The sequence below is a fragment of the Callithrix jacchus genome, chromosome 10 (assembly GCF_049354715.1).
Source record: "Callithrix jacchus isolate 240 chromosome 10, calJac240_pri, whole genome shotgun sequence".
Classification (NCBI taxonomy): Eukaryota; Metazoa; Chordata; class Mammalia; order Primates; family Cebidae; genus Callithrix; species Callithrix jacchus.
Genome location: NC_133511.1, coordinates 85,099,860 through 86,149,727, shown reverse-complemented (window position 1 = coordinate 86,149,727; position 1,049,868 = coordinate 85,099,860). Strand labels below are relative to the sequence as shown.

At 43.3% G+C, this 1,049,868-nt stretch overlaps 3 protein-coding genes, 2 long non-coding RNA genes, 2 other non-coding genes and 4 pseudogenes across 23 annotated transcripts; 7 read left to right on the top strand and 4 right to left on the bottom strand.

The window, feature by feature from the left end:
* Window positions 1–11,394: 11,394 nt before the first annotated feature.
* On the bottom strand, window positions 11,395–77,366 carry LOC144577945 (uncharacterized). Its single transcript, XR_013522780.1, has 5 exons — window positions 77,185–77,366; window positions 70,328–70,450; window positions 51,248–51,382; window positions 27,119–27,207; window positions 11,395–11,555 (listed from the first exon to the last, which is right to left on the bottom strand). It is a non-coding gene; the product is annotated as an uncharacterized LOC144577945 (long non-coding RNA).
* A 21,601-nt stretch (window positions 77,367–98,967) lies between these two features.
* LOC118146067 (U1 spliceosomal RNA) lies at window positions 98,968–99,081 on the bottom strand (annotated as a pseudogene).
* An 86,795-nt stretch (window positions 99,082–185,876) lies between these two features.
* LOC100411329 (MAPK regulated corepressor interacting protein 2 pseudogene) lies at window positions 185,877–186,723 on the top strand (annotated as a pseudogene). The gene has a single exon (XR_623960.5). The product of XR_623960.5 is annotated as an MAPK regulated corepressor interacting protein 2 pseudogene (transcript).
* A 10,052-nt stretch (window positions 186,724–196,775) lies between these two features.
* On the top strand, window positions 196,776–197,867 carry LOC100393814 (RAB1B, member RAS oncogene family). The gene has a single exon (XM_017977961.4). It carries the CDS (start codon window positions 196,811–196,813, stop codon window positions 197,414–197,416), a length of 606 nt encoding a protein of 201 aa, XP_017833450.3. The 5' UTR covers window positions 196,776–196,810; the 3' UTR covers window positions 197,417–197,867.
* Window positions 197,868–208,979: 11,112 nt separating this feature from the next.
* DBX1 (developing brain homeobox 1) lies at window positions 208,980–214,422 on the top strand. Its single transcript, XM_002807323.6, has 4 exons — window positions 208,980–209,498; window positions 210,153–210,254; window positions 212,196–212,398; window positions 212,870–214,422. The coding sequence occupies exons 1-4, from the start codon at window positions 209,132–209,134 to the stop codon at window positions 213,233–213,235; spliced, it is 1,038 nt and encodes a 345-aa protein (XP_002807369.2). The 5' UTR covers window positions 208,980–209,131; the 3' UTR covers window positions 213,236–214,422.
* A 32,789-nt stretch (window positions 214,423–247,211) lies between these two features.
* NAV2 (neuron navigator 2) lies at window positions 247,212–1,015,971 on the bottom strand. 15 transcript variants are annotated; one of them, XM_035264232.3, is made up of 39 exons: window positions 1,015,862–1,015,971; window positions 1,010,167–1,010,817; window positions 533,940–534,057; window positions 523,907–523,959; window positions 500,041–500,113; window positions 489,876–490,134; window positions 477,325–477,485; window positions 435,863–436,964; window positions 430,795–430,907; window positions 426,057–426,165; window positions 423,832–424,221; window positions 389,419–389,541; window positions 326,547–326,685; window positions 318,164–318,455; window positions 316,765–317,467; window positions 313,283–313,750; window positions 312,577–312,642; window positions 311,152–311,196; window positions 308,281–308,441; window positions 306,570–306,758; window positions 300,485–300,537; window positions 294,981–295,004; window positions 294,792–294,866; window positions 289,462–289,545; window positions 288,972–289,083; window positions 286,856–287,001; window positions 283,940–284,112; window positions 276,594–276,747; window positions 275,711–275,873; window positions 274,886–274,986; window positions 272,646–272,741; window positions 270,283–270,451; window positions 266,541–266,776; window positions 264,204–264,358; window positions 263,917–263,988; window positions 261,948–262,144; window positions 260,504–260,622; window positions 253,303–253,506; window positions 247,212–250,648 (listed from the first exon to the last, which is right to left on the bottom strand). In XM_035264232.3, the coding sequence occupies exons 2-39, from the start codon at window positions 1,010,239–1,010,241 to the stop codon at window positions 250,523–250,525; spliced, it is 7,098 nt and encodes a 2,365-aa protein (XP_035120123.1). In that variant the 5' UTR covers window positions 1,010,242–1,010,817; window positions 1,015,862–1,015,971; the 3' UTR covers window positions 247,212–250,522. The 15 variants fall into 15 exon arrangements, 14 of the variants coding, with proteins under 14 accessions (XP_035120123.1, XP_078196883.1, XP_054098137.1 ...); XM_078340757.1 differs by lacking the exon at window positions 1,015,862–1,015,971 and adding an exon at window positions 485,635–485,703 and having other exon boundaries at window positions 1,010,167–1,010,384; XM_054242162.2 differs by lacking the exons at window positions 1,010,167–1,010,817; window positions 1,015,862–1,015,971 and adding exons at window positions 485,635–485,703; window positions 656,861–656,991.
* LOC144578140 (uncharacterized) lies at window positions 313,304–318,831 on the top strand. Its single transcript, XR_013523356.1, has 2 exons — window positions 313,304–313,504; window positions 316,484–318,831. It is a non-coding gene; the product is annotated as an uncharacterized LOC144578140 (long non-coding RNA).
* Window positions 420,180–420,849, bottom strand: LOC144578139 (10 kDa heat shock protein, mitochondrial pseudogene; annotated as a pseudogene).
* On the top strand, window positions 464,386–464,918 carry LOC108593825 (large ribosomal subunit protein uL24 pseudogene; annotated as a pseudogene). The gene has a single exon (XR_013523355.1). The product of XR_013523355.1 is annotated as a large ribosomal subunit protein uL24 pseudogene (transcript).
* On the top strand, window positions 770,904–771,038 carry LOC118146007 (small nucleolar RNA SNORA1). Its single transcript, XR_004731477.1, has one exon. It is a non-coding gene; the product is annotated as a small nucleolar RNA SNORA1 (small nucleolar RNA).
* On the top strand, window positions 782,449–782,555 carry LOC118145897 (U6 spliceosomal RNA). The gene has a single exon (XR_004731384.1). It is a non-coding gene; the product is annotated as a U6 spliceosomal RNA (small nuclear RNA).
* Window positions 1,015,972–1,049,868: the final 33,897 nt, after the last annotated feature.

The following is a 1,049,868-nucleotide window of genomic DNA, read 5'->3' as shown; positions in this document are numbered from 1 at the left end:
TATAATATATATAAATTATATATTATATATATTATTTATACATATAATATATATAAATTATATATTATATATATATATATTTGAGACAGAGTTTGCTCCTTCACCAGGTGCCAGGCTAGAGTGCAATGGCATGATGTCAGCTCACTGCAACCTCTGCCTCCTGGATTCAAGCAATTCTTCTGCCTCAGCCTCCTGAGTAGCTGGGACTACAGGTGCACACCACCATGCCCAGCTAATTTTTGTATTTTTAGTAGAGATGGGGTTTCACCATGTTGGCCAGGATGGTCTTGATCTCTTGACCTCGTGCCTCAGCCTCTCAAAGTGCTGGGATTACAGGCGTGAGCCACTGTGCCCAACTAGAGTCATATTTTTAGTGATATCTTCATTAAGACTCCCCAACTTAAAATGTCGTGAAAAAAAAAACAAAAAAGGAAATGTCCTAGCTGATGTAACTAAAGAATCAGTTTATACAGTAGTTTTGGGCATGACCAGAATCAGGCAGTCAGCCAGTGGGGCCAGGACCCAGTCCCTCTCCTAACCTCGGCTCTGCTTTCCTTCATGTCAGTCTGTCTCTCAGACCCTGAAGATGACCCAAAGCCTGTACTCTTCTTCATACTCTTCATTGTCTAAATTCAACCAGAAGCTAGAGGGAACTTACACTGTGCAGACCAATTTTCTTCAGGGCATACAGTAAGGTGAAGAAATAGAGGAAAATGGATGATTGAAGCTATCAAGTGCATCCTCCTAGATTGCAACTAACAAGTGCATCCTCCTAGATTCAAGAGCATAATTGCAAGCAGAAGTCTCCAGCTGTATCTCCTTAGTTCTGATTAAACCTCCCAACTATCACCGTGGCTCTGGGAATGAAGCCGAGTGGGCTCTGTCTCCCCACACATCTGAGAGTAGGGGAGGAGGTACTGTCCCCAAGGAAAGTAGAGGTCACTATTATAGAAAAAAAAGAGAACAGATGTTAAATGGCATCTAAAGTGGCCATACATGTTCCCCATGTATCCCATTTATTCATACATATGAATGCTAGATAATTTTTTTAAAGAGTTTTAAATAACAGTAGCATGACTAAGATATCTGGTTGGGCACATGAAATGTTGGATTTGGTAAAGGTAGGTGTCTGAAAGAAAATATTGTAGTTTTCTACTCTCACATAACAAATACAACCTTGAATTGCATTCAACCAGTTAGGCAGCTGTTTTAGTCTATCTATCATGTTCTCAACAGTGATTTTTCTTCTTCTGAAAGCTGTGGGGGCAGAGAGTCATTTGCACATGTGCCCACATTTCTTGCCCCATGCTAATTGTTTTTATTTTATAGATGGAGAAACTGAGTCACACATTTATTAAATATATTATTTAAGATTTTGGGATTAAACTTTGGTGCCTCAATGAGAACATGGATATCCAGATCAATGACAAAATCATGAGTAATAACTGTGTAATTCCAGAATCTTTTTCAGGAAAGCATAATTCTTCTTGTTTTTAGCGGATAGCACTGTATTTCCTGAATTCTTCAGGTTCCCTAGCACTCCTGGATATGTCCTCTCACTGATGTATACAGAACGAATAACCTATGTAAACTTTGGTAGATAGAAGTATGGCTGGTTTTGAAGGGCCAAAAACCAATATGCTTAAAATGGAGGAATGGAAGCATGGGGCAGTACAGGGGCTGGGGAGGGGAGACTAGAGAGGCAGGTAGGGACCAGCCTGTGAAGGACATCATAAGATACATCATCATTTACAATTATTGTTAAATTTTAGGTTTTTAAAATTTAGCAAACTTGCTTTTATTAGATTTATTTTTATGGCTTTCTTCTATTTAAGGCAGTGAAATATTACTTTAATCACCATTAATACATTTATTAGTACCTGTGACTAGTAGTACATTTAATAAAGTTTACAAAAGAGAGGAGGCTGGCATGGTGGCTCACACCTGTAAACCCAGCACTTTGTGAGGCCAAGGCGGGCGAATCACCTGAGGTCATGAGTTCAACACCAGCCTGACCAACATGGAGAAACCCTCTCTCTACTAAAAATACAAAAAATTAGCCAGGCGTAGGGGCACATGCTTGTAATCCCAGCTACTCAGGAGACTGAGGCAGGAGAATTGCCTGAACCTGGGAGGTGGAGGTTGCAATGAGCCAAGATTCTACCATTACACTCCAGCCTGGGCAACAAGAGGAAAACTCTATCTCAAAAAAAAAAGGAAATTTTCATAAAATATGATGTACAGTTGACTGTATAGTAAACATGGAATATGGCAAATTTATGAAAATAGTATCTGAAGGAGTAAAGTTTGGGATACACTAGTATGTTGGGAATTTTCCTTTTTTCTTTCTTTTGTGAGACCTGCCAAAGACAGGTCTCTGATCTTGCTCTGTCACCCAGGCTGGAGAGCAGTGGCACAATCTTGGCTCATTGCAACCTCCACCTCCCAGGTTTAAGCTCTCACCTCAGCCACCCAATGGCTGGAACTACAGACGCTTACCATCATGCCTGGCTATTTTGTTTCATTTTGTTTTGTAGAAACAGGGTTTTGTCATGTTGCCCAAGCTGGTCTCGAACTCCTGCGCTCAAGCGATCACCTGGGTCAACCTCCCAAGTGCTGGGATTACAGGCACATTTTTAATTTGCCCCTCCAGATCCACTTTCCACTCTCTGTATCCTTTTTTGTGACTCCACAGCTGACCTCTAAGGCCTGCATCACCCAGTCTACCTTGTCTTCCTTGATCTATCACCTACCTTGATGATAAGGGTCACCAGCAGGAAATTGAAGCAGGGAGGAGTATGAGGTTAGGGTCTTGATTCCCCTGAACCCCTGCTGTGAGATTGCTATTCTTTGACCCAAGGGCACCACCTCCTCCCTCCACCCTTTAGACCTTGGAGTAGAAATGGTTCCTCGCTGTTGCTAGCATTGGGACACAGTACCATTCCTTGCTGTGAGGAATCCTCCCTGCTTCCTTGTAAATCATCTTTCACTAAATTCTCCCTCAGTTACTCAGTTGGAACATGTTCTCTGTTTCTTTTCAGGACCCAAATTGATACACATGATGTGGTGGAAAGCAACTTTGCAGTGAGACAGAAGTAGATTTGAATCCTGGCCATCCACTTAGTAACTGTGTGACCTTAGTTGAGTCCAACTAGATAAGCACAGTATTTATCAAAACAGAAAGACTCTACTCTGTGAAGTCAGCCACCACATCTATCTCACTGCTATGGCCCCAGCTTTAGTGTTTGGCACTTAGTAAGTGCTCAAGAAGAATGTTTGCATGGGTAGATTTTACCATACCTTCTACACAAGACCTAGGAAAGTAAGAGATCAACTAGTCAAACATATTTTATGGATGACACCCAAGAATGTAGCAAGACTTGTGCAAGTAGTAGGTCTTAGACATGCTCTTTAATGCAGGCAACAAAAGGAAGAATTGAGGCCGGTTAAAAAAATTAGAAAACCTGTCAAGGAACTCACTTGCAAGGAGTGCCCTGCCCACCCCACCACCATGTCCAGATCTCATCTCCTCCCTCGGTATCACTCCACCTCAAAGCCAGTTCCCTTCTGAAGGGGAGCTGTGTTTAGGGGGCATGTCTTCTGTTTGATAAGGAAGCAACACAAGCGAAAGCACACAAGGAGACCTAGGGTCCCAGGGAGGAGATGGTGAAGGAACAACCAGATGGGCAGAGGGTTGCAAGACCAGGACTGGATTAGCAGGGAAGCCACAGATGTCATGGTCCCTGAAAGTCAAAAAGAGGTAATGAGCTGGTGTATTAGTTTCCTAAGGCTGCTGTAACAAACGACCACACACTGGGTGGCTTACAACAACAGAAACGTATTCTCTCAGAAGTCTGAAGTTGAAGTGTCAGCAGGACCATGTTCCCTCTGCAGGTTAGAAGGGAGAATGCTCCCTTGTCTTCCTGCTTCTGGTTGCTTCAGGCTTTCCTTGGGTTGTGGCTGTAAAACTCCCATCTTTGCCTCTGTCTGTGTGTGGTCTTTTCTTCTAGTGTCTGTGTCTTCTGTCTTTTACAAGGACACTTGTCATTGGATTTAGGGCCTGCCCAGATAATCCAGGATGACCTCATGTGAAGATCCTTAACTTAATTACATCTACAAAGACCCTTTTTCCAAATAAGTTCACGCTCACCAGTTCCAGAGGTTAGGATGAGGACATGTCTTTCTAGGGACCACCATTCAACCCACTATAGATGGTGATATGGCTTGGCTGTGTCCCCACCCAAGTCTCATCTGAACTGTAGATCCCATATCCCCACATGTTGTTGGAGGGACCCTGTGGAAGGTAATTGAATCAGGGGGTCAGTTTCCCCTATGCTATTCTTGTGATAGTAAATTCTCATGAGGGCTCATGGTTTTATAAGGGGTTTCCCCCTTTGCTCAGCTCTCATTCTTCTCTCTCCTGCCATTGTGTGAAGGAGGATGTGTTTGCTTCCCCTTCCACTGTGATTGTAAGTTTCCTCAGGCCTCCCCAGCCACGCTGAACTGTGAGTCAATTAAACCTCTTTTCTTTATAAATTATCCAGTCTCAGGTATGTCTATTAGCAGCTTGAGACTGGACTAATACAGTTGGCAAACAGGACAAATATTGGTCAGTTTTAATGAACTCTGCACATAATGGTTAAAGATTAAGCTGAAGGTAGTGCTCAGGGAAGAGATAAAGACAGGAGAGGGCTTCTAGTGAAAGCTCCTGGCAAAGTAACCTATGGGGTGAAAATACAGACCAAAGGAGCCACTGCAGGAAAAAGGAGGAACTAATGCATGTGAAGACCTTATTATTATTATTATTTTAAAGTCAGTCTTGTTCTCTACAACAACATGGAAAGAGCACAAGTTTTTGAGTTATATGACCCAGGTATAAGCCCCAGTTTGTACACTGATTAGCATGTACATTGGGTGGATCCCTTAGTTTTAGTCTCCTTATCTACAATTTGAAGGTAATGGCAAAACCTGCTTATTGCATAAGTTTATAGCAAAGTTTAAATTAGATGCCACACAGCAGTGGTAGTGTGCTGTGGCAATATATCACATGGCAGTGATTTGCAATTCTGACTACACATGGACATTCCTTGAAGCTTTAGAAAAATAAAGATGCCTGAGTTTTCCCTAGACCTACTGAATCAGAAACAGCAGTTTTAAAAGGTCCTCAAGTCATACTGCTGCCCAGTTAAAGAAGAAATTCACTGTGGAAGGACATGGTATTAGAATATAATATCCATAAAGAGAATGAACATAGAGTTCACCTTAAAAAGACCATATAGTGGCCTGAAGCAAACTGGGCTTCAACTTTTCTCCTTAAAAAAACAACTGATGAACATCCTCATAAATCAGGAATTATGGTGATCATGGGTAAGGGAGCGGAGGCACCAACAGGCGAAGTGGCTCATCCCAAGTCACCAAGTGAGAAAGTAGGAGAGCCAGCATTTGAATTGCAGTGCTCTGGCTTAAACAACTGCACCAAACAGATTCTCTCAAAGCTATAGTGCCTCTCAAAGAAAGTAACCTCTCTAGACCTCAGTTTCCTTATCTGTAACATGAGGATTATAACATTACTTCCTTAGTAGGGAACTTGTGAACGTTAAATCAGACATGGGATGTGACTCACTCAGTGTATCTAGTACATATTAAGCACTAAAAGGAAGTCAGCCATTACTATTTATAATTTTCATATTATCACTAGTGATTCATGTAAATATAGTGCAAATTTCAGTTTAAGTCTAACTAAGAATTTGAAATATCTGAGCCTGTTTATCTAGCCACTGGGTCAGGACAGTCAAAGTCGACCTGGTGGGGTCTGAGGACCTTCTTGGGAGATAATGCCTCCAAAGAAAAGAAAGATCCAGGCACAACAAGTTTCACCCCATAAGAAACATGTAGTCATCAAAAAGGAGGGTGATTCCAAAACAAGAAGGATCTGTTACTTAATTACATTTGCTTCCTGAGCCTCCTAGTTTCCCATAGCCTCATGTGACAGTCCTATGGTGTACACACACAGTGAACCTGAAAAGCCACAAGGCTTGTTTTACTAAGTAATGAACAGAGAGGTCTGCAAGACATTGAAGAACAAGCAGCACTGCTTGGAGGCTGCCTTTAAATAAGGAAAAGTGGAAGGAGAATGGCTATATTTTATTCTTCCCAAGGGAATTTCCTGCAGTTTTAACTCCTCAAGGGATTCAGAGCCTTGGCCTCAGAAAGAAGGAAGAGAATAGATGGAGAAGGGGAGGGAGAGAGAACGAGAGGGAAAATGCAATGAGAACTGTCTTATCAAATATCACAGATAGGGAGAAATACTTTCAAAAACCACATAAATGCATTTCATAGATTGTGTCAGTCTTCAGGAGCGGGAGCTGAAGGGACTGTGGATAAGGAAAATTTCAGCCTAGGAAGATTAGGGAAACCCAGGTTAAAGGACATTTTACAATTCCTGACATAAGCACTTATTAGAGTAACATGAAAGAAGAAAAACAAGTTAATCTATAAAGGTTCGTGTGTGCAACACGAAATATAAATCCAGATCCAGTTTCATGGTCCTGCACTCCTTTGGAAGCATCAGCAATCTTGACAGTTGCAGCTAGGAATCACAAGAGGGCGCCAGAGAAGATGGAAATGTTTCATTTTCCTGGGTACCATTCAGTGTTGGAAAATCCTCTTGGATCTATTTTTTTCCTTTTTTACCATTAATTCCAGTTAACTCCTTTGATCTTTATTTATAAGGATGCCTACTATTAGTTCTCTTGACTTTTTTTTTAAAAAAAACTGAATGACTATGAGTGTAAGTTTATTGGCTAATATTTTATTATGAACATAAGTTTATTGGCTAATAAAATATTGCCAAGTTGGGGGATGGGATAATTCACAAGTGAAAAAGCTAAAATAAGTAAGCAGTTTTGGAGAATGCAGTAGGGAAAGAAGTTGCTAGTGATGGATTAATTAGATAAATTAACACTTACTGGTTGTGTGCCCAGTCATGTGTTAAATGCTATGGGTAGAAAGATAAATGCACCCACAAATTTTCATTGACATATCAGATGTTAAAATTTCACAATACTTTATTTTTCCCTATTTGAAACTCTCCTTTTCCTCTTCACCTCTTCATCCATTAATCTCTTCAGAGGAAGTGTCTGTAATAGTTAAGCACAAAGGCTTTGGAGTAAGACAGCTGAGTTCGGTTCCCAGTTCTTTCACTTTCTGGTGATTAACTTCCTTGCGCTCTACTTTCCTCATCTGTAAAATGGGATGATGACAGTACCAACCATATTGGGTGGTATGAAGATTAAATGAGATAAGCCAGCTTAAAGTGTTTGGAATTGTGTGATATTTAAGAGTGCAGTCTCTATTAATTTTTTTTTTTTTTTTAGACCATCTCACTCTACGGCCCAGGTTGGAGTGCAGTGGCTCCATCTCAGCTCACTGCAACCTCTCCTCCTGGGTTCAAGTGATTCTCCTGCCTCAGCCTCCAGGTAACTGGGAGTACAGGCATGTGTCACCACCCATGGCTAATATTTGTATTTTTAGTACAGACAGGATTTCACCATGTTGGCCAGCCTGGTCAAACTCCTTACCTCAAGTGATCCACCCACCTCAGCCTCCCAAAGTGCTGGGATTACAGGTGTGAGCCACCGTGCCCGGCCTTTTTTTTTTCTTTTCTTTTCTTTCTCTCAAGATGCAGTATTGCTCTATTGCTCAGGCTGGAGTGCAGTTTGATCATGGCTCACTACAGCCTCAACTTCCCAGGTTCAAGGGACCCTCCCACCTTAGCCTCTGGTATAGCTGGGACTATAGGCAGCACAGCCATGCCCAGCTAATTTTTTTTTTTTAATAGAGACAGGTGCTCACTATGTTGCCCTGGCTGGTTTGAAACTCCTGGATTCAAGCAATTCTCCCACCTCGGCCCTTCCAAACTGCTGGAATTACAGGCGTGAGCCACTGCGCCTGGACCACTGTTAGTTCTTGTTCAGGTACCACCCATTCTTAGGATTGCAACTGCAATCATAAATTCAAGCAATCACAGAGTTGGAATGGAAATAATATCTAATCTAACTCTCTCATCTTATAAATGAGAAAATGAAAGTTTGCCACTTCCACCTGTGCAAGATGGAGAAGTTCTTAACCTTTCCAACCCTGTAAAAAGGAATAATGAGCCTCAACAGCCTCTTGAAGCTGTTGAGAGAATTAAATGAGGGAATGTACATAAAGCTATCAATATCACACAAAGTCAGTGCTCAGCTTTTCCATACTAGGGTATGGTAAACAAAACAAACAAACAAAAAACCACAATACACTCTAGCCAACTACAAACCCTAGGCTTTCAAGAAAAGATGGCCAAGTAGTCTCAGATTTTACAATCATCTTTCTCACTAAACCAAATGAATGACACCCAGAAAGACTATACCAGCAGTACTCACACAAAGGAAGGGCACCCCCATACCCCAAACTTCCAAGTGGCAGCTGGAGACCACAGAGCCTGGAAATCAAAACACAACCTAGACTCCTCCCTTCTAGAGAGGAAGAAGGGTCTAAAGACTGTAAGGTAGACAGCCAGGAGGAAAAGACATGGAACGTCACTTGAGGCTAAAAGTTCCTCTCAGCAATGACATAAGAAGAAGAGCTGAGCTAAGAAACACATTTTTCCCCCAGTTTGAAAGAAAGTTGAGGGGAAGGGTTGAGGAATTAATGCCCTATTCAGTCATCTCAGGTTGTGAGCAGAAGCTTGGGCGGGTGTGGGCAAACATCCCACTAGAAAGCAAACTATGAAGACAGGAGTTGTATCTGTTTGGTTCACTGCCATGTTCCTGCCACTAGATTAGTGTCTGGCACTTAGTGGATGCTCAATATTGAGTAAATATACTGAAACACTCCTTATAGAAGGGAAAAGTGCAAACATATTTTTGGAACTTGGGGAATGCAAAAATAAATTTTTATGAAATTATATGTATTTTCTTAAAAATTTGTGCCCTGTCATCTATTAGTGTTTATTTTTTACATAAATTAGTGATGACACTTACAGTGGTCGGCTGCACTTTTTTACCCAGCATCAATTAATATTTCCTTTGTGACCCATCCCTTCCCATTCCCCGTCCCACAGGGGCCTCTAGCAGCAATTCTACCTTCAACTCTAAGGCTGGGCCTATGATTCACTTTTAGCCAATCTGAATATTTCCTTCCCCAACAAAAGTGATTGTTTTAGAGTTAGGCACATTACTCAATCAGACCTCATGTGTCATAATTGCTGAATCTGGCTGTGACTATTAAAAGAGATGCACTGTCTTCCCTACTAGACCTGGAGCTGTGAGGATATTTATCTACACAGGGGAGATAATCTTTTATCATCTACCATCTTTTCCTTCTATCCTTCTAAGTTTAGCTGAAGTCCCTATAACCAATGACAGATTAAGAAGAGAACATCATATGAATGTATTTAATATGTTTTATGTGACATGGAAGGCTTCATTAGGAAATAAAGACCCCAAAAGGTGGTTAAACATAAGCGTTTTTATGCTACATCTGATAAAGAATGGAAAGTCATAACAGAATGTGATAGAACAAAGGGTATGAGCTAAGGGCAATACACTGAGGGAAACTTAGCAAGCCCTAGTTGTTCAGATTCCTCTCAGTGTCCCTCTTCAGAGATAAGAATGTTCCCTTCCTCCAGACATAAGGAGGGCACCTCTTACCTGAGGGTCTTATGAGCTACTTTAGGGGTGGGAAGATCAGAGTTCTTCCTACCGGCTGGCAAATTACTTCAACTTAAAATATTAAATATGCCAAAGGTGCCATATTTTGGAGTAGCATGTTCTCAACCCCATCTTTTTACCATCTGAAACTTCCCCAAGAAGTTTTACAGTCCAGAAACCGAGCTTGTAAATTGTACCATAACACATTCAATCAGTCTCTCAGTCCTGGCAGCAGGTCAGTCCAGTTAAACAGTTCTTTCTCAACTCAGGAGCAGGTGGTTTAGATGGGAGTAGATGCCCATCTAAGTTAGGCCGCTATATGGTACAAGCAATTAGGTATTTGAGAAGAGGTATTTCTATGGAAACAAAAGAAAAGCAAAGATCAATAGTTGGACCAAGTTATAAACTTAGTTGTTTTTTTTTTTTGAGATGGAGTTTCGCTCTTGTTACCCAGGCTGGAGTGCAATGGTGCGATCTCAGCTCACCGCAACCTCCGCCTCCTGGGTTCAGGCAATTCTCCTGCCTCAGCCTCCTGAGTAGCTGGGATTGCAGGCACATGCCACCATGCCCAGCTAATTTTTGTATTTTTAGTAGAGACGGGGTTTCACCACATTGGCCAGGATGGTCTCGATCTCTTGACCTCGTGATCCACCCGCCTCGGCCTCCCAAAGAGCTGGGATTACAGGCTTGAGCCACCGCGCCCGGCCATAAACTTAGTTTTTGAGTCCAGTGGTCAACTGGCCAAAAAGATTTCTAGATTTGACCTTGAAGCATCTTTAAATGGTAGAATGAGGACAGGTAGTGGGAATCTGGTGGATTTTCCTGCTTTGCAGTTTGAATGGCTCTGGTGATGTCACTGGGTGTTCCAGTGAACTTTCTGAGTGGCCCACACAGCAACAGACCCAAAAGTTGTCTATATATGAACTGTTGTGGCAATTTCTCTGAAGCTTATATCTACTTGTCCAGCTTCGGCTTGTAGGACTTTTTTTAGATAGGTCCAATAAGAATATTAGCAGTCAGGTTAGGTGTAGTGGCTCACACCTGTAATTCCAGCACTTTGGGAGGCCGAGGCAGCAGATAACCTGAGGTTGGGAGTTTGAGACCAACCTGACCAACATGGAGAAACTCCATCTCTACTAAAAATACAAAATTAGCCGGGCTTGGTGGCGGGCACCTGTAATCCCACCTACTTGGAGGCTGAGGAAGGATAATTGCTTGAACCCAGGAGGCGGAGGTTGCCGAGAGGCTAGATTGCACCCTTAAACTTCAGCCTGGGCAACAAGAGCAAAACTCCATCTCTCAAAAAAAGAAGAAAAAAAAAGGAATATGAACAGTCAAGTTTTAGCTATTGGTGGTGCCATGTCAGGAGGCTGACAGAAAAATGGGAAACATTAATTTGAAGAGTTGTAGACAGACATTGGAGGAAATGAGAAGATTTAGGACTCAGTTTATGGGCGGATAACAAACCTTAAAGACAGTGAACAAGACTAAAATGGAATACCCTCAAAGCTGTGCTACAGCTTTTCATTGAAACATAATTTTTCTCTCTACAGTCACCTCTACTTCTATAAAAGATAATCAAAGTAAAACTAATTTGTTTGCAAAAGAAGCCAAGTCTCATGAAACTTGGTCTGATTGTCGATATTACTACAGCAAGAACAGTGATTGACCACATAGGTCCCTTTCTTTCAGATCGCTTTGCTAAAATTTTCATTAAAAATTCTCAGATCAGACTTTTAAAAAGCCTCTCGAGGCTAGGAAGCCATGCCAGAAACTTCCCATCAGACCTTGCCTGCAATCTCTGTAGATTTAGGCGAATTCCTATTTTCTTAAGGTTCTCCCAAGATCATGAAGTTCCTGGGCCTGCAAGAAATGAAAAGACAACATGAAGCATAGGAAATTATTTTGATAAGACAACGATCTTTGTTTTCTAGGCAGGTTATTTAAAAGGTAAAGAAATGCCATTTTATAATTTGTTTTTAAAAGCAGACCAATAATCCAAAAAACTGTCATTTTAATGTTTTATAAATTTATGACACTAAAATTTCTTTTTTTCCCTTCCTCCCTCCCTCCGTTCCTCCCTTTCTTCCTTCCTCTCTCTCTCTCTCTCCCTCCCTCTCTCTCTTTCTCTTTCTTTCTTTTCTCTCTCTCTTCTTTTTTTTTGAGACAGGGTCTTGCTCTGTTGCCCAGCCTGGAGTGCCATGGCCCAATCACTGCTAACTGCAACCTCAACCTTCAGGGCTCACGTGAACCTCCCACCTCAGCCTCCTGAATAGCTGGGATTATAGTAACGCACCACCATACTTGGCTAATTTTTTTTACTTTTTATTTTGTAGAGACAGGGTCCTGCTATGTTGACCAGGCTGGTCTCAAATGCCTCACCTCAAGTGATCCTCCCACCTCAGCCTCCTAGAATGCTGGGATTGCAGAAGTCAGCCACCATGCCAGCCTCATCTCACATTTCTTATAGGTATATGCTGTTTCCTCATAGTACAATTTCTCATATTTATTAGCAGACTCAAATATATTTAGATTCTCTATACTGTATAAAAACAAGATGCCAGAAGTATACAAACTTAAACTTATATTTAGCAATTAGTGTTTCGATGTTTTATCTTATTTGGAAATGATTTAGATATTCAGTGAATATTTATAACTTAACTTACTAAAGCTTTAAGGTTCCAAATTACCAAAAAGAGTGGAAACTATTTTTAAGTAGACATATTATAAACCATAATTATTGTTGAAAAGTTCATTTACAAACTTTTATCCCACTTACATTAACTCACTTATTTTTAATAATTATGCTTGAATTGCTTGTGAAAATTTCATGAGATATTAAACAAAACTAGCCATCATCTCAAGTTATTTTTTGGTTTTGCTGACAAATCAGGCAAATATAAAAAATATCACACAAGCAAAGAAACTACAAAGTTAAATATATGGCCTTTTTTTTTTTTAACTGCTGTACTTAACATATATCAAGCAATTCATTTTTATTGTACCTTTTATTCTGAGGTTGGATTTATAGTCTTATAATCTTAACTACTCTAGTAAAGATAACTAAAGCCTGTTTGACTTGTAAAGCTATGTAGAAAATATGTCTGTGTTATATTTAGTGCTGACAACTCTCAAGGCATATTTATTTATTTTCTTTAAGTAAACCAACAATATTCTTATTTACCAAAGATTACTCAAAGCATATAAACTTGAAAATGATTTGGGTTAGTTCTTATAGTTCTGAGAGAATACATAATTTATATGAGTGTTTTTAAAGCTGATTAAATAGAGTTCTTCTATAAATTAATTTTGGAAATAACATTCAGAGCTAGAAAAATATCACATGTACGTAAAATTATACACTAGCCATATACATACACATGTAAACATATGTACAGATACAAAAAGATCTTACCATTTTCATTCTAAATCTTAACCATGAACTTGATATAAACACAGAAACACAAAATTCACTAATTTACCAAAGAGCTGATTCTCATTTTTGTCTTATTTTTGTAATGTAAATTGTGTTTTTGGCAGATGGAACAAGTTAAGGTTACCTACACAATGATGGCTAAAGGAATTTATTTATTTTATTTTATTTTACGTTAACTTCCAGGATACATGCGCAGAACGTGCAGGTTTGTTACATAGGTATACGTGCGCCATGGTTGTTTGCAGCACCTGTTGACCTGTCCTCTAGGTTCCCTTCTCTTGCCCCCCACCGCCCAACAGGCTCCGGTTTGTGTTGTTTCCCTTCCTGTGTCCATGTGTTCTCATCGTTAAACTCCCACTTACAAGTGAGAATATGCAGTGTTTGGTTTTTTGTTTCTGTGTTAGTTTGCTGAAGATGATGACTTCCAGCTTCATCCATGTCCCTGCAAAGCACATGATCTCATTCCTTTTTATGACTGCATAGTATTTCATGGTGTATATATACCACATTTTCTTTATCAAGTCTATCATTGATGGGCATTTGGGTTGGTTCCATGCTCTTGCTATTGTAAATAGAGCTGCAATAAACATACATGTGGATGTGTCTTTACAGTAGAGTGATTTATATTCCTTTGGGTATACCCAGTAATGGGATTGCTGGGTCAAATGGTATTTCTTGTTCTAGATCCTGGAGGAATCGCCACACTGTCTCCCACAATGGTTGAACTAATTTACATTCCCTCCAACAGTGTAAAAGAGTTCCTATTTCTCCACAGCCTTGCCAGCATCCATAATTTCTTGACTTTTTAATAATCATCATTCTCATTGGCATGATATGGTATCCCATTGTTGCTTTGATTTGTATTTCTCTAATGATCAGTGATGTCGGGCTTTTTTTCATATGTTTCTTGGCCTCATGTATGTTTTCTTTTGAGAAGTGTTTGTTCATATCATTTACCCACTTTTTCATGGGGTTATTTATTTCTTGTAAATTTAAGTTTCTTGTAGATTCTGGATATTACCCTTTGTCAGATGGGTAAATTGCAAAAGTTTTCTCCAATTCTGTAAGTTGCCTGTTCACTCTGATGATAGTTTCTTTTGCTGTGCAGAAGCTCTTTAGTTTAATGAGATTTCATTTGTCGATTTTGGCTTTTGTTGCAATTACTTTTGGCATTTTCATCATGAAGTCTTTGCCCATGCCTATGTCCTGAATGGTATTGCCTAGGTTTTTTCTAGGGTTTTTATGGTTTTGGGTTTTACATTTAAGTCTTTAATCCATCTCAAGTTAATTTTTGTATAAAGTATAAGGAAGGGGTCCAGTTTCAGTTTTCTGCATATGGCTAGCCAGTTTTCCCAGGACCATTTATTGAATATGAAATCCTTTCTCCATTGCTGGTTTTTGTCAGGTTTGTTGAAGATCAGATGGTTGTAGATGTGTGGTGTTATTTCTGAGGTCTCTGTTCTGTTCCATTAGCCTATATGCCTGTTCTGGTATGAGTACCATGCTGTTTTGGTTATTGTAGCCATGTAGTATAGCTTGAAGTCAGGTAGTGTGATGCTTCCAGCTTCATTCTTTTGGCTTAGGATTGTCTTGGCTATATGGGTTCTTCTTTAGTTCCATATGAACTTTAAAGTAGTTTTCTGTAATTCTGTGAAGAATGTCAATCATAGTTTGGTGGGAATAGCATTGAATCTATAAATTACTTTGGGCGGTATGACCATTTTCATGATATTAATTCTTCCTTTCCATAAGGATGGAATATTTTTCCATTTGTTTGAGTCTTATTTCCTTGAGCAGTAGTTTGTAGTTCTCCTTGTAGAGGCCCTTCTCATCCCTTGTTAGCTGTATTCCTAGATATTTTATTCTATTTGTAGCAATTGTGAATGGTAGTTCATTCATGATTTGGCTCTCTGAGTGTATATATACTCTTGTATATATGTAGGCTCTCTGCCTATATACTGCTGGTATATAGGAATGCTTGTGATTTTAGGATATTGGATTTTAAATATTGTGATTTTAAATATTGGATTTTAGGTTTTGGGGTACATGAGCAGAGCATGCAAGACAGTTGCGTAGGTACACACATGGCAGTGTGCTTTGCTTTCCTTCTCCCCTTCACCCACATTTGGCATTTCTCCCCAGGCTATCCCTCCCCACCTCCCCCTCCCACTGGCCCTCCCCTTTTCCCCCCAATAGACCCCAGTGTTTAGTACTCCCCTTTCTGTGTCCATGTGTTCTCATTTTTCATCACCCGCCTATGAGTAAGAATATGCAGTGTTTCATTTTCTGTTCTTGTGTCAGTTTGCTGAGGATGATGTTCTCCAGATTCATCCATGTCCCTACAAACGACACAAACTCATCATTTCTGATTGCTGCATAATATTCCATGGTGTATATGTGCCACATTTTCCCAATCAAGTCTATCATCAATGGGCATTTGGGTTGATTCCAGGTCTTTGCTATTGTAAACAGTGCTGCAATGAACATTCGTGTACGTGTGCCCTTATAGTAGAACGATTTATAGTCTTTTGGATATATACCCAGTAATGGGATTGCTGGGTCAAATGGAATTTCTATTTCTAAGGCCTTGAGGAATCACCACACCGTCTTCCACAATGGTTGAACTAATTTACACTCCCACCAACAGTGTAAAAGTGTTCCTTTTTCTCCACATCTTCTCCAGCATCTGTTGTCTCCAGATTTTTTAATGATCGCCATTCTAACTGGAGTGAGATGGTATCTCAATGTGGTTTTGATTTGCATCTCTCTGATGACCAGTGACGATGAGCATTTTTTCATATGATTGTTGGCCTCATATATGTCTTCTTTCATAAAGTGTCTGTCCATATCCTTTGCCCACTTTTGAATGGGCTTGTTTGTTTTTTTACTGTAAATCTGTTTGAGTTCTTTGTAAATTCTGGATATCAGCCCTTTGTCTGATGGGTAAACTGCAAAATTTTTTTCCCATTCTGTTGGTTGCCGATTCACTCTAGTGACTGTTTCTTTTGCCGTGCAGAAGCTGTGGAGTTTCATTAGGTCCCATTTGTCTATTTTGGCTTTTGTTGCCAATGCTTTTGGTGTTTTGTTCATGAAGTCCTTGCCTACTCCTATGTCCTGGATGGTTTTGCCTAGATTTCCTTCTAGGGTTTTTATCATGCCAGGTCTTATGTTTAAGTCTTTAATCCATCTGGAGTTAATTTTAGTGTAAGGTGTCAGGAAGGGGTCCAGTTTCTGCTTTCTGCACGTGGCTAGCCAGTTTTCCCAACACCATTTGTTAAACAGGGAATCCTTTCCCCATTGCTTGTTTTTGTCAGGTTTATCAAAGATTGTATAGTTGTAGATATGTTGTGTTGCCTCCGGTGCCTCTGTTTTGTTGCATTGGTCTATATCTCTGTTTTGGTACCAGTACCATGCTGTTTTGATTACTGTAGCCTTGTAGTATAGTTTGAAATCCAGTAGTGTGATGCCCCCCGCTGTGTTCTTTTTGCTTAGAATTGACTTGGCTATGTGGGCTCTCTTTTGGTTCCATATGAAGTTCAAGGTGGTTTTTTCCAGTTCTGTGAAGAAAGTCAATGGTAGCTTGATGGGGATAGCATTGATTCTGTAAATTACTTTGGGTAGTATAGCCATTTTCACGATATTAATTCTTCCTACCCATGAACATGGAATGTTTCTCCATCTGTTTATGTCCTCCCTGATTTTGTTGAGCAGTGGTTTGTAGTTCTCCTTGAAGAGGTCCCTTACGTTCCTTGTGAGTTGTATTCCTAGGTATTTTATTCTTTTTGTAGCAATTGTGAATGGCAGTTCGTTCTTGATTTGGCTTTCTTTAAGTCTGTTATTGGTGTAGACGAATGCTTGTGATTTTTGCACATTGATTTTATATCCTGAGACTTTGCTGAAGTTGCTTATCAGTTTCAGGAGTTTTTGGGCTGAGGCGATGGGGTCTTCTAGGTATACTATCATGTCGTCTGCAAATAGAGACAATATGGCTTCCACCTTTCCTATTTGAATACCCTTTATTTCTTTTTCTTGCCTGATTGCTCTGGCTAGAACTTCCAGTACTATATTGAATAGGAGTGGTGAAAGAGGGCATCCTTGTCTAGTGCCAGATTTCAAAGGGAATGCTTCCAGTTTTTGCCCATTCAGTATGATATTGGCTGTTGGTTTGTCATAAATAGCTTTTATTACTTTGAGATACATTCCATCGATACCGAGTTTATTGAGGGTTTTTAGCATAAAGGGCTGTTGAATTTTGTCAAATGCCTTCTCTGCGTCAATTGAGATAATCATGTGGTTTTGTTTTTGGTTCTGTTTATGTGGTGAATTACGTTGATAGACTTGCGTATGTTGAACCAGCCTTGCATCCCCGGGATGAATCCTACTTGATCATAATGAATAAGTTTTTTGATTTGCTGTTGCAATTGGCTTGCCAATATTTTATTGAAGATTTTTGCATCTATGTTCATCATGGATATTGGCCGGAAGTTTTCTTTTCTTGTTGAGTCTCTGCCGGGTTTTGGTATCAGAATGATGTTGGTCTCGTAAAATGATTTGGGAAGGCTTCCCTCTTTTTGGATTGTTTGAAATAGTTTTAGAAGGAATGGTACCAGCTCCTCTTTGTGTGTCTGGTAGAATTCAGCTGTGAATCCATCTGGACCTGGGCTTTTTTTGAGTGGTAGGCTCTTAATTGCTGCCTCGACTTCTGACCTTGTTATTGGTCTATTCATAGTTTCAGCTTCCTCCTGGTTTAGGCTTGGGAGGACACAGGAGTCCAGGAATTTGTCCATTTCTTCCAGGTTTACTAGTTTATGTGCATAGAGTTGTTTGTAATATTCTCTGATGATGGTTTGAATTTCTGTGGAATCTGTGGTGATTTCCCCTTTATCATTTTTTATTGCATCTATTTGGTTGTTCTCTCTTTTCTTTTTAATCAATCTGGCTAGTGGTCTGTCTATTTTGTTGATCTTTTCAAAAAACCAGCTCTTGGATTTATTGATTTTTTGAAGGGTTTTTCGTGTCTCAATCTCCTTCAGTTCAGCTCTGATCTTAGTTATTTCTTGTCTTCTGCTGGGTTTTGAGTTTTTTTGATCTTGCTCCTCTAGCTCTTTCAATTTTGACGATAGGGTCAATTTTGGATCTCTTCATTCTCCTCATATGGGCACTTATTGCCATATACTTTCCTCTAGAGACTGCTTTAAATGTGTCCCAGAGGTTCTGGCATGTTGTGTCTTTGTTCTCATTGGTTTCGAAGAACTTCTTTATTTCTGTCTTCATTTCATTGTTTACCCAGTCAACATTCAAGAGCCAGTTGTTCAGTTTCCATGAAGCTGTGTGGTTCTGGATTGGTTTCTGTATTCTGAGTTCTAACTTGATTGCACTATGGTCTGAGAGGCTGTTTGTTATGATTTCAGTTGTTTTGCATTTGTTGAGCAGTGCTTAACTTCCAATTATGTGGTCAATTTTAGAGTAGGTGTGATGTGGTGCTGAGAAGAATGTGTATTCTGTGGATTTGGGGTGGAGAGTTCTGTAAATGTCTATCAGGTTTGCTTGCTCCATGTCTGAGTTCAAGCCCTGGATATCCTTGTTGATTTTCTGTCTGGTTGATCTGTCTAATATTGACAGTGGAGTGTTAAAGTCTCCCACTATTATTGTGTGGGAGTCTAAGTCTCTTTGTAAGTCATTAAGAACTTGCCTTATGTATCTGGGTGCTCCTGCATTGGGTCCATATATGTTCAGGATCGTTAGCTCTTGTTGTATCGATCCTTTTACCATTATGTAATGGCCTTCTTTGTCTCTTTTGATCTTTGTTGCTTTAAAGTCTATTTTATCAGAGATGGGAATTGCAACTCCTGCTTTCTTTTGCTCTCCATTTGCTTGGTAAATCTTCCTCCATCCCTTTATTTTGAGCCTTTGTGTATCCTTGCATGTGAGATGGGTTTCCTGGATACAGCACACTGATGGGTTTTGGATTTTTATCCAATTTGCCAGTCTGTGTCTTTTGATTGGTGCATTTAGTCCATTTACATTTAGGGTTAATATTGTTATGTGTGAATTTGATACTGCCATTTTGATGCTAAGTGTCTGTTTTGCCCGTTAGTTGTTGTAGATTCTTCATTATGTTGATGTTCTTTAGCATTTAGTGTGATTTTGGAATGGCTGGTACTGGTTGTTCCTTTCTATGTGTAGTGCCTCTTTTAGGAGCTCTTGTAAAGCAGGCCTGGTGGTGACAAAATCTCTGAGTACTTGCTTGTTCGCAAAGGATTTTATTTTTCCTTCACTTCTGAAGCTCAGTTTGGCTGGATATGAAATTCTGGGTTGAAAGTTCTTTTCTTTAAGAATGTTGAATATTGGCCCCCACTCTCTTCTGGCTTGTAGAGTTTCTGCCGAGAGATCTGCTGTGAGTCTGATGGGCTTCCCTTTGTGGGTGACCTGACCTTTCTCTCTGGCTGCCCTTAGTATTTTCTCCTTTATTTGAACCTTGTTGAATCTGACGATTATGTGCCTTGGGGTTGCTCTTCTTGTGGAATATCTTTGTGGTGTTCTCTGTATTTCCTGCATTTGAGTGTTGGCCTGTCTTGCTAGGTGGGGGAAATTTTCCTGGATGATGTCCTGAAGAGTATTTTCCAGCTTGGATTCATTCTCTTCATCCCCTTCTTGTACACCTATCAAACATAGGTTAGGTCTTTTCACATAGTCCCACATTTCTTGGAGACTTTGTTCATTCCTTTTTGCGCTTTTTTCTCTAATCTTGGTTTCTCGTTTTATTTCATTGAGTTGGTCTTCGACTTCAGATATTCTTTCTTCTGCTTGGTCAATTCGGCTATTGAAACTTGTGCATGCTTCGCGAAGTTCTCGTATTGTGTTTTTCAGCTCCTTTAATTCATTCATATTCCTCTCTAATTTATCCATTCTTGTTATCATTTCCACATATCTTTTTTCAAGTTCCTTAGTTTCTTTGCATTGATTTAATACATGTTCTTTTAGCTCACAAAAGTTTCTCATTATCCACCTTCTGAAGTCTAATTTCATCATTTCATCACAGTCATTCTCCGTCCAGCTTTGTTCCCTTGCTGGTGAGGAGTTTTGGTCCTTTCTAGGAGGTGAGGTGTTCTGGTTTCTGGCGTTTTCCTCCTTTTTCTCGCTGGTTTCTTCCCATCTTTGTGGATTTATCCGCTTGTCATCTGCTTAGTTGCTGACTTTTCAGCTGGGTCTCTGAGTGGACACCCAGATTGTTGATGATGAAGTATTTCTGTTACTTGGTTTTCCTTCTACCAGTCTAGCCCCTTCGCTGTATGACTGCTGAGGTCCACTCCAGGCCCTGCTTGTCTGGGGTGCACCTCTAGCAGCTGTGACACAGTGAGGGATGCTACCAGTTTCTTTTTCTGCTATCTTTGTCCCAGGATGATGCCTGCCAAATGTCAGTCTTTTGGATATAGAGGGGTCAGGGAGCTGCTTGAGGAGACAGTCTGTACTATATAGGAGCTCAATTGCTGAGCTTTGAGCTCTGTTGTTCATTCAGGGCTGTTAGGCTGCTATGTTTGATTCTGCTGCAACAGAGCTCATTATAAAAACCATTTTTTTCTCAAATGCCCTGTGGTGTGGGGTTTGGGCTTTATTTTTGGATGTGGGTTGAGGTGTCCTGCCCAGCTAGGAGGCAGACTAGCCACTGTTTGCCTGCCGAGGCTCCGCCCTGCTGTTGTGTGGTTCGCCCTGTTGCTGCAGGCTCTGCTGTTCTGCTGTGGTCTCCGCCACCCCCTACAGTGGAGTCTCTCTGTTGTAGCGGGTTGCCTCAGCAACGGCAGGCTGCGTCAGCAGTGGGCGTGTATCTCAGTAGGGACGGGTTGCCTCGGCAACTGCTGGCTGCGTCAGAAGTGGGCTTGTATCTCAGTTGGGGCGGGTTGCCTCGGTAATGGTGGACGCCCCTCCCCCACAGAGCGTCTCAGACCATCTGCACGAGGATCGTTTGAAATCGCAGTTTTGTTCGTCCCACTGGGCTACCCCAGATGCTCTGTCCCTGCAATACCCTGGGCTGGCCCACTGTCCAAGTCTCGTTCAGTCTCATGTCCAGCCCTCTCAAGTCTCAGGTTGCCGGTTCAACAGGGCACCCGGACAAGCGCGCCCTGTGGGAAGCGCTGGGTAGGGCTGGCCGCCACCACCCCAGCTGCCGGCTTCGCCAGGCAGAGGTACTGCCTGGCATCCCGCGTCTCCTTTATACTTGTGAATTTCCCCGTTCTGTGGGCAACAAAGATCAGTCTGGAAATGCAGCTCCTCCTCACCTCTCCGCGGATTCAAGGAGAACTCCAATCCTGGGTTGTTCTCACAGCGCCATCTTGAGTCCTCTGCTTGTGATTTTTGCACATGGATTTTGAGATTGAGACTTTGCTAAAGTTGCTTATCAGCTTAAATTATTTTGGGGCTGAGACAATGGGGATTTCTAAATATAGAATCAGTCATCTGCAAACAGAGACAATTTAACTTCCACTATTCCTATTTGAATACCCTCTATATCTTTCTCTTGCCTTATTGCTCTGGCCAGAACTTCCAACACTTTTTTGAATAGGAGTGGTGAGAGAGGCCATCCTTGTCTTGTATTGGTTTTTAAAGGAATGCTTCCAGCTTTTACCCATTCAATATGATATTGGCTGTGGTTTTGTCACAAATAGCTCTTATTATTTTGAGATATGTTCCATCAATACCTAGTTTATTGAGAGTTTTTAAAATGAAGGGATGTTGAATTTTGTCAAAGGCCTTTTCTGCATCTATTGAGATAATCATGTGGTTTTTGTCATTGGCTCTGTTTATGTGATAGATTACATTTATTGATTTATGTATGTTGAACCAGCCTTACATCCCAGGGATGAAGCTGACTTGATCATGATGGAAAAGGTTTTTGATGTGCTGCTGGATTTGGTTTTCCAGTATTATATTGAGGATGTACGCATTGATGTCATCAGGGATATTGGCCTGAAGTTTTCTTTTTTTGTTGTGTCTCTGCCAGGATGATCAGGCTTGATGCTGGCTTTATGAAATAAGTTATGGAGGGGTCCCTCCTTTTCAATTGTTTAGAATAGTTTCAGAAGGAATGGTACTAGCTCCTTTTTGTACCTCTTGTAGAATTCAGCTGTAAATCTGTCTGGTCCTGTGCTTTTTTTTTTTTTTTTGCTTAGTAGGCTATTAATTACTGCCTCAATTTCAGAACTTGTTATTAGTCTGTTCAGGGATTCGACTTCTTCCTGGTTCAGTCTTGGAAGGGTGTATGTTTCCAGGAATTTATCCATTTCTTGTAGATTTTCTAGTTTATTCACATAGAGGTATTAATAGTAATCTCTGATCGTAGTCTCTATTTGTGTGGGGTCAGTGGTGATATCACCTTTATAATTTTTTATTGTTTCTATTTGATTCTTCTCTCATTTTTTCTTTACTAGTCTAGCTAGCAGTCTATCCCATTTGTTAATTTTTACAAAAAAACAGCTGCTTGGATTCATTGGTTTTGTGGAGGGTTTTCATGTCTCTATCTTCTTCAGTTCTGCTCCGATCTTAGTTATTGCTTGTCTTCTGCTAGCTTTTGGATTTATTTGCCCTTGCTTCTCCAGCTCTTTTAATTTTCATGTTAAGGTGTCAATTTGAGATCCTTCTAGCTTTCTGATGTGGGTATTTAAAGCTAGAAATTTCACTCTTAATACTGCTTTAGCTGTGTCCCAAAGATTCTGGTACGTTGTCTCTTTGTTCTCATTGGTTTCAAATAACTTCTCCATTTCTGCCTTACTTTCATTATTTACTCAGGAGTCATATTGTTCAATTTCCATGTAATTGTGTGGTTTTGAGTGAGTTTCTTAATCCTGAGTTTGATTTGATTGCATTATAGTCTGAGACTGTTATGATTTCAGTTATTTTGCATTTGCTGCAGGGTGTTTTATTTCCAATTATGTGGTTGATTTTAGAGTAAACGCCATGTGGCACTGAGAAGAATGTATATTCTGTTGATTTGGGGTACAGAGTTCTGTAGATGTCTATTAGGTCCATTTGTTCCAGAGCTGAGTTAAAGTCCTGAATATCCTTTTTCTGTCTCATTGATCTGTCTAATATTGACAGTGGGGTGTTAAAGTCTCCCATTACTATTATGTAGGAGTCTAAGTCTCTTTGTAGGTCTCTAAGAACTTGTCTTATGAATCTGGGTGCTCCTGTATTGGGTGAATATATATTCAGGATAATTAGCTCTTCTTGTTGAATTGATCCCTTTGCCATTATGTAATACCCTTCTTTGTCTTTTTTGATCTTTGTTAGTTTAAAGTCTGTTTTGCCGGACACTAGGATTGCAACCCCGGCTTTTTTTTTTTTTTTTTTTCCTTTTCATTTGCTTGGTAAATTTCCCTCCATCCCTTTATTTTTAGCCAGTGTGTGTCTTTGTACATGAGATGGGTCTCCTGAATTCAGCACACCAGTGGGTCTTGACTCATTATCCAATTTGCCAGCCTGTGTCTTTTAATTGGGGCATTTAGCCCATTTACATTTAAGGGTTAGTACCGTTATGTGTGAATTTGATCTTGTCATCATGATGCTATCTGGCTATTTTGCACACTAGTTGATGCAGGTTCTTCATAGTATCATTGGTCTTGATATTTTGTTGTGTTTTGCAGTGGTTGGTACTGGTTTTTCTTTTCCATATTTAGTGCTTCCTTCAAGAGCTCCTGCAAGGCAGGCCTGGTGGTAATGAAATCCCTCTGCATTTGCTTGTCTGGAAAGGATTTTATTTCTCCTTTGCTTATGAAGCTTTGTTTTGCTGGCTATGAAATTCTGGATTGAAAATTTGTTTCTTTAAGAATGTTGAATATTGGTCCCTACTCTTTCTGACTTGTAGGGCTTCTGTTGAAAGGTCTGCTGGTAGTATGATGGGCTTCTTGTAGGTGATTTGGCCTTTCTCTCTGGCTGCCCTTAACATTTTTTTCTTCATTTTGACCTTGGAGAATCTGCTGATTATGTGTCTTGGGGTTGATCTTCTCATGGAGTATCTGAATGGTATTCTCTGTATTTCCTGAATTTGAAGACTGGCCTGTCTTGCTAGATTGAGGAAGTTCTCCTGGTTAATATCTTGAAGTGTGTTTTCCAGCTTGTTTTCATTCTCCTGTTTCTTTCAGGTACTTCAATCAATTGCAGGTTCTGTCTTTTTACATAGTCCCATTTTCTTGGAGGCTTTGTTTGTTCCTTTTCATTTTTTCTTTAATCTTGCCTGCATGCCTTATTTCAGCAAGGTGGTCTTCAAACTCTGACATCCTTTTTTCTACTTGGTTGATTTGGCTATTGATACTTGTGTATGCTTCATGAAGTTCTCATGCTGTGTTTTTCATCTCCTTCAGGTCATTTGTGTTTCTTTCTAAACTGGCTATTCTAGTTAGAAGCTCCTCTAACCTTTTATCAAAGTTCTTAGCTTCTTTGCATTGGGTTAACACATGCTCCTTTAGCTCAGCAGGGTTTTTTTATTACCCACCTTCTGAAGCCTACTTCTGTCAATTCATCCATCTCATCCTCTACCCAGTTCTGCACCCTTGCCAGAGAGGCATTGCAACCATTTGGAGAAGAAGAGGCACTCTGGGCTTTTGGGTTTTCAGTGTTTTTTCATTGATTCTTCCTCACCTTCATGAGTTTGTCTAGTTTTGATCTTTGAGGCTGCTGACCCCTAGATGGGGTTTTTGTGGGGACTTTTTTGTTGATGATGATGCTGTTGTTATTGCTTTCTGCTTGTTTGTTTTCCCTTCTGTGGTCAGTTCCCTCTTCTGTAGGGCTGCTGCAGTTTGCTGGGGGTTCACTTCAGGTCTTATTCATCTGGTTTGCTCCCATGCCTGGAGATGTCACTCAAGGAGGCTGGAGAACAGCAAAGACTGGTGTCTGCTCCTTCCTCTGGGATGGCTGATCTCAAGAGGCACCAAACTAATGCCAATTGGATCACTCCTATGTAGGGTGTCTGACAACCCCTGTTGGAGTATCTTATCCAGTTGGGTGGCATGGGGAACAGGACCCTTTTAATGAAGTACTTTGGCTGTCCCTTGGTGGAGGGAGTGTGCTTCCCTAGGGGGAAACCCACTTGTCTGGGCAGCCTGGATTCCTCAGAACTAGCAGGAAGAAAGGTTAAGTCTGCTGGTCTACAGAGACTGTGGCCACCCCTCCCCATAGAGGCTCAGGCCCAGGGAGATCAGAGCTCTGTCCCTGAGCCCCTGGCTGAAGTTGCTGGAATTCCTGTAGGGAGGCCCCACCCAGTGAGGAGGAATGGGTCAGGTTGCTGGTACAGGATTCACATGCTATTATGGTTTCTTTCAATGGTGACCTCTTATCACTACTGCTGCTAGTTGACCGTCTTGGCCTGTCCCCAGGAATTGTTTTAACTAATATTTGTGGAAAAATATTTTTAAATTCTCATTTTCCCTGACATGTAATCTTATGCAGGCTGTGAACTACACTTCAGGCAAGTGACTAGGAGACATCTAGCAGTTCTCTCTCTCTCTTTCTCTCTCTCTCTCTCTCTCTCTCTCTCTCTCTCTGTGTGTGTGTGTGTGTGTGTGTGTGTATGTGTTTCAAGAAACAGAATCTACTGTGTTGCCCAAGCTAGTCTTGAACTCCTACCCTCAAGCCATTCTCCCGCCTCAGCCTCCTAAGTAGCTGGGATTTCAGGCACATGTCACCACACCTGGCTCTATCTAGATGTTTTCAAAGCACATCTGAAAGGATAAAATATTCAGACTACTTCCAATTAGCCTTTTTCTTTTCAGCCTCAGGTACTTGCTTTTGGGAGCCCTGGAGTCTCTTGAGAGAAGTGGAGATGAAGGTTCAAGTGACTGAGGGGCTGGAGTGGAAAAAGGTCTGACAGGGATGGACAGAAGAGTGGATGAGGTTAGAGCTTGAAGGGGGACATACTAAAGGATTCAGGAAACTAAATGGAAGATTGAAGGTGGTGAAAGGATGAAGGAAGAGCAGAAGCAAAGGGAAGGAAGAACTCTGAGAGGTCAGTTTTGGGAGATCTTAAGTTTCCCCAAGAAGCCAATGGGGTTCCCAACTATCCTCAGCAAAACTGTGCCCACAAGAAGAAGATGGAAATATAGTTAGCAGGGGCTTGAGAAGAGGATTTCAGCCAACTGAGAAGTTCCCATGGGAGGAGCAGGATTAAATAGAAAAAACAGAGAAGACTTAAACAAAATTGATTCCATTAGGCCCTGAATATCAGCTTCCAATTAGGCCAATTTCTGATCATTCATCTTTAAAAAAAATTCTTTCAAATATCTTTTTTTCCCCCAAATCTCAGTGTATAAAAAGCAAATCAATCAAATATGTTATTATCAGGTTTTAGCTGGGACAAACAGTAAATATCTCTGACAATACTGAATGTCTTTTTAAAATAAGTTTTTTTTAAACTAAAGGTATCTATTTCAAGTGACTCAAAGCAAAAGCCAATAAACTTTTTATGACTTGCAACCAATAAGACTTTTATAGCTTACTGTTGGATGCAAGACACATCATCAGAGTGCAAAAAAGGCAGCCTGTCAAGAGTCAGACCACTCCCAAAGGTAGCCACGAGAAAGAAAGACTTAGATGGCTCTTGTTGGGAGCTGGCAACAGTCAGTAGGACATTAACAGAGGATGGGGTGCAACCTACATTTCCATCAGGCCATATTCTCAGGGCCAACAACCTGATGGTTGGCCATCTGCACACACATGCCCTGGTAGGCAGAGAGCCAAGCCAAGCTCTCAGGATGCAAAATGAGATAAATAGGAAAGCAATAGCTGTCCCTGGCAGGGAAAGAATCAATAAACAAGACATACCCCAAAACCAAATTAACCAAATTTGCAGAGTCATAATCCAAAGAACTAATGTTTGCAAGTTTTTCTTCTGCAAATATAAATATGGAAAAGAAAAAGCGACAAGGAGAAATTTTTACCTCGCTGTCTTAACTGGGCGCTACACATAGAGATCTGAGAAAGCCAGCTTTTGGAGAATGCTTACCTTTTTCTCTTTAGTCAGTTTCCCAGGATCCCATCAGGAGGATCTGAAGTGAGTGAGGTGTCCACCCGTCCCTTTGTGGTCACCAGAAACTGTAGGGGAGGAAAAATATCTTTTCTTATTACCCTTCTAAGTTCTCAGCTGGGGCTTCTGTAACAAAAGGCAAATTAAAAAGAGAACATTTTAAGACAGAGTCTCGCTCTCTTGCTTAGGCTGGAGTGCAGTGGCACGGTCTCTGCTCACTGCAACCTCCGCCTCCCATGTTCAGGTGATTCTCCTACCTCAGCCTCCTGAGCACTTGGGATTACAGGCACCTGTCACCATGCCCAGCCAATTTTTTGTGTGTAATTTTGGTAAAGACGGGATTTCACCATGTTGACCCAGTCTAGCCTCAAACTCCTAAACTCAATTGATCCACCCACCTTGGCATCCCAAAGTGCTGGGATAACAGGAGTGAGCCGCTGCACCTGGCCAAACCTGAGAATTTTTATGCTAGGTTTGAAAAGTAATGGAAAGTTAGGAAAGTTGTGGAAAAATGTGATAGGGCAAAGGGTATGAGCCAAGAGTAACAAACTGGGAGAAACTTAGCAAGACCTGCTCATTTATATTACTTTTGGGGTCCCTTCATCTTTAGGAATACAGATACAAGCAAGTACTCAGAGATTTTATTACCACCAGGCCAGCTTTACAAGAGCTTCTGAAAGAAGCATTATACATAGAAAGGAACAACCAGTATTAGCCTTTCTAAAAATATACCAAAAAGTAAAGAGCATCAACATCAACAAGCATCAACATGAAGAATTTACATCAACGAATGGATAAAATAGCCAGTTAATATCAAATGGCAGTAACCCTAAATTTAAGTCGACTAAATCCCCCAATCAAAAGATACAGCCAAAACCCATGTTACATCCAGACCCATTTCACATCCAAAGATACACCAAGTCTTAAAACAAAGGGATGGAGAAAGATTTACCAACCAAACTGAGAGCAAAAATAAATAAATAAATAAATAAAAAGCAGGAGTTGCAATTCTCGCATCTGATAAAATAGATTTCAAAGCAACAAAGATATAGTGGTAAAAGGATCAATGCAACAATAAGAGCTTACGATCCTAACACCCAGATACATAAGACTCACAAAGAGATTTAGACTCAACGAGACAGAAAATTAATAAAGATATCCAGGACTTGAACTCAGATTCGTAACGAGTAAACTCAATAAATATTTATAGAGCTCTCCATTTTAAATACACAAAATATACACTCTCCGCCTTAAATACACAAAATATTGATCGGCCATTATTAATACCCATTTTTAGAATAAAGCTATATTCCTGTTCTCTCTCCCTCTTTTTTTTCTCTTTCTTCCTCTCCTTCAATCCTTTTTTTTTTGTTTCTTAAAAAAGAAAGAAAGAAAGAAAAAATCCTTAGCCATCATCTCTTCAAACATTGTTTCCCCATTAAAAAAAAAAAAAAAAAGGAATACAGATACTTCTTTCCTCCAGGTATAGAGGAAGGGACCTCTCACAGGAGGGTCTATAACCTGTTTCACAATAGAAGGGCAAGGGAAAGTCAAACAGTTTTTCCTACTTTTTCTCAAATTCCTTCAGCTTAAAAATATTTGGCCAGGCGTGATGGCTCACGCCTGTAATCCTAGCACTTTGGGAGGCCGAGGTGGGAGGATCATGAGTTCAAGAGATCGAGACCATCCTGGTCAACCTGGTGAAACCCCGTCTCTACTAAAGATACAAAAAAAATTAGCCAGGCGTGGTGGCGCATGCCTGTGGTCCCAGCTACTCTGGAGGCTGAGGCGGAAGAATCGCTTGAACCCAGGAGGCGGAGGTTGCAGTGAGCTGAGACTGTGCCACCGCACTCCAGCCTGGCCACAGAACAAGACTCCGTCTCAAAAAAGAAAAAATATTCAATATGCCAAGGTCCTATATTTTGGAGTAATATGTCTTTGGGGTAGGCATCCTGAACTCCATTATTTCATTTAAGTCATCATGTCACCTTGGGAAGATCTATCAAGGAGTGAGGGCAGAGCAGAAGTAAAGCAAGGTCGACCAACAGAGAGAGAAATTGGGTCCTAAGGCCATGTTTGCTATGATTATGCAGGCCAATACCTTCTTTTCTCATTGAGATCACTTGCAACAGAAGTAATCTAACCTGACATGGCAGCTATATTTATTAATTTCTTGCTTTGTGTCTATTCCTGTGCTAAGTGCTTTCCATGTCATAGCTGTTTTTATCTTTTAACTCTCATAATGGCCCTATTAAGTAGAGATGAGATAGGCACTACTATTTTGGGGAAAACTGTGTGAAAACCATGAAATAACTCATCTGTGATCACACAATTTGTAAATGGAACAATCAAAATTTGAATCCAGTTTCAGGCTTTTATTATAAAAAGAGTATTCCCAGAAGTGAAACAACTACTTCCTAATGTAATACATGCTTTAAAAAATGTGACCTTGGTTGGTTGTCACTCTATGTAAGAGTTGCACATTTCTATCCACTCAGACTTTCACTGGTGTCTCCTTCCTCTGGGTCTTGATCAGAGTCACCATAGTCGAAGCCACCAAATTTATCCCTTAGTTACATATTGTGCTATATTCCTTGCCAGCTGTCTTACTAGAAGAACATTCTATGAAGGCAGGAACTTCGTTTTGTTCACTGTTGCATACCTAACACCTAGAACAGTGCCTAGCTAGGACAGGCATTAAATAATATTTGTTGCACAAGTGAATGGCTTTCCTTGACTATATTGGACAACTTGGAGAGAAAGGGAATACTTGGGAATGTCACATGCTTGATAATATTGGTCAAAATAATTTTAGTATCTTCCATAGCTTCATGTTGTAGAGGCTAAATGCACTTGCTCACACAGACACACATGCAGGCAGGTATGCACACATGTTGACAAATACGTCATCTGCACTCTTTTGTTTTGTTCATTTTTTTTTTGAGATGGAGTCTCACCCTGTTGCCCAGGTTGGAGTGCAACAGCACGATCTTGGCTCACTGCAACCTCTGCCTCCCAGATTCAAGTGATTCTCCTGCCTCAGCCTCCTAGGTAGCTGGGACTACAGGTGCTCGCCACCAGACCTGGCTAATTTTTGTAATTTTAGTAGAGATGGGGTTTCACCATGTTGGCCAGGCTAGTCTCAAACTCCTGGCCTCAAGTGACCTACCCACCTTGGCCTCCCAAAGTGCTAGGGATATAGGCGTGAGTCCCCACACCCTACCCAACTGCACTCTTAAGACAAGCTTGTTTCTCTCAGCTTCCACAGCAGCATCTAGGAGCAACTGGTTAGTGCCTTGAAACCAAATATGAATGTTCCCAAACCCTGTTCCAGGCTCTGTTCCTAAGGCAGGGTCTATATTCTTGGCACTGTTGTGGGGGAACTGGCCCCAGCAGAGGAGACTGAGAGATCTGGGGTCTCAGCTCAGCTCTGCCACTTACTAGCTTTGTGGCTTTAGGCAAAGCCTTTTACATCATTGTGCCTCCAAGTCCTCAGGCATAACAGGACTAATAAATAAAAATTTATAACAGTAGTAATAAATCAGACCAGTTTATCTCCCAGCTTTTTGAGAGAATCAAATTATATGGCTATGAAAAGACTGAAAACCAAACAGGATATTTAAGAGAAAGTATAAACTGGATTCACACCATTTCTGGGTAGAAGAGGTTTAAAAATCTCATTTTGATGTCTAAATCCCTTATATTGATTGACTGTGTGGATAGCATAGAATTTGGCTGAATGCAAATTGAAAGCAATTTAGCCAAATATGATTTGGAAGAAAGAAATCTGGTTGAAATTAGTTGGCTCCTAGAACAGATTGGTCAAAATAACAATTTGATAAAGAAAGCTTGATTTTCTCCAGTATTGGTTTTACAATAGTTGGTTATTTGGTTTTACTTTGATGGGGAAGTCTTTTCCCATCTTTTGATATTATTTCTTAAAGAATTTCTTAGAGTTTTAAAAAAGTTTACCTGTTCAAGTCATTTTAAGGATATTTTTGAGTTGGGCCTTTCATTAGTTTGACCATGTATCAAATGTTCATCTCAGGAGATCTTATTAACATCCATTATTTATAACTGGGAATTTATAATTGAATAATTATAAAAATAGATTGCCAGAACACAATCAACTTCTCAGCTTGAAAAATGTTGCAGTTTCCCTTTCAAACATTTGAACTCTTGGCAACTGGTTGCTTTTGGGTCTTTTTTTTTTTTTTTACCACTTTTATGCAATTTACTGTTAAGAAAGAGCAATGAAGGGGAGAAAATCTTGAGTGCAAGGTAGGAAGCATTCAGGATTCCAGTGTGGACAAAGACACTATTATCTGCTAAGAGCCTTCTAAAACCTCCATTTAAATTTAAAACTATCAGGCAAACTCAACTGTTGAAGTGAAAGAGGTAGGACTGGGGTGGGAGGAAGGCAGTGAGGGGATTTGTATCAAGCCATGATGCTGTAATCTCCGTGGAAAGCACAAGGGGGCAGTGGAACACCAAATATTTCAACACTGACTGAAATCATAACACTTGGACCTAAACATTACATTAAAATTCAAAGCCTTGAGATAAGAAGTATAGCATCTATTTATGAAGCCATCAACAAAATACTTGCAAGTAGGTTTTTTTTCAGTGCTTTCACTAGGAAAGGTGGAAATATATACAAAAGTAGCAAGAGTTGCAGATTGAATTCTCACACCCATCACCCAGACAAGAGTTCACCACCTGTGTTTCACCTTGCTTTTCTTCTTTTCTCTCACTTCTTTTCAGGAGAGTTTTAAAGCAGATCCCAGACATCGTGTTATTTTGCCCCTACCTAGTTCAGTTTGCATTCCTGAAAGGCATGGAGATTTTTCTTTTTTACATAAATATAGGACATTCTCACCCTCAATAAAATTTATTTTAAAATATCCAAATTCATATTCCAATAATCCCAGTTGTCTCCAAAATATCACTTTCCAGTTTTCTTTGAATCAGTAACCAAACAAGGTCCATAATTGTATTTGATTGTTCTATTTCTTGTCTCTTTTAATCTAGATAGAACAGTCATCCTTTCCCTCACTCTCATACTTTTTCTGATGCCACTGTACATTGAAGAAATATCCAAATTCTGGATTTGCCTGTTTAATTCTTCATGATGATTACAAGTAATGTTTTGTATTTTTTAAGCAAGAGTAAGTAAGTGTACTCTTAATAGGCCATTTACAATTATTATAGTATTTAGATAGCATATCTTGGTTTTATGCTGTGTTACTCTTAAACTCAAGAGCACAAACTGTGAAGGCAGATAGATCCATGTTAAATCCCAGCGTGGCTACTTACTAGCTGAATATTCATCAATCTGAGCCTCATTTTTTTTTTATTTGTAAAGCAGATGTCTTGGAAATAGGATTCTTGGGAAGATTAAATGGGACAATTTATGGTAAACTCTTGGGACATCATAGCTATAACATAGTTGATAACTATTATTGATAATTGTTAGCTATTTCATGGTTAATAATCAATAACTATTTGATAATTGATTACTATTATCACCAAAATGTGTTTTCATAATGCTGACCATTTCTGAACAAGACAGGCAATACACAATCTGATGACAACAGCAGACAGTTCATTTTCATCTTCATCGGTGAAAAGTGTAATTAGTTTAGTTCTGCCACATTTATTATCCTCCTGCTGAAAATCATTTAATGACTATGGAAATAAGTATAACCCATTCAAATATAGAAATTAGTGTTCTTGTGGAGACAGAGCAAATAAAAATGTCCTGTTAAATGTTAAAATGTTAATGAAAGATTTGTGAGTAGAGACCAGCAAGCTAAGAATTTCTAAACTCATTTTTCTTGTCAAATCCCAGTACGTGATCCAATAACAACAGTTAACTATAATAATAACAACCCTTATTTTTCCAGTTGAAAAAACTGCCAAGCCTTAATTGATGAAAAGAATTTACCTGGTGATCCAGCAGTCACTCTGCCATAATGTCAATCATAATACATTGCAGGGCAGCAGATGAAGCACTCAGAAAATAAATATTGGTTGTTGAGGGTTTAAAGGAAAGAACACTGAGGACTGGAGGGAGTCACTGGAGCTTCTGATGCCACTAGAGATTATGTGTGAGAATATAACATTTAATACAAGTAGCAGTATTCTGCGTGTTGAGAAAAATTTCGATCACCACTATTGGTATGGACTAATTCAGTCTAAAAAATCCATCAGGGAATTGAAAGTAGAAGAACTTTAGTCTATTTTCAAATTGTATATAAACAGAAAGAGGAGAGTGAAGTTAGGTGCTAATATTTTAAGTTTCTTTTGTTGACCTGGAATAGTCTATTTACATACATTTTTTAAATCTCTCTTTTAAATTAAAATACAGCATTCTGCCTCCTCTTCTTTTTGGCACAAATCCAGCTATATGTAAATAAATAAAATGAAAATATACTAATTGCATTTTAAAATAACATGTGATTGTTATGTTAAATAATTGTGTATGCTTATTAAGAAAAAAATCCAATACACAAGCATTTATTTGAAAGTAATATAAGTTAGCAACAGTTTTATTATTATGCTAATGCAATAAAAAATCACCCCCGTAAATTCATGTTATGTTGGAGATGATGATTCACTCTTCCACAGTAACTTTGAAAGTATCTGCTTCAATTAGCTCTGCTTATAACAAAAGCATCATTGCTTTCTAATGTGCTATAAAAATGGATATCAAAATTATTCTCCTAAATGTATTGTACTTTTGTAGTGAAATTCATGCTGCAAGTATCTGAGATGCAAGGACTATAAAACAAAAAGCAAAAATGTGTTCTTTGTAGGAAAGCTTGATTCGTTTCTACTTTTCTAACTAGTGATTTCCATCAAACCTACTGCACACCAAAGAGACAAATGGTCATCAATTGGACAACTGTGGTCAGTGGCCACATGAATGACCTCATCTGCAAACCAAATTCCTCAATTTAAAATTGGATGGTTCTTTCCCTTGAAATTATATGGAAGGGGTCATACCCTTCCAACAAGCCAACATGAATTCATTTGGTTGGTATTACTCTCTTTCTCAGGGCAACATAAACTGCCAGAGAACATGTGGCAGTTGGACTACTTCAGTAGTCATGTTTCAAAAGCAGACCTAATGGTTGATAAAACATGCTGATTGTCAGAAACAGATGCTTGAAGATGAGTGAGTCATTTTTAACAACTGTAATCAAAGATCTTGGAATAATTATCTGCCCTTGAATTATGAATTCCAGAATCCTGGAATTTGAGTTTTGGAGGGGACTTTAAGTCTTTTTTAGCTCTTCGTCTAGCATCTGCCCGGATTAAGCTGGAGACTCTTCTTATTTTGTAAAACTCCCTACAGATGAATGAAGACACTATTTTTTTTTTTTTTTTTTTTTTTTTTAGACAGTCTTGCTCTGTTGCCCAGGGTGGAGTGCAGTGACATGATCTTGGCTCACCGCAACCTCCACCTCCCACGTTCAAGTGATTCGCCTGCCTTGGCCTCCCGAATAGCTGGGACTACAGGCATGTGCCACCACGCCTGGCTAATTTTTGTAGTTTTAGTAGTGGTGGGATTTCACCATGTTGGCCAGGCTGGTCTCGAACTCCTGACCTCAAGTGATCCACCCGCCTTGGCCTTCCAAAGTGCTGGATTACAGGTGTGAGCCACCACACCCAGCCAAAGACTCTATTCTTATATTACTAATTGATTTTAAGAGTTTACTAACACAGATGTTTTAGTTATTTCCCAGATCCCAAAGTGAATCTGATATTTTTGTAGCATTTGCCGCAAACTTCCAAATGTGTACACCATACTGTTGTAGAAAGAGCACTGAACTTGGAAGCGAAAGACCTGGATTTGACATCTCCTATTTGACCTTTGGCAACTCCTTAATCCTTTCTTGGATTCAGTTTCCTTATTGGTGCAGTGAAGCTAGTAATTCTTCACTAATATATCTCAAAGGAAGTCGTGAGAATCAAATGAACAAAGATATGTAAAAACATATAATGATTGTAAAATTGGAGACTTTCATCTTAAATCTGATGATATTTAGGAAGCATAGAAAGAAGTAAAACTTCAGGTCTTAAATATTTATTTTGCTACAGATTTTGATTATGATTGTTTTCAGTCTACATTAGACATACCACTCACTCAGGGGTCTGATCCCCAGGCCTAACATCTACAAAATCTCAACATCCCTCCATTGCTTAGATTTTTGTTTTTTTGTTTGTTTGTTTTGAGATGGAGTCTTACTCTGTCACCCAGGCTGGAGTGTAATGGTGCTATCTCGGCTCACTGCAACCTCCACCTCCTGGGTTCAAGCAATTCTCTGCCTCAGTCTGCCAAGCAGTTGGGATTACAGGGGCCCACCACCAGGCCCAGCTAGTTTTTTGTATTTTTGGTATAGATAGGTTTCACCATCTTGGCCAGGTTGGTCTTGAACTCCTGACCTCGTGATTCACCTGCCTCAGCCTCCCAAAGTGCTGAGATTACAAACATGAGCCACCATGACCAGCCCATTGCTTAGATTCTTTTTAAGCATATTGTGAACTGTTATTGTATAAATTAAGCTGTTACAAAAATGGTTAGTGCTATTCTATTGAGAGCCAGAGAACCACCTGTTTCAGAAAAGCCTGAGGCTACATTGTTTAATGAGGGCTGGGCTGAGCAGTTTTTTCTTGGAAACTATAAGGCATAACCCTTATGAATAAATCTAGTTTCCAAGGAACCTGACTACACAGAGAATCATCTAATCCTAACATGATAGTCAGCGTCTCTAACTCAAAAGACCATATTGAAAACAAAGAAGCAAGGAGAGCATCTTCCATTTGTATAGTGCAGTTTTCTAAGCTCTTCCATATATTACAAATGAAATGTATAATATGACTCACATCATTGGAATAATCTCAGTAATTTGAGAAGTGGCAACAAAAAGTAAGGAAGTAAATGTTATAAGTTTAACCACCTTAAATATCTTAAGGCAAAACTGTAAGGGAGATTAAAAAGACAGATATAAAATGTGTGTACTCCAAACTCAGCTGTGATACTAACATCCATCAGAATGCAAAATTGTACCATTTATATAATGGAGTGTAGATTTGTACCTACTCCTCATTTGTTTCCTTTTTCTCATTCCTGACTTTCCTTAGGAAAAACATCACTCATTGTCTAGCATCCATACACTTTGAATCCTGGGGTGGGCTCTGATCCTTACTTATTTGACATTACTCAGGATTGGTCCAAGCACAGTGAAACTTAGACCTGTGTTTGAAAGATGCAGAAAGCATCCTCTTTTTCCAGGATGTGAACGAGAAAGCCAGTCTCCTGCCGCCAGCTATCCTGAGATTATGCTTGAAGCCAACCTGATGATAAGTTCACCCACACTGAAGAGCAGAATGGAGATGTGTGGAGAAAAGAGGTGGAGTCTAAACCATCTCATGGCTTATCAAGTATGAAAGCCAACACATTCTCTGCATATTTAAGCTACTTTGAAATGGATTTTCTCTTACTTGCAACCCTAATCATCCTAAATGATATATTTACTATACAAAGTAATTTTTGGTTTTGTTGTTGTTTTGTTTTTTGAGGCAGGGTCTCTCTGTGTTACCTAGGCTAAGTGCAGTGGTGTATCACTGCTCACTGCAGCCTCAACCTGCTGGTCTCAAGCGATCTTCCCACCTTAGCCCCTCAAGTAGCTGGGGCTACAGATGCATACCACAAAGCCTAGTTAATTAAAAAATTTTTTGTCTCACTATGTTGCCCAGGCTGGTTTTGAACCCCTGGGCCCAAGTGATCCTTCTGTGTTGGCCTCCCAAAGTGCTGGGATTACAGGCATGAGCCACCACCCCCAGCCATAAAGTACTTTTGCATCATATATTGTAATTGCACATTCCCAGTGACTCTGTGGAGTGGGTTTCACTGTTATTCCCATTTTACGGAAGAGGAAGGGAATCTCAGAGGTTTGCAACTTGCACAAAGGCCATACCAGGTAAGTGTTAGAGCCAGAAATTGAATCAGGTGTTCTAGTCTAAGGGCAATTGCTTTCTGCTCTACCACGTCATGTTGAAAAGCCAAATTAAAGGCAGATTTTTAGATTTTTATGACCTAGGAAGCATATAAGGTTTTGTAATTATTAATATTATTTAAAAATGGCCAGTACAGATTACAAAATTCAGCCATACCCTTTCTGTCTATTATATTTCTACAGGGCTATCTACACTTTGTTGAACTTAAGTATAAAAATGGGCCATTCCTTTGTATCTTTGGGTCTGTATTTGGAAGGCTCCCATATCATGTAAAACTATGATCAAATAAATGTCTATGCCTTTTCTCCTTTTAATCTGCCTTTTGTCTGTGATTTTCAGTGAACCTTCAGAAGGTGATGGGGAAGTTTTCCCTTGGCCCCTACACGAGCAACTAGAATAACATGTTAAAGTTGTTATTATCCAAGATGGCACTTTTTTTGTACCTTTAGAGCTACAGGACACAGATGAGGCTGCCACTGCTTTTAACTGGGGAGTAGCGGGAAGTCAAAGAAAGCCACAAGAAAATACTGACATGGGCAGAGCTTGGAAGAACAGGGTGTAGTTCACCAGTGGATCTGTGAATGCTGGGTAAGATTTTATCCTTATGCTTGGCACTAGACCATTCAAAATACACAGTTTCAGGAAACAAACAGAAACAACTGTAGCAAAGTACATTTAGTCTCAATTTGACTCATTTAGAAACATGGTTAGATCAAAAATTAGTTTTCTTCTTGATTTTGCTAAAATGCCCTGCCATTGAGAGCTTGTCATCAGTAACATATCACTCTGGGTATCTTGAGGTATTTCGGTTTATTAGGTGATGTGTGGCTAACATACAATTTTTTTGTTTATTTTCTATGATTTTTTAAACTTCATCTTTTCTAGATAGTGCTTACCAACCTGGACAATGACAATGTGTAAAATGAAAGGAGTGAGAAGAGAAAGAAGAAGAAAGGGAGGAAGAGGAAGAAGGAAAGAATGAAGGAATGAAGGAAAGAAGGAAGGCAAAAAGAAAGGAAAGAAGGGAGGGAGGAGGAAAAGAGCAAGGAAAAAATGAGGAAAGAAGAAGGAAGGAAGAAAGGAAAGAAGAATATAGATTGATCTTGGGGGCATATTCATTTGGAGATTAGAATTCAGTGCAAAAGAGACATCAGCTCTGAAAAGAAACAGCATGACCTGGCACCAAATAAAGTATGAGACAAGCACGATGGGAGTTGAAAGAATAACAACCAAAAAAGATCCAACAGGAAAAGAATTGTGGTGGAGTACACCCAGCAGAGATGACCTAATTCTAAAGGCAGACACAAAAGACTAGGCTGTTGCTCTACTTACTGGGAAAAAGGATTAAACATGTGGAAATATTTACCCCCTTGCACAAACAAAAACAAAAATTGCATCAGCAGAAGGAAAGTAGTTAAAATTGGCAGTTTGTACAAAAAGCAAATTAAAATTTCATATCCTGTACAAAGTGAGTAGGCTGAAAATGGTCTCCCTAATGCCTGCGGGAATTGTGCTCTGAGGGTTGTTAGCTTTAAAAATTATGAAGGTAGTTGCTGGTCCTTCTGTTGAGCCTTTGGCCCAGAACAATTTCCCATTTTGATGACGTTCCTGTTTGTCACTAGCTAGGGTTCCACTAAAAAATCCTTTTCAGCTCTTTTGCAAGTGGAAATAAGCTTCTGGGGAAGATGACAAAGCCATCCTATTTCTGACTGCTATGGCAGAGTCCTAGAAAGTTCCATTCCTTGCAAATATCCGAATCCCAGGCAGCTGCACATGTCTTGATTTTCAAATAGAATCCTGGGACCGTCACTTCCCTAGGGATTTACCCTTTAAGCTGCAGAGCGACAGGCATCAAATGATACCCATCCTCTGCCACCAGGGAGTCCCGGGGAGAATTTTTACGTTTCACAGCTGAACCAAACTTCACAATGTGCCAGGGAAGAATTGGTAAAAGGTTGAGCTAGAGCGACAGTCTTCAAATTGGAATACTAATGATGACCTTTAATGAAGCCTGACAGTACAATCTGTTTCTCATTGTTGCTTAAGTGCCAGCTCCCAAGCACACCCTGGCTTTCAAGGCAGGGGCAGACTGGGATAAATGGGCCCTGCTGGTGAGCAGGCCTGAGCACAGCTGATCTTTCAGCTGGGATTAAATTAATTAAAATGATTCTCTTGGCCAAAGAATTAGTCTTTTTATCTGTCATTATTGTATTGTTTATTAATCTCCACTGGAGGCTAATTGGTATCTGAGCTTTTGGGGGCAAGGGATCTTAGAGTGATAGGGATGAAATTGCTCTCATTTAGAATGGGGAGAAGAGGAAGGGTTGTCTTAGTTCTAGATGTAAAATGAGCTTGTTAATTTAAGACCTTCATCAAAAGACTACAACAGCCCAAGGCAAGAACAGTAAGGCAAAATGGACCTATACGGAGAAAGGTTTAACTGTGTTGGCTGACCCAGATTACCAAGCAATGGAATAGTCACTAAGAAACCTACTATATGCAGAGCACTGTGCCAGGGGCTTAGAGGACCCCATTCAGATGTCCTGGCTCCTCAAATAGGGGCACTTCTGTTAAAGAGACGCCCATATTCCATACCCCAGAGTAATCTGGAAAAAAGTTGACCAGTTCATCTAGTTCAGACTTCATTTTAACAGATAATAATGAAAACGCCATCAGTGGTGATGAAGTTTATCAAAGCTAGACTATTTCTTAGGGTGGGAGAAAGGTGCCAGGCCAAGCTCAGAGCACCAACATGTCAGTGAGTCCAAAGGAAATAAGGCCTTCCTTCTACTTTCCTTTTTTCTTTTTTTTTTTGAGATGAGTCTCGCTCTGTCCTCCTGGGCTGGAGTGCAATGGCACCATCTCAGCTCACTGCAACCTCTCCCTCCTGGGTTCAAGTGATTCTCCTGCTGCATGCTCTTGAGCAGCTGGGATTACAGGTGCATGCTACCACACCCAGCCAATTTTTTGTATTTTTAGTAGTAAAGGGTTTCACCATGTTGGCCAGGGTGGTCTTGATCTCTTGACCTTGGGATCTGCCCACTTTGGCCTCCCAAAGTCCTGGGATTACAGGCATGAGCCACTGCATCAGCTTCTACTCTGCAATGGGACTGGGGTAATTTGGAAGGATGATCCACGGAGGGGATCTCCAGGTTGCGCAGATATGGGCGGGTATGTACCCAAAGCTTCTTGAAACAGCCAAGGAAAGAGAGAACCCAAGTTGTTTGTATTAGTCAAGGCTTTTAGGTTGCAAATGACAAAAACCTCTTTGTCCTTTGCCTTCCTGGTCATTCCTAGAAGGGATATTCTGGGGAAATTCCTATTTTGAAGGCTATACTGCTTTCGCAGTTCTCTTTCTGTTGGTTTGAGTTCTGGTGTCTAGGGATTGTAAAAGAAGGTGATCAATACAAGATGTTATTTTACAAGCTTGGGGCTACTCTGGCAATACCAACCCTTAAAACCTCAAGTCAGATACTAGACTGTTAGCATTATGTCAGGTGTCAGGGACGGTGGGCTGATGTTCAAAGCCAGAAATCTTGGTTTATGATTCTTGAATGTAGACTTCATCCTTGGGGTTTCTGTCTTTTAGCAACAGTCTTGCCATGCTAACCTTTTCCCATTCTGATAATAAGGTGCTTCTTAACCTCTGCTGAGCAAAACAGTAGCCTGAGAGGTAAAACACAGCTGATGTTTCTCTTGCCTCCAGGCTGCAACCCAGGGGACAGCCGCCTACAATAGGGTCAGATAGGGAGTACACAGCATAGGTGTTTGGGAGAATAGGGAGGGTCAGGCTTCCCTAGTTCCATGATTATGCCCAGATTCTAAAAGCATTTTCTGCTCTCTATTCCATCTTTTTCCTTTGTTGGCACTATAGGATGGGGTAAAGAATTCAGCTTTCTCAACTCAGGCAAGATACGAAAAGGTATCTGACCACAGCAGGAAAGGTATCTCAACAATTCCCCTCTGTTGCTAATGCTCTCACCTGGAGCATGTAGGAGACTCACAAGGACTCAGCCCTGTCATGGCCACCTTCACCATGCCTATGCTGGGGAAGGCATGGCCCTTGTGAAAGTTGTCAGAATGAAAATGGAGTAAATGATGTTAAGAAAACCCTGACAAATAGAGCCAGAGAAACCCGTGAAGAGCAGATTCCTAGTTGTATGCCTGATAACGAAAAAACTACAAAACCACAACCTTGCACAAAGGCCACTGGAACCTTACACCAGAAAAGTACTTCTGAAAGGACATCTGCCCAGCAACGGCCTGTCCAACCTTAGATTGGAGTCACTCTTGTTACTGATTGTCCTAGCCAAGGATAATTATTTCCAAACAATTACATAATCCTCTTCATTTTTTTCTTTTAAAAACCTTTGTCTTCTTCTCAAAAGAAGACATTTATGTGGCCGACAAATATATGAGAAAAAGCTCATTATCACTGGTCATTAGAGAAATGCAAATCAAAACCACATTGAGATGCCATTTTACGCCAGTCAGATGGCGATCATTAAAAAGTCAGGAAACAACAGATGCTGGAGAGGATGTGGAGAAATAGGAACACTTTTACACTGTTGGTGGAGTGTAAATTAGTTCATTCAACCACTGTGGAAGACAGTGTGGCGATTCCTCAAGGATCTAGAAATAAAAGTATCATTTGACCCAGCAGTTCCATTACTGGGCATATGCCCAAAGGATTATAAACCATTCTACTGTGAAGACACATGCACAGGTATGTTTACTGCAGCACTATTCACAATAGCAAAGACTTGAAACCAACCCAAATGCCTATCAGTGATAGACTGGATAAAGAAAATGTGGCACATATTTACCACGGAATATTATGTAGCCATAAAAAGGATGTGTTCATGTCATTTGCGGGAGATGGATGAAGCTGGAAGCCATCATTCTCCCCAGACTAACACAGGAACAGAAAACCAAACACTGCATGTTCTCACTCATAAGTGGGAGTTGAACAATGAGAACACATGGATATCACACACTGGGGCCTGTCAGGGGGTGGGGAACTGGGGGAGGGACAGCATTAGGAGAAATACCTAATGTAGATGATGGGTTGATGGGTGCAGCAAACCACCATGGCACATGTATACCTATGTTACAAACCTGCACATTCTGCACTTGTATCCCGGAACTTAAAGTATAACAAAAATTAAAAAAAAAAAAAACTTTTGTCTGCCGGTGTGGGCTTAAGTCTGTAATCCAGTACTTTGGGAGGCCAAGGCGGGCAGATCACCTGAGGTGAGGAGTTCGAGACCAGCCTGGTCAACATGGTGAAATCCTGTCTTGACTAAAAATACAAAAATTAGCTGGGTGTGGTGGTGGGCACCTGTAATCCCAGCTAGTCGGGAGGCTCAGGCATGAGAATCCCTAGAACCCAGGAGGCAGAGGTTGCAGTGAGCTGAGACTGCACCACTGCACTCCAGCCTGGGTGACAGAGTGAGACTCTATCAAAAAAACAAACAAACACCTTTGTCTGCCTTTACCTCCCCGAATATGAACAGTTTCCTATGGCATGTGTATTCACGTTGCAATGTTCTATTCTTAAATATCTTTTCTCTTAGAGATCCTCTCTCTATTATTTAGGTTGACACCTTTCATTGCTAGGGTGAGTAGAATCTCAAGGGCTTTACCCATCAGAGGTCAGAGGTCACTTTTTTCCTCTCTTCTTCTATCTTTTCTTTTCTTTCCCTCCCTCCCTCCCTCCCTTCTTTCCTTCCTTCATTCCTTCTTCTTTTCCTTCCTTTCTCTCTATCACTCTCTCTCTCTCTCTCTCTCGTTTTGTCACCCAGGCTGGTATGCAGTGGCCCAATCATAACTCACTGCATTGGCTTGGCACGGTGACTCATGCCTGTAATCCTAGCACTTTGGGAGGCCGAGGCAGGTGGATCACTTGAGATCAGGAGTTTGAAACAAGCCTGACCAACATAGTGAAACTCGGTCTCTACTAAAAATACAAAATTAGCTGGGGGTAGTAGTGGATGCCTGTAATCCCAGCTACTTGGAAGGCTGAGGCAGGAGAATTGTCTCTGGGAGACGGAGGTTGCAGTGAGCTGACATGGTATCATTGCACTTCAGCCTGGGCAACAAGAGCAAAACTCCACCAAAAAACAAAGAAAGAAAGAGGGGGTGGGAGGAGGGGAGAGAAAGAGAAAGAAGAAACTCACTGCAGCCTCGAACTCCTGAGCTGAAGAGATCCTCCTGCCTCAGCTTTCTGAGTAGCTAAGACTTCAGGTCCCTACCCCTGCACCTAGCTAATTTTTTTGTAAAAATGACATCTTGCTATGATGGGCAGGCTGATTTAGAATTCCTGACCTCAAGTAATCCTACCTCCTCGGCCTCCTGAAGTGCTGGGATTACAGGTGTGAGTCACTGTGCCCAGCCAAGGAGTTACTATCAGTGCTGCTGCTGCCACTGGTAGGGAGAAGAGGCTGTTTCCTTGCTGACTGTCACCTGGAGTGGGCCAGAAAAAGTCAAAAGACCGTCCCGCAGCATTCCCCACATCTTACAGGATCTCTGGCTAGAGAGCGTGGGCTTTTCTCAAGCTTTTTCGGTCCATAGCCACTTGTAATTCTTGGTTTCAGTCTTCTCTAGAGCCTGAGACATGATGTATAGGAAGGAAAAGCAACCCAGGAAATTCACCGCTGGTTTGTCCCTCAAGTACAGAGTTCTTTACGCAGTGTACCTTCCAGAATCCTCTGAGAGCTGCTTTATGCATTTTGTCTAGGGCTTTCATTGCAGTTAGTGGAAGCAACATTTTTATCATTGCAGTGCTGGTTTAGGTAATTTCAGCTAAATAATGTCTTCATTATCTGTATTATTTCACATGTGAAAACAAAGCATAAAGCCAGGTCAGAATTCCCATAACATCTACCTATTAAATTAAATGTACACCATTACCCATAAGAGGCATGCATCCAACCTAGGAAGTGCTTTTGAGCAAAAGGAAGATCAATGCTTTCAGACAATCAAATTGCTTTCCAGGCTAGCAGTTTATCTACTTAAGTCAGTTTTCACTCTCAAAGGAGACTTGAGATTCAATAACAATTACCACCATTATGACAGACATCAAAATTTTCAAAAATTGAAGTTACAGTGTCTTTAGCTTTGTATTAGGAGGAGCATATAATCAGAAAATTTAAAGCAGTAGTAAATCCAGTTGCTATAGATATTCTATTCCCATACGCTACTGGAATTCTTATTCTCTACCAACCCACTCTCACATTATATAGTTGTTATTTCTTCATCCTTCACACAAATACATTCTGTCTCTCATACACACACACACACACACACACACACACACACACACACACAAACTTGACCATTATGTTTATCTCTCTGAATTATTCTGACTCTTTGCACTTGAGACTTAACAGCTCCTTGAGTGGCAATATGCCTGAAAAGAAAGAGAAGTCCAGTTGAAACATGAGTGGAGCTTCCTAGAAAACTGCAGGCCTCATCACAGGGCTGCTGTGAGGATCAAAGTGAGAATGTACGGGACACCGCTTTGAAAACTCCAAAGACGTTTTTAAGGGATGGAAGGGGTCATTATTGTCATCATACTAAAAGCAAAATACCACCTCTTCTTCCGAAACAATTTCCCCAAACACAAATCAGTGGAAAGACAGAGCCTGTGGTTCACAGCCTTTATTTTTATTGTCAGACTTCAGATATTTTATAGGTTTTTCTGTTGTTGTTGCCGTTACTATTTGTTTCAATGGGTTGCATGAGACTTGCACAGGCTCATGAATACCGTGCAATAAGATTCATCTATGCATTGGTACAACAGATGACACTTTTTCTTCAGGGAAATTTGCATTTGTCATTGCAATAATTGATTCATGCTCAGCCCATGAGTAAATTACTGAAAGATGTCTTTGTGTTGTATTTGGGATTAAGAGTATTTTTTTTTTCTATCAAAGCAAGGCAAATTCTGCTTGAACTCAATTCCTTTTTAAGGCACAATAAAGTAAGTTGGGAAAAAGATGCTAAGACAAACCTTTGGATGTGATGACCTCAGCTGAGCCTACTTGCCATGTGGCCTGAGTAAAAACAACATCATAAAACTTCTCCAGGTCAGTTTTTCTAGCTACCAAAAGAATGGATGAATAGACCAGGACTTTGTAATCCATTCAGACACTCACATTTTACAATTTTGTGATTCTTCCCTTCTGAGATGCTCAAAAGATTAAATGTGGTGCACTTAGTTCTTTACAATGGATAAAATCTAGCATCCTCTCAAATTAGCAGTGATATTGCCATTTTGTCTTTGGCCAGTTTGGTGGATAAAATGGTACCACATCATCACCACATTTGACATCTCCCTCACTACTGAGGTCCAGTCTCTTTTCACGTGTTTTAGGACTTCTGGATTTCTTCTTTTGTGAGTTTCTTGTTTATTTATCCAGTTCTGTAGTTTGCCTTTGAAAATTTGTAGGAGCACCTAGCCTAGGACAGACATTGTTTTCGTTTGTCATATACTTCCTATTTTTTTCTAGGCTACCACTTTGTTTTGATTTTGTCGTAGTATATTTTGCCATAAAATTTTTTTAAAAAACCTCTATTCCTTCATGGCTTCTAGGTCTCCTGTCTAGATTATTGTTCCTACAATTTTTAAAATAAATTTTAAAGTTTATTTTTAAAACACTGAAATATTTCATCAATCTATAACTTTTACATAGGAGATGAGTTAGGGAATCTTTTACTTCCAGATGGAGGGCCAGTACCACTTCTCTAATGGGCCATCTATTCATATTGAATTATATGCCCTATCTCATATTTTAAGTTCTCACTTGCACTTGATCTTTAGATTTTCTATGTGGCTCCACTGTTTTATTAAAAAAAAAATTTCTATGTTGTGCTAATCCTAAACTGTGAGAACAGTAGACTTGTGATAAGTCTTTACTTGCCTTAATTAGGGGCAGTTTATTGATAAGAAAGAATTGAGTAAAAAGTCAAATTATTTAAATTAAAAAGCTTATTATTCAAATGAAAACAAGCAATAAGAAAAACAAATGAAAACAAGCAATAAGCTAACTGAGCTTTTTTGGAAATGTCCTTTACTTTCCTCAACTTCAGTCTTTTCATCTCTAAATTGGGCATTGATAATTGACACTTACTCCCTGGGTTTGTTGTGAGAAGCTAAGGAAATTGTATTCTATCTAATCAGTTCATCTATCTAAAGGTGTTACAGATGTCTGCTGTTATTATTCACATATGTTGTAATATGTGGGACACCTATTTCTTTATGGAATATGTGTGAATATGTAAACATGATAACGCCTTGTGAAATGTCATGAGCCTGCTCTTGTTTCTCTCCACTGGGAACAGAGGAATGGGCTACAAGGCATTAAAATCACATGGTTTTCAAAGCCCTGGCCAGTTAATTGGGAGGAACTACAGAAAACAAATGGCAGCGATGAACAATGTAGTGTGGAAAAGCTGTCTCCTCAAATCCCCAGGTTAAATAGACTTAAGCAACCCATGTTGTGGGCCTGGAGAGGATTCTAAGAGGATCACTTCCCCATGGCAGCCTGGGTAAAAGGTGAAAGGTTAACAGGCCAATCCCAGGACAAGGTGTTGGCCCAAATTAAGTATTTAGAACATTTGCTGAAGGACTTAGTCAGCTGAGTTCTTTATTTCCAAAACAGCAAAAGTATTCAGGGAACAAAAAAAGACTTTTGTGTGGAAGAATTTGAGAAATCTAGTTGGGTCCTCTTTCTTCCAAGGGAACCAAAAAAGTAAAAATGTTTTTCTTCTATTTCATGGAGACAATTATAGATTAAAAACCATTGGAGCTTATTTTGTGTTCTGAGAACCAATATCATATGTAAGACTCTGTGCTCAATAACTTTCATTTGGAATTACTCTTGTGAAGACTAACTAGAACCACCAAGAAGTACATATGGTTGCCTGGTAATAGCTGGCATCTTAATACTTCAATAGGTTGGTGCAAAAGTAATTGCCGTTTTTGCCATTACTTTCAATCTAATACCTTTTTTTTTTTTACTTTTCAGAGGAAATGAATTCTCCAGTGAAGCCTAGGCTGGGGAAAGGGCAAGAAGAGGGAAACAATTTTAGCATTTGGGGAAAAGGTATAACTGCACACCTCCCACATTCACTCCAAGGCCAGAACAATTTTCTCCCATCAAGTTGCAAGGAACTCAAGCACTGGCTTTTGGCTATGTTGTTATCCAAAGATAGAATTCCATAGCAACTAATCACAGACCTGGAAAATGGCATTTTGAAGGGAGAGAAGAGCATTTCTTTAGGTATTTATATAATACACTCTGAAAAGACCTCTGGTGAATTTCATCTAGTGCCAGAATTCTCATAGCATCTTTCTAAATTCTGCAGATGTTGGCATAGACTACAAAGGATCACATTAGCAAATCCCTAGGAAACTAATGTCAATCAATCAAATAAGGATTTACCTTCATTCTGCAATGACAGGCAAGATAATTTTAGAAAGAAAAGTCATTGTACATGAGACTAAAGGCTATAAATTACAGAATTTAGAAAAATAGGTGTTTGGAACCAGATAAAAGGTAAATTTGGGAGGGAGAAAATAGCAATTATTCACTTTACTGAGGAATTGCAAATATAGCAAGATGCCTTAATGGATTTAAATGATATGGTATCCAGAACAAAAATATGAGTTGCATGCATACCTTCTGCATAAGTTAAAATAAAATGCCATGAAAGTAAGGACAAGCCTGAGACACCAGTCCCTCTCTCTCTGTTTTTGAGACATGGTCTTGCTTTGTTGCCAAGACAGGAGTGCAGTGGTGTGATCTCAACCCACTGCATCCTCAACCTCCTGGGCTCAGGCTATCTTCCTATCTCAGCCTCCCAAGTAGCTGAGACCACAGATGAACACCACCATGCTCTGCTGATTTTTAAATGTTTCTGTACAGATGAGGTCTTATTTTATGCCCAGGCTGGTCTCAAACTTCTGGGCTCAAGCAATCCTCCCGCCTCAGCCTCCCAAAGTGCTGGGATTATAGGTGTGTGCCACCACACCCAGCTAAATTTTTTGTGTTTTTAGTACAGATGGAGTTTCGCTACATTGTCTGGGCTGGTCTCGAACTCCCAGCCTCAAGTGATTTGCTCATCTCAGGTCCCAAAGTGCTAGGATTACAGGAGTGAGCCACCATGGCCAGCCTGAAACATCAGTCTTCAGCTCTGTAAAATCCTTCTCATTTTAGGCCTCTTGTGAGCAAGTGCATATACTCAAAAGATGGCTAGCTAGGGTTTAGGTGCTATGTATAGAAGTTGGAACAAAGCTATTTTCTCCTGGAAAGCCATCCCAGCTGATCCCACAGCCCTGAGTCAAGCTGCTCCTCCCTGCAGATAGATGCTTCTAACAAGCCCTTCCCTCCCAGCATCCTGGCTGCCTCCTTGCTAGACCCTGCACTCTTGCTGAGCTGCAGCAGGGCTTTTTGTCTGTGTATCCCTATACCTAGCCAAGGACACAACATGTAGTAGAAGTTGGATCAAACTGTGTCAAGTAAAGTAAGCAAAGATGGGAAGGAAGAAAACCCAGAAGGAGGCCCTCCTTAGTCCTGAGCTTTTCAGGAGGTTGAAAAAAGGGCAGATGCAGGAGCTGTATCTATTCAACAAACGCTTATCAAATACCTATGACTGCCAGCCACTGTGCTGGTTCTGGGGACAAGTAGGACCCAGTTCTTGCTTTAAGGCAGTTTGTAATGGACCAAAGTATTGTGAAGCCAGACAGTTTATAGCAATGGAGGTAAAGAAATAACATGGGGAAAATAATGGAAATAGGAAGGGATTTTGTTGCCAGAAAAAGCTGGTTTGACTCCTTTGGTCCTTTACGAGCTGAATTACGTCCATAACCAATTAGTAACAGCCTAATCTCTTACTATGTTACTCAACTTCTCTGCAAAATTCTCTATAATGCCCACTTTATTTGGTCATTGTAAGAATTAAAAAGACAAGGTATGTTACAACATCTAGCAGTCTCTGGTAGTCAGCAGGAACCCAGTTGTGTTTATTTTTCTCCTAGCCTTAATAAAAAGTAAGCGTAGACTATAAAATGATCTCTATGCTATGATAACTACGTGTAATCATTATGTCTGCTTGTGGGTCAAGCCCGAAAAAGAGCATTAAAAAAACTGTGTGTGGGGGTGGGGTGGGGGGATTAAAGGTAATTTCTTTCTTTCTTTCTTTCTTTTTTTAAAGGCTTTTTTTTTTTATGTCACAATATTCCTTGGGAAATAAATAAGAGTTACACTTTTAAAAAAAATTTATTTATTTTGAGATGAAGCCTGACTCTGTCATCCAGACTGGAGTACAGTGGCGCAATCTTCGCTCACTGCAACCTCCGCCCCCTAAGTTCAAGCAGGTGTGCACCACCATGTCCAGCTAATTTTTATATTTTCAGTAGAGATGGGTTTTCACCATGTTGGCCAGTCTGGTATCGAATTCCTGACCTCAAGTGAATCACCTGCCTTGGCCTCCCAAAGTGCTAGGATTACAGGCGTGAGCCACTGTGCCCGGCCAAGAGTTATACTTTTTAAAGTCTAACTCTTAAAGTCTAACTTATCATATGATTTTCCCCAGAAGGATAATAGCTATCCCTTATGATAACGGGGGTGTAGATTTGCAATTCCAGAATTGATAGTTTGTAGAAAGTCAGGTCAAAACATGTCACAGTGTATTTTCACTAAAAGCAAATGAAGTCTAAAAGTTAGAAAGATTTAAAATTCTCCAACCCTGATTTTGCATTACACAAACTGCTTTTCTTTCTGTATGTGCCAAAGATCATCAACATTTCAAAGGCCCTCAGGCCAAAGAGGACCTCACAGAGGCACTGGTAAGTCCCCAGTTTTCCCTAATCAAGAGAGCACACTCTGATGAGAACCTCATCATTTTCTTTTGCAGTATTTTCAAGTTTGAACCCTCATAAGGACTAGGAAGGCAACATAAATGTGAGAATCAGGGGGAGTGTTTGAATGGGGAGTGGTGGGACCTGAAACAATTCAAACTTTTCAATTCAAACTTTTTATTTAGTGCCAGCTAAATAAAACTTCTGGAGCTGGGCTCTGACACAGCAGCCTTCAGTCCCGGAATATATATGCTCCAGATCCCAGCAGCCAGTCATCATTCTAAACCGCAGATCAGATCAGATCAGATCAGATCAGATCAGATCAGATCAGATCAGATCAGATCGTGACCCTACTTAAAGACTTCCTGCGGCTTCCAGATGCCCACTAAATAAACATAAACTCCTAGGCAGGCAAAGCAGACAAGGATCCCCAGCTTTAAAAGCTGTCCCTTCCCCTTCTTCCTTGCTGCCCCACAAAATCACAGGTCCAGCCAAAGTGACCCTTTTTTGGCAACTGAAGCATGTGCCTTCCTGGCTTACACACCCTGCTTGTCTTCCCCTTCGCATCACCTTCATCAAGCAAATTCTTATTTGTTCTTCAAGACAAAGAAAGACAAAGAATAATGTTCTACTAGATCGATAGTTTCCAAACTTTTTGGTTTCAGAATCCCAGTACTCTTTAAAATTATTAAGAACTCCAAAGGATTCTGCTTATGAGAATTATATCTCTTGATACTTTCAGTTTTAAAAATTAAAACTGAGGTTTAAAACATATTTAATTCATTAAAAATAATATAAATGTGTTATATATGAACAGAAACATTTTTATGAAAAATAACCATTTTTCAAAAGAAAATATACTTGGTAAGAAGAGTGGCATGATATTACATTTTTGGAAATCCTTTTAGTGTATAACTAAGTAGAAGACAGCTGAATTTTCATAGCTGCCTCTGCATTCAGTCTGTTGGAATATGTGGTTTTGGCTGAAGTATATGAAGAAAGTCATCCTTACAGATATGTAATTGGCGAGAAAACGTGTTTTAATAACCATTGCACATAATTGGATTTTATTCTTTCCCATTATACCCTAGCTTGATAGGTGGTGATTTCTTAAAGGTTAGTCACAATATATAACTTGACACCATTTAAATGAAATTTTCATACTCTGTCATGTTAAAATGTGTTGCTCTAGCTGGCACTCTGAATGGATCTTTTACCTGTGTCTGACTTTTGTACCGTCATGCACTGGTCATTTGGAAAACACTGATTCACTGAGAACTGCAGATCTTCCAATGTTGACACTTTCCATAATACAACGTCAAAACATCACTTTGTTTAGTATCTCCTCTCATCTAAAGAGAAAAGCCATTATATTGAGAGATGTCAAGCTCATGATGGAGGATACATACACTTCTAACATTTTAATTTTTGCTTTGAAATTTCAAATTTTATTGTTGGCAACAAAAATTCTCAGCTGTTTTCCCTGAAGTCTCCAGGCCTAGTTCATTCATTTGCAAGAAAATGTCTGTCCAGTACCCAAATCTGCATAAGTATAGTTTGTTCTTTGAAATAAAAATGTTTCATGAAAAAGCAGCTAATTCTAGTTTAGCTCAGAACCTGAGCAATCCCACAGTATTTTATCTTGAGGTTATTATCATGTTTTAAGAAGTATGTTATATGCATTTCCCAAGTAATCACACAGAATATTAAAAGATATGTATTCAAGGGTCAAGATTTATTAAAATTAATATTTTTTGTTGTTTCATCAAGGGCATTCTTAAGAGAACCTGGAATTTGTAAACCTTCCTGCAAGCGTGTGGTGGTGAAGAACACAAAGACTGCGCTAGGGGTGCCATGACTTGATTTATACTAAGGCTCCAGTTTCACCTGCCATTGCTTTTGCACCAACTGAACAAATGTCAATACAGTGGAAAAAAAGGGAAAGAACACTTTAGTATAATGTGAAAGTAGTGTTAACCTCACAGACACCCTTTGAGAATGACTGCACTGGACCATAAGTGGTATGGCGGCAAGGCCTATATCCAGTGGTATGCCGGGGTCAGCTCATACTGCCTTGTAAGACCTTGTTAACTTTTCAGTGATTTTTGCAAGGCTGTTGATGTCACATTGGCTGTCTGGCATCAGCCATGGTAGAAGAGTTTACTCTATGGAAATCACCAGACATTGCAAATCAGGGTCTTTTTTTTCTTCTGGAAAGTTTATTATTAAACATCTACCAATATACCACTGTCTATGTCTTTACTTCTTTGTGAATTAGCATCTTCCATTGTGTTTGTCACCCACAGGCATTTAATAAATATCTGTTACATAAACAAGAGAAAATGAATAAGTCAACCTATTGATGCTACCCCCTGCAGCAGGGTTTCCCATGCTCTCCAGGAAGAGTCAATCTTTCCTTTGTGTTCTCAGTATTTGACATTTAACATTGATTACATTGAGCCACAATTATTTTACAAGTCAGTTTTCCCCACCAGTGTGAGAACATCTCAAGAGAGTATTTCTTGTGCAGTGGCAAGAAAGCAAAGTTCAGCATAGATACTTTGGTGCTAAATCACCTGAGTTCTAATCTCAATTTTGCTACAGCTAGCTGTATCACTGGGCAATTGATGTCTCTTCTTTGAGCTTGATTATCAAAGTAGAGATCACATTAGCTTATCCTTCCAGGGATTTGGGGGAGAATTAAACAGATTAACACATGTCTATCAATGAGAACAATAAATTAGTTCAACAAACTTTTACTTCTATATCAACTATTTCTTCATCCATTCTATCTTCCTAGAATCTGGTATATAGCAGAGGTTCATGAAATATGTTGTGAATGCATCCCATATTTCAAGCCTTGTTTATTGCTTGCTTGTGAGGATAGTTGCTTATGAGGATAAATTAAGTCTGGAATTCTAACCTCAAGACATTTTATAGAAAGGCACGCATACTAATGCTAATGAGAGAGGAAGTAAGTAGAAAGCTCCACAAGATGGTAAAGGTGAAATGATGAAGGCTCTATTCTCAGGAAGGTGAGGATAATAGAAAAGAAAACAGAAGGAGGCAACTGACCAGTTTGAGGAAATAGTGAGGCAAAGTCACTTTCAGAAACCAAAGTTACTGGTAATACTTGGCCAGTTTCTGCTATGTCATCTGAAGGGGAGAGGAAAGGTGAATGTGTTCTGGTTACTAGAATAAATAATTCTGTTGTGGGGTAGTTATAATTTATTATATCTTACCTAAGTCTGGATTAAACATCCCTCCAAATACTTGCAGAATATTAGGCAGTTACTTCTTAGTCTTGGTTCCTCCATTTATAAATGGGAATTTTGATAGTGCCTGCTTCAGAGGTTTCTGTGTGTGCTAAACAACCCAGTGTTTGCAAAGCATGGCACATAAGAAATACTTTATGAATATTAGCTATTATTATTGGTTGTTCAAGTTATTCTAAGCTTACCTTCTAACTTCTGAATACTGTTTTGCTTTTTCAGGTAACCTGATTACTAGGAAAGGGTTAACCTGTACTGATTACCAGTATACTAGTCATCAGAAAATTCTTTTGGTAGAGATTATAATGTAGTGTTTTGGTGAAACATTCCTCTGGTGCTTGATTACCTTTGGGTTAACTGATTATTCAGTTTTCTAACTCTTGGGTCCTTTCAGGATTCAGATTTTTAAAGCAAATTTTAGAATGATAATATCAAGTATATACCATATACTAGATAAAACACACAGGGTTTTTTCTAAATTATGGTATATACTTGATATTATAAGTACCTCAAAATCAGACATATTAATAATATTTGTGCAACAAAGTACATAAATACTTACACTTAATGAGACAGAAAGGTTATAAGCAGACTCATGTCAGGTTTTGTTGTTAAATGACTTATGAAAAAAAGAAAACCTCTTTGGCTTTTCTGATCTTTGGGGATTTCAGAATGGCAGAGAAGGGGTGTAGGCTGGTTTTGGGCTTTGGGCTGGGGATCCGACCTGCCTGGTAGTGACCTCTCCAAAAAAAAATTGCTCAGTTGCAGCCAGTCAGTCTCTCTCTGACCTTCTCTTTCGCAGCACATTCCATGACAGGCCGCTGTCCTCTGTAGGTAACTAATTGTCTCAGGCCACAAGAAAAAAAACATGAGGGGCTAGGTGCAACTCTCAGATAGTGTTGCCCAGTGAAGGCTGCAGAGGCAGCAGTTAGTGGTGAATAATATTGGATACAATGCCTGCTCACTGCTCCACAGCAGTTTCTCAGGCCCTTCCCCATGTGGGGAGAGAAAGAAAGCCCCTACCACGAGGCCACTCTCATGTTGCTGTGTATGCCTAAACACCCAACGGCCGGATTTATTAACTTCATATCTTTTAGAGAGGAGCTCATGTCAGACCTACCACAGGCCTAGAGATGGCTCCTGCTGGCCCCCAGGGTGAGGACAAATGTCCAGGCTAAGAGTGCAAGCACAGCATGAATAGGCCGAAATTAGGACAGGCCTAATAACCCACTCACTAACACCTGTATTAGTCTTCCATCACTAGGGGTGCACTGCTGTCCGACAAGCCATAATCCCATAAGCTTTTCATTTGCATGTCCCTCATTAGCTGATTAAAACTTGAAGAAGGCAGGTCTCTGCAGCTGGCGGGCCCATTCCTTCACACTGCCTGCCTGGGTGGCTTTGGTAATGAAGTCATGTGGGTGGATGTGAGGTTTATATGTATGGAAGGGATTAAGAGTATTAGAATTTGTGTGAGCTGATGTTGCCATATTCTCTCTACTGGAGCCCAGTAATTGGATGGGAGGAGAAATGGCAGACCCATTAGTTTTGTCTGTTTACTCAGGAGCAGGGTGCTAGAGATTCAATTTTGCTTTCTTTGGCTCCCTTGCCTTTGTGAAGCAGGCCTGCTTTGTCTCCTCTGGCCCTGAGCACCTCCAAACACCAGCCCCGCTAAGGCGATTCAGCCACAAAGAAGAGACATCGGTGACTAAGGGCCCAGGGAGGAGAAAATGCAGCCCTGACTCAAGTACTACTTGAAGCAACCTCATCCCGTCTAGTCCAATCCCGGAATAGAGAGCAAAAGATAATTGAAATTTATACATACTTCTGAGGCCTTTTTTTTTGATTATTTTATTAGTTTTCCACATTTGGGATTAACAATCCTCAGCATCAAACGCACCGCGGGCTCCTTATTTGAGAAATGAATGGTTAGACATTTCGGAGACTTAACAAAGCAATTGTTGTATTTGCCGGGTTTGCATAATTTTAATAGACAAAAAATAACATGAAGAAAAAAATCCATTTCCTGTGTTGTTTGTACAGCTGGAGACAGAGCTCCTTGTGTTTGATGATGTAAGAGATGCACCATTGTCTCGCCCCTCACCCCGACAATGTGATCCCACTAATGTCGTTAACAAAACCGGACTGGGCAATTCTGAAAACTTTGAAGCTGAACATTGTCTCCAAAAGTGCATGGGGCGCCACAGACACAACGATGTTTATTCATCAGCAGTGCTGGGGTTTGCAAAGCCCGGAGATGAGGACTGGAACCAGCAAAGAGTGAAGAAAAACGTGGCCTGAGCTTGAAGCCAGGGAATATATAAGGAAAATGTGGATTTGGAAATTTTATTTTTCTTCCATAAATGTATTTATGGAAACATAGAATATTTCAGGCCACTTACGTTCCGTGAAGTTTTATTTTATGTTTTCAATTTGCTTCATTAAAAGCCATAGCTTCCCTGCTCCCTAGAAAAAATTCTGATGTGAAACTGTACAAGTAGTTTTATCACTTGCTGAAATATTTCATTTTAATTTGGTTCATGTTTTTAGATGTCTTTAGTGAAGGAACAAATTAAAATACCAGCACATGCAACTCTTGAGTATCGGAGTTGGGTCATTTGCAGGGCTTTTCATGAAATCACTGGGCAAGATTATAGAATTCTAATGAGACTCCCATTGGGAATAGAAGGAGAAACAGCAATACTGATTATTGTAAAAAGTTTCCCATAGTACAATTGAGATAAAATGTTTAAAAACAAAACAAAGCGAAGCAAGCCAAACAAACAACCAAATAAATAAAACCACTAACAATAATGCAATAACCTTTATGTGTGCTTTACCAATCATTAAAACAAAACTTTTCCAGTTCTGTCTCTGTGTGCCTTTTTTATTATAATGAGTTTTTTCTGCTTCTGTTAACACTTTTATTAAAAGCAATGGAATCCCCTGATCTGAATGTTCAATTCAGCTAACATTTTTGATTCCCTACTCTGCTGTGCTTAAGTTGGGGTTAGAAAGAGGCCCACTAACAAAGCCTGCAAGATTTCAACCACAGCTGGGCATTACCAGTGGGAATTAAAGGAAATCTAGTTAGAAAGGTAGTGAGGAAAAGAGAATAGGAGAAAGTTTTATCCTGGCTCACGTAATAATTCTTAGAGCCAGAGATTAATGAAATCTTAAGAACAGAATGAACGTCACAGGTCCCCAAATCCATCCATGCAACCTGCATTCTACATCCCTCTTAGTAAAAAATTAAATATATCTATTTACCTGTTCCAAGCATTTGTGAACTATCATGTTCTTAAATTTTTGTAATCTTGATTTACCAACTGATCTTCCAGCCAATTTGGATTCCTCTCAAGCTTATCTTTTCATAACATAGTCTTCATAAAGAAGGAATTTCACAATTTTTGAGGACCTACTTACTATATAGCAAGTAACATGCAGTATCCTGGGAAGTGGGCATAATTACTCTTATTCATACATAGATAATGAAATGGAGGCCTATCCATGGACACATAGCCCCTAAGCAGATTGGCCGCCCATCTGATCTCGTGTTACACAACAAACCACTCCAAACTTTGAGGTCCACTCTAAACTTTCCATAATCCTGTGGTTGGGCAGGGATATTATGCTGTTGTGGACTGGCTTGGCTGGGTGATGTAGGAAAGTCCCACTCACAGGTCTGGGCCTTAGCAGGAATGGCTAGGACAGCTCGACCTCTCTTCATGTCCTCTCTAGGAGGCTAATGCAGATTTGCTCATAAGGTGGCAGTATTTCAAGAGGGCAGAAGCTGCGAGTTTGCTGAGGTCTAGGCTCAGAACTCACAGTCACTTCCCTTGCATTCTGTTGACCAAAGCAAGTCACAGACAAACCCAAGCTCAATAGGTGGGAAACAGACCCTGCCTCTTGATAGGAGGAGCAGCAAAAAAAAAAAAAAAAAAAAAGTTTGGCCATTTGCAACTGAATACATAATCTGTGTTCAACCCACGTAACTCTAGAAACAGATAGTGTATGTTCAAATCCTGGTTTTGCTACTTGTTAGCTGTGATGCCTTGGGAAAGTTAACAAACTCCTTTCTCCACCTGTTTCTTCATCTGTAAATATAATACAGATGAAGGGATAATAATAGTCAGAGGGTAGTTATCAGGGTTAAATGAGTGGCTCTCCATAAAGCACTTAACATGCTGCCTGGCACAGAGTCTGCACACACCGGAAAACAGTGTGTTTGTGACTGTTATTATTACTGTCATTCACTCATATGTTGTACTGTTTACCTCCATATTTACTAATGTTTAGCATGTGCTAAGACATGGGGACCCAAAACCAAAGAGTTAGGTGGGAAAGATTTAATGCTTTTTTACCACCTATTTATGTAGGCACCATGTTGGGTGCTTAATAAGTGTTTTTTATTAAGTCTCAGAAGAATTCAGTAGGGTAGATGTTACTCTCCCTGGTTACAGGTAAATAAGATATCTTTTCTTGAAAAGCTTATATCTGAGTGTGGAAAACATTACAAATAATAATGGTTGTTTGAATTATATGTAATTTCATAACACACTCATATACATTATTAACTCATGGGAGCTCCATGTTGTTGTCATGCCTATGAGGCAGCTGAGGACACTGATGTGCAAAGAAGTGAAGCACTGGGAGGTCACACAGCTAGTACGAAGAGCCTGGACTAGGACTGACATCTCAGGCACTCCACTCTAGGCTTTTTCATGATGCCCCAATGTCTCTCTTATTTATACCAGCATTCATCACATTAGGAAGGAAAAGATCTCCAGAAATTGCTAAAGAAGGCTTGATTAGATGAAGGCAAAACCGCCAAACAAAGCGTGCGATGGCTGCCCCTCGCACATTCCATGCCTTCCCATAACACTTCCAGTTGTTTGCTGAAATAATTTTGGATATGGTATGCTTCTTAAGCTGATACAGCAACACTGATGTATCATGCCCTTCACAGGACTAGTACAGTCCAGTTCGTAAAAGGAAATAATTCAGTAGCTGGCTTGATGAGTAATCAGCTCACAGATTCAAAGCGTTAATTACAGACTAGGATGGTCACTCTAAGAATAGCTTTAGAAAAACCGGGGATCATCTACATAACTTAGGATTGTCACAGCTCCCGATCAAGGTGATATTGGCACATGGGGGCTCCTTCTCTATAGTGGAGGGGACCCAATATCATCCATCAGAAAAAGCAAGGGAGTCAGACAGACTTGAGTTTTGATTAACCACCTATTACTGGTTGTATTAACTTGGGCAAGTCCTTCATTCACCCCGTGAATCTCGATTTCCTGGTCCGTAATAATAGCAGCTTCCTCTGATGGCTATTATGAGACCTATGTGAGATTCTGCACGTCAAGTGCTGAGTATAGTGCCTGGCACAGGGAGAACCCTTCCTTTTGGTGAAAAATGAATTGATAGTGTCACAGTGAGGAAAACCCAGGCATTCCCAAATCCTGCTCTGCAATCACCTTTCCTATTGAGGGAGCTAAACACATAGGAACACTAGCAGAACAGAAATCCAGGTTTCATTTTGGCATTCAGCCGCTTGTACACCCTTTTCTAAGTTCTGGAAAAGCCGTGGGGGAACTCAGAGTTTTAGCTTAGGACTAAGCAGGGCTTTCACATTCTTCTTTAAAGTGGAAATCTCAGAACTGGCTACTCTCTGATGGTTTTGTGAAGGAAACTGGTCAAAGAGAAGAGGAAGGACAAGTGGGCACACTGACCAGGTTTAGAGGGAGGAAGAAAGACAGAAAAAAAGACAAGGACAGGAGGAGAAGGTGGTGGTGGAGGAAGAGGAAGAGGAAATGGTTGGCCCACTTTGATGTGCCAGGCCCTGTCTAGGTTTGCTTACCACACAGAGGCAGGAAGAAATAGAAAGGCTGTTTAACACAGTGATCCTGCCTTTTGGTAACCATACCTCACTCAGTGTTTTAGATTCTCATTATTCAGCAATTCTCCCCTTGACAGGGATCATGGAAAAAGGTGGGTGGAGGCTGGGTGCAGTGGCTCATGCCTGTAATCCCAGAATTTTGAGAGGCCGAGGCAGCCAGATCATGAGGTCAGGAGATCGAGACCATCCTGGTCAACAGAATGAAACCCTGTCTCTGTTAAAAATACAAAAATTAGCTGAGCATGGTGACATGTGCCTGTAATCCCAGCTACTTGGGAGGTTGAGGCAGGAGAATCGCTTGAACCACAGAGTTGGCGGTTGCAGTGAGACGAGATCATGCCATTGCACTCCAGCATGGGCTACATAGTGAGACTACGTCTCAAAAAAGATGGGTAGAGGTAGGTTTGGCATTGGGAGACAAGCCTAAAGACCTGTGTCCACTATGGCACTCAATCCACCATAACTGTTGTCATTGTTGTTGTAATATACCTGTACTTCAGTGTCCCCACTAACAGTTATAGGGAAATTGAATAGTGAGGGCTAAAGTTCCTTCGAACTCAGAATTAATGACAGTAATATTTTAGAAAAACTGCAGGTAAGTAAAAGTCACTGTTTTCTAATGATACATTGAAAGAAAGAGAGAGTAGCATAAAAATAGAGCACAGGACTGCAGCTCTCAGTGAAGGCACAGAGAACTAGACGACACCACACTTTCAGACAAATTCTGGTCGCTCACGGAGCAGAAGATCCCCAGTGGAGGAATCACACGGGTCGCCAGCGCGACTTTCGTGGCCGGCGCAGCGGTTCCTCTGGCACCTCGGCGCGGCAGCTCTCGGAGCAGAGTAAACAGGTTAGGAGGACCCACAAGGGCTCCCAACACGACACAAGAGCCCGGCGCAGAGGCTGTGATGGCACCTCGGCACAGCAGCGCTCGGCGCAGAGTAAACGGGACCGGCTCCCCTTCTGACCGAGGTTTGGAGCCCCGGGAAGGCAGAGTCGCCCACTAAGGACACAAGAAGGAAGTCAGACAAGAGAATCCTGGGCAGAAAAGCACCATCAGTTTTAACTCCGCTGCTCTGGCCCTGGGATCTAACAACCTGGATGCCCTATCAAGAGACCTAATCTGAAAGTTGGTAAATTCAAAGACCACAGGAGGATAAACTTACAATGACGGGAAGAAACCAGCTAGAAAAGCTTAGAATACTCAAAGTCAGAACCCTCTCCCTCTAAAGATGATCACAGTTCCACATCAACAATGGAACAAGGCTTGATGGAGAACGAGCGCATCCCAATGCTAGAATATTGCTTCAGGGAATGGATAATAACAAACTTCGGTGAGTTAAAAGAACATGTTGTAGCCCAACGTAAAGAAACTAGGAACTTTGAAAAAAAGTTTGATGAAATCCTATTGAGAATAGGCAACTTAGAGAGGAGTATGAGTGAAATTATGGAACTGAAGAATACAATACAGGAACTCCGAGAAGTTTGCACAGGTTTAAACACTCGAATTGTTCAAGCAGAAGAAGGGATATCAGAGGTCAAAGTCCAACTTAATGAAATAAAATGCGAAGAAAAGATTAGAGAAAAAAGGATAAAAAGGAATGAGCAAAGTCTCCAAGAAATGTGGGACTATGTGAAAAGACCAAATCTACTTTTGATAGGTGTACCTGAATGCGATGGAGAGAATGAATCCAAGATGGAAAATACCCTTCAGGATATTATTCAGGAAAATTTTCCTAACTAGCAAAGCAGGTCAATATTCAACCCCAGGTAATACAGAGAACACCACAAAGATATTCCTCAAGAAGAGCAACCCCAAGGCACATAATCATTAGATTCACTAGGGCTGAAACAAAGGAGAAAATACTAAAGGCAACCAGAGAGAAAGGTCAGGTTACCCACAAAGGAAAGCCAATCAGACTTACAGCAGATCTCTCAGCAGAAACTCTACAAGCCAGAAGAGAGTGGGGGCCAATATTCAACATCCTCAAGGAACAGAACCTTCAGCCCAGAATTTCATATCCAGCCAAACTAAGCTTCACAACTGAAGGAAAAATAAAATCTTTTATGAACAAGCAAGAACTCAGAGATTTTATTACCACCAGGCCTGCTTTACAAGAGCTTCTGAAAGAAGCATTACACACAGAAAGAAACAACCAGTATCAGCCCTTCTAAAAATATACCAAAAAATAAAGAGCACCAACATAAAGAAGAATTTACACCAACGAATGGATAAAACAGCCAGTTAACATCAAAGGGCAGTAACCCTATATTTAAATTGACTAATCCCCCAATCAAAAGACACAGCCAAAACCCAACGGCATGTTACATCAGACCTGTTTCACAGCAAGGATACACAAAGACTCAAAACAAAGGGATGGAGAAAGATTTACCAACCAAATGGAGAGCATAAATAAATAAATAAAAAGCAGGAGTTGCAATTCTCGTATCGGATAAAATAGATTTTAAAGCAACAAAGATATAGTGGTAAAAGGATCAATGCAACAACAGGAGCTAACAATCCTAACACCCAGATACATAGAGACTTAGACACAATGAGACAGAAAATTAATAAGGATATCAAGGACTCGAACTCAGATCCGGAACAAGTAAACTTAATAGATATTTATAGAGCTCTCTACTTCAAATACACAAAATAAACATTCTAGTCAATACCACAACACATGTACTCATAGGTTTAAATGAAACATTGATTGGCCATTATTAATACCCTTTTTTTTTTTAAGAATAAAGCAATTTTTCCACTCACTCTCCCTCTTTCTTCCTCTCCTTTACTCATTTTTTTCTTCTGTCCTTCACTCAAAAAAAAAAAAGAAATCAACTTGTAAACCTCTAGATCCAGGTCGGCAATGTCTCTCTCATTGCTTGAATTCCTTCCTTCTCTTCCCTCCCTCCTCCCTTCCTCCCTTCCTTTATCCCTCCCTTCCTCAAAAAAAATAATAAAATAGAGCACAAAGAGAGAATCATTCTTGGCCAAATTATTGAACACTTCTGTGTCTTAGTTTCCCCATCTGTAAATAAGAACTCATGATAACTATCTTCCAAATTTGGGAGGATTAACAAGCTAATATAGAATAAAGCCTTGTATATGGTCAAGGTTCAAGGAGTGGTAGTTTATTATTTTTTCATTAATTTTGATCTTTATTATGTGACTGAGTATACTCCTATTTTTTCAGCTTGACGTTTATCATTCCTTACTCACCACCACCCATAGCCCCACGGTGTCGTGACCAGGTGGAGCATCGTAATAGAAGTATCACCGAATTTGGATTTAGGAAGGACTAGAGTTAAGCCCAGACTCTACAGTTCTCTAGTTTTGTGACTCAAGACCAATTATTTACCATCTCTGAACTTCTTCCTTATGTACATAATAATTCTGCGGTGAATTTCTAATTGTCAACTGCTGTATCCATTATTCTCCTTTTTATCTGTGCATATTGCTGCTTGGTTAGAAGACTACATTTCTCAGCTTCTAGTGACCACGTGACCAAGTATTGGCCAGTGCGATACAACCGGGAGTTTTTCGTGGCTCTTTCTTTAATTCTTTCCTGTTTCTTGGGACAAAGGTAGGATGCCTGGAATTTGGTCCCTGTGGACAATTGAATAGCAAGCTAGAAACAGGCTAAAACCCTGAGACAATGGGGGCCCCATACCAGCCCTGTAATGACGAACTCTTAACCTCTCTTATGAATGATTAAAAATAATCAACCTTACTTAAAATAATATTTCAACTTTTCTGTCACCTGGAGCCAACTTTAAATAAAATAATGAATTTTCAAGCGTTTGGTGTATTGTAGGCACTCAGTAATTTTGTTTCTCTCTTTTTCCCAACAAATCCATTCTCTTCCTGCTTTAGTCAAAGAAATTTTCTTAAATTCAAATATTAAACAACATGTTCCACATATGTGCTCATGTTATCCCCATTTCAAAGCCCTTGGTAGGATTATGATGAGAGTCAATTGAACTGATTCTGTAAAAGTACTCTATACATTGTAAAGCCCTATCTAGGCAGGAAGGCTGGGTGGGGGCTCTTCTTACCCTGCCTGCAGGCTTTCTGATCAGCCTTTTTCTCACTCTCTTCTGCCCATCCCAACTCTGTCTTTATGTATCTAATTTTCCAGGTGCACCAAACTGGACATCTCACATACAAGTCTGAAATGCAGAGAAGCAAAAGCACAAACCTCGGGAGCATCTAGGGACAGAACCTGAAGCAGCCTTTCACAAAAACCCCAAATTTCTTGGATGTATTAGATTTGAATTTTTACTCTCTTAATATCCTGTTTACATGAATAAAACTGTACTGTTTAAATAACTCACCCTTGGGTAGCCTGCAGCTTTGAGAACTCCTGAGATCCAGGTCTGGGAGAAAAGGGCAAATTTGCTACATCTCTGTTTTTCTATGCTGTTTCTTCTGCCAGAAATGTCTTTTCTTGAACTTCCTCTTTGCTAAAACGTTCTTGACTTCTTAAAGCAGCCTTAGTCATTCTCTAACATGTTGTAGATCCCTCCTCTATGGTATTTAAAACATTGTATCTAAATTGGTTTTGAGGTGGGGAGGTGTTGGGGTGGGATGGGCTCTTTTATGAGTCTGCAATATCTTTCAGAAAAATTGCTTCATTTTTGTACCATCACCACTAATAACACCACCATCCCGCCATCTCCCTTAGCACCTAGCACTGTGCCTAGGTCCATAATAGATACCCATTAAAGATTAGATGGAATGAATAAATGAATGAATGTTCAACAAATGAATGCCCCTCATAACATCAAAAGAAAGGTAGTTTTGTGGCTCTTAGACCTCAGATTTCACCCACATGCACTGTCCAATTTGGTCTGGGGCAGTGCCAGCGGTGACCTCCTCCATGTACATGGCTTGCTACATTCTAAGCTGGGCGCTGGACCCTTCTCTGAGCTCAATGGAAAGATAATGGCAACCACCTACAACTCAAGTCAGCCCAGCTAGGAAAATCCACTGCCAAGGTCCCAGTGGTCTCCAAAATGTCAATACTATGAAGGCTGATGCTAAGCTTCGCACACCCCACGTTATCAAATGCCCTTTTGCTTCGTGTTTTGTCTGGTCTGTCAGCACCATTTACTGCTGAGCAGGTCCCTTATCTTTATTGATCACTTAATTTGTCTTTTCTTAACTTCCCTTGCACCGTCTGGTGCCGTGTGTCCGTCTGTTGAGGCTGTCATGACTGGTTTGCTCTTGAAATAATAGGGGCAGCAGGTGGTGTGACTAAGTCGACCCTGTGCAGAATGGGGGACCATTCCCAGTCCCTGTCTCAACCTGCCAGTGTGTCTACACCCTCCCAGCTGTTCCACATTAAAGCAGTCAACTGTGACTTTACAGTCCGAGTTTTACACAACTGTTTTACAAACTGGGAAGAAGGTCTTTTGTGACAAATCCTTTGTCAGGCAGTAGAATGGGGGGAGAGAAAGCCAGTTCCAAGACTTGGTGCATTTTAATGAATATGCAGATAGACACGCAACTCTTTGCCTTGATAAAGGGGGTGTGTAACAGAGATGGGCGGCTGGCTGGAAGGAGAGAGAGCAGACTCACTTCTTGCTCTTGGGACAATTTAGTACGAGGAGCAACTGCTCTTTCAACACTAGTTTCTGCTTCAAACAGACCTGGACTCCATGAAAGCCTTCATTCCTCTTGCAAAGCAAAAATAAGGGCAGTTAGTTAAGAGCCCTGTGTCCTGGCGTCAGTACTCTGGGGTCAGGTGTCATGCAATTGGGAAAACAGCAAGAAAAGTATGCCTTTGGGAAGCAAAAGCCAAGTGCCTTTATGATTTGAGGCTTGTAGTCAAATGTGAGAAGAAATGACACAAAGTAAAAAGAGCACAGAGTTTTGAATAAGACAGAACTGGCTCCAAAGTTCACTGACTTTGACATAACTCACTATTAACAATATGTTACATTAAAATTTCTATTTCTTAAAACAGAAATCTTTAATATGGCAACTCTCTATTAACCAGAAGTTTTAAGTAATTAAAATTTACCTGTCTCTACACACACACACACACACACACACACACACACTCCTATACTTTAGTTATAAGCTAAAAGGCAAGGAAGAAATAGTTAAATCTTAACACTGTGGAACAAGTACATTTGACGAAGAGTCAGGACACCTTCTATGTTCTAATACTAACCAGCTGATGGAGTTTAGCCATATCACTGAAGCATTGCAAGCCTTAGTTAGGAAAATTGTAGTATATTATATTATCCCTAGGTGTGTAAATTGGGAAAGGTGATGGTAATAGCTGGGCACAGTGACTCATGCCTGTAATTCTAACATTTTGGGAGGCTGAGAAAGGAGGATCACTCAAGCCCAGGAGTTTGAGATAACCCCGGGCAACATAACAAAACCCCATCTCTACCAAAACAAAACAAAAAAAATTAGCTAGGTGTGGTGCCACATGCTTGTCATCCCAGCTACTTTGGAGGCTGAGGTGGGAGGATTGCTTAAGCCTCAGAAATGGAGGCTGTACTGAGCTGTGACCATGCCACTGAACTCCAGCCTAGGCAAGATAGCAAGACCCTGTCTCAAAAAAAAAAAAAAAAAGAGAGAAGAGTGGGGCCATTGTTTCCTTTTCTCCTTATTCATGTTCATGCAGGTCCGTGGAATGGGAATTCCTACTCTCTATTTGGTATTAAAAGGGCACCTTTATTTAGCTCTTTCTCCTCACCTTGACGCCTCTCTATGGTGGAAGAAGACTAGAGCCCTATCCCTTGGATCCACCTCTCTCTTTAATAAATCATGTGGGGTATTAAAGGTTGCAGTTTCCAAGGGCCTGCTCTTCTCTTTCTGGTTGGCTGGCTGAGGGGTCACAGATATTCTCCCTCCAGCCTACACCTCTTTATCCATATGAGAAGCAAAAGCTGGATCATAACCCTGGTTCCATGGAGTCTTGCTCTGTTGCCCAGGCTAGAGTACAGTGGTGTGATCTCAGGTCACTGCAAACCTCCACCTGCCAGGTTCAAGAGATTCTCCTGCCTCAGCCTCCCGGGTAGCTGGGATTACAGGCATGTGCAACCATGCCTGGCTAATATTTGTATTTTTAGTAGGGACAGGGTTTCACCGTGTTGGCTAGGCTGGTCTCAAACTCCTAATCTCAAGCAATCTACCAGCCTTGGCATCTCTAAGTTCTGGGATTATAGGCATGAGCCACTGCACAAGGCCCCCTGATCCCATCTTCTAATGCAGAGATACTAAACATGTGATCCATTGACCAAAATGTTTATTACTGATCCAAGACAAGTAATGCAGACACTGCCACTAAGCATTTAAAAATCTGTCAGTTAAACCCAGGCGAGATATATTAATCATAAAGCCAGCTTATTTTTCACACTAAAAACTCATGATGTAGCATAGAGGAAAATGTATAGCATTATATGTTCATATTAGAAAACAAGTAAGTCCTTTAATCAATAATCTAAGATTCCACCTTAAGAAATGTTAAAAAAAAAAGTAGAAGAAATAAAAATCAAAGCAAGAAGGCAAGCAAAAGAAAGGAAATAATGAGAAAAAAATCAATACAGTTTAAAATAGAAATTGATAGAGAAATGGATGTTGTTTCTTTGAAAAGATCAATACCATTGATAAACTTCTAGACAGCCTGGTCAAGGAAAAAAGAGGGAAGACAGAAGTTATCAAATCAGTAATGAAAAAGAGAACATTGATAAGATTCTACAGAAATTAAAAGATAAAATAATATTGTAAATATTTTTATACCAATGAATTTGATATCTTAGGTAGATGTACAGATTTTTTTGAAAGACAAAAACTACTCAAGAAGAAATATAATCTAAATTGCCCTTTATTTATTAAAGCAATTCAATCCATACTAGAAACTTTCTCACAAAGAATATTTCAGGCCCAGAGGAGTTCACCTGTCAATTGTACCGAACATTTAAAGAAGAAATGATACCAATACTAAATAAACTCTTCCAGAAAATAGAAGAGAAAAATACAACCTAAGTCAGCATTACCCTGACAGCAAAACCAGAGAAAAACATTATAGGAAAAGAAAACAGTGTAGTATTTCTCATGTAAACTAACACAAGTATCTTTTACAAAATATTTATTAAGTTGAGTTCATCAATATATAAATGATGACATATCATGACCGTACAGAGTTTATCCTACAAAGCCAAAGCTGAGTCAGCGTATGAACATCAATCAATACAAATAATTATGTCAAAGAACCAAAAAGAAAAATCCCATGCTTATCTCAATAGATGCAGAAAAGCATTTGACAAAATCCAAGATCAATTGATGATAATTTTTTTAGCAAGCTAGGAATAGAAGGAAACTTCCTTAACCTTATAAAGGACATATATGAAAAACGTATACTAAAATGTTACTTTGTGGTAAAAAACTGAACTCTTTCCCTCTCAAAATCAAGAGGAAGGCAAGGATGTTTGCTCTCACTACTATTATTTAATATTATATTAAATGATATAGCTAATGCAATAAGTCAAGAAAATAAGGTATACTCTGAACAGTATGAGAGAGGAAAAAAATGTAAAAAGAATAAAAAAAGAAAAGAAAAGAAAGAGATGCAATTGGAAAGGAAAAAATAAAACTTTTTATTAGAAGATTTATAATCACCTATACACAAAATCCAGAAAAACTATTTAAAATGTTACTAGAAATAATTAGTGAGTTTAAGATGGTTTCAGGAGACAAGCTCAATATACCAAAATCAATTATACTTCTACATACCAACAGGGATCAATCAAAAAGTTCAAAAGTTTTAAAATGCTATTTACAATAGCTTCCAAAATCATCAAATACATAGAAATAAATCTAACTATGTGCAAGATTTGTATGATGAAAATTACAAAACACTGATGAGAGAAATTAAAAAGTACTTAACAGAGAGATATACTATATTAATTGGTAAATATTGTGAAGATGTCACTTCTGCCCAAATTGATCTACAGATTTCAAGCAATTCCAACCAAAATCTCAGCAGGATATTTTGTAGAAACTGCAAGCTTATTTTAAAATATATGCTTTATTTTAAATAAGTATTATTACTTGTAATAATGTTTTATAAGTTATATATAAATAATATATACATATGCATACTTTAAAAATACTATTTTAAATAAAACATATACTGTATTTAAAAATGTATACAGAAAATTGAGGCCCCCAAATAGCCAGAACAACCTTGCAAAAGAGCAACACCAACTGATTTCAATGCTTACTATTATGCTACCCTAATAATCACCATGTGGAATTAGAATAAAGACAAAGCTATTGATCAATGAAACATAAGGTCCAGAAATATATCTACAGATACATATTCAACTGATTTTTGACAACAATATCAAGGTAATTTAATGAATCAAGTATAATCTTTTCAGGAAATGGTACTTGAAAAGTTGAATATTCATGTAAAGAAAGAAAAAAAGAAAAAAAAAGGAATTACAACTCTTATTTACAACATATACAAAAGTTAAATTATGTCAGAGATCTAAATGTGAAGCTCTAAAACTAGAGCTCCTAGAATAAAACACTAGAGAGAATTTTTGTAATTCTCTTGGATCAGGCAAATATTTCTTAGATAAAATGCAAAAAGCTTGAGCCATAAAAGAAAAACCTTGATAAATTATATTTAAACAAAATTTTAAATTTCTGCTCTTTAAAACACATTATTGAGAAAATGAAAAGTCAAACCATAGACTGGGAGGAAATATTTGCGAACATTTGATAAAAGACTTGCATCCAGAATAAATAAAGAGCTCTTACAACTCAATAACATTAAAAAATTTAACGGGCAAAAGATTTAAATAGACACATTAACAAAGAAGAGATTTTGATGGCCAATAAGCACTTCAAACGTGCCACCATTTTTAGTCATTAGGGAAATATAAATTAAAACTACAGTGAGATATTACTATACACTTATTAGAATGGTTAAAAGAAAAAAGAAAGCAAAACAACTTCAAATACTAGTGAAGATGTAGAGTAATTTGAACTCTTATATAATGTTGGTGAAAGTGCATAATAGTGTAGCCATTTAGAAAACAGTTTGACACTTTCTTATACACTTAAAAATACCATTACCATATGACCTAGCAATTCTACTCCTAGACATTTATTTAACAGGAAAAAAAAATACATGTAGAAACAAAAATTTATTCATAAATGTTTATAGTATCTTTATCCATAATTGCCCAAGACTGAAAGTAACCCAAATGTCTATTAACTGGTGAATAGATACATGAATTTTGCTACATCCTTACAACGAAATATCACTCAATAATAAAAAGAAATAAACTACTGATATGTGTAATAACATGCATTATTCTGAAAAGCATTGTGCTAAGTCAAAAAAGTCAGATACAAAAGACTGTGGAACCAAACTGTGTGGCTCCATTTATATGACATTACAAAAAAGGTAAAACTACAGGGACAGGCTCAGAGTTACCAAGGGCTACCATGGGAGGGAAAACTCTTGGGGGTATATTAGAATATTGTACATCTTGATTGGTTGGTGGCTACCTGACTGCATATATGTAGCAAAACTCATTGAACTATACATGAAAAAAGGGTAAATTTTACTTTTTTAATCATAACTCAATAAACCTAATTTTTTTCTATTCCAAGTTCTTGGATCAAGAAACCTGATTTAAAAAAATATTCTGACTGATGCCTTTGTAAAAGTCTTGGAACAAAACCAGTATATAAATGAGTGAAGTCCATCTTTTAAGCAACAAGTATGCTTATGCAGTTAAACTGTTCTGGATAACAGAAAAAGATGAAGTTTCCCAGTTGCTCAGCTGAGAATAGCCCAAAATTAATAACATACCTTAACAATGATAGCAATGAAACTCCAGAATTATAATTATAGATACAAATATAACAAATGAAATATTAGCAAACCTGTTTGAGCATTACTTAGAAGAATTATGTACTAGGCCGGGCGTGGTAGCTCACGCCTATAATCCCAGCACTTTGGGAGGCCGAGGCGGGTGGATCACGAGGTCAAGAGATCGAGACCATCCTGGTCAACATGGTGAAATCCCATCTCTACTAAAAAATACAAAAATTAGCTGGGCATGGTGGTGCGCACCTGTAGTCCCAGCTACTCCGGAGGCTGAGGCAGGAGAATTGCTTGAACCCAGAAGGCGGAGGTTGCCGTGAGCCGAGATCATGCCATTGCACTTCAGTCTGGGTAACAACCGTGAAACTCCGTCTCAAAAAAAAAAAAAAGAATTATGTTCTATAGCCAAATAGGGTTTATTCAGAATTGTTTAAATGGTTCAATATTAGGTAATCTATAGGCATCTATTCCTGATTTTAAAATGCCTCAATAAACAAAAAGCAATAATGTAACAATATACGACTGACATGTAATGTTATGAGGAATTGCCTAAAGTTATCAGCCAAAATCCTTCTAATAATGAAATATCAAAGAAACGAGGTATAAAAGTAGAGATAAAGTTATAATTTTATAGATTATATAACTGTCTATTTGGAAAAACTCCCAAAACAAGCTCAAATACTTTTGAAACTAATTAGAATATTTATTTATCTAGTTTTAAGTAAAAATCTATAAATATAACACCATGGAAAAATAGCAGTCAATTGGAAAATACGAAAAAATAGGTGCCAGCAGTAACAATCAGAACAACAACATAATTCTTTGCATAACCCAAAATATAGAGAATCTATTAAAGAACTGCAAGGCTTGGCTGGGCACAGTGGCTCATGCCTGTAATCCTAGCACTTTGGGAAGCCAAGGTAGGTGGATCACTTGAGGCCAGGAATTCAAAACCAGCCTGGCCAACATGATAAAAACCCATCTCTACTAAAAATACAAAAAATTAGCCAGGCAGGATGGTGTATGCCTGTAATCCCAGCTACTTGAGAAGCTGAGGCAGGAGAATCGCCTGAACCCAGGAGGTGGAGGTTGCAGTGAGCAGAGATCATGCCAAACAGCACTCCAGCGTGGGTAACAGAGCAAGACTCTGTCTCAGAAAATAAATAAATAAATAAATAAAAAAGAAACAAAACAACTATAAAACTTTACTGAAGAATGTAAGTGAAAACGTGAGTAAATGGTAAGATCCAGCTTGTCTCTCAATAATGAGGCTGATTGTTATACAGATGTAAATTCTTCTCAGATTAATCTAGAAATGTAATCAAATTACAATAAAAATTCTAATTCATGTTTTAAACTCAAATATGATTTTAAGAAAATCCAGAATACTAAGGTCTGAGAACAGTCAAGAACATCTAAAGAAAGTATTGTCAAGGGTGTGATAGGGACAGTGGTTGTTATACCAGATATCAGAACCTATTATAAAACTATAGTAATTAAAAGACTGCAGCATTATCGTCCATTTCAAATTAAATATTTTCATTTTCAGAGAAGAGAGGAAATTTTGTGGAACAAAATTCAAAGTTCAGAAACATACCTAAATGTATAATAAAGTTATATATGATAAAGGTGATATTTTAAAATAGTGAGAAGGTCAATAAATATAGCTGGGAAAACTGGCTCATCATTCTGAGGGGAAAGTTAAAGCTATACTCCTTTAATATATCAAAATTAATTCCAAATGCATTAAATATTGAAATGTAAATAGGGAAATATGTAAATAAATAATCAGAGAGAGGAAAAGAACTTCATGAGGGTGACTTCTGACACAGGTCTATGAGAAAAGATTGATGGATTTAAATACATGAACCTAAGGCCAAGCACAGTGGCCTGTAATCCTGTAATCCCAGCACTTTAAAAGGCAGAGGTGGGTAGATCATGTGAGGTCAGGAGTTTGAGACCAGCCTGGCAAACATGGCGAAACCCCATCTCTACAAAAATACAAAAATTAGCTGGGCATGGTAGTGGGCACCTGTAATCCCAGCTACTTGGGAGGCTGAGGCAGGAGAATTGCTTGAGACCAGGAGGCGGAGGTTGCAGTGAGCTTAGATCACGCCATTGCATTTAGCCTGGGCTACAGAGGGAGACTCTCTCTCAAAAAACAAACAAACAAACAAACCAAAATTTTGCTGAGAAAAAAATTATAAACATCATTAAAAGAGGCAAAGTATAAGAGAAACACATTGGTAATGTGATATATCACCAAAGAAAAAGAGTTTTTATAAATTATTCAGATAAACAGCTAAAAATGTAGGACAAAAACATAAATAAAAAATTCATTGAAAATTTATTAATAAATAGAGAAAACACACACAAAATATTCAATTTTACTATGAATCAAATAAATGCAACTTATGATAGAAATTTTCACTGTTTAAATTTTTTTAATTTTAAGGATATTGCCCCTGCATTCATCTTTATTATGCTATTGGTAGATATGAATTCATATAACTTTATCAGGAAACACTCCAGTGTAGGGTAACACTCACCAAGACTTCAAAAATATTTATTTCTTTTCAAACAGCAATTTCCCTACAAGGAATTTATCTTTAAAAAAAACATTGCTGAGTGCACAGCAATTTATCTACTGAGTGTTCAGTAAGGATTGTTTATAGTTATGGAAACTTGGAAATAACTGAAATAACTTATTACAGGAAATTAATTTTAGAAATTTGTGAATGTTCCTACATTGTACAATGACATATTGATGGTGTTGTATGAGACTATTAAATAGCATGGAAAGACGTTCAGGTTAAAAGGCAGGTATAGCATGATCCCATTTTGGTAAATTAACAAAAAATACTTATAAAGAAAAAAGAAGTATATAGACTGAAATGTTAATAGTGATTTTTCTTCTATCCATGTTATCTAAGTTTTCTAAAGTGAAAAATTTTATTTAAAAATGATCCAATTGCTTTTATATTGTTTATGTCATCTGTGTCACTCTTAACATTGCAGAATGACTGTGATGGTAAATTTCTTCATGCACATGTGATTCTGTATGTCATGTGTGGGCCATGTTCTTACCATATTGCTTTCTAATTCTTTGATTAAATATCTGTCTCCAGTAGACATAGTATTATCTAGACTTATTCTTCTTCAGTGTATAACACAATACCTGGTATATTTGATAAGTAAGTATTTAAATTAGAAAAAATATGGGATAGCATTTGAACTAATATTTCTCCAAAAAAAAAAAAAGAAAAAGAGATTCTGGAGACAAATACATGTCAAGATACTCAGCTTCATTAGATATCAGAGAAATCCAAATTAAAGCCAATCATATATCATTTCACATTTATTAAAACAGCTAAACATTTTTTAAAATGACAACATTGAATATTGGTGAGCAATGAACTCCTGTGTATTGCTATTGAGAATACAAACTGCTACAGGTACCTTGAAAAACTTTGGCAGTTTCTTATAATATTAGATATGCTATTACCGTAAGACTCAATAACCCTAGAAATTCACTCAAGAGCTATAATAAAAGTCCCCACAAAATATGTGAATGTTTACAGCAGCCATATTCATAATTACCCGAAACTATAGACACTCCAAGTGTCCATCCACTGGAGAATAAACAAATTGTATTATATCCCATATAAATGACATATTTCTCAGCAAGGAAAACTAAAAAACTATGGATACCTGTAACAACATGGCTAAATCTTAAAAGCATTATGTTAAATGAAAAAAGCCAGACACAAATAGCTTCATCATATTTGGTTCCATTTATATGTCATTTGGGGAAAGAAAAAAATCATACTATCAGAAATTAGATCAGTGGTTGCCAGAGGCTAGGAGTAGTGAAAAGAGTTTACTTATAAGAAGGTACAAAAGAAATTTCTGGGATGATGAAATATTCTATATCTTGATTGGTTACATGACTTTATACATTTTTACTTGTCAAACCGTGCACCTAAAAGGTGTGGATTCGTTATTAAATTATAATAAATGTAAATTACAGCTAAATAAACCTGACTTACAAAAATTATACTGATATACATAATGTTCATCAAAGCATGCAATAGGTATTAAATGTGGGGAATTGCTATTTTACTCATAATTTTAAGTTTTGTTCTGATTTAGGAGGGGCAAAAAGTTGTGAGTATAATAGTAATCCTACATATTAATTGCCTATATGCACACTTCCAATGAAATATATATACAACTTTGTAATTCTTTGCTTTTAGCTAGGTTATTTGTTTTTTGGAGTCTATGTTGCTCAGCTGGCCTTGAACTACTATGCTCATGCAATCCTCCTGCCTTAGCCTTCCGAGTAACTGTAACCACAGGCGTGTACCACTGCACACAGCTCTAATTTAATTAATTGAAATATAATTTTATATGTGTTGAATAAATATTGACATTTGTGTTTTACATGTCTTTTTGTTCTTCATTTGTCTAGTAATTAATACTTATTACATTTGGAAAATTTATAGGTGTTCTACAGATTAGAAATTTTAAAAACCTAGTCCTTCAATATAGATAGCTTCCAGAAGTCTCTAGAAGCACTATTCTAGGGACAGATCTAGAGGGGCGTGTGTGTGTGTGTGTGTTTGTGAGAGAGAGAGAGAGAGAGAGAGAGAGAGAGAGAGAGAGAGAGAGAGCATGTTTACGTGTTAGTTATTTCTCTTGCAATTGGATTGGGTCACTGTCCATTCTTCAGACCCAATCTCCTCTCTATAAGGTAATAATTTTAGAAATTCCATTGGGTTTCAAAAATAAGATGAATTCTCCAATATAGCTCTAGGGGCAATCTGTCACTAATTCTCAACTTTTTCTGAAATTGGAAGAAACAAGGTGTGATTGGGCACATCAAACTTCAACATGAAGTTCCTTCCAGTTTAAAAATCCTAAGATTTTTGTCAGGTTATAACACAGTTCAAAAATCCTAAGATTTTGTCAGGGGTTTATTAAGAAACAAACAGTGCTCGAGGGTGGTTGCCAGGGCCATTGCACAGAGAGGTCTCCTTCCTCTAGTCATTTTTGCCAGTTTTGGGCACTTCTTTCCAAAGTAGCAAACAGTTACAGATGCCTGGGCTGCATAAGGTCCCTGCCCAGAACTCTAGTCAGGAAGATGAACAAGGCCATCTGTGCCCACAGAGGATTTATAGCTTATCTTACAATAAGAATTGCTCTCCAAAATGATGGTCCCAAGGTTAGAATGATCTATAACTGTCATAAAACGTTCAATTGTGTTTTCGTTCTTATGTAATAAAGTGTACCAGAAATGCTAGAGAGATTTTATACTTACAATCATGAAAATTAATAGCTTCTTTCGTAAATTTCAACTAACTAAGCATTTATTTAATCCAAACCCCAAATTCCTCAAGATTTTTGTTCCTAGTAGCCAAGGGTTTTTTTTGTTTGTTTGAGATGGAGTTTTGCTCTTATTGCACAGGCTTGAGTGTGCGGTGGCACTATCTTGGCTCACTGCAGCCTCCACCTCCCAAGTAGATGGGGTTATAGGCGTGCACCACCATGCCTGACCAATTTTTGTATTTTTAGTACAGACAGGGTTTCACCATGTTGGCCAGGCTCGTATTGAACTTGTACCTCAGGTGATCCACCCACCTCGGCCTCCCAAAGTGCTAGGATTACAGGTCTGAGCCACTGCACCCAGCCCCTATTAAAGTTTTCACTGCCCACTTGGAACTGTTATCCGAGCAGGGTAGGACCTCCATTCCTAAAGGACCTAATTATTGTCTGCAAAACAGCCACGGTCAGTTAGATAATTACTTGATTCTGATATACCTTCCTTTCTTCTATTGTCTTAGCTTTTTAGCTTACAATTTTATGCATTTGTATAACATAAAAATACTTATTTAGGGATTTTCCAGGTAAGATAAGAGATGTAGCATAAATTTCCTCTAGTTTGTTGATATTTTCAAATATTGGAACACAAGGTTTATATAGAAATCTAGTTACCAGGCTTTTTTTTTCTGCTAAAATGTGAAGCCTTGGACCTTAAGAAATAATGATCCAAAGGCTTTTCATTTCTGAAGCTAGTAGTATAAAACCCAAGCATTTATAAAGAACATCCTTCTAAAACATTTTGTTCCGGAAAGGTCTTACGTTCCTCATAAACCTATATAATTACATTTATCGTAAAATGGGAGATATATGATTTATCACATCTCCCCTTTTGGTTTAAATCAAACACTTTTTCTCTGATTCACAATTACTTAACCCTTCCTCTATAATTTCTGACATTTCAATTTCTCTGTCTTGCACCTTTATGTAAGCTGCCTCGGAAATTCTGTGAAGGCAAGAAGGCATACAGCACTCAAAAATAAGCTGATTAACCTAATAATGGTAGTTTAAGAATGGGTTTTCTATGAGGTTCCTCCCCTCCTTCACTCTTCTGTTTAATCAGTTAGATATGGAGGTCTTTCAAGAGCCTAAATTTATTTCTTTTAATGAATCCATGTAATGATGTAATCAGGTAAAAATACTTATTAAAACTGGTATTATTCACTCTTTCTCTCCTAATAAAATCAGAAATAACTTACTGGGTTTCTGGAAAAAATAATTTTGTAAAACAAAAATTAAAAATGTTGCAAGCAACTAAACTCAGATAGTGGGTAATAGTGTTCCCCAAGAAAGTACTAGAATAAGCATCTGAAATTAGTCTTTAGCAATAAAAATTCAGGGCCACATGTGGTGGCTCATGCCTGTAATTCCAGCTACTCAGGAGGCTGAGACAGGAGGATAGTTTGAGCCTATTCAAAACAATATGCATTTAATATTTGGATAACATAAATAAAAGCAACATGTTTTCTTAAAGATAGCATCAAAAATCTAACTTATAACCAAAATTTGGGGCTCAGGTTTACCCCTGAACACAAGTCTCATGAAGGATGATCTTATTTCAGACATCTCTTATATCCCTGCATCGGTAATAAAACCATGCGAGCAAGCAACTTCAATGCCTGCCATCACATTTGGAAAGCTGGATTCTTTTTAAACTCCTTGGGTTAAAAGTCCTCCAGTTGGTCTTGTTTACTGTGGTCAGATGATGAAAAAGCAGGGTCTCTCACCTCAGGGATCCAGGGTATAAATTAGAGAGAAGGCCCAAGGGAACTGAGTTTGGTGGTTTCAGTTGAGACCCTGATGGACATTTGTCTACCTCACAAAAGCCTCTGTACAATTGGGTTCAATTTGTCACAATTGACAGTTCCTGCTCTAAAGAGGCCCAGATTTGGAGTGGCACAGATGTTATAGTTTTTATCCTTCCTCAATTTGAACCAGAAGGACTCAGGAGAGTTAATAATTCCAAGCAATCTCCCCAACCCAAAATATAGACTGTTTTCTATTTTTTTCCCCTATCTCTCTGTTGTTATTTGAGATCAGATTCCTTAGCATGAGAGAAGTAGCGTCCCAGCCATTGCCAAAACCAACCAGTAGGAGACCTGCAGAAACACACATTTTATCAACAAGACCTCTAAAAGGTACAAGCTGAGAGAACATCCTAACAGAAGTCTACAAGTTTGTGGAAGGCAGAACACTGCCTGACCTGCTACCATATTCCCCCACAGCATGTGATTCAGTTGATACTGCAATAGTCCCTCATCACTGGTACATAGAATTGACAAAGGAGCTTGACATTGCCTTAAATGCCAATGGACCCATTTAACTCAAATCTCCCTTAGGCTAGTTTCAAAGAAAGCCAATTTGTAATCAAACATTGACAGCAGGGCCATAAGAACGCACAATTACAATTGCTTTTGGGGCAAAAGTCATTAAACTCCTGTTTTTTGTTGTTTCCAGGAAGATGACGGAGGAAAACAAAAATTGTTGTGTAGGCACCTTGCAGTGAGTACAGTTTCCATATAATTGTCTTAAAAGTAATTGAATCTGTCCTTTAACAACTCACAAATTATCTCCTGACAACTGGAAATAATAGACCTTTTTGTTAAAAGGAGAAAGCTTGTGGAGACCAAAGGTTAAACAGGTCTTTTCATCATGATAAATCACTGGTTAATGAGGTCACTATTGTTGGGTATTATGACCATTCTCTTTAATGCCATTACCTCCTGTTTGTAAAGCTGACACTAGTAATGATCTACATTCTTTGAACTTTTCCACAATATTGACTGGCTTCTCTAAGCAGATGTTCCTTGGATGCAATTGCAATAGGGACTACAATTCTTAGTCATGGAAAGAGCTTCAAGCAAGTCTATGAAATCCGGACAGTCTAGGCATTTGCAGAGAGGCAGGAGGAGGCAGTAGAAAACATAAGAACACAACATTTTAATTCTATGATGACACAGCAAATTCAATTTGCTGTGAGGACTGGAGGTGATGTACTGTGGCAACTAAAGGCTTAATGAATGGCCCTTAACTGGAAGTAAGGTCATACTTTGCTACCAGAAGAAGAAATTAACCAATTACTGCAGCAGGCTCTATAGTAAGAATCAAATATTAAAATTAAGATTTTTCCTTTAGAAATGCAATTCCACAATAAAGTAGTTCTTCATTTACACTTGAAGATTAAACAGAAATAGAACTATATAATTTTCACAATGGAAGGATTGTAAAGATTAATTACATAGAGAACACATACCCAGAGGCAGGCATTTTAGCAACACTGGAAGCCAGATAATGAATGAATATATCATCGTTATATTTACAGCAGCCTTCTTAGGGCAGAATGGCTTCCAGGGCACATTTGCAATTTTTGAATCACAAAATTGCCCTTCTTTTGTTGTTTGCTTACTTTTGTTATTGTTTTATTTTTGGTTTTGCTCATCTGAATCAAGAAAGAAAAACACAAATACTGACATACTGCTGATATGAAATTTAGGCACAATGCCTTCCAAATATACATATGATTAGTATTGTATAGGCTGGATATCCAGGTATTTTGGCATAAATTATACAAGTTATTTAATGCTTAACGTCCACTGCCTTTGTAAAAGAAGAAAACAATAAAACCGTGCAATCGCAATCACTCAAGAGATAGCAGGCACTCAATAAATATCAGTTGAGTTAAACAGAAAATTTGTGTGAATTTATGTCATTAACATTTGATACACTGAAATAACATAAATGTTTTCTTCTTTGCATTGCCGGGAAGAATTTTTCCCATAGATGGATGAATCTAGAAACACCAATGCTTGCTAGTTTTTCTCCCCCATATTAAGTAACCACATCAGCAGGTTAGCTAATCTTTGGTACTTCAATCTTGAGCCCAGCTAACACAGGCTGGGTTTGTTTCACTGTTGAGAGGACATTAATGAGATTCATAGAGAAAAAAATGAAACAGTTAAAAGAAAAAAAAAAAAAAGTAGGGGAGAAGTAAAAGAACAGTCTGTGTTTGGCACTTAAAACTCCCTTAATGGCAAGAACTATGTTCCATTCACTTAGTACCTGTCACATGAAAGGTATTCAAAACATGCTTGTTGAATTAATTTCATAAATACATTAAGATACAAATTCACAAATGAAAACTTCAAATATTCACTATAGTTTATGGCTTAACTATTTTAGAATTCCTTTTCCAAAGCTGGATCACTTCAAATACTTAATTTGTTATTACAAATTCCATGAGTCAAATCGGATGGGGAATCATTTTGTCTATTTTGATGGATTAAGGACATGGATCCACAAAGCAGGTAACAAACTGCATAAAAAGAAAATGTTTACTTCAAAAGGACTTTGTTCTGCTTTTAAAAATTGTAAAAAAGGAGACTGTCCAAAGTAAAATTGATCAAGTTAATGCAATAAGAGGTGGTCCTGCTTGAGTGCCTTTCCAGAGGAAAGAGGTTTCCTTCCTTGGTAAAACAATCAAAATCTTCCCTTTTGCACAACAAAGGATGAAGCATGGTATTGAAACATTAATCTCTAAGTGCTTTGTCTCTGCACCACCAGAGATTGTGAGATATGGGAAAACTCTGGATGTCTGGAATCTCATATCAAAGAACTAATAATTAGCTGTTTTTCACTTTTTTTGAAAACACAACCCTGGAACCACAGGGGGGATTAGGCAAATGTTAATTAGCAGGGCTTAATTTCCAAACCAAAGCTCAGACCAGGTCTATTCAGCATTCAGCTGAAATCTGGGGGAAAAAAATCAAGAGCACGTCCGATGTTTTGAAATATTTGAGTATGGAGTCCTGTATGAGCAAAGCAGATATTCTGCTTAATTCCCTTTTTCACCACATTTAGGTAATTTAGAGTCTAAATTGGAGATTAAGCCTCTTTTCTCATTTTCAGGGCTTATAGAGCTTCAATTATCAAATTAACTTGTGATTCTGAGAATCTAGAGACAGGTCAGTAGACAGAAAGAGAAATGATGAGAAAATGACAATTTGACTTGAGCCTCACAACAATTTTACATTGTGTTAGCCTTGGCTGGTATCATTATTCCTGTTTTAGATGAGAAAACTGAAGTTCTAGAAGGTGAAATGAGAGGCTAGATAAAGCCCAGGGACATATGACTAATAGGGAAAAATGCTCAGGTAAACTAAAAATAAAATCCTACTGACTAAATGAACCCCTTCTTGGCCAAGGGGACCCAAGAAAAAAATAAAAACTGAATTCCTGGCCATGACAGGAAAGGAGATTGAACATGCCTCATTACACCCCCTTCCTTTTGGAGTTTAGACACAACTGACCACCATTACTATTAAAATAGAGATCATAAGACTGACAGAACAGTTTCTTTGTGGCAATATAATACCAAAGTATACATGACCTAAAGCCGTACGAGACAAGGGTTAAACTGATGCCTGTACGTCATCAATTTTGTTACTTAGGATACTAACCTTTACTTAAAAGAGGCCTACTCCTTTAACTAACTGTAAATTAAAGAATAGCTGAATCTATCTATAATCCGTAAGGCCTCACTTCCAGATGTCCTGCCTTTTGGGGCCACACCAATATACACCTTCCATGTATTGATTTATGTCTTTGCCTGTAACTCTTGCCTCCCTAAAACGTATAAAACAGCTATAATCCAACCACCTTGGGACCATGTCCGTGAGGCTTCTTGGATTTGTGCTTTCCCTGGGCTGTGATCACTCATATTAGCTCAGAATAAACCTCTTTAAAATATGTTACAGAGTTTGGTTGTTCTCTTAACATTTGCCTCTCTCCTGCTATGACTATGGGAATTTTCTTGTTGCACATGGATAACTAAACCCCATTCTGTCACAATATACAAAAATCAAATCCAAATGGATTAAAGACTTAAATCTAAGACCTCAAACTATGAAACTACTAATAAAAAAAAACTTAGGGGAATTCTCCAGGACTTTGGAATGGGCAATAATTTCTTGTGTAATAATCCATAAACACAGGCATCCAAAGCAAAAATGGACAAATGGGATCACTTCAACTTAAAATGCTTCTGCACAGCAAATGAAACAATCAACAAAGTAAAGAGACAACTCACAAAATGGGAGAAAATATCTGCAAACTACCCATCTGACAAGAGATTAATAACCAGAATATGTAAGGAGCTCAAACAATTGTCTATGGAAAAAAAATCTAATAACCCAATTAAAAATGGGCAAAAGATCTGAATAGACATTTCTCAAAAGGAGAAATACAAATAGCAAGCAGGTATTTAAAAAGGTGCTCAACATCATTGAGTATCAGAGAAATGCAAATCAAAGCTACAATGAGATATCTTCTCACCCTAGTTAAAATGGCTTTCATCCAAAAGACAGGCAGTAACAAATGTTGGTGAGGATGAGGAGAAAAAGGAACCCTTGTACACTGTTGTGTGGGAATACAAATTAGTACAACCACTACGGAGAACAAAAAACTAAGAATAGAGCTATATATAAAAATGTATAAATATTAATGTAAAAATATATACAAAAATGTATACACAACTGTAAAAACAAAAATGTGTCAACATTAAGTGTGCTCTTTACTAAGAAAGTTACAAAAATTGCTCTGTGTTCAGCTGGTGAACTCTACTTCTAAATGTCTATCTGTCTTCCTAGTGTCCCACCTAGCTGGGGGTCTACTTCCCAGATGTGGTCTTTTGCAGGCCATGGGATTATTGCAACTGTTGGGCAATTCTAAACTCTATAAATGAAGTGGCACAAAATGACCATAGCATAAGGCACAATGAAAACAAAAAGCTCTAAGACAGGACCATATGAATTGAAAGACAGGAAACACCACATTAATGAATGAAAAGGCCAAACGCAGTGACAGCAAAGTAAACGGCATGGACTCTCACGAGGTCATAGCCTGCTTGACAGGAGCACAGGAGCCTAGGTGGCTTGTAGAAAATCTAAGGAGGTGCGGAACACTTTGTGAAGAACTGAGAATGCTTGCCAGAGTATGTGTGTTTTGACTTATTCTGGAGGCATTCACCTATAGTTGCATTGGGTAGGTCTGGTTAATGCAGGTTCTTTTACTTGCCTTTGCCCCTGATTCTGGAATCAGTTTTCCCAGTACCCTCCATATGAATCATCCTCTCCTCAAATAGATGAGTATCGTTGGGTTCAGGACACATCACTCCAAAATTTGACTACAGAAGACCAGAATATGCCACAGCAAAATATACTTCTGTTAAAAGACAAAATTACAACAAATCTACCATTAAGCTTTGCCTAAAGCTGCCTCCTTACATATTTTAATTTTGGCCTAGAGATTTAATCCATATATAGTGAATTGTAACCTAACTGGATGTGTAAACAGACTGTCACCTATACTTGTACCAATCACCAAGTTTTGGCCAATCAGAGATGGCCAACTGTTCAAGCTGTGTTCAAACAAGGGAGATGTTGAGCTGTAACCAATCTGGCTTTTTCTGTATCTCACCTATTTATTTTTTGGAGATGGAGTCTCACTCTGTGGCCCAGGCTGGAGTGCAGTGGCACAACCTTGGCTCACAACAAGCTCCACCTTCCAGGTTCAAGTGATTCCCCTGCCTCAGCCTCTGGAGTAGCTGGGACTACAGCTGTGTGCCAGCCACCACGCTTGGCTAATTTTTGTATTTTCAGTAGAGATGGTGTTTTACCATGTTGTCCAGGCTGGTCTTGAACTCCTGACCTCAAGTGATCTACCCGCCTGGGCCTCCCAAAGTGCTGGGATTACAGGCATGAGCCACTGCACCCTGCCTGTATCTCACTTCTGTTTTCTGTATGCCACTTTCCTTTTTCTGTCCACAAATCCTTTCCAACCACATGGCGGTGCAAGAGTAGCTCTGATTCCAGGGAAAGGGGCTAACCAATTCATGAATCCTTCTTTACTCAATGAAACTGTTAATTGAATTTTTTTTAACAGATGGTGTCAGAAGTGCTGTTAGAAGTAGAACTTTCAGTCACCCCCAAAAGCATCAAGTGGCCAAGTGAGGTACATGCCATTGTGTCCACTGTTCTCTCATGGCAACTGGAGATCACAGGCAAGTTCTATCTTGGATTCTGAAGTTCCATGGCTTTGTCTTTTGGGCTATCCAAGATTGTTAGAGCAATTTTTCTATCCAAACTGGGTTCAGAAGTCATGACTGAAACTAGACTGGGTCCAGGATTTGACTGAATCTGATAATTGACTGGCGTGGATCCAGATAGAGTCCTTGGATATCTGACTGGGTTGCAGACAGAAATTGGAAGCAATGGCAGTACTGCAGGAGGTATGGACTTCAGCTTTCAAAATTTTGCAGAGATGTTTGTATTCTATCCCCCTCCCCCCCTTTTTTTTCTTGTATGTCTTAGGTAGGGAAAAAAGTCATTGACTAAGTTGATCAAGGGAATCCAAAAGCCAAAGCCAAGATTCAATGTAAAATGAGTTTCTTAGTTTCTGGAAAACTGCATACTCCATCTTCTGGCTACATCTACCTACATACAAGTAAGTATTAAGCCCTGAAACTAGCAAATGCTTATAAAATGGTGAAATCTTACTAAAGCTAATTTAAAATTCCAGTGGAATGTTCTAAATGAACAACACTGTACTTTAAGGAATGCATTCAAAAATTATTGTTGGTGTGTCTGTAGATCTATCCATCTATATATGTTATATGTATGTGATAATCTTTGGTAACTAAAGCTAGTTTTCAAATTATGAGCAAAATAAAATATGAAAGGCTTCGAAATTGTCAGTTAGACATAATTGAGATTTTTTGCCTGAGCATACTGGTGAGACAGCTTTATTCTATTTCAGATACATGTTTTAAGGTCATAAAACTTCTGTAATATTTTTGACCCTTGTTTGACTTTTCCGTGAGCTAAAGCTGTAAGAGTTGGCTGTGACACTCTCCTAAAGCCTTGCACATCTTACTGTGAGCTTGTCTTAGGCTTGAGCCTCTAGATTTTGAGGTCTGGACAAGTGACCATGGTGAGGCCTAGGAATACATTCTCAAAACTTGGACCACCAGCTGCAAGGCAGAGCCAAGCCCAATATGGCCTTATCCTCCCTAGCCCAGCTTTGCCTCCTGGCCATTGTGTGAGTGGTTGGATCCTCCATGCATCCTCTTCACCACTGTGTCCTCTGTCCTGAGCTCTATATCTTGGGTATAAATTCAGGACGTAGAAGGGCCCCGCCCTTCATAGCTGTTCTGGGTGCCATCTGGGTACTTGGGATCCAGGAAAACTTGGAAAGATAGTAGGGAGGTTATCTATGTCATAGTTTCAAAACTCTTTAGTAATTTAAAATCTTACAGTCATGTTGTATTAAGTACTAATAATATAGTGTTTGATTTATTTCTAAGTTAAAATAATGAAACATTAATTATTATTGTTATTATTTGAGAAAGAGTTTCACTCTGCTGCCCAGGTTGCAGTGCAGTGGCACAATCTCAGCTCTCTGCAACCTTCGCCTCCCAGGTTCAAGAGATTTTCCTGCCTCAGCCTCCCAAGTAGCTAGGTTTATAGGCATGCACCACTATGCCTGGCTAATTTTGTATTTAGTAGAGATGGGGTTTCACCATGTTGGTCAGGCTGGTCTCGAACTCCTGACTTCAAATGATCCACCCACCTCGGCCTCCCAAAGTGCTGGGATTACTGGCTTGAGCCACCATGCCCAGCTGAAACATTATTTATTAATATAAGTTTATATACTTTGGCATTTTATTTTTATGTGGTATACAAAAGCTAAATCTATTTAGATCTGTTAATCAAAGAAATTGACAAAGCATAGCTTTCTAAAAATATGTAACATGGTTACATCATTACAAATAATGATATAAAACAGATCAAACTTACATCCTAGGTTTTCACTAGAAATTTGGGATACTAGAGTTAAAATTGTAGTTAATATATGTAATTCAAACTACTAGATACTTTAAAATTCTGTACAAAGTATATCAAAAGGAAAATATGTTTTTGGTGAGGAAAGCTGTAAAGACATTAAAAATGTGTGTTTGTTAGAAAAATAATTTTGTCTAGCTTAAAAGTTATTTAAATGTAATTTTTAATTTCAAAAATTAAAAATCTAAATACAATGAAATAAATATAAAAAGCTTAAAAAAATAAAAAAATCTTGTGAGAAATTATAAAATGTTTATAAAAATTTTGTGTGGTTAAAAGCTGACAGAGCTTGGATGATATATTTATAAGGTTTTATTAAAATTAGCTTTAGTAATAATAAATTAATGCAAAAGTAAAATTTGGTTTTTACTTTTAAAACAATTTATGTAGTGTTAAGAAAAGATAGTAAAATATTGTTGTTCACATTTGCATAACTACCAAAAAAAGTCGGGGAAAGGAGAGGCAGATTCTATCTCATACTGTTTTTATTAGGTCTTTTTATTTTTTTGGAAAACTAAGTCTCCTCTTTATCAAAGAATAAAGGTTTTTGCTTTTATAAAATCATTGATTATCTCTTTGGCTAAGTAAATGACTTGTTTTACAGTGACCTGTGATTCTCTCTTTTTTTGGGGGGACAGGGTTTCACTTTTTTTTTTTTTTTTTTTTTTTTTTTGAGACGGAGTTTCGCTCTTGTTACCCAGGCTGGAGTGCAATGGCGCGATCTCGGCTCACCGCAACCTCCGCCCCCTGGGTTCAGGCAATTCTCCTGCCTCAGCCTCCTGAGTAGCTGGGATTACAGGCACGTGCCACCGTGCCCAGCTAATCTTTTGTATTTTTAGTAGAGACGGGGTTTCACCATGTTGACCAGGATGGTCTCGATCTGTGGACCTCGTGATCCACCCGCCTCGGCCTCCCAAAGTGCTGGGATTACAGGCTTGAGCCACCGCGCCCGGCCCCAGGGTTTCACTTCTGTCACTCGGGCTGGAGTGCAATGGTGTGATCTCAGCTCACTACAACCTCCACCTCCTGGTTTCAAGTGATTCTCCTGTCTCAGCCTTCTGAGTAGCTGAGACTACAGGTGTGCGCCACCATGCCCAGCTAATTTTTGTATTTTTAGTTGAGACAGGGTTTCACAATGTTGATCAGGCTGGTCTCAAACTCCTGACCTCAAGTGATCCACTTGTTCTGGTCTCCCAAAGTCCTAGTATTACAGGCATTAGCCACCATACCAGGCCTCCATTTTGACTAAGTGTTTTAAACCTTTAATATATATAACAGGCTTCCAAAAATCAAATTTCAAAATCAGAATTTAGGCTCTTCACCTCAAACTAACTTTGGGATGTTACAGAGGGCCCCTGTAGCATCCAAAAGAGATAATAAACAGGATTATTTGATATGTTAAATTATATGGGAAGCCTTGTCAAATAACAAATGAGATTTAACCTCCTTCAAGTTACATTTTTATGAATATGTTATTAATATATGTTTCAAAATTGTACGAGATTCTTCAAATTCTAGTAGGTCTTTATATATTACCAGTCATAACTATGGTTATTATGTTAAATTATTGTAGGCCACAAAAATAACCAAATTTTCTTGTTAACTGTGTCTTTAACTATAACCATTGTAAGTCATTTCCAAAGCTAATTGCTTAATTCTGATGCATTTCCTGAAAGTTCTTTGCAAGCTAGGAAAATCCTAGAGTATTGTATCTTCAAGGAATTTCATAGAAAGGATGGAAAGGACCCTGAAAAGCACTGCTGAATAGAGGTTTTTGATAACTTTAGGATCACATCATTTGGATTGGGTCAGAATTCCCAAAGCTCTAATGAAGAGACTGGCTGGCTTATAAAACTGCTAACCCATGTGGGACAAAAATAATTATATACCAAGAAAATACTTTGCCAGATTTTTATGTTAAATCAGCCAGTACTGATTTTGTTCAGACAGACAATTTGAGTGAATTCCATATCCAAGTTAAATTACCTATGGTCACCCAGTTAATAAACAGTGTTACGCACCTGAATTGGAAAAACAAAATTGATATTTAAGAGGATACTTAAATATCAATGTAAGAGAATTTATGTCCTCTTAAATATCAATACAGAAGCTTTCCTATGGAAGAAGGCTGATGCTATAACCGTAGCTTAAAGATTATTAGAAAGTGTGATTCCCTCATGGGGCATTCCTGGAGAAATCTCCAACAATAAAGGTACTTGTTTCACTGGACAAATTATAAGACATGTTAAATAAGATATTATAGGTACAATAGCATTAGGCAAATCTAACTGAATGAATTGCCTTGGTCAAAGGTATTGCAGACTGTTGATAATCAGATCCACTTCCGGTGGAAAACAAAAGTTAATCTTTTATAAATAGTCACTGGAAGGCTTATGCCCCTAATAATAGAAGCTTATGTATCTCCTGCTCCTAAACTCCCATACAACTAAATGCATTATGCCAAAGTGTATGTTCACCAGGTAAAGAAAACTTTTTATGATCCACCAACCTGAGGACCATCATGATCTAAAACCCAGAGATTGGGTCTTCTGGAAATGACCTCTGAGAAAGATCGCCCTTGCCACTTACACAGCAACAAAACTGCAGCCAACTGTTTAAACCATGTTTAAATAAGGCAAACACAGAGCTGTAACCAACCTGGCTATTTCTATACCTCACTTCTGTTTTCTTTATGTCACTTTCCTTTTCCCATACATAAATCCTCTCCAACCACACAGCAGCACCAGAGTTGCTCTGAACCTATTCTGATTTCAGGGGGCTGCTCATTCAAAAATTCTTTGCTCAATTAAACTCTGTTAAATTTAGTTCGTTTCAAGTTTTTCCTTCCACACTAGTTTTGCTGATCTTAACTGGCTTCTATTTGCAATCCTAGAATTGGGCAACATTTTACATAAAAAATAGTTCAGAAGCCAGGTACGGTGGTATGCACCTGTAGTCCCAGCTACTCAGGAGACTGAGGTGGGAGGATCGCTTGAGCCCAGGAGTTCAAGGCTGCAGTGTGCTATGACTGCGGCTGTGAATAGCAACTGCATTCCGGCCTGGGCAACACAGCAAGACCTCCATCTCTAAAACAAAAAAATGGTTCAGAATGCTTCACCCTGCCACATGTGCAGGTTATAGTTACAATTAGAGGAAATAAAATGACATACAGAAAACAAAAATAAGGTATAGAAAAAGTCAGCTGGTTAAATCTCTGCATTTGCCTTAACTGAACCTAGTTTGAACAGTTGGCCACCTGCCACAGGCTGAAGTTCTACTGCTGTATAGGCTGAGACTCTGTTGTTACAAATACAAATTCCTAAGTTAGGTTTTCTCTTGGTTTATGTGCTAAGTTAGGTTGCAGTTAGTTACACGAGACTTGTACTGAGGCTTCTAAAGCCCAAATGTAGTTTGATTTAGCAATTATTTGGCATATTTTGAGCTGGTTATTCTAAGAAACTGCACACAGAGGAGTAGCTCTAAAAAGCTGTCCTTCTGTAGAGGAACTTTACATATAGAATGGAAATCTACATTATTAAAGTATCTCTATCAGGAAGAGGGCTGCTGGGAGATAACATATTACTGAGAGAGACTTTAGCTGTATAACAAGACAACCTTTGCCTACTGTATAATTCCTCCCCTCACCTTCCCATAATGTGTTATCTGCCACTCCCTGAACTCAGAAACCCAAAGCCTCTATTTCATTCTGTAACTCAGGATGCTACAGAAAATTCAATCCTTTGATCCTTTTTTGAGCCTCGTATTTTGTGGGACTCCCATGGTTATGCCTGTAGTTAAAATGATTTTTCTCCTGTTAATCTGTGTACTTTCAGTTTACTTCAGAGACTCAATTCTCAAACCTTCAGAGGGTAGAGAGAAAGCTTTTCTCTCCCTTGCAATATATTAGTTTCATTTCCGCAAACACAGCCCACTGCAACACTGCCCGCAAATGTGTGAGGCTTCCCATTGAAGAGATGGGCAAGTTAAGTAGGCTCTGTCCCATTCTCCACTGCTGCACACTCTCCTACGTATGCCCAGCTGGCTATGTGCCTCAGCTGAGGAATGTGGCTACACAGACCCCTCTCATTTATTGTCTTCAAGTGAAAAAAGTAGAATTTGCAAAAAGAAAAAATGTTTTAAAGCTCATTTCATGTATACAGATTAGCATAAAATTGCTCCTTTGTCTCAGCTTCAAGGGAGGACAATGGTGCTGATACTCCTGGCTGGGAGGATTATTACTCCCTCTCCCTTCCTCCACCCTGAGCTCAGCAAGCCACCCCACACACAGACCCCATCTGCAGAGGAAACCAGTATTGGCCATACTTTCAACTGTAACACCAAAAGGAGGGCCATCTGACTAGACCTCTTTCACCTCAAGGTGAAAGTATCAACATGTATAAACAAATATAAACATGACCCAGAGACATGGACAGGACAGAAAGTACTGTGCCCTAAAGCACAGCTTCTGCTTTCCTTCAGGAAAGACATCAGAAACTTCAATCATCTAGTCTTTCAATATTTATTCAGTGGCTACCATGTCCCAGGCACTTGCTAAGTACTGATTGGCCCAGAGCCCTTGGCACATGAGAAAGAGATGAGAAACAGCAAAAAAAGCCATTGCTTTTTCCAAGAACCTGGAAAAATACAGCAGCCCTATGGTACTGAGATCCAGGTACATATATTTGATTCTAAAATGTATACGTTTCTACATTGTAATATCTCTCAAATAGGGATAATCCTGTAATTAATAACATTCTGAAATCAGTAGCACATAAAATAAAGGCATGTCTATTAATGGAAGGTATCTTGGATTGGATAAAAATCTCACAGTGAAAGGCAATAACAGGATATTAGAAACTGAGAAACTAACAAAAAAGCTTCATAGTTATAAAGCTCTGCCTGTTTCATAGAAATTTTCCTTTCCATTCCAACCCTTTAAAGAATGTCTTCCAAGAGACAGAATTATACCTTATCAATCTGAATATGAGATCGTGTATTTGAAATTCTCTAAGAGTATTTGGTTCCTGGCAAAGTTGCATGAAAACAGAACCAACTTTGGAACGACAGAACCAACAAGTCTGTAGGCAGACTTGGATGTAACTTCCATGTCAGGTATCTCCGATTCCTTTTCCTTTTTGAAGCCTTATTTTCCTGATCTGTAAAAGGTAGATGACAACATTTCCTTCCTCGTTGTAGGATTAAATGAAACAAAGCATGACACATAAGACATATTCAATAAGTTACTTTCCTCTTTATATATAATTCTTTGTTATACTGAATATATAACTCCAACAAAGCTCATTCGATCTGCAAAATGTGTCTGTCTATCAGGTGAGGAGCTGAGGAGCTTGAGCAAGATCATGCAGCTGGTGAAAGAGTCAGAGCTGGTGTCTCCAACAGATCTTCCAGAGCCAAGAATCTAGCACCCTGTTTTCTATACAATGGCCAATTCCATCGAAATCCTCATTACAGGATTTTCACTCTCCAGAGCAGGGTCTTCAGCAAGCCCATTACTTAAGAACATTCTGGTTCCTGAAGGGCCACTACTCATTCAATAACAAAGTTCAGAATAAACAAATCCAGAGAATAACATTAAAATGACTAGGCTATTTATCAGACACCGATTGATTCTAGTGAACATCTGTGTGAGTTCTTGTGTCAAAGATGCAGGAGTCATAATCAGCTCTGATATGATCCAGTGCCTGTGACCCTCTCCTCCTGACACCCTCTGGGCCCACCAGTTCTGGGCTGACACAGCTGCTCTGCTACCTCAGTTTGAAGCTATATTGACATAGCCATTTTCATGGTAGGCCTGTTGTAAATTTGTTGTTACATGGTGCGTCTGCCCCAAATTGCATGGTATACGTAAATTTTTGTGTGTGTGGTGGGGCTGGCACGGGGTTGTGGGGGTGCTAGGGCTGAATGGAGCGTGTGATGGGGCAACCCGCAGGAGACCTAACCCTGATAAATTGTTTACTTGTTAGCGATGGGGCTCAAGAGTGGGCTGGGGGCTGCAGGCTCAGCAGGACAGACGTAGAAGGTGGACCCACGCCAATTACCAGCCATTGTGGTGTCCCACCCCATGATTGACACCAATGTCTCCCCTCTCACCATGGGTCCTTTTACTATCCTGGACCCAACACAAGCCCCACTGTGCTAATACTATGGTATCTTCAATTTCCTTTGCAGCTAGCAAAAATTAACCTAGGCCTCCAGCCTGTAGAAGACCTAAGGGCTTTATTTTATTATGCACTTTTTCCCCAGTTTTTCAAGGATGAGTAAAAAAATAGAGGTTGCTAAGGCCAGTTGGGCAACAAAGGAAGCAAAGGGACAAACATTATCTTTGGATGACTGACTTCAAAGTTAATGATCTCCCCCACTGAATTGTGCCCTCTGCAGCTCAATGAGGTCTTTGCCATCAGATAAAGAAGCACCTCTTTAATCCACTAACACTTCTTTGTCCCATTGTGGCAAAATGATCATTTCATCAGTTTCGGGTACTCTCTGCCCGGAGAGTTTTTTTAGCCTGAATGATTCAGAGCAGGAGAGACAGAGAAGGGTATTTCTCTACTTCATTTTTCCTCAAGTGACGGCTGAATAACTATGCAAAAAAATTAAGGCATAATGACCCGGCAACAGTGACAAAACCTAATTAGTCACGGAGGCCACTGGGTAATGAGCCGCAAAACCCGGCTCTTGAGTGTGTAATAACTGTATTTTTCTCCATTTCTTCCCCTTTAGTCACAGCCTTGTGTGGCATTTTTAACAAACTAAAATGGCACCAGATGCAACAGGGTTCAGACATTTTAACTTGAATTAAGAAACCATATGTTCCGATAAGTCATGGTCTCTTCTTTCCCACAGGCTATGTCCTCCATCTGTGAGGTAACACTCCGGTGGTGAGGGAGTGACGGCCACTGGGACGATCACCCCACGAAGGTGACTGGGTGTTGGGGTTGGGAGTGGGTCCTCCAGAACATGCCCAAGACTGAGGGTCCAGCTCCCGGAAGTAGCCCAGACATTCCAGCTGTGGGCCCCAGATACGCTCCCAAGGCACAGTAACACAGAGGCCGAAGTTGGAAGAGAAGATGGGAGGGGGTAGAAGTGGGAAGGGCTCTTTGTTCAAATAACAGTGTGGAGAGCTGAGAGCTGCCTTTAACAACGTTATCCGCCTTCAAGTAGAAGAGTACTTGGCCATCTAAGGCATGTGTTAGCCAACTCCGAGAGCCACAAAAATCTTGGACCTTAGTACCTCTGTTGTTTTTGAGATGAAGCAACTACAGACCAGTGAAGTTAGGAAATTGCCCACGGTCACAGTTAGAAATGCAGGAATCCAGATTTCAAGCTCTATTTGTGATCATTATCCCAGTATGTTTCCTAAGTTTGGGGTCATTATTATTACTGTTAATCACAATTTCTTATTAGAATTAGAAAAACTTGAAAGGATAGAAAGTGTACATATCATATGGTTTGGTATGATATATCTCTTCAATCCTTGGACAGGAAATTACTTTCCAAAGTCAGTTAGGTAAAGCGTCATTAACACATAATTTTTATTTAAAGCAAGGCATCATCATCCATGGTGTGTTCTTGGTCTCACTCTGAGTTTAATACGAGATATTTCCAATCCCTGTTCGTGGAGGAGACATTGCCCCACAGTGCTAACTTGTATTTCTGCTCTATTTTCATGAATGTTTTCTTCTGGTTATCACTATCATGGGGACTGTGAGTGGGCTTACGTAACAGCAGACATTATGATTTCTGTTCTCTGAGAGACAGGAAAGCCGACCTTTCTTTTGTTCTCCTTATCTAGCAGATGAAGGAAATAATCTCCCCCAAGATGAATTCAATTTTCCCTTGACAGTAAGGGATGCATTTCCTCCTGAGACTCTCTGGTCATGGAATCACATAAGGGAATCCTGAATCAGGAATTCCACGTAGAATATGGAGAATAGAATTAACCACAGAACACAGATACAGTTTTGGACAGGGACTGCTGCCTTCTTGAGAAATCTTAAAATAGCATGCATTAAACAATAAAAACGAAAAACTCAGCACTTCCCTCCCTGTGACAGGAACAAGACATGAAATGAAAATGCAAACAAAACAAATAAAAACAGATGCATCTGTGCAGTTTAAAGGTTTATACAACAAAATTATATTCTTAACTCCTCATACAATTCTGACACAGCAAAGTCCTGGTATCTGGGACTGTCTGACATGACAGCTCTTTGTCTTTATAACTCGGGACTGGCTATATAATTTGCTGGGCCCAGTGCAACCTGAGAATATGGGATATCCTATTCAAAAATCGTTAAGAATTTCAAGATGGCTATGCGGAGTGTTAGACCTCTTGCAGGATCCTTTTAAGGATGGGGTCCTGTGTGACTGCACAGATTATACTCCCAGCCCTGCGGAGAAAGCTAACGCATCAGCGTCCATGTAGTGAAGGCACACACTAGACAACTGTGAATAGTTCAGAAGGCCGCCTACCATTATTCCAGCTTCTCACTCAGAGCTGTTCAAAGTTGACTCTTTCTTCTCTAAACTTTGAACTTCAGAAAGTCTACTTTAGCATCTTAGAAGTACTGTATGTAAAATGGGGAGTTTCTCCATGCAGACAATGCCATTTCTTCTCAACTCTTCTCCAAACTTTCATCTATTCTAGTCCCGGCAAGCTTGGCTGCTCTGTTCATTGGGCCTTTTCCTGCACTGAAGTCAAGTCATTATCCTCTTTTTATATACTGCACTTCGTGCCCTTGTGAACCTGTTGAAAAATAGTGAAAGAGAGTTGAAAAGTACCACTGGCTCCTAAAAATAGTGCTGACTAGGAGGCAGAAAGGGGGAACTCCGGTTTATTCAGTGCTGAAGATAACACCACCAGAATGATAGACTCCTCCGAATTGTTTGTCCCCACTGGCCATTGTCCCTTGGGCACTGAATGAGCCTCTTAGCAGCTCTTGAGGGCCTGTCACAGGTAGGCACCCAACAGAGATAATTCCCAGCCTATGCTTGACTGCCCCTTTATAGACACTCACTCATGGCTCTGAAAGGCCTCAGACACTGTTGAATAAACTCCTACTCGCTTCCATAAACTTTTTCTCCCACTGAATTTTCCGGGGATGTGAACAGCTTCCCAGCCTCACCAGAGGATGCTTCTGAATGCACTCCTGTTCTGAATCAAAGCCTGACAGCCAAGCCTCTTTCGAAAACAAGAGAGAAAAAAACGGGCCATCGGTCCCCAGGAGGAATCTCTGCACTGTCTTCTGCAGGTGAGGGCCAACTCCCAGAGGCTCTCTTGGTCTGCGTCCTCCTCTTCTTATGGGTTTATTAATTTTGGTTGCAGGAGGTATCTTAGTCCATGAAGAAAAACCCCTCTGTTTGTGGTTCAGGTCTGTCTCTTTTTTTTTTTTTTTTTTTTTTTTTTAAAAAAAAAGGGCCTCCCTACAGGGCACGAAGTCTCCAGGGCATGCTTGTCAAAACATCCTAGAAGAGCATGTTTTAGAGCTCCGCCAAGCTGGATTTGAATCTGGCTCCGCCACTCCCTTGCCCTTCTGAGCCACAGTTCTCTCATCTATTAAATATAATAGAGCTACCTGTAATCCCAGCACTTTGGGAGGCCGAGACAGGTGGATCACAAGGTCAGGAGTTAGAGACCGGCCGGGCCAATATGGTAAAACCCCGTCTCTACTAAAAATACAAAAAAATTAGCTGGTTGCAGTGGTGCATGCCTGTAATCCCAATTACTTGGGAGGCTGAGGCAGGAGAATTGCTTGAACCTGGGATGTGGAAGTTGCAGTGAGCCAAGATTGTGCTATTGCACTCCAGCCTGGGCAACAGAGTGAGACTCCATCTCAAAAATAAATAAATAAATTATATATATGTGTGTGTGTGTATATATATATATATACATATTATACATAATGAACTCATTATATATAATATACATAATATTACAAAAGGAGAGAATCCCTTGGATACATAGAAGTATTAAGCAATTCAAAAGAGGGTTAGTATGAAGAATGAGAAGATGTTTGGCTCTAAAAACGAAGGAAAACTGTAGGAACATCTACAATTTGTATTGTCAATAACCTCTAGAAGATACTGATCTATAAAACAGGATCATACGAACAACGAGAAAAAAATCTACTCATTACATAATATTATATGTAATGAGTTCATTATGTGATATATATAATGAGCTAATTATATATATAATATATAATATAATATATAATAGAGCTAATTATATATATAGATATATATATAGATATTAAAAATAGACCTAATAATAACCCAACTCAAAGGCTTTTTCTCCAAAGGTTAAAATCGATAATGTATGTAACATATTTAGCATAGTTCCCAGATTTTATGATTATATAATTACTATATTTTTCTTACATTATTCTTCTGATTTATCAGATTCTTAGGAGCTCCCTAGAGCCAGTCCTTGCCTTCTGAAGTTACCGTTCACCTCCCTGTCATTCAGATCTTTCTAAACTGGCTTCTTGAAGGAGACATTAATTCCTCCTTAATACATACAATTCAACTCTTCAAAATATCCCAGGGAGACACACAGAGGGCTGTTTAGAGGAAATCCTGCCTCAAGTCTAACTCTCCCTGAAGAATCTATTCCTCTGAAACATCTCTCCTCCAAGTTTCACACAGCAGGACTGCTTTTCAGTAATCACTTACTCTTCAGCTACTATTTACTGAGCATCTACTCTATGCCCAGTCCTGCCTAGGTTTGGGGATATAAAAATGAGTCAGGGACAGATCCCCAGAAAAAAGAACTTATTGTCTAGATGGGATAATGGGACTATATAGGAAAAAACTCAAAGACATGGTTTAAAAAATACACTATGCCACAAAAGGGGTACAGATAAAATAATGTGGGAGTCCAGAAGAAGAGAAATTTGTTCAATTTTGAGGTGTAGGAAAAAGAAAGGATAGGGTCAGGAAGGTCCTCTTGAGTTGCATCTTACAAGATAAAGTGGATTTGTCCTTGCTGAGATTGGCCAAGGGGAGGAAGAGAGTTCTCAGCTAGAGAAACCATCAAAGCAGGGAAATGTGGGATCAAGGGGCATGTTCAGGAACCAGGGGCTTGGCACATGCCCATCAAGTTCTCCAATAAGTATGAACTCAGAGAAAGGAAACTTCCTTACCCATAGCCTTAGCAGTCAGCAGGCCTATTTGGAGTGGCCTTCCTGTTCTTGGTTAAATACCACAAATGCTTAGTCATTTCCAAAGGGCGGAAAGTTACACCAGGAGTTCTGGGAAGTCAAACCAACATGAGACTTGGTCCTTACTCTCCCAGGGCTAACAGCCCTGCTTCCCAGCCCTCTTCTTCCAATAGCGTAGTTTAATGTGCTACTACATGGAAATTATCTCTCTATATTATCATATGTAATAGAATCTACCTACATCTGTGATTTCAAAAAAGCAATGTGATGCCCTATCAGCAATATAAAGGAGAAACATGAAAATAATTTATCATAAAGCAGAATATATTTCAATATGTAAATGCTTGAGGAAACTTACACTGATAGTTATAAGAGGTCAGAAATTTTCATCTATACATAAAATCATTGTAAATGCAATAGGTATAAAAGCAAACTGACATAGCTATATTTTGTTGGAGACTCAAATGCCACAAACGGTGTTGCCATTGGTGGATGTAATTTTCTGCAATAGTGAAAAACTCTTGGTCCTTTAAAGACCAAACTAAACAAAGTATAATTGTCTTTTTAATTTTTTTTTAGCAACGTAAGTTCCTTTCCTGAAAAGTTCTCTGTGTCCATTTAAACTATACAAAAATTATTTGTCTTTATGTAAAACAGTGTTCAGTTTGAGCACTGTATAATTATAAATAGGTTTTAAATTTTGAATATCTAGTGGGACATTAGAAGTTCAAATGAGTTGAGGATGATTCTTTGTTGCCTGGGCCTGTCCTGTACACTACTCCTGCAGAGTTCATGACAATGGTTCTCCCCAGTCAATATGAAGACCAATTTCTCTACACATAGAAATTTCTACAATGCCTCCTAGGGGCAGTACCACTCCTATTAAGAACCACTGGTCTGGAGTTTAGTAGGGGAGGGAAGGTGTACATCCCAAAGGAAGGTCTATGTCCCAAAAGACAATTTATATTATAAGTAATCATTGATTAAATGACTAATCAGCCATTCAGAAGAGACACCAAAACACCAAAAGAGGGCAAGTCACCATGGGTACAAGTCATCAGGAAAGTCTTCATGACTAAGCAGGGTGTCAGAAAAAGTACAGACTCTGAAGTAGAGAAGAGAATAGGGGCACAATTAATTTGGAAAATTATTCCCAAGGAAGAAACAACTCACATACAAAAGTAAGTACTCCTGCTTTGACACTTCTGGTAGCCTCTTCCTTCTACCCCATGATCCATGAGAGTGACAGAGACAGCTGGTTTCCCTCAGAGCCATTCTCTGCCCCTTTCTAAGTTGTGAAATGTTTAGTGGAGTGCACAGCTGCTTGGAATTAAAAATGTGTTTCCTAGCCTTTCCTGCATGTAGACTTTAGCCATGTGACTAAATTTTGGCCAATAGGATGCAAGTGAAAGTAAGATGTGGCAGCTTCCATAAGCCTCCCTTAGTCCCTTCTTCCTCCTTTCCTTCCTCCTGCCCCTTGGAATGTGGATATGATGACTGGAACTCTATCATGGACCAGGGGAATAAGGAACACACCCTTAAGATGGCAAAGCAGAAAGCCAGAGGGAGCCTGTGCCCTGAGGACTTGAAGAGGGCAGGCTTACCAGTTCCAGGTTGATTCTCTCCAGATTTTTAATATCTGTACATTTGTTTCTTGTCCCATTTAAAATAGTATTATTTTATGCCTTTGGTACAGTCAAACCTAATTCTGATTCAAAAAATAAAACTATACCAAATCTGAGGTGTGCACTTTCCCCCTTATCTGAGTTTAAAGAGCTGCATAAAGGTCAGATATAATCACAGAAACTCAATACTCAACTAATAAAATAAATACACCACATTGTAATGATAAACAAAAGGAGAGAATCCCCTGGATACACACAAATATTTAGCAATTCAAAAGAGGGTTAATATGAGGAATGAGAAGATGTACAACTCCAAGAAAAAAAGGAAAACTGTAGGAACATCTATGATTTGTATTGTCAATAACCTCTAGAAGCTACTGTTCTATAAAACACGATCAAATCAGCAACAAGAAAAAATCCACTTAGAGGAAGATTTGCTTAAAGCAGCAAAACATGGCCAGGCATGGTGGCTCATGCCTGTAACCCCAGCCACCCTGGGAGGCCAAAGCAGGTGGATCACCTGAGGTAAGGAGTTCAAGGCTATCCTGGCCAACATGGTGAAACCATGAAAAAGACTTTTAGAATGCAACGAAGGTAATAAACAGCAGATAGAGTATTACCGAAATCTGGGTGCCCTGGTTATTTACCTTGCTCATTTCAACTTATAACAAGTGCTTAATCAAACTATATTTGGACTTTAGAAGTTTCAGTATGAGTCCTAATTAATGAACTGCAACCTAACTTAGTATGTAAACAAACTGAAAACCTAATTTAGGAATGTGCTTTTTTTTGTTGTCTTAAAAAATCAGGGGAAAGTGCGAATGCAGTCCCCCACTACCACAAATTATGCAGTAGAGTTTCCCACAAAAACTAGATAAACCACCTTTGTGATCATGGTATCCCCCCTGCCAGGTAAATATTTGCTTTATAACAAATAGCTGAAGTTCAGCTAATCACAATAGCTGAGCTTCAGTCAACGATAGACAGCCAACTGTTCAAACTGGGTTAAATTAAGGCAAACACCAGCCTTAACCAACAAAGCTGCCTCTATACCCCACTTCTATTTTCTGTATATCACTTTCTTTTCTCTATCAATAAATATCACTTGCACATGTGGTAGGGCAGAGCATTCTGAACTACTTTTAATCTGAACTGTAATTGAGTCTAAACTTACAAATAAAAGCCAGCTAAGATCTGCAAAGTTAGATTTGTTGTAATTTTGTCTTTTTTTAACACTATTCTTTCTTAAGTTTACAACACAAATCCATTCTATTCTTTCCAACATTTGGCTTAAACTCTTTGATTATGAATATTAAGTCTATTAGGTATGAAATTCATCAAGTTTTTCTTTACATATTTCTTTACACATCTTCACCTGTGTCTTCACCAAAAAAACTTCTAAATCTAAGAGAAATATTTATATTCTTCCCCATTTTAATGCCAATCCTTTTTCTGTATCCTTGATTACCCGCTTTTCTGATTTCTCTAAGATCAGGACCTCGTTCCTCGTTCCTTTCTTTCTCCTATATTTTAACCCTTTAATTCTTTCCTGAGTCCTTTCATGTATATTATAAACATGGTCAAATTACCCATCTTTTTAAAAACCTGCCATTCTTCATCCACCATGGGTACCACATTACCTATCATCTCCTGCCTCAGTCATGGTTCCCCCAAAATAGGTGATACTGACTCTATTTTCTCATTTCCTTAGCACTGCTTTTAAATGAGGTTCTTTCATTGTTATAAAATAATTTTTAATTTTACAAATTTTGAAAAACATAAAAAGATATATAAAATAAAAATCATCCATAGTTATGTGACTGATTATTACTATGAATGTTTTAGAGATTTAATTCATCAGTCTTTATATATTAGAATATAAAATTGAATCCTACTGCAATTATAATTTTTGTAGGCTTTTCTCATGTTTTATAGTATTTTACAATTTTTCTATATCAATTTTTTTCAAAAATATTTCTTCAGACAAAAATTTATACATGAATGCTGATAGCAGCACTACTCACAACAGTCAAAATGTGTAAACAACATAATTATCTTTTTTTTTAATCTGAGAAAATCATTTAAGTTGACAACTTTTTTTTTTTTACTTTGAAAGAGGCAGGGCTTTTTTGTTTGTTTCTTTGTTTTTAATTTTACTTTAACTTCTGGGGTACATGTGCAGATCTTGCAGGATTGTTACATAGGTATGCACATGCCACGGTGGTTTGCTGCCTCCATCCCTCCTGTCACCTACATTAGGTATTTCTCCCAATGTTATCCCTTCCCAATCTCCCCACCCGCTGCTATCCCTTCCCTAGCACCTTACCCCGCAACAGACTCCAGTGTGTGATGTTGCCCTCCCTGTGTCCATGTGTTCTCATTGTTCAACACCCACTTATGAGTGAGAACATGTGGTATTTGGTTTTCTGTTCTTGTGCTAGTTTGCTGAGAATGTTGGTTTCTAGATTCATCCATGTCCCTGCAAAGGACATGAACTCATCCTTTTTTATGGTTGCATAGTATTCCTTGGTGTATAAGTGTCACATTTTCTTTATCCAGCCTATCCTTGATGGGTATTTGGGTTGGTTCCAAGTCTTTGCTATTGTAAACAGTGCCTCAGTAAACATACCTGTGCATGTGTCTTTATAATAGAACGATTTATCATCCTTTGGGTATATACCCAGTAATGGGATTGCTGGGTCAAATGGTATTTTTATTTCTAGATCCTTGAGGAATCGCCACACTGTCTTCCACAATGGTTGAACTAATTTACACTCCCACCAACAGTGTAAAAGAGTTCCTATTTCTCCACATCCTTACCAGCATCTGTTGTTTCCAGCTTTTTAAATGATTGCCATTCTAACTGGCATGAGATGGTATCTCAATGTGGTTTTGGCTTGCATTTCTCTAATGACCAGTGATAATGAGCATTTTTTCATATGTTTGTTGGCTGCATAAATGTCTTCTTTTGAAAAGTGTCTGTTCATATCCTTTGCTCAGTTTTTGATGGGGTTTTTTTTTTTTATTGTATATTTGTTTTAGTTCTTTGTAGATTCTGGATATTAGCCCTTTGTCAGATGGGTAGCTTGCAAAAGTTTTTTCCAATTCTGTTGGTTGCCAGTTCACTCTAATGATTGTTTCTGTGCTGTGCAGTGGCTGTTAAGTTTAAGTAGATCCAATTTATCTATTTTGGATTTTTTTTCTTTCTTTTGAGGCTGAGTCTCACTCTGTTGCCCAGGCTGGAGTGCAGTGGTACTATCTTGGCTCATTGCAACCTCTGCCTCCCAGGTTCAAGCTATTCTCCAGTCTCAGCCTCCCGAGTAGCTGGGACTACAGGCACATGCTACCACGCCCAGCTAATTTTTGTATTTTTAGTAGAGAGTTTTACCATGTTGGCCACGCTGGTCTCTAAATCCTGACCTCAAATGATCTGCCTGCCTTGGCCTCCCAAAGTGCTGGGATTACAGGCATGAGCTACCTCACCCAGCCAATGTCCTAACTATCTATCAGCTGATGAATGGACAGACAAAATGCTACATAGACATAAATTGAATACCATATTATTCAGCCATAAAAGGGAAGGGAGTACTGACACATGTTACTACATGGATAAAACTTAAAAACATTAGGTTAAGTGAAAGAAGCCAGACACCAAAGGTCACACATTATGTGATTCTCTACATAAGAAATGTCCAGAATAGGCAAATCCATAGTCAAAAAGGAGATGAATTGCTGCCAGTAGATAAGGAGTTGGGGAAAAGGAGTAACTGCTTAATGGGTATGAGGTTTCCTTTTGGAGTGATTAAAATATTTTGGATCTAAATAATGGTGGTGATGGCACATTAGGTTATATGCATTTTACCACAATAAAAAAAAGATATTCAATGACTACAAAAGATAACATTGTATGGCTATGCCATAATTTACTTATTTCTCTGTTGTCTAAAATTTAATTTATTTAAATTTTGCTTTTAGCCTAATATTACAATAAAGTGATTTTTCATTAAATGTGACTCAGAATATGGTTATGACTGTTAATTTGGTGCATACACTTGTATCAGACTGAATTCATCTATTCCTAGTATTCCAGGAATTTTAATAAAAAATAAGTTGTGAATTTTATCAAGCACCTTTTCATTACTCATTGGTTGAAATAATTGTTTATTATGTGACCTTTTGTCATATATTTTATTTGTATATTTCCTTATAGCAAACTGCTCTTGCATTTCTGTTCTATATCTTACTTGGTCATAATGTACTGTTTAATTCTGTATATTAATATTTTACTTTGGAGTCTTCTATCTACATTAAGAAATAAGATGATCTACAGTAGTGTTTCCATGTCTGGATGTCTCAGGGTATGTGCCAAAGTGAAATAGACTTAGAAAAATTGGGATAAATGCATTTACGATGTTTCTTTATTGCAGAGGTCCTCAGATCTTTTAACATGCAAACGTATATTGTGAATCTCCAAGGGGAAGATACAATGTGAGAATTTCCCATATTTATTTGACCACAGACACATTTATCAAGTCCTATCTGTTAATGCAACAGAGTTCCCTAATATGGAAGTGTGTTCCACAAAATATTAGGAAACTGGCTATATTTTTTGTGGGCTAAATTTCAATATATTAACATTATGTTTAATTTATAAAATAAGCTGGCTACCTCTTCATCTTTTCTTGTACTTCAAAACATATAAATTCCCTGCCCTCATCAAAATATGATTTTCCAGAGCTCTGTCTCTTAATTGTATTAAAGAACTACTTGGATCCATCTGTAAATTCAGCGTCTCTCCTCTCTAATTTGGTAATTTCTGTTTCCATTTTATTATTTCCTTCTGTATTCATCAGTATCCTATCAGGAAAACAGAAACCACAGCAGAGAAGATTTAAAGTAAGGAATGAGTGAAATAACAATCAGAGGGCTGAAAATTGAAAGGGGGCTCAGGTAGCACAGAGCTAGTAAATACCAGAAGCAGTTTCTACCTTGGAGAACCAAAGGACGGAGCTTGAGCTTTTAGGACCTGAATCTTGGAAAAGGGAGCCCTGTAAAGTCAGGGCCCAGTCTCTGAGGAGGAGGGGCTGCTGTCTGGCTGCTGCTAGCATCTTTTGAGGGGACGGTGTGGAAGGCATCAGGACGCTGGAACTAGCGTTGCTGCCATGGTCAACAGTTGCCAAGGTGGTATAAAGAGGAACAGCAAGCAAACCACAGAAGCATCTCCCTTCCTCCTCTTCCACTTCCCAGCCCTGCTCTAATCCCCCTAATTGGCACCTAGCTAGCAAAGGAAGAATGTGGCTTGCAGGATCCTAGTCTCAGCATCACACAGCAGGTATAGAAGGAGGGGCTTGGAGCTGAAGACCAGAGCTTAATGGCCTGCACACCTTACTTTTCATTCTTGTTTGTTCTTTCTTCTACTCTTTTTTTGGCATAGTTTTTATTGAGATATAATTCACATGCCAAAAAATTCACCCTTTTAAAGTGTATAATTCAGTGGTTTTTAGTGCATTCACAATGTAGCATAACTGTCACTACCATCTAATTCCAGAGTATTTTAGTCACTCCATAAAGAAACTCCATACCTATTAGCAGTCGTTTCTCTTTCCCCACTGTCCCCAGCCTCTGGCCCTTCCTAATCTGCCGTCTGTCTCCACAGATTTGCCTATTCTGGACACACAAATGAAATCATCCAACAGGCGGCCTTGTGCCTCTGGCTTCTTTACTTTAGCATAATGTTTCCAAGGTTCGTTCATGTTGTAGCATGTGTTAGTACTTCATTCTTTTTGTGGATGAATAATATCCATTTATCTGAATATACAACATTTTATTTATCCATTCATCATGATTCATCTTTCATGTTCTTTTCATCTGCTTGATATAAGAAAATGATATCAATATCTTTTACAATAATTTTATCTTTCAATTTTTCTTTACAGTTTCTGGTTAGTTGACCAATAAAAATTGTTAGTTATCCATTTTTTATGAATGGATAAATGGTTTGTTTCTACTTTTTGGCTATTATGAATACTACTGCTATGAACATTTGTGTACAAGTTTTTGTGTGAACTTAGGTTTTCAATTTGCTTGTATATATATATTCTTTCGTTTATTCTTCTTTTCGAGGCAGGATCGCACTCTGTTGCCCAGGCTAGAGTGCAGTGGTGCGATCATGGCTCAATGCAGTCTCTACCTCCCAGGTCCCAGTGATCCTCCTGCTTCAGCCTCCAAGTAGTTGGGACCACAAGTATGCACCACCACGCCTAGCTAATTTTTTTATTTTTGCAGAGACAGGGTTTCCCTGTGTTGCTTGGGATGCCTGCAACTCCTGGGCTCAAGCGATCCTCCTAGCTATGCCCACAAAGTGCTGGGATTACAGGTGTGAACCACCTCGCCTGGCCTCTTGCATTTATTCTTAAACATAATGTTTCATATAATTACTGGTTGTGTTTAATAGCTGACCCCTTTAAGATCATTAGTCTTGCTCTGGTACAATCTTTCCACATCTGATAGAGTTTGACATGCAGTGCTCTCATTTATGCCTTTTTCTAAATAGTCATTAGTTGGAGGGTTTTTTTTTTTTTTTAACCTAGTGATTATTTAGGAGAACATTTTAAAGTGCATATAAAATTTTTGTTAAAATTATATAGAGCACTTAAAGTTATTTGGAATGTGTTGAGCTTTTCTTGGCAGCCTAGTATATTTTCAGTATTTTATAAGACCCATGGTTGCTTAAAAATTGTTGTTATATACACTTTTCCAATTTTATTCTGCAAATTGTTTTTGTCTGGTTGATATAAGAAAATGATATCATCAATTCTAAATCTAAGAATACAAAAAGAGAAAAGAAAATTATATCGATATCTTTCACAATAATTTTGTCTCTCAATTTTTCTTTATAGTTTACCTAATTTCAGCTTTATGTATATTTACCCTTGGTTAGTTGACTTGCAGAAATCTTTGACTATCAATTCTTCTTTGTGTATTAAATTTTTTACTACTATAAATTATTCTATTTAACTTATAAATTTGTAAATGAACACATAGTAAACAAAGGAATCAGCGTGCTTTTGCTCATCATTTTTTTTCCTAGATAACTTTTGCAATTGTTTTCAATATGAAAACAACTTTTTTTATAAAAATCATTCAGTGTGAATCCTAAGTTTACTTTTGTCCTAAAATATTTCCTCTCATGCTCCAGTCAGGGTATCCAGAATGCATACATTATTTAGTCATTGGGGAAGAGACAGTGGAGTGAGTATGTTTTGGGTAACTGCCTAAAAAAACAAAACCTAAAAAATACTGAATGTTTATAGAACATTTCTACATGCTAACATCTGTTTTTAAAGCCCTACTTATATTAAATTATTTAATACTCACAGAAAGATGCTGATCTGACACACTTAACCACTTTATTCCCCAACTCTGCACACCTGACCACCATCTCTCTGTCTTTAGCAATGTCTTCACCTCTGTCCCCTGCTGGGAAGTTATGTTCATATAGCATGACACACCCACACTCAGCACAGTGATAGGAATAGGGCTGATGGGAATAGGGTTGGGCCTCCAACCTACAGTAACAATCCATAGATTAGGCTGAATCATTTATATATTTTGACCAAGAGATACTGATATATTAGAGGGGTAGGGGCACTTGTATAGAAAAGCTATGTGGAATCTGTTCTGGGCAGCCATTTCCAACCACAGGAATGTTAACAATGTAGCCTGTGAGAGGCTAAACCAAATGCAAAGAGAGATGCAGTGTCAGAGGCCACGAGGCTCCTGAAAGAGAGGAAGACAGAGTTCCTAAAAGGATGAGCTATACTTCCTATATATTGTTACTATGAAATATCCTTGCCTCCTTTTGATAATCCCCTTTAACTTTTACTGGTTTTGGTGCCCTTCTCTTTCTTAGATGAGCCCTAATTAAAATGGGGCCCAGATTAGAATGCCATTTAACTAGGTAAGATATTGTGGCAAAGTATATTTTCCAAAGATAGACACCATAATATCCCCCATGCCACATGCTCTTCTAGAACCTTGCTATTTCTCAAATAAGAGGTGGAATCTATGTCCTCTCCCATTGAGCCTGGGTAGCTCTTAATACTTGTGTTGCTCAATGCAGTATGGTGGAAAGGGCACCATGTGACTTCCAAGGCTAGATCACACAAGTGGATATTATGGTGTCTATCTTTGGAAAATATACTTTACCACAATATCTTACATAGTTAAGTAGGGACACTTGCTCTTGGAACCCAACACTATGTTGTAAGGAAGCCCAAGTAGTTACTGGAGAGGTCCATGTAAAGAGGAATGAGGCCTCCAGCCCCAAACCCAGCTGACAACCAGCATCCACTTGCCAGCCAAGTGAATGAGCCATTTTGAAAGTGTATCTTCCAGTCCCGACTTAAGTTGCTCCAGCTAGTGTTACTGGAAGCATAGACAGAGTTGTTCCTAACAAATTTTGCTCTAATTGCAGATTCACAAGCAAAATAAATGATCACTGTTGTTTTAAGCCACTAAGTTTTGTTGGGGGGCTTTTTCCCACTTTAGGGATATGTAAATGATATAAAAACCACACTAAACTATAGTCATTAATTAATATATAGCTATTTCTTAGTGGGGATCTATAAAAATTGGACTTGGGGAAAGATGTTTTAAGATGAAGAGGCAGGGAACAAACAATGAAGACAAGAGCCACCTTGTAGTCACCCATAGGCAGTGACTGCAGGTTACTAAAGAAATGGATGAAAAAGGGAAGAGAGGATGGAGGGGAGGGTGAATTTGGTTTCTTTCCCTATGCTCCGTAGAAATCTCATGAATGGCTTGGAGGAGGTGGTGGAGGTGGTGATGGGAATGCATGAGCTGCTGGCATGAACTGCAGACTCCTCAGGAGTATGTCCTGCTCTTAATTTCTTGTTTCCCCAGAGGCTGGCACAATGCCAGCCACATAGTAGGTGCTTAATACATATTTTACCTTAAAGAAATACATGGAAATGTCATGGTGTCCTGGTCAGAATCTTTGTTTATAGAGAATAAAAGCTCTGTCAAAGTAACTTAGGTAAAAGTGAGTTTAGTGTATGGATAAAGGTGAATTGCCTATAACCCAACTGTGCAACGTATAGCAGGGTCTTGTGAGAACAGAAAGGATATTTCTATTTTTCCCTCTGCCTGGACCCAAGAGCATCTCTTATCTTGTCTCCTTTCTCCATGTGTAATCGACTTTTCCTCTTTACAGGTTAGCTTCCTCTGCCAAGCTTTTAGTTTATGTTTTTCCCAAATTCTACTTGCTTTAGAGAACCATGTTGACCACCCAACCTGTCTACTACTCTATAACCAAAACTGACTGGTTCTCTCAGCCTAAATTTCAAACTCCTATGAGAGAGACTGTAATTGGCTAAGTTTGAGCTTGGTGTCTCCATGAGTCTAAGCAGCTGCGACCAGGCTGGAGTCATGCAGTTCTCTGGGCTTCCTCCTCTAGTCTGTGAGTGAGACAGCTTTCTAAGATGGGACCTTATTGAGGAGGAAATAGTGATGCTATGACATGGGTAAGCACAGAGTTAAGGGGCTTGCACTTCACCCTCCAAAGCTTTGCTACAATCTATGGTCCTGTGAAAATGCCTTTAGGATATAAAATACCACCATTGACATAGAAATGCCATCAGAAACATGCTTCCACTGCCCATCTGTTTTTCAAGCCACAATGTAAACCTTAAGGAAGGGGATCAGGCGACAGGTGAACCACGCAGTCATGACTCGTGTTGTCCAAGATTCCCTATGCTTCTAATAATTAGCATCTCTGGACCTACGGGCCATTTCAGACTAAAGAATTAGACCCACAGTCAGTCAATGATTAAGATTCAGAATCCCTCCCTAATTGAGAAGTGCAAAAATGAATCCCCTTTCTGAAACTGCCAGCATTCCAGTCTTTTAGCAACCTGTATAGAAGCACACAGGAACCAGGATGTCAATTTGAATCAATCAGCTGTGTTGAAACGGGAAAGCAAACGGTGGGTTTCTGTAGAACCCACCTTAGGCTGATGGTCTGGATGGGTCTTCAGACTTTTAAAGGTCCCTTAGTAGTCTGAAGGGGGCAAAGCTAAATCTCCAGCCTCACCTTCTTGAAAAGTAGCTGGCAATGGATGAGAACCTGGTTAATTTACTTTTTATCATTTGGGCCGCATACAAAAGTTGAACATACATCAGGTTACAAACACATTTTCTAGGCCACACATCAAGTTGGCTCAGAAATAAAAAAAACTTAAATATGGTACATTTTAACACTTGCTTAGACGTGTGTTTCTGATAACAGCTGATCAAAATTCAAATTGGACAGTTTAAAAAATATCACTTTCTTCATTCTGCTATTCTGCACAGTGTTCTAATTAGTGTGATAATAGGACTCTCAAAAGACATAATGTGGCTGAAATTTTTATATTTATTAGTGACAGTTCCTAATGTCGAGTTTGTATCTTATTAGTTTCCAAAATGTCTCTAATCCATTGTTCTGTTTCTAAACACTTAGTCTGAGATGGCGGTCAGTACTGAAATAAACGTAAGTTCTTACCCCAAAATGCTTTTTAAAAAATTCTTTTTTAAATCTTTCAAGGTCCAGGCTGTTGGTTAACTGAGAGAAAGGCAGGGTTGATTGACAGTATCTGTCAGAAGCAATGAACTGCACTTCAACGATGCCTTTATGCAGGCGTGTCAAGTTGTTCAACTGTGACCCTTCCATCTGTTCCAGCTAATCTGAAAGTCATTTAGACCCGCTTCCCCATTCATTTGAAACACAGCACATTCTCCTGTTAACACACATATGCAAAGTTGTCCGCTGTCAGCAACTTAAGGAGTTTTTTGAAAAGTCTCACTTACAACATCTGTATAAACATTTACACAACAGAAAATCGATTTATTGACTATTACTGCCTCCCTAACTTAATTTTTTCAGAGATTTCTAAGTATGGGGTCAATTTGAACAGACGTTTAGAAGTTTTTTTAATGCAGGTATGGTCACTTGACTTTGACATTTAAAAAAAGAATCATTCTCTAGTCCATGTATTAATACTTCTTAAGAATATACAATCTTATTTCAAGGGTTCAGTTAAAATTGAAAATGCTTGCATACTTTGTGGTTTTTTCAAGCAAGTTTGAAAGCAGATAGTCGAGTTCATTTTATCTACTCAATCAGAATCTTTGGGGTGGGTTTCTGAGAATCTGTATTTCAAAAAGTACCCCAAGTGATTTTGTGAATCAACCAGGCTCAGAAACAGCTGATCAGGTTTATTTACACCTTAGTAAAGTACCTCCTCCTTCATGTTTCTATTTTCTTATTCATATGTCTCATATGTCCCATTGAATAAATTTCCTATAAAAGGTAAAAAATAAAACATAACAAAAACAGGAAAGCTTATTTGACTGATTGACATAAATTTTTTTTGTGTGTTACATGTAAACTTATATTGTATTTGGATGTAATACAAAAGCATTTATATTATATAAATTAAGACCACCTTTGGGTCCAGAACTAAAAATAATTGCTTTGCTCTATTTTAACCTGGTTCCTTCCTATATTTTGTCTGGATCTACATTGTATTGCTCAAGTATCCTCAACCCTGACACTGAATCTCTGTGTAATCTTGAATTAGTTATTGTCATCTCTTAGTTTGCACGAAGGAGTTGAAGAAAATGGTCTCTAATGTTCCTTTTAACTCTGATATTCTCTGGGTATCTAAAACAAGTTTTCTCAATGATAAAATCACCTGCAGCTTTGAACACTATATCCAACCACACAAAATCAGAGCCCACAAAGGTACAAGTTTATCAAGGTATTTTAGAAAAGTAATTCAGAGGTATAGGAGTTTAAGGGACCACCTTTGTGAAATCTTCCTAGAACTTAAATGTATACCTCAAGCTCCAATAGAATTTTTATTGACCTATTCACAAAATCTTCCACTCTGTTCTTTGAGGTTATACTTACAATCTTCAATGGTTCTTTTCATTACATTTGTTCTTCCATTTCTTCACTTCCTCTTTATTTTTGTCTTTAGCCCTCTTGGTGCGGTCAAAAAGACATAAAAGACCTCTGATGAGATGTGTGAACTTGGACAAAGAAGGCATTTAAACTTCCCAAGCTCTAGTTATTTTCGTGTGTAAGATGGAAATACCATCCGCTTGAGTACTAATGGAGGTAAGTGACTGTCAAAGCACTTTCTAAGTTTTAACTTGTAGAGGTGTCATTATTAGTATTTATTATAATACTTTTAGTGCTGCTGCTGCTCATAAATTGATCCTCTGTTTTACTATTGTACATTAAATGCCTTCTAATAAATTATTTTTTGGATCCTTATGGAGAAAAATGAAAGAGAATTGCAGACATGTATATCAAAAGATATGCCTATCAAAATATGTTAAAAATTAATAACTTTTGGCACAGTAATTTTACTTCTAAAACCATATCAAGATATATGTCCTATATTTTACATAAGGTCATCCACAAAAGCACTGTTTATAATAGCCCACATTAAAATCAATCTGATGTCCATGAGTAAATCATCATCTAGCCATCAATGAGATACGATGTGGCCATTCAGAATGGTGTTTTAAAAAAATATTTAATGACTCAGGAGATGTTCTTATTATGTTGTAAAGAATAAAAATAAAGCAAGATACAAACTTACTTTGCTTTTGGTTTTTGTTTTTTTGAGACGGTCTCACTTTGTTGCCCAGGCTGGAGAGCAGTGATGTGATCTTGACTTACTGCAACCTCTGCCTCCTGAGTTCAAGATATTTTCCTGACTCAGCCTCCCAAGTAGCCGGAATTACAGGTGCGCACCACCAGGCCCAATTAATTTTTGCATTGTTAGTACAGATGGGGTTCTACCATGTTGACCAGGCTGGTCTCCAACTTCTGACCTCAAGTGATCTGCCTGCCTCAGCCTCAGTAAGTGCTGGGATTGTAGGTGTGAGCCACCGTGCCTAGCCCAAGATACCAACATTTAAGTTGGTATCTTGTTACATATTGTAATGTTACAGTGAAATATATTGCCTAAATAGATCTTAAACAAAGAAAAACAACTAATATACATTGAAGTATTTATAGTGGTTGTCAGCAATGGCAGTATAGATAACTTCTGTTTTCTTTGCAGCTCTGAGTTTGCTAAATTTTCTTTTAAGAATATATTTTTTAAAAACCTGCAGCACCTGCTCTTCTCTCAAATTTCAAGTCATATATACATTCACCCAAGGAAAACATTTTTAGCATCTCCTGTGTATCTCTGTACATCTTTGTACTCTGTTAGACACAGTGGAGACACAGAAATATATATATATATATAATCATAGGCTTTACGGCGCTTACAATCTAGAGGGAGAAATTGTTCCTTATACAAAGAAATGCAGTAATGTGAAAAGCATCCTTAGAACAGTGCAAATGAAATGCCATAGAAGTTAACAGAGGACGTTTCTCTGAGGATGTGAAAGTTAAGCTATTTATCAAATCCCTTAAGAACTGCTATTGAGGTAATAAATGATTGATAGGACTATTTTAATCTGATAAGTCTGAATAGACTATACCTTCTCACTGTAAAATGGGTAGTATTTGAGCTTTTATTTGCTGAATGTCTCTTATCAAATTAAGGCCCAACCTGGTTTTTATTTTCCCAAAGAACCAATAAAAATTAATTTATCAGCAATTTATTGTTAGGAATTAAGATATCTAAGAAATAATTTGAGGAGTCTTCAAATAACACAAGGCCACTCAAATCATATGAGGGCACCTGGGTTCATCTCATGATGCTCACTCAGTCCCCTAAACTCAGAAGTACAACTTTACATGGAAATGAGCAGGAGCTAATGTGAGGAGGGAAAGAACACTTTCTATCCAACTCCAAACTGGAGAAAATAAATTATAGTTGGGGTCATAATGGTTGACCTCACAGTAGAAATACAAATAAAATTGTTCACACAGCTGTCTCACCTTCCATCTTCAAGAGCACCATATTCTATTGGTGGATAAACTGGAGATAGATTATTCCATTTGGATGAGCACTTCTATGTCTAAAGCATGGGCCATGAACTTCAGTTGCTTACAGCAGCTAGGGCAGGTGATATAGATGTGTGAACCAGATGGGTATTAGACCCTAATGCCATAGTAAATTGTACAGTATGCCTCACCTAGAAGTGTACTAAAGTATAAAAAGCACCTTGCCAAACATTTGCTTCCCTGGTTACCAGGTGAGCCTATCAATTTCTCCACCAATGCTAGCATTCACATCCTGGAAATGACTGCCTTTCAATGAGGAAGCTAGAACAAAGAGAAGCTGAAGAACAGCTCAGTGTGACCAGAGAGCCAAGCAGAGCTTAAGTCTTCAATCCAAGAAATGTAAATGGTGAGGGAAGTTACACCCTACCTAAGGAATTGAAGAAGGAGTTGCTGGTCTTCTTCAGATGCCCCCAGATGATATGACAAATTACTTCATATCAGTGGTTCTCACTGAGGCAATTTGGCCCCAACGGCCATTTAGCAATGTCTGGAGACATGTTTGGTCAACAACTGGGATATAGGGGACAATGTGACTGGTACCTAGTAGATCAAGGCTAGGAGTGCTGCTAACATCTTACAATGCACAGGACAGTTCCCACTAGAAATAAAGTCATCATCGCAGAGGTCGAGAAATCCTGCCCCATGCTCATGGCCAATGGGTGTTAAGGGTAACACATTGCTACTGTGAATTGCAGAATTATATATTTACATGTTTCTTCATTTCTAGGAGTGATCCTAGAAGGCATCTTGGAGGCTGTGGCAGACTGATGGTAGAAATGTTGAGGCAAGATGCCCTTTGTTACCAAATCAATCCTACCTCCACAATTGTGATTCAGCAGGTTGTCATAAAAGGTTCCACAGCAGAGTCTCCTGCTCCCAAACCTTCCAGGCCTCCCTACTGCCATCAAGACGAAGATTAGGCTTCTTAGTGTAGCTTCCAAGGTATTTCATAATCTGATTACATCCTGTGCTGCCAGCTCCATCTCTAATCAACACCTGCCACCTGTTCCTAGACTGCCTTGCCTTCTCCCAAACCTGCCTTGCTCTTCACACCTCCATGCCTTTGCCCAGGGAATCCCCTCTGCCTCAACTGTCCTCTCAGCTCTACTCCCCTTCCCTGATTTTGCCAAAGGTAAAACCTCATTCACTCTTTTAGACCCAGTGAAAATGTTATACCCTCTCTATCCCCAGGAACCACGTAGAATGAACCACTTCTTCCTGTGTCTTCCACGGTGTTTTGTGCTCATCTCTGTTAACCCACTTAGCACTTACCGTCAACATGTTTAATTGCAGGTGTTTACTTAGCACTTTACTGTCACATGTTTGGTTTCAGACTGTGCCTGGCACTATGCCTGGTACAGGCTAACTCTCAAATCTTCCCTAAACTTAGTTCAATTGAATCCTACCACACTGTAGTCCTTTAGTGCTTATCATTCATTCATTCATTTTTGGACACTCACTATGTGTCAGGCATTAAACAGGCCATGTGCTCTCTCATGGGGCAGAAGTTCTATTGGGGGAGATGGATAATAAAGCCAATTCTGAGGTGAGAAATGGACTTTGTAGTCTTCCTGACCATTAGCTGCCTCATCTCTGCTTGAACTCTCTCTGTGATGAGAAACTCACTTTCTGAAGAAATCGAATCCACTGCTGACAGACTCAGACTGTCCTTTGATTGAGCTGCAAAATCTCCCCCTGTACCGTCTACAAATGGCTCCCAGGTCAGCTCCCTGCAGCCACTTAGAACAAGCCTGCTTGATCTTCTTCATGATGATGCTTCATGGATTTGAAGATGGAACTCTTAGCACTCACTTCCTTCAGTAAATCTCACACGCCCTGGTTCAGACTGCTAATTGCTCCTACTCCTTTGGGAGTCTCCCAGAATCTCTAACCCTATAAATGTGATCATTGCCATAATGTCAAGATGTATTAAGCATTTACTATTAACCAGGCATTGTGCTAAGATTTTTTTTTTTTTTTTTGAAATGGAGTTTCACTCTTGTTGCCCAGGCTGGAGTGCAATGGTGCGAACTCAGCTCACTGCAACCTCTACCTTCCAGGTCCAGGTGATTCTCCTGCCTCAACCTCCCAAGTAGCTGGGATTAAAGGCATGTGCCACCACACCTGGCTAATTCTGTATTTTTAGTAGAGATGGGGTTTCACCATGTTGGCCAGGTTGGCCTGGAACTCCTGACCTAGGTGATCAGCCTGCCTCGGCCTCCCAAAGTACTAGGATTTCAGGTGTGAGCCACTGCTCCCGGCCTGTGCTAAGCTTTTTAAAGGCCTTCTCTCACTTACTTTTCATTATAATTCTATGAGGTGGGTACTATTATTATCTCCATTTTACAGATGAGAAATCTAAGGCTAAGAAGAATAAATAACTTGCCTAGGTTTGTACAGTTGTTAAATGATAGGGTTGGGATTCATACCGTGAACTGCATTCGTAACTATTATGTACTACTGCTTTTATGGCCTGTGCAAGGGGCCTTACCTGGAAGTTGCGTAATAACTACGTGATATTGCATTTTCACAGATGGCCGCACAATGCTAGTGATTCATTCACTTCCATGTTTTTTAATCATGGTACTGCTAAAGTCCCTGGTTCAGTGCCTGGCCCAACTCGGTATTAATAAATAGTTTTTAAAAAAATAAATCAGGTACATCTTCTAGCCATACTTGCACTTTTTGTTTTGTCTTGCCCAAGTACAGGACTTCACATTTATGGCTGAAATATTTAACTTTGTCAGATCCAACTCCTGGTTTTAGACTACTGTAGTAGACCGAATAATGGCAACCCAAAGATATCAGGACCTAATTGCTAGGCCTGTAATATTATCTAATTTGGAAAAGGGTCTTTACAGATGTGATTAACTTAAGAAACATATGATGAAGAGATGACCCTAGATTATCTGAGTGGGAACTAAATGCCATCACAAATGTCTTATAAGGGAGAGGCAGCAGGAGATTTGGCACACAGAAAGAAGAGGTGTGGGCAGTGTGACCAGGGAGGCACATGTTAGAATCAGGCTTTCGTAAATCAAGGAATGCCAACAGGTACCAGAAGCTGGAAGAGACCAGGAGGAGATTTTCCCCTGGAGCCTCCAGAGGAAGTATAGCCTTACTGACACCTTGAGTTTGGCTCTTTGCAATTGATTTCAGTTTCCAGCTTCTAGTACTGTGAAAGAATACATTTCTGTAGTTTTTTAAGCCATCATGTTTGTGTAATTTTTTACAGCACCTACAAGGAACCTACAAATGCTAGACTGTAGTGCAATGGTGCAATCTCAGCTCACTGCAACCTCCACCCCCCAGGTTCAAGTGATTCTCCTGCCTCAGCCTCCCAAGTAGCTGGGATTACAAGCATGTGCTACCATGCCTGGATAATTTTGTATTTTTAGTAGAGATACTAAATTCCTAATACTAATTTCCTAATCCAATGAATTAATTGTATCTCCCCAAACTTAAGCCATCAATAATGTAAAAGATCTTGATCATGTCTTCTATTAAATATATTTACTGTAGAATCATGTAACTGATAAAATGTAGACCAGACGCAAGACCACAGGCATTATCAGCCCAAGCATTGTCAGAATATGTTCGTAGGATGCTGGTTTCACAGTAGGAATTACCATACAAAAGGGGCTTCATGGTTTAGCAAGGAAGTTTGGGAAATACTGGGTTGAAAACATTTGAAAAACTTTCTCTACTGCAGGACTTCTCAGAGCCTTTAGTATGCGAATGCACACTGTGAATCTCCAAGTAGGCATGTGGTCCGGTGTGTTTCCCAAGCTTATTTACTCATATTCATCCCAGCCTCGGAAAAAACACTTCTACAAACACGTCTTGCAAAGAGCACAGTTAAAAGAAAAATATATCTGGAAGCCCAAAGCAATTGTTTTGCCGAAATCCACTGGTGGGAGTACATTCAGGACTGCAACACAGGTCTCCTAACATTGTGTCAGCATTCCTTCTACTAAACATGTTGAACATCCAAAAAGGAAGCACTGAGTGTCACCTTTAAAATAAAGGACAGGGATTCTCCAAAGACAACTTTATTGAAAGAAAACTTTTTTTTTTTTTTGCAGTGAGTTAACAGTTTATAGAATACAGGAGTGAGATACGACGAAGGGTGAATTTTTCCTACCTTTTGTTATTGGCATTGACCCTGAAGGTCCTTAGTCCTTTGCAGAAGCTTAAGGGGCTTAGATCAAGGGCAGATTTTGAAATTGAATTTATTCAGATTAAGCAAAATCTTCAGTGAGAGGATTTACTCCCCACAAGCTGTTGCCAAGTTGGGGCTGCCCAGGCCAGGCCCATTTTCCTGAGTCACAATCGACCCGTTTCCAAATTGCTGGCAGTGTCCGGGGCAGCCAGTTTCCCTGGGACATTAAACACTCAGAGCTTCCTGAGCCTTCTGGATCATTTTTTATTTCTCCAATATTTTTAGACAGGTTTTTTGCAGGCTGCAGATTTTAAACCAATTATACAGGAAGATGATCCTAGGGACAGTAGCCAGAGATTCAAAGTGTAGAAAAATGTGCCTTCCTTATCAGTTAGCATTTGAAAAACCACAGTGAGATTACTTCTGGCAAAGACGATATTTTCCCATAACAATCTAGAAGACAGAGTGTAGTTGGGAGCCCAGCATTCTGAGTAGCTGTTAGGGAATTTTTCTTTTAATGCCATATTCTCCTGGTTGGCCAGATGCTTGCTACTTTTATTCCTCAAATCTGAAAAACCGCCACTGATTTTGAGACCTGCCTGTGGTAGAAATAATAGCTGTAGAGATATCTCTCAGAGTGGATGTCCTGCTTCTGGGATACAACATTATCAGTCTCCTATTAATAGTTCAAACCTACTTTGCCTTTAAGAACTAGCATTTGGAAGACCTTAAGTCTCAAGCTTTGTTCTTTTGTGTCTATATTTTAAATGTAGCTTTTATGGATGTGTTTCAAAAGCAATGCATATTTCTTTTAGAAGTGTTGAAAATACAAGAAAAGCATAAAGACAGAAATTAAAATCTCCTGTCTTCTCACCAATAAGAGATAAAGATCATTAACAATGTAGACTCCTTTTAGAGTCATTTAAGAATATCTCAGCAGGATGCTGATCAGGGTAAACTTTGAGATTAGTCCCTCTAATCCCCAGAAAATGGAAGGTAGCCTGTGCAGTTCAGCTCTGTATCAAGCACAAAGAGAATCACCTATAATTCAGAGCTACTATTTAAAAAAAAAATCATAGTTTGTGAAACTGGATGGGGGTCTGTGAACCCCAATGAACAGATGAGGAAACTGAGGATCAGAAAGTGGCTGACTGCCCCAGTCACCTGGCATTTCAGTAACAGAGCAGAGAATATGGAACTCTTCTAATTCTCATTTATGTAGTTTCCCTCATTGTAACAGCTGTCTCACTATAGAAAGAATTCTAGTTATAAAATTCCATTTGAGTAAGAACATTTGGCTATGCCCTCAAAGCATGGGCAATTTTCATGTGCTGATTTAGCATTATGGGGAAGAAATGATCTCCACACAAATCCTAATTTCCAAACACCTAAAGGTGAGCTCTTTTAAGCCCAAAGACTTTTATCTTAACTTTAACACATTTCAGTGAAAATTATTCTACATAAACCTTTTGAAGGTCAGGCACACATAACATTTAATAGTTTTTTAATGGCTCAAAATCATAACTATAAGCATCAGTTCTTATTTTGTGTGATGATATAGTGAGACCTTCCGGAATTGGTAAATTGTAAAACCCTGAACTGCTCTAGACTGCTAAGCGTTCATAGTTTTATGTTTGCTTTATATGGATTTTCTGTCTCTCCCTGTACAATCAAGCTGTCAGCTCTTATTTCTTGCTGCTCCCAGTATGTCCAAGATATTCTCTTTATTTTTTTCCCATCTGCTGTGCTGCTTCTAATCTGTATGTGTGGGGGAAGCAGATACTCATGTTTGTTAGAAGCATTTGTAAGGTAAGAGTAAGCAGGTTCTGAGTGAGTATTGAGGGTCATAAAATTAGTGAGCAGACTTAGGGACATATATTTTGGTTACTCAGAATCCTCGTTAAGCTTGTTTTCTTTATAGATTGGCAAATAAATGGTGTCTAAATAAATGATACAGGACAGTACTTTGAAAGATATGCATAAAAAATTCAGACATCCTTTGCCTATTTATATACATCAGTCTTTCCTTGGGAGGAGAACCAAATCTCCAAGCAACAGAGTGAGTCCTGTGTGCCTTAAGTTATTTTCATTTTTTAAATTTCTAAAATTACTTTCCAACTTAAAAGTGGTCTTTTCTAAACTCAAATGGAGAGTAAATGGAAACTCAGCCAAGGTATCATTCATGAGAGACTGGCAAGTACAGAGGACATATCTTCCACCATTGAGGCTGCCTCTCTCCCTAGCAGCTGCTATCTTCCCTCTACCAATATTTTCATTTCTTTACTTGTTGCTTGTGCCTTTTTGAAAAAATTTAAAATATTTCCCTTTATCCAAACTTTAAAATGCAATCTTTCTTTTACATGATTGATGTTTGATTTTTCCTACTGTCACAACGTTTTCTCCCAGATTCCAAATTTCTAAAACTACAGCCACCAAAAAACAAACAAGTAAACAAGATGGACTAGACACCTTCAAGCTCACTTGATGCTGAAATCATTTTTAAAGCTACCATTAGAAATGGTGCTGTGGGAGCAATATGGGCTGTAAAAGCCAAGCGATTTGCAAAATTATGTTAAGATGAGGAATTACTCAATGCAAACACCTGCTTCAGAGTGATCATCAAATTATCCACAGCCTGGCTATGACCCTGCAAGCTGACTTTCCTTCACTCCTCCGTGGTCGTTTGCATTTACCAGTAAACACCCACAGACCCACTATACTTTGCTAAACCAAAAGTCCAAATTAAACAACTCCTACTGGAGTTCATGACGGGTTGTAATAACAGCAGCCCAGAAACATTTGAATGGCACATTAGCAATTTGCAAAGGACTTCACACACAGGATCTCACTTACACTTTGCAATCACTGTATACTTAGGCTGTTCCCTGGGAAAGTTGCCACCAACGAGTTTTCCCAAAGAATGCGCAAAACTTTAAAATAAAACTGAGGTTACGATACTACCCTGAGTTTCCTTTCTACTGTCTCCTCCCCCTTTTTCTTTCCAGCTGTCAGTTTTTAAAGTGTATGTTTTAATTTTCCACGGTTGACCACATCCAAAGCTGTTTTAAGAGGCACGGGATTCTATTCTTCTCTAAGATCTATATGCAGCCATGGATTACCACAGCTGGTTCTGGTAACATTTGCAAATTCTAAACTATCTAAGACTATTTCTAAGGCTATTGTGAGTGACATTAGGCCTGTTTCTGGCAAGAAATCCTCTAGTTGTAATGTATACTATCTTAAATGGTCTTTTTGTGACCATGGTCTCTACCCTTAAACAAATGAAAGGCATATTTCCCCTGATGGGTGTCCCAAGGAGAGCTTGGGAAGAAATCATCATTATCAAGGCGGTTCACCCAGACACACAGACTTGCTTGTTACCGTATTTAAAGACGTGGTCACAAAGAAATAGTCATTGGATTTACAATAGGGGAAACCTAGTATGCATTTCCAAGGAATCACATTTTGGGGAGAATTACAGAATAATTACACATATGCTTAGATCACGAGCATTCAATGAAGCGGACAGTATTTTGAGGATTTAAGATGTTGGTGTTGTGGTCGTCTCTAAGAAACCGGGATAATTCAGACATTCAAATGCAAAACCGCACCATTTGGAGAGTGTAATGCGGTCTGTTCTGGTCACTGTTACAAATTCGGAAAGGATTCCCTGGCTGCAGACATTAGAGGCACTTAATACTTAAATCTGTTTCCAAATGTAAAGAATAGAACAAAAGTGCTGAGCATTAATGAAACGTATCCTAACACTGGTGTGCTGACACATTTCATTAAAGTGTCACTTTGGGAGAGTAAAAAATAATGACAAGAGCTTTGCTGTGTGCAACTTGATAAGGTCCTCAGATGAAATATCATTAACTAATAACACATTATACATCCATTTTAATACTATCAGGGTTTTCAGATTGGGACTGAATTAATTTCATGCCTAGGATGTTGTCTATAACCAATTACTATAAATAAATCCCTTTCATTGGTCTAAATACTTATTGTTTATTCATGTTAGTTTTATTTTAACTTCCAGGAAATCAAGTATTGTTTGAAATGACCTTAATAAGATACTTTGAAGAATCAAATATCTTGTTTACTTATAAGGCCAGCCATAAATTATTTCCTGAAGGAATGTATTTTGTGAATATTTTAAAATGCAAACTTTCTCCTTTTTGTTGGGTAACTGGCAAAATAATTTTCTACTGAACTCTAAAATGCTAAAGTGCTCTTTAGCTCAAAATAGTTTCTTTAATTAAAAACAAATTGATAAAAATACTTAACAAATGTAGGTAAACAAACTCAGCATCTTATAGTTTCAAAAAGACTGCCAATTTAATGCTACAGTTTAAAGCTAAGTTGTTTTCTAGAAAATTTTCCATGTGTAAATACATGTAATTTGTATTTTCAATAAATTTTTAAAACTTCCTCTTCTAAGATCTTGTATGCTAAATATCAAAATAACAAAAACTGCAACTTTGATAGCCACTTCGATATTCTGGCAGATTTACATAGTGTTTTCCACATTTACAGATTTGTTTGGTTTTGTGCAGAAGAGTCATTTGGTGAAATGAAGCAAGGCAAGAAATTCTCCCAATGGGGCCCTTGCAGCCAAGAATCAAGTCACAAAGTAACACACAACAGAAGAGATGAAATAGAAAAATTAGTCCACAGCAAAACAAGAGAACTGCTCAAGGAACTTGGAGCTGGCAATCTCGCAATGTGAAAGGTTAATCACAAGATTTAAAATCTAATCTTGCTTTCAAAGGCAGCTCATGTAATTGCATACATTGTGAAAGAACATGAGAACAAGGAACATGAGAACAGTGGGAACAGAAAAAAAAATTAAACAAGCGGGCTTGATATAAGCTGTAAATTTAACATGAAGAAATGTAAAAAGTTAGTGAGAGTAAGCACAGACCTCAGTAAAGGGTCAGGCAGGGACCTGGGACAGCAGAAATCGCCACAAATCGTCACCTTGAAAGGAAAAGAAATGTTAAATTTTGGATAAACATGTATTCTGATGGGATACTCCCTAAGAGACCCATTAGATTAAATTCCATTCATTCATGTTGTCTAACCCATATTTATAGGAGACCCATCATTTGCTGATATCGTGGGAATACCAAGGTAAAAGAGACACTAGAAGAAGAAAGCCATGATTCCCTAGAGCACAAAGCAGAGTTTAAAAGTGGAAGAACTCACTCCATAAAGGGAATTTAAACTATCCCTTGAAGAAGGGCAGGACTTGGCCATATGGAGGTGGGAATGGGAAAACACAGCTGGCAGAGGTAACTTCAGGAGCAGGACACTAGACTATGCACAGAAGCCACGGAACACTTCAGGCCGACAGAAGTGCTGGCTACCTATGTGGGAACAGTGGTGGCTGGAAAGGTAAGAGGCCTGGAGGAGTCTGGCTTACTTCTATGGAAAGCAGGAAACCTTCCGCTGAGGTTTTAGAGTCCAAGAACAATATGATGCTAACGGTTAACACATTTTTTAAAAAAAATTTTTTAAGTTTTTGAGATGGCATCTCTCTGTGTCCCCCAGGGCTGGAGTGCAATGGTGCGATCCTGGCTCACTGCAACCTCCGCCTTCCGGGTTCAAGCAATTCTCATCTCAGCCTCCCAAGTAGCTGGGATTCCAGGTGTCTGCCACTATGCCCAGCTAATTTTTGTACTTTTAGCAGAGACAGGGTTTCTCCATGTCAGCCAGGCTGGTCTTGAAACCTCAACTTTAAGTGATCCCCCCACCTCAGCCTACAAAGTGCTGAGATTACAGGCGTGAGCTATAAAGGTGAACTTGACAACTATCATGGGGCATCCCAGAAGAAGAAGATAGCATAATCTGAGTAGTATATATTTCAGCACAGCAAAAACGCAGAGGTCTGTATTCTTTGACTAGAAAATATATAAGCCATATTTATGAGTTAAGTGTTTCTAAATTCCAAGACTACCACTTCTTGTTAACTGGAAAAGCAGTAAGAGGTGCCACTGAGGAACACGTGGTTCATCAAGGGACAGTGAAGGCCCTGGCCAGTTGGTGTTCTCAGAGCAAGTTCCCTGGTTTCCCCAGAGAGAAGTGCAAGTTCTTGGTTGGTTGGGAGGTGGGGGTGATAAGTGCCAGGGACTGAAAAGATAATAACCACCTCCCAGGGATATATGTAATTCCCCCATCACAGCATAAATTTGAATTTGGATACATCCCAGGTCTCTGCCCAAACCATGACATACAACAGCTGCCCAATCCATGAGCACCACCCTTGCCTAGACGTGTGCTAACCAGGATAAAAACTGCCTCTGCATTCATATCTAGGAAGGAAGGCAGCCCTCATCATGTTGGCAAACACATTTAGGGGCCCTTGTTCCTTGGTAATAACTGTATGATGTTAGGGTATCGAAGAGACAGCACAAACATGGGTAATGGACAGATGAGTAAAAGAAAAAAAGTCTGCGTTTTCAAAAATGTATTTTTTATCTGTTATATTTATGGAGTATTTTATACTTTTCAAGGTGCTTTTAAATATCTGATACTATTTCATTTCTCCTAATAACTGTATTATTTCCATTTTATAGGAAGTGTTACAGAAGCCCAAAGAGGCTGTGTGACATGTCTGACAGCCACTTGGCAGATGAATGAGAACCTAGAACCTGATTTTTTAAATTTCACCATGACTATATCACCTGTTCTCCTTCTATTTATATAACACATTTTTTATTGAGAGCCTGTCCTATAGAGGGCATGCTTTAAATCTGAGAAAAACCTATGTTGCGTGAAAACTCTCCTGCATAGAGCCCTCTGGTGGCAGGTAAATTACGAATTACAAGGTAGGAAACAGAGAAATGTTTAGGATTTGATTTCATGGAAAGAGGAGGATACTGAAATACAGAAAGTTGTTCAGAGGGGCTCATCTAATATAGTTCTCTTATTTGACATATTAAGAAATTGATGCCCAGAGAGGTCAAGCAGTGTGCTCATGGTGGCACAGCATCCTAAGTCAGCACTTCTCTCCAGTCAGAAAGATACCTCTCAGCATCTTTCTCATTCTCATTTCTCTTAATGAAGATTAACATTTGTCCCTCTTATCCCTTTTGAGCCCCAGTTTCTTCATTTGTAAACTAGGAATAGGGACAGTTCTCACCTCTTTGGGTTGTTTTAGAGACTGAATGAAATAATGCAAGTCACACTTAGCACACGCCTGTCATGTAGTAAACACTCGATGTGTGGTCATTATTATAATGCTTAATGAACCATCTCTGTCTTGATGTACTCAAAACAATTAACCCTAAAGCTTTGTGTTCATCCTCATCTGTAGATCATAAATAAAAAATACTTTCAGGGGAAGTGAGTGCTTTAAAGACGGTTTCTTCTCCAAGCTGAAAATAATGATTATATAACCTCTGAGACAGCATCTCTCAGTGTGCCCAGGGAGCCTGGCTATTCTTCCAAGGTTAATGAGATTGGTCCTTCTTGGGGCAGGGTCAAAGGAATCTACCTCCTTCCCATTTTCTGAATGCAACCTCAATCCCATGGGTGGATCAGGGAAAAGGAACTGCAACATTTCCCCATGCATCTCTACCGGCTCTTTAATGCCTCTTCTAAGTTGCTCAGTTATAAGGCATTATCAGCACCTCTCATCCTCAGTCACAAAATGGGAGTCAATAAAATTACTTGGCCCTTCCTAAGAAGATATGAAGAGTACAACCAGAGTACAGTAGCCTCACCGAACAGAGGTGACAGACAGAGGTCAGATCTCAGTGAGGCTGAGACAACAAAATTTTGTGGGGAACAATACTTGAAAGCAGAAAGCTACTCGGGAGAAGAGCACTATAAATCTGCATGGGGTCCTATGAGTCTCTGATGAAATACTAAGCTGATATACATAGAGTGAGACTTCACAAAATCAGGCAAAGGACAACTGCTAGAGTGCCATAAGCTAAACAATTGTAGGAGCTTGCACAGGGATGGGAGACATCTGAGTTCTTCAGAGTCATGGACCTGACAGAATATCAAGAATATTTCATAGAGACCCCACAAAGGTCACAGCTTCAAAGCACAGTTATGCATCTCTTAATGATGAAGATACATTCTGAGAAATGCATAGAGGCAATTTTGTCATTGTGCAAACATCACAGACTGTACTTATATAAGCCTAGATGGTATAGCCTACCATACACCTACGTGATATAAAATAGCCTACTGCCTCAAGGCTACCAACCTGTACTGCATGTCACTATAATGACTACTGTAGGCAACTGTAATATAGTGGTAAGTATTTGTGTATCTAAAAATTGAAAAGGTACAGCAAAATATGATATTATAATCTGGTATAATATGATACTATAATGTATAATGAGCTATAGGGTTAAATTAGCCTAAGAGTAAAGAGTTTTTTAGTCCCATCCTAATAAAGATTTTTTTTAAATCTTTATAGAATAAATCTGATCTTACAGAAAATTAACTATCTATAATAATAAAACTCAAAACTCAACATGCTTTAAAGGAAGACAACAAAATCTGGACTCTCAAATATTTATCATCCTATCTCAAATATTTAGCATCTCAAATATTTAACATTGTCCAGAATATAATTTTAAAATGACTGGCCTGCAAAGAAGCAGGAAATTATGACCCATAACCTGTAGAAAACTAAGTCACTAGAACAGACCCAGATATAAGAGAAATGATGGTGCAATGTACCCATCTGACAAAAGGCTAATATTCAGAATCTACAAAGAACGAAAACAGATTTACAAGAAAAAACAAACCCATTCAAAAGTGGGCGAAGGATATGAACAGACACTTCTCAAAAGAAGACATCGATGAGGCCAAAAAACATATTAAAAAATGCTCATCATCAGTGGTCATTAGAGAAATGCAAATCAAAACTACACTGAGATATCATCTCACACCAGTTAGAATGGTGATCATTAAAAAATCAGGAGACAACAGATGCTGGAGAGGATGTGGAGAAATAGGAACACTTTTACACTGTTGGTGGGAGTGTAAATTAGTTCAACCATTGTGGAAGACAGTGTGGCAATTCCTCAAGGACCTAGAAATAGAAATTCCATTTGCCAGTAATCACATTACTGGGTATATATCCAAAGGATTATAAATCAATCTATTATAAGAACACATGCACATGAATGTTCATTGCAGCACTATTTACAATAGCAAAGACTTGGAACCAACCCAAATGCCCATTCAATGATAGACTGGACAGAGAAAATGTGGCACATATACACCATGGAATACTATGCAGCCATAAAAAATGATGAGTTCGTGTCCTTTGTAGGGACATGGATGAACCTGGAAACCATCATTCTCAGCAAACTTACACAAGAATAGAAAATCAAACACTGCATGTTCTCATTTATAGGTGGGTGTTGAACAATGAGAACACAGGGACACAGGGCAGGGAGGATCACACACTGAGTTCTGTTGTGGGGAGCTAGAGAAGGGTGGGTGGGGGGTGGGGAGTTGGGGAGGGATAACATGGGGAGAAATGCCAGGCATAGGTGATGGGGAGGAAGGCAGCAAACCATATTGCCATGTATGTACCTATGCAACAATCTTTCATATTCTTTACACATACCCCAAAACCTAAAACACAATTAAAAAAAATATATATATATATATATATTTTTTTTTTCTTCCATCATTTCTCTCATCTATATATATATATAGATGAGAGAAATGATGGAAGAAAAAAAACACTTTAAATACCTACTATAAATATGTTTAAGGATTTAAAGGAAAACATAAACACAATGAGGAGATGGATGGAAATTATAAAAATAAAACAAAAGGAAATTCTAAATCTTAAAAATATGATTTCCGAAACAAAAATATACTAGATGGGCTTTATAGAAGATTGGATACTGCAGAATAAAAGATTAATAAACTTAACATTGCATCAGAAATTATCTAAACTAAAGTGAAAGGTTTGAACATTTAACAGAGCCTCCACAAACTATGGAACAACATTAAGTGGTAATTGGACTCCCATAAGGAAATGAGATGGGGGATGGGAGAGGATACAATTTGATGAATCAGTTGCTGGAAACTTTCCCAATTTAATAAAAACCATCAACCATAGATTCACAAAACATGATACATTTCAAGAAGGATACACACAAAAACCCACACCAAGACATATCTTAATAAAACTGCTGAAAACCAATAATAAAAAAACTGAGGTCTGTTGCAGGGAGCTAGGGAAGAAGAAGCCAGAGAGGGAAGAGGACATAATAATACATACAGAAATGAATGAAGATAGGAGTTATTACTGATTTCTAATATAAACAATGCAAGTCAAAAGATAAAGTGAGTTTTTTTAATGCTAAAAGGAAAAAATGACTTTATATCTGCAAATAAAGCTGTATTTAATTCAATATTTAGACCTATCTAAATCTGTATTCTATTCTAGTCGATAGGTCTAACTATTCTATTTTATCCATATCTGGCTAAAATATCCTTCAAAAATAAAGACAAAATAAAAATATTTTTAGAAAAGGAAGAATTGAAATAATTGGTAAAACTGCACCACAAGAAATGTTAAAGAGAGTGCTTTAGGTTGAAGCAAAAAAATACAAGGTGGAAATTTAAGTCCACATGAAGAAATGAAGAGCACTAGAAATGGTAATGATTTTTGTAATAGAATGATCTATAATCCTTTGGGTATATACCCAGTAATGGGATTGCTGGGTCAAATGGTATTTCTAGTTAGATCCTTCAGGAATCACCACATTGTCTTCCACAATGATTGAACTAATTTACGTTCCCACCAACAGTGTAAAAATATTCCTATTTCTCCATATCCTCTCCAGCAACTGTTGTCTCCTAATTTTTTAATGATTACCATTCTAACTGGCATGAGATGGTATCTCCATGTGGTTTTGATTTGCGTTTCTCTAATGACCAGTGATGATGAGCTTTTTTTCATGTTTGTTGGCTGCATAAATGTCTTCTTTTGAGAAGTGTCTGTTTATATCCTTTGCCCACTTTTTGATGAAGTTGTTTGTTTTTTTCTTGTAAACTTGTGTAAGTTCTTTGTAGATTCTGGATATTAGCTCTTTGTCAGATGGGTAGATTGTGGCACTGTTCACAATAACAGACTTGGAACCAACCCAAATGCCCATCAATGATAGACTGGACAAAGAAAAAATGTAGCACATATACAACCATGGAATACTATGCAGCCACAAAAAAGGATGAGTTCATGTCCTTTGCAGGGACATGGACAAAGCTGGAAACCATCATTTTCAGCAAACTGACACAAGAGCAGAAAACCAAAACACCTCAAATTCTGACTCATAAGTGGGTATTGAACAATGAGAGGGATAGCAGGAGGTGGTGGGTAGGGAAGGGATAGCATTAGAAGAAATACCTAATGTAAATGATGGGGTGATGGATGCAGCAAACCACCATGGCGTGTGTAACAAACCTTCATGTTCTGCACATGTACCTCAGAACTTAAAGTATAATAATAATAATAAGAAGAAGAAGAAATGGTAATGATTTTTATACTTTACATAAAACAATAGAATACTATTTATTAACCTATAATATTAACTTATATATAATTTAGTAACTGTGAGAAGTTAAAAAATTCATATTGTAAATCATGATATAACCAATAACAAAAGGCATAGCTAATAAGCCAATGGCTAAGATAAAATGTAATACTAAAAACTACTCAATTCAAAACAAAGCAAGAGGAGGAAATAAACAACATAAAAAAGAACCATTGAAACACAAATAAAACAAAACGCAAAATATGAACCAAACTCAACACACATTCATGAAAAATAACAAGCTAAGAATAAGGGTTAACTTCCTATATCTGGTAAAGCACATCTCTATAAATCTTTCACTAACATCACAGTTACTTGTAAGACCATGAACAAAGTAGGGGTTCTATTCTTACTACCTCTCTTCAACATTATATTAGAGGTCCCAGCTAGTGCAAAAAACAAAAAAAGAAAGAAAGGCAAATAGATTACAAAAGAAGTAAAATGCTCACAAATGACATCGTCACACATGGATAAGGTTCTAAGAAATGTAAAAAAAAAACAAAACCCTGTTAGAACTAATAGTGGATGTAGGAAGTTTGCAGGAATTATTTGAATATACAAAATATAGGTCAATATGCAAAAAATAAGTAAAATTGTCATATATTAGCAAAGAACAATTTAAAAATTTATTTCTAAAAATTGTCACTTATAAAAGCACAAAACAATATTAAATACATAGGGATAAGCTTAACAAACTATTCTCAGAATCAGCATAGCGAAAGCAATATGGACAGAAGTTTAAGAAGACCTAAATGCTCTTTAGATTGAGACTTCAATATTACCAAAATGTCCACTTTCAACCAATTGACTCTCTAAAGTAATCCAACTGAAAATTGAAGTGGGCTTATAAAAATAAGAAATTAAAAAGCTGATTCTAAATGTATATAAAAATGCAAAATAATTAGAATAGTCAAAACAATTTTGAAAAAGACCCAATTAGGGAGGCTTTTAATACCTAATTTCAAGATTCATTAGTATAGTAAGTATTGTAAGTATAATTAGTATGATATCATTTGTATAAACATATAAATGGAAGAGAAAAGAGAGTTTAAACATATATATATGCACATATATATCTATGTGTGTGTTCAACTGAGTTTCAAAAAGCATACTAACATAATTCAATGGGAAAAGGAAAGTCGTTTTAACTAACAGTTAATGATACTGAACAACTGGATATCCCTAGTGGAGAAAATAATGAACCTTACTCACCAGCTCTCACCATATACACAAATAAACTCCAAATGGATCATAGACCTAAACTAAAAAAATAAAACTTTATAGAAGAAAATCTTCACCACCTTGAGATAAGCAAAGTTGTGTTAAATGTGATAGAAAAGCACTAACCACAGAGAAAAATATTGACAAATTGAATTTCCTCAAAATTAAAAACTTTTGCTCTTCAAGACACACTATTAGGAAAAGAAAAAACAAGCCCCTAACTTGGAAAAAATATTCATGATACAGATATCTGACAAAGAACTTGCGTTTAGAATAAGTATTTTTAAATAGGCAAAAGATTTGAACAGTCACTTCACAAAAAGATATAAACATCCCATTTATACTCACATACTATTGTTAGCCAAAAAGCATAAGAAAAGTTGGTCATCATTCATAATCAGGGAAATGCAAATTAAAACCATAATCAGATACCAACTCCTGATGAGAATGTGGAGCAATGGAAACTCATATACTACGGGTAGCACAATCACTTTGGAAAACAATTTGGCAGTATCTTACAAACTTGAGCATACACTTTACATATAACACAACCATTCTATTCTTAGATGTTTACTCAAGAAAAATAAAAATATATGTCCAGGAAAAAAAAAACTTTGAACATGAAGATTTGTGGCCACTTCATTCATAATAGCCTCAAACTGGAAACAATTCAAATGATGTTTCACCAGGAGAATGAATAAACAAATTGTGGTTTATTCATATCACGGAATACTACGTAACAGTAAAAAGGAACATACATGAACCTCAAGAATATTATGCTGAGCAAAAGAAGTCAGACAGAGTACATATTGTAGGATCCCTTAATACGAAGTTCTAGAACAGACAAATTGAACCTATAATTATAGAAATGAGATCAGTGGTAGCCTAAAAGGGGATGTAGGAGTGGGTGAATTGGCGGGAAGGGTATAAAAAAATTAGGGAGGTAACAAAAATGTTCTGTGCCCTGATTGGCAAGGCAGTTAAATGGGTTTATATATTTTTCAAAATTCAATGAACTACATAATTAAAATGGATGTATTTTACTGTTAAATTATACCCCAATAAAAAATTTTCTTAAGAAAAGGGAAAGGGGAGGAAGAGGGGGCAAAGTTATAAAATAGTATGCAGCTATTAAAAGGAATAAAGTAGATAAGTATTTCTGAATTGAAAGATATAATGTTAAGTGGAAAATAAGAGTTGTTAAACAGTACACTTGATCTCATTTACATTTTCATAAAAGTAGTAGAGCATGAGGGCAAAGCAAGATGGTCAAATAGAAGCCTCCACCGAATTGTCCCCCATCTGGCAGGAACACCAAATTTTAACAAGTAACTACACATTAAAAAGCACTGTCATAAGAATAAAAAATTAGGTGAGCAGTCACAGTACCTGGCTTTAACCTCATATCATTGAAAGAGGCACTGAAGAGGCTACAAAAGAAAACTCTTGAATCACAGATGCCACCTCTCCTCCATCTTTGGCAGTGGCTGCATGGCACAGAGATAGAATCTGTGCACTTGCTGGAGGGAGAGCACAGCAACTGGGGAACTTGGCATTGAATTCAGTGCTGCCCTGTCACAGAGGAAAGCAAGCCCAAGCCAAACTCCTTGACGCCTAAGGAGGGAGCATTTAGAAAACCCCTAGACAGAGGGAAATTTCCCATCCCAGTGGTCAAAACTTGAGTTTTTCTGGCAAACCTTGCCAATACGGGTTGAAGTGCTCTGGGATCCCAGGTAAACTTGAAAGACAGCGTAGGACACAAAAACTGCAATTTCTAGGTAACTCCTAGTGCTGGGCTGGGCTTAGAGCCAGTGAACCGGGGTGGTCTGCGACCTGGGGAAACTTTAGCCAGGGTGGCTAAGGGAGTGTTTGCGCTACCCCTTCCCCAACATCAAGCAATGCAGCTTTCAGAAACAAAAGTAACTCCTTTCTTCTTGAGGAGAGGACAGTAAAGACGACTTTACAGCCGATGGTGGGAGGGATAAAAATGAAGATGGAAGAGGCAGGGTAGTTGTCTATGGCGGGGGCACTAAGGGCCATTGGGGTAGATGAGGATACAAGTAAGTGAGGATATACAAAGTTTGTCTTTACATGTACCCCATAAATGTGTACAACTACTATGTATCCAGAAAATTTAAAATGTGTTAAAATGTTTTAAGTAATAGCAGCAGAGTAAGAGACAGAGAATGTGTGCGTATGCTTATAAAAACCCAGAGAGAATCATAAAGAAAGATGATACTGAAAAATGGTACTGAAAGGATACAGAGAAAAGTATATCAGGAGTTACTTTGGAGAGCATCAAAGAGGGTGAGAGGACTTTTATTTTCACAGTGTGCCCTTCCATACTTCTCAAAATTTTAATGAGCCTTAATGGTCTTAAAATAAAATTATTTTAAAAACTTTAATACCCTCAAAGACATGCTTTCTTCTAAATGATAGGGTTTATACAATAAAATAGAAAAAAACATTTATTTTTCCAAATATTTTTATTATTCATACTTTAAAAATGTTTAGAAGCCTGTGCATGTTTTACTGTAGTTATATATTATATATGAAAGTGATTATTTTAACCATTTTTAAGTATACAGCTGAGTGATAGTAAGTACATTCCCACTGTTATGTAACCATCATTGTAACATTCTGTTATATACGCATCTCCAGAACTTACTCACCATCCCCAACAGACACTCTGTACCCAGTAGACCATAACTTCCCTCTCCCTCCTCCTCACCCCTGACAATGACCAATCTACTTTCTGTCTCTATGAACTTTACTATTCCATGTACCTCATATAAGTGATTCATACAGAATTTGCGTTTTGTGTCTGACTTTATTCACTTAGTATAATTTCTTCAAGGTTCATCTATGTTGTAGCATATATCAGAATATCAGTCGTTGTTAAGGTTGAGCAATATTTCATTGTGCATATATACCACATTGTATTTATCCATTAATCCATCCATGGGCATCTGGGTTGCTTCCATCTTATGGCTATTGTGAGTAATGCTGCTATGAAAATTGGCACAAATTCCTGCTTTCAATTCCCTGGGATATATATCTAGAAATGAATTCCTGGGTCATACGATTATTCCATGTTTAATATTTTGAGGAACCACTATACCATTTCCACAGTGGCTACACCATCTTACATTCCCACTTGTAACACATAAGGGTCTCCATTTCTGCCCATCCTAACCAACATTTGTTGGTTTCTGGGATTCATTTGCTTTTTTGTTTTTATGATAGCCATCCTAATAGACGTGAAGTGATAGCTCACTGTGGTTTTGATTTGTATTTCCCTAATAATTAGTGATGTTGAGCATCATTTTATGTGCTTATTGGCCATTTGAATATTTTCTTTGGAGAATTGTTTATTCCAGTGCTTTACCCATTTATAAATGGTATTGTTTGCTTTTTGTTGAGTTTTAAGAGTTTTAAAAATATATATTCTGGATATGTAATCATATTCTTTATCAGATATATGATTTGCAATTATTTTCTCCCATTCTATGGGTAGCCTTTTAATTTTGTTGATAATGTTCTTTGATGCTCAAAAGTTTTTCATTTTTATGCAGTCCAATTTATATCTATATTTTCTTTGTTGCCCATGCTTTTGTTATCACATCCAAGAAACCATTGCCAAATGCAATGGCATGAAGCTATGTTTTCTTCTAAGAGTCTTATAGTTTTAGTTCTTACGTTTAAGTCTTTGATCCATTGTGAGTTAATTTTTTACATGATATAAGGTAAGAGTCCAATTTCATTCTTTCACATGTGGATATTCATGTTTCTCAGAACCTTTTGTTGAAAAGACTTTCTTTTCCTCATCAAATCGTTTTGGTATCCTTGTTGAAAATCATTTGACTAAATATAGGAGTGTTTATTCCTGGACTTTTTATCCCTTTCCATTGATTTAGTGTGTCTATCTTATGCCAGTGCCACACTGTTTTGATTATTGTAGCTTTGTAGTAAATTTTGCACTCAGGAAGTATGACTTCTCCAAATTAATTTTTCTTTGTTCAAAATTGTTTTGGCTATATGGAATCCCTGGATATTTCATAATAATTTAAGGAAAGATTTTTTCTATTTCTGCAAAAAATAATGTCAGAATTTTAATAGGGATTATATTAATCTATAGATCACTTTGGGTAGTATTGGCATCTTAACAATATTAAGTATTTCAATCCATGAACACAGGATGCTTTCCCATTTATTTATGTCTTTAATTTTTTTCAGCAATTCTTTGTAGTTTTCAGTGTATATCTTTCACTTCCTTGGCTAAGCTAATTCCTAAGTATTTCATTCTTTTTGATGTTGTTGTAAATGGAATTATATTTTAAATTTCGTTTTTGGATTTATTATTAAAGCATAGAAATGCAACTGATTTTTGTGTGTTGATTTTGTATCCTGCAACTGTTGAATTTGTTCATTAGATCTAACAATTATTTTTATGGGAACTTAGAGCTCTCCATACAAGATAATGTCATCTCTTTAGTGTTTTCAACCACCTGATGGTTGAAAATATGTTATTTTCTACTTTCTACTACAAACTTCATTTTGTATTTTGATTTCAAAATTCTTCAAACTCTTTGGCCAGTTTCTGTTTTGCTTTCTGCTGTAATGAAAACTTTTTAATGTTAAAAATATGTAGATAATTATATAATAAAGATTAAACTTAGAGATTTGAAAAGGAGAAAGGATTAAGTAAATATTAAGATTCCTAACTACAATTTGCTAAAACAGTCTAATTCAAAAGCCTAAACCATATTCAGAAAGATTAATTTCCTTGTCTACCTTCTGTCTCAGGATGTCCAAATCACCTGGATACTTCTTTCAGGCAGAGGAGAATTACTGCAAAAGGTGGCCAATTAGTAGAATGGTGATTGCTAGAGGTTGAGGATCAAGGGAAATGGGGAGATGTTGGTCAAAGGGTACAAACTTTCAGCTACAAGATGAGTAAGTTCTGGGCATCTATCTATGGTACAGTGACTGTAGTTGAAAACGCTGCACTGTATACTTGAAATTTACAGACAGTAGATCTTAAGTGTTCTCACCACAAAAATAAAAAATGAAAAGTAAGGTGATGATGTTAATCAGCTTGCTTATGGTAATCACTTCACAATGTATACACATATCAAATCATCACACTATGTACCTGAAATGTACACAATTTTCACTTATACCTTTATAAAACTGGAGGAAAAAAAGCATTCCTAAGGACAGTGTGTAAAGAATTCTACACATTCAATAATTTTCTTATCCTGGGCAAGGTGGAGTGAGATCTATATGCTAAAATCTTATTGCTGACATTAAATATCCTAATTCCCAGTACTATTTTTAAATTATTGATTTAATTTTAATTTTACTATATATAAGTCATTGACTGCTACTGCAGAACTAACAACTCTGCAAAGAGAAGTTAATATATTTAGTTAGTGAGTTTCACAAAATCAACGTCCATTTACTGGTTTAACTTTCAGATCAACTTAAAGCAATAAATAGTGCAAATATTACATATTCTCCTCAGCATAGCACTGGGAGAAATGTGACTTTGTAAAATAACCTATTTAGTTTTTAATTGTGAAGAAGACACTTCTTTGGAGTTTGGACAAAACAGCTAAGCTTAACAAATGCATAATACTATAAGAGGCTACAGTCCAAGTTGAATTCTTGTTATAAAAGCAGCGCAGGGTGACACTAGCTTCTAATCACTCTGGCAGAACACTGAGTCACTGAGGTTTAAAAACTGTATTCATTCACTATCTAATTCACCAAAAATTATGAGCACAACAAAATATTTCCAAACTATATCAGGCTGGTGTACTATATTTCCCTATATATAAATCACTGAATGAGTTTTAGTCATGTATTTGTTTGTTTCCTATCTCCTTTGCTAGAATTTAAGCTCCATGGGAACAAGGACACTGTCTACATTGTTCACTGCTGTCTCCCCAGTGCCATGGACAGTATTAACACAAAACAAAGGTTTATAAGTATTAATTGCCTAAATAAATGAAAGAGTGAAACTTTTCTAATTGAAAAAAGAGATTATGTTTGAGTAAGCTTGAGCAATTTCTTCACATAGAAAATATTTTCTTTCTATCTCCTTAACAGTTTCCATCCAGACAATAGTAAGTGGGTAATACTTGTAGCCAGGGCAAAATAGAGGCTCTCTAAAGCAGGGTTTTCAAGGCATGGTCCATTAATCTATGACACTGGAACCACTTGGTGATACATACTAAAGATATAGACTGTTCCTGAGGTCTACAAAATCAAGCCTCTTTTTTAAATGGTGTCTAAGTATCCACACTGGTAACAAGTTCCCAGTTGCTTCTATTTATACTAAGTTTGAGACTCACTGCTAAGATGATGATATGACTCCTTTTTGGTCTCCATTATTTCCACCTGTAAATGGCGGATGATTAATGACAATAATAAGATGTGTCAGTGAGCAATGGAAAAGATAGAGAGTTCTCACTCATAAGTGGGAGTTGAACAATGAGAACACATGGACACAGGGAGGGAAACATCATACACTGGGGCCTGTCAGGTGGTGGGGTGTTAGGGGAGGGATAGCATTAGGAGAAATACCTAATGTAAATGACGGGTTGATGGGTGCAGCAAACCATCATGGCATGTGTATACCTATGTAACAAACTTGCATGTACCCCACACATATCCCAGAGCTTAAAGTATAATAATTAAAAAATTAATACAGATGAAAAAAAAAGAAAATATAGAGAGCTAGAAGTCCAAATAACCAAGTTCAAGACCTGATTTTGACGCCTCCTAGGTCTGTGAGTGCAAGCCAGTCATTGTGTCTTAGTTTCCTCATCTGCAGAATTGGTATGATAATCCCTGCTCTGTCCATACACATGGGGCTATGAAAACAAAATATAAAACCCCCTTATCAGTTGCTAAACATTAAGTTCATGTAAAAGATCAGGAGAAAGCTTTGATGAGGAAGAGTATAATCCTAAAAATAAAATATGTATAAATAATTTTAACTTTTAAAATATAGATTAAGAATAACAACTAAAAGGAACATTTATTATGTTTCCATGTGTCAAACACTGATGTGAGTATTTTACAGGTATTAACAAACTGAAGCCTCATGACAACTTGTGAAGTAAGTATTACTATAATAATTTTATAAATAAGAAAAAAGAGGCACAAAGAAGTAATTTGTAACTAAGTAACTCACTGAAAGTCATACATCTAGTAAACAGCATAGTTAGAAATAAATTCAAGTAGTAAAGAACTTTCCCACATAACAGAATTCTTTCAATAATTAGTAGGTTTTGTTATAACTTAGTTATCAATTTTGAGAATAAAATGCATTTTTCTAATTTCAAAGCCATATGAGCAGTATAGGTAAGACAAAGGAAAATACATTCATTGTTATAAATGCTACAAAAGTTTCTCTATAAATGGATCCTACTTTGATTTTGGAAGGCAAAAACAGAAGGATCTAGATTTCATAAACACCAACATTATAGGTATCTCAAAAACTATCTTTGAAAAAGATTTTGACCTCCTTGTTACCTGAGAGGACTGGGCAAGGGGGCATGGAAGATGGAAAGTAATGTCTACCCCTGGTGTTAACATCAGGGAAAGAGAGAGCAAAGGAAAGCCTACACCAAAGGCACGTACGAGCCAACATGAGACACACCATATTTCTAATGAGGTCTTCATGCCTTCCTTGCCTTCAAGTAAAAACTGGAGCCATGAAATTCCTTTTTTGTTAACGTTAAGAAATGGTAATGCCAAGCATTCATGACCGTAAGCATAGAAAATTGATGAAATTACAGTCTGTTCAGGGAAATAATATGGCGATGAGAGAAAGAATCTTTGCCTGTGTCAGGATCTTAGTGGCAGCTTTTAAAAACAGGTGAACATTTTCTTCTCCCTAGGCTGAAAAACATCCCTTTGTACAATTTGCCAAGTAGATGTCTATGGAGAAAGGTCAAAGGAAAATAGAGAATGACACAAATAATTGAGATATTTTTAAGGGTATGTAAGTCAGTGAACATTTCATTAGTATCATTTCAGAAATTTTCTGCTCTCAAAGAAGTAGCCAAATTGAAATCATATACTTCTACTTAATGAGAAAAAGAATGTGATTATGTTGCCATAACATTAAGATTTGAGATGGTCATGTGACAAGCATTGGAAAAGTCAGAGTTTAAAAAATCAGAGTAAAATCAACCTGGTTCTTTCCCATAAATACTTTTCAGCAGAATGCATTAGAAAAATCACTTATTTAAGACCTGGAAACGGCCACAAGTCAATGTTCAGAGTGATGCATTTCTAGTACATGCTATATTAAAGTCTCAAGTGATTGAAAAAAGTGTCAATGTATCTCATTATGGAGTACTCAATTTCCATCTTAAGTACCATCTCCCAAGGTTCAAAGCTGCATATTTATTGCTATTTAATAAGTCAAAATTTTGTGACTTAAACTCAACCACTTACTAATTTTCATGAATTATGCTGACCTGCATGAGCTTTGGCTGATCTCAGCTGGGCTCACTCAGATGGTCAGCTGCCTTGTTGACTGTGGGTTGGTTGGTTTAGAACAGCTTTGGCTAGCATGACTTGGCTCTGCTCCACATGGTGTCTCATCCTCCAGCAGGCTAGTGCAAGTTTGTTTTCATGGCAATGGCAGAGTTAGGAAAACAGAAGTGAAAGCAGTCAGGATCTCTTGAGGGCTAGGCTCAGAACTGGCACATTATCTCTTCATTACATTCTATTGGCCAAAGATACCTTGATTCAAAGGGTGGGGAAACACAGTTCATCTCTGGATGGAAAAACTGCAAAATAATATTGCTAAGGGGTAGAATAGAAGCCATTTTTGCAATTAACCACTATAATTCTCTAAATGAAAAATGATTGCCCCAAATTTACAAATAGACTACATTCTTTGACTCTTAGGACATATATTCCTCAGGTAACAAATGTTAGATTACATTCCCAGGTTTATTCACGAGGCTATTATCTTAAAAGGCTGAAGAAACAATTATGCATTGGCAATATAATTTAAAAATAAATAATGTAGTTGCTAAAAAATAACAATAAACAGAGAAAATAAACAGCATTAAATCAGACATTTATTTTCATGTTTTAGATACAGGTGCCTGACAAAAGCAAGTTTCATTAGAAGATGACTAGACAGCATTTTCAAGCCACTGGGATAGTAAGAAACCTATACAATTGGGACTACTTTGTCTCTAAGCACTATTTTTTTTTTTTTTTTTTTTTTTGCCATCTGCTACTTGCACCATTCCCTGCCCACCAGGAAAAATGCAGTTTTGGTTCTAAAATTCCAACCCAATTTCTTTTTTTCATTTACTACCGGGAAATTCAGGCAACTGCAATAATGTAGTGCTTAGGCTGGAAGCCTGGATTCTAGTGAAGATTTTTTTTTTTTGCAATTGCTCTAAAAAGAACTTCTGTTCACTTTCAAGTGCTTAGAATTTAATGTCATTTATTCCTTTTCTTTAAATGTATTTTTAATATGTTTCAAACATATAGAAAAATAGAGAATTACATAACAAATATCATATCCACTGTTCAGCTGTATCACAATCCTAAATTACCATATTTGCTTTATATTTCTTTTAAAGAAATAAAACATTACTGATACAATTGCTCCTGCATGTCTCTCACTCCCTCATCAGTCTGTCCCTAACTCCCTACAAGTAGGAATGCCTCAGAGTTTGGTCCCAGCCCCTTTTCTTCAACTGTATTTTCATCCCAGGTTATTTCAGCCATTCTAATAGCTTGAAATCGGAGGAGTACTACTCTCTAGAAATTACTCCTACAGGTAGGACAGTAGGAGTTGTCCATCCCTGGTGCAAGTAACAACAAGTGCATTATCTGTAGACATTTTAGAAACTATATATGAGTGGGTCTAATTTTTATCGTCACCATTTCTAAGTAGTGTCAGTGACAAAATGACCCTTCCAAGGTTGGGAGACGGGGGTCTTTTTAAAAATTTAACTTGTAACAATGGTTCCAGTTACTGTTGAGTTTTGTTAAAAAGATGTAAATTTTAAATTTACACATTTTTATTACTGATTCTTTAATAGCATTATGTCCTACAAGGAAGATAATTTGGAGGATGCCCATTTATACAGTCAGTCCTTCTCCTCATAAGACACAGATAAACTCAGCTTCATATATTCATTTCAAGAGTGGTTCATAATAGTTGAAATTATTCAATCTGTGTCAGGTATGGTTCACTCACTTTCCATATGTAAGTAATCTCCAAGGGGTTCCCACTAGTATCAGTCTAGTTTAAGCCATCTAGGTGCCATGACCTCCCAGTACCGCTGCATTTTCATCTCTCTCCACTCAATGCCTCCCTGAAGCAGGTGACATTGACCCCTCTCAAAATCTTTCAATGACTTGTTATTGCACTAAGCATCATCACCATGGCCTGAAAGGCTCTGTGTTTCCTGTCCATCATCATCTCAGAACACTCTCATCCTGCCTTCCTTGCTTCTATCTACTGAGGGCTTGTTTCTGATTCCCAAACACTCCAATATGTTCCCCAACTCAGAGCCACCACACTTACCCTCTCGTTTTCCTGGAGGAGTCTAGAAGGCTTTTATTCCAGCTCTTGCAAGGTCTCACTCATTGTCATCCTTTACCTTACAGTTTAAAGTCACTTCTTCAGAACTGTCTTCCTTGACCCTATCTACATTCGTTATCAAGTTCATAATTACAGTGTTTATTTGCATCCTAGTGAATGATTTATCCCCTTCACTATAATGTAAGCTCCAAGAAAGCAGGAGCCTGGTCTGCTTGATCTTTAGTATCTAGCACAGTATGGATACACACTGGGCACATAGTACCAATTTATTGAGAATGAATGAATAAACTCTCCCTTTTTGCTCTGCATCTGTATGATTCTTGCAGAAGCTGCCATGTTTTCATGGGATATACTCCCACTTTACAGATGAATACCCATGGTTTACGTTGAAATGGCAAGCCTCTGCCTCGGGATTTTGGAACTGGGATTGAAAAAGAGTCATTCAATTCCTCTCAGGAAGATAAAGTTGTGCCATAAAATCTTAGGGTCTATCAGTGATTTTGCTTTCCATCATGTAAGCCAGAAAAACAGAGACAACACATTGGCAGAGAGGTAAACAAAGCAGATGTGTGTGAAGTAGTAAATGTAAAACACAGCATCCTGATGGTGTTACTGTGCCTGGCCCTAGGTGTTCCTGAGGCCCCACGACAGCCCTGTCCGATGTGTCTACTAGATAATGGTAAAATCCACATACTAACGATCCCTTTTGCTTAAATTTGTTCAGATTGAATTCCTCTCCTTTGCAGTCTTTTTTTTTTTTTTTTTTTTGAGACGGAATTTCACTCTTGTTACCCAGGCTGGAGTGCAATGGCGCGATCTCGGCTCACCACAACCTCCGCCTCCTGGGTTCAGGCAATTCTCCTGCCTCAGCCTCCTGAGTAGCTGGGACTACAGGCACGCGCCACCATGCCCAGCTAATTTTTTTTGTATTTTTAGTAGAGACGGGGTTTCACCATGTTGACCAGGATGGTCTCAATCTCTTGACCTTGTGATCCACCTGCCTCAGCCTCCCAAAGTGCTAGGATTACAGGCTTGAGCCACCGTGCCCGGCCTGAAGTCTTAAAAATACCACAAATGCACTATGTTTCACCCAAAACGTCATGTGGATAAACAATAGCTATAAATTTCTGTGAGCAGTTTAAGAAGGTAGTTAAGTGCGTGAACATAAGTCAATGTCACTCTTGTAAAAGACACTGAGAAACTGAACTCACATTTACCAGCCAAGTAGGACAGGAAGAAAATGAGATACATGACCAAAGGACTCACTGAGAAGACTCCATTGTAATGAGGCAGGAAGATGATAGCAGCATGTAAGAAGGTATTCTAAGAGATAAGGCAGAGGAATGATGGAGAGGGCAGGTTTAGGGCATGCTCCCTTTGATACACTTGGTACTTGTACTGATAATCAGACTCGATAATTTCACATCCTAGAAGACATTCATCCATCAGACATTCGCCAAGTATCCTCTATGTGCAAGGTACTGAGCATGGCCTGCGCCTTTGGTTCAGCATTCAGTCTGTGCACTGAATAAGGAGGAGTGGAGGTAGCGGCCTGAAATCCAAGCCAAGTCCTGCTTGCCAAACTGTGAGAAGGAGCTGTAATAAGCAGAAATACAAGGGGGCCAAATGTTTTGACCAAGGGAACAGCATGTGCAAAAGCTTGAAAGCATGGCACAATGACACAGAGTAGTTTGTGTCAGGTACTATAAGCAAGCCAGAAAAGCTAGAGAATAGGGAACAGAGAAGAAAGAGGTGGGAAGGATGCTGGAAAGGGAAGCAGCCATTAAGGGGGGCCACCTAAGGGAGCCCTTGTTAAAAGTTGACTCAAAAATCAGCAGTGGTTTTGCCTAAGTCTCAAGCTTCTAGAGAATAATCAAGCACAGGTCTTACCCTCAGGGTATGCCTAGACTAAATCCACACCTTGTCATAAGGCAAAAATCTTCCCAAAGTAGAGGACATTTAAGCAAAATCTGGAATGATTTATAGGCAGAAAGATAAAGGGGCTAAATGTTTTGGGCAAGGGAATAGCATGTGCAAGAGCCTGAAAGCATAACATGAGGTTGTCAGATACTGCAAGCAAGCTAGAAAAGCTAGAGAACTGGGTGCAGAGAAGAAAGAGGTGAGAAGGATGTGTGAAAAGGATGAAGCCATCAAGGAGGGCCTCGTGTTCTACACAAAGGAGCTTGGTGTTTATCCTAAAGTGCACAGAGCCGCTGAAGGGATTTACTCCAGAAAAATCACATAAATGGGGATGGTGGATGGATTTCACAAGGCCAGGTCTGGAAACAGGGTGACCAGTTAGGAGGCTGGTGCAATAGCTCGGGAGAAGGCTAGTGAGAAAGCAGTGGCAAAGGCAACAGAAGGGAGGAAACAAAATGAGTGACATTTAAAGGGTAGGACAGAAACAATCTGAAGACCATAGGTCCTGTTTACGCAAGATTATTTCAGTTTACATCTGTTGTCTGGCTTAATTATTAACAGTGCCTCTTGCACCCATAAAAATGTTCAGGTTCGGGTGATAAACTGTGTGTTCACCCTACCTGTAGGACATGTAAGAAAAGGATCTAGGATGTCCTTCAGGATCTGGCGTGGACATCCTTCAGGGTCATGATTTCAGTTACTAGAATGCAAAAGGAGCAGTTCTGAGCCAGAAATAACAAGACTATCCCATACTGGCTTTAAGGTGTTTGTGGGACATGTGAGTGAAAGTACTCAGTAAGTAGTTTTAAATGTACTACAGTATAGTATGCAATGTTACAAAATACCATAAGAACTTTAGGGCCATCTGTCATTGTTATACGATTCTTTTCCTTAAAATGTTCCTCCAGTCCTTAAAAGTGTGAAGTTCTACACCAGAAACTCAAAATCACTGATAGAAAGCTAAAGGCACATCCATGACACATGGCGAGAGTAAAGCCAGTGGATTTTACCAATTGATGTTGACAAAGAAATCTGGTTTCTTTCGCCAAATCCTTTTCCAATGGAAACCCTCCTGCCTTGATAGAAATATTTTACAGAAATGGCAGCACCCCAGGCCTTCAGAGGAGAAACTGAAATTATAATGCACAAGTCAGTAAAGGAGCTTAATTTTTCATCTTGTCATTTGAGGCCAAAGCATTTCAAAACATAAAGTGGAAATGTTCACAGACTGCAACTAAAAACTACACTCTTCTCTCTGGATTTAAAATTAATTAGGAAGAATAATGTAAGATAAGCCGAAAACTAGATTTTTTTAATGACTATCACCTCTCTCTATGGCTTCTTAAAATTTAGCATGACTTCTTAACCACCCCAGCCCAGCCTTCCAACTATACATGCACACACACATGCACACACAGACACAAACACACACACACACACATGCACACACAGACACAAACACACACACACACATACACACACACACACACACCACTTATACTTGGGTTGAACTCAGCAAAGAACCAATTTGTCATAGGAACAGCTAAAACAAGAAGCATCAGCAAGACTGATTAGACTTATTACTACAGGCTCTAGTACCCATCAGAACCATGACAACCATGCCTTCTTCTTACAACCTGTGCTGGGGGAGCAGTAACCAGCCCAAACCTGACAGCCACAGAAGCCAACACCACCCATGCTCTCCTGGGAGATTGGAAACAGGCAGCCCACTCCACACCCCACCAACTGTACCTCCATCTGACATGACCACCCTGCCCATCCTGCCCTTTTACCAACCTCATTAGGTCCCATTTATGCCTGCAACAATTCAAACATCACATAGCAGCACCCTCATAGTTGATTAAGGAGATCTACCAAAGAGCAGTTTTGCGCAAAGTGATGTTTTTGGAATTCCAGTAGTTCACCCTAAACAGGGAGGGCACAGAGTCATAAAGAGGGTGCTCACCTCTCTCTTGCTTTTAACTGGGTGAGGTTTAGAGAAGAAGAAAAGGGGGAGGAGGATAAGAAATGCCTTATGTAGTAGAGTGAAAAGTAGCATGAGCTTCAGGACACTTTGCTGCTGACAAGCTGGGTGACCACAGACAAGTCTCTTCCACTTGGTGATTCCTGGTTTCCAAGCCAGACATCTGGAAGCAATCCTTTTTCTCCTCATTCGTCAGGCACCTCAATTCCTTAATAACATCTACTTTGCTTTTAAGCATCTGTTACTCTCCAACTTAAAATCCTTCATTGGCTTTCCCGTGTTGGTAGGAAAAAGACCCACCTCCCTCTTGAGACGTACAATCTTTTAGGATCTACTCCTATAGCAGAAATAGGAAAATGATGATCGAATCAACTGGACTTTCCTGACGTTGATCCTTCTGGATTACCTCATCTTTTGACCCCATATCCTCTGGATGCTGTGGTTCACCTGCATGTCTGGATCTCACCCATCACCTAAAACTGAAATGTTCACATATATTCTCCCTCTTTTTACCTCAGGACCCCTAAACTACCTTAAAAATTGAGAACTCCAAAGAGATTTTGTTTATATATATCATATGTGTCAGTTATTACTCTATTAGACATTAGAATTGAGGAATTTTGAAAATATTTGTTAATTCAATATCCAGAAAGAAATAATTTGTTAATATATGTATTTGGGTAAAAATAACTATATTTCCAAAAGAAAAAAAATAGGGCATAAAGTAATATTGTGCATTTTTGCAAATTTCTTTTAATGTCTGGCTTAGTAAAAGAAAGTTAGATTTTCATATCTGCTTCCACATTAAATCTGTTACAATATTACATGTCATGTAGCCTCTGGAACACTATACACTTGTAAGACAATGAGAATGAACAAATCAAATAGCATCCTAGTATTACCATGAAAATAATTTTGAGTCCCTGAAAGACTCTTGGAACCCCTCAGAAGTCCAAGATCACATTTGGAGAACCTCTGATCTAGTGCAAATGGGAATTAGTTAAACTTCTTAAGATCAAAGACCAGGGAAGCAGTAGGACAAACCAGGTAACACACTGATTTAGAATCAGGCAGAATTGGATTTGAATCTCAACTTTGCCACTTACATCCTATGTAAGTTGTATAAGCCACAGTTTACTGACTTCTAAAATAATAATAATGCCATCTAAAAATAAAATAGGGCATATAAAGTGCTTGCCGCCACCTAGACATGGTAATTATAAGAAAGAGAGAGAGAGAGAGGAAGAGGAGAGAGGAGAGAGGAGAGAGAGGAGAGAGGAGAGAGGAGAGAGGAGAGGAGAGAGAGACTGGAATAAAGAGAGAGGGTGTGTCATTAAATGACCTCAAAAAGTTATGTGCTGTCCTGACATGTCCTGATACACTGTGGCTCTTGCCATCTAGTTCAAGGGGGAAAAAGGTACAAATGTATATACTATGGCATGATATGGCATTATTGTAGTATGGCATGGAATGGCATGGTGATGCAGTATGGTATAGCATGGCATAACATAGCATGGTCTGATGCAGTATGGTATGGCATTACATAGCATGGCATGATACAGTACGGTATGGTATGGTGTGGTGTGGTATGGCATGGTATGGTATATGGTATGGCATGGAAGAGCATGGTGGAAGCTCCTGCATCCAGGGCTGGTTGTTGGTCAGCTAGTTGAGAGAGCAGTTAAAGCAGATCATACAAGGCAATGCACATTTACCTGAAACATGTTACCTTGATCTAAAATATGTGTAAACATTTGTCAATTTTCTGAAATGGAACCAATGCTGTTCTTTGAGGGCAAGTCTTCCCATTGGTGTTCTGTGTTATTACTCTTATATAAGCCACACCCAAAATACATTAGCTATACTTCCAAACTTCAGTTTTTAAGTGTAAGAAGCAATATGAATACAAAATCTTTTAGATTTTCACTATTTTCCCCCCAATATCCCCAGTTTTCTTTAGCTGGATAGTAGTGGCTTTTAGTGGTCACCTTTGAACTTAGTCCCAAAATATTAGACTTTATTTTTACAGAAACAACAGCTGTCTTTCATTGTGCATTTAAATTTCATTGACTTATCTGATATTTAGTTAAATTATGTATCTACAATAGCAAGAACAACTGGCATAAATGGGTTTGTGAATAAACAATTGACTCTTGCTGAACATACAGCTGCCCTGATGAGGGCAGACATGCTTAGGTACACTACGGAGTGGCCAACAAGCCAAGAGTATTCACGGTGGCTCTAGGATAGGTCTGCATGTTTAATGAGAAAACGGAAAGTGATAGTTTATCAGAATTGATTACATGGAGATTGCTTAAGAGTTTCCGTAGATCTGTCTGTATCATCATGAAAAATGATTCGGAAATCTCACATGAAAAATAGTAGGTGCAGAATACGTAGCATATAGTATGCCCCACTTCAGTGAAAACAAACCAAAAATATCTGTATATGTCCACATGTTGGAATGCATAGGAAAGGTCTGGGAGGATGCACACCACAACCTTGGTTGTAGCGGTCGCCTGTGGGTTGAGCAAAGATTTAGGATTATAGTAGAAAATGAGTTTCACTTTTTTCTCTAGATACTTCTATACTGATTGAATTTTTCTACAGTGGTGATTACTTCTATAATAAGTAAAAGAAGTAATGCAAAGCCCTCCCCAAATAGTAAAATTAGAGGATAGCAAAACAGCTGTCTTCTGCCGGCTAAGGCAAACCCAAAAGTCCCCAGTGTTGGTCCTTGATGCACCCTCATTCCACCTCTGTGGTCTTCCCCACGTGGGTCCCAGTGAGTTAATTCTGCACTGCCACTCCTCACTAAATTTAAAGGCTGACCAAGGAAAATGACTTTTATCAATTAATTATACAAATTCATCCCCTGATAAGAGCTAGAAAGGAAAAGTGCTTTGAGAACAAATAGAGAAACGGGATCTATTCGGGAAAGGCAGATAAGGATGAACTGAGATCCAAACTAGAAGTTAGCCCAGAAAAGACATAAGGGGTGAAAAACGCATTCCAAGTAGAAGGAATGGCAGATGTAAAGACCTGTGACAAGAAATGCTGAGCATGTTGGGTATTTGAAAGATGAGCAATGTGACAGAATCGGAGAAGGAAAGGAAAGGAAAGTGTGGTAAGAGAAGCATCTGAAAGAATAGGAGCCTTGGGGGTGGAAGCAGCTCATTCTTAGTGTCATTAGCCAGACTAAGAAATTTGATCTTTATCTTATGAACAGTGGGAAGCTATGAAAAGATTTTAAACAGGGGAGTGACATGATCAGATTTACTTTCTGAAAAGATAGTGCTGGCAGAAACATGAAAGAGTTCATATCAAATGACACCATTTTCCAGCTGGTGGTTACCCTTGATGGGAAAGTTAGTGATTGCAGTAAGGCATTAGGGGGCTTCTGGGGACTGGTAATGTTCTGATTCTTGATTGGGGTGCTGGTTACATTGGTGGGTTCAGCCTGTGAAAATTCAGGTTGTACATCCATGACAGGTATGCTTTTCATAAATATTATACTTCAGTAATAGCGGTTTACTTAAGAAAAGATGATGCTGGTGCTAATATGAACAACCAAGTCAGAGGCAACAAGAAGAGAGGCAGAGAGGCCAGTTAGGAAGCAACTGCTGAGGCAGAGGATGATGGAGACTTGGGCTAATGCAGTGACAGTGGAGATGTAGACAGTGTAGATGTCGGGTGGATTCGAGAGTGGCTTGGGAAATAATGGGGAGCAGGGGTGGCAATGATATTGCCTAGATTTCCTCCTATATAGTTTGATGGATGGTTACCATTCATTCAAAGAAAACAAGACACTAGAGGGAGTCCAACCTGGTTCTTGCTGGTGCTGCTGTCGTCTTAAGGGCAGTGGAGGCAGGAATGCATGAGATGAAATTTAGACATGTTGAGTTTGAGACAGCATGAAAATATTTAAGTGGAGATGCTAACAGGCTGCTAGATATGCAAGAACTCATGGGGGATGTTTGGGTTAGAGATTTATACTGGAGGATCATCTGGGAAACTGAAGCCATGGCACAGATTGCCTCAACTAGGGAGAGAGCACAGTGTTTGAAGAGAAGGGGCGCAAGAACTTTGCAAACAGCCAGCAGTTAAAGGACTGCATGGAAGAGGATGAGCCAATAAATAAGAGGGTGAAAGAAAAGTTAGAGAGAGGAGGAAATCTAGACATATTTTATTTGGGGAGCCAAAGGGAAGGAATGCTTTCAGGACAGCACAGTAAGAGGTGTTCACTGCTGCTGAGAAGTCAAAATAAAATATGAAACTGCTCATTTGAAAAAATATGGCCTTTGGATTTAGTGACCCAGAGATCACTGGTGGCTTTATCAAGTGCTCTTTAAATAGAATGATGAGGCTGTATGCTAGACTGGGGTGGTTGAGAGGTGAGTGGCAGGTGGGAAAACAGAACATTGAGAATAGAGAGAGCTTCTGAGAAGTTTGGCTATGAAGAGGAAGGAAGAGGAGATAGTTACTGCAGTAGGTAGGGTTTTCTGTTGTTGTTAACATGGCACAGAATTGAGCACATTTAAATAATAAAGAGAAAGAAAAGGAGAAACAATAGGGACATTTCCTGAAGAGGCAGAATCCAGTGGAACTGGAGCACAGGTAGAGGTTTTGGTTTTAGACAGAAGGTAAAATACTTTCCTATTATAGAGAAGAGGCAGAGGATGAGTACAGAGCCAGTGGGACTGGAGGCAGCAGAGCAGGGAGTTGGGAGAGTTCTCATCTGATAGCTCCTATTTCTTTCCAAAGTGAGGCCATTTGCTGAGCATGATGAGGAAGCAATTGTTACACATACCCTGATAGTGACCGCAGAAATTCCAATGTTATAGACCCTCAGTCCAGCGTTTTACCCTCCCACTCCAGTGTTGCATGCATTCATTGACAGGTCACACATAGGGATATAACAACATGGGCATTCGGGTGTTACACACATGCTCACAACTTACAGAGTAGCTCAGGTGCTATAGTGCACGTACACACATATTCATCCACCTGTTCAGGTGTTCCCACATAATGGCTGGCAAAGAGATGGCCAATCCAGTATTGAGGCAACGCAACAAGGCTCTAAAGTTCTGGCATGATCTCCTTGGGTCATCTGTTTTCCTCCCTCTTTCCTCAAGGAGTTCCACCTTTTCTCTTACATGGTTTTATTTCAACATCCTCCAGTGTGTTTCTGCCTTTGGAGTAATGACATTCACTAGATTGTAATCTAGCTAAGGCCTAATCTCCAGAAGTCTCTTTTGTAAGTAACTAGTGAACACTCCTGATGATATGCCTGATGGTGCCCACGCCCAGGCCAGCACATGGTCACTGAGAGCCATTTTTAGGAAAACATGGCAATTACTGTTATAAGGCATTTCATGGTTCTAGTGACATTGTATGATCATGGGTCACAGTCTCTTGGCTATTGTCCTTATGAATGGCTTTAAATAGGCTCTCCTTATTAGGCTTCCATCTCCTTATTTGTAAGTTGAGGGGCTTGAATAGGTCATTTTTCAAGACCTTTTCATCAGTATCATTCTATGGTTTCCTGCTTCTTTGGCTTTGACCTCCAAAACCAGTTTTTCAATGGGGCAATGTCCACAGACAGGCCAGATCATTTAAGAAAAAGAAACCAAGGTCAGATTTTTTTTTCCCCAAAGCCCAAGAGATTACTAAGCACAAATCAAAAGTTGGACCCAGAAGTTGCTAGCCACTTAATGTCTGTGATAGCTAGCTTTATGTGTCAACTTAGCCAGGCTATAACAACCAAATATTTAAGCAAACTCTAAGCCAGATATGCTGTGAGGATGTTCTGTAAATGTGATTATCATATACCATCAGTTCACTTTACATAAAAGAGATTACCCTCCATAATATGGATGACCCTCATCCAATCAGTTGAAAGCCTTAAAAACAAAAACTGCAGTTTCCCCAAGAAGAAATCCAGTCTGAAGGCTGCAATAGCAATTCCCTCCTGAGTTTCCAGCCCTACAGGTTTCAAACTTGCCAGCCTTCGCAATCTCATAAGCCAATTTTAAAAAATAAACGTCTTAACACACAGATATATATGTGTGTGTGCATATATATATAAATACAAGTGTGTATGTATACATGTGTACCTACCTATATTTATAGCAACTGTCTAATCTATTTATCTGTCTAATTGGTCTGTTTCTCTGGAGTATCCTGACTGATATGTCTGAGAGGTCTGCAGGGAGTAGGGACAGTCAGTGAGTCCATTTTGATGATGATAAATGCAGAGGATGGAAGTGCAGCTGAGTTCTTAGTTTTCATCTCAGAAAGAAGCAAGAACACTAGGCCATGGGCTTTGATTCTAAAGTCCTGTAAGACTTAAAATCACTGTACTATGTTCAGGTTGGCCACTTTTATTACTTTCTGTTTCTGCACATTATTAGTCATAAAACTGTTCAATGCCAAGGTATTGTGTCTAGTTTCAGATGTGGCATAAATGGTGCAACAGAGTGAGATGTACCCTACTGCAACTGTACTTAGGAAAGGGAGAACCTTGAAGGGGAAGAGTGAGGGGCAGGACCCAAAGTCCCAAGAGCAGGCTGAAACCCAAAATCCATGGCCATCAGGAACTGAATATATGGGAAGGCACATCCCAGGCAAGGCCCTGAGGATTAACAGCAGAAAGGCCTCTGATGTACCCCTTCCCCAAGAGTCCACAGATTTAGCACTGATTAGACGGTATATAGAGATCATCATCATGCCCAATACTGCTTTACTCTCCTGTGCTAACTTATAGGATGGTAAAGCATCTAGCAGCAAAAAAATACAAATGAGGCTGGCAGGTGTACTCATTTCAGCTTTCCCAGGCAGTCATTCTAAGAAAGCATTTATCTGTCATGGCCAGCTCCAGCAGGTGATGCTTTCATTTTCCACTAATTCAGTTTGTGTAGAGATAAGCATAGCTCATTGGCTAAATCTATCCTTCTCTTGGAGAGAAACTGGATATGACTTGCAGTTGCTAGCTTAATTCTTATCTCCTATTACAATCAGGAAGCTACATTTTTATTTAGTTAAAATTAAGAAATCTGTTATCTGGAAAAGATCTTAGAATACATCAAGTTTAGCCTCTTCTTTTAATGGCAAGGACCTGGAAGTCCACAGAGAAACACACCCAAATGAGGCAACTGAGAACATAAGTGGTGGGGATCAGAAATGACACAGTAAGAGATGAATCCAGGGTGTTCAAGTGTGGGGTCAGGTGGAGTTGAGAATGGTTGTTGAGGGTGATGACATGGGCGAGGATGTTTGTCAGTAGGAATGGCATCCTGGTCATCTGGTGCAAACTCTCCCCAAAAGCTCCTACACTATTTCCAATCTCTGCTTAAATACTTTTCAGGAAGAAAGTCTCACCGTTTCATTAAGTTGATCCAAGACAAAATTTTGGATTGTTTTCAGATGGAATTAAATCTGTCTCCTTAAAACTTCTATCCATTGCCCCAGGGATTCTTACCTTGGCTGCACATTAGGCTCACCTGTGGAACTTTTTAAGCGTCCTGATAGGCAGGTTACACAGCTGGCCAATCAAATCAGAATTTCTGAGTGTAGAGCCCAGGCATTTGCCTAAAGCTCCTCAGTGATCCCAATGGGAAGCCAAGACTGAAAACCACTGCATTCGGCTCCATTCTTGTATTAGTCTGCTGGGGCGGCCATAACAAAATACCTTAGACCAGGTGGGTAAACAACAGAAATTTATTTTCTCATAGTTCTAGGGCTGGAATCCTGAGAGATGAGTGTTGGCAGGTTTGGTTTCTCTTGAGGCCGCTTTCCCTGGCTTACAGAGGGTCACCTTCTTGCTGCATCCTCACATGGCCTTTGCTCTGCGGGCTTGCATCCCTGATGTCTCTCCCTTTTCTTAGGAGAACACCAGTCACACTGGATTAGGGCCCTACCCCTATAACTTCATGTAACCTTAATTACCTCCTTAAAGACCCTTTCTCCAAATGTAGTCACATTGGAAGTTATAGATGTGAATTTTGGGAAGACATAAGTCAGTTCATAATAGTTCTGCTCATTGACTAGAACTAGTTGGGTCAGGTACCACCATATTAGGCTGTCGGGGTGGCCCTGGGTTAGCTACCTTTGGTTTTATGGGATCTACTCAAGTACCCTTAGAAAGCAGCCCTACTGAGCAGCGCTTGATGTCTTGCCCAGCAGTTTCATGATTCCCCAAGGCAACAAAGGAATAAGCAGCGTCTGGTCCCCAATGACCTTCCCAGTGAGTTGAGCATGGCCTGAATTTCTCCTTTCGCAGTCAGCTGCAGGGCACCCATGGAATACTAAAGGAATTTCAGGTGCCCAAGGAACCCAGAGAACAGGCCAAGGGGGCAGGATAGAGACCACACAGGTGCGTCTCCAGGTGGTAGTTTCTACCTTCCCCTTTCGCATACGTCAGATGACATGTTGTGACAAATGAGCTGGTGTGTTAGGCAAGCAGACTCTGCAAACTAGAGTTTCATCATGATTTTGAAGTACTTCGTATTTATGTGCCTAGAACAGTACCTGTCACATAGTAATCTTCAATAAATATTTTTGAATGAACACATAAATACAGTAAATGAAAACATTTGAATTTGAAAATCCATTTAAAATATCAAAGATTTTAGCACTAAAAGTTCTAAAATTTAACTGCAATTCTTAAAATTTTTAATTGGTTATAAAAATAGTTTAACTTATGTCTTTTTCGTGAATAAAAGTTTTAACTGTGATTTTCAGGAATTTTAAGAGCTTAGTGTTAAGTAGTCTTTATTAGAATTGTATAAGCTATTTCAAGCTGAAAACATCTTTTTTTAAGTAGTGTTCATTGAAGCAATGTTCCCCCTTGTTCCCAAGCAATATTCCCAAACAGGTTTCTCATCATAGAGATTTTATCTGAAAGATATTTTTGACATATTTACATGTTTTATATATTTGAGATTTAAATCCTCCCTAATACTTTGATTTTTCTTATTATAATCCCATCATATGTTGAAACAACAGTGAAAATTTTCACTTTAGACATCTGCAAATCTCTTCTAGTTTATCCAGCTGAATCTTACAAATATGAACAATTCGTATATGTGTTATGATGTAAAAAAGGATAGAAAACAGTCTTCTACTTCTCTCAGTAAATGTCACCTCCATCTAAATTACTGAACCAAAAACCTGGGAGTCATCCTGATTTCTTTTTGTTCCTCCTGTTCTAAATCCCATCCTTTCAAAATTATGAAATTTTGCCCAAAATTATGAAATCTGCCCACATCTTTCCCTTTGACACAGTTATCTCCCGCCTGGACTATTGCAAAAGACTCCTAACTGCTCTGCCGTCTTCTGCATTTCTTGCTCTTCTACAATTTCTTCTTCACAAGAGTTCTTTTAAAAGCTTAATTAGATCATGTAATATCTCCCCAACTCCCTACCCCTCTTAAAACCTCCCAAAGGCATGTCAAATAAAACCTAGACTCCCGCCTATGGCCTAAAGGGCTCTACATGATCCAGCCCCTTTCTTACACTCCAACCTCATCTACTGTTCTCTCACAGCCCGCCATGCTCCAGGCACACTGGCCTTCTCTCTGATACCTGGGGAGAGAACATCCCACACCAAAGATCAAGGCCAAGTGGAGATGCCAAGCAATTAGATAAACAGACTAGAGTTCAGGGGGACATTGAGCTGGAGATGTAACTCTGGGTGTCTAGCAGAAACCCACAAGGCTGAAGGAGTGTACCCAGGAGGTGGAGCTTAAAAAGAACAGTACTGAAGACTAACCCAGGGTGCTCTCCAATATTTTGAGGTCAGAGAGATGAAAAGGAATCTATTAATCAGCTCAAGTGACTCTATAATGCATCCAAGATCAAAGCATCACACTGTACTCCATACACACATACAATTATTATTTGTCAATTAAAAATAAATTTAAAATTTTAAAAAGAAACCAGTGGCATAGGAAAAACATCAAGAGATTTGGGGGCCTTCATAGCCCTCTGAGAAGCTTATTAAGAATATACATTTTTTGGAAAAGGATCCAAGATGGCCGATCGCTAACATCCCGGGATTGCAGCTCTCAGGGAAGGCGCGGAGAACTAGAGGACGCCACACTTTCAGACAAATTCTGGTCGCTCACGGAGCAGGAGATCCCCCAGTGGAGGAGACACACGGGTGGCCAGCGCGACTCTCGTGGCCGGTGCAGCGGTTCCGCCGGCACCTTGGCGCAGCAGCTCTCGAAGCAAAGTAAACAGGTTCGGAGGACCGGCCCGGGTCCCCAGCAGGACACCAGAGCCCGGCAGCGGCTGTGACGGCACCTTGGCGCGGGAGCGCTCAGCGCAGAGTAAACAGGACCGGTTCCCCTTCTGACCGAGGTTTGGAGCCCCGGAAGGCAGAGTCGCCTACTACCGACACAAGAAGGAAGCCCGATAGGAGAATCCTGGGCAGAAAAGCACCATCAGTTTTAACGCCGCTGCTCTGGCCCTGGGAACTAACAACCTGGACGTCCACTCAAGAGACCTAATCTGAAAGTTGGTAATTTCAAAGACGACAGGAGGATAAATTTACAATGACGGGAAGAAACCAGCGTAAAAAAGCTGAGAATACTCAAAAATCAGAACGCCTCTCCCTCTAAAGATGATCACAGTTCCACATCAACAATGGAACAAGGCTTGATGGAGAACGAGCGCATCCCAATGACAGAATCACTCTTCAAGGAATGGATAATAAGAAACTTCAGTGAGTTAAAAGACCATGTTGTAGCCCAACGTAAAGAAACTAGGAACTTTGAAAAAAGGTTTGATGAAATCCTGTTGAGAATAGACAACTTAGAGCGGAGTATGAGTGAATTAATGGAACTAAAGAATACAATACAGGAACTCCGAGAAGTATGCACAGGTTTAAACACTCGAATTGTTCAAGCAGAAGAAGGGATATCAGAGGTCAAAGTCCAACTTAATGAAATAAAACGTGAAGAAAAGATCAGAGAAAAAAGGATAAAAAGGAATGAGCAAAGTCTCCAAGAAATGTGGGACTATGTGAAAAGACCAAATTTACGTTTGATAGTTGTACCTGAATGCGATGGAGAGAATGAATCCAAGCTGGAAAATACTCTTCAGGATATTATTCAGGAAAATTTTCCTAAACTAGCAAAGCAGGTCAACATTCAACCCCAGGTAATACAGAGAACACCACAAAGATATTCCTCAAGAAGAGCAACCCCAAGGCACATAATCGTTAGATTCACCAGGGTTGAAACGAAGGAGAAGGTACTAAGGGCAGCCAGAGAGAAAGGTCAGATTACCCACAAAGGCAAGCCTATCAGACTTACAGCAGATCTCTCAGCAGAAACTCTACAGGCCAGAAGAGAGTGGGGGCCAATATTCAACATTCTCAAAGAACAGAACCTTCAGCCCAGAATTTCATATCCAGCCAAACTAAGCTTCACAACTGAAGGAAAAATAAAATCTTTTATGAACAAGCAAGAACTCAGAGATTTTATTACCACCAGGCCTGCTTTACAAGAGCTTCTGAAAGAAGCATTACACACAGAAAGAAACAACCAGTATTAGCCTTTCTAAAAATACACCAAAAAGTAAAGAGCACCAACATAAAGAAGAATTTACACCAACGAATGGATAAAACAGCCAGTCAACATCAAATGGCAGTAACCTTAAATTTAAATTGACTAAATCCCCCAATCAAAAGACACAGCCATAACCCAATGGCATGTTATATCCAGACCTGTTTCACATGCAAGGATACACAAAGACTCAAAACAAAGGGATGGAGAAAGATTTACCAACCAAATGGAGAGCAAAAATAAATAATAAATAAATAAAAAGCAGGAGTTGCAATTCTTGTATCAGATAAAATAGATTTTAAAGCAACAAAGATATAGTGGTAAAAGGATCAATGCAACAACAAGAGCTAACAATCCTAACACCCAGATACATAGAGACTTAGACACAATGAGACAGAAAATTAATAAGGATATCAAGGACTCGAACTCAGATCCAGAACAAGTAAACTTAATAAATATTCATAGAGCTCTCCACTTCAAATACACAAAATATACATTCTTGTCAATACCACATCACACCTACCCATAAGTTTAAATGAAACATTGATTGGCCATTATTAATACTCAATTTTTTTCAAAATAAAGCAATATTTCCATTTACTCTCCCTCTTTCTCTTCCTCTTTCTTCCTCTCCTTTACTTATTTTTTTTTTCTTTCCTTCTCTCAAAAAAAAAAGAAATCAACTTGTAAACCTCTAGATCCAGGTCGGCAATGTCTCTCTCATTGCTTGATTTCCTTCCTTCCCTTCCCTCCCTCCCCCCCTCCCTCCCCGCTTCCTCCCTTCCTTCCTTCCTTTCTTCATCCCTTCCTTCCTCCCTACCGTCCTTCTTCCCTCCCTTCCTGCCTTCCCCCCCCAAAAAAAAAAAAAAAGAATATACATTTTTTCCCCATAATCCATCCACTGAAGTTTTGTTTCAGTATGTAGATGGACACCCTAAAGTTTGTTTTTTAAACAATCTCTCTTAGTGTTGTTATCATCAGAAAAACTTGGGAAACACTGCCTAAGAGCTTGGCCCAATCAGAAGAATCAGCTGTGTGGGGCCCTGTTCAAACATGTACCTTCCAGGGACTTTATCCCCCAAAACACCGAATCTGGATCCCCAAGGGAATTAGAGCTTGGCAGCTCATCATCCAAATTTATTATTTGTTCTTAGGACTTGTTTCAAAACAACCCACATAGTTTTGCTTAGGAGCCAGTGAATCAGTAGTTCTCACTCCATTTCCAAAGGCTGATATGTTCTACACCTGGAGGTGCTTTCTCTCAAACCAGGCGGAATTTATTTCAGTCCATGTATGGTAAGTAGGAACGAGAATTAACGATAATCAAACAAATGGAGATCTCTCGTGTAGACCTAATGGTAAAACTAAGAACTTGAGCTCTCCACCCAAGCTTCTCAGCTGATCTTGGCTTCCAAAAACACAGGGAGTCAATTTCTCTGAGTCTCAGGAACCACATTTACTTTTCCCAGTGCTCTGATGCTGATGATGAAGATGGTACATAACAGCCTCTCTTACCGATGTGCCCAACCCAACCTGCAGTCATCTGGCTTTTCGGATTCTGCCCTGAGGCTCTTTCTACATTTCCTTACTCTGGATGTTAACCACTCTCCCTTCCATTTGCTCAAAATGGGAAACTTTTTGCCCTTTCTGACAGAAATCATTCCTTGTTGGCCACCTGATGGGTACTTGGGGTTAATTAGAAAATCCCCATCAAGAGTTCAGAGGCCAATATCAGCTGTCAAAATCCCACATTCCCCTCTTTCCCCTCTTTCAAGTGCAAAACAACCTGTGTCTGAAGATGTGCCGGAGATAAAAGGGCACACACCAGCGCTGGGGGCTTTGCCCAGCCCTATTCACGGCCCCACCACCATGAATACCACAAAATCTCAATGAAAGTTTTAATCTCCCCACTGCATTCAGCCTAAAGAGAAAAGGGCTTCCTTTTAACAATTTCCCCCCTTAAACCTTTTGTGTTGCAATGCTCCTGAAAAAAAGCGGAGATTTCACTCTGACCCCGGGGAGGCTTTACGCCAAAGAAAGCAATGCACCTCAAACCTTTTGTGCTGAAATAAGAAGGGCGGCCGGCCCGAAGCAACCGGCGCAAAAGCCGCAACCCAGTGGCGGGGCTCGCTGGGAATAGAGAGTGCCCGCGTCTCTGCAGACCCCAGCTCTGGCCTCTATCGGCCACAGGGCCTAAAAAGAAGAGTATGATCAGGCCAAGGGCCCTGTGGCGACTCAAAACTGGGGAGTCTGGAGTGGGAATGCGGGTGGATGATTTCCCAGCCCAGAGTGTGAAAAGTACCTACAACTCGCAGGCCAGTGGGCTTCCAATAATGTCCTTTGTTTTCACATTGGACTGAAAAGAAGAAGAAAGAACAATTGCAACATAAACCCCAACAGAGGTCCCACTTTGCAAGCACCATTTGGGAAGAACTTTCGACGGCTAAAGGGTTATTCACAAGACCCTGGCTGGTTTCTGGGAATCAGATTCCAACTTGCTCCACCAGGCTTACCTTTGGACACCGGCTCCAGGCCACTCCGGGAACTGGGAGTGGGGAGCGGGGAGCTCCCTCACGCTCTCTGCAAAATACCTTCGGTTGCAAAGCACGTCTCTCTCTCAGGCTCGCCCTTCCAAAGAGGACTCTGGAAGAACTTGTAGAGCGCTGTTTCCGTCTTTGCCTGCCTTCGCAATGACTCCCTTAGCACAACTTAACTGTTAGGGGTGCTCCTGGCGAAAAACGCACCGACCCCCCAGCTCTTCCAGCATAAACAAACACAAATGTTTGTCTAATAAATCTGTATGACGTTCCTGTCTTCTTTATTTCTTCCAAAGAGCTGCCCTGAATGTTTGAAATTAGCGTCTGGTATTAATCCAAAGCTTCGGGATTCAAACCGAGGCTCAATTCTGAGCCCAGCACGGTTTTATTAGCCTTAATTTGGTGTTCCTTAATTCTGACAGCCCAGTGAATACCACCTTTTCAAAAGGGTGTTTTTGTCGAGGGGTCAGAGTTTAAAAGGTCCTAAGGGAGCGTCCAGGCGCTTTCTGCCCGAGCTGCGGGCAGGAGCGGACTCAGGCCACTTCTGAAGCTGCCCGGTGGTCCGGCCTGACGTCCATAAAACCCTGAATGCGCCCTTTTGCCCATGATTCTGTCTTTTCTTGTTTGACCTTCATTAGCCTTTTTACCATTTCTGAACATGATTTTTACAGAGGGTCAGAAACAGCACAGCAGATACTTTTGCCACTGTCCATGGCAAAATTCTTTGTTACCTTTCTTTAAAAAATTTATTGGTAAAAAACCTCCTTTCTGGCCGGGCCCGGTGGCTCACGCCTGTATTCCCAGCACTTTGGGAGGCCAAGGCAGGCAGATCATCTGAGGTCAGGAGTTCAAGACCACCCTGGCCAACATGGTGAAACCCTGTCTCTAATAAAACACAAAAATTACCCAGGTGCGGTGGCAAATGCCTGTAATCCCAGCTACTCTGGAGGCTGAGACATGAAAATATCACTTGCACCAGGAGGTGGAGGTTGCAGTGAGCCAAGAAGCACACCACTGCACTCCAGCCTGGGTGACAGTGAGACTCTCTCTCTTAAAAACAAACAAACACAAAAACCTCCTTTTTTGTTGTGCATGGCATGAGATGTGTTTGTCTTCAGGACAATGAGAGACACCGGGATAGACTTAAAAGACATCTTGAATTAGAGGTTTAAAGATACAGCGATGAGAAGTAGAGTGAGGGTGACTGTGTTACAGGAAAGGGGTCTCGATCCAGACCCCAAGAGAGGGTTCTTGAATCTTGTGGAAGAAAGAATTCAGGGTGAGTCTACAGTGCAAAGTGAAAGTAAGTTTATTAAGAAAGTAAAGGAAAAGAATGGCTATTCCATAGACAGAGCAGCCCCAAGGGCTGCTGGTTGTCATTTTTATGGTTATTTCTTGATGATATGTTTAATAAGGGGTGGATTATTCATGCCTCCCTTTTTTAGACCCTATAGGGAAACTTCCTGACTTGCCATGGCATTCGTAAACTGTCATGGTGCTGTTGGGAGTGTAGCAGTGAGGACGACCAGAGGTCACTTTAGTCGCCATTTGGTTTGGGTGGGTTTTGGCCAGCACCTTTACTGCAACCTGTTTTATCAGAAGGTTCTTCATGACCTGTATTTTGTATTGACCTCCTACCTCATCCTATGACTTAGGATGCCTTAACTGTTTGGGAATGCAGTCCAGTAGGTTTTCAGCCTCATTTTACCCAGCTCCTGTTTAAGATGGAGTTGCTCTGGTACACTTCTCTAAAATTTCCCCTCTCCCTTTTATAAGAGAACCGTTACTCTTAAGGGTTGTAGAGGGAGGAAGATCCATCTTCTGTAAGTACTTTAGGCTAAATAGGGGCAATGATATTCCTGTCTCACTATGAGGGTTTCTTGCATTCAGGGAAGAGAGTTCAATCAGAACGTATCACTATTGTGGCTGGGCATGGTGGCTCCCACCTGTAATCCCAGCACTTTGGGAGGCCAAGGGGGCTGGATCACATAAAGTCAGGAGTTTGAGACCACCCTGGCCAACACAGTGAAACACTGTCTCTACTAAAAATACAAAAATTAGCCGGGCATGGTGGTGGGAGCCTGTAATCCCAGCTACATGGGAGGCCAAGGCAAATTGCTTGAGCCCACTAGGCAGAGGTTGCAGTGAGCCAAGATCACACCACTGCACTCCAGCCTGGGTGACAGAGAGAGACTCCATCTCAAAAACAAAAACAACAAGAAAAGAAAGTATTGTATGGTAAGATCTATTCATAACTCTTGAGTTCTGACAAAAGGTTATACCTGGAAGATTAATAAGTGTTTAAGAAAACATTCAGTAAGTTTGTTCTGTATTTCTACACAAAGAGCATAACAGTAATATATTCCACAAGAGTAACGTAAAATAAGTAAAGTTATTCTAAGTGAATTAAATTGGAAGGCTTCTCATGAACTGGGGAACTGTTGTAACTAAGTTGGTGCAGGGCTGCTACTTGATTCTAATGTGTCCAGAATTAGAATACTGATTCAGATTTTTACATTGCCCATCCCACTTGTTTCCTCTATGTAGTAGTCAGAGAGCTCTGGCTGGTTTACAGCAATAAGTAGGGTTAGCCGAAATTGTAGAAACAAACTTAAAAACAATTGATGAGACTAGAATCTAATAACAAGTATAACATAGTTTTTGAAACATAAAATTTCTCTCTTCAATTTCTCATTTTTATTAAAGGCAAATTATGGTAACACTGATTTGATGGATTATATTTGGCCTGATTATTTGTATTAAGTATAATAAGAATAATTATTTTTCACATAGGCTTTTTAATTGGATTTTATGGAACTCTATTTCATAAAGATACTTAGATAAGACTTTTTAAAGCCAAGTCCTGCCATAGGTTTGTACCCTCAAATACAAACCTATTTGAGTTGGGTAAATTCTCCTTTTGAGGTCCCAAGATAACTTGGGGTTCCTGGACCTGTGATAAAGTGATATTTTTTACTCAACAGAGGTCAGAAACCCTGAACAGGGACTGTGTAGGCAAGGTATGAGGCCAGTTCCCCATAGGAATTTTATTGGCTTTACAAGTTTGATTCTTAAAGGAAAGTACACCATTTCAGCCAGTCTTGGTAAAATTACCAGTTTCTCCAATTGTGTCCTGTTGCAAAAGAAAATCTATTCTTATTGTTCTTATGCAAACAACTATATTGCTATAAGTTAAGAATACTCACAACTAGTTTCTAAACTCTGGAGAAACCAGGTAGAGAGAAACAAATATATTCTAAATTTTGTTCACAGTAGTATACTTTACTCAATTGTTACAAGCTGTAAATAGCTTAAAAGTTTCCTTGATTCTGAAAAACAAAACAAGGATTAGTAGTGTTTTAAGCAAAGTTAAAAAGATTACTTCAGTTTTTTATTGATTTAGTTAATTCCATTAATTCCTGTTCTATTTGATATTCATGAACATTCAAGTTCTTCATGAGAGTTCTGAGTTACTTCCTCTATTCTAATGTTAGAATTTCCAAAGTTATTAGAAACCTGTATTTAGGAACATCTGTTAGAGTTCTATAGTTGATTATAAACTACCTTCTAGAGAGGATTAAAACAATAATTTTCTGTGGATGATAAAAAGTTTTACGACAGCCACTGTTAAAGCCACAATTGATAAGGAAATTTGGTTACTGCTGTGGCATACAAAATTTTACATAACAATTCTAATTATTAATAGCATATACTAATTATTAGAATTATAGGAGTTTCCCATAACTTTAAAACATATACCAATAACACACTTATGCAAATATAGTCCAAAGAAAGCAAAACACTTTTATATTTGATAATGCTTCCTGTATGATTTTTATACCAAATAAGTCAAATTTCACCTTTACATTAATGTATTATTAATGATAAAACCAATTTTAATGTTTAACCATAAAGTAAGATTTTTATAAACCTTCTATAACCCTTTACATTTTTTTGTGAAAGAGCAGATCAGTGCCCTAGGACAAACCTCTTGTGCTTTTATTCCAATGTTTAATTTACAGAAAAACTGAATAATACTCCTTTAACTTTAGCCAACATGTTCACACACAGAATCTCTTACAATTGATTTTTATAAACCTTCCACAACTTGTTTAAATTTTTAGTTTTTTTTTTTTTTCTTGAATTTAATCCTTCAATACTTTAGGCCAAAAGAAAATCCACATTCCCATGACTTCTTATAATCTTTCATCAAAAACACATTTCACTTTCTTTACACACCTTGCATATAAGTTTCTTTTTTAGTAGTTTCAATTACACGTTATAATGCTAACTCTTAGCAACTTTTACTTTTGGTGAAAACCCTGGTTAGTGAGCAATTTTAATTTTGTACTGGGTGTGGAGTCTAGTCTAGTCTAGACACCAGGCAGAAGCATAGATAAGAGCTGACTCTCTAGTATAGTTAAGGGCATGGCTAATTCCACATGTCCCCAGGTCTTATCTAGAAACTAATGGCTTTAAGAGAAGTAAACTGAATAATTATCAAAAGTCAAAGTAACAGTTTGACCTTGAAGTATTTAGACCAAATCTTTACCAATAATCTCTTAAACTGTCTTTATTTCCAAAAGATTGCTAAAGTCACATGAACAAAAAGGCATTAAAATTTCTACTTTTCTGACAAAATATTTTGTGTTCGTTTTTCTAAGCCAATTAATTAGAGTTCTTTTATATATAAACATGACACATGTAAATACACAGACAGACAGAAAACTCAGAACTTTCAAGATTTTTCATTTGTCAGTTTCTGGCTTCAGGGTGGAGCCCCTGGAGGAAGAGGGCCAGGAAAGCATGCACTTCTAGGGCCATATAAGCAGTAAATAAGTACGCGAAGGCAAAGACAGATCCCCAAAATTAAGGGTGTCACTTTATACTGGTTCCTGGATCCCCAGAAGGAGGGAAATAGATGAAAGAAGACAGTGTAGTGCTTCTACTCTGTATTTCATTGTAAAACAACCCAAAGTGCCAATCAGCCCATTTGGCAACCAGCCCATCCCTCATGGGAGTCTCATTTCCCAGTGGGAAGTGGGGATGTTTTCTTATCTTCCAGATGACCAAGAGCATGTTTCTCTGATCCAAGTGTGTAAAGAGTCAAGTATCCCTCCATAACTGGTATTAGTCATCCCTTAAAGTATATTTCCTACCTAGTTATTACACATCAAACTCTCTCATAATGTGAAATAATTTCTGATACCCCCCCAACTCAAAACCATCAGATAACACAATGTAAAACAGAACAGAGTCTTTGATTTTGAGAAGGACCTATCTGTTTTTAATTCCTGGAATTTCATGAGGAAAACAGAGATTTTTTTTCCCCCCCAAAACAGTGTCTGTGTCATCTCCTCCGTTTTTCCTAAGGAGTCTACCAGGAAGTTATCTTAGGGCCTCTCATGTGTGCATTAAGAATAGCAAGACATAAAGTGCAATAAAATACATACAGTGGCAAGACAAAAAAGAGAGAGAGAGAGAGAGAGAGAAATAACACAGTCACAGAAGAAAAAAAAACCTTTTGCCAGAAAAACAAGTTCTAAGAAGAGAAAAACCACGAAGTCCTTTTAAATAGCTTGTTTATCCACTTTTAGTTAGTTGATTTTTAACCGTAGTGCTCTTTAAAAAAGAAATCCTTTCAGATCTCTTATTAACTAACTTAGACATACCACGAAGCCAATATTTCTAGCTTCTGAACTTTACCAAAGGTAATCTCCTAGATGCATAGAAAAAGAAAAATTTAAGACAGTCCACAGAGAAAAGAATAGACAAGGTCATGCAGATATTAAACCAGAAATGACTTACTTCTTAGGTAGGGAATTGAACCTGGACCACCACTGTGAAAGTATAAAACCTTAGTTACTGAGTTACAGTACGAGGCAGTCTCCATTTTCATTCCCATAAGCCCAGAGTAGTTAACTTTGAGTTTTTTAAGGCTTTTAACTATTTAATATGATTTTTAGAGTTGACTATGACATGAACCTAAAATTCCTGTTCCCTAGAAGGCAGAGACCAAGAGAAGGTACCACGATGTGATTAAAAGGTCAAGCTCCCAAGGACATGAAACAAGGTGGAGACGACTTCATTCAGTTTTTGTTTGTTTGTGACCAGCTTGTTGGATTGTCTTGAAAAGCGGGGTTGCACGTGTTCTAAGCCCATGTTTTATTTTACAGGAAAACAAATTCATAGCACAAAATAGATCAGTTTAAGACTAGCCTTAGAATTCCTTTTCACATTAATCAAGACTTTACAGAAGAGATAAACGCTGTTTCATTTTATTTTGTTTTTCTTACCATTCATTTAATCATTTGCACAGAGAGAGAAGCCAGAAATCTGACTGGTAAGAAATTCTTACCCTTTTGCCAGCATGCCAGGCTTCTGGGTTCCCTTTCTCTGAGCAGCCCTAGTGATCCAGTTTGTGATACCATTGCCCTGGGGGCCAAGCTGCATCATAAAGAAATATTACTTTTTTTCATTCTGGCCAAAGTAAAACACATGTGACAAAACATAGACAGTAGCCACTCTGCTTAGCACCCAATATCAAACTGACAAGGCTTAAATTTGCCCCCAGGTGGGCTCCATTACTTTTAATCTGACCTCCAGCTTGGAGTTTCCACTCCTGATTTCTGGGCAAGATGGTTGCCCTGAGTAATAGAAAAGAAAGAGAAAGGAGAAAGAGAAAAGCATTGCCCGTGGCAGGGTGGGGAAGCCGAAATGCTCAGGGAGGCAGAGAAAGACCCACTCACTGCAGCAACACCGAAAAGTTCAGGCGGCTGTTTCTCAGTAGCAAAGGGATATTTTCTAGCAATTCTATTAGTTCTCAAGTTTCTCCTTTTAGGGAGCAAAAAGCTCCCTATGTCCCAGGATCCTGTACATGCCTAACCCTGTCCCCCACAGCCATCAGCAAAGAGGGCAAGAAGACAGATTAATCCAAAGAGAATAGCAGTTAACATCCCATAGTGCCAAACCTGTTCTTACCAAGAGAGACTTTACTGAGAGAGGCCTCTAACCCTCCTAAGTCGGGCCTCTAACCTGAGGTCAAGCATCCTTGCCTTTTATTAAGAGGGGCCTCTAACCCATTCCCATTCTTTATCCAGGTCCCCCACACTTACCCAAAGTCGTCCAATCAGTGCTGCAGTCTATTTCATTTGGGTTGGGGTGTTGTGGGGGGGGGGTCTCCTTAGTATTGTCCCTTTTGTGGTTCCCTGAAAATATGTTACCAGACTCCACCACTTACCCAAAGGCTAACTTTGGGTCTGTAATTTCCACAGTATAGTCCCTTCCGTGGTCGCTAGAAAGATGTTACAGGACCCCAACACTTACCCAAAGGTACCCGTTGGGTCAGGATTTCTGCACTATCGTCCCTTCATGGTCACTGGAAATATGTTACAGAACAGGGATCTCAATCCAGACAACAGGGATCTCAATCCAGACCCCAAGAGAGGGCTGTTGAATCTTATGTAAGAAAGAATTCAGGGCGAGTCTGCAGTGCAAAGTGAAAGCAAGTTTATTAAGAAAGTAAAGGATAAAAGAATGGCTACTCCATAGACAGAGAAGCCCCGAGAGCCGCTGGTTGCCCATTTTGATGGTTATTTCTCGATGATAGTTAAACAAGGGGTGGATTATTCACACCTCCCCTTTCTAGACCATATAGGGAAACCCTGATTTGCCATGGCAGTTGTAAACTGTCATGGTGTTGTTGGGAGTGTAGCAGCAAGGATGACCAGAGGTCACTCTCCTTGCCATTTTGGTTTTGGTGGGTTTTATCGGGCTCCTTTATTGCAAGCTGTTTCATCAGCAAAGTCTTCATGACCTGTACTTTGTGCTGACCTCCTATCTGATCCTGTGACTTAGGATGCCTTAGCCATTGGAATGCAGCCCAGTACGTTTCAGCCTCATTTACCCAGCTCCTATTTAAGATGGAATTGCTCTGGTTCACACGCCTCTGACAACTGCACAATTTTGTTTTGTTTTGTCAAGACAAATAATAACAAAAGCCAGATAGCATTTAAAATTAGTACATAGATGTGGGTCACATGTCATGTATTTTAAAAATAAAAGTCACCTATAAAGGCTTTAAGGTTCCTCTGTTTTTATTTGCTACTTGCTGAATAAAGAGGTAGTAGAAAATCCTCCTTTAAGCAGGCGGTATAGCTTAGGGGTAGAACATTTGATGCAGATAAAGAAAATACTACTTTGATCATTTTTAGGCTGGGAAACTTCAGTCAACTTCTTACACTAAATACACACATGCACACACACACGCTTGTAAAATGAGAGCTGGAATAAATTAATAAGTGATTAATGCTGATCGACTTTCCTGCATTACATTCTAACTGCAAGCTCAACATTTAAAAAAAGCAAATCTACATATAGCTTGATTAAAGTGTGTCTCGGTTCCCTTCCAGTTCTAATGTTCTATAAATAACATTATTTCTCAGGTTTTGGGTCGTTCAGGTGAAAGCATATCTTTTTTAAAAACCATAATTATCTGGATAAGTAGAAAAATGCAATAAAAGTTAAGACAGTAATAAGTACACACTTTTAATACAAAATATTGTTTCAAATGCACACAGATAAAATAAACTCTGGTGCAAATTATCCTGTAAAGTGAATAAATTTCTAGTAAGAGTAAGTGCTTCCTTATTAGTCTGTTTTGTATTTTTCTTGAACTAGGTTTCTGTCTGATTTTTCTTGAACTAGGTTTCTGTAAAACCAGGCATAGCTTTTTTATATGTGCATATTCATAATATACTCAAATTAACAATTCTCCAGAGTCATGTTAAATCAAGATGCCTAAAGCTGCCTCCGTACATATTTTAAGTTCGACCTAAAAGTTTTTCTGTACATCGTGAACTATAACAAATGGAGGTGTAAATAGACCATAGCCTACACTTGTGCCAATCACTGAGTTTTGTCCAATCAAATGTAGCCAACTGTTTGAACATGTTGAAATAAGGCAAATGCCAACCTGTAACCAAACCAGCTGTGTCTGTACCTCACTTCCATTTTCTTTACCTCACTTTCTTTTTCCTGTCCATAAATCTTCTTCTCCCACGGGGCTGTGCTGGAGTCTCTGAGCCTTCTCTGGCTGGGAAGGCTGCCCGATTCGAGAATCTCTCATTGCTCAATTAAACTTCTTTAAATTTAATTCAGCTGAAGTTTTTCTTTTATCAGTCAAATACATACAAAACTGAGGAGATTGGGTGGCATTTCTTCTCTGTAAACAACAAAAGGGTAGAGGCAAATGTTGTTTATATAAATATGTAATAGAATTTAAAATCACTTTTTTCTTTTTTTTTGAAACGGAGTCTCACTCTGTCACCCAGGCTGGAGTTCAGTGGTGCGATCACAGCTCACTGCAACCTCTGCTTCCCAGGTTCAAGCGATTCTCCTCCCTCAGCTTCCTGAGTAGCTGGAATTACGGGCATGTGCCATCATGCCTAGCTAATTTTTGTATTTTTAGTACAGATGGGGTTTCACCATGTTAGCCAAGCTGGTCGCAAACTCCTGATCTCAGGTGATTTGCTGCCTCTGCTTCCCAAAGTGCTGGGATTACAGGCATAAGCCACCTGGACCGGCCTGAGAATCACTTATATCGTTAAAGACACTTGACTTTTTGTCTTGTTTAAAAAAAACATGATGAGATACAAAACGTGGGGCTATCCCTTGAGCAGTGTGGGGGGAAAAGAAGTTACTTAGAAAATATAAAAGTATTTTAACCCCCCATAAAATAAATCTGTGCTAAATTTACATCTTTGTCAAGAGAAAACAAGATATCAAATTTAAATATTTTACATTTTAACTGAATTATGAGTAGTGCATTCTTTACACATTAGTCAGTTTAATGTGGCTCTTTACACATTAAGTCAGCTTAATGTGGCTCTTTGTGGAAACGTTTTCATTTGATGTTGATGCTCTTTCCAGAAGTTTTAGAGAAGGGAAAATTGGGGGAAAAAATATTAATACAATGGCTTACAGATTTCAGTTAAGCCAAGATAGAAAAGGAAACAAAGTTGTAGTTTATGGTGATACCTGAACTTTAACTTTTAACACTAAAAATACTAACACTCCTTCAAAACTCAGCAACTTGAAAATTAATTTGTGACTTTGCTTACAAGCTACAGTAAGATTTCTCACCTGTGCATTTTTCTCTGCTTTTTGTAAAGCAAAGAGAAGACTTGATACGAACCACCTGTTGTGCTTCCCCCTTCATCCAATTAGACAAGTCTTTTGTCTTTGTAGAAATAATAACCCATACGAGTCACTAGTTTCAGACTAACCAAATCTGAAAACCCTGGTCCGAGCAGTCTTTTCGTGCTCAGAGTCAGAGGCATCTTGCCTCTTTCAAAGTCTAAAATCTATCTAGCACATGTAGAATGATGCACATCACTGCTCCTGAAAACCTTTGAAGCAAATAAACAGAAAAGGCCAGAAAAAAAGATTAAGATTTGATCTCAATTTAAACAAGTTAACAGTAACCCTATATATTTCATATTTTACCCAGCTGTTTTGGATCTTAAATGAATTTGAACAACAGTGCAAACCTGTTTTAAGGATTAGAGGCTATAAAGATTCCAAAGGAGTCGAAAACTTTGCTGAGCTACGTATCTCTTACCCTGGCTTCTTGCTTAGAAAACTTTTAGGATTCAATGCCATTGACTTCTTCCTCATTTTATTTCACTGCAAAAATCTGGTTTTCTTGTCATTGCTTCCTAAACCAGATCCTTCCAATATTAAAAAAGCATAAACAATATGTCATATGTGTCATGCAGAGTGGGCTCTAAGTCACTTAGCCTTGTAGGACAGTGGGGTTTATTTCTGAAGTCATTCATAATCGCCTGTGTTAACTACAATGAAAGAGGCTTTATTTCAGTTTTACACTTTTTCTAGGAAGGCATGAGAAAGACAAAGACCAAATATTACCACATTTAGAGTAAAGTTGCAACCACTTATCAAATGATAACTTCTCCAGAGTGAATCTCCTTAGTTTTCCTAGAATTATAGAGAAAAAGATGGACATTTTGATAGATAAAAAAGCTTGATGTTTAATAGAAGCTGATTTTGCAGATTAAGTTAGAATGCAGAGCAAGAGGGACATACAATCATTCCTCAGGGTACCTGGATGATTGATTCCAGGACCCACCCCAAGGTTTTACAGAACATGGACGACAAGACTCCAGTTCATGCTCTTAATTAATGCCATTCTTGACTGCCTCTGTAGTCACAAGATTTGAGAGATCTAGAAACTGTGCAATGGCTTGCAAAACAGGTAATACAGATGAAAGGAGGAGAACGCATTGCATAAAATTGATCCAAAAACATAGCAAGACCCTGACCCTATAAAAATAAACATAAAAAATTAGCCAGGCATGGTGGCATGGGCCTGCATTCCCAGCTGCTCAGGGGGCTGACGTAGGAGGATTATTCAAGCCCGGGAGTTGCAGGTTACAGTAAGCTATGATGACACTACTGCACCCCAGCCTTGGCAACATAGTGAGACCCTGTCTAAAAAAAAAAAATCCAACAACAAAAAACCCACCAAGAAGATGTATGCTTCCTAACTCAATGACTAATTCAGCATTTGGGCAAGATTCTAGAGTACCAAGAATAATAAATCACTGGTCAAATGGGATGATAGCAACAAAGACGAAGATATCCTAGAAGATGGGATTGATTTTCTACAAGGGAAAGCAATAGCATCACTACTCCTCTGTTAGTAAGAATAAGACAACTACAATATGTACAAAGAAACAAATGCTTTTTATTGTTCCTATAGAAAATTTAGAAAATGTTCAAAAATTATAAAATAAATTATTCATAGTCACACCACTCAGAGATAGTTACTGTTATTTTTGGTAATGTACATGTAATCTACATATATAATACACATGCATAAGTACCTTTTAAGTAGAATTAAATTGTATATATAATGTGTAGTCTGCCTTTTTAGTCGCTTATATTAGATAAATTGTCCTATTCCATTAAAAAGTCTTTGAAAATATTCTTCCTAATGTTATACATATATATAACTTATTAAGCCAATTCCTGAGAGTTGGGCATCTAGTAATTCTAGTTTTTGCTATTATAAGTAGCTCCATATTATACAAGTATATTATATTTTTGTGGACATCTGATTAATCAATATTAAATAACATTTTTTAAGTTCTTGATACATACTGCCATATTGTCTTCCAAAATGGTTGTATTCATTTACCTTCCCATGAACAAGACACAAAATGATCTTTTCACTGCTGGGTAATGATATTTAAAAAATTTTTTCTACCAACTGAATGGGGTTGGGGGAGGGAAGCATATTATTATTTGAAGTTGTTTCAATATCAGGTTGAATATTTTAACATGTTTCTTTACATTTTTGCCTTTTATGAATTAACTTTTGTGTCCTTTGCCTTTTTTTGATATTGGCATGCTTGTCTTATTTATTTTTAAGGGCACTTTACATATTGAAAATATTAAGTAATTTATGAAATTATATGTGGACCTATTTTCAAGGCCCAGACTAAATTATGGGTCTTTCATTATTTTTTTCCTGACTCAATCTGCCTAAGTCAAATCTTCTGCTTCTAAATCCTAAAACAATATTCAATACTGAATTATACACTGTTTGCAGTTCTTTGAAGTTTTTTCTTTTATCCTCCATATTAACTTTTCAAAGGAGAGTTCATGTATTTTAACAACTACAAAGATCATCAACTTGATGTCTCTGAATTCTCAGTGTCATTTGCTATGACACAATTACTGGAATTGGATGGGGTTCAGCTCAGGTTCCTTAGCTACTATGTGGTTATTTTTGGGACATGACCAGGCTTTTTTTTTTGAGACAGAGTCTTGCTCTGTTGCATGGGCTGGAGTGCAGTAGTGTGATCTCAGCTCACCGTAGCCTCCACCTCCCAGGTTCAAGCAATTCTCCTGCCTTAGCCTCCCAAGTAGCTGGGACTACAGGCATGCACCACCATGCCCAAATAATTTTTGTACTTTTAGTAGAGATGGGGTTTCACTATATTGGCCAGGCTGGTCTCAAACTCCTGACCTCAAATGATCCTCCCACCTTGGCCTCCCAAAATGTGGGATTACAGCGTGAGCCACCACGCCTGGCCTCATAGTTTATTTTAAATATATGAGATACAATTCGAAGAGACCTCGTAAGAAAAACCAAACAAGATGTAATCCCAGCTACTCGGGAGGCTGAGGCAGGAGAATTGCCTGAACCCAGGAGGCGGAGGTTGCAGTGAGCCGAGATCGCGCCATTGCACTCCAGCCTGGGTAGCAAGAGCGAAACTCCGTCTCAAAAAAAAAAAAGAAAAGAAAAACCAAACAAGAAATTTTGGATTTTTTGTAAAGAGAGTTGAAATATTTTTTTCTGATAATTTCTTTAATGACTCTTTATAAATAATATTAAATTTTCCCAAACTTAATTTTATGATTTGCTTATACAAAAAGCAGGGGTGTCCAATCTTTTGGGCTTCCCTAGGCCACATTGGAAGAAAAATTGTCTTGGCCACAGGTTAAAAACACGAATACTAATGATAGCTGATAAGCTAAAAAAAAAATTGCAAAAAAGTATCTCATGATGTTTTACAAAAGTTTACAAATTTGTGTTGGGCCACATTCGAAGCTGTCCTGTGCTCCAGGTAGCCTGTGGACCGCAGGTTGGACAAGCTTGATATAAAGCATCGACATTAATCACCTTAAAATTACAGCACAGATAAGCAATGATAATAGAAATAAAATTATGCATTTTAGGGCTTTCAACATTTGTTTCCTCGCAAATGACTTGCTCTAGAATCCAGGTCTTTATGAGTTATTCGGATGTCCTGAATGAATGGCTTCATCTTTCTTTTTATTACAAATAGGAACTTATTTTGAAGCAGTGTTCACCCAAAAAAAAAGCTTTTATTTAAAAATCACTCTGAAATGGAGAGGCTCCAGGGATGGTCTAGAATCCAATGAAGAGGAATCTTAAATCACTTTCTATAAGGAGGGACTCTATCTATCTATCTATCTATCTATCTATCTATCTATCTATCTATCTATTTCTATCTATCTAGAAAGAGTGGGGTGCATACTTGATTTGTCTACTTGTATTACTTTTTGTGCAATCTAATATAATTCATCTGGGGAGAGAGCTAATGAGGAGCAAGAAACGTATGAAAAGGTGAAATTCATGCCTCCTCTCTGGAACAGAGCAGGTATGTATTTTAGAAAGGGCTTCAAGTTTCTTCTGGAGAAAAAGCCTGATTTGAATGTTATTAACATAGCTGGGCTTCCAGGCCTTCTGAAATGGTCTTTCATTTCCATATGAATATTGAAAAATGCTCCGCTTAGGGAGGGGGAGATGCTGAAGGACAGAACTCTTTGCCTAGATCTCAGCTAATTTATATACTCTCCAATGGAGGTCATGTCGATATGAGGCCCAACCCCTGTCAGCTTTGTGGGTCTCTTAACCTGAGAACCTTGAAGCCCATTGAGAGCTATTCATACTTGGCAGATTGATTTCTACCATCATTTTGTCATAGTAACTGACAATTCACTGCCATCCAAGTGTATCTGGGAGCACAATGCCCACATAAATATTGTTGGCAATTCTGAGCATATCCCTTTGTGGAAATAGTAGGTTAATTTCCTTCTGCCGCTCGACTTTCTATAGCTATGTGGCAGAAGATCATTTCCACTGGAGCCATATAGCCGACAGGCCCAGCAGGGCTGATTTTGAAGCAGCAGAGTTTAGAATCCCCCATCAGTGCAGAATAAAATTAATCAAAGCTTCAAACACAGGTTAATCTGAAAAGGGAGGCAGGGTTAATAGGGACATAAAAACTTTGATGAGAACCAGGTGCAGCCCAAGTCCTAAAACTAGTCTAGAAATTTTCAGGCATGAAATTAACAGACCACAAGATCAGGAACCATCTTTACTTTCAAGCAACAATAATCACACAAGGGACAAAAGTCACTGAACCTCCTTAATCACATCAGCCTATTTGAAAGGTGCACTCTGAGCAGGTGGGGGACTTCTTGAAAGCAGTGCAAAGAGCTCTGGGGTGGCCTTGGTCTATGGAGGACTTTCTTGTTGCATCCCCCGATGCTAATCCAATCATCGCTGAATGGAGAGGCAGTCACAGTGTGGCATGGCAGAAAGAGCAAGGGCTTTGGCAGTAAACATTTCTGGATTTGATACCAGGCTCTCACACTTAGCCATGGTAGCCTAAGCCCCTTAACCTTTCTGAGCTCAGTTTCACTACCTGTAAAATGGGATTATAAAAGTACCCACTTTATGGGGCAGCCATAAGGACTAAATGAGATAATTTATTCATTTAATAAATCTTTTGAGTGTCTTCTTTTACCGAGACCAGCTCAGCCATAGAGACCCCCACTCAGCTGGCACTGAAGGAACTGAGAGGCAGACACTCAGAACAACAAAGTGGGACTATCCAAAGGGCCAGCAGCTGTCCGAGCTGAGAGTCTCAGGGGCTGACAGCATTCCAGGCTGAAGGCCTCGAGCAGACTCTGAACAGGTGATATTACAAAAAATATTTAGTACAAATACAAAAACTTAGCCAAAAATACAAAAACTTAGCCAAAGTGCCGCACACTTGTAATCCCAATATTATTCTCTCTGAACAGGTGATTATTATTAACAAACAGATGTTCAGTATTTTCTCATAACACAAAATATACCAAATAGGCAGCTGGTGCACATTTACCACTGATCACAGACAAACCAGAAAGTATTCTCTACAGGGAGCCATGGGGGCAGGGTCAGATGTCCCACACTTAAAGAATTGTTTTAACCGGTGTGTGATATTTATGTATTGTCCTGCCCACTTTAGAATGCCCCAGGTAGTTTTCTACCTGGGGGTGGAGGGTGCGGCAGCTAGGTGTTTTTTGCCATCGTTCTTCCTAGCAAACAATATGTTCCACCATACACTCAGCACTTCTCAATATTCATAAACTTAACATTTCTCAACAACTTAACATAAGGGTGCAGCATTTAGGACTGGGGAGCAAAACTGTTGGGGGGAGGTCTCTGTCTTTGATTTTAGTGCATCCAGTTAGAATAGAAAATAAAATTCCTTCAGTGCAAGACTTGACTCTCTGAGTTAGCTTGGGAGAGTCAAGGAAGGCTTCTCAGAAAAGATAGCTCTTGAAATTTGAAAAAAAAAGAAGTTTGTCAAGCAGACCAGCAGAATGCAGGCACCCCAGGCATGTGTGAAGGCCATGAGTGAAGGCTAGAAGGGTAGATGAAGGCACTCATTGTTGCTAGAGTTTAATGTGCAAGGAGCATGTGGTAGAAGACACTGCTGAATAGAAAGAAAAGGACCAGGTCGGGTGCGGTGGCTCACACCTGTAATCCTAGCACTTTGGAGGTCAAAGTGGGTACATCACCTAAGGTCAGGAGTTCAAGACCATCCTGGTCAACATGGTGAAACCCCGTCTCTACTAAAAATACAAAAAATTAGCTGGGCATGGTGGTATGTGCCTGTAATCCCAGCTACTCAGGAGGCTGAGGCAGGAGAATTGCCTGAACCCAGGAGGCGGAGGTTGCGGTGAGCCGAGATCGCGCCATTGCACTCCAGCCTGGGGAACAAGAGTGAAACTCCGTCTCAAAAAAAAAAAAGAAATACAAAAAATTAGCCAAAGTGCTGCACACCTGTAATCTCAGCTTCTTGGGAGGCTGAGGCAGGAGAATCACTTGAACCTGGGAGGCGGAGGTTACAGTGAGTCAAGATTGTGCCACTGCACTCCAGCCTGGGTAACAAAAGTAAAACTCTGTCTCAAACAAAAAGAAAGAAAGAGAACCAAATCACACATGGCTTTGTGTATGCCCATTGCAGAGGAATTTGGATTTTATATTGCAATCACAAGGAGCCTGTGAGATATGCCTGCCCTGTTGAGTATTTACTAGGGACTATGTGCTATGCTTAACTCCTGTATTGTCTCACCAACTCAGAAAAGTATCAGGCCTATAAAACAGCAATACAATTTCTCTAGTTAGGGGTAATCAGAGCTGTTGTCCTGCGTAAGTTGATTTTCTAATTAGTTCCTTATATTTTGAAAAATGGTGAAACATGTTTGAGTGTGGGTGTGTGGAGAGAGGGATGGTAGAGAAACCTTTTGAAAAATTCTAGCCATGTCTGGGGTTAAAAGGCATGAAACCACCTCTAACTGATTTCTTTATCTCTCTGAACCTCTTTCTGCCTCTTTGGTACGTGTGTAAATGACATCTGCCAAGCCTTAATGTAGAGCTTTTATGGTATGAGGGATAGTTAGCATGTTAAAAAAAAATCAAGTGCTATCTAAGGCTATAATCTGCAATTTTCTTTTTCCTGTTTCTGAATTGTATGGCCAGGACACTGGAACATCTGAAAGAGCTCAAGCTTCCCAAGTCCAGTTAAACAGGAGACAGGATTCCCTAGGAGGTTAGCAATATCCTTTGCTGCTGAGGCTCATGTATGAGATTCTGGACTTTGTTGTGGGTAGAGGAAGACAAATTCTAGAAATCCAGATGCCTGGACTTTGCTATCTGCAGACTATGTGACCTTGGGGAGGTCACTTAACTCCTGTGACCTTCAGCTTCTTCATCTGAAAAATGAGAATAAATGATAATGCCCACTTTGATTACTGCATGAGCCAGCAGGGGCTGGGATTACCCTTGTGTTCTGGTTATCTATAGCAGCATAATGATTACCACAAAACATAGTGGCTGAAAACTATGAGAGCATCTATCTTGTTTACAAATCTATAAGCTGAACAGGAATCAGAGGGGACAGCTTGTTTCGTCTCCACCTGATATCAGCTGGGGCTACTCAACTACTGGGGCTGGGCGAGGCACAATGGCTCACACCTGTAATCCCAGCACTTTGGGAGGCAGAGACAGGCAGATCACCTGAGGTCAGGAATTTAAGACCAGCCTGGCCGACATGGCGAAACCCCATCTCTACTAAAAACATAAAAATTACCTGGGCATGGTGGGACATGCCTGTAGTCACAGCTACTTGGGAGGCTGAGGTGGGAGAATTGCTTGAACTTGGGAGGTGGAGGTTGCAGTGAGCCAAGATCATGCCGCTGCACTTCAGCCAGAGTGACAGAGCAAGACTCCATCTCAAAAAAAATAGTCTCACTCCTTCCCATGTCTGGGAGTTGATGGTGAGCATGTCAGCACTTCCTCACAACATGGTGGCATGGTGGTGGCAGATTAAAGGGCAAGACCTGAGATAGAGTGCCAAGTCAAAGCTATACCATTCTTATGACCTAGCCTTGGAAGTCAGGCAGTATCACGTGTGCCATTTCCCTTGGTTAGAGCAGTCACAAGCTCCCACAGGATTCAAGGTAAGAGAACACAGACCCCTTGACCTCTTTGCAGGAGGAACAGCAGGGACGTCATAAGAAGGTGTGGGATGGGATGTACGTATGGGTGGAGCTATCTTTGGAAAACGCAATCTTCTATTCCATGGGTAGCAAACAGCTTTATTAAGTATAAAGCATCATTTAATGATGCTGCTAACACCTGGGCCTTTCAGTTAAGTGCTGTCTCACAGATTTAAAGAGTACTATTAAGGTCTCTATTTACTCAGATAATCAATACTTACTGATAACTATTAAATGCAGTTACCATCTAAGACACCTTTAAACACAAGACCTCATTTCTCCCATAAAACAACCATAAGAGGTAGGCTTCATGATCCCTGTTTTACAGGAAACTGAAGCTCAGGGAATTTATGTGACAGCTTTTTTAATTAATTCAGTAAATATGTACTGAACATCTACTTTCTGCCAGGCAACATGTTCCAAGGGGAACAGTAACAAGCAAAACAGACATGATCTCTACTTGATCTAGTGGAGAGAAAAAGAAAAAACAAATACTGTAATCATAAAATAAATTGATGACCTTTGTGATCAACATCATGACTGGAAGATCCCCATATAGATGGTCAGGAATGATTCCCTATGGAAACAGTATCTTAAATAACACCTGAAGAAAAAGTAGGCATGAGGACAGGCAGGAGAGTATGCCAGGCAAAGGGACCAGCCCATGCAAAGGTACTGTGGTGGAGGGAGAAGAGTATACCTGGAGTGTAGAGAGTGAGGAGGAGCTTGTTTGAGATGCAGCCAGAGGGGTAGAGGGGTAGACAGGCACAAAAGCAGATCTTTGCCCAATCATAAGACAGAAGCTGCAGAGTCAGAACATGAATGTAGGTCTTCTGCATACCCACTACAGGATTTCAACCCAAGATAATTGCCTGGGTTGTGTTAGGCAGAGAGCTACTTTCCTGCCAGTTTCAAAAGATCATTATACAGGTTTGGTTGAACCATGTTTTTCCCCACTGAATAAACAGGCTCTTGAAGGGTTGTGTGTTCTCCCTCTTCGATTAATCTCTGTGTAGTATTAAGTATAGAGCTTAAGCTAATTACTCCCAACTGACAGTGAATAATGCAAACTCCTCTGTTAATTACTTTTTTTTTTGAAACAGATTCTTGCTCAATTGCCCAGGCTGGGGTGCAGTGGCATGATCTCAGCTCACTGCAACCACTGCCTCCTGGGTTCAAGCAATTTTCATGCTTCAGCCTCCCCAGTAGCTAGGATTACAGACGCACACCACCACACCTCACTAATTTTTGTATTTTTAGTAAAGACTAAAAATAAAACATGATTTCACCATGTTGGCCAGGCTGGTCTTGAACTCCTGACCTCAAGTGATCTGCCCACCTTGCCCTCCCAAAGCGCCAGGATTATAGGTGTGAGCCACCACGCCTGGCCAGTTCCATCTTATCACCCCCAAAAAGGTAGATCCCCAAGCACTGCTCTAAGACCAAAGAGCCTCCCTTGGAATCAGGATGGCGCATTAGTGAAAGAAATAAAAAAGCAGGACCTTTTTCAAAGCCTCAACCTACCCTTCTGTGAATTAGGAGAAATTCTGCCCAATTACTTCCTGCCCAAGTTATTAAAAATTAATAGCACCAAATCTGAGATAATCAGTTCAGTTATACACCTAGTGCAGGGATGGCATCGTTTGCTGTTTTTGCAGGGGGACCAATAAGGTGGAGCAGATGGAACAGGAAGTCCCCAGAGAGAGAGAATCTCTGCCCTCAGATGCATCATCAGAAAAGAATGTTTGCAGAGAGTGAAATGTGTGCTACAGCGCACACCTCCTAGCAGCCCTTTGACCCACTTACCCAGTGACTGAACTGTTTCTAAAAATAATTCTATATAGGCCTTGGAAAGAAAACAGCCTGGTTTCCCTGCTGGCAATTGTTTAGGTTATTGGCAGCTTAGAAATAAAAAAAAAAAAATTCTCTCTCCTTAGCCAAAGACAGATTACTGGGTCCTCAGACCCGAGGAGAAAATGGTTCCTTGGAGATTGGCACTCTGTAAAAGGGATTCTGATTGGCACTGTCATTCACAATTTTCAGGTCTGTTTTATTATGGTGTCCAGTAAGAGAATAGTTCAACCACAATCCTCTACATACATCTCTTTGTCATGTTTATTCGTAACAACAACAACAAAGCGCCAACTTAAATGACAAGAATTAGAATTGCTCACTAGAGCCAGGTAAAAGTTAAAAATAAAGGACACCCACTTTTCCAGTTCACCTCAGCAAACTGCTCTGAGTTTCTTTCGTACTCGCTTAGTCCTTTTTCTGGCAACAAGACCATGACAGTTTTCTGTTACTAGCTGTTTAAGATGACCTACACTTGAAATTTCCATTCACTTATAAGAATTATAACCTCAGTTATAGACTTCTCATCTGGAATAAAACTCAGTACGATGATTCTTATGTGAGAAACCCTCAAAATAGCCACTGAGATGAGACTAGGTTAGAAATAAAAAGGCAGTTAGGAAAAGAGTTAATCTTTGGGGGGAAACATCCTTCCTGTAGTATTCATTTCAGTAAGTCTTTTATTGTGAAAAGAATCACTTTGAGAGCACACATTAATGTACTTCTGTCCAGGAAACAATACATTTCATGTGGTCATCTACCCTTTCTGCGCAGAAGTCTGAATTTCTAACCATGTTTAAATAGGTTATACTTGGTTGCTATAGGGTGCCAGTAAACTATTGTAAAAGGTTTTTTTTTTTTTTTTTTTTTTTTGAGACAGAGTTTCACTCTTGTTGCCCAAGCTGGAGTGCAATGGTGTGATCTTGGCTCACTGCAACCTCCGCCTCCCAGGTTCAAGCAATTCTCCTGCCTCAGCCTCCCGAATAGCTGAGACAACAGGTGTGTGCCACCACGCCCAGCTAATTTTTTGTATTTTTACTAGAAACAGGGTTTCACCATGTTAGCCAGGCTTGTTTTGAACTCCTGACCTCAGGTGATCCACCTGCCTTGGCCTCCTGAAGTTCTGGGATTACAGGCGTGAACCACTGCACCTGGCAGGTTTTCTTTTTTTTTTTTAACTAAGCTCATACGCAGATCTGATGCAATGATTAAGTTGTTGCTTATAATTAAAAATATCCTGAGAACATTATAATTATGCTCCCATTGTTACCAGCATAAAGAATTTCCTGATGTTTTCAGACTAACCTGTGTAGCAGCTGTCTAACAAGCAATCAACACATCGTTGACCAGATCTTCTTCTAACTGTGAACTATAAACCCAGGCTGAGGTGAAGAGCATTGTGGAAAACAGGGGAAAGTCCAGTAGAGCAAGACCTTAGAAAGCAAGGGCAATGAAGAGGGAAGGTGACACTGGAGAGCTCTGTGGTGCCTGGTCTTATACACAGGATCTAACGCCCTATACTCTGTAGCCCTTGCTTTCTTGGAGACCCAACCTGCGATTATGAGCCATTCTTGTGATTCCATTCAAACAAACCTCCACTGAGTTATAAATGAGTGAATAAATATTTACAATGGGAAAAAATTTAGACATCATTAAAAACACTTCTTTCCCATGAGGATGGAAATGAGAACTTTGATACTGTACTAAGAGGTCTAACATCCATAGCTGTGGTGAACACATCCATCAGTCTTGTCCTATAGTGATGTTTCTGACATGGTGTTGGACTCCTGAAATAAAGTGATTATCAATATAGACCTTAGACATTTTCCCTGCCATCGTGGAGCTGCAACTCGGGAGGAATGCACTCAGCAAAACTGTGAGTTTGAGTGTGGTAGGTATTAGAAGGGAGAAATGTCAAGTGCCATAAGACCTGGTTTTTCTGTTGGGTGTGGTCAGGGAAGGTTTCCTAGAGGAAATGGCATTGAAGCATCTAATGCTGAGATCTTGGTATTGTAGGGACAGGGAGAGGCGGTAGAGCATCCCAGGCAGAGAGAACAACATCTATAACAACCCCATGGTGGAGAGACAATGACTGACAAACATGCTGAGAGGAATTGAAGGTTATAAATTATAGCCCATGCAGTAAGAGTGTGGGGAAGAGATGAAAAGCAGGAGCTGCAGATTGCCAGGGGTCGCAGTGTGAACATTTGCAGGCCAAGTTAAGGCATGTGGATTTTATCCAAATTCAATGAGAAGCGATTGAGGGTTTTTAAACAGAAGAGTGACAAGAGATCTATATTTCTTAAAGTCCCCTCTGTCAATCGCAGAATAAAAAATGGCTTTATCTGTATCAGAGAGGTTGGGAAGAAACCAGGTAGAGGCTGTTGCAGTAGCACAGGTAAGAGATAATGCTGGCCTAAAGGCAGACGGTTGTAATTGTTCTATTTATTTACCCAGCTTAATAGAAACCACATTTTTGCATTTTTATCTCATTATAAAGCATGATCAAAGTATAATAGATAAGTTACACCAAATAATTTAATGTAATTCAATTCATCTTTATTTTATTTATTTATTATTTTTGAGATGGAGTTTCCCTCTTGTTGCCCAGGCTGGAGTGCAGCGGCACAATCTCGGCTCACTGCAACCTTCCCCTCCTGGGTTCAAGAGATTCTCCTGCCTCTGCCTCCTAAGTATCTGGGACTACGGGTGATCACCACCAGGCCTGGCTAATTTTTGTGTTTTTAGTACAGACAGGGTTTCACCATGTTGGTCAGGCTGGTCTCAAACTCCTGACCTTGGCTTCCCAAAGTGCTGGGATTACAGGTGTGAGCCACCGCACCTGGCCCCAATTTTATTAAATGAACCTAATCTGAGTACTAAAGTTTCTAAATTTGTAAAGATTTCTATGAAAATGAGAAAATTTTTAGAGGACTCAGGTTATATTAGGATGGCTCAGTTAGATACGCAAATCTAAAACTTGATATACTCTAAATAATAATGAATGTTTACTATTTGTATGCCCTTCTTAACTTCCTTTAAAAAAAAGAACGCAACCCTATAACTGTCTTAGTAATGTTTGTTCCTCTCACTTGACATCCTAACTTGGGTGAAGCCAAAAATCTTTAATTTTGAAGAATGCCAATTTGGCATTCAAATGGATTCAAGCACTGGAAACAATGGCAAAGGAAACAGGAGACTTGCAAAGGAAACAGGAGAACCCATTCTCCCAATAGGTCACGATTTTAGGTGAAATCAGCATCATGTGTTTACTATAACTATGCAGATATTGGTTATTGATGTTTTGGTATTATACTATGGTTACATTTCCTTTATTGTGTAATTTTCCTTTTTTTTTTTTTGAGATGGAGTCTTGCTCTGTTGCCCAGGCTGAAGTGCAGTGGTGTGATCTTGGCTTACTGCAGACTTCACCTCCTGGGTTCAAGCAATTCTCCTACCTCAGCCTCCCAAGTAGCTGGGATTACAGGTGTGCATTACCATACCCAGCTAATTTTTTGTATTTTTAGTAAAGATGGGGGGGGGCGGGTCTCACCATGTTGGCCAGGCTGGTCTTGAACTCCTGAATTTAAGTGATTCACAGCTTTGGCTTCCCAAAATACTGGGATTACAGGTGTGAGCCACTGTGCCTGTTAAACACTTCGTAATGTTCTCTTTTCCACATGGTCAAACGCATCAGGTGACAAAGATTATCTCTTTGGCCAAACTCTACTTAAGTTCCCCTGAACTTCACATATTTCTCTCTGCGTTGTTCAATTTCAGAAAGAATCCTGATTAATTGGTTTAAACAGAACCCTCCACTTTTGACACCCGACCACCCTGGTCTACCTTTAGGAAGAAACTTACTAGGTTTGTTTAGTCAGAATCTGCCCTTACCCCTGTGTTAGGCCATTCTTACACTGCTATAAAGAAATGCCTGAGACTGGGTAATTTACAAAGAAAACAGGTTAAATTGGCTCTTGGTTCTGCAGACTGTACAAGAAGCATGCTTTGGCATCTGCTCAGCTTTTGGGGAGGGCTAAGGGAGCTTTTACTAGTGGCAAAAGGCTAAGTGGAAGGAGGCACATCATATTGCAAAAGCAGGAGCAAGAGAGAGTGAGTGTGAGATGCCACATACTTTTAATCAACCAGATCTTGCAAGAACTCACTCATCATCAAGGGGGTGGTGCTAAGTCATTCACGAGGAATCTGCCTGCTGATCTAAATACCTCCTGCCAGACCACAACTCCAAATACTGGGGATTACAATTTAACATGAGATTTGACAGGGACATATATTCAAACTATATCAACCCCTGATGTTTCCTGTCAGTAACTTTTCATCCACTGACCACACCCTGCTTTTTTGGCTGGAAGTTCCCATTTGCCCATGCTGTATTCTGAGTTGAGTGCAATCTTTCTTTCCCACTGCAAATTCTGTCTTGGTGGTTTCTATACCTATTGTGAATAAAGTGAATAAATCACTTGAATATAGTGGTTCCTACACCTATTTCCCTTGAATAAAGTCTGTCTTACTGTGCTTAGCAAGTGACTGCCATTTTTTAACACAGGTGACTGCCAGCTCTGTTTTCCTTAGAAACTTTCCATTTTCCTGCTCCTCTTTGCACCCTCTAGTCCTGCTGTCCGTGCCTTTGCTTCTGTCTTGGGTTGGATCCTTTATTTCCTTTATTCCCAGAAGACATAGGGCAAGAAAGAAGCCCTATGTCTTATTTCTTGGTTTGTACCCTCTTTTGGTAAAACACATCTTCCTGAAGCTTCTTGAGAAAGGGTGGAAGACAGGTTTCGTCATTGCTAAGAGTCCCACTCCCCATTTCTAAGAATCCTGTTCCGTTATAATCTTCTTTAAGGCAGAGGCCATATGCTATGTTTCTTTGATCCTTCATGCTTGACATTCCCATTCTCCTACAGTCATTCTTCATTGTAAAGTCCTGAAATTATCTCAGTAACTTATCTGTTTACCTGTCTATTGTTTTTCTGCCTTGGATGCTTTATTCAACCAAAGCATTTTCCATTCATAGGACCCCCCCCAACCTCACCCTGTCCCACCAAAACTGTTGAATGAATAACAAAAATGGTAGTGTAGAAAGAGCATGAGTTTGGGAGTTAGACAGCCTTATGCTCAAATATTGGCCTTGTGCTTTTAGTTCTTAGACTTTGAGGAATTTACTTAACATTGCTAAGATTCCATTTTCTCAGTTGTCAAATAAGAGTGACTACTTCTCATTTTTCATATCAGGTGATGATGCTGATATAGTCAAGGATTGAGTTGTCATGATATCTGTAACTTATTTCCAAATGGTTAGGTCTCCACCTTCCCAAATATACACATACAAATGCAGAGAACAGATGTGAAAACACGGTAACAATTAGTGAGGCCAAGTTAAGGGTATGCAGGTGTTTATCATATTTTTTTTTCCAAACTTTTCTGTAGTTTGACAATTTTCACAATACAAATTTGAGGCAGGGGGAAAACAGCTGTCTTACAGGGTCTTTGCTAGGATTAAAGGAAGAACTTAGTATGCCTGGCTGTATCAGATGCTCAATAAATGTTCACACCCTTCATTCCCTGGGGCTAATCCCAACTGTGGACTGAGGAAATATAAAGGAACTGAGACCTGTGGATCCCCAGCCTGGCCATCAGCCAGCTCTGCAGAGGGCTCCCTTTTAACCTCACAACCCAGTAGTAAAAACTTGTCTCTTGACTTCGCTCCCTATAGCAGACCCACAAATGGCCTCCCAAAAGATCTCCACACCAAATCTGCTGAACCTATGTTACTTTATTTACTTAAAGGCATTTACAGATGTAATTAAGTTACGGATCTTGAGATAAGATCATCCTAGATTATCTAGGTTGGCCCTAAATCCAATGGCAACTGTCCTTAAAAGAAGCATACAAAGGAAAACAGACAGAAGAGGTGAAACATGGTGAAAGCTCATCTCTGCTAAAAATACAAAAATTAGTTTGGCATGATGGCACATGCCTGTAATCCCAGCTATTTGGGTGGCTGAGGCACAAGAATTGCTTGAACTAGGGAGGTGAAGGTTGCAGTGAGCCAAGATTGCACATTGCACACTGCCCTCCAGCCTGGGTGACAGAGCAAGATTCTGTCACAAAAAAAAAAAAAAAAAAAAAAAAAGAAGAGGAGAAGGCAGTGTGAAGACAGAGGCAGAGGCAGAGATTGGAGTGATGTGGGCACAAGTCAAGGAGGCCAGAGAATGTTGGCAGCCGCCAAAGTTGTAAGAGGCAAAGAACGTATTTTCCTCTTAGAGCCTCCAAAGGGAGTACAGCCTTCTAACACCTTTAGTTTAGACTTGAGGCCTCCAGAACTGTGAGAGTTTCTAGCCACCAAGCTTGTGGTCATTTCTTACAGAAGCCTGGGGAAACTAATATACTCCCCCTGCCAAGTCCTCAACTTGTGCTCCTATTCATGCAGCTTGGCTCTACCCAAGTCATTCCATAGCCCTTTCTAAGCTCCCAAGCCTTCATTTCCACAGCCAGGGAGCCACTCCTTGCTATGGGCACTCCATTGACTCTTACCTGACCTCTGCGCAGCATCTTGGTCAGCTGCTTGCTGCAGCATCTCTCTGATACCAGCTAGCTGCTTCTCTGCTCTTTGCATGTGACTTTTCCTTCAGATCTCAAGCCCCATTCTTATGGTTTAGTTTTCTGGTTCCCAGGGCTAGTTATCTCTAATCTAACTAACCCTACCAACTACCATGCCCAGTTATGAGATTTTTTAATAGTTAAAAACAATGAGCATAATAATCTATGGTGAAAAGAAATCAAGACAGTGGCTGCCTGTGGGGGTGGAGTGGGAACAAACTGGGAAGGGGCATAAGAGAACTTTCTAGGCTGAAAGAGATGGTCTATGTAGTGATAGAACTCTGGGATACACAAATGTTCGCACCTGCTAAAAGTAATCAAAATGTAACTTAAGATCTCTGCATTTTATTATATGTATGTAAATTAGTCATCAACCAAAAAAATTTAAAAAATTAAAAAGAACAAGGCAAACCTGCTTTTAACAAACTTAAAAGAAAAAAAAGTCACAAATGAAAAATGATTTTTTTTTAAAAAGTCACTTGGTTAATTTGGGTTTCTCACCTTTGGCACTACTGGTGTTTTGAGCCAGACGATTATTTGAGGGGCTGTCTTGTGCCCTGACTGGCAGCAGCCCTGGCTTCTACCACTAAATACCAATACCATCCTCTGCACTTCCCCCAACTTGCCCAATTTGTGACACCCAAAAACATCTCCAGACACTGCCAAATGTCCCATAGAGGGAAAAGTCGACCCCCTATTCATGTGTAGTGTTCAGCCACTGCCATCCCAGAAGAGGTGATTTGTGTACAGTATGACAAGTTTGGGAGATAAACTGAAGGTGACCTGCCAATAAACCTTTCTCCAATGGAGAAAAAATGTTGGTCACCAGGGATGTGGGCATGACCCAATATTTATTTCTCCACTCTTCAGTTCTAGTTGGGGCAGGGGAGGGGTACGGGTAGGGAAGAACAAGGATACCTAATGAGTAAGAATACCGAAAGTAGTAGGAGGAGAAGGAGGGAGGAAGAGGAGAGAAAAAGAGAAAGAGAAGGGAGGAGGAGGAGGGAGGAAGAGATAGGAGAACAAGGAGCATCAGTTATTTTAGCAGTTGCTGTCGTGATAGTGATACAATACTAATGATAACTCATATTTATACATGTAATATATGTTTAAATCCTTAAAAAATCCACTAATTTCTCCCCAGTAATATCCCTTTAAGAAAGGTAGATATATTAATTTTCTCTATAGATAATAAAATCAGAGACACCCGCCCCCTGCCCGCAGCGCCCGCCGCCCGTTAAGTGCGAGCCCGGGCACAGGGGCCGGATCAGGCCGGGGGCCGGCGGCGGTCTGGGAGCGGCGCGCCATGTACACCATCACCAAGGGGCCCAGCAAGCTGGTCGCGCAGCGCCGCACAGGTCCCACGCAGCAGCAGGTGGAGGGCCGGCTCGGCGAGCTCCTGAAATGCCGGCAGCCCGCGCCGCCGACCGCGCAGCCCCGTGGGCGCAGCCCTTCGCGCAGCCGCCGGGACCCTGGCCCCTGTCGAGTCCGGGGCCAAGGCTTGTGTTCAATCGTGTGAATGGCCGGCGGGCTCCCTCCACGTCCCCATCCCTCGAGGGGACCCAGGAGACCTACACACCGGCCCACGAGGAGAATGTCCGCTTTGTGTCCGAAGCCTGGCAGCAGGTGCAGCAGCAGCTGAATGGTGGCCCAGCCAGTAAGGGCGGGCCGAGGCCTGTGCAGTACGTGGAGAGGACCCCCAATCCCCGGCTGCAGAACTTCGTGCCCATTGACCTGGACGAGTGGTGGGCGCAGCAGTTCCTGGCTAGAATCACCAGCTGTTCCTAGCGGCTGCTGGGAGGAAATGCTGCTACGGCCGACCGTCACCAGGAGAGGAACTTGGCGCCCTGCCCGCCCACCCACTGCACCTGGCTGAGTGCCGGCCACACCTGAAGTGCCAGCATCGGGACTTTTGCACGTGTTGTCCCTTTGGCCTGGCTGTCCCAAGCTGCCATGGCCAGGGCCTGAACCTGTCTGACCTCAGCCCTGCTCACTGTGCCCAGGAACCAGCGACCAGCCCCTGGGGCTGGCAGGGAGGAACTCCGGGCTAATAAAGTTGGGAAACTGCCTAAAAAAAAAAAAAAAAAAAAAAAATCAGAGACAAAGATTAAGTGACTCCAAGGTCACAGTCAATTAAGGGAACAGCTAGAATTACCACCTTAGCCTTGGCCTTGTGTTGTTTTTCAATCCCTCACTTTCTTCCCACTGCAAACCCTATTTCCAGGCACTAGCATTACCTGGAGACTGGATGCAAATCAGAGAAAATTGTGTGCCTGGGAGGAAATAATCAGTCCCTGAAGGGCTGGCCCTACAGACTCAAGTTCACCTATATGAATAATAAATAGTAAAAAACAAAACAACAACAACAAAAAAACAAAAACAACTTTAGAACAACAGTCATCGAAGGTTTTCTTCATCTGTAAGATGTCTGAGGAGCACACTTTGTGGGTATAGGGAGGATGTATGTGCAGGGAAGGTGACCATATAATGGTGGCACCCAGCAAAAGGGAAAGCTCAGAATCCCAGAGACTGTGTTCCTGAGATGATAAACTCAGTCATCAAGTGAGGACTCCTCATTTCTCAGAATCGCAGTACTGTAATCTCTGGAAAGGCAGAGGCCTTGCTGTCTTGTTTTTTTTACCTGCCCCTGAGTATCTTTTAGGGAATAGATGCACAACTGGCATGTAGTGAATTAAATAAATTGTAGTGGTGTAGAAATCTCTGAATACGCTTTCACAAGGACTCTGGACTTAGCTCTGGTCTTTATCAGGAGACATCCCGTTCGCCCGGTTTATTCCCCACCAGCTGATTAACTTGCCTGAAACAATGGCTTCATCGGGACTTTCAATAGTTCTTTGTTTCCTGTAGGCTAAAGTCCAAAGGATTTGATTTAACTTTGAACATGTCCAACAATCTGATAGCAGCCAATTTATCCAAAATGACCATCTGCTTCCCACACTCTCAGCCCCGTGTTGCAGCCACACCAGAATTATCACAAGCCCCTGAATGGGTCGAGCTCTCTTCCAGCCTCTACCTTAAGGATTACTGGAGTTGGGAGGATTCCATTTTAAATAAGCTGTTCAGAGAGGGCTTCATTAATATGTTAAGATTGGAGCATAGACCTGAGGAATGTGAGGGGTGAACCATGTAAATATCTGGAAAGCGAGCATTCCAGACAGAAGGAATAATCAGGCAAAGGCCCTAAGATGAGAGTCCACCCACCAAGTTCAAAGAGCCACAAGGAGATCAGTGTGTCTGGAGCAGAGAGAGAGGGAGAAGACCAATAGGAGATGAGGTCTGAAATAAGGGAGGCAGGGCAAGGTCATGGAGAACCTATGGGCTTTTGTGAGGACTTTGGCTTTTATTCTGAGATGAGCTGCATTGGAGGGTTTTGGGCAGAGATATGACAAGATCTAACTTGCATTTTCAAAGGGTACCTCTGGCTTCTATGTTGAGCACAAGACTAGAAGCAGAGAGACCATTGTATTAATAGGGGCAAGGACCAGCAGATAGCAGTGAAAGTGGTGAAGAGTGATCAGAATTGCAGATGTATTTGGAGAGGAAAGTCTGCAAAAATCTATCTTAAAGCTGTATGTCAGGGATGGGTAGGAACCAGCCAGGACTGAGAAAAACCTTTACATGAACTCTGAAGCAGAGAATAGCTCTGCTCATTCAAGGGTCCAAAGACCAAGGCAGTTGGAGCTTAGTGAACAGGGAGGGGATGGGGTAAGAAGCTAACCAGGTGGGAAGGGGACAGATGAGGCTGGGCACTGCAGGCTACAGGGAGGAAGTCTCTGATGGGTTTCAAGCAGGGCCATGTCTTGATGTAATTTATGTTTTCAAAGATCACTCTTCTATATAGAGACTAAATAAACTGGCAAATGAGTCATTAAAATAGTCATATTTGTATTCAGGCAAATCAGTGTTCCTCTAGTGGTTCCACTTCTGCTTGCTTAGGGCCATGTGAAATGAGTCTCATTTCCTTCCCTGAGACTCCTTGCTGTCATCAGAACTCATCCACTTTGTTCAGTTACCCATGATGGAGTGCAGCATCACAGCTGCCCTGAGGCCCACACAGAGCAAAACATGGAAGCAGGGTGCTCCAGCTTCCATGCCCCGAGCCTGAGCAGCAGCAAGGATGGGCCACTCACCATTCTTTCCATTCTGCTGCTTGATACGTGAGGCACTCATTTGGCCCTAATGACTTCTCCTAATCTGATCTATTTCCCAATCTGATAACCACAATCATTATGGCCCCCAGACATAATGGCTTCCCACTAATGCTCAGCCATTGGGACTACATGGGTATGAATATGGGAAAATATTTGTCTTGTTTCCCTGATAGGTAATAAGGCATTAGAGGGAATGAGAGTGAATTAGCTTCTTTCTCTCAGTAGGTAGTATAATCTTTTGCATAAAAGTTGGTGACTCTCTTTCAGAGTATATATAAAAGAAGTATTGAGTATAACATGACCAACTAATTAGAGAACAGGACTTACATTAAATGAGGGCTAATTTTACACAAAATTAGCATTACTGCTGAAAGGGTTAAAAAAAAAGCTATTAAAGGCTCACCCTCATTTAATGGGGGGTGGGGAAATGTGGAGTTCAAAGAAAGGGGGTCCTCAGCTAGGTGGCACTCCTAAAGCAGTGGAAGTGCATAAGATAGACTCTTTCTTCTCTGCTGGTATTAGGCTCTTATTCCTTGATTTTCCTAAGCAACAAGGACATTTTCTAATTGTCATTCTGGGTGTATTCAAGAAGGGAAAATGAAATGAACATTTGTCAAGCACCTACCATAGGCATTTCTTCTATAGCAGGAAGTTTTCAAAATAAAATTTGGAATTAGCCATGTGATCAGTTAGAAAATAGGATTTGCCTTGCTGTTGTTTCTAATGTTTCTCCATCTGGAACTGGTGAAAATAGAAGCATTTTGAGTCAACATGGCAGTTGCATCTAAACGGCTTTGGTGCTTTCTTTATCACAACAGTGAATGATAAGGGAATAAAAGTAATAAGAATGAGTAAGAAACACTGAAGCCAGTGCCTATAGTACTATGAAAAGAAAGGTCTTTATTCTTGAGCAAAGGCTGGAAGTAATCAAGGCTGGATTTGCTAAGTAATGTTTATAGCTGTATTTTTAAATTCTGTTATTAAAATTTTTACAGAAAAAAATCACTTTGGTATCAAAAGTCTGAAACTTATGAACCCTTAGTCCTCTTCCATCCATCCTGTTTTCATAATATGGTTTTTAAAAGTAAGACTTAGATTTCATTGTCATATCCACCATACATACCAGCAGCACCAGGCTGTGCTCAACAGGTTCTCACTGAATGAATGCACTGAGTCAAAATCAGTCATGAATGGCCTGAGTTATATAAGCCCAATTACTTATTTCTCAATGAAATAGCAAATAGACTTGAAATTCTTTTCAGAAACACCCAGCAAACCTGAGTATATCAGAACTGAACCTATATATTTTTGACACTATGATGTCCTTTGACCAGAACCTAAACCAATGGGGATATTTCACTCTGGGCTGATGTCCTAGCCTCTGCTGAACCAGATGCCACCATCTCAGCCAAGAGCTAAGACTCATGGTGCTTCAGTAAAAGGTGATTTTTTCCTAGGAAGAGTTAAACTTCTTGAGCCAACAGGGCTTCCCTCAACTCCAACTTTTCTTGGTCCAGAAAACAACTCTGGGAGCCCCAGAGGGGGCTTTTGCTTCTCTGACTTCTCACACACTCTTCTTTCAAATGAATTTAAACCTTTTCTTGTCCAAATCCCTGCAGAAGAAAAAAAAAAAAGTAACCACTCTGCAGTTTTTCTACTATTATGCAAATAGATTAATCAGGCAATGCTCCTGTGAGAATTAATTTATATTTGAATCCAACGAGGCCTGGATGCTTGCTAACTGAACCCCCAGGCCAATGCCTCTGCTAGGTAGCACCTCATATTATTTCTTTGACGAAATGTGAACTGACATAAATACTATGGCTCCCTTTCAATCCGATTACCCCGTTACCTCACATCAATGCTACCCCAGCCATCAGATTCTGGCGTCTTTCCTTTCACCAGCTCCAGGAACAACGGACAACTCCTCCTCGATAAACAAGCATCCACGCTGCCATCTCGTACCCCCACTCCTAACCCATCATCCGCACTCAATGGGCTCTATTCGACAAGGTATTTTATTTTGTTTGTAGGAATCAAGGATTAAAACCAGTTCAAAATCAAGCCAGGCTGGAGCTGCTCATTCAGAGCTACGCTTTCACACAATCAGTCACTAAGAGCCTCTGGAAATAACACCCCTGAAGTATCCACCCTTTAATAGACGTCATCCCTCTGGGACGCCTCCTCCGCTTCATCTCCCTCCCTTAACGTCTTATGAACTCTTTTAAAAACACACACAAAACAAATAGCAGCACAGGTTTCCCTGGACTTGCGTGACCTGAAGCTCAGTCAAAATGAACCTACGTTTTAAACCATACCTTTGTACTAAACTCATGTTGACAACCACTAAATTCTTTCCATTGCTCCGCATAGAAACTTAAAAAAAAAAAAAAAAAAAAAAAAGATTTCTTTCTTTACCCTTGCCTCCTCCTGCCCCCCCGTTTTTTAAACTTTGCACATTTAAAAGGCTTGGCTAAACAATCCACCAGGTGGGGGCAAAGCTTTTCTATGTGGCAGCTCTATTTCTGGAGCCCCCACCTTAGTAATTAGATTAGCAGGCAACATATGAATAGCAGCCCTTCTCTCTTCATGCTTTATGCGATTGATTGCACATAACTGATAGCAAAATCTCCTGAATGGTGGCAGAAAAAAACACATGGATTTGTGAACTGTTCTATGATGAAAATGCAAATGAGAGGAAGAAAACAATGCAAGCTTTATTTTTAAAAAGCAACGCCTAGTAATCATAGTACTTGGTTTTTTGAGAAAGGGTCAGAAGTTACACATGAGCAGAAACTAGGGCTGTGGTTATATATGTTAGCTTTGTAGTAAAACAGTTTGAATATTTCGGTGCGCCCTTTTAGCACAACCTAAAATAGAAGGGCATGACCCTGCAGACAAGCTTGTCTCTCTGAATTGATGAAGGCAGGAATATCTTTTCTAACCACAGTCCTTCTAGAGGCTCTGAATTTTAGAAAGCCATTGAAACATCTTTTAACTACATATGTATATTAAGTAACTATTCAATTTTTAAAAATAAGGCAAAGCAAAATAAGTATTAAAAATTAAAATTCATGAATACTCATTTAGCTAACTATAAGGAAATTATGATTTTTGTCAAATATCATTTATATTTTTTTGCAATTTGCTTTTCTTTCTGTTATTCCAGATTTATGAAATCTCTATTTTCATAAAAAGTAGATTTCCATTTAAAAGTGAAAAAGGCATTGAGCAAACATATTACATTGTAATAATTAATTTTAATTAAGAGGGCCACACTCCCTTTCCTCCCACCCTAACCTTGACGCCTTTCAGCAAATGTCTAAAATCTGCTGCTTACTATCTGCCAATTACAGGTTTAGTAGCTATTCAGGAATATTGTTTGATACCACATTTTTACTCAAAAATAAGTGCAACTCAGGCTCGGTGTGGTGGCTCACACCTGTAACCCCAGCACTTATGGGAGGTTGAGGTGGGAGGATTGCTTGGGCTCAGGAGTTTGAGAACAGCTTGGGCAACATGGCAAAACCCTATCTCTTCAAAAAATACAAAATTAATTAGCTGGGCATGGTGGCACATGCCTGTAGTTCCAGCTACACAGGAGGCTGACGTCAGATATTGCTTGAGCCTGGAAAGTCAAGGCTGCAGTGTGTTGAGACTGTACCACAGCACTCTAGCCTGGGCAACAGAGCAAGACTGTCTCAGAAAAAAAAAAAAAAGAATTGCAATTCAGTTTTTCCCTTCCTTTGTTCTGGTTTTTCATCACTTATTTAACAAACTCTCATTCAGTGTCTACTGATGGCTAGGTGTAGCTGCAGTGGCAGACTCTCAGGAGATTTCAGGATGACCAGTGTGGCTAAAATCCCTCTCCTGTCACATTCTTTCTTTACCTACAATTGACGGCCGCAGAAATCTTCTCCGGCTAGCCCAGCCCTATTCAGTCCTGCCCCTCAGTGGGAAACAGCACTAGGAGACTTAATGCGTCAGCCTAGAGGGCTCAGCTTCTGGTCCCTCTCATTGTTGTTGCCTTCTTCTGGTGACAAACACTCCCAGGCTACCCTGAGTGCCCCTTGCTTTCTGTGTTTCCATAACTGACCCTTTGTGGGGTCAGTGGTCCTAACCTAGTGGTCCCCAGTTGGGGCTATTTGTGCCCTCCTGGGAACATTTGGCAGTTTCTGGTTGTTTAGTTCATTCTCATGCTGCTGATAGAGACATACCCTTTAAAAAGGAAAGAGGTTTAATTGACTCACAGTTCAGCATGGTTGAGGAGGCCTCAGGAATCTTACAATCATAGTGGAAGGGGAAGCAAACATGTCCTTCTTCACATGACAGCAGGAGAGAGAAGAATGAGAGTTAGGGGGCAGGGCAGCCCCTTATAAAACCATCAAACCTCGTGAGAACTCACTTACTATCACAAGAACAATATGAGGGTATCCACCCCCCTGATTAAATTACCTGCCACCAGGTCCCTCCCACAACATGGGGATTATAGGAAATACAATTAAGATGAGATTGTGTGGAGACACAGCCAAACCATATCACCGAAGACATTTCTGATTGTCATGATGAGGTATCTGAGGAATGTGCTACTGGCATCTGTTGGATAGAAGCCAGTGGTGCCACTAAACATCCTACAATGTACCGCAGGGCTCCACATGATGTTAAAAAACCTTGCCATAACCAGTCCTTTCCCCAATCCCATAGGCAGTGTAGGCTGCTGGGTAGGAACCTGGACTTCAGGTTAGATCATTCAGGACCAAATCCACCTCTGCCACTAAATTAGCTATATGACCCCCTGCAAGCTACATTATACTTTTTGAGCTTCAGTTTGTCTATAAAATGGACTTATGAGGAGACAATGAAATAAAATACATAAGCACTAGCACAGTACTCACTAAAATAGAAGCCATCATTACTGCTGCAACTGTTATTATTATAATCCCCAAATCTAGTCTCCTGAGTCCTGCTAGTTAATGGAAAATTCCTTCCTATGAACTTTCTCCCCATTGCTCAGACCAGAGATGCCATATGGGGTCATGGGTCCACAACTTCTGCCTCCAGAGCCTTGGAAGGCATTATTAATTAATAACAGCATTTTTTCCCATACTACTCAGAGTTGGCCTCAGAATCCTTCTCTGCATAGTATGCTGAATCTATTTCAGTTCATGTGCTGAATCTCTACCAATTAGTGAGCTTCAGCACATAAACCGAAATGTAGTTGTCATCTTTATCCATATGCTATCTCTTACTAGAGGTTATCTCTTGCTAGAAATAATGAGTTCCCAGTCACTAGAAGTCTTAGGTAAGACTGACATGAAAGTGGTTTCACAGAGAGGATCCAAAAATTGGATGCATGTTTGGATAACCACCTTGGTAGCATGAGACCTGCACTCTGGATTGGCAACCTCTGTGCTTAAAACACAAGTCATAAGGAATATGATTTTGGTGAGAACATAAGTTAACGTAGGATGAATTATCTGATAACTGTAAAATCTGATAATAAAAGCTTGTTTCTTGCCCATGCCACAATCTGATGCAAAGTGGGTGGCTCTCCCAAGTAACTCAGAGATCCAGGTTCATTCCATCTTGTACCACTGATACCCCAACGTGTAGTGTTTCACTGAAAGGAGAAAAAAGAAAGAAATGTATATTGGGAATTTTATATGCCAGGTCTGAAAATGGTATATATCACTTCTGTCCAAGTTCTATTAGCCAGAACATAGTCACATGGCTCTTTCAACCAAAAGAGAAACCAGGAAATAAATGTTCTAACTGTGTGTCCCTAAAGAGGAAAAGAATGGGTATTAGTGAGCATAAGCAGTACCTGTGGTAGAGTAACTAAACAATGAACAAAAGCCAGGAGTGAGACACAGTGATAAAGGGCAGCTACTAAGACTCAACTCTGGTTGTAGCTTTCAGTAGGGCATACTTCACAAATCATGCTTTAACATGCAGTAACAGGCACTGTCTGTTGCCTACCTAAAGCCACACCCATTTTTTCCTAATAACATGCACGTGTTTCCAGGAAGTTGGGCCCTTCACTAGCCCAAGAGAGGTGAACCTTGATCTGTTTAATCAAATAATGGTCATTCCATTTTCCTTGCCAGTGACTGGTCAATTGGCACTATTCTGAATGATGAGATAAAAGCAATCCTTAGGTTAGGCTTCTGGAAAAGATTTTTCCTGCTGATAAAAGGAAAGAGAAGAGAATAAATTGGCTCATCCCTTTTCTGCTGAACATTGTCACTGGTTTGTGATGCCTGGAGGTAGGGCAACCATCAGGGACCATTTGGGAACCACCCAAAGAGGACAAGTCAAACACTAAAGATGGCTGAGCAGAGAAGGAAAGAACCTGAGTCTTCTGGTGCTATCAACAGGCTGATGAATTAATGAACTGTTATCTGCCATCCCTTCTCTGTCTGGTATTCTTCCTCCTAGGAGTATCTTCCTTCTGGGTTTCTTGCTTTGTGAAATAATAATTTTCCTTTAGAGTTTATTCTATTTTTGGATGGGTCTTTTGCCACTTGGAGTCAAAAGCATTCTGACTCATAGATATGTACTAGACATTTGAGATATATCTACTTCAAACTGGAGCCAAGGTAGAATTGGAATTCACATGTAATTTCCTTTTGTCAGAACAGGACTCCAAGATCTCCTCCACAGGCTTGGTCCCCTGCCCTCACAAAGTTCACTTTTTAAAAATCTAATAACTACTTATGTGAGTAAGTAAGTGCTGGAAATGCTGCATCCACTTCTTGAGATTGCTGTAAATATTAAATGAGTTGATACGTAAGTACTTAGAACAGTACCTGGAATTCTGTGAGTGCTAAATATGTTGTCACATAATTGGTAGTAGTACTAGTGGTGGTGGTAGTAGTAGCAGTAGAACGCTACATTTTTATAAGCCAGTGAAACTTTATTCATTGCTGAATGCCTTCTGGGTGTCAGTTTGGCTTGGCTTATGAGTATGATGATGTTTTAATGCTGTTAGTACTTCAAGGCAAAAGAATAGGGCCCCAGATCAGAATTGAAACCACAGACAACTCCCATCAACCTCCCAAATCCCAAGACTCAGAGAGTGGTTTTGAGTCAGTACAAAACTATGGCTATGAACACAGGTTCTAGGGTAGACTACTGAGTTCTAAGCCTCAGCTCCGGTGTTTACTATATGTGTGTCCTTGGGCATTGTACCAGTCAGGATCTAATTAGAGGCTCAGAACCAACAAAATATATGCATAAATATATATTATATTTACCTCATATATATCATACATAATATATGTAGCATGTATATCGTATGTATTGTATCATACATATGTAGCACATATGTCATCTATCCATATCCATATCCATATCCATATATATGTATATGGATTTGTTACAGGAATTTGACCTGATCCAACTGTGGGAGTGAGCTAAGCAGCCTCCATAAGATTGTCTTGACATCTGATACTGGAGCATGAGGTCCACGGAGCAGGCAGTTGGGAAGGAATGGTGGCCGAAAGGTAAGGGGCGATCAAGAGCAGGAAGGAACCCACCAGCATGAGCTGCAAGCCCATGAGAACAGACTGAAACCTACCCTGGTCAGTCCCTGCTGCCTCTGTCCTTGTGAGTGTGGATGTCCTGCCAAAGCTCAAGCCATCTTCATGCTGCTAAACACACACACCTGGCCCCGGAGTTGAGGAAGCTGGGAGCCTGGAACACTTGCAGACCCAGCTGCTGCCTCATGCCAGTGAAGTGGCTAAAACATGGCTACCACTTTTCTTTCACCCTCCAAATCTCTCAGGCTCTCTTTTGTGGCCCACCCTAACTGGTATCACATAGGGAGGGAATTGTGGAAAATGTAGTTCTGCCTAGTCAAGTTAACACAATATAAGGCTACCACAGTTATATTATTAACTTTCCCTCAGTTTTTATGTTCTCTCCTTTAAATAAGTAGACATAATAATAGTAGAGTATCGGAGCTGACTGGGAGCGACCGAGCGGGCCGCCGCCGCCGCCATGAACCCCGAATATGACTACCTGTTTAAGCTGCTTTTGATTGGCGACTCAGGCGTGGGCAAGTCATGCCTGCTTCTGCGGTTTGCTGATGACACGTACACAGACAGCTACATCAGTACCATCGGGGTGGACTTCAAGATTCGAACCATTGAGCTGGATGGAAAAACTATTAAACTTCAGATCTGGGACACAGCGGGCCAGGAGCGGTTCCGGACCATCACTTCCAGCTATTACCGGGGGGCTCATGGCATCATCGTGGTGTATGACGTCACTGACCAGGAATCCTATGCCAACGTGAAGCAGTGGCTGCAGGAGATTGACCGCTACGCCAGCGAGAACGTCAATAAGCTCCTGGTGGGCAACAAGAGCGACCTCACCACCAAGAAGGTGGTGGACAACACCACAGCCAAGGACTTTGCAGACTCTCTGGGCATCCCTTTCCTGGAGACGAGTGCCAAGAACGCCACCAATGTCGAGCAGGCGTTCATGACCATGGCTGCTGAGATCAAAAAGCGGATGGGCCCCGGAGCAGCCTCCGGGGGCGAGCGGCCCAATCTCAAGATCGACAGCACCCCTGTAAAGCCGGCGGGTGGCGGCTGTTGCTAGGAGGGGCACATGGAGTGGGACAGGAGAGGGCACCTTCTCCAGATGATGTCCCTAGAGGGGCAGGAGGTGCCTCCCTCTCCCTCTCCTGGGGCATTTGAGTCTGTGGCTTTGGGGTGTCCCGGGCTCCCCATCTCCCTCTGGCCCATCTGCCTGCTGCCCTGAGCCATGGTTCTGTCGGGGTCCTTAAGGGAGGACACCCAGGACCTGTGGCTGGGCAGGGTGGGGGGCCTGCTCTGCTGCTGCCTCTAGGTAACTTTCCAAGATGCCCACCACACACCTTTCTTTGGAATGAGGGCTCTTCTGTCAGTCTCCCACCCCCATGTATGCTGCACTGGGTTTCTCTCCTGCCCCTTCTTTCTTTTCTCCCCCTGCCCAAGAGCTGACTGTCTCCCCAGCCTCTACTGCCCTGGCTGCAGTCAGTGCCCAGGGCCAGGAGTGTGGCCAGGGGGTCCAGGACCTGGGCTGGACCTCAGGACGGGCATGGGGGCCACAGAGGCCCAGCAGCCTACCCTTTCCTCTCCCTACTGCCTCCTCTCCCCTCCCACACTCCCAGCTCAAGCCGTCCAGCTGTGGTGGGGTCTGAGTACATCTAGGGCTGGTGGGTGGGTAGTGGTGCTGGGCCTGTGTCTTGAGCCCGGAGGGAGTCTGCTCCTGCCACCCTCTGCCCTGCCAGAGCCAGGCCTGCCCACTGTGCCCCTTTGTCCCCACTTCAGGCAGAGGCGGAAGGCCCACCGAGCCAGAGGCTGGGCACCAGCCTTAACCCTCACTCTGCCAGCACCTCCCTTTCCCCGAGACAGCACATCTGGCTCACTTTCCCCTCTGTCCCTGGAGCCTGCCAGGGCAGGCCCTCAACCCCTGCCGCTACTTATCCTCTGGGGAATGTGGGTTCCACCCAGGGTTTGGGGGCCTCTCTGCTCACCCACTCTGTACCCAGGATCCTATCCCCTGTCCTCTGGCCCAGCTGCTTCCTGCAGGAAAGCAAGTTTTTGGTCTCCCTGAGAAGCCATGCCCCTCATGCTGTCTTGCCTGTCCCACCTGTGCCCTACCCTCCAGCTTGTATTTAAGTCCCTGGGCTGCCCCTCGGGGTGCCCCCTGCTCCCAGGTTCCCCTCTGGTGTCCTGTCAGGCATTTTGCAAGGAAAAGCCACTTGGGGAAAGATGGAAAAGGACAAAAAAAAAAAATCAATAAATTTCCATTGGCCCTCGGGTGAGCTGAGGGTTTTTGCAAGGAAAAAAAAAAAATAATAATAATAGTAGAGTATCTCCCTCATAAGGTTGTTTTGAGGATTATTCAAAATAATGCATGGAAAATATTTAACATGGTACCATGCAGATAGTAAGTACTCAATAAAGGTACTATATCACTATCATTGTTGCTTTTATTATTATTGGTTTAAGTATTCTTCACCAGGCCAAATGCAGTGGCTTGTGCCTGTAATCTCAGCACTGTGGGACGCCAAGGCAAGCAAATCATCACTTGAGGTCAGCAGTTCGAGACCAGCCAGGCCAACATAGTGTAATCCCGTCCCTAATAAAAATACAAAAAATTAGCTGGGTATGGTGACATATACCTGTAGTCCCAGCTACTCGGTAACTGAGGCAGAAGAATTGCTTGAACCCAGGAGGCAAAGGTTGCAGTGAGCTCAGATTGCACCACTGTATTCCAGCGTGGGCAACAGAGTGAGACTTCCATCTCAAAAAACAAACGAACTAACTAAAACAAAACAAAACAACAACAACAACAAAAAAATCTTCACAATATCTAAAAGGAAATCTGGTATAGAATTAGGAATTAGGACATTTTGTTTCTTATGGGGAAAAGGCATTCAATTCTCATGTATCTAAATACAGGCTGGTCACTGTTGTAGGGAATATATACTTTTTACAATCTTTTATGGTAGGTATTATTATACCCATTTTAGATGAAGCCGTTGACAAAACTAAGGAACAGAAAGGCCGAGTAACTAGACCCAAGGTCATATAAACACAGACACACAGACCAATGGAACAGAACTGAGAGCCCAGAAACAAACCCGCATGTTTAGCACCAACTGATTTTTGGCAAAGATGCCAAGAACACGTAATGGGGAAAGAATACTCTCTTCAATAAAGAGTTCCGGGAAAACTGGGTATCTACATGCAGAAGAATGAAATTAGATTGTTACCTCACACCATATAAAAAATCAACTCAAAATAGATTAGAGACTTAAATGTAAGACCTGAAACTATGACACTACTAGAAGAAAACATAGGAGAAAAGCTTCATGACATTGGTCTGGGCAATAGTTACTTTGAATGTGACCCTAAAAGCACAGGCAATGAAAGTAAAAATAGACAAATGGGATTACATCAAACTAAAAAGCTTTCTGCATTACAAAGGAAATGATCAACAGAATGAAGAGAAAACCTACAGAGTAAGAGAAAATATCTGTAAACTATACGTCTCCTAAGAAGTTAATATCCAAAATATATAAGGAATGCAAATACTTCTATAGTAAGAAAACAACTCAATTTTTTAAATGGGAAAAGGATCTGACTAGACATTTCTCGAAGAAAGACAAATGACCAACAGGAACATAAAAACCGTCAACGTCATTAATCATCAGAGAAATGCAAATTAGAGCTACAATGAGATATCACCTCACACCTGTAAGAATGGCTACTATCAAAAAGACAAAAGATGACACGTGTTGGTGAGAATGTGGAGAAAATGGATGTCTCATACACTTTTGGTGGGAATGTAAATTAGTACAGACATTATGAAAAACAGTATGTAGGTTCTTCAAAAAATTAAAAATAGAACTACCATATGATCCAGCAATCCCACTACTGGGTATATATCCAAAGGAAATGAAATCATTGTGTTGAAGAGATATCTGCAGTCTCCTGTTTATTGTAGCATTATTCATAATAGCCTAGAAATGGAATCAACTGAATGTTCATAAAGCTGATGGATGGATAAAATGTGGCACATATACACAATGGAACACTATTCAACCACAGAAAGGAATTAAATTTTGTCATTTGTGACAACATGAATGAACTGGGAGGACATTATGTTAAATGAATTAAGCCAAGGCGGACATCACCTTCCAAAACTTTGGTTATGAAAGAAGTGCCATGATTGGGCCAAACAGGGATCTTACTTTAGATAACGCCCCACTCTGGGTTCTCTACAGCCCTGCGCATCTCCATAAGGCAGAAGTCCGTGGGACCACAGAGTCACAGTCACCTAAAGCCTATATATTTCCTTTTAGGCCCTGGAATTCTTTGCCCAAATAGAACCAAGCTCTTTTCCAAAGACTGCAGAAGCCCATCCCCAGGTCTCTCTGCCCAAGGTGGATCATATCACTGGTATGCCCATTAACAAACCTAAGGCGTAGCCCAGGAATGGGCTTTGTAAGAAGAGATAGTTACTGATAGACATAAGGTCAATGGAGAGTCCTTTTGAAAATGAACACAATTTGAAAGAACCAGTGGTGAAGGGAATATCGAAGCTATATAGAGATAATATGAACAAGGTCTTGCATCAATCAGGATTCCAGCAGCAGATTTTCCAGTGCAAATGGAAGAGACTATTTGTAGAGGTGTGAGCAGGGTACAGGAAATAAACAAAGGATGTTAATGTACTTAAAGAGCGGCAACAGTGGGAAGCCATTATATCCCATTATGCGCATAGGTGTGAAAGGGCAGAAGGTTGAAAAGACAATGGTGATCTTGGAAGCTGTAGCTAACAGTCCCTCCCAGAAATGCAACTAGGCAAGAAGGGAGTGGGAGGAATAAATACCTCTTCTGCCTTTGAATTGATGCTAGTGCTTTCCATTGATAGAAATCAACTAGAAGAATCTAGCCAGCAAGGTATCTTGGTGTCAATGCATGGCCTAGAGGCCAGCCTCTCAGGGTAAAGCAAGAGGGAGAAGGCATAGACAGTGGGGTTTAGAAGGGTAAACAGAAAACAGTTAACCAGCACAGTTCCCAAGGAGGCAGGAGGGGGCTTCTCAGCAGGGATATGAATAGAATGGAGAGGAAGTTGGCAAAAAGGAACCTCTGTCTGATGACCATCTCTTTTCTCTTTGCTGTGGAAGGTGAGGTTGATGGGAGATGACAGTAGCAGGCAGGGGAGAGTCTTATTATTCCTTCTGCAGATGGAAGCTGGCATTTGGTTTTGAGGCCTTTGTGTAGTATAGTAATACCATAAATAAAGCTATTTTCCTCATCTCTTACCAATGTAAGAGAATGCCACATTCTCTTATGCCTCCCTCTCCCTTCCCTACACTGACTAAGCAGAACTGCAGAGCAGACAGAAGTCTCTGGAGATTTCTTCTTCTCTCTTTACTGTACTAACATTTAAGCCTATCTTACCCCCATGCAAACAACTCTTCAGCAATTTAAAGACCCACCACAATTCAGAATATTTCCCTGTCAAGTACTGGCTCATAGTTCAAAATAGCCCCTCTGATAAAGGAGTGACCACTCCTTTAGCCAAATCAAGACTCCCTATCTGTTAGAAGAAAAATAATTTTTAAAACTAACTTTTACTACATGATAGAGAACTAGTAGCTTTGCCTTCAATCCTCCCATGGGTTGGATTTTGTCCCAACAGGGCAAATCTCTAAATCTCAAACAGAGACAAAATGAGCTTTGATGTTTGGAGGCAAGGATGATTCTCCCATACTCCTTCTCCAGCTTACAGGTTTTGGTTCTAAAAATGATTCTTTTTCCTTCTCTTGGGGCTCAGAAAACAATAGCCCAAAATATGGCACTTTGGCATGCTGAATGCTTTGAACAAAGGAGACTGAAAGTCCTCAGAAATAAGCCTCAGACACAAGGTTTCTCTCTGACCTTCTCCAGCCTCTCCCACTTCTCCTTCTGAAGTACAGGGAGCAGATGGCTCTGAAGTTTCCTTATCTGACTGAGGGAAATTCTTAAAAAAACACACACACACACAACTCTCTTCAGTCCCCTCCCTAAGAATCTCATCAAACAATCAGGGAAGATTAATCACTTTAGAAAAGATTGCAAGTTATCACCACACCCAACAAACTATTTTTATTCTTCTGGAGGTTGCTCCAAAATAGCTTTAAAAAGAATTTTTTTTAAATTTTTTTTGTAGAGACAAGAGTCTCAATATGTTGCCCAGGCTGGTCTCGAACTCCTGGACTCAAGTGATCTGCCCACCTCAGCCCCCACAGAGTGATGGGATTACAGGGATGTGCCAACACACCAGGCTAACTTTTTTTTTAAGCTGAGATACTTATCTATGTCATAAGACAACCTTTGTTCATGGTACAGTTCTGCTCGTCATTTTTCTATAATTTGTGACCATGTCCCCCAGAGCCCAAACTTTGTCCCAGGTATTGTCTGCTCTTTGAGTCCATTAATTTCCCCTAAACATCACTTACTTTTTCTTTAAACTCTTTCCCCTAAAAAGGATATTTAAATTTCAACCATCTGGCCCTTCTTTGAGTCTTGTACTTTGTGTGATTCCCATGCACTTGTGCACATTATTAAATGTGTATGCTTTTTCTCCTGTTGATCTGTTGATTATCCGTTTATTTCAGCATACTCAAATAATTGAATCTTCAGAGGGAAAGTTTAAACTTCCCTATACTTCTATGTTTTAAAACACACACAACAGTTTTTTTGTTTTTACAATTAAAAAAAAGAAAAAGGATAAGATGAAGCAAGATACTGATTTAGTTTAGAAAAGAGAGTCTCAGTCCATAGGCGAGCATCCTTTTTCCTTGAGGGCTCTTAAATGTCAAACAAGATTATGACAAGAAGCCTCTGGAGATATTTTGAATGATTGGTGTAAACCCTGAAGACTTTTCACACTCATTCAAGTCTTCCCAAAGTCCTCTGTTCTTGAAGTAGTTGGGCTGGGGTGGGGATAGCCACATTATCTTCAATCATCTCTCCAGGATCTGTCGCCCAACTCACTGGTCCCCCTAACTCCTAAGCCCCCCTCCTGGGGGCCACTTCCTCCTGAACACAAAACCAGCCTTGTTAAGAGGCATCTAGACCCCATTCCTGAATCCCTGGGGATGGGAAAGAGAAGACTGAATAGATTTCATATTCTCTCTCCTCCTGCCCTCTTGCCTTGGACAAAAGCAGCCCTTTCAGAGAAAGACTCTATACCCTTTCCCTCCCAGCACCAATTTCACCTTTGTCCAAGCCTCTTTAACCAGAAAAAGTCCAGGACAGAACACCAATAGCTCCATATTGGTATGGGGGGAAGGCAGAAAAGGCAAGAGAAGGAAAAGGTGATGGAGCATAGAGGGGAAGTGGCTCACTGTGTCACTCCACCAGGTTACTAAAGCTGCTAAAAAGCGAGGCCCAGGACAAGGGGAGTGAGCCAGGGAGGATCCCCTCCTACTTTTCACCTGGTGTCTGGCCACACCTCACCTCATGGTAGGACAAGAGCTGGAGAGAAGGAGCAGGCAGGGCAGCCTGTTTGAAGGGAGGGATGTGGGGAGGAATGTGTGGGTGGGGTGACCTCAAGGCTTTTGCTCTCGGTCCCCAATGTATCCTGAGACCCCAAGAGTAAGAGCCCAGTGTATGCAGTCCTCCCCGGCTGGCAGATTTGCCTTAGGCCTCTAGAGTACCCTACTTTCTTCCCCTCCATCAAGAGAGCACCCTAGGACCTGGAGGTGCTGTCCTTCCTGTCATCACCCTGGGCTCAGAGGCTGGGAGTTGCCGGGCCCCCTCATAAGGCAAAAAAGAGCTGAGAGTTTTTAAAACTCAGGAGATCAGATCTGAAAGGGCCCCTAGAAAGCTGTCTAGGGCAACCCCTCATTTCACCCATAGGGACACTGAGGCCCAGGGGACAAGGACTTTCCCTAAAGACATACAGTAAAGTGAAATTGATTCAATTGTGAGTTAAAAGAGTATTTAGATGCTGGAGGATCACCTGAGGCCAGGAGTTGGAGACCAACCTGGACAACAAAATGAGACTCTTTCTTTATTATTATTATTATTTTAAAAAAGAAGAATATTTAATCCTGCACTCTGTGAAGAGCTGGTTAAGCAAGGAGAAACAATGGCAATTTATCTTCAAGGAGACTGGGATGGAATCTTCAGCTTTATAAAGGAGCAGTATGAAATTGATTTCTCAGACAAGGGGACGGGAGGTAATGATGGAGACAGAAAGCACTCAAGGCTGGGCTTACCAAATTTAATTTTGATTATTTTGAATGGGCTCATATCTCCTTGGCCCAACATGGTTTTTAATATTGCTGGGGCTAGTCGGGGGCGGGTTCAAGAAGGGAGTTAAAGTAAACTTTCTCCAAGTCCGCACTGCCAGCCCTGTGCCACTCTAGAGGTCCTCTTTCTTAGGGTTAAAAAATAATAATAAAAAAAAAAAAAAAAAGAAAAAGAAAACACCAAGAAAAAAAAAAACCCACAAAAAAACACAACACACAGTTAACCACCTGTCAGGGCTGAGGATACAATGAGACTCCTGGAAAAAGAGCTTTTCATGCATGCGTAATATATTTGTTCAGCTATTCACTTAATGAAGCTGATAAATGTGATGCAAGACAATAGTCAAGTTAATCTATTTAGTAAAATGTTTTGGGACTTTCAGGCTACGTTAAGGAGGGGAGCGTCCTGCGACATTTTCATTTAAATGCGCTCATCTCCTCTCTTAGACTGCACAAGGGGGTTCGGTCAATCTATGTGAATATAATTTCTTATAAATGTGTCTTTAATGGGTTTAATTCACCCTTGCCAGCTGTTTTTGGGGCTATTTTGTAAGAGCAAAACAAACGTTTCGGGCTTGGAAAGCTAGTTAAAATTAGTTTCGGTCAGCGAGGCCAAGCTATATTTCCTGCAAACCATCTGCTTGATTGGCACAATAGAAGGATTTTCAAGGAAAAAGAGGGGAGTGAGTGTGAAAGGGATGGGGGTGAGGGGGGGAGACACTAGAAAGAGCTGGGGCAGCGGTAGCTCCTAGTGGCCTATTCTGAAGGTGAACCCCTTAGAGCAGTCTTAATAGAGAGGCTTGCGAAGAGGGGCTGGGGCGGTAGGAAAGCTCTTTCAGCCCCAGCCTCGCAGCCCTCCTCCTTCGCCTCCCGGTTAGCTCCCTCTTTTTCCCCCCCGCCTAGAGAAACCAAGCGTCAAGCCCTTTTCCCTGTCTCCTCCCGGCATCCGGCCAATCTTTCAAAAACCCGCTCTCACTCTGTTGGCAGCTCCGGCAGGGAGCCTGGAAGCCCGGGGGTCTGAAGCCTGCAAAGGGTGACCTTGGAGTCGCAGCCTTTCCTAAACGGACATTCGCCATCTTTTCAGAGGGCTGGGAAGCCTTAGGCCACTCTCTACTTTGCAGTGCCCGTTTCACCTCTCTGGCTGACCTTCTCTTAATCGAGACGTTCCAGGCACCGCCCGCACTGGAGAGGGCCATGCGCTCTGTTGCTGCTGCTGCCCCTTCAAGGTGCCTGGGTCAGAGACGCGCCCACTCTCCCCTGCTCTGTGGAAAAGAAACCCCCAAAGTGCGTTCGGACACGCTTGTTCTACTGTCCTTGGGAGGTTTCGGCAGCTCTGGCTACCTAGGCCCGGGGAGCCCCAGCCGGATCTGCTGCTGCTGCCTCCCCCATCGAGCAGTCGCGCCTGTGGCATACGCAAGGACCTTAAACCCCAAACCCCGGCCTCGGATTCTGTTTCCCCCTCTCATCTTCTTTTCTCTTGAAAAAGAAATAGAAAGCTCAGCCTTGAGACAAAGAGCGCAAGTGATTTCTCCGAAATAAACTTGAAGATAACGACGTAACAATGAATGGCAGGACGCACAAAACCCCATGGGCTCAGGTCAAATGGCATTAGTCACAGGTCTTAGTCGCAGCAGCGGCGCCGCGCAGCCCCTTAGGCTATCGCGGAGTTTGAAAAGACGCGTTCAAGAAGATCACTTAAAGTAAGATCCATTCGTCAGATTTCTTGCTTCCTTAGGATTTATTTTGCCTTTTCACTGGCGACCAGCCCTCGCCCCCTCACCCCCGCCCTCACTTTTCCTCTTTGGCGCTTTAGGAATTCTTTAGAGGCCTTGGAGACCGACCCCAGGAAGCCGGGTCCACGTGGATCGCAGCAAGGGGTTGATCCACCCTCCAAAAAATGGAAGGGCAGACTTTTAAAAGCCGAGAAGTTAGTAGCAGTTAGTCTATAGTAAGGCAGAATGGCGAGGGCCTGGGGCAGGGGTTACGGGGTGGCAGGAAGCCTGTCAACGGGCAGGAAACGGTGAAAACTACACCCGGGCAAATGCCCCAACACGGAAGGAGGCGCTGGGAAGGGCTCACCCTGGCTTCAACTTCTTACCATTCCCCACTCAAAAAAAAAAAAAAAAAAAAAAAAAAAAAAAAAAAAAAGAAAGAAAGAAAGAAAGAAAGAAAGAAAAGAAAAAAAATTCAAGTTTATTTTGGCAAATAGAGACTCTATTCTGATCATCCAGAAGATTTGGACAAGCGCTTCACCGGTAGGGAATCAAACACTCTGAAGCCTCCGGCGCATCCTTCTGGGAACTGGCAATTGCCCAAGTCCTTCGGACGAGGGGAGAAAAAGGGGTGGGGGGCAGAAGGAAAGGGAGTGGGAGAAGGAGGGAGGTGGGCCTGAGGAAAAAACGAAGGGAGAGGATGGGACAGTGGGAAGCTGTCACGTGACAAAGTTAAAGTGCAGGTGTTCAGATAGTTCATACTTTTCCCCCCTATTTTATTGCAAACTTCAAAAAGAGGAACTTTTGACATTCTTCACAGATCTCCCTCTTCTATCCAGGGGGCTCCAATTAACTCAGGCAAGGAACTTCCCATATTTAAATAGCCCCTTATTTAAAAGTTGTTTCTTTCCTGATTGGTTTTCTCTCGCTGCTGATAACCAAGAGCAATCTTGGGCTCAGAAACTCCGCACTTACGTCATCTTCTAGCATTAATTCGCCTCTGGAGCCGGGCCCCAAATAACTTTTTAATTTGAATCAAGGGAGAGTTTTAGCGGGCTCCGTTTCTGGTTTAATGTGATATAAATCGCAGATGCACTTTTATTGAATGGTTAAAGCAGCGACATGGAGATCATCAACACAAAACACCCCGAACAAAACCATCGAGAGAAATAAAGCTGGTTAATAAGATTTTTGAGAAAGCTTTGTGTTAAAAAGCAAAAAGGAAAACCAGCTGAAGGTGACAGTTAGTTCATGGTTAATAGGATCAGGGCGGCCTGACGGGGGCTGCACACTTCTCTTTGGGGAGGTTCAGCCACACTAAAGAGATGAATGGGACATTTAACACATCTGTTATCTCGCCGAACAGAGAAACAGGGGGAATCGAGTCAGTGCCACCTCAGCCCCAACCTGAGGAAAGCGAAGAGACTGTCTCCAGGAAGATTCTCCTTTGAAGCTCTACATTCGGAGGAGGCTTTCTTGGGGTGGACCAACATTCTTGAGACCCGCATTCTTCCCTCCGGTTTTCACGCATTTGTGGGTTGTAGTTAATTAAGAAGCTGCCAAGTTAAGCACCCCACAGTCGTAGGTCTCTCTCTCTGGACAACATCTGGACCTGCGCTGCTCTGGCTTAAAATGTCAGGGCTGTGAATTTCAACTTAAACTGCCGAGAGCTCCCTGCGGTTGGAGAAGGGCCAGAATAGCACTCATAGCCGTTGGACACCCTTACCCGAGGCAGCTTCCGGCCAGCCTAAACCCTTTGTAAGCGGAATCCTGCCGTTCTGCAGCCCAGCGCTGCTCTTCTCCTCACCTCCCGCAAGGTGAGGTGCAGAGAGCCCCTTGCAGAAACCCCTAGAGAAAACAGTTTTCCAAGTTGCTGGGAGTTTGAAGGAGACTCGTTTTACTGTTCAGGAATCCACCAACTCTCAAACTCAACCAGTCTAGAAATGAAGTAACTCCAGACCTCTTCCCACTCTTTCGGACACCCATCCAGTGGCCCCAAAGCATTCATTTCCAAGTCTCCCTGAGTCGTCAGAATGGGACTTCTAAGACTGGTTTCACTCACCCCTACATTTGCTTAACTCTTCAGTTGGAGTAACGGATAGGGCTGGAGACTAGAGAGGGAGTATATTTTCATGTTCACTGACTTGAAACTTTTCATTGCCCCACCCCCACAAGAAGGAAAGTAACTTTGCTAATAGCCTGAAGATGTATTTCTATGAATATTTATTGATTTATTTTCCAGGCTTAGCAGGGGAGCTGCAAATAAATTTAGTGCGTTCTTTAAATAATTCCTTTTCTATGAGGCAAGATGTCATCTGAAACTTCTAAATAGGCATTTAATTAGGCCGGGTGTTGCTTCGGAACAAAAACCTTCGGCGAGAGCTTTGGGGGCTCACTGTATTGCAAAGAGGCGGTCGATATGCAGAATTGATGCGCGCAGGCCTTTGTTGTCCGCCCATTGTGCGGGCCATGCTTATGAAGACTAATCCAATCATAAATTGCACCCCTGCGCCAATCAGAGCGCCCAGAGCCTCCAGCGAATGAAGCTCAAGTGGAGAACTTTGTTGAACTTCATTGTCAGAGCTGTCACTTTTCAAAGTGCTTTAGCAGGCGGGCCACTATAAAACCATCACCTCGACGGGAGGATCACGGAGGACTTGCAGACACCCAAGTGGGATCGTTACTTGGAGACCTTTGCTAAGCCCAAGAGAGAGGACACTGCGGGGGCGGGAGGGGCAGGAAGCGAGGCGTTTACCCTCCGGCCACTGAAAGAAGGGTTATTTCGCCCGCCCCACGCCTATCATGATGTTCCCCGGGCTCCTCGCGCCCCCCGCCGGGTACCCTAGCCTCCTGCGGCCCACCCCCACCTTGACGCTGCCCCAGTCCCTGCAGTCGGCATTTTCCGGCCACTCCAGCTTCCTGGTGGAGGATCTGATCCGCATCAGCCGGCCCCCCGCCTACCTGCCCCGCAGCGTGCCCACCGCCAGCATGTCGCCGCCCAGGCAGGGGGCCCCCACGGCCCTCACCGACACGGGGGCCTCGGACCTGGGCTCCCCTGGTCCTGGCAGCCGGCGGGGCAGCTCTCCGCCAACTGCCGTCTCCCCTGCCAGCGAGCCCACATTTCTGAAGTTTGGAGTGAACGCCATCCTCTCCTCGGGGCCCAGAACAGGTAAGTGAGTGCCCGTTCAGGTGCCAGGCATGTGCCAAGTCCTCCTGGCCTCAGTTTCCTCTAGCGAGCAGGCACCCTCACGCATATCCGTGCACACACGTAGGCACAAATTCTGAGGACCTACGTCTGGCGATGTGAGACTAGTCCAGTCATTTCCGGGGAAGAAAAGCCCCCAGGCTAGCCCCATCCTCGGAATGAACTTCAGCACATGCAGTCAGAGACAGTGCGGAGTCGTCTGGCGTGGTAACGCTGAGCGCACGCCCCTGGACGTCTGTGTTTCTGCCATGCAGCATCTAGGAGACAGTTTCTTTTTTAAACTCAATACGATATATTTATTGTATTAGCTAATATTATACATCTGCAATTTCTTTCCTCCCCACTCAGTCCTACCTATCTCGTTAGTGCCTAGGATGGAGATTGGGGTAGCGTGTGACGCCGCAAAGAATCTCGTTGGGGGAAAAGGAAAGAGTTTTACAGACAAGACAATGTTAGGAAGATTTATTTTACCCTGTCAATATGTAAGAAAGATGTCTTTGAAACCAGATGAAGGGTTACTCATATCGTGTGTTCAACGTGCTATACAATAGGCAAGTACGTAATCAGATTCTTTCTGTCTCCCTCCCTTCTTTCTGCCTCCTCTCCACTGCCCGCCAGAAACATCCCCAGCCTTGCTCCAGAGCGTCCCTCCCAAGACCTTCGCCTTTCCCTACTTCGAAGGGTCCTTTCAGCCTTTCATCAGATCTTCTTATTTCCCAGGTAGGTCTCTACGGCTTCCTTGGGCGAGGTTGGGAGGCGTCCCAGTCCCGACCGGCCCGTCGCTCCCTGCCCCAAAGTCGTATTTCTCCGTCCACCCCTCAGGGTTATGCTCTGGTTCAGAGGTTGCGAGGCGTACAACATTCACGAATCCGTCGCGCCAATTTGATGCCCTATTTAGCACAAGCAGTGACTGCTTGACACTTTGCACCAATTCCCTGCTCTACAAATTAGCAGGAATTGTCATGGTCCCAATTTGAGGCGGTTCCCTTCCCGGCGAGGAGCTGTTGGCATCCCTTCACGCCGCGGTTTTCCCACAGAGTCAGTGCACTTGGCCACGATTCCCCACAAAGGTTTCAGCACCATGACCAATTGGTCAGCTCCTCCGGGCAGCCACACACAGACCGGCCCTAGTCCCTCCACGCCGCCAAGAGACACCTACCAGCCGGGGCTAATTTCTCTTTAAGACTCATTCAGGGCTTCGGGCTTTTCACAAGACCACATGGGGTGCCCTCTTGTGTGGGATGCCTAGGGTCACCCAGAGGGAGGGGGGACTAGATTCTCCCCCAATCCCAACCTCCTATTTCCAACCTGATTTCCCAACCCCTTCTCATATCCCTTTCCCACCCTGTCTTTTAAAATACCATTGATCTTGAAAAATAAGAAGCAGTTGGAAGAAAGCCCATAATTGTGTCCCAGCCTAAAGGAGCAACACCTTAAACAGCTTCCACCAGGGTTTAATCCCGTAACCTCACTGGTGATTCAAACTATGGCTCAAAAACTCTGCAACTGGTCAAAACTCAAAAGGAGGCAGGGGAGTCCCTATAAAGAGAAGGGAAACTGGGTATGGCTTGTGGGGGTTGGGTAAAATCATGACAGCACTCCCAAATATTAGCGAAAGACACAAGCCATTGATTTTTTAAAGGGGGAGAGAGAATTCACCACCTACCCTCCTCCCCAGCACCACCACCATTCACACTGCTGCTAATAATGGAATTTGCTCCCTTTCTCCGTCATCTCAATGCTCTAACAAAAACAACCCGAGCTTTATAAATAGCTTTTCATGTCCATTTAATGAAAACGATTCGGGGAAGAGAAGCCTCTGCCATCAGTATTCTCCCAATGGTCTTGGCCTGCAGTTGTGTTTAGTTTGAAAGTGTAAATCTCTTTTGTCCCAGTAATATATGGCTTTCGCTGCTTGTCCTCAGTCTTTTTCTGTTAGTTCATTACTACACAATTACCATTCACGCTTCATTAGAGTCTCTGTTTCTTTTTGTTTTGTTTTTTTTTTTCTTTCGCTTAAAGCAAAACTCTCCCCCCTTTTATCATGCCAATATGCATTGGGAAGCAGTCAATGTGCTAATTAGCTGCCACTTTTCATGTATTCCGGCCGAATTCTTTACGTTTCGTGGGGGGGAGGGGAAGAAGGATTAATATAAAAAAGATGAATACTTATTGGATTTTTCAAAAAATCTAAATCGGATTTTTCCCTCTTTATCAAAATAGTAAAGCACGTCATTTTCATCTAAAGAATGCAAAAGCCACCGAAATGATAAAAGCTTAGGGGATAAACCCAGTGGCTTCGGCTAGATATTTTATTTTTATTTTTGTAATTTATTTTTTCTATTGCTGTTTTAGTTAATGTGCGCAAGTTTCTTTCCCTGGGTCCACTGAATGGAAAAACGAAACAGGCTATTGTAGGGGCTGTTTTCTATGTTTCAGTGGTTCTACCTAATCCGGGTTTGCATGGTTGAAAGGGAAAGTTATTTGGGCGGAAAGCGCCTTTCACTCTCGCAGGTTTGTAGGTTCGTGGCCTATTCTCCTAGGGTAGAAAAAGGAGCGCTTTAAAGAGATGAAGGATCAGAGTGAAAAGCCAGGGAGAGCCACGTTGCGAGGGGTGGGGGGGTTACGCCCACTCACTCGCCACCTCCCTCCACCCTGCAGCGTCCTCCAGCGTCGTGCCCATCCCCGGGACCTTCTCCTGGCCTCTGGCCGCGCGCGGGAAGCCTAGGCGGGGCATGCTGCGTCGAGCAGTCTTCTCGGACGTGCAGCGCAAGGCGCTGGAGAAGATGTTCCAGAAGCAGAAGTACATCAGCAAGCCCGACCGCAAGAAGTTGGCGGCCAAGTTGGGCCTGAAAGACTCGCAGGTGAGGGCAGTTCGTTCACAGTACCCATCCCCCGCCCTCTCGCTTCGCTCCCTCCCAGGCGCACCCGTCAATTGCAAGGGTTCGGAAACCACTTAGGTCCCACTGTACAGATGGGAAAATCGAGGCCTAAAGAGGGAGTGAGTACATGGGCCACCACCCTCGAGGCTCCGCGGGGCAGCCCTCTTCTCTCCCCACCCCAACTCCCAGCCCTCCCTCCCTGGCTCAGCGGCCCCCAGCCCCGCCCTTTGCGGCTGGGCGGCAATGGATGAATCAAAAGAAACCTCGAGCTGAGGCGGGGGCGGAGTCAATGCTGGAATCCACCTGGACTCCTTTCTACGGGTAGGGAGCGGGCACAGTCCGGAGTACAGAACCTGCTCCCCACTCCACTCCACTTCCCACCCCCTTGCATCCCTGGGGACCCCTGATCTGACCTTTGCTTCTCCCTTCCTGTCGCCGGCGGGGACATCCCAGGTGAAAATCTGGTTCCAGAACCGACGCATGAAATGGCGGAACTCCAAGGAGCGCGAACTCCTGTCTAGCGGGGGCTGCCGCGAGCAGACCCTGCCCACCAAGCTCAATCCGCACCCGGACCTCAGCGACGTGGGCCAGAAGGGCCCTGGGGACGAAGAGGAGGAGGAGGAGGAGGGCCCGGGCAGCCCCCGCCACCGCCTGGCCTATCACGCGTCGCCCGACCCCCCGCACCTGCGGGACCCGCGGCTACCAGGGCCGCTGCCGCTCTCGCCCGCGCACTCGAGCAGCCCGGGGAAACCTTCGGACTTCTCAGACTCCGAGGAGGAGGAAGAGGGCGAGGAGGAGGAGGAAATCACCGTGTCCTAGAAGCCGCTCGCACGCCCGAGTACTGTTTCTAAGTGCTTTGAAATTGAAGAAGTGGGGTCCAGTCTGCGCGTTCACTTTGTTCCAGTGCCCAGATGCTGCCTCTCCCCACCGTAGCACCATCACTTCGCTGAGGGCGCCACAGGCCCTGTCGTGGCCCCAAAGAGGATTTTCCTTCTCCCACACCACCTCCAAATGGTCCTCCCCACATAAGTTAACTTTAAGTCTTGGTCCCAGCCTTAACTTTTCAGCAAAAGCTCCATTCTATTTTGTTTATTGTAAATTATTTTAAACACAATGGGGTGTGCTCCAGTGCCGCAGCCTGGACCTGTGAGAGCCAGGCCCTGCTGGTCGTTAGCAGCAACCACTCTATATGGTAGGAAATCTATTTATGGAGGAGGAAACCGAGTTAGGAGTGAAAACACCAAATCATGTAACTAACTCCAACACGCTTGACTCTCCAGATCCTTCCACCTCCCCTAACAGGAAGCAAGGACCTCCTATTCCTCTCCAGTCTGTCATCTCCACCCCCACCCTCTCCACCCATCTCCTGGCTTCCCATAGACATTCTCTTAGAAAGCTCAAACATTTCTAAAAAGAATACATATACATATTATCAATGCCTTCTGGCCCAAGGCACAACATGCATATTGAGTCCTCTCTGTCACCTGCCAAAAGCTCTCTGGGGAAAGAAGTGGATTCTCTAAAGGGGGAGAAGAAGCTGTCTCTATTCCTGTATGTGTGTTTTAAAAGTTCTTCTTTTTAATTTCTGTATCCATGCTATATGCACCATGCACTCTACCTTGTTCCCTTTTATTATTACTAGGGAGGTGTTGCTGAGCTGCAAACCTCCTGGGCACCAGGCATGATGTGGACAGAGAGACCTACACAGCCTCTTCGATTTTTTTTTTTTAACTGAACTTTGCTGTCTTTGCACAGCTTTTATGAACTGTACACTATTTTGTACACACATGTTGTATGGATATTTTATACCAAGGTTATTGTGAATGACTATAAAGCACTGACTAGATTTCTTTCTTGCTTTTTTCTTGCAATGGCTTTTAAACTTTGAAAAGGTAGCTGTTTGATTGCATAACTTATAAAGAAATACTTATTTTGTATTTTTACCATGTACAGATTTTTATATATGTATATATGTATCAAATGAACAAATGCCAAATAAAAAGTAGAATGGGTGCAATCAATCCTGATGTCATTTATGCAGAGAATGGCAGAGCTGAATGGAATGGAACTGTTCTAGCCCAAGGGCTGGGTTTTATAGGAGGTAAGCTAAGGTTCAAGAGGAGCAGGCTCTTGTCCAAAGCTACCCAGCTAGTAAGTAGCCACACTGCAACTAGAAGCCATCTGACTCTCAGGCTAGTGCCTCTTCTGCTTTCATATGCCTTAAAGTAATCATATTTGCTGTTACAAGTAAAGTAGCTCCAGAGTGATACCAAAAAAAAATTGAATCTGCAGTAGCTGCCTCCCATTCTCTAAGGACTGAAATGATGGGCTAAGAGAAATCCTTGATGCAAGTCCATCTGAGTGGCTCATGTAGGTGATGGCTTTTCTTTTCCTCCTTGAAGGCATTTTTCATGGTCCTCAGGGAAGCTGCAAAATTGGTCTTGAGTCATTCCTTCTGTGTATGACCTGATTTCATCAGGAATGTCATCTATAGGCCTGATGTGGGAGCCCAGATATGGACTCTGGGGTCTGTGTATGAAACGAAGTTCTTTAAAAACTAGCTTTCAGCAGGAATTATTCTTTAATCAGCAAGCTAGGGAGTACAGAACATCAGGTTAGATCCTGGTGGGGGCTTTTGTGCCCTTTGAGAGTTTGGTCTTCCCAATCAGCCATGTTTCTTTGCAATCCTAACCCAAACTCATGGTAGTTTGCATTATATTTGAAATTTGAATACATTCAATTTTATATTGACCCTATTTTCAAATAATACAAAAAGGCCCCATGCTAGATCCCCTCCTGGGCTTGTTCCTGATGTTGATGATCATTTTTCATTATTGTTATACATGATGTTGAGAAGTTGAAGAAAATAATAGTCCTTATTTTCATAATAAGAATTCAGAAAACCTCCCACATTTCCCCATCAACAGACACAAAAGTATTCAGCATGGTCAGCATTCAACCCAAGTTAGTGCTTTCCTTTCAGACAGAGACTCTGAAGGATTCAGGCAATTTTCTATTTCTCTGCCATTGCCTGGATATCCAACATGGGAGTCTGACCACAAGCCTGACCTGGTCTACCTTTCCCTTTCTGCTAGCTCAGAAATTCTTTCTTGTAGTCAAGAATCATGTTCAGGCCTGGGTGGAGATTAGTGTCTACATCTGGAGTCCAAGCACTCTCAAGACATTCATTACAGTATTATTCACAACAGCCAGGAGGTGGAAGCAACCCAAAGGTCCACGAATGGATGGATGAATGGATAAATAAAATGTGATATATACATGCAATGGCATATTCAGCTTTAAAAAAGACATCCTGTCACATGCTACAATGTGAGTGAACCCTGAAGGCATTACATGAAGTGAAATAAACCAGTTACAAAAAAGACAAATATGGCCAGGCACGATGGCTCACACCTGTAATCCCAACACTTTCGGAGGCCAAGGCAGGCAAATCACAAGATCAGGAGTTCGGGACCAGCCTGACCAACAAGGTGAAACCCCGTCTCTACTAAAATTACAAAAATTAGCCAAGCGCGATGGCATGCACCTGTAATCCCAGCTCCTCAGGAGGCTGAGGCAGAAGAACTGCTTGAACCCAGGAGGTGGAGGTTGCAGTGAGCCGAGCTCCCACCATTGCACTCCAGCCTGGGTGACAGAGCGAGACTTTGTCTAAAAAAAAAAAATATTGTGTGATTCCACTTGTCTGAGGTATCTAAAGTAGATAGTCAAACTCAGAGAAACAGGAGGAAATAGAAAGTTGTTTGTTATTCAGTGAATATAGAGTTACATTGAACAACAAACAACTTTCTTTTTTTTTGAGAAACGGAGTTTCGCTCTTGTTACCCAGGCTGGAGTGCAATGGCGCGATCTCGGCTCACCGCAACCTCTGCCTCCTGGGTTCAGGCAATTCTCCTGCCTCAGCCTCCTGAGAAGCTGGGATTACAGGCACGCGCCACGATGCCCAGCTAATTTTTTGTATCTTTAGTAGAGACGGGGTTTCACCATGTTGACCAGGATGGTCTCTATCTGTTGACCTCGTGATCCACCCGCCTCGGCCTCCCAAAGAGCTGGGATTACAGGCTTGAGCCACCGCGCCCGGCCGCACAACAAACAACTTTCTATTTCCCCATGTTACTCTGAGTTTGACTACCTACCTTTAAGACTTCAATATAGTCTTACAAGATGAAAAAGTTCTAGAGATCTGTTGCCAAGCAATGTGAATATAGTTAGCACTACTCAATTGTACACTTAAAATCGATTAAGGTAGTACGTTTTACATTATGTGCATTTTTTTACCACAATGCTAAATTTTAAAAAATTTAATTGGAAAAAATAACTCATATGCAAGAAGAATTAAAAATCTAGCAACCATCAATGTTACGGCAGGCAAGTGAAAAATGTGAGATAAGGAATAATAAAAGATAATGTAGAAGTCAAAACATTAAAGATAAACATAAAGTGCTTTTTAAAATCCACGAAATGTAGAAAAGGAAAAAAAATACTCGAGTTTTTTTTTTTTTTTTTAGGTGGAGTCTCACTTTGTCCCCCAGGCACGATCTCAGCTCACTGCAACCACTGCCTCTCAGGTTCAAGTGATTCTTCTGCCTTGGCCTCCCAAGTAGCTGGGACTACAGGCCCATGCCACTGCACCTGGTTAATTTTGGTATTTTTGGTAGAGACGGGGTTTCACCATATTGGCCAGGCAGGTCTCAAACTCCTGATCTTAGGTGATCTACCTCCCTCGGCCTCCCAAAGTTCTGAGATTACAGGTGTCAGCCACTGCACCCGGCCAATATTTGAGATTTTTTTAAAAAGCATATATTACTTATGTATTCACAAAGTCTTCTTGAGAATTACAAACACTGTGTTTTGGTTTATTCCTTTAGTGTCTCTTTCATCACAAGGGTGAGAAGTATGTTCATTTCACACACTGTTCCCCTAATGTCATTCACAGTCCCGTACACATATTGATTATTTGATATGTGTTGTGTGAATACATGAATTATTATAAAAGGAGGGACAGATCTAGTTACACAGGCAGTCGGTCTCCATACACACCAATATGGGGCTCATTGTTAGTGTGGTTGCTTAAAAAATTTTTTTTAATGAAAAAGGAAAAGAGACACTCTAGAATCTAGACTGCAGGTCTGGAAGTTTTAAACTTTTCAAATGAATGGAAGGATTACTTTGACTGATAAGAAAAAGAGATGAAGTTAACAGATCAGATGTTTAAATTTTAGTCCAAAAAGACTGAAATACTTATATGCATAAGCCAAAGAATAGAAAATAAATTTGAAAAGAAAGGTGATTTTTATTGAGCACCTACTATGTGACAGGCAGGCAGTCTTCAGGGTGCCTTACAACCAGCGCTTCTCTGTGCATAAGGACCGCTTGGAGGTCTCACTGAAATGCAGATCATGATTCAAAGCTCTGGGTGTCTGCATTATTAACCTGGTTAGTCCACAAAACACACTGGAACAAAATTTACATGAGTTTTATCCTCACAGTAACCCTTCTAATGTAGATGCATGTTACAGATGCAAAAATTGAGGCAAGGAGTTTGGTGATATTCCTGTGGTCACCCAGTCATAATTCAAATTGAGGTCAATCATAATCCTACTTTCTTGTAAATTGATTAAACACACATTTAACTGAAACTCAACCAGTGGGAACTCTCTAACAGAGCTTTATGTCTTTCAATGCTGTGCAGTTACGTGAAAAAATAAATTATCAATGGTTATCTAAAACCCTTCTCATGCTTCTAAATGTCCTACCCCACCACCAGATCTCCTTCCTATGGTCTAAACCTGTGATTCTCAAACTTTAGTGTTAAAACTCCTTTATATGCTTAACAATTACTGAAGTCTTAAATTTTTTTGTTTTTCTTTGTTTTGAGATGGAGTTTCACTCTTGTTACCCAGGCTGGAGTGCAATGGCGCGATCTCGGCTCACCACAACCTCCACCTCCTGAGTTCAGGCAATTCTCCTGCCTCAGCCTCCTGAATAGCTGGGATTACAGGTACACACCACCATGCCCAGCTAATTTTTTGTATTTTTTTAGTAGAGACGGGGTTTCACCATGTTGACCAGGATGGTCTCGATCTCTTGACCTCGTGATCCACCCTCCTCGGCCTCCCAAGTGCTGGGATTACAGGCTTGAGCCACCGTGCCTGGCCTCAGTCATATTTTCAAGTAAAAATGGAGTTCCATGAAAAACATGGCTAGTTATAACAATTGTACAAGTGCTTTTCTTTGAAACAACCATCACACTTCAGTATGTAGCAGAAATATTTTATGTATACTTCTCATTTCATTATGTAGACTATTAAAGGGTTGCATATTATATATTCTAGGGTTGAGATTTAATAACATTAATGAAATTTCCTGTCTTATCAAGCACATCCTTTAAGTGAAACTGACTGGGTGTTGGGATGAGCGGGGGATCATAGAGAATGCAATGACAGGCCGGGCACGGTGGCTCACGCCTAATCCCAGCACTTTGGGAAGCCAAGGCGGGTGGATCATGAGGTCAAGAGATCGAGACCATCCTGGTCAACATGGTGAAATCCTGTCTCTACTAAAAATACAAAAATTAGCTGGGCATGGTGGCACATGCCTGTAGTCCCAGCTACTAGAGAGGCTGAGGCAGGAGAATTGCTTGAACCCATGAGGTAGAGGTTGCAAAGAGCCAAGATCCCACCATTGCATTCCAGCCAGGGTAACAAGAGTGAAACTCCGTCTCGAAAACAAACAAAAAAAACCAAAAAGACTACAATGACCAATAGTATGGGTTGGTGCTCCTCCCTTGATTTCTTTTAAGGTAGGCTAGCAGTTTTATTGACCATTGGTTTTACACTATCCACAAAAATCTCAGCATAGTTGTTCCACAAAAAGCCATGAGACTTCAAAAGGCATCCAACATTAAATATTTCAGCAACACTTGTAGTTGTTGTTAGGCATTCATATAAAATAAGCTCTTCTTTGTTAATTAGTTGGTGCAAGTGCTAAATGAATACAAGCAGAATAAAAGGTCCAGGTACTTCTGTGTATTTGGCCATTTTCAAAGCAAAAGTACAATTTTGCAGGTGATTTATTAACTCAGTCTTTTCTGAGCTGTTATGCCACTGGAAAATGGCATTGTTGTGACTTCTTTAGCTGACTATCCAGCAGGTGTTAATTAATGTAACTGTACAGGGCTTTATTAGTCTCTTACCTATTAAGTATATTTTCCTAGCCAATGCAAATAATAATTATTTTGTAAGATGCTTTAGTGACCTTTTCATTTCTAGTCAGAAAAGGTGTAACAAACAGGTTTCATTTTATTTATTTATTTAGAGACAGAGATTTACTTTTGTGGCCCAGGCTGAAGGGAGATGGTGGATCTTGGCTCACTACAACCTCCGCCTCCTGGATTCAAGTGATTCTCCTGCCTTATCCTCCCAAGTAGCTGGGATTAGAGGCATGCACCACCACTTCTGGCTAATTTTGTATTTTTAGTAGAGATGGGGTTTCACCATATTGGTCAGGCTGGTCTCAAACTCCTGACCTCAGGTGATTCACTCGCCTTGGCCTCCCAAAGTGCTGGAATTACAGGCATGAGCCACTGTACCCGGCTGAGGAAAGGTGTAACAAACAGCTTTTTAATTTTTAAAGAGTGTATCGTGTCTATGTTTTAAAAGTTCACTTGGATTCCTTTCTTAAAATTCCAAATGGTTGGTCTCAAAATAATAGTAAAACTTAATTGGAAGAATAACAATTTCCAAGAATAATTTCTTGTATAAAACAATAAAGATAAGTTATTAGTATCAATAAAGCTGAGGGAAAAGGCAACTTTTGATATAATTTCTTTCCTAATTAGTTACAGTCAGTGTTTTCATATATTTCTCCATTCCATGGCTCAGAGAAGCTCTGATATGTCATTTTCAATTTTTCTTAGCATTTTTAGAAGTAGACAGTGCAGCTGTGGATTGAGAAAATAAGTCTGCTAATCTCCTTTTTAAAAGCCAACAATTCATCCTTAAATATGAGAAAGATACAGTCATCCCTTGGTATCCACAGGGGATTGGGTCTGGTACCTCCTTCAGATACCAAAATCCACAGATGCTCAAGTTCATGATATAAAATGGTGTAGTTTATATTATATAAAATGATACAAAATGTATTTGCACATAACTTATATACATCCTCCTGTATATTTTATATCATCTCTGGATTACCTATAATACAATAAGTATTATATAATACAATACATATTATATAATACAATACAATGTAAATGCTATGCAAACAGTTGTTATGCTGTATTATTATTATTTTTTTGAGATAGGGTCCTGCTCTCTTGCCCAGGCTGGAGTACAGTGGCGCGATCTCAGCTTACTGCAGCCTCCACCTTCCAGTCTCGAGTGATCCTCCTACATAGCCTCCCTAGTGGCTGGGATTACACACATACTATCATGCCAGGTTAATTTTTTGTTCATACTTTGGAGAGATGGGTCTCACTATATTGTCCAGGCTGGTCTCAAACTCCTGAGCTCAAGAAATCCTCCCACCTTGGCCTCCCAAAGTACTGGGATTATAGGCATGAGCCACTGTGCCCAGCCTTGTCATACTGTATTGTTTAGGGAATAATGATAAGAGAAAAAGTCTGTACATGTTCAGTACAAACAATTTTAAGGTTTTTTTTGAGATGGAGTTCCACTCTGTCACCCAGGCTATAGTACAGTGGCACTATCTTGGCTCACTACAACCTCCACCTCTCAGGTTCAAATGATTCTCCTGCCTCAGCCTCCCGAGTGGCTGGGACTACAGGTGCATGCCACCATGCCCAGCTAATTTTTGTATTTTTAGTAGAGATGAGGTTTCACCATATTGGCCAGGCTGGTCTTGAACTCCTGACTTCATGATCCACCCACCTCAGCCTCCCAAAGTTTTGGAATTACAGGCATGAGCCACCATGCCTGGCCTTTCTGAAGTATTTTCGATCCACAATTAGTTGAATTCATAAATGCAAAACCCATGGATTTGGAGGGCCAATTGTATATGACAAATGAATTTTCTTCAAGTTAAAATAAAATATAAAATTCTAAAAGTATGGCAGCATTTGGTAAAATCTTGAAGTGTAGAACATTTTCAAAGAATTTTAAAAATACTGTACTGATCATATGTTGCTAAACAAGACATCGAAATGCACTTCTTTTGTTTCTGCATAGGCTCAAAGGAAACGGGAATTTCAAAATAACAATTGGTTGAATAACTGGGTTACAGATGTTGTAGCAGGTATAACAGGAGAGCAGTTAAGAACACAGTAGAAGTGCTGAGAAAAAAAAATGGAGTTAATCCCTAGAAATGCACATAAATCTATATCTACTTCCTCAGAAAATTCTAGGAAACACAAGATAATACAAGCAAACATTCCATTAGCAGCCATCAGAGGAAGACATCATTACACATGTAGCCTCTGGAAAACTCCACTGTGCAACTGTAGGAGTCCTGGGGACTTACAGGGATCCTCACATCCCACTTTGAGAACCACTTCTCTACATATATAAACTACTTTACTGTAGAGAAAGATGGGAGACATCTATTCAGCCAAGTTCCTACCATCCTACCTAAAAATTCAACTGCAACCACACCTGTGCATCTCACAGGTCTTCAAGTCACACTCTCTTTTCTCAAGTCTTCCCCTCTATAACCCCTTCTCTACCCACGCTCGGCCTGTCTTTCTTAAGGGCAACTTCTCTTCAGCATTAAACATCCCCTCCCTCAAATACACTCGCCAAAGTTCTTTCCCCTTTTGCTCCCCTCTATTTCCTGTGCTGTCGCTCAGCCTCCTCAAGGTGTCTAAGCCCCATCCTTGGACTCCTCATCTCTGTCTTTATTTTAAATGTAATGTCCATCAAGGTTCTATCCTTAGACCTTGCTCCTTCTTTCTCTGAAGCTACCTGGGTGATCAGCTCCTCTCTTCCTCAGTTGCAATTAGCACCTGTATGATGCACAATCCCAATCTGCCACACAAAGCTCTCTCTTCTTGTTACAGTAGGTAGCTAGTCAGACATGAGCAGGGCAGGAGAGGCTCCCCACACCCCACCAGGAATGTGAGGCAACCATCCAGTGATGGTCAGGTGATTGTTAAACTGCCTCCAATAATTGGTCTCAGCCAGTGCCAGGGAAAGGCAGTCTCCCAACAGACAGAAAATACCCATAACTGATCGTCAGCAGCTCTCTGCTAAGATCTCAGGAGTTGCATAAGTGGGCTCAAGCATGTGAATTAAGAAGCAAAATGGTGACGTTTAACTGGTGTATGACCTTCCTCTAGGAATGCTAGACTGGCAAGGGAAGAAGGCCTCAAGTGAGCATGCATCCAACTCTAAAAAACACACTGCACATGTGGCCCTCCCAACTGCTGGCAGGCCACTGCAAATGGGGATAGGGCAGGGAAGAATCAGGGAAGAGGGACGCAAGACACTGGAATTATGCCAATGTATAAAACCCCAAGCCAAATGTCAAACAGTGCACTTGATCTTTGAAGTCACCTGGTCGGCACGCTTGCAAATGTACTTTCCTTCCTATCATTCCTGCTCCAAAGCTTTCTAATAAACTTCGCTCTCCTCTAAAACTTGCTCTCAGTTGAATTCTGTCTTCTGAGGAGTCAGGAACTGAGGTTGCTAAGACCCCTACAAATTCACCACCATTAACATACTTTGACGCCATGTGACGTGTATATATCCCACTGCTAACATGCTCAGCTCCAGACCCAGATGATTAACAGTCTCTGGACACTGGCCCTTGAGTGTCCCCAAAACTTGTTAAATTCCATATGACCAGCACCAAGTGCCATGTCCTCTAGTTGCAACAGCACATTCATGCAAAGCAAAAATGACTCTTGCCCCTAACTCTACGAATGCCTTTATTTTTCTTGCTCAAAAATTTAGAGACCCAGTGCCATTTCTGACCCCTCCCTCTCTCCTCCACAGAATACAATGAAATAGAACTGCTAAGACCTGCCTCTGCATGTATGCCCTGAACAGATTTTCTGCTTCTTTCCATTTCTCATTGCTACTATCCAAAATATTAGCTATTATTGCTATTAGAGGAACATACTATATGCTAGATACAGTAATTCACATTTTACATACATTATTTTCTTTTTTCCCCACACTATGACTATTTTTAATTCCATTTTACAGATGAGAAAACAGATTCAGAGATCTTTCTGGTTGTCCCTGACTCCAAAACCCTTCCTCCATCACCAGCACTGAAGGCATCAGGAAGGCTTTGTGGTGAAATTTGCCTATAGCCCTGAAGGATGGTATAATTTTTATAGGGTGGGATGGGGAAACCATACACCATATTGTTTCAAGAAAGACATGAGAAAGAGCAGAGAGAGGAATATTGCTGGCGTGTGTTTTGTGGACAGCGATGTTGTGGGACAGGGGCCCCTAACTCCCAGGCCTTGAACTGGTACCGATTTTTGGCCTATTAGGAACCAGGCTGCATAGCAGGAGGTGAGTGCTGGGAAGGAGTGAAGCTTCATCTGTATTTACAGCCACTCCCCATTGTTCACATTACCTCGTGAACTCCACCTCCTGTATCAGTGGCAGCATTAGATTCTCATAGGGGCACGAATTCTATTGTGAACTGCACATGCGAGGAACCTAGGTTGTGCTCTCTTTATGACCATCTAATGCCTGACGGTCCGTCACTGCCTCCCATTACCCCCAAATGGGGCCATGTGGCTGCTGGAAAACAAGCTCAGGGCTCCCACTGATTCTACATTATGGTGAGTTATATACTCATTTTTATTATATATTACAATGTAATAATAGTAGAAATAAAATGCACAATAAATGTAATGTACTTGAATCATCCTTAAACCATCCCTCACCCCTTGTCCATGGAAAAATTGTCTTCTACAAAACTGGTCCCTGGTGCCAAAAAGGTTGGGGACCGCTGTTGTAGGAGATGTTCTCACTCAGAGGCAATAAGCTGAAACAAGTACAACATTTCTAAAGTGCCTTTTCCCCTACTTAAATATAAATGAATAACAATAATGGCTATTTAATGCACCACAGTGTGCTGGGCATAATGTCAATGCTTTTATTTCCTTTGCATCTAACCTTCACCTCAGCCCTGCATGAAAGGATCAATATATGCATGTGACAGAATGGGAAACTGAGGCTAAGTAACTTTTCCTCAATTAACCAGACAGCAGAGGTGAGATTCGAGGACATTCTTTCCAGTAAGGGCAGAGACACTGTAGAATTTAAACCTCTGCCACTTCTCCCCACCAACTTCAACCTCTACAAGGGGTCCTTCTGGTAGATATTTACTCTCTTTCCTTTAAAAAGTGTCTTTAGCTGGAACTGCACAATCCAAATTTGAAAAGACAGTATTGACTCTATACCTGGCAGAGATGTAAATAAGCCCATAACTTTACAGCCTCTGACAAGAAAAACATTTCCTTAATTTTAATATGATGGTTTTACTTTAACCATCATATTAAAATGCAAAAACAAGCCCAATCTAATGCAAAGTAATATCCTATCCAGACCCTGGAACAGAAAGAAGGACATTAGGGCATTAGGCAAAAACTAGGACAATCTCAATAAAGAAACGACTTTTGTGAATAATGATGCATCATCAGTATTGGCCTTCAATGATAGATGTACCACACTAATATAAGAAGTTAATATTAGAGAAGCTGGGTGGTGGGTATACGGGAACACTCTGAACTGTCTTTGCAGCTGTTATGTAAATCTACAATTATCCTCAAATAAAAAGTTTATGTAAAAAGATTTCAAATGTGTCTGCATAGAGGTTGCTAAGGACAAAACAAGGCCACATTCTTTATAGTGTAAGTGACAAAAATACTATTAGAATAAGGTGTTTATTAAAAGAAAAAGTGAAGTTTCAATTCATTCTTTGGCAATCCAAAGCAACAAAAGTGTCCCCCACCTCCAACTGGCTCAAGCTCAGTGGGGCTCATGATTCTATTATTCGACTCACTCACCCTGCTCCCCCCACAGCCCTCAACCATCAGGGTAATGCCTCTTGGAATTCCTTTTAGCACAAACATCTTGTTAGAACCATGTGTAGACTGTGATTAAAAGAGGATTATTTACACCACATAGGCATCCCAATGTGAAAGGACAGGCCGCCCCCACATTTTACTAAACTTTTCTGTAAATACTATACCCCAGCAATCACTAACAAACTAAGCAAAGTAGATCAAGGGGCAAAAGAGCTGAATTTGATTGTTCTAAGCAAAAAGTTTCATTTCAACTAGCAGCTGCCACTAAACTCTTCATTCTCAAGCCAAAAGGACCCATTTCCTGGGTTCGATGACATAATAGTGCCACGGTTTATATTCCAATAAAATGCTTCCTTTAAAGCTATAGCGACAGGGGATATGACCAGGGATAGTTATGATTGATAAGGCCTTGGAAAGACTGTTTCACAGAAGCCCATTCACTTACACATATTTAAGAAAGTGGGTTCCCCTAAAATTGGGTAAGCTAAGTTCTTATGTAAGTTTTTCTTGCTTCAATAGCAAATTTCCCTGCTTCACATTTGTTCAGAGTTTTAAAATTTTACCTTGCATCATCCCATTTGATTTTAGTAACCTCGTGGGGATAATCAGGGTAGGTCTTATTATCTGCAGTTCCACATAGGCTCCAATAGGTTGACTGTTTTTCCTAACCTGGAACAGCCTGTTGGTGGTGAAGATGGTACTTATTTTTTTGAGACGGAATCTTGCTTTGTTGCCCAGGCTGGAATGCAGTAGTGTGAAATGGGCGCACTGCAACCTCTCCCTCCCAGGTTCAAGTGATTCTCCTCCCTCAGCATTTCAAGCAACTGGGATTCCAGGTGCCTGCCACCATGGCCAGCTAATGTTTTTGTACTTTTTATAGAGACAGAGTTTCACCATGTTGGCTAGGCTGGTCTTGAACTGCTGACCTAAGGTGATTCGCCCACCTCAGCCTCCCAAAGTGCTGGGATTATAGGTCAGCCACTGTGCCTGGCAGTGAACAAGGTACTTGAATCAAGGTTTCTTAACCCTAGGTGAGGGCAGTTTCCTTTAGCAAGTATTTATTGCATGGCTTCTGTGTGTCTAGATACATGGTGTTCCTGAGGATAGGGTGATTTCTGAAATAAACAGACACCTTTCTCTTGGGGAGTTTATAGCCCAGTAGGAGAAGAAGAAAATAATCAAGCAAATTAACAAGTGCATACATAATTATAAATTGTGAGAAGGGCTATGAGGGAAATAAGGAGGATGCAAAGCTAGTCAGGGGAGCCTCTTTAAGAAGGTGACACTTTAGCAGCTATCTGAAGGAGCTAGTGGGGCACATATTGTAGAAAGGGTGTGTGTATTAGTCTGTTCTCATGCTACTGATCAAGACATACCCGATATTGGGTGATTTATAAAGGAAAGAGGTTTAATTGACTTACAGTTTCACGTGGCTGGGGAGGTCTCACAATCACGGCGGAAGGCAAAGGAGGAACAAAGTCACGTCTTACATGGCAGCAAGAGAGCTTGTGTAGGGGGTATGCCATTTATAAAACCATCAGAGCTTGTGAGTCTTATTCACTACCTCGAGAATAGTAAGGGGGAAACCACTTCCATGATTCAATTATCTCCACCTAGCCCCACCCTTGACATGTGGGGATTGTTACAATTCAAGGTGAGATTTGGGTGGCAACACAGCCAAACCATATTAGTGTTCCAGGCTGCTTATCACCCAGTCTGTGAAGGGCAGGAAGAAAGGGAAACAGCTTGAAAGCAAATATATACAATGTGGTCAAAGAATGATAGCCTGAACCAAAATGGATCCACAGAGATGAACACAGAGTAAATACTGTGAACTTTGCAGGCCCATAAAAAACTTACCTTTCATTCTATATGAGATGGGAAAGTACAGAAGCACTTTAAGTGTGGATTAATATAAATTGATTTGTGTTTTTAAAAAATCATCCCGAGCACTATGTAGAGAATGAATTGAAGAATGAAATAGTTCTATCTATGGGCAACAGTTGAAGCAGAATGACCAGGTGGCATCAGTTATGAATTATGTTGGGTTGGATGGGGGGAGTGGCAATGAGGGTGCAGAGAGGCTGAGGAGCTAAAGGTAAAATCTACAGATTATAGGAAAGAATTAAGGGTGAGAAGTCAGGGAAATGGAGAAATGTACTGTTTGGTAATAAAATAAAAAATAAAAAAGTCACAGAATCATATACAGATTTTTTATGAAAAAGAAAAGATATATTAGCATTTAGTTAGATAAATTTTGAGAGTGAGAGAAAACCTCAAATGATAGTAGTTTACAAAAGCATGCACATTTATCTCCTATGCACAAGTGCGGGTTGGAATGGTGGCTCCAAGATCATCAGCATCTGTGGCTTTCTTAGTCTTTCCCTGTCTTCAACACACAGCTCCCGCTTTATGGTTCCAGGTGGTTGCTTTGGCTCTGGGCATCAAACAGAGCCAAAGGAAAAAAGAGAAGGAGAAGAGCTTGTTCTTTCCTTTGAAGGAATGTCCATGAAGTTACACACACCAATTCCACTTCTCAACCTTAAGCCAGAACTACACAGGACTACACAGCTGCAAGGGAAGGAAACGTCCGCTCACTCTGGGCAGTTCAATTCCAGAAGATGAAGGGGAGAATGGATATGGGGGCAGCTTCCACTCTGTGGCCCATGTCTCCAACTGTCTGCAGCACCTCTGTGGGGAAGCAGGGGGTAGGCAGAGATGAAGAGATGCTTCATGTTTCCTCTTATAGCTATGCCCTGCTTCGTTTGTCTACTTTAGGAATGTATTCATGCATTATTTACATATTTTTCTTGAAGATAAAAAAGAGTAGAAGAACAGGGAGAAAGAGAAGAAGGGGGAACTTCTGCCAGGGCTGGACAGAGTAGAAGGCATTAGTGAAGGTGATGGAAAGGATGCTGCCCTAAGGGTGGGCAGAAGAGCGGGAGAGTAAGTTCTCATAGAAGCAAAGAGGAGAGAACATTTCAAGAAACAGACAGGATGCCAATTCCCCTGAAATTTCTAAAACGGCAATGAAGATGAGAATAGAAACTACTTGACTAGGTAGAAGTCACTAGAGACCCTGACGAGACCACTTTTCTTTGTGAGATGGAGGTATAAGCCAAATGAAAGTGAATTGAGGAATAAAATTCTCCAGAAACAGAACTAAATATACATGAAACCTTGCTGTTGATAGAGAAGCCATTTCAGATTAATGGAAAGAAAACATGCACTTCAACGCAGGATGCTGAGGCAGTCGGCTCTTCCAAATCAGGAGTAATGCTCATCCCGAGCTCATATCATGTGCAAAAATTACCTAAATGTAAAATCTAAAATTTTCAAATTAGAAAAATATATCTAGTAGATATACATAGATTTAGTAAAAGTGAAGAACGCACACAGGATACATACCCAATTCTTGCCTGGAAAGAGGGAGAAGGAGAAATAGAGGAGGCAGAGGTCATACAGGGGACTTGAATAGTTTTCACCTGAAGAAACTATGACAGTTAACGTTTGTAAATTCTAAGTAGTAAGAACAAAGTTTATTATACTACCCTTTGACCTTTAACATATTTAGACATTTCTTAATGTCAAGAAATGTAATAGGAAAAAAGGACATGGACAAAAATGTAGGTTCATTTTTTAAAAATAAAATAAAATGGCGTAACATAATATGGGATTGAATAGAAAAGTCTTAGCATGCGTTCTATGAGTAATGTTTTACAAAACCTTCATTTCAATTTCATATGTGTGTTTGTGTGGACTATGTGTGTGCAGGGACCTGTGTTTGGGAGTGTGTGCCTGTGTGAGAGTATATGTGTGTGTTGGGCTGCTTTATAAAAATGTATTTCCTACCATGAGTCATAGTTAAAATAATCCAAAAGCCAAAAACAGACAAGTTTTTTAAGCAGGTTAGCTATAAAAGGAAGCAGAGCAATGAAACAGGAGCTGAGAAATACGTGTTATTAAGGCAAGTTCTTGATTTGCTTTTTCCTCTGTCTTATTTTAAGTCTGCAGATACTGAGCGGATGCAAGATAAATCAGTAGAGAAGCAGAGTTTGGTGATTCGGACTGGGTAGAGGACACGAGGATGAGAAGTGAGTGGATGCAGTCAGACATCCAGCAGGCTCTGCTGAGCACTGAGCATATACACAGGTGTGATAGTGTATGTGTGTCTGCATATGGGAGGGGGTGCAGAAAAATGCATAAGATACACTTCCATCCCTTGCACTCCATGCCATGGCTGAAAGTCTGTGTGATGTGACAAGGCAGCCACACAGAACAGGCCAGCCAACAGGAAGGCAGGACTGGGTGGTCACAGCGTGCAGTTTGGAGCTTAGGCAAAAGACAAGGGGTAGAAGTGACCTAGAGGGAGAAGCCTTCTCAGGGGACATTGACCTCGGGGTGGACTTGGAGATAGGCACTGAATGGGGGCAAAAAGCAAGATGCAGTGGGAAATATGGCATTTCGTTGCAGAGGGGATATGGGAAGAAGAAGAAGTGGGTCTTGGTAAAGGAGAGCCAAGGTGAGATGGACCCTGGGCTTTGGATTCCAGTCTGGAGGAGGGGACTCGGATGCGAAGATGAACTTACTCGAGGCCAGGTTACAAGGAGACAGAATAATAACGTTTACTGCATACTAGATACTAGACTACACGAACTACATTTATTTACTTTCCATGTTATTCCTCATAACAACCCTGTAAGGGAGCTGCTATTTAATATGTTTATTTATTTATTTATACTGACGGTGAAATGGAGGCACAAAGTGCTAAGGAGTTTGCTTGCTGAATGTCACACGACTGGCAACCGGCAAAGCAGAGCTTCAAACCTAAGCAGTCTAGCTCCAGAGGCTCTGCACTTCCTGGTCTGTGCCACCTCTAACAGTTAGCTGCTTCATGGTAGACGGCACTAAGCACGTATTCAGGAAATGATGACTGAAGTACAAAAGGAAAGGCATGATTTGAGGGGAAAAAAAATTTTTTTTTCTCAATCTTTTGCAATTTAGCCTGAGTTATGCCCACAAGTCATTCATTGAGAATCCACTACATTCAGGTCATGTTACTGAAGTCAGTTAAAGCACTGCCTATTAAAACTTCTGTGACACAGATTTGTGTGACCTGATTGAGGAGAGTAGCAGGAGGCCGTTGGATCCAAACTTCTTTGATTTTGGACTAAGTTTTAAGTTGAAATGTATTGTCAAAGAGGTAGTTGTTATATAAGAAAAGAAGACAGAAATGTCTTATTTCACATCTTAGCTGTCATTTACTGCTGTGTATACCTTGGCCAAGTTACTTAATTTTTTAGACCTCAGCGTCTCCATAAACAAAACAGCAGCATATTGGTAGTGGTCCAAGAGAGGGAGAAAAATAAATCAGATTGTTTAATTGGCAGTCCATGACCATAATTTGATCCATCAGTTAGCATTGAAGAAGATCCCACATTTATCTTTGTGTGTGTGTGTGTGTGTGTGTGTGTGTGTGTCGGTGTGTGTGTGAGAGAGAGAGAGAGAGACAGAGACAGAGACAGAGACGGAGTCTTGCTCTGTCACCCAGGCTGGAGTGCAGTGGCGTGGTCTCGGCTCACTGCAACCTCTGCCTCCCAGGTTCAAGTGATTCTCCTGCCTCAGCCTCCAGAGTAGCTGGAATTACAGGCATCCGCCACCATGCCCAGCTAATTTTTGTATTTTTAGTACAGATCGGGTTTCACCATGTTGGCCAGGCTAGTCTTAAACACCTGACCTCAGGTGATCCACCTGCCTTGGCCTCCCAAAATGCTGGGATTATAGGTGTGAGACGCCCCACCAGGCCTTATCTTGAAATAGGAGGAGAAACTAATATAGACCCACCTGTCACCAAGTAACTCACGTAGGATGTGAAGGCCTGTGGTTAGTGCCATCGTGTCTTCATGAGGGGATCGTGCCTGCAACTCAGGTTCTGTGGCATAGCTTTTCATGCTCTGCAGGCTCATTACTATAGAGATTTATTTTGTGCTTTCTTACAGCCTCTCATCATCAGTCCCTACCAGCTTTCAAGGTCAGTTCCCACTGGGAAAAGGAAGGTTTTCTTTTTACACTTTTTCCAGTTTTCCTTCTTGCCCATATTATTTGGAGCCATAATAGTTCTTCTACCACTTCCGGCTGCCCCGAGAGCCACCACTAACTTCTTTGCTCATGACCACTCTGGGCTCTGGGACCCCATTTCTCAAGAGGATACTGTCACCTCTCTATAGGCATCAGTGGAGGAGTGAAAATGGACCAGGTTATGTTTCCCTACATTCTCCCACTCAACCTTCCTTGGCATGTTGGCTTTGGAGCTGGTTGCTTTATGGAGGCAAGGTGGCTGCGGCAGCTCCAACACTCACTTCTTCATATGATGGCATTCAAAACAGGGAGACAAAGGACAATGGCAAAGGGAACTCCTGGCATGAATCTCTTTTATTTTGGAGGAAAGTCTGTCCCAAAATCCTCCTTATGTCTCATTGGACAGAACCGAATTCTTGCCATGTCTAGACCAATCACAAGCAATGGAGCTACCATAATCAGGCCTATCATGGTTTAGTCTCTGTGGTTGGGCACACTGCTGCCTGAACAAACCTGGAATACCGTTAGTCAGAAAGGTAGGGTGGCTGGTGTGTAAACAACCACCAGATGCCTATTCTGAGGCATCTAAGATAAATTCTTTACACGGGATTAGCCAACTTTGCTCCTCAAACCCACCCCATCATCATATTTGGCCTCCTTTCAAAAGAGCCTTCTTAAGGTATTAACCAGCTTGAAGCCTTCCGTAAACTTTGTGGAAAACTTGACTCCTTTTCCCCTAGGGAATGTTCTAATTCCAGTTGTACCTCCTTTCATTCCTGTTTCAATAATTACCCCCACCCAAGCTCACATAGAATGGAAGGTAAAGAAGAGGTGTCCACATGACAAGTGCGGGGTGGTTGGGTGCTCTGTGTCCAGGGAGAGTTTTGATGTCCCAAATTATTATAATAATAATAATTATTATTATTTTTGAGATGGAGTCTTGCTCTGTTGCCCAGGCTGGAGTGCATTGGCTCAATCTTGGCTCTGCCACTTCCGCCTCTTGAGTTCAAGCTATTCTCCTGTCTCGGCCTCCTATGTAGCTGGGATTACAAGTATGTGCCAACACACCTGGCTAATTTTTGTGTTTTTAGTAGAGATGGGGGTTTCACCATGTTGGCCAGTCTGGTCTTGAACTCCTGATCTCAAGTGATCTACCCATCTTGGCCTCCCAAAGTATTGGGATTATAGGCAGGAGCTGCTGCACCTGGCCTAATGTCCCAAATTCCAGGAAGATTGTTTCCAAATCTAGTCTTCACAAGTGGGAGAACATCTCTTCATTCTCCCAACTGTCTTGTTAGTAGATGATGAATCAAATTTCAGGTGCACACACACACACATCACACACACACCACACGCACACCACACCCTTCTATCCTAATGACAGACACTAATTCACAAAGGCAGTGAAGTTTTAACTAGTAGTCATATCAGTTTACTAGCTCATAAGTCAGAAACACAAACCAACTAGTGATCATAAAGGATCATGTTTCCAGGGATCAGGCAGGTGACATCAATCAGTGAAGCGAGCCTGGACTACTGGGAGCTCTGGTGAGACCAAGGATGCAGGCCCCGGTGAATAGGGCAACTTCTGCTCATGTTAGCTGATTGGTTTCAGTTTGGAATGAAGACTAGCTTGCCTGGTTTTAAAGAGAATCCAGAAATCTGGAATTTAAGTGCAATTTTGCAATTAAAGAAATTTGTGAGTAAAAATCTCCGTGAGTCATAGCAGGACATTAAGCTACCAGTTTTAAGCCCTTGTCTAACCCACAATAAGGAAGAGAACTATGTTCTCATTTGGGAACACTACCTCACATAATGAAGTCCCTCTAATATTCTGCAGACCTGTGCAGTGCCTTTCCTTCATCTCGCCACCTCCTTTCAAGCAGTCCTCTTTATGCCTGCCTGGCAAAAGAAACTGGCCTGTGGCTAAGGAGTATACTTTAGTACGGTAGCACCTTTAGCTTTTACTTGTCACAATGACTCACGGATTTGTTTTATTCAGTCATCTTATGATACGTAGCCACCATTTTTCTTGTTGATGCTCAGGTCTCTCAGATCTAGCCAGGGGAAGCCCCTTTAAGCTGAATCCTGTGTTCTCCAGTGTTTTGTTTGTTTTTAGCACCACCATGCTTTCTGACACAAGATGTTCAGGCTTGCCTTATAATTTTTCTGTCAAATACCTGGAATCAGTCACTTCTCCAAGAAGTTCAGGTTTTTAAAATTAGAGAATGGCGTTTAGAAATCATGGTGTGGCAGCTGTGATCATTTGTGCTATAATATCATTGCTTCTATGCCCTATCTATCTATCTGTCATTTATCTATTATCTATCTATCTATCTGGAGGAAGAGAGAGGTCTTACTGATAATCTTTAAGACAGCAGGTGATGTTCTTCCTTTGTTCTCATTCTATATATTTTTTTCCTTCTCTCTTAGTGAATGAGAATTATTATTCCCCCAAACAATATATTTGCTTTAACCTTCCTTAGTCACAAAATAGTGTTGGAATTCCTACATCTACCATCAACACATCTACAAAGTAAAGCACAAGATTATATTCCACTAAAATTATATTCCACTAAATCATTTAAAGTTCAATTGGATATACAGTTAGGTCTTTTTTTCTGCTGGCGTTCACGTTTAAGATCTCTCTCCATCCTTGCTGATTATTTTCCATGCACATTGTGTAGAGTTTCCCCTCTGAACTTCCTTGCACCCTACTTCCTTCCATGTCACTCCCTCCCCATCCCCTCTTCTTTTTTCTGCCAGACACTGAATCCTTTAAACTCCTGAGCTTCCTTCTACCTTTGTCTTTCCTTGTTTGCTGTCCTTATCACATTTCCTCATTGGAGCCTCCTTCTGTTCTAGAGACTAGAACTATATCATGGAGTGAGCCATGCCTCCAGCCCTCATTCCATGTGGAAGAGATGCAGGGCCACAGCCATCACAGCAGAGTGGTGAGCACTCTGTTACAGGGAAGCACAGGACTGCTGGGAGAACAGACAGGGCACTTCTCACCCCATGGTGGCAGGGCGGCTGGCACTTTTTAGCTGGCTCTCATGCTATAGGAAGAAGAGATATTTGCATAAGTTTTTCCTTTCATGAAGCACCATAATGCTCTCATGATAGAGTCACTGAGAGGATAAAATGAGATAGTACATATTAATTACTTAGTACAGTGCCTGGCACAGGAAAGGGGTGCTGCACACATTACGTATTACCATATATATATATATTATTATTATTTTTTTTTAGATGAAGTCTTACTCTGTCACCTGGGCTGAGTGCAGCAGCACAATCTTAGTTCACTGCAACCTCTGCCTCCCAGATTCAAGAAATTCTCCTGCCTCAGCCTCCTGATTAGCTGGAATTACAGGCACCCACCACTACGCCCAGCTAATTTTTTGTATTTTTAGTAGAGACGGGGGTTTCACCATGTTGGCCAGGCCGGTCTTGAACTCCTAACCTTGTGATTCGCCTGCCTCAGCCTCCCAAAATGCCGGGATTACAGACGTAAGCCACTGTGCCCAATTGAGTGTTACTATCTTATTAGTTCTTTCAATAAGCTTTCTACTCCTTTCTCTTGATTAGCTCCCACTGTTTTAGTTTTGTTTCTTTAGGCAGGATCTCACTTTGTTGCCCATGCTGGAGTGCAGTGGCACGATCACAGCTCACTGCAGACTTCATCTCTCAGGCTCAAGCGGTCTTCCAGCCTCAGCCTCCTGAGTAGCTGGGACTGCAGGTGCACATCACTGTGTCCAGCTAAATAAAAAAAAAAAAATTTTAGTAGAGACAAGGTCTTGGTATGTTGTCCAGGCTGGTCTCGAACTCCTGGCCTCAAGCAATCCTCTACCTCCGCCTCCTAATGTGCTGGGATTACAGACATGAGCCACATGCCCACCCTCAACTCCCTCTTGAACACCAACAATTCTTAGATTTGGTCTTTTAAGTTCCTTTTGTAGATCTTGTTGTCGGTCTTCCTTCCTTTCAGTCCTTTTTTTCTTTTTCCCTCCGACTGTATTTTCAGATAGCCAGTCTCCAGGCACACTAATTCTCTCCTCTGTTTGGTTCCTTCTGCTGGTGAGGGCCTGCAGAGTTCTCCAGCAAATGAATTTCAGCGACTCAGCAAATGGACTTCTCAGTTTCAAGATTTGTTTGATTTCTAACATTATTTTAATATTGTTGTTAACTTTGGTAAGTTTCTGAATTGCGTTTGTGTGCTATCTCAGAGATCACTGAGTTTCCTTTAAAATGCTAAAAATACAAAAAATTAGCTGGGCACGATGGCGTGTGCCTGTAATCCCAGCTACTCAGGAGGCTGAGGCAGGAGAATTGCCTGAACCCAGGAGGCGGAGGTTGCGGTGAGCCGAGATCACGCCATTGCACTCCAGCCTGGGTAACAAGAGCGAAACTCCGTCTCAAAATAAATAAATAAATAAATAAATAAATAAATAAATAAATAAAATAAAATAAAATGCTATTTTGGAATTCTTGGTCAGGGAGCTCACCAATCGCCATCTCGTTAGGACCAGGCCCTGGATTTTTGCTTTGTCCTTTTGCGTAGGCCATGGTCTCCTGCTTGCTGGTGTTTTTTGTGGGTATACGTCTGTGTCTTTGCAATGCAGGCTTAGTTACTTATTCCAGTTTTCTCTCTCTGGCTTGTTTGGGTTTCTATGGGACATCCCGGCCCAGCGAAGCTTCGCGGCCAGGTCGCTGCCTCATTTTCGGCTCCAGGTGGCGCCCTAAGCCCAGGTTCGCATCGTCTCCAGTGAAAGGTGAGAGCTCGGCCTGTCCCGAACACGGAAGGTCTCAAAGGGGTTAGCCTGGCAGTGTGGGAAGGCTGGCTAGGGTTTTGCCCACAGGGCGTCCGAGGAACATGCCTCCTACAGCATGGTGCTGCGGAACAGCCGCTCCGATGTGTCGTCTCTTTTGACCGAGTTACCCGGCAGGGTTTCGGGGCTGCTGGGGGCCTTAGTTCCCTTTGTCTCCGACTGTGCTCAGTGTTGCCGCTCCCTTCAGTCACAGCCCTACCTACCCCTGCGGTAAGGCAAGCACAGGTCTCCTGCCAGGGGACCCACATCAGCAAATGAATTTCAGCGACTCAGCAAATGGACTTCTCAGTTTCAAGATTTGTTTGATTTCTAACATTATTTTAATATTGTTGTTAACTTTGGTAAGTTACTGAATTGCTTTTGTGTGCTATCTCAGAAATCACTGAGTTGCCTTTAAAATGCTATTTTGAATTCTTGGTCAGGGAGCTCACCAATCGCCACGTCGTTAGGGCCAGTCCCTGGATTTTTGCTTTGTCCTTTTGAGTAGGCCATGGTCTCCTGCTTTCTGGTGTTTTTTGTGTCTTTGCAATGCAAGACTAGTTATTTATTCCAGTTTTCTCTGTCTGGAGGTGGGGAGTTGGAGGACCCCCTCAATTCACTTGCTCCAGTGGAGAAGATTGCGCAGGATTGCTGCCAGGCCGCGTGTGAGTGAGCAGCGGTGTCCTGAGCATGGCGCTCTCCTTCCCCTACCATCCTCCCAGAGATTTTCCTCCTTTCTGTGGCCCTGGAACCGCCCCATCCTCAGACTGGAGCTCTGGGTTGCTGCTGGTGTGGATCTGGCGCTGGGTGATGGTTTCTGGTTGTCCCGGGGGTGGAAGACTGGGGGCAGGATACCTGACGCTGCCCTTTGGGGACTGGAACTCTCCACGCTGTGGGTATTGCTGCATCGCGTGCGACACCCTCCATGGGCCACATATGCTGCAGTGCTGTTCCAAGCCAGCATGATTTTGGGTTTTCCCTCAAATACTCAGAACGTTCCCACATCCATGTAGGTACACATGTGTTCAATTTTGCAGACGCCACAAAATCCCGCTTCTGATAACGCACTTCAGTTTTGCTTTAGCAAGACAGCCTCCCCGCTTCTAGGTCTGTGAGGTCTCGGTGTAGCTGATAATCCCCTTACTCCAGTTCGACGGGTGGGCATGCAACCCACTACATGGACCCTCTGCCTAATAATCTGCAGGGCCCGGTGAGGATGAAAATGCTGGCTCCTTGTTGGAAAACTGTTAGGAATGACAAGGCACTGCCCAGCAGTTCATGACTGTAATCCCAGCACCTTGGGAGACTGAGGTGGGCAGATCGCTTGAGCCCAGGACTTTGAGGCTACAGTGAGCTGAGATTGGGCCATTGCACTGAAGCCTGGGTGACAGAGAGTGAGGCCCTTTCTCTTTTTCTTTTCTTTCTTTTTGAGATGGAATTTCACTTTGACACCTGGGCTGGAGTGCAATGGCATGATCTCAGCTCACTGCAACCTCCACCTCCCAGATTCAAGTAATTCTCCTGCCTCAGCCTCCGGAGGATCTGGGATTATAGGCGGCTGCTCCTATGTCTGGCTAACTTTTCTTTTTTTCTTAGTAGAGACGGGGATTCACTGTGTTGGCAGGCTGGTCTCAAACTCCTGACCTCAGGTGATCTGCCTGCTTTGGCCTCTCAGGGTGCTGGGATTACAGATGTGAGCCACCACACCCAGCCTCTTTCTCTTACAAATAAAGATGTGTTCCACTGAAAAAATGACCAGAGCCAAGAGGCTCAGAAGCTATAACTGAACACCAAACCCTCCAAGCTTCTCCATTGCCATGGTACCCGAGGCTAGTCCAGGGCTTACTTGGGATACTGAGCAAAGACAAGTCAAGGAAGTGAGGGGACAGGTCAGCAGTGAGGGAGGCACGTTGCCTTTGCTCCACACCTGACTGTCCTGAGCCCACAGACAGGGAATGATTCCCCACAGGTAATGCAGCAAGTTCATGGCAGTGTCTAAATGGAACCCCAGGTTCCCCAGCAGCAATCCCAGCATCGGTAACTACATTGGTCCCTACTAGAAAGAAAGCCAGAAACAAATTCCAGCCTGGCAATATCCAGGCAACTGCTATAGTTTGACCATGTTCCTCAAAGTTTGTGTGCTGGAAATGCAGTTCCCAATGCAACCATGTTGGGAGGTGGGACCTTGAAGAGGTGACGGGTCACGAGGGCTCTGCCCTCATGAGTGGCTTAATGCTGTTATCGAGGGAGTGGGTTGTGGGTTAGTTTTTGCAAAAGTGGGTCCCTTGTAAAAGGATGCGTTCAGTCGCCTTACCCCCCGCCCTTACCTTTCTGCCCTTTGCCATGGGATGATGTGGCAAGAAGGTCCTTGCCCAGAACTCAGGCCCCTTGACCATAGACGTCCCCCTCCTCCGGAACTGTAAGAAATATATCTCTGTTCATTATAAATTACACAGTCTCAGATGTTCTGTTACTGCAGCATAAAACAAACACAGTGGCCTTTTAAAAACAGCTGTGATAACGACTGCAGTTCAGTTAGGAAGAGTGGATGGTGACAGCAATGTCAGGGTTGAGAAAACGACAACCCAGTGTATAGTGTCTCAGCACACGGGGTGCTTTGAACTGAATGACACCAAAGCAACCTCATAAACAAAGTCTCTTTCTGACCTTCCTTTTTCTTCTGCTGACCTTTCTCCCCCAAGTCAGGCCATAAAAAGTAGAATTCCTTTTCCCCAAAGCCAGCCATAAAACCTAGAAATATGACTATAACTTTTCCTGTCTTTCTGTGTAAAAGCTGTCCATAAAGAAATTCTCTGACCTATCTTGTCTGGTAGCAGATAATAAGACCCTTATTCCAGAAGAGACCTTGCCCCATACCAGGGAGGAAGGAATGCCACACAGAGAGGCCAAGAAGAATCTGAATGGTCAGGTCTTGCTGGGTTTCCCCACTCAGCCTATTAGCATTGTAGCATTAGATCACACCCTTTCTGTCCAATCACCTTTCTATGTGGCTGTGCATTCTTCATGGAGCCTCAGGCTAAAAACAGTTTCTCTTGGGTTTTTAGGTCTTCATTCTGAAAGCTCCTGTGTCACATAAAACTTTAAGGACCAGGCACCATAGCTCACAACTATAATCCCAACACTTTGGGAGGCCACAAAATCAAGAGATCTAGACCATCCCGGCCAGCATGGTGAAACCCCATCTCTATAAAAACACAAAAATTAGCTCACGTGCTGGTGCATGCCTGTAGTCCCAGCCACTTGGGAGGCTGAGGCAGGAGAATTGCTAGAATCTGGGAGATGGAGGTTGCAATGAGTCAAGATTGCATCACTGCACTCCAGCCTGCTGACAGAGTGCGACTCTGTCTCAAACCAAACAAAACAATAAATTTAAGTAAATTTGTTCTGTTTTTCTCTTGTTTGTGAGCGGAGTGTCATTCGTGAGTCTTATGATGGATGAAGAAAGGTATCATACCTTTCCACAACTACACTGAGAAAACACAGCATCTATTGCAGCTAAATACTGTCACATCTGTTTTACAGATGAGCAAAGCTGAGCTCAGAGAGAGTTGCACCATTTGCCCAGGGTCACAGCTTGTAAACTGTGGAACCCTGATGTGACTCCAGAGCCTGTGGAGCTAACTGCTCCCTAGTTGCCTAGGAAGGGAAGCTAGAGCACCTGGGTTCTGATTCTGGCAGCATCATTAGCTTGGAGTCCATTCTGAGACAGTTTCCTCCCCTGAGTGTCATAACACCTGCAGGGTGGAGGCGGCATGCCAGTGAGGTCATGGATATGAATGCATAGGCAAAAGTGGCTGGCAGGGGTGCATGCTGGTGTAGGAGCAAGGCTTCACGCTTTCCGTCAGGCCCTGGGTTCAAGTCCTTACTCTGTCTCTGATTAGCAAGACCTTGTCCAAGTCCCGTGACCAGTCATGAGAGAGGGGATGTGGATACCAACCTCACACAATTGTTATGCAGATCACGAGTCCATGAAGGCAAACTGCATGGCTTAAGAAGATGCCTGACACACATCAATTCCTTTTCCTGGCCAGGTGCTGTCGCTCACGCCTGTTATCCTAGCACTTTGGGATGCCGCGGTGGGTGGATCACCTGAGGTCAGGAGTTCAAAGACCAGCCTGGCCATCATGGTGAAACCCCATCTTAAAAAAAAAAAATTCCTTTTCCTACCCCTTTTGTAGAGAATGTAGCTTCATTCGCCAAGCATGGGGTAGAGTAAAAAACAGTGTGTTAGACCTTCTGAGGGTCATGCCCAATCTTTTTTCTTTTCTTTTCTTTTTTTGAGACAGAGTTGCACTCTGTTGCCTAGGCTGGAGTATAGTGGCTTGATCTTGGCTCACCGCAACCTCCGCCTCCTTGGTTCAGGTGATTCTCCTGCCTCAGCCTCCCAAGTAGCTGGGATTATAGGTGCCCGCCACCATACCCAGCTAATTTTTGTATTTTTAGTAGATATAGGTTTTCACCATGATTAGCCACCACACCCAGCTAATTTTTGTATTTTTAGTAGAGATAGGTTTTCACCATGATGGCCAGGCTGGTCTTGAATTCCTAACCTCAGGTGATCCACCTGCCTTGGCCTCCTAAAGTGCTCGGATTACAAGTATGAGCCATCACACCAGGTCCCAATCCTTTTTTAAAATACTCTGCCTAAATCTGAGAGAGAGGTGAATTTACCACTTTGCAGGTCCACCAAGGAAGGCTGCTGCGCCTGCCTGAGGATTAGCATTGCCTGTGCTTTGCTGCCCTCTTGTGGCCACTGTGAGGTGGAATGAGCTGCCTCTAATTGCGGCCCTGGAGTATAGGAATTGAGGGAGGTCTATATTCCTGATTCCCCACCCCAGGGACATTCCGATCCAGCAGCAATAGGGGAGGTTCTGTGTCACTGGTGGTGAGCTACATTAAAGAACCATTGAACTAGTGCAATCTCTCTTAGAGAGGAAGACTATGTCCCTGAGAGAGGATAGGACTTCTCAGAGTAGCAGCTAGGGTAGGCTAAGTCCTACCTGAGTCTGGAGACTCAGGTCTCCAGACCTCAACACTCTTCCCACTATCTCCCCTGCCCAATGCAATCCTGCCAGGTGAACAAAGCTCCCAAGACACCTGGACCCACTTGTCACCCAGGGCGATGATTCATCTGTGGCTATGGTCAGGTCGTCAGGTTGTTCTCCAGCCTTTGTGTTACTCCAGTGGTGATGGGGTGCTCCATATCCCATTAAAGCAGCCTCTCCTGTGGCCCTTAGGACATTTTCCTCTATATGGGATCCTGATGTGCCTCTCTGCAACCTCCCCTATTGGGCCTAATTCTGCCCTCAGCTCCACAGCTCCATCCTCTGACCCTTGCAGAGATAGCACAGACAAGCAGTCTGAGCTGGGAAGATAAAGAAGATGGAGTCCGTGTTTCACAGAGTCCGACACACATGATGTATCACCTCCTTCAATCCTGCAAGACAGAGTGGGCACTTAAGAGGAAACTGAGGCTTAGGGGAGTGACATTAACTTGTCCAAACTCACACATCAGTTAGTGTCAAGGTGGGCACAGACAATGCCCTTGATTTATGGATTCAGGAACTGACCTTCTGCTGAGAATTCAAGCAGTGAGTTAGTGATGGGCTGAGGCCACAGCCAAGGCTCAAGGGCAGCATTCTCAGCTGCACTGCGGCTTTCCCTGGGTATGCTGGCCTGGTGGGCAGCCTGGGGTCATGTTTACTTTCTAAAAACCTGGTGCACAGAACAAAGACGTATAGCTCAAAGATCTACAACAAAGCAAACGTTTGTGTCACCACTACTGTCTTGGTCTGTAAGGACGGTGTAACAGAAATACCATAAACTGGGGTGGCTTTTAAACAACAGAAAATTATTTCTTACAGATCTGGAGGGTGGGAAGCCCATGATCAAGGCAGCAGTACACTTGGAGTCTGGGGAGGGATTGCTCTCTGGTTCATAGGTGGCTCCTGTTCTCTGTGTCCTCACACAGTGGAAGGGACCCACTAGCTCTGTGGCTTCTTTTTGACCGGCAAAAATCTCATTCATGACAGTGGATTCCTCATGTCCTAACCACCCTGTAAGGGACCACTTCCTAATATTAACACATTGGGAATTAGGTTTCATTGTCTGAATTTTGGAGGGATGCAAACACTCAGACCATAGCACCATCCAAATCAAAGAGGAGGACAGGTGCCAGCACCCCAAAGCACCTTTCCGCCCCTCCCAACTGCTGCCTCTCCCTTCTCGCTTGTCTTTATATTTCTATGACCTAAGCCTGCACCCACTCCAAAAGGCTATTGTGAACGTTATAGGTGTGGAATCAAACATTTGGCATCTGTTCGTGTCTGGCGGTTTTCACTTAACGTTCACTCAACATTCATCCACATTTTCCCTGTGATGCGGTGTTGACAGAACACAATTTTGTCATTCTACTATCAGTGGACGTGCAGGTCGTTTCTGGTGTTTGTAATTATGAATAGTGCTGCTATGAACATTTGTGTCTGTTTCTTGGCCCATATATGCATGCTTTTCTGTTGGATAAATAACTGTGCTAGTTTCCTAGGACTATCATAGCCAAAAACCACTATCAAGGTGACTTCAAACAATGGAAGCTGATTCTCTTGAAGTTCTGGATGGCGGAGGTCTGAAGTCAGGGTGTCAGCAGGGATCTGTTCCCTCTGAGACTCTGGGTAGCATCCTTGCCTCTATCTAGCTCCTTTCTGCGCCTCCATGTTCCCATGGCATTCTTCTCTTGGATCTTCACATTATCTTATGAGAAAACTAGTCAACTGAGATGGTAGGCCTACTCTACTCTAGTGGGACCCCATCTTAGTTGATTACACCTGCAGCCAGTCTGTCCCTAAAGAAGACCACATTCTGTACTGCGGTTTAGGACTTCAACCTTTTTGGGGGACACAATTTAACCCGTAACAATAAGAGGAATTGTTGAGTTGTCTTAGCAGATCCTGAGAAAGGATTGGGTGCAGATCATTTGTGCCATGGTGGCAGGAAGCGTGGCTGAGGGTAGGGCCAGGACTAGGCTCTCCTGAAGTACATGAGGTGAGTTGGTGCAAAATTTAAAGAGGATTCACTCCCAGGGCTGCGCCCTTGTTCCTGACTCATCTCATCATCGTCCCAGCTCTGAGGGAGGGAGCAGGCAAAATGTGACAAGGAAGAGAGAAATTCCAGTCAAGTTTCCTTCATTATGACTGTGGGTGACATGGGGTTCAGTCCCACTGGAGGTTCCCTAAGGCACCTTGTGGAAGGTGTCTCCCATGCCTCCCATTTGTCTCACAGAATGATGGAAAAGCTGGGCATAGGCTAATCCGGGGCACTAAGTCCCTAGTCCTTGTGGGCTGGACACACTTCTACGGCACTTGGAGAAAGGTCCCAGGTAGAGAAGCAGAGATGCAGGTGCTTGAGATGGGACACCGTAAGCACACCAGGAGATGTCCACTGCAAGTTTGAGTGAAGTCAGGCTGAAGGGGTACAAATTCAGGAATTATTGATGTCTGCTACAACCCATCTGCTATGCCCCAGACACATGTATTCCAGCTGTTGGGCATTCAACAACTAATTATGCCAGGTACAGTGGCTCATACCTGTAACCTCAGCATTTTGGGAGGCTGAGGCTGGAGGATCACTTGAGGCCAGGAGTTTGACACTAGCTAGGGCAACATAGTGAGACTCCCGTCTCTAAACAAATATTTTTTAAGAATTAGCTAGGACCAGGTGTGGTGGCTCACACCTGTAATCCCAGTAATCTGGGAGGCTGAAGCAGGCAGGTCACTTGAGGCCAGTCGTTCAAGACCAGACTGGCCAATATGGTGAAACCCCATCTCTACTAAAAATACAAAAAATTAGGCGGGTGTGGCGGCATGCACCTGTAATCCCAGCTACTCGGGAGGCTGAGGCAAGAGAATCTCTTGAACGTGGGAGGTGGAGGTTGCAGTGAGCCAAGATGGCGCAAACTGTACTTCAGTCTGGGAGACAGAGCAAGACTTGGTCTCAAAAACAAACAAAAATTAGCTGGGTTTGGTGGTGTCTGTGGTCCCAGCTACTCAGGAGGCTGGGGCAGGAGGATCGCTTGAGCCCAGGAGGTGGAAGCTGCCATGAACTATAATCGCGCCACTGCACTCGAGCCTGGTGACAGAGCAGACCCAGTCTCAAAAACAAAAACCAGCAACCAACCAATCATGGCTGATGGTTGAACATTTATACTGTTTCCTAAATGACAGTGCTCCAACACAAAATGCCTTTCCTGAGCTGGTGCCTTAGTTAAACTAACCTTTCGGAGGACGGTCCAACCTTCAGCTTTGGAGTAAAAACCAGTGAATCCGATTGTCATGTGTTGTTACACTTTCTTCACCTCCAAGTCATTCTTCATGATTCCATACAGCAAAGCAAGTGTGTGTTGGGTTTATTTCAGGGATGTCTATCCTGTTCTTTTTAACTATTTGTCAATTCTTGTACCAATACCACATGGCCTTCATGACCTTTATAATAAGCCTTGATTTCCGGTAGAAAAATTTCTCTCTTCTTGTTCGTCTTTATTGGCTATGCCTTACCTGTTGCATTTCCATGTAAGTGTTAGAATCATTTTGTCAATTCCATAAAAACCCTGTTGGGTTTTTAAATGAAATTGCATCAGATCTATAGTCCATCTTGTAGGGGTTGATGTGTGTATTCTAACTCATAAGCATAATATTTTCCTACATTTATTTGGGGTTTAATTTCTCTCAACAATGTTTAATAGATTTCTGTATAGAAGTTTTGCACACCTTATATTGCATTTATTCAGCATATTTGATATTTTTGCTCTTAAATTGGTATTCTTAAAATTTTAAAACTGCTGGCTGCATATAGATGTTCAGCTGATTTTTGTGTACTGACTTTAAAAACAGTAACCTTACTATTTCTAGTAACTTATCTGTGAATTCTGTTGCATAATCTAAGTACAAAGTGTTATCTATGAATAAAAATTGTTGAATTTCTTCCTTTTCCAATCCTCATAATTTGTTTTTCTTGTTACTCTGTATTGACTAGGATCTCTACCACAATATTCAGTGGTGGTAAGAGACATCTTTATCTATTTCTTAATCTGCAAGCAAAACCATTCAACATCTTACCATTAAATATGATGCTTATAATCTTGCTTTTAAGTATTTTTTCAGTGCAAACTTTAACACACATTGACTATGGCTCTTTGGGAAACCCTGAGGCACAGTACCCAACAAGACATGCCTGAACCCCTGATCCACAGAAACTGTTGGAAAATGTCAAACTTGGGACTGTTACACAGCAACAAGCAGCTAATGCAGAAGGGATGTATAATCCTCCATCAAAGTCCAAACTAAGCTGATTGTAGCTCAGTGTAACAGAAAGGGAATGGGTTTTGTGAATCAATATACCAAGAATTCCATTCCTACTACATATTAAGTAATTTAACATTACTCAGCCTGTTTTCTCACCTGTAAGATAGAGATAATTTTCCGTAGTCTGGTACCAAGTTAGTATGTAAATGCACAGTTCCTGTCCTTCCCCCACCCCGACTTTTTTTTTTTTGAGACAGAGTCTCACTCTGTCACCCAGGCTGGAGTGCAGTGGCACCATCTTGACCCACTGCAACCTCCACCTCCTGGGTTCAAGCGATTGTCATGCCTCGGCCTCCTGAGTAGCTGGGACTACAGGCACGTGCTACCACACCCAGCTAACTTTTTGTATTTTTAGTAGAGACAGGGTTTTGCCATGTTGCCCAGGCTGATCTTGAACTCCTGAGTTCAGGCAATCCACCTGTCTTGGCCTCTCAAAGTGTTGGAATTATAGGTGTGAGCCACCATGCCCGGTCCTTCCTTCTCTTTAAAAAGCCATCTGTCCACCATGCCCTTTATGTATGCTGATCATAATTCCTAGGGAACATCAGAATATATCATGGAGCAATGGGATAGAATGTTGGACATGGAAAATCTTGGAATTCAGGACATGTAGTTGTCAAACCATTGTACCACCCCTCCTTCATTGTTTTGACAGGGATTAAAACTGCCTATGCTAAATATCTGGATTCTTTACCCCCTCCCTGGTTAGGCCACTGTTGTATGTTAAGAGTTAGACATTTCATGTCATGAGCAGTTGAACCAGCCAAGTGGGATCAATTTCACTGTGAACCCACAGGGCTCCAAGCCACGCCTTTTTTGTTGTTGCTATTAAAAGTGAATGCAAAGATATAATATCATCTCCCACTGCCTATGTCTGCTATGGATGTGAGCTGCAATTTGGCAGGAGGCCCCCAAGATGAGAAGGCAGCCTGGCAAGGCATGACTGTCAGAAGATGGGGCTGAAACTACAACTCCCTGGCTACAGGTTCCTCGGCAAGTCATTTTCTCTGTTTTTCACTTGTAAAATGGGATTAAGAATACCTGTCTGGCATCATTTTACATTGTATTGAGTATTTGGGAAAGCATTTGGAAATTAATAGGCATTCAATACATTTTTAAAAATCCTTTTCATGTCAAGGGGTTGACTTGGGGGGCTGGCTGGACACTGATGTTGCTTCCCACTCAGTGTGTGGTCCACGCACCAGAGCACTGGCATTGCCTAGGAGTTTGTGAGAAATTGAGGAGCCACCAGATCCCTGGAGATTCATCAAGTCTGAAGGGATCTGAAATTCTACATTTCTGACAAGCTCCACAGGAGTGGTAAAAAGACCTGAGAAACCGAGAAGAGCTGGGATATGAATGGCATACTGGCCAAGATGAGTTTGCAAAGGTTTTGGGTTTTCTCTGGGTTTGCTGCATCCAGGTAAGATTGACTTGCTCTCAGCATGAAATTAAACTCCTATGAGGACTTGCTCTAGCACAAACAAGCCAAACCACTAATCTGAATAAATAAGCATCAATTTTATTGAATCATGAATAATTTAAGACTGGTACAATCATCAGCTTTATTCTCTATGACATGGGACATGATGTCTGGCAGATCATTGGCAAATCCAAAAACCTCATGACAAATGAAAATTAAATAGGAAGGGGGAGAGAGAGAGAGAGGAGGGGAGGAAGGAGGGTAGGGAGGATGGAAACATACCGTACACAAAATACTCAATTCCTAGTTTTCTCTTTAAAAATGGCTAGAAAAAATTCATCAAAATGCAGCACTTTAATCAGTTATTTACAATTTCTATGTTACAATGAAAAAATGTACATCTTATAGAACATATTTCATAAACTGCTCCACTGGAAACTAGATCAAAACAGCAAACCTTCCATTCAGTATCCACAAAGTTGGATTATCTTTCCTTTTTGAAGTAGATCCGCCACAATCAAATTTGAGTACAGAGAATTTTGAAGTATAAGCATCAAACAACAAAGTAAAAGTCCCCAAGATACAACAAAGGTCTAGGCAAGTCTTGTTCCTGTCCCACTCCCACCCCACCCCCAGCGAATCTTAAAACGTATTCCCATCTCATTTATGGCCTGTATCATTCTTGGCAGTTTGGGAAGAGAACGTTTGGCTTCCATTGGTAACTCAACATAAATGTTGCATAGAATTTATACATTTCAAAATTGGCCTAACTGTAGAAAAAGGCAAAATGGAAGCATTTCCGATAGAGCCCTAAATGAGTCAAAGTCACTTTGTCCAAGGTGAGTGACACTGAAGTAAAAATATGACCAAAATAAGAAATGTGCATATTAGACAACCCTGCTTCCCGAAACTTTAGGAAGGACACGGAGTTGTGAATCACACAAGGGCTATGCTACTTGAAGTCAATTTTCACCAATCAGACAGCACCAGGTACAGAAGTCTTGGATCTGAACCTGGACCCAGTGGGAGGGAAGTCTGTGGGAGAGGGGACAGAATGAACGACAAGAGAGGATGTCATATTAAAAAGGTTTCAAACAACATTGGCCGGTGTCTACTCACAAGGTGACTGAAAAACTGCCCACGAGGAGACGTCAACTTGACCTCCTCCCAAATTCACAGTACGAGAGGATAGCGTCATTGCTGGGAGATAAATGGTCTGAGGAGGGCCACCCTCCAGGGTTACCCAAAGTCTTAGGGTTTGGCCCCCTGGCCACAGGCTAAATATATGGTTTGAAAGTCTTATTAAGAACAAAAAGAGAACAAGACACACTCACACCCAGATGACCGATGAAGGCTAAGCAGAATAGCCTGAGTTTGCTGAGATTAAAGCAGGGATAGTGTTGAAAGGTTTTCCTTTCATCAGTTAGTGGGACACATTCCCCTTTTCTTTTTAAAGAGGAAGAACATGGTGTCACCCAATGTGAAGTGAGCAGTTTCGGGTTGAACTCTTATGGTAAGAAACTAAGAAAAGATGCCAAGAGACAAACCTTCAGAAATAGAAATGCAAAAGATGGAATAAAAACCCTGATCATTAAAAGAGAGACACCCTCACTGGTGTCCAATAAAGATTCTCTTTATAAAACAGAAACAAACAACTCAAAAATTTACCATACTTCGTAACGAAAATACCAGTATGTCAAAGACACAGCAGACTGGGTTTCTATTGGAGCAAGTATCAGCAAGGTCACACAGACTTGTAGAAACTTTGCCTTCTCCTGCACGAGACAGATCACTGTCCAGTCAGGTTGTCAGCTGGAGACTGATAAGAACCTAAACAAATGGATCTCTTTTTTTTTCTTTTTCCCATGGTCATGCATCCACACAAATGAGTCTTTTGGATGAGAAAAGTCACAGCAACTTGAGTTCTCCTAATGAATAGATGACTTTTTAGCCCTGTTTGCTTCAACGGGGAAAACGACAAAACAAACAAACAAACAAACAAACCCCAGGCAGGCACGACACTTATGTAAAATGAACACAGTTAGTACAAAACCAGTAAGGCATCACTTTGGGAAGGTCAGCACCGAAGAGGTCAGGCAAGGCTCGTCCAGACGGGGCTTCTGGGAGGGTGACCCCTCACCCTTGTGGAGCTGCGTCGTGTTGGTTCTGAGGAAAGTGCAAGTCTTTCGTGGGGTGACCTCATCACCCCACCGGAAGCTGGGGTGGGGACGCTTGAGGTGTCAGTGTGTGTTCTAAACCCTCAAGGACGAGAAGGGAAGACAAGGTCCATGGCTCACCCACATGTCGAGGACCGGGTCCTCATCCATTTTAAAGGGCACAGATGCCCCCAGCCCTAGCAGGAGGCGGTGAGGGTGTAGGACTGTGAGGATGGACAACTAAAAACCAAAACTGAGCAGGACCAAACCAAAACTCAGCTCCTGCGGTTCTTACTCTCACCAAAGGATTGATTCTGACCAAGAGGGGAAGGAGAAAAAAAATCTTCAAAAAATCAATGCATCAGAAAGGGAGAAGCTCAACCTCATTTTCAAAAGGTAATCAGTTCTCCAAAGTAGAACAAGTCACACTATACACAGTGTTTGCAGAAAAAAAAAAACCTGATTCATTCATATATCAGAAGGAAACAGACACATGCTGTTCTGTGTCGAACATCTACTCGCTCACATTCTTGCTCCTTCACTCACTCTCACGGACTAATTGGAGGCTGATGGACCTGAACAGGGGGGTTGGATTGGAACAGGCAAAATACCTCTCGGGTAAGGAAAGCACCATTTAAAAAACACGAAAGCGCGGTCTGTTTTCTCCTAAGGTTTCCCTGTGTTGGAGCTCTGCAGCGCGCTGAACGTGATGAAAGCAAGCACCCGAGTTAGCACCAGTTCTCCCTGCAGCCGGCTGCGTGGCTCTGAGACCCTGTCTGGAGGGTCTGCACTGAGGAGAGGCCGTGCTTCTCTGTTTCCAACTTTGCTCCAGTCTCTTCTGTCTCTGGGAAGCTCCAGGCAGGATGCTGTTTGGTTTCAGAGCTTCAGGTGGGTTCTATTCTTTTTTTTCTCTCTTTTTTTCAACAGCGATGATCCTTTCCCGAGAAGTATCTTCAGTGTCTTAGGGAGGTCACAGCAACAAGGCAAAACAATAATTAAAGTACAACAGAAGGTAGTGCAGTTCTCGCTGTGAAAGGAAGCGGTCCGCGGGCAGCTGACCTGGGATGCCTGCACCTAGGTCGAGGCTGAAGGACGAGGGGTCTAGGTGTTTCCGCAGCTCTAAGGCTGTGGCTGGGGGCTGGCTCAGGAAGTCATCTTCAGGATGATGTGGGGGATGCAGGTGGAATGGGGCAAGGAGAAGAGGAGGGTGCTGGGCTGCATGGCCGGGCCCCTGTCACAGAGTGGACTCCAAAGAGGAGTCCAAGATGTCATCGTGATGGCTGTTGCTGTTGGAGTCGCTGTCATAGCTCTGGGGGCTGGAGTAGTTGGCTGCCTCCTGAAGCCTCATCAGCATGTTCATCTAGGGGAAGAGTGGAGAAGCATGAGCTGCTTTCTGTCTAGTTAGCCGCCCACCCTGGCCTCCTAGAAGGTTGTGCCACCTCCTCCAGACTCACCTGGGATAGTATCTCACAGTGGAGATGACGGACAAGAACATGGACTTCTGGCCAGGCTTCCAGGGTTCAAACCCCACTTCACCAGTTACTAGCTGCCTGACTTTGGACGCTTAACCTCTTTATACTTGTTTCTTTACTGGTCCAATGTGAAAATAATAGTACCTGCCCTGTGATGTTATGGTGTTGATTGAATTAATCTATGTAGAGCACTGAAAACAAAATGATGCTCTCTAGAAAAATTCTATTTATTTTTTATTTAGGAGGGCACACCTTTCAGGCATAGCCCTCAGCCTGCATGAAGATGTGACTGAGCATCCCCTGGAACACGGGCGTCAGCATCACTGATATCTGAAGCACATAGACCCCATCCGACTTCGACAAGCATCAAACCCATCTCTTCTCCTGGCTCTGGCCAGGTGAGACTGGAGTCAACTATGTTCCAGCTCCTATGGAAGCCATGGCAGGCAGGTGAGGGGAAGCACCAGTTATAAGGAGAGCCTCTGACTGCAGGGAGCCCTGGCTTATGATTCAGGAATCTCTGGGCAAGTTACCTAAGGTATCTGAGCCTCCTGTTTGTCATCTGTGGAATGGGGGAGAATGGCAACACTTCTCATAGGGTTGAAGTAGGGAATAAAATGATGCAATGTGTATTAAACCCTTACAAGAGGGGCTGGCCTGGCATATAGTAAGTGCTTAATAAATGTCATCTGTTGTCATCATCATCTGACTTAAAGACAAGGGTTTAGAGACAGCATTCTTGAATCTGTCTATTATGACTCTTATCATAATAAGAGAGCTATGATAATAGAGACACATGGTCCTAGGCAGAAAGAGCAGAACTGGGGAGAAATAGCAGGTATCTAACTTGGTAATAGAAGTGGCTGGACTGCACAGCTGCTCACTTCTGGGGGTCTGGAGTTGGAAGTAGAATTCTGTTTCCAGAATTCCAAGAATCTTGGGTCTTACCTACGAATCTTCTGTGTCCAACCAGTGATACAAATGTTACCAGCTCAGAAAAGATTGTTTAGGGATAGGCTGGCCATTCTTTCCTCTCAATATACGAAATTCTATTTTCTATGTAAGACCTCATGAGTTTGCCCTTGGCTTTCAGCAATGGTTAACGTTGCAAATGGCTGTTTAAAGAACACTTCTTTCCTCTGGAAGACCACTGTTATAAATATTGCAAACCAGGTTGTGCATGACAACACAAATAATAAATCCTCAAAAAATACAGTTCCCGCTACAATCTTCAACAGAACTACAGCTGCATTCCACCAAACAGCAGGATGGCAGGCAACCTGAATCACCTATTTTTTTAAATCTAGGGAATTAATTAGCTGCTACGAATAGAACAGCCAATCAGTTGTCTTCTAATCCTGCTCATCTTTTATAAATATTTTCTTTCATTAGGTAATGCAAAAAATATTCTGTATTGTGTTTTCTGTTTGCTGTGCCTGCCAAAAAAGCTTGGGGCTAAATTTAAGGCCTGATAATAGTCCTTTAACCATGGGAGGTTTGGGTATATTTGCTTTCTCTTTATTTGATAGGACTTTTGATTTGTTAGGTCTAATTTAGCAGTATGACTCTGTATGGGTCTTACACTGGTAGAACACTACAATTAATAAGAAATACTATTGTTACTGGCCTGGGCATTTCTTTTATTTGTTTGTTTGTTTGTTTGTTTGAGACAAGCTCTGGTTCTATCAACCATGTTGGAGTGCAGTGGCACAATCTTGGCTCACTGTAAACTCTGCCTCCCGGCTCAAGCCATCCTCCCGCCTCAGCCTCCTGAGTAGCTGGGACTATAGACACATGCCACCATGCCCAGTTAATGTTCGTATTTTTTTGTAGAGAAGAGGTTTTGTTTCTTTGCCCAGGCTGGTTTCAAATTTGTGAGCTCAAGCGATCCACCCACCTCGGCCACCAAAAGTGCTGGGACTACAGCCGTAAGCCACCGCAGCCAGCACAGGTGCTTCTTAAACGACCTTTATTGTTTTAGCAACAGCCAAATAAATAAGAACCTTAAACAGTGTTAAGGACTTGGCTCATCTCAATGGCCATGGGACTCATACTCAGGCCCCCTCCTCTCTGAGTCCCTCTGGCCCTTAAACCTCTCCCTGCCTACCCTCCTGATCATTTGACTTGGGTTTCTGGTCCTTAGCAACCTCTTCCTCTGCTATGTTATTGGTGGGAGGGATCAAAGTAATAGGATAGCAGGTAATAGAGGTGGCATCCCAAATTAGAGGGCAAAGAGTTGTGTAGAGACAGTAGGTATAAGAACATTTAAGGGGGAAAAAATCAATTCTTAACCTTTTATCTAGTATCAGAAAAACATTTCTGAGGAAAAGTCTTTAGTGAAAAACTAAAACCATGGAACAAAATATTGGCAAAACTGGCCCTAATCTTGGGGCCATATTCCAGATGGCCCAGTCATTTGGGTCCAGCCTTCCAAAGCAAGGCAGGGTCTAGTCACCTTTGTATTTCCAGAGGCTCTGCACCCTACCCAACACACAGTAAGTGCTCAATGAATGCTGAGCTGCTCTGGTGTCTGAGGACTCACCAGCGGGTCACCTTCAGCATCACTGGGGGGCACCTGCTTGCTTGTCGATCCCTCCCTAGGCACGGAGTAGCCATCGAAGCCGACATCCTCAGGCCTTAACTGCAGCAGGGGAGGCCACTCGTGCTGTTGTGGGCTGGCTGCCCATGGATATGTGTCCATTACCCACTTGGCAGGATCCTCCCAGGGGGCACGCCTTCCATAGAGCTGAAAACAGGCAAAAAAAGAACAGTCTGGAAGCGGCCAAGATCTCTCTTGCAGCCCCAGTTTTGCAGCTTTCTGAAAAACTCCCTGAACCCAGCATTATGCATTCCCCGATGGAGGAATTCCACTTCTAGAATTCCATCCTCAGGAAGTCATCCAAGATGCAGACAGCTCGAGGTGCTAAGGCTGAAGGTAGCGTGACCCAGTGGTCAAGAGCACAGGTTTTGGAGTCAGGCTGATCTGGGTTTATGTCTCAGCTCTGCCACTGACTCACTGTGTGACCCTAAACTCTGAGCCTCTGTAATCCAATTTGAAAAACTGGCTCTGGGGGAAAAAAACAATGACCTGATTTGAAGCATTTGCCAACTTCCATGGTATACACCCACCACGACTGATTTCAAACTACTAACATGCTGTCACTGGATGTGGACGTAGAAACAGGTGCTATCAGCTCTCAAGAGCCAGCTCTATTCCTCCATCGGGTGTACCTACCCAAAGAATACCTCCTCCATACCTTGGGTGCTGGGCACCAACACTGCAGGCAGAGGTCATAATGGCCCTGGCTCAATATTTGTTCTTATTTTGTATGAAGACAAGGTTTTGCTATGTTGCTCAGGCTGGAGTATACTGGCATGATCACACTCACTGTGATCTCAACCTCCTGGGCTCAAGTGATCCTCCTCCCTCAGCCTCCCAAGTAGCTGAGACTACTTGTGTGCCATCAGTTTGGCTAATTTTTTAAAAAAAAATTTTAAGAGATGGGATCTTCCTACACTGCCCAGGCTGGTCTCAAACTCCTGGGCCCAAACAATCCTCATGCCTTGTGCCGGGCCAGTCCTGGCTCAGTTAAACCCCATTTCTTGAAATGGGTCTGATTGTCACAGTCCCTATCTAGAAGCACTGTTCTTTTCAAAACAGCAAATTGCTAACAGAGTTGCACATAGGTAGTGAAATTACGAGGGCTTCTCCCTTGTCATGTATTTCTCAAAATTCCATAATCACTATTTGTCTCTTAAAACAGTAAACTATGTTATCACTTAATTTTATACTAAAATCAACACCATGCCTCCAAGCTCCTTTTCGTAAGCCTCAATTATCTAATGGTAAACTGATTTTATTACCATTACTAGCAATTTCAAGAAACACATACATTCTTTTCTTTTTTTTTGAGATGGAGTTTTGCTCTGTCACCAGGCTGGAGCGCAGTGGCGCGATCTTGGTGCACTGCAACCTCCACCTCCCGGGTTCAAGTGATTCTCCTGCCTCAGCCTCCGAGTAGCTGGGACTACAGGCACACGCCACCATGTCCAGCTAATTTTTATATTTTTAGTAGAGACAGGGTTTCACCATGTTGGCCAGGATGATTTCGATCTCTTGACCTTGTGATCTGCCTGCCTCAGCCTCCCAAAGTGCTGGGATTACAGGTGTGAGCCACCGCGCCCAGCCAATACATACATTCTTTAAAGAGCAGGAACCTAGGCGGGACTCCCTTCCCAAGGCGAAGCTTTGTATATTACATAGCTAGGTATAGGCTTTATGTCTTTCCCGTTAACGCCCCCACATCTTCCAGCTGACTGCGTGCCAGGTACTGTGAGAAATGCTCACAAATATCTTGCTTGACCACCATGCAACTCCAAAAGGAAGTACTACTACCCGTGTTTTACAGATGAGGAGACAGGTCCAGGGAGGAAAGAAGACAGAATTGGAAACTAAGTGTGTCCGATTCTACGGCCCACTAGTTTGGCCCACTTGGTCCCTTGGGACAGAGAGACTAAACAGTCCTGTGGGCCACACCACAGCTGTGTGTGTCTCTAGGGTGGCCACGGCTGTCTTTCTGTCTGCTCCCCCTGCCCTCCTAGAAATCCTGAGGTATACAGGGTACAGAGAGCAAGGGGCTGACAACAGTGCAGAGCTGAGCTCTCAACCAACAAAACCATGTCTTTCTGAGGAGAAGGAGCTGAGGCCACCTAGTCCCACCCCCCATTTACTAGATGGGGCAATCAAGGCCTAAAGAGCAGAGCCAGTTGAGAAAGGTTATCAGGTAGGGCCTATTGTGAACCTAGAACCTCAGCTTCCTTTTCCAGGTCTTTTTGCTCTCCACCCCTCCTGACTGACACCACCTTGAACAACTCTCAGTTTGAGCCACATGACTCAGCCAGACCCAGAGCAGGCAGACGTGGAGCAGGCTGTTGGCCAGATATCAGCGTGTCAGCCTGCTGGGCTCATTGTCCCCTCCAGAGGTGCCCATGCTTCCATGACCGTCTGTGCTACCTGGGACCTCTAGGTGTGATTTCTGTCAGAGAAGCTGCCCACCCTGCCCCTTCTCAGACGGGCCCATCTCTCTGCATTTGTGGCTATCACCCCCTCTGCTTAACACATGCAGCCTCCTATGACTCACTGACTTCTCAGACACCAGTACTCCTCCCGTCTCATGCTCTGGCCCAGTCTGGTGCTACGTTTTCCTTTACCTGGGGCAGGAGTGAGACTCAGGCCTAGGAACTCAGTCTGGCATTTGAAAGGCAACTATAGTGTGAGCAGGAAAGAATTATGGGAGAGGCACGTGTTTGTGGGTATGTGTTTCAGGGCAGAAGAGAATACAAAAGTGGGATGTTTGAAGCAAAAGAAGGCTGCTCCAGATTAGAAACATTTGTGCAGTTTTTAGAAGTTTCTCCTGAGGTCTTTCCCTGTGGAACTGGGCTGCATTTCCCAAGCCAGACTTCACATGAGGCTGAACCAAACCCTCACAGCTACTGTTTCTGTAACAGCTACTGCTTCTGTCTCTAGCCCATAGCCTGGATGAGAAAATGCTCAGGGCTGCAGAATCATGGAGGCCAGAACTCTTGGAGCTGAACACATCCTCAGAGATTATCTGGCACCGTGCTTTTCAAACATTTGTTCTTAATTTCTGCCCTCAACTGAGTAGATTGGGGAACTTTTGGGCTTCATAGAAACAAGCCTGAAAAAACACTCTTCTTGTCCAAACTTGTCCATTCATAGATGGGAAACCCAAGGCCAAGAGATGGGAGGCCTGTCCAGAGACTCAGAGCAGGCTGGCTAATCTGATAAATGACTCCACACTCATCCTCCACTGTCCCCATTCCCTGCAGGCACCAGGCCTGCCATGGGCACAGAGAGAGGTCTTCTGAGTTACCCTGCAGACTTCAGACACTTTGGTAAGTGTTTCCAATGACAGCTCTGAAGGGGAGCAGGACTGAGGACTGAGTCATAAGACAAATGCATATTAGATAGATGCTAACATCATCTGTAAGAACAGAAAATATTTTTACAAGCCTCCTCAATTGTCACTGAACATGTTCAAGTCTGGGTGATGAGTGGCTGTGTAAGTACCATGGCAAGCAAAGGAAACATCATAAAGCTCCTCAGCTCCACTGCAAGCCCTGAGGGCAGCAGCAGAGGCAGCTGGACAGACAGACACAGAGGGAAGAACATTCACTTTCCCCAAGGCAGGGGTAAGAACCTGGTATCCCCACTGGGTCAGGAAAAATGGGAACAGGACAACAGGGAGCCGAGACATTGAAAACTACAACGTGGATCACTGTGAGCCTTCTGACTGTGGGATGCAGGGGGCTCCAGGAGCGTGTGCACAGCACAGAAGGATGCATCGGCTACACATTGATGAAGCTCCTCCAAGAGGTTCCACGTGTGCATCTGCACGTACACACACTCGCAGTGCAACCTTTAGTTCACTAGAGGGCGACATCATGTTCCCTCCTGGCATGTGTGTGCCTGTGGGAGGGGCTGCCTGGGAGCCATCCTCATCCCAATGACAGCAGGTCTCCTTATGTTCCCGTCAATTCTGTGCTACCATAAGCAGCCCTCCTTCCTGCTCCTGGTACACAGCAGTCCCATCAGAACTCATTCTAGGGACTTCATCTCTTAGCCTAGAACCTGGGCCAAAGGATGACTCACACTGAACTGCATGTGCTCACTTCACAGCCACTTACCCAGGTTAGGTGAGGAGCAGGTGACCCTAGGGTAGGCATGGACTCAAAGTAACATGAAAAAGAGAAGCGAATTTTAATATTCTTTTTTAAATAAAGGAATCATTTTGTCGCATGAAATTATAGAGAGAACTACAATCTATAAAATTCTGTATTTGGTTCCCCAAGCCACCCGAGGCTTCTCAGTAGAGTGATGGAGGTCCCTAGGACAGTCTGAAAATAACAGAAGTAGCCGAGGGGCCAGCTAATCCTGGGTACCAACATTCACTCCACCATACCTTGCTGAGTGGACTTGGAAAGGGGCAAGAACATCTGTGAGCCTCAGTTTCCTCATCTGTGAGAGACTCACTGGGCTGTCAGAACTAAATGAAATCATGCATGTGGGGCCCTAAAGGTGCCTGGCAAGTAGCAGGCCTTCAAAAAACATCAGCAAACATTCCTCCAAAACCAGAGGCATGAAGAACACAGCAAGCTTCCCCAGAAATCTGTAGTGTATACTGTCTCCAGGGCTCATCAGGATGGTGAGGTCACAGGTTTGGGGCACAGTGACTCACTTTTGAGCCACTTAGTAGGATGCAAACTCTGGCTGCCTCCCTTTGCTGCTCTGCACTCTTAAAAGTCTGACCTTCAAATGACCTCGAAGCACAAAGCAGTGACGATGTTTCCTGCCTCACACTGAACTGGCAAGTTCTGAGATTGGACCGTGTCTTTACTCCCTGCCCCAGACGGCTGGGGCCTCACTTCCTCATGCTAGGAAAAATATCCAATGCTCCCCTATGATCAGCAACCTCTCCTAGGTGGGAAGGGAAGTTCCTTCCCAGTCATGCCCAGAAAGCTTTCTTTTAGGTTTAGGTCCAAAGGAGAAGGGCCCTGGCACTGCCAACCACTGGTAACCAATGAGGGGCTTTCTCAAGCGCAGCTCAAGGCTGGAGCACAGACAGGCTCCCGCTTCCCCGTTAATGCCTCCCAGGGGAGGGGAGGCCTTTATTCAGCAGAGCCCATGAGTTCTTCCCAGTGACTGAGGTTCACTCCCCTTCCTATATCAGAAGACCACATTTGGAGTAACTAGAAAGCAAATGGCAGAAGGTGAGGTGGAATAGGGGGAAACAGTCCACCTCCTCTGCCTACAATTCTCTTTGCTCTTCTAAAGGAGCTTGGGTTTCCCAGAGGTGCTGGGCATATCGTACTCTCTGGAAGCCACCAATGAGAACAGAGAGAGGCTTCTGAAACAAGAGAGACTGCAAGAATCCAGCAGGTAGGAGATGCTTCTACCGGCCCCAGTATAGGAATGACTGGGTGGCTGTTTGGGTCTGTGGTACTACCAAACCCATTTGATTAAGGACTATATTATGGTCAATTTGCCCAGGCCAGTAACTTCACCTACCTAGGGAGATTCCACTGCAAAGATCTAAAAATCATTCATACCTTCTTGTATGAAAGCAACAGTTGATAGAGCACTGCTAACTAATGATTTTGGGCTGGCCAAAGATTGCCTAATTTCTTGCTCTTTTCTGGTTTCACAATACACTTGTATTTCAATATGCTGCCTTGAATTTGTGACACATATGTTCCAGTTTAATGAAATGTGTCACAAGAGGCAAAATATTTTCCTTTTCAAGTTCCCTTTGTCCTGAATGCCTCTGAAGACCATCACTGCTGCTATAGAAAATAGTGGAATATTACCCAGTTCAGCCCAATATACAGAAACGACAAACATTGATTGCATCCATTAACTTGCATTGTTACACATGTGTCTGCGGGTGCACACGGGTCCCTGCACCCTCCACAGGCCTACGATAGCATCTTGCGTCTCCCACTGTCCAGTACCAAGGAAACAAAGAAGCTCTTGGAAACCTGGCTACCAAACTGGTTTCTGGGTTATTCAGCCATGCATGATGTCTGCTAATTATTCACTGTGAGTGTTAAAAACCTACAGAACTTCTTAGGCTGCCTCCAGGCTCAACAATAAAACTATCCCAAGTTCTAAATTAATGGCAAGCTTCTAAACCCCGGGTTAAGTGAGAAGTAAAGAATTTGTGCTTTCTGGGCAGGGTGTAGTGGCTCATGCCTATAATCCCAGTACTTTGGGAGGCTGAGGTGGGTGGATAGCTTGAGGCCAGGAATTCAAGACCAGCCTGGCCAACATGGTAAAACCCCATCTCTACTAAAATTAAAAAAAAAAAAAAAAAAAGCCAGGTGTGGTAGCGTATGACTGTAATTCCAGCTACTTGGGAGGCTGAGGCACAAGAACTGCTTGAACCCAGGAGGTGGAGGTTGCAGTGAGCCAAGATCACACCACTGCACTCCAGTCTGAGTGACAGAACAAGACTCTGTCTAAAAAAAAAAAAAAAAAAAGAATTAGTGCTTTCCAACTGCTGCCATGCAGGAAGAACCAGCATGGCAGCCTTATGGGCCCCAAAGTTACCTAAGAGGGCAGGGGTCCTGATGTCAGGGAGAGAGTGCGACCAGCCTCAGGGCTAAGAACTTGGAATTTGACCCAGAAGGCATGGGTTCGAATCCCAAATCTTTCAAGTTTCCCTTTTATAACCTACAGCACATCATTTATCCTCTTTGACCCTCAATTTTTCTCTTAAAAATGGAGTAGAAAACTAAATTTCTGTCCAAGTTCCAGGACTAATCCAAGGCTTAAACCAAAAGGCAGACAGGAGAGTATTTTGCAAACTGTGAAGTGCTACACATGTGTATGGTTCTACTTCTCATGCACTCACCATGCTGAACACTTTATAGCCATAATTTCATTTAATCCTTGCAAAAAACTCTTTGTGGCAGGATATCAATGAGGGCTCTGAGGCACAGAGAGGCTAACCAGCTTGCCTGAGGTCACAGTACTAATGAGTGGCATAGCCAGGACTTGCAGCCAGGTATCCCTATACTGCGCTACAGTGACAATCTCCCAGGTGAGGGGTTGTCACCCCATGTCAGTCAGATTCCTAGAGGAAGAGATAAAGACAACTCATCTGGTCACCAGAACAGTGCCCCCTCAACTTCGAGGAGGCCAGCAGGTGGTGTCTTCTCACCTGGAGTCCTTCTCTGACGGCTTCCAGGAGATAGGGGATGATGGAGTAGTTCCACAAGTCGGTGAACCACACTCTCGAGCCATCCACATCGATGGGGCATGACAGGAAGAGCCGGGGGCCTGGAGACCACAGCGAAAGTACATTAGCACTGAAAGAGGCGTGGTTAATGGAGCATCAGGGGAAGCCATAGTCTAAGTACCCCTTACAGAGTGACCCTGGGCACTCTGAGTGATGGCAGGACTGAGGCCTGAATGCAGATCTACCAGCCCTGGATGGTGGGCACAGAGAAGGATGCTCTGATCCCTGATTCCGCCTTGGGGTCTCCCTCCTCCAAGAAAGGCTTTATGTGGAAGATGTGCACTGTGGCATTAATAATCTTGATTTTTGAAAATGGAAGCAAATGACTACATGTCCAAAAGAACAGAAACGATTAAGCAAATGAGGGTACATCTGCATTTGATCACTTTGTAGCCTTTAAAAATAAATTTTAAAATGGAGTAATTGGCCAGGTGTGGTGGCTCATGCCTGTAATCCCAGCATTTTGAAAGGCTGAGGCAGGTGGATCATCTGAGGTCAAGAGTTTGAGAACAGCCTGGCCCGGGCAACAAGAGTGAAATCCTGTCTCAAAAAACAAACAAACAAAAAACATTTAGCATTATGAGATAACACTAAATGAAAAAGGATTTTTTTTTTTTGAGATGGGGTCTTGCTCTATTGCTCAGGCTGGAGTACAGTGGTGCAATCTTGGCTCACTGTAGCCTCTGTCTCCTAGGTTCTAGGATTCTCCTGCCTCAGTCTCCTGAGTAGCGGGCAGTAGAGGCATATGCCACCACACTTGGCTAATTATTTGTATTTTTAATAGAGACAGGGTTTCACCATATTGGCCAGGCTGGTCTCAAACTCTTGACCTCAGGTAATCCACCTGCCTCGGCCTCCTAAAGTGCTGAGATTACAGGCGTGAGCCACCATGCCCAGCCAAAAGGAACATGTTCTACGTATGCTATGATTGCCACTACATAAAACATATGTATGAACAAGGACAGAAGAAATAAGCTCAAATTAAAATTATGTCAAGATACATGATTAGTGATCTTTCTTCTCTGTCCTAAATGTCTAGCTTTCAGAAATGATGGCAAAACTTTATTTTTCAAGCAAAGCCAATCCCAAAGCCTAAGAGGGTAGCTTCAGCATGGGGGAACCTTGAGGTAGGGGCTCTTTAGTGAGTCAGCTATTTCTGTATCAGGCCAGGCTGGTCACATCTCTCTTCTGCAAGACCACTAACAGTCTGGGGTCGACCTGGTCTGTGACTGTCCCTCTGCCCCCATTTCTATCTTTATGGACAGTCCAGCTTCTGCTGACTGTGCCTGCAGAGTGCTGTCCTGACCAGGGCCCAGAGGATGGGCACCCGAGGATGCCAGCCTCCACCCCTCAGTCTCCCACCCACCGATGGTGACATCCGAGGAGCTGTGAGCCTCCAGGAAGCGGTTGAGGTGATGCCAGACCTTGGGAATCCAGTCGATGATTTTTACCAGCTCCATATTCCGCACCCGCCCACTGATCTCTGTTTCCATGAGCTTCCTCCTCAGAAACCGGCCAAGGAAACCCTTCACAGGCTCCGTGTGGTTGGCACAAAGCACCCATCTGGAGGAAGTCAGAAACACTTTTCAAGATGATGATAGTGATCCAAATGATGGCTGACCTCAGGAACCAAAGCATGTTAGAAACAGAAGGTGTATGTGCTAATGCAAAAACTGGATTCGCTATGCACCGAACACTGTTCTAAACACTGTAACTATGTATTAACTCAGTTCCTCATAGCAACCCTCTGACGTAGATGTTATCACCACCCCTGTTTTACAGACAGAAATGGTGAGGAACAGACAGGTCATGTAACTTGTCCAGGATCAAACAGCTAGTTAATGGAAGAACTAAGATGAGAACCAAGAAGCCTGGCTCCTGAGGCTAGGCTCTAACCACTGAAATAAACTGCCTTTTGTGCTTGGTGCCGGGCCCTGTGCTAGGCTACGGAGCTATCGCTATGACTAAGACACAGTCCTGGTCCCCAGGAGCTCACAGTCTGGTGGAAGAGGCAGACAGGCAAAGAGAGAAATGAAATATGATGAAGTCTAAGGGAATCAGGGAAGGCTCCCAAGAGGAGGGGATGTCTAGGCTAAGACTGGACAGATAATCAGCAGCAACATAAGGAAAGGCAGGAGCAGGTGTGGGAGTGAGGAGTGGGGTGATGCTGCAGCATTTGCAAAGGCATGGGAAACAGCATGGGTGTTTGGAGAAACTACCAGAGGTTTAGTGCAGCTGAAATTCAGACTTGACCTGCCAACCCACAGAGTCTGGATTTCATCCTGCAGGCCACAGGGAGCTACTGAAGAACTTTAAGCACAAGAGTTCTACAGTCAGATGTGCACTCTAGAATGCTCACTCTGGTCGGGCTGCCACAGGGTGGAGGATTGCCTGCAGGGGGCAAGCCGCAGGCAGACATACTGGCTAGAAGGTGATGGCAATGGTGTGCTGGGTGATGATGGGGCAGTGATGGGGAAAGAGGAGGACGATGGATTTGGGGGTTGATTAGGGGAAAGCACGAACAAGACTGGGGGACAGCCTAAATGCAGAGGTGAGCCATGCTCTCAGTGTGCTGGAGGAGTCAACATTTCTCTGGTAATCACATTCAGACACACTTTCATTAGATCTCCCTCAGAGATGCCAGTGGAAATGAGCCGGAGGCCCCAGCCCAGAAGACAGCTTCACACCCACCTCTAAGGGCCCAGGCAGGAAAGGTGGAGTCAATTGAGATTCAATATGGGGCAAGGGGTGCTTGGCAATGCCAATCAGGCAACAATGCAACCTGGCATAACAGAGGTGAACAGTCCTTCCCATGCCCTGGTCACAAGAGAGGACCAGCGTGGTGCTGTGGCAGGGTAGGGAAGACGAGCCAGCAGGGAGTCACAGCAGCTGGGATTCGCTATAGAACCCATTAGATGAGGACATTTTAGGTAAAAGCTGTCATTGCTCATGCTCACTTGGGACAGAGAGACACCACTGGTAACAAACAGGGCAGCAGGGGCACCTGCAGTCCCTTCCAGAGCTGCCCCCTTGACCCTGCGACAGCAGGACTCAGTCAGAGACCTGAGTGCAAGTTTCCACTCTGCCGCTGACCAGTGTGTGACCTCACCTAAGGCACTTAAGTCTCTAGGCCTCCGTTTTCCCATTTGTAAACTGCGAGTGGTAAATGTAATTACTTGAGGCTGAAGTTAAAATTAAATGAATTAAGCTGAAAAAAATGCTTAGCAATACCTAACATACAACAGACACTCAACACAGGCTTCTCTACTCGCCCCTTCTTGCCTTCCTTCTTTATGATTCCATAGTTTAACTGGACAAGGGAAGGAAAAACTTACCTGAAGTTATGATGAAGCTGCAGGTTGGGAGTCGAAGAGGTAGCCTGATTCATTGTGCCGATTATGTAAGGGCTGCGGGTAAAATAAAGGAAAAGAAAACTGTGAGTCGAAGCCAAGCTAGAGAACGAGGTGCTCACAGAGGCCAGTGGCCCTGTGCATCTAGGCTGGTGGATGGCTAGCCGCTGCCCCTCCCAACCCTACAGAGGTACACAGCTTCACTCCCACACAGGCCCCATCAGTGGCAGCACTCTCTCCCTGGGGCTACAAGGTCCAGAACCAGCCTTTACCATTTGTGGTACTTGCAGTTGAGCAGCCCATTGAAGATCTCGCCCAGAGAGCTCACATGATGTAGGTTATCCAGGATGATGACGAGGGGCATGTCCACAGCGTTGTTCTCACTGTTGCACTGGTCAGCAAGGTTGGACAGGTACTGGCGCAATTCCTACGGTGGCCAGGAGGGCCGAAGGAGAACAAGTTGGTGAACACACCTAGTAAAGACACACCTGCTCAGGGTCTTTATCTCACCTAGGCCAGTGGAGGCGGAAAGGCCCTTCATGATGCTGTGCTGTGAACACATTCTGGGTGCCTGCCTATTACAGGGGGTTGGCTTGGTGCTTAGGGGAGGTAGGGTGGGCACGGGATGAGTAAGGCGCGAGTCCTGCCTCCCAGTACTTGTCTGATGACTGATAACCTTGACCCTAGTGCTCTTACCATGCCCAGGCATGGTTTTTATTACTGTTTGACCACCTTCTCCAGAAATCCTGTTACTTTTCCTGGCATTTCTCACTATGCCAACCTCCCAGCAGGCTCCTTACTGCAGGTGCTCTGTACGTCTTGGTACCTCCATAGCATCTGCCTGAGAGCTACATACACAGAAGCCCTCTACACATCAGAGCAGCAGAGGAGCCAGACACACACTTAAGTCATGCTGAGTAGCACTGGGAGATGAGTCTACATGCACTGGGCTTGGAGAAGTCCTGCTGAAAGGGCAGGCTTTGCATTTTACCTTGGAGAATGGGTGGGGCATTGGCTCAGCAGGGACTAGAACACAGCCCTGCATGTCTGGCGTAAGGGATGCATGTCAGAAATGGAAGAGGAAGAATAATGGCACATCAGGGAGAAAGGCTGAAACAGGAAGGTAAGAAGGACCTGGCGGGGAACCTAGGATGCCTGCCTGCCGTTACTGTCATCATCATGAGAGCTGGCATCACTTAGAGCCAGGCAGGCCTTTAAGAGCCTTACACACAGGAACTTCTGTAGCCCCACAATAAGCTAGGAGGTGAGTACTATGATTGTTTCCATTTTATAGATGGAGAAGCTGAGGCATGCTACGATCAGGTGCCTAACCTGAGAGTGTACAGTGGGCGAGCAGTGGGCATGGATCAGACTTGGGTACCTGCCCCAGTCTGTGTCTTCACCACACTGGCCTGTCTTAGATGCTAGCCTGCTTGCTTGGGAGTAACATCTTCTCCACCTCCTACCAGCACCTGCCCACGCTGGGCCTCCATTTTAAGTCAAAATATGGCTTGTTAGCAATAGAAAAAGCCCACCTTTTAAAGTGGCTAGTTCTTTTAGTCCCTCTTCACCATGAGCTCTAGTCCCTGGGCATCTGATTCTCCCTGCCTGGGGAGCCTTCACTTACTGGTCCCGGGAGAAGTTCCCTAACTCACACAAAGGCTCTCAACAGAGGGGCTCTGGGTACTTCTCTCTTATCCTGCACCTACATCAAGTTACTCGGGGAACTTGTGGATGGTGCAGATACCCAGCCTCAAACAACCTAATGAAATAGACATCAAGAAGTGCGGTCTAGAAACCTGTATCTTCAAGTACACTACGTGATCCTTAAGGCAAAGGAGTCATTTTCAATCCACCTTTGATCCTCTGGTACCTTTGAATAGGGCCAGCTAGAGTAAATTATCCATCAGTGCACTATATGCATGAATGAACAGGTCTTATATCGCATTTTCCAACTCTCGGCTGGGACTAGGTCAGACTGCAAACAGGTTTCCACTGCTCACTGTGAAGCAGGAGCCAACCTATTGTGGCCACAGGGCTCTAGAGACTGACTTGAGCTTCAGTTCTCTAGCAGTTAGTACCATCTGAGTGGTCTTAGGCACAGGACCAATCTGCTTCAAGCCTCTGTTTCCTTCTCTGCAAAATGGGGATAGTGATAAATACCCTCTTGAAGGTGTTGCTATGAGAAGGTGTTTGCTGGTCATGGGGCAAGCAGTCCATAAATGTGGGTTTCTATTATTTTTATTTTTGTTTCTGGTCTTATCACTATTGTTGTTCCATAAAATACACTGGAAAAACAGCAACACCCAGGATGCACATGATAAATTCTTGGTAAACTGCAACAGATGTATCTTGGATAACATTAAAGAACTACTAGCACTGAGCATCATAAATGAGCTCAATCGGCTTAAACACAGATGGAACTTCTTACTGGGAGGATCAGAATAGAGCCTTCCTTCTGTTAGCCCCCTCTGGACCTCTTTCAGGTGGCTTTCTAAAACCACCTAAGGAGAGCTGATAGGAAATGCTGCTTTTCCATCAGGCTAGTAGTGATATCATCAGTTTTGAAAGGGCCAAAAAATACAGCAGACTCAGAATGACCTCCTCACCTTGCTGGACTTATGGTCCACGTTAAAGGTGGCGATAACCCCGTCTGTCAACTCCCGTCCCTCTCGAAGTACCATATACTCAGACAGCCGGTTGGCCAGGTAGGTTTTCCCAGTACCGCTGGGGCCAGAGAGAATGATCCGACGGTGCTCCATCAGCAGGGAGACGTAGCGCTGCAGGATGGGCTTGGGGATCAAGGACTCAAACACCAGTGAGTCCAGGCTGTTTTCTGCGAGCCCTGCATTTGAGAGAGAGAGGAAGCGTCTGAAGCCCTGTAGAGAAGGTGGCTCTCTGTGCTTGCCTAACTGGGACTGCCAACACCTGAGGCCAAACCTTTCCTTGGCAGTCCACTCACCTGAGACGCCTGCATACCCAGGGACAATGGAGGCTGAGAGCAAACTGCTGCTGCTGTAGGAAGTCACCTCCCTGTTCATCAACACCATGCGCTTCTGTCTCCTGTTTCGGCTGACTTCCCAGATTCAAACTCACCTTGAACATTTGTGCTTTTAGTCCCCATCCATCCTCTGCAGAATTCATAAGGCTCTGGGCTCTATTTGCCTGTTTGGATTTACTATACTTACTACACACACACAAACACCCTATTATATATATATTTACTACACATATGCTATATATACCATACCTATGGCATCTGCCCAAACCAAACCTGAGTCTCTTCTGTCACTTGTCTGTCACTCTGAGGCTGCCTGTTCACCCTGCTCCCTCCCACATGCCAGGTACCACTGTTATCCACACTAAGATGTGCCATGAAAGCAGCAGTACTTTTATCTTTAAAAGGAGGGAAATGCAAGGCTAGATCACTGGATTCTGGAATGTGAATACTGGCAGATCTGGCCTGAAATGCTGTGAACTGGGACTCTTGGTCCTCAGCAACATCAAGTGGAAACTTATCCTTCCCCTTTCCTACCTGGGACAATGTCATCAGTCAGGACTGTTGGCTTCACAAGAGGTATATTTTGGATACTGTCTTAAGAGAAGATCCATCCAAGGTTAGCTGTCCAGAACCTCAGGTTGTTGTTTAAAAACTACTCTCAAGAAACCAGCAGCATTAATAAAAAGTCAACTGAAGAGTATTTACTGTTTTATAATAGCGTTCCGGGCCAGCATGATGGCTCACACCTGTAATCCCAGCACTTTGGGAGGCCGAGGCAGGTGGATCACCTGCGGTCAGGAGTTTGAGACCAGCCTGGCCAACATGGTGAAACCCCGTCTCTACTAAAAATACGAAAGTAGCCGGGCATGGTGGTGTGTGCCCGTAATCCCAGCTACTCGGGAGGCTGAGGCACAAGAATCACTTGAACCCGGGAGGCAGAGGTGCAGTGAGCCAAGATTGTGCTATCGCACTCCAGCCCAGGGAAAAAGAGTCAAAGAAACTTCACTTTAAAAAAAAATAGCATCTTCCTTCCACATATTCACTGCTAGCAAATCCCCCCAAATGCATTATGTTTGTTTCTAGACTTCCCCTAATCAAGTAACCCCTAATGCAGTGATTCCTTCAGAATGAATGGGACAAAGGCCCTCAGATGCCTTGTCTACCAGGGACAAGCCTAAGAGTTTCCTTCTACTGAGCTCAATGTAGCGTATACTTGCTCAAACCTCGACACAAAGTATGAAGTGTAGGGTCTCTAGTCTAAACCTGATAATAATAATAATAATAATAATAATATAAGAAAAACCCCCTAGAATGCCCCTCTGAACATACAGTGCTCTGTTTCAGTCTTCTGCCATAAACCCCACAGGGAGTGACTATTTTGCTGATGAGCTCACTTCAGGAAATGCAAAGTCAAACCCCCTTCCCCTGGTTCCACTGAGTGAATCACTGAGGCTCAGGCAACTCTTTCAGCTCAAATCCTCGAGTGGTTTTAATGCCTTGAAGGCATAAGTTTTAAGTACTGTAGGAAAGAGAGAGAGGAGTCAGGTATCACCGAAAAACCCAAGCTGATCCCTCGAGGTGCTAAAACTTGATGTGCTGACGGATCAGGCCGTGCAGAGGGGTGACGTGCTCCACTAGGGGTAGGTAATCTTGTCACGTTCTAGAAAGGTTGGTCTGGTCTCAGCAATAGGCCATTCCTTTTACCCCTCAGTGCTTTGCAATGCTCACCTGTAAAACCAGCAAGTGAACAATGCATGCTTGGCAGGAGGGATGAAATGCAATTTGAACCCAGGACGGAAAAGGCTCTCCTTAAAGAGATCTTGCCGAGGATGATTGTTCCAGCGTGCCTGGTGCCCCTTCCTACTTCCCCTCATGGTGTAGGTCTTCTTTCTCATGGGAGCTCATTCCTGGTGGTTCAAGTGGAACCAATCTGGCTCCTCCATCCACCCAAAGGGATGGGCTTGTGGCCAGGCTAGGAAAAATCCTCTCCCTGGTTGTAAGGACCAATTCCACAATGGGCATTTGACTTATAGTGGGCCAGAGTCATCCCTAGGAGTTTTCTGTTACATTTTACCAAAAACACGTCTTTCCTTCAGGTTCCTAAGCTAGAGGAAGGAATTGGGCTACCAGGGGCCATTTCATCAACCATGTTCAAAGGGCTCATTAAATAAGCACAGCCCATGACGGGCAAAGCTGAGGCAGGCCTGGTCCTGATTCACTGTCTAAGCACCTGGATCCAGCTATGCTTGAAGTGCACTCCTGAATTGCTCAGGGCCAGGAGCACGTACATTTCCTTTTTTGCTGTAGCTACTTTTGAGTCGGTTTCTGTCATTTATAGTCCAAGTGCACAATTGTGGAATTTCACTTGCCAGGAGAAGGCTGTGTGAGGCTCAAGCAGTATGTACCACTTGCCACCTGCAGAGCAAGATCTTAACTCCTGTTGATGGAAAATGGTGGGGTGCTTGTGGAAACTCTACCATCCAGGAAATACACCTTGCATCAAACGACTGCAAAACTGCAGCCAGGAGCAGTGCCTTTCAGGGAAGAAAGAAACGGAATAGCACAAAGACTGAGCCTAGTACAGTACTGATGAAAGTTTATATTCAGGTGGTCCATAACATACAGAAAGAAAATGGTGGGGTTTTACAATCAAATAAATTTGGGACAGATTGGATTAAACAGCCTTTTTACCAGCAGGAGTTAGGACATTGAATGACAGAGGCTTTGATGTACCAGTGCACTCTTGTCCACCGAAACACAAGTGGGGATAATTATGTAGTTTCCCAGAATTGCTTGACTGTGAAGCCTTTTTATTTCTTTTTTTTTTTTTTAACCACAGTGAACTTCATGGGCCTAGAGTTCCAAGGAATGCACTGACCTGGGGCTTAATACTGCTAGGTAATGAGAAACCGGAAGCTCTAGCAGCATCCTGCGTGGGCATGAGCTTCAGCAATTTTATCAGGATGCTTAGAGTGACTCCTGTAGCCTACAGCAAGTCGTGGTTTTCCCATCTGTAGAATGGGACCGTGTCCAAAGCTTGCTGGCAAAAGTAATTCATCAGTATCAGTAAAGCCCTATTTCAACAGCATTGTAAAGATTCCATCATCTCAGAGTCATAAGGCTAATGGGTTCTTTTGTTAGATAACTGCAGCAGTAAACTAAAATTATTTTGTTTCCTAAAGTGGTTGAAAAGCAAAAGACTGTTCAACTTGCGTAGGTGAGACTAACTGTGGTGTAAAGGAGAAAAGCGGCCTGCAAACGTGCACGAACAAAACTGTGGCCACAAGTGCCTATGCCAAGTCACAAAACGAAAATGGCAATTCCTGAAACTCTGCAACCAGCTCAATTACCTTTGACAGTCACCGTGATGGTTGTGTTCTCTCCAACCAGATAGCCACAAGGAAGCAGCTCCGGTGTTTCGGAAGTGTTGCTACGCTTGACTTCTCCAATGCTGTAACCAAGAACACTGTCTGAATTCAGCCCTAGCTGACTCACTGGGTCGACATGAATAATGTATTCCTGGAAAAAATAAAAAATAAAGACCCCATCAAAGATGTGGCTAAAATCTGCCCATGACTCATGTTTTCATTGGGTGATTTATGATCATATTCTCTTCTTTCTCAGATGTCTGAGTTGAAACTGAGCTGTGGGATGAGGGGGAGGACTGATTTTTCTATGGGGGTAATGCCCTAGTACCACAGGCCTCTTAAAATACAGATTTATTTGGTTAGGAATGGAAAAAAAAAACACTCTAACAAGATTGTGTACATTTAGTCTGGATGAACAAGCACGGAAAAGCTAGGCTGCTTTTCCTAAGTTTCACTGAAGTCTTGAAGACATCAAGGCTTGTGAATGGTGCTGGAAAATTCACGAAAAAGTAATTTTGACAGAAAATCTCTCTTCCATCCTCTTCTTTTGGCTCAAAGATCATACAAAGAGATTAAAATGCAGGCTGCTAGAAAAAAAATCAGCTCTAGATCTTTAAGAAGGAAAATGTGTGTTTAATTTGGAAAGTGTTTCCTCTTGGCTGAGTGAACAAAAGGTTTTAGGCTAGTAAATGTAGAACTAAGGTTCATGTACAGGAGGTGACTGCACGATGACTTAGGTGGAATCCCAGCAACAGGCCTTGTATGGTCTCATTTCCTCACTTACTGTGATGCCAGTGTGCCTCTTTTCAGCCCAAACTGCTATTCTAATCCAAAAATGTCCCAAGTGCCCATCAGCACAGGTAAGTTTTTGGCCTAGGTAGGAGAATTGGTCCAGTGTAAAGCATTCATATGTCTTTTCTGGTCTCATTTCTACAGTCTGGCTTGCCAGGATGGGGAACAGTCTCCAGTCAAAAAACAGAATTTTCTCTGTATGAGACTACCTGGATCTAGCTGTTAGAAAGAAACTACCGTGTACTATTAGGTTGGTGCAAAAGTAATTGCGGTTTTTTGCCATTACTTTAAATGACTCATGAGGTGACCCATGAGGTCTTTTTCCATTTATTCAGGAGATAAGCATTCAAAGCAGCACTGGGTTTTAATGGCAAAAAGTGCAATTACTTTTGCACCAACCTAATAGTTAAGTGGTTTTCAAGTCAGACCACAGATCAATGTGGTCTAATTCTACATCCATGACCTTGAACAAGTACCTAACCTGCGCCTCACTTTCTTCATCTTTAAATGGGAAAATAAGGGGCTTGGCATAATCTCTGGTATAAAAAATGTGGGCTATTGGCCAGGCTCGGTGGCTCATGCCTGTAATCCCAGCACTTCGGGAGGCTGAGGCAGGTGGATCGTGAGGTCAGAAGTTCGAGACCAGCCTGGCTAAGACAGTGAAAGCCAGTCTCTACTAATAATACAAAAATTAGCCAGGTGCAGTGGCAGTGCCATGGCAGGTGCCTGCAATCCCAGCTATTCGGGAGGCTGAGGCAGGAGAATTGCTTGAACCTGGGAGGCGGACTTGCAGTGAGCTAAGGTTCTTCCACTGCACTCTAGCCTGGGTGACAGAGCAAGACTGTCTCAAAAAAAGAAAAAAAAAAAGGGCTATTACTACTACTCAGGAAATATGATTAATGAGCATTTATAGTTGTTTACTTACTTCATGACCATAGAAAAAATGTACCAAAAGCTTCTTTCAAATCACCTTGTGTTTCAAGGTTCACCTTGGTACTCATTAGTTATTTATCCTGTGACAAACACCCAATCTAATGATGTGATTAGAAAGAATAGAGAAATAGGTATGGCAACATCCTTGAGCCTGGCCATCGATCAGAAATTAATGTCACTTGTAACACAAATCAGAGACTCTGAAGTGTTGGCACAGATCAAATCCCTGAAATGAAGGATAGAAATCTGATATCTAAGCCCTAGCCACAGATTACATACTCCAAAACATTATGTCATAGGACACAATTCTAAGGCGAAAAGAGAGCTGGAATTTAGAAGTTCACTGTGAGAGGATCAAAAAGTTACTCAAATAACTCTCACTAGCTGGCCCACCACTGCAAAGGGCAGATGGAAAGAATTTGGCTGATCACCAGTGTGTACTTACCATTGTCCTTCCATCCCCTTGAGGACCAGGGAACAAGTTTCATCAACATAAAGATGTAAAGAAGGGAACAGGTCTGAGAAATGGCCAAGCTCGGGACATCAACCTCTCTGTGCCTCCCCAGGCCCAGCTGCCCATGTTCAGTATTTTGCTGTAGCCACCATCTTGAAACACTTACTTTGAACAGCCGTCTAACCACCCCATCGAGCACATCCCACTTCGTCTTGCCACTAACTCCAATGCAGCCAATAAGAAAGAGGTGTGGTCTGGAATCCTAAGGGTAAGGAAATGTACACAGGTGAAAAACAGATGGGTCTTTTCTGATTCAGTTCAGCAGAGGGCTCAGGTTGCCTTAGAACTCCGCCAATGATTTGAGAGGGGAATAAAAGTCCTATTTGTATTAATACCAAGTATAACTTAGGTGGAAGTAATAGTCTCAACAATACCTTTCCCTGCTTTACTGTTAAAACAGCAGTTCAAGAGTCAAAAAAAAAGAGGATTTCCTCTCTGGAATATGGAACCTTTTGCTATGTAAATGCATCAGACAGTTCATAAATCACATATTCCTTGTCTGGAACTCTCTCCACACCTGTCTGCCACCTCTCTCTTTTCAAACCTTGCTTACAAACTCACCTCTTCCAGGAAGCCTTCAGGGATTAACCTCATCAGGCTCAGAGTTTAAATTGCTTCAGCGATTCTGCACATAACTTATATAATGATATATTCTGTACTTACTTACATTAGTTTTAGGTATTGCTGTCTTATTTTTGCATTTCAAGTTTATCTCCTTACTAGATCTTAAACACTATCAGGACAGTAGGTGTTACTTTCTTCTTTCTTGTTTTTAAATAACATTTACTGTTTTTCTTCTTGTTAAAACTTAAAACATGTGCAACTCAGAAAACTTGTAAAACTCTGGGAAGAATACTCTCAAAACAATCTTTTCCTAATTCTTTTTGCGTCTCTGTTCACAGGGCTATGAATAGTGGCAGCTAATCACGTCACACTGATAAAGGCTGATAGAACATGCCATTCTATTGGGTTTTAAATACCTTACATGCTCATAAGGATATAGAGTCAGGAGAGTGGGTGGGAGGGTGACATATGGTAGCTAAGCAAAATCAGCAGAGAAAAGAGCACCAATCTTGCAGTTACATGATCTAACCCCACCACTTACCCCTGGCCTCAAATAAGTAATGCTTGGGGTCTTAGGTTTCTCAATTGTATAATAAGGATGACAACCTCTGGTCAACTAACCTCACGGATGCTGTAGTGACCTAGAATAATATAAACTTCTGAAGGTGACTTGTTAGCTTTTATAAAATGTATGCTCTACCAGTTCATACTGATGATCACTAGAATAACTAGTCCACAAGGTGTAACCCGCATTTACTGTAAGAATGAGTTTCCCGATAGTCCATAACTCTACTAGCTATGTTTTGAAAATAGAGCTGTTTATTGTATATTTCAAGGCTAGATGATGCTAATGGAAGTGCCAAAATCCTGAGCTTACCCCCTATAGTGAGGCTAGCAAGCCAGCCACAAAGCAGAATCCCCCGGCTACGAAAGGTCTGGCTACAGACGCTTTGTTCTATGGGTTCCCTAGCGGTCTGAAACTACAATAGCATGTTAGCTAGAAATACTAAGAAACAACAAACAAAAAACCCAAGGGAACTTGAAATGGTGACTCATGAGGTCTTTTCCCATTTATTGGAGAGATAGTCATTCAAAACATCACTGAGTTTTAATCACTCAGTAAAATTCAACTGTCAATGTCAACTCTAGCCCCACCCCCACCACCCCCCCCCAAAAATAGTCTCTGGCAGTGGTGTAGACTCTGGAAGTTTCCAGAGTTTGGAAGTGAACAGAAACCATTCTAGGAAAACTCAAGATTCCCAGGCTTGGTGAGTCAGGATGCCCCACCAGCTCTATCTTCAGCCACCTGCATGCTCCCAGGGCTTGGCACCTCCATCTCTTCTTGGGTGTACCAAGCTGTCTACTCTTAGTGACTGATGACTGATAAAACTGGTGCTCTTGGTCTGCTACATGTTACAGCTTATTTCTGACCTTACATGCTAAATGTGCATAGCTGCCTCTGAAGTGGTTTGGGAGTATATTACATTCAGAAAACCCCTTTCTGGTGGATGTTAGCGTTTAGTTAATTACATGAAAGTGAAATGTGGGACCATTTTTAGTGCTCTTTATTAGACTTTCAAACACACAAGAAAGGGAAATGCCATTCACACACTACTTGTGTCAAAATGCTGCAAGGGATTATGATTAGTTAAGAGAAGCATTAGTAGTATTTCCAAATCACCTTAGGCTCTGAGGTGATACAGGTTTTATGATTAGATCACTAAGCTAGGGAGTTCTACCTGGGAGAGGGACAGGCAGAGCAGGGAAAGGGATCCAACTAACCTCCTTCCACTTCATTTCCTCCTGAAAGCTGACAACTATCTTAACATGCCTGCCTCCTTCCTTCCGAGCCGAGCATTCACCAGTGTCATCCAGCAACATGTCTGCGAATGGAAAACATCAACAGCCTTAGGCACATGGGGACAGCAAAGCCAGCTTCCTGACACCCCCACTGCTGGGTGGCACAGCAGCGGGACAAGCAGGTGTCAGGTGCAGGGGGTTGGGGGTAGGGGAAGAGGAGAGGGCAAAATGGAGAATGCAATCACAGAAACCAATGGTGGACCAACCAAGGAACCAGCAGGCTGATAATGCACCTTGCCAGATGGAAGTGTGAGGGAGAGACTCAAAACAACAGCAACAGCAGCATCATGGATAAAAAATAAAAGCATCAGCCTCAATATGCTTACAAAGAAAACCTAGATCATGTTCACTGATGGTTGCAGCAGCCTGGAATCCATCCTGAAGGTAGGAAGATTATAGACCAAGCCTTTGCCCCCACTGGGACCTGCTACTATGGGGTTTGTGTGCAGCATTCAGCTTGCAGGTAAGCCTTTTAAAATGGATCAAACAGAACTTAGCATGGTGGGCAAGGGATCCAAGCTCAGGGCTTGGAGAGTTTGGGGCACTGGAGCAAAGCATGAGAGCAGTCTAACGGCTGGGCTCATGTTGGTAGCAGACTCACACCCAGACACATACACACCCCAAGTGCACACACGCCTGTTGCCTCTCCATTTGACCTGTTGATCTGCTTATTTTGGGGCTCTCGCTTAGAGATCAGGATGCCAGCTGTAGGTCCAATCCTGCCCCCAAACCCTGTGAGCCACTTACCCAGGCTGGTGGATTCAGTGAGGTTCAAGCTGTGCTGGGAGAGGCCCATGGACTGCCTCGGAGAGGCAGAGATGGACACTTGGGAAGGAGCCCGGCTGCAGCCACTGCCTTGAGACTCTGACTTCAGCCGGTCATTCTCAGCTTTCAGCTTCTCTATTTCACTCTGCGAGGAGTAATGGAGAAGCTTACTTAGTAGGCAGAAGGAATATGAACAAGATTTTTCTGAAGGAAGGATCTGAAAGTTCCCTGCAGGAACCAGGTTGGTCTCCCACCCAAGGCAAACAACACCCTCAGACAGGTTCAGCAGTGTTTGCTGCCCCTGCTGTAGACACAAGGCATGCGGGTGGGGGAGGTCCATCCATTCAGAGAACAGGCCTTTGAAAAGACCTCTGAAATGCTTCCCAGAGTCTGCTGCTTGAGGGTTAAGTGGAACAGTCTTATGATCTAAGAGGTTTGTGCAACTCGGGCTTTTACAGACGTCTCAGAACCTTTAATGAGCTCCTCTATGCCATGAGTCGAACAGAAGCACATGGGGTAGTCAGCGACTCTATGTGGCCGGTGAGTAGATTCTAGGAAGAGGAGCTGGGGAGGGTGGTGTGAATTAACTGTGAATTAACAGTGCAGAAGGCCTCGAAGGCCAGGTGAAGAAGACTGTGCCACATGCCACAGGCACCAGTCTTACGCAAAGGAAGGGCATGGGTACCCTTATTCTTTCAAAAGACTGGTCTTTGAGCAATGTGTGGGAAGGACTGAAAAGAGAGAGACTGGGAAAGCGAGAGCTGCCACCAGATTCTGATGCAGCCCTCAGGGCTTAGCGGAGAGCAGCCTCTGGGAGCTCCTTCTTAGAGAGCCCTGGACTCAGCCCATGCTCCTGGGCTCTCACCTGCATCCTGTTCATGGCCTCCCGGAGCTGGTCCAGCTGGTGGGCAGAACTGAGAGCTTCTAAGCGGATGTCCGTCAGCTTCATCTCCTTGTCTCTCAACTCATTTCGGAGCTGCATGACAGTCTCAGCTTCACTATCCATGCATTCCGAAATCCTAGGGAAAGAGGAATGTTACTGATGAAAGCAGCTCCTTTTAGTCCCCTACTGACCACTGGTCCATGTCAATCATCAGGTTTGTTTAGCAGTAACTACGTATAATCAGCTGCCTGGTGCTTCCTGGAGGTGATAATACCAAAAGCGCCTGAAAATAGCTTTTATTCCTTCTCAACATTCTTTCTTTGCCAAGATCTGGCAATCAGAATGGCTTTGGTGTGCCATTCAGCAAAATTCCAATAATATAGGGATAAACAGGAGCTGGCAAAAGGGAGTAGCAGCCTTCCAGTCTGATAACCTCCTCCCCGGCTGTGTGTACACAGCTGCGCTTCCCTGACACCACATGCCTTTGAGTTCCAAACCCACTCAGAGAAGCAGGGTCAGCCGTCTGTTTTAAAGATTAGAAACTCCTTTGCTAAACAACTGAGGGGTGATTTTCATTTGTCAAAATGGGGATGAAACCTAAAGATATGCGTGGAAGGAGTTAATCTGTTCCTGATCACATTGTGAAAACTCACTTCCCTAGAAGTGTCTAGAGAGATCAACCTTCTTTAGTTCCCCAGCCCCCACACTGCTTAACACACTCATGGCAAGAAGAGAAACCTCTTCCGGGAGTTAGAGACAGAATGGTGTGACACGCAAGCCAAGGTTGTATCTGGAAACTCTGCAACAGCCTAGCTGATTGTCTTCCTTTCTCTGCTGCACAACGGATCAAGGTCACCACGGGACACTGTTGAGTTCCTCTTTCTGAAGAGGCGGTTCTTCTAGGCTAGGCTCCTTACTTAATTACTTAGGTTTGCTCTTCAAATACCTGGCATGTCAGCACAAAGTAGAAGATCATAAAGGTTGTGATGACTTGCAATGTTAAGATAGTCTTCTTTCAAAAAAAAGTTCTGTGAGTTTCCAAGATCTCAGGATCTGGGTTACTGGGTGATCCAGAATAGAAAGCTTTGATATTTCTTGGACCAAAGACAGAAAAACAACCCCCAAACACCCCGATTCTCAAGTTCATAAAGTTACAAAGCTGAAGCCGATTATGTCTGAAGGAGATGATGAGCATGTGGTCTCTGCAGAAATAGATGATCACATGAGTCTGCTCTTCAAGAGCCAAGAGATGGGTTTGGGGCCAAACAAAACCTGACCTGCAAAACTGGGTGTGGGTGTGGAAATTTTAATTGCCAAAGGAAAATGATTTATAAAGTTGTTAAAAGAGATGAAATTGTGTTTTGGGGGCAGACAAAAGTGAAGAAAAATTTAACATGTGAATAGCCAAATGTTTCTGTTGCTCTTTTCTTGGCCTGAACATGAACTGTTTTGATTTGAGAGATACAGCAAAACCACCTTCTGTTTTTAAAAGTTATCAGTCACCAAGGAAGATTCTTAGCTTCAAAATCTTGAAAAAGCCAAAGAACTCCTGAAAATGATCTAATTATTTCCATTTCACACTTTTGAGAGACTGAAGCCAATAGATTTGGGACCAAAAGGGCAAGAGAGAAATGTCTTTAGAATTTGCATCTTCCCTTCTTTCTCAGCTCTCTGTACTTTGAATAGCCTGTGGTTTGTGAGATTTACTGACAGACCATGCTCTTTCTCTTTTCTTTTCTTTTTTTTTTTTTTTTGGTTTGAGATGTTTGCAGGAGGAGCTTGCAAAAACTGGTTCTATCTTGAGAAGACAATGGTTTCTTGGTTTAAATGGAGTGTCAAGTCTGAACAAAATTCTACTGTGATACTCCCGTCTTAGCCAAATCACACGCTACCTGGATCTTGAGGGCTCAGATTTGCTGCAGAGAACAGTCTGTTCCAGTTCACACCGTGTGAGACTGATCTGTCCAGCACTCCATGACAAGGCACTTTGCTCAAGTCATCTCCACATGGTCTGCATCTTTTTCCCAGAAAGCTCTCAGCAAGAGAGAAAATACCTTTTTGGCACTCACTTTGTGGAACGTATCGCATTGGTTATTTTGCAGAGCTTGGCCAATACAATGACTTTACAGTGAGTAGCAAACTGAAATGAAGACAGTCTGTGTTGGGAAGGCCTTGTCCTCCCTATGCTCCTCCAGAATCAGCCAGCCCTCAGAAACACAGAATGGTGAGGCCTCATGAGAGAGATGCCCTATAACAGAGATGATGCTGAAAACACATTCTTTCACAGCAGCCTTAACTAAGCTTCAGTTCCTAATCCTGCTGCCCAAGACAGAGTCTTCTCCCCTAGTTCCTTCCCTGACTGGACTTATGCTATATTGCCAACAATTTCATTTCACTTAACGTGTAACCCTCTGCTTCGCTGCTGGCTCCTTGGGGACCAGGGTTATTCTCTGCATCATTTCTGGTGTCTGATCACATTGACAAACACATAATTGTTACCTAACAAATGCTTATGGAATACCTAAAGAACTGGGCTAGGCATGTGAAGTATATTATTCCATTTCCCTTGTACATTACTCACTCCATGAAGAGGTATTGTCATTATCTCCAGTTTTAAAATGGAGATGCAGAGGCATGGAGACAAACGAGCCCAAGACTGCACTATTTAAAAATGATAGAGGCAGGATCTAACCTGGCAGGTCTGCTTAGCTCTAGAGCCTGTGCTCCTGAACTATACTCACTAGGTGCTCAATACATGCTTGCCTACTTCATGAACTGCTTACTGGAGCAAGCTGATGTGTGTTTTTTCCTACTCAGTCCCTTAACTGTCATCCAAGCATTTTTCCGATGCCTTGTCCACAGTCAGGGCTGGTGGCATACCTAATTTTAAAATGCCTCGAGTGTGGGAAAATGTTGCCTTCCCACAACTACCATTCCTTTCGCCCACGGAGTGGGGAATTTTCTAAGTCCAACTCCTCTGCCTTTGGTTTTGTCTTTGAACTCCCTCTCACATCTAGATTTGCACATTCTTACAAACCTTTCAAGGTTGGAAATAAGCATTTGCTCTCAGCCTACCCTCTGGAAAACGAGACCAAAAACAAACATCTCCAGTGTGCAGGGATGCTGTGGAATGTAAGAAAAGGGCTGGGGAGCCAGAAGTCAGCCTCGCCCGATTCCTCTGGGGAAAGTAGCTTGGAGGATAGTTCTGCCATGGTCCTGCACAGCTGAGTGCATCACCGCCTCTGTTTGCTCATCTTACTCAGCCACCCAGCAGCATCTGGCCCCATTCCTATTCCTTCCCCCACAACAGTTTCTCCTCTCTGCTCCTGGGTTTCCTCCCACCTTGTTGGCCAGCTGCTGTAACTCCTCTTTCTGAACTTCAAATATCAGAGTGCACTAGAGCTCAGTCCTTGCCCTCTGATCATCTTCATATTCATTCAGCCCCTTGGAGAGCTTTTCCAGGTATCCAGCTTTCGACATCACCAATAAGTCTGTGTCTCCCACATCTATACCTCTAAGAAGTCCAGGCTGGTCGACCTGGATATGGATGTCTGCTGGGCATCTCAAATTTAATGTGACCAAGGCAGTGCTCCGACTCCGCACTCTGCCTCCATCTGTCTCCCACTCATCCCAGGTACTCAAGTTGTAAATCTAGGAATATCCAAGGATGGCTCTTTTCTTTCCCTTGTACTCATATCTGACCCATCACCATACACTGGCAACTTTTCCTCAAGAGGATATTCTAAATCCATCTAGGACTCACCATTGTCATCACTCACTCATTCATTCCACCAAATATTTGAGCGCCTGCAAAACCAACAGAGCACCTACCTCCAAGGAGCTTCTACTATAGATCTGGCGGGGCGGGGGGGGCAGAGAACAATCAAGGAAAACCTATATGTCAGGTGTCAGGGGGCAACATGTACAATGGGGAAAAAAATGAAGCAGGGCAAGGGACCATGGGGAGCGCTGGCTGGTGGTGGAATGTTGGTTTATACAAGTGAATGGGCAAGGCCTTATTCATTAGGTCATATTGAGCAGAGACCTAAGGAAATCAATATCTGATGGAAGAGTATACCAGGCAGAGGCCACAGGAAGGGCAAAGGCTTTGAGGTGGAGAGTGTGATTGGAATGTTCAAAGAACAAGTGGACCAGAGTGACTAAGATCCCCTAGGTGATCTCCCTTCCCCATATTCCTAACATATGGAACAGAGACTGATCTTTGTAAATTCAGATTATCGCCTATTTCTGTTTCAAACATCCACCACAGCCACCCATTATATATGAAATTGAATGCAAATTCACTTCAAAGCCTTGCATGTTCTAGGCCCTGACTATGTCTGTGGCTCTTTGCACATGTGGGAAGTCATGCTGTCCTTCCCTCTCTCTCTCAGACACATCAAACCTGTTTCCACATTAGGCACCTTGTGTTATTTATTTCTTGGGTTGGGAAGACTGCCCTGCTCATTGGGAGGCTGGGGTGGCAGAGGCTGCTATGTGTTCACCAAAGCCCATTTCCTCCTTTACTTCTTCCCCTGCAGGTGGTATAGCTTTGAGTCCTGCTCAGTGGACTGCGGGAAGAGGTGACGTAAACCTATTCTGGGCCTGGTGCTTAAAAACCCTTCTGCAGGTTCCTCTGCACTCCTCACATCCACGCCCACTGGCTGGACACAGAGCACTGAGCAGAGAATTGGGCCCTGTGGATGGTGGGAGCCTTAGTGCCTACATCACTAGAGGGCAGGCCACCTGCTGACTAGGACTATCTGTATTGGGATTGGAGTGAGCAAGAAATAAACAGTCATATGTAAAGCTGCTGGGCATTGGGCTGAGTTTGTTACAGCAGCTAATGTTATTGACTGAAACTAACCCAGTGGTTCCCCCTGGCATGCAGATCTCAGCTGAAATGTCACCTACTCAGAGGGGTGTTTCCTGACCACCCCATCTGAAGTTGCTGCCAAGGGTCTCTGTCTCTCAGCACTGTTTTAATTCACAGCATTAGCCCTTAGCACTCTCTGATTTTCCTAGTTTATTCAGGGTTTATTTGTTTAACATTCATCTCCTCTCTTGGTATACAGGGTCTATGAGTAGGAGCTTTGTCTTGTACTCTATCGTAACTACAACTGAGAATGGGGTCTTCAGAATGAAAATTCAGGAGTAGAATGAACTATACTATGTCATGCCTCCACTAGTCTTTAGCCTTATCAGAGGTGGGGAATCTGTTTAACTTCTTTTTTTTTTTTTGAGATGAAGTCTCGCTCTGTCGCCCAGGCTGGAGTGCAGTGGCACAATCTCGGCTCATTGCAATCTCCACCTTCCGGGTTCAAGCAATTCTCTGCCTCAGCCTCCCAAGTAGCTGGGATTATAGGTGCCCACCACCACCCCTGGTTAATTTTTGTATTTTTAGTAGAGAAGCGGTTTCATCATCTTGGCCAGGCTGATCTTGAACTCCTGACCTCGTGATCCACCCACCTTGGCCTCCCAAAGTGTTGGGATTACAGGCGTGAGCCACTGCACCCAGACTTTTTTTTGTTGAGATGGAGTTTGCTCTTGTTGCCCAGGCTGGAGTGCAATGGTGTGATCTCAGCTCCCTGCAACCTCCACCTCCTGGGTTCAAGTGACTGTCCTGCTTTAGCCTTCCAAGTAGCTGGGATTACAGGCATATGCCACTATGCCTGGCCTTTTTTTTTTTTTAAATAGAGACATAGCCTCACACTATCACCCAGACTGGAGTATAATGTGATCACAGCTCACTGAAGCCTCAAATTCCTGACCTCAAAGGACCCTCGTACCTTGACCTCCCAAGTAGCTGGGACTACAAATATTTGACACCATGTCTGACTAATTATAAAAACATTTTTTTTTTTTTTGGTAGAGACAGAGTCTTACTATGTTGACCAGGCTGGTTGCCAACTCTTGGCCTCAAGCAATCCTCCCTCCTTAGCCTCCCAAAGTGCTGAGATTACAGGCATCAGTAACTGCACCTGGCTTGGTTAACATCTTTTTGGTTTCTTTATACCATCTGGAATAGTGCTCTGCTCAAACAGGTTGCTATATAAAAAAATTAAATCAGTAAATAAAGAAGAGATGATGAGTTCCTTTTTCTCCTGGTCAGGAGACAACTGAGTTGGGATGTTTTGGGATGATGGCATGTGTGAGAGTCAAAGGCAATTTGTTCTTTACTCCTTCCTTAGGTACTCTGCAGATAAAAGAGGACTCTCAGTCATGTGTCTAGTTCTTCACTCAGAATATCACAGGGCACTGGGCTGGGCACCACAGGGGCACACCAAAGTCCAGTCCCTCAGTGCTCTTCCTCCTTCCCCCATTCAGAGTTTTACCCTCACCCGTAACAACAGGAAGTACATATCCCTGTAGCCACCCTCTTATTAGGGTGCTCCCCAAGAAAAGAGGAACTGATCTTCGAACTCAGTGAAATGGAGACCCTGACAGTGCCATGTTTCAATAGTGGGTGCGGTTGCTTAAAAGTCATAACCCTACTATCCTCTGTTTCCTCTCTTCCATGCAGTTGGTGCGCTACAAAGACCTGGCCTCTGAACAGGCTGATTTTGCTTGTTCTCCCTCTACTCATCTGGTAAGCCGCTAAGGTAAGGCCTTAGGACACTTACGCTGCCTTCAGTGGGCTGGCTGACTAAGTGGACTTAGAGTCAGCTCCACAGACCTGCTCCAATGAGAATGAAGAAAGATGAACCGGAAGGAAAAGGCCCTTCATGCATAGTATTTAACCTGGCCCTCCCAAGAATCCAGTGAAGTAGATACAATGAACCCCATTTATACTAGTGAGGAAACTGAAGTTTAAACAACGAAACTTCTTTCTCTAACCCTGTCTCAGTGGCTGTTCTGACCCTGGCCATGACTTCCCTCTTCTCCCAGGCACTGTCTCATCTCACTGATAACTTTCCTTGAAGTCTACTCCAGTTCTTTCATTCTTGACCTGGTATACCATGGTCTCAAAAGAAATTCAGCCCTACTGGGGAGGGCCAGACTTTCTTACTGCTGCAGGAAGCAAGCTCCTTTATATCAATTTATCTTGTTCAGTTCTTAGGACTAGGGTAAGTACACAACCACCATTACCCAAACTGACATGTAAAGGTATGGAAACAAGGAGAAGTAAAGCAACCTGCTAGCTGTGGACACTGATACCACCAAACAAAAACCTAAGTTTCCTTTCTCTTTCAGCTTTCCCAGTCCTAAAGCATTGAAAGAACATGCCCAGTCCTACTAAAGCAAAGCATAACAGGTCTCCTAGATATTCCTATTGGAGAGGGTTCTCAGGGGCCAAAGATGTCATCTGACTAGACAGACAGACTTACAGAGAGTTGGAGTGGGAATTCCTCAGCAGTGGGGTGGAACCTGTGGACCCATTGTGTGGTAACTTTGGTGAGGAAGGCAGAGAAGAATCCGTCATCTCCTCAATGTCTGAATGAGAGGACGCAGATTTGGGGGACTTCTTCTTCCCGAAAGCTTGCTTGAAGGAGCTGCGTAACTGAATATACAAGACTGTCAGCTTCGCAGCCGGGGCAACCGATGCTTAGGCCTTGGCAAAACAGGGACATGCACACAAAAAAGCGATTAATTCTCTCATGTTTTCCCCCACCAATGGAAAAGGTTCCCAAGAGCTCTTTTGAATCAGTGCATTAAGGGAAGAAGAGTTATCTGGTGTTGCCAGCTTGAGGGACTGCACCTGTGGGTAACATTCCATGCCTACTCTTGGTTCAAGACTAGATGCCAACAGCAAGACAGAGCCTGGCTCAGCAGATGGATGCTAGGAAGATGAGGTTACACAGCAACAAAGCAGGATGCTCAGACATGGTGACGGATGCGGATGGGGTTAGTTATATCAATGGATGGGTTAGCTTGGTATCTGATATTAAAGTTGGTCTTGCTTACCTCATTGACCTGCCAGAGAAAACGCAAGCAAAAATGGGGAAGGGGGAGGAAAAAAGACAATTTTTTAACAGAGAAAGCCAGTGACAGGGAAAGCTTCGGACTTTCAGACACAACATGGCTAATAATAAACACCACACACAGGGGAGGTTTCCAGTAGGAGCATAAATCTTTAAAAGCACTGGGGGCATGTCCCTCCTTTCTGAAAGGAAGGGAATAGCAGGCTGGCGAGTCTTCTACAATTCCAGTTCTTCCAGCTTTTCCCTGCCTGGCGGAAATGGCTGCCTCCCACCTTCCTGTGCTTCTCCTTCTCTTCTTTTCTCTTGTCAGTCACCTGTCTGTGCCTTAGTTTTTTGGGGAGGGTGGAGAGGACATCTTATTTTTTTGAACAATTCTAGATTCACTGTTATACTTGCCCTGGATGGCTGCTTAACCTAACCACTTAGAGGAGTTTCTGCTATTTGTGTATATAAGAAGATAATCTAATATGCAGCATATTAGCCATCTCACTTGTTACTCAGAAAATGGTTATTTCAAAGAAATTTATTAACTATATGGGGCAAATGTTACAGTTTCCTCAAATCATGGGATGAATCTGAAAATTCTTTTTCCCTCTATTGCAGGAACATAAAGAATTAAAGTACAATGTCTTCTCTGAAAGTCATAATCAGCACTTATTTTTCTTGGCCAAAAACTAATGTTTCATCTTGAAAAAGGGCCTTTTAAAAGTAATTTCCCTTTTCTAAAGTCTTTTTTCCTTGTGGAAATATATTCCAGGTGTTTTCTTAGCCATTGAAAACTTCAGAAAACAGGCCATTCTAAAAATTGATGAGATTTTTCTCCCATCAACGGGTTGCATCCGTAATAAACTACATGTCCAGCTTTCAGGCAATCTAGATCCCATTTATCTCCCATTTTCTACTTCTGATCGTATTTCCAGAGAGTAGTCACAGAAACAGAAGGATTAGGGACACAAGCCATCAACCGAAATCCTTGGCTCTACCTCTGGTGAAAAGCCAGGTGGAAGAGGAGATTACACAAATCAGACAGAGCTAAGCTTTGGGATTAGCTGAGGATGCCAATTATCCATCTTCCCTGATTTGACTGATAACCAGGAGTTGTCTTAAAGCAACATATGCAAGTTTTATTTCTTGAAGAAGATAGAATAGCCACTATTTTTCACAGAAAATATCTCTTGTCACTTTGAAAATCAAAGCAGACCATGTTTATCAACTGCATATTAGAGATAGCAATATGAATTAATCCTATCTGTGTTTAGTCATAACAAATAAGTTGACTAAGAGCCATTAGTAACTTCAAAAAGAAAATTTAATCAGAATGATGAGAGGGTCACACTAAACTGGCTTTTTAGCTTGCTTCCAGTGCAAGTCATTGACAACCAAAATGACTAAATCCCTAACGTCTCTATCACTAGACCTCGCCACCCATCCAAGATAACACAAAATGAGTGACAAGTGTACAGAATGAATGAGGACACTGTAGCTACTAGTGAAACAGGATGCCATCAGCACAAATGGGGCCCAGAGGCCACTGGTCAACTCCAGATCAACTTGGGATATTCTTGCACTAAAGACAAGGGATAGCAAATCTCAGAGCTCTGCAGCCTTGAAAGCAGAGCTAAAAAACTGGATGGAGAGTGAGGGGTGGAATTTTTCTAGGAAAGTAGAAAACACCACTGCACACAATTCCAATAACTCTTTGGGATTATGAATACATGAAGAAACACTGCAATGGAGACTGATTCTATTAAACTTGCTATTTGAGGTACAAGCCTCAGTTTAGAACTACTTGCTAACTTCTAACATTGATATTAGGAAACTTTTATTTATAGGATGTGGTCAAAATGTTTTCAAAGACAGAGTTGCTTTGATGCTGTCCTAAGCAATTATGTAAATAAATAGATAACGATTATGGCTGAAGATGGGACAACTAGCGATATGCTCAAAAAAATATTTTGGATCTAACTAAGAAGAAGCCACTTAAGAATAACTTTGCTCTAGTACCTGAAACTTTGTGGCCAACATATAATGAGGAAGAAATGACACATATATGAAATGAAAGATGAGTACTTTATGAAAAGTCTCATGAAAGAGAAAAAAAAAAACAAGGTGGTAGTGATGTTATAGATTCTAGTGTTTTGCTGAGCACCATATTTATTTTAGTAAAAACCTATCCACAAACCATTTCCTGGGATCTACTCCCAAAGGGCTATATTCCACACATAGTAGCTGGGCTGGGCTTTATCTGGGGGGATGCACCAGCCAGTTCTGCAACTGACTCTGTCTGTCAGTTCCCAGGAAAGTGTCTGGGTATGCACTCACCCAGTTCTTCCTCTTCTTCTTCTTTGAGTCACTCTCTATATTGCTGCCCACGCTGGAGTGGCTGGTGGCGCTGTTGATGCTGGAGACGCTGTCTGAGGAGTGCTGCCTGCGGATGCGGAGGTCTGCAGACTGGGCAGTGCCATTTCCTAGATACCAAGGCAGGGTGTATCAGTGGCTGTCAACCTGAGCCCTGTTCTTTATCTCAGGATTTTGCCACTTAAGCAAAACCCACCCACCCGAGGACTACTAGACTGTGTTCCACTAGTAGTGTGTTCCACTTAGACAATCACCTCTGTTCCCTACAGCTGTTTCTAAGATTCTTGAATAGCTGGGTGCATTGCCCTCTTTGGTCAATTAAATGAGGTCTATCTCTCCCCACTTTACACAATAGAAGTCAAGGGAGGTGTAGGGAGAATTTCCCCAACACCAGCTGTTAAGCTTCAGATAGGTGTGGAAATCTGCTTGTGAATTGCAGCAGTCGTCATCTTCATTGCTAGCCCCCTCCCTGTCCTGCTCTCCGGGTACCTGCCACAGTGGCCTTCTTGCGGACCTTTGGAAGTGATATGCCTGCCTCACCTAGGGCCTTTCCATGTGCTATCCCTCTACCTGAATGATCTTTTCCCTTCACTCCATCCAGCCAACTCTTTTGCAAATCCTTCCCATTTCAAAGCTATCATCACTTTTTCAGGAGGCCCAATAGACGAAAGAATACTGATACGGAAAAAGTGTGATATTTGACATCAAGTTTGCAGATAGTTTTCCTCATTAGAACAGAACTACACCTAAAGACTGATCTTTGAGAACACTGGTTGGAGGGTCAGACGGATTCATCAGGTTCTAGCCCTGCTTCAGTTTCTCCCTAATCCCTGACCTTAAAAAGTGACTCTTGGCTGGGCGCAGTGGCTCACTTTGGTAGGCCAACGTAGGTAGATCACTTGAGGAGTTTGAGACCAGTCTGGCCAACATGGTGAAACACTGTTTCTACTAAAAATACAAAAACTAGCCAGGCATGGTGGCATGTGCCTGCAGTCCCAGCTACTCAGGAGACTGAGGCAGGAGAATCACTGGAACGTGGGAGGTGGAGGTTGCAGTGAGCCGAGACTGTGCCATTACATTCCAGCCTGGGGGACACAGTGAGATTCCATCTCAAAAAAAAAGAAAGAAAGAAAGTGATTCTCATCTATGAACCCTAGTGTCCTCAACAGTACAATGAGGAAAGAACAGAATCACACTCACAAGATTGTTGTAGAAAGAAAACCAAATAATTAAAACACTGAAACACTTAGCACTACACTTAGAACACAGTAAGTGTTCCACAAATGCTAGCTATCCATATTACTACTATGATTGCTACACTGTCAATATTATTATTATGAGAGCTAACTCACCTGCACTCCTACATTACCCCAAGATACACAAGGACAAAGCAATTTACTTAGAAATATTTTCCTGGGCTGGATGCAGTGGCTCATGCCTGTAATCCCAGCACTTTGGGAGGCTGGGGTGGGTGGATCACTTAAGGTCAAGAGTTCAAGACCAGCCTGGCCAACATGGCGAAACCTTGTCTCCACTAAGAATACATAAATTAGCCGGGTGTGATGGTGCATGCCTGCAATCTCAGCTACTTGGGAGGCTGAGGCAGGAGAATTGCTTTAACCCTGGAAGCAGAGGTTGCAGTGAGCCAAGATTGTACCGCTGCACGCTCCAGCTTGGGTGACAGAGCAAGATGTTGTCTCAGAAAAAGAAAAGAAAAGAAATGTTTTCCTGGACAAATAAGGAAGGAATTCAGTTCAGCTTATCCCACATATCAGCATGTAAATATCAGAGTGCTAGTGAAATGAAGGGTTGTAAAACACTTTAACGTTCTGGCAATAGAAACATGTTTTCTTCCATTTTTCAGATATATCAGAGAAGAGGATGAACTACCATAGCCATCTTCATGGAGGCCAGAAGTGACTTGATTAAGGTGTTTGCCTTCCAGGTCCTGCCCACCTGACATGGAGCTGAATTATGCAGACACCTGTCCTCTAGCAGGGAGGATGCATCATATGATGGCAGGGGAAGGCTCCTAAGGGCAGGCAGGTCTTCTGGCTAAAGGCTGTTTCCCTCACTTTACCTTTGCAGTTGAGCTCAGGTGTGTTAATTACTCCATTAATGGCAGCCTGGGCAGCTGCATTCTGTTTCTTTAGCAGCTCAATGGTTTTTCTTAACTCATTCAGTTCCGAATCCTAGGGAGCAGAAAGAATTATTCGTCAGCCTAAAGTCATTCTGTACAGAGTTCAACTGAAATATAACTTAGCTTCAACACAGGAGGGGAGCGAATGAAGTAGCTTAACCAAACCTTTCAGATGGATCAAGGGGCATGAACAAACACCTAAGAGTAGGGTTATAACTACAAGAGCTATCATTGATGCCATTATCACTCAACCTGTCATATTTTCACTCAACAGACTGGACTCCTTACAATTAAACTTTAACAGTTCGAGAAGTACATTAACATCGTACAATGATCAGAAATGAAAGAACAGAATTTTTAGGTTTGTTGTTGACTCCAAGGGGGTGGCGGCGGCAGTGGTGATGATGTAGAAGTACTCTTCCTGCCTTACCTTCTGCTCAGCTGTCATGGTCAGACTCTGGAGCCTGATTGTCATGTTACCAAGACTCTGTTCAAAGGCTGCCACGAGGTGAGCCTGGAGGGGAAAACACAGCCTCAGTTATATTACCTTACAAGGCAAGAGTGCTTAGAAGGTGCTGGCTCTGAACAATGGAAATCTTGTGGGTCCACTTGATCTAGGCTACTCCTTCAGCCTCCTCTTGAATCCCACTCCCCACCCTCTTTGGGATCTAGTCACTCCAGTCTGTTACTTGCTCAAACACCCGGTGCTCCTTCTCACCTTGGGACCTTTGTAAAAATCTCTTCCCCTCTACCTGAAATGCTCTTCCTCTCACCTTTCTCCCATTCGTTGCCTAATAATTTTTACCTGTCTAAAAGCACTCTCAGCTCATACCTTCATGACACCCTCATATGCACTCTCGCAAGCAAACTGTACTTCCAACTACACTTTGAGATATCACCGTTAAAAATACATGCAGTCTTGTAACTGTTCTTGTATGTCTGTCTTCTTTACTACATTGCAGGATGATCTTCTGTTCACCAAGTGCTAAGCTCACAGCAGAGGCTCATATTAAGCATGCTAGTAGAATGAAAAAACAAAATGGTTGGCACAGTTTGCTTGTTATAATCCTGGTTAACAAAAAGCCACTGAAAGGCCCATCTGCTACCTCCTCGGAGAAAGGTTTCCCAGTTCCTCCAGGGAGTTACCACTTTCCCACAGGCTTTCACGTACTTTTGTACACTTCTGTTAGAGTATGACATAAGATGTACCATTATTTTATATTTCTACGAATTTTTTTAAATGCTTCCAGTTATAAGTAAAATAGCATTCAATTTTCAGGGATGTTAAACTACAAAAAAAATAAAAGAGTATATCTAAGACTTGAGAAATGTGGCATTTTCATGACTGCCACTTTCTCTACAACTCTCTTCAAGGGTAAGAGGTAACTTTGTGTCCCAACACTAAACTTTTGCCTGCAACACAGAGAGTAGGTGATATATTAGTTGACTGAATGAGAATCCTGGTAATGTTATTAAAACCAAGAATAAAGAACGGGTGCTTTTTCAAACAGTCATGCTAAGGAATTTCTAGCAATAGACTGAAGAATCTATTTGACAGCTAGGATCTTCTAACCTCCAATCTCTACTTGTATAAATGGAATAATGGCATGTCCAAGAGTGAGAGGCATTTGGGCAGCAGATGAGACAGATCACCAGACTATGCACTTGATGAGGGCTGACACCATGTCTATCTTGCTCCTCACTGTATCCACACTGCTGGTACAAAAACAGCCACTCGATCATGTATGTTGGATGAGTGATTAAAGGATTGAGAAGAAAAGCACTTAGATGCAGGAGGCAGTGTAGCACAGGGGAAGGGAACAGGATTCAGAGTTAGAGGGCTTCAGGTCTCTCTGTAGTTCCTTTTGATTGCCCATAACACTGAGCAAATCACCTAATCCTACTGGCCTCAGCTTCATCTATGAAATTGTACCAATATCTGTTTTCCTATCAGGGTTATTTTCAGTGCTAAATGAAACAAAACTGGTGAAAATGGTCTATCAAATGTTCAGGAACTGCAAAACACAGGAATGCATGGACACTTGTGGGTGAAGAAAGGGGTTTGGGAATGATAAAGTGACAAGAAAACTATAAGAGGAATGAGAGTACCTGAGAACACAGAACAGGGACAGGGAGTAGAAACACAGTCAGCTACAAGACAGATGAGGGGTGCAGAGGATGCATGGGAGGATCTTGGGAGAGGTAAGATTTCATCATGCTGTAAAATTTGAGAGGAAGAGATGACTGGCGTACATAGTGAGGAATGAACACTGGATAAGCAGGGTGAGTGGGGTCGGAGGGTGGGAAGAAGCTTTGGCTGTGCACTGTGAGGAGGTGCAGTGACATTTCAATGTAAGGAGAGATGTGAGGGGTGAAGAGAGGCCTGTTTTAGACTTCATCAAACAGGGATGGTGGAGGCCATGACATCTCTAGACTCTGCTGGCAGGGAGCATTTCCACTTGCAGTAGAAATGTTAAGTGGAATAGTCAGTTCGTCTCTGATTACACTTCCTCTCTCTATTAAAAATGGAGACAGTGCCTCTGCATTTTAAAAATCAAGAGATATGCTTTAGTTCACCCTGGAGAGTATGGCAAAACTAAAGCCAATCAATTCAATATAGTCACATAATTGACAAAGGAAACAGGTCAGGGCCTGGATGTCTAAAAGAGCATTTGCTATCCCTGTAGTGCAAAGGCATGAAAAAGTTAAATGTAAATGATTGGATTTCCATTGATTTCAGCTCTGCATTTGATTGTCACCCATGATTCCAGTTATGTACATTCCTATTTTCTATTCAATTAAAAATAAAAACAAAAACCTGACCCCATGCAGACTGCTATTGAGAAGGTGTTTTTGCAAGCTTAACAAGAAACCATATTTGCTCTGGAGATCCAGAGGATCCCACTTTTCTGGTAAGCAAAAGGGCTGCCTTTGTGTCATTAGCCCAACTATGAAAAGACAGGCTGCGGAGGCCGTTCCAAGCCTGGTTCAGAGCCACACAACAGCCTACTCATCAAGCGCCATGCTCACATTCCCAGGGAAAACAAACACAAGTGGTATAAAAACACTCAGAGAAGGTGGCTTTGAGGAGTTTGTCCTAGAAAAACAAACACAGCTTGGTTTGCCAGAAAGATGGCAGACAATAAAACATGTTCACCCTTCCAGTGGTGTGCAGCAAGACTAAATATTTACTTTAAAACAATACTGGATTCAGTGCCTTTTATGAGGAACAAAACGCTCTTCTGGAATAACAGAAGGGATCTCACTCTGACTCTTCTAGAACAGAGAGCAGAGTTCCAATTGGCCTAAGGTGAGGCTCAAATGGCAGCACAAGGTCCTTGGAGCAATTAACCCAAGTTCACTAGACAGTAAGTTAACTACTGTTTGTTGACTAGTAAAGGTAACAATTGGCATCTGTAACTTTTTTTTTCTTTTTTTTTTTCTGCCAATCAGTTTGAGCTTATAAGGTTGCTCAGGTTAGCCTTGAACTCATGACCTCGCCTTCGCAAGCGCCACGACCTCCAGCGGGAGCCACTTTGGACCCCGACATCTGTAACTCTTTGCTGTCAAACCACATGTTTGGATTACACCCAGAAGACCCTGACTTGCTGGCTCTAGAGTTTGTTCTGGATTCAAATCTACACATTTGATTATCCAGATGAAGAATCTGCCCATGGAATAGAGCCCACCTATAGAATATTCTTTTTCTGAATAGGACCTACACCTCAGAATTAAGTTCTCACATCAGATTTTAAAGTTCTTTTGATGGCATTACTGGTGGTAGAAGAGGTAAAGAAAATGAAAGATTACAAAACACATTGTGGTGTTCTAAGTTAGGGTTTTCTAAAAAAATCAAAGATTTCCAGAAAAGAAAGCGAACTTAGGAGACTACATATTAATGGGGGCAGCCAGCAGATACTGAGCTCATAGCTAAGGTCGAGCACTGTACCAGGTACTTTGCATGCCAACCTTAGAGAGAAATGGTCCCCTTGAGTAAACTAAGGCTCGAGCTTGGAATACCACGGCAAAAACTCCAGGGAAATGACTAATGTGGAGGACTGACTCAGTTGTCTAGTGAAAGGAAGGCAGCATTTTGAAGTTGGTTTCCATTTTAATGACATGCGGAGGTCATGCAGGTTGCTTTCTATGTAGCTTGAACACATTTAGCAATGGGGTCAGCCTGGGTGGTGAACTCCTGGGCAGCAAGCCTTGCCTCAGAGGCACCTCAGCACCTTTTGATACCTCAGGCTCTGTCTGCTGAGCTTCAGCCTTCACCTAGTCACAGCTCTGCAGCAGGGCTCCTATACAGACAGGGCTGATGGGGATGGGGATGGGGGACCTCTGCCTCTACTCTGATCTTCTATCCAAAGTGCAAACCAGGCCACCCACTGCTTACTTAAAACTCACTGAGAGGTCTCTACTAACTTCAGGAGGAAGCCCAGATGCTCACTCCAACAGCTCAGACACTGTGATCTGACCCCTTGCCTTTCTTTGATGTCTTCTTTCTCCCTACTTCTGTCCCCTCTCCACGCTTACCTCTCCTCCACATCCAAGCAACAGATACTAATTACATCAACCTACTGAGAGTTTGAAAAATACACCGAGATCTTTCTCCTTAATTTTTGTGCAAATTATTCTCTTTGGTTAGAATGCTGCCCTCCCGGCCGGGCACGGTGGCTCACGCCTGTAATCCCAGCACTCTGGGAGGCCGAGGCGGGTGGATCACGAGGTCAAGAGATCGAGACCATCTTGGTCAACATGGTGAAACCCCGTCTCTACTAAAAATACAAAAAATTAGCTGGGCATGGTGGTGCGTGCCTGTAATCCCAGCTACTCAGGAGGCTGAGGCAGGAGAATTGCCTGAGCCCAGGAGGCGGAGGTTGCGGTGAGCCGAGATCGTGCCATTGCACTCCAGCCTGGGTAACAAGAGCGAAACTCTATCTCAAAAAAAAAAAAAGAATGTTGTCCTCCTTATGCATTCTCCCTTAATAGCATCCATTAGATGTCACCTCCTCCAGGAAGTCCTTCCTGCCTACCTTTTTAAAAAAATTTTTTTCTTATTTTCAGTATCTGATGAGCTGTCCCCTTTTTCATCCCTCACCAAGAGTGAGCGAGGTGCTCCCCCTTGATATTCCCATTACCATCTCCTCCCTTTATCTTAACAGTTATCATGTTATAGCAAAATTATTTGTTTTGTCTCTCTGCTGTCCAAGAAACTGAATGTTAAGACATCAGTCACTGTGCTTGCTCTGCTGCTGAACCCACAGGCCCAGGGAACAGCTGGTGCTCAAACCACTGTTGAATTGGCAACATCTGCTGAACACATAATCATGTGTATTATAATGACAGAGCAGCTACCTACATATTGGGAAGCCCTACATTTCTTTTCTTCCCCCTTCTTTTCTTTTTGCTTTTGATTTTTCTCCCTTAAAATCAAAATTTTCAGAAAGAGGAAGATACATTAACATTTTGATGAGCACTTCGTATACTGCAAACATAGACCATGGGCCAATACTGAGAGTAAACACTATCACCCTCATTACATAGGTGAGCACATGCAGGCTGAGATTCAAGAACTTACCCAAAGTAACAGAGCCAGTACGTGTCCAAACTGACATTCACACCCATGATGCTAAAGCCTGTGTCTTTTTCTTTACAATGTGCTACTTTTATTTGCTCAGCACAGGAGGACTTGAGGCTGCTCAGAAGGCAAGGATGGTGCTTCTTGTCCCAATGCTACTGCCCTATGTCTGTACTTACATTTGCTGTCAGCTGGGTGGTCAAAGCTGAAACTTTCTCCTGGGAGGCATCCAGTTCCCGCCGCAGTTTGCGAATCTAAAGATGACAAGGGAGAGGGTTACATGCTTTGGGAGTCCATTTCCACGGTGAGCAGGGTCAAATAATTAACAATAGCGAAAGAGGAAATCCAACCAGCAAGCTCTTCCTTACCTCTGACTGGCATTTTTCTTCTGGCTGTAAAGAAAACATAAAGGAAATTAGACCAGTTAAGGAACAAAGAATAGTGCAGTCCAGCCCACCAGGAATACCATATTCAGATACTTGCAGCAGTCTGGAAGATTTATTAGTTTAATTTCTGGTATATTTCTCTGGATAAACTGGTTCAATTAAATTGACCCATCAGAAAGGCCAAATACAAACAGCATATTATTTTCAAAAATTAGGGAGAATGAGAATACCACTCCACATTTTGGTTGTGTGGAGCCACCCTGCTCCCCAGGCAGGGATGGTGATAGGTAAGGTGTGCAGGAGAAGGTATGTGATGAGAAGGCCATGAGTCAGATTTAGTAAATAAAAATACAGGAGGCCTAGTTAAATTTGAATAACTTTAAAAAAAAAAAAGTCTAGGGCCAGGCACGGTAGCTTATGTCTGAAATCCGAGCATTTTGGGAGGATGAGGTTGGTGGATCACTTGAGGTCAGGAGTTGAAGACCAGCCTGGCCAACATGGTGAAATCTACCTCTACTAAAAATACAAAAATAATTGGTCGGGTATGGTGGCATGCACCTGTAATCCCAGCTACTCGGGAGTCTGAGGCAGGAGAATGGCTTTAACCTGGGAGGTTGCAGGGAGCTGAGATCATGCCATTGCACTCTAGCCTGGGCAACAGAGGCTGCCCATCTCAAAAAAAAAAAAAAAGTGTCTAATTTTGTTACTAAAAAAAAAAAATTTGTTGTTAATCTGTATTTCAAATTTAATTGAGTGTTTTGTATTTTCTCTGGCAACCCTATCTAGGGAGTAAGGAAGACTGATCTTGGGCTAATTCTGCCCCATTTTCTGCCTTCCTCTCACTTCCCTAGCGCACTGCAGTGGGAGAACAGGAGCAGCAGGGTAGAAAGACCTCAAAGTGAGGGGGGTTTGGGAGCCCCTACTGGCCATCCCAGTAACTTCACAGGCTGTGAGAATAAATGTGGCCTTCTTCTTCATGCTGCCCCGTTCAAGGACCCCAATTACCTATGACCCTGTAGAGTAAGGGTGAACTCTGTTACCCCTTTTACTGGCTTCCCTCTTTGCTCCTTCCATGCTGGCTCTGTGTCTGTGGTGACACAGGTACCTGCCAGCCAGAAACTATAAGACCCTGTCTCCTCCCATAGGGGGAGCCCACATGGGTTGGACAACCTACTGCAGGAGGAACCTTTCTTTCCCTGTCCACTAGTTCCCACAGGGGCTCATAAAGAAGAACCTACCCAGTTCCTAGAAATGTTGATTGTTCCTGACCTTTCTACCCATCACTCTAATTTCTCCAGGGAGGGAAGAGTGACTTGGGAACGAGGTAGGTGAGTGAACATCAGTAAGAACTCTATTTTGTCCTTGGGTCTTCCCTAAGTGTCCTGATCCAATTTTACTAGGGATAAGCCCATTATTTTTCAAAAATCAGCATCCGACCCTGATGTTGATGTCTCCATGAGTCCACAATACAAAGTGGGTATAATTCATTAGAACTTGCAGAGTCCATATCCATCAGCTGGAACAGGAGGGCAGATGCTTCCTGTCTGATCTCCCTTCACCCTGTGCTCCCCATTGTCCTCCCTCCTGATCCTGCCCACGAGTCCCCTCCTCTAGAATGGCTCCTAATAGCAGCAACCAATTTTTAAATACAGGGAGCCAAGTCATTTAATCCTTGCAGAAACTCCATTAGGTAGGTTTGTTTGTATTCCTTCCAAGGTTCAGAAGGGTTAAGTGTCTTGCCTAAAGTCTCACTGAACAACCTCCTTATCTAAGAAATGCTTTCAAGAGAAGGTTGGAAGATATCCTTAGAGCTCACTCTTCCCTCCCAGATACTATTCATTCATCTTTATCTGTCTGTCCATCCATCCTCACTACCACCACCTATCAAATATTTACTGACTTCCTACTGTGTGCCAGGCACTGTTTTTAAGACCCTGTGATAAAGCTGTGAACACGACCAAGACCCTGACTTTTTGTTGCCTGCATTCTGGTAGTAACAGCTAGCATTTACTGAATGCTTACCATCTGCCAGAGACAGTTCCTAGCATTTTACATTCATTATTCATCTAATCCTTATGACAACTCTTTGAGGAGGTACTAATACTATTGCTTCTGTTTTGCATACGAGGAAACTGAGGAACAGAAAAGTTTAGTAATTTGCCCATGGTCACAGCCGGTAAGTGGCAGAGTTGGGACTGGATCTAAAGTAGTAGTCTGGCTCCAGAGCCTACACATATTCTCCTGCACTTTTACTATAGCTACATTCTCATGGAGGCTTTCTAGAAATAAGCCCCCTGAGTTCAATACAAAGGGTACAAGTTAATAGTGAGAATGTAACCACCATTTAACATTTGGAAGGCTGGTGGAGGCCTGCTAACAGGCTTAACCATCCACATAGGACCAGACCTACTTTGAAACACTTCCATCGACAGGCCCTAACAGCCCTTCCCCATGCCTCTGCCACTGTCCGTCACTGTGCCCCCCTGTCTCTGGGATTGGGCCCCTATTATCGACAGCAGCCTAGAGAAAGCATGTGCTTTATATCTCGCCACAGTTGCTGCTGTTCTGCACATCTGGGAACACTATGTGACGCTGCTAGCCGCCATCCATTCAGCAGCTCTTCTGGGAACTCAAGTGCTCCCTACCAAACAGGAAAACAAGTTTGATGCCAGAGGTGGCCTTTGATATTTTTCTCTACTCTAATTAAGAGTTAGTCATAACTTTTCCATGGCAATCATTTAGCATTGTGTATTCTTTTCTTTCACTTATAATTAAAATCGCAGGCAACTTTCATGCAGAATAAGCATTCTTGAACATTCGTTATAGAGATTTCAAGGAAAGAACCTACTGTCATCCAATAAAAGCTTTTAAAACTCTCAGCTATTAAGCAGGCTTGGTCTGAGTTTCTGGCAACTTAACAGATTTCAAAGATCTCTTTTTGGGCAACGAATAAGAACTTTATTCACCTTAACGTTTAAAAAGGTGCCTGGGGCATGGGTTTCAGAATTTCATCATCACTAAGAAGGTAATAATAGAAAAGGGACCACACTTCAGTGCTAGGCGGTAGCAGAGTCTAGCCAGACTTGCAGTTTTTCTTGAAATTAGTAGACTATATGAGCATAAGAACATTCAAATGTTAGGCTATCTTTTTTTTTAAGTCTGCAAAAGCAACCCATATTCTCAGAGAGGGCCTATGTGAAGACAGTAAATGACTCCATGACTCACAGAATGTCAGAGATCGTAGGGGGCTCACATCACCTTGCTCAGTTTTCCGATGCCAAGGGCAAAACTGGAGAGACACTCTAAATAACCAGGTGATTTGCTGGAAGTCACATGGCAAGAAGAATGCTAAGATTACACCTCAGGTCTCTTGTTATCCGTATAAAAATGGAATTTAAAAGTATTATTATTAGGCATTTGCTAATTTGTTGAATTTATATCAGCTCAGAAATGATGATTTCAAATTTCATGAAAACAGTGTCTTCATGTCCCCACACCCAGAAGAACAGCTACTGAAAGGACTTGGCTGGCATGAAGGGGCTGCCCCCAGGAACTGCATGTGACTAGGACACTCCTAGATCTGAAGACACACAGGTGGAGAAGCTTAAGCTCTTTCCCTTCAAGGCTGGTCAATGCTGGCCAGACTCCCATTTTTTACTCTGGGAGACAAGAACCCCAGACAAGAACCACTGGGAATGCCACAAGGCAAACATGGGCTGGGCACTGAAACATCTACTACAGCCTCTCTGCGCCTGCCCTGTGAAGCTAGAGTCCCATGTCCCTCTGGTGCCTATGGCTTCCTCCTTCAGTAGCAGGCTCCTTTCTCTACTAAATTATATCCTAGGGCTTAGTCCAGCCCCTGGCATAGCCATGGTGCCAGTAAATATTATTGTAGAAGTGAATTTAGGTTTGAAAGTACCAACCTTGGTACCCATATCCCACAGTTTCATTCTAGAAAAAAGGACATCATTTATCTACTGGCTGACAGCTGAAAGAGCATCTCCATGCTTTCTTGGTAAATCATGGCTTAAAAAAACCTCTCTCCAAGATTACTCTATATAAAGCCTTTAAAAGGAAAGCTAGGACTTGGTGATAAAATTTCAAACAAGATGACTAGCTGAGGAAAGAAAAATTTTAGAGTTGGAAGGGTGAGGTGGGTAGGAATAGAAGCAAGCGTTTCTAGGTCCTTCAAAACAGACCAAATCAGCAATCACTGAAGTTTGTTTGCTCACTACAGGCCTAAGAAAGAACAGTTAGGCCCTGGTATCTTTAACTTGATTCTGGGTGGCCTCTGATTTTCCAGGAGCTATACACAGTGTATCCTGCTATATGTACCAGAAACCGGGCATTATCAAAACCTGAATTGTTAAAACATTTGTTTCCATAGGATTAAGGGCTAAAGAATTTCCAATTCAAAATTAACAATAAGACTATTTTTTTCCCCCTGTAGAAATTTCCAAATTACTGTTTTTAAAGTAAATAGTATACAGCTATGGCCAGACACAGTGGCTTACGCCTGTAATCGCAACACTTCAGGAGGGTGAGGTGGGCAGATCACTTGAGTCAAGAGTTTGAGACCAGCCTGGCCAATGCGATGAAACCCCAATTCTATTAAAAATGTAAAAAAAATTAGCCAGGAGTGGACTGTAAAAAAAATTACTCAGGGGCTGGGCAGGAGAATTGCTTGAACCCAGGAGGCAGAGCTTGTAGTAAGCCAAGATCATGCCAGTGTACTCCAGCCTGGGTGAGAGAGCAAGAGTCTGATAAAATAAAATAAAATACAGTGAATAGTGTACAGCTATAAAAAGTAAGCACTACTGAACAAATCCAGTAGTTCTGAAGATCCAAGTGTATTTGATTACATTTGCCTTTCATTCAATAAACGTCTCTTTGATGATAGCTAGCATTTAGGAGTGCTTGCTCTGAGCTGTGTGTTTTAGACGCATTTTCTCATTTCCTTCAAACCTACTTTAAAAATATCTACTATGTGCTAGGTACTGTTCTAGGCATTGGGAATAAAAACAAAAACATCCTTGTCTAGAAAGAGTTTCTATTACAGTGAAATGTAATCTTCATAACATTTAATCCTTATTACACCTCTATAAGGTAGGGACTGCTATTATTTCTACTTTACAGATAAAGAAACTAAGGCAGACAAAGGGTTAATAAATTGCTCAAGCCCACCCCCCACCCCCCCCACCCACCCCCGGCCGAGGCCATCAGCAGGTGGCCAAGGCTTCTCACACATTCTAGCCAGTTATCACCTAAAGTACAATGCCACTTTAACAAGGCAGCCAGTTCTCGATTTTGGAGTTGGTATAATTCATAGCTGTTTGTGAATTTTAAATCTTGTTGCCTAATTAATTGATCCCCTTGTAATGGAAATGCTTTCCCTAGGAGAAATGCACATATTTTATTCTTGACACATGTGATAAAGGAACCCCAGCTCTCATGATCACAGCCACACAGCAGTGATTTATACTTACTGTAGAATAAATTGACGACGTGCTGGAAACCAAGGAGAGTGAGGATCCATGAACTATTAAAAGAAAAAAAAGGTGAATTGATAGATGGCTGTTATGGAACCAAAAAGGGGAGAAGGGAGGAGAAAATCAGCAGCACAGGACACCCCAGGCTTGGAATGACTTAATTTCACCTTGGCCCAACCTTTTCTGGTTTGGCAATAGGTCAGTGACAAATAAGTAATAGTCTGCTAAGGATGTCACTTTCCTATTACCGCATTTTTCCTTCAACCTTCTGAATGCTTTTTCTCTTGACTGTCAAAATAATATATGATACTGAACAAAAATTTTCAAGTACAGAGAAGTGTTAAGAAGCATATTCACTGTCACAACCTGCAGTGACTCACAATCTCATTGCCCGGAGGGAACCTGTTACTTTTCCAGCATATTTTGCTTCACTCTTTTTTCCAAAGTATTCCTTTAGGGTTAAGACCACGTTGCATATACATTTCTTTTTGCCCTGTTAGCATCTGTCAGTTGTATATGCAAGGAACTGAGCTGATTATTTTGAATCTAAGAGGCTATTGGCCACAGTAAGTTCTTTCCAGATGACCATATAGCAGAATATTTGTTTAGAAAACATATCCATCGAAAGATAGATTTTTTTATTTGCTATCTATAATGTCTACAAAGTGACGAGCAAGTGGTATCTTCTTTTATATTTCAAACTGGTACATTTTGACTAGAACCAACTTGTACATCCTTAGCATCTCTTCCAGCCCCCAGCCAGTGCAGACATTTTATTATTTGTTCTAGTTTTACAGCATAGACTTTTCTAGGACTTGGATATTCTGGCTGCCTTCTTTTGTGGGAAGCAGGTTCTTTATTTTCTTGGTAACTTCTTGAGAACTTGTTCGAAAAACAGAAATATTCCTATGTCAAGGCCTCACAGAACTTTTAACTGGGCACAGCTTTCCTGGCCATGGGTGGAATGGCTCTACTCCCACACCGAGCTAAGACCTGTAGTCTAAAGTGAGAGGCACAGGGGTAACTTCCACATGTAGTAAATGGCATTCATCTACCACCCACGAAGTGAACTCACCTTGGATTAGCAGTCAGCAGAAGCTACATGCCAACAAGATAGCTGATAAGTAGCTCAGCCTAACACTCAGGTTCCTGTCTGTCATCTTTCCAATAAATCTTCCCTGACCTCTCATTCTTCCCTTATATGTTCCTGTCACACTATGAATCCTGTACTGCTCTCCTAAGCTTGCCCTAGACAGTACTTTCTCTGCCCATGCAGTTCTCTTTGTTTAGGCTGCATCTAAATAGCGTCTATCCAAAACAGTTCTGTTCAAATGACATCTTCTCCACAGAAGCTTTCCTCATCCCCCTGACTGCCACCTGGGGGGCTTCCTCCTCCTTCTGAACCCACGTAACTCTTGGTTTGCCATTCCAGCCCTCTTCTCTCAGCAGCTCCCTAATGCTCTAAGTTGTCCCTATATCATCAGGTACATCCACCCTCCTTAGCAATGCCCTGCATTCTAGATCTCTTCCTCCACTTCTTCCTTCACTCATGACTAATCTGACTTCATGCCCATAAAAAATCAGGTTAAGGTGTTAATGGCCAATAATGGCTTTCAGTGTTAATATGTCTACGCATTAACAGAGGCCTTTAATGTCCCAATTTAGTGGCCTAATGTTCCACAGTGGTAAGTTAATTCAGCTTACTGCACAGACAATAGTGGAGAAATTATGTTGGAGGCCAAGTTGGGTGAAGAGACATGGGTAACACACAGCCATACACACTTGCATGACTGGCCTGCCAGAGACCAGCACATGGTTGCTATATGGCCTCTGGCTGCTAGAAATGGAAGCTTTTTCTTTTCTATTTCTACATCTCACACACATAAACTTACTGACACAGTTTTAACAACAACTCAGTGCAAGCATGGAGCCACAGGCAGAGAAGAGCACATCTGGCAGGCTTAAGGTAGTAGTAATTGTTTTTCTCGATAATTAACTCCTCTCACTTTGTAAATAGCAATAGCAAGGCTGTATTCCAAAGAGACAGATTCCTTGATTTTCAGTCAACCCAAAACTGAATGTGGCTTGCCTGAACCATTGCAGCTGGCCCTCCTTCAAGGGACTTGAGCCAAGTCAGAGCCTGGGTTGTGCAGTGTGGTTATTTTTGGACAACAAAATGCCTATGGGAGTTACAGAGGCCAAACAGCTAAAGCAGGCTATGTAATTTTCCTCCCTCTAGCTCTACCTCCATATTTTTTTCAGCTACAAGGAACTACAGAGAGTATCTAGGCCATTTCTGCCATTGAGAAATCTGAAACTCAGAGAGGTTAAATGACTTGCTAAGGTCACCCAGCAATTCAAGAACAGGATCTGCTGACTAGAAGTCAGGAGATTGCTCTGCCTTTGAGTGATCTGTTTTACTGGTTTCTGATTTGTTTGTTTGTTGTTTGCTTGTTTTATTTTAAAGAGCCTTTTGGTGTCTTTTGGAATGGTGTCCTAGTTCCTTCATGCAATCTACGCATGGGCACAAGCTAGGAATGTTTGAGAAGAAAGATGCTTTAGTAGGCCTGAAAACACTAGACAGAATAAAACAACTATGCATATTCCAGCCAGTGAAGCAATCAAGTTCCTCTGACGCTCATCACAGAGAATCTGCAAGTAACAATCCCAGACTAGGCAGGAATTTCCACCCTTAATCAACAACACAATACTTGAACTCTCAGAGAGGTTAAGTGATGTGGCCAGCCAGACACAGAACTAGTCAGGAGCAGAGAGAGAATGTAGATCTAGGCATGATAATCTACTTCTCATTCCACAGTTGGGTACTGTGGAAAGAGTCAGGAAGAATGAAATGCAGTTCTGATGACTAATGCACTGTCCTGCCTCTCCATCAGCAAAGGAAGTATTGATAAAAGATCAGAGCTTGCCTCAGACAGGTTTAAAAAAAAAAAACCCAGCTGAGTCACATATCAAGGTAGGACTGAGTAGAAAGAAAGAGGGACTGGAATCAAGAGGCTTAAGACATCATCGTGGCTGCATAAAGTCATCAAATCACGGTACCAAGAAAAAAAAAAAAAAAAAGAAAAAAGTCATCAAGTCACTTTTGCCAAAATTTGGCCATTAAAAAAAAATGAGGATGATAATGGCCCTTGGGGAGAAGGCTATAATATGACAATTACAACAATAGCTACCATTGAGTGAGCACTTACAGTACTCCCCTTTCAAAGTTATTTGTTAAATGCTTTCCAAGATTTATCTCACCTAATCTTCACTTCAATTTTCCAAAGCAGGTACAATTATTTTCCACATTTTAGTGAATAGGAAACAGGCTGAGCAGGTCAAGTCCTTTCTCAGAGTCACATTGCTAACAGCAGGGGTTCCAGGATTTGAACCACTACTGCAACTCAGAGGCTGGAAACACAAGTAAGCTGCAATACAAGCTTCTTTAGGTAATAAGCTTCTCTGCTCCTGGGGATTCCATATAAACTGATAGGGTGGAGAGTTTCTGTGTTTTTCATTGCATTAGCTCTCAGTGATGATTGGTGAAGTCACAGGATTTTTTTTTTCTCTAGAATCCATTTTAAAAATTCCTCAAGCATTTCCTTAAATGTATGCTATTAAAGTCGACTTTAAGATCGCATAATGCACCTGATAGAAACTAATTTACCTGAAACACCTTTGAAAGGCTGTATCTGGGCCATGCCTGTACCTAATCTACATATTTATGATACCAAAAACTCCTTCAAAGTGGAAAGTACTAATTAAATTGCATGAAAACCTCACACAAATACTTGTGCTACTTCTTCCTAAATTTCTATCCTGCTTTGTGGTATATAATACATCTAACTGATTATTATTACAAGGAGGTTCTGTTTGGTCCAAACATAAAATGTCAATTTTCTTCCAACTGCTTCTGCAAATACTGGGAGTTAATAAATTCAAAACAAAAAGGAATTTTACCGAAAGGAATTAGAAATCTTTAATTGTGTTATTAAATTACACAAGCCCTATTTTGTTTTTGAATGTAATACTCTAAGAAGAAATAAAATCAATCTGATGCCATATTTTCCAAAAGATGAGAATGTTACATATTCACAGCGTATTGACAGCAGTCCCTACCCATTCCCCTACCTCTGTGCTTCAGTTCCACGTCACCATGAATCATTAGGTTTACAAAAGTCTAGACACTGCTCGTGGGCAAGCACTTTTTATCAATGTCATTTGACATCCCAGATAGTCCACAGTTGTGCTGCCTGCCAGCTTGATTCCAGATGGAATAAATAAAAGCTCTCTGACGACAATACTGTAATGGTCCTGGACCTTTATGAGGCGAAGTGTGCTTGTTTGGACAAGTTTCAGTACTGAATGTGGTTCACTCAGGAACACACATGACAGAAAAGATGAATACAGTGATGGACACACTCCATATGCAAATCCTTCCCAGGGAGGTTGGAAAATGCTCTGTGGCAATACTTGCCCAGTACACTGACGAGAAAGAAGTTCAAGACAAACCACCTCTTCCTTCACCTTAGGGTCACAAGATATTCTCTACTATCACTGATCTGAGTGGTTACAGCATTAATTTCTTGTTCTTAAATTTCACAAGTGCCCCTCAGTGACTCAGGCTTCTCCCCTCCTTAATCCTCCTTTCCCAGCAGCTTCCCATATATGGATTTACAGACTTGTGCCTGTTCACTGAATGTCACTGGATGCAAATGATACATAAATCGGGGTGAAAAGCATTAAGTTGCCAAGAAGATAAACCAAGGACAATTGTTCTGTAAATAAATTCTTTAAAACTTCTGTTAAAAAGAATATTAGGCAAAAGCAGAATCTTATGCCTTATTTTGACTTGAAGCTTCCTAAACAATCACAAGTTTGTTTGTTCTCTCATGTTTGGAGGATGCTGGCGCTATTTCCCTACTCATATGGGGACTGGAAAGCACCTACAACTCGGCCTCCACATTCAGTTTCGTCAGTGGTAATAAAGGGACAACTAGATGTACAGTCCTCAGCCTGGGGTCCATTTTCTCCAAGATTCCCTATTCTCTGGCTGGGGACTTTGAGCTGCCAGGAAGTCAATGCTGAAGCTGTGTTTTTACAGCTATGTTATTATAGCTTTACGGCTGTGTTATTACAGGCCATGATATGTAGTAACATTATTGTGTTAACATTTATATGTATTATCTCATTTAATTCTCATAATTCCATGAGCTGAATACTATTATTACTCCTATTTTATCCGTGAAAAACCAGAGGTGAAGCAACTTGCCCCAAATCATATACCTAAGAAGCACTGGAGCTGGATTTTAAGCTCTGCTAGCTTGACTCCATATTCTTAACCACTGGTTGATGAGCATTGCCTCCAATGTCTTATCAGCCCCATCTTCATGGGGTAGGGGTCCTCCGCAGAATTTTGACTGCTTACTTTCCTAACTTATACCTTGGGTGATGGAACAAAGGGAGAGACAAATGAAGTGAGCTATGAAGATGGCTGACAAAGTTGTCTACAGAACTTTTCTCCCATGATTCTGATTAAAATGAATAAATTAAAAGGATAAAAATCCAACCCCAAATTTTCACAGTTAGCAACTAAAGAAAGAAAAGGGCATACCTGAACATAATGAACTTAAAAACCCAGTACTTGACAAAAGAGATGAAAAATTCTAGAGCAGAGCAGAGGGGCATGGCTGCCCGGCCCACAGAGCTACATGGGTATGTCAGCACAGGGAAATGAACTCTCCAGAAGTTCTCTCTGCCAAGATGATGAGCCAGTGGCTAAACCTCAAGGTGGAGATGCATGCCAAGAAGCTGTGGCCCAAGTCCAGGAGTGAGAAGCCTAAAGCGGAACTCAGTCAGCTCTACGGTTCACCAATGTTTTTTAAGCAGCCTCTTCCTTAAAGGCCTGGAAGGTTAACCAAGGGTCAGGCCAGACCTTACTCTTCAGATCCCCATCCCTGACCCCCAGAGTAGGTGGGAGAGGTGGGAGCATTTATAGGTGGGCTCTCAGGTTAGCGAAGTGAACTTAGCATAGAGGACCCTACACTGAGTAACCTGGGAGATGGTAAGTTTCCTTCCTTACCTTCTTCAAACCCATCCCGGAATGAGCCTGAACGGCTCATAGTTCTGCTCTTCTCATCCAGAGACATGGAGCTGTTCCGGAAGCGGCTGTCAGTGTATGGATCATACTGCCCATCGGCATTGGAGAGGCTGTGGGTCCTCAGCATGGTCGGGTTGGACAAGCTCATCTGAGTGACAGTGGTGGGACTCGCTGGAATAAAAGGAACAGAATCAAAAGGTTGGACATTCATGTCTCTGTTCAAATCCTGGTTGAGGACAAAGAGAAGACTGCTTATTGTTAGCCATACATGTTCCTGCCAATTCTTCTCCCATCTGTTTTCTAAAAGGTAGTCACATCAGCACTTGAGTTACAGACTAGGAGCTAAAAATAAGAGTGGAAAGGCAGGTCAGCTCCAAAGCAAGGCTCTGGGCCTCAGCTTTCCAACTTGGCACGTTCAGACAGGCCAGTGTCACCTTCCAGGCATGAGCTAATTACTCCCCAGGCTCATCTGGAATGATTTTCTCTAAAGCCAAAAGCCCAAAATAGTCCAACCAGGCTTTTGATCAGATGGGAAGCATTTGTACATGACAAGAATCTTTTGCCTCAAAGAGTTATGGCTGGGAAAGAACAATATGAACACAGGTCTCATTGCCTCAGATGGGGTATATTTAATGTTGTATAAAGAGTTTCAATGCAAAGGAGGCACATGTGTCTCAGCCAAAACTAGCTTTCTTATGAAAATCTAGTCCATTTGAGTAAAGAGCAGTATTTTCAGAGGTACTCATTTAGTCCATCAGAAATGAAGAGTTAAGCCTCACTTGCTTACAAGCCACCCTATCCTTAAATACTTTGAGTTTGTTATTCACTATATTCAGAAAAGGCTGCCTCCTTAAAGAGTGAGATGAGATTAGAAAAGATTTCTCACCCTCTATCAGTCCTTCAAGGCTCAGCTCCTACCCTGCCACCTTCACAGTAACCTCTGCCAATAACTCCAGCCAGCATTAACCTTTTCTTTTTCTAAAAGTGTCTAACACTTGCTATCTAATTATATTCAGCTTTTACACAGTTTCATATAAGGCTTTGAATTACTGTCTTTTGCCCTGTTATACAGGTGTGCACTGACATGTTTGTCTTTCTGAAAAAGAATCCATTGACCTGTCAGCAGGGACTGTGTCAAAAATTCTTTTCCTTTCCCCACTGTGCCAGTCAAAGCATTATGTCAGAAGTAGGCATTGTTAAGAATACCTATTCAATCAAAACTTAACTTTTATTTCCAGCTTAATACAGCAATGAGGATAACCCAACATGGGATATGCATAAAATCTACTTCTTCAGAGGTCCCAGAAATAGAACGCATTCTTTTTAAGAATGGGATAACATGTTCTTTGCCATAGCCCTACCTATATCAACCACATAAAGGAAATCACTGACTAGAGTATCAAAAACTTTACTATTTTCTCTTTCTTTTCCTATCAATCTCCTATAATCAAACTATATTGCTGAGGGCTGATCAGACACTGAGAGGGATGTGACTATATGCCTATTTCAAAATATAAGATAACTCAAGTGATAGTTACACCAAAATCTCAGAAATTGCCATGAAAGAACTTATCCATGTAATCAAAAACCCCCTGTTCCCCAAAACCTGTTGAAGTAAGAATATATTTTATATATATAAGATAATCACTGCCCTATGGAGCTGATCAGCAAGGCTAATGACGTGGCTACTCACCAAGCTGGGAAAAGTTGAATCTTGTTCCAGAGGGAGAAGTCACGCTGGAGCCAGAGGAAAAGGGGGAATTGGCAGCGGTGTCCTGCAGGCCTCCTGCAGAGTGGGACCGTAACCATTCTTTTGCATCTTCTTGTGTGCGAAGCTGAGAGGTGGGAGTATACCTGGACAGACAGAAATCAAGCTGGAATTAACTATGAATAACACTTATTAAAATGAACTCTGTGGAGCTGATGATAAACATACAAAAAGAAAACATATATCTAAAGATGATTTTTAAAAAAATCAGATCACTACACACCCCAAAACTTAGGAAGTTTCTCAAAACCTTTTTTCTATTTGGCTGTGTTTGGGGAAAATGACAATTCCTTTCAGTTTGGAGGGAACACATAAAGGGAAGAAGATTGGTAAAAGCTCAGAAAAGCCGTACTGGGCGTATCTGTAACATGTTGCTTCATGACAGTGTCATGTCAAAGCCCCCACCTTGACAGGACTGAAGCAACAAAATGAGCTGCTGTTAGAGCTTTGAGGGAGTTTTAATTAGACAGCTCATGGCATCTGCCATTCTCGGCACAAATAAATGATCATGAATCACAGCACATGAAAAAGCAGACATACAAAGCAAGGTCTGAGGACACTGATGCAGTAGTTGCTGTAATTGAGCATGAACAAATCTTCACAAAAGGAACCCCAAATCATGGGGTTTCATAGGAGAGGGTCTTTAGAAGTCATGCGGTCCACCTCCTCATTTATTCTGAAATGCGTATGGTGATGATTTCTTGAAGGTCTGCAATGTGCTGGGTGCCTTCATACACATTATCTCACCAAAGCCTCAGACCTACTCAGCAATGCAGATGCCACAATCTGCATTTTACATTCAGGGAAGGTAAGGACCCTGCCAGGAGTCACAGAGTTGAGATTTCAATCCATGTTTGATTTTAAAATGCATGTTCTTTTCATTATGCCCATAAGTAGCATCCAAAATTTGTCTTCTTTTTCTTTTTCTTTTTTTTTTGAGATGGAGTCTCACTCTATTGCCCAGGCTGGAGTGAGGTGGCCCGATCTCGGCTCACTGCAACCTCCACCTCCTGGGTTCAAGTGATTCTCCCACCTCAGCCCCTCCCCCACCACCCAGTAGCTGGGACTATAGGCATGTCAGCTAATTTTTTGTATTTTTAGTAGAGAGAGGGTTTCACCACGTTGGCCAGGCAGGTCTCAAACTCCTGATCTCAAGTGATCTGCCCACCTTGACCTCCCAAAGTGCTGGGATTACAGGCATGAGCTAACCACACACAGCCTGCATCTGAAATTTCAAGTGCCAAGTGGCCAGGGTACCCTTCGACTTATGTATTATGAAGTGACTACTGATTATGTACATAGAGGGATTCCTTGGGCTTAGGGAAAGATGCTGTCGGTGTGTCAGTACTGGATGTTCATGTGTATGGAGTGGCTGAGCTAGACAGGAGGAGTCAGAGGGAGCATAGAAATGCTTCTTCCTTAATGTTTTTGCTGTATCTGACACATATGCAACTTTCTAGGACACATCAATTGCCTGAAAATAGCCTTTCATATATCTCTATTCTGAATTTTTAAAAAACGAATGCTACATAATTTTGATAGGCTAGATCTGCTACAGAAGTATATGCACCATTTCAAAGTGTTAACATTTAGAGGTTAGCCTCCTCTCAGGGCACCAGTGGGGCATCAAAATCAAACTCACAGTGAGAGTGGCCATGATTTGAGCACCTGGCATGGTTGCTGACAAGCATAGGCATGACTGAAGCTGGTAAGCACAAAAGGCCTTGCCAAGGCCCCCTCTAAGGCCACGCTGCTCAACTCCCTCCTGCAGGATGACTGCTGGGAGATTCTAATACTTTCTTAGATTCTTGTAATTGGCTTTACTCAGAGGCTCCCACTGAAAGGAAGCATTGATACCTACCTCACATTACTGTTCAAAATGTTCTCAGTCTTAAGCGCTGCAGATTATGAACTACAGACATACATGACAGCAATGAAACATTTCATTCCAAGTTCCATTTTATGCGAAAGCACTTAATGCTTAGTGCAGGGTGAAGCTGGTACTACAAAGCACGTGGTGTTGAGAAAGCAGGAGAAATGACAGCTGCAACCATCAGACAGCAGGATCATGGGGGCGGCATTAGCAAACTGAAGCTTCTCTGACTGGCCAAGTGATGTAGATGGTGTGAGCAATGCTGACTTATAGCATCTTGTTTTGCCAGGACTAGCACTAAAAATGAACTGGAGCCACTACTTACTAGGAATGGAAGGACAGTCCTTCCTGGGAGTCTTTTATTATCCACCAAAAAATGATCACACCATGTCTTGTTGGGCATTGAAAGTAGACCAATTTTCCATTAGAATATTTATACAAGTGCAAAGGATCTTTTTAGCAGTTTTTTACTGGCAGAGAAGTTAAATATTTTCAAATCTGGGGAAAATATTCCTCTCCTTTGCTCTTGTCCTAGCTTACAAACAGTATGCTATAAGTCATGTCCTTTCTCTTAGAAAACAGCCATGTAAACAGAATGGTCACAGTGAAGTGCTCAGAGATTCAACCCACTGGTCCCAGAAGTAGCAGTGACTGCTCCTTGGGCTTGCCCAGGGATGTTTTTCATGAGATGGTTTTACCACATGAAGCCTGACAAAGCACAGCTCCTGCTCAAGCAAATAAGCTGACAAATGGAGAGCGAGAACGAGAGGGTGCAAGAGGAGCCATTATCCAAGAGGTCCTGCTGTGGTGGTCAAAGCGGGGACCCCAGTCCAGCCCAAACCCCCACCAGCCATGAAGGAGTCACACAGCCAAGCTCCAAAGCCACAACAGATGGCACAGATGCAAGTAGGAAACACAGATACCTGAGTCCTTTCTTAGGCAAAGTGTTCCTATCAAGGTGCGGGTCACTGTAGGAAAGTTAAAACAAAAATAAGAACTTCAGAGCAGCACAGGAAGGCAGGAAGAGGGAGAGCTAGGGAGGGGGCTGCAGGGCCCTGGAGAAAGAGGCACACATCACCAGGAAGTGCCTTATCCAGCTAGGCATGCAATGCAACACATCCACATCCACAGAAAATAAAAGAAACCCAATCCTCAGCCAGAGCTGACACCAGCGCATACTTTACCCCAGGTCACCAGGAGGCCTGAGTCCCTTAACCCCAATTGTTCTTCCTTTTCCACAGATTCAAAGCAAAACTCAGGGGTTGCCCCACCTTAAAGCAGAGGTCCTGTGCCTTCTGCTGCCCAGGGGCCCTCTCTGCACCAACACGGCTTCTCAGAGAGGAGGATGCCCGCTTCTCTGCACCCCTAACTCTGGCCCGCCCCCTAAATGCCACTAGCAATGACTTTAAGTGGGAGAAGGGACTCGTTGGAGGTTTCAAGAGGCCAGCAGTCTGCATATTTGGAATTCATCTGTAACGAAGTGAATTCCAGGTCCCTCTCAATTTCTGCGGCCCAGGCATAGCTAGGAGCTGAGTCCTGGGTGGGACATGTTACAACTTGCTGGCTGATAAAGTCAAAGCATTTGGATTTCCAAAGACCAACGGTTTAAAGGCTTGGTTTGTGAGCTGACAAAAACAAAGTTTTCTCTGTTGGTGGGGCGAAGGCGTTTTTTTCTTCTTCTGGCAGGAGACAACATTGCTTGTTATGTTTGGCCAAGACTTCGCTCCTCCACAAATTTAAGGTCAGTATCCATCTTGAGGCCCACCCACAGCTGGGGGCAAACACAAGCATGTACATCCGTAAAGTCTCAGCACTCTACATACTCTTTTTCATTATCATTGCAGGAGATGGGCACACAGAACACAACAGTCTGCAAGACATAATGAGCCAAACTGCAACAAAGGATTTTGAAAGGGAGAAGAGGCAGCTGCTTGGGGAGGGGTAGACAAAAGTGAGGGCCAAGCTGCACGGTGCGTGGCAGGTCATTTCTGGACTTGGGGATTGGGGTGGTGAAAGGAATGGGAAGGAAGCTAAAAAGCAGGAACATGCCACAGGAGGCCACAAGACATGCAAGCGAGAGCTCCAGCTGCCCCAGATCAAGCGTCAGGGTTTGAGGTCGGCTTCCCAAAATGGGAATGAAGGGGCCAGCCCAACTCCACCGCTCCCTGGGCATTAGCAGACAGAGGAACAGACTCTCACTGGCATGTCCATGTGTCACAGAGTACACCAGAGCCACAAACACAAGCAGGAGCCTTAGGCCAACAGCCTCGCACAAGACATCTGGCTTGACAACGAATGGGCAGAAGAACCTAGAGGCTCGGTGGGTCCCCAGCCTGCAATGTCATTACCTGTCCTGTTTCCTGGGCAGAGTACTTCTGCAGAACTTAGGGCTAGCAGCAGGGGAAGAGAGAGGGCTAGAAGTCCAGGCAGGTAGAAAAGAAGAGAAGGAACATTAGCTTGGAAGAAAGGAGAGGTGCTGTTATACACATTTTTCTCATTCCCCATGCTGATCCTTGCTTTCTTCCCTATGTGCAGAAACTGGACACCTTTATCCCTGCTGCAGTGAAATCCGGGGCTCTGAAAACACTTTTAATTTCTTGATTTCCTATCAATATGGGAGAAGGGTGTTTGCCACGGTGACAACAGACCTACCCAGCTGTCTAAAGAACATCCTTCTACACACTCCACGGCTGTACCCAGTCACCTACTCTGCTTGCATAATTACAAGGGGAGGGAAAAGAAGGTGTTGATGAACAAACAGGATAAAACTGAACGATTTCAAAGGCTGAATGCCATTTCAAATGGTAGCATAAACCTGCCCCCAAGAGACTGAGCAGCTCCAAGCACCAAGAATAAACACAGAGGAAAAGATAACAGGAAGCAGAGCCAAGCTTGATTCCATCCCAAACTGGCTTCCTCATGAAAGACAGCAGTAATTAGAGAGAGAGACATCTCACAGGCAAAGGCCGTTCGACATTTGGGATTCCTAAGCTAATCTTTTTATTTTTGGAAGGGTGACTTTCTGAGAAAGGCAGCCAGAGGCACAGCACCAACCTTTCCGACAGTGTGGTCTTCACACTGTTGGTTCTGACAAAGGGAGTCAGGGAGTCGTCCTTGGAGGAGGCGATGAGGCCAGTGGAAGAATTGTGGCTAGGACCCCCTCCACTGCTGAGGGAGATGTCGATGGACTCACAGCTGGTGTGGAGGCTGCTGACAGACTGGAAGCCCAGGCCGTCCTTGCTAACTGCAGAGGAGCTGCTGGCGTTGGTGCCCCAGGTGAGGCTGTTGGAAGGGCCCGAGTGGGCTGAGCTGGGGCTGGAGGCCAGTGGAGACTGGTTGAGGTCCACATTCTTGCTGTAGAGAGGACTGCTGCTCCCACTGCTCAGGATGCCACTGCCTGACGGGGAGTCTAGATTACCTTGCTGAGTCATGGTGGCATGAGGATTGGAGATGACCACCGAATTTTTCATGTTTTCAGCTGTGGCAATGGGCACTTGCTTGGTAGGCTTCCCACCAAAGAGTCTGTGAAGAGACAAACAGTTGTGTAGGTTGAAAACCCAATGCCAAGGGGCATCGGACGTTAAAGAAGGGAAGGGCAGAGGAGTTGGTGAGAATTCCTGGGGCAGGAAGCACAGCCATTCCCGCTGACATGGCTAAAGGTACTTCAGGGGAAGGTCGGCCATAAAGTGGGCCTGGACACTAGCGTATCACAGATTGCCATCTTCAAGTTCTAAGCTGCAATGAAGATTCTTACTCTATCTGAGCCAAAGACCCATGAGTAATAATATTCTACAGGCCTATCCACATCACACTGGGCCAAGATGGATCTTCCCTTTTTTTTTTTTTTTTCAATAAATAGATTAACTAGAAAATTGCCCTGGCCCAGGAAACATCCAGAGGGAAGATAGTTGTCTTCATCATCTTGGTCTCCATGACCCTAGGCATAAAGCAGGCACACAGTTTATGACAGCTTAACTCTTTTTTTTTTTTTTTGAGACAGAGTCTTTGCTCTGTTGCCCAGGCTTGAGTGCAATAGCATACTCTCGGCTCACCACAATCTCCGCCTCCTGGGTTCAAATGATTCCTCTGCTTCAGCCTCCCTAGTAGCTGGGATTACAGGTGTGTGGTACCACGCCCAGCTACTTTTTGTATTTTTAGTAAAGACAGGGTTTCACAATGTTAGTCAGGCTGGTCTCGAACTCCTGACCTCATGATCTGCCCACCTCGGGACAGCTCATCTCTAAGGGATTTGGGTTTCTTGACCTCTCAGCACAATACACAGAATCAAGAGCATCAGTCTAGATCCGGAGGGGGCCTGGGAAAAATACCTTCAGAGATGTCTCCACAATAGAAAGCGTAACTTGAAACATGTATCTTTTGAAGCCAGAGCGCTTACTTATCCAATGACATACATGGAAATCTTTCTGGGTTCACAAGACATCAAACCAGATACACTGGGTGTGAACTGTGTCTCTGTGACAGACACACAGAAATGCCATTCTATGACATCTCCCCTGATCGTGGCCAAAAATGTGCCATCAGACTACAGTGAATGACATAAATTCCCCCTCTTCCACTGGCAGAGAGCTTACTGGAAGAATGTTAAAATTATCTTAAATTCAGATAACTGTCCACATTCTAGTAATGCAAATTACACTCATGAAACCCTGTGTGGAGTAAATATCTCAGTGACAACACTACTATGTATTCTGATATGCACATTGCCTTCGGTGCTCATAGTGGTGAGAGTTTGATCTCTCTGACCTCTCCAAACAGTCCTATAAATATCAAGTACTGTAAAGACAATCAATCAATCAATCCTTACTACAGTGTGTGGTAGCAGAAGGGAAACAGTTTGTGACAACCAGGGAATGAAAGTTCCTAATATAGAATCTTGGCTTTAGAATACTTACTTCAGTGATGATCAGGACCTCGTTACTTCAAAGGGTACCTTGCTCCATTGCCAAGCACTTTCAATTATTAGAAAACCCAAATCTCATCCACATTTTTTTTCCTGACTTTTGCATATTGCTCCTCATCCTACTATGCATGACTATATAGAAAAGTCTAATCTTTTGTCTGTTAGTCCTTCCAATAATTTGAAGAGCGTTATCTATCACATTTCACCTAAGATTTTTCTCTAATACACATCAAGAGAACTGAGAACAAACACCTTAACGATTTAGGAAAAAATGTAATTTACCAGGAATTGGCTGAAGGGGTTCAATGCAGAGCCCCAGGAGCTGCATGCATTTTCAAGCATTCTATTACACTAGCCTCAGGGTCTAGTAAAATGCCTTTGTAGTCAGTAAAGAAAATCTATAATACCAAAGAGTGAATATTACATATAATACTTGAGGCAAGAAACAGAAAATTTTCATTTACAAGGCAATCTGTTAAAACAACAAAGAGCAGCCCAATAGACTTACCCCTGAACAAAAAAATCGTTACTGAAATTCAATAATCAAGTCTAGACAAAGAACAGTGAAGTGCTTCATTATACCTTTCATGTGGAATGCTTCTTCTGAAGTCTTTTCAAACATTCCTGTTCATCCCCAAATATGTACGTGTGCATATAATTTTTATTTTCTCACTGCTTGATTTTCTTTCCTTGGTACTTACTCTTTCTTACGATAAGAAATTCCTGGGAAGGTAGGATGAACTGTAACCTATGTAGTTGTGGTTTGAGGATGGTCCAGTGGATATTACAATAAGATAATACAAAAAAAGGCAAAAGTTGAATAAATTTAAAAGAAACTTAAAACAAATGAGTAATTTTTTTTACATGTAGAGCTTCCACCCAGTGTGAAAATGTGGGGAAAATGATGTCTATTTAAGGTAATAGGAAATCAATTTATCTTTTTCAGAAATATTTCTTCTTTAAGAGGTTTGTGTGTGTGTGTTTGTGTGTGTGTGTGTGTGGTAGGGAGGGGGAAGCTGAAATTTCAGACTGACTTGGAATTCTGTAGCAGTATAAAAGCGTATGTGGGGACGCTTGGCTTTGCGAGTAGAGGAAGAAGCTGGTCAAGATCACTCACTGCTTGCCATAATGAGGAAGCTTAGCTGCAGAATTATTAACATAAGAAAAAAAATATCTGCCCCCTTGAGCTACCCACCCAGGTCTAAGGGTGCATCAAGACCTCATCCTGGATGGTAGCTAACTTCTACTGAGTGTGTACTACAAGCGGACATGACTACAAAGGTGCATCTTTACAAAAACTCTGACAAAAAAGTATAATCATCCCCATTTTACAGGTGAGGAAACTAAGGGAGAATTGTTAAGAAAGGTTATATGCCAGCTAATTAAAATGGAGCCAAGATTTGATTCCAAGATGACTGATTCCAGAGGCCTAAGTTTTTGATCCCAACATGGGAAAATAGTCAACTGAAAAACTGCCAGCAGGATCTGACCAACCGGCTTTATTGGAGGACCGAAGTGGAGAAAAACAGAGGGTGCTTCAACTAAGAAACAGGAAATGACTAAATCTGCTCCCTGTATTCTGGTTCTGTTCAGCATCATTGACGTACTCACTCACCTGCGGAGTGTGGGAGAGGCCACATCTGGGTACTTGGCTCCAGGCTGGAGAGTGGCCTGAGCTGGACTGGACACAGGCTGGGCTGCTGGGTTCACTTTTACCGAGTTACAGGAAGCCACGCTCTCGCTGTCTGATGATATGCCTTTCTCCTTATCTGTCTGGTTGACCAGGCCTGATAGAGAACTGCCTAGGGCTGTTTTGGAAGGCTCCCTCAGTTTGGGCACTGGCAGGCCTGCAGACTTGCTGCTGATGTTGGAATCTATGCTGCTGGTGCTAGACCTGTTCCCAGCCCCATTCCGGCTGTTGGACTTACTGGGCCTTGGCAAACTCCGGTACTGAAGATTTGTCCGGGAGCTGAGGGACAGATACCCATCGTCCTGATTCTGAGCCCCGTCCATGCTTGACTTCCGACCAGCAGACCTACTGACGAGTGCAGATGACTTTGGGATTTTGCCCAGTGTGGCTGACCTGCTGGTAACGGTGGCCCCGCTGGCTGTGATCATGGCCAGACCGGCAGCAGAACCACTCTGCTTCTTGAACCCAAAGCTGTTGGCATTGGCAGTGGGTGTCCTAGAGCTGCTGGGGAGGGGCTTTTTGGATTCATCACCACTGCTCCGGCCTGCATCTGATGGGGAGCGCTTCACCTGGGAGGCTTTTGGAGAAAGCCTTCCTTTCTCAGACACCTTTGCATCATCTGTTTTTCCTAAGAGAGAGATCAGCAAGATTAGCCTGCAATCCAAGAGCCCAGCTCATCCATCTCATCTGTTTAAGATGCTCCCATCCTCTGAAGATCTGGTTCACTTTTCCCTTGATGAGGCAGAGGAAACAGTATTTATAAAAATAATATAGTCTATGGATGTACTGTGAACCTTTTAGGAAATATCAGTGATTTTACTCATTTGCAAAGCAGTCTAAATTTACACAGGAAAAAGCAAAGCCAGCCAATCACTGATATGTTTGGGGGGAAATAGCCCCCTGCATTTTCTGACCTTTTACCCTCTGTCCATTAAAAGGGTGCCCCTAACATGTCCAGGGGATATGGCTGCCCTGGTTTATAAATATCCCCTAAATCAGGGACAACGTCAACTCAACGTACCCACAGCTCATAAACCCATGCTGTTGAATCGCCTGAACTAGTTGCATTAACTCTAGCCCAGTGTCTAGTTAAACCAATTCAATATGTCTCAGCAGTGGAACCATCTTCCGAGCTTAAGAGGCTCCCATGCTTACTTATTTCCACCTAGAAAAAGGTAGGAATGTGAATATTTATTTAAGCTCGTTATTAGCAGAGTATAAAATCCTGAGACAACATATATAACATCAAGTCCTTGCTAGAGTTAACTATGGTTTTGGTTTTAAAAATGACAACCGTAGGGCCAAGAGTGCTCTGGCCTCTTACCAGTTCCTGGGGTCTTCAGTGCACCTGCTGGGGCTGACGGCTTCGTCCTTGGCATGGTGATGCCCACCTGAGCTGTCATGCCTCGCCGCCATGAGCCTGTCTGGGAGATGACGGGATTCTTCTTGCCCGACGTGCTTTTGTCAGACTCGTCAGACACGTCAGAAGGATTCCGCCTCCACTTGGAACCTGGCTCCATTTTTATGCCGCTGTCTGAGCCTCCGTCTGATTTCTTGACATCATCACCAGACCACAGGGAATTTCTCTCCACCTGTGAGTGCTTCTCAGCGTCAGTCTGTGGACAGAGACTCTCTGAATTAGTCCTTTCCAAATCCTAGGCTGGGAAGCCCCTCACTCCAAAGGCAAAAATGCCAAAACACTGGAGTAGTTAAGGGAAAAATAATCGTTATTTTAAAGAGGTTTGGACTTTTGTACTCTGGTTATCTTGTTAGAAAGCCTGATTTTTTGTTGTTGTTGTTGTTGTTGGTCCAAGAAAAGTAAATAATATCAATGTATCCTTAGAATGGAATGAGGTGGCTGGGCACAGTGGCTCAGGCCTATAATCCCAACATTTTGGGGGGCTGAGGAAGGAGGATCGCTTGATCCCAGGAGTTTAAGATCAGCCTGGGCAACATGGCAAAACCCTGTATCTGCAAAAAAAAAAAGAAAAATTAGTTGGGCATGGTGGCACATGCCTATAGTTCTAGCTACTCAGGTGGCTGAGGTGGGAGGATCACCCCAGGGAGGTGGAGGCTACAGTGAGCCGTGATTGCACCACTGCACTCTAGCCTGGGTGACAGAGCAAGACTCTGTCTCAAAAAAAAAGAAAAGAAAAGAAAAGCCAAAGAAAGGGGCCCAGGAAAAACGAAAGAAAGAGCCCTAGGGAGGGGAAATGGCAGAGCAGATGAAGATGCGGTGGGAATTCAGCCACCACCTAGTCTCTGCCACTTGAACAGGGCTTCTCCAACTCTGGTGGCTGATCTCAACCAGCATCCAGCCTCCTGGCCTGTTTCCCTGTGTTCTGCCTTCTTCCCATCACTCCATTCACAGTGAGATCTTTGGATCTAACACACCAAGCAAGGGAGCATGTGAGCAAGGGTGGTTGCTGGTTCTACTCAAATCAGGGGGAGTCAGGAGCTAAGGGGAAGCACATCCTCAAATGGCACTTCCCCCAAATGCGGAGAGCCTGCTCTGACCCCAGCATCATTTATACACCACTGCTTTGCTCCCCTTGTGGGATTTTGTTCTGACAAGGGCTATAATTAGCCAGCTTTCTTTGGAAGAGTCCTGACCTGCTGGCCATGAAACCCAGAAGGGGACAGAAGTGTGATGTTAATGATCTCCTGCAGCTAAAAGGCATAAAAGCTGACCAGAATGCTTTGGAGGCCTCCTGGGGTATGAGGTCAGTTGGAGGATGTCAGTAGTGAGAAGCAGCACAGTAAATGGGGAAGGGAAGTCAGCAGCACTTTCAGGATGTACACTAAGATACCAGTCCCATTATCTGCAATGCTTAACTACCAAGAGTAGGCAAGATAGGAAATTAAAATGAACACCTGGCAAGAATCTGCCTAACGCCTGTCATCCAAGAGTGGAACATGCCCTCCTCCATAGACTACAATGGCTGAACAAGATAAAAGCTAAAAACAGCTCAAGTTTAATGGCCTTCCCCCACCCGCCTCAACCCCTTCTCCCCTTATGAATTTTCAATTTATCCATTACAGCCACCTTATGAGTTCTTTCATGTGTTTTTTTCCAGCTAAGTATTAGGTACCAGAGACATGAGGAGGACAAACTCATACTCCCTGGCTATGAGAAGCTCATCATCCAGCTATGGCAAGGAACAGAGAGAGGGGAGTTCCTACATGTGGGCACAGGGCAGGAGCTCACTCAAAGCTTGATGAGCGAACGAAGGAGCCAAGGAACACATGCTTTTCAGGCCACAACACACATTACCAAAATTATCTGACCTCAGCCTCTATCTAAATCAGGGAAGTAAGTACATAAGCACTCTTATTTTTATCTCAGTCTTACAGATGAGCAGAAAGTAAAGTTGCCCATTCTCTGTCCCAACTACCTCAGCTCAGTTTCCTTCCTGTGAACACTTCCAGTACATTCATTCAGCCAGAATTTACTCCAGGCCTGCTGTCTCTCAGGCACCAAGGATGGTCAGACAATCCGGGGATCCGACTGATTTCCTACCCATCATGGAGCTTACAATCCAGTGAAATAGGCAGAGATTTAATAAATAAAAACAAGTAGGTAACTGAAGATTATGAAGACTATTATAAGGTAAAGGACAAAAAGTCTGAGAAAGAAATATAGACAGTGACCTAATTTAGATGACAGTGATGGGGGTAGCGGACAGTGGTCAGTTCAAAAAGAAGTAACCTAAAGAATGAGAAAAAACTTACTTAGTAAAAGAAAAGTTTGAGGCAGAGCATGGCAGGGAGAGGGAAGTGCATGTGTAAAGACCCTGAGGCAGGAAAGAACTTGGCTCTGGAACACTCACCTAACAAATATTTATTGGGTGCCACTATGTGCCAGGAAAGCTTATTTGCACTAGGAATACTGTAATGAACAAGTATAAATCATTAACCTCATGGAGCTTACATTCAAGTATATTTTAACATATTCTAATATTCTCTAAGAGGTACTGAAAATTTAGCATATGCTACATCCTGGGTTACTGCATTATTTATTCTTTTAATGTTCCTGTACTTATTTCCCCCCAATCAAATTATAATGGTGCTAATAGTAGTAGCATAACTACAATTTACTGAGCACTTACTATGTGCCAGGCACTAAGCTAAAGTGCTTGACATGTATCATTAAGTTTAATCCTTATCAAAAACTTATGAGGAAATTAAAATTAATAGTCTCAATTTTACATGACAAAACTGAGGCACAGAGTGAAAAGAAAATTTCCAAGCATACTGAGGAAGCAGAGATGCAGGGATTTCAGGGACTCTAACTGTGGAGCCCATGTTTTAACCACCATGCTACACTGCCCTCCCTGAAGTTAAGCCCAGGGATGTGAGACATTTGTGCATACTCAGTAACACCTTATATCTAGCAGATTCTCCTTCCACAGTGGCAGGCTCCCCAACCCCAGGTGAAGAGCAGCTCTTGCCTAGCCTCTGGGTGGGACTCATAGAACTCCAATTTCATCAATGGCAGAGACAGTGCACACATCCCTGGGCTAAGAATGTGGCTTGATTTTCTCTCTCTAGAAAGAGCAATCATCCAGCCATCATATCTCCCTAGCTTGGTCCAGGGTGGCTGCCTTCCCAGCTCTACTCTGAATCCTTCATGAGCTACGTACTAGACCATATGGTGGCACCTGTCGGGATCAAAAAATAAGTAAGTCCAAGCCTCTCTGTTCCCAGCACTCACAATAGCAGGGCCAGCCAGCAGGACATCCATATGGGGATGTAAGAAGAGTTCTATCCTATTTTCCCCTCCATGCCTCTGCCAGTTCCCATCTCAATGATACTTCCTTTCTGAAGGGTTTTCTTACTGCCTGCTCTTGGAAGTCTATATAGTCATCCGAGTGGGAAGGTGAGAAAAGAAGCCACAAACATGGGACTTCAGAAGGGAGGCCAGGCTTCTGAGAGCAAGAGGTGAGGCCTGAAGAGTCGGAAGCTTGGCATGATGTGGGGAGGAGTGTGGGCTTTGGGTCTGACAGATCTGGGTTCAAATGCTGGGTGCTGCCACTCACTGGCTGTGCATGACCTTCGAGGACCCTGCCTTACTTCTCTGAACTTATTGCCTCATGTATAAAACACGGTGATAGTAGGTCTCTTACAGCATTGATGGTGGACTCAATCAGCTCAGTGGTGGGGGCGCTCAGTAAACAGTGGTTCTTTTCATGACCAACTTTCCTGCCTCTGAAAATCCTCAGCAGTCTATTGTCTATCTTTAGCATTTATCCCACTTTCGTCTTGCATTCGGGAGAAAAGGTACTTGGTCTCTTCGGCTACTAGGTCACAGGCCTTTGGCAGGCAGGGATGTTCCCTCCTTGTGCCACATCCCCTGCAGATCTAGATGCTGAGCTGGCTCAAGTTTGAGCCCCGGTGACCATGGAGATAATTACTGGCATCAACATCATCACCTGCCAGTCATCCTACTAGGCACTGTGTCCAGCTACATACATCCTGAACTCACCTTGATCTCAGGCTGTGTTATTATCCACATTTTACACATCAGGAAAATATAAGGCGGAAGGGGAAAAGTAATGTACCCAGTGAGTGGGCGGAAGGGGGCACCCCTTCTCGCCCCCAGCCAAACTCCATCCCTACATCCATGCCAATATCTAGAGAGTTCTAGGGTCATTCAAGGCCACACAGGACAGGAATCCTTGCCGCATAATTCCAAATTTTATTTCCCTGAGTAACAACAACAACAAAAATGACATGGAATAATTGTTTTCCTCCACGTTATTAAACATTTAACGAGTGTTGAAAATGAGAGGAAATCTTGATGTGTGCATCTTTGCTCCTTGGCACCTGTGATGGTGACTTCCATAGAACTGAGAGAAAATACTGAATGTATAGATGAATATGTGAGGGAGTCACTCTGCCACCAACACCTATCCTCAGAATAAAATGCTGCAAAATAAGATGAGTTGCTTTGAGGCTACAAAGAAAGTACATTAAGAATTCAGTCAACCTTTAGTTACTGACTTGAATGGAGGCTGGAGGCAGAGGAACAGCTAACCCAGGTGGCAGGGGCTGAGGAGAGAGGAAGGAGAGGAGAGGAGGGAGAAGGGAGGGAGAGATAAGAGAAATGGAAGGAAGGAGGAAGGTAACTTCTGAGCAACCACCCAGTCTGAGGCACTTAGAGAAGCATGCGCTGATAAAACGTTTTCGTTATTTTCACACTCACCCTTGGAGATTCGTCTAATTACCGCCATGTTACGGATGAAGAGGCAAAGGCGTGGAGTGGGTAATTAGTCCATCCAAGGATGTCATAGAGTGAGGAGTGCAATTCAAGACCATCTGGCTTCCAAGTCCACACCTTCTCCCAACACCACAATCTGTTTGGCCAACCAGACTCACCAGCTCTCTCAGAGGAGTTACTCAAGAGGCTCTTGGGCTTCAAGCAGGAGATTCTCTGCCCAGCCCCGAGGAAACAGTGGGCACAGGAGCTGACCCTGGACAGCTAGGCAGCTGGGCACCTGTGCTTTGTGGAGGGCATTCTCCATTGCTCCTCAATGTCCCTGATGATAGCGGAGGCCCTCACAGACAATGGAGGCCCTCCATTCCCAATGATCTGTCTCCTCTTTCAATCAGCTACATGAGGCTGTTTCTTAGGTTTTCCAGACAATAACTTCCCTGTTCCTGAGATGCTTTAGTTATTTCTCAGAAGATTTTCAAACTGCAAAAGCCAGGCAGGTAGCCTGTCCTTATTTTGCTTTCCTGATGGACACGATAAGCCACTTCTTCCTGCCTCTCCATGTCTTGCCTGGCAGACTGCATGCTGCCCCCATTCCAGGGTACACCAGTATGTGACAGGAACCCAAATGAGCCAGAGCACAGAAGGCGCAGCTCTTGGGAAGGGTGCAATGCACATCTTTCCATTGTCTGATGCTGCTTAGAGAGGAGTAATGGCCCTTAGCATTCCTCAGTGTGATATGAGAGAGGAGGGTGGGAGCCTGTGAATTATGCTGATTCAAGTATTTTGAGATGCTCCCTGGACAGGAACAAAGATAATGTCACTAAAAATCCATTTAAGGAAACCATTGCATAAGAAATCTTAGTAACTACTGACGTGATCTGCATTTAGTTTACTCTAACACCTACTTTTTTTAGTTTTCATTTTACTATTTCAAACTCAGGTAGTCTTATAGGAAAAAAGCCTACCCAGTAAATAGTAAACCATTTACATCCCTTGAAATAACTTCTGATCTTGATCAAAAGGCATGTTTGTGCAGAATCCTGCAACCTTTTGTGGTGTGACATTTACAAGATGAAAGCAAAGAGCTGGTCCAAAGAGCTGGGGCCTCGGCATTAGCCAAATTCAACTGTGTCAGATAGGAAGTCATGTACAAATCCCAGGTGTTTATCAATGTGGAACCAGAGATTTTAACTTCAGCTTTGCAGGATGGGAACACAGACAAGGAGATTCTTCCAATACAGTGTTTTACTAGCTCCTCCTGCATCTCAGGAGCAAGCCTCTTCTACCTTGTAAGTAAACAAGGGAAACCTCGCTGATCTCTCTTTCTTTCTACAGTACCTCTAACAGTCTGCCTCCTGAACACAGAAGCAGGTGACCAATTCCTTGGTTCCCTCCTTAGTATCTAAGGACAGTCTGGTTGTTCTTATCTTGAATATACGATGAGTCTCAGGGGAAAAAAAATTAGTGTTCACAAGGAAAGAAAAACTCGATACTGTGAGAGTTAAGATACGTTAGGTGGCAGGAACATAGCCTGCCTGGGCATTTCTGAATTGTGTCTAATCACTGATGAAACAGTGACCAGTCTGGGAAATGTGGTTTAGGTTTCATTTGTTTGCTTTTTGTACAGTAAATACTCAAATCTCAAGTACATAGCTTAAATACATTTTAGAAAATTAACATACTTACATAACCACCACTCATTAAGAAATAGAACATTACCCATGACCCCTTTCTAGTCATATGGTAGTTTTTGTTTCTTAAAACAACTATCAGGACCTGCCATCACTAGGTTGGGTTTCTGAACAATGATCAGAAAGTCTGGCTCAAATGAAGAATGCAAGAAACTGGGAATCCCAGGGGCAGCACCTAATGTATTTCATCAGGGGGCAAACGTTTTATTTCTGTGGGACAGAATTACTCCAACACTCTGATACACCCTTTTTTTCCCCCTATTGTCAAAGAAGAAACACCTTTAAAAGGAAAGAGATTTCCAAATCAGCTCCTATCTGTACAAAGTAAAACACAGCTGAGAAAGGAAGAGGCTATGGAAGGGAGTGAAAGGAGAGGCAGAGCTAGCTCTGTCCTCCCCAAGGTTTCCCTGGGAGACTCTGTCCCAAACAGATTTCCCTGAGAGTTCGCCCAAAAGAGCGGGGCTCCCTACAAGTGGGAGGAATCAATCACGAAAAAGATTCCAGCCTACTATGCCAGTGCCACCACAGCTCACCAGTCCTGGTGCTGGTCAGTCCCAAACTGGGGACAAGCTGTGAGGATGACACTTCAGTGTGCCACTAGTAAAATGGGGTTTTTAGAACCATCCCTTGCCAATCATGAAGGAATACTCTGAGGGCCAGTGAACGTGTCCACATGAAAATAGGCCAAATTCGAAATGTGAAATCTGAAGGCTTAAAGCAGGGGTGGAAAACTCCAGTGTCCTGGGTTCAAGCAGGTAATTTACCGAGTACAGCTGGCTGGCAGGTAGCAGCTGTGCACACCAGAGCAGGAGCGCCAGGTCTAACGGGGTTGGATACTGGGACATCTGTTGATTGTCACCACATGGAGAATGTAGGCTCAAGGAAGCATTATCTTCTGTTTTCTCAAGAGCAACCAGAAAGACATTCTCATGTGAAATAATGCAATTTTTTTTTTTTTTTTGAGACAGAGTCTCACTCTGTCGCTTGAGGCTGGCGTGCAATGGTGCCATCTTGACTCACTGTAACCTCTGCCTCCCAGGTTCAAGTGGTTCTCCTGCCTCAGCCTCCCAAGTAGCTGGGATTACAGGCACCCACCCCCATACCCAGCTATTTTTATATTTTTAGTAAAGATGGGATTTTGCCATGTTGGTCAGGCTGGTTTTGAACTCCTGGCCTCAGGTGATCCACCTGCCTTGGCCTCCCATAATGCTGGGATTACAGGTGTGAACCACCATGCCTGGACAGAATAATGTAATTTTTAATATTTGACAGGAATCTAGTTTAAAAGAGGGGTAATACTGTGGGCCAAACAAAACACATCAGCAGGGGAATGTAACCCAGAGACTGAGAATTCTCAACCACAGGTCAGGATATCCTGGCCTTCTGGTCCAGGGTTCTCTATCTTCACTTCCAACCCATCCCCCTTGAGGGATCAGACACGTGCCCCTGGATAGTAGTGGCTCGCTGAGGCAAAGAAGAGACACACACTCTGGGCTGAAAACGGCTAAAGTCCAACATCCTTTTCTGTTTTGTTTTGTTTTTTTAAATTATGAAACCGAGATCCAGGGTGGAAGTATGATTTCATCAAGTCCACACAATGAGGGTGGTGAAGCCTCCCTACTCCCTTGTCCAGCACTCCCTGCCTGTCCCCTCCCTCGTGGACAGAGGTCACCGTCAGGAGATGAGAGCATAGGTGGCAGGAGGCTAGAGATTCTGCTTGCCCCAAATAGCCCTCTTATCCCACAGGCCCCTGATGGCAGAGGCCACTGGAGGAGCCTGGGAGGGCTGCTGTTCCTCACCTGCACATCCAGGTTTTTTCGAGAGGAGGCAGGTGTGTTGGCATAGGAGCTGATGGAGGAGCTGGTGTTGATGTCATCAGTGCTGAGGTTGTCTATGGTGTCACTGATGCCACTGCTGACGGAGCTGCTGTCGTCCCAGCTGCCAAGACAAACACACATCCTGAGCACCAAAACCTTAGGCTGTACCAGCTCAGGCTGATGACAAAGACAAACAAACACCATCTCTGAAAAGATCCAACCTGTGCCATGAAGCCCTGGACAAAGCTCTTTTGCCTCAGATGTGACTCATGTCCATGTCAATCGCTGCCTAGGATTGGAAGCTGGGTGAAGAGACTGACAGGACCTTCTCTGCACTAAGTACTTCCATAGCAGAGGTGGCTACAGGCACTACCCATATCCTATGCCATCCTCAACTTCATCCTGGTAACTTTATGAAAAACAATGTGTTCCTTCCCAGGCCTAGTGGCAGAGTAGGGGCAGTGAGTTTGGGGACTAGGGCTAAGGGCATGCAGGGAAGAACTCCACAGCAGTCCCCTCTGTCAGGTCAGGGGGGCAGAAGAGCTGCTGTATGACTTCTCTGGCCTTCACTTCTGGAATGAAACACCAAGGGAGGGAAAGCAGCAATAGTCAGGAGAAACCTGTCAACTTGATTAGTAGCTCGAACTCAAAGAGTATCCTCAAACACATCTAAAATAGATGTTCTTCATTTCCCAACCCTGCAACCAAGTGAGGTCGCTCCCAAGCTGCCTAAGTCCAATCTCCTAACAATGGCTCTTTGTTTCTTTTTTCTTCCTTACCATCTCCCCACCTACCAATACCACCACATTTCATCCAGCACCCAGTGCTATCACCCTGTTTCCAAAACATATCCAAATGCTCCCAGTTCTCTGCCCTCACTGCCACCTTGCAGTTCACAGTGCCACCAATGCCACCTACATTACTGCTACTGCATCAGTGCCTCAGCCGGTCTCTGTGGTCTGCTTCTGCTCCCTAATGGTCCACCCTCCCTGCAGCAGTCAGAATATCCTGTTGCTCTACTGCTTAATACCCTTGAGTTAAGAGTCCAATCTCTCTATACTGTCCCTCAAGACCCTCCGAGCTTGCCTCCTTCTCCAGCCCTGTTTCGCAACCCTCTCCATTGAGCCTGGCTCTGATCACATGAATTTCTGTGCCTTCTAAGCCAAGATTGCTCTCTTCAAGGCTTTGTGTTGCTTGTCCCTCTTTCTGAACATCTGTCCCTGACTCTTCTCATCTTCCAGATCCCAGCTGAAGTTTTACCTCCTAAGAAAAACAACCCCACTACCCATCAAACCTGTCACACACTGTCATATCACCCTGTTGCATTCACTCATTTGTTTGCTATGGGGTAGCAGATACATAGCAGGTGTTCAATAAATACTTCCTAATCTAGGGCTGGGCACAGTGGCTCATGCCTGTAATCCAAACACTTTGGGAGGCCAAGGTGGGTGGATCACCTGAGGTCAGGAGTTTGAGACCAGCCTGGCCAACATGGCAAAACCCTATCATAAAAGTACAAAAAAATTAGCCGGGCATTGTGGTGGGTCCCTGTAATCCCAGCTACTCAGGAAGCTGAGGATGATCACTTGAACCTGGGAGGTGGAGGCTGCAGTGAGCGAAGAGCTTCACTGCACTCCAGCCTGGGAAACAGAGTGAGACTCTGTCTCAAAACAAAACAAAACAAACCTTGCTGATCAAAACTCATAGAAGTGGAAGTGAGAAGTCAAGTAGACAATAAACCAAACTTCCAACATCAGTGTGATACTATTCTAATTAACACAGGGGGAAAGGGTATTACTGGTTTTTCTATTGCACAGGTAGAGAAAGTGAGGCTTAGAAAAATGAGATACCCTTACAAGGTCAGAGGGCTAGTAAGAGGCAGAGTGGGTCTGGATCCAGCCATTCTGATTCTAGAACCAGCTACCCTCTTTACTGTGATGGCAGACAGTTTTATATTATGCCAATTCTCAGCACATACCAGATGTGACACAGCCCATTTTCTCAGAAGGAAGCCAGGCTTGGGAGGCCAGGCAGCCTGGTTCAAGGCCACTCAGCCAGGAGTGGCAGGTCTGATACCAAAGCATTGACTTACCGCATTATTCTACCACCTAGCCTTTCACAGTCTAGCTGAAAGCCCTGCAAAGTGGCAGTGTGAAGTCTGGGAAATGCTGAGTGGCTGAGATTTTGAAAGCCAAGAGCACTTCTGCCACACACACACACACACACACACACACACACACACACACACACATAACCGCAACGTTCTAGTTCATTCCAGCAGCTTGGAAGATACCTGCCTGCACATCCTGAGCTCTGCTGATCAGGCAGGAAGACAAAGGCTTGCTGAAAACCTGTTTTTATCACCTTCTCCTTCAACACTATTTGGCTTCCAAAACCCAACAGGAACACCCCACAGAAATGCAGGGGAGTGTGAGGGTGGTCCCAAGGAGGAGGGATGAGGCAGGGAAAGCGAGGGCTCAAAAGGGGCTTACTGTGGATGAATCCACAAGGGTCCAGCAGCTCTGGGACTCTGCACACTCCACTCCTATAATTCTACTTCTCATTCCCAGCCCTCCATCCTGTTCCAAATTCTTCCTTTAAGGCTTTCTCCAAATACTCCAGCCCACCCACATCATCTCCTACTTTGAATTCCTACATAGTGTCACAATTTGTATTTGCTTCTACACACTCTTACACTGTTTTCTAGCTATTCTCTATACAAAGGGCTCTCCTATCTCCCAAATATATGCAAAAGCCTGCTTAGCGATAACAACTAAGTGCTTATCATAGATCATGAATTGTACTGGGTACTTTAAATATATTGTTATAGACTTCTCCAGTCTTCATATCATACCTCTAAGCAGGTATCATCCTGCTCATTTTACAAATGAAGAAATAGAGACTGAAACAATAAGTATGCTGACCAATGTCATTCAGTGTTGGAACTGGGTTTGAAAAGCAAAATGTCAAATTGCCAAATACGTGCTCCTTCTAGTCTGTGTCATGCTGCCTTCTGTAGCAACAAAGGCTATTCACTGGGCCTGTGCTACGTGCAACTATTCAACATTTACACATACTCTTATAGTCACTCTCAGGGATGTTTCACAATGAAGGAACTGAGGCCGTGAGGATTGACGGGCAATGCTGCAGCAATGTCAAGCTCATTCAGTGGGTCACGTCCCCTCCATCTCCAGAGACATAGTCCGTGCTCCTTAGATACCTCCTGACTGAACTCAACATGCAGAGGTGAGATAGAGCAAGTTTCTGGTGCAAATTTGCCATCAGCAGTGGATTCTAAGCCCAGCTCCCTGCCCACTTGATCCTGTGCAGGTTCACAGCTTCTGTGCCTGTTTCTTTGAGGCTGGTAACCACAGGAAGATCTGATGGGAAAGCATGGGGTCACAGACAGAAAAGGACTCAAACTTGTTCTAGTGATTAAAAGAAAATCGCACGGGTCTTTTCCTGCATTTGTTCTTTGGGGTTAGGAATTTAATGTATCTAAAATGTCTCATAATTTGATGAAGGAGAAAGGGGAATGGCAGGAGAGGACTGTGGCTGGCAGGGACGAAGGAGCAGTTGTGACAGATGCTCATGAATCCAAGTCCCAGATTTTGTGCTTTGAAATTGTAACCATTCCTCCCCTGTGGCCTTCAACACCAAGATAATATTCCAGAGGGGCATGTGGTCTTTGATATACAGGATTCTTCCCACATCAGTGCCTGGAGCACTGGGGGCTTACCCTGGGTTCACAGGAAGCCCTTGTAACTGAGCCACCCAGAAGAGGGAAAGCCAGGGATCTAATCCATGGGTGGACACTTATGATGAGGATGAAGGGCAGCAACACAAGGGAAAGCCACAATGAGCAAAAGCAGCCTTGATGTTCCCCAGAGCTGTCTGTGGCCAGAAACCAAAGTTGCCTCTGCAGCTGGAAAACTGGCCATGTCTCCTTTGCTTCTGGATCTCTGGGATACTGGTAAGTTCATCCTGACATAAAGTCACTTAGTTCTAAGTTGTCCTTTTCCCATTTCAGGGTGCAAATGATCATGAGCCACCAAGATTAGGTCAGTGAGTTTGCAGATGTATTCTGAGGAAAACCAGTTCCACCAGATACTCTGTGATAAGAATGTTGCCCTAAGAAGGGAATGTGGGATCTGCTGCCTTCTAGGAGATTGACACTGTAAACTATACATCAACATTTTATCAGCTGTGAAGTCCAGTAAAGATCACTGTAACTTTGCCTAAAGGAGCATTCCGCAAACTTAGGTGACTACACAGGAAACACTGAGAAGAATGACGGAAAGCACACACAAAAAAATGAAAAATGAAGAAAAATGCAATAGAGCCTAGAGCTGCCAGTGGCTACTTGATTCTCACTTGCCTGAGAAGGAAGCTAGCACAGAGCAAAGCAGAGCTGAGAGGGATGGAAGTGTGCCTTTGACATCACTTGAATGCTCATATCCAGCCAAACTGAAAACCAGAAGCACCCCTGGGAGATCCAGCCACGAGAAGTAGTAAATTCCTTTCTTTTGCTTTTTGTCACTTGGCATATTCATGCTAACTAATGGGGAAGCACAATTTACTTGTAAAGTAACTCCGGACATGTGGCTGAGAGTCATACGGGAAAAATGTGGAAAGCATGCAGAATTCACTCAGGCAGTAAGGACATTGGTTAAATCTAATCAAGTGGCAAAGGAAATTAGGTACAACCTGGGACGAGGTACAAAGTCCACTGACCCAAATCAGGCAATAAATGTTGAAAGTAGTTACAAAAACTGATTAAGATTACAACTTGAAAGGAACCTAGAAAATTTGTGTTTACTATGTGGTGAAATGAAATTCCAGAGAAGAGGATTGGGGACCTCAATAACACAGCAGAAAGAACTACAGTGTACTCAGCTACGACTCTGGAGCCATAATCCCTAGAAGAAGATTTGACCATTCCTGTGTCCTGATCCTGAAGCTGACTGAGAAAAACCATATGATGGTCCTGAGCCCACCTGAGATGATAAACTGACTACTCTCATTTGGGAGTGTATGATTTTTAAATCTGGGAAAGGTTCAATGAGATGAAAAAGAATGATGAAGCAAATCAATAATATTAAAATTAAGGCTTTGTGATCATTGGGTTAAACTCCACGTATTTATAACATTTAAAAGAATACACAGCATATAATAGGATCTGACAAAACAGTCTTATGATTTCAATTTTAAATGACTATTGATTTTTTACTTGAGACTTTAAAGCTGAAATATTAAGAATTAGATTATGGTTGTAAAAAGAACTGAAATGTTTATGATAATAATTTATGACATTTGTAACTTTATTTGATTTGCAAGAGTTGTTTAAGTGCTTAGAAAGATTTTGTTTGTTTGGCTGATAAGTCTACCCTGTCAGACATGTGAAGAGCTTTAGGAAACCAGGTATGTTAAATTTACAAATGGAGTCTAAAAATTTAAGAAAATTTAATTATCTAAGCGTGTGAACAGCACTAATTTTGTAGGTAAGCATAATCTGTTGTTTGAATTAATAAAGTACTAATTGATAACAAATGAAAATGATCTTAATTTATGAAGAAAACCCTGATTTATAGATGAGACTTGTAAAAAATCTAGATTAAAAACCTAAAACTTCAATTAAATATTAAATCCTAGTTAACTCTAGGAAGTTATTTTTGAACACAGAAGCACTCTTAAAAATAAGGTACTTTAAAAAGTATTAAAATGGAGGTGGATCCAAGATGGCTGAATAGGAATAGCTCTGGAGCATAGTTCCCAGGGAGAACAATGCAGAGCATGAATGATCACCGCGTTTCCAAATGAGTTTTTACTGCCCACAGACCAGGAGATTCCTGGGCGGAAAAGCACCACAAGTTTCCAGCACGGCTATTTCAGCCGGCGCAGTGAGTCTCTTCACAAAAACTCACACAAATCTTGGCAGCTGTTTCAATTGGTGCCTGGAACCCCTGGGCGACAGAGCTGCCCATTCAACTGGAAAAAAAAAAAAAAAAAGGGAGCTGAATCAGGGAGCCAGGGGATCTGGCTCGGCAGGTACCACCCCCACAAAGACCAGCAATCTGAAATGCTCTGGCTTGAGAGTTTCACAGCAAGTGCAGCTAGACCCATGATGGTCCAGCTCTGTGGGGGGAAGTGTGTCTGCAACTACGGAGGCAGTCCACCATTACTGAGGTGGTTCTAACTATACCTCTATAAACAAAACCACAAGGAAGTTCACACAGTAGCTGGGCAGAGCACATGGCAGCTCAGCACTGCCTCTGCTGGCAGACTGTGACTAGGCTACCACCTAGCTGAGCACAGCATCTCTGAAAAAAGGCAGCAGTACATCAGGAACTTATAAATAAAGGCCCACCTTCCCAGGACAGAGCACCTGGGAAAAAGGCGGTTATGAGCTCCTCTGCACCAGACTTAAATGTACCTGCCCAGCACCTCTGAACAGAACAATGGAGCTCACAAGCTCAGCACTTGAGCTCCTATAAGGGTCAGACTGTCACCTTAAGCAGCTCCCCAACCCCTGTATATCCAAAGAGACACCTCAAAAAGGAGAGCGCAGGCTGACATTTAGTGGGTATCATTCTGAGATGAAGAAAACAGAAGAAGAAACTGGTAGCACCCTTACTGTTTGGCAGCCACTGCAGGTGATCCCCAGGCAAGCAGGATCTGGGGTGGATCTCCAGCAGTGCTACAGCAAAGTGGACTGACTTTTAGAAGGAAAACTAAAAAAAAAAAAAAAAAAAAACAGAAAGAAATCACTTCATCATCAACAAAAAGTACATTCACTCAGAAACCCCATCCAAAAGTTACCAACTACAAAGACCACAGGTAGATAAATCCACAAAGATGGGAATAAACCAGTGTAAAAAGGATGAAAACACCCAAAACCAGGAACGACTCTTCCTGTAAGACATCACAACTCCTCACCAACAAGGGAACAAAGCTGGATGGAGAATGAGTCTGAAGAACTGACAGAAACAGGCTTCAGAAGGTGGGTAATAACAAACTTCTCTGAGCTAAAAGAACACGTTTTAACCCAATGCAAAGAAACTAAGAACCTTGAAAAAGGTTTGATGAAATGGTAATGAGAATAAACAGCTTAGAGAAGAATATAAATGGCCTGATGGAGCTGAAAAACACAACACGAAAATGTTGCAAAGCATACACAAGTTTCAATAGCCAAATCGACCAAGCAGAAGAAAGGATATCCGAGATTGAAGATCAACTCAATGAAATAAAATGAGAAGGCAAGGTTAGAGAAAAAAGAGTAAAAAGAAACAAACAAAGCCTCCAAGAAATATGGGATTATGTGAAAAGACCTAATCTACATTTGATAGGTGTACCTGAATGTGACGGAGAGAATGAATCCAAGCTGGAAAACACTCTTCAGGATATTATCCAGGAGAACTTCCCCAACCTAGCAAGGCAGGCCAATATTCAAGTCCAAGAAATGCAGAGAACACCACAAAGATAATTCTCAAGAAGAACAACCCCAAGGCACATAATCATCAGGTTCACCAGGGTTGAAATGAAGAAAAAAATGCTAAGTGCAGCCAGAGAGAAAGGTTGGGTTACCCACAAAGGGAAGCCCATCAGACACACAGCGAATCTCTTGGCAGAAACCCTACAAACCAGAAGAGAGTGGGGGCCAATATTCAATATCCTTAAAGGAAAGAACTCTCAACCTAAAATTTCATATCCAGCCAAACTAAGCTTCATAAGTGAAGGAGAAATAAAATCCTTTACGAACAAGCAATTGCTCAGAGATTTCATCACCACCAGGCCTGCCTTACAAGAGCTCCTGAAAGAAGCACTAAACATAGAAAGGAACGAGCACCAGCCACTTCAAAAATGTCCCAAAGGGTAAAGAGCATCAACACAATGAAGAAACTGCATCAACTAACAGGCAAAACAACCAGCTAGCATCAAAATGGCAGGATCAAATTCACACATAACAATATTAACCTTAAATGTAAGTGGTCTAAATGCCCCAATCAAAAGACACAGACTAGCAAATTAGATAAAAGGTCAAAACCCATTGGTGTGCTGTATTCAGGAAACCCATCTCATGGGCAAGGACACACATAGGCTCAAAATAAAGGGATGGAGGAAGATTTACCAAGCAAATGGAGAGCAAAAAAAAGCAGGAGTAGCAATCCTAGTCTCTGATAAAATAGACTTTAAATTAATAAAGATAAAAAGAGACAAAGAAGAGCCTTACATAATGGTAAAATGATCAATGCAACAAGAAGGGCTAATAATCCTAAATATATACGGACCCAATACAGGAGCACCCAGATACATAAAGCAAGTTCTTAATGACTACAAAGAGACTTAGACTCCCACACAATAATAGTGGAAGACTTTAACACTCCACTGTCAATATTAGACAGATCAACGAGACAGAAAATTAACAAGGATATCCAGGACTTGAACTCAGATCTGGACCAAGTAAATCTAACACACATCAACAGAACTCTCCACCCCAAATTCATAGAATATACATTCTTCTCAGCACTACATCATACCTATTCTAAAATTGACCACATAATTGGAAGTAACTCACTCCTCAGCAAATGCAAAATAACTGAAATCATAACAAACAGTCTCTCAGACCATAGTGCAATCAAATTAGAACTCAGGATTAAGAAACTAACCCAGAACCACACAACTTCATGGAAACTGAACAACTGGCTCTTGAATGCTGACAGGATAAACAATGAAATGAAGGCAGAAATAAAGATGTTCTTCAAAACCAGTAAGAATGAAGACATGACGTACGAGAATCTCTGAGACACATTTAAAGCAGTGTCTAGAGGGAAATTTATAGCAATAAATGCCCACATAAGAAGCAAGGAAAGATCTAAAATTGACACCCTATCTATCATCAAAATTTAAAGAGCTAGAGGACCAAGATCAAAAAAACTCAAAACCTAGCAGAAGAAAAAACTAAGATCAGCGCAGAACTGAAGGAAATAGAGACACCAAAAACACTTCAAACATCAATAAATCCAGAAGCAGGTTTTTCAAACAGATCAACAAAATAGACCACTAGCCAGATTAATAAAAAAGACAGAAGAAGGAGAACGATCCAAGATGGCCGATCGCTAATATCCTGGGATTGCAGCTCTCAGGGAAGGCGCGGAGAACTAGAGGACGCCACACTTTCAGACAAAGTCTGGTCGCTCACGGAGCAGAAGATCCCCCAGTGGTGGAAACACACGAGTCGCCAGCGCGACTCTCGTGGTCAGCGCAGCGGTTCCGCCGGCACCTTGACGCGGCAGCACTGGGCGCAGAGTAAACTACTACGGAAACAAGAAGGAAGCCCGACAGGAGAATCCTGGGCAGAAAAGCACCATCAGTTTTAACGCTGCTGCTCTGGCCCTGGGAACTAACAACCTGGACGTCCACTCAAGAGACCTAATCTGAAAGTTGGTAATTTCAAAGACGACAGGAGGATAAATTTACAATGACGGGAAGAAACCAGCATAAAAAAGCTGAGAATACTCAAAGTCAGAACGCCTCTCCCTCTAAAGATGATCACAGTTCCACATCAACAATGGAACAAGGCTTGATGGAGAACGAGCGCCTCCTGATGACAGAATCACTCTTCAAGGAATGGATAATAACAAACTTCGGTGAGTTAAAAGAACATGTTGTAGCCCAACGTAAAGAAACTAGGAACTTTGAAAAAAGATTTGATGAAATCCTATTGAGAATAGACAACTTAGAGAGGAGTATGAGTGAATTAATGGAACTGAAGAATACAATACAGGAACTCCGAGAAGTATGCACAGGTTTAAACACTCGAATTGTTCAAGCAGAAGAAGGGATATCAGAGGTCAAAGTCCAACTTAATGAAATAAAATGTGAAGAAAAGATTAGAGAAAAAAGGATAAAAAGGAATGAGCAAAGTCTCCAAGAAATGTGGGACTATGTGAAAAGACCAAATTTACGTTTGATAGGTGTACCTGAATGCGACGGAGAGAATGAATCCAAGCTGGAAAATACCCTTCAGGATTTATTCAGGAAAATTTTCCGAAACTAGCAAAGCAGGTCAACATTCAACCCCAGGTAATACAGAGAACACCACAAAGATATTCCTCAAGAAGAGCAACCCCAAGGCACATAATCGTTAGATTCACCAGGGTTGAAACGAAGGAGAGGATACTAAGGGCAGCCAGAGAGAAAGGTCAGATTACCCACAAAGGCAAGCCTATCAGACTTACAGCAGATCTCTCAGCAGAAACTCTACAGGCCAGAAGAGAGTGGGGGCCAATATTCAACATCCTCAAAGAACAGAACCTTCAGCCCAGAATTTCATATCCAGCCAAACTAAGCTTCACAACTGAAGGAAAAATAAAATCTTTTATGAACAAGCAAGATCTCAGAGATTTTATTACCACCAGGCCTGCTTTACAAGAGCTTCTGAAAGAAGCATTACACACAGAAAGAAACAACCAGTATTAGCCTTTCTAAAAATACACCAAAAAGTAAAGAGCACCAACATAAAGAAGAATTTACACCAACAAATGGATAAAACAGCCAGTCAACATCAAACGGCAGTAACCCTAAATTTAAATTGACTGAATTCCCAATCAAAAGACACAGCCAAAACCCAACGGCATGTTACATCCAGACCTGTTTCACATGCAAGGATACACAAAGACTCAAAACAAAGGGATGGAGAAAGATTTACCAACCAAATGGAGAGCAAAAATAAATAATAAATAAATAAAAAGCAGGAGCTGCAATTCTTGTATCGGATAAAATAGATTTTAAAGCAACAAAGATATAGTGGTAAAAGGATCAATGCAACAACAAGCGCTAACGATCCTAACACCCAGATAGGAGACTTAGATTCAATGAGACAGAAAATTAATAAGGATATCAAGGACTCGAACTCAGATCCAGAACAAGTAAACTTAATAAATATTTATAGAGCTCTCCACTTCAAATACACAAAATATACATTCTTGTCAATACCACATCACACCTACCCATTAGTTTAAATGAAACATTGATTGGCCATTATTAATACCCAATTTTTTTCAAAATAAAGCAATATTTCCATTTACTCTCCCTCTTTCTCTTCCTCTTTCTTCCTCTCCTTTACTTATTATTATTATTTTTATCTTTCCTTCTCTCAAAAAAGAAGAAATCAACTTGTAAATCTCTAGATCCTGGTCGGCAATGTCTCTTTCATTGCTTGATTTCCTTTCTTCCCTTCCCTCCCTCCCTCCCTCCCTCCCTCCCCGCTTCCTCCCTTCCTTCCTTCCTTCATCCCTTCCTTCCTCCCTACCGTCCTTATTCCCTTCCTTCCTGCCTTCCTTCCCCCCCACCAAAAAAAAAGGCAGAAGAATCAAATAGAGGCAATAAAAGCCAATAAAGGGGATATCACCACCAATTCCACAGAAATACAAATTACCATCAGAGATTACTACAAACAACTCTATGCACATAAACCAGTAAACCTGGAAGAAATGGATAAATTCCTGGACACTTGCACCCTCCCAAGCCTAAACCAGGAAGAAGCTGAAACCCTGAATAGACCAGTAACAAGGGCTAAAGTTGAGGCAGCAATTAATAGCCTACCAACCAAAAAAAGCCCAGGTCCAGATGGATTCACAGCTGAATTCTACCAGACATACAAAGATGAGCTGGTACCACTCCTTCTGAAACTATTCCAAACAATCCAAAAAGAGGGAATCCTTCCCAAATCATTTTATGAGACCAACATCATCCTGATACCAAAACCCAGCAGAGACTCACCAGAAAAAGAAAACTTTAGGCCAATATCCATGATGAACATAGATGCAAAAATCTTCAATAAAATACTGGTAAACCAATCGCAACAGCACATCAAAAAGCTTATCCATCATGATCAAGTAGGCTTCATCCCAGGGATGCAAGGCTGGTTCAACATATGCAAGTCTATAAACATAATTCACCACATAAACAGAACCAAAGAAAAAAACCCCATGATTATCTCAATAGATTCAGAGGAGGCCTTTGACAAAATTCAACAGCCCTTTATGCCAAAAACTCTCAATAAACTGGGTATCCACAGAATGTATCTCAAAATAATAAAAGCTATTTATGACAAACCCACAGCCAATATCACACTGAATGCACAAACACTGGAAGCATTCCCTTTGAAATCTGGCACTAGACAAGGATGCCCTCTCTCACCATTCCTATTCAATATAGTACTGGAAGTTCTAGCCAGAGCAATCAGGCAAGATAAAGAAATACAGGGTATTCCATTAGGAAAGGAGGAATTCAAATTGTCTTTATTTGCAGATGACATGATTGTATATTTAGAAGGCCCCATTGTCTCAACCCAAAATCTCCTTAAACTGATAAGCAACTTCAGCAAAGTCTTAGGATACAAAATCAATGTGCAGAAATCATAAGTGTTCCTATACACCAGTAACAGACTTACAGAGAGCCAAATCAAGAACAAACTGCCATTCACAATTGCTACAAAGAGAATAAAATACCTAGGAATACAACTAACAAAGGATGTAAAGGAACTCTTTAAGGAGAACTATAAACCACTGTTCAAGGAAATAAGAGAGGACACAAAAAGATGAAAAAACATTCCATGCTCATGGTTAGGAAGAATCAATACTGTGAAAATGGTCAGATTGCCCAAAGTAATTTACAGATTCAATGCTATCCCCATTAAGTTACCTATGACCCTCTTCGCAGAACTGGAAAAAACCATCTTAAACTTCATATGGAACCAAAAGAGAGCCTGCAGAGCCAAGACAATCCTAAGCAAAAAGAACAAAGCTGGAGGCATCACACTATCTGACTTCTAACGATACTACAAGGCCCAAAACAGCATGGTACTAGTACCAAAACAGAGACATACACCGATGGAACAGAACAGAGGCCTCAGAAGCAATACCACACATCTACAATCATCTGATTTTTGACAAACCTGAGAAAAACCAGCAACAGGGAAAGGATTCCCAGTTTAATAAATGGTATTGGGAAAACTGGCTAGCAATACGCAGAAAGCAGAAACTGGACCCATTCCTGACACCTGATGCTACAATTAACTCCAGACAGATTAAAGATCTAAACATAAGACCTAACACCATAAAAACCCTAGAAGAAAACCTAGGCAAAACCATTCAGGACATAGGCATGGCAAGGACTTCATGACTAAAACACCAAAAGCATTGGCAAAAAAGACAAAATAGACAATGGGATCTAATTAAACTCCACGGCTTATGTACAGCAAAAGAAACAATCATTAGAGTGAACTGGAAACAAACAGAATGGGAAAAAATTTTTGCAATCTACCCATCTGACAAAGGGCTGATACCCAAAATCGACAAAGAACTAAAACAGATTTACAAGAAAACAAACAAACAAACCCATTCAAAAGAGGGCAAAGGATACGAACGGACACTTTTCAAAAGAAGACATATATGAGGCCAACAAACATACGAAAAAATGCTCATCATCACTGGTCATTAGAGAAATGCAAATCAAAACCACATTGAGATCCCATCCCACGCCAGTTAGAATGGCGATCATTAAAAAATCTGTAGACAACAGACCGTGGAGAGGATGTGGAGAAACAGGAACACTTTTACACTGTTGGTGCGAGTGTAAGTTAGTGCAACCATTGTGGAAGACAGTGTGGTGATTCCTCAAGGACCTAGAAATAGAAATTCCATTTGACCCAGCAACCCCATTACTGGGTATATATCCAAAGGACTATAAATTGTTCTATTATCAAGACATGCACACACATGTTCATTGCAGCACTGTTTACAATAGCAAAGACCTAGAACCAACCCAAATGCCCATCGACAATAGACTAGACAAGGAAAATGTGGCACATATACACCAAGGAATACTATGCAGCCATAAAAATCGATGAGTTCGTGTCCTTTGTAGGGACATGGATGAATCTGAAAACCATCATTCTCAGCAAACTGACACCAGTACAGAAAACCAAACACCACATGTTCTCACTCACAGGTGGGTATTGAACAACAAAAACACATGGATACAGGGAGGGGAGCATCACACACTGTGGTCTGTTGGGGGGGATTAGGGGAGGGACAGTGGGGGGTAGGGAAGTTGGGGAGGGATAACATGGGAGAAATGCCAGATATAGGTGACAGGGGGATGGAGGCAGCAAACCACATTGCCATGTATTACCTATGCAACAATCCTGCATGTTCTGCACATGTACCCCAGAACATAAAGTGCAATTTTATATATATATATATATATATATAAATTTTAAAAAGAGTGGAAAAACTGGCTCTGAGTCAGGCAATCAAAAAGAAAATATTAAAACATGTTTCATTTTTGGAATGAATAAATGATTTTTATATGAATGACAAGAATAATAAATGAACCCAAGGTGGCATCTTCTCTGCTCACCAGTTTTTGCCACTCTATCTTCATTCTACACCATAAAGCAGCTCCAAAATTGCTCTGAAAATGTTAGTGGAGATAGCATTGTGTTTGACACCTTTGAGAAACAAGCAAAACCACCCCAGGGCCTCCTCCTGGAAATTAACAGGAATATGGGACACAGAGCTTGGCTGGTTTCCCTGTCTTTTGGGTTTTACTTTTTCATAATTTTAAGACAGTCTTTCACAGACATGCCTGACTTCTTTGGCTGAAACAGCTGGAGAAATGGCTAGAAGACACTTCTACTGATTCATCAAAATAATCAACACAAAAGCATTATTTCCTGGCCAGATCACAGCAATGTACTTTTTCTTTACTAATGAAATGTCTTACATTGGTCAGGTCAGATAAGAGTGTAACTGGAGTTATAACTGATCGGATCTTAAAATAACCTTCCCCTATTTTTAGCCAATGTGTAGGTGGTAATAATTTTATGAAACATTTACTATTTTTCTTCTCATGAACTCAGTGTGTTTGGACCCTTAGCCAGGGGCTTTGAATTTACTTGTTAATCTTGTACACTGAGCCACTGCCCCCGTGTGCCAGGCACTGTGCAAAGTGGTGGGGATAGCGATAATTCAGTTTTCCCTGCTTTGACCATAAATCCAGTGGACCTAACAGACAAGAACATAGCTTAGACACAAATGAAAACACAGAACAGGAACATGAGCAAAGGGCACCAAGTGGAAAGAAGACTGGTTCCAAACATCATTTACATAGCCTCCCACATATCCTAAAGCCACCAGCTAAGTCACAGCACAAGGAGCTCTTCTGGTAGCATTCCAAAGCCCAGGCCCACCAACACTTTTAGCTATACAGCTATACAGCTTTCTTCAAGGCAGGGACACAGCAAAGGCCAGGAGGATGGAGAGTCAGGCCTTTACCCCAGGCTTCCACAGAACTACGGCCTGTGAGGATTGAGACAAGGCATGTCCTCTCCAGGCCCCAGTCTTCTTTTCTTTATAATGGAGTATCTGGACTAAGCCATCCCAAAGATTCCCTTCCAACTGACATCCTTTACATTTATGCTCAGAGAAAAGTTGGTACAAAGGCAAGTGGGCACACTGGCGGTCCCAACACTGAATGGTCTCCCCTCATTCAGGAAGAGCTGCCAATCAGGTAACTCCATTTTCTAATGTCTGGGCTTCTTCATTGTTGATTTCACCTCTCAGATTACTGTTTTTAGCTAGCCTTGAGTAGTTAATGGCCCTTTTTTGACAAAGTATGCGCTCTCATTTGAGATAATCCCCATGGGAGCCTTTCAGTTCTCATGTGCTACCTGTTTGGTCCTGCAAAGTCAAACTGGTCCTGCAGTTTGACTTTGCAAACTCTGGTATAGAGAGAGGTGTTACAACCCAATTCACCATACAGTGTCTGCATCAGACCATGCTATTTGTCCAAAGAAAGAGCATGCAATCTTGCCTAACAGTCACAGCCACCATTGACAGTGTTACCAAATATGCTAGGCACTATTGTAGGCACATTATATCATCCTACTCCCATTTTCCCCTGGATGGAAAGGAGGCTTAGGACCCAGAGCACATCAGAAGGATGAGATTCAAAGCAGGATAGAATGACTGATGCAGCCTTGCAGCTCATCTCAAAGATGGCACAGATAGTGTCGTACAGACTGTAGCGCATAGCTACAGTACATACAGATCAGCATTGAAATCTGTTAACCAGCTTAATCAAAAAGAACCTCCATCTGCCAGCAGCTGCCAAATGTATCAAGAACAGACCCCATTTTGGCCAACATGTAGCATTTTAACCAGAACCAAGGCTCTCACAGCCTCAACTGTTTCTCTACTACCTCTTGGAGAAATACAGATGTGAAGGGAAAAGCCTCTACAAAAGTGACCAGAAAATCCATTCAAAAATGGAAGGGCCCATTAAACCAGGAGATGCAGTTTCAGTTTTAGAAGGGATGCTGACATCGTTACATCAGGAATCCAAATGCCACTCAGACGGCTTAACACACAATCTTAAAAACCCCAGTACAAGCGATTTGCCATGAAAAATGCAGATGAAAGAAGCATAAACTGTTTCAGCTTCACACATCTATTTTGCTCCACTGTTGCGAGGAGTAAGCATTCCACTGAACTGAGAAAGTAAACCAGACTTCACCAGAAACCCTGAGAAACTACATTTTAATATAGACAAATTTTTATTATTGAGCTCTTCTAGGCAGGTGTCTAAAAGGAGCAAGAATCTGTAATGGTTCTGAATTAATGTGATATTATATTTACAATTTCATCTCTCATGAAGCAGAAAAGCAAGATAGAATCCCAAGGTTCCAGGGATCATTAAACAGATTTTTCCACTATGATATACACACCCTTGCTTTCAGCAAAAGACTCTGAGAGGAGTTATTGAAGGATCTGGAGGGAGGCGCATTACACCTTTCAAATGAACTCCCTGTGAGATAATGTTGTTTATTTAAGGGAAGGACATGCTAAATGATGTTGTAAAAAAATCAGATTGCAGATATATATTAGTTCCTCTCTGCTCACTAATAAAACCATAGCAGGTTAGCAGGGATGAAGTTCTCTAAGTATGGTTCTGAAAAGCAGTTTTTACAAAGCAAGGATCCTAATCCTCCCCAAACTCCAAAGGCTGGGTCTGCTTCCAGGAGGCCCTTACTGTCCTTGGAAACAATCTGGGCCAGACCCCGCCCCTCTGTCTGCCTCTTTCCAGGTGACTAAGCTCACACCGCAGAGCTGCAACCAGCTGCACCCAGGCCTTACCTGCTCAATTTTCCAGTTCTGCTCCAGAATCAAGGCAGATCCCATTTACAGGGCTGGCCCTTGCCCCTTGCCAGACAGCTGCATTCAGTTGCAAAAAAGTCCAGACTGGTGGAACTTGTTTTCTGGCTATTGTTCAAGGCAATTGTTCCTGTGAAACCCCAGGGCCCTAGCGGAATGAGATCCTTTGGTGTGGATGAGTGAGCAAGCCCAACTGTAGGCTTAGAAGTAACCCCTGGGGAAAGAGAAAGGGTTTGGCTACCTACATTTCCCACCAAACAGGTATGTTAACTATTTCCTCCCCAGGGGGTTTTCTCAGGAGCACCACCTCCTCTAACTACTGCTGGGACCTATTAAGAAAATCCACGTTCAAAGGATGAAGCAGGGCTGCTTCAGAGTCCTACCTTTTGTAGTCTATGGGGGAATAACAACAGCCAAGTTTAATTGACATTTAAAGTTGTCAGCCCCAGTGCTACCTGCACGACACATTATTTTAGTTAATCCTCAAAACTCTGATAAAAATAATCACCAGCACTTACTAACGGCTTGCTATGGGGTCAGCCTCTGTTGTTATGTAATATATTTTCTCCCAGGTACCCTTAGATAAATATTAACACTGCACCCATTTTACAGATGAGGCAATTGAGGATTGGAGAAAACAGCCCCAAGGGTCATGTAACTGGGAAATGTTGAAGCTGGGATTTAAACACAGATCCAGAAGTGTTCAATCACCGCATTTATTTATCCATTTTACACATTTTAAGGAACACTCATCATGTGTCCATCAGACTTTGAAGGACCTCAGTGTTTCCCACACCAAAGAAGATACAGTTACTTGAATTAAAACTATAAGCAAGCCACCTCTCTCTGGATTCTACCTCTGGGACCAGCCTAAATAGTTTACAGTTCTGGTGCAAAATGATCCACACAGCCTAAGCTTGAATTGGTGCAAGGACAAAAAGTAGTCACTAACACCAGCAAATTTAGTCTCATCTAGTACCACTAATCCCAGGAAGCTCCAAACAGAGGGAGCCACAGCTCTGCAGAAAAAAATAAAATAGGTCTGTGTTTGAATTCTGGCTCTGCTATCTCCTTAACCTTTATCTCCTGGGTGGCATAGTGCTAATAACACCCAGTTATCATAATCCTTTTGTTGGGAACAAATCAGGTAGCCTGTGTACAGCTCTCCACGTATATGGGAGACAATCCATGCATATCAGTTGCAGTACAAGATCCAGGGAAGCTGCAAGGACTGCAGGAAGGAGATGCGGCATACATTCTGAAATGGATGATAAAGTTCTAGTGTAAGAACTTGCTTCTTACTGCCATAAATGGACAGTGTCCCAGGAGAGAAGCAGCTTCTACAGACGGTGCCAGGTGCAAGGCCAGTGATTTGAGGTAGAGAGAGGAAAATATAAACCCCATAAAAAGGGCTCCAAGGGGATTTAGCAGCCATCAGTCTTGAGTTTCACCCCACAGCACCTTTGTCCCATTTTGGTAACTCATGCCTTGACAAGTAGGTGGTCCCCTGAGTTAGCGTGAAATTTTTCCCTCTGGCTTCAGGGGCTTGGTCGAGTTGGAAAGCTGGGAGCTTTGGACCGGATGCCTTAGACCCTCATTGTTACACTAGGCACCAGCATGTCTGCTGACCTCAGCTACACAAAGCCCTCTCTCCTTCAAGGCTCCTCAGGAGAGGACTGCTTACCCTTGGGCCACTGCCGGCTGGCTTTTGCCAAGGATATCAATAAACTCATCCTAGTTTTCTGTTTACCAGAAGATGTATTTCCTCTAAACATCAACAGAATTCAGCATATTGTAGCAAATGAAAATAACAGTAAACTTTGATACAAGGTTAAAAGTTTTAACAATAGCTTACAGTCACCATGCTAAGCATCACCCCACAAACACCTCTCCACTTCCTTATCAGCCACAAACTATTAATACCCCCTTTTCATAGACATGGAAACTGAAGTGTAGAGAGGCCATGTGACCTGCGCAAGGTGCCAGGGCTAACAAATAGAGCTGGATTTGAACTCAGATCTGCCTGATTCTGAAACTCAAGCTTTTCAAAATCACATTGACTCAATGTTAAGAACATGCTTTTAAATAGATCATGGTCATATAAGAACTCAGAACTTCCAACTACTATTCAAAATACCCAGGACACCTTAATGCAATCAAGTTTCTTTTAAAACAATTAAAGGAAAGGGGATGGGGGACAAATCCCAGACAGGGCATTGGCCGGCTGTCTGAAAACCAGAGTAAACAGAATGGGACATGGAGTTCAATATCCCATAGTCTCCCTCCCTCCAACCCTCTGCTAAGTTCCCAATATATCTTAGGGATGTGAGAACCTGAATGCACAAAACAACCACAGTTGCCCCAGGGCAGCCAAGAGAGGCGGCTATCTCCCAAAAACAGGCTGGCCTCATTTTGCAGTTTGTCAAGGGCTTGCCCTTAAGCTTCCTTTTTCTTGGGGCAAGAGGAAAGGGAAGGGACCTCAGGTTAAGACTTCTACAGCCCAGAAGCTCAGCTTTAGCTAATTAGGCACCTCCAGCACACATGTGAACAGCTAGTGCCAACCGTTTCGGTCAGCATTAATATGCTAGGTGTAGCCTCCAAGACTCCATAAATTCAGCTTCTTAAGAAGTAGACCCTCTTTGGCTAGAGTCACAGAGGGAGCACACTGGCTCTGCCAAACCACTGACATGAAAAAAAAAAAAAGCGAAGGAAAAAAGAAGTAGACCCAGAGTTGCAGGGCATAGCCTCAGTAGCCCAAGGCCAGCTCCAAGGTCACTGGCCTTTCCTGATTTGACCTCCACTTGGAACCAACTCCTCCTGAACCAGGTACAAGCAAAGCTCCAGCCTGATCCATCCAGCAGCTCAAGATCACAGAACTCCCTAGGTAGGTCCTACTGCCAAAGCAGAGCTGCTTCTTAATATACAGCCCTCTTCTTTCCAGCAGCAAGCTGAATCTGAGAAGCCCAGGCAGGCTGTGCTGCTAGCATCCTCTGTACTTCGGTGAGTCCTCCACAACAAAGTACGCCCTTCATCCAGCTAAATCACATTAAAATTACAGGTAAAACCATTCTGAGCTCATATGCCAAGCCCACCCAGGAAGGCATGGGAGTAGAGTGAACCTGGGTTCCAATCCCAGCTTTGCCTCTTATGAGCTATGTGACACTGATGAAGTTACTTAACCTCTCTTAGTTCCCACTGCTGATTTTCAAAATTGAATGTAATCTCCCAGGCTTTGCAATGAAATTGAATGACAGAATGTCTGCTAGACCCTTGGCATGTAGAAAGGGTCATGAACACTGTTTTCTTCTCCTCTTGTCTGGCTTAAAAACAGAAATGTGCTTCCCTGGCCAGCTCCAGGGGTCATAAGGAAGCAAAAAATTTTTTTTAAAGTTTTTATACTTAAACCTCCCATGCCATCTCTCCTAGAGCCTAGTTCACACACACACCCACCCACACACACACACACACACAACCCACCCAGTAATTTGCTGCATTAGTAAACACAACCACAAGTTCACCAGGCTCCTTAAATGCCAAACGAAACCTCCAACTGCAAGTCCTTTTAATCAGGGCTCTTGGAACCACAAGCAGTCCTTGCCTGGGGCCCCACTGCCTTTCTCCAGCTCACCCCTTCAATACTGCCCCCACCAGCTGAAAAGTCTGGAATAACAATTTAAGACAGCTGGGTGATCAACACCCAGATTTTCAGGCTCAGTAGCCTAATTTGATAAGATGGTTTGGAAAATATTGACATTAACCAAATATCTAGGTGGACCTGGGACATTTGGGTAATGCCCCAATTTCCTCTGAAACCATCAAGGTTAGAATGAATGGGGGCAGGAGGGGAGAGAAGGTGGTGAATTCCTGGCCAGCAACCTTCCCCACCCCCGCCAACACCACAACATAGCCCATGGTGATTCAGGCAGCTGCACCACAGGCTGATCCACCAGGCTTTTCTGTATCGGCCAAGGAAGACAAGGCAGTACATGCACCACACCCGCCCCGGGCCCCAGAAATTTTAGAAAATCATCCTACCTTGTAAGGTTCCTAGGCCAGAGCATTTCACTACATTGTGGCCCTTGGAGAACAGTGGACAAAGAAGCTGAATGAATCTCACGGGATGGCAAGTCCTTTAGCCAGCTGAGCCAGCCCACACTGGGCCAGGGAATCCCAGGCACCCAGCAACTCTGTAAAACTAAAGGACTAGCTAGCAGGGATCACCATTCCCCAGCCCAGGAAAGAAATCCGATCCCCCAACAAAATTAACCTCTGAAGTGCTGAAGGAGCGAGAGGTCAGGCCGGAGTGCTGGTATCAAGTCAGCTGTGAAAAGTTTCAGCAATGCAAAAGCTAACACCAAACTCTGAAACCATTACCGTAAAGCACTGAATGAAAGGGCCCTCCATATGGTCCCAGGGGAGTTTGCAACAGTGGGTCAAGTTGAAGAAAATCTAAGAGTGAAAAAATACTTTAAATCCTCACAGACTGCACAAAAATGTTGCAGAAAATCTTTCCAGCCCTAAGTACGATTTTTAATGACACAAAAATCACTGATTATAACATTTCTTAGCTCATTCCATTGACGTCTGAATGCAAAGCATTTGATTGAAATGATTAGCCTACAGAGAACTTCTGAACCTAAAAAGGAAATGATACCTGTTTGTACAGTTAACGACGACACTCGAACATTATTTCCGGTGATGTCAATTTTGATGCAGTGCCAACAAAAATATGCATTAATTCCTCAGGCTACTTATTTCAAAAGAAAAAGAATCTCAGTCTAGGCATGGCTACATTAAACATTATGGTACAGAGGCTGGAAGGGGAGGTGGGTGGGAGAGAGTCCCCCGCTCTGGGATGGGAAGGGGTTGCACCAACTAATCCCTATTAAAACCTGTAATCAAGGCACTCAGAACTATGTAAACAGATGCTATGAAAAATGAACAACGAACAACTGTATTACTACTGAGAATTCAAACGCAAACTTATGTTCTAGCCACAAGCTTTTACTTCAAAACGAAGGATTAAGATGTTCTCCAAAACCCCGACTCCCTCTCCAAAAATCCTACCAGTTGGTTCCTGGCAGCTTTCAAAGACTTTCCCCGAGTAAGGCTCTCCCCCTGGGGTGGGGGGGTAGGAGTGGGGGTTGTGGCCCTGGGGGATGGTTAGGAAAGGAAGCAGTAACTGGCTCCAAGTGAGGTCTCTGTGTGGTCAGCATTTGCTCAGCAAACAGAAGTTTTCTAAGTGGAATAAAGGGCCATTCCTCCCCCACCGAAAAGGGAGGGAATAAAAGATCTGCTCAAAGAGGAGAGGAGGGTCTGGTGGTGCTTCCCAGGTAAAGGAAACAGAGATTGTAAACTCGAAGGAACCCCAACCAAAGTTAATCATTCACATCTCATCCCTTAGGGCCTTCCTCCACCTGAAATACTGCTGAGGCATCTGCCGTGGGGAGTGGGAGGCAGCGGCAGGGGTGGGCAGTGGGTGAGTTTGAGGGAAGGGATAGTATCGAGATTTATTAAGACAAAAAGGTTGGGATGGACCCAGGCTCTGGCTGACAAGGTGCTTCAAACCACCCCTTACCTTCTATGCTGTTCCTGGAACTGAATGTATCTTTACAACACTACTTCTTTGAGAATCTGTCCAGCATGGGGTTAACTTGGGAATGGGATGGTGACTGTGTGTATGGAGACATATAGGCACATGGGCTGGTGGGCGTTCACACACACACACACACACACACACACACACTTATTCACTCTCTCTTTCAAAAGTTTCCACTCTTTCCTATAGTTGTTCCTTGCTCTAAGCAAATATAATAGGTAAACATTCTGATTTGTCATCAAGATAAACTAGGAAATGTTGATCCATTCATTCATTCATTCATTCATTCATTCAACTAACATATTTATAGAGCATCTGCAATGTGGCAAGTGCTGTTCTAGGTGCTGAGGATACAAACAGTCAACAAAATAGACCAAAAAATCTCAACTCTAATGGAACTTAGCTTTCAGTGGTAGAACTATAAACTAAATGAGACAAAATGTAAATTTTACAGCACATTAGCAATAAATGCTCAGGAGAACAACAAACTGTAAAGATGAAGACATGATTTCTCAAGGGGGCTGTTGGAAAATTTACATGGGCTATGACACATCTGCTGAGGGAATGGTTTTTATTACAAATGTAAAAAAGTGTGGGAGCTGGGTATCTGAACACCTGGGGATAAGAGACTTCCAACAAAGGAAATGGTCAGTGCAAAGGCCCTGAGACAGTATATGACTTGCAACGCATTCCTGTGAGTGGCTGGAGCACAGTGAGTGGTGAACCAAAGTGGGGTTAGGAGTGGGTCAGGCCAGACAGTCCAAGGGTACAGGGAGAGAGAAGAGTGCCTGAGTGAGGCCCTGCAAGTCAGTGGAAGCAGCCTATCTTTTACTCTGAGGGTGAGAGGCTACATTGAAGAGTTAATAGATGGAGTTTCTCCTTTTTATAAAAGTTCATGTAAATGTACAATGCTAAACATATTATTTTGATTATACATGCTTTTTACAAGGGCGAGCATATTGTAGGAGACAAAGTGCTTTAAGGAGGTCTTAGTTTTCTTTCTGGGTAAAAGAAGCAACCATTCATGTGAAAGGTTCTGAATTCTTTGCAGCTACAGGCTCTAAGTGAGTCAGGGCTTTCTTAAGGTTTGAATGATAATAATCAGCTGGGATAAGGGAGATCCAGGCAACGGGAGAGGAAAAGGGAAAGTAAACCAACTCCATGAGGGCAGATGCCCTTTGGCGCTTTTCAAAGAGCCAAGCTTGCCCTGTCATTTTTGACCCCTGCTTCTAAACAGGCCAAATTCCAAAGGCCTTCCAGAACTCATAACACATTTCTCTACAGAAACAATGTTATCAATGGTGTTAAGGTTTCCAAGTCTCACAGAGCCATTTTTACAAACAAAATGTAGCTGATAAACTCTACCTAGGTATCAAAGAGAAGAAAACTTTATTCTTGGAACACAGTACATAATTAGACAAAACAGAAAACCACAAGGATGAATCGAAAAAGGTGTTCACCTATTTCTAATGAGTATTTTATGAAAACAATACTAGTGAAGACACTTTGCTCCTTTTCCTCCAACATATTCAATTTCCCCCTCTTTCCTGGCTTTTCCCTGCAGGCTGAGAAATATATTACTAATCTCATCAATAAAACAAAACTTTTTTTGACCCTATGCCCATCTTTTCCTCCACCATCATGCCAGCCTCTGCTCCTTATTACAGGAAAACACCTCAAAGGAGCTTTTTGTACTTCTCATGTCCCATGATCTCTTCAATCACAAGGCAAGATTTTCATTCCCACTACTCCACTGAGACCACTTTCTGTTTTGTTTTGTTTTGTTTTGTTTTGAGACAGAGTCTTGCTCTGTCACCAGGCACCAGGCTGGAGTGCAGTGGTGCGATCTCGGCTCACTGCAATCTCCGCCTCCTGGGTCCAAGCACTTCTCCTGCCTCAGCCTCCCAAGTAGCTGGGACTGCAGGTGCACACCACCACGCCCAGCTAATTTTGGTATTTTACTGGAGATGGGGCTTCACCATGTTGGCCAGGATGGTCTTGATCTCTTGACCTCATGATCTGCCCGCCTCAGCCTCCCAAAGTGCTGGGATTACAGGTGTGAGCCACTGCGCCCAGCCCACTTCCTGTTTTCCCTGAGAACATCAATGGCTTCTTCCTTGCCAAAGCCAACGGTCAACTCTCTGTCCTTACCCTAACTTGAGTTTTCAGCTGCAGCAGGTAGCATCAAAAGATTCTCCCTTCTTGTATGGGTCTCATCTCAGGTTTTCAGACTGTCATCTGCACCTGGTTCCTACCTCCCTAACTGTCTGTGTTTCTCAGTCTCCTGGGCTCACCCTCCTCTTCACCTCTCCAGACCTCCAGGGCCTCCATCCCTGGACTCCTCCTCTTCTCTAACTACAACTTCTAACTAACTTATAACTAAGTTTTAACTACCACTTCTAACTAACTTTTCCTAGGTGATCTCACCCATGGCTTCAAATACTAGGTGCAGGCAGATAACTTGAAAGTCTGTCATCTCTAGCCTGGCCCCTTTGTGTACTCAACACATCTGAAATCAAATTTACCTTACTCAAAACTATTTCTCCCAACTGCCAATGTGTCTGCATCCCCACTCCCAAAGTCTTCCACATCTCAAAGTATGACTATCCATTAGCCATCCTAATTCTCTTTCCTTCTTACCTCTGATGTAATCCATTAAGAAGTCCTTTTGCCTACAGCCCCCAAACACACCTTGAACCCGATCACTACTGAACATCTGCAGTAAGATAACCCTGGACCAAGCTGCCATCATCTCTTTCCCGAAACATCCACCTCCCACGTCACTCAGCCTTCCCTCATGCCCTGCTAGGCTTCATCCTACACACCCCAGTGACCGATCTTTCTCAAGTGTGCAGCAGAATCTGTCACATTCCTGCTTAAAGCCGACTGATGGCTTCCCAGGGAACTGAGAATAAAATTCAAATTTGTTCCCTTGGCCTGGAAGCCCTGATGTGGTCTGGCTCCTCCTCTTCGAGACAGGACCCACAGATGCACAAAGCTTCTTGCCATTTCCTCGGCCCTTGCACTGTGCCTCCTTTCTGGAATGCTCCTCCCCACATCCCCCATGGCTGCCCATTTCTCACGGGTCAGATCTTGGTCGGAGTGGCACCTCCTCAGGGATTTCCTCGTAGACCCCGGCCCAATTATATTCCACCATATGGTTTTCTTCATGGCGTCGACCAGTCAACACATAGTCTTTCAACAGTCTGTCTTTCCCTCAACACAGTGAGGTCCTTGAGCACAGGTGTGCGGTTTGCTTTTGTTCTGAGCCATATCCTCCCAGTGCCTAGATCACTGCTGATGTGGTCCTGGATCCACCAAGCATAGGAGGACAAAATGAAACTGATTACACTACACAGTCTCCTGGGGACGTTGTAGGACTTTCAAGAACTTTAGTTCAATGGTTTTATTTGGTCCGAGAACCATTTAAGAACCTGATACAAACTTAGGTCTGGGTGTCCACAAGAAAAAAGATATACAAACAATATTTTACACAAAATTTAAAGGGATTCACTGATCCACTGAATCCTGTCTATAAAGCCCAGGTTAAGGGCAGCTGCTTCTGAGTTTTATGGTATCAATTAAGTTTCACTTTTTTTTTTTCTTTTTTTTTTTGAGGCTGAGTCTTGCTCTGTTGCCCAGGCTGGAGTGCAATGGCACAAGCTCGGCTTGTTGCAACCTCTACCTCCCGGGTTCAAGCGATTCTCATGCCTCTGCCTCCCGAACAACTGGGATTACAGGCATGAGCCACCATTCCTGGCTAATTTTTGTATTTTTAGTAGAAACTGGGTTTCACCATGTTAGCTAGGAGTTTGCCATGTCTCAAATTCCTGACCTCAAGTGATCCTCCTGCCTTGGCCTCCCAAAGTGCTGGGATTACAGGTGTGAGTCATTTTTATACTGACTTTTTGTTCACTTTATTTGGGAACAGAATTATACTCAGTTCAGTTGCTTTCTTCTGGTTTGCTAGTAATAGAACAAAGAGAGAGGGAAGGGAGGGAGGAAGGCAGGAAAGCTCTCCTGGATGAATGAACAAAAATGAAAACATAAAGGTTTAAAGGAGGATCTGTGTGTATGGGACACATGAAAAGATGTGACACACATTGCATTGCCTGGTGTGGAATTTTACTGGGTGTGAGTCTTAGCAAAGCTTTTGAAGTATAGCAGTTCATACCAGGGTGTTTATGATTTTCAACAAGAATTGTAAGAAACTGGGCAGCTTTGGGGTAGAAAATGAACAACTTTCAACAAAAAGTCAATGCAAAACCTTTGCCAGATACCAGACTGGACACTGGGAATATAAGAGGGAAGAAAAGGAAACACCCCAGTCCTGACAGAGCTCTTTACACGGAGGAGACAAACAGGCAGAATCATTATGGATGTTAGGGGAAAGTGATGACAGAAATAAACAGAGTGCTGTGAAGAGAGTCACACAGGAAGCACTTACTTTAAAAAGCATGGTCAGGAAAGGCCATTCCCAGGAAGTGACATTTAAAGGAAGACATGAAAGATGAGAGGGCACCAACCAGCCATCAGAAGGAGAAAGCCAGGTGTTCCAGAAGAAGGGGTGGGGGCCAGTGGGAGACATATCAAGTGCAACGACCAGAGGAAGAGAAAGCCTGGGTGTGCTGGAGGGGCTGAAAGGTGGCTACCATGTTGGAAGCCTAGTAAGTGGATGTGGGGACATTAGTGGAAAAGCAAGTCTATCCTCTGGAGAACTCTCAAACCGATTAATGACAACTGGTCCTAGGGAGGTGTCAATAAATAGTATGAGATGTAGTCAGTGTGCACCTCCCCTCTTCCTTTTCCATTTCCTCTATTCTTTTATGGGAATTAGGACCTAAAAGCAAGAGATCCTCCCTTCCTGAAAATGTTCTTTTTTCTCTTATTTTGTATTTTTATTTTTGGAAACAGAGTCTTGCTCTGTCACCCAGGCTGGAGTGCAGTGGCACTATCTCAGCTCACTGCAACCTTCACCTCCCAGGTTCCAGCAATTCTCATGCCTCAGCCTCCTGAGTAGCTGGGACCACAGGTGTGTACCACCACACCCCGCTGATGTTTTATTTTTTATTTTTTGTATTTTAGTAGAGATGAGGTTTTGCCATGTGGGCCAGGCTGGTCTCAAACTCCTAAGGTCAGGCAATCTGCCCGCCTCAGCCTCTCAAAAGTGCTGGGATTACAGGTGTGAGCTGCTGCATTCGGCCCTGTTTATGTTCTTATGCAGAATCTCTGCTTCCACTGGGTCCTGGGAAGCGGGACCTCATTCTTTACATGTACCGAGGTTGTGGATCCCTCCTTCCCAACTGTTTTCAGTGAAGTGGTGAGGCTGTCCTCCAATTATATTACAAAAACAGGATGAGCTGCCTTTCAGCTTCAAATATTTCATCTCATGGAGTTGCAGTTTCTGTTACCTCTCGTTGGTTAATTGTTGAGATTGCCTGGAGTCCACATTTGTGAGTACTCACATGTAAAAGCACACATAATCCTTAATCTCTAAACAAAGGGCTTCATTCAGCAGGAAGAGTATCCAATCTGTTATCCATGCTTATGCCCTTCCCATTCTAAATCTGAAACCAGTGGCTTGTTAACAAAACCTTACAGGTGGCTGATGAACAGGACCACGTGGGTGTCAGGATCTTCAGCCTCAACTCACAAATCCAGATTTCCCACCCTCAGTCCAACATCGAGGATGTCTTTTCTGGAAGGGGCCAATCAGTTGCATCAACTCCAAAATGGCAGCATTTCCAATAAAGGACATACGAGGTCAATGTTACTCTCAACAATAATGATAATTAGACTTTATAAGCTTTCCTGCCTACACAGCTCATCTCATTTAATTCTAAGAACTGTTCTAACGTGTTATTATCCTCGTGTTATGAAAAAAAAAACCGAGGCTCAGAGAATTTAATTTACTCATAATCATACAACTGCTAAGTGACAGACTGCAGCCAAATCCTATTTGATTTCCCTGACACGGCATTAGGAGAGTGAACACCTCCAGGTCACTCTGCCAACACATGACACTAAGACACTTAGTGGGCGAGGGCCAGTCATAGGCTATCCCATAGTCCTTCAGTGGCTTCTCATACTTTTGGGTTTGGATAATTGAGATACACTCATTTGGGTTTGGATAATTGAGATACACTCATTTATCAAATTCCACACTATAGTCGCTCCTCATATATTTCCAGTGATTGTTCTCTTTAAAATATCAGCTGGATGTTGACTTTTGTGTGCCAAGCATTGTGTGGGGGAAACAGTGGTATGTCAAAAAGATGTCTCTCTCTACCCCCTCTTGGAGCTTATAGTTGGGTGTATGTGAAGGTGTCAAGCAGTCAAACAAAAAACAAATACTTTTAACTGCAATCCATGATACATGCCATGAAAGAAAGAAATAGTAAACTGTGAGAACATATTATAGGGGAAAAGAGAAGGAAACTATTGTCCACAAAGCCAGAAAAATTTGTACTCGGGCTGCCTCTATAGGAATGCTGTACAATGCTGAAATTTGACGATTTTGGTGAAAATTTTGAAACTTGTCCCTAGATGTAGCTTTCTAAATAGCAAAACCTAGATTACCCCATAAAACCTCATCCCAAACACCCCTAAGAAAAACAGCCACAAAAATTTCCGTGTCATTGTTTCCAAGGCCATAAGGAGTAGCAGCAGATTGGAAGGCTCTGCACGCATTTCAGGTAACCGTCTGGAGCAAGGCTCTCCTGCCTCTTTGGTCATGATCATGAATCTGGTTATTTAGAGGAAAATAGGAAAAAACCCAAAGAAGCAAATCCATGTGGCAATTGGGTCTTTTATTTATTAATTAACTACTCTTTTGAGACAAAGTCTCACTGTTGCCTAGCAGGAGTGCAGTGACACAATATCAACTCCTTGAAACTTTAAATTCCTGGGCTCAAGTAATCCTCCCTCCTCAGCCTCACCAGTAGCCGGGACTACATGCATGTCCCATCATGCCTCTAATTTTAATTTTTTTATTTTTGAGACAAAGTCTCGCTGTGTCATCCAGGCTAGAGTGCAGTGGTGTGATCTTGGCTCACTGCAACTTCTGCCTCCCGGGTTCAAGCAAGTCTCCTGTCTCAGCCTCCTGAGTAGCTGGGACTATAGGTGTGCACAACCACACCCAGCTAATTTTTGTATTTTTAGTAGAGATGGGGTTTTGCTATGTTGGCCAGGCTGGTCTCAAACTCCTGACCACAGGTGATTCACCCGCCTTGGCCTCCCAAAATGCTGGGAATACAGGTGTGAGCCACCGCGCCTAGCCTATGACTGCATAATTTTTTAATTTTTTTGTAGAGGCAGGGTCTTGCTTTATTGCCCAGGGTGGTCTGGAACTCCTGGCCTCATGCAATCCTCTCGCCTCAGCCTCCCAAAGTGCTGGAATATTACAGATGTGAGCAACTGCACCTGGCTTTGGTCTTTTAAAAAACAGAAAATTAAAAAAGATTTAAAAGAGCATGATTGGCTTTGAAGATGTATATTTTATTAAGGGTGCTGTGAAGACATAGAGAGAGTTCAAATGTTTATTTTTGCAGCTGTACTATTATCTCTATTAAGATGGATGGGGAATGAATAAAATGTTTCAGTGCTACTTTTTGGCTCCACTGGGAATCCAGCTCCAAAGACATCCTTGAGTGTGTCTACCACAAGGTGAGATAATGAGGGAGAGGGACAGGTGGCTGGGGTGAGGAGGGGGAAGTGTAATAGGGGAGAAGGAAGGAATTGGAGAGGAAACTTTTAGGTGCTTATCATGGGCAGCCTCTAGGCAGACTGTGACTTAACCCAACAGTTGGGGACTCTGATCTCACTGCACTTCCTGCACCCAAAGTTTTCCCTGCATGAGGGTCATGCAGCTCTCATGTTGTAGGGAACCCTGCAGGGCAGAGGAGAGAACCCTGGGACAGAATAGAAGTTCGGGGCTGAGCTCTTGTTCTACATCTGTCACCATGTTGACTTTGGCCAAATCACTTCCTGATTGTGGCTCTCAGATTACTAGCCTGCTCCCTGAGCAGGCTGCCACCCCAGAGGTCCTCTAAGACCTTCCAAGTATGAATGTTTTGTAAAACTATACCCCTAGATCTCCCATTGAATTCCTTCTCAAAAGAAAATTCATTTGCCTTGTGAATTTGACTCATGATCCATCTGTCCCCTACTGGGGACAGGCCTTGAATTTACTGCAGACTTTCTAGGGGCCGGGCATTGTAAGAAATGCTGTAAATACCTGATACCACAGTTTCTCTTGTAAGAAAACCTGTTCTATACCTTAGCCTTGGAATTTCATTGTTTCCCTTCCGAGTTTACAGGGACTATAAATAGGTTCACAAAACCTTTCCCAACCTCTAAACCACAATCTTGTCCATGATGAAAGGAAAAAAAAAAAAGCTTGGCAAAGAGCCCAACTCATTCTAGGTATTTGCCTAGCGGGCAGGCTAGCTGAAAAGTTATAGACTGGTTAAGGATTAAACTCCTTCCATTTGACCATTAGTCTCTAAGAGCAAAGCTGTTTTGAATGGAAGAAGAGAAGTGAAATAGAGTGACTGACATACAGAAAGTGCTTACAAATTTTGCTATTGGTTCCGAAAAGCAACAGCGCACCAGAGACTCTACTAACTTTGTATACAACATTGGTGTCAAAACTCACAATATCCCAGGATGGCAGATTTTATTATCTTCCATGTACAGATGATCTACAACTTAGAGAGGTTAAGTAAGTTGTTCAAGGTCACATAGCTAAAAAATGTTAAAGCCAAAATCTGGACCCAGGTCTGCCTTATTCGTAAATCGGTATCCTTCTGGGGCTTTCTTAAGCTCCCATTTGTAGAGTTCTTGTCATGGTGGTTACTGTGATGAGTTTTCTGGTCTTATTTCATCCTTCGGACATTCCATATGCAGTAGGTATAATCATCCTGTTTAGATGAAGAAATTGGGGAGCAGTGGGTTAAGTAACATGCCCAAGGCCACATTGATGGTAAGCCCCCAGGCTTCTGATTTCAAAGCCCATGCTTAAAACTACTCTTAATTGCCTCTGGATTTTTGCCTTGAGACTGGTAATTGGCACATCGGGGATGATTTTCCTGACTTTACAGATAGCCACATCACTGGTTTGAGTATTAGAGTGTCCTAACAACAACCCTATCCCCTGGTCCCTCTTTCCCTCCCTTTCTTTCTGTCTACAGGAGTCTTTTTTTTTTTTTTTGAGACAAGTCTCACTGTTGCCCAGGCTGGAGTGCAGTGGTGCAATCTCGGCTCACTGAAACCTCTGCTTCCCAGGTTCAAGTGATTCTTCTGCCACAGGCTCCTGAGTAACTGGGATTACAGGCATGTGCCACCATGCCCAGCTAATTTTTATATTTTTAGTAGAGACGGGTTTTCAACATGTTGGCCAGGCTGGTCTTGAACTCCTGAGCTCAGGTGATCCACCCACCTTGGCCTCCCAAAGTGCTGGGATTATAGGCTTTAGCCACTGCACCTGGCCATGAATAGGTGATGCTATCAGTGGGTACTACCATAGTATTAGGTTGGTGCAAAAGTAATTGCAGTTTTCACAATTAAAAGTAATGGCATGATAGGCATAGTGGCTCATGCCTGTAATCCCAGCACTTTGGGAGGTCGAGGTAGGTGGATCACCTGAGGTTGGGAGTTCAAGACCAGCCTGACCAACATGGAGAAATGCTGTCTCTAGGGGAACGATCCAAGATGGCCGATCGATAACAGCTCGGGATTGCAGCTCTCAGTCAAAGCGCAGAGAACTAGAGGACGCCACACTTTCAGACAAATTCTGGTCGTTCACGGAGCAGAAGATCCCCAGTGGAGGAACCACACCAGTCGCCAGCGCGACTCTTGTGGCCAGCGCAGTGGCTTCGCCGGCACCTCAGCGCGGCAGCTCTCGGAGCAGAGTAAACAGGGCCGGCTCCCCTTCTGACCGAGGTTTGGAGGACCCATACGGGTCCCCAGCACGACTCCTGAGGCCGGCGCAGCAGCTGTGACGGCACCTCAGCACGGCAGCTCTAGGTGCAGAGTAAACGAGACTGGTTCCCCTTCTGACCGAGATTTGGAGCCTGGGGAAGCCAGAGTTGCTCATTACAGACAGAAGAAGGAAGCCAGACAGGAGAATCCTGGGCAGAAAAGCACCATCAGTCTTAACGCCGCCATTCTGGCCCTGGGAACTAACAACTTGGACGTCCAATCAAGAGACCTAACCTGAAAGTTGGTAATTTCAAAGACGACAGCAGGATAAATTTACACTGGGAAGAAACCAGTGTAAAAAGGCTGAGAATACTCAAAATCAGAACGCCTCTCCCTCTAAAGATGATGATCACAGTTCCACATCAACAATGGAACAAGGCTTGATGGAGAACGATCACATCCCAATGACAGAATCACTCTTCAAGGAATGGGTAATAAGAAACTTCTGTGAGTTAAAAGAACATGTTGTAGCCCAACATAAAGAAACTAGGAACTTTGAAAAAAGGTTTGACGAAATCCTATTGAGAATAGACAACTTAGAGAGGAATATAAGTGAATTAATGGAACTGAAGAATACAATACAGGAACTCTGAGAAGTATGCACAGGTTTAAACACTCGAATTGTTCAAGCAGAAGAAAGGATAACAGAGGTCAAAGTCCAACATAATGAAAGAAAACAAGAAGACAAGATTAGAGATAAAAGGATAAAAGGAATGAGCAAAGTCTCCAAGAAATGTGGGATTTTGTGAAAAGACCAAATTTACGTTTGATAGGTGTACCTGAATGCGACGGAGAGAATGAATCCAAGCTGGAAAATACCCTTCAGGATATTATTCAGGAAAATTTTCCTGAACTAGCAAAGCAGGTCAATATTTAACCCCAGGTAATACAGAGAAAACCACAAAGATATTCCTCAAGAAGAGCAACCCCAAGGCACATAATCGTTAGATTCACCAGGGTTGAAATGAAGGAGAAAATACTAAGGGCAGCCAGAGAGAAAGGTCAGGTTACCCACAAAGGCAAGCCTATCAGACTTACGGCAGATCTCTCAGCAGAAACTCTACAAGCCAGAAGAGAGTGGGGGCCAATATTCAACATCCTCAAAGAACAGAACCTTCAGCCCAGAATTTCATATCCAGCTAAACTAAGCTTCACAACTGAAGGAAAAATAAAATCTTTTATGAACAAGCAAGTACTCAGAGTTTTTATTACCACCAGGCCTGCTTTACAAGAGCTTTTGAAAGAGGCATTACACACAGAAACAACCAGTATTAGCCTTACTAAAAATATACCAAAAAGTACAGAGCACCAACATAAAGAAGAATTTTCATCAACGAATGGATCAAACAGCCAGTTAACATCAAATGGCAGTAACCCTAAATTTAAATCCACTAAATCCCCCAATCAAAAGACACAGCCAAAACCCAATGGCATGTTACATCCAGACCTGTTTCACATGCAAGGATACAAAAAGACCCAAAACAAAGGAATGGAGAAAGATTTACCAACCAAATGGAGAGCAAAAATAAATAAATAAAAAGCAGGAGTTGCAATTCTCATAGCGGATAAAATAGATTTTAAAGCAACAAAGATATAGTGGTAAAAGGATCAACACAACAACAAGAGCTAACGATCCTAACACCCAGATAGAGACTTAGATTCAATGAGACAGAAAATTAATAAGGATATCAAGGACTCGAACTCAGATCCGGAACAAGTAAACTTAATAAATATTTATAGAGCTCTCCACTTCAAATACACAAAATATACATTCTTGTCAATACCACATCACACCTACTCATAGGTTTAAATGAAATATTGATTGGCCACTATTAATACCCATTTTTTTTTCAGAATAAAGCAGTATTTCCGTTCACCCTCCCTCTCTCTCTTCTTTCTTTCTCTACTTTACTCATTTTTTTTTCTTTCCTTCTCTCAAAAAAAGAAATCAACTTGTAAATCTCTAGATCCAAGTTGGCAATGTCTCTCTCATGGCTTGAATTCCTTCCTTCCCCTCCCCCCCCTCCTCCCTTCCTTCTTTCCTTCATCCCTTCCTTCCTTCCTCCCTTCCTCCTTCCCTCCCCCAAAATAAAGAAATGCTGTCTCTACTAAAAAAAAAAAAAAAATATATATATATAAAATTAGCCGGGCCTCGTGGCGCCAGCCTGGGCAACAAGAGTGAAACTCCATCTTTAGGCGGGGGGGGGGGGGGGGAAATGGCAAAAACCGCAATTACTTTTGCACCAACCTAATAGTTTCAAGTTCTATACTTTCACTTGTTTAGAGAGAAAGATAAATGTCCTCATTCAATTCAGAGCAGATTGCAAACTAATGCTGTATTTGTAGGTTCACCTGCAGGCAGCTAGCTGGACCTAGACAGAAACTCCATTCTTAGTCAACTTCCTTCCAAACATTGTACCAGGAACAATGGAGTATGATAGAGAAAGTGTGTGAATGGTTCAGGGTAGCCCCATCACCAGAACATACTCAAGACTATGCTCCTCTATAGTGCCTTGGGGCATCATCTGTACACACAAATGTCAGAATTATAAGGCAAATATAGAATACAGGCTTTATTGGCAGCCCACATTAGTGTGCATACATTAGGTCCAAGAATGGTCTTTGCATCGTTGTTTATAAGAACAAAAGAAGTGAAACACCCTAAATATCCATTAGTAGGAAGAGAGTTAATCAAATTATGGCTCCTCCATAGAATGGAATACTTTGTGTGACCATTAAGAATGATGCTAATGATCCTGATAAAGAAGGATTCTCATGCTGTAGTATGAAACTACAAAGTTAGATTATAAAACATCTCGCACTTTTTAGAGGCTGTATAATGTAATTAAAATTAAAGACTAGAGAGTCACACTGTCTAGCTACAAATTCTGGCTCTGCCACTTTTAGCTGTGTGACTTTGGACACACGTTGCTTAAGCAACATGTGTCTGTTTCATCACCTATACAATGAGTTCTTACTCCCAGAGATGTTGTAAACACCAAATGAATCAATACATGTAAAAAATGTAGAATAGTGTGTGATTCATAGCAAGTAAGTATTCCAGACATGTTTGGTCTTTCAAAAAATAAAATATCTAAGTGCTTACATGAATAAAAAACATCTGGAAAGCACTAAAGTGTTAATGATAGATTTCTCTGTGTCATATAACATTACAATCTTTTTCTTTTATCCTTTTTGTTTATCTGCATTTTCAATATTTTTTCCAAAACTAAATGTGAGTTAAAAAACAACAACAACAAAGAGCCGGGCACGGTGGCTCACACCTGTAATTCCAGCACTTTGGGAGGCGAAGTGGGTGGATCACACAATGTTAGGAGTTTGAGACCAGTCTGACCAACATGGTGAAACCACATCTCTACTAAAAATACAAAAATTAGCTGGGTGTGGTGGCGTGCGCCTGTAATCCCAGCTACTCAGGAGGCTGAGGCAGGAGAATCACTTGAAGCTGGGAGGCAGAGGTTGCAGTGGGCCAAGATTGCACAACTGCACTCCAGCCTTGGTGAAAGAGCCAGACTCTGTCTCAAAAAAAAAAAAAAAAAAAAGAAAACAAAGAAAATCACATTTAATTTTTTTTTTTTAGAGAGCCTTACTCTGTCACCAGGTGCCAGGCTGGCGTGCAGGGGTGTGATCTCAGCTCACTGCAACCTCCGCCTCCCAGGTTCAAGCAATTCTCCTACCTCAGCCTCCCAAGTAGCTAGAACTACAGGCGTGCGCCACCATGCCCAGCTAATTTTTTATATTTTTTAGTAGAGATGGAGTTTCACCATGTTGACCTGGATGGTCTCGATCTCTTGACCTTGTGATCCACCCACCTCGGCTTCCCAAAGTGCTAGGATTACAGGTGTGAGCCACTGCGCCCGGCCCACATTGAATATTTTTAAATGCCAATGTTTTATCAGAAACAGAAACCTTACCAAACCTTGCTTTTTAAAAAAGCTATGGATCAGGCTAGGTAGTTGCATAATGTGGAGTCTGGAAAAACCACATTGTGTTTCCTGGTTTTTGCTAGTTTGGTGGCCTAATAGCAAGAAGGAATTTGCACCCCAGCACCTTGATCCTGAAGGCATAGGCAGGGCTGGGGAGAGGAAGAGACTAGAGAGATGGGAAAGCCTGATTTCATTCCTAGCCATCCACTTAGTTTAAAATGTCAGGAAGTTTAGCGGATTAAGGGTATTAAGGTCGCTATTCATTAAGGTGTTTTGTTAGAACTTCTAAATAGCAATCTGGTGAAATAAGCCTTGCACAGGCTTAAATGAAAGCCTGTTACAGTACTTAAAGTTTCCTAGAGAAGGAAAAAGACCCCCAGGTATTAATTTACCTAAAGAGCAGCCGCATGGAAGACACTGTAATGTATCCTAAGTAGCCAATACTATAAAATAGATAACCAGTCACAGAACTAGAAGGTTTAAGCCCAGATCACCGAGTGGTAGAACTGCAATTAGCAGTAATGAGAGGCATGTCTACATTTTGCTGTACATATATTATAGACTTGGGTCCTTTCTAAAAAAAATCCAAGGACATTTAAAGCTGCTGGAATCTAAGAAGCAGAGACACGTGTTTGGATTTCAAAATTCACAAATTTAAAAAAAAAAGGTGGTCGGTGGGGTCTGTCACACTTATCTCACAAATGCATCTGGATGGGAAAGAATATCAAACTCCAGGGAGAAAAGGAGACTCACAATTATTAAGCCCCTATTTGCACAGCAGACACGGTGCCTTTTAAGCCAATTGACCTAAGTGTTCTCATTTGCAGTCTTGATCCACAGGGGCAGGCAATCTTGTAAATGAGTCTTTAAATCAAAGGTCTGCAAACAAAATTCCATTTTCCCCAGTCCTTCTAATGAGATCATAGAAGTTATCTCAAGAAAAAGACATCTTCACAATTAGGGGTAAGATGGGTCAGGGTGAGAAGTCTTACAGAATGGAAAGGGGTGGGGTTGAGAGAGGCAGGCTTGGCAGTGAATTCTGGCTTCATTAATAAGCTGAGCTATACAGACTGGAGCTAGTCTACCTTTCTGAGCAGTTTCCTCATTTAGGCTGGGTAACAAGGAATCACTGGTGAACAAGACAGGTTCTTGCCTTCAAGGTGCTTAGAGTATAGATGAAGTGACAGCCTAGTAGTGGACATTTACAATATGATATATTTGGTGCTATGATAAGGAAAAGTTCAGGCTATCAAGGAAGCAAATAGGAGGGACACTCAATCTGGTCTTTGGTGTCGGGTAGTTAGAGAAGGCTTCCTGGAGGAGGTGACATTTAACGTAAGCCCTGAGGGATGGGCTAAGCGTGAAGAGAATGTCTCTGCAAAGGTTAGAAGGCAAGAAAAAGGATGGCTTGGGGGTGGGGGGAAGCGAGTAACTCAGTGTGGTTGAAGACAGGAGAAGGAGGGGAAGAATAGCAGGAGCCAGATCTCATAGTAAGCCTGGGGACAGTTTGAACTTTATCCAAGGGGGATCAGAAGCTCATAGGCAGGCATTACTGCTTTTAAAAAAGCCGCGGGTAGCAGGGATGCTGACATACTAAGGAAAATTACTCCAGCTCTGCTTCCCAATTCAGAAATCTCACTGTGTTCTTTGCATTTTATCTAATTTCTCTGACAAAGTCAACATTTAAAAAATTATGGTGTCACCCCATGGAAAGCTGTAAATCACAACACTGTATCACAGCTCATTTGTCACCAGTTCTAGAGCCTTGTTCAGACACCAGTGAGTTCAATGAGCACCTGCCTCAATGCATTTCATTTTGGATAATCAAATCTCAAATTTTATACAAGGTTGGTTATCTGGTGAACTGAAGTCACTCTAGACGCTCAGAGCTGAAAAAGAAAATCGGGAGCCATTTGGCTCAAATCCACATTTGACTAAGTAAGTTCAGAGGGAGAGTTTGGGGGTAGATCGAAGGTTAAACTTCAGACTCCAAACTTCAATCTATGCTTTTGTTTTGCACCTTCATCTCTCCCCGTTACAGACTAGGAATTCCAAATTCCTCTCCCAAGGTCAGGGAGGTCTCACGGATGCCTGTGTAGACACGTAGGGATGTGAAGTCTCATTGGCTAGTAAGCACTACAGGAAGTGATGATTAAACAGGATGAGACCGACAAGGTGAAGTAGTTGGAGTGATCTAATTCATTTTTTAAAAAAATGCAACAACACAGCAGTCGAGGAAAAGAATCAATTCTACTTAAGCAAAGCACTGTAAAGTAATAAAAAATGTTTCCAGCATTATCCTATTTCAAAACATTTATCAGATGCCAGGGAAATTAAGCATGTGCAGGCACACACACACCTCTGTGCAAATGGTTTATCTAGCAAAACAAGCAGGCAGAGAAGGAAAAAAAAAGGTCTGAGGAACTTAAATTTTCAACTGCCAAGTGGATCAAAGACACAAGCAACAGAAAAAAAATACACAAGTCTAAATTTAGTCATCTCTCATACTGCTTAAGTCCTTTTCCAAAGTCTGTTGGCTGTTGCCTGGACACAGCTTTGGTGTAAATGATTTTCATCTGATCCTCTATCCTAAGGGTCAAGCTTAAGATGCTGATTGCAAGCATGCTTGCTTGCTTGTGTCTCTGAAACTTGCCCTGCACCTCCAGGAAAAATTGGGGGGCAGGAATAGCTCTCTGGAATTTTTCGGATCTCAAGAAGTAGCTGAAAAGAGTCAAAAGTGATAGAGAAAAGACAGAGAAGACACAGGCATTCATACACATACACTGATTTAGACTTTTTTTTTCGAGACAGTCTCACTTTGTTGCCTAGGCTAGAGTGCAGTGGTGCGATTTTGGCTCACTGCAACCCTCCTGGGTTCAAGCGATTCTCCTGCCTCAGCCTCCTGAGTAGCTGGGATTACAGACACATGCCACCACACCTGGCTAATTTTTGTATTTTTAGTAGAGATGGGGTTTCACCATGTTGGCCAGGTTTGTCTCGAACTCCTGACCTGAGGTGATCTGCCCACCTTGGCCTCCCAAGGTGCTGGGATTACAGGTGTGAGTCACCCATGCCTGCCCTGATTTAAACTTAAAATACACAGGCTGAGAGTTCTGAAACATTTGAGTTATGCAACTTTGCTCTACAAAACAAGGCTCCCTCGACCAGTTTCACAAGATTTCTACAAGGGGTAAAGTATCATAACTTTCTCTTCTATAAAAATATTTTTTGTTTTTGTGAACATAAAATGTTTTTACAAATTCAAAACAGCACTATAAAGCAAAGGCTCTAAAGTGTGCAGCTGGGGATGGCAGGCAGTTACTGTACCGCTGCCAGTCTTGGAAGACGATCACAGCAGAAGCCCCAGAGCGGTGGCAATTGTGCCTTCTGGTACCACCACTCCATTCTCCCATTGCCACCGCTGATCAGTGGGCTCACACACTAGGCTCGATGGAGACAAATAATTAGTCTGACTTACCTTTCAAAGGAGAACTGACTTCTCAAGGGCTGGCTTTTGTCCGCCAGCCAACCTGTCAAATCTATCTTCTCCTGGTGACCCGAGTGCACGGCACATGAATACACTGTGCTGGCTAAATTCAAACTTTGAGAGCCTTTCTAACCTGTCATTTCACTCCACAGAAAAGCAGATCAGTTTCTTCAGTGAAAAGAATACTGCCAACCCAATCGATGTGGAGAGATGAGGCAAGGCCCCAAGAGGACTCAAAGGTTCTCTGAAACTTGCCCTGCACCTCCAGGAAAAATTCTGTTCACACATCCTGGGCATATGAACAGGGAGTCTCATTTTCAAAACGTTTAGGGAAAGCAGCGCCACTATTTTACTTAATTACCTAATTCTTCTGTTTCAGAAAGTCCTACGGAGTCCTTACTATACCTGCACAGTCCTTACTAATGCTTTCTGGGAGACAAGGAGATAATGGGCTGGGTGCAGTGGCTCAAGCCTGTCATTTTAATACTTTTGAGAGGCCAAGGCCATGGAGTCCAGGAGTTCAAGACCAGACTGGATGACATGATCAAACCCTGTCTCTACAAAAAAATATAAAAATTAGCTGAGCACGGTGGTACGTATCTGTAGTCCTAACTACTCTGGAGGCTGAGGTGGGAGGAGCCTGGGAGGTAGTTGCAGCTGAGACTGTGCCACTGTACTCCAGCCTGGGTGACAAAGTAAGACACTGTCTCCAAAAGAAAGCAAAAAAGAAGAAGAAAATAATCTTTGGGAACTAGGGTGCAATCTCAGCTCTACCACCAATCATGTGTAAATTATTTTGCCTTTTTGTACTTTGGTCCTCTCTTTTTTTTTCTTTTTAAGATAGGGTCTTGCTCTGTTACCCAGGCTGGAATGCAGTGGTACGATTACACCTCACTGTAGCCTCAACCTCCCAGGCTAAAGTGATCCTCCTATCTCAGTTAACTAGCTGGGACTGCAGGCATGTGCAACTATGCCTGGTTAATTTGTCTTTTTTTTTTTTTAAACAGAATTTCGCTCTTGTTGCCAGGCTGGAGTGCAACGGCCTAATCACAGCTCAATCTCCACCTCCCAGGTTGAAGCTATTCTCCTGCCTCAGCCTCCCCAGCAGCTGGGATTACAGGCACCTACCACCATGCCCAGAAAATTTTTTGTATTTTTAGTAGAGATGGAGTTTCACCATGTTGACCAGGCTGGTCTTGAACTCCTGACCTCAGGTGATCCACCCGCCTTGGCCTCCCAAATACCGGGATTAGGAATGTGAGATACTGGGCCTGGCTGCCTGGCTAATTTTCTAATTTTTTGTAGAGACAAGGTCTGCTATGCTGCCCAGGCTGGTCTCAAACTCCTGGGCTCAAGTGCTCCTCCTCCCTTAGTCTCCCAAAGTACTGGGATTACAGGCATGAGCCACTGCAGCCAGCTGGTCCCTTATTTTTAAAATGATGATATCTGACTGGTTGTGAGGAGGATTAAATTAGCCAATTTAGGTAAAGTGTCTGACTCACTGTATATACTACATAAATGTTAGCTGCTGCTGCTGCTACTACTATTATTCTAGCTTATGCAGCTGTCTAACCTCAGGCAAGTTAACTTCTCTGAGCCTCATTTCCATTTTCTGGCATGAACAGTAAAGGACACAGCAGCCTTGCAGGAGTTCTGCAGGATGAAGTGAAGTAAAATGCTTTGAACATTCAGCTCCCTGCCTGGCACAATGAAGTGCTCAGAAATGTTGATTCCCTGTCCCTGTGTTCCTCTCCTTACTGAAAATCTCTCTTCTTATACACAGGACTCATTTCTCCTTGTTTTGTTTTTAAAGAATGATTAAAACTCAGGAGAACCACTGGGGATTGAAATTGTTCTCAAACACTTATTGAACTTCTATCATGTGACCATTTCTTCTCAGGCCTTGGCTTTAAAGTGTTAAAACAGACAGAAAGGGTCTCTACCATCAGAGAGCTTGTAGACCAGTGAGAATGAATCAGAAGACACTCCGTTCCTGCTCTGCCTTGGAGCTGAGACTTCCTTCCAAACAATAGCTATCACTTATTGGGATTGTTGCAGGTAAGCCTCACAACTCCACCAAGAAGCACTTCTTATTATCTGCATTAATTTATTTTAAGACATTCACTGGTTAGCAAGTTGCTGAGCTGGGGTTTGAGTTGAACCCTATTCTGGAGCCTGTGCTCTTAACCACTGTGCTATACTGCCTTGGGTTCAAGGTCTTGCATCAAAAGAAGCACTGGAAAGAAGGAATAGCAGACAAGAAACCCCGACTCCCCAAAGCACATCTGGTGGCGCCTGGAGCAACAGCCATGGCCAGTCTAGTCCATGATGAGAGCTTAATGCTTGTAATGTGAAAAGCAACCCACTGGATTTAGATGCTATCTTCTTTCAGCACCCCCTTAAGTTACACTAAGGCACCGGGAGGGAGAGGGAATTTATGAGAATGGCAGGACTGAGCCCCTCTTGGAAGGAGGTTCTGAAAAAGGTCACTGTAACCTGATCAGAATACAAAACCACCCAGCAGTGGCAGTAAAGAGAAGCCTGGCTTCTCTAGCCAGAGCGCTGCACTTGCAATGCCCTTGGGTTCCTAGGGGTCCTGTGAGCTCCTCACCAGTATTGACTTATGGCAGTGGGGAGAGGAGAGACCAGGACCCAGGACTTTACATGCCCATTTGACAGAAAGGGAAACTGAAGGACAAAGAAGGTGTAAATTACACTAGAAACATGGATTCTGAAATTAAAGGTTACTCCTGAGAATATTTTGGCCTGGCAAGCTTACCACCTTTGGGCATCACAATTCTAACTGTTCTGGGGAACATACATAAGAAGCAAATTAAGCCTTTTGAGGTGATATATGGAGAGGAATGTAGGACCAGTGTAATAACAGTTGATACTAGGAATTCCAGGTATGATTCTGGACAGATGTGTCTCCATCTCTGGAGTTTAAAGACCCCTGGTGTTTGGGAACCAATTTTCAGGAGTTCACCAGCAAATGAGGTGGGCGGCTTACTCAGACTGCATGCAATTTTCCTAGATATTTCCTTCTCAAATATTCCTGAATTCCCATGAACCTTCCATATTCTCTAATAACAACTAGAGATAGATATTATTATTCACAATTTGACAAAACCAGAAGCTAGAAAATCCAAATCCAATGAACAGGATGGCTGTTTTTCTTACTGAAGAATAAGAGCAGCAGATTCCAATAATTCAGGCTAGCAACAAGGAAGGGTTTTGTACTCATCCCCAGCTCTTAGAGGCTGGTGAAGGTCTGCTTCAGGCCCACAGCCCTGGTCTGGCCCATCCAGAACAGGGGGAGGTGTGCAGGTAGGTGGGTGTGAATCTCTCACCTTTCCCACCAATAGGGTCCAATTGCCTGCTTCCTGGAGAGGCAACTGACCAGAGCAAGAGTGATTCTTTTATCTGCTGAACTCACGTAGAACTAACTTAGAGATGGAGGGAAGTGGGTGTGGGTAGAACAAGAGAGGCAGTGTCCCACGCCTGGCACGCTAAGCCATTTACCCTCGGGAGTCGCTCATACAATCACTTCAGATAATGGAGAGGGCTTGTACTGCAGGGTCAGAGGACCTGGATTCTGGTCCTATTTCTAGTCGCTTGCTGTGTGATTCCAGATGAAAGACCTAGTGTCTCTGAATCAGCTGGATCATCTAACTTGAGGGTAGTGGCAGTAGTTTTCCTCTCATAAATGGATATGCTGATAAAACAGACTCTCAATACATATTGCCATTTGAATCCATCCTGATCAATTGCCAGCTGTCACCAGGTTGTGATGTAAGTTAATGTGCAGCATGTTTAGAGCACCTAGCACAGGGGAGGAGAGGGAGGTGCTTGTTATTTTCCACTCTCAGTGACCTCGGAATCCCACCTTTCCCCTTTCCAACTTCCCTCCCAGGGTGCAGGAAAGGTCTGGGTTTGTTTTCTGGGCTCTGCCTGGAGGGCTAGTTGCTTAGGACAGAAAGCATTTCTGTAGCCTTGCTTCCTCCCAGTTAGTGGAACAGCCACTGCCCACTCTGGTTTACAGCCCATTTATGGTGGGGTACCCTGGTCACGGGTGTTTGTGTAGTGTTTAATCATTAGGAGGTGGCCAGTTCTAATACTGTGAGCCCCAGGGCATATATGAATAAGTCAGCTATTTGCCTCAGCCTATCAGAGTCTGTTTTTGGAAGGCTTCTCTCCAAGAACACTAGGCTGACCCCTGACACAGATGGTTCCAGGGACACTGGGGTAGGTTACTGCTGAAGAGCACAGTGGGACACAACTGCCAGAGGTGGCTATTACAGCGGCTTTGTAATGGCCACCTACTGGAGCACCTACTGGCCTGGAAAACAAGTGGTTGTCCTTCAAAGATGGGATTTCCCAGAGAACAAAACTCCCCAGGCTCAGTCTCTTTTCTCCATCCCTCCGCACATTCTATCACCAAACATGGATTGCTCTTTCTCTTCCTCACCACCTATAACTCCTGCGTGTTTTCCAAGGTCCAGCTAAAAGCCTACAACCTGCAGGACGCCTTCCATCTGACCCATGCTGCAGTGCTCTTGTTCTGCCCTCTGAATCTAAATGCACTGACATCTCCGTGACTGCTCTGTCCCTTCCTTCAGTCACTCATGACCTGATCTTTGAGATATAGAGAGGGATTTGGGATCTTTGAAGAGGGCTCCACTCCAGGCCCCTGTGTCCCCAAAGCACCTTCTGCACAAGGCGTTCCCAGCAAGTACTATGCCTGATGAGAGGTGTTATGGACTGGATTCCCCTTCCCATGCCCCAAATTCATGTTGAAATCTAATCCCCAATGTGATAGTGTTTAGAGGTGGAGTCTTTGGGAGGTGATTAGATCATGAAGACAGAGCCCTTGTGAGTGGGGTTAGTGCCTAATAAAAGGAATCTCAGAGAGCTAGCTTGACCTCTTTCTGCCATGTGAAGGTACAAGTGGAAGTCAGAATTTCTGCAACTCAGAAGAGGGCCTTTACCAGAACTCAATCAGGCTGGCATCCTGACCTTGGACTTCTAGCTTCCAGAACCGTGAGAAAGAAGTGTCTGTTGCTTATAGCCACATAATGTACGCCACTTTGTTATAGCAGCCTGAATGGATTAAAACAGGTGGGACAGCTGCACCCCACATCATCTCAGGGAGGCTTGCCCTGATCTTTATTGAAGACCTATACTCTGTGCCACCCACTGTGCTAAGGGTTAAGATAGTCCTGAGAGTGAGAAAAACAGGACTGTTGATAATGAAAAAGTCAAGGTCTCTGGATGGAGAGAGAGAGCTCATCTGGCTAAAAGTGCAGTTCAGTTCAGTAAGTGCAGAATGAGTGACTACTATGTGGCAGACACCATATTTTTGGATCCTGAAAACCCAGTGATAATCCCTGTCTTCAAGCCAAGCAACAGGGAAAATAGGAAAAAAAGGGTCAAGATTTGATTACACTTAAAATAAAGGACTGCAGGGGGTCCTTTGGGAGCCCCAAGGAAAGGACTTACTCAGCCTGAGATGCCTAGAAGTGGGCATTGGAGCTGAATGCAGAAAGAGGATGTGTTAGCTTGGCAAGGAAGGGTGAGGAGAGGGCATTCCAGGGGCAAAGAGGTTTACAACATCCCGGAGCATGCTAGAGACTGCCAAGCGTTTGGTGCAGTCAGCTTAGATGCTGGGGATGAGGTGGGTGTGATGGCAGGGGCCAAGGCTGGAGGGTCATCTCTGAGGCTTGCACTTTATCCTGTATGTGACACAGAGCCAAGAAGGGTTTTCAGCAGGCAGATGGCACACAGGGTCAGATCTGCGTTTCAGGAGGATCACTGTAGCTGTGCTGGGGATGACGTGCAGTGTAACAGGGCTGGCACAGCAGGACAGCAGCAGTGAGAGCAGAGGGACCGTGCCAGGAACCGCAGCACACGAGGACGTGCTATGGAGCCCTGGATGAGGGAGGGAGGGGAAGCGCTCGTCCCAGCTCTCCAGTGGAGCTCCAACCTGAAGTCTCAGAGCTGACCTATGTGGCACCACAGAGGCTGGGTCATTAGCATGACAAGTACTGCTTGTATACAGAGGCCTCCTTAGCTGACTTCCTGCAGGGACATTCAAGGCCAGGACTCACATTAGCTCCCCCAGCTTGCTGGCTTTGCTCACTACCCCTTTATTCCAGATCATTAAGAACGCAGCCCTCTGGGAGGTTTCCTTGGGGCCTTTGTTTAAACTGAGAAGCAAGGACATTTAATTGCCTCAGCTAGACACCCTGCTTTACTCTCCCCACACCGCCCTCCACACCCCTTCCTGGTCAGTACCCCAGGCCCTCCCCGCGGGCAGCTTCATCCCACAGCCTGTGTCTTGAAACATAATCAGTGCATGCTCTGAGGCCCTCCTCAAATTATGGTTCTGATCTTTACTTCCAAAAGCAGAGATGGAATTATAGCTTGGCTCCATGAGAAGTTTAAATCCACAGGGTTGTAAACCCTTTCATGTTCTGTTTCAAGACCTTTGCTGGGGATTTTAACAGGTTTGCACCTCTGATGTTGTTACACGGTGGTTAGTCTGCTGGTTCCAAAGATGGAGCCCTCCTGCCAGGATGTGGAGCGTGTTAACTACTTCAGCTTTTGCCAGTTATCCATCAGGGTCTCTGGCTTTCTGACTTTTTTCTTTTTTTTTTTTAACCAGAGTTCCCTGAAGACAGAAGAAGCAGGCAGTAAAGAGCTGAGTGAGACCTCCCAAAGAAGATCACAAAGAGAAGAGGACATTATACCAAGGACGTGGCGCAGGCCAGTGGCCACAGTGCTGGACCTGAAGCCGAGAGGACCCACATGTATATCCTGGCCAATTCGGGCATCTTAGCCTTTCTGTGCTTCACTTTCCTTATTTGTGAAATCAGCATTCTGATCACGAGTAAATAAAAATTGCTGCCGTTGATCAAGGGCACTCACTGGGACAGGCACTGTGCTCCCCTCGTGCCTGGCACCGTCTCATTTAATCTTTACAGCAGCCTGATGAAGACAAGGGGGCTCAGGATGGTGAACTGACCTCTACATAGCAGCAAAGTCGGCGTCTGAACTTGTCAGAGCAACATATCAATTAAACTAATTTTTCCTGGCTGGGCACAGTGACTCAAGCCTACAATCCCAGAATTTTGGGAGGCCGAGGCGGGTGGATCACCTGAGGTCAGGAGTTTAAGACAAGCCTCGCCAACACGGTGAAAACCCATTTCTATTAAAAATACAAAAAAATTAGCTGGGCATGGTGGCCGGTGCCTGAATCCCAGCTATTAAGGAGGCTGAGGCAGGAGAATCGCTTGACCTTGGGAGGTGGAGGTTGCAGTGAGTCAGGAAGGCACCATTGCACTCCAGCCTGGGGAACAAGAGCAAAACTCCAACTCAAACAAACAAAGCAAAACAAAAAACACACATATTTTTCCAAAGCAATAGCAGGCTGGGTTAAACCAGTCAGTCTCCCATAAGAAAAGTTCCTGAAAATCAATAGCCCCATTTTTCTGAAGGCAAGTCAGGCCATGGTTACCTCTCTTTGAGGACTGGCTGAGGACCGAGTGGGAGGGTTCACTTCATGCCACAACAGCAGGGTTGATTTATGTCAGCCATGAGTGGCTTACAGCCAACGGATGCCCCTTTCTAATGGGTCACAGCCCTGTTCTAGTTGGCTAGTGCCCTATTCTGGACGGTTGGTACCAGAAGCACATTGGTTTAAATATTCTGCATATCAGCCCCACATCACAGTGCCTGGCAGCCATTTATTCCTTCATAGTATATGTAATAAGCACTCTCTCCGGACAGGCACTGTGCTAGGAGAGGAGATTCACCTGCAAACAGAACTGACCTGGTTTCTGTCTTATTGATACCTATAATCTAGTGGAAAAGACTTAACAGACAAATACATAAAATTAATACAAATGAAAGTACAAATTGTTAAATAAACGGTTTCCAAAAAGAAACTAACAGCTGAAACTTCCGAGTGGTCAGTAGCAACCTCTGTAAGTGGTGAAGTCTGAGTTGAGACCTGAAGGAAGAGAATGAGCCAGGCTTGTAGGGAGAAAAGGAGAGGGCTAGGAGGCACAGTCTAGGCAGAGGGGACAGCACGTGCAAAGCTTCTGATGAAAGAGAAGACCTGGCATGATGAGGTGAGGCTGGAGAGGTGCACAGGGGCTGGGACACACACCACCTGGAGGCCACGGCAAGGAGTCTGGCCTTTTTGTTCTAGGTGCAATGGAAAGACACCGAGGGATGGTTTCAGGCAGGGGCAGAGGGGATCTGATGTGTATGTTAAGATTATAATGGCTGCTGGGTGGAGAACGTACTGCATACAGGCCCTGGTGGGTACAGTAGGCCTGGAAGGCTGCAGTGGGAGAGCTCAGATGAGAGAGGATGGCAGCCTAGACCCCCAGACCATGGTAAATGAGAGAGAAGGAGAGGGAGGCAGGTAGAGAGAGGGAGAGGGAGGCAGGTGGAGAAAGGGAGAGAGAAAAGCAGAGAGACAGGGAGAAGCAGAGACAGACAGAGGCTGAGAGATTTCAAACTGTTTGCGGGGAGTTTGCCAACTGGAAGGAAAAGGGGAAGAAAAACTATTCAGTCAATCTTATTAATTGTCTTATGATAACATTAATTAACTAAAATATAGCAAACATCTCCTACTGTACATGCCCAGCTCTGTGCAAAGCCTGGGAATGCTGAGAAAAACACAATTTTGTTCTGCTTCCTTCCTCTCAGTCTGGGGGAGACCATACCTAGGAGCTGATGGTTCCAAAGGCGAGTTAAGGGCTACCAGGGAGCAAGGCATGGTTATGGAGAGACCCTGGATAGATGAGAGCCCCCAGAGGATCCTACCTGGGGCTGAGGGAGGAGCATGGAAGGCAGGGCTATAGCCAGCCATGGACTATGAGTTGGGACTCCCTGGGTAAAGTAAAAGAAGTCAGGAAGCTATTCCTGATTCTTCTGTGTGCTGGATCTATGGACTAGTCAACAGCAGCCTACCCTCCCTGTTTAGAGATGGGTAGCCTGGTATCTCTGATCCAACACTGGCTTTAGAGCCAGACAGCCCTGGATTAAAATTCAAGCTCTGCCACACACTGCCTATGTAACCCTGAGCAAGTCACATCAGCTCACTGAGCCAGGAATCCTTATTTGTGCAATGTGGATAATTCCTGTTGCGGTGGGTCCTCTGGGAGGTTAGAGCTACTATGTAGAGTAGCTAGGAGAATACCTAGAACACAGCAGGTGCTCAGTGAATGAAAGTTGTTGCTTTTGACAATGAGACTCAGATGAGAACCACAGATTTCAAACTGCCAAGGGTCCTATGGTAGAATTTAAGCAGCCTCCCAAGAAGCCTCTGTTTTTGGTGTACCCAGAGCTCTCATGAGTTGCTACCATACTGACAATGGGAAAATGAACCTATTCTCCCCACAAAACTCTTCCATAAGTTGGGGGGGCCCTGGAAGTTCAATATTATCTCCCCACATAGTGCTCAGTCAGCTTCTTGTTAGCTGTAGGGCACCCAAAGTGGTTCCTGCACTCACCTTCTAGTGTCCACCTTTACACCCTATGGGAGGTGACACGACAGACTCCTACCCAGACTACAATGCCCTGTGGTTCTGTTCACATCTTCTCTAGGGCTTCAACTACTGCATACTCATAGGTTGCCCATAAGCAATGTCCAGGCAACTCAAATAAGCGGCCAGGGAGAATTTTTTTCAAGCCTTATTTTTTCAAATGGAGAAACTGTACATTTTTGAGTCTCTCTCTCCAAACCACAGGGTCAGCCAAAGGAAGAGGTGGCAACAGAAATGCTCATGTTGGAGGTTTGAGCCCACTGAGCCATGCAGCCACCTCATTTCCCTCTGTCCCCGTTTTAATCTCCTCCACACAATCCTGAAGCATCCCTCAAAATGTCAGGGACTCTCTTCAGATCTCATTTCAGGCAATTTTACAGTACTGAGCACCACAGATTAATGAGGGAGATAAATCAAAGAGCGCAATGGAGGAGCAAAAACAACAGGGCTGCAGCTGAAACACACAAGGCCAGCCTCTTCTTCCCACATTACTGAGACGCAAAACATCCACAGTGGTCTACGGCAGAGGCTGCTCCTGGAGAAGGCAATGGAAGACAGACCCTGAAGGTCAGCTGGTGTGATCAGCATGACAAGGGCAATTCTGAAGCCTCTGCTGGGGGCTGAGGGGGGTGCAGTTCTGGCAATAAAACAGCTAAATGTACTTAAGAGAAAAATATTATACCCACAGTTTCAAGCATCCCTAAGATACTCTTAAGTAAAGGACAGAATTCCCTCAGCAATAGCAGAGCTCAGCCTCGGCCTGAACCACACTCTCAGGCTTTTTTTTTGCTGAGCCTTCCAGATGGGGAAAACGATACGTGGGAGGGGGACTGTCTTAAAGGTCAGCAATTCAGATGCAGTGGTCTTTGCAAGCACCTCAGTTGGTAGTGGGCACTCGAAGACGCTCACCAATTACTCACCTAGCTCTAAATAAGCTTCACTTTTTGGAAGCATAACAACTGACCCTTTAAACAAAGAGGGAGGCAAGCACAATGATGAAAAGCAAGAGTTTTGTGGCCAAGAGAGATCTTAATTCAAATCCTAATTTTGCCCCTCATAGCACTGTGGCTTCGGGAAGGAATGTCACCTTTGTGAGCCTAATTTTCCTTATTTGTAAACCTATCCTTTTTTTGTGTAACTTACAACTCACTTTGTCCTCTGGCACTCTGGGGTACTGTGCAAAGCCTGTCAAATGCAGGAAAAATCACAGCATAGGAAAGTCCCTCCAAATGCCCCGACACTGCCCATTCTCCAGGCTGGCCACCGCCCTGCTCAGGACCCACTGTGAGTGCTGATTTAGGAAACAACATACCTCTAAGTCTGATTAAATCCTGAGTCAAAGCATCCAATAAAATAAATACAATTCAGTTACTTGGAATTTTGTTATCTCAATGAAAATAAGACTACAATTTCATGAGTGTCATCTCTGAATATAATTTTGGTGAAGCTCCAATTAGAACAAACTTTATTGTATAATAGCAGATTTTCTCCAAAGCATCAGAAAAGTCCAAGACCCCACCACTCTCCACCGCAGCTGTCCTCTTTGCACTTCTCCTTGGGAAGATTTCATTCTGGTTCTTTAGGCCTGAACATTCTTCTGTACCTGCCATCAGCAACAACAGCTATCCACTTCTCTCGAACACCTCAAAGTGCATCTCAGCATAGCCTAGGCTTAGCTTTGAAGTACAGCAAGGATGGATACCTTAAGGCTTTCTCCTCTCTGGAAGAGGTCTGCTGCCTGCAGAAGAGGGGGCACTTGGGCATGCCAGCTACAAGAAGCCACTCAGCCTGCTGGAGTTGTACATATGAAGGGCCACCTTGGGCAAAACCCCACTCCTAACTGAAACACCATCACACGAGACACATGTCATCATCACCACTGGAGACCAACAATTCACAGAGTCCCTGCCCTGCATGGATGAGCTATACCCATGAGTCATTCTGTTAACTCTGCCCTTCAAGTAATAAACAAGAACAATGACTCACAGAGACTTGAGGACCTTAATCAGCCAGGCTGACCACACAGATGAACAAATGGAGGTGCAGAGAGGGGAAGCATCTTGCCCAGGGTAATTCACTGGCGGCACAGCCAGGTATAGGACAAGGTCTTTTGGTTCCTAGTGCACTCCTTCCCTTATTGCCTGGATTGCATTCATAATCATCACCAAATAAATAATGTGTGCTTTCATCAGAGCTACTTAGAGTTCATGCTTTCCAAATCCTCAGAGCGATGACCTTGCTCCTGAAGGCTAGAGGACAGAAGAGCAGTCACTGGGCTACTAACTATCTCAATTTCTTCTTTGGCAAAGGGACAGGGCTGATGATTCTGAACAAACCCAACCTTGACATTAAAAGCTTCTATTTGGTGTGAACTGGCTGAGGAGAGGCAGCCTTGGGAAAATAAATTTACATACAAAGTAACCTTGGATAGAAACACTGGTTCACTACAACTCTGGGCTGTCACAGCTGTCCAGCATGACAAATACAAAGGTTACAGTGAAACCAGGGACCCTTCTTCACAGGCCACTGTAAGTGCCTTATATTCTGGGCTTATTTCAATCAGATTTTACATTTCAGTAACAGAAATCATGGGTAGGCTGACCTTTCAATGTGACAAAAGATACTTAGGGAAGCAAAACAAAAACCACAAACGAATGATGAGATAAGCAGGACTACTGGACACTTGGGTGATGTTTCTAAAGCATCTTTCACATCATCATGGGCAGGAAAAGGAAATTTCCTGCATGTCATTAGGATAACAGCAAGTTCCCAGTATAGAACCACATGTAGTCCCCCAGGGATGCTTCTGGTCCTCTCTGCACCCAAGGCACATGGCAAAAGTCTCTACAGCACTTGGCATATCACGTTACAATGGCTTATTTAGGTTTCTCTCCCTCTACTTGATTGTAAGCTTCTTGAGCACAGGGACTACATCCCACTCATCTTTGGATCCCAAGAGCCCGGTGCATGGCAGGTGCTCAGTAAATTCTAAACAATCACTAGCATTTTCTATGAGCTGTTACATATCAAAACATGGTCCAAATACTTTGCTGAAATACAACTGACTCATCTGACTCATAGCATTGTATAAAATTCCTTAACGAACTCAACGATTATGTTCCTTCATCTACTAAGAAAACAATTATACCTGCTGACGCTTTCCCACTCAGAGGAGCTACCAGAGCCCATGTGATCAGACTGGGTGGCATAATGCCTGGCATCTGACAGGCATGAAGTAAATAACATGAGGAACTGCATGATACGGAGTTGGTTAAATAACAGGGGCGAGGGAGAACACCAAGCACAGGCAGTTACTTGCATGTGATAAAAGAATGATAGTCATTAATGCAGTTCACTACATATTTTCCGTTCTCCTTGCAGGCACATGGTAGAACTGTACTTCCCTTTACCTTTGAATTAAGTGTAGCCGTGTGACTTCCTTTGGCCAATAATGAGGAAAAGTTACATGGATCATTTCCAGACAGAAGCTTTAAGAAACTGTGTGTGGTTCATCACGCCCTCTTTCTCTTGCAGTGAAGACTATCAATGATCTAAATGGTAGTTCCTCTGATACTCTGGATCCCAGAGTGAGAATGATGTACAACATAGCCTCCCACTGACCTGTAATAGGCAAACAGTGAGGATGGGTTTTTTGAGGATTGTTTGTTATACAGCATAACCTATGCTATCCTGACTCATACAAAAACATTCACAGGTACCTAGATTAAAACACATGAAGTTATTTTATGTTGCAGGGAACAGATATAGTCAGATTCTGACTTGGGGTTGGGGTCTATGCTTTGGGTGACCAAGGGTGTTGGCATAGAGAAAGGTTCCCCATCTTGGCCTTTCTCTTTGGCCTGTCATTCTTGCTTTCATATTGCTAGATGTCTTTTCATCCACACTTTGAACAATGATTAAGTTTCAAAAAGTACCTTTAAGACACTTTTGAACAATTACCACTTATAGAAAATGTACTTTAGGCGGGGTGTGGTGGCTCATGCCTGTAATCTCAGCACTTTGGGAGGCTGAATGGGTTCATCACCTGAGGTCAGGCGTTTGAGACCAGCCTGGCCAACATGGTGAAACCCTGTCTCTACTAAAAACAAAAAACAAAAATTAGCTGGGCATGGTGGTGTGCACCTGTAATCCCAGCTACTTGGGAGGCTGAGGCAGGAGAACTGCTTGAACCTGGGAGGCAGAGGTTACTGCACCCGGGAGGCAGAGGTTACAGTGAGCCGAGATTGTGCCACTGTACTCTAGCCTGGGCAACAGAGTGAGACTTCATCTCAAAAAACAAAAAAGAAAAGAAAAGAAAATGTACTTCAGGGTCATGATTATACTCTCTCCGACCCTCAGGTGTGCTTTTACAATAGTGTAAAAAAGTTATGGAATAAAGTTATGAAGTTGGGCAACATTAGGGAATGGGAGAGTCTCACGAGGCCACCATATGGCTCTTTCCTTTTACTGCATGCACAAGAACGATGGTCTGCAGACTATTCTTTCTCCTCTCTTTACAACCCCCTGGTAGAATTCCTTTGTGGCTTAAGATACAGATGGTTTACTTCTTGTCAGCACCACCCACTGTTCAGCACTCGTGGCTCCAGCCACTGGTCCCACAAGCAGCAGCTCTTCTTAAGAAGGCAGGCAGTGGCACCAGCAGAAAAGAGGTCAATGCAGTAATTATTACCCTGCTACTGAGGAAATAGACATTTGCCTCGAAGGCTCCTTTTATGAGTTTTAAAATGAAAGTGACTTTCTTTTTTTTTTTTTTTTTTGCCAATCAGTTTGAGCTTATGAGGTTGCTCAGGTTAGCCTTGAACTGATGACCTCACCTTCGCGAGCGCCATGAGCTCCGGCGGGAGCCACTTTGGACCCCGAAAGTGACTTTCACTCTCTCTTTGTTTCTGGTTATTATACACAGCTAGGAGAAGAGGAAAGAGGATGGAAAGAAACCAGTAACGATCATTAATGTTGGCCACTGCGCTAGAAGCATCTTCTCATCCCAAGGCAATAAGTATAATTCTTGAATGCAGGACTGAAAAATGCTCAGGGACACTAACGGTATAACATGAAGTTTTAAGGCAGTCAAAAGGAAAATGAGAAAGGAGGAGGGGGAAGGGCTAGGAGTGAGAGGTAAAGAATGACAGAGAGTGAGTGAGAGAGAGAGATCAATCAACTGACTGACCCTAGCAAGAAAAGATGAAGACAAAATAATATGAGAGAAGTCAGGAGGAAGGAGGGAAAATCAATGACAAGTTCATTTGTACTTGGGCCAGTAGGAAGCTCGATGCTGAATTACTCAAAAAATGCAACCGTGTGGGGCCTTACATTTCATAAATCTGTATTCTCTATTTTTCCCTTTTTTTGCACCTCATATTCAAACTTACATTTCCCCATGGTCCTAATAGCTAGGTTCAAAGTTACGTTTCCCAATGGTCCTATACTCCTTTAATTTGTAATTGTTCTTTTATTATGAGTCATTATAAACTGTTATGGAAACAAGAGGGGTTAATAATGAGCTAATTAATTAAATGTAAAGAAAAGTGAGTTGCAAAGAGGTAGAGCCTAGACTGCCCTAAGTAGCTTGCAGGACATAAGAATTAGAATATTTATTTTGGAGGCTGGGCACGGTGGCTCACACCTGTAATCCCAGCACTTTGGAAGGCTGAGGCAGACAGATCACTTGAGCTCAGGAGTTTGAGACCAGTCTGGGCAACATGGTGAAACTGTGTCTCTACAAAATGAAAAATTATCCGGGCACAGTGGCATACACCTGTAATCCCAGCTACTTGGGAGGCTGAGGCAGAAAAATCACTTGAGCAGGGGCAGAGGTTGCAGTCAGCCGAGATAATGCCATTGCACTCGAGCCTAGGTGATGAAAGTGAAACACTGTCTCAAAAAAATAAAGTAAAAATAGAATTTTTATCTTAGGTGCTTCACAAAACACTTTCACCACTCTCACTCACCTCATTTGATCCTCACAACAGTCCTGTGAGACAGGTGTGAATACTGCCCTCATTTCAGAGACAAAAACCTAAACTCAGGGGAGTTAAGTGACATGGAGAGTGAAGACTGGAATTGGGGCATGTTTATAACAAAACTCACATCTTTTCTTTATAGCTGCCTTGGGAATATAACTCTGATGGTTTATATCAGTGCTGTCCAGATGAGCTTTCTATAATGTGGGAAATGCTCTGTGTCTAAGAGAGCACTGGCCACATGGGACTTTTGAGTACTGGAAATGAGGCTAGTGTGATTAAGAAACCAAACTTTTAGTTAATTTTCATTAATTTTAAATGGTGGTGGCCATTATAGTAGGCAGCACAGATCTACATTCTCTCACTTCTACCACATGTATGTAGGGGAAATAAGGCTCAAATACTGGCAGTTAGAGATTGCATGAAATGGGATTGGTGGTCAAAGACAAGAGATCATCTTTGCTTTACTTGATGACAGTGGGAATACTAGGAACTGACAGTACATAACAAGTAGAGAGGGGAGGTGGTGGGAGGAGGGGGGAGGCATTTTTGGGGGCCCTTCTTAAACCACAGTCCCAGCCTCTGGAGGCCCTACAGATTCCCAAGCTCTGGGTAGAGAACCTAAAGCAATTCCTTCAGGGGTCAGATAGTGGTTAGCCAAGACCAGGAGAGAAATTTTTTTTAATGACTGCAGAATCTCTGCAGATCTGGTGGGCTTGGAATTCCTAGCTCACTAAACAGAAGCATCACCCCTGGCCTGCGATCTTGACATTGTAGACTCCTCCCTCAAGTAACAACACAAAAATTATGGTAAGTTGCAATTCACAAACAGGCATCCTTCTTCTAAACTTGCAAGAAGGCCAAGGAGGCAACTAGCCCAGCTTTGTGTAAGAGAGGACCTTTTCTGAGGCCAGGCGCGGTGGTTCACACCTGTAATCCCAGCACTCTGGGAGGCCGAGGTGGGCAGATCACCTGAGGTCAGGAGTTCAAGACCAGCCTTGTCAACATGGTGAAACCCCGTCTCTACTAAAAAATACAAAAATTAGCTGGGCATGGTGGCACGTGCCTATAATCCCAGCTACTCGAGAGGCTAAGGCAGGAGAATCGCTTGAACCTGGGAGGTGGAAGTTGCAGTGAGCCGAGATTGCACCACTGCGCTCCAGCCTGGGTGACAGAGCAAGACTCTGTCTCCAACAAAAAAAAGAAAGGACCTTTTCCTTGAAGTCTGAGAACAGTGATGAGAAAAAGGGTGAGAGCAAACTCACTTGCACGGTCTATGTGCAACAGGTCTGGGGGGAGACAAGTTAAGGAATATTCCATTTCTCCTCTTAATGCAAATCATTTTGCATTGTCCCTGAAAGATAGAGTTCACCTTTCCAGCCATTTGGGTATTGCTTGTATTCCCAGTGACTACGGGCTCATTTAAAGAGACGATACCATGGGAAGGGCTCAAAATCAGGAAACCTGTACAAGGAGAGCTCCCTAAAAGCAGCAGTATGTTAGGTGATTGGAGGATTTGCAGGGTGGTCAGACATGCCTGGGTTTGAATCCCAGCTTGGACACTCATGAGGTGTGCAACCCTGGGCAAGTCTGCCCACCCTCTCTGAGCACCACTGCTTCAAATCTATGAAACCAGGATAATATCTCTTCTCAAAAAGTCGGGTGTATGTAAGATAATATTTCTAAGGTGCTTGACACAGCTCCTGGCATACAGCAACCCATCAGGAAATGGCAACTCTTACTGGTTGTACTATCTTCTGATACAAGCTTATATTAGTTTTCTATTGCTGACATAAGTTCATGTCAATTTTCTATTGCCATAATGAGTTAATATAAACTTAGTAGCTAAAAACAACAAAAATTGATTAGCTCACATTTCTGTGAGTCAGAAGCTGACATGGGTCTCGCAGGCTAAAATCGTGGGTATGTGCAGGGCTACATTCATGTGTGGAGGCTCCAGGAGCATTTGTTCCTGTGGTTTTTTCCCCTACATACAGGCCACCTGCATTCTTGGGCTATAGTCTTCTTCCTCCATCTCCAAAGCTGGCAAAGGCAGGTCGAGTCCTTCTCACATCACATCACTCTGATCTCTTCCTCTTTTGGCCTCCTTCTTCCACTTTTGAGGATCTTGTGATTTTGTTGGATCCACCTGAATCAGCCAGAGTAATCTCCCTATCTGTTAGCTGACTGGCAACCTTAATTCCCCTTGCTAGGTATCTTAACATATCCACAGGTTCTGGAGTTTAGAACGTGGCCATCTTTGGGAATGATGATTACACCACCGCAGGCTTGAATGAGGGTGAGGGGTGCAGTCTCTTCCCAATTGTGCTCCTTCCTTTATGTGGCTCCCAGTAGGGACTATGCCTCAGAAGTAACTGGCTTGGGGACCTACCACCTGGTAAGGGCACCAATTGCATCTGCTAGCTGGGGAACTCCAGCCTGGATTACACTTTCTCCTCCAGGTCAGACATGATTCTATGAATACACTGCTTGGTGCCTGGAGGGCTGCTTTGTGCCATTTGAATCACAAAGCCAAGCAATGCTCTGGGCTCTTGGAGTTCTTGTGACACTCCCAGCAAGGAAGGAGGGCTCCATCTGGCAGGCTGCTCAAATACCAGGTTGCATAGTAACATTCTCACACCATGAGACACTCCTTGAGAGAGGCCTCCCAATTCAAGCTGAAACTGGGACGCCTCTGAGTGCCAAGGCACTGGATGCAGCCTGAGAAGTCTGTACAGTGACTCTGAATCCTTCACTGAAACAGCAGCCTCAATACTTAAAACATTCATAATTTGGAGGGTAATGAAAAACATAACAAGAAGGAAAAGAAAAAACAGTCTCTCCTTTTGCTTGGTTTCCTGGCACAAAGGTTGAGAGCGATTTTCATTTCATTCACGTCTCAGGCTGACTCTTTACTACACAGCATTTGTTTTTTGTCTATAGAAGGTTTGAAGTAATTTGGCCTTATTGCCTAAATTAATAAAAAGCACTGAAGTTCAGTATGTTCTAACAGCTTGGAAGAAAGTTACCAAGTAGTTCCAAAGTCCTCCACCTGATCTAATGTCACGCCAAGCCTGATTTCTGTCCCCCTTTTGTTCTCAATGACATTTATGTGACCTTGGGATGATATTCAAGAAGAGCATATAACTGACTCAGACTCAGGCTGTTGTGTGCTAAAACACAGGTGGGTAATGGAAAGGACGAGAAGGACAGTGGGGCTTTGCAGTCACCAAGAAAGGGACTCAGAAGTGGAAACTTTCCCAGAGCTGAGGTTTTTGCTTTCAAAGCTCTCACCTTGCTGGAGTTCAGGAACTTTTGATGGATTCTGAGGACAGCAATCCATGTAGGAACTGGTGGGAGCTCAATGAGCCAGTTGACTGTCTGTTAGCCCAGTCTCTTGGCCCTCCTTGCCACATTTCTTCTTCTTCCCTGTGTGCCAGTTTAGAGACCTCCATGCCAAAGCTCCCTTTTTCTGTCTGTTATCTGGGGCCTACAATGTGCAATAAGCCACTCCATTTGTCCCTTTTGATCTCTCTTCTCAGCCAGCTGGCTCTAGTCTGCTGGAAGTAGACACTGATCACTATCAGGAAAAACCTGGAGCCCAGGGAGGGCAACCCTAAAGAGTGTCAAGAGATCAAGGGCACACTTTACTATCTTCATTTATTATTTCTTAGAAGCTGGCTGGTAACATACCAGACTCACAAACTGACACGGTCTCTATCTCCCAGGCTCTGAAGGCATACGTTCCTATCAGTTACTTTTAATAACCCTGAAGATACCCCAGCCACATTCTGTTGCAAACAGGCAAGGTCTGTCTGGTGGGCCAGCGTCCCTTAAGGTCTTTCCCTAGAAGAGCTGTTCTGCCCAGCTGTGCGGCTGCAGTTACGAATTTTCTTATTCACACAGAGATCTGCCTTTCTTTCATTTGCTGAGATCTCATCAGGTCTAATCTCTCAGCACTTTTCCTCTTTCCTTTGTAGAACTCATATGGTCTATTACACTTATGTATGAATCAAAAAAGGACTGGGCTATCTTTTTATACAGAACTTCCTGGAAAAGCCTTACCTCTGGGACCTTCAATTTTCAGGTTTAAAGGAAAGAATTCTGGTCAGTTAACTAATTGAAGTTGTTTACAGAACATATTTCCAATTACAGGGACAAGAACTATATTACCCAAACTGCAGCCACTTGTATACTACCTTTGTTTTCTAACATAACTACATACCATCTGTGATATTCTTCTTTGATATTTCACATTAAATTGTCTCAAGTCTATACTATCCTTACCTTAGACAGTATTTACTAAATCATAGGTTTCATGTGCTAGTTTTAAGCTTTTAAAAAATATTAAAATGTAATTGTTAAAAAGAAATATTTTCCTATCTGCCATCTAAAATTATCTCCGACACCACTCATGATAGTCTCGCATTTTGGGAAACACTCATTTAGAATCTAAGTTTTATAACTACATAAAACTAGGTTTGAGATTTACATGAAGAATTTTATAGAAAAAATGTACTATTTCAACTTAGTCAAAGATGAAGTATTACTACGGTCAGTTCACAATAACTTTGGAAATTAAAAAAATTTAACATATTCTAGAATAATGGAAAATATGTAAAATAAGAATAAATTTGTAGTTGTTATCAAATCCTATGTCTTCAAAAAGCCATCTGAGTTCTTTCTTTTAAACTTCGTCAGTTATCCGTTCAGTTTCTTTTCTGGTTTGTGACAGTGTCTTACTCTGTCACCCAGGCTGGTGTGCAGTGGTGCGATCTCAGCTCATTGCAACCTCCACCTCTAGGGTTCAAGTGATTCTCATGCCTCAGCCTCCCAAGTAGCTGGGATTACAGGTGTGCATCATCACGCCTGGCTAATTTTGTATTTTTAGTAGAGATGGGGTTTTGCCATGTTGGCCAGGCTAGTCTTGAACTCCTGATCTCAGGTGATCCACCTGCCTCAGCTTCGCAAAGTGCTGGGATTACAGGCATGAGTCGCTATGTCTGTCTCCATTCAGTTTTAAATAAATGATCATATCAGAGCATTCCAGTCTGGAGAGAACCAAAGAACACTGCTGTCCATCTGGTTTAACCATACAGTCTGAACTAAAACAACCTAACAAATGCTATCTATTTTTCAACCCCACCCTCAAATCCTACATCTCCAGAAGCAGAAACAAGCTCGGCTGTGATCTATAGTAATTCCATAATTCCATTAATCCTACAATGAAGCATTAAATTAAACTGCCTAGCACAGATGCTTCTGCTACAAGGGAAAATGTATCTTGTAAGGTCTGTATTTTATGCAGATAGATTTACTAAACAACACCATATTTACAGAAGAATACAAATGAGCAGAATAATTTGGCAAATTGTGAAATCTCCAGTGGGGGTGTCGCAGCAACTGATTTTTTTTTTCTGCTAATATTTACTATAAAGATTTTAGTTACAGAGAGTTTAGTTTATCCTTGGAAAGAACAGTTCTCAGGCTGGGCACAGTAGCTCATGCCTGTAATCCCAGCTTCATGAAGCCGAGGCAAGCAGATCACCTGAATTCGAGAGTACCAGACCAGACTGGCCAACATGGTGAAACCCTGTATCTACTAAAAATTCAAAATTAGCTGGGCATGGTGGTACACGCCTGCAATCCCAGCTACTCAGGAGGCTGATGCAGAATTGCTTGAACCCAGGAGATGGAGGTTGCAGTGAACTGGGATTGTGCTACTGCACTCCAGCCTGGGCTACAGAGTGAGTCTGTCTTAAAAAAAAAAAAAAAAAAAAAAGAAAGAAAAGAAAGAGCAAGCAATTCTCAAATGGTTCACATTTCTATGGAATTTTCAAACCCATATTTTTCTTTGTTAATTACAGGAAAAAAGCTGACTCGAACTAGAACCCTAGTAGAAGGCCTTTTGACATCCCTCATATAAATCACAAGCCTGGGCATTGGGGGAATTCTAAGGAGGACACATTCAAGTTAGTGGCAGAGACTGGGCCAGATCCCAAGTTCCTGACAACTCATTCCGTGTTTCCCAGCCCTCCCTGAGAGAACACAAGGATTCTTCTTCAGCAAATTCCATTTCTAGGTGTGATTTTAGTATTTGTCTCTTTGGTATGCTGCCCTATTTCTCTAAAGCCAGATAAGAACAGAAGTCACTTAGCTCTTTGTCAAATGCGTGCCCTGGAGAATAGCAGGAAGCTGTTCTTGTGCTACTATTGGCTTTCCGACATAAAAGGTTTAGTATCCAAAAAGTCTACAGACATTTCCAACCACTTGTATCTAATTTCCATGCTACATTTCATCAACCCAGATGTGGAAAGAGGTCAAATGTTCCAGCAAATCCTTGAACAGCCAGATCATGAAGGGTATTTGAAATCTGCACTGAAATCCAGAATTATAGCACATTAGAGCTGAAAGGGATCCTGGAAATCATAAAATCTAAACCCCTCACTTCATAGGTTGCTCAGGGTCATAGAATCAGTTGGTGTCAGAGCAAGGACTAGAACTAGAAATAGTCCTCTTTCTTTACCACAGTATTTTCTGAAGCTGCTTTCTTCTCAGACAGCAGTGGCAATGGCGCTTGATCAACCTCTATGATGTCAACTACTTAGCATTGGTGTATAAACTCACGTCCTTAAGCGCTGCCTCCTATTACTATGGAACAGGAGGCTTTATGGTAAAGGCTGCTCAGCAAAGGCTAGGAGAGATCCCTTCGGCACAGACCTTCTGTGCCACAGGGTACAATACCTAGAAAGCTGGCTAATGAGAGAGGAAGTAAAGCACATCCCTAGGGCCCATGAACTGACAAAGACACAGTAGCAAAACAGTAACAAAAACCACCCAAGCCTGAACTCCCTATGTTATTGCTGTCAGAAGCACCACCCTACACTGAAGCAGGACTCAAGAACTGTCAGCAGCTCTTTTCTACCTACTGTGCTTGCTCCTAATCCCAGGTACAGATTCCAGATCTCCCCTGCTCTCTGTGGGTTAAAGAAGTCTCCACTCACTCAATATCTTAACCCTCATTTCTCAGGCCACTCTGGAATCACCTCTGCATCTGGCCAGCCCCAAGTGGGGCAAACTTACCTGTCAGCGTCTCCGAGGCCCAGGGAGGTATTTCGTTGCAGGGTCTCCCGTACCACAGCCATCCCATCAGGGAGCCGGTTCAGGCGACGGGTGTAGAGGCCAAGTCCACCATCAGTCATGTATCTTTAAAAGGAGAAGAGGATGATGCACATGAATGTTAAAAGCAAGTGGCTTGCAGGCTTGCATTCATATCCAGAAGCCTGCCCAGCCACCAAGTGCTCTAAGGGGAAAGGAACTGAGGATTCCCTGAGACTGGCACCGATCACAGCCCAAGGATAACTCAGTTGCTGATCCAACCTACAGGATCACCAGCTTGCTAACAAAAAAGAAAAAAAAGAGAAAGAACTCAGCTTAATTAGCCCAAAGTCACAGGAACGTATGAAGCAGAAGGAAATTAGTGAATAAAATTAACTGTCAGGTGGATTCATGACATTCTTTTTAATGTCAGTGATTAAACAAGCAGGTGTTTTACCTGAGTAATGGAAATGGAACTGACAAATCATTAGAAAATCGTAGGCAATAATATTCCAGAACAGTGCAGTGGTAAAAGAAGGCAAGCTTTTGAGAGGCGGGAAAGAAAGGATAGAGGATGGATGAATGACCTTTGCCATCACAGGCAAGTCACTTTCCTGGGTTGTGAGTTTTCCACCCGAACTATAGGACTGTCACAGCCTGTGACATATAGGAATATCACAACATGGGCATGAGAATTAGTGAGATAAGAAATATGAAAGTGCACTCCAATTTGTGTAAGACTACATAAGTGGAAGAAATTATGGTTGTCATGATCATGGGTGAATTTCACCCTTGATACTGATGTTTTAAGGAGGCTGTCACAAAACTCTGTGAAGAACACTAATGATAGTTTATTCTTTTCTTGGTAGGATAGCTACATAGCTGTCTTCTGATGAAATCAGTGCTGTCCTGGAAAGGGAGGATGTCTGGAACTTTCTGTACAGATGGCTGATTATCTACCAACCAGACAAGTTCCTGAAAGCTTAACCACTAGTAGGAGGTAGCTCAGTCCAAGGCAGCTGTACCTCCCATGTACCCCGGCTTCCTCACAGCCCCCATAAAGGAGACTGGTTGTGTCATTTCCCTCATCTTCAGAAGAGAACAGGAAAGCAAAGCAAAACTTGGGCAGAGCCAAAAACCAAACTTGGGTCCCTTTAATCCCTCATAGGAGCCATCAGATCGCCCTGCAAGGTATCTGAAAATGCAAGCATTTTACATTTCAAATCGAATGATATGTACTAAGAGGACCAACGAGTCACTATTTTCCTGAGACAAAGTCAGCTCAGGTAAATCATGGAAAGCTTTACTGCACTTGGCATTTTAGCTTTTGCATATATGGAGTCAACCCTGAGGGGTTTCTAGTCCTTGAATTTCTTCTACCTCTAGCTGGAAACCTTTATGGGACATATTTTTCAAGAACAGAGTTATGAGGTGCAGGGGAGGCTGCCCAGACCTGGAAGTTCAAGTAAGGGGCAGAGAAGAGAACTCTCACTGGAGTTATCTCATGTGAAAAGCACCTTCCAGAATGGGTCAGAGGAACCCAGGAAGCTTCTAGGTTATTGTGTCTAAACTCAACATCTCCAATGTTCCTTTCTCCTCCCTTTATGACATTAATGATCACAGAGGTCACAATGTCAACATAATGAAAAATCTGTTGGAGTAAATCAGACCAATTATTTGTGCTTGTGCTGAAAACGCAACAGAAGAGACTGAAGTTTTCACTGAACTTTATCATTTTAAAAACCACTCTGTGAATATACTAAAAACCATAGAATTGTGTGCCTTAAAATGGTGAATTTTATGACATATAAATTAAATATCAATAAAAATACAAAAATCAATTGCAGCTATAGTTAAATAATTATTTGTCTAGTTGCTCTTCAGTGCATGTCTCTTATACTAGATAGTAAGCTCTTTGTAGGCGGAGATTCTTAGTTTCTTCAAATCTATATCCCATGTGCTTAGTACATACTAGGTGCTTATTAAATACTGTTTTTGTTGAATGAATCAACACAGGAATGAATGAAGCTCAAAGACACAGCCATAGGGTGAGGCTTAGCAAACATTTTTTGCAAGAACACAGATTACAGGTTTTCTTTCCACTTAAGCATTAATCAACTTACATTTAAGACATAGGGCAAGCAAATTAAACTGTCGATCTGCCAATCATCCATCTATCCAGCTATCCATCCATCCATTGACCCTCCAACAGACAGAGTGACTCAGGGTAGATCAATGGGTTACAGCATCTATCTTACAACCAGCACAAGGAGGAAAAAACACTTGCACCAAAATGCTGTAACTTTGCCAGAGGCTGGACTTTGTAGATCACATGTCCTTTCAAGGAGAACTCAGTGGAAGCTCTTCAAAAGACAATGTATTGCACCATTAAGCAAGACAGTTAATTTTGATTTTAGCAAATTCTGCCCAGCCAGTTAGATAAACAAAATTCTTTCAACTGGGGAGATCTCGTCAAAGGACAAACTAATTTTAGCATTTATTTCCCTGCTGGATTTTTATTGCTAGTGAAACAACACACACGGTTGGGTAATTACACACACCCAGGCATGTAGACAAGGCCCACACATACAGAACCCTGGCTTTCTGCTAAGGCCAGACTGTGGAGGCTGGTAAGCATTCCAGACATGGAATGCTGAGATACATTGCAGCCCCAGCCCAGCCACACCCGCGTGAAATGTGGATTTGTCAGAAAATGGCAACTCAAAAAAGTGGGAAGGTCCCTGAGAAATGGAAATGAAATGAAACTGAACATGTGAACTGAGCTTGCTGCTGGGAATTCTGACTTTGTTTTGGCAGAGGGAAGGGGAAAGGCAAACCTAAAGCAGGACCTTCTGCCTTCTTGAACCGCAGGAAGAACTGGAAGTCAGGGAGCTGAATGCAACAGGGAGCTGACAATGATCTAATTTCAAGACTGCAAGTCTATCTCACTTACATGTGCATGCAGAGGGAGGGAGGGCACAGGGGTGAGAAAAAACGGGTACCTTACTTCTTCTTCTAGAGATATGTAAACACATGTTCAATCGTTTTTTAAACAATCATATTCTTTAAAATGAATTTTGTTGTATGTCTCTCCCTGGGAGACGCCACAGCACCACAGGCAGAGCTGTGGATAGAGCCAGCCTCACACTCAATAAACTAATTTAAAATATTTCTAAATTACTAGCCACCAATTACGATGATTTATAAACAGCTCTGTATCTCTTTTAAAATAACTCCTCTATTATACAGTCAATGAAAAATACACAAATTTGGGTTTGCTGGACCAAAATTTTTACATGAATTGGCTATACATGAATATGGACTGCCTTAACCAAGTTAAGCCCTTAAGAAAGCATCATTTACAGATGAAGCAGCCATGGCTGTGCTTATCCGAAACGCTGGCTTCTTCGCAGGGCTGGTAGAAAAGCTGTGTTTCTGAAGGCTCAGGGAGCCAGCAGGCTGATGGCCTCATCCTGGGTGGGGAAGAAATGACTTGCCTGAGGTCGCAAGCAAAGGAACCAGCTGATCCAAGAACTGAATCTCAGAACACCCATGCCACACTCTCCTCCTCCTTGGAGAGAGATATAATTAGTGCTGGAGCCTAATGAGGTGCTGGTAACATCTTAATGTCTTCTGAGTGGGCTCCTGCCTGAGCTGCCAAGCTACTGAACCATCCCCACATTACCCTCCCGAGTTCTGCAGTGATGGGTGGGTGGAGGAGGCTCTCTGCATCCACATTCTAAAGCTTCCCCAGAGACACCTGGATGCAAAGAGTGAGAGCCTTTGCTAAAGGGACAAGGTGTCTATGGGGTATTTTTCTTGCTTCCCTGGAGTGACCCATGAGCATCAGCGTTAAGGAACATGACGCTCTTCTTAGAACTAAGTTGTTCAAATGCCTCCTCTGCCCCTTGCTGGCTGAAGGACTGAGTATACATTGTTGTTAGTAAGCACTGGGTACTGTGTTAAGTGTTTCACATAAATCATGGCGTTCAACCTTCAAAACAATTTTATCAAGTGTATTATCATCTCTATTGTTCCAGTGAGGAAAACAGAACTGTGGTTAAGATCCCAGCACAGGCAGGTTGGTTCAAATCCCAACTTTGCCACATTTCAGTGCCATTTCTTCTAGTTTTAGTTTCCTCACAGGATTGGGGCAGGTTAAATGAGATAGTGCATATGTTTAGAAAGCCCAGTGCCTGGCGTGCAGGGAGCACTTCATAATAGCACTTCACGTAACTGCTAACAGGAATGGCAAGACCTAGTTCCTGCTCTGGTGAAGCTCAAAACCTACTGAGGACTAAGACATGCAAATAGCTCTACCTCTAAATAAAAGTGATATAACAGATGAATGCATGACTGGCTTCGAGAACACATGGGAGAAAGCATCACAGAGGAGCGCTGTTTAAGTTGGCCCTAAAGGGTGCAGGGGAGTTTGCCAGCCAAAAGGGGATCCATCTAGACACATGGATAACACATGCAAACGCGGAGAGAAATGGAAGAGGAAGGGATGTTCAGAGAAGAGTAAGTAGTTCATTGTTGCTGGAACACTGGGAATGCAGCCAGGAACTAGGCTGCATGGGGCTTGGGGGATGGTTTTGAACACCTTGGATACCAGGCCTTTGCCTGTGTAGGGGATACATGAAGGTACTAATGAGTAACAGGCTCTGGCTTCTGTTTCAAAGAGAACACCAACTTTTCAATTCTTCCATCATTTTGTATTCCATCTTTGGGGAACATTTTCTCATCAGGATTTCCTTCTATAGATTTTTCAGAACATACCATGTCCTAGTCCTGAGTCACCCCAGATCTCTGGGGGGAAGACCAGACTTGTAGGCTAGACCTCACCATCCCTCCAGTCAAAACAGACCTGTGAAGGCAACATGACTTTTACAAAAGGAACTTTCTCTACAGAATGGGCTGGTAACTGACACTAGCTATGAAAAAGCTGTGGAATCTAACAGGACCTGTTAGAACAAATACTCTAGACTTCAAGCCCAACATTTAGTAAATAGATTTCTTCCCCTTCTTTAACCGTAATGACGCAACAATTGGAACCAAGTGAAACTGACTTTGTGAGTCACCTTCAGAAGCGGGGAAAGGTGGCTTCTCATTTCCAAAGTTCACAGTTCAACATGGCCTGCATAAGTAACACAAACTGACTGTCACTAATCTCACAAGAAATCACCTCTGTCAAGAACTGTGTGAGGAAAGAGGAGACAGAAGAAAAGAAATATGTACCAACTTGCTGTAGTCGAATGTATTTCTAACAGAGCATGGCATAAAAAAACCACCTCTTAGATGCAAGAAATGAAAGAACAAATAGAAAACAAATCAATCCTAGGTAATTACTTTTCTTCAAAGACATATCAGCCTGTCTATTTTTCAGGCACACTTTTGGTTGAAACGTGGACATAGAAACATGGAATAAAATAATTATAAGTGTGTGTAATATTCCTTGCCAGTAACAATATAAATATCCAGGCATCTATATCAATACATACTTTGTTGCATAAGGTTAAAAAAAATGATGGGGGCTGATGAAAAGGCCTTGTTTTGAGCAAGTCACCAACATCCAAATCCCCAAACATCATATGCTTTCACAGGCCCCTCCACTCGGTTATAATACTGTATGACATTCATTCTCTGAGTTTATTAGGATGTAAATCGGGTTTCTGGACAGACCTGGAAAAGAATCCCTTTAGTATAGGGCCTCTGAGAAGTCAGTTAAATCAACCTCACTCCGGGTCGTAGGAGGACATGCTGACTAGCAAGTCTAACAAAGCTGCGCATCTTTTTGAAAAAAGCTGACCTTTATGAAAAGAAAAGCGGTGGCCACATTGGCTTAAGGAAGAAGAGAATGCATCTGAAATGGAAAAATATGACTGGAAAAAAATGGGCTCAATTTCACAGTGCGAATTATAAAACTGCAGCACTAAAATTTAGCGAATACTTAAAATTTTGCTAAGGAAACACATGGAAACCACTATGTCTTCAACGAGTTTTTAGGCATAAATGTTGAAGCAGATGTGGCATATTTCATTTATCAAAATGCTCTGTCCCCCATGACAAGTTCAGAGACATGTTGCAGTGACTCTAGTATCCTACTCACAGCACATTCTTACACATTTTAAAATCAAATAAAGGTAAGATTCAAGCGAAGAACACTGCCTTGTCTCTTCTTGATTACGGGTCACTCCAAACTGACACAGGATGCAATAAAACCAATAGCAACCTTTGGAGAAAAAGCCCAAGGTGTGACTGCCTTTCTCAGTTGGGGTTCCCTGTGGTAACAGGACTTTAAATAAGACAGACTGCACAATCCACACCATTAAAACACAAGGGGGTATGAGGTGAAAGATGGGTCAGAAATAACTCTAATCTTCCATTTTTATGCCTGAGTGGGCAATTCTTCTAACATAGACCCACAGGTCTTTGGCCTTCATGCCTTTGGGATAATGCTTCCAGCAACCACTGGCAGAGGCCACGGGGAGATGAGAATCCAAACAGTTTCCTACCTTTCTGCTTGATGCAAAATTGGGGCACCCTTTACACCATTTCCTTCTGTCTTCTAGGACTGTCAGCTCTTCAGGATGTCACTGAGTTGATAACAACTTGTTCTTTTGAGAAGAATTTGGGAGTTCAACTTACATCGTGAGTAAAATCTTCCCTTATCTCACTCAAGCCTGGAGCCGTCTCCTGTGGCCACAACACGCACCACCTTGGTTCAGAGCATAGGATGACGTGACCATGACAAATAGACAGCACTGCTGCAAAGTTTCTTCAATGTCCACGAGCCATCCACCAGGAGAACACACAGCTGAAGGGGGACCAGACTCTGCTTCTCTTCTGCAAAGTGAGCCAGATGACTGGGAAAACCCAGATCAATCCTCTGGTCATGCACAGTACAGCAGGAAGTCAAGGCTGCTGCAGAAGTGAACTCGCTCAGGATTTCTGGAGCCGACTCTGGCTTGCCCCAGCCAACAGAGCACATCTCACTGGGGAGTACTACAAGGATGTTGCTAAGTAATCAAACAAGGGCTCAGATCCATCAGGCCACGGGGACAGAGGCAGCAGTGGGAAAAGGCGGGCCTGAGTTAAAGAGGAGTCAAAGGGTCCCAGGGGTGCCCTGCACATCTCACCAGGGAAAACTGGTGCCACAGACTTTTGCCATTTCTACTTCCAAAAGCTAGGTGCTGATGACTGCTTGAGGGACAGAAGACACAGTGTGGGAGTCGTCGTTGTCTGCAACTCATCTCGACACATGCCTCACCATCCACCTGCTGCTTATGAGTCACTGAGCAGCAGTTTCAACATCACCTGGAAGCTGTTTTAAAAAGCAGTATCCCAGACCTTCTAAATCAGACTCAGCAGTTCCATAAACTCCCCAGGTGATTTGTGTGCACATTAAAGAAAAAGAAGCACTGGACCCAGGCAGTGGTCTCTGTAGAGGGGAGCGCAGATGATCCAGGAATGAAAACGCAAGTGCTTCTGTGTATATTTATTTCTTATAAGCTTTCTGATTCCTATGTTTTCATACACTATATAATATATGCAATATTTCAATAACATGGCACATGCCTATTTTAAAAACTACACCAAATCCAGTTTGGAGACCATTATCTAAAGCAGAAATTCCTAAACTTTCTTAAGTCATGAACCCCCTTGGAGAAAACAGTGAAAGCTATGGACCCCATCTCACATATGTGTAAAATTCACATCCAGCAGGAGTTGGCTCACAGACCTCCAGGTTCCACCTTAGCAGTACCTTTGCTCAAACGGGACAGAACTGGATCCCGGCTGTGTAGATCCTTCAACATACTTTGCAATGGTTTTTACATTACAAGACTTGTCTGTTTGCTATAAACCTATTCAGCAGCGGCTCATGGCACTGCTACAATTCTCATGTTACCCTGAATTTTAGCACACAGACTCAATCTCACCACTGCTTGAGTCTTTCTTTCACCAAACTCCTAGCAGAGAGATTGATCAAGTGGAGAATTTCTGTTTGGTGGGAAAACATGCTACCAAGGTTTGTGTGTCCTTTGCAAAATGCAGTGTGACTTTCCATAATTTTAATAAAATTCCATCTAATACTAATTACCAGAGCTGTGTGGTTTAAAAAGATCTATATGTATATAAACTCCAGAAGCATTTTAATTTAAAAAGCCCATAATTGCCTTAATAAAATGCATACTCAAATGCACAAAGAGCCAAGGATTATAACAATAGTGTACTTATCACCTTTAAACCAACAGACACATGTAAAATTTTCATTATAATCCTTGGCTACACTTGTTTGAAATGGACGCAGGCAGGGCACACTTCTGAAGAAAGGCTGCAGGCGTTTGAAAATTGACAGTCCCTATGTCTGAAACTTAGTCTTGCCTGAATTGTCTTTATTGTGGTTCAACTGTCAGTGTGGAATTGCAGCAAATATTTCTAGCATTAGCAGGAAGCTTTCTGTCCACCTTCTGAAAGATGAAACACATCCTAACACACAGGAGACATTTCTCTAGACAAAGCCCCTTTAAGCTCTTTCTTGGAATGAAACAGATGGTGAAAGGAGATGGACTGATATCCAGGAATTCTCAAAGCTCAGAATACACCCAAATCCTCTGGAGAGCCTGACCAAAATGCTTATTCCAAGGCCTCGGCTTCACACGTGCAAGATGTATTTAGTGAGGCCCAAACCTTACATTAAAAAAAAAACACACTTTACTTTTTAAGAGATTCTTTCTTTAACACACTGTAAAGAAATTACAGAGTTCCTTTATACCCCCTCTTCCTCCCCCCAACACTTTGCTTTATTATTAATATACTTTTTTTTTCTTAGAAACAGGGTCTTGCTTTGTCATTCAGGGTAGAGTGTACACTGCCGTCCTGAGCTCCGGGGCTCAAGGGATCCTCCTGTCTCAGCCTTTCGAGTAGCTGGGAGTACAGGTGCAGGCCACCATGCCCTAATTTTTAAATTTTTTGTAGAGATGGAGTCTTGCCATGTTGCTCAGGCTGGTCTTTAACTGGGCTCAAGCAATCCTCTCACATCAGCCTCCAAAGTGCTGGGATTACAGGTGTGAGCCACTGCTCCTGGCCTATTATTAATATTTTGTATTAGTGTGGCACATTGTTGCAATTGATGGACCAATATTAATACATTATTATTAACTGAAGTCACATTAGGGTTTACTCTGTGTCTTACAGCTCTACTGGTTTTGATACAGAGTGTCACCTACTCAACATTATAGTAACACAGAATATAATTCCACCACCTTAAAAATGCCCCATGCTCCACCTATTCATCCCTTCCCCCAAGCCTGCATTTTTAACAGACATGCAAGTGGCTCTCTTGCAGATAGGCCAAAACTGTGAGAAATGTTGCCTTAAGTCATTAGACCTGGGTGGAAGAACTGTGAGCTAGATTGGATTCCGTTTCCCTAAGAATTAGTTGACTAAAATGTGACTACACAATAATAGCAATTGAAACTTCAAATCCTCTTAATAACTACTCTCGGCCCCCTCTGTATTAGGGGACAATGCCCACATTAACCTAGGTTGAAGCCGATCCCCAGTGTTTCCTCCATCTCAAATCAAGGCTTGATAAAAGTTGTTACAACTTTAAGTTCCCTTCTAAAATATCAAGTAACTCATGTCTTGTAGTTAAATGCCTACCAGCCTCAGGGCAGTCTGACTGTTGGAAACTCAGATGGCTGGCAAGTGGTAAGAGTGAGCAGTATTAGGCATGCTGAATTCAAAGTATTATGGACAACATACGGGTAGCTCAGTGTGGCATCATAATCAGATGCTCCTCCTCTGGAAAAGCCTTCCACATTGTCGAAAGAATCCGACAGAAGTGTTTCCTGGCTGAGTAGATCCTTCAACATACTTTGCAATGGTTTTTACATTGCAAGACTTGTCTGTTTGCTATAAACCAATTCAACAGTAGCTCATGGCATTGCTACAATTCACGTTACCCTGAATTTTAGCACACAGACTCAATCTCACCACTGCTTGGGTCTTGCTTTCACCAAACTCCTAACAAAGAGATTGATCTTTGGAGAAGTTCTTGGAGAACTTGGAGAAGTTCTGTATGATGGTAAAACACACCACCGAGCTTTGTGTGTCTTTTGCAAAATGCATTTTGTAGAGCACTTCTCTTGCACTGAAACACACCTGCCAATCATCGCTGGGCTGCTAACCTTATTGTTCCTGCAATTTCTTGGAGAACTTGGAGAAGTTCTGTATGGTGGTAAAACACACCACCAAGCTTTGTGTGTCTTTTGCAAAATGCATTTTCCAGAGCACTTCTCTTGCACTGAAACACACCTGCCAATCCTTGCTGGGCTGCTAACCTTATTGTTCCTGCGATTTCTGCTATGTCTCCCCAAGCCTCAAAGTGCTCTGAGACACAGGCTCACTCTTCATGTTAAATCAGCAGAATTTATGTTGGCTTTGAGGATTGTATGTTCCCTTTGGAAGATGACTAGAGCCTGTAGGGGTGGGAGTCTGACATCTAGTGTCTGTTTCTCTTCTGGCTTCACGTAGATACACTCCCAGGCAACAACCAGAGTCTCTACCAAACTGGGGAGACATCGGCTGGCACTTCGGCTTAGGTTCACGCAAGTTTCACTTTGTCTTTTCTAGACCACAGCTGCAAGAAAGCCATGGTACAGAGAATAGATGGAATGAGAAAGTGACTAATTTGTAATTGTGAGACAATCCCTGATGTAGACAGAGGCAAAAAGCAGGCCTTGGGAACATCACTGATGTTGGGACCAACCTCAGTGAACAACAAGATTTCTGGAAGCACTGTGGGGAGGCTGCAGGAAGGGCTCATGTAGAGCCACTTGTAGGACTTTGCCCAGAGGAGGCCTATGTTTAAGGTGGTGGCATCTGTGCAACAAACATTTATGTAGCTTCCTAGGTGTTGGGGATATAAGAATCAGACTGGGTGCTTGACCCTGAGGGGCTTAGTGTTGGCTTGGGGCAAGCAGATGTGTAAATATTTGTATAGGGTTCCACAAAGGCCAAAGCATGGAGAGAGGCCAGAAAAGGCTCCTTGGAGAAAGAAAGCCTTACATAGCATCGTGAAGGTGTCTGCCAGGCAACACTGGGTTGGGCCAGGGAGATCAGGTAGTTCACACAGACAGGCATGTACAAATACAATGGACCCAACATGTTAAGTGAACTTGGTGTACAGTTTTCTATGCTAAGTTTCTACCAGGTGATATTTTCATCAAGACAATGATTATTCTGGGCACTTACTCTAAATAGTATTCAACAAATAAACCACCAACACCAAGGAAATAGGTATATAGACCTTTGGCCTTCAAGGGTGGAGGATTAAGCAAAACTAGGTGACTACAGGATGCTCGAATTACCTGCCATCTAATCCATAAAAACAGCAGACACAACAGCTGACAACATGAAATGCTGGCCCTGCCCTGGTCACTCGTCCAGATGTGACCTTCAGAAACTACACACAGGCAGCTGAGAACAGTGGTTCTCTGTAGGAATGATCCTATCTCCAGGGAGAGAGCAGGAATTTGAAAAGTATGTTCAAGGTCCACTGTTTTTGATAATGTATTCATTCTGTAGCTAAAGTTTGCCAAAATTTGAGTTGTTGTAGAGCTACTAAAGACACAATTATTCTGAAAAGCCACATCCAATTTTACCCCCCCAGCTCTGCACCTCCTCACCCCTCAATGAGGGTATGAGATCTTTCAGGATGGGGCATGACATTTATAAAGGAAAAAGTTGGGACCAGGTGTGGTGGCTCATGCCTATAATCCCAGCAGTTTGGGAGGCCAAGGCAGGCAGATCACCTGAGGTCAGGAGTTCAAGACCAGCCTAGCCAACATAGTGAAACTCTGTCTCTACTAAAAATACAAAAATTAGCTGAACATGGTAGCCTCTAATCCCAGATACTTGGGAAGCTGAGGCAGGAGACTTGCTTGAACCCAGGAGATGGAGGTTGCATGAGCCAAGATCGTACCACTGCACTCCGGACTGGGTTACAGGGTGAGACTCCATCTCAAAAAAGAAAAAAGTTTGAAAAACATTGAGTTAAAATATGTGAGGATAGAAACCAGTCATTTTCTTCCTGGAGAGTTCAGATTTTGAACTAATTAAGGTACCAGATTTCCATATTAACAGAGACTATCCAAAAGTGTGTTGTACATCCACAAAACCTGCATATGATACATTCACAGGGGGGTAAAGAAGGCTGCGGCTGGGGTGTTACAGGTAGGGCCCACCCATGCCCTGAGCCAGGAAAGGGAAATCTCACAGCTATCTCTTTGGGGTGTAAAAAGGCTTTTTTAAACCCCGCAAAATGGGTCCCAAATGCATCTCCCCACCCCTTGTCCCCTAAAAATAGGCCATGGTAGAAATTCTTAAGATAAAATCCCACGGTGAAAAGGCACCCTGTACAAAGGCCCAGGAAAGAGAAAAATCACTCCAACCTCTTTAGCTGGGTATATACCAAATAACCCCCATCCCTCTGGATTTTTTTTTTCTATTTTCCCAATGGAAAAATGCCCTTCTCTACTAAGGTCAGCAAAAATGTGTCCTACTCAAAAGCGTGTCTGTAGGGCCAGACATGATACAAATTCCCCAATGACTAAAACACTTGTGCTTATCTTCACCGGGGCATGTAACATTCCCACACCACGATGCTCTGCCTCATCTAGCATATGAATGTCGAAATACAGCATGTCTTTTAGTTCATTTTCCCCACTTCCCACTTGAGGACACCACACTGAGAAGGTGTTAACTCTAAAATCTCACTTTATGTGCAACAGAGCATTGAGAAGAACATCCATGATAGGCAGTTTCATGGAACTATAGAATATTAGATCTGGAGGGATTTCAAAGATTACTTGGTCTAATGATTTTTAAGATGCAAAACAAAGACTCGGATAATTGGAGTTATTCGCCCAAGGAAATACAAGTAGAAAGTAGTCACTGATGTATTTTCATTTAAATGTATTTGTGTGTTCAATAAATCCCCTTTTCTGTCTTTTATGATAAAATTGAAGCTTGGTTCCCTAATTTCACATTTGTTACAACTGTTAGCTTGTCTTTCTTCTCATGCTCCAGCCTCTCACCCAACAATTTTACAACCAATATTTTTGTTTCAAAATCCCCAGTCCCTGTAACTACATCTTCAATTCTCAAGACAGGTACCTAACAAGTGTTTCTTCGTGTACTGAAGAAAGAATAAATAACGATCAAGAATTAAATTGTCGGGCTGGGCACAGTGGCTCACAACTGTAAATGAAGAATTTTTGAAGGCTGAGGCAGGTGGATCACTCGAGGCCAGAAGTTCAACAGCCTGGTCAACATGGTGAAACCACATTTCTATGACAAACACAAAAATTAGCTGGGTGTGATGGCAGATGCTTGTAATTCCAGCTACTTGGGAGGCTGAGGCAAGACAATGGCTTGAACCCAGGAGGTGGAGGTTGCAGTGAGCTGAGATCAGGACACTGCACTCTACACTGAGCAACAGAGCAAGACTGTCTCAATAAAAACAAAAATTGCTTTCACTGTAGTTGTCCCTTATCTGTGGTTTCACCTCCCACAGTTTTAGTCATCCATAGTCAATCGTGGTCTCACATTGGGTGAGTACAGTACAATAAGATATTTTGAGAGAGAGGGGGAGAGAGAGAGAGAGAGAGAGAGCGACAGGCCACATTCACCTATCTTTTATTAGAGCATGCTGTAATAGTTCTATTTTATTGTTAGTTAGCTGTTGTTAATTTCTTGCTGTGTCTAATTTATAAATTAAACTTTATCACAGGTATGTTATATATAGGTAGGAAAAAAATGTAGTTTATATAGTGTTAAGCACAATCTTCAGTTTCAGGCATCCCCTGGGGGTCTGGGAACGTATCTCCTGTGGAAAAGGGAGAAATACTATATGTACATTTTATGTGTTAAGCATCTGGAGAATACAAAGAGAAATGAGACACATCCTTGCATCTGCTTTAGAGAGAAGTCAAATACTATCAATAGTAGCCTATGGTACAAAAACGGTACAAAAAGAACTTCTAGGAAGATGGGGCCTTCCAGGTTTCATTTAAGGGGCAGCATGGCTAAAGCAGAAAGTCCGCCATATTGGGAACAAGGTTATTGCCACACTCTATGGTATCGTGAACTTGAGCTGAAGAGAGTTTCATCTCTTCATGGCCAAATTCCCCACTGTATTTGATCCTTAGAAAAGTGAAAGCAGCATAGTGGGGAGCTCAGTTTGAAAGGCAAAAGAACTGTATTTTCTCTTTAGAATTTCAACATGTCTGTGTCCAGGACAGTGTCACAGGTGTGCGCACAAGAGCAACAGGGTGTTGCACAAACTGTGTGGATGAGCACATTTCTCCCTGCAGCAAGGCAGCTGCTAGAGCTCTGGAGGTAACCTGGGCATGAGACATTCAGAAGCCAAGCACGCAGGCAACCCAGCCAGCCTGCGGACAAGGAGAAGCGGAGGCGAGTGTGAACAGGGTGTGGTAGAGGTGTCCTAGCAGCAGCTGGAGCACTCCGGAAGGAAAGACAGGCTAAGCAGTCACCAAAACACAGGTCAATGACCTCCAGAGAGGGAACCAAGCTATAGTCAGTTGCCTATAGAACACTTAAATTAGCTTCTATCAGTGCATCAGGAGCTGGTCAGAGCAGCTATCTGATACCACACAGACCAAATAATGGGGCACCTGACACTTTTCACTCTCCAACTTGTTCAAACACTTCCACTTTCACAAGCAGGTAGACAGAGAAGCTAAAGTCACAATTCAAATGGGACTGAAGGCAAAGCTCTCAAGCTTCCTGAAACTGCCCCTTTTAGTAGCTGTATGACCTTGGACAAGTGACTTCTCTCAGCCTCAGTTTCCACATCTATAAGATGGGGGAAATAGCATGTTATAGGCCTTCCAGGATTTCTACAAGAATTCCATGAAATAATTCCTGAAAAGTAGCTGCCACATGAAAAGTACTCAATGAACATGAGTTATATTATTAGTAGCAGCAGCAGCATGGCTCCTACTACCACCCCCTTTCTCTCTCTTTTCATTCCACACGTATTATTAAGTATACACAATAGATCTGGTAGAAGAAGTCAGAATGTGAGTAAAAAGGCACAGTCCCTCTGTTCAAGGATGTTCTGGCCTGTGGGACAAACAAGCCCAAAGGATCTAAGAGAAGCCATCTGCGAGGTGTTACCAGGTGTCTAGAAACTCAGAGGAGGGAGACCTGATGTCTGTCAATGGAGGCTTCCTAGCTGCAAGAGACTCTTGAAGGACTGTGGCAGGTGGGTGGCAATTGACCGGGAGGAGTTTACGGTAGAGAAGACTCATGCAAAGGCTCAGTTACAAGAGTGTGGTATCTGTATCAAGGAAAACGTCTGTGGTCCAGAGTGGCAGGAACAGGATGGCAGTTGGGGAGGGGATGAAGGAGATGGCAGGAAATGAAGAAATGAGGCTAGGCAAGTCAATCATATTTTAGCTTCTCAAATGCAAAAGGAGAGCCCACGATGCACCATGCTCTGTGGTAGGCAAAGGGGATACATAGTATAGAAGAAAAACAAGACCTGTGTCTCCATATAGTGTACAAGAAAGATAAGGCTGTGTCTCCACAGAGCAGACCCTACAAAGCGAGACCATGGAGGGAGGACCTTGTGTGTCACGCGGGTGGCATGGGGATATGATGTTGTGAACTGTATTTGCCACAGATGACCACAGCAACATCTCCCATCCCACATGCAAGATGACCTTGCCATCCTCCCACTGAGAGGTGGGATCTCTGCACCTTCCTCTTGAATCTGGAGGGCCTGTGACTGCTTCGACCAATACAGTATGGCAGAAGGGACAGTCTCTGCCTTCCAAGGCTAGATGATAAAAGGTGAGGCAGCTTCTGTGTTGTTCACTGTATCCCTTGCCCTTGAGCTCCATGTAAGAAGTTGCCAATCCCAAGGAAGCCAAGCTATGTGGAGAGGCTGAGGCCATCTTAATCTTCAAATCATCCCAGCCCGGGGGTGAGATGTGGGAGTGAACAAGCTTTGGAATGGCTCTAGCCTTCAGTTATCAAGTCATGGCCAGCCCTGGTGTTTTCCAAGTAGAGGCTCCAGACATGGCGGACCAGACACAAGCCATCTCCCCCATACCTTGTCCCAATTCCTGGTGCAGAGACCCCGTGAACATAATGAAATAGTGGTTTCCAGAAGCTAAATTATGGAGTCATTTGTTATACAGAAACAGTAACTAAAACACGGTTTACCCAGCAGGCAGTGAGGAGCCACTGAGGAGTGTAAGCAGAGAATATAATCAGATCTGTGCTCTAGGAAGATCCCTCTCACCAGTATGTGGAATGGATTTGTTGGACAGGAATTGAGATCAGAGGAAAGGAAATTAGTGAAAGGACAAACTGTCATCATCTGGGTGAGAAATATGAGAAGCAAAATGAGAGAAAAACCATAGTAAGAGATACTCAAGAGATGGAATCCATCAAACTCAGTGACTGCCATTCCATGAACAAGGGAATGGAAGTCTATGATTCTGGGTTCTGGGTATGGGGAACAAATGAATGGTGGAAACACAAAAGAAAAACAGGTTTTGGGGAAGAAGAGCAGTTACATTTCAGACATGTGTACACAGCTTTAGTGAAAGTCCTGAAATGAGTGGCTGAACTCATGCTCTGACATCAGGCTGTCCAAATTTGAGTCCCAGCTCCCCAACTCACCACCTCTGTGATCTTGGGCAAGTTACCAGTACCCCCCAAAATCCCTGTGTCCCCATCAGGAAAATGGGAAGAGGAGTTCCTAGAACATAGAGATTAAAGTAGAATGAGTCTGGGTGTGGTGGCTCATGACTGTAATTCCAGCATTTTGGGAGGCTGAGGCAGGAGGATTGCTTGAGGCTAGGAGATTGAGACCAGACTGGATAACACAGCAAGATACCATCTCTACAAAAAAAAATTAAAAAATTAGTGGCTGGGTGCAGTGGCTCACATCTGTAATCCTAGCACTTTGGGAGGCTGAAACGGCGAATTTCCTGAGCTCAGGAGCTCGAGGCCAGCCTGGGCAACATGGTGAAACCCCTTCTCTACTAAAAATACCAAAAAAAAAAAAAAAAAAATTAGTTGGGCATGGCGGTGTGTGCCTGCAGTCCCAGCTACTAGGGAGGCTGAGGTAGGAGAATTGCTTAAACCCAGGAGGCTGAGGTTGCAGTGAGCTGAGATCACACCGCTGCACTCCAGCCTGGGGGATAGAGCGAGACTGCCTCCATTAAAAAAAAAAAAAATTAGCTGGGTGTGGTGGTATATGCCTATAGTCATAGCTCCTCAAGAGGCTGAGGCAGGAGGATGGCTTGAGCCTAGGAGTTTGAGGTTTCGGTGAGCTATGATCATGCCACTGCACTCCAGCTTGCACAACAGAGCTCTTAAGATCCTGTGTCAGCCGGGCATGGTAGCTCACGCCTGTAATCCCAGCACTTTGGGAGGCTGCGGCAGGTGGATCATGAAGTCAAGAGATCGAAACCATCCTGGTCAACATAGTGAAACACTGTCTCTACTAAAAATACAAAAAAATTAGCTGGGCATGGTGGCGTGTTCCTGTAGTCCCAGCTACTCGGGAGGCTGAGGCAGGAGAACTGCCTGAACCCAGGAGGCGGAGGTTGTGGTGAGCCAAGATTGCGCCATTGCACTCCAGCCTGGGTAACAAGAGTGAAACTCTGTCTCAAAAAAAAAAAAAAAAGATCCTGTGTCATAAAAAAAAAATTGAGGATGAATAGAGATAATGTACATAAAGCACAGTGCCTGGCATTAAACATGCTCAATAAACAGTAGCTCGTCATGTTAATATTATTAACATGGTCATTATTATTAACTGTTATATATACTTGTACCCTGAAGTCCTGGCTACAGGGCATTAACTGAAAGCCGTTCCCAAGGAGCCTCACATACAAATCTGGTGCATGGTTTAGTCAACTGTAAAGTCCATGTCAGCTTCTAAAATAGCTAAAGCAGCTCGCAAAGGAGGGAGCAAATCCAGTCTGTTAGCTGTCCTCAATCTCTGTCGCTCTCCCTCTCTCTCAACTCAATGGTTGAGTGGTTTTAATTAACAGCTCCCACAGAGTAAGGCAAAAGTCACTCGATTAATAAAGCTCTAACTTGCCATGTGCTATTCTGAGGTCTCAGGGTGGCGCTGAGCTTGTAATTGTGGGTTTTGTTTGGGTTTGCTGTGGGTGAGGGGCTGAGGGAGTGGAATTTCCTTAGAGAAATTTGGGTATCACATCTAGAAATCGTAGGTGATTGAAATGCCCACTTTCATGAGATTTAACAACAGGAAGCCACATTGCGGTAAGGCGCTTCGGTAAATCACCGTGCAGAATTGGCTCTTGATCTGAACTTTCCTGCCTCTGAGCACCTCATCGGTTTTCATTTCCAGCACACACACAACCAGTTTTGCCCCCATTCACTTTCTGCATAAGCACTGGGGAATGTTGACACAAGTGTTTCTCATGCTACAGTAAAGACCTGTGACATTTAATTGAAATTAAACACATAATATTGCTTTCGAGGCAAAGACAAGTATCTGCCTCTGCCTGTTCCAAGCCTCCATGGTCCTTGCACAAGCACTCTCCAACTATTTTTTTAAGTTCCTACCTAATTCACTCCCCTTTTGTGCCTTACCCTCCTAAATGTCACCTTCAGGTCCCTTCATAGCTCCTTCAAATGGCACCAGGGGTATCCAGGGCTTCTGACATTCAGAGGGCGCACACTCTTCCTGTTCGGTCTTGCCTTCCATATATTCAGAAATTCAGACAGTGGGGTCTAGCTATAGTGAACTGCCAGCCTATAGGGTGCTTGGGAGCCCAGCTTTGAATCAGTCTGGCTGAATGCTTGCTTCCACCAGTTACTCTCTGTGTGGTCCAGCCAAGTAACTTCACCTCTCAGAGCTTCAGTCCCCTTGATTGTAAAACAGGGACGAGAAGTCTCTATTGGAAAGAACCAATGGAAAGAGTAAGTGAGACAAAGCGAGTAAAGAGCTCAACACAGTGCCCAGCACATGGTAAAGTTTCCAAAGCAGTTAGCAAGTATGAATTACAGTGCCACCACGGCAGGACCGGCAGAAAGTCATGGGTTAGCAGGCGCTGCTGAGTCCTCTGTGGCCTTCCCCCTTCTCTACAGAGACACCACCACATTTATTTCGTCCTATGTTTCTGACAACTTGAGTTGACTTCACCCTTTAAACTTCACTGCTCAAATATGCCAGATTTCTAATTTTGAAACAGATGACTGGACGATTACAAGCACAAAGCTCTGGGAAAGGGATACAGGACTCCAGTGATGCAGCAGAGATAACCACAGACCCTGTCTCCCGCTGTTCCTAAGATCAAGAAGTGAATGTGGGCTTGATTTATTGGCAGAAGGCTCTAGAGACAAACTTGGTGCCTCTCCTTAGGCTTGGAATCTTATTTCACTTTTGGGTCTCAGAAATCATCAGCTCTCTGGAGGTGTCCATGCCAGTGTGTCTGTCTCACTCTGCAGTTATTTCAGGATTAAGAGGGAAGGTCAAAACCTCCATTTCTCAGGGAGATTTCTTACCAAGACCTGGGGGACGCAGGAAGGGATGCAATGATTCTTCCGAGGCATGCATAGAGTCTTGATTTGTGGTCGTCTCCCAGGCCGGGTGCATTAGCTTTGAGCCCTTGCAGATGTTTATTCAAGCTGATGTGTTGTTCTCTTTGACCGTGGGCCACAGGTAAGCTGCCTTCTCCCTCAGATGACTCATTCCCACTGATCATCTGGCAAGGCCTGCTTACAGGCTGAGATGGCTGATTTTATGTGTCAACTTGGCTGGGTCACAATACCCAGATATTTGGTCAAACAGTAGAGTCCAGATATTGTTGCAAAGGAATATTTTAGATGAGGTTGACAGTTAAATCAGCAGACTTTGGGTAAAGCAGATCATCCTCCATAATGTAGGTGGGTCTCATCCAATCCGTTGAAGGTTTTGAAAGACTGATATCCACGGCCGGGTGCAGTGGCTCACACCTGTAATCCCAGCACTTTGGGAGGCCGAGGCGGGTGGATCATGAGGCCAAGAGATTGAGACCATCCTGGTCAACATGGTGAAACCCCGTCTCTACTAAAAATACAAAAATTAGCTGGGCATGGTGGCTCGCGCCTGTAGTCCCAGCTACTTGTGAGGCTGAGGCAGGAGAATTGCTTGAACCCAGGAGGCAGAGGTTGCGGTGAGCCGAGATTGTGCCATTGCACTCCAGTTTGGGTAACAAGAGCGAAACTCTGTCTCAAAAAAAAAAAAAAGACTGATATTCTCTAAGCAACAGAGTATTCTACCTCCAGATTGCCTTTAGACTTGAGCTGCAACACTGACTCTTCCCTGGGTCTCTCAGTCAACAGGCAGGCCAACAGGCTGAGAGACCCAGGGAGGAGTCAGCATTGCAGCTCAAGTCTAAAGGAAGTCTAAAGGTAGAATCTCCTCAGCCTGCAACAAGGGCACCTGAAGATTTTGGACTTGCTCAATGACATGACCGATTCCTTAAAATCACTCTTTCTCCACGCGCATACACCACACACCTACACACACCCTATTGGTTTTGTTTCTCTGGAGAACCTTGACTAATTCACAGACCAACTCTGATCCAGCCAGGAGCCATTTGGCCATTGTGCTCAAGAATAAGATGTTGTGCCGCACGTCATCTTAGTAAACGTCCTAAATAAAAGACTGAAAAGGCAAACAGATGTAATAAGTCCAATAGGGTTAAAGGAACTACCATGCTACCTGTGCCAAACGCTTTACAAACGCCGTCTCCTCTACTCCTCCTCACACACCCGAGAGGTGCACTACAGTTCAACACCTGGGAAACAGAGGCTCAGGAAAGGAAGTACTTTCCCTGTGGTCGGTCACAGCTGCCAGTCAAGAGTCTTCCGCCTCCAACTCTACAGTTTCTTCCACTGTGCATTTCTTCCAGAACAGCATGATGAGAGGTTCATGAGCTACCAACAAAGCTTAAGCTTTTTATCTTGATCTGAGCACAGGCACATGTGGCCTTCTGTTTTGAGTCTTTCAACATGGGCTGACTGTCTCAGGGCCAAAATACTCCCAACCTCATCCAAATGTTTCTTTTCACATTCACCTCAACTCGAACTCAGTATTCTCCAACCTTCCCATCGTAAATCTGTTGAGTCATTCTGTAGCTGCTGGCCCTTGAAAAATAACCAGGAAGGGTATTTTCAACCTGAGTGATCTACATGATTAAGATACAAATAAATATGGGCCAGGTACAGTGACTTATGCCTATAATACCAGTTCTTTGGGAGGTCAAGGCGGGAGGATTGCTTGAGCCCAGGAGTTCCAAACCAGCCTGGGCAACATAGTGAGACACCATTACTATATAAAATGAAAAAAAAAAAAAAAAAAATTTAAATTAAAAAAAAAAGAAAAGAAATATGGGCTGTGTTTTCTAGATGAGAGCTATGCAAATGCTTAGCAGGAAAAATAGGGGGGCACAGGGACTGTGTGGGCCCTCAGGTCTCTGTCTTCCAGGTCAATTTGCATAGTGCTGAGTAGAGAAAGGAGACGCCTGCAGACCACTGTTCTCCAGAAAGGAGGGTGTCCCTGGGCTGGTTACGGTGGCTCACACCTGTAATCCCAGCACTTTGAGAGGCCAAGGCAGGTGGATCACTTGAGGTCAGGAGTTCGAGACCAGCCTGGCCAACATGGTGAAACCCTGTCTCCACTAAAAATACAAAAACTAGCTGTGCATGGTGGTGGGCACCTCTAATCCCAGCTAATCAGATGGCTGAGACAGGAGAATCACTTGAATGCAGGAGGCGGAGTTTGCAGTGAGCCAAGATGGTGTAACTGCACTCCAGCCTGGGCAACAGAACAAGATTCTGTCTTAAAAAAACAGACAAACAACAACAATAACAGAAAAAAAGATGGCCCTAAAGAATACAGGAAAGCATCAACCATAGCAAAGCACAAAGAGCACCAAAGTCACACTGAAACTGCAGGATACAAAGGAAATGTGACAATAAAATGGTAGGCTATCTTTTTCAACTCTTCCATGGGCTTAATTAGTAATGATTGCACTCTAGGGTCTTCATTTTCTTTATTAATAAGAATAACATAAAGCCTGAGTGTGGAAGTTATATAAGATACCTAGCATACAGAAGGGGTGCCATACATGTTAGCCCCCATAAGCCATCCAGAGCTACGGAGTGGGAGGGAATATGTTTTTCCTGTACATGTAAGCACACTTAACAAAGTGTGAGCTCATGGGCCCCCTGGTAAGAACCCTGAATGATCAAAAGTTGGCATAAAAAGTAGAGTATCAAATGGTCCAGCTTTGAGAACAAATCACTGACTCCTCCTCTTCTCCATCATGTCCCAGGGCAGTCAGGGGCCTGGAACTGACTAGACACGTATTAAATACTTGCCGACTTGACTCAACTCACATGCAGAGTCTCGGTCATGTTGATTAATGGACTTATGGTAGAATTTCCCCTGGGCTGGTCTGAGTAACTCCCAAATGCTGACTGTGTTTTGTTGATGCTGCTTACCAATGAAGAGCCCCAGAAGGGCAGGAGGTCCATTCCAACAAAACAGCAGACAGTCCAGATGGTGAGGGGGGAAGGAGCGAGCACCTTGCTAAGACCGTTGTGATTAGTCACCGTGGGCTTCTCTTGCCCAGCACGGTAGCTGTTGGCTGGAGGGTATCGTGTTCATACTTCCCACATGAACATCAGTTATGATCTTATCCCTAAGGAGAGGTCTCACTAGCTTCTTACCCACTGGGGTCTGGGGAGGAGTTATGGAGGGGGAGAGCATGAAAGAGGTTGAGTACTTTTATCCTGCACCATGCTCTGAACTTGGTTATATCAGATTGAATATAGGAAACATCATCATTATGAGGACAGTTTGGAAGGGTCTCCAATGCCCCAGACACTGGGCCGGCACTTGGCCTGTGTCACCTCATTCAATTGTCACCACAACTCCAGGCATTATTATTCTCATCTGCAGATGAGCACCGTGAGCTTCCCAGAAGGGGAAAGTGAGAACATACAAAGTCCCCACAGGACCTGCTCTAAGTTTCAGATCCACTTTGGAGCCCTCACATTTTGCCTTTTCATGGTAACATTCCTCACCATCTGCCGCTGAGTTAGAATGAACTGTTGACACGCAAGGTGGTCTTCCCCACTGGGTCCTGAGCTTCTCCAGGGGCAAGAACTGGCAGGCTGTGGGACTGGGTTTTCCTAAGGCTCCTGGAGTCATATTCTATACTCACCTTAACATTCAGCCAGCCCTGTTCTGGGGGTGGCCTGGAAGGCCTGAGGCAATCTTGGGGGATGGGGCAGGTACGGACCTGCAAGAGGGAAAGCTGGGAAATGACAAAGGGCCCCGAGGACATCAATTCTTTCCCAGCAGTTGCAAGACAGGCTGGAGCCTGGGAGCCATGCTTATCTCCTCTGTCTCCTTTGTGCCCCTTGCCTAACCGGCCTCCACATCAGACTGAGTTTAATGTAAAAAGTGCCTTTAACCTTACTGTGTATCTGTTCCCTAGTCTGACCCAGCCCTGTGCCTCTGCTCCGTGGACTCTATAATAGCTTCTCACCTGAGCCCACTGCCCCCTGACCTCCATCTTGAATCTGCAACCCACCCAGACACTATCCTTATAATAGCACGCCCATGCCTGTATGTCCTCATGCTATTGGTCTGCCTGGGCCCTTGTTTATCCTGTGAGGCCCAGCTCACGTCCTCAAGGTGCTACCACTGCTGCTGGTGTTGACAGGGGTAGACAACATGGCAGCGAACCCTGCTGAGTGTTTGCCAGCCTCTGGGCTGAGAGTGTACACCGTGGTCTCACTGAAACCTCACGTCAAACCTATGAGGTGGGCACAGTGAAATTAAATAGGTTTGCTCAAGGATACGTGGCTAAGAGTGCTGGAACCAGCTCCGGACCACAGGGCAAACTCCACAGCCGACACTTTTCCCACCAACCCCAGCTTATAGTAAGGGTCTTTGTGATCCAACACAAGCCATCACTTCCGCTCTGGCCTCCTTTGCTCGCCACTCTTACGCTAACCTATGTAGTACCCTGTTGCATGATCTTCCCTTCACAGCGTTAGGATCTTGGCGAACTGGCCTTATCTATTCCCCTTGGCCTCAGTGCTTTCAGCATAGTCTCTGGCATATAACAAGCTCAATAAACACTTTTTACATGGGATTTTACTGCCTTCTGCCTTGAGCCTTCCCTTGGTAGGCCCAAGGAAAGGTTTCCAATTTCCAGGGCCATGAAAGCCTGTGCTTTGGAAAGCTATGGGAGGAAGAGGACATCTGTAAGGGCAGGAGGGCAGGCAGGGAGCAGCCCCTTCGGAGACCTCTTAAGAAGGGCCTGAGACTGACTTCTCCCAAAGCACCCTTTTGTTCCCTTCTTTCTCCTTCCCATAGGATGCAGTGGTGGGAGGGAGGCAGGAAGGGAGTCAAGCCTCAAAGCTACATAGGAAATTCCCAAGAAATCGAGGCCCAACCCTGATTTCTTGAGAAGACAAGATGCCCATTTTTCTTTTCCTCTCTCTTCCCCCTAAATTACTAAGCCAGCATTTGCCATTAGCCATCTGTGGCAGTCTGGCTGCCTGCATCAAAGCTAGACCACACTCATTTCTCCATGGGGCTGTTCTCCAGTAAATCTCTTTTTAATCCAGGTCTCAGCCTGCTAAGTCTATTGTCACCAGCAGTGGACAGAGTGGGCATGGGAGTGCTGGGGAATTTCTCCTCCTCTGGTGGGCTGGCAGCTCACTTGTTCTTTCTCCTTTGATGAGACTGCCTACCCAGATGCTGATAAGGGCTAATAGGTTTCCTGCACTCAGCACATCAAGTAGATCCACCATGGATGAGAAGAGGTGTTCAGCTGATGCTGCCCCAGCCATCAGGGATGACTGATATTGGTAGCCACAGCCAACCATCCGCCAAACCACGCATGTCAGAGGACATCACAACCACGCAGGGAAAGCTGTCATTTGTTCTGCAGCACTTGGGGAAATTAACCTTGCCCTCTGCATGACTCTGTGCTTGCTTACTCTACCTAGAGAGCTGCTTAGGAAAACAGGGGCCATTGTACTTGCCTGGGATACTTAACACCAAGAAAAATATCAGACAGGGAAAAGCATTTATGATTTCTATGAATTCATACACTATTTTTTTTTCTGAGACGGAGTCTCGCTCTTTCGCCCAGGTTGGAGTGCAGTGGCCCAATCTCAGCTCACTGCAACGTCCACCTCTGGGCTCAAGTGATTCTCCTGCCTCAGTCTCCCGAGTAGCTGGGACTACAGGTGCCTACTACCACACCCGGCTAACGCTTTTTGTATTTTTAGTAGAGCCGGGGTTTCACCATATTGGTCAGGCTGGTCTTGAACTCCTGACCTCAGGTGATCCACCTGCCTCAACCTCCCAATGTGCTGGAATTACAGGCGGGAGCCACTGCACCAGGCAGAATTCATACACTATCAAGAGCTGTCAGCAAGTAGACACTGAGGGAAGCAGAGCGGCACAGAAAGACCCCTAGACTGAATCTGGTCCAGCCCATCACCAATCTATTGGGCTGTTCTGGGCCTGTACCTTCATCTTGGAGCCTCATTGCATCTTTTAAGTCTATCTGTGTTAAGAGGAGGGTGGTGAATTAGGGGCAAGCGACGTGCTGTGACATAATGAGAAATGTGTCTTTGTTTCTGTTCCTGGTTCCTGGCACAGTGCTCCTAAGTCTCTGGAATTTCTAGATAGGGGTGAGAGGAGCATCTTTTGTTATTCATAGCAAACCCCTTTCAAACATACCTGGATTCATGCTACTGAGGTGACTCTTGGAGGACAGGAGCCGGTTGTGAAACAAACCAACCATGTAATTAGAGCACTGGAACTTTCAGCCCTGCCCTCTGATCTCCAAGACAGTAAGGCGGGTTGGAGATGGACTTAATTGCAAATAGCCAATGATTTAACTAGTCATGCCTACATAATAGTCTCCATAAAAACATTCAGCTATGGGGCTCAGAGAGCTTCCAGGCTGCTGGACACAAGGGGGTGCTGGGATGGTGGCATTCATGGAGAGGGCATGGAAGCTCCATACCACCCCCAGAACTTGCCCAATGCACCTTTTCATCTGGCTGTTTATTTGTATCCTTTACCATATGCTTTATTACATACCAGCCACAGTAAGTACAAGTGTTTCCCTGAATTCCATGAGCCATTCTAGCAAATCACTGAATGTGAGGGAGGTCATGGCAACTCCTGATTTGCAGCCAAGTTGGACGGAAGTGTGAGGTAACCTTGAGACCTAGGATTTGTGATTGGCATCTGGGGGGAGAGAGAGAGAGAGAGAGAGAGAGAAAGGGGCGGGGGGGAGAGTGAGTGAGAGTGTATGTGTGTGTGTCAGGGGTGTGGCAATCCTGTGGAACTGAGCCCTTAACCTGTGGGGTCTAGGCTAACTCTAGGTAGATGGTGTCCAAATTGAACTACAGGACACTCGGCTGGTATAGGAGAATTGGTTGGTGTGGGGAAAGCAACCCACGCATCATGTTTGAGTGTTGTGAACATTGGCTACAAGCCCTACAGATGAGTCTGTCTACACAGCTAGTCTTCCGCTTTCCTTGACAGCTCAGTCTTCCTAATCCCACTGAAAACGGCTCACTAGCCAGCTGGCAACCTGAACTTCTCAAGCCTTCCAAGAGTGCAAAAGCCAAGATCATATCAGTGGGATTGGCCTAGAGAAACAAGAAACTATCCTTTCCAGATCTCAGAGATGCCTGCCTCACCCTGCTGGAATGCGGCTTGAATCAGTGCCTTTTAGGACAGCCTCTCCAAAATTCATTTATTTTGGCTCCAGGGTGCATTAGGCTGTAAGGAGCACTCTGGCTTTATAACAACAGCCTATCAAGATCACTCCAGGTCTGGTCTGGAGAGATTCACCAGATAAGAAAGAGCCTTTCCTGCTATTAATCTACCCCTTTGACTCAGGGTGCTGCCTGTTATGTTCTATGCTGACTTGGTGAGAACCACTTCACACATTTGTCCAATAACGTCAGTGAAGGAAAGAAGAGATGAACAGGGGCATGCCTATCATTCACCAGTTCACATGGCAAATGGCCCCTAGCTCTCTCTTTATCTTATACTGTCATGTCAAGCTCACAGGGGCAGAGGCAGTCCAAAATGACAGGGCCCAGAAGAAGGAAGCCAGGTGGCTGGGTCCTCAACCTCAGTGGGGCTACAATAATAGGCACAAATTCATTTAAAGGAATACGCTTGGTCTTGCTATTTTTAAGGTTAGTTGTAGCATTCATTTGACAAGTTTTTTATTCTCTTTTTTCTTTTGAGACAAGTTCTTGCCCTGTCACCCAAGTTGGAGTCCAATGGTGCAATCACAGCTCACTGCAGCCTCAACTTTCTGACTTAAGTGACTCTGCCACCTCAGCTGGGACCACAGGAACATGCCACCATGAACAGCTTTAAAATTTTTTGTTGTGACAGGTCTCACTATGCTGCATAGGCTGGTCTTGAACTCCTGGGCTCAAATGATACTCCCATCTCAGCCTCCCATAGTGCTGGGATTGCAGATGTGAGCCACTGTGCCCAGCCAACAAATATTTATCAACTACTTACTATGGAACAGGCAGGCACTGTGCCAGCCAATGAAGATACAGGAGCATTCAAGACTGATTTGACCTTAACCTTTAGAACTTGTAACAGGTTTGGGTTTTGTCCCTCCTGTCATAAACACACACACACACACACACACACACACACGCATATTACACACGCACGTACCGACACTAATAAACCAGTTCTGATGTAGTGCTACCACTGACATTACAGATACAGCAAGCATCAAGGAAGTATTCAGAAAAGTCACTGCCTCTGCTTGGATGAGAAGACACGACCTGACAGGCAATAAAGGAAAAGATACGGGGTATTATACATGCAAATGATGCATGAGAGCACAAAGCACTCTCTTAGGAACGAATAATACAAACAAAAATAAAGTATAACAACTATCCATATAGCATTTGCGTTGTATGTTATAGGTAATCTAGAGATGATTTAAAGTACCTAAGAGGTTGTACATAGGTTATATGCAAATACTATGCCATTTTACATGCAAAACTCGAACATCCACAGATTTTGGTATTTTCTGGGGGTCCTGAAATGAATCCCTCATGGACACTGAGGGATGCCTTTAATTCAGCACGAGTGAGTTCCTCAATTTCTGAAGAATGGAGTCTCCCATCGGGCATCTGTGCCCGTATTTGCTGATGAAGTAATTCCTGCCACCGAGAGGGAAGACTGCAGCCCCTAAAAAGCAACTGTGGAAGACCAAATGCTTACACCCTGTTTTCTCTGCACACTAGGCTATTGATCAGCCTCATTCTCCAAATCCAACATCCTTAGCCCTAAATATCACCAGCCAGGAGCTTCAAACCAACACAACTCCAGTGAAAAGCAACTGAGACCACAGCATCACATCCTCTATCAGACGCTAGATGGACACCACAGGCTAAGCTGGCTTTCTCCAAGTGCTCTGTAAATAGAACCACTGGGCTTCATAGTGTGTGGAAGCAAGTTATATGAGCATAAGATCCTGTCAGGGTAGGCATCAAGAATAGACCATTCTCAAAATATTAAATACCTGGTATGTCCCAGTCTCCGGGGTTAGAAAAATAATGAGCGCCGTCTGCCTGCTAGGAACTCCAAGTTTAGTGGAGAAAGACACACACACACACACACACACACACACGCACAACATTTCTTGTACATCTCAGATTCTTGCCTGTTCTTTTCAAGTTCCATCTCAAGTATTCAAAGGTTAAGAACTTGTTCCAGTTCACTTGGCAGAGCCAGGATTAAATCTCAAGGCTGTTTGCCTTTTAAGACCATACTCCCTCTTCAATACCATCCAGTGCCTGTCAAGCACTTCCTATGCAAAGCGAAAGGCTTACACACAGGGTAGATGTAAACCAAGGCTACCAGAAACACATGAGACAGAGCTAACTCTGACTGGGACGTCGGAGGGGAGATGTTTTCTTCAGGATTAGTCAGTCAGATGGGCATGAGGGGAAAGGAATTCCAGGAAGAAAGCAGCATGTCCCAAGAGGCAGGGCTTTGTGAATCAGCCTTTGGTGGTGGCAGGTAGCGTAGAGCAGTGGGAAGTCTGGAGTGTGTGAAAGGAAATCTGGCCAGGGTAAGTCAGGGAGGGCAGATGAGGCAAAGGCCATTAAGAGCCTCCACATTCAGTGATGGCATCCAGATCTGTTCCCACAGGCAATGGGAAACCATTAAAGTTCTGAGAGGGAGAAACTTCTGATGTTACATTTAAAGGGTCATTTTTTTTCCATAAAGGGATATGTATTTATACTTTGGAACATTATACAACTCAGTGCCTCCTTTGAAAAGAAGAAAAAGTCCTTTCAAACATATGGACATGGGATCTGTCCCTTTAATTTTATTCTGTACCATATGGCACTTTGAATTTTTAGAATATGAGTAGAGGACTGACTTCACAGATCAAAACTTAGTAAGAGAAATCTCATCTGTTATTTTAATTTTGTTGCCACTACAGCCAATGCCCAATTTATCAGTCCAATAAAAGGAATGGGTGAGATCAGAGAACTTGTAAAGCACTTAGACACGCCTAGTATATACCAGGCACAATATAAGGATTTGATACACACACACACACGCAGAGTCAAAAGGCATTTACCTCTTAATTTCTTAGGGAAATTCCATGGTAATAAAGTAATTTCAGCCCTACCATGGGGAGAATTGAAGGCTACACAGAGGTGCGTATGTGCGTACCAGTACAGAAAATGAACTAGAGGCATCAAAAAATAGCTGTCACGCCAAGCTGAGGTACAGCATCACACTAAACACAGAGGTCTCAGGTTTTTGGAAACCAGAATTTACTTCCATATCAGATTTTCTAAATAAACTTGTTATAAACCTTCACAAGAACTTTCCTCAAAGAGCCTCTGTACAGATTGATATATATTCCTCATACACCAAGGCTGTGTTTCTACTAAGCCAAATAAACATCTGGACAAAAACTTTAATCATTTCATTGTTTCCAAGCGCCTGGATGTTTGAGGGTAATAAGACATCTAGACCCTGACTGGGATTTTGGTCTTTATCAGATACAACTGCAAAGAGAAATCCAGCTGAAGCTTCAAAAACCATATTACTTGTAGTGCTTTGAAGCTCAGGGAAGTCAAATGACATGCCTAATGTCACAGAGCTGGCAGGAGGTTGGGCAGGGTTTAAGCCCTGGTCTGTCTGATACGATATTCGAGCCTATATTCCTTCCATCACATCAACTGCCTCAACAATGCCTTATTTAGAAGATTCTGAAGCACAGAATAACTAGCCTTTCAGTATTTACAACCTTGCCAGTTTATTTGAAGAAAATAATATGAGTAGAAAAGACATTAAGTGTCTTGCCCTGAACTCTGCATGTAAACAAAGACTGGTAACATTGCCTTAAAGCAGAAATTCACATGCATTTCCACAGAGTGGAGACATGCTTAACAATTGTTCCAGAATGCTACAACTAGAAGGAGCATTAGGTGCCATCTGGGCTACCTCTCCTGATGCTGAGGGTAAATTTCTTTTTCTTTCTTTTCTTTTGTTTTTTTTTTTACTACTCATTTATATATTTTTATTCGGAAATGTTTATAACAGTACAAGGAAACAATTTTGGAGACTCTAAATGTCATCAGTTATCATTAGTTTATTATAAAAGAGAGGGATGGAAATTATTTACATGATGAAAGATTTCAGAACTTCAGTGGAACGGGCAGCTTCACGTTGATGCCATTTCAATAGTGACTTATTTCAGTCTATGTACTTTCCAAGAATGTCACCGTCTCTAAATAAGAAATAATCCTTGTCATCTAGAACTACTTTGGTGCCTCCATATTCTGGGAGAAGAACTTTATCTCCAACTTTCACGCTAACTGGTTGAATCTCTCCACCCTTTCCTTTAGAACCCGATCCAACAGCGACTACGGTTGCTTGAAATACTTTTCCTTGAGATTTTGCTGGAAGCATAATGCCTCCTTTGGTTACAGTTTCAGCTGCACTCCTTTCAACCAATACTCGATTCAAAGAGTGGGAGAAACCTTCTAAATGCCTGTCCTGCCATGACTCCCTCCGCCTCAGACTCAAACTCTGCTCTGGCGCACCGCGGCAAGGAGAGACCGCTGAGGGTAAATTTCAACATTAAAAGGAACAAAAAGAAAACCAGACCAAAGTTCTCCAGTTTCAGTAATTGGGTGCTTTGTTTACATTTCTTAACTTTTTATCTACACTTGCTCTAAGTGCTATCGCACATGTTAAAACGTACGCTTGGCAAAGCTGGAACTGAAATGTAAACATTAGTGCTTTTAAGCAAAGGTAAAGGCTCTGGTTTGGATGGTTAAAGAAACCAGAAGTTTCTTCTCACTTGGCTATCACTAAGCTTCATGTTAGAGTGTTTCAATGTCTCCACCTTGTGGACATAATCAACACTACATCAAAATAAATTCACTGGCCATCTTCGTAGAATTAAGACTGGTTTGACAATAAAATAAACTCTTTATTACAGGGCACAGAAACCTCAAAACAAGCCAGAAATTTTTTGGTAGTATGTGAAAATTGGAATTGATAATGATAAATCTGAGTCCACGCTAGATACTAAAATCTTATAAACAATAATACAAGATTGCCGGGCGCGGTTGCTCAAGCCTGTAATCCCAGCACTTTGGGAGGCCGAGGTGGGTGGATCACGAGGTCAAGAGATTGAGACCATCCTGGTCAACATGGTGAAACCCCGTCTCTACTAAAAATACAAAAAATTAGCTGGGCATGGTGGCGCGTGCCTGTAATTCCAGCTGCTCAGGAGGCTGAGGCAGGAGAATTGCCTGAACCCAGGAGGCGGAGGTTGCGGTGAGCCGAGATCGTGCCATTGCACTCCAGCCTGGGTAACAAGAGCAAAACTCCGCCTCAAAACAAACAAACAAACAATAATGCAAGATTAAAGATTAAATTACAGGCAATTCAGTTGTAGTAATAGGTGTATGCTATCGTTTTTCACATTTAGGGAAAACTAGAAAAAGTGATGCTCTAAGTTGACCAGATCATTTAATTTCTCAGTCCATTAACTGCCCCAGCCACTCCAGGTAGCTGAAAGGTGTTGTATTGTAAGGTGTTGGGGCTCAAAAACACTACAAAGTAAAGGCTCCGGAAGCAAAAGTTTTTCTTTGACCTTCTCCTGCTCTCTGGTCCCTCAATCCTATTTCCCCTAAGGTCAGCCACAGAAACTAGAATCCCTTTGCCCCCAGGTGGGCCATAGAAATCAGAACCCTTTTTTTCCAAGGCCAGCCATAAAACCTACAAATTACTCCAATTTTCCCTCTTCCTTTCTGTGTGAAGCTGGCCATAAATAAATTATCTGGCCTACCTTGTTTGACTGTAGAAACTCCGTTACAGAGAGGGCTCTGCCCCACACCCAGGAGGCAGGAATGCTGCTCGGAAGGGCCAAGAAGAATCTAGACAGACAGGCCTTGCTGGGTTTCCCCACTCCATCTATTAGCATTAGATTTTGCCCAATCATATTTCTACACAGCTGCCCATGCTTTGTAGAACCTAAGCATAAAATTGGACTATTTCCCCTGTATCTTTGGGTATTCATTCTGAAGGCTCCTGTGAGTATACATTAAGTAAATTTATATGTTCTCTCTCTAATAAATCTGCCTTTTGTGAGTTTTCAGTGAACCTTCAGAGGGTGAAAGAGCAATTTTCCCTTTGCCCCTACAAAAGGTTTGACGGCTCCTGTTTCCAAAGATTTCACTACCCAAGATAGTTCTAAAAGTGACAGGCTGAAAACCAAAGCACCTCCAAGCCTCTGTTTTTAATTAAATAAAAGAACACTTCTAGTCACAGAGGTAGAACTGAGGAAAATTAAATTAATTTTGAAATAAACTCTAGTAGTTATACTACTTCAATACAGCAATAAAATGTTGGCAAGATGAAACACAACTACCCTTAAGGGAAATCAGCTCTGGAGCCACTAGCCCTGGGCTCTGCCCCTAACAGCTGCGAGTCCTTGGGCAAGTAATTTAACCTTCCTGGACTTCACTTTGCCCATCTATAAAATGGGGATTATGATATCATCTACCTCAAAGCATTGCTGTGGAGCTAGAACAAGAGAGTATAAAGCACCTAGCACTGCATTTGGCATATAGGAGAGTTTAGCTATTATGTAAATTATAAAAATACTGATTCAGCCATGGGGTTCTTGATCATTATTTTCGTGGAAATGAGTGGCACAATTATTATTTCTGCTTTTCCTTATCTGTAACTTTAATAGCTAGAACATTCAAGGTGGAAAAGATCTTGGAGGAGAACTTCTGGGCAGTTCACATTAACAGATGAAGGAAGAAGTCTCAGGCAAGTGAAATAACTCACTGTACCCAAGTCTGCACGGCAATCTGAGAGGGGTGCAAAAACAAGATGCCAGCCTCATGCTGTAGTCACGGCGGCTCCATCTGAAAGGTCCCTGAGACATCATCTCATCACTCCACTTCACAGATGAGCACTTAGAGGAACAGGGAGGCTGGGTTTGTTCATTCATTTGCTGATTCACATGTTCATTGATTTCACAATAGTTATGAGCTCCTATTGTACACAACACACTGGGGAATCTGTGGTGGACAAGCACGGCAAGTCCTGGCTTTTTGGTGCTTATTGTTGCAAGTTGGAGGTGGGCGGGAGGCAATAAAGGATCAACACACAATCAGGCTCATTTCAAATAGTGATACGCTTCCAAAGCAGCCTGCTAGAGTCGGAGATGCCTAGGGCAGGATGCAGGATGCATACCTATTTCTAATTGCATGGTCAAGGAGGTGTCAGCTGAGCAGCAGGAAGGACCTACCATGCAAAGCTCTGGGAAGCAGAATCCATGCTGAGAAACACAGAGTGCAAGGCCGTGAGGCAGGAAAGAGCTTGACAAGACTGAGGATTAGAAGGGACGGCTGCAGTGGGGAAACAGGTGGGAGAGAGGAAGATGAGACCTAAGAGGCAGGTGCAGACCCAGGGAGGCCATCTAACCTGCAAGGATTCCATCCTCAGTGCAAGGTTTGGTTTAAAGGACTGACATGACATGGTTTGTTCTCAAGTGTCACTTTGGTGCTTGTGAGTTACTGGCCAAGCCTGGACTACCCAGGCCTTCAGACTCACAGCCCAGCAGCGTTTCCCTTCATGACACACAGCCTTTGATATAGACAGCAGAAACTCAGGCGGGCAGTTGACCTTCTCCGGAAGACTCAAATAGAACCCTGCAAAAGAGCAGCCAGGCGGCCCTAGGTACTTACCCGCTTGTAATGTCATCGGTCCGGATGTTCTTGCTCAGAACGTCCCCGTCACTCATGTAGCCGGGGGCGTCTATGCTGATGCCTTCCAGGTCTATCTCATCTCCTGCCTTGTCTGAGACGTCCACATGGCAGATGCTGCTGCCCCGAGAGGCCAGTTGCCTTCTTAGAGGGGCAGAGTACACGTAGCGACCTGACTCAGTGTTGATGAACCGGCTGGCGTTGGCTCGAGGGGGGTACCCATTGCCCATCGAGGGGGCATCTCCTGCTTGGAGCCGAGGGCTGGACTGGCCCAGTCTCCAGGACAGAGGCGTGGGCCTCCCTGTCAAGCTGAGTATGCTACGGCCACTCATCTCGGTGGTGACATTAGTGTCAAATGTGGTTTCCAATGTGCTAGAAACATAAAACCAACCTGATTAGACTCAAAGGTATCTTGTATCCTTCATAGTTTATATGCTCTTTAGTTACTTAGAATTATGAAATAATCCTCATATGCAAAACAGGATAAAACAACCGGCCCCCATGAACCACCTGGTTTGTTTCCTCTGTTCAAAATGAAACAGGAAAGCTGCACATCTACATAACATTCTGAAAAGCCTAGCGGAGACTTGCCCTGCTAAAACATGGTACAAGAAACGAATGACTCTAAATAACCTCAACTATTAGAATTTTCTTTCCGATCCAGGAAAGAAAATGCCAGAGAATGCTGAACTGATTAGGATGGGGCATGAAGGCTGCTGCTTACCCATTCATTCTAGGATGTCGCATGACAGCCCTTTTTTGCTAAGGGTGGGATTCTCCACCCACCAGGAGTTCCTAATACCACATTTTATATCCTTAGCGTCCTCCCACCTAAGCAGTGGAGACAGCCCTAATTTTCTGACCCTCTGAGGTTCATTTCCACCAGACTTTTGCTTTTCTCATATTTCATCCAAAAATCCTGGAAAGATTGGTAAATGCCTGGGCTTGAGTTCCCTCTTCAATCAAGTTACATGGACCAGAATCTGCCAAGAGATTGAGCTCATTCTTGATGCCAAAGGATGAACTCAGTCTCTTGGCAGAATCTGTCTTCCCCGTCTCCAGTGCTGCACATTCTTGCAGCCGGGTCAAGACTATCATCTGCACTTCTACAGGAAAACTGGAATTTCCTCACTGAGCAGAGTGAGTGAGATTCTTCCCTGCAGAAGAAACCACTGAAGTCTAATTAGCATCCCACCATGAAACTGCTATGCCAATATCGAGTCAGTGCCAGTGACAATGGTGGAAAGACAGATGTTTCACACCTAATGGAAGAGTCACAAGATCCAATATCTGACACCCCGTCATTCAGATACCTAAAGGTTTAAGAGGGTACCACCTCCAAACCCCTGAGTTTACTCTCCTCTGAAAGAGCCAACTTGGTTCCTTAAGCTGTTTTTGTTTTCCTCTGATCTTGGAAAGACCCTTTGTTTTGGGCCTCTGTCCTACTGGGGATGGAACCCACAGTGGTTAACCCCAATCTGCCAAAACTGCTGACAGTGGGGCGGCCCTGTGGGTTCCGTGCCGTAGTCACGTATTGGAGAAACTGAAATTGGAGAAGCAAAGGAGACTCCCAGGAGCTCAGCAGGGACAACGAAGACTTTCCTTGATTTCCACAAACTATAAAACCTCCTCCTGCCCAAAAATCACAGCCCAGGGTTGCAACCTCTTCAACTTCTTGTTCAACAATGGAAGCACCTGACAAATGTTTCCAGTGTCATCCTAGATTTCATCCAACTAGATCAGAGTTTAAACACGATCATTAGTTTTTATAAATATTTCCTTACGTGTTTTATGCATGTACATGACTAACAATATTACAGAGGGCTGCATAGTCAGAAGACTGGGCAAGAATTCAAGTTATTCAGTTTATCACACAGGCCAAATATAGTTCACCTGCTCATTTCAACAGCACCAGATAGTTTTAGAAAATGCAAGTAAAGTGAAATTTAAATAGAGGTAGTCTACAGTGTCCTCTGCTGAATGGATTTAGCAACCTTCTGCTTTTGGGAAAAATCTGTCTGTGCTAATTTTTGTTTCCTATAACTCTTCTGCATGTTTTATGGCATTCTTTGTGAATTCCAGCACATTTGGAAAGCAAGACTATTGATCCATTATAACCAAATCACTTTGCTAGTGGTATGAACAGACACAGGAGAAGTACTGAAAAGTAAGATACCAGCTAGTTAAGTAATTCACGCTTTAGATACCTGTGTGTAACCTGAGTTCCCCTTAAACTGGACATGGTTTCCTCCAAATTCTGCCGCAGATCAGCGATGTTCTTCACTGTCCGCAGCCGCCGAGCCTCAGGATCTTCCCCTGGAAAGAGGAGGGTTAAGACTAGTTAAATTCTCTGGCCGACCATGAGCTTCCTAAGAGCAGCATCCATGTCTGCGACAATAACTGTGTTCCATGCTCAGCACGTGGCTTGCTATGGGTGCTTAATAAGGATTTGAGAATGAATGAATGATTGAATGGATGCCCAAAGGAAGTATGAAGTCGAAGGAGATTCTTCTTTCAGCTGCCTCCTTAAAGGTGAAGTGTAGTGGGTGGGAAAAGCCAAGTGCCTAGTCTGAGATGTAAACACATTTTCCCCAGTGTCTCCAACAGAGACATGCTCAGGTTAGGTCTGAGCAGGGAGTCATTTTCTGCCCCCCAACCCAAAAAAGAGTGAGGCATTTTGTTTTCTATCAGTGATATATGCAGCTATCTTAGGCCCTACTTTTCAAGCATAGCTTGCAGTAGCTAGAAGATCTGCACCTGTTAATCAAAAATTTTTTTTTTTGAGATAGAGTCTTACTCTGTCATCTAGGATGGAGCACAGTGGTACGATCTCAGCTCACTGCAACCTCTACCTCCTGGGTTCAGGCAATTCTCCTGCCTCAGCCTCCAGAGTAGCTGGGATTATAGGCACCTGCCACCACACCTGGCTAATTTTTTTTAATTTTTTGTACAAATGGGGTTTTACCATGTTGCCCAGGTGGTCTCAAACTCCTGACCTCAGGTGATCTGCCCATTTCAGCCTCCCAAAATGCTGGGATTACAGGTGTGAGCCACCATACCTGGCCTAATTCCATTTCTTTCAGCCTTACAAAAAGGAGAAGGGCAATAACTATAATAATGATGAACAGAATTAATAGGGCACTAGGCAGCTAAGAAATGTCATAGAATTAGCTTTTCTTCTGAAATAGATAACAACTTTCTTAGGTTGTTCTTGGTATGGTAGTGCCTGGAGGCTGGGATGGATATGCCCATGATTTCACGGAGGAAATTTACTTGAAAATGCAAGTGCTTTCGATCCCCTCCTTCCCCCTTTTAACCCAAAGAAATTTGGAAGGCATTTTTCTCTTACCTGAACAGTGGTCAAACTTGTACTTCCCACCCAGTGTTTTAAAATACATACATATGTATGTGTTTTTAAACAAAAGCAAAGATGAATATCTGTTGTACTTTCCCTTAATGATCTTGGAGGAATGTCATTGCATCTACTTTCTGGACCATCAGTAAAATCTTTTACTGACAGTTTGGCCACATTTTATGTATACAAGGCTGCTAAAAACATACCGATTCTTAGGTTAGCTTTATAACCTTTAGAAAACATTGATTATGAAGCTAAGTCTAGGCACAGGTTTTCAAATTACCTCAATTGGTTACCTTAACCACACACACAAAATATAATAACTATATTTGCTTATCCATCATGCTACTAATGACCTATTTGCTGGTCTTAACCCTCCATTAGAAATTCAACTATTTTATTTTATTTTATAGAACAGGCTCTTGCTGTGTTGCTCAGGCTGGAGTGCAGTGCTATGATCCTAACTCAATGCAGCCTCAAACTCCTGGGCTCAACTGATCCTCCCACCTTGGCCTCCCATGTAGCTAGGGCTACAGGCATGTACCGCCATGCCTGGCTAATTTGTTTTCTTGCTATGTTGCCCAGGCTAGTCTCAAACTCCTGGCCTCAAATGATCTTCTCACCTTGGCCTCCCAAAGTGCTAAGATTACAGGTATAGCCACTGCATCCAGCCAGAAAGTCAAAGATCTTTGAGATAGGGATGGTTTCACCTTTCCTTTTGGCAACCCCCACACAATTTATAGATGCCTAAGAAATATTCATTACCCAACGCAGGTTTGGTCAGTGTGGGGTTGTAGGAAAAGCATGGACCTCGCATTTCCACAGATAAATATTTGCAATGTGGCAGTGCTGCTTTTTAGCCACCTGACCCTGGACAAGTCACTTATCCTCTTTGGATCTCATTTGTAAAATGGACATAAAACCCCTCTGCTAGAAGTGTTACTGAGAGAGTCAGATGACATGGCACATAGCACAAAATGAGTGCTCAGTGACTACGAGTGCCCTGTTTCCCTCTTGTGGGTACTGCTGACAAATATTTGCTCCCTTCCAGGGCTCTACACTACATCAGATCCCAAGGGTACTGTAGAAACACAAAACAGTGGCCCACTGACATGCTTAGGTGAGCACATTCTGAACTGCCAATTATGCCTCCTTGGACAATGGCCTGAATGTATGACTTATTAACTCATAGCCTGAACACAATAAAAACACAATCGAGCTCCATTGGAAACAGCAGGGCACATTCAGCTCATATATATGGAGAGGTCTTAAAAATTTAGTGTCCACCTGTAGTGATCTGGACTTTGCCAAGGACAGCTCTACCTCAAGCGACTAGCCCTGACTGGGAGAGCATCACATGGTGAGCAAATATGACTGGGTTTGGAGGATATCAAGGTGTTACAAAGGGGCCGTGAAGAACATCCAGGATTTTTACTTGGAAGTAAAGAACTTAAGGGATATGTTACTACATGGAAAAGAATAAAAACTGTCTGGGGCTTCAGAAAGCTGAATTATAGTCAGTGACTGGAAATATAAGAATAAAGAACTCCATTAACTGTTGAAGCCATCAACAACAACAAATAAAGGGCTGCCTTATGAGGGAACAACATTTTATCCAAGAAATATTGGAGCAGAGGCTGAAAGATGAGTCATCAGTAAGCTAAAGAAGGAATTCATGAGCTGGATGATAAGCAGGTGTGTGTCGTTCCTTCAAATTCTATCATCCAAATGCATTTCTCAACTATAATGCTCGGCACATGACCATACACTGTAGGAAAACTTGGCCATTTGCATAAGCAAGGGGAAGAACTAAGCGATTGATCAAATAGTTAAGTGTCCATTTCTAATTAGTCCTGCCATTCACTGTCATTTCAAAGGACTGGCTGTGGGTAAGTTAAATTCAGCCTCATGCTATTTATTATTCAGTGTCTCCATAAAAAAATTCAGCATAGTCACACATGTGATTTCTACTGCTTGAATGTAAAGACGTGTCACCCTGATAAAGAATTTCCATTAGTGACCAATCCCATTTGATTGGATACCAAAGAGTGCGTAGCCAAACACTACTGGCTGCACAGGTCTGTTCCCCAAGGCTGACTGACAGCATCTCAGGCTTTCTGAGCTCTTAAGGCCTGGTACAGTGGAGATACGGAGAGAAAAAGAGAAACTGGGGGAAGATCACATACTCCAGTCTGTCACTCTGAAATCTAGGTACTATTTGGAATATTCTCTGGCTGCTGTTTTTGCTTTTCAAATGCGGATTTTGCTGAGAATCAACATTTGACAGAAATCCACACCACTCCACGGGCCACACATCTGAACCATGTTGAGATCTGAAGCTTTGGCCTTGCTCTTTTGATCTCCGCACATCAGAACACAATCTGGAATGTGCGTGGAGACCAGAGAAGCCATCTGAACTCCACACGCTCCTCATTGCTGGTCCTTTTCTTGTGCTATCCATGTACTCATATGCAAGGGAGCTACGAACACTGAAGAGAAGGAAACAAAATCAATCCCAAATGTGGGACCCGGATCATTCTAAGACGGATTGTTTACAAATGGCTTGAAGAATCTCGGCACCATCACTGTGCGCAGCCAGTGGAACTAGAAGGAGATAGATCTCCCAGATCCTCCGAAATTAATCCTTAGGGCTAATGGCAAGATGGGTAAGATTCAATCACTGGGCTGCAGACAAACTCCACAGCTGCAATGTGGCTATGAAAATGGTGTAGTCAGGGCTACATAGTTTAATGAATTAAACATGGATTTGGTTTTTAGCTCAACTCTGGAAGTGGTGAGATATGAGGAGAGTGACAGAGCCACTAATAAATCCATGGCTTACACTCGCTTCCCTGACTAGAAGTTGCTGGAGCCGGGAACACAGAGTTGGGGAATGGGGAAAAGAGAGAAGATGGAAGCTTGGAATCTGCTGTAGGAAGAATTCTAATTCAGTGTGACTTTTCTTCTTTAAATTAAAAATGTGACAGTAAAACATCAATAAATAAATGCTTGTGGAATCCACTATACAACAACTGTGGGTTTTAGACCATCAGACAGTATCATGTCCCTGTAATTATCATTGTCTAGGATACATTTAAATAAAATTTAGATTTTCGTTTTTGGTAAAAGAAGCATGTTACAATTTTTTCCCTCCCAATTCATGTAGGACTCTAAGAACACATTTTAAATCAGTGCTTCTACACAGGAACGAAATCCACTATTATGGAATTTCAATTCTTGTTGAAAAGCAACTTTATCTGAAGAGTACACAAGAAGATTCAAAGTTAAGTAACAGTGCAGTCCAGAGTCCCTACATGAATAAAACTGACTATATGTTAAAAATAGGATTTGCACACTGGTAAGAGACTTGTTTACAATTCTGGGGAGAAGGGAAGAAACTGTAAGAGGGAGAGAAAAGGGAAGAAAAAGAATAAGGAAAATAGTAGGAAAAGAAAGAACATTTGTTTAGCTTAACAGTCAATGCAACCATAATGCAACTTTTAATCAAGCTGGGTTCACGCCATTCCAGCAGGTATTGCATGGGTGGCCTCATCACCAACAGACAGAAGTTTCTGGGGCTCCATACTCACCAGTGAGTTCTTCCAGAGCAGGCTGTCCAGTCTTGGTGAAGTGGCTGGGCTCCATGCTCACACCTGTTGAGCTTGACTCGGCAGTAACATTCCCTTCAGTGTCTGTCTGAGACCTTCACATACAAACCAAAGCAGACACGCTTGTCATGACAGGCAACTACCCCATCTGGACCACTGTGGTCTACCATAGCCCTCACCACCACCTCCTGCACAAGAAGCTTCAGAACAGAGCAGACCAGTGGACTGAGGTGAAATAATTCATGAGCCTTATGTAGAGAAATGTCCTAAGAACAGAGAAAGTTACTAAACTGTGAAGATAATCTTTTCATTGTCCAAATGGAGGGGCTGCAGTCCCTCACTGGGAAATGCTTCTCTGAATCTCCCTCAGGGTGTTAGGTCTAGCCAGACACATGCTGGAGGGTACTGGGTGGTTTGAGTAATTTAACCTATGCCAAAGAACAACTTCTAAGAAACCAGCAACACCAAAAAGTCAAACATAAAGATGACTCTATTAACAGCATCCCCACCCCAAAATCCTCCTGACATGGCTCTCTCTATGAAGGTGGCCATAAAACCAGTCGGAAGTGGGTGCCAAGCAGGTGTGTTTGCCCTCCAGGTCTCTGATTCAGAGCTTAGCTCTTCTGACATGAAAGGTCTCATTGATCATTATTACAACACTTGACTGAAATCTGTACTTCCCCAAACCCTCTCCATGCCCTTATTTGTCAAGCAAATTGAAGCAATGGCTTTGTGCAGTGTTTTCATGTCACAGCTACCTCTGCTCATTCAGGCATGGCATGCAAATGTATAATTACACTCAGATGCATGACCCTGCATATAACATTATTAACGCACTGGCATCCTGAGCTAATTCAACCAATTGCACTACCTGTGAAGGAAATGTTTGCCGAGACTGAGAGTGGACGAGGGGGAATGTGTACTGATAAACCTCGAGTCATCCAACTGTTCTTCCCTCCTTTGTTCTTCCCACCGAGGCCATCATTCTCAACTGTGTTATCTTTACCTTTAAAGGATTTCACAATCCCTGTGCTCCTTTTATCCCCAGCCAGGGTCCAAGCCCTCATCGTCTCTGTTGAGGCCTTATGAGCACTTTGAAATAGGTACCTCACACCTGGAGGTTACAAATGGCAGCCAGGTGTGGAAATCAGCCCGATTTATTGCTACTGGTCTGCATAATATTTTAAAAGTTTTAAAATTAGCTCAATATTTTAAAATTGGGATATTTCACAATAAATATCTGGAATTCTGCCTTCGTCCATAAAAACAAAGTCTGGGAAAGACTGAGGATTTGTTCGTGTAGAGCGCCATCTGCTGGTGCTAAGTGGTGGCTGCATCCTCTAAAGAGGTATGGCTCTCTCTGCCGCAGCCCCGCTCACCCTGAGCCACCCATCTAGATGACCATTTAGGTGCCCATTAGGCATCTGCATCCATAATCTCCATTCTACACTCTTCCTAAGTCTGGACTACTCCTCACACAATTCTTCGTTGATTTTTGTAATATCGATGTGATGACAACCCTGTCTTCAGTGGTTTCCATTATCTACGAAATAAGGTCTAAACTCCTTATTGTGGTAGATGATGGCCAAATTCTTCCTTTATTTCCAGCCCCATCTCCTGCCTTTCTGACCCTTTACATACAGCTCTACTATGCTCCACCTACATGTGCCTTCTCTCCACATGCCTTTAAAAACTTTATCTTTGTAGTAACTGCAAGCTCTCTGCCTAAAGGCTCTTCTCCTTCCTTAGCTGGCTCCTAATCTGTCTTTAAGATGCAGCTTCCATGTCATCTTCGCCTGGGAGCCTTTCTTGACTCCTTGCCAGCTGATCTTCCCACCTCTTTTGTGTTCCTATAGCACTCTCTTTATTCTCCTGTTGGCTAAAATGTGACCTAATAAGTAAATCTGTCCTCAACTAGATTGAGAGCTCTCCAGAGGCAAAGGTCAGTTCAAGTTCATAAGCTGCACAGGCAACACAAGAAGGGCGTATTGACTGGATAAATAAGTGCTTAAGTCTCAGAAGATGCTAGGGACTAGAAGGAGCATTAGACTTGGAAGTCTAAATATTCAGCTAGCTCCAGGTCTAAGATCTATAACTTGGTAGCCATGCAAATTTGAGTTAAGTCACTTCCCCTCTTTGAATCTCAGCATCCTCATCTGTACAATGGGGATAATAATGGCAGCCTCCTTGGGTTCTGTAAATATCAAAGGTGTTGTGATGCACAACTCTCAGTAAACTATAAAGTAATAGTTACATATGAATTGATAAATAGAATTCATTCTGGGTGATTTTTTAAAAAATGACCCATCTTCCCTTTACTCCTTGGTAACAACTGTAACAGGGAGAAGTTTTGGAGGAAGCAATTGTAATTTATATATAGTGAACCACAAGCTTGAGGGAGAGAATTTTAGAGCAGAAAGGGAAAATAAACCATTTTATAGAATCTAATCTAATGCAATCTTCCTACTTTCCAGATGAAGACAATGAAGATAAAGTGATTTAGAGTCAAGACTAGTGGTTAAGAGCCTAGTCTCACTAGTTAGACAGACTTGGGTTTTTTTTTTTTTTTTTAAACAGAGTCTTGCTCTGTTGCCCAGGCTGGAGTGCAATGGTGCATTTATGGCTCACTGAAACCTCTGCTTCCCAGGTTCAAGTGATTCTCATGCCTCAGCCTCCCAAATAGTTGGGACAACAGGCATAGTCCACCTTGCCAGGCTAATTTTTGTATTTTTAGTAGAGATAGCATTTCCCCATATTGGTCAGGCTGGTCTTGAACTCCTAACCTCAAGTGATATGCCCGCCTTGACCTCCCAAAATGATGGCATTTCAGGCATGAGCCACCATGCTCAGCCCACATTTGGTTTTAAATGTGAGCTCTTCTAGTCTAGTTCTTGGAGCAAGTTGCTTAATTACCCGAGGTGCAGGAAGAACAAAATGAGCTAAGATGTGGAAGTCCTTAGCGGAGTCTCTTCCTGCACTCAATCAACAGCTGTTCCTGCAGCCAGTGCCCAAGACCTCAGGGGGCATCAAGGGCTGACAAAGGACAGGCCCAGGTGTCCTGATTCCTATCCTGGTGCTCTTCTTTCCAGCGTCACTTCCCAGACTCCACTAAAGATGAAGGCACCTCAAAGGGGCCAGAGGGACGTTACCCAGAGTGGGCAGTAACGTAAAAATGGGGCCAGTCAGATACACATCCTAGACGTTTTCCTCTTCCTCCTCTTTTTCAGACATTTGCTCTTTATCGTTAAGACTTTTTCTTCTGATAGAAAATCTTGAAATAAAAAAAGGTTATGTGTTTTATAAACTTTCAAATGATTATAGCGAACAACCACAAAGGAATGAGATTGATGGTGATCAAAGGCTGTCATATTTTAATTTTGAAAATGCAAATTGAGAGTCTGTGAATCTTGAATATGTATTACCTCATGACTAATAATGCTATTGGAATTACAGAAATTTCATGTGGAGCTATTCAGTTGCCTTCACAGTTCAGAGAACAATTGTATTAAAAGCTGTGCATGTAGACCAGCTGAGTCATTATCTAAGCCCTGGGGCTCTTCTCAGGACTGTTAGCTGAGCTGATGACTTGATTCAATAAAACGAGAACTTCTCCCAATTAAAAAGATCTGTATGACCCTCACTGAAGGGGAATGTGAGCAGAAGAAAAGGCAGAAGGGCAATGCCTGACATTCCTTTGCTGTCCTGGTGCTGGCTGGCTTTCCTTTGAAAGCACATAAGCTAGTCCCTCCACCAGCTACTGGCAGGAACTGTAACAGAGCCCACTAGAACACAACTCAGGAGGAAAGAGGGAATATTGAATTCTTTGGGGAATCATACAAACATAGCAAGCTGAAAGTCTGGGCATGCAGCTCTGCACCTGAACAGGCATGTAAATGCACGAATATATGTGCCTTTGCATTTTATGTATGACTAGCGTCCATACTTCCATGTTACTTTTAATGTGTGTCCACACATATGGCTGTATGAGTGTGTGTACAGTTGTGCATCTGTATGCACTTGAGTTAAAACTGTAAAATAAGTGTCTAGAATGTGACACTCGATCATTAATCCTCTTTTGTGTGTACAAGTATTAGTTATTCAATTGTGTAGTGTGGCCAAATGCACTGCTCACCTCCAGCACAGAATTGAGTTGGTTAATGTCAGTGAAAGCTCTGGGAATTAATAAGAATGTCAAGGGCAGGGGCTGGGGAGCTTCCATCTGCCGGCAGTGGACTCATCCATGTGTGTGACCTGGCCTCCGGAGTCTGCATGCCTCATTCAGTAAGGGGTGTGGTACAGCCTGAGCAACAAGCGATATCGATGACTAGAATCACACAGAACAGAAGCACCTGGCTCCACACAGTCTCCCATGGTCTTGAGGATGCGCCATCAAAGAGACAGGGGTTCAGGGGGACAGATAAGGACAGAAGGATCCATCCATCACCACAAATGCCCAGGCTTATCTCCTCAGAACATGAGCTCTTCTGTTCTCCCAGAACTGGCCCCTCCCCTACCATTACTCTTCTCCCCCATGTCCCTCTCCCTTCTGAAAGCCCCAGCAAACAGCAGGGACTGTGAGGATCTCGATGTGCAAGGCAATCCCTGCTATAAGAAATCTTAGTTATTGAGCCAGGTGTTTATTTTTGTGGGTTTTTTTTTTCAAGGTATGTTGGGATGTGTTAGGACTAATGCCGGAGCCTGTCAGGTGACACAAAACCATCCCCACTCTCACATTCGGGCCTTCACGCTTCTACTCAGGCAAGTTGCTGCTACAAGGCCTGGGGTTCCCACATGCCTACACACCCTGGGATCAGCTTACATTTTACTTCCCTTCTTCAGCTTTCTCTGTCCCTCCCTGACCTGTGCTGTATGAACTGCTCCCTGGAGTCCAATGTGTCTGCCTCTCTTAGGAGCTTATCCCATGCTTTCTTAGCTATTGGCTTAAATATTCCTGGAGCACAGCCTAGCTCCTGTCCTCACAGAGCCAGAATACACTAAAAGGCTCTTTTACCCAATGTCCCAGGCAGCACAGGTGGGTGGCAACTCCTACCTGTACAGGAAAGGTGCGACCGTGGCAGTGTTGGGATGGTTGTATTGCTGCTGGGGCTGAGGTAGCTGAACACTGACAGTATTGCTTCCTGTGGTCTGGGTGGTCCCGACAGACCCACTGACGGTCTGGCTGCTGATGCTGTGGTTCAGGGTGGTCCCTCCCAGGCCTTTTCCTTCTGAGGATGCCAGGCTAGAAGAGGAACTGGAGTGTCTGCCGTCCAGCTGGGGCTTCTGCTGGGGAAGCCCTGAGCTCAGCTTCCCACTCCGGCTCCGCTCCCCTTCCTTGGAAGGTGCTGGGGCACTTGGGGATTTCCCAGGCATGCTCTTCATTCCTGGTTTTGGTATTCCACTGTGGGAAGGGGCCACGGGCTCCTTCTTGGCACTGTTGAGCTTCCCCCCTTTGGGAATGAAGCTGGCGATCTTGGAGGACTTTTTTGGCATCTCGGGCATGGCTGTTCCACTGGGATCTTCTTTTGGCTCTTCCTTGAGGTCCAGCCTCTCCGTCACAGAGGCTCTCTTGGCAAGGTCCTTGCTTTTCTCCTTATCCTTCTCCCGCTGTTGTTTCTCCTTCTCTTTCTCATTGCCTTTTGGAGAACTCTTCTTGTTGGTCAGCGCCCGGCTAAAAGTCCTCTGGGCAATGCCCTTGAGTGCAATCTTGGGGCTGCTGGAAACAGGGCCCATGGTGGTGAGCATGCGACCGGTGGCCTCCAGCTCCTCGCTCTCTTCGAAACTGGGCAGAGTCTCCAGTCGCTCACAGCTTGTGTCCCGGGACCCCGGGCCCTCACCTGCCTTTGAGCCCCCTTTACTGTTGAAAAGTTTCAGCTTTTCCAGCATGGACTTCTGATTGTTGGGGGCCGGTTTCATGGCTTCAGGTGTGGGCCTGGGGGCCTCAGGCCCAGCAGGCTTGATGGAGAGCATGGATACCGTGGCACTGTGCTTCACGCTGAGGGATTTGCTGCGCCAAGGCTTGGTGGCTGCGCTGGGCTGCGGGATGGCCGAGGAGGTGCTACAATTAGTAGGGGTGGAGCTGCTGCTGCTCTCCAAGGGAGCAGGTGCATTGTCGCTCATTCCGGGGTGGGAGGAGGCTGAGCTTGCCAATGGCTCTGCAGAGACAGAAGAGAGGAGACCTGAATCACACCTTTTGACCTGCACTGAAGACCAGGGAGGGTCAGCCACAGCCACACAACCAGTCACTCCCAACCCAAATGCTGTATAGGTCCATTGCCCGCTTTGTGGATGATCTGTTGTTAAGTTTGAATTACTGGCTTGACTTCCTCCTGCTTTCCATCCTGCGCAGTTCACATCCCCCTGACCCCATCACTTTTGGTGGCATGTGCCATGCAAACGCATGCTGATCTTAACAGATTTCAACAGATACCTATGGCAATAACATAGCCAGTTCAGGAAAGAGCAGGAAATACCTACCACTTTGAATTATTCATCCCATAGCCCATTTCCCCACTATGGGAAAGAATAAAGAATTATCCAACTTTAAGCAAACAATGTAGCAGAGACATTAAAATACAACATTTACAAAAATAGAAAAGGAGGAGAAACCATGTAGAATCTTTAAAAAAGAATAATTACACACAAAAGTTGTTAAAGCCTGTTAAAACATCTAAGTTTTTCCTATGCTGGCAGTTTTAAAAAGTTGCAAACAGCTGGGCGTGGTGGCTCACACATGTAATCTCAGCACTTTGGAAGGCTGAGGTGGCCGATCACCTGAGGTCAGGAGTTCAAGACCAGCCTTGCCAACATGGTGAAACCCAGTCTCTACTAAAAATATAAAAATTAGCTGGGCATGGTGGCGTAAACTTGTAGTCTCAGCTATTCAGGAGGCTGAGGCAGGAGAAGTGCCTGAACCTGGGAGGCGGAGGGTGCAGTGAGCCAAGATCATGCCCCTGCACTCCAGCCTGGGCAAAAAGAGTGAAACTCTGTCTCAAGGAAAAAAAAAAAAAAGAATTGAAAACATGATTCAGGCTGGACTTAAAAACAAAACAAAAAGGTTTTTATTTCCTTTTTTTTTTTCTGCTTTAAAATGTAATCTATGCACATGGCTTCACTGTGGGCAAGAAAACACACAGGTTATCTCAAAGACAAGGCTTCCCCTTGGCGCTCAGCGAGTGTTTCCCTGGCCAGACACTTTTCTCAGAAAAGCCTCAAAATATTTCCAAACTAGAGTCAGAATTGTTCTAGTGAGGGCAGGCTCCAAACTAAGAGTTCGGCTAGTCACCAAGGCGGCCAATGTCACAGAAACGGAAAGTGCAGCACACTTTTTCTATAGTTAGTGCTCAGGATGATGTAGCCTATCTCCCAAGCAAGGGAAGCTGTTGGAGAGAAAGTGCCAGGCAAGGCACGTCTCCACTGGGCCCCGTGCCCGCGCCCACCCACACCCCATGCCCAGTGTGCGCAGCAGACAGGATACACCCCTTCAGCCCCCCAGAACGCACCTCTGCATCTGAAAAGTCCCAATGACATGACTTACCTAGCAGCAGCCACTTTCTCCCACAATGAGTCCCTAGGAAAAATTCTCCAGTCGGAGAGGCTGCCCTTCCAATTGTCACAAGTGTTTTCGGTTAAACTGCTCATGTTTCTAATTAACTTTTGTCATCTACAACTACTCCAGTGCCCAGAAGCCTGACTGGATTAACGGCTGCAGCTTCTGCTGTTTTTTTTTTTCTTTAATACCTATGTTCCACTGCCTTCTAGCAACAGAATAAATGGTATATAGAGCAGCTTTTTATGATTTAAAAATCAACGGCCGCTGAAGCCAAGTGAAGGCAGCCCCTGTGTGGGGCGTGAGCACCGCGCCGTGAGAGCTGCACAGTAGAGGAACTGCTTCCTTTCACTCTCAGCTGCTTGGGGAAGCCACAGCTCCAGGGTGATCCAAAGCAGACCTCCCAATGTTTTAAAACACATATATCTTCCTGACTTACTGGGGATTTGGGTTTGGAGGGAGGGTGCCTCACAATCCTCCCTAACAAAACTCAAGGGGTGTTACTGGATCTTTTCCTGGGGAGAGTCAGAGACTGGCTTGGAATCAGGCTCATAGAACCCACCCACATTGCTGGGCCGTTGGAAGGTTGCTACAGGCTTGATGCTGCCCCTTGGCGATCTCCTGGGTGTCAGGAGGCTCAGTGCTCAGTCAGCACGTTGTGAAAAGGGGGTTCCTGCCTCTATTTTAAGAGTGAGGAAGCTAAGACTTAGGTAGGGCAAAAAATGATCCTAAATTACACAGCTAGAAAGGCAGAGATCTGGGATTTGAACTCAGGTCTCCTGACACGATATCACAGCTACCTTCGTTGATGAAGAATACACCTAAACAGCCACTTAAACAACAGAGCACTTTTAGGAACTGCCCTTTCTACTACCTTACATATGTTCATGACATCCATGGTGGAGTACAAACTAACCCTGTCATTCTACTACCTTATGTATGTTCATGACATCCATGGTGGAGTACAAACTAACCCTGTCATTCTACTACCTTATGTATGTTCATGACATCCATGGTGGAGTACAAACTAACCCTGCCATTCTACTACCTTATGTATGTTCATGACATCCATGGTGGAGTACAAACTAAACCTGCCATTTCAAAGGAAGCAGCCTACATCACAGAGGATGGCTCTTTGGCTGAAATAATAATGAGCCCGCCAATCCTGAGTACCATTCCTCTTAGGAAAACTGCCTTTCCCTATACCTGAACTCAGATCTGGGGCAGACATGAAGTTTTCATTCATTCATTCATTCATTCATTCATTCAATATATCCATTCATATCTATCTATTCATTCGTTGAGCTCCTACTATGTCAGATACTGTTTTAGGTACTTGGGATCCATCTATGACAAAACACAAATCTCTGCCTTCATGGAGTTTACATTTCAGCAAGAAGCAGATAATAAATTTAATTAAATAAATAATATTATTTGTTAAAAATTAGTGCTAAAGAAAAGGAAGGGGTATTAGGGGGCAGGTTGCAACAGTGTCCTTATAGGAACTACCAGATCATGTTCAAAGGTATGTTCCTCTTTCCTCAAGACGTTTTAGACACAGTTCCCATGTGTGCATGGATTGATGCGACCCTGTTGCTTGGAACTACTCTGAGGCTTGCTCAGAAATGGATGTCTCTACTACCATTTCTATCCATTTCTATGTTTGTTTGATTGTTTGTTTGTTTTTAACACTAAAAATCATAGCTAGAAATTAACCAAATAAGTAACTAATAACTGACCCAGAAGAAAACAGATACCTGGCTTGTCTTGGTGAAATGGCCATCTGAGACCTTCAGTCCTAGTTTATATCATACAGCATTTTCCCCTACTGGGTACTCGCTTGGATTCTGCCCATAATCTCTTCCATGAAATGATTATGGAGGGCCAGCTACTTTATACAATGCTCTGGGAACACAGAGTTGAATAAAGCTCCTGCCCCCTAGGAACTCACTGTCTTAGGGTGCAATGGACCTCAAAACAAACCATGAACACAGAGTAAAAAGTGGTAGAGGGCTCTGTGAGGTGCCATGAGGACCAGAGGATTAGTAGGCCACTAATTCTCCCTGAAGAGTTTGGGAAAGCTTCCTGGAGGAAGTAATCCTTGTATTATCCCATGGTGCTTCTGCTTTAGGTCAGTTTGTTATTCCCCTGGTCCAGAATTTCCTCCAGGACAGAAACTCCCCTCCCTAACTCATCTTTGTGTCCTAAAGCCTGCTGGAGCATAAAGATACTTAGTAAATGGCTTCTGAATTACTGGTTGGTATTTTTGACATTTACAAGTCACATTTAAGGCAACAGAGATGTAGGATTTGTGATGAGTCTTTAGGGTTTTATTAAAACTCTTTAGCCTAAACTCAGGAAAAAATTCAGACTAAAACACAGAGAATCAGAATGTCTATGTGGTATTTAGTCTGCGCTCCCCTGGTTATTAAGTCATGGGGGCTACTCATTAGTTACAAAATGTAGCACTTGGGTATCACTCTGAATTTGGGTTCTAGAGCAGAAGTCTTGAGTGGGGCTAGACAGAGGGCACTAGGGCACCTGAGGACCAGGCCATCAACATTCTATACTCATGTCACAGCCAGAAGTCCCCTATGTAGTAAAGGAGACGTCATGTCACGAGTGGTCTTATACAAAGTAACTTGATACATTTCTATCATTCTTAGGCTATCACACCAGTGACCTCAGAGCTTGGATGAGTGGCTGTTACAGGCCTGTTCCTCTCTTGTCTATTTCTTTTTCTTTTTCTTTTTTTTTGAGATAGAGTCTCACTCTGTCACCCAGGCTGGAGTGCAGGGGTTGATCTCGGCTCACTATAACCTCCACTTCCTGGGCACAAGTGATTGATTCTCCAGCTTCAGCTTCCTGAGTAACTGGAATTACAGGCAAGTGCCACCAACACCCAGCCAATTTTTGTGTATATGTGTGTGGGTTTTTTTTGGTAGAGCTGGGGTTTCACCATGTTGCTCAGGCTGGTCTCGAACTCCTGAGCTCAAGGGATCCACCCACCTCAACCTCCCAAAGTGCTGGGATTACAGGTGTGAGCCACCACGCCTGGCCGCCTTTGTCCATTTCTAACCCTCGGGTCCCATGACTCCAAGCATGAAGCTCCCCAGGCTTCTCAGATAGTGAGTTAAAGAAAGGGGAGGTGCGGATGAGTAGGCTGGACCTCAGACTTTGTTCTCAGCTCGTGGCGTGATCTTAGGTATGCCATTTTGCTTCTCTTGGCTTTAGTTGCCCCATTTGTTAGAAAAAGGATGAGCTGTTTCTCTAGTGTTCTTATAGCTTTGTTTCTATTCAAATCTGGGCAAGTCTCTGAGAGGCTCTCTGAGGCTGGGTGATGTCCAATCTTGATGGAGAAAACTGGCTGGGTCAAGGTATGGTCAACCTTAGATAAGCTGCTTGTGAATTCATTGCTAGTATCCTATGAAAATCAGTTTGGGGGAAGGAAGGTGGGACGAGTTCTTCAAAATGAAAAGCACTTCTCTCCCTGATAACTAATAGCTCTGGTTATTTTCCTTAAGTATATGAAACTTTGTTAAAGCAAAGAAACCTAAGGGGGAAAAACGAAAGCATAAAAGAACGTTTTGAATGTCTGTATCCCCCAAATGATAGTATGTGGGCCAGAAGTGGATGAGGTTGTTTCGAATGGCACATGAGTATTTTTATATTTTAAAAGTCATATATTTATTTTATTGGTTATTAGATATATTAGAAATATATGATAAAATTATAAGTGGCCATATATAAATTAACACGTCCATGGATATTAAATGAAGATTTTAAAATTTGAGCTAGTTTAAGGAAAATATGGAATAAAAAACACAAGTGGCTCACAGATTTGGCAAAAATCATGCAGAAGTTTTGTGAAAGACTAAAGTGGGAGAAACACTGTTACATTAAATCAAGATATACTTATATTGAATCTGTTCTTTGGAGAAATGTAACCAACCAAATACAAATCAAACCAGACGGCTCAAATGAGGATTAGGTTCAAAATGAACCTGAAATGGTTAGTTTTTAGAGCTTTATATATTTATATGCATTTGTCTAGCATGTGACATTTTGCCAGTTCTGGCAACATGACCAGATCTTGTTGAGCCAAAGATAATTTTAAAATAGTAGCTGTGACAATTTTTGACCACATAGTAAAAACATGGCAAGAATGATATATTGCCATTCAATTAACAGCCACTTATCCACATGTTAAACTGAAAAATATCAAGATATACTCTTACTATGTACAATAAACTCTGAGACATGCTACCCTAGTCTGTTCTAAAACGCTGACTGCAGAGCCCTTAAACGGGTCCTTTTTTTGTTTTTGTTTGAGATGGACTCTGTTGTCCGGGCTGAAGTGCAATGGCGCAGTCTTGGCTCACTACAACCTCTGCCTCCCGGGTTTAAGCAATTCTCTGCCTCAGCCTCCCCAGTAGCTGGGATTACAGGCACATGCCACAACACGCAGCTAAGTTTTTGTATCTTTAGTAGAGAAGGGGTTTCACATCTTAGCCAGGCTGGTCTTGAGCTCCTGACCTCATGGTCCACCTGCCTAGGCCTTCCAACGTGCTGGGATTACAGGCGTGAAACACCATGCCTTAATTATTATTGTCTTTTTTTAGATGTAATCTTGCTCTCTTGCCCAGGCTGGAGTACACTGGTGCGATCTCAGTTCACTGTTGAACCACAGACAGATGCCACCACACCTGGCTATTTTATTTTGAGACAGACTTTCACTTTTGTCACCCAGGCTGGAGTGCAGTGGCGCGATCTCAGCTCACTGCAATCTCCACGTCCTGGATTCAGGCAATTCTCCTGCCTCAGCCTCCCAAGTGGCTGGGATTACAGGTGCTCATCACCATGCCCAGCTAATTTTTGTATTTTTAGTGGCACGGGGTTTTACCATGTTGGCCAGGCTGGTCTGAAACTCCTGACTTCAGGTCATCTGCCTGCCTTGGCCTCCCAAAGTGGTGGGATTACAGGTGTGCGCCACTGCGCCTGGCCCTTAAACAGGTCTTATGACCCACTAGTGGGTTGTGCCCTGCAGTTGGAACATCTCAGTTCTAAAAGACCAGCTTACAAGGTTGGCCCACCACCAACTGACAAACCACTGCAAGAAGGAAAAGTCTCATTTGAAACACTGCAGACAGGATGCCTTTGAAAAAAAAGGAATTTTTTTTTTCTTGGAGTTTAAAGAAAGCATTAAGCCTCCGGTGGGGAGGGAAAAAGTTTGGTTTGGTTTTTCTGGCAACCAGCCTTAACTTTCCCTGACAGGAACCAAAATGCTCTCTAAATGAAAATACTGTTTAAAGCAGATAAATAAAGCATTTCTTCCTCTCTCCTTCAGTGAGGGCAGACACTGGCCCCAGGTCTCTCCTATCCCCAGTTTTTCAGTTAAGGAGACGTTGGTGGTCTGGTCCTGGTGCCAACAGGCACTCAGGGAGAGTATCCTGTTGATCCCAGCTCCTGTCACTGCTACTGTGATTTTAAAAATCTGCCCTGGGGAGGTTTCTGACCTAAATCATCTCTCCAAGTCAGGAGAACAGGCCTGATAATTGGGCGTGGGAAAATGTTTGCAATTTCCTATAATTTGTCAAGGTGTCAATCTTGAGTATTCAAACTGGTTAGTATAATTGAAATAAGTTTTTTTTTTTTTTTTTTTTTTAAAGTCCAGCCACATGATCTAGGAATTGTTTTCAGAGTCCCCTGCTCAGTTCTTGATAACCTGGTAGCCACCAGACCACAGAGGGGCAGGTGAACCTGTCTCAATCCACTTAGAGGCTCTGCAGGGTTCTTGGAGCCTGTCTGGAACAGCCTTCTCAGCAGCACTACTGTGTCAATGTCTAATACTAAGGAAACAGCTTAAAGACAGTCTTCTCTCCAGCTCCTTCTCGGAGAGTATCCCTGGAGGTACAGAGAGAAATAAAGAAGGAAAATGGAGTATGAGGACAAACAAGGAATGGAGACAGGAAAGTGAAAGGGCATGGAGGGAAAGGGAGCTGGGCTTTGGATCCACATGCTCCAAGAATCTTATTGTGTCTGCAATTCCATAGGCTTCTAGAAAGTTCAAGCTAGAATAAGGATGAAGATCCACATAATCAAATGTTTTTTAAAGGTTGTTTTGTTAATGCAATCTGTATCAAATTCTAGTGACTTTTTTTTTTTTTCCAGAAATAGAAAAATCTATTCTAAAATTCACTGGAATTTCAAGGGACCCAAACAATCAAAACAACCTTGAAAAAGAACAAAGTTGGAGGCCTCATACTTTCTGATTTCAAAACCTACTACAAAGCTAAAGTAATAAAAAAAAAAAAAGTGTGGTACTATCATAAAGACAGTCATATGGACCAGTGGACTAGACTAGATAGATCAGAAATAAACCTTTGCATATATGGTCAGATGATTTTTGGTAAAATTTCCACAACTATTTAATAGGGGAAAGAATAGTCTTTTTAATAAATGGTGGTGCAAAAACCAGATATTCTCATGGAAAAAACCCGAAGTTGGATTCTTTTTCTTTTTTGGAGATGGAGTCTTACTCTGTTGCCCAGGCTAGAGTGCAGTGGTGCAATCTCAGCTCATTGCAACCTCCACCCTCTGGGTTCAAGCAATTCTCCTGCCTCAGCCTCCCACAAAGTGGGATTATAGGCAGCACCACCATGCTCAGCTAATTTTTGTGTTTTTAGTAAAGACGAGGTTTCACCCTATTGGCCAGGCTGGTCTCGAACTCCTGACCTTGTGATCCACCCACCTAGGTCTCCCAAAGTGCTGGGATTACAGGCCAAAGCCGCCATGGCTGGCCTGGATTCTTACCTTAATACCATATGCAAAAATTAACTCACAATGGATCTAAGACCTAAACATAAAAGCTAAAACTATAAAACTCCTAAAGGAAAACATAGGGCAAATGGCTCATGACTTTGGATTTAGCAATAATTTACTGGATATGACACCAAAAACACAGGCAACAAAGAAAAAAATAGTTTGATTCATGGAGATTAAAAACTTCTGTGCATCAAAGGACACTATCAGTAGAGTAAAAAGGCAACCTACAGGATGGGATGAGATATTTATAAATCATGTATCTGGTAAGTGACTGACATCCAAATATGTAAAGAACTCTTGCATCTCAACAAAAACAAATAACCTCATTTTAAAATGGGCAAAAACTTGAATATTTCTCAAAAGAAGATATATAAATGGCCAATAAAAGCATGGAAAGACATCAAACATCACTAATTATTAGGGAAAGCAAATCAAAACCACAACAAATACCACCTCCCACTCATTGGAATCCCTACTATTTAAAAAATAAGTGTCCCTGACACCTGTGATCCTGCATTGTGGTTAGTAGCTGCACCTGACTTAGCTTACTTCCAAAAATGCCTGAAGCCCTATTAGGTCCCCTGAAATGGTGGTTGGAAAAATAAACAAACAAAAACTATTATCCATACCATATCTCTCCATGGGACTCAAAATTAAAATCAGGTGCTCCTGACTTGTCCCCATCTTGACTAACCATGTCAGTTCACTCTAAAACTAACTGAACTCAGTGACTAGAAACCTTGGTGATGCTTTTAATGTTTTTTTCTTCTACGTATGGTGGAGATTTTGCTATACTGGGTCACTTAAAATGTCATGTATGAATACTCCAGTATCTTGTGGCAGTTTGATAAAAAATAAACATGCAGAATGTAGGAGCACATTATCTTAATAGTAATAGACAGAACACCACACATTTCCCAGTTTTCCTCAGTGACTTTTTCACCCCAGAGGAAGTAGAAGAGGCCCTCGACAGCTGGAACAATTATAGTTGTGTTTCTTTTTAATATATGACAAGGTAATCCTTTTTCTTCAGTGGCTTATTTTGGATAAAACCAAGTGAAACTATGGGTAATGAGGTAATTCATTTCTCTGCTGGTAGCTAAAAACCAGTTTTCTTTTACAAAAGAATTATCCCTTTCCAAAGTAGTTTTCACTACATTTTCTCCAAACAGTTTTACAAGGTATGTTCTCAAATCCCACTTAATGTTATAAAGAATTGGTAAAGCTAAGCAAAGGTTAACTCTCTGGAAATATTCATATGCAGCTGGGCTTATGTTTGACCTTGTGATAACACCTTAAAAAGAGAATAAATTCTTAAAATCTCTCCCTCTCTCTCTCACACACACCCTTTACATCAAAAGTACTCTATACAAATTTTAAAAATCCTTCCACTCAGATGGATAAGGAGACAGATCATTTGCTGGTATCTGAAGGAAGATACCTTTAAAAACACAAGACATTCCTATTCTTTATCTTGCAGTTCTTGAAGCCATGTCACCCTCGAAACACATGCTTTCTCTTGAACTTATTTGTTCAAAATCCTCAGGAGAAAACTTTTGCTTTACTTGGTCAGGCAATTTCTCTATCTCGTACCATATATGGCTATAAGAAAGTACAAAATTGGCTGTAGAAAACCATCTCCCTTTTCCAAGGGTGTATGAAATTTCACAGACAGATTATACACACTTTACAGGGGGCAAATCCCATTCTTTCATTGTTCACAACCAGCAGCTTTTTGGCAGATTGAAATGGTTGTGCACTATTGTAAACACATCCTTCTAAGAGAGAGTTAGTTAAGGAATTCTGTAGGCCCCTTCCTCTAGGATCCCAGCCTAATCTTTCTGCTTTCTTTTGCGGCAAAGGATGGGCAGCCCCAAATAGGAGCCTCCAAATCAGTGTTAAAGCAGAATCGTTTCCACTGAACAATACAAGTAGGCAGTAAAAGAAGAGATTCCATGGTCAGGTAAATTTGGAAAATGGAGGGCTACATAGTAGTCAAATAGCTTTTGTCTATAGGATTTCTCAGAGCCTCTAATATACCTGTTTGTACTTGGAATATCCTAAAGGATAATGGGATGATAGTTTGATTCTTAAATGTATTATTTTCCAGGGAACTGGTTTTAGGGGATAGTTTAAGGAAAAAGCCTATCATGGGATACATTTTGGCAAATACTGTCCTAATGAAGGGGGCATAAAATGGGTTTACAAGCTAAATCAGAAAAGACCGATGTCCATTGGCCACTTACTAGGGGAGCTAGAAAAGGGAGAAGGAAGAAGATGTGCCCTTATTTCCCCCATGATATTATAATCTAGTAAACTGTGGGATTCTTTCATGCCTTTAAGCAGTAAGCACTCATAAGGTGTACCTGCTTTCTTTTATTTACACTGCATGGAGGGCAAAAGCTACACGAAAATAGGAAGTAGGTTGTTACCAGGCAACAATATATCTAAACAGATTTACATCAACCGTTAGGTTCACTGTGACTCACTACAGAGATATCGCTGCCATGAAATTCCATGGGATCTTGGGTTATATTAATACAGGAATGACATCTAGAACAAGAAGGGTGAGGATCTCACTTTGCTCCATGAAGCCCAGACCACAACTAGAATGGTGAAATATTAGAATTTTGGACCTGAAAAGGCTTCGCAGAGATCAGCTACTTTAAGGTATTATTCTTTTCTCAAGGTGGGCAACAAAACCTTGGGCAGGTAATGACTTCTCCAAGGTCTCACGTTCAGTAAACACCACAGCTGCTACTAAATGGGACTCTGAAATTTGTTAACATAGCTTCCCTGGCTCTACCTCAAACTCACCAAATCAGAATATCTCTGTGGAGAGACCCAAGAAGCAGAGCTTTTAACTAGCTCCCCAAGTAGTGACTGAAGAGACTGAAGTTCAAAAACCAGGTTTTATAGAATTCAAATCTTACAACACACGCTGAGAAACTATAGTTTGCCCAGGATAAGGACTAGAACAAGGATGACCCTAAACCATGCTCAAGGAAGAGTGGCCAAAATGACAGAGATCCTCAGCTTTAGAGAAGAGACAATGAAGGACAAAGCAAAGGTGGAAGAACTCTTCTGAACAAGGTGACTTTCCTTTCCCTTCAACACTAAGTGGCAAAAAAAAAAAAAGTTAACGCAACACCTGCCAGAGCAGTCTCCATGACTCAGGACCATTCTGAACAAGAGTGTTTAGATAGTGAGAGACCCAGAACCCGTTACAGCAGTGGGTATGGGGGGAGTCCTGGGGTTCCCTGGAGCAATCTTCGGGGGCAGCTGAGGAGGGGTGAGGTCAGACAGTATTTATAGCAATGTGGAAAAGGGGAATTGAGTTTTATATTTACATTTTTATATGTTGGCTGCTCCAGTTCTACCAGAGCAGCTCTGTACATCTGAGATTTTATTGGACAAAAATTTTCCATGGCCATATATATATACACATACTAATAGTGATATTACTAACAACACATGTTAAGAAGGACAACAGTCAACATTTACAGAGCATGCACTTTCTGCCCGGGCACAGTGCTAAGCATTTGTATTGTTTTAACTTTTTTCATTCATGCTATAAATCCAGTGAGGTAGGTAATAATGATCCCATTTTAACAGTGAGGAAAACTGAGGCACAGGGGTTTAGTAAGTTACCCAAGATCAAACAGATTAGAGCCAGGCAACTTTACTTCAACGTCCACACATGTAAGCCACACTTCTAGTCTACTCCACCTTGAGAAGGGACAATAAACTGGACTCTCAAAATATGTGCTTTTCTCTGGGCACAAGATACAGTATTTGCATCAAGTTTTCTATCAACAGCTTCTAGAAACTTTACAACAAAGTTTGTTGACCTTTAACTCCTTCCCTGAGGACAAAGAGAATGTTTCCCTTCAGGAGGTTCGTTTAAAAAGTAGAAACGTTAGACAGGTTAGCAGTAATTTAAGTATGGTTTATGTTCTTCAAAATTTAGGATGCTGGCAAAAATGGAATCTTTCTGCTGTTATTTTTTCCGTCAATCAAAATCAGGAACCAACCAAAGAATGAGCTTATTGTATTTCTCTGGGGGAGTCAATGCAGAAACTGAGAACTGAATTGGACTATTATTCACTGTCTATGATTGTATTATGCCAAATGTACAGGAACAGAAGAAAAAAAGGAGTCATTTATCCTGATTCTGCCAAGCATGCAGACACTTGGTATCAGATAGATCAAACAATTTCAGGGCTTCACGGATGTGACTGATCCACACACGGCCCTACCAGATTTCTGGGCCTTTTCACCTGACAGTTGTCTTCTTAATGGAAAAACAGAATTCTTCTGAAAAAATAAAATATATTGAGATAGAAAATGCCTCAAGAGACTTTTCACCAGCTTTACTCACCTAAATCAGGAAGCGATTTCCTCCAGGTCTGTTTTATTTTATGTAATAGGTCTGGCTATGACAAGTTGGTGGTAGATCGAGTTTTACAAATGAAGCCCTCATTTAGAGGAATCCTAACAATTCTTTGTAAGGCTAAGACATCTTTTAAAATCAGATAATTTTATAATAAAGTGGAAAGAATCCCAAGATAATCATCTTATTCTGTTCTGTACTATTCAGATTACTTTTAGAATTAAGCAATCATAGAACTTTGTGAATGGGTTCAAGTCCAAATTAAAAGCTTGGTAATCTTGAATATAGCTAAGCTCCAGTTTATTCACAAGTAAAAATAAAACTAACACCAATAACTAGTACTTTTGAATGCCACCCAGGTACCAGGCACTGTACCAAATGCTTTAAATAATTTCATTATTTAAAGGAATAATAATTTCATTATTATAAAAATAATTTCATAATTTGTGATTTCATTAATTCACACACGTATCTTATGCAGTGGATTTACTGCAGCTTGGAGACATTAGCAACTTGCCCAATTCATGGCTAATAAGTGGTAAAGTATTTGAATAATAAAGTCCAAGCTCTTCTTATTTATTTTTTGTTGAGACAAGGTCTTGCTCTGTTGCCCAGGCTGTAGTGCAGTGGTGAAAACATGGCTCAGTACAGACTTACCTTCTGGGCTCAAGCAATCCTCCTGCCTCAGCCTCCCATGTAACCGGGACCACAGGTACATGCTACCAACCCCAATAAAAAATGGGCGAATTAAAAAAATTTTTTTTGAGAGACAGGGTCTCACTATGTTGTCCAGGCTGGTCTCAAACTCCCATGCTTAAGTAATCCTCTGTTTTGGCCTCCCATAGTGCTTGGATTACAGGTGTAAGCCACTGTGTTTGGCCCCATGCTCTTCTTAATCAATGGACTCCATTAAATGGAGATGGTAACTAAAGTTTTCTTCCTTCCTCATGAGCAATGAAAGGACAATGATGTGAAAGCACACTGCACACTGCAAAATGCTGAGATTAATTCTTATTCTTCCCTACTAATACTGAGCTTTCTCAAAGCAACTATAGCTATACCAAATTTTGGTGGTGTTATTATCTTTAATGAGCCAAATGAGACCAGGTTTCTAACCCAGCTCTATAGAGAAAGAGAGACCTGCCTTTCCAGTGCCATGGTTTCCTAAGTGGCTCCCACAGCCCTGCCCAAGCTGACCTCCACCATATCCCCACTCTGAGCCAGGGCCTTGTGCATGATAGGCGTTGGCCTGTGTGCCCCATCCACTTCACCAGGCTGGCTGGAAGCAGCCCAGTAAACACACAGTTCTCACTGTCTGGAGTGATGACTCAGTCACTCTTGGCAACACTGCTCTGTTTCCATAAGGCTCAAAGAACTCTTCATATGAACCTTGGTGAACAAGGACTTAAGGAGCTTCTTACCCATGTGCAGGGCTATGAGACAGAACATGGAAACCAGTCTCGCTCACGAACCAGCTTGGAGATTTTAATTCAAACTTAAACATGCCCAAGCTTATTAAATTTTGTTTCAGAGAATCTTTGTCATCTTGAATAATGAATTTTTTGATGTACAGAAACCAGGGATATGACTGGGCTCAGTTATTTGGCCACATTTCTCTTTGGAATCCTAAAATAACCAAAATATTGTGTGTTTTTTTTTTTTTCTCCAATCACCCTATCTCATCCCATCCTTCCAACTTTTATTTTTCTTTTGATACTTCTTCTGTTTCAGGTGCTTTCCCAGGTGCTAGGGATACAGCAATATATGGTCTATGCTTCTTAGGGATGAAACAGATCATAAAGCAGAAGGAAGGACAAAGCGAGAAGCTGTCGTGATAGGAGCTGGTTTATGGAACTGAGCATAACAAAAGGGGTTGCCTAACTCAGCCCGAGGGCAAGTGGGAGTCAAGGATTCATTCAAGCCACTGAATGACTGCATGAAACTTCTAGAACTAAATATTTTACAAAGTAGGAAAAGGAAATAAAATGTCCAGGCGTCCACGCCTTGTGATTAAAATCAAACTCAGGAGGACAAAATATACAGATTCTGCACTTAATCAGGGCAAAATCTGGTCAGCCAAATATGTTCATGATACTAATCACAACCAGGAATTCCAGGGGCATATCCATTCCACCCAAGCATAATGAAAAGTGGGACATATAACTCAACCAGAATGTTGTTCTTCTCTGCTCACCCAGCATGCATATACTTTTTTCATTCAATTGCAAGTCCTGAATTTATTTCCACGATGAAGAATGCTTACAAGTCACCTCCCAGTCCATGATGGAAAAAAACAAGCATGCAGGCTCGACTCTCATTTTTTTTCCCAAATTTGGCCGACAAGCCAGAAGCACAGTTGATGGTTTCAAATAATATCAAACTCACTATTGACCCAACCACTTCCAGCTGTCAATCCAGATACCTGTAGTTTGAGACAAATGGCTAAACTTTCTCCAGCAAAAGTCACATTTTGTACTAAAGATCTAAATAAATGGCAGACCCAAATGCAATTTTATCCTCCCAATTTGGTACTTAAAGGAGAAGATAAAGGTAGGAAAAGATAACCAGCGTTAGCCCCACACTGAGGTGCACTGGGCTTGATGGTCCAGGTTTTCTTCCCAAAGAGGGCATTATCAAGTCTATTTTACAGAACAATAAATTCAGGCTCAGAAAGGTTGAGTCATTGGCCTGACATAAAAAAGCTGGAGAATGCAGAGATGGGATTCAAATCCAGGTCTGTCCAATGGGGAGGCTACAGTCTGTTGCCTCAGTATCATTCTCCTTTATAAAAATTAACAGACCTGTCTGGGTGTGTTGGCTTATGCCTGTAATCCCAGCACTTTGGGAGGCTAAGGCAGGTGGATCACCTGAGGTCAGGGGTTTGAGACCAGCTTGGCCAACATGACGAAACACCATCTCTACTAAATAAAAATTATTGGGGCATTGTGGCAGATGCCCGTAATCCCAGCTACTCGAGAGGCTGAGGCAGGAGAATCACTTGAACCCATGAGGTGGTGGTTGCAGTGAGCAGAAATCATGCCACTGCACTCCAGCCTGGGCAACAGTGAGACTCTGTCTCAAAACAAACAAACAAACAAACAAAAACAAACAAAAAAACCCAGATCTGTGAGACCAAAACTATCAAATGAGGTAGATGTGAGATGAGAGGGGAATAATAGAATATTTCTTGGAAGCCACTGCCTGTGAGGATAAGGGGGACAATGACATTTCAGTTACAGGGGAAATTGTCTCTAGTAGAATAATTCCTTGACAAGACGCTTGGGCCAGAAACGGAGGCCGTAGGAGAACAGCAACTGCCTTACAGAAGGCAAAAAATTGCTAGAGAACATGGGGTGTGCAATATTTCCCCCTGTGACACCCCCTCCCTCAACAATATACTGTCACAAAAGTTACTAAAAATGTGAAGTGCTTGCTGTGAATGCATATCTCTTGGAAACCAGTAAGGAGGTGGGCTTCTGTGTTCAGAATGTTGGGTAGAATAGAGACCAGCTTCAGAGAGAGGCTAGAAGAACAGCCCATGGGGATTCGCAGAAATCCTGAGGCAGGTTCCATTCCAGACTGTTCAATCGGATCTCCAGAGGGCAGGTAGGTCCTTGAAGCATCTAGGCTGGGCGGGGCTGATCCAGGACACCTGATCTCTTAGCTGCACCAGCATCACCTCTTCTGCATCAAGGGACAGCCATGGATTTCTTCCTCCTGGACTTAGTTGTTCTCCTTTACTTCTCAAAGTACCCATAGGTCCAGAACCCATTTCCTAACCCATCACCTTCTCATCTCCCCATTCTCTATCCTTCACAGATCTTGGCCCTCTGTACTTATTAGTAGCCTGGTACCGACTTAGTTCACTCCTCTAGGATGGAGGCCAGTAAGCCTGGGCCTGAAGGCCAAATTCAGCTCCCCACCTATATTTGTAAATAAAATTTGATTTGAACACAGCCACTCTCATGCATTTACATATTGTCTATGGCGGCTTTCTCACTACAGTGGAAAAGTTGAATAGTTGCACCAGAGACCCTATGGCCCTCAAAGTCCAAAATATTTACTTTCTGGCCATTTAAGAGAAAGTCTGCCATCCCTTGCTCCAGAATATTAATTCCTTGAAGCCTGGGGCTCTGTTTCATTCATCTCTTTATCGCCAGTATGTGATACAGAATAAATGTTGTTTGATAAAGTGGGTGAATGCATGCATGAGGGTTAGACAGACATGATTAGATCAATTTGACACAGTTGTTACTGCAAAGACACTAGGTAGAAATACTTTAACAACTGAAAAGAGATGTTCTGGTTAACCATGTTTCCATTTAAGCCGGTTAACAGCAACAGCATCTTTTATGTTTTAATGCACACTGATTTGATTTTTTTTCTCAAAAGGATGTTATTCTACTTCTCTTTTTATTAGTAAACTTGGGTCTAATTGAAAACTCTGTGATGTTTTGAGCTGCATTGCTGAACATTAGTATCTGGTACTGAAAATCACAGGTACAGTTTTGGAAGATATTTGGGAATAAGATAATTTATCTTCCAGTTAAATGCTGGATGTTATTGCTTTTTGGTACATATACTGAAAATATTAGCTTATTTCCCTTTCATTTGCTCTTTATGATTTTCATCATTAATAGCTTAATAATTTATTAAGTACATATTGTATAAAAGTATATATTGTACACTATGCTAAATACTGTATTTGCATCACCTAATTTACTACTCTATGAAGTAGATACTGCTATACTCCCATTTTACAGATGAGGAAACTAAGGCTTGAAGAGGCTAAGTAGCTTGTCCAATGTCAGATAATAGGTACACATCTGTGTGGCTCCAGAGTCTGGGCTGTAAATAATTATAGCTCATTCATTTATTCACTATACCAACAAATATTAAAGTATTTAACAAGTACTTTAATGTCTCTGTATGCCAAGTCCTGTAATGGCAATGGAGAGAGAAGAAAATCAGGCTCAGTCCCTGACCTCAAGGAGCTCACCTGCTCGTGAAGGACCAAGAATATTACCACAGACTCTGAGGAGGACAACTAGAGAGTAGAATAGGGGACAACAGAACTCAGAGAAGGGGCTTCAAACTCAGTCTCCAAAGGTCAGGGAAAAATTTCTAGAGGAAAGAAAAATCTAACCTGAAAATAAAAGATAAGTTAGAAACTTGGTGGGAAGAAAGATGAGGAAAGTGGAATGCATTTCAAATGCTGAGGCAGGAGAATCACTTGAACCAGGGAGTCGAAGGTTGCAGTGAGCCAAGATAGCACCACTGTACTCCAGCCTGGGGACAGAGCAAGACTCCGTCTAAAAAAAAAAAAAGAGAAGAGAGGAGAAATGGTGATTCAGTGTTCCAAATTTCATGTTAAGGAAGCTTGTTTGGCTATAGTTTCCTGCTTCTCAATACAAATCATCTTCCCCTTTATTAAAATCAAATAACTTCTGACAGGGGATTCCTCCCCAGTGCCCCACTGAAAACCCAGCCCCTGGGAGACTCCATGATCAACTGAGTTCTTTGAACACATAGTGGCTAGAAAAAGTCAGCACTCCGCAAATATGTACCACACGAATGCACTGGATTAGTGCAGCAAAGCTGTGCACCAACTCTGAGTTACCTTGGACAGGCTACTCCAAGCATGGAAGATGAAACTCTGAGGGTATGTTCTGAAAGGAGATAAGAAAACGGAGATAAGGAGAGGAGAAAAGAGAGGAGAGGGAAAGCATGGCTGAACAATACAGCAGAAGACTGGAATACTAAGAACAAAAGAGAAGTTGGCCATGGAGAAATTCTAAGTGGCAAGGGAGCTGAAGAACTTTTAAGAAGAGGAATAACAATAATAAATTTTAAGTGGTTTGTAATACAATAGTATAACCCCTCCATGGCCTTAAACTTTCAGGAACAGTCTGCAATGCCCAAATCCTGTATCACTTTTCTGAGAAGAGAATGACTTGTGGTGGTTCCAATGGGTAAGAGAAGGATATAACACAGAGATACATGACCTATAAGTGCAAGTATTTCAGCAGAACAGACTAGGCAAAAATAGTGACCAATAGTAATGTAACACCACCCTTATCCCCCCACCCCCAAAATAAGCAAAAGGAAACACTTCCAAAAAGATTGAAAAGGATACTGGGTCTTCCACATGTGAGTTCTCCAACTCACATTTAATGGATCATAGGCTGGCAAATGACTAACCACTGATTCCAGAAGGGGAAAAAAAGTTCTGATTCATAGTGTTTGCCACTTCCTGTGGTGTAAATACTCCTGCTATGGCAGATTTCAAGCTACCAGCATGACATCAACAGGCTTGCAAAACTCCTGAAAATTAAAAAATTTGCTCTGATGAGCTGGTAGAAACTGATTCCAGCAATAACACTGGCTCAGGGAATCCACAGCTGATGTCTAGATTAAAAGCAGTTTTCATAAATCAAGTCTCTGCTTAGGTTTGCCAAGAAAGGTTTTATCCAGAGGTGTAGTAGTTTTTGGAGACTATGCAGTCCCTATAGGAGACTAAGACAGGCACAAGGATAAGAAAGGTTTAGAGCTAGTCACCATCCATCAGGTAATTATCATGTGATCAAAGTACATAGAACTAAAAGGAAGTGCTGAGGTCAGCCAGTGTAATGAAGGAATCTAAGGCCCAGAGAGCATGGTTGTTATTCAAGGATCTGGAACACAGCCTTCCTCTTTCCTCTCCATGCCCTGAAGTCTTATCCTCTTAGGGAAAGGCACAACATGAATTTGGCTTACAACCAGGCAGGGGCACACATAGGCAGTTCTGGCTAAATTTTTACATTTTGCTAGTTTGCAATTTGTAGGATTTCTGCCTCTTTGTGTATGAAGAGGAGTTCTGCCAGCGATTGGTGTGAGCTTAAGAAAGCTAGCCAGAAACCCAACTGACAGGAAGAGAAGACCAACTGGGGTGGCCAGCAGTGAAGGAATGAGCAGACAGGTTTCTACAAGACAGCACACAAGGATGTGGGGGAAGCGGTGAACTGATGGGATATTCCAGACTGGGAAAGGCTCCCCCACACACCCATGTTAATCAGCAGGAAATAGAAGGGCAGATGAAGGAGGTCCTTTTATGTTCTTAATAAGGCTCCAAACACAAAAATACAAAATGAACCAGGCAATGCCTCCCTTTCACTGAAAACGAGATCAAATTAGGCATCCTAAATGTTTTTCAAATGATTTCTGACCTGGTTATATTACACAAAACAGGACAGAGTGATTTAAACCTGCTGTCAATACAGAGTCAAGGAAAGAAAAATGCCAGCGATTCTGCAGCTGTCCAGCTGGAATCCTGGAGGAGCAGCTTTCATGATGACTCTGATGCACAGAAACAAGCCAAACTGCCAGAGCAGGAGTTAAACCAAATAAACCTGAAGGATATCAGTTTATTAGAAGGAGAGACTTAAAATAGCAGCCAGGAATGTATGGGTTTCTTTGGACAACTCAGATTACATGCCCTATCCCTGCCTTTAGTAACACGATGTAGTAAAATGTTCTGTTCAATCTAGTTTCTCTCTGAATTGCAGTAAGTTTTCAGCTTAGGGAAGTCAGCCTGTAAGCAAATACACTGGGTGAGCAAAATGTATATATACAATGAGGTTCCTCAGAGGGGTTAGCTGGCTATAATGAGAAACAAGGCACAGTCTGGGTCTCCCGGAAATTTATATCAGGGTTAGAAGACGACACATGCCCATGAGGACATGGTCCCAAGGGCGAGGGTTTCCAGTTAAACTAACAGATGGTCTTTATGACAATGGGCATTTGGCATGAACTCTAATGAATGCATTCCTTCATTTAATGCATGTCTATTCTGTGCCAGGTTACGGGGACACAAAGATCAACAGTGACCAGTCTCATGGGGCTGGGTAAGGGGTGTCAGACATTCTAAAATACTACATTTAAACGAATTTTCTTTTCTGCTTCATCTATTTTTCATTTTGGTAATCAGCAGCACGGACATTAAAGTCCAAATGTGTTTAAGTGGAATATAAACATTTGCTCAAAGCCGTGGTGTCTGAAAGCAAAGAGGACTTTTGCAAGAGATACAGAAACATACAAGAATCACTTTTTTGCTCTTATTCTGCAAGTGAAGGCAGCAAAATGTCCTAGAGTCCAGATGTAAATTCCATTTCCAGTTTTTCTATTTCAAAAACATTGGCCCTAGCTCATCTTGTCTTTGACAGTTCACTAAACTTTATTTAATGAGATAAAGTTAAAGAACTGCTACCAAACACAGACATTTTGCTTGAAAATTAGAATGTAACCACCAAAAGATTAAGTCAGGATGTAACCTAGTAGAAATTGAATGATGAAATGCCTGCAATCCATCATTTTTGCCAGTTGGAATCGCTAGAGTGGCTGCAGATGTTACCACTTGTGCTCTCAAAGGTTGAGGGCTGCCTTTTGCTAGCAGATGCTGAAACTTACTAGGATTTAAGTGGCTTGGAACTTCATCACTACAGAGCTCTATCAGGTTTCTTGTGTCCATAAATAAACATCACTGGATCAAGATGCACTCTCCCTTTTGCTGTAAGCCAACCAAGTTATTAGCAGATAGGACTTTGCAGTCTCTCCACTTTTGCTGCAGCTCTGCCCTGACTGGCTTGGATTGGCATTCTAGATCATCCACCATCTGAGGTCAATTTGGAATTGACCAAGAATTCTTAGAGTGAGGTGACAGGGTAAATCACAAAAGAGATTCAGAAAGCCTGGTTTCTGATCCCATTTTGGCCACCATCCTCTCAATTCTTTCAACAAGGATTTATTGAACATGACAGGCATGCTTTCTGCCCTCATAAAATTTGGAGTCTAGCATCAATTTTCTGGGTAGAATTGAGAAAGTCATTTTGCCTCCTTCATTCAGACACCTACACACATATACACACTCGACTTTCTTTCCCTCTATCATGCCGTGTCCCCTTTTACCACTTAGACTTTGGATACACTGTTGTGTCTAGAATACTCTTTCCTTATTCTACAGAGCTAATGCACTTTTCAGCTTAGACCTCACTTCTTCCAGGATATTTTCTTGACTCCTCCAAGGTTGGATTGGATGCTCCTTCCAGACATAAATGTCCTATAGACACTTATCACAGGATATTACAAATGTCTGTTTCTCTGCTACTGATCCTGTCCCTATTCCAAGCACAGCATCTGGCACATGCTGGGATCTCAGGCCAGAGTTCACTTCCAGCTCACAAATATTTGCTGAGCCCTGTCCTTGCCCTAGAGAAACTCGAGACCAAAAAAATGTGTTTGCAAAATGATGTCACTGTAAAAGCCAGTGAGACAGGGATAAAGCATTACCTTACACATAAGAGCATGTGGTGGGAGAAGTGATCATTGTCCTCATAAAAATGAGTTCAAATTATCATGATCTTTTTACATGCACTGTTTGGTCATTTTTGCTTTTTCTTAGTATGTTCATATATCAGAAAACAAACTCCTGAACCCCTCTGATTTAGAGTATCCCTATACAACAATTTCAAGAAGTTCATACTCCTCCTTTAAGCTCCAATTCTATATGAACTCTCCTTGCCTACCTTCTCAGTCCCTTAGCTACCACTTTCTTCTCTGAATTTTTGTGACTCTGACTGCCTGGACCACTCATCTGGCACTTGCTGTTTTGTTCATAATTGTACCTCCAGCAATTTATATAGCACTTAATGTAAAGGAGGGGCTCAATGATTAGTGAATTAAGTAAAAACTAGCTTGTATAATAGCATGATGGTTAAAAGCAAAATGTTGGCTTTGCAATGATGCAGATCCTGGTTCAAATCTCAACTCTGGCCCTATTAGCTGCATAATATAGACACATTATTTAACCACTCTGAGCTTCAGTTTATCTATAAAATGGAAATATTACTACTCACACTTCCCAGTAGTGATGTGAGGTATTAAATGAAGCTATGTATGTAAAGTACGTAACACACCTCCAGGCGCATAATAACTTGACCACCCCATGATGGGCAGCTACAGTTACCATTTTCCTTGTTACTGTTTCAGTTCCCCCTTTCAGTCCAATGCCTCATGTATATTATAAGCAGGTCTTAAAGTTATTTAGAAGGCAGGCATTTGTAATATCTGCTGTTGACACACATGGACGGCTTTAGGATAGTGATGAAGAGGAGGAGGAGGAACATGATGGCAACCATTACTTCTTCTGATGTCACTAATTTCCAACCCTTTGGCAGGCTTTTGATTTCAAAAAGAGCAGCTGACAAGTGGGAGAAGAAAAAGACCAAGCTTGCTTCTAAAGAAATGTGCTTCCCAGAGAGATTCCACAGGATCCCTGGACCACAAACCTCAGAAAACCATGAGATGTTTTACAGCCAAGAATCTCCTCCCACCCCCAACTCCCCACCTCTTCCTCAGCTAGTATCTTTGCTCACTGAGGATATGGAAAGCTGTTTCTGTGCATTAGAATCAACTGCCAACTCAAGGTTATGATCTGTTTTTATCTAGATCAGAGGCAGAAAGAGAAATGTCTCAGTCATTACTTAAAATTCCTTGGCCAGCACCAAAGACCTTCTATCTATGCTGTGGTTCCAGAGGGAACGGCTACCGCAGGGTGGCTGGTTACCTGCGTCAATGCTCTGTTTACTGCCTGGGTGCTCCTGGAATGGGCCAGCATCTGGAATTGGAATCCCAGAATGAGGAGGTATAGTCCCATCCAATATGAACTAGATTAAAGTTAAGTACATACGGGGAAAGGAAGACCAGAAACACTCTTCTTTACTATCCTTGAGGCAAAATCAATACCCTCTTTTTATTGAGGGAAACTGAGGTCCAAGGAAGGGGAGACATTTAACTATGAATATTTTGGGGGTAGGAGAAAAGCAAGAGTTATAATATCTACTTGAGTATGGTATGAACAGAAAGCCATTGTATATAATTCACATACCATGAAATTCACACATTTTGAGTGATTCAATGGTTTTTAATCTACTCATGAAGTTGCTCAACCATCACCACAATCTAATTTTAAAACATTTTCATCATATCAGAAAGAAACTCTATAGCCGCTCCTCATTCCTCCTCTTACCCCAACCCTGCAGCCCTAGCAACCACCAATCTATTTTTTGTGTCTATAGATTTGCCTACTCTGGAGATTTCATATAAATGGGATCACACAATATTTGGCCTTTTGTGTCCAGAATGACATTTTTGTAATGACAGACTTCAGCACCGGACTTACTGGCTGCTCAATGAATGATTATCCAGAGCTGTGCTGTCAAATACTGCAGCCACGAGCTACATGTGGCCATTTAAATGAATTAAAATTTAATACATTTAAACTTTGGTTCTTCATCTGCACTAACCACATGTCAATTGCTTAATAGCCACATGTAGTCCTAGTGGCTACCATATTACACAGCACAGAGTGTAGACTATTTCCATCATTGCAGAAAGTACTGTTGGACAGTGCTGCAGAGGATAGAGGCACTTATTCATTCATTAAATACAGACCAGCACTCTGCAAATGTCTCCTCCTCCTGGTGTTGGAGAGTTAACTATGGCAGATGGAGAGTGAGGATGAGGAAGAGGTCAAGGGAGGAAGGAGGGAGTGAAAGGGTGGGCCAAGAAAAGCTCAATATATCCTCCTCCCACCCCACCACAATATTACTTCCAGTGCCCTGAGAGCTCCCACACCCACCCTGGACCTCAAAAGCTCTCTGTTTAGTTAAGCTCATCCAAAAGGCAGATATGCCAAAGCCTTTGGAAAGACTTCAAGGTAGCTAGCCTCAACCTTAGCCGTTTGATGATTTCTGAAGTGTTACACGTTAGAAGGTGATCTGAGGGGCTCCCTAATGAGACTGAACAGTTCCAATCAGTTTCTGGCCAGCAGTGGCCATTCCAGTTGCCAAGATCTGAGCACTAATGCTGACTAACACCTCAAGGCCAGAGCCAGGGCATCTTGGCATGCTCAGACCAAAGGGAGCACAGAAAGCTCCCTGCTCCTTTCCTGGGGGCTGCCTGTGAGTTCAGCTACAATGTCTTTAATCTTCCCAAAGACACTGCAGTCACCAGCCCCAGCAACAGGGCAGCAAGTTGTTGCGAATTGTGGGTCTGGATGCATTAAGACAATCAGAGGGCCCAAACTAAAGGATGAATTAAAAAAAAAAAAACAAAAGGAAAAATAAAATCACATTCAGAGAAAGGTCCTTTGATCCTTCACCTATCAGAGTACTTTGTTCCAAAACACTGTGGAAAATTCATCAATTCTGACTTTCAAATGTTGTTTCATAGGAGTATAACTGACTAATTTCCCTTTGTTTAAAACTGCCAAAAGGTGTATCTTCTTTTTTCTATTTTAGCCAATTTATAAAAAAGGAAAACACAACCTAACAAATGCTTCTCTCAATGTTTGTTAGTTTCAATCAATATTTCTGTCTCAAATTCTCCTCCCCCTATGAATGGCAGTGGGAGGATTTCAAGAATCAATAAGTGACATTTCTAAGATACCAGGAGCAAAAGATAACAGGGTGGATGTTTACCAAACTATGTCAAGTATGCATTTGCTAAAAGTTGTCCTTTTAGTGAAGGTCATTCTGTGTTTCTTTGTCCCTGGGTTTTCAAAAATACCTTTCATCATGGTTTATCAAAGAGAGAGGAGGCTGAGCAAGAAGAGGTGGTTACATGGGTGCTTCAGACTTTTGATCTGAAGCAACAGACCAGGAATGGAGATCTGGCTCTCCGAGGTACTCAGTTCAGCTGCTGTGGTTACTTTGTCCTTTGTAGCCATTTCTGACTTTTGGACACTCGTGAAATTATTGATTCAACAAGCTTATATACATAATTCAGGGTATTTTCCCATATGTTTCATCTCATGTAAACCACACAATAACATGTGGTCAGTGCTATCCTCATTTCCATTTTACAGCTAAGGAATGTGAAGTTCAGAGGTGTTAAATGACCCATCAAAGCCACGCGGCCATCAAGCAGAGTTGCTGGGACCAGACCCCAGGTGTCCTGAGCACAAGTCTGGCATTCAGATCATCTTCATCACACAACAACTTCTGCCAGTTGGTGTGGGAAAGAGAAAGCAGAGAAGTGTGGGCCTATGAATACTAAGAATCCCAAAGGCTGGAGAACAGGCTTAAGTGGAGCCACACCTGTTTTGCAGAGTTCTACTTTAACAGTTGGGTCCTACCTTGTTCCCTTGGCCACAGGGGCCGCATAAAGCAAGTGATGCTTGTGCCCCTTCACCAACCTGCCAGCATCTGTTTCTCAGAGACACCTTCTATGGGAATGGGGTAACCAAGGATGATTTGGCTGCTCTCCCCCATGAGTTCCTAGAGCTACATGCCCCCGTAACTTATAGGAAACTGCAAGTACGTCTCAGTACATCTTAAGTGAGTTCAGTGCCGTCTTATTTTCATACACCTACAGTGGACACAGCTATTATCTTGACAACTGAAATCAATCCATCAATATAAATTCATCAGGTCCAACCTGTTTATTGCGGTAGATGGATTACAAAACAGCCCCTAGTGTCCACCCTTCTGTGTGCCACGTACGCTTCGCAATGTGACTTCAGTAGGTGGAATCTGTTTCCCAATCACACAAATTTGGGCAGGTCACGTGACTAGGTTTGGCCAACAGAACGAAGATGAAAACTGACATCCTCTTTCCGAGCTTAGGCCTCAAAGGGCCTTGCACATTTCAACTCTCTGCCTTGGGACTCACCTACCACCAGAAGAACAGCTTAGACCAGCCTGCTGGGGGATGAAAGACCATGCAGGGAAATCTGAGTTGTCTCACCCAGGGCCATTGCAGATCAGCCGGCATGCAGTCAGCGTGCCAGGTGCCCTCAGACATAGGAGCAGGCTCAGCTGAGACCCCACCCCCCCCAACCGAAGCTGGTGCACCTTAGCAAGACCGTCCCATCAGCCTGGGGCTTGTAAGAAATCAGACGTGGCTATGATTTCAAACCATTTTGAGGGGCTGAGGAGACAGGGGTGAGTAAGGCACCCATTTCACTAACCTTTCAAGGCCAGAGGGTCCAAAAAAAGGTTTGCTCCCACAAGTTTTATTAACTATTTCTTAGGCAGTAACAGGTTTGAAGATGTTCTAGGAGAGGTAAACACTCTTTGTGTTGGAAGATATGAGACTCAAATGGCTTAAAATGTGGCCAAAAGTGCAAAAGATTGGAGTCAGGTGACCTAGGTGCTGCAGCACATATGACCTATATGGAAAAGTCCCTCTCCCTCACAGGTATTCACTGGTTTTGACTCCAAGCCAGATGCATTTAACATAAGGCAAAGAAGTAATCCTGGCCCCCTAAGAAGGTGTATTACTGAAGGTAAGAGCCTCATTCACACATGAACAGGACAGAACGAATATGTCTCTGGTATACAGAAATAGTTAAAGATAGGGCCCAGTTTCTTCGCTCTAAGATCTAAATTACTGGCTCTTCCTGGGATCTATACCCAGTTTTCCTTAATGAATACTGCCCCCTACAGTATGTCAGTAAAATAGATTTTTAAAAAATAATTTGCATGGAGAACTGCCTGAAGACATTCCTTCCTGGCTCTTAGAGGAGGGCAAGGATTGATCCAAGTGTTAAATGGTGGAAACTACACATGCGACTTCTTATTAAGTAGCCACAATTTCTTCTCCGTGGCACTGATCCTCGCCTGTGAACTCTCTGATGGCCTCCGAGCATGAACTCGGCAAGTTCAAGACAATTTATGTGAAGTTAAGGGAGAAATCTTCCCAAGTATGTGACTGGGGTAAAAGAAGTCATCACAAACACACACAGGCATATCCACATAAGATGCAGCTTTTGTTCTTTTTGCGGCCATCACCTAAGCGGGAGCTGCCGAAATGAAGTTCAATCCCTTTGTGACTTCCGACCGAAGCAAGAATCGCAAAAGGCATTTCAATGCACCTTCCCACATTCGCAGGAAGATTATGTCCTCCCCTCTTTCCAAAGAGTTGAGACAGAAGTACAACGTGCGATCCATGCCCATCCAAAAGGATGATGAAGTTCAGGTTGTACGAGGACACTATAAAGGTCAGCAGATTGGCAAAGTAGTCCAGGTTTACAGGAAGAAATACGTAATCTACATTGAACGGGTGCAGCGGGAAAAGGCTAATGGCACAACTGTCCATGTAGGCATTCACCCCAGCAAGGCGGTTATCACTAGGCTAAAACTGGACAAAGACGGCAAAAAGATCCTTGAACGGAAAGCCAAATCTCGCCAAGTAGGAAAGGAAAAGGGCAAATACAAGGAAGAAACAATTGAGAAGATGCAGGAATAAAGTAATCTTATATACAAGCTTTGATTAAAACTTGAAACGAGGAAAAAAAAAAAAAAAGATGCAGCTTTTTTCCAGCACACAAAAAAATCCTAGAGTACAAGTAACATCCTCAAAAATAAAGTGAGTTTTTGGAATGAATGAATATTTTTAAGGAAATCAACCCAAAGTGGGGGTTTTGGGAACTCTAGTAAACTGTGGGGGCATGTGAGACATTGCTGAGGTGGAGGAGACTCTTCCAGAACAAATCACTCCAACTCAACCTCGCCTGGCATAATCAAATCCTAGATTTGCAAGCAATCTTAGAGAAATTCTACTCCAACCTACCTGCTATTATAAGAAATCTTACCTACAGCATCCCTAGCAAGTGATGATCAAGCTTCTATTTGAACACCTCTGGAGTCAGGAAACTCACTACTCTAAAGAGAGCCTATTCATCTGTGGGAAGACAAATGTGAAAAGTTCTTTTTACAATATACATATGGAGCCAAAGCTTGCCTCCCTGTGATTTTTTTTAGCTCCACTCTCTATGGCCAGAGACAGAAGGAAAACGCTAGCTCGGAATATAGATCTTCATTTGTGCAAGGAAACTGGTTTCTCTCCATAAAACTGTTCTCAAAAACATCCTTTATTTCTAACCATTGTGTGGGAGAATGGGGATATGGGCACAGTGGACCCCTACAAACTTGGGCTATGGGTCTCACCCTGAAGAGTTCTACCTAATCCAGAGAATTAAGTTCATTCATAGTACCTCCCCCCGCTTTTTTTATAAGAGCAGTTATCACAAAATGTATTGATACTGTCTGCATTTTTTACTCTCTGTCTCTTCCATCAGACTTTAAGTTCCATGCAGGCAGAAATTGTTAACTGTTTTTTCATTTTCGAATATTCAGTGACTGGCATAATGCTTGGTACATAGAAGACATTCAATAAATAACCTCAGACACACTAATACATGAAGGACTGAGTCCCAAGAACATGAATGTGTAATAAAGAAGGGAGAGAATCATTTATTCCACACTACACAGTTTGGTTTAGAATTATTCGCCTCTTAAAAATGGAACCAAATCTAGCATAACCTTTTTTGCAGCAAAAATCAACTATTGCCTTCAAAGATCCTTCTGCTTTGGGCTAACCCTCATCCTTGAATCCACCAGCTGGCTGCCTGCCCATGTGAGTGGATGGACAGCTTTGTGAAGACCAAGTCTAGCTCAGGCCTGCTGTCAGTTCCTCACCACTCAAGAAAGTTTTTCCACTAGGCCACACGAACCCGATCACACCCACACTGTGGGTTTCCTCCACTTCACATACATTCTCCTAAATTGAGGGAACAAATGTGGGGAGGCCCAGTCTGGAAGAAAGCATTTAGACAGTCTGCAAGTCATTATCCTCCAAAGCACAGTGCCTAAGACTGCCAGGCTAGAAACCAAGGATCCTCTAGGAGACATGCACAAAACCTGGGCAGTAGGGGGCAGCAGAGACTTATGGTCCTAGGTTGTCCTGGTGCCAAAGGACTTCTTTTTTTTCTCTTAAACTTTGCTTTTTCCAAGCTGTGTAATTATAGATCACTAATTCCTCACTCCACATTTCAGAAGAATGCTGTGATTCTCCCACTCTGAAAAAGGCAAAGGGAGCCTTAGATGTTAAGAGGCCTTCTTTACCTTTGCTCTTATGAAGGAAGCAGGCCCGGCCATTGATTTCCCTCAGCAGTTATTATCTGTGCATTGTACACAAAGTTTGGGGAGCCTTGCCATCATAAGAACTAGCATGACCGCTGCTAAGGAATCATGGCAGGAACTCCTAGGAGACTAAGAAAGTGAACTGTGTCTGCGGGGCCTTGGCACAAACCACTGTGTAGCATGACCATTCATCCATAAGGCATGACACCTGCAAATGGCCCATTTATCACTCTTACCACCAGGTAGATGTACCGTGACCATGGTCTCAAATATTCTCAGTACAACACCCTGACACCTTCATCAGGAGAAGATGGCTCCCTGGCACATGGGCTATGTGCTGGTATGAAATGCACACACTGATGGAATCACAAAGGCAAACTGCAGCTAAGAAACAGGCACTCGATCTGGGAGTCACCGAAGCCTGAGGATGCCATGTCCTCAGCACAGAGAGGCAGCCAAGTACACATTCACAAGAAACTCTTAAGCAGCTGTAGCTACATGAGCCCCTAGGCTCATGTTCAGGGTCTCTCTCCTCGTTGTGACCAGCACTCCACGCTTGCACTTCACATGGCGAACATATGCTCACAGAAATGTTAGTTTCATTTATCCCCAAATGCACGTGTCTTCTCATGCTGATGAACACTGCCAAATATCTAAACTTGGAGGAAAAAAAATACTTTTTAAAGAGGACCCTAAACTAAGGAATGACTAAGCCCTGACTGCAGACGAGACCTTGATAAAAAATGACTATTATGAGAGCACCCAGAAATGTAAATACTTCCCCCCCCCAATGATCCTTGAAATGAAATTGAATTCATGTATGTGTGATGCTTTCCACATAACAGATGGAAGCAAGAGAAATGCTAAGATTTATCATCTGAAGACCGGATGAACATCAACCAGTCATTTTCTATTCCTGAGACAAGACTAAATCAAATAGATATTTCATCTTTCCAAATGATTTATCTTCTTTCTCTTTTTCTCTACTTACTCGTTTTCTGTTACAAGCAGCCAGGTTTATTGTACTTTAGAGAAAGGATATATAGCAGAACCATAACTTCACACATTGGTTTTGAAATGTATCCATATTTAGAGAAAAGCAAACATGGTGACATTCTTCTCTGTGAAAAAAGGATGGCTTCAGCATTAAAGGTTATTAGTTTCACACATTAGAGGAATTTTTGTGTCTCCTCCACTGAAGCCTCTTTTAAATTACACAGTAGATCAAGAATATGACTCCCAAAGGGGGCGAAAGAGACTACACTGGATATGATTTCTTTCACTTGATGTTTGACTTTATACTTGAGGTTAAGGACAAAAGCTAGGATGGAATCAGGGCGGTAAGGTACATCACTTGGTGCCTCTCTAGGTAGCTTTAATTGTGCTCGCCCTTCCTCTGAACAGGACAGTGCTCTTCTCCACGTCAAGTACCACCAAGCTCTGCAAGTGCCAAGGAGACAACGGGCCAAAAGGTGATTCTCCAGCGAGGGCAAGGTGAGCCACCTTCTCCCTCAGAGCACCTCCTTGTCCTGTATTCCCTCTGCTACCCTATCCAGATCCCAAAGAGACACTTTCTTTTTGATATCTCCAGTCTAAGAAAGAATCTATTAGCTCAGCAGAAACAAGACAGCAATGAAAATATAAAAATGAAAAATGAAAGAAAGAACTTTGCTCAAGGTTACTGAGGTAACAGCACAAAGCCAAAAGAAAATAAGACCTATGCAAGTAGCTATGTCTACCCAGGATAAGTTGCTGGCTCTGAGAAGAAATTTGAATACGTATATGACAAGATGTATATGTACATTTAAATGATTCCCCATTTATTAATCTCCTGCTATGTGCTAGGCATTTGTCTGGGTGTCTTACTATATTACTTCCATTCCCCATAACAAGGTACTACAAAGGAGTTGCTGAGAATTAAAGGGGAATTAAAAGGGAGTGTTCTCTTTTCTCGCTCTGTTGCCTAGGATGGAGTACAGTGGCGGGCTCTGGCTCACTGGAACCTCTGCTTCCTGAGTTCAAGCAATTCTCCTGCCTCAGCCTTTTGAGTAACTGGGACTACAGTTACACTCCACCACGCCTGACTAATTTTTGTATTTTAGTAAAGACAGGGTTTTGCTGTGTTGGCCAGGCTGGTATCAAACTCCTGACCTCAAGTAATCTTCCTGCCTCAGCCTCCCAAAGTGCTAAGATTACAGGCGTGAGCCACCACACCTGGCCGGCTGTGTTCTCTTTTAAAGGTAACCAAGAAGTCCTGCTAAAACTAGGGTTCCCAAGCTCCAGTGCCATAAGATCTCAGGGGTGTAAAATGTAAACTTCTAGGCTCTTACTCAAAAATAGGAATTAGCAGGACTAGGTTTACAGTGCTTGGGGATTTGTCTTTTTAGCACTTACCTCGAGGGATGATGAAATGGCCCATGAATCACACCTTGAGAGACAACAGTCTACAGTCTTGAATTTACCCAGACTTTACCAGATCATGGGACTTGAGCTGTGTGCTTCTGAGTTAATAGAGGGCTATTCATGTCAAACCTGTTCCCCTTTCAACCACACATGGGCAACCTGCACATACTATGTCAAGGTGGAAAAATGTTACTAATGAAGCATTAGTTTGGAGAGATCTGCCATGTGACTGGGGACTTTTCAGCTATTTAACTGACATTGTCAATAATTAGTTTAGAATAAAAGAAAATTATGGCATGAAATACAAATTACAAAAACGAAACCTGTCTTTACTCAAGAGCCAGAACCACAGCTGACCCACCTGTGAAAGGGCACTATTAACAAGCAGCAAACCAAATGACTGCATAGTATTTCAAAAGTCAGGACTCTGAAATTTTCTCATGCCATGCAAAAGATACCCATAATGTCAACGAACTCCAGCCATCGGGAAATGACAGTAAGTAATACCCTTCACAGAAATGTCTACAACAAACAGGCAACAAGCACAGAAAGATTTAACTGGGTTATGCAAAAAATGACAAAGAATGCTTCACATCTAGCTTTTTCCCATCATTAGGGCTAGAGAGGCCTGTTGCCACTTCAAAGATAAATCAACCAAATCTATGAGAGGTGAGGTAACTTGCTGTTGGAAACGGATTAACAAAACCTTTTCCTCTTTTGCCTGAGAATTTGACCTTGGATTAACCTGCTAACTGTTCCCCTGGAAATGTGATAAAGATAGAATGTCCACTATATTACTAAGCAACATTGCTTATGACCACATCTGGATGGGGAAAACCACAAATGAGGTATAAATACTTCTTGGGGATACCATCATTTTGAGCTTCTCTGAGTTCTATGACAATGGATCGGGCCTAATCCTTGTGGGAACCCTAGAAGTTACACATATACTCCTCTGGGGTATGTGACTTTTAAGCTGGATGGACCTGTGCACCTGCCCTATTCAAGTCTTGTTCCCTCGCACCTGAGCTGTTACCTGGAGGTGAAGGGGTACAACACTAGAATGGTGCTAGGCATGGCCTATGATGGTGTTTGCGGGTCATCCTGAGGAGATGCCTTGGTGACCATGACATTTGCCCAGAGTCATGCTTCTGAGAAGCGGCAGAGCCAAAACTCAAATGCAGTGTTCTGTCTTTACAGTACTTGCTTTCTCTTTGATTGCAAGGCCCCAGAACTCCTCTCCTGAGATAACTGAAGACTGGCCCCAGGATATTGGTGCAACTTCTTAACTCGCCAAGCTTCTTTATTCCTCCAGAGATCTGTGAAGTCCCTAAACTTGGCAGCATCTAATCCGTCCTGCCTACTTAGCTTCAACAGGTGTTCTAATTGGTCACTGAGTTCCATTCCAGACAATATTGCAGAGAATTCTCTAAACTCAATGATGCCATCTTGGTTCACACCTCTAGGTTAGCTTTTTAAGCTCTTTGACAACTATGAGTTCTATCTAGAAGGTCATAATAACATCACGGCTGATTCCCAAAAAGATAACTATCACCCACTCTAACCAACAGACACCTAAGCTCTCCCTGCCTGGGATAATAGCTCCAGCAATGACAAAGATCTCTTGATGACAAAGGGAGGCCTACTCCATCACAAAAGTGATCTTGCAGAAGTTTACCCTCTCTAGGCCTTCCATAGACTATGAGTTGAATAACACAGTGAACTCAGCGTATTTGCTGTCAGATTAACACCTAGACCAGGAAGTGCAGGATGAGTCATTCTTTCCCAGCCTTCTTTTCCTCTTCTCTAAGCAAAAATTTTGAGCTGGAAATCAACAAAAATGGTATCACTTCTGGGAAGTCCTCCCTGAGCCTTCCTGGCTAGGTTCATCTTTTTTCCTCATAACTTGGAGCATCTCTCTATTATAATAGAGAGATGCACGTGAGCACCATTTCTCCCTGAGACTATGAGCCCTTGGGAAGCAGAGTCTGTGTCTCAATTCTCCCTGTCATGACAACCAGCCCAGTGCCCAAGAGATGGTAAGTGCTCTATAAATGATGATGAAATGAACAAATGAAGAAAGTAACATGAAACGGCGCATCCCAACTGTACTCTTGTCTGCAAGACTTGGATGACTGAATTAATTTCATTTAGTCTAAACTGTAATTTTATGTCAGAATCCTGGTTAATAGCAGGATATGGGCAACTTTTTCATAGTTACATGTCTTAATCACTAACTCAGATAAATAACTTGGTTTGCCAACCATAAAGTGACATGTTTATAGAGATTCTAAATCAATGGCCCCAGAGTCACTCAGACATGACATAGTGCTGAACGTTGTAAAACTCTGTCTCGAGCCACGTCTGCCTCTTCTCTTCTGCCCGTGACAAGCAGTGGACAAAGAGGAAAGGGGTGATGAAGAATGAAGACCAGAGGAGGAAACCCACCAGAAAGCGTGGATGCTGCTCCCATCAGACGAGGTGCAACAGCCAGTGCCAACTGAAGAATACATTCGCACCTCACAGTGGTTTAGTGATGGAGGACCTCAGAATCACAGGGGGGAAACAGGCTGGAGAAGCATGTTGAGAGTAGAAAGTTTGATCTCAAACTCAAGTGCTTTTTGAACTATGTTAAGGCAACTGGTTGTCAAAGCAGTGTCAGTAAACGAGGCCAATTTTTATCAAATGGTCTTGTTATTTCAGCTTCTTAAAATAATTTGCCTCATTTCAAAAGAATGAAAGTATTTTTTTTGCCCAAGACAGTTGATAAAAGTGCTATCAAGTATGTACAGAAAGTAGCCCTCTCATACATTGTTGATGGGGCTATAAATAGGTATAACCTTTTGGGAGCAAAATTGGGAAGTATTAAGTATTAAGGAAGTATTAAGGGAAGTATGAAGTATTAAGGAGTATTAAGTGTTAAGGAAACTATACAATGTGCATACTCTTTGATGCAACAATTGCACTGAAATGGTTATATACATGTAAAAAACATACAAGAATATGGATTTCAGTACTATTTATAATATAATATTGAAAAATTAGAAGCAACATAAATGAAAGTGATTAAACAATATTGTGGTAAATCCATACAATGGAATATTATGATTATTAGGAAGAAAGAATGACCTATGTATACAGATGAGAAAGGCTGTCCATGACTTGGTGATTTCATTTATAACATTTTGAAAGTAATATCAATGTGTGTACGGGTACAGAACTTCTGAATAATTAGATAATTACTTATAAAGCACTTTAGAATACTACTTGGAAAATAATAAACACTAAGAAAATTTTATCTTTCAAAATGTGATAGTATATGCATAAAAATATGCAATAACATAAAGTTATAAACTGGCTAATCTAGGAGGTGGGAATATGTAGGGTTCTTTGTCTTTTAATACATTTCTATGTTGTTTGAATGCTTTCCCATTATTCTTACAATGAAAATAAAGATTTTCTTACTGTAAAATGAAGAAAGCCATATTATTTAGAAGACAACATCTTCTATATGAACGTAAGTCAGTCTAGGAATACCAACTGTTTCAAACTCATGAGATGGACCAAATACTTTAGAGATGTACTAGATCCCAGGCAGTGTTAATTCACTCAATGGACGTAAGTGAGAGGACAGGAAGAGAAAACAGATCATGTCACAGCTATTTCCTTGCCCGTGAAAAACCTGTGATTCTGGTCTGGAGCCCTAGGGGCACTTGGAGTCAGCAGAGAAAGTGAGCAGTCTCCCTGCATCCTGACCATCTCTGGACACTGACTTTTCACTGCCAAATCTGCTCATATATACCACGGGTCAGGCACAGCTGTGGCTCATTGCTGCTTGCAGGAGAGAGAAGACTAAATGAAAGACAAATCTAAACATGATGGCAATGATGATACTAAAGGCTCTGCAGACTTTCCTCCAAACCTCACAGGCAAAATCTGAGATCAGTCTTTGGGAAAACCAGTAGGTTATGTTGTTATCCAGGAACATTTTTGGTTTTTATACATCAACTATGTACTTGGCCACCACCTTATGGAACAACTGAACGAATTTTGTGTGGCTCTCTAGGCCTTTTGTACCTAAAAAATATTATCTACTATCACTTTTCTTCAGCTTCACATCTCAGTAGGTTTTTCTGTGTAATCAGAACTAAATTCAGTGATGATGGCAAGAGGGGGCATGATTTTAAGACAAATCCTTTAGGATTTCCCTACAAAGTATGAAGTACTCTATAGGTTTTGAAAAGTTGCCTCCTACAATTTCTGATTACTCTTAATATTTTTTTTAACTGGAACTAGATGTTGAAATGTTTTTGTCTCTTATTGATATAGTAATGAACTTTTTTTGTTTTTTTTTGAGACGGAGTTTCACTGTTGTTACCCAGACTGGAGTGCAATGGCACCATCTCGGCTCACCACAACCTCTGCCTTCTGGGTTCAAGCAATTCTCCTGCCTCAGCCTCCCAAGTAGCTGGGACTACAGGCACGCGCTACCGTGCCCAGCTAATTTTTGTATTTTTAGTAGAGACAGGGTTTCACCTTGTTGACTAGGATGGTCTCGATCTCTTGACCTCGTGATCCACCCGCCTCGGCCTCCCAAAGTTCTGGGATTACAAGCTTGAGCCACCACGCCCGGCCCAGTAATGAACTTTTAATTTAAGCTACTGATGTCATTAGATCAATTCCTCAGAGTGAAATTCTTAGGTCAACGGGGTCACACATTAAAGTCTATGAATTGCAGGATATGACATGGATGACCCTTGGGAACATTATGCTAAGTAAAATAAGCCCTTTATTTACATTATTCCATATTTTATGCATATACTATCACATTTGTATAGATAAAATCTTCTCAGTGTTTATTATTTTCCATCAGTATCCTAAAGTGCTTTATAAGTAATTATTCTTCAGAAGCTCTGTACCCATACACAAAAAGACAAATGCTGTGTGATTTCATTTGAATGAGGTATCTGGAGGACTCACTCATAGAAACAGAAAGTAGAATAGTGGTTGCCAGGGGCTGCTGGTGGGAGGTAGTGATGGAGAGTTACTGTTTAATGGGTAGCGAGTTTCCATTTTGCGAGATGAAAAGGTTCCAGACATTGGCTGCACCACAATGTGAACACACTTAACATTATTGATTAAAAGGTTAAGAGGGTTAATTTTATGTTATAGGTATTCTGCCATTACTTTTTTAAAAAGTAGTCTATGAATTGGCTCACCTGAGAGTGAATTGCCAGAACACAACTCAGTCAGGGTCTGACTCACTTACAGGAAGGCTTCAGTGAAGGATGAAGGAACATGGGTGATGGGATTACATCACAGACTTTACCTCACCTGAAAACAGTCCACACCTAGGCTACAGCACCCACCACAACAAACGGTGGTTCATCTGTTCACAAGAGCATCCCTCTCTGAGATGGAACTTCTCAAGGTGAAGGACAAGAGATGACCTAGTCCAGGTATCTGTTGTGTCTTACTCAGGTGGTTGAGTTATTTCACTCTGCATGTGGGCTGGCTACCTCAGGAGCTGTAATCAACAGGTCAGGTTCAAGAGAGAACACAGAAACTATGGAAAAAGGTGGAGGAAATGCAGAAGTATCTGAAAGTAAACTTCCACTGGCCTTCTACCTCAGGATGGTTGAAAAAGTTAGTATAAAAAGCACCTGGGACAGCCCGGGGTAGGGGAGAGGATAAATGCACCCTTTCACAGACTGGGACCACCATCAGTTATTTTTGTCATTGTGACTCCTCACAGTTTTCCAGCATCACAGCTCACATAACATTCTCACATGTACCATCTCACCTCATCCTCATAACAGACCTCCCCAAGGACAGGACGAAGCCAGAGTTTGAATCCCGGAGTGGGACCTGGATATAATTCCAGTGCTTAGTTACCAGTGAAGGCAAGTTACTTAATCTCTATTAACCTCATTCTCTCTGCCTGTAAAATTGGGTTAACAGTATTTACCTCACAGAACATTGGTAAAGATCAGGTACCATACTGAAAATCAGGCCAGGCACAGTGGCTCACACCTATAAACCCAGAACCTTGGCAAGCCGAGGCAGGCTGATCACTTGAGGTCAGGAGTTAGAGACCAGCCTGGCCAACATGGTGAAACCCTGTCCCTACTAAAAATACAAAAATTATGGTATGGTGTACACACTTGTAATGCCAGCCACGTGGGAGGCTGAGCTAAGATTGTGCCACCTGTACCCCAGCCTGAGTGACAGAGTGAGACTCCATCTCAGAAAGAAAGAAAGAAAGAAAGAAAGAAAGAAAGAAAGAAAGAAAGAAAGAAAGAAAGAAAGAAAGAAAGAAAGAAAGAAAATCAAAGTCCCTGGCATATAATATGCACTTAATAAATAAATACAACTTCCCTTTCTTTATTCTGGCACTAAAATCTTTCCCTGGGACATTGCCTCTACTGGAATTTGCACCACAGGCCTTAAGGGGCCTCGTTGTTCTCAGGCTGCTTAGAGCACATGTGGGAGCCTTTGCTGAAGGCAGGGACAGGTCAGTGGCTGTCTTAGCATTGGTGGTCACACCTGTAGGTGGCTCTAGAATACAGTATCCTCCTACCCTGTTCCATCCACTAGGAACTTTTACCTTTATTTTCACCATTTTTTGGACTTGGATCTCACATCCATCTTTCAGATTGTTTATGACAGCTTCTCTCCAAATAACCATGGGGCAAGGGCAGATTGACCCACGAGGAAAGGCCCAGCACAAGCTTTTCCTAACCTCTTCCCAACTCTCTCCTCATGTACCAACCAACTAGCCCTCAAAAGGCAAAGCTTCAAGCATTTGCCACTTCCAGGGGAAGCACGATATTATTAATCATGGTTCTGAAACCAAGGTCCCTGGGTTCAAATCCAACTCCATCTATCACAAGCTCTGATGTGACTTTAGCAAGTACTTAACCTTTCTTTGCTTTAGTTTCATATTTGTAAAATAGGGATAAAATGAGGCACACGGTAGGTACTCAAAAAGTTTAGCTTACACACATCAATGTAAAAACACAAACCTTTCTATTACACACATATATACATATAAATGCATTGTGAAAGTTCTGGATGGATACATACAGAATGGTGCATATTTGTACTCTAAGAGAATATGTAGGAAAACTTTTATCTGATACTTGTACCATTTTACAAGCATATATTATTTTTGTAATCGAAGCACACTTAAAAAAACACATGAGTATGGTGAAGAAAAGGAAAGTGGGAGAGAAAAGGGGAAGAAAGGGAAAAAAGAGAGAGAAGAAGAGTAAAAATGGTTGCTTGACGTAGAAACTAAGGGCTGGATGACAAAGTCTTGAGGGATTGAGACATCCTGGTTATGGCTTTAGTGCCATTTGCAGAGTTCCCAGTGCCTTGGCTGGGAAACCTTTTTCCATACACATCTGTCAGCCCTATATACATTTCCTTGGGGAGGAAAGATAAAGTGAATAGCAAACACTTGGGGGAACTCAGTTCCACTGAATCAAGTGACCCTGAGTTAGAGGAGAGGATGGTGGAGGTTTCAAGCTCAGTCACAGTAGGAGGGCTGCCCATGCTCTGCGGGCACTTCAGGGAGTGAGGGGGCAGTTTCCTGGAAATAGAGAAACACCATCTAGACAGCCCCAGGAAGCTTCCATAACGCCAGGTAGGAAATGCTTCCAAGAGACCTGAACATATTTCCCAAAGATGTCTAGACTATTTTACCTAGAAGAAATGAAGGAAGGCTCTATTTCTTTTTGAATAATCTTTGAAACTACCTCAGAACCCTCACAGGCTGTCCACCATTTATCTCCATACTAAAAACTCAGTACTGTGTAGAGTAAAAAAAAAAAAAAAATTCATATCCTTTTATGGCAAAAGTTACATCACAACTCCTAGAGCAATGCTATCTACTCCTTATATGTAGCCAAGATCTTCAATGAGCCAATCCACATTCCTGATTTTTTCAAAGGGTGAAAAACCTCTTGTTCCTAACTCCCCTCACATTATTTCTAATGGATAAAAAAGCTTATCACAGTTCACAAAATGCATGCTCCAAGGAGCTTGCACTTCTGAAAAACTGCTTAATATATTGAACATATTCCATGAAAATGTATTTTCAAATTCCAAATGCTGTATTTCTTCTATCCATAGGCAGGTGTCTGTGGGTCCCCACCCAAACAAAGATAGCACATTATTTTTGCTGGTGAATGTAACAATATTTTCCCCACTTTATTAATGCCTCTGGCTAGTAAAGTTCCTGCCTGTCAGATATGTCCTTGTAACCCATTTTTACCGCAAATGCAACCCCTCCCCAGGACCCCAACCAAATTCACCCAAAGGAACTAGATAGATGTGCTCTAAAGAAAGATGCCAAAAGGCCCCTCAAGAAGGTGACTCACCTTTCTCGTGGCTGCTTGGCGGTGGGGGTGGGGAGGTGACTGGTTTGGATTTGTCATAGTTGTTAAAGCTCTGGCTGCGCCGGTTGTTAGCAGTAGCTGACCCTCCACGTGCTTTGGCCTCGCTGCCTGCAGCGGATACCCTCGCGGTAGGACCTGGAAGTCTAAAACGCAAAAGCAACAGGATAATGCATTCAGTCTCAGTGTGTGGGAAGAAGGAACTGCACCATGCAGGAGGTAAAAGAAACTATCCAAGACATTGTGTGGAGGTTTCCAGTCAAAGAACTTGGTGGAACCATTACAAACATGCAGGCAGGTAATGACCCCAGCAAAGTGCAACAGCAAAATGTGAAGGTTTCCTTTGAGCAGAGAGAAAAATTTTGAGGAAGAAATATGTTCATCGATTAAAAATTCAAAGTTCAACATGGCAAAATCCCATCTGTATGGGCATGGTGGAGGGCACCTATAATCCCAGCTACTCGAGAGGCTGAGGCAGGAGAATTACTTGAACCTGGGATGGGGAGGTTGCAGTGAGCTGAGATTGCACCATTGCACTCCAGCCTGGGTGACAAGAGTGAAACTCCATCTCAAAAAAAAAAAAAAAAAAAGTTCATTTTTTCCCCCTCTGGGATATTTTTGTTTTTTAGTAGGATGAGGTCATGTCATTTCTAATTCTATCAGCATGGAACATAAAGGTCTTGGAGGACTCTAAATTGTTAACCTTGTGTGTGCATCTCTTCTGATAGGTATCAAAACTGCCATAATCTGGGGTTGTAAGTATCAAGAAAACGCCAATTTATAACGGTGAGAAAGTGAATTGCTACCACTCAGAACCGAACATATTTGCGATGAAAACTTAAAGTTGGTTGGAAACACTTGACCACACATACATTTTCCTTCAACACCTGACAACCTGTCTCCACAGGCATTACTTTGAGGCTAAAGTGCAACTTCTCTGCACAGTGGATGGATAACATCATACATTCTTTCTGTAAAATTGGCAGAAATTTGTTAGCCTAAAGGCAAACACACACTCTCCCTTTAAATAAAACACCTCATTTTGGGTGGTTTGGGAAATAAAGTCACCAGACTTCTCCATAATGTGTCTAATTATGATATTATGGTCCATTCACCAAAGAGTTAATGGTAAGATTCCTCAAATCAGAATTTTGGTCCAGGGAATTACTAAGCAGGCTGTTTCCAATAATTAAAGTTGAAAGATGAATAAATGATGAAATGTTTAGTTGTATCTTTCAGCTAAAATCCACTTAGCTGTGTTTAAAAGCCACTGGAACCTCAGCTGACTAGCATTAGATCTAGTGATAAGTCTGAATTTTCAACTCATAAAGCTTTCAGCCTTTTCTTTCCATGCAAACCTGTAAGCACCAAAGAAGTCTACAGTCTGGAAGCATTTTAGATATAAGCAAGCAATCACTTTAAATTTTTCTTGTTGGCTAAGCAAGAAAGATGGTTGTAGAGTAAACAGAGAACATGAGCTGGTGTGAGGGACTGTAAAATTTATACAGTTAAGAAGAAGCTGGCCCAATTCCCTGACTGGGAGCTGGGAGAGAAGGAAGGGGGTTAGCTCTTCCCCCAACATGTTGCAGTGAGAATCACTTCCCACTGCGCTGTGAGGATTTGCCCCTTGGTTAATTTACCCCATCTTGTTTGGAGAGAACATTTGCTCCACAAAGACAGGCACAGAATAGAGTACAAAATACTAGCAGTGCCAGTGCCTATGTTTGGGGACCAGATGTGGCTAGCACATCTGCCCAAGGAGGTCCAACAGTGAGATCTTCATACCTCTTGGTTCTGCTCCCAATGCAAACAATGTCCTGCAAGTCCTTCAAGTCAGTGTTATCTGATTACTCACATCCAGTGGAAGAGCTTCTGCAGGTGACGATCTGGGCCTCCCTTGTGCTGGACTTTTAAACCAGACATAGTCTTTGGGAATCATTATGCCCACAGATAGGCCTAGAAAAGGATTATGGACTTGTTCCAAGATGATGTCACAGCAATGGTATTAAGTGGTGTAAGGGAAGGCAGGTCACAGCATTCTACTGCTCTTTGCAAGTATGGAATTTGCAAAGAGCCGGGAAGCAAAAAGCAATGAAGAGGGAGAAGATGCATAGATGCATTCCTTTCAGAGTTGCTGGAGAGCCCCCACTGTGCTGACCCTAGGCTGAACCACAGCAGATTTTTAGGACAGGATAAGGACTTTATAGAGGCAGGTAATCAAAGCACAGGATGGGAAACACGCAATCTTGAATCAGGTAGGCAGTATGGTCCTCTGAGAGGCAGCATGGTGTAATGGATGGGATACAGTCTTTTCCATACACAAGACATTGGAGCAGTCTCGTAACTTCTCTGAGATTCATATTCCTTACCTGTAACTTTGGAATAATGATGAATAATGATTTATACTTATACCCAATAGTTAACAGCTATACCATTGGGTGTAACTGTAAATCTGAAATGGCTTAATGTCCGGCCAGTGCATGTGAGTTTCCTTTCTCATCTTCTCTACTGAACACAGGTACATGAAGGGATTGGACATTGGCATAAAAGAAACAGGCCATGGCACAAGAAAGAATCGGATAAATTAAAAAGAAAATAGATGAGTCAAGGTTAAAGTATCAGAGAGAGCTGGACAAAAATCAATATACAAGAGTCTGAGATAAACATTTTCAAAGAGGCAAGATAGGCTTTGGCAAGCAAGGCTCATCATCTCCCTAAGAACATTCCAGAAGAGAAACTACTCAATTCAAGTATCTGTGGCTGGCTGAGGTCTTAGACTTGGAGTGTTTGTGGGCTCCACTCTCTGGGATGAAACATCCTGGTTTTGGAATAACTAAGACAGTTCTGGGTTTCCCTTGGGTTGTCATGGTCAGATCCTTTTCACTGAGTCAGTAGCTAGGTGCTCTTTTGATGGAAGCAGCATGCTGTTCAAATGGCTGCAGCATTGTGCCAAGCCTTCTGGGACATGGAGGAGTTCTTGAGGGCTTTGAGCACAGCTGACATGGCAAAGGGAGAACGGTTTACATACAGCTGTCAAAAGCCACCAGAAAGCTCAAGTCAGCTCCTGTCCACCCCCAACCACTATTGCCTCCACACCCTAGTCAGGAAAGCAACCTGCACTTGACTAAATCAGAAAACTGGATGGAGACCACATACTTTTTCCCACTGTGCAGAGAGAATCTATGTTGACTCTAGTTTAACAATTAGGTTCTATTGTAAATGGGCTCAGACCATTGCTTGCTCCAAAGTAAGCCCCCTCCATCTGACATTTTCAACAAAATTTGGTTCACTGACAAAGGCCATAATGACTGTGTGGTGACTGGGAAGAAAGAAAAAATGCTAAGCCTGGATTCACACGGGGGAAACCAAAATGTCTCTTGGGATGATGAGTACATACACAAACGGAACTAATTCAGACTGAACTTTTATGTACAGGAGTTTAAGTGCAGGATTTCAAAGCCAAAGGTGACCATAAGAACTGGAAACACCTGAGCAAACCTGGGAGGCCACTGGACTTTCTACAGACTGAAAGAGGCCCAGCTAGAATGCTCAATCTTACCCGGATCTCAAGGGGCCGGTCGACCTCAGCTGACATCTAGATTACATGTGTATTGATAAAATATGTGAAGTTCAGAAGGTATTCAGAGAAGGAAATGAAGATCTTGGAGGTTGTGAGATGATCAGGAAAGGCTGTGTATAAAAGACCCCAGAGCAAAGGCCATGTGTAAAAGGAAAGGCTGTGTGTAAAAGACCCCTGAATGCTGAATGGGAATGTGAGTAGAGGATGGGAAAGCAGTGGGCAGAGCATGCCACTCCGAGGGAAACCCTGTAGAAAGTACAGAGGAAAGAAACAGGTGGTGTGTGCTGGGACTCCAGGGGCCGAGTGAGAGGAAATGAGGCTAGAGAAGCAAGCAGGGCATGGAAGGGAACACCTTGTATGTCACGCCATGGGGCCTGGACTTGGTCCTGCCCTCCAGGGATGCAGTGATAACTAAGGAGGCTGAGAGTGCAGGTAGAGTTGAAAAGTAGATATCTTCTAGTTTACCAGTGGCGCAGATCCGAGGCCTCTGGCTAACATTTTGAAATTCATTATTAACATCCTTGTGTATCATGGAAATGTCTATCAATCTCCACTCTGGAAGCATCTGCCATCTGGAGCATTAGAATCCCTGTTTGCTGAAGAGCTAGGTCTTGGCTCCTGTGGAACAGCTGCAGGTATCACAACAGATGCGGCCTGCTGGGCCTGTCTCACTGAGGCAGCGCAGGGAGAGGGGAGCATGGCAGGTCAACCCTGCTCCCTCATAGCACCAGGAAGTTCCAACAGCTCCTTCCCAAGAGGAACTTGACCTCTCATAATCACCCTAGGTCCAAACACAGTTACAAATAACAGAGAACACAGATGGGTTCTTTGAAACATATACATGTTGGGTTTTTAAAATATTAAGCTTAAGGGACGTTGTGTAAGAGTTGGGGAAACAATCCTGCTGTCGTTAGAGCCATGGTCAATTTCTCCTATGTGTGCAGAGCCAAGTAAGGAGGGCGGTAAAATTGTCATTCCCAGCATGTAACCTATGAGTGCATCCCAGCTCCTCTGCTCCATGTGATGTGCGTGCCGATGCGGGGGGGGAGAGCAGTTATTTCCCCTAAAACCACTTCAAAGGCTGGGAGCAGAGGATGGCCCCTCCCAGGAAGGATGGCAGCTTGTGTGCACATGCAGGGGTTTGCGGGGAGTGGTCATAATCAGAGATGCTTTTTGCCGGGCAAGATGATTAAATACTAAATCTCTAATTTCCATGGCATCTGTTTTTCAGCCCAGCAGCTGGGCAGAGACGACCAAACTACTAAGCCTACTGCCTCTTTTCCACAGGATAATTGCATACAGATCAATTCTATGGGACTTTCTAGAGGCAGCCTGGTTGCCTCACCTAGCCCAGATGAACCCAAAATACCAACACTGCCATATCTGCACTGATTATATGTCAGGTGCTAAGGAATGACTTTATTAATTCATTATTATTTATAATTATTAATTAAATGACTTTATTTAAGCCTCGTAATGCTGTGAGCAAGGCAAGATTACCCCATTTGACCAACAAGGAAACCCAGCTCATAGTGATCAAATGATTTGCCCAGGTAACACCAACAGTAAGTGGTAAGAATGGGCCTTCACTTAGGTTTAACAGCACCTCTTAGCCACAATGTTTCTCTGCCTCCTGCAGGTAAAATAAGCCTCCCTGGGCTCACCAGGGAGGTCAGGCGGCAATAAGAGTGGTCAAAGGCAGAAATAAACGGAGAGCTTTCACCCTTGTATCAACTGCCTTCATACACCCCTTCCCCACATCCAGATTCAAGGTGAGGCTTCTCATCCTTCTCAATACCCCTGGTGCCCATCAAGGTGCTGGGCGCTGGCAGGTGTTCCATCAGTGTTTGGTCTCCAAAAAGAGACCTATTTCCAGAGCTCTGGGGGAGGTGGCTCACTCTGCCAGAAGGGATAGCGCTGCTTCTTTTGGCAACCAAACTTTATTGCTGCGCTTAGTGGTGTCTGATCAGCTAAAATTCTTCACAGGATCCTGCTCAAGGCTGGTGGTGCAGAAACAGGGATGTAGAGAAGGCAAGGAAGAGCCTTCAAAGGCTTCATTTGAAACAAGGAACCATCCCTTCATTGGCCTTGGCAGAGACAAAAATGCATCCCAAAGAAACCTTAAGTGGGGGATATGACACTAAGGGAAAGCCACATCATGGCTCAGGGTAAACCCAGAAGCACTGTGCCCAGCCCAGCCTCAGGGCAGGGTTGACACGCCCTCATTTTCCAGTGCTTCCTCTCTTCCCACTGCCTCCTTCCATCATCTGGGTCTGATAAGAAATCATTCACGGGATGGGCATGTGCTTCCAATTAGATGTTTCCCCAGCTAGCTCCTGTTTTCTCTACCCTACAGGACTGAGCACATCGTGGGAACAGGCACTAGATTTCACGTTTCCTTCCAGCTCATCCCTCCCCTTTCCTTTCCTATGTACGTGCATTTGTGTAGCATTCAATTTAACTGGGGAAGGACCAGTTTGCTGGAGCAGTGGGTGTCTGTTCTGACTTGAGCTTGGTGTTCTTTGTCAGGGAAAGCAGCTACTTTCTCCATGGCTACCAGAAGCAGTGACAAACTAGGTTCCCTCTCGTCCCCCTCCACCGAGTCTGGGTAATGTGCTGACTTGCTCTATGGAGAAGCACACTGCTAAATGGTTTTTCCCTCACCAGCCAGGCAGAGCCTGAACTGGGTCTCCCTAAGTGTAAGCACTTTAAAAAACCAAACTCTAGGCTAGGTGAAGCAGTGGCTCACACCTGTAATCCCAGGGCCCTGGGAGGCCAAGGCAGGAGGATTGCTTGAGCCCAGGAGTTGGAGACCAGACTGGGTAACATTAGGAGACCCCAGCTCTACAAAAAAAAAAAAAATTAGCTGGGTGTGGAGGCATGTGCCTGTATTCCTAGATATATGGGAGGATTGCTTGAGCCCAGGAGTTGGAGACCAGCCTGGGTAACATTAGGAGATCCCACCTCTACCAAAAAAAAATTAGCTGGGTATGGAGGCATGTGCCTGTAGTCCTAGATATATGGGAGGATTGCTTGAGCCTAGGAAGTCAAGGCTGCAGTGAGCCATGTCCATGTCACTGCACTCCAGCCTGGGCGACAGAGCGAGCAAGACCCTGTCTCAGGAAAGAAGAAAGAGAAAAGAAAACTCTGGCTAGGAAAGGCACCTAGAGGTCCCTAACACATGGGGCAGCAAGCAAGCAGTTATTCAGGATGTATTTGTGATAAATAAAGACAGATATGAGTATGGATTTCCCATCCCCTTAAATAATAATTCAATGAAAAATAAATACCAGTCATAATAAGGAGGAGATTCTACCCCAGCAGCAATTTCTGTTAGGATGCTACAAGGGCAGTGTGAGAGAAAAAACCAAGAGTAGTGGTTGAAACATAAGATATTAAAAAACAGCCTCAACAACCACAGAGATACCAGAATTGAAGGAGGGGGAGGAGTGTAGCACTGTGGTTATAGTTAGGGTTCTGAGTTAGACCACCTGTGTTCAAATCCTGGTTCATCCACTTTTTTATGTGTGTGACCCTGGGCACAATGACCTAACTTCCTAAATATTAGTTTCCTCATCTGTGAAATGGGGATAATAATATGACCTACCTCATGAGGCCTGGAGTGATTATATAAGATGACACATTTGAACTTGTGCATTCAATAAATGTTAGCTGTTTATACTTTTAAAATAACAGTAGATATAATGATGCAATGTGGTGTAACTGGCTTTTCTCATACCATAGAATGGGTCCTCATAGGAGGCAGCCGACAGGTCAAAGTCTGAATTAAGATTAACTAGCTCATCAGCAAGACTATTTTCTATTTTTCAGGGAATGGAGGCAGTCTCTATGGCACCTAAAAGCATCCAGAAACAAAATGAGACATAACTGCCTTGCTGAATTGTGTCCTCTGCCCAACATGGATTCATGCTCAGGTCTTTATAACTCAAGAGTAAACCAAACCCACATTAGTAATTTTAGCAACAACATAAAGCACAGTACACATAAATGAGATGCAGGTGAGGTAGGATTAGGGCCACGATGAAGCAGGGAGAAACTCATCATAAAACCACTATAAAAACTATCTAGAGGCCGGGCGCAGTGGCTCACGCCTGTAATCCCAGCACTTTGGGAGGCCGAGGCTGGTGGATCACGAGGTCAAGAGATCGAGACCATCCTGGTCAACATGGTGAAACCCCGTCTCTACTAAAAATACAAAAAAATTAGCTGGGCACGGTGGTGCATGCCTGTAATCCCAACTACTCGGGAGGCTGAGGCAGGAGAATTGCCTGAACCCAGGAGGCGGAGGTTGCAGTGAGCCGAGATTGTGCCATTGCACTCCAGCTTGGGTAACAAGAGCGAAACTCCAACTCAAAAAAAAAACAAACAACTATCTAGAAACTCACCTTTACCTAAATCAGAATGGATCTTGATGACAAAGCCGTCAAAGCCAAAAGTCAAGAAAATGCAAAACGTCATGTACACCTCAATCTCACTTGCACTCTGTCACTCCCCCCGCACACACTGGCAACAATCCCATGGTCACTTTCGAAACTCTGCCCCATCGGACCATGAGCCAAAGCACGTTTAGTTTTCTGGAACTGCAAACATGAAATGGGGAGAGGATCAAAGGGAAACTCAGCCAGAGCAGAGGGAACAATGGAACAGTGGGTTGGGATTAAACCATGCTTTGCAGGACACAGAGAAAGTCTAACCTAGATATCTTTTTCTGACCCAGAGTGAAGCGGATGATTTTGCTTTGAGATGAGTCCTTGGATGATGCACTGCATGACAGGAAAGAAAAAAGTGGAAGAGCTGAGTGAGGAGAGAGAAGATACATTAGACACACAAATCCTAAGAGTCTTCTGACAATGGGGATGCTGCTGTGTTTTCTCACCGCCCACTGTTTTCTATGACATGCAGCTTTCTTTCTAGGTCTCACTTTACTCATTTGATAGATTTCCAATGTGAAGAAACTGCTTTTAAGATTATCTAAGAATGCTTGTGGGTATGTATGCCTGTGTGTTTCTTTAAACATTAAATGTCTTTCTTGTATTAAGGCCTTATTCTCAAAATAAGGCCTTAAGGCATGGGGTCCCTAACAAGTCAATAAACTTTATTCCTTTCTAAAGTACTGAGATGTTTCTATTTCACATGCTTGTTCTACTTGGATCTTTTCAGATGAATATCCTCAGTATCCCATAAAGGTGACCAAAAACAAGGGGCTAGATTTTTGCAAATCTATACCCAGATGTTGCTGGTCTTGGGAATTTTTGCTTTTAATGCTTTAGAAATGACCATTTAATGCTTGTTAAACTCAATAGATTTTGTTTTTCTTGTACTATAAATTGGTACATATGAAAAATTTTAGTTAGGCTTAATAAAGGAAAAAGTTAAACTTATTTACTGCTCAAACGATAGAAATCTTTATCTTCCTTGCTTCTATACATCCTGTATCATGTTCGTAAAAGGATCTGAGCTGATCAATAATTTGTTGGTTTTACCAGTCTTAGTGAAGAGAGAGAGGAGAATGGAGAAAAAAATAAAGTCATTTTCTGGATTATTCCTTAGTAACTGAACACTGATTATCTGTGTAGAAACAGATGGAGAAAAAAGCAAGTCCTGGAGACTATGCTCCTCTCCTGGACTCTGGACCAAGGAAGAATTTCACAGGGTGAAATGTGAATTAAGTTCTTGGCCACCATCTCAGTTGTGAGATTAGCTGAAGCAAAGAAGCGAAGTAAACCTCTATGAGGCTGTCATGGAGGATTTGCTCTGATTCCTTCAAGCCAGTGTCTCAGATTTTTCTTTGCCAACTTCCATAACTCCTTTACTAGCAAACTTCATGGAAAGTTGTCGAAGTTTTAGTGCTTTCTACCCTTCAGGGGTAGAAACCTTGACAGTTTCAAAACAGTTTTTAGGTAGAGTTCTAACAGAAAAACAAAACAAACCTGGCATGTGGGGGTTTGCATCAACATTTGACATTAATAATCAAGGGTCCAAACCACAGCCCTTGGAATTTTGCTTATCAAAGATAGAATTTGGAGACTGAGCCACTGATGTAATTTTATGATTCTTAAATTTATAGCCAGAGTGTTGGTGTGGGAATAGCATATCCCTAGACCTTGAGAACAAGATTATTCTTTGGAAGTAAAACTAGAAAGTATCAGGATCCAGTGAATAAAACGAGCCTCCTGCATGAGTAACCCAATCTGGGTAAGATGAAGGGGTGAGTGAGGATATACAGCAACTCCAAAGCCCAGTCCGTGTCACCACTGTAGGGTCAGGGGACCATAATGGCAGGACACTGTGGCTGGAATAAATGAATGTAAAAATCTGACTCAAGTAAGTTTGGCTCTTCTTCAGGTAAAGCACTCATCATTAGTAGGATGTTTTGGCTTACCCGGACATGGGGGCTCTGACTGGAATATCTGGTTATTTTAAGAAAACAAACACCTACTATGGAAATGGATGCCTCAGGCCAGCAAAGCTCAGTAACACAAGCCAGTATTTCTTAATACACATTCCTTAGAGTGAAAGGCTCTATAAAATAAGAGGAATGCTGTTGCCAAGTTTGTAGAATGCTCCTTTCTGTGTCACCACCTGTCTGAAGATCCATAATGCATACCTGCTCTCCTGGGCTTCCACATCTCAAAGAATACCACCACCAGTTACTTAACTGTTCAAACCAGGAATCTAGGCTTTATCTGTTATTTTTCTTTCCATCACTCCAGAGAGTTAATCTGTTTGCAGGCCTCTTAGCCGAACTCCCTAAGGATTGGTCCATCTCCATTTCTGCTTCTGTTACCTCGACACAACTCATCTATAGTATTGCAAAGTCCTCTCAACTGGGTACTTCCTTCCATTCTTGTCTTCCACAATCTCATTCTCCAAAGAGACGCAAAGGTGAATTTTTAAAACTGCCAATCAGATCAACTCTTTCTACTACTTTAAGACCTTCCCATGGCTTCCTGTCACCCTTAGAATGGAGTCCAAACCCTAACCAGTTTAGCTGGTACTCTATGACAGGTCCTGAGTGCCATAGCAATGCACAACTCCAGGGACCACAGGTCTTGCTGTCATCCACATAAATGGTAGCAGCCCTCTCTCCTTCCAAACTACCTTATCACTGGTCCCTCTCCTCCCCTACTAAGCTGTAATAGCCTTGTTTATGCTCTTCTAACACATCAAGCTTACTTTTCATGTCCCAAGAGAGATTTTCTATCAACCAAATCTAAATTAGCAACCCAGCCCCTCTGAATCCCACCACCTTATTATAGTACTGATCACTATCTGATAGCCTCCTTTCCTGTTCATGTGCTTCTGTGCCTGTCTCCTCTAGGAGCATGAGAGAGCAGGCATCATGGCAATCCCATTCATTTTTGACTCCCAAAGGCCTAGACCAGGACCTGGCACATGGGAGGCTTAATACCAATTAAATAAAGAGATGCATATTGGCAGGTTCAAGGATCTGAGTAGACCTACAATAACAGCCATATAACAATTTAACTCAAATTATCTCCCAATTTTTTCCCCCATACAACTCATCTCTTGCACTATGACCCAAGTTAACATCCCAGGGAATAAGCACTCTGCAGAATGCAGTTTGGGAAATGACGCCTGATCATTTAAATCATCCATGTCCATCAGGGAAGCTCTGACTGGGAGGAGTGACTCCCACTCAGGCAGTTCTCCAGGGAAGGGGTTAGCAACTGGCTGCTAGGCTATCTGTTCCTCATTGCTAGTCCAGGCATCTCTCCCATCCCATAAATTTCCATAATGCAAACTGGATATAATTAAATAATTAATTAGGGGGCCTGATTTACATTGCACCCATCACTGCTGGTTTTAACACCATTACAATTGGGAAACAGAACTACTCATGAGAAAAAAAGAAGGCTGTAACTGTCTATAAGGCAACAGCTGTGTTTGAGCAGCTTTGTGCTCTGCCCAGCTACAATGAGTAATAAAAGGTATATCAAGGTGTGTGAGAAGCCTTACCATTATTAATTCTGGTGCTTTGGGGGAATGGAAAGAAAAGGCCATTACTCTTCAGCACACACTGGATGAATTCAAGCAATCAATCTGATCAGTGACATTTAGGGTTTATGGATGAATACTTCTGGCTTAAAAGAAAACAATATGAACTTTTCTGCAGAACTTGACCTCGAGTCAAAAACCTTCTAGTTTCTAAAATCTTCCTGTTTTTTCTGCCACGCAGACAAAAGTTTTACAGGGTGCTATTTTGTAGAGTTGTTTAGACATGCAACTATTTCCATTGTAGCACAGTAGATGGTAACCACAGTGGCAATCGGCTTGTACCTGGTGAATTTGACTGGCAAACATGTCTCTCTGGGAACAAAATCCAGGCCCTAACCCTGCAGATCACTCCTGCATGGTGAGACTCTTCCCATCTTAGCTCGACACAACACAGTCACATTTAATGGTAATCACTCCCATTAGGCAATGCTGCCCTGCTCAGATAGATGGCTGCCTCCTTCCCTTGCTGCCTTTTTTCAGTGCCTTCTATATTTCTGTATCGGCAAAGGAGAGGCATCCAATGGACTAGAACTTTTACCTCCACTAAGTAAAACTACTCTCATGTATAACATTGAACATTCGGCTTGTAGGCAAACACACAAAAGGGGTTTGAAGTCTATTTCAGGGGCTGTTTATTGCCTATAAGCATGTGTATAATAGGCCAGAGAAATAGCAGGAGCAGCTAATTAGCTTTGGCTTCTGGAAATTCTGACCTATAAAAGTATACATCTCTGCCAGACAAAAGAAGGGCTCTTCACTGCATCCATTTCAAGGCCATGCTAACTCCCACTAACCACCAACAGCTCTCAGCACTGAAGAAGCGCAAATGAACAACCCATACAGGATAGCCTAGAGATTGGTCTGGGTGGAGGCAGGTGCCTAAAAATCAAAACCATCAGTTGGCAAGGAGCCCCACCTGGACTGCATTTCAGCTTGTGCTTTTGACTGCTGATGTGGCGCGGGTTGGTGAGGCTGGCACGGGGCTTGAGGAGCGGCTGGCACCTGCTGCTGAGGCGTGCCAGCCTGGCACTGGGAGGGGGCCCCGGCCACCTGGGACACAGCGGGCGGCAGAGGTGAGGAGAGGTGCTGCTTCTGGGGCTGCTGCTGCTGCTGCTTGTATCGGGAGAGGCTGAAGAAGAGGCCTAGAATGGCCTTGAGGTTTCCATTCCTGATCTCTGCAAGACAATAAAGAGATTCTTGTCAGATGGGGAGCTCTTCTTCCTGTTCAATGGGCTGTTTCAGCCTGCAAGTGAGTTTAATTTCTTTAGGATAACAGGCTTCTCGAACACTTCATTGGTATCACAGTCAACTAAAATCAGGCCTAAACCACAAAGAAATTAGCTTATTCTCACCATTAGTATTAGAGTAGATACACGAGGCAAGTTGCAACTGGATGTCTGGTAGGTGCCAAGAGGAAATTCTCAGTAAGGACACCACTGAAAAAGCAAGCGTCTCCAGCAAGACTGTGCTTGTTACACAGGCGGAGGACGGAGGCACTCTGGCACTGGGGGAAGCTCCTGGGTCCTCACACTGCACTTGGCTTTTGCCAAGTCCATGTTCTAAGCTTCAAGCCACACTGAGTGTGCCAAGTGGCTGCTGTCCCACTCCATGACCCATGCTCTGCTTTCCCCAGTCATCCTACTCTCAAATATGTGGCTCTGTGTCTCTCATCTGCGGAATAAATAATAGGCTATAAGCACTTGCTTCCATAATGGACTCACACAAGATATTCCCTACATTAAAAGAAATTAGAACAGAATGGGAATCAATTTTTGTTTTTACTCCAGACAGTATTTTTCAATGTTAAAATGCATTTGCCTCAAGGCATGCATAAAGAGTTGCATGGAGAATAAAATATTTATTCATAGGCAAAGGCTACAGCTCATGAGGGGCTTCTCCTTGGATGATCCCTCCTTTCTATTCAGTTAATACTAGATGCAGATGGCCAGAGTCTGAGCAGCCCATGAGAGTAAAGTTCTAGGGCCACCTAGAGGGACAGAGGAGAAGGAACCTTGGGGGCAAACATACTTGGCCTTCTCTGCTTTTCTATCACCCTAGAATGAGTTTTTCTTAACTAAGAAGGGGGGAAAGACAGATGGGAAGCAAAAAAATCTTCAAAGGCCTTGTTAGAGGGGTAGGTAATGCATACTTAACAGGTTAGCCCTGGGCTGGGAAATAGGCTGCTAGTGGAGGAAAACAAGTTTCCTCTAAAGCCCAGTTGAGAGGCAGAAGGTATGAATGGAGTCCTTTCAGAAGCAAGCTCCATTCCATGCAGAGGAGGAAGGGTGCCCTGCCAGTGCCTTCCCCTGGTGTGATTTGCTGATAAGGTCAGGCTGAATTACTTCCTCTTGGAGCATCCCTATCTCCAGGCTCTGAAGAAACTGACATACAAACCTCTAGAATCCAGTCTTCATACCCTACTTTGGAAGCTAACAGATTCTGATCATGGGACAAAGTAGACAAGAGCATAGCATTTGGAAAACCTAAGCCGTGAGTTCCAATCTATATTCTTATCACTTACTAGCTGTGCAATCCCAGACAAGTCACTTAATCTCTCTGGTCCTCAGTTAAAGGGCAATACTGACACCACTCTGCTCCATTGCACAAGGTTGTTTTGCAGAACAAATGAGAACATTTGGGTAAAAGCACTCTTTAAACAGTGAAGTCCTTCACTTGCCTTGGTAATAACCAATATGACTATAGCCCCCGAATACCGAATGTGATTCTCATACAGCTCCAGCTTCATACCTTAAAAATGACAGTTTTTACTATGGTGACCTTTTAATCTACTGTGCTAACTATGATACTTTTGAGAATGAAAGCGAGGGAGCCAAGAGTTCTTAATTATATCAGGACCACAGTTGGTAGCCAGGACTGATGTGGACAAGTCAGGATGCAAAACGACTGCTTATTAACCACTCTGTGTGATGTGTGCAGCAGAGAAAGGTTCAAGGAGTAGGCCAGCCCCTCAGTCTCTTTTGGTAATTCAGCTTGAACCCTTCAGCCATGCTTCCTTCTCCACAGTAAGGAAACCAAAGGAGAGGCACATACCTGTGGCATGTTCCACTTCTGCTTCCAAATGTTCTCAGTGATACATGAGAGTTAGAGTGTGAGGCTTGGATGAAATAAGTCAGTTGGCTACTCACTTTACTTATGGGAAAACAAAGGCCCACAAAGTGAAGTGACATATCGATAGTTGCCCAACTGAGCAGTGACAAGAGCTAGGGACAAATATCAAGATAAGCCAATCAAGGGCTGACATGCATGTTAGTGCCTATTAAGCTTAAGAAAACAATTTCCCCTCAAAACTGAATTCACTGGAGAAAGTACTGCTAATTATGGAGGTAGGAGGCGGGAGAAATCTATGTAAGATTTATTTTTAGTGCCTTGTACAGTTATCAGGTCATATAGTTTATAACAATAAGAGCTACTATTAACCAGTGTGTATCAGGCTAAGCTCTTCAAATGCATGATCTCATTTAATCCTTAAAACACGGGAAGTGAGTAGCATTATCCCTCTTTCACATAAGGGGAAAACAAACTCAGAAAGGTTTTATGACTTCTCTAAGGTAATAAACACTGGAGCTGGGATTTGAATCTAGGTTTTCTGACTCAGGGTCCAGTTTCCTAGTACTGTATAACCTTACTTGTATACCCATCATGTTTTATTAAGCTAGCTGGTGGGCATTTAAGTATTCTTGATTTTTCTGGGATTTCAAGCATTCCATAATGCATTTTTCTTAACCATGCAAGAAAAGACAAGAGGAGAGAAACTAACTATTCAGCATACCTAGGGAGTTAGGGGTTGTCCATTGCAAAAACAAAAAGTAGGCACGTTCACAACAGCACCCTCCATAACCTACCAGCCCAATCCTACTACAGACAAATGAAGCCAGTCTTACATTCTCTTCCTACCGTGGTCATTAGTCATTTACTGCTCAGAATGGCCACAGTTCTCTAAAACATTTGTTCATTGGTCAGAGACTATAGTACTCCTCCAATAAATATACTTCCTCTTAGGAGGCAGCATTTTTATATCAAAGATCTTTCATTTTTAAGCAAGAAAAACTTGTGGTTAAATCTCTACAGTCCATCATTTATACACTTTGAGATTTTACAGGATTCAATCTCTCTGAGCCTCAGTTTTCTTCTTTAAAATGGGCATATGTCCTACTGTACCTTTCCTATAGGATTGTTATGGGAATTAATTGAAGATAAAATGAGAAAATGAGTACATCTAGGATACTGATTGACCCTGTTCTTCCCTTTTTGGCTGAGAAAATGTGGCCATTCTATCTGCAGCCTACTTAGAACCCACTACAGAGCTCTTCACCCAAAGGAAGCCTAAGAAATGGTCCATTCTCTCTGCTCATCCCCTGTATGCCACAGTCACTGGTGTCCAGAAAGGAAAATCATGAATGATCCAACATTACAGAAAATTCAATGGTAATCTTTCTGGTTTTTAAAGCAGTTTTATTGAGGTAAAAACTCACAGAAGTTTTTTATTATCCACCTTCTGAAGCCTAATTCTGTTATTGGAACGCACTCGTTCTCCATCAGGCCTTGTTCCCTTGTTGATGAAGAACTGTGATCCTCTGTAGAGGGAGAGGCATTCTGATTTTGAGTATTCTCAGCCTTTTTATGCTGCTTTCTTCCCATCATTGTAAATTTATCCACCTGTTGTCTTTGTAATTACTGACTTTCAAATTAGGTCTCTGAGTGGACGTCCAACTTGTTGATTCCCAGCGCTGGAATCTGAGCAACCCACTGCGCTGGCTAAAACAGCAGGGTTAAGATTCGTGGTGCTTTTCTGCCTGGGAATCTTTGGTCTGGCTTCCTTCTTGAGTCCCTTTTTCAATCAGCTGAATAGGCAACTCTGCCTTCCCAGAGCTCCAAACTTCGACCAAAAGGGAACCCAGTCCCGTTTACTCTGCACCAAGAACCACCGCGCCGGCCACAAGAGTCACACTGGCGACACATGGGGCTCCTCCACTGGGAATCTCCTGGTCCGTTAGCAACAAAAATTCGTCTGAAAGTGTGGCGTCCTCTCGTTCTCTGCACTTTCACTGGGAGCTACAATCCTGAGCTGCTAGTAATCAGCCATCTTGGATCTCTCTCCTAATTTTGTATTTTCAGTAGAGATAGCATTTCGCCACCTTGGCCAGGCTGGTCTCGAACTCCTGACCTCAGGTGATCTGCCCAACTCAGCCACCCAAAGTGCTGGGATTACAGGCGTGAACCACTGTGCCCAGCCTGCATCTGGCTTCTTTTACTTAACATAATGTTTCAAGGTTCATCCATGTTAGAGCATTTGTCAGTCTTTACAGTCCCATCATTTAGATACACCATATTTTGTTTATCTAGGCACCAATTGATGGACATTATAACTATTTAATTTTCTTTTCAGATTACAAAAACTCCAGCATGCCGAATGTGCTGACAGCCACACAGTTTCTGCCATGGGTGGTCTATAACAGACATTATCCAAAATAGCTAGAATTATATTCTTTCCATATTTCCAAATGGTATTTGTCTGTGTTTCGTGAGGCTTGATAAGCCAGCTCCACAGGAAGCCTAAAAAAAAAAAACCCAAAGCCCCACAAGAATGTTTCCCTCATGCCATTCCTCAAGGCTTTGGAAAGGGAGTTATTATTTTGTAGCTGATTAATCTCACCCTCTGGACTTCTAGAGAAGGAAAAACGTGTATATCAAGAGAGAACTGATATACAGTTGCCCGAGGAGACACTAGCCAGCTGTGGCTAAACCAGAACTGGAGCCCTGTTATTTTTCTTCCTGTGGCCACTCTTGTGGCAACCGAAAAGCAAACTGCATGGGCCATATTCTCATATTCCCATTTCCATTTGAATAGTAGCGCCTTGACTCCACTTTCTCTGGGATCTAATCACTTTCTTCCTATTGGCTGGCCCTAGTCTGTATAGATCCTGTGGGTCATGTCAGGCATGAAGAGTAAGATAAATAGGAATTATTTTATTTCGACATTTTTAAAGAGAAACTTTAGGCTTGGTTTACAATGGCACAAGTGCCGAAATAATCTAATACAAAGAAACCTGCTTTGTAGGGTATAAGGGATTCAAAGCCAAAGGGAGGGCTATGCAGACTACAAAGCTGCAGAACTCCAATTCCCGTGAGCCTTGTGTGACGCTCACCCAGCTGATCGACGGCTATAGATTCTGCAGCATTGTCCCTGCAGCTGGGGCAACTGCATAACCGGCATTCACCACTTAACTTGCCCACCACTTGTCAGCTCTCTGTGGTCTTGCTGCTCGCCAAGCCTGCCAATGACTCTACCCATAGGAGAAGTGGGATGATAGGGTGGGAGCAGAGCCTATCGGACCCCTTCTGCTAAGAAACAGAAACTGCAGGTCCCAGTCAATGCCATACTCAGGTGATACAGGTAGGAGGAAATGGAAACATTCCATCTGCTGCTTTCACCCTAAGGTCCAGAAAGACCTCCTACTTTTCAGCTTGGGATGAAAGGAACAAACTCAGTACCTAGCTCTCTGGCCATCAGGGCAGCAAACCCAGGATTGAGCTAATCAAATCAGCAACTGGTTTCACTTCAAAGCATACACTGCTTCCACCTGGAAGGATGTTCCTACTTCTGTTGATCCAACATCTGCAAGGTTGCCCCCACCATATTAATATTATCTATGCCTGATCTTCTGTCTACATTTCCTTTCAGCTTCCTTTCCTGTCTGGCAAATGTCTACTCATCCCATGAAACCCTGGAGGGAAACATCACCATCTCCATGTAGCTCCACTGAGAGCCCCAGGAAAAGTTGATTTGCTTTCTTTTGGTCACCACTGGATCCTGTGCTTACCACTAACACAGCTCTCTCTTATTAACTGGAATCAAGGTTAGTTTAATATGACTGACTTGATCACTGGTGTACCCCAGTACCTAGCACTGTCCCTGGCATATGAAATGTGCCCAGAAAACGCTTGCTGAACTAGACAGAATGTGCCTTACTCCCCAACCTCCGCTTCTCCATTGCAGGAGATGGGCTCAGGGCCAGATAGCACAAACCCCAGGTGTTCTCAGAATGGCCAGAGACAAAGGCCATCCTTCCTCATAGGGGCAGGCTTACAGATGGCTGTGACAGGTGGTATGTTCTGGGGAAGGGTTGGTGGGGGTTCTTGATCATCATCCCAAGGCAAAGGGAGGCCCAAGCTCACAGGACTCTGGCAAGTCTCCAAGAGCAACTAGATGGGTTCAATCTTCAGGAACACTGACAGGGCAGAGAGGCCTAGTCCAGGGAAGTTCCCCAAACCAGCAGCACCTCCATGGGGCTCACTCAGGCCTGCAGCCTCTGCCCCCAAGCATCCGCCGTCTATGCCCTGGAACAAAGGCTCCCTATGGCTCTCTAGTAGGCAGGTCGGGGCAGGCCTGAGCTGCTGAAATGCTTTGAGGACAGGTGCATACACCCTCCGGAGTGCAAACCCAGCTTTAGTCACTGGGAAAGGGTGGAGATGTATCTATGGGGCTTTCTAACCGCTGATGTTTTTTTCATCAGAGAAGGAGCCTCAGGGCACTCAGTCATCTTCAAAAGGAAAACAAAAAGCATTAAATCTACATTACTGTTTAATACACCACACTGCTTTTCTAGTAGTTTGCAGGTGGATATAAACATAGGCAGTGGTGTGCAGTAGCAAACACCAGGCCTTTGAATCAGCAGATGCAGGTAGCTTAGCCACTACTGACCTTGTGGGCCTCCTTTTTTTAATGTGCAGCTTAATCTCTTTGAACCTTGGTTTGCTCATCTGTATGATGGGGATAATACTAATACTGAACCCAAAAGGCTGCTGGGAGTACTAAGTAAAATATAAATATGCACAGCACTTAGCTCAGTGACTGACATGTGGTAAGCTCTCAATAAATCTATTCCCATCATTTAACATGTCAAATGAGATATTGCCTGTACCCTGAAATTGTGGAAAAGGCCCAATTTGAGGCTAAAAGGCTCTAAGTTCCCTTGCTTTTTATAAGTTCGAGGATGTGACAGACACTGGGGCCACTTTCCCAAAGGACTGCAGCAGTTCACAATCAGTCTCACCACTAATATCATCACTCCCCATCCTCCAAAACATTAATATAAGAAGATCTAGATGACAGAATGTCATTTTGGGGAGACAATGTTTGATGGAGAAAGCGTATTTCCTTCCCTTCACCAAGGAGGCAAGGCAGCAGAGTCCTTGGGCCCCTTGAAGTCAAGGGAGTGGTAGCTCTGAGAATTGCTCAAAGTGGGGGGTGCGGGCAAGAAGGCGGGTCCAGCATTCGAGTCCCAAATTGGAAATTCGCTTAGCAGAGACTTGGCTGATCTGCCCCTTGGCCACCTGAGTAAGGAAAAGAAACAGAGAGAGACTGTCTGGTGGGGGACTGCTGCCAGGTGACAGGAGGCCCTGCAGTTCCACCCACTGCAAGTGGAAAATGGAGCCCACACGTTCCTGCTAGTCCTGAGGTGAAAAATCTGGCCAAATCTCACAGAAGACCACCAGTGCCCCGGGAGGTGCATTGGACCAAGTCCTGGTCAGCAGGGCCTGCTGAGACTACCAGGTAAGACAGTAGCAGTGATGTCACTGAGGAGGACAGCACCTGCCCCAGAAGCAGAACTCTGCCTCCTTGGTGCTGCCTCAATCCTGGGGGATCAGGTACAAGAATACGGGAAGAGGAAAGGAGAGAAAGTCTAGCTGCCATGCCCCCATCTCTCTTCAAACTCCCAAAGCCATTTGCACTGGAGGGAGCGTGGGTAAAGAGCTTTGAGTAGAGCCTGAGATTGATGTTTAAAAATGAACATGACTGAGTCATAAATATGGGCATAAAATAATTGTACTAACTCAAAGATGACTAAAGAATTATGCATTCTGGCCAAAATATCATTAAGTGAGTCTTGACCCAGCAGGAAGGATGGGGGTTTAACATAGCACAGTTAAAGCAGTTATTGAAATACCATAAAACTCCTTCATGGTTATACCACAATGGCTTGATACCACAGCACACTGGCTGTGGTATTCTCTTCCATGCGCAGAGCCTCCAAGGGTCATCTCAGTGTTGAAAAGGGGCAGAGAGCTGAGTGTCTCTCTGCATGATGTGCCTCCATGGGCTGTAACATCTTCTGAAACAATGTTCCAGATAACAAAGAGTTCTAAATCTCATTTCTTTTACCTTTACATGGCATGCCTAGATTTTATCCACCTGCTGTCCCAGAAGATGCCATGATCATGAGCTCTGAAATCATACAGAACTGGGTGCAAATCCTGGCTCTGCCACTTTCCAGCTACATGCTTCAGGGATGCCACTCATAACCTCTTTAAGCCAAAGTTTCTTCATCTGTAAACTGAGGTTGTTATAAACTCCAAATTTAGTTGTGAGAACTGAAGCCAAAACAGATAAGATCTTTCAAAGTACAGCTGGTACTTGTTCACTCAACAAATACTTACTGCACAGATTCTCTACACTTTGGGGTACAGAGAGAATGGGGCAGATGGAGAGAGCAAATGAAGAAGAAGTCAGGACAACGGGTAGATGGCTGAGTGGCCAGGGGTCACTCCTAGCCAGGCAGGATGAAGCAAGCCTGCAGAGTCTGCATACCCAAGAGGCCCTGCTGCCAAGTACACTTCTGTAAAAGTCCCTGCTGGTGCTCTGCTGGGAGACACAGGCCTGTTCCAGGAGTCTAATCACTCCCAGAAACTAGGAGGAGCAGCCCTGTCACCTACCAGCTGGCACAAGAACTCTCTACCAGGAGGAAATCATGCGCTCCTCTGAACGGGAATCTGCACCTCCCTACTCCCATCAAACCCCCACCCCCAAGAAAAGCATATTCCACATGTCAGTCAGCCCTGATCTCATCCCCATGGATGAAGGTCCGTACCCCAGAGCTGGGGAATCCTCTGGGATTAGGACTGACTACAACTGCTACTGTCATCTCTGGAAGTAGTGTGGCCATGCCTGACTGGGGACACGTCCAACACATCAGAGTTCCCAATTAGGGAATGACACAACACACCCAGGAGACACTAATAGTGCCCATTTATACCACCCACCCCCAATACCAGAAGAAACTACCACTCAGAAACGCAGCCAGGAAAACCAAGCTTTCACCATGTAGCAGAGCAAAGGCAAGAAACAGGTCCCAGATGGAATCCATCATGCTTGCAAACTTACCTGCTCCATTTGGCTGATTCCTTTCTCATTGTTCTCCTCTGCCCCACCCTGACCACCAGAGTCCATGCTAACAGGCATCCTTTCAAAAAGCAATCTTGCTAGGGAAAGGCACTATCATCTGAAGACCAAACTGCTTTACCTGTTCTGGGAAAACTGGAGGCAGGTGCAGCCTAATGAGCTTGGGAAGATGCCTGGGCCTATGGCAGCTCTGAGCTGGCAGCTGCTTGTATTTACAAACAGGACACAGTGTGAAAGTTTCAGGCTGAGATGTTGTCTGACATGGCTTAGAATTCTGACCAGCCATCTCCAGACCAATAACTAATTTAATAGCAAAATACTGGTGAACACTAATGTGCTAATTAGCCACCAAATTTAAGTTGATTAAAAACTAATCACGATGTAAATATATAGCATTGCATTAATAAATCACATGCTTTTATTTTAAAAGCAAGAAAAAGTGCTGCTTTCTCTAATAAAAGTGAGAGATAAGGATTAAGCATTTTTCCCTGGGAACTGTACAGCTGAAATGTGGTGGTGAAGCATGCTCTCTCCCACAGATAAGGCCTGACTTGACAATTAACTGAATTACTAGACAGTTGAACCAAATCAGCATTGTTTAGGCCAGTCTTTCTCAAATAGGACCGCTTCCTCTTCACTACTCCTCAGTCTCTTGCAGAGGTGGCTGGTATGGTTGAATCCACATTCTTGGAGTGAGTCTTTGGAGAATGATAACATTGGCATCCCCAAGTCTAGGCAAGCATTGAGCAACCTAAAGGAAAACAAAACCAGAGGAGCCCACCAACATCCCTTGTCTTAATGGTGTTAATATCATTCATAAGTAACAGGTGGGTATTTCTAATAATGAAGAGGCAGCTTCGTGACAAGCGCTCTGACTCACCTTCTGCAGACAGCCCCTGGATGTTTATTCCCTTAGCTGCCAGGAAATTCAAGCAGGCATCTATGTTTTCAATCTAGGGGGGAGAAACAACAATACACACTTAATAAATGTTCAGCTTCTCCAGAGCCATCTCTTATTAAAGAAAACGAACAAACAAGAATGCTGTAAAAACGGCCGATGGATGAATGAACACAGGATAGGACTCTCCTTTGTCTGTACTTGCACAGGAAAAGGTTACCCAATATCTCAACCACACAGGCCAAAAGTCGAGGCCTTGCATTGCTCACAGCTGCCAAAAATAACCAGGGTGGAATCGGAGCTCTCATCTGGATCACTGTCACCACCAGTGCAATCCTGAAAACTTGAGCAGTTGCCAGAAAAATGGAGGTGGGGACAAGGTTAGTGGACCCACCCATCTACCGGCAGCTGTGAGAAATTTCCAGTCACTAAAGAGGCAGGCAATCAAATGTATAAACAGTGAATGGAGTTTTAGCAGGAATCTGGGTAGCATTTACTCACAAAATTCTCCGGATGGCAGGCATTGCAGATGACTAGGGAGGGCTATGACCTCCTGAACCCCTCTGTCCTTTGTGTTTCTGTGGCAAGAAGGGACCTGCCAGAGTCTGCGAGACCTCCCAGGTTTGCCAGGGCTGATGCCATAGCCAAGGGCAAGCCAGTGTCCAGCTTTCCCGAAAGAACAATTAGGCCATTCCCAAGAGGCTAATTTGACTTCAGTTGTCAGGGCTATTTTTTGGTTTAAAGGAAAATGTTCTGGCTTGATTAATGTCAATGGGTACCATAAGTAAAAGAAATTGCTTTTGACTTGGCTTAGGGATCTTTGAATTTCACACATTTTGCATTTCAAAATGGGGACCCCACTCATTCCCCTCCACCACCACCCCACCCCTCATTACTTCCCAGGCTCCATCAACATTTCTACAAACTCAAATCAGTATTTAACCCATGGAATTTATTTTGAACTAATAAATGATTGCCTTCCACAGTATAATGTGACCCTTCTCTTCATCCTCAAGCAATTTCCCAATGCTCCTTCATAGCCACAGAAAATGCAAAGTGTCTACATTTAAGAGCTCTAATTTGAGTAGAGTCTAGCTCCAAGCAGTCTTTCTGAAGTTCACATCCACTCACCCATTGACATTAGGCATTTTCCTTATCTACTCCTGGTCATCACATCTTCCAAGTGCTTTAAATTAAGCTATGGGGACACCTGAATAAAACTGCACCCATATTATAGACTCTACTCAATCCTGAGCTTGAAGTTACTCCATCCTTCCATTTTTAGCACAGGTTCTCATCTCCTTTCCAACCTCTATCTCATGCTTCAAGGGTCATCATCTGGAAGACAGTTTTTCATCTCTAGAAAAAAAGGGCAGATTGCAATTTACTGCAAACTAAATGCTGATGCTATGCATATGCCTGCCAGCATTGCAGAAAATCCTTCCCAATATACATGGAGGACGGTGAGTTTTCTTTTCATCTTTCCTTTCCTCTGTTCAGCCCCATGGATGCCCACTTTTGATGGTGTTGGTTTTAGCAAGTATTACGTAACAAGTATTAGCAAGTATTAAGTGAGGTAAGGAGTTCAGATTTCTGACCAAGATTACACAGGTCAATGTCAACAGCAGAGCTGGGCAAGAAACCAGGAGGTCCTCCCTGTCATACATAGGAGCCTGCATTTACATAAATGAAGACAACCAGGTGCTCTGGCTTAGAGGGAATGGGGAAGGGGGAAGCAAAGAAAAGAATGGCTGGGAGTGCCCTGTGTGTGATGTCTTGGAGCAATCTGCTCCCATTTGTAAGTGTAATAACAGTCCCGTTAAATCTCTAAATGCTACTTCACCATACCATGAAACCCTGCTTTTGAGAAGAAAATGTTAACTATCAGTCCTTATTTCTACGGTTGTACACAGTGGTAATATACCAAATCCACTCAAAAGGATTTGTTGCCCCCCAAAAGAGACAATAGTATTTAAATCATAATAAAATTATAAAATCCCTCTTCTACTGCTTGCCTTTTCCTATTACTCTCTTCTCCATCTTTTATATAATATCTCGCACATGGCTGATAAGTGAGGCTTTGGCAATTATGTCCCCATGGAAAGTGAGAAAAAGAAAAAGCTTACTATCCCTGAATCTCTTATTGCGAAATCAAAAATAGTAGACTTGAAATTTATCCTGGGAAGTGTCATGGAGGTGGGATAATGAGGTGGGTTAAGTTTTTTCAGCAATAGTCCAGCAATATGGCACTGAAGAAAAAAATAGAGACAACAGCCAACATATTCAAGAAAAGCACTGCTCTACTACAACACTATTTCTATAGAACTCACATTCCAAGAAGCATAAAGTATATTACTTATATTTATGGAACATTCAACACATACAGCATCATTTAAAGTACATGATAGTGCCTGTTTGCAAGGCTAGCCTTGATACATTTCAATTCAACCATCTGCTGGACTTTTTTTAATGTCCGATTCTATTAAAAGGATGAATAATTATAAATAAGTTACCCGAATACTTCTTTGTTAACTTTTTGAAGTCCTGTTCATTTTTTTTTTTCACAGAATTTCATAATTTTGATCCGTAGTTCTCCACTGGCTATAGAGAGAGGGTGGAGGTGAGGGACCAATTTGTCAATGTCTGGCAGCATTTTGGGCTGTCACAATGGGGGCAGCATACCACTAGCAGCTTACGGATAGAGGCCAAGATGTTGCTAAACATCCTACAATGCACAGGGCAGCTTCGCACAACAAAGAATTATCCAGGCCAAAATGTCAACAGTGCTGAGATTGAGAAGCCCTGACTTACAGGATTCTTTCAAGCATTCATTCAGCCAACATCATTGTGTAGATGTCTGTTCTGTGCCAGCATGACACTCAATTCTTTGGATGGTGTTGGTTTTAGCAAGTATTACCTGATAGAGAAAGTGAGGTAAGAAGGGCATATTTTTGACCAAGATTACACAGGTCAAATGTCAATGGCATAGCTGGGTGAGAAACCAGGAGATCCTCCTCCCTGTCATACATAGGAACCAGCATTTAGGTAATCCTCCTCTAGGGTCCACAGAGCCATTCAACACACACCCTGATTCCTGTGTGTCTCAAGAAGAATCAGAACACATAAACAAGAGAAGCATTAGGATCTTCCTTTATTAGGTGAACAGAGTAGGCCTAAGGGCAACAATGTTTTCTTCTGAAGAGATGAAATACAGACAGCCAAAACCAGATGGCTGGCCTGCACTCCAGAAAATGTTAAAACTAAGCACTTGGTCATTATTTAAAAGATCATTCGTAAGTCCATCAAGTGCCTTGAATTTTTCCTTTATATTATGATTTCTCTGTTCACAGAAGGAGTTCAAAAAACATTCCTCAAGTCTCAAATCCACTCTTTAATAATATTCCATTAAGGTTAAAAATCACTCCTGACAAGGCGACTGAGACCCACGCTCTTTCATCTGCACCCCAGGAAGAGAGTGAGGCTGGGAAGCAGAATGGGGTCAGATGTGGCTTCCAACCTCCTGGCTTCATTTGGAAGGAGATCAGAAGGAAAGATTGTTTCTTTGATCCAGGCCCTCTTGTGATTAAAATTCACCTTAAGGTTTTCTTCTAAATACTGTACAGGTAAACACAATCCATCTTCATGTACTGTTGAAATTGCAAACTCCTACCATATCTCAAGAGGGAAACAACCGCAGTGGCAGCACCCCAGTGCTCATTACAGCACAATGATGTCCTCGTGCCCATCTTTAACAAGACTCATGTGTGATCCAGACACACAGCATAAGATGAGATCCGATTAAAGTTGGGAGGCAGAGTGAGAGAAAAGACCTTTAAACAGCAAAGTATGTAAATAAGACCAAACTTGTTCATTAGCATGTAGGGGCCAATATAAACTACTTTCCAAAATTAGCTGAAAAAAAAAATCTGTGGAAGTCTGACATTCCAGTGTTGTTGAAGGGGGCTGGGGACTGGGTGAGAAGGTATTGTAGTTGTTGCCATAGAAATGGGTCTAAGAGATCAGGGACTAAGTTGCTGGAATTTGCAGCATTAGCTGGGGTAGAGGGGGAAACCCAGAAGAGGAACCACCATGTGGCTTGGAGACTCCAGGAGCAGAGAGGTGTTGGATGAAGGATGGAGGCAAAGAAGAGGGGCAGACAAAGACCAGGATGCACTTCCCCAGAATGCCCTTTGTTTGGGGCCAAATGTGGCTCCACCTTGTGTAGTGCCTGAATATCCATGAGAGAGGCTGCAATTAAGCCTTTCTGCCAATCTCAGCTGAGACCACCATCCCAAAGTCGAATCGTTTCTCAACAGTCTCTGAACTTCAGACTTGCAGGGCAACTTCCATGGGCTATGTATGTTGCAGCCTTTGTCTCCCATATCCTGAAGTATTTCCCCACCCAGGACAGCCAGGGCATTAGAAAAATCAAAACAAATGCCAAACAACTGGAAAGAGAATCAGGAGATAGGAAGCAAATGGAAAACTTTGCATTTCAATCATGATTAAGGCTGGACTTGAGTCTCCTGATAACATAAAATATGCAAACCTCGGAAGCACTGCTATATATCTCCCTGGTAGCTTAGAGACTGATCAAATACCATCTGTTGTGGCAGTTGTCATGGCAGCATTTTTCTCTGAATACCAGTGTAGCTGAGTGCAAAGCACATGAAAATGATTAATGCAAATGAAGACCATCTCAATGGGTGCTACCACGGCCTAGGGGAAGACAACATTCTGGGCATACCAAATAAATGGAACTTTAGTTCTTATGGTTTAACAGTTTCTCACGAAGCCCCTTGGAAATCTCCAGTCTGGAAGGAGAGGCAAACAGCTGCTGCATTAAAGTCAGACATGGTCACAACCATTTTTGTAAATCATGAAATGCCTAAAGCTTAGGCATTAGGAGCTTTAGACTCCAGACAAGGCTAAGTAAGAACCTGCAAGTTCTGGTGACTTTGAAAGCCATGTAGCTTCTTCACAAAATTCATATGTCAACTCAAACAACTTCCTCCCAGAAGTGTGTGGGACTCTCATACCTGACATTGCTATTTGCCATAAAAAATAATTGTCATCCATTCATTTATCTATTCCTTCACCCCAATTTACTCAGCACCTACTGGGTGTCAAGCAATGTGCTACTGCTGAGTATACAGTGGTGAATAAAACAGACATAATCCCCAACCTTGCAGAACTTACAGTCTAATGTAGGGGAATCAGCATTAGATAAAGAATGCACAAATAAGTACTTGATGACAAGCTGTTATGGTTCCCATGAAAGAGAAGAGAGTGTTGGGAATGTGTACACAGGAAGAAAGACCTAATCTAGCCTATAAGTGCAGCAGGGTGTGGGGAGGGTAACAGGCAAGAATTTCTTAAGGAAGAGACAGTGTGTAGGTCCATGGATAGGGTTTTTTAATCTGCTTTGTTCACTGATGTAGCCCCAAGACCTAGGAGAGGGTGCAGTACATAATAGCTACTCAAGAATATTTGTTGATTGAAAGAATAAACAGAAATTTGTGCTGAGCCCTAAAAAATTCCGTTTTTCCCAAGAGTGGGGAGGATAAGAACCTACCAAGCCTAGGAATCTGACGCTGAAAAACTCCATACATGATGCAATACACCACATTCTGGGAACTCCAAAAAGTCAGAATGGCTGGAACATGGTGGGAAAGGGAGAAGGGCAATGAGAGGTCACTTGAGCAAGGGCAAATGGGGCCACATGGGACATGTTGACCACATAAAGGAGTTGACATGGCGAAGGAGAGAAGGCAGGGGTCTCTTTATTCCTTGAGAACACTTTTCAGTACCTCAACCTGCCCCATTACCTTGGCAATAGCAGTCCAGCCAAGTCCTTCCCATCTGAAAGCTGGAGGATGGGCTGTTTCATGTTAGGGATGAGTCAAACAGTGGCCTCAAGGTGGGGTCCCAGTAGCTTCTAGGCTGGCCACAGAGAAGGGAAGGGATGGGAGGCAGATATCAGCATCTGTGGTCACATGTACTGGAAATATGTTTGTTCCATATCTGAGAGGCCTCCATGTCTTTCTAATACCCCTTCCTCTGTTCCTTTCCAAAGCTAAAATAGAAGGAAAAACCAAGAAGCCAAACCAAAAAGCAAAATGAACTTTGAGGAAATGCCTTCTTAAATGTCTGTCTTGCGGTGTCATCAGTCTCTTTCCTCTATACTCCTAGAAGCCACAACCTTACGCATGATTTGCTCGCCCTTCATTTTTTTGTGTCCACCCATCAGTGTTGGGGCCTAGCAACCTCACAATGAGATCACATGTCTCATTGAGCATAGTGTAGATGCATAACTCCATAGGGCAGAGCTTGCGGTGTCCTGATACTACAGTTTTAATTTTAGAAGGGGGCCTCAGAAATGAGGGAAACGCATGGTGGTGCTTCCAATTCTCCTAAGTATGGAAATATTTGGGAGCTTCAGGGTCTGCCCTTCTGTAAGCAACATGGGCTGATGTATAAAGAAAGCCATCTTCATCTAGTCATAAGAGGGGCTCCATGACTCTGTCCCAGCTTTGGCCATTCAAGCATCGAAGTTTACAGCAGGCCAGCTCAAGCTCTCATGGTGCCTTCGAAATAGGAAAGCTTAAGAATGTGGGAATCAGGGGCTGGACAGGGCATATGAGTTCCCACGTCAGACCGCTTCTCCTCCTGCTTATTGCCTTGCCCAGCTCCTGCCTTTAATTTGGCAATGTTATCTACCACACTGTTTATAATATTTATAACTTCAGCTTTCCAAGATGTTGTCAAAAATTCCCTTTTCAAAAAACTTTTTAAGAGTCTCTCTGCTTTATAGCAAATGGGTAAGTCCATATGGATACAAAAAAAAATTATCTCTAGAGAAAAAATTGAAAGCAAGATTCTCAAATTCCTCCAGTGACTATATTTTTCCACTTTGCTTCCAAGTCTCTAGAATATTTTTTTTCCTATTATGTTCCGATTTCTCAATTTTTCTCTTGAAACAAAGAGAGACACCTGGGAGGGTAGTTGTGGCTAAAGTTCTAGAACTCTGTCCTTACTTTGGAGGCTCCCATAAAAAAACCCTTATGGTTGAACTCGGTTCTCTTTTAGAGATGGTAGATGCCACAAGAGGAAAAACGCCACTGGTGACTAGCATCATCAGAAAGGCCCAAGGATACCTTTGTGTACATTCAATCACCCGTTCTGTGTATCCTTTCTCCTGCTACAATTTCAGAGTAACTCTCCTTAAAACTTCCTAACACTTCCATAAGGGATCACTGCTCCAAATCAAGGACTTTGAGTTAGAAGCTGGACACAAACACAAAAGGGGAATGATTAGGGCTAAGGATTGATATTAGAGGATGCAACAGACTTTAGTTTCAGACAAGCCTGGATTCAAATCTTGTTTCTGGCATTTACTAAATTACGATGTTCAGCAAGTTACCTAGTGGCCTGATCTATAAAATGGGCATAATAACACCTACCCTCAAGTGTGGTGTTTGTCATTAGACAGGAGGATATATGTGTGATGTTTACTATGTGCCCAAACAACTGGTAGTTTTTGTTACCGCATTGTAATTTTAGGCATGAGTGACCCTGGGCAATAGTTCTAAGGACAGGACATTCCAAAGCTGTGTCTTGGGTTGGCCCCTGGTGAAAGAGAGAATCAAACAGGCTTATCTGCTTTCCGTTTCCTCCCCTAGGTTTTCCTCTCAAGCACAGCTCTCCAGGAATCTGGGCACTCTCTATCACCTGACATCATGCTTACTTCTCCGCTACTCTTTTCTTGAAAAGATGGTGATAAACAAATTCACACCAAGACTGAAGGGACTGCCATTGGCTTCCCACATTACCTGCTGCCTGCAATTATTAGGCGACAATATCTGTTTAAAATAATGTGATTTGGACTCCTCTACACCTGGTTCTGGCTCCCTGACTGACTGCCCACAAGACCTGGAGAAAATCATTAACTGCTTCAACCCTCAGATTTGTCATCTGTAACATAGAAATGCTGATACCTATCTCCCAGCATTACTGAGAGGATTGGGTGGGTGGACATATGTCAATGGTCTGGAACTTCACATACTCAGAGTCCTAAAAGGGCTCATTCTTCATGTAGTTTCATAATGGTAGAATTTTACGTACCAGTGGCATTTCCTGTAAGTGAAAGATCATTTTGAAGTGTGAGACACTCTGAGACTTGTTAAATTATGCAACACTAGTATAGCCTTTCTACAAATATGTAATTTGTCACTAGCATTCATTTTGACGCTGCCAGAACCAGTACTATTTATCCAAAAAGCTTTGTAGTCAAAGTCTCTTCTATTGAGTTACATGAGAGACCCTAAGACCTTTTAGGCAAATAGTTTTGGTTAAGGAGAGTCAACAGTCCATTATGGAAAACAGTATGGAGTTTCCTCAAAAAATTAAAAATAGAACTACTATAAGATCCAGCCATCCCACTTCTGGGTATTTGTCTAAAGGAAATAAAATCAGTATTTCAAAGAGATATCTGCACCATCATGTTCACTGCAGCACTATTCACAATTACCAGGATATGAAAATAACCTAAGTGTCCAGTACATCAAAGGATAAATGGATACAGAAAATGTGGTACACGTACACAATAAAATATTATTCAGCCGCAATAGAGGGAAATCCTGCCATTTGTAACAACATGGATGGGCCTGAAGGACATTATGCTAGGTAAAATAATCTACGTACAGAAAGACAAATCCTGCATGATCTTATTTATATGTGAGATTATAAAAAGTTGAATTCATAGACTCAAAGAGCAGAACAGTGGTGACCAGGGGCTAGTGGATGCAGAAATGGAGAGACGGTAGTCAAAGGGCATCAACTTTCAGTTATAAGATGAACAAGTTCTAGAGATCTAAGGTACAGCATGCGTGGTAATGGAAGTATTAATTACTTTGTCGAAATCATTATACAATGTATACATATATCAATTCTACTTTTTAAAAATCAAATAGTTTCTGCAGAAAACATTGGTTTTACCCACAGAGGAGGAAATAAACTTGGACTCAAACTTTAAGAAGAAAATATGCCTCTAGTCCCGCAAGACAGACTACAGAGGTAGACAGAGTGGGACTACAGACACTTGCTGGAGATGTCGCTCAGTGCAATTACCTGGAACCTGACAATCTCATTAATTCCTTGAAAATACAGATTGAGCATCTACTCTCTTCTCAGTCCTATTCAATGGGCAGCAAATGCAGGCAGACAAGACAGTGTGGTCCTTTCCTCAAGGAGCAGCTAGTCTCCTGGGCAAGAGGTAATTTTAAGTAAACAATCACTCCACTAACCATACAGTCACAAACATGTTAAGGGACAACTTTACTTATCAAGGCACCTACTCAAACACTGACAATTATTCACTATGCTTTTTAAAAGGTCTGGATTGTTTTTTTGGTATCTTTGCCATATTAAATGATTAAATCCATAAGCTACCATAGAATCTTCAAGAGGTAGCAGAATATAAATGCAAAATTAAATACAATAGCAGATCCTTGAAATTCAGGAGTAGATACATCTCTAGAGTGCAGTGAATCTTCGGTTTTGGAAGAACCACTAGATTACATTGTTATACCCCCAAAACAAGTAGTTATAAAGGAATACGATAATGGAATAATCTATAGAGGAAGGCCAAGAGTGAAACTCACTCCTCAGCTTGGTACCAGTTCCCTCACACCAGCCTGTGTAAGTCAGCTTTGTGCTTTGTGGCTCAGCCAGTTTGCCACCATCTGCAGCTTATGGTTCTTCTGGTTGTTCACGAACAGTCAATCCATGGATTTCCTGAAATTCTATTGATAGTACATACTTAAATGTAAGACCTGTCCTGGTGGCATCATAAGCAGAAAATAAAGCCAAGCAAATACCTTTGAACACTTTAATACTCAATTCAGAATCCTGTAGGACTTTGCTCACCTACTCTGAGGATGGCTGGAATGGAGATCCCGGGTCTGTTATTCTCTGCCTGCCTTTATAGAACACCATATCATGTTAATGTCTATGAGAAATGTAACCCCAAATCACTATTGTTTCCACTCTAATTTCAAATTCTGCAACCAATCAGTGGGTGATTATTATATGCCAGGCACGATACTAGAAAATTCCACATACATTACCTCAATCTATTTTTTATTTCAAAAGCTAGTTGTAGGCATGGCTAAGGAGTTGCAACTGAATCCTAGATCACTGGGGGACTTTGCAAGGAATACACAAAATGTTTTATATACTAAGAAACGAATTGGCCAATAGTTTCAAATTCTAAAATTGTGATAAAGGCCAAGAGCTACATGCCAACCAATTAGGAATTATGAGATTAAAAATAATTAACCATATAATAACTATTTCTCCATTTTGTTTACTGCCACAGCCAGAACATCAGAGGCATGGTCAAAATCCACTGAAAGAGGAGAACAAACTAGACAAGGAAGGATTCCATTACAGGATATCCCTGAGCATCCAAGGCTACAAGATACCTAATCACCTGTGAAGAAAGAGTGATAATTTTTAAGTTGTCATAGAATGCTAATCTCTGTTACTATTTACATCCTTGCTAAGTCTTTGGTTGAACTAGATAAAATTGCCATTTTTGTATGAAAAAATGGTGAAATATTGGTCATTTCATATGATTCTATTGATACATCCATACATATCAGGAAGGCTCCTTCCACCCACCCCAAGGGCTAAATTTAAACTGCTGAGTGATCATAAAGAGAGAGCACTTGACAGTCATTCATAAAAGGAGGCAACCAGTAAATTCTTAAATCAAATCCCAGCAAATCCCTCTCAATGGAGTTTCACAGGACTGGTTATGCAAAGTATGTAGAGGAAAAGACCGAACTGGAAGATACACGGTATCCACAGGCTAACCGTGAAAGGCTCTTTGCTCTAGTGAGGGTTTCTTCTGTACAATCTCCTTGTAAAAACAGAAGAGGGCCTGAGGAATACTTTAATTTCAAGTTGATGAAAACCTCCCACTAAAGGTATGCACGAGTAGTCCCTTCGTGGAAACCCAGAATGCATGCCCCTTTCTTCTTGCCTTCATATTCCTTCAGCATAAAGTATATGAGATGAAATTTTGGACAGGTTCTGCCCCCACACCAAACTCTGTGTAACTGATACCATGTTCCCATCAATGCCGGAGCCCTCTCACCCATGAAAGCTACTGAAATAGGAAAAGTCAACTTATCTCAAAGTTTCATCACTACTGGAGCTATTACAAAGAGGAGATTTCAAGGGTAGACAGGGGAATTAAGGATTTCAAATGACCAGATGGAAAGTCTAGGGAATTGTGGATTTTTCAGGGCTCTCTGGCCACCTTTGGGCAAGGTACTTAATTTCCCTGAGCTTTAGTTTTTCCTTAAAATAATAGGGATAATTACTCCTTTTTGAAAGCCATACAGAGAACCTGCCAGTAGTTACTCCAGGCAAGACAGCTACTCCTGGTAATATTTGCATCCTTATGAAACATGAAGCACTGGGCTACATTCTGTCCATACACTATTATATCAGTTAATTTTGATTCTTTAAATCCACCATTAGATAAGGTAGATATTATCATTTTTCAGATGGGGAAATGGAGACACAGAGTGTTTAAGAGCCTTCTTAAGTCACAAAATTAAATGACGGAGTTAGAATTTGAACATAATACGAAGTGTTTTGTAAGCTATGAATCCCTGTGCAAATGTGAGGCATTAACAACCAAACAGCAAGTGTTTTGCCACAGCTGAGAAGACACATGACCACCTTGGTCGGTCATTTTTCCTGCCCTGTGACTTCAGCCATACAGCAAGGCAATCAGTAATCAGTCCATCCAAACCAAATCCAAACTTTACATTTTAAAAAGGCCACTTCACAGAGGAAGAAGTTATTTCCTTAGGGAAGATATTTAAGTTCTTCGGTAGTATTTTAAATCTTCAGGAGCAGGAATAATTTAAATCAATATAAACATTTATAGGCCCTATTTCCTGATCAAAATGCTCCCAAAACAGTGATCTCTCAAGCTACCATATGCCAGTGCTTAGGATTGCTGAGGAAGCTCAGGATACTTATGAGAATACAATCATTTAGGGAGAATACAATCATTTAGGGATCAAAAACTTCAAATGTATGCAGCAGGGTGGGCAAGTAACAAAATGAGTCAAGGGGGCTGGGCATAAGACAACAGGGAATGGCAGAGATTGTGACAAACAGCCCATACCTCCCTAAAGGCGGCAGTTGCTACCCAGTTTTAGCCAATTTTTTGCCTGTTGCATGTCAACCCACAGATCAATTTTAGTGAAATACATTGGTTTTTATCTAACTGTTGGCATCTATTCAGTTTTTGTTTTAAAAGCACCTCAACTTAGCTTTTTGGCCACCATTATCTACTCTCTGCTTAAGTGAGCACACTGGCATTTGTCCACTGACCTGATCAATTCCCAACATGCAGATGCCATAGGCTAACCATGCCTTACAAAGTGCAAACGGGAATTCCTTACAAGTTCCACTTCATGGCAAAAATTTTTAAAAAACAACACATATACCAAAAAACAAAAACAAAAACAAAAAACAACCCACCCCTTTGATGCTAGGCTGAAACATAAGAACTTCATGAAGACATATGCAGGGAGGTGGATCCAAGCATGAGGCCCAGATGGCTTTTATATAAACCACAATCCTCATGGTTATAAATCACCATCCAATTTCTCTTTCAGCTCAGATCTGTAGCTATGTTTCCCTTCCCCCAGCCCTAACCTCGGTCAGCCTCACATTTGCTACATTCTTTAACCTTCCTGAGCATACCATGTTGCCACTCACAACATCCCAGTCCCAATGCAGGTATGTTGGGAACTTCTTCATTAAACATTACTTAGTGAGCATCTATCAGGGTGCTAGGCAGTGTGAGCAAATGGACAGATGTGACTCCTGTCCTCAAAGAAGTTAATGTCTAATGGGGATACAGGCATTTAAGCCCAATGAGCTAAAAAATTATCACCCCAAATGTTCCGTGGAAAAAGAAACAAAGTCACAGAGGTTAAGTGAGCTGGAAGGGGTAGAGAAGGCACCTCAAACTCCAACCAGACCTGACCACATGCATAGTTCAGATCATATCAACTTGGAACATACAATAGTTCTAAGACAAAATAATGTCTAAAGCAGGAGTGTCCACACTTTTGACTTCCCTGGGCCACACATAAAATACGCTAACAATAGCTGATTAAATTTAAAAAAATCGCAAAAAAGAAAAATCTCATGACATTTTAAGAAAGTTTACAATTTAGTGTTGAGGCGCATTAAAAGCCATTCTGGGCCACAGGTGGCCTGTGGGCCATGGGTTGGACAAGCTTGAAGGCATCCTATCCTTTCCAAAAAAGCAAAAGGATTCCCTCATATTAACTTCTAAAATTGCAAACAACTTTAAAAACTAATATATATTTAAATGCATGTTTGCTCACTCATATCCCGGCAAAGAGGCTTTGTTACTTAACTCAGAGACAATGTGTCAAAGTGTAGTCACCAGAGTAGCAGAGCAGCAGCATCATCAGCACCTGGGAAATTGTCAAAAAACGAAAAGTCCCAGCTCCTCCCTAGGCCTATTATCAGAAACTCTGGGGTTAGGGTCGAGCAATCTATTTTAATAATGTGTCCAGGTGCTTCTCACATAGAAAGTTTGAGCACTGCTATTGGAGACTTTACCAACCCAAACACCATTTCCCTTGTTAATGAAAATAATCTGTTATTTTGGTGTCTCTTCATATACCTTTATCACTGAGTTAAAACATACAATTGTGAGAGAAGAGACTGAATCTCCCATTTCTTGAGAGTAGTTAAACTTACACAGTGCATTCAAAATATTAAAATTTGCTATGTCACATCACTCCATTCTCTGGGAAACTCCCGGATTGTTGGACCACTTCTTGTTGAGCTTTCTCATCTGCAAAAAATTAGCTGAGCACTTCTAACATACCTAGGCCTATGCCAGGTACTGGGAATATAAACATTTTTATTGAACTGAAAGAGATTTTTTAAAAAAACTATTCCCATTACAAAGCATTGATGTTATTAAATAGCATATGAAATATGGCAAATCCCTCATAACATTTGCTTAAATGTTATGTTAATTACAAGACAAACATACATTTGTTGGGGGGAACAAAGTACCTACTTGTGAGTTTACATTGGCAAAGAGGTCCAGAAGATGTAATATTCACTTCTAATTACTGCGATGAAATGTGCTTGCCTCTCTCATGACAGCTCAGTATATGTGTTGGCCCACAATGTGGACACAATGCTGGAAATAAAAATTGTGGGTCTCTGTCCTCCACATGCTTCCCTACAGTGATGTGCTTTCCCTACAGTGAATGAACTATGCAGCAAGCTCCATTTTGAAGTGTACTAACATTGGAGGCATCTTCCAGGAAACTCAGAACTCCAATGAATCCACATTTACATCAAAATGAGCCTCTGCTGTAAAACTCAAATAGTTTCCTCTCTGATGCAGCAAGGTGTTTTGCATTAATCCCAGAGTGTATTAGTTGCTTACTGCTGCTATAACAAATTAACCACAAACTTGTGGCTTAAAACATTACAAAGGTATTACCTTATAGTTCTGGAGGTCAGAAGTCCAAAATTAGTCTCAGTGGGCTAAAACCTAGGAGTTGGCAGGGCTGTATCTATCCTGAAAGCTCTAGAGGAGAATCTGTTTCCTTTACCTTTTCCAGCTTGTAGAGGCCACTTGCATTCCTTGGCTCATGGCCCCTTCTTCCACCTTTAAAACTTGCAACTTAGCATCCTCCAATCTCTCTCTCCAACTTTGCTTCTGTGGTCACATCTCTCTCACCTTCCTGCCTCTCCAAGAATCCTTGTAATCACATTGGGTCTGCCCAGATAACCTAGGATAGTAGTCCCATCTCAAAATCCTTAATCACATTTGTAAAGTCTCTCATCATGTAAGATAACATATTCACAGGTTCTGGGTATTAGGATGTGAACATTGTTGAGGATGGGTTGACATTGTTCAGCTACCCCACTGAGAGCATACTTTTTGAACATGAAGAAATATTTTGCTGTACTATAGTTAGAAAACATGTGACTTATAAACAGGGCAAGGAATGACCATCTCATGGGCATTCACTGTGAGCCAAGACGAGACCAGGTGCCTTTTATAACCCCCCTTGCAACAACCCTAGAAGGTAGCTTCCATCATTATCCTTTTCCAGAGGAGAAAACAGACTCAGAGAGATTCAATTAACTTGTCCAGCACACATGCCCCGTGTGTGGGACCCAGGTTTGCCTGACCCCAGAGCCCATGCTTATTCTTGTCCTAATCTCCGTGCTACAACAGAATGTCTCATCCTGAGCCTCTGCCTATGCCTAGATGAGGGGTAGGGTGACAAACGAAATGTTTGTCTTTGTTTCCTCATCTATAAAATGGCGATAATAATTGTATATGCTCTCATAGAGTTTTAGGAAGGTAAAATCAGTTACTAAAGATAAAATATCGAAAACAGTACCTGTTCTAAGTGTTTGCTATACATTATTAAATGAAAGCATGGCAGAAAGTCAGGGACGAACGCGCTACAGTGTGAGGAGAAAGAATGAGAGGTTCTTTATCACAACCCACAGCTGGTCCCTGGCAGAGCACATCAAATAACATCAAGGTCTAAGTTATCCATTCTTTTTAATGGGCTGTTATGAGAACAAAATGAGCTAAAACATGTAAGGCACTTAGAACAGTATCTGATTATCATTTTTGCTATCAACATTAATAAACCAGTGGTTATGAGGGTGCTTCACTTAAGCAACACAAAGAACTCAACAAACTAAAAATTAACCACAATTCCTGAGAGTAATTAAAATGTTCTATTTGGGTCCTCTGGATAAACCATGGAAGAAAAGAATTAAGGAAAGACACTTCTAGAACAGCACTACATATCTATTTCTTAAATCCTATAAAGAACTTCCAAAGTAATACTGAGTGCTCAGAGCACTGCTGACTGTAGATAATGAAATCCAAGTAATGGTATATTACAGTCCTCCAGCCACATGCATACATTCAGGCCAGCTCCCTCCTTGGTCTTTTCATTTGTCCATCTACCCATCCCATGTTTACTAAATGCTGACTATATGCCAGTCACCGAAACGACAGATGCTTAGGATACTCAAGTGAAAGACATGGTATCTCCTTCAAGAAGATGAGTGAACAGACAAGCACAAGAGAGTGTGCTTGTTAGGCTAAAAGCAGGCACGGGACACTTGGAGGCACAAAAGATGATAGGTACCTCATTATGTCAACTCCTTGAGGAAACAAGTGACCTGAAGGTCACACTGCCCAGGAAGGGACAAGCAGGTGGTCATTCCTGGCAGGCTGGACAGTACTTTATGTGTAAATAAGTACCTTGTACATCATCAAAGTACAAAGGCATGAGAATACTTGGCCTCTTTGGCATACAAGGTATCTGTTCTCACTGGGGCATAGAGTTTGAGTGGCCAAGTGGCAGGAGAGGATGGCAATCAGATCTTGAAGGATCTTCTATCCTGTGCTCAAGAGTATGAAGAGGGAAATGGGGAGGCAGTGGCAGTTTTAAACAGGCATGACTGAAGAGAGAGACAGATGTGGAGGTTCTTGCCATCTTTGAAAGACCATGAATGATGGCCAACACATAAGAGTGACAGTGTATGTGCCGCCCTGTGTGGGAAGCAGTGGATGCTTCCTGCTGATCTTGGCCCTGAGCTCTTTCTATTTTGCTTTAAATTCTAAGTGGCCTATGGACTTTTCTTCATTCCTGCTTGGTTCTGCAGCATGTGTGTGCCCTTAGGTCTGTGTAAAAATAGGCCCGGGGCCCAGGGAAGAGGCAAATCAGCTGCCCAAGGATCTCAGACACTCCCCAGGCATGTGGCAGCTGTTGGGAGGGGTCAAGGTCACTGGGCCTGGAAACCTGATCCTGCTGCAGATGGCTTTCCCCTGGCCCAGGAGGCTCTGGAGAGAATGCAGCCAGAGGTACCTGGCGCCAAGGCTCTTCGAGGCCAACTCAACGAGTTGTCTTTCACAAGGGGACACCTTCCCCTATTTCAGCTTTTGTGTTCCCATCAGCAGGTCAACTTAGGCCCTTTCCAGAAATATTCTGTCTCCTCCCTTTTTGCTAGCTCTCAGCTAAGCCTAACTGGTTCTGCTGTATCCGCAGATGAAAACTAAGGAGAATGAGGCTTGGTGAGGTGGAGACTATTTTTATATCACCCCTTCTCTGTCACAGAGGTAAACACCACATCTCTGAAAATAGACTTGGGTTCAAGCTCCAACTCTGCCTCTGCCTAGGTAAATAATCTGGGACCAAGAGCAACCTTTTAAATCCTCAGTTCCCACGTGCAAATCATAAACAACAACTGCACCTATATCACAGGGCAGTTTCGGTAATTAAGTAGGCTCTCAGCACACAGTCTGATGCATAGTGAGTGCTCAGCAAATATTATCTCATTTAAATCTAATTTAAATCTCATAACCCTGTGTTGTTCTCTTCCACATTTCTCATAGAAGAACGTGAAGCACTAAGGCCAAGTGGATTATCCAGGGCCATACTTATGATGGGACTGAGCGAAACTGACCATGCTGCTCTGCAACATGAGATCTCTCAGGGTTTTCCTTTGAGTCCAGCACTATCATTCAGAGAAACAGAGGTATACAAATGAATTCAAACCACACTAAACAAGCCCCCACCCAAAAGCAGGGCTGGCCATTCCTGACGAATGTCAGTTTTTAAAAAAATACTTAAGTCCCTTGAAAAATCATCACAAGAGCTAACATCTACATCTCTGTGGCCAGCAACATGCTGGCACTTCATGTTGATTGTCTCACTGAAGCCTTAAAACAAGGCTTCAGTGGAGTAGGTACTATTACTATCTCTGTTATAAACTGGTTCCCTTAGAGCCTGAGGCACACGCCTGTGTTTCAAGCTGTTAGCCTTCCCAGCCCATGCTCTCATCTGTGATGCCTTGCAGAGGTCAGAGGTAAGTAAGACCTGATCCGACTGTCTTTTCCCAGAGGAGAAGAGACTGAGGAGGTCCAAAGAAAGGAGGATTGGAGCCAGGAGCAGAGGTGGAACCTGACACTGCCATGCTCCTTACTAGGCTCCATCCCACTGTGTCTCCCTAGGCGCAGGCCTTCTGCAAGGGGTGACTATGGTGGCCCTATCCTGGGCTACCTAACCCTATTTATAGCAGCTTTTATCACTCATATGTGGGGCTCCATGGAAGCTTTTATTTGGGAAAAATGAGGGGTTCTGCTTATGGAACAGAAGTTAGAAAATCACTGCCTGGCCCTTCTCTGTGCCTAAGTGCAGATTCCTACTGTCTTAGGAAATCCAGTGTGGGCATTTTCCACAGAGCTTCCTGAAAGGATCGGGTAAGAAGCAGAGCTGTGCCCTACACAGCAGGAGCACCAGACCTGGGATCTATGGAGCCCCAGGGCGTGCATGAGCTGGCCTGTGGGGTTCATGATCTGCTCAGGTTATATGCAAAATCCTGGGATATATGCAATTTGGGGAGGAGAGAGCTAGAAGATTTCTGAAGGGTTCTCAGATTTCCAAAGGGCTCCATGTCCCCCAAAACATGAATGACCATTGAAAGAAATCATTATCATAACAACCGCCATATATTGAGTGCTGATTATATGCCAGGAGAATAGGGATAATAAGATCACCTGTATCAAAGGGCTGTTGAGAGGATGAAGTAAGGGGATACGCTGTATTTGTAAAGCCCTTAGGATGGCGCTTGGCACAAGGCAAACACTCTGTAAGCTTTGGATATATTTTATCACTTTAATTATTATTATTCATTATTATCATTTTCATTGCCTCATTAGTCTTCATGAAAACTTTATGAGGTGTGTATTATTATCAACCCACTTCATAGAACAGGAAATATGAGGCTTCAAAGAGTTAATTAGCTCAAGGCTGCAGCATAGTAGAAAAGGAATGGAAACCTGGCCAGGCTGGTCCTCAAGCTCAGGCTGGCCCTAAGTCTAGATGCACAGAGATAGGAAAGTAGGCGGACTCCTTGAGGAGCCCAGGAGGTAGCAGGGGCTCAGCGCTGGGAGGCTCAGCTGACCCCAGGCCCAAGATCAGCTAAAGGAGAAAGCAGCCCTGGGGCTTTTTTGCTGAAAAGGCAAGCAAGCCTCCCTAACTTTGTGCTTCTCCTAATCAACAACAGAGAGCCAAGCTGCTTAAAATAATAATGATTTAAAAAGAAAACCACCCCCTGCCGCTGGCTATTCCCAGGCTCCAAAGTGAGCCAATGCCCCCAATGTCTTGAGTACAGTGAATTCAAGTAGGGAAGCAGGGCCGCCCCAGTACCCGCTGGCTAACCTCCAAGCAATGCTTTTCCGTCTACACTAACACGTAACTCTGCTCAACACACCACTTGAAAGCCAAAGAGATGCCCTCAGTTGCCATGGCAATGTTAAATAGACAAAACATTTTAACCAGCTCTGACGCACACACACAAACTTATTTAAGGGCCAAGGGGATGAATTTGGTGGGGGAGAGGGAATGGGGTTGGGAGTGTTTCTAAAGCTCTATCTCCAAGGATTTGGCCCCAAAAGCATCTGGGTCAGACTGAAACAGGGCAAAGGGCTCCTTAAAAACAAGCCAGGGCTGGGCTTGCTCCAGGAAAGGGAAGCCACTGCTGTGCCTCTCTGCCTTTTTCCTGGTGCCATATTTTATGAGTGCCAAGAGGTGGGCACTGAGGGTTACAAATGCTGATAGAAATGCATCAGGCTTGAGTCCTGGGGACAGCATCTCAGTTTCTCACCCAAAAGGTAGGAGTGTTATACTAGCCCACAGCAGTCAGGTGCACTGAATGTGTCATTAGTGCTGATATAAATATATTAACAGCAGTTTCCAACCGGGTGGTAGTTCCATTTCCCAAATTTTATAGCTGAACTTCTGTTCACAGGAATTGATGACCGTGGATTTTTTCCTTTAGAAATCTTCGTTCTGAGGTTTCTTCCCCAGATGCAGGAAGGAATCTGTATGATAAAGCACGCAGAGGGCTTGTCCCAGGTCTGAAAAGACCTCTGTGCCCATAAGTCTTCTGTACTCTGGGCTCTTCCATGTCCCTCCTTTCACCACAGGCACAGCAGGACAAGGAGTTGATGCTGCCAAGAGGCTAGAAAAGCCTCACCAGACACAGTTCATGGCAATTTGGTACAATCAATGAATGATTGTTTGTAAAACCTTCCCCTGTGGGATCCATGATATCCTCAGGTAAACCCATTCTCCAGAAATGGGTTCCATGCCTGGCTGTCTCCACTTGGAATCCTCTTCCACACATCATCTCTTGTGGTGAACTCTCTGACCTTTCAAAACTCACCCTTTAGAAGTTATTTTGAAGCCTTCTTTGCCCTAGGGGTAGAATGGATCCCACTGTGCCATGCACAGATGTCTGTGGGAGCAGCTGCAATAATCTATTGTTCTAATTGTTCTCTCGTCTCTTGCCCACTCATCTGAGTTTTTTGAGGGCAGGGATCATACCTTGTTCACCTGTGTATTCAGCTGGCCTAGCCCAGCACCTGGCATTAGTAGGCACTCTGTGACTGCTTGCTGATTGGCACTCTAAAAGTACACAATGCCGAGTCCATTATGATTATGTCCTGCTGCCCCTGGAATTCTCTAGGCCATATTCCACAAATGTCTGCTTTCACTTCCCCATCTCTGGGAAGACAGCAGGAGTTAGACCAGAGAACAGAGCAGCCGGGCAGCCTAGCAGGTTAGGAGGAGTGAAGGGAGGGAGGAAAAGGCACCCTCTTCCAGGGCTTGCTCCTCCTATAAAGCTCATGCTCCTAACCCACCCTTTAGCTCAGGATACAAACTAACCCGTGAAAACTGAAATAGCTCCCACTCCATTCCTGTTCTTAAATAAAATTGCTTTCCTTTGTCTCCATTATTAAAGGGCCCTAAAGGTGCTCTATCTGTTTATCTGTTTTCTTTTCTTTTTTTTTTTTTTTTTTTTTGAGATGAAGTCTCACTCTGTCACCCATGCTTGAGTGCAGTGGCGTGATCTCAGCTCACTGCAACCTCTGCCTCCTGGGTTCAGGCGATTCTTCTGCCTCAGTCTCCCAAGTAACTGGAACTACAGGCACATGCCACCACACCGGGACTACAGGCACATGCCACCACACCTGGCTAATTTTTTTTGTATTTTTAGTAGAGACGGGATTTCACCATGTTGGCCAGGCTTGTCTCAAACTCCTGACCTCGTGATCTGCCTGCCTCAGCCTCCCAAAGGGCTGGGATTACAGGCATGAGCCACCACGTCCAGCCTCTGTCTGTTTTCTTAGGGAGTGACTGCATGAACTCTATGCTAATTTTTTTTCTGGCAGAGTCCATTACACTCCTAAAACAATACACTTCCCAAGTTCTCATCTCATCGTGTGTCATCTTCCTTCTGCCATGCTTGTTACGTGTCTTCTCCTTTGGTATCCTCCAAACAGACAATATTTAGCAAACAACAAATGTTTATCATTGGCCACCCATATAAAGTCTAATTGTGAGGTTAACCACCTAGGAATCTAGAATTGGTGGCACACACCCTATGCCATATTCTCAAATTATACTTCCCATGAGCAAAAATACTTTAACTTTATATATGCTCATGTGTACACAGGTGTCCTATTAGCCAGAAAATCACCCATGCCTATTGAAAGAACTTCCTGTGTGATCTAATGAGTTTTGCCTTATGAACTTGTCATTGTTTTGTGATGTAGGGACAAGAACAACGATCCTGTTGTCCTTATCATCATCCTACTCATTTCCTACCAAATGGAATGACTGTGGTAGAGGTTCGTACATTTTCCTGGACTCACATCCTGCATGCTGAACTATTCTCTGCTAGGCTTACCACAAGACTGTGTTTGCCTCCCCACCCCTAAGCTGGGCCTGATTATCACAGACAATTATAGGATTTTATATACTTATGTTCTAAAAATAACACAGTTCACATACACACAAAAACAAAACAAAGCAAAACAAAATATCACTGGTGCGGTTGAAAGAGTTATGGAGAACCTGAAACACTGCATTGGTGCTACAGTAGTATTTATAGGCAACTTATTTGCACATAGAAATAAATTTGCAAAGAAGAATCTGAAGTGACAGTATTACAGGTTGGATATCCCAAATCAAAAAATCCAAAATCTAAAATACTCCAAAATCTAAGAGGCTAGAAGAGCAGGACACGAGGCTCAAGGGAAGTGCTCAGTGGAATGCTTTGAATTTTTATATTTGGGATGCTGTCAGTATAATGCAAAGATTCCAAAATCCAAAACATGTCTGGTCCCAGATATTTCAGATTAGGGCTACTCAATCTGGATCAGCTTGAAAGTAGACTGTAACAACAAGCAAAACCTCCAACAGGTGCACGAAATAGAATAAAAGGTTGACTATCTTCACATATCAATTCTACACATGCATTATAACGGACTGGGGCAATTGCATCAGTATCTATCCTGGAAAAAAATAACACATCTGTTTCATATGAAGATATGGCTATAGGTGTAGCATGTCTGCACTAAAATTAAATCTTCTATCATCCAAATTTTCTCAATTATTAATACCCTAGACAGCTGCAGTAGCTGTAGCAAAAATAGCAGCCCAGCTTTTCCAAAAGTCAAAGCAGCCATGAGATGTCAGCCCAGGGACTTTCCTATGTAAGAAGTGGTTCGTCTTCAGATCAAATAAAAACAAACAAAACCTTCAGTGGAACAACAACAACAACAAAATCTTGCTTCAGAATGTAAACTGGAAAATGATTCCCCTTCCATACATATGCTGATATCTTTATAATAAAAATGTTTTTGTGCATGAAAAAAAGCCAACTCAACAGGCTGCCTGTCTGCCCAAGTCACTGGGATAACTAAGCAGAAAACTAAACAGTAAACTCAAGGGATACCAACCACTTTGGTTTATTCTGAAATGAGACCTATCAAACTGTGCCTACTTATAGAAGGTAGAATGGGGTGAGAGAAGTCAATTATGCATTTTTTTTTTAGATTTCTGGATGCAAATGAATGCCCAACAAAAAGAGCCACCTTCATGTTTTAAATAGGTTATTCATGTCATCTTAACAGACTCTGAGAACATATATATATTTTGTAAATACTCATGCTTGAAATGTGTTTTGAAGTGAAAAACTAAGCCAATGTTTTCTGAACTCAACAACGACCATGAATTTTAATTTAAAGATTATGTGCAGGACATGCAACAAGAAAAATAACAGAATTTTAAAAGATTAGTTTTGGGGGTTATGTATAAAGCTATAATACCAGAGCTTAAATGCATCATGCCAGAGAGAATATCACTTGCAAAGGTTATGTTGAAAAGGTTCAAATGTGACTGTGCATTTCACATTCCTGTCACAGTTCTGATTTCACGTTATTCTAACATTTAAAGACAATCTGATCACATGTTCCAGTTTCTGATTAGTAAGATACCATCACCTCATCCGTGCCTCAGCTCCATATACAAACACATATTGATGTGGGCCTTTGAGGAAGCAGAACAACTCATAACAGTTCAAGTTTTAAACATGTATATGTTTGCACCAGTTCTGCATAATTTGTATCTAGGAGCAAGGACAATATTTCATTTTCACTGTCTCAATCTACATAAAAGTCACAGCCATTTTTCAATAAGTGCCAACAAATGTCAGAAAAGCAGAGCACAGCTACTTGGAAATAGCTGTGAGTTTATTAATATAATCCCCTGGAGTAAAGCATCTGGTATGAATGTTTTCAAGATGGTCAATATCATTTAGAGGCAGGGCTTGCTGACAGAACTCAAACATTCGCTACCTATGCACCACTTACCATTTGTGATCTGTTCTTCGGACAGCCATTGATGTCTTCAATCTTTTCATTTGCTGAAAAAGGAAACACAAGTCAGAAAAATAAATCACCAGAGAGACACTTTCAGTAGTGATGTTCAGGACACTTGAGGCCAACCAAGTCCTAAGGCCCATAGCAGGGACTGTCCAGTCAATGCAGGCATGTGAAATGCTGAGACACATCTAGCAAGCTTCAGGACTTACTCATCAAGCTGCCATCCTCCAGGGACAGCTGGGGCAAGGTCATCATCTAAAACAGAGACAACTGCATTGATGACAGTCTTGGAGTGATGGGGCATTGTGGAAATGCTTGGAGGCTGGGAAAGAGAGTGAGCTGTGATTGTGCTTCAGGCTCTTGGAAAGGCAAACACAACTGCCACAAAAGATGGAATAGTTCAGAGTGGATCAGTCCAGCTACAACTCAGCTCCCAGGGACAAAAGCCACAAATGAAAGCATCTCACTCCATCTTTGGCCAGGCTAATATTGCTTTTGTTTGTCCTAATAACTATTCCCAAAGCACTGGCAAATGGAGAAAGTAAGAAAGTGAAACTTTATCACTTTCTCACTATGCGGCTTGACCAGTGCCAACATGGTAAGTCCAAATTAGATCAAGGAATGCACATGTGTGAAGTCATAACAGTACCCAGCTACTTAGGGAAGTGATTGAAAGAGGTTGCACTGCATTCACAGGAAATCAAGTATGAATACAAAGGAGGATTGGCCCAGCTTCCCATGGTGAATGCAGGTCATCTTAAGTGGGGGGGTTCCTGACACGACACAGTCCAAGATATCTATGGAGAGATTGTGTTTGAGAATACAGCAACACACGAAAGGCAGTAAACATGGTGGTTAGAGCACAGGCTTTGGAGGCAAAGATACATCAGCTTGAATCCCAGCTGCAGAGCTTCTTAGCCCAGCTGCAGAGCTTCTTAGCCTGTGAGCTTAGGCATGTCACCTAACCTCTTTGGGTCACAGTTTCCTCATCTATAAAACAGAGTTAATACTACCTGCTTCACAGGAGAAGCAATGAAAATTAGATGATGCGAGTAAAATGCTGAGCACAGTGCCCAACACATAGGAAGCACTTTCGAAATGGCAGTATCATTAACCTAGTAATGTATTATCTATGTAAAATACATAAAAATTTTATTTTTGATATCTCCATCTGAGTTTATAAATTCAGCTATGACTCCATAGTAAAGAATTAAGGGTTAGCCTCTTCTCAAAGCCTTTATAAGCTCTCTCTGCAATCCTCCTTACCCACAGAAGGGTAAGATAGACACACTCAGGCCTCTGTTCTCACAGCACCCTGTACCTGCCTCTGTTTTGTTCTTAATCATCCAATACAGATTTCCTTCTTTTCTTGTTTCCCCCAACCATGCTGTGAGAGCCTGGCAGACATGCATAGTTTACCTTTCACATCTGTATCCTTACAGCTCAATAACTGCTTGCAAAATTGAATTCCCCAAATAAAATCATATATTTTAATCAATACAATATCTAAAACTTCCATGCAGAGAAAAGCCACTTGAAATTGTCTAAAAAAGATAACAGAATCAAAGTGTCCCAAGCCTCCAAAATTTTAGAAACCTGAACCATTATCTCAAATTGAATTTATTTTTTCTCTAGTGTTTCTATCTTGAGAGAGAAGTGAAAATTAAGAAGAAAGCTAGTGGCAGAAAATTGTTTGAAATCTAATCACCAAAAGACAGACTGGCTAGTATATATTCAGTCTAATCTACACTTTGTTTTTTTTGGAACTTGCCAGAAGTAATAGATGTTAAGGCTTATGAACCACCTGGGAAAATCCCAATCTTCAGAGATCTAACTGCATTTTCTCAACTCCTCTTAATGTAAGAACACTAGGATGGGCATGTAGAAAGCCTTGCTCCCAAAAGAGGTACCATGAAAAGCACAAACAAGATGCCCACCGAATGGAATAACTCATAGATGTTTGTTCTTCTGTTTATTAGAACATATAATGAGCCAGAATATATTACTAGCATGTAAACACAAGAACAGAGATTCTTATCTGCTTTGTTTACTGCTGTCACCCCAGAGCTTAGCACAGTGCCTGGTACACAGGAGTCACTCAATAAATACTTGTTGAGTGGAACTAAGTATTCCACTTAATGGAATATATTCCACTTCTGAATATCTCAATGAATCAAGAAACCTTGATTCTTGAACATTGAGATGAATCAAGAATAGCTGCCTATTTTCAAGCAGCTATCCTTCCACTTGTAATACAGATGTACAAACTAAAGCCCAAAAAACACAAACACTTGACAAATGGCACTCTTTCATACATGGGAAATTATGGCAGGCATGAGCTCTGACCTTGGATTTTGACACTCAACATTGGAGAGAATAAATATGTGGCTTTTGAGAATCAAGGCCAATCAAGGTGTCTTCCGACTAGATACTCACGATGGCCAAAGTCATAAGTCACTGGATTCTGATCAATACCCAGTTCAACATTAGGTCATTAGTGCTCATTACGGTGAAGGATGGATAACTGCGATCCCAAGAAGTCATTTGGGACATTTTAAAGATTCTTTATATGCGACCTAAATAATGAAACCAAAGGGCTTGGTAATTACTCGTCTATTTTCTTTTCACGGTCCATCACCTAAATCCAGTCAGGTGCTCTTTGAATTTAAATATCACGGCTCTTACAAGCCTAATACTTCCATTGTACAACAGTCAAAATAAACTGATGGGGTACAGCCTAATTATAACCACTCTAAAGAGTACATGGGAAGAGATGAATCAAATGACTAATCCAAACTCAAAATAATAAAAACACAAAATGAGTTTTGGGTCTCCTAGTTTCCAGTTTCATATACTTTAAATACTTCTTTACTTAAATTCCCAGGAATTCCTATGGTTGTCATAAATAATTAGAGTGCTAATAGCAGCTCTGACTCTGCTGGTAAGAAGGAAGAGCTTGGTCTTCAAAGCTGAATTTATTAACTCAGGGCAGGGGGTCTTCGGCTGCATCCCAAAAGCAAATAATCAAAGAAACAAAGGCACTTATCCCCAGAGTCCTCATCTGTGATTAAAACTGGCATCCTTAAGTGCCAATGGCAATTTATTTATCCCAGCATATTCAAGACTTTCTTAGCCCCACTAATGCAGTAACCTGTCTACATGCAAGGTGACAAGTTAGTGACTGGAAGGCACTGGTGCACTTTCAAAGTAAGAACAGAGGCATCGAGCTTATTACTTTTCAAAAGACCTCCATCAAAGGATTCAGAGCATTTTAATATAGCTTGTGCATCTAGGCACTTGCCATCCCTGGCAGTTAACAATCCTGCCAATGGGAAGAGGCAAAAACTGGCTCTCCAGAAAGGTAAATGACTTACCCAGGGTCCCACAATGGTAGTAGATCATCAACAGAAAGGAGTAGTCCTACATGTTGTATGAATTTCCTAGTTGTGTTCAGAGGCAGCCCAAACGGTGGTGGAAAATAAGCTGCTATCAGGTCTTCCCCTTTCTAAGAGGAAATTCTCTCTTTCTCCCTTTGCTCCCTTTTTCTCCAGTCCTCATTTGTTCATCTTTTCCTTCCTCTCTCAACTCTTATCCCCTTTTCTCCTACCCCTTCTCTCTCCCTCCCTGCTCCCCTTGCTCCAACCTCTTCTGGCATCCACCCTGCGTGACAGCTACGTAAGCAAAGGAGGGAGGCCTGTCTCTCTCTTGATACATGCTGTTTATCCTGGCCTCATAAACCTTCCTAATAATTCACAGAGATGGCACTGTGATGGGCTGGCAGGCAACTGCCGACTTGGGGAAGCTCGTGACTCAAGAAGATAATCACACTAACAAGAGGCTGAACACACAGATCCAACCTTAGCCACCAAAGGAAGGCTCCTATAAGGCAGCAGCAAAAGGCCCACTTTTTGCCTCATAGAAGATGATGACGGAAAAGTCCTAAACAATCCCACTATCTAGGAAGCCCAGCTCCAGGGGTGTCTAGGATAGACGAAGACTTAGGAACAGCACATATAAAAAGCATTTAAGGCTGGGCATGTGGCTTGCACCTGTAATCCCAGCCCTTCAGGAGGCCAAGGTGGGCAGATCACTTGTGGCCAGGAATTCTAGACCAGCCTAGCCAATATGGCAAAACCCTGTCTCTATTAAACATACAAAAATTAGCTGGGCATGGTGGTGCATGCCTAGAATCCCAGCCACTTCGAAGGCTGAGGTGGGAGAATTGCTTGGACCCGGGATTTGGAGGCCTCAGTGAGCCAAGATTGTGCCACTGCACTCCAGCCTGGGTGACAGAGTGACAGTCTGTCTCAAAATAAAACAAAACAAAACAAAAACCAGGTCTTCCCATTTCTAAGAAAAAATTCTTATTCTAAGAATTCTAGTTCTTTGGACTACTTAGAAGTTTTCTTCTTAGAAAGGAAGAAGAAAGCTTCTTAGGAAGAAGACAACTTCTAAGATTTTCCTTGAAGTTACACATCTGATGTCACTTCCCAGCCTGAAAAATCAACTCTTCAACCACTGGCCTTTGTTCTTAGGCTAAAGCCCAGAATTCGTTGCCTTATACCTGGTGGCCCTGCCTGACTTTGCCTTGCTGGCCCTCTGGCTCTCCTCTCCTCTCCTCTCTAGACACTATTTTCTCTGCCGGGAATGCCCTCCCTGACTGCTTCGCCTATCTCACTCTTCATAAAAGTCTGAAGTCTTGGCTTACAGGTAAGTTCCTTGAGGAATCTTTCCATGACTGACACTCTCCCACCATCCCCACTCCATCATGGGTCGGGTCTTAGCACCACAGCCATCATCACTACACTCCTCCAGGTCCTAGAAAGGGGCTGTCTCTTAAAAGGCACAATCTTGCTGCCTGCAAATTTTGATGGGCCTTCATTTAGATATGTTTTCTTTTTAACTTTTCATTTTGAAATAACTTTTCATTTCAAACTTACAAAAAAGTTACAGGAATAGTGTAGAGAATTCCCATATACCTCATCCATTCTCCTTTTAATTCTCCCTCTCCTCCCCTCCCCTTCTTTCTCTGTAAGGCACACATATCATCTTTCTTCTGAGCCATTTCAGAGTAAGCCATGTAGATCATGCCCTTTGCTTCTTATGCTTAGTGTTTATTTCCAAAGAACTAGGATATTGTCTTCCATGGTACAACCATAAATCCTGACAATTTAACATTGATTTAACTCCAACATTCCCATTTTGCCAACTGACTAAAAAATATCCTAAAAAATGGGATGCAGTTCAGGATAGTGCTGTGCTTTTAGTAGTCACATCTCTTTAGTCTCCGTCATCCTGGAACAGTTGCTCAGCCTTTGTCTTTCACAGCATTCACGTTTTTGAACAATATAACCAAGGTTTTGTTTTTTGTTTTTTGGGTTTTTTTGATAGAATGTTCCACAATTTAGGTTTGCCTGAGATTCCTCATGATTAGTTTCAGGTTTTCCATCCCTGACTGGAATACGACATAACTGATGTTATGTTCTTCTAGGGTATCACCTCAGGAAGTACCTGAGGTCCATCTGTCCCTCTCCTGTGATGTAACTTTGATCACCTGGTCATGATGCGATCTGGATACTCCATTTAGTGGTTACTTTGTTTCCCCTTGCAGCTAATAGGCAATCAGTGGAGAGAGATGTTGACACTATGCAAAAATCCTGCTCCTTGTCAAATTTCCTCCTCTAGATTTCAGCATCCCTTGATAATCCTTGCCTTAACTCACATTTACCAGATGGTTGCAACTCCCTCTTCCTTTATGAGCATTCTCCCATACAGTCCAGCGCTCTCTTCTCCTCCATTGATGTATCTATTTTTACTTGTATCTATTATTACAGACTTGTGAATTCCTATTTTATTTAATGGCTATAATCCACTGCTGTGCTCAATTTATTCTGATGCTCGCATTGTCCCCAGATTGTATTGTTCTTTGTAGCCTTACAAGGAAGAGACACTACCAAGGGGAGGACTTAATAAAAGAAGAGCTGCTATGGTCTGAATGTCTGCGTCCTCCTAAAATTCATATATTCAGGTTTAATCCCAATGTAATGGTATTTGGAAATGGGGCCTTTGGGAGATGATTAGGTCATGAGGGCAAAGATCTCTTGAACAGGATTAGTTCCCTTACAAAACAGGCCCAAGAGAGTTTGATCATGCCTTCCATCATGGAAGGACACAGTGAAAAGATGGCTGTCTGTGAATGAGGAAGTGGGCCCTTCTGAGACACAGAATCTGACAGCACCTTGATCTTTGACTTCCAGCTTCCAGAATCATAAGAAATCAATGTCTTTTTTTTATATGCCACTCAGTCTGGTATTTTGTTATAGCAGCCTGAATCTAAGACAAGAGCTATTGAAGGATTCCAACTCTCCACCATTGGAACTAGTGCCTGAAAAAATATTAAGCTGCCTATCACAGGAAGTAATAATAGATGTTGTTGACTACTTTTTATGGAAGGAATTCATTCATCAGATGGGGACTTTTAAAGGTCCCTTCCAAACCTGACAGTTGAGAGCTGCGGCAGATCTCCAGAAAGGAAAAAGGTGTGATACACAATTTAGAGGAATGTTTAGTGGAGTACTAAATGTTGAGAGGGGGAAACATTCAGGCCACCTCTTAGAAACAATCTAAGTCAGGCTGGCAGTGAATAAAATTCTTATCCCTAATCCTGTCAACTTTTCCTGAACATCACTGCATGCCAGGCACCATGCTAAATGTTGGGACCCAGAAAGGAAGACAACTAAGAGCCAGGCCCAAGACAGCAACTGGTGGGATGACAGACGGAGGTCCCTCTGGCTCTGCATGGGGGAGCTAGGAAAGGTCTCAAAGAGAAACTCACTTTTCAAGAATGAGTAGGGGCTTGTCAGTCAAAGAACAAGTGCAGCCACTGGAATTTTGTCCAGCACAAAATGAAGTTACCAAGATTCCAATTCTGGGAAATTTTAATTTTTTTATCTATAGATATATAGATAAGGATATCTATATATACATATATATGTGTATATTAAATATGAGTACACATACCATTGTATCCTTTTACATTTTCTTTTAAGGGGCATGTATGGGGGAAATCATGGACTTAAAAAGCAAGTGTTCAAATGGCTAGTAGTTCAGCATCCTAGTCAGAAGATGCTTCTCTCCCTCTCACCAAGAGACCTGTGTTCATAAGACAACCTAAGAGTAAATGCTCTGAGCTGGCCAATAGACAACTGAGGAAAGAAGTCACACAGGAGATGCCTATGATTGCTGCCTTCTCACTCCTCCTTTTAGTCTGTTCTCTACATACAGAGCAGAGTTTCCAAGCCCCAGCACAGCCAGTTTTGTGCGAGTCCCATGCTGATATCTGGCCTTAGATGGGGAGTCTCTGGACAGAGTGATCCTGTGCTGGAGGGTTTAGGGAAGTAATTTAGTGTCCTCGGGTGTGGCCTGGACTACTGGTGCTAACTTGAGTCTCTGGAACTGATCAGTACCCAGGCCTAAAGATGCCACTGTCTAGGAAAGTTCATCTCATCTGAATAGATTCAGGGAAGCATGCTCCTGAGCAATGATAAAACTGCTGACTTACATTTTCATAGCACTATGTTTAGGAAATGCACAACATACATGCTCCCATTTGCCTCTTCTGAACCTGAGACAGACATGACTAATCTATCACAACATGCTGACACAGATACTTATACCTCATCATCCTTCTATACATACATTTCTAGGTAGCCAAGTGCTATCCAGGAACATGTCATAGATTTCAAACATATGTCATATTTGATATCTAACCTGAATTTCATAAGACTCCTATAAGATCAGACAAAACAAGCATGGCTATCCTCATTTTAAAGATGGAGAAACAGGCAGCAGAGGTGACCCCAGAGTCAGGAGGGATGGAGCTGAGATGAAGGCAAGGTCTCTCAATATGATCCTTTTTATACTCCCTCACTTGCTGCCTGTGCTAAAACCTGGGAAGGTTTCAGGTAGAAACACTGCACAGCTGCAAAACTCAGTCAAAGTAGGCCCACATGCATAATGTGAGTCTGCTGATGTGGGCTTCAAAGCCCAGCTCAGGTGCAAGTTGCATTTCCATAAAGACCCTACCAAAAAAAAAATGGTACCCCTTCTTCCAAGGTTCTCAGCCTTCCACATTTGTTCTTTATTCCTAGCAAGGAGTACAGTGTTGGAACACAGTAGGTGCTCAAAAGGTGGTTACTAAAGTGAAGGAGGACAAAGCCCTGCACTAAGTCCAGCATCTCTGGAGTAAAAAGTAATATAATAGAGCAAAGCACAGAACAGAAGCTTTACAAGCAGACTCACTGGGCCTCAATTTCTGCATCTGTAAAATGGAGAGAATACCATTTACTTTGAAAGGGTTTTGAGAAAATGGGAGACATTTTTAAAGAGCTTGGGACAATTATGGTGAAAAGTAGGGGGAAGAGGAAGAACTGGAAAAAGAGGAATGTGGCAGACAGACTTTACAGTGACCCGCAATGATGCCAGTACTTTGGTATTCATGCCCTTGTATCATTCCATCCCCTTTGAGTGTAGTGACCTGTGACTTGCTTCTAACCAACTGACCATGGCAAAGCTGATAAGATGCCATTCCCACGATTATGATATTTAGATAAGATTCTACCATGTTAGCAGACTTGTTCCAGAAGCTTTCTCCCTTGCTGGCATTGAGGAAACAGGCAGATATTGGGAGGCCCACGTGGCAAGGAACTGAGAGCAGCTTCTAGGAGGTAATGGTGGCCTCCAGCTGACAGCCACCAAGAAGCCAAGGCCCACAGTCTTATAACTGCAAGAAAATTAGTTCTGCCAACAAACTGAGTGAACATAGAAGCAAACCCCTCCCCAGTCAAGCCTCCAGATGAGAATAAAACCCTGGGCAACAGCTTGACTGATGCCTTGCAGAGGTACCCAGCTAAGCTATGCCCTGACTTCTAATGCACAGAAACTGTGAGATAATAAATACTTCTTGTTTTGAGTGTAAGTCTATGACAATTTGTTATATGGCAACAGAAAACTAATACAGGGAGAGGAAGAAAAAGGAGAAAAAGGAGGAGAACCAATGGCAGCTAGTCTTAAGAAATCAACCTTAAGACAGCAGGGAAAACAAACTTCTTTCTCTTTGAATGGCAGCAATAGTCCAAAAGTTTTAGCTAAGGCCAACCTTCTGTATTTTCAGGTATAGTCTCCACAGATTTGAGCAGAGCTCTAACCATGAAAGACAACTTCTCATAACTTGAAGGGTAAGCAATTCCACAACACACCAGAGAGGCTGGGCCCTCTGTCCTCTCCTTGTACCTTCTCCCTTGGCCAAGGCTACAACAATCAGGCTAATGCTATCCAATTGACCTCCTGCCTCCTCAGTCTGCTCTGGGATCTCACACAGGCCCACGGGGTGGTTGTCTTAAGGCGCAAGGCAAAATCATGCCCAGTATCCACCCACGTGCCTCCACTGGAGGAAACCTCTCCTCCCAGCACATGGCCAAGGCATGAAAAATTCCACTGCTCAAGTTCCCTTCCCCTTCCCCTAGTCCCCTTCCCCTAGTATTAAAACCAGGACCATCCAACCCCTCTGGAGTGATAGCCTTTGATGTGTCATACCCAAGTAGAGTTGGCAGGATTAAACCAGCCCCATGTTACTTTTTTTGGAAATATTTCCAGAGTACTCCACAAAACAAGTACCATCCAAAGGGGGAAATGAGAGAGCCAGAAACCAGAAAGAGAATGCAAGGCAAGAAGTGGGGCAGAGCAACCCTTCCCCAAACCACCAGCATTTCCCTCTGGCCTTGGCCAGCCTTTCTTCTCAGAGAATTAAGATGATATTTCTGTATGTGTGACCTTAACAGGAAAAGCATAAAAGCAAGCTGGTACCCATACAACCTGAGTCAATGCATGAATCAAATAAATTGTCAGCAAATGAGACAGAAAGCTGCCTTCTGAGAGACTTTAGTGTTCTCTTCCCCTTACCCTGGCCCTTTGGGATGGCTCCACTGTAACTCATAACCCCCAAGGTAAAATCCACTCTTACCCACAACCTGGATAATCTGGGCCAGGAGGACGCCATCTGTTACATCTTGCTGGAGATCCTTGATGAGACGCTTGTGGCCAGATTTGGCTAGATAATGATTGGCCCAATCTGTGTAGATCTGCAAAAAAAGCAAACAGGCAACTTTAGGAAGCCAGTCGGATCCCCTCTCTGAGTCTGAGGCAGCTGCTCGGGCCGGCACAGTGGCCACTGTCCCACTGGCAAGCTTTCAGAGCCAGCCAGCACCATTAAAATTCAGTGCATTGTGCTGATCATGCATTCAGCTAGCCATAGCTGGGCCTAAGCCTATTGAGAGAACTGCCATCAAGATTCAGGGAAAAACTAAAGAAAGCTTCAAAACATGCAGAGGCCTGAATGGGACAGGGGACACGGAACTAAACAGTCTGCTCCAGGCGGCTTTGAGAGGCTGCAGCTTTGAGAGGCTGCAACTCTAGATGCAAGTGAAGTCTCCCCCACCCCTTCCCATCTTTTTCTCTTTATTGAGAAAACGTATGGGGAGGTTACCACCCAACAGGCATCTCTTAATGGGCCATTTCAGGGTAAGGAGGGCTATTGAGCTATTCTGCGTTCTCAGGAACCTGGGTCCCTTGAAAAGAAGCCAAGTACGAAAACAGAGCCCCTTCAATTACTCTTGTGTGAGTGAAGTTATTTACGGCCTCACAATAATCTCAAATTTAATCGGTTTAATTTAAAAGCTAGGCATCATTTTCACTGTTGGGATTCTGTGAACAAAACCCAGCAAATTCTAACATATTTAAACACAACACTGTTGTGTACAGCATTTTAGAAGGCAAAGACTGGTTGACCTATGGAATCAAGAGAACAGACCCCCTTGGGGAACATATCAGACCTGTTCTTCCTGGTCTCAGAACGGTCAGGACAGAAGAATATCTGCTTTCCAAACAGGCCAACAAGCATAAGACAAATTCTTGCCTGAAAATTTTCTCCCAAACCATCAAAGCCAAAAACAAAACAAAAAAACCTCCCCCCTGATTTTGAGTGCCAAGTTCCATGCATGAATTTGTGAGTTTGCAGGAGGGTGTGAATGTGCCCTTTGGATATAAGCACCTCTGTTTTTCAGAGGGATAGGAACAAATGACTGGTCAAAAAGAGAGCTGTCCTGCCTCAACTGGTTAGTAACAATAGGGTCAAGTACTAATTCCATGATGTCTCCACCAAAATGATGAAGGTGATCATTCTACCTCAACCAGTGGGCCTGCCCCAAGGATATATGTGACTCCCAGAGCAGCATATGATCTCACCCTCACCCTCCACCCTGTTCTTCCAAATACCTCACCCAGTGTAATCTCACACAATGGTCATGGTCCCCCACTGCTCCTGGAATGGGAACAGGAGCCACAGTCAGGTTTGCCAAGCAGAGGCCTTCTAAGGAGGCAGCATCTCTGGCTACTCCACCTGGAGACCATAAGGGCCTCACACCAGGAAAAGATGAAGCAAAGCTGAATCTTCTAGTTCATGAAGAGATGAGAGCTATAGCACCTGACCACTACCCACCCATCTAGAAGTTCTGTCTTCTACTGCAGAGACCCACAAGCAGAAGAGGCACACCTACAGTGTGCTTCTGTTTCACAACACAGCCCAAGGATCCAATCCTTAACTCCATGCTAGTCTCCTTCCCTGTGGCTCTCCAGTTGTCAGAGACCAACCATCCAGTGGAGCAAGAGTATTTTCAATTTTATAAGCACAAAGTAAGCTCAGGAGGTAACCCATAACCTTTGTAATGGCAATGGCCAATTTTAAATTTAAAAGTTCATTAAAGGAAATTATTAAGAAGGAGAGAGGAAGGAAAATATCAAAAGGAAAAGAGGCAGACATGGGTTCAGGCCCCAGTTCTGCAGTCCCCAAAAGAGTAGGGATTTGGGTCTATTTTAATAACTTATGCCGCACACCTACAAGAGCACAAGCATGTTAGAATTTCTCAATATATTTCTGTGGGTGAAGGGATGGATGACCTCATGTGAGCTACTTAACCCCTCTGAGGCTGTTTTCTTATCTGTAAAATGGGATCAACACCATCTACTTGTCAATTATGAGGACTGAGCACTACAACACATTTGAAAGAATCCCTTATGCAGAGAAGGAGCTTCATAAATCCAACTAACATACAGTAGCTAGTATATGCCAGGCACTGGCATAAACATTTTACACAGGTTAACTCATTCGGTCCTCATTCTATGCGGCAGAGGTTATTACTGTGTCCACTTTTTAGAGGAGAAAACTGAAGAGCAGAAAGGTAAAGTAACCTGTCCAAGGTCACAAGTAAGTGGCAGAGTCAGGATTTGAGCCCAGGCTAACATATTTTACAATCCCGTTGACATTCTACAGTGCCTCGCTGAATACAAATATGAACGTTAATCGAGCCATTCATCCCTTCCACGGCATCCTCCTACTGACTCTAGGTTAGTGCTTCTATTACGTTCTCAGTGAAAGAATTTATTTTATTTTTATTTATTTTTTTTCCAAGACAGAGTTTTGCTCTGTCGCCCAGACTGGAATGCAGTGATGTGATCATGGCTCGCTGCAACTTCTGCCTCCCGGGTTCAAGTAATTCTCCTGCCTCAGTCTCCCGAGTAGCTGGGATTACAGGTGCACGCCACCACGCCTGGCTAATTTATATATATATATTTTTTTTGAGACGGTGTTTCACTCTTGCTACCCAGGTTGGAGTGCAATGGCGCAATCTCGGCTCACCGCAACCTCCGCCTCCTGGGTTCAGGCAATTCTCCTGCCTCAGCCTCCCGAGTAGCTGGGATTACAGGCACGCGCCACCATGCCCAGCTAATTTTTTTTATTTTTAGTAGAGACGGGGTTTCACCATGTTGACCAAGATGGTCTTGATCTCTTGACCTCGTGATCCACCCGCCTCAGCCTCCCAAATGCTGGGATTACAGGCTTGAGCCATCGCGCCCGGCCGATTTTTATATTTTTAATAGAGATGTAGTTTCACCATGTTGGCCGGGCTGGTCTTTAACTCCTGACCTCGTGATCTGCTCACCTCGGCCTCCCAAATTGCTGGGATTACAGGCATGAGCCACTGCGCTCGGTCCCAGAATTTATTTGAAAAGCAATCAAAACCCAAAAGATCTAACCATTTGGTTAGATCTTTCCCTTGCTAACCGAATGCTTTTGGATAAGTGGCTCTACTTTTCTGGGCTTCAGTTTACTCACCTATAAATGGGTACAATACGGGCTGCTTCAGAAGGTGGAAATGAAGACTCAGAGTGGCACTGTATAAAAGTGCCTGGCCTGATCCACACTGGGGCTCATGAAATGAAGGTAATGGGGAACAGGGCAATAAAGAGGGGTGCTCTGGAACTGACAGAGTTGCTTTAATCTTAGCTGCTATGCTGTCAATTACCTCCGTGCCCTCTGGCTTGAGTGTCATCATTTGCAAGATAATATACCTACATCATCAGTATTATGAAGATAAAATGAGCTCATACATAAAAAAGTCGCAGAATCTGGCACATGCTAAGTGTTCAGTAAATAAAAGTTAATAATAAAAAAATTTTAACAGCTTCATGAAATGGGCCATAAACAAAGTCAGTCACAGCCTTCACCCTGAACCTCCAGGACACAAAATACTCAAGGATTTCTTCCCCTTCTCACAGCCAAATTTCAAGAGTCTGGAATATCCCCTACCTGGAATCACAAAGCATGGTAGAGCATAAAAGAACAGCAGGCCAGAAACCATCCAGGCTGGTATATAGAGCAAGACTTCCTTCCCTATCTAGGAGCGGATGCACCGCACTGCTCTCTCAAACCCTGGAGGGATTTCCCTAGCCCCGTGGGAGGGACTATAAAGTTTTAAAAATCCACGTGCACCTAAAACATCAGCTGAATGAGATGTGAACATCAACGAAAGCACAGCTGAGTGGGATGAGATGCTGGTACCTCAGCTCGTCCCTTCTTAGATGATGAAGGTTCTTTAAAATAGATGCACTGTCGCTAAAACTAGTCTTCTTTGAGTTTGCACAACCAGCAAGAAGACAAGGTTAAACTTATTTCAACAAGTGCACATACACACACACTGCGATTGCAGAGCCACGGTGAGGCCACGCTAGTATCAGGTACACTCACGAGAACTTCTACAGGATAGAGTGGTTGGAAACGGCTCTGCCAAAGTGAACTTCTCATTTGGAAACAAGAGCTCTTCTCTCAATTTTAATTTACCTACACGCCAATGCCAAACAAACTTTCCTAGGGCATGGCTCTAATATAATTGCCCATTCAAAAAATCAATGGCTCCCCACTTCTCACTGAATTAAAGGCAAACTCTTCACACTTGAGTCAAGGCAGGCTTATCATCTATCTGTCCTACCCTAGAATGTCCTCCAATCTGTGAAGTGGAGGCAGCGTGTGTGGAAGAATGGAGACTTTGGAATCTGACCTAGTCAAGCTGGTCTTTGGCCATGTTAGTTTCTACTAATCTTTCTGTTCTTCAGTTTTATCCTCCATAAAACAGGGATTATAGCAAACATAAGGCAAGAGCTGGCAAACTGCACCAGGGCCAGTACTAGCTGACCACCTATTTATGTGAACAAAGTTCTATCGGGACACAGCCTCATCCATTTGTGGTCTCTGGTTCACACTACAAAGCAAAGCCAAGCAGTTGTGACCGAGACCTGTTGCCTACAAAACCTCAAGTACTGACTATCTAGCTCTTCACAGAAAGTTTGCCAGTCCGTTATAAGGACCAAATGAGATGATATACCTACACATACCACATGCTCAGTAGTAATAATCTGATAACCCTCAGAAAAAATGGATACCCCACACTTCCCTCTCTGAACTCACTCTATCCCCTCTGCCTGGGTGCCTCTGGTGCTTGGGGCCACCTCGCCCAGCTCAACTCTAATGCCCGTCCCCCATCAAGTCCCTCTTCATTTCTTGACCCAAACCTCAGCTGCCTATGATATAGCAGATGAATAGAACGTGTATGCCAGCACCACCTTCCCACTCCCACTTGCCCATCTCTGCACTCCTGGTAGTGCCTCACGGGGGCTGGCCCACAGCAGGAGGCTGGTAAGTGGTTGCAAGGTACAGCTGAACGTGGAGAAAAAGGGCAAATCTTGGGAAACTGATTACACTTGAGACTTACATAATGTAAGCTCTCAGCAAATCCTCCAATCTGAATCTCTTTATTGATTGAAAAGAGCACGGAACAGGGAAAATAAATCACTCCACAGCTCAGGCTCATTAATCAGGAACCATTTAACAAGGATCATTAATTATCTGGAGTTTCCCCTCCCTCCCCTCCCGGTCCCCAGCTCTCAACTTTTTGAAGTGAATCATAAGGAAATATGTAGATTTATTTTTTAAATCAGTGTTCATGGGCCATGCTAATCATGGACATAAATTCAGCCCCATCTCCTTCACTTGCTGTTTCAGTAGCTCATGCAAAGAAAATCATTCTTCCAAAGGTTACCCTTGAAAAATAAACTTATAATTTCTTTAGTCATCAAAGATAGATTTCATCAAGTTCAGCAATTCAGCAAAAACGGAGCAGTGTGTGTTTGAAAGATTTTGAGTATGAACTAAAGCATGCAGTCTTCCTGTCTAAGCCTCAGCTATCCAGATTGTTTTCTTCAAAGCCTTTCATTCCCTAAAATGATAGAAAAGTGAGGGTTGCTGTTGCTTTTTTCCCAGGAGTCCATTGCTACTTCATCCTGGTTTGCCCCCAGCAGGTGGATAGCTGTGAAGTTTCAGTAGAAACTGATAGGACAAAGAACCACACAGCAGGAAGGAATAAAACCACCATCCAGTCCCCAATCCTAAATCATCAAGTCATTCCACGAGAAAGGCTCTAGGATCCTTTGACACTAGTACCCAAGAAGGAGTCCACCGATACAGCCGTCCACTTGCTCTAATGCCTCCATCTAGCAGAGGTGCCCCTCTGTACATCCCCTCTAACCAGAGACTCAGTGCTCCAGAACTGCTCCGTGAGGGAGAGAAGCTGCTGTCAAAGGCTTGACAAGATAAAAGGGGAAGGGAAGCTAAGACAGCTCAACAGTGAATTCATTTTGATTCACTTTATTACCCCTGACAGAATTTCAAGGAGTGAGTCATTTGTTTGCTTATAACTCCACATCAAACAGGCTGAAATCCAACAGGGAAAATTCTGACAGATCAATTCAAGTAAAGAACTTGATCATTAGTTCTAATAACAAAAACTGATAATAATTGTACCATGTTAAACCAAAGGGTATAATAACACTGCTAAGTTTATACTGCAATTAGCCCTCAAATGAAGCAGGGAAGCACTAAAGGAAGACACCCAAGAAAAATTCTTCAAAACTGCACTGAAAGTGCTAGAAAGGAGCTTCAGCAACCAAACTATAAATGCAAATGGTCTGATGGATCTAGAGGCAGATAGCATCAGGTTAGCAGCTCCAGGAGAAACAGCAAACTGTATTTCTTAGAAGGAAATGCCAATGTGGAGACTAACGATTAAAGTAAGCCAGTTGTTTAGCGTCTGAGGCATTTCTAGTGGATTAATTGTAAGAGCAATGCTACTGTTTGGCCCCAATTCAAGAAGCCTCACTCTAGATTTGGTAATGTCATCAACTTAATGCCATTTCTTTCTTTTTCTTCTTTTCTTTTTTGAGACAGAGTCTCGCTCTGTCTCCCAGGCTGGAGTGCAGGGGTATGATCTTGGCTCACTGAGTTCAAGTGATTCTCCTGCCTCAGCCTCCAAAGTAGCTGGGATTAAAGGCATGTGCCATCATGCCCAGATAATCTTTGTATTTTTAGTAGAGATAGGGTTTCACCATGTTGGCTTGGCTGGTGTCAAACTCCTAGCCTCAAGTGATCCGCCTACCTCGGCTTCTCAAAGTGCTGGGATTACAGGCGTGAGACACCGCACCTAGCTAACACAATGTCATTTCTAAGACTGAGCAGTATGTGGCTAAATGGTTTAGTTCTGAATACTCTGGAGTATAAAAATGATTTTGCAACAATAGTAGAGTGTTCATTCTGTCCTTGAACACCTCAAAGAATGTCACTGCTTATTCAATTGTTCACAATTTTAAGAAAATCAAAATGCACCATTTGTTATTAGAGCAAAGCTGGTGACACATTCACTCCTGCATCTGCAGCATCTAGCAAGGAGTATGGTACCCATCCCACAGGTCTCAACCACATGTCCACATAACCTTTTAGTTGCATGGGGTGAGGAAACTGAAATTAGCTGGTGCCTTCTTCTCACTTCCCTCTCTCCATAACAGTCTAATGTATCCTCCTTTTAATGTAGCCCCACCTTGGGATTAAAAACCACTGCCTTACAATAGTCAAATAGGTGAAATGGTGACCCCAGCCCTATACACTGGAACAACCAGTAGAGCACAGAGAAGCAAATCTTTTGCTCAAGGCTGCACAGCACAACAGGGGTTTCTGCTTCCCAGCTTCTCAGAAAAGTCCGGTTCTGCCCCAATGTCCCTGGAGTGCCCCACATGCCCAACCTGTCCTTCTATCCCCATCCTTGCCATCTTCTGATGTATTACTTGGGGCATTTGTGGGCTTTCTGCAACCATAAAATCATAAAGGCAAGTGTCTGCAGTCTAAGGTGTGGGTGTGGACCAGGGTTGAACTCTGGCTTTGCCTTACCAGCTAGGTGACCCTTGGGGAGTCATGTCACTTCTGAACGTCAGTGTTTCGAACTGGTGCAGTGGTGATATACAGTTACTTTACAGGTTAAATGAGATCATGTAAGTGGATAACACAGTGCGTGGCACATAGTATATATTAAATAAACAACTATTGTTAACATTCAAATGAATAGCACTAGCTAAGTTTTGGAGGAATAAATCATTCTAGACTGCTGAAGGTTTACACTTCTGAGAGCCACACATTTTAAACTATTCCACTGGGATTTTTTTTTTCAAATGAATTATGATGATCTCTGATTTTTAATTAACACAATTGTGCTTTTTCTTGATGCCCAAGGTACATCACTATGAATGACAGTATTTTGATGTTTACAAGGATGTGTCCTTAGGACCTGCTGAGTTGCTGGACCTTCCTTAAGAGACCCCAGAGTCTTTAGAAACTTTAGGCTGGGCACAGTGGCTCACATCTGTAATCCCAGTACTTTGGGAGGCCAAAGAAGTCAGATTTCTTGAGCCCAGGAGTTTGAGACCAACCTAGGCAACATGGTGAAACCCTGTCTCTACAAAAATAAAAAATAGGCTGGGCACGGTGGCTCACACCTATAATTCGAGCATTTTGGGAGGACGAGATAGGCAGATCACCCGAGGTCAGTAGGGCAAGACAATCCTGGCCAACATGGTAAAACCCCTTCTCTACTAAAAACAAAAAAATTAGCAAGGTGTGGTGGTGGGCACCTGTAATGCCAGCTACTTGGGAGGCTGAGGCAGGAGAATCACTTGAACCTGAAAGGCAGCAGTGGCAGTGAGCCAAGATCAGACCATTGCGCTCCAGTCTGGGTGACAAGAGTGAAACTCAGTCTCAAAATAAAATAGCCAGGTGTGGTGGTATGTGTCTGTGGTTCCAGCTACTCAGGAGGCTAAGGCAGGAGGATCACTTGAACCCAAGAGATTGAGGCTGCAGTGAACCGTGATCGCCACTGCACTCAACTTGGATAAGAGAGTGAGACCCTATCTCAACTAAACAAAATTCTGTATAAAGTAAGAGCACATACTGTTTAAGCAAGAGCCATGCCGTAACTTTTCCCTCAAGGAAAAATTAGAAGGATTTTGTGGCAACCTTTTAAGCTGCCTCAAGGTACAGCAGGGAAGGCTCTTTGGTTCTCAACTATCTTGAGCCGGATAAGACTCCTAGAAAGCTGGGTTCCAGGAGCACTGGGATGTGAATGAGTTCTGTATTCCCCATCTGAGCATGTGAGGAATTGTACCGCCAGCCCTTGCTCTTGACATATGTTTTGTAATATGGTTAACATGAACATTTATACCAAGGGGTATAAATCCCTGTCCGGACCCCGAAGAAGGCAGCAGGGGGAGGGGAAGAGCCATCTGCTTGTTTCTTTCCTTTTTATCTGCAGTAACCTGCTTGCCTGCACAATCACCAAACAAAGATAAACCCTGATACCTGCCCACCTGCAAGCCTTTGTTTCAAAAGGATACTCACACAGAGCAAGTGACCAGAGAAAGTGGCACAGCTTCCCATTAATTAGGATTTTCATCTTTTTCCACATCCTGGGACTATCCCTGCTCCTACTTTGCCTCTCAATCTCCAGTTAAGTAGCTTAGAGCTGCATGCCTGCCTTGATGCATGAAGTAAACACTGCCTGAGCGTCTACCTTTGCTGGGTGCAATGCCTGCTCCAGTCTTATGTAGGATAATAACTACCATATCCCAAATGTCTATGGTGAAATGATTAAGAGAACACTTCTTAGAGTCAGATAATTTAGTTCCAAACATGCTCAAACCTCTTCCTGATAGAGTAATTCTGGGCAAGTTACTAAAGCTATCAGAGACTCAGTTTCCTCATCTGTAAAATGAATCACCCATTCTAGTTACTGTGAGACTGAAATGAGATAATCTACCAATGCCTGGCACATAGTAAGGGCTCAGCAGGTTAGCTGTGATTATAATTACCATGAAGATGATGCCAAGCAATGTGAACACTTTACAAGCAATGGATTTCTTTGGTTTCCAACCCACCTGTGAGGGAGACATTATTTTCCCCATCTTCCAGATGAGAAAACTGAGGCTCAAAGAGGTAAAGTGACTTTCCCAATATCATGTGACAAGTATGCAGGGTTGGAAAGCAATAACTGGCTCCTAACGATGCTACACTGTTAGTGAGGGGCCCACACCGAAACCACTAGCCACAGAAGGTCAAGCATTACAACAGTGTGGGAAAAGCAGAGACAGAGGGAAAGGCATGTTGCATAATACCCATCACAGTATTTCCCCTGTCCCTGGGAACAGGGCTGGCCATGTTTCACTCAGGACTAACAGACCCAAGAGGGAGCTGACACTTTCCCATGTCACCAAAGCACAAAGCAAACACAGTTTCACAACAGTCTCACTGTAGCAAAAACAAAAATGTCAATATAACGTGAGTTACCACTGCAGGACTGTATCCAAGTAGGGAAATGCTCAGGGGCAAAGTCCCTCAGTTCTTCCAGTCTGTGGTGTGCAAGGCTGGTCTGGGACCCTATGCAGCAGCAGACACTGGGTCATGCCTGGGAATGGCACCACAGCCACACAATGGTAGCATTGTCTGTTAGGAACATGAACAAGCCACAGGTGGGAATGCACAGCACCTCCAGAGGTTTTGAAACCTATGCCTTTAAAAAAATAAACCAGCTGGTGAATGTGCTGGGAGGAGCAGGTGATATCTTAAGGATGAGGGTGTAGGTGCCTGCTTCATCCATACCTCAGGATAACCCACATTCAGTGCCTATGAGCTTCCTCTCTTGAACTGCTTCCTAGAACAGGCAATGCCCGGTACCACACTTCATGTGATAGAAAGTACTTTCCCATTCATTTCCTCATTTGATCACTATCCCCTGAGGGCTAGAAGTCTGTGCTCCTGTCTACTGTGTGCCAGGTGTTTTGTACCTGTGATCACATTTACACTCTCTCCTTCACTGGAGTAACAGCTCCAATAGGACAGGACCAAACATTTAGAGCAGTGCCTGTCACATAATAGGTGTTCACTAAACAGTTGTTGAATGGATGCTCAAACCCGTTTTACATATTGGAAGAAAGGCTCTAAGAAGTTAAGGTGCACGAGGTCACACAGCTAATAAAAGGTGAAGCTCCATCTTACTCAAGCTGACTAGCCTCATAGCTACCACCTCTCAACATGGCAAAATATGTCTCTAGGTCTCCCTAGAAACTCCCTGGAAAATATAAGGCCAAGTGAGGCTGAAAACTTGAATTTTTACTCATCACTTCAGAACAAAATTGAGTCCCTTTCTACAGCACTTCCTCCCACCCTCTCCAACCTTAGAACCCAGATCTGAACAACTTTAAACCACAATGTCTAGTACCTGCCAAAAAGCCAAATGTCAGAGCCCCGATAGGAATTTCTCAAGTGTTTTTACTCTCTTCCTGCGTTCATTAGGTACCGACTAATTAGATACATTCTCCTTCCAAGTGCTTCCTCTACTATGATAGGAATCAGGTCCTTGCAGAAAGTCTTGGGAGCAGCTGCAAACACTCTTATTGGCAGCAGACATCAAGCAGGGCAGCCACACCTAAGGGGGCAGTGAGAACCTGGGCCACCATAAGGCCTCTCTCTGGTCTGGTCACAAACTGACCTTTTAAGTCATAGCTTCCATCCAGTTGTTCAAACGTCCACAGCTCCCCTCACCTGCGGACTTCAGACAAAGGGACTGTCAGCTGCCCTCATCCAGCCAAATGCCTCAGCTCCACCTTCTAGGCACAGGCTCCCTAGGACTTTTGGCCTCACCATGCCCAGCGAAGACCTTGGAGTCCTGGGTGACGTCTGACAGGTTGCTTAACATCTCAGGAATGTTGAGGGGATAGAATCAGATTAGATCTGCAGAACTCTGCACATGTTTGGACACAGACTACACCAAGGCTTTGTGACTTTGGGCAATCCACCACCTTTGATCCTCAATTTCCACATTTATAAAATGGGATGATACTCTATTATCTGTGGTGAAGACTACTGTGACTATTGTGAGGACTCAATGTTTGTAAAGTGCTTAGCACATACGTGCTGCCTTTACTGTTGGTTTCCTTTTGTTAGTTTCTGTTACCTCCATGTCCCTAAAAAATGCCTTCAAGTGCATCAGCTGGTGGCATCCCTCACACCATAGTTTCATGCTACCCTAACCCTCAGCCCCTGTGGGCAGGTTCTCAGGTCCGATGTGCCTTCCTCATTCCCCTCCACTTAACATAATATCCCCTTCTCCTAGATAGAAGCCAATTCTGTCTGCCAGGCTTCTGTGTGCACTGGGAGTTCAGAGAAGGCAATTAAAACAACCCTGTGGGACTGGCTCCCCAACCTCTGTGCCTTTGCACATGCTGCCCTCTCTACCTAGGGTGCCCTTACCCCACCACCTGGGAAATGCCTACTTGAAACCTGAAAACCAAAGTAAATGTCAGTCCCTGTAAAGTCATTCCCAATCTGCTTTCCTACTCCTAACACAGAATTACTCATTCCTTCTTGCCTCCGAAAGCACTTTGCATCTGCCTTTATCCTGGCTATTATAACTAGTCACATCTCTCTCAATAAGGAGCTTCTATAGAGAACAAGCTTTATATATATTTAAAACACAAGCACAACACCTGACTCACTACAGGGGCATGATAAACAAGCACTCATTGATTTACTGGTGGGTGGGTAGATGGGTGAATGGAAGAAAGGAAAAATGGATGGAGAGAGGGAGGGAGGAAGATCTGGGTAAACAGACTGGTGAATGTTCAGATGGATGGACTTGTGGATGAGTGGGCGGAAAAAAGAGATGAATGATTAAATGGGGGGCATACATGAATAGACAGATGGACAAATGGGTGGGACAGATAAATATGTTCCCTGTCACTGCCTAGATCATAAAGTCCATGAAATCAACATATTTCATGTAGCTTTTAGACCAGTCATAGCAAAAGGTCCACAGCAGGCACTGGTAAGTAACACTGCCCTGAGATAATTTCAGTAGGTTGGTAGGACTCACCTGACTATGGATGCTACCGTGCTATTTTCAAAGAAGCAAACACACATACGGGGCAGTGGACAGGCAATATGCCAGGGCAGGCGTGGACTGGCTCAAGAGAGTTGGTTATAACATTTTCAGTAAATTTTGGAGCTGATTGTTAACTACAGCCATTATTTTAATAATTAAATTATATAAACTTACAATTATATTTTTTAGGTGGTAGTAAATATTTAAAACTCATCACTTTCTAATTATTTTACTACATTTTACTATTGTTTATGGTCATTTTGTTTACACCTATTACATCTGTATGAGGGAAATACTATATAATAATGCACTATTCTACATATCTTCCCAGCTCAGAGTTGGTCAAGTAAAATCAGTCTTGGTAGAAGGATTTACACCATGGAAATTGGCAAGTACTACCTATCAGGCTTTTTTCCTTGGAGAGCTAACTGTTAAACATTACTGAGTACACACAGGTGAGAAAGAGAAAAAAAAAATCACTAAATACACACAGGTGGGCCAGGAAAAAAATATGAGTTATTCTTTTCCCTCCTTACCTCTCCCCTTCCCCCAAACTGGAAATCTCTTTGTTTTGTAGAATGACGGGTACAAGTATGCAAATTTAGGGGACTGTAGACTGTGCTACAATGCTTTGCATGAGAAAAAGGGAAATCAGGGAGACAGGTAAGATCTGGAGCTGGGAAGCCTGTGGGACGCAGAGGGGCTATCTGGGTGGGCGAGGAGAAGGCTTAGAGACAAGATTGAGAGCCCTTTAGTAAGATTACATACGATGTGAACTCTCCTCTTGGAGATCTTCAATGCAATCTGTATTCTTCCTGGTGCTTTCTAGGGCAAGTGGAATCCTTCTCAGAAAGGACAAGAGATGCCAAGTTCTGGTTCCCAGTAGGTGAAGGGACAGGAGCAAGTGAGCTGGAGCCAAGGTTCAGTTACTCCTCATTAAGAGAGTGACCCAGGTTTCTTTACAGGGCCAAGTGGGTACAGCGTGAGATCAAGGTTTCTCTTTGCAACACCTCTCAGCGTGCTTGTTACAAGCACCTGCTCAAGGATTGCTGGCTCAAAGGCCTTCCTGGCCGCCCCATCCCTCCTTTCACATGAGTCTCGTTGGTTTTGGTACTGGTCTCCCAAACACTGACTGTCCTCCGTTTGCCCAGTCCCTCTCTCTCCCAACACAGACCTCATCACCCACTGAGGTGTCCCAAAAGACCTGCTCCAGGTGTTGCCACATTCCTAGACACTGGACCTGACTGTCTCTGCCTGACCTGGGGATCAAAACTCACCTGACCTATATTCCATTCCATCAGGGCTTGCTAGGTCCTAGGCATGCAGCTCTGGCAGAGAAAGGTGAGTCACAGTTTCTAAGAAACATTTACATTTTCAATGGGATCCTCAATGCTTTAACCCCAGGAGACTGATGTGAGGCTATGTAACCACTCTGGCAAGTGTGGGAGAGATTTCTTTTTAATGATAAAAGATTTTTGTTTTGTTTTGTTTTTGTTTTCTTAGGGCCATTCAGACCACTGCAGGTGAGTGGCTATATAAGGTATACATTGTTTATTAAAATTCCCAGCAACCAAGGCAAACTCTGTGCACTCATGGTGATTATTTGAGGATGTTTCTTACCCAAGAAACCTGAGCAGTGGGGTGTTGAGTAGCTTAAGGATTTCCCCTAGGAGAAGAGGAATCAGGCTTCCTGAAAGATTACACAGCAGACAGATTTATCTGGGAGAAGTAGATCCAGAGAGGGCCCCAGTGGGAGTCCCTATTTCTGCATAAGGGGCTGTGACCGAAGGCACAGAGGGGAAAAAAAAGGTGGTGGGAGCCTCCTGGGGTTTCACCTGGAGAAAGAGGGAGGTGGAAGAGCTTAGGGACTGGAAAATATATTCTGTGTATAAATAATAGATATCATATGCATATTTACATATTTTTACAGAGTGATGCCAACCATAAATAATGGACCGTAAAGCACTGACCTTGGAATGATCAGTTGTAAAATGTTTAAACCGTGGAAGCATTTGCTTAGAAGAGCAGATACTCAATGTTAATGTTATTCTATAAGCCATAAACTTCCTTGAATTTTGTGCTAATGTATCCAAATCCAGGCAAGTCCCTTAAATTCTTCAAACTCAGTTTCTTCATCTGTGAAGTGGAGATGGTAATAGCATCTAGTGCACCAACTTGGATGAAGGATTAAATGAGAAAAAAAACATGAAGCACCTGTGAGCACACACGCAAAAGTACTCAAGGAGGGGTAAGAGAGGGATGAAGGGATGAAGGAGGGTACAGAGGGACTATAGAAGATCTGACATTCTCATAAATGGCCATGACACTCCAGCCTATCGGGCAGAGAGGCACAGAACCTGGCAAAAACTGTTGTGACATTTGTGGGAAAGTTGTGTAGCAAAGGCTTTAAAAAACTCTGGAAGGCAGGCAATTCCCAGCAGTAGCTGGCGCTGCCTGGCCCTAGGAACGCGCTTGCCTGCTCCTTCCCCATTTGGGAGCCTCATTCCTTTCTCAGCAACTCCATGGCCAAGAGACTTGGCCACAGTGAAAGTGACCGTTGTGCCCCGGGCCCTCCTCCAGCCCAGATGTCAGAGCTCTCAGGCCTGGGGGCATCTCGGGTTTTTTATGTTTACTATTTTTATTATACTAGGCTTTCACTAGGAAGACTACCAAACACCAAGCTGGCATCTAGAAAAGAAGGGGTGTTTCCCCTACCTAGGGGACAACCTGGCCCAGAGCACAAAAGAACAATTTGCACAAAGATACTATTTATTCTTCAAAGTCCTGGAAGAGGGCCCTGACTGATTCATCTCAAGAAGAATAATAAAGTCCTAACAATAGTGCTGTCTCTGCCTCCCATCCACAGTGCTTATAAAGTTTATAAAGCTCTTTCGTAAACACAATCCAATCTGAGCCTCATCTCAATCCTAGGAAACACGGGCGGTGGCAGCTTGCGTTCTCCCCATTGCATTAATGAAGCAAGTGAGATACCAGCTGAACTAGATTAGCATTCCTACGACAGCCCAGGTATTTCAACTCAGGCTGGTCATCTTTATGCCACAAGGAAGTTACAAAAATCAGGCCAGGTCATTCAGATGGCCACGATGAAGAGGCAGCTCTAGAATGGAACTGGAAAGAGCCTTGTGTTCCTATGAAGATGGGAATTTGAATTCTGTGTCTATCCAGTCAGGGAAGGAACTTTCATGCAGGCACATAAGATGTGTTCATCCGGTGTCAGAACCACATATCATAGCTTCCTCCTATGATTGAAATGTCTATTTTTAACATCCTACCTCAAAAGATATCTCTTCCACAGAGCAGTGAGCCAAGACCCCAGGAGTTAAAAATAATAATAATAACCCAGAGACATCCCCATTAATTGTTCTTGGCCTGGGTAGCATTAGACATCTAGAGCAAAAGACACACATGTCCAATATCCCAGCAGTCTTTCACCTTTAATAAGCCACACACCCAGAGGATGAAAGGACAAGAGGATATTAAATACCCAGAGGACTCAGTAAAATGGTTCACATGGAAAATGACCTCAAAACTGGTGAAAAGGTATCTTCATGCAGGAATTTCCTTCCCTACACCATTCATACCCACATCATTCATATCTTTATACATAAAGGACCACACAGAATATCAGCTTACCAAAGTAAATGCTTTGGGGGTTTAAATGTTTTTACAACAGATCACTCCAAGGTCAGCTGTATGCAGTAATCATTAAGCAAATAAGAGAAGCACACTCTTTCCTAGAAAACAAGCCCCTGCCAAACCATCTAATAATGCTAACGTTGCCTAGGAAGTTGGGTTAGATATGTGGGGGAGAGGGATAAGTTTTAGGAGGGGAAGGTATAAACTACAGCATTTTTGCAAGAAGAATAGGCTAAGAAGTTTCTCTCTCTGTCATAAAGCTGTGGCCTCTGACCGTATCGAAGTGACCATGCTATCTGGGCACAGTGGCAAGTCTGGAGTCCCAGCAGCTCCAAAAGGCTGAGGCAGGAGGATTGCTTGAGCTCAGGAGTTCAAGACCAACCTGGACAACACAGTGAGATTCCCTTCTCTAAAAACAAACAAAAAAGTGGCTATTCTGATTGTAAACCCAGAGCACCACACAGCTGCAAGCACCAGGAATGCCATTAGCCCCTAAGTTCCAGTAACCATCTGAAGGTTAAGTCGGCATAAAGTAATAAAAGTGCATCTTGTCTTCTTGCTCTATGAATGCATGCTCCCAAATGGCCATGGGTACAGATGCCTTCCAGCTTGAAAGATCCCATTCAGGTTGCCCCGGCCAGAGGAGGAGAGGGCAGTGGGCCCTTCCAGGGACATTCCTGGGTCTCACTCAACAGGAAATCGTTTCCAGTTCCCCCAAGTTAGTCCCTCCTGCAGTGAAGCCCTCTGGAGTACTTCCTGATGTCTCCTCCAACTCTTTTGCACCTGCTGAGGCCCACAATTAAGAAAACAACCAAAACCTGCCACACCTGTTGACATCCATGACCTTCCCAATTTCAGCTTCCTCCACTTGGCCTTTGGTTTATGCAGTTGAATTTTCTCAGGCCACAAACAATGTCCAGACAGATCTTTCTCTACCTGCTCTAAAAATACACCACCCAGCCCTAACCCCGGGCGGACACACAAAACAAAAAAGCAGCACAAAGGTGTCAGCTGGCTCTTCTAGCTTTCCACAGATAAAAGCCCTGCTTGGAGGGCTCGTGGTCTCTGCTCTGCATAGAAGATGAATTGAAAGCATCTTTAAACATAAGCCCAATTCAAAGAAACTTCATCGTCTCTCCCTAGAGATCCTGCCAACATCCCTGGAGGTTGCTTACCACTTTATAATGGTCACAGGAATCCCGACTTTGACCCCGGGTGGGAACCCATAAGTTGATGCTTATAGGCATGGCTCAACCCACAGCAGCAGCGCAGTCCTCAGCAGTCAACGTCCCGTGCCCTCTCTAGGGGTGTCTAGTTCAAAGCACTGTGGAAGCGTGTGAAGCCTCTGAGGTTAATTTTAGCTGAAGTCACGCACTCGCTGTAGTCAGATTTTCTTACACAGGCCACCTCCTGAATAGCGGCAGCTTATGTTACCCCAACCCACTGGGCGGCCTTCTGGCCCCCGGCCCTGACTCCAAACTGTGCAATTCTTCCATCTCCATCTCCCCCATCAAATTCTCACCCTCCAAAATAATCCAACCCTCCGTGCTTACATTCTCTTGACATACTCAGGGGAAATAAATCACCATTTCTTTGGCTCCCCCAGGCAAACAAACCTGGGGAATTGCTCCCCCCTCGGCCCGTACTTGGCAAAAGCTGGGCAAGAAGCTCTAGGCCAAGGGACTGTGCAAATTTCACTTGAACCAGGCAGCAGCTGCTGAGGCCACACACACAAGAGCAAAACCTTACATGCTTTCCAACTCCTGCAGTGGGGTTTTGACAATCATCCTCAGAGCTTTTAGTCACATGGTGCCTCCACGTGCCTCATTGTTTGCTTGACTCTGTCAAAAAGAAAAACAATAGTGCCGCCCTTACATTTCTCTAAAAGGCCAGTGCAGGAGAGGAATCTGCATGTTTTACTCCTGCAAAGAAGAGTTTGAGCCCTCATTCAACTTTGCAGAGGTTATGAAAAGGCTACTGAGACATTGGCATGGGTGCCAGATTCCAGATTCCAACAAGTGAACAAGAGTGCACTTCAGGAGGAAGGTTATTGGAAGAAGTACATTTCAGGCCTCACCTCCTGCCAAGCTCAGAGATAGGGGCCTGGCAACTTCAAGACGCAATTTTTGCAAGAGTTGCTTGTGGGACTGAATTCTGGTCTGCTCTTAAGATTGCCTTTTTTCAATGGGGACAGAACCGTGGAAAGGCAACAAAAAGTAAACAAATTCAGAGTGGCCTACTGTGATCGCAAACAAATCCCACAGCCTATAACCTTAAAGACAGAACTCTGGTGTGCAGTCTTTAAATTAGGCATTAAGGCCACATGTAGAAACTGCTCCAAGCAGGATGAAATGCAATGTCTTTGCTCCTCCTTAGGTCTACCTGTTACACTACCAAGCATACTAGGTTTTTAACTTCATATGACTCATTACACTTATAATTATTTCATTCATTCAGGTATTTATTGAGCACATACTCTGGTACTCTGATAATCTCAGAGGATTCAGCAGTGAATAAGAAAGTACTCTCGTGAGGCTTTATTCTATTGAGGATGAGGGGTAGGAGAGAGAGACAGACAAAATGGCAATAAAAAATAAGCAAACTAATATTAGAGAATAATAAACGCTATGAAGATGCATTAGAGAGTAAATACCCAGGAGGGGAGGGACAGTGTGGTGGGAAAATCAAGAATGGTTTCTCTAAGGAGATAACATTTGATTAGAGACCCAACTGATAAGAATGGAGCAACCATGCACAGGCTCAGGGTGGTGATTCCCCAGACCAGCAGCATTAGCAGGGCCTGGGAGTTCATCATAAATGCAGATTATCAGGTCCCACTCCAAGTCTACCTAATCAGAAATTGTGAGGTGGCAACTTAGCAGTGCAATTTGTACAAGAGTTGCTTGCTGGCCTGAATTCTGATCTGGTCTTGAGATTGCCTATTTTCAATGTGGACAAGATCATGGAAAGGCTGTGGAAAATATAAACAGCAGACTGGGTTTGAACAAGTACTCTCGTGGTCCTCATGCACACTGCAGTCTGGGAACCACTAAGCCATTGGAAGAGCATTCCCGGCAAAGGATTCTAAAGACAATGTGAATCTGTTTTCTTCACTAATGCAGTTCTTAACCACTAGACCAGGGCATAGCACATAGTAGGAACTCAATAAATATTTTTTTGACTGCTAGCCAAGCTTAAGTCTCATCACCCTAGAATCCAAGATAAAAATTTAAAAAAGGCTATATTCACAAAACTTTAGCAAAAGCATGCAAAAAGTAAGAAGAGGCAGTCATTTAGAATTCCAGGTGGCTGGTGGAAAGCTTTCTGTTGTGCCAGAAACTGCCAGCCGCTAAGAGCAACTCTTCCCAATCTAATAAACCTTGGCACCACAAGGTTGGCAATTAGATTCCCTGTAAAAGGCTAAATGTGGTAACCTTCTGCTTCCCGATTCCGAAACTCAGTAAGAAAGGCATTAGTGTGTGGCAGCTGGGATAATCATTTAATTGATCTTTTCCACCCATAGATGCCTCCCTTCCCTACTCCAACCCACTGACTTGTAAATCAATGTCACCTTCATTATGAACATGAAAAGGCAGGAAGAAACACCCCCCTTCCCAAACCAAATTGGAGTCAATTTCCTAATGGGGCCTGGGTGACACTCTAAATGGGTGCTGCCATTTCTCCCCTTCTGACCTCCTCCTGGGCCACCCACACAGTTCCATACAGGCCAGTAGGAGAGCCCATGACATGCAAAGCAGAAAATAAGAGGCTTCCTACCAGCAGGAACTTCACAACAGAAAGGGCATGGATTCTGATGTCAGCTGGACCTTGTTCAAATCCCTGAACTGGACAATATTTAGAAAGCAACTAGACAGTCATTTAGCATGTAGGAAGAGTTCGATAAATCATACACATTTTTCTCTTCCTCCTCACTGTTGCTGTAATTCCACGCATTCATTCAACAAATATTTAATAAATACCTACAATGCACCCTTTCTGAGGACAGAATGATGAGCAAAACTGACACGGAGCCTATTGTCTTGAGGGAGTTGACAGATGTTAATCAAACAAGGATGTTAAATAAAGATATTATACAAAGATGCCAAAGGGCAGCTGTGACAAATGCAACAGAGGAGAAGTACATGGTACCGTGAGAGCCTATATTGGAGAGTTCGATCTGTGTAGAGTTTATTAAAATACAAATGCCAAACCCCAGGTGGGCATCTACCTCAACATCAGGCCATAAACCCAGGCCCAGGTGTGTTTATTAACAAGCTTCATAGGGTGTTCTAACTGTTGGAGGAAAAGGTTAGAGATGAACAAAAATGGAAGGCTAGGATGAGCCATGTGGTAATGGATTAGAATGGAAGACTCTATAGAAACTAAAAACTGATTTCAGTTTATAAACCACAGTGTAGTTTATCAGCATGAATTACATACTGATCTAGATAGTATGTCAGTATAAAGGAATCTAGATCGGATATTTGTAGATACAAATACATACACAGGTTAGTATATACACATACACTTCCTTGTTCTTTCAGCTGAAAGTCTAAAAATAACAACAGCCCAGTAGCAACAAGCATATCTAGCTCTTGATCTTGGTTTCTAATAGCATTCTCCAATCAAAAGAACCAGGGATCCTTGGAGAAATGATTCTTGGACTGAGGCAGGAAGTATCTAAGATAAGCCTGGAGAGTAGCATAGTGCCAAAAAGCAGGAGTGTATCCCCATGCCGAAACACAAGGATGGAGGATGTCAAAGTGACCCAGGAGCCAATTGAAGGAGCTCCCAATGGCCAAAGCTGACCAAGCTCAAAATAACTGGAGCAACAAATACTTTGGATTATAACTCAAAGTGTGAAAGAAATATCCACGGGTTCATACTGCTATAAAGAAACAACTGACTCAACAAATAAATGAGACTAGAAAAAACTTCCATGTAAATAGAATTTCAAATAATGTATGCAGCCCACACTCTCAAGGTTAAGTATGGGCTACACAAAGAGTAAAATATGGAAAGGAGGGAAGGAGTAACTTTACAGTGAAGACACCAGACAAACACTACCTCAGCCAGGTAATCGAGGTTAACATAAACATCAGCTAGTCACGTTGATAGCATGACCCTGACAGGAGGGGATGAAAAATGTCACTTTACCTCTGTGATCTTCCTCTCCAAAACCTACAACTCCAGTCTAATTAGGAGAAAAGCATCAGACAAATCCCAACTGGGGGGCAATAGTGGGGAGGTACATTCTACAGAATACTTAACTATAACTTCTCAAAACCATTAGAATCATCAAAAACACGCCAAGTCTGAGAAACTGTCATAGCCCAGAGAAGCTTAAGGACACATGACAGCTAAATGAAACGCAGTATCCTGGATGGGATCCTGAAACAGATAAGGTCATTAGGTTAAAAACTAAGGAAATCAGAATAGAGTATGGACTTTAGTTGATAATATTTTAATGTGGGTTCACTAACTGTGAACCCAATGAGCTATGCAAATATTAATTTTTATAATATTTGCAAATGAGCTATGCAAATATTAGTTATAATAATGGGTGGGGTATATGGCAACTTTCTGTACTATCAACTTTTCTGTAAAGTTAAATCTAGTCTTAAAGTTTATTGAAAAAAAAAAAGAACACATGCAAAGCTCCATAGATGACTATGGTATGCAGCCAGGTTTGAAAACCCAATTCTTTTTTTTTTTTTTTTTTTTTTTGGGGGGGGAGGAAGGCAGGAAGGAAGGGAAGAAGGACGGTAGGGAGGAAGGAAGGGATGAAGGAAGGAAGGAAGGGAGGAAGCGGGGAGGGAGGGAGGGAGGGAGGGAAGGGAAGAAAGGAAATCAAGCAATGAAAGAGACATTGCCGACCTGGATCTAGAGAAAACCCAATTCTTAATCCTCCATGGATAACAGGTGGATTTAGCCATTTTAAGGGCAGAATGCTAGCCTGATGTTTGATTTGAGATCATAATATTTCAGAAACTCTCATGTGTGTATAAACATACAAACAGCATACTTGTGTATGTATATATAAAGTTTATACCCTAGTTATTATATACAAGAAACTCTTCCTGCATGCATGAATTTCCTAGAATCCTCATTAATAACTGTTCAGGATAAATGGACTTAAAAAAAAAAAGAAGCCATTCAAACCTCCAGGTTTTGCTTTGATCCATTCAAAAGGGCCATGAAAGAACTATTTGTGCCCAAACAATAAGTATTGGGAATCTCCAGTTAACAACCCTGAGCCCTAACTCAAAAGCTCCCATTTGTTCTTAAAGATTCTGCATTTGGTTCTTCCTCACCATTAAAAGAACTCAAAAATGCCAGAGGTTCCCTCAAGTCTACTCAATATGGGACATTGTAATTAATAATCAATAAACTAGAAAACACCAGATCCTAAGAACACCAGTAGCATAAAAATGTCTCCAAAATGAATTAAATCCTCTAGTCCATTATCTGAAGATTTATTTCTAAGAGAAAAAATATCCCCCATTTGATTAGAAACATAAGCCAGGTTTTACCAGCAATAGGTGGCAGCATTTCTATTCTTTGGGCCACACTCTACATAATGGTACTAACTATTAATAGACAATAAGAAGACAATTGTTTTTTAAGGTCCTACCATAACTCTTGTTTTCCACTAGAGGAAAAACTTGCTACAAATCTCTTTTGCCAGAGATAACAAACTCACATCTCTTCTTTTTTTATAAATAAAAGAAAAAATAATAAAGTGACAAATTAATTCCTCCAAACATAATAAAACTAATTTAATCATTTTGTGCAGGCCATCTGCTTCATGTATGCAAATTTAACTGCATTTTCTACTGCCCGATAACTTGCTTAATTCAGTTAGCTCTTGTGACCTTGCTTTTGTGCTCAGTTCTCAATGGGACCTTTCCTTGGCAGCTTCTGACAGCTCCTAGTCAGGAGCTGACTGAGACAGCGGAGTGTTTCCCCATGGAGTGGGGATGCAGCCCCTCTCCAGCTGGTGCCCCTCAGTGAATGAAGTTTTAAGGAGGGCAGCTAAGATAGCTGGAATTTTAGTGGAACTGAGGCTGGAAAATGGGTACCACTGAGCACTTCCTATGTGCCAGGCACTAAGCCCTGTGTAAGTGTTTGCCACATTTAATAAGCAAAATCTTAGAATTAGTTTCTGTGACTAGTTTCATTTTACTCACAAGTCTGAGGTTCAGAGAGGTTAAACCATTTGCTTAAAGACTCATAGCCAGGTCTCAATACCAAGCTCCTCTCATCTGACAGCCACCTGCCACCTATGCAGGTAATGAAGCATAACACAGTGGCCACTCCTAAGTTGGCTTAAACTGAGGCACCAATACCAAGTTAGTGGTTACCAAAGTAAGCAAGCACAGGACAAATGTACAAAATGCAGAATTTCAAGGAATATCGAAGAGCCAGTTCCACAACTTTTCCTGCTCTATCAGACAGAGGAGAGAGAAATGGGTGAACATATATAGAGAGAATTTTTTTGAGAGGAGGTTATCATTGGAGAACACTGCTATGAGCACATCCTTCGCTCACCCACTCAAACCTAGCAGGTGGTGAGAACTTCAGTGGGGCCACTGGGGATCCTGCAGTGAATATCCCTGCAGTTAGGTCTGAGGCCTGACTCCTGCCCTGAGAATCTAGAGGGAGAGAGAAGAGCATGGCTGATGGTTCAGTGGTAGCGCCGGGGATGGTTCCAAGCTGGAATTGGCCTGCAGCCCCCATCATTGGGGCAAGGAATTCAAATGTCTCACTGGAAAGAGTGTGCACATAGGTGCATTTTGGGTTCTAAGAAGGAACCCAAAATATGCCCCAAAAAGAGCGTCCCAGCTTTCAGCAGAGCAGGTAACCAGATCAAGAAGGCACCATTCAAATAAGCTTCTTTCTCTTCTTTGTAGCTCCCTGGGGGTAGGGGAGGAAAGTGAAGGTGGAGGAGGCCAACTGCTTTCACTTTCCTTCTGCAGGGTCCTGACCAGAATTCCAGTTTGGAGCTTTGGTTTGTCTTGTGGAAGGGATATTATAATTTGTCATTTCAAAGATTTGAAACTATCTTTGCAAATTATCATGACCATGGGACTTTCTATGAATGAACAGAAAAGCCATGGGCTGCTAATGCCTTTACCCCGTGGCAGGAAAACTCCATGGGCTTTGTCGGCAATTCACGTATCACACTTGCCCAGCATGCTGGTTACATGAGTAGTCTCGATTAGAGCTATGCATCAAAGTCCCTGGGGGAGGTTTTAAGAAACACAGATGCCTGGGCCCCACATTCGAAGTGTGTGAGTCAGTAGGTTTGGATGACCCAGCCATCTATCTTTCTTTTCCCTTCAAGGTTCTCAAGAGGATTCCGATGCCTAGGCAGGGTTAGCTATCACACGACATTCTACATAGAGATATACAGATAATTATCGTTGAAAGAGAAAAGAGGGGCATTTCATTGACACCCAAGTTACTTTTTAATATGTAGAAAATCCATGTTATATGGTGAGTGGGACAGCAAGGCTTAAGTGTGCCCCCAAAAGGAGGGTCTCTAGCATTGCTTTTTCTAATTCATCAAAACATCAGCATATAAAACCTCTACAAGATTACCAGAAGAAATTCTCCATCCCCTCTTTAGAAATGAATTTCTACTTTAAAAATAAAACAACTGAGATTCAGAGACATGATCTGCCCAAGGTCTAGTAGTTAGCAAGAAGCAAAGCTGACATTCGACCAAGGTCTTCTGCTTCCAAAGACCAGGTTATCAATCATCATACCTTCTTCTTTCTAAGAATCAACACTGATATGAGAGATCAAGAGGTTCCATCTCCCTGGCCCCAGGCCTGATCATGTTTCAAATTTTAAGTTGAAAAAATGCAGGTACTTGAGATGAAAGTGATCTGATGACAACAGAGGTGACTGATGCAGGATAGTGTCCTACACAGAACTGCAATGTCAAGGCCACTAAGAAATCGTTATCGTTTACAATGTAATATCCCTTTGATGGAGAAACAGAAGTCAGGAAAGGAATATTTTCCAATGAAAACGTTCACTGGAGAATTCAGCCATCTATAAAATACATTAGTTTATAAAGCCAGAAGGAATCTTGCCTGACATTTTAGGGCCTTGTTTATTTTCACATAAGAGTGTGGGAAAGAAACTCTATAAAGATGGAACGCTGGATACTACACTAAAGCAAATTCAGCATGAATGAGCTTCAAAAATTGCATGTTCAATCAACTACTTAACTCCAAGTGACTGAACTATCAGGGGACAAAATAAATAAATAAAAACCTCTGTAGTGAAATTCCAGGTTCAGAAATCAGACACGCATGGTTTCATGGAAATTATCCAAGCTTTGATTCTAGGCAGTAGGCAGTTTGAATTCCGGCTCTGCCATTTACAAACTGACCTGGTGACTATGGGCTAGCAGTTTAACCTTTTGACCCTCAGTATTCTCTTCTGTGAAATGGAGATGTGAAAGCTCTGGTTTAGAAGGATGTTGGGGGGATGAGAGGTATATCTGGTAAAGTCCCAGCAGCCATAACACAAGTGTTCTTCAAGATTATCATTTGAAGAACCTAGATAAACATGGTTAGATATTTCAAATAAATGGAAAGAGACAGCCTGATAAGGAAAGGCAGCTCACAGCTCATGAAATTTTAATGTCAGTGACAGTTCAGGTTTGGCCCTAGTCAATAGGAACCATAAATAGCTGTCACCTAATGGCCATGTCCTCTTGAAAATGGGTTATTCGTCTGAGTCCATCTCCCAGAGGACAGCTGCAAATACCATCAATACTGGCACTAAGCAACAACCTTATTTATAGCCAAGGGACAGATTCCAAAGATAGAAGAAGCCATGAACGCTGAACCCTCATCTCCAAATTCTTATTCCTAGAGGACTGAGAGGTGAGGCTGGAGAGCAGGTCTTAGAGGAATGCCTGTGACAGTGGAGAAACTGTTAATAAAAGTGACAAAAACTAAAAATAAGAAGGGTTCTGAAAAGAAAGAGGCCACGAGAAAAGGAAATGTAAGTGGTGCTACATATGCCTGGCTCTGCTGAATCAGACATCACCCATCATTAAGACTGCCTCATCTCACAGCTCACACTTAATCTTTAAATACTAGAAGAGTGGTCAGAATCTGTCAGCATGCATCCAGGTTCAAGTGAGGGCCAGAAAGTCTTCCCTTGGCCAGCCCGTGATGAAACCATTCCCAAGCACCTACAGAACCAAGTCCTACTTCCTTAACTTGACTTTCAAGAACTTCCACTTAAGCAGATGCCAATTTCCCACTGCTCCGTTTCACTTCAGATCAATTCAACTACTGGTGATTCCTCATAAAGAACCACCTCTTTCCAGCCTCTGGACTTTACTCCTGCAGTGGAAATGCACAGTCTTCATAAACTGGGATCCCATGGGTTTCTCAAAGAGTACTGGGTTAGAATGCCACTCTTCCCACCAAAATTTTCCTTGGCCTTTTCATACAGTTTCTTACATGTCTTATCTCCTATTTCACGTTAGTTTCTGACAGCAGGATCTATGATTATTATCTCCATATTCCCTTGTAAGTTTCATGTCAACTCAAGTGCCAATAAATGTTTATCAGATGGATGGATGGATGGATAAATAGATGGATGGAAGGACAGAGAGAAGAATGGACAGATTTGATGGATTGCAAAGAAACCGCCAACGGAACACATTATCCACTATGTCATTGTCATTCAACACAGGCAGCAGATGGAATGTCCTGGTTATCACAATATGCTGATTAACAGAATCTCCTCCCACAAGATCATCCACAGATTCAACCACTGATAACTGACCTTCTTGAGATTGAAGTAAGATCCACCTTGCATTTCAAATGGACTAAAAAAGACTAGCTCTTGTTGATGATTCACTCAGCACTTAGATATCTCGCAAGACTTGGGGCTGAAAAATGCAATAGCCACCGCACTGAGGTATATGAGAGGAATGGCTTACACAGAGTACTGATTAAAATAATCCTAGATAACTAGACATACATTTGGTGAAGTTGTAATAGAAAATGAATAGTTTTTTCCATATTCCCTCCTTCAGTGGAGACTTATAAAACTAGTATGAACATTATCTATTTTCAACCAGATGACAGTACAAATCAGCAGAGCCCTGAAGGACACACACACACCTGCTTTCTAAGTGCATGAGGTCTGGCTCTTCTCACTGACCTAATGAGCAGACTTGGATTCAGAAAGTCATTAAGCAAACTGGCCACAAATCATATTATACCTTATCACTTTCGTCTCACCTTTAATCCTAGCCACCCCCCTTTCGAGCTCTACTCTACCCTTGCCAATTGTTCCTAGACAAGGGCCATGTTTGTTTAACCACTTTCCAATTCCATAAGCCACAGATGGGGTGAGGCAGAGGAAACACACGTCAAACAAGTCAGATTGCTCTTACTTTTAACTGCCTTTTTCAAGCTCTCAGGTAGAAGAACTGGTTCTGCTGCATGCAGAATTTTTCCACAGCAAAAGCAGGGAGAAGAATGAAGGGCTTCCCTGGACTATATGTTATCCTCTACCACTGGGGGAATCTCCACATGCTCATCTAACAGTTTCCTCTCACAAGCACCTTCCCCACACCAGAGCATTCCTCGCTATCTCAATGAATTATACGCAGCCTCTCAGTGAAGCCTCACAATATCCTATGAGGCAGTGATGACTAATTGCATTGTACAGATGAGGACACTGACACTCTATAGAGGTAAGTGACTTGCCTAAGCCACACACAGGATTTGAATACATAGTGAAGCTCTGCTCCCACCATTTCAGCAGAAAAAGTGGAAGGATGTAGCATTTCATGCTGCCAAATTCTCTCTTGGCCCCTAGGGCAGACTCTGCAGTGTGAGGTGTTCTCTGCTAAAGAAGGGCATTAAAGGGTGAACAGATACTCACCAGAGGTAGCATCTCCCTGCCTGCTTTCCCAGAACAGAGCTGATACACTCTGTGTGATCAGAAACTCCACTTGAGTTCAACAGATGCACTGGTGATTCTATTGTGTTAGTAATATATAGCACCAGCACAATATGCCCACCTGGGAATATTTTGGTGCCAAGAATGAACAGAAGGGAATGCAATGCAGAAATATTAACCTTGGCAGTCTCCTGCCACAGTAAACCACTGGTTGAACTTTAATGAAATTTTGCACAAGAGCAGAAACATCTGTATTGCTGGTAAAAATAAACCCCAGCCTGGAACACACAACTGTCTCTGAGCAAGAACATGACAAACCTGGAAAGGAGGCCTTTCTCTGTGATCAAAATGGCTGTTTATAACAGAGAGGAAGCAGCTGCTCCCCTCTGTCTGTTTTTCCTAGTTAGGGTTAATGGCTTCTTGGGAAAGAAACTATATTCTAAATTTGTGCATCTGAGGCTTTCCTAGAAGGCCAATTTGTGTGGGAGAGCAGAGGTCCTGAAACTGCCTGTCCTCATTGACTCTGTCATCCCCACAAACCATTCTCCAGGATGAATAAACACTGATGTACTTTTTGTTTTTTTTGTTTTTTTTTTTGAGAGACAAGGTCTCACTCTGTCATCCAGGTTGGAGTGCAGTGGCATGATCATAGCTCATTGCAGCCTTGAACTCCTGGCCTCAAGCGGTTCTCCTGCCTTGTACTATTCTTAACAAATACTGGCACTATAAGGCCTAATTGCTTTAAGTATCCAGATTAATAACTCATCCAAAACCAAAGTTAAGAGCATGGACATCATCTTATTTAAAATATGCAAGAGTAAGAGACTAGTTCACAGATCACAGGTGGCTGGGGGAGGCCTCAGCAATCACATAAAGTTGCTATACAGTGTGGCATGTTCCTCTAGGTCGTCTTTCTTCAGAAAAAAAGAGTGCAGGCCTTCCTGGAACCCAGAATCAGAGAATTCTGGGAGTGGAAGAGGCCAGCCAAGACCTCTAGTCCAATCCCAGTACTCTGTGATGCATGAGTGCCTTGCATAAGCTCCATGTCAAGTTTCCCTAAACTGCCAGGGGTAAAGACCTCCCGACCTCCTATGAGAGTCATCTGGCACTAATCTCAGAAAACTCTTCCTTCCACTGAATTGAATTTTGGTCCCAGTTTGATGGAGAACCCCAGTGATTAATCTTTCTAGCCCTTCAGAGATAAAAGGTGGCATAGTGTCTCTTTCATGAGTCATATTATTATAAAAGAGTTTCAAATTCCTATAAATACTTTTCATAGAGAAAAGCCTTGGTTCTCTCACCACCCTGGCTATTCTCCTCTGGACAGAGGTGATGATGGATAAGGTCAGCAATGATAATTATTAAAATAAAAGCAAGGATTTTAGCTCTTATTAAGCACATACTATGTGGCATATACCATACCACGTGCTGTACATGCACTTCTCATTGAGTCCTCACAATCCCCCTAGAAGTTCAGGACTATTCTCTTAATTTCACATTTTGAAGAAATAGGAGCTCACAGGTGATGTAATTTGCCCAAGGTTACAGAGCTAGGAAGTGACAGTGCCGGGATTTGAACTCAGACTCAGGCAGAGGCTGCCCTTTTTTGTCACCATTCCTCCAGAAGATGGGGGCATATTCCAGCTCAACCACACCCTTCGAAAGTGGTCCCCAATGGTGTTAGCCTGGCTCATGGTCCTCAGGGCAAGGAGGCCCATGTGCCTGACCTTCCACTTTCAGGTTGAGCCTGAAACTGCCTTGCTCTACTGAAAAGAAAAAGATCCAGGGAGAGGTAAGTCTCAAAGAGGGAATAGGAAAAGGAAAGTGGAAAGCAGGGAGGACACACTTTGTATCATTGAGCAATCTGAAGCAATGTTGGGCTTGGAGAGGACACAGCAAAAGGAGAGGTGCCCGAGGAGGACAGCAGAGGGCTGGCAAAGGACACTGCCTTCTGGGAGACCCAGTCAGTTGGTGCAAAGAGGAGAGGGGCAATCTGCTGCCCACAGGCAGGGGGCAGGCTGCACCACCACAGACTGACTTTATGTCTACCATTTTCCATTCCCTACGCTGGGACGGAGCCCTGATGTTGCCAAACTGGTTGGACTAAGTCACAGACGGTAAAAATGACCTGTCTGGCTGCCACATCCCTGATCAAAGCAGACTCATTTCAAAGGCAAACTGTCAGCAAGTTAAGAGATTGTAATCAGACAAGGAAAAATAAACTATAAGGTTACTTCAGGGGTTAAAATACAAAACCTCCCTAAAAAAATAAAGTTATCTTTTGTGCTTCTGAAATGTTCAGTCCTAACAACCCCATGAGGAAACTTATCAAGAACTAATCAAAGAATACATCTGGGTCCTGAGGTAAGACCTACTGTTCATTTGGCCTCATTCTGTCTCGAATTGGGGAAATTTTCTGAATCTGAAAGTTTAAGTAAATGACCCAAGGCTTGAGACCAGACTGGGATCCCAAGTGTTTGGAGGGCCCAGTGTTGCTTCTACACACCATCACATTTTAATCACGGTGCAATGAAAGCACAAAAGTTCCCAAAGGATACACACATATACATATGTATTTATACACACATACACACATGCAAACAGACACACACACACACACACACACACACACACACACACACACACATTCTCCTTTTTTTTTCTCTTTTTAGAAAAACAGAGAATCGCCAAGCTATCCAGTTGGAGCACACTAAGCTTGCATTTCAAGTTAATTTGGTTTAAGATTCATTCGGAACCTGGATTTTCAGAGTAACATGTTTTTGGTCAAGGGAGAAATTTCTTTGAGCAGGTTCTAGGGTGTCTACTTAGAAATGGGAAGAATGATTTTACATTTGATATGTCGAAGAGAACGGAAGTTCTTCTTCCTTCTCAAACCATGAGAGACTTGAAAACTTCTATGAAGCCCATACGTGTTCCCAGGAGGGGGCAGCCTTGCCTGGCCTCCTCGAAGCCAACTGGAATCCTCTCTCTATGTGAGTATGTGGGCTGCTCCCCAAGTGCTAGAACATCCAGAGAACCCTACAAAACTGCCCCACTCTCCCCATTCAGAACTGCCGGTGAGGACCACAAACTCGTGTGCAGGAAGGAATGTCAGTCTAGCTAGTGGGGAAGACAGTGGTGCAGTGGGGGGGATGAATAGGAGAGGCTGGGAGAAGCACTGTGAAACCATCACTAATGCCATACCTGCATTAATCAAACAAAGTGTGTCAACTTAATAGAAGATGAGGGGCTCCCTTGAGCTCCAGGAAACTGCCAAAATGCATTCTCCTATCCAAGTTTGCGGCCCTGGACTGAAACTCAGGGACAGTTAAAATACTTTCTCCATCAAATTACTCTTGTGAAAAGAAGTATGTTCCAGCCTCCTAACTGATGAAAGTCACTTGAGTCCGTATAAAGTAGGGTCTCTCAAGGCTTTGCTGTCCCCACCAATATATGTGGAATAAGGCAAGGGGGAGGCAAAGAAAGGAAAGAACAGAGCAGGGTTCCGAAAAGCACCTGCACACCTGCCCTTACTACCTCTACTACATTTGGGACTCTATTCCCTTAACAGTTTGCATATGCTCTGCAGGAAAAAACAAATAAATGCTGGACTGTCCTGGCAGAGGCAGGTGACAGACTTTCTGAAGCTTGAGGGCTGCCCAGGAGCTTCTGAACAGCTGTTCTTCCCCGCCACCCCACCCCCACTCCCCACACCACTATAACAAGTGTCCTGGCTGGTTGCAGCCTAGCACCTGCTTTGGGAGACACCAGGTTCATTGTCCAGAGATACTGATTCCAAATCTTATGCTATGTGCCCACACCAAGATCCACTGGGTTTCCAACTACTCACCTAAGGTGTTGCTTCTTAGCAGGGTTTTGGTAATAGGAACACAACACTCAGCATTTGTAGAACTAACACAGTGAAGATAACATCTGGAATCTGGAATACCCTCCTCATGCTTCTTGCCCTTGCTTTGAAAATGTTCTATACTGGCAGTTCCCCACCTGTGGGCTCAGAATCCCTGGAGTCCCTGAAGGTGAAGCAGTAGGATCTCTTGAAATTCATGTAGGCATAAGAGTGCTTTCAATCCATCAGCGGGAAAAGGCACATCTGCTAGTGTTGGCCCTCAATAGTTGAAGTTGCTTCATGCCACTCTTCTGCTAGGACGTTCAAATATCATCCTATTATCCTCTAAATAAGGTCCCAGTTCCTGAGACCTTGGCACGGTCTTGCAGGATCTAGTCTCTGCTCACCTCTCCTCCTTAACCACCTCCTGCACTTCCTATGAGTAGAGTGGAGGGGATGTGTGATAAAGGAATACTGACTGGGGCTGGGCGCAGTGGCTTATGCCTGTAATCCCAGCACTTTGGGAGGCCGAGGCGGGTAGATCACAAGGTCCAGAGATCGAGACCATCCTGGTCAACATGGTGAAACCCTGTCTCTACTAAAAATACAAAAAATTAGCTGGGCATGGTGGCGCATGCCTGTAATCCCAGCTACTCAGGAGGCTGAGGCAGGAGAATTGCCTGAACCCAGGAGGCGGAGGTTGTGGTAAGCCAAGATCGCGCCATTGCACTCCAGTCTGGGTAACAAGAGCGAAACTCCGTCTCAAAAAAAAAAATAAGAGCACTGACTGGGGTAGTCCTAGTATTTCAGATCTGCAACTTTAGGGATTTTGTTTCCTAAGATTCCATAGATTCATAGGTCAAAATCAGACATTGCCAGGAAAACTGTAGGCTTTGAAATAGATTTTAAAATCTCCACCATCCACTTGGTAACACCAGGCAAGTTATTTAGTATATTGGAACCTTGGTTTTTTTCTCTATCTGTAAAATGGGTACATATGAAGGCAGCTATGAGATAACCCAGGTAAAGCATCTGACACAGTATCTGACACACTATCAGTTGTAGATCCCCAAAACCCCAACTCAGGCTTCCAAAGTTGAGTTAAACTAAAGCAGTACTTTATCCACAGTCAGAAACAAGCAAGAGGGCTCCCCATGGCCAGCCTCCCTTCCAACAAGTGTCATTTCTAGGCATCTTCATTCATGCATGCACCTTCCGCTCCCCACATCTTTTTAAAGCCATTTTCCCACAGCAGAGGAGATTGGCAGTGATGATTTCAAACTAGATTTATGAAAACCTATAACTAGAAGATTAAAATTCCAAATGTCATCTGGATAAGATGGGCCAGATGCTTGGAGAACTACAAAAGCTTCAAGCTCTCTGCACTGGCAGAGAAGTTGCAGTGGTCAAGCAGTTCATGTCTGAGCACTTCTCTTGGTAAGAAGGGAGTGCACTTCTGTCTATTACAGAAAAGAAGAGACACATTTTAATTGGACTGAGTGGGTACACTGCATCTTATAGATGAACCATCACGTGGTGTTTGGTGTGAACTTTCATTCACTGGGAGACAACTGTGACCAGGGTTGGCTGACTGGCCTTCTCCTGGGTGGGTCTGGAATGTGTGTCTTCCATGCTGAGGCCTTTGCAGGAGACCAGAGGGAGGGGATCACACCATTGCCACTAGGAAAGAAAAGCCTCAAAGGCTAAATCATCAGGCAAACATCAACTGACTTCAGCTGGTCAGAACCATCTCCCACAGATCCAAACAAGTTGAAAAAGGAAGGTGAAAACTATTTCCAGAACTCCTACCATATGCATGCCCGCCATGATGAACGCTTTATACCAGCGACTTCATGGAGTCCTCAGGACCACCTGAGGAGGGTCACTGTTATCCCTACTGTACAGAAGGGAAGACTGGTGCCGAGGGAAGCTAAGAAACATGTCCATGTTCTATAAGCTCCCCACACAAAGTAGCAGAGTAGGGATTCAAAGCAGGTATTTCTGAATTCAAAAATCCACCCATTGTCCTAGAAGTGGTTCCTTCTAACCAGAATTGCGACATCTCATTGTCTGTGTCCACAGAAGCAGGTTTGCTCCCACTAACTGTCACAACCAGAGTAACTCAGGTCAGAAGGTCAATCAAATCTTCCATATCATGGTCAAGGCATTAAAAAATAACACAGAAAAGAAAACAGAGAATGAGTAGTGTTTACAAGTTGACCCTTAGCCATAGTCTAAGATCAAAACTCCATGAGTGAAAGAAAAATGCTTTTCAGAAAGAACCTACTCTTAGCCTTCTAATTGTGCAATATAGGGATGGGAGGAGGTGGAGAACAGAATAGAAGCTGAAACAGATGGCAAATGCCAATAGACAATAAATCCACTGGGGCCAAATTGAGACCCTAAAACCACCTGAGATTCAGGGATTGTTAGACAAAGAGTTTATGCACTTTGAAAAGCCAGTGAAGACCAGAAGGGCTGGAAGGGAAGTTGGGGGCTCATCTATGCTTGTCTCCTAGCTGCTTTCTGATTCTGGCCTTTTCTCATGCCTACCAAGCCCACATTCTCCTGCTGGATCCTTTACATGACTCCATCACATCACTCACTGGCTCTCAAACCTCCAGTAACCCCTCATACCACTTGAGATAAAGTTCAGCATCTTTAGCCTAGCACCCAGGACTCATTATAACCCATCCTCAGCCTCAGCTGGGTACTGCAATATGGAGATGGGAGGAAGTAGAGGAGAAGGAAAGTGGGGGATGAAATAGATGCTGAATGCCAAGAGAAAATATAGCCACAGGGAGATAAGGCAGACTGCCTAATCAGGGAAAGTGTGCAAATCTCAGCTACACGGTAACAAGCAGCAAGTACCAGCAAGGTCACAGGAAAGAGAGAACAGAATTGACTTGATCTAGATCTTGCAGAATTCTGCTCAGGGTGTGTAGGGGGATGTGGTAGCATTGTTTGGATGAGAGAAAGTCAGAAAGGCAGTAGTGCAATGCTACCAACCTATCTCCACCCGCCTTCCCTTCACAGAGAGGTAGTGTGACTCAGCAACTGGGCACACCGGTTTCAGGGTCAGCCTGACCTGTGCTTAGCATCATGGCTTAGCGGCCTAATAGCTGTGTGACCTTGTCAGGGAGGAAGATCACTTAGGTTCTCTGAGACTAAAATGGGAAGAAATAACATTCAGATGAAGAACTAAATTACTGCATGTAAAACATTTTCAGTACAATATATGGCACCAAGAAAGGATTCACAAAAAAGGAGGTTGAGGATTTTCAGGCCCTTATGCCAGCAGACAGGTTTGTTTAATTTGGATTCTGTCAATGAAGTACACCAGCATGAGGAGTGGGGCAGAGGCCCTCCTTCTTGCTGTAATGACACATATTAGGAGGGTGTGGTCGAACTCTTGGTTTCAGGGCCAAACTACTATAGCTAAGCACCCCTAGATCTAACTTCTGTTCTTCATAACTTCTCATTTCTTTTCATCCAGAAATTTTATAAGTATCCAATTCCCTGTATGAAATCTTTTCTTGTTTGAGGTACCAAAAATAGTTCCTAGTTCCTGGACTGTCCCACCATTGATGAATTCCCTAATTTGCTACTTAGCTCCTTAAGCTCAGTAACTATATAACACACTATGTATATGCAGTTAAGTGCTCAGTCCTACTCTTGGGAGCTGCTCACTACATGAGTCAATGAGGAATCCAGATTCATTTTCATTTGAGAGCCAGCTAAACTTAAATGGGCTTCTCAAAGTCACTATCTCTGTGGAACCAACAAATGAAAGTATATATTGCCCAACCATGTCTATGGCCAAGGAAGGCTCAAAATATCTACAAAATTTTTTGCTAGGCAAAGACAAATTACCACAATTTGTCCCATGGCAAACTGGAAGGACAAAAGCAGATCTGTCACTGAGACAAATCTTCATCACACTTTCCAATCAACATGAGGAGGCAAATTTAGCACTAAGTATTCAACTAAAACTATCTGACCATTCTGACCAGCTTTAGTAGTTCCTTCTCTTTCCCATTCCCCCATCTTCCTTTCTCTCTGGTCAATGAGAGTTAGACTTACTTTATAAATCTGTGTTTCACAAATGGCAATAAATGAACCACTTATGGTATAATTTATAAGATTTCAGACTGTACACTGGTGAACATCTTACTAGCGATGTATTTATTTTTATGATTACTTTCTATTTTGCCCAATAATACTGCTTTTGCATTTAGCATTAGCACATATTGTTTCTTCTTTATTTAAATTTATGCAAATTAAGTAGTCAATTTGAAGAAAACAAGTAAATAAGGGACATAAGTGGTAGGCAAATATGGTAACAATTCTAAATATGCCATAAGAATGCCAAGGTTGGGTGACATTGGCTTAAATCAAATCTTACAAATAAATGTTCTGGGGAATTCCAAATATCCAATCTATTTGGCTTATCAGGACAGCAGTATGAGATGGCTCTGAGAATGTTCACAGTTCATTTTAAATAACTTTCTGTCCCATTTCTCTTTTCAGTCCCTTGGGAATAATTTGGTCTTACAGGGAAACTGTTAGAAAGAGTCAGGAATTTCAATAGCCTTGCATAGACTGTGGCACTGGGCAGGTTAATTCAACCTTGTTTGCCTGCACTCCTGTCCCCGGAAAAGGAAGCTACTGAATATGCCTATTCCATAGGGTACGGAGTAGGTCAGAAAGACGCTGCTAGGCCTTTTAAGATTTTAGCCTTTTAAATTAAATCATTAATTTCACTGATTGTCTTTATTGCATTTGTTTTCCTTAAATGCAGGGTGTGTGTGTGTGTGTGTGTGTGTGTGTGTGTGTAAATTCCTAGAGTTGATGGAGAGGAAAGGTTTGCAATAAATTATTCAAATAAATGAATGTTAACTGGGAAAAGCCACAGAGCCATGGCTGCAGAAGTAAGTTTATCTCAGAATGCAAATTCACAATTCTGTGAGGAAAAGGAGGTAGGCATTTTCTCTCTAGTCGTACCATAAAAATGCTACTGGCACTTTGGACCCTCCCCCCACAAACCCATTACAAGAGGGGACAACAGGAAAGGTTATGAACAAAGCCAAGGAAATAACTCACCGCTAACAGGACAGGATGAAGCCACATTCTCTGTGGACCTTCTATGGTCATTTTTAGCATAGATGTCACAAAATATATCCTCAAATGTTTGAGAAGAGAAAAGGTCTTCTGGGGAAAATAGTCATTATGTTCATTGTAAATACCATATCAATTCTAAACAGTTTTTCAAGGGTGGGTCACACCTGCTTTGTAAGATCTGAGTTGGGTTCTTAGACTGGAAATCTCTCCACAAGCGTAGCATCTCAGAGAGGATGTGGAGAAGACAATACATTATAACCAATGTGACAACAATATATGAAGTATGGGACTCTAACAACAGTTGAGAGGGAGGAGGAACCATCACTGGCTTAGGCGGAGTGAGAAGGAAGCCTCCTTACACCACCAAGCACAGGCATTCCTTTTCAGAGGACCCTGATCAATTCATTTGTCATTCATTCATTTGACAAATATTTATTAGGCCCTACCTTTGAACTAGATATTGTGTGAGGTACCAGAAATTCAGCAGAAAATAATGCAGACATGTCCCTATGTCATGGGGCTCATCTTCAAGTTGGGTGAGGCAGATGATGAACAAGTAAACATACCCCTAAACAAGGTGATTTCAGCGTGTGATGCATCCTGGGGAGAGAGTGGTAGACACGAGGTAGGGACTGAAGTGGGTGCTGTAACTGAGGGTTGCCGAGGCCTCTCTGAGGATAAAATGAGAAGGAAGCATCATGTAAAGAACCAGGTAAGAATATTCTGGAAAAGGAGAACAGCCAAGACAAAAACCCTGAGGTGGGTACTTGTGGCTGAGAAAACAAGAAACTTGGGATGATGTTTGAGGAAGGCAGAGGCCAGATGATACAGGACACTCCAAGCCAGGACAGGGGGATCTGATTTTATTCTATGTGCAACGGGCAGCCAAGAAAGGTTAAAACAGGCATAACACTAGCTGATTTAAGTTTTCCATAGGTCGCGCTGGCCACCTACAGGGAAAATGGACCAAGGTGGGGTCAGGAGTAGAAGCAGGAAGCCCAGGCTACTGGAACAGTCCAGGTGCAAGAGGCCAGGTGACAGCAGTGGAGACGAAGGGAGTGAAGAAAAGCACTTGACAAAGAGTGCTAGTGCTGGGCATGCTTTGGCACAGAATCAATGCTTCCCCAGTGAATACATTATAACTTGGCTGGAATTTCAGCTGATTTGATTGGCTTTTCTAAATTCAATCATCAGAAAAGTTAAGACGATTATACACCTATCCTATAGCTCTAAATCAGAAATAGAAAACAAAAGGCATCGTCAAACTTGACAATAATAAGCTGTTCTAATATATGCATTGAGACAAATTCAGGGCAGCGCCTCCATTCTTTCTTTTTTTCTTTTTGAGACGGAGTTTCACTCCTGTTGCCCAGGCTAGAGTGCAATGATGCTATCTCAGCTCATTGCAACCTCCACCTCCCAGGTTCAAGCAATTCTCCTGCCTCAGCCTCTCGAGTAGCTGGGATTACAGGTGCCTGCCACCACATCCAGCTAATTTTTATACTTTTAGTAGAGACAGAGTTTTGCCATGTTGGCCAGGCTGGTCTCAAACTCCTGATCTCAGGTGATCCCCCTGCCTCAGCCTCCCAAAGTGCTGGGATTACAGGCATGAGCCACCACACCTGGCTTCTTTCTTTTTTTTAATGGCTCACTCAAAACTGAGTTGTCAGGCTCCCTGTCTTCTACTGCCTTACCTCCATCCCCAGTCCCTCACAACCCAAGTCTCAAAGTTAAGCACCCAAAACCTCTCCAGAACAAACTGTAACTTTCAAGGAAGAATGTGCTCTGGCATGACACTTCAGTAAACCCAGAAGGCATGCTGAGATGAGTATTAAGGGTACCTATTAATGAAGCCGGAAGTTTCAAATAAAGCAGAAGAGATGTCCCAAAGGGAAACATAACCAGAGCCTGTATCCAGGCAGAGGCTGAGTGAGTTCTGTAATTGCTGGCAGGTTTGCAGAGAAGGCCTTTGCCTCACACCTTCCTCAAAGAGCAGCAGAGTCACGGCAGCAGGGAGGAGTAGAGGTTTTCTCTTTCCCTCCAGAAGCCTGAGGTGCATACAGTAAGGACACAGATCTTCAGTGGGCTCAGAAAAACTGTTCTCATTTCCAAAGAGTGCTCTCTCCTGCAGTAGACCAGGATGTCAGTCTTGGCACAGGAGCCAATGGGCTGGCAAAAACCCTTCAGAGGGCAGGAGGAGAGACAATGCCCCCACTACTTAGAACCAAATCCCCCTGGCAGTGAGAGCTTTGATTTCCAGAAGAAATTATGAGGGAAGGGAGAGCCAAAGGGACCTATGACGGGGAGGAATGTCACTGGCACAGAGCTCCTAAAGCCTGGGACCTGGCCCTAAGTATATGTGTGTTGGGAGAGACATGCAGAAAGGAGGCTCTCCTGTCAGTCTCTGAATTTAATCACTTCCCACTACCACTTTGGTATATAAATAGCCATGCATGTATGTAAAGGTATATAACCTGTTACACATGTGCAGAACAATCGCACTCCCCTCCCCCACCATGGCTGGGACAGTCCTCTCATGGGGGCCCAGCATTGGTGCTGCACAGAGATGGTGAAAGAAACTGAATATGTGCAAAGCATTTCCTGGGGCCAGGAACTCTGAGCACCTGTGGTCACACATGTCTACCACACAGCCCCTCTAAAAATTGTCTTAAGTGGAGAGGAATAACCATCTCCATACCAGAGAGGAGTAAATGAGGCCCAGAGTCATGTAAGCAGTGCTTGGCAAAGCTAAAATTTGCATAAGTCCTATGCTTTCCCCACACCTAGCATCTACTGCTGCCCTCCTCTCCTGCCAGGCTCTCTTCTGCAGAGACTGAGTGCCTGCTCTCTGGATGGGTATGGCCTGGGGTTCCAACCCAAACACTCAGCTTGCCCCAGGTGCTTACCAAGCTTGAGAAAGGCGACCAGTCACAGATGTTCTCATGTGGAACTCTTTTAGGGAGGAAAGAACTCTGCAGCACCCCAACTCTGCTACCAAGTGTATTTACCAACAATGGGATGGGGTCTCTCTCATGTGCAGATTAAGATGCTCCTTTGAACAGCTCTCAGGCACAGCTTCTTTCTGTCATGCTAGCATGTGCTCCCCAGGCGCTCCACACCTGGCTGGGAAAGGAAAGGAACTTGGTGTGCTTGGCGTGCTTGACGTGCTCAGAGGCCCCAGCAGATTGGTGGGTGCAGTACAAGGGACAGGCTGGATAGGGAAGGGGAGGAGCTCCAAGAGGCGGTTCCAATGCCTTGCCCTCTTGCCATTTGGCAGCTGGTGAGGTGGTAATGGTTAACCTGGGAAGGTGCTCCATCCTCCTCTGGTGTCCTTGATGTGGGTGATGTCCACTGGGGCAGGACTTGTCTGCAACCAGGGCCTGGAACAGTTCCTGGCTGAGAATGGTTAAGGGTATAGAGTTGCCAAGCCAGATTGTTTTGGGTTTGAAACTGTGGCTCTCCCTCTTACTAACTAACTCTGGGTAGATTATCATATTCTGAGACTTAGTTTTCTTATCTATCATATGAAGATAATAATAGTACTTACGTCATAGGGACTATTGTGCAGATAAATTATATAATGTGCATAAAGGCACAGCACAGTGATTGCCACCTAGCAAGTGCCCAATAAATGCTAACAAATAATAAGAAGAAAAAAACAAGCCATATTCTTTTTAAGTGAATAAGTAATTTAAGCTGCAGGTCTTCCCTGGAAGTGACAGCTGATCCAGGTCTAATATTCCTCCTTTTTGCAAACAGAAAGGAACAACTCTCGAGCATCGACTTGGTGTTGGATGATGTGCTGGTTGACTCACACCTCAGGCGGCAGTAAAAGATGTGACCATTTACTCAGAGCCTACTATACAGGCAGGTAGGTGCCTCATACATATAATGTCTAATCTATTCAACAATTCTGGTAAGCCAGAGTTATTCCTACAGAGAAGGCATCATAGGCTCAGAGATGTCAAATAACTTGCCCCAGCTCACACAGCCGATGAGCAGCAGTTTCCCAACAATGAAAGCAGCATTTACACAGCCCTTATGCTGTGCAAGGAATTGCTCTGAGCCCTTTCTGTGCTTACTGTACTACTCTGTCTCTAAGAATAAAAACTCGTGGGTGCTGAGGACACTCTTTTAATAAGAGACAACTGGTGTTGGAATAAAAAATGCCCTGGGCTGGAAGTCAGAGACTTTGGACTGTGACCTTAAGCAAATCACTTTCCCTCTCTGGATGTCAGTTGGCCCAATTATAAAAGGATTGGTTTGGACTAGAGCTCTGCCTTGAAAACTTGCAGTTCTAACAGTATACTGTTCTTTGAATTGGGCCTTCCTCCTTCCTAAGGAAGACCATGAAATCCATGAAAATGTGGGCTGAGGTTGCTGACAGGCTCTTCCTGAAGGAGCCAAAGTACGTCTAATGGAAGAGACAGCATGCGGCCTGGTGCATGAAAGCCGCCCACAAGTGAGCATCTGAGGCTGGGAAATCCTGGGCAATTTACCAGGCCCTTGGTTTTTCCCCCTTGGCAAAGAGAGGGAAATAACTTGCTTTAGCGGGTTGCTTTGAGGTCATAAAAATGGTCATAAAGCATTTTCCCAGATTCAAAGTCCGGGTTTGCAAAATGCTCTTGAACTCAGCCATGAGAAGGGTAATCAGAGAAGAAGTTGGGACTTTGCAGAATTCCCAGAAAGCAGTCTGAGAATGTAAAAAATCTTCATTACTTCTCCATGCTTCTTATAGCTGAGTCTGGTCCAGAAAGGGGGAGGAAGCCCAGTACTAAATCAAAGCAACTACAAAGATATTCAAAACAGTACCATGCTATTTAGCACAATTATATGCTATCCTATTCTCCAAAGTCACCTCTCCCACTGGATAATAAATTCTCACAGGATATGAAATTTGTCTGTCTCTCATCAAGACCTGTTGACTAACTCATTTTTGTGATAAGACTTAAATATATCATCTCTACACCAACTAGTCTAATTTTCTTCTCTTTTTTCTGAGTGCTTTGACTCAAGTCAACAAACATGTACTGAATATATACTATGGGACAGGCAGTATGCCATGTACACATTCTGGCTACTTCTATAAGCTACAATAATTATAATGGCTAAAAACAGCATCAGTCTCTTAGACGTGGGAGTGGAAGGGGAGAATCAAACCTTCCCTTCCTGAAGATTTGAGAAGGTCAAAGAACAATCTTGGGATTTCTACTACTTGCTTAAAATCTGTTTATTTTAATCATTTAGTATTCATAAACTATGACATAATTAGGAACCATTCATCCATTCAACAGTGATTTCTTGGGCATCTACTCTTACATCTACAGATAGCTGTATCTATCTGATCTGGCAAAAATCTGCAGGCAGCATGCTAACAGCACTGAGAAGCTAAAGAAGAAAACTGGCTTCTTACTGATTTTATTGGTAGAATAACTCCAGAGGTCTGCTGCTACCAGTTTTAAACTCGAGAAATGGTGTCACTCTTCCTTATGAAAAATGAAGAGATTCATTTGCTGATTTAGTCAAGTAAATGAACATTTACTAAGCACCTATCTTGTGCCTGGCAGTGGGGCTGCATCAAAAGCATTACAGCAGGATTCCTGCCCTCATGAGGGCCAGCAATATTTCAAGAAGACAGCCAGTTACTAAATGTGATAGGTTTTATGAAGGGATAAAAAGTGGGACTCAGATTTTGCAGGGGGTACCTATATGAGACAGAGGGATCAGGGAAGGTCTCTGTGAAGGAGCTCCACTAAGGTAGAGTCCTGAGGAATAACAGCCAGTCAAGTAAAAAGAAGAGAGAAGAGAATTTCAGGGCAAGGAAACACAGGCAAATATCTCCAGGTGAGAAGGGGCTTGGTGAGTTCAAGGAACCAGAAGAAGAATGGTGCCACTGAGGCCCAGTGAGCAACCAAAGGAGGTACAGGAGAAAGAGGGAAGGGAGGAAAAGAAGGAAGGGAGCAGACTGAAATGTGCTCAAAGCAGCAGACTGGCACGGTGTCATTTCTTTTTTGATACCTCTCTGGTGCTGTATGGAGAACAAACTGGAAGCAGGTAATAGTGAAACTATGGAGACAAGTTAGGAGATTATGGCAGTTCTCTACTTGAAGGGCAAAGGTGTCTTCGCCTAAGAGATGAGAAGTTGCTGAATTTTAGATCTACTGGGGAGGCTCAAACAGAAGCATTTGCTATTAGAATGAAGGAATGCAGAAGAGGAGGACTCAAGGATGACGTTTCAAGCTCTGGCTTCTGCAGCTGGTTAAGTGGTGGGACCATTTTCTACAGTTCTCAACCAAGGGCATTGTTTCCCCCTTGGGGACATCTGGAAACTTCTGGAGACATTTTTGATTTTCATGACTGGGGGTTGCTACTAAACATTCTACAGTGAGTAGAAGCCAGGGATGCTGCTAAACATCTTGCAATGCACACATGAGCCCCCAAGAACAAATGGTCATCTGGCCCCAACTGTCAAAACTGCTGAGGCTGGCTGGGCATGGTGGCTGTAATCCCAGCACTTTGGAAGGCTGAGGTAGGAGAGTCATGAGGTCAGGAGTTCAAGACCAGCCTGACCAACACGGTGAAATCCCATCTCTACTAAAAATACAAAAATTAGCCGGGCATGGTGGAACATGCCTGTAATCCCAGCTACCAGGAGGGCTGAGGCAGGAGGATCGCTTGGACCCAGGAAGCGGAGGTTGCAGTGAGCCAAGATCATGCCACTGCACTCCAGCCTGGGCAACAAGAGCAAAACTAGTCACACACACACACACACACACACACACACACACAAGTGCAGAGGCTGAGAAACCCCGATTTACAGAATTAGGAAGACTGAGGTGGGGGAATGTTTTAGGGGTTACTTAGCACTGCATCTGGAATATAATACATTTGAAATATTCATGCTAAGTTGGGCTTGGAACCACACTGCTCAGAATGGAGAAAGTAACATGTGGGACTGGCATCCAGTTTTTTTCGAGGAAGAGAGAGGGCATGTGCTCTCTCTGAGCCAGGAAAAACTAGCTACTCATGAACCTCTCCTGCTAGCTAAATTATGAAAGAAATCTCATAAAATCAGGAAAATATGGCTCTTTATATTGCCATGCACCTTATTTATGACTCTCTCTTTCTCCCACTCTAAGTTTTGCCTATTCTTTCAGCCCAGCTCCAAGTCCAAGATTTGGGAGGCTTCCCAAAGGACACCCATCCTTCCTGGGTTTGAATTCAGAGGAGATGACTTTTCCAGCACCTCTCTAGGTTTACTATCATGCTATCACATACATACCTCTTAAAGACTTCTGACATCCCTGTGAGAAAAGGATTCCATCAATCTTCCAGATAGAGAAATAAAAGCTCAGACAAATTAAGCAACTTGCCCAGGGTCACAATGATTTGTACAAAGTTCTTTATGTTTCTAAAATCAATGAGTTACACAAGTGGCCTCCCTCTGATCTCCAACAGTGCTTAATCTACAGCCTTTGGATAATTTATTTTCTTTTTTTTTTATTGTACTTTAGATTCTGGGGTACGTGTGCAGATCATGCAGGGTTGTTGCATAAGTACATACATGGCAAGATGGTTTGCTGCCTCCATCCCGCCGTCACCTGTATCTGGCATTTCTCCCCATGTTATCCCTCCCCAATCTCCCCAAGCCTTGCTGTCCCTCCCCTAGCCCTGCCCCCAACCAGACTTGGAGAACTTCCCCAACCTAGCAAGGCAGGCCAACATTCAAGTCCAAGAAATACAGAGAACACCACAGAGATATTCCTCAAGAAGAACAATCCCAAGGCACATAAATTGTCAGATTCACCAGGGTTGAAATGAAGGAAAAAATTCTAAGGGCAGCCAGAGAGAAAGGTCGGGTTACCCACAAAGGGAAGCTCATCAGGCTCACAGCATATCTTTCAGCAGAAACCCTACAAGTCAGAAGAGAGTGGAGGCCAATATTCAACATCCTTAAAAAAAAGAACTTTCAACCTAGAATTTCATATCCAGCCAAACTAAGCTTCATAAACAAAGGAGAAATAAAATCCTTTACAGACAAGCAACTGCTGAGAGATTTCATCACCACCAGGCCTGCCTTAAAAGAGCTCCTGAAAGAAGCACTAAACATGGAAAGGAACAACCAGTACCAGCCACTTCAAAAACGTACCAAATGGTAAAGACCATCAACACAATGAAGAAACTGCATCAACTAATGGGCAAAACAACCAGCTAGCATCAAAATGGCAGGATCAAATTCATGCATAACAATACTAACCTTAAATGTAAATGGACTAAATGCCCCAATCAAAAGACACAGACTGGCAAATTGGATAAAAAGTCAAGACCCATCAGTGTGCTGTATTCAGGAAACACATCTCATGTGCAAGGACACACATAGGCTCAAAATAAAGGGATGGAGGAGGATTTACCAAGAAAATGGAGAGCAAAAAAAAAAAAAAAAAAGCAGGAGCTGCAATCCTAGTCTCTGATAAAATGGACTTTAAACCAACAAAGATCAAAAGAGACAAAGAAGGGCCTTCGGATGATTTCTACATCTGCTTTAGAATGCAGCACTCCACCAGGTGCAGTTGCTCATGCCTGCAATCCCAACACTTGGGGAGGCTAAGGCAGAAGGATCAGGAATTCAAGACCCAGCCCAGGCAACATGCTAGAACCCAGGAATTCAAGACCAGTCCAGGCAACATGCTAAGAACCCATCACCAAAAAAATAAGATAAAATAAAAATTAGCCAGGCATGTTAGAGTGTACCAATAGTCCCAGCTACTCAGGAGGCTGAGGCACTAGGAGCCCTGAGCTCAGGAGTTTGAGGTTGCAGTGAGCTATGATCATGCCATAAACTGCACTCCAGCCTAGGCATCAGAGCAAGATGTTATCTCAAAAAAAAAAAAAAAAAAAGCTGTAATCTGGCACCCAGAGTGGCTATCATATAGTTCTTCTTTTTCTTTTTTCTTTCTTTTTTTCTTTTGAGATGGAGTTTCCCTCTTGTTGCCCAAGCTGGAGTGCAACAGTGCAATCTCTGCTCAAGGCAACCTCCGCCTCCCAGGTTCAAGTGATTCTCCTGCCTCAGCCTCCCGAGTAGCTGGGATTACAGGCATGCGCCACCACACCTGACTAATCTTGTATTTTTAGTAGAGATGGGGTTTCTCCATGTTGATCAGGCTGGTCTTGAACTCCTGACCTAGGGTGATCTGCTCTGCCTTGGCCTCCCAAAGTGCTGGGATTACAGGCATGAGCTATCATGCCCAGCCCAGTTCTTCTTTTTTTTTCCAGCTTTTTAAAAGATATGAGGTCTTGTTATGTTGTCCAGTGTAGTGGCTATTCACAGGCACAATTATAGCACACTATAGTCTTCAACTCCTGACCTCAAAACATCCTCCCAACTCAGCATCCAGCACCTCCCTCCACCTCCCCAGGAGCTGAGACTACAGATGCATGCTACCACACTCAGTTTAGCACACAGTTCTTGCTGGGTAATTTATAGAAGTGTCTTCCCTCTAGTCCAGCCTCCCTAGCCAGTATGTTGAGAACTAGACAGCAGAGAGCTATGTAGGGAAGGAAGGGAACTCCTCCCCTTTTCCCTCTCTCCCAAGATCCCACTTGGATTCCCCAATTAAAAGCATCATCAGTATTTCTGGCCTCCTTCTCCACACCCAAGTCACTCTCCCACAGGAGAAGCTGTATCTAATCTGACCTGGCAAAAATCAGTACTATTATGGGGCCCAACTTATCAGTGGGGTGACTGTGTTTAAAGGGACAAATGAAGCTGTATGCGAGCTCAATAACCTTACAGTAAACAACCCCACGTTTTACATGATTCAACTTTGCATCACATTGAAACACTGAAATGGTAACTTTACCATTGTTCCCTTAATTGAACACTTAGTGTGTGCCAGGAGCTGTGTTGTTTCTGGGGATACGACTTGAGTCTGGAGACTCAAGTGCTAGCCTCCCAGTGCTTATGCTATAGCGGGTGTCTGCAGAGAGTCAAGATAAGCTGAGAGCCAGGTGATAGCATGGAATAGTGGACTCTAACCACAACTTCCACTGCGAAGACATAACAGGCTTAGCAGCTGAAACATCTTGGAACTGCAATGTAGATGGCCTTGAAACACTAATTGCCTCTTTGAAGAAGTCTATTTCAATTGTACATTAATCTCCACATTTTTATAATCTAAAATTCTTCTGGGAATTAAGTAAAGAAGATAATTCAATAAACTCCAAATTCCTAACTTTGACCTTTTCTTCTTTTTTGACCAATTTGGTTATCTAAGAAGGTCTATGAACAGAACTTTTTCCCTGCTTACTGGTCTAAGGTAGGTGTGCAGTCATCCTTTACTGACTTTACTGCTATCATCTAAAGCATCTTGGGAAGGAGAAAGGGCAGAGAGCATGTAGCATGTATTCAGGAAACACAATGTAAAAGAAACCTTTTTGTCCCCAAGTTATCTGGGGTTGAAAATCCATTTATTCAAATAAGGGCCCCTTTGAGACAAAATACACTTAAATCTGGAATAGTATCTAACAAGAGAGACAGTGAGACAACTTCTAAGGACTGAAAACTACCATGTCTATAGCTCCCACTCCTCCCCAATAGAGTGGCCAGACATTATTCTGTGGAGAAAACATTTACTACTGCAGTTAGTGTTTAAAAAAAAAAAAAAAAAAAAGCCAACTGACGCAATAAACTCAGCTCATTTAATTTCAAAACATGAACTCATGGCTATCTCAGGAAATATCACCTTACTCTTTAGATTAAATGTTATCCCAAGTCTAGGAGGCATTCAACATCCAGAAAGTAATATACTTTAGTTGGCTTCTCCAGGCTCAAGTTTCACCAAAACAAGTTTCGTACAAAGATTAGCCAAGTACCAGGTAATGGGATATGGCAGGGTTACGTCATCTGTGGCCCATTTCCAAAGAAACATGGCCTTTCCAGGTGGAATTCTATGTGCTCTCTCTTTCTCACTCTTTTTAATCTTTGCTTCACCGGTTATCAGGTTGGTTAAGGACAGATGCATTGAAATAGGCTGCAGGCCATAAGGCCCTGGGCAAGTCATTTCAGCTCCCTGGGTCTTTCCTTCCTCTACTGTGAAGTAGATTGTTTCGGGCCACTTGTCATGGGGCCTCTTCTTGAACTAATTAACATTCCAAGATTCTTAGTCCTGGACTCTACTTTCCAAACTCTTCCTGTGGCTGTCATAGCATGAAATCCTCTACCTGATTGGTAACATTTAAACACTGTGTGAGTTTTACATTCTGTAAGAATGAGTGGAGGCAACTACCTGGCAGATGAAGTCAGCTCATCTCCCACGTCCACTACTCAGCTAAATTTCCAATCCTAACATTAATCCACCCTGTATATCCTCAACCTCTTCCCAGGCACAGAGATGAGAAAAAGAGTGATTCTCACTCTTGAGCTGATGATGATGATGATGAATTTTTGTTGACTGTTTATGAGGTGTTGGGTCCTGTACTGAGTGCTTTACTTTCATTATCTCATTTAATCCTTACAAAATCCCTATTAGGTGTGCATAACAAATGAGGAAACTGAGGGACAAACAGGTACAATAACCAAATGAATATTCCAAGATCTCATAGATAGCGGTGGAACCTGGGATTTGAATCTAGGTCTGTCTGACACCATACTCTCTCTTATACTTGGAGTGATCAAGTGCAACTATAAATGCAACTTACTCTGCCCAAGACAGAATCAATTTACAACTCTATCTCAACTATCAATTATTAAAGGGAATGCAATTATCGTTAGTACTCCCTTTCACTCTCAGAAGTATCTTGGTTTGGATAATAAACTGAATATTCACCTGGTATAATGCCTCTCTCAGGAGTATCAATAATGATAATGATGATGATGATTGTTACACAACATTCATGTCACTTTTGCAATAAAGCCCCTCTTGACCATCCTACATTAAAGGTAACCTCCACCATCCTGCCTACCCTTCTCATCCTGCTATATTTTTCTTAAAAATTAATCACCATAAAAAGTAGTATGTTTTGCTTATCATCTCGTTCTTCCAGTAAAATATAGGTGCAAAACTCTTCTTGTTGTTTATTCATATATTCCCTAGTTCCTAGAAGAGGTTTCATAAATACATGTTGAATAGATTAGGGTAACATCATCATCATCATCAGTATAACAATGGCTAACATTTACTGAGCACTTACTATGTGCTTGGATGTTGCTCTAAATACATATGTCTTATCGAACAACCCCAACAATCTTGAATTTGGAATGATTATCATCATAATTTTACAGATGAAGAAACTGAGGCTCAGAGAAATAAAGCAATATTCTCCCCCCGTCACACAGACCATTGGCAGAGCTGGAAGGGAATGTGGGTTGACTGTCCCTAGTATCTATGCATGAAGCCACTGTTCAAAGTCTGATAGCAAAGGTAGCATATCCACAAGCAGCTCAAAGACTTAGGGAATCCAAGGAGGGTTCACACTACTGCCTGTCAAGGCCTAAAAGCCCTCCCTTTTAATAAGTTGGGGATGGCTTCTTAAAAGAAAGGAGACTCAATCTGAGCTTCAAATCATGAGGTGATACATGGACAGATGGAAGAAGCATGAAACTAGAAAATCACCGGGCCAACCATGCTGGTTAGAATGAACAGTTTCTACGTGGAAGCTCTGCAGAAGCAGACCTAAAACACTGCTATCATCTAAAGGGTCCTGAATGCCACAAAGGAGCTGGGCTGCATCCACCAGTAGGCAGGATCCCACAAAAGGTTGAAACAATGTCATCAATAGCCTTGAATCCTGACACTTCGCATTGGGAATAATGCCAGAAAAACAGGCAGAGCTACAGCTGTGAAACAAGACTCGCCCCTGGACCCTCGACAAACATACACACCTTCTTAAGACCAGGAAACATACTGGAGCTGGTAAATCCCATTTAAGGCACTTTGCTTTCCTATAGATTCATTTGTGCTACAGATCCTATCATGTTCCCAGTGAGCACACAGCTCATCTCTCACTATGACAAAAATAATGTATAATGCAGGCGCTTTCCCTTGTCCCACTCAACAGTGTTATGACCAGACATACTATTTTTGGTCACAAGGGCAATCCTCTACCACCTCCCAACCCACCCAAATATCTCCATCATACCTTCTTGTTATTCTGTTTAAACAATATCTGTCAACTCATTCTAACCCTTCACTCTGTCACCCATTCTTAGTGGTAGATCAGGGTCTTCCACTGCTTTTCCACCTCCCTTATATCAGAGCCAGCATTTCTGTAACAACATCTGAATCAAAAAGAACAACCCTTGGGAATAGCACCTGGGTCACCCAGGCCAGATCTCTGGCTGGCAGCTGGATAGATGATGGCATGATCCTGAAGTCTTAGAAACCCTGAAAGAAAAGCTTAGCCACATGCCTTCTGGGTGGCTGGCATTATATTACAGAAGCCAGAAACAAAACTATTTATTTATTTATTTATTTTTTGCTGGCTTCACACAAAAACAATTGCATAAGCAGTGCAAGGACTGCCAGGTCACCAAGGGATCAATTATAAATTTCTACTTTTCTATTAACACAAAAATGAAGGAAAATGTGTTATCTCAAAATGTCATTAAGAGGAAGCCACTTACTAATCTCAGAGGCTCTCTCTTCTCCCCTCCCAATATTCCCTTCTTTATTTTCCTAATAATTAACCAAAGTCAAAATCTTCCTCACATGCTTTGGTTTCAATTCAGAAAAGTACATGAAGGCCATAATGGCTCATTACCCACAGCTGAAATGCATATGGAAATGTTCCTGTGTATTTCAACCTGCTTTCTCAAGGAAAGAATAGAATTTCTTACCCTTGAGATTTTGGGAATTAGCAGAAAATGGACATGATTTCAGTGCCTGGGAGATGGTCAAATCTATGCCAGTTACAATTAGTGGAAAGCAGGTGAAAGTCCTAGAAGTCCCTGAGAGTGGAAAGGACTGATATTTTCTAGAGGAAGCTGGCAGTACCTTCAGGTGAATGTTAACGAGCTTAAGTCAGGAAGAAAAGCAGAAGCTGTTAAGATGAGAATCAGTCTGTACATGTAAAGAGCTGAAGCGAACTGATGATGTGTTAATTAGCTTGATAGTGGGAATGATTTCATAATGTATGCATATATCCAATCATCACATTGTAGATCTTAAATATATATAATTTTTATTAGGCAATTAAGCCTCCATAAAGTTAGGGATTAAAAATAAAAAGCTAAAGGAGCACCTGGGAGCCTAGGCACTCTGCAGGGACCACGGCATCCTGGCCTTTGGGAGGGAGCAGTACAATACAGGGAGGCAGACAGAGCCCTTTAACCCACTGACCTCTTTTAATCTGCTTGTTAGCCCAGCCGCAGACAGGCCCAGGGGGTCTTTGACCAATGCCTCTCTGGGGAAAGGTCAGAGGTCAGGGGCACATTCCCTCATCATCATTATTCTCAATTATTCTTCATGCAGAGCCACTTTCTCCTTGCTTTTGAGGAAGAGCTCCCATAAGTGTTTTCCAAGACGCTGAAGGGTGATAACCCAACCCATTCCCACTATCCTCCCTCGCAGGATCTCCCTGATCAAAGGGGCTACGATGAGATTGCAGTGAACAGAGAGGCCACTCAGAGAGAGAACAACAGCAGTGAGCACATTCATGCAGACTCACCTCAGCAGCAGGCCCTGCAGTGCTCTAGGAGGCATCCAGTGTGTCAGATAAAGCAGTTCAAGGCACAGCCTTTGCCTTCAGACAAAGCAGCACTTCTACAGTTACTAGTTCTGGACTCTTAGGCAAGCCATTTAACTTTCTGAGCCTTAATTTCCTCATCTGAATGGGGATAATAATAGTTTTTATTTCTGAGGGTTGTAGAAAAGGTGAAATCGAATCCTGCATGTAAAGCTCAAAGTAAAAGTTCAATGCATGTTAGCTATTAATATGATTTTAGTAATTTAAAAAAATATTTCCTTGATGATAAATGTACTATATGAGCATTGTACAAAATTTAGAATATAAGGAAAAGTATAGACAAAACAAAAAAATCCTGGTAGCTTTCCCCAAGAGTTTGGCACTATTAACTTTTGGGAGTGTTTCCGCTGGGTCTTTTCTCTGTGTGTGGAGAAATGCACACACTACTGGTTCACCTGTCATCATAAGAGCAATATTCACTGCCCACTTACTAATTGCAGAACGCTGAGCTCAAATCAGATACATTTTTTTCCCCTAATTTTTACTCTAATTCTGTGAGGCACTGTAGTCTCCATTTACAACAAGAAAATCAAAGATCAAAGAGGCGAAGCAACTGGCCCACATCACAGGGCAGCAGCTCCTTTCCAGAGCTCTGGCTGCAGGTCTCTCTGACTGGACAACCTGCACTCTGGGCATTAGCACAGGCTGCCAGGGGCACCTCTCTCAGAGCCTTTCCTCTCACCATTCTTGGGCTCTACCACTCATCAAAGAATACCAGCTGCTCCAGAAGTGGCCTCACTGTTTCTCCTTGCTCTGCCAAAGAATCTAAAAGAAGGGAACTGGGGCAGGGAGGGAAGGTGTTAAGAATGTCAGCACCTGGTGGCTCACACCTATAATCCCAGCACTTTGGGAGGCCGAGACTGGTGGATCACAAGGTCAAGAGATTGAGACCATCCTGGTCAACATGGTGAAACCCCATCTCTACTAAAAATACAAAAATTAGCTGGGCATGGTGGTGCACGCCTGTAGTCCCAGCTACTCGGGAGGCTGAGGCAGGAGAATTGCTTGAACCCAGGAGATGGAGGTTGCGGTGAGCCGAGATACACGCCATTGCACTCCAGCCTGGGTAACAAGAGCGAAACTCCGTCTCAAAAAAAAAAAAAAAAAAAAAAGAATGTCAGCACCACCACAGAATGTTCTGTGGCTGTGCCCCAAGCTTATCCCCTCCCAATGGGTGCTTTGAGCCTGGGCAGTCACCTCCTCTCACTTTCATCAAAGGCCTGTGACCCAGTCAGATGGGATTTGGACAGATGTAGGATCTACCAGCTACTGCCTTCTCTCCTAGGTGGGCAGGTGCATTTCTGCCATTCCCCTGCAGAGATAACATATAGAGATGCAAGTCTGACCTCTCATTACTTGGGCCTTATTTTTTATCCAATTGTCTTAAAACAGAACATGAAGCAAGACCATCTACAAAAATCATCTGCAAGCAAAATTCTACTATTCAAACAAAACAATGAATTTTCAAGCTGTGGGTTAACTGATTTCACCTTTATTGAAGTGCATCAATGATAAAAGTTCAGGCACCCACCTCTGGCCCCAGGCCCCATTCTGGGGTGGTTATTCACACACAATTGACTGCCAAGATGTTCCCAGGGAGCTCCTTCCTGCTGAGGGCCACTAATGATTCAAAGGTAAGAAAGGTTTGTTTTCCCAGAGCCTGTTAGAAGACCCAATCATTCACCCAACAGTACAACGTAGAGTGGAGACAGAGATTATGTCTCATTTACCATTGAAGAAAATAATGATAGTTCCCATTAAATAGACAAATATGCTTCAAACTCTATCCTGGATCATGTTCCTATATTATCTCATTTCATCTTTTCACAGCCTGGGGAAAGAGAGTTGTGAAACAGCCTTTTACAAAAGAGGAAAACTGATTCAGGGATTAGTAAGTAGCAAGGCTAGAATTCAAACCAAGAATCATCTGCAAGCAAAATCTTTCACAACAAACAGACACCAAGGCTGTGCTCTGCACAAAAGACACAATAAGTAACTGATAAATTGATTAATTGATATGTGAATGAACAAAAAGCAAACTAATGATATGTCAGCTAATGATGTATCAAGTGGTTCCTAGGATTCACAGAAAAGCTGAGGCTCATCATTGAGGATATCTGAGACAATCCAGATGCCAAGATCCAGTCATGCCTCTTCCTATATGGGCTCTGGGGCAGTGGGGTGTACTGGACAAAAACTGCTACTCCCTTGGGGTTTCCCAGTTGCTTGAGCTCCTCTAGCCCCTCCTCCACCTCATGGGAAGGGGGTACTTTGGTGGACCATAACTACCTTGGTGGTCCTCACAGTTAATTTGAAAAGTGAGACAGCTCTAAAGATTCAGGCAGACCCAATAAAGGCTGACCTCTGACCGGTGTTGAGGAAAGCTCCCTCCACAGACTAATGGGGCAGCAATACTGGAATGGAGAAGACATCTCAGCCCTTACCAGGGCCACCTGCCACCAAGCTCCAGAAGCCATCCCCTGGGAGGCTCCATGTTTTCCCTGCCTGGCAAATTATTCTTTTTCTTCTTTTTAAAAAAGCATTTAGGACTGGCAACCTGACCCTATGCAGTTCAGATTAGGACCCAGCTTTCCTATGCTGCCTGTTAGAGTGGCATCTCAGGTACAGCTTGGAGAGAAATTACATGAAACTCTGGCCTCTTCTACACCAGTCTGGTTGGAGAAAGATTCCAGGAAAGGATTAAGGAGCTAGAATCATGGTATAGTACAGCAAAGGTGCACAACGTCTGCTAATGTTACAGCACATTAAACGAAGTTGTAAAATAGTAGCTTAAAGTTAGGCAGGCCAAACATAACACAAGAAGTATGAAAAGCAAGGTGCCATTTTTCCAACAAATAAGTTCATTATATGAATACTCAGCTTTAGTTGATTTAATATCTTGGTATCCAATGTAGCTGCTGTGATTTTTTTTAGTAGCATCTTTAAAGAGCTCACACCAGTAATTATGATTCCAGTTTATTAATAATACCTATTTCTTATTGAATTCTTATTATATGCCAGGCAATCTACAAATACGATTTCTTACCCTGGCACTAGTTCTACAAGGTGGGAATTTGCCCCATTTTACTGAGGAGGAAACTGACATCCAAGGGTGTTAACCGACTTGGCCATAGCACTGGCTGACTTTAATGGGGGAATTATGGTCCCCGCCAGTTGAAACTATCCGATAAAAAAACAATTCACAAAAGCAAAACCCAGAGATTTCCGATCACATTTCCTCATTGAGATGGAGAAACAACTCAGGCTTCTTTGGGCAGCGAGGAAAATCCTTCTATCATCAGCTCTCCCGGGAGTGATGGGCGGTTATTTTTGAAAACGGAGGAGGGAAAAAGTACCTGCAGCCTGGATGGTTCTTTGCAAGCTTGAAAGAGAGCTAAGCCATTGTGAGAGGCGGGAGAAAAGGAGGACGCGGTACATACTCACTCGGGGCTCGTGTTTTCCCCGCAAATAAGCCAAACCGCAATAGAGATCAACCGCTGTGTGCACCCCAAAGTAGCAAGGCACAATGGGGGCTTGGGGGAGGCAAACCACGCTGTCTCGGGACCAGCTGTGAGGGTGAAGATCTACTTGTAGGAGACAATCCCAGCGTGTGCAAACCAAGAGAGCTCCAGGAATTCGTAGGTGGAAGGGACAGAGAGATAATGCAGCCCAGTCCCAGCCCACTTCAATCACTCACAACCACAGACATACACACACATCGACTTTCGTGGTTTAAACATACACCTCCCTGAGATCTAGCTTCAAAACAATAAGGGAGATACCAAGTGCGGAATGCACTTCAGGGGCTTTCCACCACCCGAGCCAGTTCCTAAAGGGGATGGGGGGCGGGGTGGGGGGATTAAAAAGTAGAGCAGCGCCCAGGGGGTGCGGTCTGCAATCCACCCTTACCAGCTTCATGGTGGTGTTATTCTGTTCCCAGCGCCACAGCATCACGCTCATCTTACTTCAGGGCGAGGAAGGAAGGGGCAGAGGAAAAAGGAGGGGGGAAAAAAAAAAGGAGCCGAAGCACCTGCCCGCGCACCCGGCAGGTCGGGCTGTCCAGTCCCCGGTCTCCTCTCGGCCGCGGCCCCTCTGGGCATCCCCGGCGCCCGCAGCCGCCTCGCCCCCGCCTCTGGGCAGCTGCTGCGCGCGGGGACCCTACCCTTGCGCCCGGCGCCCGCGCTGCCCGGCTCTCGTGCCTCCCTCGCTCGCTCCTCGCCAGCCTCCCCGCCTCCGCCAAATCAAACAACTCCCCCAGCGTCCAAGCGCCCGCTCCTCGCAGCGCGGAGGCCGCTGGGGCCGCGGCAGCCGGGGGCGAAGGGGGGGTCGGAGGCCGGCGAGCTCCCCGCCCCCTCGCTGGCCGGCGGGCCTCCCTGCGTGGCCCCCGGCGCTTCAGTGGGGCCGTTCGCCACCGCTGCGGGTTGGAGCGAAGGGGGAAAGATGGTAGGAGTTGGTAGGAGGATACTTAACTATTTCGGGGAGGGCTTGGGTAGTAGGGAGAGCCTTGGGCAGAAGAGGGGTAGGGGTGAGGCAGTGGGAAGGGTCTGCGGAGCGGAGCGTCTCCACTGGTTCTTAGCCCACACACTAGCCAGCGCCTCACCACGCGCCGCTCAACTCTATCCGCATTTTCTTTCTGCACCGAACTCAAGTTGTCCGAGTCGCCTCCCCCTATAGCAGCTGGAACTAGGGCTGCAGGATGGGTGCATTTCTGACCCCCAAAACTTTAACACCCCTCCACACACATACCCTGCCCCAGCCACACGCTGCGTCCACAGCAACATTTATTTCCTGCCACCTGAAGGGCAGAGTTTGGGTATTTCCAGACACACCTGGTCTGGCCACTGCTGCAGAAAGGACATTCAAGGCCCTCCGCAAAGGAGGAGGGGTCAGGCAGCAACAGAGGAGGCAGCCTGTGGCCTTTCTTTCCTCTTCTGCCTCCTCCACCTGCCACAGGCCCCCTGTGTCTTCCTTTGACGACTGGGGACCTCCCTACCTTCCTGCCCAACCCTTGTCCTGGGTCCAACATCCTCTCATATGGCAGTGACCCTCCAGGGGTCCCCAACTTTTGGACATCCTGAAAAGGCTCAAGAATCCTTCAGCTCCCAAGGCAAGATGGCTCTAGCCACCCAGACCTCGGAGCTTGTTTCTGATTTGGGCAGCCATGACATCTTAGGTTGGAAATCCTGGCTCCCCTGCCCAACTGGGAGAGAGCTATAATGAGAACTCACGGATTGCCTTATTATATATTTATTTCCGTAGTCAAAACTGTTCATAATGAGGAAAGGTGATAAAATTGGTCCTAATCTTTTTCATCCTAATCTTTAAAACATGTCAATTAGATCAACATGTCACCCTACCTAAACCTTCCAGGACTTGAAAGGTTTCCTTTCCGAGTTTAAAAATCCCAACTCTCTTCTATGACCTGCAACCTGATCTCCCACCCTCTGTCCCTGGCTGTCGATGCTGCAGAACAGTGGCCCACTTTCTTCTTCTCAAACACATCCAAATCACTCCTTCCTCAGGACCTTGGCAGTGATAATTCCTCTCCCTGGAGCACTGTTTCCCCCAGATTTGCCCATGGTCTCCTGTCTAATGTCACCTCTGCATGGGGACTTCAGACTTCTAATGTCAAACCTTGTTCCCACACTCTCTTCCACTCATTACTGTTGTCTTGTCATTATTGTTTTGCTTACTAAGTTAACTTAGCTAACCTGTATTGTTGTTTTATTCTGCCTTGTCCCACTAGACTACAAATTCCAACAACCTTGTCTGTTTTGTTCCCCTACTGGTCCCCAGTGCTGGGAACAGGTGTGGCCCATAGTGGGAGCTCAGTAAATGTTTCCCAAATGAAAGGCTGTTGATGATTGTCCTAGTGTAAGTCCATGCAGCTTCCTCTACCGCTAGGACTGAGCCAGACTCAGGCAGCAGATTCCACATTCTGCCTCAGGCCTTAACTTAGATGAAATGACTCCAAGAGGCCCTTCTATGTACATCCCCACACGTACTTCTGAAGAATGAAATGTGGCAGCAATATTTGCTGTCTCAAGGGAAGGGGCACAGGTTAGGACAACACATCAGAAAAGAGAGAGCATGTGTCATTTGAAAAAGCATATTCCATATTAAAATATATTTATATATTTGGAAAACAAATCCTAAAATAACGTTTTTTCCAAAAATAAAGCTTAACAAATCTTATTGGCTAAGAGACCAAACATAAGATATCTCTATCACAGCTTTTTAAAGCCAAGGGTTCTTTGGAGTTGAGTGGGCGATGAAGAATCCAAAATCCTTCTGATTGTGTGAAAATGCTGCAAGATTGGGGATTTATACATTTTCTGGGAAAGCATCATTAGATTCATTGTGCTTTCCAGGATAGCTGCAACATTTATGAAACTACACATCTGCACAAAGTCATAGAATGAGCAATTCGTTTCCAATCTTTGCTGGAAAAAGGTGAAAAAAATACCACTCATGGTACAAGGAGTGATGAGGAGGTGTGGAGGGAGATACAGAAGGTACCTGCCTCAGCTTTAATTAAAGAGAATAAAGCCTGTGGCCTTTCCCTTCAGATCTCACACACTTCAGAGCATAGGTATTCTAGCTCATTTAGCAAACACTCCTTGAGTGTCTACCATGATGTATTTGCCCAGCTTTGTCCAGGGTGTTGAGATTTAGAGAGAATTCCTTGTCTGGTGTGTGTGTGTGTGTGTGTGTGTGTGTGTGTGTGTATGTGTGTGCATGCACGTGTGTGTGTCCTATCATGAACACACATAATCTAGTAAGAAAATGGCCACATATACCAACAGTTGCAATGTGATGCAACAGGTGCTACAAAAGAGGGCTGTATAGTGTACACCTGCGTCATAAAGAAAAAAGCTGGCTAAGTGCAGTAGCTCACACCTGTAATCCTAGCACTTTGGGAGCCAAGGTGTAAGGATTGCTTGAGTCTAGGGGTTCAAGACCAGACTGAACAACACAGTGAGACCTTGTCTCTACATAAAATTTTTAAAAAAATAGGTGTGATGTGCCTGCCTTGGTCCCAGCTACTTGGAAGGCTGAGGTGGGAGGATCATTTGTGCCCAGGAGTTCAAGGCTGCAGTGAGCTATGATGATTCCATTGTACTATAGCCTGGGCAACAGATCAAGACCCAAACTGTGCAAAAAGAAAAAAGAAAAGAACAATGCACAAGGCCAGGGGTCATGGAAGGACTTCACAGAGGTGATGCTGACCTGCTTCTGGCAGGTTTGACAGAAGGAGAGGAGCATCTCGGGAGGGTGGAATCGTGTGTGCAAGGGTATAGAGGGGAGAAAGTTCATGGCAGGTTCTGTGTGCTCACATCACACGGAGTTATTTGGTAGGCTAGGACAAGCAAGGTCCCTGTAAAGGAGTCTATCTTAATTCTTATAAATCAAGGGAGTGAGTTGTCCAAATTCCCATTTTTGGAAGACCTTGTAACAGCAAGAGGATAGTTATAAAAAGGTAAAGGCTGGAGGGAGGGAGACCAGTTAGATGGCCGTTGAAATCATGCAGGGGATGGGAATGAGGACCCAAGCAAGAAAAGCTGAGTGGAAAAGACAAGTGACATTACCAGCATGATGCTACCAGTGGTTCCAAAGGGTAATGGCTGTGAGTTCACTGGTGTTACGATGCTGTAGACTTGCAGAGACAGAAGTGGCTTCTTAAAACCTGCTCATCCACCAAACCTCCCCCACCACCGTTCTTCTCCTTCCTCCCACTTCCATAATCCCCCACCAAGACCTTTGACATGCAGCAGGAGAAAGACATTAGTCTGTGTTGACCACATGGAACAATGCTTGCGAAGGTCTGTCCTGAAGTGTGGTCTGTTCCTCCCAGCCGTTGGCCTCTTTTTTCAGCTCATGGCTTTCTGACCCATCCTCTGGGCCTCACAATTCAGTGTTGACCCTGGCAGGCAGTTCTTCATTGCCTGCTTATCCCATCTCCCTGAGCATGATTGTTCTTGAACTGTCATGGTAGCCACGAGGTAGAGCCACACCATTCTGGTACTGTGGAGCCCCTGGTGGGGCTGACCCCTCAGAGTCAGGATCTGCCTTTCACTGAGTGTCCTCTGTTCCAGATATTTCCCATAGTTGCCTTCAAGAGGCCTGTCCCATGCTCATTCCTACATCTGTCTCCCATGCTTCTCTGAATTTTCAGTACCTGCCCAGCTATGGCAGCCACATGATAAAAATCTCCTGAATGAAAGTTGTACTGTCCATCTTGCTCATCAAGGCAGAATGAAGAGGGGAGATCAGGCCAGGAGGCAGGGTTGAGGCCTGGCATCCCAAAAGGTACCACTGGTACTTCCCTGAGCAAGAGCTGCTTATCAGTGGACCTTCTTTTCCTCACTAAGAAACTGATGATCTATAAAGTTCCTTCTCACCCCTAAATTCTGCACGGCCAACCCCTGTCTGATAAACTAATTTGTGTCCAGCTGTTAATGGCTTAATGTGTTTCCCAGATAACGTATTTCAGTTTAACAGGGGTCTTCCACTCTTTCAGCCAAAGCGATGACTAATGGGAAAAAGCTCAGACATGGTGGGGGCCGGACAGGGGAACTTCAGACAAAGTAGGCTCTCTAGACTGCTTCCATGCGTGATGTGGGCTGACGCCTCTCCACCCACGCATGAGGCAAGGCTGATGGGGGGGATGTCAGCTTTTACATGGTCTTAGAATGACAAAAGAAGGATAAGAAGCAGTGTGGCACCCCATGGGGAGAGGGAATGAGCTAGACAGCTTGTCAGAGCGAGCCCATTCCCCCCCACCCCCGCCTAAAATAGCTGGGCTTGAATATAAAAATATCACAGAAGAGCTTCGCATTGCATGTCACATGAAAATCCTAGCCATAGTAGTGGCTATTTATTGAGTGTAGTACGGGGCACCTTTCACTTTCTCAGCACAGCAGTATTGAAAAGGATCCTTTTTCCTATTTTGCAGATAAAGGCTCAGAGAGGGAGAGTGATTGGCCCTGTTTATCTGATTTGGAAGCCACCAAACAGGAGTAAAACTCAGGCTTCCCTGACTGGTCCTCTATCTCTGCAGTTGTCATATTACACGCAGGAAATGAAACCCCAGAATTGCCATCTCTGGGATAATGAAGACAACCTGTGTGCAGACATTTTTGCAAGTAGCTTAAAGATTTAACGTCTCTTTCCTACTCTGGGGGTACCCAGAGACCTTGGATATAAAGGAACAAGATGTATAAAAATTAAAATAAAAGGCTTGTGGAAGTACACAGCTGGTAGGCTTTTCAGAACTTGAGAGTTGAATTTAAGAAAAGCGCTAATCCTTCCTAGAGAAGAAAGGACTGCTGTCCACAAGTCAGCGACAAGGAAGGCCTGAGCACAAGAGGTGCTGTCTCCCCTCCAGCAGCCTTGGAGGGGAGTAAGCCTGCTACCAAAAGGTCAACCATGGAACACTGGGGTCTGCAGGGGGTCGCAGGCTGTTGGAGGGTTTGAAAGTAAGATGTATGGCTTGCAGGAGGGCAGATACAATGTCACACTGACAAGCCTACCCCGAATGAATATGCCCCCAGAAAGGGCTGCACTGGGCTAGCAAAGGATTTCTCTCCCTCCTCTCTCCCCTTTTCTTTTTTCTTGAGATAAAGAATTATGTAAAGGCATCTCCCCAATGCACATACTAAATGCCACTGCATTTAGTGTTTTCCCCTGACAGGGTTTAATTTGTCATTTCCTGGCTCCCCCCACAATTCAGATACTTTCTTCCTTCTAATGGTGGGGGTCAGGTAGGAGTTGAGAATTTCTAGGTAGAGTCGACTCTCCTATCACTCCTCCCAATGTCCCTGTGGGCTGCCTACTCTTCTGGAGTAGGTCATACATGGTAGCACCTCCATGCCTTTCTTTGCTCAGGCTGTTCCCTCAGCATAGAATGCTTTCCTTCCATTCTCTGCCAATTGATTCCACACTCATCTTTCAAGACTCAGAGCAAAACTAACTTTGCTGGTGAATTCTCAGATCCTTTCCACTCATCAGAAGTATGTATATGCTCTTAGTACTTTGTTTCTGTCTCCCCTACGGCTTTTATAATAGTACAACTCCTCTTATAGAAGGGGACGGATACACTTCATTTGTTGTTATGGGTGTCAGCATCGCCATTAATATTATTACAACTGATTATAAATTGCTTAGGAACAGGTACTCTATCTTATTCATCTTTGTACATTCAGAATAGTACTTGGCTTATCATTGGTATAATTAAATGGAATTAACAGATTCAGTGTCAGAACTACAGGGGGTTTAAAGATCATCCCTAATTTTCCAGAAGAATCTGAGTCCTCTCTATAGACCCAATTCCACTGTACCATCAAAAATATAATGAAAATAAACTGCACTGAAAGTAAAAGCCAGAAATACAAGGCATAAAGGCATCTTGGGTGAGACCTCAGGAAGAAATCAGAAATTCATGATGCCCTCACCAGTCTAAAGATTCACTTGTTTGCTAGGAATCTGGATATGTACTTGACATTTTCTTTTAAATATTACCAGAAGGAAAGCTTTTGGAGAGCAAAGATTACGTGTCATTTCTCTCTATAGCCCTCAAAACACTGCAAAACATAGAAGGCGCTCAGGGTAAAAAGTTTCAGGATGAATGAATGAATAATTGAAGACTAATCTGAAAGCTCCAGGGTAAGTGGTTTTTTACTTATTCAAGCAGACAAACTGGTCCCAAGCAACCCAGGGCGCATGTCCCAAGAGCAGACGTGCTATTCCTTTGAATCTGAGGGTTGCCAGGTGCCCCTGGCATTTATTTGCTCTATTCAACATCCGGGGCCTGAGGACTCCTTCTCCAGCCCCCTCCCCACCCACCACCTCAATGCTGCAGATAAGGGTTGAAAATTGTGCAATCTTTGGGAGACCTCTGACCTCCTTTGAAGGGCCTCCATGCTGCTGGTCCTCCCTCCTCCCACCCTCCGAGGAGCTGTACTGTACCTCTAGGCTCAGGGTATGGGGACCTGCGGCCATTTTGGGAATTGCCTTAAAGACTCGTTTTAGGCATAGCTAGTCTACTTAGGTGGGCTGGGGTTCATGTAAGGTGGAAGAAAATGTTTTGTTTTGTTCTTTTAAACTTAAAAAAATATTCCTGCCACAGAACTGTGGTCACAGAAATATGTTTAGCTATTGTTGAAGCACTTTTAAAAGTTCAATGGCTTCTAACTTTTGTTCTTTGTTCTGGTTTTGTATTTGAATGACTCAGAGAAACAGTTTAGAAAGGAGTTGCCCTCAAAGTCTCACTGGGTTGCATTGGCTTGTTGGTTTTTTGTTTTGTTTTGTTTTCGGTGGCTGTGGTTTTGGTGGGGGTGAGAGTTGGTGTGGTTTTGTTTATTTTATTTTCCCTGTGGGATGGGCCCTTTCATTCTTGGTCAGTTCTGGTCACTGCGGATTAAGGTTAGCAATTTAAGAAGCTGTGTCTTTCCCAAAAGGCTGTGGTCTATGTTTCCTGGGAACTGTTGAGGAACTGAGTGCCTCCCTAATGACCCTTTTTCTGTAGGGAATGTAGTTGCTAAAAGTTACCTGATTGAACAACTAAAGGAAAACAAATAACCTTGAAGTGGGTTAGAAAATTATTACTTGATGGGAGGCTTGGGAGAACTTTCCCTTAGAACAAAAATAGTATGTAAACTAACTTCGTTTTTGTTAGGCATCCTAATCCTCCCAGGAGATGGTTGTTTGCAAGCACACACACAGAGTAGTGAACACAATCTACTCCAGGGCTTCCTCCCTCACCCAGCCCAGGAGAGGGTGCCTCCAATGAGCACCACTGGGGTGGGGGTGGATGCTGGCACTCTGGGTCTGATCCACAAACATGAGATTAGGGTAAGTGGGAGGAAACAGGTGCACCAGCAGAGATGTTTGTGTCTGCAATCACTCTCTATCCAAAAGTCCACAGAGGACAACCTGGGAAATATCAAAGTGAAGGTGCCATTGTTTAGCAAAGAAAAGCGCTGCTAATGACTTGCTTTTGGCTTGTGTGCAGGTCCACAACATTGCATTGGTCATAATTACAGCTGCTGTTTATTGACCTCAGCAGTTCTGGGCACTTCTAAGATTGTAGACAGAACTAGTAGGGAAGTTCTCCAGAGCAAACTCAATCCCTTTCCACAGCTTCCTTCCTGGTCATATTCCAGTGAAATGCCAACATCAAGAACTCATGATAACCTGGTTTTATGTTTTTTAAAAACATTTTCACATCGGTTACCCTGGCAGTTATTCTTAGAACCACTCTGTAAACTAAGCTGAATGATTGGCATGGTCCCATTTTCCTGAGGAGGACACTGAGGCACAAAGATGTTAAATGAGCTGTCCAAAGTTGCACAGGTACTTAATGAGAGGTCCACATTAGGCCTGAGACCTATTGGCTCCTATCCAAATACTCTCCTCATAGGTTCTCAAGACAAGTGGACTTTACATAATAGCAAAAGCAATGGCAGCAGCAACTATAGCTGATACTTTCATGTCTTCTCAGAATGGTACCTGGTACTATAAACATAAAAGTATATCTTATTGACTCATCACAGTAACCTTACAATATAGGTTTGAAAATTATATTTTACAGAAGGAAAACAGGAACAAATAAGTTATATAGCTGGCTTAAGGTCACCCAGCTAGTGATATAGCTTGGATTTAAACCCTGTTTGGCTACGAAATCCATATTCTTAACCTGTGCTGTTCAGTCTCTCTGTGTAACCTCATAATCATAATTTGAACCTAAGATCAATCAATTCATAATATATACAATGTACATAATAATATATACAAATATTTACAGTCAACTGCAAAACCTTTCAGTTAACTGAAAGGTTATAAACTTCTCTCCATCTCACCTTCTCTTCTATAAAATGGGTATGACCATGCTTATCTCTCAAGGTTGTCTTGAAAGTAAGGTGAGATAACTACACGTGAAGGTACTTGGAAATCTGTAAATTCCTAAAAACCAATTTCCCAAAATTAATTGGTGTGAAACAAAGTTTAGCTGTTTCAACCTTACATATGTGTCTTAACGATAAGACTTCTAGGAGCTTAACTGTGAGAGTGAGCATTTGGGATCTCCAGGAAGAAAATCAGAAATGGAATATTTTCCAAATTTATTTGACTATAGAACCCTGTGGGTAGAACATTTCTCAAGGTACTATATCGAGGAAACTACTTCAGGATATGTCTCCCATGAGGCAGAATCTGGCAAATGTCTTCCCAGAAAGCTCCTTACCACAGCAACATTCAAAGCAACCATCAGAAGTCACCCTTAGATTTCCCTACTTAATCTGGAGACTACAGCAAGAGACTTAAGCCTGAGTTTCTATCATTACAAAGATCAACCCAGGGACCACAGGATACAAGTGAGAAGAGAAAGAGGCCCTGGGGCTCCAACAGAACCATGACTAGAGACCTTTGATGACTTCACCCTAATCCTTGTGTCCTGTACACCAGCGGTCCACAACATTTTTTGGCACAAGGGACCAGTTTTGTGGAGGACAAATTCTCCATAGACCCAGTGGGTGGTGGATGGTTTGGGGATGATTCAAGCACATTACATTGATTGTGCATTTTAATTCTATTATTACTTTATAATATAAAATGAAATAATTATACAACTCACCATAATGTAGATTCAGTGGGAGCCCTGAACTGGTTTTTCTGCAACTAAATGGTCCCATCTGGGGGTGATGGGAGACAGTGACAGATTATCAGGCATTTGATTCTCATAATGAGAACCCTATTGTGAACTGTGCATGTGAGGGATCTAGGCTGCACGCTCCTATGAGAACCTAATGCTGCTACTAAGGTGACCTGAGGCAGAGCTCAGGTGGTAATGTGAGCAATGGGGAACAACTGTAAACACAGATGAAACATTGCTTGCTCACCTATTGCTTACACCCTGCTGTGCAGCCAGGTTCCAAACAGGCCACACACTGGTACCAGTCTGTGGCCTGTGGGTTGCGGACCCCTTTTATACACAATCTGGCTCTCATCAGGCAGTCTCCTGCAGAGTCACAACCTGAAAGCCAGTCACACTCAGAAAGTGTAACTGGCTCTTGATACAAAGCCAAGATTTGAAGTATGGCCTTACTGAAGATGAATGTCCATCCTTCCAGCAAGGAGAAGACGGGTAAGAATGACAATGGGATTGGCCCTCCATATGGGGGCGCAATTAGAGGAGAATGCCTTTCTCTGCTCAGACTCCGCTGTCCTACAGAGGTAGGTGTGAGGTGTCCAAATTTTTCATCACTTTATTCTGATAACACTGGGGTCTATTGCGGGGAATAGGGGAGGGACAGCCAGTTACACTTTCTGAGTGTGACTGGCTTTCAGGTTGTGACTCTGTAGGAGACTGCCTGATGAGAGCCAGATTGTGTATAAAAGGGGTCCACAACCCACAGGCCACAGACTGGTACCAGTGTGTGGCCTGTTTAGAACCTGTTTGGACACTGGGGAGGGATAGCAAGGGGAGAAATGCCAAATGTGGGTAAAGGGGCGGAAGGCAGCAAAACACACTGCCATGTGTGTACCTATGCAACTAACTATCTTGCATGTTCTGCACATGTACCCCAAAACCTGAAATGCAATTAAAAAAATTGCTAACATTTATTATTTATATACCCATCTTAGGCACTATTTAAGTGCTTTATATTCGCCATCTTTAGTCTTCACAATAATCCTTTGAATATGCTACCACTGGCATTTTACAGTACAAATAATAGAGGTACACAAGTGTTAAGCGAGTTGCTAATTGTCACATAGCTCATAAATACTGTGGCTGGAATTGCAAGACAGGCCTGTCTGACTGCATAGCCTGGAACCTAAGCTTCTGTGCCTTTCTGCATATTTCCTTAGGCTAGTCCCTGCCATCCCTCCTCCATCCCACAGAGTCCACACAGAACTAGCCTGCCTCAAGACAGCCCTCTGGATATGTGAGGACAAGTGCTAAGGCTTCCCAAAGCTTCTGTAGGCCAGGACAAAGGCCACGGTTCTTTCAATACCTCTTCTTCTAGTCCTTTTGCCATACCAGTCCATCCTTTTCCGTCCTTTTGCCATACCAGTCCATCCTTGAAAAGCCTCCTCAGGCATTCTCTGAGGGGTGCCCAGAAGCCCTTATCAGCTACTTTCTGTTGGCTGAACTCATCAAACTCCACTTCACTTGACTGGTGTTAGGCAAGCAGAGCAAACAGCACCATGGGGCTGTGCTGCTGTGAAGTGGGATGAGAAGCCCCCAGAGGAGGGGCTGCTTTTTCTTCTCTCCTTCCCGATGAGAACATGGAAAAAGACAGCCTGCCCTTCAGAGATTGCCTCCCTGCCTCTGCTTTCTCAAGGAAATGTTTTTCTGAGAGCCACTCAACATGTGTGCAGGATGCCCATCCTGGATGAGGAAGTTCCAAACACACGTGTCTCCTCTTCATAACCTAGAGGAGACCCTGTACCCTGGCATCTCTCCCTGTTTCCCAGGATTGGAAAGGATTTGCTGTCCCAGCTGGAATCCTTAGCTCTTAGAACTGGTAAACATCGGGCTCTGCTCAGGCTCCGCAGCTTCTCTGAAGTTGGTAGGGATCAAGCCCATCTGCAGGGAAGAGATAGACATGGGTCTGTTTTCACTGGACAGACTTGTGGTTATCTTCCCCAAGGAAGCCTAGGGGGCTGGGCTAGGAGCGTAGAGATTTGCACTGCAGGCCCTCAGGGTCTGAGTGCATCCTCCAGAGACAAACTGCTTGAATTCAAGTTCTGGTCTTCCCTGGAAAGCTACGTGTCTTGGGGCAAGTTATTTAAATTCTTCATGCCCTGCTACCTCATCTGCACATGGGGATTATAATGATGGCTCTCTCTCAAGATTGCTGTGGGGACCGTGTGAGATATGCTTGTGAACACTAGGCACGGTGCCTGGCACATGATCAGTGCTCATTGAATGTTTATTGTTCCTATTGGTATTATTGCTTTATACAATTTGACTGGGGATCAAGTTATACACAGCTAGAGCATTTTTAACTTTGCAAGGACTTTCATTATTCTCTCATTTGATTCTAATAATTCAATGAGGTGACAACATCAAGATTTACCATTATAATTGTGTAAGAGAAAACACCAAAGCCCAAAAAAGGTCAAGTGACTGGTTCAAGGTGACAGTGTAGACCCATGCTTAGATCCCAAACCATCTGACCCCCTGCCTTGGGCTCCTGAGGCATGGTTTTCATGAAGTTTGACATGTACTATCACTGCATTTTCCTTCCTGTTATATAGCTGTCTTATTTACTAAAATCAAGAGCTAGACTCATAATCTAGGATATTAAATTCCCAAATCTGAACATATACAGGCTCCCCTGATCTATACACCCCAGTTTCTATCCTAAGGGATGTCTGAGGAAGAGATTCTTGTGTCTTTTCGTTCCCTAATCTGGTTCCTGGGCCAAGGCTGGTCCAGTCCCTGCCTGGTGCATGAGTCAGTTTATAGCCTGGCTCACTGCCCAATCCATCCCATCCTGGGACATCCCTTTCAGCCAAGACTCATCATCTGACTCTGAGCCAAAACTCGAGGGTGTAGGGTACCAAGTAATCCTGGAGCCTTCCACAGGATCATCCCCTGCAGTCCACCCCCCAAGGGGCCTTTTACAATTGCCCTAGGAAGGGGTCCAGGCTCTCTTTTGCAATGACCCAAATCTAAGCTCATTTCTCCTGAGGCCTCTGGACTGTAGCAAGGCAAGGCAGGAAAATGAGGTGGAAGGAGGTTGTAGCTGGCTGCTCCAGATGCACCCCTCTAGTTTGCCAATACCAAGCGGCCTATAGAAGATTCTGGCTGGATGCAGTGGCTCACACCTGTAATCCCAGCACTTTGGGGGGCCGAGGCAGGTGGATCACCAGGTCAGGAGTTTGAGCCTGATCAACATGGTGAAACCCCATCTCTACTAAAAAACAAAAATTAACCAGGCATGGTGGCATACATCTGTAATCCCAGCTACTCAGGAGGCTGAGGCAGGAGAATAGCTTGAACCCGGGAGGTGGAGGTTGCAGTGAGCAACCTTGCCACTGCACTCCAGCCTGGGAGACAGAGTGAGACTCCATCTCAAAAAAAAAAAAGAAGGAGATCCAGGGGTAGGAGGGTTAACATCTGGAGCTGAGAGGCACTATCCTCCATGAAGTGACTCTAGAACTACCAGCTTTTCACACTATGATCCATCCAGGACTGATAAGCACCATCCAGTCCCCATCCACACCAACTGGTTTGCAGGCTGGCTCATCTGTGTGTTCCTAGGAAGGATAGTTTTAACTCAGCACTCCTCTGGCTCTGGGAGCTATTTTACTCCTTCCTTAAGAGACATCAGCATTGGCTCTACTTAGCATTTATTGTCCAGGGATGCTCTAATAACATCAGCTTCCTGAGAGCTGGACAGTTCCCCTCACATCAAAGCCTGGCTAAGCTCCCCTCTTCCCCCATCACCATGTTCACACTTGGATTCATCCTTCAGACCATGACAGCGCATGGAACTGACCTCTCACAGTTCACAGGCACCCTGGGCACTGCTTGGAACCTTCATTCGATTCCTCTTTGCATTACACCGAACCAACAGGGCTGAGGATTTAAAAAGAGGGCCTTGTTTCAAATGAGTAGCACTGCAGTGGTTGAAAACCAGCTGGCCACATGGCAGAATTGTTCTTACGTTTATTAATATATCCAGCAAATGTTTTTTTAAATGACCACTAAGTGCTAGGTTCTATTCTGGGTGGTAGGAGGGAGAGTGAGGAATGAGACAAAGCTGGCACCTGCCCTGGGAGAGCTGATGCTAGGGCAGCATTAGTGACAAACAAGCAACTGAAGGTATAGTAAGTCCTAGGAAGAGAAACCACTGAGGAATAGCATGTGCCTGGGGTGGATGGGGGAGAACATTTTGGAGGGGCTTCTCAGAGAGGCTTCTCCAACAAGAGCTCCTGTAAGCAGAGGCTTAAACAAAGGCAGGAAGCAAGCCACATGGAAGACCTGAAGGTGCAATGTTGCGGGAAAAGAGAGCAGGAGTGTGCAAGCCCTGAGCAGAATATGACCAGTGTGCCCCGAAACAGCAAGCAAGCTACTGAGGCTGGAGCACAGTGAGCAAAGCAATAAGCAAGAAGATATGAGCAGGAGAGAAGGTTGGGCCAGCTCATACAGAGCAAGAGTCAGCAAACTGCCACCCAGGGGCCAGATCCAGCCCTCAGCCTGTTTTTGCAAGCCCATCAGTTAAGGACAAATTTTTCTTTTTCTTTCTTTCTTTTTTTTTTTTTTTTAAGACAGAGTCTCACTCTGTTGCCCAGGCTAGAGTGCAGTGGCTCTATCTCAGCTCACTGCAAGCTCCACCTCCCTGGTTCAAGCGATTCTCCTGCCTCAGCCTTCTGAGTAGCTGGGATTACAAATACGCACTAACATGCCCAGATGATTTTTTTGTTGTTGTTGTATTTTTAGTAGAAACAGGGTTTCACCATGTTGGCTAGACTGATCCTGAACTCCTGACCTCAGGCAATCTACCTACCTTGGCCTCCCAAAGTGCTGGGATCACAGGAGTAAGGCTTTTCCATTTTTAAAGGGTTGGAAGGAGAAAGAGATGGAGACAGAGAAAAGGGGAAGAGGAAGGAGGAGGAGGAGGAAAGAAGGAAGAGAAGGGAAGGGGAGGTGAGGGGAGGAAGGAGGAAGGGAGGAGGAGACAGAAGAAGGAGGAGGAGGAGAAGGAGAAGAAGATGGTGTGATAGATTCCTATTTGGCCCACAAAACCTAAAATATTTACTATCTGGCTTTTTATAGCAAAAGTTTGCTTATCCCTCATATAGAGACTTACAGAATAGTAAGCCATTTAAATTTTATTTCCAGTGTTAACAGAAGTCACTGAAAATAAAAGTCACTGGAGGGTACTAAGCAAAAAGAGGAACAACCTGATGTAAATCTGTCAGTGCGTATAGTCTGGCTACACCACATAGAGATGACGGCAGAGTCCAGGGTGGTGGCAGAGGGGTCAGATCCAGGACACTAGCACAGGAATGAAAGGAGGGTAGTGTCTGGGAGAGTAGCAGTGGGTGTGGTAAAGAGGGATCAATTTTGAAATATATTGGCAAAGCTGTCTAATTGAATATGAGTGTGACGGAAAGAAAGGAGTGAAGGACGACTCTTAGGTTTTTAGTCTGAACAACTGGGCAAGTGTTGGTGCCACTGACAAAAGTAGTGCCGGGAAGACTAAGGGAGCAAGAGTCTGTGAGATGCGTCTGAAAAACCAAGAGTTCTGGTTTGGGCACGACCAGTTTGAGATGATTAGACATCAAGTGGAGACATGTATATATACATCCATGCAAAATGCACACACATATAATGTAAAGAATGGTGATGTCCCTGATGCTATTTGAGAAAAGAAAAAAGAATGTACCGAAGACTTACTCTTACATGTGAAGTATTTCGTGTTCATCCTCACAACAACCTATAAGAAAAAAGTTCTCCATTTGCCTCTCCTGTTTCACTGATAAGAAAACAAAGCCAGGAGTTCAAGTTTCTTAACACCACATCTATTAGTGTGAACAATACGCGTTTGTCTACTTAGGAATATGCCCTTCCTTTCTTGGTGCTTGTGTTGAGGCATTTTTACTTGGGGACACAATGGACAAGTTGAGTTCTCCCAGTTGTCTGGAATTGTTTCTACAGACCAGGGACAATAAAATTTTCTTGTTTCTTACTTCTGAATTTAGTACTATTAAATAAACACATGTTTTCATTGTAATACTTCTTCTCACACAGTACTTCTTAATTATAAAATACAGGCTTATTTAACTAAAATTATAAATATGAAAAAATGGAAAGCAGGGGAAAATTCATAATGTGTCTAACCCTTAAATACAGCCAAGGTTGAACATGCTGGGACTGTCTGAAGGCTACACTTACTTACCGTATCGATAGCAGCAATTAGTTTCTGGGTTCAGAACTGTGGGTAGAAGAAGGTGGGAGGAGAGAGAGGATGAGGAAAAAATAACTAATGGGTACTAGGCTTAATACCTGGAGGGTAAAACAATCTGTATGACAAACCCCCATGATACAAGTTTACCTATGTAACAAACCTACACATGTACCCTGAACTTAGAATAAAATAAAATAAAATAAAAAAGAAATGAAGAGGATCCCAAAGGAAGCTATGAACTATATGGCAGAGCCAAGTAATGAAAACGCCTGATGTTTATTAAAGAATACACTGCTGTGTGGCAAGCACCGCACTAAGTACTTTCACTGCATGACCTTATTTAATTTTCACACTTCATTTACAGTTGAGGAAACTGAGGCTTTCACCACCCCCACACAGCAAAACTGAGGCTTAATCCAGGTATAATGGGAGATCCTCAACTAGGCATTGTTCTATGCCTAAGAACAATTAGGATCTACTGGAAGGCAAAGAGGTGCTCAGTAACTAGTTCTTGAACAAATAAATCAAAACTAAGGAACCTGATAAACTCAGAGCAAAAGTAGGAGAGCTTTGGGAACTGAGATAATCTAAGATTGACTAATTGATTCATATATTTCACATATCTTTATTGAGCAGCTACTAAGTGCCCAGCACTGAGGTACACACCCTGGGGACCAGCAGTGAACAAGACAGACTAAAATCTCAGTCTTGTGGTGCTTACATTTTAGAGGATGTATCACTGTGGAGAGCGGAATCCAGGAAGGTGCTGAGAGTGGCTGGCCACCTTGATTTCACCCAGGAATGCTTCCTCCAAGACCCTAGAGGTCTGACTCATTTCACTAAGGCACATGTTCATCCTGTGCCAATCCACTTGTTCTAAAAAGTCAAGAACTTCAGGAATAGAAAAATCTAATTACAGAGCACTACTTCTATTTTGCTCTTTAGACTTAACATTGTCTAACTGGTGATTCCTTGCCATCTCTTATTAGCTTATTTCTGCTCAATTTCCAGACAGACCCACTAACTGGGATTTTTAACCTGAGGGGTCTCCACGGATAGAAGGATGTTACATGGCCATACATTTTGCAATGGGCAGGGCAGTGAAGAAGAAAGAGGGTCCATGGCTTTTGTTATATTTCCGAAGGGGTGTGTAACTTTAAAAAAAGCTAAACAAATCCATAGCTTTAATCTTTTTTCACTTCAGTGATATTTCCCATGGTCTGTGAATGTTGCCTCTTTTTTTCCTTAGCAGTCTCTCATGGAGCTGAGACTGAGTGTGGCATTTAGGATTTGCTTTCAGAAACTATGTGAGTACGGCATTGGTATTTTTCCAGGCACAGCATAAAACGGAGTCTAATTCATTCACTTCCACATTGACACAAGGGAGAATGTTCTAATTCTGCAGCCACTGAGAAAGGCAATGTCGCCCCCAGGCTTCACGTAACCCTCTTTCACTTGATTACTATTTGAGTTTCAGCCCTGGTCCTGACTCCACACCGTGGGTCTCCACCATTTCCCTGAGTACACACAGTCTTAGATTCCTTTGAGCCAAAGAAAATAACACTGTTCTGATAGTCAAAGGCAAGAACAGACTTCCTAAGCAGGTTGTTCATCTGCCAGAATTCCTGCATGCTATGCTTATTCTTAAACCCCAGATATCAATCACCATCTCTATAGGGCAGAGAAATGGAACAGAAAATACAGACAGTCTCCTGTTATTTCATTTTGTTGAAAGCAAGTAGCATATTCAAGTGGAACATTTAAGATCGAAGATCTTTGTGAGCATTCATTCCTTCATTGCTCCAACAAATACATATCACGTATCTGCTGTGCTCCAGATACTTTTAAAGTGCTGAGGACAAAGCAGTGAACAAGACAGACAAGGTTCCTGACCTCCTAGAGCTTATGGACAAGTGCAGGAAGAGGACATTACAAGTAAATACAAGTGTGCTATGAAGGATGAAGAAAATCTGAAGTGCTATTGGGAACAGGTAACCAAAAGACCCTGTGGAATAGACTGAGGTTGAGGAGTAAAGGAGGCTTCCCTGATGAAGTAGCAACTATGCTGAGACCCAAGTAGAAGTTGCTGAGGCCAAGGTGCGTGGAGAACAGATTAGGAGCCATCAAGGCTTGTGCAAAGACCCTGAGGCCAGAACTAATACAGCATATTGCAACAACTGGAAGAAAGCCTGTGTAGCCAGAGAACGGAAAATGAAGCCACAGATGTCTAGAAACAGGCTGGAGAAGAAGTTAGGGATTTGTATAGAGTGGGCTTTGCATATCATTGCAGGGATTTGGATCTTTATGCTAACAGCAACAGGGAGTCCTGAAGATGTATTCAGCATGTGTGTGTGCGTTTGTCTGACAAGATCAGATTTGAGGGTTTGTTTTGTTTTTTTGTTTGTTTTGAGACAGAGTCTTTCTCTGTCACCCAGGCTGGAGTATAGTGGTACGATTTTGGCTCACTACAGCCTCTGCCTTCTGAGTTCCAGCAATTCTCCTGCCTTGGCCTCCCAGGTAGCGGTACGTACCACCACACCCAACTAATTTTTGTATTTTTAGTAGAGATTAGGTTTCATCAAGTTAGCCAGGCTGGTCCTGAACTCCTGACCTCAGGCGATCTGCCTGTCTTGGCCTCCCAAAATGCTAGGATTACAGGCATGAGCCACCGCATCCAGCCAGATTTGAGATTTTAAAAGATCATTCTGACCCCAGTGTGGAGAATGGGCACAGTTCAGTAAACAAGAGGAAAGATGTAGTTGGTTTGGATGAGGGTGAAGGTAATGAACATGAAAAGAAACGAACTTACCTAGGAGAAAACCGGGAGCATGAACCAATAGAACTCAATGGTAGGTAAAAGGTGGAGATAAGGAGGGTAGGATAAGTTCTCTTATCAGTAATTTCTGCTGGTCTCAACGCAGTTCTAGACATCCCTTCCTCCCTCTCCCCTAGGAGATGGCTATGTGAGTGGACATTGCAGTTGGGGTTACAATAGGCTGGTTAAAGCTGAAACCGCCACTAACTCATGAGACTCCAGTGACACTGGCCATCACTGTGTTCACTGAAAAGCCAAGGCTGTCCTAACCTGGAGCCTTTGTGCTGTCTGGATCAGGCTCCCTGGTCTTTACCTGGTAGGTTCTTCAGTTTTCATGCTGCTTCCTCAGAGTGGTTTTCCTTGAGCCCTTCATACAAAGTTGCCCCTGTCACTCCTGAGCATAGCATTCTACTTTACTTTCTTCATAGTACTTGTTGCTCACTGAAATAAACTTATTTTTGCATTTGTTTACTTGTGTTTTGTACACATCTCTCCACAAGTATGTAAATTCCGTGGAATAGAAATCTTGCCATTCTCGCACTACACTGCTTAGAACAGTGCCTGATGCATGGTAGGTACTCAATAAAAAGAAGATAAATGAATGAATAACTCCCCAAAGACAAAAGGCCTCCAGACAGCCCTCTTCTTGACCATTCTGGACATCCACAGCAACCCTGACTTCAGGGTTGGTCTGAGTGGTCCCTGTGGTTGGATTTCCCACCAGCCACTTCAAACTCACTCTGGCCTCCATCTCAACAAAGGGCTCAGGTAAGCTGAAGTTTTCCAAAGAACAGCACTCCCATGGGGAATTCCTTTTATTTATTCCCCAAAACAGAAGAACCACTAGCACTGGTATTTTTCCAAATTCTATACCTTGGGGCACAAAGCAAATGCAATAGAATCCCAGGACAGAATTACTTATTCACACCCCTGACTGGAAGAACTCACAAGCAAATATTGCTTGTGCTGATGATTCATTACTATTTTTTCTCCCTAGTTTTACCTACAGATCTCAGGGCCAAAGTCAACTGCATTTGTAGTTCATAACTGGTTCTTTTTAACCCAGCGTATTGGACAATATTGGTTCTCCTAGCTAAATTCCTTCTCAGGGCATTAGATTCTTCTCTCTTACTCTTCTAAATTTTACTTTGAAAATACGCTGTTTGCATAACATGAAGATAGGTACTGCATTCTAGAGAGGGAAAAGAAGCCTCGCATAGTGAGACCCAGCCAGATCTTTGAAGAGCCCACCAAAGGGACAAGTCAGTGCTTCGTCACCAGCAAATGGTCATTCCCAGAGCTTGTGAGTCAGTGGTGTGCGTGGCTCTTTTGTTTTCCTGCAACATGCCTGCATTCTCCCCTGAAGCTAGGAGGGAAATAACTAATAACATAATCACTGTCCAGTATTATTTCAGCTAAGCCATAATATGATGTTAGTAGGATGATAAGATCAATTGCCATCTTATAAACCTACTGGATTGCCCTGAAGTTGGGTTGGGAGTGGTCTTGAGAATGGGGCAAAGGACTTACCTTTGGTAAGGGTCCTAGAATGGCTGGATTAGACAGAGGGTCTCATTCTCCAGCCTGCCTCTCAGAGGAGCAATGTCAGGACTCACATTAGCAGATATGCTAGGCTGCCTTTGAAATGAAATGGTGATACAGTTCTGTTTTAGACCTAATTCATCTGCTGAACTCTCACTTAACCAGAAATATTTTTCTTTTCCAAATACATAGATGTTATTCTATCCATTTGCCTCTTTCAGGAAATAGAGGTAAATGGGCAGGATGACACCTACATATTTGGAAATTTACAAAAAAATCAACTTTGAAGGATGCTATGGAGGGCTGAGCTCAAGAGAATGACAGTGCCATTTGTAGACCACCTTATCCCCACTGCACCCCTGCATTTCTGCATGCTCCACAGCACCACTCATCTGCATCTTCTGCACCTGCACCTCAAACAGCAACAACAGTAATCATACATTGCATAATAATTCTTCAGGATGTGATGAGCACTTTATATATATTGGTTTTTTTCAGTTCACATTAAAAAACCCCACGAGGTGGCATCATTATTATATATATTTTTACAAATCAGAAAACTGAGAAAATAGAGACATGAAGCAACTTGCCCAAGAAAATATAGCTAGTAAGTACCTCACATGGGAGCCAATCCCAGGTGTACCCAGCACCAGAGGCCCCACTCGTACTGTTGCTGGCTTCTCTTCAACCAAGCAGTTGATTTACTCTGTTTACTACATCAGGAAAAGTGCATTTGTTTGGTTTTTGTTTTTTCCCAGAAAGAGTTTCATTGACTATTTTTCATAACACTAAATTCAAATAATACCTGAGCCACAGTTTCTTCTTATAAGTGAGGGTGTTGGACAAGATTATCATTAAAGTGTCTTTCAGGTCCAAACTTCTATAATTTTATTCTGATCAACTGCACAAAAGAAGTTTCTTTCTCTCAAGAAAGAAGTGAGGGGAGCAAATCTTCCTAGGTTCTTTAGAATATCCACCAAGTCTCCATAGACAGGAGGGCTCCTCCAAAATCCTCAGGGGGGTAATTAATCAAGATCAATAATCCCTTGGGGGTTGTGGAAAAGAAGGCAGAAGCAGTTGCTCTGCCTCCCTGGTGAGGTCATGGCTCCCTCTCGGTCAGAGCTGATGTGGAGGGAACCCACAATCCCCTAGGTCAGTTGACTGTTTGTACTATAGCAAAATAGGAGAAGGCTTGACTGGGCCCCAAGCCCAAGCCCCCTTTCCCTACAACCTGCTCAGTTAATCCACCACAGGGGCTGCCTACCAGCTCAGGTCACCCTGCCCTGCGAGGCCTGGGCCTGTCCCTGGCCATCATGTCTCACTCCATACATTGGTGGGAATGGATTCCTGGTCCCCCACACTGCCTCTTATAACAAAGTCACCCTACTTTCAGCCACTGCCTCCTGCTCCTCTAACCCAATGCCACCCTTTACCTGGCTTCAGCTCCTCCAACCCCTCTCCATTGCCCATGCATTTCGTGGCTATTTTTTACCACTCGAGCCTCAGCTCACACAGCCCCTCCTCAGAGAGGCCTTCCCTGGCCCATCACTCGACACATTACTTGGTTTCATTTTCTTCGCTGCCTTTAGTTTTACCTGAAATGACTGTGCTTATGTGTTACATCACCTGGTTCCTTCACACTAAAATACATGTTCTATGAAGGCAGGAGCCCTCCTGTCTTGTTCATCTTTGTGTCCTGGTGCTCAAATAGAAGATGTTGGTGCTCAATAAATGGAGTGAACAAACCCCTTTATTCTCAACATTCCACATCTATGAAGTGAAGGGAATAATATTTACACCACAATGTAAATATGGTGATGAGTCAATATTGTGATGCTGCTATGAGGATTAGAGACAATGTATAATATTTTCAGGCTTTGCCGAAGACTAGGTTCCAATAACTGGGCAATGATGATGGTAATGATAATGATGACACTGGGAGAGGTAGCACAGAGAGACTGGGGGTAAGACTGCAGGCTCCAGAGTCTGAATTTGGCTTTGGCAATTAATTCGCTGTTTGATCTTCAGCAAACAAAATTCTCTTAGCCACAGTTTCCTCATCTGTAAAATAGAGATTATAACAGTAACTCCTAGGGCTTTTGTAACTCCTGGGATTAAATAGGAACAAGCCATGGAAAGTATCCAGAACAATGTCTAGCACATACCATACCCTCAATAAATGTAAACTGTTACTGTGTACCAGATACAAGGCTATTCATGTCCCTTAAACCATCCCATCACTCACCATGCAGCCTATGAAGCACTTTCCCACAAATCCTCTTAGTTGATGCTGCTGAATCTTATGATGAAGACGAATTACCCACTCTACTTTATAGCTGATATAACTGGTGTTCAGAGAGGTCAACTTGCCCAAGGTCACACAGTTCACCCGACGCAGAGGAGCAAAAGCCTTTAAGTCAGAAATTCAAACTCTCTTCTTGCCACCACCCAGGCTTGCTCTCTTGTGCAACCTGCAGCCCCAGAATCTGAGGACACCTTATGAGGCAGTATGGAGAAACTCTGCCATGCTGCTTGAGTATTCCTGCTAAAAATAAACAGGAACCCTAGGCCTCTGCACACTCACTGGGGCCAACTGTGATTCTCCAAAACCCGCTCCCTTATAGGACAGTCAAGGGTTTGGCAACACCACAAAGGCAGATGGAGCCTGTGGTTTCCACCAGGAGAGCAGGTCCAAGGTTCTAGTGCTCTCTCAGCTTCAAAACAACATTCCCAACCCCACATTTGCTGGGAATAGTTCAGAGCAGGGCGCTGAAGCAGTCACCAAGGACTTTTTCAACTGTTTCCAGCTGGCACAGTATGTTCACTGGGCATCAGGGTCTTCCCCATGGATCAGCCCAGCCCAGCCCAGCAGCCCCTCCTGTTTTGGCCCCTGGCCTGGTCTCAGCCTCTGTCCTCAGAAAGGTTTTCAAAGGTGGCCTGACCAGGCCTTGGCAGCCCTCACCGTACCAGGGGCAATTCAGGGAAGGGGCTCTGTGCGTGACGTCTGAGAAATCCAAGGGGCTGGATGCAAATGAATTAAGGGGGAAAACAAACTGTGCTCACCAAAAAGAAGCTGGCACCCTGATCAGTCTTTTTAACTCCCAGCGGGAGCAGATTTGTTGTGACTAATGCATCAGGCTTTAAATAGTTTCACGTGGCATACTGATTAGTCCAAGGCACAACAGAGGCAAATGCAAAGTTTCCAAAAAGAAGAAAAGGCTGCCACTCTCAGAAAACACTCATCTGCTGATGGAAGCCCACCCTATTTAATTCCTTAATAAAGCAATAAGGCATAGCGAGCTGGGTGAGAAAGAAAGAACATGGAGCCAGATTCCTGGTGGTTTCAGGTTGACTTTGGTTATTCTTTTCCTCCATCACCCTTCATGATTGCCCCTTGACCACAATCCAGATTTCTTGGTAATACCTTCCAGACTCTTCATGAACTGGTCCTGTACTGGGCTGAATAATGTCTTGCAAAAAATTCATTTCCTCCTGGAACCTCAGCTGTTCCAGAATACGACCTAATTTGAAAACAGGATCTTCGCAGATTTAATTAGTTAAAATGAGTTTATTCTGGATTAGGGTGAGTGTAGGGTAAATGCTCCTTAAAACAATAATCAAAGCATACCCTTAGAATGACCTTGTCTGGTAGACACACCTGAATGTGTGCTCCAAGCTAGGGAATTCAGATATAAGCAACCTACTTATTCATTCCTTGCCCATGAGGAACATTTGAGCCCCCATCCCAACCCCTGGAACATGAACTTTACAGGAGATTGAGGCTCTGAGTTCTATGTTAAATAAAGTTGCCAGGTATAGGTCATCAAGGGGAGGCTGTTAAGTGAAAATGCTGAATAAACTACATGCTGTTTGCAAGCCAGCCACCACTAGGCTGTGCAGTTCTCTTGTCCAGCCTGGTGCCACTGGACCATTTCTATATGTAAGGCTGTTGTCCTGTCCAGACCGTTACCACCAGATTCTCTGCTCTGTAGGTATGTCCCTAATAAAACTCCAAGTCTCATTTGCTGGCTCTGGGTCTCTTTGGCCTCTAGAACCTGGTGCCTTCCCTATTGAGATTAATAGTTTAGCACAACACTGGGTTGTAAAGCCAGTGACTGGTGTCCTCATAGTAAGGCCATGAGAAGACACAGGAGACATGAAGAGAAGAACACCATGCAAAGAGGAAGCCAAAGATTGGAGTGATGCATCTACAAACACAAGGAATGCCAAGAACTGCCAGCAACCTTAGAAGCTAAGAGAGAGACATGGAACAAGTCCTTCCCAGAGCCTCTAGAAGGAACCAATCCTGCCAATGACCTAATTTTGAACTTTCAGGCCCTAGAGCAGTGAGATAATAAATTTCTGTTCATTTAAGCCATTGATTCATGGTATTTTCTTATGGTAGCCCTAGGAAACAAATACAGGTCACAACCTACATGTCTAGCCTTTCTTCCATCAAAGTCACCTTCTTCACAGTCCGTGTATGGGATGTAGCTCTTACACATTAAAAAAAAAAAAAAAAATAGAAGGACAGAGTTCAGATCTCACCTCCACCATTTTGGCTGCGGTGTGATGTTGGGCAAATCAATTCTTTTATTTTTAGTTGTCTACTCTGTAAAATGAAGATAAAAGAAGGGCTGTTGTAGTGGGTTGAATGTGAAAATGTACACATAACTACAGGGAGACTATATTAGCCACCAGAATTTTTCTTGGGGAAGACATTGCATTTGTTTGGAAAATAGAGCTAAACCAACCTCTTGCAGAAGAGTGGATCCCCAGGGCCATGATCTTGACACAACGATATGGATCACTGATCATGCTGACACAAAGGATCTGTAGTGTGCAAGTTGTGGGTGATGGTGGAAAGAGTTGGCTGATAAAGGGTGAGGAATGTAGAGTTCACAGGAAAGAATCCAGGAGACAAAAGGGCCAACAAGGAAGCAAGTGAGGGAAGGAGAGGGGAACACTCCTCCACACCATGGTAGGCTAAGGGGAGTTCTCCGGGAAAACAGAAACCACCGATGAACATTTTTAATTGCTTGTAGTGAAGTATATAAGATAAGCTCAATCCTCCATGGCCTCTACAAAATATCCAGTCAAATCTAAATTGGGCACCAATATTTTTATAATCATGGATTATTTTGGTTCAAACTTGGAAATGTATTTAGAGTCTGGGTTGTTATCATGGGGTAAAAATAAGGCCATGCAGACACATGAGCTGGAGAACCAGGGGTCTGAGTAACATCTGGTTTACTCACATAAGAAAGGCCAGCTTACTGCAGGTAGTCTATAAACATTATAGATAAATGTTTGCTTCGGCCTCCCCTTCCTGACCATGACTTGCTCCTGCCTAAGCTTGGACTGACCTATCCTCTTCCTCCACCACTTGTTCATCTATTTGAAACCTACCCAGCCTTCAAGAATCAGCTGCCTCCTGCAGGAAGGCTTCACCCACCTTCCCAGCCAGAAAGGATGATCTTCCTGCCTCTCAACTTTATGCAGCGTGTTCCCATGTAACAGGTATCCTACTTATTCCTTCTGGAGGTAATTAATAAAAAGCAATGTTAAAAGTCATGCAGAGGAAGATAAGGGAAGATCAACTCAGAAAAAAGAGAAAGACCCAGAAAGGGGTAGAGAAAGGGGAAAATTGGGAGGGGGGGCATTGAAAAGCTCAAACAGCCAACTTTTTTTCATGGTCATTGTATCCTGGACTAAGCAAAAGGGACAGAGGGGAAAGGTGATATCTCTAGCAGGCCCTTTTGTAAAGTTGAAATTCAAGCATTTCTCATTCTGAAACGCAGTGAAAACAATTGCTATGCCGGTAACGTGGTTTCCTCGAAGCTCTCTTCCAGTCATGTGGGCATGAATTACCAAAACCCGCACCCACCAAGCTTTCTTCCCACCCTCCCTCTTAGCAAATAAATAAGCCCATCGTGGCCTAAAACAGGCATTAACCTCAAAGCTGCGACAGGTGAGATGCTTTGCCCCACCTGCCAAGGGCTCCGTAAAGGAGCTCTCCACTGGTCTGGAATGAGGAAATAATTCCATTTGCCTATTAGTGGAAAGGACAGAAGACAATCCAGGACTGGGTCCACCCCCACCTGTCCTGACTTCAGCTTCTGTCCTGGAGCCTGGGCTACTGGGAGCTGGGGATAAAGGAATAAAAGACACACTTGCTGTTCTCAATGAGGTCCTGGTGCAGGGGGAGACCGACAAGCAGGCAAGTACAGTACGGTCTGACTAGTGCCATGACAGAGTAGTCAGGACGTTATTGCAACCAGAGAAGAGAACTTAAACCCAAGGAGGTACTGCCTGGGCTGAGCCTTAGGCAATGAAGAGGCATTACATTTCTCCAGTCTATGACTACTACCACACAAATATGCACAGTGACTCTTCAATTCATCCTCATTTCAGAGATATCCAAATATAAGAAAATGTATGATTGGGTGGGGAAGGTGGGAAAGAATCTATGGAAATAAGATAAAGATGCTTGAGTGGGAAGGGTTATCCAAACAGAGGGAACAGAATATGCAAAGGCCTAGAGTTAATATCATGGCCGAGATAAAGGTACCATTCTAATAAGTGCATGTGAAGAGCTCATGAAGTGGGGAGTGTCTTACTCAGCCTGGGCTGCTACAGAATACCACAGACTGGGTGGCTTAAACAACAAACATTCATTTCTCACAGTTCTGGAGGCTGGAAGTCTGAGATCTGGTGCCAGCATGGTTAGGTTCTTGGTAATGGCATTCCTCCTGATTCACAAACAGTTGTCTTTTCACCGTGTTTTCACATCGTGGAAAGAGTGAGTCTAATACTTCAACTTCTTTTTTTTTTGAGACATAGTTTTGCTCTTGTTGCCCAGGCTGGAGTGCATTGGCATGATCTCGGCTCACCGCAACCTCAGCCTCCTGGGTTCAAGCAATTCTCCTGCCTCAGCCTCTCGAGTAGCTGGGACTACAGGTGAATGCCACCACACCCAGCTAATTTTTGCATTTTTAGTAGAGACAGGGTTTCATCATGTTGACCAGGATATCTCTTGACCTCATGATCCACCCACCTCGGCTTCCCAAAGTGCTGGGATTATAGGCGTGAGCCACTGCACCTGGCCTAATACTTCATCTTCTTATAAGAGCAATAATGCCATCATAAGGGCTTCACCCTCATGACCTCATCTCAACCTAATTATCTCCCAAAGGCTCTGCCTCCAAATACCATCACACTGGGGATTATGGCTTCAATATATGAATTTGGGGAAACATATTCAGTCCATGGTATTGAGTTTACAATAATTAAAGTGAATGACCATGAGAATAATCACTGTCTAATACTTACCAATGAGGAATTCCCTCACAGTATTATCTGTGATCATATATAACTGGAAACAGCAGAAATGGTCAGAAATGAGTTATACAAATATGGTACCTTCATACAACTGCTTTCTGGCTACTAAAAGTGACAGTGTATAAAAATATCTAATGACATGAAAAGGTGTTCATGATATATTAAGTTTTTAAAAATATGGGTCACAAAATACACAGATGTTAATTAGTAGGAAAAAATGAATGACTAAAAGGAAATTGATCAAAATATTCACAATTTTTTATCTCAGGTGGGATGGCAGGTGATTATTAATAATCCTTTTCCCATCCCTATGGTTGAAATTTTCTATAATATTTAAGATTTTTGAAATGAGAAAGGAAGGTGAATGTATGTATATGTGCATAAGTATGTAAGAGTGATTATGTGTTTACTGCTGGACATGACCCAGAAAATGCACAAAACAACACCAATGTGGCCCTGCAGGTGAGAATAAGTGCACAGGCCCCAGCCCAGGGCTCACTGCAGCTTCTCTCATTGCTGGCTGTTCCCTGAGTACCCTCTTACGGGCTTTGCCAAAGGTCACACTCAGCCTCCACCATTCTCCTAAACAGTTTAAATGACACAGGCACAGCCACCTTCCAAGATGGGAATGTAATTAATTCTTGAGGCCAAAGGTTCCTTTTTAAAATGTTTGATCTATTATTTGTCTTCAAGTCAGCACTGACAGATATGACTGTTGGCCTATTTTCAGAGGGATAGTGAGAACATGAAAGAAGAGGCTCTAAGGGAACAAGAAGATGGTTTTAGGCTTTGAAGATCCCTTTGCCTTTACTGGTGAATATGTGAGCTAGTAGTTGACCACCTAGGTCAAGTCTAAGAAAGGCGGCATGTGGAGTAGATAGAATACAGCTGAGATTCACTCATTTTCCTATCTAATTCCTCTCTGTTCTCTCTTCTGAAGCTACGACAGTGAACAGGCACAGCTCCAACCTTCATGGGGCTTGCATTCCACTGAAAGAGAAGGACAAAAAGCAAATATGTGCTTTGAAAACTGGTATTGATACGTGCTATGAAAATAAAGGAAGAGAACAGAGAATATTGGGGTGCTAGTTTAGATGGGTTGGTCAAGAAAGATCACACGCAACAAAGAAGTAAAGGAACAAGCTCGTGTCGATCAGAGGAAAAGCATTTAAGACAGCAAAAACAAAAACGATGGCCCTGAGTTGGCAGCATGCTTGGAAAACCAGAAAACATTAAGGAAGCTGATGTGGCTGGAGTGGAGTGACATCTGGGAAAACCTCTGGGGATATCCCTTTCTAGCTGGCAAGGTATGGTCCCTATAGATCTGGGTACCCCAAACCTTGCTACCATGATATGTACCAGACCCCAGGAAGCTGCTTTTTCTTACTCACCATCTACAGTCTAAGAGGAAATGAGTCATTGAACCTAGCCTTGTTGACTAGTAGTGTGAGTACTGGTAAAGACCTCAGACTCTGAAGTCAGACCCCTAGATAAAAGTCCCAGCTCTGTCATCTCCCTGCTGTGTGCCCTTAGGTAAGCTCCTTAGCTAATATGTAAGCTGAGTAGTACGCTGGTAAACTGGATCTTCTTTGGGAGGAAAGGGGATAAAGAAATACTCTGATTTGTAGCATTTTCCAGTTTCCATGGTATAAATACTCTTGCTATAGTCTATTTTAGCTAGCAATATGACATCACTGAATGTGAAACTGGGGAAAGATACACACAACTGGCTCTCAAGAGCTAGGACCAGCCAGTCTCAGAATACTACTGCCTCAGTTTCTTCATCTGCAAAACAGATTTTACCTTATAGGGTACCTGGTGGAAATCAGATGATTCCTTATATATACACACATATATAATATATAAACACTATATATTACATATATACTATTTATATATATTATATATAGTATATATATATAGTGTGTGTGTGTGTGTGTGTGTGTGTGTGTGTGTATATATATATATATATAGAGAGAGAGAGCACACAGTGCATAGCATATGGCTAATGCTCCATAAATGAAAACAGCAATGCTGACTCAGCAAGGATGCTGAATTCCTGTGTGGCATTTGTGTATAGAAATGAATTCTCAAAGGCAAGAAGGCAAAGGGCCAAGAGGAGCCTGGGGCCCTATTCTGACTCTGCCTCTGTTTCCTTGTGTGACTATGCAAGTGGTTTTTCCTCTCTGATCTTCAGTTACTCTATCTGAAGTGAGAGATAGAATTCAGTATAAAGCCCCTTCCACACTGGACATTCTATAACTTCCTACTTTGCGGAATGCTCTGGAAGCAGCATCAACAGAGTGGATGAGGGCTCCCAAGGCAGCAGTAGGGTGGGATAGAGTTAGCCAGATCTTACCAATATTAAAAGCTCCCCGGACAGAGGTGGCAGATGTGTGCAGAGTCTGGGACCGCAAGCTTGAGTGAGTTCTTTACTGGCAAAGCATTTCTTTGAAAGGTCAAGGGAATGAGAGAAAAACTACCTGGGGAGAAAATGAGACACATGGCCACGGTGAGAGAAAAATATCTGTGTTAGTGAGAAGGTCCAGGACTGACAGATTTTCAGAAAATGTCTTTAATCAACATTTTAGAAAGGAAGGCCATTTCTGCCAAACCTTACACATGAAAAGAGAAAATAATTTGGAGGAGCTGTTGATAAAACTGTGGGTAAGATGAGCATGCCAGAAGCAAAAATGGAAAATGAAGGTGAAAATCATCAATGTCCTCTAAGACAATCCTCACCCAGACACAGGCTAGGGAGAGTGAAAGAGGTTCTTTAGAGAAACCAAGCAATGCCAAACTTCATGGAATGGAGAACTGACTTTACAAAGCTGAATTCTTTGCGCCTCCAATGTCCTCATTAGAATCCCTTTGAAGTACATCACGGTATAATTTTCAAGAGTCAAGAATAAAGCTTCATCTAGCCATTGGCTCAAATGGCCCACCAGCAGAAACAAAGTATCCGCTCGCTCTGCTCCCTCAAAGCCACAGACATGAGGCAGGCCTCTCCGCAGATGACAAACAGCATCGGGAGATTTTGTGGACTTTGCACTTTTATTCATAAAAGTCTCTGGCCCGAATTCCTTCTCAAGGGGACAAATGAATATCAAGTCTGAATGCTGTGATCCCAGAAATTGCTTCCACTAGCTATTATGGTTTAGAACTCAATTCTCCTCACAAATGAGTAGTTTTCTCAAGCAGCCGGAGAATTCACAGCCCTTCTAAGTCACGACAAGTAGGTAACTTAACCGAATTTCCATCTCGGTAATCCCTGTTCTAACATTTTTGGGTCAGATATTGTTCCCATAAGGAGCTTAAGACAGATGCCTTGACATCCAGGGAAATGAAAGGGGAAGTGAGAGGACGTATTTCATTCTGACTAGAGCAAAACTCTGACAGGTGAGCTTAATTACTGGCTTCCTCTAGCTCCTAATCATCCAGCTTATGATGGAAAGAATAAAGTCATCACAAAAAATAACGACATTTTAGTCAAACTGGGTACGACGCTGCAGCAGCCAGTGACTGGAGTTGTGAACCAGAGCCTTGAAGAGGCGAGGAAAATCCGGGAGGGAGACTCCTCCACCTACTTCTCACACCTTGGTTTCAGCATCTTGAGGGTTCAGTGAGTCCCAGGCCTAAGAAACCAAAAACTGCAAGTGCCACGTTAACTATCTATAAACGGTTATCAACAGTAGCCTTTAAGCTTATTAAAAAACAAACTGGGAAATGAATCAATCACTGTCAAATGCTCAGCAGGATGCTGCTTCTAAAAATAAGAGTCCATTTGAAATTCTAAGAGCTTCATACAGTGGATGCTTAAATAATCTGCTGGTAAAACTTTAAAGGGTGCAGGACCTCTGAATCGCCCAGAAACAACACCGACTGAGAGTTAAAAGGTCTGAGTTTCAACCATGGCTTCTGCCAGTCACCAGCCTTGTGGTTCGAGCAATTTTTCCCCCATCTCTGCCCGTCAATATCTTTAATCATGATCACTCACATCTTTACCTTTAAACACCATCATATGCTTCGGAAACCTAGCTGAGAGACATGATCATTTCTCCTTGGTCTGCACCTCTCTATGAAGTGGTGCTGCCTGCGCCTTTCCCCTCCCTCCCCCACTCCCTCCCACCCCCACTCCCTAACAGAGTATTAACATTACCATTCATTGAGTGCTTCCCATGTACCCATTAAGTAAGCATTTTACCCACATCATTACATGTAATACTCATGACAATATCTACCCAATCATTTAACAGATACGCATTCCTTACTGTGTGCCAGGCACCATGCTAGGGGCCAGGGATTAGGTGAAAAACAAGACAGGCCTGGCCCTTATCCCTGAGGAGTTTGTGGAGTACATGTTATTATAACCAGCTTACAGGTAAGGAAGTAGTAGATGGAGGATTCAAGTCTAGCCTAGATTGTGACACTTCCAGTGGTCTGGGTACATTTCTTTTTCCCTCTCTCACACTCCTTGGAGGTAGGGTCCAGGTCTCTTGTGCCTTAACATCACAGTAGGATGCTTGATAAATAAGAGTGGCTTAACTGAACTCTTAACCCTTGGCTACCAAGTTTGTGAAATGTGGGCAAAAGTTCTGCCTCACTGTCTCCTGGGATGTGATGATCTCAGGGCACATGCAGGCATCTATAAGGGCCTCTGAACAAGTTGGGGGAATTGACTGTGATTTGCATTGAAGGAAACCCAATCTCCCTGCCTCCACCACTCCACTGGTCAGCACTGCCCACAACCTCAGAGCTGCCTCATCTCACCTCAGAGCCTTCCCCACAAAGGCTGGGGAAGGTCTCATTACATGCCCAGCATATCCCACTAATGCCATGCTCAACTGCCCATGTGCTCAGGTTTCCTGGGCTGTGTACCATCGCCCTACTTGGTTAGCAGGCTCCCGGGGGCAGGGGGCAGCAGGCAGAGGCCTAGCAGCCTGGCCAAGTCTTCCAGGTCTCCACCTGGGCCGGAAGCTCCTGGTTTCCAGATGCGATCACTGTCAGGATAGAAAATGACACACTGGCTTTTTCCTGGAAGGGAAATAACTGCCAAGGGAAAGGATTTAGTAAATCGTGTAGCCCAACTCGGCTTAGCTTTTATTTGAAAAACCAAAACAGCTTGAAACCACATCAATGCCACTGCCTGAAGATAGTCAGGGAGGAGCCAAGGAGGCCAGGAATGGGAGAAAAGCAGATTTGCCTCCTCTGCAAGGGCAAACTGAATGCTGAGTGGTCTAAGCATTGGGTCAGCCCTAGTTCTAGGTCCCTTCCATGCCTGGCAACATGCTTTTTTCAGCCCTTTCTGACTCTTGTCCTGCGTGAGAATGGCACAGTCAGTGTTGACAGAATGTAATGAATTTGAGTCCTATATCTGTGCTGTGCGACTTCAAACTACCGATTCAACCTCTCTGAGCCTCAAGTTTCACATCTATAAATTAGGATAAAATTATTCCTACCCCTCCTAATAGTGTTATTAGGAGGTAAAATAATGAGTGGTGAGAAAGTACTTGAGACATAATGAGTGTTCAATAAAAGGCAGACAGTGATCATCTTCAATATTTTTTAAGGTGGGAGGGGCATGATGAGAGAATCTTACAGCCCCTTGCAATCAGGAGTACCAATTTTAGGAGGCATTCTAGAAGGTGGCTGATTGACACCATGGATGGGGCAACACGAGCTGAATGAGAGCAGGATTCAAAAAGAGAACAACGGGGCATGTAGCAAAGGGGTTAGAAGAATCAGAATGCAGGAATCAGAGATAATTTAAATTAAAAAGGAATAAATCCATTTCATATTGTGCTATCCATAACTTATTCAATCCACTTTCTTTTGATCAGTCCTCCTTCCATGCCCTTCCAGCATTCTCCTCCTTAATGACAGTAAACATGCTCCATAAATAAAAAGTATAGTTGAGAGGTAATTACTGCTGGGCCGTCTCATTCTGAATTTCCAATCATGCTCTACTTACATTAAAATAAGATTGCAGGCACGTGTGACAATCAAATTTACTCTAGTTTAAAAAACCATACAAACACATACTGTAGCCAGTTACTTGGGGAGAGACTCGGGTACCACGGCTGCAATTAGCTTCCATATGCCACCCAAATATGTTGAGTTCCACTTGTGCACCTGTCAGGATGTGACACTGTCAGTATGTCTTCTGCAAAGCCACACGTATGAGATGTTAAGGGACAAAGATAACTCATGAGATCCAGTTGAACCTGGTCAGCAGCACTAACTCTGCGAGAAGCTGTGAAGTGGGCCGAGGCTGCATTTGACCTGACCCCATGATTCTATTTCTTACTAGCTGTGTGTTTTGAATAAATCACTTCACTTCTCTGTTTTAGTGTCTTCATTTCCCTAATCTGTAAAATGGGCATAACACTTTAAGAAAATCTTGTTGATAAAAATGCTTTGGAAACTGCAGCTCTTAGTGAATATTGTCAGCCCTGATCCCATCCAAATGTTGCACAGTGCTTTATGTCAGGGGTCCCCAGCCCTTGAACCAAAGACATGTGGCCTGTTAACATTGCCTGTTAGGAACTGGGTTGCACTGCTGGAGGTGAGTGGTGGGCGAGTGAGCATTACCTGAGCTCCGCCTCCTGTCAGATCAGTGGTGGCATTAGATTCTCATGGGAGTGTGAACCCTGCTGTGAGCTGTGCATGCGAGGGATCTAAGTTGCACACTCCTTATGAGAATCTATTGCCTGATGATTTAAGGTGGAACAGTTTCATTCCAAAACTATATCCTGCACCTCTCTCCATGGAAAAACTGTCTCCCACAAAAATGGTCTTTGGTGCCGAAATTGGGGACCGCTGCTTTATGTGATAGCCAGCTACCCCCATGATGGACTGTATTTCACACCTTTCCAGTATCAAAAGCCAGGGGCAGGGAGGGTGACAACAAGTAGGGAAGCATATATGTGGAGGGCTACTCTAGGGACCAAATCCAGGGCTCACTTACCCACTAGGCACAGTAGGCACAATGCTTAGGACCCAAGATACTTTTAGGGGCCCATGGAAATGTTGTAATTTGTTTTTTAAACCAAAAGAATGAAATGGATACAAATTGCTTTATGCAAATGCAGTCATAAAGTATACTCTCTTTTTTTTAACTGAAGGAAGGTGTCCATGAGGACAAAAGTGCTGAGGGCCCATGAAAGTCATGGTGCAGCCCTGACAGAGCCCATACTCCATTGCTAATGACTGCAAATGGGCTTCCCTTGTTAATTCCAGAGCCCCAGTTCATTCTTCTGGGACTGATGACTATTCCCACTAGACACTGAGCTTTCTGGAGACAATGCCACATGTCAAGGAATTAATGAGAATTCCAGACACTGTGACAGGTTGAAATGGGAAGATTCCTGAGGGGGACAGGATCATGAGCAGTTTCTGGGTACCTCTGAAATCATGCCTTCTAAGCAACTGTCCTACATGACTACAGGACTAATCTTCCAGGCGGAGTTCATTTCTACTCCTAGTGCTGATCAGAGTACAACCCTGCCAGAGAGCCGTAGGGAATATTTAGTAAAATCTAAAAAGCATGTACTTTGATCCAACAATTGTGCTTTCAGGAGTTCATCTATCTTATAGTCCTATATGGGCAACTGTGCAAAGACACAGGTGTAATCAGCACATTGTTCATGATGGAAAAAAATCAGAATAACCAAAACGTCTACCAGGAGGACAATGGCCACACAACAGTCTGCAGTGCAGGAGTTAAGAGAAGGCATTTGGCATGTGTATCAGGAGATGCCTAAGAGATGTTGATGCACGAAAGAAGACTTCTGTAGGATGGTGAGGGTGGTGAAATTTCAACTGGAATAAAAAAAGGATAGGGGTTCCTGAAAGTACTTGTTTTCATATAAATTTTCTGAAATGATGCACAAGAAACTGTTCATAGAGGTGATTTCTGAGACAGTGGAGCTGAGGTTGGTTGGAGAAAATGTGAATGTTTTCTATTCCTTTTATACCCATCTCACACATCTTTTTAAAAAACCATCCACAGATATTACCTTTTAAATTAAAAGTATTAACTGAAACTGTAAGCAGAGGACTAATTTGGTCCACAATTAGTAGTGTTCCTCAGCCCTGTTCCCTAACTCACTGTCTCTCTAAATGGGCCCCAGCATGAGTGGTGTCCGAACTAAACCTTCGGGAGGCATTTAGGACAGGGAGATGGAAGAAGTGAGAGCCAACAGCTGGCACTGGGGAGTGTTTCAGTGGGTCCCTGGCAAAGTGTGACATTGGCATCCTCTACTCTGCTCAGTGAAGGCCTGCAACTCATCCCTAGGATAGGCTTTCACTCTAAGTCTCTTTCTGGAAAGGCTTTCACTCTTAAACTATACAAAGAAAAGCCCTAGAAGCAGAAGTTTGGGTTTAAAACCAAGCTCCCCCTTCCCTAAGTGACTGAACCTCTGTAAGCCTCAGTTCCTTCATCTGTAGTATGGGAACAATCACACCACCCTTCCAGGGTTTCTTGAGGAAGAGATGAGACAATCGCTATGAAAACATCTAGTACCTTATCTAGCACATTATTAGGTGCTCAGTAAAACCAACTGTATCTGAAGCCAGTGGAGGGGAAGCATATTACAACCCAAATAGGACTCCTCCTTCCAGTACCTGTGAGATGGGCTTGGCATTAGGGCCTGAGGATGGGGATGACCCTGGCCTGATCCAAACCTTCCATTCCAGTGGGGTAAGTAGACACTCCAGGCTCTTTGGGCTGGACCAGTCCAGACAGCTACCTGGGCAGAACAGTGAGAAGCTGCCAGGATGAATGCCCAACTTTGAGCACTGGCTCTTTGTCCATCATCAGAAGTGATGAGCTAATGCCTTGTGTCAAGGTCCAGATACCGTCACATTCCTGGGGCTGGAAAGTTAGCTCTAGGCTGAGCCCAGCACTTTTTTGTGGGTGGCCTCGCCTTGGAGTTCTGCATCTTGTCCTTCATTGAGACCCGGAATGTTGTCCTTTGGGGAAACTCAGACACAAGATCCTCATGCCTAGAACTGAGAACTGCAGGCACTAGGCATTCCCACCTGAAGCTACCCTTGTGTGAGAAGACTACACGCAAGACCCAGGAGGGAGAAAGCACCAGGAACCCACAGCAGGATGGAAGACCCCAGTGCTTCATCCACCCAGGAGGTATCCTGGGCCAGCAAAGAGGGAGGAGCTCATGTGTCCATTCCTTCTGCCATCTGACTCCTTGCTAAGCTTGGGTAGTGGATGGTTCTGCTAGGCCAGACCCCTGGCTCACAAGCTCAGAAGTACTGGCCTCACGTTGCAGCTGCAACAGCTATAACCACCACCTCTCCCCACTTGTAGCATCCTTTGCAGTTTACAAAACCCTTCATAGGAGCCTCACAGTGGCCTTAAGAGTAGACGCTGAGGATCTCTACCACATTTTAGATAATATACAGGTTCAAATAGGTTGTCATTGTCCAAAATCCCAAATAGGGGGAGCAGAATTTGAACCAAGGCTGCACAGCTCTCACAGTGCTCTTTCCCCCAAACCTCACTGTTTTCCCTTCTCTAATCTTGGCTTTGTCTTCTGCACTGTGAGCAGGTGGAAGTAGATCTTCTATTCCCAGGATGCTACAAGCTCTGACATCTTTAATAAGACACTGCATTAGTCTCCATGCATGTGTTGCTGCCAAATGCCACCAGGTGGCAGTAGTAGCCACAGCCTGCCAGGACAGCCACCAAAGTAGACAGGAACATGGTCCTGCCTGCCTGTCTGTGCCTTCCAGGTTCAGCAATCCAGAGCTGCTGATTTTAATCCACATGTGGTCTGTCCTGGACAAGGGCAGGGGTGACTTTTAATTTCCTGCCTATCTGTGCATCAGGACTGAAGGATTCCTGCTCGCACTATCTAGAGATGAGCAGGGCTGATACCAGGCTGTGCCCTGCAGGGGAACCAGACCCAAAAGCTCCCTGGCACCAGTACTTCATCCACATAGGCACCAAGCAGAGCAAGGAGACATGAACTGTCAGCCACCAGCTCTTGCCTGGAGCACCTCACTTAGTGGGTAGCATGCAGTCCATGAGTCTTCCTTGCAAACCACACCCACACCCTTGCCAATCCTAGATCTAGGAGATGATCATATGAGAAATTTATTCTGGGCTTAAAGTGGCTGTTTATTGGGCACTAATTGTGTCCCAGGGTGTTAAGTGCCTTGCACTTATCGCCTTTAATTCTCACAAAAACGCATGAGGCAAGTACTTTTGTCACCCTTGTTTAACAGATGAGGAAACTGAGACTGAAAGAGGTTAAGTAACTCACCCAAAGTTACAGGAGGTAGGAAGTAGTAGTGCCAGTATTCGACCCCAAGCCCTGATGACTGCTGAGTTCATGGTCTTCCAAAAATGTTTGGTTGGGCTGGAGTATAAGGGGCTTGGGAGAAGTGAAGGGGAGAACAGGTGTATATAACAAGGTGCTCAATATCACTAATCATCAGGAGAATGCAGATAAAAATCACAGTGAGATGCAGATATCACCTTACACCTGTTAGGATGGCTATCGTCCAGAAAGTCTAAAGATAATAAGTGTTGGCAAGGATGTAGAGAAAAGGTAACCCCTGAACACTATTTTAGGAAAAGCAGGCATTATGAAAAACAGCATGGAGGTTCTTCAAGAAATTAAAAATGGAACTGTCATACGACTGAGCAATCCCCCTTCTGGGTATTATATCCAAAGGGAATGAAATCAGTACCTTGTACACATATCTGCACTCCCCTATTCACTGAAGCATTATTTGCAATTGCCAAGATATGGAAACAGCATAAATGTCTATCAATGGATAAATGAATTATGATATATATATATATACACATACACAATGAAATATTACTCAACTTTTAAAAAGAAGGAAATCATATCATTTGCATCAACATCAATGAACATGGAGGACATTAGGCTAAGTGAAATAAGCCCAGACACAAAAAGAAAAATACTGCATGATTGCTCTTATATGTGGAATCTTTTTTCTCTAAAGGCAGGCTCATAGAAGCAGAGAGTAGAACAGTTGCTACCTGAGGTGGAGGGAAGTAGGGAAAAGAATGGGGAGATACAGATCAAAGGGGACAAAGTTGCAGTTCTGTAGGATAAATAAATCTAGAGATCCAAAGTGCAGCATGAGAACTATGGTTAATATTGTATGGTATGCTGAAAATTTTCTAAGAGAGTAGGTTTTAAGTACTCTTACCACACACAAAAAGATACTTATATGAGATGATGGGCATGTGAGATTGCTTACCTGTAATAATCATTTCACTATGTACATATATATCAAAACAAGTTGTACATCTTATACAATTAAAAAATAAAAACTGTAAGGGGAGGCTAAGGCCATTTAGGAAAGAGCCTTGATGTCAGAAAAGGTTACATTCCCATCTTTGAAAATGGTACCATTACAGGATCTAAACTCCTCTCACTTAATCTCTCATCCCTCCTACTGAGAAGTCACCCAGACTGTTGGCTGCCATTGGAAGCAGCAGAGAGTAGCTGTTAGGAGTGTGGGCTCTAGGGCTCTAGGACCATACTACCTGAGTTACTGGCTGGGTGACCTGGGATATGGCTATGAACTCTTTGCAGCAGTTTCCTCATCTGTAAATATAGATGATAACAATAATAACAGTGTCTACCTTATAGGCTTTTTGTGAGGATTGCAGAAAACAATATATGTCACATGCTCATAACACACCCTAGATACAGTAAGCACTCAATAAATGTTTGCCATTATTACTGACTGGGCTACCAAAGCAAGTATTATCTCTGGTTCAATTCTTCCCTTGCACTCTTCCCCATTGCAAAATACCAGTAAATCTCCTATCTCCTCTGTTCTTTATCTCCATCGCTTTGCCTACAATGTCCCTTCTACCTGGAATCCCACCTACCTACTTCTTTTGAACAAACCCCTTCAAATCTCAGGGCCCACCACGAATTAGGTTTGCCTTGGGTTTGTTCCTTGTATGTTTTATTGTCCAGGGATCCTTGCAGGCAGTTGTCCCTCCCAGCACATCCCAGGGTACTTCATTCCTAGTAGGAGCCTCCAAAGTATACAGTGCAAAGGATTCCCCATCAAGCTCCCAGTAGCTGCCCTTCATGGGGAGCCTGCTTGGAATACAGATAAACAGGGAGAACATTCCTTTCCCTCTCCAAGGACAGGATAAGGCTTCTTCTCCACCATCCTCTTCAGATCCACCATGAAATTTAAATTCATGAAAGCTGAATTCTGAGCCCAGAAGCAAACACCAGGGCCCTCTTAGAAGTTCCTCAGCCCAGCTTGGCTGGAGTCTGGAGCTGCTGACCCCTGCTTCCTTCTTCAGAGGGGAAAAGAAAGCACTTTTTTTTCCGCTTAGGACACTGCCATTCCCCTCTGTCTCCATCACTGGCTCCAGCAAAAAAGAGGTTTAGCTAGGGATTATAAACTCAAATTCCCACAGCAGCCAAGAAGCTGGCCAGGTATAATACATATGAGCATGGTGGAGACTGCAGCAAACAGAGAACACTATCTAAAATCATTTTATAAAATGTCTAAAACAATGTGCCAGACAAGCAAACATCTTCACAGACCTGATTCAGTCTGAGGGCCATCAGCTGCACACCTCAGCTTAAAAATTTGCCACTGACCCTCAAAACAGAGGGATTCAGGGTCCTCAGTGTGACCTCTGTAGTAATAATTAAGGGGGACAGACCTGAGTTTACACCTCTGCTCTGTCATTTCCTGCATGACCTGGGGCATCTAGCCCTCTCTTCACTCATTTTCTCATCATTAAAATGTAAATAAAATGAGAATGCTCTACGTTGCTGTGATGATTAAATGAGAATGTGAAGAAACTAACACAGAATCTGATACACATGAATGTTCAATAAATGATTTTAAATTTTACTGACCAAGTTAGGAAGATTACAAGGGAAGTGTGTAAGAGTTGTCTATGTTTCTTCTTTTCTTTGAGAGTGGCACAACGATGATTGTGCCACTGCACTTCACTCTGTCACCCAGACTGAAGTGCAGTGGCACAATCATGGTTCACTGCAGCCTCAACCTCCCTGGGCTCAGGTGATCCACCCACCTCAGCCTGCTGAGTAGATGAGACCACAGGCATGCTCTACCACATCAGGCTAATTTTTATATTTTTTTGTAGGGATGAGGTTTCGCCATGTTGCCCAGGCTGGTGATTTGTATATGTTTCCAATTCCATTTTTCCTTCTGACATCAGTTGTGTGTTCTCTCCAGCTTTTGCCTCTTCTACCAGCAGAAGAAGTAAACCTAATTCACTGAGCTCCAAGGGAGGTTCTGGGCTCCAGTACACAACTCTGCACTGCTGTGGGCAGCTTGGACAGGCAGTCACACATCAGAGCAGCAGAAGCCCTACCCCTGTCATCTCTGCTGTCATTAAAACACCTTTACAGAGCCGTCACAAAGTCCAAACACTAGAACCTGTGTGGTTTCCTTTACAGGACAGAGACTGAGCTCTCCCCTCGCTGGCCAGGAACCATTCTCCCCAGTATCCCCTAGCAAACAAGCTTCCTCTACCAACTTGATCAACCAAACCTGGTGTCAGGATGGATGCCGCGGGGGAGGGGTCTGGGTTGGTTTAAGTACCGCTTCCCCCCTAAAAAATTCACCCACAGTTCCCGAATAGGAAAAGCCACCATCCACCTATGGTCTCCATGTTTTCTCCAGAACCAAGCAAATGGAGATATCTTTTCATCTCCTGGATGTGCCTCTCCCACATCTGTCACCCATATTTAAGATCTACATCTACAGAACTGGAAATGCAGCCTGGGCAAGGCTGACAGGCTCTGGCTGGGTCCTCAGCAGACATGCATCTAGGGCTGGCGCCACAAGGCAGGGAAAGCATACCTGGCAAGGAGGGAGGGAGGAGAGGGACCCGGGTCTGGAGCATGTCACTGGCCCCCTCTGGGAACTCTGCAGAGCAGATGGTCCTGGAGGTGTCAACCTCTCCATAAGCCCAAGAAAGCTCTTTCTGCATGCCGTGCTGGGGAAGGAGGCCTCCCCAGTCAGTGAATTTTCCAGATAAGCTTCATGTTCAAAGCACCCAAAGTTTTATTTTACCTTTTCATCCATGAACTTCTACATTATACATTCACACCGTCTCAAAAAGGAAAGGACATCAAACAGAAATTCATATCATAACCATCACTAATTGCTCTAAGAGCCTCTGCAACGATAGATTCTTTGGTCTCCTCTTCCTTTGCTGTCAGATTGTCAGCGGTTTCACCATCAGCCATGGCTTGGGCTGTCAGAGCACCTGCTTATCTCAACTCCCTGCCTGGATCAGCTGTGTTGGATCTGCTTAGGTCTCAGAAATCAGATAATAAGTAGTAATAGCCACCATTCACAGGGCACGATATACATGTCAGACTTCCTGCTAGTGCTCTCTGCGCACTATTTCAGTCAACCCTCTCAAACGTCCTGTGGGTTAGGAACTCTTATCTCCATTTTTTAGATGAGGAAACTGAGCTCAGAGTTTAATGCCTTACCTAGAGACATGGAGCTGGGAAGGAGCAAGGATGGTTCTTGGATCCAGTCTCTTTGATCCCACGTCTGTGATTGCAATTGCCATGTTATACCTCCTTCTACCATTTTACTCTGCCTTGAAATTATCTATTTGACAGCTGGGCCCTTTCCCCATCTCCTCTTTCCCATTCCTTCTCCCTGCCATGATTGATTATAATGCCTATATTCCCAACCAGACTGTAACTTCCGTAAAGTATGGGTTCTGCTCTTCTTATGCACCCTGTACCACCCTCACTATGCGTAGCACTGTACCTGGCATATATATGGTGTTTAATAGACAGATATACTCCCTTCTCTTTCACTCATATTTTTTTTGTGTGTGTCTCCATGCTCTCTTTGCCCTCTGTCTTTGGAGCACCTTCTTTGAAATTCTCTAAGTCTCTCTCCAGTGGCTGGGGTTGACCAGGTTGTCCCTTGCTCTGACCCAGAACCATGGGAGTCCCTGTCCTCAGCTGTCCCTTCGGAGTAGTCTCTAAATTTCTGTCCACTTATGGTATCAACCAGATGTCCCAAGGATCTTCAGGAATTACCCCAGTACTGTCGTCTTGGGCTCTATGGCTAGCACCTAACTCTAGGAGAGCAAGAGGACTGCCCCTCCTGACTGGCACTGCAGTTTTCCATGAGATTGTGCAAGACTGGAGCTGGCATATTAACGTTTGGCAAGAAGTTTTTGTTGTTGTTGTTTGGTAGGAAAAGGTTTGCCAGGTGTCCTACATAACCTAAGGGAGGTGGCTGTGCCTATACGAACTCTAAAGGAAGACCCTACCACTAATGTTTATGTTGATGAAATCTGATTAAAATGAACACCACCGGTAGCCATAATCAACATAGAGAACAGCAGAGTTGGGGGAAGAGATGGTCTGAGTGGGCTTTGGAGGGGCCAGATATGAGTTTAAATCCTGGGTTTGCCTTTCATGAGGTGGATGACACTGGCCAAGTTCCCCTCCCTCTCCTCCGTGGAGCAAAGTGTGAGCACTTGAGTGCAGGAGCACTGCAGCAGTTTTTTAAAGGCCTCCATGTCTTTCCCTGGGGACTTAATGCTGACAGCAGCTTTCATTAAAGCTCAGCATATCCAGTTTTATCAAACATGCAGTAAAGACTTTGTAAGAGTCCTTACTACCAAAAGATAATGTCTCTTTATTTTCCACTTCAGCAAAGCTCCAGAACCTGGAACTACCAAGGAGGATCTCATAATCCATGCCCTGTATCCAGCCCACCAGTCCAGGAGCCCAACAAGAGGGCCTAGGAGGCATACTGACAGTAAGTAGCTCTGGTTTTCTTGAAAGAGAGCTATTTTTAATCCTAGCAGCAGTGGAAACTGCATAAATTAACATAATCTCAGCCTCACCAACTACTTTCAGTATTTTTTTGTTTGTAAAAACATGCTTCATGATCAAAAGCCATGCCCAGTTTGTGTCTGGAGCTGGTTGCTATAGAGAGAGTGAGATAGAGGGTCACTGCTGCATACTATAAATGGACAGCACATTTTGAACTGTCACAACCCTCTATGGACCTCACTCTGCCCCTTGAGCTTTCTTGGGGGACAAAGGCTTTTTGAGGAGGATCTTTTATTCCTGAATGCTGACGCTGGTAGTCAGGCAGGTGCAGCCAGGTCAGGCTGATATTGCCCCCATACTGGGCAGATGGTGGCACATGGCACCAGGTAGACAGCCCCCAGCATTCTAGCTCCTTCCGCCCCACAATGTCAGCCTCCCAACCTCCGTTTGTTCTTCCCATCCTTGCAGGTTATTTTTACCATAGGAAAAAAAAGTGATGCTATTTCTCTGCATTTTACCCTGAAACAGTCACACCAGCTCCCTTGAAAAAGCACCCACCAGATGGCTCTAGTCCCTTGGGCTCAGAGAAACTGCAAACCTCCTGGGCTGTCGGCAGGTTATTAAAATTTCATGCATCATGCAGGAGGAATGGTTTCAAACTCCTTGGTTCAGAATGGAGTTCAAGTTGTGGCTCTGATTTGGCTGTATAATTCTAAGCAAGTGACTTAGCCTTGCTGTGCCTCCATTTCATCCCACGTAAAACAGGGTGAATAATAGTGCTGATTTCATAGAAACGTTGGGAGGATTAATGAACCCACTGCCTGAAACATAGTAAGTGCTCTCTAGTATCAGTTGGACTATCATTACCTCTGATATAGACCTTTGGAGGGCTGAAAAGGAGTTCTACAAAGGCCCTGCCTAAGATGTCCGGGGAAGAAGGCAATGCAGACTCTCCAGTAACACCCATTTTTTTGGTGAAGAGAGCCAGGGAGAGTGAGCAGGGGCCCACACTAAGCTCACTGTCATCCTGCAACTGAGAATACTGAGCTGCCTGGTCCAAGCCTTCCTCCCAAAGCCCATGAAGAAGCTTTAGGTCTTATAGTGTTATTCACAGTGGGCCTAGTTCTTCCTGCAGCTTATATTTAGTACCTACTATATGATAGGTCCTGGGTTCAGCACCTTACAGGCCTTCTCTGATTTACTCCCCTCAACACTATTATCCTCATTTAAAAATGAGAAAACTGAGAGTTGAGAAGTGAAATGACTTGTTTAAGGTCACACAGCAAACAAATCTGAGGCTAGGCTCCCACTCTAATTTGGCCGACTGGAAAGTCCATGCTTGTAATAACCACATGGTACCTTGGTGGGCTGGAGGGCCCAGGGCTGCTCTTCACTGCCAGCCTGAGATGAGGCTCACAGGCTTGACCCAGCCCTCCATGGCATACTTAACTAAGAAAATGAGTTTCATGACTTTATTGGGAACCTGGGTCTAGAAACTTGGAGTCCAAGCACTGCTGGCGTGAAGCCTAGGTATAGACCAGCCCTTTCCATTGTATGTCTGTTGGGAGCTAGGGGAGGGATGCATGAAGCCTTCCCATCCCTTCCCAACCCCGGGATCACTCACATCCCCACCTTCATTAGCCAAGCTTCTGAAAGTCTCTGTTAAAATGCCAAAGTATGACCTGGAAGGAGGGAGATCTTAATCCAGTGTTGGCCATGAATGCTTGAGCATGAACTGCTTTACATCAGATTGAGGGTGAGTAGGAAGGAAGGGGAAGGGGTTGCAGTAATAGAGACCCTGGCTGCTGACATTTTGGACAGTACACCCTAAAGGAAGGAACTGGCTGGCACATGCCTTCTCAAAATTAACCCATCCGTGTCCCTTCATTTAAGCCCTTCTCCTTGAACTGAAGTTGATGACCTCACTCATGTTAAGATGTCTATGTCTGGCAATGGTTCATTATATTCATCCTCTCAAATATCACATTTCCATTTTAACAGCGGCATTTAGTAAATTGAAAGCTTGTCTTTGCTGGTCAGGTCATAACTTCACCAGTAACTACTGCCAGGAAATTGGCTCCTATAAAAGATCGATAGGTTACCTTGAACTCATTGCAGACTCTCCTATTCCTTTACCCCTTTCTCAACATGGCCACCAGATTTGCCCTAGTTCTTCCTTCAATGGCTCTTACATCTACTTGTTATTCTCCAGCCTCAAAGACCACTACTATTTCAGGCCCTTATGCCTCTCTATGCCTCAGTTTCCTCATCTAAAAATGAAGCTAATCATAGTATTTTTCCTATAAGATTGGTGTGAGTATTAAACAAGTTCATGCTTGTAAAATCCTTAGATTAGTATCTGGCAAATATTAAGTATTCAATAAATGTTGACCATCACCATCACTATCACAACTACCACCATCAGTCTCCCGTTCCCATCATCAGTAGCAGTACCAGGATTACCAACAATCTCCAGGTAGGCCTCCAGTCTTCATCCTTTTCCATGTCCTGATATGAATCTCTTATACACTGTTTTCAGCCCACATTCTCCTGCTTGGAATCCCATGATAGCTTCCTGTCCTTGAAAAACACTCTTTCCTCTCCCCATGTATTGAAATCCTTTCCCTCCTTTAAGTAAATGTGAGATCAGAAACCAGCTCCTACCCCATCTCCCCTAGAATTCTCAGTCCCATGTTCTCAAGTCAGGAACTAATGGTGCAATTTGCCTTAAAGTCCATTGTGTAGTAAGTGAAGCATCTTGGGTTCTTAGCAGAACCTGAAGGCAGGCACATGCCTTCCACTGTTTCGGTTTCCCTTAAAGCATGTAGACCTAAGCACATGGGTGATAGTAAGGCATGGACTCCAGAACTGAACAAACTTAAGCTCAAAACCTGGAGCTATCATTTACCAGCCGTGTGACCTAGATCAAATCAGCCAACCTCTCTATCTCATCTTACTCATCCAAAAAATGGGTCTAAGGCCTAAACACAGAGTGATCGAGATGACTGAACTTGATGTTGTGATAAGAACACATGGACACAGGGAAGGAATCATCACACACTGAGCTCTGTTGGGGGGAAATAGGGGAGGGACAGCAGAGGGTGGGGAGTTGGGGGGAGATAGCATGGGGAGAAATGCCAGATATAGGTGAAGGGGAGGAAGGCAGCAAATCACGCTGCCATGTGTGTACCTATGCAACAATCTTGCATGTTCTTCACATGTACCCAAAAACCGAAAATGCAATAAAAAAAAATAAAAATAATTAAAAAAAGAAAAGAAGTTCCAACACAGAGCTGAGCACACAGCAAATGCTCAGCCAAGGCTGGCTCCCTTCCCCCAACCCTTCAACCATCAAGGGGTGTTGATGAGTATTCTATTAGAAGCAAGAGGATCTCCTAATGTAGCAATTTAATCCACCTGTTCCTCTACCTACTGGAGGGGGAAATGATTGGCTAAAGTTTGTCTTCTCCATTGAGAGGCTCACTCCAGCCTCTCCCTAGAAATACCCCATTTTCAAAGCTGCTTTTGTGTTCAAGACAATAAAGCTAGCATCCATGCCAACTGCATAATTGTGCAGCATTGACTAACACAAAGGAATAAGAGGGTAATAAAAATGAGGCCCATATCTCAGACTCCAAATCCAGCAAAGGAAGAATAGTTGGTGTGAGGCACATAAGTCCTCAGATTCCTAAAGGATGCTCTTTCTCCCCCACCCTGCAGAGGGTGGGTGGGGTCGGCCTGGCACACAGGCATGCTGAGATCTCCAGGAAACATCCAGGTATGATCTGAACCAGATCATAACTGGGCAAGGAGTCCCTGAGTCCAGCTAGTCCCCAGGGAGGTGTCCAACCAAAAGCTAGAAGGAGAGTTCCTTGAAGGCTGGGTGACCAAAGGCCTCTGAAGAAGCCAGGGGTATATTCTCCCAGAGGCAACCCTCTGGCTGTGCCTCCTTGGGCTGGTTACCTAACCTCTCTGAACTTCATTCTCCACCTGATAATTACTACCTCGCAAGGTTGTTACGCTACTCAACTAAGACCCTCTTAATATCTGCCCACTTCTTGGGCACTTGCTATGTGATAGACTCTGTGCTAAACACTTTATATTTGGTCTGTTTTTCATCCTTTCAATGATGCCTGTTTGATGCTCCATTTTACAGAGGAGAAAACTAAGGCACAAAGAGGTTAAGTACTTACTTGAGGTCACACAGCAGAGATGGAGCTTGAACCCAGGCCTGTTTGAATTCCCAGCCCATACTCTTAATCATTATCCTTTGTAAACAGTAAAATGCTATACAAGCCACAGAGCAGGGATGGGGCTCAAGCATTTCCAACCCCTCTGTATTTAGCCTCTCCTTCAACTCCTACCCCTCCCCACACATACACACAAACACACTAATTTGTCTGATCTAGGACCTTGCAGTTAGCAATACATGTTCACATTAATCATTTTACTTGGAAATACACTGGTCCCTAAAGCAAGGAAAATTGTTCCCACTTTATAGATAAGGAAAACCAAGGCTCAAGAGGTTAAATGATTGGCCCAGGGCCACATAGCTAGTCAACTCAATGATGTGGCCCCAGGATTTCATCTCGAATCCTCTGACTCCAAGACCTCTAGCCTAGTCCTACAGGTGTGAGTGAGATGCTCTCCTGGAATTTCTGAGACACCTCCCTCAATAACTACCCGCCCAACACCTGTCATCTACCTACAGTGTTTCTGGTTCACTAATTATAGTTGCTCTTTTGTTCAAATGCATGTCTCGTGTCTCCCCTACTAGCCTGTAAGCTCTTTTGAAAGCAAAGCCTACATCTGTTTCATTCCCATTAAATTGCCAGGGTTCAGCCCAGTGTGATATGCAGGTGCTCAGTAAATAGTCACCAACCGCAGTTGCTTCCCTTCCCACTGTGGGAGCTGGGGAGAAAGCTGCAGCTACTAAAAGGGAGGGTGGTATGAGTAACAATGGGGGCAATGGTTTCCTGCTAATAAGGCCTACTAAGTGTGGCATCCAGCATTTTATGTACAGGAAATGGGAGCTGGAGAGTGGGCACAGAAAGGCCTCCTTCTCCCCATTCCCCACCTTGGTGACATCAAGGAAAACCTAGCTAAGTCCTAGTAACCCCACATGGGTATCCATCATGGCTCCCTTGGTAGGGTCATGAGATCTAGCACATAAAAATAGAGGATTCCTGATTAAATCTGAATTTCAGATAAACAGCAAATAACTTTTTGGTTTAAGTGTGTCCCATGACACACAAACTCATATCTTGGTTCAGACTTGGTCATTTATTACATATTTAAACATAATTCAAATTTTTTCTTCACTTATTTAAAATTCTAATTTCACCTGGCAGCTACACCTGGGGGCAGGCTAGACTATTGGGGAAGGGGTGTTATTCATCCAATTGGGCTGAAGAGGATGCCCCTGAGGTCCAAGGGGACACTAGAAAGAGGTGACAATGGTCTCGGTGTCCGGTGAGCAGGGCCTGGCCCAGGAAGGGGGGGCAGTGCCAGGCTGGGAGGAGGAAAAGAGCAGCCATGGCCTGGGGAACTGGGTTCACGCTGCCTTCCTGGCATAGGGAGGTATGCGAAGCCTGCCCCAGCTGCTCCCCATTAAGCAGAGCTGGCATTTCGGAGCACGTCAGAAGCGCTGGCTCCCAGCCCTGGAAGTCAGCGTCTGGCCTCTGAGCCAGCACTGCCTGCCCGGCCCTAGCCCTCTCACCTCAACAGACCGAGGGCCCCAACAGGCCCATTGTCATCCCTGGCCTGGAGCCTCAATGGGGCCATTCAGGGGCTTTGCGACAAGCCCCTCTGGAAGGCACTTACTCCTCCCCCTCCAGGATGCCCTTGGCAAAACCTTTGCCTGTGTGGGTGGGGGGTCTGGATGTGGTGAAAGCAGCCGGCAGCCAGCGCAACATTACTGAAGGCTGGATTGTCAACAGAGGGCACAGAAATGCCCTACAAATCATGGGACTCCAGGGCACTCTGCCCACACTGTACCCCCCACCCCGGGAAGTGGGCTTTCCGAGGCACCTGCACCTAAGGACGGAGGATTAAGGTTCCCACCACATTCACTGTAGAACTGTAAGATTCATGAGAGAAGCCATGTAGATACAAGTTCAAGCCCAGGCTTTACCAAATCCTGGCAGTGTGAGGCTGTGAGTTGCTTCACATCTCTGGGCCTCTTTTTTCATCTGCAAAACTAGAGCTATCTCCCTCCTAAGGATTACAAACATCATGTAAGCACAGAGTACGGAGTCTGGCACATAGTAGGTGCTGAATAAACTAAATGTTTGTCCCCTTCCCCTCTCCCTTCTTATGTGTAGCTCTTTCTGATCTAGTGAAAAATTGCTCTCCTATAGGTAGCAGATCCAAAGGCCACTGTTATGGGGATATCTTGGTTCAGGCTTTATCATGGAACATGGGCCCCCTGAAGGCCTGAGATTCAGCTGAGGCTCCTCTCAGCCAACACAGCCCCTAATAAGAAGAAATGGCACTCAATATCTCCTACTATCTCTGGTGCCCTTCCTGCTAGCCCACTCTGGTGCTCTGAGCATCTGAGATCTACTTTAGACGTCCAGATCTACCACTGCAGGGTACTCCAAGACCTGGTTTCTGAATAAGGAAATAGATAAACAGAAGCTCAACTCTATGGGCACTGTTAGGCAACTTAAAGGCAGCCATCTTGGGCCTTAAACAGAGGACAAAGAGACACATACCTTGGATTCATTATACTTCATGAGTCTAGTGGCTGACATTCCCAGTGTGATGCCTACCCCACCTGGCAACCCCTGCCAATGGCAGCAAGGAGAAGAGCCAGAGCTTCCTGTCCACCAGGGCTCTCCACCGTCTGTTCATCAGACCAAATCCAAAGTATGCTGCCCTGTTTTCTCAGGATCTTGCATGCATTCAAACCTCAGCTCCTCTCCCTTCTTCTAGGGTCCCATTCCTGCCTGTTCCAAGTCCCCCAGTTCCCTCCTTCCCTCAGTCTTCCAATTTCACCTTCCACTCTACACCAGTCTTTGTCAAGTGAAGGCTAAAGACCATCTTATGCACATTCACTTGGTCATATTTTTAAAGATATGAATTATTGGGCCCCATGATTCTGCACACTGAACAAGCTACCCGGGTAATGCTGAGCACACTGAAGTTTAAGAGCCACTGTCATGAAGGAAGGGATGCACTCCTGGCATCTCTCTCTTGCCCCAAAGGATCTTTCTCTGCACATGTTCCTTGCTATTAATAACTATCTGAAAGAATGAATTAACTGGTTTCCTTATTACCAAATTACACTAATATTACACTGCCATCTCATTTACTGATTGAGTTCTGCCTTAGACTTTTCTTGAGAGGATTCTGTCCATGTATAACAGTACAGCAGAAAACACACACAGACATACACCCAAGATACAACATTTATAGTGTGCTCACATACCAGGCATTTGCCACATGCTTCATCCACATGATAGCATTTAGTGCTGAGAGCAGCCCTGGAGGTCACTGCTATGGTGCTTATGGTGCAGAGGAGGAAGCAGAGTCAGGCTTTAATAGCTTGCCTAAGGCCATGCTGCTGTACATGGACAGAGCTGAAATCCAAGCCCTGGTCTATGTGGCAATGACCACTTGCTCTTTTCCGCTTCACTATGCTGACTTCTCTGAGGGGGCTAGTCTCAAATTCAGATCTCACCCCAGACTGTACATCAGAATCTCCTGCAGAGCCCGAAGAAATACAGATGCCAAAGCACTACTCCAGGCCTGAATCTGTATGGGAGACATCAGGGCTTGTGGATTATTTGGACAATACACATGCTTGGTGATATGTGCCCAGAGTCATGCAACTTGCTAAATAAGAGTCTAGAAAGAGAACCTAATGTTTTTGACTCTAAGAATAAAGCTCTTTCAGGCTCACTATACTGTCTCATATTCTACGGTGATGGCAATGGTCAAAGGGGACTTTCTACAACCTCTCAATGAGCATCTGGACACACATGCACACACACACAAACACGTGTGCACACACACATGCACAGAAACCTTCTTGGTGCCAACGCATCATCTCTCAGTCATAGGGCAGCTTCCCTGTCCCTGCGCAGGAGGTCTAGACTCCAGAGTGGCGGAAGTGGTCACTCCTCCAGGTAGCTTCAATGGGGTTAGATGAGACAAAGCTAGGAGGGCTGGACAAAGCTAGGAGAAGCCAAAAGTTCTCCCCAACATCCTCTACTACCTCCCTTCGTCCTGTGGACTCTGAAGTGAAGCTGTGCCTCTGTCACCAAGTCCTCCTCTTCCAGCTGCAGTGGACCATGCCTGACTGAGACACAGGTGTACACAAGGCCATGCGGTTTCTATGGCACCAGCGATCATGTGACAGCTTTTAAATAGCCCTGATTTACACAGAACAAAGCAAAAAGGCTCCAACATCAGCATTAGACAATAATTTCATCAAACAGCCTAATTCAGGAGCTCAGTTATTCAGCTTTGCTCTTATCAATGGGCTTTCCCAAATCAATGCACAATCGCAGGGTGATTGAAAGAAATGCCTCCACAGGGAGATTACATTTGCACAGCACCTGCCCATTGAGAGGGCTTCCCTGGGCATTAGACAAGGGAATAGAGAGGCAGTGAGCCCTCCCGCTGGCACCCTGGGATGCATCTTGCCTTCTACATAACCACATGCTGGAATAATGTAATGTGATTTGGGGGGACTCAAGAATTGGAAGATTTCCAAACAGCAAAGGACTGTGGGAGTTGGTTTCTGTTCAGACTGTGTGAATAGCTAACCTGCCTTTGCTGAAGGATCTAGAGAGGCATTCACAGCCGTTTTTGAGAAGGGCTAGAAGGAACGGCCTCCAGCTCCTGAAAGGTGCTATCTAACCAGCCCAGGCACACTTGGCAGAGTGGGGAGTTGAGGTCCTGTAATTACTGCTGCACTCCCAGGTTAAAGACTGGGTCTCCCTTCCCTCTGCAGCTACCAAGTAAGTAACAGTCTCTGGTCATGGTGACCAAACATTAGCTACAAAGCTCAGTGCACAGGTGAATTAGCCTAAGCAACATCAGAGGGATGTAAGAAACAGAGTAGCCACAGATTCTGGAAGTCTCTCTTATGAGGCCCTCTTCTAGGGTGACTCTGTCCATCCCTCCCATCTTCAACCATTGGGTGGTGTTATTCGAGGCAGCTGGGCCTGTGCCTCCAGACGGAGGTGACAACAGTACTTTGTGGGATGGGGTTTCTCTTGGATTCTTCTTCTGAAGGGGTTGAGGGCATAAATGCTCTTCTGCTTCTTAAACTTTCATTTTTGTGTGTATCATCTACAGATGTTGATTCAGATGGTCTGTGGCAAAGCCTGGGATTCTGCATTTCTAACAAGCTTCCAGGTGATGTTACAACCAGGCCACAGACCACACTTTCATAAGTAAGTGTTTAGATCACGGAAAGTGGGCAGAAAAGAAAAAGAAAAACTGAAAACAAAGTGGAATCGTGCCTGTTGGCCACCCTGATTCTCACCTTTGCACTCTACTATGGGCAGCTCAGAGTCAGTCCTAAACTCAGGAAAGGCACCTCTGATAAGGTAACATCCAAGCAGAGAACTGAAGCTGAGGGAGTGAGCGCTGTTGATATCTGGGGAAGACATTCCAAGAAGGAAGAACAGCAAGTGCAAAGGCCGTGAGGTGCAGCATCCTCACTTTAAAATGAAGGGGTAAGAAAACAGAGTCTTTGTGATACAGCCCTAAGGTTCCAGAGTCAATGGGGAGGTTTTGGGAGACTGGGGAAAATAACCTATCCTATAGGAACAGGACAGGATAATGAAACCTACAGGCCACCATTGCAGCCCCCTCTTCTTTTAGTCTGACACGCCTCTCTTTCCAATGCTGTTCAGAGGAGAAAATTACTAGTTGTTTTTAAGAAACAAAATAATCTAGCCTGTTAAGGAAGAGATATTTTTAAACCACTGCAGGGATTTTTCATTGCCTGTTTCTTTTATTGATATATCTCCTCTCCTTCCAGTTCTAAAATAAGCACCCTGTCTGCCCTTATGGTAATCCAAAGGCAACACACCGCAGAATGGCGAGGGCCTCGGCAGAGCCAGGCAGAGGTCAGCTAGAAGCCACCAGACCTGGGGAATGCACCAAGGCAGCCCAGCCAGCCTGGCCTCGCCCATGGCCTGCTTCCTCCCAATCCAGGTGACGAGACACTCTTAAAAACAGCAGTGGAATGCAGCAAGAGTTGGTATTTGCAAATGACAAATTTCTGACTGAATTCCAGTTCTTTGGAATGGAAAACCAGCAGGTCCTGTTACAAAATGTACCAACAGTTCATGCCTAACACATGGGTGTGGGCAATTCATATACCTCAAATCTAAATGTGGCTAAAAATATGACAAAGCTGGCATATTTTTAGCCAGGTAAACATTTCTAGAGACTAGGTCAAATTTATACTGGTTCTGCTCTGGAATCCAGAGAAGGAATGATTCCAAATGAGTGGGAGGTAAAAACCAAAGAAAAAAACATGGAGTCCACCAGGCGGTTGGGATTCCTGGTGACCTTCTCTAGTTTAAGAGTACTTTCCAGGACTAAGCATTGTGTCCTGTTCCATTAGAGAGGGAACACCTTTTGAAGAAGAGGGACACATGTTATTTTAGACGGCAAGTCTTTGCTGGGTTTTATACCCTCTCACTTGCTGGAGGACCTTACACGAAGGTTTTCCCTTTCTGTGTCCTCAGTTGCCCACCCTCAACTAGACTTGGGTTTAGTGGGCAGCAGCCCAGAGGGAGGGCCATGCTATGGGAAAGGAGGCAAGTCTGCAGTCACTGCCTGATAGTCAGGCCTGGCGCCTCCACTCACTGGGTGTGTGACCTTGGGCAAGTTGCTTATGCTTTACTTGCCCCAGTTCATCTGTACAATGGAAACTATCACAAAAGTATCCACCTCAGTGGTTACTGTTTTTGTGACAATTAAATGGGAAAATCCACACGATATGCTCGGAAGAATACCGAGCACATAGTAAGTGCTCAGTAAATAACAGTAATCGTATCCACCTCACACCAGGTACTTTTACATACACAAACTGCTCTAGCTTGCATAATTTGTTGACATGCTATAACCACTTAGGGAAATTGAGGCTTGACAGGGCAGACCTGTCCAAGCTGCACTTCAACAACTATTTCTGGAGTGCCTACTGTGCCCTAGGCCTTGCCCTAGTCTTAGGGAGGTGAGATTCCTGATAAATAAATGGGAAAGTAGGAACTTAACCCAGGTCTCTCTGGCTTCCAGCTAGCAAGGGTCTAAGAGGCTGGGTAGAAAGAGCATGGACTTGAAATTAGACAGTCCCAGTACTGGCTCCATGTGGTCTTGGTCAAGTTGCTGACCTCCTCTGAGCCTCCTACATAGAAGGGGATGAAATGCCCCCAGTACTCTTATGAGACTTAAAGGGGCTAATGTATGTAAAGTGTCTGGACTATGGGAGGTGGTCAGTGGTGGCCTATTGCCACACTTATACCATCCACAAAGAGGCTCTATTTTTCTGACTCTTTGAGTCAAGTGCAAAAGCTTTCTAATAGGAAGCAATTAAGAACTCTCATTCTGGGCCAGTGTGGTGGCTCACACCTGTAATGCCAGCTACTTGGGAGGCTGAGACAAGAAGATCCCTTGAGCCCAGGAGTTTGTGGCTGCAGTGAGCTATGGTCATGCCACTCCAGCCTATGTGACAGAGAGACACACAGTCTCTTAAAAAAACAACACTAATTTTAACTACTTAGCAGGAGTAAGGAGAAAAAATATATAGCAAAGGGCTGGTTCCAGTCTTTAACCCATCAGGCCTTTCAAAGCAGAACGTCTGATTACTAGCTGAGATGAAAGGAACACTGGCCCAGAGTCAGAAAGCTTGGGTTCCAGGTTTTGCTCTGCCCTTTGGAGCTGGGTGACCGGAGGCAAGTCACAACCCTCTCTAGGCAGTGATTTCTTCATCTGTACAATGGAGCTATGGGAACAGATGGCCTCATAGGTCTCCTCTGGCTCAGATGTCCTTAAGTCTCTAGTAATTAGAGGCATAGATCACTAAGTAGATATCCCAAGTAGCCTGGTTGTTCTAAATCTGGTTTTATCATTTAAATGGAGGTTTCTCCTTCAAGGCTTGCCTTCTAATGACCAAAGTTTGCACAACGAAAGGTCTGACAGCTCTGGGACACTTGTGGCCCACACATTTTGACGTAAACATGAGCCACTCCCAGGTCTGAAAAGAATCAAAGCAAATCAACATGAAATGGGGACTGTCTGCAGAACTGCAGCCAGCATGCGGCAGGAGGACAGGAACAAGGTCCTGCCAGCTGTTAGGCACATGGACCCCACTGGGCCAGCAGCACGGAGATCACCTGGGGGACATCAGCCACAGTAGTAGGACAAGCAGATCCTGCCCAGATTGCAGCAGGATGTGGGCAAAAGCCAAATGGGGCTCCTCATCCTATAAACACGGAGCCTCTGGCAACAAGCTAGCACAGGCACAGAAGGCCCCATCAAAGGGGAAGTAGCTAGAAGGGCTGAGACCAGGGAAGCAGGGAGCAGGCCCCAAGCAGAGGAGGCTTTGGAGCTTTGATTGTCTAAAGCAGTAGCTCATATGGGACTCAGGCCTCCTTCAATTACTGGCAAAAGAAGGTCGTGGTTAAAAGCACAGATTTGGGAACCAGAACCTCAGTTCAAATCCTGTCACCGTCTATACGAGCTGTGCGACCCAAACAAGTCCCAGAACCCTTCTAAGGCTAGTCTCCTCACTGGCTCCTATTTTTCTTCTTGCTGGTAACATAGGTTCAATAATATCAGCTCAGAAAGTTCATTTGAGGATTAAATGGGATTATGTAAGGAAATGGCACATAAATGGTTGCTATGATCATTGTTCCTGGAAATTCTGTTTTATTCTACGATTTTTAAAACCGTCTCCTTTTCCTAACCAACCAAAACTCCTCAGAATCCTTCTCAGGTCCTCTGTCCAAGGTAGGGGCGGTGGGGCGGGGGGAGGCGGAATCTGCCCAAACTTACCAAAGCCCATGGTGTTCTCTCCCTCTCAACCCCTCCAGTCTGCTGCAGTGCCATTATCACATCCTGACAGCTCTTCTTCCATTGCAGCAGCCAGTTTGGATATCATAAACAGCCTTGTGCAAAAGAATCTGCCTCCACCCTCTACTCAGCCAGACCAGGCAAGTTTCCCTAAGACCTGGTGTTGGAGAGCTTTGATGCTGGCTCCAGACAGTGTTCAGGTTGGCCACTCTGTGTCTCTGTCTCCTACACTTGGCCACCCACCATCACATGATCTTCCCAGTTCACACCCCAAGAGGGAGTTCTGCAGGATCCATCCACAGGTCCCGCTCAATATCTATTTACTCCTGTTTCCAATTCTGTCTTTTATCTCCTCCTACCTTTCTTTTCTCCTGCAAATATTAACTAAAAACCTATTATGTATAGACCCTGTGCCAGCAGGAATCAGGAGAGACACATCCCTGACCTCATGGAAGTCACGGTCCAGCAAAATAAGCAATCGCAGTCCAAGCTGAGGGGCTACTGGGCAGGCTATGGTAACACACAGAAGAGACACTGTATTAGGACCATGCTGGTGGCAGAGGGCTTCCTGAAGGAAGTGACACTAAACCTGAATTTGTATGGGTAAAAGGGTGGGAGGATTCAGTCATGCAAAAGAGAAAAGCTTGCTTCCAATCATACTACTTATCTTTTCAGTGCCTAGACCATTAGGGCTCAGTCAGAGGTTTTAATTTTTTTTTTTAATTTCTTCATTAAAACAAATTTCTTTTGTATTTGCAACCTTGGAAACATCTTAGATTTTTACAAAAGATTGCCAAATGAAACTGGATCTTGTGATTTATTTCCACAAAATGTCAGCAACCATTCTCATGAAAGAACAAGGAATTAAGCCAAAGTTTTCACATTATACCAGAAAGAAGATAAAGGAGTCCAGATCCTAAACCCCATAAAACAAATTTGGCCAGCCTATTGTGAGTTCTTACACACACACTCCTGTTTCATTTATGTTCTCATAAATATCAAGGACATCGGTCACATATACTATCCAGGCAGGACTTTGTTTCCCCAAATTTTGTTTTTAAAAATTTCAAGCCTACAGAAAAGTTGAAAGAAGTGCACATATATCTTCACCTAGATCCTCACCAGTTGTTAACATTTTGCATTTTCTTTCTTCTTCTTTCTGAAGATAGCTCACCTTTTTTCCTAACCCATTTGAGAGTTACCTGCTGACTTCAAGATACTTCCCTTCTAATATTTCAGCATATACCTCCCAAGAAAAAGGACATTTCCTTACATAACCCCAATACCATTAAAACTGATAGAACAGTACTATCTAACATGCAATCTTCAATCAAATATCTCCAATTTTCTCCCAAATGACCTTGGTAGCATTTATGGTTTTGCTCATCCAGGATCTACTCAAGAATCTGTCATTGGATTTGGTTGTCTTAGCTCTTTGGTACCCTTTTCTAGAATAGTCCTTCACCTGCTTTAAAACTTTTTTGTATCTTTCATGACATTGACACTTTTGAGATCCCTGGCCTGTTGTCTTAAAGAATGATTCATAATCTAAAGTTATCTTATTGCTTCCTGATGCCAGCAAGTGATTTTAAATCAAATTCCCCATTTTCCCCTTCCTCCATCTAGACTCAACCCTGCCAGTTAACACTCAACAATGACACTTACTGGGACTTGTGGCCTCAGAGGACTCGAAATTTTAAACATCCCCAAAGGGCTCAGCTGATATTATTAAGCAACTAATATTTAACATTGAAAGATATTTTCAATATTTCCAAACTCTGGGGCAGGGGAAGGAGTCAAATGGCATGCGTATTACCAAACTAAGGGAAATTTAAAAGTGATTTACTTAGACTCAGTAGTAACAGCATGTTTTCAGATATTTTTTCAAAGTGCTTTCACACTTGCTATTTAAGAAGCTTGACTTCAAAGGTCAAACAGATAAGCGTTCAAATATTTGGGTCTACCTACCATCTGTGCTACTTAGAAAAGGAGCTTCACCTCTCTCAGCCCTGGTTTCCTCAAGGGCTACTTATGGGGTAAGATGCTTAAACAGGTGCCTTGTTCATAATAATTACCTGTGTTAATCTTCACAGTAACTTCAAAGAAGGCACAGCAGGTAGCATCCTCTCCATTTTATGGGTGAGGTAACTGAAGTTTGGAAAGAAAATGTGATTTGCCGAAGGTCATATAGCAAGGTGACTAAAGAGACACAACTAGAACCAAAGTTGCTGAGTCCTGGAGGGGTCATTTCCAGTTCTCTTCAGTAAGTAGCATCTACCTCATGTGATGTCAGGAGGATTCAATGAATAATACAGATCTGGTGCTATTCATTATGCTGATACAGAGGCTGTGCTCAATTGATATCCATGACTCATGTTGCAATTATTTTAGTGTCACATTGCCATGAGTAACTAATTTTGTTCAAAGGCCTCCAAAGACCCCTGGAAGTGGGATCATAATGATCTTGACTAAGACCCCATTTCTACCCTATCCCCTCTCCCACCAAGATGAGAGGAAGGATTGGAATAACCCAAAATTCACTGAAGGTGTTGAAGTTTCACTTGGAAGAAGAGGCAAAATATTCTGAGGCTGAGGGGTCATTGTTTTCGAAACACAAGAGAGGATCTGTATTCCCTGGGAAAGGGGGCACTAAGCCATGAGTCATTCTCTGGTTCTGTGTGGCGGAATGGGGGTTCCTGCAAAAACCTTTGTGTCACTCACTATTGTCTTGTGTAGATTAAAGCACAAAAAGCCTAGCTAAGTTTTGTTCCCAAAATCACATGGCCCATTCTGCCCAAGCCATTCTAGGAACACACTGTCCATCTCTTTGAAAAATGTGACCAAGAGACAGAATAGCCATTGAATTTGGCCTCTGGTTATTGGTAAAGCACCAGTGGGCAGCTGGCCAGGCCTTCGGGCACCTTAATGGCCAACCGATCACAAGGTCCAGCTCTCATTACAACCATGCCTGCTGGGAGAATAAAGGGCTTTCCTTCTGCCCTCAGAACAATAAGGAACCATTAAGAAGCCCAGTCAACGAGAATGTTCCATTCTTGGTCCTGTCCTGGGCTGGGCCATCAGATTGGCCAGCTCCACTCAACTACCTCTACAGTGCCAATTCAGACTGGTTGTACAAAGGAAGCTTCCCACAAGTTTTGTTTGTAGCACATCCCTCAGCTTGGTTACCGTTATAAAGATAGCATGTCTGGGACCAACCTGTGGAGGTTTCAATTAACAACTCGAGATATGATTTCTTTGGATGACATTGTTTTTAATTTACTCTTGCTCCCCATTCATCTAACCAAAGCTCTGCTATGCTCTCCACTTTCGTGGTGCAAGCCATCTGTCTTTTCATGTAATCAGCTATGTACTTGGGAGGCAGAGAGGTAGGGTGGAACGCACGTGGGCTTGAAATGAGGCAGACATAGTTTCCAAACTTGGATCTGACCTTGAGTAACAAAAATAGGCAATACTACATATTCCTTGCTTCGTATGTGCCATACACTGTGTTCAGGAACCTATCTGTCTGTAATAACTCACTGAACCCTCTCACCCCCAACCTGTAAGCATCACCAATGCTGTTTCAAAGATGATGAAACTAAAGTTTAGGGATGTTCTATAATTTGCCCAAAGCCTGGATGCAAACTCTGACCTCTTGATAAAGTCTAATTTACCATGTAAAACTGCCTCCAAGTGATAACCCCCCTTGGCCTCTGCTTCCTTACACAAAATGTATAGACCATTTTCCATTTTACCCAGCTTCTTGTGCCTCACATTAAATAACATCTATATAAAGAGCTCCGCAGACTACCTGGCATATAGCAGATGCTCCATAAATGTTCCCTTCCCTGCTGCTGAAGCAGATTCTGAGAAATAAGAATTTTTGACCTTAAGCCAAAATCTTGCTGGGTGGTTTGGCTTTTTCAGAATGGTTCCAAGAGCTTCACTAGGGCCTCATGAAAACACCTCTCTGGAGGCTACATCCCTTATATCTTATAAGTAAATAATATGGGACCCAGATTTGGTGCTTCAGATTGTGGTCACAGAGAAAGACAGAATGACAAGTGGAAAGCAAACCTAGCTATTCTGAAAGCTAGAATTTGGGCCGTAACTCCTCCAGCCTCGCCTTTGATGTGTGTGTGTGCTTACATGTGCTCAATACTTTAAGCTGTTCCATGTGTATATATTTGTGTATGTGTGTGTATATATGCATATATACACATATCCAGAAGTAGATGTATTTATATACAGATATATACACACATAATGTTACCCTAAATAAGCCACCAGTACCACCCTTAAAGTGTCTTTAGAAAATTAACCCATGGAATAAGCAGTAATATGTGAACCATAAACATTCTTGCATGTTGGCAGATAACCACGCTATGCATTCCCCTCCAAGAATTGAGAAAGAGAAGAAAGGGAGTAACACAATAGCAGAAAAATGCACTAATCAAATCCATAATCAACTTTGATGATGGAGCAAGGATTCTAATCAAAACACAATGGTGCAAAGTTGCCCCAGGTTGTAAGCCTGGAGCTACACTCTTCCCAGGAGCCTCCTTTACACTTTCTTTTTAAACATCTGAAACACCCACAGAGAATTTCAATTACTTCTAATTACTTTTCTTAAACTAGGTGCAAGTTGAACACCAGCTCCTAAAAACAGGAAATATCAAAATACTTCCTATATGTATATATTTTTCTTTTTCTCCTTGCAACTGCTTCTTAAAAATAGGCGAACGTCTCCTCAAATAGCTCAGGCATGTTCCTTATCTGAAGGTCAGCCAGAGAGGGTTTCTGAACAAACACAGAGCATGTTTTTAAAACAACTCTTTGCACATGGTCCTAATTTATTCACATGTTAACAGAGCAAATGCTATAAATGTTCACACTTGGGGGAAGGCACAGACAGGTATCTCAGTCCTCGGAAGGTAATTCAGGGGAGGTGTGCTGCTGCAGAGCAGTTTCCTCCACTGGGGGAGGGAGGAGCACCAGCTGTAGGTTTATGGGACAGACTCAAGGTAAGGGGCCTGGAGGAAGGGTGACAGTAGGGCTGCACCTAACAGCTACTTGCTGGCTAAGTTAGGTTTTTCCACACTTGATGGAGATGAAGATGGCAGGTAATGGGATGCCACTGGCTGAAGACAGTTGCTGCATAATAAAACAAGGTGTCAGAATAGCCTCCTTTCCCCTGTAACTACCACGTTGAATACTCTGAACCCCAAGCTAATCATCATCATCATCATTTCCCAAGGATCTGTTATGAATCAGGTCCTTAATGGACACCCTCTCTGCCTCTTCTCACACTACCTTGCACATTCAGAATGATGATCCATCAGGAAGCCAACATGCAAATCCAATCCTTCAACTCAGCTTTTGTCTTTTCTTTTCATCATCTTTTTTCAAAGTAAGATGCCAGATCTGGAACAACAACTTGTTGCACGAAGCAACATCAATGCTTGGCACCACTCCATGACCTTGCTCTTCATTCTCCACTATCACACTCATTCTGATCTCCTCTCCTCCTCACCAGTCACTCCTTCCCGTCTCCCAAACCAAGCTCATCTTCTTTCTCCTCCATTGGTTCTCTGACTTCTCCAGCAATCTTGGCCTTCCTTCAAGCAGCTTAGATACTCCGCCCCCAAGTATGCCTCTGAGGCCTCCCTGTGTTGTGCCCTGTTGCCCTAGGTGTCAGTGAGGCCTCTCAACTAGACTATAAAATCCCCAAGACCCAGGCCATGTCCTGTTTGCCTTGTAGATCTGCCAGAGCATGATGGGAAGAGGCAGCAATGAAGAGTGGGCAGACCGCAGGCCTTGAAGCCAGACCAACTTTGCTGGACTCCCTGCCCTGCCACCCTGGATGACCTGGATCAAGTGGCTGTACCTTGCTGAGCCTCATCTAGCTCAGTGGTTACAGCAGTGGTCTTATAAATCAGAGCCTGCAATTTCTAAGACAGTCTCTGTGGTTCTCCCTGTACAGCATCATGGTTAAAGGCATGGGATCTAGAGCCAGACTGTCCAAGTTCTATTCTATCTCTGCTACTCACAAGGTTACAAAATTGGTCTTTGCCTCAGTTTCCATATGTGTAAAATGGGGATAATAACACTTATGTCATTGGATTGTGATAAGAAAAAAATGAGTTTTTTAATGTAAAGTCCTTAGAACAACTGCTGGCACATAGGAAGTGCTATATAAGGATTTGGCCATTATCACCATTGTTATTATTGTTACTATGTTGTTATTGTCATAGAAAATGGATGTATCAGACCTGATTTAAGTGTTTTTCTGAAGATGAAATGAGATTATATGTAAAGAGCCTCACCCATCAGGCACTCAGTAAGTGATTATGACCTTTCCTCATCTTCCCATTCTGCCTGGTACTGTACTAGGCAGGTGATGGATGTTCTGTAAATCCTTGGAACAGACTGATACCTTTCCAGGGGCTTGAGAGAATAAGCTATATCTTTTCTCACCTAGGGGCTATTAAATCTAGGTTCAGCATGCCCTATCTCTTAGGTTAGCAATATAAATAGCAACTTTTATTAAGTATTCCTTACTTGCTAGACACTGCACTGAATACTTTACATGTTACTTTTCTTAATGCTCACAGTTCTAGTGGTTTTTATGCTTATTTTTTAATAGATGAGAGCCCTAAAACCCAAAGAAGTTAATCAAGGAGATCACCTGCTAGTACATGACAAAGGACACCACCAATACCCATCTGACTTTAAAACCTGTTATCAGCCACTACACAACCCAACCTCCTACCAAAAATTCCCTGAATAAAAGGGGAGTCAGAGACCCCAAGAGAGCATTTGCCATTTACTTCATTGTTTCCCGAGTCTTTTCTAATAATATATACCAGATTTGGGACCTGGTAACCACCAGATGGCCAGTCAGACACAGTCTTCATGCAGTAACCAAGAGACTCTTCTGGAGGGGGAATGGACACCACATCAGGCAGACTGTGGAAGAAGCCCTGGCAAAGAAGGTAAAATCCCATTGGCCGAAATCACTGGGCACTGGCAAAGGAGGGCAGGCTGGTAAAAATCAGGGTAGTCCACTGGAAGTGACCAATTTCCTTAGCAGTCTATCCAAACTGTGCTCAACATGAGTACACAAGGGCCAACTGAGGGTGACAGAGTGGAATGGGGTGGGGAGATGATGGACCAAGGGCAAAAGAGGGAAGCAAAGTGTTGAGGGAAGTGGACTGTTCCAGGCCCCCAGGGAGAAGCTGAAGAACATTGTTTTTTTCAGGGAGAGGGTGATGAATCACCTTACCACAGCCTATCCACTGCCAGTCCTCTGACAATGTTTGTTAAATGAAGGGTCAAACAGGCAAAGGCAGAACAGCTGCCTGGATATGAACAATCCCAGCATGGACTTTCCCTCTCATTCCTCGGGTGCTCCTCATCAGGCTCGAGAGTATGTGTCACCTCCAGTTCCGAGTCACTGTACCGACCTCCCACTCACTGCCCACTACACCTCATAAACCCTACCTCCACGGATGAAGGGGAACCCCATGCAGGAATGTACCCTGGTGCTCACCCCCATTGCAGAGCCCACTGGACAAATCCTGTACCTAACAACCAAAGAAGAATGGAGCACAAAACCCTCACAAAGGCAGGCCCCCAGAGCACTGAAGGAAATCTTGCCTTCCTCCCACACACCATCACTCAAACCTGTCAGCTTCCAAAAATGTTTAGCAAGTGCAGCAACAAGGGGCATGCTTATCAGCCTGGTGTGGGAGCTTAATCTGCTTTGAGGGCCTTCTCCAGCCCAGAGTTACAAAAGTCTGCTTACAATTAGCTTCCAGCTCCAGTTCCCCCATCAGAAAGCCTAGGAATGTGTTGAGCTCTAGCCTCTGATCAGAGAAAGCTCCAGGAGAAGGTAGAGACAGTGTCAGCAGGGAAGTAAGTGCCAAAAAGGTCAGTTGGTCTATTGCCATTTTCCTGACACCAGCCCCAAACCACCTCCCTCTCTGGCTTCCCGCATCTCCTGACTGGACAGTCACATCCGTCAGGTCGGCATGTCCCCAAAAGTCCCTGCTGACTGACTGCCAAGAAAATATAGCCCCCTTCTACCAGAAGTAGGGGGAAATGGAGCAGGGAGGGCCAAGAGAACCTGACTGGCCCTTGCTAATCTCTGTAAAAGAGATTGCACGGGCAGGGCTTGTCACCCTGCCGAATTGGGTGATGCAGGCTCTGACTGGAAAGGTAGGAGTCACCAATTCTCTTCAAGCCATCTCCCGTCCCCACCCCCAGTCACTCGGGCTACCAACACCAGCATCTACCACCCAGGAAGGAGGCGCTTAGTTTCAGCCGCCATTCTGAGGCAGCCACCCCCACCGCAACAGCCAGCCAAGGCGCTCTGCTGGTGCACTAGTACCGCAGTTCCAGCACCTTGCCCGGAATCCCGTCACCCAGCAGGGCGGGGCAGGGACAGGCCATCTTCAAGCCAAGGGGAGCGCAGGTTCACTGCCACCCCCCAACCCCCTTTTCCTGGATCTTATAGCCAGGCTAGGGGGCGGCGTCGAACCCAATGGGGCCTCAGATCATTCCTTGTCCGGAACAGAATCTCTGCGGAATCGCCAGACACACACACAGCTGTTGCTGCGGATACTGGCTTCTTGGGGACAAGACCTCAACATGCAGGACCTCACATTTCCAGCGATGCACACGTTTTCTGAGAACACCCCGATCATGCCCTCCTCCCCAGGAAGATGCTGCCGGCCTTCCCCCGATCCCAGTTCTCAAAGGGCTCTTTAGGCAAACCTCGGGCACCCGGGCCACACCCACCGGCCGGCCCACTCTCCTCACGCATTCCCCAACCTGCCGGCCTAAGGGGAATGGTTCCCTTCCCTGCCCACATGGTAGGCCCTTTCTCCCACATCACCCGGAAAGAAGTATTCGCCCATCCTCCCAGAGCAGTACCCCCGGCACACGGCATCTCTCACCTGGGTATCGAACCCGTTTTCCACCGAGCCGCTCTTCCGCAGCGGGAGCCCCTCCCCCGCTGGCTCCTGCAGCCCCTGCAGCACCTGCGATTTCAGGGGGATCTGGCTAGGATAGGTGGTCTTGCTCACCTCCACCTTGCTTCCCAACTTGAGGTAGCAGGGCTGGGGGCCGGCCCGGGCCGGGGGCACGTGCAGGATGGGCGCGGCGCTGTGCACGGGTTTGGGCAGTCCCGACTTCATTTTGGAGGCGACCAGGATGGCCGGCATCTTCTCCCGGGGCTTGGGCTTTCCCAGCACGTCCCTGGCAGCGGCGGCGGGGGCGACCGCTAAAGGCAGCGCGGGTAGCAGAGCAGGCGCCGGGCCTTAGCCCACGAGGCGCCCACCACCAGCGGCGAAGAAAAAATCCCCAGGTCGGGGAACTTGAAGCAATCTGGCGAGCGCACCTTTGGGGTGCCGGGATGGGAATGGGGGACTGGCCACGGCGCCCAGCGGGTCCCACCTAGACGGATGCTGCAGCCGGGTCTCACGCCCCTCCTGGGTGGCCTTTCAAGAGCTCTGGGCGCTCAGGGGCTGCCGCCTCTTGCAATTTTCCTCCTGGGAAACAGAGGTTTGGACGCCCATATTAACTTGTCATTGAGTCTCCGAAGTGAGGAGGCCCCTTTGGAAAAGACAGAGGCAACGGGGACGCACGAGTCCCGCTCCGGAGGCTACGGGTCTGAGCTGGCGAGGGAAAGAGCGAGCAGCCGTGGGAGGAAAGGAGCGAGCAGCGAAGGAAGGAGAGAAGGGCGCACGGGGCCCAAGACGTCTCCACCGAGAGGCAGCTGCCGCCCTGCTCGCGAGCACCGCAGTGTCACCCGCGACCCAGCAGAGGCGCGGCGAGAGCCCCCGAAAGGTCTCTCTTGGAGTGACAGTCACCGCTGCCCAGAAGGCGCCCGGACAGACAGCACCTTAGCGCCTGCGGGTCTGCACATGCTCCGTGCACTAGAGCGCGGCTAGGCTGTGGCCGTGGGGCGCGGGCGCCGGGACGCGCGGCTGGCGGGCCGGGCTGGGCTGCGCTCGGAAGCAGCCGCCGCGCTTCCCGGGAAGGCTGCGCAGGCTGCGGGGCTCAGAGCAGGGGAGGACAGGCTGCGGCAGGAGCGGCTGCGGCGCGCGCTGACAGCCGGGGCCGCCCCGTCGCACCCATTGGTCCACGGCGCGCCAATCAGTGGCCGCGGCTCTCACTGCAAAGAGGGCGTGGCCTCAACTCTGGCTGCCGCCGAAACTCTGGGGCCGCGCTTGGCCGGGAGTACAAAGCGGGCTGGTGGACGCTCTGCGGCACTGCTCCGGCCGCGCGCCTCCCGGGGGGCCCACACCCCCGCGTCCCTGAAACCCTTCTTTTGAAAAATGCCCTTTCGAACGCAACTGCCCGCCCCGGAGCCACGCGGGCACGGCTCGGGGGACGTTTATTTCCTTTTTCAAATTGCTCGGGTTACCTTAACGGTTTGAGTCTTCCGGAGTCACGCCCGCAGCCTCGCTGCCCCCATCTGGCTTGGGCAGGGCCGAAGCTCGTCTCCCGCGTTCAGAACGCGCCAGCCATTTCTCTGCCTGCTCTTCCCGGCGGGCCGGGCGGGGGGCCTCCCAACGGCTTCCTCTCCAGTTTTCAAAGGCTGCACATTTCACTTAACTATTTGAAGTATTTATAAGCAAATACAATACGCAGGGAAGCTTCCCGCCCCGAGACAGCTCCTCCACGCAACCTACCACAGACTCTGTAATTAGAGTGTCCCGAGGAAGCCGGGAGAGGCTCCATGACCCCGGCAGGCTCTGGCCAAACCTTGCTGCGTTTCATGGAGCCCCTCCCTGTCCGCGCTTGGGACACACTGGCCCCACAGGTTCCTCCACTAAAATTCGTTCTTTGAGTTCCTCTGTGGTTTCCTCGCTGACTCAAAGTGTATAAGAATAAAAAGGAAACTGAGGAATGATCAGGCAGGCCAGGCGTCGCGATTTATGAATGAGGAGGCTCCACCCTGTAGACCTCCCTGGATTTGAATTGGGCAACTTCTTTAAGCTTACACGCATCTTTGTAAAGCTTCTGTTTTCACAGGTAGTAAGGTGGAGGTTTGACTACATTTACCTAATGAACTGTTGTTTGAATTAAATTAAATGGTTGGTGCATGACAGTCATTTAGCACAAGTACCTGGCAATGTAGGAGTCCAATAAAAGCTGGATTTTATTTTCTCTGTTATTAAATTACTGCTGCTTTCTCCCAAAGTCATCTCTGCTTATAAACTATTTGTCTTTCTTCTTTGTTTCCAGAATACAGGTTTTTCACTTTGTGACCACACTATAGCCTGATCTTCAGTGCTGAGAGCATTGATTTATAATAACTCAGATGCTATTAATTGGGTATTTCCCCTCGAATTCACGTTAAACCTCTAATCCCCAATGTGATGGTATTAGGAGGTGGGGAACTTGGGGAGGTAATAAGGCCAAGACAGTGGAGCCCTCATGATAGGATTAGCGACCTCATTAGAAGAGACAGGAGAGAGATGCTCACTTTCTGCCATGTGAGGACACAGAAGACAGCTTCTATGAACATGGAACAGGGCCCTCACCAAGAACCTGACGCCATGTTGGCATCCTCAGCTCAGACTTCCAGCCTCTGGTACTGTAAGAAATAAATTGTTTAAGCCATCTGTTTATGGCATTTTTGTTATAGTGGCTCAAAGTGACAAAGATCTCAGATCAGGGGAAACAGCAAAGTCTTCACCTCTGAAGCATTAAAAAATGAGAAATGAGGAGGCCCTTTCTTTTGGAGATGGAGTCTTGCTCTGTTGCCAGGCTGGAGTGCAGTGGCACGATCTCGGCTCACTGCAACCTCCACCTCCCAGGTTCAAGCGATTCTCCTGCCTAAGCCTCCCGAGTAGCTGGGACTACAGGCACGCACCACCACGCCCAGCTAATTTTTGTATTTTGAGTAGAGACAGGGTTTCACCATGTTGGCCTGGATGGTCTTGATCTCAGGAAGGCACCTTCTTAGCCATTCTAGGTAGCAACTTTTCTACTCTAGTTAAGCTGAAATGCACAGCCCTGTCGATGCCTGTTTCAGTTATCCTCCCTCTCTCTGAAATCAACTCACACATGATTCATGCTACTTACTTAACACTTTGCCCTTTGCCATCTGATACCACCTCCTGTACTGTTGTCTTCAATTATTTAACCTGTTATTTATTGTTTCATGCATTTGTTTTCTTCTTAGAGAATAAACCATCATGGAATTAGGAACTGTGTTTTAACTTTCTTTGGATCCTCTCAGTATGGAGTATAATGCTGTGGACAGAATAGCTACCCAAAATTGTTACTGAATGAATGATTGAATGATCCTAGGATCAACCCTCAAGAAGGAGAGCTTGTCTCTTAGATTTAGGAACATAAGGACATACAAAATATTATGCATAAAACTTGGGACTCTCCTGCCTGCCTTGAATTCTAGTTCTGACCAATGTACCAAGGGTTATGGAAAGGTATCACAATCTTCGGCATCTAACAATCAGGGAGATATTCCAAAATATTCCCATGGCCCTAATGCAGTGGTTCTCATTAGAACCAGGAGCATTACCTGGAAACTTGTTTGAAAACCCCACCCCAGACCTACTGAAAGAAAAGCTCTGGGGATGGGGCCCAGCACTCTCTGCTTCAGCAGTGTCTAACTTAGTGATTATGATGCATACTAAAGTTTGAGATCTTCTTTTTTTTTTTTTTTGAGTAGAGGTGAGGAACTAGGATGTTGAAAAGTAAAAAAAGGAGAGAAGGAGAGGAAGAAAGAGGAAGAAAAAGAGGGAGAGAGAACAGGAATATTGCTTCATTCTAAAAATGGGTATTCATAATGGCCGATCAATATTTTGTGATTTAAAATGGAGAACTCTATAAATATTTATTGAGTTTACTTGTTCCGGATCTGAGTTGAAGTCCTGGATATCCTTATTAATTTTCTGTCTTGTTGAGTCTAAAGTTTGAGATCTTCTGCCTTAATGAATATATCATGCGTTCAGTATACCTCCAAAACTTCTTAAACATTAATATGCATAAAAATCCTGGGGATTTTGCTAAAATATAGATTCAGATTTAGCTGGTCTAGAATGGGGCTGAGATTCTGCTTTCTGAGTAAGTTCTCACATGATGCCCATGCTGGTGTTCTGAAGATCACACTTTGAGTAGCAAGGTTAAACCACATACAGAAAAAGGGTTTCATCTTAAGGGTCATCTACTGAAAAGGATTTCAGAGTGCATATCTAGTTGGAAACAACCACCTGATCACTTGATAATGTCTGCTATGGGTATAGAAATGGAAATAGTGACATACATATTTGTACTTGCGATCTTTGGTTTCCTGTTTAAACTGTATTTGCTGCCAAGTTCATTTTAGGGATCTGAGACTCTCAAATATGCAAAAATATGAAACAGTATTTCTTTTAAAGTATTTCTAATGTTCTAGGATTTGTAAACACGAGCATTTCCCTTAACCCTGTGTGGTTTATATAACTGAAGTCTGATAATTCTTCATTTTTCTTGATGAAAAATCTTTCACTTGAGGACAAATGAATCTTTTAGCCTGTTTCAAGTTTCTTTTCCTGCCTCTTCTTCCCTATAGTAATTCTATTTGCTTTTTCCTTGAACATTATTTATCTCCTTTTTTTTTTTTTTTTTTTTGGAGTTGGAGATTCGCTATTGTTGCTCAGGCTGGAGTGCAATGGCGTGATCTTGGCTCACTGCAACCTCTGCCTCCCAGGTTCAAGCTATTCTCCTGTCTCAGCCTCCCATGTAACTGGGATTACAAACGCATGCCACCACATCTGGCTAATATTTTTGTATTTTTAGTAGAGACAGGGTTTCATCATATTGGTCAGGCTTGTCTCAAACTCCTGACCTCAGGTGATCCTGCCTGCCTCAGCCTCCCAATGATGTATCTCCTTATATATATATTTTTTATAAGCTTTCATTTCTCTTGTTTAAAGCAAAATAATTTATCATACTAACAGAAAAGGGGTGGGGAAAGCTCTTTTTTCCCCTGGGATACATGAGATAATTATAAGCTTTCTACTTAAAAAATATAATCTCAAATTATAAAAATAGCCTATAAGTTTACTCCTTCCACATTGATACTCTGTTAACACGAAAAGAAGTCATTTTAAATCAATGTTTTGCAAGCATTGGTAGCCAACAGAAGCCACTGGTTCAGAGAATGGCAAGCTGCTTTGGAAAGAATATGCTATCCAGGTTTTAAAATAACTTACTATTATTATTTACTATATGAACTATGGACAAGTATAAATGGGCCACCATTTTAAATTCCAACTTTGACAACCATTCTTTCTTCTGGCTCTGAATTTGCAGTCACCCAAATGTCAGTGATAGGCCAATTTGAAACATATCAACACTCTCAGGACCACTGAATCATCCTAAGAGATTGGACAGTTCCTTGGTTCTAAGAGCCATCCTCAGATCAGGAAGTGCCAGCTGCGCCCCTCTCTGATCCTCAACATCAGCCACTTGTGATTAGTTGAATGTGAATTGGGCTTCAGAGCTGACCTGCAAGTGACCAGTTCCATCAACTTATCCTTTAATTAAAGACCCCTGTTGTCCTGACCTCCCAAAAAGACAGTCCAGTGAAGAGCCTGGAATATCTAAGCCCCAGCCTGTCACCAAAAAAAAAAAAAAAAAAAGGCAGGGATCTCAGGGGAAAAAGTCTACAGCCTTTTGGAGACCCTAGATTATACATGATGAGGGGAAATGTTGCAAAGTTTCTTGAATAACATAAAAAAGCAAAATATTTATGAGGTTATTTGGGGGTAAAAAAAATCACACTAGCTTACTCTTCCTTAATTTTCTACAACACGGGTTGGCAACTTATGAGACATCTCATAGATGGCACAAAGGCTCACCTTTTAGTAGTGGCTGAGTTGAAAGGTCGCCCATTTCATACTGCAGAGAAGTGAGGTAAGAACCTCCAAACGTCTCTTTAAACACCCTGCTCATCTACTCACCCTACCAGTGATACACTTCGAATCTCAAACTTTCTTCCTGATGGGTCTGTGTTCATATCAGTATGCACAAGGGTAACCTCTGGGTTTTTTGTTGAGAACCAAAGGCTGAGGGTTCCCCTACTTGCAGAAGCTAGAATGTGAGGGGTATGTATGAGTGTGTCTGTGTGTGTGTTTACAGGCATTTGTGTCAGTGACCCAGACTAAATGTCAAATAAATATAGTCACCCACTGCATAACGATGTTTTGGTCAATGACTGACAGCAGATATGATGGTGATCCTGTAAGATTATAAGGAAGCTGAAAAATTACTATTGCCTAGTAACATAGTAGCAGTCATAACACTATAGTGCAACACATTACTCATGTTTGTGGCTATACTGTGTTGTGAGTTTTATAAAAGTATAGCACACACAACCATGTACAGTGCTTAATACTTAATATAGTTGATGATAAATACTTGATGACAAATAACTGTTACGGGTTTGTGTATTTACTATACTATTTATTATTATGTTAGAGTGTGCCCTCTCTACTTAAAAATGTTAACTGTAAAACAGTCTTGGGTAGGTTCTTCAGGAGATATTCCAGAAAGCATTGTTAGCAGAGGAGATGACAGCTCCATATGTATGATTCCCCCTGAAGACCTTCCGGAAGGACAATATGTGGAGGTGGAAGTCAGTGATATTGACCCTGTTTAGACCTAGGCTAATGTGTGTGTTTGTGTCTTCATTTTTAATTTTAAAAAGTTGAAAAGTTAAAAAAAACCATATTAGAAAAAGCTTATAAAGATATACGGAAAGAATATTTTTGTATAGCCATACAATGTATGTTTTAAGCTAAGTGTTATTTTAAGAGTCGAAAGTCAAAAAAGCTACAGTGTTATAAAATTTTATAAAGTTTATAAAGTTTTATAAAGTAAAAAAAGCTACAGTTAACTAAGGTTAACTTATTATTGAAGAAAAATATTTTAAATAAACAGTGCAGCCTAAGTGTATAGTGTTTATAAAGTCTACAATAGTGTACAGTAATGTCCTAGGTTTCACATGCACTCACTGGTCACTCACTGACTCACCCAGAGCAACTTCCAGTCCTCCAAGTTCCATTCATGGTAAATACCCTATCCAGGTATACAGGTTTTAAAACTCTTTTATACTGTATTTTTACTGTTCCTTTTCTATGTTTAGATATGCAAATATCATTGTATTACAATTGCCTATGGTAATCAGTACAGCAACATGCTGTACATATGGGTTTGTAGCCTAGAAGCAATAGGTTATAGTATATAGCCTAAGTTTGTAGCAGGCTATCCCAACTAGGTTTGTGTAATGTACTCTATGATGTCCGTACAACAACAAAAAAGCCGAATGACTCATTTCTCAGAACGTATCCCTATTGTAAGCAATGCATGACTGCACATGGCAAACCAATGATTAATCAGTGGCTTAATCATTAATTCAAGAAATAAATTGTTGCAAGCCATCTATGTGCCTGGCTTTGGGCATTATGATGAAGAGCAGATAAGAGTAAGTTCTTGCTCTCTGCTCTCAAGTTTCAAAGAATGATGTAGCCACTGTTTCTCAGCCTGAGGATTTTCCTTTTTCACAAGTGAAAAACAGAAACAACTCACAATCTAATAGGGAAGCCAAACAAGGAAATAAATGAATGACAAACAATATAATTAACCAATATTGTAATAGAAGCAGCACAAAATATACAATGATAAGCCAGGTACAAAGGAGGGCCAACTATTTCTGGGGTTATCAGCTATGTTGGTTAATTTAATTATCTAACAAAAAAAACCCCGAAGTAATGGAGAGAATTTTTTTGTTTTTACCCTTAGTGTTGAAACTCTAAGAGGTATGTTCCACTCTCCTACTTCTATAAGTTAAGTCTAGGAAACATTCCTTTGTTTACATCTTGCCTCATCTCACTAAGGATTAGAGGAAACCTATATTCAATAAAACAATGACTAAATATAATGGAATACAGGAAAAGGATTCTAATTTAAAACTTAGACTGTGACTACTTTTGCCTTCTGTAGGTGGGAGAAGGCTATGTAAATAAATCATATCAGTAGGAATATCAATCATATATCACTTCCTTTCATAGTCAGGCACTAATATTTATTAGTACCAAGTCTGAGATTTCAAAGTCTGCCAGTTCTAAGCTGCTCAAGAGAGATCCTCTGAGTATATGGTCTTAGAGATACATTAGTGAGCATTTGGATATGCAAAGGTCAGCCCAGAGTCCAGGGATCAAGCTATATTGTCATCTACAATAAGGGAGAAAAATTCCATTTGCTGCAAGAGGTTCAGTATGAAGAGCCCCCCAAAAATGGAGTAGCAGAACAGTGTGAAGAGCCTACTGAGGAGGACAAAAAACACAGACCAAAGTGCCAAAGTAAAACCCATTTATTTTCCCAAAATAGCAACAAACCCTGCTATGCTACCAAATACTTGGAGTGGCTTGATTTTTCTTTAGGTGAGGGATTTTTTTTTTTTAAAGAGATGAGTTTTGAATTTGGGTTTGTTTTGGCACAGAAGGAAGAGAACAAAGAAAAGAAATAGACAAGAGTGAGATCCTGAGTTTAATAGGTGCAGATATTCAGAGGCAGGGATAGCCACAAGAATGAAAATTGTGCCTCTTTCCCATCACCCTTGCTCCTCATTCAGTGATTTGCAGAATCCTGGACAGACAGGGAATTGGATTTCTTGTTTGATGTGAGATAGAATGAACAGGCAAATTTAATTAAGAATGTCTTCTGACAAGGAGCTGGGACCAAGGAAAATGTAAATACAAGACGAGTATCAATTATATGTGTGGGCAAAGAGGTCAAATAGGGAGAGGGAAATCAAAACATCTGGATTCTCCAGTCCAAACAGTTGGCTCTAGCCATATTTTGGAGTGAGCACCATCTAGGACATTAAAAAGTAAAGGTGAGACTGAGATGAGTATGTTCAGATTCTAGGCTGCATCCCACGTGTAAGGTTTGTTTGCTTATTTTTTTCTCTGTCCACTTTTTCACTATTATAGATGACTTATTTATTTATTTATTCATTTATTTATTTTTACCAATTGAGGTCTAGTTAATTCAGTTTCAAATTGATATTTAAAAATTATTTCTTGTTTTGTATTATCTATTCTTCTTCCCACATATATGACCAGACAACCAAGTTGACCCAATAATAATGATGATGCTGATCAGAACTGTAATTTAGGAAGTTATTCTTCTTATGTGCCAGGGACTAAGGTAAGCATTTTACATACATGATCTCTCATGCTCACAATTTCATAAGGTAGGTGGTTATTGTCATTTTCATTTTACGAAAGAGAAAAATGAGGCCTAGAGAGGTTTGCGTGTCTTACCTAAGATCCCACTGCTAATTAAGCAGAAGAGCAGCACTTGACTCCAGCGCCTGGACTCTGGACACTAGACAGTATGGTATCAAAGCAGTAGCCATCATAATGATAAGTGTGGTAATGATAATGTAACTCCTTGTTTCTGTTACAGTTAAGATCTGCCTTATTTTCAGCATTTAAATGAATCCCCTCAGCACTCCTGTACGGTGGCAGAATGAGTCCATTTTACGGTTGAGGAAATGGGTGGAAAGGTTTGGTAGCCACCCAGTTTGCTAATGACAGTGGTCTTAATAATAAGGGAAGGAAAGATCGCCAGTTACAGCGGTGGTCTTTGCATGGTGTTCATGCTCTGAGACAAGGCTGCCTGCTATGTTCATTTGGAGGCAAAGACAACTTGGACCAGTACTCCTTAAACAAGAAGCCTAAAATAAATCACCCAGGGTGCTTATTAAAGGCAAAGATACATACACACTCCTACCCAACTCCCCCCACCCCAGACCTAGAATTCTGAAGCTGTGAGTCTGCATTTGAAACAAGCTATCAGGTTACTTTGTATCAATGGTCCTCCCCTTTGCTTTGCATCCTGGGCTTTACATTAGAGTCACCTGGGAAATTCACAAGCTAAGGCTGTCCAGGTCCCATCCTGGACCAATGAAATCAGATTCTCGGAGTAGGGCACAGGCAGTGGAATATTGAGAAAGCTCTTTAGGTGCAGACGAACTGAAAAACAAGGCTTTGTGAACTGCTACAAAAGCTTTGCTCTCACAACACTTTACAGTGGGGGATTACTGAGGCAATAATCTGGATAATTTCAATCTACGTTAGCAGCCAATCTGGAAAAATCCAGGCCTTCTGTTACTTTCTGGGTGAGATTTTCTTTTTGATAGAAACACTCAGATAGTCCAGCTGCCCATGCAGCCTGAACACAGCCAGGTAATTGCCCAAATGCTGCCTCAGCTCCAGCACTGCCGGTAGCAGCAGGCAGTCTGACCCTTACTCGTTCTTACTCATTACTCCACCCGTGGCTGCTGCAGGGCCACCAGACACTGAGCTGCGATGCTCCCCACCTCCCTACAGCTCTCAACACATTTCCTCTTTTGGTTACTGCTGTCATCCTGGAAGCCTTCATGCCTACCCTCTGACTCTGCCCCAGGCATGAAGCCTGGTGAGCTTCGGATGGAAGAGGCGCTCCTGGTCAATGTCTGACCCCCAGGAAGAGGCCCAGTGCCCAGGGTTCAGGACTCTGAGAGGAGAATTTGGGGAAGAGTTAACTCCTAAAGGTCTGCACTAATAAAATGGTGCGCTGGCGTAAAAAAAACCTCAATAGAAGATAATTTTATTAAAAAAAGAGCTTTAGTATGAATTTTGTAATTTTTTAAAAATATTATTTTCTTTACTATTTATATATGTTATCATTAAAAAATTATTTTTATATATGTTAGCCTACTGTTAAAATTATTTTGCTAATATATTTTTGTGTGTGTACATATGTATAAATAAATATGTTTATAAAGAGAAGGAAAATGAAGGGGGGAATCACATCAAGGTGTTAACAGTTCTTTCTGAGGGGTCAACTAGGGACTATTAATTTCTTATTTAATATCATTATTTTTAAAAGTTGGAATTATGGGTGGTTTTAACTTAGTTTTCCATGGGATTTCCTTTATTTTTCAGATAAATATCTTCATTTGTTTTAACCTTTCATTTACTCAAGGGACACATTATTATTATTTTTTTGAGATAGGGTCCTGCTATCACTCAGGCTGAAGTGCAGTGGCACCATCTTGGTTCACTGCAACCTCCTTCTTCCAGGCTCAAGCAATTCTCTTGCCTCAGCCTCCCACATAGCTGGGACTACAGGCACTACCATGCCAGCTAATTTTTGCATTTTTGGTAGATACATGGTTTCACCATGTTGCCCAGGCTGGTCTCTTAACTCCTGGGCTTAAGCAATCTGCCCGCCTTGGCCTCCCAACGTGCTGTGATTACAGGTGTGCATGCCCAGCCTCAAAGAACATTTATTAAGCCCTGTTGTGAACCAAGCCCTGTACAAATGTTGGTGATATGTGAGTGCAGAAATCTAGCTTATATCCATCTCTGCCCTCTGCCTTTTCAGGCAGGAAAATTGAGTTCTTTCTTCCAAACTAATAAACAAAATGTATGTTAGCTACCAAAAAGTGAAAATCCAGTTCTAGTTAAAGGGAGGTTGTCTGCATAACAAAGTCACTGACAAGTGGGCTCCCTTCTGACACAACTAGAAACCATTACCCCAGAAATTCCATGTATTCTCCCTTCCTTCCAGGGAAGTGGCTCCCACGGAATCATTCTCTACAGAAGTTCCAAGACCACCCCTGAGTTGAAGGACTAGGAAGTCAATTCATTTCTGACTGATCTATCAACTTGCCTCTATAACCAATGATGTTGGTGGCCTCGACAGTCTTCCTCCTGCAGAAAGAGAGAAGATGGGGAGGAAAGTGGGACGCCAGAAATGAACCTTGCAGGTCACATGTAAAAGGGAATTCTAGTTAACACTACCTCTTGGCTGAGCTCAAATATGGTCTAAAAGCTGTCAACAAAATAGAGACACCCATGAGGATCTTCTGGGCCCTGAGAGCATTTGAAGCTGTGTGAAGATTTGAGATCATAAACAGTTTCATTGATTTCCGCTCCCTCTCCAAACCCGAGGCAAATAAAACCTCAGAGCTTCACGGGTGGAAAAAACAAAATATACAGGAATTGTCTCTTATTTTTTGGCTTAGAAAGATATTGTTTTATAAACAGTGGGGCAAGACACTATTAAATTGTTTTCAAAAAAATTGCCTGGCAACTTTTTTGAGGTTCCACATTGCACAAGAATTTTAGACATTCACACAAATTTATCAGAATTTTCTTTTCAAGGCAGTCTGGAAGTGCCTCAAATATGAACCAAACAAAGTTGGTCTCCCTCAGGATGCAGTGAAAACTATTAAGCATCATCATCATCATCCTGGCTTCATTTCCATGAAGTCCATCTTTTCAAACATCAGAATGTTGAATTAGCGCCCATTCAGAATCATTTGCTGGTTAAGGTTTTATCCTTCCCAAGGAGGGCCCACGAAGGGCTGAATTGGGGGTGCAGAATCCAGTTTTCAAAGGCTCTTGGCAGACAAGGCTGATTTCCTGCCGAGGTGTCAAAGACAGGCTTCTAGAATCCCCTCCCATGACCATGACCATTTGAGCACTTTCCTTGCCTTTGATCCTCTATTCTTGACTTTCAGTCCTGTCTGGTCTTCACAACCCCATTTTCTTCTACTTTCCCTACAGGAGAAACTCTGGCAGACCCCCGCCCAGCCCCCACCCTCTTAGATAGTTTCTTGCCAGGTTCCTTTCTGAGTGGGGTGAAGGAGGGGAACACCGGGGCTGGATCCGGCAGACTTGAGTGTCTGGCTTCACTCACTGACTGATGGAGCAAAGGCCACTTCTCTGATCCTCAGTTTCTTCAACAGTAAAATGGGAATGATGACGACCATATCAGAGTTGTTGTGAGGATTTGAGATAAGGAGATAGAGGGCCAGATGTAAGTCTAGAATTTTATGGCTGCTATACTCATTTATTCATTCAAATAGCATTTCATATTGCTACAAAATGCCTGGCAACATGCCAGTCACTGGCGATAAAATGTTAGTAAGAATCAAAATTCTTTTCTTGTAGAGCTTCCAATCTGGGAAATTGTAATTACATAATTACATCAGTGAATGTATAATTAGTAAACGAGGCAAGTGTGCTATGTTAGCGAATAAGGAACCTTAGATCCCTTTAGATGTTTGGGGCCAGGATCTGAAAGGCAAAGAGGGTGACCAGGCAAGAATGGGACTTAGATGCCTGCCAGTGTGCTTGGGGTGAGGTATGGGCACTGAAGGTGAAAAACTGGGTCCCCAACTCCATGCTTCTCTGTGTAGGGTAAGAGATAATGTCAGGGTTTCGGTTGCTCTTTTGGAAGCTGTTTAGTGAAGTAGAAAGAGTCTCATATATATGCATGCTTAATTGGTTGTGTGATCTTGGCCCAGTCACTTAACCACTCTGAGCCTCAGTTCCTCACCTCTGTTGGTAATAAGGCTCACCTCCCAAATTTAGGGTGAAGATTAAAGAGAGGCAGTGGAGCTTAGTGGTTAAAAGGGTGACTCTGGAATTTGATTGCATACGTGTGACTGCATGGGTCTGAACTGTGCCACTTACTAGCAGTGTGACTTTGGACAAGTTACTTAATCTCTCTGTGCCTCAGGTCTCTCATCTGTAAAATAGGGTTTATAACAGTCCCTGTCTCATAGGGTGTTGAAATGATTAAATGAATATAGGTAAAACACTAAACCAGTGACTAACACATGGCCACTGCTACCATTGTAATTACCGTATTTCCTGGACATTAAGTATTCAAACCACAGTTCCTCTCCTACCACTAGGGCCACTGCATGATCCCTTGCTCTGGGCATATCTGAATGTGTGGAAATTTCCACTGCTGAGACACTATGTGAAGGCCCAGAACTGGAGGCTGTTAGGCCACTGGGGATCCCTGTCCCTCTGGCTCACAAGATCCTCCAGCATCTTGGGGAAGGGATCTGTATGTGCAGAACTGGGGCGTCTAGAACGAACCAGGCAGGAAAAGGAAGCTAGAGAGTGTTATGGAAACTCTCTGTAGACACTTTCCTTGCAGTTCTGCAGGTCAGGAGAGGCACAGAGAGGGCTCAACCTTTCTCATTGCAGTCCTGGGCCACATCTGTCCACATCTGGCCTCTTGCCTAACTTGGTTCACAAGGAAATACATGGTCAGGCTACGAGTGTCTGTTTTCTCCAAGACATCTATTTAACGTGCTGCACCTACTCTTCTGCTGTGGAGTATTACATATGGGATAAAAGCAGATCCCTATTCCTCATCACTGATAGCTGCTTTTAACCCAAATATACAAGGTCCCCCAAGGCAATCATCTCCAAGTGAGATGCCTCATCTTGAAAAACAGGCTTTGCTTTCAGCAACCACCTCTTCAAACTGATATCTTTCTGACTCTTCCAAATCCTTAAGTAAAATCAACATACCAGGATCAGCTCAGGTGCCATGGTAACCCAGACACAGCAAACCACCAGAGCTGGTGGCAGCATTTGGGGTGAGAACTAAACAGTTATGCACCAGGGTATTAAACCCATTTAATTTCTTCAAACAATGCTTCAAAGTAATATTTCCCGTTTTACAGATGAAGAAACTGAGGTATATAAGTTGTAATTTGCCCAAGGTCACACAGCTAGGAAGAACTGGCATTCAAATTCCTAATTGTCTGATGCTAAACTCCATGCTTTTCTAGGACACTTAATTTAACATCAGCAACCTGGCACAGAATTCCTGATGGTACTTCTTGTTTGCTGAAGATTTCAGCAATAGTGTCACTGATTTGCTGTGGGCCACAGAGTGGGGGCCCTAGGCCAGTTGCCCTTCCTCCCACCTTCTTGTAGCAGGTGGCTGGAAGTAGGATCTGGAACAACTGGGAAGGTAGGAGTGGTCTTCTTCATAAGGCAGGGGGCTAAGTCACAATGTCCTGGAGGTCAGTGGGAACTCCAGGACTTTCTTATGGGAAAGGATTTCAGAAAGTGTGGAATCCTCTAAGCGGTCTTCTCCCTCCTTTTCCCCTTTCTTACCCACCTACACACACACATATACACACATGCATGCACACACACACACTCTCTCTCTCACATGCACACACACACGTGAGCACTGTCCACATGCAGCTTGCATCTGGTGGAAAGGCATGCCAACAGAGGTGTTGAAATCCATGGAGAGTCATGATTTGGCACCTGTGGAGTACTTTTCAGCACTTTGGAATGACAGCTTACTCGTCCACACGGAACCCTTCCAGAAAGGGTTGTGTCTGTGCCATCATGGAGGGAGGAAATCAGATCAAAGGCTATGGGTGGCCGTGGCCAAGCTGGAGCTGAACTTTTCACCCCTGCTCCATGGTTGGAGCCAGGAGGCCTCTCACAGGTAGTCCCTGCTCGTGGTTGTGGTCTTCCCAGGTGACCTTGGGAAAGCCAGTGCCTCTTCAGGCCTAGCTTTCTCATCTGCAAAATAAGGGGGCTGTTCACTGGCTCTCCACCTGGGTCCTCTGGGCCCACGGGGGGTTTAGAATTCAGTAATGGCAGTTAAGCAGGCATAATAACAGCTGCCATTTACTGAGGGTCTCAGACACATTTACTAGGCCCCTTGTGAATATCCCCAATGCTTAAAACAAAGCTGCAAGGTAGAGATGGCCACCTCATTTTACAAATGAGAAAAGTGAGCTTCCCAGAGGTCAAGGGGCTTGCTCAAAATCACATGGTAAGTGATGGAGTCGGAATTTAAACCCCGGCTCATGTGTGTAACGATTACACCCCATTCTCCCCTGGACTACACAATGAGCAGGGATGTGGATTTGCAACGCCTCCATGGCAGCCCCATCAGCACTCAGCCCTGTGCTGTGATGAGTGGGTGCTGAGCAACAGTGTAGTGAAGATCCTGGTGGGCTCGATGATCAGAGTGGGCACAGGCACTGGGTAGGCAAGGCAGCTTCCAGGGAAGGAGGGCATAGAGCCAGCTGCTCTAGGACTGACCCCAGAGTTACAATAAAGTGTCAAAGCAGGAGTTCAGTGGGGACAAGGAGCAGGAGGCCCTTCTCACATTCCTCCCCACTCAGCACGGAGCTGCTGTCAGAGCCAATTGCCGTCACAAGCATCTGCACCTTCCCTGCTCTCTTCTGAAGACACTGACCTACTTTTTGTTGTGTAGAAATGTATACTGAGCACTCCAGCAAATGCCTTCACAATCTACTTGTTACAGGTAGGAACTGTTTCAATCACCTGAATAAAACCCAGTGTCCTGATCTGGGTCCCCAAGACCCCTCCTGCCCCACCCTTGTCTCCCTCCCTAGTTGGTTTTTTTTTTTTTTTTTGCCACCTGCACCAGCCATTTCCAGACATGCCACACTCTTTAAGCTTTTCTCTATAATAAAATTTGAAATAAAGAAAAGAACAATCTTGCTTCTTCCTGCATCGCTACATGCAGGAAGAGGTAGGACAGTTCTTTTTTTAATTTCAAATTTTGTTATAGAATAGGATATATGTGCCGATTTGTTACATGGGTAAATTGTGTGATGCTGAGGCTTGGGTTCCCAATGATCCCATCTCCCAGGCCAAAAGCACAGAACACAACAGGCGTTTCTTCAGCCCATGCCCACCTCCCTCCCTCCCCCATCTATCAATCCCTAGTGTCATTCATTCCCATCTTTACCACCATGTGTATTCAATGCTTAGCTCCCTCTTATAAGTGAGAACATGTGCTATTTGGCTTTCCATTCTTTTATTAGGTCACTTAGGATAATGACCTCCAGCTCCATCCATGTTGCAGCAAAGGGCATGATTTTGTTCTTTCTTATGGCTGCATAGTATTCCAGGATAGTTTTGAGGTAAGCACAGCTCTCCGAAGACATACCTCCTGTGGTTCTATTCTAGTTCCACAATGCCTTGTAACCCTGGGCAAATGCCTCAGTTTTCTTGTCTTTAAAATGTGTACTATAGCACCATCTATATTGTAGGATTATTATTGTGAGGATTAAAGGGGAAAATCATATCTTAAGACTACTTTTAAGAAGCTCCCTAGGTGATTCTACTGTGTAGCCCAGGGTTAGGAAACACTGAATCAAACTGTAATCTCCACAAGGGTGGAGAAGGTGTCTTTTTGTGCTTAAAGTCCTTGGTGCTTACGGAGCACAATGCCTGGCACAATGTCAGCATCCTGGAAATGTCTTTTGAGTGGATGAATAATTCTATTTATTTGGAAGATTAAAATGTAAATAATCCTTTCTCTGAAGACAGACACTTAGCCACTATCATCAAGAACCAATTTCAAACCAGAACCAGCAAACCATGATCCTGATCATCAAGATGTTACACTGGCTGAGGACTCCACTGTGAGGTGCTGAGCGGAACCAAGCCCTGCCTTAGTAAATGCAGTTGATATTTAATACTGACTCCTGGGAGACTAGAAACGACAGGCTAAATGAGAATCATGCAACATGCAAAAGAGAAGGAGACTTCAACAAGAGAGAGATTTGGGGGCAGGTCAGTGTTTGGATGCTTACTCTAGGATTCTTGGGTTTTTGTCATGCTTCCAAGTTTCAAGGTCCATGCCAGGTTCAGACTTGAAATGGACAAATGCACTTCCTGAATCCTCACACCTAATTCCAGATGGAAACACTGGGAAGTATTTCTGACCAGCTGTACTGCTGAGACAGAAATTATTCTTAGCACAATGGTGTCAGTGGCAAGCCAGGATTTTTTTTTTTCTGATGTGATTGATGTTCAATTAGGCAGCCGGAGAAACTAGGAGAGCATTTCTATGTATAGGGAAGAGGGTTGGGGGGCCTGATTCAGCATCTCAGTGTCATGTAGCATTTTGCTTTTTCTCCTGTGCTATGTCCTATCGAGCCTCATTCAAGGAACCATTAGCATCTGGAGTATAATGGGATTCAATGAACAAGCCTTTAGGATCAAATAATAATAAAGTAGGCCATCCAGTGTCTTTATTTATTTTTCTATTTTATTTTATTTTATTTTTGAGATGAAGTCTCACTCTGTCATCCAGGCTGGAGTACAGTGGTATGATCTCGGCTCACTGCAACCTCCGCCTCCCAAGTTCAAGTGATTCTCTTGCCTCAGCCTCCCAAGTGTAGCTGGGATTACAGGCACACACCACCACACTTGGTTAATTTTTGTATTTTTAGTAGAGATGGGTTTTCACCATGTTGGCTAGGCTGGGTTTGAACTCCTGACTTCAGGTGATCCCCACACCTCGGCCTCCCGAAGTACTGAGATTGTAGGAGTGAGCCACCATGTCTGGCCCATCCAGTGTCCTTAGACAGAACTCAAATGGTAAGACAGAAGGGACAAAATTTTCTAGCTTGCACCTGTACCTAATCAATACCAGGACAGCGAGGCTGTATTAAAATGCACACAGTGACCCGAAGTCAGGATAGGTCATGTGACAGGCAACAATGCCATGTAAGGAAAAATCTAGAAAAAAAAAAAAGACAGGGAGCAAATATTCCTTAAATGCCCACTCTGTGCCAGGCTTTTATGGATAACATCTCATTTAATCTTTGCAAGGTATTGTAATTCCCTGTTTACAGATGACAAAACTGACGTACGAAGAAGTTAAATAACCACTTCTAGTAAGCAGCTGAACTGGGTTGTGAACTCGGATTGCAGACTCCAAAGTCTGTATCTTTCCCACAGTGTCATGTTTTGGACCAGAGAGCTCTGACTTAACTCCCTGAAGGCCACCTTGGGCTGCCAAATAAGGGTAGGTAACTGACTGCATCCGGCCTGGGGAGTGAGCAAAAAGGCACAGCAGTGAGAGGTGATCTCTTTATCAGGTGTTCTGATGCCAGTGTGTCCCTTGGCCTGGGATACTGGGAATGCGCTCCCTGACCCAAGCCAAGCAGTGGCAGCTCTCTCAGGCAGTGGCACTGGATAGCACTTTGCTGCTGGCCACCAAGGTAAAGAGTATCAGGTCACACCTGCCTCTGCCAAAGGAAACTTGAGTGGGAAAAGAGGCTCAAAGGACAGTAGAGGAACATGTCAGCAGATCCCACAAAACTGGGCCCAAGAAAGGCCTTTTTTTTTTCCCCAACCAAGAGAGGTACAAGGGAGAGCTAATGTGACAAGAAGTCCCAGCTTGCTGCTAAATGGACTTCGACAAGCTATAGCTGTTTGTCCCTTGGGTGGCCCCTGCACTCTGTCTGTCTGCATGAGCCAAGTTGGCTCTAAAATCTCCTTCTAAGGAAAAGAGGAGCCAGATATCACCAGCTGACCCCAGTGACAAAGAGTATTGGGAGTGACACCGGGAATTCTACAGAGTGGCCAATTCAGGATAATAGAGTTCCTATCTGTTTATAACCAGAACTGTGTTACTTTCATCCTTCTGAGTCTCAGTTGCTTCACGTGTAAAATGGGTAAAACTAATACATACCTTCAGTGGACTCTGAAGATGCTCTGCCCAGAGTACCACAGGTCCCTGTTCAGTGGCCCTCCCTTCCCCTGGCTTCCTTGTGCTTTGTGTCTAATGATTGGCACCTGTGAGCTTGCTCAGAGGCCTGCCCTTTCACCCATGCATGTAGAGAGTTGGTTGTGTCTGACTCCTTGGGCCACCTCTGGGTATATGAAAATCCAGCTCATTTGCCTTGTGATGGGACAAACTCAGGTGTAATTTAAGCTCCAGAACTCCCCACAGGGTGCAGCTGAGGCTGGGACTCTGCCTGAAATCTCATCTTTGCTTGGCTGTATTCCTGTCTCTATCCTACTCTCCTCTCCTTTACTGGCTTGTCCTGGGAGTCCTTTAATAAATCACAAATCCTCATATTAGAGTGTACCTCTGTGGAATCCAATCTGAGATACCACCCTGTTGTGTTATTGTGAAGATCAAATTATATCATTTATGTAAATTGCTTAGCTCAATGCCTGGCACACAGGCAATAATGAATAAATGACAACTGTTTATTTCTAGATGGAACCAAATGAAATTGTCTATATAACAACTACTTTTGACTCAAAAGTAGTGATTTCCTATGGATCGGCCTAATGATATTTTACAGTCCAATCTCCTAACATTTTCCCTCCACGTACAATGTAGAGATCTTTCTAAAGAAGACCGTAGCCTGCTCTAGTGGGTTCTCAATTCAGGGTCTCCCATGTTCTCCCCTTCTTAGAACAGTGCTGGCCTCAAATGTTACCCCAGTCACTGGTGTGTGGGCTCTACTAGGCTGGGGCTGGGACAGACACACTTGTTATTTAACCAGAAAACCATGTGAGTCTGGGCCCCACCTAAAGCAGTAGAGAGGGCAGGGTGTGGGTGGCAAACAGCAATCAGTTTTGTCAAGTGGAAAAGGACTAGATCATAAAAAGGAACAATGTTTTCCATTTCACCCAAGGGCAATGTTTTGTAAATACATTTTTGTTTTATTTTCCTCAAAAGATGACTTTGGTGGCCTCTTAAAGCAGGCAGTTGTGGACTCACCCTTTGAAGGGCCACGGTGTATTTATGGTACATTTCAGCTTCAAACACTGAACAAATGAAAACTGTGTTTGTGTCAGCATGGCACTCCTGGTTGATGGAGACAGAAATAGGGCATGGAAAATTGTTGTTTGTATTTCCTCTAGCTATCGCCACCCCAACCTCATGACAATGGGAAAAGTCTATGTTACAAACAAGCCATCAGCTATCTCACTCGAAACACAGCATCCCCTCCCATCCCATCATGAGGGGAGCCTGTGGAGGGTGAGAGTCACACACAGAGCCACCGCCTCAAACACAGAGGAAACCAAGGGCCCTGGCAGAGGTGGACTGGTAGCAGATAAGTGAAAGGGACAAGATGAATCTGAAAACACAAGGGCAGGAGGGCACCAAATGACCTGCTTAATTGGCAAGTGCCAGTCATTGGTTAGATAGGAGGCCATGAGCTTGGAGAGGAAGTCTTGGTCAGGTTTCCTGCAGAGCCTGGGCAGGTAGCAAAACCAGGCCTGATTGGGGAGCAGCCTTGGCTGCCCTGTGCCCTCGGTCTGGAGCCTATCAAATATATAACAACACACAGAACACCTACCAGCTGGTGTCATGTATTTGCTATCTGCTCGTTTATTCTCATACCCCTTCACCTCAACACACATGCACACACTTGACTATTAGCTCCGTAAGAGAGAGGATTTTTTTTCGCTGCATCTCCTGAGTCTAGAACAATGCCTGGCGTGTAACAGGTACTCAGTGCATATTTGCTGATTAAATGAATGAAGTATGATCGCCCGTATGATCAATATGCAAAATGCCAGTGGAGGCAATTAAGGATACTGAGGCATTAGATAAAATTTGATTTTGCTCATTAGATTTTACTTACTATAGTATGAAAAACTCAATCCAAGATTAGAAGGATTTGCAACAAGGACTCAAGGAACGATTTTTGCTTTACCAGAAAATACCATTAATCAGGAAATCCTTATAAATGCGGATGTTTTGTCTGTAGATCACAGCATACTTAGATGTTTCCAGATATTCATATGTTTAGCATTAGGTAGCACCAAACTACAAGCTTTCTCAGACAAAAGCAAGCAAAAGCATACATTTAGTTGGTGCTTCAACATGCAAATGACCCAGCTTCTCAGACGTGGGTTTCCAGGGGGTGCATATGAACAGAAGTGCCTGGTGAGTCACATGCAAGTCACAGATTGGGGAAGATGTTTGTGGACTTCGTTCTAGTTCAGACAAGACTCGCAACCCCTGTGGTGAGGCCCTCAGCCAGTGTGGGCCTTCTCCCAGTGAGTCTGCATGCTCTACCAGAAGTGTCAGATGGATCCCATTGATGCCTTTTTGGCAGGAGAACAGCCGCCCCTGAAATCACAGAGGGTCCACAGATGTCACACTGGCACTTGGCCATGGAATCACAGACTGTGTCTCTCATGGTCAATGGCTGGCCTCATGCAAAACTCTTCAAACCACCTGGCCAGACAGGGCAGGGCCGGAACCATGTGAAAAGTGTTGTCAGCCCTTGTCTCCTAATTGAGGGCAGAACACACAGGCCTTCAAGCATTTAGCTGTGCATTTCAACACCATAGTGCCAGCCTGGGGGGGTCTTTTGGCCCGAATAATCCTAGTGTTGCCCAGAAATGAATGAAGGAAGGTGGATTTTGGGTTTCTTTGCCCTTGTCTCTCTCCAGGAAGCTAAGGCTGGGTGAGAGTGTGGAGACTGCTGTTCTTCAGAGCCTAGGCTGGAGCAGACAGACCCCACCCATGACAAGGGTGCAGGAGTGGCCTAAGTGGGCATGGTGCAGCAGGAAAAACCCAAGGAAGAACCAAGAAGATGGTCACAATAAGCTGGTGTGGTTGGCGAGTGGGGCTCAGACCCACTGAGAAACTGCCTAGAACTACACTGCAATTATAAGCCACATGTGGACTTGAAATGTGGCAAGTCTGAATTGAGATGTGCTCTCACTCCAAAATGCACATTTAGAAGATTTTGGAAGGAAAAAAAAAGTGAGAAATCTCATTAATAATGTTTGTATTGATTATAGGTTGAAATGGGAATATTTTGGATATATTGGGTTAAATGATTTCATTTGCTAAAACGAATGTCATCTATTTATTTTTCTCATTTTTAATGTGGCTGCTAGAACACCAAAAACTACATACATGGCTTGCCTTCTATTTCTATTGGATAACGCTGGCCTAAAGCCTGGTTATCTAAGTGGGATCCCAGGAACAGCAGCAGTAGTACCTGGGAGTTTGTCAAGAATGCAGATTCCCGGGCCACCCTCCAGCTCTCCTGTAGCAAAGTCTACATTTTTAACAAGATCCCCAGGTGATTCCCGTGTACAATAAAGTTTCAGAAGCTCTGGGTTAGCTCATTCCCTAGGCACCTGGCTTTACTGTTGACAACCAGGTCAATTTGAGGGCTGTGGCAGAACAGACTTTGAGAGAGAGAGAAAACCTCTGGTGTGCTCTGAAAACGGGGATCCGGGTTCTATTCCTGGCTCTGCCTTGAAATTGCTTTGTGACTTTGGGTAAGTCACTGTCCCCTCTCTGGGACGAGTTCCACATCCTGCAAAAAGAACCTGGACTAGAAGACCTTCAAAGTTCCTGCAGGAGTTTTCTCTTGTACCAGCTGGTGGGACTAAAACCAGCTCCTTTTACCAAGAGTTCTAGAAAATCCTAGGGAGGGTTTTGTTTTGTTTTTACTTTGGCTTTTGCATCAGTCCCATTCAGAGTGGTTATGTATGGCGGGAAACCAACACATATGTTTCCGTTGTCACTGCCTCCTTTGGATCTCCCAAATTTTATTTTAATTAATGAACATTTTTGAGCACTTACTAGGTGTTAATGCTGATTCTAAATGCTTTGCATGTATTATCTCCTGTAACACTCACAATGACCCTAAAAGGTAGGGCTTACCATGACTTTTTAATATATGAAGCGATTAAAGCACAGAGAGGCCAAGTAAGTGGTCCAAGATTATACAGCTGGCAATCGGTTAACACTCAGAAACCACCACTTTGGCCATGCAGGTAAGCCTGATGAGGAGAGGAGGGACCTAAAACTATAAAGTGGTAAACATAAACATGAAGAAAGGAAAATATTAAAATAGATGCAAATGGGCTGTGAGTGGTGGTTCATGCCTGTAATCTCAGCACTTTAGGAGGTGGAGGTGGGGGAAATCACCTAAGGTCAGAAGTTCAAGACCAGCCTGACCAACATGGTGAAACTCCATCTCTACTAAAAATACAAAATTTCCACGCATGGTGGCACATGTCTGTAATCCCAGCTACTAGGGAGACCGAGGCAGGAGAATCACTTTAACCCCAGGAGGCAAAGGTTACAGTGAGCCGAGATCAGGCCATTGTACTCCAGCCTGGGTGACAGGAGCAAAATTCTGTCTCAGGAAATAAAAAGTAAAAAGTAAAATAAAATAGATATAAATGAATTGAATCTATACATAAGGCCAAACTCTAGGTTCTTTCTGCAGCATTCATTTGATTCTCATATGATAGTATCACGCATCGGGCAACCATAGCAATCTCTCTATTTCTACTCAGCACTCTCATGATGAAAGTCTCGTAGGAAAGACACTCTGTCCATGTGCTACAGTGACATTACTACCCTGCACACACTTGCTTTGGCAAGGCTGAGGCCAGTGAACGGGCAAGCTGATTAGCTGAATTCATCTCCTTGTGAAACAATCTGGAAAGGGTTAATGCTAAAATAAGCCCTTTCCTTTTTTAAGATTCCTCTCTTCTCGTATGTATAAAATTTTCTGTAAAAAAACTAGTTGTAAAGTAATCACAGCAACGCCACCAAAATCAGAAACCAAAAGGCAATTTAGCTGGCTGATTATGAATGCAATCTACGGAGGGCTGTCCTCCTGGCAGATGCCTCTGACCCAGCTGGGCTCTTGCCAGCCTTGTGGCCAGCTCTTGGCCCCTAGTGATGTCTTTGCCCTGAGTCCTGTTCCCATGTCCCCACCTTGCAGTCCTCTTCTCCATCTTTTCCTCCAATTTCGGGTTCTAGGCTTCTTGTCTCATCTCTTGATGATGTCTTTGCATGTATCCCTTGGAGTTGATGGATTATTTTGACTTCGACATGCTGACTCCCTTAATTATAATTTGCACTGTCCCTGTAGATTATCCACCTCTGGCTGCTCCAGGGACTGGCTGAGGCTTGGCTCAGCCTGGCTTTCATAGCTCTGTCCCAGCATTGCCACACAGCCTTTGTTCAGAACAACTTTGACTCGACCAGAGCAGCCAAGAATGGAACACTGAGAAGGGCCACATTGGGATCCTCCCTCCTTTTAGATTCCCAAAGCCTCCAGGGGCTCTTTGTGGAGATGTTCAGATCTCTCCTTATGCTGAGTTACTTCCACCCAGAGAATGTGCTTACAGGCTTTCCTCCTCTACTCTCTGGGGAAAACAATCTAGTTTTTCATAGCTAGGATGACCATATGATTTTTTCATCCAAATCAAGCTCTTTGTGCAGTGGAAGGGGATGCTATTAATAATTGTGCCTGGATAAAAGGCACAAGCCGGGACTATCCCAGGCTAACTAGGGCATACAATGCCCATACTCACAGTCCCACTTTCCTCTCAGAGGTAAAGCCTGATACTAACTCTATCCCTTCATTATCAAATATATTTTGATTACTCCTTTGTTCAGAATCTCTCAAACTTGCCCACAAAAGCTCTCTTAGTAGAAGAGAGCTGATGTGTATCCCCCTGAGTGACTGGTGCACAGAGCAAAGGGACCACCCAAAGCTCCCTGACAGCAGAGCTTGTCACTGAAATCTGAAAAGAGCATATGAATATTGTCATCCTACTTAATAATCCTCCTTGTTTTGCTTTAAAAAAATTTTTACTTCTCATATTTTTTTCTTAAAATGTAAAGTAGACTTGATGTCCAGGAAGATGCTTGCCACAGGTTTTCCCTATGGTTTGAGCTCCTCTGTTACTACTGTGTAGACTGAGAAGCAGACATTCCCACAGCCTCTCACCAGTGGTGTTAGGGGATGGACATTCATGGTGCCCAGGGCATTTGTTGGAATGGATAAGATTACACAAGTCAAGGTCTAGCTCAGGCTCTGAGCTTGCCTAAGCATTTCATTTTTTTTCTTTACAGAGTCTTCTGTTTCTTTATGTACGACAAATATAAGGCCAATAAATCCCCCTCCAAGAGTTTTCAGGGGCTTCATAATCACGCAGTTCAAGGCAGTAATTGGGATTCTTTGCTTCTCGTGTAGGAATACTTGGGCTTGGTAATAAGCCAACTCTAGGTAGACCTTCTCCAAATTGGGGGTGTTTTGGGTCCCCTCCCCCCTTTCATCCCATTCTATGATCTCTGAAGAAACCGGAGGCAGATCCCCTAGCAGCATGATTGCAGTGCTAGAGTCTGTAGCAACTTGACCTGGATGGAGGATGAGAGGCAGGGCTAGGGCACAGGGGCTCTCTAGATGCATCTCCTACACTCCCTTGAGCATGACCTTCTTTCTCAATGAGATCTGACCTAACCTGAGAGGTTGAGGTGCTCATTTTCTGTGATCCCACACTTGCCAGTCACCCTGGGCAACCCTCCTGCCAGCAAAGTTCACACACACACACACACACACACACACGTATGCCCACACACGTGCATATACACACCCCTTTTCTCTGGAGCCTGCAGCCATTTGCCATGTCTGAGGGTTTAGTACATCTTGCATTCAATTCCTCCCCTCCTCCACTTCCCTCCTGCAGACTTAAAATTTCCCCAGAGATGAAAGGATAATTTGAAAATTAACTTCTTATTCCAGCCTTTCTCCATAGCTCCAGGGAATATTCTCAGATCAAAACACACAGGAACTGGGAGACAATGACTGGGGGGGCCTAATAGGATGCTGGTAATGTTCTATGTCTTGACCTGGGTGGTGGTTACACAGGTATGTTCACTTTGAGATAATTTATGTGCAATATGTGCTTTTTTTCTGAATACATGTAATATTTCAATGAAAATTTAAATGTAAAAACAAGCATAGTACCAGGTTATAGCTGAGTGGGAAGGCTGTAACCTGGAGATCGACTGTCTGGATAAGAAATATGTCTAGCTCTTTTCTGGCTCTCAAGTGTCAATGCAGCCAAAGCTGCTGTGTGGCTCACAGGGCTGCCATGTTTCGCAGACGCTGGGCTGACAGCCTGCACCGTCTCCCTGTTCCAGGGAGAATGCTGTTTTGAGCGCACATTAGTTTTAGATCTCATACTGACCTCTGAGCCTCTGGGCAGATTCATGTTCCTAGAATAACAGAGTCAGCAGGTCCTTGGAGGGGAGGCAAAGGGGCTAAGAGCTTAGTGTATTCAAACCCTATTTCTGCCACTTTCTAGCCATGTGACCTTGGGAAAGTAATATAAACTTTCTAATCTTCAGTTTCCTCATCTGTAAAATGGGGCTAATAATAGTGCCTGTCCCGCATGGTTGCTGTGGGAATTCCCTGTACTGCATATGAAGGGTTTAGCCCTGAGCCTGGCAAAAACTAAGTATCCATTAAAGACTGAATGTTATAATTGAGTCCAACCCCCGCACTTTATATGAGGAAACTAAGACCCAGACAGAAAAGGGAGTATGTTATTGAAGGTCACAGAGCCAAGATCTAACACTGATAATCCAGGCCTCCCCTTGCCTAGGACTGTGGAGCTCTCTTGATGATAACATGTGCTTTTTCCCACACTAGGGGTCCTCCCAACCTGGGCAGGCCCATGCCGCCTAGCTTGACTCATCCAAGCACCAAGCAATGTGAACTCATTTTGCTCACAACCCCTTTAAGTGAGAGGGGACTGCAACGAATGCAGTTTCATTCACCTGATAAGATTGGGGATAAGGTTGGGGAGAGAGGAAGGGGCAACCGCTATGACCTGGAGTACCTCACTGTGGACCACACAAGGGGAAGGGGAGACTCTTGTTTAGTAAACACAGAGTGCCTGCTTTGTGATCAGGCACAGTACTGGGGACAACTGGGAAATAAGAAGGATTCTACCTTCCTGGAGCTCCCAGTCTAGTAGCGGGTAGGTGAAGAGATAGAGAAGGGTGATTCTGACAGAGGTTATTCAAAGGAGAAGCAAGGGAACATATCACAGGGGACCCAACTATCTGTGGTATGAAGCAAGTGACATGGTCATGGAGGCAGTGATGTTGTCCTAGGAAACCAGAAGGCTGAGTAGGAGCCACCTGAGTGAAATGAAGGGGGCAGAGAGGAGCCCAGTAAAAGGCCCTGGGGTGGGTTAGGACATGGACATGGGGACCTGTCCCTGAATAGGCTGGCAGCTAGGGAGCTGGGGGAGCAGTGTGAGAAGAGCTGAGTGTGAGCGTGCAAGATCTCCCGAGCATGCTGAGAATTCTGGACTTCATTCTGAGATTTGAGAAGCCTCTGTAGGGTTTTAAGTTGGGAAGTCACATGATGAGATTTGCCTTGTAGAAAATACCTGACCCTTGAAAGTCAGTCCAAATCCAAAGGCACCACTTGGTGCAGAATGTGGGAGGCTCCTGCAGCCCCCACCATTCCCACGACCAGAGCAACAGGGGCCCTTTGAGACTGGTGCACCTTCATTCATCAGAAAGAGAAATGGAGGATTAGAGAGGGAGGTAGGCTTACCCAGCGTCACTCAGCACCTTAAAAGAGGCAGAGCTAAGTCCAGTTTCCAAGTCTCCAGCTGCAATCCCTGCTGCCCTTGCAACCATCCCCCTGCCTCACATGGCTGTTTCACTAGTTTGTGTGAAAATCTTTCATCCCCAAATGAACTGATAGACTCTTAACGAGCATTAAATTCATCTTTGCAGAGCGAAGGAATTTCAGTGCACGGGAACCTTGGATCTGTTACCCTCCTCCTCTTCCTTAACATTATCTTGGAGCCGGCAGAGCTTGACTCCACAGCCTGGCCATACTCGCAGGCCTGCTCAAGTAGATATTGGGAAGAAGGTGTGGCCACAGGGCCTGATTCTAATAAGGGCTGCTTGATACCTGCTTCCCCCACCCCTACTGCTGGGGTCTGGAAATCCTCGAGGCTTCTTCTTCGGTTGCTCCCCACTGATGGATGATATCATAGGCATTTTGAAATGAGAGGAAAACTCCCATTTGGCTGGAAATTAAGGTGATTTAAAGGCAGACGGCAGAGTTTCTGAACTAAGAGGACAGGACAACCATCCAAACATGCCTAGCGAAGAAGTCTGCTGGGCCTCCTGCGGGAAGGTGTGGGATTCGCTGGAGGCTGGCCCAGGGTGGAATCATGGCAGAACCTCCTCTGAGGTCAGGATCAAGGTCAGCATTTGGGTTTTGCTCTCATCCTGCCTCAAATCTCCACATTAACTACAGATAGAATGAGGTAGGGATTTTCCCATTCCTAGCCCTGCCTGACCATGGGCTTTTATGGAGTGAAGGACTTGGATGGGAAATCAACACTCACTGAGCATACAATATGCCTGGCAGTGTGATGAGGGCCCGTGGGTTTTAATGACCGAACTTTGGGCAATGTGCCAACCAGGGCTCTTGAGTCCATAGGGATGTGACCAGTCTTGGAGGATGGGTGCGAGGAACTCTATCCTTGGAGAGAATGGGTATTCCCATAGTTAATTATCCTGGAAGGGCTGGAAATGTGGTGAGCCTCAGGACTGGATGAGGGAGAAAGATATTCCTTACTCTGGTGTCTGTGGGGCTGGCACTGGGCTTGCAGTTTGGAGAGGTCTTGAGTGATCTGGAGGTGGGTGAGTGCCCTTGGTCCTGCCCTTGGAGAGGAGCTTGGTCTTTACTGTTTTCCATGGTGGAGGCAGTAGCAGCTCAAAAAGCACCAAATTTGGTGATAATCAGCATTAGGTAGTGCTTGGGTGCTCCCGACTAAAGGGTATGTCTGAACGGCTGCCCCTCTTCTGAGAGTTGCAGGCTACAAAGACTGACCTTAAAATCAAATCAAGAGCTTCACCTTCATCACTGGGATCTCAGAGACAGCAGCAGTGGGAACAACTGTGCCAGCAGGGCAGATACCTCCTGCTGGGCATTGACACATGAGTCAATACCCTGGGAAAATGCCCAGAAATGATGGGAGGACATTGTGACAAGGGCTGAAGTCCAGCATGTAGACCTAGGATATAACAGTTGGCATGAAAAGGAAACATAATTCTATTTAAATTGAGTTCAGGAACAAACACTTTATACTTCATTTTTTCCAACAATGCCTTTTGAAGAAAATAGACCTAATTATCCCCACTTCACAGATAAAGAAACTAATTTTCAGAGAAGCTCTGTCAGTGATTTCCAGTTTTTGGATTTCACAATCAAGTTAAAACAATTGGGGGAGTATACATGGGTTGTTAACTTCAATTAGTAAGGAAATTTTAAAAATTAAAAAATGCTAAATCTAAACTTACCATCCTATTTTTGTAAAAGAAAAGATATTTTAATGCAAATGATTGTGGCAGATAATTTAATCAGAATAAAGGCCACTTTTAAAAATGTAGTAAAGTTATGTCATTGAAGATCTAATTTAATATCCTGATTTTTCTCCCTCCTCTGGGCATTGGTGAAATGTGGCCTTGTCCTTGTACAGGTTTGTGGAGTAAAGGTTGCAACCCCAGGGGCTGAATGACTTGCTCATGTTCTGGTCAATCAGCCAGAAAGGGGCAGAGCCAACTCACACACACTCAACTGGAAGCTCAGCCTTTCTGGATGCCCTGCACATCTCTGCTCCACTGAGGCAGGCAGTGGGGACCATGGTGCTATCTAAAGCCTTGCCAAGGTGCTCCAAGAGAACATCCAGGCCTCGCCTGACTCTTCTCCCCACAGGCCTCTTGGATGGGCTCAGTGACCTGGCTGAGAGATCTACCAGTAATGCCAGCATAGGGGATTTGGCTGATCTCAGTAAAATATGTTTTTATCTATACCAAATTATGACCCATAAAAATTTAGTCCTTGCTAGGACACAAGCAGCTAAAAAAGAAGGTGACCTAACTCAACCTTTTCTCTTGTGGGAAACACATCGCTGACCCTGCCTTCCTAAGCTCTGGCATGAGGCTTTCTGCTCCACCCCTCCACCCCCAACACTTTAGAGGAAATGGAAAACTGCTTTCTCTCCTTGGCCCTCCCCATTCAAACTTACATGGGTCCCAGAACAAAGCCACTGATGACTTCCCAAACTCCAGGCTACTCTTCCTTCCTCAAAGAAATACAAAATATTAGCACCACAAGCAACTTTAAGGATCATTTAACACAAAGACCTCATTTTATCTATACAAAGCAAAGCAGTCACTGAAACCCAGATCTTCTTACTTCTAGCCAGAACCAGGGTGGCACAGTTGACAATCCACAGATTAACAAAGGTTTCGATCTAGTCCTCCCTCGTCCTAGCTCTGCAACCTTGGAAAAGCTTCACTTCTCTAAACCTGAGTGTTTTCATCTGAAAAATGGGCAAAATGAATATGATATATTTTGGATGTTTGTCCCCTCCAAAGCTCATACTGAAATGAGTATGGAGATGGGACCTGGGGGAGGTGTTTTGTCATGGGGGTGGATCCCTCATGAATGGCTTAGCGTCATATCCTTGATAGTGAGTTCTCTCTCAGTGCATGCAAGATCTGGTTATAAGAGGGTGTGGCACCTCGGCCCTCTCTCTCACACTCCCTCTCTCGCCATGTGATATGTAGCTCCCTGTCCCTTCTGCTATCATTGTAAGCTTCCCAAGGCCCTCACCAAAAGTAGATGTTAGTGTCACGCTTGCGCAGCCTTCAGAACCATGAGCCAATGAAACCTCTTTTCTTTATAAATCACCCAGCCTCAGGTACTTCTTTATAGCAATACAAGCAGACTGACACAATACCAGCCTCCTAGGTCCTCGCAGAGATTAATGGGGCTGTGTATATAAAGCACTTCACAATGTGCTCGGCGCATTGACCTCACAGGGCTCGGTATACATTTCCTTTCTGGGCAGTTTACTAACTTCCTTAAGGCTCAGTGTTCTCATCTGTTAAGTGGGGATAACAATTGGATTACATGAGATAATGCATATGTGTAAAAGATTAGCCCAGTTCTTAGCACATACCAAGCACATGGAAGCAATTATTAGTAGCATATTATCATCAGCAGCCCCTTCTTTCTTTCCTCCCTTTCCAAATTCCCACTCCTCAGTCTATATAAGTAAACAGAGCAATGTGTAGGGTATACTGTGGGCTGAGTATGTTGTATGTGGGTAAGGGGCTGTCTAGAGGAGTGAGTCCAGGTGCTGTGCTCTGGTGGTGGTGGGCAGCCCTGCAAGGTGAAGCCCTCCATGACTTGCTCTCTCTGAGCTGCTTGATCAGGGACATATGACTAACACAAGCTATCTTAATATTCTGGACATCTATCAATTCCCTGCTAGATATATTTTTTTATTTGGAGATGTCCTAATTCCTATGTGAGACCACCACGCAAACTTCCTGAGGCTGCCAGACACCTGACACATATAGGAATTCCACTCAGATGTGCCCACTGGCCTCAGCAGATGCCCACAGTGGCTTCTTAGCTACCCGGTCTGGAGGGCATGATTACTATGCATTGATGAGAGGTCCTGGATGCTGAAGACATGTTCTATGTAGAGAGAATTCCTGCACTCAGAACCCAGACTCACCAGAGGCTGGCCAGATTCTCCAAGAATTGAACGCCATTGGCATGAAGGATCAAGGGCTCATCCCAGGGGGCAAACCTATTGTCAAATCCCATTGGACTGGTCACCTCTTTAGAGGGACGTGGGCAGACCAGTGGGCCATTAATGCCAAATAATCAAGTCAATAGGCTTCTAGAAGATAAACCTGATCTCAACTCAGCCAGCCATTTCACACAGAATGGTGCAATTACCTCCAAGTTGCAGAGAAACCTGGGTTCAAATGCTGACTCAATCACGAACTGACTTTGGGTGTTTCCTTGCTATTCAAAACCTCAATTTCCCTATATATAAAATGAGGGCAAGCAAATCCATCTTTTATAACTGCTGTGAAATTAAATTGAAAATTGATGATAGTTCAATTTCTGGCACATTGTCATCATTGGATAATGACCCAGTTAGGGCAAAATATATGAAGAAGGGCTGCCAGGCATGACATTGTCCCCAGAAGCTAGATCATTCAAGTTCAACCCCTGGCTCTGTCTCTCATTAGTAGGTTAGTTAACTTCTGCACCTCAGTTTCTCTATCTATCTATAAGTGGGGATAATGATAATACCTACCCCAAAGGGGTTTGTGATGATTAAATTAATTACTTAATGTAAAACGTTTAGAACAGTGCCTGGCACCCACTAAGTGCTGCATAAATGTTGGCTATGGTGATTCATCAGTTTCTGAAATAAATTCCTAAACCATGTGCTTTGGGAAGCCCTTGATTATTTGGCTTTAGTGAAATGACAGGTGCAAAGAAGGCATGAGACCCTGAACTTTCTCTCACATGAGCTCATTCCTGAGCTGAAGAGCCATGTTTCATAATAATTACGATTTCTGGAATGCTTGTCATATGCCAGTTCTTTTACAGACTTTAGCTCTCATTCTCACAGCAACCCTCTTATATAGACACTATAATCTACATTTTACAGGTTAGCAAACTAAGGTTCAGAGAAGTGAAGGGATTTTCCCAAGAGAGCAGAGCAGGTAGGGATAGAGGCAGGATTTGAATGCAGGTCTGTCTGGCTCCATAGGCACAGCCTCCTTGCTTTCCTAAGCAGAATGGGGTTCTGCGTCCCTCTTGTGTGTACGCGTGAGGGGTGTGTCCTTGGCACTCATTCAGCCCTACTGGCCTGGCTGGGTGGTTGATATTCAAAAACTGGAGGGGAGGGGAAAAAAAACCTTTAAAAACAATAAACAGTGATTCAGACTGAGTCTTTACTCAGGCGGTTACGGGAAACTGGCGGGAGGCGACAGCCTTAGTCACTTAGGAATGGCTGAGCCCCTGACTCATGGGCAGCTGATCACGCTGCTCAGGACAGAAGCCAGCACTGTGGTGCCAAAAGTCAGGAAAATGCTCTGAAGAGGGGGTGAGGGATGAAAAGAATGATGCACTGGGGCCAGAGCTATCTTTTGTGAGGAGCCAGGCTTGTCCCGGGTGCTGGCGGGCGCTGGAATACCATCCAAACTCCCAAGTCTGATGTTCCAGCCCCCTTTCTGGACGCCTCCTCTTTTCCCATCTGATGTCTCTCTATTCTCATTCAAGAACTCCACCCTCCAGCCAAATGGGATAGCCCTCTGTGCCCCTCACTCTTGCCCTGTCCTTTTCCCTCACTCCAGGTGCCTCGGCCCACAACCCTTCTAGCCTCTCTTGTGCCCGACAGGTAGAGGACCCCTCCATGGCCCTTCTTCTTGCCTTCAGCACTAAACTCAGCCTGTCATTCTTCAGGTATTTATAGAGCACACACTATATATTAGATACTAGAAATCCAAAGATAGCTTAGACATAGTCCCTGCCCTCAGGAAGCTCACACCTAGTGTTTGTTTCAGTACCAGGTACAGGAGTACACAGGTAACAACAAGAACCTCCAAAAAGAAGGAGCCATTATGTGGGAAGCACAGAGCACTGCTGGGGTGTCCCAAACCACCCTAGGAACCCAAACCTCCTAGGGTTCCCTAAAGGAGGTGATGTCTGAGATGAATCTTGAAGAGAAGGAACTAGTCAAGAGATGGTGTGGTAGACTGGGGAAGGATATAGAATCATCTCTTCTAAACAAAAACCGAAACAAAAGCTGAGGCAGGTAATGTGAGTTTATTGTACCAAAAAGGGGAGAAAATGAAGAAAAAACAAAGGGGCCAACTAATAGCCTCCAAGTCTTTTTTCTTTCTTTTTTTTGGGAGATAGTCTCGCTCTTTTGCACAGGCTGGAATGCCGTGGTTTAATCTTGGCTCACTGTAACCTCCCAGGTTCAAGTGATTCTCCTGCCTCAGCCTCCAGAGTAGCTGAGACTACAGGCTTGTACCATCATGCCCAGATACATTTTGTATTTTTGGTAGAGGCTAGGTCTCACCATGTTGGCTGGTCTCAAACACTTGACTTCAGGTGATCCACCCGCCTTGGCCTCCCAAAGTGCTTGGATTACAGGTGTGAGCTGCCACACCTGGCCAGCCTCAAAATCTTGTTAAAATTTTGGAGTAATTCCTTTCAGTCCTTTCTCTATATATTTTTATGTGTAGAGATATATACATTTTTTAAAAACCAAAAACAAGTTACTATGACTGTTTTGTAATTTGCTTTTTACGTTTAACAACATAGGAAATCTTACTATGTTGATAGTCAACATAACACAGGAGCCGCAACTGATCTGGCCTGAGAGTGGTAGGTTTGGCTCGTCAAGGTGCAGGAAAATTCTGAACATGAACACCTAGCACTGGAGAATGTGCTCATCCATTCTCCACTGGCCCCGCCTCTCCTTGTTGTCTTATACAGATAAGATCTGCTTCTCTGTTCACATCAGGGGCCTGGCCAATCCAGGCGTTAGCATTTTGAACCCCTGATCCTCAACATTTGAATGGCTGTGGAGTATCCTGGAAGATGATGCCCCTTGATTCACCTGGCATTTTCCCTGTGCTTCCCTTTTGACACTGCCAATTTCTACTCTAGATAGCAATTGATCATGTAGCTGCTGCCTTCTCATCTGTGGGTTCCTCAGACACAGATTCTATATGTGATGTTTCTTGCCCTCCCGTCACAGAGCCTAGCACAGCTCCACTGTGAATGGCGCACAACAGGCTGTCACTAAATAGTTGACAAAAAGACAAAAGGAGGAAAGTTACAGGGTCAAGCTCTTGACCCCTCCCAGTGCAGGTGAGACACCCACTTCATCCAGATTCTGCAACGAGATGACAGGCATGGGTTCCAGAGCAAGCCTGCCTGGGATCCTATTCTGGTCCCACCACTGACCAGGTTAGGCAAGTTACTTAATCTTTCCACATTTCATTTATCATGTACAAAATGAAAATAGGAATTGTACCCATTGTGCTAGGTTGTTGTGAAGGTTTAATCCTACGCAAAAGGATCTTAGAAGAGAACCTGGCACACAATCATAAAAGTTAGCAATTGGTTTTCTTCTTATCATCCTTATTATCTTGGGCTCTCTCCAAGTGTGAGATGGACCTCAACTCCCCTCTGAAGGAGGCTTTCTTCTTGATCAGCATCTCCTCCCTCTTATTCCTGGGGCACAGCCTCTCCCTGTGGAGAGGGGTCTCTGGCCAGTCCCCAACCTGACAATAGGGATGCACTCCCTTCTCAAAGGAGAAGGATACTGGGATTGTGGCCAGCAGTTTCCAGGCCTTTGGAAAAACCTCAGTGGGTTAGACCAGGGGTTGGCAAACTTTCCCTATAAAAGGCCAGATAGTAAATGTTTTAGGCTTTGCAGGCCATATGGTCTTTGTTGCAACCACTCAATCTTGCCCTTGCAGCATGGAGGCAGTCATGGACAATACAGAAATGAATGGTCATGACTGTGTTCCAACGAAACTGTATTTACAAAAATGTGGTCGGCGGATCTAACCTCAGGGGCATAGTTTGCTGGTCTCTGGGTAGATCAGTCACAAACACATGTACTCAGGGCTGTGGGTCTTTTCTCCTGCTCTGTAACCCTGAAAAGCTCCTTTCCTACCCCAAACCTAATTTTTGTCATTTGTCAATTAAGGAATTTAGGATAGATCATTTTAAAGAGTCATTCTGTCTTGAAAATGCAATAATTCTATGACTGACAAGCTGTGTGACACTGGGCAAGGCCTGTCCTTCTTTGGGCCTCAGTCTTCTCCTCTGTAAAATGTGGGGGATGCATTGATTATCAAGTCCTGATCACATGCTGAGTAGGAGGCTTTGGGCTTGGGAGGCACCAGGACCATGGCCAGGTGCTGCCTTTGCCCACCTCACTGCCCTTCTCCCCACAGCCGGGGACCTCTGCAAGCTGTCACCCTGGGCTCGGCCAAAATTCAGTCATGCTTCGTGATACAGTCAGGTTGCTCTTGCCCAAATGGCCTGCCTGGAAATCACTCCGCAGCCAGACTGCAGCAGTCCAGGTTTGATTACACCAGGCATATGGGGAGACTCTTTGTGCAGAGTGCCAAGTGGCAGCACAGGCTGAGGTTAGTATCACCATGGTCTGGACCAGACTGCAGCTTGCCTCAGAGGCCAGTATGGACAAGGAGTTCTCCACTTCACAAGGCCAAGCTGAGAGTCTTCTTTTGTGGCTGGCAGTCTTGATTCTGCCCTTGAGAGGCACTGTCTTTACTCCTGGTGTGGTTAGCAGGTGCCCACAAACTCACACACGCACACACAATCACATGGTACTCTTGTGGCCTTCATGTCCTAGGAAATGTCTTAAAGATCTAAGGAGAGTCAGGAAGCTCTCCAGATCCAATCAAATGCTGCTTTTATCCCCATTAAAAGAGAGGGCCAGCTGCTCTGGCCTGACCCACAATGAAGTAGCCCTTAGGAGATGAACTGAGTCGCCAGCGGGAAACCACAGCATTCCTGTGACGTAACCCAGGCCAGGGACAACCTGGTTCCCTGAGAGCCAAGGTACCAAAAGCAATGACACCACCAGCACAGTGGGCAATTCTACCCAGCAGATGTCTCCACCCCGTAGAGTGCATGACGTCCACATCTTCCCTGGGGTATTGGAATAACAAAGGCTGTGTCCCAGCACTATTGTACAGCTAGGGAAGCCCGGAAACCAAGCTACAGGAAACTGGTTGCCATGGTTTCCTTGAGCATAATGCCAAAGAAATTGCTTTCTAAAAAAAAAAAATATTTTAAGACTCCCGGTTTTTTTTCCCCAGGAAGAGGTAAGGAGGGAAACACTGACTTAGATATTTACCATACGTCAATCATTGTGCTAGGTTGTAAATACTCAAAGCAAATCACTAGGCTTGTTAGTATTATCTTTATTTTGCAAATGAGAATATGGAAACACAGAGGAACTAAGACTCTTGCTTGCAGACACACAGCTGGAGGGTGGGAGAGCGAGTTCTGAACTCAAGGTCTTCATACTCTAGTGCCTGCTCCCTTTCAAATACATGTACTGGGAGCCAAGAGATCCTGCAACCTAGAGTATTCTTATTATGAGGCCAGGCTGGAGCAGGAAGTGTGATAGAGGAGGAAGGGACAGGGAAGCAGCTAAATGAGAGAAATCAAACAGCTGGGGAATGAAGACTGATGCCTTCTGATGTGCCAGAACAAGGCTCTCAGAGTGAGTGGAAGGAGCACAGGATTTGGCATCAAAGGAACTTAGTGCGAAGGTCACCTTCCTCACTCCCAGCCAGAGCTTCCACATCTGTAAAATGGGTATAACAGTCATATCTGCCCTTTGGGTTGCTGTAAGGATTAATTGAAATAATATGCATCAAATGCATGGTACAAAGTAAGCACTCAGAAAATGTTAACATTCTTACGATTGATATTATTAATTATACTGTTGTGAAAACTCACTTATGAATTATGAATTGCTGTACAAATATCAATTAGTTTCAGGGGGACTTGAGCAACTCTGGGGCTAACTCCGTGGAGGGCCTAGAGCTAGAGCACACTTGGGCCCTGGGATTGGCCATGCCAGCTGGTAGACTCCACAACCCACACACCGTACAGAGCAGCCCTGATTTATTGGTGAGTGGAAGGAAGCTTCCTACCACACATTTCTCAGTCCTTAAGGCTTACCTTAAGGGTTCCCTTCTCATAGAAGCCTTCCCTGCGCACCAGGACACATACACGCGTGCTCACACATGCATGCATACACTCCCTGTAAAGAGTGAACACCTACTGCCTGTGCCCAGCTATATAAGGCATCACTCTGTAGTTGCATGCATTCATTCCACAGATATCTATTGAATACCTACTATTTGCTGTATCCTGTGCCAGGAGGCATATGACATATTCCTTGCTCTTCAGGAGCTCACAGACAGTGAAGGAGACAGAAAAGCAACTACAGAGTGATGCCTTATATAGCTGGGCACAGGCAGTAAGTGTTCACTCTTTACAGGGAGCGTATGCATGCGTGTGTGAGCACAGGTATATGTGTCCTCGTGGGCAGGGAAGGCTTCTCTGAGAAGGGAGCCCTTAAGGTAAGCCTTAAAAAATACCTGAAAATTTATCAAATCAGTGGGGGAGAGTAGACTGAGAAAAAGAAATGATACCTACAAAAACTTCAGGGCATTTCTGAAACATGATTAAAGTTTAAGTGCACATCCATGACACAGTTGGGGAAAGCTAGAGAGGTGAGTTGAAGGAGGGATGGAACAGAAATATGGGTTGGGTCCAAGCTGAACAGGGTCTTTTATAACATGCAAAGGATCCTGGAGGTTTCTCTCTGTTGAGGCAAGAGGAGGAAGCTGCTGTGTGCATGAAGGATGTGGCTACAAGGTCTTTGGAGGTCCTGAGGGCGACGGGTTAGAAGCATTCAGGCTCTTACTCTCTGCTAGGCACCTTATCGAGCTTTTTGCTGGATTCCCTACTTTGATTTTACCCAAACCCCATACAATGATGTAACTATGCCCCCATTTTGCAGATGAGGAAACCAAGGCCTAGCTAAATTCTGTGCTAGATTTGAACCCAGGGAGGGTGGCCCTTTCCCCTCCTAATAGCTGCTGCATCTTACTGTGGACAGGGAGCACATTTCGGAGGTCACACAAGAGACCAGGAAAGAAGCTGTGATGTCTGAAGGAAGGAAGTGTCTTGTGGGTGGGGCTGAGGTGGAAACCTTACATTCCAGACAGAGAAGTGCCCGGGAATTCCAAGGCTCAGGAAAACCTGCTCTCTAGGTGACCTCACTCACAGAAACTTCCAGCCGTTCACATATGGCCATTGAGATTCCTTTCTGGGCTTGCCCCCACCTTTTGTTTGAAGGAGGTAAGCCTGGCCCATGACAACGCTTGAGAACAAACTGCTCACTGCAAAACTGGGAGAAGGAAGCAGAGGCATAGGCCCTTTCTCCCTTGGGGAATTTGACCTTTGGGGCTTGTTGCTTACAACCTTCCATTGAGAAAAATTGCTACTTGGGAGCTGCAGCCCCTCCTGCCTGTCAAGAGTGGCTCTCTGGCCCACAGGTGGCACCCAGAGGGACTTCTACTCCTTCTGAGAACTCGCCTTCCCACCCCTCTTGTGCAAAAAAATACCCTGGAATGGAAATGAAAATAATGATTGGGGCATAGTGATCCTCAGGACAGTCTCGAGAGGTTTCCAGGTAGCTCAGGGAGCTGGCAGCTTCAAGAGTTCCTGATGCACAGGGAACAGAGAGGTTGAGTTAGGGCCAGCGAGAGAGAGGGCAGAGGAATAGCCTGATACTTAGCCAAAAGCTCCTTCCACATCCCAGGCCGGAGGCACTTGGCTGCACAGCCCAGGACTGATGACGGCCCTCGAGGCTTTCCAAGTGCCCCTGAGTTGCTATTACTTAATTAGCTCCATGGCCATAAAAGGCTGCCTCAGCTTGGAGGAGGCGCCTGGCCCTGAGAAGCAGCACACTGAAGTGTTATAAAAACACAGCACGGACAAGGGGCAGGGAAAAGAAGGGCAGGTGGTAAATTCAAGTCATCTTGGGTCTGTTGTTTCTAACAGTCATTGACCTTCCTGGCCTGAAAGGATCCCGGGACCCTGACCCTGAGGCCTGGTGGCTCACATTCACTGCTGCGCCCAGATTTAACCCATCATGGAAGGGAGGAAATGGGCCCCAAGAGGAGAAAGTTGCAAGCTTTTGTGCATGTGTTGTTTAAACAAAACCAGAAGACAAGGCATACAAAATTTCAGCCATCCATTTAAAACCATTTCTGGGATTCTTGTAAAACTAACGAATGTGCCACTTAATGTCTTCTATTCCCCCCAGTTAACACCTCAATTTGAGAAAATTATTGTAGAATATAGTGCCAAGTAAAACTGTTATCAGAGAAGCTGGGCTCACAGGGTGGTGAGAGGACAGGTTTGGACTCAAACTTCTCTGGGTTTTAATTTTGGCTTGGGCATCTCCTGGCTGTTTGACCTTAAAAAAATAACTTCACCCTTCCATTCTTCATTTGTTTCCTCATCTGTCAAATGAGGATAATAATAGGATCTATTTCTTAGGATTGGTAGAAGAATTAAAATTCTGTGCATAAGGCACACAGCACAGTGCCTGGCGTATAGCAGATGTTCAATAAACACAGGCATATCTGAATATAATTATAAAACTCAATGTAGCCTCGCTAGCATTCTGGTTCTATAAATGGAGATAGTAATAGGTATCATTACAGGGTTGCTGTCTGGAAATTCCTTCCATGATAATGGTCCTCAGTATATTCTCAGTATTAGTCCTTTTCTCTTTTCTTTCCCTCTCTTGCCTGGGCTGCAAAGAGGTTCAGAGCCAAATACAGCTCTTGGGCTATTTCTTTTCCTTTCTATTGTATCAACCATATTGTATCCATGCAACTTGTTACAACCTGTCTTAAGTTCCTTTTGAAGAAAGGCCAGGAGCAAACAAACACACAAACACAAATCTATATTCTGCCCCATGGGAACTCTTCCCTGTTCCTCTGCCTGACTCCTTAAGACCTAAATCCTCTGGCTTAGAAAGTACCATAAGCTGCCAGCTAGGAGCTGTATGGTTCCCTGACCCCTGATCCGCACTGTTTCTGACACAGAGGGCACTCAACCTGCCCATGGGCCTGTCCTGAGCCTGAGCTGGTGGGTGCAGGAGGTACCAGCTTGCGTCATCTCTTAGGCTCCTTCCCAGTGTTTTCTCTCTGCCGCTGGGTCTGTGTCAACTACCCTCAGCACATCCCTCCTGCCCTCCATCCCTTGGATCAAGCAGATGAGAAAGAAGTCTTATTGGCCACTATTTCCAGAGCATTTACAGAGGCTCATTGGCTCCTGAAGACACCCCCCAAGAGGAAGACCCTATCATGATACCCCCTTTATGGGTGGAAAATTAACACTTGGAGAAGTAGAATAACTTACTCAACCAAGGTTAGTTGGTGGCAGAGCCAGGAACAGAGCCCAGGCCACGGAAAAATGAGTCACAATGCACAATGCCACTTTGACCAGCAGTGATACCCACATAGACCTCCCTCACTGATGGCCGAATGCAGATTCAGGCTCTGCAACTTTATAAGAATAAAAAAATGGAGAAAAATTAAACAACCACACAAATCCCAAATATTTCCTGAGCATGGACTCAGGACCTGGTGTTGGGCTGGGGACTTGGTGAAGCTGTGTACTGCATTTTGCTATGTTCCTGGAAGCATGCTTAGTAACTCCACTTGGGGTTCCCAGGAGATGTAGTGCTGTTCCCTGCTCCATCCCCTGGCTTGCTGTTCCCTCAGCTTAATCTCATTACTCCTTTCTTCCATCTCATTCCTAAATGTTCAGACTCAACTCAGAAATCGTCCCCAAGAAGTCTACATTCCCGCAGTGCTTGGTGGCACCCACCTCTATTCTAACGGTCTGTCTGTGAATGTCTCTCCCTCTAGACAGGGCATTCTCTGAGGACATGGATCAAGCTTTACACATCTTTGAATTCCCCACATATAGACCAGTGCTAAGCATGGAGCAGGAGCTCCTAAAGGTTTGTTTACCTAAGCCAGGAGGTGGTTTATAGTCCATGGGTCAGATCTGGCCATTGGCCTGTTTTTATCTGGCCCCTGAGCTAAGAATGCTTTTACATTTTTAAAGGGTTGCAAACAAATAAAACAAAAATAAGAATATGCAACAGGGACAGTACCTGGCTCTGCAAAGCCTGAAATATTTATGATCTGGCCCTTTATAGGAACAATTTGCCAACCACTGCTGTAAACTGCTGAAACTCCGTCTTATGTGGGGAATAGGTGGGATATAGGAGCTAAGGGGACAAGTGGGGCTCAGCCTGACAACAAGCAGCTTCTCTGGATGCAGGAGAAAGGCAGGAGCCACGAAGAATGGGGGGTGGGTACGGAGGAGTACATCATGCCAACCTTCTGTGGGAGCAGGGGGTGATCAGAGAGACTCCACAGAGCAAGCTGAGTTCAAAGGGTCAGTAGGGTTTTCAGTCACCATCAACAAGACATATTCCCAGCTGGACAGTACATAAAAACTACATGAAATAAGAAACTGTGTAAAGAGGCTGATAACTTGAGAAATCACACCATACATTATGGAGGGATACATGTGTGCCTGGGATTGCTAAATGTCATGAGTTTTTAAAGCACAAACGAGTAGTTGGTGAGACAAGAACAAGAGCAAACAGTGCAAAACAAGGCAAATCACAAGAACTAGATGAGAGATACATGGCAACCAGTGCTATTCGATCACCACCCTCTTTTATGATAGGCTCAGATGTAGCTTCAAAATGCCTGTCAGCACAAGCTCCAGCCCACTCTGGGCACTTGGAGTACACCCTGGAGGTGCAATCTATTTGCCGTCCTTAGACTAGATGAAGTCTCCAGACTCTTGGCACAGTGGGGGCTTTGAGGAGAGAGGCTGGGGAGCTGGGTGGACCCAAGGGGCTCTTCCCTTAGCTGTGCTGGCATTCCACAGGGCCGGATGAACTAGATTGTGGCTGCAAAGTGCTTAGGCTAGGCCACTGGGTAAGACAGGGTGTCATTATTCATCCACACAAAGGGCTCAATGGTTGTTATGTCTTTATTAATAATTTCCTGTGGGCTGAGAGGTGCCCACAAGCTGCAGCATCACCTAATTGGCTGCTCCTGTCTTCTATGTGACACAGCTGCCACTTCAAAGCCTGGGCCTTCCTTTGGGTGTGGTGGGACCAAGCAATTAGCACCCGCCTCCTCTCTACTCTGCTCAGTGAGTCAGAGAGATGCTTGGTCAGCAGCTCTCTTCTCCTGGCTTGGCCTCTGAGGACTTCAGACACCCTCAGCAGCCTCGGATGAAGAAGAGCTCCTAAAGGTCTGTTTACCTAAATTGGGGTGGTTTATAGCCCATGGGTCAGGGTGGCTGTTGCCTCCTTGGAATGTGACCAAAGAACATGCACTGTCCCCTCTCCATGGGGCTCCATGAGCACTGCAAAGGTAGACACTTCACTTGGCAAGTATCTGTTGAGTCAGTAACATTTGTAAACTCAGTGGGAGACCCTGGAGAGGCAGCAGTGAGGAGGAGGGGCTTGGCCTCTTCCTTGTGGAGCTCTTAGGAAATCCACCAAGTCTGTGATGGCCCAGGGAGATCAGTTAGGTGAGGACGCAGCAAACCCAGACTCCAGGAGTCAAGGAAGTCTTGCTAAAGGAGCTGAGGCCGATGCAGAGATGTCATGGATGGGTGGGAGTCACTGCTGTGAGTGGTGAGGAGTATGCAGGTTCCAGGCAGAGGCAACAGCATGTGCTAGCAGAGGTGACAGTGTGTGCAGCATATTTGAGGGACTGATAGAGGCTGGATCATAGCTTGCAAGGTGGGCATGATAAGGAGGGGCCAGAGTCCATGAGCTAGTGAAGGTAGGAGCTGGATCACATGGGACTTTGTGGCAAACTGAAAGCATTAGGGCCTTTTCCTGAGTACGTTGGTGTGTATATGCAGGGGTATGATTATATTAGCATTTAGAAAAACTTGAGATGCAAATCCCAAGTGGGATTTAAAATCTGACCCATTGGGCATCACCCAGGATAAGGAAAGAAGGAGTCCCACTCATTGGCACTTGGCCTTAAAAGGGCACTGAAGGGCACTTGGAATTTACTAAGAGGAAAGGGAACTGAATAGGGTAGGACCCTCTTACCAAGCTCAAACCACTCAGCCAGGTGCTTCTGACTCAAAGGCTCACTGGTGCTGAGCTTCATTGCAAGCAGGATCTTACTGGTGGAGGAAGGAGAGGGAGCTGTGAGCTCCATGGCACCCGTGCCTGACGTTTGGCAGGTAATCTATACAGTTAGCACATAAACAGAGTATACTGTGCACAAGGCACTGTGCTTTACACATCCCAACTCATTTAATCATCCCCAGACTATGAGAGGTGATATTGTCATCCACACTTCAGTGACACTAAAATTGAGCACAGAGAGTATAAGGCACTTGCCCAACCCCATATAGCAGGTGCTTGGTAGAGCCACATTTAGTGATTAAGTGAAGGAAGGAAGAAAGGTCATCTGAGGCTCAGGAATAGGAAAAGCATTCAGTGAGATGAAATGGAGTAGATGAGAACACTAGAGTGACAGTGAATGTAGGTGTCTAACATGGCTGGAGCCTGTGGGGAGTGGGCAGTGGAGCCCATCTTGCATATATCTTGGCAATTAAATGGCCTTTCATATGAAAAGGCCCAGTGTAGCTTCTGGCACTGAGGAATAGCTCAATAAATCTGTCTCTTTGTATATCCGGTGCACCTGCTAGAGCTAGCCACCTCTTTAATGGCCATATATGGCCATCACTTGTCCAGCCATGCATTTGTCCATTTATTTATCTGCTTGTCCTTCATTTTGCTGGCATGCCAAGAGATGGAAAAGAGATGAAAATCCAGGTTTTTCTAGTTATCTCCCATAGGCCTTTCATGTAGAGGGAAACACTCAACAAGCATAAAAAAGGAGATTATTCCCTATTACCTGCATTCTGCCTAGACAGCAGCCTAACTAATACCCTAAGAGAGAGAGCTAGGGAGTCTGCAGCCTCACCTCTGATTTGGCAAGCAGATGAGCTGATGGGAAAGAGCATGATGGTGGTCTGAGCAGCCACAGCTTGGACACCAGGGCAAGGTGGCTCAGCATCCCTGTCTTCAACCTAGCTTTGAAACAAAGGATGAGTCAAGGGCCCAAATCAGGAAGGACAGGAAGAGGACCCCACCCTGGATTGAGATGATGCAAGATCATTATTGAGCTACAAACACACTTCCAATCACTGGACTGTGGAACATAGGGCTTTTTCTTTCTTTCTTTTTTTTTTTTTTTGAGGTGGAGTCTCACTCTGTTGCCCAGGCTGGAGTGCAATGGTATGATCTAAGCTCACTGCAACCTCCACCTCTGCCCAGTTCAAGAGATTTTCATGCCTCAGCCTCCCAAGTAGCTGGAACTACAAGTAGCTGGGACCACCACACCTGGCTAATTTTTATATTTTTAGTACAGACGAGGTTTCACCTTGTTTGATGGTCTCAAACTCCTGACCTCAGGTGATCCACCTGCCTCGGCCTCTCAAAGTGCTGGGATTACAGACATGAGCTACCATGCCCAGCTCCAGGGCTACTTTTTAAGGCGATTGATAGAAACAACATTTCTCGTGTGAAATGCAGATCTTATATGTGATGAGACAAAAAATGTTCTGCTTCGTAACATTTCCTTCCTGCTCTGCCTGCTCAGATTCTCTCCTTCCTCTGTCCTCTCTGCTCCCAGTGGGGTTCTGCTTTGCCAGTATTGTCCTCTTGACCTACTGTAGAGGGGGAGAATATGTGGGATGGGGTGGGCCTGGGCTGGGGGAGTTTGTGGTGATTTAGCTAAGACAGGCTACAAGGGATCTTAGAAGTATAAGGGCAGTGGATGACAGTGCTAAAACACAAGGAAACAAACACACTGAGATGTGTGACTGTGGGTTTTAAGTCCCTTTCCCAGTGTTTGAGGAATACAAATAAAGGACTTGGGTTATATTGAAATTCCTTTTGGCTTCTGAACTGTGTTCTTTAAACCATGACACTGTTCTGGACCTAAAGCCCACAGACCACTGCTTTACAAGTTTGTGCCTCTAGCTAATCTGATAGCAAAGAAGTCTATAAAATACACATTGATACTTGTCCAGTGAGTTCTCCAGTTCCTCAGAGGTTAGGCATTGACTTGTCTCATTCTATCATTTATTCATTCACTCACTCAACAAGCTCCTAATAAGCACCTATTACTACATCCTAGGACCTGTGTTGGGCACAGGGGATCCAGGATGGTTCCTTCTCCAGCACACACCAGTCCAAGCCCTGGGCCCCACAACTCACCAACAGAATTGTCTTCTCCTCTTTACTCTCTTTCTCCACCTCCTGGTGCCCCCAAAGCACAACCTACAGGTATTGGCGGTCTGAATTGGTGTCCTTAGGACTGAAGAAATTGCCAATCTTCCACTTGTGCCCACAGTCAGATACCATGTTGTAATTACTTGTCCACATCTCTCTTCCCTGCCAACTCAGCATCTCAAGGTCAAGGACCGTGTCTTACCGAACTTTCAATCCCTAGAGCCTAGCACAGGGTCTAGCATAGAGCAGGCACCAGTGAATAACTGCTCAACTTCAACAAATATGTTTGACTTTATTCTATATAATCAGTCAGCAAATAAGAATGGGCACATCCTCTGTGCAAGACCCTGAGTCTGAGAACCCAGTGACAATGGCGACAGTATGGGGAAACTGATAATGGGAACCTACAAAAAGGGGCTGGGTCTAGTCTAGGGGTTGAGGCAGTTGGATTATGGTGGGAGGGAGGCTGTGGGGGCGGTTCTGGAAAAAGTATTTAAATCAAGTGGGAATTAGTTAGAATCAGCAGTTTTCAAACCGTTTGCATAAGAAAATAACCTGAAGAATGATATAAAAATAGTGGTGTCAGAGCCTTACCCCCAGAAATTCTGATGCTGTTATGCTGCGGTGAGACCTAAACATTAGCATTTTTAAAAGCTCTTTAAGTGATTCTATCAGGAGAGGCCAGGTAGAGTCTCATTGAGCCACATGAAGGTGGAGGTGGAGGTGGAGGTAAAGGGGTGGAATTAGCAACAGGGACATTCCCGGGCAACATGTATGAAGGTCCTGGGCATAGTCTAGGAACTGAAAGAAGTATATAGTAAGAGGAGGCAAAGACAGAGAAAGGGCATCATCTCAGCCTTAGTCATCAATGTCTACCAAGCCCCCATCATGATACCCCAAGCTCTACAGTCTGACTGGGAGCCTACTAGGCTACAGGGGAGAAGCAAACATCCAGGACTCAGGCCACCCACACTTGAGACCACCACCCCAGATCTCCCTCAATGATAGCAGTACTGAGTGGTGGTTATTTTCTGCTGCCTACAGGCTGCTGGAGGAGGAGCTACCAAGAACACTTGGCCAGGTAGGGACACTGATGACAGGAGGAAAGACTGGTTTCTGCAAAGGCATCATGTGACCTTTCTATACCATTCCAGATATTGCTGGATGTGCATCTGGATTCCATTATATGTGTTGAGCCCCACCCCAGAGCAAATGAATCAGAATCCTGGTTAGTCTGGCCACTGAAGAAACTACATTAAATATTGGAAGCTGGTGAATAGATTAGGAAGAACATGTGACTTTAATGTCAGCGAGAACTAAATTCAAATTCTTACACTGATTCTTTGTTATTTGAACTTGCATAGCTATTTAGCCTCTTGAATGCTCAGTTTTATTTTATTTGTAGAAGGGAATTTATAATATCTTACTTGTAGGCATGTGGGTGATTTAAGACTAATAATGTGAAGGGCTCGATTGCCTTGATGGAAAGTGCTTGTGATGAAGATGGGATGATAGTGATAACGATGATGATGATGATTCTGCATTCTTTGAAATTATGTTGTGATTCATACTTCTAGAATGAAATGACCTTCAATTATGGTTGTAATCAATTACAAATATCATATTTACTTATACTTTGGTTGATTTTAAAAGTTCTGTATATGAAAAGTGATAAGAACACTGTACCAAATATTTCATCATTAACTTGAGCCGATCATGTTTTCTGCTCTTCCAAGAGAAGATTATAAATACTTTTGATGGTGAGAAGTTTGAGATAGGTTTGTCCTCAAATGCCTGTTTTGAAATCAAGGGATAATAATAGTAATGCCCAGCTGAGCATCTATAGTCCCTGAGGCCTTTTACATATATTGAGTTTAATACTAGCAACAGCTCTTCCAGATAAATATTAATATCCCCATTTTACAGAAAAGCCAGTTTCTCAGAAAAAAATAAGCCACAAAGCTTTTCCTGGGTTTAGCCTCCTGAGCAGAGCTGCCATGGGGAGGAGGAGAGGCTCATGAGCTGTCAGGAGCTCCAGAATGGATGTCAGGCAACCGCCCCCTCATCCGTGTACCATCTGCTTCTCAGCTCAGCTGCCTCAGAAACAGCATCAGCTCCACAGACCTGAGAGGAGCGCTGGGTCCAGGGAACTGTGGGAGTAAAAGAGGATCTTGGCCAGTTGGCTGCAGCCTAGAGAGCTTCAGGAGCCACAGAGTTTAAGCTGCTGTTCCTGCAGAGGCTGCAGGCATGCCTCTTGCTTCATGGATTTGAGTGGTAGTTTCTGTTCTCTTGACTTGGCATTGGGCTCCACAATGGCTCCCTCTCTGCTCAGCCCTTCAGCTCAGTCTCTCAAACCTGGGGCTACCTCTCCCTCTCCAGCCCCCACAGGAAATGTGACATAAGTGATAAGATCCTTGGCTTTTGAGTTTCACAGGACTTAGGTCTGAATGCCAGGTCTGCTACTTACCCATCAGCTGTGTGGCTTGAGCATGCTACTTAATGTCTCTGAGCTCTTGGTTTTTCTTCTGTGAAGCAGATATAGCTAAACCTCTCTCACACCTGCTCTGAGGATGGAATGTGAGAACGAATATAAACATGTCTAGCACACTGCAAACACATAGTAGGTGTTTAATACATGTTCTTTCATGTCCTCTCCTTCCTTTGGGAGGTGGAACTCAACATTCTCCTCCATGGCAAAGTCCTCAAGATGTAGCTATTGGTATTGTAAAGCCCTCAAGATGTAGCTAATGGTTAAAGACAGGTAGACTGAAACCCAAGAATTGGGTACATCTGACTCTCAGTTTCTACTGAGCTCTATAACCTACCCTTTACAAGGCTTGCTGGAAGCTGTATAGATGCAATTCCTTCTCTAGGAGACTCATGTCTGTGGTCAATCCTGTACCACCATATTGACTTTGTGCTTCTCCCATAAATGGCTCTAAATTAAGCTTGGATTCATGACCTCTCTATTAATATTCTGCTGACCAGTCATAGCCAGGCTTTCATGGTTTCATAACCATGAAACATGACTACTAAAAGCTCAGGGATAGCAACAGGGAAGCACAGGCAGGACTAGGAAACTGACAAATGCAGTTCACCTTCAGCTTGGCATCTGCAAAAGACCCCTCCATGCCTGCATGCCCAGCTATAGGACCTGTACCCAGGTGATGAAGGTTGACTTTTTCCTCTCACCCAAAGGAGGCTTCAATCCAAAGAGCCTAAACTAAAAAAGAGTGAGTCTTAGAGAAAGAAATCAATTTCAGTCTAAGGCCCATTTATCAAGTACTGGTGTCATTTAATGATTGAAGTTGGGTTTTGCCTTCTGGATTCAAGGGATGTCTGGTTCCCTGCCTGTATAGTTATGGCCTCACCCCTTTAGAGGGAAGGAAGGTTTTATTTCATGTAATGGAACACGTAAGTTCATAGTGGCTTTCTGCTGTGGATTCTGAAGCTGTGGTCTGGGAATGTTGTCGACACTTAGCGGTTCCTGCCATGGGTATGGGAGTGGGGAGTGGTCGTCACATGCTACCGGTTGTCATCCCTCCCCATAGCAGAAAAACATGTATTAGAAGATGAGTCCATATGCCTAACATCAAAGATATATGGATGTTTCTATATGTGAGGTTCTTTTGTTCTTTCTGCTGAGAACTTTGCTGGAATCCAAGATGGAAGAGGAGGCTGGAATTGAAGGTCTGGGGAGACTTGAATTGTTTTAAATAATAGAGGGAGAAAATATTGGAGTTTCTATGTTCACCTGGAAGGAAGGAGGTAATATGAAGAAGGAAGGAGGATAAGCAATGGGAACTGGAAGAAGAGAAAACATGCCACTAGGAAGGCATGAGGCTGGGTGCTACATGGCAATGGAGCAGACAATGAAAAGTCCATACCAGTAAGGGTCAGGGATGGGGGACCACAGGAACAGTTTTTGGATTATAGGCCCTGAAGTCAGACTGCCTGAATTCAGTTCTTTAGCCCTGCTACTTCCTGGTTGTGTAACCTCAGATAAGTTTTTTAACCTCTCTAAGCCTCTTTTTTATTTGTACATTGGACGTAATGGTAGTGTTTAATTCATGGGCTTATGGGGACAATAAAATCAGATAATGTATATAAAACACTCAGTGCAATGCCCACCATATGATAAGCACCCCATAAACATCAGCTTGTATTATTTTCATTTATTACACACATCATCTCTAATATTTAATATGAAATTACACGTATTTCTCAAATATATATCCCCTCTCTGCCTTTCCAGCAAATCTTTGGTATACTCTACACACATACACATTGTCTTGTATGAGAGAGATTGGGTTTCTAACTAAGCAGATATGATGAGAAAAGAGTCAACACAGGCTGGTGGGGGGAAAGGGTCAGTAAACAATGGAGGAAAGGTGTGGGATCTCAGAGCACTGGGCAAATGGCTTACCCTGACCACTCCCCAACCAGGAATTGACTGAAACTGGGGAGGGCTTTAGGCCTCCTGAAGGCATGGAATGTGGCACTCAAGCTAACTATAAGTGGTCCTCTGTGAATCAGGAAGGCCCTAGCAGGCATCTGGGTCCCATGTACAAGAAATGAGGATACAGAGTGGAAAGAGGAGGGTGTGCAGCCCGGGAAAGGTAGCCAAATGGCATGGTTCACCTGGCACCGGATCTGCAGCTTGAGTGTCTCAGGTGTGGGTGAGACAGGCAGGTGCTACTATAGGTAGTCTATATCCTGTTACAGAAATTCCTGAGCCAGTGGGCAGAGCTTCATCTTAAGGAAGCAGCTGAATGGAAAGAAGGCTCACAGGCAGGCCTGTCTGGTGCCACTGGGGTGCCAGACAACTGGGGGCCATACAGCCATCCCTCCAACTGCCTGACACATGGTGGTTAGCAGGAATGGAAGAACACATGGGGCATGGGGCCCACATGGAGTCTGAAAGGCTGAAAGGTAGGTAGAAGTAACAATTGCTATTCTCTCCCTAAGGAGGCAGGAATCTGATCTTACAAGCAATGAACCTCAACAACCAGTTTTCTATCAGGTGTTTCCACTTCCTGCCTCACCCCACCAATGGGCGGGCAGTAAGGCCACCTTGGGAAGGCAGCTGCTTTAGTCTGAAACTCAGAGTGACTCTGACCACAGCAAACAGCCTTCTGCTGTGGGATCAATTACAATCACAATATTTTTCTTACTCACTACTTTAGCTAACAACCTGCTGGTCTTTGATGGTAGGTAAACTGGAAGTCTCATATTCATTTGACCTTTTTTCTTTCTATTATCTTTGTAATGAACATGTTTAAAAACACATGCAGAAGATGATCTTCCTCTTCAGATATTTAAATAATGAATTTAAAGGATGCTACAAACTATAATTTAAGCCAGAGGTACCAGATATGTGGTTGTTGTAGCCCCACTTCCCATTCCCACAACTATGGCAGATATTGCTAATCAAATCCAGCACTTTCCCGCTGCATTCCAGGAAGCCACTAGCAATTGATTGGGGTTGACATATACATGAAATGTGACTTGCTACCTGATCGTTCCTCACCTCAAATTCAAGAGACCTGGGTTCCCATCTGACTTCTACCATTAATTAATTGAGTGGCAATTAGTCTCCTCATTAGTTTCCTTCTTATATGAGATAAATGTCCTGCCTAACTATATATTCTCATTTGAATTGAGTGGATACAAAAAAATAACATGAAATCAACATTGAAATCTATTGAGTATTAAATGCCAGACTCTGCTCAACATTTTCACACTTGTCCTCTTATTTAATACACTGGGCATAATGTCCTCACTCCTTCACACATTAAGGACACTGAGATACAGCACATTTAAGGAACTGGTCCCAGAGCACACAGCTAGTGAGGCTACAAAGCCAGGATTACAATCCAGGCCTGTCTGGTCTTCAAACACATTTTCCCCTTTACACCTTAGTTTCAAAGCCCTCTGACAAATTTAAATACTGTACAAACAGAAAATACCCAGGCCTTTTACTGTTATGATGTTTTTAGCTTTGAATCACCTCATCAAACCCAGTGTCAACAGTGGCACTATGACAATAGCAAAATAGAAGCAACCCAAGTATCCAAGGAAGAATGAATGGATACACAAAATGTGGTATATCCAGACAGCAGGATATACAGCCTTAAGAAGGAAGAAAATTCTGGCACATGCTGCAACATAGATGAGCCTCAAAGACATTGTGTTAAGTGAAATGAGCCAGACACAAAAGAGAAAAAACTATAGGATTCCATTCATGTGAGGTACCTAGAGTTCCAAATTCATAGAGACAGAAGGTGGAAGAGTGGCTGCCAGGGGCTGGGGACTGGGGTGAGAGGGTGGAGGGTTATTATTTCAGGGGTACAGTGTTTCAGTTTGGGAAGATGGAAAGTTCTAGAGATAGATGGTAGAGATGGGTGCACAACAATGTGAATATACTTAATGCCACTGAACTGCACAGTTAAAAATGATTAAAATGGTAAATGTCATCTTATGTATCTTTAAACCACAATTTAAAAAAGAGTGGCACCAATCAAAAGCCCCATTTCCCTCAATTTTTTGAGCATTTGCACAAAAAATGCTCTTATGATTATCACTACTACTATAGTTAGAAGGATAATCCTCCATTCTCGACTGGGGGCATGCTACACTCAGGCTCATTTCACAATCTTGGAGCAGCAGACACATGTCATTTAGAAGTTATATTCAATATTATCATTTTATATTCTGAAAGCAAACAGAGTTACCTATTACTTTTGTAATACATCTTGTCCACAGTTTTTTGCCTAGTGGGACATGGGAACACCAAGAGGGAACACCAAGTCCAGGTGTCCGAAGCCGGAGGTGGTTGGGTTATCCTGACCCTTGCTGGGATCTGCTGCTCTTCCTAGGTGGCTTTTCCCCATCCCTAGTGCCCTGTGGACCTACCTCTAATTTCTCTTGACATGGCCCAGTACCACTCTCTTTCCCTGCCTGCTTGCTTTCTTTTGGACTCCACCTCTTGTTGCGTGGGTGTTGAGTGCAGGAACTAGGAACCATAATGCCCAGGCCAGAACGTGGTGAGTGACAGTGGAGACTCATCCTGAGCCACACGAGAAAAGGAACCAGACAGGTGAAGAGCTCCCAGATCCAGGTCCTGTCTGCCAGAAAGTGCCAGCCTTGCTGGGGCAGCCCCTGGGATGCAGTGGCCGAGTGAGGCCAGCATAAAGCAAGCCTGTTTCCTGTGGTCCAGACTTTGCCATGCTACCTAACCTGATATTTTCTGCAGCACTGAACTTGTGTTTACTTTGAACAGTTTTGCCTGCCAAACTCATGCTGGGGAATGGAACACAAACAGTGAAAGAAGGATGCCTGGGGCACTCCCCTCCAGAACATTTTCTTTCCAAACAAGAGTTGTTTGCCTGAAAGGGCTCAGTCTTTTCATGGTAGGCAGAGAAATAATCAATAGACTAATACTAATACTAATAGCAATAATAATAATAATAGTTCTTTTGTGCAGTGCTCAGTAAGTTCAGATACTAAGCTAAGCACTCTATAGAGAGTAACTCATTGAAGCATCACAACAACCCTGTGAAATAGAAATTAATATGATCTATCTCCGTTTTACTGATGGAGAAGCTGAGGCTCTCAAGGATCAAGTCACTTGCCCAAGGCTATACAACTAGTATATGGCAGGGTCAGGATTGAAACTCAGGAATTCTGGTTTCAGCCTCTCATCTCCGATCTCTCAAGGTAACTGAGATCTAGACTAATGAATCATCCTTGAGTCCACCCTCTCTCTAATCTTGCAGCCCATATCAATCCCTTAGCTTGTCCTGTTGATTCTGCTTCCTACATATCTCTCCAATGTGTCCCTATTTAGCCCAGGCCACTGTCCTCTCTTGCCTGAATTCCTGCTATTTCCCTACATGTTCTCTGACCACTCTTCTCCCTGCCTACTTTCCATACATGAGCCAAGTCATCTTTTAATATCATAGATTAGAGCACATCATCCCCCAGCACTTTAACTCCCACTTAAGACCCTCCTTCAATGCCTTCCCATTGCACCAAACTCCTTCCTGTCCCATAAGGCCCTACACCCTCTGGCCATAGCTTCTGCTTCTTGCCCACCACATACTCCACCTGAACGGGCCTCCACCATTTGCCCACCCCGTTGCCAGCACTCAGCCTTCACCATGTTTTTCTGCCTACCTGGGTTTTCCTGGCTTCATTTCATACCAGCGGTCTCCAGTTTAAATGCCAATGCTTTACAGTCACCTTCCTTACCCCTTAGGCAATTAGATTCTTCTCTGTGTCTTTCATAAGATCACAACTTGAAATTTTACACTTAAATTCCTTTAGTTTTCTTTATATCATCCATCTTCCCTCTTGGACTATGAGCCTCACAGTCAGGAATATGTCTATTTAGCTCACTGAAGTACTTCCAGGGCCTAATGGTACAAAGACAGAGCATCCTTTAGCTATTAAGCTTGTGTTTGTCAAATCGAATGTTTTGCTGATTTTGTTTTCCCCAGGACTGGTGGAGAGAGGGCCTGCCTTCCTGACTCTCTCACCTTCCTGTGCCTCCAGCTAAGCACCCTTGATTCTAAATGTCAGCTTGAGTCTAATCACTTATCTACTGGAATATTGGCTCTCGTGGAAAAGTAACCCCTGCTTTGTAGAGTTTTCTGATTTCCATGGTGTAAATACTCCCACCATAGCTGATTTCAAGCAATCAACATAGTGTCAGTGAATGCAGAATTAGGAAGAGACCCAAGCAATTAGAGCTCATGAGCCAGTGAGCTCCTGCTCAGGGATACTGCTGGGGCTCACCAAGATCTAGAGCCAATCTTACCCTCAGTAAGAGGATTTAAGGAATCTGGCTTCCACATTCAAAGGGTTCAGCTTAAAGCATTCTCTTTGCCAGCTCCACCTTCCATCAAATATCATGGATCTGATGCTATAGCTGGTGGCTAAAAGTTTGAACCATGAAACCATGCCAAGACCAGGTCAGCATTTTAGTTCCTCTGCCTTCCAGCTCTGTGACCTTGAACAAATCACATGGCCTCCTAAGACTCACTTTTCTTATCTGTAAAATAGAGACAATAATAGTATCTACATGGTTGTTGTGGTGATTGGATGAGTTTCTATGTGTTAAGTGCTCACTGTAGAAAAATAGTTAGAAGTCTAAACTCTGGAGTTGGGCAGCCTGCATTCAAATGCTGGCTCTGTCACTCGCTGTGCGATTACTTAACGTCTCTGTGCTTCAGCCTATTAAATTGTGAAATGGGATAATAATTGTTCCCGCATCATAGGATTGCTGTGAAAAATTAAGTAAGTTTATAAATGTAGAATGCTTAGCAGAGTAAAATCAGTTATTGTTTGTGATTAAATGACTATAACACAAACTAAAGTTGAGAGAACAGTGCCTGTTACATAGTAAGTGCTTGATAAATAGTAGCTTTTACTGTTAATAATACCTGATCTATTATTATTGTTAATAATACCTGTGTTCCCCAGCCCATGTCCCCTACTGTTCTCAGATCTAATACCTGGGTCTCTATTACCCAATGCCTCTGTCCCTCTGATGAGCAGTTCCAATCCATCACTCTGGGCTCCCCTTTCTGGTGAGCGATCCTTGCTTGGACCTATTGCTTGTCTCATCCTTTCAAGACTCTGAGCTCTTCTTCATGCCTCCCTGACCCACTTTCTCCCTGCATAGGGGTCTGGAGCCACAGGGCAGCAGATGATCTTTGCTTGGAGGGTAAGGGACATTAGCACAGTCTTTCCCTCAAGGATCTCCCTATTTGGTCTACCCTGACTGGTATCATTAACCCATGTGTTCCTTGCCCTCTCAGAATACAGAGAAGGAGTGATTTCAGAAAGCTGAAGGAAGTGGGCAGCACCAGCCTGGTGGGAAACAGGCAACAACTCAGATATGGGTGTATTTCCCTAATAAACACAGCCAACCTGACCATCCGCCTCCAGATGAGGCATAATCAAAAGAGCATGGGCACTGAAAATTAACTTGAGTTCAAATCCTCAAATAATACCTACCCTCTCTGATATATAGGGTGTTTATATATATATATATATATATATATATATATATATATATATATATGTGTGTGTGTAGAAAATAAGTTCCAACTGCTCAATTGTATTGGGAAGTACAAACAAACAAAATATGTGTGTATCTGACACAAACTGGAGGCTCAGAGAAAGAAATGGCAATCATGGTAGCCTTCCTGATCTATCCTAGACTCTCCTTTTTCCAGCTCTAAATACCAGAGGGCTAGGTTGAGCCACTGGTCTTCTTACTCTTCTCTATCCATACTTTCTAGGCATTCTCATGGATTTTAATATGCCCCAGCCTCAGCCTCTCCCCTCAGCTCTGAATCTGTAGAGCTAAACTCCCACACAACAGCACATCTAAAACGCATAACAATCAAGGGAAGACTCTGGTTCTCCCATATCCCTCTGCAGGCCTTTTCCTCCCCCAGGGTATCCACCTGCGTAAATGGCACCTGCATTCTCCCAGGTGCTCAGGTGGAAAGTTGAGGTGATATCCTTGATTCTTTTTTCCCTCACACACAGAATCCAAATCACAAACACTGCCAGCTCCACCTATAAAATATATCCTGAATCCGATCACTTCTTTGTTCCTCCATGGCCACCATCTTAGTCTATGTAGCCATTGTCTCCCCCTAGAGCATTGCTTCTCATAGGAGTTCGGGAACGCAGATTCTACATCAGTGGGTCTCAGCTGGGGCTATGATCTCAGTTGATGTGGGTCTGGCTGGGTCCCCAGGTTCATCCTCTAACAAGTCCCCCTGACTCCACTCTTTGTCCATTTATTCACCCATCAGCAACCAGAGAGATCATATTAAAGCCTAAATGTCTTCCCTTCAAACATGGAGTGAAATCCAACATTTTAACATGACCTTCAAGCCTGGGCATGATCTGGCTCTGTGCTCCCTCCCTAGTCTCCTGTCTGTGCCTCTCCCCCTCACTCATGGCACTTCACCACAATGGCCTTCTTTCTGCTCCTCACACACACCAAGCTGCCTCCAGCCTCAGGGGCTCTGCATTTGCTGGCCCTGCTGCCAGACGAATGCTGAGCTGGAGAGTCCAGTAAAGCCTGACACACCACGAAAACCCAGAGAGGTAGAGTCCCCTGTGATGTGGGATGGGCCTTTGCTGTTGAGAATAGACCCCAGAGCACCTCCTGCAGCTCTTCTGCCTGGTAACGGTGGTCTCTGCATGCCACTCCTCAGTGCTCTGCATTTCGTCATTTTTGTTTGCTATTTAGATAGCGACTTAGCTTGAAACTGCACTGTGAGATAACCATAGCACAGCAAGACCAGCTGACACTGCAGAGCCCTGGCACAGAAAGGTTTTCTCAAGTCAAATGTTCTGAAAATGACCTCCTCCCAATCCCCTATCAGATGCTTGTCTTTATGAAAACCAAGGGATCAGATAGACTATCTTCCTTCTCCAACCAGGCTCTGAGGAGTGGGAGGCTGCTCTTTGATATTTGTGGTCACCCCTAAGATTCTATCCTGTCTGGTCATCCAGGGGAGTATGGGAAGTAGAGTGGCTCTGCCCAGGAGCTCAGGCATCAGTCTGCTCAGGTTCAAAGTCCAACTCTGCCAGCTGGGATGCATTGCCATGGGAAAATTACTTGAGCTCCCTAAGCTTTGTGTTCCTTGTCTATAAAATGGGTATAGCAGTGGTTCACTACCTCATATCTTTACAAGTGCCTTCATATACAGGATGAACTTAGGATGGTTCCTGGCACATAGTAAACACCTAATAAATGTTAGCTATTGTTTACTGTTGTCAAGCCTCACCATCTCTGATATCTTCCAGTAACACAGTAACCATGGCAGCAGAGTTGGACAGAAACAGCATGAGTTTATGATGCCAGGCTGTCTGTCTACATGTCTTTGGATAAGTTGCTTCACCTGAGTTTTCTTATCTGCAAAATGGGGATATTAATAGCAACTTTCTGGGTACAGTGAGTAGTATTCGTGAGCTCACAAATGTAAAATGCCTGACACTTAGAAGAGGCTTAATAAATGTTCTCTTCCTCTTGTCCTCCTTGCTCTCCTTCTGAAGCTTGCCTATGCATTCACAGTACTTTTTTTACTTTCACTGTCACGCTGAATAAATGAATACATTAAGTTAGTGTGAGCAGATACTTAAGAACCCAGGCTGGTACATTTCCCATGTTTCACTGCCATCCATCATGAAACATTAACAAGAGCACTTAAAAAAATACAGCTGCATCAGAGATAGAATGAAGCTCCTCTGTTGCTCAGTGGCTCTTGTTGCCAAGTGTCACATGCTATTAAGGCCAAGAGCAGGAGAGGCTGAGCTGAATGGGGAGCCTCAAAAAGGGAATGGAGAAAGGATGGCGACCGAGAAGCTGCACTGTTCCTAGTTGGGGTCTGTGGCTGGACAATCTCAGCTTTCCCTACAGCTTTGTCAAATAGAAAACAATGCTTTGTGGCCTCCGAAAAGGTGGAGACAACCTAAAAACCCATCAACAGGAAACTGGTTAAATAAATTGTAGTTCATGCAAACTATGAAATGCTTTGCATCCATTAAAGAGAAAGAAGCAAATTTATGTGCTGCCATGGAAAGCTGCCAAGTGAAAAAGCGAAGTGGAGAATGCTATGTATGGGATGGTTCCATTTATGCTAAAAACGCTCTGTAGTCATTTATGGACATAGCTGCACGTAAATGTATAAGCTGCACACCAAACTGGTGACAGTCTCTGGGTAGCGGGGAAGCAGACTCAGGGCAGCCATGGAGATTGAAGCCACACTTGTGCTTTTTGCCACACATCCTTCTGTGCTAGTGATTGCTTTATGCATGTATTCCTTGGAAAGCTAAGGGAGAAAAGGGTAGAGGGAAGAAGAAAAGAAGGGAAAACCAATAGTTCTTTGTCCACAAACCTAAGCCTAAATAATCAAGGATTCTGGGGTCTGGGGGAAATGCTGATTCCTCACTGCATATCACAGTTTGTTCAGAGAAATATCCAACTATGCAGCCCTCATGGCTGACCCTTGGCGCATGTCCTCAGCACCTCTGCAGAAGGGCTAGGATGGGGGCTGCTTGGAACCAGGATCCCACAATAACTCACCCTACATGTCAGCTCTGCTGTCTTCAGACCAGAGCAGCCCTGGAAGGAAGCTGGTCCCAAGGACACTTGTAATAAACTAAGATTTCCTCCAAGAAATCCTTCTCAAAGCTCCTGACCCTGGGGAAGATTCCTAATGAAGGCTTCTGTTAGCTGGGATGGTTGGGGTACAAGTGGCATTTTTTTCTAATAGGCTTTATTTAATTGGTTAATATCTTGGACTAACCACTGTGTATCCAGGTTATTATAAAATAAGGTCACTTCTTCCTCCAGGATGTTCCATGGTCCACCGTTACCCACAGAATGCAGTACAGCCTCCTTACACTGGCACTCAACGTCCTCAAAGATCTGGTGTAACTAAATACTCACCCTTCAAGGTTGAAAGAAAAAGCATATCCTATTATGCTTTATGACTCATCCTGCCAGAAATGGTTTTTAGAAACAGATGCCATCTGTCAAGGCTGCCATCTGCCCTGTCTTTGCTATGAGGGCTAAGGTGGATGACTAAGCTGGTCTACTTGGCCTCAGCTTTTCAATCAGATCCTCCACAGGCTCTTAAATGAGTCAGGTTTGGTAATAATTCAAATTGTAAAACAAGTTTGCATGCATTGAGCTTTTACCTCGTGCCACAAGGTGCTAAGTGCTTCACATACATCATCCCACTTACTTCTCACAGTGAAATTTCAAAGTGGGCGTCATGTGCTCCTTTAAAGATGAGGAAACTGAGGGTCGGCAAGCCCGTGCTGAAAGGGGGATCTTGACCTCTAGGCAACACTGCCAGCCCAAGGCATGGTCTGACCACTCACTGCTGTGGGCACCTCTACAGCCACGTGGCCTGTTGGGGTGTGCAGTGAAGGTCATTCCAACAAACATGTCTTATAGACATGGCACATTATATGTTTCCTGTGCATCGCAGGTTCTGAGATCCCCCATCCCTCTGTCCCAAGGGGAAAGAACCCAGGCTTCTATTCTCCACCTTAAGTCCTGGCAGGTTGAAAATGCTTGAGTTAGGCTCTTATTTAATCTCTCTGCTCTTATAGAACCCTTGAGAAAAGACGTTCTCGCTGGAGACTAGCTGTGAAGAACGCTATCTAGGAAAAGGCTCTTCAAGTATGTCAAGAGGGTCTGTATAAACCTAATGGCTTTTTACAGACCTAGTGGATTTTTTTTTTCCCCTCCTAAGAGCTACCTTGAACTGAGACTCAGATAGATTCAGGTTCTGGCTTGGCTGTCACAACTGTGTGACCATGGGCAGGCAAATAGCTCTCCCTCTTTAGGCTAATTTATTTTTTTAATGCTGTTTTACACACACACACACACACACACACACACATATATACTTGCACTTTAGGTTCTGGGGTACATGTGCAGAACACACAGGATTGTTGCATAGGTACCTACATGGCAATGTGGTTTGCTGCCTCCATCCCCCTGTCACCTATATCTGGCATTTCTCCCCATGTTATCCCTCCCCAACCTTCCTACCCACTGCTGTCCCTCCCCATTCCCCCTCAACAGACCCCAGTGTGTGACGTTCCCCTCCCTGTGTTCATGTGTTCTCATTGTTCAACACCCGCCTATGAGTGAGAACATGCAGTGTTTGATTTTCTGTTCTTGTGTCAGTTTGCTGAGAATGATGATTTCCAGATTCATCCATGTCCCTTCAAAGGACATGAACTCATTGTTTTTTATGGCTGCATAGTATTCCATGGTGTATATGTGCCATATTTTCCTTGTCCAGTCTATCATTGATGGGCGTTTGGATTGGTTCCAGGTCTTTGCTATTGTAAACATTTAGGCTAACTTAATTAATAAATAGTTTATATAGAATAAAACATCCATTTTATGTGTTCAATTCAATGAGTTTTTATAAATCAGATACTTTTGTAACCATCAGCACCATCAGATATGTACATTTCCATCACCCCAAAAGCTCTACTTTCTGCTTTCAGTGATTAAAGATTAAGTTTGCCTTTTATGGAATTTCATACAGATGGAATCATTCTGCATATAGTCTTTTTCATTTGGCCTCTATCTCTCAGCATGTTTTTTGGGATCCATTCATGTTGGTGCACATGTCAGAAGTTCATTTCTTTTAATTACTTGGTAGTGTTCCACTGTATGAATGTACCACAATTTGCATATCCATGTACTTGTCGTTGGATATTTGGCTTGTTTCCAGTTTGGGCCTAATATGAATAAAGCTGCTATGACCCTATGTAAACAAATCTTTTATGTAGCTCCATGTTTTCACTTCTCTTTGTTAAATACCTAGGCATGGAAGTTCTGGGTCACACAGTGGGTGGTGTTTTAGTTTCCTTGGGCTGCCATAACAAAGTACCATAACCGGGAGCTTTAAAACAACAAGAATTTATTGCCTTACAGTTCTAGAGGCTGCAAGTCCAAAATCAAGGTGTTAGCAGGGCCTTAGTCTCTCTGAAGCTTCTTGGAGAGGATTCTTCCTTGCCTCTTCCAGCTTCTGACAGCCCTAGTTCCAGCCCTTGGCTTGTGGCAGCCTAACTGCCATATATGCCTCTGTCTCCACAGGGCCACCTTCCCTCTGTGTCTATGTCTTTACATGGCATTCTCCTCTGTAGGTGTCTGTCTCCATATTCTTCACTTACAAGGATGTCAGTCATATTGCATTAGGGCCCAACTTAATGATCTCATCTTAACTTGATTATATCTGAAAAGACCCTGTAGCCACATAAGGTCACATTCACAGGTACCAGAAGTTAGGACTTCAATATATCTTTTTGGGGGGACATAATTCAATCCATAACATATGGTAAATACCCTTAACTGTATAAGAACTGCCATTTTCTAAAGTGATGGAATCACTTTACATTCCTGCCAGCAATAGAAAAAGGATTCATCTGCTTCACATCGTTGCCAATACTTGCTTTTTGTCACACTTTGGTGTTCTGGCAATCAAATGGGAGGGTGGAGGTATCTCACTATGATTTTCTTTGCATTTCCCTGGCTATCAGTGACATTGAGGGTCTTTCCATGAGCTTATTTACCATTCATACATCTTTTGTGCCTATTCAAATATTTTGTTCAACTTTTAACTGGGTTGGTTGTTTTCTTATTATTTGATTATATGTTTACCATAGACTGAATGTTATATTCCCTCAAATTCATATGTTGAAAACTAATCCCCAATGTTATGGGATTTGGAGCTGGGGTCCTTGGGAGGTGATTAGGTCATGAAGGCAGGGCCCTTGTGATGGGATCAGTGCCCTTATAAAAGAGGCCCCAGAGAGACCCTTCCTCTCTCGCTGAGAGAATACAATGACAAGACACATCCGTGAACCAGGAAGTAGGCTTTCACAAAACACCGAATCTGCTACATCTTGATCTGGGCCTTCCAGCCTCCAGAACTGTGAGAAACGAATGTTTGTTGTTTATACACCATTCGGTCTAGGCATTCTGTGTCAGAAGCCTGAGTGGACCAGGACAGATTCTTTATAATATATTCTCTCCAGGTCATTTGAAACACAAGAATAATAATCTTATTATGAAAGTCCCCTAGAGCTCTTGTAGCTCAGATTAAGTGGTGGAATGGTGGGAATGTTAGCCCACTAACCAGATGCAAATATTGCACTGTTCTATATCCCTTAACACAGCAATCTTACTCTAGAGAATTTATCCGGAGGAGAAGTCCAAAGATTTAGTGATAAGAATTTCCTCATAGCACAGTTTATGCTAGAAAAACGCTAGAATTTGTCTAAAAAACAGGAGCTGTAAGTCCACATGATAGAGCCACTAAAACAAATGTTTATGGATAAAAATTAACACAGAAAGATGCTTGTGATATAATGTTGAGTGAAAAAAAAATTACAAAACATCAAGTGTAATATTATCTACTAAAAATGTCCATAATTAGCACAGAAAGACATCAGGTAGGAGATGCATCAAAATATTAACAGTAATTGTTTCTAGGTGGCAGAAATTTGGACAATTTTTATTTCTTTTTGGCTCATCTGTATTCTCTGATTCCTCTAACACCTGGCTAGTAATAACTGTACAAGTATTTAATTGTGTGACTGCCAGTGTATAATTTTCAAAGGACAGATGTTTAACATTATCTTTGTTATCCTGAAGACTAACCATCACAGAGTAGAAAAAACCCACCCTTGTGATCTCTCAGGGGGCCTCATCACCAATCACTCTCCAGGGCTATTCTCACTCGGCAGATCAGCCACAAAGGTGGGACCAATGCCACAAAGGTGGGACCCAGCCAACCTACGAGCCATCCCAGTGTGGACTGGGCTTCTGAGACTCATGATCCTGGGCCACTTCCTCTGAGATACTGGGCCCCATTCTGAAACATGGTATGCTTGAGGCCTATCAGGCAGTAGTGTGCAGGTAAATGTTTATCAGCTGGCTCTCTAGGAAAAATAAAAATGGCTGCCATTTGGCATGTTTGCAATCACTGTGGTGTAAATACTCCCATCATGGCTGATTTCAAGCTACTGCCATGGCACCAACTGAATGTGACAGGGGAAGAGATGTGTATAGCAAATCATTATGTAGTATTTTATATAGTGTTTCCACCATCTAGAAACAATAGACCTAAAATAACTTCCAGAGCATGGAGAGCAGGAAAGACATGATGAGTTTTGCGTATTTATTACCTTTGCTTTTAATACACTGTTTTAACTGTTAGATTAAAAAAAATCAATTTTTAATAATGACTGTTTTTCACAAGTAGCTCACAAAGTTCCTGAACAATTAACAGCTGTCTCTTGTGTGTGCGAGTATAAGCCGACTCTGGCACACCACAGTGTATCAGGCCACCCTCCCTTACAGAGAAGCCTGTCTCAATTTCACATAGGGAAGCTACTAAAAGGTCTAAGCCTCAAAGTTGTCATTTTTTGGCAAAATAAGACTAATGTTATCTGACTCACAAGAATTGGGAGGATTAATGTAAAAGTTCTAACGTCATACCTGGCATACAATAGGAGCTCAATGACCGCTTACTTTCAAACCTTTTCTGAAGCAGACACAGTTAGGAGAAAGAGCCAGAACCTTTGCCCTCTTGACCAGAGCCCAACTCTTCTTTCCCACTCCTGTCAAACAAAAGTATGGGTCAGAGCCTTGGCTTTCTCCATCTACTCCACATCCATCCTTGGCCAGAGCTTACCACCTAAAGGTGACTGGCTACAGACATAGCAAGGTGTGGGTGTCCAAGTCCAGGTTCAAGAGCTGGAATATCCAGATGCAAGTGCTGGTACTCCCATCTGCTTGCTGCAGAAGGCTGCCATGTCCTGGAGCCTTCCTGAGCCTCGGTTTTCTCATCTGCAGAAGGGGGTCATGCATCTGCCTCACAGAGTTATAGTGAGGATGAGGGATGATGCTGGTGCTGGAGGGAGGTGGGCAGATACTGACAATCTAGCAGATGCTCATTTTGTATTGCATGTGGGCTTATGCATTTCCAGGAAGGCAGGGACATTTTGGAGAGCAAAGGGCAGCTTTAACCCTAGGTATGATCTGAGGACTGCTCCATAGTCTTCCATGGTGGCATCAACTCGATGATCAGAACCAGCATCTCCATGTCTTCTGGGAACCCATCAGCCTGGGAGATCTGCAACACTGGACGCAGTATGCAGGCATGTGTGTGCTCAGCCGCATCCCCTCAGGGTTGTGGTTTTCTAAGTGCTGAGGGCAGCTCACCAAGGAAAATCTACCTGGACAGTCTTGACCACAGGCTCCAGGATGGCAAGCTCTAGCAGCTCAATCCAGAGATCCAGAGAAAAAGTGCCATCTCTTACTCTGCCTCTGCTTGCGGTAGGAAGGGCTGGCATGTTCTGATACTCCTGCCACCTGTTTGTAGCAGATTCTTCAGAAAATCTGGAGGCCTGGGAGATGGAGTATGGGAAGGGGCTGCCCTCCTGTAGTGCCTGAAGAGATATGGGCTGTAGTATAAGTCATAACTGAGTTCAAGTCTAGGCTCTGCCACATTCAAGCCATGTGATTTTGTGCAAGTTACCTCTCTGAGCCTCATGTTCTGTATCTGTAAATTGGAGAAATCTATAATGCTTACCTCACAATGTTGTTGATAAGATGAAAGGTTTTATATTTAAAGCATTTAGCTCAGCACCTGGAGTATAGATGCTCTGTGAAAATTGTTGTGTGATTACCTGCCTCTGGCCAGCACCCTCACCCTGATATATACCCCAACATTACCACATACACTGGGAAGCTCCCCAGAGTCTGTACCCTAACTCATCTAAACCTACTCTTCCTCCTGTCATCTGACTTCCATTAGTTTTGGGCACCTGGTACACACCACCACACGGCCTCAGCTCAGATGCGGTTATGAGCCATGTGTGGCTGCCCAGGGCTTGCCTGTACAAAAGATAAAAAGAAGGAGGGAGACAGCCTGCCAAAACTTCTCTGACCCATTTCAAACAGGCCCGATGTGCTGATAAGAATATTTGTATTAAATGAAATAGTGCTCCCACCTCACACCTCCATTTTTTTTTCCTCAGTGGGCTCCATTCTACAGCCCCTCGAGGTTGGTAAGGAGAAAAAATTAAAATACAAAGCATTTTGGTATAAAGTCACACTCAGAGATATCAGCTGTGCATTTTCTGATTTTCTGGTGTTTGTTTGGGAGGCCACTACCATTTCTGCTGATGGGGCTGAAGCCGCCAGCCCTGGCCTCTCATTCAGCCCCATTTGCAAAGCCAGGGGTAATCTGCAAGGTGTATGTGGGTCCTAAGAAAAGCTCAGTGCCAGGCTTTGTCATCAAGCTGGTGTGATATTACTGCCCCTGGCAGCCAATGTGACCTTTAATGACATCGCAGTGCATAGAGGAGCTACCCTTGTTGTCGGCCCCAGCAATGGTGCAGCATTGGAGTTAGACTTGGTTTTGAATTTCTACTTTGTCATTTACCATTGGGATACTTTGGAAGAGTCAATCTCTCTGGGCTTCAGTTTTTCTCAGCTATAAAATACTAGTTTCTGTCTCATCCAATCAGAGTTGTGGTGATAATTATTAGGTTGGTACAAAAGCAATTGCAGTAATGGTTTTTGACATTACCATTAAAAGTAATGGCAAAAACCGCAATTGCTTTTGCACCAACCTAATAAATGAGACATGCTTTTTTTTTTTTGAGATGGAGTTTCACTCTTGTTACCCAGGCTGGAATGCAATGGCGCATTCTCGGCTCACCGCAACCTCCGCCTCCTGGGTTCAAATGATTCTCCTGTCTCAGCCTCCCAAGAAGCTGGGATTACAGGCATGTGCCACCATGCCCGGCTAATTTTTTTTTGTGTTTAGTAGAGATGGGGTTTCACCATGTTGGCCAGATGGTCTCAATGTCTTGACCTCATGATCCACCTGCCTTGGCCTCCCAAAGTGCTGGGATTACAGGCGTGAGCCACCACGCCAGGCGAGACATGCTTTTGAATCATATAGCAAGTGCCTGGGATACAGTAAAAGCTCAGGAAGTGTTAGTTTTCATTTCTTCTCATCCCCTTTCAGCCTGTTGATATCCCTTTTCTAACTCTACATGTTGTTAGTTGCCAGAGTAGGGATGGTGAACATCTGGCATCCTTATCACCCCAAATCTGTACCAGACCCTGGGCAGACATTACTAATTTATCCCTAGTGTGGTAGGTGGAATTATGGTCCCCAAAGATGTTCACATCTGAATCCCATAAATCTGTGAAAATGTTATCCAAAAATGGCAAAAGGGACTTTGTGCATGTGAATAATTTAAGGATACTGACATAGGGAGATGTGCCTGGATTATCCAGTTGTGCCCAATGTAATCACAGGAGTACTTAGAAGTGAGAGGAGGAGACAGGAGAATCTGCGTCAGAATGATGCAGCATGAGGGAGGCTCAAACTGGCCTTTGCTGGCCTCAAAGATGGAGGAAAGGGCCACAAGCTGAGGACTAGGACCAACCTCTAGAATCTGTAAAGGGCAAGGAAATGAATTCCACTTTAGAGCCTCTAGAAGGAATGCAGACCTTCAGACATGTTGATTTTTAATCTAGTGAAACCGATGTCAGACTTCCAGCCTCCAGAATTATAAGAGAATAGGTTTGTGTTGTTTCAAGCCACAAAATTTTTGTAATTTGTTATAACAGCAAAGATAAAACTAATGCATCCACCTTCTTTTCCCATAAGAATTCATTGGCCTAGGAATTCTTTTCAGTCCAGTGCTCCAGATAACCACGATCAAGTAACTGGTATAAAATACCAGATGCAACCCTCAGTCAAAGCCCCTCCTGGGCTATAGGTAATACCATAAACTAGTTCATACCTTTGTGCTCTGGTTTTTCTGCCCTAGTCTGCTGGCCCATCGATCCTGATTTTCAGGTCTCATCTTTGCTGCCTATTTTTCCCTTTACTTGAGGCCCAACAAGCTGAGGTCTACACCCCAGCCAGCTATGAATCTCTTCCTGCAGGCTGAGGCCCTATAGAGGCCCCAGAAAATTGACTACTTCTTTCCAGGGCTTTACTCTCCCAGTCTTAGCAAGAGCTTTGCTTCTGCAGTTGCCCTGTGATCCACAGCTCACGGATCCTCAGAGCAAAGGAACCCACAGGAATGGTTGGATCACAAGCAACATTAGACCACAGCCTGCCTTCCTGGCTCCCACTTCCTTTAGCTTCAGTCAAAAGCCTTTACCACAGAGGGTTATAGGAGATGCATCAATTCATATTTACCGGCCTGGGGCCACCATAGGAACAAAGGCTTCTCAAAGCAACAGCCAGTACTAAAAAAATGCTTCCTCTGGAGCAACCAAGGGTCCCAAATAGAGACATTTTTCTTTCATTTGTATATGCAGAGGGTCTATAGACAAGGACAAGTTTCCTAGGGGTTGGGTATCAAAGTGGAGAAAATAATGGCTTACAGTTCAAAATGTCCTGACATGGAACACCTTTTCCCCAGCATCTATTTCTGGAAGTCACCTCCATGCAAATATAACCATACATGCTTCTGCTGTGTACATACTCCATCCCCTCCAGGGCAACACAACCCACAGAAAGGCTGTCATATGTGTGTGTGTATGTGTGTGTGGTTATGCGTGTACATACACATGCACACAGAGGTATCACATATACATACACACAGGAGTACCTGTTTACCAACCCAAGATACTTAGGCGTTTAACTACACAGAAATGGTTAAATGCCAACTTCCTGGTATATATGTGCTCAAATATAACACACATATTTAGAATAGCAAATACATCCATCCTGTGGCATATATATGTAATTATGTATAGGATTAACACCTTAAAACCATGGTAATTCCCCCTGTATGCACACACACACACACACCCAAGCCCACACCAGATGGACAGCCATGCAGAATGCACCCTGGCACACCTCTCAAAATATCTTAGTGAAAATAAGCAAAAGCCAAGTAAATAGAAGCAAAGGCCTTTGATGTTTTTGTTTCTCCAACAGGACTACCACCTGATGCAAGGGTTTGACTCTCGCAGCAGGCAGCCACTGTGAATATATGGTTGGTGCACGCTAATAGCATGGTAATCATTTCCCAGGGGCCATGGGTGCCCACATTAACACACACATACACCCCTGACTGTTTGCAGCTGCCTTTTCTTTTTAAATCTCTCATATAATACACTTTGCAATCCAGCCCCCCTCCTGCTTGGCTGAGCTAAACTATTTCGGGAATTGGCACAGATGCTGAGAGCAAAGATATTATTCTGAGATGCTCAACAGAGATCAAAGCTGCTTAATCAAAGCTGTTGACTCCATGCACAGCGCCTTGGCACATCCAGAGAGCCCAGGTGGAGAGGAAGAAGTCAAAGCGGATGATTTAGGAGACAGAGAGAATCCAGCAGTGGAACTCCAGGTCTGACAAGAATCCTTCAGCCAGGATCAGGGAGGAACTCCTGAGGTCATCTAAGTTCCTGGTTTGTCTCATTCTACATCTCCAGATGGAACTTTGCTCAAAATAACCCCAGAAAAACGAGACTCTATTTAGAAACCTCTCCAGGGAGGAAGATTTCCTAACACTGTATTGAGCAATTCTCACACTTAGGAAATGGCTTTGTCTTCTGGTGCAGGTCTGATGAAACACTCTGGAGCTTATTGAGGCCTCCTTACTGGCTTGTGCCTAGGCGGGGCTGGCTGGGACTTGAAGGGCAGGTGTAGACAGGGAAGTCACTATGGGTATAGTGCCAATGTGGGAAAGTAGAGACATGGCATAGGGACGTCCAACGGGATCCCCTAGAGAGGAGTCTTCATCTAAGGTCTTCAACTTTCTATCCCAGGACAAACAAAGCAGCCAGCCATCAATTAATTAATTCAACCAATATCTATTCAGTGCCTACTATATGCCAATCACTGTTCTAGGTGTTAAGACTGTAGTGTGAATAAAATAAAGTTTCTGCCCTTAGGAAGCTCAAATTTTAGGTGGAAATGGGCGGGATAGTGGAGATGGATCAAAGTATAAATAAACAAAAATAATATTTCAGATTGTCGTAAGTGCCAGGAAGGAAACAGACAAAGGGCTGTGAAAGAGAGTGGGTAGAAGCCATAGCAATGGAGGCTGTGTTTATGTATATAGAGTGAGCACAGAAGCCTCTTGGGTGGGGCCAGGGGCATTTGAGCCAATGCCTCAAGGATGAGAAGGAATCACCATAGAAAGAGCAGCAGGATCTGTGTTTCAGAGAGAAGGAGCAGCCTGTGCAAACACCAGAAGGTGAGAGCTTGCTTTGTTCTTGGGAGTCTGCATAGCCATGGTGTAGTAAGCAAAAATGGAGGTGGAAAGAGAGAGGTGGACAGTCAGACTCAGGCTAGTTCAGAGGAGCCTGACAGTGAGAAATTTGCCCTTATTCCAAGGGTTTAACTCACTGGCTGCTGAAGAGGATAGGTTAAAGATGGCAAGAGTAGAAGCAGTGAGACCAGCTAAGAGTCTCCAGTAGTATTCCAGGCAGAAAGTGATGGCCCCTTAGACTAAGGGAGTAGCAGTGGAGGTGGAGAGATATGGATTGGCTTAAGACTTATTTCGTGGGCAGACATGGCCCTGTTGCTGGATTGAATGTAGAGGGTAGGGGAATTAGAAAATGCTGTCATTGGTCAATATTATTACAAAGTCGAACTACGTAGAGTCAAAATTCCAGGGCTGGGAAAAGTCTTTGAAATCATACTTCATCCAGGGTTTAAACTTACCTCTGTCCCTCTCAGGTGGGCATGGGATGGTGAGCCAGCTACCACAGGGTCCTGTCTGCCCAGGGTGTGATGGAGAGCAACAGTCTCTGGAAAGCTTTCTGTTGGGTGGTGCTAAACTCTGCCTCTCTGAAACACTGATGCTCTGATCATGGTTATATTCCTCCCTAAAGATTAGGAGGAAAAGCAGCCCCTTTCCCTAGGTGGGGACTTTGGAGAAGTATAGCACTGATGGTATCCCGGGTCACCAGGCTAAACGTCCCTGGTGTCTACAGTTGCTCAGGCCATCCCTAGCTTGACATCAGTACCACAATGTCCCTTCACAAGTGTGACACCTGTTGTAAGTCTTGGATTTTAGCATGTACAGGTTTAGGGAATCCCCAGAGGATGAGAAGTCAGATACCATCTCTCCTGAGCCAAACATTTGCATCCCTTAGCTCACAGCCCAGCCACTGGGCCCAGAACACTGGATTGGCTAACATCCATCCTTTTAGCCTTGTTCCTCTTCTCCTAGAACCATCTTTTTTTATCCTAAAATGTTCTCTCAGGTATAGAAGATGGATAACACCATTCAGAACTGTTTTTCCCAATATCGGCCCTGAAATAATGGTCCTTTGAGATACAGCACAGGGAAAAAAAGATCTTCAAGTAAGTAAATCTGGAAAATGCTGTATACTATAAGCAATAGTAGTATATATTATAGTGTATTTACATATATGTATTTATTTATATGTAGTATATATTATGTGTATTTATATATTGTATGGATTTGTATGCACGTGTACATATATATAAAATATTATACCACACTATAATCTTCTCTCACAGTTTCACGATACATAGGAGCAGGCTCTGAGAAGTCTTGCAGTAAAGATACCCATCAATTTGGTTGACTGGTACATCACCCAAACATATAGGCCTAAACAATCTTTCCTCCCAGAATATCTATTATTAATAGCTCTGCTTTGGGAAATGCCATTCCATGTAAGTTATGAAATGGAATTTGTTATTTGGGTAATAATACTGGAGTCCCACTTTGCCCTGAAACATATAAATGTTTTAAAGCCCAAATGGCTGTTTTTGATTTCAACTATCTGCTTAGTAGATGTCTTCTTTCTTTATTGGTACTCACAGAGTTGGCTTCATTTACATACACAAACTGACTTGAACAAGTGAGCAGGAGGCTGGGTTAGTCTCCTTCCCATCTTCCCTTCACCCGTGCTGAATTTGAATGAGCCATCCCTTGGCTGCCAACCAGGCCTCAGATGGAACTGAATGTTTACACTCTGCTGCCAGTTCCTGGGGGGAGGGGGTCCCCACATTTTCTTCAGTTCGCACTCTATCTCCTCGATCACAAAGCCAGGCAGTGTGTAGTGGAGGGAGAACACTGCACACAAGCCCTGGCCCCATCCCTCACTCTGCGGGGGCTGCCTGTGAGACGCTCAGGACATTGCTTTTCTCCGATTCTCTGTTTCCCCTTTTGTCAAAGAAAGTAGATGACCACTCAATCCCTACTGGCAATGGAGTTGCTTTTTCTACCTCCACATCAGTGGGCCTATGTGGTTGGTTTCCCAGAGAATCAACCTAAGAATACAGCAATGGAAAGTGTCCCCCCATGCACAACCTTATTAAACTAGAAAACCTCTTGAAATAAATACATCCTTTGTTGCTAAAATATCTCAAAATATTTTGCCATTCTATATGCAGTGCCAGAGCTAAAGTGTAACTATTGGGAAGTTAAAAATAGTTATGATGGTAGAGGGGGCTCCAGGAGCTCCCACATGGGGCCCTGCAGGCTGTGCCTTCCACACAGGGGTGCTCATAGAGGGTCTAACCATTTCATAAGCATGCCCGGTGACCAAACCCTCCTCAAAGTAGTGAATCTATTTCATCTTCTATGTCAAACAATGAACCTGAAGTGGACTATAGCAGTTGGTTCTCAAGTATAAGCCAGATTGTTTGAGCAAACATTTTAGGCATAGTGAGCCATCCTTATTGGAGAATGGTGAGAACCTCCGGAAATCCTAGTGCTTAGATGCTACTCGAGGGCCAATCTTGTGAGCAGGACTTTCTAAGGATAGCGGTCGTAAGCCTGCTATGTCAGTTCTATTCTGTACAAGAGCCAATACTCTCTCTACATTTTTTTTTTTTTGAGACGGAGTCTCGCTCTGTCACCCAGGCTGGAATGCAGTGGTACAATCTTGGCTCACTGCAATTTCCACCTCCCAGGTTCAAGCAATTCTCCTGCCTCAGCCTCCTGAGTAGCTGGGATTACAGGTGTGTGCCACCATGCCCAGCTAATTTTTGTATTTTTAGCAGAGACGGGGTTTCACCATGTTGGCCAGGCTGGTCTCAAACTCCTGACCTCGTGATATACCCAAAGTGTACTCTCTCTACTTCCTGAGAGAAATTAAGGCTCAAGAGTTACACCCAACTACCTGTGTACATGTGCCAAACCTTGGTTTCTTCACAGGTAAAATAATAGGGATGATAATAGAAAATACTTTATGCTGCAATTGTTATAATAAAATGAGTTAATGCACATACGATCTTGCATATAAAGCTTTTGGAACAGTACCTGGTACATCATAAAAACTCAACGACTGCTAGATAGTATTAGTACTGTCAGTCCAAATCACATGGTTAGTAATTGACAGAACGAAGCTTGCAACTCAGGTCTGTCTTATTCTACCACATCTGTCTTACTCCACCACATTACTGGTTCCAGAAAGTTCTGCTTTCTTAAGCCCAAAGGTTGTTTTTGTAGTTCATGCGGTGGGAAGCATGGTTATAAAGGTCCCAGGGCTTTACTTACTACTGTTTAGACACAGAGAGTGAAACTCATTTTATTTTTTCATGCCCAGTACCAAACTTCCCAGTATCAAAGGGAATGACTGGCCCAGTCTTTGTCAGGTGCTCACTCCTGGATCAATCGTGTGGGCCCAAGAAGTAGGATCGTGTAGAAATCTAGTAGCTCCTGCTGAAACCATAAAGGTTTGTGTAGGAAATTTCTACAAATGGGGGTCCAATGCAGACAATTCTGTGTCCATTACAAATGGTGTATCAATATATACCTCCCAAAGTTATCATCAGTATTTAAGATAACATACATAAGGTATAGCAAGTACATAAGGTATAGCAAGCAATAACTGATCAGAAATCTGTATCTGGTCTACTCTAAGAAGATACCTGGAAATTAAGAGAACAAAATGCCACTCACTATGAAGAATCCTGACATAGTTGGATATTGCGCTCACTGAATCTCATGTTGGAATATAATCACCGATGTCGGAGGTGAGGCCTCGTGGGAGGTGTTTGCATCATGGGGCTTGGGCCATCCCTTCAGTGATAAATGAATTCACATGAGATCTGGTCATTTAAGTGTGTGGCATCCTCCATCCCCTTGCTCAAATTTTTGCCATGTGAGACGCCTGCTTCCCTTTTGCCTTCTGCATGAATAAAAGCTTCTTGAGGCCTTCCCAGAAGCAGATGTGGGTGCCATGCTTCCTGTACAGCCTGCAGAACTGCAAGCCAATTAAACCTCTTTTCTTTATAAATTACCCAGTCTCAGTTATTTTTTTTTGTAGCAATGCAATAATGGACCGATACAGATCCCAAACCACCTTGTGTGTGTCAACACTGGCAAGATGGGTTGAGAGGAAGAAATATGTCAGGGATTCATGAGCTCAGAGTTAAAGGGAGGTGCACAAAGATTGAAGGTGGAGGCAAGGCCAGCAGCTAGGGAAGGAAATACAGAGACCAGAAGCCTGACCAGGCAGAAGTTCATGGTACTCCATGTGGCCAGGAGGCTAAATTCCAACTCGATGTGGCAGGCATCAGTCACAGGAACCAGCCAGGGTAACCACTACCTACCTTTTCCAGGAAGGTACTTTGAGGCTTTCTGCTGGGATAGAGGCCATCCCAAGATTCCAGGCTGTGGCAGACTTATGTTCTGCACATGGGAGGTAGTGAGGCTTCCCAAGACCATGGAAAACTTGTTTTCTTGGATGAAGCATTAAAAGAAGGCCCAGAGGTATTTTACTGGTTGTTTTATAGGAGCCTTAAGTTAGAACTGCTGAGCTACACTGGAATCACATCTGGCCCATTTGAATATTTTCAATTTTCAGCATTGAAGCTCCTTTCTTTTAAGAGGAAACTCATTATCACATTTCATGAGGTATGGCTCTACATCAAGTGCATTCTGGACTGACCAGATCTTATATATCAACCTGAAATGTGTGAGTCTAAAGTTTTAGCATCCTTCACAATAAGTGAAAGACTTAAAGACTGCAAAACTCGTCTCCTTAATTTCAAGAGAATTGCATGCACAGACTTGATTCTCTTCTCTCTCCCGGTATGAAGTAAGTCTGTAGTCTCCTGGGTCCCTTCCAGGATGATGATCCCTTGAGTTATAGGCAGGGCCTTCCAGAAAGTGGTTTGAATATAGTGAGCCACAGACCAAGAGCCCCCTTTTAGAGATAAGGAAATCTCCTTCTACCCACTGATAGTCAGGAACAAATCCTTGTTTCCCTAGGGAAAGACAAAGGCATAAGAAATATAGATGGAGAACAGAGTGGGAAACAGAATAAAAAACACAGATGTTAAGAGAACAACACACGTCTATGATTTCTCCAAAAGCTAACAAAATGCACTGACCAAATCTATTGACCAGTCCTCTAAGAGGGGAGATTCAGGCTTGTGAAAACAGAACTCTCAAATAAGTCGCTCTCTTTTCATTGTAATTTCTTAGGTATAAGGGTCTATTAGCCATTGAACTAGACATGGACCTAAAAGTTATTCTAGCTTCACTGCAATGCAAATTCCAATTGATGACTCAGATTACCTTTTAGAAAAACTTTTAATGGTCCTCTCTTCCTTCCAATACCCACTGCCCACCTATCCTTAAGGTAAGATGGCCTGTGCTGTGGTTTGGATGTGGTTTGTCCCCACCAAAACTCATGTTGAAGTTTAATTGCCAATGCAAATTTGTTGGGAGATAGGGCCTAGTGGGAGGTGTTTGGGTCATGGGGGTTTATCCTCATGAATAAATTAATGCCCTCCCAGCAGAAGTAAGTGTGTTCTTACTCTTGTGGGACTGGGTTAGTTACTAGAGGGCAGGTTGTTATAGATACAAGTTTTTCTTTCTAAATTGTCTATTCCCTCCTCTCTTACTATATGATTTCTTTGGACACATCTGCCGCTCTTCCACTTCCTGTCATGAGTGGAAGCAGTATGAAACCCCTACCAGATGCAGCTGCCTAATCTTGGACTTTCCAGCCACCAGAATCATCAGCCAAATAAACCTGTTTTGCTTGTAAATTACCAATCCTCAGGTATTCTGTTATAGTAACACTAGACTGACTAAGACAGCCTGCATTACTAAAATACCATTCTGACTGATGCCACTGCTTCCAGCCTCTCTTTCCACAATGTATCCTCCACACTGCAGCTGGTCTAATTGGTATAAAAAGCAAATCTGATTATGCATTGCTCTCTTCAAAAAATTCTGATGATTCTGCACTACTTTCAGGATAAAATCCAAACTCCCTAGCTTGGCAGTATTGCCTGTACACTCTGGTCTTGCCTACCAGTACAATCACATATCACTTCCTGAGATACTGCTATGTATTCACGAAAAGCCATTTCCTTTTCCTCCTGGGGACATAGCTAGAAGTGACAGATTCTAAGGCTCTAAAGGATAGCAGAGTCACACAATGAAACCAGGAACATCAGTGCAGGACCACTTAATGAGCAAGAAACAAACTTATTGTTTGAAATCACTGAAATTTTGGAATTGTTTATTACAGCAGTTAGTGTTACTCTAACACATACATGGTCATATTCTTGTAATCAATAGATCTTTGCAAGCTGTCCTATCTCTTCTACAACATTTTCCCATTTATTTTTTATTTATTTATTTATTTGCCTCAATATTTCCTAATTATTCTCCAACAGTCTGGTATCACTTTTTCTGGAAAGGCCACCTTGGTTTCCTAGGCTGAGTTAGGAGCCTCATCTCTGCAGTGCCATAAAATTCTGTCCTCTTTACCAGTGTACCTAACCTGTGAAATGTTTTTTTAAAAAATTTATTACTTTATTTTTATTGCATTTTAGGTTTTGGGGTACATGTGAAGAACATGCAAGATTGTTGCATAGGTACACACATGACAGTGTGATTTGCTGGCTTCCTCCCCATCACCTATATCTGGCATTTCTCCCCATGGTATCGCTCCCCAACTCCCCACCCCCCGCTGTCCCTCCCCTATTTCCCCCCAACAGACCCCAGTGTGTAGTGCTCCCCTCCCTGTGTCCATGTGTTCTCATTGTTCAACAAGCGCCTATGAGTGAGAACATGTTGTGTGTGATTTTCTGTTCTTGTGTCAGTTTGCTGAGAATGATGGTTTCCAGCTTCATCCATGTCCCTACAAAGGACACGAACTCATCATTTTTGATGGCTGCATAATATTCCATGGTGTATATGTGTGACATTTTCCCTGTCCAGTCTATCATCGATGGGCATTTCGGTTGGTTCCAGGTCTTTGCTATTGTAAACTGTGTGGCAATGAACATTCATGTGCACGTGTCCTTATAGTAAATGATTTATAATCCTTTGGATATATAACCAGTAATGGGATTGCTGGGTCAAAAGGAATTTCTATTTCTAGGTCCTTGAGGAATCGCCACACTGTCTTCCACAATGGGTGAACTAATTTACACTCCCACCAACAGTGTAAAAGTGTTCCTATTTCTTCACATCCTCTCCAGCATCTGTTGTCTCCAGATTTTTTTAATGATTGCCATTCTAACTGGCATGAGATGGTATCTCAATGTAGTTTTGATTTGCATTTCTCTAATGACCAGTGATGATGAGCATTTTTTCATATGTTTGTTGGCCTCATGTATGTCTTCTTTTGTAAAATGTCTGTTCATATCCTTTGCCCACTTTTGAATGGGCTTGTTTGCTTTTTTCTTGTAAATCTGTTTTAGCTCTTTGTAAATTCTGGATATCAGCCCTTTGTCAGATGGGTAAACTGCAAAAATTTTTTTCCCATTCTGTTGGTTGCTGATTCACTCTGGTGACTGTTTCTTTTGCCGTGCAGAAGTTGTGGAGTTTGATTAGGTCCCATTTGTCTATTTTGGCTTTTGTTGCCAATGCTTTTGGTGTTTTGGTCATGAAGTCCTTGCCTATGCCTATGTCCTGAATGGTTTTGCCTAGATTTTCTTCTAGGGTTTTTATGGTGTTAGGTCTTATGTTTAAGTCTTTAATCCATCTGGAGTTAATTTTAGTGTAAGGTGTCAGGAAGGGGTCCAGTTTCTGCTTTCTGCACATGGCTAGCCAGTTTTCCCAACACCATTTATTCAACAGGGAATCCTTTCCCCATTGCTTGTTTTGGTCAGGTTTGTCAAAGATCAGATGGTTGTAGATATGTTGTGTTGCCTCCGAGACCTCTGTTCTGTTCCATTGGTCTATATCTCTGCAACTTCAGCAAAGTCTCAGGATACAAAATCAATGTGCAAAAATCACAAGAATTCCTATACACCAATAACAGACTTACAGAGAGCCAAATCAAGAATGAACTGCCATTCACAATTGCTACAAAGAGAATAAAGTACCTAGGAATACAACTAACAAGGAAGGTAAAGGACCTCTTCAAGGAGAACTACACACCACTGCTCAACGAAATAAGAGAGGGCACAAACAGATGGAGAAACATTCCATGTTCATGGTGAGGAAGAATCAATATCGTGAAAATGGCCATACTGCCCAAAGTAATTTACAGATTCAACACTATTCCCATCAAGCTACCAATGACCTTCTTCATAGAACTGGAAAAAAACACCTTAAACTTCATATGGAACCAAAAGAGAGCCCGCATAGCCAAGTCAATTCTAAGCAAAAAGAACAAAACAGGAGGCATCACACTACCAAACTTCAAACTATACTACAAGGGTACAGTAATCGAAATGTTTAATTGCCTCTTCCTTTGTTCATTTCCCCCAGTTCCTAGACTCTGAACAGGGGCTGTGTCTTGCTCACCTCTGTATCCCTGGGGTCCAGAATATGTGCCCCTTCCAAGAGTAGCAGTTGAACATGTTTTTCTGAATGGGATAGATGGATGGATGGATAAATGAATAAATGAAATCAGTTAATACATATATTTATGATGGGCTATTCTTTTTTTATACACAACTAAAAAAACTTTTATTTTAGGTTTGGGGGTACATGTGAAGGTTTGTTACATAAACAAACTCATATCATGGGGTTTTGTTATAAAGATTATTTCATCACCCAGGAATTAAGCCCAATGCCCAATAGTTGGCTTTTCTGCTTCCCTCCCTTCTCCAACCTCCACCTTCAAGTAGACCCCAGTGTCTGTTGTTTCCTTCATTGTGTTGGTAAGTTCTTACCCTTCAGGATGGTCTGTTCCTTGATGATAACCTATACATTTACTCAATGCCACCTCCTTCACATGTGTGTGCTGAGGACAATGGGGGTATAAGAGGAGTGTGGGGGCAACCAAGTGCAGTAGCCCAGGCCCAGTGCAGGGAAACTATGCAGCAAACCGCTGCACAGTGGTCAGCATCAAGGCCAGAGCTCTGGCCTCTCTGCATGTGGTGGACACAGGTGAGAGGGGCAAGACAAGGTTAGGAAGCCTTGGCACAGTGTGAGAAAAGGAAGGAACGTGTCTTGATGAAGTATTTTCCATGTGCCAGGCTGTTTAAATTTATTAATTCATGAGTCCATACTATGCCAGTCCTATTACATTTGCTGTATGATCCCCATTTGTTAGATAAAGCAGCAGCTCAGGGAAGTTGAGTGACTTGCCCAAGGCCACATAGCTGGTAGGTAGCAGAGCCTGGAATCCAAAGTGGGTCTACCTTCTGAACAGGGGTCCTCCCAGTGTACCTCATGGAACAAAGGCTAAAGCCAGATATGTCCCATTTCTCTATGACACTGAGTGCCTAGACCCTGCACAGATAGGAGGCCTACATATCAGTCTCGGCCTTAACAAACACTCAGAATGCTTCCCCTGGCAGCAGTCCGTGAACACGGGGAGAGTGAAGGAAAAGGCTGCTTTTCCTTGGGCCCGAGCTCCATCAGGCAGGCCTGATTTGCACGGCTGCCCCAGACATTGCAGAAACAAACACTGGACTGTTGGGTCAGGTTCCCCTGATTTCTCAGATGCAGGAGCCAGGCTGGAGCCAACACATTTCTCAATCCCCAGGCAACCACTGACCAGGCCTCCTGGGCTGTGTCTCCACTGGCAGCTGTGAGCAGCATGGCCTCTTGGCGGTCTGAGCACCTCTCAGCCCTGTTGGCAGGTAAGGACCCAGTGTTCTGAATGCCAGGGACCTCCCCCTCTGTCTGGGGAGAGAAAACCAAGAGCTTAGCCAGGAGCCCCAGGCCCAGGTCAAGCCTTCACTTGCCTCAACAATCTGGCAGCCAAGAAGGGGCCCCTGAATTGCTGGCAGGGAAATCGGGAAGGCAAAAGTCTTTTTTGAGATGTGGCTAGGAGGAGAGGTAAGTGGGGAGAGACAGGGAGGAACTGGGGCACAGAATGAGCTATCTCAGTGGTCGCTATCTTCCGAGGGGCCTTTGCCAGGCACTGTGATGAACAGACACAGCTCCTGCCCCAGGAGCTTAGAGTGTAGAGAAGGAGGAAGAGATGAAATAGACAGTCACCGTACAGTGTTAAAAAGTCAGTGTCTTCAACCTCCACCCTGACTAGCTGTGTGACCTTGGAAAGTGACAGAGTCTTTGGGCTTCAGTTTCTTTGTGAAATGGGACTAATAACATCTTCTTAAAGGGTCTGGATAAAATGCATGTGGGTACAGTGCCTTGCACACAAAAGCTGCTTGTTAAATGGTGTGTGGATTTTTGCCCTCCTAGTTAGATGGAGCATGTAGAAGTTGGGAACTCAGGGAATTTATATTTCTTTTATAAATCCATGGTTTCTAGCCTAGAGCAGAACACTGAGTAGTTTTCTAAGTAGGAGAAAGGTCAACGGCATATCCCAGTGAGATAGGAACAACTGCCACCAATGATACAGCTTCAGGAGACACTCTCCCTGCTGTGTTTGCTCCAAGGAATCAGCCTCTTTGAACTGACCATGATGAAAACCACAAAGCAGGCAACAGCAGGCAGAAAGAGGTTGGCCAGTTTAATAATCCCATAATAATGGGTCTGCATAATCTAGACTTGATAAAAGCTCATTGGATAATCAAAGAGTCTGTAATTGTGGAGTAACTCCCACAAGAAAGAACTTTCAGTTTGCAAAGCGCAGGCATGAACATTATTTCATTTGGACAAACCCAATAAATATGTATGGAAGCGTAGAGCCTTGCAACAGCCTCACAATGTGAATTATTAAGGGTCTTGATTTAACTGATAAGGAAGCCAAGGCTCAGAGAGGTAAATTAAATTGCTAGAAAAAAGACAATCCTGTTTGATGCCAAACCCAATGTTCTTTGCACTGTACCAAACTGTCCCTATAAATAGATGGTAATGGGGGTGTGCTCTCACTGATCCCTTTGCCAGGCAGGAAATGCAACCAATACAGCCATCCTAGGTGTGCTGGTCTTGGAGATGGGCCTTTGAACGTGTAATAGCTATTCTCCACACCCCTACCCTGCCTGCCAACAGACATGTTCCCTGGTGGGTAGGAACCATAAAAAAAGTAAGAAGTGGGCAACTGGCACAGCTGGAATGCAAACAAACAATGAGGCTGGTGAAAGATTGGCTTGGGTCTCTCTTACTGATGGAGAGTGTGCAAAATATGGAAATAAAAACGGCACAACTGAGCTGTCTCCTGGGAAGATGATGTCTAATTAGATGTCTGACAGCACGCAGGCTCCTAATCACTGAGCAATCCTCACCCTTGCATTGCAAACCCCAGCCACGAGCCGGGCGTGATGCCCATGGAAGCATCCATCTCCTGGGACGCTGGTGGTCACCACAGCCACCATTCAGAGGGTGGCTTCTAGGTCCAACACTCAGTGCCGGGGGTTTGCTTTCATCAGCTTTGAATGCCTGTCTCTCCTTAAAACCCTGAGAGTGAGGTGCTATGAGCACTCCCATTTGCTAGATGAGAACGTAGAGACCAGGGGAGGTAATGTGAGCATGCTAGTCTTGATGGGAAGGGGAAAGGTAGATGGCAACTCCAGATACAAAAGGAAAGATAGCTTTAAATCCGTAAAGAAGTACTTGTTTTGCTTTCTGTCTTACATGGGCATTTTATGGGGTGAGAGGTGACAAATCTTGTTTTGGCAAAGCTGGAAGGCCCTCAGACATGCACTTTACCACTGCTTTTAAGCTGGTGTTTTACCAACTTTCTTTTTTCATTTTCTTTTCTTTTCTTTCTTTTTAGCAATAGGACCCTTTGGGGGGGGTGTGTATTTCATTCGGAGACAGGGTTTCCTTCTTGCCCAGGCTGTAGTGCAGTGGTGCAATCTCAGATCACTGCAGCCTCAACCTTTCAGGCTCAAGCAATCCTCTCACTTCAGCCTCCCAAGTAGCTGGGACTACAGGGATGTGTCACCACATCCAGCTAATTTTTGTATTTTTCATTTCACCATGTTGCCCAGGCTGGTCTTGAACTCCTGAGCTCAAGGAACCCAAAATGTTGGGATGACAGTTGTAAGCCACCATGCTCCACCAGAACTGTTGGTTTAAATGTAGCCTTGTGTGGAAGCATGGTAGACAAAAAAGAGCAAGTAGGAGCAATCTGGGTAGAAGCAGGGGCCCTGCCCATTAACGATTGCCTTCTTTCCCTCTTGCCTTGTTCTTCTCACCATCACATCTTCCTAGAACCCTAGGGTTCCTTGGTATCCAGTTTTAAAACCACTGTCTTTGTTCAACTTCTTTATCTTGCACATGAGAAAACAAAGATCCAGAGAAGCTAAACGACCAATGTCAGAAAACCGAGAAGTAGTAAAGGCAGAAGCAGAAATCAGGCTTCTTGTTGCTCAGGTTGAGGATTTGGGGCTAAGCCAGGCAGGCTCTACGTATTGATGATGAAGATATTGATGATACAGATTTTAATGAGTCTAGATACAGAGAGATGAAGATAATGATATATAATTTATTGAGCATTCTTTGTGCCAGGCTGTGTATACTGGGTATACTGAGGACTCAGAGTTGGAGGAACATGGGCCCCATTTCCCAGAAGCTTACAACAGAGTTGGGGAAACATGTAGGGGCCTCAGGGGCTGCCCATAAACCAGAGGATAGAGAATTTTGCACATGACAGCTTATTAGGAGTATTATAGTAGAGAGTTGTTTGGTACCGACAGAGGCTAAGGCTTTGGGAAGGGAGGACTTACTGGAGCTGGAGGGTTGATGAGGTCATTCCAGGGTAAGGCACTGTGAGAGCAGAGGTTGAGAGGCAGGAAAGTGCAGGGTGTGATTTAGTAAATGCATTGGTGCCCTTAGAAACTGAGGCCCATTCAGGCCCTTCCCTGACTCCTTTCCTAACAAGGTTTTCTCTCCCCACACTACCCCTGTCCCAGTCTAGGACCTATTTGAGGGTCCAGCCTCTTGGTTTCCAGCAACTGTCCTAAAAATGGGAGTAGGCAGGGGAGGGGAGCAGGAAACAGGAAATTAATTCTGAGCTGTGTGTGTGTGTGTGTGTGTGTGTGTGTGTGTGTGAGAGAGAGAGAGAGAGAGAGAGAGAAAAAGAAAACAAGAGAGAGAGAAGCAGTGTGTGTGTGTGTGTGTGTGTGTGTGTGTGTAAGAAAAATGTCATTGACATCAAATACTGTCTGAAGCCACTTCTGCCTTTTAGAATAGAGGCACAATTCCCTTCCAGATAATTTTTCTTACATAGCTTTATTACTATTAGTCTAGGAAAGAGCCCAATGGGCATCAAGGAGAAATACGAGAGAGGACTGAATGAATGACTCTGCCTAAAGTGATAGTTGGGCCTTGTTCTTTGGGAGCTCCAGAGGCTTGATGGGTGAAGTCTGGTGAGTGGGGTTGGGGCAAGGGCTCAGAAAGGGTGGGAGAGAGGGATGTGACAAGGAAATGAGGATGGAGGGCCTGAAGCAGAGCAGGAGGCTGCACTCTAAGGAGACAATGAATGGCCACTACATTTCTAGAAACATAGGGCTATTTTCTGACTTATCCTATATTTTCAGTGAAAGCCTGGTAGCCTCAAGAACCTTGTGTCAATGGGAATTTTGGAACAAAGATGGGTACAGGAGATAGGGCTGTAGTCTCAGGTGCTTACAGCAAGGTCAGGATGCCAAATGCACCTTGGCAGGTGAACTCCATGGTAGTATCAAGGAAGAGTAGCTAGGATAGAGCTTGAGCCATTTTATTTGGATATTATAGTAATCGATGATTCCAGAAGGCTAGCAGGGTAGGGGACCTTGGTACACCTGGTTCTTTGAGTATAATTGAATTTGCATGTTTCTGGTGTGCCTTTTTATATGTGTTCATGAGTGTCAACACCTGTGGGATTGTGTAGGCAACCGTATTTGTGAATATGGGTTCAGCGTATGGAAATGAGTGAGTTTCCTTGTGTATGTGTGGGTGAGGGTGCAGGAGCCTGGACTTCAGGATCTGTGAGTTACATTTGTACACATGAATGTAGATGAGTGCATGGTCACATAAGCATGGATGTGTGAGTGCATTTCTGAGAGGCTTTTGAATATACATCTGTGTCACCCATCATGTGTGTATGGGGGTGTGTGGCTATCTGCAAATGTGTGAGAACATATACTCTGCACATGTGTGCCCTGATTGCCAGAGGCCTGAGGCAGGCTGGCAGCTCTGCTCTAGTGTCTTCCTCCTGCAGGGCCCTGCACTACGCTTGGCTCTGGGAAGTGGGGAAGTGGGAGTGGATGTTCCAGGGTGTGCTTGCCCCAGAGCTTTGCTCCTTGCCCAGGAACATTCTCCCTTTCCCATTCCTGGGAAGGAACATAATGTCCACTGGCTCCTCTCCCGCCCGACAAGTCCAACTCCTCTGCTGCCTCAGGCTGTGAGGCGCTTCCTGACCGGATGGGGAGCATCCAGGGAGCCAAACCCTGGGGCCAGAGTGGGAGGGAGACATACTGGCTCCAAGAGTGTCAGCAACAGTAGAGTTTCCCCAATGGTGATTAAAGTAGCCATCATGTATTGGGTGTTTGCCATGTGCCAGCCTGACATAGAGCATTTCACATGAATATATTTGTTTATACCTCCTTGTGGCCTGGGCTGCTAGATAGTGTCTTTCTCCTTTTTTCAAGACAAGGAAACTGAGTGAGGCTCAGTTTAAGGAACTTGTCCAAGGTTGCCCAGCCAGTGAGTGGTATATGTGGGATTAGAACTAGGTTCCCTATCTCTGGAGCCCATGCTCTTACTTTGCAGACAGGACCTAACTCTCCCATCTCGTCCATTGCCCTCAGTGCATAGATGGGAGACTGAGGTCCAGAAGGGGGAATGTTCTTTTACCAGGCTCCCTTCTGCTCTGAGCAGTCCCCTAGGAAACCCTGGAGCTGCAGAGACTGTAACTGTGGCAAAGAATCTACATGATGATTGTGACTAACCCTCCCAATTTGGAAAAGGTCTCACTTAAAGGTCTGTGGCACATTGGACTTTACACGGATTGGTCCTCTTTGCTGGGACTGATGAGGTCAAAATTGCAGCTTCTGTGGCTGTGACCAGAGAATTTCATGCATGAAAAGCCTTCCACTTCCATCGCCTACACAACCCCAAAGCCAACTGACCCCTTGGTCCAGCCCAGCAGGCACATGAATCTCTCTGTCTCTCTCTCTCTTTCTTCTTTTTTTTTTTTTTTTTTTGAGATGGAGTTTTGCTCTTGCTACCCAGGCTGGAGTGCAATGGCGCGATCTCGGCTCACTGCAACCTCCGCCTCCTGGGTTCAGGCAGTTCTCCTGCCTCAGCCTCCCGAGTAGCTGGGATTACAGGCGTGCGCCACCATGCCCAGCTAATTTTTTGTATTTTTAGTAGAGATGGGGTTTCACCTTGTTGACCAGATGGTCTCGATCTCTTGACCTCGTGATCCACCCGCCTCGGCCTCCCAAAGTGCTGGGATTACAGGTGTGAGCCACTGCGCCCGGCCCTCTTTTTTTTTTGAGACAGAGTCTCACTCTGTTGCCCAGGCTAAAGTGCAGTGGCGTGATCTTGGCTCACTGCAATCTCTATCTCCTGGATTCAAGAGATTCTCCTGGGTTCAAGAGATTCTCCTGCCTCAGCCCTCTGAGTACCTGGGATTACAGGCATGTGCCACCATGCCTCACTAATTTTTGTGGTTTTAGTAGAGATGGGGTTTCACCATGTTGGTCAGGCTGGTCGCAAACACCTGGCCCACATGGATCTCTTGACCTTCAACTGATTCTACACACCTCAGCCTGCCTCACCTTCTTCAAACACCACTTCAGCATCTGAAGGCAAACCTATATGCCAGACCATATGCCAAGTGCTTTCATATCATACTGGGTACATATTGCACTTTCTATTTAAGGTTTCACTTAATTTCCATAAGTATGTTATAAGGTTGATATTATTCCCATTTTATAATTAAGAAAACAGAGTCAGAGAAGCTTAAGTCACTTTCCTGGGGACACATAAAAGTTGGAACCAAAATTTGAGTTTGCGTCTGATTCTAAGCCCTACATTCTTCAAAATTTAAAATAAAATACCTAGAAATAAAGTTAGCAGAAGCAGTAAAAGACTTACAAAACAGTGATGAAAGAAATTTAAGAAGATGCACATAACTGGAAAGACATCCCATGCTCATGGATTGGAAGCATTAATATTCTTAAAATGACAATACTATCCAAAGCAATCTACAGATTCAATGCAATCCCTATCAAAATACCAATAACATTCTTCACAGAAATGGAAAAAACGTTCTAAAATATGTGTGAAACCACAAAAGACCCCAAATAACCAAAGCAATCCTGAACAAAAAGAATAAAACTGGGGACATCATACTACCAAGCTTCAAAATATACTACAAAACTGTAGCAACCAAAACCACATGGTACTGGCATGAATACAGACATATAGTACAGTGAAACAGAATAGAGAATACAGAAATTAATCCACACATCTACAGCCAACTGATTTTTGACACAGACACCAAGAACACACTGGGGAAAGGATAGCCTCTTCAATAAATGGTGCTGGAAAAACTGGAGACACACACACACACACACACACACACACACACACACACACACACACATATATATGCTAAAGAATGAAAACCCCATCTCTCATCCTATACTAAAACCAATTCAAAATGGCTGATACCTAAACGTAAGACCAAAAACTATAAAACCACTCGAAAAAATGTAGGGGAAATGCTTCAGGATGTTGATCTCAGAGAAAATTTTATGAATAAAGCACAGGTAACTAAAGCAAAAGTAAATAAATGGGATTATATCAAATAGCAAAGCTTCTACACAGTAAGGAAAACAATAAACAAAGTAAAAATACAACCTATAAAATGGGAGAAAATGGTTGTGAACTCATCTGACAAGGGATCAATATCCAGAATATACAAGGAATTCAAACATCTCCACAGGAAACAAACAAACAATCAAATTTAAAAATAGGCAAATGATCTAGACAGACATTTCTCAAAAGAATATATACAAATGGCCAAGAAATATATGAAAAGAATGTTCAACATCAGTAGTCATCAGGGAAATGCACATCAAAACCATGATGTTGTATCATCTTACCCCAGTTACGATGGCTATTAACAAAAAGAAAAAAATAACAAATATTGGCAAAGATACAGAGAAAAGGGAACTCATAGATTCTGCATACTGCTATGGAGAACAGTATAGAAGTTCCTCAAAAAACTACAAATAGAACCACCATATGATTCAGCAATTCCAATACTGGGCATTTCACCCAAAGAAAAGAAATTATTATATTGAATAAATATCTGTGCCTCCATGTTTATTGCAGCACAGTCTACGATAGCTAAGTTATGGAATCAACCTAGTCCAACAGCAGATGAATGGAGAAAGAAATGTGGTATATATACAACATGGAATACTATTCAGCCATAAAAAGAAATGAAATTCTGCCATTCATAGCAACCTGGATGGAACTGGAGAACATTATGTCTAGTCAAATAAGCTAAACGCTGCATGTTCTCACTAATATATTGAAGCTAAAATCAGTTGATCTCACTGAAGTAAAAATTAGAACAGAGGATAGTAGGGACTAAGAAGAGTAGGAGGAAGGGAAAGATAGGGAGAGATTTGTTATGTTAAAGGATGCAAAATCACAGCTAGATAGGAAAAATAAGATCTAGTGTTCTATACCACTGTGGGAGGGCCATAGTTAACAATAATATATTATATAGTTTCGGTTATCTAGAATGAGGATCTCAAACATTCCCAACACAAGGAAATGATGTTTGAGATGACGAATATGCTGATTAGCCCAATCTGATCACTGTATATCATATGTATCAAAACATCACTATGTACTTCATGAATATGTACAATTATTATTTGTCAATTAAAAATTTTAAATAACTTAAAATATTTTGGAAGACACAAACAAATGATCGCATTTGAGTCCTACAATATTCCTATGGGATAGAGAATATTTAGCCTAGGATCAGAGGCAGGGCACAGAGGTGTTAAGTAATTTGCCTAAGAACACATAATGAGTAAGGGGCAGAGGCAGGATATGAACTCGGGTCTGCGGAAACACCAATGTGCTTTTGTGGATGGACACTTGAGAGTATGTTATAAGAATGCGGCCAGGTATCAGAGGATAGAAAGAGGTTTACTCTCTTTCCTGCCATCCCTACGCCTTAGCTCTAGCCAAAGTGGGTCTCTCTCCTCTGGGTCCCAGAGAGGCCATCTTCCTTCGCATTCCATTTATCTCTGTCCCTGTCCCCCATAAATCTTACCCTTTTATATTTCCTTTGGTTCTCAGAAGCACCCATATATCTCCCCTAAGGGCCCTCAGGTCCCTAATATGATCTGAGGGTCATATTTTTCTTTGACCCCATCTGCATGTCAAATCTGTGGCTCCCCACCACCATAGCTTAGCACAGGGCTAGGCCCATTGTAGAGACTCAGACTGTTCTTATTGCTTCTCCTGATTGCAAAGATGAACTTTAAGTCACCAGAGGCCCATTCGTCCTGCCAGCTATCCATCCATCCATCCATCCATCCATCCATCCATCCATCCATCCATCCATTTATCTATCCATCCATCCAGCAATCCATCAATCCATCCATCCATCCATCCATCCATTTATCCATCCATCCATCCATTTATCTATCCATTTATCCATCTATCCATCCAACCATCCATCCATCCAGCAATCCAAATATCCATCCATCCAGCCAGCCATGCAACAAATATTTAAAGATCTACTATGTTTGAGGCACCATTCTAGGTATTTATTTACATGAAAGAATAAAATCAGACAAAAATACCTGCCTTATCAGTCGTATAGTCTGGAGATGAAAGAAAGACAATAAACAATAGATAAGTAAATTACAGAGTATGTGAGAAGACAATGACTAAGGGAAAAATAGCATAAGGAAAGGGAGAATCCAGAGCCCATGGGGGACTTTTAGACAAGGCTTGAAGGAGAGAGTGAGTGAATCATGTGGATATCTGTAGGAAGAGTGTTCTGGGTACAGCAAGTGGCAAGTGCAAAGGGCCTGAGGTGGGTATGTGCCATTGTGTGTGGAGCAGCATGACCTGAGGGGAGTTATAGGAGAGAAAGTCATATTGTGTAGGGACTTAGCCACCATCAGGACATGGACTTGTAATCTGAAGACAGGGGTAGGAGAAGGTGAAAGTTCCTCCCTTCCATATCATTGTTTTGCTGCTTCTTTTCGTTCAGGTTTCAACCAACGCTGTCTCCTCAGGGAGGCTATTCCTAGGATCACCTTTTTAAAGTGGCATCCTCATACTTTACCATGCACTTCTTATCTGACAAGGGATCAATATCCATCTTTAATCTTCTTCATAGCACTTACTGTCTGGAAATTAGCTAATGTCGATTTTCTTGGTTCATGTGTCTTTCTTTCTATGAAAGTGGAAGTCCCTTGAGGACAGGCCTGTCTATCTTCTTTAACAGAATCCTCAAAACACAGCAGCAAGTGGCCTGTTATCCCCCCATTACTTGCAAGTTAATAGCTGAAATACCCCCAGGGGGCTGATTACCAGCTCATAAACCTGTTGAGAAGGCAGGTATATGCTTTCTGTAGAAATTCCATCCTACCCCTACTCCAGCTGCCAACATCCTCCTAAGATGCCCTCCTAACACCCACTAAACTAGGGCATGAGAAATTAACCTCAAGTTATAGGAAGCTAAAAGAAACCATTTTCAAGGCTGCATCCTTTCCCTGACCCTGCTGCCTCCCACCTAGGTCATCAAAAATAAACAGCTCTTTCCCTAGAAACACGTGGTGCTGCCCTGCTGGTCCAGTCAGAAAGCTGTGTTATCTAGAGATTCCTAGGGAGAAAATAGGGGAAAAGTGTGAGAGAACAAGCTAGATACTTGACACAGATTTTTATCAATTAAGCCCCCAAATGAGCCTGCAATGTAATGTTATGAGACCCATGTTACAGATGAGGAGACCAAACTCAGAGGGTAAGTAATTTTCCCTTTCTCAGCATTAAATAATGAGTACGTGGCAAAGGCAGAATTCTATCTTAGGTCTGCCTGATGCCAAAGGCTCATGCCCTTTCTACATCTCTATGCTAACCCCTCAGCTTCGATTCAGCATGAAAACCTATTCTGAGGACTGAAAAGAACCAGGAAAAGGAAAACAGGAAGAAAGGAACCTGTCTCGATAGGGCTGTGGTTTGCTGAGAGCCCTCTCAGCACTTAACGCCAGAGAAGCCATCCTCGGCCTAGTGTTGCCCAAGCAGAAGCATCGTGCCCTTGGTCCCAGGGCGTGCAGGGACAGCCCTGTCCTCCCCATCATCAGGGCATTTGGAGCAACCCTGGGGGCCAGCTCACCAGCCTGAGTGCTCCACAGGGAGTCTCCAGCTGCCTGCGTGACTGCCTTCCAGACTAAACATTCCTTCTCCCAACTCACCCTACTCTGCGGGGGCAAAGTGTCCTAAGAGTCTTAACAACAGAAGAGAAGGATAGTTTATGTGTATCTATGGACACCCTTGGGAGAGAGGCGGCCATGTACCTAGGCTTACAAACAGGCTGCAATACACACACATAGGGGAGCTCAGCCCAGAGAGCCACAAATCTCTCTCACACACACACACACACACACACACACACACACACACACACAGTCAAAGGCAAAAATGGTTATCTATGAACACTGATAATGAGAGGGGCCCACATTAAATTATAAACACAGAAATACTCAGCATGTTGTGCCCTGGACTTCTGGACTCCAACAGGGACATGAAGGCCTAAATGTGAATACACATTCACACAGTCTATGGGGCTCTATTTTGGAAAAAAGAGAAGAGAAAAAAAAAAAACCTGTGAATGTTTCCACTGTGTGCTGCTTGTAAAAATTCTGCAGGCTGGAGAAATGCCCTGAGCTGTGTGGCTGTGTGTGGGCTGTCAGATAAAAGTGGGGATCATGAAAACAAATAGCTCTGAGAGCATGAGGATGGGGAGGCAGCGCTCTGCTTACAGGGTTAGGGGTGGGGGCTGGGTACAGGTCAGGATCCCCCCAACAGTAGACACAGAGGGAGCTAATGGGTTTACTGCTTCAGTTTTCTGAAAAATAAAACAAGCCTACCCTATGTGGTTGCTTTGCTAAGATTTAATGCACAGAGAATTTGAAGCAGGAGCAGGGTGCTAGCACATCACATGCTCTCAGTAAATGGAGGCTGCTATGATTACGCTCACAATACTTCTGGTAATAGGGGGACATGAATCATTTCATTACCATCTTCAATGCTTCTCCTTTTAGAGTTGATTCATTATAGCTCAGAAATATTATTACCAAAAACGCATTTCATATATGTGTATATATATAATGAATGTCTAGCACTGAATGCCTAGCCACTGTTTTGCATTTATTATTGTTACTGAAAATGCATTTCATATATGTGTAAATGTTTGTATATGTATATATACATATGTGAAATCCATTTTTAGTAACAATAATAAACGCACAACAGTGGTGAGGCACTCAGTGTTAGACACTGCCTAAGACATTATGTATATCTTACTTGACTTTTACAACAACCATATGAGGAGGTACTATTATTATCCCCATTTTTCAAATAAGGAAATAGAGGCTTGGAGGAGTTCAGTAAGTTTTCCCAAGTCAAACCATTTTTAAGTAGAGGAGTTTGAATATGAATGTAAATCCATTTAAGTGCTAAAAACTCTAGTCATTATATATATATATATTTATATACATATCATATATTATATATAGTATATTTTTACATATTTTAATACACTGTATATACATCTTTATATTTAATATGCATATTTGTTATCATTGGAAGTCAGCCCGAACAGGTGAGTAGGCACTAGTGAGCCCAGACTCTCAGGCAATGAGTATAAAGTGCCCATTCTAAGCTTCCTTCAGTTTGGGGCAGGCAGCCATCTGCTGACTCCATCATAGCTCCCCTCTTGGGCATGATTTTGAGCATAAAGTAATAGCATTGGGGGTGGGACAGAAGTCACAAAAAAGAGTACCATGTTGGGTATTAAAAATGAAAGTTTATGGTGGCTTGAGAGGTCTTTACAGAAAAGGTTCAGAAAACAGAAGGCACATAGGGATTAAAGAAGGGAAGAACTGAACATAATCCTCACTATGACCTGGAGGGGTGTGACCATTCACTCTATAGAGTTGTAGGGGAAATTACTGACAGAGGCTCTGAGCAGAACAGGAAAACCATGGCTACAGAGAAAACTCCTTCACCAGCGTGACCTATGCCACTGGCTCACAAAGCTGGGTGCCTCTGTCCCCCAGTGGCCAGAAGTGTGTGTTGAAAAGACAGTAGGGCTCCACGAATGAGCCCTAATGTGAACTATGGACTTTGGGTGATAACCATGATGTGTATGTAGGTTCATCGAGTGTAACAAATGCACCACACACTGTGCAATATTGATAGTGGAGGATGCTATATGTGCAGGGCCAGGGGCTACAGGAAAATTCTCTGTACTTCTGCTCAATTTTGCTATAAACCTAAAACTGATCTATACAATAAAATTTCTTAACTAGAGAGAGAGAGAGAGAGAGAGAGAGAGGGTAGGGTGGGGTGGAACCAAAAGAAAGGCAAAACTACCACCACATCTGAGGATTTTATCTCTGTTCTGAGCAGCCAATGAGTTTCCAGGAGGTGTCTCATGGGCCACTAGGGGCTGGGCTGGAGTGGAGAGGAACTGAGCCATCAGGACCCAGCCCCCTGCCTCATCTCCTCTTCTACCCCCACCAGACTTTATTTGCTTTATCAACTGGCCTTCCACATCGATTCATTTTTAGAACGTTGTGCTACTAGCCTTGTTTTAAAGCTTCTGCACCAGAGCCTCCACCATGGGTAAGACCACAACCCTCCTTATCCGTATAGCACCCTGCAGTTCTCAAAGCTTTTCCACAAAAGGGGCCCTGAAGGAAGGAAACTCACCCTTCAGCCCTATTACCAGATTGGATATATAGAAAGTGCTAAAAAATTGTTTATTGCGTGAATGAATAACTCATTTGCATTTTACAGCAAACCTGTGAAGTAGATGAGGTAATTTTGGTTTTACCCATTTTACATTTACTGAGTTGCTTACAATTGGTTAGGCATTGTGTTAAGCACTTCACATGAATTATATCATTAATCCTCCTTAAAACCTTTGAGCTAAGAGACACTATTATGGATGAAACTGGGGTGCAGACAGGTGAACTAACTTGCTGAAGGTCACATAGCTAGTCAAAAGCAGATTCCAACTCTGGCTGTTTTGTTCTTACCCACCATGAAACGTTGTTTTAGACTCAGTGAAAGCTGGGTTGGGAGAGTTGTAGTGAACCCTGCAAGTCCTGGAGAGGGATGGTCATAGAAGCCAAGTTCAGATCCTCCAAACAGCTCAGACCCCCTCCTACATATCAAGACATTGTCTCAACAGTCTGCTAGGGCATCGGATGGCTGGTTCCTCAACCACCTAGCAAACACAGGACCCTTTCCAGCCTGGGAGGCCAAAGACAACCCCTCCTGGGAGATCTGCCCATACCCAAGGCCTGTCTGATGCAGAGGTGGTGGTAGGGAAAGGAAACAGGAAGGCATATTTAGAACAATAATAAAAGCAAGACCAAAAAATGACATTTTCCCTAAAGCCTCTTATCTCCTCCATAGCCTCAGCTCAAACACTGAGTGAACCCCAGTTAGTTGTGAAAATTTGCCAGCTGGATCCCTGGTATGGTTTGGCTGTGTCCCCACCAAAATCTCAACTTGAATTGGATCTCTCAGAATTCCCAAGTATTGTGGGAGGGACCCAGGGCGGGGAATTGAAATCATGGGGGCTGGTCTTTCCCATGCTATTCTTATGAAGTGAATAATTCCTCACGAGATCTGATGGGTTTATCCAAAGTTCCCACTTTTGCTTATTCCTCATTCTCTCTTGCCTCCACTATGTAAGAAATGCTCTTCACCTTCCACCATGATTGTGAGGCCTCCCCAGTCATGTGGAACTGTAAGTCCTATTAAACCCCCTTTTCTTCCCAGTCTCACGTATGTCTTTATCAGCAGTATGAAAACAGACTAATACAGTAAATTGGTACCAGTAGAAGGGGACATTGCTGAAAAGACACCCAAAAATGAGGGAGCAAATTTGGAATTGGGTAACAGGCAGAGGTTTGAACAGGGGTTTATAGGGCTTAGAAGACAGGAAAATGTGGGAAAGTTTGGAACCTCTTAGAGAGTTGTTGAATGCCTTTGCCCAAAATGCTGATAGTAATATGGACAACAAGGTCCAGGCTGAGGTGGTCTCAGATGGAGATGAGGAACTTGTTGGGAACTGAATTAAAGGTGACTCATTATGTTTTAGCAAAGAGACCTGTGGCATTTTGCACCTGCCCTAGATTCTTGTGGAGCTTTAAACTTCATAAAGATAATTTAGGGTTTGTGGCGGAAGAAATTTCTAAGCAGCAAAGCATTCAAGATGTGACTTGGGTACTGTTAAAGGCATTCTGTTTTATGAGGGAAGCAGAGCATAAAAGTTTGGACAATTTGCAGCCTGACTATGCGATAGAAAAGAAAACCCTATTTTCTGGGGAGAAATTCAAGCTGGTTGCAGGAATTTGCATAAGTAGCAAGGAACCTAATGTTAATCCCCAAGACCACGGAAAAAATGTCTCCAGCCATGTCAGAGACCTTCGGGGCAGCCCTGCCCATCACAGGCCCAGATGCCTAAGAGGAAAAATGGTTTCATGGGCTGGGCCCAGGGTTCCCATGCTGTGTGCAGCCTAGGGACTTGGTGCCCTGTGTCCCAGCCACTCCAGCCATGGCTGAAAGGGGCCAATGTACAGCTTGGGCTGTGGCTTAAGAGGGTGGAAGCTCCAAGCCTTGGCAGTTTCCATATAGTGTTGAGGCTGTGGGCACATATTGAGGTTTGGGAACCTCTTCCTAGATTTCAGAAGATGTATGGAAATGCCTCAATGTCCAGGCAAAAGTTTGCTGTAGGGGCAGTGCCCTCATGGAGAACTTCTACTAGGTCAGTGCAGGGAAAATTTGGAGTTGGGGTCCTCACACAGAGTCCCTTCTGGGGTACTGCCTAGTATAACTGTGAGAAGAGGGCCACCATCCTCCAGACCCCAGAATGGTAGATCGACCCAACCCCCAGCTTGCATCATGTGCCTGCAAAAGCCACAGACACTCAACGTCAGCCCATGAAAGCAGCCAGGAGGGAGGCTGTACCCTGCAAAGCCACAGGGATAGAGCTGCCCAAGATCCTGGGAACCCACCTCTTCTATCAGTGTGATCTGGATGTGAGACCTGGAGTCAAAAATGATCATTTTGGAGCTTTAAAATTTGACTGCCCCACTGAATTTTGGACTTGTATAGGCTATGTAACCCCTTTGTTTTGACCAATTTCTCCCATTTGGAATGACTGTATTTGCCCAATACCTGTACCCTCATTGTATCTAGGAAGTAACTAGCTTGCTTTTGATTTTACAGGCACATAGGCAGAAGGGACTTGCCTTGTTTCAGATGAGATGTTGGACTGCAGACTGTTGGGTTAATGCTAAAATGAGTTAAGACTTTGGGGGACTGTTGGGAAGGAATGATTGTTTTTTTGAAATGTGAAGACATAAGATTTGGAGGGGGCTGGATGGAATGATATGGGTTGGCTGGGTCCCCACCAAAATCTCAACTTGAATTGTATCTCCCAGAATTCCCATGTGTTGTGGGAGGGACCCAAGGAGAGGTAATTGAATCATGGGGCCAGTCTTTCCCATGCTGTTCCTGTGATAATGAATAAGTCTCATGAGATCTGATGGGTTTGTCAGGGATTTCTGCATTTGCTTCTTCCTCATTCTCTCTTGCTGCCACCATGTAAGAAGGTCCTTTCACCTCCCACCACAATTGTGAGGCCTCCCCAGCCATGTGGAACTATAAGTCCAATTAAACCTTTTTTTCTTCCCAGTCTCAGGTATGTTTTTATTATCAGCCTGAAAACAGACTAATACAGTCCCTCTGACCCAGGAAGGGGCTGGGCTATGCCTGGAGAAAGACAAGGAGGTGCTACATACCCAGGCATTTAGGCTAGGCCTGGGCTCTTACCACTGCATCTATCCATCCATCCACCTACCCACCCATTCATCTTCATCTTATCCATCCATCCATCCATCCATCCATCCATCCATCCATTTGCTGGACATGGAACAAGCACCACATTCTGCTGCTCTGAAGCTGATTGACCCCTAGGCTTCCTCGTTAAGACTGATGGTCACATGAGAACTGGATATCAATAGGCTGTGACAAAGCTCTTCAAGCTATGATGCACTTTACCTGTGAGAAGTTGTTTCTGGTATACCTGCATAATAAAGCAGTAAGAGATTTCTGAAACTTCAAAGGGAAATCATTGTATAGAAAGCTCAGAGCTGCAACTGTAGCCCACACCTATGTAGCACGAATGAGTCCATGCCTTGGGTAAAATCTGATTCCCCCATCCCTTTATTTTCCTCTTTATTCTGACTTCTTCATCCACATATAGGTTATTATCTTTTATTAAGTTATATATTTTAAGCCTCCTCAAATCCTTTTTTGGAATCAAGTTGAATCATGAGAGAAGAAAAATAACTGAATTGAACTAATGTAGATGAAATAAGAGGAGACTTATTTCAGGAACTGAGCTGAGCCCCCAAACTGAGAGTTCAACCATTCTCTGTTACCCCTACTCATGCCTCTGGGGATATGATTGCTGTCAAATGAAAGCCTGACTCTAACATTCTTTCTGCCTGAGGAATGGCAGCTATCAGTCCTGGTTTTGGGCTTCTGACGGAGAGGCCCTAGCTCAGTGTTCTCATTGTAAAGTTGGGATTATACTTGTTGCTGGCCTGAAAAACTGTTGGGAGGATGAGTTGACCTCTGCACATAGTAAGGGCTCAGTAAGGGTTAGCTGTTATTACTGGTAGATTTCAGTGACATATGACTTAAACAGAGGTCCAGTTTTGGCACTAGAGCTAATATGAACAAACTCAGCGATACTTTCTATCTTCCTCTCAAGCTTTGAGTATAGAGTAGAACCTTTGAGAACACAGACGCTTGCATGGCCAGTAACCATTTGTTCAATTGATTCTAGATATTTAATGGTAACAACCTCCTCCCGTCCCAGTTAAGGCTAGGTGAGGCATGCAGTGGTTGGCCTTCTCTGCCAAGCCTTTGCGATACACGATTCCTGTCTTCAAGGAACTGAGAGTCTCCAAGAAAGACTAACCTACAAACCTTACTAACCACAGCACCAGGATGAATGAGCTGGTGATGGCTCCATCTTGACTTTAGATCTTTGCCCATGCTATTCCCACACCTGTAACACTTTTCCTTCCCTTCACCCTCCCTTCACCTGCTCTTCTTCCCTCTCTACCTCTCTCTCTCCCCTCTGCGGAAGGTGTTCATTGTGTTTCTACAGACTCATTCTTGATGTATTTTATATTCTCTTTTTCTCCTTCTCCTCCTTCCTCTCTCTCTCAATTTTTAACTCTCAACTTCAACTTTCGTTTCAATTTTTATATTTGGAATTGGTTACTCTCCTTTTAGCAGTAAGATAAGTGGCTAAAATATGCCTGCAGCTTATTTTTAATCAACACATCTCACAGTGTTATCTGCTTTCAAAAAGGCCTGTAATGGTGTAGTAGGCAGAATCATGCCACCTAGAGATGTCTGCGACCCAATCCCCTGAACCTGTGAATAGGTTCGTTCATGACAAAAGTAATTTTGCAGAAGAGATTAAGTTAAGGACCTTAAAATAGGGAGATGATCTTGGATGATTCAGGTGGGCCCAATGTAATCACAGAGGCCCTTACAGATGGGAGAAGAAGGCAGAAGAATGAGAGAAGGAAATGCGACCATGAAAGCAGAGGTCACAGTGATGCCGGTGATTGCAGCTGGGGGCTGCCAGCCAAGGAGTGTGGGAAGCCTCTAGGAACTGGGGAAGACAAGGAAATCGGTTCTCCCCTAGAGCCTCCAGGAGGAATGCAGCCCTGTGGACACCTTGATTTTAGACTCAGACCTCCAGAAAGTCATTAGTTTGCATTGTTTCAAGCCACAAAGTTAGTGGTAATTTGTTACAGCAGCGAAAGGGAACCAATAGAGCTGGTTTCAAAAGAAAAGGAAGGAAACCTGGTTTCTTACAGAAGCATTTCCATTTTCTAATGTCAGTATAACTAGGTTTTATGAGAGTGCTTGGGTGTGGGTGTGTGGGACTTGCCCGTGTGGCATATGGCTATCTTTTCTCCTCCAGATCACGGTTGACACAGGACAAGTTTCCTCAAAATAAATAAACACTGTCATTTCAATTGAACCTTTGTGTGGAGATATGTTCACATGCTGAAGTGGACTTGGGCTGCAAGCCCCTTCCTCTGAGAAACATCAAGGGCATCATTGTGTTCATGCACTAATAAGCACTGCAAGGCAGTGGATTTGCTTTTCTTGTGCTTTCTTTTCATAGTGACATCTGCTGGGCTTCAGCTGGCATCTGTACATGGCACAAGAGAGGACATGATGGCAGATGAGGGCATCTAACACCCAAGGAAGGAGGCAGTAGCCTCGACAACAGCTTACCACTTATGAACACACCTGTGCTCATGTAGTGAAAGCATGAGTTCTGCTTATCTGATCAACAGAGCTCTGAACAGTCCCCAAGCAGTCCATTTGCTCTGCTGGAATGCAGAGCATGGCAGTGCAGAGAAGTCTTTGAGGTCAGAGCTGATTTTGAAAATTGTCTGCTATTGGTGGGTAACCAGGATTGTTATTGTTCTTTTCTTCAGCTGTAAAATGGGAGAACTGGGGAGTTCTGGTTTTGCGCTGAGATAATGCATTGATGTGCACAGCACAGTCCCTGGATCAAAGAAAGCCATCAATACACAGTAGCTCTTGGGACTGCATTTAGCCTCCTGGTCTAGCATAAAAGTAAAGCATAATAAAGAAGCAAGACTAGGGTTCTGTGGTCAGTTATCTTGTTTGAAGAATCTGTTTTGAAAGGACGTGACGTATTTTTGTTCTTGGTTCCCTTTATGCACAAAGCTTCTCTTCCAAGCTGTGATTATGAAGTCTGTAATCTGAGTTTCCATCTTGAATCCTGCTCCATGAATCTGTTTCCCTCCCTGTCCCTCAAAAGCATTCTCAGGTCAGCCATACCCATTCATTAGAGACTATAAGACTGACAAGGAAAATCGCTGAGCTGAGCAGAGACAGTGTGCAAGAAGTAATTGCTTACTTCTTCCTTCGGGGAAGGAGTACAATCAGCTGATGTGGCAGGAAGCCTACAGTGTTGGGTTAAGCAGTCAGATACATTGAAGTGGAACTGGCCCATCTTCCAGCTTCAACCTCAGATGACAGCTATCCCAGCTCCACTTAGAAAGGCAGTGCCTCCTGTTCACAATAGCAAAGACTTGGAACCAATCCAAATGCCCATCAGTGATAGACTGGACAAAGAAACTGTGGCACATATACGCCACAGAATGCTATATTCTCATTAAAAAGGATGAGTTCATGTCCTTTTCAGGGACATGGATGAAGATGGAAACCATCATTTTCAGCAAACTAACACAAGAACAGAAAACCAAACACTGCATATTCTCAATCATAAGTGGGAATTGAACAATGAGAACCCATGGACATAGGTAGGGGAATATCACACACCAGGGCCTGTCGGGAGGTGGAGGGCTAGGGGTGGGATAGGAGAATACCTAATGTAGATGACAGGGTGATGGATGCAGCAAACCACCATGGCACACGTATAACTATGTAACAAACCTGCATTGTTCTGCACATGTACCCCAGAACTTAAAGTATGACAATAATATCAATAATAAAGAAAGGCAGTGCCTCTTCTGCTCACCAGTGGGGCTGCCTTCCCCAGAGTTCATGATGACAAGGTGAACAGAGCTGATCCCCAGGCCTAGCGCAGCAAGAACAGGCAGCCAGGGACCAATCATCCTGGCTTTACTCTGGGCCAAGAGGGCTCCCCGTTTCAAAATTAGATAGTGAAACATCTGAGAAAGAAGTCAGGATTGAGGGTAATAGTCACCCCCATGGGCCCAAGTAGAATAAGAGCTGAAGAGCCAGGTGGAAAGGATGGTAGGAGCCATCTCCATTGTGCCTTCCTCAAACCCCCAGGGACACAAACTGACAGCAGCCCTGTAACCAGCATGATTGCAGAGTGGCAGATCAGAGTCCAGCTGTGAGCACACCCTTCTCTTCTTTCCCTGGCCTGGGAGCTGGTCCATATGGTGTGGAGGGATCATGCCAGCTGGAGCAATGTATCTCTAACTTTGATGTGTCGGGAAATCACTTGGAGATCCTGTTAAAACGCAGTCAAGGGATCTGGAGTGGGGCCTGAGCCTCTGCGTTTCTAAGATCTCAGGTAAGGCCATGCTGCTAACCTGCCTTTGGGATTGCAATTAGCCTGATAACAGGCTAATCAGAATAAAAAATAAAGGATAATACAGAAACAAGATGAGGGTCTTATAGAAGACTTTTCTTCTGCTTCCATGATGTTCTGGGTGTTATATCTCTTGGCAGAGGTAATTTAGAGTGCTTCCACTTCCAAGTGGCCCTTGGGGTCCCCCTCTGTGGGCACTTTGAAGAATTAACAGGGGATAGGAGGGGGTTTGGAAAGACTAACATTGAGTGCCTGCTTAGAACAGCAGCAAGAGCAAAGGCAAGGAGCGGGGACTGAGTAGAGTTTAGCTAAAGCAGCTGGGAGAGGCAGGTGAGGAAAGGGTGGTTAAGGGAAAAAAAGGTGGAAAATGGAGAAGTGAGTTGAGTGAGGAGCACTGGACACTGAGTCAAAGCTCTTACTCTCATCAGTTTTGATGCTGTGGCAAGCTGACACCTCAGCCTGTTTCTTTATCTATAAATGAGTAGTGTAACATTTAAGCCTCAGGATTAAGGTAAAGGTTAAATAAAGCAACAACTGTGAAAGCATCCAGCAAATTACCTGGCACGTGATAGTATCCAATATTCAACACATTTTGAAATAAAAAACCAGTAAGTAGGCTCAGGCTTTGCAGAGTTTTGACAGCCAAACAAAGGTGTTTGGCTTGTGCTGCCAAGAAGCTAGTCACAGATTATTCCTAACTCTGCAATAAAGCAAGTCCCCACCCTCTGACCTCCCCAGGGATCTCTGCTTAACTGCCTCTGAGTAATTCTGTGCACTTAAGTGGAACTCAAACAGTTAAAATTATAGAATTCAAAACCAGTCCTGAATGCAGACCCCTCTCTAATCCCGATTAATCTTTTGCCTTCATCTAAAATGGTATGATGCCACAGGCCCCTGGATTTCCTGGAATAATCCACTAGCCCTCTCTCCTCATTGACTCCAAGATGAGCAGCAGGTTGCATTGGACTGCACGTTAATAAGATGTCCCAGGGAAACATCATGATCTACACCCAAATCTTGTCTAGGGCCTGGAATACCAGGACCTTCCAAATCCCAAATCTGATGAAAAGAAATGACCCATTCTGCAGCAACCTTGCTAGAAGCTCTTAGAAAAAGACTGCATTGAAAAAGAGTCCTTTCTAGACAAACAAATGAAGTCCAGGAAGCCATGCTGCTGCCTATGCCAGGAAGGCTTTGTGGAGGCCTGTGTCTACCATCCTCCCCGCTAACCCTTCCATCCTCACATGCTCCCTTACACAGGCCTCAGCTAAGCAGAGCCTAGGCCACTTTTCATGACTTTCTTTTTCTTAAAAAAATAATATTTAGAAATGGTTTGGGGCCCAGAAACTTAAACGTTTCCACCGAGCCATTATTTTCCTGCAGTATATATATATTTAAAGTAGATAGAAATAAAGCTTGCATTTCACAAACAGAGAAGAGGAAACAGTAAATATGCCTAGGATCAGTGCAGAGAAGTCTGTCTTCCTTCACTCTCCTTGGGAGAGGCTCTTAGGTGGTGCTGGGCCAGACAATGAAGTGCTTCCTTCCCAAAACCAAAAGATCTAACTGAGTTTGGGGATTGAAGGAGCAGCCAGGTGGAGGCACATCAGCATCACCTGTGGGTATTTTTCCCCCTAAGTAAATATCCCTTGCCCTGAATCCTCCCCTAGACCTTTCAAAAAACAGGCAGCAGTCCTGTGTAGTGCTTAGGACATGAGCTCTGGAAACAGGCTGTCAGGTCTCAATCCCAGCTCTGCAACTCACCAACTGGAGGCCTTGGGTAAGTTAACCAATGTATTAGTCTGTTTTCATGCTGCTGATAAAGATATACCCAAGACTAGGAAGAAAAAGAGGTTTAATGGACTTACAGTTCCACATGGCTGAGGAGGCCTCACAATCATGGTGGAAGACAAGGAGGAACAAGTCACGTCTCAGGTGGATGGCAGCAGGCAAAGAGAGAGCTTGTGCAGGGAAACTCCCATTTTTAAAACCATCAGATCTCATGAGACTCATTCACTACCATGAGAATAGCGCTGGAAAGACCCGCCACCATAATTCTATCCTCCCACCAGGTTCCTCTCACGGCACACGGGAATTGTGGGAGTTACAATCCAAGATGAGATTTGGGTGGGGACAGAGCCAAACCATGTCAACCAACTTCAGTGCCTCAGTTTCTTCACGTGAAAAACAGGGGGATACAAGTGCCCATCTCCTGAGGCTGCTGCAAGTGTCAAATGAGTTAATAGCCTTAATACATCCCAAGCCACCAATACCTAATATGCCCCCAAACTCAATCCTAGCTGCTCCAGCCCAATCCTCTTGCAGTTCCCCATCCCCATAAATGACAACTCCATCTTTCCTGTTGCTCAGACCCAAAACCTCGAAGTCTTTTTGACTCCTCTTTTTCACACTCTATATGCCATCCATTAACAAATCCTATCAACTCTAGTCTGAGCACATGTTTAGCTAGCATCCGGCCACATTTAACCATACAGCTACTGCCCCTGAGTCCAAGCCACTGTCATCTTTCATCCTGACTATTGCAGTAGCCTCCTCCTACCCTCCCCTCCAGGCCCACAATCTCTTTTTTACACAGCATCTAGAGTAATTCTTTTAAAACATTTAAGTCACATGATGTTTCTCCTCTGCTTAAAACCCTCCAAAGCCCCTTATCTCACTCATAGTGAAAAGCCAAAGTTCTACTGGAGCCTAGAAAGTACTATGTGATACAGCCCCACTGCCTCTCTGAGGCTACTGCCTACTTCTCGTCCCTTTGCTCCCTCTCCCCCAGCCACATGTTCTTCCTTGCTGTTCCTTGAATATGCCCCATGCCCAGCACGCTCCTGTCTCAGGGCCTTTGCACATGCTATTCCCTCTGCCTGGAATACTCTTCCCTCAGAAACCTTATGGCTCTCTTTCTCCCTTCCTTCAGCTTTACTCAGATGTCACCTCATAGGAGAGGCCATCCTTGAACCTCCTATATAAAGCCTTCCATCACTCACTATACCCCGTTCTCTGCTTAATTTTCCTTTTGAGCTCTTATTACCAATTAACATTATACATCTTTGTTCCTCTGTTTCTCCTCTCGCTCTGCTTTAGATATGCTCCTCTAATATTTTTTCTTTTTTCTTTTTTTTTTTCTATTTCTAGTCTCTAGAAACATGCCTGGCACATAGTGGGTGTTTGTGACTATGAATATCTCCCTCCCTCCATTTCTGTCCCCATCTAATACAGCTCCATGCTGCAGCCAGGAGGATCTGCTTACAGTATAAATTTTAAATTTTATAATGCTCCTCTGTCATTCAAGGATCACCAGTAGAGCCCCCTGCTGCCCACAAGGCAAAGCTACTATGTGACATAGAATTCCTTTTGTGGTCTGGTCCTACATAAACTCAGCCCTCTCTGTCGCCATCAGTGAACCCTCTGCCTCCTTGCTCCCTGAGTAATGATCCTTTGCTCATACTGTTCCCTCATCTTGGGATGCCCTTCCTCCATCTGTCAGACTCTCACTGGAGTGGGTTGAATGGTGCCCCCCACCCAAATGATATGTCCACCTGGAACCCATAAAAATGACCATATTTGGAAAAAGGGTTTTTGCAGGTGCAAAGTTAGTGATCATGAGATGAGACTATACTGGATTAGGGCGGCCCTCAATCCAATAACAAACGTCCTCAGAAGAGAAGAGAAGGGGAGAAGAAACAGAGCAGGGGGCCAGGTGAAGACAGAGGCAGAGATTGGAGTGATGTTGCCCCAGGCCCGGAGCCACCAGAGCTGGAAGAGGCAAGGAAGGACTTTCCTCTAGAATCTGCCAAGAGAGCCTGGCTCTGCCCATATCTTGATTTTTTGATTTCTGGCCTCCAGAACTGTGAGAGACTAAATTTCTGTTGTCTTAAGTCATCAAGTTTGTGGTAACTTGTTATGGCAGCCCCAGGAAACGAATATACTCTCCCTTCAAGACTTGCAGAGATGTAGCCAGGCACGGTGGCTCATGCCTGTAATCCTGGCACTTTGGGAGGCTGAGGCAGGTGGATCATGAGGTCAGGGATGCGAGACCAACTATGGCAACATAGTGAAACCCCATCTCTATTAAAAATACAAAAATTAGCCAGGCATGGTGGCGTACACCTGTAGTCCCAGCTACTTGGAGGCTGAGGCAGGAGAATCATTTGAACCTAGGAGGCAGAGGTTGCAGTAAGCCAAGGTCACGCAACTGCACTCAAGCCTGGGCAAGAGAGTGAGACTCCATTTCAAAAAAAAAGATTGTAGAGACGCAGTCCTTGCTGCCTTCCACCCCCCACTGGAGGATATGCATCCTTTTCATACTTGATGCCCCTGATTTCCTGGCCAAAGCTGATTGGACCAGGGATGAACACTTGGCCCAAGCTTGGCCAATCAGAGTGTCACAGGGATTGGAAACTGGCACAACAGGACCATGGGGCACCGGCAGGGCAGATCATCTAGGCTCAGAGCTGGGCAGTGTAGGATTGTGTGCAGAAAGGAAGCCATGCAGAGAGGAACAGGACAGACAGTGGAAGCCCTGATGATTCCCTGGTTCCTAGACGAGAAGTTCCTTTTTGTTTCTAAAAGATTCCAACCATGGATCAATCTTGATCTTCCTGTTCCCATTTCCCCATTACCAGATGGGGTACTATGTCTGGTACCACAATGGATAAATGAATAAGGAAAAAAATGCCACTCACTTATGCCCACAAGGGACTTATGGTCAGGGTAGGAATCCTACACTGACAGACATATCCAAGAGCATCATCCAAGAAGGAGCAAGTGGAGGGCAGCTCTGAGTCCAGGAGGGGAGGCCAGAGGGCCAGTGAGGAGGCAAGGGAAGGAGAAACTGTAGGAGTGGTGGTATGGGAGATGACCACTGGACAAAGCAGAAGGCAGGGTGGGGCAGGCCTTGGATGTTCCAAGTAGGGTGTTGGGGTGGTAGGAAGGAGGAAGTGGTAGAAATTGGGCATGTGATACAGATACAGACTTTGAGTAGAAGTTCCCAGGTAGGGCTCTGAAGGAAGGGATCACTTGGCCAGTCCTGGGGCTTTGGGTAACTCATCTACCTAGCTGACACCTAGCCAGACACTGTGCCCAGTGCCAGGTGTGCAGAGATGACAGATAGCAGAATTCAAAGACTAGGCTGAAGCTCTTGAGAGGAAAAGACTGTATCTGCTGTTCCAAGGAACAGAAATCATGTATAACCAAAGCTCCTGTGGAGCACTTTACAGTTTAGAAAGTGCTTTCTCGTGTATTAATAATGACAAAGTCACGTGGGACAGTAGAAAAGTGATGTTGCTGCAGAAGGCTTGAGTTAAGATCCGGCCTCTGCAATTCGGTGGCTTCAAAACCTTCAGCTAAGAACCCCCTTGAGCTTCAATTTCCTCATCTGTAGAGTAACAACAGCTAGTGTTTATTGAACACCTAATATATGCCTACTATTGTAAGTGCTTTTCTTTGTATTAACTTATTTGATCTTCAAAAACAATCCTACAAAGTAGTTACTATTGTTATCCCCATTTTGCAGGTATGGAAATTGAGTTTCAAGGAAGCTAAGAAACCTGCCTAAGTCACACAACTACCCAGCACAAGAGGTGAGATTTGAACCCATTTATTCTGGCTCCAGAGTCCATGTTCTTAGCCACAATGCAATACTGTATATGACGATAGCAGCCCCTTCTCAAAAGACTTTAGAGATCAATAAGATTAATACACATATAACTGGCTAGAGGTTATAGGTAAATATTGGCAGCTATTATAACTTTGCCTAATGCACACAATTAGAGCAGATGGTTACTTTAGCAGATGCTGTTAACATCCTGTCATATTCCCTTGGCTTAGCCCGGAGGTCATCCACAGATAGTGGGCATGTCCCTCTGCCTATGAGCATACGCTCTCTGAGAGATTCTTGTGCATCAAACAGGGCAGGCCAGGAGTGCTGGAGTGCTCACATCCCAGGAGAAAACCATACCCAAGGAGGCAGATGAGTTGGTGCATAAACACCCAGCTTCTGTGTTCCTCCACGGGACAATTCTGAGTTGTGTCCGACACAGTCCTTCAGAGAGCCCCCTGTGGAATCGAGCCCAGCTGCCCAAAACAGTAACCCACCCATTACATACTTCTGTTGGCTTTCTCCTTGCTCTGTCTCACTCCCCACTCCCTCACAATACTTCCTGAAATCACTTCCCAAATAAACTAGTTGCTCTGAAATCCTTACCTTGCATGAAATCATGGTCTGTGTTGGAGGATCCAAACTAAGACAGGGATGCAATTCAGTTTGCAGAAAGAGAAAAGAAAAGGATATACCCATTGAGGCTAGAGATTGTTCTGTGTAGATACTGCCAGGAGAAGAGTGTCAGCCCTCATAGTGAAGGGAAACATTCCCAGTAACTAGAAAAATGTATCAGCCCTCCCTCATGCTGTTTCTCAAACAGAATAGTCCCTTCACCCACATTTCACCTGACACTTCAAAAAGATTGGCCATCAAGGGATTCTGGCAAGAGCCCTGATGCCTCTGGAGTAGATTACAGGAGCATTCCTTGAAACCCCTAGGACGTGAGCATAAAATAAACACAAATAAGCTCCCTCTGTCCAAATAAGCTGAGGTACAGTTTGATGAGGCAGTTTTCTTTTTCTCCTTACTCCTTCCACACTTCTCTCCTCAAAGGCCAGGCTTGTTTGCTTACTTACTTATCCCAAACCCTTTGTACCTTCAAAGAACGCCTTTGTGTCTGAGTTGAAGTGGAGCATTTCTGCCTGCTGGACACAATTTTCCAAATGAACCTCCAAATACAGAGTAGCCCAAATTATTAACAATAAGATAACCTCGTGGTTGGCCGAATGGATGAAAGGAACAGGAGGTCAGAAGGAAAACATGAGAAAGATGGCTTTTCAGCAGGTTTTTCTAGCCAAACCATTTGCAATTCCTTTGGAAAGGATTCTCAGGGGGAAAGAGACCAAAGAACATGGTGGGGGGAAAAAAAACCAACAAATTACTGGCTCAGCAGTGCAACTTCTTCCCTTAACAAGTTGGTCATGAGGGAAGAGGGACAGGACACATTGAAAAGGATTGAGGCTGGCCAGCATGATGGTACAGAGGGCTTTGTCACCTCCAAACGCGGGTGGCCTGGGCCACAGTCCTGGGCTGGGTTCAGAAGTGCCCCTGCCATTTCATTCATCATGGAAACTGCACAAACACTAAGAACAGAGGCATTTGGCTGGACCCAGACATTTCAAATGGAGAGAAGTTTTCGGAGAACACAGTTGGAACCAAAAATCAACACAAGAATTACCACACACACACACACACACACACACGCACACACACACCATAAAAGAATGTATTATGCAGAGCCAACTAAAGAAAACTCACAGGGGATATTTGCATTATGAAGCATCCCATTCTTTAATGGGTCAAGTCCTTCCCAGAAGAGGCAGGATAACCTACTGGTCAAAAGCTTGGCGGTGGAGTCAAACTGCTTGGGAAGGAATCTCCCTAGCTCTGCCACATGTGGGCTGGGTGACCTCAGGCAAATTGCTTAATCTTTCTGTGTGCTTCTATTTCCTCATCTGTGAATGAGGGCTGGTAATAACAATTATACTAACCTCAGTGCATTGTCTGCAAGGATTAAATGCGTAAGTACATCTGCGTCCCCTAGAAGAGGGTCTGGCATGCTCAACACATGTTAGCTCTGATCGCTATATAACTTCAGTAGACAATAACTCATCAGCACTGCAATAGCTTCCCAGGTACAATAGGATAAAAGTTTAAAACACAAAGCAGCATAAAAGCAGGTCAGACTGAAAAAGAATTCCCTGAAGCTAGGAGGCTGTCTTACTTCAAACAAAGCTTTGTGACTGTCTTACCTGTGTAGTTTCCTCGGCTCACGGACGGCTGCTCGCTGTGGGTGCCACAAGTGCAGTGTGAGCTCTGAGGACCCCCCAGCATCCCCAAGTTCTCTTTGGCTTGCTAGAAAGGTCTGTTGGACTGCAGATCAGAAGTGTGGCTGAGGATGTGCCCTTGTAGAAGACACGGCACATCCCCTTCCCTCTCCCCGCTCCCTAAAGCAGCTCTTCCATCTGGCTGTGCCTGTCACTGTCAGGGGGCGGTGGCATCTTCCTCTGACCTAGTCAGTGTCTGGGGCCCCCCCAGGGCGGCAGAGGGGCATATCATGGGCACGGTTCATAACTGGAGGCCAGCTCCCCCGTAATATCTCTGTGCGGTGAATGCTATGTCCCAGACCCACCTGCCCTTGAGAGCAGAGCCTCACCCCTGTCCTTAGCTCAAGAGAGAGGCCCAGGATTTTCTTTGCAGAGGTAAGAAATGGCCACGGCCACTCCTCCATTCATCTCAGACAAACACACGCACCCCAGAGAAACTTGCAGTTCTGTGCAAACATTCCTCATGCATCTCCCATCCTCCCTACCTCCTTCAGCTAAAAATGCCCACTTGTTTAGACTTCCGCAGCTTGCGAATGAAGCTGGAATTAAAACAGAGACAAAGGTCCACTATCAGTAATTATTTCTGAAGTAACAAGCAACTAATTGGGACTTACTGTTATTAAAAACCTATATGGCAGGCAGTAATTAAACTGCAGCTAACGAGAATTTCTGCATCAGGCTCTGCAGCCGCCACATGGCTATCCTCCTCATCCTGGGCAGAGGGGTCTGTTGTTGGAGGAAATAAATGGCTTCTTCATAGTCTTCCAAGAGATTTTAGTCATATTGGAGATTTCTGCCCCAGGGAAGTCAGTGAGATGGGGCAGTGGGGCAAGACAAGGCACAAGTATGAGAAGCCCAGGAACACATGGAGGTTTCTAGATTGGCTGCTATTATCCTCTGGATGGTGACATCATGCCTGTGGGAATTGGCTGCAGGATACTGTCAAGTCAGCAGGAAAAGAGCTGAATCGACTCTTTCATAAATAGATTTATTGAGCACTTCTTATGTGTTAGGAGCTCCGTGAGATGCATTTATACGCATTGTTTCATTTACTCTTCCTAACAGCCTTAGGAAGGAAGTACCGTTAGGAACTGTTCGACAGATGAGGAAACTTGGCTCAGAGAGACAAAGTCACCTATGGGAACTCACCTGGCTGCTGAGCAGAATGAAGTTAGAGTTGGACCCAGAAGGAAGGAAAAACCTGTTGCAGGCAACACAGCAAAGAGAGGCAGTTGGTGAAGTCAGTGGGGCCAGGTTAGGTGTGGTCACCTTCTGGCTTCCTGGTGAGCTTGCGTAGCTATCAAAACTTTCTGTGCCTGAGTTTCTGCATCTGTAAAGTGGGGATAGTTATACCTACCTACTGGGTTTGCTGTAAAGACTAACAGCCTTCAGGTGATGCGTTTAGCCCAGGGCTTGTACATACTAAACAATAAAGGCCAGTTATTATTATAGGTGCTGTACAGATGCTCTCGGAAGTAGTGCTATCATTTGCTGAAACTCATCATCTGAGCATGGCAGAGGTTTTGTAATAATGAAAGCTGTGGAAGTCTCTGCAAACAGCGTCTGTCTGCCTGTGTCCCTTGGGAAGGGGGCAGACAAACCCAGCGAGCTGGCTCTGCTCTGAGGCCACTGCCCTGGTGTCCGGGGCAGCGGGAGGCTGGCCAAGCTCCCAGACAGCCTGTCTCGGGCCGGGAGCACAGAGCCGTTGCCTCACCAGCTTGTAATGAACTGCGTCTCCATCCTGATTAGGGGAACAATCCTCACACAGAGAGACTCAGGGGAAGGAAGTGACAATGTTGTGGAGACAGGGTATAACCTCACCTCCCAAGGAGGAGCTGGCTTCTGGGGAGCCGGTGAATTGAAGGTCACAGCCCAAGCTGGTGCCCGTCCCAAGAGAGGAGGCTGAGCACATCTCACTGGGGCAAGTCTAGGATTTGAGAAATGCACTAGGTCCAGCCCAGGTCTCCATATGTAAGCCTAGAAGGTAGCAGCTCATAGCTCTGGTTTGCCAAAAAGGGCACACAAGGAAACCAACCTTTTCTGGGCACCTACCCCATACCATTCCCCATGCCAGGCTTGTAACATCAATACTGTCCTATAAAATAGAATTTTAGAGCACTGTCTTTTCCAAAACTGTGGGTTGCAGCCCGTTACTGGGTTATGAAAACAATTTAGTGAGTGACTAATACCATTTTTAAAATCATGTGATTTAAAAAAAAAACAGAAAATTTCAGAGTGTATTGTACGTGGTACAGATGAACATTGTTATAGGAATCTTTGATTTCTTTAGTGTATGTGTGTTTGGAAGCTGAATTATGATGTAAAATATATTTTTTACTGAGAATTATGGTCAAAACTTCTCAAAAGCCACTGGTTAAGAATGCAGGCTCTGGCCAGGCATGGTGGCTCATGCCTGTAATCCTAGAATTTTGGGAGAACAAGGTGGTAGGATTGCTTGAGTTCAGGTGTTTGAGACCAGCCTGGGTAACATAGTGAGACCCCATCACTACAAAATTATTATTTTTTAATTAGCAGGAAGTGGTGGTGTGTGCCTGTAGTCCCTGCTACTTGGGAGGCTCTAAGGTGGGAGAATCACTTGAGCCCAAGTGGTTGAGGCTACAGTGAGTAATGATCATGCCATTGCACTCCAGTCTGGGCAACAAAGTGAGATCTTGTCTCAAAAAATAAAAATATAAAAAGAATGCAGACTCTGAAATCAGACTGATTGGAGAACCTTGATCAGGTTATAAAACCCCTCTGTGTCTCAATTTCCTCATCTATAAAATGCGGATAATAATAGAACATTTTCATGTTGCTGCATGAAGTAAATGAGTTAATATTCTAAAGTGCTTAAAGTAGTGTAGCAGACACTGCTAGCGCTCATCAGTTTCCCCTCAGCCAACCCCAAAGCCCCAGTAGTTCAGTTCCTTGTATGTGCCAATGCCTTCCTGAGTCTTTCTCCTGAGGATGCTCCCTGGTCATGGTTATATGCTTAGCTCAAGCACAGGGCAGGTCAAAGGTGGTGGAGTGAATGCCCCAGGAATGATCCTCCACCAATGAGGCCTGGAAGATTGTGGATAAACACCACAGTGGAGATTCTGAGGGGCATTTCTCACAGTCTCTAAGAGGGTGCCCAGTAGCACTGAGCCCCTATTGCCCACCAAAACAACTCCTCCCATCTCACTTCCCTGCTCTCTCACATTGCTTCCTGGGATTCCCTCTCACATAAATTTCTTGCACCTAAGTCCTTGTCTTGGTGTTTAACCTTAATTTTGATGAACTTAAGCAGATTCTGACACAAAGTAAACTCTTGAGACATGTTAGTTATTATTAATCATGTTCCTCTTAAGAGAGGATCTATGCAAGTGCTTTATGTGCAATATCTCATTTCATCCTCACACCAAGCCGATAAAGTAGGAACTGTGATTTTCTCCATCTTTCAGATAAGAAAACTGAGGCTTAGAAAAGTTAAGCACCCTGCTCAAGTTTACACAGCTGGAAAGGAAAGAGTTCCACTCTGAACCCAAGTGTTACCAACGCCCTCGTTCTCCACCTCTCCTCTCTATTTAATCTATACAACCACTCTGCCAGCTAGCTACTGCTGTTACTCCCATTTTACAGGTATGGAGATGGAAAGCCTAGGGAAATTATTTGCACTCAATTCCCACACTATTCACTACCATGCTGGGACTGACAACTGGCATTCTGACTCTTGTGTTTTCCATGACAGCAGCAGCCTGCTCCCAAGTGCCCTGGAAAGAGAAGGAATGGGAGAAATCCCTTCTTTAAAAAAAAAAAAGTCCCCTAAGTAGAAACTGGTCAGCTACCATCAAACCTTGCTGCACAGGAGAAAAGTAGAATGCAGTTCAAAAGAGACACAATTTTCACAGACTTAATGAAACTTCCAGACACGTAGAAATCTGTTCTAGTGCTTCTGCCTCAACTCCTCAACCTGTTAAACGGGCTGATGGCCTGGTATGAAGTCCCTCTACTCATTGCTGGCCTTCACTTTCAGTCCTCTTCCTTATCTCTAACAGCTCCCCCATTCCACCAAGATACCTTGAGCTATACCTTTGGTCTGAGCTCCATCTGCATGAAACTCACTGTGATTTTTCCCTGGAAACCTGCTGTGCGTCACACACAGTGCTAACCTCTCACTGTCCCAACTTCTTCCTCTATTAAATTGGGATAATCCTAGTGTCCTCTTCATGAGTTGTTGAAAGGGTTAAATGAGGTAATTGTGCAAATCCCATAGCTGGCAAAGGACCCATATCTAGTATATATAAAGAATACTCAAAACTCCACATTAAAAAACAAATGAACAATCCAATCAGAAGATGGGTAACTGACATGTAGAGACATTTTACTGAAGAGAATATCCAGATGGCAAGCAGTGAAAAGATGCTTCACATCTCTAGCTATTAGGGAGATGCAAAGTCAGACCATGATAAGATGTCACTACATACCTTTTAGAACAGATAAAACAGTGACAACACCGAATGCCAGCAAAGATATAGAAACACTGAATCACTCACACATTGCTGGTGGGAATGTAAAATGGTACAGCCACTCTCAGAAACAGTGTGACTCCTTCTTAAAACACTATACATATACTAGCCATAAAACTCAACAATGGCCCCCCACCAAGCATTTATCCCAGTGAGATAAAGACTTATATTCAAATAAAAATCTATACACAAATATTTATAGCTGTGTTATATATCAATGCCAAAAACTGGAAACAACCCAGATATTTTTCCTGGTTAAACCATGGTCTGTCAGTCATGTATCAGTCGTGCCATCATGTATATTGGTGTATATCAGTGGTATATTGGTGGCATATCCACAAAACATAACTCACCAAGAACAGAGGAATGAACTATCGACAGACAACTTGAATGGATTTCAAAGGCATTAGGCTGAGTGGGGAAAAAAAGCCAATCTTAAAAGGTCACATACTTTGTTATTCCACTTAGATAACACTGTTGAAATGACAAAATTTTGCAGATGGAAAACATACTAATAGTTGGTTGCCAGGGGCTGGGGGTGGCAGAAGGGAGAAGGGTGGGTGTGACTTTGAAGGGGCTGCACAAGGGAAATCGTTGTGGAAATGTGAGACTTCTGTATCTTGATTGTGGTGGTGACTGTGTAAGATTCTCACAGATTTACACAAGTGAGAAAGGGACACAGAACTATACTCACACAGTCAATTACCTGGCTGTGATACTGTACTATAATTATGTAACATGTAACCATTGGAGAAACCCAGGTGAAAGGGACCTCTCGGAGCTATCTTTACATGGGATCTCTCAGTACTATCTTTGCAACTTCCTGCAAATCTATCAATATTTCAAAATCTTTAAAAATGTTTTAAATGCGCTACTTGTAAAGAGCTTACAGCAGTGCCTAAATGAGCACTTACTTAACATCAGCTCTTATTACTATTATTTTGTTTTTATTTTTACTTCACACAAGTCATCTTAGTTAATGCTCACAATAAACTGGTGATAAAAGGGTATTTTTTTAAAAATCCACATTTTACACATGGGAATAGTGAAACTCAGACATATTAGATCACTTGTCTAAGTGTGCATACCCAGAGAGACCTAGGAATTAAAAAGTCCAAGTTCGTGGACTTCCCCCAAACATTCAAGTATGAAGACTGGTAAGATAAAAATCTTTGCTCACATCAAGCTTCATAACATAATGGGGACAATGACAAAAATATAATTCAAATTCAAGTGGAATGTCACATGCTGTGTAAGTTCTATGAGAGGACAGGAAAGGGAGCAATAAAAAATTCTGAGGTGATCTAGGAAGTCTTCCTAGAGGAGGTGGCTTTTGGAATTGTTTTGAGGATTGAGTAGGAGCTTACTAGGTGTGGAAGGAGGCAGCAATGCAGGAAAGGATATTCCAGGCGAGAGCACCTGATCATTAAGCAGTAGAATTAGAGAACAGTGACAAGTCCCAGGTGGCTGAAGCAGCTGGCATGTGACCAGAGGAAGATGTAGATGAAGGAAAAGCAGAGGAGATAGTCAATGCAGATAGGCTCTGAATGAGCAACAAATCAATATTGAATCAACCAAAGGGATGAATGTGGACATCCCTATGTGGCCTGCTTCAAGCTGGATTCAGTGATGATCCAAACATATGTGGATGCTGGCCATGCAGATGTTATTCTGGGAGGGAAGATCAATAAGTGTGATGGGGTCAGGACTTAACTGTGGATTGGGCTTGTATCCTTAGCTTCTGCTCATTGTGGCCTACATAGCCTGCCTTGGAAGCTGAATGGCCAACGTCCAAAGTGCATGTGTAATTACGACAGTGTACACAACAAGCAGCCAGCCTTCTGTATATACTGGAAAGTCAGGTAGACTTCTGCAGTGGCTCTTGGGGTCTCGGGAAGCAAAGAGATCTCCCATTTCAGGATCTCAGCATGAAGTTTTGCAGGGTCCTCCCAAGGCTCAGCCCTAGCAGATCCTGAAGGCAAATCCCTACCTTTTGTGGGTTCTAGGGTCCCACAGTGGTTGTTCTGGACTTTGGAATTTTATCTTTCAAGTCCTGATCCCTATCACACTTACACTAATTGATCTCCCCCACCCCCACCCCCAGACAATAACATCTGTATGGTCACGATCTACATCTGTTTGGGTAATCATTGAATCCAGCTTGGAGCAGGCCACATAGGGGTGCCATATTCAGTTCCCTTTGATAGATCCAATATTGATTTGTTGCTCATCTGCTTTCCTCACATCCTGTGGTAGGGATTAGAGGTGAGGAAATAAGACATTTCCTAAGTGGAGAAGAGACAACCGTGGCACACTGCACACAGGGCAATGACAGCACCTGACTGTCTAGAGACAAACAAATGAGAAACTATCCTGGACTGTGGCAAATGAAGGCAGTCACATCTGCATAGCTTATCCTAAAAACTGTGATGGTAACGTCCCATTCTCAAGGAGAATAGGCACTGTTGATCATGCCATCCAGAGATGGTTAATGGGGCCACATTGAGATATAAGCTATGCTTGCATCACAGCAAACACATCGCAGTGGTGACAATGAGGCCTGTCACATTTCTGCTAAGGTCATGAGTGAAAATGGATGCAACACAACTTCAACATTAGAGAAATATTAAAGAATAACACGTTTTTGCTCAATCGCCAAAATAGCAATATGCTTTCTACAATTCAACTTCTAGGGCCCTAAAGTGAATTACTTGACCAAGTAGACCCCAAAGATTCTAGGTAGGAAGTTTTTAAAGTATTTTATCAGCATGTCTGTATTCAAGTGGAGACAAAAGAAACCAAACTAAGAAAATTATGAGAAGGCTGTCTGACAGAATAACTCTGGATTAAGCATGAATATCTTTAGAAAGGCCTGTCTTGAAGACAAATCTTGACTCAAGTTTTGGAGGTACTAGGGTGACCCTGATGGGCAGTGGAATGAATCACAGCATGTGAAATTTCTTGAATAAAAATGATCTGACTTAAAGAAGAAAAACCATAATGGTGGTATTTGCTTGTTTGTGGGCTTTTGCCATCTGATTGTTGCTCAAATCCCTTCCTCGCATCTCCAGATCTCCTTTGGTTTGCCTTTACCACACTGTCCCCCAGGGCCTGGCTCAGTTAATGCTTTTGGAAAATGGATTTTGAGCTGTAAAAGACAGCTTTTCAAGGTGTAAACTCAAGCTTCAGGAGAATCAGATTAAAAGGAGCAGCTGAAAGGGACCTCAGAGTTCCTCTGGGACAATTGCTTTCAATCTGGGTTTCCTGGAGCTTAAAGGTTCTGCAGAGGTGCCTGGGGTGCAGGGAGCTGGGAGGCAGCCCTGGTGAGAGGGATGCTAAACGGGCAAGGCTCAGGGTCTTCACCTTCCAGCCAGAATTGCTCAGTGTGACCATTTTACCCACTGAAGTTCCAGATATGTTCGGAAAAAGGTTCTAAGGATTAAGGTTTAAAAACCACTAAGCTAGTCCAACACCATCATCATATCATAATTTTTAAAATAGCTGATTTTGAGTGTTTAGCGTGTGCCAGGCACTGTTATAAATGCTTTATACGCATTACCTCATCTAATCCTTGTAGCAATTCTAAAATGTAGGTACTATTATTATCTCAGTTTTACAGAGGAGAAAATGTAGGCACAGTGGTTAAGTAATTTGACCAGTGCATGCAGACCACAAGTGAGGAAGCCCAGCTTGGGACCCACACAGCTGGCTCCTGAACCTGACAATTTACCACTACACGAGACTGAGGAAGTTGAGGCACAGAGAAAGGCAGAAATTTTCCCTGGGCCCCACAGTGAGCTCAGGGTTGAGCCAAGGCTGGAATCCTGCCTCCTGAGCCCCCTCGGGTGCTTCTTCTTCCTGACATCCCCTTTCCTCTCTCCTTCTCTACCCTAGAGTGAGCCTTCTCGAACCAACTCGCAGGTGACTTTAAATAGACCATCCCTTGGTTACCAAGCATCTGTGCTCCCACGCTGGGAGCAGCTGAAGGAGATGGGGCTGTGATGGCTGATCAGCTTCTGGGTCCCCATTCTGAAAGCTGCTGTGGCTCTCTCTTGGCAGAACTTCACTTCCCACCTGCTGCTCTAGATAAGTAGAGGCCCTTCACCATTTGCACCCTGTCTGTCTGTCTATCCAGGCTCACCTGCACATACTCTTGCTATTGTGCATATGGATATGCCTTGTTCCTTTGACCATGCCATTCCCACTGCTGGGAATCCCCTTCCCACTTTGTCAGCCTGGCGTATTCCTCCTCAGATGTTCCTTTTCCAGGGCCCTGACCTTTCTGATCTCCCTTGCAAGACAGAATCAACCACACCTTCCCCAGCAGTCTCCACATCACAGCACAGATCACCCTGTACTGTAACCACAGATTGAATTTATTTCCTTGATTAAAAAAACACGCAGGTGGTCCCATTTTTACTTTGGTAAAATCAGGATAGCTCCTACAATCTGCTTCTGGTTAAGCTGGGAGGTTTTTTGTTTGTTTGTTGTTGTTTTTTTCTTTCCTAAAATGCTGTCATTAAACAGCTAAACTGTTTTGAAACCAATATCATCCTAGGATCCAAGAAATATAGAACTTTATCTCCCTCTAGACTGTGAGTTCACCTGGATTAGGGGCTGTGATTCAATGTCTTTGGACCACCAGCAGCCAGCACAAAGGAGGCACAGAGGAAGCACCAGATATGACCATGGTGCTCAGGGGCTGAACAGCATCCTCTGTGCTCAGATCTCCATGGGAGGCATCCCAGAGGCCTAGGAGAGCCCCCGCCATCTACCTATTGCCCATTGAGTTCATGCAACTACCTCATGGTACATGGAAAGAAACACTGGGCAAGGACAACAGGCTCCTTTCCCCCCCTCTAACCTGGCACAAATGAGGTTGAAGAAGCCCAGCAGGAAGCATGTCAGTCTCAGATTCCAAATCACATCACACCCCATGCTCTCACTCCTTTCTTTTTTCTCAGAGGTAGTTGCAATAGTTGGCTAGTTCCTAGCAGTTAGCTCTCTTAAATTCTCTATTTCTAAAATAATTTTCCAGCAGACCTTCCACCATTTTCTACCCTTTTTCATTCTGCCTCCAGTGACCTTCTAGTCCCTCCAACCTATGTCTCCAATGGTAGTTGTGTACCTCTTCTTGTTTTTGAATGCCTGCCCTATATATATGTTAGGATCTAGCAAGTTACACAGGACTTTGCTTGTTTTTTTCCTTTTCTCTGCCTATGGCAGACATTACTAATCAATCACAGCATGGTTGCCTTCAGAATTCAACTCTAGGAAGCCACTGCCAAGGGAGTTGGCTCATGAGCTGGGTCATTTTTGCAGTTGTGGGCCTAGATGCCCTCTAAGGGAACTGCTAATCAGAGATCCTTGGGTACAACACCCATACACAAGATTGCTTTGGATACTCCCAAATGTATATAATTTTAAATTTCTCTTCAATGAAAGCAATTTGTAAAATGGATGAGTAACTAATTCTGAATTTTGTGGGGGCAGGAGGAGGAACATTTGACTAACCACTAGACTCTGGACCCAACAGATGTATCTTTGAAGTGGCCCGAAATAATTGACCAGGAATTTGGCCTTTCTGTCAGGTGACCCAAGTCAGGGAAGAAGGGAAGAGAACTGGTAGGATATTCATTCATTCTCTTCACAAACACTTACTGAGCACCTATTACATGCTAGACACTGATCTAAGGGCAGGAGATTTACAAAGACAATGACAGCCCTCATGATTGACCAGGTACTAGACCCATTGGCACTCTATTTACATATCACATTTAATTTTTTATGGCCTCAGTTTTGGCACATTTCCCTTACTGAAGCTAACCAACCTCCATAATCTGTGCTCTCTCTTTCTTAGTACAGTGGAACCTTAAGATGGAATGAGCCTGGATTCCTGAATCATTGGATGGAATAGAGCTATTCAGTGACCAGAAATGTTAGCTTTGGACTAAAATGTGAATGAGAACTAACTTTCTATTGTGTTTGCACCTTTATACATTGTGACTTTGGTTTGGAAATGTCTTTGTAGCTCCATTACTTACTTTCAGAAGAGTTCTTGGAATTGGGTACCCAAAGGAAATGCTCATCAGCCAGGAATCCACCCTTCCTTGAAGTCAGATGCTTTCAACCCAGATCATAAGAGTTTTCTATGAGGACTAAAAAGCCCTGATAAAATGAACTTTCAATGTTTTAGAGAAAAATGTAATGCCTCACAGAGAAATTCCCAAGCACCATATTCTTTTCCTGGAAAATCAATCTTGGTACAGGACAGTATTTTAGGCAGCCAGAAGCCCTTCACTGGGGCTTCAGTGACGACTGGCTGTGGCTCTCCAAGGGTGCATGCACAGTAACAACCACCTGGCAAAGAGAAATTAGCAAGTCATGCAAGCCCCACTCCCAAGCTGGGTCAACAACATGAGTCAGAGTGCCATAGAAATAAATATATCCCATTCATTGAGCTTTTGGTTTAACAGCTTTCAAAGTCATAAGTCTGTATAAGGCCAGAAGACATACAATTGTCCAATTAGAGGTTTTATCTAAGAAAACACATACTTTTATATATATATATAAAATTTATATATATATAAAATTTCACTTTAGGTTCTGGGGTACATGTGCAGAACATGCAGGATTGTTGCATAGATAATACATGGCAATGTGGTTTGCTGCCTCCATCCCCCTGTCACCTATATCTGGCATTTCTCCCCATGTTATCCCTCCCCAAGCTCCCCACCCCCTGCTGTCCCTCCCTTAGTCCCCCCTAACAGACCCCAGTGTGTGATGCTCCCCTCCCCGTGTCCACGTGTTCTCATTGTTCAATACCCACCTATGATTGAGAACATGTGGTGTTTGATTTTCTGTTCTTGTGTCAGTTTGCTGAGAATGATGGTTTCCATATTCATCCATGTCCCTACAAAGGACATGAACTCATCATTTTTTATGGCTACATAGTATTCCATGGTGTATATGTGCCACATTTTCCCTGTCCAGTCTATCATTGATGGGCATTTGGGTTGGTTCCAGGTCTTTGCTATTGTAAACAGTAACATACATGTTCACAAGCACCCAATAAATGTTAGTTGTTATTCCCCTCCTACATGACTTCGATGTTTCTAAAACACTGCAATGAACATATGTGTACATGTGTCTTTATCACAGAACAATTTATAATCCTTTGGATATATACTCAGTAATGCAATTGCTGGGTCAAATGGAATTTCTATTTCTAGGTCCCTGAGGAATTGCTACACTGTCCTCCACAATGGTTAAACTAATTTATACTCCGACCAAAGTGTAAAAGTGTTCCTATTTCTCCACATCCTCTCTAGCATCTGTTGTCTCCAGATTTTTTAATGATCAACATTCTAACTGGCATGAGATGGTATCTCAGTGTGGTTTTGATTTGCATTTCTTTAACAACCAGTGATGATTGAGCATTTTTCATATGTTTGTTGGCCTCATATATGTCTTCTTTTGAAAAGTGTTTATTCATATCCTTTGCCCACTTTTTGATGGGGTTGTTTTTTTCTTGTAAATTTGTTTTAGTTCTTTGTAGATTCTGGATATTAGCCCTTTGTTCTATGGGTAGATTGCAAACATTTTTTCCCATTCTGTTGGTTGCCAGTTCACTCTGATGATTGTTTCTTTTGCTGTATAGAAGCTCTGGAGTTTAATTAGATTCCATTTGTCTATTTTGGCTTTTGTTGCCAATGTTTTTGGTGTTTTAGTCATGAAGTTCTTGCCTATGCCTATGTCCTCAATGGTGTTGCCTAGGTTTTCTTCTAGGATTTTTATGGTGTTAGGTCTTATTTAAGTCTTTAATCCATCTGGAGTTAATTTTAGTATAAGGTGTCAGGAAAGGGTCCAGTCTCTGCTTTCTGCACATGGCTAGCCAGTTATTCCCAAACCATTTATTAAACAGGGAATCTTTTCCCCATTGCTTGTTTTGGTCAGGTTTGTCAAAGATCAGATGGTTGTAGATGTGTGGCATTGCCTCCAAGGCCTCTCTCACCACTCCTATTCAATATAGTGTTGGAAGTTCTAGCCAGAGCAATTAGGCAAGAAAAAGAAATAAAGAGTATTCAATTAGGAAAGGAGGAAGTCAAATTGTCTCTATTTGCAGATGACATGATTGTATATTTAGAAGACCCCATTGTCTCAGCCCAAAATCTCCTGAAACTGATAAGCAACTTCAGCAAAGTCTCAGGATACAAAATCAATGTGCAAAAATCACAAGCATTCCTATACACCAATAACAGACTAACGAAGAGCCAAATCATGAATGCACTCCCATTCATAATTGCTACAATGAGAATAAAATACCTAGGAATACAACTAACAAAGAATGTAAAGGACCTCTTCAAGGAGAACTACAAATCTCAAGGAAATAAGAAAGGACACAAACAGATGGAGAAACATTCCATGCTCATGGTTAGGAAGAATCAATATTGTGAAAATGTCCATAATGCCCAAAGTAATTTACAGATTCAATGCTATCCCCATCAGGCTACCTATGACCCTCTTCACAGAACTGGAAAAACCAGCTTAAACTTCATATGGAACCAAAAGAGAGCCCACATAGCCAAGACAATCCTAAGCAAGAAAAAACAAAGCTGGAGGCATCACGCTACCTGACTTCAAACTATACTACAAGGCTACAGTAATTGAAACAGCATAATACTGGTAACAAAATGGAAAACACATATTTTCAAAGACACTGGTGCCCATGCCAGGATCATAGCTGGACTGGTTTAATGTGCTGGGCCTCTGGGTTTCACAGTACTTTCCATTTAAGTGAGATAGGACAGAGTCCTTCTCAGAGCCTCCTGTCCCCAAGATGGGGTCCAAGAGGGGCCTAGAGATGCTCAAAGCCAACCGTTCTCATGAGAATTCCAGAAAAGCAAGAATCTATCTAGACCAGGTCATGTAGGAGGGGAATAACAACTAACATTTATCGGATGATTGCTATTTACTCTTACTGGGTTCCAGGTCCTGTTCTAAATGTCTAACACATATCATTGCATTTCATCTTAGTTAGCACCTTACAACGAAGTGTCTATTTCCTTCCTATCTTCCAGAAGAGAAAACAAGGCTTGGAGAGGTAAATCAACATACTGAATGTGACCTGGCTCAGTGAGTAGTAGGGCCAAGATTTCAACTTAGGTCTAGTGATTCTAAAACACTTCAATCTCTACCCTCAGTTGCCACCCATGACTAAAGGGGCCCTTTCTCCCTCTCTGTCCAGCTACTTGAGCTGTTGTGAAGGACAGACAGATGAAGACCAAGGAAGGGCTTGTCATTACCAGTGGAACCACTGAGGGAAACCAGGCCCAGGAGAGAATCCCTAATATTTACCAGGAACAGTGTTAAGCATTACCTACATTGTCATGCTGAATTCTCATTAACAGTCCTGGAAAATAGGTCTCAATATATCCATTTGACAACTGAGACAACTGAGGCTCAGAGGGGTTAAAAACTTTCCGAAGGCCACACAGCTCAGAATTGGTAGAGAGTCTGCCTGAATAGACTCCTTGCTCAGAAACATTAGGTGAGGCACTAAGCTTACCCACCAACGTACACATCATACAGCTTTTATTTTTTGGGAGAGATTCTTTTTTGCCAAATTCTGGCTCTACTTGTACACATTCCATTGATAACTTCCCTGATAGTCCTGGATGTTGAAACTTCCACACACATGCATTTACTTTTAGGCCACTTACTAGCTGAGTAATCTTGGGTGTGTGATGTGTCCCTAAACCTCCCAGAGGGGTTTCTGCTCTCCTGGGACTCACCACTTAGACCAGAGGTAGCAAACTTTTCCTGTTGAGAGCCAGAGGGTAGATATTTTAGGCTTTGGGGCCATCCACTCTGCATGGCCCCAACTACTCAACCTCACCCTGTAGTGCAAAAACAGCTGTAGATAATGTATAATCAATGTTGTGGCCAGATTTGGCACGTGAGCCTAAGTATGCAGACCCCTGACCTACATGGTCAACATATTTCACAAATAAGTGTTAAATAAGTACTACAAATGGGAGGTGTCACTGTACTCAGAGTATACACTAGGAGGAACTGACCTCCAGAGTATGGTGGCTGGACAATATCACAATGTCACCACAGGGCAAGGCAGGGCTGGGACTGGAGTTCAGGCATCCTGCTCTCCCACTGGGACTCATCTGCTACATGTGTGGCCTCCTTGGTCACCAGGGAATCTCCCAAGTTGATGTCCCTTCTAGAGGCTCAATGACATTGGGTTGTACTCAGAGAGCAGCCTGGGACATCTGCAACTGCCTGGCTTAACCTCTGACTTGGGCCAAGAGCCTTCTACAAGCAAATCACTGGCTCTTTCTCTCCAGCAGGGCCTGGCTCACAGCACCTTCTGGAAAGCCATTACGGCAGCTACAGCAGCACGTGCAGCGTTAATTTATGAAAATCTCAGCTTGTAAAAGCCCAACTCGCAGGCAGAGCTGGAGGAGGCAGAAGCACTCTGCACTGGAGACGCGTGAACTGCTATTTGCTTCTCTTGCAGCCACAAAAGGAAATGCTGGCGAGGGCTTCAGAGAAGGGGTGGTGGGGAGGGGACACTGCTGGATTTAATAGCAGGAATACGAGTCATTTGTCTTATTGTAAAATAGATGTGTGTTTGGAAGCAGAAAATGCTCTGGATCCTTTCTTTCCTCCCCTTGCAGGCATGAAAAGCCTTGAGCAAAACAAAATGCTGCTGATTTTGAGTCTATTTTGGGTGCCTGTCGCTGATTGTCTGCTTCCGAGGCCTGTGCACATGCTGCCTTCTCAAAGAATGGTTTTAACAACTTGAAATGGAATGAATGAGCATCTTGCTTCTGCTGCGGCTGCTACCATCAGAGCAGAAAGCAGCCCCCAAAGGTGGGGCCTGGCTCATGGTTCCTCAATTCTTCCCTCTCACCCCAGTTGCCCGCCCAACCCACACCCCCATCCACACAGTGCTTGCTGGCACCCGAGTTAGGCTGCTCGCCCCATGCCAGGAAGCTATTTACCAAAGGAAATAACTCCGATAAAGGGGCTAAAAATAGGCAGCAGTGATGGAAAACATTTTGTTGAGAGGTCTGTTGACAAGAGGGGAAATAGAGCTGTGAAAAAGATAGGTGGTGAAGGACACAGGGAGAAGTGGTTAGACTGCGCATCTAAGGGGCCCAGGAGGGGCCGGGTCAGGGCCCAAAGGCCAGGTGGTTCACATGGCTGCTCCCATGTGGCAGATCTTCCCTGTCAGCGGCCCCACCCTTGTGGCATTTCACCCAGTCTTAGAAAAGTGAAGGGGCACCAGCTGACAGGTTCCTTCACCCGGTGGGGATCTGAGGACAGGTATCTGAAAAGCAGCCCCTTAAAGGAAGCAAATAGAGTGCTGACGGGGGCTAACCACACATTCGGCTTTCACCAGCGAGGCAACACACTGATGCTGGACAGACTGCTTAACCTCTCTGAGCCTCAGTTTCCTCGTGTGATAAAGATACTGTTAGACCCATGTCATAGGGCTGTGGTGATAACCCATGCACACTGTTTCCCAAACTGGTGTTATTCAGGTCATTCGGGCTTTTACAAACATGGATTAAGGGCTTTCTTTGTGCCAGTCACTTCCTGGCACCCGGGGATTCCTGCGGTAAGATACTTTAATTCCTTAGTGAACACAGTAAAGAAGGGGGAGCTGTCCTTAGAAATATATGACCAGCGCCACTCACCCTAAGACAGCCAAATGGAAGGACCTCAGGTCACCTTCCCTGGGCCACAGACACATCCGTTCCATCCAATGTTGTGTGTCTGCTATGCACTGTGTGCTCAAGAGGGAATGATGAGAATGGTTCAGGCTGCCCTTCTGAAGCACACAGACTGGGGGAGATGATAGGGAGGGAAAGATGTGTTATTCATATGAAAAGGGCCATAACAGAGTTAGGTTTAAGAGCCCTCTTTGGGAGCAGCAGATCTTTGAAATTTCCAGGCACTGGAATGTGTAAGTTTTACAACAAGCTAAATATATACAAGCTAATCATATTCATATATTTGCATAAATTAATAAACAGCAATTATATATTATAGCAATTTCTAAGTAATATCCCCAAATAACTATCTCAGTATACAAAAATAGCAACAATGGTTATTTCTGGGTGGTGGAATTATGGGTGATTTGTATTTCCCCCCATATTGTCTACAATTAGTATGCATTATTTTTGTAATAGAAAAATAAATAAAACATGAGTAAGAATAGAGCTGTTTCAAAATACCCTGCAGATGGGAAATCTGTTCACTTGCCTTGGATTCAGCTAAGAGCCTCTCTATGACTTCAAGAACTATAAAAGTTTGAAGTAGCTTGAAACAGATTTTTGCATCAGAATCTGGCAAGGATGCTCAGGCTCTGGCCAAGTGGGTCTGATCCCTTTTACAATGGCCTCTAGGCTAGGAGCAAATTAAAAGTAGGAAACACACCTTGTCCACAGCTATGAATCCCTTACCTCTTGTAGTACCTGGTACTGTGACCTTCAACACACATTTGCTAAATGAATGACTGAATGAATGAGATGCTGAAGCCCATGCTAGGCCCTGGAGCTGCAGAGACAAATGACGTGGATCCCTGGCCATCAGGAGCTCCCACTTTTGTAGAAACTCAGTCTCCCCAACACAATATAGATGATGACCAATACCTTAAAGGGCTATGTGCAAAGGGAAACTAGAAGAATGGGGAAGAAAAGGTGAAATTCCCCAGGGGTGTCTGAGGAGGAGCTTGTATGGGGGTAGAATCTGAGCCTAGCCTGGAAAAATGAGTAGAGCTTCTCCTGCGGGTACAGAGACAAGACAGGCAAAGGTGTGGAGAGGAGCAGGAGTGTGCACAGCAAGGAAGAGGCAGGAGCGAGGCTGGGGCCAGGCCTGGAGCACCTTGGATGGGAAACCAGTGGGTCTGACTGGCATTCTGGCTGCTGTAGGAGCCCACACAGGTTTAGGAGGAGAGCTGATGGGCTCCTTTATCATTGCACTGGCAAGAATAAGCATCTACTGCTTGTGCTAGATGCCAGCCTCACCCAGCGTGCTTCCACCTGCCCATCAGGAGGGCAAGGCAATAGGACCAGTTTGGGGTTAATCACTGTGAAATCTAGTCTTCCACAAACAACCCCTCTAATTTAAACCAGCATCTGTGAGAAGGGCCAGCTTTGGCAGGGTCCTTGAGGAACATGGACATGATTAACCTCTGCCAGTTGCAGCAAATTAACTGCAAAAAGAACATTCTGGCAGCACCCAGGATCTTAAGTGCAGCCAACCCTTGAAGATGCAGTCTGATTGCTTTGCCTGGGCTGGAATTGCAAAGCTGTGGCTTTACTGGGCACTTCCCATTAGGAAGTACAGGGGCACTAGCTAAGCTCCATCCCTCCTCAGGACCTTCACCTGTGCCATTTCCTCAGCAGGAAACCCCTCTCCCAGTTGAGTATGGTTGGCCTGTTCTGACATTTCAAGTCCTGCTTCAAATGTTGTTTTCCTAGTGATGCCTTCCCTCCTCCCTATCTAAAGTGGCTTATCTAAAATGGCTCTGTTTTTCTCCCCACACTCACCACTTTCTATTCTACCATTCTATTTTCCACTTTTCAAAGGGTTTATGTTTTCGCATGGTTGCTTGTTTCCTTTCTCTCTACCTAACTCTAACTGGACCTAATGCTCCACGGTAGAAGGAACTTTGCTCATAGCTGTATTCACTATATCTGGCACTTACTAGGTGATCAATAAAAATAAATTGGATGGAAGGAAGGAAGTAAAGAAAGAAAAAAAAGGAGGTTTCTAATACAATGGCTCCAGAATGGCCACCCCAGCACTGAGCCCCACTGCCCTAGAAAGATGGCTCATTAGCCACGAGCCCACAGAAAACCTCTAGGCCAAGGCCAGGAGTGTCGAAGCCCCAGGGATAGCATAGGCCAGGAATCTGATGTTAAAGGAAGAATAAAGAACAAGAAAGGGAATTAACGTGCTCGTTTTGGCAGCACATATACTAAAATTGGAATGATACAGAGAAAATTAGCATGGCACCTGCACAAGGATGACATGCAAATTGGTGAAGCATTCTGTATTTGTACTATTCCAAACAATCCAAAAAGAGGGAATCCTTCCCAAATCATTTTATGAGACCAACATCATCCTGATACCAAAACCTGGCAGAAACTCAACAAGAAAAGAAAACATCAGGCCAAAATCCATAATGAACATAGATGCAAAAATCTTCAATAAAATACTGGCAAACCGATTGCAACAACACATCAAAAAGCCTATCCACCATGATCAAGCAGGCTTCATCCCAGGAATGCAAGGCTGGTTCAACATACTCGAGTCTATAAATGTAATTCATCACACAAACAGAACCAAAGACAAAAACCTCATGATTATCTCAATTGATGCAGAGAAGGCCTTTGACAAAATTCAACTGTCCTTTATGCTAAAAACTCTCAATAAACTAGGTATGAATGGATGTATCTCAAAATAATAAAAGCTATTTACGACAAACCAACAGCCAATATCATACTGAATGGGCAAAAACTGGAAGCATTCCCTTTGAATCTGGCACTAGATAAGGATGCCTTCTCTCACCACTCCTATTCGATATAGTATTGGAAGTTCTAGCCAGAGCAATCTGGCAAGAAAAAGAAATAAAGGGTATTCAATTAGAAAAAGAGGAAGTCAAATTGTCTCTATTTGCAGACGACATGATTGTATGTTTAGAAGACCCCATTGTCTCAGCCCAAAATCTCCTGAAACTGATAAGCAACTTCAGCAAAGTCTCAGGATACAAAATCAATGTGCAGAAATCACAAGCATTTCTATACACCAATAACAGACTTAAAGAGAGCCAAATCAAGAATGAACTGCCATTCACAGTTACTACAAAGAGAATAAAATACCTAGGAATACAACTAACAAAGAATGTAAAGGACCTCTTCAAGGAGAACTACAAATCACTGCTCAATGAAATAAGAGAGGACACAAATGGAGAAACATTCCATGCTTATGGTTAGGATGAATCAATATCGTGAAAATGGCCATACTGCCCAAAGTAATTTACACATTCAACACTATTCCCATCAAGCTACCAATGACCTTCTTCACAGAACTGGAAAAAAACACCTTAAACTTCATATGGAACCAAAAGAGAGCCCACATAGCCAAGTTAATTCTAAACAAAAAGAACAAAGCTGGAGGCATCACACTACCTGACTTCAAACTAACTACAAGGCTACAGCAATCAAAACAGCATGGTATTGGTACCAAAACAGAGATATAGACCAATGGAACAGAACAGAGGCTCAGAGGCAATGCCACACCTCTACAACCATCTGATCTTTGACAAACCTGACCAAAATAAGCAATGGGGAAAGGATTCCCTGTTTAATAAATGGTGTTGGGAAAACTGGCTAGCCATGTGCAGAAAGCAGAAACTGGACCCCTTTCTGACACCTTACACTAAAATTAACTCCAGATGGATTAAAGACTTAAACATAAGACCTAACACCATAAAAACCCTAGAAGAAAATCTAGGCAAAACCATTGAGGACATAGGCATAGGCAAGGACTTCATGACTAAAACACCAAAAGCATTGGCAACAAAAGCCAAAATAGACAAAGTGGACCTAATCAAACTCCACAGCTTCTGCACGGCAAAAGAAATAGTCATTAGAATGAATCAGCAACCAACAGAATGGGAAAAAATGTTTGCAATCTACCCATCTGACAAAGGGCTAATATTCAGAATCTACAAAGAACTAAAACAGATTTACAAGAAAAAAACAAACAAGCCCATTCAAAAGTGGGTGAAGGTTATGAATAGACACTTTACAAAAGAAGACATATATGAGGCCAACAAACATATGAAAAAAATGTTCATTATCACTGGTCATTAGAGAAATGCAAATCAAAACCACATTGAGATACCACCTCACGCCAGTTAGAATGGCAATCATTAAAAAATCTGGAGACAACAGATGCTGGAGAGGATGTGAACACTTTTACACTGCTGTTGGGAGTGTAAATTAGTTCAACCTTTGTGAAAGACAATGGTTGGCAATTCCTCAAGGACCTAGAAATAGAAATTCCATTTGACCCAGCAATCGCATTACTGGGTATATATACAAAGGATTATAAATCGTTCTATTATAAGGACACACACACACAAATGTTCACTGTGGCACTGTTTACAATAGCAAAGACTTGGAACCAACCCAAATGCCCATCGATGATAGACTGGAGAAGGAAAATGTGGCACATATACACCATGTAATACTATGCAGCCATCAAAAACAGTGAGTTTGTGTCCTTTGTAGGGACATGGATGAAGCTGGAAACCACCATTCTCAGCAAACTGACACAAGACCAGAAAATCAAACACCACATGTTCTCAATCATAGGTGGGTGTTGAACAATGAGAACACATGGACACAGGGAGGGGAGCATCACACACTGGGGTCTGTGGGATGGAAATAGGGGAGAGACAGCGGGGCTTTGGGAGTTGAGGACGGATAACATGGGGAGAAATGCCACATATAGGTGATGGGGAGGAAGGCAGCAAACCACATTGCCATGTGTGTACCTATGCCACAATCTTACATGTTCTTCACATGTACCCCAAAACCTAAAATGCAATTAAAAAAAAAGAAAGGAAATTAACATAAATTGAGGACCTACTATGTGCCAGGCCTGTGGCTACTGAATAAAACCCTTCATTTTACAGACATAGGAGGTTGTAGCTAGTAATAAATCATAATAAATATAAAATATCTAACATTTATTTTTGCACCTGGGCTAATCACATTGCATATATTTTCCTAACAAGTCTGGGAGGTAAGCATGATTACTGCTGACATTTTGTAAGCAGGGGGAACTAGGAATACTCTGCAGGTTTCTCTGTTTTATCCAACTAGCTAGTGGGAAGCCAGGATCAGAACCAGAATCCTTCCAACTCTTGTCCAACATCCTCTTTTGATAGAAAACGTCCTTCACACTATCATGATGGTTGGTTTGGCCCTGCCCTACAGGCAGCTCTCCAGGGAAGTTGCTGGAAGGAGTCCTGCCCCAGGTCGTGGTTCTAGGCAGACGTTTCAGACAATCCCCAGTCATCCACCAGCTGCTCAGCAGGCCAGTTAATTAGCCTGCCACCCCCAAGTGCTGAAAGCACTCGGGGCCGCCTGACACAGCACACTTGCCAAGAGACGCCCACAGACACAGGCAGGTGAGGAGGGATGGGCCTTCTAGCCCTGCAAAGCAGCCAGCTCAGAAACCACCCAGGGAGGCCTCCTTGACAGGCTGGGTACAGGGGAGGGCACAGGCAGCACTTTCTGTCCAGGACGAGAAAGCACAGTCCTCAGGCTCTGCCACCTATAAGCTGGCGGCCAGATAAGTTTCTTAACCTCTCTAAGCCCTGGCTTTCCCATCCATAAGGCTTCTGTGAAGATGAAGTGAAATGGCATATGTCAGTCACTGCCCACGGCTGGCACAGGGTAGCTAGCAGCTTGGTGAAGCTCAGCTGTACCAGGTGAATTCTAAAATCAGAACCCGCCAGGAAATCCTCCTTCCCACCTACATACTCACACATGAAACAGTCACTGAGTCCATACTATGTGCTTGGCTGTGTGCTGAGGACTGGAGAAAATGCCACGAACAAAATGGTCAAAATCCCTGACCTCAAAGACCTTCCAGTTGGGAATAAGTAACCAACAAAATAAATATTATGGTATGTCAGACAAGGTGCCAAGAAGAAAAAGGTCAATCTGAGAAGATAGGCATGAAGTGTAGGGGCAGGGTAGCTGAGATTTTGAGCAAGTGCCTAGGGGTGGGCTCACTGAGAAGATAACAGAAAAGAAGTGCGGGAAGTCATGAAGATAGCCGCATGGACTTCCGGGTGGGAGTGGGAGGTAAAAATGTCCCAGGCAAAGGAAACAGCAAGCTCATGTCTTAAAGCTAGAAGAGTTCCTGCCGAGCCAAGACAGAGTCCTCACATGATTTCAAAGACAAAGCGTTTCCCAAACAAGAGGTTAATGAGAAAATTAGATTTTGTAAAAATGCAATTTGTGGCCACTTTTTCAGAAGGCATGATGTTAACCCTGTTGGTTCTGTGGTCTGTTGTTTCTGGCAAGTGGTCCTTGGCAAACTTCAGCATATTCATGTAGGTTTCCCCAGGTAATTATACTAATTAAGATCAGCAATAGGAATTATAATCACTGTTGTTTCTCAAGCCCCTACCATGTGCTGGGCACAATTCTGGAAGCTTTTATATACACCATTATGATTCCCACCTTACAGATGAAGAAAACGAGGCATAGAGAGATTAAGCCTTTCAACCAAAGTCATGCAGCTCATAAGTGGGAGAGTTGGAGTTCAAACTCAGAAAGACTGCTTCTGGCATCTATATGCTGACCACCATGTAACTACCTTAAAAACATGGAAGTGATTATTATTAACAAGATGGGGTTGCCCTGAGTGGTCCAAGCTTTCTTGCTCTTCCCCCAAAGCAATGCTGTTCCCCAAAATGAACACTCCGGAGCTTCCTGTTTAGTCTTTGGCACTGGGTCAAGTCCTTTTGTCAAGATACAAAATATTAAAGCAAAAAGGTTGCAGATAGAATCCTACAGCAAAGGGGTGACCCAAATTCCAATCTCCATTGCAGACAAGGGTGGTTGAGCAAGGAATATGGCAAGCTGATGCCACATCCCCAAGGCTCAATTTCCCCATCTGCCAAATAAAAAGGGATGGAAGGCTTTAAGACCTCTATCAGTCCGTGATCTTAGAGTTCAGAGACAATGATCCTGGACCCAGATCACTTCTGGGTGATCAACTGACACCCAGAAGGCAGCAGCCTGGGTGAGCTGGCTGTGTGTCCAGGCAGTGGGAGGAGCAGGCCACACTACTTAAGTCATGGCTTGGGCCAAAAGATGAATATCTTCCCATCTGCACTCCTGGGTCTGCCAGTGTTGTCCTGTGGTCCTGCCCCACAGGAATGGGTTTACATTCTAGCGAGGAGGGGCAGATAGTTCTACCTGCCAGTCTACTCATCCTAACACAGTGAGTACTTAGAGAGTTGGGTAAGACCAAACCTGCTGAAGTCTCTCCTTTCCTCCTTCATCCTTCCATCTCTGCACTTCCCGTTTTAGGACCTCCTAATATATCTTATCATTCAACCTTTGGGCAAAGCTGATTTCCAGTGGGAAGGGGATGTAATCATAATAAGTAATAGTAAAGCCACCATTTACTGACTGCTTTTCTGAGCTATGTGTTTTTTTTTAAATGAAAGTAAAATTGACATAAAATTAAACTTATTTATTTATTTGAGACAGAGTCTCACTCTGTTGCCAGGCTGGAGTGCAGTGGCATGATCTCAACTCATTGCAACCTCTGCCTCTGAAGTTCAAGCGATTCTCCTGCCTCAGCCTCCCGAGTAGCTGGGATTACAGGCATCTGCCACCACGTCTGACTAATTCTTATATTTTTAGTAGAGACGAGGTTTCACCAAGTGGCCAGGCTGGTGTTGAACTCCTGTCGTCACCTTGGTCTCCCAAAGTGCTGGGATTACAGGCGTGAGCCACTCTGCCCAGCTGAAAATTAACCATTTTAAAAGTGTACAGTTCAGTGACACTTTATACTTTCATAATGCTGCATAGCCATCTCTTCTATGTGGTTCCAAGACATTTTCATCATGGAACCTCTGTGTCCATTAAGGAGTCACTTGCCATTCTTGCCCTCTCCTTTGCCCCTGGCAACAACTAACCTACTTTTGTCTCTCATGGATTTGCCTATGCTGGATATTTCATAGAAATGAATAGTATCATATACGACCTTGTGTCTGGCTTCTTTCACTTAGCATGTTTTCAGAATTCATCCATGTTGTGGCATTTATCAGTACTTCACTTCTTTTTATTGCTGAATAATGTTCCATTGTATAGATATACCACAATTTGTTTATCCATTAATCAGTTGATAGACATTTGAGTTGTTTCTACTTTTTGGCTATAATGAACACTGCTGCTATGAACATTCATGCCGATATTTTTTAAACACGTGTTTTGAGTTCTTTTCGGTGTACTCCTAGAAGTAAAACTCCTGGGTCATATGGTAATTCTGTGTTTAACTTTGTGAGATGCCGTCAACTGGTCTCTGCAGTGGCTGCACTATTTTACATTCCCACCAGCATTATAGGAAGCTTCCAATTTCTCTCTATCCTCAGAAACACTTGTTATTTTCCATTTTTTTAAAATTGTAGCCATCCTAGTGTATGTGAAGTGATATTTCATGGTGGTTTTGACTTGCTTTTCCCTAATAGACTAATGAAGTTAAGCATCTTTCCATGTGCTTCTGGGCTATTTTTATTTCATCCTTGGAGAAATGTCTATTCAAGCCCTTTGCTCACTTTTTGACTGGTTTATTTATTTTAATCAGGTCTTTTTTTTAATCATTGAGCTCTTTATATATTCTGAATACTAGACTTGTCAGATTTATGATTTACAAATATTTTCTCCCAGTCTGAAAGCTGTCCTTTGGTGTAGAAAAGTTTTTAATTTTGATGTAGTCCAACTTATCCACTTTTGCTTCTGTTGCTTGTGGTTTTGATTTCATATCTAACAATCCATTGCCAAATCCAAGGTCATGAAGATTTACCCCTAGGTTTTATCCTATAAATTTTGTGTTAAGTGTTTTACATCTAATCTTGACATCCTCTGGGTGAATTCCATCATCATCACCATTCCCATCTTAGAGACTAGGATCAGGGCATTTAAGTTACCTGCCTAATGACACACAGCAAGGTAGACAGAGGCAGGGTTTGAATATGTGTCTTCAGCTCTGGAGCCAAAGATGCCTATTATTCAGCCACTCACTCAGATCTACCTCCTATTGCCCCTTATACCCTCATCTCCAACAATATAGGTAGCGATTCCACAAACAAAATGCTGGTTCCAAAGTTTGAAGGGAAGGATGGAAGAAATGCAGATGTTCCCCCATCATAGCTACAAGGAGTAATTCGGCTGCCTGGGAGGAAGGCCCAGGTGAGAACAGCCACCTGGTTGAATCCAAGAGGGAAAGTCATCTTTACCTCTCAAAATTTAGCTTTAGTAGACTTTGTTATTGTGCTTTTCTATTTTCCTTCCTTATAAAGCAGTAACTCTGGGGCAGTAGGGCAACCTCCACGAGCCTGTTCATCTCATCACTCCCCATCCTGGGTGGTTAGGGGCTGTTCTCCTCCCTAAGAAGCATCACATTGTAATCAGTTCCTGATAATGCAGCTCATTCCCCAGAGAAGGGGCTAGATGTAGCCCTTTGCATCCTGATTCCTTGCTTGAAGTTAACAGCAGACCTTCATTTACTGAGGTCTATTATGTACTAAGCTCTGTGCTGTGGGGGCCACAGAAATAAGTTTTTCAAGTAGCTCCCAGGCCACTGAGAAGAGAGAGGAATAGCTGCCATAGTCTGAGGCAGAAGGCAGGATGGGATAGACAGAGATGGATATTAGGAATCGAATGTGGGAATATTCATTTATTCACTAAAAAAATTTTTATGGGTTTTTCTTATGTGCTAGGTACTCTGTTAGATCTTGGGGATAAAACAGTGAAAAGACAGACAAGGTCCTTTGCCCTCATGGGGTTTACACTCTAGTGAGGAAGAGAGACAATAGATAAGGAATCCATTTGAGATGGGATTAAGAAGAGACTGCATTGGAGCTGGGCCCTGCAAAATGACTAAGATGTTAATGCATTGACAATGAAGAGACGGACATTCCAGACTAAGAGAAATGCATGAACAAGGGCAGGGAGGGATACAGCTCCCTGACATCTTACAGGTGGACTTGCTAATTTATTTATTATTTAAAACTTTTTTCTTTGACTATAAATGCTTTATTTTTATAAAGTTTAGAAAGTACAGACCAAGAAGAAAAATTATCTGTCATTCCCTCTCTCAGGATAATCAATTTCATGACCATGCAGAAGCTGAATCCATTTGACTTCTCTGAACCGCTGGGCCCAGGCACCTGAAAAGCATGTGCTGGGTGAGACAGAGCTTTGCTTTCTTCCAGTGCTGCCTGTCACAGAGAAGATGCTTAGGAGAGCCAAGGCAGTGCATCTGAAATGAAAGTTAAAGACTTTGGCCCAACAGCTCCTAATCAGATCCACTTAGACTAGAATTAGAGACCTCACCTTTGCATTTCCAGAGTGTGGCCAACATGAGTGGGGAGGTAATGTCAGCAACACAGAACAGGATTCTGAGACCTGGCTCAGCCTCATGTAACTAAGACCTTGGGCAAGCGCTCACCATCTTTGCTCCCTTTCCTTCACTGGGGGATTCAAGAGCAGGGATTAGACCAACCTGGGAGGTATTTTCAAAAGAAATCAATGAGATCAAGTCTGTGAAGTGCTTAGCAGGGTCTGACACAGTGTTCAAGGAGAGAGCCTCTTATGCTCTGGACTTATGGGTCAAGTTGGCTATTGACACTGTAAAGGTCCATCTGTACAACTCAGGCATCCAGAACTCACAATCACAATCCAGAACTGGACTCCAGACATACCCTCACCTCTAACTCTGCCTGCTCCAGATCCTTCCCTGAGTCCTCTCCCAAGCTTCACACTGACTCCACAGTTTCAAGTCTCTCATATCAAGAGCCTCTCTTGGGGTCCTGGTTCTGGAGCTCATTTCTACTAAAACTGTTTTTACTGGGCATCCTTGTCTGAGCCTAGAGATCTCCGAGCTCCCAAAGACAGCCCTGTGGCCTCCTAGGCTTCACAGATTGATGCCCAAAGGAAGAATGTGGCTGTGACTTGTGCCAAAATACAAAGAAGAATGTGCCAGGCCAAAAACAACAGGGGAAAATGGGCACGGGTACTGGTTCTCTGACTTGCTCATTCATGTTTCATCCATTCAACATGAACCAAGCACCTACTGTGAGCCAGGCATCACATTAGTTGCAGCATCACAGCTGTGAGCAGGCACCTGCCCTCAGAGTGTGCACAGCCAGGGGGAGACAGAAGTTGAAATATGCAGTTACACTACAGTGTGATCAGTGTTAGGATGGAGTGGGTATACAGAACCCCTAGCGGGGCATGAGGCAGGATGTGTGCTGCCTGGGAGAAGGTCAGTGATGGGAAACCCCTGAGAAGGGGAAGCTTTAAGCTGAGCATGACTGTGAGTAGGTTCCTGGAGGATTTTCTTTTTAAAAGAGAAGGTAAAGTGAACAAATGAGTTCCAGACTACAGAATAGCCTATGAAAAAGGCTAAAGACAAGAAAGAGTGTTCTGTCCGAGGAACTAAATTAAGCTCCATGGCTGGAGGTTCAAGGGCCATAGTGAGATGTCTGAGGGCTGAGGCTGGGGACAAAGGTGGGCCTGGCTCACCAAGGGTCTTAGAGCTACAGTGCAATTTTTAAGCTCACAAACCAGGGAGGCACAAAGCTAGAATTAATGCCCTCCTCAGCCACTTACTAGATGGTGACCTGGGGCAAATTACTCAACATCTCTGGGCAGTGCTGATGGGAAAAGAGAGAAGGGAATAAATGTGTGAACGTTATAGAAACAGATCTGCAAGATGAATTCAGGGAACCATATACATTGTTCCAAACATTGCACAGAAAGCCTCAGCTTTGCTCTCTAGTGGGTGGGTCTTCTCCTGGGATCACCAGTTAGGACGCAATCTACACCTCCCCTCCACATCCCTGGCCTCCAGCCCTCATCCAGTGTGGATCACTGGCCAGCCTTTCTTCCTTTGGCTTCAAGAAGTCCACAGTCAGAAGTGAAAAGAACCAGTCGCACCCTGTCATCCTGTCCCCGGCAATAGCTGGATGTTCAAGAGAGGAGAAAAAGAAGTATCTATGAAGCGTCAACAGGGAAATTCTGGAACATGGTGGAGACAGAAATATTTACTTTGCGGGGATAAATATTCCAGAAACAGCCCTCCATCATCCAGTCTCTGGTCTAATGCAGATTTCTCGTTTCCGGAAGGTGTCCTCATTGCCTGCAAAAGTGACAGCTGCAGAAAGTGGAGGCCTTTCTCAGAAAATGAATAAATGCAAACAAATAAATATAATATGTGGAAGATTCTGTCTTACAGGCAGTGGTGAAAATACATGGATTTGAGTTAGGCCTTTGTGGGTGTGTCTTTCAGATCCTTGGTAACCACAGGCCAGTTATCATGTCTCTCCAGACCTTTGTTTCCCTGGATGCTGGACAGAGCATAAACAAGTACCTTTAAGACATGGCTGTAAGGATGGAGTGTGCCCAGGATAATGTCTGGTGTTGCATAAATGTGGATTCTCTGTCTCATACTCATCTTCCTCTCTACAGCATGAACTTTCCACCTAACCAGCAGTTCTGAAACATCGGAATCCACAAGCAGCACCAACCACCTGCCTGAGCTCCCTGTCTGTCAGGCACAGAGGTGGCTGACAAAATGACACAAAGAATCTCAGTAACTGAGCCAAATAGTGTTCACAAAACTTCTCAAGTTTATGAATCACCTTGAACCTAAAGGTGGAATTTAGCCATGGTATCCTTTTGACTCAGAGAGAGCTCTACAGACTGGAGGTTATTTGCTTGCCTGTAACAACTGTATATTAAAATGACCATCTTGGGCAGGGCGTAGTGGCTCACGCCTGTAATCCCAGCACACTGGGAGGCCAAGGCGGGTGGATCACTTGAGACTAGGAGCTTGAGACCAGCCTGGGCAACATGATGAAACCCTATTCTTAAAAAAAAAACAACGAAAAAACCCCCACAAAAATTAGCCAGGTATGGTGACATGCACCTGTAGTCCCAGCTCCTCAGAAGGCTGAAAAGTGAGAGGATTGCTTGAGCCCCAGAGGTTGAAGCTGCAGTGAGCTGTGACGGTGCTGCTGCACTCCAGCTTGGGTGACAGAGTAAGATCCTGTCTCAAAAAAAAAAAAAAATCTCCTTGGCTAGCTTTTCATGCTGCAGCCCAGTGTCCTGCAGTCTATCTTAAAGCAGCTGCTGACATTACAATTTGCCAGTGCAAATGAGAGCAAGCCCAGAGCTCCAGAGGAGAAACGTGAAGTCGCAGTTCTTTTCCTCCAGCTGCCATTGGGTGCCAGGCCACATTGAGCATTTGGTCTTTAGATGGAGAGACAGCCGGGAGGAAAATTGACATGTCTGCACAGTGTTGTGTACATTGCATGACAGTGTCTTTGAAAAGCACGTCTCACTGGGTGCACACATGTTTGCACACACACATGGTTTATTTTAACGGTGTATTCAAAGCAGGGAGTGGCAGTCATTTTACTGGCATTAATTTCTGTGGGAAAAAAAGGAAGGCTGTCAATTTATCACTGTAGGAAAATCAATGAAATTTGAGTTTATTCCAGATAACTATGAAAGGGGTGGTTAAGGGAACAAGCAGTGATGAATGCAGCCCTTTCTCAGGTGTCTTGACTCCTGGGCTCCTACAAGCAGAGCCTAGCAAGGAACTGGTGTTTTCAAGACAGCTAATTACAAGCAAATCTCAAATTCAGAATGTGATCAAGCCACCACCAAAGCTTTCAACAAAGGACTCTTGAATGAAGAGGGAAGAGGGGACCTCTAATTGTAGAACAAATTGGAATTTGAATGATTTGAAAGATTAGGGAAATAGAAGAGTACTTCCAAGGGTTTCGAGGCAATGTGGGGTAGAAAGAAAGCATGGGCTTTAACCTCAGTCATTGGGCTTTACAGATTTGGTTGCTGTCAGAGTAAACGAATGTGAAAGGATAGCCGCGGAGCCCAGCAATACACTGGGCACGTACTAGGTGGCCAGAGCCATTATTGCCTTTTTTGGAGAGAGGCAAGCAGGGTCTCACTCTGTCATCTAGACTGAGTACAGTAGCATGATCTTGGCTCACTGCAAACCCAGGTTCAAGCGATTCTCCTGCTTCAGCCTCCTGAGTAGCTGGGATTACAGGCATCCACAAGTAAGCCTGGCTAATCTTTTTGTATTTTTAGTAGGGGTGGGTTTTCACCATGTTGACCAGGCTGGTCTCGAACTCCTGACCTCAGGTGATCTGCCAGCTTCTGCCTCCCAAAGTCCTGGAATTACAGGGGTGAGCCCCCGCGCCTGGCCCAGTGTCATTATTACTTTTGCTTCTCATTGGTGTGTGTTTCTGAGCAAGTCACCTGATCTCGTTGAGCCTCAGGCTTCCCCTCTTTGACATGCTCCTGGGGACCGGGGTGGGAGGTAGAGAATAGCACAAGATAGGCACTCAAGCGGCGGCTGACCCTAGGTTTCTAGGGGACGGCAGGAAGGGAACTGACTCTTGCCTCTGAATTAGAGGGCAGGTCTGGATATTCACACCCGCCCCATCCCTCAACCCCTCTCGCGAAGTCTGGTGAGGCAGCTCACACAGTTGCTTCTCCAAATGGAAAAAGAACACGACGCCCAGATCAGCGCTCTGCCAAGAGTCTCCTGAGAAAGGCCCGGCAGCTAGCACTCTGCCGAGGGCCTGCCAGGGCCCGACTGGGTGGTGAAAATAAAATTACCAGCTAATGAGCCGCTTCCTGCGGCCTCAGGGGAGACACCCAGTGTCAGCCGGCGCAGGGTCTCGCTTTTTGAGCAATTAAAGGAAAAGTAGGATTCTGTCTTGTGAGCATCCCCGGATATTCCTGTTTACTGTGGGGGTAAATTCTGGGAACAAACGCTGTTCCCAGCCTCAGCCCATTCCCCCAGAGAGCGCCCCACCCTCAAGGATCACTCAGGCTGTGCCCTGAAATGTGCTTATGCTTCCCCCTGCTGGTGGCCGTTGTCACTGCACTCCCCAAGGCCCCGGCCACAGAATGGGTGGGCCTTCTTCCAGCCCACATCTTCCCTGGAGGGGTAGGGAAAGGGGGTTCAGGTGGGGACGGGCTCCTGGGGCCCCAAGGGCTCCTGATTGCAGAGGCTGCGATTGGCTTCCATGTGAAAAGCTGAAGACAGGGAATGTCTCTAAAGAATGATATCACAGTAGCGGCTAATATTTGTTCAATATTTACTTAATTTATTAAATATATTTGCTTTGCTTTAATTAATTGATTTGATTAATATTTATTTGCAAGATGCCAAGCTCCAAGCTAAGCATTTTACCTGCTTTACCTCCCTTAACTCTCTCAATAACCCTGTGAGGTAGTTATTACTACTCTCTTCATGTTACAGGAGCCTGAAGCTCAGGCATACTGAAGTTCATACATCTGGGAACTGGCAGAGCCCAGGTTTGAACCCAGGCAAGCTTAACTCCAGATGTTCCATTGCAGTGGTGGTTCTCCAACTTTTGGGAGCATGTGAACCACTTGGGATACATGTTAAAATGACCTATAGACCCTGGATTCAATGGGTCTTGGGTAAAGCCCAGGAATTGGCAATTTAACAAGCACATTGGTAAATGATGAAGTAGCTGATTAATGGATGCTACTTCAAGATAAACTGTGGCACACGAGGCTGCCTCCCGACCCAGGGGTTCAAGTACCAATCAAGGTGTCCATTTTACTTTCCAGTTGTTATAGACAAAATCAACTCTGCTCTGTAAAGGTCCCTCAGTGTCAAAAGCAGACCATGATTAAATTCCACTTTCAGCCTCAATATTCATAAACATCAGCCTAACTGTGATGGAGCTCCGACTCCTGAGTCCTGGTACCAACCCTATATTACCAGTAGAGCTGCGTTTGGGGAGAGAGATGGGGGAAGTGACAGAGAGCTGGTAGGGAGGGTGTTGTCCTATTGGGCAGGCTTGAGAAATTCACTTCTTTTCCCTGGTCTTGGTTTATCCATCTAAATCGTCTAATGAAATCTTCTCATTAGAAGATTTCAGGTCTTCTCTAGATTCTGAAAATTCTATCTGCCCACAATTCAAACCTTTGCATTTCTTTTGGTTTCCTGAGAGCTCTCACAGCAATCAAATTGAGCTATCCAGTGTCCCAGCTTCTACTTTCTGATGGGTCCAGATGGTAAGTTCATTAGGGCTCTGCTGGTAATGTATTTAATACCTTCTCTAGGTAAGTGAGGTGTCTTGGCAGGGCCTACTCCACGTTTTGAAGGTGACATTATTTTAGGACCCAGAGAAAACTCATGGGATTAGATGAATAGACCCGGATTCCATGACTTCTCCCTAATCACACCACCAATACGAATGGTTGGCTCTGAATGGAACTTGGTGATGAAGAATCCTGTCTTGTAGGTGGTAGGGATGCATCTATAGACCAGGAGACGTAAAACCTGGGCTCTGACCTAAGAACTATGGCTTTGGTGCTGGGCAAATCCCTGCCAGCACTGGGCCTTCATTTTTCTAGTTGCAAATGAGGCATTAGGCTTTGTGGTATATTGCACCTTTCTTCCTAGATTCTAAGATGTATTAGATCAGCCATCTCTGGGTAAGCCGTGTGTCAGAGGCCTAATCAAATGTCCTAGAATCCTATCCTGTTGCTGATTTAGTGCCCTAGCTCCAGGGCTGTCAAAACCTGAAATTGCAAAAAAAAATATGAAGAGTTAAAAATATTAAGTGAAGACCCAGCACATGTCTCAAAGAGAGTGGTAACTCTAAAGATTTTACCCTGCCCTAAAGAATGCCTGGAGCCCCCAGAGATGCTCCAAAAGCTTGAGACCCCAGGGGCTACTACTCTGCTTGTCGACAAGGCTGTCCACCATCCGAGAGCGAGTTTGCCCCAAAGTGTTGGTGGTCAGGCATAATAACTTGGTTCTGTCATGATTCACCCACAGGCAGGTGCTGTCTTTCCCATATATGGATGTTGCAAAGCTAAATGAGACAATGTGGATAACACTGTAGATAACAATATAGAAACACTGTTAACTGTGGACTGTTGTGTTTTTTTTGGTTATTTTTACTAGTCAACCCTTATAAGGATGTCTGTAAAATGGGCATATTACTACTGCCAGGGAAATGGCTGGAAGAATTGGATGCAGTGTGGAGGCACGAGGCCCTCAGCCCTGGAGGCTTGATGCCTGCGTCTCTGGATGGGGTGGCACCCAGACCCATCAATGATAGGAGAGGAGAGCAGTCTGAAGTGGAAAAATGTTGGTGACCTCAGCCCCCATCTCCAGGAGCCCCTTCATCCTCCCCCGGGATGGCAGCCTGGGGCAGTGGACCAAGATCTCTTCTTAGCCAGGGCCCAGTGCCGACCCTAACTCAGATAGATTGGCAGGCTGTAGACCTTGGCCAAGTCAATTAACCTCTGTGAACCTCAAGGGAGTTAAAACAGAGTGCAGGGCAGAGGTCCCATTCAAGGAATTCAATGTCCCAGAGGTATAAGAAGCAAATCTTAGGAAGGGCTTCAGATAGCCACTGGCTATGGAATTTGGGATTCACGGTAATTTAACTTAGACCTCAGGGATTCCCTCAATACATATCTAAATTAAACAGAGTGATGAACATAATTAACTTACGGTATCTAGTAATATTAGGTGCTTACACAATGTTCACTGATTTACAGGAGAAATTTACTGAAGGTATTATATGAAATAGCTGATAAAAGCAAGGTCAACTTCAAATGGGCTTTGATACAAGCCTTGGAGTTCTGAATTTCATATACATTGTGTGAAGGTTGCAGCCGGCAAACACAAGGGCCAGACAATTTCCTGATTCTCCCAAAATAACAGGTAGGCCCAGCATTGCCCCCCTTCCCTGGTTTCCCGCCCGACTCTCTGTGACTGGTCAGGAGCCTCTACATGCAGACATCCGGCTTCACTCACAGCTGACCACACTGAGCAGTACCGTCACGTGAACAGAATCAGTCATCATTTGGGTGAAAGTGAACAATCAAAGGAAGAAGACCCTGCACACATTCTGTCTTCTGAAATTCCTCTTTCTGACCTCAGAGACCCAAGCTGAAATTCAGAATCGGAAGGGATGATTGAGGTCATCCACTCAGAATTTGCCAGGTGTATTCAGAAGACCATTAGTCTTAACGGAAAAAGAGGATCTGAGGTCAAGAAGTCTGGAAAACACTGCGCACATATCCTTTCCTGCCCTTTGAAATTCGCTGTGCAGCCAGGCACTTAAACGTCTTGGAAGACTCGTGCATAAAAAGACACCTGTTCAACTATTTATCTTTGGGATCTTGCTGTTGATGTACTTTCCTCTTGTCCACTGAATGTGTACTGATATGAGCATTTCGTCTATCTGGTCTACCTTATTCATTCCCAGCACAGCCGTGGTTCCTGAAGTCACCTGAATGTGCAACCCAGTATCTAGACCGGACACTCAGAAAGATGCGGTAGCTCACCTGAGGCCATACAGCGAATTAATCTTAATAGTCATAAAACCAATATTTGTATAGCAATAAAGCTGATATTTGTATAATGCTTTAGAGTTTTCTATAAACTTATATTCACAGCATGGTGTTTATCAAATACGGTAATAGCTGCAGTGTTGTTGAAGCCATACTCCATGTCAGGGCTCTTACAGGTGTGAGCTCGGTGGCGCCTCACAGCAGACCTCTGAGACACACATTTACCTTGCTCATTACAAAGTTGAAGACGCTGAGGCTCAGAGACCCCGATTAAAGTGTCCAAGTTCACATAGCTGGCAAATAGCAGAGTCAAGATTTAAATCCAGGAAGTCTGATTCCAAAGCCACCCTCAGTGCCCCGCACCCCAGTGAGAAATTGTTTTCTTGTAGGCAGGAAGCAGATGTCTCAATAGCTGATAACCTGGGAATCTCAAGGTTTGTCTAAAGCTTGCGATTAGTTATCAGATTTCTCAGGAAACACATCCTTACTCTGTGTGTGTGTGTGTGTGTGTGTGTGTAGAAATCACCAAAGGAGACCACAACATCAAGAAAATGGAGTCCCTTTTACCACTGATTCTGAGCAAAGCAGTGAAAAACGGCTTCAACAAAAAGCTAATTAGAAAGTCATAACTTGGAAAACCACCAAATGCAATTCTGATGAGGATCAAATTTAATAAAAGCACAGCTTCTGGTTCCTGCAGCTAGAGTGAAGCAGGCACGTGAGGGGAATGGGGAAGGCAGACTCAGCTGGAGAAGTCGGGATTCCAGGTACACCAGGCAGCACTCCAAGCTGTCCATTTATCCGCCCCCCAGGGGAAGAAGGGCTCTTGCAGCTTATGGAGAAGGGGGCTTTGGAGACACTAACCGGGGAAGACCACGAAAACCAGATGGACCCTGGGAAAGGGAGAGCACCAGAAGCTCCAAAGAAAGCGGCTCCCATCCCCCACACTCCTTTCCTGTAACAGGGTTCTTGGGAGTTCCCTTACTGCACAGATGAGAATGGCTTGTCATTAACACTCATATCAATAGATGCCTCTTAAAGGCTTGAAAATGGCTATTGCCTGTGGGGATAAGCATGTGCCCCCTCCTGCCATTCACACTCAGCCACCCTGGTTTCATTGTTAGTGCCAAGGAAGGGAAGCATGAATTCAGATTCTACTAGCAGGAGACACATTCTGACAAATGAAGTTCAAATTAAAATCTCAAAATAACTCATGCTCCCACAATTCTTTATAGGTGACGAGATGCTTTCTTGGGCATGTGCTTCTTTAGTCTGTGCCATAATTCTATTTGGTGGTTGTCTTAACTATACCCACTTGACATCACACGAGGACAACACAGCTCAAGGGGCTAAATGACTTGGCCAAAGGCACAGAGCTTACAATGATAAGACCATAGGAGAAGGAGCCTTTAATTCAGAAAGACCTGGGCTTCGATTCCAGCTCTGTCCTTACTTGCCATGTGATCTTGGGAACAATCTCTGTAGCTGAGGCACCTTAGTCTCAACAGTGAAGGCTTCCAGTATAGGGGACTTCCTGTGTGCCAGGCACTCTACAAGTACCTGTGGTAGGTGGTTTGCAAGATGGCTACTAATATTTCCTCCCATTCTTGCATGTGCAAGTCACTAATCTCATCCAGAGGAGAGGCCTATGTCTCTTTTTCCTTGAATCTGGGCTTTGTAACTTGCTTTGACTTATGGAATGTGGTAGAAACGACAGCTGTATCATCTCCCAGGCAAGGCAGCAAGAGGCTGGTAACTGCCTTTTGTTCTCCTGGTGCCCTGGGCCACCATGTGTAGGGCAAACACACCTGATAGCAATAACATAAACATACCCTGAAAATGGCCCTGTATGGCACCAGGATGAGACTTGACTGTGTGCTCTGAGACGGGGAATCCAGGGATGACCAACACAGACATTCGTTCCTTGTCTCTGAAGAACATCTGAACCCCCGGCCTGTCCCATAGAACACAGGCTGTACAGGGGAATTGAAGCCCCAAGTTTTAGGTTAAGTGAAGGTTGCCAGGTGCAGGTCATTAGGGGAGGGTGTTAAGTGAAAATGCTATATAAACTGCATGCTGCTTACACGTGGCTGTGGCTTTTCTGCCTAGCCCGCTGCCATTGGGTTATAGGAAGCTGGTTTGACTGTCCAGCCCACTGCCACTGGACTCTCTCCCCTGCACATAAACCCTAGTCAAACCCCTGTCTTGTTTTTTGGCTCTGGGTTTCTTTTTCAACCTCTTGAACCTGGTGACTTCTCTATTAAGGTGAGTAGGGGCTTGGCACAACACCATGTAAAACGTTCTGACTGCCCTGCTGGAGAGAGAGGCCCTGCCAGCCTTGAGCTGAGGTGCCATGCATTTGAGGAAGCCCTCTTTGCTCACCCATCCCTGCTGGAACTGCCCGGCCAACAGCACATGAGGAAGTGAGTGGCCGTCCCACCGAGCCCTGACCTAATTGCAGAATCATGAGCAAATACAGAGTTGTTTTGGGTTGGTTGGTTTTGCAGCAATAAATAACTGAAAAGGTGTCTAATTTGTATTCACTTAGTCATCATATCAACCCCATGGAGAAACTGAGGCACAGAAAACTTAGTAAGTTACCTAATAAATAACAGAGCAGTCTTTACCCACAGGCTAACTCTCCAGAGCCCATGTTTATAAGCACCACGTTATACTGCCCTTTCGTAAAAAGAGCAGTACATTTTAGAGTTACTAAAAAGATTATCCCTCCCCACTGTTGGTCCCACAGGACCACAGGCCTTGCAAAGAGCAGGCTCCACATGGGCACGCATATTCACCAGACCAAGCGCCCATCTGTCATTCTGGCTCGATGCTGCCCCCACGTGGCCACTGACTGGCCAAGCCTTCCGTTTGGGCATGTCCTGACTGCAGTAAAGCAGCTTGAGAATCTGCCATCTCCTCAATCACCCTCTTGATCCCACTTCATGCTTCCAAACTGGAAGTGCAGCCCCAGTTCCATTCCACATTCTGTGTGGGTCCCATTTTAGCCAGGGCTTTTTGCGCTAACTGCTCATAGGAAAGCATCCCACCAGAAGCTCAAGTTGAAGTGTGTCTACATGACCACAGGAGCACTGACAGAAAGCCCATAGGAGACAGAATGTCCCTGCCTAAGCCATCAGCAGACTTGTAGCAACCAGACATTCCATTCAGGGCCCAGAGTACCATCGATTACCCATGAATTGCACAAGACAACATTTAATCAAGGGCAGCTGTACTTCAGCAGGAGAAACATTCATGGTAAGAGTTTATTTCACAGTGGCTAAAATAAATGAATTCTACAAACAAAACATTCATCTTATTCATATAAGCTATAGATTGTCAGGCTCAGTGGATCTAACAGGTAAGGGTCTGGGTTTGAAAGACAACACCTGGATTCAAATTTTGGCTCCGTCATTTGCTGACTGTGTGACCTTGGACAAGTCTCTTAACCTCCGTTGGCATCAATGTCTTCATTTGCAAAATGGCTACATTAATAGCATGTCTCTGGTGGAATTTAACCTGTGAATTGAATGATATGGCATCTGAGAGCACTTAGTGCCTTATCAAGTGATCAAATAAGCCTGAATTATATTTTCTTTGTTCTTTGCTTATTTTTAAATTCCTTGATTTATTTTACATGATAGAAGCAATGCATGACTATTACAAAAAATTTTGGAATTAGAATAAAGATAAAGAAGTAAAGAAGTCTGATACGGGGATTTTAAGATCAGCGTCCATAAATCCCCTAGAAGACTGGTAAGAGGTTCAGAGAGGACATGAACTTGGATAGGAAAAATGACATCATGATCTAACCAAAATACAGCATGAGCATTCATTTATAAATTTTGGCATCCAATAGCAATAGTTTTAGCTATATAGACAACTTTGTCTCTGACAGAAACTTCGACATTTTTATACCACATTTTAGTTATTACACATAATTTAAAATATTACTTGAACTCATCTCTATTTTGTAGGTATAGTAATTATCTGATCTTCTGCCAGATCTTGTTACTTAAGGTGTTAAAAAGAAGCACATATACTGAAATGTAGTTTTAATATTTTGATATCTGTATTTCAATAGTATTGGTTTTCTTTGAAATTCTGTGGTTTATATTTCAGGCATTTAAAAACACTCTGGTAAGCTCATAGGCTCATCAAGCTGCCAAAGGTGTCTGTGGCACAAAAAGGCTTAAGAGATCCCTGCTGTGGTTCCTCCAGCCAAGCCCATGAGCAGTTCAGATTTTCCTGCCACCCTTTAGCTGTTTACTTTCATCGTATTGTTGCAGTCAGGTTGTATAATACAGTTTCGTAGCCTGTGTTGCTAACTAGCCATGAACATGTTTTCACATTGTTTTCTACACACATAATTTTTAATGGTGGCATGATAGTCCATTCTGTTGATACACCAAAATTCACATTATCCCATGGTTTGCCATTTAGAACGGCTTGAATCTGTCACTTTTACAAATGACATTAGGATGACTATCTTCCCTGATAAAGGATCCCTGTATTTCAGATTATTTCCTTAGGCAAGATTTCCAGCAGTGGCAGAGCGAACATTTTCAAGGTTCTGACACCCTTCCTGGCCCCTGGGGAGCTGCAAGCACATGGAATCAGGAAGGGGTGAAGAAGAGTGAAGGCTTTGAAAGAAGGAGGAAAGGGAGGCTGAGGAGGAGAAAGATAAATGGGAGGGCAGGGTCTACAGGAACAATGGTGCACAGGCTGCGACTCACTCAAGGGTGTTCAGCCAGGTGATAAGCACGGGCTGAACTCCAGTCAGCCTCTGCTACCAAGCTGTGCTCTCAGGCTGGGACCGGGGCCAGGACTGGGTGGGCCCAAGGAAAGTACATCCTCTTCCAGGCATCATGGGAACAGAGGACTTCACTATTGCTGAGAAGCTCAATATTGCCTCCTGGTGGTGGCATCTCCTTGGGATCTCCAGGACATACAAACCCCACACCCTCAGAGAATGCTAGAAAGGAGCCACATTTTCAATCTAGAGACCCTGGACCTTTAGGATCTGGGAAGGCAAAAATGTGAGCAATGTTTACGTACAAAACACCTAATAAAACGTAAACACTGACCTTCGATGGGGCCTTCCATGTAAAACTTGTATGGGTTGGAGTTCCCTGCTGTTTGTTCCTTCTTATGAGTAAACAGTGATTGGAGCGGATGCTGTGGTGAGCTTCCAGAGCCCCAGGTCTGGGAGTGTTGGCTGCTGTTGGTTCATGGGTAGTCCCTTCCCAGAAACTGCACTGGATGAAGGAGCTGCCTTGCCCAAGGTGATATCCCTTGCCTGACCTATGTGGGAGTACCCAGCCCGGCCGGCTTTCCCCAGGGGGACCACGCTGCCACTCATCTTGGCCCTGGAGCTGCCCAGGGACCAGCGGAGGTCTCTGTCATGCATGTATCATGGTCCCACCTCTCCCTCTGCTGGCTTTTGCTTTCCTGCCTCTTTGGTGGCATTTCCAGGATATGCCCCAATTTCCTATACACGGATCCCTGTCTCAGAATCCATTTCTCAGGGAACCCAATCTAAGGCAGTCATATATCTTTGTTTACTCAAAACTGAAAGAAGGAATAAATTATTACAACATATATTGGTAGATAAGTCCCCCCCCCCCCCAAACATGGTGTCTATGAGATAGAAACCCAATTTTAAGAAATGTCCTTGCTGGCAAAAACACCACCACCATAGACACCCATCTAACCCTCATCCTTACCTATTCCCTCATTTTACTGATGAGAAACAGAACCCAAGAGGGCAAGTGGCTTGAAAGTCACAAAACTATAAACAGCAGAGCTAGAATTCAAAGCCAGACCAGCAGGGTTTCCATTTCTTGAGGCTGCTTTTGAGACAGAGTCTTGCTCTGTCACCCAAGCTGGAATGCAGTGACATGATCTCGGCTCACTGCAACTTCCGCCTCCCGGGTTCAAGTGATTCTCCTGCCTCAGCCTGTCAATTAGCTGGGACTACAGGCATGTGCCAACTCTGGCTAATGTTTTGTATTTTAGTAGAGACAGGTTTTCACCATATTGGCCAGGATGGTCTCAATCTCCTGACCTCATGGTTCACCTGCCTTGGCCTCCCAAAGTGCTTGGATTACAGGTGTGAGCCACCACACCTGGCCGGGCAACCCATTTTCTAACAAAAGCCTAAGTCAGGAGGCAACGCAGAATAAAGGTGGCCAGAGGGAACTAATTCTGGGTGAGAGTCTTCTAAGGGCCTGAAATCATGTTATGACATGCGTAGGGAAGAGCTGGGCAACAGAGCCTGGTGTCTCCCCCAAAGGGTTAGATACTTCCTGCTCTCCAACATCCAGAGATAAAGCCTAAACCATAAGGTTGGCTAAGTGTGGTCACTGGCATCAGACAGCCCAAACTCAGTCCTGGCTCTGCTATTGGCTAGCTGTGTGACTTTAGGACAATGGATTTATTCTGAGCCACACTTTCCTCATTTGTCAAATTAAAATTCTAAATTAGAACCAGCAGAGTTGCTTTCTGAATAAAGTAAATGCCTCCACAAAGATGTCAGCACAATTTCAGGCCCTCAGAAGGCTCTAACCCAGCATTAGTTCCCTCTGGCCACCTTTATTCTGTGTTGCCTCCTGTCTTAGAGCTCAGAATTTCAAAAACAAAAAAGGAGAGAGAACTCTCACAGCTTTTTAGCATGAAATGCTCTGTTCCCTTCTCTGATTGCTAGGGGAACACAAACCAGTCTCTTTCTACAGGGCATGAAGCCCTTTGAATCCACCCTCAGTGCCTGGGAATCTGAGCTGCCTGTCCAGTGGCTCAGCCCAAACTCGCCAGCAGAGGGCAGCACCATTCTGCTAAAAGCCCACGAGGGATTTGCCACCCATTCTGGGCCTCCACCATCTGATGACTTCCTGGCTGGCACAGAGAGGCTGGTGCTGCCTCTGTGCCTCTCCTCAGTCCGGTCCCTGGAGCCCTGGCAGCTGTGGTGTGTCTCCCCAGAAAGGGAACTGCCAGACCTGCTCTGGAGCAGCCAGGGCTGGATTCAATTTACAATGCTGAGGCACATTTGCGTGTGCACTTCTGTTAAATACACCAGCTTGTTGCAAACAATACTTCCCAGAAGTAGAGATGCAAACCAGGCTAAGGCCACCAGCAGCCTAGGCTTATCATTTCCTGGGCATTGACAATTGACTGGTCAATGCCTTCCCTGGCTTGTCCTGGGGGGATGGGAAGGGGAGTGTGTGTGTGTGTGTGTGTGTGTGTGTGTGTTCTGTATTACTGTATATTGGTGCTCAGATGAAGGCTCTGAGCCCTGGGTGGGCAACTCCAAGAGGGAGGATGGACTAAAGCAGGGGTAGGCCCCCATATCTCTCTTCTTCCTTCCTAAAGGAACTGGGACCAACCCCAAGAGCAGAATCCTCACATTTTCCCTGACTTCGAAGAGCCCTGATCAAGACAGTGAAATTAACAAGTGAGAAGCCCAAGATTAGGGGTGGGACTGTTGACCTCCTGTATCTCTGGCTCTAGATTTTCAGGAATTTGGGGGCTTTCTAGACAAAGATTCTGTCTTGAAGGTCCATCTGGAGCTGGAGATGGGGCCACGCATTGAAAGAATGCTGCCCTTCCCAGAGTCCTTCTGAGCCCTGCTCTTGCAAGGGACCAGGAATGCCTCTCCTCACCAAGAGACATTTTCCTGCACAAATGCATCCACAGAGAGCATGTTACACAGCCATGCTGAGACTGGAGGCAAGGCTGCAAAACCTGCCTTCCTTTTCACTCCACAATTGCAGAGGACAAGAAAAAGAATTTCAGCTTACACATTCATTTCCCTGCCTTCAGAAGGACAGTCTTAGCACCCCCATCCAACCCCTGCCCACACTCTCTCACAATGCAATGTTAACGCTAAAGAAGTAAGCGAATTCCTTGGTGGGTGGAACTGCTGCCCAGGAAACAGCCCCTCGGAGAGAGCTACTTTAAGGCAGAAAATCCTCACAGCATGCCAGCCAATGAATGCCGTTCAGCTCTTTTACACCACAGCACTGAAATAATCTTTTTTTCACTTTCTCTCCAAAATGCCTGTAATGTCTGTGAGGCTGAATCATTTGCGGTCCTGCCGTCCTCATGTCACAGTGGTTCCACTTAATGTTGTTCCATGGCCTTGTAACAAATGGAGTTTTTCTTGTGTTCTTTGACCCAGATGGGATTCAGGCTGGGGAGCTTCTGCTCGGTCTGGGTGGGATGGGAAAAAGCTGAGGAGGAGGGGAGAGGGTGGCTCCTGTGCCGGTGGCCCCAGGGCTCAGCAAGGCAGGCCCCGGGCTCCACGCCCCTGAGCCCTGATGGAACAGACCCTGGGTTTCTGGGAATTGATTCAGAAAAGTGGAGAGCAGCAAGTGAGGAGGCTGAACACTCAATGACTGTAAACTGTGAATTCCCTGCAGATGCCTCACACACCTCCCCTCTGGTGGCTCCATCTGTCCATGGATTCCCAGTGACTCCAGCTCTTGCTCTTCCCAGCCCCAGGCACTGCAAAGAGGCAAACGAAAGGCAAAAGGCAATGAGCTCTTTCCCCAGCCCCTCCCTGCTGCCTACACCCCAAGAGGCTCTGTCCTGTCTCCCAAACTGACCGGTCTTGCTGCCTTCTCCAGGGGCCCAGGCCACCCCGGCCTCAGCCCTGGGCATCCATAGAGCACAGGCCTCATCAATAATTCACTGCCTCCCCCATCCTCCTCAGACAAAGGGAAGGGAGCCTACAGGCCTCAGAAGCCTCAAGACCCCAGGGCTGCAGTCAGGGAGCTAATGTCCGATTGAAAGGAGAGGAGATGTGGAGAGAGAGAGAGAGAGAGAGAGAGAGAGAGAGAGAGAGAGAGAGAGAGAGAGAGAGAGAGGAAGGAGAGGGAGGGGCAGAGAGCAGAGTAAAGAGAAAAGAAATGGAAGGCAAATAAATCCCACCCAGGATAACCATTCTAGAAGTTGGTGTGCTCCACGCGTGAAATGTGCCATGTGTAAAATGCACTATTCTGAAAAAACTAACCATTTTTCCCCACTGCTATTTTACAGTAGAAATGAGAGGAAGCAGGACGTGGCTGGGTTTCACAGACTATTTCTTCACAGTTTCTTATTCTGTTTTGACAAGACATCTGCTTAAGCTACTATTCTGAACCACGCGGTGTATAACCTCCGTCAGCTTTGCCAGTTCCAATGTTCTGTAACATAACACAGAGGGAGCTGACAGGGCGCACACCTGGTGGGCTGTGAGGCCAGGAGGGAGGGGCGGAAGCAGGGTAGGGGCAGGCCTGCCAGCAGGCTCAGGACTTGCCGCAGGACCCAGGGGATGTCCCTTGACTGCTCTGAGGCTCAGCCTGGTCTGCAGATCCCCTCCTCACAGAGATGACTCATGGGACTTTAAGAAGAGAACATGTGGTCCTGAGGCCTTGGTACTTACAGTGTGGTTTGCATAGCATGGAACTTGATCTCAATGAGAAGTGAGCCTGCCAACCTGCACATGTTCTTGCATAAATTGCAGTAAAGAAAGGGATGGCACTGCAGGGCAGACAGGCCCCAAAGTTGGGCTTAGCTTGCAAGGGTTCTTGGCTTCCCCAGGACAGCAGGCATGGGCAAGCTGGTGGTGGGGTAGAAGAAGAGAGTGCATTTGAAATGGCAGTGTCAGCTCCATCAGTCAGCGACGGCTCCTGCAGCGCGGGGCTCCTGCATAGGCGGTGTGCTGAGAGAGCCCATCAGGGCAGGTTTGCGGTCATCTTTATACCGACTTCTCCTTTTGTGAAAGTTACAGGGTGATTTACACAGAAATCTCTAGGTAACTCCTGGATCGTTGGGCCATTGCCACGGAGAAGGGCAATAACACCCATTGCTTGGGTGTTCCCATAGCAATGGTAAACTGACATGGCACACTGGTGGGCGTGTTTTATGGAAAGCGGATTCCACCCATCTCTGTTTTAGCTAGTCCACGATTTGGTCCAGTGTCCAAGCCCATCTTCAGAGTTGAGTCCTGCCTCTTACCTCAATGGGAGTGGGCAATATCACAGGACCCATGTGGGAAGCCACAGCATCGTGGTCATCCATTAGCAAACATCCACTGAGCCTCTGAAGAGGTGGCAGTGAATACACATACACAGCCCCTTTCCTTGTACAATGCTGCTTGTGGACCACTGAGCTCCAATCTCCAGTCCAGAATCCACCCTGTATCTATCTGCCCTTGAGCAAGCCCCTTGACCTCTGTGGGCCTCAGTTGCTTTATCTATGAAATGGAAATTGCCAATCCCAGACTCATGGAATTATTAGGAGGATTTTGTGACATTTCAAGCACAGTGCTTGTACACAGCATGCACTTAATAAATGTGCCTTCCCTTTAACTTCTCATTCCTTAGAAGACGAGGCATTGAGGAGCTCTGGAAGGAACTGTGGAATTTCTCAGCTGATCTTCATATGGCCACTGTATTAAGTAAGCATCAGAAATAGCTTTATTCTCTTCCTTTAGATATTGTTTTGTCAAATTTCCAGTTTTGTTTCTAGACAATATCTCAAACACGTCCCAGAGTTTTTTCCAGCTAATTCCAGGTATTAGAACAATCTCATTTTCAGGCAATAAAAAGTCCAGTGCAATGTAAATCAGAACTTGCATTTCCCATCCACCTCCACTTGTGTCCTCTCTCCCTGGCTGAGGTACAAGCTGTGGGGCTTAAGGCCAGCAGAAGTCTGGGGAGGTTGGCTCCTTTATTTTGTTCTCCCTGCTCCATCTCCCCTTCTTTTGCTCTCCTGTTAATGGGCCCCTCCAGAGCTGAGGGCTGGGCATGGAATGGCTGTCAAGGGAAAGCAGATCCTTACTAGACTCACGTTCTTGCCGTCTGGTTTGTGGTGCCCTTGGTGGGGCAGATGACCCAATGCTCATGGTACAGTTTGGTTTCTTGGGTGACGTCCACTGGCGCCTCCATGCTCTATCATGAGTGAGACCTCTCATGCCTCCTCCTCTGAGCTGCCCTGCAGCATAGCACTCCTATGGAATTCCATTGCAGGAGTCCCCTCACCCTGGCAGGCAGGCAGCCTTCTGAGCTGAGGTCCTTTTGAGATGGCTTAGCCTGGCTCCTATCAGCTGTCCCCTTTCCACATGATTGGCAGGTGGGTTGTGCTGTCTCCTTGCTCTGTAGTCAGAGGCATTTCCTATCTCCTTCCAGCCAGTGTCTCTTTTGCATCAGACACTGCTTGAAGCCCCAAGCTCCTGGGGACACTTGTCATTCCATCCCAAGAGAAAGTACAAGGTGGGGGAGTGGTACTCTGAGTTCCCACAGGGACAAGGTAAGCCTCCAGCTGGGAATAGGATTTCACCCTCCCTTCTTGAAGGCAGCCTCCTGAGTGGCTCCAGGAGGATGACCTTTCTTAACTATCCCAGTTTTTCTTTCTTCACTCTAGAGGTAGGAGCCTCAGGAATGCTCTTGGTCACCTCTTAGCCAGTCTGCTAAGGATGGCCCAGCCCCTGTTTTTAGAATGTGTGGACACTCAGCCTCAGCTTTGGAACCTCAGCCATATTATAAGACAATAAGAAATGTTTTTCTTAGTACCCTGTTACAGTCAAGAAAAGAATGACTCTTGGTCCCAAAACCTGAGACATTCACCTATTCAGGGTCTAGATGATCTTCAAACCCCTCTGCCTCTGGGAAACAATAATCTGAAAGAGACTCACTCTTACCTTTCTTATCTGTAACCCCAGCTCAGACAAAAAAGGAGAGAGTGAAGAGAATCTGTCACCTGTATTTAATACACAAAATTGTCTTATCTTTGAAAAGTTTACAAGTTTAAACACTGACCTTGAGAATGTTTTAAACTTTACTGTTACTCATGGATGGCAGGACATTGGTCAAAGACACACTGCAGTTGTGGGCTGGATCATATGGTTCATAACCGCCCCCCCCCCACTTTCCACTAACCATCAGTGTGACCTTGGACAAATGACTTGACATCTCTCTGCCTCAGTCACTGCATCTGTGAAATGGAGGTAAGCACAGGCTCTCCCTCCTAGGGTATATGAGCACAGATCTCTTACAATAAGGCCTGACACACTGTAAGGGCTGTGGAAATGTTTGCCAAGTGAAGGGTAATAACAGAATTCTCTCTTTGTCTGATTTTCCTTAGACGACTCACATCTTTGCTGTTTCAGGATTTTGCTTTCATTGTTGTGCTCTTTCTTTAAGTTTCTTCCTTTTATGTTCATCTGTGAACTGCTCTTTGGAGATACCCATTACTGACAGCCATGAAATTGTCATGCAACAGACATCATTGCTAAACCTATCCTATCAGCCAAGATATTTAAGGAGGAAAGATGGCAGCTGCAGAGTCAGGCCCCCTGAGTCTGAATTCAACCCTGTTACTCACCAGCTAGGTGATCTGTGGCACATTATTTTTTAACCGCTTGCAGGCTGGGATTCCCCATCTGTAAATCACCTTTACCCATCCTTCAGACATTTCTGTGGGCCCACAAGTTCCAGACATTGAAACTTTACCCCGACTGCAATTGCTTTGTTTTTATTAGTACGGAATTGGAACCCAGAAACATCTAAAAATTCCAGCCCATGTCTTATAGTAAAAGTGAGTTCTCAGATCCTTTATTATTATTCCCACTATTCTACCACTATCATCATGATGACTTCCCTGAAAGTACAAGTCTTAGAGCTCAGGAGAATGGCTCAGAGGGGTCCTGCTTGTCCCCCAGGCTCTCAGCCCCCACTCCCTTCTGTTAGTAAAGGGTCCCAAAGTAAGAGAAGATGAAAGAAAAACCAGAGAGACCAAAACAAGAGGTAGAGAAGATTGAACCTGCAAGCCAGCAGCCCCTCTCCATGCCTGATTACATAGTGTGCAGTGTGAGGAGGTACTTCAGGCACCTCCAGCCAAGGGGGGACCAAAAGGAGTTGTGGTGGGAGAAGGAAGAAAGGGGAAACAAAATCAGCTTCAATGAAGGGATCCAGAGTTTGCAATTAGAGAAACCAGAAGAAAGCTATTTTGATGTCAGCAGTTTTGCATTTCATAGTTAAATCCTGCTTTGATTTGGCATTACATTTGGGAGTGGGTAAGAGGTACCCAAGTGTTTCCAGCATCTTTAAAGCTCTCATCTGCTGGGTCTGCTCCTGGCCCTCCGCTGGGCTCTGCAGATTGCTTCACAGCAGCCCCGGCTACTTCAAGGAACCACTGCTTTCCATCGCCTAGAGAGCTGGCCTCCAGAGTTACGTGGGACCATCAATGTCTGGGTCAGCAGTGTTGCTGTGTCAGGGCAGGGGAGGCTGCTGTTGGACATGGGTACACAGGGACCTCCCCCATGTTGATATTGAAAGGCAGCAGGACACAGTTTCTGTGTATCCCCTCTGATTCTATGCCTGCCATTCTGAAGAGAGGTAAAGAGGTTACATCTGAGCTTCCAGAATCCAGGTGTCAATAGTGACCTACTCCAAGTGACCATCTCCTAGACCCTGACCTAAAAACAAAACAGTTGTCTTGCTGGCAGAATCCTAAAGGTTCCTTATTTTATATGTGAGAAATTGTTTGCAGCTGGGGGTTAGAAAATGCCATGTGTTAGGAATGTAGCTTCACGTCTCAAGAGGAGGGATATGGAGAAAAAAGAGAAAAGTGGAAAGTAAAAACACTAAAATGGTTACATGTACTTTTAGGGACACTTAAGAGAGAGTGCATGAGAGACTGTGCTCAAAACCTGGGAAATAAAATCTTTTCTTACATTCTCCAAGGCAGTTTAAATAATAGAGAACACCCCCAAACAGCCTAGGGTGATTAACACTGGGGTTTGAACATCAGAGGGTGGTTGCCATGGTGACCAGTCCTTCCTTCTGTACACAGCCCTCCATTCTTCATGAAGCCGCCCACCCTGCAGGTGGCTTTGGAGAGCTGAGGATTCTGCGAAGAGGCAGTGGAGGTGGCCACACTGCCCAGCTGCCAGGCTGTTTCCTACCTTCCTGCAGCAGCTCAGCCTCTGCCATCTGGGCCCCCCACCCAGGGCCCCAGCAGGGCCCACCATGAGGCCTCCATTGGTCACAGCCACCACTGGACCTCCACCAGTCAGTCTCACCCTCAGCAAGGTCTCAGTGACAAAACAGCTATGGTTGAGAGAGGGAGTCTCTGAGCTGGAGTTCAAGCTTCCTCTGCCATCCGCTCTTCAGAAACCCTTCAGGCCTTGTTCAAAACCCCAAATCAAAGCCTCATGGGGATGTTTTCTTAAACTTTCTGAAGAAAGTTTAAGAATTTATTTTCTTAAAGTTGGGCTGCATTTAAAGCTGCCCTGGGCTGCAGGTTGGACAAGCTCGTCTTAGGTGATTTCCCTAGTGCTTAGTTCTCTTAATATTTCACCAAGTGTTTAGTACCCTGCAGGAAATAAAATACACCACTGCTTTCCTGATTCAGCCTACTCACTCCAAGCTCCATTGTCTGATGAGAAACTGACTCCCAGTTGCTCCATGCCAGCCCCTTAAGTAATGAGGCTTCCAGGCAAGCTTCTCAGCTCAAAGGGACACTGGCCTGTACCTTCTTCCTTTCACCATCCACCTGACAGTCTTCCCACAGGAAGGGAGCCATCTTTGGAGGCCACATCCAGACAAATGTCAGTCTCTAAACCAAAGAGGCTTGGAGGGAAAAAGACAGAGCACACATGTCATGAATAATTCAGTTGTCTGCCTTGCCCAAACCAAGCTTCCCTGGAGGCAGTGTGGAGACACAAATCTGCCCACCTTATGAAGCTTATAGCAGTTGCCAGTGAGGTCTGGGTAGCAGCTTGGCCGTCCTGTGAGTGCCTAATAATAAATGCCCACATTGGTGTGGAGGGCTGTGGCGTGCAGCAGGTACAAGAAATAGATAAGAACTGTGAAGCCAGAGCAGCTTCGTGGGAGGGAGAGGGTCTTTGATTAAGGCAGCTGCTCAACTCCAATGCACAGTCGCTTTGCTGCCTCCAGGGCTGAAAGCAGGGCACAGAGGTGGAGAGTGGGACATTTACATCAGCCCAACCACATGCTAGGTGCCCCGCATGTGTGGAGGCAAGATGCCCTTGCAACGTTTTGGTGAAGCAGGTACTGTAATTCTCATTCCTTTACTGTCTCTCAAGGAAATTAGGCTGACAGAGAGTTTGGAAGATTTGCCCATGATCTTAACAGCTAGTGAGTGGCAGCAGTAGACTCACCTCCAGCTCTAGCTGGCTCCAAAGCCGAGGCTTGTTTTGTTATGTCCCTAACTCCCCCATTACTTTACACGCTTTCTGCTCACTGTCTCCAGCAGGATAAGGTGGCCAGGTAAGCAGCCAGGGGGTGAGGCACTGGGAAAAGGCTGCACAGTAAACCCCGTTTCTTCCAGAGAATGAATTCTCTCCCCCACTCCAAGCTGTAACATAGACAAGTGTCCGAGGGTGGAACATGGCCCAGCTAATCCCTGCCTGACTTGAACTTCCCATGTGTGGAATATGGACTCCAGGGAGGCAGAATTCATCTCAGGCCTTGATGCCTCCTCAGATCTCTAGATGTCAAACTCTTCTAACCGGGGTACTCACCAATAAACCTTGGCAATGTGAGATTTGAACCTGACCTTTATGATGGGCTCAGTCTATACTGTCACCCTTGAACCCTGTGTCTGGCTTACAGCACAGATCCCACTCTGCTGGTATTGGAAAGATTAGTAGTGGAAAGAACTCAAGATTAGAGTCACAGAGTCAAAGCAAATCTTTGACTCAAGATTAGAAAAGTCAACGTCCGTCTCATTCTCATGTTCCTTTGATCACTTGGTTTTGATGGATGTCAATTCTGCCAACATCACTGCTACTTCAAAGAAGTAGTCATTCGTACACTCAATAATCTTTCAGCAATCAAAGATTTATTGAGCACTTACTATGTGCCAGGCACCGCATTAAGAACCAGACACCCATAAGATGCTCAATAGCATTATTTGAATAAATACAGTGCAAGTCATGTTGTAGTAAGTATATATTCACAAGCTTTGGCCAGGAAGAGCAACATAAGTAGTTTACATTTGAGCAATACATTTTATAAGGCTGCAGAGTACACTCACGTTCGTTGTGATAGTTAATGGATTATCCTCAGCTCAAACTGAGAGTGTGGCCACTCTAGAAATAGTTGGGGAGCTACAAGAAGAGAAGGAGGTGACATATAGTACTTGGTGCAGTTGGGAGGTCAGCCTCAGAGTTAGCCAAGTGAGACAAGAAAGGGCAAGGAACAGAAAGAGAAGTAACATTGGAACACCTCCTGTGAGTGTCTCATTTAACCCTGAATGATCCTATAAAGGGAGACAGGTATTTTCATTCCTTTTTTATAGAAAAAGGAAGCCAAGCTCAGAGAGGTAGCTAACTTGGATAAAGTTACGCAGCCAAAAATGGCAAAATATCTGACTCCAAATGTGGTTTTTTAACCCCTATGGCATTCTGAACTTTTCCCAAAAAGACAAGGAGGAAGGCTGTGTCAGTGTGATTAGGTGAGATTTGTTGTGATAAAAGAAAAATAATAGATATGGGAACATGCAAACAAACATAAAAAGCCCAGTGACATTTCATCCATGATAGCAATGATTACTGTTACACTGGTGGGCAGCACACATCAGCAGTTCAAGCCACAGTTCCTGGAACTTCACAGATAGATTTTGAAAGGACTTCCAGCAGGAAGCCCAAACTTCCAAAAGAGGAAGATTGACTACCGTACCAGGCAGTCATTTTTATCTCTATTTTACAGACAAGGAAACTGGGCTACTCAGAGGTTAATCAATTTGCTTTAAGTTACCCATATCAGAAATGGCTGAGCAGGGATTTGAACCCAGGTCTTTCTGATCTTCAAATGTATGTTGCTTTTTATGATCCTATTCTAAAGACGACCAAGGATGGATGAAGGAACTCTTAGAATCTCAGAATTTGGAAGAGATGATAAACTTTCACTAATCAGGCAGTTCTCAAACTTAGGTTATTAGACCCATGCTTAACTAGTGACATGGAAACCTTATTAAAGGGAAATGGGCTTAATTCCCAATCCAGGAACCTGCCTTCTCCCCTGTGGCCCTGGTGGCAGGAAAGGCACCCAGGAAGGGGCAGGGTTTCAGGTGAACAGGAGAGCAAGTAGTGCTCACAGCCTGAGTCAGGCAGACCTCCCGGCTGTTGCCTTCTAGCTCAAAGCGTACCTTTGACAAACTTCCATGTTTCCTGAATCTCAGTTTTCTCACCTGTGGACTATTATAGACAACATTAAGTATGTATTTAGGGTCAAAATGACCTTGATTAGAGTAACAGCTCTGCTGATGATCTTGGCTAAATTAAAACCTCTGGGTGTTTGGAGTCCTCATCTCTAAAATGAGCATAATAAGAACAACTCCATGACTTATTACAATGAAATGAGACAAACATATATGGAACACCTTAGCACCAAACGTGACCCCTAGTAAGTACTCCACCAATGTTAGCTATTCTTACTCTAGGCAGCAGAGCAAAGTGCTTAAGAGCTTGGGCTCTGGAGTGATCCTTCCTCCATTCACCAACTCCATCACTTACTGCCTTGGGGCCATGAACAAGTTCCTTAAACCTTCTATGACTTGTTTCATTCATTCTGAACAATAGGGATAATAGTATTATAGTATCTACCCTAGAGGTTATTATGAAGATTAAATAAGATGCACATGGAAGATACCTAGCATATTGGCAGGTGATGAGTGTTCCTTAAAGGGTACCCATGATTAACTCCATATGGGATCAAAGTTGCCAAGAACTGGACAACAGCAGTCAGGTCTGCACAGTGAGAGAGTGAGCTCCTCGTCTGTGGCTGTGCTGGGCCAGAGACTAAAAGACCATCTGTTAAGGGTGGGTGGAAGGGATTCCCATACGAGGTCATTGGTGGGGTTTGCTGACCTCTATGACTCTGTCTTTTCCATGCTGTGACTCTCAGTTTGAATTAGTAGAGAAGACACTGACTCATCAGTGCAGCAAATCAAAAGTAGAAAAATTACTTTCTAGCTTAGTTTTAAAAATCAAAGCCCCTTTCCAGCCAAAGGCAATTACAGTCTGATCCACAGTAAGGCAGAAGCATATTTCATTTGAAAAATGGCATCTTCCTAGCCATTGCCATATGGAGCCAGGACACCAGGTGGCCCAGGGCTGAGACCAATCACAGGGTCCAATTGGAGCTAAATAAAATGACCCCCTGGAGGAAATGGCTCCAGCGAGGCCCACAAATCCCCATGACATGTCATTTTGGCATGTCCCATATCAGCCTGGGCCTATACTCAGCCTGATGCCTGAGGCCCTGTCCCTTCTCTCATGTGGGACAAAAAGATCAGGGGCCTCAGCTGTGAGTACATCCCCTGTGTGGGAGGAGGAGACCACGGGCACAGTGGAGGAGCCTGGTCTCAGCCTGCTGTTGTAGAGGACCCCAGGGACAGCCAGAATCACATGGGCTGTCATTTGCCAACCATCGGCTGGCAGTTCCCAAAGATGGGCCACATGGCCTAATGCCTTCATCTATATTAAAACTCTCACCCCCTGAATTTCAGCTCCATCCCAGGACAATCATTTCAGCACAGCCATTCTATCTCGCCTTTCCTGTCTTCTAAAACAATTTGCCTTCTCCCCTGCCATGGGAAAGTAGGTCACATTTTTGGTAGAAAAGGTGTGACAGTAGGTGTTGGAAGATGGAGCCATGTGCTGTGGTTATGATTCCCTTGACAGCCACCCCAAATCCAGAGCAACGGTCAACTCATCTGCCTCCACTTCTGGTTCCAGTGGCAGTGAATGTAACAATCAGTCATATGTATAACTTCCTCTAGATATCATCCCCCCACCTCATAATAACATAGTTTAGCATTTAACAAGGTTTAATGTGTTTTATGCAAACATTTAAAAAGACAAATAATTGAGAAATACCAAGTTAAGCAACATTAACAGGTTCCTTTCCTGCAGGATTTCCCAGAATTTTTTCTTTTCTCTTCTCTTCTCTTGTATTCTCTCTTTTCTTTTCTTGTCTTCTCTTCCCTTCCCTCCCCCTCCCTTTTCTCCTTTCATTTGGAAGCAGGGTTTTGCTCTGCCACCCTGGCTGGAGAGCAGAGGCACAATCACAGCTCACCACAACCTTGCCTCCTACTTTGTGATCCTTCCCCCTTGGCCTCTCAAAGAGCTGGAATTACAGGCATGAGCCACCATGCCAGGCCAGAGCTTTTAAAAAATAAACTAAAGTGCACTGGGAATCTCCAAGAAAGGGACTGGGTTGGGGGAGCAGCTACAGCATTTTCCAAGCTTTGTCTCTGAGTGTCTTGAAGGAAACACACTTTGGGAAACTAGCAGAACTTGAAGCATGGACTTTGGAGACTAACAGTCCCTGCGGGGGAGGGGGAGGGGGAGGGTTGGAGGGTTAAATCCAGGTTCTGCAACTTACCAGGTGGGTGACTTACTTTAGGCTGCATTTTGCTGCATTTAATAGGAATGATTATAGTGACCTTGCAGAGTCACCATGAGTACTTGTAGTAAATGCACAAAGGTATATAAAACGTTTAGTGCCTAGGAAATAGTAAGTGGAGAATAAATGGCTGCAATTCTTCTTGTTGATGCCGTGATAATTTTGTTGTGAAGAATGAAATAGAGACAGATCCTTGGGCTTATCTTTAGAAAGAGTGAGGAGCAAGGAGGAAAGGAGCTAGAAGACCTCGATGGCAGGCAGTCTTGGTGGGACATTGGGAGCAGCTCAGGGACAAGTTGCCACTGAAGTTGGGTGGTGGCAGCCACCCCAGGAGAGGAAGGCAGGCGGAGCCCCCTGGCTATGCAAACTAACAAAGAAAAGGCTTTTGGGGCTCAGTCTGGCCCTTCAGGGATGGTGGCTGGGATAGCCAATCGTGTTTACCCCCTCAGTTGCTGGGAACAATTGTCCCTCTCAGTCAGCCTATTGTCTCCAGTAAAGCAGGCACATAACTCCCATTGGCACTGATGGGATTATGTGCTCCTATCGGGACAGAAACAGAGCCCAAGCTTGAATAAGAGCTGGGGAAGCAGTGGGTCCCCCTCTGCGACCTATCTCAAGGCAGCCATTCGTTTGATTATCAGCTGAACACAGTGAGGCCTCTTTCAAGAGAACTATTCAACCCTGAGCATTTGTAGCCTGGCTGCTTCTTGATAACTTTTCAGAGAGTATGACTGATTGCATCAAATTCAGGATGCAATGAAAAGGCTTCAAAATGCCCATGACATTCGATCTTGAATCAAAATGGCAGCCGATAATAGCTTTCCAAATGGTTGTGTTGTCTCAGTGGCCTTCAATCTTTCTGCTCCCATACCCTAAGAAATAGAATGTTGCAAAATATTTGGACTCCTTTGCACATTGTTAAATGACTCTCTAAAACTTGCCATGATGTGTGTACCTAAGTTTACTTTGTGTTAACAGAAAGTGAAAAATTGTATATAATTTTACAATGAAATAAGATTAGTATTAAATATTGTTAGAATAAATATTTCACAGTGTGATTGGAAAAAATCAAGCCTGAGCTACTCTAATTGAATAAAACACACCACAAGATTTGGGATGGAGTATGGATCTACTTTTTATCAAGTGGGAGGAGGGCCTCTGGGAAACCTTCTTGGATAGATCTTCATCATGGGTAGATCAATTTTGGAAATGAGTAGAAAAACAAGTTGAGATCTGGAAATTGATTCCCTTCAACCATTCATGCCTGCTCACCCCTTGGGCAATCTTCATTCACTCTAAATTTGAGGAGTATTATTGCTCTAACTCATCTTAAAAAGACTCAATGCATAGGGTTAGAGAAACCTGTGACTCTGCAGAGGAAAGGCTGTCTGGGCATCACAGAGCCATTTACAGTTCAAGGGAAGGGGAGAGAGATGAGAAATGACACAGGGCTCTGGCATTACATTTGTAACCATACTGTTAGTAAACATTTATCAAGCACCCACTATATGCCAGGCTCTGTTCTGAATATTGAAAATATTGTATTGAACAAGACAAAGTCCATGATTTTGCGGCCTTTACATTGCAATGGAAAGATATCTCTATCTCTATATCTATCTATCTAACCATCTATAATGTCATCCTGGTTGAGATATTGCACTAACGTTTTGCAAGATGTTACCATTGGAGAAAACTGGGTAAAAGGTACACAAAACCTCTCCATATTATTTCCTATAATAGTATATGAATCCACAGTTATTTCAAGATTTAAAAGTTCAATTTAAAAAGATATGTAAATGAAACACAAACACATAGATTATGACATAAAAGCATTTAAAAAATGAGAAAAATGTAACTGAAAAAGAAGTCTGGGTCTGGTGGCTCATGCCTGTAATCTCAGCGCTTTGGGAGCCTGAGGTGGGAGGATTGCTTGAGCCCAGGAGTTCAAGACCAGCCTGGGAAACATAGTGAGATTCCTGTCTTAACAATAACAACAAAAAAAGTTAGGCAGGTGTGGTGGCATGCACCTGCAGTCCCAGCTACTTGGGAGGCTGAGGTAGGAGGACTGCTTGAGCCTACGAGGTCCAGACTGCAGTGAGTCATGACTGCACCACTCGACTCCAGCATGGGTGATAGAGCAAGACCCTGTCTCAAAAAAAGAAAAGAAAAAGGAAACAGAGGAGTGTGCTAGAATAGAACAGTGAGCTTCCACAGATTGACAGCTCAGGGAAGAGGCCAAGGTCAAGCTCAGTGATAACAATAGCCACCTGGGCTAGGCCACTCTGGAGATATGTCACAGCTTGGCTGCGTTATTGGACCTGACCAGGATCCTTCCAATATCAACGATATTTAAAGATGTAGGAACCAGAAAGAACAAACCAGGAGAGTCTATTGGTCTGAGCTGCTTTTGGTCTGGCATTTTTTTAAAATCAGACATGTTACAGAGCATAGGTGTTGCAGAAGGAGCTGTGAATAAGGAACCCAGGTCTGGGTTCTGGACTCTCCTTCTCATGGCAGTCGAGTGATCTTGGTAAGTTGCTCATTTCTTTGGGACTCGGGCTTACCCTGCAAAATGCATCACCGAGGCCAGTCCTTCACAAGTATTTTACCAGTTAATCCTAACACCATCCTAGGAGGCAGGGGCTATTATTATTTCCATTTTACTGATAAACAAACTGAGACTTAAAAACATTAAATAACTTGCCCAAGTCACAATAAAGTAGCAGAGCAGGGGCTGGAATCCAGATCTATTTTACTTAAAAAGCACTTAGACTAGATCATACCTGGGAGTTTGTGTCTAGAACTAAGGAAAACCAGTCTGGAAGTGGATAGTAAAGGTGACCATATCTAGAATTCACTTAAGAGCAGAAGCAAAAGAACACAGCCCATTCGATGGCTTCTGATAGCCAGCTCTAAAGGCTGTCACTGGAATAATGCAGTGAAACTGTCAGCTTCAACTGCACAGCACATCAAATCCATGCGGCATGAGGGGCATGGTGCCGAGAAAAGAAAGGGGTCTTGGGAGACTTGGGTTTGAATCCAGGCTCCCTCATTTGTTAGGTAGGATGCTTTGGGCAAGTTATTTGATTTCTCTGAGTCCCAGTTTTCTCAGCTGTAAAATGAAGATAATATTATTAGACTTTCCTCATGAGGTTGTTGTGAGGTTGGCTTAGAACACCACCCGGTACACAGTGGGCAGTTTATTCATGTTGAGTGCTGTTATTATTATTGTCATTACTTGTTATTATTATTATTATAGTTTGTTTATTATTATAGGGTATCTGAGAATTAAATAAAATATCACATATTGTAGTGCCTACATCAACATTCTCCTGTAGTTTTCCTGGCTTTCTTTTTCAAGAAGTGTCCCTAGACCCCGAGGGACACTTTTTATAATTTCCTTCCTACCACAGATCTCACAGGACATTGTCTCCTAAACAAGTTAAATTTTTGAAAGGCAATTAATTAATGTCCTATTTTTTATAAGTCAAAAGCATACGTAATTGCCAACCTGAACTCCTGCTCTTCAGTAAATAACCACAGTTACCATGCTGGTCTACTACAATCTTGTCAATGGCAAAGTTGTTTGTGCCAACGTTCATGTCCCTCCACTCTGACTGTGATGAGGTACAATATACTAGTTGAGGTTTGGGGAATGCTAAGAATGGCTGCCAGCCCCCATCATCATTTCCTGAAGCCCAAGGATACCAACCTGAGACTAGCGGATAACTTTGGACTTTGGCTTCTAGAACTCCAGGTCAGGGTGAAGGAGAGGGGCCACGTTTGGAGTCTGCCCCCTAGTTGGGTATATGACCTGGGACAAGTCACTTAACTTCTCCTCATCCATTCAATACAAATAACATTGATCTTGGAAGGCTCGTAAGCATTAGTAGTAAGTGCTGAACAAATATAAAATCTCCAAAGTTTGTTTCCCAAACTTTAATGGGTATTGACACATGGTGGGGAATCTTGTCAAAGTGTGGATTGTGATTCATGGTGTGGGGTGGGGCCTGAGATTCTGCATTTTTAACATGCACTTCAGTGAGCTGGTACAGCTGGTCCCTGGACCACAATCAGTAGCAAGGATCTAATGCATCTTCCATATGGGGCTTAGAAAAAAAGCACAGTAGGGTTCAAGTGGGGACCCCTCAGTCCTAATCCAGCCAGCATGGTGCTGTTGACAGAGAGAGATCTTTGAAATCAACAGAGCTTGACCAAAACGTCAGCTGGGCCTCTGGTAGATGGAGAGCTCTAGGAAGGTTGATTTACTTCACTAAGTCTTGGCTCTCTCTTCCGGAAACTGGAGACAAAACTGCTTACACCTCTTTAGATGGCTTGGAAGATTAACAGGGACCATGTACATAGAGCACTCAACATAGGACTTGGCATAACACTGCCAAGTAAATTGCAGCTTTCTAATCTTCCATTACTTGGCTTTGTGACTCTAATCAAGTAATGTAACATCCTCTGAGCCTGGGTTGAAGCCTATGAGCTGGCCCATTGGCTCTTCTGCTTCTGTTTTCCTAGTTATGATACTGGATCCCAATGTATCTGTGGCCACTGCCTTGGGCCTGTCTTCCCTGTTCTAGAAGCTTCAGAAAAAGATCTACACCCAGAAGGCCCCATACTCAACCCTGGGAGGCACATATGTTGTATGCTTTCCTAGGGCTCAGCTGGGCTGCAGGAAGATGGATCACCATGCTGTTAGGAGTTAACTGAGAACCTTAATTCTCAAACTCCTGAATGAGGCCTGATTGGGCCCACTGAACCCGAAATGCCAACAGGGAATGGAGTTCAGCTCAGGAATGATGAGACCCTGTGATCAAAGGAGGTGGAAGAAACCACTGAGAGATAATTTATTAATAAGGGAAAATAGAATATTAATTAAGGCAGAGCTTTCAAGAAGGCAAATTCCCAAAGTAAAACTTTAAGGAATGCTCAAATAATTACCATTTTAATTAAAAGTATATCACCCCGTACAAATGGCAAGCCACGTCTTCTTACCATGAGGACTCCCTGAAATGCAAAGCTGGCTTCATCTTCCCAGGTGCAAAGGGTGTGAGCTGGTGAGTGAACCCAGGTCAGGCTGAGCTATAGTTCCCCACCTGGGCCTCCTCTAGGCTGCAATAGTTGGGCTTGGGGGCTCCTCTTCTGCTCCCCTGCAGCCTTACTCAGAGGGCAAAGTATGGGCTCATATCCTGCTACCAATGTTACCACAGTAGCTGCTCCAAGTCCCAGGATTCAAGCCCCCCCACTTTCCCTGCCTGCCTTTCCATTCCAGCAGCTTCCTAACTGTTTTCCCTGGTTCCTGTCTCACCTGCTCTCCCCAGAGCCACTGCCAAGCCACTCTCCACAGCCCTGCCTGCACAATCTTGCTAAAATGCAAATCTATCATGTCCTTCATTTGCCTGGAAAATTTCCACTGGCTCCTTGTTAACCACATCAATAGGAATAGCAATGATTTATTGAGCACTTATTATGTTCCTGGCACTGCGCTAAAGACTTATGCTGCCCTCAAACAGCCCTACAATGGAAATGTTGACTACATTTCCAAAGTGATAAAACTGAAGTTAAGATATGTGAAATTACTGGGTCAGTCATGCGGTGCACAAATGTCAGAATGAAGATTTGAACAAAGGTCTGAAACTAACTTCAAAGCATATGCCTTAACCACTAGTCTACATTGCCTTTTGGCTCCTTCTTGCTATAGGATAAAGTCTGTTTCCTGGTATGGGATGCAATCTCTCAGTTTGCCTCCTCTACTCCACCTCCCTCATTTTCTCCTGCTTCAGACATTGCACAGGGACCTCTGCAGCTCCAAGCTCTGTGCTATTGATCTTTTCCAGCTCCCTGGGAGCCATCCATGATCCCTTGTATCTCCCTGCCTCTTCAGATACTGTGTGTTCCTCTTTTCCTCAAACTGAAGATCTTTTCTCATCTGCAAGACAGATTTGCTTGTTCCTTTCTCTGTCCTCATTTGCTTCTCTATCTCACCTCCTTTATTGCTCTCCTTCCATGAGACACTAAGCTCACAGGGTAGAGGGACTGTGCTACTCATCTTGGCTCCTAGCACAGAGCCTGGTGCTGTTGAGTAGGTGCTCAACATGTGTTCACCAAAGCTGTTGGACCTATGATTACAACCATGCACTGAAGTCTGCACTGTGGGTACAGCAGGGGACAAACTGGACCAGGTCCCACTAGACCAGGTCCTTGCCCTCTGAGAGCCCATAGTCTAAAGGGAAGACAAGCAATAAACACACAAGCAAATAAACAAACAAGATGCTACCAGAGGTTGGCAAACACTCTGAAGGCACTGAAGCAGAGAGATGCAGTAAAGAGTAACGGGAATGAGAAGCAAGGTGGCCTATGACATGGGGCTGTATGAATAGAGACCCAAATGAGGAAGAGCCACACGGGCAGTGTGGGTGGAACAGCAAGTGCAAATGTCCTGAGATAAAAGCAATTCAGTGTGTCTGTGGATAAGACAGCTCCCAGAGGGGAGAGAGACAGAAAGACAGAAACAGAGAGAGACAGACAGACAGAAACAGAGAGAGGGGTGGAGAGAAAGTGCATGTCTCAGAGAAGGTTTCAGTATGAGATATTTCCAGGAGGACAATTACTGAAAGGATAGGGAGAACCTGGTTCCAGTGAGCCTTCACCCAGCCCTTCCTCAGAGAATATTTCACAATGACTGGAGATATTTTTGGTTGTCTCAACTGGGGATGGGGAGTTGTTGCCAACGGCGTCTAAAGGGTAGAGGCTGGGGATGCTGCTCAATAGCCTAAAACACACAGGACAGTCCTCCATCACAAAGATACATCTGCCTCCAAATGTCAATTGCACCGAGGTTAAGAAACCCCAGTCTACACTATAGTCCTCGTTGAAATGTTGATGCATCTGACTCTGCTCAGCTCCTTGATTAGGCCTAGGCTGACAGCCAGCTTTGTCCCATCACTGAAACTTGCTCCAACCCACTTTTCCCTTCTACTTCTTACTCAGGAAATGTTCTCACAACAATCTGACCAAGGGAATCCCATTCAGTGCCAATCTGTGTGGACACTGGCCCCTGACTTGCAAATAATATGGTCAAAGAGCATTAAACCCAGAGTCCACAGGACTGGGGCTGTGTTACCTCTACACTCCCAACATTAGCTGCCTTCCTTTCTGTTGACCTTTTTGCAGGGGACACGCCATTCCCATGAAAGTAGAGAAGCCCCAGAGACAATCCATGTTCCCCATGTGTGTGAGACAACCCTTGGGAGTTGCCTTGTATCATAAGAAGGGGTTGCCCTTGGGCTCCAGCCACATGCCACTAAGTTTAGCTCAAGAATTATGCATCATTCTCAGCACGTTACAACCATGCACTGAAGTCAGCACTGTGGGTACAGGAGGAAACAAACTGGACCAGGTCCAGGGAGGCAGGGGCTTTAAGCCACTGGCCTGAAATACTCTAGTCTGCAGCCTGGCTCCACCACCATAAATAGCCTGCTCGCTTGTTGGCCTCAGTTGCCTCTTTAGTGAAATGGGAACCATAATACCTACAAGGTTGTTTATGATTAGTGATTATGTTAATAAAAATCACCTAATAGATGTTCAAAGTACTGCAGCCAGTATTATTGTTATCACAATGCCTGAGCTGGAAAAGGATTTAGAAATCACCCTGTCCAACCTCTTCATTTTACAGATGCAGGTGCTGAGGCCCAGAGAAAGAAACACACGGACTTGTTTTCCAGGTTTTGAGAAGGGAAGAGTGGACATTATATTCACATTTTACTGATGAGAAAACAGGCCAGTTGTGAACCAGGCAAGCTGAAAAGCTTGGCCTTTCTGGGCAATGCTATGCAGCCAGTGCTGGTGATACCGTGTGTTATCATTCTGGCCATCTGTGAGTCCTGAATTCCTAGACTAAAGCCTTGCAGAGCAGCACCACAGTGGCTCCTGCTTCCAGAAAAGACCTTTCACTGCCCAACTTTCCACTGGGCTAGAAATGGGCCATGAGTCTCCCTACCTGCTCAAAAATTTGCATTTCTAGTGCTCAGTTCTTATGCTTTTATTGCTTTCCATTGCTTTTAATGGCAAACACAGCAATTACTTTTGCACCAACCTAATTTTTTTTCTTTCTCTTTATCCTCTATCACTCCCTTGGTGATTTCCTCACTCGCACAGCCTTTAATACCATCCATATGCTGGACACTCCCAAACGTACTAAATTCCATTGATTCTAAACCACATATTTTTCCACATTTTAATATCTCTGAAGTTGGAATGTGTCCTAGCTTAATGGATGGTGCTTTTCCTTGGTAGTAAATAAAATGATCTTATAGTCAGTTGCCTCCTTGATTTGATTAAATATTGAACATATTTACCCCTAGAACACACTCTTGAATTCCACACTCAAAAATCACAATGACTTTTTGACATATCCCTTGAATGACTAATAGATGTCCCAAACACAAATGAGTACAATTGAATTCCTAGCCTTTCAGTCTTCCCCATCTCAGCAACTGGCAATCCCATCCCTCCAGTTGTTCTGGTCAAAATCTTGGAGTTACCATTGACTCCTTTCTTTCCCTTGCAATCTACATCCAATCTGTCAACAAATTCTGCTGGCTCACTTGAAAATAACTTCTAGGTCCAATAACTTCCTAATAATCTGCCACCGCCATCCTGAGGCAAGCACTTCTCGTTTCTCCTTAGATTATCTCCATTGCCTCTTAACTGACCCCCTGCTTCTCTGACCACCTCTAGTCTTGGCTCAGAGCAGCAGCCAGAGTGAGCCTGTGATCAAAACAGCCTTAGCTCCCTGCCCAAATCACGCCCTGCCTCCTTACTCTGGTTCATTTTTAGAGTAACTTACAATTAGCTGCAGTTACATATAATTATTTATTTCCAGGTCTATCTTGTTTCCTCTACTAGAATGTGAGCCCCATGAAGGCAAAGATTTTCTCTCTCATGTTTAGAGCCTAATCCCTGCTTTCTAGAACTGTCTATATATTTCTTCAGTACCTACAATATGCCAGGCAATAAATACATAAATACATAGAAATAATAATAATCTTTGTTGAATGAATATTATAAATATTTGTTGAAACAATACTTATTGATGTTTAATAAATAAATACTAGTTGGTAAATGAAGTATATAGAAATATTTGTTGAGTGAATCAGATTTCACAGGATAATGCTTTCAAGGGAGCAATGACTTTGAAGTCAAACAAACCTGAGTTCAACTTTTGAATCTACTACTTCGAGACTGTGGGACTTGAGAGATTCATTTAAACTCTCAGCCTGTTTCTAATCTGTGTAATGGGAAGAATAAGGCCCACATTTCAGGGCTGTTTTGAGTTAATGTGCATACAGTGTCTGCACAGTCCCTGACATGCAGCAGGGGCTTGGTTTTCATCATTTACTACTTTATTACTGTTGTTCCAACCTCTACACTCAGCCACAGAGCTCTGGGAAAGAAAACCCAGCACATTTCCATGTAAGGTGAGCTCAGAGCAGAAGCACAGTGGTGTCCATGCTTTGGGGGTGGGAAGACTTGGATTCAAGTCCATGTGATGCCATCCATCAGCAGGGTGGCCCTGGGCATGCCATTTAACCCCTCTGAGCTTCAGTGTTCTCAGGCATGAAGAAGAAATAATGGCCACATCTATTTCATACGACTGCCGTGAGCCCTTATGGTGTGCATGATATGCGTGTAAAGCACATAGGGCACAGTCAATTCCGAGCAAATGCTACCTTGCATTATTACCATCTAACCTGACAGAGCTTGGTCCCTGGATCCTGATGCCCAGGGTGCAGCTTTGAGCTTCATGCCAGCCTGCCTTCCTGTGGATACACACAGTGGTAGGAGCTTGCAGAAGCTGTCCTGTAATTACAGCTACTTCATGAGAAACAATCACCCCACAGCCCACACGGAGGCAGTCCCCACACCGCCTCCTTGCCAGGGTGACCAGAATGCTAATGCCAGGCTATGGTCCTGCCTGCAAGTAATCTTCCTCACCACTTCCAGTGGTGACAATGGTGACTGGTCAGGAGACTTCTGACTCTCCAGTTGCCACTGGGTGGATGGTTTCTACTGGGGGAAGGGAGATAAACAACAGCTGATTTTTCCATTCGAAATATCCCATGACCTTCCAGCAACCTCCAGACCCCTAGGGGAGGAGGTAAATGGTCGCAAATAAAACGATGCTTTGTTTTATTTCTGTAAAGAAATAAAACAAACGATGTCTTGTGTTCCACTCTAAATTATCTTTCTGACTAGAACTCAGCTAATTCAGAAGTGAGAACACCTATGCAGGGCTGGCTGCCCTCTGGTGTTTCCGCTGATCACTGAGTGACTTGAAGAGGACAAGCGGGTGCTCTGTCCTAATCCCTCTGCAACTTCCACCCCACATCAGCCACCAAGGGGAACCCTGTACCTCTATGCTGGTGCTCCAGTGGTGACTAGGGCAGAAAAGGTTCCTGCACCCCTGGGACTTACATCCTAGTGAGGGAGAGAGGCCTCAAAGGGCATAAAGACACAAACAAGTTAATTTCCATTAAGGTAAGGGCTCCAAAGAAAAAGAAAAATGTGACACGTTAGAGAATTACTCGGGTGGGGGCGAGTCTCAACTGCCACTGTAATTGGGGTGATACTCAGGGGTCTCCCAGAGGACGTGACACTTCCAAATCCTTTCACTCAAGTACACACTCTCTCAGGAAGCAGCTAAACCTAGTGCCCAGCAAGAACTAGCAACTATGCATGTGTGTTAAATGTTGATGTTAGTTAATGCAATGAGATGTAGCTGTTTGCATATCTAAATGCTTCTTAACCTTATGACTAACTCAGTAACTTCAGCTTCGCTTTCCAAGAGCTAACAGGCTACAGTGAAGTTTTCCTAGGGTACCAATAACATGAGAAAATAAGGGCAATTTTGGGAGTTTTTATACAAAAATCTCAATGCATTTAAAGTATTAAATGCATTTTTACTGTTTATTCTGAGATTAAGTTCTTTCCAGTTTGGTGTGTGTACGTACGCCCGTGCACACCAAAACGTCGTTTCTTTTATAAAATGATGGTGCAGGATGTTCATTTTTAAGGTTTCTTTTTCTTTGATGTTTTTCTTTGCCAAAATAAGTTTCTTCCCATTCTTTAAAAATGTTATTGGTCAGTAGAATTCAACGATCTGGGAACCACTATTTTACAGACTTTTACTTGGCAGCCTAAAGGCTAAAGCAAAACTAGCTTCATTTTGGAAGGGAGCTGGCAAATGCCTTCCAGCTGCCTCTGTGCACCTGCTGGGATCCATCCCTGGTTTGGGAGTGGGATGATGGGGTTTCAGGGTTTTGGAAGTCAGACAGTGTGTATGACAAATGGACTCACCTGCCATGTCAGTAAAGGATGAAAAACAAGAAAGAGATGTGGTGCACTGTTCCCTCGGCAGTGTCCCTGAACTGCAGAATGCTCCTTATCACTAAAAATTGCTGGGGATGAGGGAAGGCAAAGCCCAGAAGGTCATGAAAAGAACTTCCCAGAGTCCACCAGGGCTGATTAGTGGCAGATTTATGCAAAAGGTCTTCCTCAAACCACCTCCTTTTCTGCCATCATTGTTCCTTCCCCTGTGTCCCTCCATGGCCCCCTCTCAGGTTAAAAACATGAGATTGGAGTGGAAGAAGAGGTATTGGAAGTGTGCTATGTTTCCTTGATACAAAAATCATTAATCCTTCATGCCTGCAGCATACCATAGAATGGGGAACGTGGCTTGATTTCACAAAGCTCCGGGAAAATTTCACCACTGCCATGTCCCCACCATTTGTTAAGAGAAACAATTACAGCCTGATTTCCAGGCTGGTGTCTGTGTGTGTCAGGGCAGGGCGCTATCTCCTTGTGACTTGGCTGCACCCTCAACCCCACAGGGAAGTGGCAAGGAGGTCTGCAGAATTCCCCTCTGTTAGAGCACTGGTGGGAGGTGGGCTCAACCAGTCAGAAGGGACCACCCCAGATGCAAATCAGGAGCCTAGATCAGAGTGCATTCTAGACAAGACCCTGAAACTAACAAAAAGACATCATATACTTTGCAAAATGTTGTGAGAGACCAAGATGCAGAAGTTCATGGTTGATGTCTGGTAAATTCAAGAGTGCCGGATGGGAAGAGAGCTGCTGGGTGGACAGGGGTGTGGCGGGGCGTAGTGCTGTCATGTTGAGCCTAGGAAAAACAGTTTCAGTGGGTCGAGAGCCTGATGTTTGTCCAGTGGAAAATTGAAGCTCATTGGGCTGGTGCCTGATACAGACCTGGGAAAAGTAAAGGCAAGGGAGTGTGACCATCAGCTGGGAGATACTGAAAGACAGAGAGAGAGAAGAGAGATTTATCAGTCCATTTTCACAGTGCTGATGGACACACCTGAGACTGGGTCATCTATAAAGAAAAAGAGGTTTAATGGACTCACAATTCCACATGGCTGGGGAGGCCTTGCAAGCATGGTGGACGGCAAAAGGTACGTCCTATGTGGCAGCAGACTAGAGAGAATGAGACCCAAGCAAAAGGGGAAACCCTTTATAAAACCATCAGATCTCATGAGACTTATTCATTACCACGAGAACAGTATGGGGGAAACTTCCCTCATGATTCAATCATCTCCCACAGGGTCCCTCCCACAACACGTGGGAATTATGAGAGCTACAATTCAGGATGAGATTGGGGTGGGGACATAGCCAAACCATATGAAGAGAGATAAACAATAGAGATGATGGAAGGAGGTGGAGAAAGATGCCATAGCATGGAGAAATAAACCAATTTTTCCTTCCTAGCAGCAGCCAAGGAGCCATGAACCCCCGAGACCTGGGATGTTGGCCTGAGAAGGAAAGGTGGGACCAGGGTTTGTGGGTACAAAAATGGTATTTTCCAGACATGAACTTTGTATAAAAGAAACAGTTGGCACAGGGAAGTAATGGACCTCAGCAGAAAGCCAGAAAGAACTTCGGATTTCCTAAGGGGTGGCCAAGCCAGTGGTGGCCTCAGGATCAAGTGCAATCAGCCAGGTCAGGGAACTGCGGGAGAGCATCCCCAGACATCCTGGGGACTCTGAGAAAACGGGAAAGGCCTCTACTGCAGAGTGGGTTTAAGGATCTCCCAGCAAGTACAAGCACACCAGGCAAGTAAGAACTGTCCTTCCCTCTTTCCCCCTTCTTCTTCATCCAGTCCTGGAGTGTCCAGTCAGTAAACAGAGTGAAGGAAGAGCAGAGAAAGAGAGAAGAGGCTAATCATACTCATTCTCCTGAGACAAGGCTGGCTCTGAGGCTGACTTTAGAAAGAGAAGGGGATAAGATTGATCTCCAATTCAAATGCAGAGTTGGAATTAACACATAGAACTGGGAATTCCAATTACATAACTGAGACTGTTTTGTGACTTCAAGTTATGGAACATATTACCCAACAGAAGGCAAAAACATTGTGGGGCCTCTTTGAGTTTTCACTGCAGGGCAGAAGAAAAACACTGAGAGACAAAAATGAAGTTGTGTTCTGCTCATTCCAAGAGTTATGCATTCAAAGAGTCAAGTGTTGATTAAAGAACACAATGAATCAGGAACCAGGAGTAGCTATAATGGCCCTGCGGTGACTTTTTAAAAAAGACAAGGCAGAAAGGACAGGTCTGCTTTGGTGACATTGTGGCAATAGGGTCATGTGTGGAGACTCTTAGCATGAAGCTGAGAGAAGGCACCCTTCTTCTGGGGCGGGATTTGCCAATGCTCACCACAACCTTTGCTTCTCTTGACAGGGAGGTGGGGACCATTATCAGGAGTGGTGGGACCTATCTCTGAGACCTGGACCTCAACCCTAAGATACTTGCCAAGTGGCCCATAAGCCTCAAGACTGGCTTTTCTGAACTAGCAATCTCAGCAGGTCATCAGATAAATACCTGAGACTTCCTAAAAGGAAGGGAGGGCAGAAAGGTTATCTCCAGGGGACATTTTTTTGTCTCCTAGATAAGAAAATGCAGAATGAGGGCACTGTTAACATGATGTGATGAGTATTTCTCCAACCACTTCTGTGGAAACAAGACTATCCCTGCAGTTTTGCCTGCAAAACCCTCGCTGAGAGAAGTGTCAGCTTTGCAAAGATGGGCAGGTCCTCCTTGAAGGTGCCTCCTACCTTAGGGACTCCTCAACCTTCTAACCTTCTTCCCCTGCATGGCTCCCTGGGCACACAGACTTGTCAACACCTTTCTAAACAAGATGTGTGGTTTCCACGTCACTAATGACAGACTGCAGGCCTCACTTCCTCCACCTGCACCCCATCTTCTATTTCACTCAGACCAAGTTTGGTGGCAGGCTGAAGGAAGCATATCCAACACCACTTAAGGAATTCATGCTAGAGTGGTTTGTGGTTAGCACACCACACAGCAAAGCCTGAGCATTTCTGATGATCTGAAACATGACGTAGGAAAGAGGCCACTGGAGACCAGCACGTGGTTTCAGCTCTGCCACCTGCTTGCTGTGTATCCTTAGGCAAATCAATGCACGTCTCTGGGGTTCAGTTTTCCCATCTGACAATGATGTAATGATGTAGGTTGGGCAGAAAGATCCTTTCTATCTCTAATGAACTCCAGTTCTGTGAAATCCACTGTACCTTAAGACACTGTACTTTAGCTTGAATGTATGACCCAGACAACAATTTGAACACCAATTTGATATTTCTTTTATGGAGAAACAAATGCCATTCACAGGGTAATGACCAGGGAGTCAATTCAAACCAGGGATTAAAGGGAAGAAAAAAAAAAAACCACGTCTCCAAAGTTGCTTAAATTTAACTATGTTTACACAACACTGATCTTATACCGCTCTAAACACTAAGCTGTAAGTGTCTGTTAGCTGAAACCAAAAGGCTTGGATATCACAGTCCTAAATAAGAATTGTAGAAAGCCCAGAAACTTCTAATGGATTAGCAAATAAGAATTATAGAAAGCCCAGAAGCTTCTAAAGAATTAGCAGGAAAGAGACATCATCTCCTAGGGAAGTCCTTAGAGCTTAAGAAAATTTGAGAGTGGGGTGCTGGGACTTCCCAATGTGAAATTGAGATCTTACAAAAAATAATAAAAACAAAAAAGTTTCCAAACTTCCATAAGCTTCCAAAGAGTCTGTTACAAGCCTGGCCCTTTTAGACCCAGCCCTCCACCAATGCCAGAACTGACGTTAGCTCAGTGTCTCCGTAGCCAGCAGCCCTGGGAGCTGAACTCACTAGATCAATGAAAACATCAACCATGCCAGACATGCCTGCCCCGCTCCAAGTCTGCCATGGAGCCAGGGGTTCAGGTGCTGAGACGGGCCATCTGTCATTAGGCTCTGCTGTTAATGGCTGTGCTAATGAACAAGGTTTGAATTGGAGGCATGAAATGCACATGCAGATTTACACACAGCTCTGTAGTACTGTGTCCCATTCCCTTACAACCTGGCAGTCTCGTGGACACAAAGGTAAAGGTGGCTGAGTGACATCACGCACACAGACATTGCATAACCCAATCGGCAGACACTCCAAGTGGCAGATGTGCGGAATTTTTCAGCCAGGTGCTCAGTCCTCCAGTTATCCATCTATCTACTCGACAAATACTGGTTTGTGGTAGCCACCATGCCAAATGCCAGGGCTCCAGAGATGACAGCAGCAGGGTCCCTGCCCTCAGGGGATCATATTCTAGCAGGGGAGATAGAGAGGTGAACAAACAGGACAGATACAGATTAACAAGTACTAAGAGAGAAGTCAGGCTAGAGGCTGTGGGAACAGAGAGGAGGAGTATCTAATCAGCCCGGGGTATCTGGAAGACTTCCTGGAGGAGGGAAAAACACCTGGGCTACATCTTAAAGGAGGACCAGAAGTAACCCAGGGAAAGAAGTGAACGAAGACATTATAAACAGAGAGACCAGGAGGTAAGAGAGAACTTCAGTGTCTGGGACACAGGGAGTCAGATACAGGAGGCTCAGAGTGGGTGATGGGAGGTGAAAAGTGAAGACACTGGGATACAGAAAGTGAGGCTGCTGGAGAAGAAGGTGGGGAATAGGTGGGATGCAGCTGCTGATGAGTTCTGGAAGACAATTGCTTTGTAAACCTTAATTGTGCTCTTGCAATGTGCAAGTAATGGCATTAAGTCAATGTGGGGCCCTTGCCCTCACGGCACCTGAGTCATGGGACACGAGTGGCAGCATGGTCTTCCTGGAGGAGGAGGAGGAAGAAGAAGAGGGGTTTGGAAGAAGAAGAACTGTCACCAGACTGAGCGAGTTAGAGAAGGCCTTGCTCTAGAGGAAGCAGAGCTGGGCCTCCAACCTCAGGCAGAACGTGGACAGGTGAGCCGGTGCCACCACCCAGATGTTTTGCATAAGTTGCCTCATGAAACCAATGAGGACATGACATCCACACATTTTCTAGATCGGGAAACTGAGGCCCAGAAAACTTAAATGGTTTTGGAGCTGGGAAGTGGAACAGGAGGGATGCAACCCCCAGTGTGCCTGACTCCAGAGCCAGTGCCCCATCCATTTCAACATGCTGCTCCCCAAGGCCTTCCTGGTCAAGCGAACAGCCTGACAAGCGTGGGGAAGACATGTGGAACGCACACAGGAGAACCGGGCAGGAGGGGGTTTTCACTGGAGAAGGGAGTGGAGATGGGGGCCTTGGGTGTGGAGTGTTGGTCAACAGAGCAGTACAAGCTTCAGCTGTGGAGTCTTGGAGCCTAGGCACAAGCGAATTACCCTCTCCTGGCTTCAGATTTCTCACTGCAAAATGGGACCTAACACCTACTTCTTCTGGATGAATTCTCCAGTGACAACCCAGTGAGATAATGAGTCGAGTGCTTAGGAGATAGCCTTATGCCATGTGAGCCCTCAACTGTGGATGATATGATTATTTTAATCAACAGCCATCATTATTCCCGATAATAATAACTGCAGGTAAGACCCCAGAGATAGGTTGGTGCTGATATGTGGAGGACGCTGAGCTCCAGGCAGGCATGCCATCAAGATTCTGTTGACATTGGGGAATTGCAGTGACACTTCTTAAGCACAGATGTGGAATAACAGCTTGAACAGAGCTTGTTCTCTTCTACAGAATAATACAGCAACTCCCTTACTCAGAAATGTCATGCTTTTTCTCTTATGCAGGAAAATTGTATCACAGTGAAGAAAGGCATGTCCAACACTTCAAATGCTGGCCACAAGGTGCCAGTGGGGGTGAGAGTGACTATCTGAAGGCTAGACACACACCCCAGTGGCATTCCAGTGGTGAGGAGGCTGAGGAGGGCCTCATGGGCTCTGGCGGGGGCCAGGGGCACTCTGGATTTCCCCAGCTGGCGAGGAGGGAAGAAGGTGGTGTGACTGCTGCTGGCCCCTTATTGCTGACTCTGTGAGCCTCTTGAAGATGTGGGGCCGAATCTCTAAGCCGTTAATCACCAAAAATTAGAAACCTCTGGAGGCCACACTCCTGTCATCACAGAAGCAGGTGCTCCCTGGACCACACCTCTATCAAAAAAGAATGAAGTAGTGGACCCCTCCTCCAGTGGTGGGCTTGGAGACAGTGGAGGGAGGGGAATGCCTCTGTGGGGGGTACACTGTGGCTTTATTTCCAGCCTGCCCCCAACCCTCTTGCTGTTCTGCAGAAGAGGGAGGCCTTATCCTCACTTTACAAACAGAGAAACATGGCCCCAAAGAGACAAATGACTGTCCAAGTCATGCAGCGAGTAGGCCATGGAGCTGAGTCCGAACCCATCTGCCTAAACTCCAAAACCCCACTTTTAGCCCCTGCCAAATTCTGCCTCTCAGAGCAGAGGGTGGAAGAGATAGTAGTTGGCTACAGTTCTTCACAAAAGTGATCAAATGACAGTGGCCAAAGAGAATGGAAGGGTCCAGAGAATCCCTTGTCCAAAGCCATGCAGAGGGACAGACCTGAGTTTGCATATCTGCTGCAGTGACCCTGGGCAACTTACTTACACCCTGATTCCTGCTTCCTCATCTGGAAAATGGATCTCAGAGGGCCTATGTGCAGGTAAAGATCAGACACAAAAGATTGAAGCCCTTGGACTTCAGTAAGTGCTCACTGATGTCAGCAATGATTACTGGTTATTATTACGGAGCTGCAGATAGGATAAGGGGCTCCTCAAATATCCTCACGAACACGTAAGACAGGTCACGAGTGAAATGAGCTGCACAGAGCATGAGAATTTTCTTCTCCTTCCCCAACACTGGATCCTTTATTGCTGAGCACTTACGTACATTATCTAATTTCATCTTACCCATAACACAGAAACTAAATGTCACATCTCTCAGAGAGCTGCCTCTGATTTGTCCCTGGATTCTAGAGCCTGTGCTCCTCAAAGCTTGGCTCTCTGCTGCTGTGGCAAATGGCTACCTAAGACTTGTGAACTGGCCTCTGGGTCCACAGTCTCCAAGAGGAAGCCTGGTGTCTCCTTACAGCCCCCGCCTCCTCCTCTTGGAGGGTCTGCCCAGCAGTAGCACGTGACTCAATCACTCTTCTAAATCCAGTGGTAACCACTGGCTACCCACTATGAATGACCCAAGTGGAAGACTTCTCTTCTGATGGGGAGAGGTAGGGGTCAGCTTGGAGTGTTTGGAATCCCAGGCACATCACCATGCCCAGCGTCATCACCAAATGGCTGTTGGACCCACATGCAGGCTTGTAGGGTTCAAATGAACCAGCCAGGCTGGAACATGGGCCCCTTAAAAGATTCCAAGGCTGGCCTTCCATTCCATCTCCATCAAAGCACTGCTGTATCTCACAGCGAGGGCCAGGGGAGCTGTAAAATCCCCATTTGCCACAATTAGCAGATGAGTAATGAAATGGTAATGGCAGCCAGCAGTGGCCTCTGCTCTCTCAAGGCCCACACCCCTGCCTCCTATGAGTGCCAGCTTGGGACTGAGACCAGCAGAGCACCTGGTACCCAGAGGTACCTGGAGACACACTACTGTGCTCTCACTTGGCAAAGTGCATCTTTCTGTTCCTCCTTCCTGAAATCCGAGCTGTTTTGATGTTCCTGGAAAGCTCATGTCCTCTATGAGAGGCCTTAGCTTAGGGTCTCCAAAGACAGGGTAAAGTAGGGGAGGGGGCCCCAGAGGACAGGAAAGGAGGAAGGAGGGAAAGGGGGAACAGCATTTGCATAGAGCCTGGGACAGGAAGGAGTTGTCGCTGAATGGAAAGCAGGCAGTGTGGCTGAAATGAATGGAAAGCAGGCAGTGTGGCTGAAATGAATGGAAAGCAGGCAGTGTGGCTGAAATGAATGGAAAGCAGGCAGTGTGGCTGAAATGAATGGAAAGCAGGCAGTGTGGCTGAAACACACAGTCAGGTACAGGATTGAGGGGCAGAGACAACCAGGTGTAATGAAGTATGGGACAGGGAGGCCCTTAGGTTGTGGGGAGGATTTTGCCTCGGGCTTGGCATGGCATCCCACGGCTTCTTCCCTTCTGCCCTGGCAGGTCCTTTAATACTTTTCTAGTTTTCAGCAGCATTTAAAAATTCATCTGTAGTTGGCCATGCGTGCCTGAAAATGAGCGGGTGTCGGCTTCTGGGCTGTTGTCTGGTAAAATGCCCACAAGTGTTTGTTTATGAGAACAACGCAATAAGAGGATTAGAGGCAGCCATATCCTCCCAGTGTTCCCTGTGGTCAGGGGCTGCCTGAGCGTGGAGGAGAGTCGAGCTCTGGGCACCCTGCCAGGAAACTGTCTCCTTTGGTCCAGCAAAGAAAGGACCTCAGTGTCCTCAGGCCCTAGGAGTAAAGTTAAAGAAAGCCTGGACCAGAGAGAAAGAGTTATTCCCTCAAAATGCTTCTGTCCTGTTCAGTTAATCTAATATGCTTTATGTAGCACAAAATAAACACAACCCTAATTAGCAGGTTCAGGCTGCAGCTGAATTCTCAAAAGTGCTTCACAGATTCCAGCCTCAGCATTCCCAGAGAAGGCCCAGCATCTCCCTGAGAGGCCCATTTGGTATTTGTGGAATCATCACTCCTCTGGTGATCATGCAGTTTGCCTCACTTTCTCCATGGAGCTATTTGCTGAAGAACGTTCTCCTCCAGATCAGAGTTCCAGCCAGCTGGCCTCAGCCAGGAGGGTCTGCTTAAATGAGACGGGAGGGGTAACATGGTGCATCAATGCACTGGGCTGAATCTCAAGCTAAGGCAGGGGCAGGCTTCCTGAATGCCAAACCTGGAAAAGGGGTACTTTCATTCCTTCATTCACCCGCAACTAGTTACAGAGCACTCACTCTCTGTTAGGTGGCAGAGGCAGCTAGAGTTACAATCTCAGGGTTCAAACCCTGGCTCTACTATCTCCCAGCTGTGTGGCCTTGAGCAAGGGATTTACTGCTTTGTGCCTCGACTGCTCCACCCATAATATGGTGATAATGAAAGCACACATGTTAAAAGGCAACGTGAAGGTTAAATAAGGCATAAAGAGTTAGGACAGCACCTGGCACACAATAAGCACCTAACGAGAACCCAAGCTGCTCAAAGGCAGAGCTGTGCACTTGCCTTGTTCATCAGTTTCTCCAGGCACCTGGGAAGCCTCTGAGAGGCCGGATTGGTATTTGGTAGTAGAAGGCAGGTGTTCCATGAAGATGTTTGGAATGAATTAATTAAGTTGAGCAGTCATCTGTGTTATTATTATTGTTGTTGTCAATATTACTTACTTCAGGCTGCTATAACCAAGTACCATAGACTGGGTAGCTTAGAAACAACAGATATTTATTTTTCACAGTTCTAGAAGCTGGAAGTCTCAGATCAGGATGCCAACATGGTCAGGTTCTGGCAAGAGCCCTCTCCTGGGAGCAGACTCTCATCTCATTGTTTCCTCACACACTGGAAAAGGTGAGGTAGCTTTATGGGATCCCTTTAATAAGGACATGAATCCCACTCATGAGGCTCCACCCTCATGATCTAATTACCTCTCAAAGGCCTCCTACTAGCATCACACTGAAGGTTAAGATTTCAGCATAGGAATTTTGAGTGGGGGTGCAAACATCCCGTTCAGTGCAATTGTTATCATTATACTCTATAAGCTCATACACGTCATGCCAGGAACACAGGAATGAATAAGTCAGACATGATTTCTGCTTTCATAAGATTTACCATTTATCAGAAGAGAGGAATGTGAAACAACTAATAAATGTTTGCTGAATGATCAAGCGAATAAACTAATTACATGATTATTTATTACAGCTGTGAAGAAAAGGCCCAACAAAAGGCAGGGTATTTTGTTCTAACTGAGGACATCTACTGACACAGCCAAGCTATAAAGCAGACCATGGACTGCAGTGCAGCATGGAGAACAGCTCTACCTCTGGTTGGAGGTGGAGTGATGTCCACTGTGCACAAACAGATGGCAGGTGTGCATCTGCCCTCAGCATGGGACAGAGGGACCTGATCTAACTATGAGAAGGGACGGGTCAGGAGAGTCTCCTGGGCTGAATGTTAAATAACAGAATCGACGTCAATTGAGCCAAGGTAAGGGTAGGCTGTTTCCGCTTTGCTCCCTGTGAATCTCAACATTTAGCATGGGTCTGGAACATCACATATGCGTAACAAAATATGTGTTGAATGAATGGATGGTTGAATGACTGAATGAATGAAGCTTTGATGAGATTCCCCCAGGAGTCTGTTACCCAGGAAAGCTGAAATCTTTCCATGTTCAAATGAAAAAATTGAAGCCAAAAGGAAGAATTCAGTATCTCACTCTATTCACCTGACTTCTTTGTCCTTCTTCAGCTCTTTGATGCTGTTTGAGAGGAATTGTTTACTCCCCAGCTATACCCTTCTGTATTTTTACAAAGCACAGTTCTATTGCTCCTAGCAAACATATTATCTTTCTATGGCACAGGCTGGACACCATTCTATACCTCCATCATAATGCAAAGTTTTTCCCCAATGCCATGGCTCAGTCCATGTTCTGTTTTGCAGACATGTCTCTATCAGTAGATGTCCTTAGCTATAACAAGATTATTTTCACCCATTGATCCTAATGGGCTTTCTTAACTGCAAAGGGTCTTAGGGCACACCAGGGTGGGAACCACCAAACCCTGACTGAGAACCACTTCTTTAGGAGCCTCCTCTGGTTGTTTGGAGTATCACTGGTGCATGGTGCAATATCTGGATAAGCCTAGGCAAGAGCCTTGTCCACCTCTGGGGACTTATCCTGAAATTCTGGAACGACTCCTGAATCTTTGGTGCTCAACCACCTCCTCCTTGCAGGGTAAAAATAACTTGGCCACTTCCTGGCAGATAGGACTGGTGTCAGTTTGGGGTGCATGATACTGAACTAAGTGCCAGGTACAGATGGGCAATTTGTGGGCAGCTTTACTTAATTCTCTTAACAGTCCTGCAAGGAGGTATCATTGTTCATTTAAAAGTTGAAAAAATTGAAACTCAAGAGGTTTGGTGATTCCACTCAAGGATGTGTGAGTGTTTGGAATCAGAACCAGAAAGATTTAAATCAGGGAGCTATATCCCACAAAGGAAGAACACCACGCCAGGGAATGCTCACATGCAGAACTCCAGGATTTCACTAGGGTGGCTGTGAGTTTTTGCAAACTGTCGCTCTAAAGCAATCATATACGAAGCATGAGGAACCAAGAAAGCAGACTGTGCAGGCAGAAGGGAGTTAGCAGTGATTCCTTCTGCTGCTTTCTCACCAATCCATATCCTTTCTCTTCTGCAGGAGTCAACCTTGATTCCTTTCTGTCACGTCTCATCCTATCAACCAACAAATCATCCCAGCTCTACCTTCAAAGCAACCACAGTCCTGCCACTTCCCACAACCCCCCTGCTTCCACCTGGCCCAGCCTCTAGCATCACTTCCTGAATCGCAGTCACCTCCTTACAGTGTTATTTGTATCATGGGGAAACTGGAAACTATTCTAGTATCCATAAGATACATTTTATCAGACAACTTTCAAGGCTTTTGTACTCTGGGTTGTCAAACAACTATTTAAGATGCTTCTGAAGAGCAATTAGCATCTGGGAAGATGTTCATGTGAAATTACAAAGTGAAAAAAGGATTTGTAGAAACCGTTATGTTGGAAAATATTCTCTAGCTTCTGAAATTGTAGAATTTCAAATTTCTTTTTCTATGTTTGTGTTTTCTACACTTAAAAAATCGTGTTCATGATTAGGAAAAGATACACTTAAAAATAAAATGATGAAAACATAAAAGACAGAAGCAGAGACAATACATGGTTGATGAAGAAGACAGAGAGGCTGCAAGTTCTTTCGCAGGCACAGAATATGGTATTTGAGCTGTAAGTGCTGTGAGTTCCCATTTTATAGATGGAAAAAGAGAGGTCCAGAGACACACAGTGAGTTGCCCAGAAAAATCATACCTGCTTTCCTTTACTCCTGTGTACCATACATTGTGCTATGTGCTTTATAAATATGATAATTTGTATTCTCACATTGGCTACGTAAGTTTAAGAATATCTCCCTCTACTACTCTATTCATGCAACAGATAAGGAGACTGAAGCTTATACAAATTATATAACTTGCCCCGAATCACATGGCTAGTCATGTTCAGAGCTGGTACCCAAACCCCAAAGGCCATGTTCTTAACTATTATTATTGTCTTACTTTACAAAGTCATACATTTAGCTGGGAAGGAGAACCTAGGTTTCCAAACTCCTAGTCACCTTGCCCCATTTTGAAATTAAGGGTGGATTAGTAGAATTAAACAGCTCAGAGGCCCCCAGCATTCCTCCTCATGACCCCGCTTCAGCCCAGAGCATAGCCCAGGCCTGCCTGGGCTGCAGCCAACTCCTCTGGTCCAGCTCATGCATCCAAAGCTTTTCCCTCTTTGAAGGAGCAGCTGCTGTGGGCAGGAGACTTCCAGAGAACCTGAAGTGAGTCAATGTCAGGGACTGGCCTGGGGTTGGGAGTTTGTCCCAGAGTCTGGCCTGCTACCTAGAATTCTCTCCTTTGTGAGTCCCACCGAGGCAGTAAATGCTTAACAGATTTAGGGAACATCTCCTAGAGTTAAATGTCAAACACACCTTCTAATAAAATGTCAGTGATAAAAACAGCTAGTGAGTTGGTCTCTCTGATATGCAGAGAAAGTATACTCTGGTCATTCCAGCAGCTTCCAGGCTGTGTGGAGAATCCTGTGGCCTAAAAGGGAGAACTGGGTTGAGGAGTTAATAAATATTTTCACTAAAACATCTGTAAAAATAAGGTCAGAAAAACAGCAATGTTAAAGTGCTGTTGAGAGGATCTGGTGAGAGAATGTCACTTAAACCCTGGGTGAACAGAACTGTTGTTCCAGTACTGAGGACAACAGTCTCCCTCCAAGCTTCAGAATGAGAACATGGAGATTTTCTTGCTACAGACACCCTCCAAGACAAATGCAAGACACACTAGAGCATAGCCACACAAAACCATCAGGAGGAGGCAGGATAACCCCAGCCTGCAGGCCTAGATGCGAACTTTGGGACAAATCTTAGCATTTTTAAAGAAAAGACATAGATCAAGCTGAAATGGTGGGACAGGGTAGAGATTAGTCTCCTAAGGCTGTCACAAACCAGGTGGCTTAAAGGAACAGACATTTACTGTCTCACAGCTCTGGAGGCTAGAAGTCCAGAATCAAGGTGTGAGCAGGGCTATGTTCCCTCTGGAACTTGGAGTAGAATTCTTCCTTGCCTATTCCTGTCTTCTGGTAGTGGCTGTCAAGCCTTGGCATCCTTTGTGTGCAGCTGTATCACTCCAATCTCTGCTTCTTCATTGCACAGAGCTGTCCATCCCATGTGTGTCTCTCTCCCCCACCCCCACCCTTTTTTTTTTTTTTTTGAGACAGAGTCTTTCTCTGTCACCCAGGCTGGAGTGAAGTGGTGCAATCTTGGCTCATTGCAACCTCTGACTCCCAGGTTCAAGTGATTCTCCTGCCTCAGCATGCGTCATCATGCCTGAATAATTTATATATTTTTTAGTAGAGATGGGATTTCACCATGTTGGTCAGTCTGGTCTCAAATTACTGATCTCATGATCTGCCCACCTTGACCTCCCAAAGTGCTGGGATTACAGTCATGAGCCACCACAGCCAGCCTCTCTCCTATTCTTATAAAGACACCAGTCATATTGGATTAAGGGCTCACTACACTCCAATGATCTCATTTTAACTCATTACATCTGTGATGACTTTATTTCCAAATCAGGTCACATTCTGAGGAATTAGAGGTTAGGACTTCAACATATCTTTTTGGAGAATGCAAGTCAACCCATAACAGTTGGCCCACAAAAGAAACAAAACTAATGAGAGCATCAAAAGGGGAGATTTACATAGTGTGCCAAGCATCCCTGTGCTTCATGGGGACAGGGTCTGTGACTGTCTACACCACTGGATCCCCCCAGGTCACACCCTGGCCAAGACACCACCCCATCCCCTCCCCAGAGAGGCCCTGCTGCTGAAGCATAATGGAAGGAGTGTGGCAGCCACGCCAGGGCATCATCACCCTCAGTTCTGACTGTGTAGCCAGCAGGGCTTCCCAAGGTAGCCCTGCTCTACAGTTTTCTATGCAAATAGCCAGTGCAAAGATTGGGGTCATTCCACATTCTACTTGCTTTTCAACACCTGTGGGTCTCAACTTATTCTGGTTGAGAATAACACCCCTTAGAATGCAAAAACTGTGGAGGACACACTAAAAGAGATATAGAAACATGAAACACCATCAAACAAGTCAGCAAGAATATCATCATTGCTGCAGCGAAAGTAAATCTCACCCTTTCTATAAAAATTCCTAGTTATCACACTTGTCATGCATGGTCTATAAATGCATCTGCAGAAATCACAAGGTTCTAGTCAGCCCTCCACACCTCCCCTAGCCCAGCCTAGGTCTCTGTGCAGGTAGAGTTACATATCATCCATCTGGGGCTCCCCTACATATTTCCAAAGCAAAGTTCTCACATATTTCAAGAAAATCAAAGAGATTCACTATTTTACTTCTTTACTCCTTGTATCCCTCTCTTTGCAGCATCATCCACGCCATTGGCACAGCACAAGTATTCAATTATTGCAGAATTCAGTATCATGTGCCGATCTGCTCAGTCTGGCAGCATGCCTGTGAAGGGCTGTGTGGCATGTCCGTATCAAGATACACTACTGGGAAACCCTCCCCAGCACTGACAAGGAGACGAAGACCAAGGTATTTTCAAACATTTTCCTTTTCCTGGCAAAGGTTGAAACAGAGAAGTGGCTTCCACCTGGTCCTGAGTTATTCTGCAATTCAAATTAGTCATTTTGCCCCATTCTAATTAATTGAGCTTTGACTCTAAGATCCTAAAATAAAATGGGAATACGGAACAGTCACCTTGTGGTTTTAGCCTGCCAGCAGGGGATGGGACCGTTCCCTTTACAATTTTTTCCCTGCCTTCCTCCCTACCACGTAGCCCCCCTCTCTGGTTCTCCCCAGATACATGGTCCACTGGCAGTTGGCAGAGGCATTTACCATTACTTCCCACCTTGCTCAGTCTCACCTTCTGGAGGCCAGTTTTAGCTTCTGTCTCTAATTAAGCCCCAGCCTCTGTACCTAGAATCTTCCCAAGAAAGCAAGCTGCCACCTATAAGTTTCACTTTACAGCACATACAAGGCTGTTTTCCCTGAAGACAAACTGCCACCCTTCTGGCAGCCCCCAGCTCTCAGATTTGATCAGACACTCCCCTCTTTCCACCCGTCAGGGTCCCAACAGAGCCTCCTAGGTAGAGAGCTCTCCAGGGAATGAAGTAGTTTCCTGATGGGAAGGGAAACAGAGAGTTTATCTATTTCCTTTGGAACCTGTCCATGCAAAGCAATGTCAAAGACTGGGCTGGGGTACAAAAGCCATTAGGCAGGAACCCCAGAGGACAATGTGCAGAATTCTGGCCACAGCCCCCAGAATGTGTTGTTACTGGCTATGTCCATTCCTATTTTGGCAAGCAGTCTTTGGACAGACATTTGCTTTTCAGCCTGGGCTTGATGTGTCCTGGGTCAGAAGGGAAAGGCTGGTGGCCCTGCCAGATCACAGGGCCCGAGGCCGAGGGGAGGCTGCAGAGCTTGGCAGGGTTCCAGCAGTGGTGCAGGCCCAAGGGAATCACCACCGGGAACCCAGGCCTGGGCAACAAGAGGTTCTCTCATTCTGGCTTCTCCCTCCAGCACCATCCCAGGCCAGAACAGAGAGAAGGGTGAGGGAGACTGGCAGAGAAACAGCAATCACTGATCGGTGAGAAGTAAACAGCGTCTGCTTCCAGAGGCGTTACAGACCAGAAAGCCTGCAGGAAATAGCTCCTGCTTCCCAGCCTAGCGTTTTTCATGCACTGGCCCTCCCTGCTACAATTTTTATGGCTTTTTGCATATTTACAGAACTTTGCAACCATCACCATGATGAGTTTTAGAAGAGGTCATCACCCCCGACCCCAGAAAACTCCATATTCGTTAGCAGTCACTCCCTTTCCCCTTCCTGCCCCTCTCCAGCATGAGGCAACCACTAATCTACTCTCTGTCTCCATAAACTGGTCTATTTTGGACATTTCACATAAGCCTCCTGGATCCCAGTTTAAGCATCCTGGGGTTAGTTGGCCTGCCAGGGCCATGGTGCCAGTGGTGCTACCTGTCCTGTGGGATGGCAAGGCAGGTCCAGACCTTGCTTTCTCTCCTGTCCATGCCTTTTGTGTTAGTCAATGAGTCTCCTGACTGTTCTCTCCAACAACAGCCACAGACTGACAACACCTACTGACTTGGAGTCAGGAACAGGCTTTGCCATTTTCTGGCTGTGTGATCCCAATGAGTCACCTGAACCTCCTGGACCTGCTCCTCAGTCTAAACCAAGACTGATAAATCAAGTCTATTTCACAACCTTATATGGGGATCAAAAAGGATGGAGCGTGTGAACACACATGGTACATTACAAAGCTGTATGCAAATAAATATCATGTAATTCCAGTCCTTTTTGAGTTTATAAATAAAAGTTAAAACCTTATCTTCCTACCTTGATAACTCTAAGTCCTCCCCTTCCTTGCCTCTATCCCTCTAGTTCATTGGTCTGTGTGCCTATTACACAGCTGTCAAGGAATAATTCATGAGACCCAGCCATGTCAAGCTACCATTGACTTTCTTCACAGAACTGGAAAAAAACACCATGAACTTCATATGGAACCAAAAGAGAGCCCACATAGCCAGGTCAATTCTAAGCAAAAAGAACACAGTGGGAGGCTCACACTACTGGACTTCAAACTATACTACAAGGCTACAGTAATCAAAACAGCATGGTACTGGTACCAAAACAGAGATATAGACCAATGGAACAGAACAGAGGCATCGGAGGCAACACAACATATCTACAACCATACAATCTTTGATAAACCTGACAAAAACAAGCAATGGGGAAAGATTCCCTGTTTAATAAATGGTGTTGGGAAAACTGGCTAGCCATGTGCAGAAAACAGAAACTGGACCCCTTCCTGACACCTTACACTAAAATTAACTCCAGATGGATTAAAGACTTAAACATAAGACCTGGCACCATAAAAACCCTAGAAGAAAATCTAGGCAAAACCATTCAGGACATAGGAGTAGGCAAGGACTTCATGACCAAAATACCAAAAGCATTGGCAACAAAAGCCAAAATAGACAAATGGGACCTAATCAAACTCCACAGCTTCTGCACGGCAAAAGAAACAGTCACTAGAGTGAATTGGCAACCAACAGAATGGGAAAAAATTTTTGCAGTTCACCCATCTGACAAAGGGCTGATATCCAGAATTTACAAAGAACTCAAACAGATTTACAGGAAAAAAACAAACAAGCCCATTCAAAAATGGGCAAAGGATATGAATAGACACTTTACAAAAGAAGACATACATGAGGCCAACAAATATATAAAAAAATGCTCATCATCACTGGTCATTAGAGAGATGCAAATCAAAACCACATTGAGATACCATCTCATGCCAGTTAGAATGGCGATCATTAAAAAATCTGGAGACAACAGATGCTGGAGAGGATGTGGAGAAATAGGAACACTTTTACACTGCTGGTGGGAGTGTAAATTTGTTCAACCATTTTGGAAGACAGTGTGGCGATTCCTCAAGGTCTTAGAAATAGAAATTCCATTTGATCCAGCAATCCCATTACTGGGTATATATCCAAAGGACTATAAATCGTTCTACTATAAGGACACATGCACATGAATGTTCATTGCAGGACTGTTTACAATAACAAAGACCTGGAACCAACCCAAATGCCCATCGATGATAGACTGGACTGGGAAAATGTGGCACATATACGCCATGGAATATTATGCAGCAATCAAAAATGATGAGTTCATGTCCTTTGTAGGGACATGGATGAGTCTGGAGAACATCATTCTCAGCAAACTGACACAAAAACAGAAAATGAAATACTGCATATTCTCACTCATAGGCGGGTGAGGAAAAATGAGAACACATGGACACAGGGAAGGGAGCACTACACACTGGGGTCTATTGGGGGGAATAGAGGAGGGACAGCGGCAGGGGGAGCTGGGGACGGATGGCCTGGGGAGAAATGGCAAATGTGGGTGAAGGGGAGGAAGGCAGCAAAACACACTGCCATGTGTGTACCTATGCAACTATCATGCATGTTCTGCACATGTACCCCAAAACCTAAAATGCAGTTAAAAAAAAAAAAAAAGCAAGAATGGAAGAGCTGACCACTTCCCAGTGTCCCTAGGTGAAGAAAACAAAATGATCAGCCCTGAGCTGGGTAAGCTGTTGCCCAAAAAGTGCTGGCCCTGCCACGATACACAGGGCCCCATGTAATCACCAGTGGACTTTGGGTTGGGGCAGTTCTGGGTTAAGAGCTGGCTCTGTTGTGCCATCTCTGCCAACCCAATTAATCGCCTCTCGCCTGTTTCCTCACCTGTACAATTTGGAATAAAAATATTTACACCTTTGTGAGACATCTTTAGTATTGCCTGACATAATGGCTCAGCACAGAGCCTGGCTAGAGGTAAACAAAGAATTGCAGCCATGTGATTAATGTTGTCATGGTTGTAATGATTATTGCTGTTATCAAAGAAGGGGGCAACAGATAAGTACGGAGCACTGGTTCTCATGTAGGTTTCAGGACAGTGTCCACAACCTCTCTGGACCCGTTATCTCATGTTTAAAATAGACATAAAAATAGTACCAAACTCATAGTGTAACTGTGAGGGTTAATGAGTTCACACACATAATGTGCTTAGAACAGAGAGCTACGCATTTGTTACTGTATTTCCTAGAACTGTTTTCCTCATCCCCTCACAGATCCACAGCCACTCCTGTGTTTCTTCGTCTCACACTCCCCTCTGTATAATCTCTCTTGGTCCCTGTTTTCCATTTAAAAGGTTCTTCTGGTATTTCTCCAACTTGCATAATAGCTTCTAGTTTTCCAATCTCATCTAACAGTCCATTTGCACCTGCAAAAGTCAAAAGAATTGAAACATTTGATAGATCCTCCTGGAAAATACTAATGCCTAATAAAACAATAACCCCAGGAAGGAGAAAAGGTCTCAGACCTATTCTTGAAGGTGGGCCCCTGCCTGCTAAACCCAGCTCGTAACATTTTTTCCCCCCATTTCTTTCCAGTTGGATGTTTTGGGTAAGATTAAAGCAATTCTAGCAAATGTCAGGGGCTCAACTGCCCACTGCATTAGAATAAAATTTCATTTTCTCCTTAAGAGTTTTAGGAGCAGTGATTCTAAGGCTTTAGGGGGAAACATTGATGAAATCCAAAGAACCAGCAAAGAGAAGGTGGGGCAAATGATTATCTTCTCATCTTGCCTGCTGCTGCTGATTGCATTATCATTTATTGCAGTGCCTGCTCTCACCTAGGAAAAGCATCTTGTAATATCAGGTTGAATAAATATCCCAACCATCAGTGCAGGAATACAAACTCATATCAGCCAAATCTTAAGTGCATTTGCATCTAATCCCTTTATAATCCTTTCCATGGATAAAGTAAAAGCTGGGCAAGACATTCCAGCCTTCCCAGAGTGCATAGGACACACACACCCCTGCCCAAACTCCATAATGTAATTATCCAAGGTGCCTCCTTTGAGAGCTTGAGGCCCCAGCACTCATGCTAATGACATAGTTCCTGTCCAGGATGATTTTGTGCACTTTCATGCACACAAACACATAGACACAAATAAACAATAGGGGACGAAATCTCCACAGGAAAGTGAGTGTGTTGGCAGAGACCTTAAGGGTTGCCTCGCTTACTCATCCCCAACCCCATTTTATAGAAGAGGACACTGAATTCCAGAGTAAGGGACTGACATGTCCTAATGCTCTGTCCTTTTTCTTTTTCTTTTTTTTTGTTTTTTGTTTCCTCATTTGTGAAATGCAAATAATTTCTTCTATATTGCAGGGTTTTTGAGGATACAATGAGAAATACAAGCCCTGAAATGTAGTAGTTGCTTAATAATTTCACTTTCTGCTCTTCTTTCTCACACTACCCAGTTATGTAATAATTTTGTTTTGTTAACTTTCTCCTGAACACTTAGTAAGACCACAATATTAAGGAAGCTAGGAAAATTATGAAGGGTTTATCTTCAGAGCATAAGCTTTTCCCCAGGGCAGATGGTAAGATTTTGGAGGTTTTATTTGCTAGTTCATTTATTCAACAAATTCAAAGTCAGCCATTGTTATAGGCATTTGAGGATTCAATAGTGAATAAAACATTTATTGAGAGAGACAAATCTTAAATCATTATACTCATAATCATTTAATTAAAATTCTGATTAAGTGATACAAAAGGCAGACAGGTGGCTGTGGGAGTACCTGACAGGGAACTTAGAGTCTGGAGTGGAGGATAATCAGGGAAGACTCTCCTGAAGAAGTAGCATTTACATGCAGATATGAGGGACCATTAGGGACTCGTCCAACAATAAATGGGGCTGAGAACGAGGGCTGCGAAGAGAAGCCCGGGAGGAGAGAGTAACGTGTGCAAAGGCTCTGGGGAGAGAAGGTACCTGCCACACTTACATTGAGATACCATCTCACGCCAGTTAGAATGGCGATCATTAAAAAATCTGGAGACAACAGATGCTGGAGAGGATGTGGAGAAATAGGAACACTTTTACACTGCTGGTGGGAGTGTAAATTAGTTCAACCATTGTGGAAGACAGTGTGGCGATTCCTGAAGGACCTAGAAATAGAAATTCCATTTGACCCAGCAATCCCATTACTGGGTATATATCCAGAGGATTATAAATCGTTCTACTATAAGGACACATGCACATGAATGTTCATTGCAGCACTGTTTACAATAGCAAAGACCAGAAACCAACCAAAATGCCCATCGATGATAGACTGGACAGGGAAAATGTGGCACATATACACCATGGAATATTGTGCAGCCATCAAAAACGATGAGTTCGTGTCCTTTGTAGGGACATGGATGAACCTGGAGACCATCATTCTCAGCAAACTGACACAAGAATAGAAAATGAAATACTGCATGTTCTCACTCATAGGCGGGTATTGAACAATGAGAACACATGGACACAGGGAGGCGAGCACTACACACTGGGGTCTGTTGGGGGGGAATAGGGGAGGGACAGCAGGGGGTGGGGAGTTGGGGAGAGATAGCATAGGGAGAAATGCCAGAGAGCAAATCACACTGCCATGTGTGTACCTATGCAACTATCTTGCATGTTCTTCACACGTACCCCAAAACCTAAAATGCAATAAAAAAAAATAATAATTAAAAAAAAGAACCAAATAGGATTAGCAAGAAGTCTAAGGGGCTGGCTTTGTGCTTGTAGGCTTATTTGTTTTTGTTCAGTTTGGAGGAGGACAAAGGTCAGCATCCACAGAGCCCTGGGGCCATTACAGTGTGTAGTCAATGAGTCAGCCTTGACTCATCCTGACCTTGATGCTGACCCATGGATCAGACCACAGTAGGAGTTGCTGCAACTCCAGAGGAATCAGTAGGACAGCCTCAGGAAGAGAAGGCTGAACCTCTGAGACAGTGCAAGGCTGGTCCATGGAGCAGCCCCCACCCACCGGTGCTTATTAAAACAATCTCCTCCTTCATCCCACCCTACCACTGCCCTTGCTATAAAAGGAAACATACTTTCTATTTCATCAAGGACCAATCTTTCAGAGCCAACTAAAATCAAATATGCATGTCTCTCAGGCATCATGTCTATTATCCCAGAGTAAGGGACTGACATGTCCTAATGCTCTTTTTCCTTTTCTTGTTTCCTCATTTGTCAAATGCAGATTAGGAAATATGTATAACCTGTGTTTAAGGGTTAAGAGGCTGGGCTCTGGAGTTAGGCTGCCTGAATTTGAATCCTGACATTGTCATTTACCAGCTGTGTAACTTCAGGCAAATCTCTTAACCTCTGTGTCCTGATCCATAAGATGAGGATAACAATGGACTCACTTATAGGGTTGTTACAAGGAATAAATGAGATAATGTACACAACATAGGGACACATAGGTGGAAGCCTCCAATAAATGGAAGCTTTATGATGATTATAATGACAATGATTTCATTAAGATCATCAGCATCACAGCAGCCTTGTAGTATCCATCTACAATGCTCCAGAAACTGAGCTAAGCATTTCATATACTTTATTTTGAATGTTCCTCCAAGTTTGGGGTAATAATCCCCATTTTCTAAATAAGGAGACAGGCTCAGAGGAGTTAAGTAATGAAGCTATTTAGTGACACAGTGCAGATTCAAACCCAGGCTCCACAGGTAGTTCACCCTCCACATTTCTATACCAAATTAGCCACCTCTCCTCAAAAGGCTGTAACATCCTGTTAATTACAACAAATGAGGATGAAGTCAGTTTATACTACCTATTCATTAATCAGCAGATTTTTAACATCATTCCTTGTCCCAGGAGGACTCTCCAGGGGCCTATTACTACCATACAATTCTTTGGGGGAAACAAAACAACAGCTGGCCCTGCCAATCACCATGGCAACACTCCTGTAACTACTAGAACCATGTCAACAACAACTTTATACATATATACACGTTCCAAATTTGCACTTAACTACTGTGTTATGTATTTACTTGTTTATGCCACCACTTGGAGCTCAGCTAGAGGTATTTTCAATCAGTGCCAACATCCCTTTCCCACCTTGGATGTTTCCAAGACCCCATCAAGCCAGGCACAGGTAGGAAGAGAGGTTGCTGGGGAGAATAGAACATTATTAGGCTCTGGCACCACATACGGCGCTCTGTCAACGTGTAAGTGGGGGACAGGCATTATGAGTGTGTGACCTCTGCAATCACACAGGGCCTCATGCTCAGGAGGGCCCTGTGCTTGGTTTAATACTCTGCTGGCACCATCTTGAAATTCTTAGTGATTTCTGAACAAGGGGTTCTCCATGTCCAGTTATCAGTGAACCCCTCAAATTACATAGCCAGTCTTGTGTGAGGATAAAGCAATGGACAGACACTGTGAAGTTCCTTTCTGAGTGGCATTTTCTCTTTCTTTTATTCTTCCTTTCAGAGCTGCCAAGGCACCCCACACTCTAGCTCAAGAGCTCCACCTGACCAAAACTCAATGGGCTTCCCTCAGGAAATGCAGCTATGGTAAATCCACCAGAACTGAGTCAGAACTCCTAGCTCTACAAACATGGCCTCTCTGTATTGAACACCTGCTAGGTGCCAGGCACCACACTCAACTGGGACCTATATTATTTCTAATCTGGGAGATGGATAGGTGAAATCAGCCCCATTTCACAGTTGAGGACATTGAGGCTCAGAAAGATTCAGTGACTTGTCCAAGGTCACACAGTACATCAAACACAAATCTGATGAGCCTCCTCAAAGGCCCTTGATGCCACCTGCTTCCAGAACATTCTGCCACTCACTCTGCTTAGGCTGCTGCCCTGCCTGACTTGAGCTCACGTAGTTCTGCCATTTGGGGCAGACCAGCTACAAGTCCTGGAGTATGGGCGCTTCCTAGACCCATGCCCATAGTTTCTGGCTCCTCTTACCTCTTCCAGACTTGGATGAAAACACTCTCCAGCTGGGGTGGAAACTAGTCTCCTGAGAGGCTGCCAGCAGGATTGGGTGATACATTCCTGAAGTACAGAAGAGTTAATCCCACTAGGAAAACTTTGACCAATGGAAAATAGGAGTTGAGAGGGAGCAGGACACATACATTCCTTCTCCTTCCTCTCTCCATAGACTGCTTCATGATGGTCTGTCCTTGCAGCTCATCCAGCCGAGTCCCACGTGCCAAACTGAGAGCTCTTGTGCAGTGACCTTCTTGGTGTCTCCATGGCTGTTTGTGAAATGATAGCCATCAAGAAAACACACCATTTAGTGTGACTTTGCATCTTTCTGTGCCTTACTTCCTTGTGTCTCACCTTTGTTGCTATGGATTTGCATCTTCCAAATGAAACATCTCATTTTTCATTTTTGCCCCAGGCTCTATCTTCTAGAGAAGCTAGCCTAACATGCATCTAGGAAGGACAGCCTTCCCACTCAGCCCAGGGAGTGGTTGATCTTCATTTAGGCTAGATGTGGAAATCGACCACCTGCTTCGCTGTAGATGTGACTTGCGGTTCTCTGCTCTCCCACAGCTGTAGGAATGGCCCCCAAGCTGGAGATACATTGGCCATTCCAGCTTGCTGGCCAGCACAGAACTTCCTTCTTCTCTCTCTTCCCATTCCATCTGTATAACCTGACCCCACCCCACCTTAAGAAATGGTTAATTGTTTACTAGTGACACCTAGCCCAAGTTGACCCAATGACTCCCTCCCTCTCTTGGGATTTTTAAACTCAAGACTACGTGATTCAGTCTCTGCTGCTTTCTACACATTCTCTTCCAAATCCCATCCCCAGTGTCTATAGTTCTAAGTAAGAAATCCTGGGAGTGCTCAGTGGCCATCCTTTCTGTTATTCAGGTAATGTCAATCTGCAGCCTGAGAGATTTCCACCAGACAGAAATAGAGGCAGGTGCTACAGAGAATGTCCTAATGGCAGTCTCAGGTATGTGGCTTTCTGCATTCCAAAGCTCAACTGCTCTTCCACCCTCCCCAAGGTTCAGTTGCTGTATGTGCCCACATGGTAACCTCTATTAACTGTCCTCTGTGGTCTAATCCTATTCTAATTATGCTTCTGCCATTTGCAACAGAAGAAAGCCCAGCTAGCACAGTGTGTTCCACCGAGGGTGAGAGAATGGGGAGGTGGGAAGAGGCTAGGGTTCAGACTCCAACAGGCCTGGGTTTCAGTCTCCAACTCCATCACTTTCTGTCTGTGGACCACGGACAAGTCATTTAACCTCTCTGTGCCTGAGGTTCCTCACCTGAAAATTAGAGGAATAACATCATGTTTCCAGGCAGATGTGAGGATCGAATTACAAATAACACGCTTAGCACAGGGCCCACACACAGAGGCTGCTCAAAAATGTGGATTCCTTTTCCTGTCTTACATGCCACGGAGAGGGGCTATCTCTAAAGGCAGGCCTTGCTTCAGCCCCAGACAGCATTTGGTTGGGTCAGAAAGCACTGTTCGTTACTCTAAACTGTCCTCATTCGCAGCACTTTGGAAAGGGAAAACAAGACCTAGAGGCCTTGCCCAGAAATCCAGGATTCATAAACGCATCCCTGAAGCATTCCTCTCAGATAGGATAGCTCCATCTTTCACATTGGACTGCTCTGAATATCCTCAAGAGTGGTCACTCAGCTTGGGCTTGAATACGTCTCCTAACAGGAACCTCCCTCTCTCCCCAAAGCAGCACATTCCATTTTGTACATAACTCGGACATGAGTAAAGGATTTAGTTTGCCTCCTCCATCAGACTTGGAGTCTTTGACAGATTGGGAACTCCAGATTTCTATGACAGTAGGCTTGAAACGTTGAAGGATCTTAATGTCACCATCATGAGCCTAAAAGAGATCTTTGAAAAAGGTACTGCACAGATCATATGGCAGAAGCATGTTTAGTTTTGTACCAAACTGCCCAACTGTCTTCCCAAGTGGACATTTCATTTGGTATTTCCACTAGCAATGAATGAGAGTTCCTGTTGCTCCACATCCTCACCAGCATTTCATGTCGTCAGTGTTCTAGACTCTGGCCATTGTAATAGAGGTATAGTGGTGTCTTATTGTCATTTTAATTTGCATTTGCCTGATGACATATGATGCGGAACATCTTTTTATATGCTTATTTGCCATCCGTATATCTTGGTGAGGTGTCTGTTAAGGTCTTTGGTCCACTTTTTAATCAGGTTGTTTCTTTATTGCTGAGTTTTAAGAGTTCTTTGTACATTTTGGATAACAGTCTTCTATCAAAATGTCTTTTGCAAACATTTCCCCCACTTCTGTAGTTTGTCTTTTCATTCTCTTGACAGTGTCTTTCACAGAGCAGAAATTTTTAATTTCCAGCCATTATATTCCTTGACATTCACCCCAAAGACTTGAAAATTATGTGTACACAAAAACCTGTACATGGATATTTATTGTAGCTTTATCCATAATTGCCAAAACTTGTAAACAACCAAGACATCCTTCAGTAGGTGAGTGTGTCCATTGTGGTACATTCAGACTATGGAATATCATTCAGCACTAAAAGGAAATGAGCTACAAAACCATGAAAAACGTGGAGAAAACTCAGACACATATTACTAAGTGAAAGAAGCCAATCTGGAAAAGCTACAAATTGTATGACTCCAGCCACATGACACTCTGGAGAAGGCCAAACTACAGAGTCAGTAAAAAATCAGTGTTGCCTGAGGGTGGGAAGGAGAAGAGATGAACAGGCTGAGCACAGAGGATATTTAGGGCAGCGTAACTACTGTGTATGATGCCATAATGTTGGATACTTACATCATTAGACATTTGCCCAAACCCATACGATGAACAACAGCAAGAGTGAACCCTAATGTAAACTGTGGACAATGTGCCAATGTAGGTTAATCACTTATAACAAATGTACCACTTTGGTGATGGATATTGATAATCGAGGAGGCTATATATGTGGGGGGCCAAGGGTATATAGGAAATCCCTGTTAACTTTTGCTCCATTTTATTGTAAACCCAAAATTGCTCTAAAAAGAGGTCTATTCAAAAAGGCATTATAGAACTCATTTTAACCAGGATCATGTCTACACAGCACTTTGTGTCCAGACATCATGATGATGAGATCAGAATCATGTTGGAAACTAAAGAAAGAAAATTATTTGACAGTTTTCCAATCCAGAGGTGAAGTCCTGGTCCCATCTCCTTGAATTCTGGTAGGCTCCATGTCTATTTCGATTAACACAGTATGGACACTGCCAGTTTCCAGAGCCAGCTGCCAGGTCTAATGAAGCTGGCAGCTTCTATTCTCTGCTATTTGAAATACTGTCTGTAAGAGCAATGGGCTTCAAACCCTGAAGCCACCATATTACTGTGGCCATATGTAGGTGTTCCAGCCAATAGTCCCAACTCATATGTAAGTTGCTTTGCTGGAGGGATGACTTGAAAGCCTGCCCAAATTTCTGACCCACAAAGTTACGTTATAATAAAATGATGTGGCTGGGCATGGTGGCTCACGCCTGTAATCCCAGCACTTTGGGAAGCTGAGGTGGGCAGATCACCTGAGGTGGGGAGTTTGACACCAGCCCGACCAAAATGGAGAAACCCCATCTCTACTAAAAATACAAAAAAAAATAAAATAAAATTAGCCAGGCATGGTGGCACATGCCTGTAATCTCAGCTACTTGGGAATCTGGGACAGGAGAATTGCTTGAACCTGGAAGGTGGACATTGTGGTGAACCAAAATCACACCATTGCACTCCAGCCTAGGCAACAAGAGCAAAACTCCATCTCAAATATATATATATATATATAAAATAAAATGATGTTATTTAAACTACTAAATTTTGGGGTGATTTGTTATGTAGCAGGAAATAATTGGAACAATCTTTACTCCATCTAGTAAATGGGAAAATACAGGTAGAACAAGGCAAATGACTTGCCTAGATAGCTGGGCAACAAGTGGGGATGGACTCCAAGACTTTTAATTCTTAGCCCCATTTTGTTTACTTTATCTTAATTGCACTATGAAAACCTATAGCCATCATCAGCAAAAAGCGCTCGCCTTTAATTTTAACTAAGGTAACATTATCTGGCATTCTGTAGCCTGGTGTCCAAAGAGATCTTTGGCTCTGTTCTAAGTGCTTTATGTCCACTTACTTATTGAACCCTCAGGACAACCCTATAAGGTAAGTGTTATTGTAATCTCTAAATTATAAATAGGGAAATTGAAGCACAGAATGATTAAGTAATCTGCCAAAGGTCATAAAGCTGGAGGAGAGCAGAGCAGGGATTTGAACCCAGATACTTTTGTTCCTGAGACCATGTGCTTAACCACTGAGGCATATTGTCAATCAAAGAAGCCAGGGTATCTTAGATCACTTCCACTTATTAGATCTCTTCTAATAGAGATGATATGAATTCATGGCCACTGTGTGTGGCTCAGTGCCTTATATGGCTTCCACCAGGAGTAATTTCTAAAAGGTCTCGAGAAGCTTTGAGGAGACTTGAGACCCACCAGCTGTTCACTTACAACAACATGGAGCAAAGCTAAAATGGATATAAATGCTTTATATCCAACTGAGTGCAGCATCTTTTTGTCTGCCTGAAACCCCAACAGTGAAGCCAGGGCCACCCAACGAATGCCACAATTAATTTCCCAGAGCGCAATATTGCCTATGGGAAGAAGAGGCGCCGGCTTATTTCTTATTCATGAAGTCACACTGCCAAGCTTCATTTGCATGAAGTAATTTCTGCTGCTGCTACCCTACCATAAAATAAATCCATTTCTCCTACAGGATCTAGTCTCTTTACACTAAGAGAAATGAGTAAGCAATATAGGCTGTAAGAATACACCCTTTGGAACATTTTAATCAGAAACATGTCTGTAGCTAGCAATAATTGATTTTATAGGAATATAAAATGTTTTGGACTCAAAGTACTTAAGGGCAACTCTGCCTCAAGATCTGTTTTTGGAAATGTGTTTAGTGTTTCTTCCTGCTTGGCCAAACACTGAGATAGTGGAGTTGTGGAATTATAGCTACTGTACCATTATCCAGAAAAAAAGAAAAAGAAGAAAGGGAGGAAGGTCAGTAGCCAACCAAATACAAATTAGATGAGTTACTGGAAATGTAGATGACGCCATGTGTATAGACAGAATAGTGGTCCTGTAATGATATCCACATTCTAGTTGCTGGAAACTGCAAATATATTACATGCAAAGGGGACTTTGCAAATGTAATTAAGATTTAAGGACCTTGAGTTGGGGAGAACATTCTGTATTATCCAGGTGAGCAAAATCTCATCATATGAATCCTTAAAAGTGGAGAAACTTTCCTCACTGTAGACAGTCAGAGAGAGAGGTGATTGCAGATGAATGTTCAGAGAGAGGCAAGGTTGCTGGCTTTGAAGATGGAAGAAGGAGCCATGAACCAAGGAATGTGGGCAGCCCCTAGGAGCTGGAAAAGTCCAGGAAAACAGATTTTGCCCCTAGAGCACCCAGAAAGAAACACAGCCCTTCCAATGCCTTGATTTTAGCCCAGTGAGACACTGTCAGACTTCTAACCTATGAAACTGTAAAATAACACGTTTGTGTTGATTTAAGCCACTATGTTTATAGGAATTTATTACAGCAGCCATAGAAAATTAATCTTTTAATCTCTTGATACACTTTGTATCAAGAGATGTTTTCCACTCACTAGCTATGTCACCCAGCCTCTGTAACCTTACCCATCAGAACTAACATTCCTCAAGGAATCAGAGCATATTAGATAAAGCATCTGAAAGTTTTATAAGTCTTAAAGTGCATTGCAGAGATAAGATTTTAATATCATTAGTATTGTTATTCCACTCAATTATACTCTGTTCAAGGACAGCCCAGGAGGGATGGAACTTTTTAGTTCATAACACTTAAAAGTAATTTAAGCAACTAATACCATCTTCCTCCTAATCAAATATTTTTCAGAGGTAAAAAAAGCAAATTAAAAAAAAAAGACAAAAGGTGCTTAATCAATCCCTTCTTCAGGACACTTTTCAAGCTCTATCCTGGATAGTAATTGGGGACGCGAATGGGTGTATCAGCTTTTTACTGACACACTAACGATATATAACAAACTACACTGAAAGTCTGTAGCTGAAAACCAGAAACATTTATTTCAGTTATGAGTCTGTAGCTCTGTGACCTTGGCGGGGTGGTTTGGCAGGACACTGCTGGTTATGGCTCAGCTCACTCTTACAACATGGTGAAATGGCTGCTGGGTGACTGGTCCCTTCTCCACATGCCTCTCACCCTCACCAGACCAGCCTGAGCAGCTTCTCATGGCCATGGAATAGAAGCAACAGTGGAAATGTGCCAAGGTCTTTGTAAGCCTCTCTATATGACATAGCTCCTAAAATACCATTGGCTAAGACATGTCACTTGGCCAGACTTACAATCAAATGGTTCTTTAGTGAAGAAAAATGCAAAGTGATGTGGCAAAAAGGGCATGGAGAGGGAGGGTGTGTGTGTGTGTGTGTGTGTGGTGTGTGTGTGTGCATAGAATCAGGGCCACTGATACAGTCAATTCACTGTAAAGAAAAGCAAAGGAAATTTGCTTTATTTAAAATTTATTAAGGACCTACTCTGTGCTAGGAACTCATCTAGGGGACAGGAGATAAATATGACCTACCCTATGCAGGGAACTTATATTCTAATAGAATGTCTGAGATGAGTGCCTAAGGGGCAAAAGAGCAACATTTGATGTGCTCCTGTAACCTGTCAGGCCTGGGCCAGGCACTGAGGATATAGCTGTGAACCTTATATTATCACATTTACTCTACACAATAACCCTGAAAGGTGGGTTTTATGCTCATCCCTATTTAATAGACCAGGAAACCAAGGCTCAGCAAGGTTAAGCTCTCTATGTGCCCAAGTTCAAGATGCAGAGATACATCTATCTCCTTCCAAACCACAGATTCATTCTGCTACACTCTGGAAAGCATTTCTTCACTGACTCAACAAATATTTAAGTGCCTCTTTGTCAGGCACTGTTCACCTCTCCTTAGAAATGACTCACAACTTTTCTCCCTTCGAGTATCTATCAGATTTCACCAACTGGAAGCAGAATGCCTGCCCTTTCCTACCTTGACCCCTGTGTTGTTAAGAGATGCTACATAACTCCTTTAAAAACAACAATAACACAACCCTCTAGCAGGAACAATTTATCATCATTACTGCAACCTCTGGTTCACTTCAATCTTAGGTTCCTGGCCTTTTATTTATAGTGCCTTCAAAGAGGTTCCACATCATTAATTGCTCACCATTTAGGCCAATTAGATGAGGTTAGAACTTCTGGATAAATCAGGCTACACAGGTGGCAAAAGCAGCTGTGCCTGCTTAGGGTACTGGCTCTGCCCTTTAAGAAATATAACAGCCCAGAGGTCATATGAACAGGTTGGCTGGGCTATATAGCTCACATAAAATGAATGAGCTATAGACAGATGTTGACTGTGGACTTAATTTCAACAAAATAGTCTTGAACACAGTGAGAAGTTGAATGATTTAACCATAGTACCTTGCTACTCAGTGAGAAAAAACCTTGGGGAAAAGCTAATAACAGAGCTATCAACCAAGTGACTTAAGCTTGGCTGAACAAAGCTTTGTGCATCTGATTGTGATGTGACACCTGATAGCATATGCTGACCCAGATTCTCGAGAAAAGAAGAATCTACTTCAGAGCAAAGACCTTAGCTTTCCATCTTTGAAACACAGCAGACAATAGTAGCTCAATAAATATTTGAGTGAGTAAATATGTGGATGAGTGAACAGACAGATAGATGTGCAGGCAGATGGACAGATGAAAGAATGTAACTGAATAAAATATGGGAATAAACAGGTAGGAATACATGTTTGTTCAATAAACAAATGGATTTGTGAGTTTTAAAAAATTAAGTTACAAGGTAGTTCTGGGGGTGAGTGGGAAAAGGAAGAAAATATTTATTGAATACCTTCTGTATGTAGCACTTAATGTAGCACTAAATGTATATACTTCCTCACTGAGTTCTAACTACATCTTTCCAGAGATGCCTCACTCATCTTATGTTCAAGAAAAGCACACTGAGACTCAGAGAGGTTCCTCAGGAGACCTGGCCAAAAAAAGCCAAGCTTCAAACCTAAGTCTGCCAATTTTCTGAAGACTCTGCCCTCCCCATTTTGGGAACCAACCTCCAGGTTTGGTAGATGAGGAAACCAAGGCAGGGAGAAGTAGAATGATTTGACCACATCGGTGGCCCATGTGTAATAAGATCAGGGGTGCTGCCTAGATCTGCTGTCCTCTTCTCTGGAGGAGCCACATGGTGAATAGGGATGGACCAAAGAAACTGGAGCCATCAGAGCAGAGCACAGAGTGCTCAGAGCCTGGATTCTGAAGCCAGGCTGCTGTGTCTGAATCCTGACTCTATCACTTCCTAAGTGCATGTCCTCGTGCAAGTCACTTACCTTCTCAGTGTATCAGTTTCCTTATCCGCACAATTAGGATGATGACAAAATGACCTCAGAATTACTGTGAGCACAAAATGAGCTCTGGTAGTATCCAGCTCAGAATCTGCAAGCGATGAGCATTAGCACCTTTCTTCTTAGAGTCTTCTGTTCCAAGCCACTTTTGATTGTTTGCATTCCCAAACCTGGAAATCCCTGACTCAACACAGTGATGGAGCAGAGGACTTTCTGCTAGTCCACGTGTGGTGTGCTTGGAAGCACAGAGCTGGGCCAACCAAGACATTCCAAAGGGAATTGTATTTTCTGTCTGTGGCTTTAGGGTCACAAATTCAGGTGGCAGACTCACCTTTAGGTTAGCATAATTCATTCACTCCCACCTCATGATTAATGATTCCTGAAAGTTCAGAACCATGTGGACCCTGAGGCCAAGGCCTGCAGCTGTTTATCTAACCATGAAAGGGTAAGGACAAAATACTAAATACAGGAAGAGATCCTGGATAATCTGAGACTATGAAAAGCCAAGGAATAGCAAACACACGAGACCACTCTAAGGAGGCTCCCACACTCATTCTAAAGACTCCCACTCACCAAGGGAATTAACCGTTTTTTCCATCATGTTCTGGCATCTTCAATCTCTGTCAAGGGGTCAAATGCCAGATAAAGGGGAGAGAGAGCTACCCATTATTGAGCACCTACTACCTACCAGACTATGTTTTACTTTACAAAGTCTTATACGGCGCTTACAATGTGCCTAACACAGTGTAAGCACGTTCCAAAAATTAACTCATTCAATCCCTATAACAACCTGTGAGGCAGACACTACCATTACTGCCATTTTACAGATGCAGAAAGAGACACACAGAGAGGTGAAGAAACTTGCTCAAAGTAAAACAGCCAATATGTGGTAACCCCAGGATTCAACCCCTTAAGTTCTGCACTTTGAATGGGTACCTGCTGGGATGGGTACTATCTTTAATTCCAAGAGCAAACAAGATGGTGGCTATTATACTCTCCTCTTTACAGATGAGGGATCCAACGCATAGAAGGATTAGGTAACGTATCCACATGCAAATGGTAAAAGCCCAAGGTAATCCCAGGTCTAAATGAACTCAATGCCATTCCCTTGTCATCAGGAGCCAATCTGGCCTTTAGCAAACATAGTCAAGAAAACTGTTTGGTTTGTTTGTTTTTAAGTGATCACACTGCAAACTTTTTGGAATAAGGTTAATTTCATGTCCTTTTAAAATAGCTTATTCATCCGATAGCATTCTGGTAGCCAGCCTCTAAGATGGCCCTCCTAGATCCTTGCCACCTAGTATTCAGGCCCTCCTGTAGCATTCTTCACCCTGAACAGGACTAACCTGTGTAACAAAAGGATGCTGCCAACCTGATGTGTTGTGTGACTTCAGAGGCTAGATCATAAAATATACTGGGGCATCTGCCTTGTTCTTTCTTGAACCACTTGCTTTGGGGGAAGTCAGCTACCATGTCGTTAGCAGACTCAAGCAGCCCTGACAAGGAACTGAGGCCTTCTTTTGCAGTCAGCACTAACTTGCCAGGCAAGTGGGTAAATCTTCTTAGAAACAGATCCTCCAGCCCCAGTCAAGCCACCAGGTGAATGCAGCCCTGGTGAACATTTTGATTGCAACCTCATGAGAGACCTTGAGCAGGAACCACCCAACTAAGCAGCTCCTGGATTCCTGACCCAAAGAAATGGTGAGATAATACATGTTTACTGTTTTAAGCCATAAAGTTTTGGGGGTAATTTATTACAAAGCAACAGATAACTAATCATTAAACATAAAGTTTTCAATCTTTGGGGAGGCTTTTTTAATCAGAGAAAAATATCTTGAGAAAAATAGTCACCCTGTGACTCTGAATCTCACCCAGTGCCAGGGCCTCCATTTTCACTCTCTCTACCCCTAGTTTATAGAGACATGCCCACTTTTCTGCTTCTCTCTTTCTGGAAGCCTCCTACATTCTTTGGGCCTCAGCTGTATCCACCGTGTCAGATGGGAGGTGGGATGATGTGATCTCCAAATCCAACATTAGCCTCCCCTTAGACCTGCCCCCTACATCCTCTGTCCTCTTTTCCCATCTCCGCTCTCTCATGTCACTGACCCCAACACCTGCTTAAACATCACCTTATCAGAGAAGCCTAGACAGCAACATCTCTATGTTTTATTTTTATATATAATATAGAAAATTACACATAAAATGTGTATTTATATATAATATAAAGTTAGATATATATAATTTTGTATTTATCTTCTCTCTCTTTTCCATGCATTTAGCCTTTATGAGAGCTGCCTGCTCCTAGAATAAATCCTAGAACGCAGTAGATGCTCAGTAAATGCTTGCTGAATGAATGGATGCATAACAGAATAAGTGAATGATAGGTCATCCCTAAGTATTTTCTGTATGTTCCACAACTTAGGGTTTTAAGCAATGTATTTAATAAGCTGTATGTCAGCAGCCAGTGTTATCACCTCTGGGCAGCTTTCCCTTTACCAGGCTTAATTGAGGGTCCTCTCTGCTTACAGCCAGGTTTGCTTTCCTCTCTAATTGCAGGAAATACACCACACTACAGTGGTCTGTTTTTAGCCTGTCACTCCCATTACAGTCTGTGCATATGGACAGTATGGGCAGGGCCTACATCATTTTTGGATGTCACTTTCTTAATGGAGAGCCTGGTGCTTGCTTGCTGAATTGAATAAAGGAAACCACCAATGTGAGATAAGGAAAGAACAAACACATAAATGAAAAGAGCTTTCCCAAGGGAACTAAGCTGTCACAGGCTGAGCTGACAGCTGAGTTTGTGCCATGACCTAAGGGGCTGATAAGTGTCCCCTTCAAACTGTCCAGTCCATAAGTTATCCATGGGTCCTCTGGAGACCCAGGCCCTAAGGCCTGCCTGCTTCAAGCAAGAATGCATTTCCCTGTCAGGGTTTTCTGACCTGTTCCCATCAGGATTCTCCTCTGAGGACAGAGATCAGTCCCAGCAGGGGCAGAGGGAAGAATGAGTCACCCTAGTCCTCATCAGAAGCCCAAAGTACCACAATAGTCCAGGGGGTCAGCTGCTGGAGGCTAACCCAGAGTGGGGAGACAAAGGTAGACCAGCCATATGGGCTCTCATTCTACACTCAGCATCCTTCCTCCCTTAGGGCAGTCTATGCAGGGCAAGTGTTCAGGAGTCTAGGTCAGCCATGGTTTTTAACTAGGTTTCACATCAGTATTACATCTTCCAGAGACTCAGGAAGCCCAGGGTTGGGTCTTCGTATCCTTATGATTAACAAGCTTCACAGACGACTCTAATGCATGATCTGCATTGAAAACGTCTGCATTTAGATCACAAGTTTGGCACCAGACACATATAGGCTTAACCCCTGGCTCAGCTACTAATGATCTGTGTGGCATTAATTCTGTGTTTTAGCTTCTTCATCTGTAAAATGGGGACAACTTTACCAGGAAGTGTGAGGATTAAATGGCATATCAGTATTTCCTAGCAAAGAGCACATATTCATTAGTGTGTAGTAAATACTAGTAAGTAGCAGCTCAGAGAAGGAAGATTTGGGGCCTCGAGAAAAAAAAAAAAAGTTATGGGCCAAAATGTTGTCACTTGTGAGCCAAGAGTTCAGAGAACCCAAGAGATCCTGAGTCCCTGGACAATTAAATGCATAACTATTTGTAACAGGAAGCCCTCAGATAGTGTTTGCTCCCACCCACAGTGACCTAACTGGGCCTCTTGCCACTTCTTGCAGCCGCCTTGTCTTCTCTTCCAAGAAGATCTGTCCCTGCTCCAGAAGAGTCACACACCACAGCACCTAGGTCAGCCACTCGTGCATCAGTTGGGGATCTGTGCCCCAGAGGCCACTGCTCTGCAGAGCTCAGTCTGGTCTGCAGGGACCAGGTCAGTGTCAGTCATCTCCACAGCTGCAGATCCAGCCAGAGGGGAGATCAAATAGTTCTCGTGCTAAGAGGATTTGCAAAATACACAGCACATTAAGCATATGCAGCTACTGGTCTGATATACTGCTTTCTTTCTTGCCTTTCTTTTTAAGGAGGCAAAATAATTTTTCTTACAGCAAATAGAGAATTGAACTCCACTCTGGCTGGCATTCATTAAGTTCAGGGCTCTTCCTCCAGGTCAAAGCAGATGCTAGAAGGAAAGGTCAGGAGGGATATCGGGGAATGCAGCAACTATCCCAGGCAGCTCTAAGGGGATATCTGTCTCTCCAATCCCACCTGCCACATGCCCCACCCTGAAGGCTCCATCTGGTGGCAGTCCCAGGGGGCTGCATCAGCCAGCGAGGGGGCACTTTCTGTTCACAAATGCCCTGCAGAACTGGCCTCTCCAGGGATTGGCATAGCTCAGGGATGCTGAGCTTTTTTATAATAGGGGAATAAGTCATGTTTAATTATAAATTTTAACAATATTTTATGCTCATGGACATATCACAGATATTACAGAGAGGTTTCAAGAAGAAGGGAAAAAAATCACAAATATCTACCTCCTAGAGATAAACGCTATTGGTGTATTTCTCTCCTAAGTTTTTCAACAGATTCCTACACACTTATGAGATCATGCTGTTTAAATATGTGTGTAATACGATTTTAAATTTCCACTAAAATGCCTTTGATCACCTTCATTGTGGTATTGTGGTGGTTGTTGTGCAGATACCTTTAATTCTAGGATAGTATTCTACTGGAGGAGAAGGATAATGGAGGGAGGGAAGAACCAACTAGGAGGAGGAAGGGGCGGGGGTGGGGGAGGAGAGAAGGATTGCTGGCTCCACCCAGTGATTAACCAGAACTGGGCAGTGTGCAAAGTGCTTTATGCACATTCTTTTATTTTACCCTTATAGCCACATTATCAACCTGTACTATTATTATCAGCCTACTTTGTACATAAGAAAACTGGCTCAGAGAGATGAAGTAGAAGGTGCTCCAATGACAAAGAAGTTAAGGAGCTGCGGTGAGACTTAGAGTCTGGTCCAGCACCGGACTTCACCTCTGGAACTCACAACCACTGACTTAGGATGTACCATGTCACATCTAATCTCTCCTCCTTTGGTGAAAATACAAGCATGCTTTTTTCTCTTTTGTAATAATATGAGCATTGAATATCTTTGTCCATGTGACTTTAAGCATTTGTCTTATTATAAACTTTGAATAAAATCCTGAAAGACAAAGTTTTTAAGTTTTTATAAAGGAGGGCCTTTATATCTATTGGGATTTGCTTTTGCTAAATAGAACAGAGAAAGTCAAAATACCAATCATTTAAATGAGACAGAGGTTTATTTTTATACAAGAAGTTGGTACTGTGCTACATGAAGTGGAGGCTGGCCCCTTCCAGCTTACCTTCTGATTTCCCTAGGGAATGTTTTTATCCTTATAGTCCAAGATGTCTGCTAGAACTACAGCCATCACATCCAAATTTCAAGCAGCCAGTTGGAAAGGGTGATGAAGAAAGTGTGCTCCCTCTCTTCAAGACATGCTGATATTTAACATAGTAAATTTAGAGACATATTCACATTTGGCTATGAGGGAAGCTGAGAAATAGTGGCATACCTTGTTTCATTGTCTGTTGTTTAATTGGCCTCACAGGTATTGATTTTTCCTTTAAACAAACTTAAAGGTTGTGGCAATACTATGTCTAGCAAATCCACTGCTGCCATTTTCCCAATAGCATGTGCTCACTTCATGAATCTGTGTCACAATTTGGTACTTCTCATAATATTTCAAACATTTTCATTATTATTGTATCTATTATCATGACCTACGATCAGTGATCTGTGATGTTACTATTGTTTTTGGGTACCACAAACGGCCCAAGATTAGATGGCAAACTTAATCAATCAATAAATGTTGATTATGTTTTGACTTCTCCACTGAATGGCCCTTTCCCCATCTCTCTTCCTCTCTCTCTTTGGGTCTCCCTATTTCATGAGACACAGTAATACTGAAATTAGGCCAACTAATATCCCTACAATGGCCTCTAAGTGTTTAAGTGAAAGGAAGAGTGACACATCTCTCACTCTAATCAAAAGCTAGAAACTATTAAGCTTAGTGAAGAAGACATGTTGAAAGCCCAGGTAAGCTAAAAGCTAGGCCTCTTGCACCAGTTAGCCAAATTGTGAATGCAAAGAAAAAGCTTTTGAAGGAAATTAAAAGTGGTATTCCATTGACTACACAAGTGATAAGAAAGCAAAACAGCATTTTAGCTGATACAGAGAAAATTCTAATTGTCTGGATAAAAGATCAAATCATCCACAACATTCCCTTAAGCCAAAGCCTAATTTAGAGACATGCCCTAAATCTCTTCAATTCCATTAGGGCTGAGAGAGATGAGGAAGATGCAGAGGACAAGTCTGAAGCTAGTAGAGGTTGGTTCATGAGGTTTAAGGAAAATAGCCACCTCCATAACATAAAAATACAAGTTAAAGCAGCAAGTGCTGATGGGGAAGCTGCAACAAGTTATCCAGAAGATCTAGCTAAGATCATTGATGAATGTGGCTACACTAAACAACTGATTTTCAGTGAAGATGAAACAGCATTCTATTGGAAGAAAATGCCATTTTGGACTTTCATAGCTAGAGAGGAGACTCGATGGCTAGCTTCAAATCTTCAAAGGACAAGCTGACTCTCTGTGAAGAGTTCATGTAGCTGGTAACTTGAAGTTGAAGCCAATGCTCATTTACCATCTGAAAATCCTAGGACCCTTAAGGATTACACTACACCTACGACTTGTGCTCAATAAATGAATGACAAAGCCTGGATGAGAGCCCATCTATTTACAGCATGGTTTACTGAATATTTTAAGCCCACTGTTGAGACCTACTCCTCAGAAAAAAATATTCAAGATATTATTACTCATTGACAATGCACCTGGAAAGAGCTCTGATGGGGGTGTACAAGGAGTTTAATGCTGTTTTCATGTCTGCTAACATAGCATCCATTCTGCAACAAAGAGATGAAGGACTAATTTCAACTTTCAAGTCTTATTATTTCAAAAATGCATTTCAAAAGGCTATAGCTGCCATGGATAATAATTTCTCATATGGAGCTAAGAAAAGCAAATTGAAAACCTTCTGGAAAAGATTCACTATTCTAGATGACATTAAGAACATTCATGATTCATGGGAGAAGGTCAAAGTATCAACATTAATGGAAGTTCAGAAGAAGTTGATTCCAATCTTCATGGATGAATTTGAGAGGTTTAAGACTTCAGTGGAAGTAGTAACTACAGATGTGGTATAAATAGCAAGAGAACTAGAATTAGAAGTAAATCCTGAAGATGTGACTGAACTGCTGCATTCTCATAATAAACTTAATGAATGAGAAGTTGCTTCTTATGGATGTGCAAAGAAAATGGTTTCTTAAGATAGAATCTACTCCTGGTGAACATGCTGAAAACGTTATTGAAAATCCAACAACGGATTTAGAATATTATACAAGCTTATTTACTAAAGCAGCAGCAGGGTTTGAGAAGATTGAGCCCAATGTGAAATAATTTCTACTGTGGGTAAAATGCTATCAAATAGTATCACATGCTACAGAGAAATCTTTTGTGAAAGGAAGAGTCAATTGATGTGGCAAACTTCACTGTTGAATTATTTTAAGAAATTGCCACAGCCACCCCAACCTTCAGTAACTGCCACCCTAATCAGTCAGCAGCCATCAACATTGAGGCAAGACCCTCCACTAGCAAAAAGATTACGACTCATTGAAGCTCAGATGGTCATTAGCACTTTTTGGCAATAAAGTATTTTTAAATTAAGGTATATACATTGTTTTTAAGACATAATGCTATTGTATACTTAACAGACTACAATATAGAATAAATAGAACTTCTTCTTCTTCTTCTTCTTTTTTTTTTTTTTTTTTTTTGAGACGGAGTTTCGCTATTGTTGCCCAGGCTGGAGTGCAATGGCGCGATCTCGGCTCACCGCAACCTCCGCCTCCTGGGTTCAGGCAATTCTGCCTCAGGCTCCTGAGTAGCTGGGATTACAGGCACGCGCCACTGTGCCCAGCTATTTTTTTGTATTTTTAGTAGAGACGGGGTTTCACCATGTTGACCAGGATGGTCTCGATCTTTTGACCTTGTGATCCACCCACCTCGGCCTCCCAAAGTGCTGGGATTACAGGCGTAAGCCACTCACCCAGCCGCCAATAAATAGAACTTCTGTATGTACTAGGAAAAATAAAAATTCACGTGACACTTTATTGTATTGGTCTGGAATTGAACCCATGATTTCTCCAACATATGCCTGTAGTATTTAACTGGGTGGGAATATGTGCCCAGCTTAATATTGGGGTTCTGGGACTGTTGAATAAAGAAGAATGTATATTTCAGCCTCCTGTGGATCCCATGGCAGCATTCCTCTCATGGGGCAGTAGAAGTCAGGAAACAGTTTGGGGGAGAAGCATCTATTTTCATTAGAGACATTATAATAACAATAGTTAGCATATGGACTCAGTACCTAGTATATCTCAACACTCCACAAGACAGTTCTTATATGTCATCTCTGATCTTACAGTGAGAGAGCTGGGAATCAGGCCCAGGTGATTCTCTAGCATGTACTGAGCACCAACTCCATGCAATTTAACTTCTGACATCCAAGCTGTTGTTTTGCCTCACAAGATGTGCTCTTGTAAGTCAGACTGTGACCCTCATTTCATGGATGAAGAACTGAGATGTAGGAAGTGATAAAAGTTACTCAAATCTGCCTGTGAATAATGAAACTGGAATTAAGCACTACTCTGTGTGAAACTAGAGTCTCTGCCTTCCCACATCATAGTTCACAGTGTTCCTTTATTTTCTAAGAAACATATTGGAAGTGACAGCAGAGGTAGAAAGGCACCACAATTTTCACAGTGCCCTTCTTCCCTTTTCTCTTTCTTAGGAGCTTAAGACACCAATACTGGGTCTCAGGGTTTGAATGATTTGCATGTGCGGCTTCGACTAAGGTGTGGACCTTTGGGAAAGGGATAATGGGCCCTCGTATCTCCACAGTCCCAGAGACTCTTCCTTTGCTGACACAGTCTCACCACCTCTCCTGCTTGGGAAAGAGAACCTTCTGGACACCGCTTTCTCTGTCTGTGGAGAAACAGATCCTCAGACAGTAGAAGAGATGCTGGGTTCTGGGCCCAGGCCACAATCTACTGAATGGCAGACTACTGAGAGCAGAGTCCCAATGTCCTTTGAGTCACTGTCTGTCCAAGTGACTCAAAGTATCCTGGGGGAGAAAACTGTCTGCTTTACTCCAACGAAAGGAGGACAGACAAGGTTACCCTCTAGACTGGAAGACCCGTCAGTAAGCATCTGAAATACTGCATCAAGAGTTTGGCCTCATGCCTTGTCCATGGTAAATGCTCAATAAATGGCCACATCTGATCATTTATTTGTACATTATTTGTATTTGTATATAATTATGTCAATAATAATTCAAAGGTGAAATTTTTTATTATTAGGTGCCACTATTGAGCAATAACTAGCTGATAATTTTCTATGCATTATTGAATTTAATATTTCTAACAATGCTGTGAAATAAGTGTTATGATCCCCAATTTAGAGGTAAAGCAAATGAAGATTCATGAATTCACAGAATTCACAGAAGTGAGAAGCTAACCCAAGGCCATCTGACTCCAGTTTTCCTACCCTTGCCTTTACCTTGCCATCTTTACACTTGTGCCACGTGATTGAGCATAATCCAAAATGCGCTGCCTTAGTTGTTCTCAATGAGAATACCCTCTATCCACAGCCATTCCTCCTTAGCAATGCCTGCACATTGAATGAGTAAAAAGGATGACAGTCTCAAATGCACTGAAGTGTTATTGTAACTAATAAAGTTAGTTATACCATCACTGTATTTAGAATAGCTTCCTGTCATTTTGCATCTTTTCAATCAATGGATACAAAAAGCAAAATTACTAAGTTGGAGGAGGGTGGTGGTCACATGGAGAAATTGTGGGAAGTAGAGGGTCACTGCCATGTGTGAGACCACTTAGTGACAGCATGTGATATTTATCTTGCTTTCCTGAAGCTGGGGAAGTGGGGAAGGTAATTCCTAATTTTTAGGATATCTCTGGTATTTTTTACATACATGACTCCCCTAAACAATAGAAGCATGCATTAGCTATCTCTTGATGTGCAACAAATTATCCCAAAAGTTTGTGGCTTGAAACAGCAATTTGTGTGTGTCAGTAATCCAAAGACAGTTGAAGTGGATCCTCTACTTTGGGGTGTCTTAAAGGCTGAACTGGAGATACTGACTGGGATTAGTCATGGCTTCTGAGGTACAGGCTCCCAGAGGGAGACTATAAGTGGATGCATCTAAACCTTGTCAAGGATTAATGGGAAAAACTTACTTCCCAGCTCACTCGCATGGTTGTTGGCATGGTTCAGTTTCTCCCAGGCCATTGCACTAAAGCTCTTAGTTTCTCACTGGCTGTTGGACAGAGGTTGCCCTCAGTTCTTGCCAAATGGACCTCTGTAGCATGGCTGCTGACTTCACTAAAGTAAACATTCCAAGAAGGCTATAGAGAGAACTCAGCAGGATGGACATGACGGCCTTTTGCAACCTAATATGGAAGTGAGATCCCACCTCTGCTGCCACATTCTATTGTTAGAAGCAAGTCCATAGGGGAAAGGATTACCCAAGGAGTGAATACTGGTGTCTGGGATCATTGGAAATGTGTCAAATGTTCTTATTACGGAGTATCAGCTCCTTTCGCTATTTTAAGAAGCTGTTACTTTTTCGTATGAGGAACATTTTTTAAAATAGGAATGCCTTTCAGCACTGAACGAACAGATCCACTTGCAGGTGTCCTTGCAAGTGACGAGTCTTTACATTCTAAAATTGTTGAGTCAGCTCTACTGGCAGCACCCTCTCTCTGCTTCAGACTCCGGTTCAGAGAGCAGAGGGCTGGAAGAGATCTCAATGTCCTCTAGGTATTTTCTAGATAAAGAGGCCCAGTGAGGGAAAGCCACTTGCCCAGGGAATGTGCCTGAGCCCTAATATTTGGTCTTTAGCCCAAGATCCCCTGTGGGTAGAGAGGGTTTACTCCTATCCTTATCATCCCCTGACATCCAGGAGAAAACACTTACTTGGTTGCAAATTTCCTTGGACATCCTGTGGGGCCTGCAGAAGCTCTTTTGGTTGAGGGTGCTGACTCAAGGATCCCAGAAGGTGTTTCAATGGATACAGAATTGTTCTACACCTGAGGAACTACATATTCATCCCTTCACTCACTCACTCATAGGAGGCTTCAGAGAGAAGATAATGCCTGAGCTGAGTCCTGAAGTATGAAACATGGAGAGGGTTACTCCATTAGCCCGTTCTCACATTGCTACAAAGAACTGCCGAAGACTGGGTAATTTATAAAGGAAAGAGTTTTAATTGATTCACAGTTTCACATGGTTAGGGAGGCCTCAGGAAACTTACAGTCATGGTAGAAGGAGAAGCAAACATGTCCTTCTTCACATGGCAGCAGGAAAAACAAGTGCCAAGCAAAAGGGAGAAAAGCCCCTTATAATACCATCAGATCTCATGAGAACTCACTATCACGAGAACAGCATGAGGGTAACCGCTCCCATGATTACTTCCCAATGGGTCTCTCCCATGACAATTACCTCCCAATGGGTACATCCATGACACGTGGGGATTATGGAAACCACAATTCAATATGTTCAATATGAGATTTGGGTAGGGACATAGCCAAACCATATCACTGACTAAGGCAGATGTACCAGAAAAACCAAAGGCCTGAAGGATTGAAAAAATGACGAGGAAGGCCATCACTGAGTGGCTTCTGAGGCACAGGGTTCCAGGGAGAGATTATAAATGGATGCATCTAAGCCCTTCCTGCTCCTTTGCAGTCAACCTCAATTCCACCCACAGCTACTGTGCTACCACCCACCTTTGCTTGATTGGCTTTGCAGTCCAGAGGCTGTACTGCACAGACATCAAAGGAAGGGTGTTTTGCATCTGTTGTGCAGGGATACTGTGGGATGATGCTTTTGCTGTATTACACTCCTGAAGGGCTGCCAAGCTCACCCTATTGAAAGGAACAAACCTCAAGGGCAGTGCCAAGCTTCCCTGCTGGCATCAGGTGGAGGGTGCATGGTGGAGGAGGCTCTTGCATTCATTTCTGCCCAGCCTCCTTTCTCCTGCCCTGAAGTCACTCTCAAGCTTGCCCTGCACACTGCAATAACACAAGCCTGGCACTGGCACAATTGGAAAACAAGTCATGTTTGCTCCACGGCATCTTCATTCCATAGTATCCTGCCCCTGGACACTCTGTGCCCTACAACTTGGATCCATCCCCTGGTCTCCCCACACTAGTTCTTTGTCTCTTTCTTTTCTTTTAAAAAAATCCTTAATAGATCCTCCCATATAAAAACTCATCCCAGCTGTTACTGGCCTTTCAAGAATCTTTTCCATGGGAAAACAATTTAACCCAATGGGCATTAATGGCTGAAAATGAGTTTGTTGAACCTACTTTCCAGGTGCCACATTTAAATGTCCACAGTTGATTTTGGAGACCACATCGCCCCAAAGGAGTCATTGAATTAACAAGGTTAGTGAAGATATTTGGGAGTAGATGGGCCTTTAAATATCCCTCAATCAAGCCCTGTATGTTGGTAACTTCCTGGTAGTCTGGTCTCAGGCTAGAAGATGAAGCAATCCATTCTTTCTGCTTCTCTATTCTCTCACATCCCACTTGGACCTGAAACCCAGATGGATATCTCAAGCCAAAGGGTTCTGTGGATAAAAAGTTAGAGCTAGAAAGAGCCTTGGATAACACCACCTCTTGACCCTTCCACACATACACTTTGTGGATAAGGAGACATCGCTAAGCAGGAAAAGCAACTTGCCTAAGCACACAGCAAGTTATGGCAAAGTAAAGTTCTTAGGCCTCTAAATAAGGATCTTTATCTTATCTAGATATCAGGGATCCACAGGAGTTGCTTGTGATAAGTTCTAGGGCGAGGTCAAGGTGGGGAATGGAATAACTGAGTCTGCAGCCTGGGCCTCTAGTGCACGGGAAGGAATGAGGGTATCCCAAGACACAGGAATTTCTTCTGGCCTTGGAGCCACAGCTGTCCCATGGATAGAGGATTCTTCTACATCTGAGGAACTGCACGTTCATTCACCACACAGGGTCTTCCCTCAGGTCTGTCTGGATAGGTGCTGACTGGGGCAGGAAAGCAGGCAGGTTAAAGCCAGACCCCATGCCAGCTGCCAAAGTAAGCACTTCAACTGGGAGGTTTCTCTCACACCTGTGGTCCATCCATCAACACTATCCCTGCCTGACCACAGCAGCCTGTCACTGTGGGACTGGTGAGGATGTGGGGTGGAGAGCTGAAGCCTTGGGGGCTGGCCAGGCTGATGAGGGAAGGGTTAGGGTGGAGGTAGACAAAGCCTACTTCTGCCTCCTCCTGAGAAAAAAAGAATACCAGAAGCTGGAACTTCTCCAAGAGGGGTCCAACCCTGAGAATAGAGAGCTGTCATCCCAAGGTCTAGGAGAACAGACCGCAATGTCTAGGCAAAGGCCTCTCAGGGTCAAGAGCTAAAGTGTCCCTTCCCCTAGGCACAGAAGTGTCATTTGGCTAAGCTGCTCTTTTGGGGCCTGTTTTCCAGGGGACTACTATGATTCCTAAGAAGAGATACTTTCCAACAGCCAGAGCTTTGAAATAGTGGAACCAGCTCCCTTGGAGTAGGTGACCTCCCTGTCACCAGAGGTGTCTAAGAAACAGTTGAACCAGTATCTGAGGATGCTGCAGAGGGAACCAACTACAAAGTACCTTCCAACCTCTCAGGACAGAAGGCAGCACAGTACAGAAGAAAGAGCCAGGCTTTAACTAATATATTCACTCCTTAGGGGTCTTGGAAAGTTCTGAGGCTGTGTGTGTGTGTGTGTCTTTAGTCACAAATCCAGGGTCACTCAGGGCACAGAGGAGATGGAGATCAGTGTAGGAGAACTCAAGAGGCAGAAGAGGCAGTACTTTAGTTAGCGAGAAGGCACATGGACCCACCTCCCAACAGTCTGTGACACTCTAGAGGGGTGGAACACTGTGGATAAGACCTGTTGAGTTAAAATTTGGATTCTAGAATCAAGAAATTTTGGTTTTCATTCTGGCTCTTCTGTTTCCTGGGGCAGGTCATTTTACCTTCGTGTACCTCAGTCTTAACTTCTCAAAGACAAGGACAGTAGTCCCTCCTTAACCGTGGGGGATATATTTCTAGACCCCCCCCCCGACCAGTGGATGCCTGAAACTGTGGATAGTACGGCACCTGACTGCTGTTAATCAGAACATGTTTCTGTTTATGCCATTCACCAACAAACTTAATACCTTTTCCATTTTAATGAAGCACTTATCACACACTATGGCCATAACTTTTGCAGCATAAAGAGGGGCAGCAAAACTAGCATGCATTTATTTTCTTCTTCACAATTTCCTCCTTCTTAGCAACCTCAGCATATGACTTTTTTCTTCTCTTATTGAGAACTTGCACCTTTTCACTTAAAAGTAGCACTTCAAGCCTTCTCTTTGGTATATCCAAATTGCCAGCATCACTACCCTTGTGCTTTGGGCTCATTATTAAGTACAATAAGGGTTACTTGAACACAAGCATTGCAATACCATGACAGTTAATGTGATAACTAAGACAGCTACCAAGTGACCAATGGGTGGGTGGCATTGACAACAACAATACCCTGGGCAAATGGAGGATTCATGTTCTGGGCAGAATTTCATCACATTACTCAGAAAGACATGCAACTGAAAACTTAAAGATTGTTCGTTTCCGAAATTTTTCATTTAGTATTTTCAGACTATGGTTGACCACAGGTAACTGAAACCATGGATAAGGGGGGATGACTATCTACTCATAGTACTTACTTGTCTACAACAAATTGTTTTGAGGATCTTGTTTAATTGGAGAGAAGACCAAAGGACTTAACACTGTGTCTGGCAAGTGGCAAGCTTGGCTCAATAAATGGAAGCTGGTATTCATTTTAACACAGGGGTGTGGGGCAGGCAATGGTGCACAACAGCCAAGAGAGACATGGTGGGAATGTAAGCTGCTGCCTTGCCTCAGCCCTCCCTATGAACAATGCCCCACAGCCCATACACGCATGCACATACACACATATGCACGTATGTGTCTGTGGAGTCTCCGTACGTCTCCAGCACACTGGCACTTAGGGAAAGGCTGAAATTGATCCCAACTGCCTTAAAGAGAATACCCATTTACCCATGTCTTGAACAGCACTAAGGTATGCTGGGCACTGCTCAGGTGGTCCTAATATGCATTCTCCTCAATGCCACTGCCCATCTGACCAGCTCAGGCTGACTTCACTGCCTCTCTGGACCTTGCTCAGCCCATGTCAACAACCTTGACTTGCAAAGACTACTGGGGAGGGCAGTGCTATGTGGTCAGAGTGACTCACACCAACTCCCCTCAGACTCTGTCCTTTCCAGTCATGAACAGCAATGTGCCCTCTCCATTTACAGTGAATTCACACATGTCTTCAAGCATTAAGTCAGCCCCAGGTGAACCCGTGGAAAACTGCCTTTTTCCAATTCCACAGGCAACAATAACCCTGGGGTCCTACAGAACATTCATTATAGTCCAGGACAGTTGAGTTTAGTTGTAGAGAGCTCAGGTAATAGGAGACTAACTCAGCAGCACATTCTCATTACTAGAGACTCGACACAGTGGAGCAGCAAGGGTCCATGATGGAAATTTGTCTTGGAGTTGATCCTGGAGCTGATGTCTTCCTTTTCCTAGGAAATGTAGATGGGCTTCAGTTTCGCTATCTATAAAATGGCAATAATCATGTTACTTGTCTTCTTCGGTTGTTGTGAAAATGTAATTTAGTTAGATTATATTAAATGTAAAGTTCTGGGCATAATGCTTATCCACAGCAGACTTTCAATAAATGGATAATAAATTTAACATTACAAACACATAAAGTTATTATCCTTCTCTGCAAAAAGCAATGGGAATCTTCCACCTGAGTCAGATCTCCTATTTATTTGCCTGGGATTCTGTCTGTGAAAGTAACACGAAGGGGCATGCTGTGGATGACAGTGTGAAAGCCATCTTAACTGACCCTTTACTATTAAAGTGCCTGAGGTTCGACAAGTGTGCAGAATCTAAGGGATAGATTCCATCTTGCCCCTCCGCATCTTTGTGGGCCAACCATGAGATACATTGTAGATATTTAATGGCCTTGGTATGCATGACATATCAATACACTCAACCACAGAGTGCATTTTTTGTGTGTCTCAAGGCATAGCCGGCATGAAATGTTTAACAATCAAAGAGCAGCCTCTACACACAGACTGTTGACTATGTGCTGGGCACTGCTCCAGGTGCATTACATGGATTATTTCATTTAATCTTCCAAACAACCTCATGGACATGGCCATTACTATTACCCCATTTTACAGATGGAAGAGTAGAGGTTTAGAGGGCTTAAGTATTTTGCCGTGCAACACCCACATTAATAAGTGGAAGAGCCAGCACTTGCACCCAAGTCTTTCTGCCTCCAGCATATCATCTCTTAACCACTGTTGGATATTTAGCAGAAAATAGCTGCAAGACAAAAATGAGGCTCAGGGGCTTTTACAGAGCAGTGGTACAGATGTCCTCACCTGGGGTTTCACTGAGTGACTGAAAGCTCTTCCAAGAACTTTCTCCTTTCTGCAGAGCCCTTGGGGCTGGTTTCCAGGCCATAGTTCACAAGCCCAGGCCTGGAGCCAGGAAAGTCAGGTGTTCTTTGGGCCCTTGGCTTTTCTGCCAGCTAGAAGCTACCTTTGTCCCTATCCATCCATTACAGGTACGAGGAGGTAGAGCTTCTCCAGGATCCTGTGGAGAGTATATGAATGTATGTCATTCTTGTAGATACTGGTGATTTGATTCAGTAGTGGATGTGAGTTACAAATGGCCCTAAGGTCTGTGCCCTACAACCTACTGGCAGTCACCCGTCTGGGCTGCAGGTGCTGTAGATCCTTACAGCTGAGGTCTCCCGAAGGCCATCTGCTCAGCTCCACACCATCATCTCTCTATCCCTCGCCTTCAGGCTCTGTCTGCACATGGCATGATTGGCCAGTAAGCAGCCCCAAAAGAGAAAGTTCAGAGAGGGAACACGTGAGTGGGAAAAGAAAGACAGACAGACAAAGCACCCAGCAGCAGCTGGTCTGGGAAGCTAGACCCTCACCTCTAATCTTGGTTTCTGCAGTCAATGGGGGAGAAATGCCACAATTTACATGACAAGGGCCAAAGGAGAGAATTATGGCAAATCAATTCTGCATGAGGAGATAAAGCCCCCTATTTAATGTATGCGATGAAAGGTAGAAATTCAATTCTCATAATGTCAGATGATGCTGATTAAAACTGACATTCACGATTAGTATGATGACTTTTCCTTCTCTTCTTGGAGTTGAAGAACAAACAGGCCCCATAAAGACAGAATTGCTGAACATCATTGTTAACAGCAACTGAATAAAGAAAAGGCTGTACTGGCCCCCACCACAGATACCGTCAGGAGAATCCCTCTGACTGAAGTTGGCAAACGGCAGAGTCCAGCACCACCTTGGGAAGCCTCTGGAATCCAAATCCAGTCCTGGTCAGTCACACACAAGGGGCATGCCCTAGGGCCACTTTTCCTTTCTAAGCCCATTTCCTCCTTGAACAAACAAATGGGCAGTGTCCCCCAAAGCTTGCCTCAAAGATGCCTCAAGAAAAAGTGGTTCCTGGTAAAATATATCAGGATACACTGCACACTACATCCTCTGGGACCTCAGAATGCATATTAGCCAGTTAAAGGCTCTGAGAAGTCATGCAGCAAAGAAACCTGCTTAATTTTAACTCTGGGTTTCCTTAAATCAGAATTGGCAAAGTTTTTTTCTGTCTAGGGCCAGATAATAAATATTTTAGGCTTGGCAGTTTATGCAGTCTCTTGTAACTACTCAATTCTACTGTCCTAGCATAAAAGCAGCCATAGACAATATGTACATGAAAGGGAGTCACTATGTTTTCCCCCCAATGTTTTTTAAAACCAGTTTGCCAGTCTGCCCTAGACCATGAACCCCCAGCCTCAGTCTTCTTTTCTATGAAAGACCTACAAACAGGCCACCTGACATAGAAGCAGGAGCTTAGTTCCGAATCCCAGTTCTGCCATTTAGTGATTCTGAATCTTGGGGTAAATGACTTAAGCTCTGTAACAGCTCCCGGCATATAGCACTTGCCCTCCTGAGTGTTGGGAATTAACATGACAGTTTATTGAAAGGATATACATAAAGTACTCAGCATGGCATCTGGTTCATGGTGCTCAATAACTGCTCATGGTTGCAGACAACAGATTATTATTAACATCATCTAGCAGGGGAGTATTATTCAAACACCCAAAAGAAGCAATCTCCGAAAAGGCCCCTTTTGGTGCTTGAATTCTGTTGGGAGCTCAGGAGGGGGAAAATGAGCTCCTAATATGCCACCAGAGAGAGCCACGGTGGCAAAGCTCCTCGCGGAGCTTCCAGACTCTCATCATTAATTTCCCATCAGAGTTCATCTTTCCTGACCTCCCTGTCAGAGAAGTTTCTTTAGATTCCTTTCAGCTTGGTTAATTACACCCGACACAGTGACTGGGCCACCAAATGAACTGTGGCTCAACTCACAGCCACCCTCCAGACTCAACCCCACCCAGCTGGCTGGGGCAACCCCATGAAAACGTCTACCCCACCTCTGTAGACTCTACCCAGACTGCCAACATCAGGGGAGACCTCTGAAAGCTGGGAACTATGCTGAAAATGTGCACCTGTCTCGTGTAATGAAAAATAATTCCTCAGATGCCTGGCAAAGCCTCCCTTTAATTATCTCATTATGGGGGAAGCCTCATTTCTAAGATAGACATTGTATTTGCATCAGAGTTTTTGACCTGACAAGTAAAGGGGAGTCGCCTTGGGACAGGGGAGGGCTGCCTGGTAACGTTTATGGAAGCCAGGAAAATCTGGAGATGGGGCTGAGCAGCATGTATGTGTGCACATGCACAGGGTGGGGGTTAGTGCAGCAGGCACAATCAAGGCTTTTGCCTTGGGTGGTCAAGGCTTACATTGGGCAATAGCTTTTGGTTGCACTTACCTTCATATTTGCAGAAGAAAGTACTCACAAACACATTGTCAGTGCTCAACAAATTTTAATGGGCTGATTAAGATATTTGATGAATTAACTAATTAGCTAATGTCCTCCCCATTCCTTGTTTTCCCTTCTGCTTTCGTCTGCAAGGTCTTTGCTGTTTTCCTTTTCAGTGAGCTCCAAACTGGCCTGCTCTGTCCGTTGCTTTGCTGTCTCCTGCCAACTCCCCTCATCGCATCCTCTCACATTTAAAACCTTCCATCAGCAATTCTTGCAGGCACTTGGCTCCAGGTCTGTCTGTCCAGTCACCCTCAGTGACCAGGACTCCCCTTTACTTTGCTGATGTGGAGCTTTGCCTGTGAAATTTTCTTCACCCTTCTCTTCTTCTGCCCATATTTGAATCTCACCTCCACCACGCCTGCCAAAAGATCTTGCTCCTGTGACCTACTCTCTTTCTCCTGGCAACTGCCCACTTTTTCTAATTGACCCTGACCATTTTCTGCCTGATAAAACATTTTTTTTAAATGTATATAGCTTAGGACCGTTATAAAGGCTCTTCGAGCATTTTGAGGGCTCTAGGATATCTTTCCAGGGAAGATCTTGCTTATAGCAATACCTGCTGAATTTGCCATGACAGCAGCAAGCCAGCCTTTGTATTGAGTGGCACTGCATTTGGCAGAGCACTGTCTTCTAGGATCTAGTGCTATGTTCTGAAGGCCACCCAGGGTATAGAATTTAATTCTTGCTCAAACTTTAAGTCCTGGCTCTTCACTTTTTGGCTGAGAAACTTTGGGTAACGCCCTAATCTCTCTGAACTTCTGTTTCCTCATCTGTAAAAGAAGATGTTCATGGCTGGACATGGTGGCTCATACCTGTAATCCCAGCGCTTTGGGAGGCTGAGGCAAGTAGATCATGAGGTCAGGAGTTCAAGACCAGCCTGACCAAGATGTTGAAACCCTGTCTCTACTAAAAATACAAAAATTAGCTAGGTGTGGTGGCACATGCCTATAATCCCAGCTACTTGGAAGGCTGAGGAAGAAAATTGCTTGAACCCAGGAGGCGGATGTTGTAGTGAGCCAAGATTGCACCACTGCACTCCAGCCTGAGCAACAGAATGAGAGTCCCTCTTTAAAAAAAAAAAAAAAAAACAAGATGTTTATAATCCTAGCCTCACTGAGCTCAGGGAAAGGCCATGAAGATAAAATTAGATGATGTACATGAAAGGAAGTCTCAGGTAAACCTTCAGCCATCACAATAACAGTAACTTCCCATAGCCTGCTATGTGTCAGGCTCTATGCTGGGGACCCTCATGAAGGTTCCAAGTTTCCCAATATGGTCTCCATTATAGAGATGAAAAAACTGAGACCCAGAAAGGAGTAATGTGACCAAGGCCATATTGACCACATAGACGCAGTTCTGTCTGAATATAAAGTTCACAGTTTTCCACTCGGTCACACTGGGCATTTTGTTACTGATATGACTGTAAGATAGGAACTTATATCTCGGAGGGCAGCAACCTCACTCAATAAATCCTTCCTGTTTCAATGCAAAAAACATAATAAATAATGCAAATAAAATTAGTGCAGCTCCCTGCCTTCTTGGAGTTTCTGGCGTAATGTAAGTGGCAAACATTGCAGAAGACAGAGAAGAGCAGAGTTGGACATAAAAGGACCATAAATATGACAGGTTTTACAGGGTTCGCAATTTTTTCTTAGCAATACCCTCATCAATGTTCATCTGTCAGCTTTGCTGGAGAGCTGCCTGAGAACCTGACTTACCTTGAGAAGGGTTTGGATAGTCTTATCCAAAAAAATCATTTAGCTTGACCTAAGACTGGCCATATTTTTCTCCTTGTGACCTGCTGTGGGGGCAAAGAAGCCCATGGGAATGCAATATGATGGAGGGTGGGACAGTGTTAGCCCCTCTCCTTTAAGCCTCCCACCTGATACCTGAGGGGGACATGAAGAGGAGAGGCAGTAGAGGGTGGGAGAAGGAATCCACATAGGAAGGTGGCAGCAACTGGGGCTGCTGGTCCAGGGCAAGATGCCCTGACCCAGGGCTGAGTAATAGGGGGATCATCCTGGGCACTGAGCTTTTATGCTGGCAGGAACTTGGGCATCACTCTTTGATTCCCCAAATCTAAGCAAGAGAACACTAGTGCCCCAAGAGGCTCCATGAAAATAGGCTTCCCTAGTAAATCCACTTGGGAAACAGATGCACATCAGCTTGGAAAGTCCTGCACACAGAGACTGACTTGATTTCGTCGAACGTGTGCTTCCCAGTGTACTGGAATCCTATCATGTTACACAGAGTTAATGTTACTCACAACATAGTTCAGGGGGAAACACTGCCTCCTCTTTATTTGTTTACATGTGAGGACACTGGGACCCAAAGTGGAATGGCTGCTTAGCGTCAGATCACTTGGTAAAGAACCGAACTCAGGATCCAGGCCTAGAGGCTCCAGCAGTAGCCCAGTGGTTAGCAATACAAATACCCACAGGAGTGAAGCAGGCTGGCTATAAGAAAAAATAAAAGCCTCTCCATGGTCTAGCTTGCGTTAACCTAAATCTTACTAATGTTGTGGATTCCGAGAACTATTTTTTGACTATAAAAGAAACAAGAGTGTAAGAATGACATGCTCTTAAGGGCAACCGACGCTCAACTTCAGGGAGCAAAAGGTCATGGTGAAGACTGGGGCTAACAGGAATGCCCAGGGCCAAGGGGCAGCCACTTCTTGGCTCTTACCACATGAACATGCATGTCAAAAGTTGTTGCTTCTTCTGATTTCTCAAGAAACGCAGGTCAGGCCGATTTTTATGCCACATCTCCTGAACAACAGTTATTTTTTGGTCTGACTTTTGTTTATATATCCTTATTTTCCCTGTGCTAGCTTTTCCTCTCCATGGATGGCCAAACATTAGGCACTCTCAGGCAGCAGTGGGCAGAACCGGGCAGGTCAGCAGGAGGAGGAGTTTCCCTTCCTAATCTGCTTTGCCCCCGGGGATTCCCCAGAGAGATAAATTGGGACAGCAGATTTCAACATAAATATTGCCAGGTTTGAGCTAATGTGATACCAGCCTGTAATCCAAACAAAATAGGCCATTGTCCTCTGATTATTTCTCCCCTGGACAAAAGCCTCTGAACACTTGGCCTCCCATTTTTTTAACCTCTCTATTTACGGGCCATGTTAATTTAATTCAGCAGCTCTGCCTTCCATGTGGCTCAAAAGCAGCAGTATTTGCATTTCATGATTTCAAAGCCTTTCTGGTCTGCTGCGCTTCACTGAAAAGAAAGGCTTTGTCCTCTTCATTCTGAGAAAGAAGAGGACAGAAAAACCACCCAAACCCTTTGACATAACACAAAACCTCCTGAGCAGCTACACACACCGTTGCTCGTATATCAGAAACAGAGACTCAATCCCAGAACACCTGGAATGGTCCGGAATCGTCTGTCCTCAGCTTTCTGGCTTACCCCAGATGCAGGCTGTGACCAGGGAGTGGAGAGGCCTCCCCTTCTCTGTGGCTGCTGACCCAGAGCCCACTGGAGAGTTGTCTGAGCAGCTGGCTGGGCATCCTGAATGTGATGGTTGTTCATTTGACCAACTCATTTCTTACCACCCACCACCACTATGGAGTACTAGGCACCAGGCTAGCAGCCTTGTAAGGCTTACCACATCTCAACCTTGCAGCAGACAAGACGGGGCTTGTGACTGCCACTACACAGATGGGGAAACTGAGGTGTAGAGACGCAGAGTGATTTGCCTGAGGTCTCAAGGCCTCCTGGAAATGAAACAAAGGATTCTCTTTGGACAGCAAAGCTGGCGTTTTCATCTGTTTTGCAGAGAAGATTTTGATTTTTAGTCCTGTGAGCGAAAATGGATTTCTATTATTCTATAGATTTTTAAACTGTACAAATAATCCATGAATATATTCTTTTTATACAGCATTACAGATAAGGCTTACAGCTCAGTAGATCACCCTCATCCACTCCTTCACTCCACTGCTATGCTTACAAGCCTCACATGCTCTCCTGCCCTCTCCAAAGCCAGCTGCTATCATTAGCACCCACAGTAGCCTTCCACTGTTTCCTAAGTGTTTGTAAACAAAACCATACATTTTCTATGGCTACACATATGTGTATTGTTTGATACTTTCTAATAAATTTATATCACAGTGTACATATGGTTCACACTTTCCTTATTACACTTAATACTTGGAGAACATAGAATGCAGCAGATCTAGAACTTTCTCAGTCTTATTAACATGCTCCAAAGTACAGCCTCATGGTGGTTCATTAGCATCTCATTTTTTTCACTCTCACAAACCATGCCACCGAGCTGGCCTTGCGTTGCTTCTTTGGACACATTTACAAATATTTCTCCAGAGCTAACATGAGAAATGGGATGGCTGCAGGCAACAAGTACTGCTGGTTCTCATACCCTTCTACTTTTTCCATAGGCTAGAACCCCAGTTTCTTAGTTTGGGTTCCCTGAAATTGCCTCTGACACAGAGCAATGAGGACCAGTTTATTGGAGAGTACGATAGAGAGGCCATGTGTAAGGAAATGTCCAGGACTGAAAAGAAGGAGGAGTGGGCCTGCAGGCCCCAGTAGACCCGACGAGGACCTCTGGAGCTAGAATGAACCTTCAGCGTTGTCTCAAATTCAGCCAAGGGGGCCATAATCTTTTATGTCAGCATAAGGCAATTATTGACAAAAATGGTCTTCTCTGGGAAGAGGGTATAATCTTGGGTGAGATCCTTCTTTGTGGCTCTGAGCAATAATCAGAAAGGGACAGAGGTATGTACTATCAGTCATTAGTGCTCTCAGCAGCTGGGGGATAGCCCTATTAGTCCCTAAGAGGGGGGGCCGTGCGCAGTGGCTCACACCTGTAATTCCAGCACTTTGGGAGGCCAAGGTGGGTGGATCACAAGGTCAAGAGATTGAGACCATCCTGGTCAACATGGTGAAAACCCATCTCTGCTAAAAATACAAAAATTAGCTGAGCATAGTGGCACACACCTGTAGTCCCAGCCACTCAGGAGGATGAGGCAGGAGAATTGCTTGAACCCAGGAGTCAGAGGTGCGGTGAGCCAAGATTGCACCACTGTACTCCAGCCTGGGTAACAAGAGAAAAACTCCGTCTCAAAAAAAAAAAAGAGGGGACCCAGGTGAGGCACCACAGCATCCCGTGTACCCACTTCCAGTGTGGCAGCCAGAATTGCAACTCCATTTCCAAGCTTCCTTCACAGCCATGTGCATGACACTGGGTTCTGATTGACAGAACATGGGCAGAAAGGTGAAAAACCTCCAGGTTGTACCTTAAAGGGAAGGCGTGTGATGCCAAATCCTTTTGCTTTTGCAGGAAAGGAACGTAAACAGTGTCGCTTTTATTTGGAGTTTCTCTGAAAAAAGCTGAATGTATGTGTTGACTTATCAATTATGAGGTCATTGGATATGCACTTTTAAATAAATTTAATAAATATGACACTACCAAGCCTCTCCCCCCATGCCCACCTGCAGAGTATGAGCATGCAAGTGACTTTATACTGAGCTATCTGTACCATTTAAAACCTGAGCCTATGTCTGACTTATCTTCAAGAATTCTAGCAGCAGATAAGGGTTTGGTCAGACACATGGAAAAAAGCCAGCTTAACTTGGCAGGAAATAGGCCCAAGTAGGCCTGACTAAGCCACATAGCTCCTGGCTTCAGTTGGCTCTGGCCTCAAGAAAACATGGCTAGGAAAATCAGGAAGGACTAAAGAAGTTGCGTGGGTCTGAGGCAGAGCTCTGAGCCCTGGAACCTGGGCCCCATTCATTCTCAGCATGGCTGCTTTCTCAGAAGCCTTGGGAAGTTCCCATGGATCCTCTGTCTTCTCATGTGGAATATGGGGCTTGCTGGCCTGCAGCACAAAGGGTGGGCTCTTCACCCAGATCTGGCAGGCCTCCAGTCATTTGCGGTTCTTTAATGCATTGCACAGCCAAGTGCTGGGGAATCCTAACGGTGAGTAGACAGCACCAGGCTTGGCCGCCTCTGCTGAGTAAATGACGGTTTTACCCCTGAAACTTCGGGCAGTGCTTCATCTTCCCAGCAACTACCGCTCGGTTTAATAGCACCGCCTAAATCAACCAGGAAACAAGCCTTGGGGAAACAGCATCAAGGGAGGAAGATAACAACACTTCCTGAGGCCTGCTGTGGGCCAGGAGTTTACAAATATCATCCCATTTAATTTTTTTTGACAATCTGTGAGACCAAACTATGACTGCACAAGAGGAAATTCGGACCCAAAGTGATTAAGGAATTTGCCCAGCCTGACAGCATGACGCTACTACACCTGCCCTATGTTAAGGATGAGGATGGTAATGTAATCAGCACCCAGAGGTAATGGAAGGTAATGGTTGCAAACATAGAGCCTGAGTCAGCTCTAGCATTTACTCTCTGCATGATTATGGGCAGCTGCCTAACCTCGCTAAAATGCTCAGGCCCTGCACTGGTAAGACTGTGGTGATAATAGCACCTCCTTCACCAGTGAGAAGGAAATCCTCAGACAATCCTGAAGTAAATATCACATGGCCAGCACAGAGGAAGCACTCAAGAAATAGTGACTGCTGTCGCTTCGTATTAGTACTGCTAATGTTGGGCATTGACTATATGCTGGACACCACCGGCTAAGGGCATTATAAGCATTTTCTCATCTCAACCACCTGCTGATGTGAGTATTACTGTTTCCAGCTCACAGAGGAATAAGTGGAGACTTGGTTAAAGTGACCTGCACAAAGGAACCAACTGCCTCTTTGGTGTGTATAGTTGTCATGGAGCCCCATCTCGACCTTAGTGTGTATTCAAAAGGGCACTGGTAACATGAGGATGTGGCCAGGAGTGGTAGGGGTCATTTGTGAAAAGGCACAGAAGGCAAACTTCAATGAAAGTGCTAGAATACTGCTGTAAGTCTGGGGGACACCAAATGGTCCTTCATTAAAACGAAAGAATTTGGAGCGGGCTGATTTTATCTCTTTATCCCACCAGATCCATTCTAGACACTTTGTCCTGCTCTGTGGCTTGGAAGGCTGACCCTACAGATTACATTATCTGGGCTCCCTTACCCTCTTGGTCAATGAGAGAGACACTGACAAGAGAAGGAAGAGAAGAGAGATTGAGTGGTTATCCCACATCTCCCTCCCTGCTATGCTTGTCTCATTCTTCTCCCCAAACCTAAGGGAGCCCCTTATCCAAGTCTGCAGTTCTTCCACTTTGATCTTTGGGTCTAAGAATTGGAACACTGATTGCTTTTGCCAATCCCCATTGGTTCCCCTAAGCCTGCTGCAATGGTTTGAATATGTCCCTCAAGGTTCATGTGTTGGAAACTTGATCTCTGATATAACAGTGTTGGGAGATGGGACCTTTAAGAGGTCATTAGGTCATTATGGTCATGATCGATTACTGTCATTGTCATGGGAATAAGTCTATTGTCACAAAAACAGGTTTGTTATGAAAGTCAGTTTGGCTCTGTCTCTCACTCTCTCTCCTTTGCCATGGGATAATTCAGCAAGAAGGCCCTCACAAGATGCCGGCTTCTTGATATTGGACTTCCCAGCTTCCACAACTGTAAGAAATAAATCTCTGTTCTTGATAAATTGCCCAGTCTCAGGCATTCTTTCATAGCAGTATAACACTGATTGAGACACCTGCACATGCCTTGGTAAATTGTCCCTCGATTAAGTCCTCTCCAATCAGCCTTTCCAGTGTTCCACCTGCTTCCTACTGGAACCCTGATCTAGGCTTATAAGATTCCTAGGAGCTTATAGTACAGGGATGTTACTGGAGTCATAAAAAATCATCTGGAATCTGTCTAGGGAATGGTCTAAACACCTACATGAGAGATCAGAAAAGCCAACAGCTCCTTGAAGCCCCATGGCTCCACTGGCACTAATTCACTCACTCTTCTGGGTCTTCCACCCCTACCTCAGCTCCAGTGGGGCAGGGAGTCTTTGTAAAAGCAAGCTCCCAGGAACTACCACAAAGGCTGCCTGGCATGGCCTGTGGCCAAGGCCAAGCCATCTCCAGGTCATCTGGCACCCTCCTCTCTTAGTGTTAATGAAAAGGCAGAGGTGGCTGCTTTATTTCTCATTCTTTCCTCCCTCTAAGAGGACAGAGGATCAAAGTGAGGGGTTCTTGTGGGGCTTTGGTAGCCAGCCAAGATGCCTAGGTGGGAAAATTCAACACAGCAAACAGCAACTGAATGAGTCCAGTAAAAAAAAATATAGAACAGATAGAACATGCAGAATGATGCTTGGACTTCAGTGGGTTTTTTTTTTTTCCTTCTTTTTGCCTGCCTTTCCAACTCCTGCCAGATTTCCAAGGAAAAGGCTGCCAGGATCCTGCAAGCGAGAATGCACCTGGTGAAGTGAGGTGAGAGACTATAGTGGAATGCTAGAGCTAGAATATTTAGGAGGGTGAAGGCTGAAACCAAGGTCACTAACCACATGGGGAAAATGGCTCTGGTTGACCAGATGGCTTAATTAGTAGGGCCAGTTGAACTGGGCTCTAGGAATGGTAAGATTTCCCACTCAGTTGCGCAGGAAAGGCAGAGTATGAAATCCTCTGGAACCCAGAAGCCAACCTTATAAGCCCCTTGCTATTCTCCACCTCTCCCTATACAGTTGATGGGAAAGTGTGCAGATCACAGTCTACGGCTTCTCCGCCACTCTGCTTCACCCTGGGGCGCTGACTCAGCTTATTCATGACTTACATTCACACATGGATGTTCTTGGTGCTAGAACTGAAGCAAGAGAAATGGACACCCATCTTTGGGAGATAGTGGGTTCCTTGGAAAAAGACTTTGATGTCACACTTGTGTAGGGTTTACTTTCAGCTCTGCCATCTGGGAACTGCCACAGGACTGCAGTTACTGAATACTTTTCATATACCAGGTACTATGCTAGGTGCATTACATGAACTACCTCATTTAATCATGAGATTAATCATAAGTACCTCCTGAGAACTCACGATAATCATATGAATTAAATTCGGTTATCTACATTTTACAGTTCCACATGGACTCAAACCTCAGTTCTTTGTCACCAGAATAGCTTCACTTAAACTATTATTTGATCCATATTTCATATAACCCCTTTGTACCTCACTTTTCCCTTCTAGAAAATGAAGAACAAATAGCTACCTCAAAATACAGTAACATCAGAGAAGGGCCTCGCTATGCAGTAATAATCATAACAGCTTTCAAATTTTGAGATTTCCTACCAGCTGACACTGGACAATGAATTTTATTTCAATTTAATCCTTCTTTTATGAGTTGAATTTTGTCACCCCAAAAGATATATGGAAGTCCTAATCCCCAGAATGTGACCTTATTTGGAAATAAGGTTATTACAGAAGTAACTAGTTAAGATGAGGTCACATTAGAGTAGAGAGGGCCCTTAATAAATGATATCCTTATAAGAAGAGGAGAGAGACACAGAAAGGAGAATGCCACACAAAGACACAGAGACACCCAGGGAGAAGATGGAGGCAGAGATCGGAGTGACACTGTCACAAGCCAGGAACCCAGGCAAGGAAAGACCCTCCTCCAGGGCTTTCAAGGGTAGTGTACCCCTGCCAACACCTTGATTTTCAACTTCTAGCACCAGAACTGTGAGACCATACATTTTTGTGGTTTTAAATCTCTCAGTGTGTGGTGCTTTGTTACAGGAGCTCTAGGAAACTAATATACAACGCTAGGCATTTCAAAACTTTTTATGGATGAGAAAACTGAAGTTCAAGTGCATTGATTAACTTGCCCAAGGTCACACAGCAAGTGAGTAGTGGAGTTGGGGATGAAAGTCAAGTTTGTCTGATTTGAGAACCTCCATGCTCTACCACTAAGACCACAGCCTCTCCCTAGGACAGTCTCAGCACATGCTAATTGCCTTCCAGGTACCATTACCCTCATCTGCCCACCCAAGCCTTCCTTGCTGATGCTCACCTCCCACTGGAAGAATTCCCCATTGATTTTCACCCCTGTGGTCTTTCCCTTCTCTGAGCCTCATGCTTCCATGGCTGTGAAGCACATTTCTTCATGCCTTTCTCTGTAGTTCTTCAGTTCAGATTGAGCCCAGCCTCCATTGCTAGACTGAAAGCTCTTTCTGGCCAGGACAAGGGCAGATCTTCTGCAGCTCTTCTCAGAACTAAGGACAGGGAGTTTATCTGTCACCCAGTACTTTCTCACCCGCCCTCAGACAACCCCCTCCAAAGACAGGATGCTGATCCTGGCAGCAAGGTGCCATTCTGATTCGTCCCAGATCTGAGAGATCCACAGATCCTCACAAGGAAGAAAACACTCCCAGATGTTTTTGGAAATATTGGGCATCAGTTACCTTTAACTTATTCTAAATTCAACATTCAGCATCTCATGGGAAAACATGCAGGGTATGATAAAATGTTATTTCACCTAAACTGGAAAGGCACCCAGAAAGCAAGTCAATGCGTACATCTCAAGTGGTTTTCTTGTTTTAAGTTCATGGTTTTTAACTCACTTCTAAAAATCTACTCTATTGAAATAATCAGAAATTCCCACCAAGATTTGTGTTCAGAGATGCTCATTAAAATATTATTATTTTAAAGAAATTAAAAACAGCCTAAATATCTGACAATAGGTGATAGATTCATTAAAGTACCGTATACTCACAGAAGAAATATGCCTCATTAGCTAGATAAGTTATGGCTTTTCTAAAAATTTAAATATACCTGACATATTAAAAATGTTAATTCTGAAGAAAATGTAACATCATAGAAGAATGTGAATGCTATACTGTTAAGAGGAAAAATCAAGCTACAGAATTGTACATGTACATGTAATGTGATCCCAATTTGGTTTATAGATAGACATCCATCTATTTGTGTGTGTGTGTGTGTGTGTGTGTGCATGCACACATGTAGAGAGAGAGGAGAGAGCAAGAAAGAAAGAATGAATCATGGCCAATAGAGACATTCTCGGAATTAGAGAAATACATTTAAAAATCCTATTTTTGTAGCAAGACTTGTAGTGAAATTATTTTCTTCTTTGTGACGTTCTGTGTTTTCTAAATTCTCTGTAGCAATTAGTGCCAACACTTATATAACTGAAGCAGGGGACAGGGAGCATTCCTGCCCAGTGACCTGTCCCTGTACACTACCCTTGCCCTCCTTGCATGTGATCAAGACCTGCCCCAACTGACAGACTCCTCCGGGACCGTCTCGTGGCTTCTTCACAGCCCTTGTGTGTGGCTCCCTCCTTAGCTATGTGGAGCTGTAGAATAAGCAAGTGTCAGTGCATTCAAGAGTCAAAGAGTGGTCTCAGTGAATGGACGATTTTCTAGAGCATCTCTCTACATCATGCAAGCAGTTCATTGTCTCGGACAATTTCCAAGAAAGGCTCCTCTGCTCTGAGCAGCAGCTGGCTTTGGCACCTGTACACTTCTTACCTTGTTCCCAGACTTTCAGAAACAAAAGCAGAGAGAAACTGCAGGCTTCACCCCCAAACTAGAAATGATCTCTCCCGAGAGTGTAGCTATCAGCCACGTCTCAGGGACAGGCATGACTGAGGCATTTGGTAGAGAAAATAAAGGATTGCAGACAGGTGCAAATGGATTTTCTGCATTGAGGTCACAGGAGGGGAAATCCCACCAATACAGACAAATGAAATATCTAACCCATTCCCTTGGCCTGTCACCCAACAAAGAGACAAGGCTTTTATGAATGCTGCCTGTCTTCCCATCTGGCACATCGCTATAAAAATTTAAATAAAATACCAAACATACACAGTACCAACATTATCATCATCATCACTCTCTCATGGAAATGAGAAATTCAACTGAATGAACTCTGTGCTGTGAACTGCATTTTAATGAAACACATTCACATATATTTCTAGACCCCTACATCTCTCTAGTAATTGTCACACAGCTGGGTACGGTGGCTCACGCCTGTAATCCCAGCACTTTGGGAGGCTGAGGCAGGTGGATCACAAGGTCAGGAGTTTGAGACCAGCCTGGCCAACATGGTGAAACCATGTCTCTACTAAAAATACAAAAAATTAGCCAGGTGTGATGGTGGACACCCATAATTCCAGGTATTCAGGAGGCTGAGGTAGGAGAATTGCTTGAACTGGGGAGGCAGAGGTTACAGTGAGCTGAGATTGCGCTATTGCACTCCAGCCAGGGTGACAGAGTGAGACTCCACCTCAGAAAAAGAAAAAAAGAAAGAAAGTGTCACACTTTATGGGAAACAGTTGGTGCTCTCTGATCCAGCACTTTAACTGGTTAATTCCTTTTTACTGATTCCCTTCTGAGTTTCATGCCTTAGGACACAGATCATTTCTAACATTAAAATATTAGAAAAAGCAAAGGAATCAGACAGCTGAATTTGAACCATGGCTCCACTACTGGTTAGCTAAACCTCAGTTTCCCCAACTGGAAGGTGAACATTAAAAATGCCTACATTATGGTGTAGTTTTGAGGATCAAGTGGGATGATAAGCATAAACTGTGGCACATAGTGGACCCTCAAATGACTATGCCTTATGCTGTTTCATCTTCCATCCTTACAGTTTAGCTATAAATTTGGTCTGGTCAGGGGACTTTCTCTCAAGTTCCTATTTCTATAACTTTCCAAGATATAAGAAGGCTAGATTTTCTTCTTAGGCCTCATAATGAATTGGAAATTATAGAGATTTTCTTTGAACTATTTAATTAAATTTGATTTATTTAATAACCATTAAAATAATTAAAATCTGTTGGGATGATAATTATTATTTAATACAAAAAAGCTCTTTTACGAAAGAAAAAGTTAAGATCTGTGATTCTACTCTACCTGTAGATACGGGAAAATCTTGAAATGGAAATGTTGACATCTCCTTGGCTACTGTGGCCAGGCAGTCCTCTCCTCTAGCAGGAGGCTGTCTTTTCTTTGGTTGATCAGGAGTACCCTGAACTCCTCCCACTCATGCCAACATAACCGCAGGAGCAATGACACTCCCAGTGCCCACTTAACTGAGGAAAGTGGAAAGTGTGTCTTCGCAGATGGTTTCCCAGGCTCCCCTGTAAAATAGCTCCATTTTAAGTTAGCTCATCAATAATCAACATTATCTCAGTCCAATCCATAGAAATAGGACTACTGCATAAGAGCCACTTCAAAATTGTGCTATTCTAGGCTAGCTCACAAAAGAGCCCAATTCCAGGCTAGCCCATAAAAGCAGTACTATTATAAGTTTGGTCCTTTAAACCTAATATAATTTTAATTCCATTAAAGACTAAACAGGGTTTTTGTGTGTTGGCCATGAAAGTTATCTTCAAATTAAATACTCCCTGAAAAGTGCATTCTGAGTCTAACACAAAAGTCCTAAATGCAAACGGTAGGGATGCAGCCCATTTCCATGTGTGGGCCTGCCAGCAAGGCCTAACCTTTTTGCACCAGTTTGTCTCCAATCACAGCAGCAAATTTGGATGAGGCATGTTAACAAGGCACATCCTCTGACAGATGAGAACAGACAGAGCCTGACAAATTTGCTGATTGAAATCCCTATGAACCACATCTCCTGGGCAACCACTGTCTGAACAAGGAATATTATAGATGGAAAGAAATTTGGATAGTGTGATTCCCACTTCATTCTGCCGATGGGAAAACTGAGGCCTAAAGAGGAGAAGGAACTTGCCCAAGGTTGCCCAGGTGTGGGATGAGTCTGAATGCCACGTCCTCTCTTAGAGGGACGCTGCCTGTTTACTTCATTCTGCTCTAATCAGCAGGATATATCCCTATATCCCCTCCCACTTCCTTCATATGCCCGCACTCTAAAGCTTATTAAGGAGAAACTTCTTTAGCTGAAATTCAAAGCCAATGACCCCTAAGAATGTGGCCTTAGCTGCTTCTCTGGGCCCCCAGACCTTCACAATAGCAATAGAACTTGGCTCAGGGAGAAGGACAGGCTTTTAAAGCAGAGATGGCATTTTTTTTAAACAAACAATCCCATTAAGAGTGTAGCCCGCAGTCAGCTCGTGATGGAAACGGGTGCTCTGGGCTGCTCTGGCCCAGCACTAATCAGGTTCTGTGCTTGATCCTGAGGGACCCAGACTACTACCGTATGAAATAGAGAAATGCCTCCATTATCCCTTAAATCTTTTTGCTGGATTTAAGGGTTTTCACACAGAAAAGAAACATTTCTTGCCTATTGGCTTCTTTTCTCCAGGTTAATCGGTATCGGTTCAACCTTCTCTCTGGGTGCAGCATGGCAGAGATGCCTGCCTGCTCCCAGGGGCATGGTGAGGGTCTCCTGACTTCAGCATGGCCGGGAAGAACCCCCAGCCTGGCCCTTCCCTACTGCCACTGTGTCAGCTCTCTCCCAGCCCAGCCCGCACACTCTGTCCTCCTTCCAGTTCCCCCAAGTGCTCCCTGTTCCCTCTCGCCTCCAAAACCTGGTATTCTCTGCCTGGATTTGCCTTCTCCCTCATCACCAGCTCACGTCTGAACCTAATTAACTACTATGTGTCCTTCCAGACTCAGCTTTTTCTGGAAGCTTCAGACATCACACCCTCTCCAGGGAATTAAGCAGCCCTCACATGGCTCCTGGGGACCTCTGCTTTCCCTTGTCAAGGCATTGGCCACACACCAAAGTAACTGTTCATTTCTGGGTCTTGCTCAGAAAACTAAGGAAAGCAAAGAAGTTAGGGAGTCTATGCTCACTCCATCTGCCTGGCAGTGCTGTCTGAATTGCTGTGTGGAGAAGGCTAAAGTTCCATATTGAGTTCAGTGTGAAATGATACAACACTTGATGAATCACGTCTGCCACAGGCATGGGATTAGAGTAGAGACAAGTATGCCAGTTGAGCAATAGATGGTGAGCTGCTCGAAGGCAGCTATGTATCTTTCATAGATGCTGCACAATGCCTGAAACACAGTTGGTGCTTGATAAATGTTTGTGAGTGAGTGAATGAAGAATATAATATCTATTACTTATTTAGGGCCCATTAAATAACAAACTAACCCCATGCTGTATTATTTATGTTATTAATCCTCAAAATATTCCTATGAAGTTATAGATATTTGGAGTCTTACATAAAAGGCAACAAATCCAGACCTGGAAAATAATTTGGTAAATGGCTCAGAATCACATAGTAATGGACATAAGATTTGACTCACCTTAGTTGCTCTAGAAGAAAAGAAATATCCTCTGAATACTATACTGAATACCTCAGCCCAGAAAGTGCCAAATTTTGGACTCTACATAGGCCCACCTGGAAACAGAGCTGACAAAGGGAAAAATCCTGGGCAGTGGGGCTTTCTCTTGGCTTCAGGATCTTTCTGAACCCTAGTACACGTATCAAGACTCTAAGACTCAGGCATCTACAGGGAGGAGAACAAAGAAGGAATAGACAGAGTGAGGTTGAGAGTCTCTCAAAGACTGATGGAGGCTAAGGATGCTCTTTCTCAAGCCTGTGCTACTCAAATGTGGTCACCACTACCCCATTCTGGGTGTTAGGTCCTCATCTAAATATAATGAGCTTTGGACTTGTAAGCTCCAGTGCTTCTTCTGTCTCAGGCAGTTTATGTGTGACTTGGAGAGGAAATACAAAAGCATACATGAAACATAGAGGAATGCATGCCAGATTCACTCATTGAATATAGATTATTTCTAAAACCAAAGTGAGCATAGCATAGTTTATACTTTTGGTGTCAGATTGTGTCTGAATCCTAGCTCTTAACTGTACCAGATGTGAACCCTGGGTGAATTTCTTTCTTTCTCTGAATCTCAGCTTCCTCACTTATGAGATAGGAATACTTCGACCAGTGGTTTTCCAGTGTGGTATGGAATTAGGAGTAGTTGTATCTCCTGTAAGTTTGATAGACATGCAAAATTTTAGGCCCTACCCAGACCTATTGAATCAGAAACTTTGGGAACAGAGTCTAGTATTCTGTGTTTTAACGGGCCCGTCAGATTATTCTGATACATGATAAAGTTTGAGAACCACTGAATTAGACCAGTGGCTTTCAAACCTTTCTGCACAACTCATATTGAGAACTTATTTTTTGGCCGAGTGCGGTGGCTCATGCCTGTAATCCCAGCACTTTGGGAGGTTGAGATGGGTAGATCACCTGAGGTCAGGAATTCGAGACCAGCCTGGCCAACATGGTGAAACCCCATCTCTACTAAAAACACACACAAAAAAATCAGCCAGATGTGGTGGCAGGTGCTTGTAAACCCAGCTACTCAGGAGACTGAGGCAGGAGAAATGCTGGAACCTGGGGGGTGGAGGTTGCAGTGAGCTGAGATCGTGCCATTGCACTCAAGCCCAGGCCATCAACAGCAAGACCTGTCTCAAAAAAAAAAAAAGAAAGAAAGAAACGTATTTTTAAATCATAGCCTAGTTTCCACACACACACATCTGTTCATAACAGAGATATAAGGTTCATAAAACATTCTTCTTTCTTCTGAAAATACTTTCTGATACTTGGCTACTCCATTTTGTTCCATGTAATTTTGTCCTGTTCTATTTTTAAAATGCTAGTTTTGACCCATTAAATTGATTTCATTACCCACAGATGGACTGCAAGCTATGATTTGAAAAGAAAGATGATCTAAGTTGGGCTGATGAGAAAAGATGTTTGTAAAATACCTGACCTACTGGCTGCTGCTCAGTTAGCAGGAGCTCTCATCGTCATCCTTATTAACAAATTACACAGCAATAGAATCTTAAAGTACAAAATTCTTATACTTCAGTATTTTAAGTGAAATGAAATTCACGTTAATGCCTGAAACCACATAAAATGCACAAGTCCCAAAACTCTTCTTTCGCATGTGCTTATGCATAAACCCAAGTTCATTTTTTCCTAGGAAATCCCTCCGAAAGTTATAATTACTCTGATTCTTGGCAATAAAATAATCATAGTGCTAGAAAAAACCCTGTGGAGGAGTATTGGCAATGGACCAGGGAGAGGGGAGGCGGGGTCTGAAACGATTGTTCTGTGGGGGCTGAGAAGGGAATCTCCGTGGTGTACTGAGTTCTGGTGGGTAAATTTCAACTTTCCCATGGCATTTACTCAGCACTGTAGTTGCCAACAAAACAGACTTCCACTAAGGGGACCAGATGGCCGCAAAGGAGCCAAATGGGAAGGTGCTGGTTACAAATTACAACTGCAGCACCTGAACTCTGCAGACGGAAGCTGCTGCAGTGCTAATAGTCCCCTCCTGGAAAATCAGTCCTGAGTTTAATTCTAAGGACCTGGAAGTATGAATCCCACCAGAAGCATGCTCTATGTCTCAACTCCCTCTATTGCATGTAGAAGGGGATGAGTGTACAGAACCCCACCCAGCAGCAAAGGAAAACCTCTACCCTAGGGCTGCCAGGTGAGATCTTTACTTATCTAGGAAGTTCATCTTGGATTCTCTCCAACCCCAAGGAATTTTTTAAATAATGAAGTTTAATAACTACTATTTGGGGGTATCACTCACTATGTGCCAGGTAGGCAACATGCTGAGTATTTTATTTGTTAGGTCAAGTGGGATTGTAAAGGAAAATTTTCAAATGTGAAAAGAGACTCAGAGAGGTTAATTATCTAGAAGTCATGGGACTGGTAAATAAGGAAGCTGGATTTGGCCCAGATCTCTGACTTCAAAGCCCAACCCCACATTGTTTCTAAGTCAGCACCTCCTTCCTCAAACTCTTCAGTGGAATCAGGTCCCTGGATCACAAGAAGAGAAGAGAAAAAGGAAAGAAACTAGTATTTGTTGAGTATTGACTATGTGTGAAGTACCATGCCAAGTTCTCTAAAGAAATGTTCTAAATTGCACTATTCCCTTCAGATTATTATCCCACTTTCCAGATGAGAAAGCCGAAGCAAAGAAAGGTTAAGTATCTTGCCCAGAATTACACAATTAAAAAGTGGCAGAGCAAGGATTTTAACTCTAATCTCTCCAAGTCTAAACTTCTTGTTTCATCCACCACACCATGCTGATAAGAATCTTGGAAGGGCTTCTACTCCCGATTTCCAATCTACCCTAACTGTTCCTACAGTATTAATCATCCTAAGACGCAACTCGGGCTATGACATTTTCTTGCTCAAAAACACTTTATGCTTCCAAGTCCTAGAGAATAAAGCCTAAATCCTTTACCCTGGTTCATCAGTCTGGTTCCAAAAGGCTTTTCCAATATTCATACCCAATGCATGTTTTCTAGCACAAGTAGACACCCCCTACATCCTCCCGGCTCAAACTCTCCTCCCCACAACCATCATAGCATTCTTCCCAGAACACTGGTTGATTAACCCACTCCATTGGCCGAACATCTTAGATGGCTCTATGGAGACATCTGTCCTGCTTGCTGCCATCCTTTAGCTCTTCTGCTGGTAGTAAAGATGATTGTCCTCCACTCGGTCTACCTTTGAGTGAGTTCATGACCAGGACTGGCTGGTCAGATGATCATCTCCCCCAGGCCAGAGTGATTCAGTTAGGCATAAGGAAATAAGGCTGGGCGTGGTGGCTCACGCCTGTAATCCAAGCACTTTGGAGGCCAAGGCAGGCGGATCACCTGAGGTCGGGAGTTCAAGGCATAAGGAAATAACCTCAGTGAAGCCCGTTCAATCCAATCAGAGCTAATCCCGGGACTCTGGCTCAGGCAGAAACTTTCTGTTCTGAGAGACTGGGGATTTTGAGCATAAGGCTGTTGGCAGCCACTTTGCCACCTCTATCTAAGAATGCAGCTCAGAGAGGAGAGATGCAAAAAGACAAGATCTTAAAAGCATGGTGTGTTGCCCCTGGACCTAGCCTGGCCTGAAAACAGAGGTAGCTACCCCTGGTCAATTCAGTGACACAAGCCAATGCATTTCTTTATGCTTAAGCCTGTATGGGTTGGGCTTTCTATGATTTACAACTGGAAATTTCCTTATAACCAGAAGTTGCAATTGATGTAGCTCTTCCCTGCCTGTAGAATTTTCCAGTCCTGAGCAACAAGGACCCCAACTCAACTTCCCATGCTCATCTACTTTTATTCCCCCCAACCCCAAACGCTACACCACTGCCTGTGCTCACACACACTCAAGATTCCCTGCTATGGCTGTCTTGGCAACAGTAGCCTGCGCAGTCTCACAGTTAGCCGGTGGCAGATGGGGATTTGAATCCACACTTATCCATCTCAGCATTTGACCTCAACTACCATGAAGGACTGCCTCAGAGAGGTAGGCAGTGTGACTAGAAAGGTGGTATGAGGGATCAAGGACTGCCACATGCTAGGACAGGAATCTGAGCATTATTCCTTAAATGTGGAGAGAACTGGTTAAAAGCATGGGCTCAGGAGCAAGACTTTTTGCGTTCAAATCCTGACTCCACCTCTCATTAGCTGCAGGACTTGGAATCTTTACCTCTCCGTGCCTGTTTCCTTTTCTATAAAAGGTGGTCATTATGAAGATTAAATAAGTTAATAAAGATGAAGCACTTAGCGAAGTGCCTGACACATAGTAGGTGCAACCTAAATTTTAGCTATTATCACTTTTTCTTTGTAGGAGACAGAGCCGTGGAATGTTCCTGGGCAAGTTCCCAAGGCATATGCATGGCTAGACTTTATCTTATTTCACATGAATGTGTGACTTAGGCACGGGAAGGCTTTGGTGAATCCTTCTGTGCACAAGTAAAGGATCCCCCAACTAACGCTTCCTCTCCATTAGATCAGACATCTGTGGGAAGGGGCTCTGGGAGCAGCCACAGCTGGCTAGTCACCCAGCACAAGCACTGCCTACTCCCTGCTACAGTGTGGCTGTCACTGGGCTGACCTCTCATCCACATGCTTCAGTAGGATAGCAGCTATGGGCACCAGCCCCAAACAACTCTTCAGGACCTCCTTCGCCAGTGAGACTGCCATTTCCCAGATGCTGTTGTCTGGCTGGGCTTGCAGACTGGTGAAAGCAGTATGCCTGCCAAACCATCATGGGACGGGGATCAGACGGGGGTTGTGAGGTCATAAGAAAGGCAAGGAGTGGCAACTTGGCTTGTAAGGGAGGCCCCCTGCCATCTTTCTTGTCTAACTCCTTGTGTGCCATTCTGTGCAAGCCCCAGCAACTGACTCCTATGCCTCATTCTCTTCCATTTTTTAATAATTATTACTTGGGGGTAAAACATGAGTTTGCAATGGTCTGCAAGACCCTTCAGAGTGGGGGCTTTGCACATGCATCTCTATTCTCCCCTCTGCCCAGGACAGTGGTGCCCTGAAACTTGTCACAAAATCTGTCTCCTTTTCTCCACTTTGCTGGTGACACCCAGGCTGGCATTTCCTGCAGAGATGAGTGGCCTTCCTGTTCCTCCTCTCTCCCGCTCCCTACAATTCACCCTTCACTTCATGTGGCAGCCCAAGTGACCTTTTAAAAAATGCAAATAAGAGGGTGTCAATCCTGCTTAACTCTTTCAATTGGCTTCTCATCCTAATTAAAATTAAACCTAAACTCCTTACCACAATCAATAAGGACCTCCATGATCTGGCTCTGCCCCCCGTCCATCCCTCTTCCTGGCACTGACCATTGTTATCTTCCTCCTCCTCACTAGGCTGGCCCTGCCTCAGAGCATCTGCACTTGCTGCACCCTCTGCCTGACATGCAGGTCTGAGGTCTCCACACAACTGGCGCTTTCTTGCCTGCCGGTTACCTTGCTAGAGGTATGTTCCCTTGACCACCCAATTTGAATTAGCCGAGTAACCCAAGCCTGCATTTCCTCTCACACTATTTTGATTTCTTCACAGTATTTATCATTACTCCCTATTATACAATGACATTGTTGCTGTTGTTTTCTTCCTTTTAAATTTTGCTATTGTTTTTCTTCTCCATTTAGAATATAAACTCCATGAAAGTAGGGATACTGTCTGTCTCATGTATCCCTGTATCCCTGAGCCTTGAACAGGGTCTAGTAAATAGTAGAAATTCAGTAAGTATTTAAAAATAAATAAAAAGACCTAATAGGTTAACTACCCCCACCCTGACTTGACCATATATTACAGAAGAGCTGAGCCCTAAGAGGTGGGAAGAGAAGAGTATGTCCAAGTATGGCACCACAAGACTTCTAGTCTGAAGGGCTTTGGGTTCATCTGTTTGCCTCCCTCACATCAGCCTGTTAAGCAGGTGACAGAACCTGTCCAGGAGAGTCTAGCCCTGGGAAGGAGCAATGCAGCCATAACAGGAAACTGCACCAAGAGGAGAGTAAGAATGGGGTGGAGACCATGAGCTCTGTGGTCAGACAGACCTGGGTTCAAATCCCACCTCTAATACTTTTACCTGGGAGGTCAGATGTGTTATTTATTTGTTCTCAAAGCCTCCAAAAAGTTAAGCTTCAGTGACTTGGGTTTGACTTGATGATGCTGAGGTCAGTAGCATCTGCAAAGGGAAAGCAGTCCATCTGGCCTTGTAGGGTTGGGGGACAAAGCCAGCTGTAAACAGCTGCCTCAATGCCGACCAAGAAAGAAAGTAGGTATTGGGAGGAGCTATGAGATCACAGCCTCTCTGTGGTTCCTATTTAAGGAGGATGGACACTTTCTTCAGCCCCATCACCCGTTATCTGTGAAGTGGTATAATAGTTACTTTGCAAGGTTGTTCTACACAATAGACATTACTTATTAATAGCCATTATTTCACGAAGGAGTTTGAGGAGTCAACGAAACAGTGACTGCATCTGTCATGGCACCTGCCCACAGTCGGTGCCCTTTAGATGGCTGCCTCAAGATCACATGAGGAAATATCCCAGGAATAACGGGTATATCACAGGTATTTTTAAAATGTATGCTCTTTTACTTTCCTCTTTCCATTGGCAAAAGCAGGGGCTTCTGGTTATGTTTTTCTGAGCTGGGTCCTCACCTGTCTGCGAGGAGCAGGTGGAGCAATCCAGGTTGCTTGGATGACATTGTTATACCTCCATGGTGCTCAAACCCTGAAGCAGAAGCAGCTAGTACTGCCTGGCTTGGCCTCCTTCCCTCCCCCTCTGCAGGGCTGGCCCCACCATGAATATGCACAGTCAGGCTTTAGCCACAGCTGAGGAGGAAGGATGCCTCTGCCTTCTATAGGTCAAACACCATGGCAACCGGGCAGACCCCCAAATATCCACAGCCTTTTGATGCAGTAGGTTCTGGTGCATTGCCCAAGAGCCATTCTTGGGACTGTTTCACCAGCACAGACATTACACTGGAATTCTACTGATGGTTTTTCTTAAAAAGCACCAAGGTGAACATACAAAGGAGGGAGAAATTATCATAGTTTTGAAGAGCATGAGTTCTGATTCTAGCTCCTACACTTCCTATCTCTGGGATCCTGAGACAATTTACTTATCTCTTGTCATGTAAAATGGAATAATAATAGTGTCCATTCATAGAGATGCTGTGGTTATATTCAATTATTCATTCAACAAATATTCACTGAGGCCCTGAGTGCCAGGCATTATACCTGGTAGCTATTCTTGCCTCATAGAAATTACAGCAGAATGGGAGAGAAATACCAACAATTAGGTAAAATTCATTCCACTTCGTTTGTAGCAAATACTATGAATGGAATTTACAGGGTGCTATGAGAGCACATAATGGCCTAAAATGTGATGATTCTGTCAGTAAATATCTACTGAGTACCTACTATATACTGCTTGTGGTTCTAGGTGCTAGGGATATGGTAAACAGCCTCCAAGCTGATCTCTAACCTTCCATTACATGCCCCTCCCCATCACTTTTCCACATAGCAGCCACAAACACTTTTTAAATAAATATTACATTATATCACCCAAGTGCTGAAACTCTTTTGGTGCCTTCCAATTGCACTTAGAATCCAATCTCGCTATGGCAGTTACCTGATCCAACCTGGCCCTACCTAGCTCTACCAAGTTCTCTGGCTCTTCTAAAGTCACTGCCCCTTGCTCAAGCCCAGTGGTTCTCCAGCTCTCAGGTACGTCAGAATTACCTGGAAGGTTTGCTTCCTAACCCCACCCCCAGAGTCTGTGATTCAGTAGATCTGCGGTGAGGCCTGAGAATGTGCATTTCTAACCTGTTCTCAGGTGATGCTGCTGCTGCTGGTCCAGAGACCCAGTGTGAGAATCACTGCTTTAGCCACAGGACCTTCTTTTTGCACCCTGAAGACACTAAGGTTTGTCTTATCAAGACTTTTGTACACGCTGTTCTCTCTGTCTGGAAGATTCTCCCACGTCCCAACTCTCCCCTGGCCAGCTCTTTCTCAGAACAATTGCCCTTTCCTTAGAAATATTATCCTCATCATTGACCTCCTTTACTTTCAGTTACATGTCCCATTAATTCATGGTTACAGTCTGGTCTGTTCCCCAGCCTGGCCTACCTTCCCTGAGGCTCCATGACAGAAAGACTGGGTCTGTCTTGCCTCCCAGCTCGGCACAGTGCTGGCAAACAGTGAACAATCAATAAGAATGCTCAGAATGAACAAATCTGCAAACAGGATCCCTGACCTCAAGGATCTTTCAGTCCAGACACTTTGTCTAAAGGCCTAGGCCCAGTACACAGTAAATGTCAATTACCATTAACCTCCAATGCTCAGGGTGATGGGCATGAAGAAAACATCCATCCTCCTTCAATAGACGCCACAGAGAAGCTGTGTCCTCATAGCTCCCCTTTGGGACCTACCTTTTCAGCCAGTATTGAGGCAGGTATTTGCATCTGGCTGTGGCCCCCAACCTTACGAGGTCAGGTGAACTGCTTTCCCTCTGCAGACACCACAGCCTCCAGTATCATCAAGACAACCCTGAGCTGCAGAAACCTAACCATTTAGAGACACAGCCCTTCTTCCAGCTTCCCCGTGCTCCCGCTTGGGACTTGCAGTCTGACCCAGCCTTCACCTCTCAGTTCTCTGAATCACAATGCCTCTGGGGACGGAGAGTGTTCACTTTAAGCTGCAGACTCAAAGGCCAGTAGCCCTTGTTTCATTGGAGCCCTTGTTTCATCTCTGCCAGCAGAATCTACGTCCAAGGCAGTGGCAGCAAATGGTGGTTTAAAATTGCCCAAGAAGGCTATTCAGGAGGCAAAAATGGATGAGCAATTAATAAGGAAAAATGATCGTAATGGCCTCCCCCATCATAAAGGTGTTCAATTAAGGCACAATAGTGACAGGAAGGTCAATAGATGGCTCCGGATGGCCTCTCTCCTCCCTTTTCTAAAGGGCTGACTCTGGCCTTGAGCAGGAGACAAAACCTAAAGGAGTCATTTAAAAGAATAAAGGGTTTATCAGTGAAGGGTTTAGATTTATGGCTGGAAGGATTTCGGGAGGAGGAAAGAGCTGTGGGGCCCTGAGGATTGTGCAGAGACCTGGCCTCTGTTCCAAGTCCAGGTTAGATGGCTGTCCAAGCCCCTGTAGGTTCAGGAGCAGAGGGGCAGTTTGGACTAGGCCACATAGATGACACACATTTCAGGCTGATCCAGGCTGCCCATGGGAGCTCCAGAAGGTGTCTAGGGAAAAAAATCCACATTCCAAAAACTGCTACCATAGTCAGGGATCCTCTAAATACATTTCTAACATCAGTTTAAGGTTAAAGATTAATTTTCCTGAATTGATCTAAATCTTGCTGCCAGTCGCACTTTGCCAGGGTCCCAAGAACAGCCCTTCTTAAGGACATGCATCCTTTCCTGGTGCCTCCCATCCTGAAAGTCTTGCTGTTTCCTTGTGCCCCATATCTTGCCCAGTATTTTGCTTTGCCTCATTTGTAATCAGCTGTCATCCACCTGTTTATTTTGAACACCTGTGATGAGCCAGGCACAGTGCTAAGCACTGGAGATCTAGAGGGCACAAAAAAAATAACATGGTGTCTGCTGTCTAAACACTGCTCTGTTTCCCTCTCAGTTTAGACAGCAGACAGAGACACACTCTCTCCCTCTTCTCTTCTTTCCTGCTAGGAAACTCAAACCTATGTTCAGTCCCAGCAGAAATGTCCTCAGGACAGGCGGTTTTTTTCAAATCTCCAGACCAGGTCTCACTGTGACTTGTCCTCCTAGCATCCTACACTTCTCATTTGCAATACCCAAGTCACCTGTAATTAGTTCACTTGGTTTTAAAAAATCTCTCTCCACCATTAGACAGTAAGCACCACTGCTGTTTTTTTAGAGCCCAGCACAGAGCTGCATAATAGTAGGTGCTCAGTAAGTATCTGCTGGAAAGAAGGAAAGGATGCAGGGAAGGAAGGAGAGAGAATGTACACCATTTGGGGAGAGGTACAGATGGACAATGAACCTATTAGGGTGCAATGTGCTTCACTTTCTGTGGCATAACGAATTCTGGGCTGCTTGGGGGATAGAGGTAAATCTCTAGGAATATCTGGCAGTCATGAAGGAAGAGAATGAGGGAGGGGCAGAGAAATGAAAGGAGGTGGAGACAATACACAGCAGGCTTGGGACTCGGTTTTGGAAAAACAGGGAGATTGAGGGATGCAGATACGAACAAGGGGGGACAGAGCTACATCCCTCTGACCCATCAGCTTCTTCCATACTATGTGACCCAGGGTGGAGTTAACCTGGGGAGAGCTAAAGCTCACTACGCCTGTATATTTTGAGAGGGTAATCAGAGAAGTCCCCACTGGGGGTGGTTATTTACTAAGTGGCCGCTCTGATCAGAAGCTTTCAAGTTGTTTCATCCTCCCTAACCATAACTCTGTACCTCATTCAGAAGTTGCTATAGACCTCCACCTCACCCAATAGGCCCACATGATCACCTGCCAGCTGGTACCATAATACTCAGGTGGCTTCAACAAGGAGGCTTCAGAAACACCAAGCACAAGCCTGTCACATGCACAACCCTGTTCCTTGAGGAAGAAAATTCATGCCACTTGGTGAAAACTGTACACAAACACACCCCTGCCAAACCAAACTGATAAAGCCAACACAGCTGCTTTCTTTAGTTGTGACTGACGAAGGTATATTCGTTATGCAGGGAAATCTTGTTAATTTAAAACTCAAGAGACCAGACATTAATTCAAAAGTCAAAATGAAACTACAAATGTGTGGTTTCTGATATTTTTATTAATAGGGCATTTTTGTCAGTTGGGAAATAGCAAAGGTTCTGAATTATGTGCTGTTTTGAATAAACTGTTAATGGATTCGGAAAGTCTTTTGCCATTTATGCTATAGGATATAATGAATGACTTCAGGGTTTAGCACCAGTGATTTGCCTACACTGGTTCCAGTGAGAAAAGGATAAACCTAGCCATTTTCCTGCTACCAAATGGTTTTCATCCAGCACTCTATGGCTCAAAGAGCTGGTCTTTAGACACTGACACAGAGAAAAATGAGATGGGAAGGGAATAGGTGGCCATGCAGGTCTGAATGCTGCTGATTTCAAGTGACCTGCCACCACCGAAGAGTCACATCATATGCTGTGCAGGGAAATTAGGTGCTGAGCTGCTCCCCATGTGCTCAGAAGGGAGTTGTTAAAAATCCATGCATACCAGGTGGCTGCTCACCCCTGCAGCTCCAGTGTACTGTGGTACACAGATTTCCAAATTCCTTGCTCAGGCTGTCACTGTTGTCCCAGAAGGTCTTTTCCCCTGTTCCAAACACTCAGGCAGTTCATTTTTTAAAATGAGGTCCCCGTGGTGAATTGAAAATAACACAATTTTCAGATCAGCCTCACTTCCTGCCTTTCCCTAGAAAAGCGAATAAAGGCTCTTTGTTGCCTTTTGCTGTGGATGTCTGGTTAGTTCTCACCATAACAGAATGAAGCCACGAATCTTCAGGGTGGAGGGCAGGGCACCAGAGAAGTTTGCAGAAGGAAGAGTGCGGAGGTTGGGGGGGTCACCAGAGCCCACAGTTGTTTTTTTAGCACAGCCATTGACTTGCTCTGGGCCAGGTGCTGCGGACATAGAAGGTGCTGTCATGGTCCAGCCCTGCCTTCAACTGGCACACAGCCTGATGGGGGAGGCAGACATGGAAACTGACTGTAATAATTAAGGAGCTACAAAAGCACCCCACCTCATGCCCCTATCGCCCACCCCTGCCCCTGCTACCAACACACACACACCCTGAAGTCTTCCTTTGCCCTCAGTCAGGCACAAGGTGGGGGCCAGCCCTGGGAGGTGGCCGTCCCTGCCTCAGGAGGTGTGGGCAGGCTCAATATAGAAGTCCTTTCCCTGAGCACAGCAGCCATCCCCGTGGGGTTGGTACCAGTGCATTCTGCCAGCGGCTGCTACTTCTCAGCTCCCACGTTTCAAACCAGGCCTCCACATTCCTCAGAAGCCTCTCCTGGGGAGTGTTTCAAGAGTCCTCTACCCCACTTACATCACTGTGGACAAGGCCACACTTGTCTTCCCTCAGCTCAGAGCCCAGCTAGGTCATGTTCCCCAAACTGGAGGTCAGGTTCATGATGGCTTAACAGACCCAGGAGCTAGGGCTAGAAGGGAGGGAGTAGGGAGGACCAAAAATAATCGCTCGATTTCAGGGCTGGCTCAAGGCTAAGTGAATTTAATAATCCATAGATCATGTTACACAAATTGCATTTCACAGTTTGAAAAAAAATAGTCTCACACTGTGTAGAATCCTGGGTGGTTGATTTTACAAATAAATAACCATACTCTAAACAGCTCTATTTCCTTAGCAATCACTCTTAGAGAGCAGATTGACTTTCTGGCTCTCCCCTCTCCCTCCTTAACAGACCATAACTTCATTGCCAAAGAGCCTTTATTTATAAAACTAATCACCATGTGAACAAAAGAGAAAACGGATGGCATTTATTGAGTGCTAACTACATGTTAGGCAATATGCAGCATGCCCTACATTTATCATTGCCTTCAGTGCTCATAATATAAAGAATGTAATCCCATTTTACAGATGAAGAAACTGAGAATCAGAGCAGTGAGGGAACTTACTCAAGTTCACATAACTAATACTTACAGCCCAGACTGCATAAAACAAAATGCTTAGCAAAATAGCAAACGGTCTCCCCATGAAGAACCATGTGCCAGGATCCCAGTATAAGATGAACTTGGGATGGGAGGAGCCAGACCACATAGGATATCCTGGCCATCTGCATTTATGAGGTTGCTTCTGCGGATAATAATGCTTATATTCCAATCCATGCAATGAGACAGCGAAGCCTGCTGAGGGCACCGAGGTTAACACTTAGGTTTGAAACCTGGTCTGGTTTGAAAGGTGGGGGCTGAGAAGTAACAGCCGTGGAGAGAATGCATTGGTACCAACCCCACGGAGAGTGCTGCTGTGCTCAGATAAAGCACTTCTATACTGAGCCTGCTCGCACCTCCTCAGACAGGGACTGCAGCCTCCCAGTGCTGGCCCCCACCTTGTGCCTGACTGAGGGCAAAAGAATTCTGGGCTGGGTGTGGTGGCTCACACCTATAATCCCAGAACTTTGGGAAGCCAAGGTGGGTAGATCATGAGGTCAAGAGATCAAGACCATCCTGGTCAACAAGGTGAAACACCATCTCTACTAAAAATACAAAAATTAGCTTGGCATGGTGGCACACGCCTGTAGTCCCAGCTACTCGGGAGGCTGAGGCAGAAGAATTGCTTGAACCCAGGAGGCGGAGGTTGCGGTGAGCCGAGATCGTGCCATTGCACTCCAGCCTGGGTAACAAGAGCGAAACTCCGTCTCAAAAAGAGAAAATGAAAAAAAAAAAAGAATTCTGTGTGTGTGTATGTGTGTGTGTGTTGTGGGAGGTGGTAGGGGCACAAGGTGGGGTACCTTGTAGCTCCCTAATTATTATAGTCTGTTTCCATGTCTGCCTCCCCCACCAGGCATGTGCTCCTTGAAGGCAGGGCTGGGCAATGACAGCGCCTTCTACTTTAAACCACTTGGGGGCAACAGCTCAAGCTATACCATGGTGCATGTTTGGTCAGAGGAGAGAGGAAGGTGGGAGGGTCTAGATTTGTGTGTTCCGAGCTGCTCATCGGGGGCTGGGGGTGGGCATGGAGGTGGAGGTCCCTGGGCCTCATCCCTCATATCTCACTGCAAGAATCCAGCAGAAGGACCCCCTGATGGAACATCAAGGCTAAGGAAGACAGAAGCAGCACATCTTACAAGTCAACCCAGTTCTACTTGGTCCAGAAAGGGACCTTCTGTGACTTGCTCTGTTGGCAAGTGAAAGAGAAACAATCTGCCCATGAGGCGTGCTTCCATTCTAAGTCAGGGCTGCTTGATCCTTATTCCGCCTACTTCACAGTGTTGTGAGAATCCAGGGTGATCACAATAGCAGCTAACTGAATGCTAGACCGTGAGCTAAGGGCTTTCAGTGCATTGTCTCACCTTCCCCCAAACCTCTGTAAGGTAGGAATTACTATCCCCATTTTACACAGCAGGAAGCTGGAGTTAAGCACATTTGTCCTGGTGTCTCAGCCAGGAAGTGGTGGAGCTGGAATCAAACCAACTCCACCAGGCTCCAGAGCCCAGGCTCTGAACCTCCATCCTACAAAACCGGTTCAGATGAGGGTGAATGGAAATGCTTTGGAAACCAAAAAGCGAAGTACAAATACCAATGATTATTTGGGTTCATAGGACAGTCTAATGGAGAATCTATCCTGAAAAGAACCAGCCCGCTGAATTTCAGAGATGCCTCATGTAGGCTGGAAGAGATTGGCCGTATCATATTTCCAACTAGTTTTGTTCATTTGGAAAAAGATTCAGGTTAGGATTAGAAAGTAGATAAACATTTTTTACCACAGGCCTCTGAGCAGCAGTGGCTCTCAGTATCCCAAGTGGTACTGTGAGTGGGGCAAAGTCTTCTTGATTCTGGGGAGAGGATACACAGAACTCCCTTCTGGTCTAGCAGGCAGCACAGTAACCTCACTTGCTCATGCTATGTTCTTTTCCTTACTCTTGATTCTCCTTCTTGGAGAGAAGTGGAATCACAGGCACCTGGAGGACTTTCATGGCACTGGAGAGGCCAGGCTGATGCTGGCTCTCCTTTCCTTCACCGGTCCCAGGCTACATCAACATCTCTTCCATACTGTTGTCTGAGGGTCATGAAATCTCCTGTCTGTAATGGGATGGTCATATTCAAAAGGACAATGGCCTTTACAATGACCTGGTTCTCCCTCCCCACCAGGCTCTGGCTTCCACATTTGAGGAGCCCCAAGCAGTTCAGTAGTTCAGCTGTTTGCATTAATGATGACTCTGGCAGGCAGGCAGGCAGGCAGGCAGGCACACTGTCTGAGATGCAGTCCTCACTCTTGTTATCAAATCCCCTAAAGCAATCGCTAACCCCCTGCTATCACCTGGCAGGCTAGAAGCAGCTCATTAAGAGGCAAAAAACTCCCCCACATGTCCAAAAACTCCATTCTCTGGAGAGCTGCCCGTTGAAGCAGATAAACCCCGAGTTGTGTCAACTTTCATTTAAACCCAAACAACCCCTGCCCTTGTTCTCTGTGCTGGCTGGGCCTTGGTTAATGACATAGAACAAACACTAAAAAGAACTGGGAGGGAAGGAAGAAAGGATGCAAAATTAGTATTTAAATTGCTCTTCCCCAATCCTGAAAAACATGGAGTCATCTAGTGTGCTTCAAACACAGCTACTTGGTTCCACTTTCATTGCCTTAGTCTGGGTAGTTGGATATAGAGCTAGATAATCAAGTCTTTGTTTCCCTCGTGTTGCTCCCTGAAGAAATTCTACAGATAAGACTGAGCAAACTAAGATCTGGAAGAAATCTTGAAGATGCACATCACGGTAAGGCAGAATGACTTGGGCTTTGTACCATAAAGACATTGTTGACACAATGACATATGACATGATGACATAGCTAAGAAGTTGAGTCTACAACAGAGAATGGGCAAGTGACTTAATCTCTCTTTCTGCCTCAGTATTCCTCACCTGTACTATGGGGATAATAACATCACCTACACCTTATAAATTACTGGAAAGATTAAATTATATAGTTGCTCTATTTAGAGCCTAACATAGTACCTGGCACATCTGACTTCCCTCCATCTCCCTTATCCTCTTATCTAAAAAAAAAAAGAACCAAGGCCCAGAGACAATAAAGAGGGCCGCCAAAAGTCACAGAGCTAGATCTAAGTAGTAGAAATCCTAACACTTTCTGCTTTTTCCCAGCTACATCTTGACATTCTGCTGTATTAGCCTTGGCAAATAGATGTGGCTTGAGACTATAGTCTCTACCCAGTTAAAATTCAAATCTCAGCTCTAAAATGGACTATGTGAATATGGGAAAATTCCATCAAGTACCTTGTATCAGCTTCCTTATCTATAAAGTGGGGATGATAGCAACTTCATAAGGTTTGTGACGAGGATTAAACGACGTAACACTAACAAAGTGCCTAGTCCCGTGTCTGGTGCCTCCCCCTTCTTCACTGCATCTCCCACGGTGTCCAGCGCAGTGCTCTACCTGCAGGATGCATTCCAATGTTTAGTGGCCAGGAGGACTAAAAAAAAAAAATCTATCAGAAGAATGTAGTCTCCTGGTCACCAAATTCAAAGAGGGCCACGTCTATCTTCAGGACCACATTCCTTACTTCCTCTTCCCGTGTTCAACTGTCTGTTTTACACCTATGTGCCTGTTCTTAATCTTCTGCATGTCTCTCTTCAACTCCAGGACCAGACCACAGTCCACCTCCCATTCACTCAGTGCCTGATTCTCCATTGATAAATAATGATGGTGGTGATGCTGGTGACGGAGATGATGGATTGATAGCAGAGATGGTGGTTGTGGTAGTTAACTTTTATTGAACTTTTACTCTGGGGCAGACATTTTCCTATTCTTTATATAGATTTCTTTATCTAAGTCTCATCATATCCATGTAACTATTTATAAAAAAGAAATTCACAGAGCTCAGTGATGGAGTTGGAATTCACATCTGAGCATTCTAACTCCAGAGTCTACATGAACCACTAGAAAAGCCTTAAAATGACCTCTCAGAGGAGATCTTTCTCTGAATAATTAGTAATAATAATAATAAAGAAACCAAGGCAATAAGAATGTAATTATTGAGGAAGTATTAGCTGCGTTCACAGGTAAGATCCAAACTCTTGGTGGTTCAACACAAAGGGAATTCATTCCTTGTTCACACAGAGTTCAACGACAGAGTGAGGGAAGGAGCTAGTGTGCAAGGGGGCCCTGCTCTACAGCCATTCAGGGATCCAGGCTGATGGTTACTGCACAGTCTTCAGCACATGATAAACCATAGCAGGGACATTTTAGAAACCCATCTGGAAGAGGCATTACATTACTTCTCTCCACACTGTATTTGCCAGAACTTAGTCACATGGATTTCCCTAGATGCAAGAAAGGTTGAGGAATGAAGTCGCTGGCTGAGAAGGGCTGCTGAGCAGTAACTCTTCACTGTGGAGGGGAAGCCCAAATCTTTGGAGACAGCTAGCCATTTCTACCACAGACAATAGCAGCAACAATAAAGACAATAATAAGAGGAGCTGTCCTTTACTGAACACTCACTATGCATCTGTACCAGGCTCTGTGCTAAGTACTTGATACAATTATATCTACTTTTCTCAACTCTAAAAGATAGATGTTATTATGCCTATTTTACGGAGAAAAAAAGATGACATTTTAGAAGATGTGAATAATTTGCTCAATCTCACACACCTATCAAGGGACAGATCCAAATTCCGAGCCAGATATCTTAGTCTAGGTCTTGTAGAAAGCAGAGTTTGAGAAGGAATTAAGTGTAAACACTCTTTTGGGAAGTGCAAGCCCAGGACAGTGAGAAAGAGGAGAGAAGAAAACCCAGGTGAAGAAAGGAGCAAAAGCATGCAATGAGTCGCCTTCCTGTGCTGACCTCTGCTTTACCATAAGCTGCTGGGAGATGCAGCAGGTCACCTGACAGGTGTGCTTCCTCAGTATGTGGGACTTTCTGCAAGATTTGGAAAGACAAACTGTGTCTCAGAGTGATCCATGGAGGGAGAGAGTGGGGATGCACTGCCCATCTCTTTCAAGTTTCTTCCTTCCCATTGGTCCAACCCCATGGAGAGTTGACTCTATACTTCTACATCACTGCAGACCGTTGGTGGCCACTGAGAAGGCCAGAAGCTACATCCTGCAGTGTAGCATTTCATCCAAGAGTCACAGTGGAGAAACAACTCAGCAAGGATACAGCCTGGCATAGAGGGCATGAAGGCCATGCTGGCCCAGGGCTTCAGCTCAGAGAGTCTAGCAAGGATGCTGCCGTAGGTGGCAGCAGAATGAGGTGACTGTGCCTTCAGGAGGAAGGAAGTGGTGTGAGGAGTGTGATGCCCAAGTTCATGTTTCATTCTCAAAGCTCATGCTCCTTTTACTATGTTACCTGGCCTCCCTCTCCAGTTAGACTTAAATGTGGGCATTTCAGACACCTTGATGTGTAGGTAAGGGAACTTCTTTGGGCAGGACTGCATCTCAAATCTCACTCTAAAAGGGACCACTTTTCTCCCACTGGTGGAAGGGGCAGCTGAAATCAAAATACTAAGAACGTGGGACAACCCACTTCTGAGCTGCTTTAGTCAAGGGAAACAAGCACATACTTGAAGCTAGTGGCTGAAAGGGAGAGAATGATACTTTTTATACAGCCCATTGTCACACTTGTTGTAAAGATTTGAACCCTAGGGCCAAGGTAGCCAAAGGGGGACTTGTCTAAGCTGACACAGCCAGTTGGTGGCAGGGTGGGACCAGAGCCCTGGGCCCTTCCTATGATGCCACCGTCTCCCAACATCACTGCAAGCTTCCACAGGCCACCTGAACCCCGCCCTCTGATCCTGGCCAGCTCTCCCACAGCTGGGTTCTCCCAGCAACAGCAGAGAAAGATCACCTTCTCACATTTGAGAAATGCACCTCCTTTCTAGCCATACCCACCACCAGCGCATGAGTCACTTCTTTGGGGAAAGCCCTCCTCTGTGGTGAGTCATTTCACCTTTGGTTCTGAGTGATTCCAAACCCACAGACTTAATTATCCTTGTGTATCAAGGATACTTATCCCAAGAAGTCAGCAGCTTGCCCGTGCTGCCTGCAAAAACCAGATAGGAGTGGGGCCCATTTCAAAGGCTCAGGCAATGAGCAGGAGCAACAGGAATGGAGGCCCAGCCTTCTGCCAGGCCAGCCCCCTTTCCTTAAACCATTAGGATTTCTGAGAGGGCTTCTGGGATGATGGGGAGGAGGGAGAGTGCAAGTGTGAGTGAACACAGTCTCCCCTCCCCAGGGCCCTCACACTCAGAGCTCCACTCCACTTCTGCCACAGCAGTCCCTGTTTCTGAAACTGGAGATGGCTACAGCAGGAAATGGCAGGCTTGAGCCAGTGGTTCCCAAGCAGCCCTGCCCCGCCTGCCAAGCCATTAGGAGGAGGATTGAGATGATGGGGGATCAGAGTGGCCACAATTAAACCTCATGTTTCTATCTTGCAAATGGCATGAGCAATATGATTTAACAGCTCATTATTAATGGGAAAAATGAGATAAGGACCAGGTTCAGTGTCCAGAGGAGAGCTCCCAGACCAAATTGAATATGTGCTAATGCTCGCTTTGAAGCCAGCGGCTGACAGAAGGGTGGATTCCACTCCTGCCCACCGTAGCATCCCCAGCCCCTGGCTCCCTACGGAAGCCAAGGGAGAAAATGGGCTCCGATAAATCGTCTTCTGAAACCAACATCCTCTCTTTGACAATAACAACCGCAAGAGAAGCACCATGTCTGTTGTTTCACAAAATTGGTTAAAAAATAAATACTAAGTAGCAGCTCACTGACTAGTGCCCGCCATAAGACAGGATGAAGGAGTGGGTCGTTTGGAAAGACTGAGAAGAAATGATGTGCAATGACTTCGGTCCTCTCTTATTCAGCTCTCAGTTTCATGCTCTGCTGCTATCTGTACACAGGGCATTGTCAGCCTGTTGAAGGGTGTGTGTGTGTGTGTGCACACATGCGCGTGTGTGCCCACATCTCAGTGTCCTTTCTTGTACTTCTCCAATCCCTTTCTCTTTGCAGCAGCCCTTGTGATTTGTCACATACCTCTTACATTTAAAACATTTTAATATCTCACTAGGACTCTTAAGTCAAAGACCAAAATCTCCAGCATGGCTGGGAGACCTTGCAGAGGAATCCCCTCCAAGCTCCAAACCCTTCTCCAGCCATTCTCCTAGCTGATCCCCATGGTCCAGCCACACTGGCCTTTTGTCCTGCCAAGGCCTTTGCAACGTATACCTCCCCCTGACTGAGACATTCTTCCCATCTCCTTTTGCCCCTTCTGAATCTAAACATCAATATCTCAATAAAGGCTTCCTGGGCTTTCCCCTTTATGTGCCCCTCCATCATCCTGTATGTCTTCTTTGTAGCATGTGCCACGGTTTTAATTACACAATTATTTGTATGGTTAGTTATTTAATGCCTGCTTTCCTCATTACACTGCAAATGACAGCAAGGTCAAACTGCGTGTTTTCTATACTGCTTTCTAGACACTGTGGTAGATTGGCCTACTTAGCGATGGGGCAGAGGTGCTTCAAGATGTTTATCCTGCACAAAGAAAATAGCTGGAATAGTTGTTGAGGGGCAGGAAGGTTAAACTAATTCTCCTTTCACTCATGAAGTTCGTCAGTCAATCATCGAGAGTTCATTGAATGCCTACTCGATGTCAGGTGCGTAGGCTGGACAGTCAGGTTCAACAGTTAACAAAGACAGCCATGGCTTCGTTCTGTGCCCATCTCTCACCCCCTTACCATGCTTGACTGCACTTATCCTAACACAGTCAGTACCTTCAGCATCCTTGGTACCAAATAAATGTTCAATGCAAGAATGAAAGACCAGAGTTATACAAGCCTACCATAAGACAATCAGCCAGAGCATAACCTAGCCCCTCTCCTTCCCCAATTCCCAACTTCCCAGGCCTACCCTCTATTCCAATCATACTGACCCCAGCAGCTTGGACATTAGTTGCACCCTTGTACAGGTTACAACCTTTCTCTTTGCCTAACTCCAACTCATCCTGAGCACTTGGCTTAACCATCACTTCCTTCAGAATGCCTTCCCTGTCCTATCACCACCACCATCCTTACCAGTCCCAAGGCTGACGTCTTAAGACTGAGGTGGGATTCCTGCCATGGCTTCCCATAGCACCCAGTACCTCCCTACTAATTGTCTGTCTTCCCCACTAGACCGTAGCTTCATGCAGACAGCAACCACGTCTATCTGGCACACCAGCCCTTTGCCTGGCACATAGTAGGCCCTGAATGATTATTTTTTACATGAATGATTGACTAAACACTTGAGTGGCAATTCCACATAAAGAAAGAATGCTTCTATTATCTAGCTTTCAATTATATAACTTCAAATATGTGGGCATTTTGCTGAAGGTCCAAGCAAAAAGGTCAATTACCTTAAAAAGCTGTACTTATAATTAATTTTTTTAACCAATTTGCATGTTATTCTCAATATCCCACATCATCCTTGGCTATACCTGCAGCCCCAGGTAATGAGGACTGATGTTCGGAATGAATGGAAGATTAAATCATGCTCAATGCATGTAAGAAAAATGAATTCTGACATGTTCTAAGGATTTTTAACAAGGGTTGAAACAAAGGAGGATTTCTAATTAACCCTCAGTTATCTAGGAAATTGCATCAGTCACAGTGTTCATTCATAAAAATGTATTTCTTGATCATGTCATATATGAATGATTAAGTAGCCAAATATGTGAATGACCACATTGGGGCATAGAAAATAAACACGGGCATCATGCTGGGCCGACTACATAGGTTATCCCGTCCACAGCTCACAGCCTCTCTGTGAGGTCAGTATTATCACTGCCACTTTTTTTTTAAACTTTTAAGTTCAGGGGTACATGTGCAGGTTTGTTACACAAGTAAAATGACTGACTCTTTCTATATCCATTTTCTAAAAACCAGTGTGATTCTGTGGTGCCTACCTGGATGATCCAGGGTAATGCCATTTCAGGAGGTTTGTTGTGCAGATTATTTCATCACCCAGGTATTAAGCCTAGTATCTATTAGTTATTTTTTTCTGATCATCTCCCTCCTCCTACCTCCACCCTCCAATAGACCCCAGTGTGTATCACTGCCACTTTTATACCTGGCATGGTATTGTCATATAATAAGAGATGTATATTTGCTCTTTGTCTTGGGTTCTTGGCAGTGAGTTTCTAAAACCCTTAGAACTTCCTGAGTCATGGGAGTGAGAGGAGCATCTTTTGTTATTCATACAAGCCTTTTAACCGCACCTGAGTTTATGCTAATGAGGTAACCTTTTGTAGGCCCCTAGAAAACTTCAGAATTGGGGCTGGCTGCCAGAGGAACCCATCATGGGATTAGAGGATTGGAGAAATCAGCTTTCACTCCCCACCTCCAGGGAGCAGGGAGGGGCAGGCGATTGAGCTAATCACTAATGGCCAATGATTTAATTAATCATGCCACTTAATGAAAACTTTTCAAAAAAAAATCTCTAAATTTCTGAGTTTAGACAGCGTTTGGGTTTAGAGAGACTCTGGGTTGGTGAATGCATCCACACGCACTCTAATTTTACAGAATGGAGACTCCTGCAATCAGGATCTTTCCAGACCTCAGCTTATGCTCCTCTTTTCTGACTATTAATCCTTTACAATAAACCAGTCAATGTAAATAAAACACTAGCCTGAGTTCTGTGAGCCATTCTAGCAAATTATCAAACCTAAGAAAGAGGATGTGGAAAATCCTAATTTAGAGCTGATTGGTCAATGTCACTGGGTGGGTAGAGTCAGACTTGAATAGAATTGTTGGAATGGTTGGTGTCTGGAGAGTTTGAAAACTGGTTGTTGGTGTGGAAAACCCTCACATTTGGTGTCAGAAGTGTTATGAGTAAAAATAGATCATATTAGCTGGTAAAACAGACTCTGAGATACAGAATAATTTCCCCAGGATTGCACTGCTGACAAGGGCTGAAGACAAGATTTGAGAATAGGGCTGCTTGCATTCAAACCTGTGATTCCCCTGCTCCTGGTGTTGCTACACATAGTGGTTGATGACTGCTACTTAATCTTCAGAAGGCTCAGCTTTTTCAACAGTAGATTGGGATAACAACCCCCATGGGGTTGTTAAGGACTGACAAGACAGTCCATGTAGAGTACCTTGGTGCACATTAAAGCACAATGATGAGGCCACAGGGAAGTCCTCTTTTAACACCAAGAATCCAATGACTGCAGGACAAGGGATGGGTGGGAGTGGATCAGAAGTCAGATGAGGCCAGAGTCAAAAGTAGAAGCACTTTATATCATTGCCAAGGAGGTGGCTTGGAACCCAGCCCCAGTAAAGCCTTTCATTCTTTTAAGAATTCGTTTCAGAAACACTAAATCACCAATGATTATGTTGGCACAGAGAGTGGTATTATGTGGGAAAACACACATATCAATGACTCAGAAGTGATTCTGAAAACTCACACTCTAATTGGAGATGTTTAAGGAATACTTATGCAATGTATTTTGCCTGTGTCTTTTTTATGCATGCACAAGAGTGGTATGATATAAAGCTATGTCTAATCAAGTATAAGACAACTTTTATAATGGGTAGAAAAATTCTAAGTGATGAGAATGCATTATGTCATAGTTTAATTGGCCGTAACTTTTTTTTCTGAGTGGTACATAAAATGACAGTGAATGTTATAACCAAAGGCTTTTGAGATTTGATGAAATGCAATAACTTTTTTACAAATAGACATTTGGTATATGACCCATTTGTGAGCTTTAACTGCCTAAAGAAGGAATTCAGCCTAAGGTATAAAGGACTATTGTCCCCAAGATTTCCCCGAGTTAATTTTGTTGGAAAATAAGGGTACAAAGAAAGACAAGAGGAGAGAGGGAAGGGAATGGAAAAGAGAAAAGAGAGGCAGAGTGTGGGATGGTGTTGGAAGCAAATTTTATGTTAACACTTAGATACAGGTTCAATTTGATAGGAATAAATATTTAAAGGATGACTCCAAGACACTGTGGAATCCTCAGTCATCAAGCAGAGATTCTATTGTACTTACTGTGTATATTTAGGAAGATAGTGGGTTTTGAGTTGAAAGATTTCCAAGGATTGGGGAAAAAATACTTTTCTGGTTAGCCTTAAGTAATCAGAAACTAATGAACCTGGGACCTCCCAGTTAAATGAGTTGATGATGGTAGTAGCTTTATTCATGAGTGGTCAGTTTCCTTTGTGAAGATCACATTATCTAGAATGCACTGTTGTTTTCACAGTCATGCCTACCTCATTTTAGCAATTAGTCAAAAAAAAGAAAAAAGAAAAGAAAAAAAGAAAGAAAAGGCATCTAAATAGGAAAGGAAGAAGTGAAATTGTCTCTGCTGGCTACATGCTCTTATGTATAGAAAATCCTTTAGACTCCACCAAAAAAAAGCATTTTATAAAAGAACTTAGTAAAGTTACAGGTTACAAAATCAATATACATACACCAGTAGCATTTCTACACACTAACAATGAACTATTTGAAAAAGAAACTATGAAAACAATCCTATTTATAATAGCATCAAAGAAAATAAGATACTTAGAAGCAAATTTAACCAAGGAAATAAAAGCTCTGTCTACTGAAAACCATAAAATGTTCATGAAAGAAACTGAAGATGACACAAATAAATGGAAAAGCGTTTCCATGTCTTTTAACCCATGTTCATGGATTGGAATCATTAATATTGTTAAAATCTTCATACTACCCAAAGCAATCTATAGATTCATTGAAATACCTATCAAAATTCCAATGTCATTTTTTTCATAGAAATAGGAAAAAAAAAAAATCCTAAAATTCAATAGAACCATAAAGATCCCAAATAGCCAAAGCAATATTGACCAAAGGAAAAAAAAAAACAAAGCTTGGTGGCATCACACTACAGGATTTCAAAGCTATAGTAATCAAAATAGCATGTTACTGGCATAAAAACATACATAGACCAATGGAATAGGCTAGAGAGCTCATAAATAAATGCATACATCTGTGATCAACTGATTTTCAACAAAGGTGCCAAGAACACACAATGGGGGAAAGAACAGTCTCTTAAATAAACATGGGACAACTGGATATCTACATGTAGAATAATAATGAAATTAAATCCTTGATTTACATCATATATAAAAATCAAGTCAAAATGGAATAAAGACTTAAACACTTAAATGTAAGACCTGGAACTGTAAAAGTATTAGAGGCAAACATAGGAGAAAAGCTCTATGACACTTGTCTGGGCAATGATTTCTTGGATGTCACCCCAAAATTATAGGCAACAAAAGCAAAAATAAACAAATGGGATTGCATCACACTAAAAAGCTGCACAGCAAAGGAAACAATTAATAGAATGAAGAGACAACCCAAAGACTGGAAGAAAATATTTGCAAATCATACATTGGATAAGGAGCTAATATCCAAAATAGACAAAGAACACTAATTTCTCAATGACAAGAAAACAAATAACCCTATTAAAAAATAGGTAAAGGACTTGAATACTTTCTGAAATGAAGACACACAGATGGTCAACAGATATAGGAAAAGTGCTCAACATCTCAATCATCAGCAAAATGAAACTTAAAACCACAATGGGATATTATCTCACACCTTTTAGGCTAGCTATTATCAAAAAGGCAAAGATAACAAGTGTTGGTGAGGCTATGGAAGAAAGAGAACCCTTGTACGCTGTTGGTCGTACTGTAAATATATATATATTTATATATATATTATATATTTATATGTATAGCCATTTTCAAAAACAGTATGGAGATCCTTCGCAAAACTAAACATAGAATTACCACATGACCTAGCAATCCACTTCTGAACATAGTCAAATGAATTGAAATCAACATGTCGAGGAGATGTCTGCACGCCCATGTTCATTGCAGCATTATTCACAATAGTCAAGATATGGAAACAACTGAAATGCCCATCAACAGATGAACAGATGTTTTAATGTGGTCTGTATACACAATGAAATATTATTCAGCCATTAAAGAAAACCAGGAAAGTCTGTCATTAGTGACAATATAGATGCACCTAGAGGACATTATACCAGGTGAAATAAGCCAGGGACAGAGAGACAAATACCATATGGTTTCACTTCTATGTGGAATCTAAAAAAGCCAGACTCATAGGAAAAGGAGTAAAGTAGTGGCTACCAGAGCTGGTGGTGGGTGGGAAAGGTGGACAGGGAAAGAGGAGACATTGGTCAGAGGACATAGTTTCATTTAGATAGGAGGAATAAATTCTGATGATCTTCGTACAGCGTGATGACTGTAATTAATAATAATGTATTGTATATTTCAAAATAGTTTAAAAAGAGGACTTTAAATGTTTTCTCCACAAAAAAATGATAGATATTTGAGGTGATTGATATGCTAAATTAGTCTAATTTGATCCCGCCACAATGTATGTATATATCAAAACACCATATCATACCCATAAATATATACAATCATTTGTCAATTAAAAAGAAAAGAAAAGGGTTTCAAAGAATTGGATATCAGTGTGAGAAGTTGAGATATATTTTGAGAAAATAAACAATGTTTTTATCTTTGCTGAAAGGAGCCTGGCAAAACACACACACACAACCTTTTGCCTGTGATTCTTTTGACTATAAAAATATGAAAGATTCACGTGACAACTGATATTTCCATGCATATGGTTAATAAACATCTTTGTGATATTTGAAATCTCATTTATAACCAAGCCAAGGTGTTGACCCCACCTCCCAGTTCAGAATAATTTGATGTTGCAAAAGGGGGAAAATGCCTTAGGAGTTGTTAAAATACTCGTTTTCTAAAGGTGTTAGAAAAGAAATGTGCCCCAAAGCTGGTGATAAATAACTGTATTCATTCTTGGTAACTTCATGTCCAGTCAGGCTCTAGATTCCGTGCTTCTGGTGGCAACTCAGCTCCTTTCTTCTCAAGGCTGCACTGAAAAACTCCTCACTTCCTTTCTCGCTCTCCAAGTTCTTCATTCTCCTTTTTCTAATTATCAATCATAAAACACTGGTCATTCTGACATACGAATTCTGCTTTTAAAAATGCTTCAGTTCTCCATCACCTAATCACATAGAAGTGACCCCAGTGCCAGGGACCAATATGCCTTAACATCTTTAATGTCTACATCATCAACAGCTACTCAGCATCTACTGTGTGTAAAATCTGATGCCTTGCTCCAATTTCATGGTTAAATTTGTAGTACCCATGTCTTGAGACACATGGAAAATCATATCTTCTGTTTCTTATAACAGACTGCTGGTGTTTGCCAATATCCATGTTCTCCTCTCTTTTTTGGCTCATTTCTCAGTCTCCTTTCATCCATAGAGGCCATGTGATTTGTTTGCACCAATGGAGTGTGTGTGCAAAATAATCATACTTCCAAGCCTGGCACCTACACTTCCTGCATGATACTTCTTGCTCTCTCTTCCTTAGCCTATTGGCCAGAAGCTGAAGTGTTAAACCATTGATGGTTTAAGGTTCATCTCTCACAGCAGCCTGCATTATTTACTCTAATATATTTCATTTTTTGAGACTTTTCTCTAATACAGATTTTACTTGTGCATGTAATACTTTAAACATTCAACTGGATGTGAGACCTTTTGAAAAGAATAATCTGCCTTTGAATTGGGGAAATGCAATTTGCCAACGGTGGTCACAACTGCAAGAAGTTAATATAAAGGCCCCAGTCAGCTTTAGGGGCCTAATCGGAGAGTCCCGGTGGAGCTAACATTCTTCAACAAGCAAGCCTGTTGCTGGCTCACAAAATGCTTGGTCCATACCACCACCTTTCAGTTGAGCAGATGGGGGTTTTGATATAAATTGTGCTGGCATTTGCTGCTCTGAAAATAGATTTGTTTTCGCCTGCTTCCAAATTCAGTCTTAAAAAGCAACAGTCAACAAGTTCCATTTCCTCCCTTTAGGCAGGTCAGCAGGACCAGATCTGTTTCCTATTAAAAAGCACAAAATAAAGCCAAGGATCTCATGCATGTAGGAGCCCTTGGGCTTTGCCTTGTTGGTGCCCCATCAAATGCAGAAATGTCTCCCAGAGCATTCCAGGTGGAGCATCCTGTTCTTGCTTGCCCTCTTTGATGAGGAGCTCACCACTTAATGAAGTAATACATTCTAGTGTTAAGGACCACTTCCAATCAGAAAGCTGAAACTGACCTCTACAAACACTGCACTTCTCAGTTCGGTATCTGCCCTTCAGAAGCATCCTCCCAAAATACAGTCCCATCTCTACATCGTGACCCTTCAGGCATTTGAAGACAGAATTGAAGGCTGACCTCCTGTCTTGTCTTTATCTCTGCCCCAAAGTCCTCTCTTTATACAGCATAGCTCCCAGGACCCTTCGTCAGAACAGCTTGTCAATGTCCAGTGAAAACTGAAGTGACAGGAGCTGGCCACAAGTCTGAGCAATGTGGAAAGGAATGGGGTTAACATCAGTGCCTTCAGGACACTGTGGTTCTGGGTGAGCTGGACTCTTGTGATTGGGTTTGAGGCATTCTGCAAAGTAAGAATTGCCTCAGAGGACAGCAGCAGCACTCTTCAGCTGCAGTAAGAGTTATTGGGGAGATTCAAATGAGGATAAAGAACACAAGAACCTGGGCCTCCCAGAAACCCTGGAATGGATTAGTACTGGAATATGCTTTGAAAACTTCAGGGAAATCCAGAATTCAGTGCAATCTCAACTACAGGGACACCTAGCTGCATCTTGGGGGCCCCAGCTCCTTCCTGGTTGACATCTGCTGCTCTCAATACCACCCGCTCACACCCACGGCCTCAGCCTCCATGCCCCATGTCAGTGGCTGCTTCATCCTGGCTTTCACCTCCTCACTGTCCATGACGCCTCCTGGCTTCTGCCTCCCTTCGTGTGAATGTGTCATTTGTGGTTTTTTCCCAACATACTCTCTATGACTTAAATTCAACACTTCCACAGGGAGAGAATATAATCTTTTCCCTTAACCACCAGCAAGTCAGTCATGAAATGTTTTAGCTGCAGTTTGTCCTAGCAGTTGCTGGCCAGCTTACGGCTTAGTTCAAACGCCTTTCCCTAATCAATTAACAATGATGACAGGGGTGGGCCACAGGAGAGGAAGGTGGCCATTTCTACAGAAGGATTCTGGGTTTTTACCACATTCACAGAATGTAAACTCAGGTTTATCAATGCTTTTTTCTTTTTTTTTTTTTTTTTGAGATGGAGTTTTGCCCAGGCTGGAGTACAGTGATGTGATCTCAGCTCACTGCAATATCCACTTCCCAGGTTCAAGCCATTCTCCTGCCTTAGCCTCCCAAATTGCTGGGATTACAGGCATGTACTGTACATGTACAAGCCACACCCAGCTAATTTTATATTTTTGGTACAGATGGGATTTCATCATGTTGGCCAGGTTAGTCTCAAACTCCTGGCCTCAGGTGATCAGCCAGCCTTGGCCTCCCAAAATGCTGGGATTACAGGCATGAGCCACCCCACGTACCCAGTCTTATCAATGTTTTTGACAGCCACAACACACTGTGAGCCCCTCAGTTATGGAAAAATTCAAAAGCTGTGTTTTTCCTGGCTGCTGCTAAGCCAGTGACCTCTACCTTGCACCTATATGTTCAAATCTTGGCTTACTACATTTTATCTTGGTAGACTCTATGGAAGGTCCCAGTCCTGCAAATTCACTCTTAATTTCAATTCTGTCTTCCGACACCAGGCTTTGGTTTGGTTTGTTAATCTCTGCTCTCCTTAGAGCCCTATCAGAACCACAAGGAGAGGAAGGAGACAAGGTTGGAGTCAGCATCCAGCCCCAACCTCACTTTGGTCAGAAAAATTGTTCTAGCACAACATAATTCCAGTTAAGAGTTTCTTGGAACAATATTTTCTGAAAGAGAAATAAAATCTGAAAACCGTGAAGGCAGGGTCTTTTTGTGGCTTCTGTGCTCAGTGGTGGGTCACATTTCTCAGCAGAGCAAGATGCTTGCCCTCCCCCAGGACCTCCTCCCGGGGCACACTCAGACAGGTACACTGCAGTGCCCTGTCACACTTCCAGCTCCAGCAGTTGTTAAATGCACTGAGAACGAGAAGAATGACTGCTTACCTCCTTGCTCCAGGAAGCAACAGGCTGCTGTGCCAGTTCCTACTTTGGGGTTTAACCAGCACCAATTCATCATGGCTTGAAGGGATGTGCTGTTTATCCCTGGTACCATCAGACCAGGGCTGAGGGAGAGCAGTGGAAACAGCTGTGGGCAGCTTCCAGGCAGGGATGAGATGCCCCTCCACCTGCCAGTCTATGTTGCCTTTAACAAAGTTAAAATAAGGCAGATTTACATAAAGGTTTAGCAGGCCATGAAAGGAGTTTTTTTCTATTGTGTCTGAATCTTGGCTAAAGCCTCAGGCTAAAGGTAATTGGTGGCAAGTACCCCATGTTCTAGAGGGCTGGTTAACACACTTGCAACACTTACTAGAAGATGGCAAAGTTAGTCAGGAAACGCCCTCTTTGGGTAAGAGGCTGTGTCAAAGGAGGCTGGAGTTTCTCTGAGGAGCAGATCTTTCCAAGGACTTCTGCAGATGAATTGAAGAGAAAGGTGATGCTCTCTACCCTCAGCTGTCAACTGATTCACACAGCAGGGGAGACTGGTATCTTATCTTCTTAACTGGATGTATGCAGAGCTCCAGAAACTTGCAAAAACAAGCCCCTGGTGTTAATAAAGAAAGTTCTTGAGAACTTGATCTGTCTCCAGGTGTTTGAAAGTGTGTATAAAATCAACGTCACTGACCATGAGCTGAAGCTGCTGTGATGGCCAGGTGAGGGGATGGTGTCAGCAGCTGGGCTAGCTATTCACTCCCCTCCTGGCAGGGCAAGGGTGACTATACCCATGGGACAGGAAATGCTGGTGAGGGTTGCTGGGCTTGAACTGTCTCGAAAGGACCAGCCTGAGAAGGCAATTTGAGAGGGGACTGAAGAAGGGGAGAAGACACCAAAGGGGTCAACTTTGGGAGGCAGGGAACAGGGGCAGAGACCACATCAGAGGCTCTCAGATAGCCTGCCTGATACTCCATGGAAGAGCTGACTCTAGGAAACTGCCCCAGCAAAGGTGATTCGATGGCCAAGCGAGAAGTGTAAAGAGCATCAGCTGCATGAAGATGCCTCTGCCCCATTCCTTTTTTCCCTTGCTCAGCCCGAGGGAGCCAGAACTGAGAGGGGTGGGGATATGGGGAAAGGTGGGTAAGAAGGGCAACCAAAGAGTGAAAGGACAGCCAGGGTCCCCTCCTACCCACCGTTGCTCCCTGAGTGCTCCCAGGTTTGAGCTGATGGGAGGGATAAAGTTTGTAAACTGAATGTGAAATGGAAATTTCCATTTATGTTGGGCTAGACATTCTAATTACTCAAGATGAGGCTGCTACCACTTTTTTTCTAATAGCTGAAAGGGGCTGGAAATGATGAGTTTCACCAAGTGACAGGGACATGAGTTTGAAGGCCCTGGTGGGAAAAAACAACATGCTTTCCTGATGAAATCCTGCTGACTTCAGGCCACTCAAGAAACTGGTTGCACAGTCTCAGGACTTCATCTTCCCAAACCTTAGATTCCTCATCATCTGTCAAATAAAGTGTGCGATGCTCACCTCCTAGAAGTGTTTTGAGAACTAAAATGAAAATGTTATGTCAATGTTTAAAGTGTCTGGCCCTTGGGAGTGTCAGGCCAACAGTGCTCCTTTCTGCCTCTGTTTGCCATCTCTGAGCAGGGGCCCTTCGCTGCAACCTTAAACCAACAACATCGAAGAAAAGCAGAGATGAAGAGACTGTGGGGAGCTGTGGTCTAACCTCCTCCTATTAGAGAAGATGAAACTGAGGCTCAGAGAGGTTGGAGTTCTGCTGCTAAAGTCACCCACTGGGTAACTGGCAGAATCAACACTGAGAACAAAATCTCCTGACCCCCAAGCCAGTCTTTGTTTTTCTACCAAGTACAGGGACACTCCCAAAATAGCCCAGTGAGGCTTTATTGATTGGTTAACTGAAAAGTGACTGGGGACCTTTAGACTTGGGCTTGGTACCCTTGGCAGTGCCAAGAGTTGCCCAATAAATAAATGCATTGGCACAAGTTTTCAATTCACAGAGCACCAGCCCTGCTCCAGGAACTATGCTTAGAGCTAGATACAAACCTCGAAACCACCACCTCTGGAATCATTGAGCTCCCAATTCGGCAAGAGAGGTAGAAGACTCCGAGTGAAGCTGGGGATTCTAGAATGGCTTCACAGAGGGCTTAATGAGCTTGTGCAATTGGGTAGAAAACAATGGAGGTCCATTTAGGGTCTTCCCTTTCCCCTTCTCCCCAGGTGACCTCTCTGTTTTGGGGGTATCCTTGGCTGCATAGTCAGGCTAGCAGGAAGTCCTCTCTAACCTTACCTTTGCCTCCAAGCACATTATTATAATGCACACAAATCAAGGCTCTTAGGCAACAGCTTTCCTGATTTAGAGGAAGAAAGTATCACATGGGAAAGAAGTTTTCCAAAATGAGTGTGCACATGTCTGATCATTTCACAAGTTGATAGTCCTACTGATCAGCCCTTCTCTTCCCACCCTGATTCTCTGCTTAGAAATTTTTACAACAGGAAGATGACTAGGTGGCGTAGAGGAAAGATGACTGCAAAGGTACTTCCCCAAAGAGAGCAAATAGAGCTCAAGGTTTAGTTCCTGCTCAAGGTTTTAAATATAATTTAAAAATATAATTCAAGTATCACTATTGACCAGTGATCTCAAAAGACTCACAAGGAAGAACACAAGCTGCATTTTTTTAACTCAGGTAATCCAAATCGGAATTCAGTGTAAGTAATAGCAGGGATAAGCACTTACCTCTTTGGATGCAAAACCAATTAAATGCAGCCAAGACAGTATACTGGGTTGAATAAGTCAAGGAGCTAATTCTCAGTGAGGGCCCACATTAATTGGTTCAGCCCCCTATTTGCAGCTGACAAAATTTCCAGTGTCTCTCAAAGCCCAGCACTGAGATTGGCCCCTTCTAAGCCACAGACACTGATAGACAAAGGACAGAGGCTTTTATATAAGTTAGGAAATCATATGTATGTGTGTGTGTTTAAATGAGTTGGCAATATTCAAAATTGGGATATTTAGCAACAACAAAAAGAAAAACCCTGACTTCTGGGTTTTCTTAAAAATGTGAAAGATCTCAGATTTAAATATTTTTAAAATTCATTATAATAGCAGAAGAAATCATTGGAGAATCCTTTAATAACCTCAGGGTAAAGAAGATAGTTCTAATTTTGACCCAGAATCCAGAAGTTCTAAAGAAAATTATTGATTTGGCTACATCAAAAAAAAAAATACCTCAAACACAGTTAAAAACCCAAAAAACAAACTGGTGGTGGTGGTGGGGGGTGCAGATTGAAACTCATATCAGAAAGGGATAAGCTCTCCAATATATAAAAAATTTAAGGAATCAATAAGTACATGGTAACAACCCAGTAAGAAGTAACTGCAGGCAATGGACTGACAGATCACAGACAGTGAGATACAAGTGGCTTTCAGAAGATGTTTGGCTTCACTCATAATTTAAAAAATTAAAAGTTAAATTTTCTCAAAGTACCATTTTTTCACATGTTGGAATGGTAAATATCCAAAATCTTGATAATACACTGTTGGCATGGCTGTGTGAGATTGCAATCCACCCCCTCCTTGACCCCCATCGCAGAAATTAAAAACAACAACAACATCAACTATTTATGCCACAGACAGGAAGCTATTTGACTTTGAATAATGTGTCCCAAAGGCTGGATCCCGTTGGGAGTTTCCTACCTGGATTCTGAAGATGGAAATGAGAATTTTGTCTGGGTTCTATTTTGACGCTTAACATGCTGCCCTCCTATAACTGGGTAAAGATTCAGGTTAAAAATAAAAGGTATTTCCTCAGTAATCCTAGCTGCATGTGCTCTTCTATTTCTTATTAAAAGAAAGAAAGAAAGGGAGAAGCAGCAGGAAGGAGAAGGACCAGCACAATTGCAATCCTGCTGTGAGCTAGGAGCTGCATAGAGCTTTATACGCATTATCTCATTTATAGCCCATGTCAAGCCCGAGAGCATTGCCATCCTCTTTCTGCAGGGGAGGAAACAGACTCAGAGTAGCCACATGACTTGATTTCTTTGACAGATGTGTGCAGGGGGGATCTGAACAAAGGAGCCACAGCTTGGGTTCCCTTGGAGAGAGGCTTATTTTGATATAAGTTGTTTTCCATTGAATGAGTCAAAGGAAATCTGGAAGCGAAGGGTGTCCTGGTCAGCTGCTAAGAAGTCTCAGTCACACTGTAGCAGGGTGCCATGCCAGGGATTTAATCTGTGTTTTTCTTTAATCCTCTTCTCCAGTGAGAGAGGTGCCAAGACCAGTCTTAAATGGCTGCTCTGTGTGAAGCAAATAGCAGCAGTGAACTAATCAAATGCCATTGCTCCCTCTGATGAGAGGAGAAAGTATGAAGATTCTTCACACTGCATAAATCATTAGGTCCCTGGGCAGTGTGGTAGGGCTGAGAGTCAGACAGGTCCTCCAGAGAGACATAAATTTCTTGCCAATAGAGCAGCTGAGAGAAGAGTCAATAAATTAATGAGAACACCCCCTCACCTCCCAAAAAAATGATAGGCCTGTTTACTCTAAGCCTGCAAAGAGGTTCTCACTGGCTACAGCCTGTTTGGTTTCCCTCTCCCTACACCCCAAAGCATATTGCTCTCTTGGCAAGTTTCCTATGAGAGACACCAGGATTCCTGCTGACCAGTCCCTCCTTGTTAGCAGAACCACTTGTGGGTCGATGTTGTTGTGCTTGGCAAGGGAATATCTTTGTAAATCAGGGATTAGAATAAAAACACGAATATTTTTTTCTGTAACCAAGGAGCATCCCTGGTTTATTTCTTCATGGAGTCCTTCAAGGAGTATCAGGTTGTGATGGTAGAAATTCCCAGAGAAGAGGGATGGGGAAAAAAGCCATTACATGCCCTGGGAAAGCTGAGTTCCTCTAGAGACTGCCAGCTGCACTTCCCCATCCTGGAAACTCCCTGTGACCCATCTGACCCCTTCTTTGGGGAAGAACAACTCTTTACATCTAGAGCTGTGAGGCAAGCTGGTTTCATGGGACACTATGAGCGCTGGAGAGGCCAGGCAGGAAGCTGTCAAATTTCGCTGAGACTCGCATTCCTAGAACCTCTCCAATCCCAAATTCATGTCTCCTTTCACCACAACTCAGAATCACTGAGCTAAAGTTGTCCAAATGGTGCATTTCTCTGAAACAGTGCAACTTCAGTGAATCAAACCTCGCTAAATCAGAACTCATGGTAACCCAGATACTACCTACTTCCCTCTTTCTCTCTGTCATTGAAACAAAAAGGCAAAAGATAAGAAAACAATCTCACCTCAAGGCTTTGGATGATAAGTTTTAGCAGATATATAAGGCTTGACATCAACAATAAAGAGCCTTGGGAACTGAGGTTCAGAATTACAGGCCTGGGGTCCTTTACTATCCTCAATCATCAGAAAGGGATTTTATATGAGTCTTATATTCTACCTACTTGAGTTTGAAAAAGAACTCAGAACTAAGAAGGGTTAAAACCAAAATGGTTTTCTGGATAACCATCCATTATCCAGAATCACTCCTGTCCCCAGGTTCAGCACTTAATAGAAGTTGCACTTCAACTTTCCATTGTATAATGTTTCTTGGCCACTATTCTGTGACATAATGGAGCAGAACCATGGAATATAAACAGAGGATCTGGTTCTAGTCCAGACTGTAACCAACCGGCTACATGTCCTTCCAATTCTCTGAGTCTCAGTTCCCACGCATGTAAGACAAGCCAGTTGAATTAGCGCAGGCTGTCTCTAGATGCGAGGAAAGAGAGACGAGCAGGGCACAGAGTACCTATCCAGTTGGAAGAAGGAAAAGGCATTCTTGAAGAAGAAAAGAGCGTGATTAATGTCCATGGTGGTCATCTTCCTTGCATGTTGGTCATCTTCCTTGGATTTGGTGAGCCTATCTGCACTCTTCTTGGATATGGATTGGCTCTTCTCTTCTCCAAGAATAACATTTCTTTTCTTCTGCATGAGACTAAATGCTATTCATCCTTAAAGGTCCAGTTCAAAAGTCACTTTCTTAACCTCTCTTCTATAAACAATCTCTTCACTGAACTATTTCAGCATTAATTTGCACCTCTATAATGAGCCGAGCCTTGTCACTTTGCCTTATTATTCCATAGTAGCCTGTAGTGTCCTAGACACAAGGTTGTATTCCACAAATGTGTACCAGATAATGCTTTAGCAGAATGCCTCATGCATAGTGTATGCCCGGGTTACCACAGAATGAACGACTGAATGGATGAATACATTTTCATAATATCTGAACATAGCAAAATTACTCCAACTTAACCTAAATACTTTAAATATTTTTATTTTTAAATTCTTGCTTAGATCTTTTTATAAAAACACTGAACTAGGGCCAGGCGTGGTGGCACTTGCCTATAATCTTGGTACTTTGGAGGTACTTGGAGGCCGAGGCAGGAGGATCACTTGAGGTCAGGAGTTAGAAATCAGGCTGGCCAACATGGCAAAACCCCATCTCTACTAAAAATACAAAAATATTAGCCAGACCTGGTGGTGTGCGCCTGTAATCCCAGCTACTCAGGAGGCTGAGGCAGGACAATTGCTTGAACCCAAAAGGTAGAGGCTACAGTGAGCCAAGACCATGCCACACCACTACATTCCAGTTTAGGAGACAGAGTGAGACTCTATCTCAAAACAACAACAACAACAAAACACTGAACCAATTCTATTCCCAATTCCATGGCTTATTTGGTGTGGATCCCTCATCTGACCACTTCTTAGAATGTGGAGGAACATTTAATTTCTGACAGTCAAACCTTTGATGAATGCCACACACAGTGCTCTTCTCTCAGCCCTCAAAGAAATATCTGTGACACATTTCAGCCCAACCTACTGGAAAAATTTATTCCTCTCTTTCAGCCTCCCCACACCTCCAGGAACCAGCAAATAATACTTAGAGAACTAGTAGTCTTTATTCAACACAAATAAAGGGGAAGACAATACCCATGGCTCCTTAAAGCTGTATATTAGCTGCAGTGCAGAAAGTATCTCATTGATATTAATGCGCTTACAGCTTATTAAACAAAAATTAATTAAAAACTGAATAAGGCCAGATCTCAAAATTTCACATATCTAATTTCCCTGCCAAAGCAGCTCATATAAAGAAGAGCTAAAATTCTAAGAGCATTAGTTTATCACAGTGCAGCATACAACTCTATTTCAGTTCACTCCTTTTCAAAGGAAATGGGAACTCTGGGGCTTTCTGGGATCCTCCATTAACATGTCATCTTTGGGGAGTGGGCTTGGATCTCAACAGATTTCATACTATTACTCTATCATTCTCAGCTCATGATCAGCTCCTAGAGAACTTCCTAGTTGTTTCTCAATCACAAATGGCCCATCACAGACAAGAAGCCTAAACCTGTCAAAAACCTCCCCTGGCCCCAAATATCTCTACAGATTCATGGGTAACTCAGGGAGAAAAAAACCCTGCCAGTCAGGTCAAGCTGATTTCTACCTTTCTGCTCCCTGGGTTAGCCGTGTCGAATAAAAGATAATGAAGAGCAGTTAGGCAGACATTGGCAAGTCACTTTCAATCTCTAAGCCACTGTTCCCTCACATCCTACTTGCCTTAGAGGAATGTCAAGAGTTCAGTGAAATAACATGTGTGTTGTACATGGTACAGAATAGTATGCTCAATAAATGCTCTCCCCACTTAAGACAAGATGCTAAGTTTCAGTCCAGCAGTTTGGAAGCTTCATTGCTTTCCCCATATCAAAATATTCTCAAGCCTCTTGCCTCTGAAGTCTACAGGACAGTAGCTTCTTGAAAGTGAGAGCTGTTTCACCCATCTCTATACTCCCAGCACCTCACACAGAGCCTAGCATAGAGCTCTTGGTCCATGGCCATCTGTAGAATGGTTGGATGGATGGATGGATGGATGGATGGATGGATGAACAGAAATAGCTACCGGTGGTTGGGTGCTTACCACTAGCACTTTGCACATATTAGCTCATTTAATCTATACAACAGCCCTGTAAGTTAGATATAGTCGCTGTTTGAAGGTTAGAGATACAAAAGCTCAGGAATTTGGTACGGTAGCTTTGCTGAGGCTACCAAGATAATAGACAAACCATATGAAGTTGCCTATATCCCATCTTTTAAAAAGAACAAATGAGTATTTACTGTGTGTCAGGCACTGAGATAAATATCCTAATATTATAACCGTGTGAAACAGGTGAAATCACAGATGGGGAAACTGAGGTTCAGAAGGGTTATGTAACTTGACCACAGTTTTTGATCCTTTTAGATTTACAATGGCCAACAGAGAGGAAGTCTCATCCACCTGATATTAAAAGGCGAAGACAAGCTCACACTCAGGCTGATGTGCCACATGCCTCTTGAATCAATGGATCAATGAGTGGCAGAAGGGGAGAGAGATGAAAAGGAGGAGCAGGCATCAGAGGAGAGTGTGATGGCAAGAACAGGAATGAAAAGGGAAGACTTTCACAGGCACTGTAACTATCTAAGTAATTCCTACAAGGCCAGACTGTTCCAATGTAATCTTCTGTGTAATTGCTGCCATGCAGAACAGGCTTGACTCCAGACCTAGCAGTTTCTGGCCAGTGTGCAGAAGTACAACAGAAAGGAAGGCCTCTCCTGTATGCTCAGCCCCAGAAGGGCCTATGCACAGTTTCCTGTCGGGATAGGAATCAGGCTCTCCAGCTTCTACCCAACCCACAAGCCTGTGCAGACTGGCCATGCTCTGCTGCGTTTGGCGTCACAGGGGCATTCCTTCCCTTTCTATCAGCTCCTGATTGCTCTTCAGGGAAGTGGAGGCCTCCCCACTGGCTGGCAGCCCATAAGCCTGGTCAGACTGAGCTCACTGTTCCATGGGATCATGCATGAAGGCTTCTTAAAAGCACCAGTACTCTCACCATCAGAAGCTGGATCAGCCCAGCAGAGACAAGAATAAACCACCAAACACCAAGGTGTGATTTCCGCCCTGCCGCCCTCCAAGCTGGCACTGTGTCACTGAAACAAGGACTCACAGAGCAGCATGAGGGATGGCTCCTCAGAGAAAGAACATGGGCTGGAAGCAGCGATTCTTGGGTTCCAGGCCAGGCTCTGCCTCTGTATGTGACCTTATGCAAATCCCCTCCTCTCTCTAGGGTAGGAGACTGATTGGCTTTTGGGCTTGAACATCTTTTTAAGCCTTATAACAACCCTATGATACAAGTATAAAGCATTTCGTTACAGGTAAGAAACCTGCTGCTCAGAGACATGTGACTTGTATGTTGTCACACAGCAGGAAAATGAGAAGTCTGGATGTGATTCCAGGTTGGCCTGGCTTTGAAGCCCTGTATTCTCACCACTGCCCCTCAGGGGCTCTCCTCCTTTATTTGTAATAAGGGTTAATGGTCACTATCTTAACTTCTCATACTGGGGCAAATCTGTGTCTTAAGAAAGGCTCTCTCTTAGGGCACTTCATGGTCTCTCAAGTCATCTGTGTTAGGAATTAGGATCGTTATGTTGTTTTTCCCATTTCCAGCCTCAGTTTTCCAAATTCCCACCTCCATGATTTTTGCCATATCCTCATACAACATATAATAATACTTAATGTTTAAATAAAATGTAAATCAACTAATTTTAAAAATTTAACATGCTCTGAAGCAATAATATACATAAAATCAAGGGTTTAGTGTACTAATTATATTTCTTCCTTATATGAAACAAAATAAATTGATAACAATTAAATTATTAACTGTTCATCCAAGTGACACCCTGGAGCAGTGAGCCTTCTGTGGAGAAATGCTCTGTGAGTCCCGGCTCTTCCCCTCCACTGCCCCCCCCACCCCGCGTGGACGCATGTGAGCATGCGCCCCTTCGCGCCAGGTCATCTCCCAGCTGTGCATTCTGGTCCTCTGTGATGGATGCTGGGCTGGTATAGGGACAGCTGTGTGATGGGAACCTGGACTGCAGCAGGTGGGCAAAGGAGGCAGAGTTGAGTTCTGAGGACCTAGAAAAGCATCGCTTTCACTGGGATGCAGCCAAGAGAGCTGGAGGGCTTGGGGCAGGTGAGCATGAAGAGGTGGAGAGAAAGGAAAAGCAAAGTCCATTGACTATGACTCCTCCACCAGCAGCCACAGCATCAAAGCCAAGGCCAGGCATCCCACAGCACAAGGCTAGAGAAAGCAGCTGCTCACTGCCTTCAGGGGCGGCATCCTCAGAGATCTAGTTAGGGCAGGCTGGGGCGGGAGGGCAGGCCCACCTAGCACCCTGCCATGTACTCCGGAGGTCACCCTTGATACCAGTTTCCTAACGGTATCACGGCAGTAGCTGGAGAGCAAGCAGTAAGGCAAGGTCTTCTGAGTTTTGTTTTGTTTTTCTTGTTAGCTTAGCTTTTAATTAGAGCATAACAGAAGACAGGACAATAATAATTTACAAGTGTACAGCTCAATGGATTTTCAAATACTGAACAGCATCCAGAAAAAGAAACAAAACGTCAGCTTCATCCTAGAAGCCCCCTCATGCTCTATTCTATTATAGTCACTCTCTTGCCCCAGGAGTAAATAGTATCTTAATTCCTAATACCTGAGATTGGCTTTGCCTATTTTGAACTTTATAGAAGTGAAATCATACATATGGAGTCTTGTGTCTGGCTTCTTTTATTCAACATTATATCTGCAAGATTCATCCATCCTGTTGCACGTAGCTTAGTTTATTCTCACTGATGTGTAGTAGTCCACTGCATAAACAGACCTCATGCTACCTTTAATGAGTATATGAATAGGACTCAGGTTTCGGCTAAATAACGTTGCTATGAACATTCTAGCACATTACATTTGCCTTCATTTCTTCTGGGTGTGTACCTAGGAATGGAATAGCTCAGTCATCGTATACAGACATGTTCAGGTTTAGTGGATACTGACAGGTTTTCAAATTGGTCACACTAATTTTCGCCCCCACCAACAGTGTGTGCAACTTTTAGTTGTCCCACATCCTTGCCAACACTTGGCATTTTTTAATCTTTTTAATTAGCCATGCTAGTGTGTGTATAAATCATCCACATTTTGTTTTTTTCCAAGCTCCACAACAGCCCATAGGGTAATGTCACTCCTAAAGACAGTGGCATGGGAGAAACACAACAGTTCATAGGTTAGCATCACTTTTAAAGACAGTGACATGGGCATAGTAGACTGACTCAGAAGACCTTGCCTTACTGCTTGCTCTCCAGCTACTGACGTGATACCATTAGGAAAGAGCTGCCACTGGTATTTATAGAGCCCTGACCCAGGGTTTTGCTCGTTCATTCATCTCACCCTCACAGCTAACTGATGAAGGCAGGCAAGGAAGGAATCATTCTCAAGAGCTTACATAACTTTCCAAGTAGGTACACAACACAAACTTCAGGCCTACCTACTAATTCCAGTCCAGTTTCCTTTCACAAGTTTATGCTGACTCTTCATTCACCTCTTCCCCATTTCTCAGAAGTGGCTGTTGAACTGCAGGATCTCTGATGTTCCTTCCAGTTTCACTATGGTGGACTGACTTCTTTTTCAGTGTGTGGGTGGTTTACTCACTAAGTGTATAAACAAATGGAAGACGCTTGCTCAATCCTGTCTAAAAGGACATTAAAGGAATTTAGAATATGCATTTCTATCATTCCCCACGTCTTCACTTTAGACTGACAAGCGGGTCTCAAAGCCCCACCTGCTACGGTTCCTTTCTCATGCCGAGCAGAGCACAGAGAGGGAGGAGCAGTCGATTGCTGCAGCAGCCTCCTCCTCAGCTGTCCCGAGGCTGCACACTGCTGGAAAAAAGTTCTGTCCACATTCCCAGGAGAATCATATTCACGAGATTCCTCCATATCAGACATGTTTCCTAAGTGCACATGTTTCCTAAGTGCTAATTGGCTCGTGATAGATTTCTTCGAGTGCTTTTGATTAGGCTCACCTGCAGTGCCTCTCCTCTAAAGACAGTAAGAAAGTTACATGTTTTTTAAAAAGCAAATAATTGTGAAACAGCATTTCAACAACAAAGATGAGCAAAATACAGTTCAAAGAAGGTGAGCTACTTGGAGGCAGTGGACATGAAATAAGGGGAAGCCACCCAAACTCCAGCACAGTGCCAGCCCCCCCAGTGCCACTGACCCTTGAGTCTCCAGGGCTCAGCTCCCAGACTCAAGGCATACATCTCATCAGCTGTATTCAGGTATGTATACCCTCCTCGAGCCCCTATTACGGCACTCACTACTATTACCCTTGCCTCATCTCTTACCTCCCAAATACCCTTAACTAAGCCTATAAATCATCTATCTCTGGAATCCATGCCCTGCTGTCACTCCTTACTGCTACCACCAGAGGTGAGCCCATCACCCGGTCCTACCTCTTCTCTGACTACAGCCTCCTAACCGATCTCTCTGACTTCACTCTGGCCACCCAGCTATATAGTAGATGCAAGTGTGATCACAACACCCCACCACCACAAGCCCTTCAATGGCTTTGGATGATCCTTAGAAAAATGCCCCAAGCCCTTTTGATCATCTGCCAAACCTTCCATGATCTTGCTCCTGCTGCCTCTTTTTCCAACCGTGTGTCAATCCATTCTCCCTTTGGCTTATTTTGCTTCAGATCCACAGGTCTTTCAGTTCCCTAAATGTGTCCCTATGCTCTCCTACCATCATATGCTGGTAGGGTGTGATTACACATGCTGATCCCTCTATCTGCAATGCCTTTTCCCTGTCCTTCATCTCCTAAATTCTGCTCACCCTTGAATAAGAATTTCAACTTGGATAACATGTTTTCAGTGAATGCTCATCCAGTGAGAGGGCATCCTGGGCTGTAAGCCTCACACCCCTTGCACGTTCCCCTCTGGAAATCCTCATCCCATTTGGTAATCCTTCTCTCAGTGTCTAGCCTCCCTCCTAGACTGTAGGCTTCTTGATAGCAGATGCAATGTGGATCGTGTTCATAGCTCTTTCTCAGCCCCTGTCATGCAGCCTGTCAAATAGGAGGCTCTCAATGAACACTGATGGATTGAGAGGTTGGTTGAGTGATAGACCATTTGCTTGATGGAAAGTACTGATCTCAGTGTCAGAGGGTAAGAAAGTCATAGAGAAGACACCTGTTTTGTTTTGTTTTTAAACATACTTTAAGTTCTGGGATACTTAAAGTGCAGAATGTGCAGGTTTGTTGCAAAGGCATACATGTACCATGGTGGTTTGCTGCACCCATCAACCTGTCATCTATATTAGGTATTTCTCCCTAAGCCCCAGTGTGTGATGCTCCCCTTCCTGGGTCCATGTGTTCTCATTGTTCAATTCCCACTTATGAGTGAGAACATATGGTGTTTGGTTTTTTCCTGTGTTACCTAACTGAGAATGATGGTTTCTAGCTTCATCCATGTCCCTGCAAAGGACACGAATTCATCCGTTTTTACGGCTGCATAGTATTCCATAGTGTATATGTGCCATATTTTCTTTATCCAGTCTATCACTGATGGGCATTCAGGTTTGCTGTACAGAAGCTCTGGAGTTTAATTAAATCCCATTTGTCAACTTTGGCTTTTGTTGCCATTGCTTTTGGTGTTTGAGTCATGAAGACTTTGCCCACGCCTATGTCCTGAATGGTCTTGCCTAGGTTTTCTTCTAGGGTTTTTTATGGTTTTAGGTCTTATGTTTAAGTCTTTAATACATATTGAGTTAATTTTTGTATAAGGTGAAAGAGGGGGTCCAGTTTCAGCTTTCTACATATGGCTAGCCAGTTTTCCCAACATAATTTATTAAATAGGGAATCTTTTCCCCATTGCTTCTATTTGTCAGGTTTGTGAAAGATCAGATGGTTGTAGATATGTGGTTTTATTTCTGAGGCCTCTGTTCTGTTTCATTGGTCTATATAACTGTTTTGGTACCAGTACCATGCTTTTTTGGTTACTGTAGTTTTGTAGCATAGTTTGAAGTCAGGTAGTGTGATGCCTCCAGCTTTGTTCTTTTTGCTTAGGATTGTCTTGGCTATACAGGCTTGTTTTTGATTCCATATGAAATTTAAAGTAGTTTTTTCCAATTCTGTGAAGAAAGTCAATGGTAGCTTGTTGGAGATAGCATTAAATCTATAAATTACTTTGGGCAGTATGGCCATTTTCATGATACTGATTCTTCTTAACCATGAGCATAGAATGTTTTTCCATCTGTTTGTGTCCTCTCTTATTTCCTTGAGCAGTGGTTTGTAGCTCGCCTTGAAGAGGTCTTTCACATCCCTTGTAAGTTGTTTTCCTAGGTATTTTATTCTCTTTGTAGCAAGTATAAATGGGAGTTCACTCATGATTTGGCTCTCTGTATGTCCATTGTTGGTGTGTAGGAATGCTTGTGATTTTTGCACATTGATTTTGTATCCTGAGATTGCTGAAGTTGCTTATCAGCTTAAGAAGATCTTGGGATGAGACAATGGGGTTTTCTAAATATACAACCATGTCATCTGCAAACAGAGACAATTTGACTTTCTCTCTTTCTATTTGAATACCCTATATTTCTTTCTCTTGCCTGATTACCCTGGCCATAACTTCCAATAATATGTTGAATAGGAGTGGTGAGAGAGGGCATCCTTGTCTTGTGCCAGTTTTCAAAGGGAATGCTTCCAGCTTTTGCCCATTCAGTATGATATTGGCTGTGGGTTTATAATAAATAGCTCTTATTATTTTGAGATACATTCCATCAATATCTAGTTTATTGAGTGTTTTTAGCATGAAGCGGTGTTGAATTTTATCAATGGCCTTTTCTGCATCTATTGAGATAATCATGTGCTTTTTGTCACTGGTTCTGTTTGTTTGATGGATTACATTTATTGATTTGCATATGTTGAACCAGTCTTGGATCCCAGGGATGAAGCCAAGTTGATTGTGCTGGATAAGCTTTTTGATGTGCTGCTGGATTCAGTTTGCCAGTATTTTATTGAGGATATCTACATCAATGTTCATCAGGGATATTGGCTTGAAATTTCCTTTTTGTGTTGTATCTTTGGCAGGATATAGTATCAGGATGATGTTGGCCTCATAAAATGAGTTAGGGAAGAGTTGCTCTTTTTCTATTGTTTGGAATAGTTTCAGAAGGAATGGTACCAGTTCCTCTTTGTACCTCTGGTAAAATTCGGCTGTGAATCCATCTGGTCCTGGGCTTTTTTTGGTTGGTAGGCTATTAATTACTCCCTCAATTTCAGAATTTGTTATTGGTCTATTCAGGGATTTGACCTCTTCCTGGCTTAGTCTTGGGAGAGTGTATGTGTACAGGAATGTATCCATTCCTTCTAGATTTTCTAGTTTATTTCAGTAGAGGTGTTTATAGTATTCTCTGATGGTAGTCTGTATTTCTGTGGGATCAGTGGCAATAACCCCTTTATCATTTTTTATTGTTTTTATTTGACTCTTCCCTCTTTTCTTCTGTATTAGTCTGGCTAGTGGTCTGTCTACTTTGTCAATCTTTTCAAAAAACCAGCTCCTGGATTCATTGATTTTTTGAAGGGTTTTTTGGTGTCTCTATCTCCTTCAGTTCTGCTCTGATCTTAGTTATTTCTTGTCTTCTGCTAGCTTTTGAATTTGTTTGCTCTTGCTTCTCTAGTTTTTTTTTTTTTTTTTTAATTGTGATGATAGGAGGTTCTTTAAATTGTGATATTAGGGTGTTGATTTTAGATCCTTCTTGCTTTCTCCTGTGGGCATTCAGTGCTATAAATTTCCCTCTAAACACTATGTTAGCTGTGTTCCAGAGATTCCGGTTTGTTGTGTCTTTGTTCTCACTGGTTTCAAATAACTTATTTATTTCTGCCTTATTTTATTATTTACCCAGTAATCATTCAGGAACAGGTTGTTCAGTTTCCATGTAGTTGTGCAGTTTTGGGTGAGTTTATTAATTCTGAGTTCTAATATGACTGCACTGTGGTATGAGAGACAGTTTGTTATGATTTCCATTCTTTTGCATTTGCTGAAGAGTGTTTTACTTCCAATTATGTGGACAATTTTAGAATAAGTGTGATGTGGTGCTGAGAATGTATATTTGTTGATTTGGGGTGGAGAGTTCTGTAGATGTCTATTAGCGCCACTTGGTCCAGGGCTAAGTTCAAGTTCTGAATATTCTTGTAAATTTTCTGTCTCGTTGATCTGCCTAATATTGACAGGGGGGTATTAAAGTCTCCCACTATTATTGTGTGGGAGTGGAAGTCTCTTTGTAGGTCTCTAAGAACTTGCTTTATGAAACTGGTTGCTCCTGTATTGAGTACATACATATATTTAGGATAGTTTGCTTCTCTTGTTGCATCGATCCCATTAGCATTATGTAATGCCCTTTGTCTTTCTTGATCTTTGTTGGTTTAAAGTCTGTTTTATCAGTGACTAGGACTGCAACCCCTTCTTTTCTTTTTTTTTTTTTTTTTTTTTTTTTTTTTGCTTTTCATTTGCTTGGCCAATATTCCTCCATCCCTTTATTTTGAACCTATCTGTGTCTTTGCATGTGAGATGGGTCTCCTGAACACAGCACACAAGTGGGTCTTGACTCTTTTTCCCAATTTGCCAGTCTGTGTCTTTTAATTGGAGCATTTATCCCGTTTACATTTAAGGTTAATATTGTTATATGTGACTTTGATCCTGTCATTATGATGCTAGCTGGTTATTTTGCCCATTAGTTGATGCAGTTTCTTCATAGTGTTGATGGTCTTTACAATTTGGTATATTTTTGCAGTGGCTGGTACTGGTTCTTCTTTTCCATATTTAGTGTTCCCTTCAGGAGCTCTTGTAAGACAGGCCTGGTGGTGACAAAGTCTTTCAGCCTTTACTTATCTGTAAAGGATTTTATATCTCCTTTGCTTATGAAGCTTAGTTAGGCTGGACATGAACTTCTGGGATGAAAATTCTTTAAGAATGTTAAATATTGGCCCCTACTCTCTTCTGGCTTATAGGGTTTCTGCAGAGAAATCTGCTGTTAGTCTGATGGGCTTCCCTTTGTGGGTAACCCAACATTTCTCACTCTGCTGCAGGTCTGCTGAGTTTCCTGGAAGTCCACTCCAGACCCTGTTTACTTGGGTATCACCAGCAGAGGCTGTAGAACAGCAAAGATTGCTACCCTTAACATGTTTTCCATCATTTCAACCTTGGTGAATCTGATGATTATGTGTCTTGGGGTTGCTGTTCTCGGGGAGTATCTCTGTGGTGCTCTCCATATTTCCTGAATTTGAATGTTGGCCTGTCTTGATAGGTTGGAGAAGTTCTCCTGGATAATATTCTGAAGAGTGTTTTCCAACTTGATTCCACTCTTCCTGTCACTTTCAGGTACACTGATCAAATGTAAGTTTGGTCTTTTCACATAGTTCTATATTTCTAGGAGGTTTTGTTCATTTCTTTTCATTCTTTTTTCTCTAATCTTGTCTTCGCACTATATTTCATTAAGTTGATCTTCAATCTCCAATATCCTTTCTTACCACTTAATTGATTTGGCTATTGATACTTGTGTATGCTTCATGAAGCTCTCATGCTATGTTTTTCAGCTCCATCAGGCAATTTATGTTCTTCTCTAAACTGGATATTCTAGATAGCAATTCCCCTAACCTTTTTTCAAGGTTCTTAGTTTCCTTGCATTGGGTTAAAACATGCTCCTTTAGCTTGGAGGAATTTGTTATTGCCCACCTTCTGAAGCCAACTTCTGTCAGTCTGTCAAACTCATTATCCATCCAGTTTTGTTCCCTTGCTGGTGAGGAGTTGTGATCCTTAAGAGAAGAGATATTCTGGTTTTTGGAATTTTTACCCTTTTTGCACTGGTTTTTCATCTTCATGGATTTATCTACCTTTGGTCTTTGATGTTGGTGACCTTCAGATGGGGTTTCCGTGTGGACAGACTTTTTGTTGATGTTGATGCTATTCCTTTCTGTTTATTAGTTTTTCCTCTTATAGTCAGGTCCCTCTGCTGGAGTTTGCTGGAGGTCTACTCCAGACCCAGTTTACCTGGTTATCACCAGCAAAGGCTGCAGAACAGCAAATATTGCTGCCTGTTTCCTCTGGAAGAAACAGAGGGGCACCCAGCAGATGCCAGCCAGAGCTCTCCTGTAGGACATATCTGTTCAGCCCTTCCGGGAGGTGTCTCCCAGTCAGGAGGCATAGGGTCAGGGATTCACTTGAGGAAGCAGCCTATCCCTTAGCAGAGCTCGAGTGCTGTGCTGAGAGATCCATTGCTCTCTTCAGAGCCAGCAGGCAGCAATGTTTAAGTCTGCTGAAACTGTGCCCATGGCTGTCCCTTCCCCCAGGTGCTCTGTCCCAGGGAGATGGGAATTTTATCTATAAGCCGCTGACCAGGGTTGCTACCTTTCTTTCAGAGATGCCCTGCCTAGAGAGGAGGAATCGAGAGAGACAGTCTGGCTATGGTGGCTTTGCCACACTGCGGTGGGCTCTGCCTAGTTCAAACTTCTTGGTGGCTTTGTTTACACTGTGAGGGGAAAACCGCCTACTCAAACCTCAGCAATGGTGGACGCCCCTCCCCACACCAAGCTCAAGCATCCTGGATCAACTTCAGTCTGCTGTGCTGGCAACGAGAATTTCAAGCCAGTAAATCTTAGTTTGCTGGGCTCCATGGGTATAGGATCCACTGAGCTAGACCACTTGGCTCCCTGGCTTAAGCCCTCTTTCCAGAGGCGTGAACAGTTCTCTCTCTCTGGCAATCCAGGCGCCACTGGGGTATGAAAAAAAAAACTCTGCAGCTAGCTCAGAAGACTCCTGGTTTTCTTTCCAAGCTCTAGTCTGTTGTACAAGCTGTGTGACCTTGGGCAGATGACTTCACTACTTTGAGCCTCAATTTCTATATCTTTACAATCTTGATAGCAAATACATGCTCTTTCTGCCTCATAGATGCTGTACCAAAAAACAAGATGCCAATTGTGAAAATGCTTCACAAAATGAAGATGCACCAACCAGGGTAGATCCAACAGCATGGCTATGCTCTTGAATAAGTCCCATCTCTGGCCTTCTCCTCACCCAGATGGAAAGGAACAGTCTCCATATACCCTCTCCCCAGTCCCCATCCCTTGGAGCATTCTCAGGTCACCTTGAAATTGAGCTAACAGCCTCTTGATAAATAATAAATGGGACACAACCAGATGAAGGAAAGCTAGAAGAGATTTACAGGAAGAAAAATACTCCAGCCACAATAAGTAAATGATTCCAGGTCCTCTGTGTCTCCAGGGTCTTGTAATAATGGAGAAAGACCCTAAACACATACGAAAAGGGGAAGGAAATGCTATTGGTGGCATGGGTGTAAAGAACATAGTTTGGATACTTGGAAGGTCCTTTAAACTCCCTACAACCCGGTGGCTTTCAATGGCTTCAGGAGGTCAAATTAGCTGACAACGTGGTCCAGACTGAAGTACCTCTTGCTGCTAATGCAGTGGTAGTGCCCAGCACAGCAGCATCACCTGAGAGCTTGTTGCGGTACATTCTCACGCCTCACCTAGCTGTAATGAATCAGAAACTCTGGCAGTGGGGCCAAGCAACCTGGGTTTGAACAAGCCCTCCAGGTGACAGGCATGCCCATTGTGTGCCAATTGCTGTGCCTATGCATTGGAGGAAAGCAAAAGAAGAGAGAGATAGGTGAGCCTTTCCCATGTGACAATGGCATACAAGGGTCCCTCTAGCCCCACCAACGTGGGTTCCCTGTATTTCAGACTAGCTGAGGGAGGATTTGATGTCAAGCTGTATATATGTCCATGATTCCCTTCATTGACAAACAAACAAACAAAAAGCCAACAATTGATCCTGGAATCCAAGCTGAGTCTTGAGAATAGGGGGTCAAAACTGTAAATAAGTATTTACACCTGCCTACCCTTCTTCCCCATGACTCCTGGAAACATTGGCTGCAGGGATGAATCTCATGAAGGGACACACAGAGTCCCTACCTCCTATGGCATGTCATTTGATCTATTATACCATCATTATTTATGTTTTACATGCTTTTCTTTTTAACACAAAGAAAAAATGAGACTATCATATAACGGGAGTCATGAGGAGTGCAGGCGCTAGAACCAAATCCCCTGGGTTCAAATCCCAGCTTAGCCAGATAATGACTGCATGACCCTAGATAACTTAGTTAACCTCTCAATGCCTCGATTTCCTTATTTGTAAAACAGGGATAATAACTGCTACTCAGTAGAGTTGGTATGGAGATTAAATGAATTCGTATTTGTAAAGTGCTTAGAATAGTGCAGGGCACACTTAACATTATTTAAGTGTGTGTTGAATATATAATCAGGCAGGGCTTAGATGGAAACCAACAGAGAGTCAGAATGAGATTCCATAAGAAAGGGAAGAGGAAAGGGAGGAAAGGGCCCAGATGAGGAAGTGAAACAAAAAGTTTGGCATCTTTATAACGCAGCTGCAGCTGTTCCTGTGTGTTCCATGGCTCTTGGAAAGATCCCCATTACTCAAGGAGGACTCCCTCTGTCTGCACCCCTGAAGCAGGGTGGGAGATGAGTTGGGTGGAAAAGCAGCTCCACAGAGGACTGACAGGGAAGGGCTGTGGACACCCTAGGGCCTCACCTAGTAGGGCCCTGTCTCCTGTTTACACAGTAGACCAGGAGAGCTTCCCAGAGAAGTTCCTAGCCTCCAGTCTGGGGCCAGGGTTCCCACTCCTTCCCACTGACACCTGACCCCCTGTCCCAGCCCAGAGTACTCAGTCATTTCTCTCCAACTCCGGATAGATTAAAAATCCCAAACTTTGGGGTCGACTAGACTTGGGTTCAAATACCAGCTCTGTAACAGACAATTCATGTGGCCTAAAGTGAGTAACCACCCTCTCTGAGTCTCAGTTTCTTCATCTTTAGAACGGAGGCAGGGCTGTAAGTCCACCTCCAAGAGTTTTGGAGAGAACTAAATTAAAAAGTGAAGGTGAATCTGGGATAACAGTGCCTGGAGCATCACAGGAGCTCTGTGGACATTTGCCAAGGAATGAACCACTGAAAGGCCACTCACACTAGACAGTCTTGGAGTCCTTCTGCTGACAGCCCCTATCATTTCACTTAGAAAGGACAGGACTCTAGCACTGCACTTCTTTCCCTCTCAACTTTGCCAAGGCCCCTCCCAGCAGCCAAAGGCTATCTAAATCCAAGAGATAGGAAGAAAAGGGGGAGCTGCAAGACTCCACCCACCACCCAAGAGCAAGGCTGAGTGCTTAGAGTGTGACTGGGAGTGATGAGAAGGTTTAAAAAGAAATCAAGTTCTGTTAATGAAAGATCAGAAAAGCAATGCTTAAATTAGTCTCCATGCTTTGTTAAATCTGAAAGTCACATAAAACACCAGTAATTGAGGAAAGGATTCTTTTCTGTCTTACTTCCTCTTTTCTAAACCCTCAAGCATCATTTAGACTTTTGCATTTTCAGAATAAATCCACCATCTTTCTAGTTTCCCAAAGGCTTCCCTGACACAGGGTGGGCCAATGATTTGCTCACCAAGGGAAGCTGATGTTCCCAAAGGGGAAGAAAAGGCATGTGATTTACATGGCTTAATATACTCATTAAGGACTTAATTGGAGTCACTTTGCCACTGATCCTCCAACAGCCCCCTTCCCCCACCCCCCATTTAATTAACAGGGTAACCTTTAGCTCCACAGCTCATAAAGAAAGCCAAGTATGAAAGAGGGAACTCTATCCACTTCCCCATCCTGATCCTACCATGTGGCTTAAAACCCCAGTGGGACTCCCAAGTTCTGGGGGTGCCTGTCTTCAGTCTGGACTATTAACATCCCCAGAAGAAAGGAGGCTGTAGAGTTTATGTCAGCCAGGCCCAGGGTCGAATTCTGGCTCTGCCATTCACTAGCAGTGACCTTGGGCAGCATTCTTAATTTCTTTCGGCCTCAGTTTCCTCATCTGTAAAATAGGGATAATAATTCAATAGACAATTTACAGGGTTGTTGTGAGGTCCAAGTGAGTGTAACATTTGTTTTGATCTCAGCCCAGAACCTGGCATGCAGTAAGTACACACCAGAGGTCTGCAGCTTGCCTTTGTCACTAAAGTTGTGAGGATGGACAGTAGTGAGTTTTGGGGTAGCAAGATCTGAACTGCCAAGGGATTCCCAAACAATGATACAGTTTCATTCTGCCTTGATGGAGACACAGAACAGTTTATGGGAAACCACATACAGTATTTCTAGCAAAAATTATTTTGAGTGACTGCACACAGTTACCCAGAGGTAATCAAGGTTCAGAATATTTTAGCTGCTTTCCATGATCTCAATGGGCCCACTGTTCCCCCACCAATGCCCCCCTTTCCTGCCCTTTCCCTGCCTGCTTGCAACATGGAATATAAATACTTAATGCTCTCCAATTACCTAAGCCAAAAATAAATAAAGCTTCAGTGGTGTATTGGATTTCCACACAAATCCACCATTAGAAAGAGGATGCGTCCCATGTGCAGGTGTCTGCATCTCGAAAGCCATTTGCGATAGGGCCGCTCAGTAGGTACCAGGGTTAGTTAAAGCTCGCTTCATTACAGTGGCATTGGGGCAGATGGGAACTGACGGCGCTGGACTGTTTTCATAGGGAAATGTGCACAAAGTCCCAAGTCAGCACGGTGATAAATGGGCTTGCCGACAATTTGCTGGGAGTACGCATCTTGGGGGGCTCCTGAGGTCATGAAATGTCTGCTGTTAAGCCACACAATTTTCTTTACTTATCAGTCTTAACCACATCACAGACACATATTTGAACAATGAAACAAAGGACAACACGCATTATCATGCCCCAGCCGGAGAACTAGAGTAGTGCTGAGCTAGACGGTACTGATTGGACAAAGCCCGGGACACACAAAATGCTGAGTGTGGAAGGGAAAGAAGGCTGGCGATTGCTTTTTAAGGTAGCAAGTTGGAAGAGGCGCATGCAGGGGCTATGGGTGGGTGGAAAATTCTCTAAAGAACACAATTCCAAAGGCTGAAGTTATCTGTGACCACAGGGCCTCGGTGGCTGGCTCCAGCCTCCACACGGCAGCCACAGAGATCTCTCCAAATTAAATCTCATTGTCCACTGATGAACATCAAACTCCTCCACATGCTTACAAACTCTACTGTGTTCTAGCACCTGCTTACACCACCTAACTCTGCTCCCACCCCCATTCCACCCTCGGCTGTACCTGCAGGCCTTTGCACATGCCATCCTCTAGCTCTGCCATTCATTATGTCTCAGCTGAGATTGGCTTCCTCCAGGAAGTCTTCCCTGACCACCATTAAGTTGGAGTTTGGTGCTCCTTGTCAGCCTCTCTCAGCCTGGCCCTGTTTAGCTGTGGTGCTGATGCCTTGGTCCCTGCCTCTAGACTCTTAACTCCACAGAGATGGGGCTGCCTTGTTTGTGGCCTTTCCAGCACCCTGCACAATGCCCGAAGCAGAGTAGATGCTCAAAACTATTTGTGAAATGAATGAGTAAATACACAGAGAAAAAAATCTTTGCTCTGGCAGGAGGCAGCAGTCCTAAGTGGGCCACACACACATCCTGCCAAGTAGGGTCAGGACCTCCATCTCCTCCCTGCCTCCATCCAAATGAGCCTCATCTGGCACCAGGAAGGAGAGACTAAATGAATTAGCAAAGTTAAAAGCCATGCAGGTCCCAAACACAATCCCTGAAAGGATGTTTGGAAGTGACCCCAAAATGGGGGAATCGAAGTGGGCTTGGAATTTGGTGTGTGGCCCAGAGTTTGGAGTCAGAGAGATGAGAGAGAATCAGGAGCAGATGGGAGAAGAGGTGATGTTAAGGAATTTCCTTAAACAATTATGAATATATGCTGCTGTGTTCATGGGTTAGTTTCAGGGACGAGAAACAAAGCAGACTCTATTAGCTATAGGGAGATGGGGCAGGGAGGCCTAGATCCTTGGCAAGCCAGTGGTCACGACAGAGATTCCAAGAGAAGAAGCTTAGTTAACTGAGAAAAAAAGGAGTCTGGATGAGGAGAAAGAGGAAGAGCTTCCCAGGGACATGAGCCCAACTCAAGGGAATGGATAACTTTGTTGGAGGTGGGAGGGGACCACAGAAGTACCAGCAAGCCTCTGAGCAGCCCAGCCTGGAGGAGAGAGAGCCATGGCCTCGGTTCTGTCTACCGCATAACTTTAGATCAAGTCACCTGCTGTTTCTATCTTCCAATTTGCCATTCTGCACGGTGCTTCCCCATTTGTACCACTTAATCTCCCCACATTCTATTAGATGGGACCCTCATTTAGCAGATGAGGAAACTGTGGTTCAGAAAAATTAAGCCACCTGTCCAAGCTCACCTAGCTAGTAGGTGACCATGCTCAGACTTAAACTCAGGACGAGTCCACAGTGTATGCTCCCTCAAGCCCAGCAGGCTACCAGGTGGCACAAGTTTCCTGCCAGCTGGAACCTGGGGGAGAATACAAAAGTCCAGCTGGCTTGGGCTGAGCACAGAAGTAGACAATACGCTCCACCTCTCCCTACCTACACGCGCCTCGTAGCTCTTTCTTGGTATTTATTTCTTTGTACCCAACATCAAATTACATATCCCTTCCCTCCCCACCCATGAAGGTTATGCTTCTCCTACTCTGTCCCAGTGACTCTGTCTTGTTTATCTAATTAGTGATCCAAATCAAGATAATTATGGGTGATGTCTATGGCATCCGTCCTAGATAACACTTCGGCATTTTTACAGGGCTCTTTTTGGAGACCCAATGCTTTTACCGAAAGGCCTAATAAGAGTAGAGAAAATGAGAACAGTCATGTTCCCCGAGTCCACTCTGCACTGGGCACATGCCCAGATATTACAAAGCAAGTACTGTCAGTCCCATTTTACAGATGAGGGGACTGAGACCTGGAAATATTTAATAACTCAATCCAATGTAAAAGTCAGAAAAAGACAATACCACTTTCAATCCAGGCCTGTCTGAATCTCACCGTGTCAAGCTGTCTTTCAACAGAGTGATGTTTTCAAGCACCTCTTGAGTATGCAGGGGAGACAGACAATTTTCTAACAGTATACAGAAGGAGGGATCCTCAGGACATACAACTTTGAGCAGCCTCATGTTACTCTTTCATATTCGGATAAATACAGCCCTGACTGCAGGAAGAACTCAAAGGAGAACAGAAGCCACTGTGACAGAAAGGAGGGGATCATTTATCATGGAAGGGAAGATGAGAGACCCAGGTGGGAAAGAAGGGGAGGGAGCCAGTCCAATGTCAGGATTTGGGTGAAAAACAATCAATATCTGGCAGGCACCTCCCAAACACCTGCTTCCCTATTTGTTTGGGGAAATAATGATCTTGTTTCCTTCCATGATCTCCCCATCCATGAAGAGAACCCATTCACTTGGCAGAGCATATGCCTGGTCGCCTAAGATCAGCAGACTTCGTGTACTTGTGAATGACCTTTCCTTTTCTTATTCATGAACACTCAGAGGCATCAGGATTCTGGGCTTTTCTAGGACAGTTCCTACTAATTCCTGTCTTCCATGGACCGGGGACAAAATATTTAGGAAAGGTAGCTGCCTTTTGCCTCTGTCCTTGGTCCACAGTCCTTGTCCATTGCCTTGTATAACTGGAACTCCAGACAGAGAGCACAGAGGGAGGAGGGAGGACAACCAGCCGCTTGGCAGTAGGGCTTTGAAGACCAGACAGACAGCACTTCCAGAATCAAACTTAAAAAAAGAGAGAAAAAAAAGTTGTTTTACCCTCTGTTCTATGATTCCTTGCAGAATAGGAGTGTGGGTTTAAAATTTAATCATGAATTCACTGAAGGAAATAAATCAGGGAGTAAATGTTTAAAGTGCAAAATTGCTGAGCTCTTGGGTTGTGATCACTTGATTTAGCATAAAAATTAAGAGTTAGTGTTTTCCAAGAGCAGAGACAGAGGCCATTTACAATTTTTTGAAATGATAGATGCCATTAATTTTAAAAAAAAAAAAGGACATCTAATTTGCAATGCAGTATACCATATTTAAAAAAAAACTGTTCAGAACCTAGGGTTAACGCTGCAGAAACTGTATCTATAAAAGCATCCACAGAAAGCTGAAGGTTGATTTCTCACTATTGGCCTCATGGGCCAACGAATTCTGGTCTTTCCCACCCACAACTCAATTCAGGAGGAGATGCTTATTCACAGTGAGGCACTGCTGAGGTGCTGGAGAGAGGAGAACTCACCAGTAGTCAAGGAGCCTAATGTGCATTCAGCTCTGCTCCCTTCCTCCGCTCTCACCTGAGCAACCTGGGAGTTTCTCCCTTGACTCCTATGTCCTCCAAGAAATTCTCAACCTCAAATACAATGTGATCACATTGTTCACAATTAAAGTCCTTCCATGATCTCCCACTTCATGAATAAAGCCCACTCCCTTGGCAAAGATTAGGCCAGAGCCCTGAGCAATTTATTCCCCTAACCTGTCTCCTTCCCTGTACTCAAGGCCTCCACATTATCTTCACAAGGTCAACAGAATCTGCCCCCACCTTTGCATGACCCTCTCCCACCGCCCCTCACTCACTCCTCAGACTCGCCTCTTCACCGTTTCCCAGCCTGTCCCTACCTCATGGCCTTTGTACACGACTGTTTCTCTACCTGGACCAAGGTCCACTTAAGGAGTCACATATGCAAGGGAGTCTTCACTTCCCTCAGGCTCTGCACAAATGTCACTTACCAAAGAGGCCTTCCCTGGCTGCCCCATCTAAAATAACATCCCTTCCCCTAATCACACACTCAATATCCCTCCTACTGTTTTATTTTTCCCCATAGCACATACTTGCGGCCACCTGGCACATGACATTCATGCTTGTTCATTGATTGTCTTCCCACACTAGAACAGAGGCTCCATGACACCAAGGACTTTGCCCATTTTGTTCTCTGCACTATCTCTGTGCACAGAACAGTGCCTAACATACACATTGATGCCTCTCAATGAATACTGATAGAATGAATTAAATGAACAAATGGCATCCCATTCTGTTGGCTGATCCCCACATTGTGTGCTGCTACATGCCTCCTTATCTTTGAACATGTTCCTTTTCAACATGTTCCTTTGAACATGCTCTTCCTCCCATTCCTCTTGCTAGGCTAACCTGCAGCTTTTGTTTAATAACCCCTTTTCTGGGAGATTCCATGTGTCTTCCTACTTTGGACCCAGACCTGGTGAGAGTGCTGTTTCTATGCCCCTTGCCAGCTCCTGCTATTGCACTGGAGTATCATTGTTGATGTGCTTTGCTATCTCCCCTGGGGCATGGTGACCTCCACTTCAGAAGAGTGTATTGGTTTTCCTAAGTATCTGAAGCACCCAGCAAGTAGATACTTCATAAATGGCACATAGCAGATACTTCACAAATGGCTGCGGCTTTAACAAATAAATGATCATTATAGCTGACATCTATTGGGCGCTTACTATTCCTTGTCACTGTTCTAAGCACTTGGCAGAGATGAATTCACCACCTTTAACAACCCATATTTCAGATGTGGAAACAGAATCACAGAGAGGTTGAATAAGTTGCCCCAAATTCACACAACAGAAGGGGTTGAGCTGGAGTTTGCACCTCGCCCTAGAGTCTGGGCTCTTAACCACCATTCCATATTGCATTAGTAATGAATGGATGAGGGATAAATGTTGAACCTTATATAATATTCTTTTTTCTCCTCCTTTTCCCTCTTCTCTCTACGTTCCTTCTGTTATTCTTACTCTCTCCTGCTCCTTACACATACATTCAATTCACAAATATTTGTTGAGAACACACCATGTTCCAAGCTCTGTGCTGAGAGACAGAGGTAAAGACAGTGAGCAGTGGTCACGTGGAGACAGATGCCACTTAATCACAGAGTATACACAGACAGATTACAATAAGGACTATTCATTTCTTCATGCATTCTGTTATTCAGTAAATGTCTATTGATTGCCTACTATGTGCCAGGTGTCATTCCAGGTACTGGGGATAAAGCAGAATCTATTTACACTCAAATAGATCAAAAACAAGTAAACAAATAAATGGAAAAATTTCAAAAGTTATATAAATTACACTGTAAGTGTAATGAAGGGGTAAAAATCCAGACTGTGAAGGAAATACACAAAGAACTACAAAAGCATATATCAGGGGACCTTGCTGTAGACATACGATGATAGAAACTAATACTTAAAAAGGGTTCACTGCTTCAAAGCACTGAGCTCTGCATCTATCAGCCCATTTATAATCACCATGACTCTATGTAGTGGATGCTATTGTTATCCTAATTTTACACATGAGGAAATTTAGGCACAGAAATATAAGTAACTTGTTCAAGGTCAAACCACTAGTAAGTAGCAAACCTAGATTTGAACCAGGTGGTCTTGCTCCCGAGTCCATGCTCCTCAGCACGCTGCTAAGAGAACACCTTCTCCTACCATCTAGAGAGGTGGCCTTCGGATGATGTATCAGGAGCTATGTGACCCTGGGTGGGCCACTACCCCTTTGGACGTCAGCATTATTGAGTTAAAAATAAGACTACTGGACTAGATCAGAGTCCAGTGTCTTATGTAGGGAATGAGGGACCCTGAGAAATCATGTGAAGAAATTTGTGTGCATGTGAATGTGACATGTTTCTTAAGTGTGGCACTGCCATTTAAATTAAATTTTCAGAGTAGTCTGTGGCCCCAAAGGAATGCAGTAAATTATTCCTTCTAGAATTTAGTGTTCCATGAGCTATACCGAGAAGCATATCTTGTGTGCTTTTGTATGGAATATGCCATGCTCACCCTCAGAAGAATGCAAATGCATACATAGTGCTCCCTGCAGAGTGGGTGAATCCTGAGTCAACCTTAAGCAGTTTTCCTCTCATCTTCTGGATTACCTGTTCCTTCAATTTGTGATCATTCCTCCTTCAACTGCATCGTTCTGTACATTGAAGATCTAGACATCTCTCTCCCTGGCTCTAATGTCTAAGGCCAAATAAAGCTTGGCTGCACAGTTGTGATTTCATAAATGTGTCCAGTAAATCCAACAGTGAAACATTTTATTAGGTGGGAAATGCCATATATTAGTTATTTATTTGCCGTCATAACACCAATAAGATAGCTTCATTTTACAGGGCTACAGTTGGATTCTATGGCTGGCAACTCATGGCTGCCAGCACAGTCGATGGTATTTGGTTTTGTCTTTATATTTTACATGGATATCCCAAAGAAAAAGAAATTTGGTCATTCAATGCTTTTGTCTTAAGTCACTTAACATTATAAGTATCTTTCAATAATGCATTAACATATAAAATAAATTCTTAAAGACAAACAGAAAGAATTAATATTTTATGGGCTACAACCCACAAATGTCTCTAGAAGCACTGATAGCATTGATTGTTTCCTAAATCCATTAGGCTCTATTTTCATCTCCAATGGCTGGAGACAGTCTGCTCTGTGGTAGGAGTTATTTTGGCAGCACAATAATTTAGAGGGAGCCAATGTCTTGATGACCTTCAGCTTTTGACACCAAATACTAAAGAAGCTCCAATAAGAAGACAAGACTCTGGCTCACCCCCACCAGTGGCCACGATGACGTACTAGCTGGTCAGATTAGAACTGCCCTTCTGTGATGAAGTCTGAATTAATCAGACATCAGGCTGGTCCAGATAACCCACCAAAAGGTCAGGTTGGAGCCATCTTCCATCAAGATGATGATAATGATTATAATAGCAGCAGCTATCATTTATGCAACAAATAATGTGCATCCTCTATGGCCATAGGGGTCACTGTTCCCATCACAGGCTGGAAGATGATAGTAATGTCTCAAAGAAGGGTACCTTTTTCTAATTCTCATTCTGACTCTCTAATGACATGCGAGTTAAGAGTCATTATCTCCATTCTACATTTGAGGAAGCAGACTTAGGCAGGTGAGTGACCTACCTGCTGCTACACAATTAACCAGGGTTGATGCTGAGACTCAAACTCAGTCCGCCTGGCTTCGGTTCCTGTGTTGCTTCCCCTGCACTATGCTGGACAGCACACAAGCTGGCTGCTAAAAGGGAGGGATGTGACTCCAGGTGATTGAAGGAATGAAGGAAGGTACCAGCTGGAGCAGATGGGAAAGCCAGAGCAGTGCCTCCTCATCACCCAGAGAGGAACTTGAGAGCTGGCAAAGCCCACCACCAGAAGCCCTACCTAAACATAGCAGGGAAATGGAACCCCACTCCACTAGTGAAGAGAACATATCTCCCTCTTCCTTGTGACTCCTTATGTCTCACAGCCCATCAGATTTTCCAAAGCTTTTACTGAATTGAACACTAGCTTGTAAGGTTTGTCTCTACTATAAGGAAGGGTTCAGTGTTTTTCCTGTCCACCTCTCAGACATACTTTCCTACACACTCCCACTCCCCAAAGCTCCCTGAAAGACTTACAGTTTCCCAAATGTACTCTGCTCTTTACAGTAACTGCTGTTACCTCTGCACTCTTTCCCTTATCCTCATAGTCTCCTCCCACCTGTCTTTAACTGTGAGTAACTCCTGCTCAGTCTTTCAGACCTAGCTGAAGCATCACCACTTCCAGTAATCTATTCCTGAAGCCCATCTGACCCCAGGCTGGGTAAGGGGCTTCTCTTCAGTATTCCTAAAGCCATCGATCAGAGAACCCACCAACAATCTGGGTGCCAGGAGAGGCAGCACCTATATGTGGTAAAGGGCTAGCTGACTTCAGTGTCAGTTAGAACTGTTTTCAGTCTCAGCCTCACCACTGGCCCTGGGCGTTTTAACCTCTCAAAGCCTCAGTTTTCTCACAATAAATGAAGTTGATCATAGCAACTACAGTTGAGGATGAATGGGATAATGAACATAAAGTGCTGAGCACAGGGCTTGCCATCTTAACCCTGCAGTACTGAGGGCATGAGGGGGCTCTGACCCCTCTGCCCACCACCCCAACACTGTAGCTTTGTGGGCTCTGACGGCAGGAACCTTGTCCTGTTTCTCTGTGTCCCCTGTCCGCCTACACTGGGCCTGTACCAAGCAAACTGATCAGTAAAGATTTGCTGAGCTACACAGAATTGCGCAATTTAAGGGCTAAGGGGCAAATCTAATCTCAGACTTGTAGGAGAGAAGGAAGCCGCCTGCATTACTGCCCAGGGAGATTAGCATACTGGTAGTGTCAGAGCTGAAATAAAGAGCTGCTGACTCTCCGGGTTAGAATCTGAATTCTGAAGGTGGCAGGGAGTGCAGTGTGAGGAGAGGGAGTTCTGATTTTTTTCTTGCAAAATTCATCATAGACACTCAGCCTAAGACACAGGGGAAAACAGAACTGTGTTTTGACTTCTAATTTATCTTCTTAATATCCACTTTCTCGTGCCCTGGAACAGGGCCAACAAGTCTCAAAGATCGCATTTCACCAGTGACCTTGAAAGTGTGATTCAACATCTCTTTTTGCAGTAATAAGATCTTTTAACCGAAAGTGACCATTTTATGAGGCTGATGCATTACAAAAGAGCCAATAGGCAAACTGAAGCTCAGGGTTATTAAAGCCCTGGGAAAAATCAATGTGCTCTGAAGCCAGCCTCCAGCTGCGACTTAAGCAACTGTGACCCTGAGTTCAGGAAAGGTGTTTGCCAGGAGCTGAGGCTGCGTCCAAAAATGCTGTGCACCCACCAGCTGTGAGTGTGTCTGTAGGGGGATGGAGGGGCCTGGATCCCCAGCAGGGCAGGCTGCTGCTTGGGAGCAGGAGACTAACAGAAATGCTTCTTAATCCCAAATGATGGGTCAAGTCATAATTAAGAGGCTGAGCAAGAACTGAGAGTCAGAAGGGAAATTAGGGAAGAACACCCAGAAGGTTGGAGAATGAAGGCAGGCATCAGAAGTTCATAAGAGCAAAGAGGGTGAGTGGAACACAGCAGGGACTTGGTGGGCCAATAAGGCAGAGTGTAAGTGGGGCTGATGTTACAGGTTCTCTGTAGTGGCAGAAGCGCGGTATGTGGGAAAGCCAGTTATGTTTGAAGGGGCAGAGACTGGCCAATGCAAGACGATGTAGCGCAGATCTGTGTCCCTGCCCAAATCTCATGTTGAAATGCAATCCCCAGTATTGGAGGTAGGACCTGGTGGGAGGTGATTGGATCAAGGAGGTTGACTGCTCACGAATGCATTCACACCATCCCCTGGTTGCTCTCCTAGCAATAGTGAGTACGTTCTCCAAGATCTGGATGTTTAAAACTGTGTGGCACCTTGCTCTCTCTCTCTCTTGCTCCTGCTTTTGCCATGTAACATTCAAGCTCTCACTCTGGTTTCCACCATAATTGTCAGCTTCCAGAGGCCTCCCCAGAAGCAGATGCCAGTTATGCTTGCTATACAGCCTGCAGTATCGTGAGTCAGTTAAACCTCTTTTCTTACACATTACCGTCTCAGGCATTTCTTTATAGCAATGTAAGAATGGCCTAATACACAGGGGAAGCCAGCAGTGCCATCTCCCAGGCCTGTTTCTCCAAAAGCCAGCCCTCTTGGCATCACGGCTACTGGAGTACAGTGATCCCAGCTATTATCCCTATTCCCATCACATAGAGACACTGCTGCTGCCCTTTCTCCTTTTCTCCTTTCCCCTCCCCCACTGCAGCGCAGCCAGTCTCAGGGCTGTATGGGCTCATGCTTAGCATATACAGTTCAGTCCTCCCAGTTTATAGACGGGAAAACTCAGACCCCGAGTGGAGACGTACCTCACCCAGCCATGTGGCAAGAGAGCAGCTAAGCTGAAGTTTGACTCCAGGTCTCTTAAGCACTGATCTTTTCTCTGTGACATAATTTAGAGGGCATTTTTATTCAAGGTACAGTTTTAATCTATTTTTGTAATTATAAAGCCAATACTTGCTTGTTGTGACAAATTCAAATTAAATATACATGCAAAAAATAATAAAATGTAAAGATGATGTATCTCCTCCCTTACCCAGATTATCCATAAACACGTATATCCCAGGTAACCACTGTAACAGTTTGATAAGCTACAGGAGGTATTTACAACTCCCTCTCAGGAGGCAGACATGAGGGCAGTACTCCCCACACACACACACACACACTCCCCAGAGAATCCAGTCCTCTCTACAGTAGCTCTGCTAAGTGGTCACCCAGTCCTGATTCATGTCCCTCCATAACTGAGAGAGATTATTACTTCTAGGACCATCCTGTTCACTGTTTGATCGTTCTAGTGATCAGAGACAACCTCTTATAACTGAAGGAGAATGTCCACCCATACCCTAGTTTAATCCTTTTGACAGCCCTAAACCCTCAGATCTCTCTTTTCATGGGGACCTCCAAGCACCTAAGAATAGTGCCCATAGCCCTCTTGGTTTTCTTCTGGCCATGCCAACCACTCCTGGTTCTATCAATGGTACCTGAAGAACAGGGTCAGGGTCACCTGTCCCTTACAAGCTTCCTCCAGGGCTGGAGCCACAGGGAACTGCAAGGGAGAGATACATCCACTATACCCTCACTCCTCAGTGGTCCCCATAAAAACAGGAAGTGGCTTCCAGTGAATACACATGAGCCTCACTTTAAGGGAATCCACCATATCTATGTCCAAATGCAACAGTCATGAAGGATGGCTTGCCTGGTAGCATGTATTTTTGGATTCTTTTGGAAAGTGAAAATTCTGCATTACTAGAGAGCTCTGCTAGAGTTTAAACAAACATCAAATTCCACGGTATTCACTGCCACGCAAATATCTGTATCCCACTCCAAACACGAACTGGAGGCCCACAGGCCACTCCTACAATATTCGCCAAGTTCCCTTCATCAGTGAACACCTGAGAAGAGATGCACTGGCAGAGAGCAGAGCATGAGAACCAGCATACTGTGGAGACCTCCCCACCCGGTGAGGTACCAGGGCACAGAAAGAGCGCATGTACCCTTCTAGAGGTGCAACCAAATTCATAGATCTCATAGTGTGGCCACAGGAAAGCCCCGGGCAAGAGCAGAAGGACACAGATAGCGCATTCTGAATAATGTGGTATTCACAGAAAATGCACGCTGTGTAGACACCCTCAGGGGTTGCATGCTAGTAACACTTTAAACACCAACCTAAGACAGATGCCACTGGCTGAGCCCTGGTCTCACATTCCACATTGGGCCCCTGCTTGGGTTTGAATCCTGCCTCCATACTTCCTCGCCATGTGATCTCAGGTAAGAGCATAGATGGCTGCCGGCTACAAAGTGCTAAAATGCTGGCCAGTATAATAGTAATAGTAGTAGTAGCAGCAGCAGTAGTAGTAATAGTAGCAGTAGTGTAGTAGTAGTAGCAGCAGCAGCAGTAGTAGTAGTAATAGTAGCAGTAGTGTAGTAGTAGTAGCAGCAGCAGCAGTAGTAGTAGTAATAGTAGCAGTAGTATAGTAGTAATAGTAGTAGTAGTAGTAGCAGCAGCAGCAGCAGTAGTAGTAGTAATAGTAGCAGTAGTGTAGTAGTAGTAGCAGCAGCAGTAGTAGTAGTAATAGTAGCAGTAGTATAGTAGTAATAGTAATAGTAGTAGTAGCAGCAGCAGCAGTAGTAGTAGTAATAGTAGCAGTAGTATAGTAGTAATAGTAGTAGTAGTAGCAGCAGCAGCAGCAGTAGTAGTAGTAATAGTAGCAGTAGTATAGTAGTAATAGTAATAGTAGTAGCAGCAGCAGCAGCAGCAGCAGTAGTAGTAGTAATAGTAGCAGTAGTATAGTAGTAATAGTAGTAGTAGTAGCAGCAGCAGCAGCAGTAGTAGTAGTAATAGTAGCAGTAGTATAGTAGTAATAGTAATAGTAGTAGCAGCAGCAGCAGCAGCAGCAGTAGTAGTAGTAATAGTAGCAGTAGTATAGTAGTAATAGTAATAGTAGTAGTAGCAGCAGCAGCAGCAGTAGTAGTAGTAATAGTAGCAGTAGTATAGTAGTAATAGTAATAGTAGTAGCAGCAGCAGCAGCAGCAGTAGTAGTGATAGTAGCAGTAGTATAGTAGTAATAGTAGTAGTAGTAGCAGCAGCAGCAGTAGCAGTAATAGTAGCAGTAGTATAGTAGTAATAGTAATAGTAATAGTAGTAGTAGTAGCAGCAGCAGTAGTAGTAGTAATAGTAGCAGTAGTATAGTAGTAATAGTAATAGTAGTAGTAGCAGCAGCAGCAGTAGTAGTAGTAGTAATACTAGCAGTAGTATAGTAGTAATAGTAATAGTAATAGTTATAGTAGTAGCAGCAGCAGCAGCAGCAGCAGTAGTAATAGTAGCAGTATTATAGTAGTAATAGTAATAGTCATAGTAGTAGCAGCAGCAGCAGCAGCAGTAGTAGTAATAGTAGCAGTAGTATAGTAGTAATAGTAATAGTAGTAGCAGCAGCAGCAGTAGTAGTAGTGATAGTAGCAGTAGTATAGTAGTAATAGTAATAGTAGTAGTAGTAATAGTAGCAGTAATATAGTAGTAATAGTAATAGTAGTAGTAGCAGCAGCAGCAGTAGTATCAGTAATAGTAGCAGTAGTATAGTAGTAATAGTAATAGTAGTAGTAGCAGCAGCAGCAGTAGTAGTAGTAATAGTAGCAGTAGTATAGTAGTAATAGTAATAGTAGTAGTAGCAGCAGCAGCAGTAGTAGTAGTAATAGTAGCAGTAGTATAGTAGTAATAGTAATAGTAGTAGCAGCAGCAGCAGCAGCAGTAGTAGTGATAGTAGCAGTAGTATAGTAGTAATAGTAATAGTAGTAGTAGTAATAGTAGCAGTAATATAGTAGTAATAGTAATAGTAGTAGTAGCAGCAGCAGCAGCAGTAGGAGTAGTAATAGTAGCAGTAGTATAGTAGTAATAGTAATAGTAGTAGTAGTAGTAGTAGCAGCAGCAGCAGTAGTAGTAGTAATAGTAGCAGTAGTATAGTAGTAATAGTAATAGTAGTAGTAGCAGCAGCAGCAGTAGTAGTAATAGTAGCAGTAGTATAGTAGTAATAGTAGTAGTAGTAGCAGCAGCAGCAGCAGCAGTAGTAGTAATAGTAGCAGTAGTATAGTAGTAATAGTAATAGTAGTAGCAGCAGCAGCAGCAGCAGCAGTAGTAGTAGTAATAGTAGCAGTAGTATAGTAGTAATAGTAATAGTAGTAGTAGCAGCAGCAGCAGCAGTAGTAGTAGTAATAGTAGCAATAGTATAGTAGTAATAGTAGTAGTAGCAGCAGCAGCAGCAGCAGCAGTAGTAGGTGCTTACTAAATGCCAGTTGTTCTTCTGATTTGAAGACACTCTCTCTCCTCTATATTTTCCTAGCTGCTGAGACTGCTTATTCACAATAACCATCGTCATTTATTAGGGGTTTATTGGGATGTGCTGGGCAGGCCTCCAGGCACTTCACATGCATTATCCCAGTGAATGTTCACAAGATCCCCGGAGGCAGGCATTATCACCCATGTACAGATGAGGAAATCCCCAAGTCCTGCCTGAGGCCACTCAAAACTCTGCTAGATCATACGCTATAAGAAAGTGCAAGGCTGGGACAGAGACTCTGTTCTGCTATAGGAATAGCATCCTGTCCATTTTTAGATAGCTCTGGTAATCAGAGAGAACCTCTTATAATTGAAAGAAAATATCTACCCATAGCCCTGGTAAAGAGACTCAGTGGGTAAAAGGGCAGAGGAGAGGGGGAAAAGGAACAGAGACCATGAGGAAAAGAAGCGGGAAGAGGGTCAGCGGCTGAAATAAATCCCACAGCGATCAGTGTGATTGGTTTGCTCCCAAATGACATCCAGAAACCAGTAGCAAGTTCAGTGGCTTGGCTGCTGTCCACTCCGAGGACTTTCTCTACCCTGAGGACAGTGGTGGGAAGGTCTGTCAGCCACCTGCATGGTTCAGACTTCTGAAGAGATGATGTTTCCTTGGTCAGGACCTGGATAGATGCACCTGCTTCTGAACAAAGATAAGCTACAGGCACTGTCCTGCAGAGTGGTGGCCTCAATCCTGTCAGGGCATTCTCCACAGACTAGGCTCTGGCTGGGGCAGTTTCGTCAGAAACAAGAGTCCCCTCTACATCCCAAGCACTCTGTACAGAGGAGGACTTCAAAATGTACACTGAACAAATGGAGGGGGACAGACGGACAAGAGCTATCCAGGGTAGCAGATGTGTGCACCCAACTGAGAGGCATTCTCTCCCTGCCACAAATGTCTTCATGCCAACGAACAGGAGTGTGAATGCACTCCCACGCACAGCATGCGTGCACTCACTCAGGGGTAGCCCTGGACTCACACCTGCACAGGTATGCAAATATGGGCACAGGCTCACAGGTATGTCCATGGGAACACAGCCTCACCCTTCCACATTGGTCCCAAAGCACAGCACCAGAAGATTTCAAGATACTGTGTGAACCAAAAGCTGTCCACACGTGGAAGGTCATTGGAATTGCTCATGTTCCCATTTCACAGACTGAAAAAGGCCTGCCTTGGTGAGCAAGGCTTAGCAGCTCAGTGGCTTCTTGCATTTTAGGCTTTATGGGATTACCTACTGGTCAACCACAAACACTGCAGGTTGCATTCAGCCCTTACTTGGTTCATTCTGATAAGGACGTCGTTCCTAAACGTGAGCTACAGCCCTGTGTGGTATGATGAGGCCTCAATCCCAACCACATTTGAGCCTCTTTCAGGCCCTCATGCCACCATTCCCCACCTCACTGGGCTTTGGCCCACACTGTTTCCTCTGCCTGGGATGCTCCTCCCTCCTGTTCCAGTCCTCAACTCCTACTCTGCCTGCAGATTTCAGCTTGGGGAAGCTTTATCTCACCTTCCTGCCTGGGGTTTTCCTTCCCCACTGGACATATCGCCATGTCCCTGTTTGGATATGCCATGTCTGTGAGGCCCTATCAATACTGCTGTCACTCCCACAAGACTCTAAGCTCTAAGAAGACAGGAGCCATGGCTCCTTACATTGACCACTATGCGCCTGAGAGTCTAGCATGGATATGCCTGGAATATAGTAAGTGTCCAGAAAATATTGGCTAAAGAAACAAATGAGTGAATAAATGCCCAACAACCCTAGAAACAGTCTCTTTTGGAGTTGTGCTTTTCCTTTTTAAATCAAAGTGTTTTTTTCCTATTATGAAAGTACTATCTATACCTTAAAGAGAAATAGAAAGAAACTGGGAAATACCCTCTTTCCCAGGACCCGAAGTTATCCCCAAACAGTAAAATCATGAGGCACCAGTGGGCAAAGTACCCAGGATGCTAAGGAGACTCAGTGACTTTCCTGGCTATGATGTGATCCATGGGAATGAAACCGTGCTGAATGGTTTAGGGCTGAGCTTCCAGAAGAGACCTATGATGTTTCCTTTGACTTCTCACTTCACTCCCTCCCCCAAGTAAGGCAGGTCTTCAACACTGCTGCCTCTGAAAATGCTCCAGGTTCACAGTTTCCAAATGGAAAGAGAAGTTTCCGATACAACAGTCTACATGAGTTTCACACTTTTAGAAGTGAGATTTGACCTTAAAAAAAAAACCTTAAGTTATAAAATCTCTTTTTAAACAAAAGTAATAATATGGAACCAAAAGGCTCTGCAGTCAGTGCATTTCAAATTTAAGGCAAGCAAATTCCTCCTGGGAAAGAAAAATAACCAGGCACAGAGGAGAGAGGAAAAAAGAAGAAAATCCAAATTAAAAAAGCCTAGAGGTATGTCCAATTACATTGTCTTCTTCTGAGACTTTTGTCTACAAAGGGTACTTTTCATTTCAAGGAGGAGGAATAAATTTTAATTTGACAGCTGATACGATTTCTGTTGCAAAATTAAAACATGTTTTGTCAAGGTTTGTTTGTTTCCAAAAATATATATCTTTTATTGTCACATATATAATTTCATAGCACAGATAAAGCTCCTATTTTATAAGCCTTGTAAACAGACAAAGGGATCCACAGCTTCCCCTCTAAATCAGTGGAGTGCAGCAAGTGGAATGGGATGGAAGTGTTTTAAAGCTACAGATTAGCCCAATTTACTTAACTGCTTGCTGAAGTAGAGGTCAGATGCTTCCAGAGCAAGCCAGCAGATTTTAGAAGCCTCCCAAGGTGCAAGAGGCACTGGGCATAATGGCATACCGGCCTGTCTGGCACCTTATCAGAGGCCTTCTGGCCAACAGCATGAGAAGAATGAAACTGATGGCCTTACTGTGTCATTCCCATGGCAGGGTGGGCAGTGCAAAGCAAAATATTACAGTTCCCAGGTAATCAACCCACAAGCGCGCTTTCAAAGAGAAAAGAGGGATGGGCAGTATAACTTTAGGCTGCAGAGGTTAGATCACCCAGTTCTCAGATCTCTGCCTGTGACCAGGGGCACAGCATATTTCACCAGGGAACAATGCACCAGCAACGCTGAGTGACATCAGTACTGCTTGCTAGCCTCTGGGAGAGCCATAGGGAGGCCCATAAACAAGTTCAAATCCTGGCTCTGGCACTCACTGAGAATCTGAGCAAGTCACATATCACCTCAGAGCCTCAGTCACCTCAATTGTAAGTGAGAAAGATAACATACTTCCCAAGGCTGTTCTTGTAACTGTGTGCCCAGCACTGTGCCTGGATTTGTTGCAAGGTCACACTTGACCCTCACTATAGCCCTGACCAGGTAGAAACTGTGTGGTAGTTTTAAGCACGGCTGCAAATTATTTACCACCCTTCCCATCGAGGGTCTAATATCACTCCCATTTGTGTGGGCCAGCCTTCCAGATTCACTTCCATTGAACAGAATGCTGGAGAAGTGATGAATGACTTCTGAGGCTAGGTCACAAAAGGCAGTGCATTTTCTGCCTGGCTGGCTCGTGCTCTCAAGATGCTCTCTTGGATCCAGCAACCACATTGCAACAAAAGCCAGGCCACACAGACAGGCCATATCTACCCACCTGACCACCAGATCAACCACCAGGTGTGTGAGTGAGAGAACCTTCAGAAAATTCCAGCTTCAAGTCACCCCATTTGATGTTAAGTGGAGCAAAAAGCAGGAAAAAAAAAAAAATACTACCCTGCTAAGCCCTGCTCAAATTATAATTCCTGAGCAAAATAAATGTCACTGTGTTAAGTCATTGTGTTGGAGTAGTTTGTTATATAGCATTAAATGCCTGGAACAAACTGTTATTCTATCCATTTTACAGACGAGAAAATCGAGACTTGAATTAAGTCACTTGCCTCACACAGCTTGCAGTGAGCACAGTCAGGACTTGAACACAGCGGGCAAAGCATATGCCGGTACCCGCTATTCCACACTGCTTTCCAAGTCTGATTCTCCAACATCAGAGTAAAAGGAGAGTCAGATCAATCCTCACCTCCGAGAAACCACTGATCCAAAATCTCCATTCTCTAGGCCTTCCAGCCAGGAGCTTAATGTATTCCCTCCTTTACTATGATTTGAAATCATTACTTATTTTTTACCGTCACTTAAGTACAATTTTCTCAGGGATGGTCACATTAAAATAAACACATTCAGGAGAGCTGGTTAATCGCTGCGGGCTGAGCTGCTGAGTGGAGATGCAGAGAGGGAATGAACATTAGAATCTTCCATGTGCATGGCACTGTCCTAAGTATTTGTCAGCCCCTATTCTGGACACACTGCAGAAGAATAAACTCAAAAAGAAAAGTCACAGTTAGTTTAGCTTTAACGCCGGTGTTTGTTACAACACACAATATAAAACCCATTCCTCCCAGTTCCTGTTCCTCCCCTACTGCCCCACACCAGGCTGATAGGCATTAAGAGACCTATTGCTTTCTCACAGTAGTGCTGTTAGCAACACCCAAATTTAAAATCATACCCCACTGTTCTTGCTACTTACAGGGACACATTAACAGTGAATGTCTTGAGCACTCCAGTATCCTCCTCCAATGTAAGGGGACATTATTCTCAGTGTCAGGGATAAGGGTTAAAATACTTGATCTCCTTTGAAATTCAGAACATCAAAACCTACTGGGGATTTAACTCAAGGGCAATGATGAAGTCAAATATGAGGACAATTCTTCTGGCAAATGTGTATGGACAGAGCTGTAGAAACCAGGCTGTGGGCTTTGGGAACAGGTGAAACAGCAGCTGGGAAGAAACAGAGGTGAGACACTAAGAAAGAACTGACTGGAAGCTAAGGGTGAAGCAGGGGGACAGGCCAGAGGCAGCTCAGAAGGCCTCTGATGGGGAAGGGGTGCCTCCTTGGAGGTGAGTGGTAGTGAAGACCAGGGTAAGGTTCAGTCAAACTGAGAGACCAGGGCAGCAGGAGGCAGTGTGAGCAATGATCACTAGAGTATAAAAGCCTTGGGGTACGGTGACTCCCAAGAAATACTGGGCCCATCATTTACTTGGCCTGGGATACCTCTGGGCAAATTATTTATGCTTTCTGCCTCTCTGCTTCTTTATTCTTAAGATAGGAATGAATTAGAGTAACTCCTACCTCTTGAGTAATTGGAAGGGATAGTGTTATCACTGACCTCATAGGATGAATTAGATATTGCATTGAAGAACTAGGCACAGTGCCTGGCATGTAGTTATTAAATAATAAATAGTAGCCATTCCTAACACTCATCAAGCCATTCCCATCTCAGGGCCTCTTGGTACATTTGGCTCCCTCTTCCCCTGATCCAGCTCTTTCTCAGTATATAGGGTCTTCTCAGAGGTCATGTCCCAAGAGAAGCCTTCCTTGACCATTTCCCTTCCCTCCCCTTCACCACTTACCCTACTTTACTTTCCTCATAGCAGGAAAACCAGAGGGGTTTCTCATTAGTCCTGTTATGAGACAATCCATTAGCCCAATCGTCCTATTCCCTGACCATTTGGTTTGATGTTTCATTCACCCCAACTGAAATTTTATGATTTATATATTTATTTTACTCATTTTTTCTCCTGTCCAGGGGCTTTTTCTATCTTGTTCAGCCTAAATTTCCCTGAATCCCCAGGGCTAACACATAGTAGGAGCTCAATGAATGTTTGCAAAATAAACAAATTCATATTTATTAATGTTTTTCTGGTAAGGAAGCAGGACTAGGCCTTCAGGGTAGATCTAGGCGTTATCCACCGGGATTCAAAAGCTGAGGCAAGGGTATGATGATCTCTGCTTGAAAAGACTTGAGAAACAGAAAACCGTGGGCCCAGGGCCATCCATCATGAAAGGCCGCAGACAGGGCGTGGAAAACAAGTCCAAGAAGACCAGAGCAGAATCATGACAGCATCATCCACCAGCTCCCACACAGCTGGGCCCAAAATAAAGCAATGACCATGGCGAAGACCCTGGAATGGACACTAAGCCCTGAAGATTATCATGCAATCGGGCTTCATATGTAAACCATCCAGAAATTTCTGAGCCTATACAAACAATTTCTTCCTGGAATGTTTGCACAAATGGTGCAGATTGCAAAACTCTAGCCAAAGAACAAAAATATCACATAGCTAGGGTCACAGAGCAGTCTGGGCCACTGAATAGAGGGCAGAGGGATTCTGCCTCCAAACTGAGGCCACAGTTTTCCTGGCCTGACCAGCTAACAGCTGAGAAGTGATGTCAGAACCTGGCCAGTCCTTCACCATGCAGAGCTGAGCAATATGGGCTGTACGGTAGAATTTCAGGGAAGTTTAAGAGGCCTGGGCCAGCCACAGGAACACAGATGAGATGTCTGGGAAAAGCAAGATTTAAAATAGTAAAGCACCAAAGACTCACAATTCCACAAACATCTTTAAAGAACCTACTGTGTGCCATACATTGCATTGGCCATTCATATAAATTATGGCATTTAACCCTTGTGAGTTGTGTGATGACTGTCCTTGACCTTCATGGTCCAGATGAGGATCCTGAGACTCAAAGAGGAAAAAAGATCTTCTCAGCATCACAAATCTGGTGGGTTGGAGAATAAGGCAGGCATTTTGAGTTCACATTCTGTGCCCTTTCTGATATATTACAGCAGCTTCTGAAACATAAGGCATGTTGGAAAAGTGCACTGTGCTTCGAATATGCAACTTAGCATATGCAGGTAAGTGGTAAATGTATTTATTTGCTTGGCTCCATAAGACTAAAGTCCCTATCTCAAAGGCTTCTACCTCCCTGTGCCCTAGAGCCCTACCTTGTTCATGGTTGCTATTTATCCAGTGTTGGAGAATTGACAAGCTAGTGGATTGACTGCTAGCAGACAGGATGGACAGCAAGCCAGTCACTGCTCACCCTCCAGTGGTTCACAGAGAGACAAGTTTATGAGTTTTGCTTCCATCAGTGGAGGCATCAGGGAAAGGAGTATTGATATGGGGACAGCTGTGAGCTGGATCACAAAGCATAGCCGGAGAGAGGAGACTGGTAAAAAAAAAAAAATCAGAATATTATGCCAAAAATGAGCCTGGCTTATAGTGGACTATTGAGGACAGAGTAGGGAGATCATTAACTCTGAAGTTAAAAGAGTCTGGATTTAAATTCTGGCTTCACAGCTAGTGCTGTGGCCTTGAATAGGTAAGTACCCTTTCTGAACCTCAGCTTACTCATCTCTAAATGGGGAGAACTCCATCCGCCTGATGGGGTTGTTGCAGGGAATATAGATAACAATCCAATTACAATAAACTATGGCTACAGTAGGTGTTCAATAAGCTATGGCTACTGTGAATTGTAGGGTGATACCCACAACAGAATGATAAGATTTCACAGACATTATCTTGTCCAGTGCACTTACACTGCTAACATTTATTTTGTAAATTTCTAGGAAAGCAGCATTCAGCGAGCGGTCTAGCACCTTCTCCAAATCCACCAAAATCTATCAGCATACCACTTCTTCTCAGACTTCCTCCCAGCCCAAATCCCCATTCATCTTATAGTTCAATCTTTCTGTGAAGATTACAGTACAGGAAGTTTAGAAAAACAGATTATCAGATGGAATTTGTATTACATGGGTGTTTTTAATTCCTAGCAATTAAAATCTTTAGAATAAGAAAGAGAATCAGCAGGTAAATTTTAAGCATCTCCAATGAGGCTACACTGTGAGGAAACAGGACTCAAGACATCCGAGTCTTTTTCTGGGACTGGGAACAGCTGGGACAGGCGGGCTCTTGCAAAGTTTTTTCAGGGATGAGCGATGGGTTTGCAAGGAGAGTCACAAATGTCCATTATCATGAGAAACTCCAATATGCATTGTATAATCCACTGTTTCATCAAGTATTCTAAAACATATGAAGATTTGCACATTGTTTCTTAAATCCCTTAACCCCATTCCTTCCATCCCAAAGTCTCACGTTTCTTTCAGGGAGTTTTCAAGATTTTGCCTCCTAGGAAATTAGTCACACTTTCTATGATTGTCATAGCATGTACATCCAAATCACCTGAGCATCTTGTTAATATGCACATTCTAATTCTGGAGGTCTTGGGGAGGATCCTGGACTCTCATTTCTAACACGCTCACAGGCAATGCCATGGCTGGGGGTGGGCTCACTGAGAGTGGAGATGCTTGAGATAACAAGTGGGTGCATCATGTCAAAGATTTACAGAAGGGAATCACACGTTTGCAATGTTTTCCTCTTCACTAAGCTTTTCTTTTCTGTAAATGTTACTTTTAAATTAGGCTGAAAAACAAAGAACTCTATTGAAATCAAATTATAGCAAAGAGGAAGACTTAAATGACTCCAGAGTTGCTCCCTTGAATCAGTTTTAACCATCTTCACTGGCATTAAAATGGCTCCAGTTCTCTATTTCCAGTCTCTGGGACTCCTTGGTCAAGTCTCCAGTGCTGCCCACAACCTGGTGGCCTCACTCAATACCCACCAGCTACTCAATCACTTCCTGTCTCTTTGCTTGAGGAAGAAAATACTTTTCCGTTCCACTTGGTTGGCAAAACTGGGAAGGAAAAGAAAATGTGCCCTGGAGGAAATGGGTGGTGAGACTCAGCAGCTTCTCTCCTGTACCACCCACCTTCTGGCCCATGCTCCAGCAACCTGAACCACAGGCAGTGTCTGAAACTTCCATGTTTCCAGTCCTTATATGGCCCTTTCTCCTCGAAATGCCATTCCACCCTAACCACCGCTTTTTCTTTAGAGCGTTATCCTCTAACCTCAGTGACAGAAAGCTCTGAGATGTCCTTCCACTGCTTCTCCTCCTCCCACCACCATGCTCCCTCAGCACCTAACTGACTGGGATCACAGATGCTTAAAACCTACCCAACAGGATAGGGAAAAGTTTAGATGATTAATGTGACCAATGAACTGTATTGTGTATGTGCATATAGTGTGTGTGAGTGTGTGTGTGCGTGTGAGCACACTTAGTAAACGAGAGACCAAGAAAATGATATTATCAAAGAAAATTTTGAAATGGAACAAAAAAGGATACTTGGAGGAGGATGAAATACGAGTTCCTGTCCTGGACCCAGTAGTAACCACCTGTGGAGCTTTAATAAGCAGCTCCCAGCAGCCATCCCATGCCTCTGCCTGTACTTTACCCCAAAGAAAGACCCCACTATCCTTCCACTAAGTGGGTGTCACTTCCCCGTATTTTTACCCTGAGCCCCTCCCATGCCTGATTCTTTTCCAGGAAATGGTTTCTGAACATCATGTCTGTGCTCCCACTATTTTTAAGCCTTTACCTGTTGTCTTTTCGAGTCATGGAGATAAGGGGCTTCTTTTGGGGCTTGCTTCAAAAACTTACCTTAGTTTTGTCAACTCACATTTTCTCTCTGCCAAACCAAGGTCAAAGTTATTGACACATTTCCCGATATTATAGTATGGCTCAATGAAAACTGAAAAATCCTTGGGTAGAAGTTACAGTAAAAGCTGTACCTGCCCAGGCCAGGCTCAGTGGCTCACACCTGTAATCCCAGCACTTTGGGAGGCCGAAGCGAGAGGATCACCTAAGGTTGGGAGTTCAACACCAGCTTGACCAACATGGAGAAACCCCATCTCTACTAAAAATACAAAATTAGCCAGGCATGGTGGTGCATGCCTGTAATCCCAGCTACTCAGGAGGCTGAGGCAGGAGAATCACTTGAAACCTGGAGATGGAGGTTGCCGTGAGCTGAGATCACGCCACTGCACTCAAACTGACACAAGAACAGAAAATGAAACACCGCATATTCTCACTCATAGGTGGGTGATGAAAAATGAGAACACATGGACACAGAAAGGGGAGTACTAAACACTGGGGTCTATTGGGGGGAAAAGGGGAGGGCCAGTGGGGGGGGAGGAGGGGAGGGATAGCCTGGGGAGAAATGCCAAATGTGGGTGAAGGGGAGAAGGAAAGAAAAGCACACTGCCATGTGTGTTCCTACGCAACTGTCTTGCATGCTCTGCTCATGTACCCCAAAACCTAAAATCCAATAAAAAATTAAAAAAAAAAAAAAAAAAAAGAATGAAACTCCATCTCAAATAAAAAAGAAAAAGCTGTATCTGTCCAAACTTGAACTTGATAATGCAGGCTCCCCGCTGTCTCTCGCTGTCTCTGAGAATCTGTTGGAGTGCACTTACATCTCCATTGAGATTCAGATTCAACAGGCATTCACTGAGCACCTATTACATGCCAGGATGTTTATACCTGATCCGTTTAAATCAACCATATGGAATCATACCCATTCCACCAAGGAAAAAAACAGAGTCTTAGAAAATTAAAGAGATGTGCCCAAGATCACATAAGACATCACAGAGCAACAGCACAATCTAGTTCTCTGACTTCAAACCCAGAACCCCTCTATGAAAACATGATATCAGTTTTTCACATCAGAGCTATTCCTTCTGTGTCTGGTTCTGCTGGGCACAAAAAAAATATTTGTTAAATGTATTTATCTTTGCTTTGCATTCATACTTTTGGGCAAGTAAACAAAGCCATGTCAACATACAATTTAAGACTGCATTAATTTAAGATAATTGTTTTTACATTAGGGGTCAAAAATGGAACTATATTGAAAAAACAGTTGAGAGAAAAAAACCGTTTACAGATAGAATGAGATCATTATTACCATGTGCATTAATATGCATTTCTTTTCAAAGAACTTAAATGCAGAGGCAAATGCAAGAGGTTAAAAATCATCTCTTTCCTAATGAAGCCAGGTCTAAGTTGTAAAAAAAAAAATGACAAAGACAGGCTCCTTAAGACTTCAATCCTTGATTCAAAAACATTTTTTGCAGCTTTCAAGTGTATTTTGAAATTTTTTGTAAGATAATACATATGTCTGAGAATCAAGAAAATATGATAAATAGCACTAGCTATATGGTGGCTAACTTCAGAAGGCTTCATTTTGTAAACTGTGTTTATGGTTCTTGAAGGCACTAACTTTGCTTTACTCATCATGAACTCTAAATATATAACGTTGGATATGTGCATGAATGAATAAACATATTTATCCAAAACTATTTTATCACATCAAATCGTTTTGAACAGAGTTTAACATAAACAGGAATTTAAAATGATTTTACAGTAGCACTGAACTGAGATCCCATTTGCTCCAAATCCTTACCAATATAGGAATTGTTGAACTCTTTTATTTTACCCATTCTAATGAGTATAAAATGGTATCTTATAGTGGTTTGAAATTGCATTTTCCATATTACCAATGATGTGAAACTCCTTTTTGTGTGTTTAATGGCCAGTCTAATATCTTTTGTGAAGTGCTTGTTCAAGTCTTTTGCCATTTTTTGAGTTCTTTTTATTGTGCATTTCCAGGAAATCTTTATATATTCTGGATGTGAATCCTTTGTCAAATGTATGCATTGTAAACGTATTCTTTCAGTCTGTGATTCACTCATTCTTGCAAAAGCACATCTTTGACAAGCTTAGAGACAAACTCATACATCTCCAGTAGGGTCCCAGTTCAGGGATAAGGAGGTCCATGTCAACTGTATCAACCAGGGAAGCCTGCACTGAACACTTCCATACCAGATACTCTGTTGTTTGAAGGCTAAGAGTTTCCAGTTTTCATCTCGTGGTCCTCGTCTGTCCGGAGAAGCTCATATTCACTGGGCACCTGGACAGTGTCACAGGATACATGGTTCTATCCAGGACAGGATTCAGTCTCGAAGCAGCACTTTTGCAAGGAAGGCAAGGAGTAGAAAGATCTATGTGCACATGAGTCCATGCAAATAATACCCATAACACTAAAAATCCAACAATCAGCACCCAATTAAGCCTCAAATGACAGCAATCCAACCCTATCCTAGATAGTTCCACAGATACCCTGAGTCAACGCATATTTGTCTTTGTCTCTCACACTGTCCAATTCAACATCTGTACAAAGATAAAGATGATAAAGGATCTTCAAGGTCACAGCTGATGCAGGCAAGGCCAAAAAATAACTTTTTATTACTCATTTTATTCTCTTTCCCCAAGTAATATCTGTTTACTACAGAAAATGTGGAACTGCAAATAAGCAAAGAAGAAAAATACACAAACACCACTCCCTAGAGATAAACATTTTATATTTTAAGATGTCTCATTTTAGTCTCTTCTTTCTGCATATATGTGTTTTTGTCTCTTTTTTAAAAAATGGGTTCATGAAATATACATTGTTATATAATCTGCTTCTTCTACTTTGATATTCGACTCTGAATTTTTTTTCATGTTATTGCACAGTCTCCTGTTACGTAATATTTAATGGCTAAACATTTCTCAATTGAATAGATGCACTATGGTTTCTTTAACCAATTTCCTATTGCTGAAAATGTACCTTGTTTCCAACTTTTCACTTAAGTACAACATGAGGATAAACGTTTTAATAGCTAAATCTTTGAGTATCCTAGATTATTTTCTTAGACTAAATTTCTGGAAGTGGAATGGCTGGGTTAAGAGGAATGCAAACCTTTGGGTTTTGATGTATATTGTCCAACTACTCTTTCATTGAAAGGAAAAAGCTTGAACACTTATTGAGCAAGTATACAGCAGGCACTGTGCTAGGGGCTTTGGCTAAATTACTTCTGATGCCTTGCAATAACTCGGCAAGGGTAGTATTACCCTTATTTCACATAGGCCGCCCATGCGGTTCAGAGAGTTTGAGGCACACAGATATGAAATGGTAACCTGGGACCAGAGCTCCATTGTGTGTGATGCCTAAGTCTGTGCTGTTTCAAAATTTGATTCTCTCAGCTTCTGTTTACTGTGGTAGAGATGCAGACTAAGGCATTTCTCAAGGGCTTTTTAAAAAGGGTCTATATTGTTGGGAGCTATAGCCTGACTGCTATAACAATACAAACAACTTACTGACTTCATCCAATAAAAAATGATCTTTTGTTTGCATCATAGTTTAATGCTGGGGGCAAGTTGAGGGGCTTTGCTCCATGTAGCTATTCAAGTACTCAGTCTTCTTCCACCTTATGTCTCTCCTTTAAGTCGTCTGTGATCATGAGGTTATTTGGGAAGAGGGGGCAAGCCTGGAAGTGGTGGACATCTCTTCTGCTCATATTTTGTTGGCTAGAATTCATTGGCATGGCCACAGTTAACTACAAAGGAAGCAGGGACATGTGGTGGGGCTGTGAGCCAGGACAGAGAGAATACAGATGCTAGTGCACTGTAGCAGTGTCTGTCATAGTGCTGAAGGCAAATGGGATTTCTTCCTAAGCCTCAGTTAACAAGAAAAATCCATAAATCCCTCGATCAGCCTAATGTAGAAATTCAATGCAGATACCCTGGAGTCAGACATCCTATATCCAATCCCAGCTCTGGCCTCACAAGCTATGTGCCTTTGGAGGTAATACGAGTAACAGCAGCTAGCAGTTAGCGAGTACTGTCTATATACAAAGTGCATAGTAAATGATCAAGCTCTCAGACTTTGGAGTCAGATTACCTAGGTTCACATTCTCTCTCTGCCATGTACTAGCTGTGCGATCTTGGGCAAGCCACTTAATCTCTGTACCTCAGCATCTTCATCTATAAAATGGGGTGAATAATGGAACCTATCTTACTTGGTTATAAGGATGAAATGGGCTCTACCTGTAAAAGCACTTGGAACAATGTCTAACACAGAGCAATCCTTATCTGAGTTTCAGCTACTATTGTTGGGATGATGTGCCAGGCACTGTGCTAAGTGCTTTTAAGTCATTAGACTTTGGGCTACAGTTTCCTCCTCTACAAAGTGGGGAGATAATTACTTCCCACAGAGCTGTTGTTGCCAGGAAGCAAAGTTGTGTGTGGAAAGCACAGCCTATAAGTGGGCTGCCGGAGCATCTGGCTGGAGCGAGCTGCTCCATGAACGGCAGACGCAGCTTGACTCCCCGACAAGTTCCAATTCATCAAGGTTTGCCAGTCGGCACAATTGCCTCACCCTGTGCTGCTGTCGAAGGTCACTGGCAAGAATTCTGGGCTCTCATTCAGCATGGGCTGAGAGAAAAAGAATTCTATAGCCAAAGCTGTCTCCCACGCCTACCTCCTGTCCCCTTGTACACAGGGAACATGGTATTGTAGCACATTATTCCACTCCTGAGGACACTGCGCCCTTCCCCCTCAGGCACCATTCAGCTTAGATTAAAAAGGCACTGCCTTTCTCAGCTGCCTTTCTGAAATATTCATCCTGCAGACAGAGATTCCAGCACACAAGGCAGCCCCCTGGAAGCCCTGGGGACTTCTCTTTCCAGCAGCATGCCCACCTGGGGTCCAGGTGGGGATGGCCCCATTGAGCAGCCTGCAGAATAGCTCTGCCACCACCCAGCAGGATGGCATAGGACACACTGTCCAGAGCTGCCTTGACTTTTCCTGGGTCCTGTCTGGTGCCTTCACAGGCCCTCTTGCCCTCAGAAACCCAGGAAGGACCCCTCTAAAAGGAACCTCATTAGTTCTGGGTCCTGGTTGTCTTCATGTATCTCCCACCTCTCTTTCTCTGGCTCCGGCCTCCATTTGTGAAGCCATCTTAGTTAAGAATATCTCTTTGGCCCCAAAAAACCAAATGACCACATTTGCCGTGATATTACTTCTATTTTGTCCACTTACACCCAGTGTCGACCTGTTTCTCTCCCCATCCCAGCTCCCAGGACACCAGCTTGTTTCAGAGCCCTAGCTTGCCACAGCCTTCATCAAATATCCCCTCCTCACTGTCCACGTGCTCCTCCCTGGACAGCAATCTTGGTGGCCCTGAGCTGCCACACTTCCTGTCCCATCTCTGGAAAGAGTCAGGGTCTCCCCGTGTTTTATAAACTGCTCCACATGCTTGCAGATAAAGCACAGGCACCCACATTTTGAAACTTCACCAGCAACCAGCACCTAGACTATATTTTACAATCTGCAACCTCATTCACTTAAATATTTATGTAATTAAATAAATCCTTAAATTAAATGTTTAATGAACATCTATGTCCAGTTACTGTGCTAGGGTTCAGAAATACCAAGTTTAATAAATCATAGTCCTGCTTTCACGAAGCTCCAAGTCCAGTGGGTTGAGAGACAAGGAAATTGACAGTGAAGGTGAAGAGTGATAACCGTGACAGTAGGGGAGCAGAGGAGAGAAACTCCTCCAACTCGGGGTGGGGGTGGGGGCGGTGAGTGAAGATTTCCTAGACGAGCCCCACTAAACATCAAGGATGAGGAGAATTAGTTAGGCAAAGATAGGGAAGTCAGGGCAGGCTTCTAGGCAGTAAAGAGGCAAGAAACAGAGGAAACCATTATAACCCATTTAGAACCACTAGTATTTATTGTTCAGAGTGGGGAAGGAGGTGGGGCTGCAGTGGGGTGGTTGAGGACCTAGGTCATGGTTATAGGGTGGACAACTCAGCCCAGTTTGTCCAGACTTCCCTGGTTTTAGCACTGAGAGTCCCATGTCCCAGGAAACCCCTAAATCCCAAGCAAAGCAGGACAGTTGGCCACTCTACACAAGTGGTTCTTTGTTCTGCTAAAGAGCTTGGGCATGTTGCAAAGGCGGCAAAGAGTTAGTGGAAGACCGTAGCAGGGAAGCAGCACGATTGAATTTGTATTTAGATTTACTCAGAAAATCTACTCCACTGATTCCGCCATCCAGACAGAGGGTGTACCGTCCTCCACAGCACACCATGGGATGATTCATAATGCCTCAGAGCACACTGACCTCCAATGCTTTTTCATGAAATTAAAGGTTCTGCCACTTCTCATTGGCCTGCTGTCATAGAGGATGTCATGGGAGATCCCCAGAGATGGGAGCTCTTCCCTCCTGCACACCCACACACCTCATGGTAACCTACTCAGAAGCACTCCACTTCCTGAGCAGCCCATTAGATCACAGGACATGAAAATTCCAGAGATAGTTCAAGCATGCCATGATTTTCCCAGACCAGCACAATTTCTAGCTAGTGTCTTCCAGAGTTTCAGAACCATAGGGATGAAATATCTAATGCAAGGGAACAGCAGTGGCCTAAGGAAATTCAATATGGTGAGAATTCCGCTGTAGCAAGCTTGATGGATATTGTTGGAAATAGATGCTCATTGCCACAAAAAGAAATTAGCATTGAGACAAAGGATCTTTCAGCAATGCCATTTTTACTTCCTGGACTGCAGAAAGGGTACTATTCTTGCTAGCCATCTTGCCACAAGAATATAATGAACAAAGGAAAACACACAAATTTATCCCTTATGCATTTGGAGTCATCCTTACTGCTGTGTCTGATCTCCATTGGCTGGAGCCAGACCTTACAATCTAAACTAAAACCTGATTGGCTAACAACTTAAAACTTTCTAAACAGGTAAAAGCAATGGAGAGCTGGGACATGCCTGTAAGCATGTCCAGCACAGATCTTGGTTAAAGTACAAAGACATAGAATGTACTACGTGCCTGTATGCATGGCAGGTTTAACAGCTGCACAGGATAGGGCTTAACAATGAGTTGTTAGCAAACTTATTCTTTAACAAGAAAGGAAATTTTAAAAAGAAACTTTTCTACTTGGCACAGATATCAACATCACTGTGTTGTATTCAAATCTCATTAAGGCTGACTAGACTGTTGCCAGAGTGGAGAGAAGATATATGCTATTAGTTCTATTTCTTTGCATAAAGAGATTCCACTTACATGGTTAATTGCAAATAACATGGCAACAACAAGGGGATGAAGAGGATTAGATAAAAGGGACGTGTTGTGCAGGAGCCTGGAAGGTCAAAACCATCATGGCAGTAATTATCCCTTTTGCAAATGTAGTAGTAAATGATGTTAATTATATAACTTTACTATATATGTCTATAACTATAGACACTAAAGTTAACCAAGATGTTAATTAAATCTGGTTTGGTTTTTTTTTGGAATGGTTTTTGGTGATTTGGAAGAGCTTGTTGGATTACTGGTGCTGGCGGGAATAGAAATGCTTCCTGGAAAGACACTGTTGGCAGGTGAGCAGAGGATGCATGGCTGGGTTCTGCCTGCAGACAGCAAAGCAGTAAAAAGAGAATGTGAGGAAGTCTCAGAGGAATGCCAAGGAAAGCAGGCAGTCTGACATGAAATATAGACAAACCTGGGAGAAGTCCACATGAAGCTCTGGTCAGCTCACTAGAGACACAACAGGACCAGAAAGATGCCGGAGGAGGGAAGAGTCAGGGCAGCAGTGTGGCCAAGCCCAGCATGTGTCAGTCATCTAAGGAGGTTGTCACTTTCTCTCCTCCTCCCATTTCTCTGCCCCTTCCTCCATAGCAGCCACTCAGGAGTCTGCTTCAGAACATAACTAGAAAATGAAAAGAAGATGGACATTTTCCAGTGAAGCGAGTATGATGTATGGATGTGAATAGCTTCTGAATTTCACTTGAAATTGTCCCTTCCACTGTCATTGCTTCACAGGATCCCTCTCAACCACCCTTTGCTCCCAACAGGCCTGCTCTTATTCTCTAAATATTAATAGTTCTCTCTCTTACCTCTTTGGCTTTTCCACCTTATTAATTTCCTTAGTGGCCCCACACCTAGTCATCAGGGCCTCGGTGTCTGTGCTCCCTGCTCGTGCCCCATCCAGTCTGTCTGACCCTGATCCACACTGCAAGTTTCAACCTCCTCACCACCAGCCCCGTGGGTCTATGGAGTGAACTTCACTGGCCCACAGTAGTCCTCCAGACAGTCCTCCTCCTCCTCCTTCAAGACTCAGCTTTGGCAGCAGCCCTTCCAGGAAACTTCTCTGCCCTGCCCCTGCACACAGTGGGGAAGAGATTCAAGAGAGGTTGAGTAATTTGCCCAAAACCACACAAGGAATGGGGGATGAAGCCAGGGCTTAAACTCAGGCCTCTGGCCTCCAGACGTGCCCAGCCCTGAATCTGGGGTAGGACAGAAGAAAACAACAAAGCTCCTGGCCTCAGGTGTGGGGTGCCAGTGCATGACCTGCCTTGTGGACGATGGGGCCTCAGAAGCTGCTGCACCCCCTCAGCTGCACTGGGATGTGTGTGCTGATCAACTATTCTTTCAGAGGAGACAATCAAAGATAGCACCAAGCCTGTCCTCGGTTTGACACCTAGAGCGCTGGCAGACACGAAGTCAGTTTCACGACAGGGAGTATCTCCTCCATGAGCAACTCCCTACCCCCCCCATCCAGCTCTCCATCTGCCATTTCAAAAGCCAATCTGAAGGAGATGCTGTTATCACGATCAGCCCTATCACCACAAATAGTGAGGCACCGCTCTTTATTAAAGGTGTGCGCTGATTCCACGAGTGGCGTCTATCAGCGATTCAGTGCGTGCACCCTGCGCCACCTCCCCACGTCTGCCAGGGAGCCGATAAGGTGACTCTCATCAGAAGGATGCATCATAGGCTCCACCAAGCCAGGGGCATGTTGCCAAGGAATAAACACAGGGGAGGGGGTAATAAAGAAAACCAAAGCAATACCCCAAAGTGATGAAAATTGGATGTGAGAATGAAGCAGGCACCCCCCAAAAGCCCAGTCCTTGTTTTCTGCTTGCCTGAAAGAGTCCACTGCAACTTGGAAGCCAGAAGACAAATGAAAAGTGCAGGGGGGCCGGGGCTGTGACAGCCGGAGCGGATGGGAGAAATGTGTTTGCGGTACGCATCACTTCACTGCACATGGAGCTTGTCTCATACATGCGCTCAGAGAAGCCCTGCTCCTGTCTCTCCGGAGAAGAGCTGTTTGTTCAGACCCCGGACAGCTCCGCCTTGTCAAATGCTGTCTCTTCTGATCTTCCACCTGCCTCCTCCCAGCCTCACCTCCTTAATCTATTCAAAAGGCTTAACCCAAATGAACCTTCTCACACTTCATATTGCTCCCAGAGTCCAGTTGAGCTGCTACACTCCACTCCCGTCTCCTGTAGCTTACTCCAACAAAAAGGCCCTTCTGTTTTCCTAAAGGAATGAAATGAAATCAGATTCCTGTGAATTTTCATGGAATGGCAGAACCATTTCCCTGGGAAGCAGGAGACCTGGCTTATCCTTCCCAGTACATATTCTAACCTCCCAGGGCCTTGAGAGTCTTGTCTGTGAAATGGTCATGAATGTATTTTATTCTGAATACCCAAGTCATCTTTTGGAAATCTCCTCCAACTCTAAGACCTATGATCAAGCCAAGTCCACAATCCTCCCTCATATATTCATATATGTGCCATGCTCAGCACAGTGCTGCATGCTGGGAACCTGGAAATAAGACGTTGCAGTCCCTCCCCCAAGGAGCCCATGGCCAATTGGAGAGAGAGGCATGCAAATATCCAAACACAGTGAGTGGGATAAATATGCTGTAGCCCTGGGGCTCTGCAGGAGCTGAGAAGGACCCCTGAATCTACCTGGGAACAGGAACAGAGCAGGGTATGAGATAGAGGCTAGCAGATGGACAAGATGGTCAAAGCCTTTCCAGGCAGAAGAAAGAGCTAGTGCAGAGGCTACAAGAAGGCATGGGCAGCCCCCATAGCAAGTGCTCAGGTGTGAAACTTCAAGAAGACATAGACAGCACCCTTTCCTGCTCCCTGACAACATTCCTATTTGCTCTATTCTTGCTACTTCCTTGGGGCAATGCAATCTACCCTTTTAACTTTGTAAAGATCTAACCCTTTCATATTGCTGATGAGAAAACAAGGTGGAGAAAAAGGACAGAGATTGCTAGGTCCAGAACCAGGTCTCCTGATGCTTGTCCAGGACACTTTCCCCATGCCATGTTTTATAATCTTCTGGGAATGCCTTTCCCTCTTTAGCTAGCTCTGTCCCACTACTTTGTTGACAACTGAGCTCAACGAAGAGTGACATAATCGTGACCAAGAAATGGTGCCTAGGAAACTAGTATAACCCGGGAAATACATACTTGTTAAATACCATACACATCAACACTTGGCTCCAGCACTGCTTCCTCCAGGAAGCCTTCCCTGACCCTGAGCTTTCCCTCAGCCTCAGGCTAAGTGTCCCTTCTTTGCTTTTCCAGAGTCCCAATGCTAATGTCTGAGCACTTGTCACAGCTTACTACAATTATCCTTTCACTTGCTGTCTTCCTACCAAGCTGAGAGTTCTAGACAGTATCTGCTACATAGTAGATCTTCCATAAACAGTTTTAGAGGGATGGATATAGACAGATAGTTGATTGAATGAATGAACAAGCCTGTTTCTTTGGGAAATAGTATGTGATTATAGTAAGAGAGCTTGGGATCCAGTCTAAGCTCCAATATTCACTAGCAGCATAACAGCAGGTGAGTCCCTCATACCCTCTGAGCCCTCATCTCCTCCTGTGTGGTAGGGGTTTCTTTTTTTTTTTTTTTTTTTTTTTTTCTGAGATGGCGTCTCACTCTGTCGCCCAGGCTGGGGTGTAGTGGCATGATCTCGGCTCACTGCAACCTCCACCTCCCGGGTTGAAGTGATTCTCCTGCCTCAGCCTCCCGAGTAGCTGATACTACCCACCTGGCTAATTTTTGTATTTTTAGTAAAGACAGGTTTTTACCATATTGGCCAGGCTGGTCTTGAACTCCTGACCTCCTGATCCACTGACCTCTGCCTCCCAAAGTCCTGGGAATACAGGCATAAGCCATCGTGCCCGGCTGTGGTAGGGGTTTCAAAGTGTACCTCTCTCAAGGTTGTCATGAGATTTAAATGTGATTATCATTACAATGGTGCTTTGTGAACACCCACATGTCATGCAATATTATCTGTGTTTGCCAGTCAGGGTGCTCCACCAGCAAGTTGTTTTTAATCTGCTTTCATGTTGCCTCAACGAGATCCAGATAACCAGAAATGCACAAATGAGAAAAACGTTGAGCAGGAAATAACTACAGAAAACAAGACTTTTTAAACACAAGCTTTTTCTTAACATCATATCCATAAACTTGTCTTTTCCCTGCGACATATCTGGCTTTTAAGGACTTGGCCGTTGCTTCCCATTGGAAAGATAATTAACGAAGGCTACCTTTAAGAAAAAAGTTCATGGCCATATTGTGAGTGTTTATTTAAGCAACGGTTTAAGCCTATAGATATTTAATCCTTTTGCCTAGTTTCTTTCAAAATCCCTTTTCAACCTCTCTACCAAGATATTTATAATGATATTTGTGTTTTTAATAAAAAATAAATCTTGTGAGGAAAGGCTAATAAAATGATCGTAAACATACACCCCCCCACCATCACCACCAGAATATAAAAACTACAGAGCTGTAGGAATGCCAAGTGATAATAACATGGGATTATTTTGCTGAGACCTTCCAGGGAAGTTTAGTGTTTTATTAGGTAGTGTGACAGGACCTGAGCACCTGCACAAGTGAAAACAAGAGGGTTTCATGTAATTCTGTAGATAAATTTAGGTCTATCCAAGCCACAGCATCTAGCAGTTTAGGCACAAGAACTGCAAACTGTACCCTCGAGCAGCACTGGCTTGATGGATCTCTCTAATATCTAATTTAATAGGAAGGAGAGGCTGGGAGACCAGTAAATTTAGACTGATGTAGAGTAAGAGCTGAGTTCATAGGGGAGGAGGTAGATATTGAAATTCAAGCACTAGGAAAAGAATAGGCCCCCAAAGAATATTGCTAGAATGGAGGAGAAGGGAGCACCAACACGGTGCCTACTCTCACTGTCTAGTCTCTTGTTTCCTGGTCTGTGCCCAGCCCTCTTCTGGAATAAATTTAAACACACCTGCTTCTGAGTGACTGCAGCATGGAAACAGTGCTTTTGCAGAGGTCTTCCACCATAACCTCATGGAAGAAAGTATTTTTACCCAGATTTATGAGAGTGAAAAATAAGTCAAATTTAGTCAAAGCTAAGGGGATCCTGGAAAGAACAATTGGCTGCCACAAGCCAAGAAGTTGGACAAATAAGTGTTTACTAATTTTAACTAGTCTTGGGCTAGAATTTGAAAAGAACACAAAAGTATAAGATCATTATTATTCAGAAGGAGCTTCCAGTATGGCTAGAGAGAAGGACATCAGAGTCCATGTCTTGACTGGGAAGCTGGGCTAGCCAAGTGGGAACATCTTGTCAGAGGCAGCATCCAATCAGAAGGGACAGCTACCATCAAAATCTGTTTCTGTGTACCTAAAAGATTGAGAATCAGAAAGGGGGTGGGGCAAGGTCTTGATAGGGAAAGACAGAGACAGTCTCCAATCCAAAGAGAAGAAAAAGCCTAGGAGAGGCATTGAGTAATACAACAGGAGTCAAATTGCCAGGTGGGCCAAACAGTTGGAGAACAATGTGGGAGAAGGTTATATACCCTGAATGTTCCCATTCTGAACTGTCCTGAATTCATGATATTTCCAGGTAAGGCTTCCTAAAATCAAAAGGACAGATGGTTTCTTAACACAACAAAAAAGAAGAGTTGATCTAGCTCATCAACTTATGGTTGAGTTATCTTGGTGTTTCTACCTATTGTGCAGATTTTTAAAAGGATATATAAAATATACTTTTATAATTGCAACACGAAGGATCAAAACAATTGGTTTCTGCTAAAGTATGTGAGTGATGAGGACCTCTCAACTATGTGTCATATGTGTTGCCAGAGAATGCACCATGATGCCATGTGACCATCCAGTCAACTAACTGTTAGCTCACTGTACGACCAAGTGCCAGACACTACGACAAACCATCCTTCAGTAAGGACAGTTACATGGGGAGTCTTTTAATAGCTGATTGGGTATGTCAGGTATTCAGATTCCTCGATAAATTATCTGCTGGGGCTGACAAAGAAGTATGGGTACCAAGTTTATTTATATATAACAAACAATAAGAAAGCAAGTTTATGTGTGAAGTCAGAAAAGCATGTGTTTTGAGGAAAAAGAAAACCAGACTGGTGATACATGTGATAAGTTATGGTCATGATAACATTAATATAATTGCTATAAAATATACTGAGTTTTGCTATTAGGACAATTAAGAAAGATCCACTGTTATTTTTAAGTTATAAATTACTATAAAAATAACTTGGCCGGGCGCGGTGGCTCACTCCTGTAATCCCAGAACTTTGGGAGGCTGAGGCGAGCAGATCACTAGGTGAAGAGATCAACACCATCCTGGCTAACACAGTGAAATCCTGTCTCTACTAAAAATACAAAAAATTAGCCGGGTATGGTGGCACATGCCTGTAGTCCCAGCTACCTGGGAGGCTGAGGCAAGAGAATCGCTTGAACCCGGGAGGCAGAGGTTGCAGTGAGCCAAGATCATGCCACTGCACTCCAGCCTGGGCGACAGAGCAAGACTCTATCTCAAAAAATAAAAAATAAAAATAACTCAATGCCTTGTTTTCATACAGGTTGTTTTGACTAAAACTATTACATTTTTTCTGGGGGGGAAAGCAGATGATGTGCGGTATATTATATCTTTCAGCCTCCATTGACTCATGTATAAAACTGGGGAGGTGATACCTACCTGTCATATTTTCTTTCATTCAACATGTAACAAATACTCATTGGCCCCAGGCCACATGCAGCCACATTCCAGGTTCAGAGCTATAGCAGCAATCAGGAAGATAATGCTTTTGCCTTTGTGAATGTTATGTCTAAGGAGAGAGACAATCAATGAACAGGTATATAATAAGCATGCAATTTCATTTTAGGAAGGACAAGTACGATGAAAAAAAAAAACAAAACAAGGAGGATAAGAGGCTAGTGAGTGGGAGATGGGTTCCTGCAGGAGGGACTAATTTGGATGATGTGATCAGAGGAGGTCATTCAGAGGTGGCCAGAATGAAGAGTGATGTAGCCACGAGAATATTAGGGGAACTATTTTCCAGCCAGAGAGAAAAGCCAGTACAAAGACCTTGAGGTGGGAATTGTTGGCAGATTCAAGGAGCAGCAAGAAGGTCATTGTGGCCAAAGGGAGAATGAAAGAGAAGAGAGGGGAGGGGAGAGGCAGGCAGAGGCCAGACCTTGGAGTGCCTCTCAGACTTCCAGGTGGGGGGCAGCAACATGAGTATGGAGCACAGGTGAATAGTTGAATCTGGAGTCATAAATTGGGGAGTTATCAGCCTAGAGGTGGAAGGTAAGGCCAAAAGCCTAAATCAGATCATCTACAAAATCCCAGAGAACAGAAGAAAAGACTAAGTTCTGAGCCCAGGGCACTTAACATTTGGAGGAGGAGCCAGCAGAGGAGACCACATTAACCTAGAGAAAAAGCAAGAGAGTGTGAGCATCACATGGAAAGATGAACCGTTTCCATGGGAATGGTATGGGATGATGCCTATAAGTGTCCAACAACGAGTCAACTCCCAAAAATGTTAGTTGCCTCCCATAGGTTTCTAGGAGAATAAAGTTCTGCAGGATTTAAAAATGAGAAATCAGTGAAGACTGAAGAAAGAAACAATATTCTCCCATCTGGATAAAAAGAAATGCAATAATACTGGTTAAGGTCAAAATGAATTTTTCCTAGAAACTCCAACAGCCCAAGTGGCCAAATGCTATGAGATAATTAGAGTGTAGTGCTGATGGGGCCAGGGGGTCCCGAAACCTGGTTTCTGCAGCTGTTTCTTAGCTTTACTTATTACTAAAACCTCTCAGGATTGCTCTCTTCATAGTCACATGGAAGTAAGGTAGGATTTTGGTGCAGGGGTCAGCCTGTCTGTTTGGGCCCAATTTTTTCTATGTGCTATCCTTCAAGCACAAAGGGATGGGGACTGAGTGTTGGAGACCCCACTGCTCCCTTCTGCAAGCACCCCCAGACATCTAGAGGAAGGACTGCCAGCCCAGCTCTGTTGTTACTCCATGCCAGTTAGAAAAGCAATCTTACTGACAGCTTTTTAATACCCAGGCCAAGCTCCATCTGAAGAAAACACAAGCCCAGCTGTCATCTAACTCACAACAAATGCAGACCCTCCAGGCATGAGCCCAGTAGATGGGGTAGCAGAGAAAGCTCCCAGGCTTCAAAGGATAAAGGAACCTGATTGAAGGAGTCAGAAGAATCCCTAATTCAGCACTTTTCAGCTAGGGAATCAAGTGCACATTCACTGTCTCACAAGATGCTGTGGTGTAAAAGGATGATACCCCGCTTCTACAAATGAGGAAACTGAGGCATTCAGAGGGGGAAGTGACTTGCCCCAAGAGAAGCATGATGCCTTTAATAGCAAAGCTAGAATTATATCCAGGTTTTCCAATTCCTTACCAACAGGGTTAGTATGAGGATTAAATGTGATACAGAAAAATAGGCTGGGTGCGTGTGGCTCACACCTGTAATCCCAGCACTTTGGGAGGCCGAGGTGAGTGGATCACCTGAGATGGGAGTTCAAGACCAGCCTGGCCAACATGGTGAAACCTTGTCTCTACTAAAAAATACAAAAATAAGCCAGGCATGGTGGTGGCCACCTGTAATCCCAGCTACTTGGGAGGCTGGGGCAGGAGAATTCGCTTGAAACTGGGAGGCGGAGGTTGCAGTGAACTGAGATCATGCCATTGCACTGCAGCCTGGGTGACACAGCAAGATTCCATCTCAAAAAAAAAAAAATATGATGGAGAAAAAGGTAAGTATAGTTGATTCCAAGATGCTGGCCTGGCAGAGCAGAATTAGGGAAGTTAAATTTTGGACTTGAATCCTGACTTAGTAACTGTAAAATATGGCATACGTTATTTTTAAGCTCCCTAGCCCTCAGTTACTTCACCTAGTACTACCTGCATTCTTCTAGAACTGTGGTAACAAACAAGTGAAGGAGAAGCACACAGCACAATCCCTGGTAAGCACTAAGTACTCAATAAATGTTAGCAACCCAGTAACCATAACAATATTTTCCATTATTTGTAGGGTCTCAGGCAAGTTGCTTCCCTTTTTTGGGTTAGAGTTAACCTGTAAAAGAGGGAGGGTTAAACTAGAATCACCTGGGAACAGGAAGAACCTGGTGATTCAGAATGCAGACTCTGACCTCCGACGGTAAGGATTTGAGTGCTGGCTCCTCCACGCTATTCTCTCCAAACGGCATTCTCCCGCAGAGAAAATCAAGATAATAAACAGTATCTACCTTCCAGAATTTTCCTGAAGATTAAATGAAATAATGCATGTAAAATTCTTAACATTGGGTATGGCACAGAGTAAATTCTCAATAAAGCTTGCTTATTTTGGTTGTTTCACTTCTCTGCAATCCTTTTCCAGCAAAAGCAATGATTACAGAGGCTAACTTGCGGCATGACATTAGAGACCCTAGCTTCTCTGAAAAATAGGAGTTGGACTGGAAGGTCTTAAAAGAACCTCCACCTCTGACATTCCAAATATGAGGCCACAGGCAGCTCAGGAGCAAACAATCAAGAAAACACCCTCTTCCCATGGAGCCATGGAATCCTCCCAAAATTCAGAATTGGAGAGCCCAGCCAGCTGCTGTTACACAAGCTTGGAAGCCATATCTCCTGGTGCATTTCCCCTTAGCATTAGCTGTCAACAAAGCTGGCCTTCAAAGCAACTGCAAATGATATATCTGTGCATGGTGGGGAGTCTGCAAGAGCAGGCACCATGTTACCCTCTACGGTTACACAATCCAGGCTTGGCCAGTCCTTCCCTGACTGAGCACATTCCTAGGCCACTTCAGGACACAAAAAAACTATCAGAGGAAAGGGAGGACTGTTCATTCTCCTTGATTCCTTCTTTCCTATATAAACATTCCATTCCATGTTGCAATTGTTCTCCACATGGTCTAAAATACTTAGCAGAAATATTTGAGGAGTGGGCAAACGTGCCAAAAACTGCCCATAATTACAAAAACTGCGTCATATGAGGCCTCTGATGCTCGGAGTCTTCTGTATCAGATGACACACTCCTCACCTGCACAGTTGATGTGCAGAGTCTTCTATATCAGATGACACCCTCTCACCTGCACAATAGCTGGACCTAGGTGATTAGAACCAGGCTCTGCTGTGGAATTTGAGAAAAACTTGCTGAGCAAATACTACAATGAAGCTTCCTCTCTTCCCCATCTCCCAAGATCAGCTCAACGTAAAGCCATGTCCAACAAGAAAGATGTAACCATTTCCTCATTAGCCATTCTTTCACCCATTCAGGCCAAATTGGCATTTGATGCAACAGGGAAATGTGTTGAGTACATTACTAATTGAGCTCAGCAAAAGAAAAGTCACAGGGGTGACTGGCACAATTACAGGATGTGGGCAACAGACCAATGAAAAAGTGTGTCAGGGAGAAGGGGAAATCGATGGCTATGAAATTATGGAGGGTTATGAATAGTTGGAGGCAACTGAAAGGCTGGTATTCTGCCCAAACCAGACACATGCAAGGCTTCTGTGTTCAACCATCTTCAACTGTTTATTATTAAGAGAAAAAGTTCTTAGCTCCAAGGCAGCTGATACAGAGAAGTGAACCCAGAAGCCTGTACCAGGTGTTAGAGCCTCCTGATTCAAAAGATTTGACTGGAAATTTATCAGACTGGCTAAAGCTCTAGCAAGAAAAGAGATGTCAAGGTGCCTACGAAAGGAAACTAGACTTGTTATTTTTCAGTTTCCTGATGCACCAGCTCAATATTCTCAACGATCTCAGGAGGACAAGGGTTTCCAAGAGGCTTTTTCAGATAGAGTATGCTGGGGTAAGGAAATGGCCCCCACACTGCCTTAACTGAGCATTGATTCTGTGGAATCAATGTGCATTTAATTCTACAATAAAATATTAGTGAACCATCTAGAAGATTCCCTAAGGCACCTAGCTCAAAGAAAATCTCTAAGGAAGTCACAAAACTTTGCAAAGGATATTACACCAGAAATGAACCACACAACAGTAAAACCCTCAGTCTCCATGAACAGGCCTGGATAAGGATTTCTTTTTAAAAGAAATCACATTAAGTGATAACTGTGGAGAGAACTATCCATCTTGTTTATCACACATGGAGTAGACCAGGCAGAAATGAAGTTGTGGTCATTTTATAAAGGTTTTTATATTATTAATCTGAATCATCAATAAAAGCTTTCATTAAGTTGCACACTAGGAATTGATTTGCAATGGGTTGTTCCAATGTGCTATGCAAAGTTGCTATAGAAAATTAGTCATCCTAGACTCCCTAAAGAATATAGACATGACATCCGGGCATCTGTTAAGTTTGCTCAAAAACATATGCGAGCCTCTTTTTAAAGAACCATAATTACATCCTGCTGAAACCTCCAAGGACCGTGCTAACTGCCTTTGTATTACAACATCCATTTTCCACTTAGGAAGCTCAGCGCTGCTATTTAGATACGCGTTACAATCTGCTTGCTTCTCCAGCACACTTTCTCAGCTACAGTCTGCAAATAGTCAAGTCATCTCATGCTCAAAGAAGACCAGACTTGGAGGAAGAAAGAGTTATGGTGTGTATCTATATACTTTGTTAACATATAACCAGGAATTTGGAGTTAAAAGGGACTTGAATGTTAATCTGAGCCATCTCTCATTTTCAGATGGCACCACTGAAGACCTGAGAGGGAGGCACCTTGTCCAAAGTTACACAGCTAAAATCTGAAAACATATGGTATCATGATTAAAAGCTGACTTAGGCTTTGGAGTCAGACAACAAGTATATGCTCTATCACTTAATTGCCATGTGACTTAGACTTTTATACTTCCCTTAGCCTCAGGTCCTTTCGTTAGAAAATATAAACTAACCGTTCCTGATATGTAATAAGTACCCAATCAACTTTCACTGTTAGTGTTTTTTTGTTGTTGTTTTTTTTTACTTTCACAAATATGACCTCATGTAATCCTCACAACAACCTTATAAGGGACAAAGGGCTGGGATTACTAGCCTCGCCATACAGATGAGAAAACTGAGGCTTGCAGTAGTGAAATGGCTCTTCCAAGGCCACACACACCTCAGGTCCAGTTTCTTATTATACAGTCCTGCTGCAGTACATGGGAGAAAGCTTGGCCTCTTTAGTCTCTAGGTGATGTGAAGAAAACATCCTATCAGTTTTATTCACGTCACCTAGAGACTAATAGGAAAGCCAGGGGGAAGCTTGCTTGTTTGTTTCTACCCAAAAGCAAACAATATAGCCACTATTCAAAGGACTTCTAATCCTGCAGGGCCTCTTGGTCTGGCTGACTGGCCTTGCCTGGGGAGAGGAAAAAACAGCAGTTGTGTCTCTGAACCTGCTACTGGACATTGAGGGTGCATATATATGAGGCAGAAGGAGTGGGAGAGACATATTATTTCAGGATTCTACTGCATATTTGAAAGCTAACATCAGAGTACTTGTCAATGCTCCATGAGCCTGCCCTTCTGACCCCCAAATCTGGCCTTTGGGAAAATCTAATTTGCTGTGCTGAATGACACAGGAGCCATGTGAGTGATAAAGTTGTAGACAGTCACTTTGTGATTATGTGACTTAATGGAAGGAGGAATGCATTGAATGAATATGTGAGTAAATGAATGAATGCACATAAGAGTTATTTATACTAGCTCTGGGGTGTAATATAATGAGGTCTCCATTAATGCATCTTCTGGGAACTCAGTCCCTGTGAGGATGTCAGCCATGGACAGAGCCATGAGAAAGCTGCAAGAGCTGTCTTAAATACAGACTCCAAATATTGGACTTCTCTGGACCTCACTTAGGAGGTCCTTAGGGCCCACAAAACTGGGTATACACCTCAAGCAAGGAATAGCTGAACTCTGGGCCACTGGAAAGGAGACCGTCCCCATGGAAGGCAGAGACAACTCTGAGAACAGTTGGGTGGGGGGATCTAGAGAGCCAGTGGAAGCTCTCCAGAAAACTCACCACCATGAGCACTTTATACTCTTGGTATTTGCTCATTCACTTATTCATTGTTTGGATGAATAGTTCTTGGAGTACCTATAATATGCCAGACATAAAACTGGAAATATGAAAATGAGTAAGACTTGGTTGGCTTGAATCCTTGAAAAGCTTATTGTCAAGTAGGGGAAACTGACAGGGAAACAGCTTTCCTCAATACAGTGTGAGAAGTGCCACTACAGAAGTCAGCCTAAGGGGCCTTGGTAGTTAAAGGCAAGGCTCCTAGCCCAGTGGGGAGGTGGAAGGCAGAGAAGTCTTCTCAGAAGAGGCAACTCCAATCTGAATTTTCCAAGGTGGACAAATAGGTCAGCATAATCAGTACAATGGTTGTTCTTGGCAGAATGAGAAATACAAGCCATGAGTCAAATGCTCAGAGGCTGTGAGAACATTGAGAGGCCATGACATTACAAATGGCACTGTACGACCTGGATTGAGAACCCGGTGCTGGTTCTCCCATCCTCATCATGATGATTCTGGGCCTCAGTGTCCTTGTCTGCATAATTATGACTCTGGATTAATGACCCAAATACCACAGATAATTAATCCGATACGAAAACTGCTTTCGGCCAGGCACCATGGCTCAGGCCTGTAATCTCAGCACTGTGGAAGGCCGAGGCAAGTGGAGCATGAGGCCAGGAGTATGAGACCAGCCTGGCCAACATGATGAAACCCTATCTACTAAAATTACAAAAATTAGCCACGTGTGGTGGCAGGCACCTGTAATCCCACCCTTTCAGGAAGCTAAGCCAGGAGAATTGCTTGAACCCGGGAGGCGGAGGTTGCAGTGAGCCTAGATCGCACCACTGCACTCGAGCCCAGATCGCACCACTGCACTCAAGCCCAGATCGCACCACTGCACTCGAGCCCAGATCGCACCACTGCACTCCAGCCCAGATCGCACCACTGCACTCCAGCCCAGATCGCACCACTGCACTCGAGCCCAGATCGCACCACTGCACTCGAGCCCAGATTGCACCACTGCACTCGAGCCCAGATTGCACTACTGCACTCGAGCCTGGGCAACAGACCAAGACTCCATCTCAGAAGAAGAAAAACCTGCTCTCCACAGTCACTAAACAAAAAGTGAAGATATGACACATGATTAGAACATCCTAGCAGCTCTTAAACTGCAGCTAGTATCTCTAAGCTAGTTATCTCTTTAACACTTGGGAGCGGGGAGGGGACAGCAAGTGGCTACCATGTGTCCAGCTCTCACTATGCACGTTCTCAGTGTTCTTGCAGTGTCTCTCAGACAGCCTTGGTGTTCTCTCCTAAACAGAAAAAACATCCCTGAAAACTGCTGTTCTCCTCATTTTACAGATGAGGAAACTGAGGCTCAGAGAGAGGTGATTTACATATGGTTCCACTGTAAGGGTTGGATCTAGGATTTTAGCTGGGGTCTGTTTAATTCCAGATCCAGCTCTCCCCAGAATTCCTCTCTGCCTCCCATCTACCACTTACAGCTCTGGCAGATCCATCGAAGGATCTAAAGCCTTTCCTCAACTCATCTACCCACATTCTTGCTTGCCCAGGGGCTCCTGGTACCCCTCCTCTGCAAACTGGCCTCCCAAAGAAAGCTACAGAAAGTCAACACAGCTAGAACCAAGCAGGAATAGCAGCCCTAGCTCTCCTATAGGTGAAAAGAAGCCATCTATACCCTCCTGACATCCACCCAGAGTTCCAGGCCTAGCAGGGTTCCACAGAGGGGCACGGTCTTTGGGTACAGCTGCTGCCTCTTCTCTCTGACTAACATGGGGCTCTTAGGAGCCCGGAGCCACCCTGACGTCATGCTCACTTGTAACCTGACCCCTAATGACTGCTCACTCCTCACCCCAGCTGGGCCCATCATGCTGGCTCAGGGGAGAGGTCACCCCTCCAGGGGAAGGGGCCAGGTGGGGCTCTTTTTAGTGGTTGCTGAAATGAGAGATAATTTGGGTTACTGACATCTCCCACAAGACTTCCCCATTCTCTGAGTTATTTCTAATTCCTTCTCTTTGGCTCCTTCAAGAATCAGGCCTGCTTTCACGTCTTACTAAAAGAGCAAAGGTGGCTCTCCCTTTGGGCTGTCACTTATTCAGCAAGTTGGCCAAGAGCAAGAGTCTTAAAAGCACAAGGCATTGTCTGGATGCTTATTTCTCTAGGAAGATAAACACTATCCACAAACTATTTAATCACTGACATTTGCACTCTATAAAATGGGTCTTAGTATCAGAAAAACACCAAGTGTATTTAAATTCAATTTTAATAAAGCAGACAGAAGGGAAAACATAATAAAGCCTCTTTAAATACATTGAGTATTTATGCTATGACTCTGAAGGTAGAAAGCCAATCTGAGACTCAATCTCTGCCCTCTAGCATCTTAGAGTCTGATTGGAAACAAAAGTATTGCAATTAGCACCTATCCTGCTTCTGGTCAGCTTTTACTGAATATTTACTGTCTAGTGGATCCTAGCTAAGTGCTTATATATTCTCATTTGATATTCACACCAAGCCCAGGTTCAGCTGTTGATTTCCCCATTTAACAAAGAAAGAAGCTGAGGCACACAGAGGTGAAGTGACTTTCTGAAGGCCACTGAACCAGAACTTTCATCATTTTGACTACAGTGCATGCTCTTAACCCACAGGTGATTCAGTGAAATGATATATCAGGTGGGAAAACAGAGAGAGAGCTGAAGGGAAAGAGAAAAGAAAGAATAAGAGAAAAGTGATAGAAGGTTTCAAATGGATAGAAAGGTGAGATGAATCTTGAATCGTTACTGGGGGGAAACAGGTGGAGACAACTGGAAAGAATGAGGTGAAGGTGGACAGATTTCATCTTGCTTCCACTAGGAAAGCCAGTCGTCCTGAGATTTGCCCGGACACAAGCCATTGTCTTCTTTGGACCCTATCCCCTGTGTCTGTGAAACTTGGGCTGTATGCATATATGGAAAAGAGCTTTGTATAGGATCATTTCTAGCTCATTCTTTCCGAAAGAAGGAGGTGAATTTCTTGCCCTCAAAAGGAAGCTTGGGTGCCCTTAATAAAATTTTTCCCAGAGATCTTCCTATAGAAGGTGAAAAACAAAAACCAAAATATTGATGTGTGAGTAAACCTGGCTTTGCATAGTAAACAAATCTGTGAAAGGTAACAGCAGGTGATAGTTTTTTGTACAGTTCTCTAACTAAAAGAATTCCATGATGACGTCTTCTGTAAAGCAAACCCCTATTTTATACAGTGGAAAAGAGACCCTTCACTCCTTCAATTACAGAACTAGATGTTTGTGTGTGAATGTGGCTGTTATACTGTTACCCTGGCATCTGTCTGCTCCAGGTCACTGTATCCCTCATGCAGTCCTGTGCTCCAACACACAGTGATGACCCACTATGTGCAGGGGCTCTGGGCAGACATTTCAGCAGACAAAAAGATTCCAGAACAGGCTAGTGGAAGCTGAAGACCCATTGACATATGACTAGGATCAAAATTGGAAGACAGAGACAGATGCGGTGACACTGGCTACTTTCAGAACACCAGGCAGGGATCAGTTGGTTCAAGAGGAAGTCTGGCCACATGTCTGGGAAATAAATAAGCAAGCATCTGTCTGTCAGGAAGGAGAGCTTCCTTTCCTGGGGTGGTTAGCAATGGCAGAACAGATAAGAGAACCAGCTATGGCTTCTGTGATATTGCAATATAATAAGAACTGTATGTGTGGTCCTCATCATTGATTCCTGGCACACAGCTTCTGAAAGACTTGGAATTTCCTGAGTGATAGGAGTGAAAGGAGCACCTTCTGTTATTCATAACAAGCATTTTTCAAGCATACCTGAGTTTATGTTAAGGAGATAACTCCTTGGTGGGCCTCTGGAAAGGTTCAGGTTGGGGGCTGACTGCCAGCAGAACCATATGATTAGGGTTGGAACTTTCAGCCCCACCCTCCAGGGAGGGGAGAGGGGCTGGAGATTGAGTTAATCATGCCTGTATTGTGAAACTTGCATAAAAATCATAAACCATGGGATTCAGAGAGCTCCAGGTTGAAGAACGCAGGGAAGTGCTGGGAGGGCGGAGACCCTGGGGAGGCCTGGAAGCTCAGTGCCCCTTCCCACATGCCTTGCCCTCTGCATCTCTTCTATTTGCCATTTTCCAAGTCGTATCCTTTATATACTGGTAATAATAAACAAACCATTTTCCTGAGTTCTGTGAGCTATTCTAGCAAATCATCAAACCCGAAGAGAAGGTCTTGGGAACTTTCTGATGTATAGCTAGTCAGTGAAAGGTACAGGTGGCCTAGACTTGCAATTGGCATCTGAAGTTGGGGCAGTCTTGTGGGACTGAGCCCTTAACCCGTGGGATCTGATGCAAATTCTGGCTAGATAGTGTCAGAATTGAATCGAATTGAATTATAGGACACACAGAGAACTGGTTGGTGTAGAAGAAGAACAACCCACATTTGGTATCAGAAGTATTCTGGGCTAGAAACAAATCACAGCGGCAGAGCTTCAGACATACCTGGGTTTGAATTTTAGTTTCATCACGTATTAGCTGGGAGACGTTGGGGAAATTAGGCAACCTAAGTTTTCTCACCTGTAAAATGAGGACGATAATAATAATACTTTCATCATCAGATTGTTGCAAAGATAATAGAACAGTGTCTGATACACAAAACATGTTCAAACAACTAATTGTTGAATGACTGGATGATCAAATGAATGAACTGATGAACAAATAATAGCTAGTACTGACATAGCACTTACTAGGTGCCAGGCATGTTTCTAAGTGTTATTAACATGTTTAATTCTCAAAATGGCTCTAAATGATAATAATAATATTATCATATGTTATAGATTAAGAAACTAAGGCACAGAGAAGATAACTAAGTTTCTCAGAGTCACATGTCCAAGAAATGGTAGATTTGAATTGCAAACCCAGGTATTTACAGAACCTGTGATGTTCTTCTCGCTGTGATGCTTTGCACGATACTTGGCGGATGGCAAGTGACCAATAATTAAAGATGTTATATATTGCTATTATATTATTATTTATGCTACAGGGCAGTATTTTCCAAATAGATCTATGTACCCCTGGTGGCATACAACATTATTTTAGGTAGTACATTGATGAACTCTTAAAAAATTTAATGACCATGGTTTTATTTCAATGGGTATTAAAAAAAAAATAAGTAGCTCAGCTGGGTGTGGTGGCTCACGCCTGTAATCCCAATACTTTGGGAGGCCAAGGCAGGTAGATCACGAGGTCAGGAGATTGAGATCATCCTGGCCAACATGATGAAACCCCATCTCTACTAAAAATACATAAATTAGCTGGGCATGGTGGCACATGCCTGTAATCCCAGCTACTCAGGAAGCTGAGACAGGAGAATTGCTTGAACCCCAGAGGCGGAGGTTGCAGTGAGCCGAGATATTGCCACTGCACTCCAGCCTGGCAACAGAGTGAGACTCCGTCTAAAAAGAAGAAAAAGAAGTAGCTCATCAAAACCCAGGATCTCATTGATAATATCCTTGTGACAAAGCTCAATTAAAAAAAAAAAAGAGTCAATTTAAAGACACATAAGGTGGTAATAACATGGTAGAAATTAGATCAGTGGAATATTAATGTCTAATAAGATTATGTGATGGAAAAGGGCACAGGCTTTTGAGTTACACAGAGCTGGCTTAAGACTTGGTCTACTACTTCTAGCTGTTAGACACATGAGAAAGTTACCTAACTTCTCTGAGCCTGTACTTTCCTATCTGTAAAGTGGAAACAATAGCACTCACTTGTGTGTGCTGTTCAAATGAGGTTAAAGTGACAGCGTATACCTGCACCTGCATCACAGGGCCTCAGCAATTGCTAGTCCATCTCCCCCTCCAACTCATCCCCTTCCATCCAGAGCCACTGTCCTCACTAACCTCCTCTCCATCCCCTCTACCTTATGCCCTAATCTATCTGAGATCTATGATATTTGGGCATTATTATGGGAGCCTAGGAACTCTCCTCTCAACCCAGCTCCAGCAGGCAAATTCCTTCCACTGCCTCAGTTGTGTTGACAAGATTTGGAGACTCTATAGGAATCCAAATGGGAAGATACTCCAGGGACACAAGCAGAAATTAGATTTTTTTCAATTACTGTAGGCAAAGGGCTTCATGTTGTTCTACTAATGCAAACTGCTTATTTGCCGTTTCTCTCTTTGCTGTCCTATGGCAGGCCCTGCCAGTGATTGATGGCTACAAGAAAAGAGAGCTTACGCATCTCATGCTCGTGTTTTCAAGCTGCCTTGATCTCTCTCAGTTGGAAGAGGAAGCTGGCTGCCTGGGCTTCATGTGATGACCTCAGGACTATGGATGGCATCTGGGGAGGAAGACACTTTAGAGCCGGGACCTTTCCCCTACCTTCCATACAGAAGGATCCCCTCACCCCCAAAATTAACCTAGATATCGAATGTCTGCAAAAGGCTAGATAGTCCAAGAAGTCGATGAATCTCACACCAGTCTAAGAGCAAACTGAGGCCCAAGGATAAGATGTGACACCCAGTCATGCCTGTCACTCGAGAAGTGACAGGCTGGAATTGGAACCCAAGTCTACTCTAAAGTATGACTTTTCTCAGATTTCTATGAACAAGAAATGGTAGTCCCAAAGTAGACCCACTAAAACCTCAATAACAAAATGCTTAGCAGAGACTGAGAGACAAAAAAGAGCTCACTTTCAGTCAGCACCAACGAAATACACCAGGTGTTGTGCTAAGTACTTTACTCATGTTATCTAACCTAATATAACCCTACAAGATAGAAACTATTGCTATCCTCATTTTATAGTATCTAAACCAGTTTATTGACGTTACCAAATTTTCCCAAGACTAACAAGCCAGGACTTTCTGAGGCCGGGCTTGAAACCCAGATTGCTCCAGTTGTCACGGTTTTTTCCACCTCATCATTATGCTTCCTGTTTCCCATTGTCAAAAATCTCCATCTTCTTTGGCATATTCCATCTTCCAGATTGTGGGACCTAAGTAGACATTTATTTAATTATCCACTTGATGCTTGCTTGCTCCATTGGACTGAGCTTTGTGAGGACGGGGCAGTTCAGTGGGAAAGACAAACATTCAACAGATGATTGTCACTCCCCTGACCATCTACCCCAAAGAGTGCCTCCTCTCTCCAGCCTTCTTCTCCCTCCCCTTTCTACCAGATTTTTCCCAATGGAGTAGAGATGTCAATCACTGCCTGTCCACTCATGCTTCCTTCTGGAGTGATCCACCCTCAAAGGCTAGGTTGTATACTATGTGACCCTGACCCTACCTTAGTGATAACTGGTTGGCCCAGGGACCGGCAAAGAACTTGGGTGGCTGATCTATCTCTATGCATACAATAACATATATGTGTATACACATATATAGATACATATACATATATGCATATTCATATATATACATGTATATATATACACATACATGTTATCCTGGGACTTGTTAAAACAGTCAAAGAGACTTTATGTAAGACTATTGCAATAAAGGCAAAAATTTCAATAGGGGAGAGAGATTGGGCTCAACTCAAAAATATCAAAGACAGCTGAGGATTTATAACCTATGGACAGAGTGATAGGGGATCAGTGGGTGGAAAATTACCAAGAGGACATGTCAAGGATAGAGGGATTCTTGCTAAATTGACCTAACAGGATTCTTGCTACAGGCAGGTCAAGGACACACATCAAAGGTAGGGAATGAGGAACTTGATCAGGTCTCAAGGATGGAAAGATTGCGCTAATAATTGACTTAGCACTGTTCTTGCTAAGACCAGGCTCGCAAGCCAAAGACACGATGGGGCCAAGGCTGAGGTTCAGCTGAAGAGACAGCTTAGAGGAGCCTACATGAAGTTTAGTCAAGGAAAGAGTCTTTGTCAGTTTCTAAGCACAACAAGATGAGATAAGCCAATCAGATCAGCTCATGACTCTGGAAGCCACAGGGAAGTTCTCAGTAGACAGTGATATTCAAAGAGAGGAGTAGGGAGGATGGGTGGGGGCAATGAGGATCAGCCCCTGAAGGGAAGAGGGAAGAGAAAGAAACTATGAACAGCAGTAGAAGAAGGGTATTAGGAAGAAGAGAAAGGACCTGCTGAACCAAGACAGGCAGAGAAGTGACCCGACAGCCAAGAAGGCACGCGTGGCAGCATCTTGAGCCCCTGATTTCCTGAAGCCTGGCTGACACTCAAAGGAACCTTAATTAGCATCTCTTTTCTCAAAGTTGTTTCTCTTGAATGCCATTCTAGGATTTTGGAAAGAATAATACCATCTACCTTCTCTTCTGGGTAAGCCCAGGCATTTTTCTATCACTGGTGACGTCATTTGTTTCTATTTCAGATCATTCCACGGGCTTCAACAGGACACTCTCTCTGCCCTCAGAAACTGAGACTCCTCATTACTTGCTCTCACAATTTGCCCCATTGTGTTGCAACATGTAAGGGCATATTTCTCACTGATTTATTCAGTACATCCCCTTTTGGATACATCTGAGCCACTGTTCTTGCCTCTTATCTTACTCTAAATGATCAGCCAATGCAGACATCAATGAAATGACCTTCTGGGTCACCTGTCACCATAGACCCGTGGAAATTCAAAGGGAAAAGGCATGTCTCTACAGTGGGGGTGACGGGGATAATAGATTCACAATAATAAAACTGGGTCTTCATAGTTATGAATCTCCACTCACATAAAGACTCACAAATGCAGAACCTTTACCTCTAAGAAGTGCTCCCAGACACGACACCATTTCTTCCATCCCAAATCAAAGACAATTAAAACCTTCTCCTTTCTAAGAAACTACTGCTCTGTGCCACAAAGAGTCTAACTCAGAGAGTCAAAGGAAAGTCCTAACTCTGCCTTTTACCCTCTCATTTGGAATGTTCACTGTCACTCATTCATGCAACAAATATTTTCTGATCATCTGCTATGTGCTGAACACTGTAATGTGTTCTGAATGCAGAAACAAACATGAAACTGAATGGCTAGTGAAAAAGAGAGACTTTCAGCAAACAATTAAATACAGATTTACACATGTGAGATGCCATCTAAGAACAATGCTTTGTTCTACTTTTTAGCTTCTCATGATGATTTTCTCATATCATTAAGGAATTTTGCTTACTGCATTTTTAAATTATGATAGTGGAAACAAGGAGAAATATTTTAACTTAAATTTAGAATCACACACCTCTGTGTAGGAGGTGAGAAGAGGGGATCTGAAGGAAACTTACCCACCTAAGAAGCAAATAAAAACCTGGATTCTGAACCTAAAGGCACAATGTTCCCAGGTATCCAGATTGGTACCTCTACTACAGTGTCACAAGAGATGAAGGATGTATGATCTTGCTATTTGTAACTAAGATGTTGACTCCTGACCATCAAGTCTACTGGGACCCCAGATATTCAAGGGACTGTAGATGCTGGAAATGGATACAGCTCTGGAAATGGACACAGCGTTGGGTAACCTTATCTTTACTTACTCTGTGTAAGGAACAAATCACCATGTACACCCAAGCTTAGTTGTTAACTTCCCTCTCAAACATATGCAGTTACACAGCTCTGGCTCATTCCCCAAATGACCTCCAGTTCCTGTGTCAGGAATCACTTGACTTGGCTTCTTCAGCCACCTGTCCCAATCCCATTTTTGCTTCTGTTTCCTCCCCACAAATAAACTCAGAATGCAGATGCAAGGCTTCCGTGTTGTTCCTTATCTTTGGAAGAAGCTGTGTTGTAAAAAAAATCCACTCCTGCTCTGCCATCCACATCTCCTCTCATTTCTCTTCCCAGCCCCCACATCTCTCCCTTCCTAATTATCCCAACGAGAAAGAAGATTAAAAATTAATGCCCTGAGGATGGGAGTCAGAGATGTCATTACTGTGATTCAAATGCCAGGCATGGAAGAATCTGATCTAAGCTTTAGGAGCAAAGTTGCCAAGGAAGGGTTTTGGAAAACCTTGATTAATTGTAACCCACCTCTAGGTAACCAGATTTTTTTTCCTGGTGCTGAGGTTATAGGGGGTGCCATCAAGTAAATCAAATGAAATTCAAAAAAACTTTCAGGTACAAATGCAACTTGTAAGGAGTGTCTGAGACACACATAAAAAGGTTTAACCTAATCCCTACATGCCAGGGTCCTGTGCATTGTAATTTAATGTGTGGAAAGATGAAGTCAAAGTAGTTATTACAGGATTGCTACATAAAGGAAGATTTTGTTGTCGCCACTGATTGTACTTCTAAAACAGAAAAGTACACTTTCTTTTAAGAAGATGTGCATAACACAAGCTTAAACCAGAAGGAATTTTATGTGATCTTCAGTTAACCAAAAGGAAACTCAAATGCAGTAGCAGGAGCCACCCATCCCCTAACCCCATTTTACTCCTCAAATAGGCCACTTACAGTGATTTTGCCAAATAATGTAAGGGAAACGTATGATAAGAATTATAATAGACATCCTTTAATACTTATGTGATAAGTACTGTGTTAAGTCTTAAAGTGCATTATATCTCATAATCCTCACCAAAGGTTTTATTATTAGCATCCTCATTTTTATAATGAAAATGCAGAGGCTAGAAAGGTTAAATAAATTTTCCTACATAATAATGTCTCAAAGTTACGTGATTAACAACCTAGGTGACATTGCTGCTCTTTTTCCTTCCAGTTTAAAACCATACTTTAGACAGTTGGAGAAAGGAATAAATGATGACACAGTACAGACCAATAGGAAAAAGTTAAGTCTAAAGAGATCAGGAAAGTAAAAGGGCTTCAACAAATGAGCCAGTCTTGGGTCTCTATGCAGGATGCCAATGGGGGAATCGGCACTGTGTACCACTTAGCATTCAATTTCATCCTTCTTTTGTGCTGAGGACTCAATTTGTTTTCTGGAAGCCAGTTTAGGATAGAGCTAAAAAGCCAGAGTAAATTCAGTTTACTTACATTCAGAGCTACCCTTGTGCAATGTACATAAATCCATCAAACAACCTAGAATAACTACCTTTGAGGGTGCCTGGGTCATTGTTCAACTTCTAGCAGCTTTAAGGACCAAAAATAACCCTACTTTTTCAGCTTCATTAAAATCAGGTCCAGAAAAATGTTAAATTTTCTTCACTGTTGAAAATTAAGCTGAGATAACAAATATCAGCATTCATTTCTGCTGATTGAAGAAGGCCATTGTATTTCCTGGAAAACAACCCTGATACAGCCACAATGGGGTTAAAGTTTCAACACATGAATTTTTGGGGAAACACAACTCGGTCCATAACAGCCAGCATCCATCCCAGCTGCAGCCCCCAAAAGGCTGGTTGCATGGTTCCCATGTGAGCTGCTCATTTAGATGTCTCTTCAGTGTGCCTCTCACTTGGCCCCTTACAGGCAGAGTTCAAGTTCCCCCTCCTCCAGAGAAGCCCTCCCTGATTTCTTCAAGCCAGAAAGATGCTTACCTAAGATCACAGTCGCTGCTGATTGAACTGCCTCCCCCAAGACACTGGAAGTGCCCAGAGATAAGGGACAATCTCTAAGCTCATCATCATGATCCCAGTGCCTTATGCTGTGGCTGGCTGGCACACAGTAACTACTCAATAAATAAAGTAGGATGAATGAATGAATGAAGACTAATCTTGTGCTATCTCACATTCTCTTCATTGAGATGAAGGTAGGGAATTGGTCTGGCCCCTTTGCCGTCCTCTCCCCTGACCCTATACCTGACTCAGATCTCAAAGCTTACTAAATGGAGCTGCATCTGGCTACAGTCTCTCTCCACTCTTCTTCAATGATGTGTAAAATGTGCTGTGATATATCCTCCCTGTACCTCCTGAGCTCTTGGTTAACACTCCTTCATTCATGCCAGGAAGACAGGTTGGCCCTACAGGCAGTGACCTGTCAGAAGGCAGATCAGGTATAACTGCTGCTACCTCTAGCTCTAAAGGACAAGCAGCAAACACTGGCCCAGGCCAGGGAACAAGCATTTCAGCTCATCTGGGGAGCTGGGCTGAAGCCTCAACCTCACCTAACATGTGAGCATCTATCCATCCAGACCCCTAACCACACCTTCAGTGCCCCAGAGCTCATATCACTATGGCCAAGGAAAATCTTTCAAAAGCAGCTCAGCCTCACTACTGGCCTGGGATTGACCTTGGGGAGGGAGGTGGCATGCAGCCCTGATTTGCTGAATTACATGGACATTGTTCCCGGCTAAACAAGACATCTGTAAGATGTCGTACAGGTATCATGCAGGACTGAAGAAAGAGAAATGGAAACAAGGGAGCCAGCTAGGAAGCTATGCCACCATCCAGGCAAGAATTCCTGGACCTTAAACTAGGGTAGTAGCAGTGAGACTAGAAATTCCACTACTGATTGAAGAAAGCCATTTTATTCCCTGGAAAGCAAACCTAATAACAGTCCCATTGGGAGTGGGAGTGTGTGTGTGTGTGTACATACTTATGCATGGATGCAAAGAAGTTGAAAAAGTGATTTTTAATCATTGGCAAGGTAAAATTTCAGTGAAATTCTGGAGTCTAGCAGACAACTTAAGCCGTGGAAGCTTGGAGAAGTCCCTTAATCACAGGTTTTACATCTGTAAAACGGGTTAATAACACTTACATCACAGGTTTAGGATGGATATCTAAATGAGATCAAGTAAAAGGAGTGCTAGTTCCTCCCTGGCACACAGTGGTTGGTCTATATATGTTAGTTACTTCTCCTATCTTTACGCCATTGATCTAATTTTTTTAATCCTTTTCAAAAGCTTCACTAACCACTTGTGCTTGGGAATTACTTTAAATTACACTTGTTTTCTTCCTACATCCCAAAAGAATAACAATTGCTGTGTCTCCACTTTCACAAACCACGTGCAAGGACACTTCTACCATGAGAAGCATTAGAAGGTGTCATTACTTCAAGTCGCTCCATCCAGAGGACTGCCAGTCCCCATCGGCCACTGATTCATTGAAGATTGACAACATCTGAGATCCATCCACCTCCATCTTCCTGGTCTAGTCACTAATGCAAACCCTCTTGCTTCTTCTTTCCAATCATGACTTCAATATGCCTTTTTCTACTCACCAGACCCAGTCTAGACGTCCTTCATCAAATGCTTTGATGGCTTCAGATGACTCCTATATGTCTCCTTGAATCTTATGTCTCCCTGCTCTTTCTATGAGTAGACAACATATTAAACCTAAGAGGATCAGATTTACCTCCTGACCACAGGGAAAGAGGAATCTCAACCCTATAAGTAACATTCATCCTTACCACCAGTATTTACTGAGAGCCTATTGCATGCTGGGGATAATGAGATGGACAAGACCTCCTCAAGGAACCAACCATCTTGTTCAGAGGTGCGACATGTGGGAAAATGTCTGGGACATAAGGAGAATGTGGTGAATTCCTACCCAGGCTGCACTTAAGCAAGGTATAGAAACAGGAGGAGGATCCATTCTACATGGAGAATATTTGAGGGGTCTGGAGTGAGGGCCTTCTGGGTGAGTGAGCATGATACATTAGCAAAGACTCAGAAGTTGGGGGAAATGTAAGGTGTGGTCAGGAAACAGCAATCAGAGCTTAACAGGAACAGAAGATTTGAGTAAGAGAATAGGAGACTGCAGTAATCACAGTAATCCCCACTTACTGAATACTTTTGTGCCAGGCACAGTGCTGAGCATCTTGTAACCTATGTACATGTAAATACCACTGGAGAAAACAGCTCCAGGAGAGTACAGAATGCCTCCAGGTTTAACACTGAGGTCAATGAGACTCCAGTGAGATTCTAGCTTTTATTCATTATACCCTAGAAGTCAGTGACCATGTTAATTGCCAAGGGCTGAAGAGGATGGCTTCCTCTGAAGGAAGATGCGGTTGGAAACCACCAAGTAGGATGATAATAGCTGGATTCTGAGACGAATAATCTAGCCAGAAGTGGGAAATAAACTTAAGAAGGAGAAACAGAAACAAGAAAGCCAGCCAGGAAGCTATACCACTACCTGGGCAAGAATTCCTGGATGTGAAACTATGGTGGTAGCAGTGAAACTAAAAAGCACAGTCAGGTGCCAGATACATGTGGCACAGGAACAAGTAGGGCTGTTGACTGGATGAAAGGGTGGTGTGCCTACGGGATGGGAGAAGGTCAAATGATTTTGAGTTGCAAACCCAAGTGACAAGGAAGTTGGGAATGCCATTGATAAAAATGAAGATGAGAGGCTGATGGGGCAAGTATGACAATATGTTGCCCTTTGAAGGGCAGGGTTTGGCAGATCCGGAGCAGTTCAGCCAACCCTGGAAATTTTAATTACACTAAGCCTGAGTTCACCCTCTCCAAAGTCATTTTTAAAAACTGGCTCCAGGAAGCTTTTATCTGAGAAGCTGACAGCTAGGAGAATATTCAAACTAAACCATTTTTGTCACTACTCAGTTATTAAGCATCTTTAAAAAAAAATTGAACAATTCTTATTTTACAGTGTTCATGCTCTGCGGGAAAACTCTGTCTGTGAAGGACAAACTTCTAAGGAAGAGTAGAGAAAAATCAATCAAAAAGTCATTCCCTTGACTGATCAATAGGTGTCTGTCAGGGAATTTTACTTCTTGCATCTTTGCTAGTTAAGTATGTTCTTAGAGCACTGAACAATACGTACCTTGCTGAATTTCTTTACACGGAAGCCCCCTGCCTCCCTAGCTTTTTCCTCACTTCAGCACAGAATTCAAATCCGACAAGAGCTAGGGATGCATAGAGAGCTGCCGTCTATATGTGGCATCCAGATAAGTTGTCAAAGGAATAGGGAGGAGCTTTGAGAGCTCTGAATGACACTCTCTCCTGGTGCAGGGTACAAGTGGCACATTCACATCTGACAGCTGCTTCCTGATCTTCCCACGGCCAGCCACAAAGGTCTTGCTCAGAAGATACCTCCTCAGGGAGGCATCCCCTTATACCCAGGTAAAGCTCATCCTCTTGGGGCAAGAGAAGAGGTCTAGATCTCGATACCTTATGCCTCTGTGGCTGCATAGGTGTATACGAGGTATAAGACTTCATCTTTATTGATTTGTAAGCTTAAGCATGCACTTTACTGAATCTGTTATACATCAATTAAAAGAGAAATTTAAGAATAATTATAAATATGAAACGTACATCTCTCTCACTCACTACACCAACTTTATCCTATTTAATTTCTTTAGAGCGTAGGCCAGTGTTTGCAAATAGATGATGTAGTTATTTGCCTGTTGTTGGCTATTCAGAAAGGCACTGTCCACCACAGTAGCCACTAGCCACATGCAGCTATCGAAGTTTAAACTAATTATAACTCAATAACATTTAAAATTCGGCCACACTAGTGACATTTCAAGTGCTCTGTAGCCAGATATGGCTAGTGGCTACTGATTTGTACAGTGCACGAATAGAACATTTCCATCATTCCAGGAAGTTCTGTTGGAGGGCACTGATCTAAAACATAGGCTTCAAGAAAAAAGTGACCTTGTATGTCTGGTTTATACTTAAACTCTTACACAGGTTCCTGCCACAAGGAGGCACTTCCTAAATACTTGTTGAATAGATAAATACTGGAATTATGTAATATCAAAAAAACCACAGAGCCTAAACCGGAAACCTGGAAACATCCTAAATATATATCTATAAGGGATTACTTATATAAATTTTGGCACTTCTACAGTGTAACTCTATCCAGTAACTAAAAGGCATGAGTTAGGTATGTATGTAATGACTCAGATAGACACCCACATTATTTTAAATGACAAAGCAAGTTTCCTAAAAATATGTATAGCATGAATCCATTTCATTAAGAAACACAAACCAAAAAAAATCAAGAATAATATGTATCAAACTGTTAATAGCAGTCATTGCTGGATAGAATTAGAGAAATGAGAAATTTATATTCTGTATTCTTCTATAATGTTTGAATGTGTGATGTGTATGTATTACTTATTTTTTTTAAGATTTAAAACAAAACCATGTGCAGCCCTCTAAGAACAAAAGGAGAAAAAGAAAGCCCACATTGCGCTCTATCCTAAGGATATATAGAACATTTCTTAAATATTTACCAAGCGCCAAACTCCTTCCCAGCTTTTTTCCATTTAATCTTAATAATATCCCTATAATAAAATACTATTGTCCTATGTTGAAAATGTAGACTCTAATGATCAGAGAGGTTAAGTAGGTTTCCCAGGGTTGCACAGCTAGCACACAGCACTATTGGCATTTGAACCCAGGTCTCTGGTTCTACAGTCCATGACACTCTTCACTGCAGAAGGCATATGCATGTACCTATAAAGAGCCAGATCCTAGTTGGCCCTAAACTAGCCATTTCATCCATATGAAACCCCAAATAATCACCAAACTACAACCAGGTGCATGAGAAGTGGCTTTTGCTTCTTGGGACATTGGGAAATACAGCAAAATTGAATCTAGCTAGCCCTCTGCCTTGTCTCTTGACTTATCTCACAATTGTCTTTCCCTAAATGTCTCTTACACAGACAGAAATGTCAGGAGGATCTGGCACCAATGAATGCTTGGTAACTTAAGCATGCTGGTGGAGACTTCCCAGCTCTCCAGCAGATGCCTCAATTGTGCCTTTGTTGGATTTTCAGCCAATCCCCCCTGAAGAGGAGTTTTCAGCTCACCCGAGGTATATGAGCCAAAACACTGTAGAGTCGCCTTTCAGCTTCATGGACAAGACATTCCAGGCTGCACGCTGAGAGGCTTGTTTAGCTTCACACTTGACGCAAATGGGGTGTGTGTTTACCCACAAACACACACATGCACACACCAACAGAAGCTGCTGCCGCCAACAGAATCTACTGCAGTAGCGGTATTTCTAGAAGCCCAGAAACTGTACTCTGAGCAATGTGGAACACTGTCACAGTGCCTATCAGGAAAAACAATCTAATTCTTCCTAAGCAAAGTTTCAACCACAGCCCAGAAAATTCAGTAGAAAATGAAATGTAATACTCTATTAAACCTTATTTTGCCAGCACAAGCGAGAGCTCACCCAAGCATGGAGAGTCATTAAAATGGATCTTACATATATCATTATAAATTTAATAATCGCCATGACGGCTAGAGTTCAAGTTAAAATGAATGTCAGCTGAGCATGACCAATTGATGTTACCCCAGCTGCCGCAGAGCCTCACTTGGGGTTATATTCTACTTCCAGAGGCTCCATAGTACATGTGGACCCAACGCAGCCAGAGCCAAGAACAGATGGGAAATGCAGACATCTACACCTAGCCAAAAAGAAGCCATCATAATTGCATATTATCTCGCTGTACCAGCCCAATTAAAATTGTCTACAGTGTCAGAGGTCCCAAATGTTCCTCCACTAAGTGTCTGGATACCAAACTTGGCTAATACTTGGTCAAATGCAGTCAATCCTGGGTTCTGTTCACAATTATTATTGATTTTTCTCCTATCTCTCAGAAAGTTTCTGTAGAAATAGGAGTACACAGGTCTAGTGGGTTATACACTTAATAAATCAAACACCGCAAAACAAATCTCACTTATCTAGGCTCCCAAGATAGTGAGCATCCTTCCTGAATTGTAGTAGTGGCAATTTCAGAAACTGAATTTTTGTTGGGAATGAAGTCAATATTTATGTTTATAAGAAATTTTCTTCTATACATTTTCATCCTTGGAAAGTCAGAGGAAAATGCAATACAAAATCCTTTTTCATACACACACACACACACACACACAGCCATATAAAATTATAGGGAAGAGTCAAAAGGACAGTTTTCATCTCCATGTGTATTTCATACTGGGAAGAGTCAATCTTTCAGACTCAGGAGGAGAGGGATATCCACACCACTCTGAAAGAACACCAGAAGTCTTTTTTTACCATCCACATTTCAAAGGAAATATCAGAAATTATTTTCAGTTTAACACAAACTTGGACTCTGCTAGAGCTGTATTTAACCCTTGCCACCCCCTAGTCCTAGCTACGCCCCAAGAGTAAGAAGATACAGCTTCGACTTTCTTCTTCAACAACCAGCCACTCTATGCTACTCCCCAACACATCTGCCTTTTAAAGACAAGTTGAACTTTAACTGGTAGACACAGGTCCTGGGTGACTGCAGCTTTCAGACCAATGACAGCAAATGACCCACACTCAACAGGCCATTTTAAATGGCTGTGACATTCTCACGGATAGGGCCAAAGAGCGCAGTAGAATATGTTTTTGATCCATAAACACAAGAGCCAGCCGCCCACACAGAGAATAATTCAAACAAAACCTCCACTGTCAGGAGCAACATTTCCAAAAGGTGCTAAGAGCGTGTGAATCCCAAAGGGGGCTTCACTACAAAGACACTCATATTGGACTTTGAGAACACCAACATTTTTTGTTAACTCTCTCAGATAAAGCTTATAAATCTTTGCCTTTTTGGCTGCCAGGACTGATTTTTTTCCCTTTTCTTTATGTTTCTTCTTGCCTACCTACCAGCAAGTCAGGACACCCAGCATCAAGACATAGAAATCTCAAGCCACCATGCTACCTCCTTCAGGAGAGAAAGACAAACAAGCATACTCAATGATGACCGCCTATGCTCTCTGAATCACTTAGCAATTCCAGCACCATAATCCAAGCAACCAACCAAGTTCTGCCACTTACCCTCTTTTGATCTTCCAGTCCGTGGGTAACTGGCTTTCTCTTCTGCTGTTGGCTGGACTCGGAAACCGATTCCATGTCCCAGAAATAAAATCCTCTCTCTCCTTCAGCGATGCTTCCAAATCCACAGAGGAACAAAATAACCCATGCAAAAGTGATGCATGCAACCTCCAGAGTTCCCACCAGCCAAGGTAATCAGCACCACCTCTTCAAAGGTCTTCTTGTCTTCTTAAAATCCACTTGGGAATCTCACTCGGCACCACTGCCTTTACAATGAAGGTGGCTGCTGCCAGCATCATGAGAGCTAAGTCTTGGGGTTTTACTTTAGGTCTGAGACTCGCTTCCTGAGAGACTGGAGGACAAATTTGGGCAAAGACAAGTCTATATCCTAGAGCACGTACCACATTACTGCCCCAGAAACCCTTTCCTTCACTGTCTCCTTGGCACAGATAATTTATATGTCAATAACAATGTAAATGGGCATTTAATCCACCAAGCTGATAACATCCACATCCCTCTCTGGCAGTCCCTGACTCCCATAAATCACTGTAAACACTGCACGGAAAGCTGCCCCTCATGGCTCCTGCAAGCGTTCATCACAGCAGTGGCTCCCCTCCTGGGCTGTCATCTTCCTTCATGGTGTAAGACCCATACCTGAGGAGAAAATGTTCAACAGTCAGATTTGTCTTTTGTAGAAAAGTATAGATTTGAGTTGTCTTGCCCACCATCTGGAGCCACATAGTAAGGTCTGAACCAAGCAGCAGTCGATGATCTTTTTCCAAGCTCCTCTGAGCACATCCACGGACAAGCAACCTCCAGGGGCCTCATGGGCTCCCCGCTTCTTGTGTTCTGGAAATAAGCACACCGGAGCTGGAAATGAGTTATCATTCAAACTTCCATGGGATGTATCATCATCATCATCATCATCATCATCACCATCATCAGAGGAATAAGGCACCAAAGTATAAAGACACAGGGAAGCAATGGTCTGTGAAGCACAAAGCATCAACATTTTTCCCCCAATTACAGCTGCAGGAGGCAGTGTATGGCAGGCAAGACACCGGGGTCCTCGGAGAGAGTGAGACAGAGCAGCAGAGACTGTCTCAGAGCTGAAAAGCAACTGTCTACAGAGCCGCATTCCCTGCCTGGGAACCTGCAGGCAGAGCACTCAGTCACCTCCTGGCTGACGTCACAGAAGCTCGGAGAGACAGGGAGGGAGGAGAGAAGAAGGGGCCTCTGCACCAAAAAAAAAAAACATTTGCACTTGGTGCACCCTCCCATAAATAATCCAAGAGGTGGGGACATATCTGAGGAACTTGTGAACATGTATCAACAAATAATTATGAATGCCTCCTCCCACAACACCAGCACCATCAGGAAGGAAAGGAATGGGGGTGGGGAGCTCTTTACTAAAAGGCACTAGTCTTGCCAGCATTTCTAATGAATGTACTAGCCATTCCACAATTCAGGCCATGCCAGCCTCCGGGAGAGCTGTGGCCAGATCCGGCCGCAGCGGGCACTAGACAGAAACCCACAGACCCTTCCTTGCAGCTGTCCTAACTGGTGGCTACTTTGGAATGAGGCCGAAGCCATCCCCTATCACAAAAGGCTTCCGCGCAGCTCAGTGCCAAAGCAGGTTAAGAGGCGGACATGAGACTAAGCCATAGACAGCTTGAGGGTGGGGGGAGAAGGAGGAAGAAGAAAAGGACTAGCGGATGCTTGGGAGAGAAGCTGCAGAGGGGATGTGACTTTGCAGTTACATCCCTCTTCATTGAAGGCTCGTCCCACACACATGAAACACTCGGCCAGAACAGATTTCTGCAAGTGAATTCCCAAGTCACAGATGTTCTGATTTTGGTAAGAACCAGTGAGGAGCAGAATGTTCAGAAGAAGGCTATCTTGTATCCCCAAGGGTGGCTGACATTATAGACAGAGTACTGAAACCCTCTGCTGACCCAGGAAATAGCTGAGCTTTTAGAAAAAAGGAGACACTCTCTGGTTGCTTACTACCACTATCTCCACAGCTCGTTCAGCGGATTCCTGGCAAAGGTGAAACCTCAGATCCATTCTTTTTAGCTCCAGACCACAATGCAGATAAACTCTGACAAATTGACTCTAAGTATTACCTTTTTCTGAATCCAACTGAATCCTCAAACTAAGACTCAGGCAGACATAGGTTCAAATATTAATGCTGCAGCTTCTTGTGTGACCCTGAGCCAGTAACTTAACCTCTCTGAATCTCAGTTTTCTTATTTCTAAAGTGAGGAGAATAATACCACACAAAATTGGAAAGATCAAGATCACCTATTGACACCAAACAGGTGATCAAATAATTGCTAACATGTACTAAATGTTTGCTATAGGCTGGATGCTAGCTACTGCTTCACGTATTCATTTATTCAGAAAATCTCTGCTAAGGGCTTGCTGTGTGTCACTTCTTTTCTTCAAATAGAGATGTTTAGCCTTGGATTAGAGATGAGACAACTGAAGATAAGAAAGGTCAAGTAACTTGCCTAAAGTTACACAGTGAGGAAGTGTGGGCCTAAAATTTCAACCCAGGTCTCATTTCAAAGTTCCTGCTCAGATCCATGCTGCTCTGGAAGGAGCACTGTTGTTTGGCTTTTCACAAGCAGGCTGAGTTCAGAATCTATACTTTTCATAGCTACTGGCCCTCCTCATGAATAATAATAAAAGAAAAAAAGCCAGGTGTCAAAAAGGGTCTCCTGTTTGGAAGGCCTTCTCTATCGGGGCTGCCTCATTGACAGCTCTGGGCTTTCTCTGTATCTGAGAACAGCTCTGCACTCTGCGCCAGGCCCCTGTGCTGGAGCTCTCTCCTGGGTGAGACCCTGTCACATCCCATCACACCAGCCGGCGCACCCGCCCCAAGTGCACATGGGGACAGACGCTCTCACCACAGAAATACCTCCCAACCAGCAGGAAGTGGGAGGATGCTCAACACCTCCTGTGAGCCTTTTGTTTTTTTCTGGGAGTCAGTTTGCACCAGTTCTGGGGCTGTTGCTGTCCTTATGCTGAAGCCAGAGAGGAGAGGGTCACAGGAGAAAGAAGAGAAGGAAGGACGCTGTTGTCAGCTATCTAACTGCCACATCCAGTCTGTTTTCTGACTGGGCAGAAGGGACTTCAAGAGAGTATGCCCTGATGTAAAAGCTCTGTTTTTTTTACTGCCAGTGAAATCTCAGGATGATGTCTAAATACACTTGAATGAAAATGAGCTGAAAGAAAGGACTTGGGGAACATTTAACTGAATTGTTGAAGAGTGAACATGCTTATTGGATTGATCCCTAAATGCAGCAATATATCAGCAGCTTCTCCTCTCTGTGCCATAAGTCAGCCAGGAGCAGCTGCAAGGGAAAGGGGGAAAAGGAGAAGGCCTGGCCAGATTGCACGGTAAGATGAGTGGGGAGCATTGTGGGCAAGCTCTGGCTTCCCCTAAAAGTTCAGAAGACAAGCCCAGCCTTACTGAAGATATTCTGAACACACTGCTAAGGCTTTTTCCTGCCAGGTACAGTCTCAAAAAGGCTTCAAACTCCTATTCCACATCTGCCCAAATCCTTCTTCCTCTGGGCAACCCCTGGGGTGGGGTGTGGGGGGAGGAAAGGTTAAAGACTGGTTTGGAGTTACAGCCCAGTATATAGGGGGTACAGGAAAGAGCTTCCTAGTCTTAGAGGTAGAGGCATCCTTCAGAGGGACCCACTGAGGTCCCTTCCTGCAGTGAAACTTCACCCTGTTAAATGCCGATTTAGGATTCCAGGTACCAGGAAAGTCATAGGCCAGGCCTTCTTAGGTACAACTTACTCCTTCTGCCATGTCTGTTTGAATTGTGAGCCCAGCTTTGGCAAAATATCCTTAAATTTTTCCAAAGTTTTCAAAATCAGGCAATGCCCCTTTGGCCTTTTCCCTCTCTCCAGTGGCAGCCAGGACTGGGGAAACTGGTTTTTAAATCTGGATTAAAGGTTGGGGGGTTGAGGGGCCTGACCTGTTTCATCTTATACCTGGACTTAAGCTTCTAAAAGAGGGGTGCATCTGTTTTTCCAATGGTCTAATTAACACTCACCACCAATGCTGCATTTTTAATTAATCCTTGGTGTCAATGGGGGAAACAGAAGAGCTTCTTGAACATCTAGCTTTTCGTTAATCAATCCATAAATAAGTTACATAAGAGGTATGAAAGAGAACCAAGGAGGCATGGTGGTTTCTGGGCTGAGTTTCTAATCTAGGGGATTTTTTGCTTCCAAAGGGAGCCCGCGAGTCGGCTACTTCTGCTAAGCTGCAGGGGAGGGATGGCTGACCTAGCCGCCAACCCTGGCGCCTTTATCTGCTCACAGCGAGCGAGCGAGCGGAGCGTGCACCCGCCTCTTCTCTGAAGAAAAGAAAGGATCACACACAAAAATAAGTCACTAGGGCCCCAGCTGGGCGACGCGGGCTGCCACTGCCGCTGCCTGAGTCCCTTTGCCGGCAAGAAAGGAGCCGGCTCAGCGGAGCGCACACCCGGGAGGCAAAGAGGCTCCCAGAGCTCGGGCGCCCCCTCCCCGCCCGCGCCCCAGCCCGCCGCCCGCAGCTAGCCGGAGCGTGGGAGAGGGAGAGCCAGGGGAACCACAGGCCTGGCCTAGTTGCCCCCAGCTCGGCTCGGATTTGATCCACCTACACCGCCCTCACCAACACATACACACGTATGGACAGACAGGCACAGAGAAGAGACACAGACAGACACAGGCACAGCAGACACTTGCAGACATGCAGACAGACACACACACAGACTTACAAACGCACATGCATATACACAGATACCCCCAGAAGCTCGGATCACACACGAGGAAGCACGACTCCGCAGAGAGGGACCTGTGCAGACAGGTTACTAGACCTACATTCAGAGACAGACGTAGCTAGAAAACAGGCGCAGACAGAAAACACACATGCTCATAGATACACATAGAGACTAGCACACAGAGAGGAGGACACATGCAGACCGAAAACACAGAGACGCCGACAGAAGGATCCACAAACAGCGGTACTCAGACACAAGCACCTGGAGAGGGCGTTCACAGTCACCCATGCTAGCAGCAAACACAGAGGGACCCAGACGCGGGGATACACCCAAAGACACAATCACGCAGAGGGGAACCCACAGAGACACGCAAACAAGACACGCGGAAACACAAGAACACGCACAGGAGGTGGCACAGCCTCAGGCAATTACTCCCAGAGGGATATACACCCACTCCAAATAGGGGCGGGCGCAGTGTCGCTGGAGGCCGGAAAAGTGCGCCCCCGAGCTCACAGAGCAGCCTCCAAGGCCGGCACAGCACGCCCAGCCCCGCATCTGCTGGGGAAGAGTTTCCCAGCGCATCTACGAACAAGGGCCCCCGGCCGTCATCATGCACGGGCGGCTGTGCCTCCGCTGGCCGGGTATCTATGCTGCGGCCAGGCGGTTTCGGAGGCCCTGGCCCTCGGTCAGGGTCCCGGAGCAGAGGTGTGTGACCCCGAGCCTATCAATGAGAGGCTGGCTCTCTCCGCAAAGGCACTCACCGCCCTGCCCTGGACCCTGGAGCTCAGCACAGAGCATCACCAAGTCCTCTCCTCCTTGCCCATCTAGTTGCGCCACAAACTTTCCCAGGCCAGTCCTGCCGCAGGGCTGTCCAGCCCAACCCGACCAGGGGGAGGTGGCATAGGGGGTTCCTACCTGCGCCCACGCCGGCTTCGCGGAGCCGCCTCCTCCAGCCGGTCTCGCACCGCACTCCAGCCCGCGCTTCTCAGCCACGGCCGCTGCCGCTGCAGCCGCTCCTTGCCCTCCCGTTACCCAGGAAACCGCCTCCTCCTCCCTCCCGCCAGCCAACCAGCGCAGTTCACATGGCGCCTGGCTGCCAATCGGTGGCCTCGCCACCCTGGTCCCCTTCCAGGGTCCCGAGTCCTTTCCCAGACTAGGGGACCAGAGAAAGAGAGAGGATCTCTCCGGAGCTGCTGCTATTCGATGGCAGGCCCTGCGAGGCAGAGACATGCCAATCCTGCCTGCTAGCTAGCGCCCTTCTTCAGTGGGACAGACGCACCTGACACTTTAAGGAAGACGTGCATCCTTGGACAACCTAAGTCAGAAGATGCCTTGGGGCACCTGGTTCAGCCTCCCACTAAATCCAGGAATCCCCTGGACAGGATCCCATCAGGGAGCTGTCCAGCCTATGTCCAAACACCTCTCTCCATGGAGCTCTTTGAAGCTCCCAAGACAGTGCTTATTACCTTTCCGGTTGCAGAGCTCTGGTTGAGAGCAAGTTCTTTCCCACAAATGAAATTTGCCTCCATGCAAGACCCATTTCTGCTTCCTGAACATGCAGAACAAGAATCCCTGGGCCACCTAACAGCCAGACCTTCTGTAACCTAGAAGGCAATGCATCCCATCCCCAAGGTGACCCATCTCCGGACAGTTCTTCATTCTTCTTGCCTTACCCAGGGCCATTTTAGAATCTGGGAGGCTTGTGATCCCCGTGTTCCTTATATCTCTTTCATGGAGTGGCCTAGTGCATAAGTGCCCACATGAGAGGATCTCAGGAACCCAGTACTGCAAATAAGACTTGAACTGCTGAAAAAAATCTCTCCTCTCCTAAGTTTATATCAGGTCCAAATACATAGAGTAAAAGGGGAGACCAGACATGTCTGGAAAGGCACTAGAGTGGACATTTCTCTCTTTCCACTCCCCTTCTCTCTCTGAAGACTTCATATTTCCCTCCAATCCTATCATCCAATCAAAACTTGCCCCATCACACAGGGTGCCTGAGGTGAGAAAGCAGGAAATCCTGTTGGTCTTGGCAGGAGAGTGGCCTGGCCTTTCCGAAGTTTCCAGGTGCCACCAGCCTGCAGGGCCTGTCCACAGCCACAGGCAGATCTTTCTATGCCACCATCTGGTGAAGATCAGGTGGGTCCAGCATTCTCCGGGTGTTATGTACACAGACATCTCATTAGAAATGGAGCTCAAGACACACACACGAAAGTAGAAGGCTAATCCTGCTGCTGTTTGGGAGTCAGGAGGAGATTGGGGCTCAGGAAGGGAGGTACATTTGTCTGCCATCAGAGCAGGAGGGATTGATGAGGACCAGACAGTACCCAGCTGGATCCCTGTCAGCTCTGACCATCATTCTCCAGGTCTGGTGGGAGAAAGGGGGCCCAGCTGTAGGATGAAGGGATGGCAGAGGGAATTGCAGCTGGGGTGTAAACTCATGCTCACTCAGCAACAACCACATATATTACACTCCTGGGCCCTGCCCCAAAGGGGTCCACTGAGACTGCTCACAAGACAGAGCTACAAAATAAAACCCATGCTCTTTCTGAGCCAGTCACCTCAGAGACTTACAAGAAAGTCCCTCTGAGCTTATGCAATGAAGAAGACCAGCAGGGGCATGATAGGAAAATGACATCATGAATCCAGTCATAAGGAGTGTGATATAGTTAGAAAATGCACACCTGAAATAGACAACCTGGACTGAAATCCTCTCTCCACCATCATCAGCAATGTAATCTTGTCTCTGAAACTAGATTTGCTCATCTATAAGGCAGGGAAGCCTATATTCCTCTTCACAGATATGTCATAAGGATTTGATGTAATCATGGATGAGCACAAACTTTGTAAACAAGAATGTACCTTGCAGAGAGACTTTTATCAATATGCCCACTTTGCCCCTGTGATGGTTAATTTTGTGTGTCAGCTTGGCTAGGCTATGGTATCCAGTTTTTTCATCAAATACCATTCTAGATGTTTTGGGGAATGTATTTCATTAGATATAATTAACATTTAAATCAGTAGACTTTGAGTAAAGCAGATTATCCTTCCTAATGTGGGTGGGCTTCATCCAATCCATTGAAAGCCTTAAGAAAAAGATGGATGTCCTGAGGAAGAAGGAGTTCTATATATGTATATATTCCACTGGTTCTGTTTCTCTAGAGAGCCCTGCATAATACACCTGCTTCCTGGAATAATGATGATTTGCCAGGCAAATCCAAGGAGCAGACACAACCAGGTGACCAAATTTGTAGCCTGATCATAAGCCTGGAAGCCATTGGTACACATGCGTGTGCTTCCCCAAGCCCAGTACTGGTAGGTGTTGGCTTATTTTTATAGATGGCTTCAACCCAACACTCTATGCAACAATCTTTCTCCTACTAGGGGTGGGCAATTTGGAGAACATTTTTCTAACACATTTTTCTCTCCTGCCATGCCACCTGCCTTTGTCCCATCTGCATGCTAGGATCCAGGAGAGCAGAGTCTGGTCCATTGAGATTTTGATCTCTGATCTCTCTAATTCTCCCCTCCTGTCTCTTGCTAATTTTCTCTCTCTCTTTCTCTCCTTCCCTCCTTCCCTCCCTCCTTCTCTTCTTCCCTCTCTCCCCCACCTCTCTCTCACAACACATAAACGCAGTGATCACAAGTGAGAGTTGCAGTGGCAAAGACCTTAACACCTACTGCCAACGGCAAGACAGTTTTTGCCTCAATAAAGAATGACTTCTTTTTTAATATAGCCAATTACCCGTGTGGGATCCTAACGTCAAATCTGACAGTATCCCTAAAGACAGGGTTATTTCAATTTCAGATATTGAAAAAGAGGAACCAGAGTATAACCAGGTCCGCCAGGGAATGAAACCACAAGCCTAGGGATTGTAGAAACCCCTATGCCTTCTGGGGGAATGTACCTTATCTCCTTTCCTGTCTACTCACCCTCCTCATGGCCTAATATGACTGTAAGTCCAACTGTCTACATCAGAATCTCTCAGTGAAAACACCCAATAGAATTTGCTGATAACCTCTGGAACTTAGTTCAAGTTTTCATGAGAGAATCTGATTGACTGTTGACCTTGGGGACAAGTCAGGGGTCAATCAACGGTGGCAAATAAGAAAGGGACTTTAGAATGTTTAAGCAATGTCAGACATTTGTAGCACACAATAAAAAGAGGGCAGGCAAAGGTACTTACTCGGTGTAGCTTCTGACTCCTGAAACTGGGCCCTTTGCTGCTCCTCAGTTTTCTTGTCTTCAAAACAAGAATAACCATGTTGCCTTCCTTCGGTGCTAGGGAATATCTGAAGCAAGTATATGCAAAACACTTTAGGAAATTAAAGAGTGTTCTTTTTCTCCTCTAATTTAAGGAAAATCATCCATTCAACCTTGAGAAGACTGGAGGAAGAAGTAACCAGTTTTAGAATTCTGGCAAGCAGACATAGTGGTAGATTGAGGTTAGACACTGTCTTACATACGCTGAGCATCAGAGAGGTGAAATCTTAAGTGCAAAAATGTCCTCTCATGTCTTTAGCTCTCTCTGAATTGGACACAGAGTCACTTGACCAGCAGACAGGAAAGAAGATGGAAAATGCATTTTTAAACTTTTTGGACTGGTGAACTTTCATTACCTTTCGGGGACAACTAAGAATTTTCCCTCAAAATGCTTGTCAGAAGTGGTTGTCTTCTGCTCCGGAACCCCGTAGCACTTTGTTGCCATCTCTTTTACAACATTTGCCATGTGATACTATAATCATCTCTTTTCATATTTATCTCCTACTAGCCATTCATTCAATGATAATTCACTCAATACTGCAGTAAATTTTATTGCTTAATAAATGTTCTGAGATACAGCAATGAACCAGGTAGGGAAGGTCCCTCCTCTCATGGTGACTGTGGGAAAAGATGGGAAATAAATAAATATTTAACCCAGATAATTTGAGAGCATAATTAGAGCTCTGCAGAGAATAAAAATAAGATGATATAAGAATGACAAGGTGCTACCTTTATTTGGGTAGTTGCAGGTGACTTCTTTGAGAAGAAGAAATGTAAACTATGATTGAATGATGAGAAGGATACAGTCATACAGGATCAAAACGAAGAACATTCCAGAAGAGGCAGCTGCTAGTGCAAAGGCCATGAGGCAGATGGCAGAACTACAAGCTGGCTGTGCTCATGGAACAAAAAGATGGTCAATGAAATTGTAGCATAGTGACTGAGGGCAAGAGCAGTGCAGGACGGATTTGGACAGTAGGCAGAGCCAGATCATATAGAGCCTGAGTCCACAGAAAGGCAACTGGATTTTATCCCAAGTGCTGCTAGAGGCATGGGAGTGTTCTGTGTTTGGAAGTGACCTGATATGATTTAATAGATCACTCTGGCTGCTTCACGGAGAATTGACAAGGATAGAAGCAGAGAGTTCACTTAGGAGGTGATTACATACTCCAGGCAAGAATCCACTAGACCAGGATTGTACTAAATGGATGGAGCTGAGGAATACTTTGGAGTCAGAATCAACAAGACTTCCTAATGGATTAGAGGTTGAGGGAAACAAATCATGTATATCTAGATTTTTTTTTTTTTACTTGAGTTACAAATAGAGCTCCCTCAGTGCAGAAGTGATTTCTTGTTTCTTTACCTATTCCCCACTACGGGAAAAGTACTAAGCACATGAGATGCTCATTGAATATTTGGATGGATAGATTTAAATCCTTTAGAAATACCTTGTTCACATCATCCTGGGGAGAAACAAGCCTATGGAAATAGCAAGGACAGAGGAACATCCACTCTTTCTCTTACCTATACCCCTGCATGATACCAACTTTATCCTTACCCACCATCTTTCTCTTCCTTTAAAACTTAGCTCAGTCTCTTCCACATTCAAATTAACCTCACTCTATACTTCTTAACCTCACGCTTACCCTCACACATACCACTTGAGTTTATAGTATACTGTATACATGTGATTACATTTTCTTTCTTCTTCATATGGAACATGTATTTAATACATTTTATTGAATGCCTACATAAACCAAGAACTTTCATGTCTGTCCAATATATCATTGATAAGAACATGCAAAGAAACAGGAAATCTTTGAAAGTCAAAACAGACAATGCAAAGGTTTGTAGTAAAGACCATAGCCTTCCAAGGTCCTCATGCAGGGTCTGATGCTCTTGGTTTATTCACACTTTAAATGAGGCCAGTTAATTCATTTTCAAGCCCATAACAAATTAGGTCCCTACCTAATTGGGAAAACTGACAACTGTAAGAATTAAGAGACAATAATCTGACAACAAGAGAGGAGACCAATAGACCTACGAAAAACAAAACAAAAGGTCTGGGTGAGCTGGGACCATTTAGTGAATGGACAATCAATCTTATACATCTCCTCCATTCATTAAACTACATGAATCCATCATAATGCTGACTCTGAATTCAACCAAGATTTTATAGAGCGGGAAAAATTTCAGTATGCTAGAATGCTTTTCAAATAAATAGACTAAATTTAAGGGACAAGCCTGGAACTACCAAGGAAGTTCAATTGTCAAAAATAACTTGAATTATAGATAGGCAATATTTTACACTGACAGAACTATAAACTTCAATTTATTGAACAACTCTAAAACATGTCAATTGCTTTAAATACTTGATTTCATTTAAGCTGCTCAATAACTCTACGGGGTAGGTACTGTAATCTTCATTTTATGAGGGAGTTAAGAGGAAAAAACAGGATCAGAGAGGTTGAGTAACTTGCTTTTGGTCACAAAGCTAGTTTGCAGTATTTCTTTTGCAACCAGATCTAAAGCTGCAGGAGAGAATAGACTGTATCTATTTCTTCTTTTTTATTCCTCTTAATGCTTAGCATAGATCTGAACAGATAGTAAGTTTTCGAAGCAGGGACTCAGGGCTCATTCATCCAACAAATTTGTCCCAAGAGTTGTACGGGCACTGAAGGTGTATTGGAGAATAAGCCAGGCATAACTTGTCCTCGGGGTGGTACAGCATGAAGAATGGGTGGATCTATTCCACAGTCATTTACCAAACCAATTTGTTGTTATCTTACTAAATATGACTCTTATTTGGGATCTATGGGAATCAGCTGAAGTTTCACTCCTGAAAATAGTAAATGCCAATTACAGCAAAATTAGAGATTTCTATTTGAAGAAAAGTTACCACCCCACCTATCTTGTACCTGTTTCTCAGGCAGCCTTCAGTCCCCATTTTATGTTGCCACCCTTCTGCAATTTCACTGAAGGGTAGCTTAGTGGAAGTCACTTCCAGCTCCTCTCTGGACTTCGGTATCCTCATCTGCAGAATGGCTGTGGTGGGGAGGAGGGAAGGGTAGAAATGGACTGGCTGGGACACTCTGGTTCTCTCTTCCTCCTACCCCTGGCAGGTTCTCCTTAAACATTTCTGTTAACATCCTTTACTCAGCACCGTCATGGTTGAGTAACTAGAGTAGAAGGAAGGAGCCCATTTACCCAAACTAGGATGGGTTGGGACAATGCAGCATTGTCTGAAATAGTCAGTAGCTGGGAGGGAGCTTATTGTCAGTTGGCAAGGGGTGGAAGCAGAGGGTGGGCTGGCTCTGTTTTTCTTGCCTCTAGGGGCTGGTACCTATGCAAGCATGGGAGGATGCTATAAAAACAGGCCTGCAGAGAAACACCCACGGGTGGCATGACCAAATGATTTAGGCTGTGGAGGAGTCAAATGTGGAGGAAGAGCATCAGAATGGAACTTCCTAGGGAGGTTGGAATAGGTAACAAGATTCAACCTCTAAGTTTATTTCAGTAGGCTGTTTTGATTTTCAAGGTATCTTAAGAAAAGAAGGGGGGCATATGTATACTGGAAATGGAGTTGAAACTGAAATTGTAAAACAAATCCAAAAAATATTTATCAAGTGCACTATCCTCACTATTGGAAATGCCACAGTGATCATGACAGGTGAGCCTCCTTCCATCAGGGAATTTGTATCCTAGCAGCAGGGCCAGTCCTTAAACACAGAAACAAAAATATGCAACCTGGATAATCTTAGATAGTAATGATGATTTCCACAAAAGAAGTAAAATAGGGTGATATGATACTGGCTGAGGTTGGGGAGAGCAGCATTTCATAAGGTGACCAGGGAAGGCCTCTCTGAGGAGGTGACAATTCAGATTAGACCTGGAGGAACTGGCCAGGTGAAGATTTGAGGAAGAAGGAGCAAAGAGCAAGTGCAAAGTTTCTGAGACCACAATGTGTTCGACATAGTCAAGAGACCAGTGTGGCTAGAAAATGGCAAATAATGAAACAGTGTTACATGATTGAATCAGAGAAGCCTGTTCTAAATGCAATGGGCAGCCCCTGGAGAGTTTTAAGCAGTTATATTTTAAGAAGTTTGCCTTGGCTGCATTTTTGAGACTAGATTATAAAAGAGGGAGCAGGGAACCAATTAGAAGGTCACTGAAGCCACCTGTCAAGAGACAATGGTAGCTTACAGGAGAGATGTGGAGATGGAAAAAAAAAAGGACAGATGCTGTCTCTCAGACTCAACCTACTCTCTCATTCTCAGTTCTCACTGCCAATGAAGTCAGCCTAGTTCAGGTATCAGAGGAGGGTCTGATGACCGAGGTCATTTCAACATGCCAAGCCAACCTATGGGTTATCTCCTCTCTCTTGGTCAAGTGCTCACCTCTAAGGCAATTAGGAGAGACTACATGCATTTCATCAAACCAAGGCCACTAATGCAGTAGGGCTAAGGCAGGTCAGCCTTGGCTGTGTACTAAGGTGGAAAGTGAGGAAGGTGCTGTGTACCGCAGGCAACAACAGGCAGGCCCAGTGGTGATCTTAGCCAGCACCTCCGTATCACTTATGGTCCCAGGCACTGTTCTACATCCCTTACATATAATAACTCATTTAATCCTCACAGTTAGCTCATAAGACAGATACTACTATTATCCATATTTTCCAGAAAAGGAATTAAGCACAGATAAATTAAGTGACTTTTCCAAGGTCATACAGCTAGTTAGGGGTGAAGTTGGGATTCAAATTCAAGTAGTCTGACTCTTGAGGCTTTGATCTTAACCACTGTTGAAATCTCTAAACTCTAGCTCAAATATTACTGAGAAGGTATCCTGAACATGGATGTTCAAAAAGAAAAGGAATAAATATTGCCACAGCTGCTACTGCTGCTGTTTTATCTAGTGAAGCCACGAGGAGACTTTCTGCACTGCCTGGTTTAAGCTCCAGCTCTTCCATTTACGATTTCTGTGGTCTAGGTAAAGAACTATAATTTCTGAGCCTCAAGTTTATTATCTAAAAGTTTATTTTCGAAAGACAGAGATACCATCTATGCTTGCTGTTGTCTAGGGATTGTTTGTAAAACAACAATTACAACGCCAGGGGAAAGGTGCTCTGATAAACTAAGAGTGTGTTCTACAAGTAGAAGCTTATTACTCCATCTGAATAGTGTGTTTCTTGGGTGTGTGACTCTTCATTGACATTTTGTTTCTATGAATTCTTCAAAGGGAAGGCTCTTTGCTTTGATGATGAGACCCGCCCACCCGAGCTTCCTGTGTGTGGATCATGACCTTCCCTGGGAAGACAGGTGTGGGAACCCTGGCTTGGCTCCTTTGCATAGCACACTGGAAATATTTGCATTTCCAGTGTCTTGTTTCTCCATTGAAATCGGGGACCCATTCTGTTTTCTTTTTTTTTTTTTTCCTGTGGGATCAGATGAAAGTGGCCTGGAAGTCAATGCAAATTCCTTTCATCTCACAGTGTGTCCAGCGGCCTCCTAACTACTCAAAGCCCAGGAAGCTAAGCTGAGCAAGGACACACAGAAGAAAACTCCCACTTAGATTCTTTTGGATGGATTCCTGGCTACCTCCTGACTGGCACTCCCTGACTGCAGCCCCACACACGCGCACGCACACACTCACACACACATACACAGACAGAAAGCAGTGCACCCACAGAGCCCCAGGGAACACCCCTCACACAAGTCCTTCTTCAAGACATCTTTGAAAAGTCTGATGATGCCAGCACTCAATGCCATTGTCTTCTCCCATGGGGTTAGCTAACAGAAGCTCTCATAGTCCAAATCCTCAGAGAAAATTTAAAAACTCTCTTTTTTTCTGGGTCAGTAGGTTAACTCTGTATAAAAACAAACAAACAAACAAACAAAGATGTATTCTTCTTAGAGAAAAATAGCAGTATGAATGCTGTTACCAGGAATCTCATTGCCTTCCCTTATCTGCAGAAATCTCCCATGGGGATGGGATGCTTGGTTCTAAGTAATATGTAAGTGGGTGCAGGTGATAGCATGTCAAATGCCAGGGAATCGTTGAACCCAGAGATTCTGGCTCCACAAGACCTTGTTTCTGTTTAGCTTTGGTTCTGAGAATAGTTATTAAATATTTAGGTCATTTGGGGGGCAGAGGGTGTGATGAGTTTGCAATTCATAAATGTAGGGACCATTATTTTTGCTATCAGACTGAAAAAAAAATTTTTTTAAGTAGCATTAAATATTACTGGTGGGGAAAAAGGAAACAAATTCAACAAATATTTATTAAGAACCTACTCTGTGTTAGGCGTTGCTCTAGGCTAGATTCACTATGGTACCAGAAATAAATAAACAAAATCCTTGCTTCATGGAATGCACATTCTAGTATAATTCATTCTAGAAATGAACACACCTACTAGAAAGTAGGATGCATGGAACACCCTGAAAATGTATGTATATGCCCTTTGACCTGAACAATTGTGCACCCATATATGTACAAAAATATAAAGTTGTGTGGAAGAATAAAAATTTAGAAAATAAAAACCTAATTTATAACATTAAGGTACTATTTACATTCATTATGGTCTGCTTTTATAACTGGATGCCGTGTTACTATTAAAAGAATGTGGAAGAACATTTATTGATTTGAGAAATGTTAATGATACATTGCTACACAGAAAAGTAGGTTACAAAATAGTAGGTAGAGTATGATTCTATTTTCATAAAAATATATATGAATGGAAAAAATTTCCCAAAGTTATTGTTTAATTTAGCAACATTTTCTTAGCTTACTATGTACCTGGGCCCTGGGGTTACCAAAAAGAACAAGGTAAGGCAAGTCCTTTCCCCTCAAGGAGTTTGTGGCAGTTACCTTTGAGTACAGGAACTTGGGGTAACTTCCATTTTTTCCATTTGTTTTTCTGTGTTTTCCACATCTTCTAAATGGATCAGATATTCCTTTTAAATTAATTTCAATTAAACATAATTTGAAAAACAAACTTTGGAGATACTGTTTGTAGTTTGGGGTTGAAAGATGAGCCTTAAGAATTAAAGCCCACGGGGGGAGGACTCAAGATGGCGCTGTGAGAACAACCCAGGATTGGAGCTCTCGCTGTGTCCACGGAGAGGTGAGTCTGAGCTGCATTTCCAGACTGATCTTTGTTGCCCACGGAACGGGGAAATTCCCAAGTGAAGAAGAGATGCGGTACGCCAGGCAGAAACTCCGCCTGGCGAAGCCAGCAGCCGGGGTGGCGGCGGCTGGCCCTACCCAGCGCTCCCCACAGGGCGCGCTCGTCCGGGTGCCCCGTTGAACCGGCAACCGGAGACGTGAGAGGGCTGGACTTGAGACTGAGCTAGACTTGGACAGTGGGCCAGCCCAGGGGATTGCAGGGACAGAGCGTTAGGGGTGGCCCAGTGGGACGAACAAAACCACGATTTCAAACAAGCCCCGTGCAGACGGCCCGAGACGCTCTGAGGGGGAGGGGCATCCACCATTACCGAGGCAACCCACCCCAACTGAGATACACGCCCATTGCTGACACAGCCAGCCGTTGCCGAGGCAACCCGTCCCTACTGAGATACACGCCCACTGCTGACGCAGCCTGCCGTTGCCGAGGCAACCCGCTACAACAGAGAGACTCCGCCGCAGGGCGTGGTGGAGAACAGCAGAACAGCAGAGCCAGGGCGAGCGTCACAACAGCAGGGCGGAGCCTCGGCAGGCAAACAGTGGCTAGTCTGCGTCCTAGCTGGGCAGGACCTCAACGGACATCCAAAAATAAAGCCCAAACCCCTCAACACAGAGCATTTGAGAAAAAAAAAGGGTTTTTTTAATGAGCTCTGTTGCAGCAGAATCAAACATAGCAGCCTAACAGCCCTGAATGAACAACAGAGCTCACAGCTCAGCAATCAAGCTCTTATAAAGTACAAACTGTCTCCTCAAGCAGCTCCCTGACCCCTCTATATCCAAAAGACTGACATTAGGCAGGCATTATCCTGGGACAAAGATAGCAGAAAAAGAAACTGGTAGCATCCCTCGCTGTGCCACAACTGCTAGAGGTGCACCGCAGACAAGCAGGGTCTGGAGCGGACCTCAGCAGTCGTACAGCGAAGGGGCTAGACTGGTAGAAGGAAAACCAAGCAACAGAAATACTTCATCATCAACATTCTGGGTGTCCACTCAGAGACCCAATCGAAAAGTCAGCAACTACGCAGACGACCAGCGGACAAATCCACAAAAATGGGAAGAAACCAGCGCAAAAAGGAGGAAAACACCCGAAACCAGAACACCTCACCTCCTAGAAAGGACCAAAACTCCTCACCAGCAAGGGAATAAAGCTGGATGGAGAATGACTGTGATGAACTGACGGAATTAGACTTCAGAAGACGGATAATGAGAAACTTTTGTGAGCTAAAAGATCATGTATTAAATCAATGCAAAGAAACTAAGAACCTTGAAAAAAGATTCGAGGAAATGATAACAAGAATGGATAACTTAGAGAGGAATATGAATGAATTAAAGGAGCTGAAAAACACAATACGAGAACTTCGCCAAGCATGCACAAGTTTCAATAGCCGAATTGACCAAGCAGAAGAAAGAATATCTGAAGTCGAAGACCAACTCAATGAAATAAAACGAGAAACCATGATTAGAGAAAAAAGCGCAAAAAGGAATGAACAAAGTCTCCAAGAAATGTGGGACTATGTGAAAAGACCTAACCTACGTTTGATAGGTGTACCAGAAGGAGACGAAGAGAATGAATCCAAGCTGGAAAATACTCTTCAGAACATCATCCAGGAAAATTTCCCCCACCTAGCAAGACAGGCCAACACTCAATTGCAGGAAATACAGAGAACACCACAAAAATATTCCTCAAGAAGAGCAACCCCAAGGCACATAATCGTCAGATTCAACAGGGTTGAAATAAAGGAGAGAATACTAAGGGCAGCCAGAGAGAAAGGTCAGGTCACCCACAAAGGGAAGCCCATCAGACTCACAGCAGATCTCTCGGCAGAAACACTACAAGCCAGAAGAGAGTGGGGGCCAATATTCAACATTCTTAAAGAAAAGAACTTTCAACCCAGAATTTCATATCCAGCCAAACTGAGCTTCAGAAGTGAAGGAAGAATAAAATCCTTTGCAAACAAGCAAGTACTCAGAGATTTTGTCACCACCAGACCTGCTTTACAAGAGCTCCTAAAAGAGGCACTACACAAAGAAAGGATCAACCAGTACCAGCCATTCCAAAATCACACTGAATGCTAAAGAGCATCAACATAATGAAGAATCTACAACAACTAACAGGCAAAACAGCCACTTAGCATCAAAATGGCGGTATCAAATTCACACATAACAATATTAACCCTAAATGTAAATGGACTAAATGCACCAATCAAAAGACACAGACTGGCAAATTGGATAAAAAGCCAAAACCCATCAGTGTGCTGTATCCAGGAAACCCATCTCACATGCAAGGATACACAAAGGCTCAAAATAAAGGGTTGGAGGAAGATTTACCAAGCAAATGGAGAGCAAAAAAAAGCATGAGTTGCAATTCTCATCTCTGATAAAATAGACTTTAAAGCAACAAAGATCAAAAGAGACAAAGAAGGCCATTACATAATGGTAAAAGGATCGATACAACAAGAAGAGCTAACAATCCTAAACATATATGGACCCAATGCAGGAGCACCCAGATACATAAGGCAAGTTCTTAATGACCTACAGAAGGACTTAGACTCCCACACAATAATAGTGGGAGACTTTAACACTCCACTGTCAATACTAGACAGATCAACCAGACAGAAAATCAACAAGGATGTCCAGGGCTTGAACTCAGACCTGGAGCAAGCAAACCTGATAGACATTTACAGAACTCTCCACCCCAAATCCACAGAATACACATTCTTCTCAGCACCACATCACACCTACTCTAAAATTGACCACATAATTGGAAGTAAAGCACTGCTCAACAAATGCAAAACAACTGAAATCATAACTAACAGCCTCTCAGACCATAGTGCAATCAAGTTAAAACTCAGAATTCAGAAGCAGACCCAGAACCGCACAGCTTCATGGAAACTGAACAACTAGCTCTTGAATTTGACTGGGTAAACAACGAAATGAAGGCAGAAATAAAGAAGTTCTTCGAAACCAATGAGAACGAAGACACAACGTGCCAGAACCTCTGGGACACATTTAAAGCAGTCTCTAGAGGAAAGTATATAGCAATAAGTGCCCATATGAGGAGAATGGAGAGATCCAAAATTGACACCCTATCATCAAAATTGAAAGAGCTAGAGGAGCAAGATCAAAAAAACTCAAAACCCAGCAGAAGACAAGAAATTACTAAGATCAGAGCTGAGCTGAAGGAGATTGAGACACGAAAAACCCTTCAAAAAATCAATAAATCCAAGAGCTGGTTTTTTGAAAAGATCAACAAAATAGACAGACCACTAGCCAGATTGATTAAAAAGAAAAGAGAGAACAACCAAATAGATGCAATAAAAAATGATAAAGGGGAAATCACCACAGATTCCACAGAAATTCAAACCATCATCAGAGAATATTACAAACAACTCTATGCGCATAAACTAGTAAACCTGGAAGAAATGGATAAATTCCTGGACTCCTGTGTCCTCCCAAGCCTAAACCAGGAGGAAGCTGAAACTATGAATAGACCAATAACAAGGTCTGAAGTTGAGGCAGCAATTAAGAGCCTACCACACAAAAAAAGCCCAGGTCCAGATGGGTTCACAGCCGAATTCTACCAGACACACAAGGAAGAGCTGGTACCATTCCTTCTAAAACTATTTCAAACAATCCAAAAAGAGGGAACCCTTCCCAAATCATTTTATGAGACCAACATCATTCTGATACCAAAACCCGGCAGAGACCCAACGAGAAAAGAAAACTTCAGGCCAATATCCATGATGAACATAGATGCAAAAATCTTCAATAAAATATTGGCAAGCCGATTGCAACAGCAAATCAAAAAACTTATTCATCATGATCAAGTAGGATTCATCCTGGGGATGCAAGGCTGGTTCAACATACGCAAGTCAATCAACGTAATTCACCACATAAACAGAACCAAAAACAATAACCACATGATTATCTCAATTGACACAAAGAAGGCATTCGACAAAATTCAACAGCCCTTTATGCTAAAAACCCTCAATAAACTCGGTATCGATGGCACGTATCTCAAAGTAATAAAAGCTATTTATGACAAACCAACAGCCAATATCATACTGAATGGGCAAAAACTGGAAGCATTCCCTTTGAAATCTGGCACTAGACAAGGATGCCCTCTCTCACCACTCCTATTCAATATAGTACTGGAAGTTCTAGCCAGAGCAATCAGGCAAGAAAAAGAAATAAAGGGTATTCAAATAGGAAAGGTGGAAGCCAAATTGTCTCTATTTGCAGACGACATGATAGTATACCTAGAAGACCCCATCGCCTCAGCCCAAAAACTCCTGAAACTGATAAGCAACTTCAGCAAAGTCTCAGGATATAAAATCAATGTGCAAAAATCACAAGCATTCGTCTACACCAATAACAGACTTAAAGAAAGCCAAATCAAGAACGAACTGCCATTCACAATTGCTACAAAAAGAATAAAATACCTTGGAATACAACTCACAAGGAACGTAAGAGACCTCTTCAAGGAGAACTACAAACCACTGCTCAACGAAATCAGAGAGGACACAAACAGATGGAGAAACATTCCATGTTCATGGTTAGGAAGAATTAATATTGTGAAAATGGCTATACTGCCCGAAGTAATTTACAGAATCAATGCTATCCCCATCAAGCTACCATTGACTTTCTTCACAGAACTGGAAAAAACCACCATGAACTTCATATGGAACCAAAATAGAGCCCGCATAGCCAAGTCAATTCTAAGCAAAAAGAACACAGCAGGGGGCATCACACTACCGGATTTCAAACTATACTACAAGGCTACAGTAATCAAAACAGCATGGTACTGGTACCAAAACAGAGATATAGACCAATGGAACAAAACAGAGGCACCGGAGGCAACACAACATATATACAACTATACAATCTTTGATAAACCTGACAAAAACAAGCAATGGGGAAAGGACTCCATGTTTAACAAATGGTGTTGGGAAAACTGCCTAGCCATGTGCAGAAAGCAGAAACTGGACCCCTTCCTGACACCTTACACTAAAATTAACTCCAGATGGATTAAAGACTTAAACATAAGACCTGGCACCATAAAAACCCTAGAAGGAAATCTAGGCAAAACTATCCAGGACATAGGAGTAGGCAAGGACTTCATGAACAAAACACCAAAAGCATTGGCAACAAAAGCCAAAATAGACAAATGGGACCTAATGAAACTCCACAGCTTCTGCACGGCAAAAGAAACTGTCACTAGAGTGGATCGGCAACCAACAGAATGGGAAAAAATTTTCGCAGTCTACCCATCTGACAAAGGGCTGATATCCAGAATTTACAAAGAACTCAAACAGATTTACAGGAAAAAAACAAACAAGCCCATTCAAAAGTGGGCAAAGGATATGAACAGACAGATACTTTACAAAAGAAGACATATATGAGGCCAACAATCATATGAAAAAGTGCTCATCGTCACTGGTCATCAGAGAGATGCAAATCAAAACCACATTGAGATACCATCTCACGCCAGTTAGAATGGCGATCATTAAAAAATCTGGAGACAACAGATGCTGGAGAGGATGTGGAGAAAAAGGAACACTTTTACACTGTTGGTGGGAGTGTAAATTAGTTCAACCATTGTGAAAGACAGTGTGGCGATTCCTCAAGGCCTTAGAAATAGAAATTCCATTTGACCCAGCAATCCCATTACTGGGTATATATCCAAAAGACTATAAATCGTTCTACTATAAGGACACATGTACACGAATGTTCATTGCAGCACTGTTTACAATAGCAAAGACCTGGAATCAACCCAAATGCCCATTGATAATAGACTGGATTGGAAAAATGTGGCACATATACACCATGGAATATTATGCAGCAATCAGAAATGATGAGTTTGTGTCGTTTGTAGGGACATGGATGAATCTGGAGAACATCATCCTCAGCAAACTGACACAAGAACAGAAAATGAAACACCGCATATTCTCACTCATAGGTGGGTGATGAAAAATGAGAACACATGGACACAGAAAGGGGAGTACTAAACAGTGGGGTCTATTGGGGGGAAAAGGGGAGGGCCAGTGGGAGGGGGAGGTGGGGAGGGATGGCCTGGGGAGAAATGCCAAACATGGGTGAAGGGGAGAAGAAAAGCAAAGCACACTGCCATGTGTGTACCTACGCAACTGTCTTGCATGCTCTGCTCATGTACCCCAAAACCTAAAATCCAATAAAAAATTAAAAAAAAAAAAAAAGAATTAAAGCCCACCTCTTATGTCCTTCCTTCCTCTGAGGAGGTAACCTGAGATGGCCAAAAATGGTATAACCAGAGGACAAGAATCAAAGAGACAGCGTGAGGCAAGGACCAGGGCTGAAAAGGGAAGGCCACATCTCCAGCCAGGATTTGGGAAGAAGCAGACAAAAAGTCAAGACCAGGAGGTAGGGAGAACAAGCACAAAATGGAAGCCAAGGAGAAGGCCCAGCTCTTTGCCAATGAATACAGCTGAAGTGCCCTAAGCCCCTCTTCATGCTGCCTCCTAGGTTCGTGGGGGGGTCAGCAGGGGATAAAGGCACAGAATCAGGTGGGAATTTTCTGTTGCCTCCTTAACCATGCCCACCATCAAATTAGCAGTCAAATGCTGAAAACCAACTAAATGTCCATAAACTAATGATTAAGGTCCTTTTAACATTTATCCCTATACATGTGGGCAAATAGAATTTTGAGATGTTAGCTTAAGTTTTATTATTTTCTCCTTACAATTCTTAAAGACTTGGAAATAAAGTTTAAGTGTTAGGTATCGGTGGGTTCTCTGAGAACGAGGTCCCGTGCCCTCACTCCATCATCTCATATCACCCCTCCCTCCACCCCCAAGGCCAATCCCAGGAAAGAGTGGAAATTATTTTTCAAAATACAGTTGGGGGAATTTGAGAGTCGAGAAGACCCATGGCTCACTTCCTTAAGGCAGCTCAGAAAGATGATCCCCACACCCCCTACCCCAGCATGATTTCATTCATTGGAGTAGAGCAAGTCTACTTGCAGTAGAGAGACTGAAGTATAAAACCAGGAGAGGTCAGGAGACTTCTCCTGCTCTCATTCCTCCTCTCTTGAGTAAAGTTTCACCACCACAGGTGTCTGTGTCTCTTTCATGATTCTAGCTCCCACCAAACAAACCCTCCCTACACAGTCCTATAGCTCCAGCCAGGCAGCCTCTGCCCCGGTTCTAGCCCTAGGGTTCTGGCTTCTGGGCCCTGCAACCCTGCCATCAATTCATTCCCTCAAATTTTATGGTGATAGTAGTTTCCCCCGTAACTAATCCTGTCCTCTCTTTGACATCTCAGCCCTTCTATATCCATGTATTCACTTTCCTATTATATGTTTGGTTTCGTTTGTCTTCACTGGACTTTGACTAATCAGAATGAGAAGGCTCCTCACTCACAATTGAGGTCTTGTTATCCTATAAGGCCCCTGGGAATTCATCACATCCCAACAGGAAGAAGGAAGGCAGAAAACCCTCAATTAACTGAATGAACCTTCACAGAACCTAGGAAACCTTTGGATGGTTTAAGTTTCCATGGAACTGATCTGTGGGTTTTTTGTTTGTTTCAATGTTTTTCACCATCAGGTGTAAGGGAGTTAAAAATAAAGTTATAGAAAAATAGAATGAACATCTTTGCACACTTGAGTATGTAGCTAGTGAAATTCCCACCCACAACATAAAATATAAACAAAATAAATGCATGCCACCATTTTGACTAAGTAAAATTTATATGCATGTGGAAAGATAAGCAAAGAAATAGGAAAATAATTCCTTATGATAAGGTAGGAAGGTAAAACTTGATTTTTTAAAAATATGTTATCCTTTTTAAAATGAGATGTTTTCACTGTAACTCTTATAGGTCACCTAGAAGCCTTAGAAAAGCAGACATCTTTTCCATCCAGGGTTATCATCTGTAGAGATAGCAAATATTCTTCCTTTGGAGCAGCAAAAGTGAGCAGGGGCATTTTAACTCTCCAGAAAAGCTGACAGAACCTGAAGTGCAAAGCTAAAAATATAGGCAAGCAGCAAAGAATAGCAGAGGCGCTAAGATACATGTATCAGAAGCAGGTGTTAGAAACTTTCTGAAGCCACATCATAATTCAACTAGGTCAGATGAAAGGCTTAGATGACTCAAGACTGAGAACCAATGAAGAGCCAAGGCAGCTTGAGAAAATGAGAGCAGTTTGACCATTTTGGAGGTCACCCTCCTTCTGAAGTTAGATAGCATTGCCCTGTTCTTACAAACCAGTTCTTGGTACCCTTGTGAAAAAATATAAGCCTAGACTGGAGGGATTGGCCCATTCTTCGTGTCCTCATACCCAGGGGGATGGGTGAATGGTCTCTGCAGAAACTTTTGAAAAGGAGAGACACTTAAGAATTAATAGGGCCCTTGGCCGGGTGTGGTGGCTCACACTTGTAATCTCAAAGTGCTGACACTTTGGGAGGCCAAGGTGGGAGGATCACTTGAGCCCAGGAATTTGAGACCAGCTTGGACAAACATAGTGAGATGGTATCTCCACAAAAAAAAAAAAAAAGTAAAAGAATTAGTTGAGCATGGTGGCATGTGCCTATAGTCCTAGCTCCTCAGGAGGCAGAGGCAGGAGGATTGCTTGAGCCCAGGAGGTGGAGGCTGCAGTAAGCTATGATCATGCCACTGCACTGCAGCCTAAGTGACAGAGCAAGACCCTGCCTCAAAAAAAAAAAAAAAAAAAAAAACCACAGAAGGAGTAATTGAATCCAAGAGGACACAGTTCAGCATAGTGGTTCTGACCATAGACTTAGAGCTTTGCAGACCCAAGTTGGATCCCAGCTAACCACATATCAGATATGTGACTCCAAAGCAGCCCTTAACCTCTCTGGGCCTTAGTTTCCCCCTGTGTGTAATATGGTTGATAATAGAATGTACACTAGGTAATAGAAGATTTGGGAGAGTAGTAAATGAGATGATGCTGGTAAAATGTTCAGCACATAAGTGCTCGATCAATGTTAGATGTTATAATTTTATGGAACTGCAATCCCTAAGTTTGATTTCTTAGAGTAAACTAAAGATGTTAAATGCAATATATATTGAGCCACAGACCTGTACTAGGTCACAAAAGGAGAAAGTGAAGTGAATTTGCTGCTGCTAAACCTTTATTCCTTCTCTGTTAGGTAGCAGGGAGACAGGAGAAGAGGTTAAAATTTAGAAGACATAAAATCCAATCAGAAAAGCTGGAGGCCCAGTGGAAGACCCTTTACTGAGGCAGACATGGGAAGTACACACACTCCAGGTTACAAAGGATTTTGAATAATGTGTGTCTCTGAGTGTTTGTGTAGAAGTCTCATCTATTTTATAAGCAACTCTTCCCTTCCCTCAGAAGTTGGGACAAATAGGACTCTCAGGTCGCTCAGAGGAAAGATAATGGGTCCTTGGCCATGTCTCTGAGCTCAGGTAAGCATCTCTCCCAATTCAACTTGCTCCCATAGCCCTCTCAACTTGGGCACCATTGTGGAGCCGAGCAGCTATGCTTTGGATGGCAGAGGGAAAGGGACTGCTGGTTGGTAATTTGGGTTTTCAGGCCACACATCTAGTCTCAGGAAATTAAATTACAGACCCAAGCTGGATGTTCCCCAGTCCTGTGATTCTTAACAGTTTGAAGGGCTGGTACTGTTGGAAATCTGATGGAAACTTTGGACTTGTCCCCAAACAACACATGCATGCACAGTGCACACGTGCAGATGCATATCCTATTTTTCATACTGTTTCAGGGTATTTATGAAGCCATGTGAACCTACTAAGATCCAGAGATAATTCAGTTCATGAGACTTTTTAATCTTTGAACAGGAAATTTCAAGAGACAGCCTCTTAGGATAAATAACAGTATAAAAACAAACAAAACACATCTTCTCTGCAGCAAAGACCAGCTGCTCCCCTTGCTGGTTCTGCGTGACGCTTACAAATTTCAGAGACTTATGTGGTAAAGCCCAATTTCCCCTCACATTCCAAAATCCAATCACTCCCTCATGTAATGGCCTTCCTTCTGAATGTTCCCTGCCACATCCCTAAGGTACATCCCTGTTGTCCCTCCTAAGCAGCTGGGCAGTGAAGGCAAGCCTCATTGCAAAGCTGTCAAGGCAAAGGCAAGAGGTTACATAACTCCAATTAGCAGAAGCCCCACCGACTCTAAACAGCTCCTTACCACTTCATCATCCTTCCCCTCCAAGGAAATAATCACAATTGCCACCAACATCCTGGAAACAAAAGCCAACAGAATAAACACGGTGCTCTCCGGCAGACCTCAGGATTAAAATGTAATCTCAAAATAAAGTCTAATAACGCTTCCCCTTTTGAACACACTTGGAATAAAATTAGCATATAAATCAAAGCTTAATTAGGACATTGTAACAATGAACAGCACCGGCTGGTATTAAGGGTTTCAGGCCCAATATGATGCATCAAATAAACACCGTAATTAGAGAACAAAATCAGGGTGGTCTCCTGGTAATCAATCACCCAGCTAGGTTCAAGTCTTTCAACTTGAGGGTCACTTCTGCTTTCTGTCTTGTGGATCTTTCCTACCAGCCAGTCTCTCCCAAGGGATGTCATGCATCTTCCAGTCTGTCTCTGGCACATCTCTCCAGCTCTTAGCCCTCAAAGGGGAGTCCTGGCACCAAGCAGGGGTGGGGAAACTTGCAGATTGCTCAAGACAATAGTTTGTGGGGCTTCCAGAATGAAGCACTTATTCTTGCTATGAACTGTAATGTGCCTATTATCCAATCTAGACAAATACCTGCCTGGGACAGCAAGCCAAGAATCCTCAAGAATTGTCGCCTCTGCTTTGACTATGCTCCAGCCACATTGCCATCCTTGCTGTTCCACACACACACTAAGCAAATGCCTGCCTCAAGGCCTTTGCACAAGCTGCTCCCTCTCCCTGGAATACTCTTCTCCCACATGGCTTTCTCCCTCACTTCCTTTAGAACTCCCACCAAAATGTCATTTCATCATAGAGGTCTTTCTCGTCTCCCTTATCTAAAATAGCACTTCCTAACCCTTTCTAACTCCCTTTGTTGGAGAGTTTAAGGGGCCACAAAATAGCACCCTACTACTCCATGTTAGCTCTGATACAATAACAGAACAAGAAGGAAAAAAAAAAAGCAAGGCAGATGGGAGAACAAAATCTCAACTTTGTTTCCAATACAGTTGATATTAGAACATGTGGCTGATACCAGTGGGCAAGATGGCTTCTGGGTATTGACATACAGACTAGGCAGCAGGGTCACGTAAGAGGTAGGGCAGGAGGAGCAGAGCTGGCTGGAGCTTGCCATGGACAGGTTCACTCCCTGCAGAATAGAAGAGAGAAAGAGCAGGACCTCATGTGCCCTTCTTTTTATCCCCAAATCACCAACAGTAAACTGGACCCTTCTGCCAGGAGGAGTGTTCCCAAGGGCAGGCACTTCCAACCCACATGTCCTAGTATAATTTATCATGAGCTCCTTGAAAAGCTACCTGATTTCTCGTCTGGTTCAGCTTTTCTGACCTCCATGAATGCAGGACACTGTCTTGCTCACTGCTGTATTCACTGTACCATGGTAAGCCCTCTTCCCTTGGGAAGGGTCAATGCAGCCTGAAGTTGGTCTGGGATTTACAGTTTCCTGGGGCTGGGCCATCTGTTTGGGGTCATGCTGGGGCATAGGCAGAAGATTCCTCCAGCTTCTCTGGCTTCTTCATCCTGCTTCTCTTCCTAGTGTCTGCTGGCTCCCTGACACTGCTCCCAGACCAGAACCCTGCATGGGAGCAGAGATCCCTGATGAGGTGTCACTGACCATGCCCAGGGAACTCAGCCTGGTGGGGAAAGCAGATGTAAATATCTTCAGTGTGGTCATTTCTGCATTAGACTGACCAATTAATGACTAATACTGACGATAGCTCCCGTTACAGAGTATCCTCTATGGGCCAGACACAAAGCCAAGTATTTCACCTCTATTAGCTCACTTGGTCCACAGTTACTTTATGAAACAGTTCCTATTCTGTCCCATTTCAAAGGTGAGAAAACCGAAGCTGAGAAAAGTTAATTACTTGTTAAAAGTCCTGCAGGTAGTAAGTGATGAGGTCAAAATTCAAGTCCAAGTCTAACTACAAAGCTGAAGAGCTTAAGCTCTTCCTGCCTATCCTGTCTTCTCTTAGGTCCATCTTCTCCCCAGGCTACCTCTCCCCATGCTGACCAAGAATAAGGAATAAATGACCCTGAAATGCTGCAGGCTTGGCAACCTCTGCCTCTTCCCACGAGATCATTTGCCAAACACACACTCTCATCTCTCCATGTCTTGCTCATGCCCTGCAGGGAACCTGTGTCCTCCTTATCCTGCAAAATCCTTCTCATCCTTCTGGGCCCAGTTCAAATGTCACCACCTCTGTGACCACTCTCCTAGAGTCAAATTAGTCACCCTACTTCCCCATTCATGTCAAGAACCTTACCCTATTTCAGTGGTTCTCAAAACGTAGTCCCTGGACCAAGAGGAATTGCTGCAAGTAGAACTTGTTAGAAATGCAAATCCAAACCAGAGCTAATTCAATATTAGAATTACGGAGGGTGGGGCCAGCAGTCTACGTTCTAACAAATCCTGTAGCTTTCATACAAAACTTAAAAAGCACTGCTCTATTTTAACACATCTCAATAGAGCCACATAAATATGTTTGAGAAAGATTTTATTCTTCAAGGGCCTATAGGGCCAGGACTAGATGCTGTTGACAGTTTGTCACAAAGTAGGTGCTCAGTTGGCTTTGAAAGTGCTTCTTTTCCCAGCAATTGCCCGGCAGCCATGGCTTAGTGATGTTAGCAATGACAGCCAGACTGACGGTGGAGGCATGGGCCTTTCTGTATCCCTTGCAGCAGGCCTCCTCCTCTAGTCTTGCACCTGCTTGTTGAAAAAAAGTTTATAATTTTTCATTCATTTCTTTCACAAAAATTTATTGAGTGCCTACCAGAGACCAGACACCACCAAGTATGAGAATTTTATTTCATAAAATTAATGCCGACTCTGTCCTCACGGGGTTTACTGTCTAGCACAGGAGACACACTCTCATAAATAAAAAGGGTGGCATTTACAATGATTAAGTTATTTAATTGTCACGACTACCCTAAAAATGGGTAGTGGTGTCATCTTCTTTCTACCAATGAGCAAGTGAATAAAAAAAATGAAATACCTTGCCCAAGTTCGTGCCATTTGCACATGGCAGAGCTGAAGTTAACCCCAGCAGGAGTTTGTTCCTGCTCTAATCACTACATGATGCTGTCTTAAAATAATTACAGAACAAAATTATAAACTTTGATAATCACTGTGAAAAGTGGTACATAAGAGCATATGACAGGGGAATCCTAAGTAGTCAGTGAGGGGAGAGTGTGCAGAGTCAGAGAAATACCCTGGAAGAGGCCACATCTGAGCTGGAACCTGAAGGAAAAGCAAGAGTTAACTTGCCAATCAGTGAGGCAAGGGTGGGTGCAGATGAGGCCTTTCCCCAAAGAGGAACAGCACTTGTAAAAGCTTTGAGGCAGCAGCCTGGAAGAAGTTGCCAGTGGCCACAGCACTGGGTTGAGGGTGGAAGAGTATGTGGATAGAAGCTGGACGTATGGGCAGTGTCTGATTACCATGACAACAGTCCTTATCCTTGGTCCACTTTTCCAAAGCAATGGTGTCAAACCAAGGGTTCCACAAGGATGGACAGCTCCATTGTATGTGAAAATGTGGCTAAAGTGCAGAAAAATCTCATCACTCATCCACTCAGTCATTCAGAGATATTGATTGCTTGCCTACCGTGTGCCAAGAGCTGTTGTAGGTATCAAGGACACAGCCCCATTCTCCTGGAGCATATCCAAAGCAACCCTGGGGATAGAGGACTCTCTGACAACCGACTTTTGACTGAGCCTGGGCTGTGGGCTGGGAACTGTGTTAGGTGCTCTATTTGTTGGTCTGGTTTGCAGTTTAAAAAGCAAGTTAAGGCACATTCCAAAATCACAACTAAACCTTCTAGTGGCTAAAATGGACATCTCTTAATAATTTCAACAACCATTTATAGCTCAGAATTTGAAACATTCCTGAAGAAGCTGGCATTAGATAAATCATTTTGGACTGCTCCATAAAGTGAACTTTGCTAATAGAATCTAGGGTAATTAAATGAATGTCTACAGACCTGTAATTCATTCTGCATAACATTTACACACTCCACTCCACTGAAATCTTGTCAAATGACTTCAGTCAGCAAATCTAAGCCTGAAGAGGAGGTGGAGAACTGGCACAAATTTGTTCAAAATGGTCTTCAGAAAGCATTTTCAAAAGCTGTCTTCATTGCTTCTTTTCTCTCTTTTTTCTTTTTGTTTATTTTAATTTTCAGGGGTACATGTGCAGGTTTGTTATATAGGTAAACTTGTGTCATGAGGGTCCGTTATACAGATTATTCCATCACCCAAGTACTGAGCCTAGTATCCATTAGTTATTTTTCTTAATCCTCTCCTTCCTCCCACACTCCATCCTCATGTAGGCCTCAGTGTCTATTGTTCCCCTCAATGTGTCCATGTGTTCTCATTATTTGGCTCCAACTTATAAGTGACAACATGTGGTATTTGGTTTTCTGTTCTTGCATTAGTTTGCTAAGGATAATGGCCTCAAGCTCCATCCATGTACCTGCAAAGGACATGATCTCATTCATTTTTGTGACTATATAGTATTTCATGGTGTATACAAAATACAGCACATTTTCTTTATCCAGTCTATTATCAATGGGCATTTAAGTTGACTCCATGTCTTTGCTATTGTGAATAGCACTGAAATGAGCATATGCATTCATGTGTCTTTATGATAAAATTGTTTATATTCCTTTGGGTATATATCCAGCAATAGGATTGCTGGGTTGAATGGTGGTTCTGTTTCTAGATCTTTGAGGAATTGCCAGACTGTTTTCCACAACTGTTGCACTAATTTACACTTCTACCCCCAGTGTATAAGCATTTCTTTTTCTCCACAACTTCCCCAGTACCTGTTATTTTTTGACTATTGAGTAATAGCCACTCTGACTGGTGTGAGATGGTATCTCATTGTGGTTTTGATTTGCATTTCTTTAATGATCAGTGATGCTGAGCTTTTGTTATATGCTTGTTCACCACATGTATGTCTTCTTTTGAAAAGTGTCTGTTCATGTCTTTTGCCCATTTTTAACAGGATTGTTGTTTTTCTCATGCTGTATATTAAGCCAGATGCACAGTTTGAAAATATTTTCTCCTATTCTGTAGGTCGTCTGTTTACTCTGTTGATAGTTTCTTTGGTTAGGCAGAAGCTCTTGAGTTTAATTGGACCCCATTTATCAATATCTGCTTTTGTGGCATTAGCTTTTGGCATCTGTCATGAAATCTTTGCTTATTCCCATGTCCAAAACGCTACTGTGTAGGTTGTCTTCCAGAGACTTTGTAGTTTGGGTTTTTACATTTAAGACTTTAATTCATCTTGAGTTGATTTTTTATATGGTGTAAGAAAATGGCCAAGTTTCAATCTTCTGCACATGAGTAGCCAGTTATCCCAGAATCATTTATTGAATAAGGAGTCCTTTCTCCATTACTTGTTTTTGTCAGCTTTGCCAAAGATAAATGGTTGTGGGGATGCAGCCTTATTTCTGGGCTCTCTATTCTATTCCATTGTTCTGTATGTCTCTTTTTGTATCAATACCATGTGGTTTTGGTTACTGAAGCCCTGCAGTATAGTTTGAAGTCAGGTAACACATTGCCTCCAGCTTTGTTCTTTTTGCTTAGGATTGCCTGGACTATTCGGGCTCTTTTTTGGTTCCATATGAATTTTTAAATAGTTTTTTCTAGTTCTGTGAAGAAACAGAACTAGAAGTAGAATTGACAGTTTGATAAGAATAATATTGAGTTTGTAAGTTGCTTTGGGCAGTAAGTCCATTTTAACAATACTGATTCTTCCTAACCATGAGTATTACATAAATGTTTTTCCATTTGTTAGTGTGATCTCTGATTTATTATTTTTATTATTATTATTATTGAGATGAAGTCTTGCTGTGTCACCCAAGCGGGAGTACAGTGGTATGATCTCAGCTCACTGTAACCTCCACCTCCCGGGTTTAAGTGATTTTCCTGCCTCAGCCTCATGAGTAGCTGGGACTACAGGCACCTGTTACCACACCCAGTTAATTTTTGTACTAAAAGTAGAGGGGGTTTCGCCACATTGGCCAGGCTGGGGTTTTCTACTTATAGAGTCATGTTATCTGCACACAAGGATAGTTTGACTTCCTCTCTTCCTATTTGGATGTGCTTTATTTCTTTCTCTTGCTTGATTGCTGATTGCTCTGGCCAGGACTTCCAACATTATGTTGAATAGGAATGGTGAGAGAGAGCATCCTTGTCTAGTGCTGGTTTTCAAGGGGAATGGTTCCGGCTTTTGCTTATTTAGTATGAAGTTGGCTGAGGGTTTGTCATAGATGGCTCTTATTATTTTGAGGTATGTTCCTTTAATACCTAGTTAATTCAGAGTTTTTAACATGAAGGGGTGTTGATTTGGCATTGTTATGCAGATACCACTGAAACTGTGACATCTTGGTTTCTCATTGCACACAGGATAAAGATCAAATTACTCTGCTCTGTCTATAAGGTCATACATAACTTTGAAGTCCCCCATATCTGATACCACCATTCTCATCACTCCTCCAAACCAACATTTTCTGGACACCTCAAATAAGTCAAGTTCATTCCCACCACAAAGCCTTTTTTTCTTGCAGACTGCCTCAAAGCCTATTTCCTCAGATTCTCACATAGCTGGCTCTGATTCTTAATGTCACAGCTCAAATGTTATCACAGAGGAGCTTTTGCTAATCACCATAATGTTCCTCACCTTTAGCACTCACCACTCTCTGAAATTTTCTTGCTCTTTAAATTCACTTGGTTTTTCTTGAATCTATCTCACCCTACTGAAATACAAGCACCAATTACAGCAAGGTCCATGTCATATCTTCAGTTTGATCACTTTGATCTTGGAAGCTAAATGTGTAAGATGCAATGCTCGGGTTCCCGAATCACTGATTGGAGGAGAGCTGCCAGGTGATAGTGAACAAATATTTTTGTATATCAAATGAGTTTTGGCAGCTTGTCTGCTACATTATCAAACATATCCTAGCAAATCCAGTACTTTTTGACCATTTTCTATCAAGTTGTTTGCACTTGTTTGACTGATTGATAGAAGTCTTTTATATTCTGGATAGAAATCCTTTCTCTGTTATACAAGTTGTAAATGTTTTATCTGGGTCTGTCACTCATCTTTGAACTTTCTTTATGGTTTCTTTTGTTGTACAGACATTCGCAATTCTTATCTAGTCAAATCTGTCAGTCTTTTGTGTCATATTATAGACTCTGTTATATGCTAAGAAGGGTTTTTTCTATACAAAGATTATAAAAGATACTCTCAAAAATGTCCTTCCAGTTATTCTATTTTCCAGCTGCAATTATTCTTATGTATTTTACAGATATTTTGGTTATAAGCATCTTTTCCGCATTGGTTGCCTGACTAGGTAATACTAGTGTATAGGAAGGTTGCTATTCTGTATTCAGCACCTTAAGTACAAATTCTTAAAAATCAGTCTTCTTAGATAGTTCAGACAAACAATGTTATCAACCTTAAACAATGATAACATCATCTCTCTTCCTCTATTTGCATCTCTCATTTCTTTATCTTATCTTACTGCTTTGGCTCAGACTCTAATACTCCCTCGATCAATCCCAGGGATAGGAGGTGTCCTTATACCTTTACTAGTGAAGCCTCTGTTATTGTACCATATGTAATGTTTGCTCCTTTCTTATGCTCTTTATGTTTTTTTTTTTTTTTGAGACGGAGTTTCGCTCTTGTTACCCAGGCTGGAGTGCAATGGCGCAATCTCGGCTCACTGCAACCTCCGCCCCCTGGGTTCAGGCAATTCTCCTGCCTCAGCCTCCTGAGTAGCTGGGATTACAGGCACGCGCCACCATGCCCAGCTAATTTTTTGTAATTTTTAGTAGAGACGGGGTTTCACCATGTTGACCAGGATGGTCTCGATTTCTTGACCTCGTGATCCACCCGCCTCGGCCTCCCAAAGTGCTGGGATTACAGGCTTGAGCCACCGCGCCCGGCCCGCTCTTTATGTTTTAAAACCTTCCTTCTCTCCAAAACTTACTAAAACTTTTAATTAGGAAAAGATGTTGGATCTAGTAAAATCTATTTCAGCACTCAAAGAGAAAGTCATATGGTTTTTTCTGCTTTAGCCTATTAGTAAAATGAATTCATTAACAGACTTCCTAATGTTAAGCAATATTTGCCTGCCTGGAACAAAACTTAACTCTGTCATGGTATGTTATACTTTTAATACTTTTCTGGATTTGATTTGCTAATATTTTATACAGAATTCTTTTGCAACTATATTTATAATTGTGTGTATCCACTTGGAGCCAGTGCTCTTGAATGCTAGAAAACATGACATGGAAAATTATAGATCCTCATTAATTAGGTGGTTTATTAAAAGAATACCTGGGATAAAGTAATGGAATATATAGGCATATCTGAGGCTGATGGTGAATCCCTCAGCCAAGCCAATCTACTCCTTGCTTTAGAGGCCCCGCTGATGCTCTGGAACTTGAAAAGAAAACTGGAACATGTGGGAGATTTGAGGTTTGGTGAATTTAATACTGAAGATGCTACAGAGGTGCTTAATCATTGCAGGAAAAGATAATAGAGGCTAAAGTAACAAAAGAAACCCTGACTGCACCCAGGTATCTTGGTGAGACCTCTCTAGCTGAGAATAAACTGAAAAAGGAAACACACAGGAAGATATTGTGGGCATTTTTCCTGTAGAATTTTACCCACAAAGGGAATTTCATCTTGAAATTTAATTTCTCAGTGGGTTCATAATAATGGAAGAGAGTTTATGTTCAAATTTGGAATGCTTCAGATTATATTATTTGGGTTTGTTGTACATACATTTTTTGTACTAGCATATACAATATGGCTAGGCATAATCTGAGATGGAAAATTGAATGTAAGAGCAATCATTTGATAATGTAGAATTACCTGGAGTGTTCCTAAGATAAACTGACCTCAAGTTAAGAAATGCTTTTCTGATAAATGCTTGAGAGGATGGATACCCCATTCCCCATGATAGGCTTATTTCACCTTGCATGCCTGTATCAAAACATCTCATGTACCTCATTAATATATACACCTACTATGTACTCACAAAATTTTTTTAATTATGAAAGAAGAAATACTTTCCTATTGCCCATATCAGAGGCTGCACTCACTGCACACCTGGTTCCAGGAGGACAGACAGGGGCAGTAGGAGACTTCAGGTGAGCAGCCTCACAAAGGTGGGATTAGGACCCTCATGATAAGAATAGCCAACTCTTGGAGGCTGACGTTGGGCTTGACTGCTAAGACCAGTGGATTAAGAAAAAACAAAAGGAGGGGTGTATAGAGTAAGAGGACTCTTCAGCTCCTGTGCCATGAATCCCAACTCTGCTCCCTTGACAGCCTCGCCATTACTAAAGGGTTTGTGAACTGATAACCTGATGGGTCAGAGCCCAGATTTTTCAGTCGGAAATTTTTTTATAAAGTTATTTTTCTTTAAAGGTTAATAACTATTTATAGAGTGCTCTTTTCTCCTTCTTACCTCCGATTAGGGCTTTCTGTCTTCAGGAAAAAATTCTGGCCATAGCTTTCTTTCTCTCTACCTTCTACCTTCTCTGTATTTGCCAAAAAAAAAAAAAAGGACATGATCTGTTCTGCAGATTGAGACAGACAGAGGGAGAAAGAGGGAAGGAGAATGGGGTGGGGGCAGAGAGAGAGACAAAGAGATCTCCAACTTTCGGCACAGCTGAGCTTGCTATTCTCAAGATTTCGATTTAAACTGGAGAGAGAAGTGGAAAAACCCCACTTCTGAATCTAAGCCAGACTCTACAATTCAGCTTTTGCCAAAGGCCTGTCTTGTGCCAAGCACATGTACAAGTATTAATACGGTTATGCTTTGATTCCCTTTCTTCTGTTTCTGAGTAGCACATGTGTCCTCAATTGCATGAGAAGAGGTCAGGATCTAGCCATTGCTTGGTTTTTTAACCATCACAAGGGACTAAACATCTCCAACCACAACAGAACCAGAGTAAGGATTGGAGACCTGGCCTGTCTTTCTCCATAACCAGCTCTCTCTACCTCCGCATCAGACTACAGATATGCTTTGTTGGTTTCTTTGCTCACCAGTTTCATGTACCTTTATCTTCCGCTTTGTTGGGGTGTCTTGTGCTAATTTTTTTTTTTTAGTTGCTGAAGAACTTCCTTAAGGAGTTGTTTTTTTTAAGTTACATGAGTAGAATACTTGCTGAGACTGTGTCTTAAATATTTCTTCCTTTTGCTTTCACATAAGAATCACTAAAATTATTATAGGGTCTCTATTTTATCCCCGCTAAACTGTATAAATATTGCTCCTTTGTATTGTAGCATTTAGTGTTGCAGATTAGAAATCCAATTACGGCGTGACCCTCTCTCCTTTGTAACTGGCTTATTTTCCTTTTTAAAAGATTTCAGGATTTTTCTCTTGGTTAGAATTCCAAAAATTCAGATATAAAAGCGAGCCTCTTAATCTAAATTCATATTTCTTCTGATTTATAACTATTTATAGAGTGCTCTTTTCTCCTTCTTACCTCCAATTAGGGCTTTCTGTCTTCAGAAAAAAATCTGGCCATAGCTTTCTTTCTCTCTACCTTCTCTGTATTTGAAAAAAAAAAAATAGGACATGATCCAATCCTAATACAGATTTCATCAGCTACTACAGTAAAGTATTTTATGTTTCCTTGATTATTATCTCTCCTTTAAACATTTTGTTATCTACTTGAGCATATTTATTTTGTGGTTCTTGGATCTTCTAAACTCTTTCTTATATGTTTAGCATTTATTATCATAATTTCTATCTTTGCATTTTTGCTCTGCATTCTCAGAAATTTCTCTAAGTTATCCTCTAACTCACTAATCTTATTTTTAGCTATATGCCCTTTCTAACAGTTACTGTCTCCATTTCTTTTTTCTGTTTTGTTCTCAGGATTCTTTTCTGTTGCCTGATTTCCTCTATTTTATGTCAACTTTCTCTTATTTTATCAATTAAGTGTCTTTTAAAATACCTCTAAGAATATTTATTAGACTAACTTGTTCTTCCATTTCCTACGTTAGCCCTGTTTCAGTCAGAAATAGTCACTCTGAATTCTCAGCCTGATCACCTTTCTTTGAGCTCCCAATTCTCCTCAGAGTTCTGATATGTTCTATGCTTTCTGTTAATCCTAAATGAAGACCCAGCCTGGTCAAGACTGATGGCTGATAAGGATTTCATCAGCTCCTACAGAGACGACTACTTGAGTTCCTCTCCAAAGACAGGTGTGATGAGTTAGAAGAGATGAGTTTTAAGATGGGCCTCTCATTGGGTTCACAGGCTGAGTTCAGGGTAGCCGACAGATGGCCCCCTTCCCCAGGAATGGCATCAGCAACCCCCAACAGAGCATGGTGTTCACACCTTACACAGCCTGGGGATGAAGGCTGTAGTTAGATTCTCTGAGTGAACCTAGACATTCTTCCAAGTCCTTAAATTTGACTCTTCCCTCTACACAATTACATCCTGGTTCCTACCTCCCACACTCAGTGCTCACCCTAAGTTTTCTAATCACACCCATTGTATGATTAGGAAAATGTCTACTTGTGTATTGCTATAGAGACATACCTGAGACTGGGCTATTTATAAAGAAAGGAGGTTTAATTGGCTCACAGTTCTGCAGGCTGTACAGGAAGTACAGCTCCAGCATTAGTTTCTGGAGAGACCTCAAGAAGCTTACAATCATCGCAAAAGGGAAGGTGAAGCAGGAGCAGGCACTTCAGGTGGTAGAAGCAGAGCAAGAGAGAGAGACTGAGTTGCCACACACTTTTAAACAGCCAGATCTCACTAGAGTTCACTCTCACAAAGACAAGCACCAAGGGGGATGGTGCTAAACCATTCATAAGACATCCACCCCCATGATCCAATCACCTCCCACCAGGCTCCACCTCCAGAACTCGGGATTACATTTCAATACGAGATTTAGGTGGGAACAAATATTCTAACTACGTCACTGATGTATTCCCTTAGTGATCAACATTGAGTAGCCATCTGATTGGCTTTGGTGATTGATAGGCTCTGAGGAAATGATGAAGAAGCAGGATGATCACAGGAAGATGTACAACCTTCCAGACTGGACAACTGGGTGTGCCCCTATCAGGCTATGAGCGTTTAGAGAGCAGAGAGTGGGTCTTATGCGCCTTCTATTTCTAGCCCCTAGCAATGTGCCAGCACAGGCTGCCTGCTTGGTGAGTGACAATGGAAGAAACGATGTGCACTTCCAAACCTACCATCTTTTATTGCAAATTTGATGCTGTTTGGCAGGGTTTTCTCAGCCCCACTGTTACTCATTCCCATGCCCTGGTTTGACCATCTTTGGCACAGACTTCAAGGTTGGCTCAAATATTACCTTAAAAGAAAATTTCTCTGCCCTTTCCTGTGTACCTTCAGACCTCATCATAACACCTGTCATACCCTGTACATTTGCGGTAGGCTCCAAACAAATGTACAAATAAATAAACTCCCCACAAAACTGTGAGCCCAAGGCAGGGATCACATGCTATTCAAGTTCACATCACTGATGAGAATGCTCCAGCCTGGCACCTGGCACGGAACAACCAATTATAGTATAACTGAATTGAACAATACACAGAGTGTAATTATCCCAAAATTAGGGCATTTCCATATTATTGTCAAACTCTAGGAAATCAAAAATACTTAATAGTGGAGTCTTATGTACCATATTCCCTTAGATTCAGGAAGAAGAATAAAAGCAAATTCATTATTGGGTACCCTAAGACATGCCAGGCACTATAACAGACACCCTCATCATCATAAAAAAGATGATAACATTTACCAAGTACTTGCCTACTGCCAAGCAAGGCTTTAAGTATTTCATATATGAAAACATATTTGATAGCATTGTCAGATAGATGTTAACATTGTCATTTTTTATAAGAGTAAGTCAAACTAAAAGGTGATATAACTTGTTCAAAACTGCAGAGCCAGTAAGTGGCAGAGCTGGGATGTGAACTCAGGCGGTTTCGTTCTAGAATATGGCTCCTAATAGCTGCAGTATTTGAGCTCCTTCCTATAATGTCCACACCAACCCCAAAAGGTATTAATCCTCCATTGTATAGATCAGAGAACTAAGACTCACAGAGTATGTAATGTCCTCTCATTCAGTCAACATCTACAGGTTAGGCATTGGAACATGGCAGCACAGGCAGGAAAGCCAGGTCTGCCAGTTCTCACTCAATGCCCTCTCTGTCACACACACTGCTCCCCTTCCTCACCTCCCTGAAGTCGGGGTACAGAGGGCAGCCTCTTGGCTGAGCATCATACCACG

What these genes read in the sequence shown, in the direction of transcription:
- LOC100393814 (XM_017977961.4), top strand. Translation starts at nt 196,811, where the DNA reads ATGAACCCCGAATATGACTACCTGTTTAAGCTGCTTTTGATTGGCGAC.
- DBX1 (XM_002807323.6), top strand. Translation starts at nt 209,132, where the DNA reads ATGATGTTCCCCGGGCTCCTCGCGCCCCCCGCCGGGTACCCTAGCCTC. An exon ending in CTCCTCGGGGCCCAGAACAG is followed by an intron (nt 209,499 to 210,152) that starts GTAAGTGAGTGC and finishes ACTGCCCGCCAG; the next exon opens with AAACATCCCCAGCCTTGCTC. An exon ending in TGGGCCTGAAAGACTCGCAG is followed by an intron (nt 212,399 to 212,869) that starts GTGAGGGCAGTT and finishes GGGACATCCCAG; the next exon opens with GTGAAAATCTGGTTCCAGAA.
- NAV2 (XM_035264219.3), bottom strand. Translation starts at nt 655,655, where the DNA reads ATGCCGGCCATCCTGGTCGCCTCCAAAATGAAGTCGGGACTGCCCAAA. An exon ending in CAAGCTGAAATGCAGTCCAG is followed by an intron (nt 485,704 to 489,875) that starts GTGGGGCTCCTT and finishes CCTGTCATGCAG; the next exon opens with TGCATCATCCAAGGACTCAT. An exon ending in GGAACTCAGGTTACACACAG is followed by an intron (nt 424,222 to 426,056) that starts GTATCTAAAGCG and finishes TTATGTTTCTAG; the next exon opens with CACATTGGAAACCACATTTG.